The sequence below is a fragment of the Tamandua tetradactyla genome, chromosome 10, assembly GCF_023851605.1.
Source record: "Tamandua tetradactyla isolate mTamTet1 chromosome 10, mTamTet1.pri, whole genome shotgun sequence".
Classification (NCBI taxonomy): domain Eukaryota; kingdom Metazoa; phylum Chordata; class Mammalia; order Pilosa; family Myrmecophagidae; genus Tamandua; species Tamandua tetradactyla.
The window spans coordinates 7,372,687-8,432,255 of record NC_135336.1 but is presented as its reverse complement, the minus strand read 5'-3'; the positions used below and the strand labels follow the sequence as shown (position 1 = coordinate 8,432,255).

Here is a 1,059,569-nt window from a genome sequence, read left to right as displayed (position 1 = left end):
GGTGCTTTGCTCAGGCATTGAATCCACACAACATCCTACGTTGCAAAGTACTCTTATTACATTCCATTTCACAGATGAAGCAACTGAGGCACACAAAGTTTCAGAATGCATCCAAGGTCAACAAACTAGGGGGGATCTGGGGTCAGGATTCGAGACCACATTCGCCCAACTCCAGAACCTGAGCTTTCAGCTACAAAAACTGTTCAAGACTTGACCCACCCTGACTGTCTGGGGCTCTTTGAATATTGAAATATCAAAAAAAAAAAAAAGCAGTCTTGGATGTAATTATCAGAGCTGGGTCCTTCATCTTCTCCTTTTCCTTTGTCCTCCATTGTAATTCCAATGCTTTTAAGTACACAGCATCAAACCATTTTCAATTTACTGTGTGTCTCTTTGTGTATGTGTGCATAGATCTGACAGGGCTAGTTCATTTCAAGTAACCAAGTATGTCTTTGGACAGCTCTTGTCAAGATCCAATAGAAGAGCCAATTCCAAAAATATGTTCCTTTAGTGGTTTTTTAGGGTTCTCTGCTCTGCACGGATTGACAATGTGGTAACAAGAGACATTCTGGAGACTGGATTTAATGCAACCATATGCTAGACAGAATGAGAACCCATATTGCAGCAGACCAGCCGGTACATTTCCATGTTAACAGAAGCTTGATTGCAAATTACATTTAGTCTCAACAGCTCAGTTCACTGCACACAGATGCCATGGGGGACTGCAAAGTTAGTGAGATGTGGGGGAGTACGACTAACATTTTTTTTTTTGAAAAAAAAAAAATTCTTCAGCTGATAGAATGCCAAGGAGCATCAGCGCTGATGCTGAAAAGAAAATGCTGCTATATTTGTTTTGCCAGGAAAGGAAAAATAATCATTGTCACGAGTTGTTAGTCAAATTATGAAAATGAGCTCTTCTGGTAATTGTCTGATAATACAAACAGTGATATTAGGGTTGTCAGATGCTGCATGCGCTATTGGACAGCTAACATGTACATGCTCTCTGAGCAAGGAGTTGGTTCACTTATTCTGAAAGTCAGCCAGCCAGGTCACAGGGTAGGTGATCAAGGAGAACTTCCCTGGGATCTTGGCTTCACATCCAGGGCGGGATCTGGGTTGACATCCCAAACTGTGGCCAGCATCTCCCCCACACAGGTAATCGTGGAATTGTGTGGGAAGAACACAATGTGGATCCAAAGTGCAGATCTATCTGCTTGTTGTGTAACCCAGGGCAAGTTGTTTAACCTCACTGGGCAGATTTTCTCCACTTCTAAAATGTGGAAGATCATCCTCAGCTAGGCCCTTCTCCCAGGGGTATTATGAGGATCAGCTGAGAACTTTGCACGTGAGCCCAGAGTTAGCCACATGGTGCTCTACAAAATTGGGGCTGTGAGTTGTCTTCTTGGCTGCATTTCTTTTTGTTTCCATTTAAGAACTGAGGCTGAAATAATTCCTTGTCCATTTTCTCATGGCTGGAGCAGAATTTTGTCATCTCAATGATACACTCTCCAGTTGAAACCTTCTGCCTTCTTCCCTTAGTGCTATCTGAGGAGCCTGGCCACAGAGCACCTCTCCCCTGTTAGAGCCCTCCCTGCCTCATTTGTCACATGTTTCCCTCTAAGGAGGCTCCCAGGCTGTCTTCTAGTCATGAACATAATGCCCTCACACTCTCCACCCTACTGTTCTCCAGACTTCCAGCTATGGTAGAGACTGTTCTGCTCTACAATACGTATTTTCCCCTCAGCTGCTAATTCCCAGGCTTGTTTGCAGTTAAATGTAGCCATGTGGCTAGGTTCTGGCCAAAGAATATGAGCAAAAGTGAAATAAACAACTTCCAGGCTTCACCCTTAAAACTTCCTACATATGCGCAATTCTCATTCTCTTTCCCCATATACCAGCTGTGTGACCAAGACTTAAGGACCTACTGGAGGGAAGAGCCACAAATTAGAAGAATCTTGGGCCTCCAAGTGACTGCCTGGAGTACCACCCACCTGTCAATCTGCAATGGGCTTCGAAGTGAGCTAGAAATAGAAGCCTACTCTCATCAACCGCTGCGATTAGTTGGTTAATTGTTAAAGTAGCTTATCTTATCTCAAAACCCAAGCAATCTTCTACTTTATCTCACAAAATACAAAGCGTTTTGTTACCAGAAACACAAGCAGCATTTCATCAAACATTCGAGAAATACACCATGTCCCTCCACACTTTCAAACCTTTGCTTTCATGTTTTTTTCATTGTTGACCCCTCTCCCTTCTATTCAGAGTCAAGCTCTGAAACACCTACTAAGGTGAAATTGGTCACTCTTTCCCTGGGGCATTTGCAAAGTTTTTATGTGCCTTTTACCATATCCTGGAACTATGGTTTGCATATATGTTACCCTCCACTTGAGGCAGGAACTGTGTTCTTTTGAATCCCTTCATGAACGTCTGAGAATCTTTTCTCTCTTCCTTTTCTTCTACCTCAGTTTTTGTCCACTATCTGAGGCTGCATCTTTCAGTTGAAGATGGAAGGGCACAGAAGGAAGCGTAGATGCACATCTGTTTACCTTTAGAAAATCTCTTAATAACAGCTCAGGAAAAGAAAGATCGCATCATCCTTTCCACCCATCCACCGCCAGCCAAAGCCTGTGCTTGATAAATACAGAGATGCCAGGAAGAGGAAGGGCACTCTGGCTTGAAAGAAGCAGGCATAAAGGGTTGTGGGCGTGGAGGACATCCCTATAAAAGGCAGCATCCTCCCTCTCCCAGCTCACCCAACTCCCACTTGCCACCCTACTGGGCTCCCATTGATCATTCTTCAAAAAGCATGAGACAAAGCCATGGCTTGTTCACATTTTGGTCGAGCTCAGCTAGTTGATCAGAGCTTCATGGAAGACATGAAAGCAGAGTTCTGTTCACAGCTGGACTGGATGCTCACATCAAACACTGTTTTGTACAATTTACGGACACCCTGCTGGGTTCTAGCTTTCAGGGGGAAATTTTTTTTCTTAAGTGGCTCTTGCTGTTGTTAGTTGTTTTGGTTTGGGACACCCTCCACCTCCCTCCCTCACCAGTCTAGCTAGCTTCAGCTGGTTTATTTTGTTGCTTTCTTAATTTTTGATACTTTGGGTTTCTCTGTTTGTCACTTTGAAATTCTCCTTGGCTTTCCCTTTATTTTTTTCTTTCCAAGTTAACTGCAAGTGAAGAGCATGCCAAGGGATTTCCCTAACTGGGAGGCAGAGTGGTGGTGAAGTTAGAGTTCCGGATAGGGAAAAGGAAGCCCAGGTAAGAGATTGAGTCTACGATTGACCTGGAGCAACTTACTTCACCTAAATCTCTTTGTTGTAAAATAGGAATAAAAATACGGCCTCTGTCCCTCAACACATTCAGCTGCATAAGGGCAGAGATCATATCTTTTTTGTTCAAAATTGCATCTCTATATCTATCCCAAAGCCTGGTGCATTTTAGGCCCTTAAGAAAGATTGTTGAGTGGACAAACGATTGTTTTGGAGATTGCCTAACACTTAGTAAGCCTGTGGGTTTGTACCCAGGGAATCCTTATTATTGTACAGGTGGGAGATGCATGGACTGTTCCCAAACATCAGTTACTTCACTATTTTAGGATATTGGGAAACACTTTTGCAAGTATAATATTTCAAATATACAAAATACCCTCAGTATGTACTGATTCAGGGATTGCAGTCCAAATGAGAGGCATGGCTAATATGCAACATGTTGTCTGAAAAGAGATACAGATGTAGGAAGGCAGAGCTTACCAAAGAGGCTTAGAATGCTCTTGGGCAGAAAAGGGTTACATGTAAGAGACAAATTCTATGCTCACTCATTCTAATGAAACAGGCTTTCTAAACTGTATTTTTATTGTACATATAGCATACAAATTTCCATTTTAACCATTTTTAAGTCTACAGGTCAGTGGAATTATTTATATTTACAGTGTTATGCTACCATCACCACTCTCCATTACCAAAACCTTCTCATTATCTCTAACAGAACTCTGTATCCATTAAGCATAACTCCCCCTCCACCAGACCCTGGTAACCTCTAATCTATTTTCTGACTCTCTGAATTTGCTTATTCTAGATATTACATATACTGGAGGCATACAATATTTGTTCTTTTTTAATCTGGCTTATTTCACTTAGCCTAATGTTTTCAGGGTTGATCCATCCATGTTGTGACATTTATCTTCACTTCATTCCTTTTTATGGCTGAATAATATTCCATTGCACGTATATCCCACATTTGGTTTATCCATTCACCAGTTCATGGACAATTGGGTTGCTTCTTTGGAAATTTTTAATAATTCTGCTATAAATATTGGTGTACAAGAATCTGTTTGGGTCTCTGCTTTCAATTCTTTGGGGTGTCTTCCTAGGAGTGGAATTGCAGGGTTACATGTTAATTCTATACTAAACTTTCTGAGATACTACCAAACTGTTTTCCACAGTGGCTGCATCATTTTATATTTGTACTCACAGTGCACAAGGGTTCCAGCTTCTCCACATCCTCACCAGAACTTGTTATTTTCCATTTTTTTTAAATAATGGCTATCCTAGTGTGTGTGAGGTGGCATCTCATTGTGGCTTTCATTTGCCAAAATAAGTTTTATTAGCTGGCCAAGGGCATTGGAATCTAGAGTTACAAAGGAATTTTCTCAAGTCATTATTATTTCCTAAGATGTTTTATATTTATTTATATCTCACCGGGTTTGAAAACTGACTTAAGGCAGAACTTTTCAAGATAGACCATCCAAGCTGATGTTTGTACTAGTCATATCTCTCCTCCCCCAAATGAGAGAGTTAGGGAAATGATGTACCCAAAACAAAGCAGCCAGATAGAAGCAGAACTTGAGCTGGGATCAGGCCTTTCCATTCTAGAAGTGTTTTTCAGTGCTAGCCACATTCCTGATACACAGCTTTCTTGAGTCACTAATAGCTGGAAACCCTGAGAACACTAGTCTATAGCAAAAGGGGAGAGTAAAGGATATACTCAGAGGGAAAAAGGACAAAGGTAAGACTGCTTCGTGGGTTCCATATAGTGCCTCGTCCTCTGGTTCTAGCTCAGTTTTAGGCCTAGCTGCTTTTCATACCTTAGATTCTAACACCTCCACATCTTTAAAATAAACCTCTCTTTTTGTCCTCAGCTACCAGGGTTGATTTCTATTCTCGGGAACCAGGAATCGAGTAATACCACTGCTAACTGAAAGCTCCCTGCAGGGAGTGACATGTCTGGTTCATCTGCCTCCAAGAACTCTTAACACAATGCTGACTTGCACAGCATGGGTACTCAATAAATGTAGAATTTTGATCCTGAAACTTCAAGAAACTTTCCCTAATATCTCTTATCCAGAAGTGGCTCTCCTGTCTCATAAATCCTCTCCCTTAGAAACCTTACACTGGAATTGCCAGTATACTTGCTGCATCTACCTTTCTCAATTCATTTCCCAGCAAAACTCCCACTGGTTCTCATCTATGTCAAGGTAGTAGTGAGGGAAATGAAGAGGTTGGAGATCACCAATCTTCTGCATACTAGAATTCATCATTTGTTGCAAGACCGTCACAAGCATCAACCATAAGTCACTCAACCAGTGTTGAAGGAAGGAAGTCAAAGAGAGCTGAGTCACCATTCTAGATCCAGGTGACACAGAATCAAGTAAAATATGTTGTTCCCAGGCCCTAAGAAGTTCAGAATTTTGCTGGAGATTTGTTCAAATAAATCCAATTTAGATTATATTTCAAACGTTAAAATAGACACAAGTACTCAGTCCTCCGGGAGCTCAGGGGTTATGCTGGGACATGGGACCAAAGAAGGCTTCAGAGAGTAAGAGACATGTGAATTGGTCCATAAAACATGTGTAGGATTTCCCCAGATGGCAGGAGTCGGAGAGAAAGACATTCTAGCAGAGGAAATAACAAGCGCTGTGGAAAAGAAGATGGGCGGTGATGACAATGATGGTGGGTTACAATCCGTCTGAAACTGATAGACCAGCACGACCCAAAGTGTGTTCCATAGAAGAGGCTCTGGAGAAAAAAAAAGTCCCATGGTCAGCACGTTTGTAAAATGCAGCCTATATTCCTGTTTAACAGTCAAAAATGCAGATTTGCCTATTAAAGTCTGTGAAATCAGTTAGGAGGCTTTCTAGGGCCTGAAAAGGAATAGTGAAATGGTTACAAAAGGAGATGAATGTAAGAGAGATTTCAGAAATAACATAATTTGTCAAATACCAAAGCAGAATGGGCTTAAAAGAACCAAGTTTCAACTTGTTGGTTTGGAGAGAACAGCAAAGTGATTTGAGCTAGGGAAGTATGTGAGGAAGGTTACAGATTTAGCTTCAGTAATGTTGAATGTGAGCTGACTATAGGGCCGTCATGTGAAGATGTCAAGAGACAGTTGACTATTCAATTCGGGGATTCAGGAGTGATGCCATGCTGGACACGTAAGGGGCTAGACAACTGTTACAACCCTTACTGAAGGGATCAAGTTCTGGGCAGGGGTTAGAAGAGCCTAAAGGGCCTTTCAGCCCAGAGCTTCTGAACTTAATGGCCAAAGATACCCAAAATTAAGAGTGCCAATGGCCTGGTTTCAAGCTGCTGGCTAGTGCATAACCTCCCGCAACTGATCAGGTGTGTACTGACCATGACCCATGAAGAGAAGGCTTATGTCTACAACATCATGATAGAAGTGATTTTTATAGAAAGGTATTTAGGAAGTAAAATTTTGCAGTTGCTCTGATAAAATGGTTCCCTTTCTGTTGACCTAGTTGTACTCAGGAAAAGCCATGGGAATATAGGACTTTCAGGAACAATCATGGAGAACTGAACTGACCCTCCGTAGCTATTAGTGTAGTCTAGGAGAGTAGAAAGAGCACTGAGCTGGGAGGCAGGTGGTCAAAGTTGTCATCCTGGACAGTCTCAATGTGATGGATTTATTTCATGAAATACAGCACTAGTAATGGAAACTGCTTGCTCTAAAGTATGTATCCTAAACTGTTAGAACTAGAAGGGGGCTTACACCTGAGCTACCATAACATGCTTATTTTGTAGATGAGGAAACCAAGAGACAGCAGGTGATTCACCAAACATCAGTCAGGCAGCAGGAGACATTTGACAGATTGGTGCTCTTCTTTCTAGGCACTATTACCTTTTAAATTCCAAGAGCATTTCCTAAAACCACAGGCCGAAAAGGAAATATGGACTGAGTAGTCGATCTGCAGCATTCAAAACCCAAACAGCAAATAAATCCTGGAATGTATATAGTTCTATGAAATGGGCAACCTTCCTATGCAGCAATCTGGGTTGATCACAGCCTCCAAGTGCCCAGACACCTCAGCTCAATGACTTAAACAGATACTAAACCATTCTGTGATGATGAACATTTTTATATTATGTCCTTAGTGATTAGACTAGAAGTTCAGACATATGAACTCTATCCTTCCATGCTTATTCTCACTTCTATAACCCTAGAGACAATGCTCTAGGTCAAAGGCCATAATTTACTTATTTCCTGAACTGTAGCAAGGAGCTCCTTACTGGTTTCATTGGCTCTTCCTTCTCCTTTTATTTCCTCCCCACAGTTGCCACTGTAATCTCCCAATAGTCTCACTGCTTCTCCCCTGCCCCATAACCATGGCATACAAAATAAGTTGGCATTAAAACCCCTTCTGAATCTCATCCTAATCTACATTTCTAGCTTTATTTCTTCTACTTCTTTATTTGTTCACTACACTCTAAACTAAACCAAGACTCACTGCTAAATTGTGAATATGCATAGACTTTTCTTCACACACCAGTCTCAGGTTGGTAGGCCATTTGCCGAGGCCCACTTCTCTTTCCTTCATACCCTCATGATAGTTTGTTTTTCAACACAGATTTCCTTTCATGGTATAGAGATGTGTATTCTTGTCCCCCTCTCGCATTAGACATTCATCTTATCTATTCATCTCACCAGCCCCACAGCTCTTCAACTCTGTGCCTGACTTATAATCATTTGTTGAAAGGTAGCCACACCTTGGCCAGAAAAATAACTTGTATTATTTGGGGAAAAATAGATGTACTACATCAGAATGGAATACGGCCATACTGACAAACAGCTTTGGTTAAAGATGAAAACATTTCCCTGTGGCTCCATACAGCATTGAGTAGCTGGTTCTCCAGACAAGCACTTGGAAAAATTGTTTTACCTGTTCTCCCTCTCATCTGTTCAGTTGCCTATAAAGTTGCTTGGAAGTCTATAAAATGGCCAATGTCTTCAATCAGACCAGTGTTTCCTTTCCAGACAGGAAGACTGCTGCTAAGTGGAGAAGCCACGTTTGTTTTTGTGGTCTGGGCTGCAGCAGTGACTCATCCAGTAAAGCCAGAGGCTATTTTGATCTTTTGCTGTTTAGAGCCTGTTGACGGTTGTAATTTTCTTTCTTCCTCTTTCTCCCTCCCTACTTCTGGTGACTTATTAGAAGGGTCATGCATACTTGACAAGCAGAACCTGTACGAGGGGAGAAAGGGTACGCATGAACAGGCTTTCAGCTAAAGCCCACCAATGAAGGTGTTTGCAGCTCGGATGATAGGGCTTGGGTAATGACTTGGCCTTTTCCTTCTTTGATTGAATACTCCCCTGGGCCTGCCAGTCTGGGTTTCTGTTATTTAATGAGGACACTGGAACACGACCTCAAGATGTCTGCAAAAAAATGACCTTTTCTTTGGGTTCATTCCAAATGCAAAGGAAAGTAGAGCTCAGGTTAGACAGGGTGGTTCTGTAACACAGCTTTGGAATTCAATCTTTCCCAAGGAGCTTAGAGTCATGGAAACACATACTATCAAGAGCCACAGAAAACCATGAAAACAATCCAATTAAAAGTTTTCATTTTACAGATGGAAAAACTGAGGACCAGAGATGGGGAAGTAAATTGCCAAAAATTACATGGCACAGTCACAACAAATGCAGGCTTAAAATATACCTCTCTAGGCCTTAGTCAGTGGTCTTTTTTTTTTGCATTGGCAGGCACTGGGAATCAAACTCGGGTCTCCGGCATGGCAGGCGAGAACTCTGCCTGCTGAGCCACAGTGGTCCACCCGTCAGTGTTCTTTTGAATGGCTTGAGATAGAAATTTTAAGCTGGCTAAATAGTTACTTTAAATGAAACAAACTTCTCTTAGTTTCCACTCTTATACTGTGGCACCATCATACTTTTCCTACCTTACTCAAAAAGATGACTGACTAGTGGCACAAGCCAAAGAATTAGCCTTCAGTTAAATCTCAGTGTCTGACTGTTAATTTTGAAAGCCAGGCTAGGAAAGTATAAGGGTCAGTGGTGGAAGGTGACAGCCAGGAAACCCTGAGTGGTCCCAGATTGGCCTCATTCACTCCCTGTCTGTACTGCAGCTTCACCTTCAAATGGAGAGATCACTTTACGAAGTGAGAATTCTTATGAAGTTTAAGTTTGAAAGTATGGTCAGAACATGCCTGGCTATGGTGAGACTCTACTTGTGAGAAGGATTATAAGCATGCTGTTAGAATCTTGTCTATGTGGTTTTGCTTTCTTCAAGATTTAGATTTCATATGTTCATGTTGGAAGATTCTCCATAATCCTAAGTAGTAGATTTTAAAAACTGTTTGTGACTATAAATGATGTACCTGTTAGTTGCAGATGATTTGAGTGATCCAGAAACATGTAATAGAAAAAGAAAAGAGAATCACCTATACTCTTATTGTTTAGATGTAAACACACACATATTCAATCAGGATCATATTATTAGAAGTTTGTTTTTTTGTGAGTTCTTATCCTAAAGTCATATATACATACATATATATGCATGCATACATATATTTTCACATATATACATTCCTTTATATACTTACAAATAAACCAACATGTAAACACATCCATCACATATATGTAAAAATATATCTGTATATTATTCCAACATTGGAATGCATCACAATATATTTAAATGATGTTAGTTGTTTTACGTTTAGGTAGCTCACCAGTGATATCCTTAGTAACATTTACATCAGTTTACAAATTGAAGTTTAAGTTGAGATTCCCTAAGGTCTCCCGTAAATGAGGTAACCATGTTATTTCTGGGCCAAATCAGGGCATTTTTGAGAGTGGAAAGTGATATTTGATAATTATGTTCTGACAAAAAGCATAAATCTGAACTTTCATGAGCAAAGTAAGACATATGGTTCCCCTAGTTACAGTTGTGCAGAATTCTAGGACTACCACTGAGCAGAGACAACATGCAAAAAAGTAAAAAACACACAGTCTAGAATCAGAGGATTTGGGTCCATGATCTGAAACTGCAGAGTTAGCAAAAACAACTGATCCTCAGTTTCCTCATCTCTAACATGCAGGTTATTACTTGCACCTCAAATCTGCCTGCATCTCATACCCAGGTTATTGTCAGTGTTTGCCTAAGAATGTTGATGAAAGCCTGTGTAAATTCGAATAAACTCTACTGTTAGGAGAATTTTTTTTTTCTTTTATAATGTTTTAGTGTAATGGAGATTGGTCTTCAATCTCATTATACACCTCAACATTTACTATGGGCATGTCCTAAGCAAGTCACATTCTGCTTGAATATACAAATAATTCCTCAGTGGTAAACCACTCACCCACATAAGGGGAATCTACCTTTCCCCTAGTTGCATCCCATTACACTGCATACCAAGGGGTTATTAGTTTTATTGACTAATGTTTAAAATAATTGGCTAAGGTTTGGAAAACTTTTGACCATGACAGCTCTTCTTCTCTGCTTGTATTTGGGTAGATCCATTCCAGTTACCTTTTAGGAAAGAAAGTTCCAAGAATAGAAGTGAAATATTTTCAGATACTATATAAATTAATTCCCCATTTCTTAAATGAGGAAGAGTGTTTGATATCTCTGAAGCTTCATAATCTTTTCTGGGCCGGGAGAAAACATGAATCTTTAAAGCAGTCAAAATGTGCTTATGTTCTAGTAGTGTTTTCTCTATGAGTTTTAAGAAAGAAGTGTGATGATTATAACCTTACAAACCAAGACTTCAAAATCTGCATGTACAACATGACCATCTCATTGAGGATGTACTATATAAAGCTGAACTACATAGAAATGTGTTCAATCAATATTTGTGAAATGATGAAGTAATTCCCACCCTTTTTCCACTTTCCACTTGAATCTGTCATACCTTCACTGTGGCCCAAACTCTTTCACTTTCTCCTTCATCGATGCTTTAGTGAAAAGAGCTATACACTTGGAATTCAACTAACTAAACTTAAACAGGAGACGAAGCAACAACGCCTCCTTACAGAAGAATTCCAATTAATAAATGTAGAAGAAATGAGGAAAATATAAAAATCACCATTGGAACAGCACAATAATAGTGACAGCAAGCAAAATTCACTCAATGGGTGTTAAAATTAACAGGTAAAATTTTAAAAAGAAACAGGATATTTGTACAGTTTCAAGCTATCTTTTCTCAAAAATATTTAGCAATTACAAAGGTGAAAATAGTACTTTACAGTAGAGAAACATGGCACATGCCACCTAAACCAAGACATCAAGGTCAATATTGCCAATAACACATTTTAATCTAACATACCTGAAAAGGGCACCTCATATCTCTGTAGTATCCTTCCCAATAATTGGTACCCTCAATATAATCATGAGAAAACATCAGACAAACTACGGGATATTCTACAAAATAAAATGTCATTGGTACTTTCCAAAAGTGTCAAAACCATGAAAGTGAAGGGAAAAAATGAATACTGTTACAGATTATAGCAGTCTAAGGTACATGGGACTAAAAGCATCATGGGTTCTACTCCCAGACCATGCACCCCCCGCCCCCGCTAAAAAAAAGCATCATGGGATTTTGAATTGGATCCCGGCAAAGAAAAAGAAAAGCTGATGGACTCTGGATAAGTCTAAACTTTAGTGGATGGTATTTGTGGTGATTTGAAGCTGTATGCACCTCAGAAAAAACATGTTCTTAAATTTAATCAATTCCTGTGTGTAGTTCCCATTGTAAATAGGATCTTTTGATGAGGTTACGTCAGTTCAGGTGCGGCCCACCTTGATCAGTAATCCTATTATTAGAATCCTATTTTATAAGAAAACAAAATTCAGAAAGAGAGAAAGCAAGAAGCTGGACATCAACAAAACCTGGAAGCAGAGGGAGACCAGGAGATGCTGTTATGTGCCTTGTCATGGGACAGAGGAGCCAAAGATCACCGGCAGCCAATCCCAGAGCACCAGTCTCAGAGGAGAAAGCATCACCTTGACGCCAAGATTTGAATATACTTTTAGCCTCAAAACTATATGCTAATAAATTCTCATTGTTTAAGTATTTGCTTGAGAAGCTTAGGAAACTAAAACAGTATTGCATCCAGGTTAATTTCTTAATCTGACAACAGCTCTATGGTTATATGAGATGTTAAATTTAGGGAAGGTTAGGTTAAAGGGTATATGGGAAATCTGTCCTATTTTTTGCAACTTTTCTATGAGCCTAAAACAATCTCAAAATAAGAAGTTTTTAAAAACTGATCATGTGTGCTTGCTCTGCCACTCTTCAGGCCTTAGGTAAGTCACCTAACTTCACAGAACTTCACTTCTTATCATCTATAAAATTAGAAGAATGCTACCTACTTTTTTGTTAGCATGACAAAGGAAATAAGGGAAATGAGGCATTTTAAAACCTGGAAGTTCTCTCTTTAAAAAGATATCATTTTTCTTACTTTTAACCCCCTTGATCTTTGTGCCCCCTGCATCTAGGGTTGCCAGATAAAACAGTACACCCAGTTAAATTTAAATTTCACATGAACAACAAATAACTGCCTAGTATAAGTATGTCCCATGAGATATTTCAGACATGCAAAAATTATTTTTTATTTATCTAAAATTTCAATTAAATGGCCATCCAGTATTTTTATTTGCTAAGTCTGCCAACCTGACTTCCTCCCACCCCAACTTCTAGTATTCTGTCCCCTTCTTTCCACCTTAAGTTTCTCTTTACCCAGTGCTGACATTCCCCACTCTGGGATTCCTCTGACACACCTGGGATACATGAAGACGAGCCCTATGTCCTGAGAGAGATTCCCAGAGTTTTAGGGATGATCTCTTGTCACCCATAAAGACATGGTTGAATCTTACTCCATGCTCCTGTAGGTGTATATCCATTTATAAACAGAGCCTTTAAAATGCTATGATTGACTAGGTGAACAGAAACAGTGCACAACAGCTCCCGGGGCCACGGCAGGGAATGGACACACAGCGTACCCCAGTCTGGACTGGCTAGACTGACTGCGAGACTCTGCTGCGGTGAGATCCCCGAGCGACGCGTGACTCCGCGAGCAGCGGCAGCTGGCGGCCGGAGCACCTCCCTCCCTCCTTCCCAGGCTGGCTGAAAGTCTCGGAGAGGCAAGTTTCTCAAGCCGCGGCAGCTGGCACCCCTCTTTTGCGGGCGGCTTCCTGGACCGGCTACGAGTCTCAGATCAGAGGGCTACCCAAGCTGCGGTGGCCGGCAACCAGTGCCCCTCCCCCGTGGGCAGCTTCCTGGTCTGGTGGTGAATCCCCCAGGCTGCGGCGACTGGCAACCGACGCCCCTCCACCACAGGCGGCTTCCTGGTCCGGTGGTGAGTTCCCCAGGCTGCGGAGGCTGGCGACCAACGCCCCTCCAGGGAGAGGAGGGAATTTCCAACAGTGGCAGGGACTGGGTCCAACCAAACACCAATAGGGGAATTAATAAAGGAGCCACAGGGTCCCCTCAAGCCGCGGTGGCTGACGCCCCCACCACACACAGCCCCCCAGACCAACTGAGAGAATTGGATCGGAAATCCCCAGAACGCGGAGAACGGTAACCGGGGGGATCCCTTCCAAACACATGAGACAAACGTGTGCCACGAGCGCCACCTACTGGGCAGGATAAGAAAAACAGAACTCAGAGATTTCACAGAAAAATCTTACAACCTTGTTGGGTCCGACACCCAGGAAAATCTGACTAAATGCCCAGACGCCAGCAGAAGATAACTGTCCATGCTCAGAAGATTGAGAATATGGCCCAGTCAAAGGAACAAACCAATAGTTCAAATGAGATACAGGAGCTGAGACAACTAATGCTGAATATACGAAGAGAAATGGAAAAACTCTTCAAAAACGAAATCGATAAATTGAGGGAGGACATGAAGAGGACATGGGCTGAACAAAAAGAAGAAATAGAAAAACTGAAAAAACAAATCACAGAACTTATGGAAGTGAAGGATAAAGTAGAAAAGATGGAAAAAACAATGGATACCTACAATGATAGATTTAAAGAGACAGAAGATAGAATTAGTGATTTGGAGAATAGAACATCTGAATTCCAAAAAGAAACAGAAACTATCGGGAAAAGAATGGAAAAATTTGAACAGGGTATCAGGGAACTCAAGGACAATATGAACCGCACAAATATACGTGTTGTGGGTGTCCCAGAAGGAGAAGAGAAGGGAAAAGGAGGAGAAAAACTAATGGAAGAAATTATCACTGAAAATTTCCCAACTCTTATGAAAGACCTAAAATTACAGATCCAAGAAGTGCAGCGCACCCCACAGAGATTAGACCCAACCAGGTGTTCTCCAAGACACTTACTAGTTAGAATGTCAGAGGTCAAAGAGAAAGAGAGGATCTTGAAAGCAGCAAGAGAAAAACAATCCATCACATACAAGGGAAACCCAATAAGACTATGTGTAGATTTCTCAGCAGAAACCATGGAAGCTAGAAGACAGTGGGATGATATATTTAAATTACAAAAGAGAAAAACTGCCAACCAAGACTCCTATGTCCAGCAAAATTGTCCTTCAAAAATGAGGGAGATATCAAAACATTCTCAGACAAAAAGTCACTGAGAGAATTTGTGACCAAGAGACCAGCTCTGCAAGAAATACTAAAGGGAGCACTAGAGTCAGATACAAAAAGACAGAAGAGAGAGGTATGGAGAAGAGTGTAGAAAGAACGAAAATCAGATATGATATATATAATACAAAAGGCAAAATGTTAGAGGAAAATATTATCCAAACAGTAATAACACTAAATGTCAATGGACTGAATTCCCCAATCAAAAGACATAGATTGGCAGAATGGATTAAAAAACAGGATCCTTCGATATGCTGTCTACAGGAAACACATCTTAGACCCAAAGATAAACATAGGTTGAAAGTGAAAGGTTGGGAAAAGATATTTCATGCAAATAACAACCAGAAAAGAGCAGGAGTGGCTACACTAATATCCAACAAATTAGACTTCAAATGTAAAGCAGTTAAAAGAGACAAAGAAGGACACTATATACTAATAAAAGGAACAATTAAACAAGAAGACATAACAATCATAAATATCTACACACCGAACCAGAATGCCCCAAAATACGTGAGGAATACACTGCAAACACTGAAAAGGGAAATAGATTCAAATACCATAATACTTGGAGATTTCAATTCCCCACTCTCATCAATGGACAGAACATCTAGACAGAGGATCAATAAAGAAATAGAGAATCTGAATATTACTATAAATGAGCTAGACTTAACAGACATATATAGGACATTACATCCCACAACAGCAGGATACACCTTTTTCTCAAGTGCTCATGGATCATTCTCAAAGATAGACCATATGCTGGGTCACAAAGCAAGTCTTAACAAATTTAAAAAGATTGAAATCATACACAACACTTTCTCGGATCATAAAGGAATGAAGTTGGAAATCAATAATAGGCGGAGTGCCAGAAAATTCACAAATACGTGGAGGCTCAACAACACACTCTTAAACAACCAGTAGGTCAAAGAAGAAATTGCAAGAGAAATTAGCAAATACCTAGAGGCGAATGAAAATGAAAACACAACATATCAAAACTTATGGGATGCAGCAAAGGCAGTGCTAAGAGGGAAATTTATTGCCCTAAATGCCTATACAGAAAAGAAGAAAAGGCAAAAATTCAGGAATTAACTGTTCACTTAGAAGAACTGGAGAAAGAACAGCAAACTAACCCCAAAGCAAGCAAAAGGAAAGAAATAACAAAGATTAGAGCAGAAATAAATGAAATTGAGAACATGAAAACAATAGAGAAAATCAGTAAGACCAGAAGTTGGTTCTATGAGAAAATCAATAAGATTGATGGGCCCTTAGCAAGATTGACAAAAAGAAGAAGAGAGAGGATGCAAATAAATAAGATCAGAAATGGAAGAGGAGACATAACTACTGACCTCACAGAAATAAAGGAGGTAATAACGGGATACTATGAACAACTTTACGCTAATAAATACAACAATTTAGATGAAATGGATGGGTTCCTGGAAAGACATGACCAACCAACTTTGACTCAAGAAGACATAGATGACCTCAACAAATCAATCACAAGTAAAGAAATTGAATTAGTCATTCAAAGGCTTCCTAAAAAGAAAAGTTCAGGACCAGACAGCTTCACATGTGAATTCTATCAAACATTCCAGAAAGAATTAGTACCAACTCTCCTCAAACTCTTCAAAAAAATCGAAGTGGAGGGAAAACTACCTAATTCATTCTATGAAGCCAACATCACCCTCATACCAAAACCAGGCAAAGATATTACAAAAAAAGAAAACTACAGGCCAATCTCTCTAATGAATATAGATGCAAAAATCCTCAATAAAATTCTAGCAAATCATATCCAACAACACATTAAAAGAATTATACATCATGACCAAGTAGGATTCATCCCAGGTATGCAAGGATGGTTCAACATAAGAAAATCAATTAATGTAATACACCATATCAACAAATCAAAGCAGAAAAATCACATGATCATCTCAATTGATGCAGAGAAGGCATTTGACAAGATTCAACATCCTTTCCTGTTGAAAACACTTCAAAGGATAGGAATACAAGGAAACTTCCTTAAAATGATAGAGGGAATATATGAAAAACCCACAGCTAATATCATCCTCAATGGGGAAAAATTGAAAACTTTCCCCCTAAGATCAGGAACAAGACAAGGATGTCCACTATCACCACTATTATTCAACATTGTGTTGGAGGTTCTAGCCAGAGCAATTAGACAAGAAAAAGAAATACAAGGCATCAAAATTGGAAAGGAAGAAGTAAAACTATCACTGTTTGCAGACGATATGATACTATACGTCGAAAACCTGGAAAAATCCACAACAAAACTACTAGAGCTAATAAATGAGTACAGCAAAGTAGCAGGTTACAAGATCAACATTCAAAAATCTGTAGCATTTCTATACACTAGTAATGACCAAGCTGAGGGGGCAATCAAGAAACGAATCCCATTTACAATTGCAACTAAAAGAATAAAATACCTAGGAATAAATTTAACTAAAGAGCAAAAAACCTATATAAAGAAAACTACAAAAAACTGCTAAAAGAAATCACAGAAGACCTAAATAGATGGAAGGGCATACCGTGTTCATGGATTGGAAGACTAAATATAGTTAAGATGTCAGTTCTATCTAAATTGATTTACAGATTCAACACAATACCAATCAAAATCCCAACAACTTATTTTTCAGAAATAGAAAAACCAATAAGCAAATTTATCTGGAAGGGCAGGGTGCCCCGAATTGCTAAAAACATCTTGAGGAAAAAAAACGAAGCTGGAGGTCTCACGCTGCCTGACTTTAAGGCATATTATGAAGCCACAGTGGTCAAAACAGCATGGTATTGGCATAAAGACAGATATATCGACCAATGGAATCATAGAGTGCTCAGATACAGACCCTCTCATCTATGGACATTTGATCTTTGATAAGGCAGTCAAGCCAACTCACCTGGGACAGAACAGTCTCTTCAATAAATGGTGCCTAAAGAACTGGATATCCATATGCAAAAGAATGAAAGAGGACCCGTATCTCACACCCTATACAAAAGTTAACTCAAAATGGATCAAAGATCTAAACATTAGGTCTAAGACCATAAAACAGTTAGAGGAAAATGTAGGGAGATATCTTATGAATCTTACAATTGGAGGCGGTTTTATGGACCTTAAACCTAAAGCAAGAGCACTGAAGAAGGAAATAAATAAATGGGAGGTCCTCAAAATTAAACACTTTTGTGCATCAAAGAACTTCATCAAGAAAGTAGAAAGACAGCCTACACAGTGGGAGACAATATTTGGAAACGACATATCAGATAAAGGTCTAGTATCCAGAATTTATAAAGAGATTGTTCAACTCAACAACAAAAAGACAGCCAACCCAATTACAAAATGGGAAAAAGACTTGAACAGACACCTCTCAGAAGAGGAAATACAAATGGCCAAAAGGCACATGAAGAGATGCTCAATGTCCCTGGCCGTTAGAGAAATGCAAATCAAAACCACAATGAGATATCATCTCACACCCACCAGAATGGCCATTATCAACAAAACAAAAAATGACAAGTGCTGGAGAGGATGTGGAGAAAGAGGCACACTTATCCACTGTTGGTGGGAATGTCAAATGGTGCAACCACTGTGGAAGGCAGTTTGGCGGTTCCTCAAAAAGCTGAATATAGAATTGCCATACGACCCAGCAATACCATTGCTGTGAATCTACTCAAAGGAATTAAGGGCAAAAACTCAAACGGACATTTGCACACCAATGTTTATAGCAGTGTTATTTACAATTGCAAAGAGATGGAAACAGCCAAAATGTCCATCAACAGACGAGTGGCTAAACAAACTCTGGTATATACATACTATGGAATATTATGCAGCTTTAAAACAGGATAAACTTATGAATCATGTAATAACATGGATGGACCTAGAGAACATTATGCTGAGTGAGTCTAGCCAAAAACTAAAAGACAAATACTGTATGGTCCCAATGATGTGAATCAACATTTGAGAATAAACTTTGAATATGTCATTGGTAACAGAGTCCAGCAGGAGTTAGAAACAGGGTAAGATAATGGGTAATTGGAGCTGAAGGGATACAGACTGTGCAACAGGACTAGATACAAAAACTCAAAAATGGACAGCACAATAATACCTAATTGTAAAGTAATCATGTTAAAACACTGAATGAAGCTGCATCCGAGCTATAGGTTTTTGTTTTGTTTTGTTTTGTTTTTTTTAATATTATTACTTTTATTTTTTCTCTGTATTAACATTCTATATCTTTTTCAGTTGTGTTGCTAGTTCTTCTAAACCGATGCAAATGTACTAAGAAACGATGATCATGCATCTATGTGATGATGTTAAGAATTACTGATTGCATATGTAGAATGGTATGATTTCTAAATGTTGGGTTAATTTCTTTTTTTCTGTTAATTAATATAAAAAAATGCTCTGATTGCTTTATGTGTTGCTTCATTTGTGGGTAGGATCTTCTAGGATCTTATTTTGAATGAAGCCAAATTAAATCAGGGTGCGTCTTTGCCCATTTGTCTGTGCCTTATAAAAAGAGGATATCTAGATGCAGTCAGTCAGAGAAAACCCTGTGGGGTCCTCAAGGACATCACCAGGAGAGAGGCCTGCCTATCACCAGGATGCTACAGACCCTGAGAGAAAGCCTGGCCCTGTGGACACCTTGATTTGGGGCTTCTCAACCATGAGCTAACAAATTCTTGTTTAAGCCAACCCATTGCATGGTATTTGTCATGGCCATGCTGGCAAAACCAGGAGATAAGTCAGTCACAGGATTCTTGCAGAGTGAGTTCATGGGGAGGGCATGACTCAGAGTAATTTTCTCTCTCAACTCATCTCACAACTGTGCAAAAAAGAATTTTTTTTAGGGTAATTTTATTCCTTACTACTCACAACAGCCCAGTGATACAAGCTTTAGGCTAACTGTTAAGCTACGAGGAAAAATAGGCACCACCAGTAGTCCGTAAAATGGACCTAGTAGGCCAAATACCAACCCAAAAGTACCAGCCTAAAATCAGTGGGTAAAATTTTAAACAAAGATCGGATATTTGTATAGCTTCATACATGTGATCTGTGGTTGTAGCTGCTGGGAGGGAATGAGAAAGAAAAAGAGTGAGCAAGTGAGCACAACAGTTTCATGTGTATCAGCTCTTTTAAGCCTTATATAACCATTTGGGGAAGATGCCTGTCCTAACTTCCCTGAGGAGGAAACTGTGACTAAAAGAAGACAAAGACGCTCTCTACCTTACGAAAAAAATGATTGTCTTTTTGCTTCCATAGCATCTGATAGACAATGCTCTACTCACATGTTACCTCTTACATGAGCTTTTCCCCTGATTCTCCAAACCAGCTATCGTTCTTCTTTCTCTCAATCGCCAATTACTTGAAAAAGATAAAAGGCCTTGACTTTGGCTTTCAGTCACACAGACCCATGTTTTAGCTCCCTGATTGGCTTTGAGGACAAAGACTGTTTTGATTTAATTTGAAGAATCCCTACTGTGAAGCAAAGGTGAGAGTTTCTAAATTGGAAGCTGAGGGTCCTGGTTCCGAATAACCACTAATTGTAACCTTAGCAATTAGTACATACTATTGCAGGTACAATTTTAACACTGGTACTTAGCTTCAAGTTATTCATGTATATGAGCATATAGATGATTTCTAAGATCCTTTAAGTTCTGCTTTCTGATAGAGCAGGCATCTAAGAATGGGCTGGTGCTAACACCTTCCTGGCTACTGAAAACAACTTCCTACAGGTATCACAAATTTCCCTTTTGATTGAGACTTCCAAGTTTACTGGCCCCACCTTGGAGGAATATCAGAAATATTAAAAGCAAGAATCTTCCAGTGGGGTTGTGCCAGGTTCTGAGGACTCCACAGAGTGAGCAGAAGTAGGCTTTCCATGAGTCAACAGCACGAAGAGTCTTTTTTCTCATGTCTTCTACACGATGCATGTTTGTTGCCTCAAGCAGAGGATACAGTTATACTAATCAACAGTAACCACAAGCTCTAACTTTATATGTTGCTTTACAGAATATTCCTGTTCTATTCCAGCAGCCTGGGCTCATGGCCCAGATCTATCCTCTACAGTGGAGTAAGACACAGCATCTTCTTGGGCTTCTGTTCACCAATTGCTTCATAATAGAAATCATGTGAATAAGATCTGTTCTTCCTTCCTCAGCAAGGCTTTGGTAGGGATTAAACAAGATAAAACTGGCAACCACTTTTAGAATGCATGCCAAACACCAGGGTTCAAGCCAAGCACTTTACATATATCATTTAATCCTTTCAATATCCCTTTCACTTTAGTAAGATAAGTCCCATTTTAAAGATGAGGATATCTAAACTCAGCAAGTTCAAGAAAAGTGTGCAAGTTCACGAACCTAGGAAGTAATGGAAATGGGATTCAGACACATATTGCTGCCTCCAAAACCTGTGCTCTCTTAACTACATGCTCCCTGTTTCCTAGGATTGAAATGCTTTAAAATCAGAACACATCATGAACATGAAATTCTCACTTAATACAACATATTGGGGGCGGGAGGGAGGTGGCAGATAAGGCAGGTATATTTATCCCCACTTTCTAAGAAAACCTACATCAGTTCCATTGTTATCCAGGTAACCAATAGCAAAACTCAAAAACAAGCCTCGTTGTCTGGGTCTATGTCCATAATTCCATCAAATAAAGAATGAGGCATAATCTTCAAGTTCTGTCTGAAAGTAGCTTGATATTTTTCTGGTTTTTTTTTTTTTGATACTCAAAGGAGATCATGCTACCATGTGTCATCTGAGTCAAACCAACTTATTATATCTGGAACAAGGTGTTTTCCTGGTGTGAAAACCTGACAACCTAAAATGGACTTTTCTCTATCTCATGCATCATCCCTAAACCAAAATTGCTTGAAAAGTTCTCCTTCTAGAATCTGTATTCTCTGTAATGATGTGTGAAGTAAGGAAAAGAGCCCAACTCTGTTCCAGGCACCAGCAGTGCTTATAGTGCTGGTAGGGGAAAAAACTTACCTTGTACTTTGTCAGGAAAATTAATCTGAGACAATAAAGATGAAATGTCATCAGGGTGATATTCTTGCTGAAGCACTTTTAGGATCATTAAAGACATTTAAAAAAAATAAAACAAAATATACCCAAAGCCCAAAGCTCTATTTTCTGAGCAGGAAATAAAATCTTAAACTGGAAAAATAAGCCTGACATATAAAATTCTGCAAAGGAGAAGGATGGTTTTTTCTGAGATCTGAAGCACTTGAACTACCAGAATCCAAAGGTAGGGTCGCAAGGTGCTGCTTTATTTATTCCTTGTGATGAAGACAGCATATGAATAGAGGAACCAAAGAGGGATTAAGGAGCAGGAGTTGTTCACATGAAAATTGAGGCTTTTTACTTCTTTGCTTATCCCCCACCTCTTCTGATATCAAAAAAAGGGGTGGGTTAGGCATGGAGGGACATTAAACTGCTATAAACAAACAACTCTGGAAGAGGATCATGTTATCTGAAAGACCCAGGTCTCGGCAAATAATAAGCACCTTCATTTATGTAGCACTTTACAGTTCACAGCATATTTTTAATTAGACCATTTCTTTTGATCCTCAGAAACAACAGAGGAAGTCAACTGGTACTAGTATCCCCATTTTGTACCAGGAAAAACTGAAAACAAGAGAAGGAAAGAAACTTGCCCACGGATACACAGCTAGTTTATAGCAGACCCAGGATTTTAAGTATATTCTCTAACTCTAGGAGGTTTTATTTTTCTCCCTTGTGCCACTTTGATTACCATAAAGTAAATGTTGCCAACAATAAAAACCACGTATTAATTGAGTATAAATAGACTTCTTTATATAATTGCCTAGAAATTAATTAAATAAAGAAAACCAGTTTTACAATCCAAGAATGGAAACCAAAAAGGATAAGCAGAACCTTTAAAGTGTCAAGGATCTAAAAACACACCTACCAAATTGAAAGTGGAAGATGGTCAGTAAATCACTTGGGATATCATTTCAAGACCTACTCTTGCCTCTCTTTCAAGCCACAATGTTTAGTGTCATAAGTAGAAAGCTTATTTAACTTTCAGGCCAGCAAATTAATGCTAAGATTTATTTAATACCAGTTATTCTATACAAATATGTCTAATTTCTATCACCATGTATTCACTCAGCAAATATTGGTCATGCCTTGTGCCAGTTGCTGATCTTCCCATAAAGAATGAGAAGAAGTTTAGTAATTTTGTCTCATGGGGGAAGAAATAAGGATCACTATTTTTAGCACAGCATGACCACGAAAGAAGGAATATTTATCTAAGACAGTTTCATCTGTAAAATGGTGAGAATAGTGCCTCTGGCTGCCAGCATTAATTGAGTATTAAATAAAGAATTTGTATTTATGGGTTTATCTGTATTTTTTCTATAAAACCTCAAATATTATACACTAATTTTACAAGAGATACAAATATATGAAACAAAATAAAAAAGGAAATCCTTCTTTTGAGGGAAGTAGAGAGGACAAGAGTTCTCCAAACACCTTCTAGAAAATCCACGTCTCTGGTAGAGGGTAGTTTGAAAGCCACAGTTTCAATTCATGGTATAGGTGTCCCCTTCTGAGCTCCCATTGAACTTTGCATTCGCCTCTCTTCTAAGCCAACATGTTTTTTTATTGTTGTTAGTTTTTTTGGTATGCCATATGGTGGGGGTCACATTTCATTCTTTTTCCATGTGACTATTCCATTATTGCAGCACCATTTGTTGATTTGGGGAGGTGGGGAGGAGAGGGAGGAGAGTTCACAGGCCAGGAATTGAACCCAGGTCTCCTGCATGGCAGACAAGACTTGTACCACTGAACTACCCTTGCAGCCCTTCCACCATGTTTTATTGTCCAAAGGAATTCCCCTGTCTGGTGGAGATTGAGTGTTCCTTGAGAATAGGCGCCATGCCTTATTCTGTGTATACCCAACCCCGAACTTTCTAATACTACCTCTGACACATTGGAACTCATTCGTTAATGCCTACTGAATAAAATGTGTGAGTTGATGAATGAATATGTGAACAATAAGCATCATTGAAAAGGTCATATTCTTGTAAAAGCTGAGTAATAAGAACACAGTTTAGTAAAGATAACTCTTGGTGCCATAACTCCAATGCATTTCCGAACCTAAACAATCATCAAGTAATATCTCTATTTTGCAAATAGGAGATCCAGCCTTGATGGGCCTGCCAAGGCCAGCAAGGCAGGGTCTAAGTAAGAGGGACTCAAGTGTGTATTTCCCAGGCACACTTGTAGTCCAAGGGAGACTCATTCTTATAACGTTAATCAGCAAATCCTTCTGATTACCAGGGGTCAAGAGCACATGCAGCAAACAGATTCTCTGCGTGCTCACTTAGTCCAAGGAGAGGCTTAATAGAGTGCCGTGAAGTACAATGAATGTTTTACCTACCTTACAAATGCTGAAGAGACGACATGTTTCCTTTAGCATTAATTGCTTCATTCAGAAGAAGCCATTTAAAATCCAAGTCTGGTCTTTTTCCTTGATGAGCAACTTCAGACTGCCTGCCAATGCTTTTGTTTGTTGGGAGGAGAGAGGAAGAGAAAGCATTTTGTTAAGACGTTTTAATTTTCATATTTAATGGAGCAGATTGGGTAGCAGGTTCCTTTGATTTTATTTTTCTCTTCATTCTCTGAATACCTTCTTATATATTACATATTCTGCTGGAGCTTCCTGCAAGAACTTTTCTACATTTCACAAGTTAAGGCTGTCAAATGTTACCCACTGAATCAAATATATTTCTTGCGCCAATATTCAGTTATTATTATTGTAACAGACCAATCATAAATCTCAAAGCTGGAGAGAAAGGGAACATTTCCTGATGTTTTTGCATATTCTCTTGAGCACATAAAATTATATAACTCTCTGAAACCCTCTTTTTATTGCTGCATCTAAAATACTTTGCATTCCTTACAGGATAAATTCTTTTAAAAAGGTTATTTCTCTCCAGTAAAAGAGAATTAATCAATCAATCAGAATTTTTGTTAGTTTTAATTAATTAACAAAGATGTAGAGCAAAACAGTGCCTGACTGGAATCTGAAGAACAGGCCCATTCATTTCAGTTAGTATTTATAATAGTATTTTCTCCTTTTCTCTCTGATAAAAGGAGGGCAAAGCCTTTGTCTGTTTTATCCCTATCTAGAACAAAACTAGAACAGTACCTGGCACATAATAGGGGTGCAATCAGTACTTGTGCAAGAAATAAGTATCAATTGACTTGGTTTTTCAGGGTCTCAATTTATTCGTCTGGTTAAAACTAAAAGGGTTGATAATGTCTGTGCTTCTGATCTCACATAGCAATTGTAAGGATCAAAAGAGATACATGATGGCTTTGTGAATCTGTCTAGTTATGCATATAATTAGAGAAGTAGCACAATTAGTCTAGAAGCAGGTCTGAGCCTAACCAGCTGTTTGACCTTGGCCAAGACATTTCAATTCTCTAGGCTTTTGTGTCCTCATTTATAAAAAGACAGGATTGGACAAGATGATCCCTAAGGTCCCCTCCAGCTCAAACCAACTAAGTTCTAAGCATCAGTCAACAAATATTTAGTATGGACTCTATGCAAAATTCTTTTTTAGGAAGCAACACCAAGGAACAATCCAAGAGATTTCAAAGAAAAATAAAAGCCGATAATTTTCTAAAACACTTTTTCCTGGTTATTTCTTGAAATATAGAAGCAGGTCATTTGGGAAAAGCATGGGAAGATGTGAAAACCAGATTTCACAAGAAAAGTCATTTGGGGAAATCAGAAATTGAGTTAGTTGCTGGTATGCATCTTGTGGAGATCATTCTGACCTTCCAAATACTTGTGTAACAAACTTGGATTTGACATTTGGCTGGCTTTTACAATCTACCTAATGAGAAATATTTTTAAAAAGAGGGAGAGCATGCTGCATAAAAACATCCAGGAAAATGTAGGTTTTGGGGTAGGGGAGTGAGGTGAAAGCCAAGGAAAAAAACAGCATAAATAGCTACTGTGATTTAAACAAGCTACTTTGTGTGAGCCCAAGGACAACTTAAAGCAATGCCAATTACAAAAAGAATACGCATCTTCACAGCTCTAGCAGAGGGCAGGATAGATTTATTGACTCAAAGAGTAAGAAAATTTCCTCCAGAATTCACCTGGTTCAGTGAAGGAACTAACCAATTGACAACTATAAATGGTATATAGATTCTAGAGTCTACAGAATATAGAATATTCACCACATTAGACCACAATACTTGCCCTCAAGGATATTTTATTAGATCATCCATCAAATGACGCTGAACACTTTTCAAACACAAAACACCCAAAATTAATCTCATATGTGTAATAACGAAACCTGCTCTTGTTTGCTTGGCCTATCTTGAAAAATATCATCGCAATCCACCTCTTTACCTGAACCAAAAACACACAGTAGTTTTCCTTGATTTCTACTCCCTTTCTTCTTATGCCCAATGAGTTATTAATGCCAATTGTTACAAATGGTGCCCACTAAGTCCCAAGGAGCATGTGGGAGGACTTCTAGGAGAAGTTCATTCTCCAGGATAGACCAGGATAGCAAAAAATCTCTGAAATGTCAATGATTTAACACTAAAAACATGTACTTCTTGCTCACGTTATAGTCTGATGTAGATTGGACAGCTCTATTCAGTCGCTCATCCAATCTGTGATTCAAAGACTCCAGTTGCTTCTGTTCTTTGGCTACAAAAAGTATGAACATTGGCTTCAAAATTCATCGTAAGAAAAAAGGGGGGGGGGAGCAGAATACATAAAATGCTTTCAAGGGCCAAGTTTAAAAGTTGTTTACAACACTTCTGCTCACATCCCTTTGGCCAGAACTCTGTCATATGATCCCAAACTAACTGCAAGAGAGGCTGAAAAATGTAGTTGTCTGGCAAGGTCAGAAAGGGGAAATGGTGTGGTCAACTCAAAGAATTGTCTCTGTCAGAAGGAATAATACCTAAATCAGATGATCTACCAATACTTGAAGAAATTTTCAGACACTAAGATCTACAAACTTTCAGATTTATCCACCTATCTGACAAAATCCACTCATAATTAAACTCTCTATAATTCTTTTGGTTTCATTCTCTAAGAAAATGAAAATTTTTAGATTTTTGTTGTGGGGGTCCTTAGTCTAGGTAAAAGATTTTTGTGTAATACAGTACTGTGAAACCTAATAATTTACCTTTAGCTTTCCCAGAAGTAAAGGAGTCCTTTCCTTGTGACTGAATGAAATACCATATTACTCATCTAAGCTTTCCAATTCTTCCATATTCATATGAAACTGCAGAAATCCTAACAAGACTTGAGCTCAGACAGAAGTGTATGTCCATAGGGAGAAATTGAGAAGATTTTGCAAAGCCCGGAAATCACTTGACCTTCATCATCAAAGTTGATCAAGTTTGCCTTTCAGTCAAAATTTAGACAAAAGTTTCTGAGCCTTCTAACATTCTTACTTCTTCATCCCCATTTAGCCATGTATTTTTCAAGTCTAATCTGATATGTCACTTTCCCCAGAAGCCTTTCCTGGCCTCCAAAGTCTGGCTGGACATCCCTTTTATGTGAATTCAAAAAGAACTGTACCTTCACTTCTCATACACTCAGCACACTCTGTTTTAAAAGAACTAATTTTTTTTCAGTCATTGTTCCTCAATGAACTCTAAGTTCCTTGGCACAAGGATTGCATTTTGGGTGTTGTTATTGTTTTGTGATTCTGTCCCCATCTCTTAAAACCATTTAGATACTCAAAGTCATATTTGTTCAATAAGGGAAGATAGCAGCTACATAAATTTTGGAGGAATTTACGGGAGGCCAAACTATATTGGCAAAGCTGGAGAACCCCATGTGAATGGGAATAAGTGAGATTCAGGAGGATTAATTTTGCAGATGGGTGACTGTCAAGGCACCCTTGGAAGCCACTTCTTTCACCAAACTGGGTCTGGTCACTTCCATTTAGAAGTGCTCACATTCCAAATCAGCACACTTATAAGGTTGGGGCTTTTCTGATAGCACTGAACATAAATGATTTTTTGAAATAGTTTTGTCTTAGCTAAAGGCTCTATCTAATGGTAAACTCTTGCAGCAAAGAGTGTTCTCTGTCTCAGTGTACTTTTCAATACTTAGTTCACTGCCATGTGTATAATAGAACTCTAGAATATGCATTAAATTTTACCCTGTTAATGCATATTGAATTAAATTAAAATTGTGGATGTGTACAGCAGAATTTTCCATCTAAATATGCAGTAGAATTCTACACCTTCAAAAGGTGCCCTTTGAGTCCATATTGATTCAACTCTTGCCTTACGTTCTCTGTTCCCAGTCTGTCTTCTATTTCATGTTCTTTCTCAGGAACACCAACGACAAATATTTTACAGAGCAAGATGTGTTGACAAGATTTGGGGCTCCAAATCTTTGCTCCCTTTTCTGTTTTGGAAAATTGAGGATTAATAAAACCCTGCCCTGGCTATATCACAAGACTGTGTGAAACTCAAATTGGGTATAGCTTATTATTACACTTGTGAGAAAGCTTTTTAACTGTTTTATGATCTCAATTATATTGAGATCACCTGGAGGCAGGTGGATAGTCACCTGGAGGCAGACTAGCTTTTCCCTTTGGGGGTAATGCAGTTTCCATTTTCATGAGGCAGTTCCCCCCACATCAACCAATCTGTTCCTTTGTATCTTCCTGGGAACAAGGTGGGCAGTTCAGTTTTTGTCTATAAAATATCCAAATGAGCAAGAACAGTAATTCATAGACCTCTAGACCAAGCATCTTCTAGTTATTCCGAACTCCATATCAAATGATACCCATTCACATCATCTAATATATGAGAACAATAAGGCCAAATGTCAGAGTAAAGATAGTAAAAAAATTTATAATCCCAAAGTAGTCCAGATCTGAACAATATGAACCTCATCCTGTTATAAAATTCTCAGGAAGAAAATAAAATCCAAAGATTAATATTCTTTCCTATTGTAAACTAGGTGCCAGGAAATAAAACCTTCCCTATTTCTTTTTCTATTTCATCTTAGCCAGAGAGTCTCACTCAGAGAGAGGCTTGGGCAGAGCCCAAGTTCCCATATCACCCCCAGTGTGAGCATTTCCATCATTAGAATAAGGGTGGTTCCTTAAGCACCTTCCAAATCAGTCATGCAGCCATCGTGTATCACTAGTTAAAGAAACTACTGAGTTAGTAGATACAGAGGTTGTCACAATGCTTGCTCCACATACTCAAGATATAGAAAACTCAAGCAAATCTCCAGGCTCTAGAGAAGCTACCCCAGTCAAAATGATGTCCCCAGATCTCAGTTTCTGGAACACGCAAACACACATAGCTGTTTGCCAAACTCAAGCAGACAATCAGGATATCTGAGTAGAAGAGAATAGAGAGAGAAAAAAAGAACATCCACATCTTTTAGCCTGACTAGTGTGCTCTTCTCTTGTCCGAAGTCTGCTACTTGGAACTAAACTCAGTGAGAACAGAATAGCCTATCATTAGATTAATTAAGGCAAGCATATTTGCTGTAATTGTAGGTGGGGTGAATTCACTTGTGCATACTCTCACCTTCTTCCGAGAGTGAGTCTCTTGCCTTTTCTCAAAGTTTGGGAATTTTCACAGGGGCAGCCCCACTCATCAGGTCATTCTTGATTTCTTTCTTCCATCCAGCATATTAAATCTTCTAAAAAGTTTCAGCTCCCCTTTGAACCTGTATTCTTGGTACTTCAGTGTGGGACTGAGAGTGATACAACTTCTACACTGTGTTTTAAGAAGGTGTTCTTAGCATAGTGTCTATTGCTACTACCTCTGGCAATTACTGATATTTAGCATATGTCCGTTGCAGTAGCTCATGTTATTTATTCTTACTAATATAAGAAATCCTAAAATTTATGAAGTCATGAGTTTTGCATCAGCCAACTACATTCATTTTCAACCAAATCTTGACTGGCTACATCTCTGAGCATTGAATAGTTATATTTAGAATTTTTTTTTCCAATGGATCAATATTTATATCAAGTCTGGACAATATCCTAGTGACTTACTCTATTTTCTTTTAATTTATTTTTGTATTGAGCACTGTTGATATGCCTCCTTATGACCCACTTGTCTCTAAGATATGCAGTCACTTGCCAGCTCACAGAGAGCTCTGGATACCTCTGTCATCACCAACACCCCCTCATCTGTTAGCATGGCTTCCCTTGTTCCCACTATGGTTGGAGCTAGAGACGCTATCACAGCCATGCCCTAGGCCTTGACCCAACAATCCCACAAAGAGGCCAGTTCCTCCCACCCTTCCAGACTTGGATGTAATGCTATGCCACAGGCACGGCATCTGGTTTGCTAGGGTCTACCCTTTTGAAGGGTCAGGAGATGCTACCTGGAAATATAAGGCATGAACTTCTTATAAAGGGAAATTTGAAAACTGAGTGACAGATGGTGGGAAGGAGCTGGCAAATAAATCTTTCTCTTCTCCTTTTTCCAGAGATGACCTACATGATTGAGGAACCATTTGCATTTTTTAATCAACAAGTCGCCAGATCAGTAATGTACGATTTTGTATTTCCTTACCCTCTCTTCCTCTTTACCTGACTTTACTTTTCCCTCCCTCTCCTTGCTCTGAGATGGTGCTGCCCAGTAAAGTATTTGCATTAAGCTTTTAAACTAGGCTGTTTAAACTAGAGAAAGGGAGATTTCTTTAAGGGAAAGTTTGAGTTCTTGGAAAACAAACCAACTAATATAAAATAAAAAACGGATATAGCCAAGTCTATCTTCTCTTTTAGAATTATTTTTAAAAGAGATGTTTTAGTTATTAGTAGATTAAAAATGTTTTAGTTGTTAGTATAACAAAGTAGGTAACTAGAGCTCAAGGAGATCTGAGGAAGAGAGAGGTGATGACAAGAGCTACCCTCTACAGTTCTCTCCTTGGCCCTAAAATGGAATGCTCTTCCAAATGTGACTAAGGGTAACAGAGTTTAGGCAGGTTGATCTAATCCTAACTGCTAATACCTAATATAATTTAGATACCATGTCTCATGCACCTCAATTTTGTGGAACTTTGTTGTAGTTTTTAGTTTTAGTTTTGCAGTCCAGGTTTACAATCCTGGCCAAAGAAATAGTGCAGAGAGCCACTGGGTCAATCATTAATATTTTAAAGACCTGTATAATGAAGCTTGGACAAATCTATGCCTGCTTTGGTCTAAAGTGAGCTGCAGAAGTCCATATCAGTCAAAATTTAGCTGCATGGACAAAATATAAGATATTGCTAGTACCTAGGAAACTATGCAAGATAGCTTGACTAACTAAACTTTAAAACGTATTTCTTTGAAAGCTACTTTGGACTGTTCAAGCACTCCTAAATTTCAGCCTCTAAATATCAGCCCGTGGGGTTATTTCTCAAGGGATTATTTCTCATGGGATTATTCAGTCCATGCAGCAATATGTTGGAGTTTGGGGTGGAAAGAATTAAATAACACTCTTATTCTTCTACCCCAAGTTCTTGTCCAATTGAGAAATAACTCAGGAGTCAGTAAAGACTAAGATAGCAGCTTTGCACATGGAAAATACCTTCTTCTTTCTATCAATGCCATGCTCCATTCCCTGAATTGAACGTATCCAACCTGTTGTAAGCAGAGCTGAACAATACAACCACGAGCTCCTAACAAGCAGAGAACATGCATGCCTTGGAATCAAGTCTCTCCAAGAGTGGGTGAGACGGAAAAGAAAAAAAGATTTTCTTCCCTTTACGTCTACAAAAGCATACATTCCTAGTTTGTGTGCAAAAAGAGATAAAATAGGAGAGACTGGTTCTTGTCTTATTTTTCCAAGTGGCTTTGGCAAATACCACAAAGGGGGTTGGCTAAAATAATGGGAATTCATTGATGTATGATTTCAGAGGTCAGGATGCTTGCTTTCTCCTGGGATCAGTAGCATGTGGTGCTGGCTTTCCACAATCTCTGGGGTTCCTTGCCTTGCATCCCTGCCTCACATCACAGGGTGATGTCCTCTCTGTTCTCATCTGATACAACTGACTTTGGCTTTGGGTTCCTCCCTGTGGCTTTCTCTTCTTATGTCTGAATTTCTTCTGCTTAGAAGGGCTCCAGAAATCTGGATTAAGGCCCACCCTAATTCAGCTGGGCCACACCTTAACTAAAATAACCTATTCAAGAGATCTTATTTACTATGGGCTCACACTCTAAGGAATGCAGATGAAGACCAGGAGCTGTCTAAATTGGGGTATATAATTCAATCCACCACAGTTCTCCTTACATCTTCCGTCAGCCACAGTTATGGTTTAGATTAAAAGTCCTTTTGTAGTCAAGATTTTCTGTGAGTCTTGCAATCCTTCAGCCCTACTGAGGAAACCAGTCAAACAAGCTATTGGGTTTTTATATACCTCAATCTATCTAGAGTTTCCATCACGCACCTTTCTGGACCAAACAGCAGCAATCAAGGCTTAGACAAAGTGGTAAGTGAGATGCCCGGCTCCTTCTCATGGTCAGAGGCCAAGCCCAAGTCAAGCGCTGGTACCATTAGTCCCCTTTTCCTGCTGCCTGTACAGACTTATTTGGGAGCAATCAAGGAAAAATGTCCTAGACTCTCTGTTATTCCTGGAATAAGTTTGATAATCTGAATCTTCCATCCTTTGGCTTTAGTTATTTAAAGAAGAGATTTTGGAATTAAAACACATGCACACTTTACTTTCAAAAAAACGATTGTATCTCCCTCTAATTTTCAAGAGCTTAATTTGGAACTCAAAAATTAGGAATTGTACTTCTTGCTCTCTCTGTACCATCCTTTACTGAACATGACATCTATGAAATGATATCTCTAGTGCCTGAATGGTTGTGACAAGGTACAGGGGAACATAGAAGAGATAAAAAGATCTACCACATTATTATTTTCAAACATTATTTTTCTCCAACATCCATTCCTGATTAAAAAACAAAAAACAAAAAACTCTCAAGACTTCTTCTGGGAAGCTGGTATAACAGGATATGGCGAGTTCACCCCAGCTTCAAAGAACAGCTAGAGAAGGGACAGAAAAAAAGGTCAGGAGAGTGATTGTAGGGTGCAAGTGACCTGAGAGGGTCTTCTACACCACATAGGGAGGCCCTGGTTAAAAGCAAAAGAATTGAGATGCAGAGAACTGGAGACCAGCCGGCTACTGCAAACAGCCCAGAGCATCCATTTTCACACATTGGCCCCGGGCCCTCAGGCATATGCGGTCACGTAAATGAGTACTAGGAAGTAAACTAAGCCGCATTCCTTGAAACCCTCACGTGTGCTGCCCTTGTCCCGCAACACCCCCTACACCCCACACACCTGAACTCCATTACACGATCCCCATGGGGCTCCAAGAACCCCCGCCCCATCCCCTTCCCTGTGCATCCCCGTCTCCACACCCCCATCTTGCACATGCATGCAAGGCTATCCCACCGCAACCCACCTCTCTCATACCGTGGCCAGCCCCTCGCCCTACCACCTCCCCCTCCCTGCACCCTGAAAGCAGTCACCTGCACATCCGGGAGCACCCCCGCCACACCGGCACCCAGCCCATACAGTCGCTCAATGCTGCCGGGACGCCCTGAGCTCTGCGCGTTTGCCCACATCAGCGTCCAGTCCCCCAGATGTATGCATGCGCATGTGCCCCCTGATGCCACGCCCCCTCGGCTCTGGGCAAATGCTGACCCACCCAAGCCCATGCAGGAGCAATCCCGTTCTACTTCCCCTGAGCTTAGGGCAATTGCACACCTGGACCCTGTCCCACAGACCTGGGCACACCAGGGCCCTGCCCGCATATCCTTGCTGGCACAGCTACATGCTCCCTGCCAGGCACCCACATATCTATGCATAGACCTCTCCCCTGCCCCCCCCCCACACACACATGCACACCCTTGCTCCTCCCCACACCACAAGTACCCTTCTCAGACCTGGCAGGTGCTCTGGGGTACATCTGTGCCACACAACCTCCACCCTGCACAAGTGGGCACATTGACCCAACCCCACACCTGTGGACCCAAGGCAGGGCATCACCCCCCATGATCACCCACCTCCTGACACACATCCCACAACCTTCATGACCTCTGACCCATTCCTACAAACTTGTGTTTCCATATCCCAGCTCCCTTGGGCCCCTACTGCTGCACAAGGACACACCTGCACCCCAACCTTCTTGTGCCCCAACTTCTGTTCCTTACTACCCACAACCCACATGCTCCATAAGCCCACCTGCATCCTGCCCACATATACCTGCCCTGGCATATCTGATCAGCACTGCCATTTACCTCCTGCCACACCCTATCTCTGTGACCCCATGCAATACCCTGCTCTTGCACTCCAAGGCCTGCCTGAACTGTACCTTGCCCCCACAGCACCCATACCACAAGTCCACAATCCCATAACCTGTACCCCACAATCACAGACTCAAGCATAAAGTCCCCGACCTGTGAACATACTTGAAACCCATCACTGCTCTGTTGTGCCCCTCCCTATGCCTCACATCCAGCTCCATACCCATCCTGCAAATACAAAGCTTTAGACTACAGAAGGAAATCAAAATCCAAAGTAACCATATCAAGATATTTACAGGTCACAAAGACAACAGAATATCACTAACCATATGAAGATGCAGACAGATACAGCCCAGCCTAATGACCAAATTAAAACACTCGAAGAGACACAGACTTTGGAACAACTAATCAAAGATGTTCCTATAACTTTACTAAATAAAATCAGTGGGATGACTAGTGACTTAAAAGAGACCAAGAAGACACTAGAAGAGCATTGTGTCAGTTAGATTCAGTTGTCAAATTGGCCAGGTAAGCATACCTAGTCTTGTTGCTGTGGACATAAGCCAACCATACGTGAACCTCATCTGTTGCCAATTACATCTGCAGTCAGCTAGGAGGCGTGTCTGCTGCAATGAGTGATGTTTGAATTAATTGGCTGGTGCTTAAATGAGAGATTGCAACGTAGCATTGCTAGCAGCTCAGCATTCCTAATCTCGGCACTCGCAGCTCAGCCCAGGCCTTTGGAGACGCAGAAAGAAGTCACCCCAGGGAAAGTTGTTGGAACCCAGGGGCCTGGAGTGAAGACCAGCAGAGACCATCCTGTGCCTTCCACGTAAGAAAGAACCTCAGTGGAAAGTTAGCTGCCTTTCCTCTGAAGAACCAACAAAATAAATCCCCTTTTATTAAAAGCCAATCCGTCTCTGGTGTGTTGCATTCCGGCAGCTAGCAAACTAGAACAAGCATAAAGAGGAATTTGAAAGAATAAATAGAAAAATACCAGATATCACAGAGATTAAATATGCTGTAGACCAAATAAAATATATATTACAGACACACCACAGGAGATTTGAAGAGGCAGAAAAAAGAATAAGCAAACTAGAGAACAGGACAAGTGATTTTGAACACATGAAAGAATAAATGACAAATTTCAATTGGATCTCAGGGAAATGATGGACAAAACAAAGCACATGAATATAAGAATCATCAGTATTCCAGGAGGAGAAGAAAAGAGTAAAGGACTAGGAAGATTAGTGGAGGATATAATGGGGGAAACTTCCCAACCTTTATAAAAATATATAAATATTCAAATCAAAGAAGCCCAACAAACTCCAAATAGAGTAAATCCAAATTGGCCTACCCTAAGGCACATGCTAATTAGTCTTTCAAATGCTGAAGAGAAGCAGAAAATCCTGGAAGCAGCAAGAGAGAAACAAACTACATACAAGGGAAACCACATAAGACTGAATTTGGACTGCCCAAATGGCACTATGAGGTGAGAAGGCAGTGGTATGGTATATATAAGATCCTGAAAGAAAAAGATTTACAACCAAGAATTCTATAACCAGCCAAATTGTCCTATAAAACTGAGGGAGAGATTAAAATGTTCACAGACAAATAGAGGCTGAGAAAATATGTCAACAAGAGGCCAGGTCTACAAGAAATACTAAAGAGAGTTCTGCCAGCTGAAACAAAAAGGCAGGAGAGGAAGGTCTGGAGGAGGGCACAGAATTGAAGAGTACCAGTAAGTGTAATGTAAAGGATAAAAAGAGAAAGAAGGAAAAGGACATATAAATCTGACAAATAGAATCCAAAGGATATGATGGGGGATTTCAGAAATGCCTTTACAGTAATAACTTTGAATGTTAATGAAATGAACCTACCAATTAAAAGGTACAGGTTGGCAGAATGGGTTAAGAAATATAATCCAGCTATATGCTGCTCATAAAAGGCTCATTTTAGACACAAGGATACAAGTAGATTGAAATGAAAGGATGGAAAAAGATGTTCCAAGCAAGCTATAATCAAAAGAAAGCAGGAGTAGCTATACTATTATCAGACAAAATAGACTTTAAGTTATAAAGACATCATAAGAGACAAAGAAGGACACTATATATTAGCAAAAGGACATTTAACCAAGAAAAAATAACAATCATAAATGTTTATGTTCCCAATCAAGGTGCTCCAAAGTACATGAGACAGACATTATCAAAACTGAAGAGAGCAATAGACATTTCAACAATAATGGTAGGAGATTTCAATATACCAATCTCCTCTATAGATAAAACAGCCAGACAGAGGATCAGCAGGAAAATAGAGAACTTAAACAATTTGATAAATGAATTATATCTAACAGACTCATATAGATCTGTTTGTTACACCCCAAAACACCAGGGTGTAACAAACAGTGGTGACCATATTCACCATGTGCCTTTAAAAGCCATTCTGTTTTTAGATAGAGCACATAGATTCTGCTCTAGTGCTCATGGAACTTTCTCCAGGATAGATCATATACTGGGGTACAAAACAGCTCTTTATAAATTTGAAAACATTGAAATTATTCAAAGCACTTTCTCTGATCAAAATGGAATGAAGATTGAAATTAATAACCACCAAAGAATAAGAACTTTCACAAATATAAGGAGATTAAATAATATACTCTTAAACAATGATTCAGTCAAAGAAGATATTACTAGAGAAATCTATCTGGAGACAAATGGAAACAAGAATAAAATATCAGAACTTATGGGATGTGGCAAAGGCTGTGCTGAGAGGGATATGTATTGCCCTAAATGCCAATATTAAAAAAGAAGAGTAAAAATTGAGGAATTTACTGCTCACCTGGAAGAACTTGAGAAGAAACAGCAAACTAACCCCAAAGCAAAGAGAATAAGAGAAATGGCAAAGATTAAAGCAGAGAGAAATGGATGGGAGAACAAAAGAACAATAGAAATAATCAATAAAACCAAAAGTTGGTTCTTTTAGAAAATCAGTAGAATTGATGGGTCAATAGCAAGGCTTACAGAGAAATAAAAAGAGAGGAAGCAAATAAACAAAATAAAAAATGAGAGGGAGGTCATTACTACAGACCCTGAAGACATAAAAAAAAATCATAAGAGGATACTTGGAACAACTCTACACCAACAAATGAGACAACTTAGATGAAATGGACAAATTCCTGGAAACACACAAACAAGATACACTGACTCAAGAAGAAATAGAAGATCTCAACAAACCAATCACAAGTAAAGAGATTCAAATTGTCATAAAAAATCTTCCTACAAAGAAAAGCCCAAGATTCGATGGCCTCACAGGGGAATTTTATCAAACATTACAAAAAGAATTAACACCAATCCTGCTCAAACTTTTTCAAAAAATTGAGGAAAAAGGAATACCACTTAACTCATTTTATGAAGCTAACATCACTTTAATTTCAAAACTGGGTAAAGATGCTATAAGAAAGGAAAACTACAGACCAATCTCCTTAATGAATATAGATATAAAAATTCTCACCAAAATATTAGCAAATCAAACCCAACAGCACATTAAAAGAATTATACACCATGACCAAGTGGGGTTTATACCAGGAATGCAAGGATGGTTCAACACAAGAAAATCAGTTAATATTTACAGCACATTAACAAGTCAAAAGGGAAAAATCATACGATCATCTTGTTGATGCTGAAAAAGCATTCAACAAAATTCAACATTCTTTTCTGATCAAAACACTTCAAAAGGTAGGAATCAAGGGCAACTTCCTCAACATGATAAAAGACATATATGAAAATCCCATGCCCAGCATTGTACTCAATGGTGAGAGGTTGAAAGCTCTCTCCCTACAACCAGGAATAAGACAAGGATGTCTTCTGTCACCACGATTCAAAGTTCTAGTGAGAGCAATCAACCAGAAAAATGAAATAAAAGGCATCCAAATGGGAAAGGAAGAAGTAAAACTTTCATTATCTGCAGATGACATGATGCTATACTTGGAAAATCTTGAGAAATCTACAACAAAGTTACTTGAGCTAATAAACAAATTCAGCAAGGTGGGAGGATATAAAATTAATGTGAAAAAAAGCAGTAATGTTTCTATACACAAGCAATGACTTAACAAACGAGTCAATTAAGGAAAAAGTTCCATTCAAAATAGCAACAAAAAGAATCTAGGAATAAACTTAATTAGGGATGTAAAGGACTTGTAAGCAGAGAACTACATAACATTGTTAAAAGAAATTAAAAAAATCTATATATATGAAAAGCCCATATCCAGCACTGTATTCAATGGTGAGAAGTTGAAAGCTTTCTCCCAACAATCAGGAATGAGACAAGGATGTCTTCTGTCACCACTATTATTCAAAGTTCTAGCAAGAACAATCAGGCAGGAAAAAGAAATAAAAGACATCCAAATTGGAAAGGAAGAAGTAAAACTTTCCATGCTCATGGATAGGAAGGTTAAATGTAGTTAAGATGTCAATTCTACCCAAATTGATCTACAGATTCAATGCAGTACCAATCAAAATTCCAATAGCCTGCTTTGAAGATTTGGAAAACCTAGTTCCCAAATTCAGCTGGAAGGGGAAGAGGCCAGGAATAGCTAAAAGCATCCTAAAAAAAAAAGAATGAAGTAGGAGGTGTTCTAGTTTGCTAGGTGCTGGAGTGCAATATACCAGAAACAGAATGGGCTTTAAAGGCACATGGTGAATATGGTCAGGGTTCCTCTCTCATCTGGAAGGACACATGGTGAACACAGCATCATCTGCTAGCTCTTCTCTCCTGGCTTCCGGTTTCATGAAGCTCCCTGGGAGGCATTTTCCTTCTTCATCTCCAAAGATTGCTGGCTCGTGGACTCTCTGCTTCATGGTGCTGCAGCATTCTCTGCTCTCTCCAAATCTCTCTCATTCTCCAAAATGTTTCCTCTTTTATAGGACTCCAGAAACTTATCAAGACCCACCCAAATGGGTGGAGACACATCATCACCTAATCCAATTTAACAACCACTCATGATTAAATCACATCTCCAGGGAGATGATCTGATTATAGTTTTGAATAGGGATTATTCTACCTTTATGAAATGGGATTTAGATTAAAACATGGCTTTTCTAGGGGACATACATCCTTTCAAACCAGCACAAGAGGATTAAGATTTCCCAATTTTAAAACATATCATAAAGCCACAGTAGTCAAAACAGCATGGTACTGGCACAAAGAGAGAAATATTGACCATGGGAATTGAATCAAGAGTGCAGAAATAGACCACCAAATCTATGGTCAGCTGATCTTTGAAAAGGCCCCCATATCCACTGAACTGGGACAAAATAGTCTTTTCAATAAATGGGCATGGGAAGTACTGGATATCAATAGCCAGAAGAATGAAAGAGGACCCTTACCTTACACCCTACACAAAAATTAACTCAAATTGGATCAAACACCTAAATATAAGAACTAGTACCATAAAGTTCCTAGAAGAAAATGTAGGGAAACATCTTCAAGACCTAGTAATAAGAAGTAGCTTCCTAAACTTTACACCCAAAGTACAAGCATCAAAAGAAAAAAATAGATAAATGGAAACTGCTCAAAAGCAAATGCTTCTGCACCACAAAAGACTTTGTCAAAAAGGTGAAGAGGCAACCAACTTAATGGGGAAAATATTTGGAAATTACATATCGGATGAAGGTTTGATTTCCTGTATACATAAAAAAAATCATACAACTCAACAATAAAAGAGCAACCAACCAAATTACAAGGTGAACTAAAGGTATGAATAGACATTTTTCTCATAAGCAAATACAGATAGCTAAAAAGCACATGAAGAGATGCTCATTCTCATTAGCTATAAGGGAAATACAGATCAAGACTATGAGATACCACCTCACACCTATAAGAATGGCTGCTATTAAACAAATGGGAAACTACGAATGTCGGAGAAGATGTGGAGAAATTGGAACAATTATGCACTGTTGGTGGGAATGTATAATGCTACAGTCTCTGTGGAAGGCAGTCTGTCAATTCCTCAGAAAACTAAATATTGACTTGCCCTATGACCATGCAATACTACTTCTTGGTATGTATCCAGAAGAGCTGAAAGCAGTGACACAGAGATTTTCACACTGATGTTCATAGCAGCACTATTCACAATCACCAAAATTGGAAATAATCCAAGTGCCCATCAACAGATGAATGGATTAACAAAGATGTGGTATACACATACGATGGAATACTATGCAGCAGTAAGATGAAATGACATCCTGAAGCACATGACAAGATGGATGAGTCCTGAGGACATAATGCTGAGTGAAATAAGCCAGACACAAAAGGATAGATACTGTATGATTCTACTTTTATGACCATGGTAAAGGTAAATCAGAGGCTTATAGACAGAATATAGGGGACCAAGAGATACATAGAAGCTTGATATCGGTGAACAGTTTACTAATGAGGTTGACTTTAATTGTAAGGGAATAGATAGAAGTGAAGGCAGTTCACTAATGGGTCTATAAGTAATATTACCATATTGAAGATGAACATCATTGAAAGGGGTTGTATAGACTCATGTGTCTCACTAATTAACACTACAAATATAAATAAATTCTTGCATGAACTTACTACATGAACTTACTGCAAAAGGTGTGAATTTTGTACAAAGAGTGTATAATTGGGCATATAGGCAGAAAAATGCTATTGCACACTATGTGCTATGTTAAACAGGAAAACATTAACAGTACTGCAACAATACTAGGGGTCCATAATGGGAGAGGGACAAGAGTTATGGAGAGGTTCGTATTATCTATTTGGTGTGGGAGTGTTTATTGGCTATCTTTCTCTTGGAAACAATGAAATTATCTAAAATTGAAAGTGTTGATGGATTGTGGACTTTGTGCATTATACATGATGCCTAATGAATGCAGGTGGCTGAAGGATGCACTGGTTGAGAAGTAGATTGGTGAACAAGAATGGAAATGTATGATTAAACACGGTGCTGCTACAAAAAAGGAACAATGTGAAACATGCAATGATGTGAACGAACCTGTGGAGCATTTGGTGAGGCAAAATAAGCCAGAAATAAAAGAGCAAAGATTGTATGATCTCATTTAAAAAATACTTATAATAAATAGATTTTAAGCTCTCATAGCAGTCACATTCAGCCCAGAGTGGTAATTGTTAGTTCTGGATTTTTCAGGACTGCTTTATATATATACAACCCGGTATTTAGGGACAAGAATGAAGCCGATTGGATTGGGATTAAGACAATTGAAAACACAGGGGTAAGGAAGGTATTGCATGTCTTTGAGACCAGAGGAAGAAAGTTATATTATGTCCAGAACCTACATTTTCTGTAGCACATAATCTTACTCAAACTGTCTGGACAGATCACTTAAACAATTGAAACATAGGGAGCCCAGAATAAGAATGAGAGCTTTTAATTCTATATAGCTTGTTGTAATGTCTGGATATATCCCAGAGTATATTATGCAGATAATCAAAAAGTATTGGCAAAGTCCCTTGAGGGATGGGAAAAAATATGGAATTATTAAGCTTTAGCACTGGGACAACCCCAGATACTGTGCCAAACATTAGGGACACCCAAATCAGTAGACCAAGCCCTTGATCTTGAGGCTTGCTCTTGTGAAGTTTATGTAGCTAGGGGAGAAGTTTAATCTACCTATAGGTATGCCTAAGGGCCACCTCCAGAAGACCTCTTCTTTGCTCAGATGGGGTCTTTCTCTCTCTAAGCCCAACTCTGCAAGTGAAACCATTGCCCTCCCCACCATGTGGGGCATGACACCCAAGGATGACATCCCAGGTGTTGTGAAAGATGACTCCCAGAGATGAGCTTAGTCCTATCACCATGGGATCAACAATCCATCATCCTGATAAACTGTGGAAAGAAGTATAACAAATAAGGTATCAGTGGCTGAGAGAGTTCAAGTAGAGTCAAGAAGCTACACTGGAAGTCACTCTTACACATGCTTCAGTTAGACATTACTACCTATCACAACTTGCCAAACCCCAACCAAAACCATTCCTGCCGATCCTGAAGAATACCTAAGGCACTATATAAGATTCTAGAAAGGTTCCACACACTAGGGTAACTTTCCAAAACCTACAACCTCCAGATGGGTTCCTGGGCCAGATAAGTCCTGAAATGCAGAGAGACCAACTTCTCCAGAACATCAACTAGTTCTATCCTGCTATCCCATATTATCAACAGCCCCTTCCAACAGGAAGAAGTTAGAATGGGAGTAGCCCAAATACCCCTAATGAGTGGGAGAAAGATCAAAGTTGATGATGGAGTTATACAGAGGAGGTTGAATTTAATAAATTAGTATAAGTGCTGAATCATTTTACTGAAATATTTTTAGCATCCTGTGCCTTAGAGCATCTAGAAATGAGAACCTAGTTTTGTGGAATAGTGACCCTTACCAAACAGTGACATCTGTTCTACAACTAAATATTGAGTTGTACTTTGAAATTTATTCCTTTTATGGATATATGTTATTTAAAAAGAAGGAGGAGTATAACAGAGACGATAGGATTTAACAAATGAGTATAACTGCTGAATCATTATATTGATATTTGTGTTGGTCTCCAGTGTCTTGGAGCAGCTAGAAGAAAAAATGAATACTCATGGAAATGTAATCCATACCAAACTTTAAAATCTGCTCTATAACTACTTGTTAAAAATATACTTGGAAATTTACTCCTTTTTTGTATACATATTATACTTCGCAATTTAAAAAAGTTCTAACTTCCTGGGAAGATGGCCGAATAGAGTGGATAGAGATTAGCCTTGCTCCAAGGAAAAGTTAGAGAAGGGACAGGAGAGTAACTGAGGTGGCGATTCAGTAGTGTGGCTCACCTGGGAGAACCTTCTGCATCACATGGGGCAGCTCTGGTTTCAGAGACCAAGGAACTGAGAGGCAGAGGGCTGGAGCCTGACACGGAGGTACAGAGACTGCAGAAATGCATGGATGGGAGCCAGGGACTAAGAAATAAGCCAGGGCAAGTTCCTTGGGTGCACTACCCTCACCAGCACAGCCCCATGACCAATGAACACCCCATGCACTCGAATCCTATACCAGCTCCCATTCCCCATGCTCCAGGCACCCCCCCCACCTCACCAGCCCCAGTGCACATACCTTCCCCACACCACCACCTCAAGTGTAGCCCAACCCACCTCTCCTGCACCCCTCCCGAGCACTACCTCCCCTTCCCTGTTCCCTGTAAGCTGTTGCCAGTGCATAAAGGCTGCGGGTACTATCCTCCATAACTATGCTACCCCTACCCCCTGCCCATAGTAGCACACAGCCTTACTCCACCCCCTGCCCCTTGAGCTCTATACATCAGTTTACAGCACTCCAAGGCCCACACATGCACACAAGCCCCCAATCATGTCATTCTGCTCTGGGAACTGCACTTACAGCAGCCCTAAAACTGCACATATACAGAGCCATCAGCCATATTTCCCAGCTCTGAGAAAGTGCTGACCTGTGCAACCAGGTCACATCTGCTCCCAATTTGGGAAGGCAAAATGCTGACCTGCTGTCACAGCTCTACGCATATGCACAAAGGACCCTGTGCCTTAGAGCAGTGCACACCAGGGTTATGCCCTCCAGACCAGTGCACCCACACAGCTACATCCTCCCTGGCTGCTGGGCACCCATGTTCACAAACTTCAGCATAACATCCCCAACCTGCACCCATACCTGCTCTGAAACAAATCACTGCACTGAGTGCCACACCCTGTACGCTGCTCCCTCTTATACAACCATCAAACAAACAAAAAGCCTTAGCCTACTGAAAGAAATCAACTCCCAACCTAAATCAGTCAAGATATTTACATGCCATGAAGACAGCAGAAGATCACTAAGCATATCACAATGCAGACAGATATAGCCCTGCCTAGTGATCAAATAAAACACCAGAGGAGACACAGACATTGGAATAACTAATCAAAGATTTTCATAGAACTCTACTTAATAAAATAAGTGAATAGCAAATGACATAAAGGAGATTAAGAAGACAGAAGAAGAGCATAAAGAGAAATTTGAAAGAATAAAGAGAAAAATAGCAGATATCACAGAGATGAAAGACTGTTGACCAAATAAAAAACCTACTAGAGGCACAAAACACCAGATTTGAAGAGACAGAAGAAAGAATAAATGTTATAGAGGACAGGATAACTGATTTCAAACACTTAAAACAGCAAATGGCAAAAAAAAAAAAAAAAAAAGGAAAAAATTGAATTGGCTCTCAAGGAAATGATAAACAAAACAAAGCACACAAATATAAGAACCACTGGTGTCCCAGAAGGAGAAGAGAAGAGTAAAGGGCTAGGAAGAGTAGTTGAGGATACAATGGGGAAAAACTTCCCAAACCTCATAAAGGAAATAAATATAAAAGTCAAAGAAGCCCAATGAACCCCAAACAGAATAAATCCAAATAGGCCTTCCCCAAGACACATACTAATCAGTCTGCCAAATATTGAAGAGAAGCAGAAAATCCTGAAACTGGCAAGAGAAAAACAATCTACTACATACAAGGGAAACCAAATAAGACTGAGTTCAGACTATTCAATTAGCACCCTGGAGGTGAGGAGGCAGTATTATGATATATTCAAGATCCTGAAAGAGAAATACTTCCAGCCAAGAATTCTGTACCAGCCAAATTGTCCTTCAAAATTGAAGGAGAGATTAAAGTTTTCACAAAGACTTCCTGAAAGAATTTGTCAACAAGAGACTGTCCCTACAAGAAATACTAAGAGGAGTTCTGCCAGCTGAAAAAAAAGACAGGGGAGGGATGTCTAGAGGAGGGCACAGAATTGAAGAGTACCACTAATGGTAATTTATAGAATTCTAAGAGAAAGAGGGAAAAGAATATATAGATTTGACAAATAAAATAAAAAAGATGAGATGGTGGAATCAAGAAACGCCTTTTCAGTAATAACTTTGAATGTTAATGGACTACACTTACCAATTAAAAGATACAGATTGGCAGACTGGATTAAGAACATAATCCAGCTATATGCTTCTTACAAAAGACTCATTTTAGGCACAAGGATACAAATAGATTGAAGTAAAAGGAAGGAAAAAGATATTCCGTCCAAGTTATAACCAAAAGAAAGCAGAAGTAGCCATACTAATATCGGATAGAATAGACTTTAAATGTGAGGACAACATAAGAGACAAAGAAGAACACTATATACTAATTAATTATTTCTTCAGGGTCTATCACAAATGTTTATGCTTCCAGTCAAGGAGATCCTAAGTACATAAGACAGACATTGGCAAAACTGAAGGAAGCAAAAGATGTTTCAACAATAATAGCAGGAAACTTCAATACACCACTCTCCTCTATAGGTAGAACAACCAGACAGAAGATCAACAAGGGAATATAGAAGTTAAATAACTTGATAAATGAATTAGGGCTACTAGACATCTATAGGTCATTACACCCCAAAGCATAAGTATATACATTCTTTTCTAGTGCTCATGGAACATTCTCCAGGAATAAATCATATGCTGGGGCACAAAACAGGTCTTTATACATTTTAAAACACTGAAATTATTCAAAGCACTTTCTCTGATCACAATGGGATGAAGCTGAATCTCAATAACCACCAAAGAAAGAGAACATTCACAAACATATGGAGATTAAATAACACACTCTTAAACAACAAGTGGGTCAAAGAAGAAATAGCTAGATAAACCTGTAGATACCTGCAGATGAATGAAAATGAGAATGCAATTTATCAAAACTTATTGGATGTGGCAAAGGCTTGCTGAGAGGGAAATTTATTGCCTTAAATGCCAATATTGAAAAAATAGAAAGAGCAAAAATCGAGGACTTAACAGCACATCTGGAGGAACTTGAGAAAGAACAGTAAACTAGCCCCAAAGTAAATAAAAGAAGAGAAATAACAAAGATTAAAGTAGAGATCAATGAATGGGAGAACAAAAGAACAATAGAAATAATCAATAAAACCAAAAGTTGGTTCTTTGAGAAAATCAATAAAATTGTTGGGCCACTAGCAACACTGACAAAGAAAAAAAGAGGATGCAAATAAACAAAATCAGAAATAAGAAGGGGTACATTACCATAGACCTTGAAGAAATAAAAGAAATCATAAGAGGACACTATGAACAACTATATGCCAACAAAATAGACAACTTAGATGAAATGGACAAATTCCTGGAAACACACAAACAAGCTACACTGACTCAGGAAGAAATAGAAGATCTCAACAAATCATTCACAAGAAAAGATTCAATCATTCATCAAAAATCTTCCTACAAAGGAAAGCCCAGGGCCAGATGGCTTCAGAGGGGAATTTTATCAATATTCAAAAAAGAATTGACACCAATCCTGCTCAAACATTTCAAAAAAATTTGAAGAAAAAGGAACTCTACCTAACTCGTTTTAAGAAGCTAACATCACTTTAATACAAAAAATGGTTAAAGATGCTATAAGAATGGAAAACTACAGGCCAATCTCCCTAATGAACATAGATGCAAAAATTCTCACCAAAATATTAGCAAATCGAATTCAACAACACATTAAAAGACCAGGGTTTATACCAGGAATTGAAGGACGGTTCAACACAAAAAAATAATTAATGTAATACAGCACATCAACAAATCAAAAGTGTAAAACCACACAATCATCTCGATTGATGCTGAAAAAGCATTTGACAAATTTCAGCATCCTTTTCTGATAAAAACACTCCAAAAGATAGGAATCAAAGGCAACTATCTCAATATGATAAAAGGAATATATGAAAAATCGACAGCCAGCGTCATACTCAATGGAGAGAGACTGAAAGCTTTCCCCCTAAGACCAGGTAGAAGACAAGGATGCCTACTGTCACCACTATTATTCAATATTGTGCTAGAAGTTCTGGCTAGAGCAATCAGGCATCCAAATTGGAAAGGAAGAAGTAAAACTCTCATTATTTGCACATGATATGATACTATACTTAGAAGATCCTGAGAAATCAACAGCAAAGTTACTTGAGTTAAATAAATTCAGCAAAGTGGCAGGATATAAAATTAATGTGCAGGAATCAGTGATATTTCTATACACAAGCAATGATCTAGCTGAGGAGTCAGTTAAGGAAAAAATTCCATTCAAAATTGCAAGTAAAAGAATCAAGTGCTTAGGAATGAACTTAACTAGGGATGTAAAGGACTTGTACACAGAAAACTGCATAGCATTGCTAAAAGAAATCAAAGGAGATCTAAATAGGTGGAAAGAAATTCCATGCTCAAGGATAGGAAGGATAACTATAGTTAAGATGTCAATTCTCCCCAAATTGATCTACAGATTCAAAGCAGTACCAATCAAAATACCAACAACCTACTTTGAATATTTGGAAAAACTAATTACCAAATTCATCCAGAAGGGAGAGAGACCTTTGTTCTAGTTTGCTAGCTGCTAGAATGCAATATACCAGAAACAGAATGGCTTTTTAAAAGGGGGAATTTAATGAGTTGCTAGTTTACAGATCTAAGGCTGAGAAAATGTCCCAATTAAAACAAGTCTATAGAAATGTCCAATCAAAGGCATCCAGGGAAAGATACCTTGGTTCAAGAAGGCCGATGAAGTTCAGGGTTTCTCTCTCATCTGGAAAGGCACATAGTGAACACGGTCAGGGCTCCTCTCTCAGCTGGAAGGGCACATGGCAAATACAGCATCATCTGCTAGCTTTCTCTCCTGGCTTCCTATCTCATGAAGCTCCCCGGGAGGCACTTTCCTTCTTCATCTCCAAAGGTTGCTGGTTCGTGGACTCTGCATCGTGGTGCTGCAGCATTCTCTGCTCTCTCTGAGTCTCTCCGAATCTCCAAAATGTTTCCTCTTTTATAGGACTTCAGAAACTAATCAAGACCCACTCAAATGGGTGGAAACATGTCACCCCCTAATCCAGGTTAACAACCATTCTTAACTAAATCACATCAACCAGGGAGATGATCTCATTAACAGTTTCAAATATACAGTATTGAATAGGGAGTATTCTACCTTTAAGAAATGGGATTTATATCAAAACATGGCTTTTCTTAGGGGGCACACTTCCTTTCAAACCAGCACACCTTGTTAGCTAATAACATCCAAAAAGAGAAGCATGAAGTGAGAGGATTAACACTCCCTGACTTTAAAATCTATTATAAAGCCACAGTGATCAAAAAAGCATGGTACTAGGACAAAGATAGAAGCATTGACCAATGGAATCAAATTGACAGTGCAGAAATAGACCACCAATTCTATAGTCAACCGATTTTGATAAGGCTCCCAAATCCTCTGAACTGGGACAAAATGGTCTTTTCAATAATTGGGCATGGAAGAATTGGATGTCAACAGCCAAGAGAATGAAAGAGGACCCCTATCTTACACCCTATACAAAAATTAATTCAAAGTGGATCAAACACCTAAATATAAGAACTAGAACCATAAAGCTTCTAGAAGTAAATGTAGGGAAACATCTTCAAGACCTAGCAATAGGAGGTAGCTTCCTAAACTTTACATCCAAAGCACAAGCAACAAAAGCAAAAATAGATAAATGGGAACTCACCAAAATCAAATGCTTCTGTACTTCAAAGACTGTCAAAAAGGTGAAAAGGCAGCCAACTCAATAGAAAAAAATATCTGGAAATCTCATATCGGACAAAGGTTTGATTTCCTATATATACAAAGAAATCATTAAACTCAATAACAAAAGAAGAAACAACCCAATTTTGTGGTGGGCCAAAGATATGAATAGGCATTTTTTTGAAGAGCAAATACAGATAGCTCAAAAGCACATGAAGAGTTGCTCATTCCCATTGGCTATAAGGGAAATGCAGATCAAGACTACAATGATACACGATCTCACACTTATAATAATGGCTGCTACTAAACAAACAGGAAACTATAGATGTTGGAGAGGATGCAGAGAAACTGGGACACTTATGCACTGTGGGTGGGAATGTATAATGATGCAGTCACTATGGAAGACTGCTTGGTGGTTCCTTAGGAAACTAAATATTGAGTTGCCCTATGACCCAGAAATAGCACTACTTGGTATATACTCAGCAGAGCTGAAAATAACAACACAAACAGACATTTGCACACTGCTGCGCATAGCAGCATTATTCACAATTGGCAAAATATGGAAACAAACCAAATGCCCGTCAACAGATGAGTGGATCAACAAAATGTGGTATATACATATGATGGAATATTATGCCACAGTAAGATAAAATGACACCTGGAGCACATGACAAGATGAATGAGCCTTGAGGACATAATGCTGAGTGAAATAAGCCAGACCCAAAATGATAGATACTGTATGATACTACTTTTATGAGCACAATAAAGGTAAAATCAGAGGCTTATAATACAGATTATAGGGGACCTAGGGATACACAGGAGCTTGACATGGGTGAACAGTTTGCTAATGAGGTTGACTTTAATTGTAATGGAATAGATAGAAGTAAAGGCAGTTCACTAGTGGGTCTATAAGTAATATTACCATATTGAAGATTGAAGATGAATAAGATTGAAAGGGGTTGTACAGACTATCATGTCCCACTGATTAACATCAGAAATATGAATTAGTTCTCCAAAAAATTACTTCAAAGACATGATTCTTGTACAAAGAGTGTTTAAGGCAACTTCCGGAGAAGATGGTGGCTCAGTAAGGCACGCGGGTCTTAGTTCTTCCTCCAGAACAACTACTAAAGAACTAGAAACAGTACAGAACAGCTCCTGGAGCCACAATAGAGACCAGAAACACAGCGTACCCCATTCTGGACTGGCTGGACTGGCTAAGAGACTCTGCTGTGGTGAGGTCCCCTAGAGGTGCACGCTTCCCCGGGCCATGGCAGCTGGTGGCTGGAGCCCTTCCCTCCCTCCTTCCCAGGCCAGCTGGGAGCCTCAGAGCGGCAGTACCCCAACCCGGTGGCCGGCGACCAGAGCCCCTTCCACACACGCGGCTTCCCAGGCCAGCTGGGAACCTTGGATCGGCGGTTCCCCAAGCCACAGCGGCCCTCCCACACGTGGCTTCCTGGGCCGGCTGGGAGATTTGGATCGGCAGTTCCCCAAGCTGCAGAGGCTGGCACCCCTCCCCCACATGCAGCTTCCTGGGCCAGCTGGGAGCCTCGGAACAGTGGTCCCCCAAGCCGCGGTGGCCGGCAACCGCAGCCCCTCCCACACACGCGGCTTCCTGGGCTGGCTGGGAGCCTCCGAACAGTGGTTCCCCAAGCCGCGGCGGCTGGCGACCCTCCCCCACAGGCAACTTCCTGGAGGGAAAGGAAAGCATCTCCAACAGTAGTAGAGACTGAGCCCAACCTAACACCAATAGTGGCATTAATGAACAACTTCTGACTACTAAAAATAGGCCTTCAGCTCAGGCGAAACTGATCAAGGCGGAAATTGCTGATTGGGCTAACTGAAAAAGAGGAAAGGGGGTGAAACAGAGTCTTCTGTGGCTGTTTCTATGGAGGCTTCATTGCCTCTGGGTTCAGCGCTGGGATTACATAGGTTACAACTGCCCCGAACGCAGAAACAGGCTGCTTTCAGGGCTCTCAACCACCTGAACCTTCCCCGCAGGAGGGGTGAAACACAACTCAGGTGGAATCCCTCTCTCAAGGAACTCAGATCCCAGAAATTCACAATTTGAAGCCACTAAAACCAACCTATAACCTTTCCTCTGTCTCCACCACACACCCAGCAGCAAGAGTCTTCCAAAGGTAAAGGAGCCACAACATCTTTTGCTGGTGGGACCTGCAGACAGACGAGCACCACATACTGGGCAGGATAAGAAAAACAGAGCCCAGAGACTTCACAGGAAAATCTTTCAACCTGCTGGGTCCCACACTCAGGGAAATCTGATTAAATGCCCAGACACCAGCAAAAAAACAAATCACACCAGGAAAATTGAAGATATGGCCTAGTCAAAGGAACAAACCAATAGCTCAAATGAGATACAGGAGCTGAGGCAACTAATTCTGAATATACGAAGAGAAATGGAAAACCTCTTCAAAAACCAAATCAACAAATTGAGGGAGGACATGAAGAAGGCATGTGATCAACAAAAAGAAGAAATGGAAAGTCTGAAAAAACAAATCACAGAACTTATGGGATTGAAAGACGCAGTAGAAGAGATGAAAAAAACAATGGAAACCTACAGTGGTAGATTTAAAGAGACAGAAGATAGAATTAGTGAACTGGAGGATGGAATATCTGAAATCCAAAAAAAAACCAGAAACTATAGGGAAAAGAATGGAAAAATTTGAGCAGGGGCTCAGGGAATTGAATGATAATATGAAGTGCACAAATATACGTGTTGTGGATGTCCCAGAAGGAGAAGAGAAGGGAAAAGGAGGAGAAAAACTAATGAAAGAAATTATCACTGAAAATTTCCCAACTCTTATGAAAGACCTAAAATTACAGATCCAAGAAGTGCAGTGCACCCCAAAGAGATTAGACCCAAATAGGCATTCTCCAACACACTTACTAGTTAGAATGTCAGAGGTCAAAGAGAAAGAGAGGATCTTGAAAGCAGCAAGAGAAAAACAATCTATCACACACAAGGGAAACCCAATAAGACTATGTGTAGATTTCTCAGCAGAAACCATGGAAGCTAGAAGACAGTGGGATGATATATTTAAATTACTAAAAGAGAAAAACTGCCAACCAAGACTTCTATATCCAGCAAAACTGTCTTTCAAAAATGAGGGAGAAATTAAAACATTTTCAGACAAAAAGTCACTGAGAGAATTTGTGACCAAGAGACCAGCTCTGCAAGAAATACTAAAGGGAGCACTAGAGTCAGATATGAAAAGACAGAAGAGAGAGGTATGGAGAAGAGTGTAGAAAGAAGGAAAATCAGATATGATATATATAATACAAAAGGCAAAATGGTAGAGGAAAGTATTACCCAAACAGTAATAACACTAAATGTTAATGGACTGAATTCCCCAATCAAAAGACATAGACTGGCAGAATGGATTAAAAAACAGGATCCTTCTATATGCTGTCTACAGGAAACACATCTTAGACCCAAAGATAAACATAGGTTGAAAGTGAAAGGTTGGGAAAAGATATTTCATGCAAATAACAACCAGAAAAGAGCAGGAGTGGCTATACTAATATCCAACAAATTAGACTTCAAATGTAAGAGAGTTAAAAGAGACAAAGAAGGACACTATATACTAATAAAAGGAACAATTCAACAAGAAGACATAACAATCATAAATATTTACGCACCGAACCAGAATGCCCCAAAATACGTGAGGAATACACTGCAAACACTGAAAAGGGAAATAGACACAAATACCATAATAGTTGGAGACTTCAATTCCCCACTCTCATCAATGGACAGAACATCTAGACAGAGGATCAATAAAGAAATAGAGAATCTGAATATTACTATAAAGGAGCTAGACTTAACAGACATTTATAGGACATTACACCCCACAACAGCAGGATATACCTTTTTCTCAAGTGCTCATGGATCATTCTCAAAGATAGACCATATGCTGGGTCACAAAGCAAGTCTCAACAAATTTAAAAAGATTAAAATCATACACAACACTTTCTCGGATCATAAAGGAATGAAGTTGGAAATCAATAACAGGCAGAGTGCCAGAAAATTCACAAATACGTGGAGGCTCAACAACACACTCTTAAACAATGAGTGGGTCAAGGAAGAAATTACAAGAGAAATTAGTAAATATCTCGAGGCAAATGAAAATGAAAACACAACATATCAAAACCTATGGGACACAGCAAAGGCAATGCTAAGAGGGAAATTTACTGACTTAAATGCCTATATCAGAAAAGAAGAAAAGGCAAAAATGCAGGAATTAACTGTCCACTTGGAAGAACTGGAGAAAGAACAGCAAACTAACCCCAAAGCAAGCAAAAGGAAAGAAATAACAAAAATTAGAGCAGAAATAAATGAAATTGAGAACATGAAAACAATAGAGAAAATCAATAAGGCCAGAAGTTGGTTCTATGAGAAAATCAACAAGATTGATGGGCCCTTAGCAAGATTGACAAAAAGAAGAAGAGAGAGGATGCAAATAAATAAGATCAGAAATGGAAGAGGAGACATAACCACTGACCTCACAGAAATAAAGGAGGTAATAACAGGATACTATGAACAACTTTACGCTAATAAATACAACAATGTAGATGAAATGGACAAGTTCCTAGAAAGGCATGAAGAACTAACTTTGACTCAAGAAGAAATAGACGACCTCAACAAACCAATCACAAGTAAAGAAATTGAATCAGTCATTCAAAAGCTTCCCAAAAAGAAAAGTCCAGAACCAGATGGCTTCACATGTGAATTCTACCAAACATTCCAGAAAGAATTAGTACCAACTCTGCCCAAACTCTTCAAAAAAATCGAAGTGGAGGGAAAGCTACCTAATTCATTCTATGAAGCCAACATCACCCTCATACCAAAACCAGGCAAAGATATTACAAAAAAAGAAAACTGCAGACTAATCTCTCTAATGAATATAGATGCAAAAATCCTCAACAAAATTGTAGCGAATCGAATCCAACACCACATTAAAAGAATTATACATCATGACCAAGTAGGATTCATCCCAGGTATGCAAGGATGGTTCAACATAAGAAAATCAATTAATGTAATACACCATATCAACAAATCAAAGCAGAAAAATCACATGATCATCTCAATTGATGCAGAGAAGGCATTTGACAAGATTCAACATCCTTTCCTGTTGAAAACACTTCAAAGGATAGGAATACAAGGGAACTTCCTTAAAATGATAGAGGAAATATATGAAAAACCCACAGCTAATATCATCCTCAATGGGGAAAAATTGAAAACTTTTCCCCTAAGATAGGAACAAGACAAGGATGTCCATTATCACCACTATTATTCAACATCATGTTGGAGGTTCTAGCCAGAGCAATTAGACAAGAAAAAGAAATACAAGGCATCAAAATTGGAAAGGAAGAAGTAAAACTATCACTGTTTGCAGACAATATGATACTATATGTCAAAAACCCAGAAAAATCCACAACAAAACTACTAGAGCTAATAAATGAGTACAGCAAAGTAGCAGGTTACAAGATCAACATTCAAAAATCTGTAGCGTTTCTATACACTAGCAATGAACAAGCTGAGGGGGAATCAAGAAACGAATTCCATTTACAATTGCAACTAAAAGAATAAAGTACTTAGGAATAAATTTAACTAAAGAGACAAAAGACCTATACAAAGAAAACTACAAAAAACTGTTTAAAGAAATCACAGAAGACCTAAATAGATGGAAGGGCATACCGTGTTCATGGATTGTAAGACTAAATATAGTTAAGATGTCAATCCTACCTAAATTGATTTACAGATTCAATGCAATACCAATCAAAATCCCAACAACTTATTTTTCAGAAATAGAAAAACCAATAAGCAAATTTATCTGGAAGGGCAGGGTGCCCCGAATTGCTAAAAACATCTTGAGGAAAAAAAACGAAGTTGGAGGTCTCAAGCTGACAGATTTTAAGGCATATTATGAAGCCACAGTGGTCAAAACAGCATGGTATTGGCATAAAGATAGATATATCGACCAATGGAATTGAATAGAGTGCTCAGATATAGGCCCTCTCATCTATGGACATTTGATCTTTGATAAGGCAGTCAAGCCAACTCACCTGGGACAGAACAGTCTCTTCAATAAATGGTGCCTAGAGAACTGGATATCCATATGCAAAAGAATGAAAGAAGACCCATGTCTCACACCCTATACAAAAGTTAACTCAAAATGGATCAAAGATCTAAACATTAGGTCTAAGACCATAAAACAGTTAGAGGAAAATGTTGGGAGATATCTTATGAATCTTACAACTGGAGGCGGTTTTATGGACCTTAAACCTAAAACAAGAACACTGAAGAAGGAAATAAATAAATGGGAGCTCCTCAAAATTAAACACTTTTGTGCATCAAAGAACTTCATCAAGAAAGTAGAAAGACAGCCTACACAATGGGAGACAATATTTGGAAACGATATATCAGATAAAGGTCTAGTATCCAGAATTTATAAAGAGATTGTTCAACTCAACAACAAAAAGACAGCCAACCCAATTACAAAATGGGAAAAAGACTTGAACAGACACCTCTCAGAAGAGGAAATACAAATGGCCAAAAGGCACATGAAGAGATGCTCAATGTCCCTGGCCATTAGAGAAATGCAAATCAAAACCACTATGAGATATCATCTCACACCCACCAGAATGGCCATTATCAACAAAACAGAAAATGACAAGTGCTGGAGAGGATGCGGAGAAAGAGGCACACTTATCCACTGTTGGTGGGAATGTCAAATGGTGCAACCACTGTGGAAGGCAGTTTGGCAGTTCCTCAAAAAGCTGAATATAGAATTGCCATACGACCCGGCAATACCATTGCTAGGTATCTACTCAAAGGATTTAAGGGCAAAGACACAAACAGACATTTGCACACCAATGTTTATAGCAGCATTGTTTACAATTGCAAAGAGATGGAAACAGCCAAAATGTCCATCAACAGACGAGTGGCTAAACAAACTGTGGTATATACATATGATGGAATATTATGCAGATTTAAGACAGGATAAATTTATGAAGCATGTAATAACATGGATGGACCTAGAGAACATTATGCTGAGTGAGACTAGCCAAAAACTAAAGGACAAATACTGTATGGTCCCACTGATGTGAACGGACATTCGAGAATAAACTTGGAATATGTCATTGGTAACAGAGACCATCAGGAGTTAGAAACAGGGTAAAATAATGGGTAATTGGAGCTGAAGGGATACAGACTGTGCAACAGGAGTAGATACAAAAACTGAAAAATGGACAACACAATACTACCTAATTGTAATGTAATTATGTTAAAACACTGAATGAAGCTGCATCTGAGCTATAGTTTTTTTTTTGTTTGTTTGTTTATATATATATTTTGTATTTTGTATTTTTATTTTTTCTCTATATTATCATTTTATTTCTTTTTCTGTTGTCTTGCTATTTCTTTTCCTAAATCAATGCAAATGTACTAAGAAATGATGATCATACATCTATGTGATGATATTAAGAATTACTGATTGCATATGTAGAATGAAATGATTTCTAAATGTTGTGTTAGTTCATTTTTTTTTAATTAATTAAAAAAAAAAAAGAGTGTTTAAGTCCAGGGCAGAGGGAAAACTGCTGTTGCATGCTAAGGGCTATGTTCAAAAGGAAACCATCAGCACTACCATCAGCAACAGCAGAAGTAAATAATGGGGGAGGGACAAGAGTTAAGAGAAGGTTTCGATTTCCTATTTGGCAAGGGTGTGTTTATTGGTTTTCTTTCTTTTGGGAACAATGAAATTATCTAAAATTGAAAGTATTGATGGACTGTGGACTTTGGGTCCTCTACATGATACCCAATGCATGCAGGTAGCTGAAGGATGCGCTGACGGAGAAGTAGATTGGAGAGCAATGTTGTATACTTATGAATGATGGTTGTGCTGCTACAAAAAGGAGCAAAGTTGTGAGGCATGCAACGATGTGAATGAAGATGTAGGGCATCTGGTGAGAGAAAATAAGCCAGAAGCATAAGAACAAGAATGGTATGTTCACCTTTAGAAAATGCATATAAGATAACAGGGGCCTAGATTGTAAGCTTTTAGAGCAGACACACGAAGTCTGGAGTGGTGATTATTATTTCTGGATTTTGAGAGGCTGTTTAATGTATGTAACCTGATATTTAGTGATAAGAATGGAGCCAAACAGGTTGTGGTTAGAGTAATTCAGAACATAGGGGTAAGAAAGACAGTGTCTATATTTTAGAAACACACATACTCTTTGAGACCAATGAAATAAAGGTTTACTTCTTCTGGAACTGAAATTTTCTGTAGCGCATATTCCAACCTATCTATATAGCTCATGTGAACAACTGAAACACAGGGAGCACGGAATAAGAAAGAGGTCCTTTAATCCTGAATAGATTATTGTAACGCCTGGATATATCCTAGAGTATATTAAGCAGATAATCAAAAAGTATTGGCATATCTCCTGAGGGATGGGAGAAAGAATATGGAACTATTAAACCTTACCATCAGGGAATCCCCTGATACTGTGTTAAACTTTAGGGACATCCAAATCAATAGGCCATGCCCTCAATCATGAAGCTTACTGTTGTGAAGCTTATGTAGGTAGCACAAGCAGCTTAGAATATGTATAGATACACCTAAGGGTTACTTCTGGAGGACCTGTTTTTTGCTCAGATGTGGCCTCAGTCTCTCTAAGCCCAATTCTGCAAGTGAAATCATTGCCCTGCTTCCTACGTGGGACATGACATCCAGGGATGAAAGTCTCCCTGACGACATGGGAAATGATATCCAGGGATGAATCCAGACCTGGCACTGTGGGATCAACAATTCCATCCTGACCAAAAGGGGTAAAAGCAGTGCAATTAATAAAGAATCAGTGGCAGAGAGATTTCAAATAGAGTTGAGAGGATACTCTGGAGGTTGCTCTTATGCAAGCTTCAGGTAGACCTTGCTACCTATCATAAGCTGCCAAACCCCAACCAGGACCATTCCAGCCAATCCTAAAGAATACCTAGGACAATATACAAGATTCCACAAGGGTTCCGCACACTCGAGTAACTTTCCAGAAACCTACAACCTCCAGATGGGTCCCTGGTCCAGATAAATCCTGAAACCTAGCCCAGCCTCTCCAGAGCATCAGATAGTTCCATCTCCCTACCCTGTATTAGTGACAAATCCTTCCAATATGAAAAATTAAGAATTTCCATTGCCCAAACACCCCTAAAGAGTGTGATGAAAAGATCAAAGGTGATGGTAGAGTTGTACATATTGAAGATAGGATTTAACAAATGAATATGAAAGCTGAATCATTAAATTGATATCACTTTCAGTCTCCAGTATTTTAGAGCAGCTAGAAGTAAGAACCTACAATTCTGAAATTGTAACCCATGTCAAACCTGAAACATGTTCTACAACTAATTTCAGTGCTATGCTTTGAAATTTAAAGGTTTTTTGTATATATGTTATTTGGAGCAGCTAGAAGGAAAAATCTGAGAGGATCGTATGGTAGCCCATGACAAACTCGAGGATTTGTCCTGTAACAACTTGTTTAAGAGTGCTTTGAAAACTATTGCTTTTTTATTTCTTTGCTTTGTGTATATGTTCTACTATACAATAAATAATAAATTTTAAAAAGTTATAAAACTCTCAGGAAACTAGGAATAAAAGGTAACTTCTTCAAATGGATAAAGAGCATTGACAAAAATCTACAGCTGTCATCATAGTTAATGGGAAAAAACTGAAAATTTCCCCCAAGATCAGGAGGAAGACAAGAATGTCTGCTTTTACCACTTCTATTCAATATCCTGAGAGCCCTAGCCAATGAAAGAAGACAAGAAAAAAGAAATTAAAAGTTACATTGAATGGAGACAAAATAAATAGAACAGTCTCTATTCAAAGAGAAAAAAATCTCGAAGAATCTTCATATAAAGTTACTAGCACTAATAAGTGAATATAGCAAAGATGCAGGATACATCATCCACCATATTTATATATAGTGGCAATGAACAGTTGGAAATTAAAATCCAAACTGTATTACAAAATAGGAGCACAAAATATGAACTACCTAGATATAACTTACAAAATATGAGCAAGATCTTTTGCTGAAAACTATAAAATATTGATGAAGGAAATGAAACAAGACCTAAATAAATGGAGGGATATACTATGTTTATGGATCAGATAACTCAACATTGTTGTCTATTTTTCCCAAACTACCATACAGATTCAAGGCAATTCCAATCAAATTCCCAGTAATATTTTCTTTTATAAATCAACAAGCTGGTTCTAAAATTTTTATAGAAAGTTAAGAAAACAAGAAAAGCCAAAATAATTTTAAAGCGAAAACCCAAGTTGGAGGATTTATACTACCTAATTTCTAGATTTATTATAAAACCAAGTAGTCAAAACAGTGTTTTAAAGATAGGTTGGACATACAGATCAATGAAACACAACAGAGAGTCCAGAAAAAACATGAATAGTCAACTTTGTTTCAGTAAATGTATAAAGGCAATTCAATAGAGAATGAATATTCTTTTTGACAAATGGAACAATTGTATAACCATATGAGGAAAACTGAACTTTCATTTTTTCATTAGAGAAGTTGTAGGTTTATAGAAGAATCATTCACAAAATATAGAGTCCTCATAAACCACACTATTATAACACCTTGTATTAATGTGATACATTTGCTACAATTCATGAAAGAACTATAGTCTATCATTTACAATATGGTTCACTATTTGTGTTGTACAGTCCTATATGTTTTTAAAACTTTTATTTTAGTAACATATATACAACCTAAAAGTTTCCCCTTCTAAATTGAGTAGATTGAAATACTAACGGTCAATGAGAAGGAGGGGTAAGGGGTATGGCATGTATGAGTTTCTTCTTTTTTCTTTTTTTTTGCTGGAGAGATGCAAATGTTCAAAAAAATGATCATGGTGATGAATATACAACTATATGATGATGTTATGATTGTAACCACATAAAAAGTATTTGTATGTCAAGAATGCATGTTTATTTGTTGTTTACAATAAAAATATTTTTTTAATTCTCTCTTCTAACCATGTTCACATATATAATTCAGAGTGGTTAATTACATTCACAATGTTATGCTGCATTCCATTGTATGTAAATCACATTTTATGTATCCATTCACCTGTTGATGGACACGGGTTGTTTCCAACTTTTGGTAATTGTGAGTAATGTTGGGGGAATTGGAGAAATAAGAATATTCATTCATTGTTGGTGAGAATGTAAAATGGTGCAGTCACTGTTGTAGGCAATTTAGCAGTTTCTCAGAAAGTTAAACATAGAATTACCTTATGATACAGCAATCCCACTTCTAGCTATGTACCCAAAAGATTTGAAAGCATGAAAATAGATAGTTGCATGCCAGTGTTCATAGCAAAAAAAAAAAGAACTTTAATCCATACCGCCTACAAAAAATAAAATCTGATAAGATGAACTTTATGAAATGTAAGAACTTTTGCTCTTGGAAAGACATTAGTAATAGGATGATAAGGCACAGATGGAAGAAAGTACTTCCAAATTATATATCTGATTATGGCTGTGTAGCCAGAATATATGAAGCACTCTCAAAACTCAATACTTTTTAAAAAATTAAAAGCAGGTAAAACATTTGAACAGACAATTTACCAAAAATATATAATGCCAAAGAAACACATGAAAAGATAGTCAATGTCACTAGTAATTAAAGGCAAATGAAAGTCTGAATGAACTCTTACACCACACTTATTAGAATAACAAACAAATGAAAACTTAACAATGTTAAGTGATAGCAAGGATGTGGAGCAATTGGAATTCCTCATTTGTTGCTGATGGGAATGCAAAATGTTGTAGCCCCTATGGAAATAAGTTTGGTGATAGCTTATAAAATTCAATATAATCCATACAATGCAGCAATCCCATTCTAAGTATTTACCCAAATGAAATAAAAATCTATGTTCATGCAAAAACCTGCAGGCAAATACATGTAACAACTATACTAATAATAACCTAAACTGGAAACAACTGTGACACATCCATACAATCAAATACAGCCCAGTAATAAAAAAAGGAGCTACCAATACATGTAGTAACTTGGATGAATTCCAAATGCATATTTCTAAGTGACAGAAGATAGATTCAAAGCCTTCATCGTATATGACCCCATTTATACAGCATTCTTGCAAAGGAAAAACTCCAGGGACAAATGCAGATCCATGGTTGCCAGGAGCTGGCAGCGGGGAGAGGTGTGACTACAAACAGCAATGGGGAACTTTGGAGAGTGAGGGAAGTTTTTAATCTTGATTGTGGCGGTGGTTACAAGGGTGAATTTCACTATAACTTTTGTCTTTAATGTCTTAAATAAGGGAGAAAAAAGAAAAATAGCTCTTGATTATATAACTATGCCTCTGAGTTCACCCTCACAGGTGTGCTATAAACATTCGTTGTCTCTAACTCAACATAAGCTTTATCTTGACTTCCTATTCTACTGCATTGGTGAACAAATTTATCTTCAGTTCTTTTTGAGAATTACCCTTCTTATCCCTGCTTCTCCCAGGGTTGTGCAATAGTTAGATTCTGTATGTAGTAGCTGGGTGGGGGCTTGCATTGCAATCTGATCCAGGTTGCTGCATCCAGGCAGCATAGCCCATTATATCTTGGTAATTCCCAATTGTTTCCATTCAAGGAAGGGGACTCTCTGGTCCACAACCCTCTCTGAGCCATTTTTGCCACACACACACACACACACACACACACACACACACACACACACACACACCTGCATGCGCCAAACTCTCTGGTCCACAACCCTCTCTGAGCCATTTTTGCCACACACACACACACACACACACACACACACACACCTGCATGCGCCAAACAGCCCAGAGGCATGCTCTGCTCTGTCCTCTACTTGCTTCTGGCCAAAATACTTCTTCCTATATTCTTAAAATACCAGCATTTTACTTTCTCCACGAAACTCTCTGTTTCCCTAAGGGCTTAGACTTTTCCATGACAAAAGTCAGAAAGACAAGCAGGCTATTTCTGAGTTCAGCCCTTTCACTGCCTGCCCGAGGCAACCAAGTAGAGAGTTAGATACAGAGGAAACAGAAGATGGAGAGGAGATGTAAAGACAGAAAGAAAAAAGCAGATTGATATGTTAAAATACTACTGTACCTTACTTGGATAAAAAAAATCTTTAATGATGTAATCATCATTGAAATTTCCTTTACAAGAAGATGGAAATATCTGAGCAAACTACACCATTTTACAAGGTACCATTAAAGTTGGTTTTTGATTTGACATTACTGAAATCACATTGTTATGTTATGAAATTATGTTATTCTCTGGAATGCTGAAACAGAAATAATTTTTAGTACAATGAATAATGTGTTAACCAACAAATGAAAAAGAATGTGCTCAAAATTGTACTATGAAAAGTTGTGGGTCTATCAGCAATCTGGACAGTTGTTCTGAAGCAAAAAAAGAAAACCAGATTCTAAAAATTAAATTTCGGAGAACTATGCTGCCAAAATATGTTAGAAAAAATCAGTGAAAAAGTTATTGATTCACATATTACATATTCTCCCTTTTTAATCATCCTAATCATGTACTTTTGAGGGAGACAGCTGGAAATCTAACCTCACTTATAACATTCTCTTTCTAGCAAGCATCTAGCCAGGAATCTCCTTGTTCTGCAAGCTGTTATCCACTTGCCCCTGCATCCAGCCCCAAATGAAGCCAGCCTGTCTTGCTACCAGACAGTCTAAACAATCACAGATTGTCTACAATTGCAGAGCACACCCTCCAGATGTCCAGGATGCGGGGAAGCCTAGGCATAACTTTCAGGCAGAGATGAAGCCCCATATTTCTCAAGACAGAAATCTGTTGGTGGATTAGAGACCACTCTTACTCAAATAGGCAAACTTGGTTTAGCCTTAAGTGTATATACAGTAAGTGAGATGGTACTTTCCCCATTACATGAAGTATTCAAGAGAATAAATGACTTTGGAGGATATTTTACAGAGTAGATTCAAAATAATTTGGCCTAAATGGCCAATAAAATCTCCAACCATTATGAGACCTCATTGGATTGAAGATCTCCTTCCTTCAAGGATGTGAAAAAAAAATGCTGTATTATGAAAAATCTCTCTTCCATAATGAATTACAGGTTGGCTGATTCCATAGAGAAATGAAAGTGACTGATGCCACATTCAGGAATTGTATGTCCTGAGAGATATATCAGAGATAGACTACAAATTAGTCAATATTTTAAAAAGTATACCAAGTCAGTAAAATACTTGAGTGCTGTGCTCACTTCAGCAACACATATACTAAAATCGGAACGATACAGAGAAGATTAGCATGGCCTCTGTGCAAGGATGACATGCAAATTCATGAAGCATTCCATATTTAAAAAAAAAAAATACTTGAGCACAAAAAGCAATTATTCATTTAAAGCTGATTGTTTTATATGACTGTACTGGTATTCTATGGTTTTCTGAATGAGGGAGAATGAACAATAAACTTTACTGAATTAAAATAATGAAAGAAGATCAGCATAACTCACTTAAGGAGAAAGCTAACATGGAATTTCTGCAAAGAACTCATGTTGCATTGCTTTTAAGCCTACATGCATCTAGTATAAAGTCAGTTAATCAATCAGGAAAAAGCATACTTTGTAATAGACATTATAGGAAACAAAAAAGTGTGTATGAGAGAATTCTTAGCTTCTGAAGTTGTTGGTTAAAAAAAAAAACTGCTCTTTTCATTTTGGCCAAATTTCCCTCATAAGAAAATACATTGAATGTTATCAGTTGGAGAAACGGGTTCTTGATTTTAATCAAAATTGATTGCATCCAGCCTATCTGAAATCCTGGCAACTCCAGTGAAGGTTGAGCCCAAAGAAATGGGATTAAATCAGTGAGATCTTCCCTTCATATCGCCCTTCCCACTAGGTCACATGAAGAAATCAAGACATAAGTGTAAGGAATTGTATTTTATTTAGAACTTTCTGAAAAAACATACTATTTTCCAAAGATAAATATACATATATACATAGTATACATTATATGCACTTAAATTATTTCTAGAACAGAAATAATTTAAGGGTATATATAGTCATGTTCATATGTCACCTTCGCCAGGTGGTGGTACCTAGTTGTCTAGTTGGGCAAGTGCTGGCCTATCTGTTGCTATGAGGACATTTCATGGACTTAAATTATGATTACACTGATTGCATCCACAGCTGATTGCATTTGTAATCAGCTAAGGGGAGTGTCTTCTGCAATGAGTGATGCTTAAGCTAATCACCAGAGGCTTTTAAGGAGGATTCAGAAGAGACAGTCACTCTTCCTGCTTCAGCCAGGAAGCCTCTCCTGTGGAGTTCATCCAGAACCGTCACTGGAGTTGCCAGCCCCACAGCCTGACCTACAGATTTTGGACTCTTCCATTTCCACGGTTGTCCAGCTAGCCTCTCTTAAGAGTTCGTTGAGGAACTTCATTGGTGTTACCAGCTTGTGGCCTGCCCTACAGACTTTGGACCCTTGCATTCCCATGGTTGCCCAGCCAGCCTCTCCTAAAAGTTCATTGAGGAACTTCATCAGAGTTATCAGTTTGCAGCTTGCCCTACAAACCTTGGACTCTACATTCCCATGATTACGTTGAGACACTTTCACAAATTTTATATCTAAAGATATCTCCTGCTGATTCTGTTTGTCTAGAGAACCCTAGGTAATACAGATTCCTTAATTATGTTTTTAAAAATTGTTAATGGAAAAATGCACCGGACCAAGAGTCAACACTCAGCTCTACTGAGTAAAGTCTAACAATTAGTAGTCTCAGCTCTAATAACAGCTCGACAGGTCACCAGCTGTGTGAGCTTGCAGTTCTCTCTTCCCTTCTCTGGGCCTCAGTTTCATCAGCTGGGAACTTTGGACAATAGCAATTGCCTTTACCTACCTAGAACAACAGGGACATGAAAATCTTTTGAAAACAATAAGGTAGTATACAAATCTAAGTAATGGAAGAAAGAAAACAGTATTTGGGAATATATTCATTCATCGAGGAAATATTATGTGAAAGCCCAATATACTCTGCCAAGCATCCAGGATTCTATGGTAAACTAAACAGAAAGAATTACAAACTGTCCAGAGTTTACAGTCTAATGGAGAAGATAAGCACTAAATAATGATACAAAGAAATATCTCATTAAAAATCGTGATATTTGTTATGAGAAAAAAATAAAGGTTGAAAAATTATGGTAGGTGATCTGATTTAGATTGGGAAAGAGATGGAGTGAGAGAATTGAAGAAAGTTTTCTCAGGGAATTGAAGCATGAGAATAAGTTGACTGTAGAAGTTTGAGAGGGAGAAGTTTCAGACAATATCCCAAGTAAAGGAAAAACACGTACAAAAACCTTGAGTTGAGTTGAAGGCAGGGTGGTTGTTGATAGGTTTTGATTATGCTACCATGATGGTGATCTCATACTCCTTAGAGAATCCATGAGGACAATTGTGAATATTTGCGCATGAATTTTTACTTAGGCTAAATTTTCTATTCTCAACAAATGTTTCTAATCAAGAAAGTCTCCATGTCCAAAGCAAACTCTTCATCCCAATATATTAAATAATTAATATGCCTGAAGGACATTTTAAGCATCCTGTATTCTGTAGGCTTCAAAGAAAAAGTCAGCTTTTAAAATTAGAAATTTAAAATTAAAATTGATAAAACAACCTCTATCCTGAGAAAAGCAAGCAGACTGAAACCCTGAAGACATGGGCCGCAGTTGAACATCCTGAGACTGTTAGGATTGGTAAAGAGGAAACAAAGAAAACTTAATCTTGACCCCATATATTACTCAACCTGTCATGTGGAAAGTAGAAGACTTAGACTCTCTTCCAGAGAGATCCCAGAAGGACTCACAAATAAAGTTCACACCGGCACAAAATGTTCCTCAATGAATTAGAACTGAATAACAGTAGAAGATGTCTAATTTAGTGTGAGCAAAAAGTGGGTATTCCTCTAGAAATTATGAATAAAGTATAGATTGTCACCCTTTAATGATACTTAAGGAGATTCCAGATCTTTCAGGACAACATAAGAGGTAACTTGTTAGGTGTCTTCTAGCACTGAGAGATGCCATTAGAAAATAACTCCCTTACACAAAGACTTAAGAAATTATTCTCAGTGAAAGGGGAATTTCTTCTCCCTAAACTATTAATCAGGTAGGCACCTGGAAAAATGATCAGAAGTGGGAATGGACTCAATAACACCACCATTAGATAGTTGTGAAGAATTTTGTAAGTTATAAATGGTTTCTACAAAGTATTTATCAGTAGAGAGAAGTTTTTGTTCATCAGAAATCTTTAGCATTGTCGAGTGTAGGTTTAAAAGAAACAGTTTGATAAGGAAACTAGGGTGGAGGATTTGAGTCCCATGTATCTGGCTTGACCAGAAACATTTTGTACCAGATCTGGGAAGAAATTTATTTATGATTTCTGGAGCTGGAGTGGGATAGGATAAGAGCCAGAGCAGGTACAGAGGGATGAGGGCTCATCCTATGAAGGAGAGAGCACAGAAGGCATTTTAAAATGAATTAAAAAGCAAATGTGGTCAGAGAGAAAGGTACATCCAAGGAAGTTCAAGAATCAGTGGTTTAGGATGTAGTTGTATGAGTTAGTTTGGTGAAGGGGTAAGCTGGAGGTTAGTGCATACTAGAGTAGGAATAGACCCTACAAGTCAGAGGTTCTTGAACTCAGGTTTCTATTAGTCTTCTGAACACACAAATATAGTCTGTAAGAACTGCAAAGGTGAGCTTTCTTCTGTGATGCCCTAGAGTTTCCTGCAGGGAATGGAGCATCTTAGCCTGAACCAAGAGATAGTCTGTGAGCCATTATTTATGTTGATATAAATTAAATGTAGTTAGGAGACAAGATGGGAAATAGAGATTTTATTAATCAGCATGCTGATGGGATTTTTAAAAGGTACTCTGCTGAAATAAATTCCCTTAAATTTTCACTCCTTAATCTCAGTCTAGATGAGGGATTGGAAATTCTGATATCTTTTATTGTATGTCTGTTATCTGCCAAGTATAGGTGCTTTATCCTCAGCACAAGCCTATGAGGCAGATGCTATTCTGATTTTATGGAAGGGGAAGACATTAAAGCAGATTAACTCCTTCATTCATTTCACTCAGTCACTCATTTATTGACTATGTGTTACATCTCCTGTGAGTTACTATGAGTTGCCCTGTATGGAGTGCTCTGTTACTGTGTAGTACTACATAGACACTACTAAGAGGGGGCATACTGCCAGTTGTTATCTTGAGGATATCTACTACTTTATCTGTTTGGCACTCCCTTCTTTTGGGATCTAGTATCTTAGATCTTCCTCTTTCTCAGGTTTATCTCTAAGTATCACTAATGCTCTCATTTTCTCACCTAACTTCAACTCTCTGACCACAGGCAATGGCTAACTGATTTAGTATTTTAGGATTTGGGACTATGAGAAAGTCAGAATAAAGTCTCATCAATGGCTGAAAGCTATAAGATAAAAAACCCAGGAGCTGTATTGAGGAAAAATTTTTGCCAATTGGAGGAAATCCATAGTAAAAAATAAAATGAAGCTGACACAATTAAAAAGAGTAGAAATACACAACAGAAAGAATCCTGATGGCAGTAATATCTCTGCTCCATTGCTATGACTTTCCCAAAGACTGGGTGCTCAGCTCTTCTTTAGATTCCATTCATGTATCTCAGCGCTTTTCAAAAAAAATTCTACCTAATCTTGGCTTTTCTCCCTTCTAACAGCCAGTTAGCGTGCTAGACAACAAACAAAGACACCAAGTGGAAGAACTCACAGTTCTTGCCTTCAAGGATTTCAAAGTCTTTTGAGAATATATGCAAGGATGCGGACCATAAGAACACGAAACAGAGATTCTCAGTGGTGTGAGTTGAGGACATGACCCGTTAGGGTGCCTATCTAAATCATCCAACTGCTCTTTTCCTTCACCGCACCTCCTCTACAAGATTTTGATCTACTTCCTCTCTCACAGCATGGAACCCTGAGTAATGATCTCTGACTAAGAATCTCTGTATAATGATCCCCATTAAGTGATACGAATGTGTCCTAACCTCTATATCAGGATCTGCAACCTCTTCCTGTAAAAGGTCAATAGTAAATATTTTGGCCTTGTGGGAGATACAGACCCCAACACAAGTACTTATCTCTGCTCATGCAAAAGCAGCCACAGGCAATACATAAACAGATGGGCAATAAAATTTTATTTACAAAAACATGTGGCAGGCCAGATTTGACCCACAAACTGTAGCTTGCCAACCTTGGTGTTTTGGGGCAAACTAAGGTTAAGAACCAGGATGTGGAGTGTTAAGCAATTAATACAACTGTGCACGAGGAAACTCAGCGTAAACACCAAACTACATTGAGGGAATCAGGAAGAAATATTTCTGCAAGAGATGGCTTCTGAGCTGCCTTTAAGCACAGAGGAGAGTTAGCCAGAGTAAGAAGAGAATGAAGTTGAAAAGCAGCATTTACAAATGCAAAGAGCTTTGAGAGAACTTGGCATTTGAGAGTCTACCAGTAGGTCCCCATTACTGGGGCCAAAAGTAAAAAATTATTAGAGTGGCAAGAAATGTGACTAAGCAGAGAAGGATGAAAATGATGATAGATAGAAAGATAGATAGATAAAAGGACTTTATAAGATAAGAAATTTAAACTTTATACCAAGACATTGGGAAGGCATGGAAAGGTTTTAAGCAGAGAAGGATAAATACTATCCAATTTTTTTCTCCTTTTTAAAAAAAAATGATCGGTCAGGCCATAAAAAGTAAGGGCAGAATAAGAACTCTCTCCCAGAAGTTTGGCATTCTGAGGCTGGCTGCTGGCAACTTTTGGTCCTTGGCTTTTTTGCCACAGGGAAATGTATGTGGTGGCCTCTTGTGGTTCTCTTCTGGGTTCTGTTGACTTTTGCTTTCTGGCTGCTCCCTATGCTTCTCTACGTGGCTGAATTTTATTCTGCTTATAAAAGATTTCAGTAATAGTATCAAGACCCATCCTGATTCAGTTGGTCCACACCTTAGCTGAAGTAACCTCATCAAAAAATCCTATCTGCAATGGATTCATATCCACAAGATTGGATTAAAGTTAAGAACATGATTTTCTGGGATACATATCTCTAACCACTGCATCGGTATTCCAGTTTTGGACTCTGAATTTGCTTATCCTAATGTTCCATACCAGTGAGATTATACCATATTTCTATAATTTGTGTCTCATTTATTTCACTAAGCATGATGTCTTCAAGGGCCATCCTTCTTGTCACATGTATTAAAACATCATCCCTTTTTAATGGATGAATGGTGTTTCATTGTATGCATATACCACATTTTGTTTATCTGTTCTTGTGTTGATGGACACTCTTTTGCTTCCATCTTTTGGCAATTGTGAATGATGACTCTATGAACAATAGTGAGCAAATAGATTCAATCCCTGCTTTCACTGCTTTGGGGTATATGCCTAGAAGTGGGATTGCATACCTAACTTTCTGGGGAACTGACTAACTGTTCTACTCAGGAGTCATACCATTTAACATTCCCACCATAATGAATGATTGTTTCTATTTCTCCGTATCTCTCCAATATTTCTTACTTTCCATTTTTTAATTCTAGCAATTTTAGAGGGTATTAAATAGTATCTCATGGTTTTGGTATGCAGTTTCCTAATGGTTAATAATATTGAGCATATTTATATGTACTTTTTGGCCATTTGCATGTGTTCTTAAGAGAAATGTCTATTCAAGTATTTTGCCCATTTTTTATTGGATTGCTTGTTTTTGAGTTATAAGATTTCTTTATCAGATATATGATTTCAAAATATTTTCTTCTATTCCATAGAGTATCTTTACTTTTATAATAAAGACACTTGATACACACACACACAAAGTAAGGGCAGAGATTCCAAGTAGCAAAACATGGCAATTATTAAGATGTGAAGTGATAAAAGCCTGAATTCAGGCAATGGAATCAATTTAGGCACTAGAATCAATAGGACCCAATTTCGAGAAAGGTTGGATGTAAGGCCAAAAGATAAGGAAAACATTATTAGAGATTGAATCTAGGGCAAATGGGGGTGGGGTGGGGAATAAAAGGAGGAAGTGGCAATATTGGGAAGTTTGGGGAACACTGAGTTCAGTTTGGTACATGTTGAGCACATGACACCTGTGGGACATTCAAGTGGGGAAGCACAGGGAGAGTAAGTAGAGGACTAGGATATAGATCAGTTTTTTTCATACGTCTTCTTACAACACACAGTCCTAAGCAAGGAGATGCTATTATTACTCTCATTTCACAGTTGAAGAAACTGAGGTAAAGGAAGACCAAGGAAAATATTTCTTTTACAATAACTCTAGTTGTATTTCTCATCTCTTAGCCAGAATAACAGAACTGGGAGTCAATTGAATATAGGAGTATGGACAAGTTCATTGAGAAAGAGCATGTAAGCTAGGACGACTGGAGGACTAAGGGTAAGAAGTAAAGCATGTAAGGGATGGGGAGAGTAGAGGCATGATGGGTAGATTCCAGCCTTACAACTAGAATATCTGTGTTCAAATCCAAGTTCAGTGGCTTAGTGGCATCTGTGTTATTTGAATGTCTTTTCAAACCCTCTGTGCTTCAATTTTCTAATCTGCAAAATGAGGCTAATAATAGAACCTATCTCCTGGGGTTGTGGGCATCAAATAAGAAAATTTACATAAAATTTTAATCACATGGCATGGCAAATATTTATAATAATGATATAAATGTACCATTATTATTAATACTATTAACTTGAAAAGGACAGAAAAAATGAATGGCGAAGAAGGAAAATATATTGTTCTAGAATCTGAGGAATGAGAAATCTTCAAGTGTTAGGAGTACACAAAGTATCAAATGCTGTAGAGAAAACAAGAAAAATAAGCCTCAAATAGACCTTTTTGGATTACCTTCTTCAAGGTTATGTGCGGTCAGACTGTGGATAATTGAGGAAAGAGTGAAGATATAGAGTCAATGAAAGTAGAGTATATGCTCAAATGGTTTGTATATGAAGGAAGCAGACAGAGTTGCTAAAAGAGATGTCAGTGGAAATTGGTTATTGATAAGTGAGAGTTACTTAGGAGGGTGAAATGGATAAATGCCTGTGCTGAAAGGGAAAATTAAGTAAAGAATGAGAGGTTGAAGAAACAAGTAAAAAGAGAGAATTGCTAGAGTAAAGTTCTTAAGGAAGAAGATGATGGGATCCAGAGTTTACAAGAAATTGGTATGAAAGAGAAGAGGTGCCTCTACCACCCAGTCATATGAGAAGAAGATCAGGAATCATCAGAGCAATAATTCTCACCTGGTAAATTCATCATCACTGTGAAGTAGCAGATATAGTCCACTGCTGAGAGGGATAGGAGCCAGTGGATAAGGCATTTGAACCTCTAACCTCTAATTTTAGAAAACTCTTAAATGTCTGTTGTAGAAAATAGGAGAAAGATCAAACCATAGTTACAGAAAAGACTTTATAGTTGTCACTGATGGTCAAGCTGAGGTTGAGGTAGAAGATAGGGAAAGAACTCTATAAAGTGACTGAAAACATGCAAGAGTTTGTTGTCATGAAGAGGAGATCTCAAAGAGTATAATACAATAGGTCAGTGTGATAGGGTGAAAGAAGGAAAGGATGAGGAATCAAAGCAGGGAAGATTTGCAGAGATGGGCCTAAAGGAGTAGAAATGACCAAAGGAATGCCAAGGAGAGCTGGGATGTGAAGCCTGGCAGCATTCACTGCTTCAAATTTCCAAAAGAAACTGGAATAAAGTTGTTTTGATGCTTCGAAACCATGGCATTTACTCGGGGTTCCAAATAGCATGTTGGTAAAAATATGATGCCTCCAATATAATCCTTTTCTGGGTGGGCAGTTCAGGATTTTCTTTTCCCAAAAACTCAGCTTGCGGTGGAAGCCATGTGGTCCCACTGATGAGAGGGCAAAGACTTCTCTTGGTGCCTGAAAGGGCCAAGCAGGCTGTTCAAGCTCACAAAGCCAACCAGTGACAGAGCTCAAATTCCAGACCTAAACTGATGGAGCCATGGTCTGGTCCTTTTCTACCACCCTGCCTCTACATAAATCAGATTACCAATAACTATTTTAGCCATTTCTCAGGATCATTATAGAATGCCAATGGGGTAATATTTGTAAATGCATCAACTTTATAAACTGAGACATGCTGTACAAATATTAATTATTAATTTCACCAAAAAATGTATGACTTGACAGTTTGAGATATGTATTAGAACTAAAACATGAAGTGCAATGGAGTGGGATAGTGAGAGAGAGCCAAGATCCATGGGGAGTATTGGCAAGGGTTCTTGGAGGAGATGAGATTCTAGCTGACCCTCAAATTAAGTGTTTCATTTTCCCCAAAGATACCTCTTTTCTGGACTCTTGAACACACCCTTCCTATCTCCCTTTCAACTAAGCTCAGTTAATTCTGCTTTCAGTAGAGAAAGGAGGAAGAATCATATAGGGCTGACTATCATAGCTGAAGCTGGATGTGGGATGGCAGACTAGAGTCCACCCACCTCCCAGGCAGTCATCTATCCCTTGGCAAAAACATTGCTTGCTGCTAGCAGCCCAGCTCCTGGGACCTGACCTCTTTTTCAAGCCTGTGGTCAGCCTGCTTAGCGAGCCTGACCTCTCCCAGCTGGATCTTGTTTTGCATTTGGCTCCTTTCTTCTCAGCTGCTTCCATTTTAGACCTCTGCTCCTGATTCTTGAAAGTGAAAGGAGCCAGGCCCCTTCTCTTAGCCCAGGCCAAGACAAAGAATTTGTATGCAAGTACCAGAGACCTAGGTGGGGAGGCTTCCAAAGATAGGTGTCCATCACTCTCCTTCTGGTACCTATAATGTGTGTACAGCTGAGCCTCCTCTAGGAATCTGGAATTTGGAAGAACAGGACTCCATAACCCAAGATGTAGGAACAAGGTAGAGAGATTTCAACAGGAAGGACAGGGAGAGCACTGTTTCCTCACATAGCAGCTGAGAACATTCTAAGCCTGGTGACAGCTGCCCTCTCCCTGAGTATCCGCTGTCAACTTTCTTTCCATTATGAGGGGTTGAGCTATTAAGGGGCTCTAATTCAAGGCCCATCTTTAATACAGCTTTATCCAAATATGAGACCTACTACATAGAGAGGTGGGAACCTACTATTATTGCCATATAAACAACAAAAATGCACAGATACTTTTCCCCAGACTTCTGCACCATACTCCCAAGATCTGTGTGTGGAGGCAAGGTGGGGGCTGCCTCCACCTCCAGAGCCAGCGGATTTCTGGAAGGTTAAAGAGAATGTAAAAAGCAAGACTGATTCTCTCTATTGTCCATTCTCACACCACAAACCCCCCTTCCCACCCACAACTGCTCCTACCTCCCAAAGGGTGCAATTTTGAAGCCAAAATCCACTTTGTCGGCGCAAGAGCAGCCCTGCCTTTTCTTGTTCCACACACCATGTGACCCTGGAGAACCTCCAGGGCATATTTCATCTGGCATCAGCAACTAGAGGTCACTGTGACCCAAAACTTCCTGTGTCCTCAGACCTGGTAGCGCGTGCCAAAGCCAGCCATGGTGGGGGATGGAGCCCGCCGCTTTGGGGGAGCTGACCAAGTGCGGTGTCAGTCGCCCTGTCTGCCAGCAGACAGCAGCACTGGTTTTCCACTGCTGGCCATTCATTGGACTTGGCCAGCCTTGTTCCTTCCCTGGGACAAAGTCAACAAGCTGAGACCAAGGCAGCTGTGGCTCTGGCGTGCAGGGTGAAGCCATTTCTATTTGCCTGAATGCCATGGGAAGAAGCTGTGCTTATTGATCCCCAGAGGTTCTGCTCACCCAGCTATCCAGTCTGCCAGACACTGCAATGTGACAAGGGTTCAGGACTCCTAGAGATTACTGCTCCTCTTTTTTCTTATAAAGAAAAATAATCTTGATGGAGGCCAGTGACTTCCTGTTGAATTTTGCTCATGATCAAAGACAAGAAAGGTGAAACTTTAAGGCTGGAAAACTATTTTAGTATCAGTTTACAGGGTTCCCTTACAGGGACGATTCATAAAGTTTTAGGGCTGGAAAAGTTTATAAACCATCCAGGTCAGTAGTTTTTTCACTGATTTGGTAAAGAGACCTTTGATTGATGAGAGCAACCCACTCCCTGGCCTAGGAAAAAACCTACAGCACACAAGATTTTGCTCACAATTTCAAGGAGCACAGGGACTCCTGATGTCCATCCAAAAACCATCTCATCTGCCTCTAGTTTCTGCCATCTGCCCCTCAATGCTATCATTTTTTACAGAAGATTAAGGAAATTAAGAGTGGATGTAGACTCTTTAAAGACTCAAGGTTGGGTACGACCTACTGAATCTACGTCTCCTGGTTCACAGGCTTTCTAAAGAGAACTCATGCCCACCTGCCCCATGAGCTCCTCTTATTTTCTTTACTCTTATTGTTCCTCTTCTTCACTCTCTTCCCCTTCCTACATTCTTCTGATTTCCTCCCTTTTTCATTCTCGAACCTTTTCTCTTCAAACCTTCTTTCTGCTTTTGCCTTCCCTCAGCCCACCCTCTTGTCTTCTTTCTTTCTTTCTGCCCTGTGCCTCAAGCACCAAATCAATTGATCAGCCTCAAGCTCTGTGGACCTCAGAGTAGCTGATTGACCCCTGTTGAACCAGAGAGTAAAATACATAAAATTGAGAACAGAATGAGATTGCAGAAAGAAATAAATCAAGGAGAAAATCCTGCCTCTTTCTCCAAATCATCAATAAACCAAAGCAAATGGGTCTTTTTACCTCCATAAAGAAAAGATGAACACCCGAAGGGTGAGAAACAGCAGTCTTGTAGATCCATGTTTCTCACAACAGGGTGCAAGACTCCTGGTTCCCGAGACTCATTCAGGAGTCCACAAGGTTAAAATTAGGTTCACAATAGTGCTAAGATGCCATTTGCCCTTTTCATTGTGTTGACATTTGCACCTGATGCCGCAAAAACAATGGTGAACTGAATTGCTGGGCTTCAGCATGAATCAAGACAACGGAACCAAATGAGATTCATAGCCACTGAATTCCTCCTGTGAGCTCACAGTAAAAAATAAATAGATCAATAGCCAGTTTCACTTATGGATGCCCTTAACAAAGCTTCTAAGATTACCTAACTTTATTAAATTTAGAACCTTGAGTATATAGCTTTTTAATATCCTATAAAAAATGGAGAATATGCATAAACCACTTTTGCCACATTGTGAAGTAGGATAGTTTTCTCAAGGAAAGGCAATTATGCAATTGAGAGGCAAGCTAAATCAGTCCCTTTCTCCATGGAAGACTATTTTTATATGAAAGAGCAATTGAAAAACTTTGAGTATTTAAACCTGGACATTTGGTAGACATTTTCTCAGTAATGAACAATGTAAGACTGTCATGTCAAGGGCAAAACTGACAATATCTTTTGTCAATCATAAAACTTAAGATTTCAATAAAAAATTAGAATTTTAGAAAATTTGTGTCTACTGCGATGAACTTAACAACTTCCCAATAATTAAGACTTTTCTGATGAAATTGCTGGTGATATTAATGAAAGTGGTTATTTAAATTTTGGAGTGAAATGTGCCAACATTAGAAAGATTGGAATAATTCAGTGAATCAATATTTTCTAAATGCACAATGTGCAGACATGTTACAAAACCATGCATGAGGGAGATGCCTCGCGGCGGCCGTGTTCGCGGCCCAAAGTTTCTTCTCCAGGACACCTACTAGGGGAGTAGAAACGATACAGAAAGCGCCCAAAACCACAACAGAGATAAAAAAGACAGCGTACCCCATCCTGGAACGGCTGGCTGGCTGAGAGAAGCAGCTCGGGTGAGATCGCCGAGGCGCGCGGGCCTTACCGGGCGGGGTGGCAAGCGGCCGGAGTTACTCCCTTCCCCCTTCCCGGGCCGGCTGGGAGAATTGGAGAGGTGGTCCCCTGAAACCAAGGCGACTGGCGCCCACACCACGCGCAGCCCCCGGACCAACTGAGAGAATTGGATCGGAAACCCCCAGGCCGCGGAGAACGGTGATCCCGTGACTCCCGGGGAACGTGCACTCTCTCGGGCGGGCCCCTGCCGCTGGCGCCCTCCCACCACGCGTGTTGCCCAGGGCCGACTAGGAAATTCGGACGGGCTCTTTCCCTGGCTGCGGCGACCAGCAACCCTCCCTGCGTTCAGACCCCAGGCCGGCTCAAGCTGCTTCGGCTAGCGAACCCCCAGGATGGCAAGAGTTTTCCAAAGTTTAAGGTCCCACAGCACCTTTTACTGGTGGGACCCGCAGACAAACGTGTGCCACGAGCGCCACCTACTGGGCAGGATAAGAAAAACAGAACCCAGAGATTTCACAGAAAAATATTACAACCTTGCTGGGTCCAACACCAAGAGAAATCTGAATAAATGCCCAGGCGCCAGCAGCAGAAGATAACTGTCCACGCTCAAAAGATTGAGAATATGGCTCAGTCAAAGGAACAAACCAATAGCTCAAATGAGACACAAGAGCTGAGACAACTAATGCTGAATATACGAACAGAAATGGAAAACCTCTTCAAAAATGAAATCGATAAATTGAGGGAGGACATGAAGAGGACATGGGCTGAACATAAAGAAGAAATAGAAAAACTGAAAAAACAAATCGCAGAACTTATGGAAGTGAAGGATAAAGTAGCAAACACAGAAAAAATAATGGATAGCTACAATGATAGATTTAAAGAGACAGAAGATAGAATTAGTGATTTGGAGGATGGAACATCTGAATTCCAAAAAGAAACAGAAACTATAGGGAAAAGAATGGAAAAATTTGAACAGGGTATCAGGGAACTCAAGGACAATATGAACCGCACAAATATACGTGTTGTGGGTGTCCCAGAAGGAGAAGAGAAGGGAAAAGGAGGAGAAAAACTAATGGAAGAAATTATCACTGAAAATTTCCCAACTCTTATGAAAGACCTAAAATTACAGATCCAAGAAGTGCAGCGCACCCCAAAAAGATTAGACCCAAATAGGCGTTCTCCAAGACACTTACTAGTTAGAATGTCAGAGGTCAAAGAGAAAGAGAAGATCTTGAAAGCAGCAAGAGAAAAACAATCCATTACATACAAGGGAAACCCAATAAGACTTTGTGTAGATTTCTCAGCAGAAACCATGGAAGCTAGAAGACAGTGGGATGATATATTTAAAATACTAAAAGAGAAAAACTGCCAACCAAGACTCCTATATCCAGCAAAATTATCCTTCAAAAATGAGGGAGAAATTAAAACATTCTCAGACAAAAAGTCACTGAAAGAATTTGTGACCAAGAGACCAGCTCTGCAAGAAATACTAAAGGGAGCACTAGAGTCAGATACAAAAAGACAGAAGAGAGAGATATGGAAAAGAGTGTACAAAGAAGGAAAATCAGATATGATATATATAATACAAAAGGCAAAATGTTAGAGGAAAATATTATCCAAACAGTAATAACACTAAATGTCAATGGACTGAATTCCCCAATCAAAAGACATAGATTGGAAGAATGGATTAAAAAACAGGATCCTTCTATATGCTGTCTACAGGAAACACATCTTAGACCCAAAGATAAACATAGGTTGAAAGTGAAAGGTTGGGAAAAGATATTTCATGCAAATAACAACCAGAAAAGAGCAGGAGTGGCTATACTAATATCCAACAAATTAGACTTCAAATGTAAAACAGTTAAAAGAGACAAAGAAGGACACTATATACTAATAAAAGGAACAATTAAACAAGAAGACATAACAATCATAAATATTTACGCACCGAATCAGAATGCCCCAAAATACGTGAGGAATATACTGCAAACACTGAAAAGGGAAATAGACTCATATACCATAATAGTTGGAGACTTCAACTCACCACTCTCATCAAGGGACAGAACATCTAGACAGAGGATCAACAAAGAAATAGAGAATCTGAATATTACTATAAATGAACTAGACTTAATAGACATTTATAGGACATTACATCCCACAACAGCAGGATACACCTTTTCCTCAAGTGCTCATGGATCATTCTCAAAGATAGACCATATGCTGGGTCACAAAGCAAGTCTTAACAAATTTAAAAAGATTGATATCTTACACAACACTTTCTCGGACCATAAAGGAATGATGTTGGAAATCAATAATAGGCAGAGTGCCAGAAAATTCACAAATACGTGGAGGCTCAACAACACACTCCTAAACAACGACTGGGTCAAAGAAGAAATTGCAAGAGAAATTAGCAAATACCTCGAGGCGAATGAAAATGAAAACACAACATATCAAAACTTATGGGACGCAGCAAAGGCAGTGCTAAGAGGGAAATTTATTGCTCTAAATGCCTATATCAGAAAAGAAGAAAAGGCAAAAATTCAGGAATTAACTATCCATCTGGAAGAACTGGAGAAAGAACAGCAAGCTAACCCCAAAGCAAGCAAAAGGAAAGAAATAACAAAGATTAGAGCACAAATAAATGAAATTGAAAACATGAAAACAATAGAGAAAATCAATAAGGCCAGAAGTTGGTTCTATGAGAAAATCAATAAGATTGATGGGCCCTTAGCAAGATTGACAAAAAGAAGAAGAGAGAGGATGCAAATAAATAAGATCAGAAATGGAAGAGGAGACATAACTACTGACCTCACAGAAATAAAGGAGGTAATAACAGGATACTATAAACAACTTTACGCTAATAAATACAACAATTTAGAGGAAATGGACGGGTTCCTGGAAAGACATGAACAACCAACTTTGACTCAAGAAGACATAGATGACCTCAACAAACCAATCACAAGTAAAGAAATTGAATTAGTCATTCAAAAGCTTCCTAAAAAGAAAAGTCCAGGACTAGATGGCTTCACATGTGAATTCTACCAAACGTTCCAGAAAGAATTAGTACCAATTCTCTTCAAACTCTTCAAAAAAATCGAAGTGGAGGGAAAACTACCTAATTCATTCTATGAAGCCAACATCACCCTCATACCAAAACCAGGCAAAGATATTACAAAAAAAGAAAACTACAGACCAATCTCTCTAATGAATACAGATGCAAAAATCCTCAATAAAATTCTAGCAAATCGTATCCAACAACACATTAAAAGAATTATACATCATGACCAAGTAGGATTCATCCCAGGTATGCAAGGATGGTTCAACATAAGAAAATCAATTAATGTAATACACCATATCAACAAATCAAAGCAGAAAAATCACATGATCATCTCAATTGATGCAGAGAAGGCATTTGACAAGATTCAACATCCTTTCCTGTTGAAAACACTTCAAAAGATAGGAATACAAGGGAACTTCCTTAAAATGATAGAGGGAATATATGAAAAACCCACAGCTAATATCATCCTCAATGGGGAAAAATTGAAAACTTTCCCCCTAAGATCAGGAACAAGACAAGGATGTCCACTATCACCACTATTATTCAACATTGTGTTGGAGGTTCTAGCCAGAGCAATTAGACAAGAAAAAGAAATACAAGGCATCAAAATTGGAAAGGAAGAAGTAAAACTATCACTGTTTGCAGACGATATGATACTATACGTCGAAAACCCGGAAAAATCCACAACAAAACTACTAGAGCTAATAAATGAGTACAGCAAAGTAGCAGGTTACAAGATCAACATTCAAAAATCTGTAGCATTTCTATACACTAGTAATGAACAAGCTGAGGGGGAAATCAAGAAACGAATCACATTTACAATTGCAACTAAAAGAATAAAATACCTAGGAATAAATTTAACTAAAGAGACAAAAAACCTATATAAAGAAAACTACAAAAAACTGCTAAAAGAAATCACAGAAGACCTAAATAGATGGAAGGGCATACCGTGTTCATGGATTGTAAGACTAAATATAGTTAAGATGTCAATCCTACCTAAATTGATTTACAGATTCAATGCAATACCAATCAAAATCCCAACAACTTATTTTTCAGAAATAGAAAAACCAATAAGCAAATTTATCTGGAAGGGCAGGGTGCCCCGAATTGCTAAAAACATCTTGAGGGAAAAAAACGAAGCTGGAGGTCTAGCGATGCCTGACTTTAAGGCATATTATGAAGCCACAGTGGTCAAAACAGCATGGTATTGGCATAAAGATAGATATATCGACCAATGGAATCGAATAGAGTGCTCAGATATAGACCCTCTCATCTATGGACATTTGATCTTTGATAAGGCAGTCAAGCCAACTCACCTGGGACAGAGCAGTCTCTTCAATAAATGGTGCCTAGAGAACTGGATATCCATATGCAAAAGAATGAAAGAAGACCCATCTCTCACACCCTATACAAAAGTTAACTCAAAATGGATCAAAGATCTAAACATTAGGTCTAAGACCATAAAACAGTTAGAGGAAAATGTTGGGAGATATCTTATGGATCTTACAACTGGAGGCGGTTTTATGGACCTTAAACCTAAAGCAAGAGCACTGAAGAAGGAAATAAATAAATGGGAACTCCTCAAAATTAAACACTTTTGTGCATCAAAGAACTTCATCAAGAAAGTAGAAAGACAGCCTTCACAATGGGAGACAATATTTGGAAATGATATATCAGATAAAGGTCTAGTATCCAGAATTTATAAAGAGATTGTTCATCTCAACAACAAAAAGACAGCCAACCCAATTACAAAATGGGAAAAAGACTTGAACAGACACCTCTCAGAAGAGGAAATACGGATGGCCAAGAGGCACATGAAGAGATGCTCAATGTCCCTGGCCATTAGAGAAATGCAAATCAAAACCACAATGAGATATCATCTCACACCCACCAGAATGGCCATTATCAACAAAACAGAAAATGACAAGTGCTGGAGAGGATGCGGAGAAAGAGGCACACTTATCCACTGTTGGTGGGAATGTCAAATGGTGCAACCACTGTGGAAGGCAGTTTGGCGGTTCCTCAAAAAGCTGAATATAGAATTGCCATACGACCCAGCAATACCATTGCTAGGTATCTACTCAAAGGACTTAAGGGCAAAGACACAAACGGACATTTGCACACCAATGTTTATAGCAGCATTATTTACAATTGCAAAGAGATGGAAACAGCCAAAATCTCCATCAACAGACGAGTGGCTAAACAAACTGTGGTATATACATACGATGGAATATTATGCAGCTTTAAGACAAGATAAACTTATGAACCATGTAATAACATGGATGGACCTAGAGAATATTATGCTGAGTGAATCCAGCCAAAAACTAAAGGACAAATACTGTATGGTCCCACTGATGTGAACGGACATTCGAGAATAAACTTGAAATATGTCATTGGTAACAGAGTTCAGCAGGAGTTAGAAACAGGGTAAGACAATGGGTAATTGAAGCTGAAGGGATACAGACTGTGCAACAGGACTAGATACAAAAACTCAAAAATGGACAGCACAATAATACCTAATTGTAAAGCAATCATGTTAAAACACTGAATGAAGCTGCATCTGAGCTATAGGTTTTTGTTTTGTTTTGTTTTGTTTTGTTTTGATTTTACTATTATTACTTTTATTTTTTTCTCTATATTAACATTCTATATCTTTTTCGGTTATGTTGCTAGTTCTTCTAAACCAATGCAAATGTACTAAGAAATGATGATCATGCATCTATGTGATGATGTTAAGAATTAATGATTGCATGTGTAGAATGGTATGATCTCTAAATGTTGGGTTAATTTCTTTTTTTCCGTTAATTAAAAAAAAAAAGAGAGAAGGGATAATTGGAGATGAAGGGATACAGACTGTACAACAGGACTGGATATAAAAACTCAGAAATGGACAGCACAATACTACCCAATTGTAATGCAATTATGTTAAAACACTGAATGAAGCTGCATGTGAGGTATAGGTTTTTTGTTTTTGTTTTTTTTGTTTTTTTTTCTTTCTATTATTGTTTTAATTCTTATTCTGTTGTCTTTTTATTTCTTTTTCTAAATTGATGCAAATGTACTAAGAAATGATGAATATGCAACTATGTGATGTTATTAAGAATTACTGATTGTACATGTAGATTGGAATGATTTCTAATTGTTTTGTTAATTCTTTTTTTAATTAATAAAAAAAAAAAACCATGCATGAGTAAAAGATTCATTTAAAACATAATATAGACTAAGGGATTTTAATATAACTAAGTACAAAATGTTCATTAATGTAATTTCCAATTCCACAATGTACCTAACTTTTATCAAACTACCTCTTGTCAAATTTTGGTGTCGTACAAAAGAAAAAATATTTACAATTATCTGTAAATATTTTTTACATATTATAGACTGTTTGCTACTAAACATTCCACCCTTTTAAGCTATATATATCTGCATGAGGTTGAATTTTCTTCATCTGTTTCAACCAAAACAGTGAATTGTTGCAGATTGAATACAGAAGTATATAAGAAAACATACCTGTCTTCAATTAAGCCAGACTTTAATGAGATTTGCAAAAATGTAAACTGCTACCACCTTTTCTTTTGAAAAATATATGAATTGATGACTTTTTAAATTTCTCAGTTTTAATTTCTAGTACAGTAAATATTAATAGATTTATACAACATAAGCAGAAGTTCTTTGGGATCCTCAATAATTTTAAACAGCAAAAAGGAATTCTGAAGTCAATGTGTTTGACTGTTCTAGGAAGAAGCAGACTATCATAGACTGTTCTAGGAGGAAGCAGAGATAAATCTATACACTACTCATTTAATTAGTGTATAGTAAGAGTAAAGCTCAATGATAAGCACAAGGGGACCCAGTTCTTATGGATCTCACAGTCTGAATGAGACATGTAGATCAATAACTATGCCCAAGAGGCCTAGGACTGCAACAGTAGAGAAGAAATGAAATGGTGGTAGCAGGGCTCCACTTAGGGTGATGGAAGAGAGGGGGAGAAAAATCTTCAGAGAAGAGGTACAATCTTCAAGCCTAACTAGAAACTGAGCATGCAGAAAACAAAACCAAAAAAAGTCAATATGGAAGGAAAGGGTTGGTGCCTTTCGGGCAAAGGGAAGAGCCCAAGTGTGTAGAAGGAAGAAGAAGGATTTCATCAAGCACAACTGAAACCTTGTGGGATGGACCCCTTACGAAATTGGCACGCAATACATGTTTGCCAGATGAATCAGTGTATGAAAACAATGACTGACTGAGCCATGGATGGGTTTAGCTTTGTCTTATCATCCCTACTTCTCAGTGCACATGAAAAATGTTGGGGCCAAAGCTGATGGAAGCAAAGAGAAGTGAAGTGATTCATGCAAAATGCATGAGTATCAGAGCTACAACCAGGGTCTGACCACAGTCCCTTCTCCTGGCTTCAGAGTCTCCCTCACCAGACAATTCCTTCTGGAGAGGGGCCCTGGTTGAGATTCCTCTGTCCCAGCTGAGGGAGGATGCTGAATGAGGAAAGAGCAAACAGACAGACCTTTAGATTCATCATTAAAAGCATCTCTCTTGCCCAGGTTTGATTCCCAGTACCTGCCCATGCAAAAACAAAAAGCATATGTCCTGAGCACCCACTCCCTATGAAGACCAGTGGGAATTCAGAGGTGAAAAGGATGCTGTCCTTGTGTTCATAGTCTCATGAACAAGACATTTAAGGGAGAATTAACCCTCTGACCATGCCTAGAGCATCATGTTACCCTTAGAACAGAGCAAAGAGAGTAGTTTCACCCAAATATTGGCAAAGACTTTCCAGAGGACATGGAAAAGATGGAGGTGATTCAAGAGATTTTTAAAGGCTGGAGACTACTTAGGAACAGACCACAAATTTACTAATTCAAAAGCTCCCAAAGGGCAGTAACTGTGTCCCATGTCCTCTGGATCCCCCAGCCTCTAGCACAGGGCATCTCACAGCAAGGACAGTCCATAGATGTTTGATGGGCTACTCTGGATGCAAGAGCAAGGAAGAAATATGCTGCCAAGACCCAGTTTTGAATATGCCATGCATCATCTCTGCTCTGGTCTGTGACTCCCTACTCCCCCTTCTCCACCATTAGATATCTTGCCAGTCATTGATATCCAAATTTGCCCCAAGGAGGTAGTTTCTCCTAGGGACTGGCAATTAATAGCTAAAGGCAACTTCTTTTCATTGCAGTCTTGTAGGTACCCAAGAGGAACAAGACAGGAGCCACTGAAGATCAGGTCCCTGTTATATCTTCACTCAGTCTCCCTCTCATCTCCCTGTCACAGCAGACAGGGGTGAAAAGAGTTGCATTTGGCACTGTAGCCATGAGTCAGACTTCAGTAAGAAAGGCTGCAATCAATACACATGACATAGACTGATACGATGCCTCAGAATTGAGGGAGTATCTATGAAACCAACAATAATCATTTCTTAAGGTCGTGCATCAAGATCTTCCAAGATGGATAGGCCTTGTCCCTACCTCGACAAGAGCAAAGAGGAAGGCTTTGTGATAGATGGTAGAGCTTGGAGATTATCACCCCCAAAGCAGGGATATTAGGTAGTTCTCTCACCTGTCCCATCAGCCCTGCCACGTACAAATATTCAGCACTACCCATCAACTCTAAGCATGCCCAAATTTAAAGCACTTCCTCTTTTTTGGATTGGCTGCCAGTACATGTGACACCATGAGAAAATTAATTACACCTGGGTGAACTTTAGCGCCATAACTCAGAAACCTGTATTTGAACAAATGACGTAAACTTAAGATGCAAGCAGGAGTCGGTGAAGAGGTAGAGGGATTTCAAAAAGATAAATAGCAAGTTGAACTCTAAGCTCAAGGGCTTGAAGCAGTCCAATTAACCTGGGACTTTCTAAGCATCATTTAATAGAGAATCCCAGAACACTTTAAATGCATACATTTTGTTCATTAAAAAAAAAGTTTTAAAAATGAGGGGTTAAAAAAAGTGAGGGGTGGAAGGAGTTCTAGAATGAGGAGGAAGAGAGGGCAGTTTTGTAGTGTTTGAGGAATTATAAGAATGGGGTAGTTTATTTTATTTCACCTAAGAAGACTGACTCCCATTGCTTTTATATTTGTCTGGAAAACTTCTATCCATCCTATGAAACCCAATGGAATTTCACCTCCTCCATGAAGTCTCTCCTGGACTTCCTCTTATTTAGATTGAGGGAGGCCCTTTCTCCACTTTTTTCCTGTGAAAGCCTTCACATGACTCTGTTACAGTACATACATGTGTTGTAGTCTCCATTTCTAAATCTGTGTCCCTATAGGACTCGAATGTCCTTGAACTCAGGGACTTGGTCAAAGCATCTTTGTATCCCGGGATCCCAGGCCATGACCAGACCTGTTTTAGAGATTATATGTTTAGGAGCTGTAATGTGAATGAGATTTAAGTGGCAAAGTAAAAAAAAAGACACAATCAATTAAAGATAGTTGTAGGTTCAAATGAGATCTGTGTCCCAAGGGATGATCTGTTCTTTCTGTTAAACAGCTTCCTTTACTTAGAATAGCACTACTTGATCTTAATTAAAGACAATCAGAAAGGTCCCCAAGGGCCTAGTAAATGTCAAACAACTCTATAGAATCAAATTTTGATAAATATAGAAAACCAGAATCATGTTTCTTTTACAAAAAATGAAAAAGTAAAACACTTTAAAAATAAGTGGAACATGGCTCTACATTTTCAGGCACTTCCTTCCAGCCTCTCCAATATACCTTAGCTAACAAGGTGATATCTATAGTAGCCATGTTTCTTGAAGATGATTGTATAATGATATAGCTTTTGCAATGTGACTGTGCGATTGTGAGAACCTTGGGTCTGATATTTCTTTTATCTATGGTATGGACAGATGAGTAAAACATATGGATTAAAAATAAATAAATAACAGGGGGAACAAATGTCAAAATAAATTGAGTAGATTGAAATGCTAGTGATCAATTAAAGGGAGTGATAAGGGGTATAGAAAAAACTTAGGGAAACAAAGGCTAAAATATATTGGGTAGACAGAAATACTAGCAATCAATGAGAGGAAGAGGTAAGGGATATGGTATGTATGAGTTTTTTCCTTCTTTCATTTCTTTTTCTGAATTGATGCAAATGTTCTAAGAAATTATCATGGCAATAAATATACAACTATGTGATGATATTGTGAGTTACTGATTATATAACAAGAATGGAATGATCATATGGTAAGAATGTTCGTGTTTGTACGTTGCTATGTTTTAAAAAAGTAAAAAGATCGAAAAAAGAAAAAACAAGGGGAAACAGTTTTAATAGTGTGAAAATCACATTTTTCAGACCCAACATATTAGAAGTTAGTGACTAACCCGCCACATACAAATAGCTTCACCTGTCTTTCCATTTTCCATCTATACCCTTATAATTCAAGGAAAAATTCATAAGATCAAATATCACATTAAACTTCAAATTTGAATCTGTTTCCAAGATTCACATGGCTACTTCTTTGGTATCTAAGTAAAATTGTCAATAAAATCACTTGCAAGCCCACAAAATAAAAGACCATTTTATTCAGCTCACAGAAACAATTCATACAATACAGCACAAGAAGTCTTTCCAACCAAATCTAAAAACCTGCCTCTTCAGAAGCCAAAGTCAATATTCCTGATGTTCTCCTGGGTTATAGCCTGTGAGGTCACTACAGCCAGGGCTCTCACTGAAGGATGAAGGCTAGTCAATTCGTCTTCTTGTTTGCACAGATTTGAAAGATTTTAAGAAGGTCAAAAATAAAACCAAGAAAAATACAGGTGAATTCCCCACCATGGTGCAAGTTTCACCATCACTCGTTTTCTCATTCCCTTTTCCTCATCCCTTCATTATTTGTCCTCTATCCCTTACTTCTCTCTTTTCCCTTCTTCTTCTTTTTCTTCTTCTCCTCCTCCTCCTCCTCCTCCTCCTCCTCCTCTATTCTTCTTTCTCTTCTTCCTCCTCTTGGTTCTTCTTCTTTTCTTCCTTCTCCTCTTTCTTCTCCTCCTCCCCCTTCTCCTTCCTCTTTCTCCTCTTCTCCTTCTCCCTCTCTTTCCCTCTCTCTGCCCCTCCTTCTCTCTCTCTCTCTCTCTCTCTCTCTCTCTCTCTCTCTCTCTCTCTCTCTCTCTCTCTCTCTCTCTCTCTCTCTCTCTCTCCCTCTTTTCTGTCTTCACTCCCTTTCCATTATGCAGTGTTTGACTTATGGGTACCATCCAATTGTCCTATTGATGAGATTATTGCATTTCTTTCAGACAAATGTTTATCTTTAATACCCTTCCACTCATTCACAGAAATGAAGAAAGAAAAGATATCATAAGAATAAAGATGACTGTCCCCATCAATCTAAAGGTTAGAGGGTACTAAAAACATAGGCAAAGGAAAAGAGTTGTGTGGCTCAAATTTTCGAGAAAGCCTTTAACAAGTTCAGTACATTAAATGTGTTAATATGTGTGCAGCATTTAGAACACAGCAGGCACTTGTACACAGTAAGCACTCAACCTTGTTAATTTCATTACTACTTTCAACTGTCATTATCAGCTTTCTGGTCAGCCCTATCTCTAATTTGTACCAAGGAGTTGGGAGCTCTGTTTGCCCATAGGCTGAAGCAGTGAGTGTCAGCCTGGAAGTTAGAGAAGCCTGGTGTGGAACCCTCACACCTGCAGTCCAAGCTCTTGTTGCCCTCTTTCCATCCGGAATGCCTGTCCCTCACCCACAATCACAGTTAACTCTGACAACCAAGTATTTAAAAAGAGAAACATCTGAGGGGAACCAATACCAGAAGAGAAAACCCATGCACTTAATAAATACAATATTAAACACTCAAAAAAACAAAGTAGCTAGAGGATATGAAAGAAGGACCTTAGAATAATGATTAATCTCTCCAAAGCCTGATCCACAGGCTAGGAGCATCACTACCACCTGGGAATGGGTTGGAAATGCAGAATCTCAGGTCTGGCCCCAAAGGACTACAACAGAGTATGCACCTCAACAAGAGCCTAGTTATGTGTATGTTTGTTGCTGCCAGAGAAGAACTGAGCTAGAGGCTCAGCTTTGAAATTTTGATTATTGAATATAAAAGAATTGATGGAGCAAAAATAAGCACAACTAAATTGAGCATTAGTAGGCAAAAAATCCTGTTTCCTCTAGTTCTGTGTCTAGTAAAAACTGGATGGAAGAAAATGAAGCACAAAAATATATTTCTTAGATTCCCATGTAGCATCTAAACTGCCAGTCAAATAAGAGAGCAAAATAAAGACATATATAGAATTTCAAGGATTCATAAAAGTTGCCACCATCATGATTTTGGGGGGGTAAAAATATTCAGAAGTATCTGAAATAATTGTGTGAAGTATAAAGAAAATAACTCAAAGAATAAATTATGCATAAGATGTAAGAAACAGGTGAGTAAATTAAGTAGAAAATCTAGATGAGGTTTAAATCATCTTTGATGAAAAATTTTAAAATATTTATAGCTAAATCTTTATAAAATCCCATATTAATATTTAAAAGTAAAATTATTTAAGAAAATATTTCAAACTGTTAAAAGATTCAATTAACCAAGAAAATAAAGCTGTCATTAACCTTCTATGAACCGAGATAGCACAGATCCAAAACATAAAAAGCAAAAACTTAGTGAAGAATTTTGATACATCTCTCTCAGAAATATACATTTTAAGCAGACCAAAACCAAAAAATTATCTTAATAATTCAACTATAAAACACGTTCTTTCCAACGTTTAGCCTATCCTTAAAATCTCACCTTTTATCAGCCCACAAAGAAGTACCAGGAAATTCTGTAATGCAAATGTTGTATAAATCACAATTTCTGGCTTTAACACAATAAAATTAGAAAATAAAGCCAACAGATAGCCATCTCTCCACCACCACCACCAAAAAAAAAAAAAAGGACCATCCAAATGGAAATCTTTTAATATTCTATTAATTAATGTTTAGGATCAAAGCCTATTTAAAAACAAATGTCAAAATATTTGGATATACATTGCTTTTTCTTTCTTTTCTTTGTATATATGTTATATTTAACAATTAAAAAGTTTTAAAAAGCAAAAAAAAATGTAGATATAGCCAACATAGCAAAGTAATGCTGAGAAGACTCTATAGGTTCCTAAATGGATGTAATGGCAAGCAAGAACTCTTGAAAGCAAATTAATATTGCATCCAATTCAAATTCCATAAAAGGGCAAATATGATAGACTGGAAAATACCCCCCACAAAGACATGTTCAAGTCCTAATTCAGTCCTATGGGTGTGAACTTATAAAATAGGATTTTCGAAGATCCTATTATGATGAGGCCAAACTGAATCAGGTTGGGCCTTAGTCCGCTATCACTGGACTATTTCTTTGAAACAACTGATAACATAGACAAACTCTTGGCAAATCCTGTAAAGAAAAAGAGAGAAGACACTACCATATAAAACAAAACATATTATTACCAATATGGAGGAGATTTGTAACAGGTTATCAGAATATTTTTTATAAGCGCGTAACAGCCAACTTGGAATCTAGACAAAATACATATCCTGGGAAAGTATAAAACATGGAAAGGTACTCAAGAAAAGTCTTAACAACTTGATGGCAGGTAATAAGAAGATGAAACTGGAATAAAAAATCAGAGATCTTTCCATTAAAACAATCTCAGGTGATTTTATGGATAAGATCTACTAAATTTTCAAGGAAATATTCCAATTTTTTAAATAGACAGACTCTCATTTGATTATGTAAGACTAGTAAATCCTGTTCTGGCACCCAAAATAGAAAATAGTAAGTCAAATGAGCTTATAAACACAAATGAAAACTCCTAAATAAATGTCTCAATTGAACCTTTTACAAGAAGATATTATTGAATATATATAGACACACACATATACACACACACCTGGGGGAGAGAAAGAGACAGAGAGAATACGTTACGGCTCAGAGAAAACTCAAAGGTAATTTAACCAAATCAATTCATTTTGAAGATGAATTCCATCCAGAAAGGGCAATAATTTGCTCAAGTATCACTGAACATTACTGACACTCCTGCCCTCCTAAGTCAAGCTTAAGTCTTTGAGCATTATTTAAGAGGTACTGTAGAAATTGATATTCTTCCCTCTTCCTCATCTCACACATAAATCACAAATATTTTCTGAATGTAGAGTAAGCATAGGAAATGGAGTGAAAATACAGAGATACAGATATTTCTTAACAGTTTTAAGTACATTTGCAAGCAGCTGAAATAAACCTAGCATTTGGGGATGCAAAATTTTGGAACCTAAAATCTGAAGTTAAGGACAAGGAGAATCCCCAAGATCTTCCTCTCTTAGAGCCAAAATACTAGACTCCTTAAGCCATGAAGCTGATTCATTGTAATCATTAATATGTTCTCATGGTTATCTGTGGAAGTTTCCCAGGTTTTCTCAACATGTATTACTTGTCTTGATTCCTTTTCCGATACTGTTAGCTGATGGAGCAGAAAATAATTTTCTGTATCTGGAGAACATCAGAGGTTGTGATATACCCTGAACAACTGAAAAACTTTAAAACTGACAGCTTAAATAGACTGTACATAAACTCCCCTTGTCAGAAAATCAGAGAGAAGTTGGAAAAAAGGGAGTTAGGAATCAAACTCTATAGAATCAGATGAGAATCTTCCCTGAGTATTAAGATTTAAAATACGTGGTTCAACACCAATGCTGTTATTCATTCAGCAAATGATTTTTTACTAATTTTATACTATGTGTTTGGCCCTGTGATAAATGCCATACAACAATTAGTCAGCTACATCCCCTAAAATCTGCATAAAATGCAAGTAGCAGAATACAAATCCCATACAGCAGTGATTCCTAATGGTAGATACGTTTGGCACCTAATTTCCCCATGGCATAATTTGGTTTTCCTACAGCAATGGCTGAATTGGACTTGTATCAGGAATAGTCCCTTCCATTAAAGAGCCTACTCATTAACAAGGGGAAAAGACACAAATAGCAACAACACAAGGAAGAATGGGTTTGACATAAGTGATAGGAAATTCAGAAAAGGAGAGCAATCTCTTCCAGCTGGAGAGCTAAAGGAAAGCTTCAGGAAGAACATTGCATAAGAGTTAGTTTCAAAGAATTGGTAAGGATTTGTGTGTATGGAGATGAAGAAAGGTGTTTCACTTTTCAAAGAGTAAAGTGCAGGACATACCTATAAAAAACTATTAACTTCATTTGAAAGTTATCAGAAGATAAAGTTAAAGAGATGGTTTGAAAATAAAATGTGATGGACCCTGAATGCCAAGCTACAGATGAAAATGCTACCATTTTAACCCATCCTGACTTCAACTTAAGTCACAGAACAAATCACTTATTAAGCTATTGAACTCCAAATTTCATGATTTCATGGTTCTCATTTTATTAAAATTAATATGTATCAAATCCTTATTCAACAAGTAAGGATGAATTTTTAGCTTCAATTAGTTTCTTAACTATTAACAATATTTCTAGCTCTAAATTTTTCATTATAGATCAGGTCCCTTCGTTCCGGGCAGTCTCAAAATCTTGTAATGTTAAAGCTTCTGGTGCTATTCTTAAACTGGAAAGAAACTTGCAATCTCAGAGCAAATGCTTGCTTTCATTTCCCCACTATTTATATGCACTTTCCCAGATGCCTTTTCACTAGCTGCAGAAGTTAGTTCTTAGTCCTTCTGGGGAGAGGATGAGGTATTGGGACTTTCCCAGCAGGGACAGAGCCAGATCAGATCATCGACAGCCACCCTCTGTCAGTGAAGCAGACATCAGCCTGGGCTATGCCATAGCATCCTCCTACTGGAACTCCATAGTAATCACACACATAGGCACACACACTTACAACACACACATTCACATGAGGATCCACAACACGAAAGCAAATCGTGCCCCCATTCCCACCAGCCAGCTTTCCCTTGTGTTCCTAAATACTATGAAGCATGACCCGCATGTCTTAGAACATTGGTCATAACTTACGGTGGGTTTGTTCATTGACTGATCTACACCCCTTTGAGCACTGTGTCCTCCATCCTGCCCCACTTGTAGGATGATACTGGACATATGCTCCACTTGGTAACAGGGCTTGCTATTTGTTTTGTTTTGCTTGATTCTGGGCTGCACTTGGACAGAATCAACCAATGTGAGAGCCTTAGTACCGTCACTTGTTAAACAACATAATAACACTTTCCTCAGAGGATTGCTATAAGGATCATATGAGAACATGCTTGCAACCATTCTTGGTAAAATGTGTGCACATACTGTCTGTGACTGCTATCTATCATTATTCATTAATAGGCTACTATTCTGAGGTGCTAAACATGACAAAAATGTGACTACCTTCCCCCAGGGCTGCACAGTTTCTGTGTGAAATATTGGGGTAAGATCAGGTATTGTATTTGTGGTAAGTGTGTAGACTTACTAAGCACCTTGTTGTGCTTGGCATCAGGAAATGTGATATGCTTAAACAAGACAGAGAAAACGGAGTTTATAAGTCTAACACCCATTGAAGCCACATAAAAGTGTTCTGACTGGGGCAGGGATGGGTGAGGGGAGGAGGGAATGGACTGCATAGAGTGAAGGAGAGATGGCAGTCCTGAAAGAGCTGCAAAGGGACAGAACCTTATTAAGGATTACTGTTTCAAGAGACTGATTAGGAACAAAAGAATTTCTATTTAGCTGAATTAAGCAGCAGTTACTTTGATTAGGTGGAGGACAAGTTTGGGTTGCAAAGGGAGAGAAGACCTTTGGACTTTGTTCAGATTCTTATTAGAAAAGAGGGACAAAGAGATCTTGCCAATAGAAGCATGAAGAATGATAGCCCAAGCAGAATTCTCTCTGGCAAAAGAGTAATGAAATAGCTAGCCCACAGTGCTTTTTTTTTTTTTTTTTTTTTTTTTGCATGGACAGGTACCGTGAATCAAACTCAGGTCTCTGGCGTGGCAGGCGAGAACTCTACCACTGAGCCACCATGGCCCACCCAACCAGAGGGCATTTTTAAAAGGATATCTCCCTATTTTTACACTAGAACATGTCTTGAGTAGAAAATCGTTCAATTAAGCAAGCCCTCTTGACAAGTTCATGTGTAAGTCAATTTATTGGTCATTTCTATTTTCACAGTTTATATATAAAGTTACATTTTTGTTTATAGGCTGAAGTGTCCTGTTATTAGAATAGCTAATTAACAATACAATAATAGTGGGGCACCATTTACTGAGCATCTACTGTGTGCCCAATGCATTGTATGTTTTTTTCTCTAACAACCTCATTATGCAGATGAAAAAGCTGAGAATGCTAGAGGTGAAGAGCCTTGCTCCAAGTCACACAATACACGAATAACAAAAGAAGGATTTGAAACAGTTGGACCTGCCAAGCATCACAAGTAATGAAGAACTTATAATTCCATCTCTAAAATTTGGCAATAGAAACTTGATGTAGGTACTTGGAAAATATTTGTCCAGTGAATTAATCAACAATAGCAAACTGTTAGAGACAAGAGAGATCTTTGAGACCAAATCTATATTCCTTATTTCTCAGACTAGAAAACAGAAATCTAGAGAGGGCAGATGACTTCTCCAAGGTAACATTAATTCTGTGACAAAACTAGTATTAAAACCTAGGCCTCTTGACCCCTGCTCCAGTTGTTTGAAGGTCCTTTGATGGACTGTGCACCAGGCTGATGAATTGATCTGTCAGCTACCTTGACCACGAGACCTCTATCCCAGACCTTGCTCCTCTTCCCTGTGCTTCAACAGGGCTCATCTATTGCCCACAAAATAAAGTAAAAGTTTCACTGCTACTGCTTTACCCATCATTAGGACACCAATGTTCATGCCAGAGTTGTCAAAGTTTCCAAGCCTCCGGCTCCCAGGCAATGCTGGCTTCAATGCAACAAAAATGAGAAGAGCCTCCTTCCCATCTCAGTGACACCCTCAGGCCTGGGCATTGGTGGTTCTGAACAGGTAAAGTATCTCAAATAATACATCTTAAATGGATCTTCCAGCTTCTCCCCACACCCCCCATGCCACCTATTTATAGGCAATCAAACACAGTTATTTGCAAAATAAGAGAAAAAAGAACTTCCTAATTACCTTTTCTTTCTCAGTTTCTGTCCCCACCTTGAATCCATATCTTCCCCTGCTATAAACAACAAACATTTCTACCATGTAACTGGATGCAGATACAAGTAGTATCTGTCCTTCCGTGCATCTGTGAGCATGTGCACATAGACACAAAAATACAGAGGAAATATCGTAAGTACTCAAATATTCTGCTATGCTTGGAATTGATTTGTTGGCCTTTTTCAATGTCAGTCTGAAAAAGTTTATGACTACTACGGCTGGATTTATAAAAATTTTAACCACTGACATTTACTTCCCTGAGATCAAGAAATTCAAGCCAAGTTATAAAGTTCGAAAGAGAATTGTTCCAACCAACTCAGAGTGAGTGACAGGACACCTGAGAGCACTTGTTTCTCTAGCTCAAGTATAAGATGTTACAAGTCTTGAGTTGGAGGTGGAATTAGTTATAATGGACTCCATAACAAGGACGTGAACATATAAAGCCTAGAAAACTGCCTACAGCCTTGAGAAGTTAGGCAATAGAAGTCACCAGCTGCCGTCTGGCTTTCTGACAAAGTGCCTCACAGTCTTCTAAGTTGTGGTCTCCTTGGATAAAGTGTATTAATGAAAACAAGTCGAAGGGTCTGCATTGTGCCAAGCATCATGTGCCACACTTTCATCTTTTCTCAGTCTGCCCTGAAGCCATGTAGGACCCAGAGATGTAATTAATGACCTCTCAAAAATCAAGCAGCCAAGGGATAACAGAGCCAGGTGAAGATCCAGGTGTTCTCATTGCAAAGCTCCTGCTTTCCAATGCACATACTTCCATGCCATCTTTCCAAATATGAGAACATACAATCTCTTATCCCTTTACCCCTGACCTTGCTCTGATCACTCACTACTGATAGGTTTTTCCCTGTCTGCTGTTGCCCACTGCGCTGGTTACAGATAGACAGCTTATTATTAAATAACTTCCAACTCTTTTTAAGCTTATTTAATCGCCATTGAAATCTCTTTTGTCTCAAAAGCAGAAATAAGTTGAATTTAGACAAATCCCAGGCAAATTCAAGCCTGAAAAGACAAATAAATAATACTGTAAAAGGAAAGTTTCATGGATATGGAATAACAATGAAGGGGACCTGAAAAATGTAGCATCATTAATTAACTAAGACATGATAAAAATTGTAATGCATGGTTTTCACAAGGAAAGAAGCAGTGGCAAAGAAGACAGTTATGCTGAGTATATGTAGGGATATGAGTGTTTGTACCTGCTTGGTGCACTTTTTAATGCAAGGTGACTTCTAAGAATTGGAGAATAGAGAAATGATATTTGTTACTAAATGAATCAGAGTGAATATTGTGCAATGGATTTTCTTGGTCTGTCTTCTCATAAACCTTCTGTGTCAATTTACACTTTAAACTTTATTTTGTTTCTTTCTTCTTTTCTTTCAGTCAAACACTAGCTGTTGATTGTCCATTATGTGAGCACACTCTGCCTGTTGAACCATATTTCCTGTCTCCACATAATGTTTACTCCCCATTCTGACCCGGTTTGTGTTTTCATTTTTCTTCTTGAAATTCTGCCTGCCTTCCAAGATAGTTCAGTTTCCCTCCTTTATCTCTAACTGTTCTTCTATCTTCTTCACTGACTCCTTTTCTTTCTTTTGCCTCTTGATGCTTCCATCATATTACTGAAGGGTCTGCCCTTGGCCCTCACATAAACCTACTCCCCATGCATTCTTCCTCATTGACTCTTAAGGCCTGCTAATGACCTCCAAAGACATAACATTACCTCTATTATTTCACCAAAGTTCTTTGTCTTCACTTCCTATAATATGAAAATTTCACTAATATTGTAAAGCCATTTATTCCTCTATACCTAATCTGAATGACACTCCCAATCCATGGAGTAAGTTGGCAAAAGAGATAGTCAAAACATCACCATTCGAGTCTCTTAATGCTTCGCTTGTACAAAGCTAGGCTCCGGGGGATGTTTTTGACACCTTTACAGAGTTTTGTAGAAATAAGATGTATAGAGATGTTAGTTGGTTGTTGTTAGATACACTGGCTACATTAAGGGGTGAAAGGGATGGGCTTGAGGCTTCAAACGAGAAGCTTAAGCACTGTCTGAAAGATGTAGACGTTTCTATGAGTATCCTGAAGGACAATCTTATTTCCTGTAGCCGTAGACTTGAGATTTCTGAAAATCAGACTCAAAATCTTATTGTTAGAGTAGCAACTTTACAACATAAACTGAAATCTCAATCTTGCATGGTGTCTGCCGTTAAAGTGAGGGCATTGATTGGAAAGGAGTGGGACCCTGAAAAATGGGATGGTGACATATGGATTGATAATGATGTTGGGGGTGAGGTTGAAACCCTAGATCATGCTGAGTCTTCTCTAGATAACCCTGTAATAGTTTGCCCTGAGGACATAACAGCCTGCCTTGAGGAGTTGGCCACCCAACCTCCACCTGAAGGGATTAGCCCTAGAGTGATTAATCCTGTTTCACCAGATGAAACTGCAAACGAAAGCCCTGAAACAAATGGCTTGGAAGATATTTCTAATTCTTTTCATGACCCACCCCCACCACCCTTCATTTCTTCCAGACCTATAACTAGACTAATGTCCCAACAGGCCCCTAAAAGTGAGGTACAAAGTATCATACATGAGGAGGTACGTTATACTCCAAAAAAACTGTGTGAGTTTTCCAATTTATATAGACAGAAATCAGGGGAATATGTGTGGCAATGGATTTTAAGAGTGTGGGATAATGGTGGGAGGAATATAAGGCTGGATCAGGCTGAATTTATTGATATGGGCCCACTAAGCAGAGATTCTGCATCCAACGTTATAACTCGAGTGGTTAGAAAAGGTGTTAAGGATTTGTTTGGATGGTTGGTTGAAACATGGATCAAAAGGTGGCCAACATTACCTGAGGTTGAAATGCCAGAACTACCCTGGTATAATGTTAGATGAGGGGATCCAGAGGCTTAGAAATATTGGAATTCTATAGTGGATTTATCATGCTGTAAAAGCCTGCTCTCACACCCCAGGAATGTCCGGAGGATCCTCCTTTTACCAGAACAGTGAGAAATAAATTTGTGAGACTAGCACCATCATCCCTAAAGAGCTCTGTATTCGCACTTCTCTGTAGGTCAGATATTACTGTAGGAACTGCTGTCACAGAGCTGGAATCCTTAAACACAATAGGGATGACAGGATTCCAAGTTGGAAAAAGCCAGGTGGCAGCACTTAATCACCAAAGACAGCGTAGACGTGGCTATTATAATAGACAGCAAACTCAAAGCAGGTGTCAAAATTATATGACATGCAGAGATTTGTGACATTGGCTAGTAAATCATGGGGTACCTAGAAATACAATAGAAGGGCAGTCTACTAAATTCCTGTTTGAGCTGTATGAACAAAAGAGTTCTAGGTCAAGTGAACAGAAGTCTAACCTGAATTACAAAAACACAGAGTCACAGCCCCTTAATCAATTTCCAGACTTGAAACAGTTTACAGACACAGAGTCCCTTGAATGAAGGGGAGGCCAGGTTCCTTTGGAGGAGAACCTTGTTATACTGCACAAATTTATACTGTTAATCTTCCTCCAAGCCTTCCCCAAGGAGACCAACACCCTCTTACCAGGGTAACTATGTATTTTGGAAAAAGAAATGATCAGATATTTCAGGGATTATTAGACAGGTTCAGAAGTGACATTAATTCCAGGGGACCCAAAAGGTCACTCTGGTTTACCAGTCAGAGTGGGGGCTTATGGAGGCCACGTGATCAATGGAGTTTTAGCTCAAGTCCGTCTCACAGTGGGTCCAGTGGGCCCTCAGATCCATCCTGAGGTTATTTCCCCAGTTCCAGAATGTATAATTGGTATAGACATACTGAGCAACTGGCAGAATCCCCACATTAGCTCTCTAACTCATGCAGTGAGGGGTATTATGGTGGGGAAGACCAATTGGAAGCCACTAGAACTGACCCTATCAAGCAAAATAGTAAATCAGAAGCAATACCGTATTCCTGGAGGGATTGCAGAGATTACTGCCACTCTTAAGGACCTGAAGGATGTAGGGGTGGTGATTTCCACCACATCCCCATTCAACTGTCCTATTTGGCCTGTGCAGAAAACAGATGGGTTTGGGAGGATGACAGTGGATTATTATAAACTCAAACAGGTGGTAACTCCAATTGCAGCTGCTGTGCCAGATGTGGTATCATTGCTTGAGCAAATCAATGCATCCCCTGGTACCTGATATGCAGTTATTGATCTGGCAAATGCTTTTTGTCAATAGCTATTAGTAAGGACTACCAGAAACAGTTTGCTTTCAGCTGGCAAGGTCAGCAATATACTTTCACTGTCATAACTCAGGGGTATACCAACTCTCCAGCCCTATGTCATAATCTTGTCTGCAGAGAACTTGATCATTTCTGCCTCCCACAAGACATCACACTGGTCCATTATATTGATGATATCATGTTGATTGGACCTAGTGAGCAAGAAGTAGCAACTACTCTAGATTTACTGTAAGGCATTTACATGTCAGAGGATGAGAGATAAATCCAACAAAAATACAGGGGCCTTCCACTTCAGTGATATGTCTAGGTGTCCAGGGGTGTAGGGCATGTCGAGATATCCCTTCTAAGGTGAAGGATAAGTTGCTGCATCTGGCCCTCCTATGACCAAAAAAAGAGGCACAATGCCTAGTTGGTCTTTTTGGATTTTGGTGACAAGATATTCTTCATTTGGGTGTGCTACTCTGGCCCATTTATCGAGTAACCAGAAAAGCTGCTAATTTTGAGTGGGGACCTGAGCAAGAGGAGGCTCTGAAACAGGTCCAGGCTGCTGTACAAGCTGCTCTGCCACTTGGGTCACATGATCCAGCAGATCCAATGGTGCTGGAAGTGTCAGTGGCAAATAAAGATGTTGTTTGGAGCCCTTGATAGGCCCCTATAGGAGAATCACAATGCAGACTCTTAGGATTTTGGAGCAAAGCCTTATACTCTGCTGCAGATAACTACTCTCCTTTTGAGAAACAGCTTCTGGCCTGCAACTGGGCCTTAGTAGAGACTGAACACTTAATCATGGGCCACCAAGTTACCATGAGATCTGAGTTGCCTATCATGAGCTGGGTGTTGTCTGATCCACCAAGCCATAAAGTTGGGCATGTGCAGCAGCACTCTATTGTAAAATGGAAATGGTATATATGAGATAGGGCCAGAGCAGGTCCTAATGGCACAAGTAAGTTACATGAAGAAGTGGCCCAAATGCCCAAGGTCTCCATTCCTACTACACTATGTTCTCTTCCCCAGACCAGAGCTATGGCCTCTCGGGGAGTTCCTTACAGTGAATTGACTGAAGAAGAGGAAACTTGGGCCTGGTTTATAGATGGTTCAGCACAATATGCAGGCACCACCCGAAAGTGGACAGCTGCAGCATTACAACCCCTTTCTGGGGTGTCCTTGAAGGATAGTTGTGAGGGGAAATCCTCCCAGTAGGCAGAACTTTGAGCAGTGCACCTGTTTGCTCATTTTGCTTGGAAGGAAAACTGGCCAGAGGTACATTTGTATACTGACTCACGGGCTGTTGCCAGTTGGGTTTGGCTGGATGGTCAGGGACTTGGAAAGAACATAATTGGAAAATTGGTGACAAAGAGGTCTGGGGAAAAAGTATGTGGATAGACCTTTCTAGGTGGGCTAAAAACATGAAGATATTTGTGTCCCATGTGAATGCACACCAGAGAGTGACTTCAGCAGAGGAAGATTTTAATAATCAAGTGGATAAGATGACCCGTTCTGTGGATACCAGTCAGTCTCTTTCCCCAGCAACTCCTGTCATTGCCCAATGGGCTCATAAACAAAGTGGTCATGATGGTAGGGATGGAGGTTATGCATGGGCTCAGCAACATGGACTTCCACTCACCAAGACTGACCTGGCTACAGCCACTGCTGAGTGCCCAATCTGCCAGCAGCAGAGACCCACACTCAGCCCCCGATATGGCACCATTCCCCGAGGTGACCAGCCAGCTACATGGTGGCAGGTTGATTACATTGGACCACTCCCTTCATGGAAGGGGCAGCAATTTGTTCTAACTGAAATAGACACATACTCTGGATATGGGTTTGCTTTCCTTGCACACAATGCTTCTGCCAAAACTACCATCCATGGGCTTACAGAATGCCTTATCCATTGTCATGGTATTCCACATAGCATTGCTTCGGATCAAGGAACACACTTCACAGCAAATGAAGTGTGGGAATAAGCACATGCTCATGGAATTCTCTGGTCTTACCATGTTCCCCATCATCCAGAAGCAGCTGGATTGATAGAATGGTGGAATGGCTTTTTGAAAACTCAATTATGGTGCCAACTAGGTGGCAATACCTTGAAAGGCTGGGGTAATGTTCTCCAGGAAGCTGTATATGCTCTGAATCAGCATCCACTATATGGTGCTGTTTGTCCCATAGCAAGGATCTATGGGTCCAGGAACCAAGGGGTGGAAATGGGAGTGGTACCACTCACTATTACCTCTAGTGATCCACTAGGAAAATTTTTGCTTCCTGTCCCTGCAACCCTGAACTCTGTTGGTCTACAGGTTTTAGTTACAAAATGGGGGGTGCTTCCTCCAGGAGAAACAACAATGATACCACTGAACTGGAAGTTAAGGCTGCCACCTGGTCACTTTAGGCTACTTATGCCACTAGATCAACAAGCCAAGAAGGGGATTACATTACAGGCTGGGGTGATTGATCCTGACTATCCAGAGGAAGTAGAACTGCAACTACATAATGGAGGTAAAGAAGAGTTTTCTTGGAATATAGGAGACCCCTTAGGGCATCTTTTAGTATAACCATGCCCTGTGATTAAAATCAATGGAAAACTGCAGCAACCCAATCCAGGCAGAACTACCAATGGCTCTGAAACTTCAGGAATGAAGGTTTGGGTCACCCCACCAGGCAAAGAACCATGGCCAGCTGAAGTGCTTGCTGAGGGTAAAGGGAACATGGAATGGGCAGTCGAAGAAGGTAGTGATAAATATGAACTTCAACCATGTGATCAGTTACAGAAATGAGGAATGTAATGCTGTTTTGTTCATGTTATACTATTTAAGTTGTAAGATATCAAGTTTAAGAATGAATATTACTCAAGGATTTGCATTCTATTCTAGAGAGATTTAATGTGTTTCCAGTTACATGCAGGACAGTTGAGTATTGTTATGTGAAAGAAAAAAATGTGTGTTTTATTGTTTTTTATTTAGAAATTAGGTATGGTTTAAGATGGTATATATAGTTGCCAAGTTGACAAGGGGTGGACTTTCAACTTGGCCAAGTGGTGGTTGGGCAAGTGCTGGCTTGTCTGTTGCAATGAGGACATTTCATAGAATTAAATCATGATCATGTCACTGCATCCACAGCTGATTCCATTTTTAATCAGCCAAAGGGGAGCATCTTCTGCAATGATTAATGCCTAATCTAATCACTGAAAGCCTTATAAGGAGGATTCAGAAGAGACAGGTTTTTCCTGCTTCGGCTGGCGAGCCTCTCCTGTGGAGTTTGTCTAGACCCTCCATCGGAGGCATCAGCTTCACAGCCTGCCTTGCGGATTTTGGACTCTGCATTCCTGCGGTCACGTGAGACGCTTTTATAAATTTTATATTTGTGAGTGTTTCCTGTTGATTCTGTTTCTCTAGAGAACTCTAACTAATACACCATTTAAAACAAATATGTAGACTCAGAGACTTTAGGAACTTGTTTAAAGAGACACAACTAGTGTAAAGCCAAGATTTAAACTGAATTTAAAACAAAGTCCACCTGAATTCAGAGCCAGGAGTTGCCCACTACATAGAGCAGCATAATTTATCCATTCACCACCAGATCACTGTCCTTCATATAGCTCTGAATTTACATGTCAGAAAAGAGCTTCCAGAATGTAATAAGAAAAATATCTAAATTGAAACTTAGGTAGAGGAAAGAACTTTCATTGCTAATACCATTTTCCTCTACACCACACATTTAGTAGGAGGTATATATGAAATCTAGAATGCATTTTCAGGACCTTCTAAGTATAGAAATTAAATAATTTTAAGGAAAGGGTTTTAAGTAGTGTGAGATAAACCAAGAGTTCTTCAAAGCATATTATTTGTTGAGAAGTGCCCTAATCATACTTTCTGGGAAACAGCTATGGCTTTGCTTGGAGTACACTACATCAAATTTGAACCTCTGTACATTTGGTTCTGTTTCTGTACAAAACAGACAATTATACTTTTTGCAATTAAAATAAAGTCCAAGAAACATCTACATGAGATACATTGTATTTCAATGCAACCAGATAACTAAACTTTCTGGGTGCTTTAAAAGTTTGAGATGTCTGTGGGACATTATGTAATGCAAAATAAGCCAGAAACAAAAAAGCAAATATTGTATGGTCTCACTTAGAAAATACTTACAAGAAAATTAGTGCCTAGATTATAAGATCTTAAAGCAGTCACATTCAGTCTGTAGCAGTAATTGTTATTTCTAGATATTGAGAGGCTGTGCTATATGTGCATAACCTGGTATTTCCTTGGAAATTTGGGTAGCTGTATGACACCTAAGACTCAGAGTAAGAGTTCTGCAGTTCTGAAGGTCAGCAATGCCATATACAACTGTTAAAGAAATTGAAAAAGAGATCAGGGTATAATTAGAGATGAGCATGAAGCCTATCTAGCTGGGACTAAGGTAAATCAGAATACAGGGGTAAGGAAGACATTGTTTGTATTTTAGAACTTCATCTACTCTATGAGACCAAAGGAAGATAGATTTATTTTGTCCAGACCCTAGATTTTCTGTAGTACATAGTCAAACTAAACAGATCCTTTCAACAACTCAAACAAGGGAGCCCAGAATGGGAACAAGGACTTGTAATTCTGTATCACTTAATGTAATGCCTTGATACATTGCAGAGTATGTTGAACAGATCATTAAAAAGTATTGGCAAAGTCCTCTGAGGGATGGGAGAAAGCATATGAAACTATTTAAACTATTAAATCAGGTAAAGCGCTGATACTGTGTCAAATATTAAGGACTCCCTAGTTAATAGGCCAAGCCCTTGCTCTTGAGCCTTGCTCTTGTGATGCTTATTTATGTAGCAAAGAAGTTTAGCCTATCTATAGCCATGCCTAAGAGCTACTCCCAGATGACCTCTTTTGTTGCTCAGATGTGGCCTCTCCCTCTTTAAGCCCATCTCTGCATGTGAAATCATTGCCTTCCTCTCTACATGGGACATGGCATCCAGGGATGAAAATCTCCCTGGCAATGTGGGACCTGACTCCCAGAGATGGGCCTGGCCCTGGCACCATGGGATTAACAATGCCATCCTGACCAAAAGGGGGAAAAGAAGTCTAACAAATAAGATACCAGTGGCTGAGAGAGTTCAAATAGACTCGAGAGGCTACTCTGGAGGTTACTCTTACACAAGATATCACTACTTATCATGGTTTGCCAAACTCCAGCCAAAACAATTCCTGTCAACCCTAAAGAACACCTAGGGCTCTATCTGAGATTCTATAGAGGTTTCATGCACTATGATTATTTTCCAGAAAACTACAACCTCCAGATGGCTTCCTAGGCCAGATAAATCCTGGGACACAGAGGGCCCAGCCTCTTCAGAACATCACCTAGGTCCATCCCCCTATCCCATATCAGCAACAGCCCTTTCCAATATGAAAAAGTTAGAATGGACATAGCCCAAATAACCCTAAAGATTATTGGGAGAAAGATCAAAAGAGAAGATGGAGTTATAATGGAAAAGATAAGACTTAACAAATGAGCATGATTGTGAAACATTATATTGATATTTCTTTCAGTCTCTAGTGTCTTGGAGCAACTAAAAGGAAAAACCTAAAAGTGTGGAATTGTTACCCTACCAAACTTTAAAATCTGTTCTACCACTAATTGTTGTGGGGTGCTTTGAAATATATTGCTTTTCTATATATAAATATATATATGTTATTTTTCACAATAAAACATTTTTGAAAAAAAGTTTGAAGATGTGAATATTTCTTAAGAATAGATATAAATTTTACTGAGTCTAGTGCTTGGGCTATGCCAGTTTCTTTATAAATATTTTTATTGAGATATAATTAAGACACAATAAATTGCACAAATCTTGAGTATTGAGTTCGCTGAGTTTTAGTAATTGTATACACCTATATAGCCAGCCATCCCCCAAATAAAATACTGAATATTTTCATCACCTTGTGTCCTTTTCCAATCAATCCTTCCCAAAGAAGCAACAACTTTCTGACTTTTATAACCATATGTTAGTTTTTCAGTTTCTTAGATTTCAAATAAACAGAATCAGCAACAGTCTTATCTTGCATCTGGTTTCTTCATTTTATTTGTACTTATTGTGTGATGTACATTTGGGTTTCTTCCAGATTTTCATTTTTATGAATAAGATTGCTAGAAACATTGTTATTAAAGTCTTTATAGACTTATGTTTTCATTGTATTGAGTAAGATATCTAGGAATGAAATTTCTCAGTCATGGGACAGATCCATGTTTAACTTTATAAGAAACTGCCAAACACTCTTCCATAGATATTTTACACTCTCACCAGTAATGTATGAAAGTCCTAGCTCCACATCTTCATTGATGTTTAGCAATATCAGTCTTCTCGATTTTTGCTATTCATAGTTTATTTTAATATAGTTTTAACTCACATAAGTGGTTTCCCATGTACATGTACTGCATTGTGAAATTTTTGCCCATTGTGTGCATATAACAGTTTAAATTCTTTTACAAATCTGATTCAATAAGACATAATGTTAACTATTTATTTGAGAGTCCAGGTATTCCTCTATTATTCCCAAAATAAACAGGAATAGATTTGCAAGCATGGCCCATTAGTTTCTTCTTGATTTTTTTTTTTTTTTTTTTTTGCTGTGTAACATTCTTGTACCCCTTCCATTGATAGTCTGTTCATTTACAAAGGGGGGAGGAGAGACGATTAAGTTCAGGTCCTAATAGCAATATTGATATGGAAAAGTTAGACCACTTATGAAAAATCTTCTCATGATGAAGAACCATTTGCTATTTTATGTAGAATTTTTTGTAAAGACTTGACTCAGTGACAGATATGATACTCATATTAAAGGTTTGTGATATTCACTTAGCAGCTACAACTTTCTATGTTTGTCACAGACAAAAGCTGAACTCAAAAACTATTATTACTGAAAGGGAACTTAGAGGTAATGAAGCCAAATCATTTAATATTCTAGAAAAGAAAACTGAGATCTAAAGATCAAATGAATTTTCAGCTAGGAATAGAATCTATGTAATTTAATTTACAGCATCCCAGTGCCCTTTCTAGCCTATTATGATGACATTAGAGAGAAAAATCCTCTCACCTCATCTACAGTCTAAGTTTAAAAAGGACATCCACTCTCAATAGAAGTTCAGAACAATGCTAATGGAAAAATAAAAGCCAACATAAAGTCTACTTAAAGAAGTCTAGAGCTAAGAAAGACAACCAATGAAATAAAAAAAAAATCATAACCAGAATTCACTCCTTGTGAAATTAATTTTTAATAGCTTTAATGAAAATTTTAAAATAAGAATATTAGGACATTAAAAGAGATAATTAAGCAAAAACATAATTTAAATGATCCAGAGAATTGGAAAAAGCATAAATAATGCAAGAAGAGTAATGCAATAAGCTCAATAAATTAACATAGTTGAAGAGAAAATAGCACAGATAAAGAAATAAAGAAATATAAATATGAAAGAAGAGTGAAGAGATGATTGGAGAATAAATTGAGATGCACCAACATATATCTAATAGGAATTCCAGAAGAAGAGAATGGAAAAAAAATCATATAAAATTTCTAAAAAGTTTCCACAACTGAAAAATATACTAAATCCTTAGAATACTAAATACCTCATGCCAGTGAAAATTATTAAAGACAAATCTATATTACAGTACTTCATAATAAATCTTCAGAACTTCAAGGGCAAAGAGAAAGCCAAATTCTACAAATAGCAACAATTACATTGATTACAGACTTCTCATCAACACTAACAGATTCCAAAATAAGGAAAAAAAGGGTAATAAATTAAAGTGCTGGGTGGGCCATGGTGGCTCACTGGCAGAGTTCTCTCCTGCCATGTCAGAGACCCGGGTTTGATTCCCAGTGCCTGCCCACATTATAAAAAAAATAATAATAAAGCTCTAAACTATTGGGAAAAAATCTCCAAACCCAGATATGCTTCATTGAAGAATAATACTAAACATTTAAAGATAAACAGCAGACTTCTAGTCAACCAAGATGGTAGTCTAAGACAACCCATGGTACCACCTCACCTACACCCCAGAATCATTTAACAACTAGAAGAACTGGCAGAGCCATCTTCCTCAGAGCTCTGGAAAACAGTTAAAGAGTTGCAGTAAACAGGCAAGCACCAAATCAAGAAAATAATTTAAAACAGTATGAGAAGTTTGTGGCACTCTTGCTTACCCCAGCCCCTCTCTAGTGCACTCTCATTGTGGGTCACTGGCTCTGTTTCAGAGGGAGCAGAGTAACCCATATGTGCCTATTGGCATACCTGTACATTCGGTGCCAATATATCAGGTAACAGACTGAAGGACTCAAACGAAACACTCATTTCTGACTCAACTTCCCAGAATTTGCACTGCAGTAGGAAGCATTTTGAGCACAGTTAATATCAATGTAAGAAGCAATCACATTGAAGCACCCTGGGGCAAAAGATTATGGGCTACAAGACATACAATTGAGCACCCAGGAGGAATGGAAATTCTATTTCAATGGGAATAGAGGAGACATTTCATTCTCTGAAAAGGGGGAAATTCCTAAGGCTGCAATCATACCCAGAACAAAACTCATGTTCAAGAAAGACGGATAGTATACCATGGTTTAGCCTCAGGCTGATTCCTTGCTAGAAAGGCTTAATTCTGAAAGAGAGCACAAGCAAAACCAGATATAGTTTACAAAGACTGTAAAAAGTGTTTGTTATATTGGGCTGTTTGTTTTTATTACCTCCTCACACTCAAGGAAATTTTTGTTGTACCACTAGGTGGATACAAACTTAAAGAAACAAAAGCTTAAACCCTAATCCCAGATTTAACATAATAGCATATTAAAATGTACAATGTACAACAAAATATTGCTAGATTAACAAATAGGAAATGATAACCCCACCAAAGGAACAAGATAAAACTTCAAAAACCATTGATGAAGAAAACTAGACTTTATATATATACTGGATGTAGACTTAAAAAAAAATAATCTTCAATATACTCTAAGAGCTAAGGGGAAAACACATAAACATATGAAAGAATATAAGGAAAATGATAAATAAAAAATATACTCTCCATAAAGACATAGAAATTATAAAAGAGGAATCATACAGAAACACTGAGGTTGAAGACCACAATAACTGAAATAAAAAATTCCTTAGGAAAAAAAATTCTTCTGAGGGTCTCAAAAGAAGATTGGAACTGACAGAAGAATGGATCAGGGAACTAAAAGATAAGGCATTGAAAGGACTCAGATTGAAGAATAAAAAAAAGAAGAGAAGAAATGGGAGTAGAGCTGTTTTAGTTTGCAAGGCTGCTGAAAGTAGATATTATAAAATAATTTGGCTTTTAACAATGGAAATTTATTAGCTTGTAAGCTTACAGTATTGGGGAAGTGAAAATGTCCAAATCATGGCTTCATGAAGACCATGATACTTTCTTCCTGAAGACTGGCTACCAGTGATCTTGGACTCCTCTGTCACATGGCAAGGCAGATGGTGGCTTCTGCTGGTCCCTCCCTTCTCTTCCAAGTTTTGTTGCTTTCAGTTACTTGTTTCCATGACTTTCTCTTTCTCTGTGTATTCATCCCACTTATAAAGGACTACAATATGATGAATAAGACCCACCTTGGCCATGTCTTAACTGAAATAGCCTAATTAAAAAGTCCTACTTACAATAGGTATACACCCATGGGAATGGATTAGTAGTAAGAACAAGATTTTCTGAGTTGCATACAGTTCCAAGTCACTACACTACACTCTCTAGATCCCCAAAATACATGTTCTTTTCATATGCAAAATACTTTCATTTCATCACAATATCCTAAAAGCCTAAAACCATTTATCTAACAATACTAAGTTCAAAATCAGTTACATGTGTGGTCTGTCCTGGGGTAAAATTCTTCTCTAACTGTGAACCTATGAAACTTAAAACACAAATTATCTGTTTCCAATATACAATGGAAATGCAGTCATATGATAAGCATTCTCATCCCCATAAGGAGAAAATGGAAAAAAAACAGGGATTGCAAGTCCGAAAAAATTCCAAAACCCTGTAAGACACATGCCATTAGATTTCAAGGTCTTAATGTCATCTATGGAAAAATGTTTTCTCTCCTAGACCTGATGGAGCAGCTACCCCACATTTTTCAAGCTGTTCCCTTGCTCAGAGGTCTCTTCCCACACACTGGGATGGAAGCTTCAACATCTTCAAACATTGGTGTGACAGCCAGGCTTTTAAGTCCACCCTCATCAAGTATCTGGTTGGTGGCAAGACTCTAGGCTTCATCTTCATCAATCATATTGGTGGTGACCAGAATCTAGGCTCCACTCTCCTCAAATATCAGGGTGGCATCCATACTTTCCACCATCTCCCAGGCATCTGAGAACACTGGGGTGATTACACTGTTGCTGAACAATGAAATGGAAGGCTCACCCTTTCTAAGCTCCAGACCATGCTCACCCTTTCCACATACATGGGAGTTCTGCTCTCTTGGCCCAAGAAGATGTTTTCAGTCCATGATTCTGCTTTTAATGTCATTTTTCCTTTGATCTGTCCCTTTTCTGTCCCTTTAAGACCAGCTTGGCAGTGGTTCTTTTCATACAAATATCACAAAAAAATCTTGCATATTGTATACAGGATCCAAATCATCAGATAATGGGACTTGCCCTAAATTCTTTCTGGATAATTGCATTTCCAATCCTGACCTTCATTGAGATGGCTGACTTGTTCCATGTTCAGTTAAAGCCTCATATGGAGTACTATTCTCTGGGAAGTTGCTTTCCAGAAGCTCAGAACTTTTCAAGCCATCAATTTCTGTGTTTTTTTGGGTCCAGGAGTTCAGTTCTCAGCTTATCCCTTTCCTCTAGCATTTTACTATAAGCTGCGAAGTGAAACCATGCTAGGCTTGGAAATTTCCACAGCCAGGTATCCAAACTCATCACTCACAAATTCTGCCTTCCACCCAGCATCAGAAGTCAATTTGCCAACTTCTCTGCCAATTTAAAACAAGGATTGCCTTTCTTCCAGTTTCCAGCAGCACATTCATGATTTTTTTCTAAGACCCCATCAGGAACAACTTTAGCATCCATATTTCTATCAACAGTCTCTTCAAAGCAATCTAGGCCTTTTCAATCAAGCACCTTGCAATTCTTGCCACCTCTATTTATTACCCAATTGCAAAGCTTTATTAACATTTTTGGTATTTACAATAGCATTACCCTACTGTCTTGTTACCAAAATCAGTTTTAGTTTGCTAGGCTGCCAAAAATATCATAAAGTGGGTTAGTTTTTAACAGTGGGAATTCATTAGCTTACAAGCTTACAGTTTTGAGTCAATAAAATGTCCAAATCAAGGCATCATCAAGGTTGTGATTACTTTCTAAAGACTGACTACCAGCAATCTTGGATCCTCTGTCATATGGCAAGGCATATAGTGGCATCTGCCGATCTCTCCCTTCACTTCTGAGTTTTACTGCTTTCAACTTCTTGCTTCCATTGCTGTCTCTTTCTCTCTGCATTCGTCCCATTTATAAAAGACTCCAATAAGATGACCCAGCTATGCCTTAACTGACGTAACCTAATCAAAAGATCTTACTTATGATAGGTTTACACCCACAGATATGGATTAGCTTTAAGAACATGATTTTTTGGGTACATACAGCTTCAAACCACTACAAGAATCTAAGAGATCTGTGGGACACCATCTGGCATTCCATTACCTGCCTTACAGGAATTACAGAAGGAGAAGAAAGAGAGAAAGGAGCAAAATGAATATTCAAAGAAATAATGTCAGAAAACTCCCCACATTTAATGATCCCCACTGTGCACATTCAAAGATCCCAACATACCCCAAACTGAATAGACTTGAAAAGAACAATATCCAAACATTTTGTAATCAAACTACTGAATGCTAAGACAAGTAAAGATTGATGAAATCTGTGAAAGAAAAGCAACTTGTCATGTAACAGGGAGCCTCAGTAAGATTAAATGCCAATTTCTTATAAGAAATAATGTGAAGGAAAGAAGGCAGTAGGAAGAATTGTTTAAAGTCCTGAAAGATAATTGCCAACCAAGAATTCTATATCCAGCTAGACTGATTTTCAAAAATGAAGGTGGATTAAGATATTCCTGGATCAACAAAAGCTGAGGACATTTGTCACCACTATACCTGCCCTACAGAAAATACTAAAGGGAGTACTTCAACATGAAAGGAAATGACAATAAACAGTAGATTGGAGTGGCATGAAAGATATAAATCCCCACTAAAATTATTACTTTAGGAATTATAAATGCCAGTATTAACATACTGTATTATTAGTATGCAATGCCAATTTTTACTTTTTACAGATTCTAAACTGTAAATGTATAAAAATAATGATAAATCTATGCTTTTTATACATAATGTATAAAGAATAATTTCATACAAGTAGTTGGGTGGATGGTGGAATTTAGGAACAGTTTGTATATTCTATTGATTTTAGTTTAGAATCAAATCAAATATGATTGATATAGAATCTGGATGTTAAATTTAAGCCCCATGGTAACTACAAAGAAAATATCTGTCAAATATAAACAGAAGGAAATCACAAAGGACACAAAATATTTCATTACAAAAATATCAAATAGATATAAAAGTAGGGAGTAATACAAGAAACGAGGGGAAAAATAAAAGACTCACAATGACCAAGTAGCAAAATGACAATAGAAAGTCTTGCTTACTTTAAATATATATATATATATGGAATATTATATTCCATACAACTAGTAACCAAAAGACAGCTGGGGTAGCTATACTAATATTAATATGAGATAAAATAGGCTTTAAGTCAACAGCTGTTAAAAGGGACAAATAAGGATACTACATACTGGTAAAGGGGCCAATTCAAAAGAAGTATAATAATATAAATACATATAATATGTGGTAACTTGGTGTTGTATATATTCAGAAAAATATGTTCTTAAGCTTAATCCATTCCTATGGGTATGAACCCATTGTAAGTACAACTTTCTGATGAATACTTTAGTTAAAGTGTAGCATACCTCAATCAGGATGGGTCTTATTACTATTATTGGAGCTGTTCATAAGAAGAATGAAATTCAGAAAGTTAGAGAGAAAGGTACACAGAGAGAAGTCAAAATCTAAGTATCAATGGAACCCAGAAGAGAAGGAAGAGGCCAGGAGAGGTAACCATGTGCATTGCCATGTGACAAAGAAGCCCAGAACCAAAGACTGACAGCAGCCAGCCCCAGAATGCCAGTATTTAGAAAGAAACATCACTTTGGTGATGTCTTAACTTGGACTTTCTCTTAACCTTAAAATAGTGTGTAAATAAATTCCCATTATTTAAGTTGAAACCTTGCATGGTATTTGCATGAGCAGCCAAGGAAACTTCATTTAAAAATACATTAATGCTTACATGTAAAAAAGGAAAAATCTCAATCAAAAACTTTATGTCATTGGAAGAAATAGAAAAATAAGAGCAATCTAAAACCAAAAATTGGCAGAAGGATGGAAATAACAAAGATTACAGGGTGTGTGTGTGTGGGGGGGCAGCATGAAATGAAATAGAGAATAGACAAACAACAAAAATTAGTTCCTTGGAAATAACAATTAAAAATGCAAATCTTTAACTAGACTGACAAAAAAAAAGAGTAAGAGGACACAAGTGACTAAAATCAAAAATGAAAGGAGAGACATCACTACTGACCCCAAGGAAATAAAAATGAAGAAGATACTTTTTGAATAACTGTACACCAACAAATAAGGTAACCTAGATGAATGGGACAAATTCGTAAAAACACACTGACTTAAGAAGAAATAGAAGACCTCAAATGACCAATAACAAATAAAGAGATTGAACCAGTCATCAAAAACATCACAAAAAAGAAAAGCCCAGACCCAGATAGTTTTACTGGTGACTTTAACATTCCTGAAAAAAGAAAAGACATCAATCCTGCTCAAATTCTTCTCAAAAATTTGAATAAGAGGGAACACGTCTTAACTCACTCTATGAAGCCAGCATCACCCTAATATCAAAATCAGATAAAGATATCAGAAGGTAAAAAAATTACATACCAATATCCTTCATGAATATAAATGTGAAACGCCCAACAAAAACTAACCAAATCCAATAGCAGTTTAAAAGAACTATCCATCATGGTAAAGTGAGATCTATCCTATGAATTCAAGTGTGGCTCAATAAGAAAATAAGAAAAGCAGTTAATGTAATGCATCACATTAACAGAATGAAGGGGAAAAAATACATGAGCATCTCAATTGATACAGAAAAGGCATTTGACCAAATCCAGCACAATTTCTTGATAAAAACATTTAGAAAATTAAGAATAGAAGGAAACCCTTAGTGTGATAAAGGGTATATATGTAAAACCTACATCATACTTAATGGTTAAAGTCTGAAATCTTTTCCTCTAAGATTAGGACCAAGACAAGGATGCCTGTTGTCATCATCACTATTATTCAACACTGTACTAGAAATTCTAGTCAGAGTAATTAGGAAAGAAAAAGAAATAAAAGGCACCCAATTTGGAAAGGAAATAGTAAAACTTTCTCTACTTGCAGGTGACATGATTTTACATATGTAAATTATATAACTTATAGTTTATGTTGAGAGAGAGAAAGAAAGAATACTGAAAAATCTGCAAAAAATAAATAAACACTACTAGAACTAGTAACCTAATTCAGTAAATTAGTGGGGTAAAAGATGATCAGCAAAAATCAGTAGTGTTTCTATATATTTGCAATGCACACTTTGAAGAAATTTGTTTTAATTCCATTTACAATAGTAACTAAAAGAATCAAACACCTAGGATAAATTTACCCAAGGAAATTTGGAAAAATTGGAAATTTGGAAAACTCAAAAACATTGATCAAAGAAAATTTAAAAGACCTAAATGAATGGAAAGATAGTCCATGCTCAGGGATTGGAAGACTAAATATTGATAAAACGTGAATTCTACCCAAAGTCATTTACAGATTCACTGCAATCCCAATCAAAATTCCACAGCTTTCTTTGCAGAAACGGAAAAGCCAATCACCAAACTCATATAAAAGGTTAAGGGGCTCTGAATAGCCAAAAACATCTTGAAAAGAAAAATAAAGTTAAGGGCCACACTTTCTGATTTCAAAATTTATTGCAAAGTTATAATAATCAAAATAGGACTAGTATAAGTGAAATCATATAGACCAATTGAATCAAATTGAGAGTTCAGAAATTAAACTTCTATATGGGGAATCATTTTTTGACAAGGGTAGCAAGACCATTTATTTGGAAAAGAATAGTCTTTTCAACAAATGGTGCTAGGAAAACTGGATAGCCATATGCAAAAAAAAAAAAAAAAAAAGAAGAAGCTGGACCCTTACCTTACATCATAAACAAAAACTAATTCAAAATGGATGAAGGACCCAAATACAAAACAAAGAAACAAACAAAAAAACACTATAAACCTTCTAGTAGAAAATAAGGAAAAAGCTCAGGACCTTTTTTATCCAATGGTTTCTTAGACTTTATACCAAAAATACAAACAACAAAAGAAACAAAATAGATACATGGAATTTCATAAAAATGAAAAAATTTTGTGCATCAAAGGACTTTATCAAGAAAGTAAAAAGACAATTTACAAAATAGGAGGAAAGATTTGGAAACCATTTATTTGATATGAGTTTAATCACAGAATATATAAAGAACTTCCATAACTCACCAACAAAAAGACAAACAACCCAATTTAAAAAAAGGAAAAGCACTTGAACTGACATTTCTTCAAAGAAGATATACATATAGTCTATAAGCACATGAAAATATGTCCAACATCATTAGCCATTAGGGGAATGCAAATCAAAACCAAAATGAGATACCATTTCACACACTAGATTGGTAATATTAAAAAAAAAATGTAAGAACAAGTGTTGGATAGGGATATTTGTTCAATATTGGTGGGAATTTAAAATAGTGCAGATGCTATGGAAAACAGTTTGGTAGTTCCTCAGAGAGTTAAGTATACAACTACTATATAAACCTGGCAATCCTACTTCAGAATATACACCCAGAGAAATTTAAAACAGGGATGCAAATATATTTGCACACTGATGTCCATAATGGCATTATTCACAATTGCCATAGGATGGAAGCAACCCAAGTGTCCATCAACAGCTGAATGAATAAACCAAAGGTAGTATATACATACAATGGATTATTATTCAGCAAAAAAAAGGAATGAAGTTCTGATCAATGCAACGACATGAATGGATCTTGAAGATATCATGTTGAGTGAAATAAGCTAAACACTATGATCTCCCTGATGTGAAATAATTAAAAAAAGCAAATTCTTAGAAACTAGGAGACAAGTTATGAGAGGACAGAGTGGGAGTAGGGAATGGGTAGTTGATGCTTAGTTGGTACAGAATCTCCATTTGGGGTGATGGAAAAGCTTTGTAATGCATGGTGAGTGTAATGAACACAACTGAATTATGTATTTCAATGTGGTTAAAATGTGAATACTGAGGTTCTATATATGTTACTAGAGTAAATTTTTTAAAAAAACACACAGGACTGTATAACACAAACAGCAACCCCAAATATAAACTACAGACTGTGGTTAATTGTACAATTCTAATACTCTTTCATCAATTTTAACATAGTTATCACATTAATGCAAAGTGTTATAATAATAAGGGAGAACAGTGTATGTGAAAGGGTGGTATACGGGAACTCTATTTTCTGCATGATTTTTCAACATCTCTAATAAAAAATTATAAAACCACTTCTAGAACTAGATTATCGAGTTTTCACATTTCCCCCTTTCACTACCCATTCTGCCTAATAAAAGGACAACATTTCTCATTCCCTCATCACTACTGCTCAACTAATTGATGGTGAGCTTCATTTTCCATGCCTATGCCATGGAGAAGAGAGATGAGGCCCAGCTCTAACACTTTCATTACCCTGAACACAGCTCCGTGGAGAGTCCAGAAAGAGACAAGCTCTGGCTGTATTTGTGGAAACTAAAGCTGCACTGAATTGAACACGCAAGCTAATTAGCAGATTCTGAACCTTAGAAACCTTCATTATGCGATAATCCCACATCAGCTTTTGAAGCTCAAACAAACAAAAAAACCTTCACTCTGTTCATTAACATACTGCTATGAGAGCATCCTCTCTGCCTTTGAATACTCTGAGGCTAATGATATGCCCCAAGGTGTGATGGAGAGGATGACCCATAAGTTATTCTCTTAGGGAGATCACTCTATCTGCACACACATACACCACCATAAGGGAATTTTTCTGTACCTATGTGCTCTCCTCTTTCAGTAACGTGTGTGTTGTATGTGTGTGTGTGCACAGGTATAAACCTAAGCTTGTAGATATAGAGGTTCTTGCCTTTGTGCATCTGTGTGGACAACCCTGTGTGTCATGTATGGACAAACGCCTCTGCATTGCTCTATTTCTGTTCTTACATGTATATAATTTACACACTGCTTAATATAAAGTGGATGAACAGTGAATCTCTTAGGGATCTCTTAATTCTAGCTGACAGAAAACCCAACTAAAAGCTGTTTAAGCAAAAACAAAATTTGCTGGCTCATTTAACTGTAAATTCCAAGGTTCATTTTAAATTCCCATTTGGTAAAGGGGAAAATGGGAAACCACACGTGATGGTGGCATGTATCAACACTGCTGAGCAGGCTTACCAAGATTCCCTGGCCTGGTAAGAGGAGTCATTGTCTTGCCCTGGTCAACTAATCTTGAGACCCCCTCTGAGCACTTTAGAGGTTCTCTCTTTTTCATTCTTCTCCATGGCCAACCTGGGTTGGTCTTAAGGCAGGAGGGTCTTCCTGAAGGTTGCAGGTCTTTTCCATTTCTCTTCCTGTTGTGACAGATTTGGATGTCTGGATTGCTTTAAGGGTTAAACACTCACAGACACTTATCTTAGCAAAACCTGTGGTTGTCTGGTAAAGCAAAGCCTTCAAAATATTAGTTGGCTTTTAGTCTCTTTGATTCCAGGTAATTCCAGGGGCAAGTAAGATAGTCAGAAGTCTTATCAGGTCACCATATTTGAACCCAGAAACAGGTTTGGGAATTTCTGTTTCTTGGCAACAAGCTTCTTTTTGTTCCTCTAACACTCAGCATTGCGGCCTCATTGAATTTGGCCATCAAAAGCCAGTTTGAAATAATTGCCACCCAGGGAATCAGCCATCTCTCGGTCCTTAATTCAGTCTCCTGCCTTGTTTCTTGGGTCACTGCCTTTGCTCACACTAATCTTAGTTTGGGGAAAATTTTTGCTTTTCCACTGCTGTGAAATTTAGATTATCTGGATGCTCAGCTCTCCTTAAATTTCACGCTACAGACAGAAAGGACTTTCTTAAAAATACTGTATTGTCATTCTCTCTCTTTCTCTCATCTCATCTCATCACATATTCTCTTTCATTTTATTGAGATCATTGTAGATCCAGATGTAGTTGCACACTTTACCTTGTTCCTCTAATAGTAACATTTTGCAAAACTATTGTATAACATCACAACTAGAATATTGCCATTGATACAATCTACCTATTTCACTAAGATACCCCCGTTTCACTTGTACTCAGTCCTCTCTGTGTGTATGTTTATTTAGTTCTAATCAATTTTAGCACATATGAAGGTTTGTATATCCACCACTGCAAACAAGACACTGAAGAGTTCCATCACCAAAAGATCTCTTGCATTCCCCTTTCATAATGACACCCACCACCTTCCTATCCATCCCTATTTCCTTACAACCACCAGTCTGTCCTCCGTATCCTCCTAATGAGGGGATAATCATTTTCTTTCAGAATAATCCCCTGGATATTCATCTAAATTGGGGGAGTATCAAGAATTTATTCCTTTTTTCGCTGAATAATATTCCATGGTTGCATGTCAGATTGGGGTTATTTCCAAGAAGGCTGCTATAAAACATTTCAGTACTGGTTTTGTATGAACATAGTTTTCATTCCTCTGAAATAGATGTCCAAGAGTACAATTGCTGGGTCATATGACAGCTGTATGTTTAGTTTTTTGGTTCTTTTACTTAAACTTTTATTTTTATATCACTGCAGATATACCTGCAATTGCAAGAAATAATATAGTAGATGCCATGTATACTTTACCAGTTTCCCCCAGTGATAATATCTCACAAAACTGTAGAACAATATCAGAGCGAGATTGTTAATATCAATACAGTTAAGTGACAGTGCATTTCCATCACCCCAAGGATCCCTCATGTTGCTGTTTCAGCCACACATACTGGCCTCCCACCTCCATGTCCCCTTAACACCCAGCAATCACTCAACTGTTCTCCATTTCTATAATTTTGTTATTTCAAGAATGTTGTTTAACCTAGTCCAACCGCTCCAGAACATCAGGTAGCTTCATCTCCCTACGCCATATCATTGACAAACTTTTCCAGTATCAAAAATTTAGAATAGCCATAACCCAATCAACCCCAGTGAGAAGTATGGAAAGATCAAAGGTAATGGTGGAATTATACATTGAAGATAGAACTTAACAAATGAATATGAATGCTGAATCATTAAATCTATATCTCTTTTAGTCTTCTGTATTTTAGAGCAGCTAGAAGTAAAAACCTAAAATTGTGAAATTGTAGCCCATGTCAAAGTCTGAAATATGTTCTACAACTAATTGTGGTGCTGTGCTTGGAAATTCATAGCTTTCTTTTATAATATTTTATTGTTCACAAAAAAAAAGAAGGAAAAAAAGTCAAGCATGATGCTAAAAAAGTGTTTAAGCCCACTAGCCTCCTATATTCTGGAGCAGCTAGAAGGAAATATCTGAGAGGATCCTATGGTAGCCCATGACAAACTCTGGGATCTATCCTGTAATCACTTTTTGAAGACTGCTTTGAAAGCTATTGCTTTTTTATTTTTTGCTTTCTATATATGTTATACTATAAAATAAAAAAGTTTAAAAAATAAAATGAAATGATAGGGTTGAGAATTTTAGGTGGTAGGATGTTTGGGGAAGGGGATGGGACTGAGGCCTATAAAATGAGACTTAACATGGGAGGGAACAATGCTCCAGAAAAAGGCCATTAGTTGGAGTCCAGGCAAGGGGTAGGATTTAAGGAGATCCATCTGGGATAGGATCCTGTGATAGGTTGAAGTCTGTAGGACCCAAAACACATGTTCTTAATCTGCATTCCTGTAGGTGTCAGCCCATTGTAAACAGGACCTCCTAAAGAATTACTTCTAGTTAAGGTGGGCCAACTGCATGGTGGAGGGTCTTCACTGGACTATCAAGTCCTTTATAAGGAAGCTGGGAGCTGAAAGTCAATGGAACCCAGAAGAGAAAGGAGAGGAAATTATCATGGGATGGGAAATTTGGGGTCAGCTAGAACTCTACAGACCCCAGGAAGAAGTAATTTTCATCTTCAAACCAATGCCTTCATTTGGATTTCTGACCTCTGAAACCATAAGTCAATAAATGTCTGTTGTTAAAGCAAAAAAAAAAAGAATATTATTTAAATGCAATCATACAGTATATAATCCTTGGGGATTGATTTTTTTCCATTTAACATAGTTCTCTGGAGAGCCATCAAGGTTGTTGTGTACATAAATAATTTGTTCCTTTTTATTGCTAAGTAATTATTCCATGGTATGGATGTAACACAGTTAGTTTAACCAGTCACCTGTTGATGAACATGTAGGGTCTTGCCAAAGTTTGGCTGCTATGAACAGAGTCGTAACATTCATTTATAGGTTTTTTGCATGATCTTAAGTCTTCATTTCTCTGGCATAAATGCCCAGGAATGTATTTGATGAGTTATATGGTATTTGTGTGATTAATTTTTTAAGAAGCGGCTAAACCGTTTTCCAGAGTGGTTGTACCATTCTACATTCCCATCATTTTATATTCTCCCAAAGTGTTCGTTGCTGAATGATCCAGTTTCTCCACATGCTCCTGGTATTTTGGTTATACTTATTTTCCAATTTAAAAGGGATATAATAATAGCTCATTGTGGTTTGGATTTGCATTTCCCTAGTGGCTAATGATGAACATCTTTTCATGAGTTTATTTGAGATTTTTCTAGCTTCTTCTGTGAAATATCTGTTCATGTATTTGACATTTTCTAACAGGATTGATTATTACTGTGAAGTGTTAGAGTTCATAATATATTCTAGATATTATTCCTTTATCAGACTAAATAGCAAATATTTTCTCTGTGTTTACAGCTTGTCTTTTCATGTTCTTAACAGGGTCTTTCACAGAGTAAAATTTAAATTTAGTTTCAATTTTAGTTCAGGTTTTCTTTTAATTTTGATGAAGTTCAATTTACCAATTTTTCTTTTCATGGATCATGCATTTGGTGTCAATTCTAACAACTCTTTACCCAGTCTTAGCTTCCGAATAATTTCTCTTATTTTTTTCTAAGAGCTTTATGGTTTTATATTTTACATTTAAGTCAGTGATCCATTTTGACCTAATATTTATACAGAATGTGCAATTTAGGTTGAATTTCCTTTTTTTTAATTTTGGCCTACTGATGTTCAATTATTCCAGTATCATTTGTTGAAAAGGATGTCTTTCCTCAACTGAATATCTTTAGCAACTTTGTTAAAAATTAGTTGAGCATATTTGTGTAGATTCATTTCTGGGTTCTCTATTCTGTTCCACTGATCTATGCTCCATCTCTATACCAAGACTGCACTGTCTCAATTACTTTAGCTATTTAGTAACTCATATCAGGTAGAGTGATTCTTCCTCCCACTTTCTTATTTTTCTAATTATTTTGGCTATTCTAGGGGCTGTGGTTTTCTATATAAATTTTGGAATAAGCTTGTCTATGTCCACACTAAAAAAATTGCTGGAATTTTATTAAGAATTGCAATAAACATATAGATCAATTTGGGGAGAATTGACATCGTTACTGTACTGAATTGTCCACAACTTGAACATGGTATGTTTCTCCATTTATTTATGCCCTTGATTTCTTTCATCAGCATTTTGTAATTTTCAGCATACACATACTGTAAATGTTCTAAGTACATACATAAGCATTTAATTTTTTCATGTTTTAAATGGTATTCAATTTTTAATTTCAGTATCTTCATGTTGTTTGCTAGCATATAGAAGTGGCTTTGATTTTTATGCTTTGAACTTGTATCTTGCAATCTTACTGAACTCAATCAGTTCTAGCAAGTTTTCTTGTTTTAAGTGATTTTTAATTTTTTGTTTTGTAGATTCCTTAGGATTACCTACGTAGATAATCATCTCATGTATAAATAGTGATAGTTTATTTCTTCCTTTCTAATCTGTATGTCTTGTATTTCTGTTACTTGCCTTATTGTAGCACCTAGAATGTCTAATGCTGTGGATGTGAGAAGACGTCCTTGCCCTGTTCTCTCTCTTCTCAGGAAAGCAATCAGTCTTTGAACATCAGTTATGATGCTTGCTGTAGTTTTTTGTTTTTTGTTTTTTTGTAGATGCTCATATCAAGTTACAGTAATTCCCCTCTGTTCCTTAATTTGCTAAGAGCTTTTATCATGATGCCAATGTCTGATATTGTGAAAAGATTTTTAGTGGTTTTTTTCCCCTACCTTAATATGATAGATTAAATCAATTAATTTTCAACTGTTGATCCAGTCTTGCATACCTGGAATAAATTCCACTTGGTAATGGTGTATATTCTTTTTAAAAATTGCTAGATTGGGACTTCTGGGAAGATGGCTGACTAGAGTAGCTTGAAATTAGCTCTGCTCCATGGAAAACTTAGAGAAAGGATAGGAGGGCAACTAAGGTGGCAATTTGGGAGTGTGGCTGACTTGGGAGAGCCTTCTGCACCACATGTGGCAGCCCTGGTTGCAGAGGCTGAGGAACTGAGAGGCAGAAAGCTGGAGCCTGGCACAGAGGCACAGAGGCACAGAGCCCATGGGAATGCACGGACAGGAGGCAGGACTAGGAAGTAAGCCAGGCCATGTTCCTTGGGTGCGCTACCCTCACCAGTGTAGCCCTGTGACCAGCCACTCACCACACACCCCATGCACCTGAACCCTGTCACCTGTTACCATTTCCCATGTTCCAGTCACCCCCACTCCACCAGCCCCCAGTGCAAGTACCTGCCCCATACCCCCACCCCAGGTGCAGCCCAACCCACTTCTCCTGTACCCCTTCTGAGCTACCTCCCCCTCCCTGTCCCCTACAGATGTTGCCAGTGCATAAATGTTGAGGGCACTAACCTCCATACCTAGGCTAACCCCACCCACTGCCCATAGTGTCGCACAACCTCACCCTGCCCTCCCTGAGCTCAGCGCATCCATTTCCAGTACTCCCAGGCCCATGCATGGCCAGGGGCCCCCAATCATGTCATTCAGCTCCGGGAAATGCACTTTACAGCAGTCCTAGAACCACACATGTGCACAGCCATCAGCCTCACTTCCCAGTCTGAAAATATGCCTACCTGCACAGCTTGGTCACATCTGCTCCTAATCCACAAAGGCATAATGCCAACCTGCTGCCACAGCTCTCACATATGCGTGAAGGGCCCCATGCCTTAGCCCAGCACACACCAGGGTTTCACCCCCAAGACTGGGGTATCCACACAGCTTTATCCTCCCTGGCTGCTGGGCACCCACATTCACAAGCACCAGGATAACATCCCCAACCTGTACCCATACCCACCTTGAAACAAATCACCATACTGAGCTCTCCACCCTGTGTCCTGCTCCCTGCTTTACAACCAACCCACAAACACAAGGCCTTAGACTACTGAAAGAAATCAATTCCCAAAGTAAATCAACCAAGATATTTAAATGTGATGATGACAGCTGAAGAACATTAAGCATATTACAATGCAGACAGATACAGCCCTGCCTAATGACCAAATTAAAACACCAGAGGAGACCCAGATGTTGGAAAAAACTAATCAAAGATTTTCATACAACTCTACTTAATAAAATAAGTGGGATAGCAAATGGAATAAAGGAGATCAAGAAGACAGAAGAGCACAAAGAGGAATTTGAAAGAATAAATACAAAAATAGCAGAAGTCATGGAGATGAAAGACTCTGTTGACCAAATAAAAAATATACCAGAGGCACACAGCACCAGATTTGAAGAGACAGAAGAAAAAGTAAGTGATATAGAGGACAGGATAACTGACTTTGAAGATTCAAAACAGCAAATGGCAAAAAAGACGGAAAAAAAATTGAATGGAAATGATAGACAAAACAAAATGCACAAATATAAGAATCATTGGTGTCTCAGAAGGAGAAGAGAGGAGTAAAGGGCTAGGAAGAGTGGTTGAGGGTATAATGGGGGAGAACTTCCCATCCCTCATAAAGAATGTAAATATTCAAATCAAAGAAGCCCAAAGAACTCCAAACAATAAATCCAAATAGGCCTTCCCCAAGGCACATACTAATCAGTCTATCAAATGTTGAAGAGAAGCAGAAAATCCTGAAAGTGGCAAGAGAAAAACAATCTACTACATACAAGAAAAATGAAATAAGACTGACTTCAGACTCTACAGCTAGTACACTGGAGGCAAGAAGGCAGTGGTATGGTATACTCAAGATGCTGAAAGAGAAAGACTTCCAGCCAAGAATTCTGTACCCAGTCAAATTGTCCTTCAAATTTGAGGGAGAGTTTAAAGATTTCACAGGCAAAGAAGTCCTGAAATAATTTGTCAACAAGAGACCATTCCTACAAGAAATACTAAAAGGAGTTCTGTAGGCTGAAAAAAAAGAAGAAAAAAAAATACAGGAGAGGGAGGTCTGGCAGAGGGCACAGAATTGAAGAGTACCACTAAGGGTAATTTAAATAATACAAAGACAAAGAGGGAAAAGAATATATAGATCTGACAAATAAAAAGGATAAGATGGTGGAATCAAGAAACACATTTTCAGTAATAACTTTGAATGCTAATGGACTAAACTTAGCAATTAAAAGATACAGATTGGCAGAATGGATTAAGAAACACAATCCAGCTATATGTTGCTTACAAGAGACTCATTTTAGACATGAGAATACAAATAGATTGGATGTGAAAGGATGGAAAAAGATTTTCCACACAAGTTGTAACCAAAAGAAAGCAGGAGTAGCTATACTAATATTGGACAAAATAGACTTTAAATGTAAAGACATCATAAGAGACAAAGAAGGACACTATATACTAATTAAAGATATAGCAATTATAAATGTTTATTCTTCCAATTAAGGAGCTCCAAACTACATGAGACAGACATTGACAAAACTGAAAGGAGCGATAGATGTTTCAACAATAATAGTTGATTGTGATAATGAAAAGTATTTAAGCCCTCTAGCCTCCTATATTCTGGAGCAGCTAGAATGAAAAATTTGAGAGGACTTTATGATAGCCCATGACAAACTTTGGGATCTATTCTGTAACCATTTTTGAAGAGTGCTTTGAAAACTATTGCTTTTTTATTTCTTTGCTTTGTATATATGTTATACTATACAGTAAAAAAGTTAAAAAAAATAAAACTAAATAAAATTGTTAGATCGTTTGGTTTGCTAATATTTTGTTGAGGATTTTTGTGTCTATTTCATGTGAAATACTGAGCTGAAATTTCTTTTTTTGTTATGTTTGTGTGGTTTTAGTATAAAGTATATGCTGACCTAGTAAAGTGAGTTAGAGAGTGTTTTCTCCTGTTTATTTTCTGGAAGAGATTGTGTAAAATTAGTGCTAATTTTTCTTTAAATGTTTTGTGCTTATCTTCAGTGAAATCATCTGTGTTCGGAGATTTCTTTTTCTGTAGCTTTATAATTAAGAATTCTCATTTTAACATTTTTAGGGCTATTCCAATTACTTATTTCATCTTGTTTAATTAGTGCCTGATTTTTTAATGTATTTGTCCATTTCTTTTAAGTTGTCAAATTTATGAACATAAAGATGTTTCTAGTATTCTCTTATTGCTTTACTATGACTTCAGGATATGTAATGATTGTATTCCTGTGTTGATGACTCATGTTTTCTCTCTTATTATATTTGTTAATCTTGTTAGAGTTTTAACCATTTTTCTTAACCAAGTTTTAGTTTATTTTTTCTATTTTCTTATTTTCAATTTCATTGATTTCTGCTCCGATCATATTGTCCCATTCCTTCTATTTACTTTGGGTTTATTTTATACTCTTCTTCTTCTACTTTCTTGAGTTAGAAAATTAGGTCATTGATGAAAAATATTTCTTCATGTACAGGAAAAAGGTTAACACAGTAGATTTGCATTGCTCAAACCTTGTACCTTCTTAAGAAGGATTTGTTTAGTGACTGATCTTTGGCCAAGTCCTGGACATTGAACTCCGAATGCTCAAGCTGAGAATTCTTCCACACCTGAGTCTGAATCACATTGTACTAGGTTGTCAAGATAGTTGTGCAAACAGCATGCTTTATGGTGGACACCGGCTATTCTTCTGGGGTCCTAGAGCTTCAGTAATTGTAGTCACTCACAGAGACATAATATACCTCTATCATCAGCCCCCATTGTAAAGCCTAGATCCTTAGGCTCATACAAGCTTCTCTGGGAGAAAACTTTTCACATGTGTTAGCACAATTCATTTCTGGAGGAATGAAGTGTGTCCTGTGTGTCTCCACTAGGAGAAGACTCTTAGCAACTTGTGCCTGATTTCCTCCAGACTTCACCCCATTTACCTTTTATCTCTGCTGATCTTCCTTTGTATTCTTTCATATTAATAAATGATAACTGTGAGTATACTGACTTCTTAATCCTGTGAGGCTAGAAATACTTTCTAATGATTAAGAAATCAGTATACTGACCAAATCTGGGGTGATCTTGGAGACCCCAACACACCTCATTGCCAATGCAAGCATTTATGCTATAAATTTCCCTCTCAGAACTGTTTTAGCTGCATCCCACATATTTTAATATAGTTTAATTTTAATTCTATATATTTTTAATTTCCTTTGTAACTTTCTTTCTAATATGTGAATTATTTACAAGTTTATCATTTAATTTCCACATGTTTAGAGATTTTTCTGTTGTCTTTTTTTATTTATTTCTACTTTGAATCCACCATTGTCAGAGAATACAGTCTGTGGTTTCAACTCTTTTAAAATCATTGAAGTTTATTTTATGACCTAAGATGTGATCTATATTATTTAACATTCCATGGGCACTTGAAAAATATGTGTATTCCACTATTACTGGGTGAAGTTTTTATATATCAGTTAGATACTGTTGTCTGATTGTATCATTCATATTTTCTATCCTTTCTGATTTTCTTGAGAATATATCCCAGTTGTTGAGAGGAGAATGCTGAAGTACTGAACTATAATTGGAAATTTTTCTATTTCTCCATTCAGCAATATTGTTTGGTGTGTACACATTTAAAATAATTGTGTCTTCCTGGTAGGTTGATTCTTTCATCATTCTATAATGCAACTCCTTCTTAGGAATTTTCTTTGCTCTGAAGTTTACTGGATAAGATATAAATATAGTTGCTCTTGATATATCCCCCTTATATTGGCATGATATATCTTTTTCAATCCTTTTATTTTCAATCTATGTCATTGAATCCTTTCACTATGTTATTCCATCCTTTCACTTTCAATCTACCTATGTCATTGAATTTCAAGTGACATTCTTACAAACATTGTATATTGAGGGCATTCTTTTTTATCCATTCTGCCAATCTCTGCCTTTAATTAGTATGTTTAGACCATTTATATTTAAGATCATTACTGACATGTTAGAATCTAAGCTTGCCATTTTACTTATTTTCTATTTGTTTCCTCTGGTTCTTGGTCCTCAATTTCTCATCTTGTTTCCTTTGGAACTTGTTTTTATGAATCCAGCTTTATTTATTCATGGTGTTTGTGAGAACATATCTTTGTATAGATTTAGTAGTGGTTTCTCTGTGTATTTAAATATACATATGTGGCTTATCATAGTCTACTGGCAGAAACATTTTACCACTTCACGTGAAATCTGGAAACCTCTCCGGTTTAGTTCCCTTTACCTTCCCCACTTTTAAATGGCATTGTCCTGAGTATCAGATGACATTATAAATTTCATTTCAATCATCAATTACGATCTATAAAATATTTGAGAAGATTGATAATCTCTTATGTGAACCCTAATCTATTCTGTGATAATCGATTTCTATTCTTTACATTGTTTCTTCTTTCTTCCTGAGTTTCCAATATTTCTTATTTCATATTTTCCTTTCTGAATGAGGAATTTTCTTTAGCTAATCTTTAAAGATAGGTTTGCTAGCAACAAATATTACTAGTTTTCTTCCATCATAGAATTCTTTAATTTCTTTTTCATATCTTAAAGATAGTTTTGCCCCATAAAAAATAGATGGTTGACAATTCTTTTCTTTCAGCACTTGAAAAATGTTCTTCTACTTCCTGGCCTCCAAGCATTCAGATGAGAAATCTGTCATTAAAAAAAATGTTCCACAACAGAAAAAGATATAAAATGTTAATATAGAGAAAAGAAATAAAAGTAGTAATAATAGTAAAAAAAAAAAAAAAACCCTATAGCTCAGATGCAGCTTCATTCAGTGTTTTAACATCATTACGTTACAATTAGGTATTATTGTGCTGTCCATTTTTGAGTTTTTGTATCTAGTCCTGTTGCACGATCATGCATCTATGTGATGATGTTAAGAATTACTGAGTGCATATGTAGAATGGTATAATTTCTAAATGTTGTGTTAATTTCTTTCTTTTTTTTTTCTTTCTTTCCGTTAATAAAAAAATTTAAAAAATTAAAAAAATGTTCCCTGAAGCTAAAGCATTGTTTGTCTTTGGCTGCTTTCAAGATTTTTCTTTGTCTTAAGTTTGCAAAAGTTTAATTATGAAAAAAAAGTGTAATTATGATGTGCTTGGGATTGTGTGTATTTCTTTGGGTTTGTCTTATTGGGGTTGACTCAGCTTCTTGAATCAGTACCTCAGTATATTTGCCATGCTTCAGAAGACTTCAGCTATTGCTACCTCAAACATTCATTCATCCCCATTTCTTTTCCTCTTCTGGAACTCCCATGATATGAATGTTGGCTCTTTTGTTTTTGTCCTAGATACCCAAGGTTCTGTTCAGTTCTTTGAGTCTACTTTCTCTCTTCTGTTCAGATTGGATGGGTTCTATTGATCTGCATTAAAATTTAATGATTCTATTCTCTATCATCTCCACTGTACTGTTGAACCCATCCAATGAGTTTCCTTTTTTTTAATTTATGCTTATGTAGTTTTCAGTTCTATAATTCCTATTTGGTTCTTTTTTGTAACTTTCTATTTATTTGTTGAGGTTTTCTAATTTTTTCATTTGTTTCAAGCATTTTCATTGAAACATTTTCATGTAGCTGCTTTAAAATTGTGTCAGATAATTCCAACATCTGAGGAATGTGAGTGTGGACATCAGTTGATTATCTTTTCTCATTTAAATTGTAATTTTCCTGATTCTTGGTATGACAGATGATTTCATTTGTATCCTGGACTTTTTGTCTATTATTTTATAAGACTTTGGGTTCTTGCTAAATCTTTTATTTTAGCACCCTGTTTAGAGTTAGAATGCAAGTTCTGACCCACTTTTGTGGACTTTGATTCCAAAAAAAAAGTAAATGAGCATTTACTTTTCAAAGCCTTTGCTGTGTTATTTTTGTTTATTTACATGTTGCTTCTGGGGCTTCTGAGACTGGTGCTGTCTAAGATTGTGGAAAGGGTTTCACTAGGCTGAACCACTGAATGTGTCTCAGCTGGAGAAGGGAAACTCAAGCCCACAGGCACATAAAAAGCTTTTCTGGCTAGGTAATTGCAGTGAAATTCCCTCTGTTTGTGGGAGATAAAAAGCATTTCATGAGCTGGCTCTTTTGGCAGTACCCCACCACCCCCACCCCATTAATGCCCCCCAACTATCCTGGTGTCTCTGGGCAAGGGTGGGGAGTCTCGGGCCCTTGGGGCAAAGAGGCTTCCCAGGCCAGTCTTTTAGTAGCTCAGTACTTATTGGCTCAGTCAACCCTATCTGCTGTTTCTGGAAAAGAGTCTCAGGCTCATCAAGGAAGCTGCTCATTGTTGTCAGGGCTGCAGATCAATCCCTCATTCTGGTGGTGTCCAACTCATATGATACTGTCAGATGGATTCAAATTTGACCTGGAGGAGGAATGACCTGGCTGGACTGCCTTCTGTTGCTGGTCAGGGGTCTGGAAATTCTGGAACTGGGCCAATGTGTTTGTCATCCAGAATGGAGTCCCAAACCAGTGTGCATTCTAACCACTTTTCAGGGTTCTCCTTTTGTTGCCTCTTGTGGTATTCACAGGGCTTACTGCTGTACTAAAGAGAGGGGTTTATGCCATATTTTTTCTGGTTATCATTATCTTTTTACTAGTGGGCTAGCTTCAACCCTAGCTGGTCTTTCTCTTATAGATCCTTACTGAAGGCCTCAAGGAATAGCTGATTGATTCAAACATCATGAAAAGGATTGCAAATTTTCCAGGAGTGTAAAGGGGCCCTCTCTGCATTTCATTCAGTTCAACAAGTTCTACATTTTATGGTCTGTCATTTGCAATACATCATTTCCTGGACCAATTTCTCTCTCCCTCAGGATCTTTGACTGTAAGCAACGTAAATTAACTAAAGTAGAAGTGAAATTTTATTGTAAGAAGGGTCACTCACTGAACTGAAGGAGGAGGGTTGAAGAATTAAGCTTGCAAGGTTAGAAACAGGCAATACCAGAAGTCTCAGTAGCAGAAATATCCTGAGGGCCTCATCAAGTCTTGTTACTGACATGAATGGGTGGAAAAAGATTTTTTCCATCCTTGGGTCACATTGTTACAACTCAAAGCACCAGAATAAAGGGCCTCTTTGCATAGATTGAGATCCGCTTTTGGCCAAAAGGAGGCAGGGCCCTTTGATTAATAGCACTTCCAGGACTACACATGATAGAGGACAGATATTCCCCAAAAGAAAATCATCTGGTCCATTGGCCCTTTAAAATCACTAGCTAGTTTTCTAATTTTTACTCTTGTCCCTTTTATAGCACCATTACCCTAAATTATGTCTTCATATTTTCTTACCTATATCATATATTCTCTCAACTGATTGATTTGTCAAGATTCTTTTCATTGCAAGTGACAGAAGTTCAACTCCTATTCGGATAAGCATATCAAAAAAGGCATTAGCTTACCTAACTCAGAAGTTCAAAGGAAAACTACAGCTGGATCTAAGGGTTCAAATGATGTACCTGGGCTCAGACTCACCTCTCCATCTCTCACCTCTCCTTGACTCTTCTTCAACCTGTAGGATAAAAATTAGCCCCTTTTCACATTGCACGAGGCTCTTCATAACCTGGTACTTGTCCAGTCTCACACCTAGGATCTTGTGACTCTGACTTCAGATACTGGGAACATAAACTCACATTTCCCAAAGATACTGAAATTGAAACATCTTGCTCACCTGACCCTTCTTCACCCACCTCTCTGTCCCTTTCCTCTTTCTAAAGCTGGGATAATCTCTTCCTCTATGTTTGTGTGTGCAATTAGGAGTCACTCTGCATGCAATTTACCCAGTGTCTTTATTTTCCCTCATACATTGTTTTAAGAATACCATAACTATTTACTACCATATAAGAGCACAACCTCTGGAGCCAACTGTCAAGGTTTGAATCCCAACCACACAACTATAGGCATTATGACCTCAACCAAATTACTTACCCTCCCTGCCTCAAACTATCTGTCTGTAAAACTGAAATATTAGCAGCATCTATCTCATATTACTACTCTAAGTATTTAAGTGAGTTATTTCGTAGGAAGTGCTTAGAAGTATGTCTGACACATGAAAAGAGCTTGGCGAGCATTAGCTGTTCTTACTGATGAATTTGAGTCCTTCTTATGTGCTAGATTTGGGACATCTCAGAAGACCCTCACAACAATCTTATGAGTTAGATAATATTATTATCTACAGTTTAGAGATAAAGGAACTGAAACTTAAAGAGATTCAGTAACTTTTCCAAGATCACAGAGTTAATAAGTGATGGAATTAGGACTGTACATACCCTCTTGGAGATTCAAATGATTATTGACTCTCAATGCAAAAGGTCAGATGGGCAAAACTAGATATGCTTACAGAAACCATGTTGTCTAAATGTCACTTCCTCAGTCTGAGTTTGCTAGATCTTGCTTGTACATTACTCTGTGTGCATGTGGACCTTTCTTGATGCCTCTAGGTATCTTAACACATTCTGTAGTTCTTTTGGAATCCATTTTATCAATCCAGTCTGAATAGCAAAAACATAAATCATCCATCTCTTCTGCAGTCTCAGGGTAAAGGTCAAATTTTATCTGTTTTAAGTACAGTTGCTCTATGAGTTCGTCACGTCCTAGGTAAATCACATCTACAGACAACCTACTGCTTTCCCAAAGAAGGAGCAATTTTAATAACATTAAGGATAATTTTTCTTAAAACAGTATAATGATGCAGGCCTCGTTGTTGGGGAGCCTCGTTTACAGAGACTGTATTGAGCCTTACAGTTACTGATTCTTCTAAATTCATTGATCCAATGGGGTGCTTTGTGGACCCAACAAAAGGGTAGAGACACAGTTATAAATATAAAGAACAAAAGATAATCAGTTAGATTGGGTGTCTGGTATCATGTTATAATAACCAACTAAATTTTCCACTTTCTACCATCTATGGCAGTGTCAACTGAGGCCAAACTGTATTGTAGGAACTCTCTGTGACTTAAGATTGCATTCCTAGATCACACAGAAGGAATCCAATGATAAACAAGGCAGAGATGAGATCAAGGAGATCAAAACAGGAGGCAATGGAAAGGTCAGTTGCTAGATTCAAATCTTGGTTCTAATGAAATATTCAAATATTTGAACTTGTCATTTCTGAAGACTCACTCTTCCTTTATGAGGTGGTGGGTGGTGGGGGTAGATGATCTCTCATTTCTGACCTGGCAGAAAATGAATAGCATAGCTCAAATGGGCTTCAATTAACACAGAGGAAGACTTTGTAGGTCCAGAAGAAATTCCTGAGTGATTGTTAAAAACCCTCTTCCATCTTCTATCAGTGGGTCATGTTATTATGCTGTTAAATTTTATTTTAATGAGAGATTTGCTCATAGCTGTTAATACCTTCTTCCCTAGGCCAGTAGTGAAACTCAGAACAGAAGTGGGTAAATTTGCAGAAGGTGATGGGGTTAGAGAACTGAGGTCATACAAGTGTTTACAAAACTAATCATAGCTCTGTAAGAAGTGCATCTTCCTGCATGTGCCTTCTTATTATCATCTCTGATAATTTTCCTTCTTTTTATTGCCTTGTGGCTGGACAAAATAAAACTGCTAGAGATTTACAAAATTATTTGCCATATAAAATCTTCTTTTTCATGTTACAGTTTAGAAGGGATGTTTTCCACTTTAATGGCTTAGACCTGAAGAGATATGGTACCAAGGCGAGCACCGGCAAGCACCTCCTGGCTGAAGAATACATCAGGTGCTAGCAACGCAGACAGTAATAAGCCCAGAGCCTCAAATGCCACTGTGTATGGAACATTCTTGGAATCACTCACTGATTCTCAGGGAAGATTTCCTTACTCAGCCTGTACTCTGTTCCCAGCCACTCCCCAATAGTAACGGGCCTTACAGAGCTTAGAGAAAGCTTGATGGATGTAATGTCAGGCTGTTAATTTAGTGATGCTTCAAGGGGGAAGCAGGAGTGATTAATTCTTACACTTCAGAATTATTGTCCCGGGAAGAAAAAAAAGAAGGATGCTATTGGAAAAGTGGAGAATGAGTTGGGGGGGGGAATCTCCAGGCACTTGAGAATGTATATCATCTTCAATATTCACATGGCATTGACGCTTTCCAAAGGTTCTGCTGTCATTTTGATTAGTAACCCAAGAGCGTGTAATCCCAAAGGAGTAGGTGTGAACAAGAATAAAATCTGAAAATCCTGCCCTGCTCCAGGACTGTGTATTCCAGCTGCTCATCTGTCAGCACTGAGCGATTTCTTCAACTATTCCAATTAGCATTATCTGAGCCCCTACCTTGTTCAAACACCCATACAGGGCCCTGACATTGGGAAATCTAACATGATTCTTAACCTCAAGGAGTTTATAAACCATTAGGGGATTTAACACATGCATGTAAATCATTATGATTCAGAGGAAATGATGCAATCACAGAGAGTTCAGAGGAGAGAGAGATTACTTCAACCGGGGAGGAAGACTTGAAGCCCTATTCATTCATGCTCTCAACCTTTATTAAGGCCTATTTTATTGGGCCATGCTCTGCCTGGAAGGAATTGCACATAAATGAAAGGGAGAGGGAACAAACAGCAGCAATGCTTATGATAATGCACTATGGAAGAGGCATGATGTGCTCTGGAAGCCAGAAAAGGGAGAAAAAGAGGCAATGGGGGATGTCCTCACTCAAGGGATGATGTTCGAGCAGAATGAGGAGGGGCAAATAAAATTTACCAAGTGGAGAAAGGAAGGGTGCCACTGTGGGCAACACATGCAAAGGCAAGATGCTCGAAGGTTAGGGTAAATGAGTGCAGTGGGAAAGTTGCTGGAGTCAGATCACACAAGGCTTGCTATTCCACCCCTCCTCTAGGACTGAAGGGGGGCTGTCGGGTCAGGGGCAGAGCTCCGTCCATATCCACGTGGATCCCATAACGAATTTCCTGAACGTCGGCTTCATGGGATGTCATTCCTGACAGCCCACAAACCTGCCACCTCTTTATCAAGTGCATGGTTCTCAAATTGCCAGAAACTTTTTTGCCTACACAAGCAGAGAGTCAGAAGTATCTGGCACTTTACATTCTCTCACTTCAAACCCTGGCATGGGGGGAGAGGGGAGAGTGACTTTTAACAAATGATGCAGGAAGAGAAATACTCTAACTCCCCATGCACCGTTTGGGATAACTCTGTGGGGTGATTTACAGGGTCACCAAGCTCCCCCGTGAGGCTAAGCCTGTAGAGCCTTCCCAAGACTTTGCTTGATAGCACACTCTTGCTTGGCCTCTGCTTCTGGTCCCCAGTTCTCTCTTGCCCTGTCAGTTGTTCCAGAAAAGCTTCCTTAAAACTGGCTTTCACAGGCATTCTTGCTGCAGGGTCAATTTCTGGAGAACACCGTCTTAGAGGGCATTAGAAAGAAGAAGATGGAAAAACGAGGTGTGGCTATAAGCAAGGCAGCCTACTACAGCAGCAAGATCTTTAGACTGAGAAATAGGAGTTCTCTTCCCCTAGCTGATCCTTGGAGAAATATCTCCTATTTCTACCCTAAGCATCCATAACACAACACTTTTAATTTGGCCCACGGGAACTATACAGCTAGATACCAGGTAAGATTTCATTTGAAAAGATAGTTTGTTAAGGCAAATATGTATTTTTAAATATATATTGTTCTCAGTAAAACAAATGTTAAACTGCTTATTTTTTATCAATTTTTGTAACCTCCTTTTCCATCTCATTGCCCCAGACAGAAAAAGCCGTATGTGCATTTTCAGAAGGAAAGTAAGGCAGCCTGAACTCCAAGATCTTATCCTCCTTAAATGGGGGCCTTTCTGGTTCTATTATTTTTCTTCTTCTCCTCTGAGTTCAATGAAAAATTATGTGTATTTATATAAGGTTTTATTGGTGGTGGGGTGTGAGTGAAAGAGTTTTCTAACAACCATAAAACAAAAAATGCCTTCCTGGGAAGTTTCTACTCTAGGAAAGATGCAATGAAAAATATCTTTAATCTTAACGCTTCTTAGAAAGAAACCAGTAAATCTTTAGAGAAGCCCTAAAAACCCTGCCGTGGTGTTGCTATTACACAGCCTTTTAATTTTCCCTGGTTTGTCAGATGAATCATTCCCTTCATTCTGTATTTCCCTACTGGATTTTTTATTTAAAGAATTCCCTCCATAACTATTCCCTACCACTCAGGCCAATAAAACATTCCTAAATAAATCCCAGAAAAACAGGCAGGTAGCTCCACCTAAACCATGTCTCTAATATTTAATCTCTGGATCTTGTAACATTCCAGAAGAACAGAGCTGATGACCAGTCTTATTGAGCTGTGTTTGTTGCCTCCAGATGGGCTAGATCCACCTCAGTGCCTAAAAGGGCCAGAGGGTTTCCCAACATTCTTTGTCCACCAACCACTGAATACTAAAATTAAATCCTGATGTCTGACTTGGAAATTCAGTGCACACAGGATGAACCATTGGCCCCAAACAAGACTCCATACAATGCCTTGGTTTCCTAACTTCTTACACACACCCTGCCTCTTAGCTGAGGCCCAGGAAGTCTGTTGAACTTGTGCTAGTCCTTTTTCTAGGAGGTACTCCCCCCATGCTGAGTCTCTAATCTCTCTGGATGTTGCCTCTCCTCCTGACTGGGCAGCACCCTTCCTTTGCTCCTCCCCCACCCTCTTACCTGGCCTACACCTTTTGTCTCAAGCCCCTGCTTTACTTTGTGTGGGTATTGGACCCTCAAATATGGACCACTGCCTGCCCAAATGCCAAGCCCCTGTAGCTGGTACAATAAATTGAATTAATTTATTCAACCTCCAAACCAGTCAGCCACAGGCCCGTCCCCACTTGCAGTACATGTTGCATGATGCAAGTATGATTATAGTACAAATAATGTTTAATACGTGGGTATGCAATCTAAGATGAATATGCAATGCTAACACCAATGATGATGATTAAAATAGCTACAGTTTAGTAGTTAGTACTCTGTGCCAGCTTCTCTTCCAGGTGCTGCACAGATAGATATTTTCCCATTTTACCGATTAAGAAACTGAGGTTTAGAGAGATCAAGTAACCTGTTCCAGTTTTACTGCTAAAAACTAATTGTCAAAATTGACTCCAAACATCTGATTCTAATATTTGCCCTCCTTTCTACTAACATTAGACCACAAAGTTTATAAAATCCAAATCTTATTACATAGAAAACTAATTTTTGTGACTTCTAATCCTTCGTTTCCAGTAGTGATGAACAGCAATTATGGGGGACACTTGCCCATGCAGATGAAATGGAAATTTGGATCTGGACATAGACGAATCTACTGTTTTCTTAAAACAGTGAGCTACACAGTTGACAATTAAACAGTGTTAATGCTGAAAATAAAATTATGTTTATTTATGCAGTTTTTTGGCTTTCTTAAAACTGAAATATCATGTTTGCCACACAGGATGTTTCTTTTTAGTGTAATACTTTAATATATATATGTATATATATATTATATATGCATATAGATACAGCTATGGCTTAATTAATAGTAGATCTTAGCCAAAGAAGGCTAAAAGTTAAATAAACTTTCTAAGGGCATATTTTGTCTTATTTTATATAAATTAGCTCTTCCAGGCTAGCAGAGTTTTATTTGGTTATTTTCCGGGAATATCAATGAATTCCTTGTTTGCCTAAAAGAGTCATTTTCTTCACCCAGGATAAGCATTACACTTTCAAAGGACAAATCACACTTTGACATAAAATATAATACTACAACTCTTTCATGTTGTACTGTTATTATAGGTTTAAATTAATGAACTGTTATCCTTTGGTCTCATTATTTCATGCCCGTTCTCAAAATTACTCAATGACTCCCTACTTTTCAAAGAAATTCAGAGATTCTATCAGCTGAGTTTTTTCCCATTATGATCCCCAACTAACCTTTCCAAACTTCTTCCCCACTTCCCACATCCTGGACCATTACTCTTCTCTACACATGTCAGTTTCTTCTTGCCTTTGCTTGTGTCCTACTCTGTACCATCTTTATATATTAAAAAATATACCTGTTCTTCAAGGCTCAGCTCAAATGTCTTCTCTTTCCTTGATTCCCCATCTAATCTTTCCAGCCCTGAAGTCCGTACAATATTGACCTTTTTCTCATAGCATAAAGCACATTCTACCTTGTCTTTATTAATCGATGTGCATATCTTCTCCTTCCCTTACTCTACTATAATTTTTTGAAGGATAGACAGCTTCAGAGCTTGATATTTACATGTTCATTCATTCACAAAACATTTACTGGATATACATCTTGTGCATATCATTGAAGCAGACACAGTAAAACATTGATATTGGTTCATTAGGTAGAAAAATGAGACATGGAAAAATTAAGTTACTTATTTAAAAAAGGCTCCCACAACTGGGTGTAGCTCAAATGCTGTGGATGGCACTTCTCATTCACAGAACTCACCAGTTTAAGTTGGTACATGGCTTTCTGCTCTGTTAATAGGTCACTTCTCTTAATGACTGCCCTGTAGAAACTCTTGTCTCTGGTCAGTAGCCATCTTTGGATCTCAACCCAATTACTAGTAATAAAGTGTGATTCAACCATTAGCCCCAAGCAGATAGGCCAATGTCACTGTGCCCTTATCCATTCAAAAGAGTGGGCATCATAGAATTCCAATGTCAAGCCAGTTCTTAAATTAATGTGGTGAATGGCATGTTCTCAAAATATACAAGCCAATCCCTGGAGGAAGCTGTCGCCCAAAAAGTTTCAATGGAGCTAAGCAGGGGGTTGGCTTTGATGACCGTCTGCTTCTTAGTAAATCAACAAATTGTTCTTCCACTTGGGATGAAAATATGAAAAATAAAGAGAGTGCTTAATGTCACAGAAGGTCAAATCCACAAGGACCGGCATGATACATAGTTCAACCTTGTCGTTTTTGCAGATGGAAAAGCAGGCTCAGAAAGAAATTGCTGGTACAAGGTCCCGAAGCAAGTCAAGTGGTGGGAGCATTTCCCCTACTTGACCAGGGCTGCTGTAACAAAGTGCCTCAAGTTCGGTGGCTTAAAATAACAGAAATTATCGTCTTGTGGTTCTGGAGGCTAGAAGTCTGAAATGAAGGTTTGTCAGGGCCATACTGCCTCTGATCTCAGTAGAGAAGAATCCATTCCATGCCCCTCTCTTGGCTTCTGGTAGTGGCTTGCTGGAAATTCGTGGCACTCTCTGCGGCTGTCATCACCTGCCATCAGCCCCTGTGTCTGCCTCCTGTGTCCAACTCCTCTCTCTTATAAGGACCCCCACCGTATTGGGTTAAGACCCACACTAATCAAGTTTGGCTTCTTCTTAACTCCTTCAAAGCTGCTATTTTCAAATAAGGACTTGGAGTTAAGACATGGACATGTCTTTTTGGGGGACACGATTCAACCTATATCAGGGAGCTTCCCAACACTTCAACTCCCAAGAACTCATCTCAAATTCCCGTGTCAGGGTCTTTGCAGTACTCTATTTGTGCCCTTTTAAAATACATCTTTTAATCTCTACTCCCACATTGTTCCCCCAAAGAAAGAATTTTATTATCATAAAAACTCAGACATCCTGAGGTCCCATGTTCAAGTCAGTATTTTGTGCTTAGGACTTACCTTTATCTCTTGGTTTAGACTGAAGCTGGATAAATGCTTTCCTGTGTATTTTGAATAGGGCCAATTTAACTGTGACCTTCAGAAGGCAGGTAAAAGTAGAAAGGCATTATAGTTAGTAAGTACCACAGCCTCCTCCTTTGCTTTACAACATATTTGGAGAATAAACAATGGATGAATAGTGCAGTCAGTGTCACCGGTTAAAGGTGGTGATGGGAAGTAGGCATACACAGGTGTGTTTCAGCTGACCCCTTGTGTAGGTCTTTGGGTGCCGAGAGCAGACTTCTACTGCCAGCCTTGTTGGCGAATTGCCATTGAGCCTCATGCCAGCAACTCTTCCCCTCTCTGGGCCTGTTTCTTCATCTGTAAAATAAGGCTTCGCCCATATGGTAGGAGTGTGCTTTATTCAAATGCCTACAGGAAATATTTAGTTTTCTACTTTATAGCACACTTTTTTGGAGCATGATGGAGTTGATGTCACCAGAGAGAATCAGGTTTTCCCCCAAGCAGCTGTAAAACAATATAAAGAGCAGCTTGCATTCAGAAGACCTGGGACTAGACAGGATACTTAACTGATACTTATTCATCCAGTGATTTATATAACCTCTCCAGAATTCTATTTGCCCAACTGGAGACAGTAGATAACACCTTCCTCCTTGCTCTTGATTCAAAAAGCATTTATTGAAAACCTACGATGGATGAAGGTATGCATGAAGTTTTCAGAATGTAACAGCTGTCAAAGCAATCTAGAAATTGTGAAACACTTTTTTGATAGAAAATGTTGCCGATATTTTTATTCACCTTTGATGTAAAGCTTCTTATATGTCTAGCAGACCTGGATGAGCCAAAAAGGGGATAAAACACACTGAAAGATACCAGAAAAACAAACGCAACCAAAAATAAGAGGAATTTGCAAAGAAATGTATCCTTGATAGTTCAAAAAGTACGTTAAAGTAATCATCATGCGGAAAGCTCCATCTTCCTTTCACCCTTTGATACCTATTTTATGATCTAAGGTTTTGGGATTTTTTTCTATCTTAAGAATGATGGCACTATACTTTTCCAATGCTTAAGGCCTTTTAAGAACTTATCTAACAGGTAACTCAACTCCTTTCACATTTCTGTATGGAGCACTCCATTGGTTCAGAAACATGGGCCTAAACCCAAAAGGATCCCAGGTTTGGATTTGAGGGGCATTATTTTTACATCAGAATCCAAATCAAAAGGTGTGGCATGGGTTTTGGTCTGGTTTTATATTTGACATTTGGTGTCTCAAAGAAGTAAACAGAACTTCAGCAACAGGGAAGGCTCAGCATGTGAAGCTAAGGACTCTGTGCAAGGCAATTTTTGAATCTCTACTGTGTTCTTCCCCAACCCTTTTCCCCACTTAGTCTGTCAGAGTAAACTCAAGCTACCCAAAAGAAATTAAACACTCTTCTCTGCCACCAGAGGGCCCCCTCACCAGGAAATAGGGCAGAAAAACAGCCAGCGTCAGAGTAAAAGTCTAAGAGTAAGTGGCAATCTAAGCCAGGACCGCTTCACTCATGTGTTATCTGTGGTCTCAGTTTGCTTCTTAATTAATAACAATATTCTCTCGCATTTTATATGCTATCTGACATATAGTAATACCTAATCCTTACCATAGTCCTGAGAGGTTACTGATACTATTCTCATTTTACAGGTAAGGAAGCTAAGGCTGAAAGTGATTGCCCTAAACACACAGCTAAAAAAGGGACAGAGTCTACACTTGAACCTGAGACTCCCTGTGATACCAGAGTTCAAATTCTTAGCCACAGTGCTACTCCTTCCCTATTTAGGCAGCTTTTAGTTTAACATCTCAGTCTGACTGGAATGCGGTGACTGTAATAATTGAGAATCCAGCTGTGAAATGATCTTATTTCTAGGGACAGGTGGGCTCCTCCTTAACTAAGTGAGAAGAGTGCACAAGAGGTGGGAAAAGGAAGGGAGAGGAAATAGAGAGGTCTAGGGATATCCTGAAGTGGTTGTGCCTGGTCAGCACATCACCTATTCCCAATTCTGTATTCTCTCATCAACTACAGAGTTGGGATGTTATCCACATGAAGTAGGAAGGGCTTCCAGCTTGAACTCTAGCTTCTCTCAGCCTCGAATTGAAACAAGTCTGGGGAATCCCAAAGGACCTATAGAATGGATGCCAAAATCCTGGAGAAAGATGGCCTGCAAATGAGGTCTGAGTAAGGTATTTAGGAGTAAGGGTCACCCCGTTATGGGAACAGTGTGACAGTGGCACAAAGTTAGGAGAAAGATTTCCTCATCTTGCCATATCAGCAGAAGTAGCACTGGTATCTGTGGTGGTACTGGCTTTGGCAGGCAACTGTAGCAATGTTTTTAATGGTGCACACACAGAATGGCATTGTGATTCCATTAATAGTTGTCAAGAGCCTTAGCCCTAGCTGGGAGCAAAGCAGTGGTCTGAAGTGGAATTTTGAGAGTAAGAGAAGACAGAGCTCTGGTATAACTTTTGGACCCATCCACAGGGCACACCAATAGCCATAATAATGGTGGAACCACCAAAGAAACAAATAATTTGGCAACAAAAATAGACTGAGACACCTTATTAAGAAAGGTTATTCCATAAGAAATGCATCTGTGAGCTCCTGAAAATAGTTGAAGGATGGTTAGAAAGGAGGTAGAGGTCCAATATTTCCATTTTCTTGACTTTCTGGAGAGAGGATAATGTCTATAATTTTCTTCACCACAATTTAGAAGCCTTGAAGAAGACAGAAATGTATAAAGAAAATCATCTCCAATTTCTAAGTTTTATAGTGGAAGATGAGATTCAAAACTTGTAAACTGGCATGAGAGTAGTAGGGAGAAAACTTTCTTACCATATCCTTCTATCAGGAAGAACTTTGACAGCTCTCTGAGGATGGTATGATGTGTCTAAAAGTAATGGGATCTGTGGCCTCATTTAAGCATATTCTTGAGACTAACTTATTAGGGGTGGATGTTTGTTGAGAGACTTTCATAATAGACTAGAGAACATTTTCTACTCTTAATGTTCTGTCATGCTTTGAAAAGTCAAATAATTCTCAAGTGAGACAGAGACAACTGAAAATGATCTCCTTTTTGAGACACCATCTGAATTAAAACAAGCCTCACCTATTTTCCTGGTCTCCTGGAAATCACAGGAACACGAATGCACATTCTCTCTCAATAATTTGGTGTTCAAAATTAGAGTTCCGCCAAGATTAGAAACTTTGTGGCTCACAGTACATGCTTTTTCAGCCATATTCACTTATGGAGTTGCTTCTCTTTCATCATGCCAAGGGAGACTTTCATAAAGAGCTCTCCATAATTCCATGAAGCCTTCAAATGTCTGCACACAATGAGTTAATGGGATTCTCTCTTATATGGCTGTCACTGAGACCTGGAATTTCATCATTTTCTCCTTTGGCCTAAACATTGCCTTTATCTTTCTGGCAATGTTCTCGTCTTAAGGGTCTTTGAGTCCCAACACCTTTTATATATTTTACTTCCAGATAGTTTTCACTATAGGACATTGAAAGTTTTGGGCTTGAAAAGTATCTGGGCCTTGATCACACCATAGGATGGAGGCTGAAGGGGCAATCATCCCTTCCCTCTTACTGAAGATTCAGCGAAGAATACAATCCTGCACACCCAGAGAGACATGGCTTTGCTTTGCATTGTTTTCTCTGCAAGTTTCTAATGAATAACACCTCCCTTTCCAAGTCATAATGCTCTCATTCTTCTTGCATATATCATCTATGGCTATTTTCTCTAGATATATATATTCAGAAGAGAAGTAGCTGACTCATGGGGAATACCTGTACCTACTTTTCTAAGTATTGACAGATTGCTTTCCAGAATGGTTGCTCCAATTTACATTCCCACCAGCAGTGTGTAAAGATTCCCATTTCCACACATCTGTGCCAACAGTGGTACCATCTGACTTTTTTATTTCTATCAATCTGGTGGATGTAAAATGGAATCTCACTGTGGCTTGAATTTATTCCTCTCTGATTACTTGTGATGTTGGGGATCTCTTCATGAACATGTAAGGTAATTTGGGTTTCCCCTTCTGTGAATTGCCTATTCATATTCTTTGCCATTTCCTGTCTTTTTCCTGTTGACTTGCAAGAATTGCTTAATTATTCTAGCTATTAATCCCTTGTCAGTTTTAAATGTTGTAATTATCTTCTCCCAGTCTGTTGCCCATCTGTTACCTTTATCTACAGTGCCCTTCTTTGAACAGAAATTTTTAATTGTATGTAGTCAAAATCATCCATTTTTTTTTCCTATTGTACTTTGTATTGAGGGACTGCTCAAGAAATCATTTCCTACCCCAAAGTCACCAAGTTGTTCTCCAACATTTTCTCACTACTTTACAGTTTATCTTTATACTCAAGTATTTAATCCATTAGAAATTTAATCAGATTTCATTTTTCTCCATTTAGTATTCCAGTTTCCCCAATACTGTAGTCTAAAAATCCATCCTTCTTCTAATGATTTAGAAACATCAATCAATTATAAAAGAGACATCATATAGCTTATAATCCAACCTGAGAGAGACTTGAAAATGAAAGAGGACATAATATTTTTGCTTGGCCAACAGCCATAAAGTAGGACTTTCCTGGGCAAATTTGAATATGTAGTTACTTTAATTTTATACAGTGCTCCCTATGGAACTATTGATGGCCTTTCAAATCTATTCATTGTTCTATTTGTTTGGTCGCATGACAATTGGTATTATTTTCTTATTATGGTTATGTCTTAACAAAAGATAGAGCAACTATTCCTTTTTACTCTCCTTTCCCCAAACTGTCATTTACTCATGATCTTTTATTTTTCAATATACATTTTAGACCCAGTATTTTAAATTTCTTTGCTGAAGCGTTGATTGGAATTCCAGGTACTTTTATTTAATTTGAAAAAAAAAATGACATTTTAAAAATGTTAAACTGCCCTGTCCACAAACATGGTTTATCCCTCTAGTCATCAAAATTTTTTGTATGCCTTTTGAGAAACATGCAATTTTTGCCAAAAGCATTTTGAATATTTTCATTAGGTTAATATGTGTTTGTTGGTATATTGTGAATGACTAATGCATTTTAGTTATTTAGTACTGGTAGGAAGAATACTATTGATTATGTGTAAGACAATCTTTTATCCAGAACTACTCATTAGTTTTACACCAGATAGCCCACCTGATGATTGTGTTAGTTTCCATAAATGATCATATCATATGCAACTCTTTCCCATCCAATATTAATAAACATTGGTTATTTTCTTTTGCTTTATTATATTGGCCATATTCTCTAGTACCAGTTTAACAAGTGGTGGTGATATAACACTCTCTTGTTTTATATGGAATGTATCTAAAGTTTCCTCTTTAAATAAGATATTTTCTGGAGGTATAAACAGGAATTTAATTTTATCCAATTTCTCACATCTATTAATATGAGTATATGAACTGCCTACTTAGTAAATTAATGTGCTGAATTACATTGCTAAATTTTTGCAAGTGAAACTTTCTTGGCATTAGTGAGGTAAATCCTACTTGTGGTAGTTAGATTCAGTTGTCAACTTGGCCAGGTGAAGGTACCTAGTTCTGTTGCTGTGGACATGAGCCAATGGTATGTGACCCTCCTCTGTTGCTGATTACATCTGCAGTTGGCTAAGAGGCATGTCTGATGTAATGAATGATGTTTAATTTAATTGGCTGGTGTTTAAATGAGAGAGCCGAATGTAGCACAGCCCAAGCAGCTCAGCATACCTCATCTCAGCACTCCAGCCCAGGCCTTTGGAGATGCAGAAAGAAATCACCCAGGGAAAGTTGTTGGAACCCAGAGGCCTGGAGAGAAGCCCAACAGAAATCACCCTGTGCCATTCCACATAAGAAAGAAGCTCAGTTGAAAGTTAGCTGCCTTTTCTCTGAAGAACTAGTGAAATAAATCCCCTTTTATTAAAAACCAATCCATCTCTGGTGTGTTGCATTCCAGCAGCTAGCAAACTAGAACACTACTTAATCATGATTCACTGTTTGTTTGTTTAACAATTTTGTTCTTTGCAATCTAATGATTTATTTCAATTTTCACATGTATTTTTATAAATAATATTGGCCTATAATTTTCTTTACAGAAGCCATTTTTATTCAGCTCAAAACTAATATTATACTAGTGGCAGAAAATGACCTGGGCAACTTGACACTTTTTATTCTTTTATTGTCTAGGAAAACTTGTATAAGAAAAGTATAATTTATTTCCTATGAATTTGTTTGTTTTTTTAAATAAACCACTTGAAAACAATTTGGGCCTGGGCTTTTGGTGTGAAGTGAGGTTAAAGGTAGGGACTGTTTTAATAACCATATAAGTTTCTTCTATAATTTTTGGACCTTTCAAATCTTCTCTTTCTATTTCTGCTGATTGAGGGATTATTTTCAGAAACTCGTCTATTCCATATATCTGTTTATCAGTTTATAGATCTTAATAATATTTACTATTTTTGTAATTTCCATTACATCTTCAATTATACATTACATCTATAGTAATATCACCCTTTTCATTCTGTACTTTGCTAATTTGTATCTTATTTCTCTTTTTCTTGATCAGTATTAACAAGGTTACCACAGACCTGTATACCTTATTCATCTTTCTAAAGAATCCAAAATTATTTGCTTTTTTGTCCATCTATATATTGTTCCTTATTTTATAACTGTCTCCTTTTTTCTTTATTATTTCTTTCTTTCTCACTTGTCTTGAATAGTTTTATGCTACTGTTTTCTAACTTCTTCAGTTGTAAGCTTCTTTGATTTTTATTCTTATAGATGCAGTTAAACTCTAAATTCTCTTCTGAATATTGTTGTTCAATTTTTTAATGTTTTTGCTTCCTTTTATCTGTTTGAACTAACAGTTTCAAAGACTCTCCAACTCTAGCTATTGATCTGTCTTTATTCACCAAAGCTTTGCCAATTGTTGCTTTATGTATTTTGAACATGCATTGATATGTTAGAAGTAAATATGTTTATGATTGTTACATGTTCTTGATCTGCTAGTCCTATTACCAGTATATTACATCTATCTTTGTTCCTGAAGATTATTGTTTTAGCTTAATAATGCTGCCAGAATATAATATACCAAAAATAGGTTGGCTTTTATACAGGGAATTTATTAAGTTGCAAGTTTACAGTTCAAAGGCCATAAAAATATCCAACCTAAGGCATCCAGAGAAAGATACCTTGACTCAAGGAAGGCCGATGACATCCAGAACACCTCTGTCAGCTGGGAAGGAAGGTGGCTGGCATCTGCTAGTCCTTTGGCTTCTGGTTTCAGTTTCCCTGTGGGCATTTTCTTTCTGCATCTCAAAATGTCTCTGTCTGTGTCAGCTCTGAGCTTTCTCCAAAATGGCTCCCTCTTAAAGGACTCCAGTAAGCAGATTCAGACCTTGAATGGGGAGATACACCATCTCCAAGTAACCACCTAATCAAAAGGTCCCACCCTAAACAATAGGTTTGTCCCCACAAGATTGGATTAGGAAAAAGAATATGGCTTTTCTGGGGTGCATAACAGTTTCAAACCAGAACAATGATTTATCTCAATCTCCATTTTTTTTTTTTCAATTTTGAATTGCTATTCTGTCTTACTTCCAGTTATTTGGCTAGTATTAACTTTATGCCTTTATTTTTAACCTTCCTGTAAACTGTTGTCTATATAGTTATGTAGATAACATAGGGTGGATCATGTTTTTAATCTAATCTGAAAGGTGAGTGTAACACATTTATATTTATTGGAATGACTACTTTGTTAGAATTTCCATCTACTCAAGTGCTCTGCAGTTCCTAATTTTTCTCTTTTTTCTCTCTCAATGTATCTTTCATTAAATAGAGCAAACATTTTTCTGGCTACCTGGAAATTATGCATTCTATTTTCAATGTACTGAGGTTATGCCTAAATAATTGACACACACCTTCGTTAATTTTCTAGTACTTTAAAAGCTAATCAAAATCATTATATTTTGCTCAACCAGATAAATGTTTTGTCATACTGTCATGTACCTTTTATTTCCCTCTGCTCTACCTCAAGCCTTGTTATTATCATCTAAAACCTATAGTATAGATTATTCTATATATTTTTCCTTTTATTAAGAGGAGTAACAACTTTACTAAGTTAGTTGCTTACTTACCCTGAGTATCATAGTCTAGTAGTTTTTTACAATATCCATTTTCCCTCTTTCCTTAAGTGTTAGAGCTCCTAGCTTTTAATTGAGCACATAGCCACCCAAAACAAAGACTTAATTTCCCAACATCCCCTGAAATCATGTATGACCAGATGATAAAGTTCTGGCCAAAGATACATGAGAAATGACAGGTGGAATTTTCTGGAGCATGTTCTTAAAGAAAAGGTAAATGACCTTTCTTTTTTCTCTTCCTCCATCCAGATGCTTGAAACATGGACATGGTTGTGGTCCATTTTGGGAACACACAGTTTAAAAACACACAATATCAATATATAAGCATTTGGGATTTCTGGCAACCTCATAGAGCAAAACCTTCACATCAGCTCAGAAACATCTATCATCTGATCATCTTATGAGAGAGAAATAGCTCCTCTATTGTTATTCATTTGCTATTGCTGCAATAACAAATTATCACAACTTAGGGGTTAAAAGACATGCACATTTATTATCTTAACATTTCTGGAGGTCAGAAGTCCCAAAATCAAGGTATTGGCAAGTTTATATGTCTTCTGGAGGTCTCAGGAAAGAATCTGCTTACTTCCTTACTTTTTCCAACTTGTAGAGATTACCTGTATTCCTTGGGTCATGGTGCCTTCCTGTATTTCCAACTCTGTTTCCTTCGTCATGTCTCCATCTCTGAATGACTTTGCAGCACCGCTCTCTCTTTTTTTTTTTTTTTTTTTACAGTGGTGACAGTGGGTATCCTTATCTTAGAGGGAAAATTGTCAGTCTTTCACCATTCAATATGATGTTAGCTGTGGGTTTTTCCATATATATCCTTTATAATATTAAGGATGCTTCATTCTATTCCTAGTTTTCTGAATTTTATTTTTAAAAATAGGAAGGAGTTTTTGAAATTTTAAATTTCAAAATTCAAAATTTTAAAAATATTTTTATTGGGAAATCTTTACCCATGTACAGTCTACCCACAGTATGCAATCAATGTCTCACAGTATCATCACATAGTTGTATATCCATCACCATGATCATTACTTTGCATCACTCCAGAAAAAGAAATAAGAAGAAAAAAGAAAAAGGTCATACATCCAATACTCCTTGCCCCTCCCTCTCATTGACCACTAGTATTTCAATCTATTCCATTTTTACCCTTTATCCCCCCATTATTTATTTTTTATGCTTATTTTTTTACTCTTCTGTCCATATCCTGGATAAAAGGAGCATCAGACACAAAGTTTTCACAACACACAGTCACATTGCAAAGCCGTATAGTTATACAATTGTCTTCAAGAATCAAAAGTTACTGGAACACAGCTCAACAGTTTCAGGTACTTCCCTCTAGCTGCACCAATACACCATAAACTAAAAGGGGATATCTATATAAGTCATCAGAATAACCTTCAGGATAACCTCCCGACTCTGTTTGAAATCTCTCAGCCACTGAAACTTTATTTTGTCATTTCTCTCTTCCCCCTTTTAGTCAAGAAGGGCTTCTCAGTCCCATGATGCTGGGTCTCAGCTCATCCCAGGATTCCTGTCCCACGTTGCCAGGGAAATTTACACCCTTGGGAGTCATGTCCCATGTAGTGGGTGGAGGGCAGGGAGTTCACCTGCTGAGTTGGCTAAGAGAGAAAAGCCACATTTGAGCAATAAAAGAAGTTCTCTGGGGGTGGCTCTCAGGCATAATTATAAGCAGACTCAGCTTCTCCTTTGCAGGAATAAGTTTCATAGGGGCAAACCCCAAGATCAAGGGCTTAGCCTATTGAATTTGTTTGTCCTCATTGCTTGTGAGACTATCAGGAATTCCCCAGATGGGGAAGTTCTAATATTTTCTCCTTTTGCCTCAGTCCCCCAAAGGGATTTTGCAAATACTTTTTTATTCTCTGTCCAAGTTACTCTGGGATGTATCAGGGCAAACTTGTACAGACCAACAAGATCTCATGCCCTGTTCAAAATTCTATGTAATTATTGTGCTCAAATAAACTGACCATACAAATTAAGTTAATATAATGTGCCACCTAGAATATAAATCTAGCACCAAATAAACATCCCTTCCTTTGGTCTCACACAGAAGTTGAAGTTTTAAAATATGGACCATATCACCTTTACCCTGTATTATGATTTACTTTAATCCTATCCAGATCAGCTTCATTCATATCTTTAGACAAAGTCTGACCACTTTTTCAACTTTTTAAACAGTTGCTGCATGGGGCACTGCTGACGTTCATAGCTTCCCTGTTCTAACTCAGAGTCTCAGGTGTCATACAAATACCCAAAGTTTCAGGGAACTACGAGGTTATACACAAATAGTTCAGTATCTCAGAATTTAGAAATAATAGTTACAACTCCTGAATATATGTGACTTCTGTAAGAGCTTACAATATAGGATGCTTTCCAATAGACCCCAGCCTGATCACCCATGCTCCCTATTTCAATTCACTGAGCTTGTACATTACAGTTAGTACATATGAATGAGGCATGATAATATTTGTTTATTCCATTTCATTCAATATACAGTCCTTCAGGTTCATTCACCTAGTTGCATGCCTCACAACTTCATTCCTTCCTGCAGCTGCTCGGTAGTCCATTGTATATATACACCACATTTTCCACTTCCATCCCTAAGTTGTTGTACTTTTAGGCTACCTCCATTCATTGAGAATCATGAACACTGCCACCACAAACACCACAGTGCAAATGTCCATTCGTGTCCCCACTCTCAGTTCCTCCAGGTATATACCTAGTAAATGGGTGGCAGGATCATATGACAACCCCACCCCTAGCCTCCTGTGGAACCACCACACTGCCTTCCATGGGACTGCACCTCTCAGCTTCCCTACCGACAGTGAGTAGGTATATCTCTTTCTTCACATTTTCTCTAGCACTCATTCCTCTCTTTCGTTTTTAATTTTATTCATACATCATACAATCCATTTTAAGTAAATAGCCATGCCTTCACCACCATAATCTATATGAAGATATTTCTTTTCTTCCACAAAGAATCCATACCCCTCACCCATAACCCCCACTTGTTGACATTTATTTTTGGCATAACCTGCTTCTCTCTTAAAGGAACCTTGCAATTACATTTGGCCAACCTAAGTTGTCCAGAAAATTCTCCCTATTTAAGACCCTTAACTTCATCACAACTGCAAAGTTCCCTTTGCGATGTAAGGTAACGTTTTCAGAGGTTCCAGGGATTAGAATGTGACATCTTTGGTGACTCATTACTCTGTCTACTACTTCTTGTTTAAACTACTATTGCTTTGGGTCAACTTTACACATAGCTGGTTCTAAATTCTAATAAATATTTCTTTATTTTCCAAGTTCTATTAGTTCTTGCTTATTATCGCTTGCTTTTATTATTTTTATTACTTCTTTTCTTGTTGACAATTCTTCCAAGAGTGCTATCAAAATAAAAGTTTGTTTGGCAAATCTTTATTTATATATATAGATATATACATATAAACTTATGCATATGTTCATGTGTGTATAAACTGTAAACGCTCTCTGCTTCCATAATTCCCAAACAAGAATTACCTGAAGCATCCTTTCTTCATTTCAGCACCCCCTCCACAGAGCCAATCATGAATGACATTATTAAAGTAAACTGTCTCATACATATTTCTATTTTATGGGCCTAAAACAGCCCCTAGACACAATATTCACTCATTAAAAATTTGCTGAATGAAGCACTGAATTGATCTTTACACGACAGCCAAGGCAAAAAAAGGGAAAAGCATCCAGGTTACAGGATACGGAGAGGGATCTTGAGAAAAGTCCAATAACTACATAAATTTTTATATCTTGACTTCCAAAAATATCCAAAATCTATAAAAAATAGGCTTGATACAAATGTATAAATATCTATAACATTTACTATACATATATCATGTGTATATGTGCCATATGTCCTATGCAGTATAGGAATTGTTTTGTTCACTTTTCAACCACACCCTCTTAATATATTTTTCAGGGTCCTTTTTAATATTTTTATTGAATATTTTCTCTAACAATCAGTGGCAGAGCAGTGGTATTGATAATGTAATATTGTGGTTAAGTGTACCGACTCTGGAATCAGAATAGTCTTTTTACTTGTGTTACCTTAGGTAAATTATAGAATGTTTCTGTCCCTCAGTTTTCTCATCTATGAAATGGGATGATGATGATAATGGAGCTAATTCATAAGAACGATGCCTGGATTAAATGAGCACTAATAAAAGCACAAAGGTAGTTCCTGGCAAGTAGTAAGCTCCATATTTTTTAGTTACTATTTGAAACACTAACATCTGTGGTTGGTTTTCATCAAGATTGAATAAATTAATTAAATCTTTTGCTTGCACTTTACTGTTAATTTTGCATGAGGAGCAGCAAAATGAAATCCATCCCATCCCAAGGGAGACAGTCACAGACTATCAGATTTAAATGATATCTGCAATTACCCTTTCCCCATGCTTTTATGTTCTTTGAGCAGTCATCCATTCCACTTCCCGGTTGAAGCAGAAAGGACAGGATTGGATTAACACTTCCTGCACTTTTCTTTACTTTTTCCCCTGCAGGGAGATGCTCTGCCTTTTAGTGTTGGTATATTTAGTTAGGAATAATGATTCTAGGAACAGGAAACTGAATTTGGCTTTGAGTCAAAACCAAATTATCCAATCCAGATTTATTAGGGGGAAAAGAGCTGATATTTTGACTCCTGACTCCAGTAACTATCTGAAACATATATGAGGAAGGAGTGTGATTGGTACGTCAAAGATAGTGATTACGTGTTTGTGTTTCAGGCAAAATTCGGGATTCCCAACTTAAAAATTTGAATTTGAATTTAAATTTAAATTTAACTGGGCTGCCCATTTTTTTGTTTTGTTTTGTTGACTAAATCTAGCAAGTCTAATCAGAAATCCAAGTAATCATCTTAACCAATTCCCTCATTTTATGATGAGGAAATTGTAAAATAGATGATGAAACAGGGGCTCCCATATCTTGTGAAGAGGACCCAAGCCTCAAACCCAGCTTTTATGATTTCTTTTCTTAAGGGAAATAGAAAAGCATCCGGAGTATTTAGGTAAAAGGACAAGTGAAAATGAAGGAAACTCCTCTGATTTCTAACTCTCTGACCTCATCACATAAAAATATCATTCTTAAATTTGGAATCTAGCTTCCTAGTCATTTGGGAAGCCCTATACTACAATACCTTTTCTCGTTGTTTCTAAAATCATTAACCCATTAATTAAGATCATGTAGGCCTGCGCTGGAAAAGCCTATTGAATTGCTTTTTTCTGTTCTACGATAAACAACAACACAGAGGCAGGTTGGCGTTAATTATGTTAAAGTCTTAATTATGTTAAAGCCTTATTCATCTCTACTGATGTTAGCTCTAGAGGAATGTTTTATAACATCGAAATTTTATATTGTTTATTCCCTACTCTTTTTATCAGAAGCAGAAGCATCATAAAACTTTGCAACTTCCAAATGAACCACATTTCCATGTGCAAGTTTTCAGCTGTGGAAGTCACATCTCACACATAAACTGACTCTTATTTCCCCCTCAAACCAATTCAAATTTCAAAAAAAAAACAGGTATTTTTCCCTGGCTCCTTAAGTACAGGATGGTGAAGGTTATTTTAACAATTTCAAGGTATAAGAAGGACTCAATCTTCGTTGAACCTCTTCCCAAGCAGCTCAATTCACCTAAAATAAATTCCCACAGTGAACCCACTAAATCATTTTGTGTTTTGTTTTTACTTTTCTTTTTTTTCATCAAGAACACTTAATCAGTTACACCTTCAATAGGAAATAGACCATGATTAGGGACAGGGAGTAAGTCTCCCTTGTTCCTGTATCCTCAAGACTTGGCGTTTTCATCAAAATGTTATCATAATCTGCTCCATAGGCAAGCTATTTTTGCCTATGTCTGCCTCACCTACTGGACTGAGAGTTCCTTGAGAGCGGAGCATGTGTTGTACCCTTATACACACAGTAGTTATGAATTAATACCATTTGTTTAGTATGTGACTGTTTACGGAGATAAATGATCACACTAGCTACCATTTACTGTGTTCAGGCAGTGTGTTCAGCGCCTTATCCCTGTATAACACAGCAATGCAGAGTGGAAAGAAACATTAACTCCAATTTTACAGTTTAAACAATGGAAACTTAACTGGAGAAGATAGTTACTAATACCTAGATGTTGGTAGACTGGGAATTTGAATCTAGACCTATTTGAATTCAGAGTTCCTTGTTTTCTTCCTCTAGATATAATGACCGAAGCTCTCCGATGTGACAAATGCATGCTCATGGTCCCTCTGTCCCTCCCTCGTTGTGTGCTCCACTGATTACTGAGGAATTTATAGGCAATACATGCCAGGAATGGGCAGTATAAGGTAACTGTCCCAATTTGAAGAAGAGACAGGTGAGGGACACTACCAGTCATCTCTATTTATCTGGCCTTCCACTGTTTTCCCCTCCCTTGGCACAGTAAGCCACGTAAAGAAAACCTGAGTGGCCACCTCAAATATCAGCCTTCTGTAACACATGGAGCTTTGCAGGAGGGGACAGGAACTTGAAGCCCAGTCCTGACACTATGATTTATTTGAATTAGGCCTCAGTTTCCCCAACTGTGAAGCCAGGGGATTGAACCAGATGATCTCAAGGTAACTTCTAGCTGCATCTTCCTGTGAGCCACTGGAATATGACTTTCTGAGAATAAAGGAACCCTAACACCTGCACACGGTATGATCTCAGTGATAAATATTTGGCGAAATAATGAATGAACAAATTTTAAGAAATAACACTTGCTTCAGTTTCTAGAAATCGGAAATAAGGTGTTTCTTTACCACAAGACATGAATGAGGATGCAAACTCACTGTTTGCAAGGCTGGCGCTTCTGAGCTTTCCAACACACTTCCATCTGGCCCTGATTTTCCATTTTCCCCATTTGGAACAACTTTTCCCATCCATTGGAATCCTTCCCTTTCTTATGTTTACAAAACAGATGATTTATGGATTTTACGTAATTCATCCTAAACATAGACCAACTCAAACCGAGCCCAAACACTGCTCACCACAGCATGGAGCGGTGCCTTGGATGTATGAAAACATGGTTCTTATTTGAAAACCTAGTGGTGAACCTCAACCTGACCATATTTCTAATAACGATAATTTTGCCTTATGAGTTTGTCTTGCACGCATGTGTTTAAATTCCTAAGCAGAGTCTAGTGTTTGGCGCATTACCATCTGGTCATTCAGGTGAACGCAGGAAAATGAGTTTTTTAGCACAGTTCTGACTTTCTATTTACCCGTCTTACTTAATTCAAATGTCAACTTTCAGGGTGGTGTCCCTTAGATGCAAAGATTTTATTGATTCCTTATAGGCATTTTGAAACTTGGTTGGGTGTTTCTGGGTTTTTTGCTTTTTGTTTTTGGCAAGGTCGTGGGAGGCAGAGTAGGGAAGATTGAGTGGAAATTTAATTATTTACAAATGAGGCCTAAGATATGAATTTAATGGAAACCACAAGAGTCATTAAGTAACAACCTTTTCTTTTGTGTGGTCCTGAGAAAAATGAAAAGATTCCGGATTTTTCTCTAGTGCTCTCCCACCTTCACTGTATAAGCACATATTTATGTAACATGAATTCCAGGCACTTTTCTCAGTACCTTGTCTATATACTGATTCATTTAAAACTTATAATGCTTTTTTATCAGCCTCATATTATTACAAAGAAATAAAAGCCCAAAGAAGATAAATAATTTGCCTAAACTTATTTAGCTCATAGGAGTGCCACAAATCAGATTTGAACAGGCTGGTCTGCAGTCATGCTCATAATGGCTGAACCACACTGCCTCTGAAGCAACCATTGTCGATTATTTTAGTGGCCTCTTAACTGTTCTCCCTGCCTCCCTTCTTATACCCCACATTCTGATCCATCCTTCACCAGAGAGATCTGTCTAAAGATCAACCTGGGCACAAGTCACTCCCCTGTGGCTCTCAGCCATCATCCCAAATCAAGGGCTACATCCTCTCCCTGCATCTGTGGGGCTCTACAATTTGTCCCAACCTCCCTTTTCAACATCATTTCCTAACATCTCTCCCTTCACAAATCTCATGCTCTGGCTAAACTTAAGCACTTGCCATTTCCAAAGCATGGCTTTGATTTTCCTGTCTCGATAGCCCACGCTTCGCACTTCAACTAGAAAATCTTTCCCAATACTGGGACTAGAACAACTCTCACTTGCTTTCAAATGTGTAAGAAATTACTTGTTCTCCCTGCTCCTTACACTAGAGTCTCAATCTTGTGTTCAAGGACTCTTTTTGAGTGCTAAAAATTTTGGAGATACACTAGAAAGGGACTAAAACACTTTTTTAAACCCCTGAAAAAGGGATGGATTAACAGCACAGTCACTTCTGAGGATAGGCGGTGTCTCTTAATGTTTAAAAATCATCCAGAGTTATAGAACTATTTTCATTTGCCAGCCTTGTGTCATTTACTGAAGACATTTATTGTAGGATCTGATAGTGTTTTCTTAAATATTTGAAAGACACGGTTCTTACGTATTTTAGAAAACATCTCAGAAAGCAAGCATGGGCTTGATTATACCATGTCTCTTTCCTCTGACTGTCAGCAAGTTACTTTCTCCTTGTCCTCTTATCTCAGAATAGATGTCAGAATCAGATGTGGATACTCAATTGCACCAAAATTTAATTTAATACATGGCTCACATTTCATCAGCCCCTCTGAGAAGACACATCAGCAAACAAGTTGAGAAATATTGCACTTGAGTATTCACTATCTGAGAGTGCATAATAACACTATATAATAACACTATAGGTAAATATTAAATTTATTTCTGTTGGCAGAAGACTTTGCATTAATAGATAGAAACAAAAGGCCAGAAAGTGCTGGAAGTTTGGAGGACGTATTACAGGGTAATTGTAATCTAGGAGTTTTTTTGAGAAATGTTTTTATGCATTTCCAACTTTTCTCTGATAATCAGGCTTTACTTTTAGAATCAGGAGAAAAAAGAAATTCTCATTGAATAGAATCCTTAGCAACCATTCTTTGAGGTCCCTCCTTATAAGGTTTCAGATAGATATGCCATCCCCAGAAAGCCCCAATCTTGCCTTCCTCCTTGGTCATTCATCTTCTTCTTAAGCATCATTTATATTTATCAGGCCAGTGTCATCAGGCCAGTCAAATAAATTGCCTATATTAATTAATGGAAGTTAATGTGTTAATAAGATTAAACGCTCCCAACCACAACCCAACCACAACCACAACCCCAATGAATATATTTGAATTTCCATCATGCCTTCAAAAACCACCCCTTAAAATTAAACTCTTTAACCCTGGTCACTAGCCAGTGGGGCTGTAAGTGCAGGTGACACAAGGCCAGCCTCATGTTCACCAAAGGGAATTCCATCATTGATTCAGTAACCCTACTCTGGGCTGCACTAAATAATTAGTCTAATCATATCAAAATGGAAAACCACAGCACCAAGCCACGTAATGAAGTCCTACTTTATTCCTGCACCTCTCTCCCCACCACCTTTCCGACTGACTCACTCTCAATCCTGGAAGAGTAAAGAGGCCTCAGAGAGATGATTGGAGCAAATGCTGAATGCTTTACTCTGCTGGGACACAATACACTGTAATCCTTAAGGACTCCGTATTCAACCAGACCTTATGTTTTATGTTTTCTTTTGTGTTGTTTTACTCAGCACATCTTAAATTTCAAGTAGACTTGCCACATGGCTGTTCCTTTTGCTATACCTGTTTGATGCCTTCCAGAGTTCATAAACTTTACAATCCACTGTGGGTGGAGCAAGTATAATCTCTGACAGCAAACAGCAAGCACCAAATAATAATTCAGTTACTTTCAAGCCTCTCAGGCATCCTCCCAGCTCCAGAAAGATTGTAAAAATTGCTTTAGAGGGGAAAAAAAGATAAAATACCAACTAATTTCCCATTGGATCTGCAAGATGGGTGGGGAAAGATACTATGTTTTGCAATTAAATCTATGGTTAAAGTAAATTTGTGCCAGAGGTTGGGTTAGAACTAATACTTCAGAAACCTGAGCCAAGGTTATTTCCACCACACTAACGATTCTCAACCTCGGATGCACATTGGAATCACCTAAAAGCATTAATAATTACTGATGCCCAGTCATATGCCAAAAGATTCTGATTTCATTGGACTAGGGTATGGCCTGTGCATCAAAACTTTTAAAAGATCCCCAGGTGATTCTAATGTGCATTCAAGCTTGTGAGCCACCGAGCACAGTATGCTGTTGCTTCTAATGACTGACTCCTAGATTCCAACCAGCTAGATTCCATCACAGTGCACACAGGAGGAGATGGCACCCACATTGTCCAACCCAGCCGCCCTTTCTAAACCCTACTTACATGCATAAACATATAGCATAATGAAGTGCTTATTTAACTGACGGCTGCTGTCTCTATTTAAAGCAGGATTCCCTAAATATTTTCTTAAACAGCTAGATACTTAATATTTTAGACTGGAGGCCATACATTTTCTGTAGCACTACTTAACTCTGCCAATATAGCAAGAAAAAAAAAACAAAGAAAATATGTAACTGAGGGAAGTCATTTTCCAATAAAACTTTATAAAAAGCTTATAGCTTGCTGGCCCCTGATTTAGGATCTCTAAGGCATATATACTAGTTACTACTTATTTTTAACTACAATGATTCTGATATTAGTGTTTTTCACAATTCTTATAGAGTTGTCAGAGTGAATTTGCCTGCCAGAGGGAAAGACTGTTGCTATAGAATGCTTCTCCTCTGCACCTTTTCACAGGAGAGGCTATGACTGCTCCCCAAGAATACATATGCACACATGATCATTACCTCCTTATATCCCAGTAGGGCGTTTCTCTCCCTCTGGAGCTTCCAGCTCTTTCTCTGTACCTATATTATTCATTCATCACTTACCACACCATTATTTTACATGCTATATTTCCCTTTATAGATAATGAATAGCTCAAGGATAATTGCCATAATTAATACTACAAAAAATCATTATTGCTATTATTTGAATACATATGGTGCATCGCAGTTTACAAACACTTCACATCCATTAGGCCCCCTGATTAGAATACCCATCTGGGAGATGAGTGGCATCATGATGACCATCATCTGTATGTTACAATGAGAAAACTGAGACTCAACAAGGTTACTGTATGTTAAGAGACAGAGTCTAGTTGAACACAGATCCTGCAAGAAAGTGTGTTTCATGGGAGGAAAAAAAAGCTGCATATGGATTCAGACAGAGCTATATTCAAATTCACTCGGTAGTTTTGTAATCTCGAGCACGTCATTTATCCTCTCAGAATTTGTGTTTCTTTGACCATAAAAATATGGATAACAATCAGTATGTTCAGGGTTATTTGAGAATTAGAGTTAAAATGATCCATGCTCCTGGCATTACTAAGTGCTCAATAATGGAAGCTACCACTGCTACTACAGTGTTGTTGTTTATTTATCTGGGGTTCTTTCCATTTTGCACATGCTTCTGTTTGCTGTTACATGCCTCATTGTGTTTGGTACAGGGTGTTTAATTTAATAGGTGCTCAACTAATGCTGAATGAATTGAATCAAATAATTAGTGAATTGATGGATTATATAAGTCAGTATCTTAAAGTTCCTTCTACCCTAAGCCTTTTAGAAGTAACAATAATGCAAATATTCTTCTAAAAATGATAAACTATAAAAAAATTTCCTCCCCAACTCAAAGTGACTCTCCTTAGCCAACTGTATATGCCCTTAAACACTTTTATTAACTGGTTATAGCAAGAGAACCAAACTCCCAGTTTATTTTTTTCTTTCTTATGGACTCATTTAGTACTAAAAGGGCAAGAAAATGAGCATGTTCCAGTAGCCTTGATTCTTGAAGACAATTGTGTAGAGATATAGCTTTTACAATGTGACTGTGTGATTGTGAAAACCTTGTGACTGATGCTTCTTTTTTCCAGGGTATGGACAGATAAGTAAAAATAAGGATACAAGTAAATGAATAATGGGGAAGATAAAGGGTAAAAAATCGAGTAGATTGAAATGCCAGTGGTAAATAAGAGAGAGAGGGGTATGGAGTTTGGGACGTATGAGTTCTTTCTTCTTTCTCTTTATTTCTTTTTCTGAAGTGATGCAAGTGTTCTAAAATATGATCATACTGATGAATGCACAACTACGTGATGACATTGTGAATAGTTGATTGTATACTATGTATGGATTATATGTGTGTGAAGATTTCTCAATAAAAATAAATTTTTAAATAGGTAGCAAAAGCAAAGTTAATAGTATTTTCTGGCTTACTAGATGCTCAACTTTTGCTAAGTCATCAGTAAAATGATAAAACTTTTCTTGGAATAAACCCCAAAACTCCCCCTGAGAGCTCTATACAGGATCAAGAGTTCAACCTGAGAGCCTAATTTTTAGACACCTCATTCAAGCTCCTCATTTATCTTCCATCTGCTCCACTGTGAAATCAGTGAATTGATTAAGATGTACCGAGCACCAATTATTTATCAGACTGGTACTAAGGTAATGAAAGAATCAGAAGATATGATCTATGAACTCAAGCACATTATGATCAGATGAACTAGAACAGACGTACAATTCTGAAACAGACTCAAAACTATGCTATAGAATATTAGCTTCAAAGTCAAGAGAGAGACAGAGAAAGAGAGCAGGAAAGGCAATCCGTGCTTTAAAGGGGCAGAGAACTTGGCAAAACTGAGTTCTGATGTTGGATGGAAGGCAGAATTTGTGAGTAAAGAGCTTGGATATTGAACTGATTTCCAAGCTAAGTGTGGAAAATGCAAGCCAGTTTCTCCTTGCCACTTATAGTAAAATTCTAGAAGAAAAGGATAAGCTGAGAACTGAACCCCAGGTCACAGAGAAGTTTCAGGCTCTCAGGGGAAGTTTTGGGGTTTATTCCAAGAAAAGTTTTATCATTTTACTGATGACTTAGCAAAAGTTGAGCATCTAATAAGCCAGAAAATACTATTAACTTTGCTTTTGTTACCTATTTAAAAATTTATTTTTATTGAGAAATCTTTACACACATATAATCCATGCATAGTATACAATCAACTAATTGATTGTTCAGAAAATTCTGAATTTCTGGAAAGCAAGTCCCCAGAGAGCAGTGAGGGTTTAACTGAACATGGAACAGTTCAGTAATTTCTATGGAAGTCAGAATTGAAAATGTGGTTATCCAGGAAGGAGTTATGGAAAGTTCTTTGTCTGATTTGGACCCCTGTGTACTACCTGTGTAACCAACATATTTGTGTGTGTGTGTGTGTGTGTGTGTGTGTGTGTATATGTGTGTGTGTGTGTGTATGAATGGAACCACTTCCAGCCGAGAATAAAAGGGACAGAAAAGGGACAGACTGAAAGAAAAGTTACTTCAAGGGCAGAACCACAGAGGTTGATGTATGGACTGATGATATCATCTCAGGTTAAAAGAATGGGCCCACTCATGTGTGTGGAAAGGGTGAATCTTCCCTGGCACTTGGAGAGAGCGGGACTTTGCTCCACTGAACTGAAAGAGTGCTAACACTCCAGTGTTCTCAGGGTTGCAGCTTTCCCCTGGGTTGTGCAGAGAGTCTGGCCACCACCTCAGTTTTCTCAAAAGATAAAGTTTATTCCCCAGGGATTGAGGAGAGTCTTGCAACCACCCCAGCGTTCTGCAAGAGTTGAGTTTCTGCCTCAGGGATTGCAGAGAGTCTGGCCATCACTCCAATGCTTGGAGAGGGCACAACTTTCACCTCAGTGTTTGGGGACAGTATGACCACTGTTCAAGCACTTAGAAAGGTTGGAGTCACCACTCCATCAAGGCTGAAGGACAAAACAACATTCCATAGATAATTCTCAGACCTCTACATAAGCCATGTATACCCTACATGGTTTCAGAATTGTTTGGGATCTGTGAACCCTATTTTCTTTGCAGTTCCTCCTTATGGGAATGGAATGTTTTTCCTATGTCTGCCCCTCAATTGTATATTGGAATCAGATAATTTGTTCTCTAATTTCACAGGTCTATAGATAGAGGGGAATTTTGCCCCAGGACAAACCAATTTTGATAAGACTTTGTATTAGCATTGCATCTGAAATGACTTAAGGGTGTTTTTTCTGTTTGCTTGTTTGTTTTTTTTTGTTTTTTTTTTTTTTTTTTTTTGCATGGGCAGGCACTGGGAATCAAATCTGGGTCTCCAGTATGGCAGGCAAGAATTCTGCCACTGAGCTACCATTGCACCACCCCACTTAAGGCTTTTGATGGAATGGTTTTATTTTGTATACAGAAAGGACACGTCTTTTGGGTGGAAGATAGCAATCTGAAGCTATATGCATCCCATAAAAACACATTCTTAAATTTAATCCATACCTATTTGTGTGGATCAGTTTTTAAGTAGGATCTTTTGATGAAGTTATTTTAGTTAAAGTGTGAGCCATCTCAATCAGGATAGATCTTAATCGTCTAACTGAAGGCCTTTATAAGAGAATGGAATTCACGCACACAGAGGGAAAGCCACAGAAGCAAGAAGCTAAAATCAACAAAACCCAGGAAGAGAAGGAAGAGGTTGGGAGATGCCACCATGTTCTTAGCATGTGGCAGAGGAGTCAAGCATCACCAGTAGACAGTTTTCAAGATGAAAGCACTGCCATGGTGATGCTTTGATTTGGACATTTTAAAGGCCTCGAAACTGGAAGCTAACAATTTTCCTTTATTTACGCCAACTCATTTCATGGGATTTTCTTGGAGCAGCCTAAGAACTAAAACACCTCCAATAAGCATAAAAGGTCTTTAAAAAGGTATTAAGGGTATGTCGAAGGAACAAGGAAGGAATTGCCAGATCATTCTACCAGACTGGGTTGCCATCTGTCTCAGTTTGCTAAGGCTTCTGCAGTGCAATACACTTGAGATGGATTGGCCTTTTTTTGTTTTGTTTTTTTTTTGCATGGGCAGGCACCGGCAGTTGAACCTGGGTCTCCGGCATGGCAGCCAAGAACTCTGTCTGCTAAGCCACCATGGCCAGCTCTTGATTGACTTTTATAAAGGGGACTTATTTAGTTAAAAATTTACTAATTTGGGAAGGCACACGGCAACATCTGCTGGCCCTTTCTCCCAGCTTCTGAGTTCAAACAGGGTATGTTCTTTCTGCATCTCCACATGTCTGGGTCTGAGCTGCTGAGCTCTCTTCCAACCTCTCACTTCTAAGCATCCAGCTAATTAAATTGACCATCACTCACTGTGGAAGCCTCTACTCTTAGTTGACATCTTAGTCTATTTGGCCATAGATGATTTCACAGCTGATGGTTTAAGACCCACAGGAACAGAACAACTGGGTACCATCACCTGGCTAAGTTGACACCTATACCTAACTATTACACTGACCCATTTAAGGATCAAAATAAAACTCTAGCTCATCCCAGGCCCCCAAAGTTTTAGCAAGGGTCTCTGTGGTACAGCTTGGCCTTTCAAATCAGCAAATATACAAGACATAGCTCTATGAATGGATTCTAGAGTGTTTAACTAAAAGAGGTCTTTGCCTTTTGAAGCACAGTCTTATTAAAGAGGAATTAAACTTTGTTTATATGGTCCCAGAGAACAGAACTGGAACTCTAGGTGAAAGTTTCAAAGTTAAATTTGTCCCCAAATAATAAGGTTTTAAAATTGTTGTTCAGAGCTTGAATAGACTGCTTTGCTCTTAAAGAGGGAATGAAGCAGAGGAATACTGTCCACTTCTTGTAGGTGCTGTCTGAGACATTGCAGCTAGATGGTCTCTATGGTCCATTCAACCCTTTACTCAGTAACTTGTGGGTGAATTTTATACACTCCACTTTCTCTCATTCTCTCCCAATGTCACTTGAACATTAGTGCATGAGATGTATGTGGACTAAGTAGTATACAACTTGATCATTGTCTCTGAAGACACAATTGCAGTGAAAATGGTGTGTTGGGCAAAGGTATCTGTTATGCCTTTAACACCCCCAAGGGAATACATTCTACAGCTCACATTTTACATCTTCACTTGGAATATTCAGAAGTCACTAGAAAGATAATAGTTCATATTTATTGAGTTATTACCATATAAGTGTGAATATGATTAAGTATTTCTTTGTAGTAAATAATTTAATCCTCTTAGGGGAGATAGCATTTGAGCAAGTGCTTAAAAAATAAACAAGACACTGACAAGTCAATATAGTGAGCACATAAAAAAAAAAAAAAAATACCTGCATTTACAAGCCAAAGAAGCAGAATAGATCTGGGTAAAGCAGAGGAACGTCCTAATAATGTCCTCAAATTCTCTATTGTGCTAGAGATTTCTGGTTCAATATTGATCAGATTAAAGGTTATGTCTGCAGACATGAAAGATGTAGATTTAGAAAACTCCTTGTAGTAAACATTTATTGGCATGCCACTCCAGGGAGAATCCAATTACCAGATTCCTTTAAAGGTATTGAGTGCGGAGAGACACTTGGAGAGCTTGGTATTAAGTATTGTGTTCCATTCTGGAGCTAGTAAACCTTTAAGGATAGATTTACATATTTTGTTGTGGTGGCTGAGCATAAGATAAAAAAATTGTGCCAAGCAGTTTGGCAAGATTCTCTACAATTTATAAACGCTCATATCTAAGGATCACAACTAACTTCAAATCACAGACTCCTAAGAAAGAGTTTGTGCTCTAATAGCAAGGAAGAAAAGTAAAGACATGGGGACAGAAGCCAGGGAATCCTGGTTACAAGTCCAAGTTTTGTCACCTGTGTGTTGGCAGCACTTGGAAAACAATTTCAAATCCTCACGTTCAGCAAGATTTTTGTGATGTGAAGCTTTGATCCCCCTTCAAGGAAGAACTTATGGCCTCAGCTGCTGGGATTGCTGTCACAGAGAGCGTTTGGGCATCACCTCAGAGACAGAACTGGCTTGCTAAAGGTCCTGAAGAGACTCAACCCAAACTGATGGGGTCTGGACTGTAAAGAGACCAGACCTTTTCAGTCAAAATGGGGCAACTCTGAGAACCATTTTCCTGAAGAGCTCCTCATGGTGTCAGTGGGGGGTATAGTCAACTGAATGCCCACAAAGCAGCTCCTCTTCTCCCTCTGCTCACTTCTGCTTCTGCCCCTCTTTCCTACAGCTGTTGATCCCAAAGACACTCCCTACTAGACACCCTCCATGCTGATCTCTGTATCAGGGTCTGCTTCCCAGAGAACCCAATCTTGGACAGGTCTCTAGTCACAGAGCACAGCCTTATTTGTATCTTCTTTCAGTGAAACAGATGTCATATTTCTATAGAATAACCCTTGAACAAATTGGCTCACCGCTTTGGACCTCAGTTTCCCCATCTGTAAAATGGAGGCATGGGTTGTAAGGGTTTGTTTATCTCTGTGTCCATATATTATATAGGATTTGCATATTGGCCAGTGAAGCAGGAAAGCCCTTCATGGTGTGAATCAAGAACTGAAAAAATTCACCTCAAATGAAACCTACTTTCCCAATCTAGCACTCTGGTGCCTACAGCATCACATTTCCACCCCATGATTTAGACTGCAGATCTGTCAACTGCTGAAATATAAGGAAGTCCCTGTGAAATTTATAGACATGTCAGTTGTTTTCACAAGAACAGATTTTGGAGAAGGAAAGCAACAGGAAAAATAAATCATAAGAAAATTCTGGCCCCTGTGGAGGAGAAAAGGGTTTTAAATGCGGAAGACAAATTTCTCTGAATTCAAGTGTCTGCATGGAGGGGTGGGGGTGGGGCTAACTACATGAGTTAGAGTACTACATCTTTACTGCTCTTAAGTCTAGATCCATCCTCTTTTTTTCTATAATCAGAAGCCTCTAGTCTGAGAGAGGTATTGTGAAGCAAGCACTAGATTTCAAATCACAAGACCTGGTTGAATCGAAGGTGACTGCCTCAACTGGCTGTGTGACCCTGACCAATTCAGGTTCTCTGAGCTAAATTCCTCTTCTGTAAAATGGACATTGTATACATTGTTCTGCCTTCCTCCAAGGGATGCTCGGAGTAGTAAGTTACACATGAATATAAAAACATCCTCTATGCTGATCTCTGTATCAGGGTCTGCTTCCCGACGCAAATGCAACAACCCGCTAACTGACCTAACCACCTCCATCTTGCTTCCTGTTACTTTTCCACACAGCAGTCAATTTTTAATGAAATTCAGACCACATCACTCTCAAGCTCAGAACCATCTGGTATCTTCACCCAAAGCCTTTACTACAGCCTACCACACCCTCGTATGCTCTGGCCCCTTCCTACCTTTCTAGCATCCTATCACTAATACCACACTTGTTTCCTGTGCTCCAGCTGTACAAATCTTCTAGACAGTTCTCAAACAAGCAAAGCTCCTACGCATCTTGGGGCCTTCCTCCTTACTGTACCTTCCCCTAAATCTTCTCAAAACTGGCTTCTTCTCATCTTTCCTACTGCAGCTTACATTCTACCTCTTCACAAAGGTCTTTCCTTAACACTCAATTTAAATATGCACCATAACTCTATTCCATTACACCATTTGATTTTACATACATCAAAATACATTACTTATATGTTTGCTTCTTACCCATATAATCCCATAAGAATATAAGCTCCATGTTGGCCAGAACTGTGTTTTTTTGTTTACCACCAAATCCCCAGTACCCAAAATAGTGCCTTTCACAGGGTAAGAATACCATATAATTTTAATTGAACAAATGAGTGAATGAATAAATGAATATGGATTTTTTTTATTGATTTCTAAGGGTAAAGTTAGACCTCAGTGTGTAGAAGAAGCATCTAACTTTAGGTTAAAGCCAACTGGGAAAAAGTGTTGTATCCCTAACCAGAAACGGAAATGAGGAGGTGGCAGGCAGGAGTGCAAATGAGCTGCTGCAAAGGAGATCTCCCTTTTTATACTTAGTGGCATAGGCATCAAGATGCATAGAAGAAAAGAATCAGAGTTGTTTACTTGGGTCTTCCATGGAGATATTTCCAGGAATTGGAGAAATAAGAATTTTCAGGAGCTGGGAGGTTGCATTAATTATTTGGGGACAGGGGGTATATGTCCTAGATGGTGTGGTGAGTTACCTGGGTAAGCTCTAGGGTGACCAACCCACCCCAGTTTGCCTAAGACTGTCTCAGTTTTAAAACTAAAATTCCTGAGTCCCACCAAACCCCTCTGCCCTTGGCCAGTTGGTTTCCCTACATCAGAATTTTGTATCGTACTTTGTAAGTAAAAGTTTTCATTTTTATTATCTGTGGCTTTATTTCTCTATGGCTTTCCTCTGACTTTCATATATTTAAAAATTAGATGAAACAAATTTTGCACTGTGCAAAAAGTAAGATTGTTCAAAGGGGTCTATCAGGGGTGTCAGTGTAATTACAGCAAGAGAGGCCCAAGGGAAAAGTGATACATAAGGGAACAAAATTGGTGCTTAGCCTACACAGTCTCCTACCTTTGGCAAAGTTTGCAGATGTTACCAAGTAACTAGAGCAAATGAAGGGAGGGCGACAGGAGGAAAAGGGTAAATGATTTAAATTTAAAAAGCACTTCAAACTGGTACTGGTGAAACTTCGCAGTCTCGATTTGTTTTTCCAGGGTTGGAGAAGGAATTTATGACAATTCATCCACCCTCTAACACCAAGCTCCCTTGCAGCAAAGTAACTCAGCTAAGAGACATCAACAAGACCACCTTATCTGTCCTGAGAACACCACTCTTCATTTAAGACTCAACTCAGCAGGAAATGTATTTGATACATTTCAACCTTATTTCCCAATTAGAAGTTATAATAAAATAGAAGTAGATGGATATGATATTTTGGTATCTGATCCTTTGCTATGTTCTTTTCCCCTCTTCTAGTCACTCTCAGAAACATCTAGGTCTTTTTCATTGACTATGCTGGGCACCTCATGTACGTGTTCAATCTAGAGAGTATCATCCTTTGGATCTGGGAGAGTTTTCTTTTCTTTTTTTTTTTTAAGTGCATGGTCAGGAAATCAAACCCGGGTCTCCCGCATGGAAGGCGAGCATTGTACCACTGAACCACCCGTGCATCCGATTTTTTTTAATTTATAGTTTGGATAACTTTTTTCCCACTCTTTATTCTGTCTTTCTTTTTGGAGCTCCTAGTAGGTGGATGTTGTAGCTTCTGGTTTGATCTATTTTTTTTTCTCCTCAATCAACTATCCCCTTCAGTTTTAAATCTAAATTCTAGATTTCTTTCTTTATTTATGTTCCATCTAGGCTTCAGACTTTTTATTACCATATTTTAAATTTTCCAGAAACTGTCTCTTATTCTCTAGTAGGTTCTTCTTTTTACTTTTGCTTTTAAATATAACATCCCTTTCTTATTTCCTAGATGTTCCATTTTCTCTTATCTCTCTGGTATTATTCATAATTTTTAATTGTCCTCTTACATCATGTTCCTTTGTGTTTGTTGGCTTATTTATTTTATTTATGTCTTTAATCTGTCATATGGGAAACTTTCCTCAAATATCTTTCTTTTTTCTTGGAATTGTCTGACTGTTTCCTTTGCCCATCTAGAAAAGCAGAGACATTTTTCTAGATACTATTTAAGAACTCTTTATATGTTAAGGAGATTAATGCTCTCCCTTAGTGTGGCCAGCATTTTCTATTTGGGCCTACGTATAGAAAATTTAAATTATTATGTGCTTAAATTCAGTGATCATTTTATTTGGGAGGTTTTGGAAATGCTTAAGCAAGTCTTCCACATTCCTAGATTCTATATTTTTAAAGTTGCTTTTTTTCCCTAAAACTTATATATATTCATTTTCTCCCATTTATACTGTTAGTCTATCTGCACTTAATTTTAGTGGGAAAAAGTATGGTAAAGTTTCCACTTAATTTTTTTCCCAAATGAAGACACTTGTCCCAACATCATTTATTGAAAAATTCACTGATTTGAATTATCTATATTGGTCAAGACTCTATTGGACTAAATATTTTAAAAACCTGATCAGAATGATTGAACTACATAGATTCTTTTTCTACCATTTAACCAGAAATCTGGAAATAGAGAGTCCCAGACTGGGTTTTGCAATGCCATCAACATCCCGGGTTCTGTCTTCCTGCACTATGCATTTTATTTTCATGGTGTTCTTGTTGAAAAAAGGCAGCTAAACCTTTCACCTAAACCCAGCATCCCCAGGAAGGCAGGAAGAAAAAAGAGACGTGAAGAATGGGAAAGAGGTGGGGGGAGAAGAGGAAGAGGCAGCACCTTTAACAGTAGAGAAACTTTCCCCAAATCCCCAGGAGACATCTACTTACATCCATCTCCTTGGCCAGAACCTTGTCTTATGGACAAGACACTGAAGAAGGGCTTCAGTATGAGCTTTTAAAGATGGATATACTGCTGCTTGAACCAAAATCAGACTTCCATTTATAAAAGAGAAAATGAGAATGGATTTTCGATAACTATTGGTACTAGCTGTATTTATGAGAAGTCTTATTCTATTTGTGTATAAAACAATAATGCAGAGGGTGGTCCGACGGTGGTTCAGCGGCAGAATTCTCCTGCCGCGCTGGAGACCCAGGTTCATTTCCCAGTGCCTGCAAAAAAAATAATAAATAATAATCATGATAATAAGGGAGTATTTTATAAAACTGCTAGAGAATCTGAGGATTATTTAGCTATAAGTAACTTAAAATGAAAAAAAGTTAAAACAGGGCAATTATTAACTCTAAGATAAGTTTAAAAGCTGTACAAAAACTCAGTCATAGGGTGGGCCACAGCGGCTCACTGGCAGAGTTCTCTCCTGCCATGCGGGAGATCTGGGTTTGATTCCCGGTGCCTGCCCATGTTAAAACAAACAAACAAACAAAAAAACTCAATCATAATTTGCTATTTGTCTAAACAATAAGCCTTCTTTGTATGGTGGTCAAAATAACGCAAATACCGAAGTCTTTCTGACTTAATAAGAGAAGGAAAACCATTTCAATTTAGCCATTTTCCCCATAATTCCTCATCTTCCGGTCTCGAGATTACAATGCATCAAGAAGCTGCCTGAGAAGATAAATAATAAAAATAGTACTGTAGATATTCTTGGTTCAAGTGGACTTCACATCAATTAGGACAACTGTCCATCTTAACTTTTCTTTGTAATATCCCTGACAAGTGGTTACTTGATTTCTGCCTGAGCAGGGAGCTCACTGCCCCTCAGGAGAGCCCATTCAATTCCTGGACAGTTCCAATCCCTGGAGAATCATTCCTTATAACTGGGTTAACTTTGATCTATTCTTCCTTTTCTACTCCCTAAAGTCTTAAAGACCATGTCCAATTCCTCTTTCACAAGAAAAGAATCAGCTATTTGAATATGGTTATCAAATTACCCACTTGCCCAAACCCTATACCCCACAACCCCATGTTAAAAAGCATTTTTAATTTTTTTTTAAAAATTGATTAAGAAAAAGTATTTTAAAAATTATATGGGGTCGGTGCAGCAGTGACTCAGTGGCAGAATTCTCACCTGCCATACCAGAGAACGAGGTTCAATTCCTAGAGCCTGCCCATGCCTAAAAAAAAAATTATATGGCTTCACATTCTTATAGATGTATGTACTTCATCTGATCAATATCCCTCTTGAAATATAGCACAGGGAGAAGCCACAATTGCCAGGTGGAGTGGGGAGAAATATGACAGACAAGGCTTCTGAATTTTAAAATACGTTAGAAGGCGTCACGTGATATGAACATTTCCTTTTGGGGTCCTTTCAGGTATGCCCTTTGCAAAATTCAGATTGTTGATCTCTATAAAAGCTTCGGCATATTTGTTCCACACCCACAGAAGGTGTTAATAGCAGGGTGGTATATGGATATTCTAAGTTTCATGCATGATTGTTCTCGAACCACAACGTCGCCAACAAAAAAATCTTATAGCAAACTGTACATTCTGTCCCCAAACCTTTATCAAACTCATCTGTCCCCATTTACTACCCACAATGCTAAAAATTGCCAAAGTTTAGGGAACAAAATAACAGAGAATGGGGTCTGGGTAAACCATCATCTCTCGGGACTCAGATAAGAATTGTAAACTGAGACTTTCAACAATTCTGTATATCGGATCACTCCAAAATGGAGTCTTTTTCCAACCCCCTGCCCTCCCCACAAGGAAAATATGTCCCAATTTCCTGAATTCAGACAGCCAAGAGCTTTATCTGATCTGCAGTCTCTGTCAGTATTCTTTTTCTTCGTGTGTACTCATTCTTCTTCTTTATACTCACTTAGAACACACTAATGGAAGTAGCCTGTCACGTGTCTTTCCTTTTTGCCACTCTTTCTCAGGAAATGTGATTAAAGAACTTGGAGCGGGGCTGTTTTATGCGCAAATATTCAGACAGTCTTTTAGCAATAAATGGCTGTCGCTTCTATTATCTGTCTGGCTCCGAGTTCTATTATCTGTTGTGAATTGGTGCAGGGCTCTGTAAAACAGGTTTCCGGCAGTCTCTTACTCCCTTCCACACCTTCTGCTCCATCTGAGAGTGCCGCTGCTGCGATTGGGGGTAATGTTTGCCATTATACAAGGCACATAAAAGAATCAAGCTATGACTAATTCACTTGATGGCTATGTGCCCTGTGTCATGCTCATTAAGACCTCTCAACTCTGTTATTAAAGAGAATGCACAGAGCAGAGACCTCAGCAGGTTCACATTTATACTACAGGATGCTTTATTTTTCCATCTGAGATACATTCTTACCACCATCTTGTCCTGATCACCTTTACCTTCCCCCCCCAAGCCTGTTCTCCCACACCGCCACACTTAACTGGGTCCTTCACTGAATAAATACATGTGGGGGTCTGTTGCAAAAGGAGACCCTTAGATTGTCTCCTTTGAAGAATCTGTCAATCAGCTTTCAGCTGAAAAAACATCCAGAGATGCCGCTGGTGGAAGTCCAGAGTGCAAAACAACAATAATAAAAATATTTACAGAATACATTAAAGTATATCTAGCCCCTGTGTAGCCATTATTTCCCTGAAGTTTGCAATAATCCCCTTGTGGTAGGCTGCATAAACACTACTGTCCCATTAACCTCAATACTAGAGTTCTAACTAGAAGGAGGTATTATATAAATCTCACAAACAGGATATCTACATCACTGAGCAAAACATAAAGCAATGGTATTTATTACTTATGTTTGGCTTAGCTGAGTTTAGTGACCAAAATCATTGAAAAACAGAAAAAGAGAAAGAGAATATATTTTCCTTAGTACTGACTCATAATTTTCTCATTCATAACTATGGGAGTATCATTAATTAGTTGCCTTAATTAATTAACACTAATTGAATAGTCATAAGTACATAAGACTTTGGAGTCCTTATAGTAGCCATTACTATTGTTCACCAATATCTAGCCATCCTCTCCTCTGAGTACATAGAGGCTTACCTTAATTCAACTCTTGAACTTGGGCGTGGCCATTGATTTGATTGAACCATGAAATGTGAGTGGAAGTGATATATGTTGCTTTCATCTGGAAATATTTCATTGTAGATGTTTGACTTTCTAGCTTGGACTTTTTCTTGCCACAGAAGTCACAGAATCTTCGGTTGTTATAGACGTGCCCCCTAAAATCTAAGCAGATTAGATACTGAGTTAGCACATGGGAACAGCTTCCCTAGAGAAATGCGGATTTTCAGTAAAATCTTAGTGATCCCTAAATAAAGCTTTTTATATTCAGTCACTGAGATAATAGAGTTGTTTGTTATCAGAGCATAACCTAATCAATCTTGACAGACATTTTCTCCAGATATATCAAAAACTTGAACCAATTCTGGAAGTGAAGAAAAGATGCAGCATAGAAGAATTAGAAAAAGGAATAATTTAAAATCACAAGTTCAAATCCTATCTCTGGGATATGACCTCTGCCAAGTGTCAGGTAAGTATTGCTGAAGTTGTTCACTGTGCAAGCTCAGCTCTCTTGTGGTGACAATAAAGGCTGAAATCTAGCCCTCGCATTGCTCACCAAGCTGGGTATCCTGATATGGGGTTGTGCCCAATAATGGGGTACCTTTTTACCAATTCACATAAGAGTGCTTTATAGGAGAGGTGAAACCCTAAACTCGGATTTCACTTACTTATTGGGTGACCTGTAAAATACAACTGAACTTCTCTAAGCTACTTTTTTTCTTATCAGAGAACAAAACTCTGTTCCACATTAGCTATGAGGAAATTTAAATTATATGATATATGTAAAAGGGTATACATAATATATTTTGTATACTAATAGCACTTGGACCTGAAGCATCAACCTTGATTGTTAAAGGACCTCATCAGGAAAAGGAAGGTAATGTTTATGAATAGAATAAATGAGCATTTTCCAAAATAAGTAGTTTGTTATGAACTAGATATATATGTGTGTGTCTCCAAGTGATTGAAATCCAATTTGAACTACTCAAGTAAAACACGAGAGAGAGAATATGTGTAAGAGTTCACATAAATAAAACGAGTTGAATCAGTAAATTATTAAAAAAAAAAAAAAGTAGAGGTGAAACTGGACATGGAACAACTAGTGTCAAGGAACTGAATATGACCAAACCCTTGTTTCTTTTCATGTTTTCTTTTCTCTTTTTCTCCCTGTGTTTCAGTTTTCTCCCCTCTTACTGAAAAATGGCTTGTTCCACATAATAGGGAATATGACAGCCAAAAAAGTTCCTGAGTTTTCAACCAAAAGAGAAAAATTAGTTCTCTTTCTCAATTACATTTCAATAAATCCTACATAGAATTCTGATCACCTAGACTGATCAAGATTTCATCTCTAGATCCATGAATGGATAAGGAAAGAATTAGTGAATGTTAAGAAAGAATAAGAGAAATTACTTAGTCTGAAGAAGAGATGAAAAGTAGACTGGGGCGGGGGGGGCGTGGAAAAGAAGCCTAAGGGACTGTGGGACAGTAACAAAAGATCTGACATTGTGTCAATGGAGTCCCAGAAGAAGAGGAAAAAGAGGATGGAGCTGAAAAAATACTTGAAGAGATAATGGCTGAAAGCTCCTTAAATTTGGCACAAAAAATCGTCCCATAAATTTACAGATTCAAGAAGCCGAACAAATCCCATCAGTACACATTTTGTATGTATATTGAAAAAATCAATATGCAAACAAAATACACCAAACTGTGAGAAATCCGCAGTAAGACACAATTTCATAGTCAAACATCTGAAAACTAAAGGCAAAGAAAAAAATTTTGAAAGCTGCAGAAGAAAAATAAAAGCATACCTATATGAGAAAAAATATTCAAATCAAAGTGCACTTTTCATCAGCAATTATGGAGGGCAGAGGAAGTGAAACAACACTTTTCAAGTACTGAAGAAAAGAACTGTCAACAAGAATCCTATTCCAGTCAAAGAAATATTCAGGAATGAAAGGGAAATCAAGACATTCTCAGATAAAGGAAAACTAAGAAAATTTGTCACCAGAAAATCTTAACATGAGAGAATGGCTAAGGAGCTTTGTTGAACAGAAAAGAGACTATAAAAGAAGGAATCCTGGACATCAGAAAGGAATAAAAGTACATAGTGAGCAAAAATATAAATAAATATAATACATATTCCTTCTCTTAAGTTTTTTGAATTATGTTTGATCATGGAAAGAAAAATTATGACACTGTCTGATGTTATAAATGTATTAGAGGACATATTTAAGAAAATCATACTATAAATATGGAAAGGTTAATGGATGTAAAGGGAGTAAACATTTCTACACTTGACCTGCTAAAATGACACCAGTAAAAAGTTACTGATAAGTTAGTGATAAGTTATATGCATATAATAAATAACTAGAAAAATCACTAAAATAGCTGCACAAAGATATACTCAAAAACACTATAGATAAATCAAAATGGAACTCTAAAAACATGCTCAAGTAACCCACAATGAGGCAGGAAAAAATAAAGAAGACAAACAAAATAGAAAGAATAAACAGAAAACAAAAAATAAACGTAAGCCCTACGATATCAATAATTATATTTAATGTGAATGGCCTAAATACACCAATTAAAAGACTGAGATTGCAGAGTGGATTAAAAAAATATTTACTATTTACATGACCCAACTACATGCTGCATACAAAAAACTCACTTCACATATAACAATAGAGATAAATTGAAAGTAAAAAGATGGAAAAATAAATATCATGAAATCACCAAGCAAAAAAGAAAGAAAGAAAAAAAGATTGGCTATTTTAATATCCGATTACAGGGAAGTTCCAGGAAGATGGCAGAACAAGATAGGTTGAGTTCACCCCCGGCCAAGGAACAGCTAGAGAATTGATGGGAAGGCAACTGGGATGGTGATTCCAAGATGTAAGTGACCTGGGAGGGTCTTCTACACCACATAGGGAGGTTCTGGTTGAAAAAGCAGACCTGAGATGCAGAGAATCAGAGACCATCCAGCTGGTACAAACAGCCTAACACACCCCTTTCCAAACAGAAGCCCAGAGCCCTCAGGAATGCATAAACAGAGAGACAAGCCCAAGGAAGTAAGGCAAGTCAAGTTCTTTGAATCACTACCCTCACATGCACTGCCCTGCCATGTGACCCATGACTTTCCTTACACTCCAAGTTCCTGAACCCAGTCATCCAATCCCCTTTATGCTCCAACCACCCTCAACCAGACCCACCCAACCATGCCAAACCCCCTACCCTGACATCCCTGCCCCATGCCCCCACCCCGCACAAGTGCACATGCCTAGTCCAGCCTGACCCACGTCTCCCACACAAGCTCACAGTCTTGCCCCACCCCTCCTGAGACCTGCACCCAGTCCTCTACTCACACCTCCCCTTCCCTGCCCCTTGCAGGCAGTCACCTGCACAGCCTGGCTGCTGGCACTCACCTTCATGGCCAGCCACACCTGCCCGCAGCCCACGGAAGCTCATCCCACCCTGCTGCCCCTGACCTCAGAGCGAACACAACCAGGCTCTGACCCATAGACGTGCCGATGTACACAGCCACATCATTCCTGCTGAGAACCAACCTCTTGACCCCTGCACTCCACCTGCCCAGCACACTTGTGCACCCCTGCCCCAACACCCTCACACCTGCACACCCGCGCCAGAACCCCATGCACCTGACGTCACTCACCTTTGACTCACATCCTGCAGCCCCCGTAACCTGTGCCCCACCCCTACACACTCGCATATCTTCATCCAGGTCCCCCCTGGACCCCTCCCCTTGCTCCAGGACACACTCATGCCCTGCCTGCCTGTGCCCTGACCTCTGTGCTCCATACCCCACATCCTGATACTCACGACCCCCACACTCCATGCACCCACCCACATCCTGCCTGCACATCAGCCCGTGTGCATCTGCACATCCCCCCCATCTGCTTCCTGCCACACCCTGCTCCTGCACCCCAAGGTCTGCCTGAGCTGCTCCTTACTCCCGGGGCCTCCACACTGTACCTCCACAACCCTGCACCCCATACCCCATGCTCACAGGCACCCTGGCCTATGCCTATACCTGCTCGGGAACCCAACACCGACACCGTACTGTCATGCCCCACCCTATACCCGGCATCCTGCTCCACACCTGTCCTGCAAATACAAAGCTTTAGACCACTGAAGGAAATCAACTTCCAAAGTAACCCTGTCAAGGGATTTACATGCCTCAAAGACAAAACAGAAGATCACTAAGCATGTCCTAAAGTAGACAGATATAGTCCAGCCTAATGACCAAATGAAAACATGAGAGGAGACACAGATTTTGGAACAACTAATCAAAGATGTTTGTACGACTCTACTAAATGCAATCAGTAGGGTGGCTAATGACATAAAGGAGATCAAGAAGACACTAGAAGCTCATAAAGAGGAATTTGAAAGAATAAATTGAAAAATATCCAATTACAATATTCAGAGCAAAATAAATCACAGAGCCAGAAAGAGACATTTTATATTGGTAAAAGTCCAGTCACAAAGAAGATATAGTAATCCTAAATGCTAGATGTGTATGCACCAAAGAAAAACTGCTGCAAAATATGTGAAACAAAAACCTGTGTGAATACAACTAAAAATACAACAAATTAGAGTTTGAGATTTCAGCACTCCTTTTACAACAATAGATAGAACAATTAGACAGAAAATCATCAAAGATATAAAATAATTCAGTAGCATCATCAACTAACAACATAATTGATATTTATAGAACAGTCCACCCAACAACAGAAAAATCCACATTTTTCTCAAGTTCCCTTGAATCATATACCAAGATAAACCATATCCTGGGTCATAAAGCAGGCCTCAAAAAATTTAAAAGAATTGCATTCATAAAGAATGTGTTTTCTGACCACAGTTTTATCAAAATAGAAATCAGAATGATAAGAAGAAATTTTCCAAAGACTTGGAAAATAAACAACATACTTCTAAATAATCCATAGGTTAAAGAGAAAGTCTCAAGCAAAATTTTAAAAATAAATTGAAATGAATGAAAATAAATGTACAATATTTCAAAATTTGTGGGACACAGCTAAGGCAGTGCTGATAGGGAAATTTATTGCACTAAATACATACATTAGAAAAAATGAAAGTATCAAATCAACAATCTAAGATGCCACTCCAAGAAGACAGAAAAAAATAGTGCAAAATAAACCCAAATCTAGAAGGAAAGTAAGAAAAAGAAAATAAGCAAACAGAAATCAACTTCACAATTTAAATGAAATGGACCAATTCCTTGAAAAACACAAATTAATACTTACCCAATATGAAAGAGATAAATGGAATAGCTGTATAATCCTTAAGAAATTTAATTCATAAAATTCCAAAAATGAAATCTCCATGGATTCACAGGAAAATTTTACTAAATGTTTGAGAAAATTAATATCAATTCTACATGAAAAAATATGAGAAGGGAACACTTCCCAACTCAATCTATGAAACCAATATAACCTTGATATCAAAGACAGACAAAAACAGTAAAAGAAAAGAAAAGGAAAGATACGGATCAATATCCCTCCTAAACATAAACACTTACATACTTAAGAAAATATTAGCAAACAGAATTCAGTAAAATATAAAAGAGTTATATGCCATCACTAAATGGGCTTTATTCCAGGGATGCAAGACTGGTTCAATATTTGAATATTAATCAATGTAATCCATCATATTTACAGATTAAGGAAGAAAAGTCATAATATATGAATAGGCGAATTTTACAAAATTTGACATTTAGACATGCTAAAAAATGTACAAAAATAGAAATAGAAGAGAAACTTCCTCAATTTTATAAGGAACATTTACAGAAATCCTATAACTAACATTATAAATAATAGTAGAAGACTGAATGTTTTCCCCTAAGATCAAGTTCAAGGCAAACATGTACACTCTCAAAATTTTTATTCAGCATAGTCCTGGAAGATCTAAACAGTGCAATAATACATGAAAAGGAAATAAAAGACATAGAGAACATAAAGAAAGAAATAAAACTGTTCCTATTTGCAAATGACATGGCTATCTATTTTAAAAATCCCAAGGAATCCACAAATCCTCCTACTACCAATAAGTGAAATCTGCAAGTTTATAGAATACAATAGAAACAAACAAAAATCAATTGTATTTCTACATATTAGCAATGGACAAATAGACTCCAAAATTTAAAATACAATATCATTTATAATCTCAAAAAAAGGAAATAATTAGGTGTAAATCCAACAAAACATGCAAAGGACTTGTATGCTGAAAACTACAATATACTAATGAAAGAAGATATAAGTAAATGAAGAGACATACCATGTTTTTGGATCAGAAGACAGCATGGTAAAGATGACAATTCTCCTCAAATTGACATATAGATTAATACAATGCCTATCCATTTTCTGGCAAGATTTATTGTATATACAAACAAAATTGTTCTAAAATGCATATAGAAAATGCTGAACAACAATAGCTAACTATTTGAATAAAGGATAAAGTGGGAAGAATCAGTTTTCTCGATTTCAAGATTTTACATAATTACACTAATCAAGACTGTGTGGTAATTTGTGGAGGAAAGATCACAGGTCAGTGGAGAACCCTGAAATAAACCACACAAATATGCCCAAGTGATTCCTGGCCACATTCCAAGAGGGAAAGATGCCCTTTTTAACAAACGGTGCTGAAATAATTAAACAACCATAGGCAACAACAAGAACACCTCAACCTAAGCCTCACACATTATACAAAAACATACAAAAATTAATGCAACCTGGATCAGACTTAATCTTTGAGATGTTGGGCTAGGCAAAGTGTTCATAAAAGTGACACTAAAAGCACACCGCATAAAAATAAAAAACGATAAAGTAGTCTTCTTCAAAATTAAAAACTTTTCCTCATGAAGGACTATGTCAAGAGGATGAAAAATAAGCTACAGTGTAGGAGAATATATTTGCAAACCCCATATATCCCACAAAAGACTAATATCTAGAATACAAGCTCTCAAAGCTCAAAAAGTAAAGAACAAACAAGTTAATCAAAAGGCATTCAACATCACCCACCATTAGGGGAATGCAAACTGAAACTATGAGATGTCAATATACACACATCAAAATGGCTAAAATAAAAAATAGTGACAACACTAAATGCTGGTGAAGTTGCAGAGAAGCTAGGTCCCTCATATATTGTGGGTGTGAAAGTGAAATGGTTGTAGTTGCTGTGGAAAGCAAGCGATTGGTTTCTTTCAAAACTCTATACGCAACTATCACATGAGCCAGCAATAGCACCCCTGGACATTTATCACAGAGAATTGACTTATGCACACACAGAAACATGTATGTAAATGTGGCTTTTTTTGGTTAGTTTCATATTCTTATATATTAATCTTTATAGCAGCTTTATTTATAATATCCCACAAGTGGAAACAATCTAGATGTCCTTCCAACAGGGAATGGTTAAACAGTGTTGCTATATATCATGGAATATTACTCATGAACAAAAAAGAAACAAATTATTGATATATACAACAACCTGGATGAATCTCCAAGGATTATGCTAAGTGCATAAAGGCAATTCTAAAAGATTATATACTATATAATTCCATTATACAACATTAATAAAATGAGCTATAAATACATTTCTATAGAAATGGAGAACAGATTACCAGGGCTAAAGGACGAGATGAGAATGGAGAGGAGGGGATGTGGCTATAAAAGCACAACATGAGGAACCCTTGTAGTGAAGGAAATGTTCTCTACCTTGACAGCGTCAGTGTCAATATCCTGGTTGCAATAATGTTCAATCGTTTTACAAGAGGTTACCATTGGTAGAAACAGGGTAAAAGGTACCTGGGATCTCTGTGTATGATTTCTTACTACTGCATATGAGTCTAGAATTATCCCAAATAAAAAGTACAAGTAAATAAATAAGTAAAATGTGTTTGTGTTTGTTTTTTTTTTTTTTTTAGTTTGTGTTGTATTTCCAGACACCTATAGTCATAAAAGACAAAAGCAAAAGATTCAGGATATACAGAACGATACACAGAGAAACATTACAAATTACTCATAATCTAACATAACTCTGAACTGCTATTTATAATGTTACAGTACATACACAACCTAAGTAACACTTGGGATCACCCTCCCCTCTTCAGGGTACTGATAAATCTTAGTCAAACCCACTTTCATTTCCTTCACTTTTTCATTGTCCTGTGTAAATTGAAACAGTTGCCCCAAGATTTCTGTTCTTTCCTGAAGATAGACAGTACTTACAGCTCACAGATGACTGTGTTTGTGAAATCCAGCTTTGGTTAAATCAGTTCCATTTATGGCTCATCTGCCAGTTCAAGGATATCCAGCGCCATTCCAGCACATCTCCTTCCCCAGATTCTAGTCTCTCAAGGTAGGTGTAAACATTGCATATTTTACTAAGGGTCTGAAGGAAGGGACTGAGGAGAGCACATTACACCAATGCAAACACATCCAAATGGAATATGACTTCTTTGTTCAAGGAAGCCCTGCAATTCTCTGGTAACTGGAAATTGTCACTTTCCACTTTACCCCCAACATTTTCAGCCTCATGCTGTCTCCTCACTTCTCTTCTTCCCCCCTTATCCCTTTCCTTTTTTTCCCACACTATGAAATTTCTATTTCTGATTGATGCAAAGAAGCTTCATCTTCTCTTCTGTTACCTTGGTACCCAGTACCCTATGACCTCTGAGTATCACTTTCCCAGTAAGCAGCTTGTCAAGAACTTTTCTAAACCAGGACATTTTCTTCTCTAAGTGAAGGTTTGTGCCAACTTTTAAGAAAATCCATAGTTTTCCCTTGACACATATGATAGAAGATGCTCCCCCTGGCAGCACTTTGCAGAGGAGATCAATTACCCTGGCCTTTGGTTTCTCTGAATCATTTCAAATATCGGCCTCTTCAAAGCTGGTCACCTTTAGGGAAATAAAGGCATCTCAATGATCATTACTACAGTGAATTAAAATAAAACGGGGGCTTTTTACACTTTCATGATGCCTCACACCTGTCATTAGTGATATAGGGGCTTTTACATAGTCATGACACCTTAGCATCTTAGAGTTGCCATTACATCCCTCAGTTTCCACACCTGATACCTACTTACACAAGATAAACAACTTCTCTCTCTCCTCCCTGCATCCTACCCTGGTTTGTCCCCCCACTAAAGTCAAATACCAACTCCCCAACCCCCACTCCTGCTTGACCAGCCACTACAGCTCCACACGTATAACCTTATAAAGATCCAGTCCCCAGGTTCACTGAACCCTGCCTGCTTGGTTGAGCCTATATTCTTGTCAAGTTTTCCCACAGCCCTCAAAGGTGTGTTGCCCTTCTCTGTTCAGGACTTGTACCGATAAACTTTCCTTTCATACACCTCTGGTATCACTCATCCTTGCTGCACCTGACTACCATATAAAGAATCTTACACCGCAATTATATGAAGAAAAAAAAGTAAATATATTTGTGACAGCCATCCCCCTTTCTTTCTTGTTAACCAAGCTCCAGTGTTGCTTGAGCAGTAATATGCCAAATTGCAAAGAATTAATCGTGATGGGCCTAAGTCAATAAAGACAATCTGTTTTTACTTTGCATGTGACACAGCAATGGAAATGAGATATAAGGAGAAGACTTTTTGGTCTTTAAAAAAAGTCTCTTCTCTTATGCTTTAGGCATTCTTGTATAAAGACATGACACTTGGAATCGCAGCAACCATCTTGACACCAGGAAGGAAAAAACAAGACAATTCCAGAGACACAGATTTCAGCCACTACTCTGAATGGATTAGATTATTAGATTTATTCAAATTTAATGATCTAAAATCATTAGATTTCGGCTAATCTTTAAGTATTTTTTTTGTAAGTTTTATGAATAAATCTCAATTGTTTAAATCAATTTTGGCAAATATTTTCCTATCTATAGGCAAAAGCATCAAAACTGCTATACCTCTGAGCATTGCATTAACTATTTTCACATTGAAGGCAGTCTCCTCCTTGGTCTGAAAGCTTGAAGAATCATTGCTAAAGGTAGTAATAGTAAGCAATCAAATGGATGTGTTTCATCACATCCGAAAAGTGGAAGTAGGTGGACAGAGACACACTAGGAAAATACCATTAAATTGTATCTAAAGTCATTTGGTAAAAAATATACCCTCTCAACACCTTGGCGTATTGATTCTTTCATTCAAGACACATTTTTTTAACATAATCTATGTACAAGGTAGTGCGCTTGGTGCCATTTCCATTCAAAGGGAAATTGGGCTTATTTTATACCATTTCCTAACTCTTATTCAAGATTGTTTATTGTGTACATGGAGACTAAATATTTTAGCAAGATCTATTGGGCTGACAAGTAGAACCAAAGGAGTGAGGTAAATCCTGGCCCATTGCCTCTAGCTCCAGAAGCAGCCAGACAATCTCTTCCACTTGCTGACCCATGCCATGACAAAGAGACCACACATAACAGAAAAAACATTAGTCACACCATGCAATACCTGAAGACACAGTCAACCGGCGCAGTCAGTTGGTGGTAGACTGATGGTGAGACTGTGCAGCTGGGAGTCTCGGCTCCAGATAGTGGCTCCCCAGTGCTGGCTGCTTTCCAGGGAGCAATCACAGCTGGTCAAAGCTTGTTGGTGCCACCGCAACATGGTCAACCACCCCACCCCCCTTCCTCAAGGCTTGCTGCTGTAGATGTGGGAGAAAGCAGAACCTGGGGAGGGGGGAGTGAAATAAGCATTCAGTTTTTCTGTGATGAGAATCAAGGAATCACTTTCCCTCCAGGTGCCCCATAATTGAAAAGCCACTTTTGAGAGCGCCAACGCTACCATCTCGGTATTGTTGTCCCCGTGAAGGGAGTGTAGTGGCTGGTAGTTACACAGACTGGGGTTTAATTGGTCTCCTCCTAGAAGGGAATGAGCCAAACATTTGTGGGATGCTTACTCCAGCCAGTTTCAGAGTAATAAAAGTGCATCTTTGATACACAGAGGGTTTATGTTCTTCATAAAAATGTTAATTGCGATATTTGCAGTAAGGAGTGGCAAGAATGCCTTTCCCCTCAGGCTTTTTAATATCAATGTGGTTGTACTATGAGGATGATCTGTATTCATTAAAGAGGGACACGGCTTAAACCCTCTCAACAGCCTCTCAAAACCCACTTTAAAGATTCTACCACTGCATATCTGAGTGCATTCAAACTCTTTTCATGGAAAACTGGAAAGCAATGTATTTCTACTGAAAAAAAAAAAAAAATCTGCTAATACAGATACACCGGGGAAGCTTAGAATATTTTTTCCTTCAGTGAGTATATTTTTCCAAGGTCAGTTTGGAGGTTCTTCCTATTTGGCTGAGAAAAACTGGAGCCCGGTTAAGCTGGGTTCGCAGACCTCTCTGTGGCTTGGAAAACTTCCCCACCTACAGATGCTACAAGAAGTTGCTGATGTTTTTCCAGAGCCCCACTGTTTGCTTCTCATGCTACGGAGAAGGAAGACAGAGTGGTGAGTGAGGTTTTATTTGTCCTGCGGGATGACTCATGCAACAAGAGTTTCCGACCCAGAATTCTCATCTTTGCTCTATTCATCCCCACCCCACCCCTTTTTATTTTTCGGTCCTCGGGCGAGTTTCCATTCACTCTCTCCTGTTATCCTCTCATTCAAACTCAAAATATAATATTAAGATTTAAAAAGAAAAAAAAATTAAACTTCCCACAATTGCACTCAATTTTCTCTGGGAGCTTGTATAAAGGGCAGGGCTTCAAAACATGATCTACAAAATAATCAGTCTGGATTGCATTAAATAGCATCCTTCCAAATGGAGCCAAGACCTAAGAAGAAAAACAGCTCCTTTCAATCCCTCCTACCATGAATGAGACTTTGTGTTTCAAAAACTTTTTATTGAATATTTCCCGAAACGATGTCTTTCTTTCCAATAGAGAGAGTATAGTCTTTCTCAGAACTCAGCCCATCTTTGGGCCAGCTATAGTCAGGTGTTGTCCAACAACCTTGGGCTGCTCTCCAATGCTGTAGGATATCTCTAAATCAGAGGCTCTGTGTTCTAAGGGAGGCTGATCTTTTTTTTTTTAAGGTGCATCAAGAGGACAGTGAATAATAAGGAATCAAAACAAACTAGACTAACTTTACAAAACATTCCACCACTTAACCAATTTTTATTGCAGCCATGCAAAACTAGGAAATCAAATATTGAAATTTGTGTACATATAACCTGGCTTCTAATACCTCTACCATCTCTCTTAATTCATAGAAACATGTACAAGATATTTCTTTAAACCTCATTATTTCCCATCTAAAAACTGGACAAAAGGAAAGAAGAATAGAGCAGTCATGTTTTTCATGAAGATGCTGCAGCATAGCTATAAAAGGCACTGCCCTTTAATTCTGGGTCACATAATAAGTGGCCATATGGAAACTGTCTCTTCTGTAAATTTTAAATCTGGCACAATTCAGTAATGATCAAGGAGCCCAGGTTAATAGCTTCTGTGGACTGGAGCTTAAAAGAGGCAGTCTCTACACCTGGCCTGAGCTACCAAGGCCCAGAGGGATTTGTCAAATCAAACTCTGTATTTTAGGGAAAGCAGAGGTTTGAGCTGAAGGAGACTTGCTATAAGCCCCAGTTTAGGTCAAGGCTAGCATCACACTATCCAGAGTTGACAGCCAGATGAATCAGTATCAGGTGTGATGACATTCTCCTAGAGGCATAAAGAGTGAACAGATACCTCGTGGGTGAGATGAGGAGATGGAGAAGAAGCTGATGGGAATATTAGTGAAGACTTCTGCAAGGAGTGAAGAGGTCTTCCTAAAAGTGTTGATATCTACCTTAATGAAGACATCTCTTTAATACGCCAAGTGAAGAATGGCTGGGCATAGTGAGGTGAAAGGAGGGTACTGCAGGAAAAAGGAACCACAATAGCAAATGCATGGAAAAAAATAAACAGCATGGTGTGATGAGGAAGCAGAAAATTATATGGATGATGAAAGAATAAATAAAAGAATGGAACGAAACTGGTAGGTGATAGCAATGAACAGTACTTACATTTATTTGAGCAGGGAAGTGACATGATGAGAAATAAATGAACATGGTACCAATATACTGTAGGATCTTGGAGAAGTCAGAAGACAGAGAGACACTTGACTTCTCTTGTTTTCCCCTATGGTCAAACTGAACATGCTATTTTATAATTACCTTTTAAAATGTATATCTTCCCCCATGAGAACAGAGACAGATTCTTTTTGCCTTGTCCACGTCTGTATCCCAGCACCTGCTAGGTGCCTAGCTTATAGTAGGTAGTCGATCAAAATATGTGTTGTATGAATATTTGTCTGAATGGATATATAAGGTGTAAAGAAGCCTATAGCAATGACAATGGAGTTAGAAACAGAAATGTTACTAGGCAAGTCGTTAGAAGGAGTGAAAATCAACAGCACATGGTGACTGATTAGATACAGGGGCAGGCAAAAGAGATGAGTCAAAGTAACTTTGAGATTTAAGACCCAAGTATCTGGGAGAATAATGCTGGTTTAGGTGGGAGTAGAGGGCTATATACACAGGAGCAGGACAAGGTCCAGATGGAGATGAGATTGGTTTGGGTCCTGTTGAGTTAGGGTATGAATGGCCATTTTGTTGAAATATCCAGAATAGCTGGAAGTACAGAACTGGGGCTCAGAGGAGAGGTCAAAGGTGAAGAGAGAGAGATTTGGTTTTAACCTATAGAGAGGTTTCAGTTAAAACTGTGGGTAAGGACAAACTTGTCCAGAAGGGAGAGTGAGAAGTGAAAGCAAACAATGACAGTGCCTTAGGGAGGGTGGCAAGAAGAGCTGATGTCTAAAGTTTGGGAATCAAGTCTTGAGCTCCAGACCCAACTATCTACTCTCTTATCCACCCAGTCACCCCAGAAAAAGAAAAAACAAAAACAGATCCTTGTCCTGCACAGGGAGATGAGGACTTTAAATGCACACTGAATCCCAGCCATTAACGAAAATCACCAGTTCTTGCATCAACCGTTAACAGCTACTGAGCGGCTCAGAGATTGCCACTGGAGGTTGTACATTGCAAACTTATTTTTCCCTCTGATGCTATTTAGTTTCTGATGATGTTATTAAAATGAAAGGATTTTTTTTAATGAGCTGGGAGGGAATCCACTTAACCAAATTGTTAGCAAAAGGAATAAAACACATCAAGACTCTTCGCATTGTGCCAACCCACCAATATAAGATCCTGCCATTGCAAGAGAACCTTCTTATGTAAATATTTACAAGGAGAGTAAAAAAGGAAAGTGGTTTGGGGAGCCACCAGATGGAATAATGCAAGAACAAACTTGAACACAGTTAAAATGGGCTTCACCCACAGCAAGGAGTTCTCTCAGGATCCTGCCATTGCCTGGGGATTGGGGCGGGGCATGGATGTGGGGAAGGAAGAATAGAGAGTTAAAAGGAAAAGGAGCTCCTGGCAGAGCTTCTCTTGGACCTGACTTAAGCTGATCTCTAAAACACTAAGTTTTTGTTGTTTTTTTATAAAGAAAAAAAAGCTTAAAAGCTAAATTATAATAAACCCCCTAGTAATATTCATGAATTGATTCATCCATCATGTTTCTATAACTAACCTCTACCATCTCCCTAAGTCTTTCAAAAAATGCCGTCTTGTAGGGATCCTTAAGCAGGAACCGAGCTGCCTTGCAGGCTATCCTTCCTGAGTTCCCAGGCTGGCCCTTTACATTTGACTTCCAGGATTGCTGAGTCTGTTCATGCTCCTATACATAAGCTTAAGATGCTTTCTGAGTTTTCATTTCTGTCTTCCTTGGGTAGCCTACTTATAGAAATAACATCATTAATAGATATATAAATTATATAATGTTTTTGCAGCTGCTCTCCTGCCTTCTGCCATCTCTTGCTGGGCTCCCCCCACCCCACCCCCACCACAACCCTTTGCCAACCAGAGTACATCTGAAGCAAATTTGGCTCACAATGCGTTTTGCCAATAAACTGCGAAATAACATGATTGTAAAGTGTTAGCTGCAAAAGTAATAAATAAGGAAATAAATAAGTGTGTAACCACAGAGGCTTGTCTGGCTCCTCAGCCTTTTGACCACAGAGGCCCTCTGCTGTCTGTCCTTTCTGAGAGGACACAGCAGGGAGGCCAGGGAAATGGGAGGACAGCCCATGCTTGCCCAGGGGTCTCATATGTGGGAGCTACACAGAGAAAGATTCCCCTCTCTGTATAAGGTAGAAGATTCTATGTCCGAACTAAACAGAGATGAGAAGTGCTACCAGAGGTGGGGGGAGCCTCCTGGCCAGCATTGTTTTAGATTCACCTAATAGGAGTCAGACACTGTGCCTGTATGTCTGCACATGACATCTCATCACATTCTTTCTTTTTTTTTGCATGGGCAGGCACCAGGAATCGAACCCGGATCTCTGTCATGGTAGGCGAGAACTCTGCCACTGAGCCACCACAGCACCACCCCCTCATCTCACTCTTTAACAACCCCGTGAAGGGGGTACGATTGATTAGTTCCAATAGACAGATGAAGAACTAAAGTCCATCAAGAAGTGGGCAGAAGTTGGACTACAAGATTTCATGGATGCTGTGAAATCATAGTAAAAACTGGAGTGGATTGAGGTGAGGGAAAGAGGCTGTGGTTTATTTTTCCAATTTCAAGCCTAGCTGCTGAGACATCACCTCTTTGGGGATTGAAACACCACAGCCTAAAATACCAGGTTTGCCAGTTTTTTGCGTGCTTTTTTTTTTAACTTAATTTTAGTTTGAAATTCTGGTGGCCCAAAGGCCTAAACCCCTCTTCACCAGAAGGTCTCTGTGGCTGGGAAGATTCTGCCAAGTTCATAACCAGTATAGTCCAAACAAAGATGAAATAGGTGGTTGAAGACTGGGTTTGAAGCTGAATAGGATAATGCAACTTAATTCTAGTTCAGGGCCCAGAATCCAATATTTTGGATGGTGCAGAGTACATAACCTGCAGAAGCATTTGAGATAGCCCTTCACAGGTAGATAAAGAACAAGAGGGAAAACATGGTCTAAAGTAAATTGATACTCAGATGAGGGAGGCAGATGAGTGTGACAACTCGGAAGTGGGAGCAGAAATGCTGTGTGTGGGCCAAGAAAGGACCCAGCTGCACAGTTCACCCAGAACACTCTGTCCACTCATGTACTTGGTCTTCAGATCAATTCCACTGATAAAGATTCCTGTCCTATTTTCCAGATGGGAAAACTGAGGTTTGAAGAAGGGAAGTAACTTGTCCAAAGTCTCCAACTTTTTGGTAAGAAACTGTTCTAGTTTCTAGCTGCTGAAATGCAATATACCAGGAACAGAATGGCTTTTAATAAAGGGGAATTTAATAAGTTGCTAGTTTACTGTTCCATGGCTGAGAAAATGTCCCAATTAAAGCAAGTCTATAGAAATGTCCAATCTAAGGCATCCAGGGAGAGATACCTTGGTTCAAGAAGGCAGATGAAGTTCAGGGTTTCTCTCTCAAGTGGAAAGGCACATGGTGAACGCGGCCAGAGTTTCTCTCTCGGCTGGGAGGGCACATGGTGAACATGGTATCTTCTGCTAGCTTTTTCTCCTGGTTTTCTGCTTCATGAAGCTCCTTGGGAATCATTTTCCTTCTTCATCTCCAGAGGTCACGGGCTGGTGGACTCTCAGCTTCTTGTGGTTATGTCATCCTCTGCTCTCTCAGAATCTCCAGCTTTCTCCAAAATGTTTCCTCTTTTACAGGATTCCAGTAAACTAATCAAGACCCACCCAAATGGGTGGAGACACATCTCCACCTAATCCAGTTTAACAACCACTCTTGATTGAGTTATACCTCCAGGGAGATGATCTAATTACAGACTCAAATGTACAGCATGGAATAGGGATTATTCTACCTTTACAAAATGGGATTTTGATTAAAACATGGCTTTTCTAGGGGACATACATCAAACCAGCACAGAAACCAAGGCCAGTGCCCATGCTTTAGGCCCTGCCTCAAAGCCTCTCTCCCTCCCCTTCACCTCCAGGTTCCAAATGCTATAGAAGAGGTACCAATAGTAGCTTGGTGAGTCTGGTTCAGGAGGGGAGCTGGAGGTAGGAAAAGAAATCCTAGGGCTGTGGGATGAATAGAGAACATGACTGAAAGAGGGCTGAATGACATAAAATGACCCACAAGAACCTTGGGGTTTACTATAAAGCTTTTAACTTTTCAGACTTCCAAACTATTAAAGGTTTATGGCTTTAATATAAACTTTTTTGTAATCAAATTGGAATGAAAATCTTTCTGAAATTGATCATGCATTTGTCTACCTTCTAAACCAAAGCATGAAGAATATAATTTAGCCTTTTCCTGGATAGTATAGACTGTCACTTTCCTCACTGAACTGTAAAGTATTATGACATTCTAGAGCTCTCCAGATTTAAAGGATGCCTTGACTCCCACTCCAAACTTGTACTTTTTTCATTTTCAGTGGGTCCGCCTCTGGCATTCCTTTCCTCCCTTCTAATTTGCTGTTTCTGGTCTCATATGCATCTGGAGGTAACCAAGTTTATTAGCAGTTTGGGAAACCAAAATTAATCAGGTTCTGTAGGAAGGATTATAGCCCATCAACCAAATATGTAAACATGTGTGCATGAAGCTTAAGACCCCTCTTGTGGATGTGCCTGTGTCCCTTCTGTCATTTGTCAAGTTTACGAGTGTCTTTTCCATGGGTGACCTTCAAGACCCAACTCACATAGAACCTTCCTCAGGAAGCATCATATATAGTTCCCAGCAGAAGTTCCTTCTCCCGCCTCTAAAAGCCCAGAGTACCAGATAAGCTTCAGAGGAGGTCACCACTGCCGGCCTGGGGTAGGTAGCAGGAAGATAGCTCCTTCTATTACAATGAAGGTTTAAGGATAGGATGTTCATTTTATTTATCTTACTATCTGTCTCCCAACCAAGGCTTTGCTCATAAAAAGATACAAATGTTCTTTGTCTCTAGTATCTTAGAGCTACTAGATATAAAAACCTAAAATTGTGGAATTGTAACCTATACCAAACTCTGAAATCTGTTCTACGAATAATTATAGCGAGGTGCTTTGAAATCTGCTGCTTTTTTGTGTACATGTTGTTTTTCACAAAAAAAGGAAAAATGTCAATTGTGATGATAATATATATTATATATATTAATATATATACATTCCTTCTAGCCTCCAGTGTTCTGGAGCAGTTAGAAGGAAAAATCTGACATGATGGAATGGTAGCCCATGGCAAACTCTGGGATCTGTTCTGTAACTACTTGTCGAAGCATGCTTCTAAAATAATTGCTTTTTTCTTTCTTTGCTTTGCATATATGTTATACTATACAATAAAAAAGTTAAAAAAAAGATAAAATGCTCATCTCAAGGAGAGTTCTTCCTAGTGAAAGAGACAAACGGGGAACGAGGGACAAGAAGAAGCAGACGGGAGGGAGATAGAAAGAGAGATTGTGATGGGGGCGGCAGGGAGAAGAGAAAGGAGAAGTGGGAGACCTTTTATTTCTTTAGACCAGTCCGTTTTCCAAACACAGTCTCAGCCACACAGTGTCGGGACCATTGCTAGGACTGCCTGGGTACTGCACTCGATTCTGTCCAGTGACCACCAACAAATATAGCCAGTTTGCCACCAGGCCTAGGAATGCTGGCACCCAGCGCAGCTCCCAACTATGCTTACCAGAAAGGATCCCAGAGGCCAGAGGCCCCCCTGCCTGGAGTCTCGTGGGAGGAGGGAGCAGCCCCAGCTGGCAGGAGACAATACACTCCTGTCACTGTGGGCTCTGCCCTTTCCTGCCTCTGGCAGCCTGGCTCCACAGCGCTGAGCATGTCCTGGGGTGAACCCATCAGACGCCCTGCTGCTTTTCGACAGGTATTCAAATCAGCGAATGTTTTATTTGAAAAGACTTTGTTTAAAATTATGGTCTCGTAACTCTCTCTGTTCCTCTTGCTCTCAGATTCACCAATGCCAGTATAAGTAAACTTCAGACCAGTTTGAAATCAGCAAAATCAAAGCAATAAATGTTGACTGGACTTCCAATATGTGCCCTATCTATCCTCTTTCTTGGGGGAGCTTTCCATGGCCTGTCTTCTTTCAGATTGTCGTGGAATGCATTTATATCTCTCACCAGACAGTGTTCCGATTCATCACCATATCGCCCGAGGTAGAGCGTTTGTCCTTTTAGCTGCTGTGATGGGCGCTGTGGCCTCGAGCACTCACTTTGTCATATTCTGGCACCAGCACTTCACTCTTCATCCCACTGCCAATCCATATGAGTTATGAGGAACTTGTCTAGACTCCAGGAGTCGAGAAGACCAGGCATGTTCAATCGGCAGATAAACCTCAAAGAGGTTTAGAAATGGGCACATGCCCATGTCAGTCAAATGACAGGTGGTTATGGGATTTTTGTCAAAATTACTTGAGAGAAAAAAAAACCAACTTGTGACTAACATTGTAAACCTCCAAGATGTAAACCTACAGCTGCTGAGAGACACTAAAGAAAGAGATGCCTGATAAAGAAGCCAGCATGGAGAAAAGCATAGCTGATAGCTGAAGAGAAACATATTTCTGGTTATCTTATTTGGTAACTGTTGCCTAAATATACCTTGACATTTCAGTCTTGGGTGTCCAAAATTTGGGTTTTTATTTAATCTACTTTGAATTAGGTTTCTCTTAGTTATAATCAAATATGTAGTACTAATTAATATAGGCACAGAAACAAATGTGAAAATTACTGTCTTTATGATGTTTTAGAGTTTACAAAGTACCGTCATATATATTATCTCATTTAAACATCATAAAAATTCCAGAAGGTGACCATTATTATGCTCCCATTTAACTCCTGGGAAAATGAGGCTAAACTAATTTGGCCATGATCTCATGGCTAGGAGATGTCAGAACGTGAATCTCATATTCCTGCTTTAAATCCAATGGCACCCATACCTTGCTATAGGAAGCTGATAGACAAGTATAGGAGACAAGCTGATCCCACAACTTGTTAAGCAATACAAAACCAGCCAAGCCATTTAATAGTGAAATACACTTAACCAGGCACCACTACTTTGTCAATAAAATTGATGGTCCTTGTAGTAAATGATTTGTGGGTTCAGAATGGAGACAGTATTGAGGCTTGTCCAGCATTAAGACATGTAAGCAAGAGCGGAGATTACACTACTATTAGTTTCCCTAGAGGATTTTTTTTTTTTTGCAGTTTGCATTTTTTAAACATTTTTTTATTGTTAAATATATAGCATATACACAATAAAGAAATAAATTTCAAAGTACACTGTAACAGTTATAGAACAGTTTTCAGAGTTTGGTATGGGTTACAGTTTCACAGTTTCAGGTTTTACCTTCTGGCTGCTCCAAGACATTGGAGGCTAAAAGAAATATCAATATAATGATTCAGCAGTCATACTCATTTGTTAAATTTTATCTTTGTTGTACCTCCTCCTCCTCTGATCCTTCTACTAATCCTTAGGTGTGTGGGGGCTATGCCCATTCTAACTTTTTCAAGTTGGAAAGACGTGTCAATAATATGGATGGAACTAGTTGATGTTCTTGAAGAGGCTAGACTCTCTGGGTTTCAGGACTTATCTGATGTGGGAACCATCTAGAGATTGTAGTTTTCTGCAAAGTAATCTTAGTATATGAAACTTTCATAAACTCTCAAACAGGCCCTGAGTGTTCTTGTAGGATTAACAGGAATGTTTTGGCTGGGGTTTGGCAAACCATGACAATTAGGGATATTTAGTTGAAGCTTGCCAAAGAGTAGCTTCCAGAATAGGCTCTCGATTCTGTTTGAACTTTCTTAGCCACTGGTACCTTATTTGTTACAATTCATTTCCCTCTTTGGTCAGGAAGGCATTGTCAATCCCACAGTGCCAGTCCCAGGCTCATCCCTGGAAATCTTGTCCCACATTACCAGGGAGACACTTATAAGAAAACAGGGGCCTAGATTGTAAGCTCTTATAGAAGTCACATTTAACCCAGATTGGTAATTATTATCTCTGGATTCTGAAAGGCTGTTTTATATATGTATAACTTGATTTTTAGAGTTAAAAATGAAGCTGAACATATAGGAATTAAGGTAATTCAGAATTCAGGGGTAAAGAAGACATAGTCTATATTTTAGCACCTCATCTACTTTTTGAGACCGAAGTAAGAAAGGTTTATTTTCTCCAGAACCTAAATTTTCTGTAGCACATAAACTAACTCAACCTGTCTGGATAGCTCATTAAACAATCCAAACACAGGGACCAAGAGTAAAAATGAGGACCCTTAATCCTGTATAGCTTCATGTAATGCCTGGATACATCCAGGAGTATATTAAGCAGATAATCCAAAAGTACTGGCAAAGTCCCTTGAGGGATTTGAATAAAAATATGAAACTATTAAACTTTACTACTGGGGAAACCCCGGATACTGTGTCAAACATTATGGACACCCAAATCAGTAGGGCAAGACCTTGATCTTGAAGCTCACTCTTGTGAAACTTATGTATGTAGCAAAGAAGCTTAGCTTACCCATAATTATGCCTAAGAGTTACTTCCAGAGGACCTCTTTTGTTGCTCAGATGTGGCCTCTCCTTCTCTAAGTCCAGCTCTGCAAGAGAAACCATTGCCCTCCTCCCTACGTTGGCTATGACAGCCGGGGTAAAAGTCTCCCAGGCTGTGTGGGAGATGACTCCCAGGAATGAATCTGGCCCTAAAATCATGGGATTGACAATGCCATCCTGACCAAAAGGGGGGAAAGAAGTGTAACTAATAAGGTATCAGTGTCTGAGAGAGTTCAAATAGAGTTGAGAAGCTACTCTGGAGGTCACTCTTTTGCAAGCTTCAGTTAGACATTGTACCTACTATAACTTGCCAAACCCCAACCAAAACCATTCCTGCCAATCCAAAAGAACACCCAGGGCATTATATAAGATTCTGCAAAGGTTCCATGCACCAGGGTAACTTCCAGAAACCTACAACCTCTAGATGGGTCCCTGAACTAGATAAGTCTTGAAATGCAGAGGGGCCAGCTTCTCCAGAACATCAACTAGTTCCATCCCCCTATCTCATATTATGGACAGCCCCTTTCAACATGAAAAAGTTAGAAAAGGCATAGTGCAAATACTCCTAAAGAGTTGGAGAAAGATCAAAGGTGATGTTGGAGTTAGACAGAGAAGGTATGGTTTAACAAATGAATATGATTGCTGAATCATTATATTGATGTTTCATTTAGTCTCCAGTATCTTAGAGCAGCTAGAAGTAAACAACGTGGAATTGTAACCCATACCAAACTCTGAAATCTGTTCTACAACTAATCCTTGCAATGCACTTTGAAATTTATTGCTTTTTTGTATATATGTTATTTTTCACAGAAAAAGAAAAATACATATTTCTCCTAGCCTCCAGTCTTTTGGAGCAGATATAAGGAAAAATCAGAAATAGTGGAATGGTAACCTATAACAAACTCTGAAATCTTCTGTAATGACTTGCTGAAGTGTGCTTTGAAAATCATTGCTTTTTCTTTCTTTTCTTTGTATTTATAAATAAAAAATACAATATATAACAATAAACAAAATTTAAAAGAAGAAGAAGAAGCTACCTCCTATTACTAGGTTTTGAAAATGTTCCCTGACATTTTCTTCTAGGAGTTTTTTGGTACTATCTCTCTTCTATTTAGGTCTTCAGTCCACTTTGGGTTACTTTTTGTATAGGATATAAGGTAAGGGTCCTCTTTCATTCTTTTGGCTATTGATATTCAGATCTCCCATGCCTGTTTATTGAAATACTATACTGTTCAGTGGATTGGAACTTATCAAAGATCTGTTGATCATAGATTTGGTCATCTATCTCCACACTTTCAGTTTTATTGCACTGGTCAATACTTCTATCTTTATGCCAATATTGTGCTGTTTTGATCACTGTGGCCTTATAATGAGCTTTAAAATCAGAAAGTGTTATTCCTTCCACTTTCTTCTTCTTTGGGGGGGTATTTTTTTTAGCTGTTTGAGGTCTTTTACTCTTCCAAATGAATTTGGTAACTAGCTTTTGCAAATCTTCAAAGTAAATTGTTGGAATTGATTGGTATTGCATTGAATTTGTAGATCAATCTGGGTAGAATTGACATCTTAACTACATTTAATCTTCCTATCCATGAGCAGGAAATGTCTTTTCTACTTAGATCTTGTCTGATTTCTTTAAGCAACGTTTTGTAGTTTTCTGTGCACACATCCTTTATATTCCTGGTTAAGTTTATTCCTAGATACTTGATCCTTTTTGTTGCTATTTTGCATGGATTTTTTTCCTTAATTGTTTCCTCAGGTCATTACTTGTGTTTAGAAACATTGCTGATTTTTGCACATTAATCTTGTATCCTGCCACCTTGCTGAATCTGTTTATTGGCTCAAGAAGCTTTCTTGTAGATTTCTTAGGACTTTCCGAGTGTAAGTATCATGTCATCTGCAAATAATGTGATTTTAACTTCTTCCTTTCTGATTTGGATGCTTTTTATTTCCTTTTCCTGCCTAATTGCTCTCAATAGAACCTCTAATACAATGTTGAATAATAGTAATGACAGAGGGCATATTTGTCTCAATTCCTGATCTTAGGGGGAATGCTTTTAGTCTCTCACCAATGAATAAAATGCTGGCTATGGGTTTTTCATATATGCCCTTTATCATATTGAGGAAGTGTCTTTCAATTCCTACCTTCTGAAGTGTTTTTATCAGAAACAACAAAGGATAAAATTTGTTGAATGAAATTTGTTGAATGCTTTCTCAGCATCAATCAGTATGATCATGTGATTTTTCCCTTTTGATTCGTTAATGTGGTGTATCACATTGACTGATTTTCTTGTGTTGAACCACCCTTCTATTTCTTCTTGAGTCAGTGTAGGTTGTTTGTATGTTTCTAGGAATTTGACCATTTCATCTAGGTTATCTAGTCTGTTGGCGTATAGGTGTCCATAGTATTCTTTTACGATTTTTTTTTTTTTTATTTCTTCAGGGTCCATGGTAATGACCCTCTTCTCATTCCTGATTTTGTGTATTTGCATCCTCTCTCTTTTTTTCTTTGTCAGCCTTATTGGGGGGCCCATCAATTTTACTGATTTTTTTCAAAAAAACAACTTTTGATTCTATTGATTTTTGTTTGTTTGGTTGGTTGGTTTTGGTTTTTTTTGTTGTTGTTGTTCTCCAATTCATTTATTTCTGTTTTAATCTTTGTTATATCTCTTCTTCCATTCATTGTGGGGTTGGTTTGCTGTTCTTTTTCTAGTTCCTCCAGGTGAGCATTTATAAAGACCTGCTTTGTTCCCCAGCATATGATCTATCCTGGAGAATGTTCTATGAGCACTAGAAGAAAATGCATATCTTGGTGTTTTGGGATGTGACAATCTATACATGTTTGTGAGGTCTCATTCACTTATACAAGTGCTTAAGTTCTCTATTTCCTTTTTGCTCCTCTGCCTGGTTGTCTATCCATAGAGAAGAATTGTGTATTGAGGTCTCCCACTATTATTGTTGAAATGACTATCGTTCCCTTCAGTTTTGCCAGTGTTCACCTCATGTACTTTGAAGCTACTCGATTGGAAGCATAAACATGATAGTTATTTCTTCTTTGTGAATTGTTCCTTTTATTAGTATATAATGTCCTTCTTTGTCTCTTATGACATCTTTGCAATTAAAATCTTTTTTGTTTTCAGTGCATGGTCCAGGAATCAAACCTGGGTCTACAACATGGAAGGCAAGAAGTCTACCATGGAACCATCCATGCACCTGAAAATCTATTTTGTCTGATATTAGTATAGCCACTCCTGCTATCTTTTGGTTATAACTTGCATGGAGAATCTTTTTCCACCCTTTCACTTTTAATCTATTTGTATCTTTGAGTCTGAGATGAATCTCTTATAAACAACATATAGATGGGTCATATTTCTTAATCCATTCTGCAAATCTGTATCTTTTAATTGATGAGTTTAGTCTGTTAACATTCAAAGTTATTACTGTAAAGGCATTTCTTAAATCTATCATCTTATCTTTTGATTTTTATTTGTCAGATCTATATATTATTTTCACTCTTTCTTTTTTTCTCCTTCATGTTACCCTTAGTAATACTTCAATTCTGTGCCCTCCTCCAGACCTCCTCTCTCATTTTTTTTTTCAGCTGACAGAACTCCCTTTAGTATTTCTTGTAGGGCTGGTCTCTTTTTGACAAATTTTCTCAGCCTTTGTCTGTCTGTGAAAACTTTAATCTCCCCCTCACTTTTGGAGGATAATTTGACTGGATAAAGGATTCTTGGCTGGAAGTCTTTCTCATTCAGGATCTTAAATATATCATACCACTTTCTTCTCACTTCCATTTGTCTGTTGAGTAGTCTGAATTCATTTTTATGTGATTTCACTTGTATATGATGAGTTGCTTTCTCTTTTCACTTTCAGGACTTTCTGCTTCTCTTCAACATTTGACAGACTGATTAGTACATGTCTTGGAGTATGTCTATTTGAAATTATTCTATTTGGGGTTCATTGAGATTCTTTGATTTGTGTATTTATGTATTTGATAAAAGCTGAGAAGTTTCCCCCCATTATCTTTTCCACTAATCTTCCTTGCCTTTTTCTCTTCTCTTCTCCTTCTGGGTCACCGATGATTCTTATATTTGTGTACTTCATGTTGTCCATCATTTCCTTGAGATCCCATTAAAATTTTTCCATTTATTTCACTATTTGTCTTTTTGTACATTTGAATTCAATTGTCCTGTCCCTTAGTTTATTTATTTTCTCTTCTGTCTCATCATATCTGCTGTTGTTTGTCTCTAGTATATTTTTAATTTTGTCTAAAGTATCTTTCATCTTTATGATACCTGCTATTTTTCTATTTATTCTTTCAAATTCTTCTTTATGCTCTTATAGTGTCTTCTTGATGTTTTTTATGCCATTAGCCACCCCACTGAATTTATTTACTACATTTGTATGAATGCCTTTGATTAGTTGTTCCAAAGTCTAAGTATCCTGTGATGTTTTAATTTCATCATTTGGATGAGCCATATCTGCTTGCATCTTCATATGCTTTGTAATTTTCAGTTGGCTTTGAGGTATTTGAATATCTTGATAGGGTTATTTTGAAAGTTGATTTTCTTCAGTCATCTAAGGTTTTGTATTTGCTTGGGCTTATATTGAAGGTCTCCTTTTGTAATTGGTTTGTTAGTAATTCCCCATCAAACCAAGGCATGGACCAAGGGATGCAGCTCTACTTGAGGATCTGTTTTAAGCTAGACAGATAAGCTGTTTGCCAGACTGCAGTTTCCATTGCTTCCCAGCAGGTGGTGCTCTTGGCCTCTATTTCACCTCAGGCCCACCTCTCCCCGACTGCAGCAGCTGGGTGAGCTGGAGTGGAGACCCAATATAATTCCAGCCAGGTCCACTGGTCCCAGCATGCATGGAAAGCTGCCAATCCCAGGGCAGTATGCACCTCAGTGGAGATTCATCTTGTGCACCCAATGGGTCTGGTGGTCCCTTGACTCCTTCTTGGAATGACCTTAGGTTATGAAACAGAGTATTTCAGCTGGCCGTGTACACAGCCAACCTGCTGGCTACACATAACATGGGGTGCTGGGACATGGGGTACATTGCAGGGGTGTGGGGTGCTGGGTGTGGGGCCAAAAAGTGGGGACATGGGAGCATGGCTTGGGAGTGCAAGGCAGGGTTGCAGCATCTGAGGACAGGGACATGGGTCATGGGGGCATGGCATGGGGTGCAGAGGCACAGAACACAGTGAGATTTGCTTCCTCATGCTTGCCTTCCTATCCATGCACTCTCAAGGTTTCAGGCCACTGTATGAAAGGGGAGCAATAAGGTCTGTGCACCAGCTAGAACATCTCTATGAGCAGGGAAAGCTAGTTTTTTGGCTTCTGGGTTCCCCAAAGGAGCTCCAGGTTACACAGCTGAGTGGGCTAATCTCCCAAACTAGCTGCAGTGGCTGGCACTTTCCTGAGCACAGCTCTTGTCCCTAATGGAATCACAACCAAGCCCACTCACCCCATTCTTTGCATCTCAATTCCTCTACATTTTCATCCAGGACTTCCCTATATAGTGTAGAAGACACTCTCAGGTCACTCACAGCCCAGAACTGCTTTCCCAATTGTTTTTCTGTTACTTCTCTAGCTGTTCCATGGAGCTGGGATGAACTCACCCTATTCTATTCCACCCTCTTCCTGGAAGTTCTTAGAAGATTTTTTAAAATGCAATTTTATCAAGATATATTCACATACCATATAATCAATCCAAAGTGTATAATCAACGGTTCACAGTTTCATCATATTGTTATGCATTCATCACCACAATTGACTTTTGAACATTTTCATTACCCCCTTCAAAAATTAAATAATAATAAGAAGAAAAGAAAAATAGGAAACAGGATAGGTGAGAATGGGGCTTGTTTTTATTATTTTCCACTTATTGATCATATGCTAAGTGTCAGGCGCTGTTTATGTACATCATCACCAGTCCTCAAAACAACATCGCAGGACAAGTATTTCAAGATTGCTATCCCCATTTTCAGATTTGGAAAACAAAACTCTAGTTTCTTCCCTGGGTTCTTTTGTACAAGCTGTCCTGTTATCTCAAGTGCCCTTCTCTCTCTTGTCCAAATGAGAACACCTACTCACCTTTTAAGAGCTCTCTGAAGACCCCCTCCATAGAGACATATCTGCCATTTACCCTGATGATATATCTCCCTTCAAGCCCCGACTATCCCTTATCAAAGCTATTGCAACAGGTCATTAGGCTTAGAGGCTTTTGTTCATAAATCCATCTCTCCTATACTAGACTGTGGGTTCCCTGAGGCTAGATACTATGTTTTATTCGCATTTGAACACCCAGAGTCTAGCTCAGTTATTGGCACCAAAACAGATGAAAAGAGATAGGTAGGAGAAACAAGATTTCATGGGCTTTTGCTCAGGGAAATGCCCAAAGTCTTAAAGTAGAGAAGAAATAGGCTGTGAAAAGAACTGAAGACCCTATTTGAAGTGTAGGAGAACTTGAGTAACGTTGGTCTCAAAAGGCACCAGAAGGACAGCTGACAAAGGTACTCAAGCTGCAGAGAGGTACAAGAGAATGGGATTGGAGAAAAGATTCGTAGTGTTTTGTAACCTAATGGTAGTTCCTGGGAGGGAATTATAAGGGACTTTAGAATTATTGGGGGGGAAAAATGCTTTTACCTGCAGACAATCTGAAAGATCAATGAAGTTGAGCAATGGTATGCTTCTGTGTCTACATGCTTAAATGACCCAGGTTGAATAACCTCCAGGGCTTCTGGTTTCTGTACTGGACAGGGACTGGTTGTATCGGCTTAGCTTTCAAAGGGGAAAACCCAGCACAATGATGGTGAAGCACCTTTCATAGGCCAAAGAAATTAGGATTCAAAACCAGAGTACAGGCTGAGATGATTAAAAAAACTTCACAGGGGCTTAGCTAAACTCATGGCTGAGAGATTTTTGATAGATTGCTGTAAGAGATCTAGAGTGTAATGAACTACGTCCCTAATTCTATTTGTTGCAGTCAGGGAGACAAAGCAGCCTTTGATGGCCACTATCAGAGACCCAGTTCTAGGTTGGATGAGCCTTGAGTCTATTCCCAGATGGAGGAAAGAGCAATTACCTAGGACACCTAAATTCTCATTTCAGCTCCACCGCTTACCACATATGTGATTTTGAGCAAAACATTATCTCTCTCTGGGCACCAATTTCCTTTTCTGTGAAGTGGTAGAATAATAACACCTTCCTCAGAGAGTTGGTATGGGAATCCCATAAGTTCTGGCCTTAAACCCTCTTTGTAAACTCTAAAGTACCACGCCAATACTATGAATTGCCATTATGGTAGAAATGCTCTTCTTGTTGGTAATGACAAAAGTCAAATGTCCCCAAAATTTGCAGCCCCAGCCCACCAAAACTCAATCCTTTCCGTTTTTTTTCTTTTCTAGTCCTTAAGAGTCACTGATCTCTTTTTTTTTATTAATTAAAAAAAAATTAACTAACAAAACATTTAGAAGTCATTCCATTCTACTACAATCAGTAATTCTTAATATCATCACATAGTTGCATATTCATCATTTCTTAGTACATTTGCATCAATTTAGAAAAAGAAATAAAAAGACAACAGAAAAAGAAATAAAATGATAATAGAGAGAAAAAAAAAAAACTATACGTACCATACCCCTTACCCCTCGCCTTCACCTACGACTATTTCAAACTGAATTTATTTTAACATTTGTTCCCCCTGTTATTTATTTTTATTCCATATGTTCTACTCTTCTGTTGATATAGTAGCTAAAAGGAGCATCAGACATAAGGTTTTCACACTCACAGAGTCTCATTGTGAAAGCTATATCATTGTTCAATCATCATCAGGAAACATGGCTACTGGAACACAGCGCTACATTTTCAGGCAATTCCCTCCAGCCTCTCCACTACATCTTGAACAACAAGGTGATATCTACTTAATGCATAAGAATAACCTCCAGGATAACCTTTTGACTCTGTTTGAAATCTCTCAGCCATTGACACTTTACCTCATTTTACTCTTCCCCCTTCTGGTCGAGAAGGTTCTCTCAGTCTCTTGATGTTAATTCTCAGCTCATTCTAGGGTTTTTCTCAGTCCTTTGATGCTGAGTCTCAGCTCATTCCAGGATCTTTGTCCCACGTTGCCAGGAAGGTCCACACCCCTGGGAGTCATGTCCCACGCAGAGGGGGGGAGGGTGGTGAGACTGCTCATCATATTGGCTGGAGAGAGAGGCCACATCTGAGCAACAAAAGAGGCTCTCTTGGGGGTGAAGAGTCACTGATCTCTTAATACTGATCTCAGTATTAAGAATCTTCTAGGATAAAGGCTTTGTGTTCTTTCATTATGTATTTATTGAGCTCCTATTGTATGCTAAACCATGTGCTAGGCACTGGAAATATAAAGGAAAGCAACAACAGTGATGATAAACACCTAAAATGCCTTGAGTTCTTTCTATGATCCAGGTTCTGTGTTAAGCACTTGACATGTACTAACGCATTTAATCTTTCTAACGCCATTGTGAGGCAGGCATATTTAGTATCCTTGTTTCACAGGTGAGAAAACCAAAACTTGGAGAAGTGCAATACTTTGCCAAAAGACACAGAGTAGGTAAGTGGCAAGCCAGGGCTGGAACTGGGACTGGAGCCAGGTGACCTGTCCCTAAACTCCGAGTATTTGCATTTAAATAGCAATGCGCTCCTACCACCACAGGCACAGCCCTGCCTCTCCCAGGGCTTAAAGACAGAAGATGCGGACAGGCCAACAGGTGATCCCAATAACTGCCTTGGTGGCACAGCACTTAGGAAGAATGACCCTTAGCAGAGAATAGGAAGGTGTAAAACTGTTGCCCAGTATCTGGAAGTCAGGATTCCATAAGGCAGCACCCAGCTGTAACCATACGCTTTGAATAATTCAATGTTTTCCTCTGAATTTTTTACAGCCTTTTAGATCTAATCATAATATTAATGAATCATATTTATGTAGGACTTTGAACTGTACTTACAAGATATTTTTTATATCCACGGGTCATTTGATCATCCCAGCAGTGTGAGATGGGCAGGCCTGGGAATATTATCCTTATCTTACACTCCAGGAAACTGAGGCCCTGAAAGAGAAAGCTAATTAACCAGAGTCAGTCACTTAGTAAGTGGCAGACAGGGTCTTTGAACGGAGTCATCAGACTCACGTTCAGGCTTTACTAACATTAAGAAAATGTCACCTTGCATCTCGGTCCAGAACTTTTGGCAAAATGCATTGCCTAATGTAAACTATGGGCTGAAGTTAATAATTTAACTACAATAATATTAGTTCATCAATTGTGACAAATGTGTCATACAGACACAAAATACTAATAGGGAAAACTGTGGGGCAAGGGGGTGTTTGGGAGCTCTGTACTTTCTCCATGACAATCCTGTAACAACTGCTCTAAAAGTAAATTTAAAAACAGAATAACCTCTCTGGTCAAATCTGCAGATCTTCTTGGAACTTTCAGCTTTCAACAAACTTTTTTTTAAAGTAAAGCTGTTCTGTACGCATAGAGAATTTTTAATCACTTTACGTCTAAGCACTTACTCGGCCATTGACTTGAATCCTCCTCAATGTTGTTTAATGTGATTATCTAATGCGATCATTTTGGTCATTTTTAAACATCGCTGAGCACAATTCATGTCACTTAGGTAGTCCTGGCACAGGCAGAGCACAGTGAGTATCAGAAACACACCTTGCTTATTGCCCTGGGAAAGTAGAGAGCCCAAGCAGATTCCCCCATGGGCCCAAGCCTACAAACAGTATTATGCTATGAAATTGATTTCCAAGCATCATGAAAATTGTTTTAAATATCAGAACACGTTTTTGTTTCCACCTTCTCTCTCTCTCCCTCTCTCCCCTTTCCACCAAAAGGCATCCAGCCTAGTCTGGGCAACCCCAAGCAGGCAGTTACTTTTATGGTGCTTGACACTCGGTAAAGTACAAAAATTATTACAACTGACTCCAATGGTCTCGTTGGTCTTGGAGTATAAGGAGGCTATGAATGACTGGATTTTATATAAAGGCTTGAAAACTTGCAAAGTCAATTATTTGGGTTCCATAACCTTCTAAATTCTATCCACATTTGCTCATATAAACAAACATCCTTGACTTTGAATTTTGTTATTCCTGGGTATGCCTGAGAGTTCTGGAAATAATTAAACTGGACTACAGATTTCTCTTTTTAGAAGCTTCGGGTTGAAATATGTTGCAACCTTACTTATCAAAATTTGACCATGTGACCTCACAAGTATAAATATCTTTATAGTGACAATAGAGCAGAAATCAGGCTCAACCTGCAAAACTCTGAGCATCTGATGATGATGGGGGTGGGGAAGGGTCAAGCCAGCCTGACTGGCAGGGGAATGGACCTCTGGAGAACTCAGCAAGGTCAGGGCAAGCCACTGGGACATCATAATGGCATGAACGAGTGCTCCTGAAATCCCTGCTCTCTTCCCCAAAGTTATCCTTTGGAAAACACAGCTGTAATCATGACACTCAGCAGCCTAAAATCCATCCCTTTTCATCTGACTCCTGACGGTTCCTCTGATGGCTCACTTTCTTCCAGATCCCCAGGCCCTTGCATACACCATACTCTCTGCCTGTGATGCCCCTCTCTGACTTTCTCTCTCTCGCAAACCCCTACCTCTTATTCTCTGATAAGCACAAATGTCACCTCCTCTGAGCAGTCCTTTCTGACTACAGATACCCTTCCTCTGTGTTCCCTTAGTACTTGGTACTACACACCTCTAGGGTAGCATTAAACAGGTGCATTGCAAGTTCTTACAGGTCCCTCCTCTCTATTCAAGTCGAATCAAGCTTTGTATATTCTTAGTGTTTCTACAATGACTGGCACATGGCTGGCATTCAAATGTTTGATGAAAGAAAGACAAAGAAGGAAATGTAAGGGATGGAGGGAAGAAGGAGAGGAGAGGAAGGACGAAAAAGAAAGAACAGAGAAGGGATGCAGGAGGAAATGGAAGAAGGAAGGAAGGAAGGAGCTCTGTTTTCCCAACTAGTAATCCTTACTGTAAAGAAAGAATAATCTCTCTCACACACAGATTTTGTGAATCCATATTTGTTTCAAAGTCTCTCAGTTAAGTTGCTCATTTGGATCTAATATGACATTTATTGACTCTTGGTTTTCTATTGATTCTGAAGAGGCCCCTAGGAAGATTTAATAAGTAGAGACAAGAAAAATAAGTGTACAGATAATAAACTCTAGATTACGTAAGCAAACATGACTTAATTACATTCTTATTAATATACTGTCTCTGTAATGAATTTTTGAGGCATTTAATTATCGATGTGACAAGATAATCTAGGGGTAGTTAATGATTATACCAGCAAATTGTTTTAAAAATCACTCACAATTATTAAGTCTCATAACAGACATCAAATTAACCTGCTAGAGCTGTCTGGTTAAATAGACAGCGGTTAATTATGAAGTACTTACACAGGCCTCAAATTTTAATATGCAAGCCATTTTAATTGCGTAACATCAAAAGTGTTGTGTAAGGGGACAACTTGCCCATAGGGAATAAGTATATTCAGCACAGTGCCACTGCTGGACAAGCAGGAGCATGACCGTGGATGTTCTTAGCCTGGTTTGTCCCAGTTTTCATCTTGGAACAGCGAGACAAAACTCCCTAAAGAAGAGAGATGATTGTCATGTCTGGTCGGGCCACAGGCCATTGGACCAATCTCCTCTCTCTCAGAGGCAACGATGGCACACTGCTCAGATGGCAAAGCCACAATGATGGTAAGATTTGCCACCTTATGAGTACCACACGCCATGAGGAGTGCTTTATCTAGACGATCTCTTTTCATGGTCACAGTATCTATGTGGGAGCAATAGAAAATACCATCAATGTGCAGGTTTCCCTTGGAATGCTTAGGGGGAGAAAGGAAATGAGAAATCACACACAAAGCAGGTCCCTGAAGTGACTTCATCTTAGCTCACAATGGTAACCCCCTGCTCTGGCCGCATGGGCTGGAACTAGAGGCCAGTGCTGGCATGGGGCACAAAAGCCCAATCTAAAACCTACAACTTTCCTCCCTGCCCAGTCTTAGTGGTTCTAGGAGACTCCTACTTGCCCTCTTGATGAGCCTGTTTTCATTCACAAGTGATACAGAAAAAAGGGCTCACAAAGGTCCAGATTTGACATTCTTCCTTGAGACTGCCTTATCTACCCCATATTTTACTACCATTTTTATGCTTGGTATTACCCTCCTCATAAGAACTCAAGTTTCTTGGGGCCTGCTGCTCTCTTTTAGCTCTCACAGTGCTGAGTGCAGCGGTTTCCAGCACAAACTAAACTTTTGAAAAATTACTTCTTGAGTTGGATTTAACTGAATAGGACTGAATCGAACTGAATTGAATTGAATTGAACTGAGCCAAACTGAACTGAATTGAATGAAACCTGGTGAGGAATGAGAACCTATGTTTCCTTACTTTTCAGCCCAAGCACTCTCAGTGATAATAAAGCATCATAAGGACAGTAAGAAGACTCTGCAGCCAGACTGCCTGGGTTCAAACCTCAGCTCCAGAGCTTGAGCAAGGATAAAAATGTGCATACCTCACAGGATTGCTACGAAGAGTCCATTCAGTTCCTCAATGTTTGTAAAGCCCTTGGAATAATGCCTGGCACATAATAAGCACTGCATCAGTATTTTAAAAATAAAGCAATGTAAAAACAATAAAGTCATCAGCTAGAATTGGATCTCACTTCACAGTTTACAAAGCCCTCTCCCACGTGGCAATTCGCATCACATCTATGCAAGACGGATTGTCCCCATTTATCCTCATTTCATCAGTAAGGAAACTGAGGCTCATTAAAGCTAGTATAAAACAAGAAGTCAGGCAAGACATAAATGGGCACAGGACTTGAGCCCATTCCATCTGATTTAAGAGCATATTTTCAATTTGTGGGTGCCCTCTCCTTATGCTAACCCTAACAGTTTTAATAATGTAGCCCTTCCTGCAGTATAGGCTGTTGGTCACCTTATAGATGGGAGTTATGTAAAGTCATGGTTTCCTTGGTCTTATTGGAACAGCATTTTTCTTACCCAACACTCAGCAAAGGATCGTAGCCTGGATCAAGATGAAAAGTGTGATGTGATGGGATAGAAATATCCCCAGCAAGGAAGTCAGGAAACCTGAGTTCTGGCCCTGTACCAGCCACTACCTCCCATGATATTAATAGCAAACATTTATTGAAGGTTTACTCTGTGCCATGAATTATATTTTATAGCATTTAAACCTTACAACAAACCTTGGACATAGTTACTTTTATTATTCCATTTTTGCAGGAAGGAAACTAAGTTGTAGAATGAATAAGTAATTTGACCAAGGTCAAATTACTGGTGATTGGTGTAACACATCTTATTTGCAGAATGAAGGGACTGAAACAGTGTGATGTTGACGTTACCTTCCACCTCAGTGTATCTATAATCGCATGAGCTCTTTCCCAAGACTTGGTGCTCTGGTGGGTGAATCTGTGCTTCTGGGAAACTCTAAGTTAAAACCCCAGACATCTCATGGTCACCTGGAATACCATGATTGAAAAAATGGTCACTTGCTGCAAAATGTGGGGTTCCATAATTTCTGAAAGAATGAGGCATAAATGAAAAATTGGCAAAAGATAAAAACTCCAAATCTTCCACTGTGCACCAATTTCATTTATAATCATGATGTTCATTCCATTTTGTATTTTTCTTTCTTCCTTTAATATACTAGCATGAACATTATTCCTTGTTGCTAAAATTCTTCATAATTATGATTCTCCTTAATTGTATAAAAGCCAATAATAATTGCCAGATAATATCGGGCCAAAATATCCTAATGAAACTACTGCCCTGTTATTAAATAGCTAATTAATTTTCAGTGCATCTTCTGCTATATACATAATGCTGCAATGAACATCTTTACACAGTTCTTTTTTTTTTATTCATCATACTGTTTCTAGAACATGAATCACCCAGAAGACAAAGGGAGGGCAAGGGATGTGCCCATGTTTGTGGCTCTTACACTCTGAAAAGGGATGGTGTAATGTTGGTAGTAACCACAAAAGACCCTGCATGATTTTGAATGAATATAATAGGCTTGTTGAGGTAAACAAGCATTAATTAACAGGCTGATTTCTTGGTAACTGGCCCTGAGGAAAAGCTTACTGTTATGGGAAGCGGGTCTGTGAAAAATGCCTACAAGAAACAGACTTATAGGGATTAACAAAAAGAAACAACCTTAAAAAGACCAAACCATCAAGAAATTAGCACTCCAAAGATACACACAAACCAGTTCTCTTAGAAATCACTTTGACATCTTCATCTCCATACTAAAGAAGTGCTCTTTCTGTTGTGGTTTACTGCTAGCTAATCAAAAATGTTGGTTAAAACAGGGAATCATATAAATACATTTATTTTAACTTAAATATTTTGACGTAGTGTTAAAGCTTTTCTTTGAGCATGCATTCTCCAGTTTGGGAGTTCGGTCTTGTTTCTCTAGAGCAAAGCACTTCCATAATGCATTCTCTACTAGTAATTTCCAGTCTCAGATGATTTGTTTTTGTTTTATTTGTCTGACTGTTTAAGTGGAAGAAAACTAAAAAATTGCAGAATTCTTCTAGATTTTAATTTTTGTCATTCTTTTAGAATTGTCTCATCCATAAACTAACTTTAGAGCATTTCTCAGCAACTCATTCCCTTTCCAAAGCAATCAATCTAATTTTCATTGAACTATGTCTCTTTATTTTCATGCTCACCTTTCATCTGTTTGCATAATATTCAAATTACAGGACTACATTAACTAATATATCTGGCATAAGAAGGTCTGGGAAGAAACCAGTGACCCTTGGTGAGCCTACAATTAAACCAGTGAGAGAAGTCCTGCAGAAGCCCCAGCCAGGAGCATTTTGCATGTCACCGGCATCTGTCAGAACGTTTAGCAAGGAGAATGGAGGGCTTCAGTCAGTTAACCAGGACTTACAAGTACTGAGCAACCAAGTGTCCTCAACACAGAAGAGAAGGAGAGATTAAGAAATAAATTCTTATAAATCGCTATGCCCCTAGCATATATTTGCTGTCTCTACATCAACAAGAGAACTGAAGCAAAACTATGTCTAATTCTATAGATTGCAGATATTAAGTCTCAGAGTTTGCTTCTCTTTCTTTCTTGGAAACCCTGACCCATTTTCCATTTTAATTTAGTGATGTTGACAAATTTTGAGGTTATAAACAACCTGATGCAATTTGTGGGTACATTTTCCAGAGAAATACACGAATGCATAACAATTGCATGCAATTTACAAGCGTCCATAGCTCTCCTTATGAAGCGTGTCCGTGGAAGCCACAGGATTTGTGGATTCCAGATTAAGAACCTCTGTTCTAAAAAGGAGTTTTGCTACTGTAGTGATAGCAGTCCATCGTGTGCTAGTTATTCAAAAACAAGATACGATGTATGCTGAAATCCTCACACCTTTGAGCTGGACAGTCCTTTAGAGATCATATATTTTATCCCCTGCTTTTAATAAATTAATGTCCAGAGAGGACAGTAGCTTGTCTGTGGTCATTTGTTTATGACACAGCTGTCAGAACAGAATAGATTCTTTTTGGATGCTTAATTAACTTAAAAATAGTTTCTTACTAATAACTAATGAGCAGGATAATTGGTATATATGAAGCCCAAATATCTGCTCAGGTTCCAACTTCCAAAATCATTGAAGGTGAGAGAGAGACTCTTACAAATACAAGAATTTGATATTGAACTCAGAACCAAAAAATCCTTGGTTCCACTCGAGCTTCTCTACAAAGTGTCTCATGTTGGGGATCATTTCTATTTTCTCGGTCTGGTTTCCCTTGTTTGTAAAATTAGGCTGGGAGATTTCTGACTCCCTTCCAATTCCAAACGAATTCCGGGTTGTCCTCATTTTGGTTTTTTCTTTTTTTTTTTCCTTCAGTCTAGAGACAATGACCACTAGGGGTCAGACTTTTACATCACTCCTTGACATTTCCCTCTTGCAAGAAGGGTCCCACCCAAAACTTGGATTTTTGTTTTTAACTGGGAGGAACTTGAGATGTCTTCTAGCAATTAAAGCCTGACTTATCCCTCCCATCCAGGGAAGTCTTCCTAATATCTAACCTGGCTCCCTCAAATGTAATTTCAATCCCTCTCTTATTGTGGCATCTCAGTGGAAACTGACCATCATTGGTTATTATCCTTCGGGTAAAATATATATTCTTCTGAGAAAGTGTTAGGTCACATCTCAGTTTCTAGAACTGTAAAATGGGGGTCCCGGACAAGATTCACTCTTTCAATTGTTGCCAAGCACCTGAGAACCTGATACAGTGCACAAGAAACAGAAAGGACATAGGGCCAGTCTTCAAGAAGCTTTTACGATCTCTAAGACCTCTGGTGTCAGCTCTAAACTTTAATTATTAATAGAGAGACCTTTTTGTTAGAGTAAGGTCTCATTTTCACTTTTCAAACCAAAAAATCTTCTTTAAAACATCTTACAGATCTAAGACTTTAGGATTCTGTGGTTCTACTTGCTAGGTCATGATGATTCTATTAGCATTCTTTCAGAAGCTTTTCTTTTGATCCTTTTAATTATCTTCAGAGCTTTTTTCCTTCAAAATCTGCCCATATTTTATATCCCTGACACATTTTCCCCTCAGTACTTTTCTCATCCAGAGCTGGCTCTGTCCATTTATCTTTCAGGTTCTAGGTTTATCCAGTATCACACGGAGTTCTCTGGTACGCGAGAAGGCCAAGAGACAAGTTCCTTAGCTTGGGGCAGCCTGAGACCTCAGGCCTCTTCCCATCTCCCAAGTAGTTTAGTGTGTTAGTCGTTTATTTTTAAAATAACTTTATTTGTTCTCTATGCTGTAAATCTAGATGTTTGAGTAAACAGTTCAAATAGTGTGAAAGTGTTTAAAATCAAGATTAAAATCCCCTCATCTCCTCCTCCAGCCTCAGTTGCATATCCCAGAGGTAAAGGCTATAAACATTTTGGTGATTAACCTTCCAAGGTTTTTTCGTTTTTTTGTTTTTGTACACTCATGCATGCACACACACACACAATCTCTTTTATTTCAATCAATTCAATATTCTTAAGAAGGTAGCTTTCTTATGGGAATGGAAAAACTGCCAATATATACAGTAACATGGATGAGTATCAAAACGATTACACTGAATGAAAGACTTGCACAGATAAGTATTTACTGTATGATTCCATTTATGTGAAATTCTAGGTCAGCCCAAACTAACATATGATGCAAAAATTAGGAGAGAAGTCCCCTTTAACTCAGTAGGGCAGGACTGACTGGGAGGAGGCATGAGACAACTTTCCAGGGTGATGATAATATTCTACTTATCTTAAGAGAGGTGAATTATTCAGATGTATGTGTTTGTCAAAACCCAGTGAATGTATAACTACGATTTGTATGGTTCATTATATATAAATTTACATCAAAAGAAAAAAATGGCAAACAAATGCTGAAATCTAGCTGATGCTATGCTAAAGAATTTATGGAAAGTGTACTGATGTCTGCAAATTTCTTTGCAATACATAAAAATGTGGATTGATGGATGGATAGAAGATTGGATGAATAGGTCGATAAATAATAAAGTAAGTCAAGAAAAATGTTAATGGTAGAATCGAAGTAGTGGACTTATGGATATTATGAAAGCATTTCATCTTGCCTATGATTTGAAAAATGGGGAAAAAAGAGTGTTCAAAAAAGTGTTAAATACATATATAAATAAAATGACTATTATTGAGAATAACAAAAACTCATCATACTATTCAAGCCCTTGAGAAATAGTATGGGGGCAAGAGGCCTACTGTGCTGTCTTGGATATTCATAAATTAGCTGTTATATCATTCATTTAGAAGCCAAGAAAAAAGGGGGAAAAAATCAAGAATATAATAGTTATAATTTGTGGGACACGTCTGTGTACAATATACTTTTGTTTCTGTATGCTGTATGGTAGGGTCACATTTCATTATTTTTCCAAATGAATACCCCGTAATTGTAGCACTATTTGTTGAATTTTTGTCTGTTTGTTTTGCTTGTTCGTTTGTTTTCTGGGGGAGTGCATGGACCGGGAATTGAATCCAGGTCTCCTGCATGGCAGGCAAGAATTCTACCACTGGACTACCACGGCACCCCCCATGATATACTTTTTATATGCATTCTTTTGTTAAATACTTGCACTTTGAAAAATAAGTATTAGTATCCTTATTTTAAAGATAAGTGGAGAAAATAAGGCTCCAAGTTAAGTAACTCAAAATAGCAATTCTCTATAATGGCTGGGCCAGAATTAAAACTGGCTTCTCTATAATTCCAATGCCCATGTTCTTTTCACACAATATACTATCTCTCACCTTGGGGCTCCCCTGGCTTCTATCTGCTAGGAAGAATTGCTAGTCTTTCCTTATCAAATGATAAGAATAATGTCATTATTCTTTAATAAAGGAAAGGGTCTTTCCCTTTCCTAAATGCAGGAATGGGAGCAGGGGATGAAGAGAGAAAGGGGCCCTTTCAAGTGGTGATTGAATAATAGCTGCTTTGGTCATCTGGGCCACAGTGGAAATGGTCTCAAGTTATCTCAAGAAACCCTTGTCATCTTGCAGTGCAAGCTTTCATATGAATTGGCAAAGTCAAGTCTTTCTAGAAGAGAGCTAAAGGCAATTACCTGCAAGCCAACAGTAAAAATTAAATGTGGTCTGATACACTGGATCAAAACCTGGAACCGCATAAACTCCACCCTGATAGCAGCTGCAGATGTTTGTTTTATTTCTCAAACATCTGTTTGGCCATGCATAAACAGAATGATGGGTCAGCAAGAGGAAAGAAACAGAAGGCCCCATTTTTCAGACTCTTACGGTTACAGCGAAGTAAGGTAGAGGCTAATTTAGGAACCTCTGAAATTTCATTAGGATTTGCGTAGCAGTTTCCAAAAGCACCTTGGAATCTCTTGCCTATGAATCCCATTGCAGGATAGGTGGTAAGTCAAAAGCAGTATTGAATAAGAGCTGTGGATTGAGAACTGGATGATCCAGATTCCAATTCAGACCCCATCAAAAACTGGTCATGAGCCTTTGGGAAAATTATTCTTCCTTGTTCTCATTGCAGCTTCTGGGTTATAAGAGGATGGAATCTATTCTAAGGTTTCATACAACATTAACCTTCAGTTTTTCAGCAAAACTGAAAGTTTTGGTGGCTACCATATTAGTGTCTGTATTAGTCACTAAATGTATCCCTAACTCTACCTCTTTCTTGTCTGCATGGCACTTCAAAGATTATCAGCTCCCAAAATGTTTTTTTAAATAAGTTTTTAAAATGAGTTTCACCTTGTCTTCCTCCTAAAAAGCAAGTTAAAGATAACGTCAGCACTAAAAACAGAGTTCAACGTATCAATTATTGTCTCTGTTCCAAAAGCTAATTAGTTAAGCAGTATTTTCTGCCTCGCTCAAAATTATAAATAAGTCAAGTGTTTTCTGAGCCTCTGTAGTCTGAAATATATGACTCTGATATTCAGAAATCCTAAATAAAGAGCAAAAAAACAAAGCCAATACATTTTCATCTACTTAAGCTAGATCAAGGCAAAGTTCTTGTTTAAGCATACTATTAATCTTGATTAAAAAAATGCAAACAAGATGAAGTTTCATAAATTTACAGATATGCATTGAATGCAAAGGTAAGGAATGCTGACTTAATTTAGTAGACAACTGAGTGACTGATGAAGGTTTTCAATCAAAGGAGTTATAAGATCTGAGATTATAAATTGAAGTATTCCAAAAAACTACTTACCTGCTAAAACCCAACAGTTAAGCCTCAAGAAGCAGTAGAATCCTTGATTTTCTGCCCAAGTCGCTAGACCTCATATACACTCTTTAAATTTCATTTTCCTTATCGCAAGATGATCTTTTAGGCTGAAGATATCACTGTGAATTCTGTCTCTAAATGCTAAGCGGCAGGATGAGGCAAAGAATGAAATTGAAATAGAAGGAATGAGAAATGCAGAGGTAAGAAGACCTCAGGAGCTGGATCCATCTTATTTGGGGGGCTAGTATTTAAACAGTAGTAGCTCAGAGCTTCTGTGAGTGGGAACCCATTCTCAAGAAAACTCCAATCTTCCTTTTCACCCTTTCAGAGCTCCTGTTGGGGCCATTTCCAAGATGGCTGAGACTGCTGGGTCCTGTTCCATTCCAGCAGAGGGTGCTCTTGGAGTAAAATTGAGTTCCGTGGTGGGAAAGCCAGGGAGGACAACCTTAGCCTCCTCCATCTGAAGGCGGGATTGGCATTATGAGTCCCTCTGTGCTGGCCTAAAAGACAAATCGTCGACCCTTCTAGCTTTACTGCATAGAATTTCGCTCATAGTCTAGGTGAACTCTGATGAAGACTCTATTTTCCATCCCCATACTCTCTGCCCACTCACACTACAGAATGAATGACTAACTGATCCTCAAGAAAGAGCAAATGAGCTGAAAAATGTGACATCCTGGCAATTGCCCAGAAAATTGCCCAGCAAAGCTAGGAACTGAGAATTCAGGAGAAGGTGAACAGAGTTAAGTGTGTGTCAGAGATTGTCACATCAGCTTAAGTAAGATCATCTAATCCCTCCCCCAACTCACCATCCACAGGGAATTCATAACTAAAAAATAATAATAATGAATGGTGGCAGATATAGACAGAACCCAAATACAACACAAAACATGAGCTTTGAACTAGGAATGGGTAGCACAAATCACAAAGGTTTTTGAGATCAAGATTGCTGTAACGAAAGTTTAGCAACTGGGTCACCTAGCAAGACTTATGAATTACAATTTAGGTCTGGATGCCATATGTGGAAATAGTAAACATCATAGAATAGTGATCTATTCATCATAGAATAGATCTCTAGCCCTGGCTCTGAGATCTCTTAGTTCTATGTCTTTGTCCAAGTATCTATAAGTCTCAGTTTCATTACCCATAAAATGAGGGACTTGAACCATACAATCTATGATATTCACTTCACATTTTATATTCCAAATCTATGGGTTTCTAGTAGTGGTACTTCTAGAAATGAAATTAAATTTTTCCTCAAGGCAGGTTAAGAGTAGATGACTATTTATCAAGTTATCAGTCAGGGAATAGACTTCAAATGGGGAAGAGCCTGTGTCAGGAACTTCCACATATACCCCCTCTCCCATTCATAGACACTTTTTACCCACCAGTAGTTGGGAGGTGTTATGGGGGTCAGGAACAAGGAGAAGAGCATTAATTTTTCATTGCTTTATGGACTCTAGCATGGATTGATAGAGTTCACTTAGCCGACCAGTTAGGACTCTGGCCTTTCGTCAAATAAAACATGAGTGCTAGAAGAAACCTCAAAGCTCCATTGCTCTCCTCTATCATTTAGTAAATGCTGAGACCCAGATTTCAAGGCTATTCAGTAACTGGTAGGAGAAATGTGAATTATGGTGTCCATAGAGAGTAATTATAACTTTCAACACGCAGCCTCCTCACTTGTTAATCCTCAGAACCCTAGTCTTCAGTGACCACCTAAACTGTTTAGGTTTTCTTCTCCTAATAATCACTGGGTCCTTGGTAACCTATGTAACTTGTGCTGCTTGGAGATAATCACAATCCCCTGTGATGCACCATCTCACACAAAATTGCTCCCCAAACATAGGAGCATTAAGTCAATAGTTTTTTGGGAGCTCGTGCCACCTATGATATTCTGAAAATTGGATCTTTCACTTCAATTAAGTTCTTTGGAGGAATTCAGTCAGTCCACTATTCCTAAGTGAGTTTATTTTTCCACTTCAAGCACTGGCTTTGGGCCAACTGAACTCTTATGTATGTATGAAAGCATGTCTGCACGTAATTTTTTAATTACTTGAAAAAATATTTGAGGAAGCTTATGATAGAAAGGACAGATACTTTTTTTAACCCAACTACAAAACAAGAGCATAAATGCAATTATCCTTAAACCTGAAGAAACTGCTACAATTAGCCCCAAAATGACCGAAAAAGGAAAAAAGTAGCAATATATTTTACTATCTGAGTTCACTGAAGAATTTTCTATGAGAGTCTTTACATGAAATAACTTAACAAAAGATGCCCCAATAGCACATTTATAGTAAAGACCTTTCTAGATGTCAATCTTATATCAGATGTTGGGAAATATCAAATTGTGCTTTTTGATAAAGTTGACAAAGTTCTGACGCCCCCAAGCTATGTAGTCCTGATTGATATAAGGCTTCCTAGAAAACTAATATAGGGCACGGAAAGATGGGAAGCATCTTGAGGAAGAGCTGGATATCATGAACTTTAATGCAGTTCTCTGAAACATCAGCTGTCTCAGCCAGATCAGGAAGTAGACTGCAGACAAATCTAGACAGGCTGCTGGACAGGACCTAAGGTGTAGATGTTGCTGTGCTGAAGGCTTGAAAAGACATCTTTGTGCCCTGGATACACGGGGGACCCTTCAGATCTGCCTGACATCCTGAGAATGGTCAGGTTCTCTCCCTGCAGAACAAGGCTGCTTGACCTGACTTTGCATCTTACATAGCAGTGACTTCATTTCTACCTCTGCCCACCCTGACAAGATATTTCCTTGTGGTCTTTACTAAAGAATCAACGAGGGGGCATGGGTGGTTCAGTGGTAGAATGCTTGCCTTTTATGTAGGAGACCCGGGTTCTATTCCCAGACTATGCACCGCCCCCCCCCCCCCCCCCCCGCCAAAAAAAAATTAATCACAGCATGTCACAGTTTTTGGGGCCAAATCTATTTGTCTTATAGAAATAGAAACTGAAGCTCTGACAGAGAACAGCCTTTTGCTTTGCCCACACTAGAATCTGAAAGACCTCAGATCCAGTCTCTGTCCCTCCACATTATAGATGCCTCTCCTTGAAGCAAACTGCATATCATGGCCTGTGCCTGCTCAGCAACCCCCACTGGGCTCCCCTGGCCCTCCAAAGAGTTGCCAAAAGTCTCAGCCTAGCATCTAAGCCCTCCCCAGAATAGACTGTTTGCTTTTTTATCCCTGACTCCATGTTTCCCTTCTTGATTCTCATCCAGTGACCTCCTCATAGGATGCCTGCTCTCATTCAAACAGACCAAACACATTCCCATCTCCATCCTAAGACTGGTTCTCTTGCTCATTTCCAGTTTGTGAGAAGCATTCTCAGTGAAGAGGGGTGCCCCAGAGCCTACAGTGACCTCACAAAATGGCCTCAAGTACCCTCCATGTGTGCCTCTCCAGAAAGTCAAAAACACACTTACAGCATATTTTTACTTTTAATAATATTTGTGTGTGTCATTAGCAAGGCCTCTTAAAGTCTCAGCCCCCTCCTGTGTGGTAAGATTGGCAAATACGCTCATTTTATTGGGGAGATGAAGGAAGTGAGACCCAATGCTGAGAAAAAAGCACATGATTCATCTTAGAGCGAGCAGTGAGTCAGAGGAGAAGCAGAAAGAAGATCCAGGTTTCCTGACGTTGGAGATGGTGCTCCATTCACAAAGCCAGGCATCTTGCCTGCTGTTACTTCCCAATGCTTGGTATTTTAGAAACGTCAAGAAACACTCCCCCCAACCAACAGGCTTGCTTTTGAACAAGCTTTTTTCTTAAGATGCAAAAGGGGAAGGAACTTTGTATTTCCTAACTTCTCTGCAGCACCTAAAATGTTCTGAGCAATACCTGGAATGTTAACTGCCTATTTTATAATAAAGGAACTCTGGGGTTTACAAATTGTTTCCTCCTCCTAAAACAGCTATGTAAGTGAAGGTCATTCTGAAGAGCCAATCTGTCGAAGAAATTGGGCAAGACCAAAAATCCAGTTGAGGGTGGAAATGAGGACTTCATTCCATGGCATAGGTCAAGTTCGTTTTTGGTGTTTGACATATGTTTCCAGCATCCTGTGACTGTCCTACAGTCAAGGGGCTAAGAAGAATACGAAGTATTAGAGTGAGTGACTTCTGGTTGGGTCACTGCATTTTGAAATCCTAGAAGGTTTGCCAAAAAGAAAGTAGAAATAGGTTGCTCTGCAGTCTTTCTGCAAAGAAGAAGAGGAACAAATGGTAACATACCTCCATAAAGTTGGGGAAAAGAGTAGGGCCAAGAGCCCTACTGGGAATTGGGTAAGAAATGGCTCTTAGATGCTCTTCAAGGTAGTTTATCACATTTACCAAGTCCCTACTACATGCCAAGTACCTGGATGGAAAGCCTTGGTAAGGTGACCAGATAAGATATCATTGAAATAGGACAAAAAAGGGAGCGGTTAATAATCATACCAGGACAATAGGCACAAACAGGGAAGGCAAATCAGGATGCATGGACACTGTAGCCATCAGGATTGAGATCAGCAAAGGGTCCCTATCCATACAGAAATCACCACTCCATAAGAAGGACAAGCACAATGATAGCATAAGCCAAGATTGACTGGTTATGTTGAGACATTATGAAAATGTCCCAAGGGGGAGTTGAAGGCCAAAGACATCACATTTAGATAACCAGTTGGCATTTGAGCTGAGTTGTAAACTCAAAGGGTTTAAGAAGGGATTTACTGTGTGGCAATGGGAAGTGGAATGGTCTTTGAGATGATGGTTTTTAAAAAGACCTCAGCCAGGCCCTGTTGCAGAAGTGCATGGGACATCCATAGGGCATGGATCTGATTTTGTTGCAATGGAAAGCACAGTGAGGAGACCAGGAGCCCTTAAATGGGGGATTGGGTTTGGTTCTTACTTTGAGACACTGCCAGAGATGTGCTGCCCACCCTTCAAAAGTCAGACTGTTGAGACCCAGAGGGCTCAACCTCTCCAGAACATCAACTAGTTCCATCCCCCATTCCACATTACTGATAGCTCCTTCCAACATGAAAAAAATAGAATGGGCATAGCCCAAATAACCCTAAAGATTATTGAGAGAGCAATCAAAGAGATGGTGGAGTATACAGAGAAGTTCAGGTTTAACAAATGAGTATGACTGCTGAATCATTATATTGCCATTTCATTGTCTCCAGTATCTCGGAGTAGCTAGAAATAAAAAATCTAGATTGTGGGATTGTAACTCATACTAAACTTTGAAATCTGTTCTACAGCTAATTGTTGTGGTGTGCTTTTGGAAATGTATTGCTTTTTTGTACATATGTTGTTCTTCACACTAAAAAAAGAAAAAAAGCTCAGGTTGTGCAAACTGGTTTGCCCTGTCCTGGACTTTGGTTGAGACTGGCCACATGTCCAGACTCACATTTTTAGGCTGCAGCTAGTCCCACCAGGCTGACTGTTTTCCTTTCAACAAGTAAGGGAGTCTTATCATTTGAGGAACTGCACGGACCTCTTCTGGTTTCACTACCAAGCACTTTCTCTCTCCATCAAGCCACTGGAGAAGCGGGTGGGGCATTAAGAGGAAGTGTCTGTTTGGCAATCCAACAGTGCCAGGCAAATTGAGTGGGGTGGATTTTAGGGACTATCCCCCTGTGACTATTCAAACCTTTAAAATTTCATGGTGAAACCTCCACTCATATATTCCTATTTTCCAGGGGTACACACAAGTCCAGAGAAACTCTGGTCCTTCAAGCTTTCAGAGAATGGTGGTCATGGCTCTCAGGGAGAGTATCTCTGACACTGAACAGAACTTTGCAATGTATTCAACTCCTTCTCATTTGGGTCACAATTTTGTGAAGTAGGTCAGGAAGGCGTTATTGTGAAAAATCGACAGATGAAGGAATTAAGGAACAGAGAAACAGGATGACTCATCCGAGGTCACAGTTCAAGTGACACACTACTTGAACTCAGGTCTTCTGGAGCCCGGCCCTGTGGTCAAGACCTTACAGCCTGCTTTCAGAAAGGAGAAGAAGAGTGGGGGGATGAGAAGGAAGGGAAGGAACGAGGTAGGGAGCAAGGAGGGAAAGACAGAGAAGGAAAGGGATGGCAAAACCCCTTACTCTAGGTCTGGGAGAGAGCTAGAACCTCTACCCTAACCTCACTTCCTGCTCCCAGACCTCAGAAAATGGAGGCCTCAGCGACTGGGCGGTAGGGAAGGGCTAACATCTTTACAGGGCACAGAGCGTGGCCCTGCGGGGTTGCTGGGCTGCTGGGCCTTTCAAAGGCCACTTGTAATCTGTGACGCGGCGCGGAGGAGGCCTGGAGGGGCCAAGGTCGGGGCCAGGGGGAGGGGACCAGCCTGCCTTTGGTGCCTAGAAATCAAAGCAGCCAACCTTGGGCTATTTCTTCCCCTCACACTGAGGCACTTTTATTGGCGAGATGAAGGGAGACAGAGCGAGCCCACAGTCCTCGCTTTGCTTTTGGAGGTTAATGACCCAGTTAGCGGCTCTTGGCTGCGTTTCCGACATTTTGCAGACATCAAGCCCCGCGTCTCTGCCAAGTACATTCTGTTCCCTGGAGCTCATCCAATGCATCTCAGATTACTATGTAATGCGACAAGGAGGGAGAGGTGGCTGGGAGGGGCGGCGAGGAGTGGGGCGGGGAGTAAGCGGGCTCCAGGGTTGAGGGCGGGACGCAGGAGTGGGGGGGCCGAAGTAGGGGGGGAATTGCCACTCTAAATATAGGTCCCCTCCTGGAAACGCATCCGTCAAGGTGCTTATTTACTGCACCAGAGTGATCCCAAAGTGAGGTATCGGCGGGCCCTGGAGTCCAGGCAGTAATTGAAGGAATTCTGCCGCGCGGAGGACCAAGCCTCGGACCCGCGGGCGCGTGGGGGTGGGAGGGCCGGAAACTCCTCGAGGAGGAGGGCGGGGGAGGTGAAAATGACAGGGGGTGGAGCCAGGTAATTTGGGCCCGCCCCCCAGGCCTCTTTCCCCAGCACCGGCAGCCGCAGCCTGTGCTCTAATTATAGACGTGAATGGAAAGCGGCAGCTTTTGAATGATCGTGTTGCTCGCGCTGTCTTTGGCGGCAGAGGAGCAGGTGCGGCCCTGTTAGATACGAAGTGATTCACTTAAAAGCCCTCCGTCACGTTCACACATTCCCTGAGGTTCGCGAATCTTCTCCTCGGTTTCCTCAATTAGTTTAAGAGATCTTGGGCCCTTGGGACAGAGACAGGGGGCGTTTTCTACTTCTTTCACTGCATCCTTAGAAATCCCCCCACCCCGTGGAGAAGAGCCCCCAGGTCGTTGGACAGTTTTATCCTGTTTACAGATGGAGAAACTGAGGCTGAGGCGCTGGGATGTGCTCCAGGGAACATGGTGAGTCAGTGCAGGGCTGGACTAGAACTGGGGTAACCCGACAGCTGGTTGCCTTCCCAGGTTGGAACCTTTGGAACCCGAGGCAAGTTTCACTTCAATGCCGTGAATTCCCAAGCATGGCTCTTTAACTTAGAAACATTTCCTTTCTTGGCTCAGCCTATCTCCCATCCCCCCTCAACCCGCTCCCCCTCCCCACGACTACACAGAAAACTTGCTAGTGCGGGTTCCTTCTCATTGGTAAGTTTGATAGTTCCAAGCCTGGAAACTGGATAACTAGAAAGCTATGCCGGTTTTCCTGTCAGTTATGAGTGAGTCAATCTAATGTGCCCTGTATCAGCAAAATCCTGTTATGAGGAGCCACAGAAGAGGTGAAACCTCCACTCTTCCTCCTGGTCTGCATCTTACATGCACCTAGAATTTACAGTCAGCCAAGTGCTTTCCTGAACATGATGACCTAATCCAGGCCACCCAGACACAGTGAGAAAAGTCTTAGGCCCAATTTAATGGAGTCCCTGTAGTAATGGAGCCTTGGACGGAAGAAGAGTGACTTGCTCACTTCACCTGCTGGTGAGTGGTCAAATTAGGAGCCAAATCCAGGGCTCCGGCCTGGTCCTGAGCTCTACCAGCACTCATTCTTGTGCCCTGCAAAGGGGAGCTGGGATCCATTTGGTCATAAACAGTAGCACCATTAGTGATTTGAGGGAGCACAACAAGTCCCACACTATGGTTTAGTAACCCTCGTGTCTCCTGCCTGGCCTCTGGCCTCCTCTTCGAATAGGTCTGAGGCCACAGCTCCCACGCCCTCATCTAATACATGGTATAAAACTGGGCATGAACTGCTGCTGTCTTCTGTTGAGCCAGAAGTCTCCAAACTCACTAACTGCTTCTGATCTGGAATAACAAAGCCAAGTCCCACTCACCCCTTGGACCTGTCTGCCTCCCCTCACTTTTGCTGACAGCTCTGGACTTAGTTCTTTGCCTGTGTCTTTCCTGGCTATTCCTGTCCCCTCAAGATCTTGACCAGGGCAGATCAATAAAGGAGCAACATCAAGTAAGATGCTGGAAAAAAGAAGGAAACGAGAGTAGGTGTGAGTAGCATTTTATTTATATATTTTTTATTTACTATTTAGAAGCAAGGGCTTTATCTTAGTCTGTAAGTAAAGGCCTGAGAGTGGGAATGGAAAGTGAGTATTCAAAGAATTACAAGCATCCCAGGATTCAGAGAAAGTGACTGGGGCAGAAAATGGGCAGGAGCTGAGTATAACAGTGGAGTGGGGGGGAGGGGTAGCTCAGTTAAGCTAGGAGGTACCAGGCAAGCCCAGTACCCTGTGATCCTATGATATTGACATTTATCACAGTTCTGCTGAGGATGGTCTCTGATGATACTTCATTGTCAAACTGAAGAACCTCATGTAGTAGAAGTGGAGTCAGAGTAGAGGAAAGTTTCTCCAGGGCTAGAGCTGAAGCAGCAGGAATTGGGATGGTTCTGTAACTCCTCTGTAGCTTCTCTCAGAGTTCATGAATGAATATTTACTTTTTTTTTTTTTTTCCTTTTGAATGGGCAGGCACCAGGAATCAAACCTGGGTCTATGGCATGGCAGAAGAGAACGCTGCCTGCTGAGCCACTGTGGCCCACCCACCATGGTTTAATTCCTACTGGACTGCAAGTTCCATGAGACCTGGGAATGGGAGTGTTTCCTTCCTTACCTATGCCCAGGGGCTGCCACAGTGAATGGCACAAGTTGATAAAGACTTGATGAACAAATGAAAGGGATCCAAAAGTGGCCAAAGGTTCAGCAGACAGGCAGCCCCAAGTTGATGGAAAACAGTTTAAAATTCAATAAACAGTGGTGTGGGACTTGTTTTGTGCTCCCTCAAATATATCTATTTTCAGAAAATAAAATCAGAAAGAACTGGGGAGACTAAGACAAAGAAACTTGGAGCAGAAATAAAATTCCTCCTGGAACTCTGAGCTTCATCTCTTTTTCTTTTTAATCTTCATTAGCCATCTTCTGGTTTCAGCCCTCTCTGAAAAAAAAAAAAAAAAAACCCAAAAAGATCAAGAGAAATGAAGAAAGAAAGAGAAGAAGAAAAACTTGCCCAAGAAAATTGTGAGTGTGGGCAATTGGTTTTGTTGTCTTCTAAAGCTCTCTATAATCTGGATCCCTTCCCAGCTCATGTGGGCAACAGAAAATAAATCTAACTGGTTTGGGCTGTTAAAGTTTGAGGACAAGCAGCAGATAGAAGCCTTGTCCATTCTCCTATCAAAATCCCAGTAATGTTGCCTTTCCTCGCCCTTCTCATGGGCGTAGTTTGATGCTGTGTTTTTTGTTTTTGTGTTTGTTTTTTTACATGGGCAGGCACCGGGAATCAAACCCAGGTCTCCAGCATGGCAGGTGAGAACTCTAACTGCTGAGCCACCGTGGCCAGCCCTGATGCTGTGTTTCTTGAACAGAGACATAGGATGCCAGAGGTACAGCAAGCAGAATATTGAGATGCTCTACTTTAGCATTTTCATGTGTAAAGGAGAAAACTGAGGAAGAGAAAAAATGGCTTATGCAAGGCCACCAAGATCACTGATGGTGAAGAATGGACGCAAAACTTCTGATTTCAAATTTAGTCCTCTTTCCGTATACTGTGACACCTCTTTAATGGAGAAATCTCCATGTACATTCATATTAACCTGAAAAGAAGGAAGCTTTGAAATGAACAGACCTGAGTTTGTATTCCAATTCTACTATACTCTAGTTATATAACCTTAGGCCTTTTGCCATAACAGCTGTCATTATTGAACACCTATTATGTGCCAGGCTCAAAAAGTTAAGAAAATGGCCCAAGGTTATATAAATTGTAAGTGGTAGAGCCACAGTTTGAACCCAGGTCTGCCTTATGCCAAACCCCAAAAATTTTCCACGGTAGCACATTACTTTTCTATGCTTCAAGTTTCTCATCTCTAATGTATGATGTTATTATTAGAAATAAATGAATGCAATATAAGATGCTTAGCACAGCACCTTACACACACAGTAGATGTTCCAGGCACCATGATACCCATGTGCAGGAGCCTAAGGGGTGGTCCTTACTATGGTTCCAGTACAGGGCTTCTGAGTGGGTGATGCCCCATGCAGACAGACTGCATCTTCTAGAAGGCCAAGTCATGAGGGCCAAATCCAAGCTCCCATTGCTGGCAAAAACAAGACAAGAGAGTGCTGTGGAGGAAAGATCACCAGAAAAAAAGAACATAAAAACCATGACTGAAGCAAAATCCAGTTGGAAGGAACAGAGATTAAAATGAATCTAGGGCTTCTGAACATCACAGATGAGTCCTTTTTTCCTCCTCTGATTATAAAACTGATAAATACCCATGAAATTGTCTTGGCCATAAGTTACTTGTGAATACATTCACTTTTAGTGAAAGTACAAAACATACATGAGAATGATACTCATCAAATTTAGGATAGTGGTTTTCTCTATAGGGAGTGAGAGGGAAAAAGAAAGAGTAGAGGACATGAGAGATGAGCATTAGCTGTGTCTATGTTTATTTCTCTTTAAAAACAGAGGTCTAAAGCAAATATGGCAAAATGTTAGCATCTGTGAATTCTGGTGATGAGTATTTGATATCTAATACATCTTTTCTGCATGTTTTACATAGTTAATAATTTAACATAAAAATATAATGTAATTAATATACTTAAAATCTAACAAATGGTATTAATATGTGGTCACTATAGAAAACCTGTTTTTTATGAATAACATGGGAAGAAAATTAGTTTTAAATGCTGGCTAACTAACATGATATCTCACAGGTATAACAAGAGATATTACTCCAATGAGGATTCATATAAACTTTTTTGGTAGATTTTCATACCGACAGCCCATATTTGGGTGTTAGGAGGAAAGTTTCAGTATTCTTCAAAGTATGCCATCTGGACAACCATTCAAGAAATACCCAACTGCTGACCTCTAACCTGGCCAGACGGCAAGTTCCATTTTAAGGCAGGAACCAGCATTCTGCACTCTCACTGGGAAGAAAACCTTAAAAGACGTTTGGATAATCAAGACCAACTACTTTTATAAATTCCACAAATTAAAATTCATGGATGGAAAACCAGCAAGGATATAGAAGAACGAAATGACATCACCAACCACTGGATCTAATTGGCATTAGATCCCAACAACAGTAGAAAACATATTCAAGAATTCACTTGGAACATGCACCAAGATAGACCATATTCTGGGCCATAAACCCATGAATTTCTCCCCTGAAGGAGAGTCCTTCAGATTCTCACTCAGTAAGAAATCTCATCTTACATAAATTCCGTGGACCATCTAGAGGCCTTGACCACACCACGAGAGAAGACAAAGAAAAATCGGGGCACAATGGATGGTACTTATCAGTGATGGTTGGCTGCCAAACCATTTGAGAGCAGACAGAGAGCCATGAAATGTAGCCTGGGCCCACCTAGGTCAGGGGCAAATAGTAACAAACCCAGAAATACGTTAAGGTTCTCGGGCACTAACAGGCGTGGTGGTTTAGTAGAAAGAGCGTGGGAGTCAGCTGAAGAGGTTCTGGGCCTGGCTTGCCACTTCCCCTTTCTGAGAACTAGCTTCCTCCTGAGCAAAATGGAGTCCCAAGATGCTAGCGACTAGATCTCCAAAATGATTTCCACTTCTCCCTTTTTGTAACTATTTTTATGTTAATTTCAATACCCCTGGGTCTTCAAGGAAAGGACGAATCATTCTTGCTAATCTTCGTGTTAGAAGGCAGAGGACTGTGTGAGACATCTGCGTGCAATTTCTAACCAAGCATCACTGTCAAGTAGCAAACACGGATGGAATGGTCTATTCCCTCGCACTCTTAGATTATTCACAGACATATCCCAAAGGGTTCCACAGGGACATATTTACAAACAGCTTCCAAAAAGCAGCATAATGGCAAAACAAGCCTTGCAAGAGAAATTCTGTATACCAGACTATTTAATTCTGAACAATGGACCACATGAGGGTGTATAAATAACTAATTTACGCTGGACAACAAGAAGAGCTTTTTTGGATGATTGCAAAATTGGGGAGGAAGGAAATGTGGTGTGTATTTATATATTTGGGCTTCAGTCAAAGATTTCATATTCACTCTTAAGCAATTTGACTTACAAAATTAGCTCAAACTAGAACATGGTCAAACAACTCAAAACTGGCAGAAAGTCTGCTCTTCCAGGGGAATGGTTTGTGTTCAAGCATCCAGGGGATTTGAGTGGAGGATGGAATGTGTGTCCTTGCAGTCTCTGCAGGAGGTGTAGTGAGTGGTACCTTGGTCTGCTTGATGCTCTACAGAAAGGAAGAGACTGTCTATGGGGAGTTTGTAATAAGTTTTCTAATGGGAAATCCAGCTCACCTTGTCATCACACAAGCATGTACCCTGTACAACGAATTCCACATTTCTCCTGAGTCCCGACTGTGTTACCAGTATTATGCTAGGCCATAGAGATACAGAGACTGGACCATAACGTCCATGAAGTTACCTTGCTCACCACTGCTAATCTCATGCCTACCGCTGCCTCTGGTATGTACATACTAAGTGTACAGAAATAATTGTTGGACCAACAAATTGTTGAATGGAATGGATAACACAGGATTCTTACCCAAATAGAAAACCTGATCTAGTGGATGACATAAAACTGCACAGATCACCAGAATACACAGCAGTTTTCAGTGCCTGTGATCACAGAGATTGTCAAGGATTCTGTGAGCTTAGAGAAGAAAGAGGGGCTAATTTCATCCTTAAGCATTGGCAAAGTTCTTTCCTTCTTGCCCCAGGCCTTCACACAACCAGTTCCCCATTCCTGCTGTCTGTCTAAAACCTACTCATCTTCGAAAGCATCACTTCCAGAGGAGCTTTCACTGACACTGTGGTTGTAAATTAATTACTCCCCATTCCTTGTCACCCCTGCATCACCCTACCTCCTGGCACCATGTTCTTTTCCTGAAAAACACATAGCAAAAATTATCATTAAATATTTAAGTGTTTGTTTAAAGTCTACTTCTGCAATAGACTTTGAGTAGCAGCATCTGTGTCATTCATAGCTGTATCATCAGCACGTAGCATGATGCCTGATACCTAGAGGTCCATAGTAGATATTTTAAAATGGTTCCTTTAATAAATGAATAACATTTTATAAAGAAAAAGGGATTTGAGCAGGCTCTTGGGAAAGATTTTGACAAAGAGAGATATGGAAGAAGATACTTCCAAGAAAAAGAACATTGCTGGAAGCAAAGAGAAGGAAATTTTCAGTTGATATTCAAGGTTGGGTGCAGATTGGAGTGGTAAGGAGGGGCATATCAGTGTTTTCTCCAAATGGCATGCAAAGGAATAGCAGTGGGGACTGAATCAGTGGTTTTTGAAGAAGAGAAATGAAATTACCAGAACTGGGACTGAGAAAAGTGATTCAGGAAACTCTCTGTAGGATGGATTAATGGAAAGAGAATCTAGAAATAAATAGATAAGTTAGGAGACTGCTAAAGTGATCTATGCAAAAAGTGATGGGTGTCTGACTTAGGCATCCAGGTAGCAACAAAATGATCAAAGACATGGCTGCAGAATGATTGAATGAAACTGCATTTTAAAAATAAAGGAGAAGGAGAATTCAACAATAACCCTAATATTTTTACTTGGAAGAGTGGGCAAAGGGCATGGAGTTGTGAACAGAGATTATAAACACAGGCAAAGGAAGAGGAATTTGGGGATGGAAGTGAGTTTAGTGTGGTCATCTGCTGTTTGGGGTACAGAAGGGCCATCTCAGGAACCATCCAGCAGAAAGAGAGAAATAGTTGGTAAGTCTTAGACAAGCACTCCCTGGGCACATTTCTTCCATTTTTCCTGCATAGATGCTCAGCCGGGCCTCAGACAATGAGCCCAGAAGAGGGGTTCCAAAATTTTCCAAGCTGCTAGGACATAATCCCTACCTTTGAATGTTGAATACTGGCCAACAGAGACATTCCCTGTGTGCTGTTCTTGGATCCTGGAAAAATTGCCTGCCTACCTTCAAGACCTTTTCTGACTCTCTCCTTCCTCTCTGGTGTTCCAGCCAGTGCATGAAGCCTGAATCCTCTCTCTTACCTCTCTCCCACCCCATGGTCTAAGCCAAGAAAAGCTAAGCTCTCCTTGGCCATGCATGACACAGTGTCTCCATCAGGGATATAATAGACTTGGGGCAAAAATAAAATGATTCCACACAGAACTAGAAAAAGTTCTCCTAAAAGTGAAAACTGTAGCTTCAACTGATGGAAAGATTAACCAACCCCCACCAAGTGTTTCCAAACCTAAATAATGAGGAAACCCAGCCAAGTGCCAGACTAATGTGAAGGAATTTTCCAAGGTTAGGGGGTCCCAGAGGGTTAGTCAGCCATGCCAAGGGATGGAGAGAATATTGTTTCTCACCAGTCAGCCAGGGCCAGTAGTGGGGAGGAGTGAAGCTAGAGTGATGTACGCATGCTTGGCTCACAAAGAATTTTCCTTGAAAGAGAAAAACAAAGGCAGGATGAGAATTCAATCAGCTGCTTCCTTCAGGAGACCTGCTGTGGCAGAAGTGGCCCCTCAAAGACCTGCTAGGAATGAAGCTTTTAAATTGTTGACAAGGCCACAATGTCAGAAGTTCCTAGAATTTCTTCCTACTTAAAGAGTCAAAGAATCACAGGAATAAAAGGGTGTTTGATGTCAGATGTGAAGTGATCTCGGTTATTAACCCTGACTCTCACTCTTAGCCCCTGGAGAACTGAACTACCTCAGGAGTTAAAGTTGGAGCCTGCCTTCCTGACTAATAGTCAAGGCAAGTCATTTGTTCTTTTTAAATCCTTGTGCAGGTGGAATCATGTCCTCATAGTGACATTTGCCTGTCTCAACCCCAGGTTTCACGTCTGTGAACCCATTTGTAAACAGGACCTTTGAATATGTTATTATTAGTTAAGGTGTGGACACATTTGTGAATGGGATCTTTGAAAATCCTATTTAGATGAAGTCAGATTGAATCAGGATGGGCCTTAATCCATATGACTGGAATCCTTATAAGCAAAGAAAATTGGACACAGATGAAGAAACCAAGAACCAGGAGAAGCCAGAGAAGAAAGAAGATTGGTATATGACGGAGGCTGAGATGTAAGCAAGGAACCCCAAGGATCATTTGTAAGGTACCAAAAGGTTGCTATAGAGTCCAGGGGATAGCGTGGTCCATTGCAACCTCAATTTTGGACTTTAGCCTCCTAAACTGTGAGACAATTCCTGGTGTTTAAGCCAACCAGTGTGTGAGATTTGTCATAACAGCCCTGGCAAAATGAGATACCCCCCCAAAGTGCTTAGTTTGAACCATTCTGTGTTTTTTCATTCTTCATAGGAGTTTCAATAGGAACCATTCTAGAAAGGAGGAAAAACATTACTTTAAGGCTAATAGTCCTAGAACCTCTCTAAAGGGGCCATTAGTTCCATCTCAATTTTAAAATGATTTACCTTGTCTTTGATGTTGATACTCTTCACCTCACATGAGAAGTAGCAAAACTGGCTGGGAAAAGGTCCAAGTTCCAAACCTGCTTCTGCCACTTACCAGCCTTTGTTTCTCTGGACGTCAGTTTCATCAAGTGTCAAAACCAAGGGATGATCCTTGTCTGAACTCACTCTGCATGTGTGTATGAAAAGGGGCTTTATGACTATCAGGCTGTCCTCACATAAGAGTTTATAATCATTCTACAGATTTTGTTCAACCTCAGCTGTAGCTCTATTTTTCCTCAGGGTCATGAAGTAGATAAGAAGCTATTTTTGCCTTCTTTGGTTGTATTCTCCCTGTCTCTGTCTATAGTAGAAATGACAATGAATCATGTCTATGGAGCACAAGGCTACTTGGTACCTTAAGTTGTAAAAGCTGTTTGGACACTGCTTATATTAGATCAGATAAAAAAAGAAAAAAAATAGAGTTATTCCTACCACAAATAATCCATAGCAAGTCATGACCAAGCTGAACAGAAAAAACTGGATCAACCTGCTTTACCCAGAACAATTCTCAATACTTAAGGGATTTCATTCTAATGAACAGAAACTATAGATCAGGTTGTCCTGGGTTCCAGTCTCAGTGACCACTTCCTGGCTTGCTGACCCCAACAAGGCCACCTAATTTCTCACAGTTTCCTTATGGATAATAATAGCAACTTATTAAAAGACTTATTATGAATATCAAATCAAATGAGATAATTACTAGAAATACCTGTTACATAGTGTGCCAGTTTGAAAGGATTTGTACCCTTAAAAAAAATCATGTTTTAATCCTGATCCATTTTGTGGAGGCAGCTGTTTCTTTTACTCCCTATTCAGTACTGTAGGTTGGAAATTTGATTAAATTATCACCATGGAGATGTGACACACCCAATTGTGGGTATTAACCTTTGATTTGAGGGAGATGTGACTCCACTCATTCCAGGTGGGTCTTGATTACTTAACTGGAATCCTTTAAAAGAGGAGGCATTTAGAGAGAGAACTACGAGAGAGCTGTGAGAACCACGAGAGCCCGTGCAACCAGAGAATGTTGGGGATGAAGAAGGAATTTGCCCCAAGGGGAGCTTCATGAAACAAGAAGCCTGGACAGAAAGCTAGCAGACATTGCCATGTTCACCATGTGCCTCTTCAGTTGAGAGAGAAACCCTGAGCATCACTGGCCTTCTTGAACCAAGGTATCTTTCCCTGGTTTCCTTAGATTGGACAGTTCTATAGCTTTGCTTTAAATTGGACAGTTTCACAGACTTAGAACTGTAAACTTGCAACTTAATAAATTCCCCTTTTTAAAGCCATTCCATTTCTGGTATATCACATTCTGACAGCTTGCAAACTAGAACACATAGTAAGTCTCTGAACGTATTGGTTTCCTTCCTTCCTTGCAGGACCAGAGAAAATAATAATAGTAACGTTAATAGCTAAAGCACATACAGCATTTACTATGTAGCAGCTACCCAAAGCTTTACGTATATAGGCCCATTTATTTCTCACAATCCATGAAATAAAATTTTGTTTTCATCTCCACATTATTGGTGAGTGAACTGAAGCCCAGAGATATTAAATACTTACGGAGGTCACAGTTCAGCAGCACCAGGCTTTAACCCAGGTAGTCTGACACTCACAGCCTAGTGCTTAGCCACCACGCTACGGTGCTTTCCTTAATATCCTTATGGATATTAACCCATGACAGTTCTTTCAGCTTTGTATTCTTGGATTTGACAGATTCTTACCCTTTATTCATATGGCTTCCTAGAAACTACATATTCTTATTTGTTTTTTAATATCACAAAAGTGCTTTCCTGTCTTTTGCAATGATACAGCTTCTGACAAGCTTGCTAATTGAATGTTATTTTTCCCCATCTAAACTAGCTTCAGAAACTTCACACACATCATGCAGTTATTTATGATTTGAGGAAGAACATCATATATGTGAGATGAAGACTATTAAAGTCGGAGTTAACAGTGTGTGAATTGATTTCACTGATTAGGTAATTGGGGAAATGAACAGGTAATGGATTTTTACAGAAGGAGGTCAGGAACAGTTTCTAGGAGGAGTCAGCAAGTTCTATTCAAGGAGCCTTTCTCAGCCTTTCCTCTCCCAAAACTACCCCACCGTGGAGCAGGAAGGCACCAGACCTGCATTTGCTTATGGCTGATTCATTTTCCTTGTGCACCTAGCACTCTGCTCAAATCTACTCTGACACCTGCAAGGTTACTCGTGTCCACAGAGTAAAACCAAACCTTAGCTGGGCCTTGAGAGTTGACCACCCTTGTCTAGCGCTTGACTGCGTCCCCATCACTCTCTTCCACCACACTTCAGACTCTTGCTGGTCCCTCCACATCCTCTGAGCTGCCTCACCCCTAGACCTTTGTTCATGTCCCATTCATGAGGTGCTTGTCTCTAACTCTGCCAAAGTTCCAGTAGTTCCCAAGGCCCTGTGCAAACTCCACCTTCCCTATGTATCTGTCCCATATAGTCCCAAGTCACAATTCCATCTTTTCTTCCTTGAGTTTCTCACTGCGCAAAATCACACTTCCATTTTAGAACTGATCACTGCTCATCTTGTATCTGTTCTTCCCATGGGAGTGGGTCCCCTTCAGGCAGGGTGAAGGCCTTATTCATCTCTGGACACCCCCGCAGTCCTTTATTGACATCAATCCCGGCAAGAGGAAGCTTTCAAAAAATTTAGGTTTACTTGAATGTCACACATACATGCACTGTTTGTACACAGCAGAGGAAAGCATGTTGCTACTATCCTACATGAGAGCCCAACTCCAAGGGCTAAACCAGTCAGTGAACTTTTCCCACAGTACCTGTAAGACAGCATAAGCCATCCCACTCTGAGAGCCAGAGGGAAAATTTGACTTTAAGCATTTGGAGATTTATCAAATAAAGGAGTTATTCCATCAGAAAGCACAATTGTGCTTTCTCTTATTACCCAAAGTACAAATAAGAATCATCATAAGGATAAATTAGTGGCAGGAGTCATTGATTTTTAGAAAGAAAAATTAATAATACGCAATGATATTCATACAGATGGAACCTCAGTCAGCATTCTTTGCACATACTCTTTAATAACTAGAACTTGTTCTATAGCACTTTACATTGGTAAGTTGATACATGGTTTAATCTTCATACCAATCTGGGGAAGTTGGATTCAACACCATTTCACAGATGAGAAAACTGAGGTACATGTAAAGAGACAAATAACTACTAAGTGCCAGAGTTGGGTGTCAAGTTCAGGTTCCCCAACTACTCCTTGGTTCTTGTCTCCCCAGCATTGTCTCAGGAACAGCCCTGTAGTCCTGGGATCAGTCTTCTAGATGAGCAGCTTCCATGTCAGGCTGCAGGTATCACTGCCAGACAGAGACCTTAACATATATTTGTGCCATCCAAGCCACATTTGGTCCAGCACACTTTTGGTGTCTCCGTGGTATGGAATCTTTTACTACAGGGTATTTCAATGTCCAACTAGGTCTTCAATGACACTTCAGAGACCTGCTTTCGATTTTTATATCCAAGCTCCCAATCTTTAAGAAATAACCTATCAATTCCCCCATTTTCAAGAAATAGCCTATGTCTTATCTCTCTAAACCTCCCTTCTCTCTCCCATCTTCAGTCTGCACAATGCACTGCCTTATTCTTCCAAAAATCTTATTTCGAGATGAAATTAATAATGCAGCTGTTCTGGGAGGAAGGTTTCCCATGAGCTAAGTCCTCTTCTATTTCAGTGGTGCATAAGTTGAAAATAGAGTCTCTCTAGTGCCTAGAAGAGCACTTGACACAAAGAAGGTGTGTGACAGATGTTTATTATTGAGTGAAGTAAGTAAAGTAAGCAATAGTAATATTGATAAGCATAGTAGAGGTATAGAGATAATCACATTAAAAACTAAAGCAAGAATGGTTAGAAGTCATTGTGAGTAAATAACTCCTAGTGGGAAGGATATGAACCAAGAGATGGTCACCCTTACTGTAAGCCTCCTGGAGCAATTGACTTCTTGGAGGAGTTATACTAATCCAACTGAAGGCTTTGCTCAGCCTTTCTACCTGAAAACTACCCACTGAGGAGCATGAAGACACCATGGCTGCACCTGTTTTGTTTTTTGTGTTGTTCTTTTTTTTTTTTGGTGGTTGGGGGTATTGCATGGCCCGGGAATCATACCCAGGTCTGCCTCATGGAGGGTGAGAATTCTACTACTGAGCTACTACTGAACCACCCGTGCACCCCTGCGCCTGTTTTAACATGTGCATGCATTATGTTAATACATTTTTTAAACATTTTTTATTGTGAAATATAACATATATGCAAAAAAGCAATATATTTCACAGTACACTGTAAGAAGGAGTTATAGAACAGATTTCAGAGTTTGGTATGGGTTACAGTTCCACAATTTTAGGCTTTTCCTTCTAGCTACTCCAAGACACTAGATGCTAAACAAAATATCAATAAAAGGATTCAGCAGTTTATGCATGTTTGTGTGCGGCCCACTTGTTTTTTGTTGTTGTTTTTTAACTGTGAAAAAATAACATATATACTAAAAAGCAATAAATCTCAATGCATACCAAAACAATTAGTTATAGAACAGATTTCAGAGTTTGGTATGGATTACATTTCCACAATTTTAGGTTTTTCCTTCTAGCTGCTCCAAGACACTGGAGACTAAAAGAAATATCATAATGATTCAGCAGGCGTAATACTCATTTGTTAAATCCATAGCTTTTTCTTTCCTTTTTTTGTGAAAAATAGCATATATACAAAAAAGCTATAAATTTCAAAACACAGCACCACAATTAGTTGTAGAACATATTTCAAAGTTTGGCACAGATTACAATTTCACAATTTCAACGTTTACTTCTAACTGCTCTAAAATACTGGAGACTAAAAGGGATATCAATTTAATGATTCAGCATTCATATTCATCTGTTAAATCCTATCTTCTACGTATAACACCACCATCACCTTTGATCTTTCCATCCCTCTCCTTAGGGGTGTTTGGACTGTAGCAATTATAAATTTTTCAGATTGGAAGTGTCTGTCATTAATATGGAGTAGGGAGATGGAACTATCTGATGTTCTGGAGAGGCTGGGCTAGGTTTCAGGACTTATTTGGACCAGGGACCCATCTGAAGGTTGTAGGTTTCTGGAAAGTTATTCTAGTGCATGGAACCCTTGTGGAATCTTATATATTGTCCTAGGTGTTTTTTAGGATTGGCTGGAATGGTCCTGGTTCTGATTTGGCAGGTGATGATAGGTAGCAAGGTCTAACTGAAGCTTGTGTAAGAGCAACCTCAAGAGTAGCCTCTCGACTCTATTTGAACTCTCTCTGCCACTAATACTTTATTCATTTCAATTATTTTCCCCCTTTTGGTCATGATGGAATTGTTGATCCCATGGTTCCAGATCTGGATTCATCCCTGGGAGTCATCTTCCACGTTGCCAGGGAGATTTTCATTACCGGATGTCATGTCTCACATAGTGGGTAGGACAATGATTTCACTTGCAGAGTTGGGCTTAGAGAGACTAAGGCCACAACTGAGCAACAAAGAGGTCCTCTAGAACTTACTCTTAGGCATACTTATAGACAGTCTAAGCTTCTCTGCTCCCTGCATAAGCTTCACAGGGGTAGGCCTCCTGCTCGAGGGCATGGCCTATAAATTTGGATGTCCCTAAAATTTTACGCAGTATAGGGGGCTTCCCTGATGATAAGGTTTAATAGTTCCATATTCTTTCTCCCATCCCTCAGGGGACTTTGCCAATACTTCTTGATTATCTGCTTAATATACTCTAGGATGTATCCAGGCATTACAATAATCTATACAGGATTAAAGTACTTCTTTCTTATTTTGCACTCACTGTGTTTCAGTTGTTCAAATGAGCTATACAGATAGGTTGAATTAGATTATGCACTACAGAAAATTTCAGTTCCACACCAAATAAACCTTTCTTCCATTGGTCTCAAAGAGTATGTGTGGTTCTAAAATATAGACACTGTCTTCCATACACTTATGTTCAGAATTACTTTAACCACAACCTGTTCAGCCGTGTTCTTATCTCTAAATATCAGGTTGCATATATAAAACATCCTCTCGAAATCCAGAAATAATAACCACCACTCCGGACTTAATGTATCTGCTCTAAAAGCTTACAATCTAGTCCCCTGTTTTCTTATAAGCATTTTCTAAAGGTGACCATACCATTCTTGTTCTACTGTTTCTGGCCTATTTTTTCACACCAAATGTCCCATATGTTCATTCATATCAATGCATGCCTCAAGACTTTGTTCCTTTTCATAGCAGCACAGCCTTCATTCATAAGTATACACCATAGTTCGCCAATCTACTTCTCCATCAGTGCATCCTTCAGCCACCTGCATTCATCAGGCATCATGTAAAGGGCCCAAAGTCCACAGTGCATCAACATTCTCAATTTTAGATAATTTCACTGTTCCCAAGAGGAAGAAAACCAATCACCAAATAGGAAATCTAAACCTCCTCTTAACTCTTGTTACTCCCCCCATTATTTACCTCTGCTGTTGCTGTGGTAGCGCTGATGGTTTCCTTATGAGCATAGCCCATAGCATGCAATAGCAGTTTCCCCCCTGTACCCTGGACTTAAACATTCTTTGTACAAGAATCATATCTTTGAAGTAAATTTTGAGAAAACTAATTCATATTTCTAGTATTATTCAGTGGGACATGTAAGTTTATACAACCCCTTTCAATCTTGTTCATCTTCAATATTGAATTTTGCGTATAGGTCCACTAGAGAACCACCTTCAGTCCTATCTATTCCCTTACATTGGAGTTCAACCTCATTAGCTAACAGTTCACCCATCTCTTGCTTCTATGTATCTCTAAATCCCCTATACTCTATACTGTAAACCTCTACTTAAACCTTTATGCTGGTCATAAAAGTGGAATCATGCAGTATCTATCCTTTTGTTTCCGGCTAATTTCACTCAGCATTATGTCCTCAAGGCTCATCCATCTTGTCATTTGCTTCAGGACGTCATTTTGTCTTATTGCTGCATAATATTCCATCACATGTATATACTACATTTTGTTGATCCACTTGTCTGTTGATGGGCATTTGATTTATTTCCATCTTTTGGCAATTGTGAACAATGCTGCTATGAACATTGGTGTGCAAATGTCTGTTGGTGTCATTGTTTTCAGCTCTTCTGTGTTTATATGAAGTAGTGCTATTTCTGGGTCATAAGGCAACTTGATATTTAGTTTCCTAAGGAACCGCCAAACAGTCTTCCATAGTGGCTGCACCATTATACATTCCCACCAGGAATGTATAAGTGTTCCCAATTTCACCACATCCTCTCCAACATTTATGGTTTCTTATTTGTTTAATAGCAGCCATTCTTATAAGACTACAAGACTACTCATTGTAGTCTTCATTTGCATTTCCCTTATACCCAATGAAAATGAGGATCTCTTCAGGTACTTTTAAGCCATCTTTATTTGCTCTTCAGAAAAATGCCTATTTATATCTTTAGCCTATTATATAATTGGGTTGTTTGTTCTTTTGTTGTTGAGTTGTATGATTTCTTTGTATATACAGGAAATCAAACCTCTATCTGATAATGATTTCTAAATATTTTCTCTCACTGAGTTGGCTACCTCTTTACCTTTTTGACAAAGTCTTTTAGATGCAGAAGCATTGGAGTTTGAGGAGTTCTCATTTATCTGTTTTTTCTTTTGTTGCTTGTGCTATGGGTGTAAAGTTTAGGAAGCTACCTCCTATTACTAGGTCTTGAAGATGTTTCCCTATATTTTCTTCTAGAAGCTTTATGGTGCTAGTTCTTATATTTAGATGCTCGATCCACTTTGAGTTAATTTTGTGTAGGGTGTAAGATAGGGGTTCTCTTTCATTCTCTTGGCTATTGATATCCAGTTCTGTCATGCCCAATTATTGAAAAGACTATTTTGTTCCAGTTCAGAGGATTTGGAGGCCTTGTCAAAAATCAGTTAACCTAGATTTGGTGGCCTACTTCTGCCCTTTCAATTATATTCCATTGGTCAATGCTTCTGTCCTTGTGCCGGTACCATGCTGTTTTGATCACTGTGGCTTTGTAATAAGTTTTAAGGTCAGGGAGTGTTAATCCTCCCACTTTGTTCTTCTATTTTAAGATGCTTTTAGCTATTTGGGGTCTCTTTCCCTTCCAGATCAATTTGGTAATTAATTTTTCCAAATCTTCAAAGTAAGTTGTTGGAATTTTGATTGATACTGTGTTGAATCTGTAGATCAATTTGGGGAGAATTGACATCTTAACTATATTTAGCCTTCCTATCCATGAGCAGGAAATTTCTTTCCACCTATTTAGATCTCCTTTGATTTCCTATAGCAATGTTATGTAGTTTTCCTTGTACAAGTTCTTTACGTCCTTAATTAAGTTCATTCCTAAGTATTTGATTCTTTTAGTTGCTATTTTGAATGGAATTCTTTCTTAACTGACTTCTCTGCTAGGTCATTGCTTGTGTATAGAAATGTTACTGATTTTTCCACATTAATTTTATATTCTGCCGCTTTGCTAAATTTGTTTATTAGTTCAAGTAACTTTGCTGTAGATTTCTCAGGATCTTCAAGTATAGTATCATACCATCTGCAAATAATGAGAGTTTTATTTCTCCCTTTCCAATTTGGATGCCTTTTATTTCTTTTTCCTGCCTGATTGCTCTAGCCAGAACTTCTAGCACAAGGTTGAATAATAGTGGTGTCAGTGGGCATCATTATCTTCTATCTGATCTTAGTCTCTCTCCATTGAGTAGGATCTGGCTATTGGTTTTTCATATATTCCCTTTATCATATTGAGGTAGTTACCTTTGATTCCTATCTTTTGGAGTGTTTTTATTGGAAAAGGATGATGAATTTTGTTAATACTTTTTCTGCATCAATCGAGATGGTCATGTGATTTTTCGCTTTTGATTTGTTAATGTGCTGTTACATTAATTAATTTTCTTGTGTTGAACCTTCCTTGTATTCCTGGTATAAACCCCACTTGGTCATGGTGTTTAATTCTTTTAATGTGCTGTTGGATTTGATTTCCTAATATTTTATTGAGAATTTTTGCATCTATGTTCATTAGGGAGATTGACCTGTAGTTTTCCTTTCTTACAGCATCTTTACCTGGTTTTGGTATTAAAATGATATTAGCTTCATAAAATGAGTAAGGTAGAGTTCCTTTTTCCTCAATTTTTTGGAAAAGTTTGAGCAGGGTTGCTGTTAATTCTTCCTGGAATGTTTAATAAAATTACCCTGTGAGGTCATCTGGCCCTGGGCTTTTCTTTGTAGGAAGATTTTTGGTGACTGATTGATTCTCTTTACTTGTGATTGGTTTGTTGGGATCTTCTATTCTTTCTGAGTCAGTGTAGCTTGTTGTGTGTCTCCAGGAATGTGTCCATTTCATCTAAGTTGTTTAGTTTATTGGTGCATAGTCTTCATAGTATCCTTTTATGATTTCTTTTATTTCTTCAGGGTCTGTGGTTACACACCCCTTCTCATTTCTTCTTTTGCTAATTTGCATTCCCTCTCTTTTTATCTTTGTCACTCTTGCTAGTGGCCCATCAATTTTATTGATTTTCTCAAAGAACCAACTTTTGGTTTTATTGATTCTTTCTATTGTTCTTATCTTCTCCCATTCATATCTCTGCTTTAATCTTTGTTATTTCTCTTCTCCTATTTGCTTTGGGGCTAGTTTGCTGTTTTTTCTCAAATTCCTGCAGGTGTGCTGTTAAGTCCTAGATTTTTGCCCCTTCTTGTTTTTTAATACAGGCATTTAGGGCAATAAATTTCCCTCTCAGCACAGCCTTTGCCACATCTCATAAGTTCTTATAAGTTGTATTCTCATTTACATTCATCTCCAGATAGCTACTGATTTCTCTAGCAATTTCTTCTTTGACCCACTGGTTGTTTAAGGGTGTGCTATTTAATCTCCATATATTTGGGAAAGTTCCCATTCTTTGGTGGTTATTGAGATCCAGCTTCATCCCATTGCAATCAGAAAAAGTGCTTTGAATAATTTCAGTGTTTTTAAATTTATAAAGAGCTGTTTTGTGCCCCAGCATATAATCCATTCTGAAGAATGTTCCATGAGCACTAGAGAAGAATGTATAACCTTGTGCTTTGGGGTGCAATGACTTATATATGTCTGTTAGGTCTAATTCATTTATCAAGTTATTTAACTTCTCTATTTCCTTGTTGATCTTCTGTCTGGTTGTTCTATCTATAGAGGAGAGTGGTATATTAAAGTCTCTTACTATTATTGTTGAAACATCTATTGCTCCCTTCATTTTTGCCAATGTCTGTTTAATGTATTTTGGAGCTTTTTGATTGGAATCATAAGCATTTATGATTGTGTATTGACCCTTTAATTAGTATATTGTGTCCTTCTTTGTCTCTTACGATGTCTTTACATCTAAAGTGTATTTTGTCTGATATTAGTATAGCTACTCCTGCATTCTTTTGTTTAGAACTTGCATGGAAAAACATTTTCCATCTTTTCGCTTTCAATCTATTTGTATCCTTGCATCTAAGATGAGTCTCTTCTACGCAGCATATAGCTGGATTATGTTTCTTAATCCATTCTGCCAATCTGTATCTTTTAATTGGTAAATTTAGGCTGTTAACATTAAAATTTAATACTGAAAAGGCATTTCTTGATTCTGCCATCTTATCTTTTCTATGTTATTTGTCAGATCTATATATTCTTTTCCCTCTTTGTCCTTGTATTCTTTAAATTACCCTTAGTGGTGTTCTTCAATTCTGTGCCCTCCTCCAGACCTCCCTCTCCTGCCTTTTTTTTCAGCTGGCAGAACTCCTTTTAGTATTTCTCATAGGGCCAATCTCTTGTTGACAAATTCTTTCAGGACTCCTTTGTGAAAACTTTAATCTCCCCTTCAATTTTGAAGGACAGTTTGGTTGGGTACAGAATTCTTGGCTGGAAGTCTTTCTCTTTCAGGATCTTGAATATATCATCCCACTGCCTTCTCACCTCCAAGGTGCTAGTTGAGTAGTGTGAACTCAGTCTTATTTGGTTTCCCTTGTGGGTAGTAGGTTGTTTTTCTCTTGCTGCTTTCAGGATTTTCTGCTTCTCTTCGACATTTGACAGATTGATTAGTATGTGCCTTGGGGAAGGCCTATGTGTTAGTTAGATTCAGTTGTCAACTTGGCCAGGTGAGCATACCTAGTTCTGTTGCTGCGGACACAAGCCAATGGTACGTGAACCTCATCTGTTGCTAATTACATCTGCAGTTGGCTAGGAGGCGTGTCTGCTGCAATGAGTGACCTTTGACTTAATTGGTTGGTGCTTAAATGAGAGAAAGCAATGTAGCACATCCTAGCAGCTCGGCATTCCTCATCTCAGCACTCACAGCTCAGCCCAGGCCTTTGGAGATGCAGAAAGAAGTCACCCTAGGGAAAGTTGTTGGAACCGAGGGGCCTGGAGAGAAGACCAGCAGAGACCATCCTGTGCCTTCCATATAAGAAAGAACCTCAGTGGAAAGTTAGCTGCCTTTCCTCTGAAGAACCAACAAAAATAAATCCCCTTTTATTAAAAGCCAATCCTTCTCTAGTGTGTTGCATTCCGGCAACTAGCAAACTAGAACAGCCTATTTAGATTTATTCTCTTTGGAGTTCATTGGGCTTCTTTGACTTATATATTTATGTTCTTTGTGAGGGTTGGGAAGTTTTCCCCTGTTATATCCTCAGTTAGTCTTCCTAGCCCTTTACTCCTCTCTTCTCCTTCTAGGACACCAATGATTCTTATATTTACATGCTTTGCTTTGCCTATCATTTCCCTGAGATCCAATTCAATTTTTTCCATCTTTTTTGCCATTTGCTGTTTTGAGTCATCAAAGTCAGTAATCCTGTCCTCTATATCACTTATTCATTCTTCTGTCTGGTGTTGTGTGCCTCTGGTATGTTTTTCATTTGGTCAACAGAGTCTTTAATCTCTGTGATTTCTGCTATTTTTCTATTTATTCTTTGAAATTCCTCTTGATGCTCTTCTACTGTTTTCTTGATCTCCTTTATGTCATTTGCTATCCCACTGATTAAGTAGAATTGTATAAACATCTTTGATCAGTTGTTCCAATGTCTGTGTTTCCTCTGGTGTTGTAATTTGGTTAATTGGCAGGGATATATGTGTCTGCATTGTGATATGCTTCGTGATCTCTGCAGTCTTCGTGACATGTAAATATCCTGATTGACTTACTTTGGGAGTTGATTTCTTTCAGTAGTCTAAGGCCTTGTGTTTGTGGTATGGTTGTACAGCAGGGAGTAGGGCATGGGGAGGGCACTCAGTGCAGTGATTTGTTTCAGGGCAGGTATAGGCACAGGTTGGGGATGTTATGCTGAAGTTTGTGAACATGGGTGCCCAGCAGCATACTATTACGCTGATGCTTGTGAATGTGGATGCCCAGTGACCAGGTAGGATGTATCTGTGCAGGTGTACTTGTCTGGGGGACATAACCTTGGTGCGTGGTGGCCTAAGGCATGAGGCCCTTCGTGTGCATGCACAGAACTGTGGCATGAGGTCGGCATTGTGCCTTTGTGGATTGGGGGCAGATGTGACCCGGCTGCTCAGGTCAGCACTTTCTCAGAGCTGGGTTGTATGGCTAAGGGCTGTGCACATGCACTGTCCTAAGACTGCTGTAAAGTGCAGTTCCCAGAACTGAATGATGTAACTGGGGGCCTATGCGCATGCGTGGGCCTAGGAGTGTGATAAATTAATGCACACAGCTCAGGGAAGGTGGGGTGAGGCTGTGCAACACTATGGGAAGGGGGGCAGGGTGAGCCTGGGTATGGAGGTTAGTGCCCGCAGTCTTTATGCACTGGCAACAGCCTGCAGGGAACAGGGAAGTGGAGGTAGTGCTTGGGAGGGGTGCAGGAGAGGTGGGTTGGGCTGCACTTGGGGTGGGGGTGGGGGGTAGGTACATGCCCTGGGCACTGGTAGGATGGGGGAGTATGGAGCATGGGGAATGGGAGCAGATAGCAGGGTTCAGGTGCGTGGGGTGGGGTGAGTCATTGGTCACAGGGCTGCGCTGGTGAGGGTAGTGCGCCCAAGGAACACGGCCTGGCTTACTTCCTAGTCCCTGGCTTCCGTCCATGCACTCCTGTGGTCTCTGCACCTCCACGCCAGGCTCTAGCTTTCTGTCTCTCAGTTCCTTGGCCTCCACAACCAGGGCTCCCACATGTGGTGCAGAAGTTTCTCCCAGGTCAGCTGCAGTCCCGAATCGCTGCCTCAGTCATCCTCCTGTCCCTTCTCTAACTTTTCCATGGAGCAGGGCTAATCTCAAGCTACTCTATTCAGCCAACTTTCCAGAAGTCCCTTATTTTAATTCATTTTAAACATTAAATGTATTTTGCAAATCTGTTCTTTTATATTCTTTGCCACTGTGGGTTCTGGGTTGCATAAACAAAGCCCAAAAGGCTCTGGCAAGATCCTTTTACTCTATTCTCCTTCCTGTAGCCAATAACAACAGAGGCAAAAATGAAAGAAAGAAACTAACAGGGAAGCACCCTGTCCTTTTGTATGTTAAACATGATTTCTTTTCAGAGCAGTTTTTCAAACCCTTTCTCGATCAATTCCTTCACAAACCTGTTGCCAGAAGACATTGTAGCCCCAAGCCACTTCCCCATCTCCTGCCCAAGCTGAGTCCCAAGCACCCTTAGCCGTGAACTGCAGGGCTTTGAGTTGGACTAAACTAACAGAAAGATATGTAAACACATACATGTGACTTCTGATTAGCCTGACCACTGATGCTGAATGCTGATCATATAGCATACTGAAAATGACACAGCTTCAGCTAAAGCTCAAAATAAATGCTTAAATTTGAAATTAAAGAAGAGAGACAAAAGGCAGCAGGTGAAAATAAGCAGACCTGTGTTCTGCTCCTCCTCTGTTGCTAAATGGTTGGGGATCCCAAGATGATATTTTCTCTTCTCTGGACCTCAGGGCACACCCCGCCCCCTGGAAGACAAGGACAAAATCTTGCCCCGCCAACCTCCTAGGATTGCTCTGAGCATCCTAGGAGACACTGGATATGGAGATCCTGAATATGAATATGTTTTGGATACATTTTAAAAGACTTTTCTTATCACACTTTGGGGTGGATAAAAGAAGAAATCACTCTCCTCTGTGGTCTGCAACTTTGAGTCACAAAGCAGCTAACTCTGCAGCTTTAAGGCATACCTAGGGGAAAAATTCTGGCCTTCTGCCCCCCTCCCAGTTTTTAAAATCTAGCCTATTGCTCTTGAATAAAGCACATCACATAGATTGAATCTTTAAAAGCAAACTCAAAGGGGCCCATGTGCTGGTGTCCCCCAGAACCTCTGGAAATGACAACTCTGCTGATTCTATGAAAGCAATGCTTTCTTCCAGTCTTAACCTTTTAGAGACAGCAAGCCAGCATAGAAAATAAGCATTGAGGGCCTACTCTTTCTCAGGGAGGGGGCAGGGATTTCACAACATTTAATAGAATCCCACAACCCCATGAGGCAGATGCTGTTATTGACCCCATTTTCAAGATGAGGCCCGAGTTGAGAGCGATGAAGTGAATTGCTCAAACCTACATGGTTTTTAAGGCCTAACTTTCCTCTGTTCAATCCCCAGGCCCTACAGTCATTGGATGAGGGATCAGAAAAACAGCGTGTGGAAAGTCAGAGCCAGAGCTCCAGGCTGAGCTGGGCCAGGGATGAGGTGAACAGTTCACCATCCCTCCTCCCTGTAGGGCACTTCCTCACTACAGCGGTTCTAGACCCTTTCAGGAAGGGCTTCATTAATCCAGTCATGAAAGTGCCTCTAGCCTGCAAGGTGACGTTGGCAGGCTTTGCCTTTTCAGGTCTGTTCCTGGTTTCTGTACCTCAGGGGACCCTGGCAGGGGAGTTTCTACCTAGGACAAGTCTCTAGGAGTCTCCTCATGGCAAGGGACCCTCTCCTGGTGACATACCTACCTCTGTCTCAGTGGACACGGACTGAGCAGGATCCTTGCCAGTCATTCCCTTATCCATGGGCATCTGGGGCACCACAACAGGTTCCAAAAGATGTTGCCTTCTGGTCTGTGGTCAGGGCAGGACTCAGGAGGGAGGGTTGTCATCCTTGAGATGAGCAGCCATTACATTCTCTAAAGTCTTGCAGGAGACCCTGGCATTTTTGTCTCAGTTAATTTCATCTGCTTCTCGGCTAGATGATAGAGGTTCCAGTTTAAGATTAAGGGGACACTTGCTCTAGGGTACCCATAATCCAGGAATTTCGTTGCATCTTTAGATGTGGAGGAAGCTCTGGTGCTGAGGCTGGGATCTGGGTGGGATACACCCTTCAGCTACCAGTGGTATTGGTGAGTGCTCCCATAGGTCTAACACGTAGCTCTGCCCTTACTGCCCCCAGGCTAACTGCACCTCTCCCAGCTATACTTCAGGGTGGCTCCGGGGCCCTCCAACTCACATTCTGGGTCATGGGGCAGAGTCTGAACCTCAGTGTCCCTCGCAGCTCACATCCCACCCAGAGTATCTAGACACAGTCTTGCAGCTTCCTGGTCTAGGCTCCTGGAAGTCAGACTCTAGGAGCCTTAGGGTCTAAAGACCAAGCTGGTCTAGGGCGACAGACAAGCCCAAAACCTGTGGCCAGGAACTATTAGGGCAGGGCTGCAGGATAATTGGGAATGAGGGTTACCCGCTCAGGGCTGCTAGGGAGGAGGACAGGCAGAGACTTCTATTTAGAACCCCTTATTCTCAGCTTCTAGGGCTCCATAGAGGAAACAAGTTGGCTTTCCTTGGCCCTTGGCAACAGGCCTGGGTTGAGGGGAATCTATCTGGTACCTCTAGACCCAGCCTGGGAAAACAGGGATTCTGACATGGGTCTATATGTGCAAACACTCTTTGGGGTTTGAAAGGGACAAGCCTTTCTGCCCCTATGCAGGGTGAAAGCCCCAGTTTTGAGATGGAAAAATAGTCATAACTTAGAATTTTGGGTCTCAGAGCCCGAGCTACCTTGGAGAGTTCTGGGCACAAACTTGATCTTGAAGTGGTTCAGAGAGAATTTGTGAACCTTTTAATGCCCAGTGAGAGGGGAAGAATTTGGTAATCTCAGGAACATGATTGGATTTGGTCTGATGGCTTCAGAAGCCACATCCTTCCCCTGCCATCTTTGGAAGTAACCCTAGGGGTCTCTGGATCTTGGCTGTGCTGGGTCAAGCAGGTGAGGTCATTGCTAAGCAGGGCTCTGAATTCCTCTGATGTGAATTTCAGGAGCTGACACATGCAGAGTCTTGGCTATTGGAGGGTGGTTTACAGCAACTGCAGTGAACTGACTGGGAGGTCATGGAATTTTCAAGTTCAGCCAATCCCTCCCACCTTGACCACCATACTCCCCACCCAACCCCCACTCGCAGAGGCTGCAGGATGCCCAGGCATGTGGACCCAAGCAAATATGTCAGGAGAATAGGTCTAGGCAAAGGCAATAAATCACCACACTAAGGGCACAGAAGCAGAAAGGTCTGGAGGAGGGTCCAGGTCATGTGGTAGGAGACAAGCAATAAACAGAAATTCAGACCTTGGTTGGGGTTAGGGGGCCTAGAAAGAAACACATACTCTCACAGTTGGGCCAGGCTTTGGCTTTGAGTCAGGTTGGGTCCTAAAGGATTGGGGAACAGGAGAGAAGATCCAAAGATATTAGCAAGAAGAAGACAGGACCTCATTCCAAGAGGGCTTAGAAAGGTAAGCCTCATGCAACAGCAGCAATTGGATCAGACCTCACTTCTAAGAACAGGAAGAAAAATTGCAGCATGAGCCCAGTGAGCAGCAGGGGATGAGCAGCCAGGCTGACCTAGTGTTGATTTCCCTGAGCTACTGATCCAGGGCTTCTTAAATTCTAACACTTTCCTTAATAAAAACAAGACTTACCCAGTGTAGAAACTAGAGCAAGGCTGAGTCTTCAGAGGACTCACCTGGAATCTAGTGCAACTTACTGGTGGGAGGTATTGAGAGCCAGACAGGTCCCCGTGGAGCCCTTCCATCTCCAATTCCATGTTTGATACTGAATGAATCCCTGGGCCTTGCTTACCCCAACTGTGGAATGAAGGTCTTGAATCATAGCAGAGATTTCCCAACTGCTGTCCAGGGATATAAGGAGGGGCCTCTGAGGCCTCTATGGGCATCCAATAAGAGAGAATCTCAGAAAAGGGGGGCCACAAGCCCCCTATCCACAATCACCTACACAGGTTGCATCTTTAAGTGCAATAGGTTGGGTTTCCATATGAGATTTTATTTGGAAACCGCAAGAACAAGAATGAAAGGGGAAAGGAAGAAAAATAATAGAATAGCAAAGAAAGAAGAAGGAAAAAAAGAAAGTCCTGCACTAGAGGATCTCTAAGCTCTATTTCTGTCCTGTTGTTTTCTGACTCACTGTTTTTCTTCCTGCATTTTTTTTTTTTGGCGTGGGTAGGCTCCAGGAATCGAACCCAGGTCTCTGGCATGGCAGGTGAATTCTGCCACTGAGCCACTGTTGCAGCACCCCTCCTACCTGCATTTTGAAGAACTACTCTGTTCCTTTTTGCTATCCTCTTAGAGAAAAATATATACATAAGCCCAGAAAAAGCCACTGGTTAGATCTCATTTCCCAGCTCCGAGGAGTGCTGGCTTGCAGAGGAGGAAACTGGGGGGTTTTGTGGGCTGAGAGGGAGGAGACCTGAGGCCCAGAGCTGTAAATCAGGCTCAGAGGTTTGGAATCCCTGCTGCTTGACCTTCAGACGCCCTTCTCCACTCCAGAAACCGTCCTACTTAGCATCCAGGCTTCGGGAAGCATGCCCAGCACCCAGGCTGCCCCTGGAAGCTGGGCCCCACTCCGAGGAACAGTTGTTTTGATTTTTCAGGACAAATTGCTAAGGCCAAATCTTCCCTCCCAAGAACAACACAGGCAAAGGATTTCGACATGATTGGGAGAAGAAGGCTTTTTGCCATCGCCTAGCAGTGAAACCCACAGTTAACATCCACACATGAAACAGAACGTATGGCTCGTAATTGCTATTTATTTATATTCTATACACTTCCCACCCTTGCCAAGCCTCTGGGTTTACTGACATACTTTAAAAGGTTTTGCTTTACCACTTCCCGACCGGAATGTGCTGCATGCCTCTCAGTGCTCAGCCCACAAGTCCAGGAGTTCCACAAGAGTTTGGAGATGCGGCAAATTCAGGTCGAACTGAGAAATTCCTTTATCAACAGTCATGTCATCCAGAAAGACCCCTCTATTACCCTCTTGCACAAGCAGAGAATTAGCTGAGACCATCTGAGAGTGTACAGGAGTGGAATGAGCACTGAACTAGGGAGTTAGACTCATTCTCTACAGATAGGAACCACCCTCCCTCCGGGTGAGCTTTCTCTTTCCATGCCTGTTTCCTCATCTGTAAAATGAGGGGGTTCCTTCAGTCAGTCAATCACATTTACTGCATGCCTATCACCTGGTGAAATGGCTCTCCTTCACCATGGGCACAGCTTAGAGGAACGCACAAAAGCTACACTGGGCATATTAACTGGAGATCAGTAGGGTATCACGTGTCAAAGCGAGCTTTGCTTTGGTACAAGACCCTACAAAAAGAAATCCTACTTGTAAAAGCTCGCAGTCTGGCAAAGGAGAATGACACATGGAAGGGCAATTACCTAGCAGAGTTGTAAGTGCTTTGGTAGCAGCTATCCAGGTATCATGGAGACACAGAGAAGAGAGGTCCAGGAGTGTGTTCCAGAAGGTATAGCACCAAAGTTGAATTTTAAAGGCTGAGCGCTCTTAGACAAGAGGGCAAGGAAAGCTGAGGGAAGCATATGAAAAGGAGAGTTTAGTGGGTTGGAAAATTTTCAAATCATTCCCCAATGGCTAGATATTGTGGAGTAGGAGGGTTAAGAGTTAGCAAGTGATTAGGTAAATCATATCTCCAGGGGTCTTGTGTATGCCAGGTTTTGGGTTCAGATTTTTTCTCTTGAATGCAATGGGGAAACACTGAATTGTCTTAAGCAGCAGAATGCCATAGTCACATTTGTATTTTAGAAAGTGCACTCTATCTTGCAGAGGACGGTTTGTAGAGAAAAACGAAACGTGGAAGGCAAAGTCACTCAGGAAGCAAGAGGCAAGAGGTGACAAGTGTCCTAAACTAGGTCAGGCGCAGTGGGAATGAAGAAGAGAGGAGTGAAATCAAAATATATAGTAAGGGCCTTTACTGGATAAGCATCTTCCATTTCTAACTTTCTAGGACTCCACAGCTGAAAAAATCTCCCTGCCACACACACATTTCACCTCCCATTTCACCCGCCCCTCCTCCCACCTCCCACACAAGCTGCAGTCTGGCTGGCCCCTCCCACTCCTCGCAGGGTAAGCCTCAGATGATAGGTGTGGCAGCCGGCCCAGGCATTCCTGCCGTCGTCTCCACGTTCTGCTGCCTGAGCATTTGGCCGCCGCCATGAGTGTTAATTGGAGAGGCATCTGAAGTGACCAGACTGGTTACGCCGCCGCCATGACAGACACACTCCATCTGCTCTAACAAGGCAAGTTTCAGTGCGCACATGAGGCCAGCCGAATTCCCTGTGCTCAGGACTTGTTAGAAGTAAGACTCAAAGAAATTAGATTCACAGGCTTTTAAAACTGAAAACTGCCTCAGAGAGCACCAAATCCACATCCTTTGATTTGATGTGGAGGAAAGCAAGGCCCCGACTTGTCCAGGTTTCCTGACCCAGTCCTCTGGCCTTCCTAGGAAGATCAGATGGGAAGCTGGGGAAGCCAATGCAGGCTTAAGTTTCTAGTATCACATGCTGACCAATACAGTTTCCTACACAGATTTGCTCAAACTATTTATTAAATGGTAAGTGGCATAACTATAAGATAGCATTTTGCATTGAGCCTATCAATATCGTGGTTACTTTTCATTATAAGGTATTCTATTATCTAGTCAGAGGGAACTTCAGAAATGGCCTAGTCCATTGATTTCACAGTGGTATTTGTTTATTTGTTTATGTTTTGCTTTGTTTCAGTAGCAGAGCCCTTTTCAGATGATGAAATTGAAGGTTAGCTAGGAGAATACCTCAGCAAGATCACATAATGAGGAAGTGGCAGAGAATGTTTAGAAGAAATTTTCATAACTTCAGATGTGTAGTCAACATCCATCATCTTATTTGATCTTGACAACAACCCCCACTGCTCCACACTGATAGGAAAAGAGAAGAAGGCATAGCCCAGAGTTTCAAGGTAAGTAAGTGGTGGATGCATATCAGTCTAACTGCAAGCCCTAAAATCTTCTGGAGCAAACTTTTAATATTACCTGATCTTTTATGGTAGTTTCTAATTATTCATGCACATTCATGTATGTAATGCCAAGTAAACTGTGAGAAGGTCAAGTACACCCATTTTATAGAAGAAGCAGAGAAAAGAGAAATGAACTGTTGTAAGTCATTCAGTAAGTGGCAGGCTCAGTCCAGCTGTCTCAGTGTTTGGATGCCTACTCAAGGAGCCCTATACCCTGTAGGTATTGCTCATTCCTGGAGTACCTATAACAGGTCAGTCCTCTTTTGTTGACTGAATTCCAGTGGTGAATAGCAAGAATTTCTGTTGCTAAGCTGCAGCATTGCAAATAACACTGCAACTTCCTTCATTGTAGTTAATCAACAGTACAGGTGCTATTCACTAAAGAGATCAGTCTAAGACATGCTATTAATTAAGAGCAGAAGCACCTTGAGGAACCAGCAGCAATTAGAAGTCTCAGTGAAGAGAAGAGAGAGCCTTCTCCTCAGAAAGTCCCACAGCTCTGTGAAGACCCATGTTGTCTTTCTCTGCTGACCTTAGTGCTGAGAAGGTAGTTTCTTTTTTTTTTTTTTTAATTGAACTTACTGTTATTCACAGTTGAAATATTTAATTTTTTTTCAAAGTAAAAAAAGGCAGATGGAGAGCAACCCTAAAATCACATAACAAGAATTTGTAGTAATTTTATGTTATCACGTAAATTGTGGTGAGAAGTAGTCCTGTGCATACTTGAAATGATTGAATGAAATTCAGAATGAAGAACTGATTTATGCAGCCAATTTTCCTGCTTTATTAAACCAAAAGTAAAACAAAATATGAACATACACTAATGTAAAGGAGACACACACTCTTTCTCTACACACATACACACACATTTTTAAACAGCTCTATGATCTTCCCTATTTTGGTAAAAAAATCATAAGCACCCACACAGTCATAAATATAAAGCACAGTGAATCATCACAAAATTAACACAACCATGTAACCACTACTTAGGCCCCTTCCCATATCACTGCCCCCTTGGTCCCAATGGTAACTGCACCTGACTTCTAACACCATATGTGTTTTCTGCTTTTGAATTTTATTTAAATGGAATCAAACACTATCTTCTTTTGTGTCTTGCTTCACTTACTATAATGTTTCCAAGATTCATCCTCAATCTCCTGTATAATAGCACTTTGTTTATTTTCATTGCTGTATATTTCATTGTTTTAGACTCATTCATATTGCATATATTGCAATTTATTTATCCACTCTTCTGTTAATGGATATTTTGTTGTTTACAATTTTTTACTCTATTGAATAGTACTGTTATAAACATTCTTGCCGTTTTCTTTTTGGGCATATATGCACATATTTCTGTTGGGTATATACCTAAGAGTTGAATTACTAGATCATGTGATAGAATTAATATTAGAAGATACTGTCAAAAGAGTTTTACAAAATAGTTACACATCAATAGTTACAAATCTAACTTTTGGGAAGTTAGATTCCCAAAAGCAGTGTTTGAAAGTTCCAGTTGCTCTCCAACTTCACCAACACTTAAATATTATAAGTCCTTTTACTATTAGGTATTTTGGTGAGTATGGAGTGATAGCTCAATGTGATTTTAATTTGAACTTTCTAGGTGATTGATGAAAATTTTTTCCTATTTCTATGTTAATTGGTCATTTTGATAGAAACTATTCCTCAAATGTTTGTAATAACTTATCCATATCTAGAATTTTATTTGTGGAATTCAATTTCTTTAGTAGATTTAGGATTATTCTTATTTTCTATTTCTTTGTAGGTCAGTTTTGTTTGTGCTTACCAAAGAATTTATCCATTCTATATTAATTTTCAAATTACTGACACAAAGTTGTAAGTGATAGTTTCTTGTCCTTTTAAAATTTTTATAGACTCTGGAATGATATTTCCTTTTAATTTTCTGATATTGGTATTTTGCCCCTTCTATTTTCTTCCTTGATCAATCTTGCCCAGGATTTTTCTTTTTTTTTTTTTCCACATGGGCAGGCACTGGTAATCAAACCCAGGTCCTCTGGCATGGTAGGCAAGCATTCTTGCCTGCTGAGCCACCATGGCCCGCCCAGATTTTTTAATTTTACTTGTGTTTTTGAAGAACCATTTTGAGTATTGTTGATTTTCTCTACTCTATCTTTGTTTTTGGTTTCATTAATTCTCATCTTAAAAATTTATTGCTTTCTTCCTTATACAGGTTTGAGGCTATTGTGTACCCCAGAGAAGCCATGTTCGTTTTCGAGAAGGTAGTTTCTTGTCTAGACCTGTCCAAAGGGCAGAGACAAAGCTATGGGTGGCAGGCACCAAAAGTCTGCAGTGCTGATAAGATTGGATACCATGAGTCCAAGGAGGGGCTCCTGGAAAGCCCTGATCATCTGTGGACAGAGGCAGATCCTCCATCTAGATGGAGGAGAGAGGACCAGGCCTAGGAGAAGATCAGAGCTGGGTCACCACTCTCTCCCACTAAGCCTTTCATAACAATGAAATCTTACTATAATGTTCCTGGGAGCAAAAGATAGATGGGGGAAAGCAGCTATAAACAGGGCTGTGGCTTTTATGGAAGAGGACCTCAGATGCATTCTGATTAGCCTTTTTTGTTTGTATGACACTGGGCAATGACAGCTGCCTGATCCTTGGGTGTAACTAACAACTTCCCCACAATAATAATGATGAAAATAAGAAAAGTAGTAATTATAAGTATTATATTAAAATAGTTACTATTACTTCAAAGACAATTATAGCATGTAAATAACTTTAGTCTGCAACATCTTTTAATGTTTATCTTCCATGTGCTTTTCAGAAAAACCTGGAGGTAGGTTTGACAGGCATGGCAATTATATCCACCATATAAAAGAAGAAACTGAGGCCCAGAGAATAGGAGCAGGTTGCCCAGATCACATGGTAAGTTAGTAGCTAAGCGGCCAGGATTTGGGAGTAGAAGAGCAGAAGGGGAGAGTCAAAAAATTTTCACCTGCTAAGACCCAGTGAAGAAGGATGTCGATTTCTTTTTTGAAAGTGATGTACATTATTCATCCTTCTGAGCAAGGCAAAAACGAGAAGCCACATTGTTGAATGAAGGGTCAAGACTCTCAGAGACCCAACTGTGTATGTGGAGTGTGACTGAAGAGGAACACATTAAGAGAGATTTCAGTCTTGGGCCCTGGAGAGCAGTGTGGACAGTATTCACAGTTGCCTTGACCTCACCTACCAGCAATGAAGAATTAATAAGGGGCTAGGTAAACACACACCTCTACTCTAACTCTTAAAGTTCACATTTGCATCTCTTCCTTTTCTGTCCCCTTCCTCTCCTCTGATGTGAGCTCCTGAGGGCCAGGGCATTTCATCTTGTCCTTTCTGTATCCTCAGAGCCTAGTATATTGTTGGTTCCATAGTAGTTGCTCATTATATATTGAATTACTCTATTAGTAAAGGAATGGATGGATGTACAAAGAGGCAACTGACTTTGGACTTGGCAATATGTTGAGTACAATTCTAACTGAAATAACCTGCTCCTTTGGGCTAAGGATTTAGCCTCTTCTTCCTTCCCTTATCAGGGCACTAGTATTTATTCCCTTGGAAAGCTCAGTGAGAACAAAAACAGACTCAGAAGGAGCCTGACTGATGAAAAGTTGAACAGCATAAGTGTGCTGGGTGAAATGATGCATGTACCCTAGAAAAGCCATGTTTTAATCCTAATCCCATTTTGTAAAGGCAGCCATTTCTTCTAATACCCACTCAGGATTATATGTTTGAAATTGTAATTAGATCATCTGTGATTTATCAAGAGTGGTTGTTAAGCTGGATTAGGTTGAGACATGTCTCCACCCATTCCGGTGGGTCTTGATTAGTTTGCTGGAGTCCTATAAAAGAGGAAACATTTTGGAGAAAATGGCGATTCAGAGAGAGCAGAGCAGAACGACACAGCCACGAGAAGCAGAGTCCACCAGCCAGCGACCTTTGGAGATGAAGAAGGAAAATGCCTCCTAGGGAGCTTCATGAAACAGGAAGCCAGGAGAAGAAGCTAGCAGATGATGCCATGTTCACCATGTGCCCTTCCAGATGAGAGAGAAACCCTGACTGTGTTCGTCATGTGCCTTCTCACTTGAGAGAGAAACCCTGAACCTCATCAGCCTTCTTGAACCAAGGTATCTTTTACTGGATGCCTTTGATTGGACATTTCTATAGGCTTGTTTTAATTGGGACATTTTCTCTGTCTTAGAACTGTAAACTAGCAACTTATTAATTCCTCTTTTAAAAAGCCATTCCATTCTTGGTATATTGCATTCCGGCAGCCATCAAACTAGAACAATAAGCCTCAAGACATCACTGTGAAAGGCCCCTTAATACATATCACTCAGACTCCTTCCCCTACCACTGCTGAGGCTCACATTACACCTGACGGAGATTGTTACCTGATGAAAAAAATCAACAAATGGAAATGATGCCATGTATCAGTTCCAGTCCACCTGAAGTTGCACGTAAAATAGTTCCAATCCAGTTCTGGGACCTTATCCAAAAGACCATTTTATTTAAATTCAAATACCCAAAGGAGGGCATTTGATTTAAATTCAAATGTTTATTAGGCATCTACATGTGCAAAGCCCTGTATCAGGCACCCAAGGGATAAGACAATAAACCTGATTGATACTTGCTGTCAAAGATTTTACAGGATTATGTGGGATACTATAGTCCCAGGCAGAAAAAAAATGCTCAGAAGCATGTATAGTTTCCTATTGCAACTGCAAAAAATTCCCTTAAGCTCAATGTCCAAAACAACAGAAATTTATTATCATATGATTCTGGAGGTCAGGGTTCTAAAATGGTTGACAGGGCTGCATTCTTTTTGGAGGTTCATGAGAGAATCTGTCTTTGGTTTTTCCCAGCTTCCAGAGGCTGCTTTTATTCCCAGGCTTGGCGTCCTTCCTTCACCTTCAAAGTCAGCAGTGTAGCATTTTCTCTCCTCTCTAATCTCCCTTTTCTATGGATTCTTGAAATTACATTGGTTCCATCTGGGAAATCCAGTATACTCTCCTAATTTCAAGATCTTTGACTTAATTGCATCTGCAAGGTTCCTTTTGCCATGTAAGGTAACAGATCCACCTCCTTCGTGAAGCCTTCCAGGGTTGACCTCCTAGGAAATAATCCTCTCTTCCTGTGTTTGTTTGTACTTCTCTTATGCTGCTCTGCCTGTAGTACCTATTACTTTGTATTATAATCACCTGTGCATTTCAGACTCTCTTCCTCACCTCTCCGAGTTTCTTGGGAGTGCAAAATCTGCCTGATGTGTCTCTGTGTGCCCTATAGCCCTTTGCATGATGGCTTTCACACTGCCAGTGCCCCATAAATGCAGGATGGATGAATAAAAATGCTTGTCCCTGTCCTTAAGCTATCCCCTCCTCTCTCTCCCACCTCAAGTAGAATCTGTGTGGCATTCCTGTGAGCAGGGTTTAGCTCTTAAACTCCCAAAGTATCCCCAATGGATACCTTTCAAATGACCAGAACTCAGTCAATTATTGTTGAACTCAGTAGTGTTGATAGCTTGTGACTTCCAGCAGAGTGACTTAGAATAACAAGGCATAGAATATGATTATTGTGCCAGTTTGAATCTATGGTGGACCCCAGAAAAGCCAAGTTCTTTAATCCTCATTCAATATTACTGGATGGGAGTTTTTTGATTGTCCCCATGGAGCTGCGACCCACCCAATTGTGGGTGTAACTTTTGATTAGATGGCTTCCATGGATGACTCCACCCATTCCAGGTGGGTCTTGATTAGTTTAACTGGAAACCTTTGAAAGAGGAAGCATTTTGGCATAGGCTTGAGATTCTGGGAGAGCAGAGCCAGGAGGCAGAGAGCCCATACATCCAGAGGCTTTGGAGATTAAGAAGGAAAACTCCTGCCTTCTCTCCACATCTCTTCATTAGAATCTTGGAATCGGCAGTTCACTGCCCGTCCATTTGCTCTCTCTTGCTCCACTGAGGCAGACTGTTGTCTAACAGTCTTTATTTAGGATTTGGATTATTGAAAGGACATAGAACAGCAAACAACTTAAAACAGAACATCAGACATCACTGATGCTGAAGTTTGTGGGCATCTACCACCCAATATACCCTTGCCTTGGGCCTCTCCCTCATGTTCCATCTTCTCTAAGCAGAGTTCCTTCTCTAATCCCCATCACCAAAGCACTTACCTTTCAGCCACCTAGGGGAAATTAGGAGTCTCTTCATTTGCTTATATTTTTAAAATACCAGTCTAAGGAAGAGAGACCACTGTACTTTATTATGCAAAGTAACTTATCTCTTCTTGGGTTTAACTCTTCCTTCCAGAATGGACCTGGGCCTTGTCATTGCTTAATAGCCAAAATGTTCAATAAAGCATTTTTTAAACCAAAGAGCAGCTTTCTCTCAAAAATTCTACTACTCTCCCCTGGCAAAGAAAATATTAAAAGTCAGCTTAAAATAAAATAGGGCAACTGGTTCTTTCTATTCAGCAGATTGTAAGAAGAACACAAACTCTGGTATCACAATCAAAAGTCCTTCCTGAAACAAACTAAGAGTAGAGTTCAATTCAGTAGGAGTCCTGACTTTTTATTCTCCATGAGCTGAGTGGAAAATCAACACTCGCCTTTAGTTTCCTGGTATAAAACAAAAACAATTAAAGAAGTCACCTAGAATTAAGGCAATGGTCTTGACTACCCAATTTGGTGCCAGAGATCCTAAAGTTCGAGATTACACCAAAATCTGAAAGTCTAGAATTAGGCAGAAAAGTCAAAGACAAATACTGCTTCAAGGCCAGCCAGGAAGATTCCAGTTCAGGGCTGGGCTCTGCCAAGCAAGGCAGCAATCACTCTGTGGCAATATATTCAAAAGACAGTTAAAAAAAATCTTTCCCCATTTACTGCTCTAGAAACAGAATCCATTGCCTAATTGAGAATCCTTTCTGCCTAATTACTCCACTCCCAATTTTTTTTAAGCAGCAGAGTTACTGTGGAATTATGTACTGTATAATTTCATCATTTAGCAATATGTAAATGAGGGGAAGAAAGGAAGAGGGAGAGAGCAGTAGAAGAGATACAATCATGTTTTTGGATTTCTTGTGTGAAGAGATGTGCAGTGAGGCATGTATAGACAAGGGAAGTGCCCCGAGCCACATGCCATTGTGGGGTTAGAGTTCCAATTCCCCTACTAATAGCTCAGGAAGCTTAAGCAAATCATGTTGCCTTCCTGGGTTTCTCAGGATTCCCTTCTATCAAATATTGCCCATGTGTTCCCAGCACCTAGAACAGAATAAAGTATTTAATAATTACCTAAGGAAGGAAGGAAGGAGTGGGGGAGGGAGGTAAGGAAAAAGGGAAGAGGGAAGGGAGAGAGGAAAGGAGGGAAGGTGGAAGACAGGCAGGCAAACAAGAAGGAAGGAAGGGAGGGAGGGAGGAAGGAAAGTTAGGAAGGAAAGGACAGAGGGAGCGAGGCAGGGAGGAGTGAAAGAGGAGGGAGGGAGGAAGAAATGGGCATTTTTGTCTCCCTCACAGAGTTGTTAGTGGGGTAAAGCATGATGATGAAAGCATCATCATGAAGCATTTAAGCATGAAGCATTTAGTGAACTACAAAATACTGATTATACTGAGCTTCAAGCTCTGATGGAGAAAAACAATTTAATGTGAAAAAACAGAACACAACTTCCTCTTGCCCATTTTCTTGATTTCTGGTCTGCTTCTCCAGAAGTAAAAACAGAAAGAGGATGCTCCAATGTGCTCGCATCTGCAGCAGATGAAATAGTTTTCAATTTTCCTGGCTGTCCTGCCACATTCTACAGGTGAAAAAATGGTGGACGCCAAGTTTGCCTTTTCAGTGAGTTTAGGAAAATGCAAGTTCTACACTTTATCACTCCAAGGGATAGTCTAAACTGGGGCTCAAGGGGTAGATCTTCCCCTGGGGACACCTCTCAAGGTTGCCTGTGGGGGATGTTTGAGCTTTCTTTGACTGTACAGGGCACTAAGGACCTGGCCTGCTTCCTGCCAGTCCAACTGCACACGTAGAGAGACAGCCACAAGGCGAGGGGATAGAAACCCTTAGGCTTTCAGTCTGCCGCCAAGGGATGGTCAACTCAACTCCCTGTGCTCCCAGCATGGGATTGCTTAGAGGAGTGCATGGTTGCACTCTTTCCACTCCCTGAGAGAAGGGGCTCTTACTTCTCACTGCTGCCTCATCTGCAGACTTTCCCTACCAGGCCAGGTGAAATGCAAACCTGGCTTACTCCTTTCAAAAGCACAAAATCCAGTTTTGATTGACCCTGCGCCTTCATGAGATGCTGAATAGCTATGCACAAGGGCTTAATGATCTAACTTCAATAGAACTGGAAGTCAGGTCCGTTTTTGGACCTCAGTTTCTCCACCTCTGCAAAAAACTAAAGGTAAGTGATATCTAGACATTCTTCTCCCCTTCTTTGTAACAGCTCTTTCATTTGTGATCTGAGTCCCTAGCTTCACAGCCTAGTGTTACAACACAGTTTGGACTGTTCTTTCATTGGTAGAGAAAAGAATTAAATGACTCAGTGAACCCACCTGCTCATACCAGCATGGAAGATTCAACATCAGCAGACTGGAAAATATGATACAGAAACCTTGTTTTTCATAGAGTATAAAGCTGTACCTTATAGGGGACTAAGATGCAGTGAGATCTAGTAGAGAAAGTATAAGACTTGGGATGATTGAAACACCTGGAGTTGAACACTGCTTCTGCCATGCCCAAGCTGTGTGACCCTGGGAAAATTAACTTTACCCTCTGAGCTACAATTTCCTCCTCGAAAATAAGGGTAATGATATTTACAGGAATAAAATATGGTAAGAAAATGCATTTTAAGGTATAGTCTTTGATAAAAACTAGGAATGATATTGATATTAATTTTCGAGAGCCTGAGGATCAGTTAGGTCACCTACAAAAGAGCAAGTCATAATAATGATGGGGTCTTACATTTATATTTCAGTTTAGACTTTGCAAGATGCTTTTATATCCAATGCACAAGAGGTATACAGAACTAAATGTTGTACTGTAAGGAGATACAAAATTTTCTTAGAAATCATCTATTCTTACCCCCCAACTTCTCCCCATCTTATAGCTAAGTCACTTTAAAAGAATATTGAGTACCTATAACTGTGGCAAACATTATTCTGTATACTGGGGCAACTGCATGAACCAGACACCCAGAGTTCCTGCTCTCCAACTGTTTACATTCTAGTGGGGGAAGCCGAAACTAAGGCTAAAAACAAACAATTTCAGGTGCCACATTGGTATTACAATAAACCAAAGAGGGTAACTGGGGGGAGGAAGATACTTTTATAGTTTGGATGGCCTTTTTGAGAAGGTGACATTTGAGTTGAAATTTGAATGATGAGAAGGAGGTAGTCAGGCAAAAATTTGCTTAAGATCATAGAGCCAATTGGAAATTGACACAGGCCCAGCATCTAAGACCCGTGACCTCCTCTGCTGTTCCCACTGACCTATGCTGGGTTTCCTGCTAACCCCCAAGTCCAGATGTCTGGATTCAGTTTATCAAGTTCTCCCTGTTTCTGGTCCAGACCCCCTTCCTTCCAGCACCGAAGGTACCTTTTCCTCTCCCACCCCTTGGCTGAGGCTGAACTATCCTTATGCTTTCATGGCTTCTTTTTTCAGTGTAATTGTTCTAGTTTGCTAGTTGCCCGAATGCCATATACCAGATATGAAATGGCTTCTATTTATTTATTTATTTATTTTTTGCAGCTTCATTCAGTGTTTTAACATAATTACATTACAATTAGGTAGTATTGTGCTATCCATTTTTGAGTTTTTGTATCTAGTCCTGTTGCACAGTCTGTATCCCTTCAGCTCCAATTACCCATTATCTTACCCTGTTTCTAACTGCTGATGGTCTCTAGGAACATTATGTTGAGTGAGACTAGCCAAAAACTAAAGGACAAATACTGTATGGTCCCACTGATGTGAACTGACATTAGAGAATAAACTTGGAATATGTCATTGGTAACTGAAATGGCTTTTAAAGGGGGAGAATTTATTAAGTTGCAAATTTACAGTTCTAAGGCCATGAAAATGTCACAATGAAAGCAAGTCTATAAAAACATCCAATCTAAGGCAACCAGGGAAAGATACCTTGGCACAAGAAGGCTGATGATGTTCAGCATTTCTCTTTCAGACTTCATGACAAGGAAACTAAGGATAACTGGAGAGAAGCTGAAGCAAGGGTTTGGAGGGTGAAATGCCAATTGGCAAACAATGATGGTCCTCTTTCCTTAAAATCCTGACACACTGGATTTCTTACTGTTTTAAGGGCTGGCTACCTGAACATTTTATTTCTATATGATGGTGAAAATGGCAGCTTATAAGACTTGGGGCCAGGGGGCCACATGAAGATAAGCCAGCTTGATTTCAGTTTAGATTGGAGTTCACAGCACTTAATGGACATTACCTCCAGATGTCCTGTAGGCAGCAGAATATGATGGAAAGTGGCTGGGCTTTCCAGGGCTGGTCTTCAATTCCTGCTCTGCCACCTCCAAACTGGGTGACCCTATAGAATCTACCTTTCTGAGACTTAGTGGTCTAATGAACGTTGGGTGATTCCAGTCTCATGAATTATAGTGAGGATGATAAGAAGTACTGTTTTAAATGGTTTAGTATATGTTAGGAGCTAAATGAAAGGATCACTCCCTTCTCTAAGAAGGAATACTCACTGTGTTCAAATTGAGGAAGTGTTGCCATGGGGAGAAGATGGCAGATTTGTTGAACTGATTGCTTCTCTGTGGCATCAGAGGGTATAACTAGAATCAGTAGGTAGAAATTACAAGTCAATTACAGCTCCGTGTAAAAAAAGCGCCTTTTAATAAAGCTGTTCAACAATAGCCTTTAGGAGGGGTTAAGTTTCATATCTATAGAGATAACCAAAAAATGCCTCAATAACTATTTTGGAAGAGATGCTTTACAGGGGATTCTAGCAGCTAGCAAAAATTGAATCATATGACTTCTTAGGTCTTTTTCCAAATATGAGATTCCTTAATTCTAAGAGCTGTCACTTTCCTTTTTAGCATGAGGGAAAGATCAACAGGTAGTTCATTTGCAAGCACTTGTCTCTGCTACAAACAGAGTGAGCCCAGATGTACTTATTTAAAGATCCTGTTCCTCCTCCAGCATTATTGCTATTCATTGGGGTTGACTTAAACAGCACTTCATTTTGTCCCTGGGGCATGATTTCCAGGAGATTGTTAAAGAGTGAGAATCATGGTTGACTTAAGGTAAGGAAGTAAGTAGGCCATGTGGCCTGCTAGGTCTTTGAAAAATGAAATTGGAAAGACCCCATTCCTATTCACAATAGGATACTGGCTTTGCTGATGCTATTTTTACTGGGTTCCATGGGAGATAACTCATCTTTTGGGTGTGGGCACAAATAAGGAGTTCATTACTTGTGATCCTAAATTCAGCATGTTCTGGGTTGGACAATGTGTCTGCTACAGTAGCCAGTAAAATCTGCCAAGTGTTTTTAATGGGTAAGCATCAAAAAATTTTGATGCCAGACTTTGAGTGAAATAAGAAGAGGTTGACACATCTTAATATTTGCAGGAAAAGCAGAGCTCTTCTGATGAGTTTCTTGGCAAGATTCAGTCTGACTGAAATTCATTCTAAACAAATCATGGGAAGTCCAGTGACAGGAATAATTCTTCACATGGTTGCTTACGCAGCCATCACCTCATTCAGCTCTGTCACAAAACTCTTAATTGAGCTTTAATTGTTAATTAAAAATGTATGAATACCCCCATTGTGTAGTCGATTACACACATTTCCTAGAAAAGGATCATAATAGTTACATGTAAGAACCAAGAGTTTTAGAGATCATCATCTATGGTCTTAAAATACATATATATCCAATGGTTTAGAAATATCAGCAATGTATCTTTTTTTTTTTTTTTTTTTGGTGAAGTCTTATGTAAAGCCGTTCCCATGGATCAAATAAATCAAAGTGGAGCCTCTCTGGTACATGTAGTACAAGGCCAGAGATTTGCAGTTAAGGAACCAGAGATCCCAAGTTAGGAAGTGACTCATTTGGGGTCAGAGTGTAAGAGGACTATAAACTGAGACCTATACCAGGCCTTTTCCCACTTTGCCAGGAAATCGTGAACGAAAAAGGAAAAATAAGAGGGAAAATGCTAGCCTCAACCTTTCCAAAGCACTGGGCTCTCCAGCTATAAGAATCTATCACACACTTCCTAATTGGTGTCCCAACATTAGGGCAGCTGCATTAGGAGAAAGTGCAAGGAATGGAGATTTTAAAGGTTGACTTGGTCAGACTGACAAGAAGGGGGCAACAAAGAAAATACCCCTCCAATGGGAAATGGAGCAGCGATTCCCCATAACATCAAATAACAGTCAACAAGCTTTCTGTAAACATCTTCCATAACAAAAGTAATGATACTTTAATTTGCATTGATCCATAGTTTTCAAAGAACTTTCACATACACTGTTTAGTTTAATCTTCAGAACAATCCTGTAAAGTAGTAAGGGCAAATGTCATTATCTCCATTTTATAAGAGAAGAAAGTGAGGTGCTAAGAAGCTAAGTAATGTGGCTACTGCCACTGTTCGTAAATGGTGGTTTTCACATGAAAATGCAAGCCCTCTGACTCCTTTCTACATCCTCTTTGTACATGGATGGTCTCCTGCTGTTTTGGGTGGTGTGTGGGAAACAGAAGGGAAGATGTTATAAATCTTTCTCACATGTGCAGGGGATCTTTCTGAAAAGGTTTATGTGGCAGATACCCCACTTCTTCCCTTCAAACCAGAGGAAGGTATTGGTTAAGAGGTATCAACACTCCCAAATGGTGACAAGCACATGGCTGTTATGAAACCTATCTTTTCTTGCCCTTTTTCCTAAAGAGAGAATGGTGGAATGACATCACTCAGTGGAACATGGGAGCAGGGACTCTGTAAGGCTCATCGGTTTTTAATGTTAATGGGCTTTTAATGAAGCCACTGTGTTTGATCTTCCTTGTAGATCATCAGGAGGAGTCACCATGTGTCTTGCTTTAGTTGGAAATATAAAGCAAATACTACAGAAACAGTTACAGAAGAGACTGTATATATATATTTACACATATACATGTATATGAAAATAAATAAATATGAAAGATTTATGGATGTACATTTGAAAATTATACAATGCAGACAAGCTGATTTGCTTCTGAGTGAAGATAATGTCTTTCAGCTTTATATGAAGTAATCAATAAAGTTTATGGCATCAGTATTATAACATTTTATAATATTTGCATAATTTATTGGCTACTATGTGCGAGACACTATAATAAGGGTTTTGCATGTATGGCCAACTGCTACCATTAATAATAATAATAATGGATTCCATGTTTTCCATATGCTACACTAATCCTATCAGTAAATGTGGGCCTATGACTTTAATCCCCACACAGTCCTTTCCTGTTCCTTAACCACGCTTGTACAAGTATAATCTTCTGTAAAGTCTTCTCCAACTATTCCTGAGTGTGTGCTTTCTTATATCGAACCCTCTCAGTCACCATTTGGAGTGTTCCATTTTAACTCCTTCCAGTTCTTTCTGTTGACTCTGCAAATGGACCCAATGGAGATACCTCCATGCCACTGCTTCCATAACATGCTTAACAGCTGTCAAAGCTGTGGACATATCTCAGAGTTGAATCCTTAAAGCCTCAGAGTTACCTTGTATTATCTTCCTCTATATTTGGGTAGTATTGTGTCCCGTGGTTCCAAATAGGAGCTATCTGGTACTTCCAGTCCCTATAAAAAAAACATTTTTACTCATTTATTATGAGCATTCATTTCTTGTGCTATGGGAAGAGTTGAAGTAACAGGCTGATCAGAGGCAAACAGGCACAACACACTCTAAGAATACCCCTCTCCTTTCCCCTTGGCCCATTTTCTGTGGACCTTTATTTGGTGCCTCCACTCTCTTTCTTCCCAGAAAATTTTTTGGTCACCACTTCAAATAGTCACCTTCTGACCTACCCCCATAGATCTTTCCAGTCCTCTTCAGATAGATTCCTATTCTAGTATGAACTCTGCCTAGCTTCAAATCAATATTCTCACATCCTAAATGTCACAATTATATATATATATATATATATAATAGGTAATAAATTGCTAAATTGTGCCACACAGACAATTGGGCAATATATCACTGATGTATGAACTAACTGTGAGACAGTTTTAGGCTTTTAGGTCAAGAGTACTTCCTCTCTGATCTTGAAAAGTACAAGAAGCATAGGTTATTCGAGAGACACAGAATGGTCACTTGGTTGAGCAATGTTCTTCAAAGTATGAATGCCAGCAATGTAGAACCCATTTCTCTAATTCGAATGTTCAGGCCAAAGGCTAATGGGGTACCTGAGACTTTGTGCACAGATCCCTAGGAGATGAGTTCTCTAGTCTCCTCTTCTCTCATTTGCAGGCACACCCAAAGTTCCTCACCAACCAACTGTCACACTCTAACACTGCTTGGAAAATGTCTGCCCTCCCCCCACCCTGTTTAGAGGTTTTGCTTTTAGAAGGCAATGCAAAAACTCCTTAAATGAAGAGAACTGAAACAATAGATCACTTCCTTTGTCCATTCACAGAGAAAAACAACATTTCAAGGAAGTGAATGTTTTACATTTACACTGTTTTTCATTTAGCCCATGACCTCCTCTAATACCGCTATAAATCTGATGACTGTCCAGCCTCCCTACCTGCCATTTCCCTCTGGTGCCACTCTAGGAGTAGGAAAAATACCATAGGAAGAGGGATTGCCTCAGGCAAGGTTCTTACCCTTTTCTTTCTCTGGGAGCCAGGCAAATGGTGGTAGTGTGAAATAAATGCAAAGTGGAAGGGAGATGAGGAAGAAAGCAGATGTGCCTGCACATGTACCTATGTGTATCTGTGTGTGTCTTGAGACCCATCTTTCTAGTGATCACTTCTTCTTTGTTGCTTCCATTGATAAAGAAAGATGTTGCTTAGGTCACATTCAGGAATGCAACACTGTCTTAAACGCTGGATCATTTGAATTTCAATTTTGTCTCTACCCACCAACAAGATAAATGGCCTTGTGCAATCCATTTAGCAACTCTAAATCTCCCTTTTTCATATAATTGAGAAAAATACGTCCATTCCACAATCATACTTGGGGTACCCACTCTATCCTAGGCTCTATGCTAATTGCTGTGTGGGTGGGGAAAGGGAATTTAAGATGAACAAAGCATAGTCCCTTCCATCTAGTTCTTATTGTCCTTCCCTCCTCTCTCTTGGTGACAGCATTTTCATTCTCTATGATCAGGCTCCCACATGCCTCTACCCAGTGACTTCTCTCACTGCGCTTGCATGTCCGCATGTACACGCATGCACATTTTCTCTTAGAACAACCCTCTCTATTCTTGCTATCTAAACCATGAATCGCATGTGCTATTTAGTGTCTCTAAAATCTTTATATTCATACTCTCAAGGAGCCATGGTACGATACCTTCCTTGTATTGTCAGTTATACTTTTATCTTTATAATCCTTTCTATCTTTGTGAACCTTACCCACTTGACGGAAACTTCCATAAAAGGCAAGCCTCGCCATTGTGTCTGCTGAGCCTAGCACAATACCTATTCAATTAATATTTGTTTAATTAATATTTGTTGAATTAATGAATATTTGGTTCCTACTCTGCTCTTCTCGAACATATTCTCCTTAAGGCTTTCTTAGCCCAATTGCCTCATTTTACAGATGAGAAAATTGAAGTTCAGAGGGAAGATAATTTTCTTAATATCACACTATGAGTTGGAGTCTGTGCCAGAATGAAACACCAGGTTTTCTGACTCCAGGGAAAGAATTCAGGGTTCTTCTACATTGTTCTTTTTTTTTCTATTTGAAGTGTAGTTGAAAAGCCTCAGGCATTACTAACCTATGACCATTAAAATAATTAGGACTTTTTCCTTTTTCTTTTTCTAATTTCTCTTTTTTGTTTTTTTTATATTTATGGTGGGGGTCATATTTCATTCTTTTTCCATGTGACTATCCCATTATTACAGCACTATTTGTTGGATTTGGGGGGGGGAGGGGAAGTGCACGGATTGGGAATTAAACCCGTCTCCCGCATGGCAAGCAAGAATTCTACCACTGAACTATCCTTGCAACCCCCTTTCTCTTCTATTTATTTTTCTTTTCCCTTACTAACTTATCTTTCACTGAAACTATGATAAGCCCCTACTGGCTTAATTGTCAGAAATTAGCTTCCTTTAAGAAATTCCCCATCTATAGATGGAAATCTCCAAAAGAGGAGATTCACTTTGACTGACAAAACAGAGTACCAACAGTGACCCAAACTAAACCGCCCTATTCTTTTGCTTCTGCTCCCACTTGTCCGTAATTGACGCCTGGATAATCAGTTGTGGAAACCTCACTGCTTCCACCTACCATTGTGAAAACAGCAAGTTGAGTGTCAAGGCTCTCTCATCAAAGTGTTCAGTCCTCAGGATGCAAGACTGTCACTGGTTTCCTGAAGAATTAGGAAAAGCATCTCCTTCTTGTTCCATGTCTTACTCTGTTCTCTGTGCTTAATCTCACACAGGTCTGTGCACTTGGTTCTACCAGAGTCTATCAGCCTCAACGTTTCTCTGTTGGTGCCCCAAACTGGCCTAAGACCAGTTAATGACAGCAGACACCAGTGATACCTTGAATCATCTTTCCCAGCACAGGCCACCAACCTAAGCTCCTCAGTCTATGAAGGGATATAATGGAGACTTGGGATGGGAAAGTGAGAAGTGGTGCTTACACTACCTATGTCCGGGCTGAGTAGTCAGAAATAGGACTTCTTTTTATTAGTAGCTGGCTGAGGCTACACAGAAACAGATTTTCCATCACAAAAGCTGATGGCAATGCTTCTCCTTTGTAATAGACATTTTTTTCACTTGTGTGGGATTCAAAGAATCCCAGGTATATTTACTTATTATCTATCAGGATCTTGCATTATACCATTTTGTATCTCACATTGAACGCAGTCTGCTGTACTTCTCATGGAAGATGCCCATAGTACATCTCTTTAAAGTTTATAGCATAGCCTATTCAGCAAATCTTATCATTCTTATGCAGTAAATTTTGTCAAAATGAATAGTTGGCTAGAAATCATATGCCAGTCTAAAGAATGGCAAAATGAAATGAAGCCCTACTTGTCCTCTACTAGCAAGATCCTGGCAGGGAAATGGAGTTTCATGACTCTTTCCTCAATCCTTTCATTTATTAATTTATTAGGAGTTAGGCTAAGATCTGGAGCTATCAACATAGATAAGACCCAGCCTTGACCTCAAGCTGCATACACAGCCCAGCAGTATTGGAGACATGAAAACAGAAAAAAAAAAAAAATCCAATGTGGCACATGTTGTTAAAATATTGTCCTCTGGAATGTCTGGGTGAAAGATGGCTAGAATCCATAAATCAGAGGAGCACAGATCAACTTCAAAAGGTCAGAAATAAAGAGAGAAATACAAAACAGGAAATTGGATAAAATATAGGTAGTTAGGGGTCAAAAAATTGAGTAGGGATCCAGATAGCTAATCAGGAACAGATATTGGACAAAATGGCCAAATGATGTGTACAAGAGTGGAAATAGGTCCATGGCAAGAGGAAAGAGAATGTGTGCATAGGATCAGAGCACCTACAGTTCAGCTAATCTGGGGAAAGTTGGGCTGATATCACCAACAAATTTGAAATGACAGCTTAGACTCTCTGGCTTGACTGGCACCAGTGCTTTTGCTGACTGGGATATGGTATGTGATCCTAATTTTACAGCACCCCCATTTTTCCCTTGTTTTGGCAACTATAAGAAACTTGTTCAGAGTCATATCAAAGCAGATTTGGGGCTACATGTAGGCTACACACATTTTCCCTGTTGTGTGAGAACTCCAAACTCTGCCGATTGTGAAGACAAGGCAAAGACAGCTACATTCAGAACAACGGATGTGGTGGGGAAGTGAAAACCAAGCCGACATTTGGTGTGTTGTAGCATTCCCAGCTCTGGTTTAACACAAGCAATGTGTTTCGCTCACAAACTGGCACTGAGAGCTCATTTACATTTAAATAAGAGGCTTGTTAATGCCAGCAGGAGGACGCTGTCAATGCCAAGCCTGGCTCAGGATTCCTGCCAAGGAGTTTCTAAGAGCATCACTCTAGGAAACTCCCCCAGAAGAGAAGCAAGCATGCCTTCTCATTAAGACAACTCTACCACAGTGGCATTTGCCTCAGAGCAGAAAGCCTTTGGCTGTGCTGGAAGCAAGTTGTTGAGTCTTGGAAAGTCATCTGTTTCCAAGACAGTTGTTTAGTTCAGCTCCATACAGAATCAGACGCCACCTGCCACAGTTGGGGTGCAGTGGTTTCTTTGGGAGCATGGCTGACTCATTCGTGTCCTCTGCAACTTCTGAGTTCTGTAAGGACTGAGTGGTACTAAGAAGCTCAGGCAGAAGACCCAATTACAACATGAAGAAAGAGAAGGCCTACTTCATTATTTGACAACACTTAATATTGGAAGATGATTCCTGACATTAACAGGAAATATGTTTCTCTATAGCAGGAATCATGTGTTTAAATACTTATAGACACCAGGCAGAAAATATAGATGAATGAATTGGGCTGCCCATAAAACCCTAAGAAGTGGTTAGGATCCTGGTGATCATAACACAGAATTTAAGGATCATGAAGGGATTGACATTTAAATTAAATCTGAAGGAGCAAAAATTACCCAGAAGTTGCCCAGCTGTAGAGGCACTGCTAGGGAAGATGATGGAGTAAGGAGCTCCAGAACTCAGTCCTTCCACTGAAGCCCCTATTAAACAGGCAGGGACTGTCTGAAAACAACCGTTCTGGGGCACTGGAGGCCAAAGGAATCCTGCACAGCAACCGGGGAGGAGTAGAAGAGACTAATGAACTACAGTAAAGTATAGAGAGTAGCTCTGAGTGGCAGCTGCTATAATCCTTCCCCCACTCTCAAGGCAGGCCACCTTGGGATCCAGTCCCTGGATGGCTGCTGCTATCAAAGAGACATAAAAATCCTCTTCCCCAAGAACAGGGGTAGGTATGCTCAAGCACTGGTCATGATTTTTGATTAGCAAATTCAGATGGTTGGTAATTGGCTCCAAGATACTATCTCAGCCCACCTCAGAAAAAGGCAGCAGCAGCCATTATTTCTACCCCACCCTTAACAATGGGAGAGACAGTGGCAATATAAAGATGTAAAGACACAGTACCTCCTTAGGGCAGTGGGGAACAATTTGCTAAAGGTGGCAACTGCTGGGCAGGCCAGGAAAGCATAACTTCGGGGAGCTATCAAAGAGGCTTTTGGCTTCCTTCCCAATTCCCTCCCCAGGACACATTGGAGCTGGTCTGAAGCCACAGGAACAGGTGGGTTCCTGGCCCTGTTATGACTGGGAGATACTGATTTATCTTTCCAGAATTTGCTCTCCAGGCAGAAGCAGCTAGAGTCAACTATAGAGGCAAAACAAAAACCAACACAACAGATTAAAATTCCCAGAGAAGAAACAGAGTAAAGGAAGCTCTCTCCTGGAGGTAAAACAATTGCACAAAAAAGTGCAATCTTAAAAATAACACTATATATCTGGGACAAGAACCAGATGAAGAAGAGCTGAAAAAAATTTGATTAGGTAAATATACAGGCTATTCTAAAGATTAAGAATAAGTTGAACCAAGTTTCAAAGAAGAACCTTAACACATAGCCAATTAACAATAAAACCCTAAGCAAGAAAGTAAAATGACCTTCACAGCAAATTCATCAAGATAATCAGATGCTTCGTCATCTGAAAAAATTACAAGTCATACAAAGAAACAGGAAGATATGGCCCAGTCAAGGGAACAAATTAAAACTCCAGAGGAGACACAAAATTTGGAAAACTTAATCAAAGATATTCAAGCAAATTTCCTAAATAAATTCAGCGAGATTAAGGGAGATATGGCTAAAGAGATAAAGAATATTAAGACACTGTGTGAACATAAAGAAGAATTTGAAAATATAAAAAGAAATTTAACAGAAATTAGGGGAACAGAAGGCACAACAGAAAAGATTAAAAATAGACTAGAGGCATACAACATCAAGTTTGAAAAAGCAGAACTAGAAGACAGTCCAGTATAAGTGAACAAGAAGACAGGACAACCAAAATCTTACAGACAGAGAAAAGAATGGGGGGAAAAATAAGCAGGATCTCAGCTATCTGAATGACAGCATGAAGCATACAAACATCTTTACCCAGAAGGAAAAGAGAAGGGAAAAGGGACAGCAAGAATATCTGAGTAAATAATGACCCAAATTTCCCTAAACTTATGAAAGACATAAATATACATGTCCAGGAAGCAAAACAAACTCAAAACAGAATAAATCCTAATAAACATAGTACAAGCCACATTCTAATCAGAATGTCAAATGCCAAAGAAAAAGAGAGAATTCTGAAAGCAGCAAGAGAAAAATGATCCATCACATACAAGGAATACAAACATGCATCTAAGAATACTTGCTGATTTTTTATCAGAAACCATGGAGGTGAGAAGTCAGTAACATTTAGGTACATAAAGAGAAAAATTTCCAATCCCAAATTCTTTATCCACTAAAATTGTCCTTCAAAAATGAGGAAGAGTTTAAAATATTCACAGAAAACAGAAACTGAGAGAGTTATCAACATGAAACTGCTCTGTAGGAAATACTAAAAAGAGTTCCTGTCTGCAGGAAAAGACAAGAGAGAGAGGCTTGGAATAGAGGGAATAAATGGAGATTATCAGTAGGGTAACTAAAAGGGTAAAAATAGAGGCTAAAAAAAGATATGACATATAAAGACAAAGGATAAAGCGACTGCAGTAAGTACTGGCTATGTGGTAATAACACTGAATGTTAAAGGACTAAATTCCTCAATCAAAAGACAACAGATTGGCAAAACAGAATTTTTAAAAAGTTTGATCCAACTATATACTGTTTATAAGAGACTTGCCATAGACCCAAAGACACAAATAAATCAAAAGTGAAAGATTGAAAATAGATATTCCATGCAAACAGTAATCAAAAAAGAGCTGAGGAATCTATACTAGTATTGGACAAAACAGACTTTAAATACAAAACTGATATAAGAGACAAAAAGGACTCTCTATATTAATAAATGGATAATCTACCCAGAATAAATAACAGTCATAAATATCATTGCACTTAATCATGGTGCCCTAAAATACATTAGGCAAACACTGGCAAAACTGAAGGAAGAAATAGATGTTTCTATAATAACAGTTGGAGGCTTCAATACACCACTCCCATCTAAACAGGAGATCAATAAGGAAAGAGAGAACTTGAAATATATGATAATGAACTAGACCTAACAGACATATACAGAACCTTGTACCAGGATATTCATTCTTCTCAATTGGTAATAGATCATTCTCCAAGATAGATCACTTGTTGGATCATAAAACAAGTCTAAGTAAATTCTAACAGATTGAAATTATACAACACACTCTCTCTGACCATAATGGGATGAAGCTGGAAATCTATGAAATTCAAAAACATATGAAAGTTAAACAACATACTCTTAAATAATCAATGGGTCAAACAAGAAATTGCAAGAGAAATCACTAAATATCTCAAGATGAATGAAAATGAAAGCACAACATATCAAAACATGGGATGCAGCAAAGCCAGAACTAAAAGGGAAATTTATAGTCCTAAATGCTTTCATTTAAAAAGAACTAAAATCAAAGATCTTATTGCACACCTGGAAGAACTAGAAAAAGAACAGCAAACTAATCCCAAAGCAAGTGGAAGGAAAGAAATAACAATGAATAGAACAGAAATAAATGAAATGGAGAGTAAAAAATGATAGAAAATTAACAAAAACAAAAGTTGGTTGTTTGAGAAGTATGATAAAATTGACAAATCCTTTGTGGTAGTTTGAAACTGTTGTGTATCCCAAAAAAAGTCATATTCTTAGATCCTGATCTAGTCTTCTGGGGCCAGACCTATTGCTTAGGGTAGAAACCTTTGATGGGATTGTTTCTATGGAGATGTGATACACACAGTTATGGGTGTGACCTTTTGGTTAGATTACTTCCATGGAAATGTGACACACCTAGTTGTGGGTGTGACCTTTTGATTAGATGGATATGTGACTCCATGCATTCGAGGTGGGTCTTGATTAGTTTACTAGAGTCCTTTAAAAGGGGAAACATTTTGTAGAAACCTCAGATGCAGATGCTTGAGAACAGTTGCTGATAAAGACATAGATGTTTGGAGATACTTGGAGTGCCAACAGAGAGAACAGATGCCTAGACATAGGCAGAGTTTAGTAGATGTCACCCTGTGCCTTTCCATGAGATGCTAAACAACCATGAACCCAGAGTTGTTTCCTACAGGAACTAAGTGAAGGCTTGCAGACAGTTATAGAGGAAACCACTGGCATCAGAACCTGGAAACAATGCAACTGGGAACAAGAACCAGCAGATGCCAGCCACAGCCCTTTCTATATGACAGACACTGACCTCTCTTGAGTCAAGGTGTCTCTTCCTGGATGCCTCAGTTTGGACATTTTTTTTCTTGCCTTAGAATTGTAAACTTGCCACTTAGAGTAAATTCTCCATTTCAAAGCCTTTCCATTTCTGATATATTGCATTCTTGCAGCTTTAGCAAACTAGTATACCCTTAGATCAGGTGACAAGGAAAAAAGGAGAGAAGATACGAATAAATAAAATCAGACATGGGGGGACATTACTACTGACCTCATATAAATAAAAATAATAATAAGAGGACATTATAAACAACTGGACACAATCAAATTACACAATTTAGATAAAATGCATAAATTCCTAGAAACACACTAATAACCTACAAGGCCTCTAGAAGAACTAGAAGACCTCAACAGGCCCATTATAACTAAAAATATTTAATCATAACATCACAACAAGAAAATTTCAAGACCAGAAGTCTTCACATGTGAATTCTACCTATGATTCCAAGAAGAATTAATGCCAATTCTGCTCAAACTCTTCCAAAAAACTGAACAGGAGAGAATACTACCTAATTCATTCTATGAGCCCAACATCATGCTCATACCAAAGTCAGATAAAGATACTATAAGAAAAGAAAATTGCAGAGCCATTTCTCTACCGAATATACATGAAAAATCCTCAAAAACTTTGCAAATCAAATCGAACAGCACATTAAAAGAATTATACACTATGATCAAGTAGGTTTTATCCCAGGTATGCAAGGGTATGCAAGACGGCCCAACATAAGAAAATCAGTCAATGTGATACACCACATTAAAAAGTCAAGGAGAAAACTACATGATCTCCTTTATTGATGCAGAAATTGTATTTGACAACATCCAGCATCTTTTCTTGATGGAAACAGATCAAAAGTGGGAATAGAAGGAAACTTCGTCAACATGATAAAAGGCATTTATGAAAAACCCACAGCCAACATCATATTCAATGGTTAAAGACTGAAAACTTTCACTCTGAGATGAGGTGCAAAAAAAGGATGTCCACTGTCACCACTGTTATTCAACGTTATACTGGAAGTTCTTGCCAGAGCAATTACACACAAGACGAGGATATCTACTGTCACCACTATTATTCAACACTGTGTTTGAAGTTCTAGATAGAACAATGAAGCAAGAAAAAGAAGTAGAAGAAATCCAAATTGGAAAGGAAGAAGTGAATTTTTCACTATTTGTAGATTACATGATTCTATAGAAAGAAAGCCCCCAAAAATCTACAACAAAGCTTCTAGAGCCAATGAACAAGTTCAGCAAAGTGTCAGGATAAAAGTCAACATGCAAAAATCAGTTCTGTTCTATGCATTAGTAATGAGAATCTGAGGAATTTACAAAGAAAAAGATGCCATTTACAATAATAACTAAAAGAATCAAATATCTAGGAATAAATTTAGCCAAGGATATAAAGGCCTTATACACAGAAAACTATAAAACATTGCTAAAAAAAATCAAAGAAGACCTATTTCTTTGAAGAAGAAAATATTCATATTTTTAAATGAAAAGACACTCTACATTCATGGATTGGAAGATATTTTTAAATATTTTTAAATTGAAATGAATGTCAATTCATTCCAAATTGAATTAATAACAATTCTACCCAAATTGATTTGTAGATTCAATGCAATCCCAATCAAAATTCCAATAGCTTACTTTCTAGAAATGGAAAAGCCAATTAACACATTTATTTGGGAGGGTAAGGGAGCTCAAATAGCCAAAACATCTTGAAAAAGAAGAACGAAGTTGTAGGACTCACACTTCCTGACATGAAACCATATCACAAAGGCACAATGCCCAAAACAGCATAGAACTGGCATGAATATTGACCAATAGAACTGAATTGAGAGTTTGGGTATAGACCCTTACATGTATGGCCAATTGATATTTGACAAGGTACAAAGTCCCATCAACTAGAGCAGAATAGTGTTTTCAACAATGGTCCTGGGAGAACTAGATATTCGTATTCAAACGAATGAAAGAGGACCTTATATAAATTTATTCGAAATGGATAAAAAAACCTAAATATAAAACTATGAGAAGAAAATTTCGGGAAGCATTTTAAGGAACTTGTGGTAAGCTATGGTTTCTTAGATTTTACAAACCAAAGCATAAGTAATGAAAGAAAAAACAGATAAATGTGACCTCCTCAAAATTAAAACTTTTATATTTTAAAGGACTTTGTCAAGAAAGTGAAAAGGCAACCTACTCATTGGGAGAAAATATTTGAATCAGTGTTTAATATGCAGAAATATATAAAGAAATCTTACAATTCAACAATATAAAGACAAACAACCCAATTTAAAAGTCAGCCAAAGACTTGCATATATATTTTTTCCAAAGAGGAAATACAAATAATACAAATGGCTAAAAAGCACATGAAAAAATAGTCAACATCACTAGCAATTAGGGAAATGCAAATTCACACTTACTAGAATAGCCACTATTAGATAAACAGAAAACTACAAGTGTTGGAAAGAATATGGAGAAATAGGAACACTCATTCATAGCTGACAGCAATGTAAAATTAAGCAGCTGCTATGGAACACAGTTTGGTAGTTCTTCAGGAAGCTAGGTATAGAATCTCCATATGACCTGGCAATCCCACTACTAGATACATTCCCAGGAAAACTGAAAACAGGGACTCAGGCAGTTATTTGCATACTGGTGTTCATAATGGAGTTATTTACAATCACCAAAAGATGGAAGCAACCCAAGTGTCCAGGAACTTGACACTTGGATGAGTAAACAAACATGGTATATACACATGATGGAATATTATTCAGCTGTTAAAGGAATGAAGTCCTGATATATGTGACAATATGGATGAATTTGAGGACATTATGCTGAGTGAAATAAGGCAGACACAAAAGGACAAATATTGTACTATTTCAGTGTTGTGAACTAATTATAAAAGTAAACATATAAGGTTAGAATCTAGGACATAGGTTACTCTAGAGATAGAGTGGGATTAGAAAATGGGTAGTTAATGCTTAACTTATACAGAATTTCTATTTAGGCAGATGGTAAAGATTTAGAAATGGATAGTGGTGGTGGTGGTAGCACATTATTGTGAGTGTAATCAATAGCACTGAACTGTATCGGTGAATGTAGTTACAAGGTAACTTTAGGATGTATACATTAACTAGAATAAAAATTAAAAGATAAAATATCAGACAGTATAACTCAATAAACCTTATTGCAGAGGATGAACTGTAGCTGATGTTACAACTATAAGAATGTTCTTTCATGAATTATAAGAAATGTATGATACTAATACAAGGTGGTAACAATAAGGTGGTATATGGGGAAAAAACCTACCTAATGTAACTAATGGATTATAGATAAAACTACTTTAATAATCTTTCATCAATTGAAACAAAGCTAACTACTGTTTTTTAAAAAAGTGCTCTCATTATATTAACAAATGTTCCACACCAATGCAAGTGTTGGTGGTGGGGTGGTGCATGACTCTTTTGTAAACTCACAACTTCTCTTACCAAAACAATTAAAAGAGAAAAAAAGAAGTTACCCAGGGTGGTGGTGATAACTGTCTGTATTTAAATTCAGTTTCCTCGCAAGTTGAGCGTTTACAGGAAATAGAAACTAGCTTAGGTTTTTGGTTTTGCTGATGTGAGATTTAGCATGTGTTCTCTATTGTGGGCCTACTAGATTTCTAAAAATATTAACTCCCACCTTTTGACCTGGGCCTCAGCCGTGCCAATGGCTGGGATGAAAAATTAAGGCATCAGTTACCATCTGTTGCCTCTAGAAGGTTCTCATAGGTGATTAGCTCTAGTCTACAGTTGTCAAGAACCTGGTTGTTTTTGTTCTCTTCACTCTTCTATTGCTTTAAATGGATGCGCACCATTTGGTGAGATGGCTGGATGCAACCATTTAAAACCTTAGAGAGAATTCAGTGCACCAGAGAAATTATTAGGACTCGTAAGAGTTGTAAAATACCCAATATTACAGTATGCTTCTGAGGCAAGGACCTGGAACCCAAACCAACTGAAATTGAGGAGATGAAAGAATGATCCCGAAGAAGGGTTTGCTTGTTTGAGCAATGTAATTGCATTTAACTTCCCCATAAGTGCGTATCTAGGCTCAGCATGTGGTATTGCTTCTCCTTGCTCAGCTAGCAAGTAGTCAAGTGCAACTCTCTTCTCTAGAACAATTCAAGCTAAAGAGTCTAAATATTTTTGTATAGCTTCTACAGTGGACTCAGCAAGGTTTCCTATTGTTATGGATAAGTGTCTGATCATATTTCCATTTATATTCATTCTTAATTAAGGAAATAAAAATCCAATGAAAGAGGCCTACCCAGTGTCAGTGACACCTCCAGGCAACTCATGCTTAGCTTGGGAGTGTAATTTAAGTGAAGTAGTCCAGTGTGAAGCTTCAGATTTGTTATAAATTTTGAGGGAAGCTACTAAGAGACTCAATTCACATCATCCTGATATATACCAACCATCTATACATTGAAATGCCCAGATATAAGGAGCGCAGGGGTTATGGTCTCAGACCTTTCCACAAATGAAAATATAATCCAAAGGTGTGCATAGAACACTCATGAAAGTATGATGATCTGTTTTAGGAAAGCTCTAGTTGGCTGCTTCTAACCATGCATTGCTTATGGAATTTTTACATTATCCTAACGGGGCCAAAATGTCATTTTTAAATGGAATATTATGCATAGTTTGAGCTGCCCTGTCAAGTCTCTTGTATTAAAAATATCAAGATAAATGGTATTGTAATGCAAGTAATCTCTGGGCCAATCATTAGTTAATACATAATGAGTCTGGTCATCAGAGAATAGACCTTACCTATTTACAATGTTTTTGAGGTTAAAACAAGTCATGGTTGACAAAGGCTATTATAGACTGACCTATAAGTATGAATGATAGTGCTAGCTGGATGGTAAGACAACATGGCATTTGGAATCCCTAAAAAATTGGTCACTGGAAAGACAACAGGATCTCCCAGATCATGAACAAATCAGGGTTTATGCTGGCAGATTCAGCAGTCTGTTAGATTCTTCCCTTTTGCAGTGGCTTGGGAAAAGCAAATAATAGTATTGTCTTTCCAGGCCATGGAATGTGGAAGGAAGAGATGAACAGGAATATCTTTAGTGGTAGCAGCTTCTAAAAGATGGAAAAGGTATGCAAAGGGGCATGGAAACCAAGGAGTCTGGATTTTAATCTAAAAGCCATGAGAGCCACACCCCAACTCATGCCTACAGAAGGAGTAACAGGAATAAGACAGAAGCTGGCTAAGGCTTTCTAAAGGTGAAATACCCCCAGTTCTGACAGAAGAGGTGATAGAGTGGATAATGAAGAGCTTCAACTTCCCTCTTACACTAAAGCTCTTTCTATCTTTTCTCTTCTTTGTTTTCTGGGATCTAGCATTTGGGCTTCTCCTTGGCTACTCATCCCTAAGCTATTTCCATTTCCTTATTTTTACAAATTCACCTAGCTCTCCCCTCTTCAGTTGCTACTCCAGCCTAACCAGAAACTCATGAATAAGTTCTACTCAGGGTCTTACCCATCAGCAGCACTGGAAAATTGGCAGCTTTTGATTTAAGATATTTTTTCCCCACTTCCTTGCTTCTCCAATGGTGTCTGTAAGTAGAATGAAGCACCATTTACCCATTCATATGCACTATACCAACATCTCCCATTACAGAAAGCAAAGGAAGCACAATAATTTGGGTTTTTTTTTTACTTTCATGCTCTTACTACCCTTGAAAATAATCTCAATATATGAAAATCAGAGGGTTAAATAAACCATGGTATAACCATGCAAAGGAGCAGAATGCAGCAACTAAAAGGTATCAACAAAGGAAAATTTTCAGGATATATGGTAAAGTGAAAAATTAAAATACAAAGCAATATGTATATACTACAATACCACTTTAAAATATGTATGTGTACCAGCTTGAAAGGATTATGTATGCTAGAAAAGCCATGTTTTAATCCTGATCTATCTCACGAAGACATTCGTTTCTTTTAATCCCTATTCAGTACTGTAGGTTGGAAACTTGATTAGATTATCTCTACAGTGATGTGACACACCCAATTGTGGCTATTAACCTTTGATTAGAGGAAGATGTGACTCCACTCCTTCCAGGTGGGTCTTGATTAGTTTACTGGAATCCTTTAAAAGAGGAAACATTTTGGAGAAAGCAAGAGAGCCACAAGAACCACAAAAGCTCACACAGCCCCAGACTTTTGGAGATGAAAAAGGAAAACATCCCTGGGAGAGCTTATGAAACAAGAGGCCTGGAGAGAAAGCTAGCAGACAACACCATGTTTGCAATGTGCATTTCCAGTTGAGATAGAAGCCCTGAACCTCATCGGCCTCCTTGAGCCAAGGTATCCTTTCCTGGATGCCTTAGATTGGACATTTGTATAGACTGCTTTAATTGGATATTTTTCACAGCCTTAAAACTGTAAAATTGCAGCTTGTTAAATTCTATTTAAAAGCTGGTCCATTTCTGGTATATCACATTCAGGCAGCTAGCAAACTAGAACAGTATGCAAGAAAAAAGAATGGAAAATGGTATCACTGGTTATCTCTAGAGCAGTGGTTCTCAGCAGAGATAATTTTGCCCCCAGGGACATTTGGCAATGTTTGTAAACAATTTTGGTTGTCACTCCAGGGATGACAGTGTGCTAAGGGCATCTACTGGGCAGAGACCAAGGATGATACTGAACGTCCTATGAGGCACATATGATCCTCCCAACAAAGAATGATCTTTCCTCAAAATGAATAGCACCAAGGTTTAGAAACTCTGCCTTATATGGAAGGAGAAAATTTTGCTTGTTTTTATTTTTACTTTTTCTCTACAATGGTGCATTGAATTTGTGTGTAATTTTTTATAACACACTAAATTTTCACTGTTGAAAAAGATCTAGAGTGAATGCTTATGTTTTTGCTAAGTAAGAACTCACATGAAAGTACTTAGCACAAGTGCTTCAGGTCTCCTCAGCACCACTGTGCCTTCTCTATACCTGCTTAAAATGGGGTCAAGGGGTAGGAGACCCAATACCTCAGATGTAGATGACACTCCCACACTATGCTTTTAGTCATTCTGCCTAAGATAGCCTAGCCTTTGGCAATCTATCCCACCGCAGTGAATTTGCTATTGACTGAAACTTCCTGGGCTTTGTCACAAATGTGATCCCCCAAAACATCTTATCAGAACCGAAGAAGAGAAGCAGGGTCTGGGCAGAAGAGACAGGGAGCCAGTTCTCATCCAAAGTTCCAGATAATTCATGGAACAATGTTTTGGAAGTCCTGTTCATCACCTCGGAGAACCTTTGCGAAGGAATGTTTCTTGTGGTAACCAAAGTGTGTTAGCTTGGAAGTTTTATCACTTGAAAAAGCAGTTTATTGCCCCCACAAACTCCTCTGCTGTGAACATTAGACATAATTAGTAGCTGAAATAGTGATGATTTAGCAGAGCCTGTGCATTTGATGGCTGTGGTTTCTGGGCCACCAGTCACAGTTGAAAAGAAAAAGGCAATCATCTCTGCCATGTGATGAATCCTTTTTTCTAATTCCCAGGGAGCTGAAAGGCTCTGGAGGGTCCTGCTTTTCCTTTAACCCTGAATTTGGTGAAAATTCAAAAGTTAGGGAAATGACTCATACCTCCAAAAAGTGAATCCCACAGTTGGAAAGAGCTTCAGTTGATTTTCAGAGGTGCACTGTATCTCCCTGTGAACGTATCTGGCTTCATTCAATGAAAGGAGCAAACTCTCTCAGAGAGGGTTACAGCATTCTCTGGAAATTCCCATGGGACAATTGGTCTCTTCTGCCATTGGATGATCAGCTAAAGTTATTTGGGAGCCAGTAGGGACTGCAGCTAGGAGGAGCTGGGAGAAACAGAATCTGATGTATTCCAAGATCTAGGAAGGAGAGAAACGTGAAGGGAATCTTTGGACTCCATTCATTCTGAAGGGCTTGGATCAATAATTGTGGCAGACACAAGAGAAGGGACTGGCTTAATCTTCTGAAGGCATTTTGATGGGTGACCTTCTACTCTTGTTTCCACACTCTGAAAACAGCCCTAGAGCTTCAGTTCTGTTCATTTCTCTATTTTCTCTCTGAAGAAGTCACTACCAACATGTCTCAAGCGATCATACCCACTTGGAACAAGGTTTTCTATCTCTTCACTCTCTGCAAACACCACTTGTATCCCAGAAGGTGGAATGAATAAGAGACAGAAGAGACAGATGGTGGCCCAAAGGTGTAAAGAAAATGAGTGTTTACTTTGAGCTTGAACTGCTTGGCAGGGGATATGGTGGTGAAATGTTATGTCTCAGATGGGCAAGGAAAAGTGTTGGGTCCTTATTAGATGACCAGTGCAAGATCCTTTCCTTCTCAGATTTCCATATTCTGTGTTGCTTTTGCTTTTAGCAATTACACAGAACAATAAAAGCAAAAACAATAAAATCACAAGAACAAAATGCCATTGCTAAACTTAAAGGAACTATTGGAAGTTTTTCTTCCATTTTTTTTTCTTTCTCTAAAGTGGTTTGGTGTGCAGGAAATCATTCTGTTTAGACAGTGAAGTATAACAACAGTTTGGAAGTTTTCCATTCTACTAAGTAAAAAAAAAAAGTGCCAGAGGAAGTAATATTAGTCAGTACTTAGTCACACTTAAAAACAATGGGATAGTTTAAGTTGGCTTGACATCACACATTTTAATCTGGTTATAGCCTTTTTAGTTGGCAAATTTTGTTCAGTGTTTTAAGCATGTGAGTTTTCCCCTCCCTCCTGTATTACAGTAAAGAATACATAATGGTTCTTTGCAGCCCTTGAAGGGAAAAGTTCTGTGTACAAACTTATAGAGAGGTTTGAAGAGGAAGAAATGGAATGGAAAATATCTCAGTAGCAAAAGGGACAAGTCCACACTAGCCTATCTTCCTCTCCTCGAGGAGAAGTGAAATTGCCTTCCTTCTACTCTGCAGCCACACCTCTTAGTCTCCCATTCCTTCAGGGACAGTTCCAGAGAGAGCACACTTTAACCCTTACCATCCCATAGAGAAGCACTTCTTCACACACTCATTCAATTCTTAATTTAATATACATTGATTCAAGGTCTGTTATAACACAAGACATGCAGAAATAAATAAAACACAATTTCAGTCTCTTAGCAGTGTAAACCAGGGAGAATTTAGATTAGAAAAAGAGTAAATTTTAATATAATATGATAACTATCCTAATATATGACTGTTCAAAGTTGTATATACTTAGGCATATATTTCATGGAGGGCTGGGTCTTGAAGTGTGTATAGGTTCCATATAGGAATGGGAAGGGGGATTCTAAACACAGAAGTGAGTGCAAAGGCAAGGAGAGGTCCAAATCCAAGGTCTGTTTGGGAATGATTCTTAATTTGTTGGCTAGTAAATTGGGGAGGAGTAGGAGTAGATAAGACTGGAAAGATCTTAGTGTCTTCAAGATCATGCCAAGGAAGTTGTATGGTATCCTGGGGGTGATGTTGAGAGATAGCAAAGATTAAGATCGAGGCTGGTGGGATCAGATTTGTGACTTGGAAATATCAAGCAGGCTGCAGTAGAGGATGATTTAGAGGAGGTGGTGAGGTGATAGTTCAAAAAAACTGAGAGATAGAGACAAGTGAAAACACTGTGAGGTGTCCTAAGGTAATGAGAGTCTAGACTAGGCAGTGGGGACAAAGTGAGTGAAGGGAGTGAGATGGATTTTAAGGAGATGGAAGAAACAGGATGAGGGGAGTCATTAGGTGAGGAGATGAGAAGAAAGGATCTGAGATAAAATTCAGGTTTGGACTGAGACACAATGGTTATGGAAAACTTTGTTGACATGGCTGTCCAGTGTTTGCATCTTCCTTCTTCATATTTACATGGCTCTTTCTCTTTATGAGAGATTTGGGAGTATCCAGGAGCAGGAAGGTCTCTGACCTGAATTTAGGAATGCTGTTTGTGGCACTTCATGCAGAACTCTCTACCACTGTTAGTTTTACATCATCAAAGGGAAATGAGTTGAGCATTTCATCTACTTCTTGAGCATAATAGCCAGAGCAGAAAGAAGTGAATGTTGTGCTTTGGATATGAGTCTGGGACCAAGCTGAAAAAGAGTCAATTTAATTGCCTTGGATAGTTGTTTGTTTAGCACCTGTGATGTGCCAGGCTTATGCTAGATATTGTGTGGACACCACAAGAAGAAAAAATCATTTCCTATGCCAAATCACGGCATACCAGACACAGACAACTACAGAATGGTGTCATGATTGTTTGCATTCTAATGGAAATTTGCAAGAAAGAAAGCAGTGAAGATTTCATGGAAGAAGGGTAAAGTCTTCATAGAAGACTCCAGAGACAGAAAAGTGTGGAAGGGTAGGTCCTATAATTGTGTGGCTCACACTGAGTGCTTTGCTTCCTAGTCACCACTTCCCATTCACTCTCATCTAGGAGTTACTTCTAGAGCTTTGTATAGGAAATGCTGAAAACTTTTAGGACTTTTCTTAGCGTCCTTTTGAGGTGAACTTCATCCCATATATACTGTCATTAAGGATTTATTGAACAAATAACAGGAAATACTTCACTTTCCATTCTTTAAAAAATTATCGTATTATGAAATATGTGATTCATATATAACACATGCTATAAAGTATAATAATAAAATAAATGCTTATTAACCCATAACCCAACTAAAGAAATAGAATACTGATAACACCACAAAGTTTCTCTCATGCCTTTCCCCAGTTGCAGCTCCTTCCTTTTATTCTATACCCCTACGGTTAACAACCAGCTTTAATTTTTGTTTCTGTAATTTTTTTCTTTGTGCTTGTATATATCCTTACATATCATATTAATTTTGCTTGTTTTTTAAAAAATTTCTTGAAATGGTATCATATGAATCGTTTTTTCTTCCATGACTTTTTTCATTCAATTATTATGTTACTCAGAATTTTTACATTGTTGATTCATTCAACTATAACTCATTAATTTTCATTGTCATATACTGTTCTATTGCATGAACATGGTATTAGTTATTTATTATCCTCCCATGGATATATATTTGAGTTATCTTCAGTTTTGTGCTGCTTCAAAGAGTGCAGCTCAGTACATCTTTGTACATCTGGTATACATGGGGAAGAGTGGAATTGCTGGTTACTTCATTTTTTAGATAATGCTAATTTAGATAATGCTAAATTATCTTCCAAAGCAATTTCAGAAATTTACATTCTCCTTGTATTGCATATAAGTACCCATTGTTCCACATTGTTTCCAATACTTGGCATTATCGGAGTTAAGATTTTTCTTTAGTTTTAGATTTGCCTTTGATTGGACATTTCTATAAATTTGTTTTGATTGGGACATTTTCTTGGCCTTAGAACTGTAAACTAGCAACTCATTGAATTCCCCTTTTTAAAAGCCATTCCATTTCTGGTATATTGCATTCTAGCAGCTAGCAAACTAGATAAGTTTACATCTCCCATTCCTTCAGGGACAGTTCCAGAGAGAGCACATTTTTTCCCGATCTGGTTGGTGTAAAATGGTAAATCACATTGCTTTTAGCTTGTAGTTCCCTAAGGATAATAACTTAATCATTCCTTCATATGTCAATTGTCCATGCGTCCTTCCTCTTCCATGAAAGCTTGTTTCTCTCTTGTGCAAATTTTTTCCTATTGGGTTTCCTTTTTATTAGAATTCTTTGTATATTCTAGATAGTGATCCTTTGTCAATTTTATGCATAGCAAATAGCTTTTCTAGATGGAAGCTATTTTGTTCTTTTGATAAACTAAATTTTGTATTTTAATGGGTCTAAATTGTCGATTCTTTCAATAATACCTTTCGTGTTTTGTATTTTGTTTAAAAATCCTTCTTAACCTAAAGGTCATAAATATAGTTTAATATGTCCTGGTGTTTTGCCTTTTCCACTTAAATCTTTAATCCAGCCGGAAATTTATTTCTGAATCTGACATGAGGCAGGCATTGGATTTTAATTTTTTCCATATGGAAGACAAATTATCCCAGTATCAACTTTTCTACAGTGTCCTGCCATGGTCATCGGTGTCATATACCAAGTTATCATAAGTGGATGGTTCTGTTTCAGGATTTTCAACTGTAATCCATGTGTACATTCGTCAACTTCTGTACTGCCGTAATCACTATAGCTTTATAGAAAGTCCTCATGGGTAAAGAAAATCATCCCAACTAGTTCTTATCCCATGTAAATTTTAGAATCAGTTTGTCACAATCCATGAAAGGTTGTTTAGATTATAATTCCTTTGCATCTATCGATCAATTTGGGAAGAATTTACACTGTTATGATACTATTTTCTATCTTTGAACACGGATATCTTCCCATTTATTTAGGTCTATTTTAATACCTTTTTGTAAATTTTATTATTTTTTTCATTAAGGTCTTGTATATTTAAAAAGGATGTTCTTAGGTATTTTAGATTTTTGTTGCTATTAGAATTAGCTTATTCAAAAATACATTAAATCTTTTGGCTGTTGCACAGAAATAAAATGGGTCTTTTGGTATCTTGGTGTTGGAGCTGGTAAAGTAGCTAAACCTTTTTTAATACTAATTATTTGTGTATTATCTTGGATTTGCTCTATAGGGTTTTCCATATTTATAGCATCTATGATTAATGACAGTTTATTACAATCTACTCTATGCAGTTTGTTCATGTTTCTTAAATAACAGTCTAGCCAGAGTGGGGACATCGTGTCTTATTCATGATTCAAAAAACCCACTTCTACTGTTTCACCATTTTGGGTGATTTTTTGTGTAGCTAATCATTACCAGTTAAGGAAGCTCCTTTCTATTCCTAACTTATTAAAACAGGTTTAATTCGTTTGCTTATCATGAATGTTATCACATGCTTTTTCTGCATGGTGTCAACTGAGACCCCATGATCACAAGACTTTTGTTCTGTAAGTATGGTGAATTAGATTAATAGGTTTTCTAATGTAAAATGACTCTGAGATAACCCATCTTATTTGGATGATCTTATCTTTTTTATTCATTACTGTGATTGGCTTTTCATTTGTCTTTCTCCCTATCGTTGTTGCTGTGTGTGTGTGTTTTTTTTTTTCAATTAGAAGTTTGTGAGTTTCTAAAACAATCATGCATAAAATACAGGGTTCCCATATACCACCCTATTATTAAGCCTTACTTTGGTGAAACCATTTCTTACAATTGATGAAAGCATATTTTAATAATTGTCCATGGTTTAACTTAAGGTTCACTGTTCACATTGTGCATTTCCATGGATTTTTTTAACTTTTATTCTATGAATTTATATTTGTAGAACTTAAAAATTCCCCTTTTTAACTGCAAATATATAATTAATTACATTCACATCACCACTATCTATTACCAAAATATTTCCATCCTTCCAAATAGAAACCCTGTATATGTTAAGCCTTAACTCCCTATTCACTAACCCCACCCTTTCCCCTGCTAATCTATATTCTAGATTCTGACTCTATGAGTTTGCTTTATTCTGGTTATGTCATTTCAGTGAGATCATACAATATTTGTCCTTCTGCATCAGGTTTATTTAACTCAACATGTTGTCTTCAAGATCATCCATGATGTCATATGAATCAGAGCTTCATTACTTTTAATAACTGAATAGTCCTGTTCTAGTTTGCTAGCTGCCAGAATGCAATATACCAGAAATGGAATGGCTTTTAAAAAGGGGAATTTAATGAGTTGCTAGTTTACAGTTCTAAGGCCAAGAAAATGTCCCAATCAAAACAAATTTATAGAAATGTCCAATCAAAGGCATCCAGGGAAAGATACCTTGGTTCAAGAAGGCCGATGAAGTTCAGGGTTTCTCTCTCAAATGAGAAGGCACATGGCGAACACAGTCAGGGTTTCTCTCTTGGCTGGAAGGGCACATGGCAAACAATGATGTCATCTGCTAGCTTTGTCTCCTGGCTTCTTGTTTCATTAAGCTCCCTGGGAGGTGTTTTCTTTCTTCATCTCCAAAGGTCGCTGGCTGATGGACTCTGCTTCGTGGTGCTGCTCTCTCTAGATCTCTCATTCTCCAAAATATTTCCTCTTTTATAGGACTCCAATAAGCCAATCAAGATCCACCCAAATGGGTGGAGACATGTTGTCCCCTAATCCAGTTTAACAACCATTCTTGACTAAATCACATCATCCAGGGAGATGATCTGATTACAGTTTCAAACATACAGTATTGAATAGAGATTATTCTACCTTTGTGAAATGGGATTTATATTAAAACATGGCTTTTCTTAGGGGGCATACTTCCTTTCAAACCAGCACAAGTTCATTGTGTTATATAACAAATTTGGTTATTCTGTTCATCAATTGATGGACATAGGTTGCTTCTATCTTGTGGCAGTTGTGGATAATGTCACAATCAATATTTATGTGCAGATATCTGTTTGAGTCCATGTTTTCAGTTCTTTTGGGTATTTCCCTAGAAGTGGGATCACTGGATCATATGGTGATTCTAAACTTTTTGAGGAACCATCAAACTGTCTTCCACAGCAGCTGCACTAATTCACATCTTTACCAGCAATTAATGAGTGTTCCTATTTTTCCACATCCTCTACAACACTTACAATTTTCTTTATTTTTTTTTAAGAGTAGCCTTTCCAGAGGGTGCTATAAGTATCATATAATTTGTATTTCCCTGATGGCTAATGATGTTGAGCATTTTTTCATGTGCTTTTTTGGACATTTGTATGTCTTTTTTTGAGAAATGTCTATTCAAGTCTTTGCTCATTTTTTTAAATTGGGTTGTTTCTCTTCTTTCGTTATTGAGTTGAAGGATTTCTTTATTTATTCTGGATATTAAACCCTTATCAGATATGTGGTTTCCAAATATTTTTACCCATTGTGTAGGTTGTCATTTTACTTTCAAGATAAAGTCTGTTGATGTACAAAAGTTTTTAATTTTGATGATGTCCCATTTGTCTATTTTTTCCTTTTGTTGCTTGTCTTTAGGTATAAAAGCTAAGGAACTATAGACTAACACAAGTTAGTTCACAATTAGAACACAATGCTTCCCTACATTTTCTTCAAGGATTTTGATAGTTCTGGCCTTTGATGCATTTTGAGTTGATTTTTGCATGTGCTGTGAGGTAGGGGTCCTCCTCCATTCTTTTGCAAATGGAGTCCCAGTTTTCCCACCACCGTTGGTTGGACAGACTATTCTTTTCTAGTTGTGTGATCTTTTCCCATTTGGTGAAAAATCAGTTGGCCATAAATGTGAGGATTGATTTCTAAGCTTAAAATTCAATTCCATTGGTCTATATTTCTATCCTTGTGCCAGTATCATGTTGCTTTGATTACTGTGAAAACATTGTAAAATGTTTTAAGATTGATAAATGTGAGTGCTCCCACTACATTCTTCCTTTTCCAGAAGGATTTGGCTATTTGGGGCCCCTTGCCCTTCCATATAAATATGATAATTGGCTTTTCTATTCATTAAAAGAGTGTTGGAATTTTTACTGGGATTGTATTGATCTGTGAATCAATTGGGTAGAACTGAAATCTTAATAAATTTAGTTTTCTAATTCATGAATGTGAATGTCCTTGAATTTGTTTCGGTTTTCTTTGATTTCTTTTTAGCACTGTTTTGTAGTTTTCTGAGTACAAATCCTTTAAATGCTTGGTTAGATTTATTCATAGATGTTTTTATTCATTTAATTGCTATTATAAATGGTATTTTTTCTTTATTTCTTCTTCCAATTGTTCATTTTAGTTTAAGGAAAAAATCCTTATTTTAGGTGTTGATCTTGTACCCCACTAATTTGCTGAAATCATTATTATTTGTAGTAGCTTTGTTTTGGATTTTTCAGGATTTTCTGTATACAGGCTCATGACTTTTGCATATAGAAAACTTTTTACCTGTTTCTTTCCAATGTGGATAGTTTTTATTTATTTTTCTTGCCTAACTGCTCTGTCTAGAACTTCCATTACAATGTTGAATAACAGTGATGACAGTGGACATCCTTATCTTGTTCCGGATCTTGGAGTGAACGTTGTTAGTCTCTCACCATCAAGTCGGATGTTAGCTGTTGGTTTTTCATAAATGCTTGTTATCAGGCTGAGAAAGTTTCATTCTATTCCTATATTTCAAAGTGTTTTTATCAAGAAAGAGCTAAATTTTGTCAAAAGCCTTTTCTGCAGAAAATTAGGTGATCATGTGCTTTTTTCCCCTTCATTCTTTTAATATGGTGCATCACATTAATTGATTTTATTATATAATTGAACCATCCTTGTATATCTGGGATAAATCCCATTTAACCATGGTGTATAATTCTTTCAATGTGCTGTTTGATTCAATTTACTAGTATTTTGTTGAGGATTTTTGCATATCTAGTCAGTAGAGTTATTGGTCTGTAATTTTCTTTTCTTGTGGTATTTTTTCCTGGATTTGGCTTGAGGGCGATGTTGGTATTGAGACTGTTTCATTTCCTTCAGGTTTTTAAAAGAGTTTGAGTAGGATTGGAATGAATTATTTTTGGAATGTTTGGTAAAATTCTCTTGTGAAGCCACTTGGTCCTAGAGTTTTCTTTGTTGGGAGGTCTTTAATCATTGATTCAATATCTTTATTCATTATTGATTTGTTAAAATCTTCTATTTCTTCTTGAGTCAGTGTAGGTTGCTCTTGTGTTTATAGGAATTTGTCCATTTCATCTAGGTTATCTAATTTGTTGGCCTACACTTATTCATAGGATCATCTTATATTACTTTTTATTTCAGTGGGGTTGGTAGTGAAGTTCACATTTTCATTTCTGATTTTACTTATTTGTGTTCTTTTTATCTTTGCCAGTTTTATAATGGTTTGTCAATTTTATCAATCTTTTCAAAGAGTCACCTTTTTAGTTTTATTGATTCTCTCTATTGTTTTCTCCTTATTCTCTATTTCATTTATCTCTGCTCTAATCTTTGTCATTTCCTTCCTTATGCTTACTTTGAATTCTGTTTGCTCTTCTTTTTCAAGTTGTTCCAGTTGTGAGGTTAGGTGTCTGATTTGAAATCTTTTTTCTTCTTTTTTTAAATTTTTTAAACATAACAACATACAAACATGAACATTCTTACCATATGATCATTCCATTCTTGGCATATAACCAAAAACTCCCAATATCATCACCATGATTATTTCTTAGAATGCTTGCATCAATTCCGAAAAAGAAATAAAAAGAAAAAATAAAAAAACTCATACATACCATACCCCTTACCCCTCCCTCTCATTGACAGCTAGTATTTCCATCTACCCAATATATTTTAGCCTTTGTTTCCCCTATTTTTTTCTACATACTTACCACTCTCTTTCATTGATCACTAGCATTTCAATCTACTAAACTTATTTTAACAATTCCCTGCTATTATTTATTTATTTTTAATCCATATGTTTTACTATCATGTGTTTTTTCCCTTTCATTCTTTTAATATGGTGAATCACATTAATATGGTGTATCTACCATACTGTAGATAAAAGGAGCATCAGACACAAGGTTTTCACAATCTCATAGTCACATTGCAAAAGCTATATCATTATACAATCATCTTCAAGAAACCATGGCTACTGGAACACAGCTCTACAGTTTCAAGCACTTCCCTCTGGCCTCTCCAATATACCTTAACTAAAAATGTGATATCTATATAATGCATAAGAATAACCTCCAGGATAACCTCACAACTCTGTTTGAAATGTCTCAGCCATTGACACTTTATTTAGTCTCATTTCTCTCTTCCACCTTTTGGTCTAGAAGGCTTTCTCAACCCCTTGATGCTAAGTACCAGCTCATTTTAGGATTTATGTCCCATGTTGCCAGGAAGGTTTATACCCCTTGGAGTAATGTCCCATAGAGAGGTGGAGGACAGTGAGTTTTCTTGTCATGTTTGTTGAGAGAGAGAGGATGCATCTGGGCACCAAAAGAGGTTATCTGGGTGACTCTTAGGCCTAATTTTAAGTAGGCTTAGCCTATTCTTTGTGAGGATAAGTTTCATATGAACAAACCCCAAGATTGAGGGCTTGACCTATTGCTTTGGTTGTCCCCATTGCTTGTGAGAATATCAGGAATTCTCCACATGGGGAAGTTGAATTTTCCTCCTTTCTTGCCATTCCCCCAAGGGGACTTTGCAAATACGTTTTTATTCACTGATCAAATCACTCTGGGATTTATCAAGGCCTCACTCTGGACAAATCTACAAAATCTCATGCCCTACTCAAGGTTCCATGTACTTATGGTATTCAATTAAACTGTCCACATAGTTATATTAGGAAATGCACTAGTCAAAATATAAATTTTGTACCAAATAAATGTTTTTTGCTTTAGTCTCACACGTAAGTTTAAGTTTTAAAATATGAATTACCATCTATTTTCAACATCCTGCAATATTGGCATTCCTTTGTTCTTCCTCATGCAAAAACATTTTTTAATTTGTACATTTAGTCACTATCATTGTACACTCTAGGCATTCCTTCATTATACCATCTCAGTCTTTATCATCTACCTTCCCTTCTGATTTCATTTGTGCCCCAAGCTGTCCTCCGTCTATCACTGTCATATTCAGCTTCCTTCAGTGTACTAACATTGTTATATTACAGTTAGGTAGTATTGTGCTATCCACTTCTGAATTTTTACAATCAGTCCTGTTGCAAAATCTGTATCCCTTCAGCTTCAATTACCAAATATCTACCCTGTTTCTATCTCATGATGATCTCTGTTCTTAACTGAAATTCTCCAAGTTCATTCACTAACATTAGTTCATATCAGTGAGACCATACAGTATTTGTCCTTTTGTTTCTAGCTAATCTCATTCTGCATAATGTCCTCAAGGTCCATCCATGTTGTTACATATTTTGTAACTTTATTCTGTTGTACAGCTGCATAATATTCCATCATATGTATATACCACACCTTGTTTAGACACTCATCTGTTGATGGACATTTTGGTTATTTCCATTTCTTGGCGATTGTAAGTAATGCTGCTATAAACATTGGTGTGCAAATATCCATTTGTGTCCTTGCCTTCATGTCCTTTGAGTAGATACCTAGCAATGGTATTGCCGGATCATACAGCAATTCTATACTTAGCTTCCTGAGGAACCACCACACTGCCTTCCACAGTGGTTGTACTATTTTACATTCTCACCAACTGTGGATAAGTGTGCCTCTTTCTCCATGTCCTCTCCAGCACTTGTCGTTTTCTATTTTATTGATAATAGCTATTCTGATGGTGTGAGACAATATCTCATTGTGGTTTTGATTTGCATTTCCTTAATAGCCAGGGAAGTTAAGCATCTTTACATGTGCCTTTTGGCCATTTGTATTTCCTCTTCTGAGAAGTGTCTGTTCATATCTTTTGCCTATTTTGTAATTGGGTTGTTTGCCTTTTTGTTGTTGAGTTGAACAATCTCTTTATATATTCTGGATACTAGATCTTTACCTGATAAATCATTTGCAAATATTGTCTCCCATTGTGTAGACTGTCTTTTTACTTTCTTGACAAAGTTCTTTGATGCACAAAAGTATTTAATTTTGATAAATTCCCATTTCTTTCTTTCTTTGTTCAATGTTCATACTTTGGGTGTGAGATCTGGGAAATTGCTTCCTATTATAGGTTTTATAAGATATTTCCCTGCATTTTCTTCTAAAAATTTTATCATCTTAGATCCAATGTTTAGGTCTTTGATCCATTTTGACTTAATTTTTGTACAGTATGTGAGATATGGATCTTATTTCATTCTTTTGTATGTGGATATCCAGTTCTCTAGGCACCATTTATTGAAGAGACTGTTCTGCCCAGGTGAGTTGGTTTGACTGCCTTATCAAAGATCAATTGTTCATGGATGAGAAGGTCTGTATTTGAACAAGCTATTCAATTCCTCTGGTCAATATATGTATCTTTATGCCAGTACCATGCTGTTCTGACCACTGTAGTATTGTAATATGCCTTTAAGTCATGTAGTGTGAGACCTCCGACTTCATTTTTCTTTCTCAGGATATTTTTAGCTATTCGGGGCACTCTGCCCTTCCAGAAAATTTGGTTATTGGCTTTTCTATTTCTGAAAAGTACATTTTTGGGATTTTAATTGGTATTGCATTGAATCTATAAATCAATTCAGGTAAAATTAACATCTTAACTGTATTTAGAATTCCAATCCATGAACATGGTATGCCTTTCCATTTATTTAGGTCTTCTGTGATTTCTTTTAGCTATTTCTTGTAGTTTTCTTTGTATAGGTCTTTTGTATCCTTAGTTAAATTTATTCCTAAATATCTTATTCTTTTAGTTGCAATTATAAATGGAACTTTTTTCTTGATTCCCCCTCAGATTGTTCATTACTAGTGTATAAAAACACTACAGGTTTTTGAGTGTTGATCTTGCAACCTGCCACTTTGCTGTACTCATTTATTAGCTCTAGTAGTTTTGCTGTGAATTTTTCAGGGTTTTTGACATTTAGTATCATATCATCTGCAAACAGTGAGAGTTTTACTTCTTCTTTTCCAATTTTGACACCTTGTATTTCTTTTTCTTGTGTGGTTGCTCTGGCTAGATCTTCCAACACAATATTGAATAACAATGGTGATAGTGGACATCCTTGTCTTGTTCCTGATCTTAGGGGGAATGTTTTCAGCTTTTCCCATTGAAAATGATGTTAACTTTGAGTTTTTCATAAATTCTCTTTATCATGTTGAGGAAGTTCCTTTCTATTCCTATCCGTTGAAGTGTTTTCAAGAAGAATGGATATTGAATTTTGTCAAATGCTTTTCTGCATCAATTGGATGATTGTGTGGTTTTTTGCTTTGAATTGTTGATACGGTGTATTACATTAATTGATATTCTTATGTTGAACCATACTTGCATACCTAGGATGAATCCTACTTGGTCATGGTGTATAATTCTTTTAATGTGCTGTCGGATTCTATTTGCAAGAATTTTGTTGAGGGTTTTTGCATCTATATTCATTAGAGAGATTGGTCTGTAGTTTTCTTTTCTTGTAATATCTTTGTCTGGCTTTGCTATGAGGGTGATGTTGGCTTCATAGAATGAGTTAGGTAGCTTTCCTGCCTCTTCAATTTTGTTGAAGACTTTGAGCAGGATTGTTACTAATTCTTTCTTGAATGTTTGGTAGAATTCACATGTGAAACCATTTGGTCCCAGAATTTTCATTTTGTGAGCTTCTTAATGATTAATACAATTTCTTTACTTGTGATTGGTTTGTTGAGGTCATCTATTTCTTCTCAAGTCAATGTTGGTTGTTTATGCCTTTCAAGGAAGTTGTCCATTTCATCTACATTGTCTAATTTATTAGCATAAAGTTGTTCATAGTATCCTCTCATTACCTCCTTTATTTCTGTGGAGTCAATGGTTATGTCTCCTCTTCCATTTCTGATTTTATTTATTTGCATCCTCTCTCTTCTTCTTTTTGGACCTTGCTAAGGGTCCATCAATCTTACTGATTTTCTCATAGAACCAACTTTTCGTTTTGTTGATTTTCTTGATTGTTTCCATGTTCTCAATTTCGTTTATTTCTGCTCTAATCTTTGTTATTTCTTTCCTTTTGCTTGCTTTGGGGTTAGTTTGCTTTTCTTTTTGTAGTTCTTCCAAGTGGACAGTTAATTCCTCAATTTTTGCTCTTTCTTCTTTTTTGATATAGGCATTTAGGGCAATAGATTTCCCTCTTAGCACTGCCTTTGCTGCATGCCATAAATTTCAAGATGCTGTGTTTTCATTTTCATTTGTCTTGAGATATTTATTTATTTCTCTTGTAATTTCTTCCTTGACCTACAGTTGTTTAAGAGTGTGTTGTTGTGTCTCCATATAGTTGTGAATTTTGAGGCCCTCTGCCTATTATCGATTTCCACCTTCATTCCTTTATGATCTGAGAAAGTATTTCATATGATTTCAATCTTTTTAAATTTATTGAAACTTACTCTGTGACCCAGCATATGGTCTATCTTGAGAATGATCCATGAGCACTTGAGAAAAAGGTGTATCCTAATGCTGTGGTGTATAATGTTTTACAATGTCTGTTAAGTCTAGCTCATTTATTGTATTATTCAAATTATCTGTTTCTTTATTGATCCTCTGTCTGGATGTTTGGTCCATTGATGAGAGTAAGGAATTGAAGTCTGCAACTATTATGGTAAATGTGTCTATTTCTCCAGTGTTTGCCTTGTGCATTTTGGCTTAGTGAATAGATATTTATGATTGTTATGTTTTCTATTGAATTGTTCCTTGTATTAATATATAGTGTCCTTCTTTGTCTCTTTTAACTGTTTTACACTTGCAGTCTAATTTGTTGGATATTAGTTTAGCTACTCTTGCTGTTTTCTGATTGTTATTTACATGAGATATCTTTTCCCAACCTTTTACTTTCAACCTATGTTTATCCTTGGGTATAAGATGTGTGTCTTGTAGACAGCATATAGATGGGTACTGTTTTTAATCCATTCTACCAGTCTTTGTCTTTTGATTGGGCAGTTTAGTCTGTTAACATTTAGTGTTATTACTGTAAGGCCAGTACTTTCTTCTACCATTTTGCCTTTTGGATTTTATATGTTCAATTTTTTTTCTTTTTACTTTTACTGATAGCCTTCATTTCTACACTCTCCTCCACATCTCTCTCCCTGTCTTTCCCTCTTTATCTCTAGTGCTCCCTTTAGTATTTCTTACAGAGCCAGTCTCTTGGTCACAAGTTCTTCAGTGATTTTTTTTGCCTGAAAATGTTTTAATTTTCCTCTCACTTTTGTAGGACCGTTTTGCTGGATATGGAATTCTTGATTGGCAATTTTTCTCTTTTAGTATCTTAAATATATCATACCATTGTCTTCTCACCTCCATGTTTCTGCTGAAAAATCTACGCATAGTCTTATTGGTCTTCCCTTGTATGTGATGGATTGCTTTTCTCTTGCTGCTTTCAAGATTCTCTCTTTCTCTTTGATGTCTGAAATTCTGATTAGTAGGTGTCTTGGAGTATGTCTATTTTGATCTATTCTATGTGGGGTATGCTGCACTTCTTGGATCTGTAATTTTAAGTCTCTCATAAGAGTTGGAAAATTTCCAGTGATAAATTCCTTCATTAGTTTTTCTCCTCCTTTCCCCTTCTCTTCTCCTTCTGAGACACCCACAACACGTATATTCATGCACTTCCTGTTGTCATTCAATTCCCTGAGTCCCTGCTCATATTTTTCCATTCTTTTCCCTATATTTTCTTTCACTTGTTGGATTCCAGATGTCCCAACCTCCAGTTCACTAATCCTATCTTCTACCTCTTGAAATCTTACATTGTAAGTTTCCATTGTTTTTTTCATCTCTTCTACTTCATTGCCATAAATTCTATGATTTGTTTTTTCAGACTTTTGATTTCTTCTTTTTGTTTGTTCCTTGCCTTCTTTATATCCTCCCTCAATTCATTGATTTAATTTTTGATGAGGTTTTCCATGTCTGTTTGAACATTCTGAATTGTTTCAACCCCTGTATCTCATTTGAATTGTTAGTTTGTTCCTTTGAATGGGCCATATCTTCAATTTTCCTAGTATGAGTCATTATTTTTTGCTGGTGTCTAGGCATTTAATTTCCTTTTGATTATTCTGGAGTTTGTTTTCACTTTTTTTTAGCTAGGATGTTCTTGCTGGATGACTTTGTTGTCTATCTGTTCTTTGCAGTCAGTTCGGTTTATTCTAGACCTCTAGCTTTGGTTTTGTTTAACAGTTCAGAATTTTTCAATTCTTGTTTTCTTGTTTCTTGCCCTGCCTACATGGTGCCTTTTTTTCCACCTTAGGAGGGTCTACTTAGGTATTGTAGACCCAAGCCTGATTTTCCTAGAATAAACTGGCCTCATCTCACGAGGAAAGAGTCACCTGCATCAGTTTTCAATGAGGGTGAGACCCAGCAGGTTGAAAGTCTTTCCTATGTAGCCTCTGGACTCTGTATTTTTCTTATCCTGCCTGGTCTGTGGTGTTTGTCTGCCTGTGGGTCCCACCAGCATAAGGTGATGTGGTACCTTTAACATCAGCAGACTCCTTGCTGGGGTATGGTTGAGACAGAGGAGAGCTTGTAGGCTGGCTTTAATCATTTCAGTTTCCCAGACCCTGGGGTCTGGATTCCTTCAGGGAGGGATTCCACCTGAGCTGGCTCCACCCCTCCCCTGGGGAAGGCACAGCCTCCAGACAAACTCTCAAACAAGCTTAATTCTGCCCATTCCTGAGGCAGTGGAGCCTGAGAAGCCCTGCAGTTGTATCCAAAGAGCAGTCAAGCTGTAGAAACATAGCCACAAAAAAGAAAAGAAAAAAAAAAAAGATCCTTTTCAGAGCAGGACCCCATTCCTCCGGTTTGCCAATCAAGAACAGAAGTTGGTATGTTGCTCTCTGTATCTCCAGGTCATATGTGCCCCCTCTTTTCCTTCAGGACACAGACCCTTTCAAGTATTTTATGCTGTCTGACCCAAAAAATCTCTCTTTCTTTTTCTTTCTCTATCAGCCCTGCCCCCTCTGCGCTGGGGCAAAACCCAGCAACCTCAGCTTTTATCGAGGTTCAGTTGAGCTGGGGGCCTATTTTTAATAATCAAAATTTGCTAATTAATTCTACAGTTGGAGCTTGGTAGAGCTCACCCCCTTGCTGTTAGTAAAGTTTCTTTCCTTTCCCCTCTGGGAAGCATCCTGTGGGATAGGGGCATGGCTGCCATGGCTTGGGGGACTCAAGGTTCTGGGTGGGCTCACAGCTGATCCAGCCTGTCCAGACTGGGGTATGCTGTGTGTCTGGTCATGATGTGGCCCCAGGATTTGTTTGTACTGTTCCTGGCTATTTACTAGCTGCTCTGGAGGACAAACTAAATCCCACACCTCATTAAGCCACCATCTTGGTCATCTTCTTTTTTTTTTTTTTTTTTTTTTTACATGGGCAGGTACCGGGAATCGAACCTGGGTCCTCGGGCATGGCAGGCAAGCACTCTTACCTGCTGAGCCACCATGGCCCGCCCTTGGCCATCTTCTTTTTAATGTTAGCATTTAGAGCTATAAATTTCCCTCTCAGCACTGCCTTCACTACTTCCCATATGTTTTGGTATATTATGTTTTCATTTGCCTCAAGACATTTCTTAATTTCTCTTCTGAATTCTTCTTTGACCCACTGATTGTTGTAGAGTGTATTCCTTAAATTCCACCTATTTGTAAATTTTCCGTTTCTCCCTGTTATTGATTTCTAGTTTCATTCCATTGTGGTCAGGAAAGATACATTGTATGACTTCAATGTTTTTTAATTTATTGATACTTGTTTTGTGATCTGAGGTATGGTCTATCCTAGAAAATGATCCATGTGTACTGGAAAAAAATGTGTATTCTGTTACTGTTTGGTAAAGTGTTCTATAGATTTTGTTAGGTCTAGTTGTTTTAGAGGATCCATTCAAGTCTTCTATTTCCTTATGGATCTTCTGTCTATATATCCTATCCATTTTTGGAAATGATGTACTTAAGTCTATTAATGTAGCATCATCTATTTCTCCCTTCTAGTCTGTCAATGTTTGCTTCATATATTTTGGGGCTCTGATATTTGCTGCATACGTATTTATAAATATTACTTCTTTTGTTGAATTGACCCCGTTATCAGTATGTAATGTAACGTTTTTGTCCTCCATGACAGTTTTTGACTTAAAATCTATTTTATCTGATATTAATATAGGTACCCTAGTTCTCCTTTGATTAATACTTGCATGTATACTTTATCCATATTTTTCATTTTCAACCTATTTATGTCTTTGGATTTTTTTCTTTATAGGAGAATTTGTGGGTTTATAGAACAATCATGCATAAAATATACGGTTCTCATATATCACCTTATTATGAACAACTTGCGTTGGTATGGAATATTGGTTATAATTGATAAAAGTATATTTTTATAATTGTATTATTAACTACAGTCAATGGTTTGACTTAGGGGTTCACTGTGTAGTGGAGTTCCATGAATTAAAAAAAAAAATTCATTTTCTTACCATATATACAACCTAATATTTCCCCTTTAATCACATTCAGATATATACTTCAGTGCTCTTAATTGTATTTATAATGTTGTGCTACCATCACCACCATCTATTACCAAAATATTTCATTCAGTCCAAATAAGATCCCTGTACATTTTAAAACTTAATTTTCATTCCCTATCCCTTCCCATCCCATGGTAACCTGCATTCTAGATTCTGACTCTATGAGTTTGCTTAGTTTAGTTATTTCATAACAGTGAGATCATACAATATTTGTCCTTTTGTGTCTGGCTTATTTCCCTGAAGATGGCATCATCAGGGTTCATCTCTGTTGTCATATGTATCAAAGTTTCATTATTTTTATAGCTGCTTCATATTCCATTGCATGTATTTACCACATTTTGTTTATCCAGTCACCAGTTGATGGGCACTTGGGTTGCTTCCATCTTTTGACAATTGTGAATAATAACACTATGAATATTACTGTGCAAATATCTATTTGAATCCATGCTTTCAATTCTTTTGGTTATATATCTAGAAGTGGGATTGCCAGATTATATGGTAATTCTAGACTTAACTTTCTAAGGAACTGCCATACTGTCTTTCACAGTAACTATGCAGTTTTACATTGCCACAAGCAATGAATGTTATTTCTCCACATCCTCTCCAACTCTTGTAATTTTCATTTGTCAAAATAGCAGCCATTCTAATGGGTGTGAAATGGTATCTCTGTGTTTTTTTATTTGCATTTCTCCAATGGCTAATTATTTTAATGTCTTTTCATGTATGTCTTTCATTTTTATGTATTTTTGGAGTGATGTCTATTCAAGTCTTCTGCCCATTTTTAAATTGTTCATCTTAATATGGTAAATTGAAGGTTTCTTTATATATTCTGGATATTAAATTTTTTCAAGTATGTGGTTTCCAAATATTTTCTCACATTGTGTAGGTTGTCATTTAACTTTCATGGTAATGTCCTTGAGTCACAAAAGCTTTTAATTTTGAGGAGGTCTCATTTATTTATTTTTCCTTTCTGTCTTTTACATTTAAAGTAATTACTTATAATATATATAGCATTTATATAAGCCTTATATAAATATAAGGCTTTCTTTTATTGTTTTGCTAATTAGTCCAACTTTTTTGTCCCACAATTGTTCTGTTTGTACCTACTTTCATATTTATTTATTTATTTATTTTTGGCATTTTATCTTGTTGAGATAAAACATTATCATTTTCTTCAGAATGTATTTGTCATATATTTTCCTTGTTACCATGGGGTTAAAATTTAAGATCTTAAATATGTGCCAATTATTTGTGATTTGATATCAACCAATAGTGCACATACACACACAAACACACACATTGTTCTTAAAGTCTTCTGTTCCTCCACCTTTTTTTGTTAACTTGTTACAAATTATATCATTGTTCATTTATGTCCCCAAACCATAGATGTAGCATTACTTTTTATGCATTTGCATTTTAGCACCTTACGGAAATAAAAAATGGAGTAACATGCTAAAAAACACAATACAATAGTAATGGAATTTATAATTACCCTAAATGGTTACCTTTACCTGAGCTCTTTCGTTATCCCACTTTGAACCATTGGTAATGTCCTTTACTTTCAATCTGAAGAATTCCCTTTAGCATTGCTTGTAGGACAGGTCTAGTGGTGATGAATTATTTCAGCTTTTGTGTATCTGGAAATGTCTAATTGTCTCCTTCATTTTTAAAAGTCTTGCCAGATAAAAGGTTCTTAATTGGTGATTATTTTCTTTCAGGACTTTTAATATTTCAACCCACTGCCCTCTTGCCTACTTGGTTTCTGTTGAGAAATTGACATGTTGTCTAATTAGGACTCACTTTCACATTACATACTGCTTTTCTTTCAAAGCTTTCTAAACTCTCTCCGTTTCTTTTTCATTTAACGATTTGATCAGTATGTTACTGGCTTTTCTTATTTCTCTCCAATTTTATGCTGTTTAGTGTTCTCTGGGCTTCTTGGTTGTTGCCTGCTCATTTCCTTTGCTAAGTTTGTGAAGTTTCTTTCATTATTTCTTTGATACTCCTTCTGCCCATTTCTCTTTCTTTTCCGTGTGGGACTCCCATAATGCATATAGTGGTTGCTTGATGGTGTCCCACAAGTCTCTTAGTCCATTTTTACTTTTTAAAGTTCTTTTTTCTTTCTGCCCCTCCATTTCTATTACTTGTCTTTGAGTTCACTGATTCTTTCTTTTGCCAGCTCCAATCTGCTGTTGAAACCCTCCTGGGAATATTTAATTTCAGCTGTTATGGTTTCAACTTCAGTAATTGTATTTGGATCTTTTAAAAAATTTTCTATTTCTTTATTGAGGTACCTGTTTTGTTTTTCTGATCTTCTTTAGTACTTTCTCCGTATTTTCATTCATTTCTCTGAGCATATTGACTGTCTTCCTGTGATCCTTTAGTTCTTTTACTCTATTTTCCTTCATCCCTTGAGCATACTGAAGATCATTTTTTAAAGTCTTTGTCCAGTATGTCCAAAATCTGGTCTTCTTTGTTGATGTCTCCTGGATTTTATTCTATTTTTGAATATGCCACCATTTCTTTCTCTTTGTTTGTCCTATAATCTTTTGTTGCACAATGTACATTTCTGTATTTTAAAATGTTAACTCTGGGATTTATGTCCTGAAATGTCTCTTTCTTGGGTTTATATCTAGCTAACGATGTGAAAAAGATTCTCTTGAGCATCAGGAGATAACAAACCAAGCAAACATAAAACAAAAACAACAACACCTTTTACTGCCTTTGCAAACTGGTTTTGCATTAGCTAATGCTCTCCCTCAGGGTTCACCCCTCCTATCAGAAAGGTGAGATCAAGGTGAAAGCAAAGTGCAGGGTCTTCCCTGTCTTTTCTGGGTCAGTGTCTTGGTTTGTGCTTGCTAGTGGCTATAGGTGTTCTGTTTACCGGTGTTTTAATGCTCCCTCTATCTTCTCCCTCTTTTGGATGTTCCACTGTAGGATGTAAAGCAGGTAAGCCTTTGCCCCAAGCCACCCCTCACAATTGCTACTTAAAGTGCTTTCATTGACTCAAGCTGCTTTTTCCTGGAAGGCAAATTCAAGGCAGGGGCGCACATGGGAGTGGAGTTACTCAAGACATTCTTTCCCAGATGAAGGAAGGCCAGAATTCCTAACAGGATTGCTGGGCCAGCTCCCGGTTGCCCTTGGGAGGGGCCAGGAAGGGTATCAGGAGCTTCTTCTATAAATCCCCAAAGCTACACTTCCTTGACTCGGCACCTGCCCAGCAAATATAGCCCTTCAGCTATTCTCTGCAATTTGGGGAAAGTATTCAGTCTTTAAGTCTCCTCTGATGCCTGTGTTCTGGGTGAGTTGGAATAGTGGCTCCCCTCAGAGCCATGTCCTCAGCAATCTGAAGTAGCTAATCAAAAGGAGTGATCAATGATTAGACCACGTCACCGCCCTAGATCTTAGGGAATTATGCTTTTATGTCCCTCCTTGTCACCAGCAAGCTACACTAGCGGCCAGACACCACTGCTGTCTGTTACAGGAGTGGGAGATGGAAACAGTAACTGCTGCTGGAGAGATCTAGCTATTGGTATTTCATGCAATTTACCTGCTTTTCCTCCTGCTCTTCCTTGGATGCTGTAGTGTTCTACCAGACTCGGGAGTTTTGAGATTCTTGATTCAGAGAGTCCCTTTCTGTTTATTCATTGTTCTGTGGATGGACTGATTCCTGGAGCTTCCTACTCTGCTATATCCCCCAATTCCCATCTTTTCATGGTTTAGGTATCAAGGTAAAGCTTGCTTCATAGATTGTGTTGGAGAGTCCACTTTTTTTTCTATTGTAATCCTATCACAAATGACCAGTAGGATTTACATTTAAAATCATGACCCTGGAGGTTTTTTTATGGAGAAAAAAATGGATGTCTTATTGAAGTTTTAATGTATATTTAAATTCACAATCCAGAAAAAAATCAAGAAATTTTCACAAAGTGTACACAGTCATATAACTGGCACAGATCATAAAATATACTCTTACCTGCACCCTAGAATCGCCTCTCACAACCCCTTCTAGTAATTATTTTTGAGAAGATTTTTAAACCAATTAATTAATTTAATTATATTGGATTTTTCAGATTGTCTATTTCTTTATGGTTCACTTTTATTAAGTTATAATTTTCCAGATGTATTTCCATTACATCTAAGTTTTCAAATTAATCACATGAAGTCGTTTATCATATTCTTTTATGTCTCAAATATCTGCTGTATCTACAGTTAAATATTATTTATTTGTGCCTTCTTTCATTTTTTTTTATCAGCTTTTTGGGCATTTATAAATTGTTACTCTTTCAAAGAGAAAACTTTGGGCTTTGTTTATTCTATTATATCCTTGTCTTCTATGTCATTGATTTCAGCTGTTTCATATCATTTTTATCTCCCTTTCTGTATTTTGAGTTTTGTTCTGTTTTTCTTTTTCTCACCTAAGCTGGATGCTTAGCTCATTGATTTTCACTTTCTTATTTTCTAACGCAAGCATTTAAGAATATCTATTTCTGGCTAGAAACCATTTTAGTTAACTCTTACAATGCTTGTAATATAGAATTCTCGTTATTGTTCAGTCCTAATTATTTTATAATTTGTATTGTGATTTTTTCTTCAAAATAAGCTAGTTTAAGGACGTTTTAAAATTTCAAAATGTAATTGTATAAAAAGTTATCCTTTGTATTTTTGAGCTAAATCTCATTGTGATCAGATTATGTCATCTGTATGATAAGTGTTTTGAAGTTTGTTGTTCTATGACAATTGGCCTAGAAAGTGATCAGTTTCAATAAATGACTTGTGTGCTTCAAAAAACAAAACTTATTTTTCATCTGATTAATGTGGAGATTCTTATATACCCATTAAATCAAGGTTCTTAATCATGAACTTAAAATCTTTTACATCCTTAGTGATTTTTTGATGGCTTTGCTTTATTGTTGAAATAACTGTCAAAGGAATGTGTTAATTTATTCTTCCCTGAGGGCAGTGGTATGAATTTTACATAAGCGTTCTGTAAATATTTCTTTTAGGTCTTGAAGAAATATCATTAGGAACATTCAAACTTAGAATTTATATTCTCTTGCTGGATTAAACCATTCAATCAATAAGCGATCTTCTGGGAAGATGGCAGAATAAGATAGGTTGAGTTAACATCTTCTCCAAGAAATAACTAGAGATGTGACAGAAAAACAACCTGGACAGCGATTTCAGGCTGTAAGGCTGTAAGTGACCTGGGAGGGTCTTCTCCACCAAATAAGGAGGCTGTGGTTGCAAAAGCTGGGGAACTGAGACCCAGAGAACTGGAGACATTCAGCTAGTGCAAACAGCTTAACATGCCCCTTTCCAAAGAGAAGCCTGGAGCACTAGGAGTGCATGGACAGGGGGACAAGGAAATTAAGTAAAGCTGCATTCCTTGAAGGCACTCCATTCACAGGAGACACCTCCACTCCATGAAACGTGACCCGCACCGTACACACCCTACCCCCAACCTCCACACTCCAAGCACCCCCGCATCCCCACCCCAACCTCTGGCCTGCACATGCACACACACCCACCCCAACCTGCCCCACCTCTCCCGTGCGAGACCCTCACCCCTCCCAGACGCATGCACTGCAACCAGCCCCTCGTCCCTTCACCTCCCTCTACCTGCCCCCTGCAGAGGCTCACCTGCACATCTGGGCCACACCTGCCCCCAGCCCTTACAGCCCGGCAATCCTGCCTCCCCCTCCCTGAGCTCTGTGCACATGCATATCAATGTGCTGCACCCCGAGACCCAAGTATGTACAGGGGCACACTAATGTCCTGCCCATCCACACACCCCTGCATCTGCGATCCACCCACTAGAACTGTTCATGTGCAAACTCACGTCCTGCCCATCCCCGTACCAATGAATCTGTGTCATGACCCTTTGACCCCTTCCCACTGCCCCCATGCCCAATGCAAGCATACATCCCCTTCCCAGTCCCACACTGACACACATACACACACACACACACACATCTTTGCCCCATCCCCCAGAACAAGGACCCACTTCCATACCTGGCAGGTGCTCACGAGTGCATCTGTGCCACACAGCTCTGGCCCAGCGCACACATGCAACCCTGTCCCTTCCCCACACACCTGTGTATCCATGCCAGGGTCTGGCTCACCCCAGACATGCACACACATGCCCAAGGCCGACTCATGCTGCGCAACCCCCACAATCTGCACCCTGCCCCTGCACATGCACTCCGCCACATCCCAGTCCCCCGGACAACCTCATAAGGACACATCTTTGCCACATCCTTCTTGCTTCCTGACCTCTGCTCTCAGAACCCCTCACCCTGATATCCACGATGCCATGCTTCACATTCCAATGGCATCCTGCCCACACATCAGGGCCCTGCACATACGCACAGCTTACTCCCCCCACCTCAATCTGACTCCTGCCAGGCCCTACCTCTGTGTCCCCCACATCACATCCTGCTTCTGTACTCCAAGACCTCCCCAAGCTACACCCTGCCCCAATAGCCCCTACACTACCTTCCATAACCCTGCACCCCATACCCTGCTCTCCCAAGCACCAGCATAGTGCTCCAACTCATGCATATACCTGTACCACACCCTGTTAACACACTATTATGCCCAGACCCATGCCTCATGTCCAACCCCACACCCATCCCATGAATACAACACCTTAGATGACTGAAGAAAATCAACTCCCAAAGTAAACCTGTCAAGATATTTACATGCTTGAAGGCAACAGAAAATCACAAAGTGTATGATAATGCAAACAGATGTAGTCCAGCCTAATGGCCAAATTAAAACACTGGAGGAGACACAGACTTTGGAACAACTAATCAAAGATGTTCATACACATCTACTAGATAAAATCAATGCTCTAGAAGAGCATAAAGAAAAATTTGAAAAAATAAATAGAAAAAAAAGGCTGATATCACAGAGATTAATGATGCTGTACACCAAATAAAATATATACTAGTGACACACAACAACAGATTTGAGAGGTAGATGAAAGAATAAGCAAACTAGAGGACAAGACAACTGATTTCAAACACATAAAAGAGCAAATGACAAAAACAATGGAAAAATCAGATTTGGATCTCAGGGATAGATGAGCAAAACAAAGCACACAAATATAAGAATCATCAGTGTCCCAGAAAGAGAAAAGAAGAGTAAAGGGCTAGGAAGATTAGTGAAGGACATAATGGGGGAAACTTCCCAACCCTTGTAAAAGATGCAAATATGCAAATCAAAGAAGCCCAATGAAATCCAAATAGAATAAATCCAAATAGGCCTACTGCAAGACACATAACAATCAGCCTGTCAAATGTTGAAGAGAAGCAGAAAATCCTGAAAGTGACACAACATAAACAATCTACTACACACAAGAGGATCCACATAAGATTGAGTTTGAACTTCTCAACACACACTATGGAGGCAAGATGGCGTGGTACGATATATTTAAGACCCTGAAAGAGAAAGACTTCCAGCCAAGAATTCTGTATACATCCAAGTTGTCCTTCAACAGTGAGGGCGAGATTAAAATTTTCACATACAAATGCTGAGAGAATTTGTCAAAAGAGACTGACCCTATGAGAAATACTAAAGGGAGTTCTGTTGACTGAAAAAAAAAAAAAGACAGGAGAGGGTGGCCTGGAGGAGGGCACAGAATTGAAGAGTACCAGTCAGGGTAAGTTAAAGGATAAAAAGAGAAAGAGGGAAAAGTATATATAGATCTGACAAATAAAATCCAGAAGAGAAGATGGTGGATTCAAGACATGCCTTTACAGAAATAACTTTGAATGTTAAAGGACCAAACTTACCAATTTAAAGATACAGATTGGCAGAATGGATCAAGACACATGATCCACTGATATGCTGCTTACAAGATACAAGGATACAATTAGACTAAAAGTGAAAGGATGGAAAAAGATGTTCCACCAAGCTGTAACCAAAAGAAAGCAGGAGTAGCTATACTAATTTCAAACAAAATTTACATTTACAATATTTAAATGCAAAGACATCTTAAAAGACAAAGAAGGACACTATATGTTAATAAAAGGGACAATTCACCAAGAAGAAATAACAATCATAAACGTTTATGCTCCCAATCAAGGAGCCCCAAAGTACATGTGGCAAACATCGGCAAAACTGAAGGGAGTGATAGATGTTTCAACATTAATAATAGGAGACCTCAAAACACCACTCTCCTCTATAGATAGAACAACCAGACAGAGGATCAACAAGGAAATAGAAAATGTAAACGATTTGATAAATGAATTGGACCTAACAGACATATATAGGTCATTACAGCCCAGAACACCAGGATATACATTCTTCTCTCGTACTCATGGATAGATCATATGCTGAGTCACAAGACAGGTCTTCATAAATTTAAAAATATTGAAATCATTCAAAGCACTTTCTCTGATCACAAAAGAATGAAGCTGGAAACCTATAACCACCAAAAACATAGAACTTTCACAAATATACGGAGATTAAATAACACACTTTGAACAACCAGTATGTCAAAAAAAGAAATTGCTACAGAAATTGGTAACTATCTGTAAATGAGACACATGAAATGAGAATATGACATAACAGAACTTATGGGATGTGGCAAAGGCAGTGCTGCGATGGACAAAATAGTATATTCAATAAATGGGCATGAGAGAACTGGATATCAATAGCCAAAAGAATGAAAGAGGACCCTTACCTTATATTCTATACAAAAATTACTCAAAGTGCATCAAACGCCTAAATATAAGAACCAGTGCCATAAAACTCTTAGAAGAAAATGTAAGGAAACATATTCGAGACCTAGTAATAGGAGGTAGCTTCCTAAACTTTACACCCGAAGCACAAGCAACAAAAGAAAAAATAGATAATGGGAACTCCTCCAAATCAAATGCTATTTTGCCTCAGAAAGCTTCACAAAAAGGTGAAGAGGCAGCCGATTCAAAGGGAGAAAATATTTGTAAATCATCTACTAGATAAAGTTTTGATATCCTATATACGTGAAGAAATCACTCAATACAACAACAAATGAACAAACAACCCAATTATAAAATGGGCTAAAGATATGAATAGGCATTTTTTCTAAAGAGCAAATACAGATGACTCAAAAGCACATAAACAGATGCTCATTTTCTTTAGTTATAAGGGAAGTCCAGATCAAGACTATAATGAGATACCACTTCACACCTATGAGAATGGCTGCTATTAAACAAACAGGAAATTACAAATGATGGATTCGATGTGAAGAAATTGGGACACTTATGCACTGCTGGAGTAAATGTATAATGATATAGCCGCTATGGAAGACAGTTTGGTGGTTCCTTAGGAAACTAAATATTGAGATGCCCTATGACCCAGCGATAGCACTACTTCAGTATATATCCAGAAGAGCTGAAAGCAGTGACACAGTCATTTGCACACCGATGTTCATAGCAGCATTATTCACAATTGTCAAAAGATGGAAACAAACCAAGTGCCCATCAACAGATGAGTGGATTAAAAAATATGGTATACACATATGATGGAATATTATTCAGCAGTAAGATGAAATGATGCCCCAAAGCATATTACAAGGTGGATGAACCCTGAGGACATAATGCTGAGTGAAACAAGCCAGACACAAAAGGATAGGTACTGTATGACTCCCACTTTCATGACCACAGTAAAGGTAAAATCAGAGGCTTATAATACAGAATATAGGGGACCTAGAGATACATGGAAGCTAGCGATGGCTGAATGGTTAGCTAATGTGGTTGGACTTTAAATGTAAGGGAATAGATAGATGTGAAGGTGTTTCATTAGTGGTTCTATAAGTAATATTGCCATAGTGAAGGGGAACATGACTGAAAAGGGTTGAATAGATCCATATGTCCTACTGAATAGCACTGCAAATATACATAAGTTATTGCATGAACTACTTCGAAGACATGAATCTTGTGCAAAGCATGTATAATTTCATGGCATAGGGGGAAAACTGCTATTGCGTGCTGTGGGCGATAGCAAGAAATCATCAACTGTACCACAGCAATACTAGGGGCAAATAATGGGGCAAGGGATAAGAGTTAAGGGGAGGTTTGGATTTTCTATTTGGCAGGTGTGTTCATTGGTTATGTTTTCTCTTGGGAACAATGAAACTGTCTAAAACTAAAAGTGTTGATAGACTGTTGACTTTTGACATTATACCTATTGCTCAATGGATGGAGGTGGCTGATGGATTCACTGGCTGAGAAATAGAACAGTGAATGATGGTGTATACATATGATAGAATATTGTCCTGCTACAAAAAGGAATGAAGTTGTGAGGCATGCAACATTGAGAATGAACCTGTGGGATGTTTTGTGAGTCAAAATAAGCCAGAATCAAAGTGCGAATATTGAATGGGTTCATTTACAAAATACTTTTAAGAAAATTGAGGACTAGATTGTAAGCTCTTACAGCAGTCACATTTAGTCCAAAGTGGTAACTGTTATTTCTAGATTTTCAGAGGTTGTGCTTATATGTATAAACTAGTATTTAAAGATAAGAATGAAGCTGATGAGGTCATGATTAAGGTAATTCACAATACACAGATAAGGAAGACATTGTCTGTATTTTGGAAATTTACCTATTCTATGAGACCAAAGGAAGAAAAACTTTTTTTTTTGTCCAGAACCTAAATTTTCTGTAGCACATAATCTAACTCAACCTGTCTGGATACATCATTTAAACAAACCCCAAACAGGGAGCCCAAAATAACAATGAAGGCCTAGAATGCTATAATATCTGGGTACATCTTAGAATATATTAAGCAGAAAATCAAAAAGTATTGGCTAAGTACATGAGGGATGGGAGAAAAAATATGGAACTACTAAACTTACCATGGGGTAAACCCCTGATACTGTGTCAAACATCAGGGACAACCAAATCAATAGGCTAAACCCTTAATCCTGAGGCTTGCTCTTGTGAAGCTTCTTTATGTAGTGGAGAAGCTAAGCCTACCTATAGGTATGCCTAAGAGTTACTTTTGGAGGACCTCTTTTGTTGTTTAGATGTGACCTCTCTCCCTCTAGGCTGAACTTTGCAAGTGAAATCATTACCCACCCCCCACCCCCCACCCCCCATATGGGACATGACATCCAGGATGAAAATCTCCCTGGCAGTGTGGGAGATGACCCTTAGGAACGTGTCTCACCCTGGCACTGTGGGATTGACAATGCCATCCTGACCAAAAAGAGGAAAAGCGTAACAAATAAGGTATCAGTGGCTGGGAGAGTTCAAATAAGAGTTGAGAGGCTACTCTGGAGGCTACTTTTATGTAAGCTTCAGGTAGACATCTGCTACCTATAATAGTTTGCCAAATTCCAACCAAAACCGTTCCGCCAATTCTAAAGAACACATAGGCTTTATATGAGATTCTACAAAGGTTCCAAGCACCAGGATTACTTTCCAGAAATTTACAACCTCCAGATAGGTTACTAGACCAGATAAGTTCTGAAATGCAGAGGGGCCAGCCTCTCCAGAATTTCAAGTAGTTTCATCCCCCTACCCCATATTATCGACAGCCCCTTCCAACATGAAAAAGTTAGAATGGGCATAGCCCAAATACTCTTAAAGAGTGAGAGAAAAGTCAAAGACAATGGTGGAGTTAAACAGAGAAGTTAAGGTTAATGAATGAATATGATTGCTGAATTATTACACCGATATTTCTTTTCGTCTTCAGTGTCGTGGAGCAGCTAGTAGTAAAAACCTAAAATTGCGGAACTGTAACCCATACCAAACTCTGAAATCTGTTCTATAACTAATTGTTGTGGTGTGCTTTGAAATTTATTGTTTTTTTGTATTTTTCACAAAAAAAAAAGTTGATTGTGATGATACACGTACAAGTATATGATGATACTGTGAACCACTGCACATTTTGGATGATTATGTGGTATGTGAATATATATCAATAAAATTGCATTAAAATTAAAAAAAGAAAAAAGTAAACGATGACCTTCTATTTAATAATGAATTTATCTTGAACCTATTTACTTTGACTGCTATTAATATAACTAAACCAATTTACTTTTGCTTTAGTTAATAATCACTGATTATTATAGTCAGTCTTTTAAGTTTTCATATATTTTAGGTATGATTCATAAAAGCATAAAGCTGAATTTTGCTTGCATCCAATTTGATAGTTTACGTCTTTGAATTGTAGATTTGAATACATTTATACTTATTGTAATTACTGATATTTGCAACTCATACGATTTGTATCTGTCATATTGTCTTTCATTTTCCTCTCCTTATATTTAAAAAAAACTGCTTTATTCGCCCCTGCCATCCACTTTCTCATTTTCCCCTTCTACTAATTGGTACTACATTTTTCTTTTAGGTGGTAGCTATTGAGTTTGAACAAATATATTGTAAACAGCACTAATCTTTCCCCAAACAGTACAAAAATTTTTCACTCTCAGCTAACATTCTATTATTGGCCCTATTTCAGCTTTTTTTTTTTTTTTAACCCTTCAAGTTAGAAAATATTTTCTATACTGCCAGTTTAAATTCTTTGCTCACCATTCCTTGTTGCATTGCCGGTCTTCCTTTTAAATTTTTCATAACATTTATCCCTTTAAATTCCCTTTAATTAGGGCTTATGGGTATTAAGCTCTCTTAGTTTTTCATTTCTAAACATCTTTATTTTTACTAGAAATGGAAATTATAAACAGCACTTGTTTTAACTTGTTAAATGCTGCCAGAATGCAATATGCCAAAAATGGAATGGCTTTTTAAAAAGTAATTTATTAAGTGACAAATTTACAGTTCTAAGGCCATAAAAATGTCCAAACTAAGGTATCCAGATAAACATGCCTTGACTCAAGAAAAGCCAATGTCTGAACATGGGAAGGCACGTGCTGGCGTCTGCTGGTCTTTGATCCTGATTCCACTGTTTCCATCTTCTTGATGCTAGTAGTTTCTTCTTTAAGCATCTATGGGTCCTTCACTTAGCTCTTTGGAACATAACTCTGGGTTCTGGCTTGCTTAGCGTCTCATGGGAAAGCATATAGCAATGTCTGCTGGGCTCTACATCTCCAAATGTCCATGTCTAGGCATCTGCTCTCTCTCTATTGGCATTCCAAACATCTCCAAATGTTTGTGTGTCTGTCAGTTCTGAGCTTTCTTCAAAATGTTTCCTTTTAAAGGACCATCTAATCAATCACATCTCCATGGAAACAACCTAATCAAGAGATCCTGCCATACAGTATTGAATTAGGACTAAAGAACATGGCTTTTCTGTGTTACCAATCAGGTTCAAGCCAGCACAATACTCTTTTCCACTTTCTTCTATTAAAATCAGCAGGATGATGTTGAAGTAGAACTGGACTGAGAGTCAGGAGGCCAGAACTTAAACTCCATCCCAATCATAAATTATTATTTATGACTTTGGGTAAATCCTTTCATATCATCAGGGCTCGTTAATCAGAGTTAATGGTCTTTAAAGGATTTCCATCTATCACAGTCTATGAATATGGAAACGTGGATGAATGTGTCATGTTAAAATGCAGAGAGCAGGAGGGAGCAAAGAACAAAAAGTGAGTAATTTGAGAAAAATAAGCAAAGTGAAGAGAAGATTATACCTTATATGTCCTTTCTTTAAAACTGCTTTCTGGCAAGAAGTTATGAACATCCCAAAGTCCAATGACTTACCTATCATTTATCTCTCCAAAGATGAATCTTGTGTCTGGCAACTTAAAAGCAATGGTCTCACAGCCGATGGTTCTCAGGTACCCCAGCATTTGTAGGCTGGGATGAAATGTTGAAGAGATAAAACTCCAGGCCCAAATGAGATAGAGAAGTGACATTTTTTCTGCCTTTCATAGAAGTTTTCTCATATACAATTTATTCCTGGCTACTCTCAGAGTTTAGCAGAAATTGGGTGTCAGAAGATGTGGGTTCTCTTCCATAACTTTCTCCTTGTAAAAATGAGAAAGAGTTTAGTGAAAGAATGAGGGTGATCTTGGGCTTAGTAACTTTCTCTCAGTCTCAAGCATTTTCATCCATAAAATGATAGTAAAATAATTCCAGATTACAGGGCTATTGTAAATGATATGGAAAACTGTGAAAAATTTTGAAAAATGTTTTTTTTTTCAAAAGATGGCAAAAACAGAAAGAGTTTTGATAGGATTCTTCCTTTCCTTTTCCCGTAGTTATTTGTATCCACTTCTATCAGCTCTACTAGACTATAGTTTCCTTTGGGGTAGGAACAATGTCTGATTTATGTCTGTATCCCTTAAGGATAATAATTAGCACAGAGCAGGTTCTGAATGCTTGAAATATGCACAGTAGAGATGGAATGGAAGGGTGAGAAAGTCAGGCAGTTGTTGGTTATGAGGATAGAGAAGCCCACGCCACTCCAAGGACTCATTTACTTAGATTCAGGTTAAAAAGGAAAAATTCTTTACTTGCACAATTTAGATGCAGGTGATCAGATAACATCAGAACACGTCCCACCTTAAGATCTTCTGTGTTACTTGGATGTGGTTAAAATGAGATATTTTGAGTTGCATATTTGTTACTACAATAAAAAGTTAAAAAAAAAAAAAAGGAGTGGGTGTCTTTAGACGATAGTGGCATCATAACTAGTTTGAGATATTTCCTTTCTTAGAAGACTATATGGAAAGCAAATGATGCAAAAAAATAAATGAGTCACAGTAAAGGGGGTTTAAAGAAAAGGAAATGGGGATTATATGACTCAAAAAGAATTCCACACATGGACAAGTGAATATAATAAGAACTTTAATGGATTTCTAAATATAATAGTTACAGTTCTTTAACAGAAAAGAGGCATATGATTTTCATATTTATTCTGATAGAATGAAACAACATAATTGATATAAGGTAAATAGAAACATGTTTTAATATAGTTGGATAATACATAAATACAAAAGAAAATACCCAAATCACTTGCTTATAACAGGTTTCATTCTCTTCCTTTCCTAAGGAACAATGTGGGCTATTTTGGATATGTCAGTAGTGGAGAAATGCAATTCACTAAGAATAAAATTAACAAGAGACGCCTATATTTTAGGAATACCAGGGCTCTGTCAGTATCATACTTGTGAAAAAAAAAAGGCATATTCCCTATTTATTCTGTGGCTTTCACTAAGTCTATGAACAGACTAGCCAATCATGAATCATGGTGGGGCTGTAATTGTGCTTATCTAGTGGTAAGTGCTGGCTCTCAGAAGACACATTTTTCATAGAGAAAACCTGGCTTCTCACTCTCTCTCCCTTCTCTTTCACCTATCTGCTTTTAAACATCATTTAACCTTTATATAAAATAATATTCTCATTCACAATAATCAGTCTGAAAGCTAAAGCAAAGCCATATTTGTCTCTTTCAAAGTCCATCTTGTTTCCAAGGAAGAAAACATCTATATACCACTGCCCCTTAAGACACTGAACAGAGATTTTTGAACTCTTGTCTAGCACTAAATTCTGATTCTCTAAAAAGTAGACAATGACCAGTGTTGAAATTGGACAAGGTGAAAACAGAAAAGGAATCAGCAACAGGAAGAGTAGACACTATTAGTGAAGAGCCAATGGTCCAATAAAATAATGACAGCTAAAGAAGGGTGGTTCATGCTCTTGAAGTTAGGAAATGATGAGCTGTTCAACTCTCATTCCAAGTTTGTGCAGTGGGGCTTCTTTCATGGAAAACAGAATGGCTGCTGATTGCTATGGCATGGAAACCACCCTCCATAGCTTGTCCCCTTTTACTTCTATTTGGTAAAACTAGATCTGGTAGGAGACAATTTTGTGACAAAGGCAATATCAAAAGCTTCCTTGGAGAAAGGCTAACAGGACGTATGTACCTATCTCATAACAATGCCGTATTCAAGTGAATATAGAGTCAACTGACTTAGAAGAAAGGGAGCAAGATAGCAAATGTATTTTGCTAGGTGGTAGAGTCAGATGACACATAAAGATCGAAAGAGCTTTTTGTGAAAGCACGACCTCCCTTCCTATAATCATGCTCCATTGACCTATTTACCTGGGTGCTCTCCTATTGCCATGACTGGATAAGAATTCATCACTCCAGGCTCTGCTGCTCTTCCATCAATATCTACAGATATTCTGTCAGAGAAAGAACTATGGAAACAAAACCACCCAATACCATGTGCTGCTATTTTTAGGAGTCAAAGTAAAACTGCTCTAAGTTTCTGACAAAGACATTTGCCCCCTCAAATCCTCACAACCAAGACTTTTCTTCAGTTTTCTCTGTTGTTAGCCTGAGAGAGAAAAGCAAAACCATGTTGACATTCTAAACCCACCAATGCTTAGGTTATACAAATACACATATGAAACATTATCTTAATATGGACCCGGCTCTATTAATTCCCTTAACATGATTTCCTTAAATGTTTCAATTCCACAAAACACACAGTCCCTTGAAGCAGAGCACAGGAAACTTGAGAAATATGCCACCATCAAGTAGGATAAAAATATAAAGTGGCTGCATCAGCAAGGAATGCTCAGGGAATGTGTTTGCAGCCTGTTTCATGGTGCTATCCGTTTGGAGATACTGAAATGAGTGCCTTTCTTCCATTTGGCAAGGTTTCCTTATCTCAGCACCTACTCCCTTTGATGGCATGTTTCTGAAGGCTGCGCAGTATGATTCTGGGTACTGTTTGTGTGTACATACATATGTAGGATAACGTTTATGTTTCCCAGAATAGGCACTTTTTGAAAGCAGTACATCTAAAAGTAAAGTTAATAGAGCCTATATTTAGTGCTCATCTTCTCACTTTGCTGATGTGTATGCTGAACAGAAGATCACAGATTTTGAGTCAGTCTCGCAAAGAGGCCGGAGTCGGCAAATGGCTATATTCAGAGCTGGGGAAGACTTGCCAACTCAACTGTAGCTGTTAAAAAGGCAGACTTGGAGAAGGTGCAATCGCTTTTCTCAAAGGTGACAGCAGAGAAGGAGAAAAGCCTCTGACAAAGCCATGGAATAAAAGCTTATGTGAGCAGTTCAGGGGAAATTACTATCCTCAGGCTCTGCATCTTCATGTCACGTCTACTTCATGGCACAGGTTTGCTACTCGGAAAGTTTTTCCCTTTTCCTTTCCTTGTGTGTCTCATAATCACACATATCCCCATACCTAGTAGTAGAAAACGAGAGAGCCCCAAATCTCTTAAGGCAATGGTACAGGTGAAGGTTAAAAGACAAAACCAAACAAAGCAATGTATGGCATTGATAACCTTGTAAAAGCTCAACACTGCATCCAGATGTAGATTTTTTTTGCATCCAAGTTTAAATTTTAGACTTAAGACACATTAAGCCACGTGGTATTTTATTCCTGCCAAAGAACCACACAATTGATTGTTACCTTTTATTCTATTTGCTCTTTGATGAAAGATGCTTTTCTTTTTCCCTGAAAAGCAATAGGGGCATAATTCAGATTTTTAGGGGGGAACATTTCAATTTTATTTATTAAGGAAATGATTCTTGGATAATTTGCTCATCAGCTTTCCCAAGAAAATAAATGGGTAGTAAAAGGAAGGAAGATTTCTGCTACTACTTCCTTATAAAATACGGGTGACAAGATTTGTTGTTCAGAGTCCTAAATCTCTTTTATGAAGAAGACACCTCAGCTCAGACATTTCAGTTGAATTAGGAGGATGGCACTATTCTTGTTAACTTTGCTACCTGGTGAGGGACGTCTAGGGCATTTTACCTCTTTGTGGCTATCTAACCCTGTTATGTTGATGCATTTGACATTCGTCAAAAACTAAGCAGAAGGTATGCAGGGTTGGTGAAACACAAACTCTGCCCAAGTATCAAGTCTCCATTTATTATTTGAAAGTTAAAATATAACGGCATTCCTTTTGTTGCCAACTGAATAATAAAAAGAAAAAACCTTATCCTCTCAAAGTACGTCATACCTGAATTAGCTATTCTCCTCCTGGTTGATAATTACTAAGGGATCATCACTGCCACCCAAAGAGAAAGAAAGATGAAAATAAATGGGACTTTTTTCTTTATCCTTAACATTTCACTCCTAAGAAAGAAAAGAAAAGGAGAAATGCATCCAAGAAAATCTAGCTCTCCCCATTTCACATTTTCTAAGCTAGTTCAGAAATGGAGTCGAATAATTTGGTGAGGAAAAACGTTCAGGCTTAATATTTACTCTCCTATGATGGAGGAAATGGAGTTGAGAAAGCAATTATTACCCTGATGCCTCAGGATGAAGTAAAGCAGGCATTGTATGAAGTGGCAACACAATGCATCAATAATAACAGCCCAGGAATAGATTTTTACCCTTTTCCTGACAGAAATATAAAGAGAGAATCAAGCGGGAGAGAAATACCTTAGTTTCCACCCCCAACTCAAATTGCTGTGGCATATTTTAAGAGATAAATGGATCCATACAGAATTTAAATAGCGTTTTCTTTTCCTTTTTTGTCAGCCACAGAAATGGGTCAGGTCTAGGAATTGTTAATTTCCTGGCCTGAAAAACCCAAGTGTTTTAAAATAAGATTTCCTTTTTGAAGGATCAGCTTTCTTGGAAGAGGATGTGTGTGTGTGTGTGTGTGTGTGCGTGTGTGTGTTTTAAAGTTTCCCTAAGTATGAAAACTATATTGTGTAAAATTGAGGAAGAGAAATTTTCATTAGTTACTTTGTTACATTATGTAAAGATAAATCAGGGTTTGTGGTGGTTCTAGGCTTTTGAAAGGCTGCTTGTTCATGTTCATGGAATCACTTTTCTTTCATTTTCTCTAATCAGATATTCAGGGTCTGCCTAACTGAGGTTCTGCTCTGGTGGACTCACCTAGACAATCCTGAGAAAATCTCAAAATGCTTATTCTCTTAACCCTTTCCTGGGATGGGGTTACTCCATCCATTCCACAAGAATCATTTCCATTCCAGAGGCCAGAACATTCATCAAACCTCTTGGAAGTTAAGGCATTTTCCCAGCATCATATGTCGCAGTCTCAGCCAAGGCCACCACTCTTTTGGCCCCATAGGCATTTCCTGAATTCACCAGGTGCAAAAATCTAGAGTGGGTGGGAGGCCATTGGCTATTGACCCTGGCTTTCACTACACCCAGGAGTAAGGTGGATGATAAGACTGGTTTGAAGGATGATAGACTCTAGGGAGAGAAAATGCCTAGAAAGCTTCCTAGATAGGATTTTCTTGAAGGTTTCCTGTAGTAGATTTAACACAGGTGGAGAATGCACATTTTTCAAGCAGTTCACAAGATTTTAACTTTCTCTTTAAGGAAGCAAGGAACAGGAGGAGTCAGGAAGCCAAGAGCATGCCCCCAAATGCATAGTCCCCTGAGGAATGCAGCTCAAGAGAAATGCCCGGCTATAAAACTGCCATACAGAATAGCCCCTAGAATAAACGTGGAGGCTTCCAAGTACACATTTTGTAAACAACACAGTACCAATTTCCCTGTGATAAAGACACACAAATCATAAAACTCAAATGGCCTGGGAAGTCTAGTCAACCAAATGGCAGAGGTCAAATCTCAGAACACAATCAGTCCAATAGCTCTTGGTCATGGCATTTCAAGGTCATGGGTTGGTTGGTTCAGACATGCCTGATGGAGCTACATGTGGTGGGCTCTCAATAAATGTTAACTGAGAGAGAAAGACTAATATGCACTCTTAACCTATAGCAGTTTCTGCCTCTGCAGGACATAAATTGTAGCCTGTAGGAGAGAGGCTTAAGGATCAAGTCAGTCCTGTGCTCCACTGAATTCTAAATGATGCGTTCTCAGTTGGTATTCTGGAACATCACAGTTTCAGAGAATTTTTCAGTTCATGTAATGCAAGCCAATTTCTTTCGGAGGAAATTTGATGCAATGTGCTTCAATACCAAGGTAGGTTGTTCTTATGGTGGCCTTCCTCCAACAACTTCATCACAGTGTCACCAGGATCACAGTTCCTAGTGATGTCCCATAAGATGACATCAAAGACCCATGGAAGCTCTAAATGATCTCAATCTCTAACAGGACACGTGGATTTGCCACGTGGTAGCTCATGGCCTATGTGAATATGCCTGGATGACTTTTAACAGGGGGCAAGGTGGCCTGTGAGAAAGACATACTGGCCTCTGAGGTATTTGGGGCCATGAGAGTGGCTGCTGGAAAGAGCACTGGACTTGTAAGACCCAGGTCTGTCCCCATGTCTGCCACTTACAAGCTTCTGGCAAGTTACTAAATGATTCTGAGCCCCAGCTTTCTCTTCCAGTATTGGGCTATTAATAACCTTCCTCCTAGGGCTGTTTTGTGTGTGAAAGCAGTTTATAAGCTCTCTTAGGAATCATTATTTTAGAGCTCAGAAAGCCACCCCCAGGTCCTGCCCAGGAGAGAGATGACAGGTTCTGCTTATATGGTTCTTTAATTCAAAGCTGTGGTTAAAAAAGCCTTGTCCTGCCGGGCAGTGGCGAGCGCCTATAGTCCCAGTTACTCCGGAGGCTGAGGCAGGAGGATCGCTCGAGGCCAGGAGTTCTGGGCTGCAGTGCGCTATGCCGATCGGGTGTCCGCACTAAGTTCGGAATCAATATGGTGACCTCCCAGGAGCGGGGGACCACCAGGTTAACTAAGGAGGGGTGAACCGGCCCAGGTCGGAAATGGAGCAGGTCAAAACTCCGGTGCTGATCCGTAGTGCGACCGCGCCTGTGAATAGCCACTGCACTCCAGCCTGGGCAACATAGCGAGACCCCGTCTCTAAAAAAATGATTTAAAAAAAAGCCTTGTCCTCCCAAAGACTAAGGAATATCACTTAAACTAGTAGCACTCTAGGTCAATAATGCACATTTTCTATGTGATAAAGTTCATGGAGGGCTGCTTCCCGTTCATATCGCTGGTGCCGAATTACATTCTGGCAGCTCAACCTCTTTTCCAATTATAAAGAGATAAAAAAGCAAGTAACAATTGAATTAGCCTTCCCCCATGTCTTCTATGAATGAAGTCTGCATTTCCCTGTTGCTTTGGTGCCTTAAAGAAGCCTTACTGATGCTATTGGACATGAATTACTCCTTCCTATGGAGGGCAGATGGAATCTGTTTGAACTTATCACAGTTGGTTTGAATCAAAGTTACATAGTAGATGATTCTCTTAGAGTGATTAGTAGATGCTTATTAAATTGAAGAAATGAGTACGGGATAAGAATATTGGAAGGACAAAAGAGAAAATATGGGCTCCTAAGAAGCGTACCTAATGGATCACGGAGGTAAGCTGCTCAGTTGCTCTAAGTGCAAAAACTCTGGGTACAAAACATTTGAGCATACAATGAAAGAAAATGAATCTCAAAACCAATCAATTGGTGATTATTTTGGTAGAAACTACAAAGTGTTCAGGACTCTTTTCTGATATTTAGCATGAAGAAAATGGGCAAGAAAGGGGTTGAAGAAACTTTATGAGCATTGATGAGCGGATGGTCTCTGATAAATGAGATATGCATTAGCTTGTTTCCTGTTTCCAAGACGCCTTTGCTTTTGGCAACATCAAAAACAGTAGAGGACAGAGAATAAGAGGAATGTCTGATACACATGGAAGATCTATCCCCATCTAGCTTTTACTTTTCTAGGTCAGAGTCCTTGGGGGAATTTCCATATTGAATGTTAGTGATTCCAATTCTGTTTACTTTCAACCCTGAAGACCATGTCTTCACCTAGCCTGCACCAAGGCGATTGCAAAGTTTCATCTAGTAGATTGAAATAAAAATAAATAATACTTGGTTCAGACTGTTCAAAGATGAATCAGAAAGATGATGGGACATGACACCATGTTAATAAATAAGGAAAAGCTGAAAGAAATGGTAATAACTGAAATGAAAGAGGCAAAGATTTAGACATGGACTTGTTTTGCAAAACTCTAGAGGCCGATTTAAGTGCAACATAATCATAGAATGAATCACTGTGAACAGTAATATATATTGGCCAGGTCTAAGAAGATGTGGGATGGTGACATCAGAAACATTACAGAGGACATCAGAAACATAAACATTCGGTTCCTAAAGGGGCCGTAATTCTATGTTTATCTAGGAACAGCACTAGTGTTTAGGGTCTGCTAAAACCATCTATAGTCGTGTAGAACAAAAGATGCCATAGCTACATCTGTCTGATTCTTGGTACAGCATTTTACTTCCAGACTTGAGAACTGAATTTAGAAGGTACTTTCAGTGCCAAGCTGATTTAATGCATTTGTGGACTAATAAGTCTTCTATTTAGGTGTCTGGTAAATCTCTATCAGAATTAGATGAACAAGGTTTTCTATTGCCCTTAAGTAGATGAGTATCTAGGAAAAATTTAAAAAGATGTAAAAGCATCTTAAGTTATTACAAGGAAATTAGTTGCAGGGTTTCCTCCTTTCTCTAGTATATCGGTTTGATTGTATTAATTGTCACTTTTTAAAAAGGCTGGAAATAGAGGTATTTATTCGTGTGATTAGAGATTGCTGACAAAGATTAATCAGAAATAAGAAGCAAAGATTTTAGAAGTTTTAGTTTAAGTTCAAGGGAAAATGTCAATCAGTTTAATAAAAAAAAAAACAAGCATCTTCCATACAACTTTCCACAAAATAAATCACATGCATATTGGGTAACTACAGTTTTTGTACAAGGCTCAGGTAAGTAAAGCAGAGAAAGGAGCAAATGTCCTTATTGTATCAAGGGAAAATATGGCATTTTATATTTATTTTTTCTTTAAAGTTAGTAAGATAAAGTCAATTTTCTGTAATTGCAACTAAAAAGAGCTACCTTGTATAAATCTAAGTATAGTTGTTTAGGTAATGCATAAAAGACAGTTGGTGATTGGATTTGAGGAAGAAAATCACACATCAAAGAATTCATACTTATTGTCCTTCCAAGTAAGTACAATGAAATAAAAACTTCTAACATTCAGAGAGTCTAGTAAGGGTGTAGTGCAGTTTGCCTTGGAATATGTCAGAATATCTATCACCATCTGTCAGAAAGAGAACAAGCTATACCCTTCTCTCAGAGGTAGTTAAGGAGGACGTGTTTTATAAAAGTTCTCATAGTTATGGCCACGCCATCGGGTCTAATGGCAGTTCTTATCCACTTCTGACAAAGGAAAAATATATTGTTAGCCTTAGTGTTTTTTAAACAGCTTAAATAGGTAGGCAATATAAATATTTTTACCTGTTTAAACAAGCTACAATTGCTGGTCCCTAAGGACCTTATGATAATTCTTAGTGTTATACTTAAAAGAACTTTCTTGTCATAGTTTTAATTGGGCTGCCCTTCTCTCAAATTCCCCCATCCCTTCCTAACCCCACTCTTCCTGGAGACAGGTTTTAAAAAAAATCTCTGGCTATATATCAAAACAAGATAAGCACTGAAACCATCACTAATTATATTTGTTAGCATGTTTTATATTTTCCATATTTGACCCTCTCAAAACAAAAAGCAATGTAAGCTTTGTGAAAATATGTAGAAAATGGACGTGAGGACAGGCACCAAAAATGGAAATACAATCTTAAAATGATAACCTTTTCAAAACCAAGAAAATGGACATGAAAGGCATATTTTTTTGTCAGAATCCACCAGAGTTTAAAAGAATTTCAAGCCCAATTTTAACAAATTCAAAGTGCTTCACTGAGAAACCCAGACTTGTTCTTCTCAGGTTGCTTTCCATAAACAGCATAAAGATTACAGCATAAAGACCTGTAATCTTTGCTCCAAAAAATAAAAATAAGAAACAACCCCCCCCCCCCCATTTTGGTGCTATCAACAAACAACCCCCCCCAAACTCTTCTGTGTGTGTGCATGGGGGGAGGGGATGTGATTGCATTTAATATTAGTGTCATAAAAATATTAAAATTCTGAAGAATAATAGCTTTTCCTTGCCATGAAAATCAATATTATCAGGTTTCAGTGGAATAAAATCACACACCACCACTAAAAATTTGTTTTGTTAGTCAAAACTCTTTGTATTTAAAAAAAATCTTAACCTAGTATTAGAAAAATCACTTTGCATATACCTGAGAATATTAGCTCTGTCATAAATGAATCCATCAAGAATGAATTAACCTAAATTCCAGAAGCAAATTCATTAAGATAAAACTAAAAGATTCTATTATCTCACTTTATGAAAAAAATACAATCTGAAAGATATGTCTTTTGAAAGGAGGGCTTTATAGATGCCACATCTATTTGGGGATAGACTTCTTCCCTTAATATGATCATAATTCCATAAGAAGAGTAATGTATTGATTTAGTTTCTTTATGAAAAACCCAAGTATAAGAGCATCAATAAGAAGGGTGAAACGAAGGAAGGAAGGGAGATAAGAAGGAAAAAAGAGAAAGGATAGAAAAAGGGAGTGATGGAGAGAAGGAGGAAAAATTTTCACCAAGTCATAATAGCTTTAATCAGATAATTTTTAAAAGTTTGAAATAATATGCTAACCAAACGAAAGCCTTATGGGGAAAGTAACATTCTATCTATCTGTCAAGCAAATAAGCTGATCTGAAATGTTCATGGTTGAACCACAGTGATGACTTCAGATCAGGATTCTCAACTAGTTCTGTCAACCATCTCCTTAGAATTAAGAAAAAATAAATTTTTCTTAATTTTATTTTTAAATAAAAAAGGGTATACTTAATGGGTGTTAAGGGTTCAAGTTGAAGTCTCTGTCTTCATTATTTGACTAAAATCAGAGTAAGATCCAACCATAAACACTAAGAACATCTAATACATGACATTCTGGCATAAGAATGTTCTCCTAAGTTAGGAACGTGAAATACTTCCAAACGAGGAGAAAAGAAATGCTACAGAACACATTAAGATGAAGAATTCTTGACTTCTCTGGATTTTGTTTTTTTGACCTTTTGATGAGTAAATCTTTGAGATTTGGGGTTGTTATTTACATTAGGGACTCTTCAGTGGAGCATTCAGTGTAGTGTAAATGGTTTCTTTAAAAAATAAGGCACAATTTAGGTTGTTCTCTGTGATTGTCTCCCATGAAAGTGCACCCAAAAAGTGATTTCAGGAAATTGATTTAAGGCACATTTTGCAGAGGTATATCTTTTTTCAGCCTACTGGTATCCTACAGATGGCTAAAGCAGAGGTATGGAATATGCTGTCATATTTCATTCATAACACACATCTACTGTAGCTCTAGGCAACAGATGGACAATCACTTGTTTAAACTACAAATGTGAAATCCTAAGGTAGAATAGCAATATTTCTAGAAATGTGTATTAAAAAAAAAGGCCTTTCTAAGCCAAGAGGAATGGTGAGAGGCTGTGAGGTCACAGCAGTGCTTCCCTGATCCCCCTAACAGCTGACATAATTTCCCCAACACCCTTCAAAACTTGGTAATGGATGGACCAGGGGGCAACTGACAGAGATTTGACAGGAGAAGCCCAAACCATATCAAACAGAAATAACACTGTTATTCCTGGCTGGTTCACATTAATAGGATTTGTGCTAACTAGGAAAACTTGTTCGAAGTTGTTTTCAGAATCCTGCCGATATTCCATTAACTCTTTATTATAACCCCATTGAAAAAATATTGTCTTCTTCCTTGGACCCAACTATAAAATACCTATATAAATGTACTTAGAGTTTTATATACTTTAAACATCACCATAAACATCTCTGCAGAATCTTTCATTCAGAAAATAGATATAATATTGATAACTCCACTGCACTCCTCAGCACATACCCAAGGAAGTAATTTTGACCAGAGAAAGTCTTATAGGAACAATGTATTAATTACAGAAAAAGAACCCACATCTTTGAGCTACAGAGATGCCCAGCACCTCAAAATCTTGATGCTGTATGCCAGGATACGTGATTTATTTGTACAGCTTAAAGACAACTTTGTTTGCCACATAAGAGTTCACATTGAGTCAGTATGAACTAGGGATCCAGGCAATTAAAAATTCTTATTTTAAAGTGGTCTACAGAGCCCATGATAGAGTGGGTTTTTTTTCTTTTCCATTTTCCCCTATTACAAGCATTAACAAATATACGTGTTCTTGATAATTTCCTAAAACCAGTATATTTTTACTCTTATAGACTCTATTGATTATCTTTTCTACATTTATGCATTTAAGTGATAATAATAAAGACAACATAGGAAAAGGCAGTAGGATATCTTTATATCTCTGTATGTTATAGGTAAACTTTCATGTAAGTTAAACAGTGAAGGGTGACTTGACATTGTTTAAATCAAATGATTAAAAGAAAAAACAAGAAAGCAATAATAAATCATAAATTTTAAAAATATATGGAATAAAATATTGTAGGATCCTTTCCTTATTATACCTTATGAAAGAAAAAAATCTAAATCTAAATATTCCCGCATATGTATGTGTGCACATTCATTATCATAAAAGTATAATATGTCTATATTAAAAAGAGATTTACTTTAAAAATCTTTGGTAAAGATACTCTGAGGTTATGTGATAAAAATGTACTCTAAAGATTGTAAGCAAGCAGTATTTTGCTGGCAATGCCACTGTGATATGTCTGTGACAGTAATTCTTATAACTTTTTTTGGCATGTAAACATTCAGTTACATAAGCACTTAAATGTAACAAATAAGTAGGATGTTATTACATTTTTATAGTATAAATATTCATAAATTCTTTCTCTTTTGGCAAATTTTATAATAACATGACTGTACTTCAAGACATAAAATCCACCTCTTAGTAGACTGAGCTCTTTGCTTTTGGCCAAAAGACAATTTCCCCAAAAATATTTCATAGAAAACAAGTTATTTAATCAATCAAGCTGATTTTAATGTTATGCTAATTGTCAAACAGTCAGTGTTCTGTGGTCATCAGCATGGTCTCACTTTTATGTTGCAAGACAGAAATTTAGAGATAGACTATGGGCATAATATCCTAAAACTCACACACTACCCTTAAGTGAATCCTATTATATATTTCACCCTATGGGAAATATAAGATTAGAAAGGTAAAGAAATAGCAGTCAAAGGAAGCTCTTGAAAGCTTTAGCTCTGGTGGCTCAGAAACAAAATTGCTTGGTGATGAAAGCAAATGAGCCCCAAATCAACTTAGATGAGCTATAGTGATGATAGCCTTAAGAGGCTTTTATTTAAAAATAATAGTAATAATTGAACCACTTCTTTGATATTTCCTATTTGTGTAAAATAAATGCAATTGGAATTCCTGCGACATGTGTTATGATGCAGTACTTGCCCGAATATTTTTCATTTCTGTTCTAGATGCTAAAATTAAAAAAAAAATGAAATAAAAAAACAATCAGACTAAGAAAACTGATTCTATGATGCTATAATCATGAAAAAGATATATGTGGACTCAGGAAATGGTACACAGGGGAATGTGCCTGTATTTGCTACAGTTGATTTTTAAAACTGGGTGGTACGTATACGGGGATTTATTATATTATTATTTATACATTTTGTATACTTAAAGGAATTCATAATTTAAAAATATATATTTATGGATGATCTGAAGAGAGGTTTAAGGGATCTCAATCCAAAATAATTAGTTTACAAAATGACAACCTGCCATTACTAAGCTAGGTGTCTCGCCTTAAATAAAACACATAGGAACTAAAGAATATGGGTCTGCAGCTGGCAAGCAAGCATTTCACTGGCCAATAAGAGTCTGAATAAACATTCTAGGCAGAGACCCTGCATATTTTTAGCTCAGAAAGGCAGTTTGTTTTTTTTTTCAGCAATTGTCTTTGAAAGTATGGTGTAAATGTCACATCCATGATATGAAAATATCTCCTGCAATATGTAATTTAAGTTACAGAAGGATTATCAGGATAATGAAATGTGGTTTCAGAATCTTTGTAAGCTTTTCCTTTTTTTGCAAAGTAAACTAAACAAAATGACACAATTTTATTTTGTGTGCCCTGATTTGCAATTGTCAGACAAAAAGGACCTGGCCCAGGGCTGTGTGCACATGGTGGCGGGAGTGGAGGTAAGTGAAAACTTCTTTATCGTTCTCTTCCTTGAGAGAAAAAGTCGATGTTGGTAGTTGTGACTGAATATTAGAAAAGAACATGGTGATATCTCTTAAGATGTAAAGTGGGATATCTCAGAAATGTTAGATTCCAGAGAAAACCAAGTGTGTGTATATTATGATGTACAGATAATGTGGAAAAGGACAATGTTGATACTATTGTGAGATAAAAATGGGCTTTTCAAACACACCCCTAACATACTTTTTCTAGCATGATCCACCTGGAGTTTCTTTGGAAAAAGATTCAAGTTTTCTTTTCCCTCCTCTCTCATTAGCGGGCCTATGTTTGTCTTTAAATGAGCTTTAAACACTGGCCACTATAGATTACAAATTTGGACAGTTGCAAACAAAATTTGAGATTGTTTTAACCTATGCAACAAACGACTCAAATTCTATGTAGCTTAATATATAAATTGTGCATTTTTCTCCCAGGAACATGGCTGGTTTAGAGCAACAAAAAGATATACAGATATACTTTGCAATACGCAGAAAAAGAATGTCTAAACTTTATGATCACAGGCAACATGGAAGTGATAGGATAGAGCCTTGAAGCATAAGTACCTGTGAGTTGGCAGCTTCACCCATGAAAAACTGTGTGACAGCAAATACCACGCTAAAAAAAAGTCACTCAACCAGATGAAAAGTGAGACAAACATAGGGATTAAAAGTTACAGGAATGCAGAAGTGAATGGGATGGAGCATAATCCATGCAAAAATGTGGAAGTCCTTGGAAACAAAGGCCCATGAAGGTCCTACGTGATTAAATGTGAAATGTGCATTTGGGAAGAACTTTAAAAAAAAATCTCATTCTATGTGCTTCTAAAGAAAGGTTAATAGCATATGAAGAACAGAGACCATCCCATAGCTTGATTTCCTTTCTTCTATTGCCCTATTTCTTTTTTTTTTTTTTTTTAATTTTTTCGTTGTGTTTCGGTCTTCTCTGTGCTACCCACTAACCAGCTTAACAGATTGCTGAGTCTAAAGGTCGGTGCTAGCCTTAGCAGTTAACACCCTGATGCGAGCAGAGTTGCAGGTCTTGCAGAGGATGTGTCCATCCAAGGGGTAGCAACCTTGGTTATCACCTTCAGACAGGAGACCACCACAATCCTAGGAAAAAAATAAAGAAGAAGAGAATATGGGACCTTCATAAGTACAAATGTAAATTACATACATGGAGATCAAGTTCCTTAGCCTTCTATTCAAGGTCTTACATAATGTGGCCTCTTACCACTTTTTCAGCTTCATATGCACCCACTTCCCCCTGCCCCCTGTGCCTTTCTTTCTCCAGGACATAATATATCTTGAACTAAAAATTGGAGCCATAGGGTGGGCCACAGTAGCTCAGTGACATAGTTCTCGCCTGCCATACTGGAGACCCGGGTTCGATTCCTGGTGCCTGCCCATGCCAAAAAAAAAAACAAAACAAAACATGGAGACATAAAATGCAAAATGGATAAACTGACCATTCTAGGTTCACTTAAAATGAAATATTAATACAGGAAGAGAAAACCACAAGGTTCCAAGTTTGCCCCACCCTCCCCCTGAAAACAGGCAGCAGCAACACAGAAAACAAAATAATAATAGAGCTCTAACCACTAATTCATCTTTACCCTTTATCATTAGTTTAAGGCTCTCTTAAAGGGACAACACCTCTGCAGGAATGAAATTTCTTGGCCATTTCTGAGCAAATGCAAAGGTATTTAGCATGATTCCTGCCAAGCAAAAGGTCCATCCGTGGGCTCTGCACATTCACTCTAACTGTTAGTAAGAAAATAAAATCTTTCAGTCTGTGGGGAGAAATAATTTGCTTTACTTTCTAAAAAGCTAGCACATTACAGAGTGCTGGACTAGAAGTCAGGACCTCTGGGCACCACCTCTAATTCTACCATTGCCTATGTGACGTCAGGCAAGGCCAGATGCCACTCTGAAAATCTTCTACATTGCCAAGGTATTGAGATGATCAAGGATTAATAGATACGGAACTAAAACACTGCACAGTCCTATGTAACTCTAAGGGCTCATGTTACCATTGGCAGCATATCACATTTGGACAGTTGCAAACAAAACTTGAGATTGTTTTAACCTATGTAATATATGACTCAAATTCTATGTAGCCTGACATATAAATTGTACATTTTTGCCCCAGGAACATGGCTCGTTTATAGTAACAAAAAAGATATACAGATATACATTGCAATATGCAGAAAAAGAATGTCTAAATTTTATAAGAGTCCTTTTTGGAGCATGTTATATAACAAATGCTGGACCTTACCTCTGGGAAAAATGGTAGTTTCTATGGAAAACAAGGTACTTGATCTAGTGGTGTTTGCTTTTGCTAACTTTAGTAGAAACTCTAAAAGGTCACAACTGCTGCCTGCCTCCCATCTGCAGTCATTTGACCTCTTGTCTTGGCACTCAGTCAATACTTGATAAATAAATGAATATCCATGACTTTGCAGAAGAAGTTCCAACTCCACTGCAATGAATGAATTCTCATCCTGCTCAACGGTGACAACAGGATCTCTGCCCCATAGGAGTAGTTAACTGTAGCATTGGAGCCCAAGTAAAAGATTTAGTATAATGGCAACAATACCATTTCCCACAAATTCAACACTTTGCATTTATGATGTCCTTTATGACAGAGTGTTGTATTTTAGCCTCACAGCCATATTTGGGGGAATTAAGAACTTGACTGCCTTTTACAGATGGGGAAATTGAGACAGAGACAGGTCACATGACATATCCAGTGTCACTTGTATTAAATGCCCAAATACACTGGGATCAAACGCCGAATCCCTACAAACACAGGCACCGGCACCTCTTCCAGCGCAATCACTCCAGTTAATAAAACTCAGCTCTCAAGGGACTGTCACTGCCCATCCTGCACCAGCAGGGCCTGGGGGCGCTGGCCACACACCTCACAGCGGTAGCAGTGAACGTGGAAGTCACGATCCAGAGCTACGATGCGGACGGTCTCCTCCTGGCCTGGGGCTGGCATGATAGGCTCCCTGCACACTGAACACCGGGGGGCAAATTTTCTGAAAACAGAGATAATGGCAGTGGTTAGATTCTGAACCTAAATCTTGAGTGGTGAGTCACAGAGGTCTGAAGAAGCAGAAAGCGAGAGTCAGGACACCTGGTCTGCCATTTTGAGCAAGTCACTTTCTACTTTTGGGTGTGCATTCTCATCTGTAAAATGAGGGGGTTAGACTTGGTGACTGGAGGTCCTTTTAGATCCAAAACATCATGACTGTTTGCGTGAACTGCTTGTGCATGAAGAACAACTTGGTGCTACTTACCACATGGTATGTGGCCAGGAATTCAGCACCAATTCCATAGGTGCTGAATACAACTCTGGGCATGGCGAGGCTGGCCAGCAGGGAGGCAAAGCTCCTGGTCAGCTCCTACTTGTTTCTGACTTTTATTTCTAGACTTTTCTTTGTGTCTCCAAGGCTCTTCCCAAATATCCCAGGCTTGGTATCTTTGCTTGTTCTCACATTCATTAGTACATCTTAGAAACGTGTCTTGAATTCTAGAACATGACACAAGAACACTCAAGTACATAGCTTTTCAAAATGGCAGAGGCTAGTGAGTTCATTTATACACTACGCTAAACTCACAAAGCCAAGTCTGCATTGCTTACACTTCGGTTGCAATATACTTTGCGTAAAAAGAAAAAGTTAAAAAACTGTTGTTTTTAGTTCTTAAAAGAATTTTAGCACTTCTAAAGAGTATGAGTATATGATGACATATACATGTACATTTACAGATATATGAGTTTTAGAGGCTAAGTGTTGGCGAGGAATTTCCATATTTCTTAATTTCTTAATGTAACCAAAAGTCCCTAACAGTTTTTCCTCCTGACAGATTAATAGGCTGCAAATATAGTGCATGCATCCATCTGTATCTTCTGGAAATTGGAGGTGGCATTTGTGAAGGTGTGAAATGAGACATGATTTGAAATGGACATGGATAAGAGCGGAAGAGATTTAGAAAAAAAGAACACAGACTGTGCAGCTCAGTTTTTTCATGGTAATGTTTTTAAGACTAATGATGTTAAAATTTACCTATTTGTAGTGAAAGTTAAAAAGAAATAATGATAGTAATCTGATACTGTGTAGAGTAGTTTATGGCTGTCAAAGCATTTTTACATACATTATACTCTAAATGTACATATTAATTTTCCTGGCAGCACCCAAAAGGCATCTGTATGGCTGCAATCTAAATAAATATGAATTAAGCAGCAGATCAATTGATTGCTATGAAAGAAAAATTAAAAGTCTCATGGTACAACTGCAGCGGTAATCAGAGTTGTTATAATTCGTATTTTATGCAAGAAGTTTATACTCAGTGGGAAAAAAAAGCTTGACTACCTGATTATTTCTGAATCTGGGTCATCAGTAATAAAACAAGTAGGCTTCTGAGCTCAACTGCAAAATTTCCCCTCTCCAAACCCACTGGGACTGTAAAATCTGTGCGGTCAAAACTATGTCTTGCCTAACACTGTATCCATGAGCCTTCCTTAGTTTCTGTAGAATTACATCCTCTGCTCCGGTAAATTTTTTTTTTAATTGACTGCCTATTTTAGTGGTAATTATTTTCCTATCTTTGGGGCCCAGTAAACTACAAGCTTCCAAAGATTAAGACTTTGTTCTATCCCTGAGTCTTCAAAAACGACTGACTAACACAGAGAGGGAACTTTAGGCTATACCTAATGAAGTGATATATATGCTCTATTTCTCCATAAAAAGACCTGACCAGGCCTTTCTATTCAATCTCAAGGAGCTTCTACTTTTGGAAGGGCACGGACTGGTTTCTTGTGATGATTCTTTCCTCCCTTGCCTTCGTTTTCCTGATGGGAAAAGTTAAGGTGAAGAGACAGGAGGTGGTTCCCACCATCTTTACAGTTTACCTAGCCAGCAGTGGGAGGCGGGCTCACAATCCCCACAGTTTGCCTAGCAAAAATATATCCGATGAAAATAATTTTGATGATTAAAATAGCTACCACTTATAGGGTCCTTATTATGGGCCATGCCCCTGATAAGCGCACTCTACATTTGACCTTCTTTTCTACTGACAGCAACCTCATAAGGAAGTAGGTATATCATTTCTACTTTACAGCTGAGGCCACCAAGGCTCTGAGAGAGAGAGAGAGAGCCTTAGTCGCCCTGTATCCTGGCACATGCCTGGCAATCAACGAACGGGTGCTGATTAAACTGATCAATGGACGAGTGAAATATCCTAGATAAGAAAGCACAGATAGAATAAAGGCTCAACACACTGAAAGGGTTAGTCTGCTCTTCTGCCAGGACTGAGAACACAAAAATAAACAAGGATTGCAATAGACAGACTAATGAGAGTGCTTCTTTATATTTCTGTATTTGTTCTATTAATTTATATATACATATCCCGCCTTATTGCAAAAACTTATTTACGGTGTTTCCTATATAATTACATATACATATATACACATACACATAAAACACAAGTTTATTTATACATATGTGTGTTTATATATATATATGTATACGTATAAATTTAACTTACTACTAGTTAAACTATGGCAAGTGCCTTCTATCAGGGATTGACAAAACTATAAAACACAGGGAGGAGAAGTAAATTAAACCTGGGGATAAGGGAGAGGTTGGGATCAGAGAATTCTTCTTAGAGGAGACGGTATCTGAATTGGGCCTTGAAAGATGGCCATATAGGTGAACTGGGAAAGTGTTTATATTTGTGTGTTGGAGGTAAGGGTGGTGGTAGAATAGAGCTGGTCTACTAGGGGATTGACTTTTCAGGGGTCAACTGAAGCATCATCTTGAAAAGTCTTCATGCCTAGTAGGCTGGAGGATGTGAGCAAACCTTGAGCAAAGGTGGCCGTGTAGAAGATGGCTCATTAGCAAGGTCTCAGAGATAGTATTTCAGAACCTTGTTACTCAAAGTACAGTATAAGGCCAGCTTGGAACTTGTCAGAAATACAGAATCCCAGGTCCCATCCCAGGCCTACTGAATTAGAATCTGCAGTCTAACAAGATCCAGAAGTGAACTGTAAATACATTGAAGTTTGGGAAACACTGGTTTGGAACATAGGATTCTAAATAGACGACATAAATAGATCCCTTCTCCTGGGTCTCCTGTATGTCACCATAATCTCTACCCCCAGGCAGCTTCAGTTACAGCAAAGCAAGTCTTCTTTGAATGCAGAGACCCCTTTTTTAGCTCCGTGCCTTTGCTTTGTACCTGGGTTGTTCCTTCTGCCAGGAGTCACCTTGTCTTCCACTTAAACCGTTCTTCAAATTCGGCTTCCATGAAGCCATCTGTCTTCCAAAAGTGACAGCATGAGCCCTTCCCAGCACCTATAGCACTGTCTCTACATCATGGTTATGTCTGCACACATTTCTTGCTCTCTTCCTGGAAAGCTCCCTGATGATGGGGATGTCTCTCCATGGATATATGCAAGTTCCATCTATACAATCTTCATCCATGTATTTCTCACCGTGCCTCTTTTTCCTTCAGCACTTAGCACGGTACTTGACACACAGAGTGCTCTTAGTAAATGTGAGTTGAATTGAATTGAAATCGATTTACTACAAGTCCACAAAGGTGAGACTCATTCAAAAGGACCAAGAACAAGGCCCCTAAAAATTCAGTCTGGAGAAAGAGACTGCATCACCCTAGCTAACCTCTCCTTGGCCTTGCAATGCTTGTCCTGTGCTGAGTACTTAGCTGTTTTGTTTTATAGTTCTTTCAAGGTGTGGATACAGAATTCTGTAAATTTTCTCGTAGGAAATGGGGAAAAGATCAAAAAGCTTCTCTCTACATACCTGACAATAATGCAGGCAATATTATTTTTAATAAATAACATGTTTTAACATGCCATTGAACTAGCAGGGGGAGGGGGAAATAATGAGAATTTCAGGTTTTTTTTTTTTTCCCTCTTTTAGTTGCCCCAGTCTTCCTTTCTGAAGCTTTCAGACCCACACTTACGCCATCAGTCACAAATCTCCAATTATGTTCCCCACCCCTAGAAATGAAAGATACATAGCATAGATATAAACTTACAATCATCAGAATTGATTTCCTTATTTAATTGAAGGGTGTAATATAGCAGTCTTTCCTCAAAACAGAAACATGTGTGCTCTGATTATATCTATCGGTCTTTCTTGGATTAGAGTAAGTCTAAGAAAGGAGAGATCAGTGACAGAAACACACCCCCCCACTGGTATCCTTTCACTTCCCTTAAATAGATGCAGTATTTTTTTTCTTTTCATGTGCAATTATAAGCTAAAAATATCAATAACGTGAAGTACAATTTATGCTGTGATTGCCCTTTAAAAGTGAGCCCTTCTTTGTCTAATTCAGGTTGAGAATTTCTGCCTCTGGAGTTTTTTTTAATTCATTCAGCATCACGTCTTCTGGTGAGGATTTTCACTCTCTTTGCTACTTGGGAGGCGGTCAGGAAATTCATTTTTAGAATATGAGTCTCAGGTCCCCAAACCGCTTATGGCAAGTACCTCCTGGTTGTTGACAATCAACAGAGTGGTGAAAATTAACCCACAAGACTGCACATTTGGGGGCAGTTAAAGGGACACCCAAAGTGGTGAGCAATACATGCTTCATCTCTTTGGGAACCTCACAAACTATCCTCCAAGCCACTGCCCAGTGAACACAAACCAGAAACCTTAACATTTACAAATGACATCTGCAGTTTTTATATAGTTCTTTAAAAAAGAAATAAAGCAAGTGTGATCAGCCAATTAACCAACTAACTAACCTGCCAAATAAAAATTAGCAAAAAACCAAGCAATAAAATGTTCATGAAAATCCCAGCTCTATGTAAGAAAAAAAACCTACAAAGGAGGGAAATGAGAAAGTTGGAACATATTTTTCCAGGCCCATCCGTAAGAGGTCTTGACCTAGAGGCTCTCTTTTTCTAATCCTCCTCAAAAGGTTGTACAATACTGGAATTAATCTATTTCCTTAGAAAATATCTGGAAGAAGAGAAGCCCTGGGTGGGGAAAGAGGTTAGGGACGGTTGTCAATCTGATGGTAATGGCAGGAAATCCCCTTTGAATATGTGAGAGGCCTGCATCAGTAAAATGGACTGAATTGTTTTCTTTGCCTGCACCCCTCTCTCTCCCATATCCTCCCATCCATGAAGTGGCAGGGAGTCAGAGGTCAGCTCTAGGGCAAATCCTGGGCTGTCACAGCAGGAAGAGCTCAGGACAGGATCTGGTCCAATGACCAAACTGAAGAGCGTGGAGACTCTGAACGATATGACCAATGTCGCACTCCTGTTCTTGTTTTTGTCAGGGCGGGCTACCTCGGTATCCTTTCCATTACACGCACACTGTGGCTGACTCAACTTATTCTCAGTTAGGGCCACACACAAACGCAATGGACAAGCCCCAGGAAGTCTTCAGTCAGAAGCGGGACGACCACATTGGTCACATGGCCTCAATTCCCGCACTGAGTGAGGAGATAAAGCAAGTCATGTAAACCTGAGCTTCTATGCTACTAAGAGAGATGAATAGGGGACCCAGAAGCCATGGGGTAGGAACAGATCCAAGAGGACTGGCAGGCTGGAGGAGGGAGAGTGGATTGCTCACTTGTGGAAGTCCTCAATGCAGTGAATGAGGCCGCCAGCGTCCACAGTGAACGGGATTCCATCCAGGCTGCGGTGGCACATCACACAGGTGAAGCAGTGAGGATGGTAGGCCTTCCCTGTGGCACGGAGAATCCGCTCCATGATGGGCTTGGAACAAACATTGCACTGCTCCAGGGTGTTCTAGGGACGGAAAGAAAAACTCCAACATGAGACTGGGACTTGAGGACCTCCACCTACACAGCAACTGACAATACAACAGGCATTTTTTACACCATGCACTGGCTCATGTGCTTATCACAATAGTCTGAGGAAGGCAGAGTATGCACCTATATTACAGAGAAGAGAAAACATAATTAGATGAATCAATTACTTTTCCAATGTCCACAAGGTAGTAAGCACCAAATCTAGGATTTTCATTATATGAGGGGGGTCAGCAAACTTCCCTTTAAAAGGCCACGTGGTAAAAATTTTTGGCTTTGTGGACCATCCAGTCTCTGTTACAACTCAATTTTGCCACTGAAGCACAAAAAAAGCCATGATGTAAATAAATGGGTGTGGCTGTGTTCCAATAAAATTATTTACAAAACAGGTGTTGGGCTGGCTCTGGCTCAGAGCTGAAGTTTGTGGACCCCTGAACCACATCACCCTGCTTCTGCACTTGCAGAATGCTCTACCATTATTTTTAAAACTTGATTTATCGGCCAAGCACTTGTCAGGGCACCAAGGCCTTCTTAGACAGGGGGTCTGTCTGAAGATTGAAGACTGTGACACACAGTATGCCAGCCACTGAACCCATCAGAGCTCGGCACGATCAATAAGGCTTTGGATCATTTAAGGCCCTGAATGAAATAACATCTCCAAGTTTTGTGTTCATGAACTCTTCATGGAAATCAATGCTGAACCTAGCGAGGGTCTAGTTTTGAGAAGTGAATTGAAAAGTGATTCTAGCTGGCTTTAAAAAGATGCTGATCACCACCAGCATTTCAATCTACTAAATTTATTTGAACATTTGTTGCTGGTGATCGGTGAAGGGGAGGGGTAAGGGGTATGGTATGTATGCATTTTTTTCTGTTTTCTTTTTATTGCTTTTTCTGAATTGACACAGATGTTCTAAGAAATGATCATGATGATGAATATACAACTATGTGATGATAGTGTGAGTTATCGATTATATAAGAAGAATGGAATGGTCATATGATAAGAATGTTTGTGTTTGTATGCAGTTATGTATCATAAATAAATAAGTTAAAAAAAGATGCTGAATTAAAAAAAACACACGGCACCCTTCATGATTCACAAGGATTAATAAAATTAGCTTTTAACTTTCCAGCCACATCTAGAATTCCATGATCTTTTACCAAACCACGACAATTTCACATGTAATATGGTCCAGTTGACATAATTTAGTTTTACTCACTAAGTGTACAATCTGGAATAAACCTGGGATGTGGGTCTGACTGGGAAGATACAGAATTGGGATGGACATAGAAATTAATGAGTATAACTGCTTTCTTACCACGAGAAACTCTAAACGGCATGAGAGAGGACGTGCCTTTGAGTAGCTCATTTGCTGATGCCTGAGCTATAACAACGACCTTTGGACTGGCTTCACTGTTTCTCTCTATCCGCCGATAGTATTTCCCCCACCTCATCCCAACCCCCCAAGTGACTCCCAACTTCCTTTCCAAAACGTGGATGTGAACAAGTAATTTTCCTTCTAACGAAACATTTCATAGCTCTGCACTGTAAATAGAGCTAGTTCTTCACATGCCTTTCAACCTTCCTTTCTAGTCTCAGCTTCGTCTAACATCCTTGACTCCTCTCTCTTGTTCGAATCTATGTAAATTTCCTTAGTTCTGTGCCTTGGCTGATACCTAGATTGACTACCAATACGCTATTTTGATTTTTCAAGGTGCAGGTCAGAGGATAACTTCCTGTGAAGTCTTCCCTGATTACCCAGTCAGAATGAATTGCTTCTTTCTCTACCCTTCCTAAGCACTTCATTTACTTTGCTTACAGCATTTACAGCATGGCTTTTATTAAAATCATTTGTGTGTATGTCTGTATCCTTTACTAAGAGCACAACTTCTTTAAGGGCAGGCACTATGTCTTTGGAATGGATCCGTGTCCCATAATAACAGCCTAGCATAACTGTGTGCAAAGAGAACGAATAGAGAAATTTTGTCTATGTTTACATCCCACGCTGAGAGCATGAGGCTGGCCCCAACTCTTCTCACTCTGGAATCCATCCCAAGATGGATCTGTAAATCCGTCACCATCCTTTCCCCAAAGCTATGGTTGCTCAAGGTTCTGAAATTGCTTAGTCTGCCTCATGGAAGTCTAAACTCATGGAAGCTATTAACCTACTCCCCCCCACCCCCATTTTGAAGTGGTGAAATTAAAATAGCAGAAGAACAGAGAATAAGAGTCTACAGATGACGATGATTTGGACAATGAGGTTTCTTACCTCTTTTCTACCTCGGTGATTTGCTCTGGGCTGCCAGAAAATGCTTAACCAGAAAATGTTTTTGTTTGCACAGAGGCTTGGCTGCAAGGTTCACCTTATTTTCTCAAAACCAGCAGCAACACAAGGTTTAGTCAGTTTTTAAGGGAAGTCTTTTTAGTCTATGGAAGTACTGCTTGAAGGACAGGGAACCTGAACATTTACCTTTCTTTTACAAAAGAAAAACAGCGTAAATCTATACATAAACTGACAATGTTGTAAAATCTCCCCAAATCAGGAAATGAAGGTTCCAAGAGTTCAGCTGACTGGAAGCTTGGGCTAGCACATGGTGATCTTAGCTGGCCAGCCTCCTTCACTGTTCTTTACCTCTTCCAGTCTCCATGTTGCTTCACTGATATTCTTAAACATATCTTCTCCACTTCTGCCTTAAAGAAATGATATTCTCACAATATCAGGGAGGAAGCATGGAGAGATCCTGAAGCCCAGGCCTCTCATTTTACCGATGAAAAACCGGATCTCACGAACTGATATGATTGGATCCACGTCATGGAGTTCATTAGGGGCAGAGGTAAGGCCAGTTTTCTTACCCCCCACATCGAGAGAGGAGTCTAATGAATTTATTCTACAGCAGTAGAGAGGGAAAGTCACTAAATAAAGAATATGAATTCTACTTCTGGCTTGCAATATTCACTGTATGATCTTGGGTAAATCCTTTCTTCTCTTTAGACCTGTTTTCTTATCTGTAAAATGATTGATTCCAAGTTTGCAATTCTATGAATGTGATATATCAACCTTAACAACAACAGGAAAAGGTCAACGCTTCCATTACCAGAGATATACTAGAAAAAAATAGATAACCCCTTATCAGAGGTTTGGAAGGGGAATTCATGTTCAAGAAACCTGGAGTACATATCCTTTATTATGTCTTCCCATTTATGATCCCAGAAGTTGCTAATGGTAGAATCTGAAACTCCAGAGAGGGAGATCTTTGTGTCTTTTTTCTGGATGATTATTTTAAAGCCAAACAAAAATATATTCTCTTCATAGAAACCTGAAGTTTTTCTGAACCGGTTGAAATGTAATGGTTATTAAATTTAAAGTTTTTACGAGAATAAAAAGAAATAGGGTAGTTCACTGGTAGAATTCTCACCTGCCATGTGGGAGACCCAGGTTTGATTCCCAGCCTATACACTTCCCCAAAAACAAACAAGCAAGAAAAGAAAGAAAGAAAAAACAAGCAAACACAATTCAACAAATGGTGCTACAATAATGGGATACTCACATGGAAAAAGGATGAAATGTGACCCTGGGCATATAGCATATAAAAAACCAAACCAAACCAAACAAAAAAACCCAAAACACTGAAATAAGTCTTCAAGGAAGTAAGTGGAAGATAGAATTCTCTAAGTATATCCATTTGAACTACTTCTTGTGTATGGGGTAGGGGTGCCATGACTGATAGTTAGAAGCAAAGAGCACACTTCAGCATAAGAACTTTCAATCTCAGTGGAACACATTGTGACCTGTCTCCAGATCCATCTCAACTGCTCTTCCACATGGACCCCAGCCTGGAGTTTCCACACTGAGCTCCCTGCCAAATCTTAAATAAGCTGTGTTCTTTCACAGGCCAAGACTACCTCACATCCTTCTTTGCCTAGAGAATGCCTATTCATTCCTCAATTTGAAGCTCATATTGTTACCTCTTCTGCAAAGCTTTCCTAATTCTCATCTGTTGTCCCCCAAGCAAAATAAGCCATTTTTTCCATTCCTGTAGAATTGTGTGATGCCTCGCCTTTGATACTGAGCACAGTATACTTGGGTGAGGTGTTTCTCTTTAGCTAAGGATAAGTCCTTGAGAGAGACTCAGCCCTGAACCCTTGGCCACCAACACTCCTCACAGCTGGAGCAATGGGCACCTCTGCTCTGAAGGGGGATCTGGGGGGCATTCCACTAGTGTCTATAATATTAACCATCCGTTCTCAGGGCTCACCAGACCCCATAACACACAACAGGTAGTTGGTGACTGGCTCTGGAAGGCCTTACAGCTTAAACTGAAGAAAGACTCTAGATTTTATTCTTTATGCAATACACACTGCAGAAGGATTTTTTTTTCATAGAATATGTTTTAGGCAGTTACTCCAATAAAAGCATCATTGAAGGGAAAAGATGTTAAAGTGGCAAAAAAGCAAGAAATTAGTCAGTTGCTAAAGGCACAACTTAAAAGTTCTCTAAAGAGATGGCAATATGATGGTGATTAAAACTAAAAAGCTAAGTGAAAACAAAATCACAAACCTTCTATACAAAACTCCTAATTCAACTGTTTTAAAATTAGAGATACAATCTGGTTGTATCTTTTCTTATCTTTGCATATCCAATAAGTAATATCTCTAATTACAGGCAGAAGAGCTGGAAGAATCATCTGGACATAAATGAAGCATATACTATGTGCTAGTACTATGTACTAGTCAGATGATAGAGAAAATAAAAAGTTTCTGTAATTTATATATTATATAATTGTATGTAAGTTTTTGGTGTTGAGTGTTTTAGAAGATTCAAGACTATAAGTGATGGTTGCCATTTGGAAATGTTAAAATTTTCATTTCATAAAATTAAAATGTGATCTTATATTTAGTCATTATTTTCTTTTAGGTATGAAACCAATGTGGAAGCAGGAAGGACTCTTGAAAAGACCAAAGTTGACATCTCAACTTTTAAATACAGTTTTGGCACTTCCCCTAACAAGCTAATGTTTTATTATTATTCCAGCCTTTTCTTCTTCTCTAGGGGCTTGATCCATTCCAGTTAAAGGGTCAACCAGCAAGTCTTGTTGGAAGAGGAATACAAAGAAACAAAGGGGAAATAGAAAACATAAAATCTTGGAAAGTCCTTAGAGATTACTTTAGTCCAGGTATTTGTAACTCCCCTATGCGCTCTCTTCTCCCATAATCCTTTGTTGAGGGAAGAGATTCATCAAGGAAGCACATCCCAAGAGCCAACGCCCACTTCTGGATAAGGATGTTAAAAGGGTAGTGTCTGTGGGGGACCCCCAGTGCACAGTTTGAAAACCATGATTCTAGACCAACTACCGCCTTAAGAAACTGAGGCACCGAGAGGAAGAACAAGTGGTAGACTCGGATTTAGAATATAAGTATCTTAATTCTCCATCCAATGGAGGATCCCCCTGTTACATCAGGCTGTGCCTACTCCGTATTTCAGTAGAAACACCTCCACATTACAAATCGATGACATTTAGGCTGACTATCTGCAAATTGCATGCATATAAATAAGGAGAGGACATGTTTCAAGATTTTAAGACATTTTTCTACAAGTAGGTCAGTTCATTGGCTCCAAGAGGAGAGAAGAGGAAACTCACTGTCGGATCCCCAGTGTTGACATCATAACGCATGCATAAAGGTGAGGCTCCTATGTATTGGTTGAATGATAAGTTGTTAAACTCTGGGTAAGAACTTTACATAAAACGAAATTATTTTATTTAACCACACAAAACAATTGTCTAGCCCAGAGTTTCTCACTGGGTATGCTAAAGCCCAGATGTATCTATCACCTTTGGGAAGTTAGAAGGGGCCAGGGTTTCCAGAGCCATAGGTGGTCATCTTGGGCTAGGGGAAGCCTCCTCCACTTACTCCATTTTCTGAATAAATGCCACCATTTTCTGCATAATCGTGAAAAAAGATTGGGAAGCACAGTTCATCTGTAGGTGTTGCAAACCGAATGGCAATACGGTATAAAAGAGAACAGGGCAATGACTCAGCAAACCTCTGCTCAAGTGTCAGTGCCATTATTTAAATTCAAATAATTATATTACTTAACTAAGCACTGGAATACAAACTTACTCCATATCTTGAGTGTGGTAGTCAAAAGGGCCTTCCAAATGATGGCAATATGCTTTGTTTGCTTTGCAGATTAGGCTTCATTTCACCTAAAGTATAATACATCCCAACAATCTGTTTCTCTGTGAGGAATGCATTTCTTATTAAGAGGCTTTTTTTTTTTCCTTTTCTTTCTAAATGTCCCTTGTCTGTGTCCATGTCTATGCGTCTATCTAATTTGTGGTTCAAACCACACTGAAAATACTAATAGTAGCCTAGTATCCTCATTACTGTGATTTTCTAATCAGAATCAATATCCCTCTTCTGTAGAGGGGAATTCTAGTTTTTCTAGATAGGAAAATTTTTGAGACAATTTATTTGATGGATCAAATCCTTTAAAAATATTTTGTTGTCATGAGCCACAAAAAATGATCACTATGAAACATGTAACTGAAAATTCAAAATAAGAAATCAGATATTTTTTCTTTTTGTTCCTTTCTACTATTCTTTTTTTGAAATGCAGCTTTACTGAAAGAGATATATTCACACACCATAAAAACCATCCGAAGTATGCAATCACTGGCTTTCAGTATCATCACATATTTGTGCATACAACCCCATGATCAATTTTAGATCATTTTTATTACTCCAGAAAAGAAATAAAGATAAAAAAGAAAACCCAAATCCTCCCATCCTTTCCTCTATTCTTAAGCACAGTTTTTGGTATCCATTGCTTATAATGCCTCAGTTTTCCAAATCCCCTGTAAACAAATTTTCATACACTTTTCAGGTGAGCAGATCTGCCTCCTCATTTATTTTATCATTGTACAAAACCTAAAGAGTAGAGAACTAGGTGTTCAAATTCCTGGCAGAAAATGAGGAAGAGAATGATGGCAAAAACACCATCCAGGCCCTCAGAAGTTCCCTGTGCAATGGAGAGGGAGATACATCTATAAATAACTAATTTGAGGCAAAGGCGTAAGAAGTTAATATTACAAGAGCACAAATAAGGTATGATAGAAACATAAAGAAGAGAGAACTATGATTGATGGGGAATGAGCTGGGTGATGATATATGATTCCAAGAATATATTCTAGGCGGCTTTTGAGTCAGTGCTTGAGGAAAACCTCATTTTGATCCTTTTTGGATTTAATGTTACATTACAACAAGAATCTTCATTATTTAATTGTCTGAGTAGCATGCCAGATATACCTGCATTAGGACAAAATTCATTTCACAGGAATGGGCAGCATTGGGAAAAGGAAAATCAACATCACTAGAGTTGAACAGCATCCACTGATTTAAGAAGGACCACATGTCAAACTATCACAAACAAAACACATGCATTACTATTAACATAGAGTTTAGAAACAAAATTATTTTTTCTTACAAGATTTTTTGTTTATACTTGGACTAAATAAACTAGCTTAAGAATGAAGAAATATGTCCTAAAACTATAAGACAAAAACACAAAAGAAGGGACAAAAAAATCAGGGCATTTAGGGCAATTTTATTTTATTTATTTTAATTTTAGATTTGCTGTGAGCCATAAGTCACATTGTTCCCAAAGAAATTTATGCCATTTATTCTTAAGCACTAAGACTGGGATGGCATTCTGAAAAAAAAAAAAAAAAGAATCTTGATGAAAGGTCATTTAGTTTATTTATACTCTAAGGTCTAGAGAGGCATTATTTTCATAGTAAAATGTGTAGCCAATGTGGTACATGAGGCTTTTCCAGAGCATTTTTCTTGAATAGCTCACAACATTAGAGAAAAGTGAAAGAGGGCAGAGACTGATGAGACATTCAAGACAGGAGGAAAATCAAAAGATCACAAGAACTCCATTGAGATTATTGTAGAGGGAAAAAAGAATAGAATTCCTTTCCTTCCAAACCAAGTCAAACCAAACCATGGATTTGTCTTTAGAAACATCTTCAATGTAGTCTACTGGGACTCAAACTCAGGAATTAGACCAGAAGACTTACCATATATGGTATGAGAATTAGTGATAGATTCAGGGGAATCTGATTCTAAAGTCTTGTCTCCTTGTCCTACTAGTTATGTGAACTGGGACAACATTCTTGACTTTTTGCCTTTAGTCTGATCTATTAAACAAGATTGAATATATCTATGTTGCAATGTTCTTGTATATGATTGCAAGTACCGAGCGCTTGACTGTATAATGTTAGCTTACATCATTCCCCTTACAAATTCTAAGGGGCTAAGGCATATATTTAATTAACACAAAGCTTTAACATCTCTTGTTCATTTCATTGACTTCCTACATCTAAGCACTATATTTCTATAATTTATTTTTTCCTTTGCCATCAATACACCTATTATGTGTAGCTTGGTTTTCATTTTTTTTTTTTTTTAAGTAATGGGTTATCTAAGGAGTCCCATGTATGGGCACTCCATCCATTATGTTTTGGATAATGTTGTAACATAAAATGGACTTCTGGACTCCAAAGAGATTTTCCTCTGCTTCTCAAGGAATTTTGTGGAAAAGCTGTTCTTACTTCTATGTAAATATTAATATACTCCAAACCTATAAACTTAGTTTATGCATAAGTTCTGTATATAAGTAATTTGAAATTCCTTTATATACCTCAAACAAAAAGTAGACCAAGCTTAATCTCTACAATGATCTGGCATGGCAGGTAGAATGGTAGGATTCTAAGCCCCATTCTAGATTCATGTGACTTTATAAGTGTAATCAGGATTTGATTACATGCATTCTTAAGTCCAAAGACAAAGGATCTTTCTTCTACTTCATAGTGTCCTTTAATGACCAAGTTTCTCCTATATCTATCAAGTTCCATACATTGGCAGTTACACAGAACAGAGTTGTCAATCTACGGTATACTGCTATGCCATGTTAGCTTTTCATAGATCAAGTTTTGTTGAACTTGAAAGAATTATTAAAATGATCTTGTCCAACCTTCTCATGTTATTTACTAGGAAAACAGTATTCAGGGAAGTTAATTTGCCCAAATTTCTTCCTGATTTAGTAAAAGAGCTGAGTCTAGGCTCCAGATACCCTGGTTTCTGTGAAATGTTCTTTCCTCAATCCTACTCTAGATCCTTTTCTGAGTTCCAAAACTTCTCTTTGGCATTCTAGCCCCGTTAGCATAAGAACATAACATTTGCATAATTACTTACATCACCAATAGGTGGATATATTATATGACTTAGGTTCTCTCTATTTTCAAAACGAAATTGCTGAGTGCACTGATAAATATGGGCCTCTTGTCAAGAACTTAGAGGGTTTAATTCTATCCTCAGCTCATGACATGATGCTGTAGGTCCAGCTTTCCTAATTCCTGGCATTGGTAATCTGCAACTGGAGATTATTACAGACACTCAAACTCATTTTACCTAAGCAGGCGCTTTCCAGAGTACTAAAATGGTATTCCACAGCAGTTCTGTTACCATCTTGAACAGTATTCCATAATTGGAGAGAAGCAGACAATTATAAGATGCACACATATATTCCCACAATTTTACCCATGCTGAGTTTAGGAAAATACTATGTAGGGCTGTTAAATATGTTTCTGTTGTCTTATTTACAATGTATATATATTTTTGGTTAACTTTTTCCTTCATTAGCATGCCTGGGACCTAATAAGTGGTAGAGAAATTATGTATTGTGCATTTTGAGTGAGCCCAGAATGTCTTGCGGAGGGTACAGTTTGCCACAATACATGCAGTAGGATTCATTCTCTTGACTTAACATTAATCACAGCCCAACTAAGCCCTGATGGCTGTGCCTAGTGGTGGGGGGGGGAGGGGGAGGTAGAGCATGTCACCATCTTAACCCTCAATGACACCTTCACTTTAGAGTGGACAGGAGGTCCTGATGGAGGAAATGATTTATTTGGGGATTGCAGTACTAACCCCAGCACTATACGAAACTAGAATTGGAAAATGATAGATACATAGACCCTACATGGAACATGGATAAAGAAAAATGAGCCAGAAGCCATTGGCTATGTTCTAGTTTTCTCTTTATCAGTCAGTCACTAGCAGTGAGGCCTGTGCAAAGCATTTCCCTCTTTGGGTCTAAATTCCTTTACTTAAAAAACAAGGAACTTGGATTAATAGACCTTTCAGTCCCTTGAAGATCTGTAATTGATTTGAGAACTGAATTACATTTTCACTGGGGCAGGGATCTTTGCTTTGTTCACTGCTTCACCCCCAGTACCCAGAACAATGCCTGGCACATAGAAGGAACTCAATAAATATTTATCAAATAAAGGAATGAATGACTATCTGTGAATACTCCAAAGATTCATCCAACAGGACCTATTTCCATGGACCTACCCGAAACTTCACTATCCTCAATGGGTCTTCCCTTGCCCTACAATTCGAGTGCCCCCTCCCCAGAACCGGACTCCACCTCATTACCCTATTATTTTCTTCATAGTCCTTTATCTTATATCACCTCATGCATTTAGCTGCTGACATGCGTATTGTTGCTCTTCCCCACCAGCCTGTAAGCTCTACAAGAGCGGGCTCTTGTCTGTTTCGAACATAACTACATTCGCAGCCTCTGGAGCAGCGCTTAACACATTACAGGCACTCAATAAATATTTGTTGAATGAAAAAATGAATGAGTGACATTGAGTTGTTAACAACTAAGTTCTCTTCCAAATCTTCCGTTTTTTTATTCTTTCTCTGCAAGAGTATATTAAATATATATACTCATATATTTATATAATATATAATATAATATATATATATATATGCTACAAGTTTCTCTAAGAATGTCAGTGCTGTCAAGTTAGCTATACAATATAACAAACGTGGCAATGCTCTCTTTTACTTTATAGTATTTGCCTACTCATGGGTAACTGACCCATTCTGGGGCAGAATCTAAAACCTTGCCTTGTGCAATGATGTTTTATATATATATATGATAATGACTGTCTGCCCGCACATTTCACATCAGAATTAAACCCATTGTGAATCATCCATTAGAATCAAGATTGGCAAGCAGAGACTAGAAATGTTCCCAACACCATTCTGATCACGTGTTGGTTCCCTTCAGAGTTGTCTAAAGCTCAGCTATGCCAAGATATCTATTTTCTACCTGGTTTTATGAGATGCAATTACTTCCTAAACTGTAGCAAACCACAAGTGGTATGAGCCAAGCAACTTGGGTCACTGAAGATCATTCCTTGCCCTTCTGGGGATGACAGAAAATCTTGTTTGAACCAAACTTGATCCTCTTTCAAAAGAAAAGGAAAACATTAAGCCTCTAACTCCTGGGAGTGGTAAAGAGAACAGCCAGAGGGCCATGAGCTAACTTTGATTCTCTAGAGATCAACTGAACAGATTTGGCAATCATTTTGCTTCTGTTGAAAACAAGCCTTTCTAATTATACCTCTGTGAATGGAAGACAAAAAGGACAGCACCACAGCTTAGAAAAACCATAACGAAATGCCAACATCATGATTTTCTTCTCAACCATGAGCTGCTGACCAGAACAGTCAAATACCAAGCTCTGGAATCCATTCACGAGAAGGTAACCCTGTGAAGAGCACAAAGGGAAGGCAGTGAACTTATTTGTTTCCTTCTAATTGACTCTTGGCTGTAATATTTGACACTAGAAATAAATTAATTCCATGTTTGGGTTCCTTCTTCTACCCTCACCCTGCCCAAAGTGGTTTACATTAAATAGGTAAGAAAGGCACAGACAGCAAGTTCAGGGTTTTCCATTCTGTAATTGCTGAAAGACAAAGGAGACAGAAAATACAGATGTTTTTCCCCTTGCTGCTGTAAAAGGGCTGGTGGACTAACTCTTTCAGTTTCTCTGGAATGCAAATTTTCTTTCACAGTTTAGCAGTCTTTTTTGGATTTCAGCACAGTGAACTAACACTTTCCTAGATTCCAAGACCTCCAGAGAACCAGATGGATGAGAGAAATTGGGAAAAAGAACCCACACTCTTTGAAAAAGGTATGAATTTCTCACTCTGCCTCTAGCCAAAAAGCTCTGAAAATTAGAAGAGTGAAATCACTTTTGGTTTGTTCAAATGCATGCCATCTTAGAGTTGTTTGTGGTGGATAAAAAAATAAAAAATCCAAACTGATTTGATGGTTTGGAGTCTGCGTTCAGTTTAAGCTAGGAAGCAAACTTTAACAGAGAAGATATATTTACTATCAAAGGCAGGAAAGCGCCACTCTACAGACAGGGGCTGTTCTCCAAATACCAAAGTTCTAATCTTGGCATTCAAGTTCCTATAGGATACTCTTCTACTCTCCTTTTCCAGGCACATGTCTTATCATTGCCACCAACAGTCATCTCCCTCCCCACCCACCCACCCATGTCCTACACCTGGTCTTCACTCCTGCCAATCCAAACTAGTTAACACTTCATGCCCCTTGTTCTTCCACACTTTACATCCACTCTTGTCTCTACCTGGAACATCTTTCTTGACAAGGTGGACATCTCAACTTTTAAGGCTTGGACCATGTGAACATTCCTCTTTCATTAATCATTTCCCTACTCTTCTGATTTCCCACACCACTGTTCATACCTTCATTGCAGCTGGGACTCTGCTGCATAGTGTCCTCTGTGTATATGTGGGGAAAACGCTATGGCAAACTGCATGAATATATAGCCCATCTCACATGCTTCTCACCTGATACAGAGAGTCCTCCAAGGACAGGTGGCATCTTGGGGAGACTTTTTAAAAATTCTTTGATTAATGGACTGCAGTGGAAGTGATGCTATATGATTCTGGATGCTACTCATAAAATCTTATATGGTTTTCTCTTGAGACACATACCTTTGGAGCCCCAGTTGCCATGTTGGAAGTCAGGCTACCCCAGAGCTCCCAAGCTGGGGATACTACAGGTAGTTAGATGGAGATACCTGAAGAACCCTAGATGTTCCAGCCCCAGAGTTCAAATATTCCCAGCTCAGGCGACAGACAGATGGGTGAGGGAGCCTCTGAGAGACTGTAGCTCCAGAAACTTCATGCGAGATCTCGAACCAGAATTGCCCAGTTGAGATGTTCCCAAATTTGTGACTCACTGAAACTGTGAGAGATCATAAATAATTATTTATGGCTACTAAGTTTTGGAGTGATTAGGTATGCAGCCACAGTAATTGAAGCATATGTACAGATCCATAGTTGATTAAAAGTTCTTCAAAGACAAGTTTTTTTTTTGTTTGTATTTTTAAGTATGTGTTCCCAGCACTGAAGATGGTACCTGACATGCAGTAGAGATTATTTGTTGGATAAAAGTTTGAATGAATGAATATTAAATTTCAGATATAGCCACAAAAAATTGATACACCATAACTTCATGGTGTATACACCATAACTTCATGGTGTATAGCTTCATAACACCATGAAGCTAGTTAGGTTAATTCAGCTAGGGCATTTTAAGCAATAATAATCTCCAAGACAAAAGATAGAGGAAAAATAGATCTTCCATTGGGGGAGCAATGTGCTTTTCAAACTGTGCAAACTATTGTTTATTCACAGTAATAATATGAACAAAGATTGATACAGGCATATATGTATAGAGTTCCTTTTTAAAAGTATCCAGTATACTTAATATCACTATATGTGAAAAGACAACAGAGTTCTCTTTGTGTAGGCCTCAATTAATAAAGGCAAATTATTTCTTTAACTATGGAGTCAAAGAAATTAAGATGCTAGAATTTGACATGTAATAGTAGTTTGTCAAGAGTGAAAACCTTACAGGTCATTTAGTCTTGCCAATCTGATCTGTAAATCACCTCTGCAATATTCTCAATCAAATAATGGTTGTACAGACCCTCAGAGCGCTTGCACATGCCAAGTGAGTGCAGACTCATTGAAGATGTCTATTCCACTGGTAAATCTGTTAGGGTATTCTTTATTCCTTATTAGGAATCTTACCCATCAGCCCTACTTCTGCCCTCTAAAGGCAAGTGTGTTGCTTTTTCCATCTAACAGACTTACAGAGTATAGAAAACCATGTCCTTTTTCAGTCTTCTCTTTGTATTATAAACATCAGGATTCCTTCTGCCATTCGTTATGGGACATGGTTTCTGTTATCTTACCCTCTTGGCCACCTTCTTTTGGATAAGTTCTGCTTTGTCCAGGATCTCCTCAATGTGTGAGGCCCCCAATTTAACACATCACTCTAGGAAATACCATCTCCCCTAATCTGCACACCTCTCTTTTTTGAGGGCATCCAAGGATTGCATTCATTTTTCTGAGGTCCTGTATATTATTACAGGTCTTGTGGTCACATTGTCTCCCCTACACATCTTTCTATTTGTTTTATTTATTCATTTTTTACGTAAACAGCTCTCAGATTAAATGACCCTCATATCATGTATCTGTATGGCTAAATTTTTAAAGCTTAAACTAGGATTTTACCTTTATCCCTCTTATATTTTATCTTGGATTTGACTCATTGTTCCAGATAACTGAGAATTTTCAGAATATTAATGATCATATTTTCAATTTTACAATTCTTCTTATCCTTTCCTTCAATCAAGAAAGTTCATTTCAGTAAACTTTAAGAGCCATGGCTTTGCAACTATTCAAAGCTGTTTGACATCAGAGTTAGCATCGACTTTTCCTTTTCCCACATTCCATCAGGCACCAAGTCCTATATTTTGCCTACAAATATCTTAATTCCATCCATTGGTCTCTATGGCCTCTGAATTATCTCCCCATCTCTCAGTTAGATAATTACAATAGCCTCCTCACTGCCCTCAGCCTCTCCAGGCTACCATCATCTTGATGCCTCCAACAAAATCTGCACAGAAGACTCAATCAGACATGTTTAAAAACTAACAATTTCCAGGTCACCCCCTAGACATATTTAATTATTGTTGGGTTAGGGCTCAGGCATCTATCTATCTATCTATCTCTATCTATCATCTATCTATCTATCTATCTATCTATCTATCTATCTATCTATCTATCTATCTATCTATCTATCTATCTATCTATCTATCTATCTTATCTAATCTATCTATATATTTAAAGTTCCATAATTCAGAGTTGTGACAGATCCTATTGATTTTTCAAGAATAACTAGACGTTTCCGTTTTTTTATTAATTAAAAAAATTAACAAACAAAACATTTAGAAATCATTCCATTCTACATATATAATCAGTAATTCTTAATATCATCACATAGTTGCATATTCATCATTTCTTAGTACATTTGCATTGATTTAGAAAAAGAAATAAAAAGACAACAGAAAAAGAAATAAAATGATAATAGAGAAAAAAAAAAACTATACGTACCATACCCCTTACCCCTCGCTTTCATTTACCACTATTTCAAACTGAACTTATTTTAACATTTGTTCCCCCTATTATTTATTTTTATTCCATATGTTCTACTCTTCTGTTGATATAGTAGCTAAAAGGAGCATCAGACATAAGGTTTTCACATTCACAGAGTCTCATTGTGAAAGCTATATCATTGTTCAATCATCCTCAAGAAACATGGCTACTGGAACACAGCACTACATTTTCAGGCAATTCCCTCCAGCCTCTCCACTACATCTTAAACAACAGGTGATATCTACTTAATGCGTAAGAATAACCTCCAGGATAACCTTTCGACTCTGTTTGGAATCTCTCAGCCATTGACACTTTGTCTCATTTTACTCTTCCCCCTTTTGGCTGAGAAGGTTCTCTCAGTCTCTTGATGTTAATTCTCAGCTCATTCTAGGGTTTTTCTCAGTCCTTTGATGCTGAGTCTCAGCTCATTCCAGGATCTTTGTCCCACGTTGCCAGGAAGGTCCACACCCCTGGGAGTCATGTCCCTCACAGAGAGGGGGAGGGCGGTGAGACTGCTCATCATATTGGCTGGAGAGAGAGGCCACATCTGAGCAACAAAAGAGGCTCTCTTGGGGGTGACTCTTAGGCCTAAATTTTAAGTAGACTTGACCTATCTTTTGTGGGGTTAAGTTTCATGTGAACACACCCTAAGACTGGGGGCTCAGCCTATAGCTTTAGTTGTCCACACTCCTTGTGAGAATATCAGGAATTCAACTTGGGGAAGTTGAATTTCTCCCCACTCTCACCATTCCCCGAAGGGGGCTTGCAAAAAAATCCTACTGATTTTTCAAGAATAACTAGAAATTTCCTTGTTTTGAGAACAAATATTTGCTTAACAACTTGCTAGATTTCAAGATGAAGTACATCCCAAAGACAGTGAAAAATGTTAACAACTGCTGGGGTCAGAATAAAGACTTTTCATCCTTTCGTCCAGTGATTTCTAACCAACTAGGCTACTGACCTACAGGCATATTTCCAACAGCTTTATTAGTACTTTCCCAAGCCTAACTTACAAAGGGCCACACTGATTACTTTTCCATCTTTCCATAGCTTTCTCTCCATCCTGTAGTTCAAAATCTAAGTGGAATCCTACCCACTTGTCATCCAGAATAAGAACCCCAGGGTCTTCTTTGAATTCTCCATCTCTCTTACCTTCTACATAGCTAAGCAAACAGCAAGTTCTCCCTCCTCCTCTCCACCTCCACTGCTTCTGCCCTTGTTCAGGTTCTCAGCATTCTCCACAAGTATAAAGGACAATGTAATCAATGATTACTAAGACACCTGTATCTTTACTCCAGGAGTCTCATACTCAAGTACAGTAACCAGAAAAAACCATCAATGAGTCTCATTCTCTGGGTGAAAGTAATACAGAGTAGTGGGAATCATGGCAAATTGCCGAATAAATGCATCAAATGAAAGTGGATGACACTTCAAATCTCTAGCTGACTGCTGCCAGGCAGAAGTTGTGAATTCCATTTTTTAATTGAGGCTGGAAATCTAGATTTTTATGTAAATTTCCCATATTTTAGATGTTTGTGACTAATTTAGAAATGCTTAAAAAATCTTCTGAATGTCAAACAAAATACATATGTAATTATCTGGCAGGTTAACAGCTGTTTGTGAAGGCTGCCCTATATTAGTCCATCATCTAGGCCACTCTGCTAGAATGCATATCTAAACATGGACTGGACCATAGAAGCTGTAAAGGGGCCCCCTATGCCTGTAGGAGAAACCCGGCTTCTTATCGTGGTAGGAATTCTTGTAACTTTGATCTAGCTTGTTGCTCAGTCATTCCTCTCCTGTCCCCTGTATTCTAGCCAAATCAGACTACTTTCCGTTACCTGAACTATCCTACAACTTCCCACCTCGGAACTGCTCTTCAAATTACTCTCTAAGCTGCCATACCTTTCCCCGCTTGTATCTTTTGATGAAACACCTCCACACATTCACATGTAACTTCTTCTCTGAAGCCTTCTCTGAGTTAGTCCGTGTTAGGCAAAGTTGGTTGTTAATTCTATCTTCATCCATAAAACTACTGCGTGATACGCTCATGGCATTTATTAAACTGTGCTCCAGTTTGGAGTACATGCTTGTCTTCTCCACCACATTGTGAGCTCCTTGAGATCGGACCAAGTTTTTCCCATCTTTTGCATCCCCTACCCTAAAGTCTTGCACAAACAGTAGGTATGCAACAAATGTCCCTTGATTAATGAATGACTAAGTAAAAACACACAGGCAAAGAGTAGATTTTGTTGAGATTAACAGTATGAATCTTTGTCTAATCTACCCGAGACTACACTTCATAGAGGAAAATGAGCTTAGAACACTGGAAGGGAACAATTTGGAAGTTTGGGCAGCAATTATAACCATTTCCCTTATCTGAACTAAGCAACAGTAATAAATGCTTTGCAGTCATGTAGCTTCTTTCTCTGTTGAGCTCTAAGCCACACTGCAGATATAATCTGCTTCACCTTGTTTGTGAATCAATTTGCCCCAAGGTCACAAGAGTCAGTCTTTGGCAGAAACAACAGACTTAAGACCTCCCAATTCTCACATCAGTTCCAGAGCATACTGTCTCTGTTAAAAGTGTTCTCCTTGTCAAGGGTACATGGAGTATACATCAGAGGAAATTTGTGAAAGAAGTTGACTGTGAAACCAACTTAAATATGGTTCCCGTTTGCTCATGTTCAATCAAAAAGAACAAATCACAGACACTCCAAATAGTTACCTGAAGAAAGGCCCAGTCCACCGTTCTAGATAAATAATGCATCTCTTGCAAATGAAAAGGCACTTTACTGTGTGGATTTTTTTAACCCTTCCAATGATGACAAGGATGAATGCCGTACGATGAATGGAAATCATACTGCAGAATCAAGAGGACTGCCTTCCACGGCCCACCCAAAAGCCATTATCCCTGCAGTGCAGCACAGAGTAGGGCTGCTTGATAACCATTCTGATCCTGTACTTCTGGATCCTTTACAGGAAAACTCTACCTGCATCAAGCCGTTAAAATAGAATTTTCTGGATTCAGTCACCATTTGGTAAGATGAAAAGCAACAGTGAACAGTCTCAGACTCTGAGACCTTGCCATACTTCATTTTGGAATTTCCAAAGTTAGGGCTTGAGCTTTGGGCTACAGTAAATATTAGAAGAACTACGTCTGATGTTACAAAGAGAAGTAACCAGAGATGACAGCTCCTAAATAATTATATTACTATTACTAGATTTATATCTTATGTGCCATGAATTTTATATGCATTATCTAAAATCTTCAAAAACAACCTTGAAACAGATATTATTATTCCCAATTTATAGATGAGAACACTAAGGTTAAGAGAAATTAACTTTCACAAAGTTGCTCAACTAGAAAGCAGCAATGTTGAGATCCAAAATTTTCTGATTCTGCAAGTCCATACTTTTCCCACTCTGCCATGCTGCCAGGGATATATCCAACAAGATGGATAATGAAAATGGTAGATACTTCCCAAATCCATTTTTGGCTAGAGATGTAATTCCATGATACATAGATGAATATGCTTGCTTAGAAATTCCCTTTTTATCCAAAATAATTATATCCTTAACTTAAAAGAAGCTAGAAAAATATCCCCCTTCACTGTACTACTCCCTTCAGTTTATTTCATGCTAGGCACCATTTCTTAAAATGAAACAAAGTTTGCCTTTTATAAAAATATTTCATAGAAAGCATTTCCCATAATGGGGGAGATTGATGTTTTTCTCTATGACTTTGAAGAGAGAATGCAGGTAGTAAGAAGTCATGTCTTAAGGGAAATAGATATTACAAATGAATAATATCAGCCAGGGAATAGCTAAAATATAGGTAGGCCAGCACTTTGACTATCTGATGTCTGAACTCAGATTACACAACTATTACTCCAAATCAGGAGAACAGAAAATAAATCAATAGTTTAGAAACTACTATCAAATACAATGGTGAAAAATGGGAGGGGTACAGAAAGAACAAATCAATATTATCATTTTAAAACATGATACTCATGATTAGCTCTGAAAATTAATAGTATTCCAAGGATTTGGCAAAATATGTGAAATAGAAAGATAACAATATTTTAAGATCCAACATGTTTTAGGGAAATTTTTCTTGCAGCAAGCTCTTTAGATGGCATTTCTTCTCCATGCTCCATGTCTAGAAAAGGGATGTGAGGGCAGGGTGTGGGTGAGATATTTTCTTAAATAATCTGATGCTTTGCATAATTTACCACAGAGGTGCAAAAGAGAGGAATTACAGGATCACCTGAGAAGGATGAAGTCTTCAGAGCCCTGAGAAGGGGTTTTTGAAGGAACATATTGTGCCAGAGATGGAGCAGAGGGAAATCCAGTCCAACCACATCATTTCACTGATGGAAAAACTGAGGACTAGTGATGAAGTGGCCAATTACAATACAAGTTGGAACAGAGATGCAGATTGAACTAGGTTACATAATTCTCAGACTAGTGCTCTTCCCACTTCAACAGATGAACAGTATCAAAGGTGGGTGAATAAATAGTCACCACAAGAAAGAAGGATACACATGCCTAATATTCCAGGTTGGTGTCAAGACCCCTCATGGCAAATACCCCGAGACGCTTAGGACAGAACAGAAGATGCATCTGAAGATTCACAGCTTATATTTCCAGGTTTTTCACTTATGTAGTTCATGACCAAAAAGAAAAAAAGGAGAACAGATAACCTAATTGTGATATATTCATGTAACAGAATACAACTTAACAACAAAAAGGAACAGACCATTGATATTCACAACCATATGGATGAATCTCAATACTTGGTTGTTGGATGAAAGAAGCCTGATACAAAAAATAAATACAGTATGATTCCATTTATCTGATTAAAAGAATAGCTAAAGAAGTCAGAAATTAGTTGCCTCTAAGGGAGGAGGGTGAGATTGACTAGAAAACACCATGAGAGAACTTTCTGCGGTTTTTATAAAATTGTCAAATCTCATCAAACTGAACTTTCAACATCTGAGTATTTTATGTAAGTTATATCACAGTTAAAAATGAGAAAATGCAGGGAGAAAACAAACAAAATGTGATGTGGGAAGAGCATTGATTTATAGCTTTTCCACCAAAGATGAAGGCTCTAGGTAGGAGACTGTTCAATTCTGTAAATATAAACAAACACACAAAAATATTACTTGTCTATTTTAAAGATAGGCATCTTTTTAAAAAGTATGATTTATTTCCTTGCTACCTCAGAGAGCTTCTGCTCATAAGCTAGCCTTTTATTCACGATGAAATCTGTAGTTCTTTTAGTCAATGCCTTACCTAAGAAAAATTAAAGAACAATTTCAGAGGAAGAAGGGAGATTTGAAATCATCTGGTTCAAATGCACAACTGAGGAGTTGAAGAAAGATTTAGAAAGAGCAAGACTAGAATTTGGTTTTCTAAATTCTAAATTCAAGAGGAGCTATTTTCATTGTATCACACTGTTCCATGACCTGGAGACATGTTTTAAACCTATCCTACCTCCAGACATTTAACTTCGTGAAACACTATGAATCAAGATTATTAGAAGCAGAGATGTACAAACTGCAAAGATTTTTTCTCTGATGTGTCTTCCATGTGGCTGACAAAAACAATTCACATGGCTTGTAACTCATGAATGCATCTTATTGATAGGCTGGTCTTAATGAAGACCCTACAGTATCTCTGTCCTACAGCCTTGGTGCTCTCCTAATGCTCCTGACATGGTCAGTGACAGTCTGACATCTGGTCCAGCCCACGGCAACCACCACGTTGGAATCTGAGAGGAAGAAAAGCAAGTCCCAAGCAAAGTGCCATCTTCCCAAGTGGTCTTGATGCTCACCACCTCAGATCACTCCATCTTTGGTGCAAAACAAGCCTGAGCGTGCCCAGGAGGTCAGAGGGAACAAGAACCAAGGCTGGAGGTGGAAAATAATATGGGCATTGATACTAGTACTGGCTCTGAGATTTCAGATGATGAGTAAGTCACTTCACTGAGGTTTCCTCAACTGCAAAATGAGTGTAATAATGTCCTTTTGTTGGTCTGAGGGAAGTAAAATGAGGTATCAAGCCCAGCCCTCTAAAAATGCCCAGGATTTGCTATTACAAGGGGTGGCATAGGTCTTCCCTAACTTTGGAAATGGTAATAGTGCTTTCTGTCCCATTTTCATTATCTGCCCCTTTAGGTCTGAAAGGAAGACCTGTTTGTATGAAGGTAAAACACAGCCTTTGAGTGGCCCCAGTCATCTCTTGAATTCACAGATAATGGCTCCTAAATAGATGAGGGGTGAGACATAGATCCCTCATTGCCCCTTCCCTTCTCACCAAGAGCTGGGAAAAGGAAGAAGCTGGTCTATAGTCTATAGTCTCTTAGAAGGGAAGTAGGAAGGGAGTAGGAAGACCCTTTTTTGATTAAACCTTTTTATCTCCAGGTAAGACACCACTTACCTTAAATCAGCCAGATTGGCTGATTAAAAAGAACAGCAATTTATAGTTCACTATTTGTGAATAGTGAAACTAATACTCAGAAAATTTAAATAATTTATCCTCACTGCACTGCATAACATGGGAGTGGTGAATTTAGCTTTTTTATTAAGGTTTTTCTGAATCTGAATTCTATACTTCCCTTCCACTGCCCCTTACATTTTGATCAAATAAATAACCCTTGTAGCATATGTGTTAGCCCAGTCTTGCAATAATCACCACATTTGCTTCTAGTCTTAGACGTGATGTGCAAAATGTTTGCTGGAGTCTTCGGTGCTCTAACTATAGAATAAACAGCAGTTACCCTTGTTGACCTCACAAAGGGGCTGTGGACCTTGGAATCTAACCTTGAATAACAATTTACAATTTACGTGTGCAGAGAGCTTTTAGATATTTAGGTAAGACTCTATTAAAAGCATTTCCCTGTTTATAACCAAGACATTCAGCCAGTTTCAACGTTTAAAGTGGCCCAAATGCATTTCCCTACTTGTGGAGGCAATCAGTGTTTTTCTTCTCCTAGAGAATTTGAGGGAAAAGAAGAACACCTCTTTGGTGAATCTTATCAAGTTGTGAAATATGAAAGATAACCTGCAAATTGTGATCCCTGCCTCTGAACTTCCAATGTCTTTAAGAATTACAATTCAAAATTTCCAGGGGTGAATGGAAACCATCATGTGAAATGGAACTGTTTCCAAGCAAAGATTGTACAATTTCATGGAGCAAAATTCTTTCTACAGTGAGAACTTTTTTGGGAGGAGAAGGAGAAAATAGTGAGAGGTGGGGGACTGGATAAGCCAAACTTTCCTATCTGACTCTGATTAGATCAAATGCCTGGAATAATCATACCCTTAGGAGGAAGAACATGTGTTTAGGGGTTTCATAATGCATGTTGGAATCACCCCTGCTCCCTCCATTTAGGAGCTAACTTATATCAAGAAATCCTTTATCCTCCTAGTCTCTCTTTCTCATCTGTAAAATGCAGATCACAATACATCTGGCTAAGAGAAAACAAGTTAGAATAATAAAGCAATAAGTAGACTATTATAATAACAGAATGGTAGTAGATAATATCAGTAATAGTAGAATAAATAACTTCTCTGTAAACAAAACAAATATTACCATTATTTGAGATTGTTATTAATCTGAAACTACCCGATCAACCAAGACTCAGAGTTGGAACCACTAGAGACAGTGTTTTTTTTCCTTTTTTTTTTGGTATGCTGTATGGTGGGGGTTGCGTTTCATCTTTTTCCATGTGATTATCCCATTATTACCACCATTTGTTGAATTCTTTTTGGGAGGAAATTCATGGGCTGGGAATCAAACCTGGGTCTCCCACATGGCAGGCAAGGGTTTTTACCACTGAACTGCACTTGCACCCCCTAGAGACAATGCTTTTTTTTAAAATGTTTTTATTAAAAACAATGAACAGACATACAAACATTTTTGACATGGTTATGGCTCACAATATCATCACATGGTTGTGTATTCATCATCATGATCATTTTTTTGAACATTTGCATTAGGGACAGTTGTTTTCATCAATATGTGTTTGCATCTGTGGAAGTCTATGGTCCTAAGATATTCTGTGATTTCTCACATGATATAGACAGGGAGACAAGGCTGCCAGGATTACTGGCTTGCATAAATTTAAAGGTGCGATGCCAGGATTCAGACCCAGATCTCAGAAGGCCAAGCTTCTGCTCATTTCATTACTACTCTGCCCTCCAGTTTATCGGCTCCTGGGCAATGACCTCTTTACATCTCCCAGCAGTTCCTTGATAAGCTTCTTTTTTGCAAAGTAAATGACAATATTTAGAATGATCTCAAAGGTGGAAAAGATTCTGGAAAGCAGAGCTGCTGCTTCGCACAAAATGATGGCTTTCATACTCACTGTCATTCAATCTTGAAATAGGGGCAATTTAAAAATTTATCACAAGATAAAAACCGGGTCAGCAGATTAGACTGAAATTTCTTAGGTGATTATGAGGGTGACTTATTCCCTTTTTACCCGACTAAAAGCAATCCCAATTTAGCTGGGGACATAAAGGACAGAGGTCGCACCTGCCGGTAAGAATGCAACACTGGAAATTAAGCAGGAGGCTCTGATTTCTTTCCCAGCTCTCTTCTTCCCTTAGAACCAATCAATCTAGGCACAGTCACAAAACAGAATAATGTTACATTTTTGTGAAAAACAAAAACGAAAACCAAAACGGACAGTTCAAAACCCTAATTCATTCACTAAAGACAGACAAGGCAAACTTGTTGCTTTCTTATCTATAAATTATAAGTATTTATATAGGACCTTTAAAAGCCCAAGCAGCTCTGAAACTTAAGGATTTTATGCCACATGAACACAGCGTTAGGCAACCAAGCATGGCCATGAAACCTAGGAATTGAGTCTCATGGACCCAATGTCATTTTGTGGGAAGGTATTGAAAATATCAACTCTATCATTGCAAGTATTCTACTTTCTATTCATTTGGGCTCTGCTAAATGTAACAAACTACTTACTAAATATTAAAGAGAAATAAGAAATATGCACCAAGTAAAATGTCTTGTAGAAACCTAGGTGGTGTATCTAATAGAATTAAGCAGCTCATAGAATCACACAGGACAATTCACCCATGCATTAAGCCTCTCTTAAGTGCAAAGCATAACTACAAGCCCTGCAGGGACAGAAAGAAGAATAGGATCAGGGATGCCGCTCTTGTCAAGCTGCTCATACAAAAACTAATAAGAAGTAACTCCACACAGGATTGGAAAGTTGACAAAAAGCTGAAAGTCATGGAACACCAAATGCTTACTGTATAAGGCTAGGGGAAATATGACAGCCCTAAGACTGACATCAATTATTGCTATAGAAATGTGAACACACACAGATGTTTCATATGTTTGTCCTCCTCCAAGCCTATAGACTAAAGAGACTAATCTTCTATTTTATGCGTAAAGGGGCAACATCAAAGCATTTAAGGTTCAAGATGTGGGAAGCCAAAGATCACACAAAGAGGAATCAAAACAGTAGTTTGGCAGTAGAAGCTTCTGATACAATTTTTTTCTTTGTTCTCCTCTTCTTTAAAGAAAATTAAACATTTCCTGGCGTGACCCTACAGTTTTGGACAGAGGCAATATATGACATTTATCTGAAATAAAAAAGGTAAAAGTGGCGGAAAACAGATCTCTTTAAATCTTGGCAGACAAGTGTTTACAAGATAGCTAACAAAAGCCCTTGCTTCCTCATCAAAAAATGCAAAGAAGGGGGTGCGAGGGTACTTCAGCGGCCTACTTCTCACCCATGCGGAAGACCTGGGGTCGATTTCCTGCCAGTGCACTCCCCCCAAACAAACAACAAAAAATTCAAGACATGGTGTTGCAATAACAGGGTATTTACACGGAAAGAGAATGAAATGTGACCCCCACCATACAGCACACACAAAAAAAGTGAAAAAAAAAAAAAAAGCAAAGACGCACACAGGAACCTAGGTACACACGTGCAACAAAGTATAAGGGCTGTTCTAGCACATAAACTTTTGCGGCTTCACATATGAAGACTGGGCATGAAAACTTGTCTCAATCCATGAACTCCTACCTTATTTAGGAACACCTTTTGCTTTAGGTAGGATTGGGCCCAGCCACCTTGCATATGCATCCCCCCACTGACATCAGAGCTCTTCCTCACGGTAGGTGATATCCTCTCTTGCTGCCATCATTCATGCCATTTCCCTGGCTGTCCCAGTAAGCATCTGGTCCTATTTCTCACTTCGTAGATTATTCTCTAGTTGACTTCGAGACCATGTGAATAATTATTTGACCTAACACCAGATTAACCAGGCTAGTTTAAGGATGCAACTAATTTGTACATATGCCTGTGATAAAATGAGAACAGGCAATAAGAAAAATACACCGAACTAGCAGGAGTCGGTTCTGCCACAAATTCTGTCTGGGACTTTCAGTGAAGCAACTCCTTTTTCAGGCCTCAATTGTCTCATCTGTTAAATGGGAAAATTGCAACACATTCTGTCAAGCTCTGTGAGCTGTAATAATCACTCATCTCTGAACTACTGGGACACAATCCATAGTTAGTTTGCCCAGAAATGTGGATTTTCTCTGTTCACCCAAATTCTCTTATCTGGTGTCCTATATGCTATGGCAAGTGCTAGGATTGCATTCTCTGGCTCATGAGCAGCTGTAACCCATAAATATCATTCATTCATAAAATCAGTAGCTATGGAACATCAGCTTTCAGCAAGGCCTTGTGCTAGGCAGTGGGGGATATAAAGATGAATAAGGAAAACAGCTTCTCTGTTTTACAAAAGCTCACTGCATAGCGGGGGAAATAGAGGAATCATATAAATAAATTATAATTTTCAGTGGCAAGTGTTATGGTTGGTTGGTGAAAAGTTCTCACTGACCAAAGATGAGAAAGCAGGGAACTTCCCCTAGTAGGGGAAGGCTGGAAGCACCATGTCTGAGATAACTAGCCAGAGGAATGCATAAGAACCAGAGTCAAATATTTCACCTTAACATTCAAATTAGAACTGGTCCTCAGACCTAGATGGGAAAACTAAAACCCAAAACCAAAGAAAACAAAACATCAAAAAAATATCCAAAATCATGGACAAGAAGTTGATTTCATGTAAGATGAAAACACAAATTGCAGCAGTGAGAGCACATTTCTGTATGTTCTACCACTTTATACCATGGCATGTATTATCATGCTGACAAGAGAACAGGGTGTGTACAGAGAAAGAAAAAGATTCAGGCCAAAGTTAAGAAAATATTTTTGTGGGACTAAATATAAAAGAATATATAGACAGCTGGCTTATCATGAAAACATTTAATGTGATTTTGTTAAAAGCAGGGGTTTGTGAAGGATTTTGTTTTCAATAATGGGATGTTGGTCTTGTTTTTCTTGAAGTGGACAAAATAAATACAATAAAATAGAGATACTTCTAATGGTCATAGAGAATAGTATAATATAAACAGATATATGTAATATCACTTATAAAATACAGGTATTAAAAATATATTTTTCTCTTCCCAATGTATAGAATAGAAACATGTAAATAGTCTTTACTAAAAGAATTAAGAGTGTTCACTGAGATATCCTTGAATAGCTTAAACACCGTCATAATTTTTGGGATCTTGGGGATTAATTTACTTCTTGGTGGCTGGCAGTTGCAGGAAGGACTCTAAAGAAAATAAATGAATTTGGGGTTGACTGGGAGTGAGAAGTGGCTGGATTTGCAAGTGAAGACATTTTGCTTAGTGAAATCTTTCATCAGATAAACTGCCAAGGTTCCGACAGCCCTTCACGAACAGAGAAACATGTTCGAACCAGTTTTGCTTGCAGACAGAGAGATGTTAATTGCTTTACCCAGATTCTCTTGAACCTTCTTGCATGCAGAAACATAAAAATAGCCAAACTGCATATACCACTTCTAGGATCCAACGTTCCACCTGCGGAAAGGAATTCAAGTTTCAACTCTTTCACTGCCACAGGTTTGCTTTGGAGCCCAATTACCAACCAAGTTTAATGACAGCATAACTGGCTCCAGGGGCTTCTTGTTCCTTCCAAAGAAAACAAAAAACAAATTCCTGAAGGAAGATGTGAAATGTACCACTGGGAATCCAGATTCGGTGATGCAATTCCAAATGGAGGCTGGTCTCCTCATCTTTGCATGGGCAGCTTCCCAGAAGAGCCTGTCTCCATCTGTGTGGACCAGCTTTGACAAATATTTACTGACAAATGACTACTATGCTAACAATAATAATCATTTGTGATCATTTTCTGATTTACAGCCTAATAAACACTTTCATAGACATTATCTCACTTGATGGCCACAACTCCACGAGGGAAGTATGAAGAACAGCACTTACTAACTTATGAAACTGAATAAAATTTACACTGCTGGCAAGTGGTAAAACTAGTACCAAGAGATCCACTGTTGTCAATCTGTCATATGTAGTCCCTTCCATCCTCCTTTTATGAAGGAGGAAGACTCAAGATCTGAGAAAGCTACTTGGATAGTCCAGGGCGAAAAGAACTGGGACCCATTTACTAGTCTACCTGGGAGTATATAGCATATCTTAGTCCACCTCTGTAGACTGCATTGCTCTCCACAGAACTGAACTTTGCCAACCTGGAAACTTGCTTAATACTGAAATTGGGCTGTCTGATGAAATGGTGAGCCCCTTACAAGTGAAAGTGTTTAAGCAAACAGAACCTTGATAACCACTTATTTTAGAAAATAATACAGTGTATTGTATCTGTTTCCAGTTGCTGTAAAACTGATTACACTATTTTAGCAACTTAAGAGAACTCGTTTATTATCTCATGGTTTTCAAGGGTCAAGACACGGCTTAATTGAATTTTCTGCTGAAGGTCTCACAAGGCTGAAAATAAAATGTTAACTGAGATGCATTCTCATCTGGAGGCCTGAGTGGGGAAAAATTTCTTTCCAGGCTCATTTAGATTGTTGGTAGAATTCATCTCCTTGTGTCTGTATGCTGAAGTATCCTGGCTTTTGGCTGGCTGTCAACTGGAGACCACCATTAGGTCTTAAGAGATAGCTTATAGCTGCTACAAGTCACTCCTCCAATATGGCTTGTTTACTTCCTCAAGCAAGAAGAGCCTCTCACTTCAGTCCACTAAGATGGAGTCTGAAAAAATGTACTGTGGCCACAGTAGTTACATCCTATCACCTTTGCTGTCTTCTATTGGTTAGAAGCAAGATACAGGCCCTATGTGTATTCAAGGGAAGGGGATTACATAAAGATGTAAATATCAGGAGGTGGGAATCATTGGGGTTACCTTAGAGCCTGTCTCCCACAAGTAGCTATGTAGAAAATCTAAGGTCCTTTCCAACTCGCCATTCCAATCACTTAGAATAAAATAATATGTTTCCACCCATTGGAGATTCATTAAAATCTAGGATACATAGATTCACATTTAGTGGCCTTTTTTATGAGACCCTCCTTTACTGTTCTGATAGGAAAAGTTAGTAATACCTATCTGGATAGTGGAATGCTTAACCTGCAATACTAATCTTCATGATACATAATAAGGTACATGTAACTTGATGCATTATCATAATAAAAGAAGGTATTGCTTTATCATGGAGAGAGAGCTAGACTGTACAGAGTAAAAAGACCCAAGATCACTGTGATCTTAGGCAAGCTATATCTCCACTCTTGGGGGGAAATGTTATAATTCTAAAATGGAGTTGAAGAAAAGTCCCCCAAAGGCTGAAAGAGTCCTGTGACATGGATTCCACACAATCTGAGCAGTATACATCCAGTACTGAGAAGCAGGAGGCTGTGGGTCTGGGCCTGCAGGATTGTCTATTCACCCTCCATGGGTCCTGCTTGGAGACCATGTCCTTGCAGATATTACAGGGAGGAGCTGTACCCAGCCAGAGGCCAAAAATGTCCCTTCAGATCCAGGCAGGGTGGGACTGGACTGAGGTCTGGCTACTCAGGCCTAAAATGATCAGGAATCTCTAGCAACTGTTGGATAAACTACCTACCTTCTCCTCTATCTGTTGGGACTGAATGCTTTGGTTCCTAATCTTTGATTTTGCTTTCCAAATAGATACTGTGTCCAGACAGATGACTATGATCCTCTCGTCTTCGCGCTATCACTGGTTTCACAGCTATTGTGATGTTGCCACATCCGTGCGGATGTGCCACTTATCTCCCCCCTCTCCATCATTGCCCACTCTGATGTTTTGGATCGGAATCCATTATACTTTGGAGTTCTTGACTAGCACCACCTTCTGGTAGACCCATGAGCATTCTGAGGGGCATGACAGAAAGATGAGAATGAAGTCTCAGCATCCAGACACACTATTTTTTGTAATCCATGTCACAGATCCGTGCTGCAAATATTCCTCAATATAATTTTACTTAGGTCTATGGAGCACCTATTGTAAAATACAAGACAATATAGATTTGCTGTTTCAAAAAAATCTCTATACAACTTCAGTGTTTCTGAGTCCCAAGGGATAGTCAATTTGTGAAGCAACAGACAGCTCAACAACAACACAGGATAACCAAAGAGTGTAAACAGGCACCTGAAATGTGTAATGAACTTGACACAGAATGCTGAATTTCTTACTGTAGTAAGATAAATTGATGTGCCATTTCTAGTATCACTGAATTTTATAGTTAGATGTAGAAACCTCTGGGGTTTGCTCAATATATTGAAAATTGTCCAGAAGCATGCCTTTCTTCTGTCTCTCCCAAGTGTTTGTTGGGAGATGAGCTCTTTTTAAATATATTTAGACTCTAAAAATTGTGCCTACTATTTACTTTTTCAGCCTATAAGCTTCAATCACTAAAAATGCTTTCATTAATTCTATTTTCTTTACCATCAATGCAAAACATTTGTTATACCTGAAAATTCTAAAGAGCGTTTTTTTTTTTTGGTATGTGTAGAGATTATATGAAGTGCCCATTTGTTTCTTGCAGTGGCTTTGGAGTTATGTATCCCAGGAGAGCATGTTCTTGAACTTAATCCATTACTGTGGGTATGAACCCTTATAAATAGGACTTTTTGAAGAGGTTATTTTAGTTAAGGGATGGCCCGTGGATCATGATGGGTCTTAATCCTTTTACTGGAGGCCTTAAAAGAAGGTCAGAGAGAAAAACTAGAGGAAGCAGCCATAAATTGACGGTCACTGGAACCAAGAAGCCAGGGGAGGCCGCCATGTACATTGTCATGTGAGAGTAAAGCCAAGGACCAAAAATTGCTGGTGCCAGTCCCCAAATGCTACAGTCTTCTGGGAGAAAGCACTGTCTTAATGATATCTTGATTTTGGACTTCTCCAAACCTCAAAACTATGAGCCAATAAATTCCTGTTGTTTAAGCCAACCTATTGCATGGAGTATTTGCTTTAGCATCCAGGAAACTAAAACATTTCCTTTGCATAGGGATGTCATTGGCGATTATATTTTCACAGAGCTTATCATGCCCCTACATTTAAACATGGCAATTTTTAAAGCATTTTTTTATAGGAGAAGTTATGGGTTTACAGAACAATCATACATGACAATTTATACTTTATAAAATTCCTAAACATGCCTTTTAATTTTTAAAATATTCCTCTGAGTTGGGGAGGGCACATATTATTTGTATTTTACAGATTTGAAAACTGAGGTTTTAAGGCACTCTCCAAGGTAATATGTGATGAGTCACAGTTGGAAAAAGAATTCTGGCCATTGAATTGCCAAGCTTTATTCAAACCCATTATATTGCTTGCTTCAGATTACATGATTTCAGGTGTCAACTCTACTATTTTTAGCCATGTGAACTTGGAATTTTCAGTTCACCTCTCTGGGCTTCCAATCCCTTTTTGGTTAACATGTAGCTAATAATACCTGTAGTTTGTGCCTCACAGAGTTGTTCTTGGGTTCAAATGAGAAAATGGATGAAACTAGGTCCTCAATGGAAAAAGTTAAATAGTTGTGGGAGAGCCTTATTACTAGCGGAATGGGGCTAGTAATAAGGCTTTTGGTAGGGGAGTGGGTGGATGTTACTGGGCAGAAAACACCGTGTGAAGGTGGAAAGAGGCTACAGGAACTGGCTCAGGCTGTGGTAAAATGATTTATGAGAAACTTCTGTGGTGGGACAGAGGAGTGGGTGAGCAGATAATCTCAGATTTCCTGAGTAGATAAATGAACAAACAGCAGGGTAAAGAGATTACTTAGCCTTTTATGAAGTCCCATAAGGAAAAATGTGGCCCAATGGGAAAAACTTAGCTGGGGAATGAGATACACCCTGAAGGTAGAGAGAGAGGAAGATAGGAAAATGGCAGAAGTTATGCAGATAAAGAAGGACTGAAGAGCAGGTGGTTGGGGAGAAGACGGGAAGAAAAGGCACTCTCCAGGGTAATATATGGTGAGTTATTTGTGGGTCTGCAAAGAGAAGGACGATGAGAAGAGATTTACAGTCGACATTCCAGCAAGCACTCAGCTCAGAATACACCGAAAGCTCTGAATTCACTCACGTAATGCTGTTTCATAGCTGGGGAAGGGAATCTTTTTTCCCCACTTACCATGTGGTTTCTCCTCTCTGCTCCTCCTACTGCTTGAGTGCAGGACTTAGAATAGTTTCCTCCTCTCTACCCTGCTGCACATGGCAGGAATGTTGGCCAGTCCCAACTCCCACTTCGTTTCCTGCTGTCAATGACTTGGCAGTCTGAACTTCAGGCATTAAGTCTCTCACCAAGAAACTGAATAAGACTGGTCTGGTCTTATCTCCTTACCCAGATTTCTGATTGTTTTGAACATAACCACATATGCAAATACTAACATTTCCCTCTGCAGTTGATGTTATTTTGTTATTTATACCAGCAGGGAAATAAATGTGTGGGATGATGGGCTGTGGGGAGGGAAACAGTCTTTTCACAATCAAGTGTCAGGGTAATATTATGTGTATCCTACTATTATTCTAGCCTTATTTCAAAAGAACAAGTCTTAAGTTCTGTTATCCACTGCTCTGTGACTATGTGACTTCTGGGGCCATCACATCTGAATCTTTTTTTTTTTTTTCTGCATGGTGTGGCACTGGGAATTGAACCCAGGTCTCCAGCATGGCAGGCGAGAACTCTGCCAGTTGAGTCACTGTAGCCTGCCCCACATCTGAATCTTAAGTTTCCTCATCTGAAAATGAAGATGATCGGAGCAGGGTGGTAGTGGCTAGACTGGTTTCAGGTTCTTGCCTCCTGTAACATTCCATTCCATTAATATTAAAATTCTTCAAATCTTCTACATGATCTCTTGTGGATGATCCCAGTCATGAACATGGCTTGCTTCTGTGTTCTAGGTGGGGATTTTGCCATTTAAACATCTACCCACTTTTTTTGTTTTTTTTTTTGGCATGGGCCAGCTGCAGGAATTGAACCCAGGTCTCTGGCATGGTGGGCGAGACCTCTGCCACTGAGCCACCATTGCACCGCCCTACCTATCTATTTATTTTATATTTATATATTTTTTGCATGGGCAGGCACTGGGAAGTGAACCCAGGTCTCCAGCATGGCAGGCGAGAACTCTGCCACTGAGCCACCATGGCCCACTCCCTACCTATCTTTTGAACAGCTAGGCTGTGAGGAATTATAAGCCTTACTGTGGTAGAGATGGGAGAGATAAGACCCTGCCACCATCATGGAATTTATTTTCTAGTAGTAGAGGTGAAACATATTGAATTAAATAACAACAGAAGATAGACGGCGACTAGGTATGTCATAAGAGAAGTACAGAGATGAGCGTGGAATTTCAGAGGAGGGGACTATTTTAATCAGAATAGTTCGAGGAAAGCCCTTCAGAGAAGGTGGTAGATGAGTTAGGTCTTAAAGGCTAGGGCACATGCCAGTGGTAGCTGTGGAGAGGGAATTCCAGGCAGAGACAACAGCATAAGTAAAGACATAATAATGGGAAAGCCTAATGCTAAAGTTAGGGATATATGAAGGGACTTGGGGGAAACAGAGTTAGAAGTCAGATCACAGAGGACTCAGAATGCCAGTCTAAAATGCCTGGCTACACCGTGATAAATAATATTATTCTGTATTCTCATTAAGCCTCATTCTTCTTCATATGAAGTCCTCTGCCCATTAAAATGTCTACCTGGATGCACTGTCCATTCGATGCTAATAGGGCAGAAGTTTACAGATGAGACCTTGAGCTCATTAGGGTTGAAAGCCCACAAGGCAAGAATCCACATTGAGAGCTGCAGACTGTCTCTTTTAAGTAAATCTGTAGACACTAAAGACTATTGTGCTGCCCTCTACCCCAACCCCCCAAACAAACATAAATTGAGTCCATTTGCAAATGGCAAAAACTCGACGCATAAGAAAGCCTGAGCCGCTTTTGCTGAAGAGGTAAATTGTCCACTGGAAAGGAGATCTGGGAATGTTTGCACGTGTACTATTCTCTCCAGCCAGTCCTCTGGCAGCTACCTCTGAACAGAAATAAGTGACCGGCTATAGAGTATGAGATGTGCTCCATCAGAGCAGCACATAAAGACCCTGGGGAGGGGAGGATGAGGGGCGTGGCTGAGAGGGTGGAGAGAGGAAAGAAAGGCTAGGTATGATTATGTTATTGGGTATCCTTGGTAACAGAAAACATTTTGCACATTCTCCTTAAGAGTTTGGTGGCATGTGAAGGAGAAACGTGCCCTACTTCTGTCAACATCCACAGCATGGGAACAGGGCATCTCTGCACTGTAGTCAAGATGGAAATGGAGATTTCCAAGGTCCTTAAATCTTAAGTATGCGGCATAAAAGAGAAACACATGGAGTTGGAGTGTGCGTGTTGGAATGAGATGGGGTGGAGTGGGTTTTAGGGAGATGGTGAAGAAGGTTCTCACAGATGCAGCAGTTCAGGGCAAGGCGTTGTGAAGGTACCAGAGCACTGACTTGACCTAGATCTTCAGGCAGCGTCCAGGAAACTCAAGGGTTGGGTTCTGCAAGGGGAGGGCTCAACACAAGTGGCTCGTTCTTTCCAGACACCTTGCTATCATCATCAGTTTGGCAGGTCATAGGTTTCTGAGGGAGACAGTACAATGGAGCCTGTAGGTTCCTGCTCCTGAAGATGCAATGGGCACACAGAAAACCTACCTGCCAAGCCTTATCCTCAGTGGCCTCAGTTAACTACCTCCTTTGCAAGCCTTTTCAGGACATAAAGGCTCCCCCTCCTTACTAAGGGATTTGGGATATCAAAAAACAACAAACACATTTGAATGTCAATTAATGAGCATGTCAGTGGCCTAATAAGTACAGCTATCTTATAGCTACATAGCACTTACTGTGTGTGGGAACTGTTAAGTGTACACATAGTATATAATACATATACGCATGTATGCATATATGTAAATGAGTATTTATATAGACAATTATACACATGCACATTCTCATTTAATCCTCATATGGATACTGTCATTGTAGGAACTATTACCATCCCCATTTTAGATAATAAAACTGAAGCACGGGGAAGGTAAGTGACTTGCCAAGACCATGCAGTTAGTCTGCAGTAGAACTGGGATTTGAACAGAGGCAGTCAGCATCAGAGTTCATGCTGTAAACAACAAGGTGATACTACAATGCATAAGGGAAAACAATGTACTTGCACAGAATGTGAGCATAAGTGTGTAAGCACGTATGCCTGTGTGTGTGCATGAGTACACACACTCATAGAAAAGCAGGGACCACTACATCTGTGTATAAATGAACTTCAGACTAAAAACGCAGCATAATGAGCACCACACTATGAATTTATTATGATGCTGTTATATAACACTCATTGACATTAATTAATATGCTTTATATAGTATAAAACATTATAGTTCATAAAGAGCTTTCAAAATCAGACATGTACATAGTATGTAGTGGGGTAGTAAACCAAAAGCAGAAGGTGTGAATGTTTTCTGCCTATTGTGCAGCTGTTCCTGGTCACTGAAGATGAATTTCTGCCAATTCATAATAGCAACATGAGTCTCATATATCCCCTTACTCCAGCACCACATCCCACTCCACTACAGGCTTCTAAAGCTCAGTATGCCATCATCACCTTGGCCTTTGATGGCTAAATATATGAAGGAGACTGTGAGGTTTCATTTTGGAACTTGGATGAAGCCAGAGAAATGTGCCAAAGATGACACTGGACATATGGTACTTACGAACGATTCAGAATAAGCATGTTCACTCATTATACATCTGCGGTGATGCAGCTAACATGCCACTCAATATGAAATAACCAGTCCCCTATGCATGCCAGTTTCATGGTCTTGCATGTGATTCAATCCTGAGGATTGCACTTTTCCTAGCAGCTCACAGACCAACCCAAGGTGGCACCATCCAAACTCAGACAGCATTTCCCAGAGCTCTAGAAGGGGTCATCATTCCAGATGAGTGCTGTCCAACCGAACATCTGCAATGATGAAATTGTTCTTCTGTGCTGTCTATATGGTAGCCACTGTATGTAACTCACGAGTATTTGAAAAGTGGCAAGTGAAACTGAGAAGATGACTTTTTAATTTAAATTAATTAAGTTATACTTGGCTAGAGGCTACTACATTGGATGATATCGTTCCAGGTCATCTTATGCCAGCATCTTTACTTTACTCCTCTCCTGAGTCATCTCCTTTAAACTTGTCACCACCTCAGTGAGTGAATTCCCTTTTCATAGGTCAGCATTGGTGCTACGGAGGATAAATTACCTGCTCAAAGTCACATAGCCAGTGTGTGGTGGAGAGCCAGGACTACTGATTGTTACTCTACTAACTCTTTCCACGTAAATACACATTTCTAGATGAAAGTGTGGTACGAATAAACAGATGACTTTTAGTCAATTCATGACTGTTAGCCACCTTCAGATTAATTACTTCGGTAGTAGAGTATATTTAAGATCTAGTGGTTTTAAAATTCAACAACAACAATGTGTCAGCCACAGAGGCTTGCCCATACACACAGGTCAGAACATAAAAGCTTATGACTAACAACGGAATTGGCAAGTTGGAGATAAAACTTGAGAATCTTATATTAAAATTATTATTGATGACATAATCTTTTTGGTTAAGAAAACATGCTTGGAAAAAAAAAGGAATCTTCATCAAGTGACTACTATAATACCACATCTTTTGTTATCTTCTGAATTTAACTTCACCAATTCTTTGTCTTTCTGTACTAAAATAGCTATAGATTGTCATAAAACCCAAAAGTATTTGGGAGTCATGGGAATGCAAAAAAGCTTCAGCCAAACAAAAACATTTTAATTTGTTTTACTTGTTCTTTTTTTATTAAAGTTTACAACATAAAAATTGTGTTTGTTTTTCCTCCCCACTTAGATCTGTACCCAATAAAAAATGTTTCCAAACAGGGATGCCAAGTTTCCATCCAAATCTCATTTTATTTTATATCCCTGGGCGAACCCTCCTTAAAATGGAGACTTAGACTGAAGCTCAGATGCACTTACTGTTGAAAAAGCAAGATAAACCACACTGTGGCTATCTTAAACCCTCCAACCCTCTATACATGGGAATGGCTCCTTCAAAGGATAAAGGATCAACACCAGAAAAGTCTGAGATCCCTCTCTCAGGCTACTAGGGAAACCTTGTTTACTGGTCCTGAGGACATTTAATTCTCACCCATCTCTTCTAGAAAGGCTGGAAAATTCCACACCTCTTTGTCACATTATCATTATTACCCTGGCTTGCTCTTCTCTGCCTTACAGGTTGGCTGGAATTCTAATTCTAAAGAGAACTAGATCTAAATAGGACTAAGAGAGGAAATGAATCATAAATTGTCCAAGTAAGACCTCTACAGAAAAATAGATGTCATCTAGCCCATGCCCAAATCTTCATTCAGAACCGCCTCCCACCCCCTCCTCAAAACAGTTACCTTGGTGTAAGGTTTACAGTTTGCTGCATTTAAAAACAACAACGACAACAACTCTGGAGGGGGATTTATATTGGAGGGATTTTACATTGATATAAGAAAGAATTTCCTGTACATATGGCACCCAATTTTAGACAATGCATTCCTGGAAATTATATCATAAGGCAATTCACCAGAAGGGAAAGTTGTGATTGTCCCTGCTTTTTTCATTCAACAAACATCTCCTGAATGCCCACTTCATACCAGGCACACTAAAAAGCTCTGTTTTGTTCAGACATGGACTAAAAATATTCTGTGCATCAGAATGGGTAAGGCAGTAAGAACAGATATCAATGTTGACAAGCCTGTGTCACGTGAGCAGAGCAGCTGAGTGGTGGAAATGGGGACTTCTAGAACACTCTTTCTGTCACTGCATTTGGGACTTAATAATATACTACCATAAACTGTGGACTCAGTTGTTTCATTTGTGCTTTGCCTTGTAGGCAGAATATAAGAATCCTGTGAAATATACCATGCCAAATTTAGGCTACTCAAATCCCAGACAGCTCTTAGTGCTTTTACCAACCTATCACTCTTGAACCCATTTCTTTCAGATCCCAACTCAGATCTTCAAAGCTAAGCTCACTTCTCTTAGCCTGAGCAGATGATCTCATGCCATGGTTTTCCGGTATTTCTCCATTTCACCTCAAAGAGTCCTTGGCATCATTTCATGGCCTTGCCCTTCCTGTCTCGAAGAGGAAATGTACCCAATCGTTTCCTGGATCATTTTTTCAATTAGTAGAGACTCTTTCAATGCCAGGGCTTGATGCATCTACAACCCAAGACAGTTCTGCAGTAAGTTCTAAGTCTTTATATAAGAACACCAGAAAACAGCCATTTCCTTATATGCCAGGGAGAAATGAGGTATCGCTACCAGTCTCCTCCTCATGGACAAGTTCAGTCCACATAGAAGGGAATCAATAGATAATTTTATTTATTCCCAAGGCAAAAACGGGAAATAAGCCCTCAAAGTTCTTAAGGATGTTTATTGCAACTTTAATGTATAAGGATAAAAAAGTGAGTAAGCTACAGTGTAACCTAACCATGCAGTATAAATATTAGAGAATTTTTAACAGCAAGTACTCAGAAAATATTTCTGGGAATATATGGGAAAATGTGCCTAGGAATAAAACAGCTTTGGAATAAAAAAAAATATGCACGTACCAATGTTATAATCAACATACGTATAAGCAAATTTATAGGTTGAATTTATTTATATTTCAATATATAAGCACAAATATATACATTTTATATGGAAAACATGTCAGATCATGTGGGTGTATGTATGATATCAATTTTCTAAAGAAAAAAGGAAAGAAAGAACATATAGCAGGTTAGCTATTACAAAGTGTTTGCGGTGATTAATAACAAATGCTAGGATTATGGGTGTGGGGCACCATGAAAAAGATTTAAAACAGTGGTTCTCAAGATTGGAATCACCTGGGGAACTTATAAAAAACACTGATGCTTGGGACTCACCCCCAGCTGTGTGATTTGATTGGTCTGGGATGCTGCCTAGGTATAAGAATTTTAAAAGCACACAGGTAAAAATTGAGAATCACCCTTTTAAAAGTATGTTTCTTTTCAACCATGTGCTTTATTTCTTTTAAATATACCCTTTCAAAATAATTTGACTTATTCTGCAATTAAAATTCACATTCAGTAGGATTGTTGTAATGAACAATTTGAAAAATGATCAGAAACTACAGAGAACTACACTGAAAGGAGGAGAAAACTATACTGGAAACATAAAAAAAAGATGGTTACTATGGCAGAACATTAAATTTAGGCTTGACCAGGCACAAAAGGACATAAATTTTACGATCTTACTCATACAGAGTTTCTGTTTGGGATGAAGGAAAAGTTTTCATAATAGATGGAGTTGATGGTAGCACAACATTGCAAATGTCATTAACACCTCTGAGCTGTATATTTTAAAGTGGTTAAAATGGGAAATTTTATGTTGTATGTATGTTTTTTTCATGTATCACCCTATATCTGTGTATTTCTGTATCTACATATACACACAGAGAGAGGCAAGTATGTGATGTGTATATCATACGGAATTTTGTTCACAACAGTTTTTTTTAGTGCATGGGCTGGGAATTGAACCCAGGTATGCCACACAGCAGGCGAGAGTTCTACCACTGAACCACCTGTGCAAGCTTGTAATATGCTATCACACACACACATACACACACATCAAAAAACAAACAAACATAGAACTATATGGCCCAAAGAGTGAAGTCTAATGTAACCTACAGACTTTAGTTAATAATGGATTATAATAACATTGATTCATAAATTATAACAAACATAGCACACCAGTGTAAAATGCTAATAATATATGCACATATATAACAATACACATATTTTTAAATGGAGAGAGAGAGAGAGAGGCTTGAGCTTTCTGGTAGGCTGGACAAAGAAGAAAGCTTAATATAAAGTAAAAAACAACAGCTCTTTTTCAAGAAGTCTAGAACTAAATCTAAGAGGAATGTATATTGTATATTTTAAAATTGACATTGACATAACAGAAAACATTTAACAGCCATTTCACAGAAAATACAGAGACACATTTTCATATAGAAGTTTTTTATACCAACTTCTCATGAAAGTCAAAGATAAAATGTTAAGTTTTAATTCCGTGAAAACATTTTAGTGGTAAACTCAGCTAAGCAGTCAGGACTTACATAGGTGATGCTATATTTATTTATTTACAATAAAAAGGATTATTCAAGAACACTGAAAACTAAAATGTTTATCCTTTTCATTGAACTTCCGTATGTCGGTAAAACAGAAGTTGATTTTTCAAGTTTAGCAATTTCTGTTATGTAGACAGACTAGATTTAGGAAATTAAGTTGGTGATGTGTTGAGAGGAGGGACAAGTAAAAAGTATTGAAGAATTCATATCAGAAAATACGAAAGTAGGTTTTCTGGGGGTAATATTTGATGTAAGCTTTTGAGAACTGCACTCTTCTTTTAAACCAATTACATGCACAGAGACCTGAACACTAAGACATGCATATACTTTTTGGTTTTTTAATGACAATTTCCAAAGTATATTTTGAAACATTTGACTCAAAATTATTCGAAATTTTCTTTTTGAGTCTCCATTGATTTTTACTCAAACACGCAAATACACACATGTGCACTCATAAACGCACTTTTACACACATACATTTTTACAAGGAACAAAACATACTGGGGAGTATAAAGTTCTAAGGAGGAAAACTATTTGACCTTTAACACATAAGCAATGATTTATTACTAACAGTACTTCATGTGATGGTTTTAGAAATGTGCTTACCACACTTCCTTGGGAGAATCAGCTGAAAAAACAACAACAACAACAAACTAATCCTATTACACAACAGTGAAAATAACTCCAGTCTTGTGGATTATATATTTGTAGCTGAAGTGAAAGACATCATGCAACCTTCAGAAACTTGTCTTTTTTGAGTTAGGGCACAAAACTTTCATTTCAGATAAGATTGCCAAAGATTTTTTTTTTCCTTTGGGCTTTTAAATTGATGGCTGGCACAATTAGTTGCTTTAAACACCAGAGTGAGTCCCCTCATTGCATGGCTTGCTGATCTAAATGACCTTTCTCTGTGCATCTGCCCTAAATGACTTCCTCCCTTTATTACCTACTTTTGCCCCATGCACACCAGCCCCACTGGATGAATCATCACTCATTGTGTTACTCTTTTCCACCCCTAACATTGAGCTCACCTCTTCAATCTTTCTCTTCCTTCCTACCCCAACAACTGTCAAAATCCTCTTCAGTCTTTAAGACCCAGCTGTGCTGGTTTGAAAGCATGTATGGACCCTAGAAAAGGGTTTTTATTATGTTTTAATAAAAAATCCCATTTCGTGAAGGCAGAATAATCCCTATTCAATACTGTATGTTTGAATCTGTAATTAGATCATCTCCCTGGAGATATAACCCAATCAGGAGTGGTTGTTAAGCTGTATTAGGGGAGATGTGTCTCCGTTCATTTGGGTGGGTCCTGATTAGTTTACTGGAATCCTATAAAAAAGGAACCATTCTGGAGAATGAAAGAGATTCGGAAAAGAGCAGAGAATGCTGCAGCACCACGACCTTCGGAGACAAAGATGGAAAACGCCTCCCGGGGAGCTTCATGAAACCAGAAGCCAGGAGAGAAAGTTAGCAGATGATGCCGTGTTCACCATGTGCCCTTCCAGCTGAGAGAAAAGCCCTGACTATGTTCACCATGTGCCTTCTCACTTGAGAGAAACCCTGAACTTCATCGGCCTTCTTGAACCAAGGTGTCTTTCTCTGGATGCCTGAGATTGGACATTTCTATAGACTTGTTTTAATTGGGACATTTTCTCAGCCTTAGAACTGCAAACTAGCAACTTCTTAAATTTCCCTTTTTAAAAGCCATTCTGTTTCTGGTATATTGCATTCCAGCAACTAGCAAACTAAAACACCAGCTATACATCTCGCTGTTCCACGAAGTGTTTCCTGTTCACTTAGTTAGAATAAATTCCTTTCTCACTCAAAGTGTATTACAACACACTTCAAAGTTAACTTTTATTATTTTGCAGACTAAAGTTTTTTCCTTCGTGTTATAACCCCCCAGAGGTCAGGACCTTGTCTTGTGGATCTTGGTAGCCCATACAACAAGGTACATAGTAGGTAGTTGGTACATACTTTTGAAAATGTACTTGGAATTTCAGGAGCTGACCAATTAAATTGTCTTAAAAAGTATCAACAAAGACGGCAAAAAAAACTTCATAAGTTATATACATGTACACCCAACACCTAGGCCACAAGACTTTAGAGATAAAGGAAAATAAAGCCTTAAATTATTAGCAACTGAATGTTCATGGAGAATTATCTGCTCCTGCTCCTCCAGCCCAAGCTGGGTTGGAAGTGGTTGGTGACCACAGAAAGATGGGAAGGAAGCTGACGTGTGTTATATGTTTACATCAAAGGCTAGGTGCTTCATACTACATTTAAAAATAACAACCCTGCAAGGTTAAGGTTTATACCCATTCACTATTTGAGGAAACTGAGCTTCAGAGAGGTTAACTCATTTGCCGAAGGCCACATTGCTAGAAAGCAGTACAGTAGGGATTTGTAGAACTACAAAGTCTGCACTCTTTCTAATCTACCAAGCTGGGTCTCATATTAACATAGCACAGAATTTAGTTGCAGATTAACAAGAGAATAATTCTTAGACTATCTTATATTTTGCAAGTCTTTAGAGTAACAACTGCCTAACTGACATGGGACTGCAAAACCCCGGCAAATACCGAGAGACTTAATAGAAAAAATAGCCTGAGAAACAAAATAATAATAGAAACTACTATAGCACTCAAAGAGCTTGATGCACATTTATTATTAAAAAGTATGTACCTGGTAAATAGTTGTAATAAATTATATACATTACATATTATTATCACAACCTACACATTGGTAGCTGCACTAGAAAAATAAAAAAGAACATTGATTAGAAGCCATGAAACTTGGATTTCAGTTTAGAAAAGGACAAATTTGCTGTGATGCCTTGAGCAAGTCATTTCTCTTCCTGTTTGGCTGTTTTTGCCTGTTTGTTGAATAAAGGATCAATCAGATGATTTCCAAGGCACTTTTTAGTTCATACAGTCTATAGGCCCAAGGCTGTTAACTAAAAGACCTGCGGGTTTCAATAACAATAAAGAGACATCCTGGTCATACCTGCACACTGAATGTTATTTCACTTGCATCAAATTGGGATCTGCATTGCTTTTCAAATGAATTTACAGCTCAATGAAGACACTAAATTAGAATTAGAAGGAAAAACAAAAATGTAAATTCTCAAACGTCTGAAAGTGATTCCTTTTCTGCTTTTCTTTGAAGTGAGCCTTGACATTTCTTCACACTAACATCTGTTATACACTTCAGGTTAGATTTTGTAATTTTAGTTTTGAGACAAACACAGGATCTGCTTTTCCATTTTTGGGCTATATACAAAGCAAAGTTGCAACCATTTCAAATTCAAGCAAAACTCTTCTCCATCCCACAGCCTGCAAAAATTGTAACAGAGCTGGGATTTGTTTTGGGGTGGGGAGTGCAGAAGCAGCAAAAATACTTATAAAATGGAAGAAGGTGTGATATGCAGCAGAAAAAGGGATGAACTGCCAGGAGCAGGAAGGAGAGGAAAACCTGGCATCCTAATTCAAACAGCTGCTGAAGAGGCATCCAGTTTGTTTTATTCATTTCTGTATCTCTATACTACAGAGCTAAATGCTTTAGCAATCCTTTTGAAATTTGAAAGTTGATTTTCCATTCATTTCAGCGTTATACTTCTGAGGCAGGTTAGATAGGAAAGGAGGGAGAGGGAAGTAACCCTAAACCCCATAACTAAAAGTTCCTTTTGGTGCACACATCCAGCCCCCACACACCTAACCATCACTCAGGTCGGCACCTGAAAAGAATCAAGGAAAAGTGCAGCTCATCAATCAATTCTTAGCACAGCCAGAGGGGGAAGGACCCCTCCAAGTCCTTTCAATGCAAAGATCCCGACCTCAGATTGCTTCTCCTCTGTGCTCATCTTCAAGCTCATCTTCAAATATGTACATTGGCTGCACATTAAAGTTTTGAGCTGTACACACAAGCTAGTCCTCGAGTTCTTTCCTGTAGCTGAGTCAAGAACCCTCACAGAGTCAGCCCCTGGTTGGGGTCTAGACTTCTCCGAGAATTCCAGCAGTTCTCCACCATCCAGCTGAGAACTCCCAGGGCTCTCTGGCATCGAAGAGCCAGATATTAAACTATTTGGCTGTACACACTAACTAGTCCTTGAATTCTTTCCTGAGACTGACTCAAGAACCCTATGACTAGAAGGAAGTACCTGAGACTGTGGAGCTGTCTTCCAGTAATCATGTTTCTTGAAGATGACTATAGAATATATAGGTTTCACTATGTGACTGTGTGATTGTGAAAAAAGAAAAAAAATCATGGTGATGAATCAAAAAAAAAAAAAAAAAAAGATCGGATCAACCATGCTTATGACCTAACCTACTCATGGGAGTGACTATCCCATCTCACAACACAAGTTCCAGGGATTATATAGGCCATGTGCAGCAGGAGGCAGGAGTCTTGAGGGCCATCTTAGAATTCTGTCTACCACACTATGATGGGATTAAATCAGATCAACTTTTTAAATAAGCCCATTACACCAAGTGGGCTCCTGGCCTAGATTCTGGGTATAAGGAAGAAAAGAGCAGAGCTGCTCTGGTACCTGATTTAGGAAATAAGACCCCATTGCTCTGTTTTACTACCAGACTCAGGCAAATATCATCATTCCCTCAATCGTCAGATGTCCATCCTTTCCCTCTTATTTCTGCCCTTTCATGGGGTGATCATCCCCATTCCCAAGGTCTCAGTCACCCCCATTTTGCTGAGACTTCTCAAATATCCAACTCCAGACTCAACCTCTGTATGGAGCTCCAGATTCATGATTCATAGGCTACTGCTTGATGAACACCTTTGCCTGCATGTTCCATAAACAGCCCAAATTTATCAATAAATCCAAAAAGAAATACATTTTCTTCCTCACCAAATGTGTCCTTCCTCTTCTCTTCCCCATACCTGGTAGTCACACCAGACTCCTTCCTCTTCCATAGCACCAAGTCTGCCAGTTTTACCTCCTATCTTTCACTCAAATCTCTCTTCCTCCATCCCAGTTACCTTCGTCTTAGCTCAGTACTTCACCATTTCCTGCCTGAATTATTTAACAGGGTCCCATATTTTGCCTACTTTTATGATTCCTCCACTCTGCTTTGGTGACCTGCTTCAAATGCCAATCTTATTGCGTCATTTATTTTTATTTTTAACTTTTTTATTGTATAGTATAACATATATACAAAGCTAAGAAATAAGAAAGCAATAATTTTCAAAGTACTCTTCACCAAGTAGTTACAGGGCAGATCCCAGAGTTTGTCATGGGCTACCATACAATCCTCTCATATTTTCCTTCTAGCTGTTCCATAATGTAGGAGGCTACAGGGCTTAAATATTTTTTCATCATTATAATTGACTTTTTTCCCATCTTTTTTGTGAAAATTAACATAATGTACATAAAAGCTATAAATGAAATTTCAAAGCACAGCACCACAATTAGTTGTAGACCATATTTCAGAGTTTGACATGGATTACAATTCCACAATTTTAGGTTTTTACTTCTAGCTGTTCTAAAATACTGGAGACTAAAAGAGATATCAATTTAATAATTCAGCATTCATATTCATTTATTAAATCCTATCTCCTCTGTATAACTCCACCTTCACCTTTGATCTTTCCATCCCTCTCTTTAGGGGTGTTTGGGCTATGGCCATTCTAAATTTTTCATATTAGAAGTGTTTGTCACTAATATAGGGTAGGGAGATGGAACTATCTGATGTTCTGGAGAGGCTAGGCTAGGTTTCAGGACTTATCAGGACCAGGGACCCAACTAGAGGTTGTAAGTTTCTGGAAAGCTACTCTAGTGCAAGGAATCCTTGTGGGATCTTATATATTGCCCTAGTTGTTCTTCAGAATTGTCCAGAATGGTACTTTATTGTATCATTTTAATGCCTGAAATTCATCAATGCTTCCCAATGCCTATAGGAGAAAATCAATTCAATATAAGACAAATTGATAGCTAAGTATTAAACACCTCAACGTACTATGTTTTGTGCTAACCCAGAGAACAATGCACTAAAGAAGACAAAGTCCCTGCCCTCAGAGACAAAACAGCTTCTGCCCTCCTTACTCTCCTACAATGGAGCAAAACAACAGGATTATGAAAGGGAAAGCGAGGTAGCTGTGGGAGCATGTAGTAAAGGGGACTAACTTCATCTAGGTGGTTGGGAAAGCCACCCTTGGGTAGTGAGAGCCGATTGACACTTGAAGGATGAATAAGAGTTCAACGGATGAACAGGAGATGAGGAGAGCATTCTAAGTGGAGACATCAATATGAGGAAATATCTGAAGTTGAGAAGGAAAAGAACAGTGTGGCTGGCACCTACAGAGCAAGAGTTGAGAGATACAGCACAAAGCTGGAAAAATAGGCAAGGATGAGATATGACCTTAGAAGCAATGCTGAAGATCTAGGCAATATCAAAGGCAATATGTGGATCCACTAAAGAATTTTAAGGATATGTGTGGCATGATCCTGTTTATTTTATTTTTAAATTCTGCATTGGATTGGTTTGTTTGGGACTGGAATAGATTAGACTGGAAGGGTCAAGACCCAAGGTCGAGAGATCAGCTGTGAGAACACAGTAATCATCCATGTGAGATGATGGTGGCTTAGATTAGGAAAGTGACAGAAGGGACAGAAAGCTGATAAAACCAAGAGATATTTAAGAAGTAGCATGACAAGGCTTGGTGATTGTTTCAATATGAGAGGTGATGGAGAGAGGGGAGCAAAGGATGGCTCCTATGCTTCCAACCTGAGCTACTAGTTCCAACCTGAGTTACTAGGTAGATGATGAGACAAACTAAAAAAAAATGGTGATACAAGTTTATAGAGTATAAATATTGAAATTGGTTTTAGGCATGATGGGCTGTTTTGAAGCTGTTATGTAGTCCATAAAAGGCCATGTCTCTTAATGGATTCATGTGGGGGCAGAACTATTATTGGGTATCTTTTGATTAGGTGGTTTCCATGGAGATGTGACCCAGTCCTTTCAAGGTGGGTCTTAATCCCCTTGCTGGAGTCCTCTAGGAGAGGACAGATGGAAATTCAAAGAACTCAGAGAAGCTAAGAGATGAAATCTAGAGAAAAGCCTCTGGAAGAGAGAGAGCCACTGAAACCAACCCAGGAGAGAAGGACCAACAGATGTCACCTTGTTCCTTCCTATGTGACAGTAGCCTTTCCTCAGAGAAGATATCTTCCTCTTGATGCCTTAATTTGGACATTTTAATGGCATTAGCACTGTAAATCTGTAACCTAAGAAATCCCCAATGAAAAAAAAAACCTCTATAACACCAATTCTTGGTTGAAATCTTGATTTCTCCGAGAACTCCCAGGGCTGTCCGGCTACACTTTGGCTGAAACTAGCTCTCGTTCAAAGATGTCATTCCCCACTGTACACTGAATCTGCATCTAACTTTCATAAGGCTCTATGAAAACAGGGTAAGTGCTTCTAAAAGGATCTGTAGAAGATGTACAACAGAGTATACCTCCACTCCAAACACCTTGGTTGCAAGTACCCTCAGCACAGGGCATTCTTATAAGCTGTAATGAAGAGATGACAGAAAATGGGCCCATCTACAGTGAACATTTTGCGCAGTTTCTGTTGTACTTCATTTCATATTTACGTGAAGAGAGCCCTTTTTTTAAACTTTATTTTGCATTTATTTTATGATGAATTCATTCTCAAGCCATAAGTTTCTGTTTCTTCAATTTCTTCTGTACAACTTCCTCTTCTGTTTTTTTTTTTTTTCAGTAAGGATCATCTCCATGTGGCAACGGGACCTTATGCATGGATTAAGCTGACCATGAGTTCCTTAAGTTCTGTAGAGCATCTTAGAGCCTTTGTTAACCTGGACGTGCTCAATGATCAGACAATCTACATCTCAATCCTTAAGTTCAGCGTTACTCTCTGCATCTTTGAGCATGTTCAAAAAGAATTCAGCACTCTTTTTGTGCCACTGACTCTGCGTCCAACCCACTATGTGGTGTGGGTACACCTGCCAACACCACCATCGTAACGATGGAATGACATGCATTGCTTCTGTAAAGCGACATCTTTCAGATACTTCGTGGCTTTTTGAACATGTATACCCTTGATGGCCTAAGCAGTTTCCCAGTGTCCTTAAAGTGAAAGTGAAGATCTGAATCTCTTCATTTACATGGGTTTGTGGGTTTTCTGGGTCAAGTGAGTAGTGAACAATTTTCAGAGATGACTTCAAGCTGCTTATGGAAAAAGGAAGAGTGGTGGCTCGTATCCTGTCTTTTCAAAGCAACAGCCACATCTTCCCTCTTGATTATTTACAAATACTGCTTTCTATACAACAATCAAAAAGGCAATGGAACACTAGGCTCCTGCTTGTTTCTTATTGCTTAATCTAGAGGGAGAAGGAAAAAAGAGCAAAAGGAGCCTTTCCTCTTTTTATCAATGAAGTGGTTGTCACCATTATTTTATAAGTAATTCAGAATATTACAGTATTTTTGCACCACTACTAAGTCCTTAGCACTATGATAAATGTTGAGATGCATATAGGATTTTTACAGTATTTTAAAAGATAAGATGAGCTATTCCATCCAATTTGGTCTTATCTTTCCAGATACTTTCAAATCCTGTTCATTCCCCAGCAAGCACATAAAAAGCAAGTTTGTTTAGCACTGAAACTAAACGGCACAGGATTTCAGAAAACAGAGAGAGTAAATAAGAGAGAAGATCTTCAGAAAGGTTTCATTAGGAATATGGACTTGGTTTTAATATATATGGAGGGAGGTATAAGCTGTATAATTCAGAGGGGTGAAAAGCAGAGAGCAAGCTCAGAGAAACTTCCCAGAGGCTGAGGACACATTTGAGTCTAAGCTTAGAGACAATGAGAGTAAAACCAATGACTATGAGGTAGAAAAGCATCTATAGAGCACTTTGTCGTTTATAAACTTTAGATTCTGGTTTCACATACATTATCTTATTTGAAGGCAAGCTCAAAAGTGGCCAGAAACACTGCTTAGTTTCAAAGAAAAAAAAATCACATTAGCATGATGTATATGCTTTTTTTTCTTTCTTGTGAAATTACTTTTGGATTCTCTCTTAACAGGCTGAAAATAAAACAAGTGATCTGATAACAATGAAATCTGCTTCCCTGTGGCCTGTGGGACCATGCCTGCAGCCCACTATTGGCTTGAGGCAGACAGAGCTGCTAGTCTCCCCTGAACAGCTGCCAAGGGTATGCCAGCTTTTTATGACATTATGGCCGGATTAGAGGGAAATAGCCTGACCCTGTAACATTGCCAGGAGAAGACCAGCTGCTTGGAAAATCACAATGATTATCCAAAGTCTTCTTTCAAAACACTCACACAAGTACAGAAAACTCAAACCAAAACATACAACTGTGAAAACAATTTTTTTTTTTTAAATCCATTGTAGAGTCCTGGCCCGAACATAAAAATCAATTACTGCTTTTTTTCTTCCCCCCTTCAAAAAGGCAGTTGGATTCTCCAGGTATTTTGCCTCATTCAGATGTATAAGTTTAAGTCCAGATTCATATTATTTTGCCCAGTATCAGCCAGAGAGGAAATGAGTTTAAGTCGAAGTACTTTAAAGGCAAACCTGTACCTGGCTCTGTAGTCCTTAAACATCTTGGCTCTCTCAATAAAATATTCTTGGGAACAGATACAGAATCTGGAAAGTCTGATTATGCCTGCATCATTTCACTGTGTTCACTGAAATGCCAGAAAAATCATCCAGGTGGCCTAAGAGTTGGCTTCAAAACAAGAGGCTCGGGCTGGCTTTGGATGAATCCGAATGGTATAATAAAGTTTGCTATCATATGGTAAAAATCAGAGTATAGGGTTAGGGACACTACATTCTAGTCAATTCATTTGTACGAGTACTTACTTGGTGCCTGGAACTTAGAAGGTCTTCACTACTAGTTGGTTGAGGATAATAACTAGTGTTTATTAGACTCTTTCTATGTGTGAGGCACTGAGTTGGCTGCTTGGTATTGTTTCCTCATTCAATCACCACCATGAGTGGCAGACGGGCATTATTATCATCCTCCCCGTTTTATAGATAAGAGCACTGAGTCTTAGAGAAGGGTAAAGCAACTTGCCCAAAGCTCCACGGTTCGTGGGCAGGGAAGCCTGCCTCCTGGGTTCTGGCTCTAACTACTAAATTGCCTCTCAGGGTTGAGAGACTGAATCAACGCAAGGACTGACTTCACACAGTGGGAGACAGATGGATCACACATTGTTTCCACCTTCTAAGAACTTACAAAATCATCTGCGTTTAAATACGTGGGTATGTGTGTTCTTTGGGGGCAGGGAGAGGAGTGGAGAATATGCATATGTACATATAATTCTCATCCAAGCCAGAATGAACTCAGTACTACAAGAGAGGAAGAGGCAGTTTGAGGAACAACACAGAGCATTTTAATTGACCTGGAGCAAGCCATTCAATTTATTTGAAAGAGAATATATAGAATTCATGTGAAGGGGCAGTTGGGTGGAATTTCAATGACTAGAAACGAATAGAAAAGCTTAATGCTGTAATCCAGGGCCATTTCCACATGCGAGTGAACTGTAATGGCACAGAGAAGAAAGGGGGAGGTAGAATTTTAAAATTTACTCCTGGGACACTAATGAACTTCACTTCTACTTCTGAACTGAGTCAAGGCTGTAAAAATGATGCTGGTAAAGTGAGGATTTTAAAATTTCTCTCAAGCTAAATTCTCTCTTGTGGTGTTGTCTTCTCAGATAGCATCTTACATATAAGTGTATATTTTTTGGCAAACTTCTTGTATATTAGATGTGCTGGACTGTCCTTTCAAGTAGAGGCACTTTAGCTTTAGCATCCCCTAATGTCATACTGGGATACACTGCCCATGACAGATTCTAATTGAATGTTTTGTTAACAAAATTCCCCTGAGGAGCTGGGCTTTTTTTTTTTTTTTCTAAATAAACTAGATTTGCTCAAGTGGGTCCCTGTCATGTGTGAGAGTATTAATCTTGTGCAGCCTGGCCATTTCAAGGAGGTAGAATATGGCTTTTTCATGGTGTCTTGTATTATATGCCAAGAGCTTAGTATTGCAGCTAAGGAGAGAGGTTAGAACAGTGCCTGGCTCATAGTAGGCACTCAGGTAAGAGTGAAAAAATGCCTAGTGATTAATGATTCATATACTGGGGATACTACCCAGAATGAAATTGTATGAGCCTTTTAATTTATGGCAACCTTTTTAATCTCTATCCGTGTTCCATAGCTGTGGTCATGATTACAAAAATAATCATTATTATCAGGGATAAAAGTGCCAGTTTTATAGATTACTGATATGACTGAATAATATCATGCATGTAAACCAATAAGCATAAAAACTTGCACAGAACAAAGCATTCATTAAGTAAATATCATTAAGTGATCTTACTGAAGAACAGATAGGGCCATGTGTGATTGAATAAATGAATGTAATTCCACTCAAATAGCTAAGGTATTTGTTAATCTCACTGGGGACTAACAGGGTCCATTCATATGAGAACGAGATACAGGGTATAATTTCTATTATTCAAAGACCATTTTCTAATCTAGTTCATGAACTCTGTATGAACCTGTGTAGCATGGGCCTGTAAGCTACAAAAGCCAAATCTGTTTCCAGGACTAGCTCTAGAAATTAGTGAAAACACTAGAAAACTTCACACTGTGTCAGAAGTTAGATTTTTTCCATAATCACCCATGTATTTACCTATTAGACTTGGGTTCATTTTCCTCCTCTGTCCCTCCATCATTGATTGATACTTTCAAGAAAGTAGCTAAAAGACACTGAGAAGTACAATTTTTTTCTCCAAGTTAAACCTATACCTGAAATGTCAATCTTAGTCTTAAAATGTATTTATTATACAAAGAAAAGAAGACATAATTAGATCCCGGGATGGGGTTTTTACCACAACACATGAATAAGGGAAAAATGTCACTCTGGGATTAGCCATCTGGATTATTTAATAATCACAACCTTCTGAATTATTTAATAATCATGTCTACAAAGACAACACATTAATCTACCCCATCAGTGAGCACTCCAGAAACTATTTACTTGGTTTTTAAATTTTATCCTAAAAAAATCCTCAATATGCATAAGAGAAGGAGAAAAAATAAACACAGATATGAAAGAAACCAAATGAATTGTGCTTTTTTGGGTCCTTCTAGTCATTTTTGCAAATCCCTTCAAAGTGCGTATTTAGATCGTTTTATATTCTGATTATATTTACCATTAAAACATTGGGTAAAATCCCACCATTGCTACCATTACGGTATTGGAAGTTTATGTTAGCTGCAAGAAACAAGCTTTTGGAATGCTCTAGTCGCATGGAGAATGCTGTTTGCCCACTGGCCCTGCAAGCACCAAGAAAAGGAATTGGGAAACATAATAGAGAACTGTGTAGCTGAAATGCAGAGAAAAAAAATGGAGTTACCTGTATATTCCAGATTTTATTTTATTCCCTGCTGCCTAGATGGTCATTTGTATAAGCTCTATTTATTTTGAAAATTAAAATATAGTTACAGAATACTTTAAAACTTGCCTACCCTTAATCTTTAACAGACCAGGAGGAATCTAAGAGGATTGGGATTCATTTCTTGTATCCGCAAAAATCTACCAGGTCAAATAAACAGATTTTATGGGAAATAAAGAAATACGTAACCTCCATCACTCAGAACTTTCTGTATAGCTGAGGAATTTCAGGAAGTTCATATAACATCAGCAAAGTGCAAAAGCTGAGCACCTCCTTTTCCCTCCCTGAGTCTCAACTTGCTTATCTGCAAATGAAGATACTGAACCTAAAGATCCACCATTCCTTAATGCACGGTTCTAAGATCATTCCTTCCAAGACAACAGACCCACACACCCTCAGTCATTCCTACACAGCAAAGCCATATGTTTCTCTCCTGATATGACTTTAAGTTCTAAGCAATTAATGAAGAAGAGGATTTGTCTAACACTAAAAAATAGGTAGAACTGGAGGTGCAAGGAGAGCTCAGTTGTAAAATTCTTGCCTGTCATGTGAGAGACCAGAATTTGATTCTCGGTCCATATACTTCGCAACAAACAAACAAAAAAAACCAAACAAGCAAACAAAAATTCCACAAGTCATGCTGCAATAACGTGATACTCACATGGAAAAGAATAAAATGTGACCCCACTGTACAGCATGAAAAAAAAAAAAGACAGAACTAATAAATGGCATTAAACATCATGTCAGTGATCACAGGAATAGTATTGGGGTTTTATGAGGGGAGCTTCAGAGGTCCTGGGTCCTGCTAATGTTTTATCTCTTGGCAGAGTGGTGATTACGGTCAACTATACACTTTTGACTTACATACTTATTGGTCTGTATATTATAAACCAATAGAAGTGCTTTTTCTTATTTGTTAAAAAGATACTCATTAGATTGCTCTATGAATGTCTTTGATAGATAGTAATTTCCCTACTTTGAATCTCAATTCTTCACATATAAATTAGGAGGTTCAATTAGGCAGTATTGGTTCCCTTGCTTTCAGCAAAGTAGTAGCTTGCTGAATGTATCTTAAGTTGAATTTAATTGGCTTAATATTATATACTCAGAATGGACAGAATAATTTGCATTTCCATGGTTCTATTCGAGATAAAGAGTTAAAATTCACATAATAAACGTAATATGCTTCTTAAATGGATCCTTACATAGGTCTACAGAGTTGTAAAGTTGTTCTCCCTTCTCTCTGATCTCATCTCCTACTACTCCCCAGCTAGCTAACTTCCCCTTCAGCACTCTTGAGCCTCTGAGGTTCCTCCGACACCACCGAAGCTCACTCCTGACTTACCCTTTAACATAATGCCCCCCACCCTCACCTCTTTCAAGACTGCTCAAAGTCAGCTTCTCAAAGAAGCTTATCCTGACCCCTAGATTTAAAATGGCAATTTCCAAGTTGCCATTCATTCCCTTTATCTTCCATATTTTTGTTTCATAGCATATATTGCCTTCAAATATACTATGTAATTAATCTCATGTTTATTGTTTTGTGTCTGCCTTCTCCTACTAGAAGGTACGCACCACGAGGGCAGGGATTTATGTTCTGTTCTATGATACATCCAAAGAGCCTAGGAGAGGCAGTGAATTGACTGAATAATTGTGAAATAATTGTGGGTCAACAAACAAATGTAAAGGAAGTAGAGTTTTTGGGGTATGCGATGGTAACTTATCTTATAAATAGCCACCATTTCCCATTTAAAAAATATTATGAGTAAGTTTTTGGTTAAATCTATTATAATAAATGCACTTAATGATCAAATGGATACAAAAGAGGGCTGTACATGACTGTAGAAGTTAGGCCCTTCTTAAATAAATGGCCATTAAAACAAGCATTCAAAGGAATGCCCTCAGGCTACAACCGTGACTGCTTGAGTCATTATTTAGATATTTTCTTTTAGAGACATTATAACCACAAGCAATTCTAAAGGTTCTGTTCATTTCCTCCCTTCCTCCATCATATAACTATCTATCCATCTAATCTACCTAAAAATGAAGCCGGGAAAAAGCAAGAATATTTTACAAGAGATCAGAGCTGAAAATAGGTACACGACGTGAGGACATGTTAAAGACAAAACACATATTTAATTACCACAGTTACCATTGAAACCAGTAATCCTACTTGTAAGATCATTATGAAGGGCAATAGGTTACTACGATAATTCCCCACAATTTTGCAAGGTACTGTGCTGTTCACAACAGACAAGAATATTCACTCTCCATCCAACTTCATCCTAGTCAGGATGGCCACGTACTGTGTCAGTACCCTCACTGAAAGACAGAAGGTAGAACTAAGGATGAGAAGGTAGGCAGATCTGTGCAAGTCACCCAGAAAAGCATGGCAAGGTGGGGGGAAAGTGCACTGCACTAGGAGTCAAAAGACTAAGGGCTTGGGTGCCACTCTGGTATTAACTAGTTGAGTGTACACAAAGATTCAGTCTCCATTTATAGAAGCAAAAGCTTGGCTCAAATCAACTATTCACAACTGTGGGCAGCAGATTCCTGCTGAGCCCTGATTTAGCAGAGTCCTCAGCATATATCATCTCTCCACTAAGTAAACTGAAAGATAATAAACAAATGAGCATTAAAATAATTCAATAAGCCTTGAGCATCATCTGGAGACAAATGTGTGTCTCTAGTGTTCAAATATATGTGGAAGCTTTTGTAATGAGTGAAATACATATGAATATGACTGTATTATGGAATTCATGATAGCTTTCAGTCAGTATTTTATGCATATCAATAGATATTAATGGAACACTTTATATTATGTGTTTGTAAAAAAAACACTTTAAAGAAAGAATATTTAATTTCTAAGGGCTTTTCTAATTTGAAAATGCTAAGCCAGAAGAAAAGCACCTTATTACAAGTCCAGGGCTATTTCCCCGACAGCATCTTTTTAGTCCCAGGAACCTTTGTGCAAACCCAAAGACCAACAGGAAGTGCAGGTAAGAACTGGGCCATTGTGATCAGTGTTTGTGCACAGTGGAGGAGGTGGGACCTGGGAGAGCCCTGTCACCCACTCATTCAGGAGGCTCTTTAAGGGACCCCTAAAGTCATTTCAAAATAACCACTGATAAAGGGTTAACACCCAAATAATCGTCAGCAAACAATAAGAAAAAGATGAATAAAGCCAACAAGCAAAAAAAAAAAAAGGACAAAGAATGTAAATGGGAAAGTGGATACTGAGCATATGAAATGATGCTAAACCTACTAAAAATCATATAAATGCAAATTAAAACAATGAGATCCCATTCTGGGCAATCTTCTAAGGTTTGCACCAGTATGGGAATCTCACGCTAATCTGAGTTAAGATTAGCACAAGAAGAACTGAGGGTTATTTCAGTAGATACCAAAATTGAACGTTCATATACTTTTGATTCAGCAGGCCCATTATAGAAATCTATCCTGGAGAAAGTCATAAAATTGCATAAAGATAATTTCATAGAGATATTTGGTTTTTTTAAAATTTTTAACTGTCTTAATTGTATAGTATAACATATACAAAGTAAAGAAATAAAAAAGAGATATCAATTTTAATGATTCAGCATTCATATTTATTTGTTAAGTCCTATCTTCTTCCACCATCACCTTTGATGGCCCATCCCACTCTTTAGGGGTGTTTGGACTATGGTGATTCTAAATTTTTCATATTGGAAGGTTCTGTCACTAATATGAGGTAGGGAGATAGAACTATCTGATGTTCTGGAAAAGCTGGGCTAGGTTTCAGGACTTATCTGGAGCAGGGACCCATCTGGAGGTTGTAGGTTTCTGGAAAGTTACTCTAGTGCCTTGAACCCTTGTGAAATCTTATATATTGTCCTAGGTGTTGTTTAGGATTGGCTGGAATGGTCCTGGTTCAGAGTTGGCAGGTTAAGACAGGTGGCAAGGTCCACCTGAAGCTTGCATAAGAGTAACCTCCAGAGTAGCTTCTCAGCTCTATTTGAACTCTCTCTGCCATTGATACTTTATTAATCACACTTCTTTCCCCCTTTTTGGTCAGGATGTGATTGTTGATCCCATGGTGCTAGGTCTGGATTCATCCCTGGGAGGCATCTCCCATGTTGCCAGGGAGACTTTCACCCCTGAATTTCATGTTCCACGTAGGGGGAGGGCAATGATTTCACTTTTAGAGTTGGGCTTACAGAGACTTAGGCCACATCTGAGCAACAAAAGAGGTCCTCCAGAAGTAACTCTTAGGCATGCCTATAGGTAATCTAAGCCTCTCTGTTACTTACATAAGCTTCACAGGGGTAAGCCTCCTGATCGAGGGCATGGCCTATTGATTTGGGTGTCCTTAAAGTCTGACACAGTATCAGGGGATACCCTGATGGTAAGGTTTAATAGTTGCATATTCTTTCTCCCATCCCTCAGGGGACTTTGCCAATACTTTTTGATGATCTGCTTAATATACTCTAGGATGTATCCAGGTGTTACAATAATCTATACAGGATTAAAGGACCTCTTTCTTATTCTGTGCTCCCTGTGTTTCAGTTGTTCAAATGAGCTATACAGATAGGCTGAATTAGATTACGCACTATAGAAAATTTCAGTTCCAGACCAAATAAACCTTTCTTCCAAAGGTATTTGTTTTTAATGCAACAAAATGGAAATAACATAAATATTCATCAATAGGGAAGTGACTGAATAAGTTATAGTTCATGCATCCTACAGCATACCACGCGACCATAAGACTGAGGTAGACCCACAGGTACTATAGTTTTCAGAAGGATACTAGTCATGCACTGTTTGGGAAAAAATAAAACCAAGATGCAGAAAAATATGTAAACTACTGTCTGTGAATATATACATATGCATTTATGATATATGTGTTATGAGCCTTAAAAAAATCTGGAAGTAGATACACAAAACCTTAACAGTGGCTTCCTCTAGGGAGAGGAGGTGAGAAGAACTTCATTTTTTGTTTTAGAGACTTCTGAATGATTTTAATTTTTATTAGAAAATGAATTACTTTTACATCATAAAAAAAATAATATAAGGACACTATAACACGGCATGCTGCTCCTCTACATATGAGTTTCTTGAATCAGGAAACTTAAGCTGAAGTCATACTTCAAGCCAAACAGACTATTCTAAAGGCTGCTTACTCACTGTTTTGCTGGAATGGTCTATAAAATACAGGTGGCAGGCACATTTTATGGGAAGTTAAGCACTTATGCATTCTGACGACAGAAAACATTAAAGATATCTAATGATGAAAAGAAAAAGGATTTCAACAACAATAAAAAAGGACTTAGTGGCATTAATAAAAAACTTCCTTAAACCAGCAAGTCACTGTTAAAATAGTTAACAGGACAAAGAGGACATGGAAGGGGAAAGCAGTGAATGGTAAAGGCTGGAAGTTTGGAGTAACCCTATGTTGAACTCCAATGATTTTTGCAAAAAAAAAATATGTTTGAGTAAAAGTGGATCAGTTTGCAAGTTCATAAAAAGAAAGAGAGCTTTAAATGAGAATGGCTTTGCATTGGTCGCGACTATAAAGGTTAAACGAGTATTAAAAAGAATAATTCTTTCTGATTAAAATTTTATCCAAAGATAGAGTAAGATGTTCAAAATGACTTAAAGATTTTATTACCAGTGGTATGAAATGCTGTGAAATTTAAAATCTAACCAGCTGAGTGGGAGCTTTTATTTATTTATTTTTTAGCAAAAGGTAATGTAAAATTGGAACCTTCTTGCTGTGCCAGACTGAATGAAAACCTGTTAAAAGGCAGTTGACTAATTCTGGATTATTTTTCTTATTGAGAAGACTTGGCTTACACTGAAGGGAACAGAAGCAAAACAACTACACACATGTAGCTGAGCTGGTAATTAAATAATTATTCATCACAAATAGTTAATCACCCTTTTAAGTAAAGAGGGTGGAACCCAAAGTGCAGCTGCATTTTAATACACTGAGCAAGAACATTCACTAGCACGTGACAGAGTTCATAAAATCTAAACATGTAGAGGCTTCACAGAGGGTGAAACCTCCTTTCTCTAAGGCATCATTACCTCATTTCCATTCAGCATCTTCCCTGTTTGAGCTTCTCAAGCTATGTTAATAGCGCTCGACACAAGTCAAGACCTTAGGGTCTTATCAGAGTGTTCCTTGAAACCAGGAACTATGTATTCTTTTTCTCTGATCTCTCTGAGTAGTATTTCAAAGCAACTATATTCCACATTTTAGTTGGCACAAAAAAGAAATAGCGCTTATCTGGGGCAGAGTGACCAAGATGAGTACAGGGAAAGGGTTGAAAACCTGACCTGTGAGGAAAGATGGAAATGACTCGGGATGTTTAAACTGGAGAGATGGGTACATAAGGGAGAATGGAAATTTATCTTCAAATATTTGGGAACGTGAATAGAAATAGACTTCATTACACTCTTGGAAGGGGACAAATTTATTAGCTGCAGGTCTATCATGAAAGTAGTGCCAAGGGCAGAGGTCTTGGAGTCTGATTGCCTGAGTTCAAATTCCACCTCCTCCTAATAGCTCTGCCATACTGGACAAATTAAACTTCTCAAGGTCTCAGTTTCCCTTTTATAAAATGAGATAGATCATAGTATCCTCTCACAGAATGAAATGCACAGTACATGACACATGGTAAGTACCCACTAAATACTACAATTATCATGATGACTTAAAGGACATTTTCTATTTCTTACAAATATTCAAGACCACCCATAGACATACAAAAGTATGGCAGATACAAAGTGCTCTTCATGAGTGCCTACCATCAGTTGAGTCCTACCCAGGAGTCTGCCTGTAATTTTCTTTCTCCTGGTAAAGAATTTAAGAAGTTCAGAGAGATTAAGAAACTTGCCCATAGTCAGAAATAAATGTTTTAGTCATAGAGCTCAATTTGAACTTAATTCTTACTGACCTTAAAGCACTCAAAGGCACTCTAGGAAATATAAATACAAGATGTATTTATAGTTCCTTCTCTCAAAAGTCGCTCCTATGGGAATACAAGATAGACACATATAAATGGATAAGTAAATAAATAAATATAATCTAAGCCATAAAGTGAGCAGAAAAGGGAATGATTACTTTCAAATGAGGAGACAAAGGGAAAATTCAGGGGACAAGGTGGCAGTGGCTGTGGTGATGTAAGATTTAGATATAAACCTTTGTCAATACAGGACACAAAATGAGGAAAAGAAGAGGGTCAGAAAAGGGTGGAAAACTTTTGGGGGAATACAGGGCAGGCCAGCGTGGCTGCAGGGTAGGTATGTAAACTGAGATGAGATTGGATAATTTAGGCCAGATCTTTCCAACTCTTTTACATCTAGAAATGTAGAAATTTCACAGTTTTAATCTGCGACATTTTATCTGTAGGGACATCATTTAACAGTATGGACAAGAAGGACTCGTACTAACTGCAAAATGTGTTTCTACCATTTTAATCATCACCTCAGCCCTCTTCTACGGGATGCAATTACTACCCTCAATTACCAATTGAGACAGAGTGCACCACCTTGAACATAATTTGTTGGTGAAAACACAACAAAGACATATTTCACCCCACTGGTTTCTGTCCTCCCTTGCTTTGTGTCGTGGTATGGCACCCCCAGAAGAACATGTCCTTGAATTTATCCACTCCTGTGAGTGTGAACCCACTGTAAGTAGGACCTTTTGATGAGGTTCCTTCAGTTAAGGTGTGGTCCACCTCAGTGAGGATGGGTTTTAATCCTATCACCAGAGGCTTTTATGATTAGAATGAAATTTGAACAGAGAGAAAGCCTCGAGAGGCCAGAAACTGAAATTCAAGGGAACCCAGAAGAGAACTGAGAGGCCAGGAGAGGCCTCCATATGCACTGTCATGTGACCAAGGAACCCAGGACCAAGAATGATTGACAGCCAGCCCCAGAACTCTGGTCTTTAGGAAGAAAGCATCATCTTCATGCTGCTTTAATTTGGACTTTCTTTTAGCCTCAAAACTGTAAGCAATAAATTCCCATTGTTTCAGCAAATCCATTGCATGATATTTGCTTGAGCAGCCAAGCAAACTAAAACATTTTAACCAAAGCCTGCAATCACCTGCCTAGAGTCCAGGGCTGTATTTGTGTTCCCAAGAAAATTTGCTGAAAACAAGTACCTCAAACAACTCTTGGAATATAGACATACTATGTGTCAAGAAAGAAGAGATATTTAGTAGGAGAAAATATCAACAAGTTTATTTAAGGATAGATTTTGTGGAGGTGGGACTCTTGAGCTCCAATTTTAAAATTAGGTCAAGATTTGGATGGAAAATAGAGGTTACTTCAGTGGGGAACAAAAGGATGGCAGTGCTGGTTTGCTAGGAGGGATGTTTTTAAGATCATAAAGAAAGAACTACAACTGAATCATGTGGAACAGTGGAGAGTGATACTTGACTAGGAATCAATGGTCTGTAAGTTGGACCCATTTCTGAAAATAACTACCTGAAAGTTACTGGTAAGATGTTTGGCTTGCAGAGGAAAGGCCTGGAAATACGACTCCAAATTTGATGTGTCTTTCTACTGAATCATGTGTTAGAAAACATAAACAGTGCTTACATTTGGAACAGGAAAAACCTCTCACTCTTCAGGTTATATTCTTATTTTAGCCATGTTTCCTCAAGCTCATCTTATGTTTTGCTCTATGAAACAACAAGGAGCTTTGAAGAGAAGTGGGATACATAATGTGTGGCTAAAAACCACAACACTGAGGCAAACAGTTCTACCACTCACTTACTTAGGATGTTGCTTCCACACCTCCCCTATTGCCAAAGACCTTTTAGGAAAAGCCTGTGATGATGAGTATAAGAAGTAATGAAACAGCTGGTTCTTCCTTTATTTTTGGGAGAAAGGCCAAAATTCCTAGCATGGCTTACGTCCTTTATGATCTCTCTCTCAAACCCCATCTTGCATCATGCTTCTCCCTCGATCTCTGAGCTCTAACCACACTGGCCTTCTTTCGCTTCCTCAATCAGCATTCTCCACTGTCTGAAATGTCTAAACTCTACTCATTCCTTATAGCTCAATGTGGTATCACTTCCTCAGGAATGCCTTCCCTGACCCCTTCGTCTAGGTCAGGTTCCTTTACTTAAATTCTATGCAAGACAATAGTTCTTTCTTTTAAAACACTTTGTCCACCTCCCTTAATGGAACATAAGCGGAGCTTATCTAAGTGTCTGGCAAGTCATAGACTCTCAAGAATATATGTTGAAAAACTGATAAACATTTCCTTTCTAAAAAAATAAAGTATTACCTCCCTCCCCAAATGCTGACATAGATTTTTGGGATATGAAACAAGAGTTAGAGTTAAAATGATACAATTGGAACAAATTGAATCTCTTAGTTATTAATTCACTTCTGACCAAGACAGAAAACACATATTGTTATAAAAATAATATGTATTATATGGGAAAGGAATGGTGTCTCTTACATATTTTGTTAAGCTAAACAGTCCAAATAATTTGATTTGGAAAAGTCCATGAAAGTATATTGATTCAAATTAGGTTATTAGTATTATTAAGGCATGGCAGAAACTGCCAAATGTCTTTCTCTTCTTTCTTGGTACATAGTATGTCTATATTCCAAACCTTCATTGCACTGAGATGTGGCCAAATGACTAAGTCCCAGCCAATGGAATATAAGTGGAGGAAAACAATGCTATTTTTGGTCCACAACCATCACCTGCAAGAGCATCGATGCTGGTTGGGGTTCTCTAGAGAAACAGAATCAACAGGAACACTCGCAAATATAAAATTTATAGAAGTGTCTCATGTAATCATTGGGAATGCAGAGTCCAAAATCCACAGGGCAGGCTGTGAAGCTGATGATTCCGATGGAGGGTCTGGACAAACTCCATAGAAGAGGCTCTCCAGCCGAAGCAGGAAGAGAATCTGTCCCTTCTGAATCCTCCTTAAAAGGCTTCCAGTGATTAGATTAATCATCACTCATTGCAGAAGACATGCCCCTTGGCTGATTACAAATGGAATCAGCTGTGGATGCAGCTGACATGATCATGATTTAATTCTATGAAATGTCCTCATCGCAACAGACAGGCCAGCACTTGTCCAACCAGACAAACAGCTAGCACCACTTGGCCAAGGTGACATATGAACCTGATCATGACAGATGCTTTCCCTTTTCTCATCTTCCAGAGGCAGAGGATCGAGCATAGGACCCTGTGGTTCTTGGACATGGTGGAAGAAACCTGAGTCCTTTAACTCCCAAGAGGAAAGCACCCACCAAACACTCAGTTGAAATTAATCAGAGAGAAGTAGACTTCTGTTATATAAAGTCACTGAGATTTAGAAGTCTGTTTGCTACAGAAATTAGCATTAGATGCCCAAATGAATGCATAACACATTAGGAAAATTATATATATATATACTAAAGCTACATTCTGATAATCTTTAGTAAAAGCATAGGGTAGATTTGATTAATCAAATGTACTTCTAACATGGCTTTTCTATCCAGGTCTGTTGGGCTACTCCATTGCTATTGAGGTTGTAGATTCCCAGGACTGGACATGGACAGGGTTGTGGGGTCATTTGGTCAAGCTCTTACCAATGAAGAATGCAATCCTTGACATCACCTGGTCATCATCAGCTTCTGCTTTAGACCTTCATCAGCAAGAGTATCAGCCCGTATTAATTGTTATCAAATTCTTACCTGTGCCGAGCCCCAAAACTGCATGGGTTTGGAAGAGGTCACTTTCTCCTATTTGTCCCCTCCCTACCCTTTAATATGAATCCAGCTATATATAAAATGGGACCAAGGCAGAGACATGGTAGACAAAAATAGTCTCTTAGAATGCAATTGCAGAATATGTCAGAAAATTTGAGAAAACATCTTAATGTCCCTTCTATGCTGGTGGTATTTGGGGATTGGAGAGTTAACCACCTTACAAACAAGCCATAAAAAAAATCAGACTTTCATGTGATATTTGATTATTAAATGGTTTGAAGTAGTAACAAATTGTCAGTGCCTGAGCTTTACTTCTTAAAGCCTTTGATTTAATTGTTCTTGGGTGGGGATCTGGGCATCAGAAATTAAACAAACAAACAATTAAACAAAAACTCCCCTGGAGTGTGTGCATGTACATGGGGGGGCAGAACCCAGATGTGAGCTCAGGTACTGGCTCCTTTGGTATTCGGAGTCCTAGGGAGCCGCCATGCCTGCAGGCCACATTCACAGAGGTGATCAGGGGATGAGGATGGGGGTGACGGTGGGGCCTTGAGCAGGCGTCTGGCCCCAGGGTAGAGCCTGGGAACCCCAGGGAGGTGGCCCTAGCAGGACTGCCCCACCTAGCTTGACTTAGAGGGTAAGAGGTGCCCCAGGGGGTTTCTGCTCCACAGCCACCTGGCAGCCCCTAGGTCTGGTCCATGCAGCCATCCTTGAGCAGGCCCAGCCTGCCAGAGCTACCTCTGCAAAGCAGCTGGTGGTAACGATAGTATTCCTGGGGGGAGGGGGTGGGTGCCGGTGTACCCTTGTTTACAAGGGGCCCATCCTGAAAGAGCTTCCAGCAAAGTTGGGATTCTCGGGGAGAAGGAGAAACAGGCAAAATTCAGGACCTAAGACAGGCTGAGCACAGTGTGGTTTCTTTTCCACTGTCTCAGTTTACGTGTTCAGAAAATGCCAGAGAGAACTGAGTAGGCAGGGCTGGTTCCAAGACAGTGGGGACTAGCAACAAAAACATTCCTGGACCCGTTCTTGTTCTACACCAAAATTACTTCTGTTGTCCTGAGGTGGGGTGTGAGGTGGGTGCTGGGTATGCAGTGAGGCTCTGATAGGCTTCTCCCCTGCTCACAGTCCCCTCTGACCCACCTGGCCTGCCAAGCCCTAGGTCACCAGCAGTAGCAGTGGGACTTCCATCTGTTCCAAGGTTTGGGAGAAGGGGAAAGCTGGGCAGTCCTAAACCTCCACCCCCCAGGGCCCTTATTTTCTTTGTTGAAGAAACACAAATCCTCGAAATTCATGAACTGTATGACAAAGAGAAAAAAATTACTTAATGTTCCCCCCAAAAGACAGGATATTTTGCTCTTCGTAAAGTGCTGATTAAAATGGAGAAAAAATAAAATAAAACAAGGGCAGGCCACAGTGGCTCAGCAGGCAAGAATGCTTGCCTGCCATGCCAGAGGGCCCGGGTTCGATTCCCGGTGCCTGCCCATGTTAAAAAAAAAAAAAAAAGAGGAGAAAACAAAACCAAAAACCTCTCCTGGCGCCTCTAATGTACAGCCAGCACTGACAGTCACAATCATAGACAACTTCTATGTCACGATCAACCAATGGTATGAATGAATGCCACAGGAAACAGCATGTTGTAATATCGCTTACAAATAAACGTGTCCAAGGGTGCTCCTAAGTCAGGCTGAATTCATTGCCTGAATAAAAGCAGCTTTTCGTGTCATGATTTTTGCCTATGTTTTGACCTTCCTGAGCTGGAGGCTAATGAAGAGTCTCAGTGAGAAATGTCTGGCTGGATGTCAACTAAGACCAGGACGCATGTCCTGCAAGCTTCCTCCAAAAGAAATTATACACACAAGTCACTTTATTACACACAAGGAGCCTGAAGCACCCTACGGCCATGGTAATATGAGCTATGCGAGGGCAGCGGCTGGGTGCACCGTGCTTGGACACCTACAATACAGGCCCCAGCACATAAGGACATAAATTCTTAATCATTCTTTTAATTGAATTGACCCTGGCTGGATGGGAGGCTGGAAAAGCAGATGGCTCACCTACAGGGGAAAGGAGGCGGCTTCCCAGAGCCCCTCGGGACTCCTTTGCTAATGAATAAAACTCAGATGCATTTCAGGCTTCACTTCATGGGCTAAGGTGGTGGAATAACTGGTGGTTACTCTTGTCTCAGCATATCTGTGAAATAAGTGGTGATATCCCTGACCTGGGTCTCAGTTTTCCTAGTGGTAACGTGGCAAAGGCAGGCTTGACCCTGTTATCTGTAAAATTTCTTCCTTCTAGATTTGTAAATAAAAAGAAACTTCTCTGCGTCTAACTGTACCTGCTGGCCTCTGATGCTCAGAGCCACCTCAGCTTCCTGTGATGTGGGCCGGTGCCCACAAGAGGGACCAGAGGCACACTTCCTTCCCACCCTCTGCCCTGCTCCACCTCTGCACAGAAGCTCCAATTCTGTCCCTTCCAGTCTTCCCTCACACAGAAAGGCAAGTGAGGGTTTAAACTAAATTTAGCATCATCTCTGCCTTCCTAAAGCCAGACAGCTGATACCTGAACACGCTGCTGTGGCTCAAGGGCCTTATTCTCAGGCTGGGGTAACAGAGCAGAGGAACGTACTTTGATTTTGCTTTCTTTATTTCATTTCAATATTCATCACGAAGGAGGAGGGAAGATAAGGAACTAATTAAATTAACCGGCTCTTGCTTGCTTATTGCTCTTGCGTCTCTGTTCCAGAATCAGCCAGCCTTGTTTGTTTTCCTGGAAGAAACCCATGAGCCTTTAGAAGGTTTCGATTGCACTGCACTACACCAGGGGAGTTCACCCTGCCAGCTTTGAGAGAAAAGGGAAGGAGGAATTCTAAAATCCCACCATAGGTGGATTTGAATTGTGGTCTCAAGATTTGATGGAGATGTTGACTGAAATTTAAACCTTAAGGCAGGGTATGGGCCTCAGCTTCTCACCAGCAACAAAAAGTCCCAACATAGTCTGAGGGACAGGCGGTGACCTTACATTGGGCAGGAGGGAGAGGAGGTTACGATGATGCTGCCTCCAAAACACTTCTCAAAGCAGGAACCATTCGAGATGTTCTATCCTTTCCCTATTAAGCAAAACCATGAAGGTGTTACATTAATGACGTTTATGCTGGCCTAAAAACTCTGAGAACAGGGTCTACATAATTATCCTGCACACAGAGCTAAGGCTGAGGAGCATAACTAGGGTGAAGGCAGTGGGAATGGAGCCTGGTGTAGGAGCTGAAGTGGTGCACTTGAGCTCAGAAGACCTAGGGCCTGTCCTGTCTCAGCCCCATACTACTGGAGCTCATTCATTCAGCACATACTAAAAGCACATCTCCAATGCGTCAGGCACCAGGCTAGAGCAGGGGAAACAAGAATGTTCTCAATAAGACAGGAGGACAGAAACTTTCTTTGTCCTCAAGAAAGTGGGACTATGGACGTGTGAAACCAAAATCCACAATAAAAACTAATGGGGGCTATAAAGGGAGAGTAGTGAGCCCGATGAATAGCACATATATGCAGGGCAAAATTATCTTGAGAGGCCAAGGAGGGCTCAGCAGAGAAAGTGAAAAATGATCTGAGACCTAAAGAATGCAAAGGTGTTGGCCATTCTAAAGCTGAGGAAAGAGTGTTCTAGGTAGAGAAAAATTACGTACAAAGGGCCAGGAGTGGACCAATTGCTGGTGAAAATAATAATCAAATGGAAAATAATACTATGGGATTTGAGCATAGAGTGAAGAGATGAGGCTGGAAAGATTCAAAAAGTCAAGGGCAAATAAATTGTTTTAAGAAGCTTTGCTTTTATCGAAAGATAAACTAGGGACTGGAGGCATTAGGAAGAGGAGCCCATTGAAGCGCTTTTTTTTTTTTTTTTACATGGGCAGGCACCCGGAATTGAACCCGGGTCCTCTGTCATTGCAGGCAAGCATTCCTGCCTGCTGAGCCACCATGGCCTGCCCTGAAGCGCTTTTAATATGACAGCAGCATGGCGAGGTCTGAATTTTAGAAAGAACACTCGCTTTTCCCTTAGGAAGATATTTTGGAGGAGGCAAGTGCAGGGATTTAAGTGGCAGAGGAGCTGGGGGAGCGAAGCACTGTATGCAGGCATTTCTTCCAGATGCAGGGACCCGACATGTAGAAAAAGGGCATTGTTGATGGTGATAGATAGCCTGTGGGTCCTTGCTCTCAGGCCTACATTCCAGGACTGCTGACACATCACAAGGTCAGCCAAGGCCAGGGATAAATCATTTTCTTGCCCATTCTGTTCTGGGGCCGTTAGTGAGGGTTCTCACTTACGGAGTGGGGTGTTATTAATTTTTTAAATTTTACTTAAAAAATCACATAAATCTAAATCGTGTGGTTTTTTAAAAAACTTTTTTCTATAAAAGGTCAGTCAAGTTAGGCAAACCAATGAAAAATACTTGTAGCTAACTGTAAGAAGAAAAGCTGAATTCTAAGCTGGATTCTTAAGTTCAGAATTTGGTACGGAAGGGTATAAAGTTAAGTGTAACAGTTATTCTTTCTCATAAATAGGTATGCTTAAAATTTTTTTTCAAATACAGATAAAATCCTTTGTACTATTCTGTGTCTTTTTAAAAGAACTCATTTTTCTTTGGCGTCTTTTGTTAGTACATACAGACCTACTTGTTTTTCTAGTAGCTTCCATGTTATTGTTGTATGAATTTGTCTTTTTTAAAATAATTTTATTTAACGAGTCTCTGTTTGTGTTCTTACAATGTTGCAATGCACATTTTTGAGCAGGTACCTATGTACCCTTGAACAAATATATCTGTAGTATACTGCTATTTAAAATAGAACCACAGAATCAAAGCATGCATACATTTAAAATTCTGAAAGATAGTACTAAATTTTGTTTTAAAAGCTGATATCAATTTTCACTGCAATCAGAAGTGTATGAGAATATATGCTTTGCCATAACTTTGCCAATATCAAGTATTAAACTTTTAAATTTTGTTCAATCTGATAAGAGGGAAAATGGCATTTTAACAGCATTTCTTAAAAGAAAGCTGAACATCTTTTTATGTTTATTAGCTATTTATATTTCCTCTTCTATGAATTGCCTGTGTATGGCCTCATCTTTTTTTCCCTATTGCATAGTTCTTTCAAAATCTTCATGAGATCTTTACATATAATCAAAATTATTGGCTTCACTATTTATTTATGTGCATATGAACAAGTAAATGAGCCTCAGTTTCCCAATTTGTGAGGAATGAGAAAATGGATGTCAAAGCACATTGAAAACGGTAAAGTCATACAGAAATTTCATATTTTATATATTATATATATGATATTATAATTAAAATACATATATGAAATTTATATTTTATAAAGATTTCTTTATCTGAGTGTTTCATCGTATATGCATAATTTAGCGACACAGCAGAACAGAATGAGATAAGTGTGTACTGTCATAAAATTAAAAAAAGACCTTTTAAAGGGAGCCTGGGCAGCTCTTTGTGAACTAAATGGACAGGCACAGTCAGTGGCTCAAGGCCATCCCTCTAATTAGTTGCAGAGCTGGGCATGGGTCCAGCTTTCCTGATTCCCAGTTCAGAGGTACTTTCCATTTAACGTGTTTGTTAAAACAAAAACAAAAACATAAAAAGCCTAACTGGGGATCATGTAACCTAAAGGTAAAATAACAACTGAAGTTAGAGTTGGGCACAGACCAGGAGGATCACAAGTAGTATTGTGATTGAGTGGGCCAACCTAACAGCAATCACAAAATCCTGAGGAGGGGTTCCAAAAACTGATGCAACACTTATAGTCAGCATTGGTTAGACCCTGATTTATTCTGGTCTATACAACTTGGGAGAGATGGAGAGAAATTTAAAAGAAAAAATAAATTAGAAAGAGTGCTGGCAAGATTCAGAGGAAATGACTAAAAAGTTTGGAAATCAGGGGCAGTAAAGCAGGACTCTAGAAATGGGGATCATTTATCCTGTACATGATGATTTACCTCAAAGCTATCCCTTCAGCACTTACGCATATGGCTTTGCAGTTAGTGATCTCATCTTTGTTCAACTGAGTGCAATCCATCAGTCAACAAACACTTACTGAGTGCTTACTATAGGACGTGATGAGGATCAAGGTATCATTCTGAACTTGAGCGAGAGTTTGTAGCTGATGAGGTATATGGAGAAATAAATAAGTAATTTAAACACAATCCTCTAAATGCTAGAATAGGAGTAAAGCAGAAGATGCTACTGTGCAACAGTAGAACGCTGGGGAGGATAAGGACCCAAAATTATCCTCATCCTTTAGGGAAAAGGGATGCCTAAATTGAAGCCTAAAGGAAGAGAATCCTTGGCCAAGCCCCTGGAGATGGAAGTAGGAAAGTTGCGCATTCCAAAAAGGGAAAACATTTGCCCAGTTCCAGATGTGAGAGACAATCTCCCTGTTCTGGAAGCGTGTGTGTATGGGGGTGAGGGGTGAAGGGGAGTGGGGGCCATACATTTTAATGACAGTCGGAAGAGTGTGGACTTTCTCTTGAGGACAATGAAAAGTAAATAAAGGATTCTGAAGGCACTTGCCATGTAAATGAAGTTATATATCAAGAAAGTTGGTGAGTGATTGGACAAGAGGAGAGAATGAACAAGGACAGTGGATTCAGCACAGCTCCAGTGCCACTAGTTGGGGCACAGAGAAGGAGGAACAGGTTTAAAAAGGGAAATTGAGAGTTCAGTTTTGCAAATGCTGAATTTGTGGACCTTTGAAACTGTTTACAAAGTCAGTCTGAAAAACTGACAGGTGTGTGATTCGGGGCTCAGAGAGAGAGATCTGGGCAGCAGACCTTCCACGGAGAGTTGTTAGCACACGGATGATATCTGTAGTCTAGGAAACAGATTAAACGACTCTGGAGAGTACAGAAAGAGATGAGAAGAGGGATTAGGGCAGGATTCAAGAAAACAAGGGATTTAAGGGATGAAGAGAGGAAGGGAAATCTATTAAAAAGAATGGAAGTTGTGACTAGAGAAGGAGGAGGAAAACCCACAGTACATGGTTTTACAAGAGGCCAAATATGAAAATCACAGAAGCCCAATGAAGAAAAAATTTCACGAAGGAGTGAGTGCCCATAGCTTCAAATGGTGCAGAGGGCTCAAGAAAGATAAGGACTGGAAAGCATTTAGTGTATTTAGCATCAAAGAGGTCACTGATGAGGAGTGACGTTTAAGTGGAGAGCTGAGGAAAGAAGCAGGACTGCAGGGAATTGAGTTGTGAGTGGGAGGTGAGGGAGCAGAGCGAGAGAAAGGAAGAGAGAAAACACTTAATTTTTATGTTTGCTTTGTATTTCATTACTTCTTTTTCAGTTAAAGCAGAAATTTTCAGTTAGTAATGAATTTGTTTAAAGTAAACTTAAAATGTGATGATTGTAACTCAAATGAAGTTGAAAGAAATAGCGCAAAGAGATCCCTGTTTATCCTTTACCCAGTTGTCTCCAATGGTAAATTGCAAAACTATACAGTACAATATCACAGCCAAGATTTTGACACTGATGCAACGCAATCCATAGATCTTATTCAAATTTCCCCAGTTTTATTTGTGCTCATTTTCGGATGTGTGCACACGTGTGTATATTTAGATCTGCTAAATTTTATCACATGTATAAGTTCATGTATCCACTACCACAGCCAAGATAAAGAACAGTTCCTTCATCACGACGATCCCTCCTAGGTCCTTTCATATCTACCCCCACCTCCCACCCCCACCCCAATTCCCTAAGCTGACAACCATTAATGTGTTCTCCATTTCTACAAATCATTTCAAGAATGGTGTATGAATGGAGTCTTATAGTATATAACCTCTGGGGATTAGCTTTATTCCCCTTTATTTCCTTAGCATCATTTTCTTGAAATTCTTCCAACTTATTGGGTGTATCAATAGTTTATAACTTTTAGCTTTGATTCTTGAAGACGATTATATAAAGATATAACTTTTAAAATGTTAGTGTGTGGTTGTATAAACCTTGTATCTGATGCTCCTTTTATCCATGGTATGGGCAGATGAGTAAAAAAATGGATACAAAATAAATAAATAATAGGGGGCATAAAGGGTAAAATTGGGTAGAAGGAAATACTAGTGGTCAATGAGAGGGAGGGGTAAGGGGAATGGGATGTATGAATTTTTTCTTTTTCTTTTTTTTTCCGGAGTAATGCAAATCTGCAAAAAAATGATCATGGTGCTAAATACACAACTATATGCTGATATTGTAAGCCAGAGATTGTACACTATGCACGAACTGTATATGTTCAAAGATGTATCAAAAATATTTTAAAAAATAGTTCATCAATTTTAATTGCTGAATTGTATCCTAGAGTGAGAATGTACCACAGTTTAAACATACATCAATTGAAGAACATCTACGTTGTTTCCAGTTTGAAGCTACTATGAATATAGCGGCTACGAACATTCATATATAGGTTTTTTTGTATGAACACAAGCCTTCATTTCTCTGAGATAAATACCCAGGAGTGCACTGGATGGCTCATATGGTAGTTAAGTGTTTAGTTTTTAAACTCAACTGCTTTCCTGAGTGACTGAATCACTTTATCCACAAAAGCAATGTATGAGTGATTCAGTTTTCTGTATGCCCTCTAGAATGGATATTCAATATCATTAGCCATTCGAGAAATGTAAATTAAAACTACAGTAAGCTATCACTACATAGCTATCAGAATGGTTAAATTAAAAACAGTCACAACCCCACCAAGGTACCTATTTGAGAAATGGCAGCACATTGACGGCACTTAAAACCTTGGGAGGAAATGAGATTGAATAAAGAAATGGGGGAGAACTGAGAAACCCAGAAAAATTGGACCATTAGGGGTCATATAGGAGGCAAGCAAACCATTGGAGGAAACTGAGAAGCATCAGTGCGACAAATAGACAAAAATCCAGGAGGTTGGGTGTACCAAGGAAGTTGGGAGGAGAGCTTTTTAAAGATGAAATAATCATCCCCTACTGAGATGTCACGTGAACACTGATAGTGACATATGGCTTTGGAACATCAAAGTCATTCGTGTCCTGATTGAGTGTAATCAAGTAGAAGTGGAAGGGCTAGCAGCTAGGAGGGGAGCTAGAATGTGAGGTAAGGACATGGAGGTGGAATTTTAATAAACAACACTTTCTAGAGTTTGGCTGTGAAGGAAGAGACAAGCTAGAGGAGGCTGTGGGTTCAATAGAGGGAAATTATGGGCCATGCTAGAACACAAGTGAACAATGATTACAAGGATTCGATCAAGAGAGGTGGAAGATGCACAATAAAGAATGAATGACTTATGGAATAAAGACCCTGGGAGATCAGGAGAGAATGGGATCAACCAAACATGTACACCAGCTGGCATCTGATAATCAAATAGACACTTCTGCTCTTGTAACAAAAAGGACAGAGAGTATGGGCTTAAATTTGATGGTAGAAGCCTATGGAGTTTATCTGGTGGCTTCTATTTTTACTGTGAAATAGGAGACAAAGTCATTCTTTGAGAAGGAGGTAGTGGAGATGGGGAACAGCCAAAAAATCGGAATAGAATAAACAATGTAGGAAACAGATGTAAGTGGAATGTAACAATGTAGGTGGGTTGAGATCGGTCATAATTTATAATGATATATCAATGAACTCAGCTATGAACTGTAAACTGTGAAGATACAGTTACTTTAGTGAATTATCGAGCTTAGAGTATTGCCAGGAGAGTATGACAGGAGGGAGAAGCAAAGGCTTGAGGGGAGATTTTTATAACACAAACTGTTATGTTGCCTTTATACTTGCAAGAGAAGGTACCGTATGGCACGATAGATGTTTTCAGAGTGAATCTCAGATAGTAATAACAGCTAGCATTTATTGATCATCTATTAGGAGGCAGACACTGTGCTAGGGACTTAACCTGTATGAACTCATTTAATCTTTTTGATAGCCCAACAGTGTGAGTGCTATCAGCTTCCTTTTACAGATGAGAGGCTCTTTTGATAAAGTGAAGAACCTTGACCACTGTCACAAAGAGAAAGTGGCACAAAGAAAAACCTGTCTCTTTGATTCAAAGGCTAAATTCTGTCTCCTGTCTTGCTGCCTTTAGGTATGTGGAGACTGAGTTAAGTGGCAAGGATGGTCCTTAAGCCATACGATACTGAGTTTGGTTTTTGGCATTTTGATATTTCCAGATGTGGATTTGTAATTTCAGACAAATTCAATTTCCCTTTAACTGCAAAAGGCATTGACTAATATTTCTATACAGGAAAAATAAATACTAAGTTTTTCTTTCAGGAAGATAGAATTCACCATGTGGAGCTTTGGTGCAAGCAGATCAGAGGATGCACGCACAATTACGCTCTTTTCATGTGTTCCACTTTCAAGCCGAAAAGACCAATATAAATCATTTTCTGAAGCTCTCATCCTTGACAAGAGTCCTGTCCACCGCTTTTCTGATGGGTGGTCATCCAGTCTCTGCCCCCTCCCTTTCAGTGACAGGATGCTACTGCTTCAAGGTGCCCAACTGCTTTGCATAGCTCTGAAGTATCTAACTTCCTTACTCATATGGCATATATTACCGAGGGCTGAATACAACCCATGTGTGATGTTAGGACTTTCCCAAGTACAATTTGGGAAAATTTCACAAAATCTCTATGAAACAGTTATTGTTACAGCTATTTTACATAGCAAAGAAATGGAAAACCCTGCTTACTTTTCCTGGTTGGTTCTGCCCAGTGACTCCTCACAGGCTCAGTCTAAGAGCCCTTTCACCCAGTAGCTCTCCAGTGCAGGCAGCCTGGGTCTAGAAGGGCCTTTCGGTATTCAGATTCAGGCTCTAAAACAACTTGACAAGGAGATTGCTCAACCTCTGCTGGAAGTATGAGCCGTTGCCTAACAGTTCAAAGAGTCTCTTCCATTACTGGAATAAGTTGTTCAGTACTGGGGTTACTGGAAAGGGCTGTTATGATTGGAACACTTCATCTGGTATGCAAATTTTCAGGATCCTTCTCAAAGGATCAGTGGACTCCATGTGAATAGGGACATTGATCCAGAAACAGAAGGGTGTGATGGTGGTGAGGAGAAGGTTTTTTCTCAGGAAGGAAGAACAAGTAAAAGCAGCTGAGTTTTACTGAAAGTCCAGACGGTGCATGAGCTTGGGCTTCTTCAGGACCATGTCCAGCTGGCTAGAGAAGTGGGTTAGAGACCTCAGAGCTCCAAGCGCTTTTCCTGAATGCACAGCTGATTCATTTGAGAAAGTCATCCTCTTTGCTGCAGTCTCATTTCTTCTATGTGCTAATGGATTTGGATAAAAAGCAAGCCTCCTGTTAGAAATTAAAGAGTTTTAACTGCTACCTCAGTACTGGCTCTCACCCAGGACCGGTCCTCACAGTATTGTAGGTTCATTTTGGATAATAGAGAGCCTGCAATGTTTCAGAGAACTGCTCTAATAACTTCTAGAAATGCAAATAATTTCTTCCAAATTTATAAAAAGTTCGTGAACTTGAGTAACAATTATGAAAGGGAGTAAAAATCAAAACTCTCTCTCCCTCCAGGCCATTTACAAATATATTCTTATCTAGAGAGAGAGAGACCAAGGAAGTGACAGGAAATTGACAGATGCTCAGTCTAAATGTTTAGATACACAAGGCATTGCATTCAAATCTTCTGACCAGCTCTGTGTTCTTGGGTAAGTCCCTTAAGCCCTTCTGAGCCTTGATTTCCTCATATTTAAAAACAAAGATGATGCCTGTTTGCCAGGCTCAAATTTAGGTTAGAATATTTCGTAAACTGCAAAGCACTACTTATAATTCCTTAATTCAACAATTAATGAATACCACTTATACTGAGGGTAAAGGGGCTAAAGAAATTAATGCTACCCTTGGGTAGATATGATCAAAACATATATTTTAATATAAGTTAGAAAATGATATATAAGAACGGTTCAGATAAAATTATAGCTGCTTTAAGCAACTTCCCAAGTCTTTGGCTTATATACGCTATCTACCAAAGTAGAAAAGATTTCCAGAAGCACAACCCTACATCAGCATCTCATCTTCAATTATGCTTAAAATAGATTGAAGAGAACAAGACTGAATATGCAAACTCACTTTACTGCACTAAAACTTGGAAATATGCCATAAATTTTTCTCTCAGTTTTAAAATACGTAAACTGAGTCAGCATCGTTTTGTCATTGTAATTTGTTTGAAAACTGAGTTCTACATGGTCCATTAGGTCGATTTCCTTATTTAAACCAATGGACATTCTAGGTATTATACTAGAAGAATGGCATTGATAAGCCGGAACAATCCAGAGAAAGTGGTAATGATGGTGAGAAGCCTTCTGACCAGGACATACAAGAAATGGATGGAGGAACTACAATTTCACCAGAACAAGAGAAGATTCAGAGGGACTCGAAAACTTTCTTCAAATACCTAAAGAGCCGTGAAGTGGAAGATGTATTATCCGTCTTCTGTGTGGACAAATGAGTAGATGTAGTAAGTAAATAGACTTCCATCCAAAATAAGAAGTAGCCTTTAGATAACTCAACAAAGGAAAAAGCCACTTTGAGAACCAGTAAATGGGAACATTACTAGAACTAGGCTTATTTAAAGAATGTAATGGTAAATCCATTGCGAAATCAAAGACTTCTTTAGAAAAGTAAGTCTTTCTCCATTTGTTTCTTCTGTAAATTGTTCACTTGGTTAACTGGCACAAAATGAAAGTAGACTGCCACATTCCAAGGTCTACCCACAGGAAGTGAACCAAATGGCACATTTGACAAATTTGAAGGGGTCTTTCATGTAATATTCAGTGGGCCTTTGCCATCTTCTAATCTCTGTGTTTCAGCCCCACATTGATCCATGCCCCTTCCTGATTTTCTGCTGTCAGTTGTACTAAATGAAATAATTCATTGTTCATAAAGTCTGCCTTATCATCCAGTTTTACTCATTGAGGGGATGCGCCTTCAACATGCAGTCTCTCCAACATTGCTGTCTCTTGAGCACATTATCATCAGGTACTTTTTCAGAAGGGGAGATGGCAAATTACTTCAAACTGCACGAATTTCTGTAAGTGCAATAACATTCTTTGGTTTTTAAAGGGCATCTTTTTTTTTTTTTTTAAGTTGTCATTTGAATTCAAACTCTTTGGAAAACATGCATAATAATCTTAATGATCCCATTGAGTAGTTTAAATTCAAATTGTGGAGCATTTGAAATACCATGCTGGCAGCACTTTCCATAAATTACACTCAAATTCAATACATCTCTACACACGAGCACACACACCACACACGCACTTACAAGTACCACACTAAGAAATCTTTAAATTACAGTTTCTCTTTTCTTGTCCCATTTAAATTGTTACTTGGTTGATAAATTATTGCTGTAGTGTCTGCTTATAAATTTCCATATTATTTTTCATAAAACTAATTTTGGAGCAGGCATGTAATTTTATTTACATCTCCCCTCAGGGTAAAGGGAGCTTTGTTCTGTTGTAGGTTAGGGTCCCTGGCTTTGGTGTGAGCCAGTGCTTGTGTTTGAAAGGCTGTGGACCTTGATGTTTTGTAAATCAAGCCTAATAATGGTAGTGATTCATTTACTTTACAATTCATTCTGAACACCAACATATTTAGGGAATGCTGGGAGACCGAATCAGAAAGTTCACTTCTGCAAGAGAGGCTGCTTACCTAGAATCTTTATAATGAGGTCCCATCTACAGCAGAATTAGACTAACTGCATCTCAGAAATGTAATGACTGAAGAAAAGCTCTTTTAGATATATGAGAGAGGACGACCCACTTTCACTTTATTTCTAGTACATCTGAGAATATTTGTTCAAAAAATTAGTCAATAAGATTTCAGAAAACAGGAAATAAACATAAACGGACTTGGAAAATTATCTTTGTAATAAGACAATAGAGAATGTAGGCATCCTGAAGCAGAATTCCAAGCTTATGCAATTCATATATTTAATCACATCTTCACCACAAGGAAAAATTTCCCCATAACTTTGAAAATATGGGTGTTTGTCACTGCATTGTACTGAAATTCAACCCCATCAGGTGGAACACAGTGGTGATATTTGATAACATTTAAAACATCAATGAAACAGTACAGATATTTAGGAATAATTAGAATTTTGGTAGAATGATTAAAGGCTGTTTTGATGTATTAATAGCCCCTAATGAAAGTAACAATTCAGACTTAAGAAAACAGTTATATAAGTACAGCCCCCTAAGCTGCAAAGCATGGCTAGGCGTAAGATAGTTATAAGAGAAAATCATTACTATTTTGCTATTTGGAAGGTGTCTCATCAAAATTATTCCTTTTATTTACAAAGATCTTAAAAGGCTATCTCAGATTTGTGAATGTAAATTTACTATGCCTAAGGGCCAACTCCCTTCCCATCCCAGCCGAAAACCTCTCCAGTGCTGTGGAAGTCAGAGGGAAAAATCATTACCATTAATCTCAACAGGTATTAACAGAATACCAATACAATAGAGGTGCTTCCCGGGCTAGATGTCTCAGATGAGGCAGAGAGATATATTGTATGATTAAATATCCTTTTAATCTAGTTGGGGAGACAGAAGTTTGGCATACTTATAAAAATAGCAACAAAATTAGTCCCTCAATCTTGTGTGTCTGTCCCAATCCCCCAAAATAGTCCATATATATATTACGGCACTTGGTATTGCTAAATTCCTATTTGTCTGTTTTCAGATGTCTGCTTGTTGTACTCAAACGGTTCACTCCCAAGGCTTGGGGATTGTTTCTTATTCAATTTTGTCTTCCAAATGCCCACTACAATACTTGTATTACAGTGGTGTTCAGTAAATAATCACTGGATGAATAAAGGATGGAAGGCTGTTTAGACAAGCAGTTGAGATGCAGAGATAAGAAAACTAGACTTCTAGTTAGAAAATGAAAGTTAAGAATGCTCTTTCAATTATTTAGCTATATGAACTACATTGGACAAATCACTGATTTCTCTGAGCCTCAGTTTCCACATTTCTAAACTAGGGATAACATCTGCCTCCGAGGATTGTTGTGATTATCACATGAAAAATAACTATGAAAGTACTGTGGGCACATGCATTTAGGTATAAGGTATTATTATGCTAAGTGGTTGGTACAGGTGGTAAATGCTGAAGGATATATAATTAGCATAGCTGGAAAACAGGCAGATTATTAAGTCAAGTTTCCTAATACCGTCCAACAGTCCAAGAGTCAGGAGTCAAGTTATTCTTTCCTGAAAAAGTCTATTCCCTGAAAAAGTCTAATCACTCCCTTCCTTGTGAATATAACAAATATCAAATAAACAGGTTATTGTATCACTTTAGGAAATTTACATGGCTCACTTTTACCTAGGAAACTGTACCTCTGCTCATCCAAATGATTTTCTGGATTTCAGTTTGCTAACCTGCAAAAAGGGGTCTATGGATTAGAAGGTCTTCAAAGTTCTTGGAAGATTTTATAAGAATCTCCATCAATATTGACTTCCTTTCAATATTACCAGCAAAACGGACTCAAACTACCTATTGATAAAATTGCATTTCTTTCATAGGTCTTTTTTTTCAACATGGGCAGGCACTGGGAACTGAACCCGGGTCTCCAGCATGGCAGATGAGAACTGCACCACTGAGCCACCATTGCCTGCCCTCTTTCATAGCTTTTAGTACCTACATTTTCAGAAAAGGAACAACACCAACATAGGTTTTCCTAGGCTCTTGTTTTTCTTTGTGGTCTCAGTACAAGGGAATTTGGTCTTTGTAATGAATACCATTAATATGCCAGCAGACGAAAGTGATGATTCCGATACTGTCAGTTATGAAAAAACAATCTATGAACCTGAAGGTACTTTTTTGTACCTTCCTCACTGAAAAGTTTCTGCAGAATAATACACATATAATAAATGCTCAATACATCTTTACTGCCAACAGGCTGATTTATTTTCCTTTGATCTCAGAAGTTCTAATGGAGTTCACCATGGAAAATAATTGTTACAAAATTACAATTGTTCTAGTTCTTTTTTCCTATATCAAATCCTATTCTACTTTCAAGACCAGCTTCAATGCTTCATTCTCTTTCTGGATGCTTATCTCCTTCTCCCCCCACTTCAGGACCAGGCATGCCCTTCTCTTAGCTTTCACCACCTCATAGATAAGTCAGATTCCCTTGCCTTGAATTAAACTTGTTTTCATGTCTTGACTCTTCTACTCATCTGCAGGCTCCATGAGAGCATGGACCAAATCTCAAACTATCTGTATACTTGCCATTTGAGGGCTCACTCAATGTCTCCTACAAATCAGCAAATAGTTTCTCTTCCATTAAAAATATTCAACAGACGTGTTTAAATGCTCACTTTTCCCAAGGCAGTAAAAATAGTAATCGCAGTAAAAATAGTAATCACCTCCATTTCCTGGATTTTCCTCTGTGAGAACTCAGAAACACTACTGAGCAAAATCTGACAGCATGGTTTCACAAAACAGCATTCTTTGTTTTACTTTTAACTTAAATGATAGCAATATTTAACAGGCCACCTCTTAATTATATTGGCTAGTTGGTAAGGTTTATTGATCTGTGCATGAGGAGATAATTCCAAAAGAGACTCTGACAAAAAGCACTTTAGGGGAGAACACATCGTTACTCCAACAGTTCTACTGAATGACCTGCGGACATTGCTAGCCAGACTCAGGTCAGTTTGGCTTCCTGCCACTTGTGCCAATTTCCTAATGATCTCATATGAATGCAAAACAACCCTCTCAAGAACGAAGCATCTCTCTAATCCTAAAAATGAGAAGATCTGGTAGGCAAAACTCTAAATTGAATGGAAAATGCACCAGGGGCTGTACACTCTCTTAAACTAAGGACCCTACTGTGTTTCTGGCAAAGTTCTTTAAAGGCAATAGGATGCTCAAGAAAAACCTGTTAAATTACAAAGTATGTAGCTTCTATATCTGGAAATGTAGAATATTTTAATCTCCACTCCATCAGCCAGTGCTGATGATGCACATATAGACCTATGGGCCAAAGTCTAATTCATTCCATTTGGTGGCAGGGGTGGGGTGAGGGTGGGGGGTGGAGAGTAAGGTTTAGGGATTGGATAGGGAAGGAAGATGCAGTGAACTTGCTCCTAAGGAGCTCACAGTCTATCTGAGGATGAGATCATATACAAATAACTAGACTACAAGGTAGAAACAGTAAAGGGTTAAAACAAAGGTCTAGGTAAAAGCTCTGGGGTTACAGAACAGAGAGTGCTCATCTTCAGTTAGAAGGACAGAGGGAAGGTTTCTCACCACAGTAGTAACTAAACTGGGACCCAGGGATGGAAAAATGAGCTTTGCTGATTAAAAAAAGAAGAAGAAGAAGAAGAAGAAGAAAAGCTTTATCTGATGACAGGCCATCTGCTAGCTTGAATATATTTAAGGGAAAAGGTAGAGCCTAAGATTTGGAAAACAGAAGCTCAAAGTTCTGCTCAAACTTTTGCACTACACTAATTCCTCATTTTCCAAAGCCTATGAGTTTCTAAGCCTTGATTTAGTTAATCGTAAAAAGCAATATGGCATTAGAAAGAAGTAAGATTTATCAATCAACACATGGGGGTGCAGGCCTCTTCTTCCTTTGTTGAATTCCTCCTTTTCCCCCAAATTGCCCACACCTGTTCTTTCCTTGGAGGCTTCACCACATTTAGCACTTTCTACTTTGTAGACAAATTATTTTTGTATTTGACATGCTTTGTACTAAAATTTATTTAGACCTTTTCCTAAACTAGACTAGAAATATAAATTTTTGCTTTAAGGAAGAAATTCTAAAAGGTTCTATTTTATTTGAACAATGTATACCCATGAGCTTTCTTAATATAAACCGCCTCAATTCTCTTTTGTTATTATTAAAGGGCTCAAATAGTTACAACAAACTTACACGGAGGATGTTTACTAATCTTTAAAAAAATATTTGATATAATTTTAAGTTTGATATGTATATTTGTGATTTTCAGATCACTTAAAGAGTTCTGAGTACATCCAGTCCACTGCGGCACCCCAAGCAAGTCTTTTGGCCTCCTGTTTCCCCAGACTATAAGTTTAGGAGACTGAATTATTAAATAATCTGTAAACTAAAGGAAAAAAAAAACCCTCACTCAACAAATATTCTTTACAAATCAACAATATTACATTAGAAAGTGTTCAAAATAGACCACGTGCCTCACTGTAAGGATGAAGTCAGCTTCAGCCAACTTTCTTACTCTGCAGGAAGGTTAGCAAAAGAAGAGATCCAAGAACAAGACTTTTTTTTTTTTTTTTTTTAAAGTAAGGTTGGCTGTGGGAGGAAATTGCCATGTTTGATTCAAAGTCATCAGAACATCAGAGAACTCCACTTAGAGTCCTTGGCAATTTTCATGTGCAAGTCAGGTCTCTGCATTTGACCTTGAAAGCAGCAGCTCTTATGATAATTCTACAGCTGGAAGCTAGACAGCTGGCTTAATTATCAAATCTTTCCCTTCCATTTTTTTTTTTTTTTTTTTTTTTTTTTTTTTTTTTTAAGACAGAGAAGGAAGGAAGGATAGAAGGAAGGAAGAAAGACAGAGAAGGAAGGACGGACAGAAGGAAGGAAAGGAGGAAGAAAGGGAAACATCTTTAAACATTTTCTTATTTTATTATATTTTGTTTGTTTGTTTGTTTTTTACATGGGCTGGGGCCGGGAATCGAACCGGGGTCCTCCGGCATGGCAGGCAAGCACTCTTGCCCGCTGAGCCACCGCGGCCCGCCCTCCCTTCCATTTTTTATATTTACATTTCACCATTGACTCTGCTCATAGGCTCCTGGAACCAATTTTTTCTCTTTTCTTCTTATACATACAACACAGAGTCTCAAGTCCAAGGTATCCCAAAGGGCAAGCAGAGAGTTTGTGAGTCAATGACTTTGGGAGGAGATATTGGGATCTAGAATGAAATAGCATCCCCCTCCCAACCCCCTCCATACCCCCCCACTATCAAAGAAGCAATAGCCGTACTTACTATGAAAAGAACTCTAAGGACCATGGACAAGACAAAGGAAAATCAGGTGTGACCCTCCTGCCCACCTTTCCCTCTTCCTCCTCTATGCATACGCTGTTTAAAGGGTCTTAAACTAGTAAGGGAAGGTGAAGGATTCAGACAACATATATAACCAGTTGCGCTCTGTTCAAATCCAATGTGAGAGGCAGAAACAAAGCTTTTCGTGCTCAGGAAAGGCTACATCAAGTCGGGGAAATTCCAGGAAAGCTCTGGTTTTTAGGCCGGTTGATAGAAATGTACGTACGATGGAGAAAGGAGAAGGCAGATAAGAGCCTTGGTACAGAGACATCTAAGACATTGATGTCAGGGGGAAAAGAAGGCAGTTTGGCCAAGTGTTGTCAAGAATGTATAGGGGAGGGATGGGGGGGAAATGGACAAGAATTTGGAGGTCATTTCTTGTACAAGCCGGGCTGGAAGTACAGGTTCAGTGAATTCTCAAACTTGAATGTGCATAAACAATCTCCCTATTGCCTTGTAAAAGATACAGATTTCCTGGCTCCTTCAGTAGAAATTCTGGGGAGGGGCCCAAAACTTTGCTTTTTAAATAAGGACTTCAGGGTGACTGTGAAGCAGGTGATCTCTGACCACATTTTAGGAAAACAAGTTTCCAGGGCCTCCTAACTCAGATTCTGCGAGCGCTCGCACCGGCAGTGTGCAGGTAACATTTTTTTCCAGAGGTCGTGCTTTCGGACTCTTAATTGCTCTTTGGTGACTCAAGTTAGGCAAAACCTTCCTTTGTAGGTTTTGCTTGTAAGTCCCTGGGGCAAGGCCCTGGCACAGTTACTCCCCTGCTCAAAACTCCCTACATTTTCATTTCTGTTTAGCCCTGTCATCCTTCCTGAATTCTCCTTTAGTCCACATAACACAATGTGAAGTAAGAAGAAATACTACTTTAATCCATACATGGGGGAATTTAAAGTAAAAGAAATGAAACAAATACAGAAAAGTAACTGGCCAAGCTGGGAATGAACCCAGCCTGGCATTAAATTCCATATTCTTTCTTCAAATTCCCTCGCTGCCTCACACCAGGCCTGCTAAATGAAGGACCTTACCTATTTCAAGTTTTTCTTTTGGCATGGGCAGGCATCAGGAATCGAACCCGGGTCTCTGGCATGGCAGGCAAGAACTCTGCCACTGAGCCACTGTGGCCCACCCTCGAGTTTATTTTTAAGGTTGATTTTATATAGTACATCATCACACAGACACATACTCTTCTCAGCTCCGATCCTTTTTGTTTCTATTTGAAAATGTAAAGTTATAGGTATTTCTCTCTTCTAATGGTGCGGAGGCATTCAGAAGACCCTACTAATACCAGCTGTAGCTGGGTAATTATCATTCCTTTATCCTTTAACAGATATAAGATAAATATGAAAGAAAATGAGGAACAGACTCCTTCCCTATTTTCTTTCCATCCTTTTATCTTTAAAGGAGGAAGTTTACTGAACCACTGCCAACAATTCACTCAGCCTAATGAAGTGTATAAGTAATGAGATTAAATAATCTTAAACCATTATTACAGTGGACTGATGCTGACATTCATCCAAACTCTGGCAAACACCGAGCGGTGAGTTCATGCTTGATTTAAAAATAAACAAACTAGGGCAATGGGAAGATTCCAGCAAAAAAAGTTTCAGAGGCATTTAACCTGGAAATCTGAGACCCTCCATCCTTATAGGGCTGAAGCAAACACTGCCCAACCCAAACTGACTGAATCCAACATTTTCTAGGGCCGTCTCTCTGGACCTGTAACCACCTATGGTTAAACCTCTTCATGTTGGTCCCAAAGAAAGCAGTTCTTTGAAGGTATCATAATGGATCCCAGTTCTATTCCCACCTCTGCCATTAGTAAACCATATAAACTCAGGCAAATCTTTCTTGGGTTTTACTTTCCTCAGCCATAAAAGGACAGTTTAAATTTCCAGGGTTCCTTCTGGCCCCTAAAAACATTCTAATTCTATGACAACAGAAATAAGTTAATGTAGTTTGGGATAAGAACTGGGAGGAAAGGTTATGTCCAGCTTGGCCTCTCTGTTGTTTCTGGTCAACCTATTTTTAGGTATGTGCCTCATTTTCCCTCCCAGTAAGTGCCTTCCTGGAGCTTTTAGGGATGTGACAAACAGTAACCAAGATCAGCAAAGGGCTGGGAGCTATTTGGGGAAAAGGTCTAAATAAATACCATTAGCAAAGGACAGGGTAGTGACTATTTGTTCCCCCACTGAAAGCGTTGCTGTTTTATAATTATAGGGTGATAATACAAGTGCTTGTTAAAGGGAGAGGTACTTTCCAAAGTATATTCAATTCCAAAATTATTCTGCTCATGAGTTAATTACCCTGTAAAATTTTATAGCATTCTTCACTTTGATCCTTTACACTTTTAATGTTTTTAACTTAGGTATTTTATAATTTGTTTTTGTAGCTTCTCTGTACAGAAGTCTTCCCTGTTGTATTTTCTAAACTTAAATATATCATTTTATTTTGGCAGCATACTAAGCTTACATTATTTGTAATACTTTATATTTTCTTAGGCTTTCTAGAAAAGTGATCATATCATCTGTAAGGAGTTCTCCATTTTTATCTCATACATAATATTCAGTGAATAATCAAGTATCAGAAAAATATATATGATATACTGTTCTAGTTTGCTAGCTGCCAGAATGCAACACACCAGAGACTGATTGGCTTTTAATAAAAGGGGATTTATTTCATTAGTTCTAGTGAAATAACTAACTAACTAAGAGAGAAGGCAGCTAACTTTCCACTGAGGTTCTTCCTTATGTGGGAAGGCACAGGGTGATCTCTTCTGGCCTTCTCTCCAGGCCTCTGGGTTCCAACAACTTTCCTTGGGGTGATTTTCTGCATCTCCAAAGGCCTAGGCTGAGCTGCGAGTGCTGAGCTGCTTGGGCTGGGCTACCTTATGCTCTCTCATTTAAGCACCAGCCAATTAAATCAAACATCATTCATTGCAGCAGGCACGGCTGCTAGCTGACTGCAGATGTAATCAGCAACAGATGAGGTTCACACGCCATCGGCTCATGACCACAGCCATAGATACAGGCACCTTCACCTGGCCAAGTTGACAACTGAATCTAACCACCACACTGCCATTCACTTAAAATTATGAAACACTAAATACAGAACACACTATGCATTGTTCAGAGATTTATTTATGTAGTAAAATATAAAGACATGTATGGATATGACTAAAAAGAAAATACAAGTTTAGAGTCAAGGCTACCTTTCTGTTAGGAAATTTGGGGAGCGTGAGCAAGGATGAGGACCCAAGGGACTTAAACTGAATTCCTAACGTTTTTATTTCCTTAATTGGACTGATGGGTACATGTACCTTTACCATACTATGCTTTATATATTTATGTTTGAAATATTACATAATGAATTGACATATACTTAAATATTTCTTCTCTATTTCTCAATTTCCATTACAAACACTAGAAAGACAAGGGCATTATTATTCAAATCCCAGTACGGTTCATGCCAAAAAAAAGGAATATTAATATAGGAGTCGTTATTCAGGGCATATCTGGATCCAGAGAGAAGGATGGCCATAAGTGAATCTCATTTAAACACACATCCTTTTTTTTCAATTTTCCTTGGAAGTTCTTTGGTGTTATTGAAGACGCTTTTGTTTTTAAATTAGAAGGTTTGATAAATTTCACTTAATGTCCTTAGCATCTATGGATTTGACTGTCTAGTTAGTCTATGCTATATCCAGACACATCAATATAATGAATTATGTTAAAAGTATCCTAACAGCCCCAACAGTGCAATCATAGAATAATCTGAATTTGGCCATGTTTTTTATTACAAGACATTCAATTTGCTAATCTTTTCATTAGGATTTCTGTGTGTTTGTATAAATTAGAGTTTTCTTCTGTAGGCAACCTATATTAGATATTATTATCAGGATCATGCTAGCTTTATAAAATAGTTTGGGAAGCCTCTTTACTCTTGCTAGGCTCTGAAAGTTGAAATGGCAAAGGAATTAGCTCTTCTTTGATCTGAAAAATTCTGTTAGTGAAATTTCCTGGGTCTTTAGCTCTTTGTTTCATCCACTTTTGTACAATTTTTCAAGTTTTCCTCCCCTGCTAGATTTGCACAGAAAATAGCCTCTTTTGTGCAAAATTTTAAGTGTAATAATTTTAAAATGTCTCCTATAGATTTGCTTAGAGCTTCTTTTTAATTCCTAATTTTCTGTAAGTTTTGCTTTCTTTTATCTTTACTGAAATGTTTATTTTATTGCTCTTTTCGAAGAATCAACTCTTGGACCTAAAAAATCTAGTATCTTTCAATTTATCAATTGCTGCTTTTATTTTCATTAATTACTTTTTCCTTTGGTTTGGTTTTGTTGATTTTTTCCTATCTTTTAAGGTTAATTTATTTGCACTCTTTCTTGTTGCAATGAGCAATACTAGCTTTACTTGGAATTCTATTTTGACTCCGCCCCATTCACATTACCTTGCACTTTTATCATCACTACTTTCTAAGAATTTTTTATCCCAATAGTGTGTTTATTTGCTTATTCTTTTATACACCTCTTGCTTTACTGCAGTGCCGTGTGCAACTCTGCCAGCCAAAGTAGGAACTGCCTACATATTCCATCTAAACTTTGACAATATAAAGTAGGTAACTAATATTATTTTCTTTTCCTCTGAACTTACTGTTACATGTATGCTTGTCTTTTATTTTGAATTGCTAGATTATTAGTTCACTGCATATCACCATCTTTATTTGTTCTGGATTGCCCTCAGTTTGATTAATTTGTTTGCTGAGACATTTCTTTGAGTAGCTTTTTCAGAAAGGGTGTGTAGGTGATTGTGATGGTTAAGTTCATGTGTCTACTTGGCTAGGTTATGGTGTCCAGTGTTTGGTCAAGCAAGCACTGGCCTGATTGGTATTGTGAGGATATTTCATGATTTAGAATCATTGGGCAATTGATTGTATCTATGTAGATTACATCTACAATCAATTAAGGAGACAGCATTAGCAATGAGAGAAGTCTTATCCAATCAGCTGAAGGCCTTAAAGGGAGAACTGATGATTTCAGCTGTTAGAAAGAAGAATTTCAATCTCCACTTCAGCCAGCTAGCTTCTTCTGGGGAATTCACTGAAAGCTACAATGGAGTTCCTGAATTGTAGCCTGTCCTATGGAATTTGGACTTGTCAATCCCCACAGTAGTGTGAACCAATTTCTATAATAAATCTTAAAATGTTTACAAATATACATACACACATATTTCCTGTCAGTTCTGTTTCCCTGGAAAATCCTGACTAACACAGTGACACGCACTCTTTTGGAATGCCCATGGGATATTTAAAAGAGACTATTTCCGTAGAGGGTCAAATCTGATATAACGTTATGTAACAAAAGCAAGTCACTATTTGGTATATATGGTATGGTATCACTGTGTGTATGTGAGTGTACTGTGTCCTTGTGCTTATGTAACTACCTGTATATAGATATACGGTTATTCCTAAATACAAATATCCATACAAACAGGTATATAGAAACAGAAAAAGTATCTGTGGTGAAATGGAAATGTGATTGTATTGAGAGGGGGAATTATTGCCTAGTTTTTGAACTTTCTTTCAAAATTTTCTCTAATGAGCATATAGGACTTAAAAAAGGATGCTGGAAAATTAATAACTACTTTAAGAAAGATTTTTAAATTCTGAGCTCAATAATGCTTTAACATAACTAAAAATCAGGAAAAAGCCAAATCTATGAAATTTAGAGTTTTGTTTAACTATTTTTTAACTTTACATTAAAAGAAATAGTAATAGAGGGAAAAATAGCAAATTAGGAAAATGAGAAACCTAGTAACAAATAACGAAATTTCTAGTGATTTTTATAAGTTACATGGAAAGCTTGAACTTAAGAATAAACCAGAAGTCCTGCTTCTGACATTCATGATCTATGAACTGAGCAAGCTTTTTTCTGAGACTCAAGTTTCTTTCCTCTAGAAATGAAAGCAATAATAACTGTACCTATTTCCTAGGATCATTACAGGATAAAATGAGATAAAGAAGTACTTTGCCAAAGTTAATGCATAAATTAAAGCACTAAATATGTTTTTATTGTGATTTTTTTAAGCAACAACAAAAAAAGGTTTTTCACTTAATTTCAGGCATTTCAGGGAAAGCAACAGGAAACAGTCAAGAAAAGTATGGGGGCTTATGGGAGTTTGTCTGCAGTATTTCAGTTTCTATAATACAGGAAGGCATGATTTGCTCAGTCATCAATTAAAATCTTGGAAATAGAAGACTATAATCACAGCTCATTTTAAATGTGGGGAGTGGGGTGCTATCAGTATCTTCATGCTTTTAGGACATTGAACATTTAGTGGCAGGGGAGTAGCGTTGAGCCAGCAATAAATTGCAAGTCAGTAGATCTGTTCCTAGTCTTTGCCCTCTCTTACTTTGAGCATTTCAAAGCCAAATTTATAAATGGGATTGATAATCTCCCCCTTGTGTAGTTCACGGTGTCCTAATAGATATAATAATATGCAATAATAGATGCTCAGGAGCACTGTAAAATGTAAGGGGCAGTACAAATGGAAGAGATAACTATTCCTAGATACTAGCATGGTTAAACCTCTCAAGAGAGTACTTGACAAAGTTTCTTCTTTCTTGAACTATTTTTCCTCTTTCCTAGGAGAGTGCTTATGGGATGATGATGTAGAGATCAAGAAGGACTTTAAGAAGAAAGTTGATCTGTGAGTGTGCGTGTGTGATAAGAGAGAGACAAGCTTAGCATGAACACTCCTTGGAGATGAGAGAGCAGAGGAGGGCGATAAGAAAAGACAAGGTGGGAAGTTCACATTCACGGACATTTTCAGCTTTAAACTCTCGGTTCTCTTTTTCCAGTGCTTACATAAAGCACTGGCCATAGCTGCTTCTAAAACATTTTATTAGGAGGGATAGAGCATATAAAAGAGAGTAACTTACCAGCAGAGGTACACAAACCTGTCTCTCAATGTAGGTTGAAAGGTAAGGATGTTTTAACAGTAGCCATTTAGTGACATAAAGGAGCAAAAGGCTGCGAGTGTGTTTGCCATGAATGTGCCAAGTTCAGGTACTTTAAGTGCTTAGACTCCTGTGCAGTTGGCCTTCTATTTCCAGAGGCCCTTTAATCACTCACATTTCAACTTAATAAAAATGTCTGTAATGACTTTCACAGCAGGAGAGTTAGGAGTTGGATTCGATCCACTTATTTCTCTTAGTAAGAGCCCTGGTTTAGGAGAGGAGCTTTGGCTGCCACTTCGTATACAGACTTGCTGAGAATCTCTGCGTCCCTTGGCCCAGACTCCCCGGCAAGGCTGAGGGGGGAGCGGCGATTCTTTTGCTAAAACTTGATATAGGGCTAAGCCAGTCTCCTTAAGGGTAGAAGGGCACATAAGCAGGAAGTATCGTTGTTGCCCTTTATACTGACATACAATCTTCCTAAGCTTAGCATGAGCCTCTTCTTCTCAAATCTGTCCTCATACTTCTTCCCTGACATCTATTTATTTCTGTATATCCATAGCAACTGCAGCCAGAAAATTACCCCAAATTAAAGGGTTTCTATACTGTATCCATAATGCTAAGGGGAAAACAATGATAAGAATGCTATTGATTAGATTAAGCCCTTATATCAGTAAATGGCTTCATGATTTACAAAATAATATTTCCATGAACTTGTTTATGCTGTCTCTTTGAAGGCAGGGAAGAGTTCATATCTCCCTTTAATTGATGAGGGTACTGGTTCAGAAAAGTTCAATGCCTAACCCACGGTCATACCAGGAGGTCTAGGACTAGAATTAACATATTCTATTTAACCCACTTACTTCAAGGAAATTTTACTGCTCTTAATTTTTTTTTTTTTTTGCTTGGGCAGACACCGGGAATTGAACCCGGGTCTCCGGCATGGCAGGTGAAGATTCTGCCACTGAGTCACTGTTGCACTGCCCCACTCTTAATTTTAATCTGTGCATTTACATAAACCTTTGAGAACAATCAAAGCTGAGCTTTCAAGAAATATATCACCAAAGTAGAAAACCATTTCTTTGATTTTGCTAATAAGTACACAAACTCAAATTAACACTACTATGAGTTACCATAACGCACTTATTAAACTGGTATAAATATAACCATGAAAATCTGATAGTGGAAAGATTGCAGTTCAACATAGTTACTCACTGCTCATAGCTTTGTAAACTGGAAAATAAAGACATCTAACAGGGTAAAGCTTAAGTTCCCTAAATTATTTAAAAATATAAATAATTGGTAATATAAATAAAAGAAGTCATGCTAAGAAAGTAATTCAAACTAAAAAATGTGAAAATTTTAGTTATAGGATGTTATTTAAAATACAAAAGGGTTGGAAAATACTCAACACCTTTTGAGTGGCAAATGGTTTTAAAATGTATTATTTAAACACAATGGAAAATTAAACAGATATAATGCTAAAAAGGAAGATTATTAACAATAGAAAACAGCATACAAATACACTAAGTTATTCAAAAATAGAAACAAAGCATGTATAAAATGATTAAGGGGACAATTACAAGGCTTTATCAAATCAAGGTTGTTGAATACAACTATGTGCAAGGATTAAGATTTTGAGAAACTATAGAAAAATATGAATCATTACTGAATGCAAGTTGAAGGTACTACTAGTGCATTTCTCTCAAAACTATTTTAGTGTTTACTTTAAAAATCTAAATTAGTTTGATCAATGAACAATTTATTTAAGCAAATAAATTTAATTTATATTAGCATGCCTCATATTTCATATCTGAGCTCTGGATCAAACATAAGTGTACCTTACACAAAAATAATCAACTAAGGAGCTATCTTCAATATTTTAATTCTATAAGTAAAATAAAGAAAAAGGAGCACAGAGCGATGCTTGCTGCCCGCCTCTCTCTGCTGTGTGTGCTTTGTGAAGGATTTTTTTTTTTGTTTTTTTTACATGGGCAGGGACCGGAAATCGAATCCGGGTCCTCTGGTATGGCAGGCAAGCGTTCTTGCCTGCTGAGCCACTGTGGCCTGCCGGTGAAGGATGTTTTTAGGGCATTAATTTCCACCAGTGTGATATGAAACGATTTAGATGACTCAGATTTTTCCTGTCTATTCTAAGGGGGCTTTGGCTCTGAAAGAGACACCCATAGCTCTAAGCTCCTCCTGAATACTGCTTTTATCTTCAAAACACATTTGTTTCATTTTATTCCCCACTATTCTCTCTCCCACCCCCCAAAAAAGAAAACTCCTTCTTTGCATTGCTCATGTGCAACTTATTGGGTTTATGATAGTTCAGAAGAAATTAAAGTGGTAATACATCGATCTCAGAGCTGTGCTGAATTGTGAAATCAATACTGAACACGGATCTCTGAGTAATGCTTAAACAAATTCTGATAAGAATTAAATTACAGTTTAGAGTTACCATGGATAGATTTCATTAAAAAAAAAATCTTGATTAAAGGTTCTTATGAGGGAAATAAGTGAAACAGGATGGCAAGACTTTCCATTATTTGAATTCTCCCAGTTATTCTAAGTATGTAATTAAATATTCCCTAGGTAGGTGTTCCTGTTATAAGAATAGTGTAGTAACGGACACCAAAGCTGGCATCAAAGAGTCAGAGAGATCCTATGCCTGCAGTAGTGATTGAGACCCAAAACTACACATTTTAGAAACCCATTATTTAGTTAGATTAAACTTTCTTTAACCTTGTTATACACTCAGGAAAGGAAGCAGAACTTTTTAAAATGGGAATGCAGTACTTTCTGAGAGGTTAAAACAATTTTCCTAAAGTCCATTGTGCTGGTTTGAATCTATGTACCCCAGAGAAGTCACGTTCTTTTAACTCAATTTGTGGGGGCAGACCTATTGAGTGAGACCTTATGATTAGGTGGTTTCCATGAAAATGTGACCCCACCCATTCAAGGTGGGTCTTAATCCATTTACTGGAGCCCTTTAAGGAAGAAACATTCTGGAGAGCGCTCAGAGCTGAGAGAAGCTAAGAGAGAAGGAAAATACCCACAGAGACATTTTAGAATGAAGGACCAGCAGATGTCACCATGTGCCTTTTCCATGTGACCGAGGCAGATGGCAGCAACCTTTCCTCAGAGAAGGTATCCTCTTGATAGTGCTTTAATTTGGACATTTTCACAGCCTTAGAACTATAAATCTGTAACCTAATAAATCCCTTTGAAAAAGCCAATTAATTTCTGGTATATCGAATTCTGGCAGCTTTAGCAAACCAAAACACCCATGCATCTCACTGCAACATGTCAGGTCCTCACATTCAGAAATATTACAAAGGTACAGAGATCTTATAAAAATAAATCTCAGAATAACATGTATTCCATCACCATTTCCTGATCAGGCAAGGTGTGTTTTACATGGATTTCCTCCATTTTCATAACCCTTTGGGTAAAAACTGCAATTATCCTATTATATAGGTAAGGAAAGTGAGGTTTAGAAAGATCTAGTAACTTTCCCAAGGAGATGACGGTTTTAAGGAATTGGGTTAAATTTAAACCTATGTTCTTCACAACATGTTATACTGTCTTACAACAGTCTAGTTAAAAGCAGATGAAAACCAGTCACAAGAGCTACAAAAAACACAGCAGTCTTTGGCCGATTAGTGTAAGGACAAACAGCCTATGGTGTCCATGGGCTCCAGTGACATCACTGCCACAGAGCTCACTGCAATAAATAATTTCATAGCAATGGCTTCAAATCATTGTGAATGACAGTCTACATGCAGGCATAGAATTACGTACAGTCTCTCTGTTTTCAAGAAAGATTTTAAAGGGTAATATTTGAAATATTCTTATTTCCTAAAGAGATAAGTTTTTGTTTACTAGACTTTTCCTTACATGTAATTTACTTATTCCACAGTGATTCCAGACCAACAGGACAAACTAAAACTGTGCGATTTTGTTTAGGACAAACCAAAACCGTGTGTTTGCTATAAAGAAAAATGGGACTAGGATGCATCCCAGTGTGTATAGCCCTGGCACTCACACGGATAATAAAACATAAGTCAGTTTCTTCCTTTCTATGTCTCTGTATTCTCACTTCTAAAGACAGGTATCAGTCAAATGATTTTGAGAATTGTTTTCCAGCTCTAACATTCTGTGACTTTATAATGATGATATATGTTTTAAGTTGCCTCTAGGGAGAAGAATGAAATAAAACTCAACTTAAGAGATGCAAAATGAAAAAAAAAAAAAGAAGAGAGAGAGATGCAAAATGATATCTAATCCTACAAATTTATAATTTAACCTGTGCTATGGATGTCATGGCTACAAAGAGTTACAGACCTGTCAGATTATTGGAAAATACCAATGAGGCCAGAAACTTCTGCAATAAATTTGAACCTTCGTTCTGCAAAACTATGTGCAACTTCAAAGACCTTGTGCTAGGTATTCTTTTATGTTAAAATGCAAAGGCACTAAGGACCAAACCTTGCATCTTTCATATAAACACACACCACTTTTCCACTAATGGGTGTTAAATGGAGAAATTAAAATCATGCTGAAGGATAGCAAAGAAATTTATATTTTAAAAAACATTAGTGTTTAATCAACTAATTGCTGTATCAGAGGACAGTTTAATGTGTCAGTTTAAGACTAAGTAACCTTGCAAAAAGCTAAGATACCATGACTGTATTTTTTAAAGAGTCACCCAGCTATGTGATTAATATACAGCTGCTGTGTTCTTTAAAAAAAGAAAAGAATTATTAGCCCAGTCGGCAGATATACTCACTTCCCTTTTAAGGTGTTCTATAATAAAAGGTTTCTCTGCATCATTAAAAACCTGCTGGGAAATGGGAGGTAGGAAACATCCTGGGTAGCAAAGAGGTGATTCAAAGGGCCCAGGAGATTGAAAGAACACCAACAAGTCCAGAGACTCTTCAGTTTCCCTAAAAATACTGGAGACTTCAAATACAGGGTGAAAGCTAATAATAAGAGGCATGACTTTGATACTTGGGAAACCTTCTGATGTTTCAGGGAGGAACACACTAGCTTGTACCTACATGCTTAAAAGCCACAGGTCAACGATCTTCCCAGCAGACCACTGAGTGAAGTTCAGCCCAACCCAAGGCACTTTTTTGACCTCATGTGACCAGGGGATATAAACAAAGAAAAAAAAAATGAAAATATACCATTTCACACATATTCTGAGGTCTGGGGAAGATGAAAGTTCTGATGGTTCTATTCTATCTTAATTGATTGGTAATCTGCCAAAGAAGACATTTTACAAAGCATCTGAGGATAAGGTCCGGAACTTACAATGTAGCAGGGTTCACAGTATGCTTTCTTTTCCACCGCATAGAAAGGCTGCCCACGGAGCTTATTGTTACAGATGATGCAGGTAAAACAATCCACATGGAAGACCTGATCCATGGCAGTACAGCCTGTACCTTCTCCAACTACATTTTCCCCACAGCGAGCACAGCGGCCTGAAAGAAAAAAAAAGAAAAGGACTGATTGTTAAAACAAACCCCGCTAGACACAAAAGGACAAATATTGTAAGATCTCATGGATATGAAATAATTAGAATAAGCAAATTCATAGAGTTCAGAAACTAGAATATAGGTTACCAAGGAATGAGATAGGGGTAAGGAATGGGGAGTTAATGCTTCAATTGCAGAGTGCCTATTTGGGCTGGTGGAAAAGTTTTCGTGATGATGATGGTGATGGTAGCACAGCATTGGGGACATAATTATCAGCTCTTGTATTTATATTTAGATGCGGTTAAAAGGGAGAAGTTCAGGTTGTAGTTACGTTGCGAGAATAAAAATTAAAAATGAGCCTCTATTTTATACATGATTTTTCTGTAGACCTACAACTTCTCTGATAAAAAAGAAAAGAAAAAAGTTATTCAAAAAAAGAGAACAAACCAAGGAATACTTCAATCCTTCTGAAGAAGCCAACATGGTAGCAGATTTATAATGTTGTCAGCAGCAGTAGAACCACTACTACTGCCACCTCCACCACCACAGGGATCATCAGGAGAGCCACCACTATCCTTTGCTGGCAAGATGGGTTGTTTGTTTGTTTCGGGTGCATGGTCTGGGAATCGAACCCAGGTCTCCTGCATGGAAGGCATGTACCCACGATGGGGTTTTTACATGCATGAATCAGTCAAAGAAACTGATCCTCAGAGGTCAAGGTCCCACAGAAAGTGACTGAGTCAAACTCAGGTCTGAGTTCAAGTTCAGTACTCATTCCGCTCTACCCCATCTGCCTCTCATTTCACATGCGAGTATAAGAGGAACATGAGGGTGGAAGGCACAGTCTATAGAAGAGTCTAGGAAAGCTTTTTCTTGAAAAGTCTATGCATCCAGTTAAACAGAGGGAACTGGGTTTAAACTCAAACTCCAGTTCCTTTCACAAAGGTCCTGCTTGTAAAAGCTCTGTTGCAACCCTGGGCAATAGGCAGATCACAAGAAAGACTTTCAATTTTTGGACAGCTTTGACTGCCTTCTGGGCCCTCACAGAACAAGCCTCATCTCTCTTATTCTTAGTTAGAACATCCCTGTATCTTACAACAGGTTCACACATTGTAGAGTTCTGAATTCTCTACTAGCCCTGGGCTAGTACAGTCCAGTGTTCTGGAAAATTCCTGCCTTCTTAGATCAAGTAATAGGGCTTCTGGCCCACATATGAACTTTGGGGTTTAGGTTAAAAAATCATTAAAATTTTTAAAATAATAACATACAATAAAATACAAGAAACAGTTGTATCACTGTGAGGCATTACTGAGTCTTTCACCCAGATATCTAAATCTGGGCTCCATCATGGGAGAGTTGAGCCTGACGTCAGATCTATATTCAGCTTCCCTTCTTATTCTATTCTTCCATTAACTTAGAAAGTCTTAACAAGTAATTACAGCTCACTGGGAATGTCACACGTGTCTGCAGGTTTTTATAAATAAGCTGTAGCCACTTGAAAGTTACAGCAAACACAGTACTTCATATGCGTCAGGGACAGTTCTAGGTCCTCTATACGTATTAACTTACTTAATATTCATAACAACCCAGCATGGCGGGTACTATTATCCTCATTTCATAGATGAGGAAACTGAGTCACAAAGTGGTTAGGTAACTTTAAACCCAAGCAGTCTAGCTTCAGCATCTTTGCTTTAACCACTAGGCTGCATTTCCTCTTACTGCTTCTGCGGATCACGACTGAACCCAGATCTGATATTATGGAGCAATTTCTCACTGAAGACTGCTTTCAGCATGCCATCATGTTGGACTGACAACCATTTCACACTAAAAAATGGAGGGCTAAAGGTTTCAGCTTAGGAGAAAAGAGGCAAAAATATTTCTAATCCCTTTGGTTGTACTTCGCCCGGGAAAATATTTCTTTTATTCTGTTGCAGGATTTGGATGTGTCTTTTAAATATTGCCCAAACTGTACATCATTAATTTCTTTGTTTAAGAAGTAAGAAATATTAAGTGCTGGAAAAGAATTAAAAACTCTTAGAAACTCCATTACAGCTGATAGTATTATGAAATCTTGATATCACATTCATGACATCTGCTAAAATAATTATTGCATATTATTTGTAATAAATTTTGTGGCTGGTTTTACAAACTTCTGTGACAACACTTAACTCATACCTGGTTTTTATTATAAGATGTATAATGTGGAAAGATGCCTTTAAAAGTTTGGACTTTCCCTGAATTTAGACACAAAATTAAGATGTTACATATAACACTATTTTTGTGATTTTTCTGGGAAAAAAAAATCTCAAAAGGTTTACTAGAAAATTCACTGTGCTATGTTTGAAAATGTTACAATTCTGAAAGTTTCAGCCATCATTGACAATGTCTCATAACAGAAAACATCTTAGGCATCAGAAGCAAATGGATCACCAAATCAGAAAATCTAATTTTTTAAAGATTCATCATCATAGTTACTATTCAAACTTTTTTTTACCTGCTCATATAAAATCACCTTTGTCCCAGCATGTACAGACTAACTTCTATTATTTATGTGGTAATCCTGCTCACTAAAATTTGCATTAATAATGTTATTCTAAAGTAGTATTTTTGGTATGTTTTGTTGTTATTATTATTATTATTATTACTTCAATGAACCATATTCCAATCACTTATCTATTTTGTTGAACTGAAGAAATAATACAATACAAAATAATGAAAAATGCAAGTTTAGCAGAAGTAGTAAAAACATGATATGAAAATACTGAGCTCAATAGCATTGTTACTTATCACTGGCTAAACATACCAATCACCACAGATTTTGTGATGCATGTACATCTTTTAAGAATGCAATAATTAATAAGAACTTCTTCATTTTATATTTTGAATTTGTTAAATGCAGGTTAACAAAATTATTTTCATTTATTACTTTTTCACTTTCTTCAAATTGCACCCCTTGAGAGTTTGTTAGGGACTACTAATAATCTGTGGACCGTACTTTGTGACAAAAAAAAATAGTTCTGCCTGAACGTTATCAACTAACAATGATGAGAGTCTATGAGGCAGGTAGAGGGAGCAGTTCTGATTCAGGTCAAGGATGCCCAGAGTTCAGTAACTGGAATCCAAGAGCCTGAGCCTCCATGGTTTATGGAGAGGCTGATGACCACCCACGCACATCTGTAAGAGAACTTCAGTCACTGGTTCAAAGGAGAGGTATGAGCAGAGTTCTTAAGGTCAGGCTGAAAAGAGAAATTTTCTATCTATTCCATAGTATTTTCCTAGTACTATATTCTACTTTGGTTGAATACAAAAAGGGATCAGACGACGCCACTGTCTTATGCAGTCATTAACAAGGCAAAAATCACATGACAAATGTATAAAGCACCATATGATAAAGTGCCATGGAAATGTGGAAGGAATAACATATATGAGAGAATGTAAGGAAAGGTTTTGTGGAGAAAGAGGCAACTGAGCTAAACCTTAAATGATGGCATTTTGCAGGTGGAGATGGGAGAGAAAAACATTCTAGTTTCTTCTAAGAGGGAAGAAGTGACTGTGACTTGTTGGATCTTAAAACTTTGGACTGTCATAGTTCTGGCACATCATGGTTTTGTCTTCTCAGCCATGAAAGCAGATGGACTGTATTCATAAGGAACAATTTTCTCCTTTACATTTTGGAGAATATCATTCCTGAGTGGGTGAGGCTAATGTGCTGGACTCAGGCTTGACCAGATCTGCTGTCTCCCGTATTTTTCCTATTCTTGGGAGAAATTGGGGACACCAGCCGCAAGGGCAGTCTGTCTGGCACCTTTAAAATCACAAGCACAGAAAAAGAATGAAGAACAAAAAATAAAAATAGCCCTACACATCAGCAGGATAGAAAAGGTGCCTGAATGTTCCCTTTTCACATTAACACAAATTTACAAAGTACACCTTTTAGGGAGGCAGTAAGAATGGAAAGAAAGTTACTCAAGCATCATGTATTCTTGCCTCTTGGGGGCCTTACAGTACACATCATTAATCACATACCACAGTCTCATCACTTGTCTTTCAGACAAGAGTCTCAGCACTTTTAAATGAGAAAAACCAGGGGAATGGTACCAGACAAGAAGGTAAAAGGGCATGAAATAAATATAGTTGATTAGAGGTCAGTAGGATGCTGAAGCTCAAGTCCAGAAGTTTGTTGGTACTTAGCATCTCTATCAAAAGGCCCAGGGACTCAGGACCAGACAGCTTGGAGAGAATTTCATTAGTGAATTAAGATTCCCAAACCACAAAAGCAAAGCTTATTTCTATAAATATGTTACCTTATATTGACAGGGCAATCAGCTATGGGGTCCTTTCACCTCTCACTTTCTCTCCCACCCATACTCACAGCAATCTCTGCAATGTCTCTGAAATGCTTCCCTTGTACCATGTGCCTGAATAAGGCTGGTACCTTTCACTGACCCATTGCAATGGCTTCTTGATTATTTCCATTTCTCTGATTTACATTCTCTTACAACTAGAAGGGCTGAACAGACATCTGAATACATGAGTTAAGTCTGGAATGTTAGATAAAATTGGGTCAAGTCATTTTTAGGAATTGCATGGGTGGATGGTGACATTCCTGCAAAGCAACAGGTTGAGCAAGCAAGGTAGGATATTAAGACATGGGTATTCTTTTTCATTCATTCTATTTTCTCTTTTGGTAACATGAGGTCTTCTATTTCCTCTAGCATCAATGTATGCTGCTCATGTTTTACTAGGAATTTGTGCATTTCATTTAAGTTGTCTTATTTGTTGGCATATATGTTGTTCATGGTATCCTTTCATGAACTTTTTATTTCTGTGTGGTCAGTAGTAATGTATCCCTTATTTCTGATTCTATTTATTTGTATTTTCTCTCTTTTATTTTTCTTTGTCAGTCTAGCTAAGGGTTTGTCAATTTTTTTAATCCCTCAAAAAACCAACTTTTGGTTTTGTTAATTCTCTCTATTGTGTTGTTGGTATTCTCAGTTTCATTTATTTCTCCTCTAATTATTTGTTATTTCTTTTCTTCTGCTTGCTATGGGATTAGTTTGTTTTTCTTTTGTTAGTTCCTCCAGGTTTGCAGTTAAGTCTTTGATTTTAGCTCTTCTTTTTTAATGAAGGCATTTAGGGATATAAATGTCCTTCTCAGCACTGCTTTCAAAACATCCCACAAGTTTTACCATGTTGTTTCTCATTTTCATTTGTCTTGAGATATTTACTGATTTTTCTTGCAAGTTCTTCCCTGACCCACTGATTATTTATGAGTGTTGTTTAATTTCCATACATGCGTGAGTTTTCCAGCTTTCTCTGCCTGTTACTGATTTCCAGCTTCATTCCATATGATGAGAGAAAGTTCTCTGTACCATTTCAATCTTTAGAAGTGTATTGAGCCTTGTTCTGTGACCCAAGATGTGGTCTATCCTGGAAAATAATTCATGAGCATTTGACCAGAATGTATGCCCTGCAATTTGGGGGTGCAATGTTTTCTATATAAACATATAGGTCTAGATTACGTATCATATTATCCAAGTTCTCTATTTCCTTACTGATCCTCTATCTAATTGCTCTGTCTATTGATGATAGTGGTGTACTGAAGTCTCCAACCAATATCGTAGAGATATTATTTATCCCTTCAGTTTTTCCAATGTTTGCATTAGGTATTTTGGGGCACCCTGGTTAGGTGCATAAATATTTATAATTGTTATTTCTCTAGGTGGAGTGGATTGCCCCCTCCCCATTTATTAATATATACACTGTCCTTCTTTGTCCTTTATAACAGTTTTGCATTTAGAGTCAATTTGGTCCAATATTAGTATAGCTACCCCAGATCTTTTTTGGTTATTGCTTGCATTGTATACATTTTTCCAAACTTTTACACTCAATCCATTTGTGTCCTTGCATCTAAGGTGAATCTCTTGTAGACAGCATATAGATGAATCATACATATATATGATTCATACATATATGAATCATGAAAGAAATATATATACATATATTTATTTATTTATTTTTCTTTTTCTCACATGAGCAGGCACCAGAAAATGAACTCAGGCCTCCGGCATGGCAGGCGAGAACTCTGCCATTGAGCCACCGTGGCCCACCCGAATCATATATATTTTAAATCCATTCTGCCAATCGAGTCTTTTGATTGGGGAATTTAATCCATTAACATTCAATGTTATTACTGAAAAGGCAGTTTTTACTTCAACCATTTTACCCTTTCATTTTTATATATCAGATCTTATTTTTGTCTTTTTTGTTTAACCTTTTAGTTACCTTTACTGATAATCATCATTTCCACATTCTCTACTCCAAGCTTCTCTCTCCTTTCGGCCTGTAGAACTCCCCTTACTATTTCTTGTAGGGCAGGTATCTTGTTGACAAACTCTCTAAGTTTCTGTTTACTTGTGACTATTTTAAACTTTTCCTCATTTTTGAAGGACAGTTTTGCCAGATGAAGAATCCTTGGCTGGCAGTTTTCCTTTTTCAGTACCTTAAATACATCTTACCACTGCCTTCTAGACTCTATGGTTTCTGAGGAGAAATTGGAATTTAGTCTTATTGATTGTCCCTCTCATGTGATGAATTATTTTTCTTTAGCTGCTTTCAGAATTCTCTCTTTATCTTTGGCATTTGACATTCTGATTATCATGCATCTCAGAGTAGGAAGGTCTATTCAGATTTATTCTCTTTGGAATATGTTTTCCTTCATGGATATGTATATTTAGGTTTTTCATAAGAGCTGGGGCATTTTTGGCCATTATTTCATCAAATATTCTTTCTTCTCCTTTTCCCTTCTCTTTTCCTTCTGTAACACCCATGACATGTATGCTTGTGTGCTTCATGCTGTTACTCAAATCCCTGATATGTTACTAATTGTTTTCTATTCTTTTCTCTATCTGTTCTTCTGAATGATTTCAGTTGTCTTTGTCCTCTAGTTCATTGATTCATTCTTCTGCCTATTCACATCTGCTATTGCATGCCTCTCGTTTATTTTTAATATCTTGTATTGTGTCTTGCATTTCCATAAGTTCTGTTATATATTTCATTTCATATTTTCACATTATTCTTTATGCTTACCCAAAGTCTTCTTAATATCCTTTACCTTATTAGTCATATTTTCTTTTATCTCCTTGAATTGATTTAGGAGATTTGTTTGAACAGCTTTGACTAGTTGTTCCAAATTCTGTGTCTCCTCCAAAGTTTTAATTTATCCCCAACTGAGCCATATTTTCATGTTTATACATATGTCTTATAATTTTTTCCGTTATCTAGACATCTGCATATCTTGACGGTTTTACTCTGAAGGTCAGCTTCTCTGTCTAAGATTTTAAGATTGATTGGCTTTGTGCTGATGTTCTTCTCTGACTCTTGGTTCAATTGCCTGTGTTTGATTAATTAGATTTTTCAGTTCTTCATCTGGTCCTGGTTCTAGAATTTTCAAAAGCTCCCAGGTAATTCTAATGTTTAGCCACGTTGAGCCACTGTTCCAAGGGGGTACTTCTTTCTGGACCACTTGCCAGAGTAAAAGCTGGCAAGTCCAGCAGCAGTTTTCATCTACATGCAAAAAAGTTCAGAGACAGCCTGTGTGACAATGATTTGGCTGGCAAAAAAGTTCTGTGGCATCATAATACCTGATATTTTTCACTACACACCAGGAAAGGAGCAGTACTGTTATAACTCTACACCAGTGGGAGAAATGTTGAACTTTCAGAGACAGGCAAATTAAAAAAACATTTTAGACCAAAGTAAGAAATTAAGCTAAGGGTGAAAAAAAACACAGATCAGTCAACAAAATTTTCAGGGAGAGATATTCAGGAATGGGTGGACAAAGGATTGGGCAACAAAGATGAGTTAAAACTCTTTGTGCAAGCTGAGCTGTCTTATTGATAAAGAGAAGTTATGATGAAGTCTAACCACAAGGCGGTTCACTTATAGACATTTGCTTAGGCAGGACCTTTGAGTGAGGGTAAATTGTGAGGGAGAATCCCACAAAGGGTTGCAAAAGCAAGAATGTTTCACTGATTTGAATATGCTGCAATTGTGAAGAAATGTATCAAAGATGTAAAAGAAAATTCAATGTAGATTTTTTCTGTGCAAGGTACAGTCCTAAGCACTTAAAATTTCTTATTTAAGGCTATCAACTAGTATCTGTTGTCCTCATTTTTTTTTTCCACAATCCCGCAGTCACACTTGTAATAGTTATATCTTCATACAATCGTCTTAAGAACCTAGGCTACTGGAACACAGCTCAACAGCTTCAGGTACTTCCTTTTAGCCACTCTAATACACCATAAACCAAAAAGTGGATATCTATATAATGCATAAGAATAACCTCCAGGATAACCTCTCAACTCTGTTTGAAATCTCTCAGCCACTGACACTTTATTTTGTCTCATTTCTCTCTTTTCCCTCTTGATCAAGAAGGCTTTCTCAATCCCATGATGTTGGGTCCCGGCTCATCCCAGGATTTCTGTCTCACACTGTCAGGGAGAGTTACACCCCTGGGAATCATTTCCCATGTAGAGGCAGGAGGGCAGTGAGTTCACCTGCTGAGTTGGCTTAGAGAGAGAGGCCACATTTGAGCAACAAAAAAGATTCTCTAAGGGTGACTCTTAGGGCTAATTTTAAGTAGCCTTAGCCTATTCTTTGCAGGAATAAGCTTCATAGGAGTGAACTTCAAGACTGAGGGCTCAGCCTATTGATATGGTTGTCCCCACTTCTTGCAAGAATGTCAGAAATTCTCCAAATGGGGAAGTTGAATATTTCCTCCTTTCTCCCAAGTCCCCCAAGGGGACTTTGCAAACACTTCTTTATTCACTACCCAAATTACTCTGGGACTTATCAAGGCATCTCACTAACCTGGACAAACCAACAAAATCTCACACCCTATTCAAGATTCCATGTACTTATGGTGTTCAACTAAACTGTGCTGTTCTCATGTTATAGATGAGAATGCTAAGGTTGAATCCCTAGACCCAGGTCTCAAAGGTAAAATGAGGTGGGGTAGAGGCTGGAACCAGGACTGACTTCTAAAGCCCATTTCCTTAACTAGTGTGTGTTTTTCTAGGAATGTGTTTTCCTATTCCATCATAACGCTGATGTTTCCAGCATTCCTTGAGTGGGGCCTCTCCCGACTGCAGAGAAAGAAGAGTGAGGGCCATGACTGCTCATTTCTGCAATGCCCAAATCTCAGGAGATGCTCCTGAACTAGGGGATCTTCTACAGGTGGGGAATCTAGTACAGGCGAGCACCCTTTATAGCAGGCCTTCAAGCACTGCATCTCAAACAATGGCTTCACAACAGGAAAGTTTTTTTGAAAAGTACTGTCACCCATGCTCCACTCCAGAAATCCTCCTGGTTTGGCCTGCTGTGTGGCTCTGAACTAACCACTTTTTTATTTTATTTTTTATTAATTTTTAAATTTAAAAAAATGACAAGAAAGAAACACAAACATTCTTAACATATGATCATTCTGCTCTACATATATAATCAATAATTCACAATATCATCACATAGTTGCATATTCATCATCATGATCATTCCTTAGGAACATCTGCATAAATTCAGAAAAAGAAATAAAATGAAAACAGAAAAAAAACGAAATAACCAATTTTAGAGGCTCTCCAGGTGATTGCAGTGTGTGGTAGGTTTAAAAGACACTGCCCTAAAGGGAACTGTGGGAGTGTGTGTTGCACAAAGCACAGTTCATCCTGAAGTATTCTTAGGAGGCAATAATGCCGACTGCCAAAAGACCTGGCCCTGTGGAGCTATATCCTGGAAAACTTTGAGAAACTACAACCCTAATTTTGGGCTGACAGAGACAGTGAGGTGAGCACCATCTATACGGGTCCCAAACCTTCTCTGAAGTAATGAACATGCACATACAGAGTAGTCATGACAACAGCTTTCTGCAACTTCCAGTCTTGGGGAAAACAGCCCCCCCCCAAAAAAAAGAAAGAAAAGAAAGTAAAATAAAACAAGCAGGAAAAAAAAACAAAACCCAAACAATCCATTGCTATGTAGTTTGAGATAATATATAGTGTCCTTTAAACAAAATTAAATATGACATGGCATTAAGGAAATCAGACAGAACTGTGAGTGTTGACTTTATTACTTACTACCAATGGGACACTGGACAAGTTTCCTAAATTTTCTAAGCCTGAGATTCCTTGTCTCCAAAAACAAAGCTGCTAAGTAGACTCATTCACTAGCCAGGTACTCTTAGTTGAGTCAGCCAGCCAGTCATTCTGTCCATCCCTCAATGCGTGCATTGACAGTGCCAAGAACTGTGCAAAGGGATCAACTTTCCTGAGTCCCTGTAAAAAGTCGATGAAAACAACTTCCTTGACTACCTGACCAGGTAGTTAATAAAAGTAGTAGCCAGAAAGGGGCAGAGTCCTGTTTCTCCCTCCCTCCAACTACAGGAGGCACATGTCACCTTCAATATATCTGAATTACTAGAGCTCACAATAATTAGGGTCAGAGAGCTGCATGCTCAGGACTATCTTCTAAAGACGATAATTAATGTGTGGATAATAGAGGCAGATGAATCATTGAGGGAGTTATGCACAGTTTATATTCGCCAATGTCTTACTAATCGAATGTACTGCTAACAATTCAATCCAGATCCTACAAAAGTTTATGGACTCTGGAGTGATGATAATAATAGTCAATCTTTATTCAGCACTTATGTGCATGGCCTTGGTGTAATTGCTTAAATGTACGAGTTCACATAATCTTTCCAACAACCATATGATGTAGGTCTTATCATCATCTCTACTGGAGTTGAAGAAACAGTGGCCTGGAGAGATTAAGTCATGTGCCCAAAGCCACAGAAATAAAAACGGCTGGAACTGAGGACCAGGCTGTCAAGCTTCAGAGCCCATCCAAATTACTACTCCTCTAAACTGGCCTATTACTTCAGTACTCCAAAATTCCTAAAAAACATCCACGTTGGCAGGAAACTTACATAAATCTATGAACGTCCTTTTCAGGGATATCAGTTTTTATGTTGGCTAAAACAAAATTTCACTTCCAATTGATTTCTGCACGTGGATATTTTCATATTTCCATTGTTAACTTTTAATCTATTGTTCTATATATAAAATTCAGTTCATGACTGATCTGTTAAGAGAAAAATCAATATTTACAAGTACTGTTGCAACTGCTATTCCAATGATTATTTCTGACTTATGATTAGAATCTGTTCCACAATATCTCTCAGCAGAATTTTTCTTTCCCTTAAACTCTACTCAGAATCCAAAAGTACTCAATTTGTCCAGTCACTTATAGCTTTTGGGCTGGAAAATCTCCAAATGTTTTCTTGTTATTTGAGAGCAAACCTAAGACTGAGGGAACCCAATGGGACTTTCTAAAGCTATTGAATTTCAGTGCCCAACTACAGCCACAAATTTCCCTTTATGAGATTAACAAGTACCCATATATTTATACAGTGCTTTATAACAGTAAAGGTATTTTGTTATTCATCAATATATTTGATCCTCTCAACTATTGGGGGCAGGCAAAGCTGGGGCTCATTAATAATAATGAGGGGTTATTCTCATTTTAACAATGAAAAAAATAGATACTTAGTGTTTAATGGTGTATAAAACTAGTACAGTGTGTGGTATAAGACTATCTAGACTTATATAAGATCCAACAGAACTCAGTCATAGGAATATATTTCAAGAATAGTGGAATCCACCTACATATTATGAAATAATCATATTGACACTAAGATAAGGAGCCACAGTTTGCAGTTAGAGAAGTACAAATCTTCTTGCTAAGGGGCATTAGGGCTTGGCAAGCATCCCTCTTAACATTCCTACTTTTTTGTTTCAAAAAAGAAGAAAGCATACCAACAAAAGTGTTAACATTAAGTAGATCCTCTGGATAACTGCATCACAGATATTTAAACCTTTAGGCAAAGGAATCGGCATTTCACTTGCAGTTTTCTCAATTGATCGTGTCATTTTTCCTAACTTGGGCATCCATGTGACTTACAGTATCTGCCTCCATGGGGGGATACTATGTAGAAATCAGACCAAAGGGCACTGGTGGTGGTGATCGTGAAAGTTATAACTGCCATTACTTCCCAAGTTTCTGATATACGAGACTGAGAGAAATCCTGTGAGTTCATGTAGGATTTCATATTTCCCATGTTCTCATTTGAATCTTATAATAAGTTTAAGACCTAGATAAGGCAATTGTTCTCTTTTTAACTGATAAGTTAACCAGGAATAAGCTTATGTATGACTTGAGGAATCGGTAGCAGAGTAGGAATACAAAACCAATTCATCTGGCTTCCAAGTCCATGGTCTTTGAGCTCACTGCATACAAACCTGGCACTAGACCCAAGATGAGCCAATTTTTAAGCTGACTCTATTTCACTACGAAGTCAATTAGTTGTTTTTGGCCTTTGGTTTCTTCATTCAGTGCTCAGATGCCATAATACATTGTTAAGTGGTTTAAAGGGTCCTATAAGGTAAGAGGCATGCGGAAAACTCAGAAACATTAATCCAAACTTCTCATTTACAGATTCAGAAGTAAAGGCACAGAGAGAGACAATGCCTTCCTTAAGACCCTGCAGAAAGTCAGCAGTAGAGATGAGACCTGAATCCAGGCTGCCAGGATCTCCACATAGCACACTTTCGCAGCTGCACATGGCACACAACTATCTCCTAGAAAAGCTACTGCAAATATTACTTTCTTCCCACTAGCAGGCGCTGTTGCCTGAGCATGAAGAACTGCCTCCACACAATGGCGAGATTTCATTGTAAATGGGAGCATTGTCTGCAACACTGCAAAGCCTACTACTTCTGTAATTCCAAGACAAGGCTGTCTCCATTACCACCTGAATAAAGACAATCCCTCCCTTTCCCTCTGCAGCACCTTGGTGTGTCCTGGTGAGTGTCACAAAAAGCAGAGGAATGGCTTCAGGATCTGACGTAGCTGGCCGGCTTCTGCAGAAGTACAAAGCCAAGGCTCTGGGACTTTGGCCCTTAACACCTGTCCCTGTTTGGTCATGGCTGGTCTGAGCTGATTTTGTTTCTAAACTGGAGTTATTTATGACATTTCATTTGATAAAAGGCTTCCAGTTTTGACTGACTGCTTGATTTAAGAGTAAGAAATTACTCAAATGGAATAACTGGTAGATCTGTGGTTTGAAGACCAGATTCTAGTCCTGGTCCCATTATACATGATCTGCGTCTTAGAGTGGACATTTTTCAGGTATCTAAGCCACACGCGAAACAGGAACAGTAATCTCAGCCCTAGGTAACTCAAAGTGTACCGGGAGGAATACGTGTATTCCAAAAGAGGAATACGTGTATTCCAAAATGTAAAAGACAACAAAATGTAAGGAATTCTTCCAAGATACAATTATTTTGTAGTGACAAAATAATTTCTTTTGCTCTGATCATTGATATCAATCACATGCACAATAGGGCAAAATGTACTTATCTGGGACTTCCATCCAGAGGCCACGCACTAGGGAATTCTGATGCAAAATTAACAAGATGAAATGCAGTATTGATGTGACTGGATAGTGTTTGAGGGTATAAGCTCCTTGCAAACGCTGGCAATGCGGTTTAGATTCTCAGTGAAGTGGGCAGATGGATGCCACAAATACTTGATACATGATGTGACATGAGAGTGAAGGGAGAGCTACGGGCAGGGCATGGAGTCTTATGACCTCAGGCCATCCCCACTCTTGAGTCTGTAAAATCCCTCTTGCTCAACTGCAGTCTGCACTTGGTTCCATCTCTGGCACTTGCATAAGCAACACTAAGCTCTGTGAGCACTAAAATGATGTCTAGGGAACAGTTATTAATACACGTACGTATGCACACAGTATGTGAAAATATGCAAGATTGAAAGTGATTAGTGTATTACTTTCAGGTAATACTTCCCACCGGGACTATACTCCTGAAAAAATTCCTCTCTCGCTCTCAAGAAAACTGAACAGTCATCACTGTCATTTACCAGAATGTTAAGGATAAAAATGGTGTCAATTTTAAGGAAACACACTTCTCAATTTTCTTTGTTAACATCTGAATAAAACATGAGAGGGTTCCTACTTTCCCTCTCTCCCCTTTATTCAGAGAATAACTCTCCTTCACAATCCTGCTTTGGATGAGAGAGGAAATAAACAGTTGCCCTTACTGGCCACATAGAGATTAGCAGAATTACTGAGTTTTAAAGTAGAAAAGTAGAAATTCCATTCTAGCAAACTCCACTGGCTATATTATCATTTCTGAGTTACAGGGCAATGTTTTATAATAAGAACACAGCAAGAAATCACATTTCCACCCTATAGGAGCTTATAATCCTGTGAGATTATTAGAGGAAGCAGCAGAAAAAAAAAGGAACAGAAAGCTCTACACGGAGGGATTACGTTAGGATTGAAGGAACACTTTCTGGACCATATGAGAGTTAAGAAAAAATGGAACGCTTCCTTAGGAAACCAAGTAGCTGGGCAGCTGTATCTTTTCTCTGTATCTGCCATCTACCAAATGAATACATTGAATTAAGTGGTTTCTGAGCACCTTCACAGTGTTAAGTTTTTCATTTTAAGACAAATTTATCGCATGAACAAACAAATTGAATCTAGATTAAGACTGCCTGCTGGGAGGGGGAATCTACTCAGTGTTGATCTCTGGGCAAACCTTCAAGACCCCAAATTTGCTGAAAACCATAGAAGCTATGAAATAAAATAAATGAGAAGACTGGGTAATAAGGATGTTCGATTTATGTCAATGGAGTATTTCTGGGTAATTCCTCTTGTACTAATGTAGTTTCCATATTTAGATGATCACAGTCAGTAAACATTTAATTTTTACAGGATGACTAATACCCAAGTGTCTAATAACTGGCAAGATAAGTCAAGGGTTCTCCTTTACTAAGGCTTATAGGGAGCTCCCAAAAACCGTGTAAATTCACAGAAACTGTAGAAAAACAGATAAACTCAGTAATGCGTTCTTGCATCAGTGCTTTTATTTGAAGTTCTGTCTTGGGCAAGAGATACCACACAGGGGGAAGGGCAAAGTTGAAGGTCTTTAGCAAAAATTTGGACTGTAAACATGGGTAGGCATTATCAGAATTCTGCTAAGTTCAAAGAAGAGATAGTTACAACAAATACAGCTTGCTTTATTTCTGAAACAAAACTGTGCACATTTGTGGCCATACTACTAATTAACCTGTAGACTGTTCCTTTCATCTATTCAGTTTGTTTTTCTCCCCCTTGTTGCAACATGTTGGGGTTATTTTTCCCATCTGGAATATACTCAGACTCTTCTCTTACAGGCACTGGAGAGTAGAATGGTACTAATGATTAAGGAAAGGAGAGACTGACTTGTACAGGAAGATTAAAGGAGCTATATATGTACACATAACGAGGCTGAGGGTATGACTAAGGAGTGCCATGATGATGATCTATAAATATTGTAAAGGTGTAAACACTGAGGAATAATTTAGCTTGGTGCAGGTGGTATAACTGGGAGAGATGGTATATCTTAAAGAAAAGGAAAGCTCTCTATTAAAGAAAAAAAATTAAAGCACAAAATGTTATCCATGAAAGAAAACAAAATTGGAACACAAAGGGCAGGTGAATGAGTAATGGAATGAGTCAGAAGACTTGGGCTTAGGGGTTGGCTTTACCATATGTAGGTGGATGACCTTGGAAAGGTCATTTAACTCAACCAGGCCTGAGTTCCATGTAAATTAAATGACTGAAGTAGAAATGGAGATTTCTAAAGCATGCTCCAAAGAACCCTAAGAGTTCTTAAGATTCTGTCAGAGTGGTGGGGAATGAAAAGAAGGCTGAAGGGCAGCAGTGACTGACTAGAGCAGATGTAGAGTTTCATCACTACATCATCAGCTTCCTCAGAATAATTTGTTAAGGGATTTATTGACTTAAAGTAAAAAAGTTTGAAAGAGGTATTGAAGATTATTTCTAAGATGCAATTTCAAAAACACTTCTGACATGGGAGAAGACTCATTAAAGTTATACATATACTACATTTTTATTGGAGGCCTACTATGTGCCAACACTGTAGATATAGAAAAAGACAAACTTCTTCCCTCATGTAACTCTAAGTGGAACTTTCATATAGGGATACCAACAATTCATAAACGAATTGAAAAATAACTCATATAATTTCCTTGAAGACTGAAAACAATTAACCAATTTAACATTTATTGAGCACTAGACTACCAATCATGAAGACTTAATGACAGATAATTTAGAGGGTAAACATTCAAATTAAGCAAGCAGATAGTAAACACTTTACTACATGTCAGATCCTGTGTGTCAAAGTTGAGTGAGCTAAGGACGTGGAAGGCAGGCAAAGAAGGGTTTTCTATGTGGGACCAAGAGGTAACATTTTTATTTTCTAGACCAGAGGAATTGAGTTTTTAAAAGAAAAATGGCATAATGCTATACATGTTTTATTGAAATCTCTGGCTGTAATGTGGATGAAGAACTGAAGAGGAGAAAGAGGAAAGGGGACTAGTTAGGTGGCTACTGAAATATTTCAGGCTGGTGAAATATTAGAGAAGGCAAGTGGGGACAGAGAGGTAATTAGCAGAGTTTGACCCTCTTCTTCGCCTATCTATGAGGAAGGCATCATTCTCCTCGATGTGCAGATAAACACAAGGAGGCTTAATTAACGAATGTGTCCAAGGTCAAACAATGAATATGAACAGAGCCAAGATTTGCACCACAGTCACTTGCTTTTAAAGAATATACTCTCTCAACTACATTTGACTGAAAACGATGACTTCCACAGGTATGTGAGTGTAAGTGTATGCATATGTGCCTTTGTGTACATGTATGTGTGTGTGAGTGCCTAGGTGTGCAGATGAGAATGTACACGTGTGAATGTGTTTGTATGGATGCTTATATGCACGTGTGTGCCTAAATGTACATGTGAGAGTGCATGTGTGTGTAAGTATGTATGAATGTGTATGTATGTGAGTGTGTATGTAAGGTGCTTTGGCCGCCACAGGTAAGATATTAAACTCAGCAAGAAGAAAGATATTTGAAAGTGTGATAAAACAAGGTCAATATTGTCTAACTTTTCACAGCATGCAGATGCCCTTCAAAGACTGGAAGTTAACAAATCCTAAGGAGAGAGAAGACAAATACCACACCAAAGACTGACCAGGACAGATTTCAAAGGGAAAACTAGGCCTCAATGTTTTATGAACCCAAATGCAGGCAATTTAGGACAGAGGAACTGCCCTCTTATCACTTATGTCCTATTCACTGTATATATTGTGATGAGTTTTCTTTCTGTCTTCTTTTCTGATTATTTTCCTCTTCATCATAGCTGAGGGCTTCCTGATATTTGGAGATGTTTAGAATGGTTGGGAATACTGCAGGTAGGATGCAAGCTTCAAAGGGAATTGATACACACTTCCTTTTAGAAGTTCTTTACACTCTGAATTCCATGACAAATTTCTTCCCCATCTGTACTTCAATGGCTGGTTGGATAATTGCAGAGATACAGCTGATACCTAATGTGTCCTTCATTTAGCAACTGACTTGCTGGATTGACCTTTCAATTCCATCAGTAACACACACTGACCTGTGGCCCATGGCTTGCCAGGGCTACTCTGATACTTCTAGTATGTCTGGACACTTCTGTCCTTACTGGTCTCTGCTAGCCCATAAGGAAATTACTTGTCCCAAATGGACACCCCTAACATTGATACAACATGAAGTGGTACATGACCTGGATTTCCAACCCAGTGGCCCCTTTACCCATGTGCCTTTGTGCAGGACACAACCAATCAGTAACTCTATGAGCAGAGCCTGATTTCTGCTCTCACCTGCCTACCAGAGAGTCATCTGCATTTGATTCCAAAAGTGTTCATGCCGTTTGAACTTGTTACTGTAATTTTGCTATTCAACCAACTATTATGAAGGTCAATGAAAAAAGTACAGATGCTTTAAATTTTAGATTTTAAAAATAAAATCTCAGTTGAATGTTTTGGAAAACTTCCATAAAGACATTTCATGTAGGAAAGGAAAAAAAGGTAAACTGTTCAATTAGTTATGGGTGTGAAACTCTAAAGTATGGTGAAAAAAGCATAAAAATCTAGAGGCAGTGTGCACTCAAGTAGTTTCATGTGACTTTAAGGTCTTCCTCTCCTTTAAAGAAATCCAATTTGGAAATCATAAAGGATCCATTAACACATTGTGTACTATGGCTTACACCAAACACAAGGTTGATAACACTCACTCAAATAGGTTTTGACTATATTCCAAAAATCTGGCAAAATATACTTTTTGCTGTATATACTTTTTTGCTGTTTATTAAAATTAACTTTATCGAGGTATAAATGTGACCTCAATCTGTTAATCTGTTAATTTATTTTAAGGGCACATTTTGATAAATTTTGATAAACTTATAAGCCCTTGTAACTACCACAAGTGACAGATCATTTCCATCAACCCAAGAAGTTCTCTTGTGCTCCATTCCAGCCAATCTTCCCTTCTCATCCCCCATCTCAGAAAACCAGTGATCACTTTCTGCCACTACAGATAAGTTTTGCCTTTTGTAGAATTTCATAAAAATGCAATTATATAATTATGTATTCTTGTGGTTGCACATATTAGTGCACCTCCTTATTGCTGAGTGTATTCCATTGTATAAATAGCTCAAACTTAGTGACATTTGGGATGTTTCCAGTTTTTGCTATTACAAAGCTAGTGCAAAGTGACTATGAACTTTTATGTACAGTGTATGGAAAAAAGTTTTCATTCCTCTTGGGTAGGAGAATTGCTGGGTTACATATGGTAAGTGTGTGTTTAAATTTTAAGACAACCGAACTATTTTCCAGAGTTCTTTTAACAGTTTACATTCTCACCACCAATGCATAAGACTTCCAAATGCTCCACCTTCTTATTCAACACCTGGTATTGTCCCTCTTTATAATTTGAGCCATCTGAATGGATATCTAGAGGTACCTCATGGGTTGGAATGTGCATTTCTCTGACAACTAAAGATATTAAGCACATTTTCATGTGCTAGCTTACTGGCTGCACATTTTCTTAGGTGAAGTGTTTGTTCAAATAATTTGCCTATCTTTTAAGTTAAATTGTCTGTCTTAGTGAATTGTAAGAGTTTTTAGATTTTGGACACGAGTCCTTTAAACATATACAGGACACATTTTTCCTCTAAGTCTGTCACTTGACAGACTCAGAGAAATCTTTGCCTATCCTGAGGTCATAAAGATTTTCTGTTTTCTGGTAGAAGTTTACAGTTTAGCTTTCACATTGGGTTTATGATTCAAAATATGTGCAAGATCTTTACAATGACAACTACAAATTCACCAAGAGAACATAAAGAAAACCTAACACAATGCTTACAGATTGGAAGAAAATATTATTAAAGTGTCAGCTCTCCCCAAAATGATTTGTACATGCAACATAATCCCAGTAGGGTTTTTGACAGAAATCGTTAAGATGCTTCTAAAATACATATGGAAATGCAAAGGCTGAAGAAAGCTCGAAGCAGTTTTTAAAAAGAACAACAAAATTGGAGGACTTACACTACTTGGTATAAACAATTGCTCTAAAATCTACAGTAATCAAGACAGTGTGTTATCAGCATAAGAACAGACATAAACATTTTAAAGCTAAAATATCTGAGTGTGCTCTTTCTTGTGCTTGCTCTCTCACTGAATTGAGATTTCCCAATTGAAAATAAATTTCTGATTATCTTAGTGGAACCACTATGCACTATGCACTGAAGAATGTTCCACTATATATTTTTTTTTATAAAACTCTGTCATAAAAATTAAAGGTTTAAATAACATACTAAGGAAAATATCACGTTCCCTTAACTCACTCCTGCTCTGAAGATATTAAAAACTAGTGTTTTGGCTTTTTGATGGTGCCCATCTCTGAAACATACTGAAGCACTTTATTTTCTCCCCTAGAAGGGCATTTGCATGTGTCTTTAAAAAGAAATTAATATTCTGTCTCAAATGTGTTTATTTGCTAAAATTAATAATTGTGCATGGTCATGGAAACTGAGAGGAAGAAGAGGATCAGCAGAGATTTTACATTTTATTGAAGTCCAGAATTAGCACTTGGTTTTTGATGTTTAAACAAAACCAAAAACCCACACCTTTTCATGGTGGGGGAAATTTGAGTATCATTGTGCAACTCCCTAGAATCATTAAAAAATATTTCCTTATAATGAAGTCATCTTTCATGGATCACTACAGAGCGCCGTGAATTTTACAACCTGCTGCGCACATCAAATAAGCTTTAACTTACTGACACTAAAAGACAAGACTTTTAAATCATCCTTACCCTATCAGTTCAGGCTTATTTTTCATTTCTTACCACTTAACGGGCCTGAAATATTTAAAGGACGTTACAAGATCCCAAAGTATAAAACACTCCTTCCTTTATAAAGGAAAGTTCTTGCCTAATAAGTGAATGTAATTTTTCTAACTCTGTGTAATAAAATATTTATAATAGATTAACATGAAAGGATAGAGGCACAATTGAATATAATCTGTCTCTCTTTATTAAAATTGATATAGAATATCAGACTTGGCTAGAGATGCACTAACAGAAAATATGAATGTAGTAGAGGATAGAACATACCACTTTTTTCAGGGTATACGCTGAAGTCCCTAAGTAGATCCACATCCTCACCATTAATATAAGCAAATTAAAGTGTACAGCCCATTAGGCAATGCTGTCCCTACTGGAAAAGGAATATTTAAAAATACAGTAATGGAGTGATTGGCTTTATGCTGCCCATGTTAATATCCGCATTAGGACTCATACTGACAACCTGGGGGAAATTGCCTAACAGAGTCTGTTAGGATATAGTAGGATACATTTTGCCTTGGATATATGTGAGTAACACCACTGCTGATTTCTGTGAAGGTTCAGCCTGAGATGCAAAAGCAAAAGTTCTGTAACTCACTCACTGTGACTTCTAAATATCAACAAATTCAAGCCAATGATAGCCAATGAATTATGATCATTAGTCATTTACCTTCATGAAATATGAGACACAGGAGACCTTATCACTATCACTTACTGGTTGTAGGACCTGGGAGAGTCACTTAACCTATCAGGGAATAAGTTGCTTCATCTGTATAACATGGATAATAATATTATCTATTAAATCACTGTTGCTGTGGGAGTAACAAGATATATAATGAGTTTTGGAGAGCACCTAGCACATACATAATTCTGTCTTTATTGTTATTGCCAAGAAATTTGCAGATTTACTACATGACCAATTCTTGTTGTTTGGAAATAATCCTGACGGGCATTCGTTTGTTATAAAATTGTATATGAATAATGACAGATCAGACTTCTAGTTCAAGATGGTGGATAAGCACAAAATTGCATTCTAAGAGTCTACATAGATAAAAACATACAAGTACCAGATAAATAAGAATAAACTGTGTATGTGTGTATGTGTGTGTGTGTGTGTGTGTGTGTGTGAATAGAATATACTTATGGGGGGATGGTTTACAACAAACATGATATTTCAATTTACATCTGGAATACAGAAAGCAAGTAAGACCAGGTTGATTAAATGGAACAAGCTACATTCTAGAATAAGGCAGGATGGGGTTGAAGAAGAGGTAAAAAGGCAGTGTTCTCAGTCTCGAAGCCCATTTTTAAGCAACACAGATATTTCTCACAGGTGTCCTAGACACGTTGATTACAATTACAATCTGAATTACAGGGTTGAAAAGGTGGAATAAGTCTTCCTCGGACCCTATCTAAAGGGCACTGCCACATTCCCTAAGGCTATTAAACAAAAGTTAAGGAGGGGTACATTCAGCATAAGCTAAAGTCAGTGACACCCCAAAAATCACTCTGGTACCCTTGTGTTGCTTGGGTCTAGAACTGCTGGAGACTGAAAAGAGCACTGCTGAATATCCATTTCTCCGGCTCACAGCTGAAGTCCAGGGGAGAAGAAGATGGATGGTATTGGATGTTTCCTAGCTTTCTTTCAGAAAACCGAAAAAGGGTACTTGATTAATGGGTACAAGTTCTGGAATTCATCCGCAGGAAATTTCACCTGGGCCGCTAACCTGTTTAGTAGTAGAACTGGCAGGACCATGATACACTAGGAAAGGCTCTTGGATATAACGTAGCCCATACAGTCTTTGATCTAGAAGAGGCAATCACAAGTCTCCCTGTTTCACAGTGACAGAGCTGGGTTGTAGGTCTCCCAAATCTCAATCCAAGGAATCTTGTCATTAACCCACTCAAAACCCTCCTTGCTTGTTACTCATACTTATTTTGCTCATGTTAGTTCTATGAATTACTTCTTTTTTAAAAAAGTTTTTCTTTTCTGATTATAAAAGTTACCTAAATTCATTGTAGAGAATTCGAATTTGAAGAAAATTATGGAGAAAATAAAAATCACAAGTAAATCCAATAACTGAGAAATTGCTGACATTTCAATATTTTTCTTATAGACTTTTCATACATATATCTTTTTTACCAAAATTTGATCATACTGATTACATAAGTTTAACATTTTTTTTTTCTCCACAGGAGAACATTTGTCCAAATCACTTATATTCTTCAAATCTAGTATTTTAACATCTCATCATTTGGGATCTACACTATTTTTCAACCATCTCCTATTTTTGATCATTTAGACATTCTCTTCGTCACTATAAATTGTATTTCAGTGATTATTTTTGTAAACAGATTTTGTTCAGGTTTCTGACTATTTCCTTAGGATAAAAATCTATAAGGATTGAGAGGGCTGAAGCATATCAAGTTCATGAAAAATATTGCCATATAATTTTCAAATATTTGGGCCAATTGATACTCCCATCAACTACATATGAGAGTACTTTTTCTAAATATTTGCTAATTTTATAGGTTAAAAACTAGACTCCAGTTGTTTAAATTTTTATTTTCATACTATGATGAGTGACGTTTCTTTCGAGTTAATTATTCATTTGTACTTCCCTTTTTCAGAACTGTTTACATTCTTCACATTTTTCCTACTGGATTTTTTGCATCCATATGAAAATTTCTGTATCAATAGTAGCCTTTCAACATACTTCTTATAAATGTATTTCCCATTTGTCTTTTAATTATGTCAGCAACTTACATATACTTACAATTTTTGATATCAAATCTATTAAGTTCTGTGATTGCTCTTTATGGCTTTATTCTTAGAAAATATTTCTTCAATATTAGATTAGATCAATATTTATATTTTATCCTAGATAATTTTTTAAGGTGTTGTTTTAGTCTTAAAGCATCAAATTATTTTGTCTGTCTGGATTGCAAATAGGGTGTGAGTTAAGGGTATATCCTCTTCTGAAAACACTGTATTCTTGATAAAGCACAACCCTAATTTGTAAAATAATTTAAAATTTCTAGTGAAGTTTGTGGTTGAGCCTGCCCACCCTTCCTAATTAATTCACACTCCCCTTTCTGCTCATCCAAATCATACAGGTCCCTTTCCCTCCTCCCCCATATCATAGTATCTCTAAGCCTACTTTGACACTTAAACAAATTAGCTGGCTTATCCCATGTCTACCTTTTCTACCTGGTTACTTTGACACCTTGTGCATACATGATGATTTTCCCAGTTGGTTTATAACTCTAATCCTTTGTTCTGAAATGTCATTGTGAAAATACTTGGGGTCTTCCCCTTTTTCCATGACTTTAAAATATAATATTATATTACATACAACAGAAATTGGATACCACAATATTGATGGTTTAACCTGGTTCATTCATTTAATGAACTGTAGGTATTTTCTCACGTACCTAAAACAAATGCATTGTTGATATACTTGGTACAACTCTTCTGAAGGATTAATCAAACTTTATTTACTTGAAACAAAAACACACCAACTTCTGAGGAACAAGGTTAGAAAACTCAAGGTCAGTGGTTTATGTATTGTGCAGGTCATACCTGGCTTAACCAAAAGAACAGGTCTCTACAGTGCATTGTAATGTCCAGTTATGGATCAGCCAAGCTATCTGTTAAAAGATTCTGTCTATGGTCAACAAAGATTTCCCCCTTCTCTTTCAGTTTGAACAACATATGCATTTAGCTTTCAAGGGCGAAATAACTAGCTGCAGATTTAGAGGATGCATTCTGGAATTTAGGGCATGGAGTGATAGAGTGGCTTCAATTTCAAGAAGGGCTGAATGCCCTCAGGCTCTTGACCACATGCTCCAAAACCTATCAGTGTTCCTCCTGGACTCTTTTCAAACTGAGCAAATGCATCCTCTCCATTGAAGTCATAGAGATGAATGACAATCTTCACAGGTCATCTAATCCGTGCACCTGCCTTTAGGCAGGGCTATGCTTAAAACCATCCCTAGACAGATGGTTCTTTGCTGTTCTCAAAAATCCCCAGGGAAGGAGGGTCCACAGGCTGCCACAATAATCCATCCCTATGTCTCCCAGTCACCCCTAGGACACTGAATCCTAAGCATTTAGTTAATAGCAGGTGGCAATGAGACAACCCTTTGTCTCTTACCGAGGAGTTGGAAGTCAGCCGAGTTAGCCTTGGGTCAATTGCAAAAGTGTACAGGAACCCCAAAGCTGCTCTGAGCTTTACAAATATCAAGTTAAGTGGTGGTATTTAATGCTCCCAGTTGACAAAATACAATTCAAAAATGAGCTGGGCATGTTTTATAATGCTCAGTCAGGAATATACATGCCTGTAACACATTTCAAGGCTTAGTTTTTTTCAATGAAAAAGGCTTGAAATAAATAACAAGAAGATGAAAATAATTTGGAAATAAATGTACACTTCTAAATAATTATTGGATGAAATAACAACTAAATTATAACATATAATTAATAAAGAATAAGACATATCAAAATCCATGAGATGCAGATGGTCAATGAAGGCTATTTTTAAATCTAAATATTTTCATTATTAAGCAAGAAAAATGGAAAATAAATGAGCTAACATTCAAATTAAGATACCACAAAAATTAATAACCAAATAAACTAAAACAAGGTAGGAAGTGGTGACTAATAAAGTGAAACATTAAAAGTAATAAGTTAAAAAACAAGTGAACTCCTTCACCTACATAAATATACACCAACATAGAATTAACCGAAAAAAAAAACCATGATTGTCAAAAAGATTTAAAAAAAAACTTCTAAGGAAAGCTTGATGAAAATAGGAAAAATAGGCATAATAAGAAAGGCGATAGAGAGATAAGATATTTTAATAATTCTAAGTAAATAATATGTGTATGTCATGTTAGCACAGTTGAAAATCTTGATGAAATAAATTATTTTCTAGACCATATAAATTAACAAATCCTTTCCAATGGAATTAAAAAACTTCAATAGCCAAATAATCACTGAAGAAATTGGATAGTTTGTTAAAGCTGAATCAATAAAAAAGACAGAGACACAGTTAAAGTCCTATTTTATCTAATCTTTAAGGAATACATGATTTCTAAATAATACTACTCTAGAGAAGAAAAAAGATGGGAAGCTTTCAAATTAATTGTAGGAAGCTAGCCTATGCTTACTTAACACCAAAACATGGTATTATGCAAAAAGAACAGTAGAAACCAGTCCCAGTTTATGAATAAAGCATTTTTTTTAGTACAAGAATATTAAACAAATAGTATGAACAATCTGAAGGTGCTGGAGTCTTAAAAACAGCATATCATAATGTAGGATTTATATCAACAAAGCAAGGTTAGTAGAATTAGGAATTCTACTAATGTGATTCATTACATGAACAAATCAAAGGAGAACAAATATACAGGACCAGTAAATTGAAAAATAAATAACAATTAAAATGGCCATTTTTAATTAAAAAAGAAATGAAATGAAATTTCCTATAAGAAAAAAATATTTGCCTGAAATTAGTAGTAGACCTTTTATCAAAATATAAAATATTAGAGACATTGCTATTAAAATAAGGACAAGAAGAAATGTCCAGTGCCATCACTATCATTTAATAATATTTCAAAGAATTCAGTGGACCCATAAGACAGGAAAATGAAATCAGCAATATAAACATGGGGAAAGACAAGGCAAAGTTGGTAAATATCACTGTATACCTAAAGAAAAATCTAAGTGACTACAACAAAGGAGTTACAGAACTAATAATACAATTCAGTGATGTGTTTAGCTACATAAACAACAGTCAAGAATTTCCTTTCATACAAGCAATACCCACTTAGAAATGGAAACAGATTTTACAACAGCAACAACAATTATTTTGGAATAAACAGGAAAAGTATATGACAGATAAAGAAAACTATTCTGAAGGGCATAAAAGACAATTCAAATACCGGGGAGCATACCATTTTACAACAGGAGGCCTAATTTTTTAAAAATGGATTTCAGTACATATTTACAGGAACACATTCTGTGAGTTCAATGCACATAACCACATGTGCAACATTAAATTATTTTTCATAAGCATTACATGATTCTTCAGTATTTTCTACAGAGCCTCTGCTATCCTAACTGAAGTACACACACATTTTTTCTTTTTGTGTGTGTTTCTTTTTTGGGTACATGGTCCAGGAATCGAACCAGGGCCTCCCGCATGTAAGGCAGGTATTCTACCACTGAACCACTCGTGCACCGTTTTTGTGTGTTTTCTATCTTTTTTTTTTCCAGCTATGTTATATATTTATTTTTTGAGCACACACAAATATTTCACTTTTATTTTTTTAAATTTTTGATAAAGGAACATTTCCAAGCCAGGGTGAGCATACTCTTGACCACACACGTGTCCACTCTGTGGCACAGAAATGAAATGCCCCTTTATATTGAGGTCATATGTTATGAAACGTGAGACTTGGATTGAAATTTTGGACTGCTGCCAGGCAATCATTCCTAGAAAAACAAAGCTCAAACCCTCTGTGGGCAAGAATATTGACGTTTTCAGGAAAAATCAATGGCAGAAGGAGCTCAAGGACAGCCAGTTACAGCTCTTTCCACTTGAATTTGACTTTCACTTGGTATTTTCCCATTTTGATACCCATGGCCAGACATTCTGGTCCAACTTTTCTCTCTGGCACAAGCAAATAAATTACCTCTAAGGTTTCATATCATAACAGAAGCCTAAGAACTTTTACAATTCTAATATTTTATAATTTGAAGGGCACTTTCACTGATAATGTTTAGCTTCATCTATACCACAGTACTATAGGGGATACCTTCTCACCTTAAAAGAATCTGATACTTAAGAAATTTTTGCCTTTTCTCTTTTCACTACGAGATTTTTTTATAACTAATATTGGTTACTCTAATTGTCATAGTTGTTTAGCATTTAAGTGGTGATGTACAAAGCACAGGGGTTCCTTGAAGAGGGAATTTTGAAATGTAAATATAAGAGTATTCTTAGGTCTATCAAAACACATTCCCATATTTCTTCTCCAATGTGAAAATTTGGATTAAGTTTAGTTGTTCCTAAATTGTGCCTTACCAGGTTCTTATTTTTGGAGATATATATTTCCACTTCAGGGCCATGTTAGTTTTCTAATTTTTTCAATCAAAATCTATATTTCGATGAGCAAGTCCTTTCCTATTGCATCAGTCAGAAGAATCCTTAATTCCCTTTAGCCACTTCCATGGAGTTTTGTAGTACTGACTTCTGCAACTCCTGACTTTACTACACTCAGAAAACAAAAATATTTCCTAAGACCACTGAAGATTTAGGCAGGTGGGCAAAAGCCAGTCCTTCGTTCTGACCTTTTCTCTTTAATACATTTAGTTCTCCATCATTTCCCTCCCCCCCACTTCTCTTTATCTTTTTTTCAGAATTTCACTGTAAAAGTAAATTCAAGTTGTTTTCGGTCATTAACTTTGTGGAAATTTGTTAAGGCAGCAACTGAAAACTAATACTGGCATTCACAGACTAATACTGACACAATTCTTTAAGTCCTATCAAATCAATTTGAGACTGAAGAAGAAGAGAGAAGCCCAGGGTGATCTTTTGTGTTATTCACCCATTCCATGCCCCACCTCTTTTTTATTAACAAAATTATATATTGAGGTCCCACTAAGTATCATTTAAGAGGATTCAGCAGTTAAATACACACACACACACACACACACACACACACACACACAATAATTTAGCAAATGTTCATGCTAATAATCACAAAGTATGATAAGTGTGAAGAAAAAGGATACAATGCTATGAAATCACATAAAAAGAGGACTTGAACAATTTGATGGCAGGGTCACATCTGAGCATGAGCAAAAGTCCTAAGATGGGAAAGAGGTTGGTATATTCAGGAAACTAAAAAACAAGACCAGTACAGCTGGCAAGAGAATGGTCTCCCTTTTACTTTTCTTTTTTTTTTTGGGGGGGGTGCATGGTCTGGGAACCGAACCCCCTCTTACTTTTGAAAGATGATTGGCACTGAAGTTATGGATGATAACTCCATTCCAACTCCCTTGCCGTATCCCCTGGATTTTCTTTTCTTAGCAATTCCCCATTTACACGTGAGTACCACAAAATCTGCAATCATCTTGGGATAATTCATTCAATCCATAATCATCAAATATTTTGTGAATAAATGATAAAAAATGCAATGAGCATTCCAAAATTTTAGCCCGTGAACTGTCAACCTGGTGACTGTGGCTTAAACTCCTTTTCTTTCTGGCCATCATTTTTTTATATATAAAAAAAGAAGAATTAGGATGATCTTCAGGGTACTCCCCAATATAAAAATATATAACATCTTAAGTAGACACTAGGACCTGGAAACTTTTTCTACTTGAGGGTGGGACCAGCACAAACAAAACACACACACACACACACACACACACATCGATTTTTTGAGGATCTGCTTATTTTTTGAAAGTTGACATTTTGTAATCTTTGAAATCTATATGTGCATACTTTTCCACTTTTAAAAGCTGATGGTCTTTCTTGAGTTGAATCTGGTGGCTTATTCATATAATAGTATTCACATAATATTGCTGACATGTGAAAGTCAAAATGCACACAAAACATATAAAAAATATAGTTGACTTGATTTGCATTTCTGCATACCTAGACACGTCCTGTTTTGAACTTTGATAAAAAGGTAGCAACATCTTCTTTCTCACCCCCACAAATTCCTTCAACCTGTTCTCATGAAAGTTCTAGCCCCACTGTCTCCTGTGCAGTGGCTTTATAAAGTCATCCAGGCCATCAGTAGTGTTATAAGGCAATAAAAATGTTTAGCTCTACATTTTTTTTTTCAAAAATAAATCCCCAATCTGATGTTATCCTTCTGTTTACCAATAGTTAACAATTTCCTATTTTATATTGGGATCACGTCTTTCATTTATCACACTAGGTCTCCCGTCACTGCATTCCAGGTTTTCTATTCTTTGACGGCCCACAACTTCTGCAATTCACTTTGCTTCAGTCCCAGAGTACTTCTGTTATGAAGTCTGCAGCAACATCTTCCTATTTCCCAACACATCCTGCTTTCCTACACCTATAATTTTACACATGCAAGTTCTTCTATATGAGCCCACTTTCCCTTGCCTCACAATGTGGAAAAATCTATTCCTCTTTGAAGACAGATCCAGATGTCACTCCTTAATCTCTCCATCCTCCCTGCTGCCCCCAGCCATTCTCTCTCCCACCCGTATGTACAGCGCTTCCACATAACATTTATCACATGGTAGAAAAGATTATTATGTTTGATTCTCCAGCCTCCAGTTGTCTGAAAATTCATTGGGGGAAGAGAACTCCAAATTTAATTATCTATAGCACATGTTGTTCCAGAAAGGATTTACAGCACTTTTGATTCCATACCTGGTCAGAGACAAAATATAATAGGGTCTCAACAAATTTTATCTAATAAACAAATCAATAACCTTACAATGTAGTGAGTCACTAGAGAAGAGAGATCACACAAAATCAAGGACATAATTCTCCTGCTCAGTTGCACCATCTCTGTTATTTGTTTAGATATCAAAGGAATAGAAATTGAAAACAGATACAAAAGAGCGATGCAACCCACAAACCTACTATTATGAAAGAGTACATTCCATATTGATGAGCTGTAACTTAACTGGAACCAAAAGAATTGGTATAGAACAGCATAATATAATGAAATGATCCTGTCTTGACCAACCCAAATGGGTTATGGGAGCCCAGGCAAATTAATCACTCTATTTTTCCCTGTATCCTCCTGAAACCTTTAAGAACATAAGAACATCAACTGAAGACAGTTTTGAGGAATAAACAAGAAAATACCCTAACACTGAAAGTCAGAGGACCCTGGTTCCCCATGTAGTCAGGTCAGAAATTAGCTGTGATCGTGGGGAAGTTACTGCCATACTCTGGTTCTTAGTTTCCATATATGAGAGATGAGAAGATTGGACTAGATCAGTAATCCTTCATTTTTTTTTTCCTTCCATCATACCTAACAGTTATACAAACTCCATCAGTTAAAGTTTCTCAGAGTCACAGGATTTTCTCAGTGGGGGTGAGTCTACGGTCATATCAGAATCAGAGAGTATGAATAAGGTAGTTTGTGTGGGTGTGTAGCTTTTTATATAGAGATAAAATCCTCCTCAGGTGATTCTTAGTCTTCAAGTTGAGAACCAGGAAACTCAGGGTCTTTCCAGCCCCAACAAGCTATGATTGTATAATTCTATGAATGAGTGGTAGGAATGGCACAGAAAGGACAGCAGTGTAAAACGCAGACTGATTGCAGGATAGTAATTGGTTGAGAAAAGTATCATTATTAAAAATAGACATTAGCTGAGCTCACAGGAACAGAGAACCAGTTTGTGAAAACCCAGGCTTTGTTTCTTACTGTCTGGGTGACCCTGGACTCAATTTTCCCATCTGCAAAATTCAGCCCACTTGCTGTGAGGATGAAGTGTGATACAAAGCATTCAACTGGATGCTTGACATACAGTTAGCACTCACTAATGGTTGTCAACCATTATGAGGCCATCTGTGCTAGATATGCATAAAAGAATGAAACATGCCAAGTTTAGGGTCCCAGTTGTGCTTCCAGAATCTCAGATAATTTTGTTCTAGACTGGATTGCCTAGGACTTCTCTGGATGAAATGAACACCCAAGTTAACTTCACGTATTTTATATTTATTCAAAGACCTGAAAAGACCTCTTTGATACTTTAACATCTTAACTGGAAATTCCAGTAGAGCTTATATGTGGTTATCATTGGAAACTGGTTTCAAGTTTAGGCCCAAATATACAATGCCCAAGTAACTTCCTTCATACTCTTATAACACTCTTTTATTTCTGACATTACATGAGCTAAAGCTTGGTGTTATAATATTGTAGTGAACATTTACTGAATCTTAACTGTGTTTCAGGCATCTAAGTACTTACATGTTATCAATTTATTTAACCCTTCAGTAACCCTATGGTAAATATGTATATTTGCCATATAAATATATAAGCCTTTATATATCATATAAATATATAAGCCTTCCTTAACGGCCTTACATTCTCATGGGGATAAATATATATCTATAATCATCCCCATTTTGCAGATGGAATTGGTACAAACTTGTTCAAGGTCACTGTGACAAAGTGGAAATTCAAATTTAGGTAGTTAGACCTACATTCTGAGTTTTACGTCTCTCTGCTGTGCTGAGTAGTAGCAGGATCACTAGACAGGGTGTTAGGAGAACTGAATTCTGGACCAACCTGAGTGTCCTTGAATAAGCCACTTCCCTGATAGGCCCAAGTTTTCACTCTTATTCTAAATAAGGTATTTAGAATAAATTTAAGGACCGTCAACATTAAGAATCTCAGAACTATTATCCTATTCAAGTACTGATCACCTCTCTCATTTCTGTAACCTTCTAATTCAAACTTTCCAGTGAGGGATTTGAATGACAAAAATTAGTATTTTGGGGAGTCTCCTTTTTTCCTTTTTTTTATATTTACTTTTTTAGCTTCTTTGTTTTGTTTTGCCTGGCATGTGTTATACTGGTAACACAAACTATTGTGCATACAGCTATGTGTTTGTAAATGTTTATGTTGCCATTGCTGTTAAATTTCCTTTGTTTAAGAGAAACAATCATCTACAAATCAACAACAAAAAAAAAATGGAAAGAAATAAAATTAGGCAGACCAGATTTCACCAAAAATAGGAACCACACAATTACATTTGTCGCATTTTTTAGTGTTATTTCCACTCCCACCTCCACTCCAGCACTCACTATTTCCCTCTCTCCTGCTTCATTTTTCTCTAAAGACTTACCACCACCTGACATACTATGTTTTATTATTTATGTGCTGTCTTTCTCTCCTCACATGAATGTAAGGCTATTAAGGAAGGCTTTTGGTCTGTTTTATTTACTGCTGTTGCCCCATACCTAGAATAATGCCTGCACACAGGTGTTCAACAAATACTTGATGAATGGAACTGAACTGCACCCCAACAGGGAAGATCTCTGGGGACTGATGGCATAGTCACCACTGAACTTCTTTCTTCTCTCACATTAGGCAATGGTTAGCACCATCCACCCAAGGCAGAAACCCAGGAATAAGCCTCAATTGCAGTCCTCTTCCTCTCCCCAGAGGCCTCTCCTTTCCCCAGCCCCTCTGAATGGCGACAATAGGATTGGCTTGTTCTGGCCTCTACCATTTCCTTTGGATTAATGCAAATGGCACCCAGACTGATCTCCAGTCTTTCAACTCCTCTTCTGTTCAACAACCCACCCGCCAAGGTACCCAAGTCACCTTTAATGACCGTCATTTAAAAGATGTGGTTTAAACCCTTTGTGGCTCCTTGGGGCCTTTAAGGACAGTCTCTAGACTCTTTAGTAGGAAATATAAAGCCTTTTTGATCTGGCTGCTGATTTTTCTTTTAGTCTCACTTTTCCCTCCTACACCTTATTTTCCAGTCATACCTCATTTTTGTCAGTTCTCCATTTGGTCTCTATATCTTCATTCCTACTAAATTGTTTGTCTCAAATGCCTTTTCACTCATGATTTACCTGGAAAATTCCATTAACATCTAGCCCAAATATCACCCATGCTAGAAAGCCTTTCCCCACTTTCCTAACTATGGTATGCCATTCTAACTTCTCCCTTCCTGTAGTACTTTTCACTTAACTTCAGGAATATATGTATGATATTGCAATTGAGTTAACTTAAATACTTCTGACTCCACTTTGTTGATTAATGTTTAATGGAGATGCCTATCATAATGCTTGGCAGACAGTAGGCTATCAATAATTCTGGAATCAATACATGAAGGAAGAACTCAATACCATAAATTTCCCACCTAGAAACCTGTATCTTTCTAATTTAAAGCAAACTTATAAATAAAATCAGATCCCAATATTTCACACAACAACATAGAGTTTAGAATTCTTCTGGGCTTACCTAAACAAATCTTGCAGCCTGTATATGTTTTCTCTTGACCTTGAAAGTGACTACAATGTGGAGGCCATTTCTTTCATAGGTGTCTTCTTTATGATCTCTGAACAAGTCTATTTCCAGCTCAATGCAGCAGTGAGAAGACTTCTATAATGGACAAATTTTGGATGGCAACTGATGTTACACACCTGAGTTGTATTTCCTTGATTTGCTGGAACCAGAAGCAACAGTCTCCTAATGCCACCTAATGTGACCAGAGATGTAGCACAGGAGGTTCCAGGAGAGGAGGCCATGGGGTAAGCTGTTCCCAAGACTGCTTCAGATGCACAAGAAAAGCTTTCTTTAGAATCAGGGTGTCACAACAGCTGCCTGAAGACACCACACATCCAAAATTAGGAGTGGGAACTAAGTCGAAGAATCAGTTAATCAGTGTCTGGCTTCCTGAACCACCTTAATGAAATAAAATGCCAAAATTCGCAGATACATTGACACTCCTGCTGATGGCCTAAAATAGCATTCACTTCCGACTGAGCGAGCCAATTGCTAGCTATTGCCTTGAACTCTTCTGTCTTGTGACATGTCAATAGGGTGAGCTTATTTTCAAGATGAGTTCCTGTCTCCATATTCTCTCTCAAATTTCTAATTTGCCAGTGAGACTGGACATGGCTTTTTCTCAGGCTCATTAGGCTAGAAGATCCACTCTGGATGGATTGTCAAGTATTAAAAGTAACTATTTACACAAATGAAGACGGCAGCACTGGATTGGAATGAAGTCAGGGGTGGGAAGAGGGCTTCCGGGCATAGATATTGTTAAAATCACAAGAACCAGGATTCAAGTCCAAGAGGGAACAGGGAATAGAGTTGTATATTGTAGATGCTGTTAACAAAAATAGTATTACATTCAGCACTTGCTTTATTTCATTTGGAGTATGCAGCCCAGCTGGGCACCATTACCCTGGCAGGGAAGATAAGACAGTGTCCTGCAGACACCTGTTGTAGTGTAAACAAAGCAATGGCACACCTGGATTTCCCACTGCCTGGTCAGCAGTGGGGCCCTTCAAATCAGAGGAAATCAAGCCATGCTAAAAATATCTCCCAGGAAAAGCAGAGGGATAAATAGAATGGGATCTGGCAGAAAAGCCACATGGTGAGCACAGACTCTAAGGGCCCAATCTTTTGCCAGGCCTCAGCTTAACTTTTGTAAGTCAAACTGTAATGGGTACAGCAGATGCATAGGTGAATAGACAGGTCTTGGGTTCACAATGCCACTCCAATAATTATTAGGCTTTGGGCAACTTAACTTCTCTTTGCTTCAGTTTCTTTATTCATAATAGAATAGTATCTCTCTACCCTTGTAGGTTACAGTCAAGTTATGTGAATAACACATATAAAACTCTTAGTATATAGTGAATGCTCAATAAACATTAGTCTTAGTTTTAAAAAATTCAAGTGGGGTTTTCTTTTTAGGATCAAACCAGACTACAGAAACCTTTTTCATAATCAAAAGCCCTGGTGAAGGCGCATAGAGGAATTTAAAAGCTCATCTAGCTCTATCCCTTCATTTTGCTCTTTGGGAAACAGGAAGATATGGAAGTTCTGGTCTCTCTTTCAGGGGTCTTACAGTAAAGTAGGGGGTATAGACATACAAACTCATATTATGTGTACATATACATATAATCATACATATTTATATATACATACTACAAGTGTATACATGTATATATGCACATATTTACATAAATCTGTATTCACAAATACATGTATGAGAGAAATAAAGGCCATAAAAGAGTATGGATAAAATATAGAAGGAACAAGAATTAGAGAGAAATTAATTCTTACTTAAGAAAAGAATTGGACTCTCTATTTGTGCAATAAATAAAGCTACATTCACAAGCCAAGTAGATTATATATCTGGATCTTGAAGCCCAGCAGGACATAATCTTCATTTTTCTGTATCATTCATATCAATGTCACAAGCAAGCTAATTTCAGGGAAGCAGCAATTCTGCCCTGGCCAGGTTTCCGTTGCTTTGCTGAACTCCTAGCCTGACAAACTGGTACTGGGACCAGATGTGGTCCAAGCCTGTCCAGTCTCAGTTTTGCCTCTAATTGTTGAATAGAAATCACTGGTAAATTTCTGAATGGTTTGGGCAAAAACTGCTGATAGGCCCAAAACTCCTGATTGAAAAAGAAAAAGAAAAAAAAAAAGAAGAAGACAGGCTATTACAACAGACTATAGACAAAGAGAAAATTAACTAGATTTTCTACTACCTACAATTCTCAGTCTAATGCACTTGTTGTGCTGCTGAAAAATGCTCTATACTGATTATGCTGACACTGACAGTAAAGCTGTGTTGTGGTTGGTTTTCTTTAATTTTTTCTTCTTCACATCTCAGATGAGTAAGTGGGTTATGATTCATCCTGCACAATCTGAGTCAAAATTCATTTTTGTTTCTTTTCAATTAGTTCTGTGCATTCCACATTAAGAAGCAAGAGTAGTTTGCTCAGCAAATGAGATCACTGTGGCATCTCTTGGTGTGTTGCTTTCTCACACACAATAGCTAAAAACATTTCTTGTATCCTCTGATGATATTACAATGACAGGAGGACATCACAAAATAAACACAGAGTGTTCATTCAAATGATGACAAACACAAACATTTAAAAGTTCAGAGGAATCATCATTACACACTAATCATAAATGGCATAAATCAAGTCAGATGCTGCACTGGGAAGTGATAAGAGGCATCTGTATATTCATTCATTTAACTTGATCTCAATAGAATAGGTAGGGATAACGATCCTTTTTTAATAAGTGAAATAGCTGAAACTCAAGAAGGCTAAGAGGTAATATAAAAGAGCTGAAAGCCATGTAATCTAATCCAGGAAACCCAACTCTGACCCTGTGTCCTTGGATAAGTTGGTGTCTTTGGCAAAATGATAACTCTAATCTTAAAACTGATGGGCGGGCCGCGGTGGCTCAGTGGGCAAGAGTGCTTGCCTGCCGTGCCGAAGGACCCCGGTTCGATTCCCGGCCCCAGCCCATGTGAAAAACAAACGGACAAACAAAATATAATAAAACAAGAAAATGTTTAAAAAAAAATGTTTCCCTTTCTTCCTTCCGTCCTTCCTTCCTTCTCTGTCTTTCCTTCCTTTCCTCCCTCTCTCTTTAAAAAAAAAAAAAAAAAAAAAAAAAACTGCTAAAAGAATGGTTTTCAATAATGTATAACAAAAAGTTCTAAAACATATAAAAAAAATGTCAAATGTTGCCCATATCATACAGAGAGGATAAAGGACTTAAACTTGGGTCACCAGACTCAAGCCCAGTGCTTACTCTACTCTCTTAGAAAAGATGAATTATTCAACCTTATGTCAGGACTGCATTATCTATACTGAAGATCATCATAGAATTAATGGCTACCACTGTGATAACATTTATATGTTTCAAGAACCATTAGCAAACAACATTACTGACCCAAGATAATCCTTAAATGTAATGATGTGATGGAATCCAACTCTATTATACAGTATTTCTTATCTCCTACGATCTTATTTTATTTTTATTAAGTGGCACTCAAAGCTACTCAATGAACCTTCTCATAAACCTCAGGAAATGGGGAAACAGACTGAGTAGAGTATAAAATGGACTAAGGAATATAATTTTTAGCTTTCTTTAATAATTCTTCCTTGGAACTCTAATGCAAGCAATATTGTAATTCCGAATGGGACAGCAGTTTTTCCTCCCCACCTAAGTTTTAACAGTACATAGAGGACAATATAAGGACAATATTTGATGTCTGTTTAATTTAAATACAGCATTCAGTTAAATATATTTTAGGGTGAAAAAAACAACTAGTACTTCAACACATAAAATCAAAGTATGGCTATTATTGTCAGGAATGAGGAGAAAGGAGGTTAAAAAGTAATCGAATTAAATAAAAATATTAGGCAAATATTAGTACATAATGTACATATACATTAAAAAATTATGAAGTTGCCCTCAAATGAATGAAGGATGGAAGCTCTTGGTATAGATTCAGCTTTGCCATAACACTAAGGCTGAATAGGAGAGAAATGTTAGTCAGGGGAGGTTAAGAACTGTTTTCTACCACCTCCTGGCTCCCACATCCTCTAAGCTTCCTTCAGCAAGTCATTTCTGTAGTCTTTCTGTGCTTTCTTATTGAATTTCATCAAATGATGCTCACTGCCAGTAAGGAGTAGAGTTGGTCCAGGACTCTTATAAGGTGAAGGTTTGATGGCCAGAGAACCAAATGAGGACTGAGAGCAGAGCTGTGCAATGCAGCAGACTATCTGGGGAGAATATGGTGCAACAAGACCAACATCAGAGTCAGAGTTGGGAAGAGAATTGAGTTAAGGCCATTAACTCGTACCTGATTCTGGGACTCCTAGGCTTCTTGGCCTTTTTTTTTTTTTTTTTGCCTGTTTTTCTTTGAATGCATTCAACTGTCTCTGCTGGGAACTCAATATGGCCAAATGCATTGCCCTCTCTTCTTTATATCCTCAGCAATGGCTTTTGTGGACTCTTCAGGCACTGGATGTGGCACAGATCTGGTACATAATGACAAAAAGCACTAAACCTGGTTATAGGAGATTGGATTTCTCACTGTCAGTTGTAGAATCTATTCTCTATCAAAGCCCTGGCACTATAGGATTTAATGAATGCCTTCTCTCCTTGGCCTTTATGTTACCTCATTTCCATTATCTCCCATGATACACATTCCAATGATTGGTATATAGTAGGCACTAAATAAATATTTGTAGATGAATGAATCCATTCAATTAAAGTTACAACAACAGATGTCTACCAAGTAGAATGCCACAGATGTTCAAACAATGGCTTTGCAGACAGTCAATTAATTATGCCTACTGACAATCCTAATGTCACTTCAAAGTCTGGAAGGAGATGATTATCTGTATGTTTTAGAGAAAGTTATAGGGTAAGTGCAGGTGGGGGAAAGGAGAGTGGTTTGGAGCGGAAAGGGAGTTGAGGTCACGGTTATGTGTTTGTGCATTATTTAAGATCAGAAAATGAATAATTAGCACTTATGGTTTATAGGGCTCAGCTTTAGCCGAGTATCAGTAGATGAGCTACAAACTGAGACTTTTCTTTTGTTGTACACAATGCGTGCCCTATCAGCTCTTTCTCTCCCAGAATTTCAAGTGTGTTACCACACTTATTAGGTAAAAAGTGCTTGATTATGAAGTGGGAGTCTGTTTCCTACATTTCTTTTTATTCATCTGATAAAGAGAATGGTGTCCAAATGTAACTGGATGAGTGGGTGTCTACTTTCTGTTACCAGACGGCATGAGCCACCAACTCTGGGTACTATTTCATAGTCTTGAAGGGGATTATTTTAAATGAATGACCTTTCACAACTGGTTGCTTTGACAACACACACAAACATGGGGAAAAGGATGTTTCTTTCAACGGAATGCTTTGCCCATCTAAACCAACAAGATTAGAACAGAAGGAAATTGAAGTGATGATAGACTGTCTTGGAATCAGGGATTACCGAGGAACTCAGAGAGGGAGAAAATATATCTAGAATTAAAAAATAAAATAAAATCTTAAGTATGCAACCTATTCACCAACCAATTTCAATTCCTAATTTTCACATAAGACACGTGAAAAAGATTTCAAGTCCAAGGGTATCAATTCAATTTTAAATGAAGGGTCTGGCCTACATAGTCCCTAAAATGTTTTCCAATTGTAATATTTTATGATTCTACAAAGTACTATGTAAATAGCTGTTAAGCGAATGAAGCATTTTCCCTCTATAGTTTAGTGTACACCATTTCCTGTCACAAGGAATATGGAATGTGTTTGCTCATGATTTTCTTTCATCCATCCATTCATTCAGCAAATATTAAACATTTCCCATGTGTCACGCATTGTTCTAGGACTGGTGATTAAGATACAGCAGTTGAAATAGAAAATAACAACAAAAAGTTTGCCCTGAAACACACTTACAGGCTAGTGGGAAGAGAGGCAATAACTAGTACAGATTAGTGAATTTGACAAGCACAAAGAGAAAGAAGACACTAGGGGAGTTTACAGTTTTTTTGCATTTGAAAATCAAGGTGCTATGGCAAACAGGTACACATAGGTCCTATCCAGTTATTGACTTTATTTTATTATTTTTAAGGACAATGCATTCTTGCCTAAGTTTGAATAAGGTATATTCAGGTCTGTGTTCACAACACTATCAGTCCCAAACCATTTCTTTATCTTTGCAAATAGAACTGCCATTCCCCATCTGTCCATTGGGGACAGATTTTTATTCTTTATTCAAATAGGAAATTCTGGCAACAAGAGTTCAAAACACTCCCAACTGCATGACTGAGTAAATCACTATAGCTACAGCGTTTTGGAAAATGAAGGGGTTGTAGCAGATAGTTTCTAAGATAACATTCTTATTTATGATACTATAAGTTGAAAATTCCGAAGAACTGTTTAGGAACATACTAGATAGTCAAAATAAAAATTGTGTGCTAAGATGATGGAACATACAAAATACTTAGGATAACTACTTGCTTATTACGGAATTATTACACATAATTCCCTGAGCAAATACTTTTACCAGAAGTCACTACCACAAAAGGAAATACTATCTCATGAATTAGAAAAACATTCTATCCTCATGGCCTGCAGATATCTTATACAAAAAGCTAGGGAGAAACAAAGCAAAATAAAACAACACATCTTTTTTTACTAAATCAAAATCAACACAGCATTTTCCCCGAACCATTCATTTTCTATTTTTTCTCATTGTGGTTTTATGATTTTTAATTGATCAGATCTTTTTTTTTTTTTTTCTGTGAAAACAAGATCCTTGAGTTTTCAGAATCTGCACTTAAACCCAGATGCACCTAGAGTCATTTTCCTTTTTGTAATTGCCAAAAGCACTTTGGAAGCCTTTTATTTAATTTTTAAGCGATACAAATTACTTAGGTAACTCTCAGTTGAGACTCTCTAATCACTTTTCAACACAATCATATAGTTCTTGGTACCAACTAAAAAGCTAAAGCACAGAGTTATGTTAACTGCCCTATCTTATGCTCCATGACCAGCCCAGCATCTTGGTCCTAAGAGAGCATGATGGGTGGAAAGAGAAGAGGATCTGGACACAGCAGGCCTGGGCTTCAGTTCAATTCTCCTACTTACTGGTTCTTTGACTTCTAGGGGTAACACAGGGTCTTCAGGAAGGAAATGGGTCCCCTAATCACTCAGATACTTAGTATCCTCATAGGTCAAATGGAAATAAACATACAATCTGTCCTGTATGGCTGCTGTCTAGCTCAGATGATAAAACAAACCAAGGGTTTTACACAGTTATATAAATGTTCCAATCATGCAATGAAATTAGGGGGTAGAACTATAAACTGGATACAAGAAGTTAATTTCCAGGCAAGACTAAGGCCAAAGTCACTGACGATCAGAGTTGGGCAGTACTTGAGAAATTTAATCTAATTGCTCATCAGATGCTTGAATACCTATATAATCAGCTTTCTCCATAAGTGGCGTTGGCCTAGACTTTTACAAATATTTTATACCTGTTTAAAAAATTGCATTATACTGAATGTGAACTTGCCCTTTCACTCACCACCTTTTTTTCTTACTTTGGGATCACAAAGATTAAGATTCCTTTTCTACATAGCAGTCCTTTAATAACAAATGGGGACTGAATCTTCTCTTCTCCATACCCTCCAGCGTACCTCAGAAGATGATTTCCTAGTTCCAAGCATCTTACTCAAAGTCCTCTGAGCATGCTCACTTATCTACTGGTCTGACTTTTCTAGAGAACAGATGGACTTCTGCCCCCACTGACCTGGTTCTGTTCAGGGACCTCCATTTTGCTCTCAATTGAGTAGATACATAAAACCAAGTTCAGTTATCAAGACATTCATCACAGCCAATTTCCCTTCATGCCTTTATTCTTTCAAGTTCCTAGCACGTGCCAGGTCCCTACTGACTCATGTCTTCCCCCTCTGTCCAACTGTCATTTGATAGAGTAAAGCCTGGTTGCACTGGAACAAAATCCTAGCTTTAGGCAAAGATTCTCAGCATTCTCTACTAACCACAACCAAAGAAAAACAATAATTTCCCATATAAATGCCAAGTTCTGTGAAGAGAATTTACCTAGTGCTGTTCTGAAAGTATAGTGATTCTTCAAATAGCTCACTAAACAATTTTAAGATTCACATACTTCATTTTTTTCAAGAAGGAATAAAACACCATCACCTAAACTACGCCAAGATAATTACAGCTTCATGCTTAAAAATATGCTAGTAGATATTTTCAGTCCATCCTCATATATTACAGCTTCCATTTATAGATATATTGTATTCCAGTAGTGTTGTCTTCTGCCTTAAGTTCTCTCGGTCAGAACTATTATTTGGAGAGTATCATGACATGGTAAGAGTGACAGACATGTACATGAGGAATATGTCACATACAGAGATGTTTCTCTTTTAAAATGAATGAAAATATAACACTTAGAGGCTCTTCATCTCAGGCTACATGGAAAACAGATAATTTCAAAGAGACATTCTAAGATTACCTAGAGACAAGCTCAACTTTCCATTACATTTTCCCCCTCAAAACTGCCGGCAAAATAGAAGCTTTAAAGTTGGCAAACAGTCCTGTAGACTCCCCAGTTTTCTAGCAAATATATTTCCCTCCACATTTCTTTTGTAAAAATGTTTTTAATTAGAGAAGTTGTAGGTTTACAGAAAAATCATGTAAAAAAATACATCATTTCCACATACCCACCTATTTCTAACATTTTCATTGGTGTGGTATATTTGTAACAGCTGATGAAAGAATATTAAAATTGCACTAGTAACTATAGTGCAAAGTTTACAATACAGTGCATTTTCCCCTTATAATACCATATTATTAATACTTTGTGGTACATTTGTTATAATTAATGAAAGCAAATTTTTATAATTATAATATTAACTACAGTCCATCATTTACTATAGGGCTCACTGTAGCATAAAGTCCTATGTTTTATATTTTAATTTTTTTCTAGTACAAACTAAAACTTCCCCCTTTAACCACATTTGCATATACAATTCAGTGTTGTTACTTACACTTACAATTTGTGCTGCCACCACAACCATCCATTTCCAAAACTTTACAATCAACTTAAACAGAAATTCTATACAAATTAAGCATTAACTTCTCATTCCCTACCCCCAATTCAGCCACTGATAACATATATTCTAGATTCAAATCATTAGTTTGCTTATTCTAATTATTTCATTCCAGTGAAATCATGTATTTGTCCTTTTGTATCTGGTATATTTCACTCTACGTGATGTCTTCAAGGTTCATCCGTGCTGTTGCATGAGGCAAGAGTTCATTCCTTTTTATGGATGAATAATATTCCCTTGTGTGTATATATCACCATTTTCTTTATCCATTCATCAGTTGATGGACATTTGGGTTACTTCCAGCTTTGGGCAATTGTGAATAACCCTGCTATGCAAAGAGTCTGAAATATTTGTTTGAGATCCTGCTTTCAATTCTTTGGGTATATACCTAGCGGAGGGATTGCCGGGTCAAATGGTATTTCTATACTTAGCTTTCTGAGGAACCACCAAATTGTCTTCTTTAAGCAGCTGCACAATTCTGCATTGCCACCAGCAATGAATGAGTGTTCTTATTTTTCTGCATCCTCACCAATGCTTGTCATTTTCTGGTTTTCTCTGAAGTAGCTGCCATTCTAGTGGGTGTGAAATGGTATTTCATGGTTTTGAAAGCATTTCCCCAATAGCTGGTGATGTTGAGCATTTTTTTTATGTGCTGTTTAGCAATTTCTATTTCCTCTTTGGAGAAATATCTATTCAAGTCTTTTTATCCATTTTTACATTGGGCTGCTCATCATTTTATTTTTGAATTGTAGGATTTCTTTATATATTCTGGATATTAAGCCCTTATCAGATATTGGGTTGCCAAATATTTTCTCCCCTTGAGTAAACTGTCTTTTCACTTTTGATAAAAGTTCATTGATGCAAAGAAGTTTTAAATTTTGACTAGGCCCCATTTATCTACTTTTTAAATTGTTGTTGCTTGTACTTTGGGTGTGAAGTCTAAGAAACTATCGCTTAACACAAGTATTATAGTACTGCTTCTCATATTTAGGTCTTTGATCGATTTGGAGTTAATTTTTCTATATAGTGTGAGATGAGATCCTCCTTCATTCTTTTGCACATGAATATCAAATTCTCCCAGTACTAGCTGAAGAGACTAGTCTTTCTCCATTGAGTAGACTTGGCAACCTTCTGTCAAAGTGGCTATACATGTGAGGGTCTACTTCTGAACTCTGAATTTGATTTCATTGGTACATATATATATGGATATATCCTTGTATCAGTAACATGCTGTTTTGACCACTATAGCTTTGTAACATGCTTTAAAGTCAGGAAGTGTAAGTCCTCCAATTTCATTCTTCCTTTTTAAGTTGTTTTTGGATATTTGTTGCCCCTTGCTCTTCCAAATAAATCTGACGATTGACTTTTCCATTTCTGCAAAGCAGGCTGTTGGAATTTTAATTGGAATTGTGCTCATTCTGTAAGCAATTTGGGGGATATTTGGTATCTTAACAATATTTATTCTTCCAATCCATGAACATGGAATGTCCTTCCATTTAATTGGATCTTCTTTGATTTCTTTTAGCAAAGATTTCTAGTTTTTCATATATGGCTCTTTTACAATTGGTTAAATTTATTCCTAAATATTTGACTCATTTGGTTGCTTTTATAAATGGATGTTTTTTCTTGATTTCCTCCTCAGATTGCTCATTACCGATGTATAGAAACACTACTTATTTTTCTGTGTTGATTTTGTATCCAAATTAATTTATTAGCTGGATTCATTTATTAGCTTGAGTAACTTTGTTGTATTTTTTTTTAACTACTATATATAGGATCATGTCATCTGCAAATAGTGAAAGTTTTACTTCTTCCTTTCCAATTCAGATGCCTTTTATTTCTTTTTCTTGCCTATTGGTTTTGTTAATGCTCTCTACTGTACTTCTGCTCTAATCTTTTTACTTTTTTCCTTCTGCTCGCCTTGGGTTTAGTTTATTGTCCTTTTTCTACTTCGAGATATTCAGATAGGGTGTTGATTTTTAGCTCTCTCTTGTAAGGATTTAGGCCTACAAATTTCCTTCTCTGTACTGCCTTTATTACATTTAGTAAGTTTTCCTATTTTGTGTTCTTGTTTTCATTTGTCTCAAGATATTTACTGATTTCCCTTGTAATTTCTTCTCTCAACCATTTGATTTTTTAAGTAATTTTTTAATTGTATAATATAACATATATCAAAGCAAAGAAAGAAAAAAGCAATATTTTGCAAAGCACTCTTCAACAAGCATTAACAGAACAGACCCCAGAGTTTGTCATGGGCTACCATTCCATCATCTCAGATTTTTCCTTCCAGTTGCTTCAGAACACTGGGGGCTAGAAGGAATATATATAGAATGTAGAATATATGTGTATATATATATATACACACTATATACATATTTAGTATATATATATAAGAAGGAATATATATATAGAATGTAGAATATATGTGTGTGTATATATATACATATATATATATATACTATATACATATTTATTATTACATCGACATTTTTTTCTGTTTTGTATAAAATAACATATATGTAAAAAGGCCATAAATTTCGAAACACATTGTAACAATTAGTTGTAGAACAGATTTCAGAGTTTGGTATGGGTTACAATTCCAAAATATTAGATTTTTACCTCTAGCCGCTCTAAGATACTGGAGAGTAAAAGAAATGTCAATATAGTGATTCAAATTATTAGCAATCATAGTCATTTGTTAAACCCTACCTTCTCTGTATAAATTCACCTTCACCTTGGAGCATGTCCATCTAACTTTTTCATATTGGAACGGGCTGTTGATAATATAGAATAGGGGGATGAAACTAGTTGATCATCCATTGATTTTTTGAGCGCTATTTAATTTCCATATATTTATGGATTTTTCATTTTCTGCCTTGTATAGATTTCTAGTTTCTCTCCATTATAGTCAGAATAAATGCTGTGTATAATTTCAATGTTTTAAAGTTTTTGAGACTTGTTTTGTGACCTAACTATGGTTTCTCCTAGAGAACCATCTATGTATACATGAAAAGAAGGTATACCATGCTGTTATAGGGTGCAATGTTTTATGTATGTCTTTTAGGATTAGTTCATTTATCATTTCATTCAAATTTTCTGTTTCCTAATTGATTTTCTGTTTAGAAGATCTATCTATTGATGTGAGTGTTGTATGAAAGTTTCCAGAAATTATTGTAGAGGAGCCTATTTCTCCTTTTGGTTTTTCCAGTTTTTGCCTAGTGTATTTTTTAACATTGTTGTTCAGAGTATAAATATTTATGATTGTTATTTCTTCTTGGTGGATTGCCCCTTTCATTGATATATAGTGTAATTCTTTGTTTCTTATAACAGCTGTGGATTTAAAGTCTATTTTGTCTGATATTACTATAGCTACTCCAGCTTATTTTTGGTTATTACTTACATGGAACATGTTTTCCATCCCTTTCAACCTCCTGGTATTTTGGGGATTTAGGTGAGTCTCTTGCAAACAATATATAGTTGGATGATGTTTTTTATTTTCCCATTCTGGCAATTTGTGTCTTTTGATTGGGGAGTTTAATCCACTAACATTCAGTATTATTACTCTAAAGGCCATACTTACTTCGGCCATTTTGTTCCTTGGTTTTCATATGTTATATCTTTTTTTTTTCCCTCTCTCTTTTTTCCTTTATTGCAATCACCTTTTCTAATTGATCTTTTTTGATATTTCTGACTATCTGACTGATCCCTTTCTTATTACTATTTCTGCATATTTTAAAAACAATTTCTTCCCAGTGCCTGCCCATGCCAAAAAAAAAAAAATAGTAATAATAATTTCTTTGTGGCTACCTTGAGGTTTCCATTACAGAACCTACATCTATAATTTATTAATTTGAAAATATACCAATTTGTCTTCAATAGGATACACGTTCTCTGCTCCCATATCCCTATGTTCCCCTCATGCTGTTTTTGTTCCACTTACCTCTTTATATTTTGCATGTCCTTTATTTCTACTTCAATTGTATTCTGACTCTTATAGGTAGTAACAAGTAGAGTTTTATATTGAGGCTAGAGTACTATTTGTTTTTAAATTTGCCCTTTTAGTAACTGTGTCAGTTTAAATCTGTCGTGTACCCCAGAAAAGCCATATCCTTTGATCTGCATTCAATATGCTGAATCGAATCTTCTGGATTATTCCCATGGAGATGTGACTTACTGAATTGTGGGTGGTAACTTTTGATTAGATGGTGTTCTGTAGAGAAAAAGAATCAGCAGGAGGTATCTATGAATGTAAAATTTATAAAAATGTCTCACATAACTGTGGGAATGTAGAGTCCAAGGTCTGTAGGGCAGGGCATGAGATGGCAGCTCCAATGAAAGTCATCAATAAATTCTCAGGAGAGGCTGGCTGGGCAACCATGTGGATATAAGAGTCCAAGATCTGTAGGGTAGGGCTTGAGGTGGCAGCTCCAATGAAGGTCCTCAATGAACTCTCAGCACAGGTTAGCTGGGTGAAGCAGGAAGAGTGGTTGTCTCTTCTGAATCCTCCTTAAAATCCTTCTGGGGATTATATTAAACATCACTTATTACAGAAAACACTTCCCTTAGCTGATTGCTGTGGATGCAGTGGCTGTACCCAGGTCAGCCTTGGTTAGTGGAAGTCCATGTTGCTGAGTCCATGCATAACCTCCATCCCTAACACCACGAGCACACTGTTCATGAGCCCATTGGGCAATGACAGGAGTTGCTGGCGAAAAAGGTTGACTGGTATCCACAGAACGGGTCATCTTATCCACTTGATTATTAAAATCTTTCTCTGCTGAAGTCACCCTCTGGTGCATATTCACACAGGACACAAATATCTTCATGTTTCTAGCCTGCTCAGAAAGATCTATCCATATACCTCTTCCTCAGATTTCTGTCATCAGTTTTCCAATCATGCTCTTTCTAAGTCCCTGACCATCCAGCCACACCATTGGCAACAGCCCATGAGTCACTATATAAATGCACCTCTGGCCAGTTCTCCTTCCAAGCAAAATGAACAATCAGGTGCACTGCTTGAAGTCCTGCCCACTAGGAGGATTTCCCCTCACCACTCTCTTACAGGGACATCCCAGAAAAGAGGTTGTAGTGCTGCAGCTGTCCACTTTCAGGTGGTACTTCATATCGCACAGAACCATCTGTAAACCAGTTTCAAGTTTTCACTTCCTCAATCAACTCACTGTAAGGAACTCTCCAAGAGGCCATAAGTCTGGTCTGGGAAAGAGGAGTACAGGAGTGCAGACCATAGGGATTCAGGCCACTTCCTTATGTAACTTACTTGCACTTTCAGGACATGCTCTGGCCCTATGTCGTATATACCATTTTCATTTTACGATGGAGTGCAGCTGTGCACACCCAACTTCACGGCTTGGTGGGTCAGATGATATCCAATTTATGATAGGCAACTAAAATCTCATGGTAACTTGGTGGCCCATGGTTAAGCATTCAGTTTCTACTAAAGCCCAGAAGGGCAAAAAGCTATTTCTCAAAAGGAGAGTAATTATCTGCAGCAGACGGTAAGGCTTTGCTCCAAAATCCTAAGTATCTGTATTGTAATTCTCCTATAGGGGCCTGCCAAAGGCTCCAGACAGCATCTCTTTTTGCCACTGACACTTCCAGCACTGCTGGATCTGCTGGATCATTTGGTCCAGCTTGTACAGCACCCTGGTCCTGTTGCAGATCCTTCTCTTGCTTAGGTCCCCCACTCAAAATTAGATGCTTTTCTGGTCACTTGATAAATGGGCTGGATTAGCACACTCAAATGAGGGATACATTGTCACCAAAATCCAAAGAGACCAACTAGGCATCGTGCCTCTTTTTTGGTTGTAGGAGGCGACCAGATGCAGCAACTTATCCTCCATCTTAGAAGGGATATCTTGAATGTCCCACACACCACTGAACACCTAGAAATTTCACTGAGGTGTAAGGACCCTCTATTTTTGTTGGATTTATCTCCCATCCTCTGACAAGCAAATGCCTTACCAATTAGTCTACAGTAGTTGCTTCTTCTTACTCACTAGGTCCAATTAATATGATATCATCAATATAATAGACTAGTTCGATGCCTTCTGGGAGGGATCAAGGCCCCTGCAGACAAGATTATGACATCAGGCTGAGTAGGACACTGAAAGTATATTGCTGACCTTATAAGCTGAAAGCAAACTGCTTCTGGTGGTCTTTACTAACAGCTACTGAGAAAAATGCATTTGGCCAATCAACAGCTGCTTACTGGGTACCAGGGGATATATTGATTTGCTCAAGCAATGATACCACATCTGGAGCAATAGCTGCAATTGGAATCACCACCTGGCTGAGTTTACAATAATCTACTATCATCCTCTAAGACCCATCTGTTTTCTGCACAGGCCAAATAGGAGGATGCAATCAGTTGTGGATGCAGCCAACATGATCATGATTTAAGTTCATGAAATGTCCTCATAGCAACAGACAGGCAAGCACTTGCCCAACCAGTCAACCAGGCACCACCTCCTGGCCAAGCTGACATATGAATCTGCCCATGACAGATGGTTTCCATGGAGATGTGTCTCCACCCAGTCAAGACAGGGTTGCTTACTGGAGCCCTTTAAGAAGGAACCATTTTGGAAAAAAGCTCAGAATTGACAGAGCCACCAGAACTGACAGAGCAAACAGATAAATAATTTTGGGCCAGCAGTTATACTCTTTCAGTACTTTAAATATGTCATACTACTGCCTTCTTGCTTCCATGGCTTCTTAAAAGGAATCATCACTTAGGCTATTGAGGGTCCCTTGTACGAACTAATCAGTTTTCTCTTGCTGCTTCTCTCTTGCTGCTTCCAGATTTCTTTATTTTTGACTTTTGACATTCTGGTTAGTAAGTGTTTTGGTGTGGGTCTATAAAGATTTATTCTATTTAGAGTATGTTGCACTTCTTGGACATATATTTATGTCTTTCATAAGAGCTGGCAAATTTTTGGTTATCATCTCCTCAAAAAACTCTCTCTGCCCCCTTTTCTCTTCTGCTCTTCTTTTGCAACACCCATGCACATATGTTTTTAAAACTTCATGCTGCCACTCAAACCTGTGACACACTGATCAGTATTTTCAATACTTGTCTCTATTTGTTCATCTAAATGTATGATTTTGGTTGTCCTGTCTTCTAGTTTGCTTATTCTTTCTTCTGCCTGTTCAGATCTCCTGCTGTATGCCTCTAGGGCGTTTTAAATCCCCATTATTGTGTCTTTCATTCCCATTATTTCTGTTATGTTTCTTTTTAAAATTTCAAATTCTTCTTTTTGCTCACATGTTGTCTTTTAGCTATTCTTTAGCTCAATATATTTTCCTTCATCTCCTTGAATTGATTTAGGAGATTTGCTTGAACTTATTTCATTAATTGTTCCAAATTCCATGTCTCATTTGTTTGATTTGCTTGAACTTCTTTGACCAATTGTTTAAATTCCATATCTCCTCCATTTGTTCTCTTGACTGAGCCATATCTTCTTGTTTCTTATTATGACTTGCAATTTTTTGCTGATGTCTGGGTATCTGGATAACTCTGAAAATTTGTTTCTCCTTGTCTAGGTTTTTATTATTGGTTGGCTTTGTAGTAAGGTTTTTCCTTGATATTTGGTCCAACTTATTTTGGACCTTTAGAGTAATTCATGATTAACCGTTCATATTTTCTTACCTCTTTTTCACGTGATTCTTCTCCTGGATATGCAGTATGATTTCTGAGTTTGCATTTTTTTTGTACAATTGGTTTACCCCATGAGAAAGTTTCTTTTCCTCTATTCTTCTCCAGGAATCTTGATCAGTTTTGTTTATTTTGTGCAGAATTTTCTTCACAGCTCCTATTATTTGTTTAAATTCTGTCCCTCACTCAGTGTCCCCTCTACCTTATAATTTCAGTTCTGGGACCCATCCTGTCTTATAGCAGATCAGTTTCCTCCCCCCCCCCCCCTTTTTTTTTTCCCTCTGATTTCTTCTCTGTTAGGGTATCTTGATCCAAGAAACCAGATGGAATCAATCCAGAAAAGTCTGCTTTGCATGTAGGTGGGCCAGCCAGCAGAAAGTGGATTGAGTGTGTACAGTTTTGCCAACAGTATTATTGAGGTCTCTCTCTCTCTCTCTTTTTTTCCCTGGGGGCCCTTTGGTATGCAACACAAACCTCAGTGGCTTGTGTTTGACTTTGGGTCTCTGTGGACTTGTGTCCCTATGCCTGGATGTGTGGGATTCAAAGTCATTGCTATGACTGGCTCTATTGACTGTATATGTGATGGGGTGACCTAAGCCATGCTGCCTCTGCAGGATTCCAAATCTGTGGGGGACTGCATAAGTGGGAGAGGTCCAGACTAGCCCAACCTGGATGGAAATTTCCTATCTGAACTTGGAGATTATTTTTCTTTTGCATAGATGGAACAGGGTAATGAACTAGAACTCATTATATTTTTGACTAAATTTTAGAACTTAAATTAATGTATTTTAAATCCCGATTATTGTGTCTGTCATTAGTACTAACAGTCTCCTTTAGTATAAACACACTTTTCCTGTTGCAAGAGAAATAGGTTGTTCTATGGGCCAAACAATTGAGACAAAGAATGCAATTAACCACTACCTGGTTAACTGAGTTAGACAAAAATTATCATCTACAAACTTTTTACTATGTCCCCTTACCCATCCCACCTCAAGTAGCATTTAAAAACCCACCCAAGGACACCGTTGCCAATGGAAAGACAACAGCTGATTCTCAGGGAATATGCTATAGGCTCATTCACAGCATAAGAGACTTTGTCTCCCAATTCAAAGACACAGATTCACTGAATTGCTGTAGTGTGGCCCATCATCTGTGGCATATACTTAGTACTGTAATGTGAAAATATCAATTTTTAAGGAAGATAGGTGAGAAAGGTCAAGGAAACACTAATGCTGGCATGATTTCAGAATAAATCAAATTTAAAAAGATATTCAGCTGAGGTTCAGTTGAGGGTCCCTGCTTCTAATATTTTATTAAGGATAACCTAGAAAAAACAAGATGAGCTGTGACTTTCAGCCATTTGTCTTTCCCCAAGATCAGCATAAGGCTAAGGCAGCTAATATGGTCGACAGTGAGGTATTAGGTGTGCTGTCTTCCTGAAGTATGCAGCTGATTCATGGCAAAGAGCTGATGCCTAGAGTCATGTCAGATAATTCAGGGGTTCAAGATACTTGAAATACCTGAAATGTATTGCCAGTGACATTGAGGTTTGGAGTACAAAACTTATGGACGCAGCCTCAGCAGCCCCTCTATCTTTCACTTGAAGGTTATGATTCAAGAGGACAACATGAGACAGAAACAACATACTACTGACAATCTGCAGGAAAAGCATCAAATTTTCTATAATGATAATTAGTCAGATAGAACTTGAGATCAGAAGACTCAGTATTTTCTGAAAGTTATTAGCTATGTGATCTTGAGCGTTCATTGAGTCTCTTTGAACCTCTGTTTCCTCAACTGAACAATGAAGATCTCAGGGGTACATCTGCCAGTAAGATCTCCACTGTGAAAGGGCTTTGTAAACTTTTAGAGCTTTAGGTAAATATCAACTTCTGTCATCACCATTACCATGGTCATCATCTCACCAGTAATAGAAAAGAGAGGTGTCTGGTAGAAAATAAGGAAGCAGATCTGTAACAAAGGAAAATTTCAATGACCCACTGTAGTCATTAAAATGACCACGTTTATAAAGAGCAGGGATGTGACTCTCTTTCTGCTTCTATTCAAGGAAGGAGGCTTAAGATAATTCATTTGCAATACGCCATGCATTGCTTTTTTGGTACGGAGGGATGTCTTGTATAGCTAAAGTATCTCTAGCTGTTTTAACTTGAAGTGTTTCTACCTCTCCCTAAAATATTTAAATGTGTAATTCCTGAAAACAAGGTCTATATAACCACAATTTCATTAGCATATTGGAGAAATTAGTGTTGACAAATTAATATTATCTAATATATAGTTCACATTCACATCTTTCTAACTCTCCCCCCCCCCAATCCTTTATGGCTGTTTTTTCTTTTAATTGGCATTTCAGTCATGGCTCATGCCTTGCATTTGAAAGACATGTCTCTTTAATCCTTTTAATCTAGAAAAGTCTCTAATAGCACACATATTTTTGAGGAATTCAAGGTAGTTGTCTTGAAAACTATCTCACCATCTGGATTTGTCTGTTTCCTAGATTTAGACCAAACATTTTGTTAAGAATATTACATAGGTGATGTTTTGTATTTATTACATCATGTTAGTTGGTATATGTCAGTTTGTTGTATCATTAATGATGCAAAGTTTTATCACTTGGATTACATGGTTTCTACCAGACTTCTTCACATAAAAGCACCTTTTTTTCCTTCGTAATTAAGTAATCTGTGAAGTGATCATTTGTTACCCCTCCCAATACTTTTAAGGATAGCATGTTATAATTATTCCTTAATTATAAAGGAATATGATTGAGTGATGAGAGGCTCCAAAGAGTTTTTTCAAAAAGCCAATACATTCATGAATCATCTCACTTAAGGGAAAAACGGCATGGAGAAAAAGCAACGTGACCACAGGGGAACGTTCTCTGTCAACATTATTTATCTACATTTTGTTCCCTCTCACTCCCTGTGCAACTTGTAGTTCAGCAGGTCTCTGAAATGAAAACACTTAATTACCTTCACAAATCATCTACAATATGAATGAAAAATACAACATTAAACACGTAAAGTAATGGAGGACAAGAGTAGGCAGTGAAGGTGAGGGAGGCAGGGGTGAGTAGAAGAAAGGGAAGTCCTTTAGAGTGGCGCTTGGCAAGGCTCTTTTCTAACCAGAATGGTCTTCAGACATGATTTTAATAGAGAGTAAGAGAGACTCATCTCTCTTGGGCCAAGCTTTCCTGAAGCAAATGCACTTCTCTTAGCCTGCCTTCCCTCTAACCTCCAGGTAGATGTGAAGACACAGTCTCCTAGACTCACACAGTGCCTGAGTGAGAACTAATGCAGTGCTGATGTCTGCGCTGAAATCTCTTACATGTCTGCCTCTCCCTGTCTTTCCCAGGAACCCGTGAACTCCCTGAGGGCAGAACCTCTGCAAGTGGTGTCCCTAGCACCCAGCACAGTACCAGGCACAGGTACGCCACTCAGGAGATGTTTAATGAGTGGAGTAGTAAACAATTCTGCTAACTATTCCTTTGTTTACTGCCTTCACCTAGCCAGTAAGAGGCAAAGCTGACATCTGAACCAAAACATCTGACTCCCAGAACCCACGTTGTTAACCACTATAAACGTTAAGAGCTCCCATGGCATTCGGTCTCAACATCATTGACTCATTATATGACATAATATCCCTAGCCTTAGCCAGACATTAAAAACCCTCTCCACATTAGCTTCAACCTACTTCTGAAACCTTACCTCTCAGTATTTGCTACTTTAGCATGGGCTCTCTATTCTAACGGGCTTATTTATTGTTTTGTCAAAATCGCCCTCATCAGAAATAAAGGCACTTTTCTACTGTCTTCCCACTTTCAAATCACAATAAGCCTAACTTTAAAGTCTTACTCAAAGACTAACTACTCTATAAAAATGTTTCCACTCTTGCCTTTGAATATCCTCTTTCCTTTTTCTGAATTCTCAGAGGATGCTGAGTGGCCTTTGATAAAATCACTTGTCACTGTTCATCTTGTGTTATGATAAAACAACATAATCTTGTGCATATCACATATTAAAGTATAAGCACCTTTAGAGATAAGACCCGTGTCTGCCTGTCTCTGCAGTTCCCTCACAATGCCTACCAGAGAAGCCTGCACATAACAGGCACTCCATAGATGTTTTCTGGACAAAGAAAAACTTCCTTGTATAATCCTGATCTCAATTTATATTCTGTTTATTTTATCTACTTAGAAGAGAATACCCACCTTTTATTTTCCAACTATCCAAAGCTGATCTCCATAAAACCTTTCCTAAATATCTAGCCTGTCTAGCTCTCCCCATCTCTACAGCATGGTGCTTAAATGCACAGACCAGGAACTCAGATTCTAATCCTAGTCCTGCAATGTATTAGGTGTTGATATTGGGCAAGTAAACTTTTCAGTACCTCAAACTTCATAATCTGGAAGCAATAACAGTATCTACTTCCTAGGGTTAGGTTTTTCTGTAAAGACGAAATGAGTTGATTCCTGTGAAATACGTAAAATAGTGCTTGCCATATGGTAAGCACTCAATAAATGTTAACTTACTCTAAGTTCCCTCTCACGGTTAATAATTTTTATTTGGCAATAATCATGTACTGACCGTTGACATCTGTTCCAGGAACTTAAAACTAAATCAGGTATTATGAATGGATTTTTATATGGGGATATCTGGTTTTCTTAAACTGCAAACCCCTAAGAACATGAAAGAACTATGATTATTGAGCATATTCTACATGCCACACATTTGGCTTAGTGCTGTTTCTAAATATTTTATTCAATACACATAACAGAATCAGTTAGCTTTATTTCCACATTATAATGAACAAAACAAAAATTTTGCTGTGAATTTTATTGCTATGATATTTGAAGCATATATACTTGATATGTTAGTTTTTCAGTTTTAACATACCTTAATACAAGGCCTTAATTTTCACTTTTATACCCCATTTTAAATAACAAAAATGAGACATACTTTAAGTATTTTAATACATTGATATTATATTAATATATTATTCTCTATTATAATATTTATACTATATTATAATATAATATACTACATTATAGTAGAGAGCTTTTTTCCCTTAACTATTCTATTTGCATTTGTGCTGCTCTCCATCAACTTGTTTGACTTTTATTTTACTTTTTTTTGGAGGGTACATGTTCTGGGAATCGAACCCAGGTCTCCTGCATGAAAGGCGAGCATTCTACCACTAACCCACCCGTGCACCCTTAGCTTTACTTTTATACTTATTTGGGTTAATGTTGTTTCTAAAAGTGAATTTGCTAGTTTTCAAAGGAACGCTAGAGAATATTTACTCCACACCTTTGATCTGCCAAAATGGGGGCAGATAGGGACATTTAAACATTGCAAGACAGAAAGAGGCAGAGGAGGGACCAGAACCAGACTCCTTGATTCCTAGCCTTGTGCTCTTTTAGCTAATCTACACTGCCACCTGCGTACAAATAAATGACATGATTTTCACAGCTCAATACCTCTCACTCCAACCAATGTCTGGTTTTGGACCAGTGCCCTGTTTTCACCTGTCATTACATATTCCCAAATAGGAATCAAGTGGGAAGAAAGGAAAATGGGAAACATTTGAAGAAGCAAATGCCCTGTGTAATTTTTCTACCCTGTGCCTTTTGCTCATGCTGCAGCCCAAATATAATATTCTTTTCCTCTCTCTGCATGTCCTTAAAGCAATGCTATTTGCAGAATCATCTGTGAACTGGTATCTGAAATGTTTATCGTCACCCTCTAAAGAGACAAGTAAGGAAACCGAGAGTAAACACTTAGATATTCTAACAATTCAGCAGAATAAGATTTGTAAGTTAAATCTCATAATGATAAAACTTGGCTTTCCATTTTGTATGCCTTTTTAATATTTTATTTTCCTACCAATTTTTATTGTAGTTTACAAAAATATTGGTCTGCAACAGATTAGGGGAAAGTAGTCTTTCACCACAGAAAGTTTGAGAGGCATGGATTTAAAGGGACCTGGTTCAAGTGCCACCACTTCTGTAAAGCATTCCTAATCTTCTTGACCAACAGAGCTTTTAAATATACAACATTTTACCTAAGCCTCTCTAACAGTCTCTACCCAGACTAGTAGTAATTTGTGTGCCTGCATTTTCTATTTTGAACAATTAATTAGAAGCCCCCAAGGACAGTTATGCATCTATGGCATCTCACAAATGGAAGACAATTTATAAATTTGTGTTACACTGATGGATGGAATTAGATCGATGGTTCATAATTATTCCCAGGTTATGAAAGGGGGAATGCTTAAAAAAAATTGCATAGGGAACTAACATCTTGTGCTGGAACTTGTATAGGGAAAGGACTGAGTAATGATACCAATTCCCCATTTTGTCTATGAATCTTTAGACTATTGAGAAACCTGAATGCATACAGAAACCCTATTTCCGCCTAATGGGAAGATGATAACATTGTAAAAAATTTAAGTCTTAAAACCAAGCTTTTATCTCAAAAAGCTCTATCTTATCCCAAGATTTTAGTACAAGTTAACAGTTACCACAATCTCGGCAGTCTCAGAAAGGAATTTCCAGAATTGCTTCATTGTGTGTGCTCACATACCAACTCCATGAATCGGGACTCAAATATGTGACCAGGGGAGCTGATCCTGCTCCCCATCACCAAGGAAGGAAAACAAAACTGGACAGTTACTACAGAACTCAGCTTAGACCCTACTCACCAAAGTAGTCATCGGCAGGTGGGTTTTCCATGTCATACAGCATTTTCTTGGTCAGGTGCTCAAGCTCATCTTCTGGGCGGAATGAGGGGGCGGCAGCTGAAGGTCCCATTGATCCAGCGTGTCCACCCTGAAAGGCAGAAAACATACAGCCCTTTAAATCCAATACAGACATCGACTCAGTCTATCCATTTTAAGAAGCGAAGGCCTGCATTGCTGAGAAAGAGCTCTGGAGTTGGTCATTAGAAGACCTGGGTTTTAGAATCAGTTTTATTATTTATTCAGTGTCAGACCTTGGACACATCACATTATACACTTCTTCTTATCTAGATGAGTCATCTATCAGGCTTTAGAAATCCATGTTTACACCAGTAGGAATCCACTTCATTCAACATCTGCTAAGCAGTCATCATGTACCAGTGGCATACTCATAAAAAGATGGGCCTTTCCCCTTAGGGAGCTTACAGTAGAGTAGGAGTTGCTGGTATATTAATAATTAAAGATTAAAGTATACAAAGTGTACAATCATAAGGAGAAAGCTCCCACGTGGTCAGAGAGAAGACTACCTTCAGAGAGGCAACAGAATAGACTAGGATTTATCCAGCTAAAGGAGAGGAAATGTACAGATAGAGGTTTCTCACATTCAGGTGAGAAAAAGCCAGGTGGCAAAGGAACTTCTGGTAGTGCTGTATTTCTAGGCCCTGTATAAAGTCTGAAATAGGAAATGAGATGAATCTTATGGGGCCATTAAGTGAAGGGCCTTGTGTTCCAGTTAAGGAGGTTGAGTGTTTGTTTGTTTTTTCTCCAACAGTGCAAACAGTCACATATCAGATGAGGAAAAGAGGCAGGGGCACTGATATTGAGTTATGATTAAATAGGTGGGTTAGCCAGAAGTATAGCAAAGTAAGGCAATCAATTGACAAATGAAAGTGCATTTGGTGTAAAGAAGAAGACAGACCAGATGTTAGATGCCAAATGGCTCTGCGCTATTCCAATCAAAGGGGATTTATGATGTTTTTCTTTTGCCTGTATTATAACTTTGGCCAATATCTTCAAACAGCACATGCCAATATCTTCAAAGAGTTCAAAATAGAAATACTTACGAAAAGTTTAGAAATGATGGTGACGATGGCTACAAAGGCTAATGGGCAGAGATAAAGATGGTAAGCGTTCTTGCCTTGATATTTATGCACTCTTAAAATAGTGGGGCAAGACCTCTGTTTTCCTAGCAGTTTATAAGAATTAGTTGAACAAAACTTAAATAAAGTTGCATATTCATTCACTTACTTTATCTCACTTTACCAAATGAGGTCTTAGATGCAAAAATCTGATGAAATATAAATCTCTGTACGAATCTTATATTTACTACCAACATTTATTTCAACAATTTCAAGATGGGTATTAGCTATTTATGTGAAAAGTAAGGCATAACATCTGCTAAATATTTGTGAACATTTAAGAAAAGTAAGTTTTGATTGGTACCTTTTTGGCTTTGAATCTATAATTTTCCATTTTTAGTTTTTTAGGTTTTCTCAAAAGTGACGAAGAACAGACAAGCAAAAGTCTGAAAAGACCAAGAATCTTTTATGTTGGCTACAAACCTCACCCTGGGATTTTATTTCACTGTTGGATAATTTGGAGTGGAGTCTGGAAAGCAGTGAATTAACTTTGACGTATGGCAAGCAACAGAGACAAAAAAATACAGGCTCATATCAGGATCCACAGAATCATTGCTTCAATCTCCTCACTGTGATATAAGGAAATTTAGACCCCTCAAGAGGCCTATGATCCAGGCCAGTAACGGTAATGGCAGAACAAGAGCCCATCCTACGCTCACTTGGTCATCCAGGAAACATTAAATCAGCCCTTACTTGTGACCTCCTCTGAATGCCAGGCAATGCCTGCTATATAAGTTTGGTGCGAAAGTTAAGAGCATCAGGGAGGGACACAAAGGCGAATAAAAAAAATTTTTGCCTTTGAGAAGATTGGAGTCTGACTGGGGTGAGAAACATGCCCTAATGACCAATTATAAAAAAGCAGAGTAGCTTAACATTTGGAAGGGTGATCTGCCAGTATTACTAAATTTTAAATGGTGCATATCCTATATACTTCTAGGAAATTTTAGATAAATACACATGCAGTACATAAAATTGTATCAGCAAGGTTGGTCACAGGAGTTATATCTGAGAAAGGGAGAGAAAACAAGTAACAATGCAACTATCTATCAGTAAAGGATGGATAAAGGGATCCTAGATGAATGATTATAGATACATATGATGTATTTTCCTCAGTAGGGAGAGATTTATCCAAGGTTCAGGTGACAAAAATGAAGACTAAGGTGGGAAAGTGACTTACACCTTTTTTCCAGACTCAAAAGAGAGGGAAAGCTGGACCTGAAAATATGGTGCCACCTGACTCCAAGTTCCATGCCTTTTATTTTTCCAACCGAACATTGCTGCCCATATAGAAAGTGCTAGAAAAGAATAAAACATTGCTTCTATTAATAATGGTGTGCATTGTTTTAATTACACCAACTATTGTAGAAAAGTGTCCAGTCTAAGGGCAGAGCCTCAGAGAATGAGCACTCTTTATCACTGCTGGGCCTACGATCTGACTCTCTTTCAACATAAACAAAGGCTGCAAGCAGGGGGTTCTCGCTTTGATAAATCTATGCCAACAAATTCAGATACGATCTTTAGCACCTAATTTTCAAGTAGAAGGCTAATTTCAAAGTACTTTAAGTATTTCACAGATTTTAAGAAAAATATTTTATTTCTTCTCTTCTCCAAATAGGCTATTTGCATGGAATACTCCTTCAGAAACAACAAATTTGGAAAGGCTCTTTTCCTTTAGATTCTATCCTTTTCAAAAATGCTAACTGTAGATTACTGATATTTCTTATCAGAAAGACCCATAGAAATCACCCCTTCCAGTGTTTCTGAGCTTTATTTTGCTACAGAAACCCACCACTCTAATATGTAACACTTGACACCGACGGAATAGATGTTGCTGAAAACACAAGTTCCTCAGATCACAGCTGTTTGTCACACCAATGAGGATAGTCCAGGACCTTCATCAGTCATCCAAGTTCCTTAAATAGTAGTTTAGCATTTTTTTCACTTTGATGAGTGGAGACCCCTGTCCATTTCCTTGCCTCAGGAGCGCCTAGCATGTCCTAATAAAAATTAACTGTGCCCAATTCATTTTTTTAATACACAGTTTCTAGCACAGTATCTGGGTAATAGCACAGAACTGAAAATTGGGGGAAGGAGAGGAGGAGGGAGGTAAATTGCATTATTTACTTTTTCTTCGAAAGTAGAAGGATAAAGTCTATTCATCAGCAGTCTACTCATCATGGCAAAATAACAACTCCTCATGTCTATATAACCCTTTTAAAGGTGCCTTCTTTCACATATATAAAATCTCAAAGGTGTATAAAATATTCCTGTTTAATATGTTTTGTAAATGAGGAAACTGAGGCACAGAGAAGTTAAGTGAACATCCCTGTACAAACTGTCACTACAGAAAAATGACAAATACCTAACTAAAACCTGGGTATGCTGAGTCCTGGTAACTTCTGCTACAATGCAATGCCTCTCAGGGTTCTGAGAGCATTGTGTCCAAGTCCTTCTAGTTCTATTATTCTATAAAATAGAATAATATTCTATTATTCTATGGATTTTAATCTACTGACTATTATCTAAGCAAAGATTTTTTTTCAATGATGGTTTCCTGTTAAATTGTGAAACAGAGACACTGCTTAACAAATATAAACACAGCCTCCAGGCTTTCCTGAGAAAAAGATATTCTTATAAGTATCAATATTAATCACTAATATCTATGTCTTTGTAATGGCTGAACCATCTAGTAAAGACAAAATAACATTATATGACTTAGAGGTGAGTTATTGAGTAACTATTTCATAGTTCTTAGAACATACCCTTCCTGACGCACTGCCAGGAACCAAGCAACATAAAGTCTAAGCATTCAGGGTTCCTGTCTCTGACGACTCACAAGTTTGGAAGACAAAGACCTGAAAACAGATAGTTACAATAAAACGTAACATGAAAACAGAGATATGAATCCAGTGCTCCAGGATGGGAGAAGGCTGTGAGAAAGGAGATCACATTTAGTCTGCTCTTGAAGGGTAAATTGGTATTAAAAAAAAAAAGAAGAAGAAAAGAAAAAGAAGGAAGAAAGAAAGAAAAAAGGATGTTCCAAGAACAGCACTGATAAAGTACATGCATATTAGGAAAAAATGGTAAGAAACACAGGAGGAGCAGAGCTTGGTGAAGCAGGAGAGACAGGCTGAGGTCAGGGCCAGAACGTTTTTTCAGGCAACCAAGAGCCATTGATAGATATTATGGTGGTGTCTGGGGAGAGGGGTGAGGTAGGGCAGCTACTATTAAAGTCACACTTCAGAAATATCCATATCAGCAAACACCTTCAAACACCAAGGTCAACAATGCTTTAAAAAATGCAACCAGGTATCATGGTATTTCTGAGCAATGTAATAGCTAATATGCTAACAAAGGACCCTGATATGTACTAAGTGTGGCAGAGCTAACTGTTCACTCAATCTATTTCCTTTCCTTTCTGGGCACACAGATAGTCTACAATTCCTACCCCCCAGCAGGTGACTGCAGCCATGTGAGGCACAATATGGAAAGAGCCGGGGGCCCTGAGTTACCACGTGGAGGAGAGTCATTCATGGACCAGGCAGACTTGTCTCAAAGTGTTCTAGAAGGGAGACTGTAAAGAAATATGCTTAATAGTTAATGGTTGAAAGCAATGGGAAAGTGGGTAGCTTATATTCTTTCTGTTTATGTTTTTCTCTATATTCCTTTGTCTACAATAAAATTTTTCTCAGATTTGAAAATATAGATACAATTTTTAAAAAATGACAGGAAACTAAAAATGCCCAAGAGTCTGTGATTGGCTCTTTTCTGCCATCGTCCTTTTCTTGTAAGGGCTCAGAAGACTGTCATTCATGGGAACGTGGGAATGCTTAATATGAAAATTGCAACCAAATGTGATCTAGGTCCCTGGACCAAGCTATGGGTGGCACTGGGCAATAATGAAGACTTGTCTCTGCAAACAAAATACACGTGGATAGGATCGTGGGGAAAGCCAAGCCAGATTAAGAATAACACAAATATCAACATATAGTTCATATTTATATAATATTCCTCAGCATTTAAAATGTTTTATTTATTCATTCATAGTACTGTGGTGGAGTGGCTCCATTCTCCACACAGCCATGTTCATGTCCTAACCTCCAGTCCTGTGGATGCACACTCATTTGTAAGTAGGACTATCAGAGATCTTATCTGGATGTCGCCAAACTGAATGAGGGTGAGCCTTAATTCAATATGGCTGAAGTCCTCATAAATAAAGGAAATTAGACAGACAGACCATGTCACGCCGGATTGTTAGAAAATCACCATCAGGACACTACAGACTTTGGAGAAACTGTGGCTTTGTCAACACACTGAGTTTGAACTTCCAGCCTTCAAAACTGAGAGACAATATATTCTTGTTGTTTTAGCCAATCAGAATGTAGCATTTGTCATAGCAGTGCTGGGAGACAGACAGGTGCTCCTAATTACAGAAGACACAACCATTCAGAATCCGTTGTTCTATCTTTAGTTTGTCCTGGAATTTTTGTCAAATCGTTTCCTTTTCCTGGGCCTTGGCTTCTCTAAGTGGAGAATGATGTTTTCAAGTTTCCTTTGGCTCTGCTCTATTGTGTTTTGTGCTTGTAGTATGCAGGGTACACATCATTACGGATATTTACAGTGAAATCACAGATATTCACATCTATGGGTACTTTGTAGTCTACAAAAACAGACACACTGAGTAAGTGGAAACCTCATTATTACAGAGATTTCCATTTGCAGGAGTATTTAGGCCATTTGTCAGCATCCTCTGAAACAATCCAGAACTTCATTCAGCACTTTTAATCTGAGTAAGCAGGAGGCAGGTCACAGGGTTTCCACAGCCTACTGAACTTTCACCACATTTGAGGTATAAAATCAAAAACACATAAAGGTTAACCACCTTGCCCTACCACCGCTATACCCACCTCCCCCCCCACCGGGGTGGAGAAAGGAGAATTCCATCATCCCTCCTAAAAATAAAGAGGCAAGGTAAAGAGCCTGCATTTAAGGCACAAACAGTGAAGATCCTGGAGTGGGGGTGGGGGTCACTTGGACTCTGTTATCATAATTTTTTAATTTAATGCTTTTGTTTTTGTTTGCCTGCATGGGCTCCAGGAATCGAACCCAGGTCTCCAGCATGGCAGGTGAGAATGCTGCCACTGAGCTGCCATTGCACCGCCCTGTTATCACAATTTAAATGCCTAAATACACGTACTAGGGAACCATTTTACAGAACAGCTATCCAGTAGCTGGTCATCAATTCAACTCTGATACTGACCTTGGTGTGGGTCATTTTTCCTCCCTGGGGTCACTGATTTCCCAGTTAGGTGGTGCCACATAACCTGAACTTAGTCTAACTCTGAACCTTACCAGAAAAGCACCACCCAAGCAGGTGAAACACCCTGAAAAGGCACCCAAGACAGTCAGAAAGATTACATGGTAATGAATACTCTTCTCACTCAGGGTCCCAGAGCCGCTCATTTTTCTTGTCCATTTATAATGATGTACAAGAGGTTCCCTCTCTCATCAGGAAAATAACTTCAATTATGTGTTCTTGAAAAAAAAAAAAGAAACATTGAAATTATCTTCTTTTCAAAAGGTAGAATTAGTTCTGTTTTAGAGCTAAAAGCCTACCAGAAAAAAAAAAATATATATATGTATATATATTTCTGATTTTTTCTTTCTCCTCCCTCCCCCCATTTGGCTGTGTCAAGTTTGCAGTTGGCAGTTTCCTGTGGCTGGGTGCTTCTACCTTTAACTCACTGAATTAGCGGTCTCACTGCTTAATGGAAGGAACATCACATTCTGGACAAGGGCAGATGAGGTGCTGGATGCCTATATAACTTATCAGACTTGCTTCAGGTTAAAAGATTCGGCCATAGAAGCAACAGGCCCCAGAGGCATAAGGGAGGGAGAGAGGGCGGCCCCTCTGTTAGCAATTAGAAAGTCACAAATGAACATTGCTCACAGCATCTTGTAAGAAGAAAAGCATGCTCTTCGTTCTTCCTTTTGTAAGTTCCATTTTCTTGAAGAATGAATGACAGAGTCACAAAAAGGAAGATCCAGAAAATTGGACTTAAAAATATTGATTCTGGCTTTGAAACCCATTCCAGTCATTTCTCAACTTTCTGAAGTTAGATTTTCCTTATACCTCTACTTTCATCTTCCCTATCTCATTGTCATGCATTGATGCCTCAAAATCACCTTTCTTAGGCCAAATTTGGAGTCCTAGGCAAGGACTGGTTATTCTGAATTGCAGCAAGAAGGGGCTGCAGGAAGATTTACTGCAGGCAGGGGAAAGGGCTGGGCCCCAAGTAAGGGGGCTGTGGTGTTTGCACACCGGGGTTTTATGGCAAACTATGCTGAGCCGATGGAAAGTGGCCTGTCTCTATGCCCACCTCCCCCGGGGACATGTGTCAAGGTGCCCTCATGAGTTTCTGGGCTTGGCATAGGCTTGCTCTTGTGGTCTGAAGTTTAGGGCACCATCTAAGTTCCCTGGGGTTTTGCTTCCCTATTATTGACTTTCTCATCCATAAACTGGAGGAAAACACTAGCTAATTCATATGGAAGAAGCTTTGTAATATACTAAATATCAGATAAATGACAGTTATAATTATCAGGAAGGACAGCTCACAAGCCATTAACAGAGATGGCTTTTTTTCTTGGAAGTGAAATGTTTGCATGGCAGTATCTCTCTGGGATGTTTTGCTTTACTAATTGCTGATAAAGTACTTCAGTGTGGTATACTTGAATTTCATATTAATCAATGCTTTAGCAAGAGATGTATTTAATCTGAGTATTTTAAACTATAATTCTTAAAATACATGCTATTTGGTGAATGCAAGTTTTGATGGCACTCCAAATTGCTAACTTCTCTCCATCACAGTCTAAGGCACCAAAATATAAATAGTAAAATAGGCATCATCTTTGGCTGTTCAGAGCAAAGTGGCTTCTCTGTATGCTATCACATCCCACTTAGTAGGGAGAGAGTAGGGAGGGCATATGGCAGTAGCCCCAGATACTTTGGGTCAGAGAGAAGCTAGATCAAAGATTCTCTTCCCAACATAATTCACAGTTCTCATTTCACTGCTCATTTTCTCTATACTTCCAGGTAGACCCACTCTAAGGGAGAAAAAAAAATACATATTATTTTTCTCCTTTATGAGATCTCAACTTGTTCCCTTCTTATGTGCTAATGGTCCTACAAGAGGCCAAAAAGAACTAAAATCAGCATTTTTCTCCATTAATTAAGCTTTATGCATATGGGAATTTGATTTAACAGGGACAAGATGCTGTTTCCATTGATTGCTACAGCATTGTTTAAGGTTGTGTTTTCAAACTAGTCTTTTCTGTGCCCCATTTGCACCGGGCCACGACTCCCCCTAAGATGTTTCATCTCTATTAGGTTGCCTGGAGTGCAAGGGCTAGTTGCTCCAACGTCGGGAAGGAAGGCTTCACCACAACCCACCATTTTCTATGCACTGTTACACTTTTACTAAAGCTATGTGAAGGCAACACCATAGTGTTTTTCTTATCTGGGCTGGATGATGATGGTTCTAATTCATTATGTATTTAAAAAGAGGCTTTATCAATCCCTTATTGTTAGATATGTAGATTGTCTCACAATTCTTGTCATTATGTTAAAAAAGAGAGGATTTAAAAACTGGTATATCTGAAAACTCCAAGTGTCTAAAGATACATATTCAGGAGTGTCAGTTTATGTCTCTATGAAGGTGCAGAAAAAAACACACTAGAAGGAAAAATGCCATAATATTAACAGGCCTAATTAAGTTAGGATGGTGGGGTTATGAATACTTAAGATTTTTTTCTTACAGTTTTCAAAATTATCCAAAATAGTTAAAAACAAAAACAAGTGGATGACCCTTAGGGTCAGAAAATAAGAACATATGTCATAAAATATGGAGTTTGGGTCTTTTCTTTAGTATTTTCACATACGAAGCCAAGGGAGAATGTATAAACCTCAAGTGTGGACAATTTGTTGAAAAAAATAAAGACACCTATGTATTTTTTTTCAGTTTGATATGCACAGAAACACTTTCCTACTGTACAAGCTGTTTCTATCTAGTGGGCTTGACAGATGCCTCAATGTGACACAAGACACTGAAATAACATGCAAATCAGTTTTCGGTTTTAATATGCAAATATGATGCCTGGCACATCACTTTCCATGGCTGAGGTAAATTTCTGTCTTTGAGTTTTTTGTGGGAAATGCAGACCAGCAAACAAATGGTTAACCCCCCATATTTCATCTAACACGGGGTGGTTTTCATTTGAGTCAGAGGGGTTCTTGCTCAGTCATCCAAGGCACTTTGGAGGCAAAGAAAGGGCATGTGTTTTGTTCAATAACAATGCCAGCTGCAGCAACAAGTCCACCCTCTGAAACAGGCACTGATCGCTTTGGATTCCTGGGTCTCTGCGGGGAGCAGACAAAATGCTTAAGTGAGAATAACAGAGAAAATGTTTCGTGCTTGACCTGTGAAAATCAAATCAAAGTAGCACAACATGCTGAGAAGATTTGTTCTGTGCCAGGGATAAGGAAGAGAAAGAAGTCAAACTCTTGTTTCTAGCGGATTTGAGCAATGTAGAAAACTGTAGCCTCTGGTTAAATTTACATTAAATTATCCACAAATCAAAATGAATTGAGATATACCAAGTTCAAGGAATTTATAACCCAGTCAGGAAATCAAGGAATATAAGACAGAAATAAAAGAAAAAAGCCAAATTTTTGGAATGTCATGGTAATCAGTATTGCTTAGAGGCTTAGATGTCTAGGGTTCTTTGCCTAGGTTCAAATCCCATGTCCACTACTTACCAGAAGTGTGACTCAGGGCAAGATGTTTATTTTCACTAAAGAGAGTAACCTCCACCATAAAATGGAGTCAATAGGATTGACCTCATGAGCTAAATGAGATGGTCCATGTAAACCATCAATTGTCTGTACCAACTGAGGGCTAAGTTACCACTATCCTTAAAGATATGCCATGCTTGTAGAAACATCACTTGAGAGTATCAATGGGTGATACAGAATTAGAAGACAGAGGGGATTACGACGGGCTGGAGCATACCCCAAAGACACTAAGAATGTTAGGGCTTGCATTAGGATTTGAAGGAAGGATAGAATTCAGAGATGATGAATAGGTATCATACTCTATCATGGATTAAAAACCCTCTGCATTTACAGGTTCCTTAACAACCAACAAGAAACTCTCTCTATAAAATATACAATAGATCATTTAAGAATTTTCAAACCATGAGAGCATGATGATACAAGAATCTCTAATCTTTTTCTTTCTTCCTTTTTTTGTATAAGGAAACAAAATAAGAAAAACGACTTAGCCAAAATAATATTCATAATAAGTAGCAGAGCCAAGAGTTAGACATGAGTTTTCTAATCCAAGCTCAGTGTTTTTCCACTAATATACAGCTGTCTCCATATATTCATTTAGAAATATGAAACTTACATGATTATCATAAAGGTTAATCAAGACCATTAATCTCACTTATTAAAGCATTCTGCTAATTATACTAGAAGTTGGAGACCAATGTGGCCCCTTTTACTTTCAGAAGCATTGTGGTGTAATGGGGAAAGTGTGGGCTTCAGAAGCAGAAAAAGATGCTCCCAATACCAAATTAGAGCACTTATTCTAGCTAACAGTTCCTTTGAAAAAAAAAAAAAAAGCAAATTTCTTTTAGTGTTAGGTTTTTCATTTTTAAACATTGGGGGAGAGCAGACAGTAGAGAGCAGGTGCCTCCCTTTCAGAGCCATTGCTAGGAATACCCAAGATGACACGTCATATGCTAATATTTAATAGGGGCTCATGATTATCTGCAGTAAATGCTCGTAATTGGTGTGTCAAATTTAACCCATGGATGTATTCCCCAGGTGGCAGTAAGGTGGATGGGAGACCATGAATGGCACTGTGTCATTCATCAAAAGAGCAGAAGGGGAGAAGGATCGTGTTGGGATACCGAATCTAAAGACCGGTAGTATTTCGTATTTCTACTCAATAACCAAATATGAGTAAAGTAATAGTAAATCTATTGAAGGAATCTCTTATTCTTTTTCACGATCTGATAGTTATAACTATATTAGTGTTTAATTTGGGTGTTTATTGATTTTTAATTTATGGGATTGAAAATAAGGCAGCGAGTACTTAACAGGTGCCACCAATGTTTCATAACTCATTGAGTTATCACAACAACCCTATCAGGTGGCTACTATCCTCTATCTATAAATGAGAAAGCTGAGGCACCAAGATTGCATGAAAGTAAGTGGAGAATCTGGGATTTAAATCCAATCATCAATTCTAGAAAGTGTTATGCTTCACCACCACACAAACGACCTCAGCCTCTCTTAACCTATCTACATTTTTTTCAGAGGAATTTTATGTCCCATCAACTTGTTTTCAGGTGGACTTAATAATTTGTGACAAAAGTCTGGAACTTCTCTTAGGGATAAATGCTACTCCTCAAGATATACTATTTCTTCTGGGTAGATAGATGGTAACCAAAAATATATTAATTACCCTATGTAATTCCAACACAGATGATCCGAGGACAAGAGACTTGGCCCTTTTTTGATATTGTCATTCACAATTCAGCAAAAGATGGAAGACGCTCTTCAAAAGACTACTGCCTTTATCAATCTCTGATACAGGTTGGAAGACTAATGCTAAATCTTAAAAGAGTAAAGGAAAAGAAATAACACTTGTACTTAAAGGTTGGCAGAGGGCTAGACATGTAAAAGACACTAGTACTCTGAAAAGCTACAGGGTAGTGATGTTTTCCAGTGGTCAAAGTAAGACACTTTTCGGCTGGATTCAGCCTAACCAGGCATAGAGTACTAAGAAAATATTCTAGGACTTCTACGAGAATTTAGGCTTCTCCAAAATGTACCAGGGAATAGTCTCACAGGGAGGTAATTCTAGATCCTTTGCAGTCCCAGTGGATTTCAGAAACAGAAGAGACAATGGAGATCATTTAGTGGTAGAGGAATCCCTCCCTTCATAATTGAGAAAACTGAGCATCGAGAAGGGGAACTGAGTTGTCCAAGGTCACTTAGAAAGTGAGTGGTAAAATCAGGAAGAAAATTCAGATCAAGAAAGCAAGTCTAATTCAAAATTAATTTAGTCTTCATTCCACTGTGAGAGATTCACTCGAAACAGTGACGCATTCTTGATGCTCTGTAAAGTGTGTTCATTCTTGGCAAGAATTTTGGGATCTTTAATCTACATTTATGCAGTATTCTGAGATCCCGAGATGGAAGTTGCTATAAAATGAAAATTATTGCTGTTATTCTCGGCGAGCCTACACAGACTGACAACAGCTGGCACAAACAGATGTGGTCCACAGAGAATTCTGTCAGCCTGTGCTTTTGCCTTTCCTTTGTAAGTCTCCTTTTCCTCGATTAACCAAGGAAGCACTTCTCAGTCTATGCGGTACCCAAGGGATTCTTATTGTTACAGATGAGTCTAGAGCCCTAGTCAAGCAGGCCTCAATCTGTCCTGTCCCCTTTCCTTTCAACAACTAGTTCCCAACTCTATGCCTTTCACAGAGAAATGCCTCTAATGAATTGTGAGCATTTTCCTGATCCCAGGCTTTACACAACATCTGTGAATTAAAATAAGTAACATTTATGGAGTCACTGCTATGTACCTGCATTATCTCCTTTAATCTTTGAAATAATACCATAAAGTAAGTACTTTCGCTACCCCCACTTTACAAATGAGGAAACTGACATATACAGAAGTTAAATAACTTGCACAAGGTCACAGAGCTGTTGGGAGAAGTAGTAGGATTTGAACCAAACCACCTCAATTCTGGAAAGTGCCTCCCAAGTTCCAGCAACTAGAGATTAAGCTTGAAAAAGTATTGGTCCAAAGTGTCACTTTAATTGGAATGAAATGGGTTTGATGTAATTAAGTGCCACCGACATACCAAGGGCTGTTACTATAGCAGCATTGTGAATATCAACATGGGTTCAATAGGCTTCATCAGCTCTATCATTTTAACTATCTTGGGTAATAAGTAGGAAGCAAGTTACTAGCAGCTTTATTCTTTTTTCTAACCAAGAAACGTAATGCGTGATTGACCCAGGTCATTCAACAGTACCTCAACCCTCATGACAATGCTTAATGTTATGGATTCAGCTTCCAGCACATCTTGAATGTAAAGACAATTTCTTGGAGAAGAACAACACTCTAGTATCCTCCCCCTAGAAGATACAGTAGGAAACAGGGACATATCGATAGATCTACTAATCCAAAGTAAAAGATCTTAAACATGCGCTATGGAAACACAGAGGAAGAGGAGCTGGCTGAAGTTTGAACCTGGTCTTGGATGAAGGTGGAAATAGGACACACAGAGATCTAGTGAGAATGACATTCCAGGTGAAGTCCCAAAGAGGTACGTACAAATGAGCAAAGTTGATGAGGTAAATCTATGCGTAACTGACTTCCAGTTCTTCTGCGTCTCTTTCTGTGGGTTTCATTGTTGGTGCTGAGCGCTCAGATGTCAGTAACATTTTAGTGAAGGTTCGGGAATTGTGTGCTGGTAAAGTCAACCCAGATATGAGGCTGCTTGGGTGAAACTGTGTGATGATCAACCCAGGACCCTGGAGTATCAGGTCAGCCGCTCTAGTCTCCTATAAGCACTGTGCACCCATATGTATGCTTTTGTGGCTGATCTTAAAAAGTGATTGCTTAATGAGAGGCTGAAGAAAATGAGCATTTAAAAAAAAAAAAAAGTGGCTCTGGCAATTTCTAATGCTAACAACTCAGAGGACAACTGGGGGGAGAAACACGGTTGCCTGGGGATTTTCCGGGGATTTTCCTTCAACAGCTATGCTGCCAAATGAGGGATGAAGAGAATGTTGGAAGCTATTTTTTTTTTTTTTTACAGGTTCTATAGAGTTATGAGGAGTGTTTTAAATGTTGCTTTTACATAAAAGCTTAGCCGGCTATAAGATGCAAGGAGCACTCCCCATTCGTTCCTTAGATGCCCAAGCTCCAGTGGATACAAAGCACCAGCACATGAAGCCAAAATTATCATAAAAGCCAGACAGAAAGAACCCGATGTGCTTTACTGTCTTGTTAACATAATCTACAATCTTGGATAGTCACTAGGAACTAAGAATTTATTTTTCTAACCAAGAAAAGTATATTAAAAAGTAAGGACAGAGGGATGTGAGGGGAGCTCAGTGGTAGAATTCTGGCCTGCTATGTGGGAGATCCAGGTTCGATTCCTGGCCCATGCTCTTCCCCCAAAAAACAAACAAGTAAACAAACAAGCAAAAAACCAAACAAGCAAAAAAAAATTCAACAAATGATGCTGCAATCGCGGGATACGTACATGGAAAAAGAATAAACTGTGACCCCGCCACACAGCATACAGGAAAAAAAAAACAGTCTTGATTCTTAAGTTCTAGGTAATTTGCTGGGAGCTCTTTGATAGTAACTTCACCTCTCTGGATCCTGTTTTCTCAAATGAGTCTAACAGCCCTCGATGTTCTAATGCATATGTTTCTTCCAACAAACAAAAGAAGAGGTAAAATTACTTAACTAATTTGTGAAATTACTTTATGCAAAAAGGGGACACAATCCTCTCCCTTTTCACCATCACAGCCACATTTGCTGAGCCAGGCATTAATCTAAATGCTTCAAATGTACCTCATCCTCCTGACATTCTTGCTAAGAAGTTAAGTTTTGTTCCCTTCCTTCAGCAATGAAGAAATTGTAGCACAGAGGTGTAAGTAGAATGCTCAAGATGACACAGTGGGATTCAAACAGGGATCCACAGTCAGAAGACGTACTTGCTACCCAATGGTTGACACTACAGGTGTGACATTGCAGGTATTTATTTTTTTCCTTTGCTACTTTCCAAACTTTCAGCTGTGTTGTACATGGCTCTCATAACTAAAAATGAAAATGCGTTAATCCAAATAGTGTTATTGAGCAGACACAAGGTGGTAGATAATGGATTAGTCAGCACTTTGATTTTGAAGGCAAGGATAAAGTTAGAAATGCAAAATACCCTATGATACAATGGCTTAAACTGATGGTAAGGTGTGGTTGATGCTATTTCCTCTCTAGGGGAAGAGAGAAATAAAAAGGAGTTTGAGATAAAGATAACAGTGATAAGAGGAAACCTTAATTATCCAATGCAGGCACAGTACTAAGTGAACTTTCTTAGACAACAGATAATATCATTAGTCTCCTCTGCAAAGGAAGAAATGAAGGCCCAGGTAAGTTAAATAGGTTGCCTGACATGTAGGTAGTAAGGGCAGAGTTAGGATTCAAGGCCGGGTCTACCTGGCAGTGGCAATTGTGCTCTTACCTGCTAAACTAATTCCAGAAGAGGGGCAGTGGTGCAGAAGGAAAGGCTGCTTTTTTGATTTTCTCACTTTACCTAGCTCTGACCTTCAGGATTTCTGTGAGTGTTTAGAGAGCCCATCTACATTTTACACTGCTATTCATCATCCTTAAAAATGTATTATTCCTTGTGCTACAGGGGAAATAGAAATTAGGCCAACCTCTCAATTCCAACTTGTAGATTTTGGGCACATTGAGACAAATTAGAGGTAAATTTAGGATGTAAATGAAAAGTTCTCTTTAAACAAGTAGACACTTTGTAGCTATATAGTACTTCTCATTTCAAAGGATACTTCATATTATTATTCCTATGACAAATTTGGATGTGTATAGGTTTAATCTTACCAAGCTCTAACCTTCAAAAGGTAAATCTATCTCCAAGCAAACACCAAAGAGATCAGATCATGAAAATGGGGTGCCATTTAGTATGGCAAACACTGGACCTAAAAGACAGAGGTCTAGGATTTAAGTGTCCAGTCAGTCACATACTAACCAAATAACACAGCATATTTCATATAATCTCTCTAGGCCTCAGGTGCACATTTACCAGGTGGATTCTATCTACACTTCACAAAGTAGGTGTGATGATGAATGCTCTGGAAGCATTATGTAAATCTTTAAGATTTTGTCAAATGTAAATATTGATGACTTCATGAATAGAAGACATTGCCTATGAGAGAATAAACCTATCTTGTTTGACCCAAGTCTAGGACAGACGTAATGATTTCACAACTGGGAGAAGTATACCAATATTAAGAATCCCAATCTGAACTTCTTAAGGTCAATTACTGAGTCAAATATTAAGTTCAGATCTCCTGATATACCATCATGTGCTCTACAGACAAACGTACAAATGTTCACTTTTGGTTTTTCTGAAGCAATAGCAAACCTGTTACATACAAACAGGTAGCACAACTTGCTGTATGAGCTTGGGTAAGTCACTTCACTTCTGTGGGTCTCAGGGATCTGATGAATTCAGTTAGTGGTAGTAATTTCAGCCTCCTCATTAAGGCCACTGTGAGAATGATGCCATCACTTGCAAATACAATTGCTTGCAAAGGAACAAGCAAATCAAATTCTCCTGCCAGGAAGATTCGATGTCCTTGGTGAAATAATGGCATTTTGGCCAGAGAGGAAATTTCGTCATTTTCTTTTGACTTTGGTTCTGACTTATGCAGGATATATGTCCAGGATTCAGAAACTGAAAGTCAAGAACTCAACACCGGCCCAGACTGCTAGTTTGCAGGCTGGAGAAAGTGGCATGTCTACTGACTGAGCTGAGATGGGATCTGTCAGCCACAAATGCTGGGGCCTGGCTGAAATCCTTCCAACTCTGAGGCACCAGACTGCATAGGCTCTTCAGCCTCCGACGCAGCAGCAGCATTCTACACAGCTCCTGCCGTGTGAAGTATGCCCCATCCTTCTCTCACTTAATCTTTCCAGCTCCTTGATGGGTTAGGGATTCTTAGCCCCGACTGATAGATCAGTTAACTGAGGTGATGCAGTAAAAATAGTAGAGCTCAGATTATAATCCAGGTCTAACCCTGAAATTTATGTCCTTTTCCAGTTGAACAAAAGTGCTTGCCCTCCAGGAGCTCACAATCTAGTGGGAAAATCAGAAACGCAACTCAATAGACTGTGAGCTCCTTGAGGGCAAGGACCATTTTAAAAAATTCATTCTTGTATCTTCTGCAACAAGCTTGGTGTCTACCAGGTGGAAGAAGCTCATCATAAGTGCTGCATGGATAAGCCACAGACAGATGTTTCTCTTTATAAAGCACAAATCTAATTGTATTACTCCTTTGCACTCAAACCTCTGCTAGTTCCTCTTTATCAGTACCCTGAGCACTACGTAGGAAGTTCTTTGCAGCCCTTCCTCCATGATATCCTTCTGCACCACTGTGCATCGCCTCCATCCTCTAACCATTTTGGCACATGGGTTGTGTTCAACAAATGATCATTGTATGAATAAACAAATCAAAGAAGGGACATGTCTGTGCTACACCTGAGGCATGAATGGTGCTTTGTGAACATCAAGGGTAGGTTTTTATCCAACTGGAGGGGCTTTTATCGGGAAGGCTTCACAGAAGACAAGACAACTGGTTTGGCTCATTTAATTCTAAAATCTCAAAGGCTAGATGGCATTGCATAGCAAAAATTCAATCCTCTTTTATTAATTAGACAAATGACTTCAGAACAAACAGCTTTTCTTTAAATCAGAATATGAGCTATGCCAAATTCTGTCTTCTCCTAAAGGGTATGGGTGTAGGCCAAAAGCCCATCATAAAGATTATTGTTTTTCTCCTCCAAAGTACTTAGGGAAAATGAAGTCCCATTTGGCACAAAGTGGCTCTCAGTAAGGTCATGATTCTTCTGCAATGATCCCTGGGGCAGTTAAGGTAAGACCTATGCTTTTACAAAGAAGAAACTCTGGCCATCCTTGAAAATAAGAGAGCTGGTGAGACAGGCTAGCATGGGCATATTGAGGGCTTTGACTGAATAGTCAAAAAGCATCAAAAGGAAAGGTAGGGACAATCCAAAGTTAGTGATTCCATCTGTGGGCCCAACATTAGAGTGAACCACGGCACACTAGCTGGGAAACAGGAGATGCACTTTGATCGCATTGTGCGATATCAGGCTCATCACTGCGTTTGCTCATCAGTAACAGGAGGCAACAGCAACTGAACTATGTGAGTGCTCACAGTTTGGAAACTGGAAATGAAAGAGCATGGAGAAAAGAGATAAGCTGTAACCAAGTACATGAACTACAGGACTCATATGAAAGCCACAGAATTGTTTTGTTATTTTGACAGCAAGCAAGGCTAACAAAATCTGTCCTTTCAGACAGGCTGACATTGAGGCTTTCACATCAGTACATGTATTTCACCTCAGCACACATATAGAGGGTGTCTTTGCTTTTCTCCAAGCTGAATTCTTAAAGTCCCTGCCTAATATCTATTTGAAGAAGAAAAGCAGCTTTTACAACTTGCTGTTGGGTTCCCCTCCTTTCTTTTAAACTGTCCTGCCTGCAAACGCCACACCTACATACGCAATATAGGAGAAGCAAAGCTTCAAGCAGATGCACACTTGTTAAGTCTTTGTTTGATGTCGGTTCTTCCCCTGGTCACATCAAAGCTTTCTTTGCCTTGTTCTCCCTTGACTTCTCCACACTCTATTTAAACCATTGTTCTTTCTCCTGGCTGCCCAGCGGAATCACTTGGGGAGCTTAAAAAATAATAATGCTGCCTACCACACACACACAAACACACACTGAAGACCAATTAAATGAGTATTTTGGGGGGAAAAAACCCAGGAATTGCTATGTTTAGAAGGCTCCCCAGCCAATTCTGATGGACAACCAGGGCCAAGAACAGTTGCAGTTTAAATGCTAGAAAATCATACACTATGTTAACCTCTCTCTTTTTTACTGTGTGGAATTTCTTTGGGAATCTTCCATCCACTCAGTGTCCACGATGCCCATCAGAGCTCTCCTGGGAGACAGATAACAGGGCAAGGGCTCCAACAGGAAGTGGAGACAAGTTCTGGCTTCTGACTTTAGTTCAAGGGTGTCCAGAACTTTCTATGCCTTCTCCTTTATCGCCATTGCTGATTGTTATAGGCCTATGGCTTCACAAAATAAAACCAGCCATGGTTAAGAGCCATGTATTTGACCGGCATGATTAATCCTCGGCTCCTCAAGTTATTATAAGTAATAATAATAATAATTTACTGGGCACTTATGTGCAGGGCACTGGGCTAAATATTTTATTCAGATTGTTTCATACTCCAAAAATCTCTGTTAGCAGCTACAATTAATCTCTCCCTTATATAGATGAGGAAATTTGGGTTCAGTGAGGTGAGCGATAGGTTGTACTACTCTGGCTTAGACTCCGAAAACAGAACCCCTGTCCTAGGTGGGGGTAGCACTGCCTTCACCAGGACAGAGAGCAGATGAAGGCCCTCAAGATGTGGACATCTGACTAAGTGTAGGAAATCATCCTTTGGACTTGCTTATGCACCCGATAATATCTCTGACACTGGTCTGAATAAAGGCCAAATTGGGGGGCATGAGGAGGATGTGGTTGATGAAGACAAATCTTTAGAAGCATCTCTGTTGATAAATTATAATTTTTTTTTTTTAAAGCATAGGTGATAGGGCTGGCAACCCAACTCATTGCAGGCTATGTGATGTCAAGTGTTTTTGCAAAAGATTCAGGTGACATCTGAAAATGTGAGTTGCACAGCTTGGAGACAGCGGGTTTGTCTTGGTATTTAGTCATGTGAACTTCATGGAGAAAGGAAGAGAAGCTGCAGCTGTTTTTGAGCAACCAGAACTGAAGTCAAATGCAAAGCTGTTCTTCTTAGAGCTTCGCCCTATTTAAAGGGCTCTACTTTGGGGAGGTTCTTTATTCCTGGCTATCCCCTTTATGTATGTGACCACAAGAAGGAATAAATCAAAAATTCTTATTATTTTTAAGAAAAGAAGAGAAAATGACTAAGAGAGCATGAAGAATGTATAAAACTCAGAACTTCTTGGCTCTAATGAGTTTGGGATGTGAAATTATGCTAAAGTAAATGCGTTGAATTTGGGAAGCCTCCTTTATTAACACAGAGGTGACTATTTCCCAGAGAACTGATCCAGCTGGGTTTATGCATCTGAGGGTGTTTTCACAGGACAGCAGATTTTAGCAGCTTCCTGACCTCAAGTGGAATGCTACAGATGACAAAAGGCATGCTCCTGGCTTGCTGGTCTCAGACCTATAATTGCCTACTGGGCCTGTGTAGACAAATTAGATGAGGTAGATGGCTCTATGCATGTATCAGAATAAGGAATACATTCATTGACCTGACTTTCAAAGACTCTCCCATTCTGGCACCAACTATTGTTTTCAATCTTATCGTTTGCTTACCCAAACTCTTTTTTCCAGACTTGTCCACTTACTGTTCTTTCAACACAAGCACTGATGTCATTTTTCATCTTAAGGCCATCACTCATACTATGTCTACTTCTCACAATGCCAACGCTCCCTAATATTCTCTGTAGGGGCGATCCTACCTCGTTGTCAAATCCCAGTTCAGATGTCATTTCCTTGATTCCCTGAACCTGAAGGAATTCCTTCCTTCTCTGGCCCATCAGACAGCTTAGCAAAAAGTGCTTATGAGCACATGTGGCAGACCCTCTGCCCGGGCTCCACTGCTATTAACTGTGTCCTTGAACAAATTACATATCCTTTCTGTGCCTTGGCTTCACACTGCAAAATGGGGATAATAATAGTACCCCACTGAAAGCCTGCTTTGGGGAGGAAATGGGTTAATAAAGCACTCAGAACAGTGTTAATATACAGTAAGTACAATGTAAGTATGTGACAAATAAATATCTCTTGAAAGCCATCAAATACCGTTTAACCAGTATTGTAGTTTTAGGCCCTTAGCACATTATTAGGGTCCATAAGCATTTGTAACATTCATGGTATCTGAATCTTCCATAGCATGAACCCAGCTATGATGAGAAGGAAGCCAGGAAGCGTTCACTGAATTCAATTGTGTTAAGCTATCAATAGCAACACTGCATTCCTTGTACTCTACAACTTCAGTACCAAAGAAAGAGCCTTTGGCTAAGTTTGCACACCTTCATCATTCCTATAGCATGTTCCCAATAACACACAGACAGAACTAGTAAAAAGGAAATTTTGTTTTCCTTTCAGTGTTGTATAATTTTGGTCTCATATTAACATGCCTCGGGGAATAAAATATGTATTTACATAAAAATTTCTGGTAATGGCATCTTGTAAAGTAAATTAAATGAAACAACAGATTCTATCTGCTGAGGGCTCCGTTTCTATTGCTAGGCATGTGACAAGGTCCTGATTGAAACCTGAACTTCCCTTCTCCCCATATGGTCTCTACCCCTGAGCCCCAGTGAAGGGCCTGACTCCTCTAAGACTTGAGCAAAGCGGAATCATCTCTGGAACATGGAAAAACAGGCACTAGGCTTGCTGACATGACTCCAAGGGCCAGGTAAACAAAGGGTTTAAGAATGTCAGAGAGCACACTTTCTCTTTCTCTGCCAGTCTTCTCTCCAAAAAATAGTTCAAGAGAGAATGGAAGCAACTAAAAATTTGGTAAGGTCTTAGAAATCATCCACATTAGTGGTTTTCAAGCTGGTGTCCCTGGAGCTGGGTACATCCATCAAGCATGTCTGATGGAACTTCAGGAGTTTATCTGAAATTTTCAAAAGCCTAAAAGTATACCACCACTTATCAAATCAGACTGTTTAGTGACAGAATATCAATTCAGCACACTGATTATGTCACCCTGTATAACTCTGGTCAGCCATTGTATGTGTGTCTTAGAGCACAAGCCTGGAAAAAAGAATGTGTATCTACTTAATAAATGGAGTCTAGCATGTAGAATCTCCGCCAGTAGGGCCACAAATTCCCAAAATAATAAGTTTCTCTTAGTGATGAAAAGACCCTGCCCGAGATTAAAATGAGGCAATGACTCAGATTTCCTGACTCCAGATCTAGTGTCCTTTCAACTATTTCATAGCTGATAATTCTTACTGAAAGGTCTTGCAGGGAATGTTTTTATATGTATGTTTATATTTTTATCATCAGTGTCTTTGCTTCTAAAGTATATGATGATTTCCTGACCTCCCCACTGTGTACTGACACTGGCTTTCCTGTAGTGGGCAGTAAACTTGTAGTCAGCTAGAAACACACAAACATTTACCACCCACACCTCTTTCCACTATGATTTTCTAAGTGACCTCTCATTTTCATAGATTTCTTTTGAATACATTTCAAGGGGTTTTCCCTCATTTTAGACCCTGAGCCTTTCTGTCAAATTAGAAAATAATCAGGGTGCACAATAAAAAAACCCAGGCGGGGAAGGCAGATGGACAAAGCAGCTTTCGCAAACTGTTTCCCTAGGAAACCAGGCAAAAAAACCCAGGGTTTTAACCAAATATAGAACTGGCAGTCAAAATGTGGAAATAGAATCTTAGAGATTTGGACAGTGGGAAACCCCAATAGCCCATCTCAGCAAGGGACATACATGATGGGAAATCAGAAGACGGACGTGTTTCCCTGGGTGAGTATAGTAAGGCTTAGAGGACGTGTACTTTCTCAAATGGTAATTTCAGTAAAAGATACTCCTCTCAACAGCACACAAGGTTCAGCAGTGAGTCTCTTGAGTCATTTAGGAGAAAGGAAAAGAGAAAAAAAATGCAGCCTACTATCATGGAAAAGCCTGAGATCATGGACTGGTCAAATGGAGAATCGGCCTTGGGTATTTGTGCAGACATCCTTTTACCTCATTAAAATTTGTTTGAGTGAATTTAAAAATAGGCCTTGGAGAGCTCCTGGGCTACTCAGTGCCACTGCCACAGACTCTTTGACATAATACATGACTTAGCATCCCCTTTGTGCAGTTTTTCACTGACTCATCCCTACCCACCTGGGCTTTATATACAAACTAAGGCTAATTTTTTCTTGCAGTTTAATGTAAGATACCATATCACCAAAATCCTTTTTTTCCCTTTTTAAATCATCCTGTTTTAAGAGAGAGGAAAAAAAGAGAGGTGTCTAATTATAGAATGTGGCTGTTGCTACAATTTTATTTGCCTGCCAAGTGTGATAAACGTATTTCTAGCTCTCTCCATGCAGTAGGGTCTTAAGGGTGGCCCTTTTAGGGCGGATGTGTAGGTACCAAATGTGTCTCCAATGATGGGGAGAGACTGTGTGTGCTGCCTGGTTTCTGTTTCAGTAACAAAATGATATTTCAGTTGGATTTCAAGGAGATTATTGTCATCCTCAGACATTCAGTGCAACTTAGTAATTTGCATGGGTGTCTACTCTGTTTGCCAATGTGAGCTACAATTAGGGTGAACATAAAACTTTTACAACAACCCATCCTAGTCCTGCTCCTGAAATGTCTGCTGCCCAGTTTCCCTCAAGCCCTAGTCCCTTGCCAAAATAACCAAAACAAACCCTGCTGCATGTCCCTTGGCCTTGGCCTGACAGAGCAACAATCCTGCCAGGTACTGGGGATGGGCAGGGCAGGCAGGGCCAACGAAAGGAATTAAGAAGGGACTGGAAAAGTACAAGCCGAGAGCCCCATGGTGTGCATGCATGTGCACTGACACACTAAAAGGCAAGAGAGTGGAAAAGAAAGGTCTTTCCTTCTAAAAATCACACAATCTATGACACCATTGGATTGAGTGGTCTTTTACTGCAATAGAAAAAAGTCACGGATTTCTATTTGAAAACGATTTTTCCTGCCCTGATAGTTCTTGCATGATGACTAATGTTCTGTAGTGAATTTTCAGAAGATATTTCAGAAAGTAAAGAATATGGAAGCGGAAGCCCTGAGCTCAAGACTTGGTTTGATTAATAGCTGTTGACCTTGAACAATTCTCAAGGTCTCAGTTTTACTAGCTGAAAAAGGAGAATACAAGTTAGATGTTGTACTCACATGACAGGGCTCTGATAAAGATCGAATGAGGTATGACCTTCATTCATTCATCTAAAAATACGTATTGAAATCATCATTCTTGCTGGGCACTGTTCAACGAGCTGAAGATAGTGAACCTAAGAACGTCCCTGCCCTCAAAAAGCTTGCATTCTAGTGTGCTTGTGGAGGAGAGACCAGCAATGTACCCACACTCACTATTACATGCACACATGCACACACATTCATTACACACCCTCACATACAATACTGGGATAGTGATAACAAGTCAGAGGTATGTTTACCATTATAACAGTAGGGCCCATTTTCTTCCATCCTTTTCTCCTTCCTCCCTTTCCTTCCTTTCTCTTCTCCTTCGGTCTCTCTCTCTGCCTTTCTTCCATACCTCCCTTTCTTGCTTTGAAAATGTTAATTAATGGCCTACGCTGAAACTGCATTAGGGTGTGGTTCTATCAATTAGAAACAGACTCTACCCTCAGAAGCTTACAGACTTGGCATAGAGGCGAGGCATCACGTAAATTACTGTCACCCCAAGTATAATATGACAATTGCCATCTCACAGAAGAGTGTAAGTCAATCACCAGGGAAACTTCTAGACACATTGTAGACCATTTCCCATTTAGGAGGTGTGCTGGTTTGAAGGGAAGTATGCCCCCTAAGAAAAGCCATGTTTTAATATGGATCCCATTTCTTAAAGGTAGAATAGTCTCTATTCAATGCTGTGTATTTGGGACTGTGATGGGATCATCTCCCTGGTTGATGAGATTTAGTTAAGAACGGTTGTTAAACTGGATTAGGGGATGACATGTCTCCACCCATCTGAGTGGGTCTTGATTAGTTTCTGAAGTCCTATAAAAGAGGAAACATTTTGGAGAATGAGAGACTCAGAGAGAGCGAGAATGCTGCAGCACCACGAAGCAGAGAGTCCACCAGCCAGCGACCTTTGGAGATGAAGAAGGAAAACGCCTCCCGGGGAGCTTCATGAAACAGGAAGCCAGGAGACAAAGCTAGCAGATGATACCGTATTCGCCATGTGCCTGTCCAGCCGAGAGAGGAGCCCTGACTGCGTTCGCCATGTGCCTTTCCAGATGAGAGAGAAACCCTGAACTTCATCGGCCTTCTTGAACCAAGGTATCTTTCCCCGGATGCCTTTGATTGGACTTTTCTATAGACTTGTTTTAATTCTCGGCCTTAGAACTGTAAACTAGCAACTCATTAAATTTCCCTTTTTAAAAAGCCATTCCATTTCTGGTATATTGCATTCCAGCAGCTAGCAAACTAGAACAGATTTTGGTACCGAGAGTGGGGTGCTACTGCTGCAGTTTGCAAATACCAAACATGTTGGAACGGCTTTTTAATTGGATAGGGGGAAGATTCTGGAGGAGTTGTGAGAAGCTTGATAGAGAAGCCCTAGAATGCTTTGGAGAGACTGTTGGGAGAAATGTGGACTCTAAAGATACCTCTGATGAGGCCCTAGACAGAAATGAGGCACATGTTATTGTAGACTGGAAGGAAAGTGAGCCTTGTTTTAAAATGGCAGATAATCTGGCAAAATTGACTCGTGGCTTTGGCTGGAAGGCAGATTGTAAAAGCCATGAACTTGTATATTTAGAAGAAGAGATCTCCAAATTAAGTGTTGAAAGTGCAGCCTGGTTTCTCCTCACAGCTTATAGTGAAATGCGAAAGGAAAGAGATAAGCTGAGAACTGAACTCTTGAGTAAAAAGAAACTAGAAATTGAGGTCCTGGAAAATTCTGGGCCTACAGAAAGGGAGACTCCAGAGTATAGTGCCCTGAGTGTGGATTTAACCAAATGTGGAACCAGCCAGCCATTTCAGAGAAAGTCAGGATCGGACATGGAGTTATCCAGGAAAGATTTGTGGAAACTCCTTATGTCTGATGGGCATGATCCAAGGCTACTGCATAGAAAGCCAACGAGAGTGCTGTGGGACCTGTATAAACTGAGCCGCTGCCAGTCTGGACTGAGGGGTTCAGAGAAGGGACACATTGGAGGAAAAATAACTTCAGAGGCAAAACCGTGGAGGCTGAGGTCTGAAGTCAAGAAGCCTTGGGCCAGGAGAGTGGACCCACCCAAGCCCGTGGAGAGGGTGAGTTTGCCCCAAAGGCAGAGAATGGGCCTTCCACCTCATTGCAGTGGGAGAGTCATGCCGCCTCAGGTCTTGGAGAGAGTGAAGCACGTTCCTTGGGGTTTGGGGAGAGCCTGGCTGCCACCACATGGAGGGGTTGAGCGTGTGCCCCGGAGATGGCAGAGAGCCCGGGTGCGGCCCCAATGCTTGGAGAGGGTGGAGCCGAGAGAAAGGTGGTCTCCCCAATATCCCCCAAGGTTACCTTCAGAGAGAGGCAGGCGTAGGCATTTGGAAAGGGTGGGACTGCCACTTTCTAAAGCCCTGAGGATAAATGACTCTCAGACTTTGAAATCTAATGGACTTTGCCCTGCAGGTTTTCGAAACTGTATGGGTCCGGTGACCCCTGTGTTCCTTCCTCCCTATGGAAATGTGTATAAGTATCCTATGAATGTTCCTCCTTTGTATGTTGGCAGCAAATAACTTGTGAGTTTTCAAAGGTCCAGAGCAAATGGAGAGAATTTTGCCTTAGGACAGACCATGCCTGTAACTGACTTAATGAGATTTTATACTGTCTCTAATTTTTTACTTCATTGTATTGCTACTGATAGGTTTAAGGATTTCTGATATTGTTATGAAAATAATGTATTTTGTATTTGGGAAAAACATGTCTTTTTTAGGGGCCAGAGGGTGGAATGTGCTGGTTTGAAGGGAAGTATGCCCCCTAAGAAAAGCCATGTTTTAATATGGATCCCATTTCTTAAAGGTAGAATAGTCTCTATTCAATGCTGTGTATTTGGGACTGTGATGGGATCATCTCCCTGGTTGATGAGATTTAGTTAAGAACGGTTGTTAAACTGGATTAGGGGATGACATGTCTCCACCCATCTGAGTGGGTCTTGATTAGTTTCTGAAGTCCTATAAAAGAGGAAACATTTTGGAGAATGAGAGACTCAGAGAGAGCGAGAATGCTGCAGCACCACGAAGCAGAGAGTCCACCAGCCAGTGACCTTTGGAGATGAAGAAGGAAAACGCCTCCCGGGGAGCTTCATGAAACAGGAAGCCAGGAGACAAAGCTAGCAGATGATACCGTATTCGCCATGTGCCTGTCCAGCCGAGAGAGGAGCCCTGACTGCGTTCGCCATGTGCCTTTCCAGATGAGAGAGAAACCCTGAACTTCATCGGCCTTCTTGAACCAAGGTATCTTTCCCCGGATGCCTTTGATTGGACTTTTCTATAGACTTGTTTTAATTCTCGGCCTTAGAACTGTAAACTAGCAACTCATTAAATTTCCCTTTTTAAAAAGCCATTCCATTTCTGGTATATTGCATTCCAGCAGCTAGCAAACTAGAACAGGAGGGAATGGAAATGCAGAGCCTGGGGTAGGGAAGGTGGTCCCAGCCAGGGGAAGGAGTAAGCAAAAGTAGTGTATTTAACAAAGACTTGTTACCCTGTGTGGGTTACAGTGTGCAAAAGGTACACCAACCAGGGAAGATAAAATATAGCTCTTGCTTCTTTTTCCCAAAGATAGACTTTTAGGGAAGTTTGAGGCCTTTCCTACAAATTAAGCAGATTATTATTATTATTTTTCTTTTTGGAAGAAAGGCGGAGAGAGAGACTGAAGGAGAAGTGAAGTGAAGAGAAAGGAAGGAAAGGGAGGAAGGAGAAAAAGATGGAAGAAAATGGGCCTATTGCTACAACGCATCACAGTCATCTGCTGCTGATTTGGGGGTAAGGTGGGGTATTAAGGAAATGTTCTTTCACTATCGTAGAGATTTGAAATATGAAGTTAGAGAAGTTAAGTTATGCTCTTTTGGCTTTATTTCAAACACCCTTCTTATTATGAAAGGTGTGAACTGGAAATAAAGATGTCTTTTTCATTTGAAAGATTGTGAGCATTCTCGCTTGATAGTCCAAATAAACGGATGAAAGCTGCCAACAGTATGTGGCTGCAAACAAGTTTGTTCTTAAAGCCACAGGGAACAGAAACAATTTGAAATGATCCGATTGTTACAATTGGTAAACAGCAGAAAAGGGGGAGAAGGAGGAGGAGCAGAAGCTGCTTCTTTTCTCTGATGGATATGCCTCTGGGCCACTATTCAGTGCTTACTGGCTCATAATTCACCAACAATTCTAATGACCATTTTGCTGCTTCTTCCTCCTACCAGAGGAGATTAGAACTAATAAACATTAGAAGGAGGTGGGAAAGACTGTGAGAGGCAGCACGGTGACAGCAGAGATGACAGCTGACAGCCTGCGGGGATGGGAGAGAAAAATTACTGAATTTCAGCAGAGCATAATAATAGGTGGTCACGATGATGACCTTGAGACATGAAGAGGTTTCCAATGTTTGGCAAGGACTGCTAAAAATGGAAGAAGAATAGGAAATTTTCATTCAAAGCAGTTAAAATCTATTTCTCATTTATTTAAATATGACTCTGATGGAGCAGTAAGCTTAAGTTTATGGGAAAGACAGGTGTAAGATAAATGTGATTACACAGAGCCTTCATATAACACATTTGCGAGTACACTTGCAGTGCACGTTCACCAGTTCCCCACAGTGGCCAAATATTTTCAACACTAATTACACACACACACACACACACCACTTAGAGTATTCAAAGTCTTGGCAAAATAAAACAAAACGTTCATAAAGGCAATTTAATATGCTCATTTCCACGGCTATAGTGCCCTGGTTTGTTTGTTTTTTGTATGCTGTATGGTTGGGTCACATTTTTTTTTTCCAATTGAATATCCCATTATTGCAGCATTGTTTGTTGAATTTTTGTTTGTTTTGTTTTCTGGTTGTTCGTTTGCTTGTTGTTTTGTTTTTTGGGGGATGTGCATGTGCCGGGAATCGAACCTGGGTCGTGAGATACCCTGGCAGGTGAGATTCTACCACTGGACCATCAATGCCCCAGTTTTATGAACAGGTGAAAGGATACAATCTTAAAGAAAGGGGCTCCTATCATATTCTTGACATTATAAGAACAAACTTCACGGTAGATTTTCACAGTTGGACATCCACACCTGTGCCATTATCTACCTTTTCCCTAACTATCCTATGACGTCAAACCAATTAGAGTGAGGTCAAACTAATTAGGGTGGGTCTTAATCCAATAGGACTGATGTCTGCAGGGGAGAATTGGACATAGACAGACAGACACCAAGGAGAATGCCAGGTGATGACTTTGGAGACTGAAATCCAAAGATTGCCAGCAAACTACCAAAAGCCAGGAAAGAGGCAGGCAAGGATTCTTCTGTAGGGAATTTGACTTCTAGCCTCCCAAACTGTGAGACAAATTTCTGTTGTTTTAGGTCACCTGGGATTTGGTACTTTGCTATGGCCTTCCCAGAAAATGAAGACCTGGGCCACCTTAGAATCTGTTTGCCTTCACAACATCTTCCGCCTTCCAACGGAAGTATCCCTAGAAGGCCATGTCAGTGTTGAATGGGAGCTAGGCATTCATTCTGTGATTGGGAAGGAACTTTGGTTGTTGATACAGATTTTACCCTACCTTGCTTTGTTTGGATACTTTTCTTTTACCAATAAAAGCATATATGATAAAGAAAGAAGAAAACACCGTTTAAAAAAAAAACAAAAGCCTTCCAAATATAACCCCTGCACATTCAGTGTGTGTGTATGTGTGTTTAAGATGCACTAATCCTGTTCACAATTGTAATCATGTATCAACTTCAGTGCTAATGGCCCTTCCCATACCTATCAGACATTAACTAAGAAGTGGGGATACACAAACAAATGAACACACTTCACCAAGAGTTGGTAAAACCTATACTTGGGAAAAATAAACAGCAGCTATTTCAACAATTTGCTATTCCCTCTCAATAAATGGAAGACAGGATTTTATCTAGAGCATTCCATGAATAGACAAATCTTCCAAGTTTTGATTCTACAAGAATATGGTTGTGATTGCGATCTATTTTTTTCTCCAAAATGTTTCCTTTCCTCTTTAATTCTTCTTAAAAATATCTATTTTTAAAACTATTCTATCTCAAAATAAAGTGTACTTAGAAACTTATAATCCTTTACTCCCAGTATTCTTCCTCTCTAATAAAAAAAAAGGGATTTCAATCATCAAAACTTAAAACCGACTTCAAATGTAAAAGAGAGGAACACAGCGGCAGAGACATTAAAAAAACAAGAAAGAAAAATTGAAAATTAAAAATTCTGAACACATGATTCCAAGGCGTTTATATAACAAGGTCACGCTTAAATACTTTTTGAGGAGAAAGAACATACTTCTTTTGCTGCATATTAAAGTGGTTAATATATGCCTAGGTAATGCAATGAGCAATCAAACATACTAAGAACTTTAGAATTGTTAAATGCTAGGGCTAAAATAGAATGTGCAATCAACCAGTTCAATCCTTACAATTCCAAAGGAGGACAATAAATGCCTGAGAAGTCATAAGACTTTCCTAAAGCTATAGAGTAACTCCGTGGTGGAATTAGAACTACAGTGATGATGGACTGGCTTTGCATACATTCCCCACGTCTGCAGTTCTTAAAGTGCTGCTTTTCATACCAGAACATACATGATCCAAATGGCATAGACTTGAAGCTATTTCACCAATTTGCTAAGAGCTATTCACATTCATTCTCTTCCTCCCTTCCTCTCTCTCTCTCTCTTCCTTCCCTTTCTTTTTGTCTAATTATAAATAGGTAAGGAAGCTGATTGACAAAAATGGAGAGCAAGCTTACCTGCTCACATCTTGTGCTTCAAAGGACTGTTTAAAATCTTCTCACTTCCCTCCGTGAGACAGTCTTGGTACACCTTAGCCAAAATTGACCTGACATCCTGCCCCATGTTCACAACAGAATCTAATCAGCACTACAGGTTTGCACATTAAGTTATTTTATTGTTTCAATTCTTCCGTCCTCTCACCTGCTTTCTAAACTACCACCAGGCAGGACTTTTCTTGTTCATTTATGCAATACAAATAACTAAGCCTGCACTAGATATGTAGAAATTGTTTAAAAACATTGGTGTATTGCTCCTCTGGCCACAAAATCATAACTGTTGTAAACAGCTCAGGAATTGAATGGACCTAAAGGTCTTTTTGCCAATGACTTACAAGGCCCAATACTAATATTCAATTCACATAGCTCTAGTTACTGAGGCAGCATGCACACTCTGAGATTATAAATTTTGAAATAATAAATATGTGATAACCTCTGAAGGCCCCATCACTTTATCTTCTGTATTGCCTTTTCATAAGGTGGAAAGAGCATGGCTTAGAAGTCAGAGAAAGGGGGAAGAGAGGAATGAGAAAAAATAAAGTGTCAGTGGCTAAGAGATTTCAAACTGAGTCAAGAGGCTATCCCGGAGGCTATTCTTATGCATTATATAGATATCCCTTTTTAGTTTATGGTGCATTTCAGTGGCTAAAGGGAAGCACCAGAAACTGTAGAGCTATGTTCTAGTAGCCTTGTTTCTTGAAGTTGACTGTTTAATGATATTTACATGAATTCCATTTTTTATGAAAGTGAATTTTACAGTGATTGTATATATTAAAATAATTTTTTCCTAATAGAAGAAATCCTTTTTGAACTAAAAGAAGGTGAAAATTGTTGCTAATGAAGTATATGACCACTAACAATTTTTTAGAAAAAGAACAAGACATCTAGATCTATGTATTTTATAATTTACATACAGACTTTCTTGTATTTACAAAATAAATTTGGCAAAAATAAATTTTGTACTCTCGCTTCTAGCATCCAATCACTGATGCACTCACCAGCAATATTTTACACACTATAATTTCTAAAATCATATGAATAAGATAACAAAAGACAATTGGGATTTGTGTCTACCTGTGTCAGATTTCATATTGCAACACAGGATAGTAATCCTTACCCAGCAGAGTTATCATGATGACTAAATGAGAAATATTATTAGAATGAGCCTACCACAAGTTTTTTGCAACACAGGTAAGCACTACATGTTAATTTACCTTTCTGACCTTCTCTAATAGTATGGGATTAAATTGACTCAGAGTTTGGGCCCAAGAGTGTTAAAAAAAACCAACCAAGGTTTACATATGAAAAATTCTCTAATCTAAATTATATTGTGGCATGATGAAAGATTTAAATTCATTACTGTGGACCCAAGGCAGGGAGGAAAAGAAGGGAGGAAAGACATGCTATCACTGCTGAGAATGAAAAAGGAAAAGAAAAGGAATCAGGCATAAGATGGTGAAATTTACCCTAAGAAGAAAAGAGGTTGGGTAACACTTTTTGAATTCAAAAGGCAGAGAAGGAAGAAGTATTAGGAACTCCAAAGTTGGGGATTCCTTTGTGCCAAAATTGAGAATTATAAATTTTCAATTACAAGCTCCTAAAATTGCTGCATCCCACTGTCTCAGAGTATACTGTATGAAAACTTAGCCAAGTACAACTGGCTCAAAGTGGGGTAATTCAACAGGTAGGAAAAGTTTTAGGCAAATTCAGCAAATCAATATCTCAGCAATACATTAAAGAAGGCTGCTATTATATCACACTAGAAGGATAATATGTTGCTATAAAGGATCCCGAATGTTCTTCATTATCATATATAGGAATGAGATACAAATGACCAAAGGAATATATTTTATCAGTCATCTCTTGGACACTGAGTCTTACTTAATCTACTAGATGGAAAAAAAAATCACAGGGGGAGAAAAAAAGGAAGGAAAGGATGAAAGAAGAAAAGAGTTTTAGTCACCTGGCCGTATTTCAATTTGCCTCATCAATCACTCTATGAAGAAACAAAAATCTCCCTTTGGTTTTAGAAGGGCATGTTGAATTTTCACTGTGCACAAAATGGGGCAGAAGCAAATTGGTTCAGTCCCTCTATGCCAGGAAGGGCAGGAACAATCCAGAACCACAACTTCAGAGAGCAAAGGAATGGTCAAGGTCAGTGGGTTAAATTAATCCTTAGCTGATGCATGCATCCTGCCAGATGGCCTTCCACAGGACGCTTTAAAAACCTCAGAGAGACAGAAAATGCTAATCTAATTATTAATGACATCACTGATATTAATGTTAAAAAGGAGGAAATATCATAAAGTGCTGTGTCTATTAATTGTAGCAACTGTATTCTATCAAACAGCTTCAACATATTTAATAATTCATAACTAAAGTTGATATGACAAATATCATTTTCATCTTTCTTTGATAGAGACTATTGTATAGTTTTTTCATTTTTGTTTTTTCACATGTAGGACCTCAAATCTTCAAGAAATGATGCTAACTATCCAAGGTCACATGGAACCTCAGAGTAAAAAAACAAGAAAAGAGGGTGATTCTTTGCCATAAATTTGCCTAGCTCTAATTGGACTTCTCCATGCTAGAAATAAGCATTCTCTCTCTTAAACTTTCAAGGTTATTTTATTTGTACCTCCCTAAGCAAACTTGTAACTTTCAGGATACTTTATTTCCTCTACTGAACAGACAGACCAAGTCACATCTATACTAGTATTCCAAGTGTGATTTAAGAGAGCTTGAATATGTTGTTGTTTAATATATAGAAAAGGGTCTTAAGGGTGTTTTTATGACTTGAATTCAACTGACCAAGCCTGAATCTGTTCTGCACTTAACAGCTATATGTTTTCTGGTAAACTGTTACCTCTCTAAGCTCCAGTTTTCTCATCTGTAAAATAGGGACAATAATACCTGCCCTACTTATTGTAATTAAAAAAAAAGAGAGAGAGAGAGAAGAAGCTTGGAGAGTCTCAGTAAATTAGTGTGGAATGGAGGCAAAATAAAACAAAATTATAGTCTCTGTTCCTCCTTGCTCGACAGACAGCCTCATCTGTTTTGTTTTGCCAGCCGTATCTCTGAGGCACATTGGCAAAGTTCGGAATAAATGGATTTGGCTGTATTGGGTGTCTGGTCACCAGGGCTACTTCAAACCCTGGCAAAGTGCAGGTGGTGCCATCAATGACTCCTTTATTAACCTTAACAACATGGTCCACCCATGGCAAGTTCAAAGGCACCTCAAGGTAGAGAACAGGAAGCTTGTCATCCATGGGAATCCCATAACTATCTTCCAGGAGTGAGATCCCACCAACATCAAGTGGGGTGACGCTGGTACTAAATATGTTGTGGAGTCCACTGGTGTCTTCATAACCATGGAGAAGGATGCGGCTCACTTGAAGGGTGGCACCAAAAGAGTCATTGTCTCTGCCCCTTCGGCCAATGCCCCCATGTTTGTGATGCGTGTGAACCATAAGAAGTATGACAAGTCCTTCAATATTGTCAGCAAAGCTTCCTGCACCACCCACTGCCTGGGCCCCCTGGCCAAGGTTATCTATGACAACTCTGGCATCATGGAGGGTCTCATGATTACCATGCATGCCATTACTGCCACCAAGAAGACTGTGAATGGCTCCTCCAGGAGAATGTGGCATGATGGTCATGGCAGAATGTCACCCCTGCACCTACGGGTGCTGCCAAGGCAGTGGACAAGATCATCCCAGAGCTGAATGGAAAGCTCACAGGCATGGCCTTCTGCATCACCAGCCCCAAAGTGTTCGTCGTAGACCTGATCTGCTGACTGGAGAAAGCAGCCAAGTACAACGACAACAAGAAGGTAGGGAAGCAGGCATTAGAGGGCCCTCTAAAGGGCTTCCTGGGCTACACTGAGGACCAGGTTTTCTCCTGCGACTTTAACAAGGACACCCACATTTCCACTTTTGATGCTAGGGCTGGCGTTGCCCTCAACGACTACTTCGTTACGCTCATCTCCTGGCATGACAATGAATTTGGCTATAGCAACAGGGTGGGAGACTTTATGGTCTACATGGTCTCCAAGAAATAAAAGCCCCTGAACCACCAGCCCCTGCAACATCATCAGAGGAAGAGAGAGGCTGTCAACTGCTGGAGAGTTGGCCTCAAGTTGATCCCCAGTACTGAGAATCACCTATTCCCTACAGCTTCTATCCCAGACCCCTGAAGGAGGCAGAGGGTGGGGGGCTGAGAGCCATCAATAAAGTACACCCTGCCAAAAAAAAAAAAAATTATAACACATACACACACAACTTACTTTTACCCTCTGATAAGGAATTTGACAACCTTCATCCCCCAATTTCTCTCCTCCCATGGCCAAGTCTTTTAGAAAAGGAAACACGCTATTGGCGAAGCAGCAGTTACAGGAACAACCCTAATAGCTGTAGAGAGAAGTGAATTCACGTTTGTGGAAAGAACAGGTGACTAGACAACAGTGACAGTGCAAGCTTTTAAGAGTATGGGGAGAAGGGCACAGGTAGCAGTTCACCACATGCCTACCTCAGCCCAGGATTATATATTATTTGGTCAGTTATAGCCGAATGTGAGGAAGGGGTAAAAGACAAAAGCATATTTACTCAGGTCTTTTAACTCTTCCTATATCCCTCCAAGAAAAACAACACAACCACAACAACTAATCAAAAAGTTGCATATATTAAAACAAAAGCCATGCACCAAACTTAAAAGAGTGAGCCCTGGGATGTTGTGGGGTACTCTTTTATGTTTTCCTTCATATACTGCTGCACTAGGTGGGCTTTTGTAAATGAAAAGCTTTCATAGCAATTAGAAAATTAAAGGGGGAAAAGCTCTCTATAAACCGCATTATGAAAATGGATCAGCTTTTATTAGTAGCATGAAAGATTATAAATCTGAGTTCTGCCTTCCAGGAATGCAAATTGCTTCCTCATTTCTGCTCCTCCCTGTGTTACTGAAATTCTTGTACAGTCAGTTCAGACTCATGCAGTCCCTTGATACCCAAAGTGCAAGCAGGAAAACATTCAAAATGCAAAGGAGAAGATTAACGGAGGATTTTCAACCACTTCTATTTAAACAATGTTTGGTACAGAAAGCATTCTCCCTCTTCTGCAGTAGGGCTTCTAGATGCCACAGAAGAATCCTTATTCTGTTCATAATTACATGTCCCACAAATGCACTAAATGGCACAAAAAAAAAAGGCACTTAGAGCTGTCATTTATGGAGAAATAATTCGTCCACATTGCATTCAAATGCTGTCTTGGGTACTGCCACCATCCTGAACCTGCAGGGCTCTGCACTCCTCCTGCACGTGGAGCCTAGCACAGCAATTTATCTAAAACAGGCTCGCTGTTTTCAGGAAAGAATAGGTCCACCCTCTACACAAGCTGTATTTCAAAATGCAGATAGGAGCAGCGGAGAATTAAGTTGACGCTTAAAAAAATAAAACAACACACATGCCAACAACCCTGCCTCTTGATTTCTTTCCCATACTCTTCTTTATTTAAACACACACAAACACCCCCACATGCAATAATAACAAAAGTGTAATTAGCTTATCTTCACTGCAGAAGGAAAATCACGTTTGGTATGGGGCAGATCATCTGACAACTACTCTGAAAACTAGATGATACGTGGGTATTGAAATCCATTCACTCACTCTGAAATCGGTATTGAGTACCTACACACAAAAGATATTGTGCTACCCTGTGGGGAATCAAACAATACAAATGGCTCCAGCCCTTGTAGGAGTCTTCAAGTATAGGGACAAGACAACTCTACATGCTTTAACACAGGGTGTCTTTGTGCCACAACTATATTTTTGATCTAGGAATTTTGCAAAACTCTTCAACTGATAAATCCAGATATAAAATGGGATGTACTCTTAAACTTATATAAAGCTCTATGAAAATGCTATGAAAGTTCAGAGGAGGGCACTCTGCCAGTCTCATACAGAAAACCGTGACATCTTTGCTTCCTCTCTCTCTCTCCCACACCACCTCCAGTCTAGAAGCACATCCTGCCAATTCTACCTCTGAAACATACTCACTATCTGACTATGGCAACTGCTATTGGTACCGTGACTGCTACTGCTACTATGTTAGTCCGAGTCACCATCCTCTCCTGTCTGGACTATTATAACAGGCTCTTGATTGCTGGCTTTGACCCCTGTTTTGGTTTGTTAAAGCTGCCAGAATGCAATGCACCAGAAATGGGTTGGATTTTACAATGGGGATTTATTACCTTACAATGTACAGTTCTTAGGCCATGAACATGTCCAAATTAAGACATCAACAGGTTGACACCTGGACTCTGAAGAAAGGCTGCCAGCATCAGGAACACCTCTGTCACATGGGAAGGGACATGGTCAGCATCTATTGGTCTTTTGGTCCTGGGTTTTGTTGCCCTTAGCTCATGGTTCTAGTGTCTTCCTCTATGAGCACTTGTGGGTCCTCTCTTTGCATCTCCAGGATGTTTCTCTCTAAGGTTTCTCTCTCTGTCTTTCTCTCACAGCTCTCTCTTATCCTCATAAAAGACACCAGTAAAGGGTTAAGACCTACCTTGATTTAAGTGGGCCACATCTCAATTGAAATACCTTAATCAAAAGTTCCCACCCACAATGGGTCTGCACCCACAAGAATGGGTAGGAAGAACATGGCCTTTTCTGGGGTCTGTAATGGCTTTATACTACCAGACACTCTATAGTCTATTTCTACAGAAAAGACAGAGAATTTCCTTTAAAAAGTCAGTTGGATCATGCCATGCCTTGGCTCAAAACCCGACTATGACTTCCCAACTCATTCAGAATAAAAATCCAGCCTTTAGAACATCTTACAAAACCCGACAGCCGGACGGGTAATGGTGACACAGTGGCAGAGCTCTCACCTGCCATGCTGGAGATCTGGGTTCATTTACTGATTCCTGCCCCTACAAACAAACAAACAAACAAACAAAAAAACACCTACAGCCCCTGACCCTGTCTGTTTGATCTCACCTCCTGGTGCTCTCCTCTTCGATCACTGTACCTTAGCCACACAGGCTTTGTTGTGCCTGCATATTTCAAACACACTTGTGTCTCAGCACCTCACACATCTGTTCAATCTGCCTACCATGTTCCCTGTAGTGCTTCACACATCCCTACTTCACTGAAGTCTCGACATAAATGATGTCTCATCTAATACAACATCTCCACAATCTACCCCACTCCTTCCCTACTCCATCTCTGATTCTTTATTTTTCTGCTAAGTTTTTACTTCCAGTGAACCTGGTGTATGTATTATTTTTATTTTTTTATTTTACTGTCTCTCTCTAATCTCTAGAATTAAGCACCATGAGAGCAGGGACTTTATTTTGTTCACTATTGGGGTGAACACCTCAGCTCCTAGGACAATGCCTTCATGACACGGTAGGTGCTCAACAAATCCTGGAGTAGGTCTTGAAAGGATGGAAGGATGAACCCAAATAAACGGGGATAGAAGCAGCATTCAAGTTGTAAGGAACAGTCTAAACAGAGGTACAGAGGTAGTCAGATGCAGGTTGTATGAAGAGCTATAGAATCTGCATAGAGTCTAGGCTACAAGACGGGAAACGGAGATAAGGGCCACAGTGTGAAGTGTTTTCATCTGTCCATACACACATTCATTTGTTCAACCCAGAAGAATACATCCAGTTTCAATGCATTTCAAAGTGCTTTGATGACATTCATTCATTTGAACTGTATATTGAGACATTGTGGTATTTTGTACATAAAAAGTTCAAAATGAAAAATGAGAGTGGTCTATAAGTAGACCAAAGATTGCATAAGTTCCAAGAGGCTGGGAAGTATAAGACATCTCTCAAGGAAGTGAAATTGGATTAACTACCAAGGTTCTATAGTGTTAGTTATGGCCTAAAAGAAGTCTAAGGGCATGTGATTTATTGATTAACAGTGATCACCGTTATCATCATCACTACTCTACCTTCTTATGATACTAAGGGTTGCATGGAGCTTCAGCAACTCTGCTGATGAACATTGATTTCAGGTGGCATGAAAGTTTTATTTTCAGAGCATATCACTTTACTTATATTACTTAACTTGGCATTCTAATGGAGAAGTTGTGCAATTTTTACAATGGAATAGAGCTGCCCTGATCCATTCCATTTCAGTAACAGGTTTGAAAAGTGATCTAGGACAGATTCTTAGAATTCATTATTTTCATCATGTGGGGACAATGAGAGAATCTTAACACCAATAAAAAATGTTTCCCTTTTATGTCAGGTTAAAATTTTTTCTATTGCTGTAGTGGGTGGAGAGAGAAGGTAAGGCATTAGTCAACCGCATTTGTGCTTTTCTTAGAGAAAATGGCTGATTTTGCTCGATTTCAATAAAACAAATGTTGAAATGTGATAAATTGGAGGAAATGCTGACAACTCTGTAAGTACATCTTGACATCAACTTTTATAATTTTAACATTGATTGCATAGGTAGTTGTGTGAAAGAAATTTTAAGTATAAGGAGTATTATACCAAAATAATGTACTCCTTATATATTTAAGTGAAAGAGGCAATGCTAGGTCCTATGAGGATAGTAAATGTGAAACAAACTATTTCTCCTCTCAAGCTTTCAATATCTACTGTCAGTATAATAACTATAATCCTAGGCAGGCTTTAATAAATGCCACAAAAGAGGGAGAGCCATTTTTGGCTGGGTGGCACTTCAGCTGAGACTAAAAAATTAGGAGGGTTTTAAGAGGTGGATAGAGAATCCAGGAAGAACTAAATTACATAAACAAATATGTGGAGAAAAGACAACTTACGTGGAATATGTGGGGGGAACTGAAATTGGCCCATTAAGTTAGAAGTGCGTAACTGCCAGGAAGTAGGAATGGAGACCAAGGTTGAAAAGACAGAAAATTCTGGGACACTTGGTGTGGCAACGGGGGTGGCATTAATCATGGCATTGACCAAAATAAAGAGACTGTGGTGATGAAATGTGACAGGTCAGAACCTCTTGATTTCATTTTGTTCTCTCCACCCACCAACTATCCAGTTTGGAGGCACAGGAGGCTGAATCCCAAAATAAGTATAATACGTTTTTGGTCAAAGCTTTAGCACCAACCACATGTGTTAAATCCAATAGCAAAATTATAAAGAAAAAGAGGGAGGAATACATGTGCCAACATGGAGTGAGTTTAGTTCAACAAGAGATCACTGCCTCAAAAATGCCCTCATCTGAAATTGGTTGAAACCCCAAATGATGACCTGAAGTAGCCTTGGCTAAAGTGGCAACAAATACAAAACTAAAACGGTAGAAAAGACTCGTGGCTTGAGTGATGAAAAACCTAGGTTCTCATTCTGGTTTTGTTATTAAATAATGTTAAACTCCAGTGTAACCACTGTCAAATCCCTTCCTCTCACAGGCTCTTGATTTTCCCATCTGTAAACAAGGGTATTTGACTAGAAAATTTGGGCATGTCTTTCAAATTCAATAATCTTATATTAAATGCTGCATGCTCTGAGTAGGCAGGCCTCTCTACAAACAGCCTCAGGCCCGAGATGGACTTGAAATGGCCTTCTCTGTACCATGATCCCAGGGTTTCTGTCCAGTATCAAAAGGCTGCTACTTTCTTTTTCAGTTTTCCAAAAAATATACTTTCATATGCTCCTCTGTACTAGTCTATACTACCATTTTAAGATTTTGCTGAACTCATTTATGTATTTGACAGATTTCCTAGTCCCAGAGTTTTATCAATAATGACCATCCAATAAATGCTCGTGGAATGAAAGAATGAATGAAATTTAAGTGTTTGAATAATGCACTAGGCTATATTCATCAAAAAGAGCTTCCAGAAAAATCTTGGGAGGGGGGTATACTAATAAATATCAAGGATGATCACGTACTACTACTCCTGTCATTTTTCACTTTTGGATAAATAGGCAAAAAAAAAAAAAAAGAGGGGACTTAATTGTCCTATGGAGAAACAGCAAATGACGGAGCATCTTGCATATCTGTGCCAGCCTGTGATTCCTACTTAAAGACTTCGCGTATAGATTCACGATTCAGAGACAGAAGTATAAGGCCTCAAGACCTAATTTCTACCTCTTAGACTCAAATACTATTAAGGGAGGAGGATTCCAATTTGGCTGTTTCTACCGAACCTTTTGGTTTAACATTTAGCCAAGGGAATTCTGGATTCAGAACCCTTTAACACTGAAAATTACTTGTTTGGAAGCTATTAATACATCTTGGTAAGTCATCTTCAAACCCTTGATACCTGAAAAGTTACGCAGTTCTCGGAGAAGCCATACTACAGAGGATGGCTGAGAATTTAGCTACAGCTTTTGCTATAAACACCTCCAACTCCCACTCTACATATCGCACGGCGGGTGTGAACTAAATGATTTCCTATTGTACATTGTGCATGTCACAGGCATAAAATTATACGAGCTTCCATCTTCATAGTCAAAAAAGGAGGAAATAGCAAAAAAAAAAAAACTTATTTAACACATCATCTTTAAGAATAAATGAGGTTACAAATCTACATTTGGAAGAACAGAATCTAGTCCATATGTACCAGATACCATTTTTTTCAAACTCAAACTCCAGATTCCAAAATGTATACTCTCTCTTTATACTGAGGTAACAGCTTGTCAGAGAAATGTGGCAAGCAACAGCGGGACTAGCACAGCAGATGGGTAGTATTTTTATATTGGCTTTTAAGTGATAATGTGAGTTTACATAGGGTCATCCTAAATATTGTTTAAGTGCATGCAATGACTCGAGTCACTGTCTAACCTTGAGTAGGCTGTTTTGCTTTCAGTTCTTGCCTAAATTTGCTGTAGTCAAGGTTTCACCGAGAGAATCAATCTTTTCTTTGAAACAAGAGTGGCATGAATTTCTTAGAACCTCTTTTTTATATTCTTGAACATGTTCTAAATTGACATTAAAAAGATAAAGAGGAAAAATGCTATAAAAACTTCTCTAGTTAACACAGTGGACTAGTTGGACTGGCATAACTCAGTCACGGTCAACAGGTCACAAACGCTATGTGTCCCAGGAGAGAAAACACAAAGCACTGGCTGAAGAAATTGGTAGTCCTGAGTTCTAATCTCACTTTCCCTACTAATTGGTTCCATAGCATCTCTGGGTCCCAATTTCCACCTCTGGGAGATGGGGTTCCTAATAACTGCTGGGATAAGAGATCACAAAAGGGAACCTATGTCAAGCACCTATCAGGGCCTTCAGGGTCCCTGTCCTTCCTTTTTGTGTCTCTCTGATGGAGAAGAACAGTCTGGATCACCACTAATTTTAATTTCAAAAAGATTTTACAGACATGAAACAGTTCTATGCAAGCAGAGCAAAATTTCTTTTTGTTCATTCACAAATAAGAATGCATATCAATCTTAAGAAAATCTTACGAAAACCTTAAGAGATGATATATTTTTTCTTAATGCTTTATTTGTTCAGGTATACCTGCGGGATATAACTTGCAACCACTAACAACATTGATCTCTCAAATAAGAGGGTAGGGTGGAGGTTTTAGCGGTTTAGGATGGTGTTAGGTAGTGTTCCCTTTGGAAAGCTCTTTCTCTGGCCCCCATGTAGCACTATCAGAATGCAAGTATTGAGAAGGCAGAAACGTTTAACTCTAGTGTTCAATGCTGTAATCCCATTACCTGTAAGAGCGAGCAGCACAGAGTAGGCACTCACAACAGACTTGATGAATGACAGTTGAATAAATGACTGGCTATTCAAGCAATATTCATTCCCTCCCTCCCTGCCGAAAAATCACTGTTTTTAAGAGACTCATGAGGACACTTTATTTCATGGATAAGGAAGTATTGTGTTTACAGTTAAGTATCCGTGCTGGTTTGAAACTGTTATGTACCCCCAGAAAAGCCACCCTCTTTTAATCCAATCTTGTGGGGGTAGACCTCTTGTGGGTCAGAGCTTTTGATTAGGTTGTTTCCATGGAGATATGATCCTGGAGCCCTTTATGAGAGACTGCTGAGAAAATGAAGAGAGACAGAAATGCCTCGAGAGGAACATGCAAGGACACAGATGCCCAGAGACATGAGAGAAGGGCCAGTAGATGTTGCCATGTGCCGCCCTACGTGACAGAGGAACCCCAATGCCATCAGCCTTTCTTTAGAGTCAAGGTATCTTTCTCTGGATGCCTTAATTTGGACATTTTCATGGCCTTAGAACAAGAAATTTGTAATTTAATAAATCCCCTTTGTAAAAGCTAATCCATTTCTGGTATATTGCATTTCGGCAGCGTTAGCAAGCTGAAAGAGTATCTTACCCACATTTTCATAGCCAGATTCATAACCATTCAAGCAAGGCCATAACCTATATTTGCAGCCGCAAAGCCCCAGTTATTTCTATTATGCCATGCTGCCTTGGCGGACTTTGCAAGTTGAGATGCAGGGGTCAGCTCATTTGACTAAAGTCCAGGCCCTGAATCTTTGGCCCCTCAGGTGCCTTAGTGGTAATGATAAGATGATAATATAAAATTTCCAACAGTATTTGCATGAAATGAGATCAAGTCATAAGCCAGTAAAGTTGAAGTATGAGCTTTGTTCCTGACTACCAATGGGAACATGTGATGTTGATTAAAAATTATAATATGCTCCAAAAATATTAATAGTTACCAACATCATAATTCTGAGTTCACAAGATCCTTGAGTCAGGGCCTTTACCTTATTTTCTACTTGTGACTGAATTAGCCAGTACTGCCAAACATGGAAGAGGTTAGGATAAAACTATGCAATAAATGCCAAATTTCCCTCAAATACAAAATTCATATATCCCCATTTACTTCCTCAATAAAACTGATCCTTATTCCAAAGGAAAACACAAGTTGGTCTTAAGACACATTTTGAAAAAAATTGAATTTAGGAACAAAATTATATATCAATTATGGTTAGAAGGGAAATTACAATTTTCTAATAAAATAATACTACTACTCTTAGGAAGTATAGAGTCCATAGTGAAATAAATTGATTTACCAGAACTCTTTTCTTTTTTCCTTAGATTATCTGGAAAGTTTACATTTTCTGAAAATTAGCAATATTTTGGGTGCTACAAAACACTGAATAGCTGCAGCTCATTTGGAACACAAAAAGGACACATTATATACAACCATATCCAACTCCATTCAATTGCATTAAAATGATAGACAGAGAGGTCAGACAGGGAACATGGCAGCAAAATCTGAACTTGAGAGGGAACAGAGGTACAATAAAAACAGCACACAATCTTCAGGCAACCTTTAATCACACTCAATTTTCATGCCCTAATATCTTGAAAGATAAGGGGGATGAGATGGTACATCTCCCTAGAGATTGGCCATGCTCTCATTTGTCACAGTGAGTGGGGGGGGGGGTGCATCTGGCATTTAGTGGGTGGTCAGGCATGCTAACTGTTCTGCAATGTATTCCACATTCCTGCATACGAAGAACTCTCTGGTCCTCAATGCAGGTAGGACCTGTTGAAAAGTACTAAGCTATACCCTAACTTATCTCCCATTTCCCTCTAATTTTGAAGGCTGTTAATATTTCTATACCTATATCTGAAAAACCCATCTTTATCAAAAAATTAGCCCTAAACTGTGTCAATCTCTCTCTATCCCTTTCTCTCCATTGCCTCCTCCTTTCTGTTTTTCACACATCCTAATGGATAAAGACGATCTTCAGGAAAATACAAAGGTAAAATAATATTTTAAAAAAACATTTTAATCAGTCCACTGAGCAAATGAAAGTGTTAAAGTATGCAAGACTTGGCCTTCACAATCGTTTTAATAAATGCAGAAATCTTTTGAAAGTTACAGAAATAGTTCAATTTGAAACACCTTGTATGCATTTGTTTGCTCATTCATTCAAATAAAGTTGTAGGACGCCTTCTAGGCCATGTGCACTTAGCACAGCAAAATGAATCAGAAAGAAACTCATCTTCACTGAACTTTAGCTACAAAAGGAGCACTAAGGCACACAGACAACTTTAACATGAAGCAGGAAACTAAAACTTCCATTAAGATTTTTATGATGAATGGGCAATAGGAATTTAGAAAGAGGAAAATTACTTTTGGCTCAAGGATCTGAAAAGGCTCACAAGCGAGGTGGTACCTTAAACCAAAATGTACTTGATCTATCCTTACTGCAGGAATGTTCTAGCATGGCATGTGCCAATATGTGGCTTACAATGAATTTAGAATGCATACCAGATAACATGTAACTGTACAAACTCCACAGCGAATTTCCTGACAACTTACAAAATCATTTCTCCAAGCACAGTCTTGAAAAAATCCTTCTGGAGACACAAACAGCAGTATTTTTGCATTTTCCCACTTACTACAGCTTTTCTTATTGTGTCATAAAGTGGTGTCATGCACTGTGTTCTGAATATGTGTAATATATATTATGCATACACTTAACAAATATAATAGCCTCCCTACTTGCTGCAGCTTCCTTGAGTAGCAACATGCTCAATGCTTAAAACAACAAAATGGGGTGGAGAAGAGAATAGCAAAAACTTGTTTGAAAGTGTTTAATTTATTGGGTGCAAAGAGATTTCAAAGGCAAAAATAAATAGATCCTCCTGTTGAAACATTTCATTTATCTAACAGCTTGAGACCTTTGCTACAGATTATCTGTTACCTCAAGCTCTCCCAACTCCTCTTTGTAGTTTCTATACTGCAATTAAAGGAAATAAAAAGCCTATCAGCCAGAGACACCAGAGCTCTTTAATCGTCCAGATCTGACATTCCTGTACATGAAGCAATACTCGGGCATCCATGCACAGATTACTGCACAGTAAATGCTCACACAGATATGGGTTCCTATGGTTTTCATCCTTCCCTCTGTTTGTCATGTTTTCCCCTCTCTTACTTCTTTTCCTTAGTGTTTTAGGGGACTTGCACTGTTTTCTGTTCTGTTTGATGACACCTTGTCAATTAGATGCATTTCATTCAGTTCAGAAGTTCATTAACTTCGGATAGCATACGCTTCTCACAAGCTGACTGATGTTTATTAGTGTAGCATTCAAAGTTGGTAATTCAGCAGGGAATTTGAGCCTTTCTTTGCATCACTCAGATACCTAGAATAATGCAGAATGCTTGGAATTCATCAGGGGCTTTATAATATTATTTACATATTTGAAGAATTCTTTAAAGACTCACGCCTTTGGAAATTCAGGAATGTATGCATTTTAAAAGATAAATCAGATATACATAACATGCTGATACACACATCCCTAAATAGCTTTGATTTTTGGTGCATGTGTCCTGGGGAGATGCAGAAGGAAAAGGAAGCAAGAGAGAGGCAAAAAGAAGCTCTTTATGTAAGTAAGCTCTATTTTTTTTTTAAATAGGATGTTTCAGATTATTGACAGCTACAACTAAATTAACCATTAATTCTAAACACTAAACAGTGATTTTAATTTTGAAGGTATTTTCCTTTATATATGATCTCATTTAGCTGGATTATTCTACTACGATTTTCTGAGGAATGAAAACAAACATGAACGAGATAAATATTAATTGAACTCAGATGCTCACATAGACTTACCAGGGGGTAGAAGTGTTTGCAAGTGCCAACAATTAAAAATACTGAAACCCAGGCAAAGAACACAATCCCTATCACTCATGAGCCTCCCTCTACTCTTAATAAGTTTTGTGTTGTTTGAGTCCACTGAGATAAAGATGGTTAGATGAAGTCAAGGGATGCCACATCACTTCTGGATAAATCAGACTGCTCAATTTAGTTTAAGAAACATTGCTATGACATCTAGCTGGACATACGTAATTCAGGAAGTATTGCTAGTGTACCTACTATGGTGGATTCAAGTGATTAAAAAAATATTGCTAGAGCATATACTGTCTGCTGAACACTCATAGATTCTTCCTCTTTGGGAGCTCAGAGTTTAGGATGAAATAAGCAAGGACCATATGTGCAAAACTGAAATAAATTATTTAGAATTTTTTGTTATTTCACATAACTAGAGGATTAAGACAACAGCTTTCCCCTCTTTTCCTCCTCTCCTCCTTTCCCTCTTTCTCTCTCTTTCCTCTACCCTCCCTCCTTCCTATTATCTCTCTCCCCATGTACCTCCCTCTCTTTTTCCCACCACAGTGATAGCAGGTATTCAAATGTGGCATTTGTGTGTGAGAGCACTGAAGACAGTCGAAAGCTTTACTTAAAGTTTAAAAACAAAGGTGATTAAGCATCCATTGAGCCTAAGAATATTCTTTCCTCCCTGCTGTCTATTATGTAAAAGAAAACAGAATTCTCTAAGGAAAATCAGCTGCCCTGAAGTTAGTCTTCCAAATCTATTTCAAGATATGCCTTAGATGGGGTGGGTGCTTTGGAGCAAATAGGGTTAGTTAAAACCCCCTCCTTGGAAATCTAGTACATATTGAGAAAATCAAGAAGTCTGTGATGCTCAGTTTTAGAGCCTAACCACTTAAAAGGCTTTAAGACAGTATGGATTTGACTCCTGTTTCAGATCTTTACTAGCTATTTAACAATCCCTCTGACAATTTCCGTATCTTTAAAATGGGAACAAATACCCACTTTCGAAAGGACAGTGAAGTGTCAGAATGAGACGATGAGCACACACACGTGTTCTATAAATTAGGTATATATTCTTGAATGGCTTTGCTTCTGAGTAGGTTAAGATAGGTTCCTTAAAGAATTGATGGCAAAGATCATAAATTTTCTGGTTGTATACACAGAAGGAAACAGGATTGGGAAAGGGAAAGGTAATCCTGCGATTAGTGGCTGTAGAACAGTTTCACACATCATGAGGGCAGAAGCAAATGAAAGGAATGTTGAAAATGTAAAACAAAAAAATGTTGAAAATGTAAAACCAATGCACACATACCTGAGTTGTGCCTTGTGCCAAAGATCAATGTATTTCAGAATATACTCATTACTGTCATGTGAAAAGAATTAATAAGTGAATAGCAAAACAAAATAGCAACACCCTCTCTAGTTTTTTTCATCAGCAGTTTGTGAGCTGCAGAGAAAACCACATTCCTCAGCTCACTTCATTGTTACATTAAAAAATTCCAAGGCAAGGATTATTAGTCCTATTTTATAGATGTGAAAACTGAGTCTCTGAAAGATATATGTAATGCATGAAGATTGTCTAAGCTAGAAAAACAGCTGACTCCAGGTCTTCTGACTTAATAATGTTCTCTTTACTATATCATATTCTCACTGACCCTATTTAATAATCGTTACATCCCTGGGAGGTAGAGAAATGTTCATATATAACCAATGCATGCTGAAGAAAAAGTTGTCCTCATACCGAACAGGTTATTTATGCCATAAAGAATCCATCAAGATACACTATTATTTGTTAATACTTATTAAGTATATAAACTCTGTTTGGAACCTTAAAGAGATCCAGCGTAGGTTGCCAACTCTGTGGACACTAAGAGCATCTGGTATTTCCTGAAAGGACATTAAACATCTCCAAACCATGCTATCATTATTTCACTAAGCCTGTTCTAGCAAATTTCAAACCTAAATATTGTGTGAAAATGGGACCCTAGAAGATAATCAAGTTACTCTTTCGGCTCAGAGGGAACATAATCAACCTAAATCACCAGATCAGCAGGCCAGAATGAAGTCAACAGTAAGAAAGGACCAGGTTGTCATTCACACTTTCTGGAGAAGTATGAGCATTTCAAGAAAATCTGGAGTGAAAGCACAGCCTCCAAATTTTGGAGGGTAATTGGACAAATGCCCCCTGTAGTAGTTAGGTTCAAATGCCAACCTGGCCAGGTGATGATGCATCCTTGTTATGTTGCTGTGGACTTAAATCATCAGCACGTGAAACTCATCTAGGGCTGATTACATTTGCAGTTGGCTAGAGGAGAGACTTCCACAGTGAGTGAGGTTTAATGTAATTAGATGGAGGCTTAAAAGAGAGAGGTCAGAAGGGAGCCAGACGCAGCACAGCCAAGGAGCTCAGTATACTTCATCTCAGCATTGCCAGCTTAGACTCAGGCATGTGGAGATGCAGAAAGGAATCCCCCCCGGGAAAGCCATTTGAACGTAGACGCCACGAGGGAAGCCCAGCAGATGTCCACCCAGTGCCTTCCTGTGAAAGCCAGCAGCCTTTCCTCTGAAGAACTATAAATCTGTAACTAAGTAAATCCCTTTATTAAAAGCCGATCCACCTCTGGTGTGTTGCATTCTGGATGCTTTAGCAAACTAAAACATCCCCCAAATAAGGATGCTCCTAAAAGTGAAAACAAACAAACAAAAAACCAAACAAACAATCCACTCCGCTTATAGATGGCTGATTCATTTTTGGGTGTGTAATTAATCCACAGATAATGCCTAAGATACATGAATCCAAAGAGAGAAAGTTTTTAATTTGTTGTTTTTGTTTAATGTGGAGTTGGGTAAATAAATGCCAAGGAGAAGCATCTTTTGGGAAGTGGGCCTGGGAGAACGGAGAGGGTATTAGCAGGAAAGGCATATTGTTTGCTTCAAACTTTTTAGTCCCGCTAGATTGTTCAAATATGAACATTAATATTTTAATGAGAAAATAACTTTTGAGAAATATGAAACATTTTTTCCACACGTTTAAATGACCACAACATTGGTTACTCATTCATCATAGTCATACTGATGATTAATAAACAAATATATCAGCTAGCCCTGAGGCACTCAAAGTTCAATAGGTGTATTAAGATTGCATATATCTAAGCTACAACATTATATATATGGCACTTTTCAGTTTACAGAACATACTTGCACAGAGATATTAAAGAGGTCTGGTAAAGTGCTATGGGCATGTAAAGGAAGAAATTATTATTTCCATCTAGAGGAATCTGAGAGTATCATAGAGGTGGCTCCCTTGAGCTTAGCCAATTTAGATTAAAAATAAAAATTCTCCACAACTATTTCATTAAAAGCAGGGAAACAGAAGTAATGGGTTAGTATATATATATATGGGACCAGCTGGTAGTCTGTATAGGGTAAACTGCAGGGACAGTGAAAGAATACTAGGAAAAAAGATAAGAAAGATGGAAAAGGCCCATTGATAGCTGTCTCTGGAGTACAGACTTGACTCCATAGTCATGGAAAGCTGTTCAAAACTAAAATAATGAGTAGCAAAGTGACAAAGCCAAAAGGAGAACAGTATAAAAAATATAAAGACCCTAATGGTAAAGCTAAATTTATAGTAGCCTGTGATTACTGATTCATAACATTGAAGAAGACCAAACATAGCAAATACTATACTATATGGGCAAAGGTTTTGAAATTTAGGCTGTAATGATGGTAAGAAAATTGTTTGCCTTTCTATGTTTTCTTATCTAAAGTAAAATTTTTTGTAATATATGTCTCTGCTTTAGGTAGATAGGCCACAAAATCACTACAGTATTGGGGAGACAATGTATATGAGAAGGGAAAGAGGCTAAAGGGTAAATTCACAAAATATATCCTCAGTCAACTTAAATCCCCAAAACAATTCAGCAATTAATAAAATGTCTGAAAACCTGAAAATATTCCATGGAAATGGGCCAACATAGACTTTATTTGGAAAGCTCTGTGAGAAAGCAGGGATCAGGTATTATCTTCAAAGGAGGTAACAGAACCTTCTTTTCAAGAGCTTTTGAATGAGTAGTTAGCCAGAAGGAGTATCATGTAATAGAAAGAAAAAGCGTGTGATATTGGAAGGCTGGGCTTGAATTCCCACTTCACAAATATACTGATCTTGTGATCCCAAGCAAGCCTTTTCTCTAATCCTCAATTCCTCACCTATTTCACAGGGCTTTTGTAAAGCCCCAGTGACACATTTCAGGTGGACGCACAATGTCAACGTTAATTATTATTCACTTATATTTTCTCAAGCAGGGAGTAGCTTTAATAGTAGCTTCATTCCAAATGTTAGTGAGATTTGCTCAAGATCACCACACTAGCCAGTGGGAAAGTCATGTTAAGAGCAAGGGCTCCCAAATGCCTCCAGATTTAACCACTATAGAAATGGTTCACCTGTCAGTAGTACAAGGACAATATTGTCTGATGTCATTTGCTCTGATTTGGCAAAAACAGAAGCTCAAGCCAAAGGCCTTGGCAGGTGAGCAAAAAAGGTTGTCGCCGTTTTTTTCCAACACTTTGTTTTTAAATGTAATTGTTTGTTTGCTTTTTTTTCTTTTTTCTTTTTTTTTGAGTCTACACAATCTGTTCTTTGATTTGGGATCTCACACAGTTTGCTATTGCTTCACGGCTTTGAAGATCAGCTTTAAGAAATTCAACGAGCTGTCACAGACTGTGAGCAGTAAGGCAGGCAACATTTGCAGGCACAGCAAAGGAAAGGAGGTGCTCAGATCTGCCTCCAGGACTCACACTAAGTACTGGCAGTGCCTAGTTACTCCTTGGCATGGACCTTTCTCTCAAAATCATAGTGATTTCTAAATGGGAGAATTTCACTGCTTCTCTATGCACAAAGAAACATAGGCATTAGAGGTTGGCACTGTCCAGAGTCATGGTCAAGAGCTGCATGTAATAGGGTTCACCTGTTCAAAGCATTGACAGGATTATCTAATTAAAATACACTTGAAGAAGGACCAATTCTCTCTAATTCCTAGTAGATATCTTTTCCTATCCTTTGAAAAGGTATCATTTAACAATTAGAATTATAGAACCATAGTGCTGGAAGCAATTTCCATGGTGAACTATTCAACCCCATAAGCTCTCCTTCCTTTGAAGACTGAAGGCCCACTGCAATCATACAGCTTCTCTAGAGATGGGGATCTTAAAACAAATTCATAGACAATGGCATCCCATATGTGGGACATGACTCCCAGGGGTGTAACTTCCCTGGCAACGTGGGGCAGGATTCCCGGGACGAGCCAGGAACTGGCATCAAGGAATTGAGAAAGCCTTCTTGACCAAAATGGGGAAAGATAAATGTGACAAAATAAGTTTCAGTAGTTGAGAGATTTGAACAGAGTCGAGAGGTTATCCTGGAGGTTATTCTTTTTTTTTTTCTTTTTGTAAAAACCATCACTTAACCTGGAAGTTATTCTTATGCATTATACAAATATCCCTTTTTAGTTTATGGTGTATTGGAGTCACTGGTTGGAAGTATCTGAAACTGTTGAGCTGTGTTACAGTAGCCTTGACTCTTGAAGATGATTTTATAATGATAAAGTTTTTACAATGAGACTGTGTAATTGTGAAAACCTTGTGTCTGATGCTCCTTTTATCCAGGGTAGGACAGATGAGTAAAAGAATTATAAATAAGTAAATGATAGGGGGTAAGGGGTAAAATAAATTGGATAGATTGAAATCCTAGTGATCAATGAGAGGAAGGGATAAGGGGTATGGGACGTATGAGGTGTTTTTTTTTTTTTTTTAATTTCTTTTTCTGGAGTGATGCAAATGTTCTAAAAATGATCATGGTGATGAATACACAAATATTTAATGATAATGTGAGCTGCTGATTGTATACCATATATGGATGGTGTGTGCGTGAAGATTTGTCAATAAAAATATGTAATTTTTTAAATGGCATCTTCTTTCAGACAGCTAAATTTTGGATTTCCTGTTGTTGAGCTAATTTACACTTCCATACATTCTCTAGTCATCATCCTCATATTGAGATATTTATTAAGCAATCCGTCTGCAGATTTCATCGTACTTATTATATTCTAAACCCATGCCAAGCTTTATTTCTTTCTTGAAGCCTATTAGAACTATTCTCCCTTTCCCTGATGTCTCTTCCCTCATCTTGAAACCAAGAGCAGTTACTGACTACCTGGCCATTTTCCAGGTGCTACTAGGAACTGGACTGTCTCTACTGGGCAACTGCACACCTTGTAGTTAGTTAATACAGGAGGGGAGGCATTAGTTTAGACCCACGCCTACATTGGGGCCACATGAACAAGCAGATCAATCAGTTAAGGCAAAAGAAATAGTCCATGATACCCTTCACTGCAAAACAAAGCATGAGTCTAAGAACTGTTCATTTTCATATTCTGTTCATAGTTGACTTACCATTTTATTTATACATGATATTTACTCCATATAATACACTCCCCCACCCCAGGAATTTTCCCTTTCCACAGAAAGCTGGCCTAAATGCCACAAAACTCCTGAATGGGAACTATTCTATAGGCCTCTTTCCTGAGAATGATTGGAATTGTTTCTTCCTGCTGCATATAAAGATAAAACACGTTGTTGTGGTCTTGAATTTATTTGTGAAGGGATCCTTTTATTTGCTGACATTGAATCTTCTACCTTCATACTTCAGAATGCAGTTTTTATGGAACAGACTGGCTAAGCGATTGGGGATCATGCAGAAACCCAGCAGGTCTGAGAAATAGTGGAGTTCATTTTGGGGAGTGGAATGCTTAAGCATGCAGCTATTTACAAAAAATTGTGGAAAATAGCTCCATTTGTCATTGTTCTTGATTTGTGGAATCATGTAGGGTATGTGTATGTGTTTTTTTGTGTGTACAACTCAGAAAGGAAGAGTTTGATGGTTGCATGTTAATGGTTTTGCCGATGTTTACTCTAAAGTAAGTAGGAATAGTGAAGGAAAACATTACATTAGGAAGATGCACAATTTTAAGGTATTTTGACAAGCATGGGCAACTTTAATCTCCAGAATTCCCCATTTCCCTAAGCTATTTCCACTACAAGGAATGTCCTTCTCCTAAAATTCTCTATCCTGCAATTACCCATTGCCCAAACTTAGTTGGCAAGACCCATCAAGCACCACTTTTCTCCTGAACCAGCTCTCAACATCTTAAGGGCACTATTCATCATCATAGCACTTAATATACTCTACTTTATATCCCCAAGTGTTTATTTTAGTGCTAACCAATTTGGATTCACCCAATTCACAGCACTTTTCCTAGCTCCAGGCTATGATAGAGGTGCTCAGGAAACCTTTAATGACTTATATTTCCAAACTGCGGTCCTGGCCATTTTATAAAGGAAGGATGCTTTTGCATTAAGACTGCACTCCCAAAGGATGGGGGATGCTGGCATGGTAACCTCTTACTCTAAACTACCACAAAGCTGTAGAGTACGAAAATTCATGAATTCCTCCATTATGACAATGGTGGCAAGTCCTTAAATGGGCTCTAGTTAATGAGCGTGAAGTCAGATATAATTGGAAGACCAATTAAAGATTTGTCAGTTTTACATGTAAGACCCACCAGCTGATGCTATCCAAACTACTGATCATGGACTCTCATTGCTTATTTAATAAATGAAAAAATAGACAAGTTTAAAATGCAAAGAAGCAAAAAACAATGAGGAAAATACATTTCCTTCATGAAACAAATGACTCTGGTTGTTTGTACTGGACAAGGGAAATAAAACTGCTATGAATGCAAATTCAAAAGTACAGTCCGTTTAACAAAAATATGGCTGGAGACTGTCAGTGTATTCTTTGGTAGCAAGTTTTCCACAGAGAACCCTTCTCCAAGTCAGACCACTTCCTGTAAATGAGTAACTTCAGGTCCAAGAGTTTCTTTGTAAATCATCTGTTTGGAACTCAGGAATTCATTCTTTCATAAAAACAGTGCTATAATTGGACAGTAGGTTCACAGGCTAGTTCAAAAATTCTATCAAACCCATGATTATGCTAACCATATTTTCTGAACCCCAAATAGTGCTATGTACAAGAAAGTTCATATCACATTGATATCATATCAAAATACTGATATATGTGCAAGTTCAAGTGCAAGAAAGAAATAAGGATAAAAAATAACTAAAACATATACAGCCAGGAACTGTTCTAAGTGCTTTACATGTGCTCATTTAATCCTTAAAACAGTACAATGAGGAGAGTCTTTTTACAGATGATGTTCAGAATGGTCAGGAGACATGAACAAAGTCTGGAGATGGTAAGTGAAAGAACAAAATTGGAATCCTGGCAGACTGACTCCAGAGCCCATCTCTTATCCTTTATGCTTTATTACTTCTTGCCAAGAGAAAATGTACTGGAAGTGCCAACTTGTTTTCTCAAGACCACTGCTGCTGAGCAAGAATGAGATGGTAGAATCCTAGCTGCTGGAGTTACGTGGGAGAAACCAGTGAACTAGTGAGAAAATTAAGGTTTGGAGGATAAAGAGCTTGAACATTTGGGGGCTAGGGTTCTTGAAGTAAGACCAAGTACATAAATGTAGAGGAGGCATCTAGGACAGTACTTGGTAAGGGGAATGAACATAAAGAATGGAGCTTCATAATGATCACCCCAGTAAATGGTGGGACTAGGGACTCTCATTCTTCTCTCAAATACCAGGGGATGGTGGTTTAGTATTCTTTGGATTTAAAGAGATTCCCTTCCCTCTAGTCAAAGCTCTGGTGGAGGGAACGATGCAATGGAGGATATGCACACTTGTTCCAGTTTAAGAGCTGAACTCAGCAACAAAGGAGAAAAGAAGAAGAGAAAGAGATTTCCAGGGAAAGAGGAGAGTAGAAGTCCTATGGCAGACTAATAAGAGCAGCCATATGGTTGTAAGGGGAAAGTACGTTTAGTTGAGGCCACTGTTACTTCAGCTAGCACCATATGAAATCATGTCAAGTGCAAATTAAACTTCCTGGTGATGTCTGAAGTAAGGCAGGCTACTCTAGTGCAGGAAAAGTCAAAGACCCTTTTCTCCCATATTTCAGGCCAATTGTAAATTCCAGGGAATATATGTAGACTTCTAGGCCAGAGAAGTTTGACTCAGAAGGATAGTCCTGTGACTTTGAAGTCAGAAGAAATAGGGTCAAGTCTGTTTAACTGTTTACAAGTAGCAGAAACTTGAACAAGCCACTTAACCGCCCACCAAGCCTTAGTTCTTACAAGATAAAGTGGAAATAATGATTATAACTGACCTGTGTTGTAAAGACAAAGGGATAATGGATAAGATGATATTTTGTAAATTGTGATGACATCATTACTTGTACACTAAATTGTTTCAAGGTAGAGGTATGCTTAATTGAAGTTTCTAGAAACAAAACACTTGCTTCCACCCTTGTGAATCTATCAAGGCTCATCCTTCAATATGCAGGCCAAATTTCAAGTCCCTTCTGACATCTTCCCCTGACTTGCAAGGATACAGGTAACTTCTCTCTGCCTCTTTATTCTATCTCCTTTTGAGCATCTAAAACAGTGAAGAGCATTTGCTGATTTGCATGTCTGTCTTCCCTGGAGACTGAGAGTTTTCGGAGGGCAGATTATGTCATATTTGTCTGAATATCCCAACATCTGGCAGAAGTTCCTGAAACCTAGAATGTCCTCAGCAGAAATTAGCTGAAGACTGGAGATTATATACTTTGGATTATTTGATATTCATAACCCAGGATTTGTAGTCTTTTAAAAATTGTTCGGAGTTTTATTGACTTTTGTTTCAGGTATAGAAATGAAATTTTTATATGAACTTTATAAATTGACAAATATGTTTAGGGACTCAATAATTTTTAAAATTTTTCTTTTTCTGTTCTCTTTCAGGGTTCAGGAAGGTAATTCACTTCCTAGCTCAGGAGTTGACATGCTTTTTTTTTTTTGTCAAAGGTCACATAGTAAATATTTTAGGTTTTGCAGGCCATTCAGCTTTCGTGACTACTCAACTCTGCTGGTAGAGTGAAATCAGTTGTAGATAACATGGGGATGAATGGGTGTGAGTGGGTCCCAATAAAACCATTTGCAAACATATGTAGAGGGCTGGATTTGTCCCACAAGCCATAGTTTACTGACACCTGACCTAGATACATACCCAAATTCCCATTTCTCCTATTTTCAATAGTCCCAAGTCAGTCAGATAATGTAAAATGCTAAGCATCAAATGTCCAGCTGTTCTGACAACAGAATTTAAAATTTGCATCAAATGCTTAACACTTGTGAAAGTGCCAGCACATCCTGATTTTTGGTCTCTCTGACCTTCGGACAGCACTTGGTGCATCCCCTGAAAACCCAACCATAAGGGATAGAAAAGACCCTCAAGAAAAGACAAGCAGTAGAGATGCTGTGTGCCTCCCTTGGCTGTGATAGGCAGAAGCAGAGGTCCAGTTACAACGTGAAGCACTCATGGTCAGAAACAACGTTTAATGATGTCAAAAGATCATAGTTATTCGCTTTAAGTTAATACAGTGCCTGACACGGAATAGGCGGAGAGTAAGAAGTCATTAAATAGATGACAAGTCCAAGTGCTACAGCTCATGGGCATTGTTCTCAGCAGGGACTGCCCAAATTGTATGACTACAATGATGCTATCTTCAGGAAACCACCCATGTCTTTTTCTTTTACTGCTTTATAGACCTAGATGTTTTCTCAGTCATTTTTTTTACTTCACTACTGAATTACATGCTACTGCCTAATTGACCTCTGTATCTTTTAGGATCTAGCAAAATGTCTGGCATATTGGGGGCCCAAATTTTCGTAGAATGAATGGATGGATGGATGCAAAGTCTACTCAGGCTGTGTTATCAGGTAAGAAATCTATTTTAATCTGAAACATAACCATATGGTGGGAAGTCTAGATAGGTAGATATAAATATCAAAAAGTGATTACAAGTTAGAGGCCAAATAATGCTTTTCCCTGTGGTGGGAGTAAATTGCATATTATATAGTGTAAATAAATCCCATATTAAGGGGCCTAAAACCTAGGATTTCCACTGCTAGGACTTACCACAGATTTAGCTCATGTCTCCCTTTCCTCTCCAAGGCCAACCAAAAATGAATTCCCCCATACATCTTCCCTTGACTTATCCTCCCTCCTTCAGGAAGAATTCATTAAAACATCTATGTGCTTCCTTGGTATAACATTCATTATGATATTTAATTTAAGAATTTGGAATTAACTGTTTATGCATCTGTCTCCATGAAGTGCCTTGCGGACATACATCATGGCTGACACAGGAATCATAGTTGATTCATCTTCATCTCTCTCTGCATCTCAGATTCAACTTCATTTTGTCACTGTTCACTGCAAGGTCTGGTAAAGGGAAAGTTTCTGTAACTATTTGAGGACTAAAAGATTGCGGAGGCTGACAGAGGAATGTAGATACTGGGCTACAAAGATGGGCTTTATCTAGCTCATAATTTCACCTGGAATGATCATTTTGCACGGGGGTGGGGCTCTGGATTTCATTGCAGGAGCTCCAAGTATGATTATGGTCAATCCAGTCTCCCTTGGAGAACACGAGATGAGGGCTGGTCTGGGTAGCAGCTGCTGAGACTAGAGCAGCATTAAAGTGCGGTGCCTTAACCTTCCCTCTGATCTGGACATCACTCTGGCAAACAGTCCTATCCTTTTCTGCCAGAGGATACTTTTTTGTTTGGTTTTATTTTTTTGTTGTTGTTGGGTACTTGCAAAATAACATTAGGTCTGGATTAAGCATCACCTTCTACCTATAAATGGTGCTAGCAGCGCAGGATGCATTAGAAGTGTGAAGTTCTTTCAACCACAGGGTTTTGAGAAATATAAAACTAGTTCCGTATTATTAATTTTTTTGCATCTGAAATTTCCTTTGCTAATTTACTTAAAATACAGAATATCCCTGGTACAAATAGAACATTCCTCCTATTAAGCTGAAAATGACAATAGCAATTTTACAAGATAGAAACATTTTGCAGCAAACACTTCATGTGCCAGAATTAGAATCCTGAAGCATCACAGAAAACAGGGAAGACCTTTTTAGAGAGAGAGAAAAAAATATTTTTTGACGTGTATCTTAGCTTGGATACAAGAGCTAAGAAACCAACACAACCTAGCAACATGCTAGCCCAAACTGGCCAACAAAAAAACAGAAAGGAGAAAAAAAAAAAAAAAAAACTGCCAGTGGAAATTTTCCTGGTGCTTGAGCACAAGAGTCATCATTAAATTCTGGAGAAATTTCCCAGCCTCAGGAATACAGGAAACAAATACCCAAATGAGGGTACCACTTATTTAAAATGAGAGTACCATACAGAAAAGGGTTCAAGACATGTGGGGGCTAGAGACAGCAATTAACAGAAGGAACAGAGAGGAATGAGAGGCCACAGAGCTCTCTCTACGGGGACAGAGCTTTTATTGTAATGGGTCACAGATTCTGTAGATCTGAACTCATGATTCCCCATCAATCCTCCTTAGTCATTATTCATTATTGGAAAAGAAAAACCCCATCAGCCAGTTATAAGACCCAACCAGGATCTAACTTCCCTTCCTGACGTGGCATTGTGTAAAACCCTGTGAGCTCAATGGAGTCTCAGCAGCCTGGGCTCACCATCTACGGAATGGAAACTGAGCACTCTCCTTTGGGAGGTTAAGCTGGTGATGGAAAGAACTCACCATCCCCAGTGTTGCGTGCAAAGCGCACAGAGTCACACCAAGAGCTCATTTTCTCCAAGTACTGCCTAGGGAAAATTTAATTGGAAGGACACAACATCAGGGACTCGGAACAACTTCTGCTATAATGAAGAGTGCTAATTTAGCAATGGAATACTAGGAAAGTTCAATAAACTGTTTCATATTTATATAGTGTTGGGCCACAAAGCACCTTCTCATTGAGTCTAACATTTGAACCTCACAACAGCAGAGCAAAACAGGCAGGTCAAATATAATTCTTCCGGCTTTGCAAATCAAAACCCTGAGTTCCAGTAAGACCAAATGATTTAACTCAAGTCCTACCTTCTGAGAGCAGGCTCTGTGTGCTTTTCATAAACATATGGCTCCCTTCACAAGGGGCTGCCTCATCTTTTATTCAGTAACCCTTTTTGAAAAGAGAAACAAATTTACTAGGATAGCCGAGGTGGAGTGGAGAAGGATCAGCAGTGATATATTAGGGAAATGACCGGCGGTGACCCTTTTCTTGAAAGAATGTGCTTTGGATAAGTTTGGGTGTCCAGTTGGTCTCTACTGAACCCGTGTGGACAGGAAGGAGGTGATGCTTATTCCGAGATCCCCATAATAACTGGGACTCATGTGAATGCACTCCCTGTCTCACATCCATACCCCATTTATTGTCTCTTAAACATGCCAGTCCAAGGGCTGGCATGGGGATGACAGCAAAAGGCTTCTCTTAACCTTGGAAGGGGCTATGTCCTGAGGTGTAAACATCTTAAATTAAACAAAACCTAAGAGAGGGCAAGAGAAAAGGAGCAAGTGAATCAAGTCTTCTCTTCTGTTTATAGTCCCTCCTGGCAAATATTTTGTTACTAATGAAAGATCTATTCATGAAGCCCTATCTCCCTATTAGGCAGGCGCATTCCACCAGCCACCACAGGCAGAGGCCTCCTTGCTAGGTCAGGCTGGGCCCCCTGATACACTGCGCACCACGGGGACAACTGGCAGCATCCTGGGGTAGGCAATGCCCAGTGAAGGACAGGCCCAGGACCATCACGGTGGGTGGCAGGGTGGCCAGTGTACTGTGCTCACCTCCATCCTCTTCTGCAAGTGAGGTCACCCTTGGAAATCCAGAGCAGAAAGGACCAGTCCAAAACAGGAGTCCCAGTAGATGGCAGGTGAGCAGATGAAGGGAAGTAAATATTAGTTGAGCATCCATGACAGTCCAGGCACTAGGCCAGTTGCTGGCATGTTATCTCACTTAATAAACACTAGCACCCTGCTGGGCACATATTATTCACAGCAAGGCTCAGGGAGGCAGAGCAACCTAACTAGAAACAAATGTGTAGGAAGTGGCAATGAGAAAAGGCCACAGGTTGCCATGATTCCAAAGCCTGTGCTTGGTCCTTTTATATTTTCCTGGGGATTTGTTGTGTTTATGCAGCTAAGCCTGAGCACAATGTGATTTAAAGGGAACGTGTGTTTTGTGCCCAGCTCAAAAACTTTTGATCTACTTTTGCCAAATGGGGACATCAGATGAGATGATTTCTAAGGAATAATCCAGATCTGATAATTCTCTGATTCTATGGAAGTCTAGGGGTTTCTGTACCTAAATGTAGCAAGAGAACTGTGGTTTTGAGGTCCAGCTCCACAAAACAACACACTATGTATGGTTACCTTCTGCAACCTTATGTTGACAACTTCACCTCCATGGGAAACCTTACTTCTATGAATCTCATTTCCCCATTACTAAATGGAGACAATAATGACACTGTCTTCACTAACTCACAAGTTTATGGGGAGAACCTAGTGAATTTATAGTACTTTGTATACAATGACTTAGCTTACAAAACTATTTATTACCATTACTTCTGCTCCTTCAAAGTCCACCTGGCAGGGCTCCTGAGCATTCACAGGAAGCCCCATAATTGCCTCAATCCCAAGTGGAACTTTGGGAATGGTTCGGCCTGAGCTATTGCTGCTCCAGTGATGAAATGAATGGCCATTTTTGGCCATTCCCCTAGGTAAATCCTAAAGCATCATGGATGGTGGATCAGTACTAGGGCACTGGAGTGGATGACTAAAGCCATCAGAGTATATTTCTCTATCAGAATGCTATCTCATATCAATAATACCATTCCTTCCTGACAATAACTCTCTAAAACAGGTAAGTAAGATTTTTCAATTTCCTATGTGAAGAAAGACGTACAATGTCAAAACTAGAAGGAGTCTCAGAAATGATTTAGTTTAATTCTTTGTTTAAATTTAGGGAAACTGAAGGTATATGGTAATTGGATCAAGGGAAACTTTACAATTCTTGCAGGGTAAAGGAAGCATACAACATATTTCTTCTAAATGGGTTATCCTTTTATAAATATTTTCCTGTGGACAAGAGAAGAAAGCTCAGTATGATTCTGTGACCCTACCCTCTGTTACAAAGGACCACATGGCAAAGCTAATATTAGAGAGAAGGGACCTAGGGTCCTACATGGCAACTATTAATAAGCACCTATCAGCATATTAAAAGAATGTGATGGTGCATTTCATTGATAAAACTACTCAAGGAAACCATATGATTTTGAGTCTTACGTTTCTTAACAGGGATGAGAACAATACCTTGAATACAAAGAGTTCTAAAAACCAAGGCAATGAAAATTATTTAAGAAGTAGAGATGGTTGCTCAGAAGGGGATTGTTCCACCACTCTTAAAGAAAGCCAGTGCACAGGGACACACACATTCTCTCTCTCCATTCCTTCTTTCCTTCTGCCAATTCTGGGGTGGATAAGTGGGATAGTTCTAGAGTTTAGAAAAACAACCTGGATATAAAAATAATGGGAAGATATATTAGTTTAGTAAAAGGAGAATGTAACAGTTCTATTTAAAGGTGGGATGAATTGTTTGGGAGTAATAAGTATCTCATCACTGAGAATAACCAAGCTTATAATAATAAAAGCAACCTTTAGTTACTTTTATATACTAGACAGTTTATATGTGTTCTACTACATACCAGAACTGAACTAAGTATTCACTTATATTTTCTCATTTATTCTTTACCACAACCCTGAAGGTAGATGTTTTTTATAGTATTTTGCAAACAAGAAAACTAAAACTGAGGTTTTGTAACTCAAGGTCCATGGTTAATAGAAGGCAGAGCCAAGTTTTAAGCCCAATTTTTCCTGATTCTAAAGTTTATATTAAATCCTTTCTGCCAGTTTCCTTTCTTCTCTGCACCCTGCAACAGTCCACAGTCACCCTGGAACCAATGATTCCAACAAACACAAAGTTCAGAGGAACTGGTTTCCCTTTTGTTTAGTTAGTGATGAATCTATACTATAACTGGCCTTTTCCCCTCCACATTGATTTCTTCTTTTATCTTTCTTTCTGACAACGAAATTCATTTTTAGCTTCTACATTATAAAAACACATTCCTTTGCAATGCCTCAACCACATAATGCTATTTTAGATTTTTTTTTTTTAAGGCTTGGAATCAATAATAAAGGATTACAGGGAAAGAAAGAGAAAAATAGTGTTAGAGTACATATCAGCAAAGTTGAAAATATTCCTCTTTGTTATACCAAGGAACCTCCAACGTGGGATTAATTCAGAGGTTCTACTGCCAGGAGGCCATTACTTTCCCACTCGAATTATTTCTTTATCTGGGCTCATAGTGCCACAGGTTCTCCCGTGGTCCACTAGGGTGTTCAAGATCCTTCAATAAACAAAATTTTCCATCACATGGGATCAATTCATCCTGCCAATCAAAGTCCCTTCAGCTCTTTCATTGAACCCTTTGTCCCACCTAAACTTGCTACTCATTGATCCATGAAATTGTAAAGGGCACTCAAACACCTCCTGCCTCAGCTCCTTTGTTCCCCCAAACCAGCACGCTCTAGCTCTTCTATCTGAATCCTCTCCACTTATTACGGTCTAGCTCACATCCTTTCTCCTTCAGCAACTTCTTTCAAACACAGACTTAGCTATTGTATTTCTGTCATCCTTTTATAAAATATGAAGGTCACAAGATTCGTAATGGTTGAAATTATCTAGCTTTCTGTCTATTCCCAGTATTAACAATGCTTTACAGGGAAGTACTCCATGGATACTGGATGATGTTGCTGATATCTTTTCCGTGGGAATTTCTCTAAAATTCCCATTCAAGAGTAATTCTGTCTTCCTTTATACCTCTCTTGCTACTGTTTTCTACTGTGTGTTATAGTAACTGGGTTACTATTCAGTTCTTGCCAATAGACTGCAAATTGCTCAATGAAAATAGTTTGACTGCATTCTCTAGTTCCCAAACACAAAGCCTGGCACACAAATGGAACCTAGTAAATATGCATTGAAAGTTTTAAAGGCATAGAGGTGCCCCATGGTCTGCCAACATCCTATGTGGCATGGCATAGGGCAGGAGGCATATCTTCCATACTCCTAGGCTACGAATACTCAAAACATGCATTCAAGTAACTGGGTTTCTTCTGAAGAAATCCACAACCATTTATATTTCATTTCTTGCAAGGGTATCAGAAAGCTTTGCTGAGGTTCATTCTTACATTTTTACAATCTCTCTTCATTGATATGGTATTATCTCCCCTCAAGACATCCCATAGTGGATGGTGATCCCAGCTGGTGGCTCCCTAGGTCCAGTGCTTATTCTAAGTGACTCTAGTAGCATGAGAAAGGTAAAAGAATGACACTCTTGGAGCCTAAAATGCCCCAGTCTCAGGATAAACAGCAAGTACAAATGCCACAAGCTAGCTGTGTAACTCAGCATTTACTGCCCATCTCTGAAACTCCGATTTCCTATGTAAAATGTCAGGGTAGACTTTGTGTCTCTCACCATTTATGATTCTAAAAGTAACCTATGCAGTCTTGGTCAAAATCTCCCTCCTATCTCATTCTTGTCTATTATTCTCCCTTCTTCTTTTACCCAGACCAGAGGAAAATATTCTCAGTGGTCAAGAACCATAAGTCCTTTTGACATTTTGGTATTTTTATATCTGAAACTCGATTCCTGGGACACTTTTATGCCATCTATCACCATGGGCATGGTGTTTTATCCCAACTACTGAGCCCTAGAATTAAAAACTCTATCATACCCTATAACAAGCCTCATAGACAAATCTAACGTTCTTGGAATCCTGAACATTAACAGGTTAGTCCTCCAAAGGGAGACCTTATTCAAGAATGCCTGAGGATATTTATTCCATTTCTTAGCCTGGCATTGCTTGCGGCTGAAGGGAAGTTGTTGACTACTAAAAGTTAACCAAACACTTTATTTTTAGAAGAATATTTCACTCCATTCTTATAAGCGTCTGGACTTGTAACTACCCATTTCTCTAACATTAAGCCGAGCCACACCAGAAAATTACTACAGTGATAATATTTCCAGGACACACTGAGTCACTGTCCAATGTCTAAAATGGGAAATAAATAATTTGGGAGGATTTGTTGGCACAATGAAGGGGGTTCTCTGTTGCTGGGGTGCCGTGGCAAGTTTAACACGGGGGAAAGGCTCTATTCCTCTAAAACATGGAGATGTTTGGCTCTTTTGTTTTCTTTTTTTGTAAATATTACTTTGGGGATATGAATAAGAAGGTAAGAGTGGGCAGAGGCCAGAATCACCAATATTTATCAAGCTTATTGGCTGTAAAAGCAAGGATGTGGTTGGCTTTTAATGGTAAGGAGCCTTCTTGGGAGCATGTATGATTAGGGCCACCCCAGGCAGCAACCAGCCAGGAGAGAGACCGGGGATCAAAAGCCTTCAGGTTCTAGTCCCAGGCCAAACAGAAAACGGTTTCCACCAGAATAGGCGGATGTCCCAGATATTGCAGGAGGTTGCCCAGTCCCCATGTGAATTAACAGAAGCGTCGGGTCTGTACTTTGTCTATTTGATACCTTCTGTGGCTGCCAACCTGACTTCAACAGAGAGAAAGAGAAAGAGAGAGCATATGAAAAGAAAAAGAAAAACAAACCAACCTTAACTGATTATAGAGGAAACGGTAATGTACCTGTCTTCTTTGTAGCCAACACTATTTTGATCAAACCTAAGTTTCTTTTAAGATCTTTCTCCAACAAATATTTCTCTACAATTTTGATCTTTTATACACGAAGAGAAAGGGAGGGGGGGAAAAAAAGAAACAAAATCCAAAACACTATTTACTCTCCAAGAGAGCAGCATGGTATAAACAAAAATAATAGTTACGCTCCTGGGTTCAGAACCCTCAATGCGTTGCTGCAGAAAATAATGCTAGTGGCGAGCCAGAGAGTCTTGCAAAACACATAAGGAAGCCATAATAAAATGGGATACTTATCCTGCTGCTCCGATTAGACCACTTCCATTCAATAGTTGTAACTAATGACTTGTTTTTCCTTTGGTATTAGGAGCTCTATTACTGTGCTGAACACAACATACCTCATTTTGTTTTCCTACCCATGCTTGTCGCCCTCACTGATGACTGCAATTCGATATTTATGAAATCACATAAAAATACTGTATAATCCTCCCCATTACTCCTTCCCAAATTGTATGAAATTATTCAGAGCACAATAGATTAATGTACACTTCAATGCATGTGTCCTTTTCTCTAACCACTTCTAACTGACAATCTCTCACACACGCTCTCTCTCTCTGGCTAGAGAACACACTGTACTTTGGAGATAATTGACTGTGGAATACGATGATGTTTATTCAAAAACAGGTCACACAGACTGCAATTTGAGAGGCTTCCTTTATCCTCTTATTTTCATCCAAGGGAAATGCATAAAACTGTTTCCTGCAAATCAGAAATGTGGAGTCTTAATTACTTCTTCAGATTTAACCTACTGAGAAAAATCCACTGCAAATGGACTCTGCCCCAGTGAGATGGGCAATGTTTGGGAAACTAACTTCAGATTACTCACTTAGAACAAACTGGGATAGAAAGTACATTCATATCATTTTAACAACATGTACCACTGCTTTTAAAGGAGCACATTACGGCGTGAGACTTCATGTATTTTTGTTTGTTTTCTTCAGGAATCGTTCAATTGAACAGTGATTTTTATGTATGCAGGTACAACTGAAAACCATTCACTAGTTATCAATAATTTCTACCATGTATAGACAGTAAGAATGGTCTTTGACCTGAGGTTGGAGTTTTTTCTCCTGCCAGTGACTGCCACTATGACTGATTCTAGTGAAAAATGGAGTTGTCCAAAAGAGATACATAGTAAGGTAATGAGAAACCTTCAGAAAAGTGCCCCATGTAAATCATTTATGACCTAAAAGATTTACCCATAGTGAGTGAGTTGGATCTTCATCCTTTAAGATGACTTTTGTGTAATATCATTAGGAGTCTAGTCCTCACTTAATGTGTAATGCCATTTAACTGACATTTAAAAGATCTAGGACATGTGCTGAGCATCAGAAGCCTCCAGATTCAAATGTCCAGCCACACAAAAAGGGGTTTCTATCATAACAGGCCAAAGGACACAGTTATTATGGGAGGCTGATTCCATGTGACTTAACACCAGCATTGTGTCCATATGGAGTGAAGCAATGATGTTAATGTATATCATTTCAAGAAAAGAGAATCCATCACTTATAAACACTTTCCCAGAATACTCCTTTAGCATGGTGTGCTGGTTTGAAAGGATGTATGTACACTAGAAAAGCCATGTTTTAGTCCCAATCCCATTTTATAAATACAGCCATTTCTTCTAATCCCTATTCAGTACTATATGGTTGAATTGTAATTAGATCATCTCTCCTTGGAGACTGGACTCAATCAAGAGTGGTTGTTAAACTGGATTAGGTGGAGACATGTCTCCACCTATTCGGGTGAGTCTTGATTAGTTCACTGGAATCCTATAAAAGAGGAAACATTTTGGAGAAAGCTGGAGATTCAGAGAGAGCAGAGAACACCACAGCACCATGAAGCAGGGAGTCCACCAGCCAGTGTTTTGGAGACAAAGAAGGAAAATGCCTCCAGGGGAACTGGAGAGGAAGCTAACAGATAACACCGTGTTCACCATGTGCCCTTCCAGCTCAGAGAGAAACCCTGACCATATTCACCATGTGCCTTCTCACTTGAGAGAGAAACCCTGAACTTTATCAGCTTTTTGGAACCAAGGTATCTTTCCCTGGATGCCTTAGATTGGGCATTTCTATAGACTTGTTTTAATTGGGACATTTTCTTGGCCTTAGAACTGTAAACTAGCAATTTATTAAATTCCCCATTTTGAAAGCCATTCTGTTTCTGGTATATTGCATTCCGGCAGCTCGCTAACTAGAACACATGGGTTGTGTGAGTTTCAGCAATAGTCCAACATGGGCCTGTGCTTAGGAAATCGGGGCAGATCAAAAGGGTCTCATCTCATTTTGGTCATTTAATAAATGTTTACCATGTACTAGCCAGGTGCTCAAATGTGCTACGTAGTAAAATAAGAAGGAGAGATGAGATACAATATGGAATTTGGCTAGAAAAAGTCAATAACCATCTACTAATTTTGCTATATCATTATTTCCATGGTTTTGGACTTACAGTCTTTGATGAATTTCTTGGTTACTATTATGCATGTAGGTTTCACAGTCTCTTTAGGATAATCTCCCTGTTTTACAGAGCTGAGGAAAAGACAGATACATGACTCATCTAAAATCATTTATGAATTCTAAGTTGGAACTAGAGTCTAGGACTCTTCATTAGCTCTCTCTCCTTTATCCCATACCACTTTATTTTTCAATCAATCAAGTCACTTGGTCCCTTAAAGCCCTCCAATACTGAACTCAAATCAGGTATTAATCCTCACTTCATCAAACATTTATGGAGTGCTTATCGCATCACTTAGGAGATGCTGAATTGAGGGACAAATGTCCATTATTCCAACTGAAGGATGCATCATTCCTCTACCCTCTGGGGCACTCTCTCATTTCTCAGTGGATCAAATTACAAAAGAGAACTTCAAGATTCAGATGTATCTGAAATGGTATATAAGATTTTGCTTTATTGAGACAATTCCCAATTCTGCCCACACGTGGGATAGAGCCCTTCAGAGATCCAAGTCCAGTTGCCTATATTTCCCTCACATGTATACAATCAGCCTTCATGTGGTTTATAACACCCTGTCTGAGCATAAGGAAGACAAAATAGTCTGATAAAGCTTGTTCTCACAGTTGGTGTATTTTGTTTTTATTTTTTGTTGGGGAGGACCAAAAGTACTGGTAACCTCTTGAGAACCAGCTGTCTTATGAGATTCATGCTCCATAAATTCAAATAAAAAGGGTTTAGAACCACATCCAAACTCAGTGTTCATCTAGATGCAACTGTAAGCTTTCTAACTACCCCCACTGATGCCCCAAGAGGCAGTAACACAAGACAGAACCTTTCTAAGAACCCAGAATGAGAGATCTCAGGTATGTGAAAAGTTAGAAAAGTCAGAAATCTCTCCTTTCTCCTGGATGCCTATGGAATTAACTTTGAGTACAAAATATATTTATTTTAAACATAGAAGGTACCGGAACCCATGAATTTTGTACCCAGGAACAAGAGTTATTTCAACTCAGCTGTAATTTCTTTGCTATGTTCTAGGTCAGGGAAATGGAGCGGCTGAGCAGGTCCAGGGTGAGATATGCTTAGTCCTTATTCTTTCCTCTATTCATAAAGGGCCTTAAGAAATGATTCTAGGCCTCAATTTTCTCACCTACTTCTTTCCCCACTGAAATATCTGAGTGCAGGAATTGTGTCATTTTCATCTCTGTATCAGCATCACCCAGGACAGGGTCTGGCACACAGCAAGTGATCAATAAATGTCTGCAAAATGAATGAGAGAAATAAAGGCTCGGCATCTGATGCTATATAAGCATCCCTCCAGTGCTAAAGTTGAGTTCACTCAAGCAAATGTCACATCAGATGGTCACTTGAGCATCTGCAAAAAAGGATGAAAAGGAAGAAAGCTTGGATTCCAGAATCTGAAGTACTACATGCTTCCTGGAACTTTCTTTTTATTAAAGTTTATGCAACTATGTTTTATATAGAACATTTTCATTCAGCCTTTTATACAGATCCCCTTAAAATATAGCTTCTGCTGAACTGTGAGACTGACTAAAGCAGGTAGTGCAGTTCTGGTCTAATCAAGCTATGCAGTTTATTTGATATTTCTAAGGCAGACAGAATAAGCCACGCCTGGAATAAAGAAAAAAAAAAGTATTGAGATCAGAAATTTAGAAGCTTTCAAATTAATTCCCTGGACCCAAAACAAAAGAGTAAAAAGGAAGAACAATGTATTACATTATATATCATATTGCAGAGAAATCATCAAAGATGTACCTGTGATAATAGAGAAGAATAGCCACATGAATGATATATTTTTCAATTATATTCCTTAAATTTTTCTTGTAAACATTTTCATTTATATTGCCTGCTATGTGTCAGTAGAATAATATATTCTTCTTGTTCGCATGCTCCCACTTACTCATCTGATTTTATTTTAATATACTTATGTCATAAGAATAAGTTATCTGGAAAAAATCACCACAGAGAACAAAATTATGTGGGATCTCAATGAGTTGAAGGTGATAATTTTCATTTACTGTAACTAGAACACCAGACTTGGTAAGGTTTTTGCTATTATTACGTCTAAAAACTAAGCATTTAGCCAACTACTTCCCCCAGAGAACTATGCTAATAATGCTCCCAGCATTGCTACCCGCCACCAGTAGGCCTCACGATCCCCGTTATGTCGGCAGTTGTTTCACCATTACATTTACTGCTCAAATCACAGTAAAAGCCATCATAGAAGTCATGGTACAGTCAATACAACAGTGTTTACTGAACACATGCTCTGTACAAAGAATTGTGCTGTAGCTGTGAAGATTGGGGTGATCTGGCAGGGATCTATCTAGATGTGTTGATGCTTGTACACTACCAATCGACAGATATTTTATATTTTACTACTGTCAGCAAGACACAGTTCTCTGCCCTCATGGGGCTCACAACCCAGTATGTCAGTGACAGCATACCTCTTTCACAAAGATAAAAATAACCAACAGACCTATGTTTCTTGTCAGAATCATGCAATGACTGGATATTCAAATATCCCTAATGCCAACTCTGGCTCTGTCACTGGCTCACACTGCCTCAGATAGTGTATGAATGAGACACTTTGCTAGTAGGTTCCCATCCCTCTGGGTCAAAGGGAAGTTCAGAATGAAGGCCAAGCTTATACTGTCTTCCATGCAGTAAGGATGCCACCAGACTAAACAGATAAAACAAAGGAGTAAATGGGGGTGGGAGGGTGGGGAAAAAGGCAGTATCTGACTTTCTTCTAAAAGACTAAATCTGAGAGAGAGGTGAGAGTGAGACAGAGAGAAATTTGGAGCAAGTCAAAAGTAGAGCATTAAAGGAGCTGCCAAATATTACTGAAGACTAAATTTCACTTATCCCTGGGTGACAGAATTAAAACATGGATGGGGTCCTAGTGAAAAGGTTGCCTTAAGCCTATTTTTGGGAAAGTGGATAAAGCTACTGGCTTGGTTCCTTCAGGAATTGTCACAGAAACCACTTATGGGGTCCCAGAACAGAGATAAGTTCAGATGTCTTGAACCTTGAGCCCTGAAAGACACATTAAACTCTGGAGGACATTCCTTGAAAGCACTGAACTGGCAACCAAACCATGATGTTCCTAGTTCATTTGTTTTGCCATTACCCCTACCCATTATGAAAATAAAACTTTAAATGTTGCTGATATAGAGTACATCTTGAGATCCTGCCATATGCAATACCAACCTCTGGAATGCCTTTACCCACCCCTGCTCTTCCCAAACCCCACCCTAGCCATCCTTTAAGCCGGATTAAATGCCACCACCTCATAGAGCCTTCTTTGATCCTTCAGCTGAAAGTGATCCCTAAATCATTTGAATATTCAGTAGACTTCAACCTTGTGCTACAGACATGATGATGTCTTCTCCCTCACAACGTGCAGTCTGGAATATAGTGTGCACTATATAGAAAAGAGATGTCTGTGGAACAGAAAGGGAGATGGAGAAAGGGAGGAGAGAAGGGAAGGAATAACTGTTCCCAAGCAAGTGACCAGAGTAGAATACTTTTAATCATACACGGATTGACAAGGAAGTCCCGGGAGGGGCCCAGGCAGTGTGTTCCTCGTTGTCTCTTTCCACTCTGACTGCCCTGTCACACGCTCGTGTTGGGCAACGTTGGAATGGTCATTGTAACGTGGGATCTGGTTAGGGGAAGTTAAGTCTGGGATACATTTAGCTGAGTATAGTGGAATAATTTATGTGGCTTGCAGTCATTACAATATGAGCTAAAGCCATCACCAGCCGTCTAGGAATGACTTCTGGAAATAGTCTTAATGTCACTGGGTTTGCTATTCTCACAGCTTTGTGATTCAGAAGTTTGGGGCCAGAAGTCAGGTGACATGAATGAATCCTAAAGTAGCACAACTGTGATTGTGCTGGTAGAGAGAGAAGTGGGTGGAGAAATGTAAGCAGCTAGAAGCTAGTTATCAATTGTCAGACATGTACAAGTGTACAAAGGAGGACTCGGTTTGCAATGATGCCAAAGTAGATGCTCTTTCTTATTAGGAACGAACTCATTAAGGTACTGTAAACATTATAATGCATCCCTGACTCTTTTCTTTCGTTTTTGATGTGAATTGCAGGGAGTAGAATTTATCAGGGCACAAGCTTGCAGCACTAGTACATGTATTTCTATAATAGCTCACAAATAAAAGAAACTTGATAGTAGTCTTCCCATATTTGACAATCATCTTAAATTTTACATGATATTACCAATATAAAGCTGTGCACTTTAAAGGAAATTTTCCAAACATTTAATACTACTAATGATAAAATTCTATCACCTATACTAGTGGAAAGACAAAGTATTTTTCTACTTTCTTCATAGAAAATATTATAAAATTCAGCTAGCATGAGGAGCTCATAGTAAAAAAAAAAAAAAAAACTAAGAAAACTCATCAGTCATTTAATTAATTAAAAAGGTTATTTTACTAGATTTTGTGATTTCTGAAATATTCAACAGCTTTTTATTAATTTGGAATATGCTATAACTGCTTTTTTTCATTTGAAAGAAACATTCATTTTCTTGCATAATTTCCTGTTCTTAAGGTTTGAAATATTTTGTAGAGTCTTCCTCAAAGCTTAAAGTTTCAGGTCCCACAAAACATATTCATTAATCTCACTATTTACTATTGAATGCAATTAACTATGGCAGCTAAGGCCAATGCAGTTTGTTAGAAATCCTTATTTTTTATACATAGTTCTTTACACTTTCCATCATGAAGATCCATTTATACAGTAGTAACTACCACATGGTTAAGAGAATTCCATTGAATCAAAATCTATATTTGGCTTCTGAGGTGTATGTGGTCTTATTATCTATGGAGTTACTGTGTGCAGATTCTTTTTCAGTGGAATAGTAAAGAATACCTAGATGTCAGGCCAAGCCTTTTCCTGTTTAATGCATTTCTTTTTTGTCTATCTAAATGTTAAGCAAATGCAAGGGGCACTCTGAGTGCAGGAAAGCTGGGAACTGATTTTGTGGAAGCTCCATGTTTCATACTGATGACGTGATAGACATGAATTCTATTATTTATATGGTGGGCAAAATTAGGTGAAGTGACTTGACTTTTCTAACACCATGTTATATTTGTGAAAGGGAACAATTATTCATTCTCTGTATATCTCCGTGAGTTCTTTATGAGGATCAAATAAGATAATAGATATGAAAATGTACTACATTAAAATGATCACTGTTATTTCATCAAAGGCAATTATAAGATACCTGTAAGGTAGACACAGAATTGTCCTTAGCCTTCCAAATTTAAAAAAGTATAGGAATCATTTTAAAGTCCTAGCTATTCCGTGAGGATTTGGAATAGTCATCAATTTTCTGGTACTAAATTTCTTGTGGATGGGTAATATTGTCTTGGGTTTATTTCATCCTTGACAATCCTAAACTCTAAGGATCCTATCACTGAGCAAATATTTTGGGGTACTTATAAAGCAGCAGAATATTATTGAGAAAATTATGTCTAATTTCTAGGACTTCCTTTTGACTTTGTAATTGGTTAATACTGTGTTTTAGTTTTATGGCTGCTAAAACAAATACCATACAATGGGTTGGCTTAGCAGCAGGATTTTACTGGCTCACAATTTCAGAAGCTAGAAGGTTTATTTCCCCCAGGCTCAGTATCTTTGGGCTGGCCAGCAATCTTTGGGGTTCCTTGGCTTATCTGTCACATGGCAATACATACGGCAGCATCTCCTCTTGTGGTTTCATTGACTTCGGCATCTAGCTACCGATGACTACCATGACTTTCTCCCTTTGGCCTACTCTATAAGGATGCTTAATACATATTCTGATTCAGATGGTCCCACCTTAAATAAAGCTAACATCTTCAAAAAGTCCTATTTTCAATGGATTCAAACCCATAAGAATGGATTAAGAATAAGAACATGTTTTTTGGGGTACATAACTCCAAGCCACCATACACTGAAGGCAGAAAACTAGACTTCTGTTTTGTAAAAGAAAATGCTCACACTAAGAATAAGGGAGAAAAAAAGGAAAATCAATGACTCCCTTAACTGATAGCCTCGTGCCAAACAGTAGGGTCCCTTATAAAGATAATCCATATAATTAAAAAAAGAAAGCAAAAAAAAAAACAGGCCGCAGCAGCTACTTGTACTTGACTGCCTATTAACAGACTGATGCCAGAACTGATAGAACTGCCACAGAAGTCTGAACAGTCCTGAGCTTTTCATGTGATCCGTTTCTCACTTTCACGGTTCTCCCAAATAAGGCTTTCCAAGCAAACTTGGCCTAGGCTTGCGCATTTGGCATTTCTTCTGCTGGAATGCGACTCAGTGCTCCACCCAAATGTTTCAAGAATGACAGTTTGGGGGTATTTATTTATTTATTTTTAACCTCTCTTGGATTAGGTTTGTTTTGAACCAATGACAAATGTGACTGGTAAATAGGAGCATTCATTTTGTTCAACTGACTCCAAACTTCAGACATAAATGGGCTGAATTTTACAGCTTATTTTCACATTTTCTTTTCCCTTCCCCTTTTTTGATCAGCTCTTCAATGATGCTATAAATTATTCATGGAAATGAACAAAACAACATTACTTCTGGCATCTGGCAAGCGGTTCCTATGTTTGGGTGAAATTACATCGCTCTTGAAAAACTGGCCCTTGTTTGTTTTGCTATAAGTCCTTACCCCTAATTTAGAGACATTCTACTCATTCAGTATACTGGAGCATTAAAGCTGGGTTACAACATATGAGTGAAGATTTTTATTAGCACTTTTTATAAAAAGACTGTTTAGTATAATATCTAAAAGTTTGGTCCTTGGGGTCTTGGGCAAATAACCTGATCTCTCTCTGTCTCAGTTTCTTATTTGATAAGAAGTCAGAATATTAATAGTATCTCCTTCACATACTTTTTGAGAGCACTACATGAGCCAATGCACATGAAATAATAGCTTGTCTTGGGTACTTTCTAGCATTCATATTTGAGAACAAGTTTTAAAACTTTAGAAAATATAGGTATTTTACTATCATGGTGTTTATAACATGAAACAAGAATCTCCGACTATGCAGGCAAGTTTGTCAATTTACATTTGGAATGGTTTCCAACTCACTTTTCTGCTTTAGAGGTGTAAGACACACACCAATAACAGGATGCATCATAGCAGTGATTCTCAATAGAGTGTGGGAGAAAGTTAGTATAGAATCTTGGTGATGTTGCAGTAATTTGGAAACTTCCCCAAATAATTTGGATATGCCTCCTGTGAGGACATGGGTGCCTTAAAGTTGAGAATCACTATTGTAAAACACAATGTGGAGGCAAGTGTTACATACTTACTAATTTTGGTCAGTAATAAGACTTGGCATTAAGGGACTGAGAAAGCCTTCTTTCCCAAAAAGGAAGAGAGAAATGAGACAAAATAAAGTGTCAGTGGCTGAGAGATTTCAAACAGAATCTAGAGGTTATCCTGGCGCTTATTCTTATGCATTATATATATATATATCCCTTTTTAATTTATAGTGTATTGGAGTGGCTAGAGGGAAGTAACTGAAATTGTTGAGCTGTTTGTATTCCAGCAGCCTCAATTCTTGAAGATGATTGTATAAAGATATAATGTTTACAATGTGACTGTGTGATTGTGAAAACCTTGCGTCTGATGCTCCTTTTATCCAGGGTATAGACAGATGAGTAAAAAAAATGGGTAAAAAATAAATAAATAAATAAATAAATAATAGGAAGAACAAAGGACAAAATAAATTGGGTAGACGGAAATACTAGTAGCCAATGAGAAGGAGGGATAAGGGGTTTGGGATGTATGAGTTTTTTCTTGATTATTTTTATTTCTTTTTCTGGAGTGATGCAAATATTCTAAAAAAATTATCATGGTGATGAATACACAACTATGTGATGATATGATGAACCACTGATTGTACATCATGTATGGAATGTTATGTGTGCGAAGATTTCTCAATAAAAATATTTTAAAAACTTGCCATGCACAAAAAGAGGAAAACTGTAACGATATACAGGCTTGTAAAATAACTTCAGTGCATAAAGTAGATTGAATAAAATATATGTAATAGATTAAACTAAGTTTAATTTATTGGCAGTACAAACTATGATGGAAGGGTGGAAGAGATGAGGAACATAGTGGAATAAAAAGAATGGAGTGCCTTTAAAAACACACCAATAAAAAAATACGCACAATTCTTGGTAATGGAAACTATATGCAATCCATGAAAATTCAGTAAATGTTATGTCACTTATTGATTAATTGACTCATTCATTTATAAATGTCTGATGCATGCAAGGTATTATGTTAGGCATTCAAGAAACAAACTCAATTAGACATGATTTCTAGACTGAAACACAGAAGTCTAATTGAGGCCATAGACACATACATGATTTAAATATTTGCATGTGGTTAAAAGAGGAAATTTTAGGATGTATATATGTTACTAGAATAAAAATTAAAACGAATGAAGAGTTGGACTGTAAACTCTATTATAAATGATGGACTATAGTTAATAGTACCTTTATAAAAATATTATTTCATGATTTGCAACAAACGTAGTACACTGACATAAGGTGTTAATAATAGGGTGGTATATGGGAACTCTGTATTTCATGCATGGTTTTTCTGTAAACCTTCAATTTCTCTAATAAAAAAAATAAGTCAAATGGGATGCAGAGATGTGGGGAAGTCAGGACTCTCATACACTGCCGGCGGGAACACAAAATGGAGTTGACATTTTGGAAAACTGTCCAGCAGTTCTTCAAAAGGTTAAGTACAAAAGCATTATATGACCCAGCAATCCCACTATTAGGCTTTTAAGAATTGAAAACATATGGCCACAGAAAAAAATTGCACGGGAATGTTGATAGCACCATTACTCATAATAACTAAAAAAGTAGAAAAAAAAACAAAAACAGAAACAAAAGAGAAAAAGTCTTTCAGCTGACAAATGAATGAATAAAAGGTGGTATATCCATACGGTTGAATATCATTTGTCAATTAAAAGAAATGAAGTGCTGATACATGCTACGGCATGGACGGACCTTGAAAATATTACGTTAAGTGAAAAAAGCCAGTTACAAAAGACTGTATACTGTATGATTCCAAATGTTCAGACCAGTCAAACTTATAAAGAAAATAGACTAGTGGTTGCCTAAGATACTAAGGCTGGTATCTGATACTAGTATAATATGGGCAAATTGCCTGCAAACAGTTCACTAGTGTTTTCCCCATACATGAAAATATTTGAAAAACTGTGTAAGGGATCACAGAAATGATGTGATCTTTTAAAGAATTATTTCAAGTAAGGCAGTATTTGAAGTAAATCAAGGTAAGAACTTTCACTGAATTCTGAGGATGAAATAGAGCCATTACAATGTTATAACCTAAAATATTGGGTTTTCCATTTTCCAGAAAATTAAAGATTTAAAATAAGTAAATCTTTATTTCTGGGACAATGGTACTTTTAACACTGCACTAGTTAAAAATATTTAACTTTCATTATGGGGCAGTTCCTATTGCTCTGTGTAAAATCTTTCAAAGTTTTCTACTCACCAAGTTTCTCTGTTTATTAGGAAAGAGAACAATTACACTTTCCTCTGAAATAGGACAATATTTGTGCTTGCAGCAGCCAAAAGGGCAATGAGATTCCCAGAGGGACATATCGATCAGTTGGGAGAGATTTTGTTATAGAACTGAAACACGACAAAACAAAGTCAAAATACTGATGGCTTGAATTCTCTTGCCATGTAAACACAAATAAAAATTAGATATTGCCAGGCCAGGATCACCTGTTCATTTTACTTCCCAAAAAGATTAAAGAAGTAGCACATTTTTAAATGTCCAAATCTAAAATTAGACGGTTAAAGTGAATAAATACTCATTCATAAAACTTTTTCAGTGAACTAGGCCAACCATCCTCATGATGCTGTTTAAAATCAGGCTAGGGAGAGATTATGGACTGAGTCAAAAATCATAAGGACTCTAGGGACAGATTTTCTCACTGAAGACAGAGCAAGGAGCACTAGAACAGGGGCCATTTTCTCTTATAAAAAGGCCCTAAAAGACTGATGATGGAGGTCTATGGCTTCTAAGAGACAAGCTCTTTTTAGCAATAGTGTTTAAGATACTTTCTAAAGGTCCTCACCTGTGCTGAGCTATTCTAAACCAGTGCACAGAGGCATTTTTGTATAGAAAGATCTGCTTAGATGTGCCACTTACTAACTGTGTAATCCTTGAATTCATGAACTCTTCAGGCCACAATTTTCTCATCTGTAAATTCAAGGGGTTATAACTTAATAAGTCTAAAGGACCCTTCTTTTTACTTTTTTTTTTTTTTTTTCCAATTCAAATCCTCCACATTTGAAGGAAACAATTTTTCCAATCAGGAAGCAAATCTTCCAAACACAGGAAGTTGATGGATAGGCTCTTAACCATCAAGGGAATAAACAACTAAATCAATTTATTCACAGATGAAGTGACAACATAGGAAAGCCTAAGGAATCATAAAGAAGTTAGGATAACTATTAAATTAAACAAAGTCTCAGGCTACAAGATCAATATGCAAAAATAAATTGTATTTCTACATACTAGGAACAAAAAATTTCAAATCGAAATAAACACCATTTTCAATATGAAATGCATGGCAATACATTTAACAAAATGGGCAAAACTACAATAAATACACTGTCAATATAGCAAAGATACACATAAATGGAGAGATATGCCATGTTCATGGATGGGAAGGCCCAATATTGTTAAGATTATCAGCCCTTTTCAAATTAGCCTCTAGATTCAAGTCAATTGCAATCAAACTCAGAACAGGATATTTTATGGATATTGACAACCTAAAACTAATATTTTTATGGAAGTGGAAAGGATTGGGAATAGCCAAAATATTTTTGAAAAAGAAGACTGAAGATATGAAAAAATACTGCGTGATTTCAAAATCTCTTATAAAGGTCAGTGACAAAGATAGCGCGGCAGTGGCCTAAGGGTAGACATATAAATCAACAGAATGGAAAAGAGGGCCTAGAAATAGAGCCCCCACATATATGTGGTCAAATAAATTTGACAAAGGCACATAAAAGTAACCCCATGGGGGGAAAGAGTCTCAGATGTTTCTCTACCAGTTTCCTGGAATGTGTAACACCCATGTCTTTCACATACTAAGTGGTAAATGCCTGTTTGTTTAAGAGAGCTGAGGTGGACACAGATTAGGTTAAGGTTGCCCTTCACCAGTGGATCTGAGAGTGATGACTGGCCTCCAAGTCCTGGATCCGACACTTCCAAGGTGAGTCACCTTCTTGGAATATCGGAGAAAATACACATCCCATCTCAAAGGGATATGAGGATAATGCCATGGACAAGAGCTCTTTGAATTATATGGCATTGTGCATGTAATATTAACTCTTACAAACAGTAAAGAGGAAAGAATCCATTGTAACTTTAAGAGGATTTCCAGCGAGAAGGGAACATTCCTCTCTTATAAAAGTCATGCTTAAAACAATATTTTTCAAGGAACTTGGCTCAGATAGTACAGGAAACATATTGTAGTCTACTGTAGCATGTGGATTCACTGTTGAATACATTATGGGAACACAAACATAAATCATGATCCCCTAAGCCTTTCAGGTTGATTTGGTCTCCCTCCCTCCCTTCTCTTTATTATTCTTTCTTTCCTTTCTCCTTCGTTTCCTTCGTCTTTTATGCTGCTACAGTGTTGGGAAACTAAAGCAACTTATCTCAAATATAGGAAGAAGGATTTCTCTTCCTGCACCCAGTTTTTTTTTTTTTTTTAAACTTCTTCCTTAAGAAGTTTAGTTAAATGCCAAATTTGGCTAAATGCCAAATCCTTGAGTGATTCTCAGTGTAACAAAAGATGATTGTTTTAAGGTATGAAAGTAAGTTTTCCATCAGTGACTAAAAGATTACAAATTAATGAAAACCAGTGAAAAAGGTAAATCATCTACATTTGGCAATTATTCAGTTATTTGAAAATGTCCAAATTCTTTGCAATCATTAATTTATTGGTCAAGGTGGCATTCAACTTAACTGATGTTGGAAGCATGACATAAACAGATCTAGAAGCTTTCTTCAAGCTAAAAGAGGAATATCAAGGGAGACACTGGGATTAGAATGAGAAACTCATTTTTCAAGCTAGTAGTCATTTCACTAAACCGAGCAGAGTCAATACTCGAACAAAAAGGTCCTCTGTGCACAGGTGCAGTTGGACACAGCAGTGTTCTGCTCAGAGACCGGCTGTGAGGAAGTCTACCCTTTCATCCACCAGTGCTCCCACCATATGCACATAATACATCGGTAGCTTCAACATCCTATTTTCCCCTTTCCTAAACCACAGACACACAGCTAAATAACCACCTCTAACCACTCTCATTAATAATCGCAGTGAAAACTACATAGCTCGAAAATGCACACTTGAATATGATGCCAAAACATGTGGGAGCATTGAAAAACCAAATATTTCTAATCAAAAAAATCATGAGAACCACTTTATATCCCAAAATGTGTAAAAATCATCTTGAACAACTGCCTTACTTAAATAAGACGTAAAATACAGTTTCATGCTTTCTAGTGACTGGTTTTTACCCAATTCACTTCACTCTGAGCAGTGTGGTGAGGACACACCAAATGTTCGCGGCGTGTCCTGACTCAGCTTCTTGGAAGCAGGTCTTATGGTGGGTGCTGATCCCTTTCCCTACAACCGCTGGATTGGTTCCAAAGGTTGAAGAAAGATATCCAGAGCACCCAGGGACATGGTGGTAAAACAGAAAACTTGAAGACTGACTCAATATCTCTCACCAGACCTACTCTATCCACCTAACTTTCTCTTATGTCTGTTTCTCCCGGTAGGGAGAAAGGATCCTAAACAACTCAGAGAGCATCCTTTTCTCTTAGGGATATCAGCTATCCTACAGTTAGGCTGTGCTGGCCAGACAAATCAGAGAAAGATTACTTACCTATTTGAGCTTAAATGCTGATGGCAATTGTCTGAACCTAAATTTTTACTTTATTATTTTATTACTTATTTTTACATGAGCAGGCACCAGGAAGCGAACCCGGGTCTCTGGCATGGCAGGTGAAAACTCTGCCTTCTAAGTCACCGTGGCCCGCTCTTTATTCTTTTATTTTTGACAAACTTTAATTTTAAGCTTCCATAAGGAAATCTGTTGTAGTTATTTCAAAATGAGGTGGAGCCGAATAATCCCATTTATTTTGCTCTGGGGGCCAGGAAGTACTAATGCAAACATACTTTGATGTTAAAAAATTAAAAAAAAAAAAGGTGAGGCTCCCCAGCTTGGCTATTTTGGACAAGCTTTATTTTAAAAAACACATAAGCAAACAAAACTTCAGTAAGAATCTTTTCATAAAGAGATTTCAGAAAGAAAAGCCTTTCCAAGAGTACAGTTTCAAAAACACTTAAAATTTCAACTTGGAGCATTATGTTGTTCTTGGGGCTAATGATTATGGCTGACCCACTTTCCTGTATGGACAGCCATAAGGATGGTGGATGTCTCTGACTCCTCGCAGGCCCCACGAGTGGGAATGGCTCTATTTCTCTAAGGAATTTGAAACACACTTGGAGCATCATTAAAAGTGCAGGCACATTCATGTGAGAATTTTACGTTAGTAAACTTCCTACTGGAAGAGTAGGAATCTCGCTAAATTTCAATACAATACTGAAAATTGAATGAATCTGTCTGGAACTTGAGGATCTCAAATGTGAAAAGAATTTATATATATACATATATAAATTTATATATATATAATCCCACCTTCTACCCAATTTGTCTCTCCCAAAATTACCAGTCAGCCTCCAGTTAATTAAGGGCTATCAACTTTCTGATTTTATACAACTCTAGCTGAGAAGAAGGCACTCTGTTCCAACCCAACAGCTAGAAACTGGCTTGGTTTCTCCATTTCATCCTTTCTGAGTAACTCTCCTTGACTTTTCTTGTCATGATTGGTTCTAGGACTGATGGCAAATCCAAGCTGTAGGTGAGTCGGTATGTACAATATTATATCTTACCTATTCGGAGGGATATGTTGACTTAAAAGGCATATATGTGCTGGCAATTAAATCAAACAATAAAAAATAAACTGTCATTCATAAAGGATTCTGAAAAACTGCTTAATAGGGTTAAAAACTGAAGAGTAAAATTATTTCTGGAGGATAATTAATGCAGAGATACAAGGGGCAACTCGTCCCATTCTACTGCAGTCATCTCCTAAAGGAAGCCAGACAAGGGGACTGCAATGTCTTAGATCCATGGCCTTCACTTGTTTCATGTCCTATGCCCATTTGTTCTACACCCCCAGTTATTTCGGTACCAGCTTTTCTTAGGTCCTGACCACCTTCACCTCATCCTTGCCCTGTATACCTCTTGCCTATAGATCTGGGGATTCCCTGACCAGGCTGAGGCATGAGATGCCAGAGGACCTATTTAGTATCCATGCAGAAGAAGTTTATGCTCCACAAGGGAAAGCGTTGGCCACAGGAGACAAGAGCTGGAAGGTAGATTATCTTCCCTTTCTCTCCCTGAACAGACAGTCCTGAGACACTATAGTACATAGGGTCTTTTGGAAGATGGTCCCTCAAGAGTGAGCAATTAGGTGTACTTGATACTAAACTGACGCCACGTTATTAACAGCTCTACATACAGGATCCTCCTCCTTTCCTGTTTCACTCATGCTTCCCAAGTACTGTACTTCCTAATGAAATAAAAGAGTAGCACATGAGTTTTTGCCTTAGGTTCTGCTTTCCAGGCAAGTGCGGCTAAGATAGGCTTTCCCTTATTCCCATTTCTATGTCACTGAGTCTCCTACCTTTGGCTGCAATGGTGCCGGAGAAGGGGCTGAAACAGGATCTGTGATATAGGTCTTCTTGGGACCAGCAACAGGATACATCCCAGTAGGGTTCTGGTTCACTGCAGCAGGCGGGGTGTACCCTGGTTCACGCTTCCAGGTATTCTGTTGACCTTGTTGACTATAGGCTGGATCGGAGTCATTTCTCACCCCATAGCCGGGCCCAGGTGGGTAATATGCATCATAATAGCGTCCTTGGTTGGGGACATACCCGTACCCAGGCTCAGGCTGAAGTCCTGGTGGTGGAACGTATGCATAATCCATGCCTCCCCGGGTTGAAGGAGGTGGACACTGCCCAGAGATAGCTGCTGGCTGAATGGTATAGCCCTGGGATCCTGGGCTGTAAAATTGGCCTGGTGAAGGGGCCGTCATGTAGTGTGGGCTGGGCTGAGCTGACTTGACTTGCACATTGAAGGTGGGCCTTGAAGGGGTGGATGCCATGGTGTAGGAAGCTGGGACTGGTTGGGGCTGGGGCTTGAGTGTTCCAATTGGAGCCACAGGGATGGGTCCAGACTGGGGTGCAGGTTGTGGCTTCAAGGTAGACTTTTTGGTGGCTGTTAGAGGGGGTTGGTTCGGGATGACCATTCTCTTATGTCCTGTGACAGGGGTGGAGACAGGAGGAGAAGCTGTCGAACTAACAGAGCCCTAAATGGGAGAGAAAATTAAAAACAAAAAACAAACAAACAAAAAGACAAAGATTACTGCCAGTGAAACAAAGTAAAAATATAAAAGTGAATAAATATTGATAATTGCTATGTATTAATTCTCTCATATGCAAATAAGGCATGGTTCATAGACCAGCAAGATTTGTCATAAGACAAATAACTGCAACACAAGATAGAATAAAGAAAAATGTAAATGAAATGAGAGCTGTGGATGTCTAGTCATGGATGCTCAAAGGAAGAGGGATTACTTCTGGCTGGAAAAGGATCAAAGGAGGCTTTAGGGAGAGGTAGAAATGTAAGATTCAGTCTTGAAGAAATTGGCTCAGTGGACATGGTGTAGAGGGAACACCATGTAAACGAAAATACATAGGGCAAAAAAGGGAAAAATTTAAAAGTAGGTAGCATCATATAGGAAAGTTCAGAACAAAAAATATGAAAGTAAGTATGATTGGAACATAAAATAGATGACTGGGGCAGAGTTGGGAAAGGAACTAAGTGAGATGAATACAGCAGAAAAGCAGATGAGCTCTGAATAACGGAAGGCCTGAATTCCAACTGAGAGAAGAAATCTAATATCTAGGTTGTAAGTATTTGAAAAGTTCAGTGCTTAAGAATGAAAGTTGTCTTATGTAGGCAGAACTGGAGTAAGAAAAGACTGGGGACTATGAGAGTTAATGAAAGCAAAAACCCAAACCAAGGCAGTTCCTCTCTGCTCCATATGTATACGAATTATATACATGCGCACAGGTGTATATGTGTGGGGGGGTATAGATTATACAGCGTAAATGGCTAAAAATTCTACTTTTTATCTTTGCTTTTATTATATTTAGAGAATTATTCCAGGTCATTAAAAGCTTAATTAATAATGTCAAAATATTGCATTGTCCAGCAACCCCATACTATGCTTGATCATTATCCCATGACTGGTTGTTTCCTTTCAAAATGTTTCATTGCTACTAAAAATACAGCCAAGAACTTTCTTCAGATTATTAACCATTATAATGCCATCCTTTATTCAACGATTACCATACTCATGGAATAACTGGGTCAAACAATATTTACTTTTTAAAGTTCTTGTTGCATTTCTAGAAAAACAAATAGGGAAGTACTTGATGGTTTGTTCAACAGTTTATTCCCAGAACCTAGCAAAACACTTATCAAGTAATAGGCATTTATTAAATGGTAGTCATTTAATAAGTATTGGATGAACGAATTAAAGAATAAAGAACAAATAAGTGAAGTCATCCATACACTGCATGTGGGGGGAAGAATAAGAATGGTCCAAAAATTTTCTGAAACCACAGTGAAAAATTAGAAGATAAGAAAAGGCAGTAGCAGGATATAAATGGAAAAAACAACAACAACAACAACACTTTGAATGGCAATCTACACAGAAGTCAAAAAGAGATATTTGAGGGTTTGTGTGTTTCTCAGCAAGGCAAGGGCTGGTCTGGAATTTCAGTGGCTATCTATTTTCATTTTTGAGTGTAAACTATGTGATATCATTTAAACTACCCAGGCACCTAGTCATTCTGTTGCTAAAAAGAGGTACTAAAGACAGAGCTGGAAGACTGAGCAGCAGGAGCAAAAAACCAAAGAGGGAGAAACAATCACCCCAAATACAATCAGAGAGATGCTAAATTTTTGATCAAACATTCCTATCTAAGACTGATTTTACCAAAGCTAATTCAAATGCTGCCTCCTCCTCCCCCTTTCGTATCGTTCCTGATTTCTCCTGCACTCTTTCATTCATCTCAAAAATTGTAAATGTCCTAAATAATATGCCCTAAGGACACCAAGATGAAAAGATTTAGCTGCTATTCTATAGGAGACCATGGTGAGGTTGGGGGACAGACAAAGGCTTAGGGACAGCTTGGAGATTTGGACATACATCCTGAGGTGTTAGTCTATCAGGTCCTGCAAATACATCAGTGACATAATTTTTCAGTTTTGCTCTGTTACTATGGTTAGATTTGTTGATATCTAAACTGCACGACTACACCCTGGTTTTGATATTTATTAACTGCCAGACAAATTAAAGAGAAGATAACAGACTTTGCTCACTATCACACACCAAGCCAATATATATATACGGGACAGATGCTCCTGCTTCTCCGTACTGATGCCCCTTCATTGTTAATAGAATCTCGATTTGGTTGAGGGTGGCAATGTGCCTGCAAAAAACTGCTTCCCTGGACTAATTTGCAGGTAGCAGTTATCATGTGATACAATTCGGGCCAATGAGATACACACTGAGGGAAAACTAGGGCTCTCCTGGCATAAGCGTCATACACTCCTATGTCTCTGTTTTTCTCTTCCTCCCTGCAATTCTGATTGGAGGCCGCAGGTTACGAGCCATATTGAGACCAAAAGGGGCCATAAGGATGGCAGAGCAGAAAGCTTTCTAGAGCCTAAATCCCTGCTCTCATTTTTGCTTCCCTGTCCGTGGATTTCTTGTCACAAAAAGAAAAATCCCTATTTGTTTAAGCCACAGATAAAATTCAGTTTTCAGTAACTTATAGCTTGACACCTTCCCAACTGATAAAAAATGAAAATCAATTGTTAAGACACCATAAGTGATTATTTTAATGGGGGAATGCACAAAGCCCATTGGGAGTATAAATGAAGTATCTACACTCAAGAAAGACTTTACAGAAGAGTCAGTGTTTGATCTGTAACTTGTTGAATAGGTAGGTAATGTCCAGGTGGAAGATGGTTTAAGTGTGACTAAGAGAATGGAGTCTATGTCGGACAGTCAGACAGAATAGGTCAAAGAGTACAGATGGAGGCTCCTGGCTGACAGACATGAGGACAAAGCTAAGTGTATGGTCTATTCAAGTCTCTCCATAGGCTTAATATTGTTGGAGTGTATTCAGTGAGTGGTTGAGTTGCAAAGGAGTTAGCTGGACACGTAGGCAAGAGCTAAATCATAAAAGTCTTTGTAAAGCATATTAATCATTTAGATAAGGCAGAGTCATTGGCAAATTTGAATCAGCAAAGAGTCAGGGTCAGATGCAGATGTTATGAGAGATCGTTCTGGTGGAAATAAAGAGTAGCAACCAGAGAGAAGTGAGTTAGAAAAGGAAAATAAATAGCTCAGGGACAAGATGATGAGGGTCAAAGGGGAGTGACAACATGAAGAGAGTAAAGAGGAAGGAAGTGAGAAATAATCAGAAGTTATATTTAAGATACAGTACAGGTTTGCGTCTACTTGTGTACACAGGTACATGTGCATACACAGGTATGCGTGCTTATACATGCATGCGTGTTCACTGGAAAGACAGGCAGCATTGAGCAAAAGAATGCAAAATATCATTGCAGTTTCTGACTTGGACAAAAAGGAAGTTAAGGGTCTGTTAGAGGCGAAAGAAGATGCACAGAGGGTACTCTCTTAACATCTTGTCAGTTCTCTCATGGCCACAACCAGCTCTGCCTGGCAATGGAGACATACATTCAACAGTTATTGATTATGCATTAACTCCTTGGCAAGACTATAAGCACTTGGGGACAGGGAGTCAAGTACTATTGATCCCAGAATATAACCAGTTCCACACACCCACTAAGCTCGCAGAGCTTTACATGTTGAAGATGCTTAGAAAATAACTAATGGAAAAATAACTACATAAAAAAAGACTGGTATGCAGACTCAAGTCCCAGGAAAATTTTTATATATCTGTATTTATAGATGAGTCTGACTAATTTTTAAAATGGGCTTGATTTTCAAAATGAAAATGTTAAATCATGATAAAACTTCAAGAATTTCATAAAAAAGAGAGAAAGAAATGGAATGCCAAAAATAAATTCTTGGAAGTGCCAAATAATCCAGATTCACTATAGATTTAATTGAATATGTGGGCCAGGAAAGTGTTGCCATAACTTTCTTTAACCATGAAGAACATAAATATGCTTTAAAGTGATTCCTGTTCTTTACACTCTCCACCTCCAATGAGGTAAAGAATGTAAAACTGCAGGAGTAAAAAATATAGCTAAATGTGCTATTTTCAAGCACATAGTTAGGATACATAAAACATCCAGAAACATGTGGCACATACACACTAGAATCCACAACAAAGTAATAAGAAACCTCCTCATCCCCTGAAGAGAGCTCTGCTAGTGAGATAGTTCCTAGAAACAAGCAATGCTAGCTGATGCAGACAGTAGAAAACTTTACAAATGCTTAAATAATGTGTGTGCATGGTTCATGAAGAAAGAGAGAAGGCAATTTTGAAATTTGTGTGAAAAGTTCCTTGAAGGAATAAAGTCTACACTGACTCCTTTTTTGTCCAGTGTATGAACGTGACTGGTTTTCATTTCCAAATGTGACTTTTTGAAGTCTGTGGTTTGGAGGCAGGTTTTAAAGTTGCAGCAGAGGGCATGACTGTCAGCCTAGCTGCTCAGACACTGGGTTTGTAGAATGCTCAACACAGAAATACTAGATTTCTCCTGATCTTGAGTCATCAAAACACAATTAAAGTTTTATTCCCTCTCATTCAATTCTATCTATGCTAACATTTGTCATAAATAGCATGGTTGACTGAAAAATCTGACTTTAATTTTGTGGTCCAAGCTGACTCTTCTGTGCCCTATGCCCTAGAAATCAGAGTCTTAACTAAGTATTTCTTTAGGAACTTGAGAGCAAAAAAAATGTTTAATGGAGAAACTATCTGTTTCTATTGGATACTACTGGGACCCTCAACAAAAAAGGAAAGGCCACTCCAGCAAGCAAGAACATGCAACCTTCTTAAATTACACAAGTGAATGACAGTTTGTCCCGATAGGCTACCACCAAAAGAAAAAAATCAACAGCCTCCTGTAACTTAAGAGAATTAAATCTAGAACTAATTACTAGGATCTCTATGAAACTAGTATTGAGACAAATGTATGGGGGAGGATAGCTTTAACAGTCAGGATCCCAACAAAAAGCATGGCACACTCAAACTATCTCATGGAATTTATTTAAGAAGGGATGATGCATAGAGGCCCAAATGGGAGCAGAGTCATAAGGGACAGAGCAGTGACCTGGGGCTAGCAAAGAGAGATCTGTGGTCACCTCTAGGCTCAAAGGGACTAAGGGAGAGAGCAATTACTTGAACCAGAAAGGAGAAAGTGCTGGGGAGAATACCACCTAGAGCAGACACCAAGCCTGCCTGGCAGGCAGCTGGAACTTCATAATCAGGGAGCCAGAGGAGGATATCTGGCACAAGAATCTCTCAGTGTCTCTCAACAGGGCATTTATTGTCATCTTAGGTTGGACAGTAGTGTTTCGTCCCTATTCATTCAATGAAACTATCTATCCTCTGGTCTGCCACGATAAAAAAGTGTCCCCACTCATTTTCAAACCTCCCCTGGTGAATGGGTGGCTTCATCTCTAGTTGACAATCAATGGAAGTAAAACATTAACCTAATGTCCCTTGAACTTTTAAAATCTATCTCTGGATCAATGTCAATCACCAGAAAGCTAAATAGCTGGAAGATGTCAATCAAACTCCCATGAGACAATTCTTCATCCAACAGAATTTTACATTATGACATGTGAAGTGCTTTTCTAATTTTCGGTGAAATTTCTATGGAAAACAATAGCCAACATCTTGCCCAGAGGCCTTGCACAGTGATCGTCCTTATTTGACACATGGCCTTCTTCTCTATTTCTTCTCTCCAAGACCACGGCCACAACTTGAAATACCTTCTAATTAGTAAGAATCTAGAATCCTTATCACCAGAATACATCTGTACTCTGCATCCAAGACCCCAAATATTCAATGCCTATTTCATGAGTTTACTTGGAAGCTTCATGCTCTGCCAACTCAAAATGTTGAAAAACTATTCTCATCATCTCCAAATCTGCTTTTCATCTGTTTTTCTCTTCCACCCAGTTGTGCTCAAATGACAACAGTCATTTGAGTCATTCCTAAACATCTCTCTCCCTCACTTCCCATTCAGTTACTAATTCCAGTTGACCCTGTTCTCTAAATAAATCTCAATATGTCCAAATCTCTCCATTTCATCTGCTGTGACCCTACTTCAAGATACCATCAATTTTCATCAGGGACTTCTCCCAAGCATCCAAACAGTCTCCCCATTTCTACTCTTGCTACCCTTCAACACATCCTTCTTTCTGCACCCAGAATGAGTTATCTCAAATACAAAGTGAATCCCATTATTTTCCAGTTTAAAATCTTCAATGACTTTCCACATAAAGAATGATTTGGCTCCAATCTCCCTCCCCTGCCTCTCCTTGAGAGTGAAATCTCAGGTCCAGTCCCTCTTCGCGAACTTCCACTGACTTATCATATCTCTCTCCAACCTTAGGGATTACACGCATGAGCTTCCACAGCCCTCTCTGAATTCTATATCTAGCTAACTCCTATGCATCTCTCAGGCCTCAAGATGAATGTTAGGTTCCCATTTAATCTATGCCCGAATCCTTGGGCACTGTGAGCACACCCTTCTGTATTCTCCCTTTCTACATAAATCATACTATATGTCTATTTTCATGGGATTTGCAATCATCTCTGTTTGTTCACTGCTGCTTCCCCCATGGCCATAATATATCATGGCACATGGTAGGCATTTAACAAATATTTAATAAATAGATACACAAATGAGTGACAAACTCCCAAGAATAAATTCATTCTTCTTGGCAAATTATAAATACCATGCAAAATGCAAGCTCCTTCATTTCCCTTGTTGACTTGGCAATCAAGAAATTTTCTCATAAATGTAATGCATGTTTAATTACAGTAATCCCATTAGTCTCCCCTTCTCTCTAAATCATTTAATGATTTAAATTTTTGAATTTCTTAATACTATTCTCTTTCTAAGAAGCACCTGACATGCTTATATTCATTTTAATGGTCATATTGTATGCCCTCCGAGTAGATACCTAACAATGTTATTGCCAGGTCATATGACAATTCTATATTTAGCTTCCTGAGGAACCGCCAAACTGCCTTCCACAGCAGTTGTACCATTTGACATTCCCACCAACAAAGGATAAGTGTGCCTCTTTCTCCACATCCTCTCCAGGGTTTACTTGGTCTTTCTTTTATAGATTCTTCAGTTGTAAGAAGGATAAGTCTCCTATGTATGTTTTACCAAATGCTGGCTCAAATCCCTTCTGGGAAATAATTAAAGGACAGATTGAAAAAAAAAAAAAACTTCCTAAGAAGAGACTAGTGTACTTTAAAATCATTTTTTAACAACAGGTACTGTTGTAACATGCAACATGTAACATGTAAACAAAATACATTTTGAATTATTCTCGAGCAGTCATAATATCCCAACCCTAGAAATTCAATTAATCTAAATTATTTATTGAATAAAAACATATTGAACATCTGCTGTGTCAGGAATTGAGCTAGTTGCCACAACAGCAGAAAAAAGTCAGCCATTGCACTCAGAATTCTTAAAATTTAGTTTTTTGACAAAATTTGGTATGACTGAGGCAAAAGTAATTTCTGTTGCTCAGAACATTTTGTAAAGTAAAAATATTCAAAAGCTAAAACATTTAAACTACATGAAATTCAAAGCTCATTCATGACATTCTTTTCCTACATGTGATTTTTATGTATAGTCTCAAGAAAAGCCTCTGAACAGAGGACAAAGAAAATTATTATCGTTAAATATTTGCTTAAGATAAAAAACATGTAGTTTATGAATAAAAGAAAAATTAAAGAAAGCTCTGTTTTTCCTCCTTGCAGGTTTAAGTTATGCCAGTCTAAAAGCATTCCTAAAAGAAAACCAGGATCTTGTGGTCTCCAATGGCATTTAATTGTTACTTTCTTTCAGGTCTACTTTCTCCTTTTCCATCGCTGTCATTTTTCTATTTCATTTGTCCTTCTTTTCCCTGTATCTTAATTTCAAACTTTCTTCAGTTTGACAACATTTAAGATTTGGTGACTGTAAACCCCAAACATTTTATAAAAATGATTAATTCAAAGAGAAGCATTTTCAGAGGAGTCCAGCCAGGACGTCTTTGTAGCAAGATTCTCACAGCATTCTAGCAGTGCTTTATTTTGATGTTTTTCCCAAGGATCTTCCTTTCTCCGAGGCAAAAGGAAAGGGATGATGGTGGCAGTTTCCCTGTATTTTTCAGGTTAAGGTCTCAACTCCTCAGTGGGCACACTTGGCCCTTCCTGTTTGGCCTGTCATCTCCCTCCACTCCTTTATACTCTTGAATTCTAGTTGCACTCAATGTCTTCAATTCCCAGAGACCTGTTGCCCTCTGGGAATTTTTTTAAAGTCATTACCTATGCATAACGATACCGCTCCCCCAGCAATTGACTACACAGTCATCTAAGTGTCCTTCAACATGCAGCTTTCCTTAAAGCTCCCAGGCCGATGGAGCCATTCCTCCCCTGTCTTCCGCAGCACACGGTGCACACGTCTACCATAGCTCTAGGGTTATTAGGGCGATCCGTCTCCAAAATATATCCTATAATCCTATAATCCCTCCACTTCTTTTCATCCCTCCCGGATGCTTTCTTGATCCTGGTCATCATTCACCTTTTGACTGTACAAACTACAGCCGCCTCACACGTCTCTGGCTTATGCTTATTTCTTTCTTCAGTCCATCATGTACCCTGGAGCCAGAATCGTCTTTTTAAAAAGAAATATTTCATATATATATATGAAAATATAATGTATAAAATAAGGAGGAAAAACAGAATGTGCATCTATGTTCCCATGAATGGCTTAAGAAACAGAATGCAGTGAATACTTTTGAAGCAGTGTGTCTTTCCAGATCCCCTCCAGCACCTCAGGTAAACACTATCGTGTAGGTGATGCTTAACATTCCCTTGGTGGCGATGTTTTAATTCCTTTAACATGGATGTATCTCTAAACAATACACTATTTAGTACTGCTTGCTTCTGAATTTTAAGCTAATGGTCACATGCCATACTGTTCCTGGGCAACTTGTTTTTGCAACTCTACCTTATGCTTGTGAAAGTCATCCAGGTTGATTTTTCACATCTGTGAAACAATCAATAATATGAATAAAGCACAGTTCATGTGAATTTCCGTTGATAAGCTACTATATTTTCTTCAGGTCCTATGCAAGACCAACAAGGGTTATATGCCAGTATTTGTCTCCGGGAGTGCTGTCTAATAGAACTTCCCTTGATGAAGACAGTGTTCTGTGGTAGGCCCCCTTCACTGCAGGATGTCCCAAGCCCGACTGGATGACGGAAATCGCAGATAGAAGCAAACACGAGCAATCTAACATGCACTGTAACAGCTGCTTTTGCAGTTTGAGGTGCAACAGAAAAACTAGCACAAATTCTGTCTTTACGCTTCATCACTTCATGAATTGAAGATTCATTCTTGCTATGCAACCTGCAATTTCCGCATAGCTTTTTTTCTTCTTCAATGATATTGAAAATGCTTACTTTTTCACCAATGGGAAGCACTTCTTGGCTTCTCTTAGGTTTAGAAGCAGTACCAGCACCTCTACTCTTGTACTTTGTGGTCATTATTACAGTAAATAAGGGCTTTCTTAAAGGCACTGAACTAACAGTGCAAAAAACACAATCAGCAAAAATGCTAGAGACAGGAAATTTTCACATAGGAACTTGAGAGAATGGGGACACAGTTTACACTAGGGTTCACTGGTTATGTTGTACAGTCCTGTTTCTTTCTAATTTGCATTCATTAACATAATAAATACCCTAAAATCTACGCCTTTTTAACATTAAAATACATTATTCAGTGGAGTTAAATACACAACAATGTCCTATCATTTTTATATAAAATCTATCTTCTAGGTTCAGCCATGTTGTTGAATGTATCAGAATACAATTCTTTTCATGGCTGAATACTATTCAATTTTACATATATATGATATATTGTTAACCTATTCATCTGCTGAGGAAAACTTGGGTTGCTTCCATCTTTTGGTAACTGTGCGTAATTCTCTATAAACACTGATGTGAAAATATCTGTTTAAGTCCCTGCTTTCAATTCTTTTGTACATATAGCTAGAAGTAGAGTTGCTGGGTTGGATATAAATTTTATAACTTAACTTTCTGAGGAACTACAAAATAGTTTTCTACAGCAAATGCACCATTTTACATTCACACCAAAAATGAAAGTGTTCCTATTTCTCTATATCCTCTCCATAAGTTGTTCTCCATTTTTATAACAGGAGTGATTCTAGTGGGTACAAAATGGATCTTGTTTTGGTTTTGATATCCATTTCCCTAACAACTAATGATGTTCAGGATTATTCATGTACTTTGTTGCCATTTGTATATTTTCATGGAGAAATAACTTTTCAAGTCTTTTGCTCCAGCCCCCAACTCCACCCTTTGTGTGGTTGAATTGTGGGAGTTCTTCACATATTCTGGATACTAAGCCCTTACTAGACATGCGGTTTCCAAATATTTTCTCCTATTCTGTAGGTTGTTTTTTTTCATGATGAAGTTCTTTGATGTAAAGGTTTTTTTTTAATTAATTTTCAATTTTTTAAAAATATAACAAACGGAAACATTCTTGACTTATGATCATTCTGTTCTACATATATAATCAGTAATTCACAATATCATCACATACCTGCATATTCATCATCATGATCAATTCCTAGAACACTTACATCAATTCAAAGAAATAAAAAGACAACAAAAAAAACTGATACATACCATACCCCTTACCCCTCCCTTTCACTGATCACTAGCATTTCAATCTAAATTTATTTCAACATTTGTTCCCCCTATTATTTATTTTTATTCCATATGTTTTAATCATCTGTTGATAAAGGTAGATAAAAGGAGCATCAGATACAAGGTTTTCACAATCACACAGTCACACTGTGAAAGTTATATCATTATTCAGTCATCTTCAAGAAACATGGCTACTGGAACACAGCTCCACACCCTTGGGCAGTTCCCTCCAGTCTCTCCACTACATCTTGACTAACAAGGTGATACCTATTTAACGCATAAGAATAACCTCCAGGATAACCTCTTTACTCTGCCTGGAATCTCCCAGCCACTGACACCGCATTTTGTCTCATTTTGCTCCTTCCCGCCCTGGCTGAGAAGATTTTCTCAATCCCTTGATGCTGAGTCTCAGCTCATTCTAGGCGTTTTCTCAATCCCTTGATGCTGAGTCTTAGCTCATTCTAGGATTTCTGTCCCACGTTGCCAGGAAGGTCTACGCACCTGGGAGTCACGTAGATGGGGGAGGGGAGTGAGTTTGCCCGCTGTGTTGGTTGGAGAGAGAGAGGCCACATCCAAGCAACAAATGAGGTCCTCTTGGGGGTGACTCCTAGGCCTAACTTAAAGTAGGCTTGAACTATCCTCTGCGGGGTTAAGTTTCATGTGAACAAACCCCAAGATTGGGGGCTCAGCCCATTGCCCTGGCTGTCTGCACTGCCTGTGAGAACATCAAGAACTCAACTTGGGGGAGCTGAATTTTCCCCCTTTCTCACCATGCCCTGAAGGGGACTTTGCCAATACACCTTTATTCACTGTTCAGATCACTCTGGGATTTATCAGGGCATCGCTCTGGACAAACCAACAAAATCTCATGCCCTACCCAAGGTTTCATGTACTCATGCTGTTCAATTAAGCTGTCTACAAAAGTTTTATTAGGAAATGCACTAGTCAAAATATAAATTTTGCACCAAATAAACATTTTTTGCTTTAGTCTCATACATAAGTTAAAATTTCAAATATTAATTACTATCAATTTTCAACACCCTGCAGTAATGACATTCCTAGGTTCTTCCTCATGCAAAAACATTTTTAAAATTTGTACATTTAGTCACTATCATTATACACTCTAAGCATTCCTAGATTATACCATCTCAGTCTTTATCATCTATCTTTCTTTCTGATTTTATGCCCCCAGCCCTCCTCCCTCTATCATTCTCACATGCAGCTTCATTCAGTGTTTTAACATAATTGTATTAAAGTTAGGTAGTATTGTACTATCCATTTCTGAGTTTTTACAATCAGTCCTATTGCACAATCTGTATCCCTTCAGCTCCAATTACCCAATATCTTACCCTATTTCTATCTCCTGATGGTCTCAGTTACCAATGAAATTTTCCAAGTTTATTCACTAATGTCAGTTCATATCAGTGAGACCATACAGTATTTGTCCTTTTGTTTCTGGCTAATCTCACACAGCATAATGTCCTTAAGATCCATCCATGTTGTTACATACTTCATAACTTTATTCTGTCTTACAGGTGCATAATATTCCATCATATGTATATACCACAGTTTGTTTAGCCACTCTTCTATTGATGGACATTTTGGCTATTTCCATCTCTTTGCAACTGTAAGTAATGCTGCTATAAACATTGGTGTGCAAATGTCCGTTTGTGTCCTTGCCCTCATGTCCTCCGAGTAGATACCTAACAATGCTATTGCCGGGTCATATGACAATTCTATATTTAGCTTCCTGAGGAACCGCCAAACTGCCTTCCACAGCAGTTGTACCATTTGACATTCCCACCAACAAAGGATAAGTGTGCCTCTTTCTCCACATCCTCTCCAGGGTTTACTTGGTCTTTCTTTTATAGATTCTTCAGTTGTAAGAAGGATAAGTCTCCTATTTGAGGTATTTTTGTTCTTTTAATGTAAATATTTAGAGCTATCAATTTCATACTCAGTATTGCCTTTGTTTCATCCCGTAAGTTTGTTATAGTGTGTTTTTTGTTTTCATTTGCTTCAAGACATTTCCAAATTTACCTTGTAATTTCTGCTTTGACCCATTGGTTGTTTAAGAGTTCACTGTTCAACATTCACTTATTAGTTAATGTTCCACTTCTCCCTCTATTGATTTCTAGCTTCTTTCCATTATGGTTAGAGAAGATACATTGAATGACTTCTATACATATTTTAATGTATTAAGACTTGCTTTATTTCAGACCTAATATGTGGTATGTCCTGGAGAATGATCCATGTGGACTACAGAAGAATGTGAATCCTGTTGCTGTTGGATGAAGTGTTCTATCTATGTCTGTTAGGTTTAGTTGGTTTATAATCAGTCAAGTCTTCTGTTTGTTTATAGATCTCCTGTCCACATGTTTTATCCATTATTGAAGGTGGTATAGTGAAATTTTCTACTATTAAAGTAGAAGTGTCTATATCTCCTGTTAAATCTGTCAACATTTGCTTCATATATTTTGAAACTCTGACGTTCTACTTTTATTTAAAAATTATAAACTTATAATTGTCATGTCTCCTGATGGTCCTGATGGTTGAATTAGCTCTTTATCAGTATATAGAGACCTTCTTTGTCCCTCATAACAGGTTTTATTTAAAATCAATTTTATCTAATATTATACTGTCACCCCAGATATCTCTTTATTACTATTTGCAAATTTTTTATTTCTTTTTCCATTCTTTCTCTTTAAAATCTTGAGTCTGAATTAAGAGTGTATCTCTTGTGAACAGTACAGTTGGGTCACGCCATTTTATTTAATTTGCCAATCACTGCCTTTTTACTGGAGAGTTTAATTCATTTACATTTAGGATAAATATTAGTAATGAAGGACTTTTTTCTCCTATTTTTCTGTTTAGTCATTGTAAGTATGGTACCTTTTTTTTTAACCTCACAATTCTTCCATTAATGCTATGTTCATATTTATTTGATTTTTTATACTGCACCATTTTGAGTACATTCTTATTTCTTTCCATATAAATTTTTCCATATGTTTTCTTTGGGGTTACCATGGGCTGAAGTTTAACATCCTATATCTATAACAACCATGTTTGATTTTATATCAACTTCAATAGCATACACATTCCTTTTTCCTATACCTCTCTATCAGCCCACATTTTTTCTGAGAAAATAATTCCTTTCTAAATCTTCACATTAATTTTAAAATAGTAGTTGTACTTTACTTAAAATCTTATGCTGCCTTAAATATCAAGAAGTAAAATTAAAGCCGTAGTCTCAACTCTAGCACTATGAAGAAATTATTTAACACTGCACATTAAAGACATCTTTTCATAGCAAACAACAAAGCATATTTTATCCCCCGCCATTTTTTGTACTTTTACTACTTGTATCTACATTGTATGTCCAAAACAATAGATTCCTTATTTTTTTTTATGTATTTGTATTTTAGCACCTGTAGGAAGTAGGATGTGGAGTTACTTACAAAAAAATATATAATAGTAATGGCATTTATAATTAACCAAATGGTTTCCCTTTACCAGAGGTCTTTATTTTTCATGCCACTTTGAACCACAGTCTAGTGTCTTTTCCTTTCAGCTGAAAGAACTCCCTTTAGCATCACTTAAAGGTAGATCTAGTGGTGATAAAATTTCTCAGCATTTGTTTATCTTGGAATGCCTTAATCTCACCTGCATTTTTTTTTTTTTTTCATGGTCAGGTACTGGGAATCGAACCCAGTTCTCCAGCATGGCAGGTGAGAACTCTGCCACTGAGCCACTGTGGTGCATCCTCACCTATTTTTTGAAAGGATTTATTGCTGGATATAAGATTTGGGGTAGACTTTTTTTTTTTTTTTTCAGAATTTTCAATATTTTGTCCCACTGAATTCTTGCCTGAATGATTTCTGAGGAGAAATGTCCACTTAATCTTATTGGGGTTCCTTTGTACCTAACACATTGCTTTATTTTTCCAAGTTTAAGATGTCCCTTCTTTTGTCTGGAATCTAACAGTTTGACTGGTATATGTCTGGGTGTGGTTGTCTTCCAAGTTTAACTTGTTTGCAGTTTGTTTCTAGGCTTCTTGAATGTGCATATTCATATCTTTTATTAAATTTACAAGTTTACAAACATAATTTCTTTGATATTCCTTCTGCTCCTTTTTTTCTTCTTCTTTGGAGACTCCCATAATGAGTAGATTGGTATGCTTTGATGGTGTCCCACAGGTCTCAGGTGTGGCTCACATTTTTCACTTTTGTTCCTTTTCTTCTTCAGCCTAAATCATTTCAATTTACTTGTCATTGGGTTCACTGAGTCTTTCATCTGTCAGTTCCAATATACCATTGAAATCTAGGGAATTTTTCATTTCCATTATTGTGGTCTTCAGCTCCAGTATTTCTGTTCGGGTTCTTATTAAAATTTCTACCAATTTATTAAGAGTCTCATATTTCCTTTAGATCTTTGTGTTGTCCTTTATCTATTTGAGCATATTGAGGATGATTTTTCTTTTTCTTTTTAATCTTTAATCAAAGTCTGGTCTTCTTTACTGATGGTTTCTCAATGTTTATTTTACTCCTTTTTGGATGGGCTATCATTTACTGTTTGTCATTTTTTGGTACACATCTGTGGCAGTAGATTCAGTTGTCAACTTGGCCAGGTGAAAGCACCTAATTCTGTTGCTGTGGACATGAGCCATTGGTATGTGAACCTCATCTGTTGCTGATTACATCTGCAGTCGGCTAGGAGGCGTGCCTGCTGCAATGAATGATGTTGGACTTAATTGGCTGGTGCTTAAATGAGAGAGTCCAACGTAGCACAGCCCAAGCAGCTCAGCATACCTCATCTCGGTACTCGCAGCTCATCCCAGGCCTTTGGAGATGCAGAAAGAAATCACCCTGGGAAAAGTTGTTGGAACCCAGAGGCCTGGAGAGAAGGCGAGCAGAGATCACCCTGTGCCTTCCGAGGTAAGAAAGAGCCTCAGTTGAAAGTTAGCTGCCTTTCCTCTGAAGAACTAACAAAATAAATCCCCTTTTATTAAAAGCCAATCCGTCTCTGGTGTGTTGCATTCTGGCAGCTAGCAAATTAGAACAACATCATACATTAACATTTTAAAGGGTTAATTCTGGGACTTAGTCCGTGAGCTATCTGTCTCCTAAGTTTTATTCAATTCATGATATGACAGAGATTTTCTTGAGTGCCAGAAACTAACAAAATCAAAAAATGCAAGGGGGAAAAAAAACATCTTTTAGAGTACCTGCAAATCGGCTTTGCATTGGCTGGTGTCCTTCTGCAGAATTCCACCTTCGTGTGAACAAGATGAGCCTGAGGAAAATGCGAAGTTGAGGGTCCTCTCTGTCTTTTCTGAGCCTGTATCTTGTCCCGGCCTTGTGCTTGCTTATTTATTGCCTAAAGCATTCTCCCATTTATTGGAATTTTCTCCCTGTGTTTCCTACGAAATAGACATTTTGCACCTAGAGTTTACTTTGCTTCCTCTGGAACATGTCCAGGGTCCCATAATTGGAGTGTACGCTGTCTCCACACTGTGCCAGGGGAGTATCCTGAAACATCTTACGTTGCCATCTTGGTCAACTGCTTGTTCACAACATTTTAAAAATAACTTTTTAATTGTATAATATAACATATACAAAGCAAACAAATAAAATAGCAATAGTTTTCAAAGCACTCTTCAATAAATAATTACAGGACAGATCCCAGAGTGTGTCATGGGCTACTATGTCATCCTCTCAGATTTTTCCTTCCAGCTGCTCCAGAATATAGGAGGCTAGAAGGATTAAATATTTTTTTATCATCTCAATAGACCTTTTTTTCTTTTTTGTGAAACATAACATATATGCAAAAAAAGCAATAAATTTCAAAGCACAAAACAACGATTAGTTGTAGAACATATTTCAGAGTTTGACATGAGCTACAATTCCACAATTTTAGGTTTTTACTTCTAGCCGTTCTAAGATACTGGAGAATTAAAGAGATAACAATTTAATGATTCAGCATTCATATTCCTTTGTTAAATCCTATCTTCTCTATATATCTCCACCATCACCTTTGATCTTTCCATTCCTCTGTTTAGCAGTATTTGGGCTATGGCCATTCTAACTTTTTCAGGTTGAAAGGGTCTGTTGCTAATACGGGGTAGGAAGATGGAACTGCCTGATCTTCTGGAGAGACTGGGCCCTCGACGTTTCAGGACTTACCTGGTCCAGGGACCCATCTGGAGGTTGCAGGTTTCTGGCAAGTTACCTTAGTACATGGAACCCTTGTGGAATCTTATATATTGCCCTGGGTATTCTTTAGGATTGGCTGGAACAGTTCTGATTGGTTTTTAATTAGAGAAATTGTAAGTTTATAGAATTATGTATAAAATAGATTTTCCACAAACCACCTATTAATAACACTTTGTATTAGCGTGGTACATTTGTTACAGTTCATGAAAGCACATTTTTACAAATGCATTATCATTCATCATTTACAATAGGGTTCACTGTGTTGTACAGCCCTATTTTTATTTTAGCAACATAAATACAATCTCAAGTGTCCCCTTTTATGATTTTGATTCCAATTATATAGTGACTTGCAAAAATGTTTAAGGTGTTAAATGAAAATGCAAATGTTAAAAGAAAACTACAGAATATGAAATCCTAAGCATAAACGGATTGAAGCTACATAGAATGATGTTCCCATATGGACAAGTATTAGAGAAAACATGGAAGGGAGGTAGATGATTTGAAAGAAGATTGTGATTATAAGTATTTCATTTCAATTATATTTTTATGAAGACTCTTTTAATGTTATTTGAACAAGACATGAAAAACTATTTTTCACTTGCAGTTATCCGCTCTGGATATTCCTGTGACAGGAAATATAAACTAAAATGCCCAAAGGCAATAACAAAAATGTATAATAGCAAACATTTATAAAGTATTTACTTTGTGTAAACATTTTTTGTTCAATATACTTTATATTTAATCTTCCCAACCACCCTTGAGACAGAACTAGTCTTATCCTTATTTTCTAGATGAATATAGTGATATATAGAGAGATTTTCCAAGGTGCTATAGCAAGCAGGTGGCAGATACTTCAAATCCAGGGCATCTGGCTCTACAAACCTGGGGTTTTAAAACCCACTCTACCTCTCTCAGGTGATGAAAGAGTAAAATAGATCTCATTTTATGATATTCTGTCTATAGTTTTCCTATTTTTAAGAGACATGCAATCAAGGTATGGGTACCGAAAAATATTTTCTCCTAGAGGAAAAACAACTGAGTAAACAAGAGATGAAAAACAAATGATGGTCAATGTCAATATCTCAAAGTCAATATCTGGAGAGTGATGCAGACTGTGAAACGGTGAAGAGTTCATACTTTGTCTAAATGCAACCTCTATATTGTGTCACTGGTTGCTGCTACATGGAAAGTGGATCCTCTGTACTATTTTGACTTTAAAGTTTTTCTTCTTTCTTTCTACCTATCTATTTACCTATCTATCTATCTATCTATCTATCACCTAATCTATTTATTTTTGTAAACACAAGGAAGCCCAAATAAAAGACTTCTCTAGGGGCCCAATCTAGTGCATGGGGTGCCATTTTGCAACTTAGCTAAGTTGCGGACACTGGAAAACAGAAATATCATTAAGGAGGGTGCTTAATGAGATTGATAATCATACACCATAAACACAGAACACTTAGAAAGAAATTTCTGCCGAAAGCTCTGCCAATGTTTAGAGGTGTGCAACACTTGAAAAAGTCAAGCTACTTCTCTAGATTTCTCATCTAAACATGGAGGAGACTGAAGAATACTTAGTGTTTTTTTCTTCCTCCTTTAAATAAGTAGCTTATCTTTTTCTTCAAATAAAAATCTTACTTTATAAGTCCAGATAAAATGTGAACTTTATTGAGAGAGGGGCAGGATTGGGGAGCACCTGCATGCTTCTTGCTCTTCTAAGATACTACTTCTCTAAGAGAAGGTTTGGTGATATTCAAAATTCAGTGATTCTAAGAGTAAGTTCTGGAGTTATTCAATGAGTTTTAATAGCAAATAAATGCTTTCTCTCATCATTAAGGATTAGTGCCAGGCGGTGGTCCTAAATAAATAATTCCTGAATAAATGAATGGATAGACTTGGTTTCTGATTGAGGAAAGGTGCAAACACAGCTTATTTAAGTTATAATAGAATGCACTGCTCATTTGCTATTTGTTTTTGGCTCAGTGAAAAATTATGTCATCATTCTCTGCTAACCCTGAACATAGGAATACAATTTCTGCCCTCTTGAGTCATCTGGTTAATCATCTTCCATAACTCAGGATTTAATACCTGCAGCTCTATTTCTTATCCACCCAGGGCTCTCACACCACTCGACTGACAGATGACACCGTGAGATGGAAAATCACCTAACTGATTAAGAGAACAACATATAAACATAATATTATACATTTAGGGAACTGCTTCTCAAAGCTGGTGGCACAACAGAATTATTTAGGCTTTTAAATACAAATTTTCTTAGACCCACTCACAGAGTCAAATTGGGAAATTAAAAGGCAAGGGGCCAGCTGATTCTCATTTGAAACCAGAGTTTGGAACTACCTTTTCGGGGCAGTGCCATTAAAACAGAATGGGGAATAATAATTAGAATTGGGGAATATGAGTGATAGGAGGGGGCGCTGACCCAATTGGAATACCAATTGTCTTCATACGGTATTAAATTTATTAAATTTATATAATTTAAACTTCAGGATCAAGGTAATGTTTGTTTCTATAAACTCTGTATGGATAACCTGTCTGTGGGATAATTTGTTAATATGTAACAGAAGCCCTAACAAAGTTGCTATCTCTTAAACCAGTACTTTTATTTCAGGTAATTTAATCTAAGGTAATCAATACAGATGGCATATACTCAGTTGCAGGAGATGCTCATGGTAATGTAATTTATTAAAGTGAAAGTTTATAAGCAATGTAAATATTCAAGATATGGGAACTGGCTATATAAATTATGCTACATTTATATAATGGAATACTATGTGGTCATTAAAAACTGTCATAAAAAATGTTTCAAAACCTATCAATAATTTATAAGTTTTAACAACTGTTTAGTAAACATTATCTTATATCTATTAATCAATATATGTATCTATCAGTCTATATCTTGTACATATACATTCATTCACATATAGCTAAAAGGACATATTCCAAAACTGATAACCGTGTTTATTTTATGGGGCTAATTTTTAGGTCTTCTGAATTATTTTTTTATTTCCCAAAGTTTCTACCACAAACATATATTACTTTTCTAATCAGAGAAAGAAATACATATATATTAATAGTATCCCCCCCCAAAAAAAAAACCCAAAACTACCAGGCACATAAAGTAGAAGATGAACAAGAACAAGATGAAACAAAACAAAATGAAATACTCTATTGTATTTTGTTTTCAACTTGTGGGTGATTCACAGCGGCTTGAAAATATTTTTTTAAAAAGATGAAATACAGGATAGATGATTCAATTAAAAGTAATTTCATCTTCATCTTTGTATTCTACAGTATTTCCACATTAAAGGAAAGTTACCTTAAAAACAGTAGCTGAAATCTGGTGATGAGTTAAAATGATCTCAAAAGTTACTTTTGAAATCAAACTATTATGATCTTAATTAGTGGGACTGAGGTCGAAGCATTGCTGCCAATAAAGCGATACTACTAATATACTAATTTTAGGTCCTGGAAGGACACATAAACCACACATGCACATCTCTTACATGCCCCCAGAGACTTTGTAACACAGATATGCAGACATACATATCTTATTTCTGTGCGATGTACTAGCACTTGCTCATTTCACAGCACCGTGCTCTGCAAACGCAGACTACAGCTAGCAATGGGCTATTCTTAATAGCTTCGGTGTCGGAAATAGCAGAAAACAGTACGGTCTGGTGCGGCACTCCAGAACAGTTTTTGTCTTAGAAGCTTTTCCATCTTAATTAATTCTTACAGCACTTCTGAACAGGCAAATGAATTTGTAAAGACAGCTTCCTGGATGAGTAGAGATATCAGTGCCAGTTTGTCAAGTTGTTTTTTTTTTTTTCTTTTAACCATAAATAAAATTAAATCTATTGGGAGCACCAAGATGCGACCTTGAAAATCCTCATTTCCTAATCCCAACTATTAGACAGAGAAGCAATAATCCAGGTGTGAGGACCTGCTCTCATGTATTCATGACATGAGCAGATTATCATGTTAAAACCAAGAAAGTCAGCATTTATAAGGAGTGTATTTTTTTCCCCATATGACTCTCAAATGAGGTTTTGTGTCATTGGTTTTGAACTGGAGAGGTTTCTGAGATTTCTATATATATAAATATTGATACAGTATAGTATATTTAGTCCCTAGCATGCGTCTGGCTGGCACAATGATGAATTGCCATTGTGATGAGGGCTAATTCAATCAAAGTGGAAATACGTATTCAAAATAAAGGTATGTAAAGTCAAGTAAAATAATATTTGCATGTGCAAATTGTCAAAAACTATGCAAATAAGAACACTTTAAGGTTGGTAGGTACCTCAACATTTTAGTAATGTGATTGAATGCTATAAACATGGTCATTTATATATTTTTTCTCCTTAGATTTGTAAATTTGCCCATTCCATCTCCTACTTACTTTGATTCCTTACAGTTCTTACTCTCAATAATTCATAGTCTCCTAGTTCAGTTTCCTGTCATTGGAGACTTAGTTTAGTACAATCTCTCGCTTTCTCCCTCTCCCTCTCTAAATACAGACAGATAGACATATAGATATAGATGGATAGATAGATAAATATTTTTCTATGTTTCAATAAAAATGACAGTTCTAAAACCCAAATCTGATTATTGCCATTCATTGATCAAAATTCCCCAAAGGTTCTCAATGTTCTTAGGACAAAGTCTAAATTCCTTCCTAATAGTCACTACTTTCCTTTCCAGGGTCCTCTCTCATATCCCTCTCTCTGGGATTCCATGCTGCAATCAGACTGTGGATACCCAAACTCAAACACTTTCTCATCTGCTCCCACCTCCCCTTCCCAAACAGTTTTCACCCTTCAGGTTTCAAGTAAAGTAAGATTTCTTCAGGGGAGCCACTCCTGACCCCCCATGTCAAACTAAGTTGGTTATCATTGGTGTCACTTTAACACACCGTGCTTCCCTTATAATGGCACTTGTTATTATCCTGTAATTGCTTCTGTAAAGTTATATTCCCTTATAAGTTCTATATGGGCAAAGATTTCCTCATTCAACATTCTATCCTTAGCGTCTAGCAAGTAGATACTCCATAAGAATTTGTTTGGCAGTGCAAGGGTAGTTCAGTGGTAGAATTCTTGCCTGCCGTGGGAGACCTGGGTTCAATTCCTGGCCCAAGCACTTTTCAAACAAACAAACAGGCAAACAAAGAAAGAAAAAACAAACAAAAATTCAACAAATGGTGCTCCAATAATGGGATACTCACATAGAAAAAGAATGAAATGTGACCCCCTCCAAAGAGCAAACAAAAAAAGTTTTGTTCAGTGAAAGTTATTTCAATATTGCATTATTGACAAATTTCACAGAAGCCGCTTAATGCAATAAAGTAATGGCAGTGGTTGGCTAAATTATAACCACTCTACATTCTTCTCTATTTCCCACTAGTTTTATGAAGCTAAATTCTCAGCCATTCAACTGAGAAGTATTCAAGTATGACAGAGGGCGCTGCAATTCAAGCTAATAAAAATACTCTAAATTAGTTTATGCATTTTGGGTTTCTTAGCTGTAGGTAACAGGAAATGTGGTGAGTGTGGTTCGGTAGTTTTTGGTTATAATCAACTTCTATAATAGAATCAACCTTTCCAGTCTATCAGTGCTACTCAGAAGCCAGTAAAAAAAAAAAAAAAAAAGATGAAGAAAATCTGTGGGATCCCTTCTCTGAGGAAACCCCCAAGTTCTCTGGAGGTTTCACCTTGGTGAAATTTGCATGTAAGTGGTAAAAGATAAAATATGACCACCTTTGGGATTTAATCATGAAGAAAGTTTTGAGAACGAAGCACTGAAGTTGATTTGTGCCTAATTAAAATACACAATAATCTCTACAGAATCATGGAGTATTAGGGCTTGAAGGAATTTGAAGATCATAAATTTCCATCCTTCCCTCAAGGAAAGTTCAGGATAGATTTGTCCAAAATGATAAAGTCTTGACAGAGTGAAGATAAGCACCCAGTTTTCCACACTCTAAGATCAGTTTTTCTACTGTCACAACACAGACTGACCAGAACCTCCTCATAAGTCCATAAAATAGCAACAAATTCACTTCTATTTTACAACGAGAATGGACCTCAGTATAGAAACCAGGCAACAGTGCATGGGAATCACCAAAAAGGCTCAATGGGGACAAGTAGAATTGCTATGTTTTCACACAGGAGTTTCCAAAAAATAGTGAAATTCAGTAAGGGAAGCCACCAGTGTATGCAGATGGCTATATTTGCTTCAGTGGAAATAAAAAGGCCTTCGTTCACACATATCCAAAGGAAAATGGGTGACAAAAGCAAAGCAAAAGAGAATAGGTGGCATGTCATGGTGTTCACAGAATTCAATGAGCAAAATGTGCTAAGACCTATCAATTATTTCACATAATATATTGAAAAGACACCATATTCCTAGCACATTAAGCTCAGAACAAAGTCACTAGATGTTTTCCCTTCTCTCTTTTTTTTTTTTGCAGAAAACATGCTCATTTTTAAATGATCACTATATGATTATGACTTGAATAAACGTCAACCACATTATATATTGTGTGGGGGAAAAAAACAAGTTTCACTTCTAACATATTTGTTCTCAGAAATGGAGGCTGTTTGTCCACTTATTGTAAAGGGATAAAGGGGCTGGATCACAGAAGGGTATAATTTCTAAGGCAAAGGCACTTTCACCAGAGTAGGAGGAAGGGTAGAAAATGATTTCATAAAGAAAAACTATTATGGACAAATAAGAGCTCTATTCACCAAACCTGTACACATCCCTTTATCCTTGTAAAACAAGCTATGAAAGCACATAATGACTAACTGCAGCAAAATTACTCACATTCTAACTTTGCATAATCGCTAAAATGGTTCTGGTTTTCTTAACCCTCCCCCTTCAACAATTCTGCAGCCTTAAAAAAAAAAAATTTCAACCACAGCACAAATGGTTACAGCAAACGAGTGTACCAGGCACATCTGCTGTTCCAGAAAGAATTCACTCTCCTGTGCCAAATCCAGTCTATCGGAAGAAATAAAAATAAATTGTGGGCAGGTTCAGCAAATGCCCAGATAAATCCTGCAATGACCACATCGGTTAGATTCATTTCTAGTGGTTGGTGTGGCCTGAAAAGGGTGAGACTAAGGAGGGGTACTCAGAAAGCAAGGGTGTCTCCTCTGCCTGTCTTTGTCACTCAATCACTGAATACAGGATTTAAGGTAGCTCTCTCTTCTCGGTTTCTCTGGGCAACTATTTAGAAAACAGGATTGAGTTTACAACCTCAGAGGTGGTGGAAGGCAACTGGCACAGCATTTTTACAATATAAACAGTCTTCTTAAAAAGAACATTAATGGCAAAAGCAAAAAAAGGAAAAAGGTCTGGTTTGAATGGACCTATAAATCTCTCCTTGCTGTTTTGCCCATTAATAATTTTGAAAACTTTGTTAAGAGAGCCTATTTGATATTTTAGATCATGAAGTACAGTTCAAATCCCTAGAATATGGAGTGTCAAGAAATAATATTTTCTCTTTTCTAGATAGCCACCATTATTTCAGCCGTGGTATACTGTGACACCAAGGAAATGATGGCTAAGCCAAGGGGAGGGTATCAGCACAGTTACCGAACTATTTCATCAGTCTGGAGGTAGAAATTGCAGAGAGATTTCAAACATTTGGGACTCATTCTTGCAGCAAAACTTCCTTTTGAGGGTAACATATTTATTTCACCCTTTTTAAAAATTATTTCAGGATTTAAATGTGATAAATGACAACCAATTCAAATATAAATATTCTTTGGGACACAGTTTTAATCTGAGACAATGCGGTCTGGAGGTCCTGAGTCTAAACAAATTCACTCGGGGCTTAGTTTCCTTGAGAGGATTTGATCAGAAGAATCCAAAGAGCCCATTTGGATGAAGCGGCCTAAGGAACCTAGCTCCTTTGATCTCAGATAAATTCTGACACCTGAGGTGCTTCAGTATGGTTCATAAACTGAGAGACCCTTCTCATTCTGACACTATTTTTGGATTCATTTTTATAAATCTCATGATCTATATATGTTTCAAAATTCTTAATATTACAGCATGAGGGGTTTAATGATTAAATGAAAATAAGAAAATATAAACCCACATAGTATGATTAACGTTCAATACGTGAATAAAAAAATAGTAGTAACTATGTGTCTTAGGAATATAGGTATTGTTTCTATTTTATTTTATTCCTTTTTACAATAAAACAAGAATGTATATTTATATTTAAAGTAAAATAGATTAACAAAAAGAAAAAAACACTCATATCTCCAAATATCTTTCCCTTTCAGAGAACGCACTGTATTTTCCATCCCAAAGCAAAGGAACACAGCCTTTCGTTGGCTGTAAGTGCGTGACTTTAGAATTTCTTTGTGGAAAATGGTGTGGTTCATACTGTCATCTTTCATTAACTGACCACCTTCTAAATACTAAGGATTTTGTCAGCTGCTGGTAACAAGTGCCCATCCCTAGCCTCAAGAAACCCAACTATAGTTAGGGAAACAGGCAGAAAATCAGTGGAAATGTCTCATATTCCCAGAAGTCTGAAAAACTCTATGTGGAACACAGTGCAAACCATTCATTTTTTAAAACACAGAGCTGAGTTCCAAACAGCCAAAGGACACTGGTCTAAGAGGCTACAGAACAGGGTCCTCAATTCTCCTCTAACTATTTGATGACCTTAGGCAAATTGCAGCTGTCTCTGTGACTCAGCTTCTGCTCCTTCAAGGGGGTTGCTAACAATATTTCACTTAGTACACAGATACAAGATGATATAAGTTAGCTGAGCTCACTCTTGGGCATCTTCCCTAGCCAGCTCTTCCTCTGTAATCCCCCTATCTCAAATAAATGCTATTGATTGTCTAGGTAATTCTTATATACTCTAAAGTTGAGAACTACTGTTCCACACTATATAACTTGAGAATAAGTATCATGCTCTAATATGTATCTCTTCATCCTTCCATAACACATAGAATTTGGTGGCACAAAGATTAAGGCATCAGAGGTGTCCAAAACATCTTGGCAAAACAAATATAATATATTCAAGTATGGAATTTAATTAATTTTAAGAAATGGTATTAACTGTCTCTATCTGGCCTGCGCGCGTGTGTGTACGCATATATGTGCATATAGGTATGTGTTAATCCCTGTGGGTTCTAGGGGAAAGGGCATTATAGAAATAAGGGAACAATGCAAACAGTCAGCTATATTATTATTTGGAGAGTAAAAGGGAATCACAGAGAGCAAAAAGAAACACAAGGGATCCAATGCATCAGAGGGGTAATCATAGAACTATTTATTTTATTATTGGATTTCTGCCCTTAAAACCTCAGCAGCAAAAACAAAACAAAACATACGATTACCCAGAGATAAATTTCACAGATGGTAGGAAACAGAAGCATTCCAAAAGATATGTTACTATTATATATATATATATATAAAAGAGACCACTTTTAACAGCATTTATTCCTGTGAGTTTCCATGATTTCTAATACTGTTTGAACAGAATGCCATCATTCATTATTAGTTGTGAATGGAAGGATGAAGAGATACATATTAGAGCATGACACTTATTCTCAAGTTATATAGTGTGGAACAGTAGTTCTCAACTTTAGAGTATATAAGAATTACCTAGACAATAGCATTTCTTTGAGATAGGGGGATATCAGAAGAGAGCTGGGGATATCAGGGAAGGAGCCCTCATGTAAGATTCCCATGTCTTCATTAAAATGGTGTTCATTGTAGAAAACAGGAAATAACAATAAGAGTAAAAAAAGAAAGAAAATGAAAAAAAAAAAACATAATTCAAACACTTAATGACAATAATTGCTAAATTTTGGTAAATTTATTTCCAAGTATTTTTTCCTGTGCATACCCATGCATGTGTGTGTTTAATACTGATGTAGTGTGGGTGTGGTATGAACATTTGTGATTCTATGTGCAGTTTTGTATCTCATTTTCTCACTTAGCATTATACAATAGATACCATGCAAAAAAAAAAAATCTTCAAAAATTTGGGTACAATGTGGTAACCAAGTAGTCAATCTGCTTTAACAGATAAGAAAATTCAAATGTAATAACCTACCATTTGATATATATTTTTAGTGGCAAAACTGAGACCTGGATGTACAGCATTATGATTTTTTCCACTGGCCTGAATTATGCTCTTTACAAAGTAGCTTGTTTCTGATAACAAAGATTTGAGGAGGTACAATGGTATATCAAAATACCAGGCATGCACTTCTAACAAAATGTCAACTCCCCGCCTACTCACTTCTCATGCATATCAGATTATCTTCTTTCAATCAGCCACACAATACACAGCAATTCAGACACTTGCCAAATACCTCAGTGTTAAACTTTCTGATATTGAATTCCAGAAGCCTAGTTGTCACAAGACAATTGTTATTTGGGGATGGAGCATATAAGAGCAGTCATTTATTATTACTGTTATTATCATTATCGTTACTGTGTTCTTTCTATCTTGTAACAGGTTAGATTGCCAAGAAGCCGACTGTAGAAGATGCGACCAGGGCTGAGCTGAAGGAATATTAACCTGGCAGTCATGTGTCCTTACAGGTAGAACATAAAGCGAGTCAGACAAGAAGCTACTGCAATAATCCAGGCAAGAAATGAGGAGGGTTTAATTTGGTGCAGAGGATCTGGGGGAAAAAGACTCCTCGAGCATTAACTAACTACATAGAAATTCAGTCCCAGCTTATCTTTGTCAAGCAACTTTTGCTCTTACAATGGTATCTCCAAATATGAAGTGCAAATAACACAGCAGTCACGATTATGGTAACAGAGATGCCAGGCAATTTTATGGGGAAGCACAGTGTATGTGTCCACCCGACCTGAATAATTTCACTTCTGATCATAATTCAAAGACAAAATTTTCCTCTGACTCAGAAAGCAATCACCTGGCTATGGAGATTCCTCTATGACCCCTCAAAGGGAAGGGGGACTGAAGACAAAAGACTACCACCACCACAACAACAAAACTATTGTGTTCATTTCACATACTTCGTCTAAATAGTTTAAAACTGGGGATTTGAGGTCAGAAGAGAATCACCAGTTTGGTTTTGTAAATCAAGCACTAACCTGACTCAATTGTATAGTGGTGCTGAAAATCATAAATTGGAGGACCTTAGAAAACATGGGCTACTAAACTCAATCCCAGAGATCTAGCAAGTTGGGCCTGCATTCCTACGGGTAAGCTAAGGTTAAAGCAGGGTGTGGATGGCCCCTCAAACTTGCCCCACCCTCTCCAGGCCTTCCTACTTCCCTATCAGATGCCAGGTGTGAGTTAACAATCTTCTTGCTTGTGCTGTGGCTTGTCCTATAATGGAGGGGAACATAAAACACTTCTTTTGTAATACGTCTATCAAAAAATGTTGAGAAAATACGTGCTTTAAGAAATATGGAAGAAAATATAGATATTCCTAGAAAATGCAAACAAGAAAAATCTATATTGAGAGAACACAGCCTAAAATACCATTAGCAAAAAGCCATACAGTTAGTCTGCTTCATTTTTTATATCACTTACCTGGGTCTGCAATATTAAATTTACCACTCTAGAATAAATGAAGCTTTGTTCAGCACCAGAGAACTGGAGACGTTATTTATTTCTAAGGGCTCTATGTAAAAGAGTGCTATGTAATATAAAAGAAATTAAAAGCAGACTTTCCAGCAATGATAAAAAAAAACAAACAAAAACAACATAAAATGAAACAAAAGCAAGCAAAAATGCTCCCAATCTTATATCTCTTAAAATGGACCTACACGTTATGTCTTTAATTCAATTTTTAAAAAACTACAATCTTAAAAAATATTCAATAATAAAGCATTTCCCTATAGACAGAGAAACTATTGTTTTATGATTTAATGACATTTTAAAAAACATGGCTAAGTAGAAAAACCATATTCAGTAATAAAGTATTTCCTATAGAATCTGAGGAACTATTGTCTTATGATTTCACAACATTTTAAAAAACATGGTTAAGTAAATAGTTTCAACATATAAAAATAAAACTACCTTTCAGTAAACAAATAGTGCACTATAAGTTTTATTGTGGAATTCAGGGTGTTACAACTTCATTTCAGGGTATCATATTTTTATAAACTGCATTATAGTATTCAGAATATAACTTGCCATTCTTCCACAAACCATCTGAGGACTAAATGAGGGAAGGAAGCACAAGTGGAACTCATGTATTGGTTAAAGGGACTAACTGACCTTTGTCAATAAGGTAGGCAATGCAAAAATAAGGAGCATACCATATATATTCAAAAAGTGCCTCAAATAAGATATAATGATATCATAAGATTGATAAGATAGTAACATATATAAAATATATAATATATTTAATATATACTAATTAAATAATTATACACTTGTTAAATAATTAAATAAGCACAACTCATCACAAAGCTTATTGAGTATGGATATAAATCATACCAGATCTCTGAACTCAAGGGGTTCATAGACCAACAAAAAGAAATAAAAAAGGCGTGCAAATACCTATAACATATAATAGAGAATGCTAAATAACATAAAGTTTCCCATCAAGGACTATTTCCAGACTGGCAGGCAGATAGCAGTAGCTCTCTGAGCTGCGTCATATGGAATAGGTCATATTAGAACACAAAGATTGGTTTGTGTCTGTGTGTATGCATGCATGTGCACACAGGTGTGTTAGAGGAGCGGGCAGGTGGATTCCATTAGGAGCAAATGATGTGAGCAGAAGCACAAACAAAATGCTAGGAAAAATAAATACATTTGGCAGGAATTGGACATCAGTCGATGCATATTATGTAGTCCTTTTCTAATAATTTGCCTATAACTGAGAAAGAATCTATTATCCCCATTTTATAGCCAAGAAAACTGACGTCTCTTGAGTTTAATTTGTTCAAGATCAGAGGATTAATAAATGTGGAAGCTGGGATCTGAATAGTGACTCCAAAGTTGCTCTAAACCACCTCTAAGCTACACAAAGGCAAGTACATAGAGAGAAGGTTGCAAAATTAGACCAGGACAGACTGTGAAGGGTAACATCTGCCTTTAATTTTGTTGACAACTAATCTGATAGAATTAAGAGACAGATATTAGTGCAAAAGAAGGTCAGGGGAGGGACACAGTGCTGGGGACAAAACCAAAACAAAACAAAACAACTACATTATGAGAGAGCAATTACTCTCTGAAGAGAGCACTATTGGTTCGTTAAGGTAAGGACACATACCTCTGAAGCAAATTATTTCTGTTTGGCTGAGGGTGACATTTTCTAACAGTCTTGAAAAAGGCAGCTTGCAAAATACTTTTTATTATGTAAAACTCAATTGTCATAGTTATACAAACAATTCTATTTGTATGTATGATCTTAGTTTAAAAGAAACTTAACATTTTTAAATGCATTTTTTTTCCTTTTTTCTCCATATGTAGTTCCATTTAAAATTCCTTCCTCACTGGACTACTAGAGAATTCAATTAACATGTTAGCATATATTGTAAAAATTGAAACATCAACAATGACCACAGAACAAAAAGCATGATCGTCCATTCATCAGGAACCATCAAGACCCGATGAGCTCCAACATTTCAAATTATTATTTTTATATTGTGTGGGGTTTGTTCAGGGAGTTAGAGGATAGAGGTAGCACAAAGTGAATAGGTGAAGTATTCCTTAAATAAACCTCTTTAATAGTGAGCCCACTAAAAAACAAGAAAACTAACTTTTTTTAAAGCAAGTGAAATAACTATAGATCTTACAAGATTCCTTGTCACATTAAAGGCTTGAGTGCATTGTATCAGAAAATTCTAGCCAACAATCTATAAATCTGAATTCAAAATTCAACAGACACAAAACACAATCACTTTAAGGGAGACTGCTTCAAAACACACTGCCTTTTTATTAGCCTATTATACAGGAAGTATGATAATTTCTGAATAAGCTTATGGCACTAGATCACATTATTAATTATATGGCCAATATACTATTTAATTAAAGATGCATTGCACTAATAGAATTCAGCATCTGGCATTCCAACTTTGCAGACTTTGTAGTATAACAAAATGAAAATAATCACTATAAATGCCCTCTTGTGTTCCAGTCCTCAGCAGAGAGTCAACTTCCTTTAGAATGGCATTTAAGGTTCATTATATTTTGTTGAAAATATCTAGGGCGAAGGGAGAAACTCATAGGTAAGTGGCACATATTACATCATCCAGCTTTCTGCAGATCGTTTCTCTTAGGAGATATAAATGGCTTTTCTATCAAATAAGCATGTGTTCTTGAAATGGGTGCAGCTTTGTGAACCCCCCCCACATGCAAATAAAACTGTTCCTAATTTTTAAAACAGATACTCTAATGCTTTTATTAGTTTAACACCAAGTTGTCTTATATGTGCTACTTCCCAAGGTTTTCCAGATTCCTTTTCTAAAGTCAATTAAACATATTCAATGGCAGACTAATGAGACCTATTTAGCAGTGATTCAAAATTTACTGCACTTGTAACTGTTCCCTGCAGAGCTTTTTTTTTTTTCCTCAAACTAAACCACAATCATATCTCATTACTGTTGCTTCATGACTACTTTTTGGTCTAAATCCTGTCGCTGGCATTTATTTTAGACAAAGACTCTTTCAGAAGACGCACAGAACCTTTTCCTTTTAAAAATGTCAAATCAAAGGGTTCCTAACTTAAAAACTGCCATCAACTTAAATTAAGACAGCTAATCTCAACAACAGAAACATCAAAAAAAAAAAAAATGGTGAAGGGGAGAATGACATTTTCCTTTGGTTTGAAAGCTATTCCATGTTGCTATGAAAACTGAAACAAACTTGCAAATAGCCACTTCTGTAGGTAGCAATTACCTTGTTCTATTAAAAAAAGGAATGTAAAAGATTTCCACACCTCATCCTGTTTCAATGACCACGCCCCCCCCAAAAGTGTAATCTAACGGTAAATATATGGAACCATGAGTTCAACATGACAGCACACTGACGGGTAAAGAAACTATCAAACAGTGCTATCTAATAATGCTGCTGTCTACATGGATTGATAGATATCTATAAATACTTAGATATATGTTTACATACATTTCATACACATTTAATAAAGGAGCAGAAATAAACTTGGCTATTTGGATTTAAAACAAGTGCATTTACATGTCCTCTGCTTTTCCCCAGGAAATACTTATATAAATATATATTGAGAGCAGGTTTTCATTGGTAAAAATGAATTTATTCAACCTTAGAATTTAAAAATCTAGATTCATAGCCCAGGGGAAAATGAGGTGTATATATATACCTGTACTTTAGAACTAAAGAAGGATGTCAGGTTCTCTATGCTAGTCCATTCCAATGGAAAGGAGGCCATTTCTATTTTGTCTCTTCTTTTTTTCACAGGGCAACAGAGCTGCCAGAGTTGTGAGAAAATTGTCTGTACCTGACTCCCCATAAGCCCACCACTCATTTGCCAAGCTCTGAGCTCAAACATAGAGGCCAGTCTTCAAAATAAAGAGAAGAAAGAGCAAAGTAGTCTGACATGCATAATATCAAATGATAATGGAGCTGAGGAATACAAAGATGTAGAAGGAACAGGGTCAAGTCTGTGCATTTTAACAACCCATGAGTACATACTATAAAAACCAAGCTCTGAAATACTAAAGGCAACAAGCTTCACAAGATTCTAACATGGCATTCTACCTTTTGAGAACTCTGAATTATCTAACATGATTCTCGGTGGATTTGTAAAATAGTAAGGTTGTGCCATGTTATTTATATATTTGTTTATTTAGACGGCAAGCTGAAATCCATGATTCCTAGAGAAAAGAAAATACCAATACACACTTAACCAATTCTCAGTGGGAAAGTTTTACATCTCAAAGCCATTCTTAAAACGAGAAATAAAGAAAAATGTGATTTCTAAAATTTCAAGGCAGTGATGTTTCATCTAAATGACACCAAACAATTCTTGTTCAAGTTTTTAAAACTGTTGTAGAAATGTTGCATGTATGGGATTTGTCAAGAAAGAGGTTACATCATGGAAGGAATACAGGCCCTCTTTACCAGGTTTAATGTTAAAGAAGAGGATGCTAGCTGAAGAGATCTGAGGCTGAGAAGTTACAAAATGTGGAAAATATTGAAAAGTGAGGCCCAAATATAGAAATATGAAAATAAAAGCAAAAACAAGCAAGGGAATGGGATGTCAAAATGAATAATTTAGATAGAAAACATGAAGAATGAAGTACGCCAAAAGCAAAACAAGTAAAAAGATGTAACTTAAACAGGAAATGTCCTGTCATTAAGATGAAAAAATAAAACACAAACATCTATTGCTGTGTATTTTTTAATCTAATACTGGCACCAAGAGCTTACTTTTTAAAGAAAAGTCCCTCATTTAATTCTGTCTCTTATAAGAGAACCTTCTTTGTCATTTTTAACAGCAGATTAATCACTTTCGCAACCTACGGAAAAAGTTTTCTGGAAAGCATAACAGCCTGCAAGTGTAAATGACGGTATTACTTTCCCTGCAGCTCAGCCGCCTACAAATTCTCTCATCCATGACTCAGCATGAAGTAAAAGGAGCTAATGAAAAGGGCCACGTTTCCTCTTAAAAATTGTGAACTCTCTTTCAAAGTGCAGACCTGTTAGAAAAAAAGAAAAAAAAAAAAAATCCCCCAAAAGCCTGATAGAAAACTGAAGCAGCTCTCCATGAATGCCTGTCAGTTATATACCTAGAACTCTTCCTGCTAACGCTAAAAATATGTATTTTTTGTATGACTCCTCCTCCTTCCCTGCTTGAGGCCTAATGTTATAAGGTATTGGGAATTAGATGTACATCCTTTTTTATAAGCATTCAATTCGGCAGAATAACAGGGGGAGGATAGAAATGTTATTTTGGTGAAACCAAGATTTCAAGAGGGAGAGATAGAAATCATAGAACTTTGTGGTCAAGAGAAGGGACTTGTCCTGGGGCTTTCCCTCCTCGCAAAATACCACCACTTGATTTGATTATATAAACAGGTCTCTCACAGCAGCTAGGTTACTCGGGAGCCATTACAGAGGTAGGAGAGTCATGTTTTAGAGTATGCTCGCTCTCTCCTACAGAAGGAAAGGCGGGATCACTTTGGTGGGAATGTACGTGCACTAGAGAGATGATCACAGTATGAGCATTCATCCAATATGTCCCGAGTGCCTGCTCTCTGCTGCACACTGTGCTAGGCACTGGGCAGCAGGGCTGGGAAGATTAACAAGGTGATCAGAGTCTATGGTCCTTGTCCTCATGGAACTTACAGTGGATGGAGGGGGTGGGAGTAGAGAAGAAGAAGACAGTGAGTGAACAAGACTTCGCAGGACAGCGTGGAAAATGCAGATATTAAGACGTTCAGGGAAGGACAGCTAGGGGCACACAGCTTGAGCACCTATGCTAAAGTAGACCAGGAGGAGCCAATGAGCATCTCCCATGGGAAATGGCGATAAAGGCCCAGGGGTGTATGGGGCACGGATGGGATCCCAAGCAGAGAGACTAGCATGTGTCTGTCCAGTGGCAGTTCCGTTCCTCTGGGGACCTGAGAAAAGAGCAAGCAAACAAGGAACCTGAAGAGGTATAAAACTTCTAAAGGGGAAAGTGCTATTATGAAAACTATTTTACATATGGGCAAGAAACCAAGAAAGGTTACTCGTCTAAGATCACACAGTCTGGAAGTGAGATTCAAACCCATTTCTACTTGATTTCAGAGTCTGTTTTCTTAATACCTTAATCTTAATATGGTTTACCAGAGAAGTAATACAGTCAGATTTTCATTTCAGGAAGAGCTTGGTGCATAGACTGGAGTTGGGGCAGTGGCTACAGGAATCCAAGGAAGAGGTCATTACCAGTGGTGCAGTGAGATGACAGTGATCTGAAATCGAGTAGAAATGGGGAGAAGTAGAAAGGTCTGTGAATTAGTTAAGAAGTAAAACTGAACATAACGGAAAGAGAATAGTCTAGAAAGTACACCCCCACTTCTGGCTTGAACAAATGGTTAGATGGTGGCATTATTCAATGAAACAACATAGGAGTATAAGGAATTCCTGGGGAGAAGCTGATTAATTTATTTTGTCCATGTTGAGGTTGAGCTGCCTGTGATACAACTAAATGTACCAGGAGGTTAGGCAGTTAGAAACACAGATCTGAAGTGCAAGAACACTCGCTAGAAGAGAGATGAATATCAGCATTACAGTACTGGGAGGTGAGCCCACAGAAGTGAAAGGGGCTTCAGGCCAAACCTGGGAGGTGGAATGAGAACAGGTCTTAGGAAATTCACCTCCTCCCCCCACTCCAAAACACCAACATTTAAGGGGAGGCAGAAGAAGGGGAAGTAAGGAGATCCCTGAAGTAGCACTGTTCAAAAAGGTAGGAAGGAAACTGAGCAAGGATGGTGTACAATAACCTTAAAAAGTTGGTGGGAAGACTTGAGTGTTTCATGGGTTTTAACAGGGCAAGTGCACAAAGTGAGTATCTGGAAAAAGCCCATAGGTTTTAGAAATAAGAGGATCAACAGCAGAAACAATGGGCTGAAGTACTGAACCACGGAATTTAAATTGGATAAGAAAAGAAATAAAGGCAGAAAAGGACTAAAGAGGAGAAAAAAGTCAAAGTAACAGAAGACAGAGATGCTGAAAAATAGGGTTTACTTGAATGAGAGTTGGAAGGATATGAGGTTGTGTTTGGAGAGAATGTTTGTTTTGCTTTTAAATTTTGTTTTAAATTTTATGATTAATGAGGTAGAATATAGACAGCCAATGCCAAGTTCCAAGGTATATCATGGGTGTGGCGATGGTAGCTTAGTGGCTATATAATCACTGGAGAGGTCAAGGTACTAAAAATTGTTGGGCCCTGAAATTTCCCCAAAAGACTGAAAACCAGGGTGGGGACAATTCTTTGGTCATGTGGTCAACAAGTGACAGAAGATTAGTAAGTGAAAGCAGTAAGAAGGAAAAAGAGTATTTTTGTCAACTTACTTCAACCTCAAAAAAAAAAAAATGTATAACTATATCACTAAACTGCAACTCAAGTTGAGAGTATGAGAAAGATTAACAGTCAAAGCTGCTATTTGTACCTGAGAACTAAACAAAGAAATTATTTGACAAAACAAAGGTTCTGTTCCCAGAGTATATAGGTAAGGCCTCTTCAGGTGCCACTGCACCCGTGGTAGAAAGCTACTTAGTCCCTTTACACTGTCCTCTGTGCCTATCTCTTCTAGCCCCGTGTCCGAGGATGATGCAAACATTCTCACAGCCCCTCTGACATTCTCTCTGTTTTTTATCTTTATCTTCTCTACCTCTGTAGAAAATGGTTAGAATTCTGTGATGGTGAGCTCTGTGTATCAATTTGGCTAGTCTATAGTCCCCAAGTATTCAATCAAAAACGAATCTAGGTGTTACTGTGAAAGTATTGTGTAGCTGTGATTAAGACCATAATCAGTAAAAAAAAAATAAAATAAATAAAATAAAATAAAAAGACCATAATCAGTTGATGTCAAGTGAGCAATCGGACTGGACCCGATGCAACCAGAGCTGAGGCTTACCTGAAGAAAAATTCTGCCTGTGACAACAGGCTCAGCTCATGTTCCAGAGTTGCAGTCTGCTTTTCCTGATGGTCTGCCCCACGAATTCTGGAGTTGCCTAGACAACCCCTGCAGTCATGGTAAGCAAATTCCTCACAATAAATTTCTTCCTGTCAGTCTCCTACTGGTTGTGCTTCTCTGGTTGAATCCTAACTGACATACCATCTAGAAGCACCATCAGACAGCCTGATCTTTGATTTCTGGTAGAAAACCAAGCATTGAGAAGGCATGGCTGATGTTGGTGCAAGGCCATTTGTAGACCAGTCTTGCTGCAGCATGATGTCCACTCTAAGCAGCAGCAATAAAGTGGTCCTGAAGGAGCACACCTTCTCAGGGTACACTGAGAACAGGAGGAAATCAAGTTGCCAAGGGCCTTTCCATCAGAAGGGACTTCCTGAGTCCTTTAAAAGGCTCCAGCTGATTGCATATGTAGAATGGAATGATTTCTAAATGTTGTCTTAATTTCTTTTTTTTCTTTAATTAAAAAAAAAAAGGCTCCAGCTGTCCCACAAGGAGGTAAAAAGCAATTTCACAACACAAAAAGCTACAAAAATGTCTTAACACTTTACCTAAATAAAAAATGAGACCTCATCGTGAAGAGAGAAAAAAGGGAGTCCAAACTATGGAGAACATATCTGATGGAAGAGGCAGAGGTCCTAGAATTGACAGATGCATAAATCCTATAAAGGCTCTGTTCTTCCTATAATTATAATTACAAAGTAAATGTGTTACTTTGAGTCATTTAAAGAAAAATAGGGAAAGGAGCAATTTATTAAAAAATAATAATAATAATAACTTTAGTAGTATTATGTTCTCAGGAAATAAGATAAATTAGTATTACCTTCTGATAAAATAGCTCTCAGTAACTTGTCAACTGAATTGAGGCACAGAGGTATTATAATTTACATAAACCACGGTTTAAATCTGAATTTTTAACTTCTTTGGGTCTTTAAATGTATAGCTAAGAGCCACAATTGTTAACAATAACATTAAATCTTTAATTGGGAGTACTATATCTTTTCTCAGGTTTTTAAATTATGATTACTTTTGTTCTTAGTTTTTGTTTTTTAAACATAGCAACATTATGATGAACGTGCATGAGAGTTCTGTGTTGAATAACTCAAAGCAAAGAATGTAAAAGATAGACCTTAATCTGATACTCTTATATAAACTTGATAACTGAAGTTCTAAACAGGATGGGTGATTTTCCCAGTGTCATGGAGCTTGATGAAAGCAGATCTAAAATGCAGTTTCCCTAACCTTTTTCCAGTGTTCGTTTCATTACACCCTGTTGGGCAATGAAACTTTAAATGCGCACGCACACACACACACACACACACACACACACACACACACACCTTCATAGCACTGGCTTTCCTCATCCTTTGCAAAATCCCATAGGATGATCTTGGCAGGATTAAGGGATTGCTTTGGCAGCTCTAACCACATTTCTGGAATCCATCTGCAAATGCTGGTCAGCAGAGTCTACTTCATTCCCTTTTTGGTATTACTCACTCAGTAAAGGTTAAGTGTATATGAATTATCATAAATTTATTTATATTCTTCCATCACCCTCTTTTTTTGGTAAGTGATCATTGACTACCAGGCACAGGAAATACATTTCACTCAATGATTTTCTAAAGTCAAAACTCCCTCTGGACTGGAACTGAGAAAGGCTTAAGGATGATCATTTATAACATTATTACCAGCTGCACTAAGCCACTGAAATATGCTCTGAGCGGAGACGAGGTCTCCACCTTTTCCTGAAAATACTTCCAAGACCCAGACATGACTATCTCACTAGCCACTGTGCTTTGTGCCATTGCAACACACACAGCTGACTACTGCACTATGACTCAGTGCACCACGGGGAAGGAGGGCCAGATGAGGAACTAAGTCAAAATCATAGAACACGAGTCTCAACTAGCAAATACTGAATGTGGTCTCCTTTAGGCGGACAGATCAAACTGAAAAAAAAAAAATGTGAGAGAATGAGCTGCTAATGTCAGTGAACTAAGCAATAATTTCCCCTTTAAAAAATTCAGAGAGACACACAAAAACTTGCCCCCTTTGCTTGAGTTTAAATCAACATTTTAATAGTTAAAATCAAAAGCATGGCATGGATTAATGAGGGGAAAGCAATCAAAGAAAAAAAGTATAGCACAGGTGGTCCCAGGAAGAGGGGATAAAATTAATAACCACAGAAGACATCTCGAAAAAGGAGAAAATAAAACTCCTGGCTGCTACATAGCCAGGCAAACAAGATCTCAGACATAAAGAACTTACAAAAAGAGAAAGAAAAAGAGGAGCCCCAGTGGTTGCTGGGAACCATCATGGTCACTCAACTTGCAAGTGCATTACAGCAACCACCATATTTGTGCTTAAACGTCTCGTTCTCTCTCTCTCATCAGGTTGGTGGGGAAGGAGACTCCCTCTATTTGTTAAATATTGAAAATTAGTGTTATAAATCATACTGCAACTTTTGTTTTGAGATTGGTTCAAGTATCATAATGATATGGATAGGACAAACCATCATGTCTCAAAATATCATCTTATTTCCCTGACACACAGTTATTTAAGATCTAAGTGCTTTCGGTTTCTCCTGTGTAAGATGCCAGGTAGTAAATTTACTGGAAAGAAAGAAGGTAGGAAGGAAGGAAGGAAGGAAGCAAAGAAGGAAGGAGGGAAGGAAAGAAGGGAAAAAAACTACCAGCATTTAAATCTGCCCAATAAAACATACTTATTACTTTTTAAAGGATGTTTTACTTTGCCAAATTGATATTTACTGTATGCGTGCATATACACATATATTTATATAAATTCCTAATTCTATACATATTATATTTATAAAAATACTTTGATAGATTACATTATATGTATAAAATAAAAGCAAAAAAGGCTCATTATAGAAACTTTACAAATATATAGAGAAGCATAGGAAGTCTAATCCCCTATAATCCCATCTCCCAGAAATAGCCACTGTATATACTTCTCTTTAGCACCGGAAAACTATATGCATATGTATGCATATGTGTATAAAATATATATATCAAATTGAGACAATATGGATTTATAATTAATTAAAAATATATAATAAATAAGGAAAGTAATGAGGATATTTCCCATTTCATGTAGCAGGAAATTAAACCAGGAGAATTTACTGCTGTCAGGGAAATAAAGACAGAATTAAGACTTTTAAATCCAAGGCTCTGCAAAATTTACCAAAAGAATATCATATCACAGATATCCCCAGACTAAGTTTTGTATAGTTAGAAAGTATTGTAGCAGGGAGAGAGGAGAATGTGAGAAAAATAGCTGGGTGATCATAAGATTAACGCTACTACTTTACATGAGAATATTGCTGTGCAGCTTACAAAATGTCTTATTTCTTCACAACTCAGCATTATTACCCAATATTATTGTTCCATTTTTTTCTCCATTGGGAAATGAGGCTCAAAGATACTGGTTAAGGTCACCAAGATGAGAGTAGAGCCAGGACTTATAGGAAGGAAGATCATACAGCCTTTATTTTACAGGTGGAAAAGCTAACACAGACTGTATCATGTTCTATGAAGATGCATGATTTTCTTCAGTATTTTGAGCTACTGCTTCCGGAATTCTGCTCATTGGAGAAAAAGTCATGGATAGATGACCCCACCAGGCCATAATGAAATGCAGTCCCTTCACCTCCTGATTGCTATCATCCTAGACAGGACACAACTGCAATCATTTTTTTTTCAAGACAAAAATAATACTGATGATAGAACTTTGACAATTCAGATTCACTACTTTTAATTGTTGTTTTGATTTTTGAGATACAGAAGACTGACGTAAGACACTATGGTATAAAGAAAAGAGCACTGGGCTACAAGTTTAGGGATCCTGTACTACAAATTCATTATCACTGTAGTAGCCCTGCAGATAAGCAAGCCCTCTCTTCTTCCAGCTTTCCCTTTTTCTCTTTTATAAAATACAACTGCTAATAGAGCTGATGAAAGAAAGAGAGGTTATGTGCCTGATACGTGCAAAGAACCATCTCAACCTTCTGCCTGTCTGCAGTCACCATTTCCGATGGGGAGCAGACCACCTACTAGCCCGAAGATCACCATTTCCTCCAGGCTGATGCCACTGGGCTGAGCACTAGCTATAGGAAATCAATTCAGTTCAACTTCCATGAATTTAAGGGAAACTCACCAATTGGTTTGAACCAAAAGCAAATTTGTGGTTTATGAGAAGCCTATAGAAGACCAAAGAATAGGAAAGAGCTGTGACTATTCCTTAATCAAGTCTGGGGGTAAACCAAGATCCAGTCAAACAATGTAGCATGAGCCTCAGTCATTAACATCGAGGGGAGACCTACTCAGAGCAGAGGTAGAATCCAGCCAGGCTTCTTTCCATGCACTTCCAGGCATCTCCAACCACTGAAAGCCCAAGTTCCAAAAAGACAGTTTCAGTTTGTTCCCCCAGTGTAATCAGGCATCCAAAAAGGTATTTGTTTTGTTTGGTGAAGTAGAGGAGAATGATCCAAAATGGTCCCAAGAGGCAAGAACAACTAGTTTGAACCCATTTCACAGCATCCTACAATCAAGGGGTCCACATCATCAGTAATGCTAATTTAATAAAACCTGGGTGGTGGTGTTATGTTTGGACTGTCATTCTAGTTAGTGGGTTTCCAGGGTAACCATGTTCTTGCCACAGATAAAATCCATCTAGGAGCACAATGATTAAGGGCCTGGGATGAGTCAGTATCAACCTGAGTCAAGAATTCAGGCAAGGAGAGCTATGCCAAAAGTATATTAGTTAAAGTCGACGGGATTCAAAATTCCAGCCCAGCTACTTCCTAACTATATGATTTCAGAAAAACCACTTAACTTACCCAGGCCTTGTTTCACCATTTGTAAAATGAGCATAGCAAAACTATCCATCTCATAGGATTGTTACAAGTCAACATTCGGTACATACTAAACACTAACTAAAAATAAAAATCAATTAATCAATCAAGTGGGTAAGACAGATGTCCCTGAATCTGGATATTCAGAAGTCTAGAAAATTTTAAAAATAATAATAATAAGTTTTTTTTTCTCTTTGATTTATATTTTGGAGGGAAATCATTCTGAAACCTTCTGAAAAGAACCCTATATGATATATATAATCACGTATTTTACTTCCTTCATGATTCCAGCTTCAGGGAATACACTGCCCTGTCAGAGGCAATTTGGAAAGTCTTAATTGAGAAGGGATACAACTTTTCAGGTCACAAATTAAGGACTGGGAAATAATTCTTGCTTGGGGTTTAATAGCTAACTGGGATGTTTCATAGCCATAAATATAGCAGGCCCACTTAGCATGTTTCTTCCTCGGGGAAAGAAGACTCATCTGCTACAAAAGTAACAGTTAAGATTAAAAAAAAAAGGATTTTTTTTTTTTTTGAATGAACAAAGGACCAGGGAAAAAAAAATGGTACTTGAAAAGATTCTTTAATGTATGAATTTCAGGAGTGGGAATTTCTTTCAATGGAGTTATTACTATTAGAAAAAAGTATCTGATGGTGAATACTAAGAATTGCCTTCAGCTGTAAAATTCATCATTCTGGGTCTCCCCTATGGGAAATTAACCTGGCAAAGGAGAAATAGAACTAATTTATACCTGTGCTCACACTTACAATACAACTTCCGGGCCACACACAGCACAGCAGTGAGAGAAAGTTTGAGAGGAAGAACACGCAAGCACAAAAAAGTTTCTGTTGTCCTAAGATTAAATGCTGAGGCAGGAAGAGATACTATTCTTGAATCAAGTGAGAAAAGATGGTAAAGTGCGATATTAAAATGCAGCACTCTGGAATAAGTTTGCCTCTCTAAAAACTGTTATGTTCTGTATGCGATTTAAATTAATGCCTATATTTGTTGGAGATAAAATTAAAATGAAGATACATGGTGCCAGCATATAGCGTGTTCGCTGGAGCAATAAATAAGGCAGTGAAAGGTACTTTACATTTCAGTCACATCTATCCAAACAAGGAGCTCAAAGCACTTGAGGAACATTTGTTAATTAAATGCTATCATAGCTTTGGGAGGCACCCAGACAGCTATTATGCATCTTTCGAACAGAGACAGGCTAAGTGACCTGAGGTCCCTCAAGATGGTGCCGAAATGGAAGCTGTGCAGTTTAGCCACTTCTCTGCCTTGACAGTGGGACCCAGACAGAGTAATTCTGCTGAAGTTCCATAACAGACCTCAGAAGGCTAGCTCTCTCTGCTTAATAAACTACGTCAGTGGAGACAAGTTCACCATGTTAGTAAGGGAGAAAGGCAATGATTTTGCTATATATTAAGAGTAAATCTCTCCTTTCCCCCCTTACATTATAAGAACATGACATGAACAAATACTGATATGTCATTTATCCTCAGCTTGCAAACTTGTCTAAAATATTGATTAGTGATACCCTCTCTTCAAACAGAAGCTCTTTAATTCTGTCCTCCACACATCCACTCAAGCCCACCTCAGCAGCACACCGCCAGCTAATGCCTATATGTGTTGTATATTTCTGTTTTGTTTGTCCTATTCCCTGCAGTCCACAAACCCATGGAACCCAGCCTATGTCTAAAGCTCTGCTTGACAGGCAACCAGATTGACTTACAAAGCTAAATCAAGCTCGACTGGCCATATACCAATAATTGTGTATTGATAATTACATATACGGGGTTCACTATATTCTTCTATTTGTGCATGTTTCAAGTTTTCAAAAGTAGAAACTTTAAGCCAAAGAGGGGAGAGTATCCACTGAAACCCTGGCAGCCCCCCTAGATTTGGGTCAATACTTACCTACTGGGGTACCAGGCAAGTGTGTTGGCCAGGAAAGGGTTAATGGATTCTGAAGATGAAGCCCAAAGGAAACACATGGGATAACCTAGTTCACTGCCTTATTTTCCAGATCTGGGGAATTTTCAACTGCATTTGTTGAAATGTCCTTTTGTAGTTTAGCATTTGAGCCCTGCATATGCTTTCTTTCAGTCACTATAACACCACCCCAAGAATATTAATCCAACACATTAGATTCTTTTTGTCTGCTTTTCAACTTCCAATGAATGGAATCATATATTATGTAGTCTTTTCTGTCTGGCTTCTCTGATTCAACATTATGCTGTGTAATTTATCTATATTGTTGCATGTTTTATTTGTTCATTCACATTGCTACATAGTATCGCATTGTATAAATACACTATAATTTATTGATTCTGTTAATAGGAATTTGGCTGTTTCCAATTTTAACAATTATGAATAAAGTTGCTATAAATATTCTAAAACAAATGCACTTGAGACACACATGAATGCAATAGGCACAAAATCCCAGCTCTGCCTCTTCTGGGCGGTTAGTCTACTTTTGTGTGCTGGTTTCCCATTTGTACAGTGGAGACCATGGTCACATCTACTTCATAAGGACCAAATGACTTCAAACACATAACACATCATGGTGCTTTGACAGAGGAAGCACTCAGTGATTGCTAACCATTATTATTATTGCAAATTCTGTGGAAGCCATCAGTGCTGCTGCCCAGATATTTATAGCTCTCTTCTACCTGGTACCCATATTGAGCCATGTGAATAGCTTTGGCTAATGTGCTGAGTGAGAGCAGAAGTGACAAGAAAGTACATACAGTCGCCAGTTCCAGACATTCAGAGTTCTTTTTCTCTGGGATGGATACAGAAATGTTTGGGATGGTAGCTGCTCTGAGAGCCTGCAAAGCCCTCTTTCTGAGCCATGATGAACAAGTAGCAGAAGCAAGAAAAAAAAAATCTTGTTTGAAGCACTGGGGTTTGGAAAGGATTTGTTAGCTCAGAATTAGCTGGGCTGTCCTGAGTGATGCACAAAGTGCTTTCACGTCTATTAGCAAATGTAACCCTTATCTTTAGGAGGAATGAGCAGTGTATATGGATATATCAGACAAGAATTTCAGCCCAACTTAGTACAATGTTCACTGAATAAACTTAGGAAAGACATACTGACATAGTCACAAATCAAATTCCTTAAGTCCAAGGAATTCTTTCAGTACACTCTACTCGGTTCAAAGGTCTTCAGAATCTTAACTCCGACAATATAACTACAAACTTAACTTTTGCCTACATGCCAATTAAAATTGCTAATATTTACTTAGTGTTTACTACAATGTTTCATAAAAAAACCAATGATTATAAAATGTACCATTAGTTATTGAACCCTTACAAACAAAAAGTACTGCCATTTCAACTATGACACAGTATTTTGTTATTAGAACTATTAATATCCACTCACTGAAATGTTTTTAAATTATTTAGGCATACTTTTTAATCATGTCCATCCTATGCAGCTATAAAAAGAAAAATAAAATGTAAGTGAAACTAATTGAAGCACTCCTCATGCTTCTTCTCAGTTAGAGTGCAGTCCTGTGAATTACTTTCCAAATGAAAATCATAAAACTTCTGTGTTTTCTTTCATAATAGTGTGTCATCAAGGGCATTGATAAAATGGAGTTCCACTCTTATCTCCATGGTTTTCTTCCAATCTGTGAATACCCATATTCAGCAAATTTTGATACGTATGTGCAGACAGTAATCATTATGTCATGACTGCAGCAAGCTAACAGTAATGAGTCAGAAGGTTAAGCATGTGAATAAATGTGCGTCTTAGAATTAATAATTCTGTGTGCTTTACTGATTTATTTATACTACAGCTTTAACTCCTCAGAACAACTGTGTGGGGTAAGCACCACAGTATTCTAATCACTTTTTTTTTTTTTGTATACTGTATTGTGGGGTTCGCATTTCATTCTTTTTCCATGTGAGTATCCAGTTATTGCAGCACAATTTTTTTTTTTTTGGCAGGGGTGGGGGGGGTGGCAGAAGTTCATGGGCTAGGAATCGAACCTGGGTCTCCCACATGGCAGGCAAGAATTCTACTGCTGAACTACTCTGGCATCCCCTACTCTAATCATCTTGAAGTCAGGAACTGTGGCAAGGAGAAGCAAAGCTGCCTGCCCAAGGGCATCCAGCTAGTAGATGGAGGAGCCAGGGTTTTACATCTAAGGCAGTATGACAGATGCAAGATCTTAATTTTATCACATTTAGACGCATACTGGTGTCCATGTTTATACATGGATATTATCTTTTGAAAAGTAAAGAAACCACCACTATTTAACATTTGAAGGCCAAATGTATGCTTGATCCTCCATGGAGCATGAAATTAGACCTAATCAGTGCTCAGAGGAGAAAACCTTATTTAAAAAAGGATAACAATGTGATTTTTTTTTAGCAGTTCTTTATCTCTTCTTCTTTCTAAGGACAGTTAGCACAACCGAACAATTACTTAAGAGATGTATTATAAAGCTTTGAGCATAGCTCTTTATATACTTATCAAATGAGTACAATAATTTGCTATGATTCTTCCTCCTGATTATATACAGTAGCTATTTTATTCTCTAAATAATATCTTATATGTATTTTTTTAGAAGTTGGTTAAATTGCTTAGGAGGAGAATATTAGGCTCAGTTTCTTTGAAGGGTAATACAGTGGGAGTGACTGTATAATTATCTCTACCGGGCTCTCACCCACCATACAATGTAGTCTGCTATATCTATTGCTTTCCTGTTGAAAACTCCAGCTAATCCTACTAACTAGCACACAATAAAATGGGGCAGGCAGATTTTATTTTTAACTTGGGACTGAGAAAATAAGAGATAGAAATCCTAAGATGGATCGAATCTGGTGCATTTGCAACTTTTATTTTAAGCCATTTCATGTATAGGTACTAAAAAATAGGTACAGTAATTCAGGTATTATAGTTATTATGTAGCCATATTCAACCTGGGACTCTCCTCCTGAGACCAACTATCCTTTGAGCCACTCCAGTGCTGGATTATTTTATGCCAGGTAATTATTCTTCCATTCTGGATGGGAAGTTTTATTTTATTTTAAATTGATATGGATTATATTCTCAAAATGCCAGGCATTCCATACGCATCATACATACTAAAATTTTAGATGCAATTCAGTGGCTTGCAACAGGAAGAACTTTAACACAACCCTTTCAACAAACACACCAGGATTTTCTGAAGAACACCATTCTCTAATGTTGTACAATAGTGTGTTTATGTACATGTCTGCCTTTCCTACAAGAGAGGGAGAGCTGAAGGGTGGGTCTAGTGCAGGTCTTACTCATGCTTGTGTGACCAACAACTGACACAGAGTCCGGCATTTCTACCCATTTCTCCTCCAAATTATGAATAGAAAACACTAATTGTATGCAGAAGTTAGAAATCAGAAGCTCAGATAAACTGTTATATTTCTGAATCCGTGAATAAGGCTATCAGATTGCTATCACTCAAAATCAAAATGCCATTAAACCAACATTTCCATTCATTTAAAAGCTGATTCGAGGTCATTTAAAGTAGATAGGAAGAACCTAAGTTTGGGGTAGGGAATGGGGAGTGACTGCAAATGGGCACGAGGGTTCCTTTGAGGATGAAAGAAATGTTGTAAAATAATATACTGGTAATAGATGTACAACTTTATGAATATATTAAAAATCATTGAATTTTATAAATTAAAAACAAAATGAACAAAGCTGTCCATTATCATTCTTCATTAACACAACTATGCTAGTACTTTTGATCGTGCATACACTGGTTGATACACATATTTAAGTTTTGGAGCCAGAATGCCTGGGCTCAAATGCCAGCTCTGCCACTTATGGGTTATGACCTCACCTCTCTGGATCACAATTTTCTCATTTGTAAAATGTGGAAAAATAACAAGCTACCTTATTAGGTTGCTGGAGGATTGAGGGAGTGAACAACATATGAAAGTGAAAGACTAAGTTCTCAATGAATGTTGGCTATCATTACATATCTTTAATTATAAGTACCTAACATTGGAAAAGATTGCCCACTGTTGCAAAGAGTTAAATTGACGGGTAGAATTCTGTATAAAATCCTGGCTTATCAGTGGGGACAACCAAATCAATAGGCTGAGCCCTCGATCTTGAAGTTCACCCCCATGAAACCTATTCTTGCAAAGGATAGGCTAAGTCTACTTAAAATTAGGCCTAAGCTGAGTCCCCAGTCTTGGGGTTTGTTCATATGAAACTTAACCCCACAAAGGATAGGTCAAGCCTACTTAAAATTAGGCCTAAGAATCACCCCCAAGAGAACCTCTTTTGGTGCTCAGATGTGGCCTCTCTCTCCAGCCAACACAACAAGCAAACTCACCACCCTCCCCCTATCTACGTGGGACACAACTCCCAGGGGTGTGGACCTTCCTGGCAACATGAGACAGAAATCCTAGAATGAGCTGAGACTCAGCATCAAGAGATTGAGAGAACCTTCTCGATCAAAAGGGGTAAGAGTGAAATGAGACAAAGTGTCAATGGCTGAGAGATTCCAAACAGAGTCGACAGTTATCCTGGAGGTTATTCTTATGCATTAAGTAGATATCACCTTTTTATTTAAGATGTAAAGAAGAGGCTGGAGGGAACTGCCTGAAAATGCAGAGCTGTGTTCCAGCAGCCATGTTTCTTGAAGAAGATTGTATATTGATACAGCTTTCACAATGTGACTGTGTGATTGTGAAAACCTTGTGTCTGATACTGCTTTAATCTAGGGTAAGACGAGTAAAAAGTATGGATAAAAATAAATAATAGGGGGAACAAAGGTTAAAATAAATTGAGTAGATGGAAATACTTGTGGTCAATGAGAGGGAGGGGTAAGGGGCATGCTATGTATGAGTTTTTTTCTTTTTTCTTTCTTTTTATGGAGTGATGAAAATGTTCAAAAAATTATCATGGTGACGAAAACACAACAGTGTGATGATATTGTGAGCCAATGATTGTACACCATGTATGGAATGTTTGTATGTTAAAAATGTTTGTATGCTACATTTTACCAATAAAAATATTTTTTTTAAAAATCCTGGCTTATTAGATAAGTACTATCCTAAACAATAATATTATCCTGCTAACTTTTATTCACAATCCAGGGTCCTTCCAATTCAAGTACATCCAGAGTATATTTTTCTAAAGCACAGATTTCTAAGTAGTATCTTCCCTTGCAAAATCCTTCTCCAAAACTTCTACCTTTATCCCAGCTCCAAGACGCACAGTGTACAAATTCAGCGCATTACACACAATCCCTTTTCAAGCTGCCCTGCTAACCCTCACCAGTATATTCTTTTGGCTACATTCTTTCTTTATTTCACTTACCCCATTCTCCAGCTACATTAAATTTCTCACGCAGCTGAAAACAATATTCATTTACACACGTCTTAGGTTTCAGCTGCAGTTCCTCCTGCCCAGAATAACTTGGCCTGACTTAGAAATCACTTCTTTACCCTTTGTATCCCAACTCAAATGTCATATACTCTCGATGACCTCATTCTTCTTTGTGACCTCATAGAAAGACATAAACGTCTCCATTAAAGCACACACTGCCAGACATCTACCTTCCAGATCCAGCAGCAACTGCCCTTTGCACACCACCCCTGCCATCCTCTAGCCAGACAGAGCTACTTCAGGTCTCGCATCTGGGCCTTGGTCCATTTTCTTTCTTCTTCCAGAAAAATTCTCGTCTCTCTCTTATCCTCACACCATTACCCTAGATAACTGCCACAGGTCTCGCAGAGCTCTGTTCAGAGAAGACCACCTCCCAGAAACCTCCAAATCTCCCAAGACTAGATTGTCTTTGTCCTTCCTCCCTCTCAAATGTCCTTGGAGCATCCTTGGTTCACCCCGGATATTCGTCTACAATGCGGAAGGGAAATTGTCTGTTGATATACATTTAGTTGGAGGCTGGGTTTGTAGGACTGTTGCTAACTCATGTAACTCCAGGACCTAGAAAGTCCTAGTCCATACTGAATACATATGTGTTTAGTGAATGCACTTCTTTTAAAAATAATTTGAGTGGGTTAACCATATGATATATGAATTTTACCTCAATAAAGCTCTTTCATTAAAAACAAATAAACAAAAAAACAACCTGAGTGCCCAAACTTTAACACCATAGTTTAACTTCTAATGTGCTCGACACAGGACTTACATATGTGCATCCACACTGGTACCCATAGGATGCTCAATTATGTTTTGTTTCTGTTTTTTGTTTTGCTGAACTTCAATAAAAATGAAATTTTCACATTGGTGTTTAAGGCGGCAGGATTCACGATTTGCAATGGATGGAGGTGGCCTAAGGGTACACTGACTGATGAACTAAGGGTGAAATTTGCTGCATATATACAATGGAATACTGAGCTGCTGCAAGAAGGAATGAAGTTGTGAGGGATGCAGCGAGGTGAATGAACCTTGAGGACAGTATGTTGTGTGAAATAAGCCAAAAACAAAAAAAACAAATATGACAATGTCTCACTAATATGGACTAATTATAATGTACAAACTCAGAGAACTGAATTTGAGAACATATCAGGGGAAGGCTTAAAAGGGCTCCTAGGTTATAAACCCTTACAGCAGTCGCATCTATCCTGAGTTGTAACTGTCTAAATTCTGACATGAGGAGCTCTTTGTGCATAACCTGGTGGTTGTCTGGAACTCTGGGTATTTGTGTGACACCTGAATCTCAGAGTAGAGTTCCGCAGCTATGAACGTCAGCATTACCCCAAATGCAACAGTTAAAAAAACTGAAAAAGAGTTCAGATTTCAATTAGAGATATGAATGAAGCTGATCTGGTTAGGACAAACGTAAATCAGACTAAAGGATAAAGGATCGTATTGACTGTGTTTTAAAACTTCAAGTTCTGTGTGAGACCAAAGGGAGAGATGTTTATTTGGTGCAAAATTTGTATTTTCTGGACCACACTCTCTGATTTAACCTGTATGGTCAGCTTTATTCAAACACCATAATTAAATGGAATCTTGAATAGGAAGTGAGAACTTATCGGTTTGTACAGGTTAGTGTGATTCCCTGACATATCCCAGAGTAATCTGGGCAGAAGATAAAAAACTATTGGCAAAGTCCATTTGATGGACTGGGGGAAAGTGGAAACATTAAACTTCACCACCTGGGAAATTCCTGATATTCTCACAAACATTGGGGACTATCAATTTAATAGGCCAAGCCCTCAATTTGGGGGCTTTCCCTTATGAAACGTTTTCCTGCAAAGGAGATGCTAAGCTTACTTATAATTGTGCCTAAGAGTCACCCTCCAGAGAACCTCTTTTTTTTTGCTCAGATGTGGCCTCTCTCTCTAACCCAACTCTGTAGATAAACTTAATGCCTTCCCGGCTACATGGGACATGACTCCCCAGGGGCTGTAAATCTCCCTGGCAACATGGGATATGACTCCTGGGCATGAGCCTGGCCCTGGCATCCTGGGATTGAGAAAGCCTTCTTGACCAAAAGGAGGAAGAAAAACAAAACAAAATAGTTTCAGCGTCTGAGAAATTCAAATAGAGTAGACAGGTCATTCTGGAGGGGTTTTTTTATAGGTATTCCTTTTTAGTTTTTCGTCTATTAAAATAGCTAGATGGAAATATACAAAACCATTGAGCTGTAATTCAGTAGCCTTGACTCTTGAAGATGATTTATAAGTATACAGCTTTTATGGTATGACCATGTGGTTGTGAAAACCTTGTGACTGACACTCTCTTTATCCTGTGTATGGACGGAAGAGCAAGAAAATAAAGATTTAAAAGATAAATAAACAAATAATGGAGGGGGATAGGGAGTATGAGATGTTTTGGGTGCTTTTTATTTTTAGTTTTTTTTGGGGGGGAGTAATGAAAGTGTTCAAAAATTGACTGTGGTGATGAATGCACAACTATATGATGATACTGAGACCTACTGATCATACACTTTGACTGGTTATATGGTATGTGAATATATCTCAATAAAACTGCATTAAAAATGAAATTTTATGCCAAACTCTAGACTGCTGAACGACTTTCTATAAAAAATGAATTTAAATGAAGCTCCTCAGAGCATAAATAGACAATGACATCACAAATCAGAGAACTTAGAAAATGTCGTTATTTCAACATCAATATTTTAAAAATAAGGAATCAGGCTCAGCAAAAGAAGTGAATTGTCCAAGATCATGTGGCTGGGATTCCCAAAAATGCTTCTCCCTGAATTAATATCATTAATGGTGTCTAATTCAAAAGGACTCATGTCATTGCTGATGTCAAATTCAGCATTTTGAGGATGGACTATCCAAGCACCAAGAACTGGTACTGAAAGCTATAGTTAGAAATAGATAGATCACTGGTTTTTATATGACTGGATTAAACAGGTGGTGATATAAATGAGAAGAGGAATAAATAAACTCTTGACTTGACATGAGTCATCATTTGATGGCTATTCCAAGACTGAATTGATATTTCTAAACAGCTGATGCCATGAGAGGCAATACCAAAGAACCACAGAAGTGGGAAAAAATCACTAATGATTCCTTTTATGGCGCAATTCCATGGACTATGAAGAGTTATCACTCAAGGATTAGTAGTATTGGAAATTTCCACCTGGAAGATTTTAAGCTTTTAAAAACTCTACAAAATTGACACCTAGGTATGTGACTCAAGTCAACATCACAAATGCTGTATGACATTAGAAAACTGACTAGGAAAGAAAGATTCACGTTCCTCAAATACTCATCTGAAAAAGAGAACAAATCCATTTACACCTTCACATCTCTCCCCAGAATGCAGGACTTCTCTAATGTACCCCCCAAAACACCAGGTCATAGGATTTGGTAAGGAATATGCAAATCCTTGCCTTCCAAGACATAACTCAGAATCTGACATCTGAAGCCTAAAACTGCAGCTATCCCACTCTGCTAGAACAGCAGGTGTGCCTTCCACAGCCTACCCTGGTTCATTCCTCTTCCTCAGATGGTCCAACTTCACTGCAGCCTTGTGGTCCATGCACACTGGTTCCAGTTCTCAACTCAACTCTTCTGAGAAGACTTGCCTGACCTTCCTAGTAAAAACAGCAGACCACCCAACACCAGCTGTGCTCTTTATCCTACATCAGAACCTGAGTCAATCTTGTTTGTTTATCTTCTCCTTGTTTATACCTTTATTTTCCCCTTATGTTTCCGCCAAAATACTTAAGGTCACCCAGAAGGAGAAAGGACCTCATTTTTTATCATCTGTACTGGGGTTCAATCATGTTTCCTAGCAAACATATGTTTTTTAGTCCGCAGCCCTCTGTGCATGAACCCTTTTAACCTAGATGTTTGAAGATGTTATTTTTAGTTAAGGTGTGGCTTAACCATGGTGGACCTTAATCCAGATTACTAGAGGCTTTATAAAGAGAAAGCCACAGGGAATAGCCAGATGCTGGAAGTCAGTGGAAACCAGGACAGGCAGAAAGGAAAATACATTGCATTGTGATGGAAAGCAGAGATAAAAATCAAGGACCACGGGACTGGATATAAAAACTCAGAAATGGACAGCACAATACTACCCAATTGTAATGCAATTATGTTAAAACACTGAATGAAGCTGCATGTGAGGTATAGTTTTTTTGTTTTTTTCTTTCTATTATTGTTTTAATTCTTATTCTGTTGTCTTTTTATTTCTTTTTCTAAATCGATGCAAATGTACAAAGGAATGATGAATATGCAACCATGTGATGTTATTAAGAATCACTGATTGTACATGTAGATTGGAATGATTTCTAATTGTTTTGTTAATTCTTTTTTTAATTAATAAAAAAACAAACAAAAAAAAAAAAAAAACCAAGGACCCTCAAGACTTGCCAGTAGCCAGCATTAGGACACTACAATTCTCAGGGAGAAAGCAAGAACTGCTGATATCTTAATTATGGCCAGTAGATTCCGGTTGTTTAAACCAACTCATTGTATGGTATTTGTGATCACATCACTAGCAAACTAAGACAACCCCTTCTTCTCAGTACCTAGAATTCAGTTCATACAATATAACATGATTCAATAAAGGTGTGATGAATGAAAAATAAATAAAACAACCTTAGCTCATGATCTACATCTATTGCTTAGCAGTGTGTGATCTACGGCAAGTTCTCTAGACTCTATTTCTTCAAACAAGGATGAGGAATTACAAGTATATCTGCCTCTTACTGGAAAAGTCAATGATATTAGGTGTATATGTTTTACAAACCACAAATATGCTATCCAGATGATGATAATAACAGTAGGTATCACTCAATGAGACACTGTAAACCAAGCTCCATTCTAAGCCCTTTAAACATTGTTTTAGTTTCCTGTGCTGCTCAAGCAAATATCATGAAATAGGTCAGGTTAAACAATGAGAATTTATTTCCTCATGATTTTGAGACTAAGAGAAAGTCTAAGTCAAGGCGTCATCAAGGTGATCCTTTCTTCTCAAAGGCTGGCATTCTGGGGATGCCTGCTTGTAATCCTCAGCCCTTCACTTGTTAAGTCAAGGCACATGGCTGTATCTCCTGATCTCTCCCTTCTCTTCTAAGTTCCACTAATGTTCAGCTTTTGGCTGCTTCCTCTGTGGCTTTCTGTCACTCTTTCTGAATTTCATTCCACTTATAAGGGACTCCAGTAATAGAATTAGGACCTATCCTGATTGGATGCGGCAATAACTTAACTGAAGTAACCTCATTAAATGGTCCTACACTTTCATTGGATTCACACCCACAGAAGTGGATAAGATTTAAAAACATGGTTTTCTTGAGTACATATAACCTCAAACCACCACATCCATGCTATATTTCACCGATTCTATCAACCATCTCATTGTAAGGTGCAGCTTTTTTTTAACCACTCAGAAAGAAATAACCATTTAACCTATAACACAATTATTACATTATCATATCAACTATGAGATACATTTCAACCTCAAAGAAATTAAATTGTGAATAAATGGTGCTTTATGAAAATAGAGGAAATATAGTATTATATATTTAATAGTCTTAATATTCCTACAAGATAGGTCATATTACCATGTCCATTTCACAGATGAGGAAAACGAATCACAGAGAGTTTAAGTAACTTGCTGGAGGCCACACACTCGCTTTAATAATGATGACAAATGGTAAACAGGGGCTCATAAAACTTTACAGCTTTAATTCTGAGAAACCCATAAAACTCCAAAAGTCAGATTTGTTTCTCTAAGTGACATATTCTTCACTGGAGTTATGGGTTCTGAGATCTCACAAGTTTCACCACAAGGTTTTATGAATATAAAAGTAGAAAGATGGCAGTTGTAAAGACTGAACTTCAAGTTTTAAAAATTTACATCTTCTTTGCATTTACATAACTCAGTTTATACCAGTCCAATTTGCACTCATTTGGATTTTGCTTTTAAGTCTACTTAAAACTTTCATTTTTATATTTTCTGCATTCATAAAGATACTGAAAGCTATACCGAAGATAACAGTCTATGTGTTTTTAGATCTTTTTCCCTTTTCCACCTTACAAGACTTGCTCTGAGCTTCGTAGGTATTAAATAAAGGTTGCTAATTAAAACCAAAAAGAGATCTGATTCATAACCCACAGCATGATGCTAAAAGAAAAGATACAAATCAAGTATATACTGTCATTAGCTTCCAAATATTAGTGGCAATCTCAGTGTAATTTGCCCAACAGCATTTTTTTGAACTAAGCAGAAAAACAGGAGTGTGGTGTGTGTGTTGGGAGGAGGCGGCAGCGGGATTGAAAATAACACATTCAACATTTTCAGGAATGTGGCCATGATTTTACAAAGATTTGATCACTGAATGTAGTGCTTAGACTAATTGCAAGGGAGATTTTGTTTGAGTTATTTGGTGAAGTTACAAGAAAAAAGGAATAAAGCTAACCCTAGAATACTTTGCTACATATGAAATGTGACACGGAGACTAAAAGACAGCACAATTTCTAGCAATGATCACTTTCAAAGTAATACACTTTGATGTATAAAATTGCCTCCAAAGAGGGATGATTTATTGAATCCTGCTTCCACATATGAAAGTCAAGACATGACATTCAAAACCATCTGTGAAATTCTAACATAACTTCAGAAAAGGAATCAAGGGGTGTGCCAGTTTGAACTGTTGTGTACCCCAGAAATGCTGTGTTTCTAAATCCTGATTCAATATTGTTGGGTAGGATCTTTTTTATTCAGTTGTTCCCATGGAGATATGACCACCCACAAGTGGATGGGACCTTTGGATTAGGTGGTTTCCATTCAAGGTGGGTTCCTTACTGAAGTCCTTTAAGAGGGAATCATTTTGGAAAAAGCAGACATAGCTGACACAGACAAGGGACCTTTGGAGACGCAAAAAGGAAACACCCTCAGGGAAGCCTTTTCAAAAGAGGAACCAGGAGAGAAAGCTAGCAGACATTACTATGTGCCTTACCAGCCAGCAGAGAAATCCAGAACTTCATTGGCCCTTTTCTGAATCAAGATATCTTCTTCCAGATGCCTTAGTTTGGACAGTTTTATGGCCTTAAGAATGTAAACTTGTAACTTAATAAACTCCCTTTAGAAAAGCCAACCAATTTCTGGCATATAGCATTTCTGGCAGCATTAACTAACTTAAATAAGGGGTAAACCTTTTTATCATGCAAGGAAAGCTTTTGAAAAGAAACACAATTGTAAACTTTTGTAATTAATTGCTCCTTATTAAAGACAATGACTAGTTGAGAAGTTACTGAGACTATAAAGTTACATTTTGTTAGACCATTTTCCTATCATATGGACACTTCTATGAACTACATTAACTTCCTTTCCAACATGGGTAAGGAACTAAAGACTGTTCCAAATTCTGCTTGACTCTAAGACCTAAGTGACACTATAAAATACCCACCCATACCATCTATTGGTGGCAGGTAAAGTTGGCTTGCAAATTCTGCCTTGCAGCTTTATCTGTATTTACAAAAGTTTGAAAATGCTTGAGTAAAGGAATGCTTATACATAATTGCAATAACACATGTTCATAAAAATAACCCAGAAGCATAAAGTCTCTTTTGAGTCATCATATATTGAGTGTTTTGCATTATTTTAATATCAAATATGCTTATTATAGTTGGTTCTTAAAATTCCATCCAAATGACCCATAAAATACAATATGCATTTGACAATATATTCATGACCAAATGAAAATCCCATCCCAAAAAGAAGTATTTGCTTTGAGTGGGCAGAAATAGAATAGAGCCCTTAAAAAAGTTATCAAAGCCCTAGTATCTTACAATTGCTTTCTAATGGCTCACAGCTAAGTTAATTCTGCTCACCAGGAAATATGTGTACAATTAATTAGTCCATTCTAAAGTTTAATGACACTTTGAAAGAATGTGTTTTTACTTGAACAAGAGCTTGCTTGCTTGCCATATATATGTATAGGTGTGTTTGTGTATGAAGAGGCATGTCCTGACTGTGAGGAGCCCAGCATTTATAAGCAACACAGAAATATGAAAGAAGCCAATTTCTCTGCTAGCTGTGTTGGGATTTACCATTTGAGCCTTAGTTAAACCTCTTTGCAGGTTAGTTTTATCATCTGTGAAAAAGGAAAAACAATAAGTTGTTCTTACGTATTTCAAAGAATCATGAAGAGGTAAACCCATTACTTAAATACAAACCTTTAATAATGGCAGTGATTCCCCTTATTAATCATGCTCCTATGGGAAGATTTCTTTCTGATGTTTTAACTAAATTTTACCAAGATTGCATGATTTTTAATGTCTGGATCAGCCAAAGGGACTATTTTACAAATCACTTTAAAATCTATCAGAGTAAAAGAAGAAGAAGAAAACAAAACAAAAAATCTATGAAAGTAGGCATTATATCATCATACTTATCATGGATAAGAGAACAAGGCTATGGTAAGATGCTGCCTTGGAAGCCTGGCCCATGTAGATTTCTGCATAAATCTGAAGATTTACTTATGATCATAAAATCCACACCACCTTTCTTTCACCTGTTATAAAACCCGGTAAGAGTGTAACTTACTAGTGATTTAGATTAAAGGTGTTTGAATCCACAAAGAAAACCAAGTATTAGTGGAACACTGAGGCAGTAGGAACACAAGAGAAACATCATAACTTCAGATATTGGATTCACCTTGATGTCATAATTCCTTCCTTTACTCAATCCCACTGACCACTCATTTCCCCACCAGGTCAGCTACATTCCAGACCTTACCTCCACATACTTCTATTCTATCTCTAACATAGCCTCCCTTTTTAATTACAATCCCCTTAGCCATCTGGAATCTCTTTGTCTTTACAACACATCACATTTCTCCACCTTTATTTAGTCACTGAAACCCTTTTTAGCTCTACCAGGCTTGAGGCTGGGTCCCTGGATCAACATCTTCAATACAATCACCATTAACATAAAGGGAAAGTTTATTCTGCAGTCTTCACTCTTCTAACTTCCTGGAGAAACCCCTCTATGCCTGCCTCTATCCTATTCTACTTCCCCCAAGAAGGAGCAGTGATTTAAGTGACTGATGGATTTGAGAAAAGAAATAGGGCAGGTGTGGTTCAGCCTCTTGCATAGTTCACTTAGAATTTGCCTACCTGCAAGGATTATATTTTACTCCACTCTTCCAAACTTTAAGCTGTCTAGGGGACAGCACACCTCCCGAAGAAAAGGCCTGTAGATGCCCAGTACTGACCACTAGTAGAAGGACAAATCTCTGTATTCAGAAGTTAGGCATTAATAATTTCCTCTGCCCCAGAGCTAGCACCAGTCATCCAATGTGATTCTTTCATCAGTCGTAAGGCTGATACTTGGGTTTCCATCTGGCTCCCCCATTTGCTAGTGGTTTCTGAATGTGGGTAGAGAAGCTGGGCCCTAGTTATTAGACCTGCTGAAATCATAACAATGATACTCAGCCTTGTTTTCCACCTAGCCTTTTTTCAAACTCCTAGTCATTGACAATGTCCTTAAAAAAAAAAAAAAAAAAAACAACTCTGTGTTGTATAGACTCTTGAGAAAAAACAGTGGTGCAGACCCGATCACATTTCAAGTGGGTCCCCAGTGCTACATCACAACATTTTTATGGATCTATTTACTGCATTCCAAAGATTAACCAAATATCCTTGGGTTCACATTCTCCTATACCTTCTTCACATATAACTTCACTTCCTACTTTTGAGAAGAATGAGATTATGTAACAAAAATTTCTCTTCTAATTATTCTCTTCTTATCAGAGTACTTCGGTTTCTATAGATATACTTTTAAATCTCCAGGTAGGAAAAGAGGAAGAAATGCCCAATCTTCATGCTGAAAAGACCTTCCAAATCATGTTCCCTTTCCTTTGTCATATACGGCACCCTGTTTCCTCATTAACTCCCTTCTCCAAACCTTCTATTGTTTCCACTCTGCCAGTGACTACTCTTTGTCATTTCAAAAATGCAGCTCTCACTTTCACCTGGGGTAGGGGTATTGGGTACTTAACTTTAGGCCTCCTTTCTCTTAAGTTATCCTCCACCTTTTTCACAGAAGCATTCTTGAAGACTAAAACACTGACATTTAGAAATGAGAAGTAAATTGCAGAAAGTTCTGCTGATGGCCAGGGTAATATCAGAAGCAAAGACTAAGTCTTCTAGATGAGCCTTGAGCATACTGACTTCAAGACTGCATCTTCAAACCCTTCTATTTGGCTGGGTTAAAAACTCATTATGGCAAAAGAGTACATAAAATGTTGAGTCTACACATCCACAGTTTTGTTTAAAGACATAGTCTAAAAACATTTGTTTTTAATAAATATGTTGCCACAGTGTTGTAACATGTAATCCTGAACTCTGACCGCAACTAATTGCATCCGAGATTGAAACAAAACTAGAAAAGATATCCATGAGATCTGTTGGAGAAAGAATTCCTCCCTCAAATTGTAGGGGAGAAGAACCAGCTAAAATAATGTATCCTATTGCTTCAGGTGCTTGAATACAAGACAAACATGCAGGGCAGCTGCAGGCAGAAATAGAGTTGAGCAAAGGCAAGAGAAGGTTGTATGAAGACATTCAGAGGTGGAAAAAGGCATAATACAGTGAGTATCAGGATGTGAAGAAAACTAAACAGAATCACTGCAGAAGCAACAATAGGAAAAAGTGAGAAAAACTAAGTCATAGGAACGGAAAACCCCTGGAGTAGGAAACATTGGGTGTTAACTTGAGGAAACAACAAAAATCTTCTACTATTCTGACCTTAATGTTATTCCAAGACCCCACTAGGCTTGGTTTTCTGGTTGCTGAGATGTTTGTTTGGACTTCTTTCCTCCTCTTTGTATCCTCACGTTAAGTTCTCATCATCTAAAGTCATCTGAGGTAACTTAAGTACATTTTGGCTTCTTAAAACCTTAAAGGACTTAACTAAAACAGACTTCAGCAACAATTTCTTTATTCTAAAAGAACTTAGACAAACATAATTCTGACCCATAGTGGTGTATTATGCTTTTAAAAAAATGACTAAGTCTTTTAAAAAGTTAAATAAACAAATAAATTAAAAAGGAGGGATGGACAAAGAGTTTATTTTGGGTCCTGTTTTCGCAAAGCACAACAATATATTTTACATCATTTAGGAAATATATTTGAGGATGATTTTCTATAATCTATACTATCACAAAAGTCATTCAAATCAGTTCTAAATTCTTATTTACCAATGTTTTCAGATTTTATCCCCTATTAATCATTTCCAATATGCAGAATCTGGGAAAAATAGGACAACACAGGATGTCTTGAAAGGAGGACTTTACTCTCTGGTAAAACTCTGATAACACAGAGATTAATCATACTGAAAAAGAAAATGAAAACTTCTATTGTTCTTAATCCTTGTTTCTTACCAAAGAATAAATTTAAGGGATTTTAAAAATCCATTGCTACATTTGCATTTTTAATAATGGTAGATATTTTTATTGCATTAAGTACCTTATTCTACTGCAGTGAGAGTGTGGCTGTTTTTAAATAAACAAAACAGTTATAAGAATACTCTACTCTTCTTCCACCGGCAGTGCCTGCATCCAAACCACAGTGCCATGGAAAATAACCTGCCCAACATTTACTCTCCCAGCCACAAGTGTCTGTTTAGAGAAGTGTCTGGATTGTTTGGAATAACACATTCCCAAGCAGCTAAGTAAATGCTCATGTTGATTACTTGAGCTAATATGAGGATTCCAATGGGATGGTGGTCCAAACTGACGCTTTATAAATCTCAAAACCAAACCATTTCAATTCAGGTCATCTATCCCAAATAAATAACCTTCAACATACGCAAAGATACACATTCAAAGGAGGCTCATTTTAACATTGTTGATAATAAATAAAATGACAAACTCCATTTTACTAACACAATAAGAACTCCATGAAAAGGACACAATGGAGAACATAAATAATATTATAATACCATATTTGTGTTTGGAACAAAAGCTATCTAGGCATAATCATATCTATATAGGCAAATACATTGGAAAGTGGTTGGGATGCTGCACAATAAACAAATTACAGTGTTTATATTTGAGGAAAAAGTATGGGGCTTAAGATGTGAGGGGAAATAAGTAGAGTAGGTAGTGAAGGAGAGCTTTTAAGCTTTACTCTACATCCTTCTGAGTGCAGGAATCTGTTGTGATGAGGATATATTCATATAGTCCATGTATGCCTGCATATCACTTAAGCTAAGAAACAGGATACTTACAATGTGCTGCACACATGGGTGACGGGAGACCAGCACAGGACATTGTCACTGTGATTCCAAATTGTCACTGGATTCCAAATTGACAGGAGCAGGCACAAAACCTTGTTCTGTCACCTTAGAAGTGTGATTTGGGGCAATTCACTGAAACTCATGTGTAAAACTGGGATGACGTTTTGTGGCCAGGTAAATACAGATTTGATATGGAATGAAACAGGATAACAAACAGAAAAGTGCTCTATAAGCTACCAAGCATTCTATGAATTCCAACCACTTGTACTATTATTATTCATATTATTTCACCTCCCATATATCCGTGGAGAAGGATGGCAAAGTTTAGGAGAATAGATCATTTGTTTTAAACCTCTCCCTTTGAGCCACATTGTTTTATCCTCTGTCTGCTTTTTCTAAGGTCTGAAATAAAAGCAAACATCAAATGAGGCCGTAGGATTTTATTTTATCTGTCACATACTGCTGTCATTAAACACACTTGAAATGAGTGGGTTTAGTTCAAATAAAACTGCTTCTTTCCCAAACTCAACAAACATGAAGTGGGGAGAAGAGGAAGCTTGCACTTGAATCAAATTCAGAAGTGCTGCACGCTACAATTCAAGGAGAAGATCCATCTGGCAGGCTGACACAGTAATAAGTTCTTTTAATTGTCAGGTCAGGCAGATTACAGATCCAGGCTGTCAATTTTTTCACTGTACTTTTGTTTTGTTATTGTTAGCTCATTTAAAACAAAAAACCAAAAACATGCATATGCAAAAACACTTTCTTAGGGTTACTCTACATAAGATAAACCATCTTTCTTCCCTCCTGGGACAGATTCAAACATGCATATATCAAAAGTCTTGCCCGTTAGGGAGTCACAGCCAGTAGGGGAGATAAAGCCTTACAACCAGAACAACACACAACACTCACAAGCGTCCACAACGCAGTGCACTTGATTATGTCCCCCCATCTTTTTCTGTGACATCACTTCTCTAATGTACGAATCTACTTAACCTTGGCAGTTGATCTGTTTGCTTAAGTATAAAGAGCAAAGGGAGTCAGACGCACTGAACAAGGCAGACGTGTGTGCGTGCACAGTACATAGTGTGGAGACCCTCCGCACTCAGGCCAAGCCTCCTCTTCTCTCACTTTATTTCCAACTGCTCACCTCCATGCACTACATATTCTTGATGACTCACCAGTCTCATTTCTTTGCTCAGTTTCCTCGTCTAGAATGTCCCTTTTCCCTGCCTGCTACTCATATTTTAAGTCCCAGATCAAACATCAACTTCGTCAAATGACATGAGAACTTTTCTCTTCCAACCTTCTCTCCAACAAACCTCTAAGTGCTCTTTCCCTCCTCCAAACTCCCAATATACTTAAGTTATATTTCATTTAGCTGGTGCTCAATAACTACCTGTGGAATAACGACTCCTAATTTCATGTGCATTAAATATTTCTTCGTCTGTAAAATGAAATAAAAAGGAAATAGAATGCAATTCTGAACAAAAATTTATTTTTTCCTTTCCAATTTGGATGGATACCTTTTATTTCCTTTTTTAACATAAGTGCACTGGCTAAAACTTTCAGTACAATGGTGAATAAGCATAGATGGGCATCCTTGCTCGTTCTGGGTTTTAAGAGGAAAACTTTAGTCTTTCACAATCAAGAAGGATATTAGCTGTGGGTTTTCGAAATATCCATATGCCCTTTTCATGCTGAAGAAGTTTCCTTTCATTCCTAGTGTTCTATGAGTTATTATAAAGAATGGATGCTCGGCAAATGTCCTAAAAATGATCACGGTGATGAATACACAACTATGTGATGATATAGTGAGCCACTGATTGCACATCACGTATGAACTGTATGTGTGTGAAGATTTCTCAATAAAAATATTTAAAAAAAAAGAATGTATGCTGGATTTTATCAAATAACTTTAATGCATCAATCAAGATGATCATGTGTACAAGTATGTGTGTGTGTTTCCTACCACTTATTTTTTATGTTGAATGATGCTTGCATAACTATGATAAAGCCCACTTGATTATGGTATATAATTATTGCAATGTGTGGTTGGATTCAGTTTCCTACTAGTATTTTTTTTTTTTTTGAGGAGTTTTCAACCCATATTCCTAAGAAATATTGGTCTGCAATTTTCTTTTCATGTGTTATTTTTATCGGGTTTGGTAGGAGGATGATGTCGCCATGTAGAATGAAGTATTTCCTCCTCTTCAATTTTTTGAAAGAGTTTGAATAGGACCAGTATTAATTCTTCTTGAAATATTTGGCATAATTACCATGTGAAGTCACCCATTTCTGAGTGTTACTTTTTAGGGAAATTTTTGAGTTCTGATCCAATCTCTTTACTAGTTTTTGGTTTGTTGAGACCTTCTATTTCTTCTTGAGTCAATTGAGGCAGATTGGGTGCTTCTAGGAATTTGTCCATTTCATGTAGGTTATCCAATTTTTTGATGTGCAGTTCATAGTATCTTCTTTTGCCGCTTTTTATTTATGTGGGGTTGGTTTTGATTGTAGTAATCTGCATCTTGTCTCTTTTTCTGTTTGTCAGTCTAGCTAAAGATTTGTCAACTTTTATTGATCTTTTTTTTAAAGAACCAACTTTTGGTTTTGTTCATTCTATTAGGGTTTTTCTCCCCCTTTAAAAAAATTCCCTATTTTATTTTTATTTTAATCTCTGATATTTCCTTCCTTCTGCTTGCTTTGGGTTTAGACTGCTCTTTGTCTAATTCCTACAGTTTTGAGGTTAGATCTAGGATTTCATATCTTTCTTCTTTTTTAATGTAAACAAGATAAAGTTCCCTCTCAGTGCTGCCTTTACTGTATCCCATAAGATTTGGCATTTTGCATTTTCTTTTTCACTCACATCAATAGTTTCCTTATTCTCCTGGTGGTTTCCTCTTTAACCCAGTGGTCATTTGAGAACACATTGTTTAATTTCAACATTTCGGGAATTTTCCATTTTTCCCTTTGTTATTAATTTCTAGCTTCATTCCATTGTCATTGGAGAAGGTACATTGCATGCTTTTAATATTTTTTAATTTATTGAGACTTGTTTCATGACCTAAAATATGTTCTAAACTAAAGAACAATCCATGTGCATTCACCAAAACTTGGTTGTTTAAAAACAAAATCAATGAAGATGACACTACATTCTGTAGGAGAATATGAAACAACAGAAGCCTGACAAATAGACAAGGAGAGTGACACCAAAGTGCTCCAGAGATTGCTGGTGGGTAGTGATTTTATGTCTCACTAATTTGGATAGGATCCCAAGAGATGACTTCAAGATTTAAGGATTATTTCTCCTATCAGTGCAATGGAAGACCCCTTAATGAGTTGCATAACACTGAAACAAGTCAGCTAAAGAAATGAGAGTCTTCAGAGACCTAGATCATCTATAGGAGGGGAAGTAAACCAGGACCTACCATGCATCAGCCTTACATAGATGATTTCTATACAATCTCTTCCATAATTCGACTTAGGTCAAATAGTAAATTTCCCCTTTTGCTGATAAGGACGTTATGGTCAGTATTAATTAGTTAATTGATTGATTATTCTACCGTAAATCTCTTCCCAACACTCATAGAGATGCTGAGTGTTAGAACCTCTCAGATACTAGATTGAAACAAGGAGCTCTTTCCACTTTGCCAAATGAACGGCTCCATTCCATGTTCCAACCCAGCGGGCGGAAAGGTCTGAGGTGCTGGAAGTAGGAGGTCAGGAAAGCTGCTGGGTGGACAGTTGGCATTCAAAGAAGAAAGTGGTTTTGGGAACAGTGTTACATTCACATTTTCTGAAGTGAGTTTATATGAGGTTAAGTGTTTTATTTTCTCTGATGAGACATTGGGGGGGATTCAGGGTACCTTTTTCAAAGTAAAAATATTTCTCTTTCTGTGGTACTGGCGTGGTAAAAGGATAATAAAATACGCATAAATATAAACAAAACTGGAGTGGGTGAGGAGTCAAAAAGACCTGGACGGAGGGGCTAAGTGGAGGCCATGTTTTCTAGTTTTGAGTGAAGCAGATGATTCTTTGAACATGGTAATACAAGAGTGAGAAACAATACTTTCTGGATAGTTTTCGTTTTTAGACACAATACCACATACTCCAACTCCAGGTCTAACAATTGGGGCTCCTGTTAAACCATCATCCTTAACTCATAAAAATCAAATTGTATTACTCTCTTATCATAATGTCCTAAGCCTTTCTCACTTGGTGCACATTTCCCATATAATTTTAGACTATAATGAGATCCTCAATAGGTTACATTATATGTGCATCTGATAGAATATTTAGAACCCTATGTTCACCATCATCGAACAGCTTTATGCAACTCATACATTGAAAAATATGTGAATAATCAGGTGCTTGTATTCAGAAGGGTGGGCCAATTAAGAGCTAAAGGCTGGGCCACATGTCATCAGAAGGAATTACTCCTCAATCCCAAAGAGAATTTTCAGCCTATTGTGCTATGTCTAACTTACACAATCAACAATCATACTGTAAGCGTTGTATCTTTATACAATCATCTTCAAGACCCCAGGCTACTGGAACAAAGCAAAACAGTTTCAAGTATTTCCCTCTAGCCACTTCAATATACCATAAACTAAAAAGGAATATCTATATAATGCATAAGAATAACCTCTAGAGTAACATCTCAACTCTGTTTGAAATCTCTCAGCCACTGAAACTTCATTTTGTCTCACTTCTCTCTTCCCCCTTTTGGTCAAGAAGGCTTTCTCAATCCCATAATGCTGGATCCCAGCAAATCCCAAGATTTCTGTCCCACATTGTTAAGGAGATTTACACCCCTGGGAGTCATGTTGCACATAAGAGGGAGTGCAGTGAGTTCACCTGCTAAGTTGGCTTATAGACAGAGGCCACCTCTGAGCAACAAAAGAGGTTTTCTGGGAGTGACACTTAGGCCTAGTTTTACATAGGTTTAGCCTATCCTTTGTAGGAATAAGCTTCATAGGGGTGAGCCCCAAGATCAAGGGCTCACCCTATTGAATTGGGTATCTTCACTGCTTGAGAGAATATCTAGAATTTCCCAGATAGAGAGTTAAAAATTTCCTCCTTTCTCCGCAGTCCCCCAAGAGGACTTTCAAATACTTTATTATTCTCCGCCCAAATTCCTCTGGAGTATATCAGGACATCACACTAACCTGTACAAACCAACTAGATCTCACTCCCTATTCAAGATACCAAATAATTATGGTGTTCAAATAAACTGACCGTACAAGTTGAATTAGATAATATGCTATACAAAATATAAACTTGCACCAAATAAACATCTCTTCCTTTGTTCTCACATAGAAGTTGAAGTTTTATAATATGGACCATTGATACATTACCCCATATTCTGATATACCTTTGTCCTAATCAGATTGGCTTCATTCATATCTCTAGTCGAAGTCTGATCACTTTTACAAATTTTTTTTTTTTTTTTTGAGATGTACATGGTCCAGGAATACAACTTTTTTTTTTAACAGCTGCCGTTTGGGGCACTGCTGACTTTCTTAGCCTCAGAGCTCTAACTATCTAACTCTGTGTCTTAGGTGTCACATAAATACTCAAAGTATAAGGGAATGATCAACTTATACATAAACAGCTCGGTAGCTCAGCATTTAGAAATAACAGTTACAACTCCTGAGTATGTGTCTGCTGTAAGAGCGCACAATCTAGGCCTCTTTACAATAGGCCCTAACCCAGATAACCTATATTTTTAACTTCAGTTCTCCCAGTTTGTATATTATAGTTAGTCATAGAGTGAGGCATGATGGCATTTGTCTTTTTCTTTCTGACATTTCATTCATATACTGTCCTCAAGGTCCATTCACCTAGCTGCTTGCCTCACTTCATTCCTTCTTGCTGCCACTCAGTAGTCTGTTATATATATACACCATAGTTCCCCCTTCCACTCCTTAGTCCTTGTACTCTTAGGCCATCTCCATTAATTGTGAATTGCAATAATCACCAGTGTGCAAATGCCCTTTCATGTTCCAGCTCTCAGTTCCTCCATGTATATACCTAGCAAGGGGTTTGAGGATCATATGGCAATCCCACCCCTAGCTCCTGTGGAACCACTACACTAATCTCCAAGGGACTGTACCTCTCAGCTTCCCTATGGATAGTGAATAGGTACATCTCTTTCTTCACATTTTCTCTAGCACTCATTTATCTCTGTTTATTTTTAAAGAGTTTTATTCACACATCATACAATCAACCTACATAAATAGCCATGACTTCTCCACCATAATCCATATGAAGGCATTTCCTTTTCTTCTGCAAAGAATCCATATCTTTCCCCCATATTCCCTGCTTTCTGACATTTAGTTTGGCCTAATGCCTTTGTTACATTCCAGTGGAAGCACCTTACAATGTTACTGTTGACTACAGACCCTAGCTTGCATTGATTGCATTTTTTTACCCTATACCATCCCATTTTCAATTCCTTACAAAGCTCATATTCATTTTTTCTCCCCCTTGAAAAGCTTTTTATTTTTGTACATTTCATCACCATCATTGTCCACTCTAATCAATCCTAAATTATCCCATTTTAATCTTTATCTTTCATTCTGATTTCATTCACACCCCCAGCCCTTCCCGCTCAACCATACTCACATTCAGTTTCATTCAGTATTACAAGGGCTTTTAACCATGAAATAGCCTATAAAGAAATGGAATGATAGATTTTTTAAAAGGCACTGTAGTATTATTTTATGAAATTAAAATTGATTTGTAAGATATTCCAGTAATTAAGATTTAATATCAGGATTATGGCACGGGTATGAGAATAGATCTGCTGGTGACACTCCAATTTTACCACCTGGATATTCAGAAACAATTTTACTTTTTAGGCTAAAGTGCCACAAGTGCCAAGTTCTGTGTTATGTGCTGAGATATGAGCAAGATATGGCCCCTGAGGGAGCCCAAAATCTACAGAGGAGAAAGATGTGGACATAATTAGATTACAATGGCGTTGACTCCCGTAGTGAAGAGAGAATGCACACACACACACAAACAGTATAGGACAGTTAATTTTCCCTCAACTCCAGAAAGATTGCGTGATTTTCAAGATGAGAAGAAAATACAAGGCAACTGTTTGGTTTGTTTTTAAATTTTAGTAACTGGTTTCATTCTCAATCATAATCATGCCCTATCATTTATTGGGCATTAACTGTGACAGATACTGTGCTGTGCTATGTGTTTAACACATTCCTCCTAATAATCCTATGAGGTGGATAATATTATTTTTCCCCTTTCAAAAGAGGAAACTGAAGCACAGAGAAAGGTTAAATAAATTACCCAAGTGTCAACAATTATTAAGTAGGATCTAGGATGTGACCTCATACAGTGTAACTCCAGAGTCCAGGAATTTAACCATTATTTAGTGTGGCCTCCACCTTGAGAAATGAACAGTATGACAAGAATGAGCCAACGGCTCAGAAAAGTGATGAGAACTTGTTTTGTTTTCACAATATCCTCCACCAAAGGCCTACATCCAGTGATCCACTTTAATTCTCACAGCATTGGATGCTGCAGATAACTTGATCAATTGCTCATTCATGAAGCACTTTTCTCACTCTGTTTCTGAGGACACCACTGTTCCTTGGTTCTCCTTCCTATTTTAATGTCTCTCTTTCATGATATCCTCTAGTGGTTCCTCTGAGTTGTTCCACAGCATCAAAATATTTGTTCCAGGGCCTACTTCATATTGTAAGATGATTTAATCCTGTTTTAAGGTTTTAAATTTATACCTGGTGATCCCTATGTCTCTATCAAGTCAAGACATTGCTCTTGGCCACCAGAGGCAAACACACAATTGACTGCACACTCCTTGGAAGTCTAAAAGATATCTCAAATACCTCATATCCCAAACCAAATTCCTGATTATCCCCTCTCCTTTGCTTTCAATAAATTAAAACCAAAACCAAAATAAAAAATAAATAAATAAAACTGCTTTTCTTGCTGCCTTTCCAACAACATCTTACTAAATGGTGTATCTATTTGTCTGATGGCTCAAGCCAAAAACCTAGGAGTCATTCTTACCTTTTCTTTTGTTCTCATAATCCACATCCAATCTGTCAACAAACCAGTTGGCTATACCAATGAAAAATACCCAGAATCTCACTACTTCTTAGCATATCCACCATTACTGCTCAGACACAACTATTATTTCTAGATTGGATTATCACCATGGCCATAGTCTTTTCTCCACACAGTTACTAGAATGACCTTTAATGTAAAGCAGATCACATGACTCCAAAGGCTCTCCATCTCAGCCAAGAAAGAGGTGAAGTCATTAAAATAGTCTAAGAGGACTTACATGGCAATCAGGACCAATTACTTCCCTCTTTTCTCACTTGCATTTGGATCACTCTACTCTATCTACCATTGTTACCTTACTCTTTCTTAAACACACCAGTAGTCAGCCATGCTCTTCTCTCTTTCATGCTTATGTTTTCTTCTGTCTGGAACATAATTACTCCAAATATCTTACGGCTCATTCCTTTACCTCCTTGAAGTCTCTGCTGAAATACTGCCTCCTCATGATGTCTTCCCTAACCATCTTATGTACAATAATAATTCTCTTTCCTTTCAAACCAAAGCATTCTGTCTCTCTTTATCTTGCTTTATTTTTATCTTTAGCACTTAATTCCACCTAACTTAAATATTTACTTGTTTATCTGTTTATCGTCTCTCCCCATGGGAAAATGAACTCTTGAGAAAACAGACTTTTTTTTTTTTTATTCAGTGCTATATCCTCAGCCTCTAGAAGAGAGCTTATCATCCAACAGATGTTCAATAAATACTTGCTAAATAATGAACAACTAACTCATCTTGTTGGAGTTATAGAAAAAAAGATTCAACTTAAAGAATCCAGTAGCATAAAAGGTGATGCAGTAATGTAAGCAGTTCTAAAAGTGGTTTGTTGATTTAGAGTCAAAGTAAAATATTATATGTCATTACAGATTTGGACTGTGAGTCATAGACTATTAAACTTGGAAAGCAGCTGTGCTGGGCTAGAAAGAGAGTTACTGGGAGGCTGGGAGACAATGGTTCCAGCCTTGGCACTGCCCATAAGCTACTGCATGACCTCAGACAAGCAGCTTCATCCCAATGAGTTCTCATACTGCACCTTAAGTAAAAGAACAAATCACCTTAAATCTCTAGGATTTTGTGATGTGATATGAATTTGACTACCACTTGCTCAAACAATATTCTTCCTGCGTTTATATACAAGAGTCCAAAAAATAACTTCCCTGTTGTGAACTCTCCATTCAAAGTAAAAAAAGGAGTCACATTTGAAATTGTGTGTTTTCCTGGAAAATACGTCACACCATTAACACTCAAAGCAGAGGATAGAAAGTTCTTTCCTTCTATGCACCAGAGTGGGTGTTAGAAAGTAACAACTACAACATAGAAGGAAGAAGTATTCAGGGTGCTAAACTCTCCCAGAAAAACACATTAAAAAAATTAAATTCACACATGAATAACAACTTGCAGTTTTCCTCCAAATGTACTCATTTCTTATTCTCGATGTGCAGTTTCACAGATGCTTGGGGTGTGCTACTCTGTTTTCTCATAAGTAGTAGAGATGACCTTTAAAAATGTACCCCCTCTCTTTATTTCGCAGTCTGTAATCCCATGAAGTTCAAAGCCAGCTTGTTTCTTCTGCATTAACATTTCTGTGATCAGATATAATGTGGGTATTTCGAATCTATCTGTGCCAAGACATTTTCCCACAAGTGACCCACCTGATAGAAACTCAGGCATTGAACAATGCTCTGACACCACCTCCTTTGAGGTTGATTCACCTTGTTGGTGTTACAAGCCAACATCCTGTTTATTTGCTTTCTTCTGCAACACAACGGTGTAATTGGAACTGACTGAACAATAAATTGCAACCTCCCTGTTTCATCAGGAGAATCTTTCAATTTACTGGGCTTCTGCTGCACACCAGCTCTTCACCTGCATTAGGAATCACTCTTATAACAAGCACACAAGTTAACTGCCCAAACACACATTAAATGTATAGGGAAACAGTGCCATTAGACTTCCTAGATGTATTCCTTGGGGAAGCAAGAAACAACTGGGTGTGGCTCCTGGACTGAAATGTGAAGAGGCCATCTCCCTCTTCAACTGGGCTATGTCAGCTCCAGGAAGCACAGACTCACAATGTGTGTCTGTTCCCAGGAACAGAGATCTCCTTGTCCACCTAAGTAACCTACCCTACTCCCATGTTCTAGTTTCCCAAATCTGAAACCCCTTTACCCAAAGAAGGCCTTCCTGAGCTTTTTTATCCAACAAGTCATAGATCATGAATCACATTCTCTCAGTCTCCAGGAAAGCCAAGTAAGGGGAGAGAGTAAAAAAGAAAAATATTGGAGAAAAAAAAAAAAAAAAAAAAAGGATGAGAACATTAATGATATACACATGGCACTAAAATATGTTCCTAACATTCTGTGTCAAAAAATAAAACTCATTTTCCCATAGAAATAGATGTGAAGGATGATTGGGTACCATAAAGCTGCACAGCCCAATAATTTAACTTCATTATAGATTAAATAGCTCTGTGCTGAAAATAAATAGCTTCCTACTGCCATCAGGACAACTTAAAAAAGGGGGGGGGGGCAGGCCACGGTGGCTCAGCAGGTAAGAATGCTTGCCTGCCATGCCCGAGGACCAGGGTTCAATTCCCGGTGCCTGCCCATGTAAAAAAAAAGAAAAAGACACATCATGATTTGATCACTTCATATCTTCTCACCTCCAACCTCACTCTCTATGCATCAACCATGTGAAATTATATATATTCCCATGAATAGTCTGGATATTCTGAATAGTAGGAATAATGATTCCCCAAAGAGATCCACACATTTATCCCTGGAACCCATGAATATGTCACCTTACATACCAAAGGGAACTTTGCACATGCAATTAAAGTTAAGAGATTTGAGACTGGGAGATAATCCTGGATCATCCAGATGGATCTAACAATCAAATGAAATCTCTTAAAGCAGAGCACCTTGGGCAGCTGAAGCCAGAGAGAGAGAGAGAGAGAGAGAGAGATGTGAGGATGGAAGAAGGATCAGAAATGCGTTGTTACAGAGTTTGAAGTTGGAGGAAGGGGACCACAAGCTAAGGAATGCCCCCAGAAGCCAGAAAAAGCAAGGAAACAGATTTTCCCCTAGAGCCTTCTCCACAAAGGAAAACAGCCCTGCTGACACCTTGATTTTAGCCAGACTTGCACCAGACTTCTAACCTACAGAACTGAAGGATAATGAATTTGCATTCTTTTAAGCCACCAAGTCTGTGGATATTTGTTAAAGCAATAACAGAAAGCTACTACACCAAGCTTGCTCCCACTTTCAAGCCTCTGTTCATCATATTTCATAAGCAGATGGTGGCCCGCACAGCACTCTTAATGTATCTCTCCTAAGAGCTTGCCACTTGATATTTAAATCACCAAAATATGGATGTTCTTCCAGACCCACTGTCCACAAGACTTCACATTCCTTGAGTTTATTCAGTGCTGGAACCCTAGTGCCTAGGGCCTGGATCACCAGACATGGAAACATGTGTTGGGAGAATGATTCTCAGTAGTAAGTTTCAAGGAATTATTAAACTTTAGCCCAGGTCACAACTTTCAAGATCACCAATTCAAATCCCTCTTTTGACAAATGAGGAAGTTGAAGCGTAGAGACAGGAAGGTCCAATGACACAATGCAATCCTTTTTTCAGTTAAACAGTGACTATTCAAGCTGTTTGCACGAGCCCCTCAGCCTGACTTTGCGAGAACCTCCAAGGTAGCATCTCATTTTTCTTCCTTGGATTTTCACCATTCTTCCCTTATACTGCTCAGGATTTCCTGAAATGGTCTACATTGCCATCTCTACTCTTAGAATGTCACTGTCACCCAACCTACATTATTAAGAACAGTTGACCTGCTCATAAAGGCCAGAATTAGACCTGAAATTTTCAATAGAGAATGACCTCATTGGCAGAAAGTGACTCTCCAGTTGTTACCGCAATCCCTCTTCTCTCTCTCATACACACCAAGCCCTCTGTACATTATCTATACTCCTTAAGGACAAAGAACTGTCTAGTTTGTATTCTCTATAAGTGTATATGTTATATTTTCAGCTAAAATGTACACTCCTTGAAGAAAGTTTCTTCTTTTACAGCCTGGTGACTAACACAACATTTGTTTCATATAATAACCATTAATTCAATTAGAGCCTGAGACATCCTTTTTTTTTTTTTTTCTTTTAGAAATGTTAGATGCTGCATAAACAATCATTGATTATTAAGCATAATAAAAAACATCAGCATTTGGACTCTTTCTATGAGATCATAGTTTGGATATTACTTCTCTATGTAGAAATCTGTGCAATTCTTGCCAAAAATATCCCATGTGTTCATTTTCTTTTCTGGATACAACTCTCAAGATTCCCGGGACTCACAGAGTCACTTTCCCAAAAGACACATCAACAACAAATAATTTTGGAAGTTGTAATAAAGTACTTTCACTTCATCTAATTTAATACACTGTCCATGAGTCAGGTAGCATAGTTATTAGTCGAAATAAGGGTACACATTCACACAACCTTACCTCACCATGATCTATAAGCCATAAAGATTTTCCAGTCAATTAATCAGTAATATGAAACCTGTAAATACAATGGACCAGCTCATTCGTGCTTTCAAAGATCTGGAATACCCCAAATAAATGAGAATTTAGGGTATGGTCACTATTGTTAATAACCAAACATTTGCTTTGCTTGTTTTATTTATTTATTTTTTTAAGCGAAAACTGCTGCTTTGCTAACTATTGTATTATTTGTTTTCTTATTCTACTTCTACCTTGAAGCATATTTTAAAAATTTGCACAAAGTGCCATTTACAACATAGGGGTTTTGCTCAATCATAAAGTTGTGGAGAGTGTGAGATGGAAGGTTCCACTAAGATTCTAATGAAGTAGGATTGCCTTAGAAGTACTGTAGTCACAAATAATACCAACATATTATTATTTTTCTCTTACCATAAAGGTATTCAATCAAAATATCAAATCATGTGAGAACTACAAAAAAGTGCCCCTCACAATCTTCCCCCTTTGGGTACAAACTGATGGTATAACATGGTAATAGAGACCACAAACTTTACTTTCTAGAAAAGTAGAAATTAACACTTAGTACTAATATTTTAATGCACAGTAACCTTGAATAAAATTATTTGGCTTCCATGTGTACATTTGCTTCCAAAGTAGGAGGGAAGAATTAATGAAAAGAGAACTTGACATAATTAGAAGTCAAGTTTTTTAAATGATGTAACTTATAAATATTAACTATTTAACTCTGTCAGTCGTATGTCTCAATTTCCTCACTTATATTAAGTGCAACCCACACATTAGAAAGGATAATTCTGTATATACCTAAATTACAGGTTCTTACAATGAATGGAATTGCACATATCAACTAAGAGCTGTTCCTTGGTTGTGCTGTCCCCAATGCGATAAGAATGGAGGCAATCCAGACACTTGCTGGAATAAAGAGGAGTCCATTGATCAGATCTGATATGGCTTCCTCTCTCCAGGCAAGCAACTAGGCAAGTGCTTCAAGAGCAGACAATGGGCTAAAAGGTAAAGGCACAAGAGAAGCTGAACCTCAAATACAGACACTGCTGCATGTTTTATAACAGATTATTTTTGACTATGATATCAACAGATCTTAAGTACATTTCTATGAGACTATGAATGAAATTATTATCCCCATTGAAGTACCTGCCCAAGATCATAAAACCAAAAAGTGACATAGAGAGAGAGAGGGATCAGAGTTCTGGTTTCTAATCCAAAACTATTTTCACCATAATAGGCTGCCTTCCTACCTAGAGAATGTATTTTATATGAGTGCCCATGTACAGAAAACTCTGATTTACTTTTGAAGATTCTTTGGATTAGGGGCCAAATATTTTCTGGGTACTACCTTCTGAGTACCATTTTTCATGGAAAATAGCATGAGTGAAGATATCAGATAGCTTCAATTTTAATACCCTCTTACCCAATTATTAGCTGTGTGACTTTGGGAAACTTACTTAAATTCTCCATTCTTCAATTTCCTTACCTAGTCAATAAGACTACCAATAGTACATCCTCTCAAGCTTATTATGAGGATAAAAGAAGACAATACATGTAAGCATTTAGCAGAGTTCCTGCCACATAATAGGAATTAAGCAATACCATGTACGATGATTATGTCCTCAGATACTGAAGAATCTCACTTCTAAGGAAAGCTCAGAATGTATGGGTATATGTGTGCGCATAAATGTGTAAGTATATGCACATGTGCATGAGTATATGTGGGTGTGCATGTGTGTATATATATATAAAACTGAGAATGTGTATATGCACATAAGCACATACACTCCATAAGTGTGCATATATTTAGAATATGTGCATGTGTGTTTGTATGTATGTGTGAGTACAGCTACATAAATGAAATGGGTGGGTATATCTGATTGTCTGCAAGTGAGGTAGCAGATAAACAGGAAAGGGGAAGAAGGAAGAAATAGAGAACTACAGGCAGATGGAGGGAAGTTAGTTCACAAAACAAGACAAAATAAAAGGCCATGACAGATAATCGCTTTACAAACAAAAATTCTAACAGGCAGAAAGGTAATCAGATATCTCTTATCATAATAATGGCATGTTTTTTTATTAAGTTTCCAAGTCAATTCTTCATTCTAAAGACATTTCTTTCCAGAAACTGCTGAATAGGAAACAAAAACACATATGTGAGCTTGTACATTTTATTGTTTCTTATACATTTCAAGATAGGGTGGATGTAGGCACAAGGCTGCATGCTTTATTTTTAATGAAAAACTCTATTCCTGTGTATAGAGAAGAAAATGGCTGGCAGTTGAGGTTTCTGTGCTACTACTCATTCTCAGGGTAAACTGAGTTTTTCTTAGATTTATCACTTTTTTTCTGCATCTTTGGAATAAGATAATGAGATAAGGCACAATTCTACACACCTCAGTGGTAAAGCCAGAGATTGACTATAAAACAGAATTAACTGGTAACAAGGTTTTGAGCTGCCGAAAAATAAAACACAAAAATTTTTTTTGAATAGAATCACTGACTGCAGGTCTCTAAGCTATGAGTCAAGTCAAGTTCCTTTTACCCCCTCACAGAGCGGTTTAATGAGGCCAGAACTGGGAATGTAGAGTAGGTAGAAGTACCACAATGAAGCTCCACCGTTCTTATCTTTTGTGATTTTTTAAAAATAATATGGAGCTTTAATATACAGAAGGAGATAATGAATTCCAGTAAAGCAATCATATCTTATTATGCTCCAGGCAATAAAGGCAAGTCCATAATGAGTAAAAGAAATGCAGGCTTCTCTTAAACTGCCTACCATCATCCTGCCTACATGCAGAACTGTTTTGTCCTGGAACATCTTATAATTATTTTTTATAAATTCAAGGCCATTAAACAACATCAAGCATATTTCGGGAATGGCAGTGGTGCCTACTGTATTGAAATGTTCTGTCCACAGATTTTTTTTTTTCCATTGTTCCTGTGGGAATCTTGGTTTCTTTTCATCAAGGTCTGAGCCCTTGGGGACCAAGCCTCTGTTGTAAATATGCAGCTGAATGGGAAGAAGGAACCAATATTGGGATCTCTTAGGACCACTTGGTCTTTGCCCCCAACTCTACCCTGTGGAGCCCATGAACTTTGAGCTACCCTATGAGAAGGGTGTGCAGCAGCGATCCTTGTGGGGAAGTCAGTCTCCTGTCCAGGCTTCCATGCCCTCCTCTGTACGATCAAAGGACTTGATCAAGAAGACCCTCAAGGACCCTGTTGGGGATTGAATTATGTCCCTCACAAAAGCCATGTACAGATCCCAGTCTCTGATGCTGGCGGTGTGAGCCCATTTGTAAATAGGACCTTTGAAGATATAACCAGTTGAGGTGTGGCCAAACTAAACGAGCCTGGCCTTTAATCCAGTGTGGCTGATGTCATTTAAGAAAAAGGGAAGGACACCAAAAAGAAGCTCCGGGGTGCAGCCAGAAGCCAGAAGTCGATGGAACGAGGGAGAGAGTGAAGACACTGCCATGTGTGTTGACATGCAACAGAAAAGCCAAGGAAACCCAAAAATTGCTAGCCGCCCTGAAGACACTGACCCCAGGAAAAAGCAAACCTAACCTATAAAACCCTGAGCCAATTAAATTCCTATTGTTAACCCAACCCATTGTATGACATTTGTTTTAGCAACCAGGGAACTAAAACAAATCCTGCCAACTTTGCATTGCTGGACAGAGAAAAGTTAGACTACAGTCCTTAACAAAGGGCTCCCTCGTTACGACCATCTGGTTTCTGCCTTGCCCCTTTTCCTCTTTTTTGATCCACATCAATACTACCCTAATTCTGCTGGGACAAGAGTTACAGTGGCCAGCAAGTTATACTCCAGGGCTTCTCCTCCCTTTCCGCCTTTGCTCTCCCTTTACTTCACCCCAAAGATTCCCTCATTTAATATCCCCATATTCAAGGCAGCAATATAATAAGCCAGGAAATCTAATAAATATTTGATCCCAATGAAAAAATTCATTGATAAAAATTGACTAAGCACTTGAATTCTGGTTTGATGATAACTTGCCCAACACACCAGGTCAAGATCCCTCTACCTATGATACGCACCACTTTCAAAATATGGACCACGTGAGGTCCGGAAGGGGGATATGAAATAATAGGGCTGCTTCTCCTCTCTGAGCACAAGATGGGACAAGTTATGTGATTTTATCAAGGAAAGAAGCCTTCAGGCAATATTTTCTATCAGAGCTTTAGGGGCCCTGGAGTCCATATCCCTAGTTTTGAATTGAAACACTGGCAGAAAAGAATTGTAGGTGCTTGCATGCTAAGAATCACACAGCAGGGCGGGCCACGGTGGCTCAGCAGGCAAGAATGCTTGCCTGCCATGCCAGAGGACCCAGGTTCGATTCCCGGTGCCTGCCCATGTAAAAAAAAAAAAAGAAAAAAAAAAAGAAACACACAGCAAGTTAGGGGCAGAACTAGGCTGAGGCAAGCGTCATGCTCTGCCCATTGTACCTCACTGTCTTTAGGACCTGCTGGTCCTTTCATTCACTGATCCACATGAACCAATACGATCAGTGAGATTGCGCTGATCACAGGAACCCTACCCCAAACAGTAAAATGATAATTAGGTTATTTCCTGAGAGTTCTGAGAATTAGCTCAGGGTAGGGATGAGGATTTTGTACCCCAAGGGCTGGAGATGCCTCTGGGACTAAGCAGGAAGGTGCCGCTGGTCCCATAATTCAAGCAGAGCTATACCAAATTCTATTTCAACTTTAGCCATCTTACACATCCTTCTGTATAACATGCTTCCAGATAACAATTCATCTGAATAAAGAGTTTCCAACTAGGTGGACCATTAATGTATTATAAATAGGTTGGAATCTGGAAACGGAAGGTGGTTCTTAAAGCCTGGCTTCCTCCATTTTCTTGCTGTGGGGAAAAAGACAAGTCGTTTCATCTTTGGGGCCTAGCCTTACTAATTCATGTGCTAAGTAATAACAGAGATAACATGCTATAAATATGCTTTGTATGCAATAAAGCCCTCCCGATCTATGAACATTGCCAAATGATATAATTAGGGACAGGTCTAGCAGCTTTATAAAGAAGACATGCTAGAGGAAAGAAGCCTGATCACAAAGGGCCTGCTATGATTTTAACCTCATGGGATGCATGCCTTTCTAGCCCACATCCTTATAGTTACTGGCATCGAGGTATTTGCATAGTGAACAAATAGATAAAGGGAGAAATTTAATATCATGTGTGTTTATTGTGTGTTGACTGAGATTCCTGGTACTGAGTCATCACTGAGCACATAAGGCAGAAGGACAGTAGGAAGAACCGTACTTACAGACTGTGTCTACCTGCCTTCCTTTCCAGGGTTATCTAATGACACTTGCCCTACATACCCTGAGTTCCAACCAGTCTGAACTATTTCCAGTTTCTGTAACATATCTGCTTAAATCACATCTCTGAAATCTTCCTCTGATCTCTCAGGGGTGTAGGTCGGGATTGGGCATTGAAACCAGAGAGCGTTGTTCATACACTCATCATATATCTTTGTCATTATCTGTTTATCTATCCATCTCCTCCATTAGAAGTTCATGACGGGGAGAGGTAGGGCAGGAACGATACTCGCCTCACTTTTTTTTTTTCAATGTACAGTTTCCTTAAATGATTCCCATCTCTCTGAAGGGCAGGTACAGGCAGCTAGGCAATGGCAAGAGATGCTCGGTTGAAGATCTCACCCTGATTACAGGCTCTGGCAACAGGCTGGCAGGTCTCCTCCCAGAAACAGTACTCTCAAACCATTGTCAGGGTCTCCTCACTGCCAGGATCCAGCTCCTGCCAGGTGTATACCTCATAATCCACATGCCAATCTAGACTCAGCAGAAAGACAAGCTCTTGGTCATGGAAGATCCACACTCCAGAAATGTTGGTTCCAGAGAGGATGACACTTGCAAAGGCATTCTTCCTCAGCTTATCCAAATACTGGAACTTTCCAGTGATAAGGATGCAGCTTATGAAGGCCTGGGTGAGCTTTTTGGGGAAGTGGTACTCAGAATAGCACAAGGACCAGCCATCCTTATCAAATGCTAGAAATATGGCAGCACCACAGAAAGTGTGTCCTCACTGGACTTCTTGCACTTAAATTCATCCAACACAAAGGCATGCTTGGTTAGGTGAGCAAAGGGGTTTTTGGTCTTTGGCTCAGCAACCAGTGCCTGCTCACATTCATCTGTCTCCCCCTCAGGAGCATAGATAGCCACCTTTTTCTCCTTTTCCAGCTCAGCCTGGGGTTAGGGGTGCTATGTGGCTGGCAGCCAAGCTCACCCAACTGTACCACCTGGGCTGCTGCCTCTGGGGACTTCCCAACTGAAATTCATGGCTCACATAGCAGGCACTGGTGATGCTGTCAAACACCCACATTCCATCGTCACCCTCAAAGTCTAGAAGCTTGCAGGCAAAATATCTGAGAAGAAATTCTGGAGTGCAGTTATTTGGCCAAAGTGGAAGTGAGGTGGTGCAGAGAGCATGTGGATCACACCCGGAGAGTGCCTTTAAGGTCCTCCAGTTTTCCAGGGTCCCAGTGACCACAGTAATTCCACAGAGAGAAAAAAAAAAGCCTGCCAGCTTAAAGCATTATTTCTAAATTCCGAGATACTATGCTATATGGGTATAACCTGGTATTTTCTTAGAACTTTGGGTACCTCTGTGACACATAAGACTCAGAGATGGAGTTCAGCAGCTCCAAAAGTCAGCATTGCTATATACAATAACTGTTAAAGAAGCTGAAAAAAGAGATCAGGTTTTTTGGGGTTTTTTTGGTAACAATACAAATTTTAGATATGAATGAAGATGATGTGGTTAGGACATCGGTAAATCAGATTACAGGGTAAAGGATGATATTGTCTGTATTTTAAAACTTCACCTACTGTATGACACCAAAGGAAGAGAGCTTTCTTTTCTATAGCAAATTTTCTATAGCACACAATGTAACTTAACATGTCAGGCCAGTACAGTTAAACAACCTAAATACACGAAGTCTAAAATTGAGAACAAGGTCTTGCAATTCTTTAAAACATACTGTAAAAAAAAAAAAAAAAAAAAGCAAAAGAAAAAAAACATACTGTAATACCCAGATACATTTCAGAGTCTGTTGGGCAAATAGTTTAAAATTATTGACAAAGTCCCTTGATATAGTAGGAAAAAAATGAAATTATTAAACTTTTCCACCTGGAAAATCCCTGATACTCTCTCAAACTATAGGGACTCCAAAGTTCATAGGCCAAGCCCTTGATTTGGAGGCTTGTCTTATGAAACACACATGTAATGGAGAAGCTAAGCTTATTTATAAGTATGCCTAAGAGTTACTTCTAGAGAACCTCTTTTGTTGCTCAGATGTGGCCTCTCTCTCTAAGCCAAACTCTGCAAGTAAAATCATCGCCCTTCCCACTATGTGAGACATGACTTCCAGGGGTGAATGGGACATGATTCCCAGGGATGAGTCTGGCCCTGACACTGTGGGATCAATAACTCCTATCAGCCAGATGGGTGACAAGAAACATATAAGGTATAGTGGCTAAGAGATTTCAAAGAGAATTAAGAGTCTGTTCTGGAGGTTCCTCTCATGCAAGCTTCTGCTAGATACTGCTAATTACCATGGTATGCCAAGCTCCAACCAACAGTACCTGTAAACACTAAAGAATATCCAGGGCTCTATCTGAGACTCTGAAAAGTTTCACTCACTACATTCATTGTCAGAGACCTATAACGTCCATACGGTTCTAGCCAGATAAGCCCTGAAACTAGAGTTACCAGTATCTTCAAGAGCATCAACCAGTTGTATTCCACTTTATGTTGATACCCCTTTTCAATATGAAGAACTGAAAATGGTCATTGCCTAAATATCCGTTAAGATTGGGAGAAACATCAGAGGAGAAGGAGGAGTTGTTACAGAGAAGATAGGATTTAACGAACGAGTATAACTGCTAAACCATTATGTTGATATTTCTTCTTAGTCTACAATGTCTTGGAGCAACTAAAATGAAATACCTGAAATGGTGGAACTATACCATACAAGACTTTGAAATTTGCTCCAAAACTATTTGTTACTTTGAAATTTATCACTTTTTTTGTACATATATTTCAATATGCATATTTATTTTTTAAATAAAATAAATGGTCAGCTTTCATTACATATGAATAAAACTTAATTATAACAACAGAAAAAAAAATGCCTCCCCTCATTTTTAATCTGCAGTGTCCTGCATCCAATAGGGGTTAAAACTATTAGTTGAATGAATGAGTGGATAATTAAATGAATAAATGAATTTTTAAAATGTATACAAAGTAGCATATAATTAGTTGTGGTTTTCTCAACATGTTGACTAAGCTCTGATGAAAATCCCAGTATAGAAGCCAGTGGAATTAGGTTGACTGAAAAGATTGCCAGATAGAATACCAGATAGCTGAACTTTCATGGGATAAGAATAGATGCCCCTCAATTTCTCCAATCTTTAAATATTGGCCCATTCTCTCTTTTATTTTTTTTTCTTTTCTGATCAATCTATCTCCATTACTCAGCTGCCCTCCTGGATCTCCCCAGACACCCATATGTCTTTTTTTAAGTAAAAGCAAGCTCATCATAGCCACTGAACATTTTAAATGAACTAGGGAAATGTTAAGTTGTTCCTCCTAGAATTGGCCTTAGAGCCCTGAGGCAGCAGACTCAGACCTACCATTCTAAAAGTTATCACTATCCCTTCATATGATTCCCTCCCATCCAGTCTGCTTCTCCATTCACTTCCTCTCTCTAAGTAGATAGACTCAGAGAGATGGGGATGGGATTGGTTAAGGAAGTGGTATGGATATGATTTGAGCCATAGATACAAATATAGACATAGAACCAGTCTTGCAGAGAGGTTAAAAATGTGGGCTCCAGAATTAGGTCATCTGAATCTGAACTCTGTCACTTATAAGCTGGTGTGACCTTAGGTAAGTTACCTCACATCTTTGCGTCTCAATTTCCTCAACTGTGAAAGTGAGAATAATTATTACCTCATCAGGTTGTTGTAAAGATTAACTGAGCTTTAATACAGGACTTAGAACATGTCTGACACTTAGAAAGTACTCAACAAATGGAAACCATTATATGATATGATAAAATATAATAACATCATTTTACATCCTATCATTTCATATCATACAAAGGCAGATTATATTTTCCAAAGATGGCCACAAAAAACACTCTTATACAAATACTCTTCTAAAACCTTGTTACAGCCTCATCCAGAGACTGAATCTTTGTCCCCTGTCCTTGAACCTGGGCAGGTCTTTATGATTACATCAACTAACAAAGTATGGTGGAATTGGCACTATATGTGACTTCTAAAACTCTCATTAAAAACACCTTGTATTTCTACTTTGCTCTCTTGGTATTCTTGGCTCTTGGAACCCAGCCACCACGCTGGGAGGAAGCCTGAGTAGCCTATTGATAGACCCACATGGAGAGAAATGAAAGTCCCTGTTGCACAGCTCTAGTTAACTCCCAGTCACCAATCTGTCAGCCATGAATAAGATATCTTCAAAGTGTATGAAACAAATGCCACTCAAGCCACCTATGATGCTTTGGCATAGAGCTTAGCCCTACCCAAATTGCAGATTTGGGAGTAAAAACCATATGATACTAAATTTTGGGGTGGTTTGTTATGCATCAGTAGATGACTGAGAAAGATAAAGATGTAGCTCTCTATACTCTTATGATCTGGAACTCAACCTCTCTGGCAAAAGGGAATGTTTGTTTTGCTTGAAAATATATATCATTCATTTAAACTAAACCATACTTTTTTTTTCCTAAAGGACTTCACAATTTATAAAGAACTGTCACAGAAAACAGCTAATTTGCATATCAAGTGTAAATAAATATACAGGACAAATAATAGCTCCAAGTTATATACTTGATAATCATATCTCAAGGAATAAGCTTGGTCAAGTTCACATAGAAAGCAAATTAAAAGTCAGAGATCTGGATCTTTTCAATCTGGACAGGAGTTTGACGACTACAGTCCAACTCTTGGCTCTGCCACAATCTCTGTGGCCTGAATAAGGCTCTGTTTGGATCTTGTTCTCTGGGAAACTGAGGTGGTTAGATCAAAAGACCTCTGAAATCCCTTCCCACGCTAACATTCTAGGCATCTAGATTCTTTTTATAGCTGTTAGCATCTTTTATTACCTCTTATTTCTTCCAGATTCCATTCTTTTCATTACATTCCACCTGCCTACACCACCCCCATCCTTAATCATCCACGCAACTCAACAAACTCATATTTTCTGTAAATCCTGATTGAAGGTAAGTCTCACCTCATCCTCTTCTGGGTTTCTAAACTTACCCTCAATGATTCCCACCTCCTCATATTTACACCCTTGTATTCTCCCCCTCAGTTGGGCTGAATCGGGTGACTCAGTATAACAAACATAATGTGACGAAAATAATGGGATGTCAATGCTGTGCTTAAGTTAAAAATGTTTGAGACTTCCATCTTATGAGCAGACTCTGCCTGTTGCCTTCTCAGCTTACATGTTTTGATGTATAAAGCTACCAAGTAGCCGAGGCTCACATGGCAAAGAAATGAAGGCAGTCTCCCCAACAGCTGGCTAGGAACTGAGGACCTCAGTTCAACAACCCATGACAAATTAAACCTTGCAAATAACAACCTGAGCTTGGAAGTGGAGAGGGCTCCAGTGGAGCCTTCAGATGAGTCTGCAGACTCTGGTCCAATATCTTGATCACACCCTTAATAGAAACCCTAAAGCCAAGCCATGCCTAGATTCCAGACCCACAGAAAAAATGAGATAATAAATGTGTGTTGTTTCATGTTGGTAATTTCTGAGACAATTTTTGGCAAAGGGAAGGGAGGAGAGGAGGAGAGAGAGACGTTGGGGTGGGGGACACAATAGATAATTAATACAACTTCTTATATGCCAGTAACAGAGATCCTCTGAAGATTACTGAAGGGAAAAGCTCACTAAAAACATGAGCCCTCTTCTCTACTCCTTCCTCATCTCTATCCCAGGGGATCAAAGACAGGACACAGTGTTCTCTCTTCTTCCAAACACACCAAAAGAAATATAAGCTCCCCCAAATCCAGAGAGGCCCTGATAGAAAGCAGCCCCATCCAACAGCATGGTACTGAGGACCTTTGTTGTATCAGACTGAAATGCCAACAGCAGTCAGGTCCCAAGTGTGGAAGGAAAATTGTCTTATTAAGATAGACCCAGGTCCATGGGGATAGTCTGTTTAGAGTTCCTCAAGAAGGTGAAGAACATTGTCTAAATGCTGTCTTTTGGTACTAAGAACACTAAGAGATATTGAGACTGGAAGGCATGAGCAAGAACTAACCCTATTTAAAACTGAGGCTTAGATAGAGGAACTTAATTACTTAAGGCTACACAACCAATTAGATACAAAGCTGGGATGAAAAACCATTTCTCTTAGAGCAATTCAGTACTTTCTCCAAAGCAAAATCCCCCCAAAAGATGTATTCCAGACAAAAGAACAACTCTTTTATTTCATTCTTATCATATGACTTGTCAAGGATCTTATACAGAAGGACACTAGGAGAAAACTTCATAATTTGGATATATGTGTGACCACATCACACATATATGAAATATTCAAATGCATAAATGTCTAAATTACAGTCTTCAAATTATTTACTTAAAATAAGAAGGAGAGTAGAAGAGAAAGGAACACAGGAAGGAAATGAAAGGATTCTTTGCAAAGGCAAGAAATTTCCTGAAAACAGGTAGGAAAGTCAATATTTACCTTTGCTGGTGGGAGTGGGAAAGAGTGTGCCCATCCTAAAGTACATTATGTCTCATATGATATTGAATCAGATAACTGGGCTGAGTAGGATAAATAAATTTGTATAGTGCTTCATAGTTTACAAAACACTTTAATGCACAGTATGCCCTTTACATCTCACAAAAAACATCTGTATTAAAAAGTACATATTAATATCATGGATGAAGAAAATGAGACAGAGATAAAACAATTCTATTCACGCTCCCAAAAACAGCAGAGCTGGGATTGGAATTCTAAATCTAAAGGTTCAGCCAAGATTTGTAGATGTAAATAACTTTCAGTTGAAAAATATATATCTTCTAGATTCTATCAATTTACCATGTAACCTGAGTTTGAGTTTCCTTCTCTAGACATACAATTAAATGATACTGAAGATCCATTTTTACAATAACATTCTGTTGTTGACACTAGACCAAGCCTTGGGTATACAGACATGAGAGAAAGGAGGACTAGGGTGCTACTTACAAAACATTTGATTGACAAGCAGCTTGGGAAGGTTCTCAAAGCATGATTCCCTACATCAGCATTATTTAGAAACTTGCTAGAAAAACAAATTTGTTGAGTACCACTCCAAACCTACTGAAATCAGAAACTCAGGCTGTGGAGCCCAGCAGTCTGTTTAACAAGTCCTCCAGGAGACTGTCACGGACAGTAAATTGAATCATCGCTTTATTTGCCCCAGCCTCTCAGTGCGTGAAAAATACAACAATACATTACATCAATAGGCCAATGTTAGGCTTATTAAAACTGTCATAAACTCATAACTCTATAAGCCTTGATTTTTGTTTTTTAAGTAAACCTGGTTCTTATCAAAGGGATTACTTTGCAATCCACAAAAATAGGTGCTGAAGATTCATGAATCTGTCAGATAAGACAAGACCAGCTATGTCTTTGGCCCTGGATTTAGAGTCTATGCATTGGAAACTACTGAAATAATCAAAGGACCTATGCAAAGGCTCAAGTACAGACAAACCCACACACTTTTGGGTATTGCAAGGAAGACACCCACCTTTTGAGGTAGAAAATAGTTGTGAGCTGGGTGGGATATCACAGAACAAATTTATATATCAACCCTTTTTACAAAAAAAAAAAAAAAAAAAAAAAAGAATTCACTCAGGCTACTTAAGAATTAGCATCCAGCTCCCATTAATTGGATCTGCTAATGTAAATAGTTCGATGTTCCATATAATGTTTTAAGTATGTTATACATGGTAACTCATTTAGTCCTCATTCTAGTCCTATGAGGCAGACACTATAATTACCTGCATTATAGAGATGAGAAAACTGAGGAACAAGGATTTTAAGTGACTTATCCTAAAATTCTTAGTCAACTACAAAGTGGTAGAGTCAGGATCTGAACCCACAGTCTGAATCCATGATTTTAACTATTACATTATATAATGTAATAAAATAATCTCAAATAATCATAAACCCTATGAGATTAGTTCCAATCAACCTAAACACAATGAATTTGGGTTGAATTTAGCTTGAACTTTATGATCTTGTTATTTCAATCCCCAGGTAATGCCCTTTAGTTCTACAGAATCACCCCCATCAATTCCAATCCTGTCTTACTATCGAAAAATCTTCTATAGTGAAATAACAAAAGCTAAGAAATAAAAATCAATATAGTTTTTCTTTTATACAGGGAAAAAACCTTATCAACTCATAGGTAGAATTGGCATGAGAAAACATTTAATTCCACTTGTCCAATTTACAGATGTTGAAGGAGACCCAGAGAGGAGGGTAATAACAATCCACTAGATATCCTGGTTAATCTCGGAAGCTCTGACCCCTTTGCTTTCTAAATAATTTGTTGTAGAGGTCTAACCAAGGTCCTCTTGTTTGTTTTTAACGATGGCATGCTTGGCAGAGCTGAAAAAATAAAGTCTCCTTCTACTTGACCCTCATACGGTTTGATCTACAGCCATCCTTGGTGCTGCTCACCTGAGTTTCAATGGCATTCAGATAAAACATTTTCCAAGATCACTGGACGTTCTTGTCAGTAACAGTCTACTAAATGGAACATCTACACCAACCATCATGGTACACATCACTAGGGCGTTGCTGAGGTTAGTGGTTTGCCTTAAACCCAGAAATAGTCCATTCAGAGGCCTGGCCTAGAATCAAGGTCTTTCGTCTGTCCTTCCAAGTTTCCATATCAAGGAACAGAAACCTCCCAGCCCCATGACCAAGAACAGGAGTATCAAGGAATCCTAGTGTCATTCAAATCGGTCCCCCACATCTGTGGCCTGAATTCATTTCCCAGCATTACTGCCAACGTCCATGGGATGACGGTGAGTGTAGTGAGTGCAGCAGGAATAACAGTGTTCATTATAAGCAGTACAGTGTATGAACACACTATAAAAATGCCCATTACTCTATGTGTACTCATGTTAACTCTGAGACATGTCATTTATGCAGAAAAATGAAGGTTAAAGAGATTAAATAACTCACGTGGTAAAGGATAAGGGTTTATTTCTGGACTCTCAATTATAATCAAATGATTTAAATATCTACCTTTATGCCAGTACTACACGGTCTTGATTCCTGCAACTTTGTAGTAGTTTTAAAATCAGGAAGTGTGAGTCCTCCAACTGGATTCTTCTTTTTTCAACATTGTTTTGATTCTCTGGGTCCAAGAAATTTTCATTATGAATTTTAGGATCAGCTTGTCAGTTTTTACAGAGAAGCCAGCTAGGATTTTGATAGGGATTGCACTAAATCGACTTGGAAAGTACCATCATCTTCACAATAGTATGTCTTTTAATCAATAAACATGGAATATCTTTCCATTTATTTAGGTCTTTATATTCTTTCAACAGTTCAACATAGAGTTTGTGTTTAATTAATAGTCAACCAAAAAAGGAATCATTGAAGAACTTACTGAATGAATGAAAGAACTGGTCAGTGAACAAGAGAAAGAGAATCCAAGCAGTTCTTGGAAAGATATACCATGGCCACCTTCTTGAACTCCATTCTCATCAAGTCACTCTTTAGTGATCCTAGCTTTTAAGAAACGTCTAAGTCTTTATTCACATCCTCAGCTAAAAATTCTAAATTATTTCTGTTTTTCTCATCCAACATGACTGATAGAGGTAGAGTTAATGGCACTGTACGACGCATCTCATTCATTCCCTTTCTGCAGAAGGTACTCCAGGAAAGCTGTTCTAACACAGGAACAAACAGCCCATCCTGATTCTTTCCCAGCCCCGTTCACCTCACTTGCTGGTGGTAAGGAATGATCTAAGTTACTGTAAAAATAGGCTCCCCCATAAACAAAGCCAAACACCATAACTTATAGCTATGTGAGGCTGGCTAATGAGTAAAGGAGTCCTAAAATTAGCATTACATAGAATATTAAGTCATCCAGGATGCAGTTTATAAAAATTGCTTCCTGGCTTTGACTGCCCTGTAAGAATCAATTTAACGTAAGCCAACCATTTGGGAAATAAAGCATTACTCTGTATCTGCTGTGTGGCAGAGATGGCTGAGAAGATTATTTCTTGCTAAAGAGCTTGGCACCTCTAGCAGCATCTAAGAAGTAACAATTTCCATTGCTTTTATATAAACAGTACAACATAAAGACAGAATGAGAAAGAGTTCAAGATACTTCACAAATGATTCAGGTAATAGGTTCATGTATCTGATTATAAGTGCTCTACGCTTTATAAAACACCATGTTTCATAAAAGGAATAAGTAATTTTCTTTCACCTTAACCTATTTTAAATCTTATATTATATTTACACCAGGGGAATATGTTACCTTTTAACGGAAGCCTTGTTTGCCATCAGTACAAGCAAAAAAATAATTTAGAATATAATTCCCTCTTTAAAAAAAAAAAGGTCTAGCTTATATAATTTTTAGCATGTTCATAGGCACATATGTATAGACATAAGTTTATTTCACTTAAAAAGCAATATATATATCAAGGAAATAAATTGTATTTTTTTTAACTTTCTTTACTGTATAATATAACTTATATACAAAGCAAAGAAAGAAAAAAGCAATAGTTTTCAAAGCACTCTTCAACAAGCAGTTACAGGACAGATCCCAGAGTTTGTCATGGGCTACCATACCATCACCTCAGATTTTTCCTTCTAGCTGTTCCAGAATATAGGAGGCTAGAAGTAATAAATAAATAAATTTGTTTCAAAATTATTTATAATTGGAATATACTTATGAAATTTCAGATCCTGGATCAAGACAAATTAGAAACAATGTGGTAAATGAAGGAAGACTGAATCTTCCAGTCTCCCTTTATATGCAGCAGACGTTCCTGGCAGTCAAGGTAAAAGGTTCATATGATAATTATACATATTTACTTTTCTGAAAAGGGGAGGCATATATCAGTGCATTTGTCAGGTAACATCTTGCCTCTGATGTTACATTCAAAAATTTATCGTATGGCTCTTTCTACTAGAAAACACTGAAAAACATAATGGTCCTATCTTTTCAGCAGTTCAGTAAAGAACAAGAAAATATCTTGATGTTTACTTCTTAAATCACCCAATAAGCAAGTGGGTAAAGTATTAAACCATAATTCATAGTAACATGACCTTCCTAACCACATACGTTACCTTCAAGTGATATAAAGGTATTTAAAGATAAATTTTGAAAATATAGATGAATCAGTGGTTACCATTAGGTTGACCTTTCAAAAACCATTTGCCTCTGCTGTTCTTAACATTTCATTAGAGTAAATACATGTTCATTATAGAAAAGTCAGGAGGCAGTTATACCTTTGTCAGGCACTGAAGAGATGTCAATCCCAGGGTAGATTCTCTAGCAGATGTTAAGAGCGTTGATGTTTACATCATTTCTGGATAGGATAACACCATTAATTTATTTATTTAGCAGACATGAATAAGAATGTCTCTTGTGTGCCAGGAAACAAAGATATTCTTGCAGCAGGGACTTCACAGTCTGCTATTTATCACAATTATCTCTTTCCTGTTCAAGCTTAGGGCATTAAGCACTTTTATATTGTCTGACAAGGTATACTCTGGGAGGTAAAGTTATTAGATTTTTCTACTTTACATTTCAGTCATTTGCAATTCAGCACAACAAAACATGATTCAATCCCCTTCTCTGGCCTTGAACCTCAGCACGATAGAATAGCTCAGATGCCTATTAAGGTATGGGCCTGGGCTCCACAGCAGAGAGAAACAATTCCAAAATTCACAAATGGCCACATGGGCACTTATAAATGAAAACTAAAATGGTTGGCTCAACAGCAGCATGTGTCCAATTAAATCTTTTATTGCAATTCAAGTCTAAAGTTTTGTAAGGAAATATGTATGTTCGATGATGAAAAATAGCAAACCAAAATTTCAGGTTTATACCTAATATATTCACTGAAAGACAATGCATGCTTTTCTACTGTGTGAAAAGAACCTCAGCAGTTACATCCCAATATGAGGTGTTGTGTGGAGAGCAGGCCAGTTACTTACCACGACAAATGGTAACATGTAAGATAGGTTATTAACCACCTACAACTTTCTGTCTAGAGAGACCATTGTTATCATCATTATTCCTTGGTTTGGCTATAAAACACATAAAAAGAAATGGGTGTCAAAACGGACAAAAAAATGAATATATCTAAGCTGGGATATTATTTTTCTCTTAAAACACGCACACAATCCTACATGAGTGCCGTGGTAAAGCGTAGACATCTTGAGTAGAAAACAGATGAATTTATTTTTTGTTTTTTATTTGAGAAAAGAAGGTCTATGGGTTTCAGATCAAGACTACTTCCAAAATAGATATTTAAACAGTGGGAGACGAGGCAGAATTAGGGAAACCAATCCTGACAAGAACTCTCTTTAATTTTGCAAATGTGATGTGTGCCTCTGCATGGACACAGGGCTGATTATTTCCACTAAGATGCTGTTCTTAAATGGACAAACTCAACAGGCAGCTTTGTGCATTTCTTTTTAAACCAATACATGAATTGAGTGATTCAGTGCAGTATAACACAATCATCTCTGAGCCAAGGATTTATCAAGACCTTGCAAAACAAATTATAACTAAAGGCTACCAGGAGGGAACATGCCCGAAGTCTATAGAAGCCTATACAATCTGCAGTAGAGTTGGTTTCCTCATGGTATCAGGCAACAGCTACCTGCTCAGCTTCCTACCTAATCATTGCTAGGAATTAACATACATTCAGAACAGACTTTTACACTGAGCCATGTGAAATGGGCATTCTTGCCCAAGAGTTTGGTAGAGGTGCAATGCAAGGTAGATTTTAGGCCTAAATTTCCACTCTGAAAATGATATTGCATTTTCATGGCACTCAAAACACAGATTAAAAGCTAACTTTCATTACATACATCACATATGACATTAACTCAAACAACATCTTTTAAAAAGAAAGGATGTTGGCGGGCCATGGTGGCTCAGTGACAGAGTTCTCGCCTGTCATGCTGGAGATCCGGGTTCTGCCCATGTAACAAAAATTAATAAACAAATAAAATAAAAAAGGATGTATATCAAAAAGCAATTATGTTCAATCTAAAAATTAATTACCCATTGTCAAATCCCTGGCATGCAACTTTGAGTCGACTAACCACTCCTCCACCCTCACCTCATTATTATTTGACTTGAGATTTTCTGGCAGGTACAGACAAATTCAAAATAAGGCAGATCCTCTAAATATGGAAATTTCAAAGACATTTTCTTTAAAAATGGTATATTTAATGCATTTTTAAAGTACTCCAGTTTATATCTTATATATGAGATTTCTATAGTGTTTCGACTTTCACCATAGCTCTCGAAGAAAGCTCTTAGTTAGCAGACAATGGAGATACACAGGCAAACCCATTTTCTCAGCAAATCATGGTACCCTTCTAAATTGTTATAAGAAGAATATGGGAAGAAGAAGATGACACTACCCATACAGATTCTGTTTTCCAACAGAGTAATATTAAGTTTCTATCTCAATTCCCAAGAAGCAAAAAAAGAACCAAGAACTTTTTAGTCTACAGGGATAGTCTAAGTGTCAACATACAGTATCAGCATATTGCAGCTTTTATCTCCCAGTAGCTCTACATGTTTGGGTTGCCCTGGATAATATGAAATATTAAAAATTCAATTACTAATTAATCTCCCCTGCAGCTGTTCATGGCTTTTGCAAGCTAGAACACGAAACACTAGAAATAGAGGATCTTCCAAAGAGCCTAAGATGCATTTATGCTAATGATGCCCAAAGGTGGGGTCTAGATATAAACTCACTCAAGGCCATCAGATTGCCATGTTTTCTCTGAACCTCTGAAGTATGTTTTTTTTATTCATGTTTCTAAGACATATTTTTGACAAAGCATCACAAAGGAGACACATTTTGGATATAACTAATTGAGTCGCTAAAGGAAAAACAAGCCCTCCCTAGGTTGCTATTAGCATTCAAGCGGAACCATTATGTGATGGTTCAGGGAAAATAAAAGGAATCATTCAGCATGTCTCTAATACTGTTGCCCTTGAGCCGTGCTCTTTCCCTGGTGAGGCAACAATTTTCCTTCCGTAAATGAAGAATTAGGTTACATGAATTCGAAGGCCCACTCAGGTTCTACTACTACCACCGTATGATAGTACTGAGACTACAGTTCTCCCATATCGCCTCCCAAATTCTCATGTCTGTTATTCTAAAACTACTCCCTCCCAACCAAACATTTTACCTGATGAGAAATTTTAGTTCCATACACTTTTTAATTGCATAACTGTGCTGTATCACAGATGGATATTTTTACATCCTACATAAAATATGCTAAAGGAGCTACTCCTAGATCCAATACAACCAGAAAACTATTGTATGCCCCTTAAACTACTTCTCCTTATAGGAGCTCTCAGACATCAACAGGGCTACCTAAATACCAAGCGCATTTGATTTTTTATCTGTCATTTTCCTTCACAGTCCATATACCCTACATTGCAACTGGACCTACTATCCAAGTAAGGCATCAATTTCAACATGCCTCACTTTGTGATGACCGCACCTTGGATTCCACTCTCTCCCCATATTACTTGAAGATGTGTAAGTCCCAAAAGAACTCAAATGCTTTCTCTATGCAGCCCTCCCAGACAGTTCCCTATAAGGGTATAAGGTACAATTTTGATAATCCTTTGATAATTGATCTCCAAACAATTTCAATGTCATGATGACATAAGTTGCACACTGAAGCTCTATTTTATATTCCTTTGGATTGTTTATGTTTTTGTCTCTTTTGTAAGACTAAAATTTACTCTAGAGCAAGAGTGTTGGCACTAGCTTTTGAGCTCCCAATGCTTAATACATAATAGGATTTCAATAAATTCCAGCTGAATGAATGAATTAATGAACATGGAAAATTAAGTCACATTTCCCAAACATCTGGATAAATAGATGAACAGAACTAAAATTAGGAAACCTAGAGTGGGAGAAGCTCTTTCGACAAAAAGGAGGAAAATGCCTCAGCAAAATCTAGTCTCAAGGGTAGAGGCATTTTTTTTCAGAGTTGTTATGTGAAGGGAGTTCCTCTGGGCCTCTTAGTCAACAAAGACTCCACAAATATGGTTATTTTCCTCTAGATCCATGAGTCAAAAGCAGCATTACAAGAGTGATTCAGAAGTGGATTTGGGAAAATACACAACACATGGTTGAACAATGAGAAATCACAGACCTACTAGCCTACTTTAAGAATTCAGGTGACTCAACAGGTTTTGAAATTTGCTTTGGATCAAAAACGGAAACATCAAAGTTGGGCATTAACAGGCTACACTTCTAGGACTTTTCAAGTACCTTTTAATTACAACACAGCCCACTGCAAACATCACCTTCTCTTGGCACAAATGTTTAATATTTTAAGTGTGTGATTATTGTTCTTGCAGCATATAATTATGTTCACCTATAAATACTAACACATCTAATTCAGTTCCATCAGAGTGAAGATAATTCATAAGGATGAGCGAGATCTCCCCATTAACTCTTGCTTTCCTAAATTAGATCAATTTAAAAAAAAAAGCTAGAATGGATCATCCTTGAATTCCTGAATGGAGCAGGTATAATAAGAGAAGATTCAACCCTAATTCTGGACTTCTTCTACTTAAGGACCATCATAATTAACTTTTTAAATCTTCTGAATGCTTTTCTTTTTATGAGAAAGCCATACTCAAGGGACACTGTCACGCATGTGACTGATTTCATATTTTTGTAGCTGGTGTAAAAACATTACAAAATAAAAACAAAACTGACATCTTCAATCTGATTCTGGAACTTAAACAAGGTCTAAGTTCAAAGTCCAGCTGTGCTAACACAGCAGCCATATAACCTAAGCCAAGTCACTTACCTGCTAAGTCTTAGTTTTCTTGCCCAGAAAATAAGCACACCACTTATGTTTCAGAATTGTGTAGATGCTCAAGTGAGAATATATGTGAAAGTGCTTTACAACCAGTAAAGCGCTACACAAATTTGAATGATTCATGCATTTGGGTGCCCAGTAAGATTGCTCAGGTAAAAATGTAGCTGCCCAACAAACCCACTAAAATTCAGTGGTTTACAGAAGACATGCATAGACACAACCTTAAAGAATGAAGGCTATATTAAACAAAACCACAAAGTAGAATCTACTGAGTATTTATTAGGGTATGAGAGTTTACTAGGGAAAAAAAATAAATAAAGCACTGGCAAAAAAAAGGTGTAGAAGCATTCAGGCACAGGACAGGTAAGTTCAGTGGCAAAACTAGTGGCCTCGTTATTCTGAGAAACTGGGCTTGAGACTATATGTGCTTGGGTGGAATTGAAAAAAATTGTTGAATGTCAAACAATGGTCAGAAACTATAAAGTAAGCAAGCCTTGCTGGAGAATATTACCTTTACTGAGTCAATCCTCCTACATCTTTCCAGAGTTGGTCCTGTTTCCGCCGTTTCCATGGCAGAACAAATTTTAACTTTCCCCTTTTTTAGAGGAGAAATAACTCTAAATATTCTGTACATTTTCTACACTATTTACAAAAGATAGGCCAAAACCTTAATCTGGCCTTCAAACTTTTCCACAGACTTTCACTAGGAAACCACCCAGTCTTTTTTTTTTATTATTATTTTTAATATTTTTATTGACAAATCTTCACCATACAGTCCATGTATGGTATACAATCAGTGGCTCACATTATCATCACATAGTTGTGTATTCATCACCATGATCATTTTTTAGAACATTTGCATCACTCCAGGTAAAGAAAAAATTCATACATCCCATACCCCTTACCCCTCCCTCTCATTGACCACTAGTATTTCAATGTACCCAATTTATTTTACCCTTATTCCTGCTGCTATTTATTTATTTTTTTATCTATATATTTATACTCATCTGTCCATGCCCTGGACAAAAGGAGCATCAGACACAAGGTTTTCACAATCACACAGTCACATTGAAAAAGCTACATCATTACACAAGAGTCAAGGCTATTGGAACTCAGCTCAACAGTTTCAGGTACTTCCCTCCAGCCACACTACTACAACATAAACTAAAAAGGGATATCTATATAATGCATAAGACATCCCAGTCTTAAAACTCAAATTTCAATGGCTTCATCTTCAGCCAATCTGCTTGCATTTCTCTGAGGAAAGCCTGAACTTTTATGCCCAAAGGTTTAGGCTATTTTCCCTTTTCAGTGATTATTTCCTCCATTAGTCTTTCTCCTCCTTCTCCCTTCTCTTCTTCTTCCAGGACACCCACAACATGTATATTTGTGCACATCACGTTGTAATTCAACTCCTGGAGACCCTGCTTATGTTTTTCATTATTTTCCCTATATTTTCTTTTATGGGTCGAATTTCAGATGTTCAGTCCTCTAGTTCACTTACCCTTCTTTCTGCCTCTTCAAATCTATTGTTGTAGGTTTCCATTGTTATTTTGTGTCTTCTATTTTGTCTTTCATTCCCATAAATTCTGTGATTTGTTTTTTCAAACTTTCAAGTTCTTTTTGTTGCCCAGTGTCTGTCTACTTTATATCCTCCCTCAACTCATTGATTTGATTTTTGATGAGATTTTCCATGTCTTTTGGAACACCCTGAACTAGTTTTTTCAACTTCTGTATCTCATTTGAAGTTTGTTTTTTTCTTTGACTGGGCCATATCTTTGATTTTCCTAGTATGACTCATTTTCTGCTGAGGTCTAGGCATTTAATTTCCTTAATCAGTTTATTCTACAGGTTGTTTTCATTCTCTTACCTAGGGTTTCTTTGCTGGATGGCTTTGTTCTCTATTTGTTCTTTGACATTCAGTTCAACTTATTTTAGACCTCTAGCATAGGTTCTGTTTAACTGGTCAGAATTTTTCAGTTCTTGTTTTGCTGTTTCTTGCCCTGCCTACATAGAGCATACCCCCCACACTTTGTTTTGAGGAGGGTCTCCTCAGATATTATAGACCCCAGTCAGATTTTCCCCAACCAGACAAGTCCACTTCTCAGGAGGAAAATGTAACCAGCATCGGTTTTGCCCGATAGCTAAACCATGCAGGTTAACAGACTTTCCTATGAAGCCTCTAGGCTCTTTGTTTTTTCTATTCTGTCTAGCATGTGGCAGTTGTCTGCCCCTGACTTTGACCAGAGTAAAGTGATGTGGTACCTTTAATTTCGGAAGACTCTCCTTGCTGGGGGTATGGTTGAGACAGAAGAAAGGTTGTAGATGGGTTTAATTGCTTTAGTTTTCCAGTTCCTGGGGCCTGAATTCTTTGAAGGAGGGATTCCATCTGAGCTTGGCCCCACCTTTCTCTTGGAGAAGATAGACCATTTAGGGAATTAACTCCTTTCACCTGAGGAGGTACTTGTCTCTCAGACAAGCTCAATTCCACCCTTGCCTGGGCAGTGCTGGAAGCCTGAGATGCTTCCAGTTCTAGCTAATGAACTGTTAAGGAGCAGGAAAAAAAAGCCTTTTCAGAGCTAGACCCCAGCTCCTTGGGTTTGTCAATCAAAGCTCAAGTTGGTTCCTGGCTCTATATGCCCCCTTTAATTTGGAGTCCAGCCCTTTTCCAGTATTTTGTGCTGCCCAACTCAAAAAGCCTGTTTTTTTGTTTTTCCATCAGCCCCACCCCTCTCTGCTGGGGCAAAAACTCCTAGTGCCTTTAGTGCTTATTCCAGTTTACCTGAGCTGGGGCCCTATTTTCAGTAGTCGCAATTGGAACTTGGTTGATCTAAGTCCATGCTGCTAGTAAATTCTGTTTCCTTTCTTCAACAGGCATCGGCCTTCATGACTTGGGGGACTTACTGTTCTGTTTGGGGTCTCAGTCATTCCACCTGCAGGACTGGTGTACGCTGTATGTCTGATCACTGACGTGGTCCCAACAGTTGTTCTGTACCGTTCCTGGCTATTTACTAGCTACACCTCACTAAGCCGCAATCTTGTTCCCCACCCCATCTTTCCTTGTGCTTTTACCATTTCTGCCTTAATTTACACTTTCAACTATTATGGACTCCTGAAAGATGGCAACTAGATCCTATTTTATTCCCTTCCAACCATAACAGTCCTGGTGCCTACCAGTTCCCTCAAAAGACCAGAATGTTATATACAAGAATCTCAGTCCATATTTACAGAATTGAAGTACATTTTTACTATGACAGGACTAGTATAGCCATGAGCAAAGATAACTAAGGAAGAGCCAAATTTTAGTCTATTTTGCCACGTGCCACCACAAAAGTGACAGTCCCATTACATGTCTAGATAAAGTAATGCAAATACCTCTAAAGAACAAAGCACTGCAGCCTTATGTGCACATAAATGTTGAAATTACTGACAACAGAGAGGCGAGACTTGTTTTTAATTTGAAGGAGGAATAAGTGTTAATATAGGAGCTGTTGTTCAAGAATTGGAGCTGAACTCAAAATGTCATATATACTGTCACACAGTAAGTAAACATCACACAACAGCCAAACAACAATAAAGAGGCAATAGTGCTCATCTAAGGTCTGAATCAAAGTTTCCATGAGCTGTCTTCTGAGGACTCAATAAATTCTCAGAGAGACAGGGAATGATCACTAGCATAGGAATGTCAGCTTTTAAAATGCAGATAATAAACTCAGGTGCAGAAAAATAGTCCTGCTTAGTCTAAAGAAAGCAAAGGAATGGAAAGAAAAACTGATAACAAGGTACCATTTATTTACATTTCCAAAATATAAATTCATTACTATCACCAAATGTGGTCAGACTGAGGTGAAACTAATATATTTAAACTGCTCATGGCAATATAAATTATTTACAGCCTTTGAAAAGAAAAGTGAGGAATATGATCACACTCTTCAAAGTAGAAAAGTCACATTTTTAGGAATTGGAACAGGGAAATAGCTCCAAGGAAAACACATATGTGAACATGTCCATTGTAGCATTAGTTACAACATGAAAAAACTGGAAACAAACTCAATATCTAACAGAATGAATTTCTTAACAAAACTTACAGCCTCTCACCTTAACCTTATCTAGGCATAGTAAATCATTTTCTGAAGACTATTACAGATGTAAAGTATCCCTATAGGTAAGCTAGAAAAAGGCTAAGACAGTGGAATAAGAAGAGTTTTGTTTTCTGTTTCATAATATTTTTTTTATATAATATTATGTGAGTTATAAAGAAAATACTAATAAAAGCAATGAAAGAAGTTTCTTCCCATTAATTAATACAGGTTGATATTAAACCTCAAGACATGGGGAAGAGCCATAAAAAAATTCAACGGCTAGAAGCAGAGGCATTCTTTCAGAAAAGAGTAGAAAACTGTGGCTGGACATGTGGAGAAGCATTTATGGGAAGCACTTACTTGTGGAGGCCGTGGCTTGTAGGGGGAGCTGGACTCCAGGTCAGCCAAGATACTGGTCAATGAGTCAATCTCGGCATCCAGGCTGGAGCGTCTCTCCTCAAGGGTCTTGCCTCCAGGATTAACCTGCTATAAGCAACATATACATTTTAAAAACTGAATTTCCCAGTTTCAGTTGATATTAGTATGAATAAAGACTTATCAAGTTATATAGCCAACTTGTCCAAACTCTTCTTCACCTCATTTTGTTTTTTTAGCTTTTATAAAACACTCACGAGCTAGACTAGAGTAGCATTATTCCTGTTTGACATAAAATAAAACAAAAACAGATGTGAGGTGATTCTCTAAGGTCACACACTCATTGAGAGGCTCTGTTGAGGAATATGCAAGTGAGAGGAAATAAATGTCTCCATCCCTGCACTCCAGGAGCAGATCTAATCAAGGAGAAATCACAAGCTCTTGGGTTCAGAAATCATTGCAAAGACTGGTGACATTTTAGTTGAAGCAGGAAGGGGCAAGAGAGGGAAACTGGTATTCCAGGAAAAGGAACCATCACTCAAAGACACTAGAACATGATCAGGTGTGGTGAGTATGGGGCTTAATGAGTATTGGGGAAGTGTGTTTGCCTGTGTGTGTGTGTGTGTGTGTGTGTACGTGCGCGTGCCTGCAGGACAGCACGTCACAGGTGATGCATATGAAATGTGATTGGAATGAAACTGCTCCGAGTTCTGCAGTGAAGCAGCTTCTGTAAGGGCATTCCACAGCGATCACTTATTATGAAGTTGAGGGTCTACAGATTTCTTTTGTCAGAACCCTCACGTTATCAGATGCAGACTCCTATCTGCATTCAGAATCAATTAGGGGAGAGGAGAAGGCAATGACACTGCCACAAGGACACTGCCAGAAACTGTGAGCAGGCTTGGGAAAAACAAGTAAGCAAACAGTCTGCTGAGATCTTAAGGCAAAGAGATGTAACACATGGTAGCCCCTGGATTTGGAAGCAGGGTCAGATGAAAATAATCTTTTAAAGAGACAATGCAATAATTATCCTGTAAGTGAGATGGAAGTATTTTTGAAGTTCCTATTAAGCAACTAAAAGAAATCTTCAGCAAGTTTCAACCGGAATGAAATATTGTGAAGATACTGTCACCTAGTCAAATCTACTGAACTTGTCTGAGGAAATTAAATATCAGGATAGTGCCTGGATGAGTCTAGAAAAAAGACTAGCCAAGAGACTAGAATATCTCCAGCAATAACAAAAAATAGGATGTCCTAACAGGCTAGCATTAACTCTTACAGCCCTCTAAGTAAACCTACACTTACGGTGAATATGGTGCACCAGGTAAAGATAGCACAATGGCACTGCCTATTAAGACCACTAGAGCCTCTTCCCTAGCACCAGGCTCACGGAGCAACTTTCCCTGAATCCTGGGGTATATTTAAGTGCCTGCCTAAAACTAATCTACTGGGATCCAATGTATCAGTCAGTGTTACATGAATTTAGCCAGGATGAGTTAATCCTTGCTGGACCTGCTCTATCCCAGGCATACTTATAACACCAACTATCTGTGATACTAAGGCCCAGCCCCTGGAACCAAACTTAATGAGTGCCAACCGCCCATAAAGCAATTGCTATCTCTGTTTATGAGTCTTTTTAAAATATGGGTACTTTATCACATTATCTAAATGATTTTGTTGCTCTGTATGTATTTTTTCTGTCCCCTCTACATCATTCTCTAGCTCCTCATTTATTTTTCTCCCATAACATCTACCACCATCTCACTACCTTATACGTTTCTTCAACTATAGTTAGTTCTCTCCACCCTCTCCTGCATACACACACACACACACACACACACAGGAATGTAAGCGTCAAGAAAGCGAAGACTTCGGTTCCTGCTGTACTCCCAGGATCTTACTCTGGGCCTGCCCCACTGGGAAGTGGTCAATAAATATTTTTGAGTAAATGAATGATGATTCTGTCTGAAGTCATTTAGCTGTGTTCTTATACCTAACATCTTTCGGGTATAGGCAGCTAAAGAGACAACAGAAAACATCAGATGCTCTAGTAAACAGTACAGAAAGGGAAACAAAGATACATAGTGTGTGTGTGCATATGTGTCAATGGGTATATATGTGTGTGTGTGATCATGTATATGTGTAAATGTGTACATATGGGGGTGTATCTGTGAATACATGTGTATATGTGTGTATGTGTGAGTGTGTGTATGTACGTATGCCTTTCTATGTGCATGATCCAAATTGGCAGGATGGCTCTGAGAAAACGTGACTTACTTCAACAACTTTGCCTCAGTCAAAGATGGAAATGAGTGATATGCAAGGTGGTTGTGTGTTCCCAGAGTCCGAATCTCAAGCTTGACAAAACCCTCTAAGGCCAGCAGGTCTCCTGTCCTAGGAACAGATGTTTTCAAGATGTTCATCCCTCTATCAGAGGTGAGCTCGTCTTTTGCCATATAGAATTAATAACCATGAAAGACTGCGGAATGATTAATGCAAGTAAAAAGATTCCTTCAATGTTTAAAACTTAAGTGAACATCTGGGCTACAGTCTCCTGAAGCAACCACAACAAGTAGTATGCTGGTGATACGTAAGACACCTGAGAAACTGTACTTGATTCCCTTGTGTGCCAATATGCAGTATTATACTGATAAGTGTATTTCCACATACTTGTAGACAGCACACTTTATTACTAAGGGCAGTAGACTTGGAATTTGCTTAAATTCCTCCCTGTTCTTGTTTATAAAACAAGGACAACACCACCTGCCCTACCTAAGCCAGAGGGTTATTACAAGATTCAGATAATATAATGCATGAAAAGTGCTTTGTAAATGGCAAAGCACTATAGTCATGATGATCTCCATTAACAGCTATGGTGACCAATAAGTATAAAATAGTAAGAATAGAAAAGCTGTCATTAATCATGCTTCTTCTTAAGGGAAGCATCATTTGTTGTGTTTATTTTTGGGTTATCAGTAGAGAAAGGAGTTGATCAAGTCAGCAACATCTGTAATTTACTGTAGCAGAAAGCACATCAGCTATGCATGCCCTAAATCCCTATAATATCCAACCACAGAGAGTCACACGACACAGAGTTACTGAGTTATACACTGAAACAAATGATTATGGTGTGCAACCATAATTTTATACATAATTGGATATTCCAATTGGTATCCAGCCTCTTTGGTCTCCCTTCCCTCTTAGCTGGAAGTGTTCCCATTTCATTCTCTTGTATTAGGTTGGTGCAAGTTAACAAGTTGCTACATAGGTCCATGGCATCCTGGACCACTGACCCTCCCTGCCCTACCTGATCCTATGACAGCAGCTCCACTTCTATATTTCAATGCCCATTGTGGATTAGAATCTGTCTCTGTTCCATCTGACTCTCTGTGTCTTAGTTCAAATAACTGAAGTCCTATGTCCACCAGCAATCCTTCTCTTGGTATTCCTAACTATTACCACAGCGTCCTTAGGTTCAGAGGCTATTTTGCGATTCGACGGGCCATGACAAAGCCTGATTTGAGGGGTTACTGTCTCGTAATCAGCTAACATTCAAAGACTTACCAAACTGTCTGCTCCTTCACTACCCAATGTTGTAGCTTAGCCAGTCATCTACCTATCTTAAATAAGGAATATACCTTGATTGTTTGTCCAATACGTTTTTAGATACCAAATGACCTCCTAAAAAGTGGTCATTGTAATAGTAACAATCCCCACTTTCTTCAACCATAGCTAATGGGACTGAAGTGTATTAGTCTGGGTTCTATGAAAAAACAAAGCCCAAGAAGAGGGCTAATATGGAGCATTAGTTCACCTTGGTGATCAGTCCCAAGAAATAGAAAGAAGTTGAGGAATTAAGGAGCAGAAGTGGGAAGGAGGGAAAAACAACTAAAGGTGCGGTGTTGCAGTGTCAGCACTATGGCCAACTTGGGCTCCATCCTCCCAGAAGCCCTCTGAGAAGCCTCAGATCTTCCCACCTGAGGGACAGAAGAGTGGAATATACATCCTCAGGCTACAGTTCTCCCTTGGTTGAACGTTATCCCATGGGGTTTTAAACTCTCTCGTGCTTACTTGTACCAAGATGTAGTGTGGTGGCAGAGAAGCCCAGAACAGAAGGTGACAGAAATGCAATATAGTTGGAGCTAGAGCTACCACATCATATCTGTTGTTTCAGCAACAGCTGGTATACAGAGGTAGAATAAGAGGACAAGATGAAAGGTACAAGAGGCATATGATAAATCCAATGGCACAATCTTTTTACTAACAGCTACAAAACCCACGTGAATAAATCGTTCACCAGGTATTTATTTCCCCTCATTCAGTAAAATGTACATAATAATGGCTCACCAATAAGGCTTATTATAATTTGGAAACTCAGAATCTTCCATGCCATCATTAGAATTACAGCAAAGACTACAGCATTGTAAATGTATGGGGACAGAGTTTAAAATAAGAGGCCAAAAGCAAAAGGGAAAAAATTCAGGCCATTTCCTAGAGTCTGTTTAAAATGGTCATGTTTTATACCAAAGAATTGCTAACCCCCAACTACAAGTAGTAGAAGGAGTACCGGTAGCAACTTACGAAAGAGCACTCTTTCATATTTATTTTACTCATTCTTTATACCCAAATTTTTTTATATTAAAAAAGTAAACTCACAGAAAAGTGAGTGATAAAATGAATACCATCCATGCACCCTTTCCCCAGATTCTCCAATTGCCAACATTTTGCCCTATTTGTTCTCTATCTATGTAAATTCTATTTGATGTTTCAATCGAACCAACTGAAGTTCACAGAAAGCTGAAGAAAGTTCACCACCAAATACTTCAGGCTGTATCTCCCAAGAATTTGTAATTTCTTCAAAACCATTATTAACCTAAGAAATATTATCTGGTATGCACACATGTTCAAATTTCACTAGTGGTCCCAGAAATGAATGCATTTAATCTGCTGTTGTTCATTTCCATCCAGAATCCAATCAAAGATCACACGTTGAATTGACTGTCTTTTAGTCTCTTTTAATTTAGAACAGACTCCAGCCTATATTTTCGTTTTTCAAGAAAATGACTTTTTAAAATAATTCAGGCCAGGTACATTTAAAAAGTTCAATAATCTAGCTTTGTCTGACAGTTTCCTCATGATTAGATTCAGATTAAACAATTTTGGCAGAAATATTACATATGTAATACTCTGTTCTCTCTTTTGTAGCATATCAGGAGGCACAAGATGTCAGTTTGTTCCATGTTTGGTGATGCCAAGTGTTCTAGTTTGCTAGCTGGGGAATGCAATATACCAGAAGCAGAGTGGCTTTTAAAAAGGGGGAATTTAATAAGTTGCTAGTTTATAGTTCTAAGGCTGAGAAAATGTCCCAATTAAAACGACTCTACAGAAATGTCCAATCAAAGGCATCCAGGGAAAGATACCTTGGTTCAAGAAGGCCAATGAAGTTCAGGGTTTCTCTCTCAAGTAAGAAGGCACATGACGAACATAGTCAGGGCCTCTCTCTCATCTGGAAGGGCAAATGGTGAACATGGCATTATCTGCTACCTTCTTCTCCTTGCTTCCTGTTTCATGAAGCTCCCCAGGAGGCATTTTCCTTCTTCATCTCCAAAGGTCGCTGGCTGGTGGACTCTGCTTTTTGCGGCTAGGTCATTCTCTGCTCTCTCAGAAATCTCTCTCTGAATTTCCCAAAATGTTTTCTCTTTTATAGGATTTCAGAAACTAATCAAGGCCCACCCAAATGGGTGGAGACACATCTCCCCTAATCCATCTTAACAACCACTCTTGATTGGGTTACATCTCCAGGGAGATGATCTAATTACATACAGTATTGAATAAGGATTATTCTGCCTTTATGGAACGGGATTTAGATTAAAACATGGCTTTTCTAGGAGACATACATCCTTTCAAACCGACACATTCCATCCTCTGGACCCTAAAAAAGACATGTTTTCCCCATATACAAAATATGTTAATTTTATAACAATATCAGAAATCCTTAAATCATTTCAGTAGCAGTACACATGAAATACAAAGTTAGAAACATACAAACTCCTATCAAAGTTAGTTAAGGCGTAGCCTGTTCTAAGACAAAGTTATCCTCTGTCTCTGGACCTATAAAAACTTAAAACAAGTTTTATTTGCTGCCAACATACAAAGGAGAAACAGTCACAGGATACATACACACATTTCCACAGGGAGGAAGGAACACAAGGGTTACAGGACTCATACAGTTTCAAAAACCTGCAAGGCAAAGACCATTAGATTTCAAAGTCTGAGAGTTATAGGACTGCAACTACACAATGGAGGTAAAGAAAGTAGTGATAAATATGAACTACGACCAGGTGATCAGTTGCAGAAACAAGGACTGTAATGCTGTTTTGTTCCTGTTATACTATTTAAGTTGTAAGATATCAAGTTTAAGAATGAATATTACCCAAGGACTTGCACCCTATTCTGGAGAGATTAAATGTGTTTCCAGTTATATGCAGGATAGTTGAGTATTGTTAGGTGAAAGAAAAATGTGTGTTTTATTGTTTTTTATTTAGAAATTAGGTATGATTTAGGGTGAGGTGATACATATAGCTGCCAAGTTGACAAGGGGTGGACTGTCATGGTCAGTTCATGTGTCAACTTGGCCAAGTGGTGGTACTTATTTGGTTGGACAAGTGTTGGCCTGTCTGTTGCTATGAGGACATTTCATAGAATTAAATCATGATCACATCAGCTGTATCCACAGCTGATTCCATTTATAATCAGTCAAGGGGAGTGTCTTCTGCAATGAGTGATACTTAATCTAATCACTGGAAGTCTTTTAAAAAGGATTCAAGGGCGGGCCGCGGTGGCTCAGCAGGCAAAGTGCTTGCCTGCTATGCCGGAGGACCTCGGTTCGATTCCCGGCCCCAGCCCATGTAACAAAAAACGGAAAAACAAAATACAATAAAACAAGAAAATGTTTAAAGATGTTTCCCTTTCTTCCTTCCTTCCTTCCTTCTCTCTGTCTTTCCTTTAAAAAAAAAAAAAAAAAAAAAAAAAAAAAAAAAAAAAAAAGGATTCAAAAGAGACCAGCTCTCTTCCTGCTTTGGCTGGCAAGCCTCTCCTGTGGAATTCATCCAGACCCTCCACTGGAATTGTTGGCTTCACAGCCTGCCCTGTGGATTTTGGACTCTGCGTTCCCATGGTCACGTGAGACACTTTTATAAATTTTATATTTGCGAGTGTTTCCTGTTGATTCTGTCTCTCTAGAGAACCCTAACTAATATGCCAAGTTTCATAACTTCATTAAGGTAGTGTCCACCAATTTCTCCATAGTAAAATAATATTATTTTTTCCTTTTTTTAAATTAATAAATCATCTGTGTAGTGATATTTCAAGATTCAGCCAATATGCAGCTCTCCAAGAACCTTTCACACAATGCTAAAACCATAGCAAACATAGACGATCCTTTTGCCTGAATGGATTATTACATTGGTAGTTACAAAATGGTAAGACTATTTATTCTTAATGAATGGAAATAAATCAAACCTGCCTAGCAAAACAGCCATGTATTTGGTAAGTATTCATTTTAGTTTTGAGATACGGGGACACAAAAATTCTTAGCCAGGATTGACTGCTAAATGCTCTACCATGGAAAAAAAAAAATTAGGCACCTAATGATCAAATTAACACTGCTTCAAAAGAAAAGAATCTTCAACAACCCCAGAATTTGAGGTTGTTAAGCAATGACACTGACACCTTACCAAATGGGGACAGCCTTGAGAACGAAGACTTATATATGACTGCTCAATAACATTCCTGAGAAAGGAACTGAATCAGAGGAAGTCTTGATATTAGATGTACAAAACTAGTGGTTTTTAAATTATGCTTCACAAAGTTCAAGAAATTCTTTAGATCTGAGCCTCGGTGGAAACCAAGGGTCTCCCAGTCCCTTATCCATACCTGGTCTTCCATTTGTGATTCATTAGGGGAAAAAAAAAAAAAAAAGCTTTCCCTGATAGCCTAGGAATATAAAACTAACCTACCTAACTTAGGGAAATCCAGGAGGCCTGAAATGATATGCAAAACATATTTTCTACATGCAATTTTTCTTTCCAATAGTATTATTTAAGTATTATAATACATCATAAATTTAGCTTCTTTTTCTTTTTCCTATAAAGTTCATTTTTCCTTTATTTCTTATATTAGTGAAATAAACAGCCAATTATACCAAAAGGGGTAAGAAAGTAGATTCTCTATAAACCACAGAATTAAGTATTATCTATCTGTGGATCTATAAATCTATCTAACATTTATCTATCATCTATCTCTGATGAAGTTGGGGACATAATCAATGACTTTTTTTTTCTGTTTGGCATAATGTTTATTACATTACTCCCCCAAAGCAACCTAATACAAATGAGCAGCAGTAAAGGTTCTGGCAACAGATTGTAGGTGGGTTTTTTCGTTGTTTTTTTTGGAGATTGTAGGATTTTGAAACCTGGATCAGTCACTTGCCAGCTTCATGACCTTAAGCAATTTGCCAAAGCTCTCTGGTGTCACTTCTTGATGTAACTGTTATAAGGATAAATGAATTCATACATGTCAAATGTTATTCACGTCACAAGTATTCAATAAGTGATAGCTATGGAATTATTCCCTTAACACCGTCTCAAAATAAACTGACATAGCTAGTTAATCCAATATGTATCTTTTAAAAGTAGTCTGACTGAAAGTTCAAATCAGATGCTGGGGCTTCAGGAGATGGAGTGCCTGTACTTCTTAAAAGGAGAAGTGGGGCTGGGAATGAAAACATACCCCCATCTAATGCTGGAAAATATATATTCCAAACTTAAGTATGCATAGAATTATCTGGAAAACTTCTAAAACTCAGATAGATCACTGCGCTCCACCCCAGCTTTTGATTCTATGTACCTGAGGAGGCAGGAATCTCACAAATTTCCAGGCGATGCTAGTGGACCACACTTTGATATCCACACTTTAAGGACCACACTTTGAGAACCACTATTCACAGTAGATTTCTGAAATAATGTACATTTAAAATGGTAAATATTATGTGTGTGCATGCATGTTAATAAAAAACAATTTTTGAATTTTTCTCTTAAAAACAAGCTATGTTATGTTATATGGTTAATGTTGTCATAAAAACACCAATAGGCAATCCTAACAGTGGATAAGAGAGATCTGGATAAAAATTAAAATGGAAAAAAAAAAAAATAACCCTGCTATTTAGAGTAATCCCCAAGGCTACATAATAAATAAGAAGCTTTATCACACTGATTCAGGTCATACTGAGGATAGGCAGCATTCATCATTGAAAATCACTATAAATGTGACTTATTTTAACTAATAGGAATGTTGCTTTATTGAGTGAGACATAAAATGTTGGAAGTTAAAAGAAATAAATGTTTTAGTTCATATTAGGTTGTGTACCTTTCCCCTTACCCATTTAGTTGAAATACTTTCATTTCCAAAAACCTACTTGTCTATGTCAATACTTGTCCCTACCTTCTAGAAGATTACTAATAAACCAAAAGATTTGATAACTGTCTCCCCTCTGTCAAGTTCTCTATGATAACAATGTTCATAGGGTAACTCATTGCCGGTTTGTGTGAATGGTTTATCTCCCATGCTGCTCAACAAAATAACTTGTGCTAAGTAGTCTGCAATCCAAAGAAGGAATGATCCCCAATCTCAAAGAGTTTACAGACTGCTGGATAATATGACTATTACACTTGTCTTGTGATAGCATATGTACTGTCTTTTCAGACTCTTTGGAAAACCATGTGGAGAAGTCAAAGATTTAAAAAGATGAAACAAAAACCAAATCATTTCCCTAAGAAGCTCATGATCTAAGGACTGACAGAAACATAATTCAACTTTTCTAATATGCAAAGCCAAGCCAAAAACTCAAGTCTCATTATTACCTAAGGAGATTCATTCACTCCATGGTGAAGGGCAGTAGAGAAAGATACCCTAAAAAACCATCTTTGAGCAAATACTATAACATTCATAACAGAGAAAATATTTCCACAATTCAAAGTGGAATAACAGTTTGACAACTGGGAACATGGCAGAAGAGAAAGATAATTTTTCATGATTCCAGTAGACATGAAGCCCTAAATATCAAGATAAAACACTAGTTTTGATAAATTTTTCTTTCACATTCCCTATCCTTTCAGCCCTAACACACTCAGCCAAAGTTGATGATGTTTGCCCAATTCCCATCTCCTTTAAAGGAAGTTAGACTGCCCACCATGCTAATTGCCCCAAAAGTCATCTTTTGGATCATGTGACCCCACTTCAAACACTGTGGCCCACATACCCAAGGTTGAGCACATGATAAAGGCCCATACACCAGCCAGTGGACCTAACCTATGACCTGTGATGAAAAGATGAGGTTAGACAAATAAACTTCCTCTTATAAATCTGAACTAAAAAACACATTAAGAAGTTGCCACAAAGATGAGCTGTGGCCATGATAAGCCAAAATGATGAATGTGCATGGCTAATTCTTAACCATCAGCCTGTCTACGGAGGGAAGAAGCATATAACAGGAGAGAGGAGAATATCTGACATGCACATAATAATAGAGAAGCAGAGAATCAGAGGAGGAGGAGAGAGAGGGAGGAAGTAAAAAAGAATGAGAGGAAAAGAGAGGTGGCAAGAGTCCAGCCACAGCTCTGACACAGTCCCCAACTCTTCTGGAACCAGATCCTTAAGATAACTCCTTTTCCACTGAGACATTCCAAGGAAGCTTTTGCTTCTGTACAACTGGTCCTACTGAAACATCTACAACAAGACCCGCTCATTCTTAGGACTAGATCTGGAAACCAGATCTATTCATGACACCATCAGGCAGTCACTTTACCTTTATGGCACTCAACTCTATAAAATGAGGGCTGTGAACATTCCAGCTTCCCTTTTATAAACTTTAAACTCTCATATTTTATGAGTCTATAATGACTTTTCACAACTTGCATATATCCATGCATATATCCACCTACAAAACAAGAACCATAAAAATGACCACAGTGAGGGCTATTTGAAAGACAAGAGACATTTCACAAGGTGCCTGCCCTCTAGACCTGAACCCACGTGAGTTGGACCAATATGACATCTTTCAGCCAACTTGGTTTTAAATGTGGTCAGATATGTGTTCATAATAGTCAGCCTGCCATTCATTGCTCTATTCAGGTAATAAAGCAAAAACAAAGCACAAAAACTTTTACTATATTTACTTACTCATGGAATTATTTGATTTATATTCCTTGTAAAATGAAAATACTGATAATACACTCTTAAAGCAGCTCCTCACAATTAAAATATAAAGATCAGTTTGCATGAGAATGGCTATAAAGTAACACAGAAAAATATCATGCATCTACCCGCCTATAAAATAAAAACCATAAGAATAACCACAATAAGGTTATTTGAAAGACAAGAGACATTTGGCATCAGCAAAATCCTCTGGTGAAAATGAAAATAAATGAAATGAAATCATACAAGGAGTTCTATTATTTAAAGCTGATAAAATATAGCTTGCAAACCCACTGTTATAGTCACTAGGAAAGCTATAGATGTAGAAATGGAATCCTTGCCACTCAGTCTATAAACTTGGTTTAGCAAGCATTAGACCAAACTGTCTTTTCTGTGCTCTGTGTCTGTTTGTGTGTGTGTGTGTGTGTGTGTGTGTAGAGGAAGTACATCCATTTGAAATATCTATAAGAATATTCACAAATTTATCTGGTATCATGGCAATTTGCCCTGGAATTCTTTGCATAATATAATCATGAAATAATCATGTAGTCTACAGGAGTTTTAAAAGAAAGACAGATTGGGGTGCAATGGTAAAATTCTTGAATGCCATGTGGGAGAACCAGGTTCAATTCCCCATCCATGTGCTTCCCCCCAAAAAATGAACAAACAAGCAAAACAAACAAATAAACAAAAAAATCACCAAATGGTGCTGCAATAATGGGATACTCAGATAGAAGAATAATGAAATGTGATCCTGCTATATAGCATACCAAAAAAAAAAAAAAAGAAAGAAAAAGATAGAGGGGGTAAAAAGCCTAGCTTGATTTCTATTAAGAAAACATTAATTTTTAAGGATAGGGAAGGGACAAAGATGGCTTGAATTTAAGGATTAAATAGAATTACTAAATGTTTTTGTTCCTCACCACAGCATGCAGTAGCAAATAGAACATGCCAAGTGGTTGTTACTGATTTTGTTTTAAAACCGCATGCAAAATAGTTTCCTTATTTTGCATTTTGATAACAGGGTGCCAATGAGTTATGGCAAGATAAATTTCAAAAGTCACTTTCTAATGTTCCCCATCAGTACAACAGAAATAACCAAAGCAAATGTTTGAATTTAATATTAACTTCATTTATGGGTTCATCTTACTCATTTTTTTAAATCTTGAATCCTGTTATGACCTCTCAAAATGTTACTAAAATTGGAAACAGAGAAAAAGTGTTCAGTTCCCATGTCATGTATTCCATGCTTATAGCCAGAGCTATAAAGGAAAGAGGTTATGCCATTGAAGTGTTTAAGTAGAAAAAAATTTCCTTTAAACATTTATGTCTCCAATTCTGTGTGATAAAGGACATTGGGACAGTGTAAGAGAATAGATTATAGATGATTAGCATAGAAAAGGAAACCCAGACTCATGGCGTGTTTGAAGCGGAAGAGGAATTTATGTAGCTTTTCCAACATTTTCACTTAAAGATAATAAATTCACTTAAAGAAGTGAATTAAATTACCCAGGATAATAATTCAGTAAAGGGGCTGAAGAGAACTAAAACCTTGATACTTTACACTGTGCAACACTCTTCCAAAGTGATATCTCATGCATTATTTCAGTGATCTTCTTAAGAATTAAGCAGGAAAGTTGTTCTCACCCCATCTTCCAGATGAGGAAACTTTATGGAAGAGAGGCGCACAGGCACTGTCCAGGATTTCCAGTCTCACCACAGGACAAGATCAGCAGAAGTAGGTAAGAAGAACCCATCCTAAAGCCAGGTGAGAATGCGATGCTGACATGGAGGTGTGCACACAAAGGCTACAGGAGTTCTGAGAAAGGAGATGTCAAAATGGGCTGGAGACACTAGAATCACAGACACAAGAGACCAGACGGACATTAGATAGCATCTATTAAGACCCCATGATTGTACCAAAAAGGAATCAGAGAATCCGAAAGCTTAAATCATTTACCAATGCTCAAATAGCCAAGAGATGCTGAGATCCAGGGACTAGAATCAATGCTTCCCAGCTGCTCACCCCGCACTCCCTCAAAACATGCTGTGAAATAAAAAAAGAGAGGGGTGTGACTTTCTCCTAAGACATGCAGGAGTACACTAAGGTTAGAATAGGATTCTGCATATTTAGAAATGTTGACCCAGAAAAATAGTTATGATCTAGCAAGTGCATCCACAGAATTCTCTGTAGTAAACTGGGAGGTGGATGTGTAGGGATGGGGAGATGAAAAAACACTGGACTAGGCATTGTGCCCTGGCTCTACCGTTATTTAGTGGGGTTTGGCTTCTATGTGTCATACATCCAGGAGCAAATCGTTTCCCTTTCTAAGCTTGTGTTTTCCCCACATAAGAGGTTTGAACTTGAGCTCTTAAGTTTTCTTTCAAGTTTAAAAGGTCAGTGAATCTAACACAATCACATGCGCAAAACCTTTATGATCGTACAAGGAGCTCTAAAGTCACTGTGTTGTCATTTTTTTACTTATAGCCACTGACTAGAGTCAAATTACTCTGTTTCTATTTAGTATAAATGCCAATTTGATAGTTGAAAATGCAAAAGCTATAGAGTAGATACCAAGATACAACTGAAATACCCATTTCAAAAATAGGGTCACTGATAACTTTATAGAAAAGCCACATTCAGTTACATTGTTTCGAGAGTCAGTAGCTGATAAATGGAAATGGAAAAAGACAGTTGAGGGTGATAGCATCCTAGCAAGCAGGAGGAGGGGAAAGGCAACATATAAGGGAAAGGATTGAAGGGGGAACTATATAAAATGGCAGGAGTCCTGTTTTCTAAGAATAAAAGATGCATCAGCTGCCTAATAAGCATTCTAAATCTGGTCATTTTCTCTTTCTTGAATTTCCTGTTCTAGGACAATTCTGGAAAATATCCTATGAGCCAGCAGCATTGTTAACCAGCTTACCTAGTCCAGAGGATACACTGCACACAGCCTGGGACATGGTTATTGCTGGGAACACGGGAAAAGAAAATCATAGTTCCCTTGGCACTGCCATTATCGATGGAGAGTTGCTGAAATTTAGAAGAGCACTTTCTAGATATGATCTCATTGCATTCTCCCAACAATTCCACAGATTAGTAGGTATTATTATTCTCATTGTACAAATGAGGATAGCAACAGTCAGAGTGGAGAAGAGACTTCTCCAGGGTCACTCAGTATATGGAAGAACTGGAATTTGGGACTAAAACATCCCACTGCAAAGCTCATGGATTATGCATGGTATCAGACTGGAAATGCAAATGGGGGAAAGTATTGCCTTCAAGCATCAAACTGTAGATTATATAGACATATTAGGTTAACAAGCATTACCTAATTCTTGATAAGACAGTTAAAAGCCAAACTCCAATCCTCTCCTTTGCCTTTTTGCTCCTTTTAAAGGGGAGGGGAGGGAAGGGATGGGGAGGGGAGGGGAGAAGGAAGGAGAGAGGGAGGGAGGGAGGGAGGGAGACAGTGGATCGCTGCCCTCCAAGTGCTTATAATCGGACTAGAGGTTAGTTTATATGCAAATAACAGAAACATAGAGCAGAATACAGGTGGGTAAGTATTAATAGCAAGGATTAAACTATATTAAATACACAATGCTAGGGCAAATAAATAAATAAATGAGTTTCAGCATGCAACTAAATAAAGAAATCAGAGAGAGTTGCATGGAAACAGTGAGAATTGAGACCTTGAATGGAGAAAAAAAATATTTAAGATATTTATCCCATGGGCAAAAAGATATAGGAGAAACATTGCAATATGTAGCTGTACTTGGCAAATTCAAGTGTTCCTGTAGGTAAGAATAGAGGAAGGTCAGACTCAGAGAGTCAGCAATGGTCAGATTATGCAGATGTGCGGAACCTAGGCATATGAGGAACTCAGTCCTTATTGAGGGAACAGATAGCTAAGGAACAAACAGAGCCCCCAGGACGAAGGCGACAAAGAGGGTGGGCAGGAGCCACTGTATCCTGGGACTCAGTGTTTATGTGGGAACAAACACATGGTATGAGTCACAGGTATTTTAGGCAGTGCACAGACAATTTATATTAACAACTCTCCCAGCAGGGATTCCTATTTTTATGGAAAAGATTGCCATTGATAAAAAGTGAGTAATAGACCATATCAGAATGCTATATATTTCATCTTAACCGGGAATGAGTGTGAGCTCACAAGACAATAAACGTGGTTCAAGTTCATCAACATTTCAGCTTTAGCCCCAGGGAATATAAATTAATAGGCCACTATGAAAAAACTATTATTTCTCTAGGTGGAGGCTGAAGAAAGTCGAAAGGAGGTAAGAATGATGCGTCCCAAGTCTCACTATTCTTGTCCCTACTTAAAAAATCATTTTTCGACTCTGAAAGTCTGCTCATGCCTCATTTAGAGTTTCCTGAGAAATGTTTCCTTTTTCGTAGAATAGTCAGAGTCAGAGCAATAATCAAGTATCTTCTATTTGCTTAGCAACAGTTAAGCACCTAGTCTGTATTAAAGAAACAGGATAAATAACAAAGGAATAATGAAAAGCTGAACTGGTCATTTTCATCTGTCTGCCTCTCCTCTCCCCTCCCCTAATCGAGAAACTTTTTTCTTTATATTTCTCACTAAACCCAGGTCTACAGACTCAGTCCCTGTCTTCGAGCTTTCTCAGGGCCACGAAGCTTTCCATACGTGGTTCAAACTTGAAGTGAAATCTGAACCTCTATTCCATTCTCTTTAAGAATTTAAAGCAATGGGATAGAGGGATGAAAACACAAACTCCACAAGGACATATGATGACCTGGTGAGAGAAAGTGCTGGGAAGCAGCAGCCCAGCAGAATCCGCGTGTACACACAGTAGGTCATCTGTAAACGGTAGCTAGTGAGCGGTGTGTTCTGTGAATGAGAGGAATACAGGATGATGCTAAATGAATTCTAGAAGACCCTGCAGCTGTTAAAAAAAAAAGCCTTGGTCTTGATCTCATTCAAGGTGAGGCTAGATTTTGGTGGCCAAAGACAGGTCTTTACGGCCAAGGAAATTCAGGAATCTTCAAGGGAAGATGAGCCTCCTCTGATGATCATCTATGTCAGGAGTAATTCACGTGCCCATGAAAAAGGGAAATTCTTAGGTCCCTTCCCAGATTTAACAAATCTAAATCTTTGGGGTCAGAGTCCTAGTAATCTGCATTTAACATCCTCTCTTAACTCTCCTCCAGATTATTTCCCAAACTAAATCTGAAATCTGCTGGCCTAGATTGATTGGTTGCGTGGTGTTAGTCCAAGTGCTAACAATATCTGGAACAATTTAATTAAAATCCCACAACCCTGAGCATATTTTATGGAGAATTCTTTACTAATGTATTCTAACCCAATTCCCAGGGAGGGGAGAAACATTTTTCTCTCCTTCGACAGTTCTGTGTTCTCACCCACAGTGCCCGCAGAGCAGACGCAATCTACTTCACTTCTCCTCCTTTACAGAAATGGCAAGGATGTTTACCACCTCTTAGGGGTGCTGCGCGTTTCCGTTTATTGGTGTTTATACAGTCTTCAGAGTGTTCTGATGAATCAACTAAGAGTTGACATTATTCATAGCACCCTGTTGCAGCTAAATACATATTCAATTAAAAAACAATGACAACAATACAGCAATATCCACAAATTAGCGTTAATTATAGTGATGTATTATTCTTACCCTACTGTCACAAACTGTTCAAGTCTGGAATCTGTATAGTCCTTCTCTTAACTCATTAATGAGAGCAATTTTTGCTCATGGGTATCGATGTTTCATCTTGTAACAGTCATGTTGCACCTCCCATCAGAGATTTGATTTTCAGAAGCTCTTCCTATATGGCAAATACTAGGCCAGGAAGCAAATAAATCTCCCTTGAAGAGAGTCAGAATCCTGCAAAGCATACTGGAGCCCTCCTGTTCCTGAACCCCTCTCTTTCTAAATTGTTCTGGAACCTAGCTCCCCTTTGTGACCATAACTACTGCCTTGGTTGGGCCCAATTTTGCCTCACTGGACTGCTGCAGTTCACTCCAAGCCATTCTACCATAGCCAATTTTGGCCAGCAAGCCCTGCCTTACAGGAGTCAGTCTAAATGCAGTTCATTCAATTCATCTGCTTACAGTTCTTTATTGTCCCCTATTAATAACTAATCTAGTCTCAAATCAGAAACCTCCCCAAAATGAAGTGAAAACCACTAAAGAGAAAGTAATTCATTTATTCGAATTGGGGGAATGGTTGAAAAACACACATGGAAACTTTTACTCAGGAAAAGCAGGAGAAAGCAAAACTCAAGCAGAAGGAATAGCTGAAGCAAAAGGAATGCAATGCCCTCTGTATACCTAATTCAGGGATCAACTTCTTTCAGGGGGCAAGAATCTGCTGGCTAGCCAAGTGGTCCTCTGAGCAAGGGCAGACATCCTTCCCTTCGCTAGCCTCCCCCTCCCCCTGTCTTGGGCACCACAGAACATCTTGCTGTTCTAGATTTTGCTGACTTCAACCTCTTGCTCTGCATGAGCCTTTGACATGCATAGTTGAGGTTGAGGAATCTGTGCCTAGTGGGTTTGAGGTTTCATCAACAGGAAAAGAGGGAACTTATGTGATTTCACTAAGTAACTATTTTCACTACAAAAAATTCCCATATTTATTTTTTCCCCTTTTTGAAATGGCACTAAGGAAACACATGCCAGACTGCCATGAACAGGGACTGTACTTTCCAAACAGTAGCAAGGACTAAAAATAGAAAGGCTTGATTTGCTCAAGATGTATATAACTTCCTCTCATGTTTCCTTTCCCCACCACACTGAGTCAGTGGACAGGAGTGGTACGTGTTGAACCCTGTGCATGCTTACAACAGCATCACGAGGGCGATGGGCCCGCATGTGATACATGCCCCATAAACAACTCTCAGAGAACTGTTACTGTCAAGTCAAAGAAGGAATGAAACAACCAATCTACAAATATCAACCAAGAAGCTACTCTATGTTCCTTGAATGCAATAAGGACTACCAGCGATGCAGGAATAAGAGATGCGACTCAACCTACAGGCAGTCTCGAAACGAGGAATGTACAAGAGGGCAATGGGAAGAACTCAGGCCTGGAAGCCCAGAAGCCTCCAAGTGGGGCTGGGGCCAGCTTTACCTATAACTGTGTCACCTTGGGCAGTGCACTTAAGAGATCTGGGCCCCCATTTCCTCAACAGAGGAAAGAAGGGCTAGCTTAGGACACATGCCAATCTAAATCTGAGCATCTACGATTTACAATTCTAAATTATTTCCACAGGTCTTGCTCATGTGATATTTTGATTCTGGTTTCATGAAATATAGTTTGGGGACAAGATTTATGTGCATGGAGTAATTACATCAGCCCACAAAGAGGTACATATTCAGTGGTAGGAAAATCAAACAGCATTAATATGTATTGAGCATATACTAAGGACTAGGCAATGCTGGATGCTCTATGTACAAGAGTTTATTCAATCCTCTAAAGAATTTGCTAAGAAATGGGAGCAGAGCTTCCAGGCATTAAAGCCTGGGGTCTTGCCCTACAGCACACTATCCAGCCGAGAGATCAGGATGCAGAGAAGGGAGAAAATGGGATAAGCCAGACGGCTCAAAAGCTGATGAGGAAGAAAGTAATGGGAAGGGTTTCTGAAAAGTTGAGAGAGTGGAGGATGAGTCAGGCAGCAGGAAAGACACAGGGAAATTTAACTTGGCAGGCAAAACTGACAATCAGGGCCCCACAAAAGCAAAGACTGCAAAAAGCACAGTGAGAGAAACGGTGGTGTTTTATAAGGTGACATAGGTATGGAGTATTCTGGAAATCAACCAAGAGAGGAAGCTTAATGTGGCTGGCAATAAAAAAACACAGGAAGAAAATAACATTTTTTAAAGACAAATTAGTTAGGAGCATACAGCTGTAATAGAAAAAAGAGTCAAGGTGATGAGCTGATTGTGATATGGAGAATGAATGAGCTAGGAAGACAGATGGGAAAATGAAGATACTGAAACAAACCTGAGAATCATTTTCAAGTCAGAATATATCAGATTCATGATGACAAACACATGAAAGAAGCAAGACAAATCAACAACAGCTATAGAGCATAGAGTTTGGGAAACTAGAAAATATGGCATTGTCTCCAATAGAATGAGATATAATGAATGTGAAAAAACAAGTTATTTCTGTGGAATGGATAGATCCTTTGGATAAATGGCACAATGGTAGTCAAAGGAAAACAGAGTGCCAAGAGCCATAACCACTTCAACTCATGAAATAAGCAATGATCAGAATTAACCTAAGTAAAGTTATGAAATCAACTGAGAAAAGGTAAGACAGAAGGCCAAAGAAAGAACACTGATTAGGTCCCTAAGTTTAGGGGGTAGAAAAAAAAAAAGGGAAAGTAACAGGAGAGAGAAAAGGAGTAGTCACAGATGTAGCAGACGAACAAAAAAAGTTCTGTTTAGTTAAAATCAAAGGAGGAGCAAAAGAGCTCAAGTTTTCTAGAATGTTAATTTGACAGCTGTTAGGGAATCAGATGGAGGTGCAAACCTGTACAAGAACCGTTTCAGTAGAGCTGAAATGAGTTATTTCATGTTGGGGCTGTGGTTTAAATATCAGTCACAGAGGGTGTTGGGGAGGCAGGAAAAGGATTTCATTTAATGACTATGTAATTCAATGAAAATAGGTTTTTTGTAGTTGCTATTGCCTCAAACTGGTTTCTATCCCTACTAGATTAGAAGAGAATTACTAAAATACACTGTATGACTTTCAATGAGCTAAAAGGAAATGAAATAATCCCCTAAGCACATCTCAACTTATAAAATGGCTCAATATAAAATGATGAAGTCTTGTGTGTGTACACAGTGAACCAATCTTCAAGTTATTCGCATATCTTCTATTCAATTGTTCAAACATCATTCCATGGAATTCCGAACTCTGGACCAGGCACTCTATGAAGTTCTGAGACAGGTACTAAGAAGTCAAGGCCCTCACTCTGAGATACACACATTATATTAACCTATGATTTGAATCAGTAAATCTCTGTCCAGTGGATAGTTCGTCATTCTCTTTTCAATTTCCACCAGACCATCAAATACACCACTTAAAGATAATGTAATTATTCATTGCTCTTAATATAAGGTAATAGAAATTCTAATAGAAATAAAGCTCAAAAATGTTGAAATAGTACTATAAAATTTATTTTTTAAGCTAACTCTTTAATTTCCAAAAAATTTCTCCTCTAATTTATACATTGAATCTTAATTCCAAATGGTCTTAAGAGTTCATACAAAGCTATTTTGGAAGATGACCCGTGCTTTCAGGATGTACAAGTATATTGGTGGAGAGGGTAGTACATTCTCATTTAGCAAATACAATCACATAAATTATCTTTATCTGACCCTGAAAAAAACCCAGAAGGTAGGAGGGGTAGGATTATCATACTAGGTTTATACTAAGGAAATTGAGACTCGGTTATCACAAATTGCCCTGATTTTTCATCTACAGTTCAAAATGGAAGGTGGTTTCAGAACAGGCCCAGTGTCCTTTGAACACTAAAGGTAATAAAAAGAATGATGGAGGAAGGAGGAAATTTCTGAGCTCCTTCTATCTACTATTTTTGGGAGGCCTCATAAACCAAAATCTGAGCTCCTCTATCTACCGTTTTTTGGGGACCTCATAAACCCAACTCATTACTTCCTCAAATAACAGTAAGATTAAATTTCTTATATGGTGGGTCTTCTCTTTCCTGTGTCACTACTATTCCACCATCCCAAAGTTTAAAAACTGCAGAGAAATATTTTATTTACCCAGTACCATCAATTTTATTTGTTTCCTACAGTAATGAAGATTTTGGCAAATTTACGAAATGTCACTGGTAAAGTAAATATAAAAACAAAAGTAATATTATGGGAAAGAAGTCCATTTCAATGGCCCATCAACAATAATCTATACTTTAAAGCTCAAGTGCTTTCTTCCAATTTGTAAAGATAAAAACAATAACATAAGAGACTGACGACAAATTGCAATAGATATTTCTACAACAGAATTCTTAAGAACAAGCGCTATCAAATAATGAAAGTACTTGGAGAGGAAAATGGCAATTGTTGTTTTGTTTCCTTCACTGGAAAATAATATAAGGAAGCATAAACAATAAAGCAGTGATGGCAAGGGACAGAAATGGACTTGGCATGGCTCAGGAAAACTCATGGATTAATCTCTGCCTGGGCTACTTAATACCACTGAAACCTGGAATACTACTTGAACTCTCTGAGCCTTAGACCCTTCACTAGGAAAAGATGGCAAAGCATCCTCATGCTATCCTTCTCATAAGGCTCAAGTTAGCCAAATATATTAAAGTTTTTCATAAAAAGAATCCAATGAGTCTGTCTTGCAATTTCCAGTCTTGGATACCACAGACTTGTCAAACTCTCAAAAACTAATGATAAAATAAGGATAATACTACCTTAACCTCTCAAGGATTAGCATAAGAATCACATGCAATAACATATTATAAGTTATCTAGTATATAGCAGGCTGTATAAATGCTTGACTTTGGAACAGACCAAGTAAAAATCAGCAATGCACCAAAAACCATCTTAGACCATTAGGTTCAAAGTACTATATTCAAAAATGAAATCAAAGTTAAAGCCCTAGGTTTTTGGTCCTGGCATCCTCTACTTCCTCTTCTACCTCTTCTTTCAGAACAAACTGCTTAGTGTGTATGTTGAGTGGACTATGTAAATTACAAAGGAATAACAACAACAGAAAAAAGAATTTCTGAGCGCACTAAGGTTTCCTTAACAAAACCAGGATTAAGAAGCACATGCTGTAATCTGTGAGGGGATTGCTCAGAGAACATGCCAGAGGCTGTGATGGAAGATGTACTTATTTCCACTAAATAATTTCAAAGATAGCTATCTCCGTGGTCCAAAATCCAAGGCACTGAAGTTTAGAGCTGAAAAAGTTCAAAAAGATTATTTAATTCATTCATTTTACAAAGGAAATTTGTGGGAACACTCCTTTAGCAAAAAGACAGAAAATCCCCAAGCTTATAGGAACAAGGGATGGGATCAGCCATGAGCCTTGAGAGGCATGGTGCAAATGAAAAGAAAGTGATAATCACCTAAACCTAGCAGAGAGACCTGCTAGCCTAGAATATTACAATATTATCAAGACCAAATGTTTACTAAGCCTTAGCATGTGCCAGGTACATACAATATTCTTTACATGCATCATTTATTTGAAATCTCACAACAACCCAAAGAGGTAGATAGCTTCATTTCACTAATGAGAAAAGTTAAATAACACAACCAAGGACATTCAGCTAATGAATGGGGCATTAGGTTTCAATCCAGGCAGTCTGGATCCAGAACTTGCAGTGCTAACCATCAAACTGTGTTTTCCCTCAAGCTTTTCTCTGCTTAGATGCAACTGGCCAGAACTTTTCCATGGTACAGTCCTGGCTGGCAGCTGAGGGAGCTTGAGATGCATTGGCAATGCTTGATCTGATTTCAAGGTGCCACAACCTAAAGGGAAGGGACATTTAGGGTGAATAATGAAAACAAGTCAAAACAACAGTGAAATCACCTAATGAGCTCATGAGTTCACCCTTTCAAATAAAAGGTACTTTGTCACATTCAGGGAACAGAGCCACTGAGAAGCAGAGATGGAAGCAAACAACAGTTAGGGAAATTATGAGGGAAGAAACCAGGAGGGTTTGGGAAGTCAACCAGAGAGCACCACCACAGACGAGCTGGGCACAGCCTGGTATCCTCACGCAGCCTGCAAAGAAGAGGCTTTGCTCCTGCTTATGGGTCCCACAACCAACAGCCTTGAGGGTGGGGTGAGATTTCCTGGGGGGTTCCTGGCCTGTATCCAAGGGAAACTCTTTCACTGGCCTGCTTCCCTAATCACACATATCATGAAGACTGCCTGCAGCACCTTATGGCCATCCTCTCTTCAAAGAACTATATTATATTCCTGATCTAGATAAATTATAAAGTTTGGTGTGCAAGCTACTAGATCCACGGGAACAGCAGACCCAGAGCTACCCCTAAATTACAAATTCTCAGCAAATACAGGTGTTTATAGTATTTATAAAGCAAGAGCAGATCATCACAACATAAAATAACAGTTTAAAAAATTAAAATTAAATAAAGGAAACAAACAGTAGGAATCCTTGCATATCACAGAACTATTGAAAAAGCAACAGTGTGAAGGAAAGAGAAGTTACATTAGGATTTCCATTAAGAATTTCCATTTTCATGTATGAAAAATGTTCAGGCCTCATTTGGTGTATACATCCAAAAGTGGGGTCAACGTGCAGATCCTAATTTTGCGTGATAGAGAGATGTTTATATTGTTTATATTGCTTGATTTATTTAACATTCCTTCTTATAAGTAAAAAGCATGCATTCCATTTTTATAAGTAAAAGAAAACAATACACAAACTTTTGGTTTTGAAGATGAAAATGTTTTATTTTATTTTCCAAATGCAAACTTCTCTTAGCTAAAGAAAAATATGACTCTTCAGATCAGTGGAAATATTGGTGGGCAGGGAAACGGGGTACGACTGTATGTAGAGATAATGTAGTAAATTGTTGAATCCCACAAGTGAAGGTCACGGACCAAACAAGAAAAAACTTACTAAAATGGAAAAATAATTGGACTGGTATCAAACTTCTCACCTATAACACTAAATACTAAATGAGATACAGAAATCTTGTAGAATACTGAAGTTAAGGAATTTTGACCCTAGAATTCCACTTGTATCCAAACTTCTACTCAAATATGAAGGCAAAAAGAAGTCATTTTGGATATGTAAGGTCTCAGGAAATATATCACCCACATAGCCTTTCCAAGAAAAGAACTTACTTGCTGAAATGCTGTGGCAGGGGGGAAAAAAAAGATTCAGAATGATTAATACAAGAAAAGTAAACAGAAAACAAGAAATGATGCGATAAACAAGTAAAAATTATAGTTTCTTTATGTATAATCTGCAGTGCAATTTAATGTGAGAAAAGAGTCTTAAAAGAAACATGGTATAAAGTTTAAGATACTGCAATACCTTCTCCAAATCATTTTAATAAGTGGAAGTAGCAGAAAAAAATGTTCAGGCCTCATTTGGTATATACATTCAAAAGTGGGGTCAACGTGCAGATCATAATTTTGCGTGATAGAGAGATGTTTATATTGTTTATATTGTTTGATTTAACATTCCTTCTTATAAGTAAAAAGCATGCATTCCATTTTTATAAGTAAAAGAAAACAATACACAAACTTTTGGTTTTGAAGAAATCAATTAAGGCTGTTAATGGGAAAGACAAGATGGGATAAAAGCTTCTACTGATACAGAAAGAACCTACCATAGTTTTACTGAACTTTGGGCAAAATAAATGTTCTGAAATATGCAAGTATTGCAAATTACTCCCTATAAACTTACTCAGGAGGGAAGGGAAAGTTAACCTCATTGGTTATCCCTACACACAGGCAGAAATAATCAAAACCAATTTCCCCTAAGACTTTTCTCCTCCAGTAACTAGTCACCTTACACCTAAGATTATGGCATGTCCTAGATTATTTCAAGGAGTACATGGGTGCCTGCACACTCTCCACAGTCAATCCCCTGGAAAAGATTTACCACTTTAAATACACAATCATGAAATAAATAAACAAGGAAGAGAAACTCTGGCCTGCCATGTAAAACACTCAAACTACTAAAAGAAATAGTGGAATACCCCTATCAACTCCAAGCCTGCTACTTTGAAAGAAGCATTTATAACTTCAGGCCACAAAAATATCTCACTCTTCTCATCTGAATACCCAATCAGAGGGTGATTCAGAGCCAAAGGCAAACAGGAAAACTGACATTTGCTTCTAGAAAGCCACATCCCCCGGAGCCAGTGGCCTGCCTAAGAATCTACCCAGCATTGCTAAACATACATTGACCTACGTGGGTGGACCCTAGAAAGGGGGAGATAATCTCAGAGGAAGCTGCTGCCGCCACTGCTGCCACCACCCAGGTCACAAACAGCCCTGCAAATCAACTAGGGCTTGTTCATCCAAGGTCCAAAAAGAATCAGGCCATGGGCCAGGAAGAAATAAGAATCTCCATCACCTCTCTGGTATGTTTTCATGGGTCAAGCTACGCTTGTCATCTTGCTGTAGAGAAAGGACAGGCACTTCATAGTGGATTAGGGCTTTTGCTGACAATTTGGTTTTGGCTCTGGCAACACTGCCCACTACCTCCATTCTTAGCTTTGCAGCCAGGAGGTCCTTTTTCACCCAGTCCCCTCCCTCCTCACCACACCAGCAGACAGTGGAAGGAATGGCCTCTATGGTGGGGGATGTCCAAACCATACAAAACAAGTTCAGCTGCCTACTCCTGCGAGCCCCTGACTGAACGCAACCACGGCATGAGTTCTTTGGGACCACGAAAACACTGGACTAAGAGTCACAGGCTCAGGGCACAGTCCCTGTTCTTCTAAAACCTCAACAGATCTTAACATATTGTTATATGAAATACGTAAAATGGCTAAGTGGAAAAAAAATGATTATAATCTACCAATTGCTATACACATATAAGACCTTTGAGGTTGTTCTCATAAGAATACAAATACGTGTGCTTAAAAGCTTTTGGAGACTGATTTTTTTTTTTTTAAAGATAAAAGAGCTAATTATTTCAGCAATTTCTTTCCTTCCTCTTCTTTTCCACTCTGGGTATCCCCACCCCCCCCACACCCCCTCCCCCCCAATTCACTCCACAGCCCTCACTATCCTCGGTTCTCATGCTCCCTTCAGAAAAGTCATTTCTTCCCATATTTTATTCATCACCTCCTTAAGGCAGAAATCATAAATGTCTCTCCTGGCCTGACTGCTCCTTTGAATGTGCATCATTTTCCAAGAGGCTGAGGAGCATGTTTGGGTGTGGAAATCATAAAGGAACAAATTTCAGTCCAGTAGGATAAAGAAATTTTCAACAGTTCGAGGAACCAGTAGTAGTCAATAGAGCCCGTTTTCCCAGGGGAGTGACTACGGAGGTAGGCTCTAAACCATGGCCCTCTTGCCTGAATGAGCAGAAGGAGAGGTGAAAACCAGGAGTATTGCTGCCACTGGACAGGAGGCAACTAAAAACAAGCCACACAACTGGCTCACAACAAGAGGAGGCAGTTAGGAGCTGTCAGAAGGTCATGAAGAAAAATCAAGCAAAGGTATCCCCCTCCCCCCCCCAAAAAAGGAATTAAACATCACAGACCTGAATCTGAAGGCATCAAGTTATCAGCAGGCAAGTCCCTGAGGAGCTCAAGAAAGTCTACTAGACAACTCAGAGATCACTGTAAGGGGTTTCCCACACATGCAACATATATCACCTTATTGTGTGCTGGAGGCATCACGTGGCATTTGACAACAGATCTGAGATGTCAACTTTATATTTAAGATAATAGCAACCCCCTGCAAGAAATTGTCAAGGGGATGGGTGATGGTGGCACAGTGGCAGAGTTCTCGCCTGCCATGCCGGAGACCCTGGGGCCTGCCCATGTAAAAAAATAAAGAAAGAAATAAAGAAATTGTCAATGGTTGTGCGATAAACACAAATTCCACAGCCTGAAATCTAAGGTTCTTCCTGGCTACTTCATATCTTCCTAACTCGGTATTTTTATTCTTGCTACTCTATTACTGAAAAATCCGTTCCCCCATTTGAATATTAAGATCCTATCCAGTTTTCAAATTCAGTTCAATTTAAATCATTTCCAAGAATCTTTCTTGGCTATCTCCAGTCATAATTTATTCCCTCCCCCAACTCTGCTACTAACATAAGGATCAGCTTGTATCTCTGATAAAAGCATAATGATTAAGGCATAACTTACCATGAAACACTTTAATTTAAAAGGTGTGCATCCACCTCCCAAAATTGATTCTAAAGTACTACATCTGATCAAACTGTTTATCCTTTAACAGTGCCTCATCTGTAACAGTCACCCATATACATTTTGTTGCATTGAAAAACAATTAAGGGATTCAAACACCGGAACGAGATTTGAATGTATGATATCAAGGTTCCCTTGCAAACCCTGAAATTCTAAGAGACATTCTCTTTCCTTAAAACTATCCTAAGCAATATTATATATCTACCCACTGGCTGGCTGAAAATATGAAGGAATTATAAACTGTGGCATCAGATCAGAACAAACTAACCGGCAGTCCCAAGGTTAGGGACTGACCCATGATGCCAATAAGGCTATAATTACAACCACATGTGCCTGACCTATAATACGTATTCAAGATACACGGTATGAATGAATGCAAGAGCACATGAATGAATGAATAAAGTTATTGCTAAATGGTCACTCCATACCTCACAGATGGGCAGAAAAGTAAATTACTCATCAAAAGGAATTCTTGATACTAAACATTGACTTGCCTTTTGCAAAGAAAAAAAGTATTTACAGCATATATCAAAAAGTCAAAGAACCAAGCAAAACCCCAGCCGCCTGGTCCTTCCTAAAAAAGCATGTAATCCCCTAGTCTGAGTCTCAGAGTCTTTCAAGCTGATAGAAGGCTAAAGCAAAACCAATGACACAGGCCATACCGTACAGTGGGGAAAGTCAAACTTGGTAGTTGTGATTTCTCAAATTCAGTAAGAACTCTGCCAGAAATTACAGGCGCCAAACCTCCTTGGGTCTTAGTCTCCCCACTTGCAAAAAGGGGGAGTTAATTCATTCAGCAAGCACTTGAAGGGGCTGTAAATTTAGGTCTGTCACTGTAATTGAACTGGAAAATCTCAAAGTTCCTTTCAGTTCTAAAAATCTTATAATTCTTATGGTCAAAATTAGTAGGCATTCTTTTGGCTCTGACTTGAAAAATTTGGCTGGAAGCATAAACAGACTTCTACATAAAAACACAATTACCAGCTAATATTTGGATTTGGCAATGTGAGGTTTCACCATGGCTGAGAGAAAAAAAAAGTGCAAAATTTCCTCCAGTGATCAAATTACTTTACACTACATTATAAGTCATGGCTAAAGGTGGTGTAAATATGGCCAGAATAAGGTCAAGGCACAATTGCATCCAAGTCACTACAGGTTAAAGAAAGGGAATGACCATTTTCTTTTGAACTCATCAACAATTTTCCATATAAAAAATCTAAAAAATAATACGCCTCTGCCTACCAGATTTGTCCTTTTCCATTTGGCAAACTCTGTTTTATTTTTTATCCACCTCCCTTCTGTTTTGTAGAACATAAGCCAACATGGAAACAGGTTTTTTGCTTATTTCCTTCTTTTTCAAAAACAAACCCATGCCTAGAATGCAGCTATCAATTAGGACAAGGTCCATACAGAAAAAGTCTTTTGGTCACTTTATGAAAGTCTCATGCTTGAAGTTTTTTTTAATGGAACCCATTGGCAAAATCCTATTGTTTTGTTGGTATTGGTACTTTATGTATGAATAGTTACTATAACACTAAAATATACATTTTTAAAATAGACAATTTAAAAACCAGCTGCATATCATTCAATAATAAGATACAGGAATATTTACCTTCTTTTAATTTATGAGGAAATTGAGACTTGGACTGGCTCAAGGTCACACAACTAGAATAAGATGCTCAACTAGTCTTCTATCACTACGTCAAACAATACATTTAGAGCTAAAGATTAAAATGAAACAATCCAAGAGAGAAAACAGACTAAACAAACTTTTCAATTGTGTAAATTAAACAATACGCAAAGACTCATCTATCACAAATAAAAGCAAAACTACATAAAAAACAAACTTTAATTTTTTTTTTCACTTTTGATAAAACACAACAAGGAAAATTAAACACATTGTTTTTATTTGTCAAAACTTTTCCATCTATGGCCTAAAATAAATATACTCCTCATAGGACTCCTGGCCATTACTGACATCTGATCTTTGATTGACTAGTTTGCAGCAAAATAAAATATATAGTAAATCTGTGACATACTTATCTCACACCCCAAATTTCTGATAGCAGTAAAACATCTAGTCCCCAAACTGACTTAGTACTTATTCAAATTAGAACTGGAACTTATAAATTTCACCTGATCAACATCATTAAGAACTGCTTCTATTTCTTGTGATCTACTATGTGAAAATCTGCCCCCAAAGAAACATACAGGACTCATTCCTCCTCTCCTCCTTCAGCTTTTTAAGAGTCACCCTTCAGTAAAGACTTCTTGATCATGCAAAAGCGAGGCAAGCCACACGGCCTTTCCTGCTTCCCCCACCCATGGCACTTACCCCATTCCAATACACTTTGCACCATACATATTCTGTTTACTTCTGCTCACTCCACTAACATGTAAGTTCCATGAAGTCAGAACCACGTCTGTGTTAGTTACTACAGAATTCCTAGTGCTAGAAGATGGCCCACAGACCAGGAGTTCAGAATATTTGTTAAATGAATGAATCAATTCTTCCTCTGCCTCTTGCAATCTGAAATTTAGGAGACAGAAAGTCAGACTATAGATTTGACCATTGAAGCAGTTGCTTCCTATAGCTTTTCTTTTTTAGGACTTCTTACATGGGAAACTTGCAATATATGCAAAGGTAGACCTGATATCAGAATAAAGATCCATGTACCCAACAATTATCCATTTTTACTAATCTCTTTTCATCCATATTCTCACTCAGTAGCCCCCATGCTAATTTTTTGTTTTTGGTATGTTGTATTGAGGGGTCACATTTCATTCTTTTTTCATGTAAGTATTCCATTATTGTAGCACCATTTGTTGAATTTTTGTTTGTTTTTCATTTTTTTCACTTGTTTATTTTTTGGGAGAACTGCATGGACCGGGAATCAAACCCGGGTCTCCTGCATGGCAGGCGAGAATACTACTATTGAACTACTCTTGTACCCCATATCCTTATTATTTTGAAGTAAATATCAGCTACCATTACATCCCATTCATAAATATTTGTGTATGCTTCCCTATAAAGATTCCTTTTTTTCTTCAACATGTCTATAATAATGTCATCACACCTAAAAATATAACAATAATTCTATGGCTTTATTATTTTGCTATTCTTCCTGACAAGAAGATGCCTTCAGCTTAATTGGTGGCAGCTGGTCACCAGAGCCACTCCCTGTAGTCAGGCTGACAATGGCTTCTGAGGTTACTTGGGACTCCAGTTCTGAGTTACTGTACGATCAATTGTGGTTGGAGCACAATAGTCTACGTAATCAATACATTTCTCTAACATTCATCCTTGACATCAATCACAAGAGAAAACTCTAACAGTTTTGCTGTCATTTTGCTAGAAAGGTGTTACTGACCAATTAGACACACAGTGACCAATGAGGACTTCAATATCTCAGCCTTATTAATTTAGAATGCAACTTATGGGGGGAAAAGAAAGAGAAGGAGGAAAAAAAAACAGGCTCTTTATCTCAGTATGACAAGACAATGTAAACTTTTCAAAAGGCATTCCTAAAAAAGGGCTTTCAGTTTTGAAACAAAATTAGCAGGTAAAAGGATTTCCAGGGATTTAGGGTACAAGCCAGCAGAACCATGAAAAGTTTGAATTGGCCATTTTGCATTAAAGTACATTATCTCTTTGTGGGTTGTAAAACTCTCTGTAGGCACTGAGAAAATGTTATCTGCCACAAATACAATCACTGAGTTCATGAGCAACCTAGCTTGGTGTGATGGTTAATTTCATATGTCACTTTGATGAAGTTATGGTGCCCAGTTGTTCAGTCAAGTAAGCACAGGTCTACTTGTTACTGTAAAGGTATTTTGTAGATGGATTTGCATCTACTGCTGATTGCATCTACCCTCAGCAATGATGGGAGTCTCCTCATCCATTCAGTTGAAGGACTTTTAAAAAAGCCCAAACTGAGGATTTTAGGAGTCAAAAAGAAAAATTTCTGCCTCATCTTCAGCCCAACAGCTTCTTATGGGGACTATAACTTCACCTTCATCAGAGTTTCCAACTTGTAACCTGCCCTAAAGAATTCAGACTTGCCAATCCCCTCAGTCACAGGAGCCAATACCTAAACAATATATTCCGTCAGTTATTTTCTGTGGAAAATTCTAATATACATGACTTAAAGACATGACTTCAACCACAGATCTTACCTGCCCCCTGAAAGCACCTTCATCAAGGGAAGGAGGAGGAGGGAAGTTTCCAGAGCCAGATGGAATGACACTGGGATCATCTAGAGGTGGAGGTGGTGGTGGAAGAAAATCACCTACAGAAAGGAAATGCACACATGGAATTAATACAGATGCAAACTTACAGGACTCTTTAAAAGTCATATGTTTGCTGGCTTGAATGCTTTGCCATTGTCTTTACCATAGACAAATTTCTGCCGTGTAGCAAACATCCCCTATCTTAGTTTCAATAGTTTAATTAGTAGCTTCAAAACTTAAGAAGATAACCAGACTTGAGACACAGAAGTAACATAAAAGCCAGTCTAGAGAGGTTGTATACATTGAACAACAGGGAAGAACAGTGGTGGGGGGTTATGAGATGATTACAATCAAGTAAAGGAAGAAAAAGCATGGACAAAATTAAGGATAATATAAAGCAATATATTAAGATGGACAAATCCATCTGGCAATTAAGACAATTATCCAGCTGGGACAACAAAAGAAGTCTTCAGTGGCCAACTGACAATTCAAGTGTCTCTGAATATTATTATGTAGAGAACAAGTTCACTCCATGCAGAAAGACAGAGGAATAAAGGAATAGAGGTTGGAAAATTACGGATATAGAAAATAAAGTACAACATGATTTTACATAGGAATGTAAAATATAACCAAGAGGGCATAGAAGATGATAAAATTAAGCTGCAAGTGTATTGCATATCCAGCAAAGGGTTTGCATTTTACCCTGCATGCAATAGGAATCCACCAAGGATTTCTGAGACAGGAACACATGGTTACAACTACGATTTACTAAAGAATAATCTCAAGGTATGTTCACAGCAGATCAGGAAAAACTGGATTAAGAAACATTTGATTTGGCCTGAACATCTATGACCAATAAGAATGGCATACTGACAATAAAATTGTTGATTTAAGAACATGTAATCCCTAAGTTTTGAAGTATAAACAGATATCCAAGAACCCTATGGTTTCATGATATGAAATCCTTTTTTTGAATGAGGTTTAATTTTGTATTAATTGTGGAAATGCCTATATAATGTAAGATTTGCTAATTTAACCATTTGAAGTATACAATTTGGTAGCATTAATTGCATTTACATTGTTGTGCTATCATCACACCACCTTCCATTACTATTTTCCATTACAAAAAACTTTCATTGCCTAAAACAAAAACTCTTTACCCATTAAGCAATAACTCGCCACTGCCCTGCTCCCCAGTTCCTGGTTACCTCTAAAGACTTTCTGTCTCTATGAACATGCTTCTTCTAGATACTTCATATAAATGTTCTCATAAAATGTCTGTCCTCTTATATCTGGCTTATTTCACTAAGCATAATCTTTTCAAGCTCATCCACACTTCAGCATGGATGAAAATGTTGTTTTTTTTTTCATGGATGAACAGCATTCTATTGTATGGATCTCCAACAATTTGTTCACTTATTCTCCAGTTGGATGCCATTTGGGTCGTTTTCAGCTTGGGATGATTTTGATCACAACTGCTGCAAACATTTGTATAAAGGTTTTTGGGTAAAAATGTATTTTCATTTATCTCGGGTAAATTCCTAGGAGAAATTTAACTGTTGGGTCAAACAGTTAAGTGTAGGCTTAATTTCTTTAAAAACTGTGAAAATGAATTCCAGAGTGGTTGTACCCCCCTAGGAGTCTCACCAGCAATTAGTTTCTCTGCATTCTTGCAGCATTTGGTATTGTCAATTTTTTTGTTTGTTTTAGCCATCCTAGTAGGCATGAAATGGTATTTCATGGTTTTAATTTCTCTTTTCCTAAGGATGAATGGTGTTTCATACTTATTTGGGATTTGTACATCTTCCTTAATGATTTATTTGCTTATGTACTTTGCTCACTTTTAATTGGGTTGTCTTCTTCTTATTGAATTTTGAGTGATCTTCCTCCTTTTTTTTCTTTTATTTTATAAACACTAGCCCTTTCCCAGTAACTTCTAATCTACTTTTCTAGCTGTGTGAATGTGCTATATCTAGTCATCTCTTATATGAAATATCATATAATTTTTGTCCTTATATGTCTTGCTTATTTCATGAGCATGTTTTTAAGGTACTTCCATGTCTTATAATTTCATTTTTTCTGATGGCCAAATAATAGTCCATTGTATATATATACCACATGTTGTTTATCAATTCATTTTTCTTGAGGGATATTTAAATTGATGCCATCTTTTGGCTATTTTGAATAATGCTGCTATGAAAACTGTTGTACAACTATCTTTTTGTAATCCTGTTCTCAGTCACTTTGGGTATATAACTAGAAGTGAGATTGCCAGCATAAGTTATTCTATATCAAGTTTTTGTTGAGGAACTACCACCTTAAGTCCACATTGGCTAAACCATTTTATGTTTCCACCAACAATGCACAATAGAGTTCCAGTTTCTCCACATCCTTTCCAACACGCATTATTTCTGTTTTGCTTTGTTTTTTCATAATAGGCACACTTGTGGGTGTGAAGTGGTATCTCATTGTGGCTTCAATTTGCATTTTCCTAATGATTAATGATGTTGCACATCTTTCCATGTATTCATTGGCCATTTGTCTATCTTCTCTGGAGAAATATCTACTCAGGTCCTTTGCCATTTTTTAATTGGGTTGTATTTTGTTACTGAGTTGTAGGAGTTCTTTATATGTTCTGAATAGTAAATCCTTATCCAATATATGGTTTTAAACTATTTTCTCATGTTCTGTGAGTTTTATTTTTAGCTTCTTGATAATTTCCTTCAATGCACACTTTTTAAAAAAAATTTGGTGAAATCAAATCTCCAAATTCTTTGGTTACATGCACTTTTTTTGTGTCATATCTAAGAATCCATTTCTGAATGCCAGGTCATGATGATCAGCCTCTATGTTATCTTCAAAGAACGTTACGCTTAGCTCTTATACTGAAGCCTTTGTTCCATTTTGAGTTGATTTTTCTACATGGTGTGAGATAGGGCCCTTACTTCATTTTTCTGTTTGCAGATATAGCTTTTCCAACACCATTTGGAAGACAGTCTATTCTTTCTCCATTGCATGAGCTTAGCACCCTGGCCAAAATAAATTGGTCATAGATGTAAGGATCTATTCTTGATTTTTAAGTCTGTTGCACAGATATATTTGTCTATCTATGTGCCAGCACTGCACTGTTTGGATTACTCTTCCTGTGTAATACAATTTGAAAGAGAGACATGTGAGTCCTGCAATCCTCTTCAACTTTTGCAAGATTGTTTTGACTATTTGGGGAACATTGCAGTTTTATGTAAATGGAACAACAGGGCTGCTGGAATTGGAACAGGGATTGCACTGAATCTGCAAATTGCTTTGGGTAATAATGACATATTAAAAAGGTTAACTTTCCTAATCCATGAACATGCGACGTCCTGTCATTTATTTAGGTTCTATTTCATTTTGTTCAGCAGTGTTTTGCAGTTTTCAGCATGCAAGACTTTTGTATCCTTAGTGAAACTTTTTCCGAGGTTCTTTATTTTTTTAGATGCTATTGTAAACAGAATTTCTTTCTGAATTTTGTCATCAGACTGTTCCTTGCTAGCATATAGGAAGACGATTGTTTTTGTATATTGATTTTGTACCTTGATACTTTGCTAAATAACTTTATTAGCTCTAATATTGTTCTTGTGGACTTCTTTGAGATTTCTATAATAATATCACATCAACTGAAAATGGGAATAATTTTCCTTCTTATTTTCCAATCTGGACATCATTGCTTCCCCCACTCATTTCTTGTCAGCCTAACTGCCCTGAGAAGACCTGCTAGAATGGTATTGAATAGCAGTGGTAAAAGCAGGCATCCTTATTTCATTCCTGATCTTAAAGGGAAAGCTTTAAGTATTTCACCACTGATTATGATATAAGTTGTGGGTTTTTAGTAAAATGGTCTTTATCAATTTGAGAAAGTTTCCTTCTACTGTTACTTTTCTGAGTGTTTTTTTTTAATCAACATAGGGTGCTGGAATTTATCAAATGCCTTTTCTTCATCTATTGAGATAAGCATGCATTTATTTTTCCTTCATTCTATTATGTAGTATATAACATTGATTGATTTTCAAATGTTAAGCCAACTTTGCTTTCGGGGATGAATCCCACTGGTCATTGGGTAAAATTGTTTTAATATAACATTATATTTGGCTGCAACTATTTTTTTCAGGATTTTTGCATCATAATCATAAAGGAAATTCATTTGTAATTTTATTTTCTTGTGATGTCTTTACAAGGCTTTGGTATCAAATAATGCTGGACTTATAAAATGAATTAGGTAGTGTTCCCTCCTCTTGAGTGTATTAGAAGAGTTTGAGAAGTACTGGAATTAACTCTTCTTTAAAAGTTTGGTAGATTTTACCAGTGCATCCATCCACCTCCAGATTCTTTGGTGGAAAGTTTCTTGATTATTGTTTCAACCTACTTGTTAAAGATTGGTTGATGTTTTCTATTTATTTGTAAAAGTAAATATGGGTAATTGATACAGTTCTAGGACATTTCCCATTTCTTCTAGATTATCTAGTTTGTTGGTGTACAATGATCAACATATTTTCTTATAATCCTTTTTCATTCTGTAAAGTCAGTAGTGGTATCACCATTTTCCTTTCTGATTTTGGTTATGTGCATCTTTTCTCTTTCTTTCTTTATTAGTCTACCTAAAGGTTTGCCAATTTCACTAATTTTGTTAGAAAACTAACTTTTTGTTTTGTTTGTTCTTTCAGTTGTTTTTCCATTCTCTATTTCCTTTGTCTCTGCTCTAATCTTAACTGGTTCTTTTTATTTGTAACTATTGGTTTACTTTGCTCTTGTTTTTCTTGTTTCTCAAGAGGTAAAATTAGGTTTTTATTTGAGATCTCCTTTTTTATATAGGCATTCATAGCTATAAATATGACTGTGAGTACTGTCTTCACTACATCCCATAAGTTTTGGTTAGTTGTATCTTCCTTTTCATTTGTCTCTAAGTACTTTCTAATCTCCCTTATAATTTCTTCTTTAACACATTGTTTAAGAACCTACTGCTTACTTTCCACATATTCATAAGTTTTCAGTTTTCCTTCAGCTTGTAATTTCTAGCTTCATTTAATTGTGGTCAGAGAGGTTACTTTTTACGATATCAGTATTTTAAAACGTATTTAGACTTCTTTGTGTCTTAATATAGGGTCTATCCTAGAACAGGATCCATGTGCTCTTAAAAACAGTGTGTATTCTGCCATTGTTGGTGATATGTTCTATATATGCTGGTTAGTTTAGTTGATTTATAGTGTTGTTTACATCCTATATTTCATAATTGATCAACTTCTAGACGTTCTGTCAAGTATTGGAAGTGGTGTGCTGAAATCTTCAACTATTGTTGTAGAAATGACATATATTTTGGTGCTCTGCTGTTAAGGCCATAATATGTTTATAATGATTAAAACGTGTTGCTGAATTGATCCTTTCATGAATATATAATGGACTTCTTTGTCTCTTATAACAGTTTTTAACTTGAAGTATATTTTATCTAATATTAATATAAACCCCTACTCTCTTTTGATTACTATTTGCATGATGTTCTTTTTCAATTGTTTCACCTTCAACCTATTTGTATCTATGGATCTAAGATGGGTCTTTTGTAAGCAGCATATAGTTAGGTCATGTTTCCTTATCCAGTCTGCAGAATCTCAGTCTTTTGATTGGGATGTTAATTTCAATTAAGGAAATTACTGATAAGACAAGATTTACTCCTGCTATTTTGCTAATTGATTATTGTAAGCCATATACCTTTTTGTCACTCTTTTCCTTCATTATTAGTCTTTCTTTACTTTAGATGATTTTTAATAATGAGCTATTATGTATCACTTATCCTTTTATTTTATGTGGAGTTTTAAAATTTGTTTTATGCTTACATTTAATATGCTAAATATATTACAATTTAGGTTGTGTTGATTCCAACTTGACTTCAGTACTCTACATGTACATAGTAACTATATTCCTCTATTTCTTCCTTTTATGCTTATGTTACAAATTATATTCTTATGCATTGTGTTCCCAGTAACAAAGATTTATGCTTGTTGTTTATGTGTATGAATTTTCCATCTTATAACTAAAAGACAGCAAAACAAATGAAACATGAAATAATACTGGCATATATATTTTCCCATATTATTACAACAATGGAGATCTTCACTTTTTCATCCACTACTGTGATATTGTCTAGTGTATTTTCTTTTCAACATAGAGGATTCCCTTTAGCATATCTCATGATAATGAACTTCCTCAGTTTTCATTTGACCAGAATGTCTTAATTTTCCCTCATTTTTGAAAGACAACTTTACTGGATATATGGTTTTGTTTTCATGGCTGCTTAAGCAAATATCATACAATGGACTGGCTTAAACAATGGGAATTTATTTGCTCATGGCAACAGGAAAATAATGCTTTCTTCCCAAAGACTGATATTCTGAGACTGACTTCTGGCAATTCTTGGTCCTTGGATCCTCTGTCATATGGCAATGCATATGACAGCCTCTCATGGCCCCTCAATTTTCTTCCAGATTCTGCTCAATTTCAGTTTCTTGCTTCTTGTGACTTTTTTCCATCTGTCTGAATTTCATCCTTCTTATAAAGGATTCCAGTAATATGATCAGGACCCGTCCTGATTGAGTTGGGCCACACCTTAACTGAAGTAAGCTCATAAGAAGAACTATTTACAATGGGTTCACATCCATGGATGAGAGGCTGTCATATGCATTGCCATATGACAGAGGATCCAAGGTCCAAAAATTGCCAGAAGTCAGTCGCAGAATATCAGTCTTTGGGAAGAAAGCATTATTTTCCTGTTGTGTTGATTTGATCTCAAATCCGTGAGCAAACATGTTTTTTGGGGGTACACATAATTCCAACCACCACAATATATTATTCCTGTGTACCATTTTTTTTTCAGCACTTTAGAAAGGTTTTCCCACTGTCTTCTGGCTTCCATGATTTCTATTGAGAAATCATATGATTATCTTATTAAGGATCCCTTATATGTGACAAGTTACTTTTCTCTTGCTGTTTTTAAGATTCTGCCTTTGTTCTTGGCCTTGGACAGTTGGATCATCTTATGTTTCAGTGTAGATGTGTTTGGGTTCATCCTGCTTGGCATTCATTGAGCATCTTGGATTTGCATTTTCATATCTTTCATCAGATTTGAGAAATTTTCTGCCATTCTTTCTTTTTTTGTTTTCTTTTCTCTAGTCCTCTTCTACTTCTGGAACTACTATTATGCATACTTTGGCATGCTTGATGGTGTTCCACAGATTCCTCAGGTTCAGTTCACTTTTTTTTTTCATTTTATTTTCTCTCTGCTCATCAACCTTGACAATTTCAATTGTTTTGTCTTTGAGTTTGTTGATCTTTTCTTCTGCCGCCTCCAAACTTCTCTGGAACTACTGAATTTTTCACTTCCATTATTGTACTTTTGAGTTTCAGAATTTCCATTTGTTCTTCTTTATAGTTTCTAACTCATTGTTAAAGTTCTCATTTTGTTCATATATTGTTTTCCTGATTTCCTTGTCCATGTTTTCCTTTATTTCATTAATCTTATTTGTGAGTGTTGTTCTAAGTTCTTTGATTAGTGATTCCAGAGACCATGCTTCATCTGGAATATTTTCCATTGATTCTTTTTCCTATGACTGTGCTTACTTTCCTTTCTCCTTGTATGTTTTACATTTTTAATGCTGTTGTTAAGAACTAGACATTTCTGACTACTATGCTGTGGTCACTCAGGAGACCTAGTCATACTCATAAGTCTACCAGACTAAGTACAAAAGGAAAAAAAAAAAAAAGAAAGGAAATAAAGAGAGTAAGAAATAACAGAAAAAGAAAGAAGAGAAAACACTAACCAATAGATAAAAACACTCATGAAGAAAAAACAAGGGGAAGAAAAAAAGAAGAAGCATAATGCCTTAACAAATCATTTGCTATATACCACTGAGAAGTCAGAAGTTGCTGCATTCAAAGCTAAAATATACACCTGTGTCCCTCCTCATCCCTCAGGGATCCACCAGGCCCAAAAATATAAAATAGAAAAAGATGGGGGAAAAAATACAAGTGCTTTGGCTCTCTATATACCTACAGATAGTGAAAGGCCAGAAGACTCTGCTTCCAAGGTAAATTGAGGCCAGTGTCCTGGGCCAGCAGGAAGAAGCCAAATCAAGTAACATGCAAAAGGGAAAGAAGAAACAAAACAGTGAAAAACTGCACTGGGTCTTAAGTCTTAGTAGTTGAGATGCCATTTCAGAGAAGGCTGAAACTAACGCCTTGCCTTCAGTGATCTGCCAGACCAGAAAATGTCCATGCACAGAAGGAAAGAAGACAAAGGAAAACAACAACAACAACAAAAACACTAGCTCTTTGCATCCAGGTGGATGCTAAATGGGAGTGCTCACAGGGCTGAAAGTAAAGCCAGCTTCTGTCCTGGTTATTCACAGATTCCCCCAGGTCAACCTCAAGCCTAACTTTTAAAGGAGGGGGTTTCTTCTGCCAGTCCTGGCCCCAAACAGGCTCTTCCAGAATCCAGGCCATTCTGCAGCCATTTCCATGAAGTTATACAATGGAATGCTGTTTGCTCATTGGCTGGTACTTTCACTTGCAAAAGTTAAACTATCTGAACTATCTGCAGCCTCTTGTTTCCTCTTGCACTCCTGTAGTTCTTCTAAATATTCATATCCAGGGTTACCACCTAGTTAATTCCCATCCTTTTTTTCCAGCTCTTTCATTTTTCATTTTTATAAATTTATAACAATTTATAAAATTCCCTACACTACCATCTTGTACCCTGGTATTATTCTAAATAGTCTCTGGAATTAATTCTTTTAGGGAAATGGAAAATTCTTATTTTTAAAAAAAAATATTTATTATTTTTATTCTTTAAAAAATACTGTTTTTGAAGTTTGGGGAAAATGTTCTTCTCTCTTTATGAATTAGCAGCTTTTCCTTACATTTTAGGTGTTCAACACAGCAGATAGGGCAGCAGTTTCTATCATTAAATGAGCAGCTTTCAGGTAGATTTGAAATATCATAGCTTAAGTCTCCAGAAAACAGAGAACTCAAACTGCATGGTAGAAGGCTGGGTGACTCGGTTTGGTTGGACTGACACAATACTGAAGTGGTCTACTTGGCCTCCATTTGTCTCATAACAATCTTAGAAATGGAAGAGAGAAGATGATAGCTATAAACTTACCCAGAGCCAAATTCAGAATACCAAGCAATAAAATTCATTATCTTGTTGGATTCTCTGTATGCAACAGGCACTGTTTTAAGATTTTCACAAACTATCTCTCATTCCTACAACTCTCTGCACTGACGATTCTCAAACTTTATAGTTCATCAGTATCTCTGGCAGGTCTTGTTAACATATCAACTGCTGGGCCCCACCCCCAGACATTCTGATTTAGTAGGTCTGGAGTAGGGTCCAATAATCTGCATTTCTAATAAATTCCCAGGTGATGTAATGTTCTTGGTACTGGGACGAAACTTTTGTGAACCATTGTTTTAAGTTCAATGCTCTATTATTTCTATTTAAGACCTAAAGGAATAGAAAGGCTGAATAACATATGTCATTTAGAAATTTCTATTTATCTTCCACTGCACCTAGTACCCAAAACGGTTACGAGTCTCACGAATGAATTTCATACTCTGGAAATGATCCGGGCAGTGTATGTCCCACACTGCTTAGCATCTAAACCTTTATCAACTCCATTCAGTGCTTTTAAAACATGCCTACATATTAGAATTGCCAGGAAAGCTTATCAAAACCTGCCAATGGCCAAACTCTACCTTACACCAACACAAGCAGAATCTTAGGAGTGGAATAGCACCACTAGTCTTTTAAAACCCAGGCGATTCTAATCGTGAAGCAAGGGTTGTTAAATCATCCTCTGGTTCATATTTGGCTAAATAATGCATTAAAAATATTGAATACCTCTTAAATAAAAAGAACTATCACAAAGTTTTTTTTCTGCCTTTAAAAATCATAATGTATGAGATCTAACATACAGTGGACAAGCCAAAGTCATCCAGGTTGATGAACACTTGAACACCAAATTCTAGTTCACAGCCAAATTTTAAGGTTCAGGTACTCTACTCCAACCTATACCTTCCCTTCTTTAAAAGACAATTTCTGAATATTCTGTTAAACTTACCAGATACAAAGTACTGTCAGAGCATCTAACATTGCAATGGCAGACTAGAAGATGTTTTGTTCACCATCTTATAAAGACAAAAACTGAGGCCCAGAAAACTAAATGAATTGCCTAATACCTCATAGCAAATTAGTACAAGTGCATATGTGAGGTCCCTTCCAATCATACCACTTTTGGTTCTATTTTTCTACTTTAAATGTAGTGAAATACATATGAGAATCAAGTGAGAGTGAAAAGGAACACAAAAGGAAAATAGAAGGTATTTTTTAAAGAACTTGACAACGACATAAATTTAGATAGTATATTCTAAGAAAGATTAGGTAGAATTTAAGAAGCCCTAGTCATAACCCCATAATAATTATCTGCTTTATTTAGAGTAGTTATTAAGTAAGACCAAAGTTTTCAAGCTAAGCCACTATTTAGAGTAGAGCTCAGATTTTAAAAAGATGAGGAGGAACAAGTAGATGTCTAGAAAAGAGAAACAAATATGATAAAGGGATAGACAATGAATACTTGGAGGGAAGCATAAACTAGCTGGAATAGTTGGAATGAAAAACTTTTAACTATCTTAAATCATATTATGAGTTATTATAAGGATTTTGACTTGCAGTTCACCATTTCAACAGACAAATAAATCAGTGGAAATGCTTCCAAATTGCAGTAAGTTCATCTTGGCCATGTTTAAGGAAAAGAGAAAAGAAGAAACAAAATGCATGGGTAAGGTGGGATGGTGTGGAAGGAAGAGTCTTTCCATTCCAGTAGACTGTTGAGGCAATGAATGAGAAGTCATCTGGTTTAAATGATTAGGTGGTGTGATCGTTAGATCCTGGTATCAACTTGGTCAAACGACTATGCCCAGGTGTCTGGTAAGGCAAGCACTGGCCTGACCACTGCTGCAAGGATATTTCATGGCTAGCTGATAAATCATAAGGCTGGTGTATTAAATCATCAGTCAGATGATTTGCATCTGTGGTTGATTACATCTGTGATCAACTAAGGCACATCTCCCACAATGAGATAATCCAATCAGTTGAAGTCTTCTTAAAGAAGAAGAGAGGCTCTTCCACTGCTTCTTCAGCCAGCAAGCTTCTCCTACAGAGTTCGTCCAGACCCTTCATCGGAGCTGCCAGCTTCACAGTCTGCCCTAAGGATTTTGGACTCTTGCATTCCCACAGCTGTGTTAGACACTTTATAAATCTCATATCCACAGATCTCCCCCATTGGTTGTGTTTCTCTAGAGAATGCTGGGCTAACACATGTGGTAACCCTCCTGGAGTACAGCAGTCAAACAGAATGACCTGTAGTAGCTTCCAGCTAGCAACTCCAAACTTTAGACCTTCAAGTTTATACATGCCTTATCCTCTCTAACTTGATGGGAAAATTTAAATGGAACTCCAAGACCCTGTGACCTAAAGGGACACTGAAGAAATCAAACAGCCAGGCCAATAAAGAACACGCCTTGAGGCATCTGGGACAATGCAGTCATCTATAAAAAGGGCAGTGCAATGGTGACACAGTGGCAGAATTATTGCCTGCCTGGGTTGGATTCCCAGAGCCTGCCTGTGTAAAAACAAATAAATAAATAATCTAATATGTAGATATTTTGTTTTAGAAGAGGTGAAGAGGCCACAGATACATGCCTGCAAACACGGTTCCCTCCTTAACCATTTTCTTATCATCCAAAAGCACGCAAAATACTCAATTACCACTCAATTTCTGGATAAAATTGTTTACTCAAAGGTATACAGCAAGTGAAATGCAGAGCAGGAAATGGAGGCTCACTCTGCCTTGGACACTGCATCAAACTGCGAAGGCTCTTGCTTAATTTGCTCCGTATCATCCCAAATCATTCAGCTAATATACAAAAGGTGTTTGCTTTGTGCCAGAGGTCACATCATGAGGAAATTAAAGGATAAGGTGGGCAAATGAATTATCATATCCCTGTTTCCCAGATGTTAGTTTATTCCAATTTGCTTCAGAATATATCCTATTATGCATACAATTAACTCGAAAAGGGATTGTGGAGGAACTTCTAGTAACCCAGCTACTTATGTTCTTTCAAGCTTCCTTTTCTAGTCTAGAGGTAAAAAGGCAGGGCTGAGAAGCAAGTGTGCCCAAAGCCACGGTATACGCTCAGCACACTGGTTACTACTGAGCTATAAGCCCTGGTAGTCAGGCATATATGAAAATATGGGTCAGGAATATATGAAAAGCATCATGTAAATGAAGAGCTAGCTTATTCCTTCATGGAACAAAGGCTCCAATCAGAGAGGAAAATAACAAGAATGTACCTGTACTCAGGGTGATAAATTACTGGCTAATTTATCTACAGATGGAAAACACAAGGGAACAATTCAACTCCGATAATCAATGAAGTCTGGTTTTATTTACTATAGTTACATATGAAAACATGATTCCCTTTCTTCACCCAAACACTCATGATACCTAGTCACATACCCAAGGCTCTGGATAACAGTCCACTTTTGCAAATCATATAGAGTCCTATAGTAGCGTCTATAATATGTGATGGCCTTTATGTGATTATAGGTCACTCTCTTCCAGTTAGAAGTAAGAACTACCGACAAGTAGAGTCCTTTATGATTTATCCTTATATTACCTCCACCCAGAATAAGGTTTGGGACATGGTGTGATGGTTTGGAGTTATGTGTACCCCAGATAAACATGTCTGTCCTTAATGTAATCTGTTGCTGTGAGTGCAAACCCACTGTAAATAAGACCTTTTGATGAGGTTACTTCAGTTAAGGTGTGTGCAGGGTTGAAAATGTTATGCAGCACAAGAGACCCATGTTTTAATCATGATCCGATCTTATGGGAGGCTGTTTCTTTTAATCCTGATTCAATTGCATAGGTCAGAAACTTTCTAATAGATTACCTCCAGGGAGATGTGACATGCTCAATTGTGGGTGTGATCTTTGATTAGATGGAGATGTGATTCACCCATCCAAGGTGGGTCTTGATTAGTTTACTGGAGCCTTTTAAAAGCGGACACATTTTGAAGAAACCTCATAGCCAACAGAGATAGGAGATGTAGATGCTTGGAGAACAGTTGCTTCAGAGAACAGAGACACAGATGTTTGGAGATGCTTGGAGCCCAACAGACAGCGCCATGAAATGGTAAGCAAGCCAGAACCTGCAGAGAACCAATGGAAGCCAAGAGATGAAAGCAAGCTCTGGAGAAGCAAAGTGAGGAACAGAAGCTGAAAGCAATGGAGATGCCAGCCATATGACTTCACAGCTGACAGAGCTGTTCCAGACACTTTCTTGAATTAAGGCATGTTTCCCTGTATGCCTTAGTTTGGACATTTTCATAGGTAAAACTGTGAACTTTTTACTAAGTTCTCTTTATAAAAGCCGTTCCATTTCTGGTACATTGCAATACAGCAGCTTAACAAACTAATACAAGGTGTGAGCCAACACAATCAAGATGGGTCTTAATCCTACTACTGGAGTTCTTTATAAGTAGAATGAAATAATGACAGGGAGAAGCAGAAATTCAACAGAACTCTGAAAAGAATGGAGAGGCCAGGCGAGGCTGCCATATGCATTGCCACGTGAGGGAGGAGACCAGGACCAAGGATCACTGGCAGCCAGCCCAGAAGCCCAGCTTCCCAAAAAAGGGATCACCTTGATGATGCCTTGATTTGGACTTTCTCTTAGCCTCAAAACCATAAGCTAATAAATTCCCATTGTTTAAGCCAACCCATTACATAGTATTTGCTTGAGCAGGCAAGGAAACTAAAGCACATGGTATGTGCACAATAAATACAGGTTGAATGACTGAATAAATGAGAAGCCATTCCATATCTTTGTGTCTGAAGGATGTTAAAAAAAGAAATGACCTTATAGAAACAGAAAGGCTTCTATTGCCAGGGTTGGAGGGGGGGAGAGAGTGACTGCTTAATGGGTACAGGGTGTCCTTTAGGTGTGATGAAAATATTTTGGAACTAGATAGCAGTGGTGGTTGCACACTATTGTGAATGTTATTTATATGCCACTGAATGGTTCATTATAGAATGGATAATTTTATATTATAAAAATTTCACCACAGTTAAAATGTGTGTATACACACACACACACACTGCTGCCTTAGAACAGTGCCTCTCAAACTTTAATGCATTTTCTAATCACCTGGGGACCTTGCTGAAATGCAGACTCTGATTCAGTAGGTCTGGGCTGAGGCCTGAGCATCTGCATTTCTAGGACACTCCCAGGCAAGGCAGATGCTGTCATCTATATGCTGCACTTGCAGGGGGAAGGCTCTCATCTCTCCCAGCTGGGTACGTGGATTCTACAGCTTTATTAAGTGGGACACTTTTGTTTGTTTGAGGAAATAAATATAGAACTTTAAGAACAAAATCACTTAGGGGGCACTTCAAATTAAGAAGAATTTAAATTATGAGGGAAAAAGAGGTTGCATTGGATTATTTTTCCCCCGAAAGGTGAAAAAAAAAAAAAAACAAAGGAGCTATTTCCTTTTAATTTAATCAAGATGACCAAATCATAAACTTCAAATAAAGACAATTATACATTTCCGTTAATAGCAATTGATAGAGGATGGAAACATGTCTGAAAGAAAATAGTACAAATTTTCAAATATAAAACCTTTAACATAAACCCCAGTTCTACTTATTCCTTCAGGAAAGGCACTGCTACAATTGCAGGAATAGTTTATCCTCACCTATTAAATAATGATAGCAAAATCTACTTCACAATGTCACTCTCATTGCAGCTAAAACAGTGATCAAAGCAGCTAAAACAGTGGCTTCAAAAATTTTTTGACCACAATTTAGAGCAAGAAATATCTTTTATATCAGGATTAATACATACATATGGACATACATGTATGTATATCTGAAAAGGGAGTGACATGAAACTGTACTTACTACATACACTTACATACATATGTACTTACTACATCTAATGCATATTGAAATTATCTATGTTATTATAATTATATATTTTTAAGATGCTGATTGTGACCCAGTGAATTCATTTTGTGACCCACATACAGATCTCAAACCATGGTTCGAATGTCACTGATCTAAATTCATGAAAGTGACTTTATACAATGACTGCATAATGCATGGGATATTTCTTTCCTTTCTCCTAGGCAGAAGGAGGCAACTGAGTCTAAATTTGACCACTCAGTGGAGAAGAACAAATATGAGAGAAGAAAGGTTTATGAACAACAAACGACTTGCAGACTAGGTAAAGGAGCAATTGGGAAGATGAAACAAGGGTAGCCAGAGGAAACAATTTTTTACTATGTTACAGTTGTAGCATTTTCCTCACAGGTTAGAGGCAAATTGTTGTGAAATTATTAAGTACCCGAAGATTTTATTTTCAATTTCATCTTGAATTCAATTTTCAGGTTTCATTTTATGCGTCACTAGGAAAAGTTTATCATGATGCACAATGGGTGAAATATTTTAAAAAAGAAGAATTCAAGGTTTAGGTCAGTATACATAATATGTTATCAGTGGTATAATATAAAAAAAAAAGGAAATCATACATATATACGTATATGTCTGTTTTCAGAGTATCTTTAGAAAGGATTCACAAGAAATAGCTAACAGCAATAGGCTTCAAGAACTAGCTGAGTTTTGCAACTGGTGAACAAGAATGGAACGGCAACTGACTTTTCACTGTATAAACTTTTAACCTGTCATTATTTTACCTATTTAAAATATAAATACAAATGCGTACACACAAAACAAAATGAAAATGAAAGTTTCAGTACCTAGAAAGTTGTCATCTCCAACTGTTCACCTAAGTGAAGTTTTCAAACCTACCAGGAAATACTGGGGTTTGGTGGAGGCCAAGAGAAGCACTGATCATAAGCACGATTTAATGCACTGTCTGTCTGCCTTCTCAGCCTATCGCTATCCATTGGTTGTAACTAAAAAATATGGAAGGAATTGACCTGATTTACTCAATAGGTCTTTCCTATTTGAGATGAAGCCCTTTCATGATCTTTTCCCAACCCACCAACTTCTCCCTTACAAGGAAGGAGTTGCTAATTTGACTAATCTAGCTACTACTGTAAGGACATCAGGTTTAGAAAGCAGCATCCAGGGGATCTTTTACTTATTCTTCCTGCCTTCAGGAAAAGCCTTTCCTGAGGGAATAAGTAGACTTAAGCAATGTCTGGCTCCAAAAGCAGACCAGCTAGCTGTTGTCTGCAACATTCCTTTCGGCTCTATAGAGTGGGAGAATTAAACTGTCAAGCCAGGGTCTTTTGAGGGTTGCAGCTCATTGAGCATGCTATGCTGGCTCCACAATGTGGTAGTGTGTGGGTGGGCAGGAGGGGCTGGGATAAAAGTATGCTTATTCCTAGGGCCTCAGCCTCTGTGCTATCTCAGTGACCACAGAACCCTGTCCTGGAGGCAATAGGCACTCATGAAGCTAATAATAAAGTAGCCCCTAGACACCAATTTTGCTCCTATGTCTTGAGTGGGCAGTCCTTATAGGAACTCTCTGGGAAGAGTAATAATTATTAAAGGGAAGACTTGGGCATTCTTAGTCCCCTGTCTTTACAGATGCCTTTAAATGATGAATTCTCATCTGTGAATGAGAAGGTATTCAACCTTGACCAAGTAACTTCAATTTTTAGTTCTCATGTTAGACACTTTCAGAGTCCAGGCTCTATTTATAAACTGTTACACATTTGAAAATTAATCTTTCTATTTTTCTTCCATTTTAAATGCCTGCTGTTAAAAAAACTAATTATTGATTTTCATGGTACTTAGTTTTCTAAACAAACTGTCACTTAAGAGGAAAGACTAGGATAAAAGTATTGGTGATGGTGTCCGAAAACCAGCACTCCTCAAATGTTATTCATATATGTACAGGAGTGTTAGCAGAAGTAACTTTTCTCAATTTAGCAACAGGTATCAAAAGCCTTTAACTACCTATACACTTTGATACAGCATATTCTCTTTAGCAAATCATACTAAAGAATTGAAGAGTTTGCAGACAACCATGTTAAAGAGTCTTTTCATAATGTAATAGAAACAGCCAGAATGTTCATCGATAAGGCACTGGTAAGTTAATAAACTTAGTCAACACACATTGGAAAAAGGCCATCAAGATGATGATGTTGCTTTATACCTGTCATTCATTTTTTTTGAATGCTTTCTATGTGCCAGAGACTATTTTATGGACTAGAGTGACACTGCGGGGTGTGGGGCACAGACAAACAACATATAAAACTAACATGAGGTGCTGCCTTCATTAAATTTACAACCTATTAGAAGGAGAGAGATACTTAAAATATAATAATAAAAAAATCATACTGAATATCAAACAGCAGGCAGAAGGATGTTGCAATTTTAAATAGAAGGGTTGGGAAATGCTTCACTGAGAAGGTGGGATTTGAGCAAAGCTAGTGAGGGAGTGAGTCATGGGGTGTCTCGGGAAAGAACACGAAAAACGTTTCTGATACATTATCATGTGAGGAAAAAAAAGAGGCTATTAAATAGTGCTGATGTTACCAGAAAAAGGCCATGAATTCTCTTGCCCAATGCACTCAATAACCAATTTGTGAGCTAACGGGATTTCAAAGAGAGAAAGAGTTTATGTCTAGCATGAGAGAGGAAGAGTTTATGTCTAGGCATGTAGTAGGACAGCAGATGGCCTAGCGGCCCAAAGTCTGTCTCCCTGAACTGCAGTAGTTCTGATAGTTTTCTTAGAAAAAAGTTGGGCAGAGTTTAGGATAATGGGCGCAGTGGCCCCAGATGATATAATTAGAGGTGATCTGATTATTGAATAAATGCACAGATTGATTACATGCTTAGGCTTAGTCACAGAACATGTAAGCAAATGCCATAGGAGGTCTAGGCGACCCGTAGGTTAAAGTCTAAGCTGCTGTGCATGTCAGGTGGGCCCACTTTTGTTAGATGTAGTCTCGGTCATCAAGATAACTTTGGACTTGGGGTGGGTTCGTTATGGGCTGATCCAAAACCCTTCATTAAACATTAGGGGCTGTCTTTAGTGATTACAGGACTCTACTGTTGAAAAAGTGGATAAATGGGTATAAATGAAGGTTAGTCACAAGGTTTTTACAATCACAGGGACAGAAGATAAAGGCTGTGCAATCATTATCAGAGATCAGGGTAGCTGGATTACAATTTAGAAATTTCAGGAATTTCCCTCTGTCTACTCTAATATACCAGAAAGCAAAATGAGATATCTATATAATGAGTCAGTGACAAAATTCACTGCTTAAATCCTGATTCCTTGGCTACACTGATAATATGTTCTCATTTGTGTATAAACCTATGAATGTTAACAATGATTATCTACAGCTTATGGGATTATAAATGTTATTTTCAGTCCCTCTACTTTTGGCTTAATTGTTATACAATAAATGTGAATTATATGTAAGCATTAAAAAAAATCAAAAGACTGAAATAAATCACAGAATCTACTCAAACCCAACACTTAATTTTAATGCATCACTATCTATTCAAGCCAAAAGCTTAATTCCTCCACCTTCTTCCTAAATAATTTCGCTTGAAATGGAATTTGAGTTTCTCACATTAAAAACAAGGATTATTGCCCTTCAAGTAGAGAAGTCTCTCTGATTTTCAAATGGATAGTTCCATCTCAGGTTCGGATAATACAAAATCTCTGGAACTTCACTGGGTTCAACAGTTGTTCTGTTTAATCAAAATGAATAGCCTATGCAAAGGTAAAACACCTCAGTGTATCACATCTAAGCATACTGTATTTCTCTACCAAAGAGTGATCTCCATTTGTTGAATAACATTCAATTTTTCATTTGAAAGCACTGAATGGATTTCAAGTAATATGAAATTAGGAGGACAGCCTGTTTCTGCAAATGGACTGCACTTTTGAATCTACCAAGTGTCACCTGTCTTATAAAAACATAATAATTGTTATCCAAACAACAAACCACATCACACATTTTGACTTCCAAAGATGGGAGCTCAAAATAAATAGGATAATGAGTTGAGCCTAACGCATCCATTTTCTACCAGAAATCAATGTCTTCAGCTGAAATAATAAAGGTGAAATTCTCTCAGTTTAAACATGAAATAATTTTTTCTTAAAAATCATGTTTTGAACAGAGTTTGGGGCAACAGATCAGGGTAAGAAAAATCTTAATTTACCACTGAAAAAAAGAAGCTGGAGAACAAATATCAGTGTGCTTAATAGAATATTCCCCAAATTCTCCTTTCTTCCTTAGAGATAGAACCTTATACTGCTGTGGCCATTGAGGGCAGAAACTTGCTTTTTCCCCCATAGAGGGTGATGGAGCCTGAAGGAGTGCGGTTTCAAAACAGTAGGTTATTCAACTTACCTCTCCACTGATGCTATCTGGCTATTGAACAAACCATCTCCATCCCCAAAGACAATGCACTAATCCTTCCTGGTTCAACTCTAATAGGGCACACATTCTGTTCTGTTAGCTAAACTGCATACATACTGGTTTCTCTACTACAATGGAAGCTGCTGGAGGGCAGACTCTCTGTTTTACTCATCGCAACACAGAGTTTAGTAAAATATACAGAACACAGGAGATGCTCAAGATTATTCTAATTATTATAAATCGATATCCTATTATATTAAACTGAACTTAGAAAGAATGGACACATGGATTTTCACCATAGACAACTGTCCCTTTTCATTTATTATCATAAGTAGCTCTCCAGTATCGGTGGGTCACATGTCATGCATGTTAATAGCTGGACATTAAATAATGTACACTGTAAGGTAGCCACATAGATGTGTGTTTTCTTTTGTTTTACTTTTACAAATTATCTTACTTGCCTTCAAAATCCACACACTAAGTACTCATCACCACCAAGAAAGTCATCACTTGGTTATGGGGCATCCTGATTTGTAGGAACATTGCAACCACATGTACCTAATCACTCTCTGCAATAAAAAAACTCTGTACCTATAATCCCACAGACTATCCTGAAGCTCTTTTAAAACCTCTAGGGATTCTGGAGCATCAGATTCTTCCCATAAAACAGAGATGAGAATTGGGGGGTGGGGGGTGCAGAAGGGCAGGAAACGAGAGAAGAGGAGGGAGAGATGTAATATGGACAGAATCTCAAAATGTTGGTGCTTGAGGTGTTGAATTATATTTGACATAACCACCAGCATTTTCATTCACTACATTTGCTCAGGCTCCATATTAGAATTACTGACTCACAATCTTTTGGGTTGGGATCCAGACAGACTCAAAGCATTGAAGAGTTTCCTGGGTGTTTCTGATGTATAGCCCTGGTTGAGTCACTCAGCTTCTTCAAAAGTCAAAGTAAGACTGAGGAAACATCCTAAATTAAAAATGACTATGGAGACGTGACAACCAAATACACTGTATGATTCTAGATAGTATCCTAGGCCAGGAAGAGAATACTTGTAACAGAGTTGATAAAATCTGAATAAGGTCTATACACTGGCAAATAGTATTATCATTACCTGGTTTTGGTAACCGTGCTGTGGTTAAATAAAGTGTCATGTACTCGGAGAAACTGGGTCAAGGATAAATGAGAATCCTTTGTATTATTTTTCACTGTCTGTGTAAAGTCTGAAAGGTCTACTTTTATTTTTAAATTTTAGGGAAAAAATTGGTAACATCTTACTTTATTTTATAAATAGAAAAAATTTAGACCAGTGAGGTAAAGATAAACAGCCAAAGAGGGGAGAGCCTTACCTAAAACCTCTTTGTGACCACAAAATTCCTAATTTCTTGCTAAGGACACATTCACCACAATACATGACAGATTTAGCAGGAGAAAGTGCAACGTCTTGGGAATAATGAGGAAACTGCTCTGCTCTTACAGCTTCAAAGGATCATTAGAAGAGAGAGGTTTTTCCTATTTCAGAGACTTGGAATAGCGCAGGATCGGGAAATAGCTTCAGGAAAATCCAGGGTGAACAGCTGGATGGGTGTGTAATCTTAGCTCAATGATCACTAGCAATGGGGGCACCATATGACATTCCTTTTCCTCATTCTTTTCCCCAATCCCCTTCTCCTGCCTCAAGAGACTCTGCTAGTACAGTAGTGGTTAGATAAAGACCAAGGCCCTTCTGTCATTTCTTCAGTCTTCATCTTTTCTGTACAAACGATTTCAAATTCTTCTCACTGAGAAATACTTGTCACTATTTATAGAAAATGACGCCAACCATTACTCACTCTCCTTCAACCCTGCCATTTCATCCAGTCTGAAGCTTAGCAAATGCATAAATGCTTTAAAAATAATCAAATAGAGATACTCATTTTATTTCAAGGTGGTTGTTTTTTTGGCATGTATTTTTTTCCCCCAAAGGAATACTGGAACTGACAGGTACTTGCTCTAAAAATTTACTTCGCCACCTGCTAGCTGAAATATTGCTTTCATGGATTTATATTGTATTAAAAGGTCACTGGCTGTTTAAGTCTTAAACAGTTTTAATCATTCTACAAGTCTCTTAACAGTAAGAAAAGGAAGCTTAGAACAAACAGCAGCAGGGACTCTAATTAAAAGGGCCAATTCATCTAATTTTATTTGGGGTTAATTATTCAGGATTCACTCTTTGATGTGTAAGGAATAGCAATTAGTAATTTTAGTGATTTGAGAATCACTGGAGGTGTAATCAGTTAAAATGAGTGAGTGTTTACAACACAAGATGGTGAATTAGTCTCTCTCAGCTGGAGAACAGGAACATTAGGCTTCAAGAGATCAAGGCTAAGGATTTCAGACCCTAGTTAGAATAGTCACTTCAAAATAAAATACATGTCAGCAGCAATCTAGTACTGTTTACTTTTAGCTAAGGTAAGTCACAAAAGATTCAGGAAATTACCTTTAACCAGATCATCATCCTTGCCCTGTCCCCAAACCCTTCTCTTCCTTGGCTGTGGCTACGGTGGTAACCATAAATGCATTGCATTAAAAAAAAAAAAAAAAAAGGCAATTCTGCATGATAGACCATTTACAGTCAACTTAGATCCAGAATAACACCGTGCTCATTTATTCTGGGTCCACACCTCTGATGGCCAGCTGGACATCTCCATCTGAGCCTCCCGCTCAGAGCTCAAATCTGAATTCAAACACCCTAACCCACAGACCTCTTTATTTCCTTTGGGTCCTCTTTTCTTCAGTGTACGTCACCATAATTCTCCTCATCACAAAGGTTGCAAACCCCATTTTTCTTTATTGCTCCACCCAACCATTCTGATTAAAGTAAGGGATGTAAATTTCACCGATTTTTTGTAATTCATGTACCAGTACATCTCCACTGCCAAAAAAAAAACACTTACATGGCTTGTTACCTCATACCTAGACTACAGTAGCAGTCTACATGGTCTCCCTTCTTCTCTCTTTCCAACTGATCTTATACACTGTTACCAGATTTAAAACTTCTACTGCACTCACCTTAAAATGAAGACTAGCATCCCAAGCCCTTCATAGTCTAACTCCACCTGACGTGTCTTCAGCTACTTTGAAACATCCTATGTCCCAGCCAGGCTAAGTCAGGTATGCTCTGACTAGCCCTACAAACTCTATCCCTCCTAAGCCCCTATAAAAGCAGTTACATGTTACAGACTGGTTACTCATACATAGGAGCTCCATGCCTGGGGTTGTATGATGCCTGATCATTACCATATATCTCATGGACATCAGAGCAAGATGGTGGCATGGAAAGAAACAGAATCCAGAAGCTAGATCTGGCGACCTGATTCGTTAAAGTCCATATTTGCTATTTTCTAAGGCAAGGGTTGGCAAACTATGGACCTCGGGCTGTTTTTGTCAATGAGATTTTACTGTAATACAGCTACAGCCATCATTTATATATTGCCTATGGTCTGTTTCATGCTACAACTGAGGGAATTTCAGAGAATTATGTTTGAGGAGTATAGGAAACTTATAAAACCCTACTCAGGACTTCCCAAGAATTGATAGGACTTCATCCAGGACAGACAGAATTAACATCTGAATATGGGCTTCCTATGAAAAAATGGAGAAAAACCTGACAAGCTCTTCTCACCAAAAACCCCCATGGAATATTCTGGTGAGTATAGTCCTTTGAGATTATTTCTGTAAACAACAGCTCTGGAAGTTGTCAGAATGTTCATTTTGCTAAGCCATATATCCAGTCTTCTACTTCCCCTTGCTTCCTTGACTCAAAGACTTTGTTCACACCTTCTCTCCCTCAGGATATCCATATCTCGACCCATTCTTCATAACTGAATCCAAACCATTCTTGGATGCCCAGCTCACCTGCAATCCTTAACAAACTTCCTGAGCTGCTCCAGACAGAAGGCATCTTCCCACCTCCAACCCTCCACAGCATCTGCAGACCACTTATCATGGAATATATTGTTGAAGATCCATGGGCCATCTACCCTAGTGCACTGTGCACTCTTTTGGGGACAGGCATAATGCATGATTTTTATCTATATCCCTCCAGCACTTTTTTCAATGCCATATAGGAAGAGTTGAACAAATGTTTGCAGAATGGGTATAGGTCTAGATTCTTGACAATAACAAATAAAATCCTAGCCAAATAAATTATCCTCTAAAGAAACTAAGGAATTGAGTGGCAACTAATCTTACATTTTGTGAGTGTACTGGAGTGTGTGTGCTTGTATGTGTGTGAGAGAGAAAGAGAGAAAGAGAGAGAGAGACAGAGATAGAGAGGAAAAATGAGAGTGAGATTGAAAGAGAAGTCAATTCAACATGTCCATGGAGATCATCTCTACAAAAGGAATATGCTCTTGACTTGATCAGTGTTTCGGATGACTTCGATAAAACAAAAAAAACTGCAGGTATTACAAGCCATCACTTCTAGTCACGGCTGAATCATTTACCAATGGTGTGAAATTGGGAAAATCAAGAAACTTCTCAGTCTCAATATTTTTTTTCACATATAAAACAAAAGGAACAGCACTTCATTTTTTACTGTCCAGAGTTATGCAGACTAAGGCAGACAGATTTAAAATTATAATATTCTACACAAATATAAATTATTACTTTTGTGAGGAAATTCACTAAGTGACTTAACCATAAAGCCTTTCTCCCTAAACAATTAGAAATCTGAATACAGAATGTAATTATTTACTGAGTATATGCTATACTCTAACATGGCTCTAAGCACACCAAAAGGGGTAAAGGCAAAGAGAAATAGAGGAAAACATAAGAGCATAACTAAAACACCAGAAAACTTGAGTCCTAGCAGCCAAATAATTCTGCTTTCTCCGGAATGTTTAGAAATCTTGGAAAGGTAACACATAAAGAGCTCTGAGACGGCACTGATTGGATCATCTAGCACTTCTGCAGCTGATTTACCAGACATTTCTTTGGGTCCTAGAATATCAATAGGGCCCTCTTTCTTAAATGGATGCACTGTTCTTGAACAATTTACAAAACATAAACAAGCTATCATAATGTGCCAATCAAACAGGGCAGTTTTGTCCTCAAAACTCAGCAACATAACCAAGTCAAGACAACAATAACAATCGGATAGATAAATAAGATCATCCCCAAATCCTAACGTCCTTTGCTTATTCTGAATAGCCCCTTCTTTGTATACTTTCACCTGAAAGTCCACACTCCCATAATGTTCAAGTCTCACATCAACCGCAAAGTTCAAAAGAACTCAAAAAAAAAAGCTCACCATTCAAGAATTTAGGATTTTTCAATTAGAAGAGAGATTCCAAGAAAAGGTGGGAGATTATTTTGAAAAATCAAGTTTTGTCTCTAGGGAGGCATGCCAAGAAAAACTTCTTTCCCTGCATTTCATTCATCTGTTTTCCTTTCCCCCTCTGCCTCCCACCCCCACCCCTCAGATTAGGAGGTTCTATGATGGAAGACAGTCCCAAATGCAAGGGTCAAGTGATGTATTCTGGGCAGAAATTCAGGTACCTTGTTATTTTAGCAGAACTCGTCTGCCTGCCCAAAGACATAATTTAGTTGAGTGAGGAACTCATTCCTTCCTCCTGCTTCCTTTGGCCAGCTGCCTCGGAAGGTCTTTCATTCCGGAGAGCAATAGATTTATTGCTCCCTTTTATTCCCCCAACAGTAGTTCCAGTTCTCTGAGTTGCAAGTTCAGTGAGCTCAGCCTTGGCATTCAAGGATCTCCTTATGTCTCATCCTTAAGAGCATTTGTCCCAGATCCAGTTGCCAAGGACATGGTGGCAGATCCCTTCCTGGCAGTTGAGTCTGCAATATCATGGTTCTTATAAATTGATCCATCCCGTCACTTGAGTTACCACTCCAAATCCTACAGGCACTTCCTTGGGGTAACTAGAACTAATGGCACAATGTTGATTTTATAAACTTACAGAGTCATCAGATCAGGAGAGAATTAGAAGGGGTCAGCAAACAAGGGCCCAAGAGCCAAATCCAGCCCACCTTCTGTTTTTGTAAATAAAGTTTTATCGGAACACAGCCACACACATTCACTTATTGTCTATGGCTTCTTTTGCACTCCACTGGCAGAACTAAGTAGTTACAACAGAGACCAACAGGACTGCAAAGCCTAAAATAATTTACTACCTGGACTTACAGAAAAAAATTGCCAAACAGATTCTCGTTCATGACTCATTTTGCAATTGAGAAAATTAAGATTCAGTAAAGTTAAAACAATGTCCCCCAGCAGTAAAACTTTGAAAAGCATAATACTGTGAACAGTGCCAGGCATGTGTTATATATACACTGAGCAAACATTAGTTCTGTCCAGTGTTTGGTGGGAAATCATATGCTCCTTTAATGTGTGACTGGGCTCAGATGACTTTTTAAAAGATTAGGCTGTTGCTCACAATGAATTCATTGTCTACAAAGGGCAGCAGACATATAAACAGAAAATATCAATGTGATATTATAGATGGGTACTAGCTTTCTATTGCTGCAGCAACAAATTACTACAAATTGAGTTACTTAAAATAACCCAAATTTCTTATCTTACAGTTCTGTAAACCAGAAGTCTGACAAACAAGGGGGAGGATCCGTTTCCTTGCTTTTTTCAGCTTCTAGAAGTCACCTACATTCCTTAGCTCATGGTCCTTTCTTCCGCTTTCAAAGCCAGCTAAGGTGTGTATTTCTCACATCACATCACCCTAAAGCCCTCTCTCTCTCTCCCTCTCACATTTGTAAGGACCCTTGTGACAACACTGGTTCTACCCAGATCAACCAGGATAACTCCCCTTATTTTAAGGTCATCTGATTAACGACTTTATCTTCCTTTGCCATTTTACATAACATATTCACAGGTTCCGGAAATTAGGTCATGGAAACCTTTGGGGGGCTATTACTCTGTCAATACAAGGTGCTATAAAGAGGGAAGAGAAGGCTACAAAACTTAGAGAAACACTTCTTCAGCACAGGGACACAGTGTACATAGAGAGGAACTAAAGTTCTGTCATGCTTTAAATCCTTTGGAATTTCACATAATCTTATGAGCACTTCAAATTTCAGCATGTGTTATTTTAAAATTTATGTATATTATTTAAAATAGCTCTGTTCTGTTCCACACACATTGTTCTTTTTCTTTTGGAAACTATCACCTTGCCACCGCATTTAAGAAAAACCCGTTAGGTATTATTAGATATTGAACGATTTTAAGAAGCAAGTATGAGTTAGAATTTCAGCTAAAGCAGTTAAACACTCTCCCCGTGGGACTGTTTTTCTAAGCTTTATTTTGCTGGTAAGGAAATAGCCTCAGACAGATTAGGAGACTGCTCACAGCCCTAGGAACAAGAGCTAAGGCTCAGAGAGAATTACTTTACCTCTCTCAACCTTTTGAATGAAAATGTTTGTACAGGGTCTTTGCAATGAGCTACATGGTAATGGTCTATGGGGGTGATAAATTGGGGGCAGGGTGTGATAAAATACAATACACTGAGAAAAATTAATGCAACAATTAAGCAAAAAAAAAATGGAACTATACATACCACATACCTGAAATGATGGAAACCATTTTGATTTGGGAATATTTAGCCTCTCAGACAAAAATATGGCTGAGAGAAAAAGCCAAAAAAACAGAAAGAAAAAGAGCTTTTACTGTTATTATGACATAGAAAGAAAAACTGCAAGCTGGTTAGAAAAAAAACCTGAACAGTGTCACAGAAACATATTAGGAAGGGTAAAAGAACTGCATTTGCAAATCCTGAGGCTTAATTGGTGAAAGCTAAAGAGAAATTACCTGGCTTGAGAATGTGGGAGTGCCAAATAACTAGACATATTTAAGCAGAGGCAGGCCATTTGGCATGCATATTATAAAGGAGACTCAAGCTTTATAGAGCCAAGGGACTTACTTGGATAGCCTTTAAGGACCGTTTCAACCCTGAGATTTTATGATTTCATGACTCAAATGCAAAGGCCAATTAATGGCTATAAGAGGTTTAAGTTTCCTTTAATAGTGTATCAGAAAATGCCCACTGATGTCATCATAAGGCAGTCATCCTCAATGCAAGCAGGTGCTCACCAAGGGTATGGAATATAAATAATTCTCTAGGTATGATCAGGTAAAAATCAATGTGTGATGGTTACAATACCAAAGACAGACCCTGACTGCTAAGTCTCACTGTACTTTGAAAATGAAGCTTTTATATTCAGATTTTCTTTAAAGACAATGCTTTACTTGTTATTAGGCAATGATCCTGAACAGGATAAGACAGTGCCCACCTAGTGGTATAAAGGGGAACACCTGGGATTTCAATCCTTGCAAACAATGCCCCACTCCACTCTGCCCCCTCCCTACATCTGCTCTATGGAAATAGCCTTTGACTTCATGGGTACATGATGGTATGGTAGAAAGGTTTTCCAAGGTAAGTGAGTACTTTCTGACCTAGCTCTTGATAACTGAGATGCAGGTGATGCAACAATATTTCTTAAATTAAGGTGTACACATTTCCCACCTTTACAATAAAATCCAAGCAAGATACCAAATTACCAAAATGGAAAATCCCCATAAACAACTAGAGCTGCCCAGAAGAGAAAAATAAGACATTCAGTTACAGGAGCTAAATGCCCTCCTGTTAAGAGAAAAACATACACACATTTCCCACGCAGAACCCTTTCCTTCTGAATAGAGCTAAAGGTGCAGGAAATAGTTTGATGGAGACATTATATTACTTAGCAAAACCGAACTAGATTATCTGTTTGTTTATTAGATTAGGCGTTAGGCCCATTGTTCCTCACTAAGAACTCTTGACATGAGCTGACACGCACATTCTCTGGTATGAAGGCCTTTGTTGAGAGTATTTTATGGTATTTAGGCTCTGAAAAGACTCCTGAAAGCAGCCACACCAGGGGATTAAACCAGCCTTTTGGGCCACCACATTAGGAGGGTCCAGTTCACTTCATACAGCCTTAACTAGGACACACGAGCTTTCTTGGCTACAACACCAAATGGCTTCTTTGTGGAATTTCTGACATTAACTTACACCCACGCATCTTAGTCACAAACCAAACATGAGATCCTGGGTGGCAATGGATGAGGATGAAAGCAGAACACTTCAGAAATGCAATTCACCTAGGTTCCATTTCTATTCCTAAAGGGGGTGATATGCACTTGGCTTTATTTTGATTTGCTTTCAATCAGGGGTATTTTTAAACTAAATCCCCAGAATCATACCATGCAATCTGATTCCATACCATCCTAACTGGATAAAGGATCATAGAAACCACTTTGGTTCTGAGTCTTCGTTTTTTGTTATAGTAAGATGTCAATTAAGTCTGAAATTAGACAAATGCAGGAAATTCAAAAGTCTCATTTCAAGTTCTCTAAACATTTAAGGGACCCAAAATGGCAGCTCATTCTAAACCAACAGAGGAATAATTGTGAGAAGAACACATGTTCCTAGAAGCAGGAGGACACCTGACACTTCATTCAAACAACTATAGCCTTTGTTTCTCTCTTAGCCAAACTATTGGGGCATAGCTCTTAATTCCCTCAAATAAAAAATGGATATAACAAATACTGACCTATCTTTGTAGTCAATAACATACCTATGTTGTTGCACTGCTCATTAAATAATATGTCTGAAAACATTTGAAATCATAACATCTCAGTGTTCCATCAGTTATCAATAATATTTTCAAGAAAGGGCTCTCCTCCTAAAACTTTTAGAAAACAATATGGTAAACCTCATTATTTGCTCTTCCTTTTTCCTAAATATTCCAGATATAGAATCATTAAGACCAGCACTGCTGAATAGAACTTTCTGCAATTTTGGAAATGTTCTACATGGTGCCAAAAGTCATACTGTGTGGCTGCTGAGCACTTGTAATATGGCTAGTGGTCAAGAAACTGAATAATTTTAATTTAATTTATTAAATTAAAATTTAATTTAATACACGTGGCTAGTGGCTTTAGGGCCACACAGATTGAGTTATACTATATTTATAATGGTTTCCACAACCCTTGTCATCAAAAAAAAAAAAATCTGCTATAAAAGCAGAAAATTCCATTTTTCTGTCTGATTCAAGATTTCAATAACAAATAACTTAAATCTTATTAAAGATTTTCAGTTAAGAATGAGAAATATGAACACACACCTGGAGTCCCTTTATTTAAAAGGAGGAATTCCTTTGGAAAGAAGAATTATGCTGTACTTTCTCTCGAAACCCCAAATCCAATACTGTGGAGATCACGGTTACAAGTGAGGCACAGTGATTAGAACACATTTCCCATAGTAACACTATGACAAGGGAACGTATAAAGAAACAACAATAAGCCCAAGGGGCCAGTAGCCTCTGTCACAGACGTGCTGTAAACTTGGGACAAATCACTATGTAAGACCATTCTTGTGTTTCATAGGAATGTTATGATGATCAAATGAGATAGGAATACAAAAGTTTCTATCAAAAGGCTAGCACAGAACAGGCAAGGAGACAAAAGCTGGTTAAACGAATGTTCTGTGAATATTGAGTCTATCTCAAGACAAGCAAGAGGGTTAAACAGGTGATAAAGTTTCTGTTCAGGTCCATCCTAGCAAGAACTAGACCACATGCTGCTCTCATTCTCTAACAGAGAAGAGAGCATTTAATAAAATTAAGTTAGGCAGAATTGGACTTTCACAAGTCCTCTTTCTTTTCAAAGATATTGCAAAGATATCTAAGAAAATCTGAAATAAAAGAAGAATTAAGACAAATTTGTCATAATAAATATTATGTAACAAGTACAAAGTGAAAAATGAAATGGCCAGGGGTAAGAGTATGTCTTAAATAAGAATAGGCAAAAATTGATGGAACAAAATACGCATGTATATGCAATACATATACGGTAAAAAGAAATATCACAAATGAATGAGCAAAGGTAAGATCATTCATCAAATGGAATTGGGAAACCAAACAGGCCACTTTAAAATAGCCTCATCTAAAAGATACTCACCTTTGACCAAAATAAGTTCCAGTTTTATTAAAGGCTGAATATATAAGAAAAATAGATAAAACCAATTTACACATGCTCCCAACATGGAACAAAATTTAAAATAAAGATCCTACAAGGTAATAAACACACACATACGTATATATAAAATTCTAAAAAGTGGTTAAACAAGCTAACAATATGCAAATGATAAAAAACAATTTAACAAAAAGGACATATATGTGAAAGGCAGTAGAGTATCAGGCTTAAGGGTACGGAATTTGGAGTAAATCCCAAACATACCACTAACGAGCTAGATTACACTGGGCACTAGGCATATTATTTAGACTATCTCTATTTCTCAGTTTGTCTGTCTCTTATTTGAAAATAATATCTATTTTTAAATTAGTTTAAAGAATGGGTAATATTTGAAGAACATTTATCAAAGTGCTAATTTCCATGTACCAAATATAGAACTGGTTCACAAATATGTAAAAAAAATGTTGCCTTACGTAATTCAAAAGGGTAATAAAATCCCCATAAAATTTCTACATTTTATATATATATATATATTTATTTATTTATTTATTTATTTATTATTTTTTAAATATAAGCATGTGATTAAATAGGCACTACCAGATGTTACTAGTGAATGTGTAATTTGGCAACTTTAAGATAAGAATTTGGTAAAATGAATTCACAGCCTCAAAAATACATCATTCCACTTGATCTAATAATCCCACATATGGAAATCAATCTAAAATTCTAAGTGGCGTGATGGGGTGGGGGAATGGGAGTGTCAGGAGGCATGGAAAGTGTATGTCCACTTTCAGCTAATTAATAATAGTGAAATAAAAAATTGAAAACAATCTAAATTTCCAATATTAGAATATTGGTGATACACCCCTAAATATCTTTCTATAAAAAATATACTAAGTATATATAAAAATTTATTGATAAGATCTCAAATATTTAAGACCAACTCAATAAACGAAATCTCTGCATTAAAAATATTTCATATACACTGCATTGGTTCTTTTATATAAAGTATAAAAAATTAAGCTGGTAAAACTAATATATGTTTGAAGACAGGATGATGGTTTTCCTTAGGTAGAGTGGGGAGTGAGGATCCCCGGGCTACTTGGCAGGGTTCTATATCATGTACTGGGTGCTTTTTACACAAAAATGTTCAATTTGGAAATACCTTTGAACTATACATTTATGATATGAGAACTTTTCCATATGTGCATTATACCTTAGTGAAAACATTCAAACCCATCTGAAGGAACCATAGTAACATGTTCTTTACTGTCGTCAGTCATTATTGAGCAGCGAAAATGTGTTTGTTTTAAATCAAACATTCTGTATTATGTTTATAATTTTATTTTAAGAAGAGTGTGGGGAATAAGGAATGTATAGCTGCACATGAAAAATCTTTGTGTTGTGTTAGAATGGAAGGTCATCTAGTTAAACCACAAACTAACAACAGGAACTCTTGGAATCCTCAGGGACCACTAGGCTAGTGCTCGAAAATCTTCCAGTGAGAAGGAGATTATTCCTTCATAGGGAAGCTCATTCTATCTTTAGACCACTCAGTCAGAAACTGTTTGCCTTTACTGAATGGAAATCTGCCTCTATCTAAGTTCTGTTCTGATTTATTTCTATCATCTGAAGTTACTCTGTAAACATATCCATGGTTCTACAGAGCCATCCAAATTTCACTCTTGGACCCACGACCATTGTTTTCTTGAAGTTGTATTATAACCTCCTTCAATAGCTCCTGGTATGACATGGGTTCAAGTACTCTCCCCATCTCGGTTTGCCTTCTTTGGATGAAACGATCTCTTTTAGAATGGAACACCCAGTACTGAATACCAGGTCTACCAGCTGAGACCTGGGAAAGAATAAACATAGTCAGCCAGCTAATGCTTCCCCATTAATGGACACTACTTGCTCTATAATTTTTTTCAAGTTTTTATCAAGTTTATCCAAAGGAGCACACACTAATCACGCAATTTCAGACATCATCAACTGGATCTTTATCTTTCTAATCAAGCTCATTGTTCAGCACTTCATCACTGTTCTTTCAAAATAAAAGTTTAGAAGGGGAGAATTAGACTTATATATATGGTTTCAGAAACTAAGAACAAGGTCTCCTGAAATCTTACTATGGTTTAATTCTAATATCACCACACTAGGAATAAAACCAGTGTTGATAATGGGAGTTGGCAGGTAGGGTGGGAAGCCGAAATGATTTAAGAAAATGCTATTCCTATAGTAACCAGACCAGGAACAAGAAAAGTTTCCTGCAATTGGCAAAGCCTGATTTTCCAATCCCATTCTCCCCAGGATGAAATGTTTGATCCTGAGATCAATCATTTAAAGTCTTCCAAGGCCAAAGCAGAAAGAATACTTCAGGAATATCTTCTTCAATACCTTTGCATAGGATGGATGAAATAGAATTTGATGAGGAAGTGCCATTCTCAAGGGCACATGCATAACGTCTGAGCAGAGCTCTGGAGAATCATGTGCCAAATCCAGTTACGCCAGGACCTACGTACTCTTCATTTGTGGGATGTGTTCAGAAACATAAACACACATCTTGACAACATGTTCCTCCAAGCACCATAACAAAATATAAAGATTTCAGCAGTGTTTTTGACAATCCACTCAGTAAACTGGGTAAAAAGCACTCCCTTCACAACTCATAGAGTACATTTCTTGACCAATCAACCCCTCCTTAGTTCCACTCTGAAATGCCAGCAATGACTTGACTGAACTGCTGCAGGAAAAGCCGACATATCCAAGAAAGTTGGCATTAATTTTGATGAATAGAAAGATATCTGCTAACTAATGTGGCAACTGTTTATTTTCCAAAAAAGTTTCATCATAATGCAGACAAAACTAAGGCTGGGGGTTTTACAAAATCGACCAGTTTACTCAATGTGCAGGAAATGATTTTCATCAAACTGCTTCCAGGAAAACATCATGCAAAAGATTCATGAGCATGAGAAAGAAAAAAAAAGAAAATGTTGACCTAGATGAAACACAGACATACAACTAAGGCATTCTCTTAATCTCAAAATAAAATATACTAAATGAATAATCAACATATATCACTAAGAGGAGAAAACTTTAACCTTAATCTGATTCTATTGATAATAATCAGATAGTACAATTCTGAACTAGGCTTATGGAATATTACAAAACGCTATCTCTCTTTGTGATGTCATTAGAATAGAAAGGTACTTGTGACAATGGAATCTCAGAATTTTCTTTTCTATAGTTTTCATTCAGATTTAAAAAAGAAAAAGTAAACTATGCTTTTCCTGGAAAAGTCAATACTGAACAGGAAACATGTATTATGTGAAGACTTACAGATGAAACTCTAAAAAAGCCCAGTTTTCTGCCTTAAATATATAGTGCATAGCACAATCATAAAAATATGCTTTCATCAATTGTAACAAATGTCCCACACCAGTGAAAGGTTATTGGTGATGAGGTGATGTGTGGGAATTCTGTATTTTAGGTACAATTTTCTGTAAATCCGCAACTTAGCTAATAAAGAAAAAAATAATTAAAAAAAAAATACACAGAGAAGAAAACCAACTTTTACTAGGACAAAAAACACCAGACTGGGAATCAAAACTCTATGATATCAATTCTCTGTACATAATACCATAAATAGAAGAATAATTTAACAGTTTATATTTATAAATTATCTACATCTCGCTAAGACTGGGCTAAAATAATTCAGGGATTCAGAGGAAGTATTAAACATGAGGATTCAATCCACAAAGAGATGATGATTTGGACATTGTTCTAGTTTGCTAGCTGCCGGAATGCAACACACCAGAGACGGATTGGTTTTTAATAAGGGGATTTATTTCATTAGTTCTTCAGAGGAAAGGCAGCTAACTTTCATCTGAGGTTCTTTCTTATGTGGGAAGGCTCAGGGTAATCTCTGCTGGCCTTCTCTCCAGGCCTTTGGGTTCCAACAACTTTCCCTGGGGTGATTTTCCTTTCTGCATCTCCAAAGGCCTGGGCTGAGCTGCAAGTGCTGAGATGAGGTATGCCAAGCTGCTTGGGCTGTGCTACATTGTGCTCCTTCATTTAAGCACCAGCGAATTAAGACAAACGTCATTCACTGCAACAGGCACACCTATTAGCCGACTGCAGATGTAATTAGCAACAGATGAGGTTCACATACCATTGGCTCATGTCCACAGCAACAAAACTAGGTGCCTTCACCTGGCCAAGTTGACAACTGAATCTAACTACCACAGACATGATGAAGATAACTTACATATTACAAATCAAGAAATGATTATATATCCCTATTAGTTCAAAAAAGGCTTGTGCAAAGACAGATTCATTTACTCCTTCCTTAAAAGACAGTGAACACTGTAACGGACCTAGTCTATGTGCCTCTATAGATTCACTCAGGCATGGTTTCTCTGTTTGCTTCTGAGGATAATTTTCCAAGAAGATCACTGCATACTAACCACTGTTTTACAGGCTGTGGAGGGAAAAGTTCCATTTTCCTTAGAAAGAGGTCCACCATGGCCTTCATGGTAGGAGACACATTGTAGCCTCTACCTGCTGAGTCTGCAGAGCTGAGCTAAGGCTTTTCCTGGCAGGTATGACCCAGAGGAACTTTGCCTCACATCTCAGGACTTTTATCTTCTGCCTCTGGGCTTCCTATTGCTCTGAAGGCTTTAGTTATACTATAGGACAGTCTCCAGCTCATCAACTCTACTAGCCTTCTCAGTATTACTGCTGTCTTGATGTCCGACTTCCCTGGAAGCTGAGGGCCCAGGGACCACAACCCAAGAGTGCACAGGTGCTGACTGCAAGAACTTTGAGCAATGGGAATTAGGGACCAGTACCTAAATTCTCCCTTCCTCTCATTGATAGACTATTCTGAGACACACTAGCTCCTGGGGTGAAGATCTACTGGGAGAGCAAGCAATCCGTTATGCTTGTTAGGAAATTGTGGATAACTTAGTAATGTACCTCCTTGTATTTGCTCTCCTATTATGTCTCACTCTATTTTTCCCCTACTCTTGCTTTTCCAATAAAGCACATATACATTTGCCTCATGCTCCATTCTCTAGCTAACCTGAGCTAAGACAAACACCTAACAGGTACTATGCACACTTGATACATAAGACCAATTCCCAAGACTTAGAGAAGGAAAGAAATCGCCGTAATAAAAGTCTGAGAGAGTGTGCTCAACCTGGGCTTATTTCAGCATCTTTACTTGTAGAACATTGTAAATTAAGACTATAACTCCTCTATGGATAGAATACTATTGATATTCGAGGTAATTTAAGAAATGCCAATGGTTTGCTTAGGCTTCGGCATAAAAGAATCACTAATGAAAACCTAGTCTATATGATTAGGTAATTTTAATAAACTCCAACCAACCTGGGGTGCTCCCAACCAAAGAAGTCACTTAGAGGTTAAACCTTTATCCAACAGCACTCACTATTCCTTACTCCAAAATCAGAAAATAGAGAAAAAGGCAAAACAAGGGCTGCATTCTCTAATCTTCTCTTCCACAAAACTATAGTCATTCCTCTACTCATGCAAAAGCCATAAAATCAATAAATACCTTGATAAAGAGCCCCCCTGACGTATTCTTCATGGTTGAGAGGATCTTTTAGACACACCTATTAAAGACTAAAATTTACAGAAGTGATTAAATGATATGATATCCAGGATTTGTTTCAAAACAATCCAAGGTGAGGGGAAGGAGTAGCTATTGAAGTGAAATAAGACTGAGCACGAGTTAATCATTGTCGAAGTTGGTAATATAGTCACAGAGATTCCTTATAGTATTCTCACTATTTTTATGTTTGAAATTTTCCACAATAAAAAGATTTTTTAAATTAAAAGTTCATATCTTTAAATTTTATGACAGCAACCCCCTTTACCCAAAAACTAGGAAAGGTAACACAGCTTAACTGTGTTCACCTCACGTCTTCATCAAAATGCACTGCTTTCATTTTGTTTTCCACAATAAAACAGTCGACAAATCTTTGGAATCAAGAAAAATGCCTAAACCCATCTTTCAAGCTAGCCTCAGCCAATATGTTTAATGTTTCATGGGAGTTGGAAGTGCCTTAAATCCCCACTGAATCTTTTATACACATACACAATTTATCTTATATCCAAGATGTCCCTCAATTACCTCATCAGAAGCTCAAAAAGGCACCCAGTAAATGCAAAACTAATGGCACACTGTGGTTCATATTTACTGGAAGCTGTTAGCACTGGAAATCTAACTTGTGAATGCCTGAGGTAACTATGCAAGTACAACATTTGCATTTGCCTCAGGAAATAAACTAAAAATACAGTATCTGCTGCTCCACATAGCAGCTCCTGATTTAAAATCAACATGCTGCATGTCATTATCATTAACAATACCATTATTATGTTTATAGTACTTCAATCCAGTGACCCCAAAGGATAAGGAAATACTATCCAGATTTTAATTCTCTAATCATCCCCCAAAAGGAGTGCAAGTGTTGGGAGAACTGGCACTTAAAACAGTGAGATTCCAAAGCATTGGGAGCATTTCACATACTTATTCCAATCACAGTGAAGAGTTTGAACTTCAGTCTCAGTGGGGAAACTCTTATCTAGTCAAATTCTAGAGTTTAATGGGGTAATTGGCCCGTTTTTTTTTTCTTATGTATTAGGTATGCACTTTCGAAAATGGCATGTTTTCTCTAACTTCTTATATAATCTTGGACAGGTCATTTAACTATTCAACCTTCACTTGTCTGTTTCGCTTTAAGGCCACATCAAGATGGCCAGTCTAGAAACAGGAGGCTGTAGAATGGCAAAAAATCTAAGGCAATGGCATCAACCTCTTTTTCAGTTATCTCCTCTCCCAGAAGCAGAGATGGTGTTGGCCAAGCTCAGCTTGAAGGCTTCAGCACCTTCTGAGTAACTCTGTTCTATATTTTAGCAGGTCCAACTTCTGGGGAAGATTCCACCACTCCAGGTGTACCACCAATGTGTACTCTAAATATGCACAGTAAAAACAGAATACTTCTTTCTAATGGCCCTCAAAATATTAACTTCCAGATGGAAACTTCTCTGACGCATTAGTAAAGTTGTGCTTTAGTTCCAGAGTCTCTGAAGGGTTAATAAAACTTCTAGAGATGCCTCATTTTCATTTTCTATGCAGAGTAATTTTAGCTATGGCTAGTTATCTCTTGCCCTTTTCTGAAAAGATTCAAGAACTAAGTGATTGCTGCATTCTCTATCAACCAATCTAAATAATTAGAGACTATTATCATGTCACTCCATGTACTTTTCTTCCTTGAGCTCCTTTTTTCATAAATCAACAGGCACTTCCTAGAGCCCCAGATCCATTTGCTTAGCTTACTTCTTATTTGCTCTGACTAATAGCATTCTCCTAAAAGTCAGACACCAACGATGTTACACCTCTAATGACCAAAAGAAGTACAATGCTTCTTTGGAATTTTATGGAGTGCCTTAAAGCATATTTGTGCTGGTTTGAAGCTATTATGTGCCTCAGAAAAGGCCATGTTTTTTGAATCCATTCCTGTAGATACAGACTTGTTGTGGGTGAGGATCCTTTGATTAGGTTGTTTCAATTGAGACATGACCCAGCCCATTCAAGGTGGGTCTGTCTTAATCCTCTACTGGAGTCCTTCATGAAGATAAAAAGAGAGTGCTCAGAGAGAGAAACACCAAGAAAGCTTGGCAAGAAGAGCCCCAGGAGAAGCAAGCAAGGACCCACAGAACTGGAAGAGCTAGAACCTGAAGGCAACAAAATCCAGTAGAGAAGGAGCAACAGATGCCAGCCAGGTGCCTTCCCATGTAACAGAGGAACCCTGGGTACCAGTGGCCTTTCTTCAGAGAAGGTATGGCCCTGTTGATGCCTTAATTGGAACTTTTCATGGTAAATTTGTAAACTAATAAATCCCCATTGCAAAAGCCAACCCATTTCTGGTATATTACATTCCAGCAGCTTTAGCAAACTGAAACACATATTCACATCTATCAATCCTTACCCAAGTTCCACATTCCCAGTCCCATCTGGAATTACCACACCATTCAAATCCAACATAAATGTCATCTCCTCCAATACATTCAAATTATTTTCTGCTTTCACTGCATTCTCATAGTAGGTATCTGAGTCTCCTATAGCATTATCACTTTTAACTGTATATTACCATCATTTCTATACCAACTTAACTGTAAGTTCCCTGTGGTTAGAAACTATGATTGATTTATATGTTCCCATTCCATTTTTTTCAGACGTTTTTAACCACGGCCCAGAATAAAAAAGGTATTTTACACTAAGACATATCACACACTCACAACTGAAAAGTGTCCCAAACCATAATTATCCTAACCATATGTAAATTAATTTTTTGCTAATTATACCACAACCCACTAATCTGACTTATTACATACTAATCGGCAGTGACATACATTCTGAAAAACCTTATTTGAAGTACATGCTTTCATATGTAGTGTAAATAAGTGCTAAATGAATGAATGAATGAATGAGTCAGCCAATAAAAACAGATTTACTTTTCTGCAACATCATTCATCTACTATGGTCCTCTTTATCCCCTTAATAAGCAGGTTGCTAGAAAGATGCTGGACAAATAAACAGTCTCCCTACAGCCTAAGCACTGATAACTGGTTTTATCATTTCCAGAGCAGACCAGCTTACATTCAATTTTTTTGCCCTAATCAATTCACCAACATCATCCTTCTCCATTTTCCAATCAGTATATCACGATAAAGAATTCATTTTAAATTAACCTTTTAAATCAAGTACCAATATCTACTGCATTCAACCACAGCCTATATCCTGCAATATAGCAGCAGTGATCAATAAAAATTCCACTGCCAATCATATATATGACGTCAATCACTTCTCCAATCAAGACAATTGAGGACTTGTTTTTTTATTCACTCCAAACATTAATTAAACCTTATTAACAGGTATGCGTAAAAGCTAGTCTTTAGCTTCAAGAAAAGTGCATCCTCTTAGGTATGTGTAGATGCCATTTTATGAGAACTACTTAAGAATCTTTCTAGGAATAGAAGGCAGTCTATCTGGTTATCACCTCCCTTTTCCCATCTTTCCAGCCATTGTAACAGCAGCATTTTGCCAATCATTAAATGTTATTATTAATAATGGTTTTGAAATTTCATCAGACTTTCAACTAAAATTTTTGTCTAACCTATCCTGAAACCATGCAACTTGATGAAGCAGCATCTATGTCATCTATTAAACTACTTTCCTCTCCAATTGTCTCTGCCATTGGCAACTATCTCTAGAACTATGATTCTAGATCATCTCTTGTAAAGACAAATATAAAGGGAGTATTAGCAACTTTGTCATCTCACTTGCATACAGGATACTTCTCCAAATGGCCACCACTGAGAGAAGTTGTTTTCCAGTCACTGATCACAAATACTTCCTAGAGCAGAAGATAAGCAGTTAGCTCATCCATGTGTTATGATTCATAAAACTGGAGTTGTTTTCAAATAAAACATTTTAAGGTTTTGAAGTTGAATTTTCTCCAAGCAGGAATGCTTTAACAATTGGTTTACGTTAAATTACAAATTTTAAATGGTTATAACTGAGAAATCCTGGAAAAACATACATGTCTTGAAATACAAGTCAAACATGTTGGTTTTCTTTTAGAAAAGTTACCAAGAATCACATAGCCACAATTTTCAAATATATCAACTGAGAATGTCAAATATCATCAACTGAAAATGTCAGTGGCTTTTGTCACTCCTTTCTAATTTGTTTCTTCAGAGTAAGACACGGAGTTTATTAGGAGTTACAAACAGGCAGGTGGTGGTCATCAAAAAAATGGAAGTCAACACTCCAAAAGATGGGGAGGAGACTGCAGGGGGCAGTTTATAAGGGTTTAGGACAAGGACATTTCATAGGGTATGTGTGCTGGTTTGAAAGGAAGTATGCCCCCTAGAAAATCCATGTTTTAACCAAAATCCCATTTCACAGAGGTAACAGATTTTGGTACCAGAGGAATGGGGTGCTGCTGCTGAGGTTTGCAAATACCAAACATGTTGGAACAGCTTTTTATATGGACAAAGGGAAGATTCTGGAGGAGTTGTGAGAAGCTTGAGAGGGAAGGCCTAGAATGTTTGAAGAGACCTTTGGTAGAAATGTAGACTCCGAAGATACCTCTGAGGAGGCCTTAGACAGAAATGAAGTGCGTGTTATTGCAAACTGGAAGGAAGGTGATCCTTGTTTTAAAATGGCAGATAATCTGGCAAAATTGACTAGTGGCTTTGGCTGGAAGGCAGATTTTAAAAGCCATGAACTTGGATATTTGGCAGAAGAGATCTCCAAATTAAATGTCAAAAGTGCCACCTGATTTTTCCTCACAGCTTATAGTGAAATGTGACAGGAGAGAGATAAGCTGAGAACTGAACTCTTGGATACAAAGAAACAAGAAATCTGAGTTCTAGGAAATTCTGGGCCTCCAGAAAGGGCGACTCTAGAGAATAGTGCCCCATGTGAGGATTTGACCAGATGTGGAACCAGTCAGCCATCTCAGAGAAAGCCAGGATTGGACATGGAGTTATCTGGGAGGAGGATTTGTGGAAACTCCTTATGTCTGATGGGCATGATCTGAGGCTACTGCATAGAAAGCCAACAAGAGTGCTGTGGGACCTGTATAAACAGAGCTGCTGCCAGTCTGGACTGAGGGGTTCAGAAAATGGACACATTAGAGGAAAAATAACTTCAGAGTCAAAACCATGGAGACTGAGGTCTGAAATCAAGAAGCCTCAGGCCAGGAGAGCGGACCCACCCAAACCTGTGGAGAAGGTGAGTCTGCCCCAAAAGCAAAGAATGGGCCCTCCACCTGGTTGCAGTGGAAGAGTCATGTCAGCTCAGGCCTTGGAGAGGGTGAAACACGTTTCTTGGGGTTTGGGGAGAGCCTGGCTGCCACCACATGGAGGAGTTGAATGTGTGCCCCAGAGACGGCAGAGAGCCCAGGTGCGGCCCCAATGCTTGGAGGGGATGCAGTCAAGAAAAAGGTGGTCTCCCCCCAAGGTTGTATTCGGAGAAAGGCAGGCCTCTTCGTAGGTCCTTGGAAAGGAACTGTCGCTTTCTAAAGCCCTGAGGATAAATGATTCTCAGACTTTGAAATCTAATGGACTTTGCCCTGCAGGTTTTCGGAATTGTATGGGTCTGGTGACCCCTGTGTTCCTTCCTCCCTATGGAAATGTGTATATGTATCCTATGAATGTTCCTCCTTTGTATGTTGGCAGCAAATAACTTGATATGAGTTTTCAAAGGTCCAGAGCAAATGGAGAGAATTTTGCCTTAGGACAGACCACACCTGTAATTGACTTGATGAGATTTTATACTGTCTCTAATTTGGTACTTCATTTGTTTTGCTACTGAATGGTTTAAGGTTCTCTGATATCATTATGGAATGAATGCATTTTGTATATGGGAAAACATGCCTTTTTTTAGGGGCCAGAGGGTGGAATGTGCTGGTTTGAAAGGAAGTATGCCCCCTAGAAAAGCCTTGTTTTAATCAAAATCCCATTTCATAAAGGTAGAATAATTCCTGTTCAATACTGTAAATTAGAAACTGTGATCAGATTGTCTCCCTGGATGATGTGATTTAGTCAAGAGTGGTTGTTAAACTGGATTAGGTGACGACATGTCTCCAGCCATTTGGGTGGGTCTTGATTGGTTTACTGGAGTCCTATAAAACAGGAAATATTTTGGAGGGAGAGATTCAGAGAGAGAAGAGAATGCTGCAGCACCATGAAGCAGAGCGTTCACCAGCCAGTGACCTTTGGAAATGAAGAAGGAAAACGCCTCCTGGGGAGCTTCATGAAACGGGAAGCCAGGAGAGAAAGCTAGCAGATGATGCTGTGTTTGCCATGTGCCCTTCCAGCTGAAAGAGAAACTCTGACTGTGTTTGCCATGTACCTCCTCACTTGAGAGAGAAACCCTGAACTTCATCGGCCTTCTTGAACGAAGGTATCTTTCCCTGGATGCCTTTGATTGGACATATCTATAGACTTGCTTTAATTGGGGCATTTTCTCAGCCTTAGAACTGTATATTAGAAACTTATTAAATTCCTCTTTTTAAAAGCCATTCTGTTTCTGGTATATTGCATTCCAGCAGCTAGCAAACTAGAACAGTATGAGAACAAGCTTCAGCAGGGTCTTATGACACAAGGGTTTGGAGATTATGTTATCAATAGTGATCAAGAGAGAGGAGTTTTGATGCTTTGTAAGATAAGTGGTTTGTGATACCATGTGTACATTCATTCCTCCATGAGGAGGTCGATGGACCATCAACTTCTGTTCCAGGCAAGGTGGCGGCTACATGAAGTCACTTACCCTCAATATGGAGGGGGAGTCCATGTCCCCGCAGTCCACCCCCACACAGCAGACTACATAGGACAGACAGTGCACCCACATTTCATAACAGTATAAGAGACAATAGAACACTAAGACTCCCTCACAGAAGTAGCAATCCTACAAAGAGATACTGCCATGGCCAAGAAAGGGAATTAAACCATTTAAACAATGGTCTACCAATAATTGATCAATTTTACATATGTGCTTCTTCATATGATTTAAAACTTGTAAAACATGTTATGAATGATCAGGAATACATATACAGCACTGCACATTAATTAAGGCACAGGCGCCACCTTGTACTGTCATGAGGATATCAAAGGCCATTCTATTTTATAAAACTACTTTTCTAAGCTGTGTTCTTCATTTAATAAAGATTTAGCTGTTTTGGAATCATTAAGTGCCTAGGCACCGTGATTGGCTAAACCTGCCACATGTTTTTCAGTAACTATTGCAGCTCCGCTTGGCGCAAAAAGCTAAAGGATAATAATCCTGATATGATATAATAATATCAGGGAGTGCATTGTATTCTACATCTAGCTTAAAGCTTTTTCCTATTACTAGGAGTATGGATAAAGATTCATATAAGGTAGCAGGGACATAGGGCTGTCCCCATGTACAACATCTCGTCTAGTTACAGGATAAATAGGGCCAACCATATTGCCCAGTTCTAGGCTACCCCTTAGGGGAAGGATATGCCCCATGTTGGTTGGAGAATTTCTGCCAATGGAAAGGACTATTGCTTTTATCTTAACACTTAAATTACACAAGTCATGGGGCATTCACATCATGAATTCCATCAAGTCGTTCCACACAGAAAGGGGCAAAAAAGGTCTACTCTTACATTTTCTGCCATCAGCCACACTAAATCAGCATATTCCAAATGCAGGCCGGGATTTGCTCACCTACTCCCATACAAGGGAGAAGATGTGTGCCTTGGTCTCATCAAAGGAAGGCAGTTGGATGTCAGTCTTAAATGAAAAGATTATTTTCCAATGCATTGAACTTTGCCAGGCCAAGAGGTTATTCCACACAGTGCAATTTGCAGGAGTAACAATTCTAGAAAGACTGGTAGGACCAGAAGATGACAAGCTCACGACTTGATTGTGGGCATGAGTTATCACTGAAGCCCACCTTAAGAAGGTCTTTGCTAGAGTGCCGACCATAGAACACTGAAGAATTTGACAGAGCAGCGGGGCCTTGCCACTTGTCACAATTGACTGCCCATCTCTAACTCTCAAAATGAGATGGCAGAGGGCCTGGGGCGTCTTTTAATTGAGAGTTATAGTCACTATTGCCCTCAAGACTACTGTCAGGATTGGTCTCCTGGCTGTTCCCTACTAGCTATGTAAACTTAGACAAGTTACTCAACCTTTCTGTGCCTTACTTTCCTACATGTAAAGAAAGAATAGTAAGACTACCTACTTTAAAATATTTTATAAAGATTAAATGAAATAATAACCAAAAATATGTAAAACAGTGCTAGAATATATTAAGCACTCAATAAAAGTAGACATTGTTTTAGTACCCTGTCCTCAACTGTACTATATAAGGTAGAAAGATGAGTGGTGGTAAGAATGTGGGGTGCTGGAAACAACATGGAATTTTTAGGTTAAATGTGAATTAAAATCTTCACAGTTGTACTTGCTGTACTTTGTGACCAAGAATTATTTAAACTAGCGGGCAACGGTGGCTCAGTGGCAGAGTTTTCGCCTGCCATGCCAGAGACCCAGGTTTGATTCCCGGTGCTTGCCCGTGCAAAAAAAAAAAAAAATAGAGAAAGAAAGAATTATTTAAACTGATCCCCATCTCATCTGTTGAACACTAAGATATATAACAAAAAAGTGTTACAGAAACTCAGGGAAAATCAAAATAACTTTCACCTGAGTTATCAGGGGAGGCTTAACAGAGAAAGGGCAATTTTGATAACCATTATAGAATAAATGTGTGGAAGTACCAACACTGGAAAGTGTGCACTAGATAGAGGAAACCATTCAAGCAAAGACAGGAGGAAGCAAAGAATGGCTGATCTTCAGGGAACAGTTCATGGTCCAATCTGACCAGCATAAGGAGCTTAAGGGAAATAATTGGAATTGGGGTTAAACAAGTAGATTCAATCAGTAAAGGATCCCAGGTGCCTGGATGAATTAGGACTTACTCCCCCAGATACTGTGGATATACTGAAGGTATCAACAGGTCATGAATAGTATCGATCCATTAATAGTATAGATCCATATTAGAGAAAGGTTTGAGTGCCAGCTGCGGATTGACTATAGGGTTAGGAATGGCAATAAAAAGTCCCAGAGTCAACTAAGGGGCTAAGCTAGCCATGGCCAGTGAATGGAGGAGTAACAGTGACGCCGGAAATGAAAGAGAAGTAGAGTGAGTGGATCTCAACACCAGAGGAAGAAGGTAGGGTCAGAAAAGAAATGATGTGACTAGACAGTATCAGAACCAGATACAGGAGGAGGAGTAGATTTTAAAAAGATAAAGCCAAAGACCAGAATGGGGTGTCCTAACTAAGGAGGAATATTTATTTTTTATGATTCTTTTCATATTTCTATTATTTTGTGTTTAATAACTTGACATACATAGTTTATACATTTATGTAGATTATGTATTTATTGCTATGTTGCTATTTAAATATAAATGGTATATTATTAATCTTTTAAAAAATATTAACAAGCACATTCTTAACTTTTGATCATTCCGTTCTACATATATAATCAGTAATTCACAACATCATCACATAGTTGCATATCCATCATCATGGTCATTTCTTAGAACATTTGCATCAACTCAGAAAAAAATAAAAAGACAACAGAAAAAAATTCAAACATACCATACCCCTTACCCCTCCCTTTCATTGATCACAAGCATTTCAATCTAAATTTATTTTAACATTTGTTCCCCCATTACTTATTTTTATTTCCATATGTTCTACTCGTCTGTTGATAAGATAGATAAAAGGAGCATCAGACACAAGGTTTTCACAATCACACAGTCACATTGTGAAAGATATATCATTATACAATCATCTTCAAGAAACATGGCTACTGGAACATAGCTCTACTTTTTCAGGCAGTTTAAGGGGGAATCTTAAACTTCTAACTATAATCCATTTCCTGCAGACCTCTACCCCCAAGTAAGAACCATATTCATGTTGATGTAGGCAAGCTGAAGACCCAAGGTCTGTAAGGAACAGATTCAAGGAAGTATTTGGAGAAGAGAGAATTAAGAGATATAAAGAACAAATTATGCCAAAATAGCGACTCTTCATAAGACAGGATAAGCCCCATCATAAGACAAGGAAAAAGCAAGCTGTGGCATCAGCCCATGATGTGGATAGCCTACATTATACAATATGCCACTTCATCCCCTAGAAAACGAAGCAAGGGCCAATAAACAAATCTCTCTTCAACACCATTTTCATTTCACAGGGTTTGGGGATAAGGGACATAAGTGGTGGGTGGAAAGCATTAAGGTATGAGGTCTCAAAGTCAAGAGTGGGTAGAAATCATCAGTTACTTTTCTTTTTTGTTGTTTTTCCTTTCCATTACATTTCAGCTATCAGAAAAGAACACTGTATCACCCCTTAACAAAAGAAAAAGAAACTCAAAGAAGAATTATGCATCTTAGCAGACAATACTGACTCAACAAACAATAGCATGACTTTGTCACATGGCAAGGAAAGTCTTTCTGGGGAGAAAAAAGAGGTGAAAGGGATCAGTTAGTTAAACAACAAGCTCAGGACTCAAAGGCCACCTATTTCTCTATCAGTTCTGCACAGATTAAGTGTCTTTGAAACAATACATTACTTACTGTTGGGTTTATAGCAAAAAAAAAAAAAAAGAAAGGCAAGGAAACAACGTCAAAATTAATATGCCTATTCTTGACAGTCAGTCCTAAAATCTATACTCAGTTCTACCAGTCCTCCAGACAAACTGTGCACCTTCAGAAGACGGTGAGCAAAGATTAAGAGAGATCTGAACTCAGACCATAAAAAGAATGATCATTGGAACTTGGAACTTGGGCTGCTTATCTTGGAAAAAACTTAAGGGTGATAGATCCATGATAGATGGATCTCACTTCCCTCACCCCCTAGCTCTGGGTCTTGCTCACTGCTGAATCCTGGAACATAGTAAGAAACCAGTATAATAAGTTGTTAAATAAACGAATAATAGCCCTTGAAACAACACTGGCCTTTCCATTCCTTAAAGATGTCCTATTTCCTCTTGCCTCTGAGTCCCTATACTGATTATTCTCTCTGCCTAAATATTTCTCCCCACCACTTTGGTTTCTTACCATTTTGGAGGTACAAGCAGAACCGATAGCTTCCCTGACCTACAGAATCCCCAGCATACACTAGTGTCAAATAAGCACAAACAGACCAGCTATTACAGACCTCACTGTTTCTGCTTCCTCACCATGGCATCGGGCATGGTTTACATGTGTGTGCATACTTGATTAACGACCATCTCCCCAAGGAGAATGAAACCAAAGACCATGTCTATTTCACTCACAATTCTATTTGCAAGTGCCTGGAAAAGTTCCTGCAATATGACTGCCATTCAAATACTGAAAAAAATAAAGGGGTGAAAGAAGGATCTTTTGACATCAGAAGAACTGCCTGCACTGACAACAGCTCTTTCTCAGAGAATCTGAGAAATCCCCACAAACCCTACCGAGTGGACAATATACTGATCTTATGACCTTGATCCAAAAATCTATTTGACCAGAAGTGGAAACTTTCCCTTTAAGACACAAATCACTTTTCTCCTCAGAAACGTTGAGGGACAAACTCAGCTTATCACATAATAAACAGAAGCAGAAACCAGAAGCTACCACCCTTTGCCTATCACGTTAAACAACTATAAACCATATGATCCTATGTGATGGGAATGGCATGGGGAAAACAAGGATCCTAAAGCTCTTCTGGAAAAAATGGACCCTGGTGTGGGCTTTATGTAGAGAATTTTTACAGTACCTAAGAAACATAATCAAGCACCCCACTCCTTACCATAAGCCCTGAGCTTACTTCTGCCAGTCACTGAGAACACTTGTACAGAGATGTTAATCACAACAGTGTTTGTGGGATCTGGGACTTGGAGGCGGTTTTGAGGTTGATCACCAGGGAAATGATTCAATGAAATGAACTGACTACACATTCTGGAATACTCTGCAGTGTGTGAAGCACTCAACTACCTAGAGAGACACACTGCCATGCAAAGAGATCTTTAAAAGACTGTTGACAACAACAGCAGCAAAAGAGATAAGAAATAGGACCAGGATTACAGCACAACATCATTACCTGTAGGCACAAGAGCAAAGTGACAGGATCAGGATGTGTAGAGTCACACTGTCTGGTTTTGAACCCTGGCTCAGCTACTTACCCTCCAGTTGTATGACTTTAGGAAGGTTCCTTTGTGCATTAATTCTAATCTATGGTAAGGATTACTGGAGTTTATACTTTGAAAGAACTTGGAAGAGACCTTAGCAGGAGGTGTGATAGGTATCTTATCAATGTTAGGCATTATTATTATGCAAATTTAAAAAACAATACTATAGTTTCTAAAGATCCATATATATATAAACACTATTCCAAACACATTAGATGGAAATCTATGGGGTGGAAGGGAAATTAGAATGAGGATTAAGGATGAGACAAAGAAAAAAAGGGGGGAGAGGGAAAAACAATGAGAGTCTTTGCAAGGACCTATAATGAAAATTTGCAATATACTTGGAGCCATATAGTTAATCCAACAGATCTGATGTATACAAGTGGGAGTCACAAAGGAAGATAGACATGGAAACAAGGAGATGGAAAAGCAATAGCGTGAAAATTGGGAAAATTTTGCCTTGAATATACCCAGAGCTACCTCACTTCCCATCTTTCTGGCTTTCTACTATTCCTGAATTTTCTGATGTACAATAAACCAACGTTTCACTAGAATGGTTTGAACTCATTTCTGCTACTTTTTATGTTATTATTTTGTCTAAGAAAGACACTACAGTGCAAGAAAGATCAAAATGACTCTCTGTTGCCTCAGAAGGCAAAAGATTTAAGAAGGTAGAATTCAGTTTAAAAAAAAAAAATGATAAAAATATGTTTACAACACTTGGTTCTGGCCAACAAATAAATAGGCTCCAAAGGGTAATGAGTTTCTTACCATTTTGGAGGTACAAGCAGAACCAATAAACCAGGATGTCACCAAAAAAGCTGCAAGTTAACAAGGGAGGCTTAAGAACCGCCAAGGTTTTTCAAGAATAAATGATTCTAGCACTCTCTAAGATCTTTCAGAGCATAAAAGACTTTAGGCATATTAAGAAATATTGCAAAATGCACTTATGATATAAATGTCGGAGGGAAGGACTAGCATTGACCTTACAGGCTCACTTGATTCCACCCATTTTTACAATAGGCAATGGGAGTTTCATGGCCCTGTCCAGAGTCTACCACCCAAGCCCTCCTGAATATCCTATGCAAGATTGATAGCACTCTGCTGATTTGGCCTCATGTACAGTCCTATCTCAGTTGTAGGGCAAACTTTAGATAGACATGCTTTATTTTAAAATCAAAGAACCTTCACTGAATATCTGTCATGTGTCAGATATCACATATGTCAACTCAAGTAACCCTCATAACAACGCACAGAGATGGGAATGTTAGCTCTATTATGAAGAAACAGAAAAAGAAAGATTTAAAAAAAGAAAGAGTTTGGCCCAAGTTTACAAATCTCATAAATACAGAGTCACAGTTAGAGACCAAGACATTTGCCAACATGACTGGTCATTTTACACATAACACAAATTCCTCTTATGAACATACCCTACATTTTGAAGTATCAAGTCTTAGGGCCCAATCCTATGGGCCTCTTCTTGGAAATACACATACACCCAACTACAGGAGATCCCCTTCTATTTTCAGTCAATAGCTTACAAATGTAACCGCTGTATGACACAGAATAGTTTGAGCAATGAACAATCTCAGATTAATCTCCTGGATGGGTCAAGCCTGGGAATTCTCTCTATGATTCAGGATCAGAATACAGAATTTGATATCATCAAGCAAGAGTAAAGGGTAGTAATACAGTAGAAACATACCGCTAGTCAACCAGGAAATATGGGATTTTCTGTCTACCCTACCGTCATGCTGATAGGGGAGCCTGTGCAAGTCACTGTTGTTTTCCACCTTATTTCTTCCCTGTAAAGTGGTCAAATGAACTCAGTGGATCTCAACTCAGGTTTCACAGAATCATTTCACAGAAATTTTATGAAATACTAATAGGTGGGCTCACTGTAGAACAATTAAATCAAATCTCTGGAAGGCGAGGTCCTGGCATTTGTATTTTAAAAAAGCTCCCCTCCTGTTTCCAAGGTATAGCCAGGGTTGAGAATAAATGGCCTAAATGACTCTGAGTCTTGTCTTGGGACTTTTGAAGATTCTCTACCCAAAACAATCAATGAGGTAGACTAGTTAGAGGCTACAATTCCTATTCCAAACTCTGTGAAGCTCTCACATTTTTGAGTATCTCTTTTAATGTCAAACCCTAATGAAGACACAACCTCTTCTTTCAACAGCCATTTTGTCACCTGTCTGTGCTCTTCAGGATATAACTACGAGCATGTAAAACAATAGCGATCAATGATTTAAAAAAATGGCCTTTCTAGAAATTTAGAAATGATAATTAAGGTTAAAAAGGACATGGAAGAAAGGCAAAAGAGAAATGAAAGCAATTTTACCCAATCATATAACAGACAACTTTTCTGCCACGTTGAAAACATAGGTATTAGCAAGCAGGAGAAAGGCAGAAGTTAAGCTGGGACTTAAAGAATGGCAAGGAGGGCCATACACCAATGAGTTTTGTCAGTAAAAAATTAAAGAAACAGTGAAATGATGTTAAAAAAACAGAGTGGGGCTAGATTATAAAAACAGATGAACCCACAAATGCTTTGAGATGACATTGTAAACCTAATCATTTTAGAAACTAAAAACAGGAATTAAATATCATCCACTTTAACCAATAAGATACAATAAAGCTTTTAGCAAGAAAGCTGAGATGATCTAAGATATAATTCAGGATGTTCTGACCCGGAAAGCCCCACTGGCCAAGAGTCTGTATAGTAACAGCACAAGATACTAAAAGAAAATCCAAAAGCCAAAATGACACCTGTTACTTTCACTGGCTAATATAGACCATGTGAAATTTGAGTGGCAAAAGGAAGCTGAAACTGGATGACCACTTTAAATGATAAGACAATGCCCACACTGTGTGCACTAAAGAGACCTGTCTCTAGTCATCTCAATGATGCCCCAAAGGCTTTTTAAGACAAGCATTGTAGGTAAGACTCTCCTGAGATTATTAAACACAAAACACACCTGCAAGACCACTATCTTCCAGGAGACTATGCGAAAAATGCTGTTACAGAAAATGAAAAGAATTAGGTGCAAATGTGGCACACACGCCCCTTCCCCCCGAGATGGGACATAAAAGGAGCACACATTAAATGATTCATTTTAGGAAGAGAGGCTTTTAATGATGATTGAATTAACAGAAAGTCATTAGATCTATTCTATATCAGAAATGATCAGGGAACTCTTAATTCCCTTATCCTGCCGTGTGTATGCACACCCACGCATGTGAAAATACAGTATCTTCAGCACTTGAGTCACTAAAACTAAAACACCTTCCTTTACAATGTAGACTCCTCAGAGGGTAAGGATTTGATCACTGTTTAGCACCAGTCCCTGACACATTATGGGTTCTTAAAAAACATTGCTGGAATGCTTGAATGTTTGAATGAAAGAATGAAGGAATGAATGTCTTTTATTATTATTTTTTTGTTTACATACCTTAACTTTTTATTTTGGAATACTTTCAAACATATGGGACCGCTGCAAAAATAATGCAAACCCATAGAGAGAACTCCAACCTACTTTTATCCCTCCAGATACCTAGAGTCACCAATTTTAATATTTTGCCACCTTTGTCACATCATTCTATCTATGCATCTATCCATCTATCCAACTGTCTGTCTGTCCAGCTGTCTAATGATCAATCCATTTTCCTGAACACTTAAGTGTAGATTATAAAACCCATATCCTTTGAACATTTATACCATCATGCACATTTCCTAAGAACAAGAATATGTTCAAGGATACTTATGCAACCACCTTAAGTGCAGTTATTAACTTCAAGAAATTTAGCATCACTATAAAACTTACAGGCTACATTCCAATTTTTTCATATGTCCCAATGATGCCCTTTTAGACTTTTTCTCCTCAATTTTTAGATCCTGTCTAGGATTACATACTGCATTTAACTGTCATTGTCACCTTATTTGCTCATTCTTTTTTTAATTGTGGGAAAATATACACAATGTAAATTTTCTCATCTCAACCACTGTCAAGCCTATCATTCAATGGAACTATTCATATTTACACTGTCGTGGCACCGCCTTCCATTACTAAAACTCTCCCTTATCCCCAAAGAAAAACCCTATACACATTATGCATTAACTCTCCATTCTCTCTAACCTCTGCCCCTGATAACCTATACCCTAATTTCTGTATCTATGAGATTGTCTAATCTCCACTATTTTCTTTATAGCTACCAAGAGGGCTTAAATTTACCATTCTAAATGTGTAACACTCTTCTTTGCTTAGATATTGTTTCCATTTGCTAAAGCTGCTGGAAGGCAATATGCCAGAAATGGGTTGGCTTTTACAATGAGGATTTATTAACTTAAAATTTACACTTCTTTCATGTGAAAATGTCACAACTCAAGGCATCAACAGGACAATACCTGGACTCTGAAGATAGGCTGCTGGCATCTGGACACCTCTGTCACCTGGGAAGGGACATGGATGGCCCTTCTTTCCCAGGTGTCATTGCTTCCAGCTTCTGGCTTCAGAGGCTTCCTCTCTTAACTTCTGTTGGTGTGTCTTGTCTCTCAGCTTCTCCTAAGCCTTTCTGATGAGCTTCTCTGAATTCATCTCTTAGCTTGTGTGTGTATTTTATCCTCTTCGAAAGGATTCCAGCAAGAGATCAAGACCCACCCTGAATGAGGCAGGTTACATCTCAACCGAAACAACCTAATCAAAAGCTCCAATAGGTCTACACCCACAGGAATGAATTTAAAGAACGTGGCCTTTTGGGGGATACAAAACAGCTCCGAACCACCATAGAAACGAACGCAATTTCAACGGTATCCATAAACTTCGTAATTATACCTCCCGGCCCCCCAGCTTCATGTAGCTTTTGTCACGATGTGCATGTTTATATATCATGAGTTAAAAAAAAAAGCTGATTTACCATTACATGTTGTGCATTTGCCTTTTAGATCACATAGGAAGTAAAATGTGTAGATACAAACTAACTACACAAAAGTACTGGCATTTATGTTTACTTTGTGTAACCAACATGAAAGACCCTTACATCTTCATGTAGTGTCAATCTACTGTCTAGTGTTTTTTTCCTTTCAACCTAAAGAGTTCCCTTAGTATCTCTTGTAGCCCCAGTCTAGTGATGACAAGCTTTCTCAGCCTTTATTTATCTGGGAATACCTTAATTCCTCCCTCATTTCTGAAAGACAGTCTCACCAGATACAGAATTCTTGGTTGGCATTTTCTTGCTTCCAGCACTTTAAATATGTCATCCCATTTCAGTCTTACCTACATGGTTTTCAATCAGAAATTAGAACCTAATTTTATTCAAGCTCCCTTATATGTAATGCGTTCCTTCTCTCTTGTAGCTTTTAAAAATGCTCTCTTTATCTTTGGCATTCAATAATATGAATACAACACTCATTCACAGTGTGGTCTCTGAGTTTATATTGTTTGGAATTTGTTGAGAATCTTGGATGCATATATTCATGTCTTTCATCAAATCTGGGAAGTTTTCAGCCAATATTTCTTTGAATATTCCCTCTGCTCCTTTCTCTCTGTTTTCTTCTTCTGGGATTCCCACAACGTACATGTTGGCACACTTGATGATGTCCCACAGGTTACACAAGCTCAATTAGCTTTTCTTCATTTTTTCTTTAATTTGCTCCTCAGACTGCATGACGTCAATGGTTTTATTTTCTAGTTCACTGATTCTTTCTTCTGCTAGCTCCAACCTACTGCTGAATCCCCCAAGAGCATTTTAATTTCTGTTACTGTGGTCTTCAGTTTGGCTCCTTTTCATAATTTCCATCTCTCCACTGATGTTCTCTTTATAGCAGTCTATCTTTTCCCTGATTTCCCTGAATTCTTTGTCCATGGTTTCCTTTAGCTCTTTGAGTATATTTAGGGCCTTTTTTTTTAAGTCTTTGCCTGTTATGTTCCTTGCCTATTCCTTCTCATCAATGATTTCTAATGCTTTAAATGTCTCCTTTTCCTGGGCCATCAGATCCTGTTTTTTCGTATGCTGTAATCTTTTATTGAATCCTGGATATTTTGATATGTCAATGTGCTACTGGTATTTAGACTCCCAGGCATCTATTCGTTAACTTGTATCCAGCTAGTGTCATGACATAGCTTTGCTTGAAAGCTGGGAGCTAACAGCAACAACAACATCAAACAAAAACTACTGCAAACTGATTTGAGTGCTTTCCTCTAAGAGGTTAGCCATATGATAAGTTTGGAGAATAGCTCAAGGCCAGAAATATAGGAGCCTCCCTGGGCCTTTCTTGTGCATGAGCCTTTTCTTGGGCATGCCTTTGTGGCCCTAGGAATGCTCCTGTTTAAAGGGACATGAATGTTCCCTCTTCCCTAGGAAACAGTCTTCTTAGAGCCCCAAGTCGTGTAGTGTATGTCCTACAGCCAGCAATCCACTTAACTGCTCTCCAACAGCATTCTATAGGAGAGATCCGGGAAAGCCTTCCAGGGCAAATTCTGGGATGGTAAATCCTTCTGGCCACGAGCAGACAGACTAGGCCAGACATACATGCTCCCAGTATGTGGTAGGGCCACTCTGCTCCCTCTAGAACAGGAACCAGGGATTTGCACTGGGAACATAAGCTGACTCAATGACAAGCTGGTGAGGGGATCAGCAGGGGCCAGCCAGGGTGCCACAGCATCCTACTGCTTTTAAGTAGACATTTTGTTGACTTGGTACTCTCCCTGTTCCCGCAATCCTCTACGTGTTTTCTGGAGCTTTGAAAAGCTATTTCTGCCAGTTCCTACTGGTTGTTGAAAGCTTCTGTAAGGGGCCAGAGCCCTGAAGTATCTTACCCTGCCTCTGTGATTGGGGTGGGGCCATTTTTTTTTTCTTTAAATAATGAATGCCTGCTAGCATCTTTTCTTTTATAAAAACCTGAAAACAATCTAGTTCCAGTGCAACAGATATGTTTTTCCCATTTGCACATAAACAAAGTGGCAGACACAACCTTTGGCTTTTGAGTTTCGAATGTAAATGCATAGCTAAAATTTATAAGACTCAAAATTTACCTGTACACCTTGTACCCTTTCAACATACAATGGCATAGATACAGATCCACACACACAGATACACATGGATAATGTGTTTTATTAGAAAAAGAATAACAGCTCAACCGCCTCAGACTGTGCAGGAGAAAATGGTATCTTTGCAGTTTAAAATAGTGAAATCATTTCATTGTTCTTTCCAAGAAGTAGAAAATGTCTGAATTTCCAAAAATGAAAACTTTTAGATTGGAACATTTTAACGAAGGAAGGAAAAACACAGATTTGAGACAGAATTAAAGGCGTAGTTGAAAATTATGCACTGTATTTGCAGAATGAAACATCTCCACTTTTTTTTGCTTCATTTTTTATACACATGCTGACAAAACTAAGGGCACACCATCCTTTGCTGAATGACTGCCTATTAGAAGTGCTAGTGTGAGCCATTTCCTTTTGTTCCCTGGGGAAAAGCTAACACATGAAAAACATTTTGTTAATGAATCATCTTTAGCTTGTGAATTTAAAATTTAAAGTCAGTAAGATTGATAAATTAAGGCTCTGATGGCAACACTATTCTTTCCTGTCATGCACATGGTAAAGCTATAACAGGAACACTTGTTTCCATCTTAAGGATTGGGGAGGATTGATACAACGCTGAGACTTGCATTGCTAATTAGAAATGTCAGCAAAAGGAGTTCTGAAGCTCACTGTGCTGCTGAAGTCAAAATAGCAAAGAAGGACACATGATATTCATGCTACCGCTTTCTAAGTAGCCAAATAGTGAGATAACAGTCACTATTTGTTCAACACCTAAAATTTACAGTACACTTTGCACACAATGTACTCTTTGAAGTAGATGTGAATGAAGGTCATGTATGTTTATCTCCGTTTGTTAAATGGAGACACAAATTCAAAAGGATAAATGACCTATCTCCTGTCACAGAGCTTACAAGTGATAAAGCCAGGCTTCAGAACCAGGTACAGTACTTTGTCACTGTGTAGGATAGCATATGAATTACAGTCATATATGGGTGAACTTGTCTTCTGCTCTTTCATTTTGCTTGCATCATTTTCAACAACAAAAAAATAACGTTTTCAATTTTTTTAGAGGGATTGTTATTTTTGTTGTTGAGTAAATGAACGAACCCTAAAATGGAGCCCAGTATGGAAACAGCTTCTTTTCCTTTTAGCAGTCATAAAAGCGGAGAAATGAGGTTCACATAATAAAAATCAAATTTGGAGAGGACAGATCACAAACATGTCTTCATTGACTTGTTCATGCCAGTGGGCAATCTGCCTTCTCTCCGGCCTTTTGAAACAGAAGAAAACTCTGTATTCCAAAGAGGGCTTTTACCATCTCTCCAGAATGGCTATACAAACAGACATATGAACTCCTTCAACATGTTTTCGGGCAAGGAGGCTCAGGGACCCAAACAGACTCTTCTCACTTAAACCAGATTGCTTTGCTTTCTTGCAAAGCCACTTGACATTCTCAGGACAAAACATCCCAATCTGACATGTAACAGTAAGAAATACTAGCATACAGACACAGAAGTTACCATAATAACAGGTTTAACTGAAAAATGAACACATAGCTTGTTTCCTAAGTTTAGAAAATCTTCTGCAGTGAAGTATGAACTGAACCTAGGGCCACATGGCAACAGGGGCAAGGAAAACAGGAGACACTTAATTCAGGAAGCACCAAGGTCACACCTCACTCAGCCTCTGCCTCAGTTTACAGAAAGTGCATGGCTGTCCAGGCACCACCTACCAAGTTAATATGAACAATATCAGTTTTTGCAGCAATGCAACCATCCATTATCTAAGTATTCAGTTCTAGCAAGAAAAACAAAGGGAAAGAAAGACATTCATGATTAGAAAAAGGAGAGGCGCATAAAGGCTCCTAAATGATGGCAAATGGAACATCACTACTGTTGATTTTATTAGGAGCTTGAGCAACTTTACAAAAAAAGAGGCAAATGTTCAACTTTGACAGTCACACCTTTAAATTATCTTCTGATTGACATTGATTAAAATATAAACATTTTCATGCCATAATCAAAATGTGCTTGACCTTCCACCTTAGTATTAACTCCTGAACATTAAATCCACATCTGAAATGATAGTTACCATGTGCGTGTGTGTATAATATGCATAGCATGGTGAAATATGTTACAAGTGCCTGGGGATTTTGAGCATTTGGAGTCAATCCTTGATCTAGGATATACTAGTTGCTGACTCTGAACTGCCTCATCTGTGACATGGAGCGCATAATCTCTGTAATACCTGGTACACACAAACTTAATGAGTAAGAATTCAATGACAATGAAATGTATACACATTCTGAAAAGTGCATACTGCCTTTACACAAAAAATAAATGTCACCAAAGTTTGATCAATAATTACATTTATTTTTCATCACAGCAATTTTTCTGTCACTCTGTAGCCCTTCTTTAAGCAAAGTTTTCTCTACCAGCAGAAGATGGAAAAGGGGATGCAAAAGTAGAAGATGGAACAGGGGATGCAAAAGAAAAGACGTAACAGGATGCAAAAGTCATTCAGCCTGATTTCTCTGCTTAAACCAGATTAGACAAAGGACCTCAGTGAAACCCCAAAGGTCAAGCTGCACCACCTGATGATGACACTGATTAACATAACCTCTGGCAACACTAATGTCAGCAATGAGTATCAGGAAAAAGTTATGTGACTTTAATGAAACCGTAAATTGACATCAAGGGGAAATGTCAGCATAATTTTTACTTAATGTTTTGTCAGCAATCATACAAGAATGTGAGATGTATGCAACAGAAAAAGTATATTTACATCTGATGTCCTAAATAAAGAATGCTGATGTAAAATCCTAGACTGCATGTATCTTCTCTATCAATCAAAAAGAGCTACAAAAAAAAAAAAAATCCTAGAAGGAAATGGCACTGCTTTTTCAATAGCGGTATAATCATTTATTAATGATAGCATTTGGTAAGAGCTTACTAAGTGCCAGGCATAATAAGATAACTTTAAATATAAAACCTAGCTTTCAAAACAATCTACAAAGTAGAAACTGTTTTTAACTTTTACAGAAGCGGACAATGAGACTCAGAGAGGTTAACTAACTTGTCTAAGATCACACAGCTGGCATTTCCAAAACAGTTACGATTTATCAGATACTGTGCTAGTTTTAGGAGGCAAGAAAAAGTGAGAAAGGGGAAGGTAGAAAGGTAGACATCCTTGATCAGGAGATGAGTCACAAAATGTTCTTCCCAAATAACTTGCAAAGTAGCTAAACCATGAAGGTAAATTACTATAATCCAAGGTAGACACTATTAACCACAAGAAATGCACAGTTCAGTTCCATCTCCATGCTTATGTGTGGGAAAGGGGTGAGGGAGAATGGATAAAATGAATTCCAGACAGAATAAATTACAGAATTAAGACAAACAGCCTTATGCATCACCATGTTATAAATGTCACTTGAGGCTTGATTTCTTCAGGGTAAGCCTATGACCTATGTACTTTCTGAATCTGTTCTCCGGGTGGGGAAACTCAGTAATACAATTCACAGTAATTTTACTGGGCTGGAAGCTCCCTGAGGGCAGTCAACACAGTTGTCTGTCCTCTTTCTTCAGTGCTTAGGACACAGGACTGTGTCTCATACACAGTGGTGAACAAGCGATAAGGAATTAGGTGCTGAATGAATGAATGAGCTAATTAATTAAATGAGTGAGTAAATGAGGAAACAAAAAAAACAGGTATATACCATTACGAATAGACTGTTGCAGGTTTCTAGCTGCTAAGGCCCCTTGTCCCCAGGTGTAACTGCAAAGATGAGCTTAAAGGGACTCATGACAGATACCCTGCCCAGTCAAGGATTTTAAGAAGACCAAAAAGTAAAACACAAACTTTTGTTTTATTCCCCATAATGGCAGGAAGCACAGTGTGAACCACAAAAAAAAAATGTTGTTTCTAAAACTTTTTTAGAGAGCTGTAAAGTAACTCATTTGCAGCAGTCGTTGATGTTGTACATGGGACTGTTTGGTGAGATTGAGGAAGCGAATGGTGGTTGACTTCCTGGAGTGAGTCACGGCTGTGGCCCCTTTGACAGTATTAATAGAACAGAGGGAAAATTTCCAGGAAACATCAATTACCACAACTACCAAAATAGAAAAGACACTGGTGACTTAATCACTGAACTTTAGGGGAGACACCTCCCCTTTCTTTATCAGAAAAAGACAACAATAAATCACAATAACACATTTTGAACCTAGTTAATAGCAACCTTTCACAGTTTGCTCAGGTATCTTTTATGCCCACACTAAGGGTTTGCATTAGCAGAGTCCCCATACACGCTCCAGGCTAATTATGGTTGAACCAAAGTTCTGAAATCAATATTAGGCCTCCAAGAAATAGATATATGCATTTGCATTCAGTGATTAATTTGTACATTCATCCCTTCCTTCAAACCTGAAATTAATAGGCATTTACTGGGCACCCACTATGTGCCAAATTCTTACTCCCTAAGAAGCAAAGAACTATATAAATGAGGCAATAACGACAATAAATCCTGATCTCCACTCACCCTTATAGCTAATTCACTTCCCTCCTTTGGTATGTTATACAGAGTTTAGAGCTAAGATATTAGAACTATTCTCTAGCCCAGAAAATGTAAAGAAACCTAGGTCAGTCTTAAAAGTCTAAAAATATAATAGATTTTAGTCCAACTCTGAAGGTATGCCCGTATCTGCCCTCATAGCTCCATCACCTCATAAATTAACAACATAACATAGTAGCTATGAATGCTGGCTCTGAGAACAGGTTCTCAGGGTTCAAATTCCAGTTCCACTTTTTACAGTTATATGATCTAGATTAAATTATTTCACTTCTCTGTGCCTCAGTTTCCTCATTTCTATTCCTCATCAAATAGAGATTAGCAATCAGATATCTATGAGGTTAAATGAGGTAATGGATATAAAACGCTGTACATAAAATAACATCTGGAACATGGTAAGCACTCAAATTTTTTTTTACATACATCATTATTATCCCAGTTATTCCAAGATTGAGGTTATTCATTATTTTTCACAAAAATAGAAGTCAGTTTGTCTCGGTGACACAGCTATCCCTTTGGCCAATTAATCCATCTGCTTGTTCACATAAATTCTATGTGATATACATAGATCATTCTCCACCACCCTGACTGCAATGAAACCGCATGACCCACCCTAAAAGGATATTCTATACTGGCAAACTACTTGGACCACATCTCTCCCATCACAGCTGATTTGCTCTGCTTCTATTGCAATATAAATTCAATGGGTGTGACTAAGGAGATAGAAAAACCAACCCAACGTCACCTGCCTCACACACATAAAAAATCTTCTAACCTAACCAGTTCCAAACATCCTTTCTGGCTTCCAAGCAGTTCCCCAAGGTTGCTGCACTTACTACAGAATGGAATTGAAGTAAAAGAATATTTTGGCCTGTACCAGTTCATAGACACTAGTAATAAACATGTTCCTAATTGCTTCAACAGTTCTATAGTTTCATAAAGCTATACTCATGAAGACCTTCACTGTGTCCTCTAGCTGAAAAAACACTGGAATGGATGACAAGTAATATGGGAATAGTTAAGTAAATTCTGGTATATCCACTTCAAGGACTATAGGGCTATCACTAAACATAATTATAAAATAATACATTAGTGGGGGAAATTCTCATTCTATAACAGTAAATTTAAAAAAGCAAAGCTATAACTATCCCTGCTTATATATTTCAAAAAGTACAGATTCTTATGGGTAAAGCCTGGGAGGGTATGGGAGTTGGTGCATTAGGGAGATGGGATTGTGATTACATTATCAAAATAAATGTGCCTTCTTGCTCTTACACAGTCATTGTGCATATTTTTAAATGTGTGGGAAGTTTTCAAATTTACCTGAAGTCCACAAAGAAGAAAACAATATTCAAGAAGGATTTGTATGATTGAAATATTTAGAAAATTTCAAGTGCATGGCAAATTATCCTAATAGCAAGAACTTCTCCTCCTGAAAGATACACAAGTACTCCCCAAATTTGATCTATACATTACTTAACCTATCACTCAATTGCAGGCACTTTGGGGAAAAAAGCTCTCATGGCCTCCCAGATCCATTTAGGCCTGAAACTCACAGAAGCAGCATTGCACCTAAGTCTCATTCATTAGCACCATCAAGTGTTACCTGGAAAAGCTGCTCATCCAAGGGCATCATGTTACTTTCTATTTATTACTATGGGAGTAGCTAGGAAAACAGCTGAATAAGGTATGTTCAGTGTTTAGGAAGTCAGTAAAGCTTCTTTGGTTTGTTTTGTTTGTTTACAACAAAGCTCCCTAATCCCAGGGAACTTTTACAACTTTAATTCACATTATAGTTCTATGTCCCAGGCTAAAAGGTTGGCAGGGAGTCTTTCCTTTTCCTTGCCCACCCCCCTGTGCCTGGAAGACCTAACACTCATTCCCTGCTGCTAATGCAGCTCATGCTACCTTCATAATTCTATATCTCTATTCAAGACCCCCACATTTCCCAGCTCTGGCTTAGCTCCCACTACTCCACACCCCTCCCCAGGCACAACCACCCCATAACAACCTAACCATCAGAACCCTCCTTCCTTTGCCTATCTAGACCTAAAAGCATACATTCTTTCTCAGAATTCCTACTTAACTTAAATTCACGGCCAAGCCTAATGCAGTAGATGGTTTGCTAGTTGATTGACTATTTTTTAAATCTCACCAAAAGCACTGTTGAAACTTCTGAGTATAAATAATTGGACTTAAATGTTTTTGTTGGTTTTTCCTTGTACTTAACAAATACTGGGTTCAGAGTAAATATCCATTTCAAAGCACACGAATTATACACAGGAGGTACCAAAAAATAAACAGAAGTCATTTAAGAGACATACATATACTTCTCGAGTAATACCTTACACTGTGCATTGCCAAGATTATAATAAAGGGTATGGGGGATGTTTAGTCTGAGTAATACTATGTTAAAAGCCCCAGATAGGGAATCAGAGGTCTGGAATACTAACCTCCTAAATACTAGCTACTTCCCTTTCTCTCAGCTTCAGTTCCTTCATCTAAAATGAAATGTACTGAGACATGGAATCTGAATCGTGCATCAGCCATGACCTGCAGTGACCCACCTTATGGGAGTCAGAAGCTCTGTTATTCTTCTCTTGGCAGCATCACCTTATGGTGAGTGATACTGGATAATTTCACCTCCGGATGCTTCAGCCTTGGACATCTACAAGATGAGAACAGTAACACCTGCCATTTATATATCAAAGAGGAGTTTTATGGATCAAGTAAAATGATAGATATGAATATGTGCTATGAACATAAAACCCATATGGTGTTACGGGATGTTATTGACTCTTGTCATTGTTAATTGTAGGACGTTAGGGTAAGAGGGAGGATGAGAGCGCCTTGTGTGGGAATGTTGCTCTATATAAGGTCTGTGGAAAGAAAGCAGTAAAGGAACGTCAAGAGGGCAGTACACCTTTCTATGGCATTACGCTAATTGGGAAGCTTTAAAGAACAGGATGGAGGAGGGAGATACGTGAGTGCCTAAAGCGCCTCCAAGGAAAGGCACAAAATGAAGTAAAATTACAAATGCAAAGTCCTCAGATTAATTCCGTGTTGGCCTTTGTTGTTGCTGTTTTGCTTTTTTTTTTCTCCCACTTATTTGCTATAACTGATTTAATACCAGTCCTCTGATTCACAAAGGGGCATCCCTGAAAAGATTATTTTCTATATCTTCAACAAGACAGGGTATTTCCATGGTGTAGAAACTACTAAAAGGTCAGATCAAACCAAATCGATTCCTACGTTAAGGAAAAAAAAAAAAAGAACAATATTCAAGCATTATTTGTTTTAAAAAGATACCAGGTATTAATTAACATCTGAGTACTTGCTTTTTTCCCCTTGGGGGAGAAAAAAATTGTAATAACACCTGGTGGTTTATATAAACATGTCCCCTAGCAGAAGGGAGTACTGTAAAGATATTCGTTAATTAGCCTTATTATTATTGGGCAGTGAGCAATGGGTCATTATTAATGAGTCATGTTAAGTGGGAAGATAGAGAAACGGGGGGGGGGGGGGGGGGGGGAGTCAAGCCTAGTGCCTTCTCAATAAGGTAAAAAAAAACCATAACACAGAGATGGCAAACAGACTCTTTTATTTGGTCTCAGATTAGGCATACACTCATAAAATAGATTGGACCTTGAAATTCTATGTACCCAAAGGATAATATCAATAAAAGTTTTAAGAAGTGCATGGTCTAGGTGGGTTGTCTGTACAATTTCCATTTGGGTTGACTGTAAAGTTTTGGTAGTGGATGTAGTGACAGTAGCACAGCACTGTGACGATAATTAACAGCACTGAATTATGTATTTAAATGTGGTTAAGGTGGACATGTTAAGTTGTACATATTTTACTGGAATGAAAATTTAAAAAAATCAAAACCCATGAGTCTGTACAACACACTGAATGGGAGACAGTTAATAATACAATTATAAAAGTATTATTTTTATAATACATTTTATCAAATGTATTGTATTATTTGTTACAAGAATTGTGACAAATGTACCACACTAATGCAAGGGGTTATTAATAGGGTGGTTTATGAGAACTCTGTATTTTATGAAGTATTTTTTTTGGTAAACTGACAACTTGTCTAATAAAAAAAAAAAAAAATTCCAAACACGATCACTGTGAAAGGTGATATGCTAAATAACCATTTGGATCCACAGTCAAGAGATGAGGTTTTCTCTTTTCTCTTTGGTTTTCAGATATTGACTATGACGTGCGCAGATGTGGCTCTCTTTATACTCATCTGCCTTAGGGGTCCCTGAGATAACTGATTCCGTAAGTTTGTGTCTTTCACACAAATGGAAGCTTTTGGCCATTGTACTGTACTTATTCTTCCTGCTCCATTCTGTTTTGTTTTTTGGTTTTTTTGCTTCTCTATCGATTGCAAGTTTGTTGCTGTTTTCTCCATTGTTCCACAGGTCACTTTGTTCATTTACCTTTTCAATCACTTTTCTATCCTTCAGATTGGATACTTTCTACAGATAAATCTTCAATTTACTGACTGTCCTTTTGTCTTTACTATGCTATTATTCCTATTCAGTGAGGTTTTTATAAAAAATTATTAGTTCAGCTATAGCATTTTTCAGTTCTGAAATTCCCATGTGGTTCTCTTTAATAATTTTTAGATCTTTGCTGAGATTTCTTACATTGTCATTCATTACAAGCAGATTTCCCTTTACAGCAATGAGCACAATCATAACAACTGCTTTAAAATCTATGGCTGGGGCAGGCCATGGTGGTTCAGCAGGCAGAGTTCTCACCTGCCATGCCGGAGACCCGGGTTCAATTCCTGGTACCTGCCAAAGCAAAAAAAAAAAAAAAAAAATCTATGCCTGTTAATCCCAACATCTGAGTCATCTCATGTTATGTGTCCATTGATTATCTTTTCTCTTTGGATTGTGTTCTGATATTTTGCAGACAGTCGAGTTCTGCTACATCCTCCCAAACACTGCTAAAAAACAGGCATTTAACTTGCTTGGACTACAAACTTGAGTCCCTGTGGTATAGGGTGGCTCCAATTGTAGTAAAGTTCATTTATCATTAGCTAAACTGAGCTGCTTGGTGTCTGCAGTAGTCAGCAGAGATTTGGACAGATTATACAGAGAATTTGGGCTCCATATCTCTGGTTTATTCCTTTCCAGTATCATTCCCCTTACTTAACAACGGCTGTGGTTGATCTGAACTCCGTTGTCTGATTTTCAAGACAGTAAGACAGGATTTTGTATTAGAGCTTTAGTTATTGCATACGATGCAGACACAGACTACTCTCAAGATAAATACCACACACACACACAAAATAAACAAAGAAAACAGAGAATCCAGCCAGGGTTGCTCTCCTCTCCCAAATATTGACTATACAACACAAACTTTCTGCTTTGGTCTCTCCCCAGTGACCTTAGGTTGTTGTTTTATATATTTTGGCTAGGGTTTGTAGTTGTTACCTCTTGAAGAAAAGTTAATGGAATAGAAGCTATATTGCCATATTATAAGCAAATAATGCCCAGAGATGTGTTTTTTATTCTAGGCCCTTCTGTTCAGTAATTGTATAACCTTGGACAGTCATTTATCTGTCTAAGTTTCAGGCTTATCTCACATTTGCACAATTTAATAATCCTGCCAAACCATATGACTCACTGGGAATGCATCCTTATTTTCATTCTTCCATAACTTACAAGAATTACTTCACCCGGAATGCCCATCATTAATTAAGGGCTCAAAGTGAGAAAAGGATGCATCCAAGTGGAATCAAGGGCTCATGAGTTGAGGTCTGTGCTTTCTGCCCACTCCATGGGACCTTCTAAACTGCAGCCAATCCACAGGAGGAATTGTTACAGGTTTATTTCCCTACGTTTCAAACCAAGACAGGATCCTAGAATACATCTACTTGACACGTGACAAGAAAGCTCTGAACATGACAACACTGGCCAAGGGCTCCTCGCCATGGCGGAAAGCGCTGCGTGTGTGGCACCACTTTAATAAACATAATTAGAAGACAAACACTGACCCCCGACTAGTGTTTTTCAACCTATAGAAAGCAACTAATTTAGTGGATCAGAAAATCAATATAGCAGATCCCCAAGAATATTTTCAAAAAATAAAGTAGAACAGAAAACATAAGGTACACCATGGGAAGTGAGAGCATACATAGCTAAGAGAGCAATTTTCTTTCGTATCTTTATACGTCATCGATGGTGTAAATTTTATTTTTCACTGCGATTTGTATCAAAAAACAAAAAAAAAAACCAACTTCTGCAGTGACACTATCAATAGCTATAGAAATGACAGCTACACAGCTAAAGAGCAGGAAGGAGAAAAGCAGGCCTTACAGAACTGACAGAACCTCTTCTAGACTTCGCATTCCTAGCCCTCTGGAGCGCCATCCACATCTCATCTGAAAATGCTGGGCACAAAACAGTGACACCTCTACCGCTCAAACCGTGGACTCCCCAGTTCCTGTTTTTAAAGACAAGATTTATTTTGCCCTTACCCATCCTTTGCCTCTTTGTCCGTCTTTCTGAAATAAGCGAAAAAAAAAAAAAAGAGAGAGGAAGGAAGGCAAAGGGAAAAAAAAATGGTTTCCGTTTTGGAGTTTTTTTTGGTTTGTTTTCTTATTTCTGTCTTTCTCTTTTATTTTTTTTATTTTTTTACTTTTTCCTTTTTTAAAAGGCAAGACCAAAACCAGACTATAGGAGCTGGCACATAAAAGAGTCATATCCCTGAGCACTTTCGGCAGACTTTCAAAATATTTTTTCTTTCTACTTCCCCGGCTGGATGGTGAGGTTTGAGTAATGTTCTCTTTCTCCTGGGGTTGGTTGCTAAGAGACACTCTATTACTTCTTTTTCTCTTATGACCCGATCACTGTGATCAGCAAAGACGACATGCAGACAACATCCTGACATGGCTCATACAAGAACACTAGCCTGGTTACAAAATGATGGACAATCTTAACCCTCTCATAGCCAATAGACCAAGGTTTCCAAAACGCTGTTTTATCCAGGGCCAAAGAATGTTCCCAACTTCCTTTAAAATGGTACTTGTGATAGACCAACTGTATCCATCATTATTAACAGCCAATAATCAATGTAATATAAAGGCTCAGGCCACATCCTGGTTATTATTAACATTATTATTTATTCCACAGGTAAATAAGAAAACAAACAAAAAAAAGTTCTGGCAATCCAGCCTGGATAAAGATAAGGCTACAAGGGAACTCTTAAATCTCTTAGCCAGAATCCTTCATTCTCCTCTCCTTTTTCTGGAGTGCACAGCCAAGCAACATTCAAAACTTGTTTATTTCTAATCCTATCCAGCTCATAGCAGAAGACCTTAAATACTGTAAGTGCTCAAAGGATGTTCGCTGAATGAATAAATGAACCAGAGTTCAGATTAAGCTCTTCATCCCTTCTTTCCATCTGTTAAGGTTGCACCATTCCTTCTACTCATACATTTCAGAAAATCAAGTAAAGGACAGGGGAGGCTTACAGGTCCCCTGTTAATAGTTTTAATACCATCAGAACAGATTAGACATTTTAAAAAATAAATATGAGAAATTTTAAAAGATTGAACCTTCACCCAGTATAATATGCCTGGTTTTTACTTCCCTTATACTTGGAAGCTCTATCTATATGTCTATCTTACTCTCTTACTCTCTTTCCCAACACAGGGCAAACTTGGAAGAACTTTTAGTTTAATCTTTCTTTCATTCAAGGCCAACTTCACATACAATCATTTACAGCATATATCCATGGATACAATGCTTGCAGAGTCCTCCCAATCTAAAGTTTGGTCTTTGGAACTTCATGCCTTCATTTTAAGGCACTGCTTTCCATTAAAAGTAGAAATCCTCTGGGAAAGCTCCACTTTGACATACCATCCAATAGTAGACCTTTCTCCTTTCAATAGCTGGCCATGTTAAGTAATACAGATACAGTCAGAAAATAAAATAGATAGGATAATGGGGAGAGAGACAGACAGAGGAGAGATAGATTGATAGATGGATAAATAACGAGTATATGTAGAGATATTGATATGTGTCTGTATCTCAGCGTGTGTACATTGAACAAACTTTTTTTTATATACATTCTGAATGTCAGCATACAAAATACAGTAGAAAAATTCTGGACTTTGATATCTACATTCAATTAAAAGATCTGTTACTTACTAGCTACAAGATCTCAGGCAATTTATTTACTGTGTCTCTGAGCAGCAATTTCAATATTTTCAAAAATGGAAATATTAATAACAAATTTCAAATAATGCTGTAAAGATATATACTAATATACATACCTGAAATAAGTAGGAATACATGAAATATTAGCTCGCTTATGAACTGTATGCTCTTCGAGCTATTCAAGAGAATGAAAGTTCCTTGGTAGACCCCACAATGGGCACATGTCCTAAGATGCCTCCTCAACTTTTTCCAGGATAAGAGGTAGTAATTTCAGATGAAAATTTCAGTATAGAACTGACAACATTTCCACACAGGTTAATTTGTATCTGGGTAATATTCAATATAGAACAAACTGCTGAGGTAAACTGTTTAGGAACACAATATTTTCACCATTAACAAAATATTATGCCTCAGGAAAAAAAAAAACATGTTTAATGGAACTATGACTATAGCCATACAATTATTTTTATACAATTATATTTGTATTTCAGATACAATTATTTGAAAGCCACGAAACATGAGAGAAAAAACTTACTTATGAAATGGCTCAGTGAACTGAAACAGAAATTTTAGAAAAAATAATAGTTACTTTACTGAAAAAAAATGTAAACGGGGAATAGATGGAGGTTCAATGTAATCAGTGATAATATAACAGAGTTTTCAATGTTATTTAACTTGGCCTTATTGATTAGTCTCTGAATTATCTCTGTGCTTTCTCAGGATGTCCAAAAAAAAAGTTTCCAGAGACAATATTGCCACCATTCGCTCTCCAGATCTCTATAGGTGTTGAATCATCTGCATCTATTATTCTGCTTATTCTTTGCATTCTAAACAGACACATGGAATAGTAAATCACAAAGATAAGTACATGTATGTAATGACTGCTTGTCATTTCAACATCTTTATAAGTTAGACATAAGAGTTGTATTCACTTTTCCAATTAAAATATAATTTAAGCATATTACAGCAGGTACTGGTAACATGTGACTACAATGCTAAATTAACAAAACATTGGCATAGATAAAGAAGTAGATATTATACTTTTAAAAAAATGAATAAAAATAAAAACCTGTGTAATAACTTCAACCATTGAAGAGAAGCCTGGAAAAGGTGCTGAAAAAACTCACAAAAGTGATTATGATACTTTTCTTGAAAAATTGCCTGTAATATTATTCATTCTAAACCTTAGCTTTCCTCAAAATGTAAATTTCCCTGGGATATAAGAACTCCTGCTTATTATTATTATTAGAGAAAATGTACAATTACAGGACAATCATGCATAAAATACAGAATTTCCACATACTATCCTATGAGTATTATTACATTTTTTAGAATGGATAAAAGCATATTTCAGCAACTGTACTATTAACTATAGTTCATGGGTTAATGTAGTGTTCACTATTTCTGTTGTGCATGCCTATGGATTTTTTTAAATTTATTTATTAATTAAAAAATTAAGAAACCAAATAAAACATCAACGTATATAATCAGTAATTCATAATATCATCACTTAGTTGCAAATTCATCATTTCTTAGAACATTTGCATTAATTCAGAAAAGGAAATAAAAAGACAATAGAAAAAGAAATAAAACGAATACAGGAAAGAAAAAAAAAAAGATTATACCTACCATACCCCTTACCCCTCACTTTCATTGATTACTAGCAATTCAAACTAAATTTAGTTTAGCATTTGTTCCCCCTATTATTTATTTTTATTCCATATGTTCTACTCCTTTGTTGACAAGGTAGATAAAAGGAACATCAGACACAAGGTTTTCACAATCACAGAGTAACACTGTGACAGCTATATCATTATTCAATCATCCTCAAGAAACATGGCTACTGGAACACAGCTCTACATTTGCAGGCAGTTCCCTCCAGCCTCCCCACTACATCTTGAATAACAAGATGATATCTACTTGATGCATAAGAATAACCTCCAGGATAACCTCTGGACTCTGTTTGGAATCTCTCAGCCATTGACACAGTCTTATTTCACTCTTCCCCCTTTTGGTCGAGAAGGTTTTCTCAATCCCTTGATGCTAAGTCTCAGCTCATTCTAGGGCTTTTCTCAATCCCTTGATGCTGAGTCTCAGCTCTTTCCAGGATCTCTGTCCCACGTTGCCAGGAAGGTCCACACCCCTGGGAGTCATGTCCCACGTAGACAGGGGGAGGGTGGTAAGAATTCTCGTCGTGTTGGCTGGAGAGAGAGGCCACATCTGAGCAACAAAAGAGGCTCTCTTGAGGGTGACTCTTAGGCCTAAATTTTAAGTAGACTTGACCTCTCCTTTGTGGGGTTAAGTTTCGTATGAACAAACCCCAAGACTGGGGGCTCAGCCTATAGCTTTGGTTGTCCACACTGCTTGTGAGAATATCAAGAATTCAACTTGGGGAAGCTGAATTTCTTCCAGTTCTCACCATTCCCTGAACGGGGCTTGCAAATGCTTTTCCAGTCACTGATCAAATCATTCTGGGATTCATCGGGGCATCACTCTGGACAAACCAACAAAATCTCATGTCCTACTTGAGAGTCCAAGTACTTATGGTGTTCAATCAAACTAACTACATAAGTTTTATTAGGAAATGCACTAGTCAAAAATATAAATTTTGTAACAAATAAACATTTTTTGCTTTAGTCTCACACATAAGGTGACATTTAAAAATATTAATTACCATCTATTTTCAGTACCCTGCATGACATTCCTTTGTTCTTCCTCATGCAAAAACATTTTTAAAATTTGTACATTGTACATTTGGTCACTATTATTATATACCTATGGATTGTTTTTTTTTTTAATTTTATTCTAGAAGCATATATACAACCTAAAATTCTCCCTGTTAGCTACATTCAAATCTACAATCCAGTGATGTTAATTGTACTCACAATGCTATGTTCTCATCACCAAAATCTATTATCAAAATTTCCCCATTGGGCCAAATAGAAACTCATCACATTTTAAGCCCCAACTAATCCTTATTCCCACTGCTACACCATCCCCTGGTAAACTATCCTCTAGATCCTAACTATATGAATTGGCTTATACTAATTATTTCATATCAGTGAGATAATTATTTCCTATTAGTGAAATCATACACTATCTATCCTTTGGGTCTGGTTTCACTCAACAAAGTATCTTTGACATTCTTCCATGCCACATGTATGAGAATTTCATTCCTTTATATGACTACAAACATCCTATTGTGTGTATATACCACATTTTGTTTATCCATTCAACAGCTGATGGACATATGGATTGTTTCCACCTTTTGGCAACTGTTAAAAGAGCAGTTGTAGAAATCAATGGGCACCTATTTTTTCAAGTCCAGGCTTTCAAATCTTTGTGGACTATATCTAGAAGTGGAATTGCTGGGTCACATAGGAATTCAACACTTAACATCACTATTGACGACAGATATCTATCGTCTGTAATTTTCTTTCCTTGAGGTATCTTTTTCTGGTTTTGGTATGAGAGTGACGTTGGCCTCATTCAATGAATTAGGGAATGTTCCCTTCTCTTCAATTTTTCAGAAGCCTGTGAGCAGGATCAGTAGTAATTCTTCTTGAATTACATAATAAAATTCCCTGTAAAGCCACCTATTGCTAGGTTTCTCTTTGTTGGGAGGTTTTTGATGGCTGATCTCATCTCTTCACTAGTTATCAGTAATTTGAGATCTTCTATTTCTTCTAGAGTCAGCAGAAGTAGCTTATGTGTTTCTAGGAACTTGTCCATTTCATCTAGGTTATGTAATTTGTTTGAGTACAGTTTTTCAAAGTATCCTTTTACAGTGTTTTTATATTTCAGTTGGGTTGGTAATACTGTCACCCTTTTCATTTCTGATTTTAGTCCTTTGTGCCCACTCTATCTTTTTCTTTGTCAGTCTAGCTAAAGGTTTGTTAATTTTGTTGATCTTTACAAAGAACACACTTTTTATTTTGTTGAATCTATTGTTTCATTATTCTCTACTTCATTTATCTCCGCTCTTATCTTTGCTATTACCTAACATCTGCTCACTATGTATTTAGCTTGCTCTTCTTTTCCAAAATTCTTCCTGCTGTGAAGTTAGGTTTCTGAGTTGAAACCATTCCTCTTTCTTAATGTAAGCATTTAGAGCTACAATTTCCCTCTCAATACTGCCTGCCATTGGTGCATCCCATAAGTTTGGAATGTGTATTGTTGTATTTTCATTTTCCTCAAAATATTCCCTAATCTCTCCTGTGATTTCCTCTTTAACCCATTGGTTCTATAAAAGTACCTTGTTTAATTTATACGTATTTATAAATTTCTATTTCACCTTCTGTTATTGATTTCTAGCTTCATTTCACTGTGATCAGAGAATATACATTACATGATTCCAATATTTCTGAATTTTTTGTGACTTGTTTTGTTACCTAAGATATGGTCTATCCTGGAGAATGATCCATGCTCACCAAACACAAATGTTGTTGGGTATAGTTTCTACATATGTCTGTTAGGTCTAATGAGTATCATTCAAGTCTTGTATTTCTTCATTGATCTTCTGTTTAGATATTCTATCAATTATTGAAAGTGGCATATTAAATTCCCCTACTATTTATGTAGAACCATCAATTTCTACTTTCAAATATGTCAGTATTTGACTCTGCTGTTAGGTATATATATATAATTATTACATCCTCTTGTTTTATAGTATATAATTGCCCCTTATAACCATTGTTAACCTATAGTCTATTATATCTGGCATTAGGATAGATACCCCAGTTCTATTTTTGTTACTAAGTGCATGGTACATTTTGTTTCACTCTTTTACTTTTATAATACTTACGTCTTTGAACTTAAGGTGAGTATCTTGTAGACAGCATATAGTTGGACTTTGCCATTTTATCCATTCAGCCAATCTGGTTTTTGACAGGAGAATTTAGTCCACTCACATTTAAAGTCACTACTTGTAATGCAGGATTTTCTTCTGCCACTCATACTATGTTCTCTTTGTAAGACATACCTTTCATGTACCTCAATTCTTCAATTAATGCCTACTTTCATATTTATTTGATTTTTGATATTGTGTCAAACTTGTTTCTTCTCATTTCTATGTGGATATATTTTACATATATTTTCCTTGTGGTTGCCATGGGGCTAAAATTCAACATCCTAAATATGTAACAATCATTTTTCATTTGATACCAGCTTGACTTCAATAGCATACACATACATTACTCCTATATCCCTCCATCCCTCCACCTTTTTTTGTGCTCATTACAAATTCTATCTTTGTATAGTGTGTATCTAAAATCATAGATTTGGCATTACTTTTTCTTTGAATTTGCACTTTAGTACCTGTAGTACGTAATGAGTTATATAGCAAAAAAAAAAATACAATACAATAGTATAGGCATTTATAATTACCCAAGTGGTTACCTTAGCAGAAGTCTTTATCTTTATGTCACTTTGTACCACTGGCTAATGTCCCTTCCTTTCACTCTGAAGACCTCTCTTTAGCATTGCTTGTAGGGCAGGTCTAGTGGTGATAAACGCCCTCAGTTTTTTTTTCATCTGGAATACCTTGATGTCTCCCTCATTTTTAAATAAAAGATCCTCGCTAAGCAATCATTTTCTTTTGCAATTTTAAGTATATCAACTCTCTCCCTATTTGCTTCCATGGTTTTTGATGAGAAATCAGCACTTAATTTAATTGGGACTCTCTTGTACATAATAAGTTGTTTTCCTCTTACAGCTTTCAGAACACTCTCCTTGTCCTTTGCATTCAGCAGTGTAATCAGTATGTGACATGGCACATTCTTCTTCATATTTATTCTGTCTGTTGTTCTCCGGGCTTCTTGGATGTGCATATTCACATTTTCTGCTAAATGTGGGCTGTCTTCTTTGAATATCCCTTCTGCCCCTTTCTTTCTTTCTTCTACTATATTGGTTCACTGGACAGTGTTCCAGATGCACCTTAGGCTATTTTTGCTTTTTATAATTAATTTTGCTTTCTTCTCCTCAGTCTGACTCATTTCAATTGTCTTATCTTTGAGTTCACTGATTCTTTCAGCTCCAAATTGCTAATGTTACGCTCCTGGGAATTTTTCATTTCAACTACTGTTGTCTTCAACACCAGCAGTTTTCTTTGGTTCAATTTTAAAATCTTTTTTTTTTTTTTTTTTTTTTTTGCATGGGCAGGCACCCGGAATTGAACCCAGGTCAGGCATGGCAGGTAAGAACTATGCCTGCTGAGCCACTGTGGCCCAATCTAAAATTTTCTTTATTAAGATACTCATATAGTTCACTCATTGCTTTCCTGATATCCTTTAGTTCTTTGTCATTACTTCTTTCATTTCTTCGAGCACAAAGAAGATCATTTTGTAGTCTTTGTCTGGTATGTCCACAGTATGGTCTTTTTTACTTGATGTTTTTTGGATTTTTAACCTCTTCCTTTGAATGGGCAATCCTTTCCTACTTCTGATTTTCTCTTGTAGCTTTGGATTGTACAATGCACACTGCCATATCTTAAAATTTAACTCTGGGATTTATTCCCTGAGATGTCTGTTACTTGAGTTTGTAACCACCTGGTGAAATGGCAGAGATTTTCTTGAGCATCAGTCCTCCCATTAGGAAGGTCTTCCCAAAGTGAATGTAAAGTGCAGGATCCTCCCCATCTGCTCTGGGCCTGTCCTGTCCTGGGCTTGTGCCTCCTAGATCCTAGTTGACAGAAGTTTGAATGTCTCCTTTACTTCCAGAAGACAGGCCTTACCCCTGTCCTTGGGTGCTCCACTTCCAGACATGAAGCAGGGAAACCTTTGTCCCAAGCTACTATTATACTGTTTTCCTTGTAGGAAGCTGCTTTTGCCTGGAGGGCAAATGGGATGGGGGGTAGGGGGTAGGAGGGCACAATGGAGAGGCGTTTCCCAGGTCAGTCTTTTTCTAGAGGAACAATATCAAGAACCCATAAAGTGCTGATTCTCTCCAAAATGCCCAGGAGACAGGATGAGGAAAGGGTCAGAAGAGCACTAGGAGGTTCTACCATGGCTCCCCAAAGCTGAGCTCTCTTTACCTGTCTAGCAAATTCAGCCCTTCAGCTGTCCTTCCCAGCTCTGAGGAAGTATACCGTCTTTAAATCTCTTCTGTTGCCTTTGCCCATGCCCATCCCAGATCGTGGGAAAGTGCATTTTTTTTAGTCCCTTTCTGGAACCAGGGAATATGCCAGGGGCCAGACCCAACTGCTGCCTGCTATGGTCATGGAGATGATAGGGGCAGGGGGACTGGCAATGGTAAGAGTGAGCAACTTACTGGTATTTACACATTTTACCTGCCTCTTACTCCCACCCTTCACTGGATGTTCTACAGTTTTATACTGGATTCTGTATTTTTAAATAGTTGATTGACTATGCCTGCCTGTTTATTAGTTGTTCTGGTGGAAAAACTGATTCCTGCAGCTTCCTACTGCACCATCTTCTAACCACCAGCTTACTATTTATTCAACTATAAATTCTATTTGTCTTCACCGGACTACTTGGTCTGATTACAGGAAAGTTGTAAATTCTCGTTTTGGTCTTCCTACTCTCAAAGACTCTGTGTCCTTTTCCATCTCCAGTAAAGGAAAAAGTATTTCAAATATATACATTACCAAAAATAAATAAACAAATAAAAATGCACACATATATGTATATGTGTGTATATATATACATATATGTATATATACATCTCATACACATTTAACAACAACAACAAAAAGTCAACATGACCCTGACAAACTATGATTAAAACTGTAAAAGTGACTCTTGGTACTTACCCCTTTGTCAGGAAAAAGAATTCTTTTATAGCATTTAGGCATTTCCTATCTGTATTCTATGAAGTTCTAAGTCCTGATAAATGAAGCTTTTCAGCATAGGCTGGATAAAGAAATTCAAATTTTAGAAATCCTTCAATGATACTGTTCTGCTTGAAGGAGAAAAGTACTGAGAAACAGGGTAAGGAAAACAGCAATAGTTTGCTGGGCTAGAAGGCTCATATAGGGAAGAATTAGACTTGCTTTTTATAATCTGTGAGGGCAGACTGGAGATGCGGGGTGCAGTAAAATATGGGGAAATACCTTTTCACATAGAAGTAACATGGGTGACCCTATAAATAATGTATCCCCATTCCCATCTTATATTCAAGCCAAAGCAAATGTAGGATTGCTTAAGAAGACATGGCTGCGGCTTGGAGGCTGCCACTATTTAAGTCTTCTCTTTTGTCCTTTCAAAAAGTTTGAGAGTTCTTACTTGGGTTTTGCTCTTGTCTGCATATGGGAATCACATATTTCTTATTACAATTTTGCTTAGATATTATATAAGATTTATCCACTTTGCAATGTTCTCTCACTATACTTGTTAAAAATGTTGTTACACTTGAGACTTAAGTTTTGTATATTTAATTTGTATTCAGCCACTTCAATAAACTGTACTATTATTATTTATTCAATTAATAATATTCTAATGCCTCCCTGATGCTTAAGCATGTTAGGCTCTGTGAATTTCATTGTGATCATCATAGTACCCGCTCCAAAATCAAATTGTCTTATATATAAGGTAACTCCACTCTTGCCTCACTACAGCATGTACTGGTTTTGTTGCTTCTCTGGTTGCTTTTCACTTATTCCTTCCCCAGAGGAAAAGGTCTAATACCTCAAAAGTGATGATGCAAAGTCCTATCTGATGAGGACACGTTCACAATTAGGGAAGCGTGGTCAAATTGTTTTTCTATTCTGGAGGGAGGGTGGTGGAAGAGAAAGACACCATAATGACAGCTTACAATTTTATGGCTGGAGATTATGGCCTTTTAAGACTAAGAAATATGCCAACATTTTACAAAGACGAATTTCAAATCAAATCAAAGATATATCTTCAAAAAAAAAAAATCAGAGTTCTCAAAAATCAGAAAGGGCTGTATCAATATCCTACCGTAAAAATGTACAAGAAAGTCTAGAAAGCATTTCAGAGATGTGAGGGACTCAGGTATCGGGTGAGAGATAGGCCCAGCTCAGTAGTTCTAAAACCAGAAGAGTGTTGAAAACAAAAGAGAAGAAAGGAAAGAAGATAAAAGAAAGAAAAGGAAAAGGAAAGAGAAAGAAAAGAAGAAATGATGCCTGCTCAAACCACTTTAGTTAAAATATCTTGAGATGAGTTCCAAGTCTTGGACTACTTTAAAGATCCCCAGATGATTCTCATATACAACGAAGGTAGAGAACCACTGATGATCATTTAAATCCCCTTGAAATACACCACTGGCCACTGGCTTTTTTCTAGAATGCTTGCAGATTGTAAGCCCTAAAGTAAAAGGAAAGTAGGGTAAAGGACATTAGCATAACATTTCCCCCTTCAGCAGAATCATCAAGAAGAAAGGCAGATAAGTTAAACCATTGCCTGTAATGAACAATTCCTAGGTTTAAGATGTGCTCATACAGGAAAAAGTCCAGAATTATAAATAATACATTGGATGCAGATACTGTAGAAAAGGGAACACACTCATTTGGAAATTCCAGAGAGCTTATCGTACCTAGTTCAAAATGAAATAGCTGTATTGATGAAGGCATACATTTTAGGTTGTCAAGAGTTCTTGTTCTTCTTTACTTTTTTTCTTTTTCTTTTCATTCTTTCCTCCTCCTTTTTGTTCCTTCTCTCTTTCCCTTTCTCTTCTTTCCTTCCTTCCTTCTTTCCTTCTTTACAAACCATAAAAATTCCTAATCACAATATCACCACTCCAAAAGCAGAATTTAGGCTAATAAGATATTTTCAAAATTCACTAGGATTTTGGGAAGATTGGAAGGAGAGAGAGTCTAGCAAAATTATTATACCAATCTATAAATTGTGATATGGGGTACTGAACACAGTTCTACCAAAAGCATAAAAGTAACAGGTAGGCACATAAAAAGCTCTTAAATCCTCACTGATTGTCTACAATTTCCAAGTACCATAATGTACAACACTAGAAAAAAGCCTATTTTTAGTGCTTGAGGTTGTTTTTGAAAATCATCTCGATTTTTTTTTCCTATTACATCTTTTCCGTTCCTTCACAATTACTGAGGATTATTGACTAACATACCCCAAAGCAAAAGGGAAGAAAGATAAGGAGGTTGGTAGAACCTGAAAAAGGAAAGGTCTACCTCTACTGTCCAATGGCCCAGGGGAAGAAAAAAATAAATGGAGAATAGAATGGTAAGTGCATGGGTCAAGACTGGAGTGAAAGCTGATTGTTAGCCCTAAAAGCAAAATGCAGAAGTTGTGACTCTCAGCTCTTATTGTAAACCACCAGCCAGTCTCACTTCCCTCTTCAACAGAGCCAACTTTGCCAGGGAGGGAAGAACTGGTTTCAGAAGTAATTATCACAATAAGAAATAAGGGTGGGGTATGGATGGGCCATCAAGTCAGCAATTATTTGTTGTACTAATGTAGAGTAACCCTTTGTTCAGGAGTACAAAAAGCTTCAAAGGATGGAGCAAGGCAAACTTGACTGGACACTTAACTTTCAAAGTATAAAAGCTGCCATAAGAGCTGACAAATGAGCCAAGGCAGGAAAACTAAAGGGGATTTTCTATGGTCATTAATTGTCATATTATCATTATTATCATTATATAACACAGTAGCATATGGGGAGCATTAAATGTTGTACTTTTCGAAGAGATTCTGGCCAACCGGGTTAGGCAACAGCCTCCTTGAATCAAAACCTATTGTTCCTTGAGGTTTGCATAGCTCCCTTGATTAAACACAGCAGCAGGCTCCAGTTGAAGGGACGATTCTTCTTTTTTTTTTTTTTTTAAAGGGAGGTAGAAGAGAGTAATTGCCAGATGTTTGCAATTTTAGCTATAAAAAGATGGCTGCTTTCCATTCCTGAGAATGTTGAATCTTTTTTTCTTTCTACCCAAGCTATTGTGGTTCACTAAAATAGGCCACTGCACTGATGAATCATCATTCAAAACTGCAATAATGGAAGAGGAACAAATATGGCATTTTATATTCACATATAAGTGAAATAAATTTAAATGTATGGGTAATAGTTACATGCTAAGGAACAGGAAGCATGTTGCAGCATAAAGAACTAGGTTTAGATTATACTTGACTAGATTAAGGTTATACTTGACTTCCACCTGCCTACTTTCTAGCTGTAGATCTGGGTGTAAGCAGACTCACCAAGAAGTCTTGATTTCTTCAAGTGTCAAGTAGGAATAAGTGTTCCTGCTTGGCCTCTTTCCTAGGAAAGAACTTGTCTGTGGTGGCTTGAAACTGTACTCCAGAAAAACTTTTTCTGAAATTTAATCTATTCTGTGTATGTAAATCCATTGTAAGTAGAACCTTTTAATGAAGCAATTCAGTTGAGGGACCAGCTCACTCCATATCCTCTTACTGGAGTCTTTACACACAGAATAAATACAGAAAGAAAGAGGGACAAAGAGAGAGTGAGAGAGAAGTGGGGGAAGCCAAGAAAGCAAGAAGGTGAAATTAAAGAAACCCAGAAGAAAAGGAAGAGAAAAGCTGATGCCATCACATGCCTTGCAATGTGGCTGAGGAGCCACATTTCTTTGGGAAGAAAGCATCACCATGATGAGGCCTTGATTTGGATATATTCTCAGTCTCAAACTGTAAGCTAGTAAATTCTCATTTTCTAAGGCAACCCACTTCACAGTATCTGCTTTAAACAGTCTAAAAAACTAAAATATATAGTGAGAGTAGAGTGCTGCTGTTGTAAATACCAAAAAGTGGAAACAATTTTAAATTGGGTAATGGTAGAAGCTGGAAGCATTGTGAGGTGCTTGACAGAAAAGGCCTTGATTGCTGTGAAGAGACTGTTAATACAAATATGGATGCTAAAGGAACTTCCAATGGGGCTTTGTAATATAGAAATGATGACTGTATCACTGGAAACTGGAAGAAAGGCAATCCTTGTTTTAAAGTATCAGAGAATTTAGCAAAAATTGAGTTTTGATGTCAAAAGGAAAGCAGAAATGAGAGTGATGAACTTGGATATTCAGCTGAGGAGATTTCTAAGTTAAATGTGGAAAGTGCCACCTGGTTTCTCCTTGCAGCTTATAGTAAAATGCAAGAGGTAAGGGTTAAGCTGAGAACTAACCCTCTAGGCACAAAGAAAGCAGAGATTGATGGTTTAGAAAATCCTGAGCTTCCGGAATGAGTCCCCAGGGACTAAATATGGATTCAGTTAGCTGTTTCGGTGTAAGTCAAGATTGGAAATGTTGTGAGTTTTTCAGAAAGGATTTGTGCAGTTATTTTGTCTGACAATTTGTGCCCCTGTGGTCTACATGCAAAACTAACACTTTTTTTGCAAAGTCTCTAGAAACAGAACCACTGCCAGCCTGTGCAAAAGGACAGGAAAGGGTCAGATTGAAGGAAACATCACATCAAGCACAGAATCATTGAAACTGAGGCCAGGAACAAAGGCAATTTCTATGGCCAAGAGAGGGAGCCCATGCGTGTCTGTGAAAAGGGTGAGTCTGTCCTGGAGCTGCTGCTCTATTTTGCATATAAAAAGAGCATGTCTTTTTGGAGAACCAAAGGGTGGAGTTTGGTGGTTTGAAAGCTCTTTGAATCCCAGAAACACATTTTTAAATTTAATTCATTCCTGTGTATGGAAACTCATTGTAAGTAGGATCTTTTGATGAGGTTACTTCAGTTAAGGTGTGAACCACCTCATTCAGGGTGGGTCTTAATTCTTTTCATACAGTCCTTTATAAATAAAATGAATACAGAAATAGAAAGAGAGTGTCACGGAAACAAGAAGCTGAAATCAGCAAAGCCCAAAAGAAAAGGGAGGGACCAGCAGACACCACCATGTGCCTGCCATGTGGCAGAAGAGCCAAGGATCGCCTGCAGCCAGTCTTCAGGAAGAAAATATTGTTTAAAACAACTCATTTCATGATATCTGCTTTAAGCAGTCTAAGAAATGAAAATCTCACCCATTGTCAGGCTCTTCTTAGTGCCTCTACCAAGAGAAGATGTGGAAATATTTCTTGTGTCAACTAAGCACAAAATAGAAATGAATGTGTTTAGAAATGATATATCACAATATAGTATGTATACATTATACATAGATATATATTTTAACGTAATTATTAGAAACATTCACACCCTAAAATACTAAGTTCTCTCTTTAGACAGTGCCTCTTAAATTTAGTGACAGGAAAATTAAAAATTTAGCTTCATTTAAGCAGCACAATATAACTGGCTCAAGAGACAGGTGATCCCTGAGGCATGGGTTGTTTTCTTCTTAATCAGTGGATTAAGGATGTTGCTGGGATTCTGAAGATGTTATGGACCCTTTCCGTAGAAAAGGCATATACATGGACCAAGTTTGAACACAGTATCTGGAGACTAGGGCATATGAGTTGGGGAATCCCAGAGAGGAACTGAACATAAAATAAAACCCCAACCAAATTAATTAAATATTTCTAGGAGTATGTAATTAATCACATGCCCAAAACCTATTTGATACTTCAGAAAATTAAAGATCTAGAAAATTATAACCAGAAGAAATTTATTTTACATAACACTGACCCACATTGTTATCTGTAACAATAATGCAATAAAAATGCTATTCCCTTTATTTTTTTGGCATGCTGTGTATTTTTTTCTCCGCTCCACTGTGCTTTTCTCCCAGGCAAACTAACACATTCTGTAATCCCCTCATCTGCAAAGCTTTCCTCAATTCCTTCTACCACATGTCCTTCATATTCTTTGATGGCACCTGTAGTAGACTGAATCATTTACTCCAGTTTGGTCATGTTCTTGATTTTGGTCTGCTTTCTGGTAGATATGGACCCTTCGTAAACAGGATCTCTTGAAGATGTTACTTTAGTTAGTACAGCTGGCCTGAACCAGGTTGGGCTTTAATCTGGATTACTGGAGTCCTTTATAAGCAGAATGAAATGCAGACATAAAGGGAGAAAGCCACAGGAAGAAATTGCAAGTCAACAAATCTAAGGGAGAAGACATCACCATGACAGAAAAGCCAAGGACTAAAAAATTGCAGGCAGCCAGTCCCAGAATGTCATAGGCTTCTTGGAGAAAGCATGGCCTTGCTGATGCCTTAAATTTGAACTTCCAACCTCAGAATGGTGAGCCAACTAAATTTCCATTGTTTAAGTCAACCCTTTGTAAGGTGCTTGTTTCACCATCTGGGAAATTCAGACAGCATTTAACTTACAAAATGAAACTGCTTGTGCGTTATGGTGTCTGCTATATGTCTACCTTGCCGGCAGACTGTTTTTTCCTTCTGAAGACTGCAGTAGACAGAACAACGTGACTAATGGATAATAAGGGAGAATGCTTCAAGGGCAGAGTCCTAGGAGATTCTGGGTGCCACATCCCAGTGACTATACTCCTCTGTCCTTGGTAGTATCCTAAGAACGTTGGTCTCTGACTACAGTGAACTGAAGGAAGGCTGATAAAAATACCATATCATGTTTCATCATGTTTTTTAATAGTTCCTTGGTACAATCTTTGTTCCAGGGTATGCTTTCTTAACACGTATTATTTGCCCAGAGGATTTATTCTTATAATACACATAATGAATCCATTTATAGATTATTTACATAGGCCTGCCTTGACCCAAAACTGGCTAAGATTTCAGCACTCTTACTGCTACCTGAAGTAAGAAAATATTAAGTGCTCTATGATGCATATCCATAAGTATCACTGGGGTATTCTAGAAGAATCTTTTATTTTTCTTTAATCTGTTTTCTATTTTTGGATCCGAAATAAAAATTCATTGGGATGACATTCAGAAAGCTGGTGTTTATGATAAAAGCAGAGGGAAATACACAGCAACATAAAGAATGCTGCTTTGGGCCCCTGAAATGGCACATTCCTCACATTCTAAAAGGCGCTCAAGATTTCAAAAGCTATGTGTCATCAACTAAGGGGAAAGTGAAGACCCACAGAGTCGGAGAAGATTCAAAGGGTATTAGAGGGCTGGGCCCTGAAGTCAATGAAAGAAACAAGTGATTCCAAAACCTTGGCTGGACATCGATCAGAATTCCCTGGGTATTTTATTTTTTTTAATGCAAAATTCCAAGCCTAAACCCTGAGAATCTGATACTATAGAACCGATATGGGGCCCCAAACATGTTTTTGTTTGTTTGTTTTTATTTCCCTTTCTAGAGCATTCCACAAGTGTTTCTGATGACTGATCACTTTAAAAACACTAATTTTAGCAGTGATCTTCAAAGTGTGGTGTAGGCAATTCAGGTTGTATGCAAAGTGGCACTTTAAGTAGAAGAACATATTAGTAAACCTATACATATTTTATATATATGTGTGTATTTGTTTTATCTTATTGTTCTAGTTTGCTAACTGCCGGAATGCAATATACCAGAAACAAAATGGCTTTTAAAAAGGGGAATTTAATAAGTTGCTAATTTACAGTTCTAAGGCCGAGAAAATGTCCCAACTAAAACAAGTCTATAGAAATATCCAATCCAAGGCATCCATGGAAAGATACCTTGGTTCAAGAAGGCCGATGAAGTTAGAGTTTTTCTCTCAAGTGGAAGGGCACATGGTGAACACAGTCAAAGTTTCTCTCTCATCTGGAAAGGTACATGATGAACATGGGGTCATCTGCTAGCTTCTTCTCCTGGCTTCCTGTTTCACGAAGCCAGGAGGCATTTTCCTTCTTCATCTCCAAAGGTCGCTGGCTGGTAGACTCTGCTTCTCATGGTTATGTCATTCTATTCTACTCTCTCTGAATCTTTCTCCAAAATTATAGGACTTCAGAAACTAATCAAGACCCACCCAGATGGATGAAGACATGCCTCCACCTAATCCAGTTTAACAACCACTCTAGATTAAATCACATCTCTAGGGAGATGATCTAATTATAGTTTCAAACATGCAATACTGAACAGGGATTAGAGGAAACAGCTGCCTTTACAAAATGGGATTAGGATTAAAACATGGCTTTTCTAGGGTACATACATAATTTCAAACCAGCACACTTATTAAACTTTTGTTAGTTTGAAATAATTATAGACTGATGAGAAGTTTCAAAAATAGTACAACGAGTCTGGTGTAACTTTTCCCAGTTTTCACCAATGATGACATCTTACGTAGCTACAGTACATTACTGAATCCAGGAAAGTGACATTGTTAGATTACGATGAACTGGATCTTACTCCATTTTCAGCATTTTTTTTAACTACATTCATTTTTGTGCATGTATAGTTCTATGCAATTCTAATCGCTAAAGACAGAGATTCACGTAAGCACCATGGCACTCAAAACATAGAACTCTTACCCCCTCACCATAAAAGAACTCCCTGTTGTTTTCTCTTAGTAACAATGCACCTACTCTTTAGCCAACGGTTTTCCATTCCCGTTCCCCACCAACCATTAATCTGTTCTCCATCTCTAGAGTTTTGTCATTTTGAGAATGCTCTTTAAGTAGAATCATGCCATATGCAACCATTTGAGATGAACTTTCTTTCATTAAGCATAATCAATTTGAGGTCAATTCCAGTTGTTGCATGTATCAATAGTTCATTTCTTTTAATTGCTGAGTAATATTATTCCACTGTATGGTTACACCAGGGTTTGTATAACAATTCACCCACTGAAGGACATCTCAGTTATTTCTAGTATTTTGCTATTATAAAGTTACAATGCACATTTATGTATCGATTGTAGTGTGAATATAGCTTTTCAACTTTTCATTCATTTCAGGATTATATGTTCAAGAGTGCAATTGCTGGGTCATATGGTAAGTGCACATTTAGTTTTCAAAGAAACTGCCATCTTCCAGGGTGGCTGCAGGAGTTTACCTTCCCACCAGAAATGTATAAAAGCCCTGGTTTCTCTGCATACTTACCAGTATTTGATATTGCCACTATTTTTTTTTTTTAGCTATTCTAAGAGGTGTGTGATGATATCTCATTGTAGTTCTAAAGACACTTTTAATCTTAAAGAAATTAAACATGATTCAGATTTAAAATATGAAGTATCAATAATATTTTGTATAAATTATAAGTAAAGAAAATTAAAAGCATCACACCACATCCTATAGCATGACTTGTGATGTTAAACAAGGATAAGGAATTCATCACTTCCTCAATGTGTTCATGTGTCTACTTGGCCAGGTGATGGTACCTTGTCATCTAGTCAAGCAAGCACTGGTCTAAACATTACTGCAGAGGAATTTCATGGCTGGTTAATAAATCAGAAGTCTCTTTTATTAAATCATCAATTAGTTGATTGATCTGTGGCTGATCATATCTACAATCAACTAAGGGAATGTCTTCCACAATGAGAGAATCCAATGTGGTAGATTTAATCCAATCAACTGAAGATTTTTAAGGGAGAGGAGAGAACATTCACTTCTTCAGCTGGTGAGTCTCTCCTGTAGAGTTCATCAATGACCTCCATAGGAGTTGCCAACTAGTGGTCTGCCATAAGAATTTGGACTCATGCATCCCTACAGTTACATGAGACACTTTTATGAAATCTCATATTTACATGTATCTCTTGTTGGTTCTGTTTCTCTAGAGAGCCATGACTAATACAATTAAGGAACCCATTCTGGCCATTAATTATGTGGATGGGTTATAAAATAAAAGATTTTTGTCAACAATACATGAACTTCTTCCTATTTAACTCTGTCACTATAGCTCCTAACAGGCCATTGCAAACACTTGTGTCAACTGTGGCAGCCATGGAAGGAATTTATGAGCTCACTACTCAGCTTTGCCATATGCTATCTTATAATAATGAACAAAACTGAACCTATAAAACACAGATAATTCTTGCCTATATTCATAACTTTCATTTGATATTTACAGCATCCCTTTCACTGTTATTTGAAGTTAATAATGGTTATCATTATTTACAAATATCACTAATTAACCTAACAGTAAAAGATGTACAGGATTATAAAAATGCATTTCTTATATAAATGTTATTTTATAACTTTATAAATTTTATAAGTAACATTATTTTTATTATAGCAAGGAAGTAAATTCTACGAGGGAAGGGATTATTCCCCACTCATTATTGTTCTCCTCATCGACCTTACACTTCCATGCCTAGACGAGAGGCTGGCTTAAAATCGCTTTGCAGTATATAATATTGAATAAATGCACACTGGTTAATTCCAGTGTAGGCTAGTTTAAGTCGTAAGATACTTTAAGATTTATAAAACATTTTCACATTTATTGCTCCATTTGATTCTCAAAACAAACATGTAAGATAATTGACATTAGCAACTAATTTACAAAAAGGGAACTATGGTAAAGAAAAGAAAAGTGCCATGCTTTTCTTTTATTGGTTAAGTGATAAAACCAATACTTGAATGCAAATGGCCAGATGATCAAGCCAGCAGTATCCCTCAATCCTTTTGAGTGTCAATAAGGCCAATGAATATTTGGCAAAATTTGGGGTCACCTAAAGAATCACAAGTTATTTTCTCTTCGGGAAGATACAATGTAAAGTTATAGTAAAACAATTATTATCTGTTATTTTAATGAATTAGCAACTTATCCTTTTTTCCCCTTGAGGCCCTGGAAATTAAAACTCAAGAACCAGACTGTGTAGTGGCAGATGAGGGGCTCCAGATGCTTACCCTGAACCAGAAAAGGATCATACCAGTTAATCCTGAGTCTCACTAGCAACTGCTGATGTTTGTTTCAGTGAATCTGAGGCTGTCCTCATGACACAACCTGTGTATTGCAATTGCTCGTCTGTGACTGCTGACAATTTAACAAGACTTTCAGGGCTTCATTAAGAACATGTTTCCCATCGATACTCCAAAGTAATTGGTAAGATTCACTTTGCCTGGTGGGGAACAGTGAGTGTAGAACTCCAGAGAAAGGAGAGCACACAATGAGTCTAAATATTTGGAGTTAACAATTAGTACTCTCTTACATTTTCAACCACTGATTACTCCATGTTTAAAAGAGAAAAAGGTTTTATAAAAGTAAGAAGAGAAGTAGAACTATATTGGCCTATGAGTTCAATGCAAAAACAGTGGGGGGGCCGGCCACAGTGGCTCAGCAGGCAGAGTTCTCACCTGCCATGCGGGAGACCCAGGTTTGGTTCTTGGTGCCTGCCATGCAAAAATAAATAAATAATATTAAAAAAAAAAATGGTAGGGAAAATCCATTCTAAGCTATTCCTTAAATATAGGTGCTATAGGTGGCCATCTGCTTCCCTCATATTTTAGGGAGCTGAGAAAAAAGATTTATCCTGCCTGGCCAGAATACATAGCTTCACATCACTAACGGCCAGTTCTCCACCACTTACCAATAACGCAGGAATTACCAAGTCTCTGGTCTTGTTTCTTTTAAGAGATATTGGTGGTATAATTGAATGAGCACATATGAGAACCCCAGGTTCTGGGTTCAGTTCAATCCCAAATTCAGGTAACTTTGGGCAAGCCACTTCCTTTCCTCTGAGACTAAATCTTCACATCTGACAAATGAAAGAACTGGACTAGATGTCCTTCAAACTCTTTCCTAGTTCTGCTGCCCAAAGACTTAATGGTTAAGGCATGAAAAGTGGCACTGGCCATTTTTGGAAGTAGGAGGAAACAAGCCTAGCTGTCACTTTCAACCTGGTAGACTCAGTTGTTTTTCATATCATTGTTATACAGTTACTATGTTATATAGTTACAAGCTACCACATGTTAGCAATCATCTATGGATTAATATGAAAATGGATTAATGCATTACTGACCTCAGAGTGAATGAATTAATGACCTCAGAGTGACAGAAAGCACAAGAGAAATAGTAAAAATTTCCAGGTTTAGAAGCCCCATTTAAAGGAATTCATTTCATATCTCTCTTTCCCTCTTTCCCTCCCCCCCCCCCCCAAAAAAAAATGTGTGGCATCATTTTCTTATAGATTACAGACAAATGACATTACAGGCTAGTCTTTTAAAGAGCAGGAGAAGAAAAAAAAAAGACTTATCTTGTCTTCCACACAAATACTGAAGAATAAGGAGACCAAATCATACATATATATCAAAACCACTTCATCGAAAATGATACAGACACTAACATTATAAAACCTGTATGAAGATAAAACTAGATAAAAATTTATTTGGGCTCATAAATATATAGTGGTAGACAAAGAACGGTCTTTGAAAATGCAGAGACAGCTAAGGAAACACAAGCTATTTAAAAAAAAAAATCAGTGAAAAGTATGTGAACAATGAAATAAAATACAGAGACTTTAGGCCCAAGGAGCTAACTGGGAAAATTCATACCCCACTTTTAAGTGTGCCAAAACTCTCTACAAAAAGGTTATTAGCAAAATGCTTTATAAAAGAAAATTATAACATATGGTATCAGATAAATAGAAGTTGGTGTGGAATACATGTGGATACTTTTCCACTTTCACAGTCAGAGTTAAAAATGAGAAATCAAACCCTAGAAATTATGAACATAACACAAAGTTGAGAAATGTTTTCAGCAACTTAATGGAAGCAGTGGTTAAACAGCTCCTGGCTTAAAAAAAAACCTAGGGAATGGGCTTAGGACGATAAAAGTAACTCAAATATGTATGTTAAGCTGCAGAAAGTATGCTTAAATAAACATGTTTATATTGCTGAGCTTCAATTATTAATTCAATTCTGCAAACATTATCAAGCACCTACTGGGAATCAGGTAGCCTGCCAGGGACCATGTCTGGTAAAGGTATGAGTCAGGTAGCCAATTCCTTCAAAAGTTCAGTCTACTGGAAGAGAAAGGTTCATATACAAGAAGACACTGCAATAAAAATTATACAAGATGTATCAAGTGGTTACGTGGCAAAAAAGAACATTTCTCACTAGAATATCATAAAACAGACTAATTAACACTGGACTTGGACATGGGGGACCCAAAGTCTAGTGCCAAATACAGTGTTACCCAGGACCTGATACAATATTATAGTGAAAACTATAAATGGGCTGTGCAATTCTGAGCAAATAACTTACACTATCCAGACCACAATCCTCACATTTATACCCAGAAAAATGTTGGACTGCATGCTATCTATTAGTTCTAAGTTTCTGTCTTTGCTGTTGAGCTTCTAGGAAATCAAGTTTTAAGCTGCAAATTATGAGATTTTAAGAGTTGGAAATTGTAGGAGTGTCTACATTAAAAGCAATGACTAGCATGAGCAGAAATGCAAGGCCAGCAGCACCAGTTCATCTTATAAAAAAATAACACCCCATGTCTGAATTACCCATGTTCTGAGGATCCCATTAATGATAGAGGACACCCAAATGAACAATAATAAAAAGAAAAAGGGTATAGTTTGTTTCAACATACAAAAGCGTAAACACAAAAATAACATAAATTACAAAAATATTTAGTGTAACAGAGGATGCAGGGATAACATTTAAATTAAATATAAAGGAAAACAAATCTCACACTTCTAACAATCATCTAGTGCCATAATATACACCAGATGAAGAGATAAAGCTACTATTTCAAAAAGAAGTCTGATTATCCTTGAACCGTTCCCATATTTGCCTTCTAAATATATATATTCAAGGAAAAATTCTTCTTTCACATACAGAAACAAGGTTAGAAAGTAAAAATAAAAAAAAAAAAGGAGGGGGTGGCAGAATCGCAAGCAAGAATGAAATAAAATAAATGAGATTGTGTTGCTTTAAATAAGGATGCCATATTCCAAGAGAAGAATTACTGAGCAATACTCAAGAAATACTCAGCCATACACCATCCATCCTAATGTACATACACACATAAGAACCCACAGACATACATTTGACCACTTATTATCTACCATTCTACTAAAAACACAATAGTATAATAGGAAACAAAGGAACACAGGATGAATGCTAGATCAATGTTGTAATTTTACAGGGAGAAACACAATTTACATTCCTCTGGGGGAAGCAGGGAAATGTCACTATAACAGAGAGCATGGGGCCATGAACACCACAAGTAGAAGGACATGTTTTACCTAAAGCACCTCTGAATAGCCTCGATTCAGAGATATAAAACACAGAATTTTACCTCCTCTTTCTGAGCTTTCATTTCTTTGTGTGACCAACACCTTCTTCATAGGATCATTGTGAAAAGGCAATATAGTCATAATAAAAGAGCACATGTGAGGAAAAAAAAAAAAGATCTGGGCAGGTAACAGGAGCTCAGTGACAGAATTCTTGCTTGCCATGCCAGAGACCCAGGTTTGGTTCCCAGAGCCTGCCCATGCGAAAAAAAAGAGCAGAGTCGAGCTGCTCACTTTGCAAGTTCAATAAATGATAAGCAAGAGCACAAACTGTAATATAAGAACTAAAAAGTGGAGAGCCATAGAAGGGGAAGGGAATGATTAATTCTGACTAAGGTGATGCAGTGGGTAAGGTATTTTGGAGAAGGTGACTGACGTAGGACTTGGCAGGCAAAAAGAAGGCGTGGGAGGACAAGCTGAGAAAGGGCAGAGAGTTGTGAGCTACAAAGCATGCAGACAAGGAGCAGACTACTCCAATGTCCCCAGAGAACATCACTGATGGTGAATGTGGTGCACATGGTACAGGGAAGAGGGTAGGGCATCGCAAAGCTGGGAGAGTCCTCCATGGGGCCAAGGCGGAGGGGCCCATGGGTGGTACAGAGCACTCCATACAAGACAGCAGGGTAACCCAGTAGAAGGGTACTGAGCTATGATTGCAGAGACCAAGGTTCTAGTTTCTAGGTTCTCATCCTAATTCACTAGGTGACCAGGGTTATATTATGAGGTCTCTAGCTCTTCACCCTGAGAGGCATTAGCTTAGATGATCGCTACAGGCTCTTTGAACTTCGATAGTTTACAAACCTTGATAACCATACAATGACTGCATAAGCTAAGTTTTACCAACAAAACACTGTACTGTATACCACTTCTATTATATCGAACGTTTCCACTCTGGGCACCCAACTCTGAAATCCCAGCACTTACCCTCACCTCCGGGTTGCTTATACGGATTATACTTGGGCTTTGGAGCAACTACTGGTGCGAATTTCTTAGGTGGCTGTTGTGTGGACACTGAAATGCTGGGGGTCCCAAAGGAATGGGTGGTCTCCATCCGTGCAGGCACATGGCCAAGGGGCTCTCCAGTGCTTTTGGGGGGCAGCCAAGATGGGTGAGACATTGTTGGTTCTGGAATTAAAAAGGAACAAACACAGATGTTTTCATAAAAGCATAAAAATGGAAGCAACATACATTATTATTCCATCATAATCCATACTTAATTCATACTGATAAAACTTTCTGGAAAGAAGGACAAAGAGGAAAGCGGGTGGAGGACAGAGGAGAAGGAGGAGGAAGAGGAGGAGCAAGAAGGAAGAGAAGAAAAAGGAAGAATACGATGATGAAGAGGAAACAGAAGTGAACACTGTTGCCAAGCAGTCTTGGACATCCACCTTCCAATAGTTACCAATTTTAGTATCCAGCACTCTTCAGGAAATAGCATTTAGGAAAGGATCCCTTACCTGAAGGGATTTCTATGGTAAGAGAATCTCACATTGGCAAGGTTGGAATAATTGTAACCATAACAAGAATGTTTGTATGTCAAGAATGTTTGCATGTTCATTGTTTATAATAAAAATTTAAAAAAAAAGAATACATGGTTAAAAATCCTGGAAGAAGAAAAAAAAACAAAAAGGATCCCCCCCACTCCGCCCCACAGGATCATGACGCCTTCTGCCCTACAGCAAGGGGCACTTGGAAAGGGGGAGGCAGGCATTGGTTGCCACAATGCCCGGGACACTTCAGTAACCAAGAGATAAGATGATTCAACCCCTGCAATGCTAGGGCAGTCCCATGCAACCAGGCACTGTCCCATGAGGAGCTATACTGAACCGATGCCATGTTAGAGCTTTGTGAAAAATATTAACTAGGAAGGGAAACAGCCTAGCCCAGGTGCCCCTGTGAACAGATTACAAACTCGATGTGAGAAAACAAAAATGATGTCTCTGCTGTCAGGGTAAGCCAATCACACTTGTAGATGGGGGAAGACACTCACAGAAGATGGCTCTTCAAGTCTGATTGCATCTCTCCAGCACAGGGAGGTCCGGAAGGCATCCTGCAAACCCACCCGGCCCCAAATCCATCCACTAATTTATTAATTAAACTGAATTAATTGAGAAGATTCCATGATTACCTCCAGATGTCTGTAAAGACAGAGCACTGGAAATGCAGGAAAAAATAAAGGACTCCGCACAAGGCATAGAAACAGAAAGCCAGGGAGGAGGGAGAAGATGGGACAGGGTAGTACCTGGAATGATGTGACCTTGGGAAATTGTCCCCTAATCTTTGTGGTGTGCCTCAGGTATCTGCTACACTGTCAAACCTAACATAAGGAGACCTGACCTGCTTAAATCAAGGGGCTGTTATGTCAACCAATGATATAACTATATTCAAGGTCTTAATATACTAGAAAGTGTTATACAAAGGGAGGGGAAAGAACGTCTCTGTATTCATCGAATTATTAGACCACCACACATGGAAGATTGTTGGAGGTATAAATTTGCCCATAAAAGAGGATGTGAATCAGTGAAAAGGACTCTGAATTAGGAATCGGGAGACTGATGTCTCTGGTTACAGAGTCCTTTTCCTTTTATTCTGCTGTTGCTCGTATCTGTGCTATAGATATATATATATATTGGGTAAACTGTGAGTTCCTAGAAAGGGCAGGGATCACATTTTACACACCCCTAAACTGCCATTAAGGTCTAGCACAAAACCAATCTAGAAAAACAACCCATTAATGTCCATCTTAAATCTGGCTGCATATATAGAATCATTTGGGAAGATTTAAAAAAAAAGAGCCCATCCTTCAGGGTTGAGAAACACCAATTTTGGTTTTGTTTTGATTTGCTTACTGAGTCTCAGTTTTCTACTAAATAGGGATAAAAGTGTCTGTTCTGCTTTCAGTATGACTAAAGTGAGTATAAATGGGGAGTAAATGGGATAAAATAAAGATTTGTAAGTTGTAATTTGCAGCACAAATTATAATTACACATTTTAATGGGCTGATAATATTCATTCAATTTTTCTGTAAATTTAAATTATTTCAAAATAAAGTTTTAAACATGGGTTAATATGTGATTACTGATTTCTAAAGCAAAGATGCACATTTTCAGAACAATCTCATGTTATCTGATTGATGGTGGCTTTTTCAGATATACCATAGATATAAAGGAACAGCCTGGGAGAGTATAAAAAATGTAAACTTAATCAACGAAACCATCAATAAAAACCACTGCCTCCACAGCCAATTATTTCCAACACCGTATATTACTCTGACATTGCCTCCCCATGGAAGCAACTAAGTTCCACCTCCTCAGAGTGCTGGGATATGGCCAATTATCTGTTTGCAGATGAACTTCCCACCATCTTCTCTTACAATTCTCCTCCAGGAAACAGTGGCCCAGTGTCACTGTTCCCAGGACTTATAATGAACTTTCATGACTCTGTCTTTTCACTCATGCTATCCCCTATCATCTACAATGCCCTTTCCCTCCTTCACTTTCTACCAAGCCCTATTTTTCTATCTAGACTCAGTTCAGAGTTTCTGCCTATGGGAAACTCTCCCTAACTTTCCCCAAGAAGAGTGGTTTCATTTCTTGTCTGGGTTCTTCTAGTACTTTGCTCATATGTCTTAAAACAGCTCATGTAGAAGCTATTTATTCACTGCCTGCCTGCCTGCCCCAACTACTGGAAGTTCTTTGGTGGTCTCACTATACCAGCACAATGCCTGACCAGGAAGCTCTTAGGAAAATATGTTATGCATGAATAGGTAGATGAATGAATGCTGATCTCCTTTAGTTTCTCACCCTGTTCTAGAATCTCTGTATCTCTTTCCTTAGCATCTACTGAGACAAGCATCTCTTATTATTTCTCTTCATTTGGTGATGTAATGTATCATGTTTACATTGAACCAGATTTACTGTTCTAGAAATAACCCATTAAGTTACAGCTGCAAGATTTTGATATACTGATATATTAGATATCAAACTTATTCAGAATTTGTGTACCTATAATTCTAAGTAGCATCATTCTGTAGTGTTCTCCTTTGCTTACTTTCTTATCATTATTAAGGTTTGATATGGAGGTTCTATATCCTTTTTTATTGCCTGTAGAGTCATCTAGAATTAATGTATTTCTTGATAATAGATCTTAATCATATTTCTAATAACTTCTTTGATAACTGTAGCAGTTTTCTCCTTCTTCTGAAATTAGCTCTCAGCATTTAATTCTGCTGAAAATTTATCCATTTCCTCTAGATCTTATCTCTGCTTCCTTTCAGCCAAGCTACCTCTTGATTAAAAATCATATCTCACCTACTGTGCATCATTTAGATCATGAACATTACTTCCTACTTGTCCTTAAAGAACTATTCAGGTACTTCATTCTCCAGTTTGCATTACATATACCCTTTTCCTATACTTGCGTAGCACATGGTAGGCTGCTATGATCACAATCATCACATGCTACTCTGCCTGCTCATCAGTATCTCAAACTAAACTCTTGAAGTAATTATCATGGTATAATCCCAGGGCTTAATACACGGTATACTCAGTAAAAATGTCTCAATTTAATGAATAAATTAATTAATATTTCTTTGCCACTGGAGCTCCAGAAGAATCAGATTCACACCTTGTGGTGAACTGAAGCTGTATGTACCCCAGAAAAACATGTTATTAAATTGAATGCACTCCTGTGAGTGAGAATCCATTGGAAGTAGGACCTTTTGATGAGGTTACTTATGTCAAGGTGTGTCCCACCTCAATCAAGATGGATCTTAGGTCCTATTACTGGAGTCCTTTATAAGAGAATGAAATTCAGACAGAGAAACAGAAAGTCAAAGAAGCAAGAAACTGAAATCAACAAAACCCATAAGAGAAGGGAAAGAACAGCAGACACAGCCATGTGCTTTGTCATGTGACAGAGGAGCCAAGGATCATTGGCAGGCAGTCAGGAAAAAACATGGACTTGATGATGCATTAATTTAAACATTTCTCCAGCCTCAAAACTGTGAGTGAATAAACTCCCCTGTGTGGTAGTTAGGTTCAGGTGTCAACTTGGTCAGGTGATGGTACCTAGTTCTATTGCTATGGACATGAGCCAACAGCACGTGAACCTCATCTGTTGTTGATTACATCTACAGTCAGCTAGGAGATGTGCCTGCTGCAATGAATGATGTATGATTTAATTGGCTGATGCTTAAATGAGAGAGCTCAACATAGCACAGCCCAAGCAGCTCAGCATACCTCATCTCAGCACTCACAGCTCAGCCCAGGCCTTAGGAGATGCAGAAAGGAATCACCCCGGGGAAAGCTGTTGGAATGCAGAGGCCTGGAGAGAAGGCCGGCAGAGATCACCCTGTGCCTGCCTTCCTGTGTCAGAAAGAACCTCAGTTGAAAGTTAGCTGCCTTTCCTCTTAAGAACTAATGAAATAAACTCCCTTTTATTAAAAGCCAATCCATCTCAGGTGGGCGATGGTGGAGCAGTGGCAGAGTTCTTGCCCGCCATGCCGGAGACCCGGTGCCTACCCAAGCTAAAAAAAAAAAAAAAGCCAATTCATCTCTGGTGTGTTGCATTCCGGCAGTTAGCAAACTAGAACACCGTTCTTTAACCTAACTCATTTCATGATATTTTCTTTGAGCAGTCTAGGAAACTAAAATGCATCCTGTGCTCAAGGAGCTTATAAGACCTACTGAGGAAGATACATTTATATATGCAGAGAGAGAAAGAGAACAACACAGAAATCATATAAATAAAATAAATAGGATGTGATATCATAGATCTCTGCAGGTCCCATAGTCCCTTAACCGGGTCTTTGACAGCTTAGAGACTCTGAAAGATAAGTGGAGCCACAAGGATAATAATTGGAAATGCTGTGAGCTCAATAATAGAGGCAAAAGATTTCTATGGGACAGGGATTGCAGTAGGAGAATAGTTGGGGAAAGGTGAGGAAGATAAAAAGAGCTCTGATTTTTAAAAGCTTATATAGAGAGGTAAGAAGTTGGAATTTTAATCTTTCAACAAGGATATAATGACAATGAAAATCTACGTAAGGAAAATTAACCAGAGGCTATGCAGGATAGATCTGAGAAGGTGATAAAAGCAACAGTAAAGACATGAGGTATCTCTAACTCCAATTCTAGTGTCAGTTTTCCTAATAACTACCAGTGACCTTTAAAGGAGATGATTCTCATTTGCAAAATGAATGCCTGTAAAGTACCAACCAGCTCGAATATTCTACAGTGCTTTCCTTCTCTTAAATTGACAAATGGGTTTGAGGAAACCTGGTAACTGTAGTGAACGGAATAATTAGAACATGTCAGTTGGGGTTTCTCAGCTTCTCAAAGAAGGACTCAATGTAAACACAAAGAGGAGCAGTGATGAGAGCTGGTTTTGGTGGGCCAAAACTCACCCTTACTCTTACTTCCTCTGCTTCTAGGTCAGTTTCACTCTAAACTTACACTCATCATGAAAGCAAGAAGTGAAAGGGAAGGTCTCTACAGAGGCTCGGAAAATACACGAATACCATAAAAAGAGAGGAAAACAATAGAAGATACCAACTACTGAAGGGAAAGGCAGCCAGCTGCTGCCGCCTAAGCACTGCACTTTCAGGAACTATAGCAAATGCAAAACAATGAAGAACCTAAGAGATGTCACTTGTTACCTTCCCTGCTGCTCTTCTTTTTTCTCTTCCTAGCTGAACAATGGGTACAAAGAAGTCACAGGCTGACAAGAAATACCAGGTATTTCTTGGGAACTTAACTATACAACAGACAATTTGCTATTGGCCACATACCAAATAAGGTAGGAGTACAACATCCACATTTAAGAGATCAAGACAGCAATGCTGCAAAAGGTTAAATGGCTTGCTCAAGGAGACACAGCTACTAAATAGCAAAGACGAGGCTAGCATGGGTCTTATAACCACAAGTCCATGGTCTTCACCACTGCACCATCTCCCTATTTGTAGAAAAAAGAAAAACACCACACTCCAAAAGAGGCTGCCATTTAAAAACAGTAGTTTTTGCTCTCCTCTATCTCCATTCCTAGCTCCTGGATTTGTCTTTCCATAATGTCATCTCTATTCTAGTCTACCAAACCTAATCATGAGAGACAATATCACAAACAGATGAAGCCAATAGTTTAACAGGAGTAATCAAGACATAGGAGAATGAAAATGACTACAAAAGTCCATATGATGTAAGATCTAGACCCTTCTTCCATAAATGGGAAAACTTAGGGTCACAGGTAAAGTGGTATTTAATACCAATAAAGCTAATAAGCTTTTCTCTGAAGACACTAAGGAAATGTGCAAGTGACTGCTATCTACTAAAGCAGAGCTAACCAGTGTTTAGTTGCAGTTCTTGCTCTTTTTCCCCTCCCAAATCAATCTTCTACTCTTCTTTAAACATCTATATTTAAAAGAAACAAGCAAACACAGCATGGTATTATTTCAATCGTAATCCTATGGGCTTAAAGCAGTGGTGTTCAATATTCTGTGCATATTAGATTCATCTGTAGAACTTTGTTATATTACATACATTATATATAATATGCTATGATACATCATATTACCTATGCAATCATCTCCCTTGGCAACTAACCCAAGGCCTGATTCTTGTTTACTGTTTGCTGAATGACTGATATGGGGAGAAGAGGCAGATATTAGCATCACCATTTTATGGTTAGAAGAACTGAGAGACTAAGTGTCCTGGGTCTTGAATCATTAGAAGTAGTTGCAGGTAGACTCAAGTTTAGGATTCACACTCGTAAACAATATTTTATTCATTTAAATATGCAGTCCAAATTTTAAAAACCCTTTCTTATACCTTTCTTACACCTGTCTTTCCTTTTTATATATAACTGAGTACCTTCTTGGAATTTCAAAACTGCTTTCTGGATGATCTACTAAAAGAGTACACTGTTCTTCTCCCTCTGGACTATAGCTAGTCAGTCTTTTCTACATCTCAGTATTCAGCTTGAGGATGTCTGATCTTCAGAATTCGGACCCAACTCTCGTCTTAGCTCTACCATGAGCTTAGAGTACAACCTTTGCTCTCCCTAGGATGCCAGTGTCCTCTTCTGAAAATGAGATGACTGGACTGGATGAGTACAAATGACAACTCTACTCAGAAGCCTTTATGATTTTATGAAAGGTCCTGGCTATAAAACTAGCCCAAAGGAAACAAAAGTCAGCCATGGAGATCCTAAGTAATCCTAAGTATAATAATACTCCTTATAGCTCATCAGTGAGGAAGCAAAGCCTCTTTTTTTTCTTTTCTTTGTCACCCATTACCCTGAGCCTTCAATCCACCCCACTGTGGGAAGGAGTCTTAGATTGATCTCAGAGATTACCAAGGTATCAATCAAGATTTATTATGCACAAGTAAATAAGCACTTTAGGCAAACCTTTTCCAAATGGTGTAGGTAAATCCCTACCAGTGTAATTACAAAGCAGATATGCTGTGGCATGTGATGTAAGCGTGGGAAGACAGAATTAAAGAATAAGGCAGGCTGAAAATTACACACAATTGTTAGTTGAACAGCAAATGTAATCACCCTTCCTCTGAAGCATCAGGTCAGACGAGAGCCGGAAGGGCACAGCAGAATCTGCCATGGGCTGAAAATGTCAATGCATTCACCCAACTCCTGTTTACAGACAGCTTTGTTCCAGTATTGGCTAAGTACCCCACTCTTTGCCTGGACAGCTGGAATCACTCGGAAGAGGTGACTAGAGAACACTCTACAGAAATGCCAAACCTCTATATAGGCCATCTGAGAAATAGTTGGAAATAGTGGAAAAAGCACTAGACTTTGATGCAGAAGACTTGGGCAAAAGTTCTAGCTCTAATTAGCTATACGACATTAGTCTCTTGATTTCCTTGAACCTCTGTCTCTCCTTATATGTAATTTAAAGAGTAGATGCCCACTAAAATTCCTTACAGCTCTTGTGTTCCATTGTTCCCTAATAAGTCTGCAAGCTGAGTGAGCTGAGGTTTCTTACAAAACTATGTCTTCCCTCCTCTGAGCCCCACAGACCAAGGAACATAGAATAAAAGGAAGTGGGGTAGAATCAACACATAAAATGCCACGCTGTCTTGCACAGCATTAGTAACAACACAAATTAATGAAAAAGGCACAATCCTAGCAGCAAGTCAACATTTGGTGGCAAGGAAAAACTCAGCTACATTTTCAGATCTCAAGTGAATTAAGAAGCAGCAGATGAGAGAAACATCAAGTCCAGACAAGAAAACATTATCCCGATAAAGTGAGGCAGAATAAAGATATAACGTTACTTACTCTGCCTTTCACTTCAGATTGAGAATGTCACTTAAAAAAGGAGCAATCAACACTGACAGAGAAACAACAGCACTGGAAGATCAAGAGTCTCAGGAGAAGGCAAAGGAGAGCATGGAATCAAACCAATTGCTAATTTACCAGTCTTTTGTTTGCCACAACTCCCATCACTCATGGAAAAAAACAGACATAGGTAACAGCTAGGGCAGCCTATTCAATGGCAATCATCTAATTTTCAATATCTAACTTGAATATTATTTTCAAAAACAAAGATTTAGAGAAACGGAAGTAGCCTGTCTAAGGTAATCCCGAAGCTAAGACATAACAGAGGCTGAATTGAAACCAAGGCGAGTTGTTTTGTTTTCAAAGAGTGAAGACAGGGGAAAAGTTTCATGGACCAAACTAATAAACTCTGTGGGTTGTTGGATGATGACTATTGTCAGGGACATAAGGGCAAAGAATTTCTCTTCCAATAGAGGTCATACCTAGGCCATCGAGAATGAACACAGAAGACACGTAACCTCCAACCTCCCCCCCAGGTCACATTTAATAGCAATGGCTCCACTTGGCCAAGAAGTCAAAAAAATGTTCCCCCTTTCTAGACCATACTTTTCCCACCAGTAAAATAACGAACATTTAACAATATGAAAGCCCTTCCTGCAATGATACTTTTCGTTCTATGATGGTATGGCTAGTTTGTGGAGCACACATGGAAAAAATGTGCCCTTAAAGTTCTTAAAGTTCTTTAAGAGCACATTTTTTCCATGCATGCTTCTAAAGTATATCTACTTCTAAAAATGGAAAACTGGATTTATAAAGATGAGATTTGGAGTGCCCAATTCATGCAAATTTTTAAACCCTGGTTTATGTCTTTCCTCTCAAATAGTAGGGGAATTTGACAATGGGAAAAAAACATCACCAATATAATCTCAAATGAGGCCTGGCAATCTCTTTGGTGATATCTGGAACAGCCCCTTTCCAAACAACTGGTTAGTCAGTAAGTCTGCAAGTTAATTGCTGCTTGTTTAAACTTGTATTAAAATACTCAAAAACTATGTTTTAGTTATCTGTTTATAAGTCTGACATGCCCATTAGACAGGCTGTGGAATTTTAATAGCACTTCAGGATGTTTGCTTTAAAAACACTTATATTGATAAATCTTCACACATATATTTCACACATGGTGTATAATCAATGGCTCACATAATCATCACATAGCTGTATATTCATAACCATGATCATTTTTTTAGAACATTTGCCTCAGTCCAGGAAAAGGATTAAATAGACAAAAGAAAAAACTGACATATACCATACCCCCTTACTCCTCCCTCTCATTGACCATTTCCATCTACCCAACATATTTTACCCTTTGTCCTTCCTATTCTTTTGTTTTTAAACCACTTTTTTTTTTTTACTCATCTGCCCATACCCCATATCAAACACAAGGTTTTCACAATCACACAGCCACGTTGTCAATGTTGTATCTTTATACAATCATCTTTAAGAATCAAGGCTACTGGAACACAGCTCAACAGTTTAAGGTACTTCCCTCCAACCACTTCAATACATCATAAACTAAAAAAAGGGATATCTATATAATGCATAAGAATCATCTCTAGGATAACCTCTCAACTCTGTTTGAAATCTCTCAGTCATTAAAACTTTATTTTGTCTCATTCCTCTCTTCCCTTTTTGGTCAGGAAGGTTTTCTCAATCCCATGATGTTGGGTCCAGGCTCATCCTGGGCATTCTGTCCCACATTGCCAGGGAGATTTACACCTCTGGGAGTTATGTCCCAAGTAGTCGATGGAGGAGGGCAGTGAGTTCACTTGCTAAGTTGACTTAGAGAAAAAGGCCACATCTGAGCAAAAAAAGAGGTTCTCTGGGGGTGACTCTTAGGCTAAATTTTAAGTAGGCTTAGCTTATCTTTTGCAGGAGTTTAAGTTTCATAGGGGTGAACCCCAAGATTGAGGGATTGGCCTATTGATTTGGTTGTTCCTACAGCTTGAGAAAATATCAGAAATTCTCCAAATGGAAGAAGCTGAATATTTCTCTGTTCTCCCTAGTCTCCCTAGGGGACTTTGCAAATACTTCTTTATTCACTGCCCAGATTACTCTGGGATATATTGGGGCATCTCAATAACCTGGACAAAAAAAAAAAAAAATCTCAAACTGTATTCAAGATTCCATGTACTTATGGTGTTCAACTAAACTGCACATAAAAGTTAAATTGGGAAATACATTACCCAAAATATAAATTTTACACCAAATAAACCTCTCTCATTTCAGTCCACTTAAGGATGTTTTAATCACTTTTAATTTTTTAGTAATTTCTTTGTATTTTTTTTCTTTGTTTCAAATTAACTTTGATACCAAATAAAGAATGAATAGTATAACAGAAAAAAATTCTATTTCAATTAGACTGATGAAATAGAAATACTTTTGTCTTCAATGAATATGAGTCTACTACTGACAAATCTCAGATCATATTTACATCTGGCAATTCTGCATATGACCATGTGAAGCAATGTTTATTCAGGCCACACAGTCTGCCTAAGAAAAAGCATAGCTGTAAGACATGGAGTTAATGATAATACCTCAGCCTCCTCAATTTTAAGTTGCTTATAAAATTATCACCTATTAACTATTGATGTTTGTATCTTACTATCATAATTATTGTTTGTAAACTAGCTTAGAGCTTTTGCATTGACTTTGGACACTAGAATTTGAATTAATACTATTGCATTTGATATTGTTATTAGATTGAAATATGTTTCCAATTTAACATTTGTTTTTCTAATTACTTGTCATCTTAAATTTCTACTACTCAGGACCAAAATCTACTTCACTCCAATGTTAAAGCATGAGGAGACTGCTAAGTTAAAAAAAAAAAAAAAAAAAAAAAAAACAATGAAAGAAAGGAAGAAAAGCCCAAATATTGAAAAAAATAAAGGGGGAGAGATACACATATTTTCAGTGTTCAAGGATCATGAGCTGCAATTAAGGAAAGCAAAAAGATTCAACACAATACATTATATGCTCTGAAATAATAATTTTTTAGCATCAATCCAAGAACATAAAGAAATAATTTCTCCATATTCGAAATGGCTCATTTTAATGAACCTCTCATTAAAATGACATAAACTTAAATTACATAGAGGCTAGTTTTATAATTCACAATTAATGGCAAAATAGTTGAAACCATTTTCAAGTGGTGACCTTCTGCTAAAGTCATGTTGGAAGCTGTTCCACTTTCATGTCAAGATTTTGAAACAGAGAGAAAATCTTAGAAGCACTGACCAATGGCAGCTGAGTAAAAATAAACCAGGTTCTTTCAGAATGACATTGATGGATTTTATTCCTTTTAAATTTCTCTCGATGAAAGTACTGATGATACACCACCTACATTTTTTCAATTGTTCACCACTATGCCAAAAAAAAAAAAAATTGCACAAAGAATGCATTATAGTGGCTAATACTCTAGAGGGAAAGGGGACACATGGTTCAAGTATTTTTAAGGTAACAACAAATGTCCCAACATTCATCAATACAGAAGTTTAATAAACATGCAGCACGAAACTGTTAATGAAGATATTCTTCTAAAGTAAAGCTCAAGTTGAAACTTAACTACCATATGTGAGTTTTGCTTATACTTGTCCAATAGCAAGGAACTTATTACTTCACAAGGCAACCCATTCCATGGAAGACAAGATATGACTAGTAGAAAATTCTGTATAGCTAAAATCTATATTTCCATGGAGACTATCATTTGACCTACCTCTGACTAACGGAATCACCATCCCTCTTACACTTGAAAGCCCTTCAGACATTTAAAATAATTTACTACTTTCCAACACAGTTTACTTTCAATACAATCCAAGTTAAATCAGTAGGGTGACCAAATGTCCAATACATGCCTTCTGTACAATCCCTCTTTCCACTGTTTAGAAGTGTTATAAAAGCCCCCTACTCATAACGGTGTGATAATGAGAGTTGAGTCACCAGGCCCAAGTGAATCCTGAACAGAGTCAGGCCTTCTCCTAAAGACCTCCCACACTTCGAGTCTATTACAGCAGTCGCTAAGAGGGCAGAACAACTAGCTGTGGGATTAGTGGAGGCTTTTGGCATATGCATGCTCCAGGAGCATGTGTTTTCAATTAAGAAAAAAAAGAATGTACCCAAATTTCTGCAGCAGTAGAGAAAAGCAAGATTCAGCAGAAATCTAGTAGAAGCTGTTGAGGAACTAACCTACTCAGTCTCTTTCTTCTGAAACAAAGAAGACCAGCTTTTCTAAGAAAACTGGATTATTCCCTTCAAACATAGTGCTTACCTACCCCTGTCCCTACCCCTATTAATAGCACCACTGATTTTATCATGTCTATTTGGTTTCAATTAAGAAAACAGATTTGCCTCATTCTTAATTTGGAATAGGGAAAAACAGGGGAGGTGAGGGGAGTGGACAAGAAACAGATCTAAATTTGTGTCCAAATTCATTCAGTAGGGTACAAGGTTAAGGGAAGAAGAGATTGCCTACAACAATCTTACATTTCTAAATAGGAGTTACACAAGACTTAAGGGAGATGAAGTCAAATGAATTTAATGCAGATGATATTAAAAATTAATTTACATTAATTCCTATTGCAAATTCTAAGTTTGCATTGAGGACTACAGGATAGAGAATTGACAACTTCTGCCTAAGTCAGAGGACCCCCAGAACTTACTAAGCACTGTTGTAATATTGCACGTCTCCCTGTAGTGTACTTTCCAAGACGTTTAAAAGCAAAACATTTTGGAACATTCTTCCATATCAAGGCCTTCCCTCATTATGGCATTTTTCTAATCAATAGGAATTCCCCTAAGGGAATTCCTAAAATAAAACTGTTGCATTCCCTTCTGTTATATGATTAATTACACTGACAAAAGAAAGCTTTAACAGAATGTAATTTTCAATTCACCGTCACTAGTTTCTACTATGCACAGAGACTTATGGAAGATGTGCTCCAAAATGTGAAAACCATAACTTATAATGTGTTGGAGCTGCTGGATAGGCACTCAAACTCCATTCCTATATCTTCTAGTGTGACTTCCCATATAGTACAGGCAGACTTGCAGATAGGGTTTCATCACATAAAAACAAAGCAAAGCAAAGATTCAGCCAAAACACATGCACTGGCATGAGATTTGGAAGACAAAGACCATGTCCCTGCTGCTTTGGGGTATCTTCTCCTGGCAAGTATGGTCAAAGGGATATGGGATTTTTCTCCATCTAACCATCTCTCAAACTCTGTTTTGCAGTAATCAAGAAGCAGCTGTGGCAGCAAGTGTAGCTGTACTCCACGCCTCAGAAGGTACCACTTTCCCGGGTGTTGCTAGGCAGCTGAAATGACAGCTTCCTGGTCCTGGCTTCAAGTTCTCTGTTTCACAAATAGAGTGAGGAATTCTTGAACTCAATGGTTCCTGTGGTGGACTCATGATTTCTTGGTTTTCCTGATGGTAGAAAAGGTAGGAATATTGTATGGTTTGAGGATCCATTACTGGAGGCTCAGCCTAGAGACTTCCAATGATTCTGGAAGCACCTAACACACTGTTTTAAATCCCTTTCAGCTTGATTTATCTACAGTGGTTTCTGCTTTCCATAGTAAACCTTGAATAAAACACCTCAAGGTCCTTAAACTTCAGCTTAGAGGTAATGAATAAGGATATTTTACCAATTCAAAGGGCTTGGTTTCAAACCATCCATTGGGCAACTAAATCCTGGGTGCCTATGCAAAGCACCCATCTCTACAGAGGGGAGCTACACGCGGTTCTAGGCTTCTCAGAGCTCCAAGTTCAGTGGGAAGAAGTATATTATAACAGGGACATACAAGGTGATACGGGGGACTTCGTAGGAAACCCAATTCAATCTCACCATTCTCACCTCAGCTCTATCACTAAGTGGCCATATTTTCTAATCAAGGGAAGTGGATGGATGAAAGTCCCTTCAAATTCTAACATCCCAGAACCCTATGAGTCTTTGTACTCATGAGGGAATTTACATGGATAGAAGTCCTAACAAAACTTCCTAAATTTTCAGTTCCCTCAACCTGAAGGTCAGAACACAAAGGTCACATAATACACAGACCTCGTGTATTTAAAATAGGAACAGGAATCAGTGAACCTATAAAGTTATACTTTGTGGCAGCCTTAAGCTGGAAAGCCTCAGGGGGAAAAATCCAATATCATGGTTTCAGTGGTTTTTAAGAATATCAGAGGACAAGCACAGCTTCTTCAGAGTCTCTGACTTTTATGAAAGTGCATGCCTCAACGCCTGAAAAAAAAGGGGGGAAATTTAGATACACCACCTTCTCTTAAAGCACCAGACCAAAGAATAGAATGAAATAAATATTAGGCAAATGAACTAACATTTAGACTCTTGCCCAGTGGACTGAAGATGGACTCTTAAGAAAAGTCACTATTTCCTTACGTTGTCAACTAAAAAAAAAAAAATTCCTGAAATCCATAATTCAAAGGGCGTTTCACAGACAGGAAGGCAACGACAGGAGGGACCAGGTCATAGGTCTAGCTCTGGCATCTGCTCCAACGCTGACATCAGGCCCAGACCTTCTGGTCTTCAATGAGCCTTAATTTCCTCATCTGTAAAGTGAAGACAGCAAATGCAGCCCTGCTTAGCTCATAGGTGCTTACCAAACTATAAGAGCATCTCACAAACAGCAAAGTGTGATGTGTATGTTAAGGAAGACTATTCACAAAGGAATTGCTAAAGAAAGCTATGAGCGGTCCTTCTCAAGCCCAGTGCAAGGCAGGAAAGCAAAGGGAAATGTAAATAGAGCTGTGCTTTTACAACGGTATAATCTGGGGTAAGAAATGGTGATCAGAATCGTAACAAACAATGATGTCCAAAAGAGAAGAGAAACCAGCTCAGCTCTGTCATAATTGTCTCAGTTCCTGTAGTCTGCACAACAATGGAAAGATTACGGGGAGGGGCAGGGGCAGCCTTTCAATTGCAGTGCATCAAGGACATGAAGACTCTGAACCAAGATAACGGTGTTTTCATGTCAGTAATCAGAATCATCTCATAGTGTGTGCCCTCTAATAATGTTTGCATGGGTCTTTCACATGACTTCATCGCTTTCTCAGTTCTCTCTCTTGGAACATAGAAATGGCTGTTGTAGTCGACACATGAAGTATAATACTGATAGTTCTTTGACGCAGAGCAACTGGAGACTAACCTTTAGACTGGCTCATACTAATGAAAGGAAAGGAAAGGTTAGATCTCACCACAGCTGGATTTCAGTACTCAAAGGGTATACACAAGTTCAGCTGATATTAAGTTAGCAAATAACTAAGATTTCGAAGAGGAGTTAGAGGGGGGCTAAGCAGTTGGCAAAAGCAGAGCCGAAACCACGCAGGGCTGACAGGGCAAAGTGGTTCTCCATCTTCAGTCCACTGGGCAAGCAGCCGTGATAGGGACAAGTAACAACCATCTCAAGTCCCAGGTCCTCAGACATAAGAGGCATGAAACAAATGGTTCCATATTGGTCTGCCTGGGCTGGTAGGGCCACAGTTATCTTGGAGCTCTCTGGGGAATTGGAACATCACGTGACAAGGAGGTGAAACAGGTAAGATAAATTAACCGTGTCCTTCATTCACAGCAGAGGAGACCTCAGTGGCAAATAAATATATATATAAACATAAATACACACACACACATATATCCAGGTTTGATAATAGGGAAATGCAAATGAGATACTTCTTATTCATACACACTTTGGCAAAAATTTTAAATTTCATAAAATTCAATGTACATGCATACTCACGATATTATGCCTATTCTTATTAACAGACACATCTCATTACTTGGGTTAACTCACTAAGTTCTACTAGCATTTCTTTGGATTAATGCATACCTACGATACAACCTTGATTCTGTACTCACAAAGTCATCAGATTAGAAAGGGATGAGAAGAATCCTACCCAGTGCCTAAATTATAAAAATAAAAATTTTACGTGAATACAGATAAGCCAATTCATTTTGCACATTTTCTATACAGCTTTTGTGGTACCAATAGCACAGTTGAATAGTAGCTGGTCTGTGAAGCCTAAATATTTACCACCTGGCCCTTCATAGAGAAAAGTTTGCATGCCCTTATTCTAAATTAAAAAAAATAAAAGGTATTGTTTCCAGCTAATACAGACATAATAAATCTATTATTTTTCCTTTAGTATTTTTGCTAGATTTCCTTTTTAACATGACTTTTTATTCCATATCAAGATTTACTGATATATGCTCATGACATAACTTTTTCATTATTGCCTACCAATTATGCCAATACCATTAAAATAACCTTTTTAAGAATGTTTTGAGGTGGTTCCTTTATTTTACACTAAATTCCACATGCAGTTGCTCTGTTTGGGGTGGGTTAGGATGCTGCAATGGCCACCACCTATTCCCACAACACCTCTTCAGTCAGTGTTGCCTTATCATATGCTTTACCAGGCTGTCCCTGTCTTTGCTCTTGTTTTTCAAATTTCTCTTAGCTATTCTGCCTGGTTCTTATCAAGACAATTTTAGAAACTTTTTGTTAAGATTCAAGAACAATTGACATAAGAGTTGTGTTGAGATTACAAAAAAGTAGGGAAAAATAACAACTTTCATATTTCCACATAGGAAGAAGGGATGTCTCTCAATGTATTCAAGGGATCTACACATGACGCGATAAAATTGTACAGCCTCTTTATACAAGCTATGCACAAATCTCATTGAAATGTTTACTTTAATGCTATATAAAAAAATATAACGGAAACAGAGAAATGTGGAGACAGGTTGAAAGGGAAGAAAGAAAAATAAGTGAGATGTCAAGATAATGAGATTCTCAGGATGGTCTACTTAACTATTTTTGAAAAGTTACATTATTGTTATTTTAAATATTATGCTATTAAAAGCCTTGAGGAAACTGTAAAGATACATTACAAATTTTATTAAATAAAATACGGCTATGTGTGTCAAACTATGCTATGGTGAGGAGGAGAAAGTAGAGAAAATGCAGAATGATATTAACCAACAAATCAACTAAAATGGATTATATGTGTCTGTAGAGTCTACATACAACAAGATAAAGACAGACTAGTAAAATATCCGCTTGATACATGTAAAACATGTACTTTCTCTGGTGTCAGCCCTGATGACATCTGGGAACAAATGTGCCACACCAGGATGAAACAGAGAGTGCAATTTGAGCTAGGAGAGAATGGACTGGATTCAAAAATAGAATCCACATAAAAATTTTAGTATCTGACAAAAGTTACTAATTTCATAGTAAAATCTAAAAATAAAATTTAGAAAGCAAGAAGGAGATGCCAAATACCATTAAGCCTTAGTAGAATGTACTGAATGGAAATTGTCCATAAAATATCACTCATACTATGTCAACCAAGTATAGATTATTCTCTATGAGCCTTAGTTTTCTGAGGCCATTGGACCCTATTTCCATAAAAGGTTTTAAGTGTCAGCAGATACTCTTAAGTCATCATTACTAGGACAGTGCAATACCATCAGGAGGTGTATACCTTAGATGGTAGGGGAAAAAAATCTTGAAAAAAATTTCAAAAATGCTGCAAAAGAAGAAGAAAAAGAAATTAAATAAAACTATAATTAAAATCATGTTTGTTACAATCTAAAACAGCATTGTTTTAGGTACTGAAGAGGTTTTTAAAAAGTATTTATAAATTCTAAGGAGCACAGAGTTTACCTGGGGAATGGAAAAATAGAAAAATAAAAAAACATAATTACTGTATGTAAAAGTGGAACAAGGTGAATTAAATTTAAAAAAAAAAAATCCTTCCAAATTCAGAGAACTTTATCTTATTAAAAAGCTTTCGTATCCATTATCATAATTAAACAGTGAACACCAACCCCATGAGATATCCAGGGAAGATACTATCAACACCCATTTTATAGACTTGGAAACTGAGACTGAGAGAAAAATTAACGAAGCAATCAGTCAATCAATCACCCAAGGAATAAACAACAAAACCTGAACTCAAAGCACAGATCTACCGATGTGTAAACAGATATGATTTCCACCATATCATGCTGCCTTCATTCTGGTGTTAATAGATGGCGGATGACCTAGATGGACAAATAATTGAGTGGCCAAAGGAGACTTACAGGAGTTGAGACAGCAGTGGACACTGTCTAGGTTAGAAATAATTAGGAAGGGTTCCTGGGCAAATGGGACTTGAGACAGATGCCAAAAGCTAGAAGAAAAAGAGGAAAGTTTGTTTCTTTCTCTCTCTACAAACTTCCCCTTAGTCATCTCATCCACTGCTATGCTTTTACTATATCCTGGCAATTCTCACCTCTGGTCCTAATTTTCTTCTGAACTCCAGGCCTGAACAATCAGCAGTTCATTTGCAAAGTTCTTAAAACTGAAAAACTTAAAAAATTCCCATTTTACTCCACATCCACATAAAAGTCAAACTTCATTCAGTATTGTCTTTGATGAATGGTCCCATGTGGTCCCCATAATCAGAACTCAGGAAGCTTACTGTGGGTAGCAGGATCTGATATTGCCTCCAGGCACTTTCCTGTGTTCCAACATTGTTTCCTGTGTAGCAGCTCTACTGAGAATCTCCTCGGATGGATGGGTATTGGCCACAGAGGAGTAAGATAATTCACTGTCCCCTGACCATTAGTAACATTAAGCACTCAATTGCAAATAATTGCTCATGAAGAGAGAAAGGAAAGAAAGGAAGGAAAGGGAGAAGGAAAGAGAAAGAAGGCAAGAAGAGAAACAGGGAAGAGAGAAGAGGGTATGTGATACAAGCAAAGGTCAAACGGGAGCATCATTCATTTAGAAATACGAGTGGAAGCCTCATGACTTGGCTTTGGGTTTTTCTGGTTGGCTTGTATTATTGCCACGTGTTAACAGCTATGTGTCCTAAATCACAGAATCATCTTGGATATGCTTTCCTTCCCCCTAGCCCTTTATCTACTTATTTATTAAATGAGGTTAATCAATTCCAGCATCTAAAAAAGGTAGACCAACTTGAAAGGTTAAGAATGCATAAGAACTAGGAGGTGGGCTCTGGCACCTCAATGCAAGCATGTGAATCTAGGGTCTGTCACCTACCAGCTCTGTAACCTTGGGCAAATTCACGTAACCATTCTACAACTCTGTAGATAAATTATAAAGATTGAATGAGTCAACACAAGCAAAGTACTGATATAATAGTGCTGTAAAAGGCACAGTACTCAGTAACCATTCAATATTATAGTATATAAGTGATTCTTCCTCTTCAGAGAGACATAAATTTCTTAAGTGTCTTATGGGGAAAAAAAAATTCTCCACACAAACATAGACAAGTGAGTAAACTATTTCAGGAGGCATATGGACCACCAATCCTTAATTTAATAACCCCTGAGCCAGTTAATCTTTAAAATCTCTCCCCATGCAAAAGCTTGTGACATGAGCAGCTCAGAAATTGCAATAAGGGGGGTTTCTTTTCTTTAAGAGATTCAAACATATACCTAGTAATCTTGGTACACATTTGACTTCATTTGATTGGTTTGGACTTTCAAGCAAATATAAGGAAGCATATCCAAGACCAGGGAGTCCAAATGAAGTCAAAACAAGAAAAGACTCTGTGGCCAAAATACTGCACATTATAGAATCCTGCAGAGGTAAACCAATGGGGTTCAGCAGGAGGCCTGTTCTCTTGTGGTGTGATTAAACATAAGTAGTGGGTTTTGCCATCAAAGCCTCACCCAAAGTTCCCAAGGAATAGCAATGTTAACTAAAACTTGCAAAGGTTTATTTTTTTCACGTGCTTCTAACAACTTAAAAAAAAAAAAAAGAACCATCAAAAATCCATCTGTGTTGCTTCTACTTATTCCAGCTAAGAAATGCAAAAAGCTAGAGGCAGTTGAGTATAAGAAAAAAGTGGCTCAGGAGCTACAAGTTCTTAATTTCATACCTGACTTTCCATTACTGACCTGGGTAACTATACAACTCAAATTATCATTTTTCCCCTCAAATATTATCCATCAAGTCATACCACTCCTCTATCAAAAGCATCTTCATACAGCAACAGTCCAAACTCATTCAAGGTCCTCCAAAATCTGCTCACAAATTATATTCCTAACTTTATTTCCCATAACATGTCCCTACATGCCCTACTCTGCAGACCCAGTATTCTACTTTCTATCTCTCAAACATAGCTTGTACTTTCTTTCCTCAAATTTCCTTTTCTTACTCATTAGATTTGGGTGAACGTTCTTCTGTTCTCTACCAGTCAAAACTCTGCTCATCAGGCTATATGTATGAACCTTGAAAACATCATGCTAAGAGGCGTCAGTCAGAGAAGATCACATATTGTATGATTCCATTTATATGAAATGTCCAGAATAGGGACAAGGCTACAGACACAGAAAGTAAATTAGTGGTTGCCTAGAGCTGGAGGATGGGCTGGGGGTGGGGGGTGGGGGGAATCAGGAATGATCGCTAATGGGTATGGGGTCTCCCTTTGGGGTGATAAAACTGTTATAAAAATGACTGTGGTGACAGTTGCACAACTCTGTGGATATACTAAAAAGTACTGAATTGTATGTACACTTCAAATGGATGAACTGAACTCAACTTATACTGAATAAAGTGAAATGAAAAAAACACAATCCTATTAGGATTGTCAAAGGTTAATGAAAATCGATTATCTCCTCCTTATCCAGTTAGAGTGGAAATCCTTCAACTAAGCCCCCACAGACTTTTATTTGTTCCTCAGGTTAGCATATTTCATTCTGGCTAGCAATATAACCATGTCTAGTTATTCTCACATCTGCCTCACCCACTAAACCACGAGTGCTCCCAAAGAAAAGCAAACCTGGGTCATCTCCCAAGGTCTCTGCTATCCGTTAGGTTCTTTTATTCAAATTAGAAAAATACTCCCCCTCTTGACTTGGGGCAAGTAGACAGAGGGCAGAATTTTAGCCCTCCTTACTCTCCCCTCCCGCAGTTGCCCTTGAGTAGGGCCTAATGTGAATGGCAGCAGGCAGAAGTCCTGTCCGTGCTGTGCCCCCTGCTCACGTCTGAAGATTTAATGAAGAACATGACACATGGGAGACAATCGCAATAAATGAAAACGATAGGTCTAAAACCATTTCATTCAACAAGACACTCCCTCATTCCACTAGGAAGGTCGATGCATGCTTTTTTTTTTATTTGCAAGTTATTTAACAAACACGAAAAGTGTTGTTCTTTTTTTTTTTTAACATGGGCAGGCACCGGGAATCGAACCCGGGTCCTCGGGGATGGCAGGCAAGCACTCTTACCTGCTGAGCCACCATGGCCCGAAAAGTGTTGTTCTAGATAACTGGATTCAATGACTTTGGGTGCACTTAAGAAACAGAGTAAATAACTTTAACACATTTACGCAGTATAGAAAAACAGGCAGCTTTTTTATTAAGTCAATTTATAATTACTAAAATAGGCCTCCAAGCTACTGTCGGAACAGCAAGAAAACCTACTGACAGGAGTTTGAGCACCAACCCAATTTTTAAAAGTTCTTCCTCTTCTCATCTTCCCTAACACTTTAGGCTTGGAATCTGCTTCTGGTATCTGCTTCTAAGTATGCTCTCCCATGGCCATCTTTACCTGCCTAACTCCACTTTCACAGGGATACACACCTAGGTCAGAAGTTTATTTTTTTTTAAAGCTGTTAACTAGTCCAATAATTACTGTGCCTTTCTTTCGTGGCATCTGTCATAACTGTAATTGTATAATTTTCTGTAAAATCATGAATGTGACATCTGTCTTCCCTGGACCAGAAGCCGCGTGAGGAAAGGGGTTGTATTTGCCTGGTACCCACGTCTCAATTCAGTGCCTGGTGCCACACCTGGTCATGGCAGGCACTCAGGAAAGAGTTATTGTCTGAATTTATGAATTGCGGCCCCCTCGCACTTTTAAGTCCTTAAAAGCCAGGACTGTGTCTAATTCATTTAGTATGCCCCATTGTCCCTGGCTCGGTATCTAACAAGTAGGAAATATCAAATAAGTCATATATAAATGAAAGAATAAATTAACTCCATAGCAGGTCACGTACTGGAGATTGGAGAAGCAACTCGCCATGGAGAGCTAATGGTGAAATGGGCACATTGCGTGAATTAGATGCTAAAGGCAGCCCTCCAAGAAAGTCGGACTCAACAAGGGATCTTGGAACAGTCCCATGCTGAGAAGGAAGGCAGGGAGTCCGCAAACCTAAAATCACCACAGTGCAAGATTCACAACACCTTCCCTGGGCTCCAAGAGTTAATTTCCTCCCAATTTCAATGGGTGTGACTCTTTCCCAGAGGCAACGGGGCTACAAATATACTGTTACACACAAACAGAGCCTAAGGAAATCAGGCCTTAAAAAAAAAAAAATGAAAGCAAAACAAAGGTGAAGCAACCAGAAGATACTAGTAGTTACAAAGTCATGAAAAAAGTAAAGTCCCCCTGAAGCGGGTCACGGTGGCTCAGCAGGCAGAGTTCTCACCTGTCATGCCAGAGACCCTGGCTTGATTCCCACTGCCTGCCCATGCAAAAAAAAAAAAAAAGGAAAGTCCCCCTGCCGTGTAGAAAACAAACAACCCACAAGTTGAACCATGCTTTGCCTGTGGAGAGACATACCACAGCAGTCTCCTAAACTGTCTTTCCCAGTTCTGCACGAGGCAATGTGAAAAGGCATTCTACCAGAAACAGTTTTGGTTAAACCAAAAGGCAAGACCCCCAAGGAGTTCAGCAAATCTAAAGGTTGGGCATAAAATAAACTGTACACATACAGGGGGATTCTACTGTGTGTGAAAATCTGTGCAAGCCCCTGGAAATACATGATCCTGAACAGGGAACCTGCAATCAAGGCACAGGGAATCTAATTTTGGAGGTACGTGATAACAACCGAAAATGTAAAGAGCTAAATGATAATGAGGATGCTGATTATGTGAGGAGGTTGACACTCCAACACCTGAGATGTCTGAGAAGTTATTCAAATCTACGTGGATGCCGTCATTCTGGAGCACAACAGCTCTACCATTCTTTAGCTGTGCAGCTTTGGGCAAGTTACGAAGCTCTCTGTGCTTACCTAGGTCCTTATAGAGAAAATTAAGACTATGACAGTACCTACCTCACAGGCAGTTCTCATCAATATTAACAGTGACTGAGCTAGTTGGGGGGGGGGGGGGGGGGGGGGGGGGGTAGTACGAAAAGCTGCCTGGCAGAACCTCATATGCCCGAACAGAAGAGACCCTGCATTCAACGTGAGTCCAAGCACCTCTTACAAAGAGTGAAACAGGCCTAGGGAAAAGAAGAGATATGCCCACAACTGTGAATTAAATCACCGGCCAATCCAGGTGGCATCCAAGTCTGCCCATTCTCGATGCCCAGCACTGTTCACTCACACACTAGAGTTGTTTAAGAATTAAATGTGCTACTATGTGTAAGGTGCTTAAAATAGTACCAGGCTCAGGTAGCAATACATGTCTGCTATTATTATTGATAATAATAATACCTTAAACATATTTAGAGAGTATTTTATATGTTGCAAAGCCTTTTCATATCCACTATCTCCTTTAATCTTCGCAATAATGGCATGAAGTTGATGAGATAGGAACCCTGTGGATACACATCTTCCATTTCTGAGTTTAATGTCCTTTCCTTCACAACATAACATACCACAGATAAAGCTAAGTAGCAAACAGATGGCATCTGTAGCAACATTTTTTTAATTATTTTATTTCATTTTGAAAAACTTTCAAATTTATAGGACAGTTACAAAAATTATGCATAGCCTGTAGAGAGAACTACAACATACCCCATCTCCAATATCAAAATCCACCAATTTTTAAATGTTTTCCCACCTTTTACCCTCCCTTCTTTTCTTCCTTCCTTCCATTCTCTCTCTCTCTCTCGAATATTTCAGAGCAGCTTGCATACATCATACTCCTTAAACACATACTATTTCCACATACATTTACCATGAACAGGGATGTTCACTTACATAAGATAATCACCTTAAAGTGCAGTTATCAAATTCAAGAAATTTAACATTTACATAAAATGTACACTCTATATTCTAATGTTTTCCATGTGTTCTAATAATGTCCCTTTGAGACTTTTCAACTCCCTTGTCAGATTCCATCCAGGATCATGTATTGTTTTAGTTGTTCCTTCTTTTCTTTTTTTTCCTCCAGTTACAGGAACATATATACAACATAAACTTTCCCATCTCAAGCATATAATGTAGTGGGATTAATCACATTCAGTGTTACAGTACCATCAACACCATCCAATCCCAGAACTTTCCCTTCACACTAAACAGAAACCCTAACTCATTTTACATTAACTCCCCATTGCCTTTTCCCCCATCCCTGATAAGCTATACTCTACTTTCTGTCTCTATAAATTTGTATATTCTCTGATATTTTCTTTGGAGTTACCATTAGGCTTAAATTTAACATCCTAAACCTATAATCATCTAATTTGCTTTGAAAGCAACTTAACATCAATAGTATACACACACTATGTTCCTACACCCATCCCACCTTTGTATAGTTCTTGGCACAAGTTACATGTTCATAAAGTCCAAAGTCACTGATTTATCATTACATTTTATGCATTTCACTTTCTACGTTATCTAAAAGGCAAAAGTAGAGTTACAAACCAAAAATATAGTAGTACTGGGGTTTGTTTTAACTCATGTCATTTTTACCAGAGATCTATATTTTTTCTTGTGGCTTCAATTAATTGTCTAGAACTCCTTTCAGCATTGCTTATAGGGTCAGTCTAGTGGCAATAGAGTTCTTAACTTTTGTTTATCTGGGAATGTCTTAATCACTTCCTCAATTTAAAAGACAGTTTTGCTGTATATAGAGTTCTTGATTAGCAATTTTTTTGGCACTCAGTAGTTTTAACCTATTTTCCCATCACCTTCTTCCCTCCATAGTTTCTGATGAAAAATCAGCACTTAGCCTTTACGATGTGCCTTTGGAAATGACACATTACTTTGCTCATGCAGTTTTCTGAAATCTCTCTATATCTTTGGCATTTGACAGTTTGGTCATAACATGGAATGATGTGGGTTGATTTGGGTTTACTCTGTTTGGAGTTTGTTGACCATCCTGGATGTGTATATTCATGTCTTTCATTAAGCTGGGGGAGTTTTTCAGTCATTATTTCTTTGAACATTCTTTCTGCATTTTCTCACTTTCTTCTTATTCTGAAATTCCCACAATGTGAATACTGGCATGCTTGATGGTGATCCCACAGGTTCCTTGGGCTCTGTTCATTTATTTCTCATTCTTTCTTCTTTCTGCTCCTCAGACTGGATGATTTCAATAGTCTTATCTTCAAATTCACTGATTCCTTCTTCCTCTAGCTCTTCAATCTGCTGTTGAATCTCTCTGGGGAATTTTTGTGTGTTTATGGGGTGCATGGTCCAGGAATTGAACCCTGGTCTCCTGTATGGAAGGCATGCATTCTAACCACTGAACTATCTCTGAGAATTTTACATTTCTGTTCTTGTGATCCTCAGCTCTGTTTGGTTCCTTGTCATTATTTTCATCTCTATTGAGATATTCTTTGCCCATGTTTTCCTTTAGCTTTTTCTGTTTTAGCATATTTAGGACTATTTTTTAAAAGTCTTTATCTGGTAAATCCAAGATCTAGTTCTCCTCGTTGAAGTTTTCCAGTGCTGTAAGATTCTCCTTTGCTGAGCCCTCTAACAAACTTTATCCATACAAAGAATTTAAGCCAAAGCTAAGGGTCTCCCTTGTCCTTGCTGGGCACGTGTCTTGTCTTGGGCATGTATTTTTGGCCCCTCGAATCCCCTGATTTGCACGGTTTGAGGGTCCCGGACACTATACTCTATGTCTTACAGCCACCAATCCCTTGCCCCATGTAGTATGACTTGACTGCACTCCCACAGTATTCTGTAGGAGAGCTCTTGTGCTACTTTGCATATGCAGGGCAAGTTCTGGAATACTGAGTCCTTCAGGCACTCACCAGAGAGAATGGGCCAGACGTGCATGCTCCAAGTAGGTGCACAAGGATTATTCTGCTCCCTCCAGAACAACCAAGGATCTATACTGGAAACACCAATCAGAGGGGAGAGGCCAACCAGAGCAACAGGAACTCCTACTGCTTTTAAATGGCCTTTTTCTTGATTCAGTGCAGCCCTTTAACTATTTTCTGGAACTCTGAGAAAGATGTTTCTGCCAGATCTTGCTGGTTGTTCAAAGCTTCTGTGGAAAGAGAAGGAACCCTGTAGCTTCTCACTCCACCATCTTTATCAGGGTAGATGCTCTCTACCTGGCATGGCAATTGTTAATGAGAAATTTAAACAAGGGAATTTTCCATGATCCCAATCCTACTGACTAAGAGCAAGAAACTCCAAGGTATAAAACTTGCATCTTGGTTTATCTAGACTTGGGTTCCTAGCAGAAGGAACATCTTCTCTGGGACTGACTTCCTTATCTGTCTCTGGAGACTGGGGAGATGGACTCCTGCTGAAGTCACGGGCCATGGATAAAGAAGAGAGAGCCTGATTCTAAGAGGGGGAAGAACAAAATAAACAAAGAGGGGAGAAATAATCACATGAGGATTTATAACTAAGCCATATCCCTCAAACACTTGGTGCCAAATACTTTTAAATACTACCTCATTGTAGTGAAGCCCTCTGCCTGAAATAGGGCAGAGAGATAAAATGTGGGGCATGAAACTTTCTTTCACACATAATTCTTCCTTTAAAGTGAATCAATTTCTCAAGCAAACAGCATCAAAGGATGGCACGAAGTGGGTAAAGGCTTTATAAAAAGGAGACAGAGCCTAGCGCCTATACAGAGGCTTCTTACATTAAGGGTAAAAGTAATCATGGGCTTTTACTTTATCTGTCTATCTATCCATCTATCTATCTACCTATTATCTATCATTATTTAACTAAGTATTAACTATGAGTTAGCTTCTTCTTCTTTTACAAGTATACAATAACAGAGGCACTAATCAGGTAAGTGAAATACCTTCATTTTAGTTCTAGTTTTATCACTAATTAATAGAGTTGGAAAGGTTGCTGAAGGTTTCTGACCTCTATTTCTTTATTTGTCTAGTGTGGGCTTGGACTTGATCTCCAAAGCCTCTTCCAGCTTAAAAAAGCTAATATCCTAAACTACCGGGGGTGGGGGGTGGGGAGCCATGATGGTCATGCCAACTGTTGAAGAAAATGTTGTTTCTTCCACAAGCCATAGTTTTGAGTGCAAAAACTTCTTCCCACTTTAAAATCACCCATATTCATGCCTTTGATGATGAAAAAGTCTATTACCAAAAGCCAACAAAGTTTTGCTTAAAAACAAGCTATTTTCAAGAACAACTCTCCAAGTTAAAGCCCTAATTCACAAAATTGGGTTTGGCTAGCCTAACACTGTCTTCTTTCTGTAATTATTAACTCTGAAAGAGTTTAGCTGTTTTGTTGTTTTTGTTTTTCTCCTAAGAAATATTCATTGGAAAAGTGTTTGATCCTGAAATAAACCTGCAACTCCTGTTGAGAAGAAAGAGCAGAGGGAGGTCTATATTTTCACCCAATGACTTTCTATTTCACCCAATATCATTACAAGATGACAAATGTAAACCTTAAGATTTTTAACAATAAAATTATTCTACCCAAAGAAGTATCCACAGAACACAAGTCTGGAAAATGATCCACAAAACGGTTCCATTATAAATTAATTTGACAAACTCTGATTTTACCACAACAGAAAGGAATGTGGTTATTATTTTTATCTATAGAGCTTTGCAGAGTTGTTTCAGTTTGCTAAAGTGGCCAGCATATAATATACCAGAAATGGACTGGCTTTTACAAAGGGAATTTATTAGGTTACAAACTTTCAGTTCTAAGTCCACGAAAACGTCCAAATTAAGAAATCAACAACAGGATACCCTCACTTTTGAAAGGCCGATCACATCCAGACTTTCTCTGTCACATGGGAAGGCACATGGTGATGTCACCTTTCTTCTCTCCCAGCTTCTAGTTTTAAATGGCTCACTCAGTTCTGGCATCTCCTGGACCATTTCCTTCCGCACCTCCAAACGTCTGTCTTGGTTTTATCTCCCTGATTTCTATGTTGGCTCTGAGCTCCCTCTTTGTTTTCTGCCTTTTAGTCTCTTCATAGAGGACTCTAGTAAAAAAGATTAAAATCCACCTTGACTGGATGGGGTCACATCTCCATGAAAACAACCTAATCAAAAGGCCCCCCCCCACAATGGGTTTGCCCCACAAGATTGGATTAGAAGCACATGGCTTTTTTGGAATACATGACAATTTCAAATCAGCAGAAAAGTTAAACTTGCTAAGAATACCTGGAGAACCTCTAAAACAAGTGGTTACAACAGCAGCTGATTCCCAAACTGACTTGGTCATTTATGGAGCTAATTCCATGGAACACATTTCAGCAATGCTATCATGAATGACAACTGATTATGACAAAGACAAAACTCTATATCTAACAGGTAAGGTCTGCAATCCAAGTAAGAACATGTATGTTTAACTCTGGTTTTTTCTACACCATATTTTATAATAGATGTAACAACAGCCAACTGGAAGTACTAACAGTCAGAGTGATTTCTACTCCTTCAAACGTCCTTGTCCTGTAGAAAGAGCCCCATCCTAGGAGAACGGGGTTTTTCTTGTGCTATAGATATACTCTGTGATTTGAGACAATACCAGGGAGAACTATCTTTTCTCCCTCTCTTTTTCTTTCTAATTATTCATGGGCTCAACAACTCAGTCCATTTTTTTTAGTCCTTTTTTTTTTAAAGCAGAGAGACAATGAAAAGATATAAGCCTAAGAGTAAACAGGGAACTGAGAACAAGTGCTGCCCCAGTCTTAGTGAAGGGCCTGGCTAAACTCATTAATATTTGTCTCAGGGTCTCTGTTTTCTCACATTCAGAATGAAGTAAATGGATTTCAGGTTCTCACATCTCATTAGTTTGTAACATTTAGGGTGGCTCATCATTATCTCTAAATGCAATTCCAGGAATGTTTTGAGCAACGTCTGCAACTGAGGAACAAGTGCCCCCTGTGCTGAACCTCTGCTCCCAAAAGAGCACTGCATCTACTTGTAGGTACGTGTTCTGAAGTATTGGCTAAAACACCAACCTCATTATCTTGCAGCCATGCCATGCAATGTTTGGCCAGCAAGTAGCATATTATAGTGCCTCAGCAGGTCACTTGCTAAAAGTCACGGTAAATTTAAAACCACTTTGACATGGCAAAGAGCTAAGGAAGGGCTGCCCCAGTGTTGAAACACACCGTCCACCACAGGGTTTCTGATGGTATTTTGACTTGTCATAATGACCTCTACAGGAAAGGTATTTAAACACACCACATCTATTACTCAGCATATGATGTATTCCAGGAAATAATCTCTTGCCCAACCCCACCCAGATTAATTGTAAGGGCAGAAAACAAGAAGGTTTTTTGTTTGTTTTGTTTTGTTTTATTTTTCCAATATCTGTTCCTAAGAAAAAGGAAAGATAAGGAGGGAAAAGTAAAACACTCATTAGTACAAAAAAAAAAAAAGCATTTATATCACCTCTATTACTGCTCTGAGAGAAATAATAAAGAGGCTTCAGTAGCCTTCAATATAATCTCTCTACAAACATCCAGTATTTTCTGCCTTTGTGTCTCCTATTCTTTCTCCCCATATCCCCCCTCCCCCCAAAAAATCCAACTCCTTTTAAAAGACAGTCAATAGAGTACACCAGGTGGCTGGCTCCTCTCCGTGTTTTATGTACAGGACCTGGAGACTACAAAAGCCTTGCATGTTCCCTGGTGCCTAACCAAGTTCCCACCTGCAAAAACAACTCCCCAAAGGGCCTGAAAGGTGTCCAGAGGGCAGCAGGAGGTAAATCTAAAAAAAAAGCTAGTACAACAACTCTGTTCACCCAGCCTGGAAAGTCTTAGATAAGGAGATGAGACAAACGAATTGCAGAGAGCTGATGTAACTTGCCCAAGCAAATAGAACTGGCTTCAGATCTCGGCACAGAGACTCTAGCCAACATGTCTAACCACCATGTTCTATTGTTTCTTCTGTAGAAAACTACTAATCTCCTCCACAAAGGACAAGGGACGGGGACGTGGTACTTTCTAGAACCCAGTCGAAGGAAGTCATCTAAAGATAAACATCACACCCTAGACTTGGGTGCCAGCATTCCTGGAAACATGAAACAACTGGATTTTGAGAGGGGGAGACTAAAACCACTCATTGGGCTGCAGCCTTTTCTACCTGACTTCCTCAAAGTGGAACTTCTTCGCTGAGACCTCTGAAGCTGAACGCCTAGTTCCACTGTTATATTGTCAGTGCTTGTTACCTTGACGGTTAACATTATAAATGCCGATTCCATCTTCATGTTGATTAGGCCTGCATTTTCCTTCCAGAGAAGGTGGAAGGAATGAACTGAGTGTGAAATTAAACTTCAGTGGTATAAGGGAGCATGTTGTGGTCAGTGTTAATGACACTTAATTCTTAGATGAGGAAATCTGTAGTAAACAACCTCTTGATTCTGTGCAAAACATTTTTAATTTCATGCCCTGCTAATCACACAGCTGTTAAATCTCCCTTCCCATCAGTTGTAAAAAATAAATAGATAATAATTGCAATAATACTTTAAGAAACAGTTGGGCCTCAACCAAAATTTGAGCCCTAATGAATTTTCCCATCTGGAATTAATAATGAAGCGGATGGTGAAATTGCCTGGATTCAGTTGACGTAACTTATATTACATTATTATAATTATCAGAATGTAAAGCAGCTCACAATATCATCAAAAGCTGCTGATATCCGGCCACAGCAATGCATAGTGTACACTGCATTCTCAGACAAGCACCTGATGCTGTATTCCAACAGAGCTTTTCAACCATTTTCCTTTCACCATGACCTCTTTTCCTCTTACCCACAATATACACTCTGCAGAAGAACACTGACTAAACTGGCCCTATGGGTTTGATGACCCAGAGCCTAGAAAAGAGAAAAATGATGTCTCATTTTGCAAACAGGCCAATCTAATTAATGTAGAGCAATAAAAAGAAACTATAATTAATGCTGCAAATCAAAACAAGAGAGAAGCAGAGGATGGAGAGAGGGTGGGTTTAAACTATGTGGAGTCAAAAGAAAGAAGAGGTCTAAAGGACTATGGTTGTGAAGATAAGTCAAAGTCCAAGGGAGAGGCTAATGACTGGGGAAGGAAACTCAAGAAAGCAACAAAAAAGAATATTCTATAAGGAGGGAGGACACAAGTATAAACTAAAAGAAAGAAATAAACAGTCAGATGGACCAGAACATCAGCAGAGGATCTTCCAAGGGTATATTCTCATATCCCTATGCCTCACATTTTCCATAAACTAGGCTATAAAACACCATAGGAAATGTCTATCATATTAGCATACTGTCTTTCATCTGGTATGTTCCTACCTAAAGTCTATTTGCTGAAATCCTCTCAGTTCTTAAAGGTCTACTCAAACGCCAACTCCTTCAAGAAAACTGTCCCCAACAGTTCTACCCACCAAAATCCTCCTACAAGTTTCCACAACACATTATCTGTACATCTCCTTTGGCACATATTACGTTTTATTAAACAGCTTGTTATTTATGTATCTATGTCTCCCATTGGATTGTGAACTAGTCCAAGGAAGAAATTACATTTGGCCATACTTCTATTTGTCAGGGCCAGGTCTGGGTTCAGTACCTACAAGTAGGTACTTGGGAATGGATATACTTCCTTAAGAAAACCTAAAGGTTGCTTCCTTTTCTAGGTACCCTCACTTTAGAAAATGAAATTCTAAAGATTTGCAAATTTACCCACTAACAAGGACCCTACACACTCTTGTAAGTGGCAGTCACTATTGATATGTCCTCAAGTCTATGTGAGAGGTTCAGAATATGAATGCAATTTTCAAAATCATTATTATGGTCTACCTAGAGAAAAGGTACAGTGCAAATATGATATTGCTCTTCTGACCTGAGCACAGGCTTGCAACTGTTGATATGAGAATCATTTCCAGGAACCTAAAAAACTTTCCCCAAATCTCAGCGTTCCTTCAGCCCCACCCTCCACTCTACATCTCAGTGATAAAGACAGCATTTCCTTCATGCTTCATCATTAAGGGTGAAGCAGATGAGTCAACTGTATAGAAGCAAACAAAACACCAACAATAATTTACCATGAATATCACTATTTTTGTAGTACTTTATATATCCACAATCTCATCTGATCCTTCCCATGAGCTTTGCAGCAGATGAAAATGGAATAATTATTTTAGAGATGAGGAAACTCATTTGCCCAAGAACATACAGCCAGAAAAAGGTTATGCCCAGACGTGAATTTAGGATTCAAATCCACAGACTTCTGTTCATTTGCACAATTTGTCTCTCTCATGTAAAGCATCTATCAGGCACAAGAAGTCAATGAGGACCCCAAGACTTACATGAGTAAAAAGTTGTCTAATTCGGATCATGCGCTCCATGAGGGTATTTTAATAAAACAAACAAACAAGAAGCAAGCAATCACTTGGGCTAATACAGCCAGTTAAATTTCCTGGAAGACAGAGGTCTTGAACTCTAAAGCAGTGCTAATCAAAGTTGAGTCCACAAACTGACAGTTTCAGCATCATCTGTGAACTTGTTAAAAATACAAATTTCCCTGCCCTACCTCAATACTAATACTAAGGACAAAGCCATCCTCCTGTTTTAATACAATCACCAGGTAATGAAAATTCATGCCAGGTGTGAGAAGTGTTGCTTAAAAGATAAAGTGGGATCTGAGCAAATAGTAAGAAGGTAACAATCATGTTCCAAGACCAGGGTGGGGGATAGGGGGGCATTAAAAATAAAGAGGTCCAGAGTCCAGAAAACTCAAAATATGTCCACAAAGAAGGTCTAGAATAATGGACTGCAGAGGAGGTATCCTATTAGGAAACTGAAAGTCACAGTGAAGTCATATCATGGAATGCAGAGCAATGCAACTGAAGTTTGGAGACTCAAACCACCCAGATCTAAGTTTCACATTTTAAAGGGAGAAAGACGTGTAACATATAACAAGAGTATCATCATGCAATCTACCACTAGACCTCATATGAGGTTCAGAGGCTCTTCAGGACACTCTCATTTACAACCGGAGGGATACGAGTTCACCAGACAGACAAGTAGAGAAAGGAACAGGGACTAGCAAGGCAAAGGCCCAAGAAATAAAGCAGCATGATATATTCAGCACCAGTGAGGCATTCTGGGATTCAGCTTCCTCAGCTATAAAAAAGAGATTAATAATCTGGACACAGCTGAGTTGCTGGGTAGATTAAGTGAGGCAATTATACAGGATGGCTCCTAACACACTGCACAGTATGGAATAGGCACTCAATATGGTCCACTGCCTTTCTTTCCATTTCAGGAGAATGAAAAACCCCTCACTGGGGCTGGCCGGTAAGCTGCGGACTTTTAACTGTGCTTTCTCTAATATGTTCAAGGGCAGGTTGCTAGAGTAGTTTTTTATGACTAGTAACTACCATTTTTAGGCACATTCCATTTCAAGTTCTGAGGTTCCTTCACTTCCTGCTTCTAACTCTTATTTTTTTAGTGAGGCTGCAGCTTCTCAAGTTTGTTATCTTGGGCACAGTTCTCTTTCTAAATGACACGCAGCAATTTCTACAGAGCAAAAGCGCTCTAACTTCTTCTTTCAGAATGGGACTTTTGGCTGCCCTGAGAATAGATCTATTTTTACTTTGAGATGATCTGTGTTCAGCAGAAACGCAACTTGCTGGAAAGTGGACAAAGATCAGTTCAGCTGGTTGGCTGGAGGAGGTCTCCTGAAGTGTATGTTCTAGGATCTGGGGTTGCTTGAAGAAAAATAAAAGAAAACAAAAATCAAGTTCCCCATCAAATTGAAGCAAGTTGATTGCTGTCCCACAGGACTTCTTAAAAGATATAATATGCTAATATATATTGTCAATAGCTAAGAGGGAGCCAGCGTATGCAGCATTTTGCACACCTGTGTACCCACCCTTTCTGCAGCAGTACCTACCTGCACTAATATATTTGGACCATGCATAGGAAAACGATAGCTTTAAGCATGAAATAGGGAGGTGAGGATCATCCAGCTAGGTTATAAAGATGGTCAAGTATTTCCAATACGTTTTTTCATCTTCCCATTCAGAACCCTTTCCCCACAAGTCCCTTTCCTTGCCTAAAAACTCACTGTTTTGGAAAGAATCTGGTAAACTAATCAACAATGAATGAACTAGCCTCTTCTCTTCCATCACCCTGCACACTGATATTTCTACACTTCTGTTCATTTCATTTGTTTACTAAGCATCTCCCTTTTACAGAATCCCACTTCAAGGCCACCCAAATATCACTTGGCCCACAAAACCTTCTTTGATCTCCTGCCCTTCACCCAAATTAGAAGTGTCACCCTTTTTCCTTCCCTGGACATTCTCTGCAAGTTTCAAATTTACACTTAAAATTATAGTTATTTTGCATGTTGTCTCACCTTCACCAGATGGTTCACAAATATTCTCATAACTATTATTTTCTTTCAGCTTCATACCATGCTGTGAGGCAGAACAGGCACATATAATTATATCCACTGTATGGAGACAATAATTCTGTAGTCAAGAGTAGCTGTTGGAACCAGACTACCTGAGTTCAAATCCTGGCTTTACCTGTTATGAACTTATGTGACCTTTGGCAAGTTATGTAACATATCTGGTTTCCAATTTTTCTTCTACGAAATTGCCACTTATGGCCAGCTGAGTTACTAGAGGGACATTTCACTACTGGAAAGAATTCAGTATTATCACAAAACTGAGGAGTCTACCATTCTCTCTTCCTTTTAGATTTCATCTATTAAAATAATTAAATCAAACTAACCCCAGAATTTTTCCTAAGGGACTTCAAAAATGATGTATCTGTATCAGGCAATATAGTCATTCATCCTTTCTCCTGTCTTCAGGACAGTTTTTTTAATCCACAAGAATATTTCCTTCTATTTAATTCTGTTTTATTCATACTTACAGCCTTGTCTACACTGTTATTAATTCATCCTCCTTGAACAATTATCTTTCTGCTAATCTCTGCCAAGATTTATAATTCTCAACTTTTTCTTCTCCTGCCCCATCATTTCTGAAGGAGAAAACATACTCATGTCACATATAGTGGTTCAATGTGGTGATTTAAGGCAGTGGAGGTGATGGTGGTGGTGATGGTGATTGTAGTGATGGTGGAGGTAATGGAATTGGTGGTGGTGGTGGTTGTGGTAGTGATGGTGATGATCATGGTGGTGGTGGTGGATAGTGGTGATGACTGTGGCGGTAAAGGTGGTGGTAGAGATGGTGATGGTGGAGGTGGTGATGATGATGGTGGTAGAGGTGGTGGAGGTGGAGGTGGTGATGATGGTGGTAGAGGTGGTGGAGGTGGAGGTGGTGATGATGGTGGTGGAGGTGGAGGTGGTGATGACTGTGGAGGTAAAGGTGGTGGTAGAGATGGTGATGGTGATGGTGGAGGTGGTGGAGGTGGAGGTGGTGGTGATGGTGGTGGAGGTGGTGGAGGTGGTGGTAGAGATGGTGATGGTGGAGGTGGTGATGATGGTGGTGGAGGTGGTGGAGTTGGAGGTGGTGGTAGAGATGGTGATGGTGGTGGTAGAGATGGTGATAGTGGAGGTGGTGATGGTGGAGGTGGTGGAGGTGGAGGTGGTGATGATGGTGGTGGAGGTGGAGGTGGTGATGACTGTGGAGGTAAAGGTGGTGGTAGAGATGGTGATGGTGATGGTGGAGGTGGTGGAGGTGGAGGTGGTGATGATGGTGGTGGAGGTGGTGGAGGTGGTGGAGGTGGTGGTAGAGATGGTGATGGTGGAGGTGGTGGAGGTGGAGGTGGTGATGATGGTGGTGGAGGTGGTGGAGTTGGAGGTGGTGGTAGAGATGGTGATGGTGGTGGTAGAGATGGTGATGGTGGAGGTGGTGATGGTGGAGGTGGTGGAGGTGGAGGTGGTGATGATGGTGGTGGAGGTGGTGGAGGTGGAGGTGGTGATGATGGTGGTAGAGGTGGTGGAGGTGGTGGTAGAGATGGTGATGGTGGTGGTAGAGATGGTGATAGTGGTGGTAGAGATGGTGATGGTGGAGGTGCTGGAGGTGGAGGTGGTGGTGGTGGTGATGATGGTGGTAGAGGTGGTGGAGGTGGAGGTGGTGGAGGTGGAGGTGGTGATGATGGTGGTAGAGATGGTGATGGTGGAGGTGCTGGAGGTGGAGGTGGTGGTGGTGGTGATGATGGTGGTAGAGGTGGTGGAGGTGGAGGTGGTGGAGGTGGAGGTGGTGATGGTGGAGGTGGAGGTGGTGATGATGGTGGTAGAGATGGTGATGGTGGAGGTGGTGATGATGGTGGTAGAGGTGGTGGAGGTGGAGGTGGTGATGATGGTGGTAGAGGTGGTGATGGTGGAGGTGCTGGAGGTGGAGGTGGTGGTGGTGGCTGCATGTATATGGATGGGGTAAAACAGAATGCATGGTAGGTAGAAAGGGATGAATGACTGAAAATGACAGGTTGTAGGTGCCCGTCGACCCCTCAAAACTGGTTGAAACTTATGAACATAATGAATAAATTCATATACTTGACCAGAAGCAGAAAATATGTGCCAAAGCTTCAATAACTTCCCATTTCCACTTATTTTAACAATAGCCTTTTTTAACCCAAAAATCTACTAAATTAGAAAGCAAATTTTTAAAAACTGCAAAGATGAAAACCAGCCATATGCATGATTTCAGTTAGTTAACCCTACTTCTAATCTCAGTATAGAGATTCCTTTACCAATGAAAAAACTCCCATGGAGGCCTCATGGAAGTGCATAAAGAGCCCAAGGCCAGATTAGCCAAAAGAGATTGGCAAGGTCATCCAGTGAGACTCAGGTGAAATAAACCACAAAGTCTGAGAATTCTGGCTGCAGGAAATCTTCTGGTGCAGTGGTGTGCTGGTTTGAAATGATGTATGTACCCTAGAAAAGCCATGTTTTAATCAAAATTCCATTTTGTAAAGGCAGAATAATCCCTATTCAATATTGTATGTTTGAAACTGTAATTAGATCATCTCCCTGGAGATGTGATTTAATCAAGAGTGGTTGTTAATCTGGATTAGGTAGAGGCATGTCTCCACCCATTTGGGTGAGTCTTGATTAGTTTCTGAAATCCTAAAAAGAGAAAACATTTTGGAGAATGAGAGATTCAGAGAGAGCAGAGAATGCTGCAGCGCCACGAAGCAGAGAATCCATCAGCCAGTGCTTTGGAGATGAAGGAAAATGCCTCCTGGGGAGCTTCATGAAACAGGAAGCCAGGAGAGAAAGCAAGCAGATGACACCATGTTCACCACGTGCCTTTCCAGATGAAAGAGAAACCCTAACCATGTTTGCCATGTGCCTTTCTACTTGGTAGAGAAATTCTGAACTTCATTGGCCTTCTTGAATCAAGGCATCTTTCCCTGGATGCCTTAGACTGAACATTTCTATAGATTTGTTTTAATTGGGACATCTTCTCAGCCTTAGAACTATAAACTTGCAACTTATTAAATTCCCATTTTTAAAAGTCATTCTGTTTCTGGCACATTGCATTCTGGTAGCTAGCAAACTAGAAAAAGCAGTTACCAACAGGTAGGCAGGTGTGTCTGTTGCTCTAGTGGTATAGCCTTTTATTTAAAGGTAATAGACTATGAAACTTTAAATTACAAAACATCTAAGAATGAAGCTGTTTAGGTTGAAGTTTCCAGAGACCTCATTGCCCACTCTGTACCCCATCTTTGGAAGCTCCTATCTAGAACTCTTGGGCTTCTCAGGGCATAAATTTAAAAAAACACTGATCTTATTTAATTTCACCCTACCAGTGTTTTTCAGAGAAAATTGAGGTCCAGAGATTAATTATAGTTCATAGGCATAGAGCTAGTGTCTCAGTTTGCTAAAGCTGCCGGAATGGAACAGAACAGATGAGTGGTTTTCACAAAGGGAATTTATTAGGTTACAAATTTATAGTGCTAAGGCCATGAATATGTCCAAACCAAGGCATACAGGGAAAGATATTTTAACTTTGAAGAAAAGCCGCCAGCATCTGGAATACCTCTGTCAGCTGGGAAGGCATATGGCTGGCATCTCTCTGAGCTCTCTCCATTTCCTGCCTTTTATTCTTTTCATGGAGGACTCCAATAAGTGGGTTAAAACCCTTCCTGAATGGGCAGTATTACCTCTCCATTGAAATGACCTAATCAAAAGGTCCCACCCACAATTGGGTGGGTCACATCTCCATGGAAACAATCTAATCAAAAGGCCCCACCCAAACAATAGTTCAGCCCCACAAGATTGGATTAGAATAACATGGCTTCTCTGGGATACATAATCGTTTCAGACCAGCACAGCTAAGTGTGCCAGTTGAAGCTATTACATATCCCAGAAAAGCCATGTCCTTTAATCCTCATTCAATATGTTGGGTGGGTTCTTTATGGTTGTTTCCATGGAGATGTGACCCATCCAATTGCAGGTGGTAACTTTTGATTAGATGTCTCCATGGAGATATGTCTCCATCCATTCACGGTGGGGTTGTTTAATGGAGTCCTTTAAAAGAGAACATTTTGGGAAAAGCTTTAGATCCACTGGAGCCAGGAGAGTCCACACAGCTAGAGACCTTTGGAGACACATGAAGAGAATGTCCCCAGGGAAGCAGACATCGCCATGTGACTTTCCAGCTGACAGAGAAACTCTGAACATAATTGTCCTCCCTGAGCCAAGGTATTTTTTCCTGAGTGCCTTAATTTGGACATTTTTATAGACTTGCCTTAATTTGGACATTTTTACAGCCACAGAACTGTTAACTTGCAACTTAATAAATTCCTCTTTTTAAAGGCTATTCCATTTCAGATATATCGCATTCTGGTAGCTTTTCACAAACTAAAACAGCTAGCAAGTAGGATAACCATAGACCCTCCTAAAAGAAACTACAGTGCCACTGCCCCAACATATAATATTCATGTTCTTTGATTCTGGCCTTTTAGTAGGATGAAGAAGTTCGTAAAATTAAGCAAATTTCAAATGTCTACCCAAGATGAAAGAGTAGGCACTGGCAAATAAGGGCATCTAAATTATACCTTGGAAGACTCAGCTTGAAGAAACATACAAAACAGCCATTATACAAGTTTAAGTTTCATGTAATGGTTCTACAATGAAAACAACAAAATTAGAGTAGAGGAATTTTTTAACTACCATACATAAATGTGTCAGGCGCAAAATCAAATGACTCTGAAATGATGTGAAATCCATTCAATTTTACTCATAGAAAAACATAGTAGCATTTGTGTAAGGTATGGGAGACAGGTAACCTACATGTGCTCCTTGGGTATAGTAACTTAAGCTAGAAATTCACTTAAAAAGTATGAGGAGCCTACAAGAAAGAGTGCTGAGCAAAAAACATTGTGAGACACATTTGATATAATAGTCATATGATTAACAAACTGTCACATCAAACTTTTCCGTAATGTGGGAACACTTTGACACTTCATATTTTTAAAACTGACATTTTGATTCATTACTGTAAATAGCACTTTAGGTTAAATATTGTGACAAGAAACAGATCACATATATTATATATATATATATTACATGTGTATATTTTTCTTAGCTCTGTAACATTTTGTAGTATATGAAAGCTTTTCTTAGTGACAGCTTTGGCCAGTATGTAAACAGGCTATTTCACTCCTAAACTACCCATTCCTTTTGCAAGTAGACTGATGGACAATGTTTTTTCATTCCACAGGAAGCTGTCAAGCAGAGAGTTTTCAGAAACAATAGAATGACTCCAAAAGAGATTTTGAATAAGCCTGTAATGTCCAAACAAAGAATTTTGTAAAGGTTGTTTCAATTTACTGCACCTGAGTTCAAAAGAAAATCATTCTCATAAAAATATAAAACACCTCTCTTGTCTTCAAGTTGTTCCCAATCTACTTGAGGAAACAGATGCATGCATGAACAATTCTACAATGTGCATAAAAAAAGGTGCAAAACTGCCTTTTTTCCTTGCTTTGCTTCCTTCCCCTTCCCTCCTTTCTCCCTCCCTCTGTCTGTCTGTCAGTCAGTCCCTTCCTTTCTTTCTCTTCATACCTTATAGCAAATAGCATACACTGGGCCATTCTTCACAGTAAACTGACTCAACTGAAATAAACAAATAGTGTTCTTTTGGAGCACACACAAACAAAGGCAGTGGTATGTTTGTGGCTTTGCAGAAAGAATGCAGAATGTTATCAACCAAACTCATCCAAATCCTTTATAAGTTAAGAAAATTAGATGGAATCATCTAATTATATGGCAAATGTTAAGGGAAAAACCTACAAAACATCAATATCAACTGAAATCTTGGCTTTAGCGTTTCAATTTATGAAAGCTGCAACTTTTATAAATTCTTGCAACCTTCTGTAGTGTCAAAAAAAAAAAAGGCCTAATCTTTTCAGCTAAATTATTCAATTAATTTAGGGTGGGACAGGGGGCTCTTTGCCTATATTCTGTATATTCTACAATTTGTTAAAAGTTAAAATAGTCTTAGACACTATTTGAAGGCTTATTTCAAACTAAAGAAGACAGAAAATGCAGTATTTTTCCCTTGGCTTACTGGGGGGTGGGGGAAACAGCCAAAGTGTTGCCCAAAGCATTATAATATTACACTGCTTATATCTGCAGCTTCAGAATCATTTTCCCAAACATTTAAGGGGGTGGGTTACTACCTAAACAGACTAGACAACTCTTCAGGTTAAGGCTGCCTCTGGAACAATCCCTCTTCTGTAGGTGTTGGAGAAGAGTTTAAGCAGCTCTACAGTACTTGGAGGTGGAAGATCTGGATTTAAAGATCTTCACCATTTGTTACTTGACATGAAGTTAAGCAGTCACTTGACTTCTGTTTCTTCACTGTAAAATGAAAATAATGAAGGATAGCATGCTGGGTTTTATGAAAATTAAATAAGAACATACAAGACACCATTAACAGAATCTAAATTGGTGAGAACACTGTTTCCGAAATCATAGGCAGCCAATTTCCACCAGAAATAATTAAAAATATCTAAGAAGTCATGTGAATTCAACTAACTTAAATTCAATGAAAATTTACTGTATGATCACCATTATGTGTTTAGGTCTCTTCCAGGTGCCATGATCGAAAGATAGGGAGGGAGAGAGGGAAGGAGGGAAGCAGGAAGGTCCATTTAATTCACAATTTCTGTCCTCAAAGACTAGGTGATCTTGTCAGGGAAATCACATTTCACCTATGAACTATATTAAGAACACTTGATATTAAAAAATAAAGTACAGAAATAAGTATGTTACTGACAACAACTCTTATGAGAGTTTTACATGACGTATGAGATCAGGGAAAGGTTTAGAGCAATTGAAAACGAGACATTACTTTTCTGTGGGATAAGAGATGCTATAGAATTCCCCTTCCCCTTTAAGCACCCACTTTTAAAAGAAGCAACCTGTGGAATCCAATAGGAAAAGTGCCCAGAAGAGACTCTGCAGATGGGCATGCTGAGTGGCACATCAGCTATTAACTCTGGCATCCATCACCCCCTCACTATCCATAGCTCCCTTTTGTTTCCTTATTCCTTCCTTCACACTGAGTGTGTCCCCTTCACTTCACCTCCTCTGCCCATTCCTATGGAGAGTGAAGTCCCCCAGCTTGGCATGTCCTCACTCACAGCTTTCACAGCTAACCAGGGCACTGGGGCAGCAGTCAGTGTCACACTGTTAAAACATCACAAGGGGCAGTATGACAGTGGCTCAGTGGCAGAATTCTTGCCTACCATGCTGGAGACCTGGGTTTGATTCCCAGGGCCTGCCCATGAAAGAAAAAGAAAAAAAAAAAAGAAAAAAAAAAAAAAAAAATCACAAGCCTTGGAATCTGGAGACCTGAGTTCTTGACACGACCTTGTACACGCTTCACTCTGTGAGCAAATCACTTCCACTCTATGGGCTACAGTGTTCTCACACATCAAATAAGAATAGATAACACTCAAAAGTCCTCCTCACTCCTGAAAGTTCCATGTCTATGCCCCAACCTACAGTTTCTCACAATCTCCAACTGACAACTGGGGCCCTACCAGTCACACAGGCCCTGAAGAGGCACTGACATGACCACATCAATGGTTTCTATTGTGGGGAAGGTCAGGGACTCCTTCAGAAAATAGCTGCTCTAAACAGAGCCCAAGGAGTGTCATGGCAACACTGCTCGCAAGCTGCCAGAGGTAGGGAGAAAAAGCAGCCAATATGCCTGTGCAGCTGCCACATTTCAGAGAAGCACTCAAACCTCGTTAATATCATCTTGCTTAATACCAAGTCCCATGGATCATAAGCTATTTTTACTGTGTATTTAACAGATTTGTATATCATCTTCCCTGCCAGCATTTCTACAGTCCAGTACAGAGGACTCTACTTTCAGGTCCATGGGCCACCCAGGTTAATTCAGGAGAATGAGAGAGGGGGAGAAGAAAAAGAAGTAGGAGAAACATTAATAGGTGGGATAAAAAGATACACGTTGGAGGTGCAAGCGTAGTTCAGTGGTAGAATTCTCGCCTGTCAGGCGGGATTCCCGGCCCATGCACTTCCCCCCAAAAACAAATAAACAATCAAGCAAAAGAAAGAAAACATAAACAAACAAAAATTCAACAAATGGTGCTGCAATAATGGGATATTCACATGGAAAAAGAATGAAATGTGATCCCCACCATACAGCATACCAAAAAAAAGATACACGTGGGGGGGGGGGGGGGTAAGGGAGTAAGGGAGGGAAGGGAGTAAGAGGTATGAAGGCAAGTAAAAGCCAATATATTACAAACATCCAAGTCCAAGGCTCTCTGTAGACTCAGAGATGTTGTCCCTATGGAGAATCCTCTGTTATGCACAGTTGATCACAGGCCCTCCTACTCCAGTTTTGTTCACTCCTTCTGTTTATTTTCACTTGCCTCCAAAATCAGCTTCCCTCAGAAGAATTCTGCTTGCCACTCAGCAGAGCCCTCTCCCAGTGTCCTACAAGGGAAGCATCTAACCAGTACATTGTGCCTTTCAGAGCTTCCAGAGAGGGGCTTTTGCTAAATGTCCTTGTTTACCAGCAACCTGTCTCTCACATGTAAGGAACAGGAATTTTTGCTTTTTACAATAGATCAAGTTAAACTGTGTGAAAGTATCTCTCATGGAGCCTGTCACATATTAGATACCGAATGTTTTGGTTTATTAAAGCTGCTGGAATGATTTTCAAAAGCAGAATTTATTAAGTTACAGGTTTACAGTTCTAAGCCTATAAAAATGCCCAAACTAAGGCATCCAGGGAAAGAGACCTTGATTTGAGAAAGGCCAATGGGTCTACACCATCTGTGTCAGCTAGGAAGGCACATGGTGACATCCACTAGTTTTCTCTCCCAGCTTCCTCATATGACTTCCCCGGGGGCATTTTCCTTCTGAATCTCCAAAAGTTTCTGGCTGTGTGGGCACTAAAGCTTTTTACAAAATGGTTCCTTCTTGAAGACTCCAGTAAGCAACCCCACCTTGAATGGATGGAGACACATCTCCATGGAAACAACTTAATCAAAATGATCCCACCCAATAATATTGAACGAGGACTAAAGAACATGGCTGTTCTGGGGTAGACAACAAACCAGCACACCCAACAAATGTCTATTTGTCTCTATGTGTTTAATATAACAGCAGCCATGTTTCCTAATATTCATCAAAGAAAGGAGTCCAGCCAAGGCTTGCTGAGTGGCAAGCAAGGATGCAGGCACCAACCAACCCTCTGCTCCTTCTCAGATGTGGCTGCCATTGCCACTAACTGGGTAGACTAACTTGGGCAAGTCATTTCTTCTTTGAGGGAAATGAGGGTGGGGTGGGGTGAATACAAACTAGACAGCTTTAAGTTCCTCCCAGGAAAATTCTATAAGCTTATAGATCCTGTACACATCTTAGAAACAAGCAACATGCTGAACGAAAAGGTGTTGAAGAACACGTAATACTTTATTGAGCATTATATCTAGGGAGGGTACTGTGCCAAGATCTGCAGGAAATTCAGAGAAGCAGAAAATAGTCCTTAAATTCAAGACCCTTATAATATATTGGAGGGAGAGGGAGGGTGTGGTGGAAAAAGGAAACATAAAAAGAAAGCAATGAGAAATCAAGTTTAATTATAAAACAAAGTACAGTGCTCAGTCATTCAGGGCCAAGGGGAAGACAAGGAAGGCTTCCATAGGAGAGAGTTAGGAGACCCAAGACCCTACAGGCAAATGGAGAAAGGTAGCATTTTAAAAGCGCTGCCCCTTTATGGGCAGAAGTGCCATGGGTACCTGGGATGGTTAAGTCTCTTATTTGTTTGAGACTTAGATCATTTTTACTTTTCATGTTTCATATATTAAAAGCTAGAGTAATAATAGCCACCCTTCTCTCCCACCATCATGACAATATGTGGGATAATACAAAGGGCACTGAACGAGGGACAAGATACTTGGGTTCTGGGTACAGCTCTGTGGTCACTGTTTAATTGCCAGGGTTTGGCTAAATGGCTTACATGGCTGTGGGATAAGTGAATCCAGCAGGAATTCAGAGCTAGAAGGATTTTTGAAAATCATCTTGTTGAAAGCTCTCATTTTACAGATGAGGAGACAGGTCACCATAGAAGAAGTGAGTTCACTCAATGTGTGAGTTCACACATATCTATGATTGATTCTCAGATCTCTCAAGATGCCTGTTTTTCAAATGTTTCAGGGTCTTAGCTCAAGCTGATTCTTGACTGCTGGGGATTTACTCTTCAACTCCTTCTAATAGTTCATCAAAGTTCATTTAGTTATCTTCCAAAGCCAATATCTGGCTGAGTGTCATCAATGTAAGGTTCTAGACCAACTGGACTTAATAAGCATTTACTTAGCGCCAACAACTGAAGGAGGAACTGGCCGGGTATGTGGAGGTGAGTTTGATCCAGGAGAAACCAAGTCTCAATATGATATGTGAGCTCAATAATTGTACTTTGCGAGTGAGAATTTGGGGAACTCTTTCCACCTGGAGATTTCTTATCTGATCCGGGTTGATCATCAAAAGCCTCTGATCATCAAAAGCTTAGATGTGTGCAATCCCTGGAAAAAACAACATAGTTTCAACCATTTCCAAATGCATGGACTGCAAATTGGAGAAACAGACATGCCTGTGAGGCAAGGGGCACTGGTATTGTCATTCCTATTTTACAGGGCCCAGTGCCTAGCCTAGGGGCTCACACAGTCTCTGGTAGAGCAAGGTCCCAGCTCAGCCACCTTGGGTACTGTTTTACTACCATGATCAACTGTTGGATGGATAGTCTCAGCCATCAGCCAGGCAAGCCCATTCAGTCTACTGGAGAGGATGACAAAAGTAGAGCTATGACAACGACCCATAGCAAAGGTTTTATGCTTATTAGTAGTTTTACTACATTCAACTAGTAATATCTGAATGAAAGCATGGCAGAAAGATTTATGAGACAGAGCTGTGTAACTCTAGAGGCAACCCAAGGCACACATCAGATGGGAATTAAAAAAAAAAAAAATCTCTTTATACACACTAGGACTCAGATGCCAGCACACGTAGTGAATGGCCTCAGCCAGACAGCAAAGGCATATTGGCACCACTGTAATTTGTCCATTCACCAATATGCTTCCCGAAAAACACCCATATGCTTTCTTTTAGCTTCCATATGCTTTTTCAGCAAGGAAACTAAAATATTTCATTAGTTTTGAGTAATTAATAATTACTTATTTCACAATAGTCACCCTCATTAAAAAATGAAAATAACTGATTAAGCTGCAGGATCCTGGCTTTCAGCTCAAGCTTTTTTTTATTATTATTATTTATTTATTTTTTAATTCTTCCCCTCTAGGAATTGAGTAATACAGTAAAGCAGCCAGTGCGGAAATATTCACACTATGGGGAATGAAGAGTTATCAAACACACAGCCCAGCATTCCTCTTCACTGAGACACTGCAGTTTAATGAAAAGAACATGGACTTTGGAATCAGGAAGATTTGGGATCCAATCCCAGTTTAAACCCCCATGAATAGCCCTTCTAAAAAAATGAAGTGTGTTGAAAAGATAAAGTCTGCTGGCTGCCTTCAGCCCAGGTTTCATTACGCCCAAGGAGAGGTTTCACAGTGTCCCTCCCTTCCCTGGGCACAGGGTCCCAGGCGTGGGCATAGCTCAGCCAGAGAAGGCTGGCAGGCTGGCAGGTCACGGCCAAAACCCTTGAAACTGTTCTCAGGCCTAAAACAGCGCTTTTCAATCTCTAATGAGCACATGAACCACCTGGGGATCTTGTTAAAAGGTCTGGAGAATGGCCTGAGATCTGCATTTCTCATAAGCTTCCAGGTGATGCTGTCACTGCTTGTCCTTGGACCTTACTTTGAGAAGCAAAGACCTACCAAGTATGAGGTTAGACTGAAGAATTGGAATCTGTTAAAATTGGACAACTGTGCTTGCCTCATTTGGCTGGGAGGAGGATTATGAATCATATGGACAATAAAATTTCTGTATATTGAACAGCACAGTGATATTTCATTTAACCTCACAAGTCTTGTCAAGAGGGTATTATTTCCATTTTAGAGATAACACTGAGAACCAAAGAAATCAGGTAACTTATCCAAGGTCACACAGCGAGCTAGTGCCTGTCAAGCCTATCAGTATTTGTAAGGTAAGCAGTTGTAGGACAGAAAATATAAGCAGATATTGCTGAGGAGTGCTGATGCCCTGTAACCCTTGCTCTGCCACAAATGTTTTGCCTGAATTTTAGCAAGTCATGCCCCTCTCTGAGCCTACAATTCCCCAGCCACCAGATGCAGCTGCTGCCCCCTTCACATTCTAAGAACTCTTCCATCCCTGCCATGTGTTCACTCTCATGAACCCCATGTGTACGCACAGTGGGTCACACACGTGTCATAACAATGTGGCAGGATCCAAAATCTATTGCTCACATCAGCATTTTTGCTGATCTATGCAAGGTCAGAAGCCCATCTCTGTAAAAAGACCAATGTTCAATATAAGGGGGAGAAAGCAACGAGCGGATTCCACAAAGCTCTGAAATCCCAATGCAGTTGAACACTCCAAGTACAATCAGAGTGCTAAGAAGCTAACTGCTCTCTGCCTTACCCCTGCCTCATTTATCAAATGGAGATATTGATAACACTAAACTGACCAAAGCCTGGGAAAAAGGAAAAAGCTATAAGTTATTTTGAATGCATTTTATACAATTGCCCGACAATTTTCATTCTGCCTTAAGGTATCACATAAGGATTTAATTAATGAATTATAATGTATATGGTTCAGAAGGTGTGCTCTTGCCCATCTCTGCACTCCTGTAACACACATGCCCAGCACGCCTCTTAGGCCCATTTGCAAATTTTTTCCAGATATTTCTATGGTTTATGAACTTGTTTCATTGTCCCTATTCTTATTCAATGAGGTCTCTGGAGACATTCACATATTTTGAAACACATCTGGATTTAAATCCTGGCTTTGCTATATATTAGTGGTACGACTTTGACAACCCACCCAACCTCTCTGAGCTCAATTTCCTCATATGAACAACTGGGGAACATAATATTCTATTTTAAAATATTAAGTGAAATAACATATTAAAGAGCCTAGGATTTTAGCAGGTTCTTGGTAACATACATTAAAGTGATTGGATGAAGGAATGAATGAGTAAATGAATGAATAATCCAAGCAGAATAAGAGTTTAAATATTAAAAATATCATATCAATGTTTTGAGATGTATAAATGTCTAGAGTCACACTCAAAAATGAGTCTAGTACCTAGAGTAGAATACAGGTAAGCTGTGGGAAAATTCTACCAGCATCAGAAAATGTATGTCATCCAAGTATTATCTCAGATTTTCCCATGCAGAAAAATATTTCTTGCTTAGTCTAAAACCCATGCATGGCCTTCAAAGGGTCTACAAACCTCCTGAAAGTGTAGACAATATTCTACACAGAGGTGCATTTTCCAGGGTAGAGACTTCATAGCTTTCATCTGATTGTCTAAAAGGCCCATAACCCTCCCTCCAAACACAAATGCACACAAATTCAGTACTGTCTTAGGCAAGGCTCTTGTCAGAAAGGGTCCTATCAATTGACATGGAAAAGTTTTATTTCATTCCATAGGCTGAGAGATGCAAACATGCTGTTTAGAAAGTATGGTCAATGGAACTAATGATAAGCACAACAAACCAGAGAAGGAGGACTCTAAATTAAAGACCTGGCTTGGCTGCAAATTTGTTCTGGGGCAAATCAGAGACTCATGGAAAGACAGAGTTGGGAAAGGACCTTTGACATTTTCTCTATCATGCCTCCTCCCAATTTGGAAATGAAGAAACAGAGGCCCAGAATCTTGTGCATTCACCAAAGTCATAGCAAATGATTCCGTGAGTTTGGATTTGAACCTAAGACTCAGTAAAATGATTTTCATTCTCTGAAATTTAGTTTTATGAGGTTCATGAAAAGAACCAATGGCCTCTATGGTATCTTCCAACTGTTTGGTTAATTACTAGTCTCATCTTTGGACCTGGAAGTCCCATGAGTTCAGCTTGGGCAAAGATTATTTCAGCTTCTCAGGCCCATCACAGTCCCCTAAGAATAAGGTAGAGGGAAAGAGACACTGCTATTAATCTTATAGCCCAACAACTGGGAATTATAAGCCTTGAACCAGATTTCACTCCACTGGCTCTCCTCCTGTCCTCTTGCTTATTAATCTCTCATCTGTCTTTTCTTTTATTAATGTTTCCAACTATTTGCAGTAAACAGCCTGCAAGGAGCTCATCCTCAGCTTCCTATAATTCACTGGATCAGAAAAGGGCAGGAGGTAGGTAGAGGAGGGAGTGACTATGTTAGGGTCAAATAACTTTCTGAAGAAAGGACTGGAAAGGGAGCCAGAGACTTCTTATACATGCACAGAGAAGAAGCCAGTTGGAATCCTCTGTACCACTGCCACACAAAACTAATGAAGATGCTTGGAGTCAATTCATGATTTAAGGAGATCTCACATCCTTAGGTTGACACTGAGTTTAGTTTTGCTGAAAGACAATAGCATCTCAAATATTAGGAAGACAATAGAACAGTTTATCAAAAGAGACTTCTCTGCTAAGTAAAGATACAACTCTGGAGTCAGAAAAAAAGAATTTTAGTTCAGGATCTGCTACAAACACCATAGACAAATTAGGCTCCCTTCCTGGCCCCAAAATCTCCAACTTTTAAATGAGAGAATTTAGTTAGATTGATTCATAGAGTCCACTCTGGCTTTGACATTCTGCCCTCTTCTTACAGGTCCAATGACTCACCCTGAAAAAGTCACACAACAGAAGAGTCCACCGATGTTAACAGTGGATGAGTTCATTAAATCCTCCAAAAATGAAACCCTGACTATGGAAGAATGGCATAGAGTAGAGAAAGAAAGATGGGGGGAGGTGGGCTGTTTTTCTTACTAACCAGAAATTGCAAATGGCAATGTTGCTAGGAGGCAGAAGATGTCCTATGTATAAATGCCCAGTCATGGTGTATATATAATTCAAGTCATTTATTGTTCTTCATATATATAAGATTCTCATATATATATACATACGAGAATCAAAAACTAAACAGAACATTAACTATTTTCATACAATGACTCTGTAATAGAGTCATATGACTTTCCTATGATTTTGGAAAAGTGACAGCAAAAGGGAGATCACTTCACTAAAAGTAATGCCATGATCAATGGTGTAACTCTGTTTTTAAATGCCCAAATGGGTCCCAGAATGGGAAAGTGCCTTGCCCAAGGTGACACAGCAAGTTGAGAGCAGAACTGGGAATAGAATTAGATTCTCGTGTCTTCTGACTCACAGTTCTTCCTCTGTAACACATTGCTTTACTCCCCGGAACAATGAGCTTCTATTCAGGTAACTAAGAAAATAAATTCATTTACCACTACTACACCTACCTCTACCTCAAATAAACAATAACTGATTAATTTGATTTAATCCAGACTAGAGCCCTTTCAACCAATTTACAATAAGCAATTCACTCCGCAATATAGACAAGTCCACGATAATTAACTGGGCATTATTCATCCTTGTCAATGAATCACCCTGTTCTTGTTCAAGAACAGATCTTGCCTATTAAAGAACATTAGGTATCAGCTCTAAATAGTAAACAGGGTATACCATTTCAGATTCCATGAAGCACAGCTTTAAATAGATTTGGTTTGGAAATGGGACAGAGAGCATGCCACAGTCAGTGTATCAACACTGAAAGAAGAGAAAAAACAATAATTACATGCATTAATTGGGTACCTGTTGACACATCTACTGTCAAATCTATTTATTTAAATTGTTATCTTTCTTCACTATTGCCACCGATACCAATTATTACAGTGAGGTTATTTTAAAATTCCACCGTATATCCCCATATTCACTGTTCCTCTTTCCACAAGGTTATTGAGACGTTTCTGTCCTTCCCTCTTCACCAGCCCCCATCTCCAAAAAATGAAAGGATGGATGGATAGATAGATACATACATACATACATGCCAGATAAGTAGGCAGGTAAGTAGAGATATGAATACAGACATGGAACTATGTTCGAACCTTGCAAGGCTTACTTAAACTTTTCTTTGTAGTTAGTTTCAAAGAGGGAATCAAAAATGGCACAGTTAACTACTTTGTAAAGCTTACTCTATTGGTATTTAATAATTGATATCTGAGGGAAGGACGGTATGATTACTGCAGTTTCTACAATCTCTGCCTCACAAAGTTGTCAAAAACTGGCAGCCTGTGTCAGTATTCTTTTCTGATACATTTATCCTTGAAAATAATATATCAGAAATGGATTTTTAAAGGGCTATTTTATGGACTGGACAGGGAAAAACAATGGGCAGGAACCCTTTCCATATATTTTACTACAACCACACATATATGTGTATACACACACACACAAATCCTTTCTTTGTAGAAATGAGAATAAAATCTAAATATCATTGCTATGTCTGATATAATTATAGAGGAGTTTCACAGTCCATACGTCATCCACAATGGTTGCAGATGATGCGCTCTTATGCATCCTGAATATTTGCTTTGACAACTGTACTAACCTAACAGTGTAACTTCCACTCAGCTCTAAAATTGCTAACTCCTACAAATATGGCACAGTACCAGCAGATTTCGGTTCTTTCAATGGTCTGTGCTACGAAGTTATGTTTGTAGTTCAAGGTCACGGAAATAAAACTAAGTGATTAACCAAAAACTCAGCAGAACAAATTTTTCTACTACTTTAAATGCTGATATCAAATCTTCCACAGAGTTACCATTCCTACAGTCAGAATCACCTTATCAACTACCTCACTTCTTTTTAACTTATTAACTACCTTACTTCTTTCTAAAGGATTATGTAGAACTACAGCAGAGCTCACTGGGACATGCAGACATCAGCAGGTTAGCTGCAGGAGAAAACTCACCAGTTTGCAAATTTTAAAACTATCACAGCTTCCATTAAAATATATGTGTATATGTACTTAAAAATACAAAATATATATATTGTCTTCCCTTTTCTTGGCAACTTCAGCACAACCACAGGTCTCCTTTCTTCACACTGGTCTCCCAGGAGAATAGCTATGCATCCTGGGTTTCAAAATTCTAACTTCTTTTCCACATTGTTTAGGAGTTTTTGCTTTACCCTTAGATGATGTCTTTTGAGATGATTTTTGACCCAACTACAGTTGAACAGCTCCTTTAGAGGCACGCAGCAATGGCAGTTGAAAACATAGTGCAGTGAAAAACGTACCCGATCAGGGGTTGAAAAAGGCGGGTGGAAAGCCCTCCTACCTGGCACTATGATGAAACAATGGATCTGAACATCTTAGTACATAGTGTATTAATGGACACAAAAGAAGTACTCGTTCCATCTGAGTCTCCCATGTTGCCCAGATTTTTTCACCTTTAATATTAAACAGTAAGGACTAAGAGTTAAAAGGGGAAATTAAATCAAGAAGACATAAAAGGAGGGCAGTTCACTGCCATGCCCACTTGTCAGGTCTTGTTGGCCACCACATACCTTTGTATTTCTTCTACTGGGAGCCAAATCAACCCAAACATTATTGGCTACGACGCCTACTGGCATTCTGTAACCATATAGACGCTGAAGCTCTCTTACCTCAGATCACTAGCTCTTGACACGGTCTGTGCACACAAGGTTAAGCAAACTGCAGTGCCAGCGACTGTAAATGAAACAGGTAAAAGTTAGTTGTGGATATTAAACCTCTATTCATTAATAATCACAACGTCTTATATCTACCTATAAGCAGTTCCTTGTTTTGCAAAACATTTTCACATTCATTATTTCATTTCACCCACGCAATCATCTGATGATGAAGCAGAGTAAGGATTATTCTACTCCCTTTATATGTGAGGAAATGGATGGCCAGAGGGACAGGAAGCACGAAAACAGAACTAACATGGATTGAGCATTCTACATACCGTCTCTCACATTTAACTTAAGTACCATATGAAATGTGTATTATTGTCCTCATTTTACAGATGTGGAAACTCAAGTTCAGAAAAGTTAAGTAACTCGCCTAAAACTACACAGTTACTAGTGTGTGGGGAGTACCCACGTGGGCCCAGGGGGGTTGCCTCCTGGTCTAGTGGTCTCTCCTTTACACCTCATTATCCACGAGGTTATTAGGCTGGGAAGACACAAGGCCAAACAACTCACTGACTTGATCCAGCAGGCTTGCTCGAAAAGGGAATGATAATTTAAAAAGAGTTATTTGATTCACATGGGAAGTGGGAAAAGCACAGGGATTTAGAGCCAGTGAGACTTGCCTCTTACCACATGGCCTTAAGTAGGTTACTTAAATTCCCTGAATGTCACTTTCCTCATATGTAAATGAAAATTATAATATCTACCTCATAGACAGAGCTCTTCTAAGATAAACAATTTCTGAAGATTTTTCTTCATTATTCTACTTTATAGATGTGGCTAGCTGTTTATGAATTGATAACATTTCTTCTTAAGAGTCCATTTTTAAATAATCAATATTATGCACCACAAAGCTAGAGAATACCTCTGGATTGAGTGTCTTTGATCCATATCTCTAGTTTCAAAACATCAGTATGTGCAATATGTAGAACTCATAGGTGAGCCCTCACCTATTAACAAACATCACCATGAAAAAGACTTGTTCTGAAAAACAAGGCCTCAAAAACTTAAAAAAAAAAGTGTCCTCTCAGCCCCAAAAAGCAAGAGACACTGCTTTAAGTGAAAGACCTGCTAATAATACGGGGTCATTTGAAAATGTGTGCCTGTATCATGCCTTATGTTCAGAGAGACAGAGCTCCCAAGCTGACGGTAAGAACTAAGAGAATTTGTTTTAATACAGTGAATAGCTGGGAAGTGGAAGAACTCTGGGAAGCTTCCTTACAATGTCCAATGTTCATATAGACTAAAACAAGAACATGGTTGACAGGGTGCCCTGCAAGAATTTCTAAATGTTAATAATGTCTCAACACTACATCTTATAGTTGGAAAACTAATTACGCAACCATTTTATTTCAAATCATTCTAACCCCAAGCAGTCCTTATTATCCCACTTTTACAGATAAGGAAATAAAATCTGAAAGATCACCAGACTCATACGAAGCAGACCAAAAGTTAAACTGTGGCTTCTTGGCACCAAAACTAGCAAGTATCTTTCAAAAATGAGTTGCAGACTCCCATTTGGGAGCACACTACTTTAAAACGGTAACAAAGAGTTGAGGAAAGGGAAAATAGGTATATACCATTAAAAGACAATGGTCAAAGCCCCAAAGCACATTTAATATTCTGAGCTCTGCTTCACTTTCTTCAAGTGAAAGGAGAGAGCAAAGATTTCACATCTGTGGTCTAACCAGAAGGTGACATATTACTAAGCTGGGGCAAAAGGAGTATTTGATGCAGAGCTACTATCATGACCACTGTCTCAGCTCCACCTAATGAAGTTTCAGAGATGCAACATCCTTTGTCCACAGTCAAAACACAGGCACAAAAACAATAGGCGTTGGCACCATCAAGTTAGAGTAAAGGGCCTTCAGCAACAAGTCTCACATTAAGCAGAAGAAAAGGTGAAGCCCTCTGGCTAACTTCATCAGCCAGGCTCATATCAAAACCTCCCGGATATTTCATACTGCATTGATGTTTTCCATTAGGGCCATAGGGACAGCTGCAACTGTCCCTGGGTATTTTACAACAGCTGACCCAGAACCTGGCATGCCTATATTTTCTTGTCAAATGACCCTTACTCTCCCAAGAAAAATGGTCTTGCCTCCAGAAGTATCTCCAGCCAAAAACAACCAACCTCCAATTGTTTACCCTTCAACTTGTAAAATTTCAGCCTTGAGTGAGAATCTTTGCCAAAGGTAGACTCATCAAACCTAGTTACTGCTACAGGATTATTAATCATTTCTACTGTATTTTTGGAAGAACAATTAAGCTTAGAAAGAGAGTGGCAAGAGAAATGATGCAGCATAAAGTGAAAAAAAAAAGTAAAAAGGAATGGAAGGAAATGAGAAATATAGAGAGCAGAGAGACCTGTTTCAACAGGTTTTTGACAAACCCAGGCAAGTCTTTTAATCTGCCACTGCACCCCAGGGCAATTTTTAAGCAACATAAGGCCAGAATAATAATCCTAACATCATGAAAGAGAATAGGATTCAGACTAAGTGGCATTACGATTGCTGAGATCAGTGTACAAGATAATTGATAATGCTTGATTTTTTTATAAGTTCTACAGCACAAATGAGCCTAAATCATAGCCTTTAAAAACTGCTACTAAGCCAATACTTCCTTAATACTTTTTAGCCTTGTGGTCCCAGATAGTCTAAATCTGGGGGTTACCTTTAAAACAACAATGGAGTGGGGACCTGGGTCTTAGCACCAGAACTCCGAAACCTTTTGAATTAGAAGTTATATGAAATATAAACTTCATTTGTTTCTCTTTTCACAGGTCTTGCCCATGCTTATCCCAAAACCACCGTGGAAACGCCATGGTTTATTCCGTTTGGACTTTGTATGTTTTTGAATGTCTTATGTGATGATGATGGGAAGATTAGTTACAGCAAGATGTTTAAATTAAATAATATAATAATGTTAAATGTGATTTTTAGGAACTTTGCCCCAGAAGCAAATTTATATGTTAGATTAGGCCAAAGGCAACATGACAGACATGGGACGTCTACAGCTCCGAGCACCAAATCCTTTAGGAAGAACATTTTTAAATGCACTCTCTCGCCGGCCACCCTCAGATACTTATCAAGACTACAACATATTCCATAGCTTATGAATGATTTGGTTGTCTCATTAAGGTAATGTTTGCCAGTATTTAATTGCTTCCCTCCCTGATTTTAATTTCCTCACCTGTCAGCATCTATCAGAGGCACTGAAATCTTCTGACATCCTGGCTGATTGTGTTGAAATTAATCATATTTTTAAAAAGTAAATTGCTTTGGCCTAAAGGTAATGCTCAACTTCTTAATGTGGTATTTATAAAGGTTCCATCAACGGAACTCATAGATGGAAAATTAAATGAGAGATTTTAGGAATCCCAAGCAGAAATATAAGTTGCTTACAAATCTCCAGTCCTGGACCTGCAAAGAGCAATTAAAAAAAATTCAATCAACAAATGTTCACTGAGTATAAAGCACTTGTCAGTAGGCATTCTGTGAAAAAGAGAGGGCAATAAGACATGAAACTACCTCAGAAAGTCTACAGAAATAAGGTAACAATTAATTAAATTCATTTGACTAAAGTAGCTGGCATTCTAGTCACTCAAAAGGTATATTTTGTATTTAAACTTGTAGACCACAACTCAGTGAGATATAATTTGTTGGTTTAAATATTAGCAATTATAGCAATATTCCCATTTGACACTTGAAGAAACTGAGGCACAAAAGAGTAAAGGAACTCTTTCCTAGATACCTAGCAATGGGAGACCCAGTCATATGATCTAAAAAAAAAAAAAAAAAATCAGAAAATAATGCATGATCACATTGGAATAAAGATAAAGAAAAAAATTCTTTGCAAATCCTCCAAACACTGTTATTATTCAGTGCTAATTCTTGTGCTGCTAGCTATCAGTGATGAAGCTTAAGAAATTCATCTAGGGAATCCACAGGCACTGAGCAGTTCTACAAGAAGTAAATGAAATGATGAATACAGAAATGCTTCATAATATGTTTTATCATTATACAATCATTTTCATGTAGTCACATTATTATTCTTGCAAGAGATATAAAAGTGACTGCATCCATGTAATAATTTGTCCCCAAAGCAAGCCTATAATATCACCACATCTTTTTTTCAGTTATGCTGCTGGTTCTGTGGCACCCAAGCTGAACGGAAAATGGAAAATGTTATCTGCATATAACTGTGTGTGTGTGTGTGTTTGTGTGTGTGTGTAGGGAGGGAGTGAAGGGGAAGGTCATGGGTTGGCACAAAGGTCACACATCGGTCCTAGAAGTTGGTTGCACAGAAATGGCTTTATAACCAAATTCTAATATGAGTCATCTTTCTACTAGACTATAAGCCCCTATTTAACCTTTAAATGTCTCCCCTGCTATGAAGCTTGACATGACCCAGAAAGGTTTGATTATGCAAACGTTCGCATAGCTACTAAATTGCCTGTTTTCATATCTAGATCACTAAAATTGTTACCGAATTTTATAGCTTTTGTAGACTATACACCTTGAAGAGAAGCCTCTTGTTTAAAACTCAGTTTCTAGAATCTTAACCCAAAGTCCACAATATCAAGCCCTTAGCAGGTACTCAAGAAAATGTTTAATGAATGAACGAAAAAAATTAACAAAGCACCTGGCACAATGCATATCATCTAAGAAGTACTTGCTGATGTCTGTCGATCTGAAATTAATTGAACATTTAATTTTTAAAATTTATTGTACAAATAAATGATTATAAAAGCTACTGAGTGGTTAAGTGAGGGGTCACTGAGGAGGTAAATAATCAACAATGGTCCAGTCATCATTAATCCATTAAAGAGGTGAAGAAATGTTTTTCACAGTAAGAAAAATAAAGGTTAAACACATGAGTAGAAATGTAGGCAGGAGCTTAGAAAATTTATGTAGGAGAAAAATATTAAGCAAGGAAGCTATGTTAACTTCTAGAAACAAATTTTTTTTTAAATCTAGAGATGATGAGAATTCTCAAATGATTATGGGTATAAATAAAATCCAGAAAGAGATGGAGGAAGGAGGCAGCGAGGGAGGGAGAGAAATTTTTGAAATAATGAATTCCAAAATCCAAGGGCATGTGTATTAAAAGAAGAAAAAGGAACAATCAGGTAGATCAAAGACAAAAGGGTTAATCAAGCTGGAAATAACATTTATTAAACACACCATGTTTCCAGAACTGAACTAAGCATTTTATATACTTTAATCTTTAAAAATATTCTTAGACGGCATTATTGTTTCTATTTTACATATGAAGAAACTGAGGCTTAGAAAGATTGATTAAGTACCCTGATCAAGTTCATACACTTAGTAAATCATAGTACTAGAACTCACTTTTGGTACTAAAATTTATACCCAGGCTTTTAGAAACTCAAACTCAGAAAATCTTCCAGTATACTAATATAGAAAAGAAGTGGGGTTGAAGGAGGCCTATAGAATTGGATGGCATGATGAAAATCTAGAAAGAGATTTAAAAATGGGAAAGACATAAAGAATATGAGAATCCAAATCTTTTTAAGTCCTGGCATGAAAATATCTGATGGGGGATGGAGGGAATAAAGCTATGCTTCAGTGTCTGATTGTGGCATATAAGCCATGCTACATTTTTTCCAAAATGTACAATGCTAGAACTATTAGGCTTGGAAGTATGGAAAATCCAGTTACAGAGCAATGCAAAGGAGAACTTTGAACATGAAGCTGCCCAGCAGTAGAACTGATCGCTTCACAAAGAACTGTAAGCATTCAAGTAGAGCCTAAATGACCATCTGTTGGGGAAGGCATGTGTGATATCCTTGCGTGGGAGGAAGTCTGCATTAAAAAACGGTCCATTGCAATTCTGCGTTTCAGAGATTTAGCAGCCCAATACTGGGAGATAAACAACAGCTCAGATCTCTGATAAAATTTTGATAAATACCTGCAGAAGAGACCCCTGAGTAAAAACAATATTTTCAGGCAACACAGTCACAGTCAGCTATGGTGCACAAAGCATAAGACAGCACCCATCCTCAGGGAGCTGAGACACAGAGGCAGAAGAACATACATTTAGCAGAGTTAAATCAGACCCACTACTACGCAATGTGAAAGCCTAATAATTAATTAGGAAATATCATAACCAAAGGTTTAAGAAAGAAAAGAAAAAAAAAGACAAATGGTTTGCAGGTAATAGTAAGGGCAAGAAACATCTGTTTTGTGGAAAGAAAAGGAAGTCACCCAAAGCCCAAACTAAGAGCTAATGCATGAAGGTGACCAGAGAGCAAATCAGATCACATTTTGAGTAACCAAAACTTCTGTTACCAAACAAAAGTTTAACTCAAAAAGTTCAAAGTGGGAGAAAGACAACACTGTCATTGGAGAAGCTGGAAAAATGAGATCTCGCAAAAGCACATCCAATTTGTTTGAAAATGAGAGAACAATACATTTGAGAATCTGCAAGTCTACTTTCACAGTTTGCCAAATGCACTCATATATTTTCACACATTGCCCCTGCATCAACTCCTCCCCCCAAGAAAGCTACACTAACCCGAGAGAGAAGTGTAGTATTAAAGAAAATCTAATGCATGCGTCTCATTCTATTGCCTTGCTTAGCATTCTTCCATTAGTTTTACCAGATTTTACTGAAAAAACCAATCGCATAAAATGTTAACACAAAGTTAGAGTAATTTTACTGGGCAAAAAAAAAAAGTAGCTTTAATAGGGAATTTTTTGTGGGGGAATTGGAGTTCTGTGAGAAAAATTGTAAAGTACCATAAAAGATGATGGTTGTGTGTACAATTTTCTTTCCTGTGACTTTTAACTAATGTAACCTAGGTCAAGAAGGAAGTGGTTGCTTCAGTTCCAACTCACTGATTCTTTCATCCCCACAAAGCAAGAATTCTATCTTATCCAGAAAATGAACAAGCCTTCAATTGCTCCCTCAACTTCCCTCTCAGCATTGGCAAAGACAAAGCATGTTCTGTTTAAAGATGCTCTCCTAACAGCAGTGGTGACTACTGAAAAGCAGAAGAGCGATTAATCGCTAGGAGAGAGTAGGGAATATATGCAAAGGGTTTAGTACTGAAAAATATGGAAATCTTCATGTATAAATTCAATGGCTATATATGTAAATAAATCATCAATAGCTTCAGGAAAGAAATTTGGAAACAACTACCTTGAAATTCCTGAAACTGAACCAAGAGATCAAAAGAAAAGAAGCAATGCAAAACAGCTGGGTTCATGTCCCAGCTCTACCATCAGCTGGTACTGTCACCTTGGGCAGGTCTCTTTCCCTTCTCCTCTCCTGTAAATGAAAGGACAGGACGGTGGGATCCACAGACATGCAGGGGATTCCCTAGAACTTTCAAGGGGTCCCCAGGTTTATAATAATACTAAGACTATAAATTTTCCTCATTGTGTTGACATTTGCACCGACGGTACAAAAGCAATAGTGAATAAAACTGCTGGAATTTAATACGGTCAGACTTGACCATGGCAGACATTTTCTTAAAAATAAACTGATAGAGGGACCACGTGCGGTTCAGTGGTAGAATGCTCGCCTTACATGCTGGAGACTCAGGTTCGATTCCTGGACTACGCACCCCAAAAAATAAAAAATAAAAAAATTAATTGATAGAGCTTCTCAATATAAAGACTATAACTAACAGTATTTGCTGTTACTGATACATTCGAGTTTTATACTTTCCTAGTCCTTAAAGACTTTTTTGATGAAATCAGTGGTGCTATTAATGAATGTGATTTATTGATATTATAGTATGAAATGTAGCAACATTTGGAAGATCTGCGTAACTCGATGAATTAATATTTTCCAAATTACCAATGTTACAACATCATATTTCATATGGCAAAAGAATCATTGAAAGAGAGAAATACACCAATGGATTTTAATGTAAGAGTATAAAAAGTTTGTTGATATGATTTCAGATTCTACATTGTAGCAACCTTTAAGAGACCACCACCTGTCAAGTTTTGGCATAGTATCAAAGAAGAAATGCAGCAACTATCTTCGTTTTTCCGTTTCTTTTCCACCTATATATCTTGGTGAGGCTAGATCTTCTTCATGAACTTCAATCTAAATGACACATCATAACAAATTGAGGGCAGGAAAAAAAAAAATCTAGTGGCCACTTTAATCATGAATTTTTGTTGGTCTTTTGGACAGTGTACTTTCCTTCTCTTTTATACAAATATTTTTTATTAAAAATATTCTTTTGTGTTTCTCATTTTTAATTTCTAATATAGTAAATATGCATAGAATAACCCAAATAAATAAAAGCTCCTTTTTGAGATTGCAAAGTGGTCCTGAGACATAAATATTTAAGAATCACCTGACTAGTTCTATGCTATCACCTAGCCCAGTTCATATCTCCTTTGATTCCAAGCCAACAGGGAAACTACAAAGTAGCTCAGCTCTACTTTCAGATACCATTGCCTGCTGACCTTTATGTAAATGCCACTTGAGTGACTATCTGGAAATACTGAAACATCTGTATGGCCTCACCATGGAGTAAACCATTGGTTAGTCAACAAATATGTATTATGCACCTATTATGGGGCAGTGATTATTTAACAGGATACCTGAATCAGAATTCAGACTCACTACTTGGGATCTGCTCTTGATCAAGATACATAATTCTCTTAATCTCAGTTTCTTTAACATAAAATGAGAATGCCAATAAAACCTACCTCATAAAATTATTACGTACATCTAGAGATTATTAAACAATTTACTATATCCCTAGTATACAGCCAGCACTCAGTAATTCTTAGCCATTGTTATGACAGCTGAGATGTCTCTTACCAAAACAGGCTGCTTTCAATGTACAGGAAGAAAATAAAGAGATTCTAACAAGATATTACCAGAGGCTCAAAATCTCCCCAGTTGCTGACTCTTTCAGTTCTACAAAAACAGACCAGGAAAAGTATCCAGGAGTACTCGTTTCTCACCTCAAGAGCAAAAGAATCTGTCTCTAGCCAGGAATGAAATCAAAGCTATAATCATGATCCAGGCATCCCCCACCCTACATAAGTTCTTAAACTTTTTGTGGTCAAATGAGCAAGCAGTTCATACTGAGCATCATAGCCAGCCCCATGTTGACAGGACAGAGGACAACAAGGAAGTTAGTGTTCCAATCAAGTTCCTGATTAGATAAGAGAGAAGATTTTTCTTTTCCTTTATTTGGGCAAAAAGTCATGGTCATTTCACGACTTCATTTACTTCATTTAAGAAATGCAAAAGGAATGAGACTGAGGAAAAATATGAAAGAATCATTAGTTATGTTGGAAAAGCCCAATTTCATTTTTAAAGGAAAACCATGATGCTACCTTCATTTCACTTTATTTCATCAACTCTAAAGTACAGCCACTTCAAGTGTCAGTAACTTACTAGCCTGAGAAAACTTTAACTGTTGTTTAATACAATGAGGTAAGTTATGTTTCCAGAATAATGTATAGAAACGATCATGCCCCCTTAAAAGCACTTGGATCTTCAATCAGGAAATTCAATTTTAGCTGCAAAACTATGTTTTGGCAAAAGTGCAATTGAACTCAGTGTACTTGTCACATTTCTAAATATACTCCGGTCACCATGACAACAAGGGAGACTGATGGATTGCTTAAAAGAGTACGGTATATTTAATTGTCAGCATTTTGAACTGACTCAGAAAAATGCTGTGTGATAGGTCTACTCACCATGGTTACTGCTGGCTGAGCCCATAATAATAAAAGGTTCACATACGCACATTGATGATGTGCGCACAAAGCACGTAAAAGTCAGAAGGCTTTGTATTTCCAGCCACACCAAAAGCCAAACTTAAGGGGTACATACCCCTTTACAAGCTTTAGAAATGACTTACTCTCTTTAAGGTGCCACTGGAGACTCTCTCTCCCAGCCTCTTCGTATATACCCCCAAGAATTATATCTGCATCTATGGTCATTAAAGAAAATCCGAAATCAGATTCCTACACCTGCTTTCCTCTCTTAGACCAAAGATCATGAATAATTTAAAGTTATTTTTTCCTGGGAGTTATGTGTAATGAGGGATGAGAGAGACTTGTTCTTTTTGTTCATGTAGACCTGTTCCCCAGTGATAATCTTCTGGGATCCTTTCATTTCCTAAACAAACATTTCTTGAGCACCTATTCTATGCATGGCAGGCTTCTAAGGGCTGGGGAATTAGTGACAACAAAAAATGGCCCCAGTCTTCAAAACACTGGCATCCTACAGTAAGGGGAAGAAGCATATGCAAGTAAATAATCCATTAAAAAGAGTGAACTAATCTAAAAGAAAGGATCCATTAAAGAGTTTACCATGCACAGTTCTCATAGTAAGCACTGAGCAAATTTTACCCATTATTATTATAACTAAGGTGTCTCTTTCCAAAATACCATGTGCAACGTGCATAACGACACTAAAGACATACTAACCATGCTTTCAGAGAACCACAATTACTATGCAGGTTTCTTCCAAGGTAATGGAAGAGAGTAAGGGGAAAGGGCAGGTCTACTACTCTAACCAATGGATTGGGAAGATCTCTGAGATGACATTGAACTGAGTCTTGAACGATGAATCAAAGCAAAACTTACAGGGAGGGAAACAAAGAAAGGCCAAGTAAGTACAAGCTTAGCTTATACTTGGGGAAGAAATGCAGTGAGTGTGTTGTAGATCATTAAGCAAAGTAGTTCAGGTGGGAGATAAATGGGGCAAGAGAGGCCCATCTCACAAGGCCTTACAAGCCACATTAAAGTATTTGGAATGTTTCTAGAAACCATGGAAGCCGCACTATGATGTAAACAAGGGGTTGATATGATCCAATTAACAATTTTAGAAAATTTAATTACGTAGTGTGAATAAAGACCTCTTCACAGGCAAATGTAAATTATGGATACCAGTTCAGAACCCCTATTTTCACAGTTGAGGTAACAGAGGATGGCTTGAATTGAGATAGATGCAAAAGAGTTGGTAAAAGCAGTCAGAGTCAGGAAATATTTTGGAAGCAGAAAAAAACAACATTACCCAAGCATGTACTCGGAGCAAGGGCTAGCCACACAAATTGGACAAAACCCTACAGCATGGTGGAGAACATGGCTCATGGTTCAGCAGGTTTGGGTGTGGACTGAGATGCTGCATCTCTAACAAGATCCAGGTCGTGATGTTGTTTCTTGAACCACATTTCAAGAATCGATGTTCTAGGAGAATCTTGAGACAGAGACAACCACAGAGTGGAAGGTGATGAGAGCTTGCTTTAAGGTAATAATCGGTGGAATAGCACATAAGGGGCAAATCCAAGAGATGTAGCAAAAAAGAAACAGCCCGAGACTTGGTGACAAATAATCAATGAGTGAAAACATAGAAGAAGATGGTGGAATTGATTCTGAGGTTTCTTTAATAACATTGCTTATTGTACAGATAGAACTTATGGCTTCTGTGCATCTACTGCAAAGCACTTTCACAACTATTATTTCATGGGGCCATAGCACATCACTATAGGGTAGTGCCAGGTGAAAACCATTAGGGTTACAGAGAATTACAACAACAGCAACATCAATTATTTATTGGGAGCTTATTCTGTTCCAGGCACATTAAAACATGCACTATGTCCAAATCGGCCAACAACCTATTCCAATTTTTCAAATGACAAAACTAATAAAGACATTACGTAGCTCGTCCAGAGTCACTCTTGCTTCAGTTGGATTCAAACCCGGAACTGACCCTACAACCCATGCTCTTCACCACCATTTGCCTAAGTTAAATTTATAGGAGAACTGGATGCCCTGTGGGGGCATTCATCACCAAAGTCATAGTTCCCTACAAATCTGTCTAAGCCTCAAGACTGCACACTTGATACAAAGTCTCTAGTAGCAGGAAGAAATAAGGTACCCAAGGTGCAGTGGCCAGTGACTCATTTCACATCTTCATAAAACAAACATGGCTTGAGTGCTTCACAGGCCATTCACCACGCTTAAGCTCAGATTCACGTCTCTGCACTCCTACTCCAGTTTGTTCACAGCCCATTTTTACCTTCTTGACTTTCTTCTTGTTTTGCCTTTTAACTTTTTCCTGCTCATCAAGTAACTGGCTTTCTACACAGTGATGTTTGGAGAAAGGATGTGAGAAAGAGGCCCCCATTTGGGAAGACATATGGTGAAGGGTAATGAATATCGACAAGGCATCAGTAGATAAGAAAGATGAGCTTGCATATTTCCCCAGCCCAGGAAATGGGCAAGAAATGAGCCACAAGATCCTCCTTGCAGTCACTTACACTGTGCTTTCCCAAGATGATTCACAGGTATGGCTCCACAGACCTGACAAAAGGAACCATCTTCTGGAAGATGAAAGGATGTTTTTATGCTTGCTGTTTTTTGGGGTTTTTTTATTTGTTCCTTCTCAAGTAATAACTATTAATTGTACTACGCAGGCAGGACAGAGATGAGTCTACCGGGAAGCCAGCACAAATCCATCAAGTGCTTTTAGCCTAGGCTTTTTAGAAGCAATTGCTCACCACATTTTCCCTGCCCTTTTTTCTCACACAGCTAGAATTAAAGTGGACTTTACCACACTATCACCTCTATGCCCTCCTCCCCTACTTCCAATGAACATAAAAGATGGCTTATGTCTATCACCAGCAAAACCAAAAGATACGTGTGAGAAAACAGATACATTTAGTGTTTATATAGACTAAGCATGGGCCCTGATATAGTACCCTACATACATTAGCATATGACAACCCTGTGAAGCAGTACTGTCCGAGTTACACAGATGAAGAAACTTGTGCTTAAAATGATAAGTTACTTTTCTAAAGTCCTACAACTGAAAAACAGCAGAGCCAGAAATTAAGCACAGGTCTTCTGACTCTGAAGCCAATACTTTTCTACTCACTACAACTGCCCTGCCCCCTAAGTTCTAAGAGAATCCATGATTTTCCATTCTGCTCTGCAGAAGAACTAAAGCTTCAAATACTACTTAGAAAGGCTGTATATAACCAAAGTGTCTCTTTCAAAAGGCCTTTTCTACGAATGGTGAGTGACAAAGCCCCTTGCAGATTCTACAAGAATCAACGCTGACAAAAGGTAACATGCTCTTGGTGACAGTTCATTCAATGGAGTAGACAGAATCTACACCTTCTCTAACATGGATTCATGGAGGGCCTTGAATTTTCCAGCTTTGACCAAATACCCTCACATGAAGCTGCCTCCCTCAGGCAGCCCCAGGGCATGTATTCAGAAAGTTAAGAATCAAGTTAGTGGATATAGAGAAAGTGTGAGGGCTATAAGTCATATGTTCACAGAGGCTCTGGCTTATTTTGGTGTATAATAAAATAAAATAGCCAAATGAAAAGTTAATTTAGTCCAAGCTCTAACACCCTCTTTTCATTAGTATTCCCACAGCAGGGTAAAGTCACCGTAGTATACAGATCAATGTTAGAAAGAATCAAACAATAGCAAAACTAAATAAATCACCACCACTACCATCACGATCTCCACCACCACCAACATCATCATCATCCAATGCCCACTCTTCAGGCCTTTAGATATAATATCTGTAGTGGAGGCTCAGTATGTCCATGCAGTATCCTTTTCTGTCTCCCCTTAGGCAAAACAGTTAAGCATTTGAATGATTATTTATCATAAGCAAAGCTGATATGAACACTTGATGGTGATAGTAATTAAATCAAAAATAAATAGACACTTGGGTCAATCTTCTTTACTTTTGGTGGCTATCCTAAGAACACGGGTTGCCTTATAAAGGTGGTTATTTTTCTGCCTGATAAAGGTGGTTATTTTTCTCTTTCAATCATAAATATAGGGCAGCTTCATAAGGTTTTCTCCTTTCTAAAAGTTTTTTTTTTTTTTTAGTTAATGCACATTAACCACCTCCAACTCGCTAGTTAGTGTGTGGTTTTACGGAGAAAGGAAGGTAGAAAGAGAAAAAGACACAATCCCTATTTTCAAAGGCTCAAAGCCTGGTAGCTAAGGCCAAGCACAAAATGTTGTGATTTTTTTTTTTAAGTCAGCAAGTTATGTTCTCAATTATGAAAATACCAAATGTCAGATTCTTCTCCAGTCCAAGCAATAATGTAAAATGAGCCAATTCTTCTGAATCAGACTTTTTAATGAAAATTATGACTGTTGAAGCTTTTCCCTTTAATGCCAATATTATTAGAACTTAGAGGAGAACACAAGGTCAATTTACTATGTGCCATATTACACCAGGGCTCTCACACAGCACTGCCCAAGAGAAACACAAACATGAGCCACATAAGTGATTTTAAATTTTCTCATAGCCACATTCTTTTAAAAAGTGAAATGAAATGGGTGAAATTAATACTAACAAGAACATTCATTTTTACCAATATATCCAAAATATTATACTTTCAACATGTGGCACTAGCCACATTTCAAGGACTCAATAGCCACACATGGCTAGTAACAATCATACTGGACAATGCAGCTGCAATATCTCCTCTACCTTCAACTTCTGCTCAATGAACAGAGCAAAATATTTGTTGGAGATAAGTTTAACAATAGACATCAAGAAACAGATCCAACCCTCCCAATATTATACTGGATTTCACTCAACCCTACATCTCAAGACAAAGATATTCCAAGACAGTATGATGGCAAATACCAGAGAGGGAAACAACTTCACCCCATGTTGTGAGGATGAAAATAAACAAACAGGACTAAGGATTACTACCAATAAAATGGCAACTTAGCCATCACTCCCCATTCAGACACCTTTTCTACTGATCCTACCACATATAGGAACTAAAATTCTTCCCTCTAGCCTTCTGTGCCTTGAAAGAAGAGTCCATTTCCAGCTGTAGTCACTAATATTTCCTCTTCCCAAGGTTACTGTACAACCTCTGTGAATAACACAGAGTAGGTAAACATTCAGTAAATGTACAGTGCATCAATATACAAAGCTACCGAAAGGAATAGGTGAGAGGACCTTCTCTCCATACATTCTGGTTTTCTTCATGGGTAGGGGAAATGCTGTTCCTTTGTCAACTGATAAAGAGCTCACTCTCCCTCCATCAGTCTTCATTGGTTCTTCCTCCCCAGTAGGCAGAGGGATGATGTTACCTGACTAGTGAATTGCTGACATCCATTAAGACAAATATATCAAAAGGAAGGATGGTCACCAGTAGCCAGAGAGAGAGATGGGCAGGGTCTCTCTCTCTCTGTCTCACTGCTTCCTGCTTTGTGTAGGGCTCCCCTTCTACTGGGTAATGGGTTTCTAAGGCAGGCCTCAACCCTTGCTTGCTGGGTAAGTATATACAAAACCAGCACTGTAGTCCAACCTCCCCTCTGGTGGGGCCCCAGGGTCAAGATTGATGGGCAGGCTCTACGTAGACCTGACTTAGGCCTCAGGTCCTAGCCACATTCCCTAATTGAGTTTGGGGAGCCAAGAGCTTTGGGAGTTACTGGCCCTCCATAATAATGAAGCTACCAGCTTCAGGAATGGTTACCACTAATCTGCAAAGATGCCAGAGTGTTAATGGCCCCAGGCAACTAGTCTTTAATTAAAACACAACAAAACAATATGGATTACCATCGAAATGAACATCACCAGTACAAAGGTATGTTGATATGTGTACTAGGAAGCTATAAGAAGGGCATTGCACCTTTCTATGGTCTACTTGTCAAAACTCTACAAACCCAGTCTAATCAGAGAAAACGTCAGACCAACTCAAACTGAGGGACATTCTACAAAATTCCTGATCAATACTCATTAGGTATCAAAGTCATGAAAAATGAGGAAGGACTGAGAAATTGTCACAGATTGGAGGAAACTAGGAAGACACAATGACAAGATGTAACATGGTAGTCTGGATCAGATCTGGAACAAACAAAAACAGAGGAAAAACTGGAGGAATCCAAATGAAATCTGTAATTTAATTAAGAGTGTTGTAACAATGATAATTTCTACGCTTTGAAAAAGGTGCTTTTTTTATAAAAGATACTAGCATTAGAGGAAGCTGGGTAAAGGGTATACAGGAACTCTCTAAATTACTTCAAAATTAATAGTTAAAAAAAAAGAAAACTCATCACCAGCAACAATAGGTAAAAATTACTGGGAGTTGAATACCCTCAAGCTGCTCCCAACCAAACGAAAACTCCGACAGGAAAAGAGTGACTAACAATGAACTATAATAAAAGGCATTACATAAAGTGATTTATTAGTTTTTGTTGTAATAATAAATTTAAAGCATTTCAAATGCATTTGATTAGTTAAAAGGTTCACTAGAAGCGAGAAATTAGTTAAATTAAATTAGACTTTAGGAAATAAAAAAGTAAACAGGAATGAGAAAGGCCAACTTTGCAAAAACAGAAATTATTCATTGAAAAATCCGTATTTTTGCTTATTGCTGAAAATTTGTATTTTATATTTGAGCTTCAATGAATCACTCCTAAATCACATTTGAAAGGTTCAAAAATTATACTGGCCCAGTTTTATTAAAAGAAACTGTCTTTATCTCTGCTCCTGAGAAAGGAAAAAAAACTTAGCCAACTAATTCACGTGTGTTTTCAAGGATTCAGTGTGCCGAAACTTTTTAGTCCCCATCTCAAGTGTCTGTGTGGCTATATAAACAAGGTTTGGAAAAATCTTTTTCAAAGAATGACAGTTTTATTTTTCAATTTTTCCTCTCAGAAGTTACCTTTTTTCTAATTCTGTCTACTTGATTCAACAAACCAAACAAAGACCAAAAGAAAAGCAAATAATAAGGTGGTGCAATGGTGGCTCAGTGGCAGAATTATTGCCTGCCATGTCAGATACACGGGTTCAATTCCCGGAGCCTGTCCATGCCAAAAAAAGAAAAGAAAAGAAAAAAATTAAAACTCAACATCTTCCACAGGTACCTATATAGGTAGATGACTGATAGGTAATAGACAATAGATAAATGATGGATGTATGGGTGGGTGGATAGATAAGATAGACAAACATACAGATAGAGAGAGAGAGAAAGCAGGGTTCAAGAATAAAAGATAAAAATACATAAGCCTAGTTTAAAGTTGAAGTCCTCTGCTAAAGAACTTCAAAAAAACATTCCACTCCGTTTTCTATTTTCATCCTAGTTTTAAAAGAGTACATTTTCCCTTAAACAAAGGTAGTGAGCATCAGAGAAATCAGTCATGGAGCCCAAAACCTTTCAGATGAGGAAACAGTGAACCCAAAGGAGAAATGGAAAGCCCAAGTTAACTCAGAGCTTCCCTATCGAAATCCCTCCCAAGTGTTCTTTCAGTATTAGTCCTTAAATTAAAAAGCAAGTCCCAAAACTCTAACAATTTTTTCAAGGCAACTACTGTGACGAAAATGCTATATTAAATATCAAGATGCCAGGTGGGTCATGGTGGCTCAGCAGGCAGAGTTTTCGCCTGCCACTGTGGAGACCTGGGTTCGATTTCCAGTGCCTGCCCATGCAAAAAAAAAAAGTAAATATCAAGATGCAAAGACACATAAGTAAGACAAGAATCTCTCTGGCCCCAAGGAGCATTAGAACTAGGTTCACTCTCTTTGGAGAGCACACAGGGCTTTCTCAGAGAAGACTCTTCTCTGAGGATGCTGTTTTCCTTGCAGCCTCCCAGGTTGCAGATACAAAGTCCAAAGCCCAAGCTGGCATTTTTCTAATTGCCTCTCATCGCCCTTAGATCATTACTTCAATATTGAACGCCCTGACTCTAGCCTCTTATCCTTCTCTCACTTGTTTTACTTCTCCATCAAAATTTTCACTTTCAGATCTTCACTTTTTTCCAAGTTCACCTTACTCTCATGATTGAATTTTACCTCAGTGCAGGGTTAAGTTCATATAAAACACAATTTCAGGTCTCTCTTTTTTATGCTTTATTTGCCTCATACCTTTGGCCTTCCCAGCTCTCAAAGGGACACTGTTTGATTGTATTACACTAAATATAACCTTAACAGTCTAACATGTTAATAATGCAAAAAATAACTTAACAGCCCTCCAAATGCATGGCATAGAGCTAATTAGGTATTTACTTACTCATTACCTCATTTCATTTGCAGGACCCTAGTAAGTTAAATAAGACAGAATTGGATTGTCCGTTTAACAGAAGGAGAAACAAGGCTGATGAGATGGGAAGACTCAAGGTCCTTGGAGACCAAGGTCTACCAAGGTCTCCCAGAAAAAGATTGGTCCGCCTGAGACCTAAATCTAAATCTTGCCAGAGTGCTTTTCACTACACCACCATGCAGCCAAGGTTCCAGGATCCCCTGCGGAAAAGTTATGATGCAACAGTACTGACAAAGATAAAACTCTCATCTACACCTGAATTAGACCAGCATGTTCAGTTTCCTTAGAAAGGAAGAGAAAATCTTTGAAAAAAAAAAAAAAAGAAAGAAAGAAAATCCTTATTGCTCTTCTCCAACTTATTCTGGTAGACACAATTAGCAGAAATATCTTGCAAAGGATGTGGGTGTCCTGGAAGACTCATCGTCGTCGTCATTATAATTTCTAATCATGCTGTGTGGGCAGGTGTCCATGTAGCAGAAACACCATTGGTACCCAGATTAGCAGTTTCATCAGGAGACTAGAAATTAAGTCTGCAATTCTTAGACCTCAGAGTCTGAATCACAGTTTTCCCCTCCAGGATCAGCAAACACACAATCTGTGCCTTTGCAAGGGTTGTTGGACCTGCCAAATGAGGCAATCAAATATGAGGTCCACCAAAAAATGCATATTGGAGCAAGGGCTTCACAGGAGCCCAGAAATACCATTAGATGCAGAGACAGAAGGCCTAAGTTGCAGTCCCACATTATAATTCTAATTCACTTTTCTAACTTTGAATGAATCATATTCCTTCTTTGCATTTGTGTTTTCCTTCTCATCTGAAATTGGGAAGGTTTTAGAACTAAAACCATGGGTTTTTCAAAGAAGAGGTGGAAGGAGACCAGTAGGGAGGTGGTCGGCATCAGGGCCTTGGGCTCCCCCAAGCTCTGCAGCAGTCCCTCCACCACAGCAGTCTGCTTTTACCATTTAACCTTCTGGACTTAGGCTTCCCTGTAAGATTTCACTTGAACAAAGAGTTCAAGTCTAGAAAAATCATGGGCATCGCCTCTGTTATCCCATTAGCTCTAAAATTCACCCTCTACCCAAGTGTGTTTTCTCCTGGGCTAATCTTTACAAAGACCCTTTTTCCCAGGTTTACTTGACTTTAGAGAGGTTATATTAGTACATTTAGGAATAAATCTAAAATAGCAAATACTAAAAATATAATGTGAAGCATGCCTAATACTTTCTAATACCTTGTGTCAGCACATAGCTGGAACAAATCTAAAGAAGGCAGAGATGAACTAAAATGATTGGAAATTGTAGTCCACAGGAATAAACCAGCCATAAATCCTGTAATTATTTCACAAATTTTATTTATTCCTAAAAAATTATGAAGTACCTGGTATGCAATAGGCACTGTGACGGGCCCTAAGGAAATAAACAGACAAGGTTCCTAACCCCATACAGCTTATGTTTTAATGGGGTCTGGCCTTTTAAAAAGCTGTATGTAACCAAATAACTAAAAATAGCAAGATCAAAATCCTACATATCAAAACTTCTGACACATAGCTAAAGCAATATTTAAGGAAAATTGTTACCTTATATGTATTAATAAAAAAATGAAAATAAGTGAGCTCAGAGACAACACAAACAATTTAAAAAAAAGAACAACAAAAGAAAGCTAGGGATATCACTGAAGATTTTAAAGAGAAAATAGGCAATTACAAAAAAGTTGAATCAATAAATAAATACAAGAGTTGTTTTAAAATAAATGAGATTTCTGCTAAAGTAATAAAAAGGGGGATGAAGAAATAATGTACAAAACCACAAAACTTGAAATAATAATGTGGAAATAACGAAAAAAAAACTATAGAAGAAATTAAAATAATCACAGGAAATTATTCAGCTCCATGCAAAATAAACGTGACTTTCTTAAGAAACTATAATTTAACAAAAATGACCACAGAAGAGCTATAAAAGCTCATTTAGTCCAATTACTATAAAGAAATGTAAAAAATTGCTGAACAGCAAACACATCCACCCCTCCAAAAAAGGCACCAGCTCAAGGCAGTTTCATAGGGGAATTCTATCACATTTTTAAGGAACAGAATATGTAAATGCTATTCAAACTTTTTCAAAAAAGAAAAAGAAAACCTCCCAATTTATTTTTATGATGATTAAGCATGACATTGACATAAAACCTGAGAACACTAATACACTAATTCTAACAACACTAGAAATAATACACAAATTATAACCAAGTGCATGTTGTTCCAGCATTATACCAGGTTGGGAAATCCATTCATATATTTCACCAAATTTACAGGACAAAGTGAAAAGGTATTTTCTTAGAAAAGAAAAAAGAAGGTAATGCATATTTATTTCCATAGTTGCTAAAAAGGTATTGGATAAACAACCAATAACCAATCTTAATTAAAAGAAAAAACTCTCAATAAAATAAGGATAAAAACTTTCTTTTTTCCCTCTTACTTCCCAACTCATTTTATTAGGGCAGCAGAACACTGTTACATGACTTTGTCAGCATAACTCTGACAAAGACACTAGGAGAAAAGGAAACAGAGACCAATTTCCCTCATAAATAAAGATGCAACAATCCTCAACAAAATACTAGCTTATTTTTTAAAAACTACATATATAAAAAATAAACATCACGACCAAGTGGGAACTATACCAGAAAAACAAGATTAGCTCAGCATTTGAAAATCAATCAATTCAATTCACCAGATTAAGAAAATTTAAAAAGAAAACTCACATGATAGTTTCAATAGACACTCTCATAAAAAAAAAAAGAAAATCTGAACAATTTGACAAACCCATGTATATAAAAACATTTCAGCTAATATCATACTTGGTGAAAGTGATTTTTTTTGTGTCAGAATGGAAACTTTCTTTTTTCACATTGTAAAAGTTATATCTTTATGCAATCATCTTCAAGAATGAAGGCTACTAGAACACAGCTCAACAATTTTAGATACTTCCCTCTAGCCACTCCGATATACCGTAAACTAAAAAGAGATATCTATATAATGCATAAAAATAACCTCTAGGATAATCTCTCAACTCTGTTTGCAATCTCTCAGCCACTGAAACTTTATTTTGTCTCATTTTTCTCTTCCCATTTTGGTCAAGAAACTCCCTCAATCCCATGATGCTAGGACCCGGCTCATCCCGGGATTTCTGTCCCACATTGCTAGGGAGATTTACATCCCTGGGAGTCATGTCCCACGTAGTGGGGGGAGGGCAGTGAGTTCACCTGCCAAGCTGGCATAAAGAGAGAGACCACATCTGAGCAACAAAAGAGGTTCTCTGGAGGTGATTCTTAGGCCTAATTTTAAGTAGGCTTAGCTTATCTTTTGCAGGAATAAGTTTCATAAGGGTGAACCCCAAGATCAAGGGCTCATCCTATTAATTTGGTTGTCCTCACTGTTTATAAGAATATGAAAAATTCTCCAAATGTGATAGCTGAGTATTTCATCATTTCTCCCCAGTACCCCAAGGGGACTTTGCAAATACTTCACTGCCTAAATTACTCTGGGATATATCGGGACATCACACTAACCTGGACAAACCAACAAAATCTCATGGACTATTTCAGATTCCACATACTTATGGTGTTCACCCAAACTGACCATACAAGTTAAATTAGGTAATTCACTACCCCAAAAAAACCTTTTTTAACATGATCTATTTCTCAGATGAAAAGCTAACATCACAATTAATAAGGAAACATTAGAAGCATCCCCATTAACATCAGGACAAGGGAAAGAGGTCCACTCTACACTGCTGCTTATTATCTACTACTCTGGAGGTAGCAGACAACACAATTAGAAGCTACCTGTAAGAGCTATAAAAATCAGAAAGAGAAAATTATAGTCACTGGGAGATAATATGATTATGGAACTGGAAAATAAATGGGAAAAAAAACTCATTTAAAAATTATTCAAATAGGGTGGGCCACAGTGGTTCAGCAGGCAGAGTTCTCACCTGCTATGCCAGAGACCTAGGTTCGATTCCCGGTACCTGCCCGTGTGGGAAAAAAAAATTACTCAAACAAGGAGAAAATTCAGTAAAATGACTGAGCAGAAAATCAATGCACTGCAACCTGGAGCTACAAACACATGCAGACACACATACATACATACTCACAACTAGTAGATGGTAAAATACTATTAACTCAAGCAAGCTAGAAAATACCTAGGAAAATAAATATATAAGAAATATGCATCATCTATCTATCTAAAGAAAAATGTTAATGTCCCTGGGGACATACAAGAAGACATCAACAAATGGTAAGGAACAGTATTCTAAGAAAAGGAAGATTTACCATCTTTACAATGCATAATGTATAATATTAATGAATAAATTTAAAGCAATCCCAATAAAAATACCAACAGGACATCATTTTGGAACTAAGCAATGTGATTCTAAAATTCACTGAAAAACAATCACTAAAAGGCAGAAAATTTCTGAAAAAGAGGAACTAATGAACATGGAGTAGCCTTATCAGATAAAACATATTATAAAGCTATAATAATTGAAAGTGTGAAAATCATACATAAAGTGACAGATAAATGGAACAGATAATCCCAAAATAAAGGCAAATCCCTAAGTATTTAATTCTTAAATAAGTACCTAAGTATTTGGCATTAAGGAATTTAACATAAAATAAAGATAAAATCTTCAGTAGTATTTGGACAGGTGGATCTGGGAAAATATCAAAATGGATTCCTACCTCACTCTTTTACCAAAGTACAATTTAGATAGATCAAAGATTTAAGTCTGAGAAACAGAGAAACCATAAAAGACTTGAAGAAAGATTATAAGAATTTTTTTTTAATACTCGTATCTTTTACAAGGACGGTAATTTTTAAACAAATTTTAAAGTAAGGCATTGACTATGTAAAAGCTGTTTGTCTTTGTAATCTCCAAGTAAAAAAAACCAATGCAAAATGGCATGGTATTGCAGCCACTTTATCACAAGCTAAGGGACAATTGTCTGAACTGTTATAAATTAATAAGCAAAGTCCAACAGTACAATAGTAAAAGCAGCAAAGGGAGTTCACAGAAAAGGAAAAACAAATGGATAAATCCTATTTAAAAGGCTATTCAATGTCACTAATAATTGGGAAAAGCAAATTAAATCTCAAAAATAGTAGATATACTGACATAGAAATGAGTATCAACATATACACTTATATGAAAAAAGCAAGATGCAAATTCAAGTGTGTAATAAGCTCCCCATTGTGTAAACATTCTACGTGTACCTGTGTGCATATATACACACAAAGATCATCTCTGGAAGAGTATATAAGGAACTGACAACAGTGTTTGCCTCTGGGTTAAAGAAGAGGATGAGAGAGCTAGCAGAAAGTTGTCACTGCATGCCTTTTTATGATTTTTAAATTTTGTGCCATGATTTTGTGATACTCTAATTTTTAGTTTTCTTCAAAGAAAAGATGGACAACACTTCAAGGAGAAATAGAATGCAGGGGAGACAAACTGATCAATGATCTGCAATTTTGCAACACTGCGATTTAATATGGCATGTTGGAAAAATCATGACAAATTATCAGGGTTTGAATCCAAAAGCAGTTACTCAATAGTTTTGACTTTTTTGCAAGGTTTTTATTCTCTCAAATGCCTCTGTTTCCACAGCTGCTCTTCAATAGATTGTTGTAAAAATTACATAAGATATATAAAAGTATCTAGCCAAGGACTGACAAGAAATATATGTTCAATAAATGTGCCTCTTTCTACCACATGGACTCTTCTGAAAACAACAACTACAATAATAATACATCTGGGGCTGCTCTGTTCAACCACACGTGCTCCACCCAATCTGTAACCCCAGCCCTCCCACCCGGCTTTCCTTCCCACTGTCTCAACACCCGAGGGTGTTAACACCCATGAAGCAGGGGTTCAATAAATAATCATAAAATTCAAAGACAGGGAAATACTGGAAAACATCAGACCGAAATGCAGCGTTTGCAGAGACATTAGTGGAAGCCTTCTGTAGGTCAGCGTCTGGCCGAAGGCATGAAAACAAGTCTACTGACCCCCACTCTACAAACTTGCACTACAATACTCCAAGTACCTTAGACTCCACAGGACATGAGACAGGTGCCCCCAACTCCACTGGTTGCACATTTTTAAAGCTTGCCCTGCTTTACCTCCAAAGAGCAACATTTTAATTCTAAAGTACTGGAGCACACCCACCAGTCCGGCATGCCTGGCCTGTCTCCCCTGGTGGACACCGAGAGTCACTGTATATCCAAAGTTACCTGCTTTAAATTCTCAATGCACATTAGAATACACAATTATCCTTTTCACACCAAAAGGCCAAGGCAGTCAGTCTTTCAGATGAAGGGGATAAAAAGAAAGAAAGAAAGAAAATATGAATAAGGATGTGATCCTCCGTCCTGAAATATGCTCTAGGACCTGACAACTTAACAATATTTGGTTAAAGATGATGCATGCTTACAGCATTAGGTTTTGTTGATGGTAGGGGTGAGGGTTTTGTGTGTTTGTTATGCTATATTTTTCTTTCTTTCTTTTTTTGGTCTTTGAGAAAGACTCTATTATAGTTGCCATCAATTCTCATTTAAAGAAATAAGGGCAGTGATATTAATAATGAAACAAAAGTACTCCTTTTTACTCTCTGTGGTCTGCAAGAAGTTTCACATTTCACTCAGATCAGAACTCTGTGTTTTACTGATGTGAAAGTGTGTGGTTTTTGCGATAGCCAAGTTCTTCTAATATTCAACTTACTGTTGTTTCTTACTTGCAATTTACAGTAAACGAATCCCAATTTTCCCCTTTGTCAAAATCAGCCCATTTTCAAAACAACCCAGGCACCTCACACATGGCACTTTTCATGAACATGCGGGCAAAGTGGCTATTTGAGTCCAGTTTATTGGGCTATATACACTCTGAACGATTAAATAGATTGCCCAAATTTTATCTTTGGATGCCACAGGACATAACTACTACAGAGAAGCACAAAAGAAAGCAGGTCCCACCTTGGCTCCTCTCCTCCTCTCCCCCAATCTCTTCTCAACCTTCACTTCTGGCTAAATTTAATTAAATAAATCAGGGCTCTCCAGTCTACAAAGAAAAGAAATCGTCACTGCATCACTTCCTTAATCATCATCCTTACCTTGGGTAGGTGCTTCATCTTGAGAAGTTCCTTCATAGGTGCTTAATCAATCATGCTATCAAGACGGTGATGTAGGTGATACAAAAATTATCTATTAGATAATCCCACTGTCTCCTAGAAGAAACTTGGGCTAAGAAAGTACAAGTGAATTGCCCAGGATTGCCAGCGATCACTGGAGAGGCCGGGTCCTGAACTGCAGTTTAATCATTCTAGGGCAAAGAAGGGCTCTTTCACGTTTCTGCTTTGCCTAAGGAAAGCAGCCTGGGTTTTCGTTTTTTACTCTTTCCTCTCTGGCTCTCAGCTGCTTCATCATGGCTCACTACAACTCCATCAGCAGAGCTGGCAATCAGCACATACCTGGAAATGCCACTGTCTATGCCGCGATCTGTTTTGATTCTTCAGTGCCTGCCTGAACCAGTTGTTAAATATTTTCACTATCACTTGCCAGATGTGTCACAAGCAATTTACCACTAGTAATTGTTAATGCCCTGTTGTTTCAAATAATGTATTTTTATTTAGAAACTAGCATTCTTTCATGGCTATCACTATGATGCTGTTACTTACACTGCCATTTACTTTCTCAAGTGGAAGAGCAAGAGATGAAGTTACAGATAAGGTCCCCAGTTACTCCACTTAACTCACAGCCTGCCTTACCTAGATCGTAACCCATATTATGCAGTTATGTGAACTTAGTCACATTATCCATCATGGCACCTTTGAAGAGAAAAGGCTGAGAACTACTACAATGGATGGTTGGGGCGGTGGCCTACAGAAGTTAGCTTTCCTAGAAAGAAGAGGACCTATTTGAATTCACTATAGACTAGGAAAACCGGCACCATCAGTCCTTAATTTGTTCTATGGTCTGATGGTTGGGTAACAAACTTCAAATTGCCCCAGCTATAATCTCAAACTGCTGCACTGGAAATAATGGCCAAAGAAAGGCAATGTGAGGATAACACCTATTACACTATTTATACACACACACACACACACACATACACACACATACACACACACCAGAGCTCAGAATATATCCAGTCTAGTAGAGCGGGAGATCACATATGTCTGCAGTCCATTCACAAGCAGCCAGGAAAATTTATCCTTAACAATGTCTAAGATAAACGGTAATATCCCAAGTTTTAATGTCTGTTTTCTCAGTGCGCTCATCTTATACGACCATATATTTCTCCTCATTAGATTGTAAGCTCTCTGTGGCACAGGCCCAATTATTCATTCAAATAAGCATTTTACTGAGTGCCTACCATATGTCAGACACCAATCTATGTGGTAGAGATAGAGCAATGAACAAAAAGACTAAATCCCCACACTCATGGAGTTTACGTTGCTGGGGAGGGGTGGGTGGGGAACAGATAATTCACAAACAGGTAAACGAACACAAAATTTGTCAGAAAGCAATAAATGCCTTCAAAAAATAATAAAATAAAATAGGGTACAGAAGATAGGGAGAGTTTGGTAGAGGGAGGGCAGTTGTTATCTATATCACTTCTACTTCCGACCATTGATTTGGAGTTTTTTTAAAAAATGCCCATGTTTGGACTCTATCCATGGAGATTCTGATTTAAATAATTTGGGGATGGGCTTAAGGTATTGAGACTCCTGATTGCAACAAACTGCCAAGGTTGTATGCATGGTTGTAAAGGTGAACAGGCTTGGGTTTGACCTGCCTGTCACATATTATCTGCATGGCCTCAGGAAAAATACTTAATCTCTCCAGGCTTCGGTGTCCTTATCTGCAAAACATGGATAATAAAAGTAACATCTACCTCTTTGGAATATTGTGAAAATTAAATGATAAATGTTAAGTGCATAGCAGAGTGCCTAACACAAGGAAAGGTCACAGTAGATATTTGCCATAGTTACTGTTATCTTTTTTCAGTTAAAAAAAATATGTACAGAAGCACACACTGGAGGGCTGCCGGCTAAATGTGGTCTTGCAGGCAGGTTCTGTTTGGTCTTTATGGTGTGGACTGTTCAAGTACTTTGTTGTTGTTACTGTGATTATTGGCTTGATCAGGGATGATGTTATTAAGTGAGATCTCTCAATAGGGAAGTAGCTCTTGCAATGCTTTTAAAACATTTGCATGAGTTACCAACATGCAAAAACTCCAGAGATTTCACACAAAAATCTGGCAATGATGACCCTAAATTCCCACCTAGCAACAATTGGCTAGCACCAGGAGCTGATGCCCTTTCAGACATGAAAGCATGCTGTCTTTGACTTGCCATATCCCCCTTGGCACCCTGTAGCCCTGCCCCCAAAACACTCCCAGACTGGGGCTGAGGGTCAGCTGCCATTTCTCAGCATTCTTGCACTATTATCTTTCTGACAGCGAAGAGGAAATTGAAATAATTCTTGTACTTGCCACTTGAAGCCCTGAAAGTGGGGAAAGGAAAGCTAGATAAAAGGAATGTGTGTCTTCAAAGGGAATGGAAACACTTCTTAATGGAAGTAAAGGATATTTCCACGTATTAACTGCAAACACAGTGTGTCTGTGTCAAAAGCTACACATGTAATTTGCTTGTCACCTGCCTAGCTCTCTTACATAACTTGCCTGGCCCTGTAGGGTCCTACCATCTTCTGAATGCTGAGAAAGGAGCTGTATATTCATTGGCTAATTTATTTCACACTCTGTTATCATTTTCACAGAGAAGGAAACTGAGCCTTGGAGGAGAGAAGCAGCTGCCTTGGGTCTCATAAACCATGACTGACAAAGTAAGAGGCAGAGCATAAATTGTGTGATTCCGAGATCAAAGCTTCTTCCACCATACTGTGCTGCCTCTGCCCAGGGAACTATTTAATTTCATCAGACTACTGGAGAGAACAACTGGATGGGAAAATTTTCACGAAAGACACCACTAATTTGGAGTAGTGCAGGACTCTCTCCAGTCAATATACTTGCTATTTCCACCACTGATGACCAAGCCCACACCAATAATTTTGGGTGGCTTTGTCTTCCAGACTTTAAGAAACCTTCACGTTGCATACACAATGAAACCTGCTCTTTTTCCCTTTTACCCACTTAAAGATAATTCCATTCATAAATCTGTGGTTGAACAGATTGCAAAAAACAAAATAACAAAAAAAAAAATGACTCTCAGTGTGTGTGCATACATATTGCATTGAGAAAGATCAGATCCAATGATTGAAATGGAAGACTCCCACACTAGGGCCCACCTCAAATATTACTTTTTTGGCTGAAGTCTTCCCTGGTTCACCTTGTCATAATTAAGGAGATTCATAACTCTGCTTTGGATTTCTAGCTCGCATTTTATTTGCGGATAGTGTTTCAACATCCCTCTTCCCCAATCTAAAATTCCCTGATAAAAACAACTATGTCTTGATCACTTTTATATACATTCCCATCCAATCACACCACCAATGGTGAACACACAGCTTAGCACAAAGTCAGATGTTCAGTAAAACAGCTGAGTTGAGGGATGCAAAACAAGAGTGAATTAAAAATAAGACTGACCATCTTCTAACTGTGTTTCTTAAAGTTATTGTATATTTATTGTTTAGAACCTACAGAGATGGGCTTTGTGGGAATGCAGGGATTAGTTTCTTTTAAGTGCTTTCACTACAATGGAGCTCATAATCCATTGGGAGAGACAAATGTACATAAATAATCATAATGCAAAAAAAAATTAAAATGAAGTCTCCTAAGAGTACAAACAAAGAGTTCTGGCAGTTGAGAGAAATACAAGCGGTATGAAATTTCTCAGAATTTTGCTACGATCTTTAAGTGATCAATTAAAATATTTCTACCCAAATAAATATGCAATTTCTTTCTCTGTTAATTTACTGGCATTGCTTTTTTGAAGTTACTGACATTTAACTATCAGAAGAGCTATTAAGAAAGGTCTCAGCCATAATGGAGATTTCAACTTCATTTTCATTTTTTTTTTTAAAGGAAGCTTAAGAAAAAGAACCTTTGTATTTCAGTAATTCTGAAAGAGCTTGACTTTTCTGACAATATAACTGCAAAGGAACCCAAGTCAAAACATGTGAGAAAGGAAAAGATGCTCAAGATAATTTTAGTCTAAAATTATTTGCTGAATACATCCTGAACATATGCTAAGTACCAGGAAATACACTAAGCTCTCTAGGTGTTGGGGACAAAATCATGTCCCCCACAAAAAGGCACATTCGGGTCCCAACTCCTGATCCTGCAGGTGTGAACCCATTTGTAAATAAGACCTATGAACATAGTATTAGTGAAGGTATGCCCAAATTGAATGAAGATGGGGGCCCTAATCCAATATGACTGAAGTCCTTAGACGCAAAGGAAATTGGACACAAAAAGAGAAGCCACTGGGAGCAACCAGACACTGGAAGTCAATAAAACCCAAAAGACAAAGGAAAAGACAATGCACATGCATTGCCCTGTGACAGAAAACCAAGGAACTTCAAAGTTTGCCCGCCAGACAGAAGATATCAACTCATGAAGAAGCAAGCCTTCTTGCCTCTGAAACCATGAGCCAATAATTTCCTGTTATTAAGCCAACATGTTGTATGGTCTTTACTTTACAAGCCAGGAAACTAAAATACCAAATAAAAACTCAGTCTTTATTTAGGGGTAATTATGGGGTAGCAGTCCAGGAAAAAACATTATGATAGAACCTTAGAATAAGCAGCATAGAAGAGATATGGGCTAAAGATTCAAAGGGGAGAGACTATAAAATTAGAAATCTTACTGATAATGTGGCTTGGCAACATGAAAAGAAAATTAAGTTGAGTAACTTAACCATTTGCATTGTGCTCCTAGTTCTGTGACTAACTGAATAACAGAACTTGCGCAAATCACTGCCTTCCTTTTAGATTTGTTTCATTTCACCCCAGCATTAAAAAGGAGAAACAGACTGAATGATCTTTCCAGTGATCTTATTTTACAAATCTGGGCATTAGATTGAACTGCTCTCTGAATTGGGAGTTTTCACAAGAGAAAAAGACTTTTATAGTGCTGTCTGAATCCATTTGCAGTCTTAGATGTTTCTGATCAAAAGATTCAAAAGCACTGAACCTGATAGCAACATGGAAGTTGATATTTTTATTATAATTTACATGATTGATGAAATTTCAGACTTTGGGCATTATACATGATGCCTAATGTATGCAGGTGGCTGAAGGATACACCAACTGAGATTAGTGAACAATGGTGTATACATATGATCAAATATTGTGCTGCTACCAAAAGGAATGAAGTCATGAGGCATGCAGAATGTAAATGATCCTATGGGAGATTTGCTAAAGCAAAATAAGCCAGAAAGAAAGGAGCAGTTATTGTACAGTCTCCTCTGGAAAATGCTTATAAAAAAACAGGGGCCTAAACTGTAAGCTCTAATAGCAGACACATTTAGTCCTGGTAATTATTATTTCTGGATTTTGAGGGACTGTTTTATATAGGTATAACCTGGTATTTAGAGATAAGAATGACGTTGATCAGGTTAGGATTAAGGTAATCCAGAACACAGGGGTAAGGAAGACATTGTCCATATTTTAGAACCACACATATTCTTTGAGACCAAAGGAAGAAAGGTTTATTTTGTCTGGAACCTAAATTTTCTGTAGCGCATAATCTAACTCAATCTGTCTGGATAGCTCATTTGAACAACTGAAATACAGGAAGCTAGAATAAGAATGAATGCTTTTAATCCTGTATAGCTTAATGTAATGCCTGGATATATCCTAGAATGTATTAAGCAAATAATCAAAAAAGTATTGGCAAAGCCCCCTGAGGGATGGGAGAAAAAAGATGGAGCTATTAAACTTTACTAAAAGGGAATCTACTGAGACTGTGTCAAACATTAGGGACACAAATCAATAGGCCAAGCCCTTAATCTTGAGGCTTGCTCTTGTGAAGCTTATGTAGGTAGCGGAGAAGCTTAGCCTTTCCATAGGTATGCCTAAGAGTTACTTCTGGAGGACCTCTTTTGTTGCTCAGATGTAGCTTCACTCTCTCTAAACCCAATTCTGTAAGTGAAATCATTGCCCTCCTCAATAGGTGGTAATGACATCCAGGGGTGAAAGTCTCCCTGGAGGTGTGGGAGATGACTTCCAGGGAGGAGTTTGGCCATGGCACTGTGGGACCAACAATCCATCCTGATGAAAAGGGGGAAAAGAAGTATAACTAATAAAATGGCTGAGAGAGTTCAAATAGGGATGAGAGGCTACTCTGGAGGTCACTCTTACACAAGCGTCAGTTAGACACTGCTACCTATCATAACTTGCCAAACCCCAATCAAAACCATTCCAGCCAATCCTAAAGAATACTTAGGGCATTATACAAGATTCTACAAAGGTTCCATGCACTAGGATAACTTTCCAGAAACCTACAACCTCCAGATGGGCCCCTGGACCAGATAAGTCCTGAAACCTAGAAGGCCCGGCATCTCCAGAACATCAGTTACTTCCATCTCCCTACCCCATATTATTGACAGACCCTTCCAACATGAAAAAGTTAGAATAACTTTTTCAGCCCAAATAACCCTAAAGAGCAGGACAGAAAAATCAGAAGTGATGGTGGAGTTATACACAGAAGGTAGACTTTAACAAATGAATATGATTGCTGAATCATTAAGTTGATATTTCTTTTAGCCTCTAGTATCCTAGAGCAGCTAGAAGTAAAAACCTAAAATTGTGGAATTGTAACCAATACAAAACTCTGAAATCTGTTCTACAGCTAATTGTTGTGCTGTGCTTTGAAGTTTATTGCTTTTTTGTATATATATGTTATTTTTCACAAAAAAGAAAAAAAAGTCTATTGTGATGATTAAAAAAAAAAAAAACATATTTATTCCTTCTGGCCTCTTATATCCTGGAGCAGCTAGAAGGAAAAATCTGAGATGATGGTATGGTAGCCCATGACATACTCTGGGATCTGTCCTCTTGAACTACTTGTTGAAGAGTGCTTTGAAAACCATTGCCGTTTTCTTTCTCTGCTTTGTATATATGATATAGTATACAATTAAAAAATTGAAAAGAAAAAAATTGCAAGCCATTTCATCATAAAGGTTAGAGGACTCCTACAAGATTATGGTGGTTTTCTCCAAGAGAGCCTCTTTTGTTGCTCAGATGTGGCCTCTCTCTCCAGCCAACACAACAAGCAGTCTCACCACCCTACTCCTCTCTGCGTGGGACATGACCCCCAGGGGTGTGGACCTTCCTGGCAACGTGGGACAGAGATCCTGGAATGAGCGGAGACTCAGTATCAAGGGATTGAGAAAAACCCTAGAATGAGCTGAGAATTAACATCAAGGGATTGAGAGGACCTTCTCAACCAAAAGGGGGAAGAGTGAAATGAAACTAAGTGTCAATGGCTGAGAGATTCCAAACAGAGTCGAGAGGTTATCCTGGAGGTTATTCTTATGCATTAAGTAGATATCACCTTGTTGTTCAAGATGTAGTGGAGAGGCTGTAGGGAACTGAAAATGTAGAGCTATGTTCCAGTAGCCATGTTTCTTGATGATGATTGAACAATGATATAGCTTTCACAATGTGACTCTGTGATTGTGAAAACCTACTGTCTGATGCTCCTTTTATCTACCATATCAACAGATGAGTAGAACATATGGAATAAAAATAAATAATAGGGGGAACAAATGTTAAAATAAATTTAGTTTGAAATGCTAGTGATAAATGAAAGCGAGGGGTAAGGGGTATGGTATGTATAATCTTTTTTTTTTTCTGTTATCATTTTATTTCTTTTTCTGTTGTCTTTTTATTTCTTTTTCTAAATCGATGCAAATATTCTAAGAAATGATGAATATGCAACTATGTGATGATATTAAGAATTACTGATTATATATGTAGAATGGAATATGTTAATATTTTTGTTTGTTGTTAATTTTTTTTTTAGTTAATTAAAAAAATATATATTGTGGTGGTTTGGAGCTGTCTGGAGCCCAGAGAAACATGTTTTAAACTTAATCCTTCCCTGCCTGTCAATCCATTCTAAGTAGGACCTTTTGATGAGGTTGCCTCAGTTAAGGTGTGGCCCAATCCAATCAGAATGGGTCTTAACCCTATTACATGAGTCCTTTATAAGCAGAATGAAATTCAAACAAAGAGAAAAAAGCCATGGGACACAAGAAACCAAAAGCCAAAGGAAACTGGAAGAGAAGGCAGAAGCCAGAAGCCGCCACCATCTGACTTGCCATGTGACAAGCTAAGGATCAAGAACCATCACCAGCCAGCCCTGAAATGAAACAGTCTTCGGGGGAGAAAGCATTGCCTTGATGATGCCTTGATTTGGACTTCCTCCTCGTCTCAAAACCATGAGCTAAAAAATTATCATTGTTTAAGATGACCCATTGCATGATATTTGCTTGAGTAGCCAAGGAAAACTAAAAGATCAACAGGAGATATATCAAACCTAGCAAATAGGGTGGATTTTTCCCAGAACTCCACCTCCATTCTACAGCACACAAAAAAAGCATAGGATAATTATTAGGTTCAAATGCATCTGATGATACTGGTCCTATGTGAAGTTAGAGTGAGAATCTTATTTCCCATTAGAAATAGCCCCACTGTGTCTTTCCAACATCATCTCCCACTATTTCCTTATAAATCTTTATTGTATAAACAAATGCTGGCCAAATTTGTCTCAAACAACCAGGATCTCTGGGGAGAGTATTGAGAGCTGTAATTCTGATGATTAGGTAAGTCAGGAAAACCTTGTTACAAAACACCTGAGCTATTCATTATTCATCACAGCTGCCCTGCTTCATGTGACCTTTGTATGTTACCTCTTACTGCAATGTGCTTCTCCACTCTCTGGCTGATGACATACTTACTCCTTACCTATCCTTCAGGATCCAGTTAAAACATCATGTGATTCCACTATCCTCCAGGAAGGTACTGTCCTTTGTACTTTCTTATCCTCCCACAATCCTTTGTATTTTCCTAAAGTATATAAACTATACACATACATATTTTATCTCCCCTATTACAGTATGACATCAGAGGTGGAATCTGATTCATTCATTCATTAGTTCATTCATTCAGCATATATATCTGTACCTACTATACCCTAGGCAATATTCTAGGCAGTACTGATACAGAAATAAACAAAACAAGGTTCACATTTTCACGGGCTCTCGAATGGGGGCTGGTCAACTACAGCCCCCAAAACAAATCCAGCCCCCCACTTATTTGTGTAAATAACTTTTTATTGCAACATAGCTATGCTCATTTGTTTAAATATTGTCTATGGCAGAGTTGAGTATTTTGCATATTATCTAAGTGCAGGGTAGGGTAGCTGCAATAGAGACCATCTGGCCCACAAAGGCTAAAATATTTACTATCTGGCCCTATACAGAAAAAGTTTACTGCCCCTTTTCTGGTATATCCTTCTCACATAGCACAGTGCCTGATAACACAGTAGGCAATTAATATATGCTTAGAGGAGAAGATAAAGATGGAATATGAGAATAAGATCATACATGGCAGACCCTAGTCAGAATGAACAGTCTCTAAATTTTACCCAATCTCCTTTGTCATCCTCAATTATACCCAAACTAATTCCCACCCAGATTAGAATGCTGTTAGAAACTCTACAGTGTAACATAATAAAAAGGGAGGGGTCAAGCATGCAAACCTATGGAAAAGTTAAGAACTACAAAAAGTTGCTGTGTTTTCAGAAGTCGTTACTATTTCAGGCTCATTTGTGATCAGTGATCCTAACAGCTGGCTTGGTAAAACACATCACAACAGCCATCCTTTCTGACTTTCTAGAGCTTAGGAAAGTTTGAGGAGAGTCATTATTGTATTTCATTAGCTTATTTGCCTTTGTAAGCTGGATCGTGTGAAGAACTTTGTGGCTTTTGGATCAAGCTGACTAATGAGTCTCGGGTTATTTTAAACAGACATACATAGCTGCATATGAGTACAACCCCTTGTTCTAGTTTGGTAGCTGCTGGAATGCAACACACTAGAGGCGGATTGGCTTTTAATAAAAGAGGACGTATTTCTGAGTTCTTCAGAGGAAAGGCAGCTAATATTCAACTGAGGTTCTTTCTTACGTGGGAAGGCACAGGGTGATCTCTGCTGGCCTTCTCTTCAGGCCTCTGGATTCCAACAACTTTCCCCAGGGTGATTTCTTTCTGCATCTCCAAAAGCCTGGGCTGAGCTGCGAGTGCTGAAATGAGGTAAGCTGAACTGCTTGGGCTGTGCTATGTTGAGCTCTCTCATTTAAGCACCGGCCAATTAAATCAAACATTGCTCATTGCAGCAGGCTGCCTCCTAACCGACTACAGATGTAATCAGCAACAGATGAGGTTCACGTACCATTGGCTCATGGCCACAGCAACAGAACTAGACACCTTCACCTGGCCAAGGTGACACCTGAACCTAACTACCACACTCCTCATATAGTGTTAGTCAAACACCACAGTAAACTTCATCAATTCAATCTTATATCCATAACCTAAGAATTGAATTCTTTATCATGTCCATATGAAACCTTCTCACATATTAAGAAAAAAACTGAAAAATGTGCTCTTTGTAGAATCCTTTGCAGAGGATGATTTACTACAAAATTTAAACTAGAGGGCTCATATATATAGCTAAGGTTTTACAAATCTTCTGCACAGTGTCAATATGGTTTATGGCAAAAAGCAACAAATTTAGGGTCAAAAAAGTCTCAATTTTATTGAAGCTCTACCACACAGCCACGTAAACTTGGGCAAATCATTTAGCCACTCTCAGTCTCTGCTTCTTATGTTCAGAATGGGGATAATAAGAGCTACATCACCAGGCTGATAAAAGAATTAAATGAAATAGTAAATGCAAAGCAGCTTTCACAGAATTAAAAAAAAATAGTCTTTCTATAACAATTAGTTCACTTCCTTCCATTTTGTCCAATAACAAGTGCAATACAAGTCCCCATACCCCAAAAATGCCTGCATCGTGATGTATCTAAACTCCCTGAAAAAAATATTCAATATGTTTGCAAAAGTCAGTAAATTTGGAGAAATGGCATTTATACATTTGTGTTTCTTCCTTGGTATGACTTCAAATAAAGTTTGTTCACTTCTTCATTTACAACTCAGAAGTCATAGAATAGTTTCTGTTTATTTTTCCTCCTGAATATTGATTTCTAACACAATATTAGTTGCAATAGCATTCCTTAAAATGAATTTCATTAAAAATATACTGGTGAGCATCATAGAAAGGGTAAACAGGTCGGCTCTGAAGATTCCTCCTGATTTAAAAAATGAAACAAAGATGGTCTAGTTTTAGTGATTTACTCTTTTTGGTTTTCATGACTTTGGCCCTTATGATTTTTATGGTAAAATGCAACAAAGAAATGTATATGCCCCATCAAAATAGTGTCCATCCACTTCAGAAAGATGGTTAGCAGACAGATATATAGATATAGATGGGCGAACAGACCAAAATGGATGACAGATGAAGATGCAGATAAATGAGAGAGGTGGGTAAGATGACCAGAAGGATAACTGAATAGATAAGCAGAAGGATGGATAGGTGGGTATATGGACAAAGAGATGGATAAGCCACATCAACTGTAAAACTAACCAGGATGACCCATATGTGTACTGATTCACGGTTTCTGAAGTACACCTACATGAGATACATAGAGGGTGGGCTCCCTAAGGAAGGAGCTGTCTGATTTCCACAAGGCTCTGGCATAGGGCTCCAAACAGGGAGGCTTGGAATGCACTGCAGTAAGAACACTCACAACCATTCTTCTCTCAAGGAAAATCATCTTTTTCAACTTCTTAAAATATGGCCCAAGTACATGGCAATAAGCATAGTGATCAATAAGACATGATCCCTGCCTCCAAAGGTTCAAAATCTACCAGAAGACACCAAACTAACACACACATATGACAAACCAATGCCAATTCAACAGAATTGAGGGTGTAAGGAATCTTCTGTTAGTGGTGTCTCATTAGCTGTGCTAGTGATTGCATGTCTAATCACATTTATAGAGTACACGCTCATTATTAAACGGCAAACTTAGATGGTACGTAGACTTACATGGAGTTATGGAATTCAGGCAAATGTAGATGACAAGATGCTAAGCAGACACATAGAAAAGCATTAGGACAGACAAAGAGATAAATCCATGACAAAATGATCAATTTCAAGACAGAAATGCTCATACGATCCCATCTCCTTAAATCTCAATTTTAAAATTTAAAAATTGTGGGCAGTGTAATGGTGGCTCAGAATTCTCACCTGCCAAGCCAGAGACCCAGGATGGATTCCCAGAGCCTGCCTACACCCAAAAAAAAAAAAAAATTAAATTCAGATTTATGTTATTTCTTTATCATATTATCATTACATTCAAATACGTTGTAACTGTAGTATTACGTTTATGCCCAGCAACAGAAAATGAACAGATTCGATGAAACAGATTTACTACATCCTCCTAATATGAGAGAAAATTAAAAAGTCTTCCAGAAGGCAGAAAGCAATGTATCTAATGCAGCACATCCATGAGACTAAACAAACTAAACTATTTTTCAAAGTTGCTCTGATACTACATTCATTAGGAGAACTTGGATGTATATATATTAGAATTTTCTCTAAATTAACAATTCTACAGGTCTAACTTTACCTTTACTGACATCCTATTTAAAAGTACTGCTAAACTCCAGCCCATATACATATACATAATAATAATACATATTAACTTAGGATAAAATGAAATATTTCAAATCACTCCACTGTTAACCAAAATTGTCAAGTGTTCCTATCTTGTCCTGCAAGTGTCCTTCTTTGTGGACAGTCAGAACTTAATAATGGAAGACTTGGTGAAATATATCACAGCATATGCAAATATATCATAGACCACAAAAGTATACTGTGATTAAAATTTATACTTCTGAAAAATGTTAAATGGCATTGTGGAATGTTTACAACATGGTATTATATAAAGAAAGAATAAAATCAAAATGATCCCTCTTTAAAAACAGAACAAAGTGGTTATATTTTTAACTACCACAGCAATTCTCTCAAAGATGGACTTAAGGGTATCTTAATTTTCACCTTTGTATTTACATGCATTTTAGTTTTTTAAACGAGCATATATAAATTCATAATTGTAAAATAAAGGATTGTTTAATTTTAAGAAAAAGACAAGCATTATAACAAGATGGCAAATGGAAAGACTGCCTTTCCACGTACTTGGTATTTTCATAGGCATTAACACATCTGACCCATTCAACAACTCAGAGACTGGGTCAGGGACTCACATCTATAGCCAAGCAGTCAAGCACACAAACAAAACATGAAAGAAGGTGACCTGACTCGAGGTTTCCTGGTGCCCCGTTGCCTCCTTTACAATTTCTATTCATTTTTCTAAGGAAAAGAATTTTGTGGTATTTTTCTAAATGGGTTCTAAAAGATGTTTTGTTTCCCTCTCACATCAAAGTACCAGCATCCTACTTAAAAAAAACCTGCACCTAAAAGCCCACCTGGGGCCCTTAACACCTCACCCCCACAGTGGAAGGAGAAAATGTTGTTCAAGAACTACGAAATTTCCTATGGTTGCTATATTCATAAATTCATAAAGCCAGCTACCATAACAGGACCAGTTCATCCTATTACGGGGATATTCAGGCACAATTTAAAAAAAAAAAAAAAAAAAAAAAAAGCACCAAACGACGTAGATAAGGAAACTAAAGACAAAGATTCAAAAGCTGCTTAAAAGTCTTAAAAGTCAGTGTTAAAGCAGCACAGCTCAAATCAAGCTGGTCTCAGAATGTCCGTGACACTCTCCTGCCCCATTTATCAGACAAGTTTTTCCATTCATTGGTAAGATACATTCTGTCATTTTTTTTTTATTAATTAACGGAAAAAAAGAAATTAACCCAACATTTAGAAATCATACCATTCTACATTTGCAATCAGTAATTCTTAACATCATCACATAGATGCATGATCATCGTTTCTTAGTACATTTGCATCGGTTTAGAAGAACTAGCAACACAACAGAAAAAGATATAGAATGTTAATATAGAGAAAAGAAATAAAAGGTTACATATGACTGAAATCCACACAGTCCCAACAAAAAAGTTCAGGGAGAGCATAATGCTGATGGAGCACTGGTCTCTCCTTCATCTCAGCCAATGAACAACCCCACACAGAGAGGCTGTTTCTTCTAGATTTTTGCTAAAGAGTTAACTGATTTTAACAAAATCTAGTGCATTAATAAGGTGTAAGATTTATTAATCCCATTCAGAAAATAGAAAAAGTCTGGGTCTGCTTAAAGTCTGTGGGGCAAGAAGAGAAGTTGGGCCTTTCTGGAAAGACTAGAGCCTATAACATCAAACAGAAGCGCCTCCTGATTCCTCACCTCACGGGCTAAGAACTCCTGACCTCAGTCCGCACCCCCTGACATCCCCCAATGGTGGAAACTTCTAGAACAAAACCCATAGTACAGGCCATGGAGGGGCAATGGGAGTGTTGCTGAGCAGAATAAATACCCACCATGGGAATGAACCTGCAGTATAAACACAGAGAGGGTTAGGACCCTGAGCCGTTGTTCCCCTGCAGCATCATCCAGCTGAAACCACATGGGAATGTCGTCCTCATTCTCTCTCTTTTCATGCCCTAAGAGTGCCTTTCTCATCCTAGTACCAATGGGTTAAGTGTCTTTTTAAAAAGCTTTCACTTAAAAAGAGATCAGACTTCAATTAGAGATATGAATGAAGTGATCTGGATCACTTAAAAAGAGATCAGACTTCAATTAGAGATATGAATGAAGTGATCTGGATCACTTAAAAAGAGATCAGACTTCAATTAGAGATATGAATGAAGTGATCTGGATCACTTAAAAAGAGATCAGACTTCAATTAGAGATATGAATGAAGTGATCTGGATAGGACTCAGATAAATCAGGCTAAAGGATAAAGGATGGCACTGACTGTGTTTTAAAACTTCAACTTCCGTGGGAGACCAAAGGAAAAGATATTTATTTGATGCAATATTTATGTTTTCTGTATTACATTATCTAATTTAACTGGTATGGTCAGCTTATTTGAATACCATAATTACATGGAATCCTTGAGTAGGGAGTGAGATCTTGTTGGTTTGTATAGATTACTGTGATGCCTTCAATATATCCCATAGTAATCTGGCCAGAAAACTACAAAGTATTTTCAAAGTTCTCTAGAGGGACTGGGAAAAAAATGTGGAAATATTAAGCTGCCCCACCTGGGGAATTCCTGGTATTCTCCTTAGCATTGGGGACTACCAATTTAATAGGCCAAATCCTTGATCCTGAGGCTTGCCCTTATGAAACTTATTCCTGAAAAGGGGAAGCTAAGCCTATTCATAATATGCCTAAGAGTCATGCTCAGAGAACCTCTTTTGTTGCCCGGATGTGGCCTCTCTTTCCCTAAGCCAACTCTTCTGGTGAACTCACTGCCCTCCCCCAACCCCTCGTTATGTGGGACATGACTCCTAGGGATAAGCTGGCCCTGGAATTGCAGGACTGACAATGCCTTCTTGACCAAAAGGGGGAAGAGAACTGAAACAAAATATCAGTGGCTGAGATTACAAAGAGAGTTGAGGTCATTCTCGTGGTTATTCTTACGCACTATATAGCTGTTTCTTTTTAGTTTTTAGTGTATTACATTAGCTTGAAGGAACTACCTGAAACTGTTGAACTATAACCCAGTAGCTTTGATTCTTGAAGATGATTGTATAACTATACAGCTTTCACAGTGTGACTACGTGATTGTGAAAACCTTGTGGCTGACATTCCCTTTATCCAGTGTATGAACAGATGAGTAAGAAAATAAAGTCAAATAAATAAATAATATGGGAAATAAGGGGAAGGAGATGTTTTGGGTATTCTTTTTAATTTTTATTCTTATTTTTCTATTTTAGAGCAATGAAAGTGTTCAGAAATTGTGGTGATGAATGCACAACTATCTGATGCTACTGTGAACCACTGATGGTGCATTTTGGATGATTATATGGTATGTGAATATATCTAAATAAAATTGCATATAAAAAAGCTTTCACTCAAGCAAACTTATAGATCAGAAACTAGAATATAAGATTATCTGGGGCTGAGCTTGGGGTAAGAAATGGAAGTTGATGCTCAAATTATACAAAGCCCCTCTAATTGGTTTGATGGAGAAGTTTTGGTAATGGATGGTGGTGATGGTAGCACAGTATTGTGGTTGTAATTAACAGCACTGAATTATATATTTGAGTTTGGTTAGAAGGGAAAGTTTTAGGTTGTACATATGTGACTGTAATAAAAATTTATAAAAACAAAAACATAGGACTGTACAACAGAGTGAATCCTACTGTCAGCAATGGGCTATAGTTAATAGTACAATTATAAAAATGGCCTTTCATGTATTGTAATAAATGTACCTCATTAATGAAAGGTGTTAATAACAGGTTGGTATATGGGAACTCTTTAGTTTTTATGCATAATTTTTCTGTAAACCTACAAGTCCTCTAATTAAAGAGGAAAAATTCACTCTAAGTGCTGCACACCATAAGTAAACTGAAATCATTAGATTTTAAGGAGGGGTGCACCTTAGAATCACCCAAGAAGGTTTTCAAACTGCAAAGGCCCAAACCCGAATCCAAAGATATTTAGGGAAGCTGACTGAAATTTGTATTCTAATAAAACCTTCTATGCAGTTGATCCTCAGACTCAGGTAGAACTACAGCTGCATGGAGCAATCACCAACACTGGCACTCAAGATAAACAATGGCCAGGAAAGCAATGGCTGTGCTAAGCTAGTGCCCTCAAGAGGTTCAGGAGGCCAGTGCAGTCCTCATGCTGATAAAGAGAAGAAGGGAGGACCAGAGAGCAGCCAAGATAACAGAAGGGTATCAGGAAAGCTGCCCCAGAAGAAGAGCTGTTTTGTCGAAGATGCCTGGAAAAGAGGATCTACTTAGGAGCCTTTGAATGATGTAAACTGGGAAATCTGGACAGCATTTGAGTTTGAAGGGATGGGTCTGTAAAAGGTATTCCCCTAAGAAAGGACAACTGTCAATCTATTCAATCTGTCCAGTGTCTTATTCAGTAAATCATCTTGAATAAAGATGACAGTAGAGGAAAATAGATGAGCATATGCCCTGTAAATTACTTTAAATATTGTCGAAACAGCAATAGGTCTTAGAGAAACCCCAAATTGGAGGAAATTTGCCAGAGGACCACATTTAAAAATAGATAGTCCATCAAGGTTACTAAATTTCTATGACAAATCACTTCAGCCAAAACAAAGAAGTGGGTTGGCTAATTACATCTCTCTGGTACCTTTGAATGTCAAAAACAAGTCCAATCTGGCTGTCTTGTGGATCCCTATAAGCAAATTCTACTGTTTCACTTCAGTATAAAATCCCTAATATGAAACAAAGGATTAAACAGGCTAATGAAAGTTTCCCCTGGGATCCTTGGATAATGATCATTATATTTGTTTGTTGTTTCCTCATCTGTAAAATGGGAATGACAGGCTTCTCTTGGCAATTTATAAAAAGAAATAATTAATGACTGAGGCAGTTTTTAAACAAGACTAACTGTTAAATAATGAAATGCCTAGCTCTAATTGCGAAATCAACTACTGACTCACATTTTTAAAAACCTAGTTGGCAATCCTTTGTTTTTTGTAACCAAAATACAGTTCTAATTTGCACCATCAACCACCCTATTCAATTCTGGATTTGCAAGAGTCCCTTCTGCTCTATCTAAATTCCAAAAACAGAATTTTACCTATTTGATTACATTTTCTCATTATCCTCTGACACAAAAAAAAGAAAAAAAAAAAAAAACATTCATGAGGCAAAGAGCTTGATATTCATGTGTAATGTCCACAATTTGACACTGAGGGGTTGTTTTTTTCTGAAGTGGGGACTGATTCTTGCACCACAGACCTTGACAGCATTTAGTTATTTACTCAAGTTTGGGCTAAGTGTGTGTTCTTCAGGTAGTTAGCTAAGGTAGTTTCTTAAGTAGACTGACCTGCCTGAATTCCATCATTCCCTGCCCAGAAAACCATCCATGGGGTTCTTCACCTCCAAAATCTGGCCCTGTCCTACCCTTCGAGTCTTCCACTTTTCCCCTATCAAAAGTCACATTGGTGAAAAAGTTAGAATGGGCATAGCCCAAAATGCCCTAAAGAGTGGGAGAAAGGTCAAAGTGATGGTGGAGTTATATAGAGAAGGCAGAGTTTAACAAATGAGTATCAGTGCTGAATCATTATATTGATATTTCTTTTAGTCTCCAGTATCTTAGAGCAGCTAGAAATAAAAACCTAAAATTGTGGAACTGTAACCCATACCAAACTCTGATATCTGTTCTACAACTGATTGTGGAGACGTGCCCTGGAATTTGTTTTTTTGTATATATGTTATTTTTCACAAAAAAAGAAAAAATATTTCTTCTAGCCTCCAGTGTTTTGGAGCAGCTAAAAGGATCAGAAATAGGGGAATATGGTAACCCATAACAAACTGAAATTTGTTCTGTAACTACTGTTGAAGTGCACTTTGAAAATCATTGCTATTTCTTTCTTTTGTTATATTTAAAAGTAAAAAACATTAAAAAAAAAAAAAAAGTAATCATATTGGGAAAGGAAGGAGAGGGAAGCAGGGAGCCAGGCTGAGGCAGAACAATTCCTTAATCTTTTGCTTTGCATTTCTATGTTGACCTCCCCCCACCCCACATATCTTCAAGGAAGGAGGGGCAAGTTACTGAAATATTGAATTTGGAGAGGGAACTGAATGTATGCAACTCAGCCCTGCCTCCCAGTCTTTGGGATCTGCCTGACCACTGGAAAAATGTATATACCCCCTTTCTCCTCAGGGCTAGGAATTTTAGAACCACAGTCTCCATGGGGAAGTTGTCTCATACAGATGTTACCTGAGAAGAAGATAAATTAGATTCAGGTGTACTGTGTGAACAAGTCCAGAACCAACAGACCTAAAACAAAAAGTCCTTCCTTTACAAAAGAAAAAAGAGGAGAGAGAGAGATGGAGAAACAAATTTTAATGTCTACATGGTCGATACTCAATGAAGGGCCTCGTTGTGCAAGTCTGCCCATCCCCAATCCTTGCTCTGAAAACAGAGGTCCGGGTGACTGTGGTTTTGTCCCTAGATGAATAACAAGCCCTTAGGATTGCTAGAATTACAAGGCTCAGACCAGATCCACTCAAATATAGCTGGAAGCTTTCTAGTAACTCTAACCGTGCATGGGGAATGAGCTGCTCAGAGAAGTGAGTCACTTACTGGAATCCGTGCTGCATGCATTACTCAGCTGATATTAATACACCCACTTGTTCATTAAAGTTTAATTGGAGTTCATGTGAATTGGTTTCACCGGATACTTAATCAAAAGGAAGTGTTTGTGTATGATCCGTTAACATACAAAGCTAGAAAGTACAACTCTCTTACAGCTTCTACACCTATCCACTGGCTGTTCTTTTAACTCTGTTGACACAATAAGTCGTACAGAAGGGGAGGACAATGACCTTGTAGGAGGAGGAGAAAAAGCTATCCAGACTCGGTCACAATACAAGAATAAATGAAAAATCCTTTGTGGGGCACTATCCACAGTCCCCTAACTCATCAGCTATAGCCTGACATCAGCCAGGAATCAAATGCCACTCCTAAATAGGAACTTGTTCTCTCTAGTTCCTTTCTGAGGTTGGTTATCAAAGCTGCAGGTCTCTTTTTTTTGTTGTTCCCTGGGCACCTGTCATCCAGCCATACATCTTTATTTTTAAAAGGGGTGGATAAGGAAATTAACCATCATTCAACATAATCACACATTTCTCTTGTACTGACAAGCAAACCATGAACACAATCCCAAACGCCTATTTATACAATCAGGGCTGTCAGAACCCTGTTATTTCTTATCAGATATCTCACTAATCAACATTTCAGGAAGTACAAATTTTTGTACTTAAAATATACTTAAAACTCCAGAACAGGTTGTGCATGAAGTTGGGGGTAGGGGGTGGGGAGTGGTTAGTATATTTCAAGTTCAGAGGCTCTGGCCGTGCTAGCAGTTTTTCCTTAGGTGTCGTCATCAAGTTAAACGATGCATGATGATTTTCCCCAAAACAAATCAGCTGAGTTGAAAACTTGACTCTATATCCTATTTTGATTCTCTGAAGCAAAAGCAACCCTCAGAGACTTGGACTGAAAGGCAACCTACATTTTAACACCTTTATTGAGATATAATTCACACGCTACACCATTCACCCATTTAAAGTCTACAATTCAGATTTTAGTATATTAAAAAAATTGGATAGCCATAGCCACCGTCTCACTTAAGAACATTTCTGCCACCCTAAAAAGAAACCTATTCCCATTAACAGTCACTCCTCAGGCCCTGCCTAACTCCCACCAGCAACCATTACTCTATATTCTGTCTCTATAAATTTGGCTATTCTCGACTTTTCATATAAATGTATTTATGTAATATGTGGTCTTGGCATCTTTAATTTACCATAACCTTTTCAAGGTCTGTCTATATTGCAACGTATCCATGCATCATTCCCTTTTAACTGCTGAAAAATATTCCACTTTGTGGTTATACCACATTTTGTTTATCCATTCATCAATCTTCTTTTTAAAAATCAAAATAAGCCCTCATCTAGCAAAAAACAGCAAATTATTTAGCACTCAGTTTGACATATATTTTGCTTCCCTCCACCCTCAATAATCAGTTCATGATTATCCTATTACACATGTGAAGAAAGTAAGGGCAATGCTAAGGACTTCTCAAATGTTGGAGATGGTGGCACAGCCTGGCAGCATGAGCCATACTAGGACTAGCCTAACCAGGACGACCCACGGGAGCACTGATTCATGAGATAGCTAGAGTGTGGGAAGGAGCCATGCTGTTTTCATGCCTGATTTCCCCAATATTCCTGCACAGCGCTCCAAAACAGGTTGGCTTGGCACTGCAGGAGCAACATCCACAACCATCCCTCTCTCAAGGAAAACCATATTCTTGAACTTCTTAAAACATGACTTAACTACTTGGCAATAAGAACCAACTATGTGCCAGGCACCACAGTGTCCAAAAAGATGTGACACCTGCCTCAGAAATTCAAAATCTACCAGAAGAGACCAAACCAACACACACAGGACAAACCAGTGCCAACTCAAACAGACTTGAGGGTGTGAGAGAAACTTAGAGACAGGATCTTCCATTTGTGGTGTCTCACTTGCTGTGCTAGTGATTTCGTGTCCATCCATGTTTGTAGAGTAGGAGCTAATGATTACATGGCAAACTTAGATGGTACGTAGACCTTCATGGTGATACTTCGATGGTACGTAGATCTCATCACTAAGTGTGTCCTGAGAAAGTACAAGCGGAACTGTGTGTGGAGCATACATCAGAGTCAATTTGAGCACCCACAACTATTACCAGATAATGTAGACTTAAAAGGAAACCTCGAAAGATGCAAAGTCAAGGGAGTCATCTGAGCAAACGAAAGCACTTTCTGCCTCCTTCTAAAGCAGGCCTTTCAAGAAACAGTCAAGAAGTTTAAGAATCCTCTTCCAATGTTAGGACACTAACAATTCACTCTGAGTTCCCACCTAGGAGATCACGTACTGTGAAGGGAAGAAATAGGTTTCCAAAAATGCATGTAATCTAATCCAAATTCTGCTTTTATGATGCTATAATACAGCACTGAGCTTATTTGGCGCCATCTGTCTAAAGGACTCAAAGACATTTGCCAAAGAGAATTCAATCCTTACCATCTCCCAAGCAAGCACAGCACTGACTCCTGAGTCATTAAGAAGCTCAAGAGGATCTTCCATTCCTCTGCTTTCTATTTTCAGGACATGCCCAGGCTTCCAGATAAAGGCACCCTACAGTCAAAACTAGCAGTCTGAGTTACACTTCTGTTTTTTGGAATATAGAAAACTACTTGGATCCAACTCATGGAAAAAGAGTAGGTTTTCATGCAAACCAAAAGAATTAATGTGCTTAATTAGAACTTCTTTCAACTAAGATTTCTACCAAGCATGAAACCTTTTCTGTAATAAATGCATTTCCAGTTTCTACATCAGTACATGTACTCTTCTTTAGACTCCTGTAGCAAGTCTGCACATCCTGTTTTTAATTACCTCATGCAAAAAAAGGAAATTTCCCTTCACCTCTTTTGTTCATTAAAGCAAGTTTCGGGAAATAACTTTGACACCTGATTTTTGAAAACACATGCTGGTTTAACAGAAAGTCCTAGAGGCTCGTTGTTTATACTTGGGGTGGAACAAGTTAATATCCACATCATAGTTAACTTTTTTTAACCAATCATTGGAAAACGAAAGTGAGCATTTTTGAGATATATTACAAACATATATAACCTGATTAGCACTTGGTAAGAATGATGTCATTGCACTCACATTGGGGTTGTGAGGCAAAAAGTACCCGAGAGTCAAAGAATCTGGATTTACAACCATCACTGCTTTAAGAAAAATCTACTTCAGTTTTCTGAACCTCAATTATATCACCTCTTAAAGGGAAATAATAACAAACCCTGCCTTGCCTACCTTATAGGACTGCCGCAAGGTGCAAATAAGAAAATGTGTATTTAAGTGCTTTAAAAACCACAAAGCCCCACACACAATGCAAGGTATTATGCTTAATGTCCTTTCGTATAAACATATTTCTTAACAACATGAACAAACACTTTGTCTTTCTGTTTCTATTCTGAATAGGCCAAAGAAACATCCCAAAATCAGCACTGGCAATTCCAGGGAGATTAGCACACATGGATACTTTGAAAATGCAGCTGGTGTTTAGGACAATAAGCCAGAGAAAGCACAAGATCCTGAAGAATCTTCCATTTTACAGTCATGCCCAACAGCACAACTTTAAAATTAATTTTGTTTCCATGGAATCTTACTCTTTGAAGATGGATGAAATATATATGAGGGGTACATATGTGAAAGGTAATAAAGCTTTCAAAAAAATGGTATGCAAAAATTCCCACCCACCTCCCCCTGGGAATAGAGAAACAGTCCCAAGAAGTCTCCAGTAAATCAGTGCTTTCTGGGAAGGAGGAAAATTGAACACAGATCTGAAGACAGGACTCAGGCATCAAGTGGCCTGGATGAGAAGGGAAAAATACTGCCCTATAGGCCATCTTTGGCCAGGAATTAATAAGCAGTAGCCACATGGCAACTCTCCACCAGCAGGCTTATCAAAAGGATGTGGATACACTCCACTCCTCACATGTAAGTTATCATCGGAGGTTACCTCTCTCAACCACCATTTGGAGAAAAGCAATGTCAAGGACAGAAGAGCCAAGAACTTTTCTGAGGTACCTGTGCAGATACAACACCCAAGTCCTAGGCTAAACTGATCTGTTCTCCTTGAGCAAATGGGCCAGAGTCCTAAACAATCCTAAAGTGTTCACTTTATACCTGTCCTTTTTCAGCATTGTAGTAGGATGGCACTGATCTATGCACTTAACATATTTTAACTTATGCAAACTATTCAGCAACCCTAGGAGGTAAGTTTATTTTTAAAATGAGACAACAGAGCTGCAAAGATTGTTCTAGGTTGTTAGGTGTAGATCTGTTTTACATTCAGGGAGTCTGGCTTCAGTGACTACTCCTAATCAGTCCACAAAACTGCCTCCTACTGGGTGCTTCTATCACTGGTTGTTTGAACACCTTACCATGAAGCAGGCACATTTGGAGGCTGTCACACACGGTATGTAACTTATCCTCACAATGACACTGGGAGGGAGATTTTATTATCCTTAATCAAAGGAAGACACTCAGACTCTAACAGGCAGTTTAGCCAAGGTTTATACAAACACTAAGAAGCATAATGGTAATTGAACCCTGTCCAAATTCAAGTTTAGTGTTCTTTGTAATGCTCCAGGTTCTGCACCTGGCTCTGGCATCACTAAACTACGCAGTCATCTTATCATAATTAGAACTGCCTGTCTATGTATGCAGTCATTTATTTTTCGCTAAGTGGCACAGTGAAAAGAACATGCATTTGGGGCACAGGGAGACCAAAGCAGTTCTATCACCTACTCATTGTGTGACGTAAACAAGTTGCTTAATCTCTCTATTCCGCAATGTCCTCATCTGAACAATGAGAACAATGAAGAAGGTACCTGTAACTATCTCGTATAAAAATTGTTATAAAATTATCAAATAGAGTCGAAAGGCTACACTGGAGGTCACTCTTACATAAGCTTCAGTTAGACATTGCTACCTATCAGAGCTTGCCAAACCCTAACCAAAACCATTCCTGCCAACTCCAAAGAACACCTAGGGCATTATATAAGATTCTACAAAGGTTCCATACACTAGGGTAGCTTTCCAGAAACCTACAACCTCCAGATGGATCCCTGGACCAGATAAGTCCTGAGATGCAGAGGAACCAGCCCTTCCAGAACTTTAGCTAGTTCCATCCCCCTATCTCATATTATCAACAATCCCCTCCGATATGAAAAAGTTAAAATGTGCATAACCCAAATACCCGTAAAGAGTGGGAGAAAGATCAAAGGTGATGGTGGAGTTATACAGAGAAAGTCTGGTTTAACAAATGCATATAAGTGCTGAATCACTACACTGATATTTCTTTTAGCCTACAGCACCTGAGAGCAGCTAGAAATAAAAACCTAAAATTATGGAATTGTAACCCATACTAAAGTCTGAAAACTGTTTACAACTAACTGTTGCAATGTACTTTGAAATTTATTGCTTTTATGTATACATGTTATTTAAAAAGAAACAGGAATATAACAGAGAATATAGGATTTAACAAATGAATATGACTGCTGAATCATTACGATATTTCCATTGGTCTCTAGTATCTTGGAGCAGCTAGAAGAAAAAATGAAAAATCATGGAATTGTAATCCATATCAAACTTTAAAGTCTGTTCTCTAACTACTCGTTAAAACGTACTTGGAAATTTATTGCTTTTTTGGATATATTTTATGTTTCACAATAAAAAAAAGTTAAAAAAAACTTAAACCCCCCCAAAAAAAATTAAATGACACAATGCATGTAAAACCTTTACAATAGTGACCAGCACTCAATAAGTGTTCAATAAATGTTTATTCCATGAACGACTGAAACATGAAAATTAGATGAAATAATAAGAAAAATTCCAACCAGGGCTGATATTATAGAACAGTTGCTCTAATAAAAGTACTAAATCCAACATTAATTTATTGTTAATATCCTATCTAATAGTCTAAACATATCTTGAGTTTTGCAACTCTGTTTGATTAGGTCTCTAAACCCCACAGTGACCAGCACAGCACCTTATACATTAGAGATGTTCAGAGTCAATAACTGCATGATCATCCTCTGAACTCACTGTGGAAATAAAATCTGAGACAGTTAGATAACGTGTCTGAAAGTCTGGGAGCATCAGTTGTCCATTTTCTGCCCAAAACTGTATCATCAACTTGAAAATTATCAGTTATAATTGAAGCATAAAACACCCTAAAAGAACCTCGATTTAATGTTATTTATCACATTTCTCAAGAAATAAAAGTGATTTCCCAGTCTCCACATTTTAAATCTTATCTCCGTCCTCTCTACAAAGACTCCCACATTACTTATAAAACCACTTATTTTGTACCGGGTCCTTCACAGATGATAATCACAAGTGCTTTCCGGAGTCAGCCACCAGTTAGAGGGAAAGCAAGACACGGAGAGAGATTTTAAAAGCAAGAAACAGAGGGGGTAATCAAGAAAAAATACACATGGCAGAATTACCCCAACTGGGGTACCAAGGAAAACAGCTGCAAAAGTAGATAATCAAATTAAAAATTTGTGTGTATATGCATGCGGGCGTGTGCCTGCATGTGTGTATGTGTGTGTCTGTGTGCACGCACACACAGGTAAAAAGGCTAAGATGAAAACCAGCCCCCAGAGCGCAGGAGAAAGGATGGCTACACGGGTTGTTTAGAGCAACGGGGTAAACAGGCACAAGGCTGGGGGCAGGGGAGGCTGCGGGCTGGATGGCCAGGGCTCAAGGCTCCGCTCAGCCACTCAACTGTGTCATCTGGTGCAAGTCATTTCAACTCAGCTTTCTATTCCTCAGAATAGAGATCTCAAAGGACTTACGTGAGATTTAAGCACTGAACCAGATGTGAAAGTGTTTAGGTAACATCTCTTACAAATGTAAAGGGGCTTTACTACCTGTTTCTTCCATGCCGAGAAGAGCAACTCTTCTGTGTGTGCCAGCACACCTCCTCAGTGGAGTCTATTCCCATCCAGGCTGCTTTCAGCGAAGGAAGAAGGGATGGCAGACAATGTTCCAGAGAGGCAATGCTTTCTAATTTCTCTATTATTTCCAAAACAAAAATGCAAAAATTTTTTTCCTTCTTTTGTTTTTCCAAATAAAAATAAATTATAGCCCTAACTTGCTAATAAATGCAGGCTGGAGCTGTCCTTAAGTAAAAGCTTTTGATAACAAATTGCCTGCACTAACTGCTATTTTACTGCTGAATTTTTTATTGTTGCTTAAGCGCAGCAATTATGCTAATAAGCCTGGGAGGATGGTACATGGAGTATTGAATCTGACAGATAAAATACTCAATAAAATGCTAATCTCACCTGAAAATTGGAATCAGACAGCCTTATTAGTATTTATGGATATGGCATCTTAAACATGTTTTTTTTTTAAGATGAATATATATGAAATCAATGTTGTCTCCTAATACGGCCCGCATTTCTAGGCTTCTGCGTGTTTTAAATTCAAAGTGAAGATTACTCATTGTCTTAGCTTAGCTCCTTACCATGGAAATGGGAGCTTACGGGTCATCTCTGCCACTTAAAGAATCAGACAATAAAATACATTTCTTCATCCACCTTCCTCTCTGCCCACAGCACCATCCCTCCACTTTCCCCCAAAAAAGGGAAGGTAAGAATTGTCTGTCTGAGCTGAAAGAGAAGGCAGATTTGACAGCAACAAGAACCATTTGTCAAACCATCTGTTTTTTCTCTTCACCTGACAGGAGGGAAGAGTGATGTGTCAGAAAGAGCAGTGAATTGAGACTCTAGAGAGCTGGCTTCTGCTCTTGATTTTGCCATTTCCACAATGGGTGACCTTGCCAGGCCTCGGTTTCCTATCCAGGGACTTTCTGCATGAGAAACAAGTCTCTGCGGTTTGCATTAAGAAATGGGGGTCAAAGCTGCAGTGTCTATGAAGGGCTGTATGTCATAATCCAAGACAGACAGAAGACAGGTGGCAACCTGTAAGTCTTGCATTTGTACTTAGGTTTCACAGTCCCCACTTACCATGTATCCTAAATGTATAACATAAAGTAATCCAGGCATAAATTCAGCCCTCAGTCACCCAGTAAAACAGAATGGCCCCTTTACCACCTGACCTGAGGAATTTACCTGGTTTATTTTTTGTACCAACACATTTCCTCTGTGAGGCAAAAAAGGAGAGAAGTCAGATGCCCATTTTAAATGGCAGAAACTAATGATATCTCAATATTGTGACATTATTTACAAAAAAAGAAATTATTCTCTCCTTTGATTTCCATACTGACTCCATGAGAAAGGAGCAAAAAATACTATTCCCAGAAGTTACTGAAGATGAGAAATGGAGGATCAGAGAGGGCAGAGGCTTTCTCATCCACCCAGAGTTAAGTTGGCTTTAGGTCAAGGACAAGCAAAATAGGCCTGTGACTAACTCCAGCGTGCTGCCAGCACTCCACAGGGTGTCCTGGGTCACAGGGGCGCTGACTCATCCAGAGCCAAACGCCCGAGTAACAAGTCACTGCTGGACACGAGGGGCATGACTGGGGACCTCGGCACCCAAGGGGCAGGTGCAGCAAGACTTTTCCTGCTTACTTGAAGGCTGTGAAGTGCTGACCCCCTTCCTGAAGTTTCCATTCCCTCTGGGTAAGGTCTCAGACGTGGGCAAATCGGGTTCATGTTGAACGGTAGAATGTGAAATGTTGTGACAAAACTGGGCACAGATCCCAGGATTCTAACTCACCCTGGGGCCCCTGGAAAGTCCCTTATTTCTATAAGCACCAGTTTCTTTCTCTGGACCATTGATCTTTTCAGGACCAATGAAGCCCCTCAGCCACAAGCAGAAGGAAGAGGAGAGGGAGGGAAAATGGACTCCAAGAATACAAAATTTGTACAACTTAAAAGGGCCCCTCAACTCCCAGGAGATCCTGAGGAAGCCCAAAGAGACACTTACGTCTTTGCCGTAAGGGGAGAGAGGTTGCCTGGGCACAGGGACCAACTCACCTGCCACTTCATGCATGTAGAAACACAATGCAAGTCCATGTACCCATTACACTTATTGTACTATGACCAGCACTGCAAGATGCAAAGCACTGCCGCACCAAATTCATTTCTCCTGATTTAAAGCGGAGAAGGCTCACTTAGAAGTAGATTTACTTGCCCAATTCACACAGATCTTGACAGAGCAGGGCCAAGACTCAGATCCAGGCCCCCAAACCTCAAAATGTCCTGTTCCTGCTACTTTATTATGCCACCGCTGAACTGCCAATGCCACCATTTTTTTTTTTAGTAAACAACCACAGCAGAAAATCAATTCTGCATCAAGACATCTCCCAACAGAAGAGTGATTCAAGCCATACTTCAAGGAAAAATTTCTGGGAAAGCAGAGAAGATGATGCTCATCCAACAGTGGAACTTCAAGACTCCTACTCACTACCTGTCTGATAGGAAACCAAGCTGAGGCCCTTTCCCTACATGATTCTCCTGCCCATCTCTGTCACTCAAAACCATCACTAACATAGCACCAGAAGCAAATGGAAGATGTTCACAGCTGTCTGATCTTGGGTAAGTCCCCAAATCTTTGGCTCAGTTACTAGTACACACTCATACACACATGCACATATGTAGGTGTGCAAATGCACACACACAACTAGGACCATTTTGTCTGTAGGAAGGTGACAACAGGAAACCATTGTCTGTTTTACTCTGTGAAGCACCATAGCTACATCCGTGGAGTTCAAGCAGTGTCCCCAGGCACCACACTCCACACTATAGCCTGAATCTTCCACCCCTGCCTTAGGTTTCCTGGTACCCATTCCATCTCTCCTGCCAGCTCCTCCTGCCAGTCTCTCTTCTCCATCCCCAATGCCAATACATAAATTAGGCCCTGATATCTCCAACCTACACTAACTCATCTCTCCATTCCCTACCTCAATTCCTCCCCTGGCCCCAAATCTATATTTCTTTCGGTAGCAATACTGCCAGCTCTCATTGGCTCCCCAAATGGAAGCTCTGAATACACCCTCCATAATACTGGCTGTACTTCTCCAGACCTGCTCAAGTTTGTATCCTTTGAAAATCAACATTCCATGATTGGGTCTATTCTAAGGGCCTGGCTTCTGGAGAGAAAGGTTTTATGTCCAGGAACTTCATTGAACATCTCTGAGACACGCCACCCCAATGAGCACATTCTCCACTCCAGAGAAGTTGACTCTTTGGGCTTGTGGCTTAGACAACCACTGTCAACCCCTGGCACAGTGACTGAGAAACACTACCCCTGTACTGGTCCTTTTACAAACATTCTCTAATTGTTACAACCTAACATGGGAAATAAATTTAATCCCGTAGTAAAGCCATTTAAATTGGGGCTTGGGCAGGTTTAGGAGCTCAGCCTCACTGAAGTTGTGTAAATCATCCAAATTCAAACAGCTTCTGGAGCCAGGATTGAAAAGGAAGTCATTCTGACTCCACTGGGATGTCCTGTTGTTGAAACAGACCAAGTGTCAGACACTATGCTACATGCTCTACCTAAAGAATCTCAGTTAGTGTATGTAACAATTCTTTGTAATAATTATCAGTGTCCACATTTTACAACTGGGAAACTGACACCCCATGTCCCACAATATTCTCTTGGCAGATTAGGGCTGCAACCCAGATCTCTCCTAGCCTGTCCTTTTTCTCTTTCTTCTGCATCACATATCCTCTTTCCAATTGCATTCTTTGTCTTTCTGCCATATGTTAAACATAAAGAGTTTTTATCTGCATGAGTCATTGGAAGCAGCACTCAGTATTTCAGGCAAAATCTGAACTGCAAGTCAGGAAAAGGTGTTTCACAATCAGCACTAGCCTTAAGAGCCCAGCACTGACAGTGGAAAGTGAATTTATCAAGCAAGCAGCCTGACCCTAGACTGTTTCCAAAGATTAGTCATGAAACAAGGCTGGAATTTCACTCACTTTCACAAATGCAGTACCTTGGCATGTTTACCTTCCTGGTAACGGGAGACAACTACAAAGTCTTTTTCAAGAAGGATAATAATCCAATGCAGAAATCTAGCGGTCATCGTGTGAACCACTTTCATCCCTCCAGAAGCTAAACTTTTCTGATAGGAGGAAGGTTGATATTCTGATAGCTCTAGATCTAGGAAAATAAATGGCGTCATCTGACCTAACTTTACTGGAAGTGTCACGAGCATTTTAAGCAAACGCAACCTTTCCCTTTGCCTCTCGGGGAGCCAGGCTTAAGACAGAGCCTTGGGAAAGGCTGACAGCTGTTCAAAAAAAAAAAACGCACGCTCCTACCACATTCCAGGGGTCCTTCTAGTTTCTTGGGTTAACCGTAGTTAACCTTCCAACCCCTCAGGCCTCCTTAGTAATTCAATTTCACAAACATTGCAGAGTGCCTATAAATGCCAGCTCCTGAGCTGGGCTCCAAGAGAATTCAAGAGGTGCCTGCCCTCTGGGGTCATGGCTCAGAAACTGATACCAGCCATTAAAATATAAGGTGGTCCGTGAAAGTGTTTTCAAAAGCGCAAGCAGCATGAAGGGAATGTAGGAGTAGGATTCTGAATGAGGAAGTCGTTATTTCCGAGACAGTGGAATTCACACTGAGCATGGAAGGATACTGCTTGGCAGAGGGCCATGCAGGATGACATGCCATGTGGATGAAAACCATGGACACGAGGCAGACTGGGAGACGTCAGGAAGAAGGCAGAGGGTAGCCTGAAGTCACATCAGGTAGGGCCCTGAGTGTCAGGCTGAGCAGGGATATCACTTATGTCAGGGTTGCCAGTTGGTCCAGAAAAAATACCGCAAGTCTAATGAGGAAGCTCTGACGAACTCTCTGTTCCACACCAAATAAAGCCTACCCTTTCAGCAGTCCAAGGAGATTCACAGATGTATGCAATCTTACCTCCTATAACTCCGTGTATTGGACAAGAAACCACCCGAGAAATGTACCACTCGGGAAGTACCACGGCCCCTAATGTTGGGCCATGTCATCATAACTTCCAGTGTTAAACACAAGGAAACAGGAACGCAAGAAAAAGTATATCAGTGGGGTCCTAAATTCAAATCCGTGACTACGTGGCAGAAGGCTGCTTCTCTAAGGGGTGATCATGTAAATGTGTGGCCTCTGAGACCCATTTTAAGCCAAGGACAAGAGATTTTTAAAATAGTAAGGAAAAAAAGGTAGGAAGGTAAAGATGGGGGGAGAAAGGGATGGAGGAAGGGAGGAAGAGAGGCAGAGAGGGAAAGAGTCACAAAGAAGGAAGATAGAAAGAAAAGAAGAAAGAGAAGCTTCCCAAGGCTCACAGGGAGAATGGAATGAAAAACATTACATGAACCACTCTAAAGCTAAGGATAAAGGGCGACTGGACATAAGTCAAATGTGTTGTGCAGCTCCAAATGAATGTTTCAATTTTGGTATTCCTGGTTGTTTGCGAAATAACAAAGGTTATAAACTTTGTACAAGTAATTCTTGTGGGTTTTTCTTAACCAATATATATTATACATATTATATTTTATATAGATCATACTATACATGAAAATATAAATTCACTATATTATATATGATTATAAACATGTGGGGAAAAACTAGATATATACCAAATTGTTAATGATGGTTACTTCTTGGGAGAGAAAAGGTAGGGAAGAAGGAAGGGATTTGTGTAAAAAATGATCACAGATAATTTCCCTCCCTGCATCTTCACCCTTGCAAAATGACTTGGTGGTTTCTCCCGTCAGAAGTGGACACCTTCCTCCAGCCCCATTACTAGTATGTATATATATATTCATGGACCCATAAATTAATCCACTACCTATTTCAAAATCCAGCTTGCATTTCACCATCTTCTCCATAAAGATGTAAAAGATTTTCAAGTACATCACTAAACCTACATGTCTTCCGACTAATAGTAATGATGGTTAACATTTATGGAATGCTTAATAAGTGCCAGGCATTGTTTTAAACACTTCACACACATCGATTCATTTAGCCTTCATAGAATTCTCTGCCAGTACTATCAGCCCCATTTTGCAGGGGAAGCTGAGTCACAGAAATGAAGCAACTTTCCTAAGGTCATGTGGCTGCTAAGCAGCAGAGCTTGGATTTAAACCCAGACAATCTGACTCCAGAGCCTGTACTCTCTACACTGCATCATTTTTAACCCCCCAAGGAAATGGCTAATTGACCCTCTTTAGGCTCCTGGTGACAACTGCTTCCTTTCCAAGACTCATAAATCACCTGTCTACGAAGCCAGGCTAGCATTGTACCAGGAATCACAATGGCGTGATCAGAGACTCCAGGTACCTGTTTTTTGATAACTGACATCTCTGTCCTCATCTCTCAACTTTTTTCCGGCATCTCTGCTGATTTCCAGGTTTCCTCAAGATTCCTGGCAGCAGTTCTGCAGTCACTATCACAAGTTCTTCTCTGGATTCTGAAATGCAAAATGTGTGGCCCAGAAGCTTTGTGATGATTTAGAAGAGCAAATTGCTCTCTCTCAACCTCCTCTTCTGTGGGCGTCAATTTCTTAATGATGTCAGTTTTACCCTTTTTAGTCTAAAGATCAAGTCCAATTCCCACCCCACCTTTGACAGGGATGACAGAGGCAGAGGAGTAGCCACATAACTCTGATTTCTCTCTGTCACCTGGGCTATTACACACATATCCCATACCATAGAAATTCTGGGCATCCCCACAAAATGACTCCCTCTCCTTCTCCTGGAGCCCATTCTAATCCAAACCCTGTCCAGGAGGTAACTGAAAATGAAAAGCCCTGATTGGCTGCCAATTACATCATTGCTCTACAGACCTGATTGAACTCGTATTTAATTGAATGCCACTTTCTTTCTACACCTGACTCCATGGACAAATAACCACAAAGAGAACAACTCGGATGAAGGCAGTAATAAGCCAGCGCTTCTGGCTCAGGTAGGAAAGAGGAGCCATTTGCTGGGGTTACCTGTCATAAAGAAAGATTCAGTCACCAGGTACGGACATATAGTTTGCTATATTAAATTAGAGAAATGATTCAAAGGGGACCTGTTTCAGCTAACAAGAGCAAAAAGAAAATCAATTTCAGGTTGCCAGGACAACTAGACTTTTCCTGCAAGAATAAATTTGATACAGCCCTAAAATCTGACAACTAAATGTTTCCTCGCATTACATCACATCCCTAAAATGTGTGTTGAACCAGTGAGATAATCAAGCCTGCTAATTACTTTCTATAACACCCCTAAGATATAGGATTGATGGCCTTGGCTCCAGTCTGACTTTCATCCAGCAGCTCCACTCACTATTTCAGTTTTATGGTGAATGAGGATCGTGTGCTTCTTAAAATGAATCTGAAGGCAAATCCTTGTCAGTTAGTCCTTGGATCCTAGAAAAAGGAAGGTGAACACCTTCTTAATACACATTCCCTAATGGCTCCAACCTCTGTCTTTGTTGCTTATCATATAATTCATTGGTTAAACCAATGGGCTCGAGAGAAGGGGTCCAAAGTCACAGAATTAAATGTAATACGATGTTGGCTCTAAAAGACTTCGGAGATAAGCCTTATTTTATAAGAGGGTGAATCCAAGACACAGAGAGGCAAAGTGACTGGTCAAGGTCAACAGAGCTGATCTGTATCACCGTCAGGACTGGAATACAGGCCTTTTGAGAATGTCTTCCCATGCCATTTCCTTAAACAGCTACCATCATTCCACTTCTGCTTTAGAGACTGCGAGCTGAGGTTAAGTCCATTTGATCTCCCATTAATCCACATGAGGCGGTGACCCCAGATGGCCTTATCACAGGACGCTGAAGTCCTGGCCCCAGATCCAATAATATCTGATGAGATGAGCCTTCTCTATGCCTTTAGGTTTTCAGAAGGCTGGATATCAACTTACCTCCAGGAGCTATTAAAAACAAGAACAGCTAATAAATCACTGGAAAGCACTTTGCAAATGCAAAGTAATACAAAAATGCGAAGCTCCAATAATATGTGTCCCAGGCCAAGGCAGTTCCCTGGAGAGCGGGATGATTTCCAGTAGACTAAGCTGTGCCCTATTACACAGCATCCACCATCATCCACCAGAGATACAAAGGCCGCACCTCTCTCCAAACTTCGCTCTCCTTTCTTAACACTGTCCCCAAATTCTCGGATATTCCTCATAGTAGTATCATAGCAAATCATATTATGATCAATGAACAGAAATATATGCATTGTAAATTTAAATGGCCATCTGAATCTTAGCTAAGTACTAAGAAACACTGGGAGATCTGAATCGAAGAGGTCTGTGCACATGGACAGACCATTGACACTGAAAGCAAGCAAATGTCAAGCTGTCCCCAGCTTATGATAAACCAAGTAAACCATGAAAAACAATGAACCCATTAGAAGGTGCTTGTCAGCAAATTCAGCCTTGAGAGCTAATTCAGAATCTGGTGAGAGATCAGAAGAGAATAACACAAGCTGAGGAATCAGGCTACGGGTGCCAAGGGAAGACAGAGGTGAGGACAGAGATTCCTTCCAGACATCTACAAACTCCTACCACGCAGGCAAGAACCACTCCACATGTGGATGGTAAACAGAGAAGGACAGGAGAGCAAACAGGGGATGAATGGAGTAATTAAGAAATAAAATGCTGGTGTCAGAGAGATCTGGTTTTCAAACCTGACTCTGCCAATATGAGTTGGGTGATCTGGAGCATGTTACTTAAACCTCTCTGAGCCTCAGTTTCCTCATCTACATCATAAAGCAAAGAATCATTATGTACTGCACAGGCTGACTCTGAGGATTAAATGAGATGATGTTTGGAAAACAATTTACCCAGTGCCTGGAATATACTTAAGTGTGCAATAAATGTGAGCTATTGTACTAAGTATACATAATCTGAATAAAGGTTGGGGACTGGAATCCAGCATGAGCACAAAATCTAGAGGAAAAACATAAAGTTAAAGGTCTGGACCACAAAGAGGTAGAAGAAAAGACTGTCTTTCCCACAGGCTTTGCCATGTCTCTACTAAGGACTCATCACTGGCCCCATTCCCAAATAAGGAATTGGTACATAGTGGCAATAGCCCAGGGATTGTCAAACACTTGCAAGCCTCAGGGTCTAGTGGAAATCTAGGGACAGCATGATCCCAATCATGTGGGAATCATGGAGGCCATCTCAGCATTGTAGCTATTAAAATTTAGGATTGAACACTAAATGTGGCTCCAAAATCGTCATCCCAAAATAAGAAGCTAGTTTCCACAGAGGAAAGCAACCCCCCTCACCCTAGTACATGTAACAGACTTTAACCACATGGACAATCCGTGTCTCCTAGGGAAGTTAAGAAATGGACATAATAACCATGACATTAGTCAGTAAATACCATTAAGTCAGGCCCAGAAAAAGAGACATGAAACAAGCCACTCTTCCCTCCAGGTTCTCTAACTCTACCATGGGCATCAGCCCGTGCTGCCACCCCTGGAGGTGAAGCAGGAGGAAGAGAGTAGCTAGGACCTGAAAGTGAGCTTGGGGTCAAGCCAGCATCAAGCTTCTTCTACTTCATCCCCACATGAAAAGCATGAGCAGACACGAAGAGGAAACAGAAAAGAAATAAGGACAAAATATGGGTATCTCAGTAATGGAGAGTGAGAGAGGAAAGGGTATTTATTGAATCTTAGGCTCAATAGAGAAAAAGAGATAAGAGATGAGAAAAAGTAGGAGTAATTGCTGAAGGAAAGAGCTGTTGTGTTTTGTTTGTGGTATTTTTTTAAGCATACTTGTCAAATCATTTTTATAATCATATTTCTGTCAAATCCCTCAAATGTTAGCTCCAGAAGACTTTGTTTTGTTCACAGATCAGCACCTAGAAGTACTCCTGGAATACAGCAGGTGCTCATTAAGTATCTGTTGAGTGAATGAATAATGGCCAGCTAGGGCAGGTCACTATTCCTGGGAAGAAAGAGGCTTTAAAGTCACCAGGAAGAACAGCAAGATTTTGTGTGTGTTTCTGTTCAGTCACTGTTCTTCATTTAATAAGGTGGACTAGCACAGTTGAAAACATCACACTCAGCTGGTAGCTCATGACGCCTGGTGGGCAGTCACCATATGTTCACTGAATCTGAATCAGACTGACCCATACCCGAGGACAAAGGAAAGGCAGGTCAGTCCCCTCAATGGAATCCCAAGAGCAAGGCCTTTCTGTGGAAAGAGGGAAGGAATCTGGAGAAATGCACTCTGGCACAGCCAAATAATGTATTACTCCGAAACTGATGGTTTAAAGCGAGGAGGGGATCCAGTTGCTCCACTGTCTTTTTTTGGAGAAAGATACCAATTTCCACCTCTCAAGGGCACCAAGGGCTGTGAAAACTAAATAGAGGTGACTACTGACTTCTCTAAAGAAACAACTAATGGGGCAGAAAACAGAATCTAGAAAGGAGTGAATGTAAGCACTGGATTAAAGACTTGCTTAGAAGACTAGCCTATCTATTTTCACAGTGACCCTTCAAGTCCCTTTTCTTATGGTACCTGGAAGGATTAATTCCTAGATAGTTAGAGAAGAAAATTTTGCCCATACTGAGGAATATACAGTGACTTGGAGATGAAAGTGCTGATTACAAAGTATAACAGGAGTCTCCCACTCTAAGATCTATCAGAAGTTCCTGTAGCCTGCTAGGTCGGCACTTCTTTCTGTGGCCGTGCCTAATTTGAGGGGCCATTATTATTTATTACATATGAAGCACTTTCTTTCTGCAAAGTGCTTTGGAATCAGTTTTTATTAGGTACTCAGCATGCTTAAATCTAAACACAGCTACAGCCCTGGTGGAGGGCAGGAAACCCCACAGTGTACTTACTCACAGTACTCAACTGGTCAACACATCACTTCCCAAAGACTGCACAAGTTAAGTAACAGGCAAACAAAGCAGCAAGAATGAGAAATCCAATTCAATCCACCACTGCTTTATTGAGGCCACCTGGAACTGGGCAAGGTGTTTGGAGTTGCACAAGGAGAAGGTACAGAAAGAAATCTGATACAAGTGGTCTAAAACTATTTGAGAAGAACTTTTTTACCCCTTCTGATATGAAGATTTGGTGGTTCTAAGGAAGTATAAAAAGGTTTCAAATATCATGTATCATATTCCTACATAACTGAAAACTTGAGCAATTATATAGATATAATTACAGTGCCCCAAAATGGAAGTGAAAGGAAAGAGAATACAGAATGGACTTATTCTTCCAATTTTTAATTTCCAGAATTAAGTTAGACAGCCTCAAGTCATGTAAAAGGACATGAGAGTTAATGATCTCTCCTGACAGCAAACAGCCAACCCAAGAAACCTACTCTAGGAAGAAAACAAATTCATGAGAAGAGTTTACAAAAACAGATCTAATAGAATCATGTTACCAATGCTGGAAGTTAAAAATAGTTTCTGTATATTTCTGAACACTGAAAATTACAACCTACAGAGTAACCACCCTCTACTGTAGGATATCTCTCAAAAGAGTCAAGAGTTAGCTTATTACCTGGTAAGGATATCAGAGAAGGGAACGAAGGATCAAAGGGAGATGGGGTATTGTAAATAAATTATGAAGTCCTTTCCAACCTCACTTTATGGCCCACTTCTGCAGTTCAGCATCTAACACAAGGTTCTGGCATGTTTTAAATGTTCAATAAATACTAGTTCTTTGCTGTCTTAAATAAAGTACACAAGCCTGAATGAATAGTCAGAAACTGGGAATACTAAATTCTGTTATATGACATGGTGCCCTAGTTGATAATTCAGCTGTGAAAGCAATCTGACTGACACATCACCCCACTCATCACCAAAACTGATTCACCAAATATTATGGCTCACATAATCCAGTACTAATTAAATGCCATCCTCTGCCATCTCCTGGTACTGCATTGGGGTGTGTGTCTGTGTGTCTGTGTGTGTGTGTGTGTGTGTATGTTTATCCAGACTTACTAGCCAAGCTGAAGCTTCAAGACAGGAAATGTGGTGCTCTGGACTCTGCTATTCCATCTTTTTACTCTAAGACACTGACACCTCTTTCCTTTATTTAAGCATAGCTTTACTCATGAGTAAAATGAGGGTGATAATCATTAGCTTCCCACTCTCGTGGACCTACTATGAAGACCTATGACTTTGGATGTGAAAGGGGTTAGTCCACTGGAAACCCTGTGTAAACCTACCACACATACATATCATGCTCCCCAAAGATTTAAACATGGTTGGCATTTTCTAGGGTTTCCTCATAACAGCACCAACCATTCGTAACTATCAAAATTATACGTTTTACTAAAGCAGAAGACACGTTGTGCTTGGTTTCCCTAAAGTTCCCCTAAATTATTCGTAGAGTCTGTTCACAGAACCCCAGAATCCTGACTCATTCTTCGCAGTCTCCGCCTGACCATTTCTTCAAGCGCAGTCCCTTCTTTTCATACCCACTCCGACATCTGAAATAAAAATGGGCTGGCTCCCATAAAGCTCAAAGTAAAGCCGAACACCATACATGGAAAGAAACCCTTCCGAAGCCCCCATTCCGGAAAAAACAGCACCAGCAGTTTGAAATAGACTGTGAAAGGAGTTAAATGCTACAGTTACGAATTTTGTTTGTAATATTATGGAGAACAGAAGTCAACAGAGGGATTTTTATTTTTGTTCTATATGATTGCTTAACATCAAGCAGGAACAATCCACGACTTGAAGAAATGATCTTGAAATATATTAAATCCATAACTGAAGAACTGAAAGAGGCTTTCAAGGCCCACGAGCACATCTACTCTCCATGGCTCAGCTGGTATCAGAACACAGACCTCTTGGCTCCTACTTTCTCTAGGGCAATCCATTTCCTTGCTTTCCTGGGTCTCCTCCTCCTGAAGCTCAGTAGGGGTTGTGGGGAAGCAGACTGCTCCCAACAAATGGGCTGGCCATTCTTAACAAGGAATGGCAGCATCTAACTTTCCGCAGAGTCATGCCTGGTTCTTCAGCCTCAGCAAAGAGGAAGAGGCTCTGATGGATGCCTGCTAAACCACCATGGCTTAGAGCAGTAACTTTCCACAATTGCTCAGTGTGCTGGTGAGACACGATCTGCCACCAGAGACATTAAAGTCCAAGGGCTGGAATCCTTTGTCAAGGAACAAAGAAACCTTCCTTCATCTCAGTGGAAAAACTAAAGCCATGATTTCAGAAGGTAACGAGCGGGGTGAGATGGGGAAGATGATTAAAATCACTTCTTGTCTCACAAAGTTGAGATGACCTATAGTCCACCCTAGAGCTAGAGTTTTCATTTCTATTTCTTCTTAACCTTCTTAACATCTGTGACAGCCAAGTGACTCATCCAATTACTAACTGGAAAACCAACACCTCAGTTTCACATCCCTAGTTGCATTTCCTAAGGTGTGAGGAAGCTGTGGGATCTGTCTCCTGCTGTCCCAACTCTCCCACGGAGAAAGCTTAATTTATAAAAGCAGACAACTAACAAGGCCATTAAAAGGCTGCCTTTGCTAAGTGCGCTCTCTTTCCTACAACTATGGATTAGACATGCAATCTCATTTCTTCTCCAACTTAAGGGGCAGTAGAGGAAGACCTTGAAGATGTGGGAAATGTTTTCATCACCACCCAAGACATATTTAAGGAAATCACAAGGAAAAATTCAAAACCAGAGTTTTATTTTGCCTTTTTAAGTCCAAACCACAGAAAGTATTTAGAAGAATTAGAAACTACTTTCTGTGGGGAATTCCACAAGAATTGGAAAAATCTCAGGCAAATTTAGAATCAAAACAGAAAGAATAGTGATCTTGGAGATCGTCAAATCCTGCCCTGCCACTTTGCCACTGAAAACATAAGCCAGAGAGAGATTCACAGCTGCATGCAGTCAAACTGGGCTGAGAACCCATGTCCGCTGACTCTAAGAATAATTTTTCCTCCTTATTCGATGCTATCATTGCCTTGAACACTGACTCCAAATTAAACCTACATGTGACCAAAAAAAAAGAAAAGGAAAATAAACTGTTCTCTGTGGCAGATGCTTGGAACATAGGCTTCTTTCTCAGAACTTCCCAGTCCATGTTCTGCATAAGATGGAAACCAATGAAGGTCTTACTTTCTCAATTGTGAGCGCATATTTCTCAGGAATGCCTTTTATGTCTGGTATTCTCCCTCAACTCCCTCTCTCTGATCCTCTTTCTGCCATATATGGAACTGAGCTCTGAAGCCTGGGTCAGAGAACTCAGGGCTCCGGTATGAATGCAATTTGGTCTCTGAGCTGTTTGTCTTTACTGGAAGTCTGATGAATCCATCTAGGAAACATTTACTAAAATGCAAAAGGCACAGGGAGAATTGATTCATACCCTGAACTTGGCACACAGAGAACGATTTTTCTTCTGCTCACCCAAAGGTATGCTAACCAGATTCTGGGGAGAAGGTAGCCAGTTCAACAAATGTAGGAGGGCTTCTTTCTTAAGAAAAGTGTGTATGTTCATATTTTAGTGACAGGGGAGGGTTAACATCAAAAGACAGAGTAGTCTACTCAGGTTGGTAACTTCTTTAAGAATAATATGAATTACCATGCCTCGCTCTCAAAATCAATAAACAGCAGATAAAACTATGCACAACTTACCAAAACATTATGTTTGTGCTTGTGCATGTGTGTATTTATGGGGAAAGGGGCTATTTTAACATATGTATTAGAAAAAAATGACACTAAAAAAGTGAAACAGCCAGCTAGCCAGTGAGAACATAGTTTAGGCATTCATCTTTGCAGATAGGATTTTGAAACTTTTGCAAATTGCATTTCAGAAGCAGAAAATTCCTTTGAAAAAAGGGTAATCTGCAGTTGTCTTTCTAATTTTAAAAAAGGATGTATTAAGTCTCTATAATCCCAAATAATACCTTTGAGAAGAATTATGCAAAGAGAACTCAATAATTAACACCTTCCCTAGAGAGGATAAAATATTTAGGGCAGGACAGAATAGCTGTTTTGTTAAGAGGGAGAAAACCAGATCCGATGAATGGAAATGACTGGCCCAGTGGCTCATAGTTCAGCAGGACTAAGGACTTATAATTCCATTGTGCATTTCATTGTGCGTTGTCAAAACAAAGGTGAAGACATATGGCCTCTAAGAGCAAAGAGAGAACAAGACCAGCTGTTAACGCCTAACAGTTTGTAGCCTTCACTGTAGCACGTAGTATCTGCAGACTTTAGCTTTGTTATTTCCAGGAGCAAACTCTTTGTCTTCTTAGTGAGGGCTGATAATAGGCAGGGATCATATCCTGTACGTGAAAGGACTCAGGAGGCAGGCAGTCCTAGTTAGAACCACGGTCCAGCAATTCTTTGAAGGAGAATCTTAAGCAAGTTATTTATTCTCTATATATCTCTAGTGATTCATCTGCAGACTGAACATAATCACTTCTACCTTATAGGGTTGTTGAAGAGATTAAATGGGCTTTTTTACAAAGTGCTTACCTAGCACAGTGTTGACATGTAAGGGGGCAGCTTAACAGTAACCTTTAGCATTGCACTCACTCATAACTCCTGTGACACAGAGAATGAAGAGGGGAGGTGATTTGGTGCAACGGCACAAGCCAGTGAAATGATGGTTCAAATCTCCACAATTCCTTGACTAATTTTTTAAACTGTGGTGTATATAGACAATTGCACTGAGCATCTACTGCCTAGGGATTGATGTGAGGCTCAAATGAGATCTTAGCTGGGAAAGCTCTTTAGAAACAGTCTTGTAGTGTGTAAATGTACCATATGAGCATCAAGGTCAGAACCTTTTTGGGGAATAGAAGAGTGTCATGCGAATATAGGTGCTGAATTCAGTGGGGAAATGAGCAGGCCCATGCTTTACCTTTCTCATAAACACCAAACTCAGCACTCTAAAATTAAAAAAAAAAAGCATTTAAAAATAGCTTGAGCCCTATACATACTATTCCTCTCATAGATATTCCTAAGACAGAGACTGGAGGCCCAGAGCCCAAACAAGGCTGTGATGGCTTTCCTGAGGCTGCTGCTCAATTCAGTACAACTAGTAATAATGAAGTGCTGGCCAGGAGGGGAAGGCCTGGGCAGTCCTGGGGTCTGACAAGCCCTGCTGAGAAGAATCACACGGCGTGAGTAAGCTAAGAGACTTTCCTCATCAGGAGTTTCCAATCCAGTGTGAGGAAAACGGCAAGGATCCAGTCTCACTGGGCCATCACCCTGATCTGTACACTTCCTCAACCTCGGAAAGTATAAAAAGCAGCAGAAAGCTCTTCAAATAGGTAGACCCATGGGCCACCAGGGCTGCCAGGGCTCTGAAGAGCCTCCCACATAGTGGTTGTCAAAATGGGTTCCACAGAGGCACCGATATCTAGAAAGACCTCATGGCTCCACAGCAAAACCTTTTGGGCCTTTCACCATTTCCCTACAGCACTTATATTTGGATTATTCTATCTATTGGAAATCCATATCAGATTTCATGAGAGATGTATAAAAAAGGATTCCATGAAGGAAAACACCTGAAAGCACTGAGAACCCTTCTTGTCTAGGGTCATAGAGCCAGACAAGGTCTGCAACCCAGGCAGGTTTCCCATAGGCAAACCTGCCAACGAAGAGACTAATTAAGAAACAATTGGAGGAAGTTAAGAAAGCTCCAGAAGTGGCCGGAGGGAAGTACCTGAAACAGTTGAGCAGTGTTCCAGTATAGCCTTTATTCTTGAAAACAATTGTATAAAGATAGAACTTTCACAATGTGGCTGTGTCATAGAGAAAACCTTGTGTCTGATGCTCCTTTTATCAGGGTATGGACAGATGAGTAAGAAAATATGGATAAAAAATGAATAAATAATAGAGGGGACAAAGGGTAAAATAAATTGGGTAAATGAAATACTAGTGGTCAATGAGAGGAAGGGGTAAGGGGTATCATATGCATGAGTTTTTTTTCTTTTTTCTTTTTATTTCTTTTTCTGAAGTGATGGGAATTTTCTAAAAGACGATCATGGTGATGAACACACAACTATGCGATAATGTTGTGAGCCACTGATTGTATACCACGTGTGTGAAGATTTCTCAATAAAAAAAAAATTTTTTTTAAAAAGAAGAAGAAGAAGAAGAAGAAATGCTCCAGAGAGCGATCACTATAATTTTAAGATGTCAGCCCAACCCCCCACTCCCCAAATGGCTGAAAATCTCCAGAAGGATTTGCGATGCAGAAGTGAAGGTCTGTGGGAGCTAGAAGGACTAGGGCCCTGGGTCCTGAACTCCTTATTCGCCTTTCTACCGTGCTCATTTCTGGGTCAGGACGGACTTTGCACACAGGGGAGCTGCCCCTGAGAAGGGTCTTCACGGTTGGTGATAAGACCTAAGAGGAGAAGCACAAAGGTTGGGAAGAGGAAGACTCACACTGTATTCTTTTTCTGTCCCTTTAGACACTGCTTTGGCATCTCAGGTAAAAGTCCCTCATGCAACTTCAGTTTTTCACCCTTCATCTTTCCACCTATCAAACAGGAATAAGCTGGCCTATATCAGCTCTAGAGTAGTCTGGTGAAAGGGTAGGGAGTATTCTTTAATCTGCTTAGTAACAGCAATTGAAAGTGCTAAATAAATGAGTCAAGAAATATTTCTGGAAGAGCTATTCAACCGGAATGCTTCGAGAGCCAACCGCATTGCAATAATTCGATCCATCCTTGTCTTTTAAAACACACATGAGCCTGGCCTTAAAAAAGGACTTCATGGCTACAGAGGCAGCTAAATAAATCAGTAAATGCACAGAAATCTCTCTGCGACTTATTGAAGCTATTAATGAGAAAGTTATGTTCACAATGAGAGCCTGATTTCATTCTTTTCTCTCTCTCTCTCTTTTTTCACATCTTCTCCCCAACCACTTCTGTCACGTATCCAAGGGAAGCTAAGCAGTCTCCTGCGCAGCTGATCCATCTAAAAAACATATCATCTGTCTGTGCGGCAGAAAGCCCAGTTGGAATAAGCAAGTTCTGTGCGTTCAACTAGAAAACACTTCTTGTTCTCGCTGTCAAAATAATTCTGTATTAAACTTCTGGGATATGTGACTAATGTGCTTGGAACCTTTTGGAGCGACTGGTTTATTTATTTTAGGGAGGGGAGTGCTGCTGCTGCTGGTGGGGGTGGTGACAGAGGAGGAGGAGGAGGAAGAGAAAGGGAAGGGGGGAAAGGATGGTAAACGGTGAAGAACACACACAAGGTCTGCTCAGAGATCACACACCAGCTCCTAGGAGCCCACACGGCCACACTTCATTAACAGAAGCACGAGGAGGAGCTGAGCCAGGCAGGAATAGAGAAGAAAAAGAAGGCAGATAAAGAGAAGCAGTGCACACTTCCCAGAGTTCGGTTGCCTAACAGTTCCTAAAAAGACTCTGAAAATTAAAAGCAAAACAAAACACACACACACACATAACAGAGTAATTCTATCACAACCCTTTCCCAAAACCCATAATAGTTCCCTACTGCCTACAGGAAAAAAAAAAAAAAATGCTGCAAACTTCACAGGGAGGGCATCTAAGATGCCCGTGGTTTGACCCAGATGTCTAACCTCTAGGCAGCTTCCAGACACGGCCTACCACTCCTAATGTCTCAACATTTCTCATGCACCCAGGCCTTAGCTCTTCCCTTGGTCTTCAGGACTCACGTATCCCTTCCTCGCTTATTGAAGTCCAAGCCATCCCTTACGGCCTAGCGCAATGCCATGCCCTCAGTGAGGGACACAGAGCATCTGACCCCTCCCACAGTGCTCAGAACTCTAAGCACAAATCACTTTAAAGCATACCAGGTAACTGTCAGTATGGGGCACCTCCAGTCAACTCTCCCTGTCCGTAATCCCTCCCATTCCCCATAAACCGGTCTCCCCAAAGCCCCCATAAGCACATGCACACATACAAATAGGGGGTCTCTGCAGATGGAGATGCTCTCTTACTCTCTTAGCACCCTCCAGAGTTAGTTCGAGGCCTGCATACACCAGGTGCTCAGTAAATGCATGCCTATAGTTGAGCTTCTGTGCCTTCCACAGCAAGTCATCTTTAGCTTTAAACTTGAGAAACACAAAAACAACAGTTGAAAAAGCTGCAGAAGAAAAAGGCCAGGAATTTATTCATGCTAAACCTCTGAGTCGGCTCCTGAAAGCTGCCCTTCTCCCTTCTCCAAATACAGTCGTGTTGTTACATTCTTCTCTCCTGCTTCAATTCAGGAGGTAGGTAGGAGGTTGAGGGACTAACAAGGGGGAGGGATAGCAGGAGGAGAAGGCTTCCAATGGAAAACAGATGAAGTGATCATATAAATAAATATAAAACTCATCATTTTTATAAACTGGGAAATAACTGTAGGCTGAAATCACCTGCTTACTGTGTTTTTCTTTTCTTTTTTACCCCATCCACTTACCTATAATATATATGAGTTAAATTAGAAAGAAAGAAAGAGAGAGAGAGAGAGAAAGGAAGGAAGGAAGGAAGAAAATGTTTGGGGGTAGAGAATAGGGATGGGGGGAGTGACCAGGGCAATGAGGAAAGAAATAATGTGTTTGCCAACAAGTTAATCATTCTGCTGCTTGTTACTATTCAGATTTGGCATGCCCTCCCTCCAAACTTTCTCTCCGGAGAGTTAGTTGGCAAAGAGAGCTTCAGAAAACAATTTTCACTTTCTTTCTCCAAACCCTGCCTCCCTCCCCCACCTCATTTTACAAATCAATTCCAACCTCCTAAAGAGGGAAAGGAAAACTAAGACCTATTTCACTTCACATTTTATACCAATTAAGGAAAAACATTTCCTGGAGCGAAAGCTTTATGGATCAGAGAAAAACAAGTCCCTCGTCCCTTCTCCCTTTACCTCTGCAGTGCTCTCATCCCAGTCTGCTACTTGTCTTTCTTCAACTTGGAAGTGGTTCTTTGCCCTCAGAACCAGTCCCAGCTTTCTTTCCATTTAAAATCTTGCACACTCACACACACACTCAAACATAAAAAGTAATGTTTGTTTTGTATGTCAAAGGACACCATCAAAAAAGTGAAAAGATAACCTACAGGATGGGGAAAAAATAATTGCATACCGTATATCTGATAAGGGTTTAATATCCAGACTATATAAAGAGCCCCTACAACTCAACAACAAAAAGACAAATGACCCAACTGAAAAATGGGCAAAAGATTCAAATAGACATTTCTTTAAAGAATAGATACAAATTGCCAATAAACAGAGAAAAGAATACTCAAAGTCACTGGGCATCAGGGAAATGCAAATCAAAACCACAATGAGACACCACTTCACACCCTCCAGGATGGCTATTATTAAAAAAAAGAAAGAAACAACTAGAACCTACTAAGTGCCCGTGAGGGTATAGGATACAAGCACACAGAGAAATAGCAGACCTTTACAGCACTGGTGGCACTGTTGAATGGCGCAGCCACTGCGGAAGTCAGTTCGGCAATTCCTCCGAGAGTTGAAAATAGAATTATCATATGATCCAGCAACCCCACTTCTTGGTATTCACCCAAAACAATGGAAAGCAGGGACTCAGACAGTTGTAATACAAATGTCTGTAGCATCATTATTCATAATAGCGAAAAGATGGAAGCAACCCAAGTGCCCATTAACAGATAAATGGCTAAACAAAATGTGGTATATGCATACATGAATACTATTTAGCCATGAAAAGGAAAGAACTTCTGATACATGCCACAACATGCATGAGCCTTAAAGACCTCATGTTGAGTGAAGTAAGCCAGACACAAAAAGGCAAAATATCGTATGATATTGCTTAAATCAAGCAGCTAGAAAAATCAAACTTCGCAGAGACAGAGAGCAGTTTATAGGGTAGCCGGAGCCTGGAATGGGGGAGGGAGGGGCAGAAAGAGAAGTGTTATAGCTTAACGGGTGGAGAGTTTCTACTGGAGATAATGTAAAGTAGGGTAATGGTGATGGTAGCACAATAGTGTGAATGTATTTAATACACTGAATTATACACTTGAATATGTATGGTTAATAATGGTTAAAACGGGGAAATTTGAATTGTATTTTTGTTAAAACAAAAGTTGTTTTTTTTTTTAAGTAATGTTTGTTCCTATCGTTCTTGCCTTTATCTGAAGATAATAAATAGCCACAAAGGGTAACTTGTCATTCATTCATTGTTTCATTTATTCATTGTAAATAAAGCTTAGCAAAAACCAACTAATAAGCACCTTACCCTCAATAATTTATATTCATAAACTATAAAGCAATGCAAATCTTATGTCATAAGAGAGGCATCTATACGAGACCTTCCCTAGTTAGGGGAATAATGGAAGGCATTCTAACTAATGCAGCTGGCACACAGCAGACCCTTGATAAAAGTATGGTGAACGGATGAATGAATGAATGAAGAAAGGAATGGATAAAGATATGTTTGCCGTAAAAGGATGCATAAGATTTGGGTAGGCAGAAAGGAGAAAGCAAACAGTTGAAGGGTGAAGACATGGCTGCAGGGAGGCAGGAAAATGCGAAAACAGTCTCAGAAATGACTCCACCTCTAGTGCAAAAGGAAAATGCTATTAGCACTGGGGCTGGAAAGGCATTTATTTAACAAACTAATACAGCACTTTCTGTTCTGGATTATGACCTAGTCACTTTCAAGCCCTTTGCAAATATCAACTCATTTAATCCTCTTAACAACCCTAATGCCATTTCACAGATGGGGAAACTGAAGTACAGAGGGGTTCAGAGCAGCCTGGTTGCAAATTCTGACTCTTACCCACTACGTTATTACATCTCCACGTTATATCAGTGTCTATTAGAACATATCATAGGGAGCCTCACATGCCAGACAGGGGAGGCCCATGTTTTGTTTTATATGCAAAAGGGAATCAGAAGGTTTTAAGAAAAACAACAGAGTCAGATTTAGGGAGAGTAAATAATTTGGCATTTGTGTTTCAGACTGACTGGAGCTGGTGAATGGATCAGAGACTAAGAGATGAATCAACCACTACATCACCCCTATTCCCCGCCTCATTCACACACTCATAAATCACTGTTTCATTGTTATGTACACAGCACAACAGGATATGCAGTATTTTTTGCTCTGTGTACACTCAGATACTGAGATTTGATTTCTGTATTGGAATAGTCTATTTCCATTTGGTTTCCAGGCCACAGATTCCACAGCATCTGCCATGGAGGGATGGCGTGGCTACAGTGGGCAGTGAATGGCCTCTCAGTCTGGCCAGAATCTCCAAGAGGCAGCATTGTGCATGTACTGAACAGTCACAAAAATAGCTCAGCTAAAGGACACAGGAGAGGAAAAAAACCTGCACTCTTTAGAACTGACGTGTTTTCCCTTTTCACTTCCCATCAATGCTTCTATGACCTAGTAAGGAGGTACACTGCGGAATGGAAAAAGTGCTGGACGAGAATTCAGGAGACCTGGGTTTGATCTTGATTGTCACTTCTGTTTGTTTGTTTTGCATGAGTATGAGCTAGTTTTAGGCTTCAGTTCTCCTATCTGTAAAATAAGACGTTGGTTCTCAATTTGAGTGATTGTTCCCTGTGTATGTGTGTGTGTGTGTGTGTGTGTGTGTGTGTGTGGAGGGGGTGGGGGGAATAGGGAGAAGCATTTCAAAAGATATACAAGTGCATTTTGGTTGAGATAGGATTTTTTTCCTTCATCTTGAGTCCCTTAAAAATGTTACATAAAGGATACTTGAGAACTAGGTTAAAGAAGGTGAGTTCAGGTGAAAAACCTGGGCTCACACAGCAAAACAAGACTTCCACAAATAAAATGTCATAGCAATAATTACCTGTAAGGGGTGGGATCATAGGTGACTTTCATTTTCTTTTTATACTTTTCCTATACATTCTAAATTTAAAACAATGAGCCCACCACTTTTACAGACAGAAAAGAGGCATTATTTTAAAGACTAATTTAACTATTCTTTTTTTTTTTTATTTTATTTTAATAAAATCCAGAATCGTGCTTGACCAAACCATCAGGAGCACAAAGCAGCTCCCTGGCAATGGAAGAAGCAGTTCTCTAATTTTCATAAATGGGGGACCAACATCACCAACCCAGTGTGTCTGCTTGGTGGGCTCCACAAAGGCAAAGCAGCATTTGTTACCACAGCCCAAGCCCAAGCACAGTGCCTGCCACACTCTAAATACTTGGTTGATCCAGCCTAAGTTATTCAAGGACGTTTCTAAGAACTACTATAGGAGTAAATGCAAATAATATCCAATTATATCTAAAGAATTTTTTTTTAAGTCATAAAGACTCACCTCTATAAAAAAAATCACCAGTCCTCAAGAAAATTATGGTTTATAAGTCTGAGAGAAAACCTGCAGCTCTTAAAAAGATGACACAGATCTATATTTATTGATATAAAAATGTTTTTCAAGTCCTATTGTTGAGTGAAAAGATAAATCGCAGAAAAACCTGCAGTTATCTCATTCATGTAAACGTTGTATGCGTCTGTAGACATATATATGGAGAGAGAGAGAGAGGCTCTAAACAGTGTTTTTCAACAATGTTTATCTCTGGAAAATGGATCTGGAGAGTTGAGGTTTTTTTTTCTTTTCTTTTCTCTTTCTGCCTTGTTTAAATTCTGCTCAGTGCTTGCAAAAAAAATTTTTATGAAAATAGTGAAGCTATTTAAAAATCAAAGAGAAGGTAAACCTAAAAAAGAAAGAGGAGGAGAAAATGAAAAAGAAAGGACTAGCTGCATGTACTTGATCACACCTGTTTTATAAACACAAATCTTAACTGTCCATAACTGGCCCGTATCTGGAATAGACAGACCCTGGGAACATGCCTCGTTCTTTAAAATCATCCCTTCCCCTTCTTTACCTAACTTCAGCTGATAGCAACAATGGATTCTAAGGTATAAATGAGTGCTACAGGCTCCAGGCATCTTCCTCACAAGGAGCCAGAGCCTGGGGTCGTCCCAGCCCTCGATGGGAATAAGCGGTGGGCATCTGAGCGCTCCCTCTTCCGACCTGCCACCCTGGCTGCCCACCCTCCTGCCTCCCCACCCCTACTCCGGAACGCTGCCACCATACTCTTGAAACACTGACTTTTAAAACTTTTGCTGCATGGGTTTCGTCTGTAATATGGCTGGCCTCATGCAGCTGTTGTTGAGGCATCACTGCTAAAAAAAGACTACCAAGCACTTTGCAAATATAAGGTGCTTAATCATAGTGTAACCCATGAGCTCCTTCTCGGAGCGATAGCAATGGTGACAATATCTATTTTGGTTTAGCTTCAGCAATGGTGATGATGATGATGATAGAATAATAGCAATGAAACTGCCCACCCACTTGACACACTGGCCTTGCCACCACTTATTAAAAAGAAGCAATTCAAGTATCCAAGTATATGACACCTGACATTATCCCTTATTATCAAAACAGAAAGGGTTTTATTAATAATCCTCTCTGGGTGGAGGTATTAAAGGTAATTTTTACTTTTTTTCTTTAATTCTCATCCTTATTTTCTGAATTTTCTAGAAGAAAGCATCACTTTTAGACTAAAACAAAAAGAGGGTCATTGAAAAAGATACGTAAACAACCACCATGATAAATAAGCCAGGCTCTCCTTTCACAGCATTTAAATACGAACCTTCCCTCCCAGCAAGCCGGCAGAGGATATTCTGTAACTAGGTCACCGGATTTCACTTCATGGGTAGCCCTCTCCAAAAGTTCACCAAAGCTCCCAATATGCTTGTGAGGTTAACTCTGTAGATCTGCTGAGCTGAGCTAAAAAGTCATACATTGAGTCAAAGAACATTTTAGGGAATGCAACTATATTCTTGGCACAGCAGGAGACACAAAAATTAAGAAGAGGCTGCCCCACTCTCAAGAAGTAGAAGGAAGGGAATTACATACACACACAGATAGAAGAATAGCTCTAAGAATAATGTGGAAAGTTCTAAAAAGACAGACCCCACACAAAACAGTGTGAGGGGTGCTTGGAAAGGGAGGATTATTTCAAGCTGATGGGATGACAGGCAACTTCAGGACAGAGTTAAAGTTTCAGCAGGATGAGATACGGATGCAAAGGCAGGGATGGGGCACATCCTGGTGCCGGGCACAGTGCAGCTGGCTGGAGCACAGAGACAAACAGTGGCCTTCACTCAGGAAAGAAAGACAGGTGCCAGATGGCGGGGAATGCTGAATTCCAGGCTGATAAGTTCGGGCATATTTCCACGTGAGCAAGGTAGTGTCTCCAGATGCATACTATGGGCCATTAATGATTATTTTGATTGAAGCCATTCTTTTAAATGTGGTAGTAAATTAAATCATGCAAACAAAAAGTACAAAGACCACGAAAAATGTTTCCCAGTGAGTGTAAAGATGCCATAACATGCTCCAGAGTTAAAATCAATGAAAGTGATTGTGAGTATCCCACAGCTAGAAAAGATACTCTTTCCATGCTGAAAATATGGTGGAGGTGAGAGGTATGGATTAGGAGGACAACAAGGCAAAGCTGCTGGTCTATCTTCTGGTTGATCCCAGTAATCCAACCACAAAGGTTCATTTCTCTTTCTTGGGGGCACCAAATTCGACACCTGTGTCCATTCCTGAAATGTCCTCTCCCCGTTCCTTAAGCTACCTCAAAAAAATATGAATCTTCTCAGCTGCATAAATCCTACTTTTTAATGGAATGATAACATTATAAAAATGAGGGCTCACTGGGGTTAACAAAACTAATAATAAGGTGCATGGGTTGTTTAGTGGCTAGAATGCCCACCTTTTCTGCAGGAGACCTGGGTTTGATTCCTGGGTCATGCACCCAAATAAATAAATAAATAATATTACTACTCCCCAGTTGAAGAGTGAAAGGAGGGCTTCCTTCCACGAAAGCAATGATTCTTCTCCTTGGCTAGACATCAGAATCCCCTGGAGTATTTTCTTGAAAATCTTGATACCCAGAATTGCACCCCAGCCCATTTAAACCTGTAGAGAAGGTACCCAAATAGGCTTTATTATTAGAAAGCACCCCAAGTGATTTTGTTATTAAATTCAACCCCCATTTTTATGTGTAAAATTCAGTGGCAGTAGTTAAATTTGCAATGATGTGCTACCATCACTACCATCCATTAACTAAATCCTTTTCATTACCCCAGAAAGAAACGCTATACCCATTAAGCAATAATGTCCCACTGCCCCAAGTAATCTTAACATATGGCCAAGGTTGAAAGTCACTGCTTGAAGCTTGGATAAAATGTCAAAAGGGAAGAGAGAAGTCAAATAAATAGAAACACTGGACTGACTCCTAAATGTAAGCATCATAATAATCCCTACTTACAGATTGAATCCTTTTCACAGCCTCTTTTCCTGTGGTTGGGAGCCCAGGACAAGTTCTTTTGGGGGAAAGGGAGTCTGGGACCATGGGCCATTGGCACAGATGCCATTAGAGGGTCACCAGCTCCACATTATAAAATGAAAGAGCATCCCTACATCAGAACACAGCTCAAGGACACTTCAGTGGAAGAAGCCAGGGCTGCACCAGGCCAACCTCAACACAGTACTGTAAAAACCAGAAGGCAAAGGAGGAATGTGTGGCACTCAACTGCCAGCCTTCAATCCTGTGGCAGAGTGGGGGTATAAGGATGGGAGAGACTTTGTAGTCAGGGAAGCCCATGTTTGAATCCTGGATCTGTCACTTTCTAAGTGAATTTAAGCAAGTCCTCTCATGTCTCTGGGCCTCAATTCCCTCATTTGCAAAGTGGAATTAGGATATACGCCTTGTATGCTGCTTTACTGTAAAGATTAAGAATGATATTGTACATAGTCTGGCACATACTAAGTACTCAATAAAAAATAGCCAATGCTAATATTATTACTACTGAGCAAATAAATCAACCTGAAGTTACCTCTAAAACTGCATTCCATGACCAAACTATGAACTGGAAAAAAGAAAGAGAGAAGTATTCGTGACAGACAACAAGTTTCATATCTCAGGAACCAGGAAGAATTATTATTTATACTTCCAGTGCTAACTAAAAACCAGCCTGGCTAAACCTACATGTCAATTTATTTACTCAGTTGTGCCTCTCAGCTTGGACTTCCACAGGCATCAGGTCTTGCCATTCCTCTACCAAGTCCTTATCGAATGACAGAATGGCAAAGCGGAAAGGAGGCCTTTGGAGGTGGCAGAACCATGTCTGTCACTGTGCAAGCAAGCAGGAGCCAAGCCTCAGGGCCATAAGACTCATCATCAGCATCTCCATCCTCCAGAAGATGGTTCATTTTAATTAAACTAAGTCAGTGGTCAAAATCAAACTATGAATACAACCCTAATTCATTAATTACCAACACTTCTTCTCCTAAGACAGGCAGAATAGAAATTAAATGCCTCAGTATATGTGTACCAGGGATAGAAAAAGAGCCAGGATTCAAATCAGGTCTGAGGGCCTCAGAGTACAGGGCCCGGGGTCAGAAGATGGAGTAAGAGGCTCAGGCTCCACCACCACAGGGACCCCTCGGAGGCCCAACGCCATTCACATCTCTAAGCCACAGGTTCCCTCTTTCTAATGCACACATTCCCCACCTTCTTCCATGACTATTGGATAATTCATGAGATGGTGGCCCTGGAAACCACGTGTGAACACATTAACTGGTAGATCAATGTGAGGGATTTGCTCCACTTCTGATCTTGAGATTCTCACAGGTTGTCTCCACATACAAATGTACGCACTTTCTACTGATTGAAGATTTGCACACCTATTTATTTGGGTCAAGTATCAAATGGCTGAGTGCTAAAACCAATATTAAGCCAAAGCTGAGGCTGAATCCCATCATCAACTTCCGTGATACAAAAATGCAAAATTTCTACATTGCAGATGCTATTGTATATTATTTTGAAGGATTTTCTGATCGCTAAATTTTGAGCAAAGCTGATGTTGTGCCTTTATCTTTGAAAAATGTGATGAATGCTTAAATAGGCCTTTTCTTGAAAGACTTGTGGCTGTAAATAAATTTAAATAACTAAAAATTAGAAGTTCTTCAAGGCCATGATATAATAATTAGAATTCTGATATAATCTAATCTCATTATAATTTCTCAATTACAACTGAAATTTTTATAAGCATTGGTTAGCTAAGAAAAACCATGTTATTCCCAGTTACCTAGCCAATGTGCTCTGTAAATATTTGTATTAGCTATCACTTTACTTCCCTAGTTATGTAATTATTTGAAAGTTCTTAATAATTATTTTATCAAAATTAACAGCTTTCACAATCGTCAATTATTATTATAGCATCTTCCTCTTACAAAAATATATTCCTTTATATTTTAACTGGTAGAATCTCAATATATAAAGCACTTTCAGAAAATTTTTCACTCTGAGTTACATGTAAAATATTTTCCTATATTTGAAAGAGAATAAATATCTGGACATGAACAATAAGTCTAAAATGCGTAACAAGTCTTTCAAGAACTCAAAATTTGATATTTTGATACAAATATCAAATAATATTTGATAGCTAATACAAATATTTTAATATGCATAATTACTCATATGTTTATGCTGATATGACAGTGACCATCAGTGATCAGGTACTTGACTTGATCTCTATCGTGCAAATCCAGGAATGGCGAAAATGTTGATGACCTGGGTATTTGATTATGTAAAGCAGAGATCTAAATCAAATGGCAGCTTTTGGCCAAATATTAAAAGAAAAAAACAGTCAGTGCAACCTTAAAGATACTTGGGTTGCCTCAAGCTAACATTTTTAGTGTCTTGGTAAAGACTAAATGTATCAATACATATGCATCAAAGACCTACTATTAACCACATATACTAAGTGAGGCATCTAAAAGAATTAATAGTCTGGCACTGGACCCAAATACGTGCACAACTAATCATTACAATGTTCCTAGAGGTCTGTATACTGAGGAATGACAGGGGCGGGGGGAGGCAGAGTTAGGAAAGGCTTCACAGAATGAAACATTCAAGCCCCAAATGAAGGCTGCATCCCCATAATCTTTAGACAGCATTAGAGAAAGGATAATACTCTGAAATGAGTTGTTAGGTGGCAGATATATAAAGAAAAATCCCTCATCTTATGGCTACCCAGACTTAAAAGGTTTTGCATCTCACTTCTGTGACCTGGGTGAGCAACATAATGTCTCTAAGTCTCGATGTCCTCATCTGTAAAATGGGATAGCACATACATTTTTGAGGGTGTCGAGAAGACTGTTTGAGGTATCCAGCAAAAGCATCTAGCAGTCTCCAGCAGGGAATATGGCCTTCAGTATCCTTTCTGCTCCTTTCCCAGGTATGAATCGACAAATGGTGGATGAATTCAGCCACCAGAGAAATAACCTTTCCCATGAAATGGTTCACAACCTTTTGAAGCAACTACAATGCTTTCCATACCCCCATCAAGGCAGAGGGTGCATTCCTAGGAAGCCAAAACAAGAATAAACTTAAAGTAAACTACTCGAACGTTTTATAACTTCCCTGGCATGAGATAGTACTAAGTTGGGCTGTGAGGACTTATCTGTATTTATCCAGCTCAACACAGAGCAGATAGACACGGTGCAGTGAATGGTATGACCGAGAAACTCATGACCTCCATGGGTGGGGGTCAACTCATGGAACAAATATTTAGGCATCAGTGTTTCCACTATTGGAGGACAGCGATACTTTGGTAACAGTCGTCCTGGGAGATTTTAGTCATTCAGTCACACATGCCACGTCTTTCACCTGTGGGGAGAGGAACGGAAGGAATTCTCTCTACTGTGTCCAGGGGCCATGAAGAGAGTGGTGGTTCAATGAGGAAAATGCTTGCAGGGCATGGAGCATGCAGTATTCTTCTTTAGTATCTTTGCTCTGATTTTCCCTTCACCAAGCAATAACTCTGAGAACCAGATCCCATTTCCACAGCACCCGAGGCATAGAACAGACATGGGCTTGCCAATCGGTGAGGAGTGTGTATAAAAATGGCATTTAGTTTATCATGGGCTATCTTACGCATCTGACTAACACAAGCCGGTCTCCTTCCTACCCACCAACGAAACCCTGATTTTGTATTAAAAAAAAAAAAAAAAAAAAAAAAACAGGATGGGGAGTTCCAAGTCTAAAATGATGAGGACCAGATGCAAACCATACTGACCACACAATAAAGTGAAACCCTGCCTCATAACAGGCAGATACCCCCAAATTGCCATAGGCAACACAGACCAAACTATCAAACTCTCACAGCACTCTGCCCATGTAAGGGCAGCCTCATCGACTTCACCTCCCACTTTCTTTTACAGTTTTGCAATACGTCATTTGCAGAGTTTAAGTTCTTAAGGGCAGATGGGCAGTTTCCACAATGGTTTAATGCCTAGTCGCTTAAATCATCAGACATTTACTGACCAAGAACCATGGGCATGACGGCCTACAGCTAGACTCTGAAAGTAGGAAGGTGAATTAAGATACAATTATTTACTCTAATGGCAAAATGGCCTTGTAGGAAATCAAGGTAAAGTGTCGAGAGTCACAAAACAAATGTATTACAATTAATTTTACTTCTAAAAGTACAGAAAGTATCTAACAATAGAGGACTGGATAAAAGCAAGCCCCAAACAGGACTTTACATACATTCACACACAGGATGGAATATTATTCACTATAATATAGCAGCGATTTCGGGGCAATAGGATTACAGGCAATCTTGATTTTGGTCTTTATACTTCAATGGTTTCCAAATTTTCTACAACAGACATTAACTACTTGTATATTCAGAAAAAACACCAATGAAAGTCATTTTGAGAAAGTTAAGTAAAGTACAGTAAAACTCCATATACAGAAGTCAGCCTTAGAATTTTCAACCGAAGACTTCCTATATTAAACCTAATATTTCATTCATTGGTCCTTCACTCAGAACCCTACTGGTCATTTCTCTCTCTCTATGTGGGTATTGGGGGTGGGGGGGTATGTGCACATGAACAAGCACGATTGAGACTATATAACCAAAATATGGGATCCTTTAAGGGAGCTAGTTTGGGATGGTGGTAGAGTGCAGGGAAAATTGGACAAGCTCCAAGAGAGAGGCTGTCACCCTTTAGGGCAACTGAAACTGTAGCAGCATGGCTGCTGATAGGAAAGCTATCCAAACACAGTAGATGTCTGAGACAGAGAAGACCAACAGTGAGTTCCAGCAGGAGCCCTAAATTGAAAAACAGAAGGACAAACTCCTAACTGCAGGCATTAACATGGGTCTAGCTGTTTTTCGCTTGGACAATTTCATGTGCCTATTCTAGGTGAATAGCAGCAAAGATTAATATGACGATGAATGATTAATCCTTATACCTGTAAGGAGGCCAAGAAGTTATATACCCAATTCTTTGCAAATATACTTATCTAATTTTTTAAATACAACTGGGAGTGGAGAACCAAACCAGAAAAGCTACAACAAATTAAGAGCTGACGAATTCAAGTTCACACATACTTAAATGAGCATCTACTACAAGCACTAAGGAAGATGTTTACATCACAGTGATGAATAAAACAGCCTCAAGTGGCTGTCCTCATAGGGCTTCACTTTGAAAGAATTTAGAGAAACAATAAAACCAAATGAGATGTGAGTCTTTGGTACTATATGATACGATATTATAGCTTTAGCAATCTATAAGTCAAGCCTTAACAGCCTTGACTCAGCTGATTCAAGTATCAAAACTGTTAATGATTTGGGGGGAAGAGGTCAGATTTGTGTTCTTGGTCAAATAAATTTGAGAAATTCATGCTTAGAATACCTACAGCAAAGAAACATGTCTAAATTTGCTCAAACTGATATTTCCCAACTGTTTCACAGCAAAAACCCTTCTTTTCATGGAATTCCTATCCGCAGCTAAAAAGACTAGCATTTAGCAAAACCCTGCTTGCAAAACGCATGATAATGGATATGAATTAATATTAAACTATCACTGGGTGAGTTCTCTTAAATAAGTGAGGAAGATTTATTATGCTTTCTATAAAAATTTACAAACAAAATTTTAAGTTTTAACTCTTGAAGGTGTGAAAAGTTATCTGGAATTCCTCATTCCTCAAAATCTGGGACAAAAAGAGGATTTGGTCTATTTTCCAACATCCCAAAGAATTACAGAGCTATCTGACCTCAACCTCAAAATGTCCCAAGTTATGGTAGGGGATATGAGTACAGGCATCACTGAAACATAAACAATTGCCAAAGAGGGCCATGATGAGTAAATACCATATGACCAGATGCTAGAGGAAAAAAGACCCCAGGGTCACAGGTGCTCACAAAAATGTATGCAGCCACATTCTTTTAATCTGGGTGTCTGCTCAGGAGATAGGGGGAAAAGGGTTACAGAAGGAAAGCACAGATAATCCCTTTTGGTATTTCTTCATTTCAAACACTTCTTCTGATAAAATGTTAATCAATTGATTGATTAGAGAGAATTTGTCTCATATAAGTGAAAGAGTCCTGAGTTCAAAATCAAGACATTTAGGTTCTAGTATGGTCTCAGTCATTGAGAATGCAAAGATGTCATCTTAACACATGGTGTCATGACACCAGATAGCCAAATTGGAAAAAGATAAGATCAGCTCCATTCATCTCAGGATACACGAGAATAAACTGCAAATGGATCAGATATTTGACTGTAAAAAATGAAACTATATAGGCACTAAAAGATAACATGAGTGAACTCCTATAAAACATGGTATTTTAATTTCCTTGACTGCTCAAGCAAATACCATACATTGGGTTAGCTTAAACCATGACAATTTACTAGCTCATGGTTTTGAGGCTAAGAAAAAGTCCAAATCAAGGTGTCATGAAGGCGATGCTTTCTTATGCAACTGGCTGCCAGTGAACCTAAGTCCTTGGCTTCTCGGTCACATGGCTGGGAGCATGGCAGCCTCTCCTGGTCCCCCCATTCTCTTCAAGGTCCCGATGAATTCAAGCTTCTTGCTTCCCACAGCTTTCTCTCAATCTGTCTGAATTTCATTCTGCTTATAAAGAACTCAAGTAGTAGGATTAAGACCCACTCTCATTGAGTTGAACCACACATTAACTGAAGTAACCTCATCAGAAGTCCTACTTACACTGGAGGTTCACACCCAGAGGAATGGATTAAGTTTAAGAATGTTTTCCTGGGGGACATACAGCTCCAAACCACCACATATGGGTAGAGGAAAATGCTTTCTAACAAGGATTAATAATCCAGAAGTAATAAAAGAAAAGATTATTGAATTTAGCTATATAAATATGAAAACATATATGGCAAAGAGGGAAAAAACACTATAGGCAAGTCAAAGAATAAGACAGTAAAAGAAAACATTTGCAATATACTTCATAGAAAAAGGACTACTTTCCCTAATTCATAGACTGCTTTTACTTAAGGAAAAATATTTTTAATCCTATAGAAAAAAAAAAAAAAGGGCAAAAGACCTGAACAGATAATTCACCAAAATGGAATTCATAAAATTAATAAATATGATCCTTAAACACGTAAAAAATGTACAACTTTATTCAAAACAGGATATATGCAAATTAGAATTACAGTGGTATACCATTCCTCATTCATCAGATTGACAACAATTCAAAAGAATGACAACATACTTTTGAGTATGGTTGATGCTGGGTCACGCCCACAAAAGGATATTTGGCTCTACCTAACAAAACATTTACCTTTGAACCAGCATTCCCAGTTCTAGAAATATTTCCTGAAGATGCACCTCCAACAATATGAAAATTCATACGCACAACATTATTCATGACAGGAAACTATCCAGATGCCCAAGCTTAGGAGACTGATGAACACTAAATAAGAATAAAAGAAAACTTCTAAAGAGTATATATACCATGTGTCCTTGGGTTAGAAAGGAGAGGAGATATGAAAGCATACATACATCAGGTTTTAAAATAAACAAAGGAAGAATAAGAAAATAATGAGTTTATTTACCTTCAAGAGTTATAGGGAATAACTAGGTATTAGGAATATTGGAGGTACTGGCACTTCTCTCAGTATATAGTTGTGACTTTGGGCTACATGTTAATGTTTTTCACATTCAAAAACAAAAGTAAATCGATAAGGATGAGAAGGGAGAGAACTAAAACTGAAAGCAAACAGTAACAATTAAAGCTAATGATATTTCAAATGAAGAACATAATAATACTAGGGGTGGGAGAGAGGGATAGAAGACATAAAAAAAGAAAAAGAGATCCAGGTGATTCATAAGCACAATATTTGACCACATAACCTCAGACTTGGTCAGAATTAAAGTTGAGGGAGGGAGCACCACAAATAAATCTTCAATTCCTTTAATAGGTTTGTTTGGTGTGGTGGCATGGACAAAAATAACAATAACATAATAATAATAGTGCGCGCGTGCACATGTGTGTGTGTGTGTGTGTGCATGTGTGTGTGTGTGTGTGTGTGTATACACATCTCTCCTCTGTCCCAGGCCCAGACTTCTCCAAGGTCAAAAGCAAACCAGAAGTGCAAGTGGAGGTACAGCAGCCTTCTACCATCACCTCCCAGTTACCAGTAGGCAGAAGCATACCTCTGCTAAAAGCAAAGTAGAGGAAATGGAAGTGATGACTTCTGTGATGGAATCAAACAGCTCTATAATGAAAATGATATTTCAGAAAATGTAGGTTGTGAGTATAACACCGACTTATCAAGGCAAGAGTGACATGCTTCCCTTGTCCACCTTTACAGCCTATTTCTGCCATGTTCTTTCAACATGTGTTACCTTCAAGTGCAAACTACAGTAGACTGCTCTGACAATGGGAGCATGCCAAACCAGGAAAGAGGCAATATAAGGACATAAACATTAACAGGCTGAACTGAAGTGAGCCAAAAAAAACCTTCTTGTTTACTTGCTCAGCTAATTATAATTCAACATTATTTAAGCACTTAAGGACCAAAGAAAAGCATAGAGAATTCAAAAGACCCATATCCACATATTTACATGTATGTGTTATGTATCTTTGTATGTGTGTGTAAATGTGAATATGAGTGTGAATGTATATGTGTATATGTGCAGATAAGTCATTCCCCGGCCTATAAGCAAAAGATCCCAGCAGCAATGAGCATACCTAAAATCCTAATACCATCCACCAGTAAGAAGAACCAGGACATATCAAAGAAGTGGTTGATTTCAGAGCTAGGACAGGCAAGATACAATATGAAACTAGAACATCTTATTCTAGCAAATAAATGCTAACAACTACAAGAACAAAATGATGGGGGCAGATCACAAGGACTCCCACTGACTCAAATCTGGGAAATCTGAGCACCAAAATAATTAAGTAATAGCAATGAATTAGGAAAGCTTGAAATAGAAATCTGAAAGTCAATACCTATATTAGAGAGAGAGAAAGGGAAGGAGATAGAAGAGAAGGGAGGGGCCTTAGCTGAGGAGAGAATGCTGAATGACAAATAAGGAAATGTCAAAGATGAAAAATCATCATTTTATAACAACCAAAACAAAAGTTAGTTTAGATAATAATTTACAGGAAAATTCTGAGGAGGAGCAAGAATATAGTATTTTCCCCATGTACTTCTTAATAACTGCAAAGGACAAAACACAGTAAACCATACAGTGGAGACAGTGGAAAACATTCTGGCTAGGTGAGCAATACTAACATCACAACAATGAGGGACAGAGGGAAATTAAGAGCCTCCAGATGTGATGCCCCAGAAAAGACACCACAAAACTTATGCAGGATTCTGGAGGAAAATGTATAATCTGAATTTAAACATGAAGACGCAATTAATTAAAAATGAGGAACACTGGGTGGGCCATGGTGGCTCAGCAGGCAGACTTCTCGCTTGTCATGCCAGAGACCCGGGTTTGATTCCTGGTGCCTGCTCATGCAAAAAAAAAAAAAAGTTAAAAATGAGGAATATTATACTGTTAAAAAGAGGGTAGATAAATTCTTCCAGCATGTCAATACCGTAAAAGATAAAGGTTATGGAATCGTTTAGATTAAAGGACACTGAAGAGATATGACAATTAAATGCAATACCTGATTCTAGGCTGGATTCTATGCTGGGGAAGGAAAATAACTGGGCCAACTGATAAAACAGGAGAATAGACAGTAGATTTAAGTATTGGATCAATGCTAAATGTTCTGAAGTTGACAATTATACTGTGGATATCAAATCATTTCTCCTCATTCTTTAGGAAACACAAAAGTATTTAGGGGTAGAAGGCCTTGATGTTTGCAATTTAACTCAAATGGCTCAGAAAAATTTATATATAAACCAAGGGTGGGAAGGAGAGAGGGAAGAAGAAAGAGGAAAGAAGAGAGAAGGAACAAGGAGGGGGAAGAGTAATAAAGCAAATGAGATAAAATGTTAACCATAGGTGAATCTGGAAAAAAGACATATGGGTATTATTTGAACTAATCTTATTCTTTCTACTTTTTGATAAGTTTAAAATCATTTCCAATAAAAAGTTAAAGAAATCATCACCAAGAAACAGAAGGAAAAATATATAGCAATTGAGAATTAGCTCTATTTTCTAATAACATTTGAAAATAAGTCCAAAGCATTTATTCCACATTATATTTCATCCCATATTATATATAAATATATACGTTTATATGTAGATATTTCAGTGCTCCAAAAAGGATTTGGTATATTTTAATTTCTTAACATAGAAAACAATTCCATAATTTCTTCTTCTAAAGCTCCCAGGGGAAACACCACCTCACATGTGTCAAGGCCTCACTGGATATATACCCAGAGCTACAATTACAAAATTTGTAGGTCAATTCAAGCCGCTGAAATTTCAATTTGCCACGTTTGCAATTCGAATACTATTCCCCTTCTAGAAAGGGCAGTTCAGAGCTAGAAGATGAGCTGTATCTTCCAAGGTAATAGCTAGTATCAATTTAAAAAATCTATTAGCAATGGCCTAGAGGTTAAATATTAACAAACGGATTTTGGGGAGGAAGGGAGTACACTTGTTGGTCAAAATAGGGACTAGGTAACATGCGCTGCCTTCCACTACACATCTGAACTTCCCAGCAGAAGGAAAAATTGGTGACTCAGGCATTGAAGCCACTTTCCTGGAAAAGTTAGGACAGGGAAGGAAAAAAAAAGATGTAAAGGCTAGACATTATGAGGTCAAGAATCATCAACCGAATGGAACTTGATGTTTAAACAGAAACTGATAAAATAGAGGTGGGAAGGCAGCAAAACTCTCAGCCCTGTGACTCCAAAACAGGCTCTGCTGACTGACTATACATATATATATTTTACCACAGCTGAATATTAGGTATTATTCCCTTCCAAAAAGCACTAAAATATAAAGGTCAGTTAGTTTAAATGGAATTTTATTGCAAGTACTTAAAAGACCTTGAACAATTAAAGCAACGAAATACATTCCTTGCTATCATTTGTAAATGTTCTTAGAAGCATAAAAAAAGCACATCCCAATGTAAAAGCTGTTAACCCCTTCTCTTCCTTGCACAACATTTATTTTGTGGTCTCACAGAACATTTTCAGTTCTAGAGGTTTCTAGAGCAGTCCTGTCATGTAGGTGAGTTTCTCAGTCACCCACCCAGCAGTTTTCACTCAAGTATCAGGGAGGTGATAGCCCAGAAATGCAGTTGATCAAGTCAGAAGTTAACCAAACCATAGATCAAAAGATCATCTCGTGGACTCCATTAACAGTTTTCAACCCTAAGGAGCTTAAAAATAAAACTGAAGCTGTGTTTCCAAAAACACTGTGATTCAATTGAGCAGCATGGGACAGAGCATCTTTTTTTTTCTCTCTCTCTCTCTCTCTTTCTTTCTCTTTTTTAAGTTCCTCTGGAGATTCTAATAGGTGGACAGAGTCTGAAAACAAATGGATTTGATAGTTGTAAACTTTTTAGCAGCTCTTACATTCAAAGAAGACTTCAAAATTCTCATGTTTTAAGGTACCCTTAGACTGACTGACAGCATTCTTTTCTTTCTTTCCCTGGCTCGTTCTACATCAAAAATGAAACTAAAAAGGCAAAAATGACACATCGATTTCACCAGTCTACAGAAAAAAATATTAATAAACTTTAAAGCACTTTGCATATGTGAACACCAGTTTTATTAACTTCTTTACATAATGTATAAAAGTATTTCTTTAACGTTTCAAGGTATTGCTCTCCTACCTAGAAACAGTTTAAGGCTCTTAAAACAGCCTCAACCTATTTTTTTTTTTACATGGGCAGGCACCGGGAATCGAACCCGGGTCCTCTGGATGGCAGGCGAGCATTCTTGCCTGCTGAGCCACCGTGGCCTGCCCGCCTCAACCTATTTCGTCCCACCAAAATACAGGGCAACTGGTACCCAGGGGGTGAGATATACACACTCAGAGAATTGTAGGTCTCCAGAGGCCACCTGGACATACCCCTACCCTCATGTAGAAAAAAAGATCATTACCCAGGTCGTAAACGATAAAATGAGGCTCAGGAGGCTCAAGTGGTTTGAGCTCAGTTGCACTGGGCTCCCCTGAAGCGGCTCGTTGCTTGCTGTGGGCACCTACCATATTTCTGAAGGTCTGATGCTTTCTTGTTGGGTCGGTGAGTTAGAATGACTGTATTTCCTGTTCTAGGTAAGCTGGGACAGAGCTGGAATTCCTATCTGTGCTAATTTCTAACAGATTGAGAGCCTACAGCATCTCGCCTGAGGCAGTGGAATGAAAGAAAAGCACACCGATTTTGAAGACAATAAATTATTAAGTCACTTAATCGACTGTAATGCTGAGCAAGCGCTTTAGGGTTATTAACCCTCCATTTCCCCATCTGCAAAGTAGGAAGAATGATTTTGTGAGAATTAAAGAATTTCGTTGCTTTCGTTAGGTAACTATCTAAGCCCCTGCTTGGCACCTTGTCTTTTTTTGTCAGATCCAAGGGAAAAGCAGGTATATTCAAGGTACTGGCTCTCAGGAGGCCCACTGACCAATAGGGGGCTCTTCCAGAAGGAAAACTACAGTTCAAGTAGCAAATGTGGGAATTGGAAGGGAATATTTAAGATCTTATGCCCTATTGAGACCACTGAAATTAATAACATGTGGGAAGTAAACAGAGATTCCAGTTAAGCAAAATGAAATCTATTTGGTATACTATCTACGAAGAGGTAAATTCACTATAATTCAATATTGAAACACTGAGTTTGTCACATAAGAAGCGACAGAGGATACTAACCGCAAACAAATTAGTGAAATGAATTGCAGCGTGGCTGTTTCCGGGAGGCCTCTGAAACTTACCCAGACTGATGTCTACAGCGGTTCATGTATCATCATTCCCACTTACAGGACAGAGAAGTCAACTAGATGCCTAGAAATGTGTCCACTCCCAAAGCCTTCAAGTATCCATGAATTTAATGTTAATGAAAGAAAAAAGGAAAAGAAAAATTGTGGAGACCATCTTCTCCAGTAACTTCATTTTAGAGATAAAGGAAAAGAGAGGAATAAAGAAACCTGCCCAAGAGTACGAAGTAGACAGATGATCCCTTGGATACTCTGTCTTTTTCCATTAGGATATCCTCACATAATTCCGTACTATTTTATGGTATCAGCATGGAATAAAATGGAAAGCTTTGAAAATAATTTCAACAATTACAGTCAAGAAAAAGAGATCTTTTTATTTTCCTGAGAAAATGTGGAGATTTCGTCAACAAAGGAGAACAGTAAGGGTACCACAATAACACTATTTGCCACTATTTTAGTTTTTTAAAAGAAAGACACATTCAAAAGCAAAGATCAAAAGTGATTTTGATCTTAGAAAACAACGTGAGGACTGAAAAGGGAAATATGTTTTGTTACTTTATTAAGTTTACTCTGCAATCTTTATTTTATCGGTGGCATTAATTGCACAAGCTGGTTCCTAGGAAGAGATGAAGAGGCAGAAGGAGAGCAGAGACAGGTGGTAGAGAAAATTATCAATAGCAATGGACCAAGAATGAGAGACTGAGTAGGCATTAGCACAGTCCCACCAAGGAGGGGACCTGGGTGTGACGGGCATCTGAGGACAAGAAGAGGGGCAATTTCCTCCCACCCCATAGCGCGTAATCAGAGTGACCCACAAAACCTCTGTGACCTGTCAGCTAGGTTTTTAGAAGCTATTTAATGTGACCAAGCTAAAGGATATGCACATGCCTTCTCTGCTCCCGATCCCACCCCACCTCTCTTTCTGCAATCCAACAAATGGTAGTTACAATACCACACTGCATTCAAGGCTGCCAGGAAGAAAGAACTTATTAGGCATGGTCCTTGCCTTTGACGACCTCATGATCTGATAAGGAAATACAGGATCATTCATCTACCATTCATTCATTCAACTGACATTTATTGAAAATTTTCTGTGTCCCAAGGACTGACATACATGCTGAGGCTTCAGAAATGAACAGGACGTGGCTGAGTTCGCAGTCCAGGGCAGAAGACAAACAAGTGATAATGATGAAGCCCCATACAGTGCGATCAAGCAGAAGGAGAGGTGTGCCACACATGTTACTTTGAAGGAATAGGTTCCTTAGAGGGGACGGGGCAGGACATCAGGGATGGCATGTAATGGGGCATATCTACAACGCATCACAATGGCTCTAACACAAAGTAGAATGCATTAAGTGTTTGATAGAAATATATGCACAGCATGCTGAGAGCCCTGACAGGAGTGTTCTGAGCACAGGACGGGGAGCTTGTCCTCCAATTACTTTGATGAATCACAGACCAACCATGAATCAGGTCTGGAAAAAACCTTAGATTTGGGCTCTGCCAAGGTTATATGTGCTGTAGCAGAACTGCAACCCCGAACTCAAGATAACCAGACAGGTGCCTTTCCCCACACCAACACTGCCTCTCAGGGATCTCTGAACGAGCCTCAGGCTGCACCTCTCCACTCCCACTTATGCCACATGATGCCAGCAGGAGTAGAGACAGGCTACATAGTACTTAAGAATTTTCCACCTCAACAGTGTGGCTCTTTTATTATTATATTGAAGAGGCGGGGTGGGGGGGGGTGTGTTTTTTCAAACTCTCAAATTAAAAGCCATTCCCAACCTTCATGTATCTGTACATAACAAGATGGGACCTGAATTCAGATTGGTGTTAGTTTGGCACAGCTGGAAGGATCCTAGCAGAACATTCTCATTAATCACCTCTTTCCACAATGGGGAAACTGAGGCCTGGAGAGACTGAGGTCACCCTGCCCAGTCACACCACAGGTTAGACGGCACCAGAACTAAGGGTCCAGCATTTCCCCACTAAATGCTCCCAGCTTGGTGGTCTTTGGCCATATTCCTTGCAGACCCAACAGTGCCAGACGTCAGGACGGCAAGGTTCATGCTGAAAGGATAATATAAATTGGCTTAGGCTTTGCTTAGGCAGATGTAAGAACTTAAGAAATAAAGGAAGAGAAAAAAGAAGCCATTTCACAACTTTCCATGCAAGTTTCTCAAAGGCCTTCCCGAGACCCCTGCTTCTGTAACATCACTCCAAGTCCCCTGAGGTTTGCTCTCAACTAAATTGCCCCAAACCTCCCCATTTTTCCATCAGAATCCAATAATGGTAAGGGTGGGAGAGGATTACCAATTTTCTGTGAATCTTGAAGACTCCTTTTATGAGTCATGGAAAACTGAAATAACGTTCGGGACAACTTCAGAAAGAAACCATTTTAAATCAGTTCCCACTAATTTGTTCCTGGGTGTAGTCTAACTTCTAAACACAGGAAAATTAGATTTCTAAAGTTGATGCAAAGAAAAAAAAATGGGAGTTCTTGTTAGGTTCTGTCAATTGTCACCGTGGCATTTTTTATTTGGATTTTTTGTACTGTCATTTTTTTGTTAAATTAATTATAGTTTGATCAATGTAGGAGCTATTTTGAATCCATGGGACTTTCCTAACCAGATTGTTTTGGCATTTTAAAGTCACTCACATTGAGGGCCTAAATAATATGGCAAGTATCTTTTTTCTCTCTCTCCTTTATATTCAAATTCTAAACAAAAGAACCATCTGTTCTCGCTCTAAAAACATCGGCCCTTGTTTTCACCTTTCCGTTAATAATAGTGCCTCAAACTTATACAATACCTTTAACTGCTTATTAAAGCATTTTGTAGGTATTGCCTCAATCATCTTCAACATCATTCCCCTATAAATGGGGGAGAAAGGGGAAACGTTGGCCGATTTTCTGTTAGCTAAATGATTAAACTGGATGTTGAATGAGCATTTGTATGAATGACTGCATTTTCGCATCAGAAGGGGCCTTGGCAATTATGTAGCCCGAACTGGGTTCTTACATCTGTAAAAAGGAGGCCCAAAAGGAGAAGTGATTTCAGGTTTCTATTTGTGCACTTCTCTCTACGCCTGACTGTAAGCAGTGAGGTTAAGGACCATGTCTTATACGGGTTGTTTTTTTTTAATCTCCGGTACCTGGTGTGTAAAAGTAATCATCTAAATATTTATCAAACAAATGAAAACACTCATGAATAGCTGCACAGATGGTGTGATAGGGCTGGAGGTCAGAGCACAGCTCTCCCGCTCTCCTACTCATTGTGTTGTTTAGGGGTTTTGTAATACCACATAGATCCTAACCCACAGAGAAGAATCAAATGAGACACCACCGAAAAGGAGGGAGGGGAGAAAAGGAGCAGGCCTGTGCCTGGAGATGAAATATTTATTGAACAAATCGACTAGGAATTGTTCATTTTAGGCACTAGCCACAATATAGCTGACTGTCCAAAAGCTCTACATTCCTTATCCATCCCACGGAATCTGGGAATTTGGTGGAGCTATTCCTTGAACTTTATCCAACTGGAAAAACAGTCTGTCTTAATGCCAAAGGACAGCGTGTCTCCTTAACACCCTACATAGTCCACCGGGAGCCTGTCCTCTGCCCTACAATGTAATCTCATCACTTGCTGTAACAGGAGAGCGCTCAGCCTCAGGCACCATGAAATCCACCCGCTGGAGTTTTCCAGCAAGCAAAGAGGTCACTGAAATAAAGACCTTTTTTTCCGTATGCCTAGGTGGAAATCGGCAACTCACTTGGCACATTTTACATACTTTCAGAATGCCCTATTCTCCACCGCTGCTCTTTGAAGCTGTAGGGAAAAAAAAAAATCATGTCTAGAGAAGCCAGTTAAATTTATGGTTCTGTCATCTGAACTGCTTACATAGTAGTCCTAACAAAGTCAATAACTCTAAAGATTCTTCAAATATAGATTGTACATGTAGACAAGAAAGCTGGAGGTCCAAGGAGAGAAGAATGACCATTTTTTTTAAAGTAAAAGAAATCAGGGTGCAAAAAAGGAGTTGTCTATTAAAATGTGGTGTCACATAAAACCAGAAAACAGATGGGTTACAGATTTAAGCAGGAAACAAATTAGTTACAAAATGCAAGCAAATCAGCATATATGAACCTTCAAACAACGCTGATGGCTTTTTTCTCAAGACAGGAGAGGGTGGGGGCACAAGGGCAGGTACAGAGACACTCAAATCCCTAACCGGGTGTGTGTGCCATGGACACATGAGGTGGCTCTTGGTGTCCTGGACTGTCCAGAACATAACAGAGAAGCGTTTATACAAGCCACTCAATATGGATAGAAAAATGTACAGGATGTACTTCAGGGCAAACAGCTGCACAGAGTTTTTCTGCACAGATACCAGACACAGCAAATTGAACTCATGCTCTATCAAGTAGTCTTTTCCTCACCCTCTGCTCCTAGAGACCTTCAGTATCGTGGCTGTCTCCTGACCATTTATCCCTCCTGCAGCAATTACACAGAATATCAAATCTCTTTCAATACTTCCCTGATAAAACTTTACCCTTTTCACACACGTGGACATTTCTCCTCTCAGGCACCTCCCAAAATACTACTTTGGGCTTTGCTTATATACCCCATAATTCGATGTCTTAATATTTTGCATTTAAAAGTGAAAAAGAGCCCAACATTCAAGAGCATATAAAAGAGTCACAAAATGTTCCTTAACTGGCGTTGACGCCCTCTCTGAACCTTTCTTTTTCAGAAGATGATTTTTAAGGTAGACAATTGGTGATGGGAGCTGGTGGTGGGAGAGGAGGCTCATTAGCTAAGGTGATCTGATCTCTGATGATGTGTCAGCTCATGTCTGCAAGTACAAAGAAGAGCACACCTGCACTTGGGGCTCTCATGGCCCTCTCCACCCTGGAGTCACTGCCATGCTCCTCCTGCCAAAACCATATCAAGAATCCCAAAGAAGGCAGATGCTTCTCTAGCCAGAGCAGTCCCACTGACTGGCTAACCAGTAAATGATTTGATAGTGATGACTGCACTTTTCCAAATAAAAATTTCAAAGGCTGTTGGTCTAACATTCTAACTGCTCAACTAAAGTGAGGTGATCTTAGGCAAGGCTCTGAACCACTTTGGGCACCAGTTTCCTTTTCTGCAAAATAAAGCATCCCATCCAGTAAACTTTAGGCTTCCTTCTGGTTCAGATATTGTGTGCCTAATAATGAAATGAAATTCCTACAGCCAAGTGGTTTGACCTCTTCCTCCTATATTTTGTTCATCTCCTTCTCCCTCTCTCTCATACATACACACACAACACAAACTCACACAAACTCTCACTGTTATTCAGTCAACAGCCTTGTTAGACAAGCTGCAAGCAAATTCTATCCACATTGCCCATTCCTGTTTTAACATTTGATACCAGACGGATTTTAAATTATTTTATGAGAGAAAAGTTACAAACATACACACCATTTACACATAAACCCCACCTTAGGATTAGCTCCTCTGTAGAGTCCAGCAGTCTCTTCATTACCCCAGGCCACAGAAGCAGCTTCTGCAAGCTCCATTGGTCATGGGTCGGTGACAGAGTTCCAGCAGCTCAAGTCCAATCTCTACCTCTAACTCTCTGAGACCTTGAACAAGTCATTTTACCCCTATAGACCTCAGTTTCCCTTGCTGTAACGTGAGGCATTCGAAATAAAATAAAACTCCAAGGTATGTACTAATTCTGACATCCTTCCCTTACCCTCTGAAATTCCGTTACAAATAAAAGCAAGCACCCACACCCAAGCCGTCTCTCTAGCTAGTATTGGCTTTTACCTCTGGGCTCTCCCAGATAAATAAAAGTGATTTTTTTGCATGACGCTGCGCAACAAATAATAATAGCACTTCAATAGGGGCACTTCTGATTTGTGTTTGTTTACTTCCAGGCTAAGAAAGTTGCAGACACCACCTGCCAGCAGCCTTCTGGAGACTCCATAATGTCCCTTTTTCAACAATGGGCCACAGGTTCCAAAACCAAAAAAAAAAGTGAAAGTAGAAACCACACAATAAAAAAGATGTATTGTGAAATGCTGAGATAATGATTTAGAGAAAGTAACACCACATCCCTCTCTAAAATCATTTTTTTAAAACCGATAAAAATGCTAAGAAGAAGTGATATAAAGGAGAAATAAAATTGAACATGGAAAAGACTGATTTGCCTGGGATTGGTTTCAGCTGTGTAACGGGCACAACCAACATAGGCCATAGTACTCATGTTTCTATTTGCTGCCCTCGACTGACATGGTTGACCGTTTGTTTTGTTTTAAATAAAATGGGGAAGCAACAAATACATTAACTCTGTCTGTAAAAAAAACCCATATTTGCATGTGGAAAACAAATAAGTGGGTGCCTGAATGGGTGATTAGGCATGCAATTGCCCATCTGCACCAGGGACAGAGCCCCTCCGCAGGTGTGCCCACCACAGAAGCAGAGAACCCGAAAGGAGGGGCCTCCGCAGGTGGGCTGCAGAGAGGAGGGAAGCCAGACGCTGCCCAGCTGCATTTATTCTGAGCTGCGGACCACTACTCTCCCAGCTCCCAAGCCATTGTCCGTGTGTCTTTAAGCAGAAAAAAAAGAGGAATTCCTCCTGCCATTCTTTTGTTAGACTTCGGCAGAGTCTTTAAATCATGACACCCAACGGCAATTTTTTTTTTCTGAGCATCCTGAGTAGGTGCTTACCAAATATTTATTGTTGCAACTATCTTGACTGGCAAGTGCGATCTCAACTCCTCCACTCTTCCCCTCAGTCATTCAACTCCAGCCACACTGGCCTCCTCATTTTTCCTAGAACTAAGCATGCTTCTGCCTCGGGGGCCTTTGCAAGTGCTTTCTCTCCACCTGGAAGAGTTTTCCCCCAGATATCCACCAGCCTGCTGCCTCACTGCCTCGCAGTCTCAGGGAGAACTTTTCAAATCAGTGAATTTAAATGTCTACATTCTCCACACCCTCTGTGCCTTTAAGCTGCTTTATTTTCCTTCTTGACAAATAAAACCTAAATGTAACATATTTATTCACTAATTTGTGTACTCTCTGTCTCCATGAAATAGAAGGTTTGTCTGGTTCTTTTCACTGTTCATCCCCAGCACCTAGAATAGTTCCTGACACATAGTAGGTGCTCAAAAAACAATTAAACAATATTGAGTCATCATTATTATTATTTGTAAACCACTATACTAGGCATCATGAGATCTATTATGGAGTAAGGATTCATGCTATCAAGATGTTTCTACAATCTAGCAAGGAAAGACTGAAAATCTGTTTATGAGAGCAAAGTGAAATGAATGCTCTGCTGGATATATAAACAAAGCACAATGGTGATACAGAAAAAGCAAATCATTGAAAACGGGGGGATCAGGGAAGGCCGACAGGCCAGAATTCTCCAGAATGATCTTGAAAGAAGCACAGAAATCATCTAAATACATTCAGTACTAATACTGAATACAATCAGTACTTAGTACAAAAGTACTAAGACATCCTCAGTTAGCCTCCTTTCCCTCATCAATAACGCTAAGTAGGACAAAAGATTGCCTGAGATAAAATCAGCATTTATGTGTGCCAAGACCTGGGAGAAAGGAGGAATCACTTTCCTCCACAAAGCTTTCATTTTAAAATGAAAAATTATTTAAATGCATAGAAAATGTGTCTTCAGAAAATTCTAGACTCTCAGGACAGCAGGACCTTAAAGGTCATCAAGCCCAACTTTTTATTCCTTCTACAAAATACCCATCACTGTCAGTACCTAAATATCCGCAGTGGTAGAGAACTAACTACCCCGAAAACAGCACATCCCATCTACGGTCTGCTGTTAGTAATAAAGCGTTTCCTCCTCATACTGTTTTCCTGTTGCTTGGACCACTGCTTTCAGAACTCTTTTTAAGGTCCAAAGAAAGACAAGTCTGTGTCCCCTTCTACAGTAAGGTCTCATAGGAGATTGCCACCTACTCTCCCTGCCTCCCCCTCCCCCTTTCTCTCCTCTCCATGCTAGCACTTCCAGCTCCTTCTTTCATCCCTCAACTGCTCTGGTTTCCACTGCCTTCAACCATACTAAACTCTCTCCTTCCTTTCCCTCATCTACCCCTCTCCCACTGTTCCAGGGCCCAATTTTTAGCTGACCTCATGTTCAGGCAATTTAACCCTCTGCTGACCCTCAGACCACTGTCATTTTGTCTTGGAACGGGGAGAGGGGATCTAAAGGCAGATTTGCCCTACCTTTATGACCTTCACCTTGAACTACAATCTTTGACATAAATTAGAAGTGTGTGGACCTTTTAACTCTTTCAAAGCAAAGAAGACAACGAGGTGAAAACCACCTCTTGACCCCACCCAGCCTCAAGGACCTACAGAATTTGAGGAATGAATCCTGTTCCTCCAGCAAGCCAACATCTCTCTAACCTTGCTTATCTCAGCCTCTCAATTCCCACAGCTGGCCCATATTTCAGCATTGGTGGACGAACTGGAACTGCAAAGACCCCCTCCCCCATTCCCCTAAATCCCTTTTCCTCTTCTATCTAACTCTGGTATTCTGTAAATACCAAAAGGAAGATGGAGCAGGGTGGGGGGAGGTTAAGAGGAACTTGCGCTATGTCTGTGAGAAGTACAGATCAAGGACTTCTAACAAGGTGGCTGAAACTTCTGAGAAGCCTTAAAGAAAGAGGGGCATTTGAGCTGGCCTGCAGGAGGGTGCTATCTGTAGGAATCAGACTAGTAAGGCATACCTGTCTTTAGTAGGAAGAAACTGGGGGTGGAGGGGACTATTTCCAGCCAGGGAAACATCATACGCAAAGGAAAGATGAGGACTGATAAGTGCTGAGAAGAGGCCATCAGCTGTTAAATAGAGCAGGGGCTAAAACAGCAGCTTTGGAGAGTGCAGGAAACCAAAGGGATGAAGAAGATGACAAGACAAGATTAGAAAAATAAACCAGAGACTTCATGGAGGTTCTTTGTTTGTTTGTTTGTTGTTGTTGTTGTTTGCATGGGCAGGCACCAGGAATTGAACCCAGGTCTCCGTCTCCGGCATGGCAGGCGAGAGCTCTGCTCGCTGAGCCACCGTGGCCTGCCCTTCACAGAGTTTTAAATGCTGATTCTTTTAAATTAACTTAAAGGCCTTAAGACTCATAAATGGGAAAGAAGCTAAGAAAAGAGTTGCGGGGAAAGTAAAGAATATATCTTTATTCTCAATGGAAAAAGAAAAAAAAAAGCCTTGCTATAAACTGCATTACAGGAACACTTTCATTATGTAAAAGCTTATTTTGTTTTCATGTCATTCTTAGATTACATCATAGAGTGACTGCAGCCGTCTCATACCATATTATAAATAAATCACTAGCTTAATCACAGAATGAGCCAGGGTCCCAGATTTAAAAGGAAAATATTAGATCATTTTTAATAACTGATATAACTCAAGCCAGTTGCTATTGAAGCAGTGTGAGGTGATGTCATCTCAAAGAAGCTGTGGAACCAAAGAGGGTCAGAGCTGGCCAGATCCCAGAGACGCTTCCATTTATAAATGAGGAGGTCAAAATCGGAGTGCAGAAGCTCGTACCCTGGACTAGATGATCTTTTCATGAAAACAACAATTACTGTTCAATAGTGATACCCCAAAGACCATCCCCATAATCACAGCATATGAATGTTTTGTTCCCAGAGCTACTATATTTCCAAATACCAGAAAATGTGAGCATATTATGACGTTTGTATTTATGTCTTGAGAGCCATTGAACAAAATGATAAGTGTTAAGGCCTTTTAGTTCTTCAGGGAAACATGAAACGTGGGGTGACTAGCATGCAAATGCAGCTGGTCTAGTCCAAGTCAAGGGGTCATGCAAAGTGGGGGGACTCTGAGACAAAGAAAAGAACTAAAGGTGATTCCCAGCGAAGAGCTACCATCTGTTAAGGAGAATGCAAACTACACTAAACATGCACCAACTAGGAACCAGGTAGCATGTCAAATAAGTAGAAACTGTCATTTTTATAAAATGAACTGCCGAGCATGGTTTTATAAAAAAAACTATGTGTGGGGGTGAGGGGCTGGGGGGGGGAGAGGTAGGGGGGAAACCACTGATGCTCTGAAAAAGAAACTTTCTGCCAGACAGAAAGTATTGGCAGAGGTTTTAGGTTTGATCCTGTCAGTCTCACAGTAATTCTGTGTATCGCCTCTCTGTACTTAATACAAATGTTATTCATAACTATATAGACACGCTGTCCGAGCCAAAAAATACGGATTTATACAACTTTTCAGGACACAGCATGACCCAACAGGAGATGCAAAGCCCTGAAATTTAACTAAAGAGAGGGCATCAAGCCTCAAGACACCCAATTTTGACCTATTTTTCCTAATCTGTTTCTGGATCAGGATAAAGGTTGTATATAGAAGAGAAAATACACCTAAAAGTTGCATGGACTTAGTATGAAGGAGAGGCCGTGTGGAGAGGCAGAAGGGGAACCAGAGGGCTGGAGTCAGAGGAACATTGTATGTTTCCTCTCTCGGCTACTTCCTTGCCTCGTGGCCCTGGAAGGGCTTCTCCCATCTCTGGATCTTATTATCTCACCTACAAGGCAAAAGCCTCAAGCAAGACTTTCAGACATTTCCACCAAAGGACCTCCAATTGTTGAGAAAGTTAAAAATCATAGTTGTGGTGTTCCTCTGAAAATCCATGCCAATTGTGTATCCTATACAATTATATATCAATATTTATATAAAGATGTTTAACTCTTCAAATAAAACTGACTCATAGAGAGATGCTGAGCTTATTCAGTGGCTCCACATCATTCCCACCCTCACCTTAGCACACGCCATGGACTACATAATCCAGGGGAGGGAACCTCTAAGGATCCCCTACAGTCCCTACTTCCTCGTATTCAAACCCTTGGATCATCGCTCCCCTTGAGTGTGTGCTGCATCTAGTAACTTACTTCCAACAAATAGAATGAGACAGAAGTGATGGGACGTCGTTTCTAAGATACGGTTGCAAAAACATCATGGCTTGCATCTTGAGGACTCTTAGGCTTACTCAGGATGAGGAAAGCCAGCTGTCCAATGGAATGGCCACATGGCAAGGCACCAAGGAAGGCCTCCAGCTAACAGCCAGCAAGGAAGTGAAGCCTTCAGCCCAGCAACCCACAGGAACTGACCCCTGCCACGTGACTCACCGAGTCAAACCTTCAGATGAGACCAGAACCCCAGTTGATGCCCTGACTGCAAACTCATAAGAGACCCTGAGCCAGAGGCACCTAATTAAGTTGCCCCCAGAACCTGACCCACAGAAACAGTGTGAAAATAAACGTTTGGTGTATTAAGACATTAAATTGAAGGTGATTTGTTACATAACAACTGGTAACGAATACAACATTCAAGTTTGAGATGCCCAGTCCTGATTATTTTGATGGCTCCAACCCACTTCATCATGTTGTGCAAAGCCTAGGAAGTAGACCATAAGTGATTTGATAACAGGAGCTTTCAAAAGAAACCCTGGTCCTCCAGAATGCAGAGATGATTTCCAAATTGGTAACATAAATCCAGACATGCTCAGGCCACACAAAAATGACCATGGAAATAATTTGAGTGCATCACAAAGTCAACAGCAAGCTTTCCACAGCAGCCTGTTGGTAGAAACTGAGCTGAAGAATGAACCAGTTGTGAAGGAAAGAGACTCTCTACCTCCCCAGCCAAGTCTCTGCTATCATCTATGGCCTCCTGCAGAACCTGCCCACCTTGGAGGACCAATCTTTATCAATAGGTTCACTCTGCCCACTTCTGTCATAAAGGCCCAGGTCCACTGAAAAGTCTGTAATCAGATCCCCTCCCAGAAACATTCCCCAATGTTGCCAATCCTTCCTGCTCTCCCAGTCTTCCATCTAAGCCAGAACTCTGGAGGTATAACTTACTTACCTTGACTTCCCAAGCATCAAGTCAGAGGCCCAAAGCATATAAAGTAACTAATAAATATGTACTATGAACAGTTCCTTTCCTTGTGCATCTATCTTTCTCCTCAACTAAGCTTCTCAAGGTCACAGACTGAACCTAGTTCACCTTGGTTTCCTAAGGATCCAGGGGTTCATTAACTTTCATTCCAGACAAACACTGGGATCAGCGGAGAGGACAAGAAAATACTCCAAGTACCAGGTGTAGATATTTGGCAACAATCTACAAAGGGCTTGAGCAGCTCTCTGCCTGTTCAGGCATTCGTTCCCTCTAACCCAGTGAGGAAGAGCCAAAGAACTCCTTTGATCTTCAAGGCCAAACATTTGGACTTCTGTCTAAGGAAGAATAAAGGTTATCAGCACTGGTTATAATCTGGTTAACTTGGTTAACTGCTGTCAACTTGGTCAGTGAGGATGCCCAGTTGTCTGGTCAGGCAAACACTTGCAATTGTTGCTGCAAGGATATTTTGTGACTGGTTGATAGGCCAGAAGTCTGGTTTAAGTTGACTGCAACTGTGGCTGATTACATCTATACTCAACTAAGGGTGTGCCTCCCACAAATGAGATAAAACAATCAGCTGGACTTGATTCAATCCACTGAAGACTTTTAAGGAAGAAGAGAGAATGTTCACTGTTTCTTCAGCCAGGGATCCTCTCCTGTGGAATTCATCAAGATCCTTCATTGGACTTGCCAGCTTCACTGCCCACTCTATGGATTTTGGACTCTTCCATTCCCATGGTTGCATGAGACACCTTTACAAATCTCATACTTGCAGGTATCTCCTGTCGGTTCTGTTTCTCTAAGAACCCTGACTAATACAACCACTCTGCCAGAAGGTCATGAGATAGAATGCTATGGAATCAGGAGGCTGGAAGCAGAAGAAAGAGAAAGAGCTCTACCTTTTGCTTTCATGCATACCTCCTACAAGTCATTCTTGGGTTACATGAAGGGCCACAGCACCTCAGAAGGCTAGCTGGGTCCCTTCTCAGACCCAGCAAGTCATTTTGTAGCTTTTCAAAGCAAATAACACAAAGGCAATTAAATCTGACTAAGCAGATGGTTACACATGCCCAGAAAACACCTGATCAAGTAATCCTAGGCAGCCAAGACATTCACCTCGGACGGAAGAGATCAGTGCTTTGCTTCCGGCAGAGGCTAATACCTGGTGCTTCTGAGGACCAAAGAGGAAATATTAAAACTGAAAGCCCCTGGCTACAGTCAACAATTGTACACTGGTGTCAACGGAGACAAATAATTTCCTTCCTGACTCCCAGTGGGCCAGTCATGCCTGGGGCAGGAGGTATGATTTTCTATTCAAACAATGCAAGGGTCAACCAGCTAGACAGTTGCTTCTGCCAGGTCTTTCCAGCATTTAGTTTCTTCGGTTCTAAATACACCACCTTTACTTCTTGCTTCCTAAGGCAAAAACTAACATAAAAACATAATAATAGACAATGCAACTTCAATTTCATTATCAAACAAGGATCCAGAACCAGCCCTTTTTAGGACTGAAGACAAGGTACATAACCATCAAATCTTGGGGAGGATGGGGTGTGAGGACAGGCCCAGCACTGGGTACTTGACTTACATGGTCTTACTGTTCTTTTTATTCACCATGAGCCTTAACTGAAAGACTGTAGTAACCTATCATATATGGGTCACACGTTATTGTTTGCCAAGCAGGCAGGCATCTAGCAACATTAAGCAAACGTGTCAGGTAGGCAGGGCAATGACTATTACTCCCATTTCTCAGAACAGGAAAATGAGGTCTGAGGGATGTTGCTTTTCTACGGCTGCCCATCTAAAAACTGGCAGATCTGGGACTGCAAAGCAGATCCTCTGATACCCCACCTCGCCACACCTGGCTACCTTTTTATTTACTCACAAACTTTTTAAGCCATGCTGGTCCCTAACCCAAAAGCCACTTTCTGTCCAATCCTTTGTTTCATTCTCATAAAACGGCATAGTCCTGTCTCATCCATGCTAAAATTCCTAAAACCCCTCAACAGAGGGCTTACCATTGCCTAAGTGAACACTCTCAGGGAAAGAAACACTCACAAAGTTGGGCTTTTTTATGCATTGTGCACATATTATGTGCCAGTGATTCCACTAGACTTGGGGAATGCACACATGAGCAAGAAACACTGTCCCTCTCCTTACCAGGGATTTTTTTATTTATGAAGGCCATAATCACATGTGACCTAGCGTCCTGCCTTTCCCAGGGTCTCATTCCTGTTATAATTCCTGGTGGGACATCATTTCCAGTCCCCTCAGCATCATCTTGCAGAATATCTCTGAGGGAGAGGCAAGAACTAAAGCCCAACACTCTAGAGGAGCTCTGACCAGAGAGCTATTGGGCATAGAGAATGCTCATGCTTATCCATGCAGCATCCAGTCCTTCCTGCCCTTCTTGATAGCACCAAGAAACTCTTTTCAGAGACTATTTCTTCTCCACTGTGTAGGTGTCCTGAGATTTAGGTGGGAATTACCTCTAGCGTCAGATCCAGAGAAGAGGCGTGGTTCATACATGCCACTGGTTCAGGAATATGTAATTACTCCAGCCTATAGGAAGCAAACAAAGCCCTCTTTCCCCCAAATGGGAAAGGCAGTGCCTATAATCCAGATTGCAGTGGCAGCCTTTTATGATCATGAGGTAACACACCCTGAAAATGAGGCTGTCATACAGAGCAAGGCAGAGCAAAGAGCACTGCAGAGAAACAAAGCTGGAGTCCTGTTACAACTGGACTTGAAGCCTACCTGACCTCTGGACTTGCTAGTTTCTAGATGCTCTGCTTTTTTACAGGGTCAACCGCCTACTTTGCCCTAGATACCATACTCCATTTAACGCAACCTGAGTCTGTATCAGCACTTGTAAAGACAAAAGCTGGCTCATAATTAGCTTACAGATATCAAAAAACTTCTGATTCTCTTCTAGCGTGCCCCTGGTTAAGTCACCACTCTCTTATCCTGTCACTAAACATTTGATTTTGACTTTTTATCCCAATGCAGGGCTTCTTATTTATCACAATTTAATTAAGCACTGAAAAAAAAAAAAACTCAGAAGGCAGAGCAGATAACAAAGATCCATATTTGATAACTGAACTTCATATTGGGAGAAAAAATATTCAAGATCTTGTTTGAAAGTTTAACAGAGTAAATTGTTAGAGTTAAAACAGTAGTTTTTAGCCTTTTATTTCATGCAGATGATAGACCCCCACAGAAAGTGCAATTGTACTTTCAAGATACACTGATTTAAAAAAAAAAGAGCCAAAAAAGGGGACTATAAACTCGGTAACACTTTTAAATGAAGTTAGATTTTAACGGTCACAACAGCATATGTCCCATTTTGAAAAAACACACCATAAACCTGGCAAGGCATATTATTTATTCAGTGTAAGGCCAATAATTTGGGGCACATATGGACATGTCCTCAAGATGGAAACCACAGATCTAAAATCCTAAGTAGACACCTTACATAGAATTTCTCAACTATTCTCCTCAGATCTCCCCACACCCCATGGGATTCCACACACTGATTCTTCTTACACCCACTTCTTAGAACGTGGCGTTCCAGTCTACCCAGTAACTGGAGGTACATCAAATCACCGGGAACCTCACTTCACCTGGTCAGAATCTCCCATTCTGGGTACCCAACCAGGGATTCAAACTCGGACTCCAATGGAGTTTCTTAAAGACAAAGGCTCAGATACTTTGCCTAAATAATTTTAGTCTCATCTACATCAAAGGGTTGTTGGGAAAAATAAAATGAGATCGCAAAAGAAGAAGCATCTTGTACAGGACTAAACAAAAGCCACTCGATAAAATTACTTTTATTTTATTTCCTGGCAAAAACCCATAATGCTGATCGTTGACATTTTCATTCTGGTCTATCAACTCCAAGAACATTTCACACCATGCCAAAGAAGAAGGAAAGAAGTAATACAGTCACAGACAACATGAGAACTTTACTTCAATGTTTTCCCTCATTTCTCTGTATGCCACCTACCAAGAACTGAGTACTGCCTTTGCCTGCCATATATTTCATTAGCATTATTATAGCGTCTCCATCGCCAGTGAAATCAATCCAAGAAAATAGGAAGTACATTTCCGTTCTTCCCTAGTTCTTAATCTATCCTTACTAGTGTCCATGTTTTAAATGGAAACCACTAGTTCTTAAAATTCATTAAAAAAAGGAAAGTCTTCTTTTCTGTGTAGGACTCACCAATGAGGATAAATATTTTCCTACCAATGAATGCTCAGTGGAGCAAACATTAGATTGGGAATCAGGGGATTGGATTCTGTCTTCACTTATTTCTATGAGCCTTAGTGTCTCCACCCGTGAAAAATTGGAGAAGGTGGTTCATTTTTAATATCTAGGGTTTTACAAGCTTTAGAATTTCCCAGATTTATGAGCGCAATGACTGTCCACACTGGGAATGATGCCAAGTTTGAATCTAAATCTAATGGCTCCCTTCAATAGTTCCTAAAGCCTCGATCAGTTCCCAACACTTGTAATTTTATTAATTTGTCTCAGGGTGATGGGGAAAGAGAATGTTGCTGACCCAGTATGCAATCCTCAGTTCTCCTGGGAAAACAAACTTCGTCTTAATAATAGACTTAAAAGGGATAGATCAATTAGTTAGATACTCATGTTGTAGGGAAGAAAAACAAATAATAGCAAAATCTGAATGACAATAAATAGAAAAAATATGAGTTTGGAGACAAATCCCTAACTATGGGACCTCATAACCCTATAACATTTAGTTTCCTCAAATGAAAACTGGGGGACGATGAGCTATAGGGAGCTGGAAAATCTCAAAAATTCCTGATAAGTCCTCATCACAAGTTTTATTTCATTACAAACTATTACTCGTTCGCTAAGGATTACACAATATATATCTCAACAGACAAGCATTCCAGGACAGCGGGCATTATAAAATGTCATTTGTACATGCTGAAGAAATCCACATGCCAGAAAACTAGAATGTCCATTTTCATTGCTGCCATTTTAAATGTCATTTGGCCATTCATACAATTTAAGAAATGTTCCACATCTGCCAATACTCACATAAGTTCAAAGTCTGGAGGTATCTTAAAACGATCCACCTCAACCCTTCCAGGTGACAGCAGGGAGATGGCCACTCCAGGAACCCACCACTAGTGGCAAAACAGAGCTCTAAGTGCAGGGCTTGGTCCCCTGCACCCCAGTTACACTTACACAGGGGAGGAAATGGAGACTCACTGAGCAAAAGGGCTTGCCCTCGATCCAATGGTCAGTTATGGAGCAAAGCCACAACTTACACACCCAGGCCTCTGAATATCTGCATCAAAGCTTTCCTGGTATATCCCAACAGCAGACAGAAATTTAAGTTAGGATAACGGGTCATAATCAAGGTGAATCCAGCCCAGCACTGAGCTTCCTGAGAGCCAGTGGTCTTCAAGGACATTAGAACTCTCAATGCCACTTCCACTAAAATGCAACAAAGCAGCAATTTCAAACTTGCAATCTCATAGAAAACAAAAGCCACCCAACTCCAAACCCCATGAAACTTAACGCTCCTCTTTGTAGAGGGAGTTAAAAATCAGAACAGTTTCATACAACAGTAACAAAGGACATCTGACTTCCCAGTTTTCTAAAACCCACTAAAAGGTAAAGCTCTCTACACTTTGCTGGCATCCACACTCACCAGTTTCCCTCTATGCACAAATAAAAGTGGCCTCCCTTTTCCATAGCCAGTGTCTCTTTTAATAATTTTTTTAATCTTTTCCATAAAGAGAACAAGCAGATTTGCTAAAGAACCGCTGTGAAATGATTGAAGTTCCCATGCAAACAAACCATTACCAGAGTTCAAATGCAATTTAAATTACCACTTGTTAAAGTGCTCCTCAATTTCGTGGTAAGTTTCCAAGGAGAATTACATGCTATATACTATTTAATTGGTTGTTTTCTATTTTTTAACATCCATTTATCCCCCCCCTTTCTTATATCTCAGAAATGTCTATAAAAGCCTCCCTTTAAAAATTATACATTGTTGAATACATTAAATCTAAAAACTGAAAAGTATCAGAAAAACAGCTGCAGGATTACATAGCTCAGCAGCGACTGACAGTTTTGACACCACAACAACATGCAGAATTTTAAAATCTTGAGAGTCACCTAGTAGTGCCCTCTCACTTTCCAGATGAAGAGACTGACGCCCCAAAAGGGCAAGTCATCTTACTGGTCAGTGACAGATTCAAGAGGAGAAGCATGATTCCTATCTCCCAGTCCAGTGTGCCTTCCCAACCCCACAACTATTGCCATAAATGGCAAGAGGAACTACAGGAAATATCCAACGAACTTGATCTTCCACCTGCATTTTTAAAAAGAAAGCATGAAGGCCTCTTCATGAAGTTCTCTTTGAATATACTTCTGACCTCAAAAACAGAAATGGATAAAGGTAAGGATCTTCCCACAAGAGAGAAAAAGAAATAAAGGCTGATGAATGTATACAATGAAAGGAGCACAAAATGAGACATTTTATGAGCTGATTCTTGGCAGGAGAAGACAAGGAATGCATCTAGATTCATTAAAGAAGTTATGGGACATCAAGACTGCAGATTTCTACTGCTCTTTATGGCCCTGAATCAGTGGTTGTTGCTGGAGGGAGGGGACACAGAATCAACAAGTGAAAGCAGTACTCGTCCGATCTATAAACCAGAAAGATTTCTAAAGGTCATCCATGAGTTCAGGATGAAGCTCAAGGCTTTCATGGTGGACTTGTGTTCAAATTCAGGTCCCATTTCTAATTCTTAGTGGGTCCAGGGTCTTGAGTTAATTATTTAACTTTCCTGAGCTCCAGCTTCCCTGTCTGCAAAACAGGGCTAGTTCCACATGGCCATCAGGATGTGGGCAACCATTCCCTGGTATTCCACAGCCAACATGCATCACACAGGGTCTGCGCACAGCATGCACTGATGTTTGTCCCCTTGCCTTCCACAGTTTCTATAATTTCTCAAAGTCTATTGTTCTGTGGTTCTAATTTATTTGAACTACAACTTATTCTTATAAGCCATGTATGTTTCTAAGTCTGTTAGATACTGTACGTCCCCTGACTATAAATTTGTATTATTTTATCATTCAGAAAATTTAAAACACATTCATGAAGACGAACATATCCAAGTATTTGCCTTCAGCAAAAAACTGCTGGGACCTGCTGCTTTAAAATCTAGTTTATGAACCATGCAATAAAATCCCAATTTCATGCCCAAAATTTCATTTAAACTTTCCATCAACCCTATAAGAAATAAATTATTTACCCAACTTGTGCACTGAAGAAACCGAGGTTAGGGAAGTTGGGCGCCTGCCCAAGGTTTCAGTGCTAGTGAGTAGTAAAGCCAGGATTTTAACCCAGATCTGCAAAACCAAAAACCAAACTCCACCCAACTCTGCAAGTGAAATCATTGCCCTCCCCGCTACGTGGGACATGACATCCAGGGGTGAAAGTCTCCCTGGTAACATGAGAGATGACTCCCAAGGATGAATTCAGATCTGGCACCCTGGGATCAACAATTACACCCTGACCAAAAGGGAGAAAAGAAGTATAATTAATAAAGTATCAGCAGCAGAGAGAGTTCAAATAGAGTCGAGAGGCTACTTTGGCGTTTGCTCTTATGCAAGCTTCAGTTAGAACTTGCTACTTATCATAACCTGCCAACCCCCAACCAGGACCATTCCAGCCAATCCTAAAGAACACCTAGGGCAATATATAAGATTCCACAAGGGTTCCATGCACTAGGCTAACTTTCCAGAAACCTACAACCTCCAGATGGGTCCCTGGTCCAGATAAGTCCTGAAACCTAGCCCAGCTTTTCCAGAACATCAGATAGTTTCATCTCCAGAACCCATATTAGTGACAGACCCTTCCAACATGAGAAATTTAGAATTGCCATAGCCCAAACACCCCTAAAAAGAGGGATGGAAAGATCAAAGGTGATGGTGGAGTTATACAGAGAAGGTAGGATTTAACAAACGAATATGAATGCTTAATCATTAAATTGCTATCTCCTTTAGTCTCCAGTATTTTAGAGCAGCTAGAAGTAACAACCTAAAATTGTGAAATTGTAACCCATGTCAAACTCTGAAATATTTTCTACAACTAATTGTGGTGCTATGCTTTGAAATGTATAGCTTTTTTTATATATGTTATTTTTCACAAAAACAAAGAAGGAAAAAAAAGTTGATTATGATGATAAAAAGATATTTAAGCCCTCTAGCCTCCTATATTCTGGAGTAGCTAGAAAGAAAAATATGAGAGGATCATATGGCAGCCCATGACAAACTCTGGGATCTGTCTTATAACTACTTGTTGAAGAGTGCTTTGAAAACTATCGCTTTTTTTATTTCTTTGTGCTGTATATATGTTATACTATACAATAAAAAAAGTTAAAAAAAAAAAAACTACAGGACATGGGCTTTGTTACTTTGCGGTTACAACTATAACACTAACAGTTATTCTGCTAAAGGTAGAAATATACTGGGGGGGGAAAAAAACTCTTCTGCTATTTTCACATTTCAAGGAACTTTGGGATAAAAATAAAGCTTACATTTCAAATTAAAAAATAAAATTCATGTTAGAAGCAGGTAAATCTTTCCTGAATTCCACCATGTTGTTAACGCTTTTAAGTGTACTTAAAAAGCTCAGAGCCCGGCACTACTAAGCGGACAGCTGCTGGGTATGTGGGAAACAGGCCTGGAGAAAAATTAGCAATGAGCTAATGTCAGGCCAATTAAAAAACAGAATTCAAATGACTGGGCTCATCATCAAACAAATGGTGGATAACCCTAACGGGGGTTGTAAACACCTCTGACAAAACCATTAGCAAAAGAGGCATTTACTAGCACCTTCTGTCCTTGATAAGGCACAGTGTGCGGACCTAGTAGATACAGGTGCTGTGGAGAACTGAGATGAGTTCGACATGCCCAGAGCTCTCAAAGAGCCCAGCCACACTGGGTGCACGCTAAAATACGAAAGAAGAAATGAAAAGCATGCAGAAACAAAATCACTCTGAGGGTCTGGAAGAGCTTTACAGATGATGTAAAATCTAAACTGAGCCTGGATACCCAAGAGGATTTCCACGTACGAGGAGGAAGAAAATAAGCCCAGGAACACAATGTACAAAGGCCATGAAGAGGATGAGTTCAGGGTGTTCTCAGAGAAGTGACTAATCTGGTTAGACCAGAGGCTGTGGAGGTAAAGGGGTGCGGTGGGACATGAGATGAGCCTGGAAAGGAATGCTGCAGACAGAACATGGAGGGCCTCATGTGACAGGCTAAAGCACCTGCATTTTGAGAAGAGATGAGAAGGCAAGTTAAAAGGTGGAGGTATCCCTTTGTGAAATGAATCCCCCTTAGAAGCAGTCAGCCTCGAAGATTAGCAAGGATCGAGGTGTCCAAAAGAGAGTTTCTTCTGAAGGGAGCCCTCTCTCCGTGGCCCAACGCACAGAGAAGTCAGAGAAGGTAGCTCTCAGAGTTACTGCCAACCCATACCTCCAACTACCCTTCCCTCAAAGCCTGGATTTCTCACACACAGAAGAGACACCTGAAGCACAAGAAGGAAACTATGACTTAGGTTCCAAGCAGATTTCCACTTTGCCTTTGGAAAATTGCCGACACCAGCAGACTTTGTGAATCAGAAAATAGGGTGGACACAGGCTCCAACTGCTTACCTGCTACTCAAGAAGCAGGAACTAGAGGTGTCTCCAACACCTGTCATTTCTGTCCAAAGCCTCACGTCACAGAGCCAAATCCAGGACTGGCACAGCATGACCAGGGGCTCTGACTAGTAATGAACTTGCTTTGATATCACCATTTGGATTGTCTAGAACCCTTCTTTCCCTAAAAGGAGGCTTTGAGGTAGTTCCCCTATGTCCAAGGCACAGGAGAAACAGATACCCTCCCCGCCCCTAAAGAGCAACCTGTCTAGGAGAGTAAGACATGAACAAAGCAGGTGATAGCAAGTACCATTAAGGAGGCAGAGACAATAGTAATACAAATCCCCATAACAATCTTACAGGACGGTAGGATTTATATAATTATATATTTTATATTTATAACCATTTTACAGAAAAGGAAACTCCAGCTGAAGCAGATTAACTGGCCCAAAAGGAAGAATCACAAGCAGAATTCAAACCCAGGCCCCACACTCATACAACTCCATATAGCTATGCTCTTCTGCCTCAGAGCTAACTGTCGTGTGAGCTAACAGAAAACAGAGATCAGCTAGAGTGGACTATGCTGGGGAGTGTACGGTGACCAGGAATTACTGAGGGCAGAAGGTAACATCTGCCTAGAGGTTTAAAGGAGGAACAGGAATTGTATTGCTGGAGATGGAAGAGGTCATCTCAGTCTAAAAGAACAACATGAGCTAATGCATGAAAATGAGAAAAAACAGGGTATATCTAGGAAATGACAAAGGATTTGGCTGATTTAATGATAGGTGAGTGGAACCATCAGGGAAGTCAACAGTGGACACATACTGGTATATGGTTATGATCAGCCCTGGATACCAGTGATGGGAGGTCTTCTTAATGTCATGAAATACTTAGGAAAACAGTAAATGTTTCAAAGTGGATTTGTTGCATGATCTCAGCTCTACTTGAGTTTCTGTGCTCCCGGGCTTGGGCCATGAAGATGAGCTGTCAGTTCCTGGACCAGGGTCAGGTGCTTTCAGGGAAGTGTACACAGGGACACTTTTCCCTGGCTGTGCCTTTGGGAGTTCAGAAGTGTATGCCTATTTCCATATAAATATCTATTAAGTAAGTATCTCTGCAGTTCATGAAATGAAATTCCAGGCGCTCGCTGGAACAGAGCACACACAACAGGATGGGCGACTCAGAAGCAAAAGACCTGCCCTTGATTCCTGAACCCTTCATTTATTAACTATGGAGCCTTGAGCAAGCAAATTCCTTAAGGAAGCCTCAGTTTTTTTCTCACTTGAAAACGGAAACAACAATACTCACATTGCTAGGTTAGCATGAAAATCTGTGAGATTAATTATGAGGATATATGTTTCTACATGTACTGACATGGATAGAACAGGTGCTTTTCCTCAAAGCCACCACATTGACAGGAGTAGTATAAAAACTGCCCGACCCTCCTTGTGAAGTGGTCTAATTCTGGAGTTGTCAACAATTTTTTTTTTTTCCTTGTTGAAAATTGAGCTGTATTCCCCCAGGCAAGCCATTACATCTCTTTGTGCCAAATTGTTTTCATCTTTCAAATGACCCAGTAATCCCACTTTGGGCAATATACATAAGGGAATAATCCAAAAGGAAAAAAAGAAGGCAATTTGTTCAGAGATGTTATTCATGGTGCTATTTCTAGCTCTTTATATATCCATCTATTATAGCACTTATCTCACTGTGCTGTAATTATCCACTCCCCTTCCATACGCCTCCAAATTATCTTTGAATCAATCCCCAGCACCTAGCACAATGCCTGGCATACAGTAAGAACTCAATAAGTGTTTGTTGAATAAATGAATGGGAAATATGAAGGAAGTTTTAAAGAAACTCAAATGAACAAAAACGAAACATTTTTAAGAGATAATGTTAAATAGATTTTTAAAAAACACTTGTTTAAAGAGGAGTGTGTGAAGAAGCCTCAGGAGTGAATTTTAGATGATTCAAATTTAAGGTCTCTGAGCTCCTCAGGGGTTAGGCTGATGGCTGTAGAGAACACCACAGGATACTCAGGAGCATGAAGTTACAGGTAAGGCAGCTTTGCTCTGGGGATTGGAGGGCAGGGCTCATTCAGGAATCTTAGATTCCCAGCCTGACTCAGACGTCACCTTGCTGTGGGACTTTGGCTAAGTCCCCTATTTCTTCGCTGGTAAACGACCAGTTTCTCTAATGAAAATGGAATATTTGTAGCAAAGCCCACCCCACTAAAATGAGTCACAGGGAACAGGCAAAGCTGGAAACCGTGAGCCCAGAATCCTGAAGCCAAGGTGGGATATATATATATATATTTTTTTTTTCCACGGGCAGGGACTGGGAATGGAACCCAGAGGTCTCTGGCATGGCAGGTGAGAATTCTGCCACTGATCCACCATCCCAAGGTGGGATTTTGAAGACCCAACTCTGCCAGTCTCCCACCGAGCATTTCAGAAGCATCTTACACGGCGGTTGGAGGTGCTCCACCAGGGACTTTACAGGCAGCAGAAAGCAGCTCTGCGAGCACAGACAACACATCAAGGAAAAAAAATATATTAAGTATGGCCCATAGAGTCAACATCACTCTGAATGTTCTCTATTCTTGGTGGGAAAGAATTCTTTATAAAAATACCCAGGGAGAGCAAAGGAAGTGGCATGTTTCGTGGGGCTTATTTTGGGGCGTTCCAGCAGCTCTCAGCCAGGAAGTCAGAGGCAGGAAGCCACTGCCCTCTATTCCTTGGCCAGAAGCTTAAGGTCAGAAACAAGTGGGGAGCACACACACTCCTTAGTCCTGAATTCAAGCTGCATGTCTGTGCAATCACCACTGCATGTATTTTCTCTCCCTCTGGATCTCCCAGATTTCTGCCCATTTAGCATTACATCTCTCTGAAGAAAATCTCACTTGATGTATGGTAGACAATCCCTTCAAAACATGTCCTGAACCCACCTGCTTCCCTCCAGTCCCACTTCTATTACCCTAATCAAAGTCACCATCATCTCTCACTTAGATAATTTCCAGAGTCTCCTCTCATCTGATCTTTCTGCTTCTACTCTTGTCCCTACCCCTTGCAATCCATTTCCCCCCACAGTACCAGAATGATGTTGAGAAAACATAACTCAGATGCTTCCTATCACACTAGACTCAAGTCTAAGCCTCTTCTATAGCTTACTAACCCCTCTTATTACCCCTACTTGTCTCTCCTCTCATATTTCTTTCCTCTCCCTGTAGCCTGCTCCTACCACACAGGTCTCCTGTTCAGCAAACACAAACTCATCCCACTTCGCAGCCTTTGCATTGGCTGTTCCCTCTTCCTAGAATGCTCTTCCTCCTGATGTGTGCATGGCTGGCTCCTTGTCATTCAGATCTCAGCTTAAACATCACCTGCCCAAAAACCGTTCTCTAGTCCGTCACAGTCATACTGCCCTATTTGAATCCTCCTCCTCATGATTTACATGTTCATTTATTATCTAAATACCTCTTCCACTCGTCCCTACTAGAATGCAAACTCCAAGGGATCATTGTCTTGAGTGTCTTATTTTTCACTATAATCCTGGAACAGTGCCCAGGATAGTATGAGGAAGCGAATAAAGATTTGGTAAACTTTGATGAAAATGTCCTACAGATAAAAGAAGCCTCACAGATAATTTAAGGGAAAGTAGCAAGCACTACAGCTAATAGCTTGAGCTTTGGAGTCAGGCAGACATGGATTACAAAGGCTTGTACTCAGGAGCTATGGAGTTTGGGCAACTTTTTCTGCTTCTCCAGGCCTTCCTTTCCTTACAGGTAAGTGGGAATATTGCCTTGTAGCACTGTGGGGAGAATCCAAGGACATAAGCCGCATAGGGCGCTTAGTGTAGCATTCAGCACAGAGAGCATTCATCGATGGCAACTTCATCTTCAAGTGAGAAAGCTGAGACTCAGAAAGGCCTCGCCCTGGTTAGACACTGAGGTGGCAATAAAACCAGGTCAGAAAATCACCTCTCTCATCTCTGCCCACTACTCCACAGACCATCTCTTCCTTAGACATCGTAATAGCCAAAATGCTAGATATGCATCTCATTTATTTATATAGTCTGCCTTCTTCCAGAAAGGATCTAACATGCTTGATAAAAGATACACAGAATTCATGGTATTTTTAAGTGAGGAAATGGAGGAGGAAGAAAATAAGATGAAGGCAAGAAAATAAAAGCCATAAATCTGGCTAAGCCTCTTAAGCTGAACAAAGTTCCTGTGCTGGAGGTGGTCTTCAAAGTTGGCTGAGCTTCCCAGAGACCAATCTAAAGCAAAGGAAAAATATCTGTTCATAGACCTTTGGCACACTTGATTTAATGAAATGTCATAGCAATGTGTAAGGAGTTACCATTACCCAGTTACGACTCTCCCTGCTCGGCTATATCCTTGCCGGCCAGAATCCAATATGCCCTTGCTCCTGATCAGCTTGCACTCTGCAGTCAGACTAACTGGGTTCAAGTCCCAGCTCCATTAATGACTATGTGGCCTTGGGCAAGTTATTTAACCTCTCAAAGCCTCAGGTTCTTCCTCTAGAAAATGGAGGTTAAAAAATAGTACCTAGTCGCGGGCAGATGTAGTGGTGACTGAATGATTTAGGTCAATCAAGTGTTCAGCCTAGAGCCCGGTAAGCAATGAATGCACATCCCTTCTCCTTATTAACAGTATTATTATTCATATGAATATAACCAACACTACCTTCTTAGTGCCCCTGCCCTCAGCATCACAACTGGAAAAGGCTTTATTCTTTAAGACAGTCCCCTCCCACCCCAGGAGCAGTGCCTACAATTACGGCCCCATAGCTAGAGCAGATTTTTTGGAATCCAGAACAAGTTCCTGCTTCCCTGCTGCCTCAGAGCTGCTTCAGAACACCTCCAAGGCATTGACCAGAACTGAGGTAGGTCTCAGAGCAGTTTCTCTACTCTGTTACATCTGCCACCCCAGGCCACTGGTGGCCAAAGTGCTCCCCTCATACACGTCTCCACCACCTTCCCTACAGGGTAAAATGGGGCCCTAGAGTTCATCTGAAGCGGAACTGACTGAAAGGGGTAGCTCATCACAGCGTGTAACAGCATCTGGGTAGAATGTGAAAGGGCTGCATTCTTGGTCTCTATCGAATGCTGCAGTTACATCAAAGCAAGCTAGAGATGTACGTGGGGCATGTATGTGTCTCAGATCTGTTGAGAATCAGGTCTCGCCTTTGAATAGGAATAATACTACAAAATGCTTGCAGCTTCAAGAACAGCAGTAGAGGCTTAGATAGAAGCCCTGCTCACTCTCTTCCATGACCCAGGCATTGTTTTCACTGCCACGGATGTAACTGAACTAAAGGACTTGACTACCAAGGTCTGCTTTTTGAATGAGCCATCATCCCCCTTTTAGGAAAGAAAGATATAGGGGCAGCAAAGCAGACGAGAAGGTAGCAACTCAGCTTCAAAAACATTCATATGACCAAAAAAAAAAAGAAAAAGGTAAGCAGAAACCAAAGAAAAAGAGGGAAAAAAAAAAAGGAAAGGAAAATTAGAATACTACAAACACAGACATCTATCTCATGTGGCATGGAGGACAGAGGTCTGAACTGGCAGAACTAGATCCTGGCCCTCAATTTCTCATCAACTAAGGTCTGTGTGGGCAACTCTGGCCTCTCTGAGTCCCAGTTTGCTCATCTGCAAAATGGGTTTCCTCTCTGCCTTGCCTGAAGAGGCAGTCTAAGTCTAGCGGAAAGAGGAATAGGCTGCAAGTAAGAAGATCTGGGTTCTAATCCTCCTGCCGCTAATTAGCCATGTGTCTTCAGAGCAATTTAGCTAAGCTTGCTGGCCTTCACTTCCCATATAATTTTGTAATATGAGACAGGTAGACTGAGTCATCTCTAAGCCTCCTTCCAACTCTGACAGTCCATCAAAACTATACCTCATCCTGCATGCAAGATATTTATTCCACATAATGGAGCCTGCTCCAGTGTTATACACCAACACTTAGGTCCAACCATAATCAGTTTTAACAAGCTAAAACTACCTCTCTCCCAGTGTCCACAAGCATCCCTGTTAGCAATCCCAGATGGCAACACTCACGAATGATCTTTCTACCCAATTCCAGTTAGGCAGAACTCTTCTCTAAATCTCCCTGTGAGAAGCACTCCCCCGGGATTGCAGCTGTACACACCCTGAATTAAAGCCGCCAGCATTCCCAGCAACATTCCCATCACCCTGCAAGCAAGCTAGCCCGCAGGGCTCCCGAGTCCCGGGTCTGCGAGCAGAAATGCAATTTGCTTGGGCAATAATGATGTACTCACGCGACGTCACGCATCCACAGGCTGCCGCCCTTCACGCCCTTTCACACGCCCTCCGTCCCACTGCACAGGACACTGCAAGGAGGTGGTCCTGAAGCCCGAGGGGAAAAGAACTGAGACATTCTCTCCTCAGCTTCCAAAACAAGGGGCAAAGGAACGGAGGGGGGGAGGGGGGAGGGATGAAGGGGGAGGGGGCGACCTTGTTTCTGGAAACAGGAATTCAAATCCTGCTTCTCCTAAACCCTGAGTCATCTCCTCCTCTTCCAATGGATCAGTGTGGAGGGTAAACATTTCCAAATATGGCGAAGCAGGCTGGAGGATGTCAGAAAAATCACCCTTCTCTACTCAGGCACTTGAATAAAATGCCCCACTTAAGACAGAATTCTTTACTCAGTATAATTATTAACCCCAAAAGATATGGAGTCTCAACTGTTCCATATATTGTCCAGTCATAGGGAGAAGTCTCCTGCCCAAACAAGGAAGTGACTGGCTTGAAAGGCCTTACATTCATCTCAGGAGCGGGGCCATCTGGAAGGTAATCGCATTTATGAAACAAATCTATGAATTCAGGGAGGGGGAGGCAATTTGGGTGGGTGCACCTGAGGAGCTCACCAAGGATCCCAGACTCAGTTCCTTGGGCCATAGATGAATCTGAAAATGGCCCCTCCCCTTGGACCCCAATCCCTGACCAGAGGTGGGCTGCCTTAGGCAGGAGTCCTCCTGAGAACTGACTTTTACATGAGTTCCCTGTAGGACAGGCACCAGGACGCAGGCCTAGAGAAATAGCAAGCAGAAGAGCATCTGGGAGGAGGGAGAGGCAGGCGCAATTTATTGTGAAAAGTATTCTGCCCCTAAGATCCTGAGCAGTACTCCATGACTAAGTTGGACCAGTGAAGCCAGTCAGGAAGGAATCTGTCTAGATGACTCCAGACTGAATTAGAGGAGAAGAAGGATGGAGAGATGAGCTGCTGAAGGGTGCTCAGAGAAGGGAACCCAGCCACATCTTGGCTTCCCAGGGGCTCTATTTCTCACTGTGATGTTTTTCCATAGTTGGTTTTAACGGCTTTCCATTGGTCGAATTTTTTTCAGAATTGTGGCCCATTTCATAGCTTTCAGACCTGCACCAGGAGGCTACTTATTCCCAATCTGCGGAGAGTCTTCAAACTGTAAACAGCATGGACAGGGAGAGAGGAGACCCAAGCCCAAAGCCCAGATCAGTCACTCATTAAGAGAGTTTCACAAGTCAGTTCTCCTCGCTTAGCCTCCCATTTCTCATCTACAACTTGGAAAGATATTCCCAAACTGTTCAACTATATGCTCTGAAAGCAACTTCTACTCGGCCTACCCACATTTCATTGTCATCATATATTTTATATTTTCACCCGCCTGAAAAACAGCAACCATATCTTATTTATTGCAGGTTTAATAATAAATGAACACAAACTTAAGTCTCAATGAAAACAGATTAAGAAAAGAGTATCAAAGACCCTCCCACCACACAGCAATTAGTGGCACAGCCAGAACCAAACTTAGTACAGGATTTTTGACACTGTAGCACCCTAAGGGGTCTCAGAGACAAGCCTGAACAGGGTAAAAGGGTAGGCCTCACTCCTAACTGAGAAGATGAGACTAGCCATCAGACCTTGGGCACCTGTAGAGAGATTGTCACCCTGTTAGGAACTCACAGTTCCTTCCAGTGCCCCAGCAGGAAAATTTCACAGAAGAAAGAAATTCCATGCAAAAGAGCTGAAAGAAGGCCTGGGAACTCTGAGACACAAGGACTGGGGGTGAGTCACAGGGAAAGGTATGAAAATGAAAATGAGAGTTTAAATTCTATCCATCCCCCAATCTTCCCCCCTACTCCATTTAGCAAATAACAATGGCCCATCATTGCTTTAACATATGTATGTCTCTTTCCTCCTAACTATTGACAACCATTGGCCCTGGGATCTCAAGATGAGAAAGGCCCATAAAGGCTACAGAGACCACTGGCCACCCCACTCATGAAGCCCCATGGCATCCCTGAGGTCTCCAGTGATGCACAGATCAGCATCTCCCACAGCTGCAAATTCCATGTTTCCAATAGAATGTTTCTTCTTACATGGAACCAAACTGTGGCTCCCAGGCCTTCAACTTCCTGCTCCTCGTATGGTGTCTTAGACCATGCAAATCACCTATGTCTGTTCTACCAGTTTGGAATTTTTCTAGGTGAACACACATATGGAACAAAAACTCAAGATCTCATCTCTCAGTCACTCTACTCTGCCTGTTTCCCTGATCATATCACACTGCTACCTCATAATACATTTATTGAGTACTAGAAATCTATCATTTTGGTTTTCTCCAACAAGCATTACTGCTAAGCCACCCGTTTCACAAAAGTGCTGCTGGCCTAGCAGACTCAGGACATACCTTATTAAATCTCCATCAGCGAGAAGCTAGAGAAGACAGACCTTCAAGATCAGTTCTTCATCAATCTCTACCCCACTGCCCATCCCATGTACCCAACCCGTTTTTGGAAAAGCTCAGGACTGGAGATTCCATGCCAAATCCCCACTCCTGCTCTTGGGTCCTTCCAGACCTAAGATGTATCTTGGACACAATGTCCTTTCAAGGAACATTAGGAGAGAGAGCCTGTAGGAAAAGGACCTTGCCAATTTAAATGCTCTCAGAATAACAAAGGAACCTACACTCAGGATAGCAGGGTGAATTTGCTAATCACAGGAGAGTGCCATACCAAACAACTTCAGCACAGTGCAGGTGATTAGAACAAGAGAAAAGATGTTCTTTTCTTCCGCATTTCTTATGGCACCATTTGGAATTGAGGCAAATGTATAAAAATGATGTCATCTCACATTAGTTGCATGGGTCGCAGTTTTTGGAACTCAAAATGAAACTCTCCCTTTTAAGCTAAAAGCAAGTCTCATGTAATCCCTACCGACAACCCCCTCTGGAGCATTTAGTTGTGTTCCCAATTTAATGATAAGAAGATTGAGGTTTAGAGAGGTTAACTGTATTCCCAAGGTCACACCAACAGTAAGCAATAAAAAGAGCCCTGGGGGTGGGCCACAGCTCAGCAGGCAGAGTTCTTGCCTACCATGCCAGAGACCTGGGCTCGATTCCTGGTGCCCAGGAATTTCATGAAAAAAAAAAAAAAGAGCCCTGGTACTGGTCCTGGAGTTAGACTAATTGAGGTTCCAATTTCAAGTCTGTTAAGTATTAACTCTCTGGCTAACTGTTTAACCTTTCTAAACCTCAGTTTCTAAACCTGAAAATTAGGGATTAAAATAGCCACTCTGACTACCTGTCAGAGTAGTTATGAGGATTAAATGAAATAATGCAAGCGAAAGTCCTCTGAAAAAGAGTGACATTATAAAAGTGTAAGAGATTATTTTGTGATTACTTGTAAATGACTGTGCATTCCATTACACATTCCATTACAGATGCAAAAAGCAGTGAGGTCATTCTCAAGACAAATAAGCATTAAAGCTCTGGAAATCAAAGGGAAATGATTTGATGCGCTGCAGAGTTATGTCTATATGCTGCTCATTCTTGCAGTTCAAAGCTCAGCAGCAACTGTCAGGTTTTCAAACTCCCAGTCACATATATCAGGTAAATCGACTCAAGATAAAAATCCCCCTTTTCAGCTAAAAGCAAAGGCTAGGCTTAAGAAGGTAATGGAGACAGACATTTGGGAGACCCTCTGAGATTCTCAGTTCTGGCAGCATTGCCTGCAATGCTTTCCCTTGGAGAAGCTGTTGGGAACACAGGCTCCAGGCTCTCTCAAACAAGACCATGGGGAAATAAATGAATGGTAAGGAGCCTATTTACCCGAGAGCACCACGGAAGCTCCCAAGCATGAATTAATCAAGGGCACAGGATACTCCGCAAGGTACAGAAACCAAAAAGAGAGTAATCCCCAGCCCATTAAACTTCCTCTGCCTGGCTCACAAAGCCTCTCAGCCTGGAATTCCGGCATCCCGGGTAGCTGGCAGCAGGCTGAGGGTGCAGATGAGGCCGATTTACATACCAGAGGTGCAGCCGGCGGCAGATCACCTGGGAGGTGGAGGGCGTTCAGGAAGCTCCAAGAATGCAGGCGCTGTTTCCCTTTCCTTCAGGCCTCTCCCGTCAGATTCTCTTCAATTCCTGTAAAGAGCCAAGTCATCCCTGTCATTGATGGAGGTGCCAAATAGTCCCCAAAAATCCATTTCCAAGGCTGATGAGCACACAGATCAGCAATGATGACATTCTGGTTTGATTTGCTTTCTTTGTGCTTTTATACTTGAGAAAGGCAATAAACCAATCTGTTGCATAGATGTGTATGAACTGACTGTGAGTATGTGCCTGAATCCCCAGGGAGGCACACAGGCAACTTCAAGGAGCTCATACAAGAGAGGGGCTGACCAAAATGAAGGACAGCATGTGGTAAACTCCAAGAATTCAGAGTGCGGTGGGATCTCTTGGGGAAAATATGGATGGACTTGGGGGCTGGATGTAAAAGAGGCTGAAGTGGGGCGAGTGCACAATGGGCATTCCCAGCAAAGAGGAGCTAATATGCTTTGGGAAGAGCAAGATGCCAGTCTAGCTTAGAGGCTGTGTAAGCCACCCGTTGTAGAAGTAGGAGATAAACGGAGCTAACTTGGAAGGAAGGGTATACAGGAGCCAAACTGCTGTAGGCTAAGGTGACTGGATTCTATTCCTAAAAGCACAGGAGTTTTTCTGTTTTGTTTTGTTTTTATTGTTGTTTGTTTGTTTGAGAAGCAAAGCTCTGATCATACCATTGAGCAGGTTAAAAAAATAGTATGTCTCTTTATCCCAGTGCCTGCCCATGCAAAAAAAAAAAAGTGGCTCTGGCCCCTGCCAGATAATGATACCAACAACTATAATTTTAATGAGTGTTCACTCTGTGCTAGGCATTGTGCTAAGCAACTCACATAAATCACCTTACTTAATCCTATCAACTGCTTTGTGAACTAGGCAATCTCAGTCCCTTATTACAGATGAGGACATGAGAGCAGGAAGACTTAAAGAAAAGGTAAAATGTGCAAGTTCCAGAGGGAGTAAGTGGAAGAAGCTGGGATTAATTTGCAGTGCAAATTCTAGACTCTACTCCCCAGTTTCTAAACATCTTCTTTCCCATTGATCAGACTGTCCCCTTCCCACTTCCATAAAATGAAATTCTTCTTGCATAATCATCATAACTATCTCGAGAAAAGTTAACAACACTCCTTATTTGTTTTTCTCTCCCCATTAGGTCCTTGGGGTTAGGAGCTTGCCTCTGTTTTCAGCACAGTGCACACAGTGGGCACTCAATAATTAAATGTATTCAGTTCGACGATGTCTTTGAAAGGCAGGGAGGTGACACAATTCTGGCTGTAATTTCAACTCTCTTTTGCAGAGAAATTGAACCAATCTCAGTGAGGTTCCAGAGATCCAAACAGGAGGCACAGCCAAGTTGAAAGATGCAGGTCAAGGAGCCTGTGTTTGGGGGCCTCGGAAGGTTCCACAGTGCCAAGAGGCCACATGACCCTGAACCTCCAGGCAGGTACTCCAAAGGCCTCAGAGGGAGCGGAATGGGGAGGCAGCAGCCTGGGTATGTGCATATTGCCTTGGAAAAAGAAAAAGCCATGTCCCACCAAGATGAGCATTTGCATTAAAGGAGATGCCACCAGTTGATCATTCTCTTCTTCATTCAGTTTCTAGGACCACGCAATATCCTTGTTCTTCTCACTCACACATAAAGGGCACAAGAAACTTGGTGGATGATCATTATGTTCATTATCTTGACTGTTGCAATGGTTTCATGGGTATATTTGTATGTTAACACTTATCAAATTGTATACTTTAAATATGAACTGTCTTTTATGTCAATTACTCCTCAAATAAAATGTTCAAAAAAATTTTTCATATTTAAAAAGGAAGTGTTTCTAACAAAGCGCCCAGGAGTGAAGGGATGCCCCGTCCAATTATGACTTCTGCTAAAGCCACTTTGTCTCTCAGCCTTAGTAAAGGGAGGGGTTGAGCCACTACAGTGGGGTTCTTTTTATAACAGGAGAATTTTTCCTTTAAATAAAATGCTTTGCAGATGTATAGTTTGTAAAGCAGATAAAAGCAGAGTTGCTGGGGCTGGGCTTTAGAGGCCCCTTTTCTTCCATCACTTTCACCCACTTTTCATCACTTTTTACCTTCTTTGGCTCCCTTCCTCACCCCAGCACGCCAACCCCAAAGCCCTATGGAGGCTTCCAGACTCAGGCTGGAAACCATCAGCCTGCCAAGCTCTTCAGAGTACCTTCCAGCTATAAATCTAGCAACTTCCAAGGTCTGAGATGTACCACCTTAATAAACAGTTCTTCTGCATTTATACCAGTAGAACAGCAATATACGATGTAGGAAGGAAGAAAGAGTTTGCAAATTAGAAAACTTGGATTATAATCTGTTGAGGACCTGTGTTCTCTCAAGCAAACTATTTAATCTCTCTAAATCTCAGTTTCCTGATCTGTAAAATAGGAAATCATATTGTTATCTACCTTATGAGGCTTTAATGAAGATTAAGTAATTTAATATGTGTAAACTGTTCAGCAGAATGCTATAATAAATGCTGTGTGCTATGATCACCCCATTTCTAAATGTATCTAAATCCACAGATGGAAAAGCAGGTAGCACTCTGTCCAGGACAAAGAAGATGTCCAGTGAGTGACAGGGGCCATTTCTTTCCTTCCTTGCGCTCACGGACATTTTCAACAAAGATAAACAATGGTGACAGAAAAAAAAAAAGAAGTTGCTGGGGAAATACATTTTGCATCCAAATTCACTTGAGATCATATTTGAAAATCTTATCTTTATCTCTAGAAATTCTGAAACTCGTGACATTTTTAGGCTTTCCAGGATGAGCTGAAACTGCCCATTTGACAAAATCCCCCCTGATCCAGGTCAGTGACACGGGGGCAAGTGTTAGATTTGGCTTCCTAGCTCTTGACTTCCCTATTGACCAACTGGATGGCCTGAGAAATCCCATCTGCTCTCTGGGCCTCAATTTCCTCATCTGTAAAACAGAGATGAAAACAATACCACCTTCTACCTCACCAGAATGTTCTTCAGAGCAACAAACTCAAAAACTTCACAACTCTATACCTGCATAAAATTCTTGTTATAACCTCAAGTAAAAAGTTGAACTTGAAAAATAATTTAGCATATGCCCAAAACTTGGGAATCACCCACCCTTTAGGCCCCTGCCCCAACAGCAAGATTCCCTGTCTCTCTCAGGGGTTCCTGCCACAGGTTCCCTGCATGTCCTAAGGTGATGCCAGGCTCACACCTTTCCATTATGACTTTCCCCGCTGACCTTCATCAAAATAAAGTACAACTGCTATCAGGCCACCACTCCAGACCCCTAGGAAGGGCCACAATCCATCTTTCTATCCAGATCTCCCATTATACTGCCTCATGGACTCCTGGCTACAAGCAACTCTTAAAATTTGGCTTGTCATTTTTCTCCTCTAGAGTGCTGTACTTCCACATCTGAATGCAAAATCTCTTTACTGTCACAGTGGGGAAGTGAACCCTCAGAGTGTTCTGTGTTGGGATGTGGTCAGTAGTATCCTCAATGTCCCACTCTTTCTCTAATGATGATCCCAATCACCAGCCCAAAAACCTCCAGATGACGACAAAAAGAGGAAACATTTCTGTATTTACTTCTAGCTGACAAAGCTTTTCACATGACCCCATGTTTCTCAATACTCAACAGAAGATATGACCATGATACATATTTTACAAATAAGGAAACTGAGGGTCCAGAATGGGGTTATGTGGCAAGTAAGTAGCTGAACCAGTAGCCAAGGTCAGGCCTGTGACTCCAGATCCTGTGCACACTACCATTTTCTCCCCCAGGAGAAAATCACCATTTAAACCTTGCTACAAAAGGTGCCAGTGTGGCCCCATGGCCAGCTCACTGCATGAACCTGGACTTTCTTTCCCTGAGCCACAGTTTCTTCATCCATAAAATGAGGGCTCTGGATTCATCCCACAAGTCTAAACATCCTTTTCTCTCCCCATGAAAGACCTCAGAAATGAAAACTGACAGTGCGACTAACAAGGCAACATCTGATGTATATGTGTGTTTGGTTCCATCCCAAGCTCCCCGTTCCCAACCTCCAAAGCCTATCCAGAAAGAAGGAAGAGGGACTGACTGACCAGAATATTAAAAGCTACCATGACTTTATAGGATAGCACCGTGAACATCATGTGGCAGCCATCACCATGCAGACAAGCAAGTGGCTTCCCAAGAACAACTGCTGTCAGAGTCACCAGCACATGGGCCTTGTCAGCAAACAGCTGGTTTGACTGGCAATTTTTAATAAGCTCAAGATGCACAAGCATTAATACAGACTGCAAAGTATGCGCCTACATGACTCATGGCCTGTGGGCTACGCAAGTGGGGTTGATGGAAGATCTCTCTTTCCTTCAAGATTGTTAGATCTCTCTTTTTGGTATAGGCAACTACTACTGCTCTCTTCTCATTTGGATGGTGGTAGAAAATCTGCAAGGCAGGCCACCAGGCCCACTATGTATATTCTCCAAAAGTCCAAATGCTAACTGACTGGGGCTCTCCCAGGATCATGGGATCTTCTATCTGGCAATATCCAGGTACCAACTAGTCCATCTCTCATAAACTACAATTTGTCTGGGGCATTCATTCATTGTAAAAGCATTACTGATGCCTACTGGGTGCAAGAGGTAAGAGGAGGCTAGGTTTCTGCTCTCAAAATCCTGCTCCAATATCTTGAGTGGCTTCCCAATGGCAACAGAATAAAGTCCAAGTGTCTTAATCTAATAAGTTTCTCTATTACCCAGACCCAACTTTCCATTTCCACCATAAACTTCCCACTAAAGCACACATTCTCTGCTTTATTCAGATTGAACTCTTGGCTCATGGTGTTCTCTCTGCTTGACCTGCTACAACCCTGCACCCCAACACCAAATATAGATATCCCACACATCCTTCAAGACCTACTGGTATTTTTCAACAGGAACAAATTTGTCCTTTGGGGCAAGACAGTTATTTGTGAGCAGCGTCTCATGTAAGATGTTATGGATTGAATCATAAGTCCCCCACAATGACATGCTCAAGTCCTAGCTCCTGTCCTGCATATACGAACCCATTTGAAAACAGGATCTTTGAAGCTGTATTAGTTAAGGTGAGGCCAAACTGAATCAAGGGGGGCCTTAATCCAATATGAATGGAATCCTTATACGCAGAAGCAATGTGGACACAGGAGGAGACAGGAGACAGATGGCCGTGTGACAGAGGCAGATTGAGTTTTGGATTACCAGCAAGGCTCTAACAGAACACTACAGACTTCAAAGAAAACATGATCCTGATGACACTAATTTTGGATTTCTAGACTCCAAGCCTGTGAGATAATAAATTACTGTGGTTTAAGCCAACCAGTCTGTGGTATTTATTATAGCAGCCCAATGAAACAGGACATGTAGTATTCTTGGCCCCTGCCCACTAAATGCCAATGGCAACCTGTCCTGCAGTCAGTCACCAAGACAACAAAAAAACACCACATTTTCTCTTGCTCCTTAAAGAAATGGCACTACACCTACTACCACCTCTACCATCACCAGCTGAGGATCACTGGGCCAAGGTGTCCTTCTTGAAGCGTTCCCTGATTCTCAGCCTAGGTGGGAATAATAGTTGTTTTCTGGACTTGCTCAGCCTGCTATCAGGAGGCAGTGATCTTGATCTTCCTTGTGCTATGTAATTGACTTACTCCCCTTTGCAGCCATGGACCTCTGATGGAAGAATCCATGACTTAACTCTGCCCATACTGCCAAATCTAGCACAGGGTCAGGCATATATTAAATGTTTAATAAACATTTATGAACAAATAACACAAACAAGACAACTGTTCTCGGGCATGACTTCAAGGAAGAGATGAAACTGAACTGATGAAATTACAAATCAACCACTGTTGTAAAAAAGTAAAAAAAAAAAAAAAAACCAATTCAGAAATTTAACTTAGGCAAATAGCCTGCTTTGGGGGGGAAGGTAAGTAAACCATCCCTGGGCATTTTTTAATTGGAGGCAGATATATTCTCTGGATTAGCTCAATCGGAGTCCATTTCCACCCTCTAGAATGCCCTTCTGCACTGCAGAAGCAGAACAGCTAAAATATACATTTCCCACCCTCCCTTGAAGCTAATAAATTAAGTTCCACCAATGAGCTGATTTGTGTGAAATCTGGAAGGCAGAAGTAATGCTAAATCTTTCTGCTATTTTTACTGGCAAACAAAGTAGTGAAATCATAAGAGTCAAAGTGCCACTCAATTGAGCAATCACCTTTAACCAGCATCGAGGATGTTGAAAAAAATTTTAGAAGCTTCAGCAGGGGATTCCTAATCCTACCTTCCTTATGCCTGGACTGTTTAACTATGGAATAAATTCTTAAATTCTATAGCTGCAAATGTAGCTTTCTTGCTCTCACTTCTCCAGCCTTTCTAACATTTTGTTAGGATCTTTTTCCCTAAATTAATTTTTTTTCTAATTAAATCATGTGGAATGTCCTTCCTGCACTTAAACCTGATAATACAGAAGGGAAAACACAAACACACATGCAGATCAATTAACTGATCATCTTATTCTCTGTTTCTTGATCTAGTTGATACCTATATCACACCTAAGATATTCTCTTCCCTTGCCCCTGAGAAGGGAAGAAAATATGTGTCACCTGATTGTAATGAGCCAAACAGGCCTAGAATCCCAAAATGATATAAGTGGCAGGTATAATAAGCTAATCAGAATCACATAAACTAGTTTGTGGTCATTGTAGACTCTAACTTGTATAAAATGAAGCCAGGTCAAGTATAATTACTGACTCTTTCCTGAGAATTCCTAGTTTGACCTCTTTGTTTTTCAGATTTGCCATTCTCTCTGCTTCTCTAATCACTAACTCTCCTGAGAAGACCTGGTTTGACCTTTTTTGTTTGCCAGATTTGTCATTCTCTCTCTCTCTCTCTCTCTAATTACTGACTCTTTCCAGGGGATTCCTAGTTTGACCTCTTTGTTTACCAGATTCACCATTCTCTCTCTCTCTTTTTCTCTCTCCCCCCTTCCCCCTTTCTCTTGGATACTGGTTTCTCCTGGATACTGGTTTCTCCTAACTTGGCAGTGATGGGCAGAAAGGAGAGTTGTTCTGCAATAAGAAGTAGCTCTAGGAGGCAGTGCAGTTAACAGAGAAAACAAAGAAGCTTGAACACTGGATCCAACAAACCTAGTCTGCTCTGTGCTCACCAGAGGAAATCTAAAGAGGTTCAGTTAACACTCGAAGCCTCTTTTCCTTCATCTGTAAGATGGGCAAGATAATGATACCTGACTTTCTGGGCGGTTATGAGGAGACAAAAGGATATATGCAGAATGATTCACCCAGAGCCTGGAATATCAAAGATACTAAAACAGATCTACCATACCCTCTGCTGACCAAGGACTTCCATCTGCAACTGTAAATAAAGTCTGTATTATGATGTAATTATTAATGTATTGCTCCCCGCTCAGTATCTAGCTCAGAGCCTCGTTTATAACAGACATGTAGAAAAATATTAAGCTCATGCTATAAACCAAGCAAAAAGGTGGCATCATTGCAAACCAGTATGGTACAGTGGTGAAGAGTGCGGACCTGGACCCTCCGCCAGGGATTCAACTCCCAGCTCTGCCACAACTCACTGGCAGCCTTAGGCAAGTTACTTAACTTCTTCGTGCCTCCATTTCCTTATTTGTATAATAGGAATAGCAATAGTACCCTCTTCACAGGTTTGTTTGGAGGATTAAATGAATCAATATAAATAAAGCACCTAGAACAGTGACTGGCACGTTTATCATTTGGTCACTAAATGTCAAAGAGTGTATAAACCCAGGGTAGAACCCTCAGAAGACAGGCATAAGTCCAAGTTTACAGATGAGAACATAAAGACTCAGAGAGACTAAATGACTTGCCCAAGGTCAGACAGCTACAAAGCTGATGGCAGAGGTGGGTTCCACATAGAACTCTGTACCTTTGACCCAAATCTGAAGCTCTTTGCACCTCAGCATCCTGTGCCCCAATATGCACACCTAATGGAAAAAAATGTATTAAACTAGAAGAGGAAAAAAAAAAAAAAAACCTGCCCAGACATAATGGAGTTGTACCTTGGGAGCTTTCCGGGCATCACAGGATGATAAGGCCAATGTCATAAGCCCTGCCTTGAGCACAGTCAGCTCCTATGGGTAAAATTAGCTCAGCTCTGCTCCAGCGCTACTGAAGCCCCGAGGCAAAATGCCCCCGCCACACCCCCCACCCTCCTCCTGGCGCAGCGTGACCTCACCTGACCCTCCCTCCCAGGAAGGGTCCCTTGTGCACCTCATTAGGGTCTGGGATGACTCATTTTGCTGTTTCCTCTCTCTGGCTGCTGAGGTCACCTCTCTGCTATCCAGAAAAACAGTTCTGAAGGGGAAGAAAAGATAAAAATGCAAACAACTGTTCTGTATTCCTTCCCTCCAGGACAGCTCGCAAGCAAGTATCAGGGTGCCAGCTTTGTCCTGAGGGAATGAGGTTCTGCTGAGTTATATAACCAATGGCAGACACTAACCCAGATGGACTCCAGCGATTACCTTCCTTCTCTTAGGCTGGTGAAGATGGTAGTGAGCCAGGGGACAGGCCTCTTTTACATCCTCACGTCCTGTAGAATTGCTCTGGTGGTGATCACTCGGGTCTTCTCTGCACCTGCCCACCCCAATCCAGCCAGACGTGAAGACCAGGCTCACATGCCACCTGGGAGCATCCCGACCTCATCCTTACCCAGTCAGCACTGCCAGCATGACTCCCACAAGGCATTAACTCTACTCTTTGCCATTTGGCATTTATTTGTTCAAACAAATATCGCATGTGCACCTATTTTGGACTTGGAGTCACAGAGAATGAAGGAGGGAAACTCGCCCTCAAGTCGAGGGAAACAATTCCCATTACTAGTCTAAAGTGGAGGAAGAAGAGATGGCAGGGGTCCAGAGGGCATTCCAAGTAGAGGTGATATCACAGCAAAGCCCTGAAAGGACTGGGAGCTACCCCGAAAGGGTGGGGAGTGGAGGGATGTTCCAACAGGGGACAATATACGTGAAGTCACGGAGGCCACAGAAAATCCTGTGTATCGTCCCAGGGCACAAGATCTGTCATGGAGATTAGTGAGGTGGAGACAGAAAGAGGCAGGGGCCAAATCACCAAGGTTCTTCGAGTTCATGAAAAAGGTTTGGATTTTAGCCTGAATGCGAACATCACTGGAGGATTCCAAACGCAGGGAGACAGCATTTTTGGAAAATCACAAAGAATGGAATCAAGAAGGGGAGACTGAGAAAAGAAGGCCAGTTGAGAACTATCAAAAACACTCCAAGAGAGAGATGCCTGACCCGGGTGGGGCAGAGAAACACAGAGGAGGGGAGGGGAGGAGTTGATATTGTGACTGACTTAAGAGATGAAGACGATCAGATGCAGAAGAGGCAGAAAGGGAAGCTGTGTCCAGAACGACTCCCAGTTTCAGAGCTTGAGTGACTGAGTAGTCAGATGGTCATACCACTCGCCAAGCTGAAGGTGTCAGAAGACAGCAGAGTCTGGGGTAACTGAGATTTCTGACTGGAGTATCCAAGGGAACTTACATATGTGGTTCTAGAGCTCAGGAGTACATTTCAAACTGGAGATGAGCCCCTGGGAGCAATGTACACAAAGACAGAGAAGATGGCTGTAATCACAGCAATTCCTACATTTCTGTGACTCGAGGAACAAGAGCCAACAAATGAGTTTTAACGAGAAGTCAGAGAGGTAGGGCAAGAGTCAAGGAAGCCATGGAAGCAAGAGGTATCAATAGTGCCAATATCCAGGTGCAAGGGTAGCTCAGTGGTGGAATTCCCACCTGCCATGAGGGAGACCTGGGTTTGATTCCCCGCTCATGCACTTCCTAAAAAACAACAAATGGTGCTGCAATAACGGGTTAGTCACATGGAAAAGAATGAATGTGACCCTGCCGTACAGCATACAAAGAAAAAAAAAAGCTAATATCACAGAGAAGCCTCTAAGTAAGAGCAGTGCTAGAAAGAAATGAATTGGTCACCCAACACCTGGGCAAGAACAGCTTCCATCAGACTGAACAGGGTTAAAAAGTCCCTAGAAGGGGAGAAAGTAGAGATGAATGTAAAGTTAGAGATGAGAAGAAGAGGGCTAGCATGTTGACAGAGAAGTGTACGTGGGTGTGTATCTTACTTCTCCTATTAGACAATAAGTTGCAGTACTGGCCAATAGACATGCAAGCCAATATGCAAATTTAAATTTTCTAGCAGCCACATTTTTAATAAGTAAGAGAAACAGAAGAAATTCTTTTTTTTTTTTTACATGGGCAGGCACCAGAAATCAAGCCCAGGTCTCCGGCATGGCAGGTGAGAATTCTGCCACCAAGCCACCATCATACCACCCTAGAAATTCATCTTAATGATATACTGTATTTAACTCAAGATATCCAAAATATAATATTCCATATAACAAATAAAATAAAATGTATTGTTATTTTACATTGCTTGTGTTAAACTTTTGATTTCCAGTGTGCATTTTACACATAACAGGATATCTCAACTTGGACTAGCCATATTTCAAGCACATCTCACCAGTCTGATTTAATTTTGATGAGTCAAGGCTTAGCATGGTATCTAGAACACTATATATTTTCAGGGGAAAAAAGCGATGTAATGAATGGATAGATAAATGCTTGGATGGAAGGAAGAATAGATGATGGATCATCCTACCATGATAAATTAGTGAACTCTCCATGTCTTCTTTCAATTACACTTTCAGTTTCTAGTCTTGGCTTATAGCTTGACTGGAGCCTTGGTGTCACTGTGATTCCACTGACACTATAACTTCCATTCCTTCTAAACTTACTCTCTTCCTTTGAAAATTCCAAAAGTAATCAGTCTGTCAGATTTACTTAGGACAAAACAACCATCAAACACTACTCAGAAGACCTACCACTTGGCACAGATGTTTGATCTCAAGCAAACTACTTTATCTCTCTGAGCCTTAATTTTTCCAACCATAAAGTGGGTATATAGTCCCAACTATGCATATTTCATAGATTTATTGTAAAATTCAAATAGTGAAAACACTGAAGTACTACACAGATGGAAATTATCATTCTATCTTACAAATATAAGCTATAATACTGTAGACACGAATCCTGCCTACACGCACACACAGATAATCAAAACTGGGCATGACGATGTTAACATTGGTATTTTAATTTCCAGCATCACTAAACTTCCCTTCTCCCTCCAAACACCACAGAAGTTGTAGTCACTCTGATTTTCCTAGGGAAAAAACAACTTGATTTTGCCTGAGTCATCACACCCTAAAATATGCAAGACTGGATAAAGCTTGTCTACAAAGTAGAGACTGAATAGCTGGGAAGATGATGCGGTTGAGGCTCAACTGACTTCATACAGAAGGGACACAGGAACCGACATCTCTCATAGCTCAATACTTAAAATGTTTCTCCACCACAATCAACTTCTAAGAGCTGAGTGGTAATAACTGTTTGATTTCACCCTGCTTTATTTCACAAGATACAAAGAAATACTGGGGGATGAGAAAAGGTGTGAAGCTGAAATGAAGACTTGCCCAGGACCGCAAATCGCCAATGGAGAGACAAAAGTTAAGATGGTTGGTTTGTCTTCCTGACTGGGGCCACCATCAACAGACCTAACAACTTTCACAGCTATACACCAGGAATGAGGACCTGTCTCCACAGGACACCGGGGATGACGGAGCTCAGGCGGCTCTCCAGCAACCTCATTTTTGCCGTAAGCAAACACTAAGCATAAGAAGAGTTTAAGTGAAGTTCCCAAGATGAGGCAGCTTGCCCATAGGGTTACAGCATTTAAGTGACAGAGTTGAGTCTTAAACCCTTTTGGCCAGAACCCAGATCTTTGCTGCTTCTCTTAATATGGGCCTAACTTTTTTTAAGACAAATTAAAAATTATCCTGGTCCAACCCAATAAAACTTCCAACGCACAGGCTGCAGAGTGCACAGTCAGGAAAAATAAACAAATAAATACACTCAGCTGCAAAGGCCATTTAACCTACTTGACGAGCAAAAGCAAAATCATTGTTCCACTTGGTATTACTCAGCCATACACTTCCCACGGCCAGTAAAGTCCTTGTGGCCAAGCAGCCATCACAAGTCACCACCAGACCACATACTTGAATGTGTCACCTTTCTGTGCTTGACCACATATAAACAGAAGTCAGACATGTACCCTCCCCATCAGGCCTGAAAGAAAAAACAGAATGTACTCACAAATCAAGGCATGTAATACCTTAAAGGCAGTGCAAGTCACAATTTATATAATTTTGTGGTGGTGGTGGCAGTGGTTTAACAGAAACTTACATGGCATTTATTATGTGCCAGGCAATTGTCAAAGCACTTCACAAATAGTAGTTCAATTAACCTGCACAACAACCCTATGAAGTAGGTACCGTGATCATTATTCTTATTTTACAGAAGAGAAAACTGAGGCACAGACAGATCCAGTGCAAGGCCGCGGTACAGCTGGGAAATGAATCTCAGCAATTTGACTGAAAGTTGCTGTTTCTTCACCACCATGCTATCTTCCCTCTCAGTTAATTTTGTTTGCTTTCCTTGTTTCTATCATTGGGGGCCCAAGGACAACGTATTAATGTATGGGGAGAAATGGAAAGGGCACACAGCCTGGCACACTAGCTTCAGCATGATCCGCACATCCTCTAGCTCAAGTCAAGTTACAGGAGAGGCCAAATCTTTTTTTTTTTTAATTTATTTACTAATTTAAAAATAAAGAAACAAAATAAAACAACATACATAATCAGTAATACACAATATCATCGCTTAGTTGCGTATTCATAATTTCTTAGAGCATTTGCATTAATTCAGAAAAAGAAATAAAAAGACAATAGAAAAAGAAATAAAACAAACACAGGAAAGAAGAAAAAAAAAAAAAGATTATACCTACCATACCCCTTACCCCTCGCTTTCAAATCTTAAGAGGCCGAATCTTAACCAGGCACCATGTTATTGATTTACTCTGAGAAAGCCCCAGGACAAAACCCGAAATAGGCAGGGTCCACGTGGTTAGCATGTTTTCTCTGTCACAACCAGGAGAATGTCTCAGAGTGCAGTAGGCAAATCAAAAGCTCAAAGGCAGAAGGAGAGATGAACTGACGCATTCATCTCCCCGGCCATGGTCCTGCTGAAGGGGCTGGAAATCCTCAAAGCACTGGCGCTGTGCCGGTTTGAAAGGATGTATGTACCCTAGAAAAGCCATGTTTTAATCCTAATCCCATTTTATAAATCCAGCCGTTTCTTCTAATCCCTATTCAGCACTCTATGTTTGAATCTGTAATTAGATCATCTCCCTGGAGATATGACTCAATCAAAAGTGGTTGTTAAACTGGATTAGGTGGAGACGCATCTCCACCCATTCGGGTGGGTCTTAATTAGTTTACTGGAATCCTAGAAAAGAGGAAATATTTTGGAGGAAGCTGGAGATTCAGAGAGAGCAGAGAATGCCACAGCACCACAAAGCAGAGAGTCTACCAGCCAGCAAGTTTTGGAGATGAAGAAGGAAAATGCCTCCTAGGGAGCTGGAGTGGAAGCTAGCAGATGATGTCGTGTTCACCATGTGCCCTTCCAGCTGAGAGAGAAACCCTGACTGTGTCCGCCATGTGCCTGTCTACTTGAGAGAGAAACCCTGAACTTCCTTTGACTTCTTCATTGGACATTTTCTCAGCCTTAGAACCGTAAACTAGCAACTTATTAAATTCCTCTTTTAGAAGGTCATTCCATTCCTGGTGTGCTGCATTCCGGCAGCTCTGGCAGACTAGAACAGGTGCCAAGACCCCCTCTTCCCTGAGCACCCACTGCCAATGCCTACAGCAAGAACTCCTGTCCCCATTCTGCACATGAGGATAGCAATGCCTCTACTTTTCCTTACACATTACACTTTCATGCAAGAAAAGCACCCAGTTCCTCGTGGATGCCACTACAAATTTTGGAGATTCGGAGGTCACACGATGTAGAACTGGAGTGTGCACGCTTGGCAGTCAGACAAACCAGAGTTCAAATCCTGTTCTTTTACATGTTAAGTTTTGATGCCTTCATCTGTAAAAGAAGTCAAGGATAAAAACTCCTACTTCATGGGGTTACTGGAAGGATTTAGCACAATGTTTACAAAGTACCAAACACCCAGCACAGGGTAGCTATTACCTTTAAAAAAAAAAAAAAGTTTACCTCGATGAATGAATGTGCTGCTCTTCCTCTTTTCTTTCCTACTCTGTTAATAGTATCACTGTGCCCATGGTGATGCAAGCACAAAATCCCTTAAGCCCCGACATCTCAACCCAACGTCTCAACCATCCAGTCATGTCCTGTGTTCTTGTACATGCTTTCCATTCTCCCTGGGAAGTCCTGTACAAATCTCCTATTCATCTTCCAAACGCCAGCTCAAACATCACCTCCCCCATGAAACCCTTCCCGTATTATTCCCTTCTCTGTGTCCATGAGTCTATCAGTCACTACACCAATGATACTGTAAACTAACTGCACAAGCACCAGCGGGGATGCTATTCACCAACACACAGATGTGACGACACAGCTTGCCACAATATTTAAATGCATCCTTACTCAATGATAAACAGCTGCTGCTTCAAGGTCCCCAAGGGTTCTCACACCGTTCTAATTGTCCCAGCTCCTCCCCTATGATGCCATGGATTTCCCCACTATCAGCAATGGAAATGTTCCCCCTAGCTGAGTCAGTGCCCCTTCAACAGAGATGGTTACTAATTTTAAGTATGATCTCTGTCGACATGGATAACTCATCTACTAGACGGAACATTGATTTACATACTCTTTAGAACAGATGGGTATTATTTACTTGCCAGCCAGAAGCACATTTGATTCCTCTTTGAATCCTCAGTTTCCATCAGAACCCACAGCAGACTCATCACAGACGCTGAAATGATGTGCTATGTCTCCTATATCTCTTCCTCCTCAGCAATAGTCTGGCACATAGTAGGTCCTAGATAAGTGTCTGCTGACCTATTAATCTGATCAACTCACTGAGTGCAACTTTAGAATTAGATCCAAGCTTGATTCTCACCTCCTTTAATCACCCCTCTCAACCCCTGCCCTTTGCTGTTGCCCCTCAGGCCACATGACATCTCAATGTCATGACCTAGAGACTAACTCTCTGTTCCAACACCTCCATCAGTCCTCTGCAGCCAATGAATCACATCCAAACTCTCCTGAGATTGGCACTGCAGATCCTCATTCTTGACTTTATTATAGGAATAAGGAAATGACCAAAAGAAACAGTTGTTTCCCTAAGGCACAGAAAGGTAGTAAATAAATACAAGAAGTCATTCCTTGAAAAGCTAACCAAAGCTGTTAAAAATAGTTCTTCCTTTTATTTGTATAACCTATTGTGGTTTCACAAAAGCTTTCATGTTGAATGTTTTACTTGATCTTTGCTATCATCCAGTAAGGTAGGAAGGACAGGAATTACTTTCCTCAATATCGACAATAGGATGGTGACTTGCCCAAGTAACACAATAGGTTCATATTGTGACCAGAGCTATATTTTAACCTCAAGAATCTCAATCAAGAGTATGTTGTTTCCACCTTCTCTACCAGGAGGGGGAAGAGTGAAATGAGACAAAGTGTCAATGGCTTGAGAGATTCCAAACAGAGTTGAGAGGTTATCCTGGAGGTTATTCTTATGCATTGAGTAGATGTCACCTTGTTATTCAAGATGTAATGGAGAGGCTGGAGGGAACTGCCTGAAAATGTAGAGCTGTGTTCCAGTAGCCATGTTTCTTGGGAATGATTGATAATGATATAGCTTTCACAGTGTGACTGTGTGATGTGGAGGCCTTGTGTCTGATGCTCCTTTGATCTACCTTGTCAACAGACGAGTAGAACATATGGAATAAAAATAAATAATGGGGGGAACAAATGTTAAAATAAATTTAGTTTGAAATGCTAGTGATCAATGAAGGTAAGGGGTAAGGGTATGGTATGTATAATCTTTTTTTTTCTGTTTTTGTTTCATTTTTCTGTTGTCTTTTTATTTCTTTTTCTGAATTGATGCAAATGTTATAAGAAATGATGAATATGTAACTAAGTGATGATATTGTGAATTACTGATTATATATGTAGAACGGAATAATCACATATTAATGTTTTAGTTCATTTGTTAATTTTTTTAATTAACAAATAAATTTAAAAAAAGAATATATTGTTTCCTTGGGTCAGCGCATCTTATTAATGTGCAATTTTATTTCACTAGGATGTAAAAACACAACAAACAAATCTGCAATTCTCTATTGCCTAATGCTGCTGTGTTTTCCTCCTTAGCACTTTTCTCTATCTGAAAGTATGTGCTTGTCTATTGGTTTGTACTCTACCTTCCCGCTAGATTGCAAGCAATATGAGAGCATGGACTTAACCTGTCTCCTTCATCACTATCTCCCCAGTCCCTAAAACAGATCATGGCTTAGTTGGATTGTGAAAAGAAAACAGGCTCTGGGATCAGAATCAAGTTTGACTCCCTCCTCCCAGTTTCCAAAAGTTTAACCATGGGCAAGTAAACTAAACCTCTCCAAACTTCAGTCTCTTCATCCTTAAAATCTAAATAATGACACCAAACCCTTAATTGGTTGAGGAGTTTGAAAAAAGAGTACTCTACAAAGATAAATGTTCAACAGACGCCAGCTTCATCAGTTCTACACCAGTTCCCAGCTCTGCTTCCTTCATCCATCACCCACCCACAAATGAGCTCCTTCTCCTGACCAACTACTCCTCCTGGCCTGCAGCACGGGGGCCCCACATATGCCCTTTTCCACCTCTGAGTATCAGCCCCTCCCTCTGGCCCCTACTGAAACAGGTGTCTGCAAAGGGGACTCAAGCACAGCTCACAGTTGAAGCCAACCACATTCTCATGTCTGTCAAGCTCCGACCTACTTCCCAGCCAGACCAAAGCAAGTGATGTCAGTAGTGATTCAGCAAGGTCTTTTCATATTTTTTTTCCAATTTGTAATAGACATGGGGTATAACACAGAAACATGCAGTCACAGAGTTCAGACCTGAAGGGTCTATAAAGACCAGCCCACCAGGTCTAATACTCTCATTTTATAGATATGGAATCTGTGTTCCATAGAACAGAAGTGCCTTGCCCAAAATCATACCTCCAAATGCCAGATGATCCCTACTAAAATTCAACACAAACACAGTCATTAGAATATGTCCTCAAAGATCTCCAAATTTTCTTCCCCCAACAAGCACTCATGTAAAGTAATGAATGAGGCTTTATGCATTAATGCTTTATGCATTAAGGCTTGGTGCATAAAAAATGCTCATAACAGTGTTATTTATAAGAGCAGATAACTGATAATGACCCATACCCCTAACAATATATACAAATGGCTAAATTTTTAAAAAATAGTACATCTACTCAATGGAATATGAGAATGGCCATGAAAATTATAAAATAATCTGGAACATGTTTATGAATATTCAGTGGAGGAAAAAGAAAGCAAACAAAACTGCCTAGTAAGAATACATATGAAACAAGAATGGCGAATAACATTTTAATAACACATCTTCTTTGGAATAATTATGGTAATGACAAACAACTAATGGCCTGATCCAGGAGCTCCAGGAAAGTCCATGAGAACCTAGAGATATCTGAAGCTATGCTAAAGATAAAGGAGTTTAAATAAAAGGGGGTAATCTTAGAAACTCTTGAAGAAAACAAAGGCTGTATAAGAAATCCTAGTCCCAAGATGGAGAAACCAGTCCAAAATAAAAGAAAAAGTAAATTGAACTTTCAAGAGGAAGCACAAAATAGACTCCAAGCTGACAAGAGTACAATTAAAAAGATGAAGATATACAAGATATGATGGGAGATGCTTAATCCTTTCTTTTCCTAACAAAGGAGATACAACTTCAAATGCCAAGGGAAAAAAAAACAGCTCACTATAGAAATCAAGCAAAGCTTGGGATGATTCTGAACAATAGCAGAGAATTAGGACTACCCATTCAATTTTATTGGTAAGAAAGTTCAGGCTGCAGTGAGTGGCTCAGAGGTGGTGACCTCAGAACCCTAGAAAAGGAAATGAAACCATAGCACATGACTTGGCCCTGCATTGAGCAATACTTACCTAGAAATCATAATGTAAATAGGTTCTTGACTTTTGAAACAATCCACAGGCTAATCAAACCATTTGATTATGGTTACAAAACCATGTATCTGTGTATGTATACATGTATCCATTATAAACCCTGGAAATACAAAAGGTAACATAAAAACATTACTGACAAATTTAGAGAAAAACTCACCTTCATCTTACAAAACGATGGGTGAAGTGATACTGTCAAGGGTTGAAAGAACAAGCCATGGAAATTTATGCAGCTTACATAAACTTACAAAGAAAACTAACAGAAGGAGTAAAATAGTGATATAACTGTCAAAAATTTGGAAGGGGGATGAGAAGTAGCAAAGGGATGTAAACAAACTAGTCTTTACCTAACATAAAAGAGAGTCCATAGACATATCTAAAATTAACAGGGCAGGCGATGGTGGCGCAGTGGCAGAGTTCTCATCTGCCATACCAGATATCCAGGTTTGATTCCCGGTGCCTGCCCATGCAAAAAAAGTAAAATAAAATAAAAATAAATAAATAAAACTAGCACTCAAAGAACAGAGCTATAAACATATTAATTTGAGATATGTCAGTAACCACCAGTAGAATTAAAAACAAAAACACAAGTGGTTGGTTGTTGGAAATCATACTGGGGTAGACAGAGATGGGACAACAAATTCTTGTGTTCATTACAAACCCTTCCGTATTATTTAATGTTAGCTTCACTATGAGCATCTTTTTTGTTTAAGAAAAAATTATTTAAAACTACAAAGGAATAGCTGCAAATAGTGTGCCCCAGAGGTCACAAGAGTCAAATGTGAAGGGGCTTTCTTGAAGGAACTGTTACAAAATGTTATTGGGTGCCCACTCTTGTTCAGAGATCATAAAAACACAACAAAGTCTCCCTTTTTTAAGTCACCTCATCCCTTTATAAGAATTTCCCCTTTCCCTTTCTCTACCCAAGCTCTCTCCTATAAACTGTTGAATGCTCCATATCCTCTGGACTCTTTTCTCTGGCTTGAAAATAGAAAGTGGTCCCTAGCGAAAGCCTGAAAATGAAAAGAATCCCGGAGTAAACACCAAAATCAGCAGACAACTCAGGCCGTGCAGTCCTGTGGCCTAGAAGAACACCCAGGGCCAGAGGTTGTGGCTATAATTAGCAGTTTCTGGGCAGACAAAAAGGACTCCTGTTCCCTGGAAAGGAGGTAATTAAAGGAGGCAGACTTAGGCCTGAGGTGGTAAGTCTCAAGGAACCAGTGGCTCCGGGCAATGCCAACCTGTAGTCAGAAGGAGGAAATCTGAGCCCGCAGGCCTGAAGCTCTGTTCCTAAACCATTTTTTCTTCTCCCCACCACTTTTTTTTTTTTTTCAGCCACTGATGACCCATTTACATGCCAGGCATCTGTGCTCAGTGCTATAGAATCACACCTCCAACCTTGCCCTCGGGGAGCTGATGGAAGAGATGGAAGTAAACAGAGCTCAATATGCAAACCACTGGATAGAATGTGAGCTGCACTGCAAGAAGAGAGCAGGGGGAGGTCACGGCCCGCTGAGAGGTATGGACAGCGCATTCTAGAAAACATGGTAGAGAGCTGGCCTCAACAAATGGACGTGGTTTGAACATGTGAAAAAAGGATGGAATTCTGGAAGGTAGAATGTGCATGAGCAAAGGCACAACGTCAATAAGGAGTGGGCATTTCAAGGGAAATGGGGAGTGGTCCACTATGGATAGGACAAGGGCAGGTAATGAAGATGAATGTTCATGACTCTGACTGAATGCCATCCATGTGCCGGCATGGACTCTTCATAGCCATTCTCTCCAAACCCTGCAACCACCCTGCATGGTAGGATTCCAAAACTTGGAGCTCAGAGATAAGAAACAACTTTCCCCAGATCACAGAGCCATAAAGAAATACAAATTCAAAACCAGCCCTGTTTGGCACTAAAATCCATTTCTCAGTGTGCCACCACAAGAAGTTGAAAATGAAGGTATCTGCAAACAGGGTTGAGAACTTGGGTCAGTGGTCCCATAGGGACATTTCTCAGAACTCAGAGCAACACTGTCATAGACTTCTGGTTTTAGGGATCTCTGAATTTAAAAAGGTACCACTGCCCCTGTACTTGTGTTTAACGTCTTCCTATCATTTACAGGTACATGTTCAGCATGAACCCTCAGCAGAGTAGACCTTTCAAAACCTGGGCCCACAGCATTCACCTCCAAGGGTTTCTCACGCCTCAGGTTCTTGTATCCCTGTCGCTTTGTTAAGTAGGAAAAGATCACCTAATACAACTCAACCAAAGACCCACACAGGTCTGAGCTAGAAAGTCCATGAGCCTAGGAAGTCAGGAACTCCAGCTTTGTGCCAGTGTCTCGGCATCTGTCCATCTGAGCCCCAGCCTCTCAGGAGAGATGCCAGGGTGCCTGGCATATTTCTCTCAAAACTCCACACGGGGAGGTCAGGCTTACAATTCTGTGTCCATCTGCTTATTTTCCCTGTATATCCACCAAAAACTTTCCCCACAAACTTGACAGGATGATAACTAATTCCCGGTGTTTGCAAAGAAGAAAAGGCACAACAGAAGAGAGTCCTCACAAAGGGCTAAAGCATGGCTGTGTCATGAAACAGGTTTTAGATCCACATCAGCTATTGGATGAGTCAGTTTCCCCATCACATTTGGCAAGTTCATGATTTAGATAGTCACTTTTCCATCCCTTACAAGAAAGGAACCAAGAGTTCTAGAGTTCAACTAAAAACACACAGCCACAGGACTACTCTCCTCCCAGGTATCCATCCACCAGTTTCTTTCAGTGCTTCTAGTGCACACATGCACACTGCTGGCCCTTTATTTGGATGTCATGAAGTCTGAACCAAGTTTGGTATTGAGATTAGCTATTTATATTTAGCCATACACCGCATGCCTTGGCCCAGGTTTAGTAAATTTGCTACACTTTAACAAGTGTTTGCCTGGCTATCAGCTACCCAGCTACTCCCATGGGAATTTTCCATGAATTCTTCAAAACTTCCCAGCCTAAGAACTAACCAGTACTTTCCAGGCATCCTTTCTCATTCATCTTTAATGGCCCAATATAGTCACAGCAGGTAAGAGATAACTTAAACCTGGGATGAGTACATAAAGGCAGACAAGGGATGTCTTTCACTCATGCATCTGACAAAAATACATTCAGTAATTAATTTGTGTAATCACTATGCTATATCAAGTGCTGAAAACAGAGCTGAATAACACAAGGCAGCTGCCCTCAAACTTTTAGTCTAATAGGAAGGCATGGACAAGCAAGTGATTCAACAAGTTCTTGGCATAGCTAAACCACCCATCCACTCCCGACACTCGGCCTCCCCGACCCACCGCAATACACGCTTCCCACAAGCCAGCATTCCTGGACTTGTTCTAACAAAATGCTAAAACATGCTCTTCGGTTCTCTCAGCACCTCTCCCAGCTGGAAGCTGTGGGTGGGAGGAAGATCACATGCCTGACAGTTTAGTAATACACAGTGGGATCTATTTCATGCTGAGAGAGGAAAAATAAAGACAGAGATCAGAAGGAACTTTTTCCAAGGACTTCAAATCACTCTTCTTCATCAGCTTCCAGTTACTAGAAGGTACCAGACAGGGATACTGATACCAAAGTACTGGGAATTTCCCAGTTCCTTCTGGCTCCACACATCAAGGCAAGGTACTCAGAGTCCACCAACTTGGTAAAGATAAAGGAGAGCAGAGCTGTGCAATCCTTGCAAGCCTCTTATCACACAGAGATAACCACCTGTACCTGCACCCAGAGATAACCACCTGTACCTGCACCCAGAGATAACCACCTCTAGCATACCTCTACTTGCATCACATCCCCCTACCCCCTTCCTGATAGACTGCTGTCCAACCTCTCCTTCCTACTAATTCCTACTTATTCTTAGAGGTCAGCTTGCTCCAGCCACGATGACACACAGTAAGTGCTTACTGAGTTAGAGAAAGTATCCCTGCACTTTCTCACCACACTTTCTATTAACTTTAGGTAGAAGCCCAAGAGATTCACTCTTCAACTCCTTATCATCCATAGCCCCCTCCACTTGCCCCATTAGCCCACCAGGCAGCTCAGGTAGTGACTTCATGCCACCCTCGTACAACCTAAAAGCATTCCTATGCATCCTTCCAAGCCCAGTTGAAAGCCAATATCAAAAATAAAAATTAAAAATTAAATTCCTGCTTCATACAACCCACCCTTCCTTCCTGTAAACTCACAAGGCCCATACTTGTCTCCTTTCCCCACACACTCTCCAGCCTTGCATAGTTTATGATCTTTCCATGGTATCATGTCCTGCCTCCCTTCCTGAACCAGGAGCTCCCAGAAGGCAAGTTCTCAAGTCTGGGCCACCCCCAGAGCCTAACCGTGCAGGGCACAGCATAGACTATCAGAAGTCAGGGCAGTACAGTCTCTTATGGCTGGAAGCAGGTGGTACAAATTCAAGAACTTCGATACCTCTCCAACACCTATTCTATACTTTCTCTTACCTAATGTGCTTTTTATTGTTCTACAACTGGATCCTCCAGTTAGATTCAGACTCTGGGAACCCTAAAACCAAGGAAAGTGGCCAGTCTATTCCCCCATCCGATGCTCTATCCTCATAAGTCTTCCACCAAGGAATCATATGACATCAGATTGAACATTCAAATGATAGTTCTTCTACTCCTTGACGTAGGAGACTCCATTTTGACACCTCTTAACATGCATCCTTAAACACTGTATCCATGAGATTTTTTGTTAAATCTTTTGGGATGGAAGGGGATGAGCACAGAACAATCAAGAAAGAAGTATAGCAAGTAACTAGCAACTTTGACCTTGAAATCAAGCAGAATTGGGCTCAAATTCCAGACTGCCGCTTGGCATAAGTCATTTAACCTCCCCAAACATCTCATAGCTGTTGCAGAATTAGCTGAGATAATGCAGGCAGAGTTCCTGGCACAGTGAGAACTCAATAAATGGCAGCTATCATGGTAAATAGTTCTATTCCTATTTCCCATTCTGGCCTGCCACGTAATCGGAGTGATCATCACACCCTTGGCCTCCCTAGGATTCTGGATGTCCTTCCATAGGATGACTCTGCAAATTCTCAGATAGTGTCTTATTCCATTTGCTACTGGCTGGGCATGACCAGAAGCAAGAGTTGAGTGGGGTTTCCTTTAAAAATTATGATGCTGAGGGGATAGTGAGAAATTAGAGAGAGCATAACTTCTTTTGCTACTCCATTTAAGGATGCTGTCAACCAGTTTGCAAAGGAGAAGTAGGCTGCCAGCCATGCTTGCTGCTGCCTCAGTCACTTGGAGCTGTCAACACTGCTTAAGCCTCTCCAACAGAGCCAAAAAAAAAAAAAAAAAAAAAAAAACAAGCACCAGGAAAGGGGACAAAGATGGAGAGGTAGAAGGAAGGATACCACATGACTCAGCAACAGTTCTCTACACCCAGAATGCCAAGTCACTCACAGAATCGTGACACATCTGGGTCAGAGCACTGAGGACAGGGGTGTAAACTCTTCACCTGGTTCTACATCCATCACCACAGGTTGGCAAGCAGCTCATGGCGCTAAGAGGTGTGGCTTCGACCGAAGGCATGGTTTCTAGACCCAGTTTTGCTATCTAAAATCTAGAGTGTAGGTAACCGGGAGACAGAAAGAGGGTAGAGAATAGGAAGTTGATGTTTAAGATCATCTCATTTAGATTTTTTTAATGAGGTTCACTGGTAAATATTTGGAAATGGATAGAGTGATGGTGGCAAAATACTGCAAGTGTAATTAACAACACTGATATGGGTGTGAGTATGGTTGAAAGAGGGAAATCTAGGGTCATATATGTCCTCTGAAAAAAACCTAAAGGATGAAACACGGGACTGTATAACATAGTTGTGGACAATGACTGTGGTTAATTGTACACATATATGAAAGTTCTTACATGAACTAGAACAAATGCATATCACTATTACAAAGTGTTAATAATAGTGTGGTATATGGGAAAAAATACAAAACTAAGGCAAACTATGGATAACAGTAACATTGTAATATTCTTTCATCAATTGAAACCAAGGCACAAAACCAATGCCAAGCATCAATAATAGGGGAATCTGAAGAGTGTGGAATTTTTTTGTTGTTAGAGCAATGAGAACGCTCTCAAATGGATTATGGCAGTGAATGCACAACTCTGTGATTCTAATAAGAGCCACTGTACACTATGGATGTACTACATACTGTGTGAATAAATCTGTTTAAAAATAAATCTATATGACCTGTACATACATGTTCACAGCAGCACTAGTCTTAATTGCCAAAAGGAAGCAACCCAAATGTCAATCGACAGGTGAAAGGATAAACACATTTTGGTAAATCCATGCAGTGGAATATTTTTCAGCCAAAAAAATGACTGAAATGCTGATACATGCTACAACATGCAAAGTGAAAGCCAGACACAAAAGGATACACATTGTTTGAATCCATGTATATGAAATATCCAGGATAGGTAAATCCACAGAGACACAATGCAGACTGGTGGTTGGTATGGGTTGGAGGGAAAGGCGATAGGGAGCAACTGTTTAATGGGTACGGGGTTTCTGACTAGAGAAATGAAATATTCTGGAGCTAGAATGAAGTGATGGCTGCACAACCCTGTGAATGCACTAAATGCCACTGAATTGTTCACTTTTAAAATGGTTAATCTGATGTTATGTGAATTTCCCCTTGATAAAAAAATAAATAAATAAATCCATGTGACGTTGGGAGACCTCACTTTGCTCATTTATACGACACTGTTGTAAACCATGTACTGGCATGGACCACTGAGTCTTAACCTGGGATACCCAAAAAAATATTCAGGGATTTTTTTTCCAAGAACCCATGACCAGGCCTATCCTCAGGGGCCACATATGTCATACGGTTTTCAAATTTCCCAAATGATTCTGATGGTTAAGAATCACAGGGCTACCTTCCAACATGAAAAAGTTAGAATGTGCATAGCCCAAATACCCCTCAAGACTGGGAGACAGATCAAAGGTGATGGTGGAGTTATACAGAGAAGGTAGGGTTTAACAAACAAATATGATTGCTGAATCATTAAATTGATATTTATTTTAGTCCCCAGTATCTTAGAGCAGCTAGAAGTAAAAACCTAAAATTGTGGAATTGTAACCCATACCAAACTCTTAATTATTGTGCTGTGCTTTGATATTTATTGCTTTTTTGTATATATGTCATTTTTCACAAAAAAGAAAAAAAAGTTAATTGCAATGATAAAAAAATATTTATTCCTTCTAGCCTCCTATATTCTGGAGCAGCTAGTAGGAAAAATCTGACAGGATTGTATAGTAGCCCATGACAAGCTCTGGGATCTGTCCCGTAACTACTTGTTGAAGAACACTTTGAAAACCATTGCTTTTTTCTTTCTTTGTTTTGTATATATGTTATACTATACAGTAAAAAAAGTTTAAAAAAAAAGAACCATGGGTCTAAATAATCTTTATGTCCCTTTCAGCTGAAATCATCAAGTTCACCCCTAAAAGAGCATGTATAAAGAAAGACCTTGGAACAAGGCCTGGCCACGGCAAGTGCTAAATAAAATGTTTGCTCCTTTCACCATCAAATGCAACCTCAGCTGAAAGCAAAGGGAGTCACATGACTCCATCAGAAAAGACAGCAGTTGACATCACATGAGAAACAACTGTGGGGACCCAGCAGACCTATTTCTGAATTCGCTGAATACCCATGGCCCAGTTACAGGAAGGGCCTACCAACAGCAAGAGTGGGGTGGAGATGCTAGGAAATAAGTTAATGCCCCAATGAGCAGTGGCAAGCTCTAAAGGAATGATTCTCAAAACTGGATCATGTTAAGATACTGTTTCTAAAATGGGGCTGAGATTCTGCTTTCTTAGCACATCTCAGGTGATGCTGATGCTGTGGGACCAAGAAGCAAATCTGAATGCCAAAGTTCTGATGATAGACATTTCACAGGGGTAGACCTGCGGCCTGAGACATGCATCCCGCACACAATAGCCAAGCACCTACTACTGCTAGAGATGAAGAGGACATGAAAAAGAGGTACCTTGGCAAATAGTCACAATAAATGTGCTTTAAATTCATATCAGGGGAATAGCCAACATACCACGGGCACCCAGCAGGATCCATAAATTATATTTGGCCAGCACGAAAGCCAAAACAGTGATGAGGTAGTTAAAGGGCAGGGGAAAGCAATTACAAAATAATAGGTTAAGGATGGCCCTTGAGGCTAGAACTGGGTTGGTGAATAGTATTCGTACAATCTATTAGCCAAAATGGTTTTTATATTTCTTAACGATTGTTTAAAAGAAAAAGAATATGTGATGAAGACTATATGTGGCCTGCAGGGCCTAAAATATTTACTACCTGGTCCTTTATGTGGGCCTAAATGTGGTCCTAAATGTGGGCCACCCCATGGTCTAGAAAGACAGACACAAAGATACAGTTATGCACCCAAATTTCACATTGGTTAACACAGGTTTTTTATTGTCTTCTTTACATTTCCCTCTAAAGTCCTAATTTTATCTATATGGCATGAGTTATTTTTTAAATTAAGAATGAAAAAGTTCCTACTCTCTGAACAAGCAATTTCACTTCCTGGTGATCTACCCTAGAAAGTAATCAGAGGTACAGATAAAGAACTTTGTAAAAGATGTTCATGACAATGCTCTTTACAACGATGAAAAATTAGGAACTTAAATGTCAAACACAAAAACAAAAAAGGTTAAAAATTAAAATATATTCCTAAAATGGAATAATGTGTAGTCACCGAAAGTTCCAACTATAAAGATTTCTTAAAGTCATCGGAAAATGCTAACACTTTTTATTGCTCAGTGAAATGACAAGACATAAAACTATTTATACAGCAAAGTGGCAAGTCAGTAAAATGCACATGCACAAAAAAGTAATGAAAAGAAGTACTCAAGAATATTAAAAACATAAACAGTGCCTATATCTAAATAGCGGTTTTAGGAGTGATTCTTGTTTTCTTCTTGATATGATTCTGTATTTTCTAATTTTTGTATTATAAGTGTGTACCACTCTTATAACACACATAATAAAATTGGGGGGTTATCTTTTTTTTTTTTTTTTTGCTTTTGATTCTGCCTGAGGGGGTTGGAGGGATAACTGCCCTACACTCTGAGGGATGAGCAGGCTCCTTAACCACATAGAAAGAAAGATAAAGTGCCCCCAAGACAACAGAAAGCCCTGTGCTAAGGCTCTGTAGGGTGGCTGAAATAGAGTCCTGGAAACCAAGGCAGGGTCAGATGATGGGAGGGGAAAGGGGGAAACCATGAAGGATTCTAACCCACAGGCCCTGGGAGGTGGGGAATGAGAGGCTGTAGGTGACATGTTTCCCAGAAGCTGTGCATAGGAACAGAGTCAGAGAGAGCAGAAAGAAGCCCACGTGGGGCAATGCAGGAAGAAAAACGGGCCTTATTTCCACCTACAAAATTGTTCTCCTTAATTTACTTCTAACAGAGCTGTGCATATATTTGCGTCTGAAAATAAAACTCATTGCTAAATGAAATCAACACATTCTAACTGTCCCAGGCATCACAAAAGGGCCATTTTGCCTGCCTCCTAAAAGTAGACCCCACCAAGCCTTCCACGTCACTTCATATGTCACTTCTGCTCACCAGACACAGATGCCAAACCCAATGACAAAACCATACACATACCACCGCCCATCAGATCAACCCAAAGCAGGATGAGGCTGAGTGGAGGAGAGGAAGGATAAAGCTTCACAGGCGAGGGGAGGAAATTCCTCAAGCAAACTGGAAGCCCCAGGACTCTGAGGTCAGATAGGCCCTGGGAGGGTCACTTCTCCTAGTGGGAAGTCAGGAGGGTGGAAGACGGAAAAAGATTCCTGACAGGAGGGAGGAGGTTCTAGTGTACCAGAAGGAATGCTGCTGGCAGGAGGCTCTGAGATTGTTCAAGAGGGCTTTAAATGGAAGTGGGAGAGCAAGGCAGGGAACTCTGGATGCGGAACAGGGCCTGGGCAAACAAGTGTGTTCCAAACATGGTCATCCCAAGGGGGGGGGGGGGGCGTCCAGAATCACAGCAGAAACCAACAGAGAGGGTCTGGACAGCCCGCAAGTGACAACGGGGCTGTGCCAAAAGGTGAATGAAGAGGTGAAGGCAGGTGCCTATAGGTGACTGGGAAGTCACAGTGCCGTGTAGGAGGGCAGCCCCTCTCGGGGAGGGGGTAATGTGGGCTGGTAAAGTCAGGAGGTGGGCTATACAAAAGCCTGGGGGAGCAGCACCTTTCCAGGTTTTATAGAAAATGGGGAGGATTGCAGCCCTACAGGCCCTACATCAGGGCTTTCAAAATGTCTCTCATTTTCTTATCTTGTCGGTCAAACACATGTGCATGGGCTCAGAGCTGCCCCTCTGCACCCCCTGGTCTGCTCCCACTCCCCTGCTCTGGGAGAGCGCCTCCTGACCTCCAGGATGGACCCACCAGGCATTGGGCCCCAATGCCTGTGCTTCGGGACTTAACCCACTGCCCCAGTTTGGTTTGCAGGTCTGCTTCCAGGACAGACCACAAGCTCCTAGACAGCCAAATGGTACCTTATTCACACGCACAACCCCAGAGGTTGGAGCAGCAGACAATATACATGGACTCCGCATGGGCCCTAGCCAGCCCACCAGAGCTCAAAGAGCAGTCAGTGTCTGATGGATTCTCATATGACTGGCACTGTGGTCTGAAGCCAGGAGAAAGAGAGAGGTAAATGATTATTAGGGGTTCATTCCAACCAAGGAAGAATGATTGTATGCAATGGGCAGAAGACAAACTTTGAAGAAAGATACTGTATTGTCTTGGCCTATAACCTGCCGGAGGGGAATTTCAGGGACCTCAGAAAAACAATCTGGAGCCTGCAAGGAATTCAATGAGTAACTGAGAAATATGTGGAGAAGCAAAAAACAGGGGCCATCAGCCTGATGGGGGCACAGCATTGAGGAGGAGGAACTAGGATTGTCGGAGAAAAAGGAGTGAACTGTGGACAAGGAGCTGTGAAGAGCACCGGGAACTTCCTGTCAGTAAGTGGAGCACTGACTTAGGGTTCAGGCTTTTCCAAGCACCTTGGTCTCCTCCACTGAAATGAGGGGACCAGGAGACCGGCTGACACCCTGAGGTCTATCCAAGCACTGACTGGCTATGAAGCCAGGGAGAGTGTGGAAACTCCATGAGCTCCACCCACAGCCCTGACACCCCCTCAGAGTGAGACCATGAGCAGCCTCCTCCTCACACTTGTGAAATGAGGGTGCTGCGGCCTCAGGCTCATCAGAGCGCCCAGGTTCACCCATGACTAAAAGCCCTAGGAACACAAAAGGAGAAAAGAGTGCAGTGAATCAGGGCTTGGCAACATTTCCACGGGCACTTAAACCCTATACATTCATCCACAGTCACATCTTCAGACAGCAGCCGTCCAAGATCCCCCACGGAGGGCTTCCCAGAATCCTCTGGGCAGCAACAACCACTCCGTCTTCAATTCTTCTCCAGCTCCTTGTTCTCCTGAAATACAAACCCCGCGCACTTCTCTGGCATCGTATAACTGTAAAGTGCTTTCCCACACCTTAAGTACTTCAATCCTAATCCCAGCAGAATAATCGTCATATTCATCATCATCGCTCTCATTTTACACATGAGGAAACTGAGGCTCATGTGAGACCTTATCTTTATCTTCCCCAAGACCCAGTCTACTGCCCCTGCCTTCTAACCAGGACTCTATCAGCTCCTAAACCAATCAAGAAAGGCATTTAATCATATCAGGTATCTTTCTAACCCAATCTCTTTACTGCTAAACAAACTTAGACACCAAGCTGCCAAGGTCGATCCTGGTTTCAAATCACTGTACTTTTTACCTCCTTCCTGTGCTGCTCTGGGTACAGTTCCAGGGTTCTGCCTCAAGGCCCCAGGGCAATGTGGACAGCACTGCCCTGGCCAGATTCCCCAGCCACACGCCAAGCCAGAGCCCGGTACCCACCTCAGTTTGATCCACCCTCCCTCCCAACACGACAGCCTTTCCCTGGTTGGGACCTTGCCTTGGGGGATGGGAATAGCTCTCCTGGATTCTGGCTTGCAGGCAAGCCCCTCTCTGGACTGGCCAAACTACTCAACCCCTAGGCTACACTCAGCCTGTTGTCCCTTCCAACACCAAGTCTCGGGACACACAACTCTTTTCTACCAGGCCTCCTCCACAGCCAGATTCCCCTTCCCCCCATCAACCCAAAGCTTGCCCCTGGTAAGCAGATATCCACTTCTCCCCAATTTTCTTCCTTCCTTTGGCTCACTACTGGTCTCCTATTGCTTAGGTAAATTCTACCCCCTTCAAATTACAAGTCAGAGAGGTTAAGTGACTTGTCCAAGACCACACAGTGAGTAAATGGCAAGCTGGTACTTAAACCCAGTTGTCCTAATTCCAAACACTGTGTTCTTTTCCACTAAATCTCAGCTGCCGCCCCCCCCCCCCGACTGCCCCCAATATTGTAACATTCAGGAAGCTACCTGTGCCTGAATAGGGAACACCACCTTACTTTTCTTTAACAGTATCTAACATTCACTTAATGGACTAAGAGTCATTCCAGGGAGGTGTTACTGCCCTCATTTTCAGATGAGAGAATGAAGCCTAATAATGTACTTGAGGTCTGACCAGTTGAAGTCCTTACTTTCAGAATACCACAGTGCTACACCTCCTCTAGTTCAAATGCAATTCCTAATGCACAGCAGTGGTCAATAAATGTGAGATAGGTGAATAAAAGAATTTAGTTAGAGACAGCCAAATGGAGGGCCCTGAAAAATGCGTGTGTCCCTAACAGGGAAAACTGATGAAACCGAGCTATTACTCTGGTGTAGATATAAAAATATATTGTTCCTAGATGGTCCCTGGTGACTGGATGTCAGGATCCCTGGGTTGCGATACTAGTTTTATTCCTGATAAGCTGTACCACTGTGGGAAAGTCTTTCTACTTATCTTTAGGTCTGTCTTACCCATCTATCAAAACAAGCAGTTAGACTAGACCCTCATCTAGCAGAGGTTCCCGGAAGCATTGTATCACCTGTCAGTTTGTTGGAAATGGAAATTCCTGGGCCCTGCTTGACCCACTACACAGTGTCAGTGTCTTGATGAACCCTCCAGGATGATTCTCATGCTCATTAAAGTTTAAGGACAACTAGATTAGATGATGTCCATAGTCCTTCCATCTCTACCACTCTGAAAACCTTCAGCTCCTTCAATTCAGCAACATCACACTCCTGCCAGTTTTGTCACTCCAATTTCAATCCTGGCATGCACTTAAGTCAGCTGGCTCTCTCAGCTGGTCACATCTGCTGCTTCCTCCTGTGATTAATACCAAAAGGCCCCAAGAAACAGATAGTTTACTCCACTGCATGTCTTTTTTTTTCCATTTACCACCTCAGCAGCATATATTCTGTCACTCTATGAAAAAGAGAAGTAAAAAAATTAACAAAGAAGTCCAACCATGAGCATTTTGGCATGCTGGCACTGAAAAAAGATTCTGTCCTGAAGACAAGTCAGTAAAGAATTGTCATATAAATGAGAGACTGACAGCGCCTTTCTAATCCCAGAGCTTTCTCTTGAGTACGAAAGCAGCTGAAGGAATGAGGAAGCACTAACTCTGTACACCAGAGACTTATACACCAAAAAGTTTGTGCTTGGTCTTTATGTGTCAAAAGAGAAAAAAAAATTCAGATAAACCTTTAGTATGAAAACACACCCCAAACTACTACTATTTTCACTGTAGAAAGTATCAACAATTGGACTGGTCACTGCTGCAACTCTGAAATAGTACCTGAGACTCCATCAGTTGAATGAATGAACGGGCATCTTCTCAGCCCTGGGTACTGGGAGGTGTACAGATAAGCCAGTTAAAATCCTACTCTAAAGGAACTAAGTTTGAATCTTGTTTAGAAGATATTGAATATGTCCATCTATCCATCCTTGAATCCATCAATTCATTCAATAAATGTTCACTTCTATGTCTGCCAGATTTTAGGCAGGAATGATGGTCCTAAAGAAGTCAAAAGCCCACAATAAGAAAAGCACGTAGATAACAAACAGGGTGGAAAGGACTCAGTACAAGTGGTATAGATCATGGCCAGAAGTGAATATGTCCTATCCAGCGGAGGGAGAAGTGGAAATCAAGGCCTACTTCATGGAGAAGGTGGCATTAATGTGTGCACCTTGAAGAACAGTATGAGTTCCAACAGGTGAGAATGGCAGGGAAGAGCAATGCTGGGTGAGAAAATGCTGTGACAAAGGCCAGTGAGGGAAAGCGATGATGATGAGATTCCAAAGGTCAGCTGTCCTCCATTCAAGAAGAGCCAGATACGGCAGGAGATAAAGGAAGAGGATATTTGGGGGTTCTCTGGAGTTCTGCTACTGCCTTCATGGCCCTGACCTCCATCCTGCCATCCTGCTGGAGATGTCCACCCTCTGCCAGCTCTCCTGGCATTGAGGACCGAGCTCCACACCTGCTCGCCTCATGCCAGCTCCCAGCTCCCAGCAACCAGCTCCTGCCTCTATCCATGTGCTACTCCCTGGGTATCAGTGCCTGCGCAGGCTTTAATGTATCCACTATATCATGTCTTTACACTACTGTTTTCTGTAATTTATAAAACACATACTGCCCACGAGTTTGTATTTTTAATTCCTGTAAGAAGTTTTGAGATCCAATTTGTGTGAAAGTCAGACTGCAACATAATGTAGTATTGTATGATAAAAGGCTCCAAGAATAAAAACAGACAGTATATTTTGCTTATCGGAAACTCAAAGATTGGTTCCATTCCTAAGAGTCACAGATTTCCTTACGAATGAATGTTTTTGTTTTACATTGATCTGTTCCAAGTCTTCCTTGAAATAAGTTCTAAGGACAACATTTCCTAATTTCCAAGGCTTGGTTTTCAAACATTTATTGAGAACATACTATATTTCAGGCTGTGCTAAAAGTAAGCCATCTCAGCTCACTTAACTTTCATAAGGTAAAATTGTGGTATTTTGTAAAGGTTAAATACCGCACAGTATCATGAATCACAGCACCCATTTTACAGATAAAGAAAACTGAGAAGAGTGGAAGGGCCTGGATCCAAACCCAGATCTTTCAGAGTTCCTGATTATAGCTCACTCATTCATTCAAGAGACTAGGAAAGAATCAGTGTATTTTCAACATCCCTTATGACCATCTTTGGGTTCCAGCTTTGTCCAGCATGTCCACTCCCCCTTTTGAGGCCTCATTTTCTTCCTCTGAAGATGAGAGAACTGGATTTTGGTGATTTTTTAAGCTCTGTTTTGCCAAAAACCTTCAAGGAGAAAAAGTGGGGGGCGGCAAGAAATGTGGGTCCCTTCCCACCACACGTCATCTATAGCCACTCGCAGTTCGCTCATTCAGCACAACAGGTTTTGATAAGTTTTTCTGTAAAGAATTTTTCCCCATTCATTTAAAAAACAAGAAAGTTTAAATCATTCATCTGAACTGGGGAAGCATGACAACCAAATGTATATTCAGTACTCTGAACTAGATCCTGGTACTGAAAGAGGACATTAATGGAAAGACTATTGAAAACCAAATAGAGTTTGATATTTAGTTAACTGTAATGTATCAGTGTCAGTTTCTTAGTTTTGACAAATGAATCATGATAATGTGATATTTAAAAAAATATGGGAAACCAAGTGAGGGACTTACAGAAACTTTTTGTACTATCTTTGCAAGTTTCTTGTAAATCTAAAATAATTCCAAAAGTAAAAGTTTATTTTAAAAGATCCAGATGATCCCTAATATCTTTTCCAATTCACCATGCAATTCTATAAGAAAGATACATAATAACAGTCGCTAACATTTAATGGATGTTTAGTATATGTCAGGCTCTCTTTTACAGACTTTACATGTATTAACTCATTTAATTCTCCTATCAATGAGATAAGTAATTTTCTTATCCCCATTTTATGGATTAGGCAACTGAGGCCTAGAGATTGAGAAATAAGTCAATGTAATGATGGCAAAGCCAGGATGCAAGTCCAGGCAGTCTAGCTCCAGAGCCCATGCTCTTAAACATTACATATTTAGATCAAAGCTTTCAAAAAGTTTCTGGATTTTTCAAGTCGGCATATATACAGGAATCTCGAAAGGACTAATCACAAAGACTAAAAGGTGGTTATTATGTTTAATACAAAAAGGAAATAAAAGGACTCTCAAGGTGAATTCCTAAATTCTTGAAATTATCTACTAGAGCTGAACCAAACTTCACTGACATTATCAATGGCCCCTTTATGCCTGAACAATAGCCCAGGGCTTATTCTAACCATGTCCTGTGCACAATCATTCTTGAAGGGTTGCACCACTAGCCCACGTTATGTCCTCTGGTCCAGCACTTGAGGGGCTGACTGCTGACACTTTGATCCCTAAAGCATCTGTTTTGGTAGATGGTGAAATGAAACATTCAGGCTGACATTTCAAGGTCTGTGAAACAAGCTTGAGCTTTCCAGGTGAATGATTTTCCTAGAGGCTCAGGAATCCATGCCAAGAATTGACAGTACATTTCTCAGTTCTAGAAAGCAACACCCTCCCCTTCTCCAATTTAGTAACATACCTCACCAACTGCAGTTTCTATCAAGGGTTGCAGAGAAGAAGGATAGTCTGTAAACCTCTAACTTTCTACTATATGTTCTTTGAGGACAAGGTGTGTCTCATTCATTGAATAACCATACTCATTCTTCCAGATAGTCTCCCAAAAAGATTTGCAGCTCACCAGAGAACCAAACTCCCCCTGCCCTCCCTAATCTATCCCACCATTTAACCATTTGTCTTTAGAAAGTTTCAAAGTGGACACCATCCACTGGCAAAGCCAGAAGGGGAAAAGGTATACTTAAGAGCTGAGGAATGGGTGAGAAAAGTTTACAGCAATAACAGTGTAGGCAAAGAAGAGATAAGCTTGGATGGCAGGGGAGATGGAATTGTGACTAAAAACCAACAAGTGATAAAAAAAAAAAAAAAAACAAATCCAGCAAGAGACGGTATAGGAGAACCAGTGTTTACTGTCTGCCTACTACATGTGGGCACAGAGCTAATTCTTTGTTTTACCAGGTGCAAAAATGTCTGATCAAACAATCCAAATTAACTTCAAGCTTTATGTTGACTTAAGCAAATGTTTAAATCAGTATTTCCTATAAATTCAACATTTTCTAGCTGGAAGAGCCATAAGAGTACATGTAGCCTAATCCAAACATTCCATAGATGGATAAAGTGAGGCTCAGTCAGGGGAAACACTGTGTCTAACATGGCATCAGAAACAAAACCCAGGTCTCCTGCCTCCATGGCCTGTCCACCTTTCTGTACAGATATGAAGAACTAGATGGGTACTGCTGAGGAACACTCAAGGGACACAACCTGAGGTTAAATTTTCCATGATATGGTGGACCAGATTTCAAGATTATCCTCCAACTCATCATGCACATTCCATTTGCTGGTTGCTACTGGAGAAGAGAAAAATAGCAGCATTTATTTTAAATGAAGGAGATAATATTTCGAGAAAAATGTAAAAGGGAAGCTTGCCTTTGATGAAAAGGATGATCCAGGTGTATAAGAATGGAAAATGAAGACAAAAGTGATTCACCAGACTAAAGGAAGCTAGAAAGGAGAAGAAAATGGCATGTGAACGGATAAAGGGTCTAATTAGACCCTCTAGCATGGAGTGGTCCATACAGGAAAGGTATTGCAATTACAAAGCAAAGTCTCTACTGCAGGCAAAGCATTCAAGTGCCTTACAGAAGTGAATCAATGCTTGATTCTAAGGATAGGCAGTTGCACAGTTGGGATAGCTGATACAGAGCATTCTGCATCAAAGTCTGCCACCTCTTACCACTCCAGATTCAGGCTATAAAGAAAAGTGGTTTAAGTTATATCAACCAAATGAGTCAGTTCTGTTCCCAAAGACTCTTGCCAGAGGCAATCCTAAAGACCTCTGTTTATAGAAATTCTCTCTCCAAAAAAGTGTTAAAAGCTCTGCTCCATGAGAGCCTGCCCTATTTCACACCCTCAACCTCAGCCCTCACCCCCTATGTCTGAAGTCACCCACTTTACCTGCACACAATTCACACAAACTGAACTTCTCACATCATAGTTACGTGGGTGCATTGCCTGAGTAGCCCTCCGCAGCTGTGAGATGTTGGAAAACAGGGTTCATGACTCACAGCAGCTTTTCCCAAAGCACATTGGAAGACTAGCCCAAAACACATTCAAGTAAAAGAGGAATAAGCCACAGGGTAGTTCCATGGTCAAATAACTTTGGAAAACAAACAACTTGAGGAGTCACAACATGTGTTAGCTGACTAAAGGCTCAACTTTTAATTTAATTTAACTTCAATTTGGACTCTCCCAAACTTACTTAGCCACAGACCCCATTCCTCATATAGCACCTTTAACACTGGGAAACTGTCTCACAGAATCACTGCATTCTAAGGGAACTTCCTGCTCCTATAACAACACCTTGTCCAATATTTCCATAACTGCACCTTCTCACTAGACTGTGCATCGTCCTTAAGAGCTGGGACCTTTTCTGAATCATCATGGTATCCCCAACACCCAGCAAAGTGCCTTACACCCTGTAGGCTAAGAAATATGCATTAAGTGAATGAGCTAAACTCAATCCTCCCATTCCTAAAATCAGAAAATAAAACTAAAAATATCAACATATCCTCTTTATCTGTGAAGAAGAATACCTCACAGACAGAAGGTGCACAAACAGTTTTCGAAGAATGGAAGGGAATGAATGAAATGGAATGGAATGAATGGAATGGAACGGAATGGTTTCTCAGCTACGCCCCAAGCCAGAAGTTCCCATAATGTGATGGATGTCTGCACCTTCTCCTCCTCCTTTACCCAAGTTGGGTATCAACCAGAGGAAAATGAATGACAAATCAGACGACAAAAACCAAAGGCCCTTTGGGGTACGAGGTAGAGAAGTGGTGTTTACAAACTGATGGGGATAAACAAGACCTGTCTGTATATAATTTAGACTTAATAAGATAGTTTGCTGAATGTTAATTAAATACTCAGTGGTTGTTACCAACCGTGATGATTAACTTAATTTTGAATTAAACAAGCAATAAATGCCTAACTGAAGTTCTATTAAATTTTACCCAGTTAAGTGAAGAATATGAGACTCTTAATTGACTCTAAGCAAGATAGCTATGCCAAGTTAGTTGAATTTTTATTACCTGAAGATAACTGCCTTATTAAATCTAAATTGACTATTTCATTGATAGGGAAATATGTTATTTGTTCTTTCCATCTACCAAAAACATGTTCAAAAACATTCACAGTTTTACAAACTGCTTGGATTGGGGCTATTGTTTTCTGGTCCTGTTTTAATAACAAGTTTATTCATTTAAGAATGAATGTGACTGTAAAAAGTGGAGAAGTATAGGAAGAAGTCATACATAAGAAGACAAAAGAACCATATTTCTAAAATAAAAATCAGGACTCTCCTTTCTCAATGTAGATACAGTTTGGAGATGTTTGCTAACCATCACAATACTAACATTTCCACGCTGTTCTCATGCTTTAAAAGGACACTGACATAAAACATTTGAAATCATTACAGCTCAAATAAATGCTTGAGATCTTGAAACAAGCTGTATGATTCTAATTCAACACGCTTTTCCATGTCTCCATTTCCATACATGTTAAATCAGGAGGCTGAATTGGAGATGACTGATTTTATTCATTTAATTTTTAACTTGTAGTATCTATAGCCCTGGAACTGCACCTGGCCCCATAGTAGGCACTCAGTAAATATTTGTTGAATGAATGAATGCATGCATAAATAAGGTTTAGACCACTCAAAACATAAAAGTTTTTAGTCCTTTCACATGAAGCTTTCCCCAGCCTTCCCAGAATACTTTAAAATTTGTCATTTGACAGTTCACATAACAGAAAAATACAAACAGTAATCTCTTACTTGGGAAATTTTTTTAGTAACTAAAAGAACATAAATTAAAGTAATAATGAAATATCATGTCATATATAATTTAACAAAAACAAAGACAAATTATAAAACTGAATCCTGGTGAGGATAAAGAGAAACAAGGAGATTCACACATTACTGATAACTCTGCAAATTAAGATCACAACAGTCTTTCTGGAGGCTGGGTGCAAGTGGTATGATAAGTAATAGAAATATTTGGTATTTTTGCCCCTATATTCTCCTCTGGAAGAACTTAAAATTTATTTACCCAGTCAAACATTTATTTAGCATCTACTATAGAGCATACTTTATGGAGAAATATAAGGGAAAAGATCCCAAAGGCCATATCATCTGGTGAGTAAGCAGAAAGAATTTTCAGCAGCACTATATCACAGGCTTTAATGCTCTACTCATTGAGCATACAATTCCATGGAAGGCACTATTATCCCCCTTTTTATAGATAAGGTTAAGTAATTAGCACAAGGTTAAATGACTTACAAGTGGCAGAGCAATGATTTGAATCCAAGACTGTCTGGCTTACCAAACCATTCATGCAGTGAAGATGAGATATACTCTGAGAAATACGTAACACAAGACAGAAAATGGTAACCGTGGCAAGGGACAGTCAGTTGGCAAAAGAACCAATTAATCGTCTTTAGGAATTTAGAAGGGAGTAAAAGTTCTTTGTAGACATTTATTACTACATTTTTTAACACACTGAAATACATTTGATTTTTAAAAAAACAAGAAAAGAAACTCTCCCAAGTGCCTACAGTGGGTTATGGTTAAACTAGGATTTATCAATTTCCACAAATCTTGAGTGGCCTAAAATACAGATATAAAGTCCAGGCAAAAATAAGTAAGAGCTCCTTTGTAAAAACATTACACAAAAAGAAACATTGTGCACATATATAAAAGAGGGCATGTACTTATGGAGGGTGAATATTAAGGTTATGGTCTCAGAAGAGAACAGAGAGATAAAAACAGTTGTATTCGGATAAAAGAGCTCTGGTGTTTTTCTCCATAAAATTGATAAATGTTTTCTAAATGACTTGTTTTTCATTGTCCTTGAATAACAGACTGATTAATGATTATAGGAGCTCAGTTAAGTTTTTTCCTACTAAAGATATTCTTAAAATTCAAGTTGTCACTTATTCCTTCATTAATATTATTCATTCATTCACACATTCATTCAACAAGCATTTACTACATTCCATAATGGATGCTGTGACTATAAATAAGAACAAAAGCTAGAATCCGTTTCAGAATCTTCACAAAATACAATTAGAAGAAATCTAGTATTATAAAGTAGAAACTTGAAGCCCTGATTCAACACCCAACTAGCTCAGACCCTGTCATTTACCCTTTTCCAGCCTCAAATTCCTGATCAGTCAAAATTGGGAAACAGAATTAACTACCCCGTCACCACCCGAGGATTAATCAAGGTAATTTGTTGGAAAATACACAGTTAACTGTAAAACCCTATATAACTGACATCTAATGGGAAATGTCCATTTGGTCAGGATCAGGCAGGCCAGCCTAGGCCACAAAGATCTCCTTGTTGAGTAAGTTTTCATTTATTAGCACCAAAGTGTTTGCTTCCTCACTACTCTGCATAAACTACAATTAACCAGTCTTGAACCCAATCATCCTTTTATTTATCTTCTTTTTTTTTTATTTTCATTGCAGTAACATATATACAAACAACATAAAATTTCTCACTTTAACCACTTTCAAGTATACGATTCAGTGGTGTTATTTACATTCACAATGTCATGCTAATATCATCATCATCATTACCAAAATGACTCCATCATGCTAGGCAGAAACTCGGAACCAATTATGCATTAATTCCCTATTCCCCACCCTTACCCACATCCACCCACACCCCTGGGAACCAGGGGAAGCCATATTCTAATTTCTGACTATGAATTTGCATATTCTAATTATTTCATATAAGTGAGATAATACAATATTTGTCCTTTTGTGTCTGGCTTATTTCACTCAGCGTGATGATTTCAAGGATCATCCATATTGTTGCATGTATTAGAACTTTGTTCCTTTTTACTGGTGAATAATATTCCATTGTATATATAAACATTTGTTTATTCATTCATCTACTTTTGGACACTTGGGTTGCTTCCACCTTTTGGTTATTAAGAATAAAGCTACTTTGAACATTGGTATGCAAATATCTGTTTGAATCCTTGATTTCAATTCTTTTGGGTATATAACCAGAAATGGAATCGTGAGGTCATACGATAGTTCTATGTTCAAGATTTTGAGGAACCACCAAACTGTTTTCTACAGCAGATGCACCATGTTACATTTCAATCAACAGGGCACAAGGGTTCTTATTTCTCCATATCCTTTCCAATGCTTGCTCTTTTCCATTTTTGTTTTGCTATATTTTAATAAAAGCCATTTTAGTGGGTATGAAGTATAATTTCATAGGTTTGATATGTCAATCAACCATTTTTAACTCTCTCTGCCTTTTGTCCAATTTTGCTAAAATGATCCCGGGAACCAAGTACATAAAGGACACTGTGATAAAGTTGTTGTGAGTTTCTTTTTCCAGGAAGTTAAAAAAAAAAAGTTAAGCTGATAGACCTCAAACCATCTATACCAAGTCTTCAACCAGTGACTGAATTTTCACTACAATTTTCCCACCAGCCACTGTTTGAATATCTCCAGTGATTAGAGATTCTAAATTCCAGAAACTGTCCATTCCATTCAGAACTAGGAGGTTATCTTTAATGAGACAAAAAGATTTGGAGCTCTTCCTCTTGAAAGAGAGCTTTCTCAATAACCATGTACTCTACCCCCCTTCAGAAACACCTGGCAGGGATGGGACTCCTTTGGGGTTATCCTAGACCAGAGCTGTGTGGCTTTCAGTGTCACTTTACCCAGGCCTGGGTTTCCTCTTGTGCAAAATGAGATTGGGTGATTTTTATTCTCCCTGCTGAGCATCTCTCCTATTCATTGCCTCATCCCTAATTCAGCTTTGCCTTATTATTTCATTTGGGCTATTGCGGGATCTCTAGTACCCTCCCTCCAATCCAAACAGCACACTGTTAGCAATTAGTTTCCTAAAGCACAGATCCAATCACATCACTTCCCTACATGATGCTCCCTTAAAAAATACAGTCTCCTCACCTGGGACAGAACAGTCTCTTCAATAAATGGTGCCTAGAGAACTGGATATCCATATGTAAAAGAATGAAAGAGGACCCGTATCTCACACCCTATACAAAAGTTAACTCAAAATGGATCAAAGATCTAAACATTAGGTCTAAGACCATAAAACAGTTAGAGGAAAATGTAGGGAGATATCTTATGAATCTTATAATTGGAGGCGGTTTTATGGACCTTACACCTAAACCAAGAGCACTGAAGAAAGAAAGAAATAAATGGGAGCTCCTCAAAATTAAACACTTTTGTGCATCAAAGAACTTCATCAAGAAAGTAAAAAGACAGCCTACACAATGGGAGACAATATTTGGAAACGACATATCAGATAAAGGTCTAGTATCCAGAATTTATAAAGAGATTGTTCAACTCAACAACAAAAAGACAGCCAACCCAATTACAAAATGGGAAAAAGACTTGAACAGACACCTCTCAGAAGAGGAAATACAAATGGCCAAAAGGCACATGAAGAGATGTTCAATGTCCCTAGCCATTAGAGAAATGCAAATCAAAACCACAATGAGATATCATCTCATACCCACCAGAATGACCATTATCAACAAAACAGAAAATGATAAGTGCTGGAGAGGATGTGGAGAAAGAGACACACTTATCCACTGTTGGTGGGAATGTCAAATGGTGCAACCACTGTGGAAGGCAGTTTGGCGGTTCCTCAAAAAGCTGAACATAGAATTGCCATACAACCCAGCAATACCATTGCTAGGTATCTACTCAGAGGACTTAAGGGCAAAGACACAAACGGACATTTGCGCACCAATGTTTATAGCAGCATTATTTACAATTGCAAGGAGATGGAAACAGCCAAAATGTCCATCAATAGACAAGTGGCTAAACAAACTGTGGTATATACATACGATGGAATATTATGCAGCTCTAAGACAGAATAAACTTATGAAGTATGTGACAACATGGATGGGCCTAGAGAACATTATGCTGAGTGAGACTAGTCAAAAACTAAAGGACAAATACTGTATGGTCTTACTGATGTGAACCGACATTAGTGAATAAACTTGGAATATGTCATTGGTAACAGAGACCATGAGGAGATAGAAATAGGGTAAGATAGCGGGTAATTGGAGCTGAAGGGATACAGACTGTGCAACAGGACTGGATACAAAAACTCAGAAATGGACAGCACAATACTACCTAACTGTAATGTAATTATGTTAAAACACTGAATGAAGCTGCATGTGAGAATGATAGAGGGAGGAGGGCTGGGGACATAAATGAAATCAGAAAGAAAGATAGATGTTAAAGATTGAGATGGTATAATCTAGGAATGCCTAGAGTGTATAACAATAGTGAAATGTACAATGTACAAGTTTTAAAAATGTTTTTGCATGAGGAAGAACAAAGGATTGTCATTATTGCAGGGTGTTGAAAATAGATGATAACTAATACTTTAAAATGTCACCTTATGTGTGAGACTAAAGCAAAAAATGTTTATTTGTTACAAAATTTAGATTTTGACTAGAGCATTTCCTAATATAACTCATGTAGATAGTTTGATTGAATGTCATAAGTACTTGGAATCTCAGGTAGCACATGAGATTTTGTTGGTTTGTCCAGAGTGATCCTCCGATGAATCCCAGAATGATTTGATCAGTGACTGGAAAAGTATTTGCAAGCCCCCTTTGGGGAATGGTGAGAGTGGGGAGAAATTCAACTTCCCCAAGTTGAATTCTTGATATTCTCACAAGCAGTGTGGACAACCAAAGCTATAGGCTGAGCCCCCAGTCTTGGGGTGTGTTCACATGAAACTTAACCCCACAAAAGATAGGTCAAGTCTACTTAAAATTTAGGCCTAAGAGTCACCCCCAAGAGAGCCTCTTTTGTTGCTCAGATGTGGCCTCTCTCTCCAGCCAATATGATGAGCAGTCTCACCACCCTCCTCCTCTCTGCGTGGGACATGACTCCCAGGGGTGTGGACCTTCCTGGCAATGTGGGACAAAGATCCTGGAATGAGCTGAGACTCAGCATCAAAGGACTGAGAAAAACCCTAGAATGAGCTGAGAATTAACATCAAGAGACTGAGAGAACTTTCTCGACCAAAAGGGGGAAGAGTAAAATGAGACAGTGTCAATGGCTGAGAGATTCCAAACAGACTCGAGAGGTTATCCTGGAGGTTATTCTTACGCATTAAGTAGATATCACCTTGTTGTTCAAGATGTAGTGGAGAGGCTGGAGGGAATTGCCTGAAAATGTAGAGCTGTGTTCCAGTAGCCATGTTTCTTGATGATGATTGAACAATGATATAGCTTTCACAATGAGATTCTGTGAATGTGAAAACCTTATGTCTGATGCTCCTTTTAGCTACTATATCAACAGAAGAGTAGAACATATGGAATAAAAATAAATAATAGGGGGAACAAATGTTAAAATAAATTCAGTTTGAAATAGTGGTAAATGAAAGCGAGGTGTAAGGGGTATGGTACGTATAGTTTTTTTTCTCTATTATCATTTTATTTCTTTTTCTGTTGTCTTTTTATTTCTTTTTCTAAATCGATGCAAATGTACTAAGAAATGATGAATATGCAACTATGTGATGATATTAAGAATTAGTGATTATATATAGAGAACGGAATAATTTCTAAATGTTTTGTTTGTTAATTTTTTTTAATTAATAAAAAAAGTTAAAAAAAAAATACAGTCTCAACTCCCTGGTACAGCAATCAAAACCCTTCATAACCTAGGCCCAACCCATCTTTACAGACTCATTTCCAGGGTGTCTCTTTTATAGAGTGCAACCAACAACAACTCCAATTTTCCAAAGCACCATTCACTTTCTCACCTCTGTGTTAACTGCCTGGCTTAAATACCCTCTCCTTTCCTCCTCCACCAGACAAATTTCCATGGATCCATCAAGGCCCAAGCAAATGAGAGCCTCCTCACCTGTTAATTTTTCCCAGGTCCCTAGAGTCAGCCAATGTGCAAACAGAGCTGATATACATACATACATACATACATACATACATACATATATATATATATATTTTTTAGTTGCCATATATTTTTGCACGTGGTTTTATATGCTGTCTTGATTATTTCATACGATCTCCTTGAAGGCAGCAATCACATGGCATTCATATTTCCATCTCCAGAACCCAGACTAGAGGTTCATTTACAGGTATACCCTGTGCCGTGTCAAGATAATAAGTACAGGAATATGTCAAATCAATGGGCACAGGTATCTTTAAGGTCCTGTCTAGCTGCCATTCATTACTAGGCCCTGATAATTTCCAAGGGAAGCTGACAGTCTGTGGCGAAGAAGAGGGATTTCAAGGGTGATAATGACCATACTACTGGAAAGTTGACCTGCCTTTCACCTGAGTCTAAGAAGAGGTGATGCCTACCTGCCCTGACACTGCAGAGTTTGCATTACCATGACTCACAGCTCACCCCACCCTCTGCGTGGCACCTCACTATTGCAGTTCCTGAAAATGGTTAGTTTTCATGCCAAACAAAACAGAAACTCCAGGTGCCAACCAAGTGTTTTTCTTCCTGGGAAATAAATAAGAACCGCCTTCAGTGGAAATTCATTAGGAAGAATAAGTACAGCTTACTCTGGTGACCTCCTGGCACAGAATTTAGTAAAACATTGGGATTCCACCATTATAGTTAGAAACCATTACCAAGAGGGGCCATGGGAAGAAAAATAATAGGTTTAAAACCCAACTAAAGCATGCACATGAATAGAGAATCAATCATTTTTCTTAACTGATGGAAGCCAGAGCACTTTTATTTGTCCCCCCGCCCCCCCCACACACACACACACATATACACAAGCGGGTTTAAGACCTCCCTTCGAAGCCAACCCCAGCCAGAGCATTTCCAATCACTTCTTCACATGCTCCAGTGTCCTGGCGCTTTCTTTCAGTCCACCATCTCTATACCTCTCATGACACTTTCTTATATGAGTAACATGTTTTTATCAAACCTAATAAACTATAAGTGATCACAATCTTGATCTCCCCAGCTCCTTCAAACATTATCCAACTTTACCTTTATGGAAGTAGTTTATTCCACAAGCACTTGTTGAGCACTAGCACCTCCTCTAACAGAGACAGTGGATGTTTATTGGGTCCTTACCTGGTGTCTGACTAAACAGGCATTACTTGTACTGCCTCACATATGACACACATACAAGCAGTGGGACCATATGACGTCCTCTGAATCAGAACACCTCTGAGAGTGAAAGACGACGCTCTGACTGCACTTGGACACAGCCATAAACTAGGGCTGTCCTAAGCCAAACAGAAAGAACAGTCAATCTCTGTATGAAGTTGGTATTGCTGCTACTGCCATTTTTACAGGTTAGAAAATGGAGGCTCAGACTCAGGACAGGAATCTCTTAACATCCAAAAAATATTCTCCTGAAAACGCCAATGAACTCACACTGCATATGTCCATGGTCATCTCCTTCTGAGCAGGTGGAGGCAGGGGACCTCCGGAAGTCCTCTGCAAAGTGTCAGCTGAGCTGCTGGCCAACAGCCAGACTTAGACTAAGGAATGCTGACAACCTTCTCAGCAGGAAGAGTGACTTACACCAAGTATAGAGCAAGCCACAGCACACTTTTTTTTTAACTTTTTTTATTATGAAACATAACATATATACAAAAGAGAAATAAATTTCAAAGTGCATTGTAACAAGTAGTTATAGAACAGATTTCAATGTTTAGTATGGGTGACATTTCTACAATTTTAAGTTTTTCCCTCTAGGTGCTCCAAGACTGGAGACTGAAAGAAACATCAATGTAACGATTCAGCCATCAAACTCATTTGTTAAATCCTCTCTTCTCTGTTATAACTCCTCCTTCTCCTTTGATCCTTCTCCCACTCTTTAGGGATATATGGGCTATGCCCATTCTAACATTTTCATGTTGGAAAGGGGCTGTTGATAATAAGGGATAGGGGGATAGGACTAGCTGATGTTCTGGAGAGGTTGGCCCCTCGGGGTTTCAGGATTTATCTGGCCTAGGAACCATCTGGAGTTTGTAGGTTTCTGGAAAGTAATCTTAGCTTGTGAAACTTTTGCAGAATCTCAGATAAAGCCCTAGGTGTTCTTCAGGGTTGAAAGGAATGGCTTTGGTTGGGGTTTGACAAATCCTGGTGTACCGGTTTGAATCTGTTGTGCACCCCAGAAAAGTCAAGTCCTTTACTCCTCATTCAGTATTGCTGGGTGGTATCTTTTTTATTGTTTCCATGAAGATATGACCCACCCAGCTGTGGGTGGTACCTTTTGATTAGGCAGTTTCCAAGGAAATCCATCTCACCCATTCAAGGTGGGGTTGCTTACTGGAGCCCTTTAAGAGGGAACCATTTTGGAAAAAGCTTTAAAGCCACCAGAGCCAGCAGAACCGACAGAGCCAATGAAAAGGACAGAGCCCGGGGGAAGCCATAGAGGATTCCTGCAGAGAAAACTAGCAGATGGCAATATGTGCCTTTCCAGGTGAGAGAGAAATCCTGAACATCACCAGCCTTCTTGAACCAAGGTATCTTTCCCTGGATGACTTAATTTGGATACTCTTATGGACTTGCTTTAATTTGGACACTTTCACAGTCTTAGAGCTATAAACTCGTAACTTAATAGATTCCCCTTTCTAAAAGCTGTTCCATTTCTGATATATCGAGTTCTGATAGCTTTCAAACAAGAACACCTGGTAATCGGCAGTATCTCAATGAAGTTAGCATTTATTTAAGAGCAGCCCAGAATAGCCTCTCGCCTGTATTTGAACTCTCTCTGTCACTGATACCTTACTTATTACATTCCTTTTCCCTCTTTTGGTCAGGAAGGCATTGTTGATTACATGGTAACAGGGCTAGGCTCATAGCAGGAAGGCATGTTCTACATTGCCAGGGAGACTTTCACCCCTGGATGTCATGAGTACTAGGTAGTGGGGAAGGTAATGATTTTACCTGCAGAGTTAGGCTTAGAGAGAGAAAGCCCACATCAAAGCAACAAAAGAAGTTTCCTGGAAGCAACTCTTAGGCATAACTACAGGTAGGCTTAGCTTCTCCACTACCAAAATAAGCTTCACAAAAGCAAGCCTCAAGATCAAGGGCTTGGCCTATTGACTTGGGAGTCCCTAATGTTTGAGACAGTATCAGGGGTTTCCCCGGTGGTAAAGCTCAATAGTTCCATATTTTTTTCTCCCAACCCTCAAGGGATTTCACAGCACGCTTCTTGAAAGTCAGTGAAATAACCCCTCCCTGTCCTGATTCTCATGCTTTACAAGCCCCATGAAAGGTTTCAGAGGGCTTGGCTCCACCTCTCAGCACTAACTTCCTGAGAACTACAGGGGGGTTTCCTGCCATAATGCAATGCCAACACACAACCTCTTACTACAATAGAAAGAAATGCCACAGAGCTGAAAAACACAAAACACAACACCAACTAAAGCCAAGAAGCAAGGGGATGGCGATGACAGAAGGCACCCTGCACAGTCATTCACTGTTGATGAACCATCTTCCTGTACAGCTTGGGGTTGCATGTGAATGTCTGTAGCACTCACCCCACTCTGCAGAGCACTGTGTTCTTAGCAGCAGTGTCCTCATTAATAAGAGGTCTAAAGAGAAAACAAGTGGGTAAACTGAAAAGTGCCCATAGCCACCTCAGGGGAGCACCCTCAACCAAAATGGCAGAGTTAGGACTTGAACTCAGAGTTTCTGGACTCAAAATCGAATGATCTTCACCAACCACTTAAGATCCAGAACTATGCACCAGACCCCTTGATAACCACTAGCAATGCCACAGAGAGTTTCAGAACCTTGGCCACGTTCACATTACAATACAACTTCTAAAGCACTGTCACAGAAATGTCTCTGGTTCTCACGACAGCACTGTTTATATATCGTAGGATCTCTATTTGAAGGTAATGGTAGCTTAGGGATATCCTGGAACTTTTTAATATCACAGGGGTATGGGTGGCTCAAACATAGGCCTTGGTTTGCCGTACAGCAAAAACCATTGGTGACAACGCTGTCTAAATAATGGCATGGTGAAGCCTAGATGCTCAGGCTCTGCAGACCCCAACCTGATTTACATTCTTGCCCTCCAAAGCTTAAGAGACAGGCAGCTAATTCTTCCAATTCTTTCACAATGAAATAATAATAATGGTTTCTTGCTTGTAGATAGGGCTTGCTAACGGATTCTACATCAATTATCTCACAATTACTTGCAGAAGATAAGAAACATGACAGGAGCTTTAGAGATGGGAGTTTGATTCTCACTCTGCCAAGTAAGACTTAGTGCCCCAGTGGGAAAGTTTCTTCATCCCCAAAGTCTTCCTTACTCTCTTCAAGACAAGACTGATCCTGCTAACCCATCTCTTGGACTGCTATTGGGAACTAAGCAACAAAAACAATTGTAAAATGCATCTGCCACATGAAAAGTGCTAAGAACACTATGAAATGCTATTGGGTTTTATGAGACGATTGTGACAGGCAGGTTTGAGAGGGAAGGAGGATAAGATAGGAGGATACACCCTGTAATGGATCTAAGACCGGCAACCTGAAAACCTTAATACTAGCAAAAATATGTAAATACAAAAAAGGAGGCTGGTGGGAAATTGGGATTGGGGGGATGTGCTGGTTTAGAAGGATTTATGTATCCTATAAAAGCCATGTTTTAATCCTAATCAATCTGTGGGAGCAAATGTTTCTTCTAATCTCTACGCTGTACTATAGGTTGGTAACTTGATTAGGTTATCTCCATGGAGATGTGACTCAATTGTGAGTATTAAACTTGATTATATGGGGACATGTCTCCACCCATTCTACATAAGTCTTGATTAGTTTACTGGAATCCTATAAAAGAAGTATTTCGGAGAAAGTTTCACAATACCTCAGAACTACAAAGAAGAGAGTCTACCTGCTAGCGACCTTTGCAGATGAAGAAGGAAAACGCCTCCCAGGGAGCTTCATGAAACACAAGGCCAGAAGAGAAAGCTAGCAGACTTTGCCATATGCCCTTCCAGCTGAACATTATCAGCTTTCTTGAATCAAGGTATCTTTTTCTGGACACCTTAGATTAGATATTTCTATAGACTTGTTTTAATTGGGACATTTCCATAGCCTAAAAACTGTTAACTTGCAACTTATTAAATTCCCCCTTTTGAAAAGCCATTCTGTTTCTGGTATATTGCATTCCGGCAGCTAGCAAACTAAAACCCAGAGTTTGTCACTAAGCAGGGAACCTTGGTGATAGCACAGAGTCAGAAGAAGCTTGATTCTTCCAAACAAGCAACAGGCATAACGGCAGTAACACAAATTTCCAAACCACATACACACTCAAACTGAACTCTCTTAATCACTTTGTTTACGAAGTGCAAAGCAGAAGTTTCAAGCCCAAAGTACAAAGATCTCCAAGTTATAGACCCTCCCAAAATTCTCCAAAGCAATGCCCCTGGAGATGTAGGTGGGGTGGGGAAGGAATGCGTCAGGCACAGCAGAAACCGAGACTCAAGAACACCTTGGAGGGTGGTGAAACGGGGCTCAGTGGCAGAATTCTCGCCTGCCATGCCAGAGACCTAGGTTCGGTTCCTGGTACCTGCCCATGCAAAAAAAGAAAAGAACACCTTGGAAAGAAGGCTGGCCTGGGACTGACTGACAGAGCACAATTTCAGCCCAGCTGACAAGCAGTGTGATTGTGAGCAAATCTGTCACTTTCTCAGTACCTCAGTTCCTCATTTGTACAATCAACAATCAGGTTGCACTGACCACCAAGACCCCATACCACTCTGTGATTTATAAATGCTTGTAAAGCAGGGACTGGCTGCCATCTTGCTGCATCTTCTGCTGCCTACAAGCTTTGGTGTCCATGAAATAGTTCCTTCCAGCCGAGGCTGACAAGCTGGCAAATAACTAGAAGGACAAGAGTAGTTAATATACCAGATATGCTTCTAACAGCAAACAGCATCTGGAATCCATTTTTCCCTCTCTAACTCTGCTGATCTAGTACAGGTCCAAATCTCCTCCCTTGGAATATCCCAGAAGCTTCCTAAGCAGGGTCCCTGCCTCCCATGACCTGCTATCAATCTACCACCAGAGCTCTCTAAAATATAGATATAACCAAGACCTCCCTAGCTCAAAAAGCTCAAAAAGTAACAAAAGGCCCTGAGCCCTTTACCACCATCACTGCCATGTCATTAGCTCTATCTACCAGTCCTTTACAGTCTAACATTTTCTAGCCAGTCCCATATTTAACAGTGATCTCCCCAAACACCCTTCCATTTACCCAACAAATACTCTCAGGCCTCAGGCCCTATGCACACACAACAACTTATTAAATTCACCCTCCCAGAAGACTCCCTCCACCCTTGTTCACCAGGTAAACTCCTACTCATTCTTCAATTCAAACATCTTGTTTTCCATGAGCATTTATCAGATTTTCCAAATGGACGGTTACTTCTTTCTTACATGCTTCCATTAGCCCTCTGTTCATCACCCTATTACGGCCCTTACCAAGTCCTTTTTCAGTCTCACTCCTTTGCCAGAATGAAGATCCTGAAGGCAATTTTTCATAACTGCCCTTGTAAACCAGTATCCAATATTTCTGCCAGACATACGGTAAACTGAAAACAAGAGAATGAAGTATACATAATCACATACACATGACAGAAAGGACTGAAAAGCCTGGGAAGGACTTTATGGTACAAGTTGGGTTTTGACCTTGATGTTAAAGGATCAGAAGATTCCAACAGGCAGAAAGAGAAAGGCAGGGAATTCCCAGGCAGAGGAAACATCATAAGCGAAGGTATGGATTAAGAGCAATGTTCAAGGATATATGACCCCAGGCTGTGTGAGGGAAGAGTAGAAGAGTGGTCACAAGTAGAATTAACCATTGCATAACCAGTCTAGTGACTCTCAATCTACAGTCCCCAGTTACCCCAACCCTACAAATGATATTCTGCAACTCTGAGGGCAGGACTGCCCAACATCAGCTGCGGCAGCCACAGCACAGATAACTCCATTGGCCCAAGCTTTTGGAGCAATAAAAACAGTCCACTTCCCCTTCTCAGTGCTATCCTGCAGTTGCTGTTAAACTATGTCAATTCCCTTCTTCATCTAACAAATATTTCTAAGCGCTGGGCACTCTTCTAAGCACTGGAAATAAGGCTATTAGCAAAGTACCTAATCATAATCCTCTCAGATGGGGAACAAAGACAAGTAAATACATAAGGTCAGGTAGTGGGGATTTATGCCGTACATTTATTAAACAGTTACTGAACATCTTCAAGATTCAGAGATGAGAGGGATTCAAAGATGAAAAATCTAGTGCTATTACTAGGGTCTGTTTCCGCTGCCAGAAAATGCATCTGCGAGTTCTCAAAATGCAAATGACCCACATGAAGCAAGTAAGCTATAGGGGGGACTTCAGCTGATCCCTTGCACTCCTGTGAGTCAGAAACTTCTAGGAGGAAGGGGTCAGCATGGCCTAGGGAAGAGCAGAAGCTATCTGGCTCAACCCCAAAGAGCATCTAGCATTGGGACAGGAGCTATATGATCAAGAACAATAATTGGCATCAAGATCTTCTGTCACTTCCTTACCTGGCTATTTTCTTGCCCCACCTATTTTCCATAGGGATTCTAATCCTTATCACTTCAGATAATTTGCTAGAGAGGCTCTGTCCTCTCCAGTCAGGGTTGGAGAGAGAAGACACCAAAGAATAGAAGGAACGATAGCATCTGAAGAGAGATGAAAGGGGGCAAGGTGCATTCGTGTAGAAAAGAGAAGCCTGCTTGCCCATTGGCCCAGTGGATGGTGCCTAATTAAATTCCAAGAAAGGACGCGAACAATGATTTGACCTTTACTTGCTGTGGACACAGTAGGTTGCTATAGATAAGGAAAAGGTTTGAAACTCAGTCATGTCACATGTGCCTCTCCAAATATTTTCTCATCTGCAAAATGAGACTGATAAGCATAAAATCTACTTTAATAAATCAGTAGGCAAATTATAAAAGCACATGTTAAGTGCTCAATTTTTTTTAAATATCATTATTATTATCATTAAGGAAGAATGTTAGGAAGATAAATATCTTATACCCTTAACTCTGGATTAACTGCTTCCAGACATTAATCCCATTAACCCTCTGGTAGCCTCCCACGATATTCATAGACAGTCAGGAGAAGTGAAATCCCCATAAAGACAGTCAACGTCCCATCCTATTTCTGAGATCTGTGCTAAGAAGACACCAGCCATTTCCTCCAACTGTCTGGGTAAGCAAGTGCGGGCAGCCTAGAGCCAACTCCTACAACACAACTCCATCCCTTCCTCCTTCCTCTCACCCTCATGTTCTCCACCTCAACTGTATCTTAAGCCCATGGACAGCCACCCAGATACTAGCTTACTGCATACAGCACAACTTTACCTTCCCCCTTCCTCAGAGCAGTTTCTTCTAGCAAGGCACAGCCATATTCCAGGAAAATTCCCCACCCACCAACGCACAGACTCAGCTCTGAGCTCCTAATTACTGCTCTGGGTCAAAGTCTCAGGTTCACTCAGCAAGTTACTAAATGTGTTACTATGTCTCTTTCATTCCCAGCCAAATACCTAATTCCACAGAAACGGTTGCAGAGGCCCTGCCCAGCTTGTTCTCATAGGAATCTCTACAGATCCATTTAATGGCCCCTTAGCGTTTACGACATAAATTTAAGCCTACTTAGCAAAATTAGAAGTCTCCCTTTCTCCATCTTCCACAGCCTCCTTTATGCCAGCCATTCAAAATGCAGCCTCAAGAATAAACCATCTTCTTCCCTACATCTGCTATCTTTGCCTAGTAGGTCCCACTCTCACCAGTCCTTCCACTTGGGCAACTACTACTTAGCCCTAAAGATTCCATTTAGACATCACTCCCTCTGTGATGGCGTCCCTGCAGTAGTTCCTGCTCAGGGCAGGGCAGCCAAAGCATACCCCATTACAGTACTGACATCCTCTTTCCACAACACACCCCTGTCTGCTTCTCAAGGGCAGAGACCCAGAGCAAGGCAAATTGGAGACCCCAGAACACGTGTATTTGATGCACTGCTATTCTTCTCTCTTTGCTCCATCCTCTGATTTCACCATGCAACCTGGCATCTTCTATCTCCCTGTCCATTTTCTATTAAGTGCAGCAAGTCTCTGGCCTAAGAAGGCCTTCCCACACCCATGAGTTGTTCTGTTCTTGGCCAAAATCCTGTCATTCCAGATCTTAAGCCATAGCTCTGAGATCAAATCCAAACTGATTCTCTTCCCCCATTCCCAATTAACCCATGCTAACTCCACAGGAGGATAAAGTCATGGTAGCATCAAGAGTCAAAGGCTCTGGATTCCAATTTTGAGCAGATCCCTAATTAACTATGTGAGCCTGGGCAAGGGTTAAAGTGTCACCTGGCCTAATTCTTGGGTGTTCTTTGAGATTCAAATGGAATCTCTGATGAGAAAGCGTTTTATAAAGTACAAAGCACTGTACATTCATAAAGGGTATAATTAACTAATTTTCTCAAATCTAAGCCATCAGTCATAAGATGTAACAGTATCAATTTATAATGAAAAAAAGCTGCTCAACAATGAAACATTTATGATTATAAGACATCCCAACTTCAGTGACATTACATATGAAAAAATGTATTTTAGAATTGATGAAATATAATATATTCATCTCAAAAAAAGAGAGGAGCCTCCTATAAAATTTTCATGATATTTGCCAATGGTGCATAGTATGTACTCTATTATACATGTCAAATGAACACATACTAGTAATAGTTTCAAATCAAATTATTGCCTTCCATCGGAATTTGGGTAGCAGTAACTTTCCCACTGCCATTTCCTCCCCTCCAAATCATGTCACAGCCCAATGAAAACCCTCAAATCACGACTTTAAAGTCATATTCAAACTCCTGCACCCAGCATTTTTAAGGGCCTTCATAATCAATCCTCCTCTCCCATGCACTATCACCTGGAACTAACTGTGCACCTTTCCCATAGGAATCACCTCTCACTCAGAATACGTGGCCCCAAGAAGGGTCCTACTCAGTCCCAGCCATAGTAACCAAGTCAGGAGCTCAGCTGCTCTTCTGCATCACCAAAGTCAACTCTAAGCCGACCCACTGTTTATATGGCCCAAGATCTGCACTGTCCACTGGTCAGACAACTAATCTCAATTATTTATCTTGCATCTAAAGATTTCAGAATGTAAAGGTCTGGGTCATGTGGTTGGGAGGCAGCCTTACAAACATTTAAGTAAAAGATCCATGCTCTAGGAACTGCGGAAAGAGGAAGGCTGATTATGGGACAGAAAGGACCCTACTGAGAATGTGGACTACTATTAACTAGCCCTGTGAGTTATTACCCACTCTCTCTCAGCCTCTATTTCCCTCTAAGAGTGAGGGAGGGTGAGGATGGGGTAGAGGGTTGGCTGCTTTCTAAAGGCACCCTAATCCCGTTTCCCTCCTTCTACTTTAAGGCTCTCTAAAACTGCAAATGTGTCTTAAGGGGTGAGCCACTAAGTCACTAATATCTTAGCAAGAATGAGTTTTATTGGGAAGGGAAGAAACCTAGAAAAGGGGGTGGGGGAAAGAGAAAGTGGACAGGAAAGTAAAGTAAAAGTCTGATATTAAACAACTATCTCAGAGATAACTCTGAGTTTTTGCTGATGGGGTTTTTGTTGGGGGCAGGAAGTCTGAATCCTTGGAAAGGAAAGGGATGGAAAAGAGAAGCGAAAAGATGGGAAAGGGAAGAGAAGGAGTGGGGAACAGAAGGCAGGACAAGGCAAGAGAAAGAAAAGAAAAAGAAGAGAAAAAAAAGGAAAGGAAGCTGAAGAGCTCCTACTGTCCCCTTAGGACCCGTCGGTCCCACAGACACTGCCCTGTTCCCCTACCTAGGCAGTATTCCACTGATTATCTCATCTCTTGTACCCTGCTCCCAACAGATTAATGTTGACAGTTTCATCCCCACTCCCCCAACACTTTATTTGGTTCTCTCTGGTCCTGCAGTTCTCTTGCGGAAATGCCCTTCCTCCATGCCACTCGCGGGCTTCGGAAAACTCCCCCATTCTTCGATATCCCTGATTTACAGTACCCAGCAAGTAAAAATTGAAACTGTTTGCCTGGTGCCCTTTCCCCAGCCCTGAGCACTCTATATTTGGTCAGGTTTGGCTCCCTGGTTCGACTGTGCACTCCCTGAGGGTAGGGACTGTGCCTTCTCTGCCTCTCTGACCCAACACACCCTGCACAGCGCCTGACACACACTGCGTGCTCCAGAAATGTTTAGAGAAAGGGAGCCAGGGGACAGGAACCATCTATTTTATTTACGGCTCAGCCTCTCGTGAATGGCTCTGGGGGAGGCCCTTCTCTCTACGCCTTAGTTGCCCCGATTGTAAAATGGGAGAACTCGGAGGATCCAGTACCCACGCCCTTTCCACTGTGACAAGTGTGATTCCGCGAAAGCTCTAAGCAGCCGGGGGTGGCCCCGCCCCCTGGGCGCCCAGAAAAGCCCCAAAACAGGGCGCGCCGGACAGGGTTCCAGCCCCGCCCAGCCTGGGGTCGACGCTTCCCGAAAAACTCTGGGTCCCCCTCCCCCACGGCGTGCACCGGGTGATTGGGCCGCGGCCGGCACTTCCGCACCCTGGGCCCGGCAGCCCTAGCAAGGCGCGCTCCCGGTGCCCTACGCCCCGCGCTCCTGACACCCCGGAGGCGCTCCGGCCCGGGTAGGGCTGGGGGTTCCCGAGGCGCGCGCGGGCGGCGGCTGGGGGGGAAGGAAGGAGGATTTGCAACAATACCTCAGGGAGGAGGCAGCCGGGGCAGCAGCGGCGGCGGCTGGAGGCGGAGGCAGAGACCGGGGAGGAGGTGCCCGGGCACTCCCCCGCCCATTGTCCCCAGCCCCGGACAGGCCCGGCCCCGCGTCCCGCACCGGCCCCACGGAGCGCGCCGCCCGCGCCCGGAGCCCCGGACCGTACAGTCAGCCCTTACCTTGCAGCGCCCGGCTCTCCCCCGCTCGCTAAAGCTACTTATCCCGGGAAAGCTCGCGCGGGGCCCGGGAGGCAACCCACAGACAAAAAGTGAAACTTCGGCAGGGCTGGAGCGGCTGCTTGCTGGTTGGTGCCTTTCCCCCTCCTTCCTCCCCACCGTCCCCACCCCCTCCCCTCGGTCTCCCGTGCGGTGCCCTGAGCGCTGGAAGCTGACGTCAGGGGCCCGAATTCCTGACTTTGCCTGCACGCATTTGTCCATGTAAGGTATGGGAAGGCGTGTGCCCGCGGGGCCGCCGCGCAGCGCTCGCCTGGCGGGGGAGGGGACGCCCGCCGAGGGCAGTGGTTTGGCCAGAAGGTGGGCGCTCTGAGCGCATTGCATTTCCTGGGAGGAAGAGGAGGAGACGCGGGAATGCAGGAAAGAGTGAGGTGTAGAGGCTTTTCCTGCACTGGAGGAAGAGGAAGGAGATGTAGAAAAAGGAAGCGGCCCGAGTTTGGGGGTTGCTGGAGGAGTGGGGGAGCCTGCGTCTCCAAGTTAGGGCGCTGAGCCTGGGCGGAGGGGAGCCTGCCATGGAATCCCCTTCCAAGATGTTGCTCGTGAGCCCCACCCTGGATTCCCGGCAAAGTCTCCAAACTTACAGGGCGTCGGAGCTAGCAAGGACCAACTTCCAACTGGTCACTTCACACGTGAGAAAACTGAAGTTCTCAGAAGAGAAATGACTTGCGCAGGGTCAGTACACTCAGCAGATGCAGGAGTGGAACCCAGGTGCTCTGCCTTCCAGCAGAGTTCCGCCGCCAGGCAGAACCCTGACTCTCTCCTTCCCATAGAGACAGTGAGCTGGGTTAGAAGTCAGCGGGCAACGCGGACCACCCGGTGAGGTGATTTTGTACCTCCCTTGCCCCTGGAGCAAGTTCCTGGAAGGTTGTGATTGACAGTGAGCTCCTAATAGCCATATACGATCAGTTGCTTCAGAGCAACTCCCTTGTCCTGTGCTCAAGTAAACAGACCCCTAAGTTTAACGTTTACCTCACAGGCCTCTCCAGAAGTCCAGAACGCTAACTGAGTGAACTGGTTTGAATAAAGGCAAGCGCTCTTGGAAAGTTTGAGTTGGGTTTTTTTTCCTTTAACATATGTAAATATGAACCACGATGAGAACATCTACTTTATCAAGGGGCTAATATGCGGGGCAACCATTGCCTGGAAGGTGGGGACTTTGTTTCCTTTATTTCTTCCTACTGGTTTCTAAAATAATAATCCCTCACCTCGGCACATCATACAAGCACTTTTTCACCAATTTATTGAATCTTCATGTAAGTTAGATGAGACATTGTAGTACCCCTTTTACTTCTGAGGGGGAAATATTCAGGTACAGTGACTTGCCCAATGTCACAAAAGTGACTGGGTCAAGCGCTTCCCGCCTCAAAAAAAAAAAAAAAAATCCAGGTCACCTGACTAATCTCATGATTTTTTTTTCACCCAACTTCCTGGTGGAACCTAATCCATTCATGAATATTACTAAAAGAACACAGTGACCTTACGGTTCATGAAATCTCCAAAACTTTGTTCTTTTGGTGTTTGATGGGATTTTTTTAGTAGTAGTTAAAGAAATAAATGTGAAAAACACATTATTGCACTTGTTAATCAAGCACCTTCTATGTGAAGGGTCTTTGAATTCAGACATTCCTGGATCCTAATTAATTTTTGTTTTCAGCTTTCTGATCCTACATAACAAAAATGCAAAAGTAGTAGCAGCAAGACAAAGTCAGAAGTACCTGTTCCATACAATAATTAAATAATTTTCTCTATGTACCTAACACTGTTTGAAATAGGAAATATGAGCAGTTAAAATGATTTGTTCTGACCTAAAATTCCAGATGGTTCCTAGGCCAGATAAGCTCTGAAACCCAGAGGATATCCGTCTCTCCAAGAGCATCAACTAGTTTTATTCCCTTACCCCATAATGACAGCACCCCTTTTCAACATGAAGAAGTTAGAATGGTCATTGCCCAAATATCCCTAAAGATTGGGAGAAGGATCAAAGGAGTATAAGGAGTTGTAACAGAGAGGTTAGGATTTAACAACTGAGTATGACTGCTGAATCATACTGATATTTCTTTTTAGTCTCCAGTGTCTAGAAGGAAATACCTGAAATTACAAAACTGTAACACATACCATACTTTGAAATTTGTTCTATAACTACTTGTTAAAATGTACTTTGAAATGTATCTACTTTTTTGTCTAAATGTTATATTTCATAATAAAAATGTTTAAAAAAACTCAAAAAAAAATTATTTGCTCTGGAGCTTTAAACAGATCACCCCAGAATTCCTCACTCCATCTTCAACATATCAGCAAACCCATGTCAGAGTGCTACCTTTTAGTATGAGAAAGCCCCAATATTAAATCAAGTAAGAAAGGATTTGCCCAGTCTTGATTGGATGTAACAGGACTTGACCAGCATTTCGGGGTTTTTTTTTTTTTTTGCCCCAGTAACCCACTTATAAAGAATAATAGGATTCTAATGGAAGTTAATAAGGTATAATTAGAGTCATTCATTCTCCATCATACACATTATAAGAGTGCTATATTGGATCCAGAAATGCTACCAATTACATTGGAATTGTTGTTTGGGTGTGTTGGGGAAGATCACTGTGTTTCTTCTGAATAGTTATGAATGGCTCAGGTGGGCATAGTGTTAGCATGAGCATTATATAAAGACAGATATGTATATTGCAAAAGATACTTGCAACTTGGGAGGTATTCACCAGGAGCATAAGCAACAAAGTCATAAACTGGCTGCTTGGTGAACTAACCATTGTCGGTAGTACAAACCCAAACAAAAAGCCTCATTCTTATGTGCTGTTCTGGTTACTTTTGCACCTTCCCGTTCCTCAACATCCCTACAGCAACACTTGTTGTGGTCAGGTACTTGGGCCAGAAGGGAAGACTGTATAAATTTTGAGACTCAATGCTAGAGAAATGTGGTTTATCAGCACAGAGACTAGAAGCAGCCCAGAATTTCAGGTCAGCAGGGATAGTATGGGTCAAGGATTTCACAGAGGTGATCTGAAGGCCTACGGTAGCATTCTCACTGTTCCAGTGTGTTGTACCAAAAGGCCTTTAGGCAGGACAGGCCATGGACCCCACCACTCCCTTTCATCCTTTACACTCCTTTATCCAAAAGTTCTTTTGTAGCTTAATATTTCTGGGTGCTTATGATATGCCAGGCACTGTTCTAAGGATTTTCATATGCAATTCATTTAACCCTTGCAAAAACCCTCTGAGGTAGGGATTATTGGTTTCTCTATTTGGACTATGAGGAAACTGAGGCCCAGGTAGTTAAGTAGCTTGCTCAGACTCCCAGAGCAAGAACTTGGAGAGCTGAGATTCCACCCTGAGCCCAGGCAACATGGCACCTGCTCATCCACTGCTGAGTGGTCTCAGTTTGAAAACTCCAGTGAAGAAACCCAAGATCTTCCAACTGAGAGGAAAGGTTATAAAGAGGCTATTAGAAAAGTAATAAGGACAAAGGGGCCACAGAAGATGAAAGGTAAATACCAATCTGGTGTGGCCTTTCCCCAGCTTAAAACCTTTCAGGCCAAAATTCTTAATATGGTTTGCACAGCCCTTCATGATTTGACATCTTCCCCCTCATTTCTCCCAGTTTTTCCATGCCCCTACCTGCTCCAGCACATCAAAGCTGCTAGTGGTTTCCCAATGGCATCCCACCTCTTCATGCCTTTGCACAAGTTCTTTTTTTCTCCAAGAAGCTGTCTTCCTTCTACATGTACCTCCAACATCACCTCCTTTGAGAGGCCTCCCTGCCCTAGGGCCATCTCTAGCCTTGTTCATTGACCCAGTTGTTTGTGTTCTTCTTTTTCTTCATCAAAGGCAGAGGAAGAGGGAGAATTGGTGGGGCTGGTGAATTTAAATCAGATACCTTCAATTTATAGGTATGTCTAAGAGTTAATTCTGGAAGACCTCTTTTGTTGCTCAGATATGACCTCACTCTCTCTAAGCCCAACTCTGTAAGTGAAATCATTGCCCTCTCCCTATGTGGAATGTGTCATCTAGGGGTGAAAGTGACATCCCTGGTGGCGTGGGAGATAAGTCTCAGAGATGAGTCCTGCCCTAGGTACTGTGGTATCAACAATTCCATCTGGACCAAAAGGGGGAAAAGAAGTGTGACTAATAAAGTATCAGTGGCTGAGAAAGTTCAAATAGAGTCAAAAGGCTACTCTGGAGGCTGCTCTTAGACAAGCTTCAATTAGACATTGCTACCTATCATAACTTGCCAAACTCCAATCAAAGCCATTCTAGCCAATCCTAAAGAACACCTAGGGCAATATATAAGATCCTACAAAGGTTCCATGCACTAAGGTAACTTTCCATAAACTTACAATCTCCAGATGGGCCCCTGGACTAGATAAGTCCTGAAACCTAGAGGGCCCAGCCTCTCCAGAACATCAGCTAGTTCTAGCTTCCTACACCATATTAGTGACAGACCCTTTCAACATGCAAAAGTTGGAATGGCCATAACCCAAATACCTGTAAAGAATGGACTAGAAAGATCAAAGGTGATGGTGGAGTTATATAGAGAAGGTAGGGTTTAACATACAAATATGATTGCTGAATCATTAAATTGATATTTCTTTTAGCCTTCAGTATCTTAGAGTAGCTAGAAGTAAAAGCCTACAATCGTGGAATTGTAATCCATACCAAACTCTGAAATCTGTTCCACAATTAATTGTTGTGCTGTACTTTGAAATTTATTGCTTTTTTGTATAGATGTTATTTTTCTCAAAAAAGTCGATTGTGGTGATAAAAAAAAATATTTATTCCCTTTAGCCTTCTATATTCTGAGTAGCTAGAAGGAAAAATCTGAGAGGATGGAATGGCAATGACAAACTCCGGGATCTGTTGTGTAACTACTTGTTGAAGAGTGCTCTGAAAATTATTGCTTTTTTCTTTCTTTCTTTGTATATATGTTATATTATATGATAGAAGAAGTTGAAAAAAAAAAATCAGATACTTTCATCAAAATGTGAGGTCTGGATGCAAGTACACCCGTAGGAAGGGAGAAGAAATCAGTTGAACCCGATCATTTTGAAGTAGAACCAGGAATTTGCATGGGGAGAAGCAAAGGGAGAAAGGTTCCTGGTCCTTGCCACACCCTAAAACTGCTGTGTGACCTGATGACAGCTCACTTCCTCTCTGGTCTCAGCTTCTTTATCTATACAATTAGGTTCTCGAATTTGATCATAGCTCTTGAATTTGACTCTACATTCTACCCAGTGGCTGAATTCATCTTCCTGGAGCACAGCATGCCATATTATAATGTCAACTTGCAAAAGTCCCATAGTGCTAAGTCCAAACCTTTCAGCTGTCCTTCCCCGGTTCCATGTTTGAAGTCCTAAGGGCTTTTTTCCAACCATAAACTACAAACTCCCCACCATTACCACTTAAATGCACACACATACACACATGCACACACACAGCTTCCAGCACTTCCCTACTTCTGAGCCTTTTCTCCTTTAGTTTTCTGCTCCTGAAATACTTCTATCTTCTAAGAAAGATGCACACTCGATTATCCCATTGCATGGTAATATTTCGTAGGTGTATTTGATCTCCTCCTCTCAAATATGAAATCTTTTAGAATTCATATTTTGTTCATCTCTGACTCTCCAAGAGATTAGGCAGTACCTGTCCATTCAGGAGCAGATATTATTCAGTGAATGAGTGAGCGAATCCCTCATGTCTGCTAGAAAGGCATCATACTGGATGCCTGATCCCTGGAAGACTCTCAGGTCATCTTAGAGCTAGGGCCAGGAGGGAGGAAAGCAGGAGGACTATTTGCTGCTTGTTACAATGTGTGCATTGTCTTAGGGCTTCCCCTCAGATTTAACAAGTATAAATTTTATAAATTAGATCAGAAGATACAGTTCTGATGTAGAAATGGATAGGAATTAAAGCAATGGTTATTTTTGCAACTTTAGAGCAAGCAAATTCTTAAAAACTACCCAAGGTCATTTTTTCTAGGAAGAACTAAGTACAACTGACAGTTTTAATATTTTATGTATCCTATTGTATAGTCAAGCATAGTTCTTTTCCCAAGAACGTAGTACTAGTGTGTGATGCAAACAAGACCTCTGCATAACTCTGGTGAGAATAAGCACCAGCCTTTTGTAAAGAGAGGAAAACTTGATACGGTAAACAGTAGTGGAATGCTTTTAGCAAAGGTAGCATTGAAGTTAATGAAGCAGTTTACAAAAGCTTTGTCTTTTCTCTGTTCTTCATACCTTGCTTTACAATGGAAAAAAAAAATTATTTCAGTGTGTGTGTGTGTGTGTCTGTGCATACTTCCTAAAGAAATTCTTCTCCCTTTTTGGAGTATGAGGTCTTTCTCTTGGCAGGGCGGGGGGGCAGTGTGTGTGTGCAGAAATGGTGTCATAAACTACTTTCTTTATTGGCCAAGAGGAATCAAGGCTCTGTGGACAATGGCTTCTATCTACCCCATGGATTTCGGTACAAATTTACCCAGTTTTCAAGCCCAGTATTCAGCCAGTGGCTGTAGAGTTACCACTGTTTGCATTTTACCAGAATACAGACTCAGAATGTATTTGGGGCTATCCCAACTCGATGTCCTGCACCAGTCTGGCTTTTGACCTCCAGTAAGATTTTAAAAACATATATCATGCACCTTGTATCATTTACCTAAAACTTCAGTTGCAAATATAAATCTAACCAAAGGTTTAGGACTATATCAGGCAATGTAGTCTGGCAGTGGGGACTATCTGTGGAAGCCAAGATAGTATGGACAGTACTTTTAGACAGTTCAGGGCACCCATTTTTGTCTTCATACATCAGCAGCAATTGGTACTGGGTGATCTCCAGGGGCTCGTGTCTCTCTGGCTCCTTTACAAAGCTGCCTGGAGTTGTGTGACTGATGAAGGAGGGGGCGTGCATAGTACTTTTAGAACCCTTGGGTTTCCTTCCAGTGAGAAGTTTCAAGGAGGCTCAAACACAAAGGAAGACAGTTTATACCATCTTTTTGTTCTAACATCTGACTACTGTGCACCTACTGTTCTAGTTTGCTATCTGCTGGAATGCAATATACCAGAAACAGAATGGCTTTTAAAAGGGGGAATTTAATGAGTTGCTAGTTTACAGTTCTAAGACTGAGAAAAATGCCCCAGTTAAAAAAAAAACAATCTAGAGAAATGTCCAATCTAAGGCATCCATTCAGGGAAAGATACCTTGGTTCAAGAAGGCCGATGAAGTTCAGGGCTTCTCTCTCAGCTGGAAGGGCACATGGTGAATATGGTGTCATCTACTAGCTTTCTCTCCTGGCTTCTGGTTTCATGAAGCTCCCCAGGAGGCGTTTTCCTTCTTCATCTCCAAAAGTCGCTGGCTCGTGGACTTTCTGCTTCGTGGTGCTGTAGCATTCTCTGCTCTCTCTGAATCTCTCTCTTCTCCAAAACGCTTCCTCTTTTATAGGACTCCAATAAAACAATCAAGACCCACCCAAATGGGTGGAGACATGTCATCACCTAATCCAGTTTAACAACCACTCTTGACTAAATCACATCATCCAGCAAGATGATCCGATCACAGTTTCAAACATACAGTATTGAACAGGGATCATTCTACTTTTATGAAATGGGATTTTGATTAAAACATGGCTTTTCTAGGGGACATACATCCTTTCAAACCAGCACAGCTACTAACTATATTAGGCCTGGAGACACAGTATTGAGAAATATAGACACAGTCCCTACCTTTCATGGTAACACAAAGACGATACATGATATCAATTTACATGATATCAGCTCCAAGGGAAGGGAAGGGTCAGCTGAGATAGCTTGGCAGAGACCTCCCAAAGAACCTTGGTTTGGACTTGATCATCTGCTGCAGCTGCACACGTCCTTTGATGTGATATTTGATGTGATAGAGCAAGCAACAAGGAGCCTGGAGATCCCACAGGCCTACCCCAGAAGGACCCGTTCGGGCCACACAAACATCTAGCACCCATTTTTGTCTTCATACAACAGCAGTAGTTGGCACTGGATGATCTCCAGGGGCTCGTGCCTTGCTGGCTCCTTTATGAAGCTGCCTGGAGTTGTGTGACTGATGAAGGAGGTGGCCTATATGTGGGGATAGGCTTTAGAATGGCCTTCCGGCCTGATTCATGGCTGTGATGAACAACCTCATCCACTCCTCAGGTTGCAGAGCAAACACCAGGGCGGGAGGGAGCATCTCAGCCCAACGACAGGTATTTGATTAAATTCGTATTTCCAGTTGCAGCTTTAGGTGAATGAAAGGAGGTACATGATGTATGTTTTGAACAGCTTAATTGAGGTAAAGTTTATATAACATAAAATTATTTCCTTTTAAATGTACAAGTTTTTTTGATTTTAGTAAATTTATAGAACTGTGGAAACATTGCTGCATTCTAATTTTAAAACATTTCCATTGCCCCAAAGAGAAACCTTATGCCTACTCCTTCCCCACCTGCGGTTCTAGGCAACCACTGACTTACTTTCTGCCTCTAAAGATTTGCCCATTTCTGAATATTTCATATAAATTGAATTATATAACGTATTGTCTTTTGCATCTGGCTTCTTTCACTTTCCATAATGTTTCCAACGTTCATCCATGTTGTAGCAAGTAGCACTACCCCATTTCTTTCATTGTTGAATAATATTCCATTGTATGGATATACCACATGTTGTTTTTCTCACCATCAGTTGGGAGATATTTGGATTATTTCCACTTTGGAGCTATTATGAGTAGTTCTGCTATGAACATACACGTAGGAGCTTTTGTGTTATCATATATTTTCATTTCTCTTGGTTATATGATATTTTAAAGTGGAAAAAAAAGTGTTTTTAAAAAAAGGATCTGAAAGGGTGTGTTCTAAGGTTTTAAAAGTGGTCATCTCCAAGAATAGGATGAGTTCTTCTTTTTGCTTATCTAAATTTTCTAATTTTCTTACAAAAGCCATATATTGCTTTTAAATTTTCCTGTCTTGGTAATAAGATAAAGACAATAGAGCTCTTTCTTTTTTTAAGACAAAGAACAAAAAAAATATTTGGAAAGATGCAATTACTCATTTTGCACTTGAATCTTCTCAGCAATCCATACCAGATGGTCTGTGGTAAAACATTATTTTGAAATATTTAATGAGATTTTTACCCATACTTCTAACCCTTGACTCTTCACTTACTCAGTTAGCTAAGATAGTCTCTGTTAGTGGTATTTCAAGAGAAAGGGAGGTGTAGCCCTGAATGAGATTAAGTTTCTCCTACTTTATAGAATAAACTTAATTTTAATTGCAAGCCCCCCAATTATAGGCAATTTTTAAAAAATTTTATTTCTTGCTTTTAAGTATCTGAAATAATATCTCTTCTACAGAATATCACCCTTTATTTGAGAACCCTCAAACTCAACATGACTCACAATCAAACTCTCCTCCCTTCTCCCCATCTCCACTCCCAATCATTACCCACAGCCATTTTGGCTTTCTCGCTCTCCCTTGCCCCTCTTCTCTAGCTGTCAAGTCTGGCTGATTCTGCCCTTAAAAGAGTTTTCCCATTTGTCCCCTTCTTTGAGGTTAGGTTCTCATTACAATGAGTGTCCCATCACTGATACTTTTAGCATTCACAGATTTAACTGTGTGAGCAAAGAGAGAAGAGAGAAGTAACAATTTAAATGCCACCAGAAATCCTCCTCCCCAGGGTTCTTGTAAGTTTAAGATAAGAGGTGAGAACCTACCACCCCTCTCACAAGTGGTTTCAGTCTCTGCCTTCCTCTTATGGTACACTCTCACTATGGCCACTGTTTAGATACCTGTGTTTTAGGTAGCTTGTCCCTTAGTTAAAAGCCAGCTGCTTCTGGTGCTCAAACAATAACCAGCAATGGGTCCCGAAGCTGGAGGAAAAATGGGTTGTGTCAGGTTCCAATGTGGTCGCCTTCCTCTTTATTTTTCAAGGACAATTTTCACTCTGGGCAATTTCCAATATATGCTTTCATTCCCGTCACTAATCCTTACGTTAGTCAAGATTCCCTCGTCGCCAGGAAATTCCACATGTGTTTTGAATACCCACTATTAGCACAATTCTCAAAAAACAAAAACAGAAGCAAAAAAATAGGTCAATAATTCATGTTTGTATTCCTAAAATGATGTTTTAAACCAAATGGACTAGTGTTTCATCTCTCATCTGAACCTTATAAAGCCACAGTGAGGCACATGGTATTATTTCATTTGTCAGTCTTGACTTATGGATGAGCACAGCACTTTAATATCTTACCTTATGATCCTGAACACAGCTAGCTCCAGGTCACACAGGTGGCTGTGTGAGTGGAGTTTCAAATACTTACAGGACACTGAGAAATCGCTGATCACAAGCTCTAGCTTCCTTCCAACAGGCTGGTTTATTATGAGTTTTCTCTTTGTCTGTAACACATGTCACAATCAACAGACAGGGAAAGAATTGGAACCCATCAGCATCTTCTGAGCAAAAATATGTGGCCTGAATGGTTTTGGTGGCATTTAGAAATTCCAAATAGGACAAGACACATTTCTTTAGGTCCCCCTTACCTTGTACAGGTGAAACACTCAACCCTGTAACTAGGCACAAGGGAGGCTGTTCAGCTAGAAATCAGACCACCTGGGTTCTAGTCCCAGCTCTACTGATGAAGTCGTGATCACTAATGCTCCCTGAGCCTTATTCATTCATTTATTCATTCACCTCTTGGATGAGGGTCCTAACCCCTGCCTCACCTTCCTCTGTTTCTTTATAGCATAAATCAGACAAAATAACGAATATAAAAACACATTGCAGCTTCAACTAGATATTGCTAATTGCCATGGTATGCCAAACCCCAATCAACAATATTCCTGTAAACCCCGAAGAATACCCAGGGGTCTATCTGAAACACTATACATGTTTCACTCACTAAGTTTATTTTTTCAAAACATATAACTTCCAGATGGTTCCTAAGCCAGATAAGCCCTGAAATCCAGAGTTACTAGTCTCCCCAAGAGCATCAACCAGTTGCATCATCCTACCCCAAAATGTTGATACCCTTTTTCAACATGAAGTTAGAATGGCTGTTGCCCAAATACGCCTAATGAGTGGGAGAAGGATCAAAGGAGAAGGGGGAGTTTTATCAGAGAATATAGGATTTAACAAATTTAGTATGACTACTAAATCACTATACTGATATTTCTTTTTAGTTTCCAGTGTCTTAGAGTAGCTGAAAGGAAACACCTGAAATGATGGAACTGTAACCCATACCATACTCTGAAATTTATTCTAAAACTATTTGTTAAAATGTACTTTGAAATTTATCACTTTTTTGTATATATATTTCTCAATAAAAATGTTTAAAAATTACATTGCAAACTCTAAACACTATGCAAATATATTGAATATTATAATTGGAGTTCACAATTCCTAATATTTCTTCTCCTTTCCTTACTCAACCTTTACACCACTGCACACAGAGTTGTCCTCTTAATGTTCTTTCATGGTCTATTTGACCCTTAATTTGTCAACCTATTGGTAAGAATGAATCTATTAAGCCACAAATTGACCCAAATGCAATAAATATCAAGACTTGATTTCCCTAGAGCATGGATAAGAAGACTTTCCAGAACCGAGTTCTTAAATTGATGATTTCTGAAATGATGTCTAAATGTTCTGACTGCTTTTATCTAAGGAAGAAAAGTGGGATGATGTCTGAATCTTCAATTAAATTCTTATAGCACATGGCTTTGACATTTTATTCCTACCTCTGATTACAATTAAAGGATTATGCATGATCACCGTGGCAGATGTAGGAAAAATCAACAGATTTGATTTTGCTTCCTTCTAGTTTATGATGACTATGTGAGTTAAAAAAATTATCTAAGTTGCAGTCTTTTCCGTTGCATACATACAACTTAATCAAAAGCTAACTAGCCCAGGAGACCCAGGTTCAATTCCCTGCCCATGCACTTCCCCAAAAAACAAACAAACAAATAAAAAACCAAACAAGCAAAAATTCAACAAAATCGTGCTGCAATAACAGGATACTCATATAGAAAAAGGATGAAATGTGACCCAGCCACATAGCATAAAAAAAAAAAAAAAAACAGTTAACTAGCTTTCATTGGGGTGAAGAATAATGTGCCAGTTTGAAACTGTTGTGTACCCCAGAAAGCCATGTTCTTAAATCCTGATTCAATATTATTGGGTGGGATCTTTTTGATTAAGTTATTACCATGGAGTTGAGGCCCACCTAATTGTAGGTGGGACCATTTGTTCAGATGGTTTCCATGGAGATGCATCTCTACCCATTCAAGGTGGGGTTGCCTGCTGGAGTCCTTTGAGAGGGAATGATTTTAGAAAAAGCTTCACAGCCAACATAGAGATGCAGAAAGAAAATGTCTCAGGGAAAGCTTTCTGAAGCCAAAGGACGAGCAGAGGGAGAACATCCATTGGCCCTTTCTTACGCAAAGGTATCTTTTTCTGGATGCCTTAATTTGGACATTTTTATGGTCTTTGAAGTATAAACTTGTAAATTCCCTTTTTAAAAGCCATCTTATTTCTGGTATTTTGCATTTCCGTTAGCATTAACAAGCTAAAACAAGTAAAGAGAATCAAGAGTCCTGGGCATTTTATCTATCCCTGTCGTGAACTCACTGGTTGACTATGAGCTGATAATCTTTCATATTAAGTTTGGCCTTCTAGAGAGTAGATATAATGCTAGAGCTCTCCCTGAGCCAACACTTTCAACATTGAATCAGAACCTACAAAACACTGTTGATGACCTAGCAAAGGTATGTTGCTAGTTAAATAGGGTGACTATATACTCAAATGCTCTGTACAATTCCAAATTACGCCTTTTACCTCTGGGTAATACTAATAACACCACTTTTCACTCTCAAAAGTGGCCAATTTTGGACAACTGTTTGTTTTATCTAATTATTATACATTTATTACATATCTAATTGTTCTTGGAGCTTCATTTGAGGCTGCTAAGGTAAAACACATTTCCCATTTCTTAATTTTTTTCTGATAAACATATGTCTCTCATATAGGAAATTGAAACAGAAATATGGAAAAGGGTAAATAAAACATCATGCATGCTATTTCTAACAGTTAATATTTTGGTGTATTCTCTGTCATGTTTTTCTGTATACACATATAATCATGCAGTATACAGATATTTTAAAGCAGTTTTTATTGAGATATGTTCACATACCATACAATCCATCCAAAGTGTACAATCAATGGCCCCAGTGTAATCACAGAGTTGCTCATTCATCACCATAATCAATTTTAGAATATTTTCATTACTCCAAAGGAAAACCCCATATGCCCTAGCAGTCACCTCTCAATTCCTCTCTCCTTCCTCAGCCTTACAAAACCAACAATCTAACACTGCCTCTAAAAATGTATTTATATTTATATTTTATATAAATGGAATCAAAATATGCACAACTTTGTCTCTGGTTCTTTCACCCAGCATGTTTTTTTAAAAATTATTATTGTTTTTAATTAGAGAAGCTATAGGTTTACATAAAAGTCATGTAAAAAATACAACATTCCCATATATCCCCCCCTATTGTTGACGCTTAACATTGGTGTGGTACCTTTGTTACAACTGATAAAATAATATTAAAATATATTATTGTTAACTATAGTCATAGTTTACTTTAGGTATGTTTTTTCCCCATATACCACCCTATTATTAACACCTTGAAATAGTGATATACATTTGTTATAGCTCATGAAATAACATTCTTATATTTGTTCTATTAACCACAGTCATCATCCATAACAGGGCTCACTGTTTTATATAGTCCGTGCTTTTATTTTCTAACTTTCCTGCTAGTAATATACATGACCTCCAATTTTCCCTTTCAACCACATTTAAAAACATAATTCAGCATTGTTAACTACACCCACAATAATGTGCTACCATCACCACTTTCCCTTTCCAAACATTTGCAGTCAACCTAGATAGACATTCTGTGCAAATTAAGCCTCAGATCCCCGTTCTCTACCCTGGTAACCTATAGAGTCTGACTCTATGAGTTTGCTTATTATAATTAATTCATATGAGTGAGATCATACAATATTTGTCCCTTTGTGTCTGGCTTATTTCACTAAGATAATGTCCTCAAGGTCCATCCAGTTGCTGATTGTATCCAGACTTCACTCCTTCTTACAGCTGAATAATATTCCATAATATGTTGTGATGGTTTAAAGTTGTATATACCCATAAAGTCATATTCTTAGAGCTAATCTATTCCTGTGGGTGTAGATCATTATTGGTGGAACCTTTTGATTAGGTTAATTCAGTTGGGGCATGCCCTAGAAGGATCTTAATCCTCTTACTGGAGTACTTTAAAGAGGATGAAACAGAAAAAAAGGAAAAAGTCATAGAAGCTCAGACAGAAACACACAGAAGACAGAGGAAAAGACTCAGAAACTCAGAAAGAAAGCCACAGATGGAACCACCAGAAGCTTAAAGCAATGAAACCTGGGAAAGAAGTACCAGCAGATACCACCATGTGCCTTGCCATGTTACAGAAGAGTCCAGGATTGCCGCATTGCCTATTGATGCCTGGATTTGGAAGTTTTCATGGCCTCGGAACTGTAAGATTGTAAGCTAATAAATCCCCATTGTTGAAAGTCAACCGATTTCCAGTATATTTCCTTATGTTAGCTTTAGTGAACTAAAACATATGTATATACCATATTTTGTTTATCCATTCATCAGTTGATGGATACTTGGATTGCTTCCATCTTTTAGCAATTGTGAATAATGCTTCTGTGAACATCAGTGTGCAAATGTCTGTTTGAGTCCCTGTTTTCAGTTTTTCTGGGTATATACCTAGTAGCAGGATTTCTGGATCATATGACAGTTTTTTAATTTCCTGTGGAACTGCCAAACTGTTTTCTACAGCAGCTACACCATTTTATATTCCACCAGTAGTGAAGGAGTGTTCCTGTTTCTCCACAACTTCTCCAACACTTGCGATTTTCTGCTTTTTCAATAGTGACCATTCTAGCAGGTGTGAAATGATATCTCACTGTGGTTTTGATTTGCATTGTCTTAATAGCTAGTGATGCTGAACATCTTTTCATGTGCTCTTTTTTTAATTTTTATTAATAAAACCAATCACCATACAATATGAGCATTCTTTTTTTATCACATGGTTGTATATTCAGCATCATGATCATTTCTTAGAACACTTGCATCAATTCAGAAAAAGAAATAAAAGGAAAACAGAAAAAAAATCATACATACCATACCCCTTACCCCCCTTTCATTGATCACTAGCATTTCAATCTACTAAATTTATTTTAACATTTGTTCCCCTATTATTTATTTTTAATCCATATGTTTTACTCATCTGTCCATAAAATAGATAGAAGAAGCATCAGACACAAGGTTTTCATAATCACACAGTCACATTGTGAAAGCTATATCATTATGCAATCATCTTCAAGAAACATGGCTTCAAGAAACACAGCTCTACATTTTCAGGCAGTTCCCTCTAACCTCTCTGTTACACCTTAACTAAAAAGGTGATATCTACTTAATGCATAAGAATAACCTCCAAGATAACCTCTCCACTGTTTGGAATCTCTCAATCATTGACACTTTATTTGGTCTCATTTCTCTCTTCCCCCTTTCAGTCAAGAAAGTTTTCTCAATCCCTTGGTTCTGAGTCCCAACTCATTTTAGGATTTCTGTCCCATATTGCCAGGAAGGTCCACACCCCTGGCAGTTATGTCCCATGTAGACAGGGGGAAGGCAGTGGGTTTGCTTGTCATGTTGGCTGAGAGAGAGGCCACCTGAGCAACAATAGAGGTTCTCTTGGGGGTGACTCTTAGGCCTAATTTTAAGTAGGCTTAGCCTATCCTTTCTGGGGTTAAGTTTCATATGAACACACCCCAGGATTGGGGACTCAGGCTATTGCTTTGGTTGTCCCCATTGCTTGTGAGAATATCAAGAATTCTCCACTTGGAGAAGTTGAATTTTCCCCCTTTCTCACCATTCCCCCAAGGGAACTTTGCAAATACTTTTTTATTCCATGTTCAAATACTTCTGGGATTTATTGAGGCATCAGTCTGGACAAACCCACAAAATCCCATGCCCTACTCAAGGTTCTATGTACTTATGGTGTTCAATTAAGCTGTCCACATAAGTTATATTAGGAAATGCACTAGTCGAAATATAAATTTTGTACCAAATAAATATTTTTTGCTTTAGTCTCACATATAAGTTAAAGTTTTAAAATATTAATTACCATCTATTTTCAACACCCTGCATTATTGACATTCCTTTGTTCTTATTCATGCAAAACATTTTTAAATTTGTACATTTAGTCACTATCATTATACACTCTAGGCATTCCTAGATTATACCATCTCAGTCTTTATCGTATATCTTTCCTTCTGATTTCATTTGTGCCCCCTTCATGAGATTTTTAGCCATTCTTTGGACACAGGTCCATTCAAGTCTTTTGCTCATTCTTACATTGGGGTGTTCATCTTTTTATTGTTGAGTTGTAGGATTTCTTTATATATCCTGTATAGTAAACCCTTATCAAATATATGGTTTCCAAATGTTTTCTCCCACTGACTAGGTTGCTTTTCACTTTCTTGACAAAGTCTTTTGAAGCACAAAAGTTTTTAATTTTCAGGAGTTCCATTTATCTATTTTTTCTTCACTGCTTGTGCTTTGAGTGTAAAGTCTAAGAAACAATTGCCTACTACAAGATCTCAAAGATGCTTCCCTGCATTTTCTTCTAGGGGTTTTATGGTCCTGGCTCTTCTATTTAGGGCTTTGATCCAATATGAGTTAATTTTTGTGTAAGATGTGAAATAGGTGTCCTCTTTAATTCTTTTGCATATGGATATGCAGTTTCTCCAGGACTATTTGCTGAAGAGACTATTCTTTCTCAGTTGGGTGCACTTGACAGCCCTTTCAAATGTCAATTGACCATAGATCCGAGGGTCTTTTCTAAATTCTCAGTTCACTTCTGTTGGTCAATATATCTATCTTTATGTCAATACCATGCTGTTTTGACCATTGTAGCTTTGTAATCTACTTTAAAATCAGGAAGTGTGAGTTGTCTAAATTTGTTCTTCTTTTCCAAGATGTCTTCAACTATTTAGAGCCTCTTACAATTCCAAATAAATTTCATAATTGACTTTTGCATTCTGGAAAGTAGGCTGCTGGAAATTTGATTGAAATTGTGTTGAATCTGTAAATCATTTTGGGTAGAATTAACATCTTAATAATATTTAGTCTTTCAGTCTATAAACACAGAATGCCCTTCCATTTATTCAGGCCTTCTTTAATTTCTTTTAGCTATGTTTTGTAGTTTTCTGTGTACAAGTCCTTTATATGCTTGGATAAATTTATTCCAAGATATTTGATTCTTTCCCTTGCTATTGTAAATGAAATTTTTCCTTTATTTCCTCCTCATAATGCTCATTATTAGTGTATAGAAACACTACTGATTTTTGCATGTTGATCTTGTATCCCACCACTTTGCTGAGCTCATTTATTAGCTCTAATAGCTTTGTTGTAGATTTTTTAGAATGTTCTTTATATAGGATCATGTCATCAGCAAATAGTGAGCGTTTTATTTCTTCCTTTCCAATTTGGGGGCATTTTATTTCTTTTTCTTGTCCAACTGCTCTAGCTAAAACTTGTAGCACAATGTTGAATAACAGTGGTGATGGTGGGCCTCCTTGTTTTATTCCAGATCTTAGAGGGAAAGCTTTCACTCTTTCATCAATGAGTATGATGTTTACTGAGAGGTTTTTCTATATGCCCTAATTGTGTAGATGAAGTTTCCTTCTCTTCCTATTTTTGAAGTGTTTTTATCAAGAAAGGATGATGGATTTTGTCAAATGCCTTTTCTGCATCAATCAAGATGACCCTGTAATTTTCCCCCTTCAATGTTAATATGGTGAATTACTTTAACTGATTTCTTTTTGTTGAATGACTCTTGCATACCTGGGGCAAAATCCACTTGATCACATTGTATAATTTTTTTAATGTGCTGTTGGATTTGATTTACAAGAACTTTTTGAGGATTTTTACATCTACCTTCATTAGAGAAATTGGTCTTGTACTTTCCCATTTTTATAGTATCTTAATCTGGCTTTGGAATTGGGGTGATGATGACCTCATAGAATGAATTAGGTAGTGTTCCTTCCTGTTCAAATATTTTGAAAAGTTTGGGTAGGATTTTTATTAATTCTCCTTGGAATGACTGGTAGAATTCACCTGTGAGACCATTTGGGCCTTGGATTCTCTTACTTGGGAAGTTTTCGATGACTGATTCAACTTCTACTTGTAATTGGTCTGTTGAGGTCTTCTCTGTCTTCTAGAGTCAGTGTAGGTTGTTAGTGTATTACTATGAATTTGAACAACTGATTTTATGGTTAACTTACATCATAGGACTTCTTAAAGTGAATATTTCCTGAGTTCCTATTAACATGGAAGGCCCTAAACATGAGATTTACTGGAATAGTCATAGATCCTAATCTAAAAGAACAAAGAGTACAATAAGCCATGTATATACTCATACTTTACACAAAGTAGAAAGCTATTGCATTTTAAAGTTTTATGGATGTTCAGAGAGAGGAATTACTTCTATTTAATCTTTTATTCTTTCAGAAATATTTTCAAGTATGTACTGCAACTAGGTATTCAAAAGTGAATAAGATATGCTTAAAGTGTTTGCTAGAGTCTAGTTGGGGTTATAAACAAATATATATTTAATTACTATAGAGAGAATATGTGTTAAGATAGGAACGAGTCCAGAGTGCTTTGGAGGTCATAGAAAGGACACCTTCTTTGGGGGGACAGGGAAGACTTACTGAAAGAGCAATACATAAGATCAGCCTTGAGAGAAGATTAGGTATTAGATAGGTAAAGAAATGTAAGGCTAGCGGGAGTGCTCCAGGCCATGGATACTATATATGTGAAGACTGAAAATTGTGAGTGCATAGTAGGACCAGGGACTTAAATATAGTTCATTATGGCTTGAGTATTGAATGTGAAGGGAATGATAAAATATGAGTTTATGAGCAAGAAGGCAACAGAACTGGCAAAATTAGACCAACGTGGGGAAGAAAAAATTATACAGAAAAAGGAACAGAGGAAAGTACTGTGGTATGGTTGAGCAGCAGTCAATCTATCCTGGACAGTACACTTTATCCAAAGCCCATGGAAGATTTTTTAGCAAGGGATGGGCTGAGCAGAGATGTGCTCAGAATGGTTGATCTAAGCAGCGTGATTGGCAGTATGCAGATAAAATTACTGCCTCCGGTCCCTACTAGACTGACTCATCACATTTGAGTCAATCTGCATTAAAACAAACATGTCGAGCATATTTTATAATTACTTGTAAATCACTTAATCCAATACTCTGATTTCATAGGTGAGGAAACTGAGTTTCTGGGCAAAGTCTATACCTTACCAAGTACTATTCATTTCCTCCAACAGATTTCTATTTCCACTTTCTCAGAGCTAGAAAATCCCAGCCCTATTGAACAAGCCTGAAGACACAAGGAATTGGGTCAGAAGTATAATGTGACATCCAGCTCTCCTCTTGGAATGGGTTTTAACCAGTACACAGATGGACAGAGTAAGATCAAGGTTCTACCTTGTTTGCAGTTCTTAAATAGACCAAATGGCTACTCATTCAAAGAACAGTAAGCAAAAAATAAGATTGCCATGGAGTCTAGTTAAAAATAAATTGATTGCATCAGACAGGGCTCTTCATTGTAAGAAGTGAATTGGACTCTGTATTAGCTAGGGTTTGCTAGAGAAACAGAATCAGCAGAAAATATCCATAGATATAAAATTTATAAAAGTGTCTCACATAAGCATGGGAACATAGAATCCAAAATCTGTAGGGCAGACTGTGAAGCTGATGACTCGAATGAAGGGTCTGGCCAAAGCAGGAAGAAGAGAGTATCTCTTCTGAATCCTTCTTAAACGCCTTCCAGTGATTCAATTAACCATCATTCATTGCAGAAGACACTCCCCTTGGCTGATTACAAATGCAATCAGCTGTGGATGTAACTGTTGTGATCATGATTTAATTCTGTGAAATGTCTTCATAGCAACAGACAGGCCAGCACTTGCCCAACCAGACTAATGGGTACTACCACCTGGCCAAGTTGACACATGAACCTGACCATGATCATCTATACTTTGTCTGTTTGGTAGCTATATACATCACCTTAAACCATACTTAAATTCTAAATAGAAAACAAGAAAAGACATCTTTTCCTTGACTAACAATATTTAACTGTCCTACATAACTGGAAACACATTAAAACTCCCCCAGAATAGAGTGCAAGTCGTTGGGTAATATTCATTCTTAAACTTGATATCTTATAACTTAAATACTATAATATGAAGAAAACAGCATTACTGTCCTCATTTCTGTAACTGATCACATGATTGTAGTTCATATTTATCACTACCTTCTTCTACTACCCATCCCTGTTCCCATTATCCTCAACAAGCACTTTAGCTGGCCATGGTTCTTTGCCTGGTGAAGTGACTCAAACTTTCATTACTGAAGTTTCAGAGCCATTGATAGTCCTACCTGGATTGGTGTTGCAGTTTTCCATTGATTATAATCACAGGGCATGGCATTACTAAAAGATGCCCTAGAGGATCTCCTATATCCTAAGAATATTGTGTAGTTACAGTTCTATTCCCCCCTGATAGTCAGAGTCAGTTGCTCCAGCCAGTAATATAATCCCCTTCTTGGCTTGTTGATCCAGGGGCATCAGTAGTCCAAAGTAAGCCCAGGTGGCAGTCTTAGATTCCAGTTCAATAGAATCATTGTTATTTCTCCTTGTGGAAGCACTCCACTTTTTGGAACTAAAACCTGTAGACCAACAGAGCTCAAGGTCACAGGGACAGGAAGCAAATATTTTTCTAGTGGATCACTAGAGGTAATAGTGAGTGGTGCCACTCCCATTTCTACCCCTTGGTTCCTGGACCCATGGATCCTGGCTATGGGAGAAACAGCACCATACAGTGCAGTCTGGATTCAGAGGGTGGGGAACATTACTCCAACCCTGCAAGGTATTGTCACCTAGTTGGCACCAAAATTGAGTTTTCAAAAGGCCATTCCACCATTCTACCAATCCAGCTGCCTCTGGATGATGGGGAACATGATATGACCAGAGAATTCCATGAGCATGTGCCCATTCCCACACTTCATTTGCTGTGAAGTATGTTCCTTGATCAGAAGCAAAGCTGTGTATAATACCATGACAATGAATAGGACATTCTCTAAGTACATAGATGACAGCTTTGTCAGAAGCATTGTGTGCAGGGAAAGCAAACCCATACCCAGAGTATGTGTCTATTCCAGTTAGAACAAATCACTGCCCCTTCCATGAAAGGAGTGGTCAAATGTAATCAACCTGCCACCGTGTAGCTGGCTGGCCACCTTGGGGAATGGTTCCATATTGGGGGCTGAGTGTGGGTCTCTGCTGCTGGCAGATTGGGCACTCAGCAGTGGCTGTAGCCAGGTCAGCCTTGGTGAGTGGAAGTCCATGTTGCTGAGCCCATGCATAACCTCCATCCCTACCACCATGACCACTTTGTTCATGAGCCCACTGGGCAATGACAGGAGTTTCTGGGGAAAGAGGCTGACTGGTATCCACAGAATGGGTAATCTTTTTCTACTTGATTATTAAAACCTTCCTCTGCTGAAATCACCTGCTGGTGTGCATTCACATAGGATACAAATATGTAAATATGCTCACGTTTTTAGCGCACTCAGAAAGGTCTACCCACATACCTCTTTCTCAGACCTCTGTCACCAATTTTCCAATTAAGGTCTTTCCAAGCCTCTAACCACCCAGCCAAACCATTAGCAACAGCCCATGAGTATACAAACATGCCTCTGACCAGTTCTCCTTCCAAGCAAAATGAACAACGAGGTGCACTGCTTGAAGTTGTACCCACTGGGAGGATTTCCCCTCACTACTGTCCTCCAGGGACACCCCAGGAAGGGGTTGTAGTGCTGCAGCTGTCCACTTTTGGGTGGTATCTGCATATCATGCTGAACCATCTGTAAACCTGGCCTGAGTTTTCTCTTCCTCAGTCAATTCACTGCAATGAATGTAATAAATGGCCCAAGAGGCCATAGCTCTGGTCTGGTGAAGAGAAAGTGATGTGGAAGGAGTGGAGACTGTGGGCATTTAGGCCACTTCCTCATGTAACTTGCTTGTGCCTTCAGGACCTGCTCTGGCCCTATCTTGTATATACCATTTCCATTTTATGATGGAGTGCTGCTGCGCATGCCCAACTTTATGGCTTGGTGGGTTAGACAATATCCAGCTCATGATAGACAACTCATGGTAACTTGGTGGCCCATGGTTAAGTGTTCAGTCTCTACTAAGGTCCAGTAACAGGTCAAAAGCTGTTTCTCAAAAGAAGAGTAGTTATGTGCAGCAAATGATAAGGTTTTGCTCCAAAATCCTGAAGGTCTGCATTGTGATTCTCCTATAGGGGCCTGCCAAAGGCTCCAGACAGCATGTCTATTTGCCACTGCACTTCCAGCACCATTGGATCTGCTGGATCACATGATCCAAGTGGCAGAGCAGCTTGTACAGCAGCCTGGACCTGTCGCAGAGCCTCCTCTTGTTCAGATCCCCACTCAAAATTAAAAGCTTTTCTGGTCACTTGATAAATGGGCCAGAGTAGCACACCTAAATGAGGAATATGTTGCCAAAATCCAAAGGGACTAACTAGACGTTGTGCCTCCTTTTTGGTCATCAGAGGGGCCAGATGCAGCAACTTATCCTTCACCTTTGAAGGGATATCTCGACATGCCCCACACCACTGGACACCTAGAAATTTCACTGAGGTAGAAGGCCCCTGTATTTTTGTTGGATTTATCTCCCATCCTCTGACACATCTGCCTTATCAGTAAGTCTAGAGTAGTTTCTACTTCTTGCTCACTAGGTCCAATCGAAATGATATCATCCATATAATGGACCAGCATGATGTCTTATGGGAGGGAGAAATGATCAAGGTCACTGTGGACAAGATTATGACATAGGGCTGAAGAGTTTATATACCCCTGTGGTAGGACAGTGAAAGTATACTGCTGACCTTGCCAGCTGAAAGCAAACTGTTTCTGGAGGTCTTTACTGACCGCTATTGAGAAAAAAACATTTGCCAGATCAATAGCTGCATACCAGGTACCAGGGAATGTACTGATTTGCTCAAGCAATGATACCACATCCGGAACAGCAGCTGTAATTGGAGTTACCACCTGGTTGAGCTTATGATAATCCACTGTCATCCTCCAAGACCCATCTGTTTTCTGCAAGCCCAATCATTTCCAGACTTCTTTAAAATTTAAATCAGAAAACTAATGATTCTTAAAGGTTAAAACAAATCAAGTAGATTGAAATACTAGTGGTCAATGAAAGGGAGGGGTAAGGGGTATTGCTTGTATGAATTTTTTTTCTTTCTTTTGTTGGAGAGATGGAAATGCTCAAAATATGATTATAGTGATGAATACGCAACTATGTGATGATATTGTGAGCCATTGATTGTAACATGCCAAAAATACTTATATGTTAAGAATGCTTGTATGTCAAGAATGTTTGTATGTTTGTTTGTTGTTTACAATAAAAGTATTAAAAAAGAAGCAAAAAACTGACCAAAACAATATTTCTCTCAAGCAATCAATGCATTATCTATTTAAATTTTGTATAATATTCTCTCTCTCATGTACCTATGTAACCTCCACATATAGAGTGGAATGTAATACGTTAATACACAGAAAATAAAACACTCCTAATCCATTTTAGGATTGTAATTTCAGATACAAAATTATAATATATCTGACAACTACCATCTGAATTTTATACTCTACTCTCGATACCAAGCTGTATTAGCTAGGGTTTTCTAGAGAAACAGAATCAGCAGGAAATATCCATAGATATAAAATTTATAAAAGTGTCTCACATAACCATGGGAATGTAGAGTCCAAAATCCATAGGGCAGACTGTGAAGTTGATGACTCCAATGAAGGGTCTGGATGAACTCCACAGGAGAGGCTCACCAGCCAAAGCAGGAAGAGTGACTGTCTCTTCTGAATCCTCCTTAAAAGCCTTCCAGTAATTAGATTAAGCATCACTCATTGCAGAAGACACACCCTTTGGCTGATTACAAATGTAATCAGCTGTAAAAGCAGCTGATGTGATCATGATTTAAATCTATGAAGTGTCCTCGTAACACAGATAGGCCAGCACTTGCCCAACCAGACAAATAGGTACCACCACCTGGCCAAGTTGACACATGAACCTGACCATGACAACTCTATCAATTTAAGAAAAATAAATAAATTTATCAAGAATATATTAGCCTAACACAGCAGGATAAATATTGTATGATCTCATTGATATGAAATAATTAAAATATGCAAACTGATAGAGTTTGTCCCTTTGTATCTCTAGGATAATGTTCTCTTTGTCTTTGTTTTGTCATTACTTTTCGACTCTCAGCATCTGAACTTCCCACCCGGCCTGATCTTCTTGTTTGGGGATTTTCCCATTTTAATGAAGCAAAATGTACCTTCCACACAAAAACTGAAAATGCCACAAACTCAGTTTCTTTTTCTACCTTGCAATTCAGGCACGTGGAATAGAGTCTGTCAATCAAATTTATCTGACCGAGTAGTTGTCTAAGGCCAGTGATACAAAGAGGCAGAGCAGAACTGGGCACATCTAGTTCCCAGAGACAGCATGATGGCATTTAGAGGTAGCATCCAGTGTTGGGGATGTCAATGCTATTCCCTAACAGTGGCATTAGGAGTGTTATCATTTAGTTGGATAAGTCGCATAGCTTCTTCCCGGTTGTATAGTCTCTGAATCTAGTTTCTGATAGAGTCAGAAACTAGAATACAGTTTACCAAAGGAAAGTACGGGGCTAGGGAATGGGCAGTTAAAGCTTAAAATGTTCAGGGTTCCTATTTGGAATAATGGAAATGGTGTGGTAATGGATGATGGTGATGGTAGCAGAAAATTATGAACATAATTAACAGCACCAAAATATATAACAGAATGTGGGTAAAAGGGGAAATGTTAGGTTGTATATAAGGTAACAGAGTAAAGATTTTTTTAAATCCATGAAACTGCACGATACAAACAATGAACCCTAAGTTAAACCATGAACTATAGTTAATAGTACAACTATAAAATGCACTATTATCAATTTTAGCAAATGTTCTGTATTAATGCAAGGTGTTAATAATAGGGTGGTATATGGGAATCCTGTATTTTATGCATGATTGTTCTGTAAACCCACAACTTCTCTAATAAAGAAAAAGATCTTTTTTTTTTTTTTTAAGAAAAGAGTAGCTCCTGGTATATACTTTGAGACTAAAGAAGCGATTCAGAGACTATACAACCGGGAAGAAGCTATGAGACTTATCCAACTAAATGATAACACTCCTAATGCCACTGTTAGGGAATAGCATTGACATCCCCAACACTGGATGCTACCTCTAAATGCCATCATGCTGTCTCTGGGAACTAGATGTGCCCAGTTCTGCTCTGCCTCTTTGTATCACTGGCCTTAGACAACTACTCGGTCAGATAAATTTGATTGACAGACTCTATTCCACATGCCCGAATTGCAAGGTAGAAAAAGAAACTGAGTTTGTGGCATTTTCAGTTTTTGTGTGGAAGGTACATTTTGCTTCATTAAAATGGGAAAATCCCCAAACAAGAAGATCAGGCCGGGTGGGAAGTTCAGATGCTGAGAGTCGAAAAGTAATGACAAAACAAAGACAAAGAGAACATTATCCTAGAGATACAAAGGGACAACACATTTGTGGAAATGATTTGCTGGAGGAATCAGAAGAAAATGATATAGAAATGTTTGGAATTCTCTAAAAGTGTAAAGGTATTGACTTTATGAAACAAGAGCATAAGTAATAAAGAAAGAACAGTGAGACAGGAAAAGACAACACAATGACTAAAATGGGAAATGGGTAAAATAAAATAATTAAAAGGTATTATAGGACTCAAAAGTGGAACAACAGAATTAACATCCACTTTGGGGCCAAGGACTGAGGGCAGATATGATCCAGAAAAATCTAGTGTAGGATACAGAAGATAAAGTCAAGAAGCTCTTCTGGGTTGTAGTAAGAAGCCTTAAGAAAAGCAGGGTAGTTTTTCAGATACAATGGTTGAGGACCTAATTAAAGGAAACTTTCCTGAGCTGCAAGGAGTTTACCAGAGTATGCAAACCTAAAGGATCTGTTGCATTCTAGACAAAATCAATGAAAAAAGATTCACACATAGCTAGGCAAAATATTTGAAGTGCAGGAGTAAAGCAAACAACAACAAGAAATCCTTCAAGCATCCAGTAGCAAAAAACCGCTTGCCTAGAAAGGAATAAAAAGCATACTGGCCTCAGTTTGTTTGGTTTTTTTTTTTTTTGGCAACAATAAAACGCCAAAAGTAAATAAAGCAATATCTATGTAGTTTAGTGGGAGAAAGGTTGTGACCAAGTTAATTTGTTTCACTCATGGGAGAACAACAAAAAGGCATCTTAAGTATGAAACAAAACCAAAAACCCTATGACTTCACTTCTCAAAGTGTATCTGTGGACCAACTACATTATTTCACCTGGGAGTTTGTGAGAAATGTGAAGTCTGCAGCCCATCCTAGACCGGCTGAATCAGAATCTGCATTTTAACCAGACCCAAAGAGCGGAACCAAAATTAAGAACTCAACATTATATTAAGAAAGAAAGAAAAAAAAAAGAACTCTACATTGGGCAAGTGACGGTAGAAAAAAATTAGCAGAATGTTCTGGGAACTATCAACAGGGAACCCCATGTCATCAGGAGTGCCCTAAGGAGTGCGGTAATGGAGATCACCTGTGACTGAGCAGGCAGGGCTGCCCTCTGTGAGAACAGGGAGGAGCAGAGACCTCTTGCAGTAGGATTGCCATAAAAGTTTCCCCTTTATCCGATTCACTGCATTTTTTTCTCTTATGAAACTAACCCTCTAATTGGACATTAGAAATAGGTCTTGAAGGACCTATCACTCATGCAAAATTTAACATTTGTTTGAGAAACCCAATTTAGTATACTTAGTTTTTTTTTTAATCAAAGCATTTATGTCTAGGAAAAAAATACTGGAAGGAAACAGCAAATTATTGTTATTTTTTCTTTTAAAAGCTCTGAATTTTTAAAGACTTCTTGAATGAGGTGATTATGGTAGATTATAATGATAAACTTACATTTTTAAAAATTTTTCTTTCACGATGAGACTGTCTAAGAAAGATGGCAAGTCCTAACCTGTATCTATTTTCCTTCAGTCTTCTATTCCAGCATTATCTCCCACAGTTCCCCTTCTTGCATTGTGTGGTCTAATAAACCCACCTCATGCTTTTTCTCCTCAGTGTCTTCTCTTACACCAAGAATTTCTCCTCTCCCAGGAACTTCTCCTGTTCCCAGAACAGCAGAAGTAGTAGTAATAGTAGTAGTAGTATATTTTAATGCCTTTGCTATACTGTGAGTTTTTCAAGGCCCTTTGGTGTTTTTGCAAAAACCATGATTATAGCAAGCATCAATTGCTCTCAGGGTTTGAGGCATATCCAAAAGAAAGTTGAAACATCAGGCTTTTTCTTTTCTTTTCCTTTACCAACTGTATACCATTGCTTAGCGTTTGGTTAATATAGCAACCCAGTGGTTTAAGTAGCACTAGCTTTTTAGGCTTGGAAAAATAGAAATCCCAAATGTTTCTTTTTAAAAATCAGGGAGAGAACATGATGTGTCTCTTTATTTAGACCAACTTACTATCCTAGCTTGGGCAACTTGCTTCCTTGGCTCCATGGCTCCAGAAGAATTATTTGCTCTAAAATTAGAAGAAATGAGTTTAGATTAAAAGCTCTCTAAGTTCCCTTCCAAATCTAGCCTCCTATAATCCTAAAATGATGATAAAACCAAGTTTGGCTTTCAGGGGCATCAGTTGTTTGTAGCTCCGTTATTATAATGTCAAAGTACCATAATTATTAATAATGCTTAGTTATTTGCAGAGTGCGCCATCTGATTTTTTCTTGGTTCTCATATCATCTAGTCTCTGCTATACTGCTGTTTTTTTCTTTCTAGAATAGCCTAACGCTAAAGGCTTCCTCTCAGTTCTGTCTGCCTTCTCAAGTGGAGGCATACCGGCTGTAGCCACAGCTGTCCTCAATTAACCTTTCTCCCAGCCGCCACTGCTTGGGCCCCATGACTCAGCAATTCCAACTTCTGAAGGAGCTGCTCATCTTGACAAGCAACCAACAATTACATTATCTCATACCATAGTTCTAAGGAAAGAACCAGTTCCCTCACAACATATATCCCTAGCTGCAATTAAATGATCAAACTTTACAATCAGTGGACATTTTATTGACAATCTATTAGGAACGTAGTTTTGAGTTTTGTACCTTATAAACTGTGGATTATACATAAAATATAATCTACCACCACATCGGTGACTAATATTTATTTCCAATTGTACAGCTTATGCATGGTTTCTAATGTATGTGTGCCATATTTCCTAGAGTCCACATCAGTGATTGGTGATTTGGCTTTCAAATACATTACGGTAAAGAACTATCAAGAAAACCTGGCTCCCTCCACCACAATTGAGGGTCCAGCAGGCAGCAGGCTGCATAGATATAGAGAAAAAAATCCTACTTTGTTCATTCAATCATTGCTGATTACTTTGTATATTCATATATTATCTCAATTGCCCAAGTTCAAAATCAAATTTTTCCTTCTCCATGAAACCTTTCTAGAATCACACCTATCCAGCCAGAAATATCTTTCTCCTCTGAATGCTCATGACACCTTCTCTATACCTCATTTATGATAGTGCATCACTCCTTATTTTTCATTGTAGTTTCCTCCTACCCTTGCCCTGACTACTCTATGAATACTTGCATTAAACCTATTTAATCTGAATCTAAAGGGCATCTGCAATGATTAAAAAAACTCATAGTTCAGATGAGAAGCCAGGGATAGCTGTGTTAAGGGCAGTAATTATATGTGTAAGTCACACATCCCTGGGAGACAGTAGAACATAGTGGTTAAGAATTCAAGCTCTAAAGGATAGGCTAAGCCTATTTAAAATTAGGCCTAAGAGTCACCCCCAGAGAACCTCTTTTGTTGCTCAGATGTGGCCTATCTCTCTCTCAGCCAACACGACAAGCAAACTCACTGCCCTCCCCACCACGTGGGCCATGACTCCCAGGGGTGTAAACCTCCCTGACAACATGGGACAGAAATCCTAGAATGAGCTGGAACAAGGGATTGAGAAAGTCTTCTTAACCAAAAGGGGAAGAAAGAAATGAGACAAAAAGTGTTAGTGGCTGAGAGATTTCAAACAGAGTCGAAAAAGGTTATCCTGGAGGTTACTCTTAACGCATTATATAAATATCCGCTTTTTAGATTAAGGTGTATTAGGCTAGAGGGAAGTGCCTGAAACTGTAAAGCTGTGTTCCAGTAGCCATGTTTCTTGATGATGATTGTATAATAATGCAGCTTTCACAATGTGACTGTGTGATTGTGAAAACCTTGTGTCTGATGCGCCTTTTATCTATGGTATGGACAGATGAGTAAAACATATGGATTAAAAATTTAAAAAAAATACAGAGAACAAACGTTAAAATTAAAAAATATATATATTGCATAGATGGAAATATTAGTGGTCAATGAGAGGGTAGGGTAAAGGGTATGGTATGTATGAGTTTTTTTCTTTTTTCTTTTTATTTCTTTTTCTGGAGTGATGCAAATGTTCTAAAAAATGAACATTTTTAAAAAATGAATATGCAACTATTGATGATATTGTGGGTCATTGATTGTACACCATGCATGGAATGTTTGTATGTAAGAATGTTCATGTTATATTTTGTTTCGGTTGGACAATAAAAAATAAATTAAAAAAAAAAAAAGAAAGAAAGAATTCAGGCTTTGATGCCAGACTACCTGGATTCACATCCCAGCTCTGCAATTTACAAGTGAGGCTGTTGTCAAAACCACTTAACCCTCTGATTTTCATAGGTGAATGGAGATAGAATAGTACCTCATAGGCTTAACTGTGACTTTAAAGGAATCAGCATGTCTGAGCGTTGGGAATGGTGCCTGGTACTTCATATGTGCTTTGGGTCTTGGCCGTTCTTGTTCCCGATTGGGCCCACACAACGAGCTACTTTCCAATTGAATTTATAAAGCCATATGCACAAAATCCTACTGATTTGAAGTACAACTATGTGCACATACTTGGATTATATATCTCTCAATTGATTTAGGTATTTGATAAATACACCCCTCTGTAACCTTTATAAAGCATTACTTGCATTATCTGTATTATCCCATGTTTATGTTTTCATTAAATAGACAGATTTTGCTCCCTCTGTGGCAAACTTCATTCATGGAGCATGTCATTGTTGTCAGTAAGCATCAAGCTGAGGGTGTTCTGAAGATTTAATTGTCCTGATCATGTCATGGCATAGATTGAGAGTCTTACAGAAAAGGAACTTTCACAGGCCATCTCTGTGTGACATGTAACAAACTGGAATCCAAATAGAAGCCTCAGAGGAACAAGGCAAGTGAGTACAACATAGGCCAGACATGAGGAAGCTGTGGCCAGGAAATTTAGCTTTAGAGTAGCAAAAATGAATGAAGAGTTCAGATTTCTTTTCACTGTCTCTACAACTTGTACATAAATTGGTTCAAAAATGGCACATGTCATAGACTATAATTTAAGTATCAGGGAATAAGAAAATCAAATGTAATATCTTTAAGCAAAAACTGGCATTGCTTAGCATGGTAGAATATTTGCAATGATCTCACCCATTACTTTACGCACACACTTTTGCCACATGACTTCGCTGTCCCTCCCACAAAGAGGTGAAGTCTCCTTATCGACATCTTGATCTAGGCTGGCTTTGTGACTTGCTTCGGCCAAAAGAAAAATAAAGCAGAATTGCACTTTGCGACGTCTGACCCTCAGCCACAAGAATTCTTACAGCTTCTGCTCTCACCCGCTTTTGCTAAATTCACAACTTAGCTACCATATGCAAAAGACTGAGTTAGCCTGCTAGGTGCTGGAGACATGTGGTCTACCTGAAGACAACACGCCCCAATCAGCCCCAAATCAATTTGCCAATTGACTTCGTTGCAGAAATATACTCATGCAAGATCATCATAAGGGCTACCCTCTGAGCCCACACAAATTATTGACCAAGAGACTTGTGTGCTGATAAGTGACTATTTTAAGCCACTAAGTTTTGAGTTGCTTGTTATGCAGAAAAGAGGAACTCATACAGTTAGTATATGTTATTGAAGGAAAATTCCCTGCCCTTTATCTCAGTGATGATTTGCAGCCTATTAACAAGTCTCATGGGCCTTTTCAAAAGTATCTGAAATGAAAGTGGCCATTATAAGAGTGAGGGTACAAGCACACAGCAGAGAAAGGAGTATAATGGGTGAGTCTAAGGGGCACTTTCCACTTTAGAGGCCTGGCTTTTTGGAGGGATGAGGTAAGCACATATTCAAAGTTTACAAGGAGTATGCTTTCCAAAAGGATTCATCATAATTCATTATGAATACATTTAGAGTCCATTTATAGTTTACCAGACACTTTCAACTACTATATCTCTTCTTACCATTTGGAATAAAAAATATTACAGCTGACCAGGGCCATCTAATTCAAGGGTCTTCAAACCTGGCATCACAGAATGTGATGGTTAAGTTCATGTGTCAACTTGATTATGGTATCTGTCCAGTTGCAAGCACCAGACAGATTGCTACACATGAGGACATTTCCTGCATTTATAGCATCAGTAAATTGATTGTGTGATAGCTGATTACATCTGCAATCAATTAAGGAGATTGCCTTCAGCAATGAGAGAAGTCTCACCCAGTCAGTTGAAGGCCCTAAAGGGAGAACTGATGATTTCAGCAGTCAAAAGAAAAAATTTCCATCTCTACCTCAGCCAGCCAGCTTCTCCTGGGGAATTCATCAAAACTTTCATCTGAATTCCCAGCTTGTGGCCTGCCCTATGGAATTCAGACTTGCCCATCCCCACAGTTGCATGAGCCAATTCCTATAATGAATCTCACAATATTTACATTATATATTGGCAATAATCCTGACAAATACACAGAGTTAGAGGTGACCTAGGGGCCTTTGTCTTAACCTTCCACTGTCTTTTTCCTCTTTTCTTTTTAGCATGGGCAGGCTCTGGGAATTGAACCCAGGTCTCCAGCATGGCAAGTGAAAGTTCTGCCACTGAGCCACTGTCATACCGCTCCACTTTGTCTATTTTTGAATATTGAAGAACCAATTAAGATTTCATTTGAAGAAAGGGTTCAATGACTACAGATGTGTTGAATGACACTGATATAGCTGAAATCCCTCATGCACAGGCAGAGAAACTGAAGCAAGTCTATGAATCTCCCCCAATTCCCCTTAGACACAACTGAACTCAGGTTTTCAGACTTCTTGGTCAGAGGCTCTATAGCCCAATTGTAATTTCCATATTCCACAGATGGGCTTAGCTTGAGATCACACAACCTGGGCGAGGCTGATCGTAAACCTAAATCTTTCACCCCTGCCAATGATGTTTGGGAACCTGTACACATCTTGAGTTCAAGTTCAATCACAGGTAAACTATACACACCATGTGTGTTTTGACACTTCTTGTCATAACCATCGTAAACAGAGATTCATGTTAAACTTTTACAGACCTAAATGGCCTGTTCTGTCATTCTTGTATACACATTTATGCTCTCATATTAGAAAAGCAACACTTTTCTCGAAGACTTCAGCAATCCACAGAAGAGGAACAAATTTGTCCCGTGACCCCAAAGATATAGAAGTAGGAACAAAAGTTGGCAGTAACAAAAGGTAGATTTTAGTTTATCTTAGAAAATGCATGTCCCCCCACCCTTTTTGTTTTAACTTAATTGATGTTATAAAATAGGCAGCTTTTGTACCCGAAGGCATAAAAAAGAGGAGAAGCCAGCTCTCTAGTCAGAATAATATAGAGGGGACTTTTGTACTGTTAGGTGGCTGGATACTTCAAAATTTGGAGTGCTGTAGGTAAGTTTATAAAGCTCAAATCCTTGATCTCAAGTAAGTTTTATTTCTTGTATTGACTTTCTAAAAATCCCTCCTGCCAAAATGGAGGACTGTGGTGACTCATTCCTCTAAGATTAAAGAACCCTTTATTCAGGAATCTTTTTGAAACACAAAAAACATTTGCTCAGCCCATTATGCCTGGCACCTGAAGTTCTTCAGTTCTCCACATGTATGCACTGCTTCACACAACATATTTATGATGGAGACTTGAGAGGGCTCCAATATTATTATTTTTTTCAGTTGGAAGAATACTTCTTTATATGTTTATCTTCATTTTTTTTGTTAGAGAAATTGTAGGTTTACAGAACAATTATGCACAAAATGTAGGATTCACATATACCCTCCCCTCCCCCCATTATTAATACCTTGCATTGGTTTGGTACATTTGTTACAATTGATGAAAGCACATTTTAATAGTTGCACCATTTAACCACAGTGCATAGGTTAATTTAGGGGTCATGGTCTGTATAGTGGAGTTTCATGGATTTAAAAATAAAACCTTATCGTATTACCATGTATATAATTTAACATTTCTCCTTTTAACCACATTCAGATGTATATATTTCAGTGCTGTTGAGTTACCTTCACAATGTTGTTGTTATCATCACCAACATATAGGAACTCTGTACATTTTAAGCCTTAACTCCCTATTCCCTAACCCCACCCTGTCCCCTCGTAAACTATATTCTAGATTCTAACTCTATGATTTTGCTTATTCTAATTATTTCATATCAGTGAGATCATATGATATTTGTCCTTTTGTGTCTGATTTATCTGACTCAAGATGATGTCTCTAAGGTTCCTCCATGTTGTTGCATGTATTGGAACGTCATTCCTTTTTATGGCTGAATAATATTCCATTGTATGTATATACCGCATTTTCTTTATTCATACATCAGTTGATGGACACTTGGGTTGCTTCCATGTTTTGGCAATTGTGAATAATGAACATCAGCATACAAATGTCTGAGTCCCTGCTTTCAATTCTTTTGGGTATATACTAGAACGGAATTACCAGGTCATATGTGTAATTCTAGGCTTAACTTTCTACAGTACTGCCAAACTGTCTTCCACAGGAGCTGCACCATTTCATATTCCCACCAGCAATGAACAATTGTTGCTATTTCTCCATATCATCTCCAACAGTTAAAATTTTCTGTTTTTTTTTTTTAATAGCAGTTAGTCTAGTGGGTGTGAAATGGTATCTCATTGTGGTTTTGACTTGTATTTCCCTGTTGGCTAATGAGGTTGAGCATCTTTTCATGCGCTTTTTTGGCCATTTACTTTTCTTCTTTGGAATGATGAACTCAAGTCTTCTGCCCATTTTTAAATCGGGTTGTGTATCTTTTCATTGTTAAATTGAAGAATTTCTTTGCATGTTCTGGATATTAAATGCTTGTCATATATGGAGTGGTTGTTTAGAACTATATGTACCCCAGAAAAATCATGTTTTTAAAGCTAATCCATTCTTGTGGGTGTAAACCTATTTAAGTAGGACCTTTTGATGAGGTTACTTTAGTTAAGGCGTGGCCCAGGGTGGGTGTTAATCCTCTTGTTGGAGTCTGTTATAAATGGGATGGATACAGAGAGAGAAAAGCAAGCCATGAGAGCAAGAAGCTGTAAGCAACAAAACATAGAAGAGAAGCCGCCATGTGCCTTGCTATGTGGTAGAGTAGCTCATGATTGCCAGCAGATAGTATTTGGGAAGAAAGCATTGCCTTAATGATGACATGATTTGGACATTTTACTGGATTCTAACTATAAGCCCATTGTTTCCCATTGTTTAAATCCCATTTCATGATATCTGCTGTGCAGCCTAAGAAACTAAAACGTGGTTCCCAAATATTTTTTCCCATTGTGTATGTTGTCATTTTATTTTCATGATAAAGTCCTTTGAGGTACAAAAGTTTTTAATTTTGATGAGGACCCATTCATCTATTTTTTTTCTTTTCTTGTGTTTTGGGTGTAAAGTGTAAGAAAACATTGCCTAACACAAGGTCTTGAAGATGCAACCCTATGTTTCCTCCTAGGACTGTGATAATTCTGGCTCTTATGTATGAGTCTGGTCCATTTTAAGTTGATTTTTGTATAAGTTGTAAGGTAATTGTTCTCCTTAATACTTTTGCAAATGGAAATAGTTTTCCCAGCACCATTTGTTGAAGAGACTATTCTTTCTCAGTGGAATGATCTTCCCCCTTGTTAAAAATGATGTGGACGTAAATGTGAAGGTCTATTGCTGAGCTCTCAATTACATTTCATTGGCATATATGTCTGTCCTTGTGCCAGAATCATGTTCTTTTGATTACTTGGCTTTGTAATAAGTTTAAAGATAAAGAAGTGTGTGAGCTCTATCTTAATTCTTTTTCAAAATGGCTTTGAACATTTGGGGCCCTTACCCTTCCATATACATTTGATGATTGACTTTTGCATTTCTGCAAAGTAGTGTGTTGGAATTTTTATTGGGATTGGGTTGAATCTGCAAATCACTTTAAGTAGAATTGATATCTTAATAATATTTAGTCTTACAATTCATGATCATGGAATGCCCTTCCATTTATCTAGGTCCTTTAAAAATTTTTTTTTTAGCAATGTTTGTTGTTTCCTTTTTACAAATACTTTGCATCCTTTGTTAAACTTATTTCTAGATATTTGATTCTTTTCATTGTTATTATAAATGAAATTTTTGTTATGATTTCTTCTCCTGATTGTTTATTACTTGTATATAGAAACACTACTGATATTATACCCCACCACTTTGCAAATTCATTTATTAGCTCTTGGAGCTTTGTTATAGATTTGCAGGATTTGCTGTATCATGCCATCTGCAAATAGTGAAAGTTTTACTTCTTGTTTTCCAATTTGGATGATTTTTATTTTGTTTTCCTGCCTAATTACTCTGGCAAGAACTTCTAGTACAATGAATAACAGTGGGGACAGTGGGCATCCCTGTCTTGTTCCTAATCTTAGAGGAAAAGCTTGCAGTCTTTCACCTTTAAGTAGTATATTACTGTGAGCTTTTCATAAATGCCCTATAATGGGTTGAGGAAGTTTCTTTGTTTTCCTGTTTTACTAAGTGTGCTTATCAAGAAGGAGTACTGGATTCTATCAAGCCCCATTTTTGTGTCAGTTGAGATTATCGTGTTGTTTTTTATCCCTTCACTGTGCTAATGTGGTATATAGCAGTAGCTGATTTTCTTATGTTGAATCACCTTTGAATACCAGGGATAAATCCCACTCAGTCATGGTGTATAGAGCTTTCACTGTGCTGTTGGATTCAATTTACTAGTACTTTTTTGAGGATTTTTGTATCTATATTCATAAGAGATATTTTTCTGTATTTTCCATCTGTGAAGGTAATGTTGGCCCCATAGAATAAATTAGGGATTGTTTCTTCCTCTTCAATATTTTGGAAGAGTTTGAGCAGGATTGGTATTTATTCTTCTTAGAATGTTTTGTAAATTCCCCTGTAAAGCCATCTGTCCTGGATTTTTGCTTTGTTTTTAAATTTTTATTGAGATATCTTCATGCATATATAATCTATCCAAAGTATACAATCAATGGTTCACAATATCATCACACAGTTGTATATTCATCACCATGATCATTTTTAGAACACTTGCATCGCTGCACAAAAAGAAATAACAAGAAAAAAGAAAAAATGCATACATTTTATACCCTTTACCCCTCCCTCTTATTGACCACTACTCTTGAAATCTACCCAATTTTTTTGATCCCTTGTCCCCCCATTATTTATTTATGTTTTTACTTATCTGTCCATATTGTGGATACAGAGACTATCAGCCAAAAGGTTTTCATAATCACATGGTCACATTGTAAAAACTATGTAAGTTATACAGTTGTCTTTAGGAGTCAAGGCTACTGGACTACAGTTCAACAGTTTCAGGTACTTCCCTCTAGCCACTCCAATACACCACAAACTAAAAAAAGAAATCTGCATAATGCATAAGAATAACCTCCAGTATAACCTCTCAATTCCGTTTGAAATCTCTCAGCCACTGAAGTTTTATTTTGTTTCATTTTTCTCTTCCCTGTTTTGGCCAAGAAGACTTTCTCAATCCCACGATGCCAGGTCTTGACTCATCCCAGGAGTCCTGTCCCATGTTCCCAGGGAGATTTATACCCCTGGGAGTCATGTTCCATGTAGGGGGGAGGGCAGTGAGTTCACCATCTGAGTTGGCTTAGAGAGAGAGAGAGGCTACATCTGAGCAACAAAAGAGTTTATCTGGGGGCCACTTTAGACATAATTATAAATAGGCTTAGACTCTCCTTTGCAGGAATAAGTTTTATAGGGGCAAGCCCCAAGATCAAGTGCTTGGCCTATTGAATTGGTTGTCCCCACTGCTTGCAAAAATATCAGGAATTCCCCAGATGGGGAAGTTGAATATTTCCTCCTGTCTCCCCAGTCCCTCCAGGGGACTTTGTAAATATGTTTTTTTATTCCTTGCCCATATAACTCTGGGTTGTATTGAGGCATCACACTAACCTGTACAAACCAACAAGATCTCATACCCTATTCAAGATTCTATATAATTATCGTGTTTGAATAAACTGACCATAAAATTTAAATTAGATTATGTGCTACCTGAAATATAATGTTTGAACCAAATAAACAACTCTTCCTTTGGTCTCACACAGAAGTTGGAGATTTAAAATATAGACCATATCATCCTTTACCCTGTATGCTGCTTTACCTTAGTCTTATCCAGATCAACTTCATTCATATTTCCAGTCAACGTCAGATCACTTTTTCAACTTTTTAAACCATTGTTGTATGGGGTAATGCTGACTTTCATAGCTTCAGTGCTCTAACTCACAGGCTCAGGTATCACACAATACCTGACATTTCAGGGAATGAGCATGTTAAACCCAAATAGCTCAGTATCTCAGAATTTTAGAAATAACAATTAAAACTC

The 1,059,569-nt window shown here is 38.7% G+C and overlaps 1 protein-coding gene, 3 long non-coding RNA genes, 1 other non-coding gene and 1 pseudogene across 11 annotated transcripts; 3 read left to right on the top strand and 3 right to left on the bottom strand.

The window, feature by feature from the left end:
• Positions 1 to 5,755: 5,755 nt before the first annotated feature.
• LOC143648202 (uncharacterized) lies at positions 5,756 to 24,403 on the bottom strand. The gene is made up of 3 exons (XR_013158441.1): positions 24,283 to 24,403; positions 8,180 to 8,478; positions 5,756 to 6,020 (listed from the first exon to the last, which is right to left on the bottom strand). It is a non-coding gene; the product is annotated as an uncharacterized LOC143648202 (long non-coding RNA).
• A 38,665-nt stretch (positions 24,404 to 63,068) lies between these two features.
• Positions 63,069 to 63,175, top strand: LOC143648948 (U6 spliceosomal RNA). Its single transcript, XR_013158845.1, has one exon. It is a non-coding gene; the product is annotated as a U6 spliceosomal RNA (small nuclear RNA).
• A 261,990-nt stretch (positions 63,176 to 325,165) lies between these two features.
• On the bottom strand, positions 325,166 to 1,021,583 carry LPP (LIM domain containing preferred translocation partner in lipoma). 7 transcript variants are annotated; one of them, XM_077117860.1, is made up of 12 exons: positions 1,021,419 to 1,021,581; positions 965,009 to 965,124; positions 842,377 to 842,440; positions 789,755 to 789,955; positions 698,687 to 698,799; positions 667,329 to 667,454; positions 567,274 to 567,957; positions 484,734 to 484,860; positions 427,647 to 427,816; positions 332,883 to 333,061; positions 327,191 to 327,311; positions 325,166 to 325,380 (listed from the first exon to the last, which is right to left on the bottom strand). In XM_077117860.1, exons 4-12 carry the CDS (start codon positions 789,945 to 789,947, stop codon positions 325,252 to 325,254), a joined length of 1,842 nt encoding a protein of 613 aa, XP_076973975.1. In that variant the 5' UTR covers positions 789,948 to 789,955; positions 842,377 to 842,440; positions 965,009 to 965,124; positions 1,021,419 to 1,021,581; the 3' UTR covers positions 325,166 to 325,251. The 7 variants fall into 7 exon arrangements, with proteins under 7 accessions (XP_076973975.1, XP_076973979.1, XP_076973976.1 ...); XM_077117864.1 differs by having other exon boundaries at positions 667,329 to 667,451; XM_077117861.1 differs by lacking the exon at positions 1,021,419 to 1,021,581 and adding an exon at positions 1,021,229 to 1,021,279.
• LOC143648195 (uncharacterized) lies at positions 583,323 to 601,254 on the top strand. The gene is made up of 3 exons (XR_013158436.1): positions 583,323 to 583,569; positions 595,367 to 595,452; positions 600,275 to 601,254. It is a non-coding gene; the product is annotated as an uncharacterized LOC143648195 (long non-coding RNA).
• LOC143648807 (elongation factor 1-gamma pseudogene) lies at positions 616,972 to 648,113 on the bottom strand (annotated as a pseudogene).
• Positions 1,002,128 to 1,041,176, top strand: LOC143648198 (uncharacterized). Its single transcript, XR_013158437.1, has 3 exons — positions 1,002,128 to 1,002,242; positions 1,004,635 to 1,004,706; positions 1,040,946 to 1,041,176. It is a non-coding gene; the product is annotated as an uncharacterized LOC143648198 (long non-coding RNA).
• The last annotated feature ends 18,393 nt before the right edge of the window (positions 1,041,177 to 1,059,569 follow it).

Bases quoted from the DNA above. Each gene is read 5' to 3' on its own strand.
- LPP (XM_077117860.1), bottom strand. From the start codon at position 789,947: ATGTCTCACCCATCTTGGCTGCCCCCCAAAAGCACTGGAGAGCCCCTT. The intron at 698,800-789,754 runs GTAAGTGCTGGG...TCCTTTCTGTAG, and splicing joins TAAGCAACCCGGAGGTGAGG to GTGATTTTCTTCCACCACCA. The intron at 325,381-327,190 runs GTGTGTGGCCAG...TTTTTTTCCTAG, and splicing joins TTCACTGCTACCGCTGTGAG to GATTGTGGTGGTCTCCTGTC.